Genomic DNA, 1,096,732 nt, shown 5'->3' with positions numbered 1-1,096,732 from the left:
CACTTCTAAGCTCCAAGGGCCCTTCCTTTACCTCTATAACCTATTTCCTAAGCCAGTTTCTTCTAGGAATTACTTCTTCTATGTCTGTGATTTTAACAATAAATGTTCTCTTATAGTTTGAGTCTTGACTCTGAATTCTTTCATAGCCAGAACTTAAGTACCAAGGTAGCTGAACTCAGGTCTGGTCTGACCCCACAGGCTTAACACCCAGTGCCATTCCACCACCTACAACAAATCTTTGTTGGTTTCTAATTTTTTACAAAGTCCCCAAGGGTCCATGGCATCCCTGGAGAGTTAGTTCCACATGCAGGGCATAACTCATGGAGCAAGTTTACTGCCCCTCATCTCCTGCTTAGTTACTGTGATAAGTCTGCCAGGACTTAGAAATTTTCAGTTACACATCTCTGTATTTTATATATTGGGTCAGAGTTATATGCTATAATATAAAGAAATTTGAGGAATGCAAATTTTGTAATTTATTTCACTGACAAGATAAATATAATTAAATGGAAAAAATCCAGTGCTCCTCCTCTCAGCTTCTCTTGAATGAAAATCTCAAAAAAAAAAAAAAAAAAGAAAGATGTCTTGAAAAACTGAGAAAAGAGAAAGTAATAAAACAAGAATGAAACACAAGTGTAACTTTTCTGGAGTAATTGTAAGTGTAATTGAGCTGGAGACAACTAACAGTCCAGGTTTAGGAGGTAAGGACACTGGATAGTTTCTTTTTCTAGTCCCAGCCTGGATCAGGTGCTGAATGAAACCAATCATGCACAGTAGTTGTCTCACTATAGAGAGAGGAAGGATAAAATAATATAAAATTTGTTTTTTGCAGTAATAAGAAGTAGCAACCAGGAAAAATAAGCACAGCATAGGCAAGATCACAGCAAGAACAGAAAATAAGATAAACTATCCTTCACAGTGAAATGACTCTCATGATTGCTATCTGTTCAGCTCCTCAGAAACAAATGGAATAGAATTTGAAAGGAGCAGGAAAAGAACACCAAAGGAGGATGTTCCCACTGGATGGTTTAGTGTTGACACTGTCCATGATAGGGGCAAACCTTTCTGTCTTTATCATTTATTATTACTGAACAACTCCAAACCCATAAAACAAAACAAGGGCAAAAAGCCTAAAGAACAGAATTTAATAAATACCGAGAGTACTTCATGAGCCTATATACATGAGTGAACTACAAATATTTGTTAGCTATTTTGTAAATATAGTTTAAATAAACACTTCCCTAAAGCTAAATGCCTAAAATGACAAAGATGTGTCAAGACAAAGACCACACCAGCGTACAGACTCCCAGGAGACAGAGACGTGAGCTGTGTTTCTTTGGAATCCACCAGTGTCTACTGCCTGCCCTGGGGCCTAGGGACCTATGTTGTGTGAAAGTAATAGATTTGGACACAGATGAAACATGGGAATAAAAAAGGAATGAAATGAGAGAGAGTGGAGAAAAAAAAAGATAAAGAATGAAGTGGAAGGTGAGAAACAGATAGTAAGAGGATTAAGGCAAAGCTGACTCATTGTGTTCGAATCTGGAGCAAGGGAAACAAGGAGACTGAGCCGCCCTGGAGAACAGAAAACATAAATGTTTCACAAAGAGCAAAGAAATTAAAGGTTTTGTGAAAACACCCAAATCTTAGAACACCTCTGTTGAATTTTAAGAAGAAAATTAGGTTGAAGAAGACTTTCACAGTTACAAACAACTTTTGCTTCCCACCTCTCTTGAGCAGCGGTGACCCTTGCCTGTTTACATGCTCAGCTTCTTCTCAGCTTCCTGGCTGCTGCAAAAGCACCTGGCTGGCAGAAGCATGGATGGGTTATCTGCTGAGCTCACAGCCATGAAATACCATTTCCCAGGCAGGAAAGGAACTGTGTCCCTAGCACCTAATGAAGTTCAGTGGCCTTTGAAGTGGGTTGAATAATGTCCTCCAAAATTCATGCCCACCCAGAACCTCAGAATGTGACCTTATTTCAAAATAGAACCTTTGCAGATATAATTAAGGTAAGCATCAAGATGAGATCATACTGGACTCAGGTGGGCTCTGAATCCACTGAAAATGTATTTATAAGAGACAGAAAAGGACACAGAAGCACCGAGAAGAAGGCCTTGTGAAAACTGAAGCAGAATTGAAGTTATGCTGCCACGAGCCACGGAAACCCAGAAACCACCAGGAACTTGACTGAGCATGGTAGGATTCTCCCTCGAGCCTACAGAGGGAGCATGGCCCAGCCAACATCTTCATATTGGACTAATGAGCTCCAGGACTGTGCAACAATAAATTTTTCTCATACTTAGCCACTTTGTGGTACTTTTTTATGGCAACCCTAGAAAACTGATACCGCCTTAAATCACCAAAGACTCCAGTTGCCCTCCAGTGTTGGGTGATTACCATATATCACTGTTTTGTTTTGTCCGAGGGTGCAAAACAAAATTAATCACACAATGAACAGAGGAAGTGGAAAAGTACAATTACTGCATAGTAAGAAATTTGAAGTCAAGATCACTGCTCTAAATCAATCTTCAAAAGATTTTTTGCTCTGAATATCGAGAGAAATTGAAGCTGCACTACAGCTTCACTGTGAGCTCTGAAATCAATATGAAATACAATGACACTGAAGCTGTTTGATTCTAATTTGATTCTACTTTCAAAAGAGCTATGCCCATGGATTTTGGAGAAACAGCCTTATACCTACAATTTCTACAGGCCCATTTAGCAAGAGCATTTCACTTTTTAAAAATGTGAAGAGAAAGGAGTGGAAACAAACTTGTTTTTAATCATTTCATCCCTGACAAATCTTCTGTAACTCACGCTCCCTCAGGTAAGCTGACAAAAAGCATATCAGAGAATTGGTGAAAACTACTTGAAAACAGCCTCATTTTTATTATTATACATGGTATATTGGGCACCATAGCTCCTAGAATTTGAGAAAAAAAGTCCAAAAAGTGTCACCCTCAAATGAAACATATGAACGGCAACAAAATGGAGAGAAGAGTGGCCACTTTTAGAAATGTTTTTAAATTAATCTCTGAAGGTACTCAGGAGCTTCCCAGATCTCCTTCAGGAGTCTCCACGGTCTTCTCAAAAAGACCTCTATGGGATACAGTGATGTAAAATGTAACTTAATTTTTTCTTTTCTGTCTGAAGCAATGATATGGTAACAGAAGAGTTGTGAGAGGCATGGAAATCTAAAAACAGGTAAATAGAATCTTGTCCATAAAAGAGGGTTCCTCTGGCCATGCCAGCAGTGTGTCTATATCCCTCCATTAAAGACAAAGGGGCAGATCCAGATTTGGGGGGTCAGGAGGGCTGAAATACTACCAGATGGGCCTTCTTTAATTAAAAAAAAAAAAGGCGAAATTGTAAATTTAAAATTAAGTACAAAAATAAATATTTATACTAAAAAAAGAATTCACTGTGAATTATTAGATACTCAAAAATTCAGGTCCCATTTTTATGAGATCTCTTAGGAAATTTACCAAAAATGCTTACATAAAAATACTTTCTGGCTGCAGTTCTGGTTTCTCCTCTCTACCTAAAACACTCCATAGCTCCCAGCCACTCTCAGCACTCACAGGACTCATGAAAGTAAGGAGCAAAAGCTGAAGCCTTTTTACTTTATGCTACATCTACTTCTGTAGAGAGGGTTGCATCCAGCTGTAATAGAGACTTCCCTGTAGAGGAAAGAATGCACTGTCAAGCAGTGACATGTATTTGTTATCACAGATGAATAATAAAATGACATTTTGGCTTCTCAATCTCTTTTGAGTTCAATTAGCATGAGTCAGTCCCTAAAAACAAAAAGTGCTAGTAACAATGAAAAAGCCTAGCAAATAATATCATCCTGAATACCCCTGGTTGAACAACTAGCCACACTATATCTTTAACATCACCAACAAGGATGACCAGGCTTCTAAAACATATATTCACTTAGCTAGAGATACTAATATTTTTCCCCTTCACACACACACACACACACACACACACACTCACTCACTCACTCACTCACTCACTCACTCACCTAGCTAAAATACTAAGACTCTTTTCTCTCACACACAAGCACACACATGATATACAGATGACTTTGTTATCTAAGGACCATTACGACCTCGGTTTAGGGTGAATTTACATCTGATCTTTGGCTGTGCATCAGAATCACAAGTAAGAAAAACACTCTAATAAAGATATACAAAATAGACATTTTCAAAAAAGAAGAATGATCAACTCCATTGGATGAACGGTTAAACCAGTGCCTTAGTTAAAAAAGAGTCACATCACGTTTCCTTGAGACAATGTCATAGCCGTGCTATTCATGGAATGGAGAGTGGAGGAGGAGATGTGTATTTTAGAAGATAATGAATTAAATTCCATGCACATGTACTTTGAGGTACATGCAGAATATATCCAGATAAGATGTTTACTAACCATTTACTACAATTATATTCCTACACGTCTTTATATCCTGAGATTGTGAACCCCATGAACACTTAAATATCCTTGGTGTTCAAGTTGGGGCCTACAATATAGAAAGGACTCAATAAATATTTGCTGAGTAGATGAACAAACATATGTGTGAAATAAATGAACCACTGTTTGATAATCTGTTCAGAAACTGAATCATCCAGATTGAAGCTTTTCTGTGCACTTGCAAAGTTCCAAGCAAAGACAAGAATACTAGTGCCTGAAGCCCTGACACCTAGAAACGCTGATTCTCTCATTCTGCCTACTTGCCTACCAAATTCTCCCAAAGAGTTCCTACACTTGGATTCTTGATTCCCTACCCCACATGCCCAACATTTCACACCATCACTCCTTGCTATTACTCTATAATGCTTATCGCCCACTTAGAATACCAACTGCTGTCTCTGGCCATATTCTCTGTATCCTGTGTTCTGCATTCCTAACTGCCTTTTCCCTACCACTTGTAGAGGCATCCCAGTGGCTGTCCTCACCTGGCACTGTCCAATTTGTCCTTTCTTCCATGGTGTAGCAATGTACTAGCAGGAAAGAAATAGCAAGTGCAAAGGCTGTAACTGAGAGAGTTCAATGAAAGTATTATCTAAAGAGGTATGGGCAAGGGTAAGGGAACCAAAAGACTTGGTAAAACACCCAGGGATCAGCAATGGTGGGAAATTACTGCCATCCCAAAAAACAAAGGGGCTAGAATGAGCAATAGCATTTTGAGAGCCTAGAAAAAGTTTGGAGCTTTAGGAAAAGGACTGCTCGACAGAAGCCATAGCCACAGAGTAAAACCACTGCCAAAAGTGTGGCCAAGAAAAGGTGGCTACCTTCCAATACCCTGCTGCTGCCTTCCTTTGGCCAAAACCATCTGGAAGTCAAAGGGAAAGGGAAGCTTGGTAATTGAATTCATAGAGGTCAGTGTCCTGGGACACACAGGGTAAGGGGCATGGTATGGATCAAGGTTAGGCGAAGCAAACCAGTACAGTCCATCCCCTTGCTACTCAGCTTCCACTCTTGACCTTTGCTTGGAAGAAGAACTTGTGACCCCAACACAGGAGAAACACAAAGACTTATCAGTCACAGTAGCATTGCTGAGTGATATCAATTCTGTCATACTTCCTACTGGAACCTAAATTTTAATGTTAGCCACCATTAGCACTCTTCATAAAATGTCATGTAAATAAAAGTCTAGAGACCTCTTTAAAAAAAATAAATTTAAAGAGAGTTTATTCAGATAATTATTTGCAAACTGGTAAACATAGTCCTCAGTATGAATTAAGAAAACATTCCAATATGGAGGGGTAGGGAAGGGTTTATAAAAGCAAAAGTTGCAAGGAGCTGCTGATCCAAGAGATGAGCGGCTAGGGAAAACATGACCATAAACTTATACCATTTGTTTTCTGATTGGTGAGGGCAGCTGGAATTTCAATGATTGGCTGACTCAGTGATCAAGCAAGTGGGATTGTGAGGTAAGAATGTTAGGTAATATATAAGTAAGCATCTATCAAGTCCTAGTTTCAGCCCAGGCCTGTAGAACAAAAAGACCATCTTTGAGCACACAATCACAGTACAGGCAGTATTATTTAACAACAATGCAACAAGTAAAATCTATCAAACTGTACAATGAGCACAGCAGGGGATGGGGGAAGGGAGCTGCTGGCTCTTCAGGCAGTTCTGGAGCCCAAAGGGGCAAAGTTATGCTCTGAAAGCCACTTCAGAGCTCAAGCTATAAAAATCCAAATATTTGGCCACAAATTATGAAATTAAAGTTCTTATAAGTCTTCAGTAAGAAGGAAAAGGGGAAAACCAATTAACTTAAAACTAGAGGCTACAGTGCTCTCTAGTTTGTCTCAAGACGTGAACTGATAACAATAGCTTTCATATTTTACTACTCTTTCCATTACCCTCTACCAGCACTTTGGCTGAACAGAATTTTTTATTTAGTGAAGTTATCAAAACCATTTTTTCTGCAAAATATGAGCCCTTGGTGTTTCTAACTTTATTAAGTTGTTGGAATTTTTCATTGACTAATGCTTTGAGTTGGAAATTCTAGACCTTAAGTTTATCCTTTATACACACTCTCCAGAGCAGCCAGAAGTGTTCGATCCATTCCACAATCCACCTCATGGTTGCCATAGCAACTAAATACCACAGGTATTTGATCTCTCACTACTTTATCTTCTGTATACTCCATTACATGTCACCTTCAATGATTATTTGAGTAATGTGATGTTATCTCGTGATACATTTTATTCCATTTCCTACCAACAAGGAGGTTATCTATGCACTCAAGTATGTGAGTATCACAATCCTAGAACCCCATTTTTGAGGATCAGCCTCCGGGGGTCACTTCTGGGACCAATATCAGCCAGGGTCACACCCGGGAAAAGATAGCTCATTCAAAGTGTCCCTTGGCATCCTTTTCTTCCCATACTCCAAACTTTAGTCAGAGTATCTCACCTACCCAACTCAACAAGAATTCTTAGGACAAACTCTGGGGATGTAATCAATAGAAGTCAGCCTCCTGGGGCACAGAACAAGTCAGAGAAACCTGGAGAATGGAAATGGTGGACACTTAGATAATAATCAGCATACTTGGTCACATTGGCATTTAAAAACAACTTGTTTTTTTAAGTTATAACTCCTATAATCAACTTTTATAAAAGGTTATATGAACATGTGCATGTAAGACTCTGTTCTAGTGACCTGAGACTTCACTGTCTAAACCTACTTCCTAATAGAAAGATTACTCAGCAAATGCCAACACATCTTATAATTATTTTATTTTGATTATATTTTTCTTTCAAGGTTTAATGAGTTTGAATAATTTGCTGATACAATTTCATTAAAATGAAATTTATCAGTTTCAGATATAATTTGTTAAAAATGATATCTGATATAATTATAACTAGAAATATTCTTCAATAATAATGTAAATGTTTGTTAATGTCATTTGGAGCAAACAAAATTACCAGAGCATGTGTGGATTTTTTTTATTTCCTAGCACTAAGGAATACTCAGGTCTTATCCTCATAATGGTAGCAGTGCTTGGAATTTATATTTTTATTTTTTGTAGAATTTTTGTGATCTGCCAGGATGGCATGCAAAACTGGAAGCCACAAGTATGGGGTATCCATATAAATAATATTAAAAGTTAGTGTAATGTACACAGTAAGCAATATTAATGGATGCTAATGTATTTCAGTGGAGAACTTATAGAGCTCTGCAACTGAGGGATGGAAATTAAGTTTAACTGCACTGATTATATTTAGCATTAAAATGGAGTGGAGGAATGGGAAAGTGGAGATCTAGGGAAGGGGAACTTTGGGGGAAAGATACAGATTTTAGGAGGTATATAATAACCAAGATAAGATCTTATTGAGGCTCAGCATTTTGGCTGAAGGGTCAGCATTTCCCTATAAAAGGTTTTATTTGGATAACTGCAAGTGGAATTTAATCTCAAGATGTGCTTCTCTAGACTCATATATGATGCAGTAGATGAAGCAGTCATAATAGCATTTGAGAGAAGATTGTGATAAGTTGAAGATGTATATGGTAAACTTTAGAGTACCAAAACAAGAAGATATAGCTAATAAGAGAAAAGCAAGGAAAATTAATTGTAAAAAAATAATCTATCCAAAAGAGGCAGAGATTTCAAGATGGCAGTGGATTGAGTGGAAGCTACACTGACACTCTCCCAGGACCGAACTGGAATTACAACTAAAATATAAAAAAAACATCCTGGATAATCAACTGAACACTAGCTGGAGAGCACCCTCATAACCAAGAACATAAAGTGGAGACAACATAGAGACTGGTAGGAAATAAAGAGGCACAAGAGGAAGGTGGGCTTCCAAAGGCAGCAGCTGAAGGTCCGGAGGGATATCTCAGCTGTGGGGGGTTCCCACTGAGAACTCCAGGGCCCAAACCCCAAGCTGGGCTTCCCAGACCAGAGCACCAGAACTGAGAAAGATGCCCACATAACATCTCCTTGTGAAAAGCAGCAGGGTTTCCATCTGCCAGGGAGAGACAGCTAGAAATGTGCAGGCACCCTCTTAAAGGGCCAACACAAAGTTTTGTGTGCAGCCACTTACCTTGGACTCTGGCGGAGGGAAGGTAGCATGGACTAGAACTGTGTGAGGAGAATTGCAGGACGCTGGCTTGGGGGACAGAACTCAGAGGACAGCTATCTGAATTCCTGTGCTGAGTCATTCCCCTACACTGCAGAGGACATCTTCTCCAGCAGACATTTACCATCCAAGCCACTTTTGCCTGTGAGGAAAGCAATTTACCCACCCATTGAAAAGCTCTCTACCCACCCTATGGAGTTTCTATAGCCTGGGGCTCATTAAGAGACTGAATAACAATCAGCTGCCCTACCCTGTGGAGTTTCTACAGCCCAGGCTTATTAAGAGACAATAACAATCAGCCTCTGGGTGCTTTGAGTCTTTGCCTGATTTGCTTCTGGACCCAGGGCTTGAGAAAGCAGACTCTGGTGAGCATCTTGGTTCTTTCCAAAGACACCCAGCCCCAGCAAAAGGAACCATAAGCTGTGGAGTGTGGAAAGCTTCAAACAGGGTTCTCAAGGCCAGCCACAAACAGTGTCTGACATTGGTCTGCACTGAGACCATCCCAAAGACTGGGTGTTCTAGCAGGTCTACCTAATACATAGAAACAAAGCCAAAGAGGCAGCCAAAATGGGGAGACAGGGAAAAAACAACAAAAAACACAAAACCTCAAGTGAAAGAACAAAAGAATTCTTCATAAGGACTAAATGAAATGGAGATATGCAGTCTACCATATATAGAGTTCAGAATACTGATAGTAAGGATGCTCAACTATATGAGCAAAGATATGGAAACTATGAAGGAAATTAAGAATGACATAGCAAAAGTAAAAAATACATTGGAAAAAATAAACTGCAGATTAGAGGAAGCTGAGAATCAGATCAGTGAATTTGGTGACATGGTAGAAAAAAAAATCACTCAATCAGAGATCCAAAAAGAAAAAAAACAATTCAAAAACAGGAGGACAGTTTAAGGGAACTGTGGGACAACACGAAAGATAACAACATTCACATCATAGGAATGCCAATAGGGGAAGAAAGCAAGCAAGGGGTAGAGAACCTGTTTGAAGAGATAATGGCAGAAAACTTCCCTAACCTGGTGAAGGAAAAAGTCACACAAGTTCAGGAAGCACAGAGAGTTCCAAATAAGAAGAACACAAAGAGGCCCACGCCCAGACACATCATAATTAAAATGCCAAAAATTTGCCTGTCTGGCATTGCTCTGTAGTTGAGCATCAATCTATGAACCAGGAGGTCATGGTTCAATTCCCTGTTGGGGCATATGCCCGGGTTGCGGGCTCAATCCCCAGTTGGGTGCATACAGGAGGTAGCCAATCAATGACCCTCTCTCACCATTAATGTTTACATCTCCCTCTCCTTCTCCTTTCCTCTGTCTGAAATCAATAAAAATATATTTAATAATAATAATAATGAAAATAAATAAATAAATAAATAATATAAATAAAATGCCAAAAATAAAAAACAAAGAAAGAATCTTAAAGGTAGCAAGGGAAAAGCAATCTGTTACCTACAAAGGAGCTCCCATAAGGCTGTTGGCTGATTTCTCATCAGAAACTCTACAGGCCAGGAGGGAGTGGCATGAAGTATTCAAGGTAGTGAAAAGCAATGATCTGAAACCAAGCATACTCAATCCAGCAAGGCTATCATTCAAAATAGGTGGTAAAATAAAGAGCATCCCAGACAAAAAAAAAAGGCTAAAGGAGTTTCTTACTACCAAACCAGCATTGCAAGAAATGTTAAAGAGACTGCTATAATAAGAAGTTGAAATAGAGAAAAAGAAAAACATAGGCATAAAGAAATAAAACGGCAATAGATAAGTACCTATCAATAATAATGTTAAATATAAATAGTTTAAACGCTCCAATCAAAAGACATAGGGTAGCTGAATAGATAAGAAACCATGACCCAAATATATGCTGTCTCCAAGAGTCCCACCTCAGAGCAAAAGACTCACACAGGCTGAAGAAAAAAAACAAAAAACTCTGGAGGACTTTAAGGGAGAGATTGAGAGCAACAAAGTCATAGTAGGGGACTTTAACACCCCACTGACTTTACTGTATAGACCTTCCAGACAAAAAATCAACAAGGAAACAGTGACTCTAAATGACACACTAGATCAGATGGATTTAACTAACATTTACAGATCATTTCACCCCAAAGCTTCAGAATACACATTCTCCTAAGTGCGCATGGGACACTCTCAAAGATAGACCATGGTAGGATGCAAAACAAATCTCTATAAGTTCAAGAAGTTTGAAATCACATCAAGTATCTCCTCGCACATTTAAACCATGGCATACTATGCAGCTCTAAAAAAGAAAGATCCCTTACCCTTTGAAACAGCATGGTAGGACCTGGAGAATATTATGCTAAATGAAATAAGCCAGTCAGAGAAAGACAATTATCACATGATCTTACTTATATGTGGAATCTAATGAACAAAATTAACTAATGAACAAAATAGGTCCAGAGACATAGAAGCATGGAACAGACTGACAAATCTCAGAGGGAAGGCAGGGGTGGATGGGTGGATGGAGAGAGATTAACATAAGGATTTATATGCATATATGTATAACCCATGGACACAGACAATAGTGTGGTGAAGGGCTGGGGGGGTGCAGAGTAGAGGGGATCAATGGGGGAAAAAGGGGTCATTTGTAATACTTTCAACAATAAAGATAAATTAAAACATAAAAAAAAAATTAAAATAAAACAAAATAAAAAACAAAAGAAGCAGAAAAGGGGGGAAAAAGTGGAGAAAAGACCAGGTGGGATAAATAGAAAATAAGTAACATGGTGGTGAATTTTAATCCAACCATATCGGTAATTATGTTGTGGGTGGTGAGAACAGTGCCAGGTGTTAGGCCCATGTAGTCAGACAAAACCTGGGTTCAGCAACCTCGGTACTTGAGTTCTGGCTAGAAAATAATTCAGAGCCAAGAGTCAAACTATAAGATTTTCCAAATATTTATTTGGAAAATCACAGAGGTAGAAGTAATTTTTAGAAGAAATAGATTTAGGAAACAAGTGATAGAGGTAATGAAAGGGCCCTTGGTGCTTGGGAGTGAGGAAGCTAATGGTAATGTGCCTGGGGGATGGAGAGAGGGAAAGGGAAAGGGAAAGGCCCTGGTGTGCTGCCAGGAGGGAAAGCCTCTGGGTCCTCTATCCTAAGGGTTTTAAGGGTGGAGGTTTTAAGGGAGGCCCCAGGAGAATATCTTAATAGAATATTCAACAGTTGTCCAGGTATATCCTTTCAGGGTCTAGGTCTCCAATGATTGACTGGCAGCAGGACAGGGAGTCATTATCCAATGCAGCTGGTCCTGAGGTCAGCCATTGCATTGCTTGTCTGGTTGGCTGCTTTTCTGGGCCTGGAGCTGAAATACAACTGAGGCCTAGATGTTATCTCTAAGGAGGAAAGGTCAGGGGTCCAAACCAGATGACCAGGGATATTCTAAGGAAGGAAAGGTCACCCTGGGGGTGAGGTCCCATTCTACAATTGTCCTTTGTTAGGTCCTTGGGGCTTTCCACCCTGGTGACCTTCTGTACCTGGCCTATTGTCCTTGCTCTGCTCATGTCTGTCTAACTGCCTATCACAAGGATCACAGCTGCATTTTGCAGTTGCTACTGCTATATAAATTTCCATGTAACTTTGAATTCTCTTTTACTCCATTTCATAACTGATTATTTTTTACTAGAACACAATTCTTTATATTAAAGTTTCCCTTAAAATTACTAGTGTGGTATTTGTTTCCTGATTGAATCCCCACTAATACAAAACATATCACTTATCTCAGTCCTATCAAAAAATGTGTACCTAAATATAATCATGAATAAACATCAGACAAATCCCAAATAAGAGACTTACAAAATAAGTGACCTGTACTTTTCAAAATTTCAAGGTCAAATAAGATTTTTTTAAATGACAACTAATTGCAATGTGTGACTCTGGGTTGGCTTCTATGGTTGTGGAATGAGAAGTAATTGTAAAGGATATTTATTAGGACAATTGAGGAAGTTTTGAATATGGACAATGTATTAGATAATATATATCAATGTTATAGTTCCTAATTTAATGTAAGAGAATATCCTTATTTTTAGGAAATACACACTGACATACATAGTGGTGACACAGAACTTACTCTCAAATTGTTCAAAATAATCGTGTTTGTGTGCCTACCACAATTATATTAAATGTTAATGATTACAGAATTCCCCAAAAAAGGGAGAGATTATCACATTGGATAAAAAAGCAAAATTGACGAATATGCTTGTTAATGGTGAGAAGCAGTTCTTCTCTTCCTGAAGGAAAGATTTCAGTCAATGAGACAAAGTGTAGAAAAGCAAGCAAGATTTATTGACCTCAGCAAATCATACTTAGGACAGTGAAACAAGGACCATTGCTCCCCTGGTTGCAAGTTTCATGGGGTTTCTTAGAAGTCAGGGGATACATGCCTCTGAGGGAATTAGATGGGGAAAGGAATGGCTCAGGCATGCTCCCTACAAGGGAGAGTGCACTGAGGTTTTAAAGGTTGGGTGTTTAGAGGAGATTTTAGGGGAGAATCAATAGAATATTCATCAGCTTTATGCTGATGTACCAAAATGAGATTTATTCTCTTAATTTGCCTGCCCTTGGGTGTGGTTTACAAGTGGCACTTAATTCGATTTCTGTTACCTGTCTCCCTAAATAGGGTGATTTAAGCTATTTACCCTCTGGTTGACCAGGGGAAATGCAAACCATTTACTCTTAAGTATGTTTGGTTTAGGGGAAGGTAGGATTTACTAAGTGGCTGCAAACTGCTGTTTATCTGTCACAGTATTACAAAAAATGCTAAAGGGTCTTCTTTAAGAAGAAGGAAAAAAAGATAAAAATTGTAAATAATGACATGTCAATAATAACTTCATACTTATCAATAATTACTTTAAGTGCAAATTAATTAAATGCTCCAATCAAAAGTCAGGGTAGCTGAATGGATAAGAAAATAAGACCCATACATATACTGCCTACAAGAGACCTATTTCAGATTGCAAGACACTCAAAGTCTGACGACAAAAAGATGGAAAAATGTATTTCATGCAAATGGAAAACAAAAAACAAAAAAATGTCAGATAGCAATACTTGTATTAGACAGAATGGACTTTAACACCTCCTTGATATCAATCGGTAGAAAAATCAGCAAGAAAATAGCAGCTTTAAATGACACATTAGACAAGATGAATTTAATTGATATTTTTAGAACATTTCACCCCACAGCAGCATAATATACATTTTTTTCAAGCACACATGAAACATTTTCCATGGTAGACAACATTTTAGGCAACAAAACAAGATTCAACTAATTAAAGAAGATTGAAATCATATCAAATATCTTCATAGATCATAATGGTATGAAACCAGAAATTGGTTATGAGAATACTGAAAACCACACAAACACACAGAGGTTAAGTAACATGCTACTAAACAACGAGTGGGTTCATAATGAGATCAAGGAAGAAATCAAAAGATACCTTGAGAAAAACAGAAATGAAAGCTCACCTACCCAAAAAATTTATTCGACATAGCCAAGGCCGTTCTAAGAGGGAAATGCATAACAATACAGGCCTACCTCAAGAAAGAAGAAAAATCTTAAATAAACAATCTAATCTTATACCTAAAGAAACTAAAAAACCAAAATTTTAATATTTCTCTTTTGTAAGGAGAGAAAAACAAATCTTTTGAGGTGTTCCAAGGGCCCTTCTGGAATACCTCATAGTTATTCCCAAATCAAGACTATTTATAATTTGAATTATGGGAAGTTTGTCAAAATATATTAAAAGGTTTAAACATTTGACTAAATAAGATCATAATTCATTATGAACCAATATTTAATTATCCATTTAACCAAAGTGACAATAAAAGATTTCAAAGATAAAAACAGGAATTTACATAATTTTTAACAAAAGTTAGTTCTTACTATTAAGGAAATTCAAATTTCTTAAGTAATCAAGGACCTGATTAAAACAACATAAAACACAAATTATTTTGATAAAACACAGAATCTTTGCTTTCTAAGAAGAAAGCTTTTTCACAGTAGCAGTAGCAGGCCAATAGTCCTTTTTTTTTTTTTTTTTAATATGTTTTTAGTGATTTTAGAGAGAGGGGAAGGGAGAGGGAAAGAGAGACAGAAACATCCATGAGAGAGAAACATTGATCGGCTGCCTCCTGCACACCTCCCACTGGGGATCAAGCCCACAACCTGGGCATATGTGCCCTGATCAGAAATAGAATGGTGACCTCTTGATTCATGGTTCAGTGCTCAACCACTGAGCCACCACGGCTGAGCCAATAGTCCTTTTGAACAGAGAGAAAACTAAACTGTAATTTTGCATCAGCTTACTTTTGATATTTAAATTAACTTACTTCATTAAGTTTATTTTAGTCTTACTCAGCTTGACCACTCATAAAATTTTCTCTCAAGATTTCTTTTTCACAAACCTTCTACAACTTTCCTTTTTACATTCAGATTTCTGCCTGTTTTACCTCTTTCTCATTCTGACCATAAAAAAAAAAAGCAAGGGCTTCCAAATTAAATAAAAGCTGACAGCTTTCATGTCCCGGTTCCCCAGTGAGACACAATGTGTATGTTCACAATATAATCAGGTAAAAGAGATGTAATCAATTAAAGTTTACATAACTCTTTTAACATAAAGCCTGTTTAAACATTCTAATTTTCATAATTTTATCAATCCTTACATTTCCATATTTTAAAAATCTAATTATAGCCTGAGTTAGGGCTTCACCAATGGGTTTTGGTATATCTCATTTTGTTTATTTAATTTGGAAGTCTTGCTCTTTTTTTTTTTTTTATGGTCACAAAAGACTATTGTATCAGGTAAGGATTGTGTTCAGTTGTTCATGACAGGAAACATTAAGAGTGGAGTAATTTTAAAACAAAATATTTTATTTCTTTCATGTAAAATGAACCCTGGAGGAGGTGATTAGGGCTGGTAGAATGATTACATAATGGTCCCAGGGAAGCTCTTGCTTTTTAGGTGAACTTTTAAATGCTCTAATCTAATTGGAGCATTCCTCATAATTGCCATTGTAATTTTAGGTTTTAATTTCCTTAAGGGCTGGCAGCAGTTTGGTAGGATCCTAGCCATAAATGAAGTTAAGCCCACATTTCTGACTGGACATATTTTGGAATTTCCAACCTTACAGCTATGCCAAGTTCATAGCATAAAAAAATTGGGGGTTGGCTTTTAGTAAGAGTTCATCATTATTATTCTTTAATTTTTCTTCATAAGTGCAGGACAACTGTACTTCCAATGTCCTGATTTTAAAAAAAATATCTGCAAATGTCTGAAAGCAAATAGGAAGTGGTCTCCGTAGACTTTGATTTTTGTTTTAATTACTATCATTCCATATCATTAGGGGAATCTTAATGACCAGCAAAGTACACCAAAAGGTGGTGGGTTGATTCCTGGTTAAGGCACATACCCAGGTTGCAGGTTCGATCCCAGATTGGAGAGTGTGGGAGAGGCAACTGATCAAGGTTTCTCTCTCTCTCCCTCTCTTCTCCTTCTCCCCTAAAATAATATTTTAAAAAGAGCCCCCAAAATGAGCCAGCCATACTGACTCCTTGACTTCAATTTAGGGAGACTGATTTTGAATTTCTGACCTCCAGAGAAAGTAAGAGAATAAGTTGTGTTGGTTTAAGCCAAGTCTGTGGTGATTTGTTGTAGTAGCAATAGTAAACTAATACAATCATATAATTAATCACTAGTAAAGCTTAAAATCTTATAATTTAGAATATGTTCCAATTAAAAGGACCCATCATTGTCTGACCTTGAGAAGTAGGATCATAAACCAATACTACAAATGCAAGACACATCCCCAAAGGAAAGTGCAAAAAGATGCAACCCTTATAAGAAAGTCTAAGAAATATAGGAGGCCCTGTCTTTAAATAGCTGTTACAAAACACATAGAATCATGTGCTTTCCCCCTTTAAGTGAAATAAAATTTAAGATCCTTTAAGCTTGGATCCACAGCCTCTTTGCCCACCAGATGCATGTGCATCATCCAGTTGGTGGAGATAACAGACCATCTCTGGAAGAAACAGGATAGACACAGAAAATCCCTTGAGAGCTTGTCATGGCTGGATAGAGAGTGAGGTGCACCTTGGCATGTGCATCCATTAGAGGGTAGAAGGCAGAGGGAAATATTCTCATTAGTCATAAGATCCAAGTTCTCAGGACATGAAACAAGACAAAAAAAGAGAAATCAGAGAAAACTGGAAAAAAAGAAAATTCATGAGTCATCATACCAAGTAGTCAAGAGTCCATAACCCAAGAAACTAGCTGAATAAATATTTTCTCATGCCAATCAAAATTTAGAAGAGAGAAAAAGATTCTCATCACTTTCTCTTCCAGCACAATTTACAGACAGAAATTGAAGCATTAATCAAAAAACTCCCAGCAAACAAAAGTCCTGGACCTGATGACTTCCCAGGTAAATTTTACCAAACATTCAAAGAAGAAATAATACCTATCCTTCTCAAAGTATTCAAAAAAATTCAAGTGGAGAGAGGGCTTCCAAGCTCTTTTTACAAAGTCATCATTACCCTAATTCCAAAACCAGGTAAAGACATTACATTAAAAGAAAATTACAGGTCAGTATCCCTGATGAACATAGATGCTAAAATCTTCAAAAAATATTAGCAAGTCAGATCCAGCAATACATTAAAAAGATCATACACCAGAACCAAGTGATTTATTCTGAGGATGCAAGGTTGGTACAATATTCACAAATCAATAAATGTGATACATCATCTAAACAAATTGAAAGATAAAAATCACATGATCATATCAATAGACACAGATGTCCAGCCAGTGTGGCCCCGCAGTTGAGCATCAACCTATGATCCAGGAGATCGAGGTTTGATTCCCTGTCAAGGTACATGCCCAGCTTGTGGGTTTGATCCCCAGCAATGGGTGTGCAGGAGGCAGCCTATCAATGATTCATCATTAATGTTCCTTTCTCTCTCTCCCTCTCCTTTCCTCTCTGAAATCAATAAAAACATATTTTTAAAAAATAGACCCAGAGCCCTGCCAGAGTGGCTCAGTGGTTGAGCATTGGCCTAGGATCCAGGTGATTAAGGTTTTATTCCTGGTCAGGGCACATGTCTGGTTTGGGGCTCGATCTCCAGTGGGGGGCATGCAGGTGGCAGCCGATCAATGACTCTCTCATCATTGATGTTTCTCTCTCTCTCTCTCTCTCTCTCTTTCCCTTCCTTTTTCTGAAATCAATAAAGATATATTTTAAAAAAATAGACACAGAAAAAGCATTTGAAAAAATCCAACACTAATTTTTATAATAATTTTCAGCAAAGTGGGAATAGAGGGATCATACTTCAACATAATAAAGGCCATATATGACAAATATACAGCTAACATCATACTCAGTGGGCAAAAACTAAAACCATTTCCTTTAAGAACAGGAACAAGACAGGAATGTTTACTTTCACTACTCTTATTCAACATAGTACTGGAAGCCTAGCCACAGTGGCCAGGCAAAAAGAAAACATTAAAGGCATCCACATTGGAAATGAGGAAGTAAAACTCTCATTATTAGCAGGTGATATGATATTGTACATAAAAAATCCTAAAGGCTCCACCAAAAATCTACTAGATTTAATAAATAAACTCAGCAATGTAGCAGGACGCAAAATTAACACCCAGAAATCCATGGCATATTTATACATCAATAAGGAACTTTCAGAAAGATAATCTAAAAAAAAAAAAAATCCCATTTACCATTGCAACAAAAAATTTAAGAAACAGGAATAAATCTAACCAAGGAGGTAAAAGACCTATACTCAGAAAACTACAAGATGTTGCAAAAGGACACACAGGAAGATATAAACAAGTAGAAGAAAATAACATGTTCATGGATTGGTAGACTTGACATCATTAAAATATCCATATTAACCAAAGCAATCTATAGATTAAATGAAATCCTTATTAAAATACCAATGGCATATTTCACAGATCTAGAACAAATATTCCAACAATTTATATGGAACCAAAAAAGACCCTAAATAACCTCAGCAATCTTGATAAAGAAGAATAAAGTTGGAGGGATCACAATACCAGATATCAGGTTATACTACAAAGCCTCTGTAATCAAAACAGCCTGGTAATGGCACAAAAACAGGCATATAGATCAGTGGAACAGAAGAGGGAAACCAGAAATCAACCCAAGCCATTACAGTCAATGAATGTTTGACAATAGAGGCAAGAGCATACAATGAAGTAAAGACAGTCTCTTCAATAAATGGTGCTGGGAAAATTGGAGAGGTACATGCAAAAAGTGAAACTAGAGCACCAACTTACACCATACACAAGAATAAATTCAAAATGGATATAAGGCTTAAATGTGAATCCATAAAAGTACTAGAAGAAACCATTGGCAGCAAAATCTCAGACATCTCTTGTAGCAATATGTTTGCTGATGCATCTCCTAGGGCAAGGGAAACAAAGGAGAAAATAAACACATGAGACTGCATCAAAATAAAAAGCTTCTTCACAGCAAAATAAACCAGCATCAAAGTGAAAAAGGAGCCCACTGTATGGGAGAATATATTTGCCAATTATACATCTGATAAGGGGTTAATATCCAAAATATATAAGGAACTCATATAACTTAACAAAAGAGAGACAAACAATCTAATAAAACAAAAATGGGCCAAGGACCTAAATATACACTTCTCCAAAGTGGACATACAGATGACCAAGAGACATGAAAAAATGCTCAAAGTCACTAATCATCAGAGAGATGCAAATTAAAACAATAATGGATATCATCTTGCACCTATCAGAATTGCTACCATCAACAAATCAAAAAATGACAAGTGCTGGTGAGGATGTGGAGAAAAGGGAACCCTAGTACACTGCTGATGGGTATGTAGGCTGGTGCATCCATTATGGGATGTAAGGAGTTTCCTCAAAAAAATAAACATGGAACTGTTATTTGACCCAATATCTCACTTCTAGGAATATATCCTAACAATCTTGAAACACCCATCAAAAAGAACATATGTTCATAGCAACGCTGTTATTTACAATAGCTAAGATCTGGAAATAGTCCAAGTGCCCATCAGTAGATGAGTGGATAAAAAAGCTGTGGGACATTTATGCCATGGAATACTATGCAGCTCTAAAAAAGAAGAATCTCTTACCCTTTGGGACAGCATGGATGGACCTAGAGAGTATTATGCTAAATGAAATAAGCCAGTTAGAAAAAGACAAGTATCACATGATCTCATTCATATGTGGAATCTAATGAACAAAATAAACCGATGAACAAAATAGATCCAGAGACATAAAAGCATGGAGCAGACTGATGAATCTCAGTGGGAAGGTGGGGGTGGGGGAGTGGATGAGGAGAGATTAATCAAAGAACTTATTTGCATACATACATAACCCATGGACACAGACAATAGTGTGAAGAAAGCCTAAGGGGTTTGGGGCAAATTTGGGGTAGAGGGGATTAATGAGGGGAAAGGGACATCTATAATACTTTCAACAATAAAAATAAATTTTTTAAATCACATGATCATATCAATAGATGCAGAAAAAGCATTTGATAAAAATCCAGCACCCATTTATGATAAAAACTCTCAGCAAAGTGGTAATAGAGGGATCATACCTTAATAAAGGCCACATATAAAAAACTCAATGGGCAAAAACTAAGATTTTTCTTAAGAACAGGAATAAGACAGGGGTGTCCACTTTCACCACTAAAAAAAAAAAAAGGAACAAAAGGCATCCAAATTGGAAAGGAGGAAGTAAAACTGTCATTATTTGCAAATAACATAATATTGTCCATAGAATATCCGAAAGACTCCACCTAAAAAGTTCTAGATCTAATCAATGAATCTGACAAAGTAGCAGGATACAAAATTAACATCTGGAAATCGATGACATTTTTATACAGCAATAAAGAACTATCAGAAAGAGAAACTAAGAAAACAATCCTGTTTCCTATTGCAACAACAACAAAAATAATAAGGTACCTAGGAATAAACTTAACCAAAGAGGTAAAATCCTGTACTCAGAAAATATAGGACATTAAAAAATGAAATAGAGGAAGATACAAACAAGTGAAAGTACATTCCATGTTCATGGGTTGGAATAACTAGCATTATTAAAATGTCTATACTACTCCAAAAATTTATAGAATCAATGCAATTTCTATTAAAATACCAAAAGCATATTTCACAGATATAGAACAAATATTCCAAAAATTTATATGGAACCAAAAAAGATCCTGAATAGCCTTAGCAATCTTGAGAAAGAAGAACAAAGTTGGAGGGATCACAATACCAGATATCAAAGTCTACTACAAAGTCTTTTGTAAACAAAACAGTTTGGTACTAGCCCAAGAACAGGCATATAGATCAATGGAACAGAACAAAGAACACAGAAATAAACCTATACCTTTATGATCAATTAACATTTGACAAAGGAGGCAAAAGCATACAATGGAATAAAAACAGCCTTTTCGATAAATGGTGTTGGGAAAGTTTGACAGGTACATAAAAAAAATCTAAATAGACCACCAACTTAAACCATACACAACAATAAGCTCAAAATGGATAAAAGTCTTAAATGTAAGTTGTGAAACCATAAAAACTCTGGAAGAAAGCTAGGCAGTAAAATCTCGGAATCTCACATAGCAGCATTTTTGTCAATATATCTCCTAGGACAAGGGAAACATAAGAAAAAAATAAACAAATAGGACTACACCAAACAAAATCTTCTGCACAGCAAAAGAAACCATCAACAAAATGAAAAGGGAACTCACTGTATAGGAGAACATATTTGCCAATGATACATCTGATAAGCAGTTAATCTCCATAGTTTATAAAGAAGTTATACAACTCAACACCTGGAATACAAACAACCCAATTAAAAATGGGCAAAGGTGATGATCATCACCAAACCAGTATTATATGAAATGTTAAAGAGTCTTCTTTAAGAAGAAGAAGATCAAAATCATGAACAATAAAATGGCAATAAATACTGTATCTGTCAAGAAATGAATCCACAAACAAAATGAACAAACAGAACAGAAACAGACTCATAGATACAGAAAACTTTTTGTTGGTTGCCAGATTTGGGGGTTGAGGGGATGGGCAAAAAAGGTGAAGGGATTAAGTTGTACAAATTGGTTGTTACAGAATAGTCATGGGGATGTAAAGTACAGCACTGGGAACATAGTCAATAATATTCTAATAATTAGGAATGGAGCTGAAGGGGCATGGGATTTATTGGGGTGATCTCTTGTTAAGTTAGGTAATGTCTGGTTACTAGGGTGTACACCTGAAGCTAATATAATGATGTATGTCAACTGTAACTGAAAATAAAACATAATTTTTAAAGATAGGAAAAATAGGCAAAGCCCTACTCAGTTTGACTCAGTTGTTAGAGCATCAGCCAGCAGACTGAAGGGTTCTGGGTTTAATCCTGGTCAAGAGCACATACCGTGGTTGCCAGGTCCATTCCTGACCCGGTTGGGGCAAGTGAGGGAGGCAGCCAATTGATGTGTCTCTCTCATATCAATGTTTCTCTCTCTCTCTCTCTCCCTCTCTCTCTCTCTCTCTCTCTCTCTCTCTCTCTCTCTCTCTCCTCCCCCGGCTCTTTCTGTAAAGCAATGGAAAAAATATCCTCAGATGAGGATTTAAAAAAAATTAAAAGTGGGCAAAGGACCAGAATAGACACTTCTCCAAAGAGGACATACAAATGGCCAATAGATATATGAAAAAATGCTCAACATCACTAATCATCAGACAGATGCAAATTAAAACTACAATAAGGTGTCACCTCACAGCTACCAGAATGGCTACCATTAATAAATCAACAATGAGTGCTCGTTTGGATGTGGAGAAAAGGGAAACCTAGTACACTGCTGGTGGTAATGCAGACTTGTGTAGCCACTGTGGAAAACAGTATGAAGTTTCCACAAGAAATTAAAAGTGGAACTTCCTTTTGACCCAGCAATCCCACTGCTGGGAATACATCCTGAAGAATCCCAAGACACCAATCAGAAAGACTATATGCATCCCTATGTTCATAGCAGCATTATTTACAAAAATCAAGATCTAGAAACAGTCCAAGTGTGGTAGGCAGTTAGACATGAGCAGAGCAAGGACAATGGGCCAAGTACAGAAGGTCACCAGGGTGGAAAGCTCTGGATGCCTAGCAGAGGACAATTGTAGGGTGGGACCTCAACCCCAGGGTGACCTTTCCTCCCCTAACACATCACTAGTGAGCAATTTGGACCCCCTGACCTTCCTTCCCTAGAGATAACATATAAGCCTCAGTTGTATTTCAGCTATAGGCCCAGAAAAACAGCAAAGCCAGACAAGCAATGCCATGGCTGACCTCAGGCCAGCTGCATTGGATAATGAACCCCTGTTCTAGTGCCAACCAATCAATTAGTGGAGACTAGACCCTGAAAGGACACACCTGGAAAGCTGCTGAATGTTCTATCAAGATCTTCTTTTGTGATCTTCCCTAAAATCCCCACCCTTAAGACCCTTAGGATGGAGGACCCAGAGTTCACTCTCTCCCGGGAACAAACCCGTGTCTCTCCCTCCCCCATCTCCCCACCCCCACAGGCACTCACAAGCTCCAAGGGCCCTTCCTTTACCTCTATAACTTGTTTCCTATGCCCATTTCTTCTAGGAATTACTCTTTATACCTCTGCGATTTTTCCAAATAAATGTTCTCTTATAGTGTGGGTCTTGACTCTGAATTCTTTCCTAGCCAGAACCCAAGTAATGAGGTTGCTGAACTCAGGTTCGGTCTGAACCCACCAGTCTAACGCCTGGTGCAGGTACTGCCACCTACAACACAAGTGTCCATCAGTAGATGACTGGATAAAAAAAGCTATGGTACATATACACAAAGGAATACTACGGGGTTGTAAAAAGAAGGAACTCTTACCCTTTGTGATGAGGAAATTGTGAGCATGGATGGATTTGGAGATTATTATTCTAAGTGAAACAAACCAGTCAGAGAAAGACAAATACCATATGATCTCACTTTTATGTGGAATCTAATGAACAAAATAAACTGATGAACAAAGTAGAACCAGAAGCATGGATGCATGCAACAGATTGACAGCTGTAGGGAAGTGGGGGGGCACTGGATAAAAGAAGGTGAAGAGATTAGCCAAAGAATATATAAGCATAACACATAGACACGGAAAACAATGTGGTGATGGCCAGAGGAAAGGGGAGTCAGGGGCTGGGTGGGAGTGGGCAAAAGGGGTGAGAATAGGGGACATTTGTAATAGTGTCAACAATAAAAAATACAAACAAATACATAAATCTTATAGACAGAGATATGTGGGTGTGCTGACATGATAAGAATCCTTACCTTCCGCTAGCCTCTATCAGATGCCCCACCGTCTCCTCATCTGCAGTAGCCTTATGGGTTCCATCCAGTGAGTTATTCCACTCGCTGTGCCAGCTGTTGGAGAGGAACAAACTTTCCTCTACCTTCAAGGTTCTTCTGGCTCGTCTACTAATCAAATAGACACAAGACAGATTTACAAGAAAAAATAACCAAATTTAATACATGCATGAGAGAGTCAGAGACCCACATGCACAAGATAGAAATTAGGATCTAGGTATATAAGACATTCTGAGCTAAAGCTGAGGTGATGCACTTTGTGTACTTCAAAGGGTCATTGCAGAATGATCAGAAGAGCAGATGTTTAGTAAACAGAAGTTTGCTCTGCCATATAGATTGGTCAAAAAGAGATAATTGCTGATAATCTTTTTTAAAAAAACTATATTTTTATTGATTTTTAGAGAGAGAGGAAGGGAGAGGGATAGAGAGAAACAGTGATGAGAGAGAAACATCATCAATCAGCTGTCTCCTGGATGCTGCCTACTGCGGACAGAGCCCAAAACCCAGGCATGTGCTGTGAAGGGGAATCAAACCAGTGACTTCTTGGTTCATGGGTCAACGCTCAACAACTGAGTCACACCAGCTTGGTGCTGATAATCTCTTATTATGGGCAAAGTCCCTAATTCAAGTTCTTCTATGTAGCGAAAGGGAGGAACAATAGTTTCTCTTGAGCCTGAAGCCAGAATTACCCTTAGTTCAAAACAACCTGCATACGGCAGAAGCACATCTTGAGGTGATTTGTTCTGAACACCCATAAAGCCAAGTATGTAAAACTGCGTAGTGTAGGATTCCATTAATATGAAATTATAAAATAGGAAAAACTATAGGGACAAAAAGCAGATTAGAGTTTTTCAGGGGTCCAGGGTTGAGGTAAAGCAACCGATTACAAATGGCATCAGGAAACTTTTTGAGTTGAAGCAAATGTATTATATCTTGATTTCTGTTATGATTACATGACTATATACATTTGTAAAAACTCACTGAGATCTAAACTTTTAATCAGAAAATTTTATCATTTGCAAATTAAACTTTAGTGAAGATGATTTTTAAAAAAGTAAGCAGAAGCTTTCCAAATTGTGGTCCAAAAACACTGGTGTTATAAGCTGAATGTTTGTATCTCCCCACAAAAGTAATATATAGAAGCCCCAGCCCTCAACGTGATGATATTTGTGGATGGGCTTTTGAGAAGTAATTAAGTTTATATTAGGTCAGGAAGGTGGGGCCCCCATGATGGGATAACTGATTTTGGAGGGAAGGAAGGAAGGAAGGAAGGAAGGAAGGAAGGAAGGAAGGAAGGAAGGAAGGAAGGAAGGAAGGAAGGAAGGAAGGAAGGAAGGGAGGGAGGGAGGGAGGGAGGGAGGGAGGGAGGAAAGAGGGAGGGAGGGAGGGAGGGAGGAAAGAGGGAGGGAGGGAGGGAGGGAGGGAGGGAGGAAGGAAGGAAGGAAGGAAGGAAGGAAGGAAGGAAGGAAGGAAGGAAGGAAGGAAGGAAGGAAGGAAGGAAGGAAGGAAGGAAGGAAGGAAGGAAGGGAAGAGAGAGAGAGAGAGAGAGAGAGAGAGAGAGAGAGAGAGAGAGAGAGAGAGAGAGAGAAAGAAAGAAAGAAAGAAAGAAAGAAAGAAAGAAAGAAAGAAAGAAAGAAAGAAAGAAAGAAAGAAAGAAAGAAAGAAAGAAAGAAAGAAATACAGTCCATGAAGAGGGATTTCACCAGTAACTGAATCTGCAGGTGCCTTGATCCTTGATCTTGGACTTTCCGGCCTTCAGAATTGTGATGAATTAATTTCTGTTGCCACCCAGTCTATGGTATTTTGTTGTAGCAGTCCTAGCTGGCTAAGACAACTGGTACCTCAGGAAGAGGTTAATCACTGTTGCAAGGACAACAGGTCTTCTAGTCATGGACGCTTGGGTAATGCGGTGTCACAAATTATTCTCTAAGAATTTCACAATAAACAATAGCACATTAAAGAATGTAGGAAGTTTCTTGTTATAGCAAAAAAGAAAAGACAATTATTTGAGTTGGGAAATATTAATTCCTCTTGGAACCATTTCCCTGAATAAAGCAGTTTGGGAAGTTCTGGTGTCCAATATTCTTTTTTTTTTTTTTTTTTAATATATCTTTATTGATTTCAGAGAGAAGAAAGGAGAGGGAGAGAGATAGAAACATCAATGATGAGAGTCATTGATCGGCTGCCTCCTGCAGGCCCCCAACTGGGGATCGAGCTGCAACCCAGGAATGTGCCCTGACAGAGAATCGAACCCCGATCGCCTGGATCCCAAGTCGACGCTCAACCGCTGAGCCACACCCGGCTGGGCTTTTTTTTTTTTTTTTTGTCCAATATTCTTTTGAGAAGTTTGTCAGTAAGTGAAATAATAGCAATAGGTCTTTCACCAGATTGGGAGGAAAAAAATTAAAAACTTTTTAAAATCATCACTATTTTTTAAATAAACATACAATAAAAATTACCCTTTTTTAAGTTCAGTTCTGTGAATTTTAACTCATGTATAGATTTGTGTAACCACCACACAATCAAGATACAAAAGAGTTATATCACCCCAAACTCCCTCAAGCTCAAAATATCCTTTGTAACATCCTGCTCCTATTCCTAACCCCTGGCAACCACTGATTTGTTCTCTGTCACTATAGTTTTTGTATTTTCAAGAATGATGTATAAATAGAATTATACTGTATGTAATCCTGAGACTAGCTTCTTTCACTTGGCATAACATCTTTGAGATTTATCTAAGTTGTTGTGTGTATCAACAACATTCCCAATTATTGTGGAGAAGTATTCCATGGTGTGGATGACACAGTTTTGTTTTGTTTTTAATTTAATTTCATTTTTTTTTGTTGTTCAAAATATTAGAAATGTCCCCTTTTTTCCCACTGACCCCTTCCATCCCTCACCCACTCCCTGCCCCAGGCCTCCACCACACTTTTGTCTGTGTTCACGGGTTATGCATATATGCATATAAAGTCTTTGGTTAATCTCTCCCCCTCCACCCTCCCACAGCCACCTTCCCTCTGAGATTCATCACTCTGATCCATGCTTCTATGCCACTGAATCTATTTGGTTTATCAGTTTGCTTATCCATTCACTCACTAAGGACATTTGGGTTATTTCCAACTCTTGGCAATTATGAATAGAGCTGCTATAAATATTCGTGTACAGGTTGTTGTGTTTTTATTTTTCTACCTAGGAGTGTGGTAGCCAGGTTTGGGGAAAGTTTAACTTGATAAGAAGCTGCCAATATGTTTTCTGGAGTGGCTGTACCATGTTTCACTGCCACCAGGAGTCCAGAAGGGTTCCAGTCGTTCTTCATCCTCACCAGTGCTTGGTGTTTATGTTTAGTCATCTTAATTTTAGATATTCTAATGGATTTATAGCAGTGGTACTAAAATTGTGGTATTAATTTGTGTTTTCCTGATGGCTAATGATGGAGAATATCTTTTCATGTGTTTCTTAGCCTTATACATAACCTCTGGTGAAGTGCATTTTCAAGTATTTTGCACATTTTTAATTGGATTGTTTGTTTTGAAAGATCTTATATTTTCTGGATAGAAGTCCTTTGTAGAATATCTGGAATACAAATATTTTCTTTCTATCTGCAACTTCTTTTTTTATTTATTTCATGAATATAGTCTTCATCAGAGAAGAAGATTTTTAATTTTGATGAAGTCTAATTTATTAATATTTTTCTTTTATGGACTGTGCTTTTGATGCCTTGTTTAATAACTCTTTGTTTAACCCCAGGTCATGGAGATTTTTCCTAGTCTTACTTTTAAAAATTTATATGGTTTTAAGTTTTACATTTAGATTTATCATCCATTTAAAATTAATTATTGCACAAGGTTTAAAGTTATGTCAAGGTACATTTTTTTTGCCTGTGTTTGTTCAGTTGCTCCCATGGGATTTGTTGAAAAGTCTACCCTTTCTCCATTGAACTGTCTTTGCATCCCTGTCAAAAATAAATCAACTAACATCTGTGTAGCTCTATTTATGAACTATCTATTGTGTCCTATTGATTTACTTGTCTTTCTCTTTGCCACTGTCAGACACACAATCTTGATTACTGTAGCTTTATAATAAGTTTTAAAATCAAGTATTGCGATTCTTCTTATTCTAACTTTCAAAAATTGTTTTAGGTATTCTAGTTCTTTGGCTGTCATATATAAATGTTTATATCTAAAAAAAAATTCTGTTGCAATTTTTATCAGAATTGCAGGGGTAAAGTGTGGGAAAAATGGTTGAAGAGGGTAAAAATGTACAAACTTTCAGTTCTAAGTTCTGGAAATGTTAAGTACAGGATGGTGACTATAGGTAATAATATTGTATTGCATATTTGAAAGTTGTTAAAAGAGTGGATCTTAAAAGTTTTCATCACAACAAAATTTTTTTTGTAATTATGTATGGTGACAAATATTAACTAGACTTACTATGGTGAACATTTTGCAATATATACAAATATCAAATCATAATGTAATACACCTAAAACTAATAAAATGTTGTATATCAACTATATCTCAATTTTAAGTTTTTTTAAATTGACTTTAGAGAGAGAGCAAGGGGGAGAGAGAGAAACATCAATTTGTTGTTCCACATATTCATGCATTCATTGGTTGATTCTTGTATGTGCGCTGACCTGAGATTGATCGAACCCGCAACCTTGGCATATGGGGTCAATGCTCTAACCAACTGAGATACCTGTCCAGGGCTTTAAAAGTTTTTAAAGCAGTAAGGTGGAACCAAAAAATAACACTTGTATATTAAATAATAATAATAAATAATAATAATCATTAAAAAATACTTAGAAATAAAATTAAGAAAGGAGGCAAAAGCCTTGTAAGCTAGAAACTACAAACAGCTGAAAGAAATTTTAAAAGACACAAATAAATGAAAAGACATCTGGTGTTTGTGGTCCAGTTTCACTGTTAAGTGGAGCACAGCTCATACATGTGTGCCCTTGTCCCTCTTTTCTCCTAACATAGCATATCATTCAAAAATATCATCTTTTAACCTACCTATTGCATCCATGATTCCTCACTGCTTCCTAAATCTGAAAATCTTTAACTGGAATTGCTGTTTAAAGATGAGGGATTGCGAACTGCTGCTGGAGGTGGTTTAGAGGAATAATAAAGGTAACCTAATGCCCCTTTTCCACATCCCGTAATATAAAGGGCTAAAATGGCCTCCCCTGGGGATATTGTAAAATACAAATGTGGTTTCATCAGAAATAAGTCAGGTTCTTGGGAAGGAAGGTAAAGGGGCTATTTAGAAAACTTTGACATTTGTTAACAGAGTATCAGTTGAAAGAAGCAGATAGCTATTCTCAATGTGGGTGTTTCAAGGAGAGATAGGCCCTGGCAGGATGCACACCAAAAAATTAGACTGAACTGGATAGGGTTGAAAAAGTTGTAAAAGGCGAACTGGAGGGTTTTCAGTGCGATTTTAATTCCTATAACTTGTTTCTCCTCCCTTCTGGGATCCCCTGATGAGAGAACATAATATAAAAATCAATAGTGAAGCAAACGTTTGTCAGTTTTATTAAGATCAGAGCATGTGCCCTACATCTCAACGGTAAATGATGGACAAGAAGGTATAGTTTAGGTTCAAAGTTGAAGTAAGATCTTCTAGTCTCTTAAGAGAGGAAAGGATGGTTGGAGGGAGGCATGGTGTGAAAAGCATATGTTGAATTCACTAACCCAAGCAGCCACATGAGGGAGAACAGGTCTACTTCATTTACCCAGTCTTCTGTTTGTTGTGAGGACAGTGTCTCACAGATCTAACTTTCATTTAAATCCAACAGCATATCAGAGGCCAAGAGACTATGCCACCAACGGGTATTGATTTAACACTACTCAATACTCAGCGAACTGGGACTCAGACTCCAGCGAACCAGGTTTGCAATTCCTCCTCCAGAGAGGGATGAATACAGGGTGAGTATGGGGTGAAAAAAAAAAGTTAGAAGAGCTCACTTCAAAGTTCCCATGAAGTGTGAACGTGGGATGGCACACAGCTCTCAGGAGTTGAACAGGAGAGAGGGGGTAATGCTTTCCATTTCTGTAGTAATCAAGCCAAAGATTTCAGTAGGAACATTAGTGTAGAAAGAACACCTGGTAAAAGTTAACTCCTAAGCTCATTTTAAACATGAAGGAAATAAAATTAGTTATTGGATAATAGTATTTTTAAAACAAAACCAGCACCATCTGACATGATTTTCAAGGAAATTCATGAATTATGGATCAATGAACATGGTAACCATATGTTTATTACAATTTATTTCTTGCATGTGGCCAATGAAAGTTTGTACATTCCACTTATTGAGCTGGCACAAACGTTCCAGGTCATGAGATGCTGTTCTTTATTTGTTCCTGAGTTTTATACCCCAATTTTAAGCAGCTTCTTCAAAAAAGAGTGAATGATAAGTACCTGGTGGACCAGGTCATAGCAATTAATCCTTTATTCCCATAAAGATCTAGCATGGTGGCTAATGCATAGTAAGTACTCAAGAAATGCTTGTTGAATTAATGAGAGGAAGAAATGACTAGTAACATGCAGGAACCAAATGGAGCAGGATATTACTGACTCCGATTGTTAAATATTTCAGAGTTTTGAGAGCCAGTCATTGTTAGTTGGAAAGTCACAATGATGAGATTATTTATACCATGGAAATCAGCAAACACTCTGAAATCAAGACTTTTTTGAGGAAGTTGGGGGCTGTTTTAGCAGCACATCCCTGCCACTTCCACTCACTCTAACCTTTTCACTTTTCAAGCATCTACTTTCCTGGTAATTTTAACCTAGGTTTAATAAGCTCTGAGGGTTAGCAGAAGAGGCAAACAGTACCTTCTCTGTCTATCTGGGATATTTGGGTTGGTCACAATGTAAGAAAGGGTTGGAATGTATATGTCTTAAGAGATCTTAAACTGAACTTAGAGATATATATGTGTGTGTGTGTTTCTCCTCAAAGTTTTAAGCACATACTCATATAGACTTAAGAACAGCCTAATATTTAAAAGTTAGCACTGGTCAAGAGAACCCAAGGCAAAAGCTAAGCGAACTAGCAAGCTAAAATATTGATGATATTATAAATGCACATAAAATTCACTGACATTCTGTACAAAACAGTGAAGCTGTTCCATCCTATGCAGTAGCCGGAGCCTGAACAAAAGGCACAAAAATTAATCCTTCAAACACTTTTCCCTACATTTCAAATCCAAGGTCCAAATATATTGAGCATTGCCACTTATAAGCATTCTTGTGACTCTTACAAAACATCACTCTGATTAGACTATACCAAAAAAACAACAACAAACATATTAAGTGCCTCATCCCCAGTGCACAGTGTTTCAAAACCATTATTCATGCCTCTGGTATTTATTCTAAAGATTTTTTTTTCATTTCAATGAGAAAATGCAGTCAAATAGATTGGTTTTGAAAGAGTATTATTTTCAAAAACCTGGTAATTGTTATTGCCTTCACAATATTGAAAGTCCTTTTAAAAAACTAGACCCAGGTACGTTAACTTGGTGAGCATTTGGAACTAACAGAATTTCTCATAAGTTAGCTACTCATAGGCACTGATCCTTATTACTCTTATATATACAATAATAGAAACAAAGAATTCTTTATATTTCTACTGTGTGATGTGCCACTTAGTATAACCATACATTTCCCATTCTTCAGGGATCAAACCCTGGATCACCCTGAGGAATTCAGTGTAGTTTCTTCTGTAAATTCAAACTAGAGAAATCCCTGAAGACCATTAGAAATTAGTGAAATGACTATTCCAGGATAAATGAATGGGTTTATAAGACCTATCTGCTCCAAAATTGTGAAGCAGTTCTAGATAATTTTCTCAACACCTTTCTTTTTCTTCTCTGTGTTCTTTCAGGCACAGATTTATCTACAGTGAGAGAAGTTTAAGCCTGGGGACATTTCTGTGATGGTTAGTTTTATTTAACAATTTGGTCAGCCTACTATCCCCAGTAATTCAATCAAACACTAATCTAGGTGTTGCTGTGAAGATATTTTGTAGATTTGACTCAAGTCCTTAATCAGTTGACTTCAAGGAAAGGAGATTATCCTAGATAATCTGGGAAGGCCTGATTTTATCAGTTGAGGGGCCTTAAAAGTACAGCTCAGACTTTCTTGATGAAGAAGAAATTTCACTCAGGGAAAGCCATTTCTGCCCAGCCTGAGATTTCCAGTCTGCTCTGAAGATTTTAAGCTTGTCACAATCATGTATATTATTTCCTTGCAATAAATCTTTATATCTCCTTTAGGCTCTGCTTCTATGGCTGAAACCATAGAACAATATGTGCATGATTTATCTTCATTTATAAAAATGAGATATTTTAATTGCAATGAATTGAAAAAACTCTCTCTTTCCACTCTGACTAGACCCCTGCCACTCCATCTGCCTAGACCCCTGCCACACTGCTGAAGTCATGTTGCAATAGCCACAGCATTTTGGAGATCTTGCCAAGGGGAAATATACCTGGAAATATATTTAGTTTGGGTTTAGTAAATATGTTTATGGCTCATAAGCACTTCCATAAATAGTTCTTTCTAGCTATTGCAGCATAAGAAAACCTTCCAGAATATTCCTACTACCACTGTGCAAACACATCTAGAGCCTGACACAAACGTGTTCCGGATATGAACAATGTCTAGGACCAGATATATGTGGGTAGTGGAGATTTCAAAAGGCTGAAATATGTGGAGCCAGAAACCAGTCAGTGGGAAATTATTCTAATTTCAGATATATAAAATTTAAGCAAAGGAGATGATTCTCATTGACATCTTATGGAAATATAAGTTGTCTTCCATGAAGAAGATAATTAATAATACATTTATGTACAATCATAAATACACTGTACAATTTTTATGTTCTGATGGAAATTACTTGAAATAGCATTTATCACAGTCCTTATGATTATAGAGTACAAAGTTGTAGCAGAACTATAAATGGGTTTTTTTTGCCTCTCAACAGTCAATAAATAAAAATAAATTTCAATTAATCCTGGTAGATGAAATACAGAATTATCTATCTATTCTCTTTACACCAAATGTCATTTCATATGAAGAAGTGATCAAAGGATAAAAACTACAGGTAGTTAATTCATAAAAGTAATGTTATTTCTCTTGTTTTTGTGATATTTACCACCTTTTAAAACATGTGTGACATATCACAGAGATGTAGATTATAATATAATATTGTGATAAATATGTATGGGGCCAGGTGCGTACTTGAGATATCTGGGGATCACGCTGTAAAGTACATGATTTTCTAGCCACTTTGCTATACATCTGAAACTAATACAGAATAATACTGAATGTAAACTGTAATTGAAAAATTTAAAAAATTTTAAATTAAAAGAAACCATGTGTGACTTATTAACAATTTTTCTCATTGTAAATAAATACTCACTTTTGTATCTAGTTTTGTATTTAAAATTTCTTTTTCTTAAAGAGGACCCCTCAAATTGTATAAACTACAGACCTCACAAATCAGGATTTGCCCAAGCCACCTCCGTGTGTGTGTGTGTGTGTGTGTGTGTGTGTGCGCGCACACACACATTGGTGTTCCTCAATATTTTTCCCACTTCATAAGAGTACTCAGAGCTTCCCATTAAGAGCATGCCTTTGCCTCCTTTTTTTTTTTTTTTTTTAATATATCTTTATTGATTTCAGAGAGAGGAAAGGCAAGGGAGAGAGAGAGATAGAAACATCAATGATGAGAGAGTCATTGATCGAACCTGCAACCCAGGCATGTGCCCTGACTGGGAATCGAACCCTGATTGCCTGGATCCTAGGCCGATGCTCAACTGCTGAGCCACGCCCGGCTGGGTCCTTTGCCTCCTTAATTCTAATTTTCTTTTCTCTTCCCCAACAAGAAGGAGTTGTCAATATTCAAACCACTACCAAAAATCTCTTGGCAAGAAAAACTACAGGATTGGAACTGCAGAAAAGATGGTTATAAAGGAGAGCTGTGCAATCATGTAAGTGAGCACTGACGATGTTTGGACTCATTCACAGGAAAGGATTTCCAACCTTGAGATTTATACAATTACAAGAGCCTTTTCTTTTCTTTTAAATATATCTTTATTGACTTCAGAGAGAGGAAAGGAGAGGGAGAGAGAGATAGAAACATCAATGATGAGAGAGTCATTGATTGGCTGCCTCCTGCACGCCCCAGACTGGGGATGGAGCCTGCAACCTGAAATCGAGCCCTGACTGGGAATCAGACCCCGATCACCTGGATCCTAGGTCAATGCTCAACCACTGAGCCATACCCAGCCGGACACAAGAGCCTTTTCTTTATTCTAATACTGGAGGCATCCTCATAAGGTTCTCTTCTCTGCTAGGAACTACAGAATAGTAATTTGAGCTAAAGGTTTGAAGCTAAATATGCCTCAATGTATGCTATGTTAACATAGCATTGAAAACAGCTCACATTAGAAAATGGAGGTCTGTTCTATTTTAGATTTGTAAGATTATTCTAAGCACATATTTGCTTTGGGTAAATGGTACCAGTAGAGAAGGGTACAAACTCATTAAAATTGATAGAAGCTGAGCTTCACTGGAAGCAAGATGGCCCTGGAGTTTGGCTGAGAGGCCTGAGTGATATTGGCTACAAAGTTCCCTCCCCTTGGGATCCCTACACAAGGGTCCCATACCCAGAACAGCAGAGTCTGGAAGAAGAACCAGTGTAGCATAGGGCAGAAGGAACCAGGGGAATTCAGCCTGCCTGGGAGACTAGGATCACACCTTCTCAGTGACTATTGTTAGCATCCCCAACCTGAGAAGTTTGCCCTGGGCTCTGACTACTGGGAAGGCTGTGCTGCAGTGTGTGGGTAAAAAAATAAAAAAAGAAGGTGCCTGGGGCCTGTTCCCAGCAGTGACTTGGAGGGACCCGCTGCTTTCCTGGAAGACATTGTACAGAGCCCTAGTTAATGACTAAACAACTTGGCTAGGAGAAAAGAAGGATTATTCTACTTCTGTCAGGGCTGGAAACCCTTCCTCAACCTGTGGGGGCTCAGGGAGTGCTGCATCCTGTGGGGTTGAAAGCATAGCCTAGAGGAGCAGGGCAGATAAGGGATTTTTGGCCCACACTACAAAAAGTTGAGAGCATGAGAGCTGAGTGGGAATTCTCTGCCCATGCTTTGCTGAGACCAGCCCTGTGGGGAAATCTGATTCCTGCCTGGGGCTGATTTTGTAACCCTTCCGGCTTGGCCCTGTGCTGCAAGGACCCGGGATTTTGGGGCTTTATACCCAGGAAGGTCCCTATTGGGGAGACAGAGGAGTGAGTGCTGGGCTTTGTGACTACATTATGGGAAGGCTGACCCAAGCTCCCTGAGTTCAGCCAGCCATTCCTGGAAAGGATAGGGAGAGTTTGTTTCCCTTTCTGCAGGCTGGAACACTACTACCAGTAAGAGAAGGTTTGTATCAACTTTATGAAGACCTAGACACCCACACTGGGCTTGGATGGCTGAGGAAAAGGAGAACAGCTCCAAGCAGGACATTCCAAATGTGAGACCCTCAGTGGCTATAGCCTGAGACCAGGAGAAAATGCTTAGCCTCATCCTATGGGCAGGGCAGCAACATTCTCCACCTCCTTTGGGTTTTTTTTGTTTGTTTGTTTGGTTTTGGTTTTTGGTTTGTTTTTTAGTTTGTTTTTAAATTTATCTTCATTATTAAAAGTATTACAGAAGTCTTTTTTTCCCCCCATTAATCCCCTCTACCCAGCATCTGCACACACCTGTTCCCCAGACCTTCTCCACACTATTGTCTGTGTCCATAGGTTATGCATATATGCATATAAGTTCTTTGATTAATCTCCCCCCCCCCCCCCAATACGCCACTCCTGCCTTCCTTTTTTTATCAGCCTCATTGACCCAGGACAGCCGAAACGGCTCCAGCAGAGCTTGACTGCAGAGGGAGCTGATTGGTACACCCATAGGTAACTATGAGAGGGCCCTCATACCAGGTAGAATATTGGGCAGAGAGACGTACTGGGCTTAGTCTGTGTGCCTAGAGGGAAAAATAAAGAGATCGGACTTTCCTACTTCACTTCCAACTCAAGGGCATTGATGGCACCCTGCCCTCAACCTGAGAACCCCCTAGATCTGCTCCCCCTCTGCAGTGACCCAACACAAAGGAAAATGGTGCAGGGCTAGAAATCTCATCCGTCTGGCTTGGCCTGATGGTGCAGGGGACATGGATATCTAGACAGTTAGAGCCCAGGCAGAAGCCCTGTCCAAGGGTGGCCAGCTGAGCAGAAAGATTGAAGTACCAAGAGGGACTGATTTTGTATTTGTTTTTTGTTTGTTTGTTTTGTTTTTTTGATCCCCTCCTACTTTGAGTGGCAGCAAGGGAGTGCCAGGGAGCCAGGTAGAGCTAAAGTGTTGCAACAGTGTCTCCTGGGTGGGTTTCTGTCCCGGTGGGTTTGTTCAGGAAACAGAGGGGCGTGTGCTGGGCCTTTCAGTAGCATTACAGGGAAGCAGATCCAAGCTTCCTAGTGAGTACAGCCAGCGCAACCCTAAAAAAAAAGGAAGTGCCTGTCTTCACTCCTACAGATTACAAGCACTACCCCAAAGACGAGTCTGTTTAAACCACCCTGGCCAGGTCCCAGATACCCAGAAGAGAAGAAAGAAGATCCATGGGGGAAGGGAGAGCAACTCAGAGCAGCAACATTCAAGGGGTGAGACCTGAGTCATACTTAGTCTCTGGGCTTCAGACGTCCTGCCAGGGACTCTGCCCTGTCCAGTGCCAGATTGGTGGCAGAAAGCCAGGCAGGGATAGTGACTGACATCGATTGCACCAGAGAACCTCCTTGGAGGCCTGTGATCAGCACACCAAGGGGCCAGTGTTGGACAACATCTGAGCAACATCCAGTGAGCACCACAGATAGTAATTCCAAAGGGTAAATGTAGTAGGCACCGCAATTTGCAGAGCCTAACTCCACTTTTTTCTTTTTTTCTTTTTCTTTTCCTTTTTATTTCTTTAATATTTTTGTATATAATCTTCTCTTTGTTTTTGCTTCCCTTTTTTTCTCTTTCCTTTTCTCCATCTATTTCTTCTTTCCCTTTGCTTTTTTAAAATTTTTCATGATTTTTCCATTTTCTGTTCCTATACCATATATTTTATTTATTATTATTACCTTTTAAAATTATTAATATTTTACATGTATATTTCTCTTCTACTCCTATTTTTCTTTCTTCTCTTCACCTTCTTTTCTTTCACATTCTTCTTCACTTCTTTCTTTCTGCTCTGATTCTTTTGGTTTCTCGTATTACAGTTTTCCTTTTATTTCCCTTGCTTGCTCTTCTCTTTTCTTATTCTCTTTTGTTGGTGGTGGGGTTGTTTTTGTTCTTGTTATTAGTTTTTAGTGTGTGTGTGTTTTGGTTTGGTCCTGCTGTGTCTTGTCTTGTTCTTTCAGTACTTGTATAACAGCTGCCATGACATGGTTGAGGTTAGGTCCCGTAGTCAGCCAGCCCAAGGACCAAACCCACCCACAAAAGGAACAACAGCAATCAAGATCCAATTACAATAGGAGGGCCTACATAACCCACACAAGGGAACTTTTCAGAGCACCCAGCTCAGAAGATCAAAGAAACTACACCATTGGGGCCCACAAGACACCCACTATAGAAAACCAGAGCACCAGGACTGAGAGTCATAGCAGATCACCCTAATAAATAGATAAAGAATGAAGAGGCATCCAAAATGGGGAGACAAAAAAATCAAGACCCAAATGAAAGAACAAGAGAATTCTCCAAAAGAAGAGCTAAATGAAATGGAGATAAGCAATTTATCAGTTATAGAATTCAGAGAAAGGCTTTATCTGGATGCTCAACAGCATGAAAAGAGAAATAGAAACTATGAAAAACAACCAGTCAGAAATGAAGAATGGCACAGCAGAAATAAAGAATATATTGGAAAGAATAAACAGCAGATTGGAGGAAGCTGAGGATCATATCAGCATATGAGAAGATAGGGTAGAAAAATCACTCAATCAGAGATCCAAAAAGAAAAAAAAACAATTAAAAAATAGGAGGACAGTTTAGGGGAGCTTTAGAACACCATGACATATAACAGCATTGGCATTATAGGAGTAGCACAAGGAGAAGAAAGTGAGAAATGGATAGAGAACCTGTCTGAAGAAATAATAGCAGAAATTTCCCTAACCTGGTGAAGGAAAAAGTCACACAAGTTCAGGAAGCACAGAGAGTCTCAAGCAAGAAGAACACAAAGAGGCCCACACCAAGATACATCATATTAAAATACAAAAAATTAAAGACAAAGAGAGAATTTTAAAGGCAGCAAGAGAAAAACAATTTGTTACCTACAAAGAAGCTCCCATAAGGCTATCAGCTGATTTCTCATCAAAAATACTACAGGCCAGAAGGGAATGGCATGAAATGAAAAGGTAATGAAAAGGAAGAACCTGAACCAAGACTACTCTATCCAGCAAAGCTAACATTCAAAATTGGAGATGAAATAAAAATCTTCCTCTCCCTGCAAAAAAGCTAAAGCTTATTACCACCAAAGCAGCATTGCAAGAAATGCTAATGGGACTCCTGGAAGAAGAAGAAATAGAGAGGAACATTGGAATACAGAATAAAAATGGCAATAAATAAGTACTTATCTATAATAACCATAAATGTAAATGGCTTAAATGTTCTAATCAAAAGACATAGGGTAGCTGAATGAATAAGAAAACATGATCTCTATATATGCTGTCTACTAGAGACCTACCTCAGAACAAAATACTCACACAGGATGAAAATGAAGGGATGGAAAAAATGATTCCATGCAAATGGAAACAAAAAAAAGCAGGGGTAGAAACACTTAAATCTGATGAAAGAGGCTTCAAAATAATGGCCATTACAAGAGACTACATAATACTAAAGGGATTGATCCAACAACTTAGACAACTTAGGTGAAATGGCCAAATTACTAGAAAAATACAATCTTCAAAAACTGAACGAGGAAGAACGCCTGAATAAACCAATAATAACTAATGAGATTGAAGCAGTAATCAAAAAACTCCCAGCAAACAAAAGTTCTGGTCTGGACAGCTCCTCAGGGGAATTTTACAAAACATCCATACTACCCAAAGCAATCTACAGGTTCAACACAGTCCCTATTAAAATACCAAGGGCATAGTTCACAGATCTATGAACACACTCCAAAAATTTATATGGAACCAAAAATGACTCCAAATAGCCACAGCAACTTCAAGAAAGAAGAAACAAGTTGGAGGGATAACGATACCAGATATCAAATTATATTACAAAACTATTGTAATTTAAAAAAAAGTCTGGTACTAGCGCAAGAAAAGACATATAGATCAATGGAACAAAACAAAGAAATTGACCCAAAGCCATTACACTTAATTAATATTTGACAAAGGAAGCAAGAGTATATAATGAAGTAAATGCAGTTTCTTCAATAAGTGGTGTTGGAAAATTGGACAGGTACATGCAAAAAAAAATTACAAACTTACACCATACACAAGAATAACCTCAAAATGGATAAAAGACTTAAGTGAATATTGTGAAACCATAAAAGTCCTAGAAGAAAATATAGGCAGCAAAATTTTAGACATCTCATGTAGCAGAATTCTCACTGATACATCTCCTAGAGCAAGGAAAACAAAAGAAAAAATAAACAAATTGGACTACATCAAACTAAAAAGCTTCTGCACAGCAAAAGAAACCATTATCAAAATGAAAAGGGAACCCACTAGATGGGAAAGCATATTTGCCAATGATACATCTGATAAGGGGTTAATTTCCAAAATACATAAAGAACTCATACAGTTCAACAAAAGGAAAACAATCCAATTTAAAAAAACAGGTACAGGCCCTGAATAGGCACTTCACTGAAGAGGACACGCAGATGGCCAATAGACGTATGAAAAAATGTTCAAAGTCACAAATCATCAGAGAGATGCATATTAAAACTACAGTGAGATATCACTTCACACTTGCTAGCACTCAGGAAGTTAAAATCTAAAACATTAGAATACTCGGTGTTTCAGAATGAATATATCTCCCTATTCTGAGTTTCTATAATCATCTGAACCTCTTATGAATTTTTATTGTCTGCTATGTGCTATGGTTCTGTCTAGAGGAATCCACTTCCCCTTCCAAAAAAACAGACTCACATTTCTTCACACTGTGGCTTGTGCTGTAGCTATGGCAGAGATGTGTAGGTCCCAATTCCCCTCAGCTCTCTCAGGGTTCTTCATGGAAGCCCTGGGTGGAGCAGAGTGAGTTTTACAACCTGGCCAAGAATCCTGGTCCTGCCTTTACTTGCATGCTAACTTCTCAGGGCCTCAGTTTTCTCACCTGCACAATAGGCATCATAAAAATAGAATCTACTACACTTAGTTGTTATGACTATTACATGAGATTAAACCCATGACCTAAGACCACACATACTGATAGGTCCTCAGATCCACTGTGGATGCTTGTGTGGTTTTTTTTGCTTTGAGCTGTCCCTCTCACTCAACTCTCTTGCTTTTCTAAAGCTCTCCTTTTCCCCTGCAAACTTCTGATCTCCTCATCTCTCTGCTGACTAGAGATTTTCTGGAGCACTGAGTGATTGAAGTGTAGTGGCACACCCTCATTTTGCAACACCCTGTACGTGACTAATAGCCATGGAATTCATGCCAGTTAAATAACTGGCCTTTCAGCCATCCTCCAGGTCTTCAGAGACACGCAACCATGATCTATCACAGCTGCAGACATCTCAATGAGCATCATCTCTAGATCATCATAGGTCATATTATTTCTTATATGCTCAGGAACATAATTTTCTATTAAACACCTTGCTGACCAGTTACAAAGTAACTCCTGTCTGCACTTCACTGTTCAGCACTTATTTTGGCTGCCCCTAGTTTTCCTCTTTGCTATGCATGCCTTCTCCTCAACTCATCAGTTAGTATTTCCAGAGACCTAACGAGCAATACATCTAATTCTTTTCACCCATCTTTTATTATGGCAAAAGTTTTTAAAAAGATGCATTGTGACAGAGAAGAACGTTTGAGTGAATTCAGTGCAGACACTTGGTCTGATAGGCCAAGTGACTTTGGTAGTCAGCTGGAAGATAGTACTTTGTTGGAAGACAGTAATGAGCCTGACATTAGACCATTACAAAGGCAAAAGAGAAATGTGATAGTATCCAACAGTAAAAGTGATTCTGAAAAATGGGCAGAAAACTACATTTTATCAGCCTTGGGGGATTATACAAATATTTCAGGCATAACTGTTCAATTTGAAGAGCCACAAAGTATAAGTGAAAACCAATTTATTTTTTTATATAGATTTTTTTCTATTTCATTACTTTTCAAACCAATTTATACAATCACCAAGTGGGAAAATACCACAAAAACCTCTGCTAAAACTTCACCATGGATGAATGTTACTTATATGGATATAAAGGAGTTTCTTTGTTTAGTTATATTGATGGGACTAATGAAGAAGCCAGAATGGAAAGATTACTGGTCAACTGATCCTTTACTTGAGTGACCCATATTTTCACTAGAAAGAGGTTCTAGCAAATACTTACATTCTTTCATCTGAATGACAGTTCACAAACAACATGTAACACAGGCCATCTTTACAATCAGACCTCTTTTGGATCACTTTATCTTGAAATTAAATCTTTACATATATCAAAACAGCAGTTATCACTCAATGAAGCAATGATTCCATGGAGAAGACGTATCAGATTCAAGATGTATAATCTGGCAAAAATAATAAAATATGGAATTCTAGTAAGGATGCTTTGTGAAAGTGAGAGTGGCTATATTTGCAATGTCAAGATATATACAGGTGAAGGCAAAAAGCTACAACAGACTATATTATCTGTCTTACAGCCTTTTCTTGGTTCTTGGCATCATATTTACCAAGATGATTACTGCAACAGGTGTCTACAGCTGAACTATTATTGAAGAACAAAACACTGGTCTGTGGAACAATAAGGGAGAGCTGTGGGTTGCCAAAGCTACTAAAAGAAAAGTAGCCAGCCACATGGTCAAGTTCTGGCTTGAAGCAGCAGGTCAGCAAGGCATTAAATGGGGCCAAGATCATCACCAAAAAAATTATCCTCTGTGAGGTGAACTCTTTGACTGCCTTATATGCACACTGCAATTTTTAAAATATTAACTGTATTTTAAACTAAAAGTTTACTTTATGTATCACAAATCTGAGTGTCCCTTCTTCCTGTATGCCCAATTGAATGAATGAATGAATGAATGAATGAATGAATGAATGAATGAATGAATAGGAGAAGGAGTCCTGGCCACTGTGGCTCAGCTGGTTGAGTGTGTCTGGTGCACTGAGAGATTGCTGGTTAGAATGGTCAGGGTATAAGCACAAATTGCAGGCTCTATCCCCCAGTCGGGGATGTGCAGGAGGCAGCCCATCGATGTTGTTTTCACATAGAAGTTCTCTCTTCTCCTTTCCTCTCTCTAAAAATCAATAAACTATTCTTTATAAAAAAAAAAAAAAAAAGAAGAAGAAAAAAGATGAAGGTCTAGTGTATGCCTCGGCTTTTTCCCCTTTCTAATCTAATCCCCTTTAACAGTCCTTCTCTGAGCCATCCAGAGGTGTTAGGAAAGACCAAAAATCCTTGGTAAGGGTATTTTCTCAATTTTATCCATAATTTATCTCAGAAACTTTGCATTTGTATTGCTTTATAACAAACTGAAACAAAGCAATGTGTTGACCATGCATGTGCAACTCCTTTAGTTTTCTAGTCCCAGCTTTCCCACCCTCTTGCCACCCCCATGTTTTTACCGTGTAGAAATTCTAAAGCTACACCATCTAAAAGTTGAATTCCAGCCTGGCCAAGCGTGACTCAGCAGTTGAACATCAACCTATGATCCAGTAGGTCGAGGTTCAATTCCCGGTCAGGGCACATTCCCGGGTTGTGGACTCCATCCCCAGTAAGGGGTATGCAGGAGGCAACCCATCAATGACTCTCATCATTGATGTTCCTGTCTCTCTCTTCCTTTCCCTTCCTCTCTCTCTGAAATCAATAAAGATATATTTAAAAAGTAATAATAATTTTAAAAATAAATACAATAAAATAAAAGTTGAATTCTACAATTTTGCTCAATAGAGAGAACCAAAAAGGCTCTTCAGAACCTGGAGGTAAGACCTAAGATCTGTAGTAAGGTTAGTTTGAGAGTCAAGGTCCAGGAATCCATGAGAAAACCAAGATGTGGTTAGAAAGAGTGAATGGGATGCTGTCCGAATCGTTTTGGAGACAGACATTAATGAGATCAATGAGGTTTTTGTGTGATCTTTGTGATAGGCCTCATTTGTTGCCTCAGTCTATTTAAAGGGCCCAGGAAATGACCAAACAGGGGCTAGGATCATGCACTTTAAGTTCCTAAACACAAGGGCCAGGTTTTATTCATATTGACATTGCCAAGCCAAACACCTGAATTTTCACTTTTTTGTTTCCTTGTCTCCCCACTCGGGAGACGGAAACCATATGTGAGCATTAGCAGGCAGTAGAGTCCTGGTTCAGCTCCCCCAGACTTTGCTCAATGAACTACCTCCAACTACCATCTCATATTCTCACAGATCAGTTTCAGGAAATCAAGAAAGGTAAGGACAGAGACTTGCTTTAGTCGCAATGTAGGGGTCACAAGTTCATATTCCATTTGTGCCTACAATAATTCTATTTGTTTCCTTTGCATTAGGTGTTCTGAGATAATGAATACTTCCATAGCAACAAAAATCTGACAATAAATAGTTACCTTGATTTTCACATTTTCAAAGAGAAATCCTTCAATGGCAACCAAACCAGAAGTATCAGCAGTGAATATGCAATAATGGCTACAAGGTGAACAGTTTTTCTATTTTATTTTCTTAGCAACATCATTGATTGATTCTCTTGGAAAGGAATTTAGATTGGATTAGATGACTTTTCTACCACTTGTATAGAGTGATATTTGCAATTAAAATATGCAGTTACTTTTGAACAACATGGGTATTTAGTGACTTCGGTAGAGATTTATTATATTCTGATACAAATGATTTATAAATGCAATTTTATTTTAAAACTCTGTCTCTCTAGTTACAATTGTCAAAGTATTCTGAAAGCAGAAAGTATGTGCATAACTGAAAAAAAGTATAAAATATTTCAGATATAGTAAGTATTTTATAGGCTGAATTCAAAGGACAATTGCTGCTGTACTTTTTTTTAATCAACCACCTTTCTTCTACACATGGCACACTTCAGGGACAACCTTCCTAACATTGTGTGAAACAAGAAAACATTCTGTAATGAATTAAAATTAAGGAAAGACCATACTTGTAAGCCATTATGAAATTGAGTTCTGGCAATTTTAAAGAGTTTAAGATTCCCAGTTTCAGCAGCTATTTCTTTGTAAGGGTTTAACTGGAACACAGCCATGTTCAAGGGGATTTCTGAAAATTCAGAGCTTCAGCAAACTCAGCATAAGTCTTGAACGGGCAGATATCTAATGTTTACTCTAAATATATCTAAACTTATGTGGTTGAGTATAATTATTAAAATGATATACTTGCATTTATTCATTTTAATGGACCTTGTGATTGTGGCTTTAGAGGGCCAATAAATAGCATTCCTCTCTACCCCAATAGATGCAGGAATCTGATAGAGATAAAAGCATCAACTTTATTATTGATAAAAGTTAGAAAGAGGATATGGCTTAAATGTTCAACCTCAATAAACTTCCTAACACTTTGCCACTGCATTAAACTTACCCTAAGGGACATAACAGTGAATCCATTGTACTGGGAGTTGAGATTAGCACCTGACCACTTTGAGGTCTTCATGACACTGAAACAACAGGCAGAAGAGGGGATGACTATACTGCTAAGGATTGAATGATCTTGAGTAAAAAGTGGGGATTGAGTTTGCTAGTACATAATGAGAGAAAAAGGAGTTTGTGTGAAAAACAGGAGATTCTCTAGGACGCCTCTGAGTGCTATCATGTCTTGTGAGTAAAGTCCATGGAAAATGACAACAATCCAATTTAAGCAGAACTGCTAATGGCTCAGATCCCTCTGGGATGAAATCAAGGGTCACCTCACCAGGTAAACAACCATGATCAGTTGAGGTAAGTGCTCAGGGAAGAGGGAATATGGAAGGGGTAGTGGAAGAAGATAGTAGCTACAATCATGTGACCTATTGCAAATATGAGAACTCTAATAGTTATGAGCAATTTTACTTTTTATATTAATATTTTTTCTTCTTTCACCTTTTTTATCTAACATAAAATGCAGTAATAGTAGTTAATTCAGTATTTAAGTTAACAGAATATCCAAGAGGAGTGTGAGTCAGCAAGGAGAAAAATGATCACCCAAAGATAAAAAATTAAAAGACACTTGTAATCCCTCCTGGAGGAAAAAGGTTAGCATGTTTTTCAGTTGTATGTGATACAGTTGTATCAAGTTAAGTGGAAATATGACTATTTAATTATCATAATTTGAGATTAAGTGTAGTTTAAGGAGATGTGTATAGATGCTAAGTTAACAGGGATTTGATTGTGATGACTATCAATTTGGTTAAGCTGAATTTCATTTTTTTAAATTCCCTTCCATGTAAATTTCTGATGAGGTGGCACAGATGTGGAAGCAGAAATGTATGAATATAGATATATAACTTTATCTATCATCTATCTATCTATCTATCATCTATGTCTATATATACCTATATCTCTATCTATACATATTGATATTTCTAAAAATATCTGTAAATATTTATATAGCTATTCATACGTATATCTATATACAGGTATATTCATATTCCTGACAACCTGGGCTGTAGACTTCAAGATCCAGTATCAGGTGTGATGACAACAGTTTTACGGAGACAGCTTAACTAGCTCCCACAATTGTTCCATGAGGACAAGTCCCTACAACAAATCTTTTTAGATGATAGAAATCTAGATCTGGCAGTGGTTCTGCTTCTCTATAATTGAATCCTGATGCAATATATTTCAAAGATGGAACCAACGGAATTTGCTAACATGTTGAACTTGGAGTACATGATGAAGAGAAGCCATGAATGACTATAAGGTTTTTGGCCTGAGAAGGTAGAAGAATGGAGCTGCCATATACTATGAAGGAGAACTCTGAAGCTGAACATATCTAAGGGAGAAAGTCAATAGCTATGTTATATTTGAAATGCCTACTAAGCATCCAAATGGAAATGTCATATTACCTGAATTTACAAGTCTGAAGTCTAAGTGAGATGGCTTGAAGGCAGATAAAAATTTGGTATCCATCCCAAATTTTAAGTGCTTAAAAGTTAAGTGAATACTTTGTATGGTACATAAGTATCTCAACTACCATAGATAGTACTTAAGCCATGCACATTTATTAAGACCTAGGGAGTAAATGTAGAAGGAGACAAAAAGTGATCTGAGAATGGAAAACTGAAAGAGGAAAACGAGTTGGAAAAATAAAAAGAGTTTGCCAAAGGACATTACGAAGGGGCAACCAATGAATAGAGAAAAGGGTGTCCAGTTGTGTCAAATACTTCTGATACATGGAGATGGGTATAACATTGGATTTAGCAAGGAAAAGGTCATTTCTAATTGGATTGTTGATTGGAACAAGTTTAAGTAGAGAGATGATGAAAGCTTGCATAGAGAAAATTCATGAGAGAATGGCAGAAGAAGAGACTGAAAAGGAAGTCTATTTTCTGAGAAATTTTGCTGTCAAGGGAAGCAGAGAAATGGTGGAAGCTGGTGGGGAACGGATCAAAGGAGACTTTTTTTTAGATGAGACATTACAGCATGTTCATATGCTAATGTGAATGGTCAAATAAATCAATAAAAATCAAAGATTGAAGAGAAAGAGGGAGAATTGTTAGAGCAATGCCCTTGGGAAGATGAGGAGAAATGGAATCCAGGGAACAAGTGAAGAGGTTGGCTGAAGATTGAAGCATAGGAGGAAAGACAGTGATGTGGGTTTAGGCATAGGTGCTATAGTTGATTGGGCAGTGGGAGCCCATGGAAATTCTTTGCTGATTACTTCTATTTTCTCAGCAAAAAAGTAAGCAGTTACACAGCAACCCAAAAATCTATGGGACACGGCAAAAGCAGTCCTGAGATGGAAGTTCATAACATTACAGGCCTACCTCAGGAAAAAAGAGAGAGAGAGAGAGAGAGAGAGAGAGAGAGAGAAATCTCAAATAAACAATCTAACCCTACAACCAAAAGGACTAGAAAAAATACAAGAAAATCCCTGAGTAAGCAGAAGGAAGGAAATAATAAAAATCAGAGTGGAAATAAATGACATAGAAACAAAAAATAATACAAAAGATAAATGAAACCAAGAGCTAGTTCTTTGAAAAGATAAAACAAGATTGATGAACCTTTAGCCAGACTCACTAAGAAACAAAGGAAGAGGACCCAAATAAATAAAATCAGAAATGAAAGAGGTGAAGTAACAACTGACATTATATAAATGCAATGGATTATAAGATAATACTATGTAAAACTATACGCCAACAAATTGGACTAGCTGGGTGAAGGGACAAATTCCTAGAAACACACAGTCTTCCAAAATCAATCAGGAAGAATCAGAAAACCTTAATAGACTGATTACAACTGATGAAATGGAAGCAATAATCAAAAAACTTTCGGCAAACAAAAAAATCTTGGTCTGGATGGCACCACAGCTGAATTTTACAAAACATTCAAAGATGAACTAACACCTATCTGCCTCAAACTTCCAAAAATTTCAAGGGGAATAAAGACTCCAAAGCTTCTTTTACAAGGCCAGCATTATCCTTATTCCACTACACCAAAAGAAAATTATAGGCCAATATCCCTGATGAACATATATGTTAAAACCCTCAACAAAAGATTAGCAAATTGGATCCAGCAATACATTTAAAAGGTCATACAACAGGACCAAGTGAGATTTATTCCAGGGAGGCAAGGTTGGTACTATATTCGCAAATTGAATAAATGTGATACATCACATAAACAAATTGAAAGACAAAAATCAGATCATATCAATAGACATAGAAAAAGCATAAGACAAAATTCAGCACCCACTTATGAAAAAAACTCTCAAGAAAATGAGAACGGGGGATCATACCTCACCATAATAAAAGCCATATGTGAAAAACCTACAACCAACATCATACTCAATGGGCAAAATCTAAAAATGTTTCCCTTAAGATCAGGGACAAAGCCAAGGATGTCCATTTTCACCACTCTTATTTGACATAGTGCTGGAACTCATAGCAACAGCAATGAAACAAGAAGAAATGCAAAGCATCCAAATTGGAGAGGAGGAAGTAAAACTGTCATTATTCACAGATGATATGATATTGTATATAGGAAACCCTAAAGAATTCACCAATATATGCTAGATTTAATTAATTTGGCAAAGTAGCAGGATACAAAATCAATATCCAGAAATTGGTGGCATTTTTATGCACCAATAATGAACTCTCAGAAACAGAAACCAAGCAAACAATCACATTTATCATTATAAAACAATAACAACAAAAATAAGATACCTAGTAATAAGCTTAACCAAGGAGGTAAAAGACCTACACTCAGACAACAGTAGGTCACTGAAAAAAGAAATAGAGGAAGATACAAACAAGTAGAAGCATATTCCGTGTTCATGAATTGGAAGAATCAACATCATTAAAACGTCCATACTACCCAAACAATCTATAAATTCAACACAATCCCTATTAAAACACCAATGGCATGTTTCACAGATCTAGAACAAATATTCCAAAAATTTGTATGGGACCAAAAAAGACCCCAAATTGCCTCAGTAATCTTGAGAAAGAAGAACAAAGCTGGAGGGATAACAATATCAGATATCAAAGTCTACTACAAAGCCACTGTAATCAAAAGAGCCTGGTACAAGCACAAGAACAGGCACATAGATCAATGGAACAGAGCAGAGAACCCAGAAATCAACCCATGTCTTTATGGGCAATTAATATTTGACAAAGGAGGCAAGAGCATGCAATGGAATAAAAACAGTCTTTTCAATAAATGGTGTTGGGAAAATTTGACAGGTACATACAAAAAATGTAAATAGACCATCAACAACTTGAGAGTGGAATGGAAATTCCCTTCCTTTGAAGAAAACAGGAGGAGTGGGAGGGTAGGTCTTCCCCTAACATGCAGCATCATTTAATGGCACCCGGTGGGATACACTTTCTGCACCGTCTATTATGGGATTTCTTTGAGATATTTCTTATAGAATTTTATGCAAATATTCACTTGATCTCCCTATTGGGATTCATTTTTATTACAATACAGGGGGGAAAAAACAAAAAACCTTTTGCCCCAAAAGGAAAACTAAGGCACAAAGAAATTATACCCTCCAGTAGGTATTTTGTAAATATGTTTTTGAATTTCTGTGTTTTTTTTTTAATTTATTAACTTTATTGAGGTAATGTTAGTTAATAGCATTATGTAAATTTTAGGATGTTCCTTTAAAAATTAAGAATTGGGGGGGAAAATTAAGAATTGAACTACCATATGATCTAGCAGTTCCTTTTTTGAGCATTTATCCCTGAAATATGAAAACACTAATTCATAAACATATATGTTTCCCTATGTTCATGGCAGCATTAATTACAATAGCTAAGGCATGGAAACAACCAAAGTGCCCACCAATGGATGAACAGGTATAAAAGCCGTGGTCCATATATACAGTGACATAGGACTCAGCCATATAAAGATGAAATACTGCCTTTTGTAATGGATCGATCTTGAGGGCATTGCGCTAAGTGAAACAAGCCAGATGGGAAAGGACAAAAACTGTATGAACTCCTCCTTTTGACTCATTTGAAATTCCCTGACACGCAGGTCACTAGCCGCGACTCCTCATGGTGCTCCTTCAGTTTGAGGAGCCCTGCTCTCAGTCACACTTCCCTACTTGAGGTTTTCACTCAGAGCTGTAGCTAGAAGCAAAGGGGACTTGGGCAGGCAGGCCTATGGTCGAAAGCTCCCAAAATTGAAGATGCTCCAAGTGAGCCAACTTGCTCCTAAGATTGGGAAGCGCACCCTGTAAGTCAGTCCTACATGGAGTGTGAAGATGACGTTGGCCAGCGACTTCAGGGCCAAGTGTGAATTGCATCAAGATTCTGAGGTCCCCGGTAGAACTGGGTTCGCAACAGCCATGCTACTTGGTATATAGAAATGTGTCAAGAGGAAATGTGAGTGGCAGAAGGAATTCCTCTGGAAGGATACGGAACTTCCAGCCCAGCCCAGAGTATCCTAAGTGTTGGCAACAGGAGAGAAGGTTATATAGTTTCTGAAGAATCATTCCAATAATAAAATCGTCTTGCTCTGAGAGCTTCAAATGGCAAAAGCAAAGTTTTAGCCATTGACATGTAATCAAATTATGCACAGATGCCTAACAATAGAAAAAGTTGGGAAATAGTGTGTAAACACAGGTGCATAAAATGGTAGTTAATTGTATTACTGTTACCACCTCAACATTCCAGTTAAACTAGGAGGAAATTTGAGATTTTAATAAGATGCTCATATAAGGAAAGCTGAATTTATAGTTTAATTGTATTTTCCTATCCCAGAAATTAATCCTTTAATTGACCTTTGTAAATTCAAGTATGAGTCAGTACATAGAATGGCAAAAGAAAAAAATTTTCTTAAATCATGAAAAAACCTCTCATCTATAGCAGAGGTTTCTTGGCCCAGACCACATTAGAATCACTTCAGGATCTTTAAAAAAAATACAGATGTCTGGGCCTCACTCCAGATTAATTGCAGCATAATGAAATAAGAGGTGGGTGAGGGAAGGGCACAGGGGTGCTTTTGGAAGCTCCTTGGTAATTCTGATAAGCACCAAGGTCTAAAGCAAAGGTTCTCAGTGTTGCTGTACTTAGAATCACTTGGGAAGGTCTTGAAACTTGTTGATGGCCAAACCACACCTTAGAAAAATTAAATCAGAATTTTGGATTTTTGGATCCAAGTATCAGTATTTTTAAAGCTCCCAAGCGCTTACAACATACAGCCATGGTTGAGGACCACTGTCTTAGAACCACTAGTACAATGGAACCATTGCATTGGTTTACTTTCCTTTTTCATTTTGGTATAAATGAATTTATGTATGTATGTACATATTTATGTCCCACTGATAGAAGACTATATTGATATTGTTTTCATACCAAATATTCCATTAAAAAAAGAACTTTCCATAAAAAAGAGACACAAATTTATGGGGCAGAGTAAGACTTGGATCATACAACCAGGTCTGAGAGCTTGAGCAGCCATAATGGACTATTAGATGCAGCTGCATTTTCAAAGCCACAGCTAGAAGGAACCTAGCTAGGTCCTGGAAGATTGCAGAACTACAGCTCCACAATCCTAAATTTAAAATCTAATGTAGTTGTACTGTAGGAGCTCCAACCCTGGGAGCACAGTGCTGTTCTTTGTTAGTCAAAAAAACCATGCAGACGACCAGAGGGTAAAGACACCGCCTTTATTACTTACACAGCAGTTGGGTGAATCTCAGTACCTGGCCAGGGTCCTCCAAGGGCTTATCTAGCAGAGGGGAGGAGGCAGGAGCTCTGCTGGGAAAGGCTTGCATGCAGGCCAAGGACTAACAGAGAACTTGGTGAAATTTTTTAGCCATCAAGGATGTGGGAAACACTTGGGTCTGTGCTGCTCTGCTCCTCATGACCCCTGGCCAGGCAGACACGTTTCCACTGACTGGGAGGGGGAACTGGGCTATATCCTCGCTTGACCCTACAGTAGTCAATGACAAAGTATTATATGTAATTGCAATTTAGATCTCAAAAAATATAAAGTTTCCAGCTGTCGGCCATCTACGTAACATATTTCCATTTTACAAATGAAGCAACTTTAGAACATCTGTCTCCAGTCTCTTAATTCCGTGTTTCATTTTCTATATTATATTATCTCATGTTACAGGTAAATGTAATTCCAAACTTATACTATTTTTAATAATTAATAATATCTCTGTGAATTGCAGGCTATATTGAGGAACCAGGTACACTTTCAATTTGAAATTCTTTCTTCACAATTGTGCTTGTGCTGCAATTCATAATTTCGACACTGGATGGCACTAAATTTTACCTTACAAAGTCGATTTTCCGTTGAAATTGAGATGGTGCAGAGCAGTAAAGTAAATATTTAAGTTACAGGAGTTACTCAAGAACTAAACACTGTAATCGGGTAAAAATCACACCTTAATCCCCAAGTCAATGCTAAAAATCAACATTTTTGCACCACATGCTTGTAACTGAAGAAGCAAAATATGTGTATAAGTGAACAATGCAGTTCAAAGTGCTGACTCAGAATAAACTGCATGTTTCAACACCAATGAATGTTTAAACTTGAAATTAAATTAATCCAAAGGAAAACAGCTCAAATCCATAAGTCACAATAAACTCTAAGAAGCTCGCAAGCAGTACAGACACAGAACGTAATGCAGATATGCTCCAGCTGTGTGAATTCTGGTTGGACAATATCTAAAGTTGATGATAACCACCTGTTTTTTTGAACAATCCACTCTGAGAATTCACTCCAATATTTCATGACCTTGGTGGGTTTTCTTAGTCTTGCTGTGGTCAATGAAGTCATCTTTTAAAAAAAAAAAAAAATGTTTTTATTGATTTTTTTGAGAGAGGGAGAAGGAAAGAGATAGAAACAATGAAAAGGAACATCTCATAGATTGGCTGCCTCCTGCACACCCTTCACTGGTGATCGAGCCCACAATCTGGTCATGTGCCCTGACCCGGTGACCTCTTGGTGCATGGAACAACACTCAATCCACTGAGCCACACCGGCCAGGCCAATGAAGTCATCTTGATTTCCCTACCATGAAAGGAGTCAACCTTCAAGGTGTCTTTTGGCTCATGCTTCTTCTTACCTCCTCCCTCTAATAGTAATTTACACATTCAATTCAAAATTATACTTTAATCATTTGGCCACATACACATGTATCAAATCATCACATTGCACACCTTAAACTTTCATGTTCTATACTGGCTGGCTGTGCATGGTAACCAGTCCTGTCACATAATACCAAGAAAAATCTGCACAGGAGAAGGAGGGAAACCAGAAGAGGATAATGCATGGGAGGAAAGAGAAAAGTCACGTGGGACAATCTCTTCCTTCCAGTTGCTCGTACCAGAAATACTTGGAATTATCTTTGACTCCTCTCTTATTCTCACACTGCAAATCCAATCTATTAGCAAACCCCATTGTCTCCACCTTCAAAATATATAACGTATTGCTATGGTCTGAATGTCTGAATGTTTGTGCTCCCCCAATTCATATGTTGTAATGATATTAGGTCATAGAGCCTCTGGAAGGGACTTCTGTCCTGAGGGTGGAACCCTTGTGAATGGAATTCATGTTTCTATAAAAAAGACCATACAAAGCTCTCTAGCCCCTTCCTCCATGTAAGGATGCAACAAAAAGTCTGCAACCCAGAAGAGGGCCTCACCAGAACCCTGCCAGGCTGGCATCATGGTCTCGGACTTCCAGCTCTAGAACTGTGAGAAATAAACTTGTGCTGTTTATAAGCCACCCAGTCTGTGGCATTTTTGTAATTGCAGTTCAAACAGACCAAGACAAGGACCCAGTCATTTCACTCTATCACTTCTTTCATAACTCTAACCCAAAACACTATCATTTCTTCCCTCAATTACTTCAATAGCCTCCCAACTGGTCTTGCTGCCACCACTTTGCCTCTCTACAGTCATCCTGTTAAATGTGAAGTATCACTCTGCTGCTCAAAATCCCCCAATGGCTTTCTCTTCTTCATTGATTGGAAACATTGTGATTATTTAGGTGAATCATTATATCTCCTAATAGCAAAAATTATATGTGCTCATTGTAATAAATTCTATCATTTCTAAAGTGAGTAATATAGGTAGTGAAATTCCCAAGGAACCTCTTCCTAGTAAAAACTGTTGTTGACAGTTTGGTGTGGGATATATTTTTTACACAGATGAGATCATAATACAATATTCTTCTGCAAATTGCTTTATTGGCTTAGCCTTATATCCTTGGATATTTTTTTCATATCATATGTAGGAACTACCTCACTCTTTTTAATAGTTGTACCACAGTGATACATTAAATGTCTGTGTCATGATTTGTTTGACCAATACCTATTATATGAACATTAGGGGTATTTCTGAAAATTTCTTTACTAATATTTCAGGGATCATCATTGCACAGGCATTTTTTCATGTGAGTGTATGTCTGTAGGTAAAGTCTTAAAAATGGGATTGCTGGGCCATAGGGCATAAGGGACATAAATTGGTGTCATAGCTTTGACTGTCCTAGTTGCCATGTCTATGCTCTTCTTGTAAGGAAAAGCTCCTCCCCCTCCCAGTTATTCTTGAGTTCTACACAGAAATCACAGTGCTTTGATATGACCACAGCATAGATTATCATCTCCATCTTGCAGATGAGATAAATGAGTCTTGGAGAGCTGTAACTTCATAGACCTCACGTGTTTAGTGAGTGTATAAAATCAAAGTGAAATCCAAGTCTACATGGCTCCAAAAGCCTTGTTCATTTTCCTGTGCTGCACTTTGATGAAATTACCAATAATTCTGTTGAAAACCATATGAATATGGAAGGTCATTAGATTATCTTGGACTCAGGCCCTGGACTCTGATTAAGCCTGTGCTGTTTTCTGAGCAACAACAAAGGAGGAAATCCTCACCCTGGCATCTAAATATCCTGACTTCACAGTACTACAGTTAATGCTTTCAAGTGCCTGGACTTTTGGATTTTGGTAATAAACCATGGACTTAAAGTCTTAAGTTTTATCTAAATGCTTGTTTTGTTTTAATATGTTTTTATTTATTTCAGAGAGAGGAAGGGAGAGGGAGAGAGAGAAATATCAGTGATGAGAGTCACTGATTGGCTGCCTCCTGCATGCCCCCTACTGGGGATCAAGCCCACAACGTGGGCATGTGCCTTGACCAGGAATTGAACTGAGACCTCCGCTGAGCAACACAGCGAGGCAGAATTCTCTCTTCTCATCATTCTCTAAAATTAGTGAAATCCAAAGCATACATAACAGAACGTTCCTCACCCAATCCCTACCCAGTTTTCAAGAAGACAGTGTTCCTCTAACAGAATATACCAGCCTGAAGAAAACTTGTAAAGTGAGTCAAGCTGCCTTCAGCACAGTCTCTTCCTGAAATCATCTTTCTTTCCTATTTTAATAAAACCAACATCAACAACCATGACAATAACAATGATAATAGCTAACATATATTGAATGTATATACAATCGTTTGAGATAGGTATTATTATTATCCCCTCTTACAGAAGAGGACACTGAGCCCCTAGCAACTGTCAGGTTAAGCAACAGGGCCATAAATCAAACCTAGATCTGCCTAATTCTTAATGCCCTTGTTCTCACACTGCCCCCTTGTGTTATCCTAGGGAGGCCAGAGGCCACGGTGACTGGCCCTTCTCTGTGTTTCAGATTCTATCACCCTTTCCATGTCATTTGGATCAGAACTTGTGCCTCAGCTCTGGAAAATGTTATTAACTGATCTCAGAGACAAATATCTACTTGGTTTATGGATTCTGATATCTATTTTAAACTTAATTATATGTTTGATGTAATCATTTTTATGTAAAACATAATGTTTTAAAGCAAAAGAATGGCCCTGATGCTGAGCTCTGTGGCAGGGGACTATGTTCAGCAGGCAGAGATTTCCAATACCCCAAAGATGTTTCCAGTGAAAGGTGGAAAGTAGAAGGGACAATGGGAGAAGCACCCTCTGTGGGCCGTTTCCATCCCAGGACTCTTCCTTCCATGCCTGAACATTGCCCCATTAAACCTTAATTCTACAACAAAGAAATTCTTTCTGTATTTTTATTAAATCCATCTCAGTACTTCTCCAGGCTAATTGAAATACAGGCTAATTGTTACCTTTGAGGGTCAATGGAAACTCAATCTCTAACGATACTTTTTGAAATGGTTCCAATGCCTATCATCTCCTCCCAAACTCCTCCCCAGATTGTGTGCACTAGGCTTGGAACAGTTATGCTTAGAAAAAGAAATGAACTTTGAAATTTCTTGAGAATTGATCATGTTGCTTTGTAAGCTTCCCTGTATGTTTTTCAAATCTGTATTATATCCCTATATTGGTCAGAACTCTTAGTTGAAAATAACAGAAACACAGCTTAAACTAGCTTAAAGCAAAATGGTAACTAGGAAGTTCAAGGAATGAGAACACATATTCAGGGGCTCCAATGATGGCATTAACCTTGGTCTGTCCTTCCATAGTCTCTCAGCTCTACTATCTTCCATGGTGGCATGTTTTGTTATTGGTAGTAGGTGCATGTTTTTTCTCTTTATGATGATGATGATGACTAATGGGCAGCTTCAGATTTCATTTTTACTAGGTTAAAAATTGGTAGAAAGATTTTCTTTCCCAATAGCTTTAGCAAAAGTCTCAGAATTTATTTAGCTGATATGGCTCCCACTTCCAGATGTAAAACAATCATGGTACTTGGAAAGTGGACATCTCTAAAAAGCAAGGCCTGTAATATATGAATTGAGAGTAAGGTGGTGAAGTCCTCAAAGGGTAAGAAAAAATGCTGGACAGAAAAATAAAAAAAGAAGATGTCTTCTCTTCTACAATGTCTGAATCTTAATCTTATCAAAAGCAGGGAGTACATCTGATAATCATTTGTATTTCCCAAATAGTACCCAAACAGTGCATTTCATGAAAGCCATAAATTACTTTTTATTTACAAAAGTCCAGTCTTGTGTTGTTATTTCTTTTTCAGAATGAGGAAACTGGGGCTTCTAAGAGGTTAAGTAATTTGCTCAAAATCTCACAGTTAATAAATGGGGAACTTTGGGGAGGTTTTTTCTCTAATACCCATTTCTTTCCACTAGAACAGAGATGGCTGTTTTACAGACCATAGATGTATTTGGACAGAAAGTTGTGTCAAAAAATTGAAGTGAAATGCTTTTAGAAGAGACATGCAACCACATTTGTGGTATAAGCCAATCTTTATTGACTTAGTACTGACCTCATCACACATTTATGATACATCCTTGGTTTCCAGAAGCATTTGGCTTAGAGCCCAGCACAGGACCATGATGGACTTAGAGAAAGGGGGAGCTATTCATGCTCTGGAGGCTCACATAAGTGTAATTTCCTTGTTAAAAGTTCAATATTTACATATACACTCTTGAAAGTTACATTTAAATCACACAGTATCAGTGCAGTAATAGAATAAAAGAAAAATAGAACCAAATAGAGAGTACTCAAACAGACAAATGTATATGATAAAATTGGCATTCTGATTAGTAAAAAAGCATTGGATACTCAAAAATTGGTGTTATCACAACTGACTGTACATTGAGGAGGGGAATGAAATTAGATTTTGTTTACACTATCCAAAAAGTAAATTCAAAAAGACATAAAGTACCAAAAAAAAATATTGAAAGATATGCTAATAATTTGGTGGTAGGGAAAGTCTTTGTAAGCAAGTTATAAAAGTCAGAGCCATTAAAAAAAACAAACCTAAAATATCTGACTAGAGAAAATTAAGATAGCATTTGATGAAAGGCATCACAAACCTATAAGAAACTATGGTGAACAGAGAGTGCTTGTAAAACTGATAAAATCAGAATAAGCTATACAGAATATACCAAGGTCAATCTCCTGGTTTTGCTAGTGTATTATGGTTATGCAACGTGTTACCACTGGTGGAGGCTGGGTGAAGAGTATGAGGTATCTCCCTATGCGTGTGTGTGTGCGCGCATGTGCGCGAGAACCCTAACTTTCTCTGTATCTCTATGTGATGGTTAATTTTATGTGTCGATTTGATTGGAATATGGGATACCCAAATTAAACATTATTTCTAAGTGAGTCTATGAGGATGTTTCTGGATGATTTTAGCATTTGAAGCAGTGGACTCAAAATATAGATTATGAGTGAGCATCTTCCAATCTATCAAGAACCTGTTGGTTCTGTTTCTCTAGAGGACCCTAATACACTGTAAATATTTCAAAATAAAAAGTTAAATAAAATAGATATGTTGTGTACTGAACAATGCTTTTTTAAGAAAATGTGTTTGTGTTTAGTTGTGGGAAGTGATAAACATATAGGTATCTGTAGAGAAAAAGAGCAAATAAACAAATTTAACACTTTAATGGAACAGTATTGTCGGGAAAAGCCCAGGCTCTGAAGCCAGCAAAGCCATGCTGGAGCTCTGGCAGATCCAAGCAAGTTCCTTAAACTCTATAGGCCTCCCTTTCTCATCTGCAAAATAGACCTCATAATAGTCACTGCATTGGGGCTATTGTGAGAATTAAATGAGAATTAAATTTTATATAAACATATGGACTAATTACATACCATTATGACATATTTTAAGTACACTTAATGATAAAAGATGTGTTAAGCAGCTGCATTGGTTAAGAGAAACAAAAAAAGTATGGAGTAATTAAAGCAGCTCAGGCACTTGCCCAACCTAACTAATCACAGTGATTGGTTACGGTATTCCGATTGTCCATGCCCAAATCATGTGCTGGTATCATGTGCCCAACCAGATGAAGAGAGGGAGGGTGCTAAACAGACCTAAAAAAGTGTTCAACTTTCTTTAAAAAAATTATATTTATTGAGAATTTAAAATATGCCAAGCACTGTAATTAATATTATTAGAATTATACTAATATATATTTATATAAATAATTATATAAAATAATAATAAATACAGAGTATCCCAAAAACATGTATACACACTTTAACAGCTGATAGCTCAATTGACATTTACTTCTTTTCAGCCAGACTGTTTTGAACAAAGAAATGCATCCTAAAATGCTACCGGAAGTTTAAAAACAAAGTTGAAGTACAAGCACTCCCTTTATAATTATTCAAGGTGTGTATATACACTTTAACAGCTGATAACTCACTTAATTTTCACTCCTTTTCAGGTTTAACTGATTTGAAATAATGGGTGAAGTAAAACTAAGCTTTGAATAAAGAAAATTCATCCACTAGACTTCTTTATGGGGAGACATAAAAGATAAAGTTTATGGTACAAAACTGGCAACAGTTGACAAATTGAGGGCACATAAATGCCAAATGAAATTATTCTTGATGTTTGCGATTCCATTGCTTTGTGTTATCAGCAGTGCCTGCACCAGAACATTTATCAATTTGAAAAAAGGTGTTGCTGAAAATGGTTATTCATTTCTGTAGGTTCTTTTAAATTTTGAAAATGAACTGTAGGTTAGTAAACACTGACTTTATAATCATTCAAAATGTGTACACATTTTTTTGGGACACCTTATATATACTATATAAAATTAAATTAAATAGTAAGTACTCAATACTTACTATTCAATTATAAGTATGTCAGTTATAATTAAAATTATGTTCATTTATATTTAAATATATTGTCCATGTTGCAATACCCTCACAATTTTGGATTTTAGTCATAGCTCTAAACCTGATACAAGTATGAAATATGTATGAGAACTATTTTAACCTCATTTTTGTACTAGAAAATAATTTATGAAATATTTCATAGGAAACCATTGGAGCTTTAATTTTCTTCACTCTCTATTTCTCAGCATGCTGGAAAGTGTATTACACTATTGGCTATTTACTTTTGGAATTTTGTTCACACTGTTCTCAGGAGGTGTTGCTAAAGAGCACAGATGGAAATCAGAATTGTGAATATTTTTATCCAAATCTCACTGCTAACTCTATCTCTGGTGGCTGGCCATATTAAAGACTAAAGAGTCTTTATAATATGACCTTTAAATTGCACAATCTTTTTATTAAAAAGCATTATGTACTCAAATGGTAGCTGGGAACCCACAGCCCATGGCTACTTACAGCATTTTCTAACACAGGCAATTTTCTGTCCTGAAATGACCAATGAACAGGCTAGAAAATTAAATAAAAGATAAAGACACAATTAAATGCCACTGACCAGTTTCATTATCATCAAGACATCATATTTTCTAGAAGCATTGTTTTCACAGTTAAGTTGATTGGATGAAGATGATCACCATTCTAGTTACTGTGAGACAGAATTTTAAAAGCTTCTGTCAGGAACACCAGGGCACTCTAATTTCATGATGTATCAAAAAGGACAATTTACCTTGAGACTTGTGGCTGGCAGCAAGTGTTCAAGGAACAACTCTTTTCCAATGAAAGAAAGAAGTTGCAATGGCTTAGGTCTAATAGAAATTATCTTAGCATTCTGGGTGTTTGAGACTTACTGAATCTGATTTGTGAAAATTGTTAAAACCCCAAATAAAATCCAATTTGCCCAAACTGATCAGCATGTTATGGTTTTATTAAGGACCCAAATCTGGCCTCAGTTTGATATCACGCAGCTCTTGCGGCTAAACTGCCCTGGACACTGCTCCCAGAGCACACTGTACTATGTCCCTGAACATGGACTATACCTGTTATTTCTTAATTGGTCAGGGCTCTTCTGATTGTGACAGAACTCTTACTCAAAGCAGCTTAAAGAATAAAACAAAAGGAAATATGTGGGCTTATATAACCATTAGTTCCATTACAAACTCATGTTCACTTAATCCTGGACTAGCTTTCCTATTCTTTCTTGCTTTAAAATGTAAAATGCACCCGGCCGGGCGTGGCTCAGCAGTTGAGCATCAACCTAGGATCCAAGCGATCAGGATTTGATTCCCAGTCAGGGCACATGCCTGGGCTGCGGGCTCCATCCCCAGTTGGGGGCGTGCTGGAGGTAGCCGATCAATGACTGTCTCATCACTGATGTTTCTATCTCTCTCTCTCCCTCTCTTTTCCCCTCTCTGAAGTCAATAAAGACTTTTTTTTTAAAGTAAAATGTAATGTTACTTCATTATTATTTACCAGAATTTTCTATAAACATATTGACTAATTACATTCTGTTATGGCATATTTTAAGTAAACTCATAATTAAAGCTGTGTTAAGCAACTGCATTGGTTAAAAGGGACAAAAAATATCTAGAGAAGTTGACCCAGTTCAGTCACTTGCCCAACCTAAATTAATCACAGTGTTGAGGTTAGGATATTCTGATTGGCTGTGCCCAAATCATGCGCCATTATCATGTGCCCAAACAGATGAAAGGTGCTAAACAGGCCTAAAAAAAATGTTCAACTTAAAAAAAATTAATATTTATTGGGAATTTAAAATATGCCAGACACTATAATTGTGATGAATATAATTACAATTATATATAGTTATATCAATAATTATATAAAATATAATAATATATACTATAATAAAATATTTGTATTTACATATCAATGATTAAAATTTAAAATTTATAGTAATGTTTGAGGCCTAACCATAAGAGCGATGTGAGATCAAACTGAAGCCAGATTTGGATCCTTAACAAAACATAGCATTGGTGTTTTGGGTTTCTTAGGATATATAGTATTCCTAGAAGTGAGATCACTGGGTCAAATGGCAATTCGATTTTTAATTTTTTGAGGAACTTCCATACTGTTTTCCTTAGTGGCTGCACCAGTCTGCATTCCCACCAGCAGTGTACGAGGGTTCCCCTTTCTCCACAACCTCCCCACACTTGTAATTTGATGATTTGTTGATGGTAGCCATTCTGACAGGTGTGAGGTGATACCTCACTGTGGTTTTAATTTGTATCTCTCTGATGATTAGTGACTTTGAGCATTTTTTCATATGTCTCTTAGCCATCTGTATTTCCATTTTGGAGAAGTGTCTATTCAGGTCCTTTTCCCATTTATTAATTGGGTTGTTTGTCTTCCTTTTGTTAAGTTGTATGAGTTCCTTACATATTTTGGAAATTAACCCTTTATTAGATGTATCATTGGCAAATGTGTTCTCCCATTCAGTAGGCTCCCTTTTCATTTTGTTGATGGTTTATTTCTCTGTGCAGAAAATTTTTATTTTGATGTAGTCCCACTTGTTTATCTTCCCTTTTGTTTCCTTTGCCCTGGGAGATGTATTGGCAAACATATTGCTACAAGAGATGTCTGAGGTGTTCCGCCTACATTTTCTTCTAGGATTTTTATGGTTTCACGACTTACATTTAAGTCTTTTATTCATTTTGAATTTATTCTTGTATATGGTGTGAGTTGGTGGTCTCCCTTCATTTTTATGCATATACTTGTCCAATATTACCAACACTATTTGTTGAAGAGACTCTCTTTACTCCATTGTATGCTCTTGCCTCCTTTGTCAAATATTAATTGAGCATAAAGGTTTGGTTTGATTTCTGGGTTCTCTGTTCTGTTCCATTGATCTATATATCTGTTCTGGTGTCAATACCAGGCTGTTTTGATTACAGCGGCTTTGTAGTATAACTTGATATCTGGTATTGTGATCCCTCCAACTTTGTTCTCCTTTCTCCAGATTGCTAAGGCTATTTGGGGTCTTGTTTAGTTCCATATAAATTTTTGGAGAGTTTGTTCCAGATCTGTGAAATATACCATTGGTATTTTCATAGGGATTGCATTGAATTTATAGATTGCTTTGGGTAGTATGGACATTTTTATAATGTTAATTCTACCAGTCGATGAACACAGCATATTCTTCCAGTTGTTTATATATTCCTCTATCTCTTTTTTCAACATCTTGTAGTTTTCCAGGTATAGGTCTTTTACCTCCTTGGTTAGGTTTATTCTTAAATATCTTAATTTTTTTGTTGCAATGGTAAGTGGGATTGATTTTTCAGTTTACCTGTGAGTTCACTATTGGTGTATAAAAATGCCATGGATTTCTGGCTGTTAATTTTGTATTCTGCTACATTGCCAAATTCATTTATTAAACCTAGTAATTTTTTGGTAAGGTCTTTAGTGTTTTCTTTGTACAATATCATGTCATCTGAGGATAATGACAGTTTTACTTCCTCTTTTCCAATTTGAATGCCTTATATTGTTTCTTCTTGTCTGATCACTGTGGCAAGGACTTCCAGTGTTATGTTGAATAAGAGTGGTGAAAGTGGACATCCCGTCTTGTTCCTGTTCTCAGTGATCCCACTTCTAGGAATATATCCTAAGAAAGCCAAAACACCAATCAGAAAGAACTTATGCACTCCTATGTTCATAGCAGTGCAATTTACAATAGCTAAAATCTGGAAACAACCCAAGTGCCCATCAGTAGATGAGTGTATAAAAATGTTTTGGTACATTACACCATGGAATACTATGCAGCTGTAAAAAAGAAGGATCTCTTATCCTTTGGGACAGCATGGATGGATCTGGAAAGGATTGTGCTAAGTGAAATAAGCCAGTCAGAGAAAGACAAGTATCACATGATCTCACTCATATGTGGAATCTAATGAACAAAATAAACTGATGAACAAGATAGATACAGAAATATAGAACCATGGAACAGCTGGATGAGTTTCATAGGGAAGTTATGGGGAGTGTGGGTGGGGGAGAGATTAAGCAAAGAACCAAGATGCATATATGCATGACCTATGGACACAGAAAATAGTATAAAGAAGATGTGGGAAGGAGGCAGGGTGGGTGTAGGGTGGAGGGGATCAATGGGACAGAAAAAGGGGACAGCTGTAATACTTTCAACAATAAAGAAACAAAAAGTATAATATGCTGGTCAGTTTGGGCAAATAGGACTTTATTTGGGGTTTATCAATTTTCACAAATCAGATTGAGCAAGTTTCAAACACTACTATAAATATATATAAATATATAACTTTATATATTATAATACATAATATAAATAATGTAGAATATAATAATGAATATAATAAATATATGACTATTTACACATGCTTATGTAAATGCTATAATTTTAATCAGTATAGTTAGTAAGCATTGTGCCTATAAGATTGTGTCTCATTCTTACCTCACCCTCAAGAATTAGGTGTTATTTTTAATACCTAATAGACATAACCCAGAATTCAAGAAGTTGAGTAACTCCCTAAAGTCTCACTGCTAGTGAGGGAAGGTACAGGAACTTGAATCTAAGCAGCCCAAGTCCCTCTTGCCTGTTTACACCCTGCTCCTGGCAACAAAGTCACAGCCTTCTTTATCTTCTGCTGTTTCCTTATTTAGTTAACACCTGCAGTTCCAACAGTCTTCAAATATTTGTCCTTCACTTTTTCCTATGAAATATCCAGATAATCTAGTCTGGTCTATTGGTTCAGGATATCATGGAGAGGAGGAGTACAGTTTACATGAGTGAGGAAATGAAAACACTAAGATATCTAGTAAAGACTGGACTCTTCTGTCCTTCAAGCAGAGACCAATGTGAAGCTGAGAACCACAAGGGCATGGAGGGCAAGCCCAGGAGAACCTCCCAACAGCAAGTCCCAGTTAGGGGTAGAACAGTAGATGGCAAGAGGGCAGGCTTGTTTTCACTTTCTTATATAATTATTTGCCCAGCTCATCTATTCTGGATCTAAGATGAATATGTACTTACACCCTGGTTTGCACTGACATCAGTACTATTGCTCAATTCTGCAAGGCCTATCAGCTTTAGTCTTCTTTTTAAGTTATCTGAGCTCCCCAATCTCATGAAAACCACTGAAAATGAAGTCAGGTACTGATAACAGCTTGCACTTTGTGAATCAAAGAAGAGAAGCTCAGAGCATCTTAAATAGCACAAGGAAAGATAAATGCCACCAGATGTTCATTTTTCTAAGTCTCTGATCAGAACACTGATAAAAAATAGTCTCTAAAATGACATAGAAGAAATTATATTAAGAAATTTCTTACTGAAATTTTCCTTGGCTTCCTTTATTAACCAATTCTGAATGGATATTCCAGAGATAGTAGTATATTTATTTTATTAAGAGCTTTTATAGAAGTATAAATATTATCCAAGGTATATGCTTAGTAATGTGATAAACGACTTCCCCCAGAAGTACCTGCAAATTAAATTAACACTGAGAGTGAAGTTGTCTATCAAAAGAATTCCACACAATCTAGGCTTTCTTCCCTGCTGAGAGTGCTAATTTATATTTTCTTAACTAGAAAACTACGAGAAGATCTCTTCAGACTGAGTTTTCTATTTATTAATTTCTTTCATTGATTCTAAGAATACTTTAAAAACACCTGTGCTTTATGGTTACAGTATTTTCAAGCTATTTAGTATAATATCAGACAATATGCTTCATAGTAGAAAGAGAATCCCTTTCCAGTGTTAGGCATTGCTTCCCTGTGTAAGGCATCAAAAAACAAACAGTAGCAAGTATTTATTGCAGCCTCAAATGTGCAGTGATTGGATAGAATTCTTTGGTCAGCAACAGATACAGTGAATTAATATTATTTTTGCAAGAATTTTATTTAGAAAACAATTTGGATGAACATGTTCAAGGAAAATATTTAGTACTAACAGTGGTTGTTTATGACTTTTCCCTCAATTCACAAGAGCTCAAAAACTCAGGACAAAAATAACAACACTACTCTGCTGTCTAATGTAATTTATATTATAGCTGGTAAGTAAAGATACTCAAATTAAATGATTTATCTATGTCTCCATGCCTAAGAATCCAATTTGTAAACTGCTTCTGTTCTAAAAAATAATTTGTAGATTTAAATATTGTTAGGTTAGGGTAGCATAGCTATGCTGCTGGTTGTGTGATGGCCTTGCTGGATAGAGCAGTCTTGGATTCAGACCTTTGCTTTTTATTATTTTGACCACTTCATGCCACTCCCTTCTGGCTTGAAGTGCTTCTATTGAGAAATCAGTTGACAGTCTGATGGCAACTCCCTTATAGGTAACTTTCTGTCTCACCCTGCCTTGAAGATTTTTTCTTTGTCTTTAACGTTTGCCATTTTAATTGTGATGTGTCTAGGTGTGGGCCTCTTTGGGTTCATCTTGATTGAGACTCTGTGCTTCCTGAACTTTTGTGACATTTTTCTTCACGTTAGGGAAGTTTTCTGTCATTAATTCTTCAAACAGGTTCTCTGTTTCTTGCTCACCTTCTCCTTTTGTTACCCCTATGATGCATATGTTCTTACATTTCATGTTGTCCCAAAGTTTCCTTAAGCTATCCTCCTGCGTTTTCTTTTTTTAATTTGCTGTTTTAATTATTTATTTCTACCTTGTCTTCCAAATCACTGATTCGATCCTCTGCTTCATCCAGTCTACTTTTAATTCCTTCCAGTGTATTCTAGATGTCTGATATGGTATTCTTTATTTACAACTGGCTCTTGTTCATGGTTTCTATTTCCTTTTACATGCTGTTCTAGTTTCCACTGAGTTCCTTGTAATTCTCACTAAGTTCCTTGAGCATCTTTATAACCATTACTTTGATCTCTATTTCTGATAGGTTGTTTGCCTTCATTTCATTTAGTTCTTTTTCTGGAGATTCTTTCTTTTCTTTCATTGGAGGTTGTTTCTTTTTCACCCCATTTTAGCTGTGTCTTCTGTTTGTTTCTATGTATTAGATAGAACTGTTTTGCCTCCCAGTCTTCATGGGATTGCCTTATGTAGAAAGTGTCCTAACGGACCAGGTGCTGCAGCCTCTTTAATCTCCTGAGCTGGATGCTCTAAGAATGCCCCTTTTTGTGTGCTATTTAGGCTCTCCTGTTATAATCAGTATTTGATTATTGATATCCTGTTCATGTGTGGGATCTCCCCTTCTGACTTGCCAATTGTAAGGCTCAGCCCATACCTCGCCGTGCCAGCTGTTGACAGAACAAAACAAGACTGAACTGAAAACAACATTAAAAACAAACGAAACAACAAAAAGAAAAACTAAAAAGGAAAAAGAAAAGAAAGCAAAGCAAAATAAAAATAAAAAGAATACTAAAAGACACAAGACCAAAGACTTAGAGAGGGATAAAAGAAAGGACCAAAAAAAATAATATGAACTCAAAGAAGGAAGCAGAAAGAACTAGAATAAGAATTTTAAAGAGGAAACAAAAAAATAAATGAAATAATAATAATGATTTTAGAAAGTAATAATAATGAGTATATTACATTTAGAATAGAAAAAAGAAAACAAGGAAAGAAAAAAGAAGAGAAAATTAAAACAAAAGTCAGAAAAATTAAAAAATAAAAAAGACAAAAAGACAAAAAGAACAGAATAAAAGGAAAGATGGGAATAGGAAAGACAAAAAAAGAGAAAAGAACTTTGGATCTAATATTTGTGGAGTTTGCTGGAGTTTGCTCTGATGTTGTCGAATCTGGTCCCCTGATGTGTCAGTCCAGGGCCTCCTGCGGAGGGATCTGTTACAAGAGAATGTGAATCACTGTCCCTGCCTGGCCATGGGCAACCTGACTGAGGCCCTATAGGGTGTGGCCCCAAGTAGTCTGCCAGAAGGGCCTCCTTATCCCATGGAACTGGGTTCTACAGGAGTATCCTGGTCTTGGCCAGGATGCTTTGATCATACTCCTGTTGTGACTGATGCCCATAGCTTGTAGGAGGGCTGAAGTGGGCACTTCTTCCAATGCCTCAGCTCTGTCTCACATATTGGCACTTCCTTGTGGTCACCTGCAAGGGTGCAGGTTTCAGCCAGGAGAGCTATTCCTCATTGTCTCAGATCACTGCAGGCAGCTGTTCTGCAGGAGGGGGAGAGGAAACCACCCTTGCTTTCCAGGTGTCAGGTCTGATCTTCCTTCCTGAACCTACTGTCCAATCCCCGTCCTGCTCACCACCACAAGTCCCCACACATCTGCAACTTCCTTAGTCTCCATCTTGTCCTGTTCTAACAGTGCCCAGGGCTTGCCAGGCTACAGTCTCCTCCCATGCCAACAGTGCAGTTCCTGTCCCTCACCTCAGGCTGTGGGTGCTTACCAGCTAGGCTTGTAGGGCAATGGTGTCCAGTGGTGGCAGTTGCAGCAAGTCCAGTGTGGGACTGAGGGGGCACAAGGCAGTGGCAAGGCTGGGAGCCGAGCCCTGGTCAATTAATTTTCAACAAATTTTCCCTGGCCAGTGTGGAGCAGTGCTTAGAGCATTGGCCTGTACACCAAAGGGTCACAGGTTCAATTCCTGGCCAAGGGCATGTGTTGCAGGTTCAGTCCCTGGCCTCAGTATGGTTATATGCAGGAGGCAACCAATCAATGTGTATCTCTCACATTGATGTTTTTCCCTCTCTACCCCCTCCCCCCCACACTCTTTAAAATCAATGGTGTTTTCAAGTTTTTCAGGTATATACTCAGGAGAGGGATTGCTGGGTTGTACAGAAGCTCTATTCTTAATTTTTTGAGAAATAACCCGACTATTTTCCATAGTGGTTGTACAAGTCTACATTCCCTGCAGCCGTGAATGAGGATTCCCTTTTCTCCACAACCTCTCCAACACTTGTTATTGCTTGTCTTGTTGATAATAGCCACTCTAACAGGTATAAGATGGTATCTCATTGTAGTTTTGATTTGCATTTCCCTAATTGCTAGTGAAGTTGAACATCTTTTCATCCTGCCTGTTTGGATGTCTTCTTGGGAGAGGTGTCTGTTCAGGTCCTCTGTCCACTTTTTTATTTTATTATTATTTTTTAATATATCTTTATTGATTTCAGAGAGAGGGAAGAAGAGGGAGGGAGAGACAGAAACATCAATGATGAGAGAATCATTGATCGAGCCCGCAACCCAGGCATGTGCCCTGACCAGGAATCGAACCCCAATCACCTGGATCCTAGGTCAATGCTCAACCACTGAGCCACGCCTGGCTGGGCAACATTTTGATTGTGTTGTTTGTTTCACGTTGAGTTTTATGTATTCTTTATATATTTTGGAAATTAAACCTTTGAGCTACTGTTTACAAATATCGTCTCTCATCTGTGGCTGCCTCTTTGTTTTGTTGTTAGTTTCTTTTGCTGTGCAGAAGAGTTTTAATTTGATATAGTCCCATTCATTTACTTTTGCCTTTACTTCCCTTGCCTTTGGGGTCAAGTTCATAAAATGCTCTCTACAATCAAGGTCCATAAGTTTGGTACCTATGTTTTCTTCTATGTAATTTACAATTTTGGGTCTTATATATAGGTCTTTGATTGATTTTGAATTAACTTTCGTACATGGGAGACAAGCTATAATCCAGTTTCATTCTTTCATATGTGGCTTTCCAGTTTTCCCAGGACCATTTATTGAAGAGTCTGTCTTTACTCCATTGTGTGTTTCTGGCTCCTTTGTAGAAAATTATCTGCCCACATACATGTGGTTTTATATCTGGGCTTTCTATCCTGTTCCATCGATCTGTGTGTCTGTTTCTATGCCAATACCAAGTTGTTTTGATTATCGTAGCTCTGTAGTAGAATTTGAAGTCAGGTAGCATGATATCTACAACTTTGTTCTCTTTTCTCATTGCTTTGGCTATTCAGGGTCTTTTGTGGTCTCATTCAAATCTGATGCTTTCTCATTCTATTTCTCTAAAAAATGACATTGGGATTTTGATGGGGATTGTATTAAATCTGTATATTGCTTTGGGTAATATGGCCATTTTAACTATGCTGATTCTTTCAATCTATGAACACGGGATACTTTTTCATTTTGTTGTGTCTTTTTCAGTCTCTTTAACAATGCTTTTTAATTTTCAGTACTTAGGTCTTTCATGTTCTTTGTTAAGTTTATTCCTAAGTATTTTATTCTTTTGGTTGCAATTGCAAAAGGAATTTTTTTTTCATTTATTTTTCTGAAGTTTTGTTGTTAGTGGATAGGAAGTCAATGGATTTTTGTACATTGATTTTGTATCCTGAAACTTTACTATATTTGTTTGTTGTTTCTAATAGTTTTTTGGTGGAGTATTTTGGGGTTTTCTAAATACAGAATCGTGTCATCTGCAAAAAAGTGACAATTTTACTTCTTCCTTCCCCTTTGAATGCCTTTTATTTCTTTCTCTTGCCTTATTACTCTAGCTAGGACTTCCAGAACTATGTTGAATAAGAGTGGTGAGAGAGGACATCCTTTTCTTGTTCCTATCTTAGAGGAAAAGTTTCAGTTTTTCACCATTGAGTATGCACAATATTAGCTGAGGGTTTATCATATATGGCCTTTATTATGTTGAGTTATTTTCCTTCTATTCCTATCTTACTGAGTGTTTTAATCATAAATGGATGTTGTATCTTTTCAAATGCTTTTTCTGCATCTGCTGATAAAAATCGTGTAAGTTGTATCCTTTCTTCGTTAATGTGGTGTATTACATTGATTGACTTGTGTGTGTTGAACCATCCTTGTGCCCCTGAAATGAAACTCACTTGATCTTGATTTATTATTTTTTTGATGTATTGCTGTATTCACTTTGCTAGTATTTTATTTATCAGAGATATTGTTCCGTAGTTTTCTTTTTTTGTGTTATTCTTGCCAGGTTTTGGTATCATGGTTATATTGGCTTCATAAAATGTGTTAGGAAGTATTGCCTCTTCTTTAAATTTTTGGAAGAGTTTAAGAATAGGTTTTAAATCTTTAAATGTTTGATAAATTCACTGGTGAAGCCATATGGTCCTGGACTTTTATATTTTGGGCGGTTTTTGATGGTTATTTCAATTTCCTCACTGTTGATCAGTCTACTTAGATTTTCCAATTCTTCATGGTTTAGTCTAGGATGGTATGTATTTCTAGGAATTTATCCATTTCTTCTAGGTTATTGAATTTGGTGGTATATAGTCTTTCATAACATTCTAGTATGATCCTTTGTATATCTGTAGTGACTTCTCCTCTCTCATTTCTGATTTTGTTTATTTGGGTTTTTTTTCCCTTTTATCCTTAGTGTGTCTATCCAGGGTTTTGTCAATTTTATTAATTTTTTCAAAGAACCAGCTCTTTGTTCTATTAACTTTTTGTATAGTCTTTTTGTTCTCTATTTCATTCCATTCTGCTCTAATTTTATATGATAATATTTTTCTTCTGCTGACTTTGGTTTGCTTTTGTTCTTCTTTTTCCAGTTCTTTACGATGTGATGTTAGGTTGTTTACTTGGGAATTTTCTTGTTTCTTGAGATAGGCCTGTACTGATATAAACTTCCTTCTTATTACTGCCTTTACTATATCCCAGAAGTTTTTTTGTTTTTTGTGGTTTTCTTAAACATGTATTTTATTTTATTTTTTAATTTATCTTTATCATTGAAAGTATTACAGATGTCCCCCTTTTTTCCCATTGACACCTTTTCTCAAGCCCCACCCCCGCCCCAGGCCTCCACCACATTATTGTCTGTGTCCACAGGTGATGCATATAAGCATATAAATTCTTTGGTTAATCTCTCTGCACCCAACACCCCTGCCTCCCTCTGAGATTCTATGCTTCTATGTCACTGAATCTATTTTACTCATCAGTTTATAATGTTCTCCTAGAAGTTTTTTTTGTTGTGTTGTCATTCTCATTTGTCTCTATATATCTTTTGATCACATCTTTTCTTTCTTCTTTGACTCAGTCATTGTTTTAGTAATATGTTGTTTAATCTCCATGTATTTGTGGGTTTCTTTACTTCCTTTTAGTATTTGATTTCTTATTTCAAGGCATGGTGATCAGAGAATATGCTTGATATAATTTCAATCTTCTTGAATATATTGTTGCTAGTTTTGAGACCCAACATATAGTCTATCCTTGAGAATGTTCCATGTGCACTGGAGAAGATGTATAATCTGATGTTCTGGGATGAAAGGCCCTGTAAATGTCAATTATGTCCATTTGGTCCAGTGTTTCATTAAGGCAGATATTCATATATATATATATATATATATATATATATACACATACACACACATATATGTGTGTGTGTGTATATGTATATCTATGTATATATGTATATCTATGTATATATGTATGTATATATGTATATATGTGTATATGTGTATATATGTGTGTGTATATATGTATATATGTATGTCTTTATTGATTTCAGAGAGAGGAAGGAGAGGGTGAGAGAGAGATAGAAACATCAATGATGAGAGTCATTGATCAGCAGCCTCCTGCACACCCCCTGCTGGGGATTGAGCCCACAACCCAGGCATGTTCCATGACCAGGAATCGAACCTTGATCTCCTGGATGATAGCTTGATGCTCAACCATTGATGCATGCCATCTGGGGAAGGCCAATATTTCTTTATTGATTTCTGTTTGGTTGATCTGTCTAGAGCTGTGAATGCAGTATTTAGGTCCCCAACTATGATTGTGCTTTCATCTGTTTCTCCCTTTAGTTCTATATGGCTTTATATATCTCGGTGCTTCCTGGTTAGGTATATATATATTAAGAAGTGTTATGTGTTCTCGATATAGTGTTCCCTTTATCATTATAAAGTATCCATTAGTCTCTTGTTATCTTGAACTCTATTTTGTCAGATATAAGCATGGCTACACCTGCTTTTCTGTGGATACTATTTGCTTGGAGAATCATTTTCCACCCTTTTACTTTGAATCTACCTTTGTCTTTGCAGCTTAGATGTGTCGTTTGTAGGCAGCATATGGTTGAGTTTTGTTTTTTGATCCACTCTGCTCCTCTGTGCCTCTTTCTTGGTGAATTCAGACCATTTACATTTAGGGTAATTATTGATGTATTAGGATTTCCTATAGCCATTTATCTTTTGTTTTCTGGTAGCTCTGTGCCTCCACTGGGTTCTATCTATTGTTTTTGTTTGGTGGTGTCTCATACTTCTTTCCTCTGTTTCCTCTTTTTTTAAGCTATGTGTCCTGGTTTGGGGATTTTTGTGTGGTTACCTTTAGGCTTTTAAAAAATAAAGTTGCATATGTACAATAGTTTTTTTTTGGTTTTGAGTGCATCTGATGTTCATTCTCCTTTGCCACTTTAATCCTTTACCTCCTCCCCTTTTATGTTTTTGTTGTCACAAATCTAACCCTGTTTATGTTGTAAGTTTTTTGGTGATCTTATGCATAGTGTTGTGACCTTATGTTCTTTGTTTCAGGTAGAATAACTCCCTTGAGAATTTCCTGCAATAGAGGTTTTCTGGTGATAAAATCTCTCAGCTTCTGTATGTCTGGGAACATCTTTATTTTTTCTTCATATTTAATGGATAATTTTGCTGGATATATTATTTGTGGCTGGTAATTTTTCTCTTTCAGGCATTTGAACATTTGGCTCCACTCTCTTCTGTCTTACTGAATTTCTGCTGAGAAGTTAGATGAAATTCTGATGGGTTTTCCTTTATAGGTCATTTCCTTCTGTTCCCTGGTTGCTTTGAGAATTACTTATCATTAATTTTTTTTTAAATATGTCTTTATTGACTTCAGAGAGAGAGAGGGAGAGAAAGAGATAGAAACATCAATGATGAGAGGGTCATTGATCAGCTGCCTCCAGCACACCCTTGACTGGGGATCGAGCCCGCAGCCCAGGCATGTGCCCTGACCAGTAATTGAACTGCGATCTCCTGGATCATAGGTCGATGCTCAACCACTGAGCCATGCCAGCTGGGCATTAATTTTTGACAGTTTTAATACAATGTGCCTTGGAGAGGGCCTCTTTGGATTGAAGTAATTAGATGTTTTATTTGCTCCTTGGATTTGAGGATCTAGTTCTTTCCATAGGTTTGGGAAGTTCTCATCCACTGTTTGTTTGAATAGACTTTAAGTTCCTTTCTCCCTCTCTTCTTCAGGAAAATCAATACTATTCTAATATTGATTTTTCTGGTGGAGTCACATAGTTCTTGTAGAGCTCTTTCATTTTTCTTTATGCTCAACTCTCTTCTTTCCTTTGCATAATTTCTATATTCCTATCTTTGATATCACTGTTTCTTTCCTCCATCTGGTTGGCTCTGTTTTCTATGCCCAGTAGCTCAGTCCTAATCTCTTAATTGCATGCTTCATTTCCAGGATTTCTGATTGGTTCTTTATTAAAGTTTCAATCTCTTTGGTAAAGTACAAATTTTGCTCACTGATTTGTTTTCTAAGTGCATTGAATTTCCTGTCTGTATTTTCTTCCATCTCAAGTATTTACAGAACTGCAACCTAGAAATCTCTGTCATTTGTATCACATATTTCCATGTATTCCAGCCTGCTTTCTGGGGATTTTTCATTTTCTTCCTGATCATCCTCATTCCCGTGGTTATTCATGGCAATTGCTGCTCTCCTTTGTCTAGGCATGTATATAACTCTATATTAATGGTCCTTCTACAGCAGCTTTCTCTGAACAGGTCTTTCTACTACTTTCCAGTAGATGGCACTGAATCACAAGATTTTTTACCTCTGTTATCTCCCAGGCTTGAACTCCACAGCTTCTAGAAGACACTGAAGCCACATTGCTTGGGGTTGGGGTTTGTTTTTCCCTCAATATAATGGTGACCTCAGATCTCCATGGGGTCCTGCCTCAAGCACCCCACCTGGGGTTCAGTCACAGAAGGAAACAGAGATTCTACTGCAAAAGCTCTTGGTTTACAGGTAATGTGTTCCACGACCCAACACCAAGGGCAACGGGAGGCAAGTTTTGGGAGTCCAAGGGGCAGCAGGGCTCTGTGGTTCAGTTCTTTGTCTGACACAACCACCAGACAGTGGAGAACCGCATGGCAGGACTTCCACACTCTGTCAGGTGTCTGCTGGCTCAGTCACTGTTTATTCTGCTTGCCTTGCTGGACTGTCCCCCATCCTCTCGCTGTTCTCTGTTCCTCCCAGCGGAAGGAAGTGCCTGCTTCTGATGGCTTCCTCACCTCTCCAGGTCAAGCCACAAGCTCCCGGATGCAGGGCTGTGTCTGGGAAAGCCACATGAGCTTTTCTCCCTTCTCGTCTCCCTGTTTATTCCTGGTTACACACCTTTAAATGTTTCAATGTGTGGGTCTCTCAGGTGTACCTCTGTATTGATTAGGGAATTATTTGTTTAATTAGAGCTGTTAATTTGTTGAAATTTGAGGGGTTGAGGACAAGGGGATCTCTCTTGGTGCCATTCCTCTGATGTCACTCCATTGGTGCTTTTAGGTGTTCTTTTAAAAACCTGGTACCATGTGAAATCTTTAGCACTTAATGGGGAGGTTTCAATTCTTGAGAAAGCTTCTTAAATGAAACAATGTTTTTTGTTAGCAAAGTGATCATCAACAAAACTTTTTAAATAAATTCAGTTTTCTTAGAAATACATTTTATATAACAATTCTTTTCAAATGATGGTTTATTTCTTTCTTTTTTTCTTTTTTTTTTTTTTAAAGATATCTTTATTGATTTCAAAGAGAGGAAAGGAGGGGGAGAGAGAGAGATAGAAACATCAATGATGAGAGAGTCGTTGATCAAGCCCACAACCTAGGCATGTGCCCTGACCGGGAATCGAGCCCTGATCGCCTGGATCCTAGGTCGACGCTCAACCGCTGAGCCACGCCCGTCTGGGCTGGTTTATTTCTTTTACTACAAACTGTTGAAATGACAATTCAGGAAATTGAATAGGAAGGTGCTATTTGAAACACTATACACACAGACAAAACTCTCATTAAGCATAATCTTGGTACTGCTGACACAGAGATGACTTCAGCAGAAGGATCGTAAAAGCATGAGCCAATACAAGCCATAGTTTCTAGAATAATCTCTAAATTGTTACATTCATATTTTAGAATACATTTTAAATACATATAGGAGCCATTTGAAATAATTTATTACTCTATTTCCAAATAAAGTAGCTATTGTTATTATTATTATTTGAATACAATATATCAAGGGTCTAGGATGAGCTAAGAATATACTAGGTGCCTTATACACACTTTCCTTAATTGCCACAGTAGTCCTGCTGTTCTTTGATAAGGAAATGAAAGGTCAGAGAAATTAAGTGACCTGCCCAAGATCTCATTACTGGAAAATGGCAGCATTGAGCTCCAAACCTGAGTCTGATCACTCCTAAAATCTCTTTAATGAACTATGCATCTTCCCATGTTTCTTTTTTTATTTAACTTTATTGATGAAAGTATTACAGATATCTACATTTCTTTCCATTGATTCCCTCCACCCCACATCCTCCCACAGGCTTTCTCCACACTTGTCTGGATCCATGAGTTATGCATATATGCATATAAATTCTTTGATTAATCTCTCCCCACCCACGCCCTCTGCCCCCTTCATTCCCTCTGAGATTTGTCAGCCTGTTCCATGCTCTATGTCTCTGGATCTATTTTGTTCATCAGTTTATTTTGTGAATTATATTCTACATATGAGTGAGATCATGTAATACTTGTCTTTCTCTGACTGGCTTATTTTGCTAAGCATAATACTCTCCAGACCCATCCATGCTGTCCCAAAGGGTAAGAGATCCTTCTTTTTTATAGATGCATAGTATTCCATGATGTAAATGTATCAAAGCTTTTTTTTTTTTTTTTTAATATATCTTTATTGATTTCAGAGAGAGGAAGGGAAAGGGAGAGAGAGAAATAGAAACATCAATGACAAGAGAGTCATTGATCGACTGCCTACTACAAGCCCCAGACCCAGGATTGAGTCCACAACCTGGGCATGTGCCCTGACCAGGAATCAAACCACGATCTCCTGGGTCCCAGGTCCATGCTCAAGAGCTGAGCCATGCCCAGCCAGGTTACCACAGTTTTTTATTCACTCATCTACTGATGGGCACTTGGGCTGTTTCCAGATCTTAGCTATTGTAAATTACACTGCTATGAACATAGGGGTGCATACATTCTTTCTGATTAGTGTTTTGGATTTCTTAGGATATATTCCTAGAAGTGGGATCACTGGGTCAAATGGTAGCTACATATCTAATTTTTTGAGGAACCTCCATACTGTTTTCCACAGTGGCTGCACCAGTCTGCATTCCCAAAAGGGTTCCCCTTTCTCCACACCCTTGCCAGCACTTGTTTGTTGACTTATTGATGGAGCCATTGTGACAGGTGTGAGGTGATATCTCACTGTTGTTTTAATTTGCATCTTTCTGATGATTAGTGACTGAGCATTTTTTTATTTATCTCTTGGCCAAGGTGCACTTCTTGAACTAAACTACATCATAATGCTTGCAAATAACATTCTATAAGAGAATTAGTGATGAAAAACAAGTGCAGGTTTCTCCCTCTGCCAATGTCATCTTTCCACTCATGCTGCTAACACTCTCTCCCCAAAACCTTCTTAACAACCACATAAATGTGATCCACAAGCCCCCAAATTAATTAGCTTTGTAGAATCATTACTTTGGGGGCTTTACAAATCTTTTTCTGTAACCACCTTTACCCTGCCATCCCAGGATGACCTAAAATGTGGGAGAGGAAGAGCTTGCCCTGTTTCCCTGCTATGATTCTTATCCCACAAAAAAGTTTACTCTACAAGAAAATGCAGATAACAATATTAATGAAATGATTGCCATCAGAAACTAAAACTCCCCATGCTGTCAATATGTCCCTCTCCCAGATGCCCTTTATGTCAGTCCTGGTAGCCATGGTTCAGTTTCTCAGGCCCTTCTTTGGGCTTACCTCAATTTTCTCCAAGTGACTACAGCACCGTTTCTTTCAAGCCCTCATCTGGATGCTTGGTCTCTTGGACTACTAGAAATCCATCACTTACTCCCTGAGCCTTAACAAAGATTTTTTCTTTGCTGTGATACCATAGCCCTGTCCTATGCTTACTACACCTTCCCATTCGGGTGGGGAGGTAGAGGTGGGGGTCAGAGAGAATTGCTAAGCATCACCAATGACCTTTGGCAATAATTTTGATGTCTTCTCCCAGCCAATTCACATACTATACCTACCACCACCATAACTAAGTACTCTTTCTAGAATTCATATCACATTTTCTGCTGACATGCCACAGGTGAACTTGTAGATTACAACTTGTCAAATACAACACGACCTACTTCTACCTTTAACCAACTTCTGGCTTGGTGATCAGGCCATCTCCCTCTACTCTCTCAGTAAAGAGAGTGACTCCAAGGTAGAGGCCAAAAGAATCCTTTAATACAGTTCGCCATGGTTCATTGAGACAACCTTAGGAGCGATGGCACTGACCTTCCTGATTACCTACAAATGCTAAGCCCATTGAGAATTAAAATAAACGTAATCTTTGGATGGTGCCTGATTCCATGAAGCATAGACAAGTCTTTATCACAGGGCATTCAATTCTGAAGCAGTTAGAAACTACGTTTCATACAACCTTTTGTAGAGTCTCTTAAAACAAATGAAGTTTCCAATAAAAATCCAACAATACTGTACCTAATTTTAATTGACAGTTCTAGATATTTAAAACTTTTAAATATCAAATAATTAATTAATTCAAACTCCAAAACGCATGTCTTTAATAACATTTCAATAATAGGAAAACCTAGTAGACCACAAATATCTCACAATTAAGAAACATGTGATATGGGAAAAAGTTGTGTGTATGTGTGTATTCAGTAGGAGGAACCATGGAGTTCATTATATGTTGATTGAAAAAAATAAACACAAAATTAGAGATGATATTAAACTTGATACCCAAAATATTAAATTCTTATTACCTCCCAGCAAATGCTTTAAGTAACTTAAAATGCAGCCAACACTCTTTTGCTTCTGTAATTCTTATTAAACAGAAAACAGGATGAATGGGGAAATGTTTAAATGTGTAATAAAACTTGAACTGTTATAAATACATGTTTTCTTTAAAGCTGGGGGAAAGTCAAGTCAAACATAATTTTTTAAAAAACTGAGACAGTCATTTTCAAGATATCAAAGACAAATGCTAGAGCATCTTAATTATAAATTTTATGACAAAACAAGGGTAAATACTAGTTTGGATCAATATTTTGTTAATGGACTTGTTTGGTCAAATAAACAGACTGGTTTGTTGCAAAGTACATATATAGCTTAGGCATTCTGAATATTTCCACTTTGTACTAGAACTACTTTTTGACATCTTTTGAATTCTTTATTTGTTACTTCTGGCACCGTTTGTTACTTCCGGTACACAGCATAGGGAGGGAATACAATGCCTGGTTCTTAGCATTTTTCATGTAGTATAGAAACAGGCATCTAAAACAAGTACTTTCAATGAAAATGGAAATGAAAAAGAAACCTGGAACAGCAATATTCATATCTGACAAAACAGACTTCAAAACAAAGGCCATGCCCAGCCCACGCGGCTCAGCAGTTGAGCATCGACCTGTGATGAAGGAGATAGCGGTTCGATTCCCAGTCAGGGCACATGAAAGGGTTACGGGCTCGATCCCCAGCAGGGGCAGAGCAGGAGGCAGGGGATCAGTGGCTCTCTCATCATTGATGTTTCTATCTCTCTCTCTCCCTCTCCCTTCCTCTCTCTGAAATCAATAAAAAAGACATATTTTTTTTTAAAAAAAAAAGGCCATAATAAAACAAAAATAAGCTCACTACATAATACTAAAGGGATCTATCCAACAAGAAAATATAACCCTTGCCTTAGCCAATTTGGCTCAGTGATTAGAGCATCAGCCTGAGGACTGAAGGGTCCAGGGTTCGATTCCAGCCAAGGGCATGTACCTCAGTTGCAGGTTCTGCACCAGTCCAGGCGCAAACAGGAGGCAACCAATCAATGTGTCTCACATCTATGTTTCTCTCTCTGTCTCTCTCTCTCTGTGTCTCTCTCTCTTCCTCTCTCTCTCTTACACTCTCTCTGAAAAGCAATGGAAAAAATATCCTTGGGTGAAGATAAAAAAGAAAAAGAAAATATAGCCCTTGTTAACATACATGCATCCAATACAGGAGCACCTAAATATATTTTTAAAATTCTTGATAGACTTTAAGGAAGAGATTAACAGGAATACAGTCATAGCAAGGGACTTTAACACACAACTGACATCACTGGATAGATATTCCAGACAAAAAATCAACAAGGAAACAGTGACCCTAAATAACACACTAAATCAGATGGATCTAATTGATACTTACAGAACATTTCATTCCAAAGTGGGAGAATATATATTTTTCTCAAATGTGCATGGAACATTCTCAAAGATAGACCATTTAGGACACAAAATAAGCCTTAACAAATTCAAGAAGATTAAAATCATATCAAGCATCTTCTCAGGTCAAAATGGCATGAAACTAGAAATTAACTATAATGAAATAACTCAAAAACACTCAAACACACGGAGGCTAAATAGCATGTTATTAAACAATGAATGTGTTACCAATGACATCAAGAAAGAAATAAAAAATTACCTGGAACAAATGAAAATGAATATATGACAACCCCAAATCTATGGGACACAGTGAAAGCAGCCCTGAGAGAAAAGTTCATGGCACTAGAGGTCTACCTCAAGAAACAAGAAAAAGAAAAAACAATCTAACCCTAAAACTAAAAGAACTAGAAAAAATAAAATAGGAAAGACCCAGAGTAAGTAGAAGGAAGGAAATAATAAAGAACAGAGCAGAAATAAATGCCATGGAGACTTAAAAAACAATACAAAAGATCAATGAAACCAAGAGTTGGTTCTTTGAAAAGATAAAAAACAAGACTGATGAACATTTAGCCAGACTCATCAGGAAACAAAGAGAGAGGACCCAAGTAAATAAAGACAGATATAAAAGAGGTGAAGTAACACTAAAACCATAGAAATAAAAAATATTATATGAAAACACTATGAACAACTATATTCCAACAAACTGGACAACTTGAGGGAAATTGACAAATTCCAAACATACAATTTTTCTAAACTGAATCAAGAAGAATCAGAAAATCTGAATAGGCTAATAACAACTAATGAAATTGAAGCAGTAATAATAAATATATATATATATATATAAAATATATATATATATATAAATATAAATAATATATATATATATATATATATATATATATATATATATATATATATATATATATATATCCCAGCAAACAAAAATCCTAAACTGGATGGAGTCACCAAACATTTGAAGAAGAACTAACACCTATCCTCCTCTAACTATTAAAAAAAATCTAAGAAGAAGGAACACTGCCAAGCTCTTTTCATGAGGCCAGCATTGCCCTAATTCCAAAAACAGATAAAGGCACTACAAGGAAAAAAAAAAATACAGGCTAATACTCTGATGAACATAGATGCTAACTAAAATCCTGAACAAAATATTAGCAAATAGGATCCAGCAAAACATCTAAGAGATCATACACCATGACAAGTGGGATTTATTCTGGGGATGCAAGGCTGGTACAATATTCATAAATCAATAAATGTGATACATCACATAAACAAATTGAAGGACAAAAATCATATGATTATAGCAATAAATGCATAAAAAGCATTTGACAAAATCCAGCACCCATTTTTGATAAAAACTCTCAGCAAAGTGGGAATAGAGGGATCAGACCTCAACATAATAAAGGTGATATGTGAGAAACCAACAGCCAACATCATACTCAATAGACAAAACCTAACAGCATTTCCCCTAAGAACAGGAACAAGATTGGGGTGTCCACTCTCACCACTCTTATTCAACATAGTACTGGAAGTCCAAGCCACAGCAATCAGACAAAAAGGAAAAAAAAGCATCCACATTGGAAAGGAGAAAGTAAAACTGTCATTATTCATCAATGACATGACACTGTACATAGAAAACCCTAAAGACCTACTAAAAACTATTAGATTTAATAAATGAATTCAGCAAAGTAGGAGTATGCAAAATCAACATTCGAAAATCAAAGGCATTTTTATAAACCAATAATGAACTTTCAGAAAGAGAAACTATAAAAACAACCCCATTTACCATTGAAACAACAACAACAAAAAATACCTTGTAGTAAATTTAACAAAGAAGGTAAAAGCTGTACTTGGAAAACTATAGGACATAGAAAAAAGAAATAGAGGAAGACACAAACAAGTGGAAACATTCTGTGTTCACGGACTGGAAGAATTAACATCATTAAAATTTCCATACTACCCAAAGCAATCTACAGAATCAACACAATCCCTATTGAAATATCAAGGACATATTTCACAGATCTAGAACTAATATTCCAAAAATGTATGTGAAACCAAAAAAGACAGTAAATATCTGCAGCAATCTTGAGAAAGAAGAACAAAACTGGAGGGATCACAATACTAGATATCAAACTATCCTACAAAGCCACTGTAATCAAAACAGTCTGGTACTGGCACAAGAACAAGCATATAGATCAATGGAACAGAACAGAACCCAGACATTGACCCAAGCCATTACACTTAATTAATATTTGACAAAGGAGACCAGAGCATGCAATAGAGTACAGACAATCTCTTCAATAAATGGTGTTGGGATAACTGGACAGGGACATGTAAAAAAATGAAACTAGACCACCAATTTACACCATACACAAGAATGAACTCAAAATGGATAAAGGACTTAAATGTAAGTTGTGAAACCACAAAAATCCTAGAAGAAAAGATAGGCAGTAAACTCTCTGACAAAGTCTCTTAGCAATATTTTTTCTGATATATCATCTTGGGCAAGGGTAACAAAAGAAAAGAAAAGAAAAAACGGGACTACATCAAACTAAATTTTTTTGCACCACAAGGAAACCATCAACAAAATGAAAAGGCAACTTACTGAATGGAAGAACATATTCGCCAAATGATGCATCTGATAAGGGGCTAATATCCAAAATTTATAAAGGACTTACAAAACATAACACCAAAAAAGCAAAAATTCCAATTAAAAATGGGCAGATGGCCTCAATAGACACTTCTCCAAAATGGAAATACAGATGCCTAATAGACATATTAAAAAAATGTTCAATATCACCAAATAACAGAGCGATGAAAATTAAAACGACAATGAGGTATCACCTCACACCTGCTGGAATGGCTACCATCAATAAATCAACAGAAAACAAGTGCTGGAGACAATGTGGAGAAAAGGGAGCCCTAGTACGCTGCTGGTGGGAATGCAGACTGGTGCAGCTACTATGGAAAACAGTGTGGAGTTTCCTCAAAAATTAAAAATGGAACTGTTATTTGACCCAACAATCCCATTTCTGGGAATTTTTCCTAAAAACACTAAAACACCAATCAGAAAGAATGTAGGCACCCTTATGTTCATAACAGCATTATTTACAGTGGCTAAGATCTGGAAACAGCCCAAATGCCTGCCCATCAATAGATGAGTGGATAAAAAAGCTGTGGTACATTTACACAAAGGATCTCTTACCCTTTGCAGCACCATGGATTTACCTGGAGAATATTATGTTAAGTGTAATAAGCCAGTCAGAGAAAAACAAATATCACGTGATCTCACTTGTATACAGAATCTAAGGAACAAAATAAACTGATGAACAAAATCTGTCCAGAGGCGTGGATGCAAAGAACAGACTGACAGATCTCCGTGAGGAGGGGATTGGGGCGGATGGGAAGAAATTAACCAAAGAACTTATATACATATATGCATAGGCCTCTGACGCAGACAGTAGTGTGGTGAAGGCGTGTGGTGGGCAGAGGCTGAGTGGAGAGAGGCAAAGGGGGAGAAAGTGGGGGACATCTGTAATACTGTCAACAATTTATGTATATATATGTAATTAAAGCTGAGGTCACAAAAAAGTGCTCAGCAGACCTCTGTGTCCAGGCACAGCCACCTTTGTACACAGCACACTAAAACTTTAGAGAATACTGCTCTGGGGGTTGCTGAAATGAAGGTATACCCAAAGATCCACACAATTTAAAAGGTGTTTTGAAATTATTTTATTTGTTACACTAATAAATATAGTTACCAAATGTCAAAAAAATAAAAAATAAAATAAGTACTTGATCTCCTGGACATAATGACAGCTTTACTTCTGCCGTCCAATTAGGTAAGTCACAGTGCCTGATATAAATTCTCCTTCTGATAGATCTAATTGGTAATAATTAAATTTCACCAGTAGGCCTATTCCATATTATTTTTAAATATATCTTCCCAACTTAACCACAGGTAATAGATGCTGTTCTCTGTAAAGGACTCTCAAAGGTAAGGCGACTTTGCAATTACACAGCAGCATGAAGCTCCCATTTGTCTGCCCTTCTGTATGCAACATCCCCAGTCCTTGGGGCTCAGCCAGCGAACACAAGACAATATATCGCCATCTTTCTTATTAGATTCTGCTGTTGACAGTATGATAATCCACGTGTGAGAGCAAAACTGACAAGGTGAGTGAACAGAATTCTTTCTTCACAGCAAGCCCATGAAGAACATCATTTAGATTCTGGCAAAAGACACAGCCCTAAGCGCATTCTTGGTGGTAGTTCTGAGTCTGCCCTGTACAGACTGTCCTCAGAACACCTGCTGGACTGGCTTGCGCTTGCCCCCACACCGTGTTGTCAATTTCTTGCAGGCAGGAAATCCAGTGTGTATTCCTCTGAGGTCCCTGGGGAACCAGTGATCTTCTCTGAACAGTAGGTAATCAATAAGGACTTGTTAGGCTAATTTGTTTGCTACTTCTGTTTGCCAACAGTTCACAGCGACAGCACATTGCTTGATACTGTGCTCCAGTGAAGCCCTTATGAGTCCTTATAACAGTGTCACAAAATGGAAATGGTAGAGAATAGGACATCCTAATACCTGGATTTTGGTCCCAAATTGCTGTTTAGATATTATGGAAGATGATAGGAAAAAAAAAAAAAAAAAAGTCCTGCCGGCCGGGTGTGTCTCAGTGGTTGAGCATCGACCCAGGAACCAAGTGGTCACGGTTCGATTCCCGGTCAGGGCACGGATTGCGGGCTCAAATCCCCAGTAGAGGCACGCAGGAGGCAGTGGATTGATGATGTTTCTCTCTCACCAATATTTATCTCTCTCTATCCCTCTCCCTTCCTCTCTCTCTAAAAATCAATAAAATATATATTTTAAAATCCCTTCATTAGACCTTCAGACTCCTTGACACCCTCCCACGGAGAATCCTTAATGTCACCTTTCTGCTGCTATCTTTCTTATCTTAGTTAAAATTATAACCACTACCAGCTTCAATCCAGAAGCCCCCTCCCCTATTCTTGCTGTATTTTTCTTCATACCACTTAACACAATCTGACATATTAACTTATTTATTGACTGTCTTCCCTTGCTAGAATGTAATTTCCATAAGGGCAGATACTGTCTTTTTTTCTCCTTACCGAAAAAATGTTTTTTATTGATTTTTAGAGAAAGGAAAAGTGAGAGAGAGAGAGGCATTGATGTGAAGGATACACCCTGATAGAAACTGAACCTGCCACTTAGGCATGTTCCCCAACCAGGAATGAAACCTGCCACCTTTCCATGTGCCAAACATCGCTACAACCAACTGAACCATATTGTCTCTTTTAACAAAAGTATCTTCAACATTTTGAAGATTTTAAATGCTCAATGAATATTGTTAAAGAGAAATACATAACTGACATTCTACTCATAAGGAGAATATAGAATTAATAGATTGGGACTGGATTAGGGTCCATTACTGAAAGGTTTGTGGACTCTTCCCAGAAACTAGGCTACATGTTGCAGCTAAGGGATAGAACATATAATATTTGCAAATTTCTTATTACAAGTCCCTCTTTGCCAGAAATTATGCAAACCTAGTCTTTGTATTTCTTCTGGAGACTAGGGAGAAACTTTTGCTCCAATTTCCTGTTCAATAGAACTTGTCAAGAGAAAATGTGTGATGACTAGATTCCAGATTACATAAAGCATTTGCTAGAATTTGGAACTTCAGAGAAAATTAGCAAAAGGGGATGAGAATCTCTCCTTTGGGAGATAGCACTTCAATACAGCAGAGACTCAGTTTGAAGGTTCAAGAGCCTCTGCTTGTAGTCCATCCCCAGTCCTGAGAGCATAATGTCATCTATGGCTCAGATAATAGAAGAATCTCACCTTCAGGCAAAGGATGAAAAAGCAGCAGTGAAACATCTCAGTACTACTTAGTATTCAATTTGACAGGGAATAAATGGATTGAAGAGTTCTTTAGCATGTTCTGTCTCTTGGTGTCCTGCTATTTTCCATTTTATTATCATTTTTTAAAAGTTTGACACTTACTTAGTCTAAAAAGGAAGTGCTGTGAGAAAGGGCCTTACCAACTTTGGCAGATCTACATGATAAAAATCCTTCCACCAAGGGTCCTAAGGCCAGTTACTTGTGTAACTGTTCACTGGGGAGAGGGAAGTAAATTTGACTTTTTTTTTCCTGTTTTGCTTTGTCTTGTCTTGTTTCAGGGTTCTTAGTCAAGTGGTCTGAGTTGAAATGAATATCCAGGGACAGGAAATGCCATTAGAGCCCCCAATTGTGAGAACAGAAGCGTGTGGGAATCAAGTAATAAATCATGTTCTGGCCTAGATTCGACTCATGATAGGTCCACTGGATTTACTTGGTTCATGAACTCACCCAGTAGTTATTTCTCTGGTCCCTGAATGTACGTACATAGTACTGGGCAGAATTAACACATTGACTCTTTGACATGTGAGGTGAGAGCAGTTGCAATGAAAGCTTTTGAATCTTTCCACACTCTAACTGAGATAGCCAATAAAAAGCATGAGAATTCCACTTCCATTTAAGATATAGAAAGTAACAAGAGACTATTGCTCCAACCCTTTCGCCAACAAACTGAAAAGGCTAAGAAACTAAATCATGGTTTTATAACCAATCAGGGATTGACAACACAAGGAAACCAAAGTAAACTAAAAAACCAAAAGTGATGGGATGGTTCCATCCCCCAGAGCAGTGGGAAGAGAAGTGCACCCTGAACAATGGTAAAGGGAAATCAACTAAACTTTTAATAAGTTTTCTATGGCGCCCAGCCCAGAGAGTCTGTACCTACCCACACACCTTCCCACAGGTTTTTACAGAGTGAACAGGGAAATATATACCAGAAATCGGTGACAGTGCAGGAGAGTCAAGAGAAACACCCCTGGAACATGCTCTCTAGGAACCCTAAAAGCCAGCAACTAGGCTTTGAAGCTCAAAGATCACCAGAAACTGGGCAGAGCTCAGATACCAAGTACTGCTGAAAGGAAAGTCCTGATGTTGAGAAAAAAAAAAAAAAAATTAAACCAGAGGCGAATTGAATTTAACTAAAGCTGCAACAAAGTCCAGATTCAGTTCAGTTACATATTAGATTGCTTTAGTGTCCCATATTGGTGGCCTGCCACAAGAAAGTTCATCATATTATTTAATTCAGTCTCTACTATTCTTTTACACATAATGTCTGACCATACAGCTGAACAATGTAAAACATAGCAAGAAGCAAGAAAATGTGATACATGGCCAAGAAAGGAAAACTCTGAATAAAAGCATATTAAGAGTTATTGCAGATTGTCAAATATCCTTATAATTATCTTATAATATAGTGATTTTAAAGTAATTATAATAAATTTTGAAAAGAGATCATGGAAAAGCTAGACAATATGCTCAAATAGATGGAGAATTTTAGAAGAGAGATGGAAGCTATAAACAAAGTTAAATGAAAATGCTAGAAATGAAAAGGGTGATGTTAGAATAAAGAATTCAAGCAATAGTCTTAATACACTGGAGGGATACTGCAGAGAAAAAATAAGTAAACTTGAAGACAAGACAAATTATTCAAATTAATATGTAACAAGAAAAAAAAGTCAAAAATGAAACAGAACATCTTAAATTTCTGAAATAAAATCCAGGAGTCTGATATGTATGAGTGGGATGCCAGCAGTAAAAAGGTAAGAAAATGGAACAGGGGAAATATTCAAAGACATGATGGCAGCCCCTCCCCAAACGATAAAAACACATCAATCCACGGATCCAAGAGGCTCAGGGAACCTGAAGTGGCATACAACGGGCACACACACACACACACACACACACACACACACACGCACGCGCACACACACACGCACGCGCACACACACACACACACACGCACACACACACACACACCCCCCACAGTCAGACTGAAAAACAAAGGAAAAGAGAAAATCTAAAAAAACAGCCGGAAGAAAAGAGCACATTATATACAGAGCAGAGCTGGTACAGATTATGGCTTCTCATCCGAAACAATCCCAGAGCTAGTGGAAAAGAGCAAAAGAGAATGGAAAACAGTATTTTAAATTGCCGTGAGGAAAAACCTGCCAGCCTACAACCCCATACTATCTTTCACAAATGAAGGTGACATAAAGCCGTTCTCATCAGTGGGAACCTGAGACACTGTCTCCAGGAGCCCTGTGTCAGACACGCTGAGAGAAGTTTCCCGGGAACCTCGGGGCGCGGGGGCCGGGCCCCCCGCCCCGCGCTGCCGGCCCCCCCGCCCCGCGCTGCCGCCCCCGGGGCCACTCTCGCCGCAGCCCGGCCGGCCCCGCGCGCGTCCCGCCCCCGCCCCCGCCCCGCGCCCCGCCTCCCACACCTCCCCGCCGGCCCGCGGGGCTGGCTGCAGGCCCGCCACCGGCCCCCGACGCCCGCGCCGTGGTGGCGGCGCTTCCCGGAGGTCGGCCGACCGAGAGCCCGCCTCCGGCCGGGCAGGGCCCCCGCGCTCCCCTGGCCCTCCCCTCCCCGCGGCTGTTCCCGCCTCCGCTGCTCGGCCTCTGCGGACCCCAGACGCGCGTCTCCCTGAGACGGACGGAGGCCCGCGCCCTGGCCGCTGTGCCCAAGACCACGTCCCTGGTAATGCCCCCGGGAAGTGCACCCGGGCCGCCGTCACCTCAGCGCCCGGCAGGGACACTAACTGGGCTCCGGCTGCGGGCGGCGCCCCGAGGACCCGGGTGCCTGCGCCGCCGTCCGCTGCCCCCCGCTGCGGAGGCGGCCTCCGGGCAGCGCGGGCCAGGTGCTTCTGCTGCTCCGTCTGAGGGGGGATGCAGTCCCCCTGCCGGGGTGCGGTCCGCAGGAGGGAACTGTTTTCCCCAGAATACTCTGAACCTCTTTTGGGGGCCAGTGTTCCTGTCATTAGACCAGTCGAAGTGCTAAAATAATTTGGGAGAAAATATTTCTTAAATAGTGTTACAGTTTCATATTCATCTTTTATGTTTTATAAAGTTAAACAAAACTTACTTCTTTTAACTGCCTATAATATGCCCATATTTATACTGCATTTGTAAAAGAATATGAATATGAACCTTACCATTGTATAAGGTAAAAATGGGAAGGCTTCAAAGATTTAAGTAATCTGATCAAGTCTCTGTTTTTCCCAGAGTAAATGGACTGGGTCTATTAGGGGGAAAGGAGAGGAGGGAAATAATGGTAAAAATTGTCAGTGACAAAATATTCTACAAGAAATGTAACAAATGAATATTTTCCAGCCTTCAGCTACTTAAAGAAACAAAATTGTATATTAAGTGCATATAATTTGTGAGAATTTCTAATTAATATCCGAGTAATTGATTTTTCGCTAAGCTTCTTGTTAACTTGATAGTCTTTTAGCAAAGTCTTCTTTCATGGCCAAAACCTATTGCAGCAGTAAGGCCTTCTTATGCAGGAAAATGCTAAGATGAAATTTTCTTTTCTAAAGTGGTTTGTAGGGTTGGGGTGTGGGAAAATGATATATTAACCTGTACTGTTTTGTGTCTGTATGTTCAGGACCAGAGTAGATTTGAGTTGAAAGATGGGCTGGGTCTAATTCATCGTGATTGGCAGATGCGATTAGGATGTGCAGTAAAGCATAGGAAGGCCATTCCTATCACAAAAGAAACATTAAAACAACCTTAGGAAGAAGAAATGGCTTGAATTTTTCATCTCAGTTTACCAGGCTCTACTCTATACACACAGCAACTGTAAGCAAAAACCTAAATATAGTTAAAAACCTGGTCTTCCTTGGTGAAGTGATTCAAAATATCTGATGAAAAACATGCAACAGGAGAATCTAGGGATGTGAGATCTCTGAATGGTAAATATATGACATATCACATGGATTATTTTTTTTACCACTTGTACTTACATAATGGAAATCAGTTCATTTGATATATCAAATTATTATTTTGTAAGTTGCAGAATAAGTAATTGCAGTTTTTATTATGAATATTTCCCAATAAACCAAGTGTTCTTAAAAAAAAAGTTTTGCAGGCAAATGGGAAACTGAGTATAAAGGACAAAAAGTGCACAAAATTATATAAATTTAAATTTATTCAAAAGACTATTGATTGTGAAAAACGATAACATTGGAGAAGGAATAAAATGCTTGTATTGTTTTAAGATTATTACAGTTTTCACAAGGTAATAGAATATTGTTGGAAAATACATTGTGATGAGATGCATACCATAACCTCTAGAGCAAAAACACATCAAAAAAAATGCAGAGATACAGGTAAAAAGACAATCAAGGACATAAAATAGGATACTGTACTGAAAGTTGCTCCCTTCATCAAAAATAAAGCAAGATGTACTCCATTCATGGATTAAAAGACTCATCATTGTATTTCATCTCTCCAAATGCATTGCAATCCCAGTCAAATTTTATAGAAATTTACAAGCTGATTCTAAAATTTATACAAAAATGCAAAGAACCTATAACATCCAAACCAATATTGAAAAATGATAAAATAAAAGCTTCACTTTGCCTGCCTTAATGACTTTACAGCTACAATAATTAAGAGAATGTGGTTGTCCTAAGCATAGATGAATAGGTTACTGGAACGGAACAGAGTCCAGTAGTAGACCAGCACATGCATGGTCAATGTAATGGCCAAAGGAAAATCTTTTTAACAAATAATTCTGGAACTAGATAACCATATGGAAAAGATGGGCCTCATCTCCATATAACCATACAAAAAATTTAATTTAAGATGGATCATAGAACTAAATGTAAAAGCAAGATCCATAAAGTTTTCAGCAGAAAATATAAGTATATATCTTCATCATTTAAAGGTAAGAAAAGGTTTCTTAAATCAAAACAAAAAGCATTAACCATTAAGGGAAAAAATGATAATTTAGATTTTATTAAAAGAAAATTTTCTGCTCATCAGAGGCAACTTTAAAAATGAATTGTTGCCTAGCCGGGCGTGGCTCAGCAGTTGAGCATTGGCCTAGGATCCAGGGGATCAAGGCTCGAATCCCGGCCAGGGCACATGCCTGGTTTCGGGCTCGATCCCCAGCAGGGGGCGTGCAGGAGCAGCCAATCAATGACTCTCATCATTGATGCTTCTCCCTTCCTCTCTCTGAAATCAATAAAGATATATTAAAAAAAAAAAAAAAATGAATTGTCAACCCACAGACTGGGGAAAACATTCACAATATAACCTTAAGAAAGAACTCATAGCTGCAATATATGTTTGAAAACTACTACAAACCAACAATAAAAAGAAAAATGTCGTTTTTTTAGATAAGCAAAGGCTTGAGCAGACACTTAATAAGAGAAGATATAGGTATAGCTAATATCACATGAAAAGGTGCTCAAAATCATTAAGCATCAGGAAAAAGCAAATTAAAACCATAAGGAGGTAGCATTTCACACCCCTTATGGTGGCTAAAGTAAAGCCGTATTCCAGCACCAAATGTTGATGAAGATGTGGAGCAACTGATACCCTCATATACATATTGCCAGTGGGAATGAAAAATTAATATAACCTCCTTGAAGAATTGTTTGTGACACAATAATTCAACTCCTAAAAATTGACTCAAGATAAATGAAAACATATGTCCACAAAAAACAAACAAAAAACTTGTACATCCATGTTAAAAGCAGCTTTACTCATAAAAGTCAAATCTTGGAGATAATTCAAGTATCCATTAATAGGAGAATAGTTTAATGAGTTATGATAAATTTAATTATTGGACTGCTACTCAGTAGTAAGAGGAACAAACAACTAATACTAGGAACAATGTGGATGTATCTCAAAACATTACAGTGAGAGAAAAGCCAAAAGAAAAAATTCATACTATATGATTCCATTTATATGAAACTCTAGAAAAGCCCAATATAGTATATAGTAATAAATTAGATCAGTGTTTGCCTGGGGTCAGGGTTGAGGGGGAAGAATAAACTTGAAAAGGGCACATGAGACCTTTATGGGTCATAGAAATGTTCTGTATCTTGATTGTGGTAAGTTTCACAATTGTGAACAACTGTCAAAACTCATCAAGCTATACACTTAAGATATGTGCAATTTATTGTATGTGAATTATACTTCAATGAAAACCAAACAAGCAAACAATCGATTAATTAAGTTTGTGTTGTACTTGAGAAAGTGGCAGAGATTTGTAGCACCCTTAAAAAACTAAGTGTTGCAGGAGTAGTGGTCTCCAGCACATTTCTGTTGAACTCGCCTGTGTAACCCCTCCAATACTGATGAATCCTGAAGAATGGCAGTGGATGCCTTCAAACCCAATTCAGTCATAGCCCCAATTGCAGTTGTGGTGCCAGATATGAAATATTTGCTATAGCAAATTAACATAATTTCAGATACGTAATATGTAGCCAATTGTCTGATAAATGCATTCTTTTCCATTCCTCTCAAGGAGGGCCAGACACAACTTACATCCGTGTGAGATGGACAACAGTGTACATTTCTGGTCTTTCCCCACGGCGATGTTAACCCTCCTGATCTCTGTCATGGTACATTCCAAAGAAGCCTAGACCATCTGGACATTTGGTGTGATCTGACATTGTCCTGCTATACCAACAATATGATAATTGGACCAGATGAGCAAAGTAGCTAGTATGTTGGAGGCTTTAGTAAAGCACCTGTGTTCCAGAGGGTTTGAGATAAACCTTATGAAGACTCAGAAGTTGACCACATCAGTAGTTTCTTAGGATTTTTTTTTTCTTTGTTTTGTTATGTTTTAATTTATCTTTATTGTTGAAAATATTGTATTACAAATGTCCCCATTTTCCCCCCATTGATCCCCTCCACCCTGCAACACCCCCCCCCCAGGTCTTTACCACACTTTTGTCTGTGTTCATGGGTTATGCGTATATACATGTAAGTTCTTAGGTTAATCTCTCCCCCACACCTGCCTTCCCTCTGAGATTCATCAGTCTGTTCCATGCTTCTATATCTCTGTATCTATTTTGTTTCTCGGTTTATTTTGTTCATTAGATTCCACATATGAATAAGATCATGTAATACTTGTCTTAGCATAATACTCTCCAGGTCCCACCATGCTGTCTCAAAGGGTAAGGGATCCTTCTTTTTTGTATCTGCATAGTATTCCATGGTGTAAATATCCAAGAAGATGCTTGATGTGATTCCAATCTTCTTGAACTTGTAGAGACTTGGATTGTGTCCTAACATATGGTCTATCTTTGAGAATGTCCCATGTGCATTTAAGGAGAGTATATTCTGCACCTTTGGGGTGAAATGTTCTGTAAATGTCAGTTAAATCTATCTGATCTAGTGTGTCATTTAGAGTCACTGTTTCCCTGTTGATTTTTTGTCTGGAAGATCTATCCAGTAAAGTCAGTGGAGTGTTAAAGTCCCCTACTATGACTGTACTGCTTGCGATTCTCCCTTAAAATCCCTCAGAACTTGTTTTTTGTTGTTTTATTTCAGCCTGTGTGAGTCATTTGTTCTGAAGTGGGACTCTTATAGACAGCATATATTTGGGTCTTGTTTTCTTATCCATTCAGCTACCCTATATCTTTTTATTGGAGCATTTAATTCATTTATATGTAAGATTATTATTGGTAGGTACTTATCTATTGCCATTTTATTTCTTTGTGCCTCTGTTTCTCATTCTCTCTAATTAAATTTCTTATTATAACAGTCCCTTTAACATTTCTTGCAATGCTGGTTTGGTGGTAATAAACTCCTTTAACCTGTTTTTTGTCTCAGAAGCTCTTTATTTCACCATCTATTTTCAATGATAGCCTTGCTGGATAGAGTAGTCTTGGTTTCAGATTCTTGCTTTTTACTACCTTGAATAATTCATGCCATTCCCTTCTGGCCTGTAGAGTTTCTGATGAGAAGTCAGCTGACAGCCTTATGGGAGCTCCTTTGTAGGTAACAGATTGCATTTTTCTTGCTGCTTTTAATATTCTCTCTTTGTCTTGAAATTTTGGCATTTTAATTATGATGTGTCTGGGTGTGGGCCTCTTTGGGTTCTTCTTGACTGGGACTCTCTGTGACTCTGAATTTGTGTGAGTTTTTCCTTGACCAGGGTAGGGAAGTTTTCTGCCATTATTTCTTCTAACAGATTCTCTAACCCTTGCTTACTTTCTACATCTTCTCATACACCTATGATGCAAATACTGTTATCTTGCATGTTGTCCCACTGCTCCCTTAAACTGTCCTGTTTTTTAATTGGTTTTTTTTTTGGTTCTCTGATTGAGTGATTTTTGTCTACTCTGTCTTCTGATTTGCTGATCTGATCCTCAGTTTCCCCTAATCTGCTGTTTATTCCTTCCAATTTTTTTTTCTACTGTAATTCTTAATTTCCTTCATAGTTTCCTTTTCTCATGCTGTTGAGCATCCTTATGATCAGTATTCTGAACTCTATATCTGATAAATTTCTTACTTCCATTTCATTTACCTCTTCTGGAGAATTCGTTTGTTCTTTCATTGGGGCTTGTTTTTTTGTGTGTTTTTTTGTCTCCCCATTTTGGCTGCCTGTTTGGGTTTATTTCTATATATTAGGTAGATCTGCTAAGACTCCCAGTCTTTTGGATGGTCTCTGGTGCAGGCCAATGTCAGACGCTGTTTGTGCCTGGCCTTAAGCACCGTGTTTGAAGCTTTCCACACTCCACAGGGTGTTATTCAGTCTCTTAATGAGCCTCAGGCTGTAGAAACTCCACAGGGTGGGGTGAAAGATTTTCCAACAGGATGGAGCAATTACTTCCCTTCCAGGCAGAAGCTGTTTGGATAGTAAATGTCTGCCTGAGAAAGATGTTGTCTCCAGTATGGGGAATGACTCAGCACAGGGATCCAGGTGGCTGCCCTCTGAGCTTTAGCCCCAGAGCCAGCACCCCTGGATTCTTCTCACACAACTCTAGTACTCTTTGCCCTCCCTCCATTACTGGAGCCCAAGGTAAGCTGCATACAAAAAACTTTGTGCATTGGCTCTTTAAGAAGGTGCCTGTATTTCCAGCCATCTCTTCCTGGCAGACAGAAATCCCACTGCTTTGCACCACCAGATGTTATGTGGGTACCTTTCTCAGTTCTGGTGCTCTTGGCTGGGAAGCCCAGCTTGGGTTTTGGGCCCTGGAGTTCTCAGTGGGAACTCCCACAGCTGAGATATCCTTCTGGACCTTCAGCTGCTGCCTGTGGGAGCCCAGCCATCCCTCTCGCACCTCTGCACTTCCTACCAGTCTCTATGGGTCTCCACTTTTCCTCCTTGGTTATGAGAGTGCTCTCCAGCTAGTGTTCAGTTGATTATTCAGGATGGTTTTTCTATATTTTAGTTGTAATTCCAGTTTGGTCCTGGGAGAGTGTCAGTGAAGCTTCTACTCAGTCCACCCCCATCTTGGAGTCTCCTCTTAAGATTTCCATGTTCTGGAGGATGCCAGGGTTATCACACACCATGTTCTGGAGACAGCACATTTCACACTTGCAAATACTCCAGCCCATTTACTGAGGGACCTGGAAGGTTGACAGCTTCCAGAGAAGTAAAGATCTCTGTGGCAGGTTTAAGTGGTATAAGCATCCCTATCTCTTGGGTCATATAATCCAGCAGACCCTAAGGTACTAGAGGAATCTGTGATGAGTAAAAGATGCTGTGTGAATTTTTTTTAATTCTCACCCAAGGATATGTTTTTATTGATATCACACAGAGAGAGAGGAAGAGAGAAAGAGAGAGGAACATTGATGTGAGAGAGAAACAGTGATCAGTTGCCTCTCATGCATGTCCTGACCTAGGATCAAACCCGAAACATAGGTATGTGCCCTGACAGGGAACTGAATCCACATCCTTTTGGTGTATGGTGTGATGCTCCAACCGACTAAGCCATCCGGCTAGGGCAATGCTGTATGAATTGTATGGCACGTTCCTGTAGGAGAATCACCTAAACATCCAGGACTATTACAGTGATGTCTTCCCCTCAGCTCACACCTGTAGTGAGTTCCACCCTAGGCTCACAGGTGAAAAATGACCAAGCTGAGCTCACAGATGGGTTGGCTCAATAGGTAAGTACAAGCTAAAAACTGGCTGCTGGTGCTATGTCCTCATTCAGGGGGAGGGGAGGTTCTGAAAGAAAATGGTGACAGGAAAATCCTCCCCAAAGGCAGCCTTGGATGCGGGCTGCCCTGGGGAAGGGATGTTCAAAGGCCCAGCACCCTTGCCTTAGTTCAGGATAACTCTGAAGAACTCTCTCAGCTTCATAGCACTCTGTGGGGTGGGGGGACCTCAGAGATGACTACATCACAATCCAGCTTCTCCATCTGCCTAGTCCCACTTCCCTCATATTCTTGTAGATATTATTCTCAAGAGCACATCTCCATAATCTCCATAATCTGTGAACCAGGAAACCCAATCTGCAATTAATAAGAATCAGTGTAATAAATAAGGATTGAAAGTGTGCCCTGGCCGGGGTGGCTCAGACGGTTTGAGTGCCGTCCCATGTACCATAAGGTCTCTGGATCGACTCCAGGTCAGGCACATACACAGGTTGCAGGTTCGATCCCTATTCAGGGTGTATACAGGAGGCAACCTACAGAGGTTTCTCTCTCACATAGATGTTTCTCTCTCTCTCCCCCTCTCCTTTCCTCTCTCTCTAAAATCAATAAAAACGTATATATTTTTTAAAAGTTCTACAGTTTTGAAAGTTTGTGGGAGGGAGGGAGGAATGTTACTTCTGTTTGGAAATTCAAGTTATGCATTTTAATAATTGTTTTCTTAGTTCTCTTGTTTCTGATAGTGAAGACAACACTGAGCTCTCATCCAGACCTGGTGACAGTCGGAGTAGGACTGCCACTCCACTACCTGACAGCAGAGGGCCCTTTTGCTTGGACCCTGTGTGAACAAATTACTTTCTGTTTTTCTGCGGGAAAGGCAGAGTAGCTCCCAAAAGGCTAATGCTTGCTGGTGGAATTGAGAGTCCTCTAGAGATCCACTTATATGTATACATCTGTATTTAAAGGCAAAAATGTAAATTAATGTCCAATATTGTGGGGAAAGACATATACAGTATAGGAACTGCCAGGCTTGGAATATGTTACTCAAAGGGCAAATATTTCTTTCCCCCTTTTCCTTTGTCATTTTGTATTGGACCTCAGGTGCACAGAACTGAATTAATCATAATCCTCTATTCATAAGAGTCTTTCATCATTTCTACATACAATTTCTTATTTATTTGTTGTTCATTTGTTGGCTTGTTTGTTTCAATAATATAATAAACCATTTGAAAACACCACCCAACAGAAAACTAAAATGATGATAATAACTTACATCCACATGAGGTGCTGGCCCATCCTATCTCCCATTTCCCACCTTGACACTTGAGTTCATTGTTCCTTGCTTTCCTTTTGATATAATTTTATTACACTTATATGTATTTATTAATAACATATACCTTTGTTTGGGTTGTTTTTAAGTTTATTTTTAAAAGGGTAACTTGATCCACTTTTACTGTGCTATATTTCACAGTAAAAAGCAATCATTTAAAGATATCATGCAGGATGTAATCTCTGGGGACTTTTCACCTAAAAGTGTATTCCTAAAATACATTTATCTATTGTGTTTATTGACTTTTTCTTCTATTTTAAAGATAATGTGTTAGCTCTGAGTACCACAAAAGTATTATCCATTTCTGGAAATTCATCTGTAGACATTAGCTTTTTTCCTTATATATTGCTTTAAAAATATTTTTAATTTTTTTCTTTATTTACTCTTCTTCCACTATGTCCCTATTTTTTGCTCAATATCATGCATATGCCTTGCTTTTTGTCTTCCCAACATAGTTTCTAGGAACCCTGGATTCTCTTGTTTAGCCTCAGGATGAGGAATGCTTGTTTCTCTAGAAAAACAGAACAGAGAAATTCAAAATGCTTTTAATATAATGTCACATTTGAATACCCCTGTGCCTACACAGAAACCTTGTTCTCATGGGTCCCTTGAGCCCACCTGAGGCCTTACACCAGTTGAGCTGTTTGTAAAGATTCATTTGGTTGGGCATAAAGAAATCTCCTGTGGTATTGAAAACACACCCCTCAGAGAATAAAGGACCAAGCTGTTGGGCATAATGAAAATCACATATTAACCCTACGCCATCCAGACACTTCACACACCTGGAACAACAGCCGGATGCCTTGGAGAGACAATGGCAGAAAACGAATCTCACATATCCCAGATGGTTCTGAAGGATCACAGACAAAAAGAGTTCTGTCCCCACCCTCTTTTCAGAGCAACTCCAATTAAAATTTCCTCCTATTCTCAGCTAAATACTGAAAGTTAAGTGGCTGAATAAACCCCTGAGATGTGATAGGTTATCCTTATCGTCCCAACTTGCATGTGAATGTGAAGTCATTGTGCAGGAAGAAACTACCGACACCCCAACTATTAAATTACACTGACTTCTTAGCAGATAAAATGACCAACAGAACACAGATCTTCACAGAGGTCAGGTTAAAGCAGATGAGCCGAGCTCCACAGTGCTGGGGAGGCTGGAGAGAACATAAACCCCAGCTCTGAGGGGCAGCAGCAGTGGACAGTGCTGACACATTCCTGCAGATGCCTAAAGAACACAGCTCCACCATTCACAACAGCTTTTAAAAGTGCAAATATTTTCTATTCAATCTAAAGAAAATTATGTTTGTGAGACTAGAAAATTATGTGTATATAAATTCTCCAACCTAGTAATCATCTCTGATCCATTTTGATAAGCAAAGGTTTGGAGGAATTGTTCATGCCTGAATCATTTTCACTGCTTTTTATTTGCAGAATAGGTTGGAACTGTATGAATAAGAGACCTTCAACTCCTATTAACATTTCTGAATGCAATTGAGGCTCTCCAGAAATTAAAAGACAAACATTGGTAAATCAATAGAAGAAAACATTATTTTATTTCACCTTGGGCTCAGCCACCCACTGCCTATCTTCTCTCTATCCTTGGAAATTTTTCTTTTAAGCTGACCCAGCTAGAATGTACACAGCAGTGAGGAGATGAGGGCGAGCACTGCAGCTGAAGGGAGCTGCCTGAGCAAAGATGAAACTTTGTGGAAGGGAGGAAAAAACATGAAAATTCAAGTGACTCCTTTAGCTGTATTGAAGGGATTATGTGGGGAACTCGTTGTAGAGGAAGAGACAGTTGTGGAGGAATTTGAGGGTTAGGATAATTGGAAGCCACAGAGTCCACTGGGTTAAATGCGTGTGTGTGTGTGTGTGTGTACGTGGCAATAGATCATTCATTAGAGCACCACAACAAAAACTGAAGGACTGGTATCAGACCAAGCACAACTAAAATATTGGCTCAGCAACTTACTAACTGCTACCTTGGGCAATTTACTTAGCTTGTCTAAGGCAAAATGACCTTCTCTCTAAAATGGAGATGATGCTAACAATTTCTAACTCATGGCATGGTTGAGAGGGTTAAATAAAATCATCTGTCTAAAGCACTAGACACACTGTAAGATTAAGTATAAATATCAACATTGATATTATCATCGTTATAATTATTTCAAGAAAATTAATTATATGAGATAAGTAGGAACACTTATGCACTATTGCACATGGCAAAAAGAACCCGATTATCAGTAATAATACAAAGCAACTAGGACATATGCTGTTTTCATTTTGAACAGCCTTAAAAAGTGTACTTTACCTGGAATAAGCCATTATAAATTATTTTAAATGTCCTAAAGGCAAAGTGAACTTTACCTCTTTAAATTGCAAAAAACAAACACAGGTAAACTTCAACTTAAGTTTCTCTGTAAATTTTCTGTGAAAAAAAGAAAATTGGCCCAAGTCTAGAAAAAAGAGCTAACTCACATGTTAAAGGCAAGTTCACGCAGTGAACATACAGTAGTGGCTGTCTCAGCTTGGAACCGCCTCCCTCGGGGAGGAGCAGGGTAGCTACAGATTGTAGCAGATGGGGATTATGTTTTCTTTGTTTGGCTCTGTGGGTCTGAAGCACAAGAACACGATGGAGTTACTCAATTGCAGAATTAGGCAATTCTAGACCCACCTAGGTCCTCCAGGTTTCTTTTTATTGAAGGAATGAGGAAATTCAAAGGAACAACCATGCTCATTTTCTAAATAAGCTACTTAAAAGTCAAGATTCATGTTACCTATTTAAGTGGGTGGCTGTGTGAGGCAGAGAAAAGCTTATTGACATGATGGTCGGGTAACTAAGATCAGATACCAGTTCCTTATTTTAGGAGAGAGAGACTGTGCACTACCTAATTTATAGACAAGGGAAGGGCTTGAATTTGATGATGTAAATCCTGATTCCATATTAGCCACATTTTACATAGCAGTGTCTCCTGACTCCCCCAAACCAAATATAATATTTTCCTCCATTAAAAACTTGCAGGATTTTCCCCTCTTGTAGAACACTTGCTTTGTTCTGCCTTGGATTATAGTTGAGTGTGTGTCTATCTCTTTATTTTCCTCTGACTATAGAATCCTTCAAGGCAGGCAATGTTTTTTATTCATATTTGTATGATGCAACAATTTTTAGAAAGAATTGTAGCCTTAGTTGGTTTGACCCAGTGGACAGAGTGTCAGCACAAGAACTGAAGGGCCCTGCATTTGATTCAGACCAAGGGCAAGTACCTCAGTTACAGGTTTGATCCCCCACCCTGGTCAGGGCAAGTGTGGGAGGCAACCAATCGATGTGTGTCTCTCTCACATCAATCTCTCTCTCTCCCACTCTCTCTGGGGAAAAAAAAGAAAAAAGTGATGGAAAAAATATCCTTGGGTGAGGATTGAAAAAAAAAAAAATTGTACACCACACACAAGTGAGATAATTCCAAGTATCCAAGTATCCAGGGCTGGTTAACATCCCCAAAATCAATTTATGTAATCCATAATATCAATAGCCTAAAGAAGAAAAATCATATGATCAAATCAATTAATTCAGAAAAAGCATTTGACTGTATCCAATACCCATGAATGATAAAAACTCTCAGCAAAATAGAATAGAGGAGAACTTCCTGGACTTGATAAATAACATCTACAAAAAATCCACAGCTAGCATCAAAGTTCCTGGTGAGAGACTGGATGCTTTCCCCTTAAGACTGGGGGCAAGGCAAGGATATTCCCTCTTACTACTCCTGTTCAGCATTGTACTAGAAATCCTAGTTAATGCACTAAGATAAGAAAACAAATAAAAAGGTGTACAGATTGATATGGGAGGAATAAAACAATACGTAGTGACAGATAGCATGGCTGTTTATAGAGATGTCCCCAGAGAATCTGCAAAGAACTTCTGAAACAAGCTAGTAGAGCAAGGTTGCAGGATAAAAGGGCAATGTGCAAAAGGAAAATTGATTTTTAATATACCAATAATGAACATTATAATCTGAAATTTTTAAAAATGCTATTCACAGTAACACCAAAAAATTATATACTTTGGTATAAATCTAGCATAATATGTACAGAATCTATATGTGGAAAACTATAAAAGACTGATTAAAGAAATTTTTAAAAATCTAAATAAAGGGAGAGATAGTTTATAGTTTGTGTCCATGGATTTAAAAACAGTAAATGTTTGCCAGGGGTTTAAAGGGAAAAGGAGTTGAATAGTGAGGCACAGGAGATTTTAGTGAGTGGCAAAATGATTCTGTATGGTACAATAGTATAAAATGGTGATATATGATATTATGCACTTGTAAAAACACATTTAACTTTATAGCACAAGGAGTAAACTCTAATGAGTGTAAATTTTAAAAACTCGGGAAGCCTTGGAATCCCAGGAAGGAAGGAAGTCTAGGACAAGAGAATCTAACTGTATTGCAAATATATAAGCAACCTCACTTAATGGGACAGGAAAAAAGGTGCTGACCTAAGTAACATTGGAAATAAGTGGTCACTATAAGACAAAAGAAACTAAACACAATCTCTGTACTCTAACTGATAAAGCTTTTCCCCTCAAGTGTACAAATTACCAACTCAGAAACCACTATACATGAACAAATGAATAAATGGATAGTGGGAACCAGGTTTCTCACTGTTGAAATGGGAGACTACAGACAAGAAAGAAGGGAAGGCAAGAATGAACCATGTGGTATTTGACTCAAGTTCAAGACATCATTATAAACTCAATTTTAGCTTAATATAGATACATATAGAAATATTTAAGAGTATGTATAGCTACACCAGTCAGTACACACACGTATATCCTTGCTCTGAGAGTTTAGACAGCCTAGAAGCAATGACAGAACCGTAGCGAAGAACATACCTGGTACCCACTTCTTGATTCCTAATATTGTTCTCCAATAAAATGAACCAAGGATGCTTGGGGAAATGGTTGACTTTAGGACTAAGGCAGGGAATATACAAGGTGAGCCTGAAACATTGTAGTGCCAGACATAAACACACAAACATACATACTGACAATAAAAAGGATATGTCAAAGGGACAGAGGAAAGAGCTCTCAGTGGTCAAATCTGGAACCATTTGAGCAAAAGAACAATAAAGTGGTATTGTATTATAACCTAAAGTACAAAATAAACATCCATGAGTCCAAACTGATATAAATGAGTGATTAAATAAATAAAAGAATGAAGAAAAGAAAAATGTCCCATGCAGAAGAAATCCAAATAATTTATGCAGCTGAGGTTGAAATCAGGTGTATCTCCACTCACATGTGTGGTTTTCTCCAGCAGCACTTTAGCAACCTGTGTGTAGTAGGAGAGGGAGCAAATATGTGAATTGATCCACGGTTGAGGTTTGAGGTGAGGGTGCAGTAGAAATAGAAGGAGATTAGGATGCTGAAAATGCCCACAAACAAGTGGCTGACATCAGGCAGGGTGAAGTGTAGGCTAAGGAAGGAAGCAAGGACATTAGAATGACAATGACCTGGATGACAAAGAAAGATGCAGAGGTCTCAGAGAAATGCACTGAAGAGAGGTAGCAATGGAGTTGATAAATTGCTTGTGAGATGACTGTGACTTGGTGTAAGAGCAAAGTAGGCCAGGGGCCTTGCATTTTGAGTGTGGCAGGGAATTGAGGGGTGAGAACAGGATTGAATGGTCCTAAATCTGAGCTTCTAAGCAGGCTCTGAAGGGTGTCAGCCACTGAACTCTCCCTATCTTGTCTCCCCACCAAGAGGCTTGCCTGTTGTTTAGTGCCACAAATGAAAAGATGAATACCTGGCTACTTTTGAGAGACTGGAACTGAAGACTGCCTGTTTTCCATTCACTCCTGAGAAGCTGGTTATTTCTTGAAAGCACCAGTGATGCCTTCATTAACTATGAGTCTGAGTATTTTTCATTTTATTCAACTTTATTGAGGTGTGATAGACAAAATAAAATTGTATACATTTAGTTTGTACAGAATGATGCTTTTATAAACGTGTTGTGTAATGATTATCACAATTGAGCTAATTAACATACCATCATCTCATATAGTTACCCTTTTATACCCAGTTATAAATTTGGAAGAAATACTTCTATCTCATATAGTTACCCTGTGTAGTAAGAACACTTGAAATATACTCTTTTAGAAAATTTCAAGTATACATTATTATTAGCTATAATCATCATGCTGAACATTATGTCTCCAGAAGTTATTCACCTTATAACTAACAGTTTGCACACTTTGACCAGCATCTCTCTTCCACCACCCCCTAGCCCTTGGTAAGCATCATTCTCCTCTCTGTTACTGTGAGTCTGACTTTTCTTTTAGATTCCACACATAAATGATAGCATGCTTTATTTATCTTTCTGTGCCTGTATTATTTCACTTAGCATAACTGTCCTCCATTTTCATCCATGCCATTTTAAATGACAGGATTTTCTTCTTTTTTAGGCTGAATAATTCCTTGAGGGGGATGTCTGTGTGTGCACCTCTGTGTGTGTGTGATATTCTTTACCCATTCATCAGTTGGCAGGCACTCAGGTTGCTTTCATATCTTGGCTGGTGTGGATAATACTACAAGGAACATAGGGGTGCAGGTATCTCTTTGAGATAATAATTTCATTTCCTTTGGATATATGCCCAGAAGTGGGATTGCTGGATCATATGGTAATTCTTTTTGTAATTGTTTGAGGAACCTCCATAAAGTTTTCTATAGTGGCTGCACCAATTTTCATTGTCACAAACAGTGCACAAGGGTTTCCTTTTCTCCACATCCTTACCAGTACTTATCTTTCGGGAGTCTTTCACTTTTAGGAGTGAGATGTATCCAGGCCCCAAAGAAGACACAGGCTGATGTAGCACATGCAGGAAAGCACATACCCCTGAAGAAATCAGCAATGCCAGCTAAATACCGTACAATTCAATCTACACCATCTAAATATTCTCAGTCTATACCTCCACAGTCCTGGTTCCTTGGCCACTTTGGAATTTGAGCTTCTTTGATGGGAGCTTCATTCCAGGTTCTTTATTGGATGGATGGATGGATGGATGGATGGATGGATGGATGGATGGATGGATGGATGGATGGATGGATGGATCGATGGATCGATGGATCGATGGATGGATGGACATGAATAAATATTACCTGTTCTTTAAGGACCCTCTTGCATCCTACCTCTTCAATGACCATCTCTCTAATTTTCCTTAAAAAAAAACAAAAAAACAAAAACCTCTCCCTTACCTGCAAGTTTGAGAGACAGAACTTTTGTCTTATTTATTCACAGCAGTACCTCCAGCTTTTGGTAGGCACTCAGTAATATTTATTGAATGAATAAAACCTTTAACTATACTTCTATCACAGAATATATTACAGTATGTATCATGCTATAGTTTTTTATAAATAAATATTAAGCAGTAAGTTCTATGAAAGCATTTGACCCTACTTATTAGTTCCTTCAGTTCTTACCACAGTAGTAAGATGTTCAATAAATATATGCAGAATAAAGAAATTAAGAATGAACCACTTGTCCAACTTTTTCCCAAAAGCAATAGAAGTTGCAGATAAATGACCTGTAATGTTACTCTAGAATTTCCTGGCAATATTGGGAAGAAATATTTCTATGCACTTTAGACGACAGAAGTAATCACTGTTAAGCGAGAACTAAGAAGATTTGAGAGTTCATCATTAAGAGGGGTGTGCATTGAAAGAGGGTTTGAGATAATTGTTAATCATAAAGAAGACTAGTTAAGGAGCACAGTCAAAAGGGGAAGTCATGCTAACAAGACTTGCAAGAGGAGAGTTTCAAATCATTGATTTTTGAACTGTAACCACTGATTCAGAAAGCCAACAATGAAAAAATAAAGGAGAGCCTGGCTATAGAAGCAATCCAAAACTCCTTCCATATCCATTCTAGGAATTTCTGTCCCTTAGTCTATACTGGACTGTTTAAATTAATTTGATCCTATTGATATTTGTTAATTGGATAGCAAGACTAATGCTAAACAAAATATTACCCTTGACTACACTTCCTCAAAATTTCTCACTTTTGTGACCTGCCCTTTTGTCAAGATCATTGCCACAGCACTCCACCATGATGGCATATTACTGCTTCCTCTGTTCTGGATTTAAAGCCAAATGCCACCAGGTGACCTTCTAATGCTATTGTCCAAATGGGTTCTTGGTAACAGCCAATCAAGGAACAGGAGGTGAGAAGCCTGGAAGAAGAGCTGGCAGAGCTCAGGAGAGACTGGAGCTTAGTGAAAGAAAGGAAGCAGAAGCCAGAGACTCCAACATAAACCAGGAGAACAGCAAACCCAAAGCCATGCAAATATAAAGGAAGCAGGAGATTGACAGTAACTGGCATTTGCAAGAAACTGGGTGGAGTCAGGCAGATGGAGAGAGGCTGCAGTGCAAAACAAACCTTGACAGGGAAGAATGTGTAGCCCTTGATTCCTCACTAACCCAGAAGAGCATCTGTCTTAAAAAAGACTGGCTGGGTGAACTGTGGCAAAACATTGCAGATCACAGCTGGCTGGAGCGGGAGGTCTGAGTCGAGAGTCCCGCCCTCTGGCAGAGGCAAGCCTCAGATACTTAGGCAAGACTAGCAAGTGGCCAGCACCAGCAGAAAGCTGAAGTTCTATTGAAAGTGAGACTTCAAAAAATGGACAAAGGACATGAGCAGAAAATGTGTCAATGCAAGAATGTATAAGTGGTCAATGAGCATGCAAAAACTATTCAAGTTCATTATCAATAAAAAAAAAAAAAAAAAAACACATCCAAACACTTATTCTGTCATTTTAGTCCCAACCTTTATGAGGATGATACTTGATGCTGGAAAGGGTGAAGGGAAATTTATACATGATGCTGGTGAGAGTATGAGTGGAAGCATCTCTGAAAAACAGTTCAGTTATATCATATGTGTAATATACATTATTAAATATATATTTCTATATCCTACATAGAATGAATTTATTCACTCATTAATTCCACAATTTTTGTTGTATGCCCTGTGAAGAGTACTAAAATAGACACTATCTCATTAACCTGGCCATCAGAATCTTATAGTATAGTGGGGAAGAGGAAATTGAAATAATCACAGAAATGTATCATTATACTACTCTGTGACCAGTACTGTGAAGGAAAATTATAAGAAACTATGACACCGTAGATGAATTGCCAATGTGGTCTTACTGAGCCAAGAAAAACTTAATCCCTCAAGGAATTAATATTTAATATGAGATTCAAAACTTCAAATTTAAGGACCTGAGAGTGGAGAGTCCCTGAAGGGAGGAGTGATTATTAAATCAGAACCAACAGCAGTAGCCCTGAGGTGAGCAAGGGCCATGTGTGCTATCATGTTTGCCTTCATGTTGAAGAATTTCAGAGAATACTAGTTTGGAGATTGTGGGGTAAATAAGAGAGGATGTGGCAAAAGATTTACTCATAATTATTCCACCACTGACCTGGTAGAAAAATCTAGGAGGGGGGCTGGGGGAGAGATTAACCAAAGAATTTATATGCATATATGCATAACCCAAGGACACAAACAATGGTGTGGTGAGTGATTGGGGAGGAGGGTGCAAGGGGTGGAAGGGGTCAATGAGGAGAAAAAGGGACATCTGTAATATTTTTAAAAATAAAAATAAATAAAAAGAATAACAAAACAATGTTTTTGGACTTCTAGAATGTGGGGGTAAGGCATTCAGTGGTCCTGCTCCTTAGCAAAACAGCAATTTAACTAGTAAAAATTATATAGACTTAAACTTATTAAATTATTGTTATATAATAAATTTAATACATTATATACATAATAATCATTTAAAGTCTCTGGAAATTGTTCTAAGGGTTTATAGTCAATGGAAAATCATTCATTCAAGAAACTCAACTAAATTCTGGCAATGATAGTGAGAGTCTGTGGCATTTGAACTATGGCCCGTTGGCATATCACCCAACCCTGAGAGGCTCTACCCTTAGACCCTGGGTGTCCATTGCAAGCAGGTACAGTCAAGAAGACAGGGGTTACCTCTCACCCCAGCTCCCAATCTAACTTCTGTCTTCCCCCAGAAGGCGCAAGCTGCCTGCATCTCTCATCCCCCTTTTCCAAGCTCTTGTTGCAGAAACTCTACTCTAGGGCCCCAGAGGACCCATGCTCCCCATGCAGCCCCCGCTCACAGGGTAGAAGCTCCACCCCAGGCACTGCAGGGCAGGGAATACTGGCGCTTGAGAGATGGGGAGAAAGGGAGTGACCACTAATAGGTAAGGAGTTGTTTTTTGTGGGCACAAAAATGTTTTAAACTTAGATTTTTAGTAATAATTGCACAACCCTGTCAATTTACATTTAAAAATTAGATTGTGTACTTTACATAGGTGTTTTGTATATATGTAAATTATATCTCAATAAATTGGTTTAAAAAGTTCTTTGGCGATTTTACTGAACTCTCTTCATGTTTTATTGGTTTTAAGACAGGTTACATGGTCCCTCACACCCACCAAGTTCATGTTCAAACTCCAGGTCATGCTGGGTGATAGGTGTTGTGCAAAATAAAGATTGTTTTCTCCCCCTTATACTGTAATAACTTTTTATAATTTGAGGGTGACCCCTACTAACAGTCTAGTCAATTTACTATCCTACTTGGCTATATATTTACAACCAGTTTACCTTGGAAAGTTCTCCAATAAGCAAAGTTGCATCGCTCAATGTTGTGTATTACAGGATAACCTGAGTTGTTGTTGTTTTTTATGGTTGACATGAGTATTTGGTTACAACTGCTTTGAAATTTCTCCAAGCTAATCTCATTACAGCCCTGCCCTATAACATAGAAAATTAGATTTTGATGACTCATTGTAGGTAAGAGCAAAGTCAAAATTACATCTTGCAGGAATGCTGGTGCATATAAAGGTATCCCTCAGACTTCCTCCATGCTATTGTCATGTACCAGTCTATTCCAGCACATTATCTAATCTGATTCCTCAATTTTCGTAATAAAACTTAAATTCTACCCTCCATCTCTATTGATGAGGTTATGTTACCTTAACTCACTGATGCTCAAAGTTTTTTTAAATCTCCATTAAGAGAAACACAATATTCATGAAAATGTGTCTGAAATATTGTTTAACTCTACCTATAGAATCTTTATTTTAGGGGGGAAAATGGAGAATTGTATTCCTGAATCGAACTGCTAGGCCCCTTATCTATTATTTTTATTAAGTTGTACTTCGACATTTTGTCAATTACCCCTGGCTGAGCAAAACTATATGAGACCATTTTTAAGAGTTGGGTGTTTACTATAAGGAAATTTTTGAGGGTGAAATTCACTGCATCCTCTCAGTGTCTTCTCTAGGAAGACCTACCATGGAAATTTCCACTGTGCCTCACTGCTAGTGTTGTTTTACTTCTTCCCAGCAAATCTTCCTGTAGGTGTTGTCAGTCACAGCAGTGATGATTTCTCCCTTTTCATGTTTGCTTTCTGAAAGCTGAAAACAAAATTTATGTCTCAGTGCCAATAAACCAACAAGATCTGGTCCCCAGTTTTGTGCAATAAACCCAATTCAGGTTTGATTTTATCTTACTTGCCTTCATTTTCTCACCTGTTAACTTTAAACTTTATTTCCTTATTATATTTATGACTTTTAATAATCTATTTTAAATTCTTCCTGGAACAAAGAAAATAATGTTTGAAGCCACTAAAGAAACCTTTCTTGAATGTGTTTCCTGCTAAATCAAATTGAAATTCAGAGGGCATTCAGTAGCCAAGTAGAAAAAAATGTGTTTAATCCCCAGGTCCTCCTTTAACTGCTACTCTTCAACCCACTCAACCAGCCTGTATAGAATGTTGCTGCAGAGCAAGGAAGAAGAGATCTTTTGTAATTCAGTCTTGAAGGCTTTTTAATTATACTTGAATCTATAATCTGGGGAAGCTCAGGTAGATGAGTGCAGTAAATATGAACACGGTTCTCTGAGAGGCCTGTGGTATATCTGCCCAGGAGTCTTCATCCTGAGATGGAATTAAGTATCAGTGGCGATGGTGCCTGTGCAACATCCTAGGCAGGACCTTGGCTATTCCTTATCTCTCTTTGTTTCTGTCCTAGTTCAGCTCAAAACTCTTTGATCCAAATGGTGAGCAATTGGCTCTATGAGCCACATGATTTCCACTCAATAAATTTATTTACTGTTTCAGATATACAGATCCTGTTTTGTAGGTTGTCCTCAGAAATCTTGATTTCTACACAGGGCCACTCTCACTTTCTTTTTAAAATTAGTCTAGTTTTCAAAAAGTATTTTTTATTGATTTCAGAAAGAGGAATGGAGAGAGAGATAGAAACATCAATGATGAGAGAGAGTCATTGATCAGCTGCTTCCCACAAGCCCCCAACCGGGGGCCAAGCCCACAACCAGGGCATGTGCCTTGACTGGGAATCGAACCATCACCTCCTGGTTCATAGGCTGACACTCAACCACTGAGCCATGCCAGTTGGGCCACTCACTTTCTTAAGGAAAGAGGCTGCCACTCTGGAATTCTCGGAGGCCCCACTTTCTGATTCAGAAAGTATATACTATGAGGCTGATATCTAGCAAGTGGTCCCAGTCTTGAGATACACTCTGACAAAGGGGGAGGGGGGGCAAAGCAGAGAAATAGCAGTTTGTTTTCTGTCAGAAGATGCTGAAAAACACAAATGCTTTCTATTTTTATTTTTAAAGATACCTTTAGCTCCAAATAACAGAAATTACAACTCAAAATGGCTTAAACAATAGGAGATTTTGGACAGATTCAGCATTATAAGACCTGAAGCTTATACAATTTTGTGGCCCTGTTCATGCATAATTATAAATTTCATACTGCTAGACCACTCTACAGGTCTTATGCAACAGAAACACCCTGATTCTTAAGCTTCATGTTAAATCTACCTCCAAAATTTATTTATACCTCCCATAACTAAAAGTCTAGAAGTAAATTCGTAATAGACAAATAATTCAACAGCTTGATGATATCCTTAAGGATATATGTTACCTCCACAATCAAAAAGCCATGTGTTGTGATTTTTTTAAGGGTCAGAAGTGTGAGATGCAACATTTCCACTTTGGAGGTGCTATTTCAACACATCCCAGATAACTAGAGCCCTAAAAAAATCACTGAAGTTTATCTCTAAACTTCTGATACAACTGTGTCATCTAAATAGATGACACCTAAAAGACTTGCAACTTTCTGCTCAACAAAGTCAATCAGCCTGATGTAATCAATCCCGTATTTCAATATGAGTTCCTGAGGGATGATGAGACTGTAATGTTTCCTGCAGTTCAGACTGTGCAGAGAGCATAAGAAATCACAGAGCTCAGAAGTAAGACAGTGAAAGTGTACTGCTGTCCTTTCCAAGTGAAAACAAATGGCTTCAGGCAGTCTTTATCCATCATTACAGAGGAAAGGACTGTTTGGTAGATAAACAATATGCCAGACCCAAGGGATGTGTTCATTCACTTCAGAAAAGAGACCATCCATGAGACAGCAGCTATCATTGGAATCATCTCCCATTTAAGTCTTATAATCCAAGTGTCATTTTCTAAAATCAACTTATCTTTAACCCAGGCCAAACAGGTAAGCATTATAGAAATAATTAATTTATATATTTTATGTGTTTTACACTAATATTTGAAACTCCCCCAAGATATCTAGCAAGATAAATAAGGCTTTTGAAAATTAAGAAAAATTATTTGTCTCTTTACAAAGCCTAGATTTTAAGATTTGTCTCACCACAAATTCTAAAGGTCAACTCTGAGATTCAAAGTAGAATGATAGTCTTTTTGTTCTAGAATTGTATTTTCCTCTCTTCCCTAAGATTTAAATCTCTTGTTGAAACAGACTGGCTTATAGACAAAGACAGAGAAAGTGGTTAAAATACTCCCATTAAAGTCACCTTCTCAGGAAAGCCTTTCCAAATATCATCTCTCCCACTCCAAGATTCATTAGATCCTTCTTTGAGAGACTCTCACCACTCTTCCATTATACTTGTAATTATTGATTAGTTATTTCTAATTATATATACTATGACTGAGACTCATCAAAGCATACACAATGTCTCTTTATTGTATTATTATTGCAGCAGCATTTGGTGCAAGATTTGTCTCATGGTAGACACACAATAAGTTTTGGTTGACTGACTGAATTACCTTTCATAATATTTTCCAAATTTTTCTCTCAACCCTCCATCCCAGAATTCCTATAGGTTCTGTGATAAAGTCTTAAACAGCCCCCATATATTTAAAATGTGATTGCTCATATTATATTTTAAATTCAATCTATTATAAAACATTTGTACTTAATTGAACAGCAATATATATACATATGCATGTGCATGTGTGTGTGTGTATGTGTATAATCTCCACTGTATAAATACGTGTGAAAAAAATATATATGAAGATGCACCATCCAGCGTCATGCAGCATTTTGTTCCAATTTGTGTGAGATTGAGGATTGTCCTAATTTTGTTTTACTTTTCTTTTCTTTTCTTTTCTTTTCTTTTCTTTTCTTTTCTTTTCTTTTCTTTTCTTTTCTTTTCTTTTCTTTTCTTTCCTTTTCTTTTCTTTTCTTTTCTTTTCTTTTTTTTCTCTCTTCTCTTCTCTTCTCTTCTCTTCTCTTCTCTTCTCTTCTCTTCTCTTCTCTTCTCTTCTCTTCTCTTCTCTTCTCTTCTCTTCTCTTCTTTTCTTGTTAATACATCTTTATTGATTTCAAACAGAGGAAAGGAGAGGGAGAGAGATAGAAACATCAATGATGAGAGAGTCATTGATTGGCTGCCTCCTGCATGCCTCCTACTGGGGATCAAGTCCACAGCCCAGGCATGTGCCCTGACCCGGAATCGATCCATTATCTCCTGGATCTTAGGTGGATGCTCAACCGCTGAGCCACATGGGCCGGGCTCTGTTCTAATTTTCATCCTACTTTTTCATCATACTACTTAGAATTCTAACTTTTTATATATCACATTAAATATATTGATTATATAAATGACAAGATTAAAATGTCTCGAAGTTAAAAAATACCCAACCAACCAAATTACATGGTATTCCATCTTCTGCCTTTAGAATTCAAGACTGTGTAACTTTCTGATCATGTAAAAGTAGAATCATTTTTTACAATCCAATTGTTCCTCCTCATAGCTAATTAAATTGTAAGCTTCATGAGTGTAATTTTATCTCCAATTATAGGGATATTTAAAAAGAGCTGGTCCTCATTGATTAATAATTCTTTTCAAAGTTGAGTCATTCCTCATTCTGGTTTTGGTTCTGATAAGACTTATTCCTTTACTGTCCAAGGACATTTATTGTCAGACCTTGCTGAGTCCCATATTATTCCTAGATAGGACAGGTTAAGGTGTCAGGGATTTGGAATCACAAGACTAGATCATTTTGCTTCTGCCTTTTGCTACCTGGGTGACCTTGAGCAAGTCTCTTCATTTATGAAGTCTTCAAAATCCTCACCTGTAAAATGATGCTGGTTAACCTTGGTCTTCCTGACTCATAATGTTTTGTAGAGAATAAAATGAAATCTTATATATAAAAGCTGTAAAAATGTAAGACAATAACAAAAGTTATATCATCATTATTTAAATATTTCCTCCCCAAATCTACTTCCCTTCATCCCTCCCAATTAACAGTTGTACTCATGCTCATTACCTGGAAAAAATTCAACAATGATTGAGCACCTGCCAAGTGGTGGACATTGAGTAGTAATTAAACAAGATATGAAAGGTTAAAAGTGAAAAACTAAATGTCATTCAAAAATTAAGATTTAAAACAATTAAAAGTTTTATACTTTTTGAACAGACAAGAAGTTCATAACCATCCAGTTGCCTGCCTTGTGATAGAACCTTCCTGGGGGAAAATACCCATAAAGTCTTTCTGCATGCAAGTCCTATGCTCTGCACCAAGTGCTTGGGAAAAAACTTACCTTAAACTTTCAGTTCCAAAATAATGGAATAATGGGTATTAGAGATACCCCCTTCCGCTGTAAAGAATTATAAAATTAGTAAAAATATATGAAGCAACAGTTTCAGGAATTAAACAACAAATTGTGCATAACTGTAGTCTTTAAAAGAAGGGAAATCTATAAGGTAAACTCCACTGCCTAGAGGCACTTCACAAAGTAAAGTATTAGGAAGTGAGTCCAGTAAGCAACCATCACTGGGTGGAGAAAACAAATACCAGAATGTGAGGTTACTAAAGTGGTTAGAAATTGTGGGACAGGGTACAAGAGAGGAAAAAACTGTACATAGAAGGGAGCTCTGGAAATATGCATGGGGTCCCACTGAGTCTTTGGCCAAGTACTAAGCTATAGTCTATATGTATAGGGAGAAATTCCATAAAGTCTAACTCTCAGGGGACTCTAAGGTAAACAGAGATTTTAAATTTTGCCCAATTCTTGGAGATGTTGGAATTATTACCAGCAAGAGTGGAGAGAACTTGCTGAATACCCAAACATTCAGTTGAGACTCCAAAAATCTACACTTCACTATGGACTGCTATGGATTGCTCTAACAAATCCAAAGCCTAAGCTCCAATGTGATCAAGCTGGTCCACCAGCAAACTATCTGCTTGTTTGTTGTGTTGTTTTATTTGTTTTCTTAAAAAAAAAAAGACTCATCACTATTTAAAGCATATAAAAATCTAGACTCTCATCAATAGAGTACTGGTATCATATGTCTGGCATACAATAAAAAATTAATAGATATATAAAGAAACAAGAAAATGTGATCTATAACTTTAAAATGACTATTATAAAAGTGTTATGTAATTCAAAGAAAAATATTGGACATAATGAGTAAATAGATAGGGACTCTCAGCAGAAAAGAAAAGGGTACTATAAAAGAAGAATAAATAGATGTTCTAAAACTGAAAAATAAAATATCTGAAATAAAAATTTCACTGATCAAGCTTAATAGCACGTTGGACTCTGCACAAGGAAAAACTGATACTCTGGGCCACAAGTGAGAGGACCACAAATCGGTACCCAAATGAACAGGTCAGATGAAAAGACCAAATTGACCCCATCAGAACTTGTCTGAGGAATTAGAACCTGTAAGTCAGACTTTCTCAATCTTAGTGCTATTGACACCTTGAGCTAGATAGTTCTTTGTTGTGGGGGACTGTTCTATGGATTTTTAGATAATTAGCAGCATCCAATATGTCTCCAGACACTGCTAAATGCCCTTGGAAGGAAAAATTGCCCCAATTGAAAACAATCCCTTTAAGTGAATAAAGAGAAATAGGTGACTGGATTTCAGGCTGCCCTAAAGATTACTTTTGTTGTATAAACACATAACACTCCGTTCACACTTACAAGTAACTTATAATCACTGTTGACTCCAATTTTCCCAGCTAGACTGTAAATTCCAGGAAGGTAAATGGTAAGAGTTTTATTCCCTGTTGCATACCCAGCCCCTAAGCAGGTGCCTTGCACTTTGAATGAACAGATGAAATAATGAATGAATACTGAGTTTTAGTTCTGGTTTTCTTGGGACTCAGAGTGACTATACAATGCTGAGGTAGTTTCTCTTTTATGCATTGCCTTTTAATCAATCCCTGCATATATATGTTTTTCCTCACTACTCGAAATAGCTTAACTAATGTAAATTTTCTATTTTCATTTGCTTTCAGATTTCTCTGCTTCTCAAGAGAGTGAGAGATTCACTGGTTCTCCTCCTCTACATCATAAACTGACAATTATTGAAAAGCGTCTTATGTCTCTTCAAAGCGTATCTTTCCACTTCAAATTCTTCTACATATCTTATTTTAACTTTATTTTTAAACATTTCTACAAAATGTTTTGTGATAATATTAGTCCTGGAATCAGACTAAAAAGAGCAATGTGAAAAAATACAATTACTGCCCTGGCAGGCCTGGCATCATCCCAGGCACAAAAATGTTGCGGGTTCCATTCCTGGTCAGGGCACATGCCCAGGTTGCGGGTTCGATTCCCAATAGGGGGCATGCAGGAGGCAGCTAATTGATGTTCACATCCATGTTTCTGTCTTTCAATTTCCCTTCCTCTCTCTCTAAAATATCTATTAAAAAATCATTTAAAAAAATGCAATTACTATTTTAATGTGATAGGATTATGAGTGTTTATCGGGGAAGATGTTTTGTAAAATGATAAAAGTTGCTGTAAAAGATTGTTAAAAGCTTTTTATGTGAAAGTTTAATTTAATCAACTTAAACAATTAGGAAGTCATGGTGAATCTCATTGATCTGTACCTATACCCACTTCCTTTCTCCTATGTAATTTTTAGCAAATCCCAGACACCTTATCATTTCACCGTTAAATAATGGAAGACACATTATAAAAGAACTAGTTTTTAACAAAACCACAATATTTTTTACACATCTTTAAAAGTAAACAATTTCCTTAATTTTATCAAACACCCACTCAGTCTTCAAATTTCCAAGACTCAGATAACTTTTATTTTATAGTTTAGTTGATTGAATTGGTATGAAATAATGTTCACACATAGCAATTGGTTGTTCTGTTTTGAAAATCTCTTTTAACTGATAGGTTTTCTTGTTCTCCCTGTCCCAGCGCCCTCACCCTCCCTTCCCCCTTCCACTCCTTGCTTTCCCCCTCTTTCTCCCCTTCATTCATTCTCCCCCTCTCCCTCTCCAGCTTCCCCTCTTTCCTTTACTTTTATTTGTTGAAGAAACTGGGTTGTTTGTCCTGTAGAGATTTGTTCCAAACTTCGGATTTTGCTGAAATTTTTAAAATGCAAATCTTGTTCAGAGATTCCTGTAAACAATTTACATTTGTGAAATATTTCACCTATTCCAGATTTGGCTCATATTTAACTAACAAATTATATTTCTATGGTGGATTATCAAAATACATCTCTATTAGTGATTAGAAGGTTAGGCATTGGTCTGAACTTTTAGATTTCTCACACAAATGCAAAAAACAAAACAAAACAAAAACCTATATTCTTGTTATCAAGAAGACAGAGTTAAATCAAACAAATGTGTTCATTTTTGAGATATTTCTAGCTCCAGTTAGGAACTAATCTGTGATGCTGTCTCTTTCTACTCTCAAACTTTTGTACCCATGGCAACATTTGTTGGTTTGACAGCAAAATATTAACCCTGGAGACTTCTATTGACAGAATTTTATTTCATCTTTATTTACTAACTTAGTCTCCATAAGACTTATAGCAAGATGATTTCATTTGACACCAATGTCACCTCAAACTTGACCAGAAAATGTACACAGTTATTTGTGATAACTTTGTGCACATTCAAGTGTATGATGAATTTTTACTTTTACTCAAAGTTTTTTATGAGCAACATGTCACCATACAAGCAGAAAAATATAATAACAGAGGTAGATATTTCTATTGAGGCCATTTAAACACCAGGCTTCCTCTTCCTCGCTTCTTTATTGCCTGAAGAGAGATAACCCTTCTCTTGGACTGGCCTCAACTGGAAATTGTTTCATCACCAAGAGCACACAAATGAACCATTTGTTTGTTAATATCTTTATTTGTTTTTAGTTAATCTGCCCTGGAGTTGGAATGGACATATGCCTTGTTTTCTAGAACAATGAAATTCATAATAAGCTATCTTCTACTTCCAAATATGGTTAATTTTTTGGTTTTAATTAACTGAATAAAAATATATAATTTCTAGTGTGAAAGTAATCTATGATTTTAGCCAAATCATAGCAAAAACAAACAAACAAACAAACAACAATGTTTTACCTGGTTCAAAATTTTTTCCAGGCCAGTCAATAGCTTCATAATTTTATCCATTGAGATTTAGGTTTGTCTCTAATTTTCATGCCTTTAAAAATGAAAAAACCGGCCGGGCGTGGCTCAGCGGTTGAGCACCAACCTAGGATCCAGGGGATCAGGGTTCGATTCCCGGTCAGGGCACATACCTGGGTTGCTGGCTCGATCAATGACTCTCTCATCATTGATGTTTCTATCTCTCTCTCCCTCTCCTTTCCTCTCTCTGAAATCAATAAAGATATATTTAAAAATAAAAAATAAAAATTAAAAAAAATGTTTAATTAATATCTTCTCTAAAAAAAAAAACATTCACTATTTGGTGAGAAAGTGAGTCACAATTCCTTAAAATTATAAACTTCATGTGTAACAAAGATTTCCCAGCACAAGGGTTTATAAAGTGATAAAGAAAATTTTTTTGTTTCTTCCTTAATTTTGAATTTGAGATAATTTATATTTCATATTGTATATTTTGGGATGAATACTTTACACAGACAAAATATACCATTAGCATTATAATTTAATCAATGCTTTGAGTTGTCACCAAATCTAACAAATGATGATATCTGACATTATTAACTGCCACTTACATAAAGGATATCTATCAAGCAGGGTGCATTATGACTTGGAATTATGACTCCATTGTGTCTTAAGGATTCATTTCTTCCACATTTGGAAAGAAGCAAAGCTCTACAAGAAACTCACCAAGCTTCAAAGTTCACGAACAAGTAACTTTGATGAAGCCCCTAAGTAATGCTTTCATTTACTACTGAGAAATCGACACCTTAGTCTTAACCTTGCACAATAACTTGTTCTCAAACTAAAATTTTGAAAGTCTGAGCAAACTATATCTGTTGGGAGGAAGTTATTAGAAGTCAGGATTAATTAGGGTTCTGTGTTAAAATAAAATTGGTAAGAATGAACTATTTACATAATCAATTCTGTTCTATATTCTGATTTCCAAAACTGAACAAAACATAAGGCCCCAGATCAGTAAATTTCTAAAATTGGTCCCTACAGCCCCACAAGCCACCTTTCTCTGTACCAAAAGTTAATTCCAATAGAGAAAGTTGAAGATGAATTATTTCTCTCTGCAGGTAATCTGAACACTGGCCACTCTACCTTACTAAACGTGCATTTGCTGGCTACCTCTGGTAAAATGGTGGACTGCGATCAGCCAATTTGCCATTTATACTTTTAGGGTACCTGCTTCCTGAACAAACATAAACATCTGTATAAGCACTCGGATATACACACAGGTTAGATGGTAAAAGGGAGGAAAATCGCCTTTTAATATTTGTCAGAGGGTAGAGAATTGTAAGGTCTTCCATCAGCTACTAGCTAAGTGTTCCTCTTCACCTCTCTTTACCGCCTCCAACTTAATCTATAAAGTCATACTGTCTTTAAGGAGATTCTCCGTGATGTTCAGTAAACTCTGCCAGCTTTGTCATAAGTCAAAGTCTGTTGATAATTCTCCTCCTGACAAGCAACCTCTTGAGTGGTTATTTTAGAGAATTTCTTTTTGGCTTTTTCTACTTAATCACCCTCACTTCAGGCTCCTCAGACAGACAACTGCTTCCTTTGGCTGCTTTTTTCTGTAACTGTCCCGCCATCCCAAATTAGACCTATACAGGGTCATTCCAGATTGCAGCTGCAGGTTCTCTACTCCCTCCCTCCCTCCCTCCCTCCCTCCCCCCCTCCCTCCCTCCCTCCCTCCCCTCTCTCTCTGTCTCTCTGTCTCTCTGTCTCTCCGTCTCTCTGTCTCTCTCTGTCTCTCCGTCTCTCTGTCTCTGTGTGTGGGGGGGGGTCTCCTTCCCCCACTGACCAATTATATCTTTCCACAGAGGACTTCTCTTTTCAATACAAGTCAGCGCCCTGGCCTGTGCTGGGAGGTGGGACGACCGCACAAGTACTTCCTAACTGGAAGTATTTCCTGGCTTAGTGATTTTCCTCAGCAATGTTCATTTTGTTTTCAACCAGTAAAATCTGTCCCCTTGAAAGTCTGGAAGAATCTCATAGCGGGGTTTTGAGAACAAGGTCAAGAAGCAAAGGCCCTTTTCGGCCCCTTGTGATGACCCCTGACCTCATTCTGTTTACTCAAGGAAAACAAGTGCTTTCAAGATCCGACTCTGCCACCTCGGACAGCTGGGCCCCCACGTTCTGGGGGCCAGTCCCTCACCCCCGCAGCCGGGCAGCCGGTGGGATGTGGCCGGCGCCGGGCCGGGCCGGGCCGCCCCTGTGCTGCGGGCCGCGCGGGTCGGGACCCAGGCCCGCCGCAGGGCTCAGGGCACTCCCACCGTGCCGGGTAGTGGGGCGCAGGGAGGTTAGGGAGACAGAAATGCAGGGACGAGATGAAGGGGCGCTGGGCCTGGGCTTCGGGCCCGGGAGACGGGGCGGTGAAAGGCGCGCAGCCCGGGCCAGAGCCGGGAGGTCCGGCCTCGAGTCTGCGGGCGGGACGGGACCCCCTGTTCCCCGGACCCTGCGGTCCCGCTCCGGGCGGGAGGTGCCGGACCCTGAACGGGGCTCTAGCGGGACTTGGGTTGGGCGTCCCGCGGGGCCCTCTCGCCGGTCACCCCTCTGCCTCTGGGGCCTCGGAGGCCCCCTCGGGTGGTGGGCTCTGGGCACCTGCAGCGGTCAATCCCTCCCGCCTGGAAGCGCAAGCTCTGGTTGCCAAGGAAGCTGTCGCCTCGCCCCTGCGGTCCCAACTCCACCCTTCCCCCCGCGATTGGCAGCCCGGCGCCCCACTTCCTGGAGCGCCGCGAGGAGTCCAGGAGCGTGGCGAGGACGCGCTTTCAAACTCGGTCCCCGCGCTCCTCTTGCCCCGCCCGGCCGCGGGCGGGAAGCCCTAAGGCTCCCCGGGCCTGCGCTTGCGGGGGGCCCGCCGCGGCGTTTCCCCCGTGGCGGGACCTGGCGGAGCGCGAGGCCGAGCGGGGGCCAGCGGCCCACGGCCCGGCTGCGGGCCCCGGACCGCGGGCGGCCAGGCGGGGCCCGGCCCGCCCCCAGCCTCTCCCCCGGGATGTGCCCCAGTGCAGCGGGACGGTTGCGCTGGGCTGTGAGCTTGTCTGGCAGCTTCTACTGAGCAGCTAATAGCATAACATCCCGTCTTTGATAAATCTGAACTAATTACCCCTCTTAATTAAAGTCTTTAGCAGTTGTTTCACTGTTTTGGCAAGAAAACAGGAGAGACTTGCAGTTAGAAAACACCAGAGCCCAGGCTCACAGTGGAGCTGCTGATTAACACTTGAAGCATTTCAAGGACCTGGCACCCGCCTCAGCTTGGTTTTCATCCACCTTTACTCCTTGAATGGAAGTATATTCATCTATAAACATATATACACACCTAAAAACACGGGCTCCCTTTGCCAGCTGTGTACAATTCAGTGCCCCGTCAGGATGCGCACAATAGGCCCCCTCTGCCCGTGTGATTTTAATGCCCTGGGGATGTCCTACACACATGCCCTAGAGAGGGTGCCCCCATCTCACTGACCACTGCAAGCATGTCAGGTGGCCCAGGACAAAGACATGTGTCTGTGACAAAATTCCATATCTTCTGAACTTTATCAAATTTCATTACTTTACCAAAGTTGTAACTATTTGGAGAGACTGTTATTTGCTCTTGGTGAAGTTTTTGGATAGAACACAGGTGATACTAATACAGAGCGGAACTTTTTGAAAAGGGGGAAGGTTGAGCAGGTCAGAGTCCGTGATCTCTTGCTGAATAATAGGAACAGAGCCCTGAAGCTGTTGATTAAATAAACACACTCCAAGTATTTATTTCCAACAGTCAATGAATCAGTTTTCACGTGCAAGAGTCAAAACCAAAATTCAAATTCATCCATAATGGACCACACTTACCTGATGTGAGTGTATGTGTGTAGCAAGCGTGGAATGTGCCTTTGCGGGACACTCACCTACGCGAGTGTGTGTGTGTGTGTGTGTGTGTGACATACACACAGTGTTTTGTTACTTTGGGGAAAGAGGACATGATTCTAAACAATTGGCAGGCATCTTGAGACCACAGAATCAACACAATGGGAATATATACAATAATAAAATTAAAATGGTGCAGCATTCCCGGGTAGGATAATACAGATCTCAATAAATACAGCAGAAATTTGTTTTTAAAAAAACCAAAACAAACCAAACACTATCTCTCCACCCAAGATGAAAAGTCTTTCCAAATTTAAAAAAAACTCAGAAAAACAAAACCGTCCAATGGTTTCATACTTGTTAGTGCCTATATAGAATATCATACACAAAAACATTTAGCAGGTGCATGCAAGAGGCGAATGCAGAGGCTTCGGGTCGGCGCCAACGTCTGGGGCCCAACATGCCCTGGGTTCTGCAGACCAGCTGGGATCGGGATACTCTGCCACTGTCTCAGTAGTGGGGACCCCGGCTGAAGCTGGGGGGGCTTTGGCCTTGATCGCTGGGGGCTCGGAGGGAGCCCGGGCTGCAGGGGCCCCGGGGCGGCGGCGGCGCGGCGGGCGCGGGCTGGGGCTGCGCGGGCGGCTGGTCGGGCCCCGGCTCCCAGGCGCCGGCGCGGGCCAGCCCCAGGGTGCTGTCGTGGAGCTTGCGGACGTGCTTCTTGAGGTCAAAGTTCCTGCAGAAGCCCTTGCCGCACGTGGGGCAGGTGAAGGGCTTCTTGTCGTTGTGGGTGTGCATGTGGAAGGTGAGGTTGTAGACCTGGTGGAAAGCCTTGTTGCAGATATTGCACTTGAACTGTTTCTCCCCACTGTGGGTCAGCTTGTGGTTTTTGTAATTCCCTGAAAAAGACAAATGACAGGCATGTGGATTTGAAAAGAGCTGAAACAGGAGGGCGCGGACCGGCCGAAGGACAGCCGGCGCAGGGCTGCGCTCGGACCCTGCGCCTCTCTCCCCAAGTTTATTTATAAACTTCAACGGTGAGGCCCTTCCCTCCACATTTTAATATACGTTTATTAACCCAATTATCTAAAACGAGAACAAGTGGCTAAGAAAAACACCCCCTCCGTATCTGCTCCCTGCCTTTCTCTAATACCAACCAGACTTGCAGGTGGGAGGTTGGGATGGCAACGCGAAAGCCAGGAAACTAGCTGCACTTTAAAAATCGTTTTCTAAAATATCCCAAGACAGTTAGGGTTTTCAGTAACACTACCGCGAAAAAGTCTCCCTGGTTCATACCTTTTTGATGAAATCCTTTGCCACAGAATTCACATATAAACGGTTTGTAGCCTGCGTGTATTCGGGTATGTGTGTTTAAAGTGGAACTTCTGTTAAACGCTTTGCCACACTGGTTACATTTGTGAGGTTTTTCCTAAGGGGAAGGGAGGACAAGCAAGGGAGTTAAGGTGTTTTGTTATTCAGTGGAGTCCTGTAAACTCAAAAAACACAGGGATCCTCTGCGTGCGGCTTTTAAGCAGAACAAAGGCAAACCGTTTGCGCACATGCACAGCATTTCCTCGCGTCCAGGCGGCACATTTTAGACAAACTTCCCAGCTAAAGGGCGAGTTCATCGGCCATTCTCTACAAAGCGTTCCGCAGGGACCCGGGCGGAATGAGACGCGAACGCACCTGCGTGTGGATGATCTTGTGCCGGCACAGAGTGCTCGCCTGCCGGAAGCCCTTGCCGCACACTTTGCAAACGAAGGGTCTGGCTCCCGTGTGCACCGGCATGTGACGGGTTAAGTTATAGTGCGCGTTAAAGACCTGAAGTTAAACACAAGCAGAACAGGTTAGTTCAGCACCCACTTTGCAGTCAAATCGGGCTGGGGGCGCGGAGGGAGGAGATAACCTTATAACCACTGTATACACATAATTACAAAATAAAATTTAAAAGGAAGGAAAAAAGGCAGGCAGGAAAGAAGGGAGGGAGAAGGGAGGTGAGGAGACCTCCTTTCTTCGTCGTACTTGCCTTTCCACACACTTCGCAAGTGAAAACTTTGGGTTTGGTATTAGGAGAGCCTCGGCTGAAGTCAGAGGTTTTGAACGCGATTTTTTCCGACAGAAGCTGGGCGCTTTCTTTCATGTAATGCTGCAGCTGGGCCTGGGACAAGTCTTTGAAAGCCACTCCCGAGGGGTACTTCTCCACCGCCGGGACCACCAGTTTATTCCTTTCGGCTAAATACGTCTTCGGCTGCGGGTGCAAAGGGGAGCTGAGGAAGTAGGAGGCCACCGGGTGGATGTTAACGCCCGCCGCCGGGGGGCACGGGCCGTCGCCTCGGTTCAGGTAGCACAGGGCTCCCATGGCGTGGAAGGAGGAGTGGTTGACCACGCGCGGCCTCACCAGCTTGTATTGCTGCAGCGGCAGCGCGTCGCGGGCCAGGTCGCCCTTGAGGCTCAGCGCGCAGTTGAGCAGGTCGCTGCAGCTGAACGCGGGCGCCGCGGGCGCCGCGGGCGCCGCCGGGGGCGCCGCCGGGGCCTCCAGGCCCGCCTTCCGCGGCTCCGAGCCCGTCATTCCAGCCTTGGGGCTCGTGTCGTACGCCACGGGCACGAAGGGGATCATGCAAGGGATCGACGAGTTAAGATGCAGAGAGTGCTTGGAGTCCCCCTTGGGCACGGCTCCCTGCAGGAAATGGGGGACTGGCAGGGCCTTGGGCTCCGGGGTGCGCGCCATGATTCGCTCGATGGAGAAAGCCAAGGGCTTGGAGGTGCTCATCACGTTGCCCCGCGCCGGAGCGGTCGCTAACATTTTGGCAGTCGCGTTGTGGCAGCTACTGTCCATGTCTGAGTCGCCAGCGTCCGTCAGCCGGGGCCGGGATGCGCCGTCGTCGCCTCGTTCCCTGCTTGTCACAGACCTGCGGAGAGGGGGCCGGGCACCATCACCACCAGCAGCCTCCTCCGCCTCCCCAGCATCACCAGCCGAACCTGCCTGCCCAGCCCAATGGACTCCTGCCAGCCCATCGCAGAGTTCTTGGCGCACCAATGACTCAGGGACAATCACTACTTATTTCTATCAATAGAAAGTGTTGTGTCAATAACGCAGCCAAGATCTCGCCAATCGTTAACTTCCAAGAGGAGAAGGTAAACTAGATAATTGCTCAATTCGCTTCCAACAGTCAACAGGAAAACTTTTTTTTCCTCTGCAGTCGGTGACTACTTTTCATTGGTGCGGGAGGTTCCCCCGCCCAGAAGAGGCGGGGGCGCTCTCGGCCGCGCGGGAGCCCTCCCCCTCCGCGCACACCCTCCCGGGCTCGCACAGCTCTCCCCTCCACCCCCACCCCGCCCCCACCCTTTTGCTTTTTATCTGTCTTTTTAATTCTCAATCTGCTTAACCAAGCTTTAGAAGCCAAGCAAATCTGAGATCAATTTTCTCGTTTAACTCTAAGTGACATCATCTAAAATCATTGTGCAAGGGCTAAATAAGGAAACGGAGTCTAATTCAGGGGCAAACGCCAGGCTATATTTATCAAACTCCAAGCTCCAGAAAGCCGCGGCCAGGAAGCCTCCGGCAACGGAAACCCCAGCTCTCCCCGCGCGTCCGCGGCGCCGGAGCGCGCCCCGAGTCAGCCGCGCCGCCTCCTCCGCAGCCGCTCTTCCTTGCTCTAGGGCCCAGGCTGGGTGCTTCCGAACGGAGTCCGGACCACCTGGAAGACGCCAGCAGGTAACTAGCCTCCCAAATCGCCCTTGAGAATTGAAGGCCTTGGGAGGCTTGCTATGTGTTTGTGGTTTTGTAAATGCGATGCGGTGACATGCGCTCCATCCACAAAGTTGAGGAGTTGCAAGGGACGAGCAGGTGTCACGCCAAAAGAAACCTCGATGAGGGCCCGACCCCACCCCCGCTACACACACACACACACACACACACACACACACACACACGCGTGCGCTTTCATGCGCTTCCATTGAGAGCCCGGAGAGTATTTTTCTAAGTACCTGAGCTCACTAGAGCGCTCTTGGAACATTTTAAATTCTGAATGTTGAGCGGAGAAGGGAAACAACTTACTGGTTTCCTCTCCCAGCCTCCCAGTGGCTTGTGCCTGCACTCCTCGAAGCAGCGCAGGCGGCGGCGAGGGTGTGCGTGCACCGCGCGGCGGCGAGCACCGCCACCTGCTCGCGGGAGAGTCCCGGCAGCAACCTCTCTCCAGCCTCCCAGAGCTTGCGGAGACCTTGCTCCTGCGACGCCCCGCGTCCTGGCGGCCTCTGAGTGTGGCGCCCCGGCCAAAGCTTCCAGGGAGGAGCGACAGAGTGTAAGGTCTGTTTCTGGAAGACTCCAGGGGCGGCGACTCTAGCTGCGCGGGCTCTTGCAGCCTTAGGCGAGCGTGGCCCCGAGCGCGCCCGGAGCTGCGGCCAGCGCCCTCCCCGTCCCGCCCCCTTTGCAAGCGGAGGTTGTGCGGTGTTGAGCCCTGAGGACCGGGGGCCGGGCGTGCCCGGGGGCTGCACCGGGAGAACTCAGTGGCGGCGAGCCTGCGCCCGGAGGCGGGGAGGAGTGCAGAGATGCCAGCTCGGGCCTCGCGCTCTGCACGCACCTCTTAGTGGCGGTCCGCAGCCGCCCAGGGTGATATCTACCGGGTGAGTTACCCCCGAGTGGGTGCGCGTAGGACCGGTGGCGTCGGGCGCCAGGCACCCCGCCTAGCGGGTGCGGGCGTCTCTTGAAAGGCTCTGCAGTGGGAGGCTGGATGCAAGCCCACTAGAACCTGGGATTGTTGAGCTCCTGACCAGTTCCACCCAAAAATGCGAAGTTTGAGGAAACTGACCTCAAAATATTACCTCTTCCCTACCTCATTACCCAGCACTTGCCTGGGGCCACTCACCCTGGCTCTTCGTGAGGGCCGGCCTCGCCCCTGTCCGGAGAGCCTAGAGGGGTGGACACGGAGGAAAGAGCCTGGCTGGGACTGCGCCTGATGCCCAAGGCCGAGGCCGAGCAGCTGGGTGGGTGGTGGGGAAACCCAGTTGCGGAGGAAAAGAGGGGAGAAACTTGAGTCTTATTGCAAGCTGAAGGCAGCCAAAGGGCCAGTTGGGGGGTGCGAGGGGCCTTAGCGGCTAGGCCCAGAAGTGCCTCACGTCTGGTCTCGGGGTGGCTTCGGGCTAGTTGGACGGAAGCAGCGGTGGAGAAGTGCAGAAAGAGGCGAGCACAGAGCACGAGGGCCTAGTCCGGAAAGAGGCGCCGCACCTCGGCAGCACTTCGGAGCGGCCCGGGGCCGGGCGCAGTCGCCCAGGGTGCGCCCAGGCTGGAAACGTTCTTTCCGTTCGCTCTTGGGGCCGCAGAGCCTGTCTTCTCTTCTCCCCCCTCAGACAAAGAGCGCGCGGCCGCTGTGCTCAGGGGTAGGTGGAGGGGGCGTCCCGCAACAGATGGGTCGCGGTTAAGACTTTAATTGCAGCCTTTTGGGACAGATCATGTTTCCTTTCCTACCTGCCGATTTCCAGCATCGAAAAATTCCCCTCCTATTGTATCCCTGCGACAGTGGGCTAGGTTTAAAGGAAAAAGCAAAGAAGCACGAAACAGCCTGGCTCTGGAAAGCTTTGGAGCACCCAGCTGACTTGGACAACTCACCACTGCCCGAGCGTTGCCTGCCTTTTTGACTGAATGCCACCAGTTGGTTTTAGTTAGACGCGTGTCCCCCCCCCCCCCCCAAGGGCAAGAGAGCCTTGCTTTGACCTTAGTAAATCTCTCCTTTTCCTAAAAAGGAAAATCATTACCTACGGGTTATACATGTTTTGTATAGTTAATGTTTCAGCAGTTTGTTTTTCACTGGTCTTTTCAGGATTTACCTTTTTGACAAGTGTTTGAAAGTACAGTGTGATTTGAGTAACAAATATCACAAAGTAGCAAGTATGCCCTTCCTTTAAAACATGGGCCTGAGCTTCCTAATCCTCAAGACTGAAGAGGTGCTTTATAAATCCAGGTTTTGATATTCCAGCATTTGTGAATGAGTATTTTACATTCAAAACCTAACTTAAGGCAGGTGTTAATTTTTAAAAATATCTCTATTAAGTAAAGATTGTCTTAAACAAAATGCAAAATGTAATTTAAGAAAGGCCTCCATCTTATCTATCCAGTACTTCGGGTCTCCCCCTACCCAGAAAAAAAAAAATTTGGAAAATTACAACAACAGCAAAATAAAACCATCAATAAAAGTAGAGCATATTTGGAATATTTAGAAGCTTCTAAAACTGTTTAAAACTTTAAAAATGTTTGTTAAGAGAAATTTTAAAGGGAGCCTGTTTGTTTTGTTAATTGCAAAAGAGAAACTCCATTTTAGTATTTTGAATTTTCTTGAAGAATCCTCTAATCCCACCTGTTTTGGTCGGAGCTGATGATTAAGAGTGCCTCCCCTTCCCAACCAGGGAAAAGCACTATTTATTTGCCCTACCTACCCGCTTCAGACCATGTGAAAGGCTAGTTCTAAGTGTGTTCATTTTGTCCTGTATGTGATGTTGTGAGGGAAGCAGACCAGTCCTTGACGTGAAGAGACCAGATAACAAACTCCAAGAGCTGAGGAAATAAGAAAAAAGCTCTACTCCTCTAAACCAATTTAAAATTCTCTTTTTTCTAGGGCATCTAATTTTTATTTCAATGCTTCCTAAACTATGTTCTTGATATTACTCAAGAACTTGGATAATTTCCACAGGCTTTTAATTTGTATCCCTGTCCCCAGTAAATGCAATTTCTGGTCAAGCATATTGCCGTCTGATTTAAAAAGCAATATAAAAGAGCCATCAATTTCCAAATAATTCATAATTTTTAATCTCTTCTGTTGAATTTTTAAAAATTAAAAAATGGATTGGGAAATATTATAACTTATCCAGCCTTCTGCCAAGTGCATTATTTAAACTCTGCTCATGTTTTTAGGGTTTTCAGACCTTTCCAACATCCGCGACTCCACCTCTTCATCACAAGCAACAGTCTGCTTTCTCTTTGCTCCTTATTAGCTACTTTGAGTTAAAGGAGGGAGAAAAGATTATTATTCTGAGGAATATTCCTCCCCAGGCATTCAGACTCACCCACTTTCTTTCCCATTTAGTAAGTAACAACAAAGGCAGTGTACGTTCCTTCTACAGGAGGAAAAATATTCCTAAATTCTTCTATAGTTTTTCTCAGTCTTTATTTCTGACAGGTCGTCGGTTATTTCTCGTGGTGTGTGAAGGAGGCAGGGTGACACACACAGGAAGGGTCTGCAAGGCTCAAGGAAAGAGTCTTGAGTATTAGTTAATGAACATACAATGAGAACTAACTTTCCTGTACTTAACTCCTGGGCCACACGTTCAAATTTAAGGCTACTAGTGTGTTCTAGTTAGTTTGGTAGCAAATTAACAAATTCTTGCTAATTCTGTATAGCATGTGAAGGGCAGCATCCCAGGTCAGGAGTGTAAGAGAGGCCTAGTGAACTCAGAGTCTGTATCTCTTATATTAGGATTTTGTTTAAACCTAGTGAAATTATCCTTCTACAAACAATATTTACATATTAAATCAGTTTGCAAAAGCAAATGAAGAACCCCAAGGGTGAAAACGGTTAAATGAGTGGCAGGCCTTCCCAACAGGATCAGGCCTACCCTGGGTTTGTTTCTGCCGCTCCACTAACGCTGGGATTTTTCTCACCGTTCCCACAGGCCTGTACGGTGTGTTCCCTCCAGACTGCCAGGCTCTGACTCAGGGCGGGACTTGATGGAAAAGAAGTTTATAAACAAGCAACCCAGCTCCTCCAGCTTATTCCAGGAGCTGCCTAGAAGTCAAGCAACAAAACCAGCAAAGTTTTTCTTGCAATTGCCAGTGTTGTTGAAACCTGGGAAGTGAACAATTAGAAGACAACCCCACCCCCAAATATGCTCTCTTGCCCTGCACTGATAGCTGGCTAGTGCAATTGGCTAAATTAGTTGCAGCAGTTGCCGGATAATTTAAAAAATTCATTTGGTGGTCAAAATAAAAAATATTTTCAACACACAGCGCGACTCTTTCCTTGATTCTGCCCGCAAGATTTAGAGCAGTTTTAATATTATTTTCACACTTTCTCCCTTATTTCTCATGAAATAAAAGTCAATAACTGAGGTTCAAATAACATAGAGCAAAGAATGAGCTTTGAAAGAATGGAGAAGCAATAGAAGTAAATTAAAATCCTTGAGCAGAAATGCCTGAGAGCCCTTTCTAAATTCAGTTACCTCGGGGAAGGGCGGTCGGTCGCTCCCGCCCGGGGCGCCCGCGCGGACCCGCTGCCCTCGGCCGCCGGGCCTCCTAACGCCTCCGCCACCGCGGCCCTGGCCCCGGCCTCCGAGGGGAACCGCGTTCCCGCCGCGGGGGCGGGAGCTGAGAGCCCGGCCTCGCTCCGGAGGCTGTGGCCGGAACAGAGCCGTTTACTGGAAGCCCGAAGTGAAACAGAAAAGCCGACGCTGCTCGGCGGCCGTCTCTCCATGGATTCAAGTCCGCGCGCCCGAGCCGTTCCAGTGACCGGCGGGCCGCGGGCCGCGGGGCGCAGGGGCGGCTCGGACGGACCGGGGCGCAGAACGCGGCCGCCCCGACGGCGCTGGGAGCTGCGGCGCGCTCCCGCAGCCGGCCCGCAGCCAGCCCTCCCCGCCCGCCGCGGGGCCGTGCGGCTCCTGCGGGCCTCCCGGCTCCGGGGGGCCTCCCGGTGCCCGGCCAGCGCCCCGCGGTCGCCCACCCGGTGCGTCGGACCTCTTCCCGGCCGCGCCCCGCAGCCCGCAGAGCGCTCCTCCCTCCGCCCACCGCCGCCCCCCGTCCATCCCCCCAACATTCCCGCGGACCTGCGGCGGCCTCGCAGCCCCACCCCCACCCCCACCCCCCACCCCAGGATGGGAGGAGGGGAAACTCCAGAGAGTTCCGGGAGGGGGTGCGGGATCGGGTTTAAACGCCGAGTAACAGATGGCCGAGGACTCCTTTTTGAAAAGTTTTTGAACAGAACGTTCGCTAATCGACTCGCTTTGACGACTCAGGGTGTAGCTGAAGGGTCACTTAATCCAGACGGCGGGTGAGAGGAACGCGCCGGCGCTGGGCACGCCCAAGGAGGAACCTGAGCATCCTGTCATTAGTTTTGCCTGTCATTTTGCATTTCCCAGAAATCACTTTCTTAAGCCAATTCTAAACTGGGGAAGGAGGCACCTCTAGCATCTCCCCCTAACCTCCCGGGTCCATCGCCCTGCGCTGCGCCTCTGCGCGCCCGCGTCCCGGTCCCGCCCCCGGATCCCCGCAGGCCGCTTGACCGCAGCTTAGAATAAGTTAGGTTTCCTGAAGGCCCCGGAAAACGAGAGAATTTTCTAACCAAATTCTTCTGTTTAAGACAGTTTCCTTCCACCACCACCCCCCCTCCCCCAGCTTGTCCCTTTATTCTGGTCCCCATCTCCCCGTCTAGCGCTTCTTTCCCTCTCAGAGAGGGGGAGGGACGGCTGACCACCGAGCACAAAAAGCCCGGGCCTCCGCCAGCTGGCTTCAAGGTCCTGAGGGGAGAAGACGCTCAGCAGCGGCCGGCCCCCTTTTCTTGGTGGGGGTGCACGCTCCCCTGCGGTTCCCCGCCCCCCTCTCCCTTGGGCTTTCTCTGACCAGATCCTACAGGCGCTGGACAGGTTTCAAGAGTTGAGCCTCAATATCCATGCTGAGAAAATGCCAAGAGGTTTGATCCCACGTTAAGGAATCTTAGTAATTTTTATGTTAAGTTATTGCTTTCTTAGTTTGGATTCAGTCATTTTTTGGTCCCACTTTTAAGTTCAGTTAGTTCTTTGAATTCCATGAACAGTGGGCCCGCCCTTATCAGTTCCCTTCAGTCTCGCAGAGGAGGAAGGTCCTGGAAACACCGCGAAGCATTAAGCGCCCGCGTTGGCGTCGACGTTGGCGACCGGGAACAGCGTCCCGCGCTCGGTGGTGACCTCGAGGGGCCGCTGGCTGAAGTCACAAGCCAGGCTCCCTGGGCCCCGATGAGGGTCCTGAGCCCTTGCCGGCCGCAGAGTCCAGCTGGGGAGCGAAGCTGGTTCTGGGTAAAGCTGGAGGGAGAAGGGAGGCTGTGAATCATCCCAAGACTGAATGAGGTCGGTTCCTGCTGTCTGTGGGTGGGTGGGGGGGACCCTCTTCTACCTAACCCTGTGATTCACAGTTTCTGAGAAATTTACATAATACAAGGGTGTAGATGTAAACCCAAAGGACAAAAGTAATAATTCAACAGCACATATTCCATTTTCACACCACGGGCCTGGATATGTTCCCAGTGTTGGCACATTAGCTGATTTCCAGAGCTTTTTACTCATGACCGAAAAGAACTGAACTTTCACACCACTGTTGAAAGGAGAGGCAGAAAGAGAGGAAAAAGGAAGAGACAGAGAAATTGGCTTTAATCACGCTGATTTTGATTTCTTACGAATGGCAAAGGAGTTTTAGAAATTCAGAGGACAGGCTGTGTTCAAAAGGTGGTGAGCATGATACTAATTGGGGTCCCTCACTTTCCAAAGGATCTCTTCCCCATTTATTTGGCTGACCTAAAGGTTTTATTTGAAAAAGCAAAGCCATTACCCTTTGATATTAATAGGAAATTCCAATTTATTATTTCCCCAAATAAGTGAAGGCCACGCCTACTGAGAGACACCTCTATCATCCACTGGGCTCTAACTAACTGAAATATAAGATGGAAAAGTGAAACACAGCAGCTACAAAATACACGGGATTGTCATCACTGCCTTTATGATTAGACCTCCCCACCCCCACCCCCACATTTGAACTCAGATGCCTCCAGAAATTCAAATTCTGGAGCCTTACTTATGGTGTTTTCTTAAGGATTCTCTTCAGAACTCGGGGCAAGAGGAAATCCAGGGACAAGATTTGTGGGATCCCAGCGTCTCCTTACATTAGCCTGGAGGGCCACAGCATGCAGGTATCCTTTGGTCTGGGTCCAGCCCCAGCCATGGGTGAGCTACGGAGCCCTCCCCTCTGGTTTAGGTGTGGGGCGGTGGTCACTGGCAATCAGAAACCAAATGCCTTTCTTCCCCTTCCTCTGCCTTCTGCATCTCACTAGTATTCAGGCTTCCTGTTTCTCTGCAGAACCCATGTGCAAAATTGGCCATACTCTCTAACATTCACTCCAACCCATTGGTAGTTTGCATCTTTATTTCCTCCTCACTGACCCTCCTTTTAAAGCTGGATTCTTCAACTATCTGTTGAAAAACCAAAAACTTTCCTCCTTTCTAAGAAAGTTCTTCCTAAGTAATACTACCATCAACTTGTCCCACACGTTTTGATGGCTGGGATAAATGAAGGGGATGTCTGGCATGGCCTCCCAGCCAGGGTGTCAGCTTGGGAAAGACACACAACTAGTGGGCTCCTTGTTAACCAGAAAGGATGCTGGCAGTTCTCCTTTGCCTTGAACAGTTTGTCTGTAAAATGGGACTAAATCAAAGCCCACTTCATTCTTGAGAGGCTTTGAGATTGAGAAGACATTTAAAAATAAAACTACTTTACATGTGAAAAGCTATCTATCACCTTGTTAAAAAGTTAAGCTATAAACTTCTCCAAAATATTTTTCAGACAATTGTATTTTAAAAATAACCTTTCTCCGTGATTTGATTTCTGGTTATCTGCTAGGAAATGTTAAAATACACATGAGGAATCGGATTTTCTGTTATTTTTTACAACCTCAAGGACTTTCCTTCATACCTTGGGGGGCCTGCTCTCCCACATTCAGTCCTGAGTTCCAGGGGACACTTTCTTCCATAGATTCAGGAATTAACCTTTCATAAAAGCCTTTCAAAAATCCCAGTTTGATTAAAGCAGATTTGATCTCTTTAGAGCAGTTATACATTTTTAAACTAACCAAATTTTTGATGCACTGTCCTAGTGATATGAAATAACTCACCTAGCAATTACACAATGTAACAAAAAACTGGGCAGTTTGAGTGAATGACAATGAATGAGCTTCAATACAGCAACTTTGTAAGGTGTTTTTAAAAATTATCATCCCGCTTTGGGGGGTGTGTGTGTGTGTGTGTGTGTGTTTGGGGGATGCCGGGGTATGTAGGACCTAGCAAAAGCCCTCCATTGCCACAATCTGCTACTACCCTGACCTTTTTCATGTTTCACTTTCCACTTTTTTAAATCCAGTTCTGTTGGGTTCTGACCTTTTACTATGTCACCCCTCTTTCACAAACCTTTTCTATATCCCTACCAAAATCTCTACCCAAACTAACAATTAGGTGTGCTTTGTTGGTATTTTAAGGAAATGCCCTAAACAACAAACCTCAGCACTTTAAGTTGTGTGTATTTTTTTCTGCCAATCACACCCCAGAGAGGTATTATTTGTTGGGTGTCAGAAAACGGGTAGTGTTAAAAGGCAAACCAGAATTGATTTAAAGCAGAAAAGGAAATAATTTAACACATCACTTTCAATTTTTGCAAAGATACATACTGTGTGTAGGGGGGCTCTATAAACAAGCCCGTGCCAGGGCTAGGGAAATCTAACTAATCTGTCTGATGGTTCTTGAGTTTGAAATAAACTCTTCACTTCCTCTGACTGGAGAGCCACTGATCCTAGGGATGGACAATGTGGAAGGAGAATTCAGACAAGCCCAGAATATGTTTATTTGCTGATTTTTTCATTGCCCACAAATAAGCACACCAATACATCCACCGTTAATGTAAAGTTGCAAAGTACTGGGCTATTCAAGGCCTCAGGGTTCCACAGTACGGGGCAGGGGTGAAATCGTGCTCCCTGACCTGGAACTCAGACGCTGCGGTCGGGCTGCCTTAAAGGAGTGATGGAGACGGCCCCTATCTTGTCGCTTGGCAAGTGGCCAGCTTCTGCCTTCCCAAGGCCAAGATGGGCTTGGCCCCAGCTCCGCGAGGGAGGTGTCTGCCTTACCGGGGACACACGGGGCTGCGACCCAGGGCCCCACGCGGGGCCTCCAGGTTCCCCACCGGGGCAGGACCGACGGCTCAGCGCCGGGGCAGGACCGACGGCTCAGCGCCGGGGCAGGGCCGCCGGCTCAGCGCCGGGACAGGGCCGCCGGCTCAGCGCCGGGACAGGGCCGACGGCTCAGCTCCGGGACAGGGCCGACGGCTCAGCGCCGGGACAGGGCCGCCGGCTCAGCGCCGGGCAGGACCGACGGCTCAGCGCCGGGACAGGACCGACGGCTCAGCGCCGGGGCAGGACTGCCTCTGACAGTTCAGGCTCAGCTGTCGCGGCGGAGGCCACCCTGGAGCGCATGGGGCGCCTTGCTGCCTCCTTGCCTCTCTCTCAGTTCCGATTCGCATTTTCCACGTGCGCATCTCTGCCCTGAGACTCAGGAGGCCATTCTAGGCCTCTTTAAATTTTGGAAAACACGAATGAACACCGATTTGCCCCTGAAATTCTCTTAAATTCAACCTACTGCCCGGCCTGGGAGTCCTCACTCGCGGGTCTGGCAGTTCCCCGGGTTCGGAGCCCCTGGCCAACACCACCCTTAGGTGGACCCAATGACACGGCGACACGTCTCCAGCTGCCTCCCCTCCTACCCGCAGCCCCAGGGGCCGCTCTGGGCGAAGCCAGCGGGTTCTGGAGACGGAGCGGGCTCGCCCCTCCCAGTCTCCTCCTCTCCCCCACTAGGCTGACCCCATATTTAACCCGGGCACTGGACAATTCCTGCCGGCCCGCGGACGCGCCAGGGGCGGGGCGGAAGGTCGGCGGAGCTGGCTGAGATCTGGGAGGACCCTGTGCCAACCCCGGGAAGAAGGGTCGCTGAGGCTGGCGGCGCATGTGGCAGAGGCAGGCCTCCCTCAAGGAACAGTGAATAATGGCCACGACTTGTGATATGCCTCTAACTTTGCAGTCACCGTCCTTATCGAAAGAGGTGAAATAACCTGCCCAAGGCCACAGAGCTCACAGGCCAGGAAGAGGCAGCTGAAGGGATTCCAGCCCAGGCTTCCCGGCCAAGGCCCCGGCTCGTTGCGGTGGTTTCGGGGCAGTTCTTTAGCTCAGGGGTCCCCTTCTCTCCGTCGCACACGCGTCCGCTCCCGGCCCGCTTCTCCCTCAAAGCGACCCCAGTGCACCCGATGAAGGCCGCGGTGGCCGTCACGCGCAGCTTCTGGAGCCGGGCGGGCGCTGGTGGCTGCTCCGCCGCCCGCAGGCTCGCACTTCAGCGCCGGAGAGGAGCCGCCGAGGCAGCCCCGCGCCCTCCCGCCGCCGCCCGGGCAGCCTGACCCCGGGCTCCGCGCGCACCCGCCCAGCCGCGCGCTTTGGGGCGGCGCCGCTGCGGGGTCCCCCCGCACCCGCCTCCGCCCGGGCGCCCAGCAAAGTTCTGCAGCCAAGTTCTGGGGACAGCTGAACCTCGGGGGCCTTCCCCGAAGGTTCCCGCGGCCGGCGCGCGGGGCTCGGAGGGAAGCAGAGCCGCGGCCCGGCCCCCGCCCCGCGCCCCGCAGGGCGGGCAGGAGGCTCACTGCGACCGCAGGACGAGCGCAGCCCTCCCGGGACCCCACGCTCCAGGCCGCCAAATGCCGCACAACCCACGCGCGAGAGATGCGTGGGGGGCTGGCGGCGGGGGCCGCGGCTGCTGTGAGGGCGCGGCGCCCGCGGGGCCGACTGGGGGCGCGGCTGCCGGCGACGCGCGAACCCCCCGGGAACATCGATCTATCACCTCCCTTTAGGAACCTGAACCGGGAAATTTCCATTTTCTGTGTTGGAAGTAAGAAATAAAAGCGACCAGGCTCTGGCTCAACTCGACCCTTTCGGGTCCTTCTACCAAACGGGTGGCGGAAGGGCTCCGGAGGCCGGGCCTGCGCCCCGGGACGCGGGGGCCCCCCAGCGCCCTCGCGCCCGCAGCCCCCGCCCGGGGTCGCGGCGGGTTTCGCGGGTGGCGCGCCCCTCTCGGAAGGCAGACGCGGCAGCGGGGAGGGTTTCGGGCCCCCCGCGCGGCGAGAGCCTGGCACCCGTTTTCCGTCCGAGCGCACCTGCCAGGGCTCCAGGCCCTCTCTCCCGGTCGCGGCCGGCGGAGGGGGCGGCGCCAGGCCCAGCCGCGACCCTGGGGCGGGTGGGGCCCCGGAGACGCTTTGCTGGGGCTTTTACTGCAAAAGTAGCAGGAAATTCTTTCTACAGAGGGAGGGACAATGAGCCCCTAAAGGGAATTCAAGTGGAAGGATCCGTGAATGCAGGAACGACCCACAGCCGGAGCCGCGAGGCTCACATGAAGCGCTGCGTGGGTCTTTACCTTTGCGGGAACCGGTACTTTCATGACTTTTCTCCAAGTGTCTGTAGCAATTTCCCTTCCAGACATGTTACTTAACACACCCATTGCGGTTGGACTTTGGATGGTACTAGTTATGAATTTCTCCAGCGACACTCACCGAACTGTGCAAAGAATGTACTTTTTTGTTCTTCCCCAAGGCCATTTCTTTTAGGTTATAAATTATTTGCATTTCAAAATCTTTCATTGCAAGACTTGTTAGGTTTCCAATTAAATTCTTTTTAAAAAATAATACTTTTAAAAGAATAAGAACACTTGGCTTCCTTTAGGAGACAGATGCTTGGGCACTGGCCCTAACAGTTACACTTGCCAATGAGCAGTTATTAAGTCATTTCAAGCAACTTGTAGCTATGCTGAAGAGCAGTTCTGGGCAAAAAACCAAAAGCAACTTTTTAGTCTTTTTCAGGGTTACTTTATAAGTTTTTCTTTACACACTTTTCTGCGGCTGATAGTCTCCAGTCTCATACCTGCTTTTATCCCCGCTGTGGGGCGCCCGCAGAGACTAGAGTGAGAATGGAGCTTTTAGAAATCTGGGTACAGAAGGGAAGGGGCAGAGAATGCTCAAGTCTGGAGAGAAGCTACAAGAGGCTGACCAGCAAAGAGGGCCATTAGGTAGGTTAAATAGGTCAAGCCAGCAGCAAGACCCTCCTGCAGGCCCCAACTACTTTCCCCTGAAATACATACTTTCCCCTTTAGTCCTTAATTCTACACACACACATGGTTAAGAGCGGGTCACCAGTCATTCATACTTTAGGACAAGATGGGTCAATTGCACTGAGATGAACTGTATCAAGGATATAGACATTTTATTTAAAGGAAAACAAGGGAGGGTAATTTCTAAGCATAGAGCAATTTAAGCTCTGCAGCAAGCGGCAAGCTTGGGGAGTTTAGGGGAGCACGACTGGACCCCTGAGGGCTTGAAGAAAGGGCGGTCCTGAGCCTAAGGGTGGAGAAGAGAGGGAAGGAGGAGAGCATTCCAAGACAAACTTCCTTTCAAAAATACTGAGTGGTAGTTAGTCTCTAACGCAGGAGAGGCAGACACATCTCCTTTCATGTTGATCTTGTATCCCAGGGCCTTTTGCCCCTAGGACCCAGAAGTTGGGTCAAAACAATATTATATAATAACTGTGGATTAAGTAGATTTTTGTGGGCTAGTCTGGGTACTAAGTTATCATTTATAACACCAGTGGTGGAATTAATTTAAAAATCCAAGCAGTTGTTTCACTTCCAATGTTTTGGAACTTAAGTTTACATAAACTCAGGGAGAACTCCACTTGTTTTGCATTAACTTATTTCATGTACGCATTACTTATGAGTGGATGCAGTAGTACAATGTGCCAACATATTTTAGAAAAAAATATGAAAATAAAAATTCATAGAGAACTGCAAAGCATACTACTATTATTTATCTTTCAAAATTGTTGCAAGAAAATACTTTGGGAGAAGAAATAACTGTTAATATGTCAATTGCTAGTTAACATTACTAGCATTCCTAGTATTCCTAATTGTTAGTTACTATTAATTGCTAATGTTCACTAATAATACACAATATATGAGTATGCAGTCAACATTACCTTTGCTATGGAAATATGCTGTCCTAGCAGTCTTTTAACAAATGTGTGTGCCTACTAGGTGCAAAGCAGTGCTAATATCTTTTTACTCATTTGATTGTGAACGAGACAAAAATAAGCAAGAAACAAAACAGAGCCAAATTGTCATGATGTTTGTAATACTGCAAACATTTTTTACTGCATTTAATCTATACAAGTCTAATAAATACAGAAGTGGTTATGACTAGATGGATTTTTATTGCCTGCAAGCTCTTACAAGTAGGGGAATACAGTATGTTGATGGTGGCACACTCACTAGCCCACACTGGGATTTTTTTACACTTGAAAGAAGAAATGCTCAGAATGGAACAAGACACAAGCGCATTGGATAATCTAGCCTATATTTGGCTTTGGCAGTTCTTTAAGCCCAGGAATATACCTGCAGACCAATTCAGAGGACTAAGAACCAAGGTTATTTTCCACACACATCACAACAGTGACAAATTAACTATGAAACAAACCTTGCACATAAATGATAAACTGTACACACCACTTTAAGGAGGGAACGACAGAGCTGGCAGAGAGACCAGAAGTGACTTCTCACAATGTTGTATTATGAGAAATACAGGCTCACTTCACACACAGGACACTACTTTGATGTGATTACAGAAGAAAAAAGTAAAACCAAACAGTTCATGTTCCAATCACAGAGCCAAAGCTCCTATTAGGTCAAGCTACACAAAAGAGGCTGATCTTCTTTAAAAAACAAACATAAAACACACACAAAACCACCGTGGCAGACTTGGCATTTCCCCCTTTATTTCTGCTTTCAGGTTTACTTTTATAAGTGTGGAGTAAGATACAAGCATTTTTATTTGGTCAAACACTGTAATTACAAGGACGAGTTACAAATTAAACGACGTCAAGGTCCTCCCTCCTTCTACAGAGCTGCGCACGGTCAGGCCTCCTCTTCTTCATCACTGTCCTTCATGGTAATGCCCTGAAGTCCTCCGTCTGAAACAGAGGCTGTAGCCTCCTCGACTGTTAAGCGCCTGTGCACAGTGTCGTAGGTCTTGCTGTTCAGTGTGCCCTCCAGCACACCCTGCAGTCGGAAGTCCCTATAGGTTTTCTGGAGGAGGGAGAGAGAAGTTGTTTAGGTAACTTATGGATTATATGTGTGCAGCTACATAGGAATCTCTATATGTGTATGAACTCAACTGTCAGTCATCTTGTTGGTGTATATCTAGGGAGAAAATGAAATGACAGACTTTGGGTAGAGCTATTCAAACTAGAATTCCTCTAAATAGATAAAAACGTTATAGCTATCAGATGACAAGTGAACTTTTCTCCAAAATATTACCAACTACACAGAATTTTCTATCTGGGTAACCTGTAACAAAGATAAAATGATATGCACTTATGGATATTTTTAATATGAAAAAACCCTTACTATTCCAACTGAGGAGCCTTTTCTTTAATATTTAAAAATATGCTACATTTTATAAAATGCATTAGCTTTTTTGAGGAGGTGTGTGGAGGGAGAAGATTAATCCCATTATCAGTAAAAGGAGTGCATTTTCAGTACTTATGAATTATAAAACTTATTTATATGTAACGCTGGGTAAAATTTTTGTACACTTAAATGCCTATGAATTCTGCCCTTTCCTTTTGAAATTTCCTTGGGATATGAACTGTCAAATTCTGGCATAAAGCTTTCATAGATGGGCTAATAAAACATGTATTTACATTTTTTGTGAAACAGTAAATTATAATTTGGTGTGTTATATGTCAAAAATAGAATACTATGTTATTGTTTCTACAGTGATTCTTTAAAACAACAAGAGCAACAACAGAACTCTAGGTTACATGGCACTGAAGATATGTAACTTAAAAAGCTTCCCTTAATTTCACTTTCCCCTTAAGTGTGATTTTCTTCATGTATGATTTTTCTATGACTAAACAAGACTGGTATTTTAGTATTGATTTTTAAAGTTGTAGGAAAAAATCTAGAATTAGTTCAATGGCAAAACAAAGGACAAATGTAGATTTCCATTCTGTAGAGTCAGTTCTGAAGACACTTTTGGAGCTAAATATCTTTAAATATATTTTTACTGTCCCATGTTAGCTTTAGAATATTAAGCAGTCAGATTTCAATGAACTGGCCCAAAAGTATCTTTTGTACATATCAATGTGCCACCGACTGCTAGCGGTCATCTTTTTTTGGGGGATAGGAGGTTGCACTTAATAGATGAAAACAGTCAAATAAAAAGGAATGTTGTATTTGATGGCCCAAAATTATAACTCCAATATCTGAAAATTAACATTAAAGGATGTTTGATTTCACTCAACATAGTAGAAGGAAAATATCATACTATTCAGATGGTTGAGCAAAGGGAGCTTATTCACATGAAGTAGGAAGTGCTGATGGATGGCATCTTAATCCCCTTGATATACATACCTGGCCTACTAACAACCTTCTGTATACTAGGTGGTGGGCCCATCGGTATTTCCATATTTTACCTTCCTGTTTTACTTTATCTGATTTATGCCCCACATTATTACACCGAGTTTCAGAAATGATATGTCAAAAGCAAGCATAGAGGATGAATAATTTTTTATTTGGATAATCAGTGGTTATAAACAAAACTCATATCAGAAAAGTCCATCAAATCAAAAAATAAACTGAACTGTGAGGAATACTGTATAGTATTTGATGTTAGTTATCTCAATAGCAAATAAAATTTAGATGCAGAGAGTGGTTTTCTTAAGTGATCAAAACTATTTTCACTTGGATTCTAATATTTTATTTTAAGACACAAACATATCCCACCATCCTCATATTCTCTAAGATGGTAAGCTTATTATTACTAAGGCAATAATACATAAAAATTTATGGTAATTTGTATTAGAACCCATGAAGTAACGCTGAAAGTTAAGTTTTGTCTAGAAAATCTGGTACCTGATATACATGGTATTATAACCATAGAGATCTGTGTCAAGCCTGTATCTAATAGTTAGATTAAAATTATATCAAGCACACACAATATTCACCTACAGATGACCTATCTGATATAAAGTATTATTGCTCCACTGATAATTATATATCTAGTTTGTGAGTCCTAGTTTCTTACTTTATGGAATGACTTTCCTTAGACCTAGCTTAATTATAAGTTGGCAGGGACAGACTTGTATTGTGGACTTGCAGTCCTGAAGGCTTTCTAATTTACACATAATTAAGACTCCACTTCCTTATTTTATTAGCAAGCAATAAGTAGTTAGGGGCAGGTACCCTTGCAATCTCCCTCTCATTTTAGAATTCATAAAACGTTATTTACTCTTGGACATCCTCTGTGCCTGCCAATGGAGGTTTGCTTGGCTCTTATTTAAGATAAGTGTCTGCCATAGGGTGCTGCTCACTTGTCTTCTTTTCTCCTAGTAAAAAAGGCAGTTGATTTATGTTAACTGCTTTTAAATGTTATATGACCACTATGGAGAACACAAATCCAGCATTTTGATTATTTGAGGATTCTATGTTTTCCCTCCTCAAGTAAATCATTCTGATGTTAATACTTTGCAAATAGTTTCTTAGTCCTAAATATTTTGTGAAAATCTTACTAGAATTTGTGTGTGTGTGCGTGTGTGCGTGTGTGTGAGCAACATGAATAAAGCAATTAATGTCTAAGTATCTTTGTGGGACAACATTGGCTCTCATATAAATCTGGATGGTGTCTGGGTCCCTATGGGCATAGAAGAATGACAATGCTTGTTAGCATAAGGACTAAATTGCGACGGTGGAGTATCCTGGCTCCTGTGTGGAATGAACTACTCTGCTGTAACAAGCAGGCCAAGTCTAAGTTATTTGGATGGAAGGAAAGCCTGTCAGGGGCCTTCACAATTCTATACATGTGCTGTTGAACAGCTCCTTAAATTCATTGGAAAATGATCATTATAAACATAACCATATAGGTTTGAAGAATGATGAATTTATGTATGAACTTGGTTAAAGTCTGTTTATATTCAAAGTAGGAAAAACAATTAGAACATTAAATTATTAATTAATTCTGATTTTTATTATGAAAATAATTATTTGAAATTATTAAATAAAGCCCTATGACTTGATTAAATATATCAGCCCCAAAAAGCATTAGCTGAGCCTACTTGTGAAAACAGAACATTGAAAGTCAAACATATTCATGACATTTAATTTCATATTTATCAGTCTTGACTATTGGTAGCCATAATAAAAAATATGTTAAAGTTAAGATAAGTTGACTGGTTTAGTGTACAATGGAAGTGTCACCAAAAAATTCATGAAATTATTAGTTGTTATTATCTGCTAAAACATTCACTGGTGCTTGATTTTTAACTGTAATGATGTGTGGATATGAGAAAAGGAATGATTTTGAAAGAAACAAATGATGGGCTATTTGAAAAGACAAAAAAAAAAAAAGAAGTTAAGCTTTAAAAATTGAAGATTTTTATTCTAAAAACAAAGAGCTTAATAGATAAACTAATACTAATTAGCTGAATATGTAACTTCTAACATCCTAAACCAAGTAGACATAGCTTGAAAATATGGCTGATCATTAAGGGCAACCAGCTAGCTAATCCCAACAATATAGACTGCAACCTTAACAAATGCATATTTTACATATTTTAAGAAGGTAAACAAAGATTATCCTGATTCTCTTTTATGAAAGACAAACTTCATTTGAAAGCTCTCCAAGTCACATTTATAGGAACAAGGAAGAAAAAAATAAAGAAACGAAGGCAAATGGGAATGCATCTTAGTGTGCTTTCAGTTTCTTTGTAAAATAAATAGCACATGGTAAGAAGTGTTCTGGATCAAAGGTATTTTGTGCATTGAAATGTAATGGGTTTGACAGCATTTAAAATTAGTGGGTGGCTACCAATTTACTTGTTATTTTTGACTAATCCTGATTGCTCTTACTGTGCCCTTTAGACCTGGTTCTATGGTCCAGATTTGCCAACTTCTTACTTTGGAACAGAAGTTTCCTATTTGTAGGTCTTTCTAATCTATGATAACCTGTGTATATGGCACAAAATAATTTGTATTCTAATTAGACTGCAGGAACCAAGAGAATGACAGAAAATATTTTAATGTGGCAAAATCTTCCTTTAATGATACAACAGTAGTCCTTAAACTTTAATAACTGTTAACAACAACAAAGTATATATATACAGATTGCTGGGCCCCACTCTCAGAGTTTCTCATTCAGTAGGTCTGAGGTTAGACAACTTTTCAGCATGTCCAGCAAGTTCCCAGGTGATGTTGATGATGACAGGTCAGGAATGACACTTTGAAAATCATTGTGTATGTGTGTGTGTATGTGTGTGCACATGCATATACATGCATACATACACATACATCTGCACATATACATAAATATACATGTACATATATACATATACATATGTAAGCACATATATAATTATATGTAATAATTTTATGCATGTGTATATGTGTACATATATGTATGTACTAATTTGACAAATGGTATGAAAATGTAAGTAAAGTTTCTACTTAATAAAGATAACGTATATCTTATTACCTTTTCTCTTCAAGAGCAAAATTCAAAATGGCCTTGCTGAAGTGATATGACATCTATTAGCTTTGGATGGTCCCCAGCACTGAAACTGATTATCTCTTACATATAGGAAGGGGCATGTTTCCAAAAAGAATTCAGTCAGTGACAATGCATTACTTTTGTATCAGGATATAACAGAATGATGGAGATTCTCCTTATCCTATTGACAAACTCAAAAGCTCTCATAATGATATATAATCACAGTAAATATGGAGGAAATGTATTATGAGAAAACATTTCTATACTTAAGAAAACACAAAATTATTGTGGACCTACTACCTTCAGGTAAATGTGTTTCTGTACATTATTTTAAAATGTGATTACCTGATAAAATATTTTTTATTTATTAGAGCAAAAAAATTAAGTTTATATTTATTGAGTTATCTAACTGAAAATGGAAATAAATAGAACATCATTGCTAAAAGTGACGTTTAAAAAGTACTTACATCCACTCAGTTATAGCAAATAAGATGTTTTATTTGTATGTCAATATCTTGCCATTACTCTTTATAGCTTGCTGGGCAATTCACATCTAAACACATTTTGTTTACCTTCACAATCTTGATGAGTGTCTTCAGTTGGTAAATATGAAGCTGAAGGTCTAATCTATCAGCCAGCCACACACAGATGACTTTCATGGAATTGCTGTACCATTGCTGGAAAGAGGGATGGGGGCAGAGGGGAGGAGAGGAGAAAAGAGAAAACCTCTGCAGTATCCATTTAACAGATTCGGTAATGAGGGGGTAATGAAACACTCTGAAATAACCACAGATCAGCACTTGAAGTCAATAATGCTATAATTTCCTGTTAACAGAATTGTATGTTTGGCTAGAAAATCTGCGAGGTTGACCTAGCCTAATCTTTCCGTGAATTAACATTGCAGTCTTTCAGCTGTAACATATTCATGGGAAACAGTGTTTTTGCACTTGCTGCCTAGCCGCCTGCTTTGTAATTTGTAGGTAACAATGGGTACTAAATGCATGTATGAGACTGAATGGACTGCCAAATAGCAGGGAAAAAACAGGTAAGTTATTTTCAAAAGAAAATTTGCCATTAGCTTATATGTTACGTAAAAATTCAAGAGTAGGTGCATTATGCCATAATGCATGTAGTCAAGGCCTAGAAATAAAATTTTAAAGGAGCGATAGCAAAAATAACCACAGCTTACTAAACAGCAATCCTCAATCACACATGTACCTACTATCGATGGTTAAGTATTTGCCAAGCTCTTTTAAAACCACTTAAAATAAAAATTTGAAATCTTAGGCAGGAACATCATCAGGATGCAATTCTTGTGTCTTATAAGAATCACAAAACAGCTGTCAGTTGACCAAAATTATGAAAGGAAAGGTTCTGTTCCATTTTGCAAGTGTTTTTGGATGGTTCATTTTTCTCTGTTTATTACAGCTCTCTTGAGGGGAAAACTGAAATTCTTCTTTAATGTAATTTCCAGTTCATACACAATGTCTGTAAGTACAGCAAAAGAAGGAATTTGTTCCCATTTTCAAAAAAAGACAATCGCCTTTAGTGGTAACATTTTAAGAGATTCAGTGACTGCTATGCACCAGAGCTCGGTTTAGCTGGTACTGTAAGGATAATCATGCTGCTCAATGACAAGCGTTTTTGAAAGAGAACAAGTTTTGCACCTTGTTTGTATACACAAACATAGTGACACTACAGATCCCATGTGTATGATATGTTTTTAGGCATCTGAACAAAGAAAAAATGTCTTAAATATTTTTCTTCACAAAATAAAAACAGTAAATTCAACTTCTAAAGGAAACCTCAAAGGATACAAATACGTCTGGAGTTCATCTGGACTTGTAGTGATACTGTTCTAATAAATTTAGTGTAAGAAACAGTATTTTAAGCATAAATTAAGAATGAATTTGGTTTCATATTCATGAGACTTATCTCTATTAATTCATCACTACACTGAATCTACATATGTAAAATGAAAGCAGCTCAGTGAAATGAACTGACTAAGTACTCTGACATCCAATGGATGCATCAACATCTCAGGTTTTAAAAATACATGATAGACTATGACTTTTAAAAAATATGTTGTTCATGCACCCAATTTCTCTCTTTCCTAATGGTCACTTTCTTGATTTTTAGGACATGTTAAAGTATCAGAAATAAAGTTTTATAAAATGAGATAAATTCCTAAACTCAAAAAATGAATCGCTAATGAATTCAGTAGGTCAGCTGATGTTAAATCTCAAAATCTTTTATAATCACTTTACTTATGATGTCATTTAAATTCTACACTTCCTTATTTCAAATTATTTATAGCCTCAATTCCTTGAGTTCTATTTTAATACAGGTAAACACTCACAGGTGATGGTGGTACTGAATAGGAATATGCTGAATTAAGACCCTCGCTCCTGCACGACTCTCCACATAATTGGAAGCTAAAATATAGGGTTTCCCCCAAATATGTATACACACACTTTGAATAATTATAAAGGCAGTATTTACTGAAACACATTTCATTTTCAAAATTGAGCTATGTATACATTTTTTGGGTGCACACCCTGTATAGTCACGATGGTTATGACTCTTAAATTATATTCCTTCTGCAGTGGATAATAAATTTTTCTTTTTGTTGGGGGGGGGTGACAAAACATGATACATTGTACAAAGTCTAGAATAACATACCAGTTGATCTGTCTGATTGTGAAGTTACTATAAAAATGGTAAGTTGTATGAATTTGAGGGAAATGAAAATACATTCTTAAAATTATTCTATATGTACTTTTTCTTTAAGAAAATCCTTACATAATTTAAAATTAATTTTACTTCATTTTTTTATTACATATGAATAATACTTATGATTATGTGGCAGTCAAAAAGACATCTAATATAACACAGAAATTTATTAGTAATATGGTAATGTCTTTAATACAAAATGCCAAAATGATATTTTAGGAAAAACAAACAGTTTTGAAATAAAATGATCCACAGTTAACTAAAAAAACAGAAAAAAAGAGAACTATTGTTAAGTAGAATGCTTAAGCTACTTTATCATCATCTTACTTTAAAGGCAAACAAGTAATTCCATAAGGAAAATTCTATAAGAAAAATGATTGAAAAGAATGCATATTTTTTCTGATAAGAATGCATATTTTTTCATTCCCATGTCAAAGCATTTTGAAGAACTTCAGCTAACTCAAGCAAATGAAGAGAAAACAGTAGCTTAGTTTAGAGTTTATGTTGCCACTAAGTAAACTAATAAAAAATACCCCCCATTAGAACTGCTTCTTTCTTGTATATGGTGAACCCCCCCCCCCCCCCACACACCCAAACAAATAAGCAAACAAACAAAACCAAAAAACAAATCTCTACCACTTTCCTATTTCTGGAGCTGGAACAGATATTTCTCTTTTTGGATGCTGAAGTATATGGTAAGTCCCATATTTTCATCTCGAGAAAAAAGTCAAAGGTAGCTTCGCTTCAGTCACCCCAACCGCCCAAAACAAAGGGAAAACTATTTGAAAAGGATGAATGTGTGGTGAAGTCTGAATGTTAGAAAATGTCCTTTCATTTGGGAAAAGTTAATTTTTTAAAAGAACTTGGCCGACTACTTGCTTTTCCCTTCAGGGGCTGACAAGGACGGGGTGCCGGGGCTTGCCTGGAGTCAGGGGTGTGGCATTTATTGCTTTATTCTTTGCTTTGGAATAAAGCAGTAAGTGTATATTCTACATTTTTTCCTACACCAACCCATGACAGCAGCAGCCTACCACTTTAACAAAATATAGTTTTTTTTTCTTTTTGTGGTTCATTCAACTCCTGTAAGGGCATGTATTACTCACTTCATTTTCTTGAGATATCTCTTTTAAAGCAAAAATAAAAGAAAAGGAAAGGCTAGGGTTGACTCTGTGAGACCCCTGTATTTATTCACACTTATTGTGCATGACTGTAGACTGGTAAATCATATTAGCAGCCCGTCTCCCCATCAAGCTGCTACTTGCTTTCCAGCCCTGGGAAGGTTCAACAAATCAACAGGAGCACGGAAAACAGAACATCAGTCTAATCTAGTGTTTAAGGTGAAGTTTTCAAACCCAATCTAAGAAGATCTTTAGAGCAAGCAACAAGCTGAAGGGCTCAGAAGGTGGTATTGACAATGAAAGAGTGTTGAAATATTGAGAAGCGCAGCACTTGTGCATTTTTAATAACAAGAGGGTCAACAAGGACACAGCTCCCTCAGTGCCAGGAGTTGCCACTGACTATGGAAATTGCCACACCAGGGCTATAAACGCTTGCAGTTCATCAGCTTTCTTAAACAGTTCATCAGCTTTCTTAAACACCCTGAACCCCCTCAGTGGACCTTTAGTCTTGAATTAACAAACCAAAGCAATGAAAGAGGGTGCAGTCTGAATGGCTGGCATTGATCCCCAACTGTGTCAGCACTACTACAGGCCCTGAAAAACTCTCTCCATTGTCAATAGAAATTGACAAACCTCCCCTCCTAAATAGTGCAGCTGAGCCGGGCGGGATCCTCGCAGCTGTAAAGGGCTCTGCTCTTGGGGCCAGGGAGCACTAACAATGGAACAAGCATGAGCTCTTTGTCAGCCCCAGACTCGGCAATTTTCTAACAAGGATTAAAGTTGTTTCTCTGCGGCGCTGGTGAAAAGAGATTTAGCAACATACCGTGCTTTCTTCATGCAAGTTAAAGAGAAGTAGTTAAGGAATTTCATTATTCTGTTGACTAGTGGAAACACAAAACAAATATATTAAATATGCACAGGTTCCTTGTCTGCTAATTTAGAACATTTTGAGGATGATTCAATTAAGTAGAATGCTTATTGCCTGGAAACAAGCACTTCACATTTATTTTGGAAGTTTCATTTTTAAAAAGTCCAGCTGCTTGCCACCTGGAATGAGGTCTCAATACATACTAATGCACAATGCCTTTAGACCCTCTGTAGCTGATATTCCTAAATCTGAATCACAAGACCACATAGGGTTTATATAGAGCGGCTGCTTCAAGCAAATGATTTCGGTCAGAATGTGGCTTCTGATGATGATGGCAGGGTGAAAACAGCTGCTCTGCTAGGGGACAAATCTAGGACCTATTTTCTGCTTAAGTGTTTAGCTTTTTATTGATTATAAATTGGTACAAATAGTTGATATATTTTCATTCTTCTCCAGCTATGCTGGTCTCAATAGGTGAACAACAGAATAAAAAAAGAACCAATGCTTTTTAGTGCACTAAGAGATGGAATGGCTAAATTTCCACAGTATGTTTCGTCACTTATTTCAAGAGAAGCTGTCTGTTTTACAGGCACTGAGTCACTGTGTTGAAATACCATCTAGAAAATCTCACCTTAGAAAATATGTACCTTTTTACTGCAAAGTTGAATCGAATAAAAACATAATATTCTTGAAATGTTGAAGGCTTTGGTAAGTTTGACAAACAGACGCCATCCCTTAGGATCATCAGTAGCTTTAGAAAGCGACAAAATACTTAGAAACGTTAATGCCCGACAGCTTCGCCAGCATATTAAAAAGTAAATAGAAATACTTCATTATACAATGAGTGTTCCCTTTGTCGACAGCACATCTGCTTAGTATAACTAAATTTGTGGCCACTCACTTCCCATTTCTAAACATTAAAATGCAAATTTTATATTAATGGTAAATTCAACATGGTAAATACCAACATTTCCTCCCTCTGTTCAAGGCATCCCACTAAAATGATCACATTTAGTTTTACAACACAGACCCCCAAACACAAGCATTTTGAAAGTTTTAAGTGTGAATTTTTTGTTGGCTTGGAATAGGAGTAAGGGCTATATTTAAGGAAAACTGAAACCTGTCTATTATGGATAACAAACAGGACATGCTCAACCCAGCCTACACTTATCAACATTTCCAGCGAGACCCAGAGAAGGTTGTGGCGGGACGACAGGGACTTGCATCTCCACGGGGTAGCTGAGGGCCGGTGTCTACACAGCAGAGCAGAGTGTCAACATGGACGCTGAGAGGCAAGGAGTGGGGCCCCTTTCATGCTACTCTCTGCTTGATCGAGCCTGTCACTTGCTTTCTCTCTGCCTCAGTTTTCTCATCTGTAATGTGAAGGACAGATTTTATGAATCTAGCTTTGAAATAATCAGATTCTGATAATCTTCAGAAATACTATGAGGTTATATTTGTCAGAGTAAAGGACATGATTAGAAACAATATAGCTTGTGATTCTTGTAAAAATGAAGGGAAAAGCCGAATTGCCATACTTTTTCTCTTCAAATGCAGCATAAATAATAGCTTTATTCTTCCAAAAAATGCAAGCCTAGAGTTCCAGAACTTCCTTACCTATTTGTTTTTTTAAACTTATTCATTTTGATGTTTGAATGAAGTTGTGACATACAAAAAATCAAACAAAGTGTAAATGAGGAAAGGATGAGATTTATAAAGAACTGTAAGATATAGTTATTCTTATTACTATTATCTTTATGAATTCCAATTATAAAGGCATCTGATTATTTATTTTTCATAATCCTCCATGGGTAGTTCAAGTGCACCAGTTAAAATTTCATTTAATTCTTACAACAACTTTGATGGATTGCTCTTATTATCCTCATTTTGCACATAGAAATTGAGCTTATGGGTAGAAAACTGAGTTTAGATGAAGCAGTTTATCCAAATTGATACAAGTGTAAGTGGCAGGATTAAGATTTTTATCTTATATCTAAGCTCCAGAGTCTGTGCTCATGATACTAGGCTATTCCATTTCTTTCTAGAAAACAGTTTGCTCAGTTAGTAAAATCTCTGACTCTTTAAGGGTTGGTTGAGGCTTCTAGCAGACAACTGAGAAAACAACTCTATCGTTCCTGGTGGCTCCTGCTAGTCAGGCTAACCCAGGCTTGTGAAGCAAACAGGAGATACCTATTGTCAAGTATTACATTTCCTTACAGGGTAACCCAACCTACATTTCCAAAGATATCTGTAAACCCAATAATGCAGTATGCAATGTAAATAAATTATTTAAATTTATTATTTAAATAAATTATTTAAATAAATTATTTAAATTACCCTGTTAGGATAACCAACCAAATGGCTCTTAAGCTATACATCTCTCACATGTCCCCTTAAGACATGTTAAAGTCCCACACAGCCAATGCTTAGGAATGCCAGAAAGGATTTTTTTTCACTGTAACAAAACAAAGCAATGTGGACAAAGGTCCTTGGTTCATTCAAAAGGGGACTCAGTCTATATTTGTAGCTTTCTTCTTTTTATAAAACACAGAACAGAGAAGTATTTGATTCATGTCTTTTTCCCCCCATGTCCAATAGCCTCACATTCAGAGTGATTTGTAGTTTTAAAAACTCTACCAGGAAGTCTATGAAGGAGAGTTCATAAGTACACTGATGTCTGTTAAGAAAGAGAAAATGTAAAAAGAGCTAACATGGGAGGTTTGGCACACAGTAGGTATCTAATAAATGCTTGTTAAATGCTGGAAAAACTTTCCTACTCTTGAAGTTCAATACTTTTTTTAAAAATACTTTCTCTTTTAAAAAATGTCTCAATGTAATAACCAAGGTATTTCCAGATGAATTAGAACCTTTTCAGTTACAGAGCAAGTTACAGAACAGAGTAAGTTCCATAATTTGGGAGTCTCACAAGCTCTTTTCCATTTGCAACTATGTCATTAATATAAACTTCATTCCGAAATGTCCTGACAGTAATGTTATTACACCAGCCTACCTTTCTCCACACTACGCAGGGGACTAAAATCAATATTGCTCTTATTATTCATCATCATCAAGCAGCCAAGTGCTCCTGTGCATTTATTCTGTGGTTCTTTTCCTGGTGTTAAAAAGGCTAGTGATTATAAAGTGAAAATTTCAGATAATCAGTTGTTATGAAATGATGGGGTGCACACTAGTTTGACGAATCTTTTGACTAAAATGAACTCAGGGTTATATGGTGTATATACCAGTTTGGGGCACAGGCATAGTCTATGAATAGTTCATTGGGGCACTATAACCTTTTCATATAGTTGAATGGTTCATTTTGAGTACTAGAGATAAAATTTTGGTTAATATTGCATTTAAATAAATAATGTAGGATATCTGGGTAGAAATAAATTAGACTCCAGGAACTGTGACTAAATGGCACAGGTTTGTTTTGAGATAATACCTAGGTATGAGAATTAGCTATTAGCAGGTCTTTCTGCTTCAGTCTTATAAAAAATGGGGGACAATCATTCCAAAATTAGTTTTCGAGAGTGCTGTAAGGACTGGGTCTGCCTCCGACTCAGTGCACTCCCATGGGAACCAGTCTCAGAAAACTGAATGACCTGCTACTCTGCTGGATGCTGGGTTTCTGGAGCAGTCCCGTCTCAACGTTTATCCGCACGTATGTTTCCCTGGCCAGATCACGTTGCCCTTTAAGACTCAGTTAACTATTATTTCTGCTATGAAGTCAATACTATCTTTTACTAGGTAGAATTAGCTGCTCCACAATTTTCTGCTCCTATAACTCAGTACAGGTGTCTATAAAACATTGCACAATGTACTACATGTCCACCTCAATGGGCTATGAGTATCTACAAGGCAGCAACGATTCTTATTTTTATCGATGCCTCCAGCCCTTACCAGAACGTCAGGCACACAGCATACACTGCATATTTGTTGAAGGACTGAATGCTTTTAAATATTTGGAAATATATATAAAGTGCTACATATGTAACAGTAGCAGGGCAGCTTTTCAATAAAAAAAGGACAGGAGAATGTGAGAGCCAGTTTACTTGTTGACTTAAATTATGTTTCATTAATAGAAAAGTAATTGAACAGATGTTAAAATTGTAGAAATCACCAAAAAGTAAACAACTGATTTTGACTAAAGAAATTTAACACAGGACTAAAACAGAGCTTTAAAGGTGACAGCCTAATTTCATTTAGGTGGTGAATTAAATAAGTAGAAATTACTATAAACTACTAACCCCACTTCTATGTCCTATATGAGTGTCACCATATATACACTTTCACCGAACAATATAATTACACTACCTGCTTAGATGTTGTGCTCAGGTGTTGCCTGACCCTCAGGCTGTGTCACACAGGCAGGCAGCGGCCTCTCCGGCAGATGTTCAGGGTACTGGCACCCATTCCTGGGGGCTGCCGGAAGCTCTGGGGCATATCTGGAGTACCACTGGCTGTGTTGCTTGTGTGTTTTTACCTCTAACTGACATGTTCTCATACCTTCTATATCTGTTAGCCTTGTGAGCTGTCTGGAGAAAGGGTAGAAAATATCATAGTGGTGGCATTGCTGACTTCAGTCTGAGGGAACAGTAGAGCTCTCCTGGGAGCTGGTGTGAGCCTGGTTTTTGAGCAAAGAACCCATAAAGGGTAGAGAGGGGAGGGTGTGCCCTTATCTCAGTCATGGTACTTGATACTGCAAACACGGGGGCAAGGCACAAATTCTGCGTTGGCCCTGACTTTTGGCAAGTTTCCAATCCACTTGCAACAGAAAGAAATAAACAAATTTCACAGGTAATCACTATAATCTATTTTGAAAGGGCACTGAATTTTATTTCTCCATCGTATACACATTTGGAAAAAAAAATCTCTTAATACCTACTTTCTAGATGAAACATTTTAATGTAGAAATTAACAACTTTTTCAAAAACCCCATCTGATCATCAGAATGTAAGCTCCCTTAGGGCAGAGACTTGGTCTATCTTGCTTCACATTATAGTCTCAGCCTCTAGCACAGTATGTGGACTTTAGAAAATGTCCAATAAATGCTGGTAGGATGAATAAATGATGAATAAGAGGGGTTTCAATTTCCTATTCTAATTAGAATCCTACTGAGCATTGTGACAGTGATTGATATCCTACTATGTGGGGCAAAACCAATGTCTAACCGTTTTTGTTTTTCTTTTAATGCCTAACCTTTTTATCCCAACATTCACCACCATTCCTTATACATAGTAATTGTATGATGAATTGGATTTGTTTTCTAGACCATGTGCATTCAAAAATCAACAGAATGATCATTCTACATTAATAAACATATCCATTGTAAGTGTGTAAGACAGGCAGTAACTGAGGGGAAAGTCAGCAAAAAGAGATGTGAACCACACTTATGAAGATTGGTAGAGCAACAGTGTGGGCAGTTACGTATTAGAAGGCCTAAAGAGTGATACGGCTGGAAAGAATCTTGTCCAGCCACATTCAAATGCTGCATCCTGTTCCTGACTCTAAGCCCTAAGCATGACAGAGGACACTTTGACAAGTTTCAAAGAACAGCCACAAAGATGATTAAAGGGCTAGAGAGGAGCCTATGAAGAGAAGTTAAACAAATAGGGATTATTTGTTCTGGATTAGATAAGTATGACAGGTGGCTTAACAGTCTTCACGTACAGGAAAGATTATTCCCTAGAGTATGCTGGCTACCTGCTTTTTGTGCTCCATTGAGAAGTAAAGGAGAAATGGGTTTAAAAAACAGCATGAAGAATTTAGGTGAGGCAGGGGTAGGACATTCTTTATTTTGAACAAAATATTTTGCCCAGATTAAGACAGCAACATTTAGATGGTCACTTATCTAGGGCTGAGCTGAGATCAAGAAATTGAGGGCTCTGTCTCAAGGTTACATGTTTATAATAGTGGTGATGGGGTTGCCATTGTGCTCACTTGTGAATGGTGGTGACAATGCTGCAGGGAAGGCTTGTAGAGGGGATGGCTGATAGAGAGGAGTTCAAAAAGTTCCAATAGCAAATGGCCTTCAAGCCATGTGTCACTTGCTTATGAAGTTAGGTTTGAAGAGAAGGAGAGTTGTAGCTATCAGTTCTATGAACACATCACAGTGGTCAAGTGATGGAGATGCTGGTCTCAGGGGAGCCTGTGCATTTTCACTAAGGTGCTATGGCCACTTGCAGTGCAAGCGTGCAAAGTCACCAAGGAAAAACAGGGCTTTGCACGGAGGAGCCAGAACTTCCAGACCATCTTAAATGTAAAAGCAGCACAAAATCAATATTAAATAACTTTTGAAATGCTCAATTTGTTCTAGTAATCATTTCAATTATATTTTATAAAATCAATAGAAAGAATATTCTAATTTCTTCAATGACTATTAAGTCCTTTTATTGGGTGGGTGCATGAATGTGAATGCACACTCAACGCATTGGTGTTTAGAAAAATATCTAGACGAAAATGAAAGTTTTCTCATTGTCCATTCCTCAGAGACAATTTTACCATTGCTAAGAGAGTTTAGGTGATCGACAATAATGTTCTTTTCCTATTCAAGTAGAAATCTCAGATCAGTTTGCATGTGAGATTTTCTTTCTTTCTTTTTTTTTTTTTTTTAAATCCTAAGCGCCATTAAAGGTGAGTTAAGGCTCTAGTGGAAATCTAAAGAGCATCAGTAAATCTGAGCACTGCTCAGCTTTTGAACTGCTTTTCTTCTTCTCAGTTCTTTTAAATGGTTTTCTATGGCAGGAACATTTTTCTTAATTAGTCACAGCTAATTAGTGTTCTGGCATAGACAAGTAATCAGAAATGTCAGAGCTGCAAGGCTACATCTCCCTAATCCTTTGATAATAATTTAGCCTCCTGGGAGGGCCCCAAGCTGTGGTAAGTAGTGACTGACAATAAGGCAAAATTAGGTGGGCAGCAGACCATTAGGATAGAAAAATAAAAAGCACTACCCAATCCTGCTGAGCACCATCAGGCAACTAACTGCACTGCCAGATGAGGTGCCTGTTTAAGCCTGTGTTGTTAATTAGCTGATTCTACCAGACCTGCCACATATGTCCAGGTGCCTCATGCAAGGATGTGTATTTCTGGGAATGTGCCAAATGACAATTGTGTTCCATGATCACATTTCAAGAATATAAGTAAGAAGGCCACGTATTTCTTGAAGATCTTTTTGAATTATCAAAGAAATAAAATCAACAAGCTACAATGCATTTTCTTGTTGAGTTTCTTTTAGGCAATTAGCTATGCTTATCTCAAGTTTCTCAGGTTTTAATTCACCAACAGCTCAGATTCAAATGGGGGCCTCTGACTGCTCTCAGCCCCGTCTGGACTTGCCAAAGCTATTTTGGCACACACCACACATCAAAATAGATCCTTTAAATAAAAAATTCTTACACTTACAAATAATAACTTAACATTAAAATAAGGATTATTAACTAAAATGAGCCAGACAGCTATAATTTGAGAGCAGAGGTTTAAAAGGCAAATAAACTTTGAGGGGGAAAAAATAGCGAAGGAGCAAGCTCTGTGTGGCATTTACTGAGGCAGACAAGACAATATACAGAAGAAGCTTGACTATGACTATCTTAAAAGAGGCCAAACAACTTCAGTGTGGGTCCAAATACTGTAGGTAAAACAAAGCAGGAATATATACAATTAAGAAAAAAAAAACACACTGGAAAATAATGTGTTAAAGCAGCTCAACAACACAGTGTTAAAACATGTGAGATCTGAAAGGAATGAAATGCTGCTCCTAGAACAGATATCAAAGAGAGTCAAACTTTTTTATGTCTTTAGTACACAGTGAGGCACCAGGGTACACAACATAACATGGTTAGAAATAAGTGATCTCAAACAGCCTTGAGTACATCACTGAACATATATCATCTACCTCTTTCTACTGATAGAAAAGAAACATAATACTTATGCTGTGTAACTGATATTTACATGTAATTTTGAGTGTTGATAGGAAAATCATGGTTGGGCATAATGGGCCCACAGTTAATGTTTCACATTTGAATTCTTTCTATTTTTATTTTTTAAATTTTTTATTATTATTATTTAAAAAAACCCATGTCTTTATTGATTTCAGAGAGAGGAAGGGAGAGGGAGAGAGAGAGATAGAAACATCAATGATGGGAGTCATTAATTGGCTGCCTCCTGCACAGCCCCAGCTGGGGATCGAGCCTGCAACCTGGGCCTGTGCCTTGACCAGGAATCGAACCTCGATCTCCTGGATCCTAGGTCAATGCTCAACCTCTGAGGCACGCCTGGCCGGGCTTGAATTATTTTTATATAGAGACAAAACCAAAAAGAAAATACTCTGCAGTGAGAATACATATTAATTTATGCAGTCTATATAAAAACTTTTCAGTTATTTAAGAGTGAAAGTGCACTGAAAGGAGAACTGTTATTTTTAAATTGACATTCTTATATAAGAGACTAGATCTATAATATAACAGAATTTATGAAATGTAAGAAGGCAAAGAAGTCATTAGACTTAATGGGTTTTAGCCTGCCTTCCTAATAAAGAGCCTAATTATATATACAGAAATTCATTCAAAGCATATGACTGAAAAAGTGGATGGACAGTTCTAAACACACTCTCCCAGGGTATTATGCAAAGAGTTTTATCTAGCAGTCATTCTTACTCATGCTCTGCTGACTTCCACTATTCTTGGGAAATCAACATGACAATAAACCCAATTTTTAAATAACCCAAGAATAGTAATGTTGATCTTACCGAGGTTAAATGAGTTCTCAAAAAATTTGGGCATTAGTGTGAAATGCTAAACTCAAAAATTCTGAGCACTTCCCCCCTTTCTTATTTGGAAGTGCAAAATTAGTATTTTTAAGAAATACACTTACTTGTAATAAGGCCCCCCTTTTATCTTACTGTATCTTAAAATGGCTACTGAACTTATTTATATAGTTGAGGTCAATTTTACTTAAATGTTTAATTTAGGTTTTCTTTACTGAAAAGAATTCTTTTCAAAGAAACTTCTGAGAAATCAATCCTTATAAAACACTATTTGGATGAATGTAACTGATTAACTATCATGTAAAGAATTACTTTTAATTATACAAAACATTGTAACAGTTTTTTTAAAATGTCTTTGAGATGAAACTCAACAATTAAATATTTAATCAGTTTATAACACAAGAGAATGTTTAATCTGCATGATTTGCCAATTAAATACTGCACCCTGATGTGTCTTCAGCAACATGAGGGCTAAAACAAAATTGTTTCCAAGGGACTCAAGGTGGGTGATGCCCAATAAATGGACAAAGGTTTAGGGTGGCAGGTTTGTTGCACGTTAGTCAACCCCTCGGTGTTGTAATATTCTTGGACATTAGGAAATGACCGCAGAGGGTGCTCTCCCAGCAATTACTATACATGTCAATTTTGACTTGTAAAACATCACCACTTTCCAACCAGAGATCCAAAGCTCTCAAGGAATGTTACCAGCACTTCCTGACACGTGTGCACCTGTGGCTGACACCGTGTGAAATCTGAGTGTGTGGGAAGAAACACTATAGTAGGCATTAAGGATGGAATGTAAGAATTAGAAAACCTTTGGCATACTTTTATATTGGGATTAGACAAATTATAGATGGTTTGAATTTGATAAAAAATTTAAAAAGACTACAATAAACCCTCAATTTTGTGGACCTCGATTTCACAGCCATCGCTCGAATTTAACGGACAAATTTCCAGTCCATATGTCACATGTGAAAATGAACACCGTGTTAATTTTAAAATGCTCTTAACAAAGATGTGCTTATAATTAAATTAACAGGGCCCTGGTCGGTGTGGCTCGGTTGGTTGGGCATTGTCCTGTGCATGGAAAGATCGCTGGTTTGATTCCTGGTAAGGGCACATGCCTGGTTTGCAGCTGGATCCCCGGTTGGGGGCGCACAGGAGGTAGTGGATCTATGTTTTGCTCTTACATTGATGTTTTTTTCTTTTTCTCTCCCTCTACCTTCCTCTCTCTGAAAATATTAATTTAAAAAAATATTTTTTTAAAATAAGGAGAGACTGTTTCACAGTCTTATTTAAAATAAATAAATAATTAACAGGTTACTTTTTGTTATTAATTCACTGTTATGTTTAACAAATTTTAGTGCCTAGGCCACATGTGGGAAAAAACACTGTAGTAATTTTGCCAACATAAGTAAATAGTACATATCTACAACTACCGTCTACATATTTAATTCCAAGAGCCACTGCTCCTAAACAATTTTTGGCGAATGATTAGCACGTGATCACACAGCATTGAGGGAGGGGTAACTGGTTCTATTGTTCCGTAGTGTGACTCTCTGCAGCAGTTTTAACGCCGATGTGAGCCGATGTTCCCACATGCACTAAGCCACAAATCAGCCATGGGCATTTGTTTACTGGCAGTGACTGGTGAGTGCACGCATTTAAATTTAAAATTACACTAATACATATAGAAAACTCTTCTGTGCAATCCATTTGTTTATATGTTCTTAATTTTAATTACAAAAATGTGTTTACATAGTAAAAACAGGTAAGCAAACTAATTTGCCAATTATTTAACACATATTCAGAAAACCGACTTTATTATGTAACGGACTTTTGGCTTTAACAGACACCTCTCCCCAGAATTAGTCTGTTATATTGAGGTTTTACTGTTCTGACAATGACATTTTATAGTAAAAGAAAAAGGGCACTGGGGTAAGGGAGATTGCCTATAAAACAGGATAACCTTATGGTGAATCCATTATCTCTCCTATTACAGAATTTAATTTATGACTTCTCTTACTCAGAGAAGATGCATTTTTTTAAATTGAAAAAGTAAATTTAACATGCAAGTTTTAAACTTAGCATGTGTACCAATAACTACTACAGAGGCGAAGACAGTCTCTGTTTAAAATATTCTGATCACTCAGAAAAGCTTAGCATGAATACAGAATATATGAGTTCCAACTATTTTCCGAATTTGGGATTCAGAACCATGGTGGTAGACACATAAAATGTCATACAACATGGATATTTTTTATATAGAGACCTTTTGCTACCTTCTTATGCACTGCACTTGCTATTGTTTGTGTGGGATACCCTGGTTTCACCTGGTCATGACAGAAAAACTTAAGAATTGCTACTCTAGCCCTGGCCTGGTGGCTCAGTTGGTTGGCGAGTCATCCCATGAAACAAAAGGTTTTCGGTTCGATTGCCAGTCATGGGAGGCAACTGATCCCGATCGATGTTTCTCTTTCACCTCGATGTTCCTCTCTCTCTCAAATCAATAAACATATCCTCGTGTGAGACTAAAAAAAGCCAAAAAATAAAAAAAGACTTGCTAATCTGGGGTGCAAGACTCAGCATGCAGCCAACAGGGTGATTTCAGCCATTTCTAAAATTCGAACTAATTTAATTTAGATTATTTAAAATCTGGAAGGGAATTTCGGAAACCATCTGAAGTTCTAGATCAACATTTTCAGTTCATGTGTACTAACAATACTGAGCCTTAAACAGGTGACATAACTTCTTAAAGCTCACTCAGATGATAATGGCAGAACTGTGGCTGAAACTCAGGTTTCTGTTTCTGGCTCAGCCCTCTTTCCACAACACTGTTTCACCATTTCTGATTTTGTAAGTATGAATTATGGAAGAGATAGTATGGACTTTGGAACCAGAGGGACGCAATTTCAGTCTGATTCAACACTTAAGTCACTTATCTTCTCTGAATGGGAGATTCCTTAGGAAACTAGGATAAAATGGGATGATGGCATCTAGCCTAGAGGTTGGAAATGATGCTATAGGTAAAGCACCTAGCATGTGTACATGGAGGTACCCCAGGAATGGCAGTGGTGACAGCTAAGGCTATTACTTTTTTTAAAAAAAATGTATCTTTATTGTTTAAAGTATTACAGGTATCTCATTTTCCCCCCATTGACCTCTCCACCTTCCACCCCCTCCCCAGGTCTTCACCCCATTACTGTCTGTGTCCATGGCTTATGCATATATGCATATAACTTCTTTGGTTAATCTCTTCCCACACCCCTTCCCTCTTCCCTCTGAGATCTGACTGTCGCATGCTTCAATGACTCTGGGTCTGTTTTGTCTGTCAGATTCTTTTGTTCATTAGTTTCTTCTTAAAGAAGACCCTTCAACATTTCATATAGCACTGTTCTAGTGGCGATGAATCCTTTAGTTTTTTCTTTTCTGTGAAGCTCTTTATTTGACCTTCAATTCTAAATGATAGCTTTGCTGGGTAATCTTGGTTGTAGGTTCTTGCTTTTTCATCACTTTGAATATTTCTTGCCACTCCCTTCTAGCCTGCAATGTTTCTGTTGAGAAATCAGCTGACAGTTATGGGTGCTCCCTTGTAGGTAACTAACTGCTTTTCTCTTGCCGCTTTTAAGATTCTCTCTTTGTCTTTAACCTTAGGCATTTTAATTATGATGTGTCTTGCTGTGAGCCTCTTTGGGTTCCTCCTGTTTGGGACTCTCTGTGCTTCCTGGACTTGAAAGTCTATTTCTTTCACCAGGTAGGGGAAGTTTTCTGTCATTATTTTTTCAAATAGGTTTTCAATTTCTTGCTCTCTTTCTTCTCCTTCTGGTTTCCCAATATTATGAATGTTGGGCCTCTTGAAGTTGTCCCAGAGGCTCTTTACACTATCTTTATATTTCTGGATTCTTTTTTCTTTTTGCTTTTCTGGTTGGGTGATTTTTGTTTCCTCATGTTCCAAATTGCTGGTTTGATTCACAGGGTCCTCTAATGTCGATTCCCTGTAAGTTATTCTTCATTTCAGTTTGTGTAGCCTTCCTTTCTGATTAGTACTTTATTATGCCATTGATCATATCACTAGTTTCCTTAACAGTCTGACTAAGATCCGTGAGCATCCTTATAACCATTATTTTGAACTCTGTATCTAGTAGCTTGCTTGGCTCTATTTCATTTAGTTTCTTTTCTGGAGATTTCTTCTGTTCTTTCCTTTGTGACGTTTCTTTTTCTCCACATTTTGGCTGCTTCCAAGTGTTTGTTTCTATGTATTAGGTAGAGCCGCTATGTCTCCTGGAATTTGTAGAGTGGTTTTGTGTAGTAGGTGTCCTGTAGGGTCCAGTGGCTCAGCCTCCCCAGTCACCTGAGCTGGGCCTTCTAGGTGCTCTCCTGGGTGGGCTGTGTGCTCTGTACTGTTGTAGTTGAGCCTTGGTTGCTGTTGGTGGCACTGGGAGGAAGTGAGCCCCAGGCCAATCGGCTGTGATGACCAGCTGCAGTTACAGCTGAAGAGCTGCTGTGCTGGAGACAACCCTATGGAGCAGGATTTACTTCAGTGGGCCTTTGTTGTTCATCAAGTATGCCCCTTGAGTGTGTCACTTGTGGATGTGGTAGGGTTATAATCCAGCATGGTTCAAGTCTAACCACCAGGTGCACTGTCTCTGAGGCCTCCTGGGAGGTGCAAAATCAGACTCTGCCTATGCCTTGCCCAGCGCCACCCAGCATGAGCTACATAGCAAACCGTAGTTGGCTGCTACTTGTGCTGGGCTTGGAGGTGTCCAGGAGAGGCCAAGCTTTGAACCAATGCCGTCTGCCACTAGTGCCAGGCCTGGGGCCACTTATTGAGAGGTATGGAGCATGCTGAAGCCAGCTGCTGCTTGTTTGAGAGATTTTAGGAAAGTCCTAAGCATGAGGCTCGAAAGGCCACTTGCACAGAAAAGTCACTGGAAATGGCCTGGATGAGCCTGCAGGTGGGGAGGGGCGGGGCCTCCTGGATTCATGGGGCTGGGCCAAAGGTGTCAGGTGCTTTCAACTCAAATATGGCACCTGCCTGCCAGCTGTGTTCGGGGAGGACTCCCCAAAGGAGCAATGGCCTCTGCCAGCCCTTCTGTCTGAGAGGAAGCCCCCCCTCCACCTCTCGCCCCAATTTCAGGCAGTTAGTTCCTCCCCAATGTCCCCGGTCCTTTCAAGCTGCTGCCTGGCTCTGGGCTCAGAGGGATCGCATCTGAGTGAGTCTGTGTGTGGGCCCTTTAAGGGGAGAGCCTGGGGCTCCCGCAGCCTCTGTGACCCTCAGGGACAGTCTCCGCTGGTTTCACAACCTGAAGTTGTGGGGACGTCTCTTCCCAGCCCTGGAGCCCTGGGCTGGGGGCCTGCTGTGGGGCTGGGACCCCTGGCTCCTCCAGGAAACTTCCGCCACCGAGATTCCCTTCTGGTTTACCCACGGCACCGGGTGTGGGCCCTTGGCCACGTCTCTGTGATCCAGCCCTGATTGGCCTGCCTCTCCACCCCTCTGACGGCCTCGGTGCTTCTTCAGCTCCCTGGTTGTAGGGCTTCTGTTCAGCCGGATTTCAGGAGGCTCTGAGTGATGGTGGTTCTGGATTTTAGCTGTAATTTTGATATGGATGCGGGAGGCGGTGGGTACCACGGTTACCTGCGTGGCCATCTCATCTCTACTTTTTGATAATTTGAAAAGATTAGGGATGTACCTTAACTGAAGCTGGTTCCTTCTATTAACAGCACAGGTCTACCATAAGTTATTTATACTTTTTTGAAGTTATTTCTGTTTTAAACAAAAGTGTTGTATAAGTTTAACCACTTATGGAGTGAAGTAGTATGCCTTAATATTTGTCCTATTATTAACTTTTTTGATCTTCAAAGGATACTTTTAGTTTTAACATCTCAAGATTTGGGGGGAGGGGTGTGGGCGTGTGTGGGTGCACGCGCACACATGTGTGCACACTTGAGGAGCAGCACCACATTTTCCCCTGTATCTGAAGTTACAAGGCTTCATTTTCTTATGTACTCAGAAAGTACTTTAATTAGAATATCAAAAGTTTGTCATGATGCCTGAATAAAATTGTCCTCTTCAATCTTTTATCTATAATAGACTAAGGTTGCTAACAGTGTTTATAGGGTCATTATTTTCAACTGTTTCTTGACACTTAACAATATTATTTTAAGCTCCAGCCAGTGGATTTCCAATAATTATATAATGTCTCCCAGTAATGATCTGTTGCTTAAGATACACATTCTACATTACCTTTCAACACATACTTGATAACCTCTCATTTACTAACTGTAATTGAGGCAAATTCAGTCTTGGCTAATTAGAGGCTCTTAGGACCCCCTTATACATGCTATTCTTGATGACATATCAATAGAATTAGATTAGAGTCTGCTTTTTATTTTTAATTACAATAATGAAGATGTGGAACTTAGAAATATTAGAATGTTTAAGGACATTGAACTATTTTACAAATAACAAGTCCAATGTTCTATGGCGGATATGCAAAATGAGAAACCTTCACAACCAAAACAGAATGGTTGCTTGTTACGGATTCCTTTTAGAAGCTAACCCACAGCTATGTCAGATGTTTAGGCATTGAAAGCAAAGCATATATAACTGGAACAATTAAACTAGCACATAATTTTAATGCTAGCCTCCTTGTATCCACTTTAGTTGGTTTCATTTGTTATTGTTACTACACAAAAAGTCTTGAAGAGAAGTTTGGTGCATAAAGTGGAGTTGAAGTGGGGGATATCTTTATAGAGAAAAAATTCTATCTCTGTTATGAACTGATAGCAAGCTTTGCAATAAATAGCTCACCAAGACAAAAAATTGAAGATGTTAAGAACACACACACACACACACACACACCCACACACACACACCCACACACACACACACCCCTACCCACAGTGGCCTATTTCCAGGACAACTCTACGTTTCTTCACCACAGCATATGTGCGTTAGCTATACTAAAAAGAATCACATCAATTCAACTTTCTGTTTCTGTTCAACATTTTTGGAAATTACCACATAAGCAAAAAAGGAGAACTTGGAAATGAAACATATGTTTGTAAATTCAAAGAAATACCAAATGGAAGCAGAAGTTGCTAATATGGTTTCAGTATTTTGTAAAAAAGCCAGCTGGATGGATGATAATTTTTTTTACCCCTGCAGGGCATCAAAGCTTTTAGGAAATCATTCTTTTCACACATATTAACACTTAGATTATTAAAACAGATGATACTTTTATTGTAAAACAGCCTGGGCACAGGCTAGAAACATAAAGCATGAAAGGTAAGACTCATTTTGACCACCCAATCTGACAAACAGAAACTCTGACGTGACAGACCATGGCGGAGACAATGACGTAGCAGGACCTGTCATGCCATAGCTGAAGTGTCAACACGAAGCCCGTGAACTGCTGTTATGAAAACATTTGCAGTAACTTGCATAATTAAATGAAACTGCAGAAAAGGCTTTCTAAAATGCAGAGATGTACATAAATAAATACAGTTGAAAGCGAACATTACATTTCAGGATCAGCCTTGTGGTGAATTACACAGTTATGTCACAAGCAAAGTACCATTTCCTTTGAACTGACTGTTAATAATTACAAATGAATGACAACATTGTTACTGAAATGGACTGCTCTCTTAGTCTCCTTTACAGTTACTTAAGAAATGACTTGATGATCATGGTATCTAAAGTCACAATCCCGCATTTCTAAGAGTTGCTGTGCCTAAATGAAGACCTTCATACTGACAAAACTGCCGGATTATATGTGTTAGCATACACCAGTACTGTAAATCAAGATAGAAATGTTCAATAACAGCAGAGTGGCAGATATTTGACGCTACCGCAGCTTATTTCTTTGCTTAACTGAAGAGTATTTTATGGACTTAAAACAACTTTAACCGCAGGGGCCACGTCCATTGCAATCGGATTCTGTTTGCAGAATGCTGGGGAGGCCAGGGAAATGATGCTGTACACAGTGGTGAACCGACTGTCATCTCGCTCGTTAAAATTAACCTCAGAAGGCTTTTGAGACTCTCATTCTAACAGTGACAGTTTTCATGTACAAAGAGAAGCCAATTAAGGTTTCTGTCAGCAGTCACAGAAATAACGCTATCAACTATATTAGCAGCATAGAAGAAAAAAGACCAAAAAAGGAGAGTCTGCTTTGCAAACACATCGGATGCAACTATTTCCTTTACAGTATCTACAATGCAGAGTAGTATCTACAATTTCCTTTACAGTATCTACAATGCAGAGTAGTATCTACAATTTCCTTTACAGTATCTACAATGCCAACATACCTTGCAGGGTAGTTACTTACATCAAACAACTTTTCTACATACATTTCTTCATTGACCTTTTCTCGAAGAATATCCTGATTTTGCCGAACAAACATAATATAGGTGTCTGACAGATCCATCCCTGGTTTCTGTTGTGAGGGAAAAACATGGTGAATAAAACAATATTAGCTCTCGATTGTAAAAATGTTTAATCACAACCTTGGAAAATCATTCACTATGTCATTTCAGAAATTGGTCTAGATCATATGCTCAAGCCCAAACTAACAATGAGCACCTTCAGTAAATTCCAGAATTAAAGTAAGTAAAAGTTTATCATTGATGTCTGTAACTTGAGGTCACAGTTATATGTAGTTGTATACTAGATATATATATTTTAAGAAATGGCTATTTTGAGCCCAAGCTGAGTGGCTCCATTGGTTGGAGCATCATCCTATACACCAAAAAGACTGGGGGTTCGATCCCCTGTCAGGGCACATACCTAGGTTTGATCCCCAGTTGGGCATATATAAGAGGAAACTGATCAGTGTTTCTCTCTTACATCAGTGTTTCTCTCTCTCTCCTTTCCTCCTTTTTAAAAAATCAATAAAAACATAACCTTGGGTGAAAAATTTAAAAATTTGGTATCTTGAAAGGTCAATATGCCAAGTAGTATAAATGAATAAATTTTTCAAAAAATTCCCACATGCAATAATCATTTCCTAATTTCAAATACAATGTGCTTTCCATTGTCTCTGGCAGGTTCATCCAGGTTTAGTATATATATTAAAAACAAATATGTTAGCTTTCCTTGGTTGCCTTCCTCAACCACTATGGGTACTCAAGGAATACAAAATACATTTTCTTACTAACCTGAATAAAACACTACTAGGAAGATATTGGGGGGAAAAACATTTAATATATTACAAAATGAAACATAAAGCAACATTTTGTGACTTATCTATTGCTTCTATTCATTTACATGTATCAACACTATCTCAAGGATTTATTTTATTTTAGAAATGTAATAAGAGTATTGATGTAGAGCCAAAAATGTGGATTAGATAACTTTCCAAAATTACTTAACATTTGGTGTTTTCTAATGTTAGAGGAGATAGGGAAGTTAATATGAGTCCTCCTTGCTATAAAATCAGTACTAGGAAGGGACAAAAACCTAAACAGCTCCTAAAGAGTTTTCCTTCTAGACTTATCTTTAGTTCTTTCTTGAGTTTCATATAGCTGAACTAGTTAATAAGATGTTTATTTGTATGCTCTACACCTGGGGTTGAGGCATAACCTATATTGATTGATTTATTCGATTAGAATATTGCATTAATAACTAAATTATGGAACTGATCCCAAATAAGTTAGCCTTGCATCATTTCATAGCCACAGAATGCACTTATAACCTCTATCAACAAACTCATTTTGCAAAAGTAAGTATTGCAAGGAAAGTAGGTGAAAGAGGGTATGGATGATTTAACTGATACATAATATTCAGTAAGGATTTAGCTATTAAACATTAATAAATGATCCACATGCTGTGGAAAAATGACTCAAGGTATACATCTGAGTGATGCTACGGCGGTTGGTAGTGCCTTTTCCTTAAATGAAGGTAAGTTCTTACCACTTTTTTTTTGGTGGTGGGGGGGGGAGTATATATTATATACAACGATAAAACTCCCCTTCTCTTAACCAGTGGACATTATAGGAAATGAGCATATTTCATTAACAAAAATTTGATTTTTTGATAACAAAGTTATTTCTCCATAATGAGCATTACAGCAAGTTTTTACTGCTCTTATGTTCAGCCTAAGGGGAAATATATACCACATAGATTCAAAGATCCTTTCAAACATAAACCTGGCATAACAAAATTAGTTTTCGGTTATAATTTGAAATAACTATTTATATAAAAATCTTCACTGGCCTTTTCTTCAAGAGTTTCTATTGACAATGTAGGTAATATATTCCAAACATAATGGAGGCAACTTACCAAATTCATTCCTTCTCTATTTTTCTGCACAATTCTCATAAGCAATGTTTGAAAGTTGAAATAACTACCAGGACAATCAAGAGAAACCTAGATTGCTCTCTTTGGTGGGTGTGGGGGTGTTTATACATCAGCTTTTCCAGTGAAGAGGCAGGTGATTTGTACAAAGATTACTAATTGCTATTAAATATGTAAGGAAACTAATCCATGAGTGTTTCTGTCCATGACCTCAAACTTCGTCAAAACACCAAAAATGAGAAAATTCAGAAAACATACTGTTGTGGAATGAAAATGACATAAGAGCAATTTTCTATACATAACAACAAGTTAGCTCAGTGTCTGAGTTGCAGTCAGGTGCCTGGAGACAAAATGCTGTGATACATATAATACCAAGGCAGCTGGGCGTAGCCCTGCTAAAGTGGCAGTTAGAGAGCACACAGATAAGAGGCTTGCCTTCCCCACCATTTCTCCCCTCCCAAACACATTTTTATTTCTGCCTTTCAAAGGAAGAGTATGCTTAGAAGTTTAATGTAGTCAATCACTTCACCCACCAGACTCACTGGAAACTAAGTCACAGCCAAGAGGACTGGAGGGTACTGATGACTTTATTTTATTTTTAATATGTCCTTATTGATTTCAGAGAGAGGAAGGGAGAGGGAGAGAGAGAGATAGAAACATCAATGATGAGAGAGTCATTGATCGGCTACAGCCCATAACCCGGGCATGGGCCCTGACTGAGAATCCAACCCCGATCTCCTGGATCCTAGGTCGATGCTCAACCGCTGAGCCACGCCCGGCAGGGCAAGGATACTGCCTTTAAACACTCGCCATGGACTCTAAGGTATTTCTGTCTCCTTGATCACTTTCAACATAACATTAGACATCATGAAACATTGTCCAGGAGGAGTTTATCTTTTACTATCTAAAACTAACAAAAAATTTACAGCTTAAACCTAAAAGAAAACTAAATGCGGTTCCCTTTGGTGACCCAAAGCATACAATACAGAAATCTGTAAGCTGAGAAAATTCTACAACTTCCTAAGGAAATAAGAATCTCCGGTTGAGGGTATGAGGTAAAGCTAATTTTAAAGTTTATTTCAACAAACTGTTTCTATCTTTTTCTTTTTGAAATTACATTTTCTCCCCTTATGGCAAATTAAGATCCACTTGCCTGAAAACAAAACCTAGAATTCCTCCATTCCTCATTAGCATTATTTCTTCCTTTATCTTTGAGCTGTTTACCTAGTCTTGAAACTTTGACATCTGGGAATTTCACACCTAGTGAATATATTTTCATGTGGCTTGTGCATGAGACTATATTCATTAAAAGAACATACACAAGTAAGAGTGACTGCAACAGCTGGTGACATTTACCAATTAGAATTATAGTTCTTTAAAACACTTTATCCTTTCTTTGGTGTATGAAGGGTAATTATCTCTGATAAATTGCTGAAAAAGATGTAATTTTCCTTTTAAACAGTTTCTACTTATAGGACAAATGTGTTTGGATAGAAGGCATTATCGCTGGTTCAGTGCTCCTTCGTGCAAAGGCTGTGGCAGCAAAATTTACATGCTTTGGACGTCCCTGCATCTAATTCCATAATTATGTATTACCTTGCTCAGAAATGGGTCTGAGTTAAAAAACAAAAAAATAACTGAACACATTTTGTTGAGTTTTTGTTTTTGTGGGTAAAAATGAAAAGAAAGCACATGACTGTATCGCAGACCCAGAATATTGCTACAAAATCTGCTGCCAGGTGAGTGCCCAACAAACTTACCCACCAACCTTATCCAAGGAACAGTCCGTTAAACGTTAACAACTGTGGACTTGGATGTGTTTGCATCAAGAATTTTATAGAGAGCTATGTTTAGAAATCACTTCTATATTGGTAATTAAATTATAGTTTTTCCTAATGAATACCAGAAAATAACAATTAAAAACCATGTAGCAGGGACACTATGTATTAAATACGACTTAGAGTAAATGGCTTTTTTTCATACTCCTATTTGAACCTCTGAGAGCCTCAGTTCACTAAGCATTAACTTTTCCATCTAATAAACATTAGGGTAGTAGTTTCTAGATAAAATAGGAGTTCCTAAATGACTTCTAATTTGATTCAGAAAACAACAGAATTTGACTAATGAAGTTTTAATAAAAGGGCACAAAAAATTAGAAAAATTCCCCATGAGCCTAAAGAAATCAATAAATATCTAAGAAATGAAGTATAGTAAGGAAAGTGCCTCTGACACTGGCTGTGTAAGTAACAGAATACACCGGTGAGTGAATGAATTTAAGTAAGGGTGCAGACTCCAGCACATTTTTTTTTTCAACTGTTAATCACTAGTTAATCTAGTGAGGTGAACATGCTGTTTAAAAAAAAGAGAAAAAATCCTTGTTAATTATATGCTGTAAATGCTCTTACTTCCTGCTGCTACACCTAATCTCACAGGTGCAAGTCTTCGCTTTCCCCACTCATGGGTAGGTGAGTGCAATGCTGCCAGTCATTTTCACAGCAACAGATTTAAATACAGAAGAAGCCGCTTAACCTTCCAGTGGAGGTTAACAATACACAATGCAAACACTGTCATAGTATCTATTTAACAAGGAGACAAATTTTTAAATATACTATTCTAGTCTCAAAGACTAACTAACTAGAAGCTACAGTATAATTGACTTAAATTAAAAGTGCACTTCTCACAACCCAGAAAAGCTTGCCTTGAAGAAATAAGAGTGAAACTCTGAAATACTGATTTAGGATAATCTGCCTGCTTCATAAGTGAAATACCTCCATCTGGTCACTATTACCATTCGGAAAAAACAAATCTTGCAAGATTTAAAACAATAGCATGTCATCTCAATTTGAAATTGTCATAGGAACAATTTATATATTAGTCCAGCATTTCAGATTCAGAAACAGTCTATAATTGATCATTAAAGAACACAGGACATGATGCTACAAACACATAAGTTATTCTAGGTTTTGCTAAAAACAATATATTTTTTCTTTCACTAATATATTCTTTATTACTTTGACACTTATGGAACAATTTCTGTATTTTTATATGAGTGAAAATGTTCTCAAGGTTAAGCTTTTCAAGAGTATTTGGAGCAGTTTCGATTATATATTCTGTATAGTTTTCTATAAAGTTGAAAATTATATTTTATTCACACAGAAAGGCAAAAGGAAATACACAGAACTGAAGCCTTTAACTAGATTTATGACAACTTAAATGTTATATAAGCCCAGGAAGAGAAATAATTCATAAAGGGGGGGAAGGGACAAATGTAAACAGTGAAAAATTCACAAGGATGCAATGTTTTCAAGATTATTTAATAGTTTATTTTTTAAAACAATGAAAGAAAAATTTCTCATTGTTCTCTAGAAAAATTCCAAATTATTCAAGCAGTGAAGCAGCCACAGAATCACCTTTCTCTTTGTTAAATTTAGCAGTATTCAAAACTCCTTTAATTAACACTATTATGTATTTTGTCTCCAAATTGAGAAGAAATTTCTTAATTAAAGACACTGACATCAGATCCTTTGAAAACACCTTTGAGACCTGGGGCATGTAATGTGTGTGCTTTAAATGTGTCCATTTCATTCAGTCTCACATTTTCAAGGGAGAGGGCTTCTATGAGTTTAGAGTTCTTGCTCTGGATAAGGGTCTTCTGTCTGTGAGTATAGTCAGTAAAAAGCAGATTCCTACCATAATGCTATCTATGAGAGTATCTGAAACCAGAGTCTGCTATAATTAATTCTCCTATAACTTAGGCAGTCATATTGAATTCATTCTTAACATTCAAATGAATGCTTCACATGGTTTACTCTAAGTAGTGGCATAGTTTATGCATTCATAGATTTAAGCGTTAGTATGTTTAAACAGTTTTGTTGTATCACTTGGGGCAATCCTTCCAAAGAGGAGGTTATTTTAAATATTAAAAGGAATACTGGCCTGGCCCATGTGGCTCAGTTGGTTTAGCATCATCCTGTCCCCCAAAAGGCTGCCAGTTCAATTCCCAGTTAGGGCACATGCCCAGGTTGTGGGCTCAGTCCCTGATGTGTGTGTGTGTGTGTGGGGGGGTGTGTGCAGGAGGCAGCCGATTGATGTTCCGCCCTCACATCGATGCTTCTTTCTCTCCTCCTCTCCCCTTCTCTCTAAAAATCAATAAAAAATTCTTAAAAAAGAGAAATACTGAATGATAGCTTCAGGCATTAGCCTCCAACACTTAAGGAAAGAGGCAGGTTGATTTTCAACTGAGATTGAGGGGTTCAATTTTAATCTTTCTGTGCTTGTCCACTTGTGACTATGAGCATCTGGCATTTCTCTTGCTATTTCTGATATACAGTGAGGATCACTAACACCTCAGAGTTTAGAAATAGCTGCTGATACAGGAGCACGAATATGTGTATCACACATTAGCTTTATACTATTGTTTCATGAGTAATGGTTATATTAATGATGAAGGTATTAAATCTACCAGTTTATAATAATGTTCACTATCCTTTCTCTCATCTATCTACAGTTGTTACAATGTCAACTACAAAAATTGCACTGAGGATCTGAAGTGAAATTAAAATGCTGTAGGTATTCTTTCATTTGGCTTTTAAAATTTATATTGACTGGGATTGATATACTCAGTCCCAATTCGGAACCTTTCAGATTTTGGCTTCCGGGAGACTTGAGGGTGCTAGAATGTTAGGGTCCAGAGGCAGTTTATAGATTTACCTTATGTGTGAGAGAAGAGCCAAACATACAAAAAACAAAGGAATAAATGAGAAGCAAAAGGCTCAACTAGGAAGCACAATGCACAACTTCCCCCACTCCTGTAATGGTGAGATTCTTAATCTGGTCCTGGTGTGCACCACTCCCTCTCCAGGTGAATATGTTCCAGGGGGCAGGTGCTCCGCTCCCCATCTTCTGCCTGGCTCTCATTCTGATGTAAGGCACTGAGCATTCATGTGACCTTATCTAAGTAATAAACAATATCGGAAGCAAGAAAGCAAGGAAAGTAAGGAAAACACCGTTGTAATGAACTGACCAGCTGTACCTTTAAAAGTCACCATTAATATATGCAAGGTGCTTAATATTCTAAAATAAAAGGAAAATAAATAAAAAACAATCTAATATTTTTCACTCCGTGGAAGGAAAGTAATTTTTCTTTTGGAAGTGCTCACGTTCTGAAGAAGGGAAACTGCAGAGAAATGCATGGGAGCAAGAAGCTCTAGGTAGGAGCAATACCAACCCCATTTATTGCAATAGTGCTCTTCATTTACAAACTGCTTTCACGTTAATAGTCTCACTGAATCCTCCTAAGAACCTAGTGAGTGAGGCAGCAGAGGGATTATACTATTATCCTCACTGCACAGGTGGGAAAATGGAAGCCCATGGGACAGAGAACGAGTAGGGGTCAAAGATAGGACTTGAACTAAGATCCTGGCTCCACATCAAATCTGTACTGTAGAGAGCTGAATTCAAGCCACATTTTGGGGAGTTGGGAGATTAGAAATCTTTGGCAAGTGTCATAAGTAAGACAGAAGATTTGAGAGAATTCTTAATGAAGACAATAGAAAGGACCTTATTCTGGCCGTATTCCTACATAATGCAGAAATCTTTAGTACCATATTTAGCAAATAGTGGTGTAGCTTCTGTTATATCACCTTTGTACACAATTAAAAAAAATTGTTTTCCTTACATTGATTTCAGTTCTGCCTCCCACTAGTTTTAGTCACTATTCCTAGTTCTATCCTCTTGACTGATATACTATAGAGTGAAATTATAAATTTTTAGAATCTTGACACTAGATTTTATTATAATCAATAATAATATGTGATAATAACTAACATTTATTGAGCACAAATTTCATTCCAGGAATGCTGAGAAGTGCTGAACGTGTTTACAACAAGCCTAGAAGAGGTATAATTATATCTTCATTTTATAGATTAAAAAAAACTGGTGCCCTACAGCTGTACACATACGTCCAAACTCATCAAATTATATATATTAAATATGTGCAGTTTTAAATACATCAACTGTACCTCCATAAAGCTGTTAAAAAACAATGATCTGGTACCCAATGTTACACAGATACTAAGTACAGTGATGAAGCAAGAAATCAAACTCAGGCAGTCTGGCTTTTAGTCTGGTGTGTAGCTTCTCTGTTGTGCTGCTTTCACAGTTCCAGCCCAAAACATCCTCTGAGTTTCGCTGTTGTTTGTTCTTAGCAGCTACCCCACACTATTGTCTCTTGTGATTTTTCACACAACTTTTTAACATACATTGCTCTCAGTCACATCTCCCCTATTTTATAGGTAGAAAATATTTTTTCGGGAGTGGGGTTAGTTCTAATATAATTCCTTAACTCTACTGAATATATTTGGTTTTGGCCTAGTGCTCCCGTCTGTGAAGCTCATCTGAACATTTTCATGCTGGTCCTGCATCTCTTGTACCAGCTTGCTCTCTTAGGTCTGAGCTCCCTTCTAAGTTACTGTTGCACAGGACAGACTCAACCCTTCCAGGTCTTGCTTTTCTTGTATGTCTAAGGTCTTTCCCAACATGAACACTTGAAGGTTCTATGATGGGGCCATGAACTGTGTAACTACAATAAGAAGTTGTCTCCAGGACAGGGTTGTTTAAACAAGAACAAATCTACCACACCATCTGAAGATCAGAGTTTATCACCTTGATCAGAAAGATATCACGGAGGGCCCTACCAACTTCTTTGCTAAGAAGCACAAGGCACTGGAATTTATTTCTCTTCAGAAATATATTTATTTTTCTCTTATGTATTATTTTTCTTTTATAAAGAAGTGCTATGAAAGTTTATATTATAAAGATACATAAGACTGTGTTCACCTATTCTATACTTAAATGGCTTGAGTTGAGTCATTTTCTGTTCTTAACTGTTCCACATCTTCAGCTGTGCCATAACTCTAAGAATATCAGACAATCATGTATGTTCTAGGAACATGAATTCCTTCCTCTCATCTGCATTAGGAATGTCACTTAATTTCACAGATAATTATATATTTCTAATGCTTCATTTTATAGAATCAATTCGTATGGGTTTATTTTTTGCTTTTTTTAAATGTTGAAAATGAGAGTATTGTTAGGTGTTGCTCCTTTCTCCACAGACCTTTTTTTTTTTTTTTTAGCTCCAAGCCCACTTTTGCCCACCCTTGCATATTTTACAATTTGAGGTATAATCCAATATTACCTAATTTAGTTGGCTGCTCAGATTATTCTAGCTCAGGCCATTGGGAGTTCTTTCATTTGTGTCCTGTGTCCTTTAAAATATTTCCTATCATTGTATGTGTGTTTTAAACACTTTCTTAGTTTCCATAACCATAAGATGCTCCAGGGTCATCTTGTATATTTCCTGTCCCTGTCCTAGTGCCAACCATTTCTCCAAGCAGTCCTGGTTCATTTTAGTGGAGATTAGAGATAAAGATTTGGGCACTAGATATGCTTGTTGCTACTGAAGTATCATTGCTTCTAGGCTCTATCACCTAACAAAAACCAAGGGAATAGATGTGTATATACTAACCCATGCATATACATATATCTAAAATATTTCTATATGTAACCAGCTCTATCTATATTAAGCTAAAGGCAAGTTCACACTAATGTCTCCAACTCTAATTCATCACCACATGGATCATTCTAGTCTCTACTTGCTTGTCCTCAACCTCTCACTTCCACAGTGAGAAACTTGGCTCTCACCAACCACCATCCCTTTACATAATTGTTCAGTTCCAGTGTACATGTATAGTTGTTTCTGAATTGCTAACTTGTAGGAAAAGACTTTATCAACTAGAGCGTAATGCTTATGTACAATTTCTTTTTCCTTTATTTTTAGACTCCACTCATTTCCAGTTACTCAGGTCAGCACCTTTTCCTCCATCTTGCTCAGTGATGTTACCGAACACATTTGCAACAGAGTTAGATTATTTTATCACTGTCTCCTCTCCATCCTGGGATCCCATGATATCCTAACTGATTTTTAAAATTTGCATATAGCCCGGTGGGGCATGGCTCAGTGGTTGAGCCTTGACCTGGGATCCAGGCGATCAGGGTTTGGTTCCCGGTCAGGGCACATGCCGGGGTTGCGGGCAGCAGCCGATCAATGACTCTCTCATCATTGATGTTTCTATCTCTCTATCCCTCTCCTTTCCTCTCTCTGAAATCAATAAAGATATATTAAAAAAAAAATTTGCATATATTCAGGTTTAATCTTTGTGCTGTACAGGCAGGTTTTGACAAATGTACAGAGTCTTGTATCTTCCATGACAGCATCACATGGAATAGTTTCACTGTTCCAAAAAGTTCCCTGGGCTTCACCTATTCCACCCTCCCTTTCCTTGACATTATGGGAACCACTAATCTCTTTATAATCTTTATAGTTTAACCTTTACTAAAATGTTATATAATTGGAATTATACAGTATGGAGCCTTCTCTGGCTTCTGTCACTTAGCAATATGCCTTTAAGATTCATCCATGTCTTTGTGTGGCCTGGTAGCTAACTTTTTCTCCGCTGAATTAGTACTCCAATTGTATGAGTATACCATTTCTTATTTATCCATTCAGCCACTGAAGGATGTTTTGGTTGCTTCTAATTTTTGGTGATTATTAATGAAGTTGCTATGAACATTTGTGTGCAGGTTTTGGTGTGGACATTTTATTTTTATTTTTTATCCTCACCGGAGGACATTTTTTCCATTGATTTTTAGAGAGAGTGGAAGGGAAGGAGAGAGAGAGAAATATGAACCTGAGAGAGACACATCAATTCGTTGCCTCCTGCATGAGCCCCAACCTGGGCAGGGACCAAACCTGCAACCACTGAGCCAAACTGGCCAGGGCTGCTGTGGACATTTAAAAAAATCAGTTGGATAAATACCTAGAAGCACAAGTGGTAAGCTGCACAGTAAGACTGTTTAGCTGTATAAGAAACTACCAAACAGTCTTCCAAAGTGCCTGCATCATTTTGCATTTCCACCAGCAATAAATGAGGGTCCCTATTGTTCTGCATCCTTGTCAACATTTTACTATTGTCAGTTTTTTAAATTTTAACCATACTAATAGGTATGTAGTGGTATTTCCTAATGACAAATGATATTGAGCATCTTTTCATATGACTATTTGTTACCCATACTTCTTCGCTGTAGTGTCTGTTCCAATCTTTTGCCCGCTTTTTAATTGGCTGCTTGCTTCCTTATTGTTGAGTATCAACAGTTATTTGTAAATTTTAGATATAAGTCCTTTATCAAATAGTGTCTGTGGCTTTTCATTTCTTAATAGTGCAGAGCAGTCAATTACTAAGTCCAACTTACAATTTTTTCTCATCGAAGTTTTTGGTGTTATATCTAAAAAAATCATCACCAAATCCAAGGCCACATATGCTTCTCTTATGTTTATTTCTAAGAAGTTTTATAGTTTGGATTTAACAGGTAAGTTTTTGGTCAGATTGAATTAATTTTTGTGAAAGATGAGCCAGTGTTCTTTTTTTCTCATAAGGTTCTCCTTAAAAGACTACTTCGGAGAGGCATAGTTTCTGTAGTTTTAGCATAAAAAACATTAATAGTCAACAGCACTTCATAGCTTTTGAATTTAATATTCAGAGGCATCAATAATAGAGGTGTAATGTCCAGATTCAGGGGAGAAACTCTATTTTTAGTTAACTGCTACAGCCAGACCACATCTATGGTTTAGTAAGCTGTCCTGGGGGTGGGGCAAGTGGCTGATTTATTTTTTATTTGATTTTTTTAATAACTTTTATTATTTATTTTTTAAATTTACCTTTACTGTTTAAAGTATTGCAGATGTATCCCCTTTTCCCCCCATTGGCCTCCTCCATCCTTTTCCTGCCCCATCTCCAGGCTTTCACCACATTATTGTCTGTGTCCATGGGTTATGCATATATGCATGTAAGTTCTCTGGTTAATCTCTTCCTGCCCCTGTCCCCCCCCCCCCCCCCCAATACGTCAGTTTGTTGTATGCTTCAGTGTCTCTGGGTCTGTTTTGTTCATCAGTTTATTTTGCTCATTTGCTTCTTTTTAAAGAAGGACCTTCAACATTTCATGTAATATTGGTTTGGTGGTGATGAACTCTTTTAGCTTTCTCTTCTCTGTGAATCTTTTTATCTGACCTTCAGTTCTAAATGATAGCTTTGCTGGGTAGAGTAATTTTGGTTGTAGGTCCTTGCTTTTCATCACTTTGAACATTTCTTGCCACTCCCTTCTGGCCTGCAAGGTTTCTGTTGAGAAATCAGCTGACAGTCGTATGGGTGCTCCCTTGTAGGTAACTAATTGCTTTTCTCTTGCTGCTTTTAAGATTCTCTCTTTGGCATTTTAATTATGATTTGTCTTGGTGTGGGACTCTTTGAGTTCATCTTGTTTGGGGCTCTCTGTGTTTCCTGGACTTGTAAGTCTATTTCTTTCACCAGGCAAGGAAATTTTTCTGTCATGATTTTTTTCAAATAGGTTTTCAATTTCTTGCTCCCTCTCTTCTCCTTTTGGCAATCCCATAATGAGAATGTTGGTATGCCTGAAATTGTCCCAGAGGCTACTTAGACTACCTTCATATTTTTGTATTTTTTCTTTTTGGTCTTCTGACTAGGTGTTTTTTGTTTCCTCATATTTCAAATTGCTGATTTGATTCTCAGTGTTGTCTACTATTGATTCCCTATAAATTAGTCTTCATTTCAGTTAATGTACTCTTAATTTCTGACTGGTCCTTTTTTATGTTGTTGATGTTCTCACTAATTTCCTTGACATTTTCATTAAGTTCCTTGAGCATCCTTATAACCATTGTTTTGAACTTTGTATCTAGCAGTTTGCACGATTCCATTTCATTTAGTTCTTTTTCTGGACATTTCTTTTGTTCTTTCATTTTAGACATATTTCTTTTTCTCCACATTTTGGCTGCCTCCTTGTGTTTGTTTCTATGTATTAGGTAGAGCTTCTATGTCTCCTGGAGTTGGTAGAGTGGCCTTGTGTAGTAGGTGTAGGGCCCAAAGGCTCAGTATTCCCAGTCACCTGAGCTTGGCATTCTAGGTGCTCCTGTGTGGGCTGTGTGCACTGTCCAGTTGCAGCTGAGCCTTGGTTGCTGTTGTGTCACTAGGAGAAATTGACTCTCAGGCCAAAATGGACTGTGAGGACCAGCTGCAACTACAGCAGGAGAGCTGCTGTGCAGGAGACACCCCCTATGGAGCAAGATCTGCTTCAATGGGGTTTTGGTGCTCACTGTGTCCACCCTTGAGTGTGTTACTCATAGAGGTGATAGGGTTGTAATCCAGCACGGTCAAAGGTGACCAGTGGGTACACGGTGTCTGGGGCCTCCCAGGAGGTGCAAAATTAGCCTTTGCCTGTGCCCTACCAAGCATGAGCTATACAGCAATCTGTAGATGGCTGCTACTTGTGTTGGGCTTGGATGTGCTCAGGAGAGGTCAAGCTATGAACCAAGGAGAGCTACTGCTAGTGCTGGGCCTGGGGCTACTCATCAAAAGGTATGGGGCATGCTGAAACCAACTCCTGTTTGTTTGAGAGATTTTAGGAAAGTCCTAAGAATGAGACAAGAGGGGCCAGTTGTATGGAAAAGCCACTGGAAATGGCTTGGATGAACCTGCAATTAGGGAGGGGTGGGGAGGGATCTTAGGTAATCACCAGGGCTAGGTGAAAAGTGTGAGCCAGGTTGATGGCAACTCAGATATGGCCCCTGCCTGCCAGCTCTGTGGAATGGGAGGGCCCATCAAAGGAACAATGGCCTCTGCCAGCACTGTCTGGGATAAAGCTGCCCTTCCAGCTCTTACTCTAATTCCAGGCACGTTAGTTCCTCCCTGAATGTCCCAGGTTCCTTTCAAGCTGCTGCCAAAGTGCTGGAGCTCAGAGGAAGTGCATCTGAGTAAGTACATGTGTGGAGCTCCTCTTTAAGAGGAGCTCTTTGGAACTCCAGCAGCCTCTGCTCCCTCAGTCACAATTCCTGCTGGTTTTTACAGCCAGAAATTGTGGGGACTTCTCTTCTTGGTCTTGGAACTCTAGGCTGGGGGATATAATGTGGGTTGCGACCCCCTGCTCCTCTGGGAAAGCTCCACAGCCAAGATATCCCTCCTGATTTTAAACCTCCACATGTGGGTGCTGGACCAGCCAAGTTGTATGATTCCACCCTGATTCTACCCCGTCTCTGCCCCGTCCTACCAGTCTCGATGTGCTTCTTTGTTTATTCCTGAGTTGTAGGACTTCTGTTCAGCTAGATTTCAGGTGGTTCTGAATGATGGTTATTCTGTATTTTAGTTGTAATTTTGATGTGGTTGTGGGAGGCAGCAAGTACTGAGTTTACCTATGCTGCTATCTTGACCGGAAGTAACAGTTTGATTTAATAGTGACACTGGTAAGCTGAAATTCTTCTAGAGAATAACTGCCATGATAAAGAATACAACTGCTATAGCTGTTTTCATGCTATATATATTTCTCTATCTCTTTCATCCTGAGACAGTGAACAGCTTGTGGGCAAAAAATGTATATTTTCATCATGTATGCCCAGGGCTTATGACTGAGGATGTTTAATATAGAAAATAAGAATTCTTCATGCAATATATCCCTTTGAGTATCTCTTGGGGAGAGGAGGCATGATAATTATCATCAAATATTTGAAGGGCTGTCATACAAAAGAGGGATCAGAACCGAGGCCAAAGTCACAGAGCTATAGAATTTCAACTCATCATATATAAGAGGAGGCTGCCTTATGGTGAGCCTGCAATCACTTAAAAAAATTTAGAAGCCCCAATGAATGTTTGTCAGGGATATTAGGAGAGGAGGTTTCTGCATTGAGGAGGAGAGTGAATGAAACACTTTTTGTATCTTTCAACTCTGAAATTTTGTGGGGTCTAACAGATCTAGTACAGGGCCAAATTAAGAACTTTAAAAGCCCTAAAAACAGGAATAAATATGGTGTCCCATTCCATTTGTAATTCAAAATGAAACCAAAACTACGTTATAAAATGTGTTAGAAATTCCAGGGAAGTTCATGTGTTCCCATGATTATTTGTCTCTTTCAAGATAAGTATCAACTGTACCCTTAATTCTCCCTTTCTTTTGTGCTGCTTTGCAGGACCCTAGACAAGTGATTATTTCTGCTTATTTGCTCAACAGTGATTTTCTGATTCTTGGTACAAGACAAGAAGTACACCAATACTTCTTTGGGAATCATTCATAATATAAAAAGCCCTATTCCAGAGAAACCCCATGCAAAGGCAATAAAGTTGATGGTCTATTCATTTAAACAGTTCATTTACAGTAGCTAAATTGGCAATAATAAATCTGAGGACTATCTAGTTCACAGTATAAAACATGGTTATGCATTTAAAAAATAACAGCCATCTACAACCAATATACAAGCTTGCCAGTACTCAAACCACAAACATTCATAACGATGGTCCAGAGATGTGATGGTCTTAACCAAAGATGGGATTACTTATATTCCATCTAGTTTTAAATTTAAATTTTTTTCATTTGTGCTCTAATTCTTTGATAATTAGTACATATGCCAAGATATATAATTACACAGAACATTTTACACCCTGATCATATATGTGATAATAGGATTTAAGGCAAAAACTAATTCTGTTATGATTAATAACTTAAAAATGCTATACTAACTTGACTGTATTTATCATGTGAATTCTTGTACCTAGGTAAGTTTCATAATTTCCTCTCATGGTATCTTAATCTTTTAACAAATTTAGAGGTTGAAATTATTTCTCAAGAATTCTGTGAAAAACTAAATGTTAAAGTAAGTGAATATTGATTTCCAATGCTTTTGTATTTAGAAAATTAGTCCTTTGATTTAACTGGTTCATCTTTATTGTTACTTTAACCCCTATAAGAAACCTGTTAGGGCTATCATATAAACTAAGGGATGGGAGAGTGGCCATTTTTTCTATAAACAGTGTGAGGCATTTTCTACCCTATCCCAGTGTGCTGTAACTACCCTCTGCAACTGGTCTGACACGTTCTCATGATGAACTGACCTCCGTTAGAGTTCCCAAGTTAGAGCGGAAAAAGTACAGAAAAGCCCTGCCAAGCCTTGTTATGAGGGTTAGGCCTTAAGAAAAATAAACTGCTCCCTGGGGGAATGGCACTGGTTTAAAGATTTGAAATAAACCCATAGTGAACCATAATTATTTTTTAAAAAAAGAACTATATATTGTTTTAAAAAGCAAATAAAAATACTTACTGGAACATCAACATATTTTGCAGCTGCTTTCACCTTAAGTGGAAAAGAGATAATTATGAGAATTATTTTCCTAACTGTTAATAAGTACTATGACAACAGTCAAAAGACAGCAGAAGAGAGCTCACTCAAATACTCACAGTGAATGACAGGATGGATGAAAAGAAAGTGCCTTCATCATATCTTGACAGCTTAGACAACACCCCTTCCAACACTGAAACAAACTGTAAACAGTTTATGGTGAGTACTTAGAAAATTTCTGTGCATACAGACTAGTAACAGGGCAAATAATTCCTGGGCCAACTTCTGCCATGGTACAGAAATCCCCATTGTATAAACTGGCAGCTGAGGGGCTAACTTGTAGTGTTTGCTCTTTCATTTTGAAGATGAACTCTAAGGTCCTTTCCAATTGCTGGAAATGACACAGACATTTTTAAAGATAGAAGAATAATATGTAATAGGAGTTTGGTCACTATATATGAGCTAACTTAAACCATTAGTAAATAACGTTAAATTTAAAACAATTTTCAACTTCAATATAGATGGTTAGAAGTCCTCATCACAATAAAAAATTGTAACTATGCATGAGAATGGATGTTAATTAGATTTATTGTGATCATTTCACAATGGATACAAATATCAAATTATGTTGTTCACCTAAAACTAATATAATAAGTCAATTATACTTCAATAAAAAATATAGAAGTTTTAAGTAATGAAGATCAAACTTAATCAAATTCCTTCTACCATATATCACTTGGCCATTCCCTAACTGTTTTAATCTATGGAAGAGGTTGAATAAAAAAAAAAAAATGATGTGTAACATTTGGGGCTCTTGTAACACTAAAATGAAGTCTGACATTAGTTAATAAGCATTTACCAAGCAGTTCTAATTGGATATATAAGGATCATCCCCCACTTTCAAAAGTTTACAAGGAAGTTGGGATGCTAATACAGATACACACACTACAGCATACAACAGAAAGAGTGCTGCTCTGTCACTGACAACTCTGTGAGCTCAGGCCAACCACTGCACCAATCATTTTCTCCATTAGTTAAATTGTGTGTTTGCGTGCCTGCCTGTGCGTGTCTGTGTGTTGGGGGAGGGAATATAAAGTTAAAATTAGTTTCAAAAGTGTTTTACATTTCTAAAATTCTACATGTCTATGAAATGAAAGTTAAAACATGTATACTGTAACAATTAAAATGTGGAGAATTTGATTTCATTGAGTAGAAATGTTAAGATCTGGCATAAAGATAAGAGATATAAATAAGGATCTACTGCCCTACATCTTTACTCTTTAGAACTTAAATAATATGCACTATTGACAAATTATACACTCCCAAAGGGAAAATGCTGACAAGGTTTTTTAAATACGAAAAGGGAAATTAACGAAGGCTGGTTTTTGTTCACATAGCAGCTTCTTCAACAAAGTGATAATAGTTCTGGGGACACAGCTTATTGGTCTCTGGTGACTAGAGAACTCACTGAGAGTGCACAGGAGATAATCTGTTCTCTATGGCTGGTCAATTACTGCAAAATAGTTTATGCAAAAGAAACAAAAACTTCCCTATAGGTTTCTCCGTCACATCATTTTCGACATGATGTAACAACACAGAAACAAAATCATGCAAACTGCTGACTAAAATTTTATTCTTAGAGAATGAGAGTTATGTATAGCTTGTTAGTTATCCGAAGGGATACAAACAGCAAAAAACACAAAATTATAAATTGCTCACAACTAAAAGTCAATTTAGCACTTGCTTCCTGCCCATTAGGATTTCTCACCCATCACAGCTGGCTAGCTCAACTTGATGTGGTTTGCAAAGACCCAAAAGACCAATACTCCAGGGCTATGTCAGACCAGGGGAAGGGAATTCCAAACTTAATGGCCCTCTGTGGAAAATGCCTCGCTTCTTGTAACTCAAATCTTAAGAGCCATTGTGTGCTGGGTGATCTCATTTGCCACAAGGAGAGCGACAATTGCTATGGTTACCAGACAACCTAACCGTTGAAGGCTCTGGCAAAGCACCTGGTTCTTGGTGCTTTCAAGTGAGTGTATGTTTACACATGTAAGCAACGCTGTGGGCCAAGGCAAGGCAGAGGTAAGAACCCCGTGGCTGGATTTAGAAGATCTGAGTTCAACTTGAAGCTCTGCTACTCTGGCTATGAGACAACAGTGTAGACATTTAACTTCAGTGTATTTATCAGTAAAATGGAAAAATAACAGCTGTCCTGCTTATTACATGAATGATCACTGGAGATGATTTATGCGAAAGGACAATGAAAATGGCAAAACACTACAGAAATGTAAAGAATTAACACTACTGATATAATTAGCTGAATCCCTATCCTTTATATACGTCTAAAAACCTATATATGTTAAGTCACAAATCAATGGGGGCTGCTTTAGGATTGTATAGTGATAAGGGGTAATAAGGAGTTTGGTTATCAGTGAATGGGGCCAATTCAATTAAATGATATCTATGGAGTTAGAACAGAGTTGAGGCTGTCAAAAGACCTGCATTGGAATCCCACCTGTTCCAAGGGCATTTGGCTGATAGTAGAGGACCAGGGCTTTGAACCCAGGAGGCTTGGCCTCAAAGCCCATGTTCCTTACCAACATACTACAGAGCTGTGAGCATTAAATGAGATGCTATAAGTCATGTGCCCAGCATATTTGATTTTTATTAAGCACCTAACATGAGAAATAAAGAAAAAATATGAGTCTGAAACCCCTCCCTCCAGGAACATACAAACTAGTGGGAGAGACAGACGTGTATACAATGGCTCCTGACACAAGGCTGAAAGCGTTAAGGGCCACTGTAGATGGGCAAACAGTGTAACTGAAACTGGAGGAGGGAAAGAACGACTTCAACTGGAGAATACTGGATTAACTTCATTTACAAGGTGACACAGGAACTGAGCCATAGGATAGTAGGAAAAAAGTGAATAAAATACTTGGGGAAGCCTATTGGCACATGAATTTAGGGCAGAAGATTCCTCACTTGGCAGCCTGACTAGCTCATCTCTCTTCAGAGTATGAAGCAGCATTGGGTTATATCTGAGTAAGTCCTACGCATGGACCTGTGGTCTGCTGGATTCATTTCACAGCATTCTTTGTTTCCATTTGAACAATAGTGGAGCGCCTATCCTTGGGTTCCTCCCTACCGAAAATGGTCTTGGGGAGGCATGATACTGCAGGGACTCCCAGGGCTTACAAGACAGTGAACCGCAACTGCATCTGGGATCAATGAGGTGAGCCGTGCAGTTCCTACAGGAAGGCTATTCTTTATTAAGATTTTTGTTGAGGTACATGTAGCAGAAGAGCTACCTTAAAAATTAAACTCTATTAATACCAAGATTGGCTAATAATGATATATTTTTCATCTGGCTTTTAATTGCACAAAACAGCAAGATTCCATAGAAATCCAGTTAAATGCTGGGTTTAGTTGCTGTGTCTTTAACTGCTTCCTGTGAACTTTCTCTGTATAGCTCAGGGAGTATATAAATACTCATGGGTCTGCCTTGTGCACTCTGTTCTCCTGAGGGTGTCCAGTTGGAATGAAACACTGTAATCTCCTTTCCCTGCTCTTTATTGCGGATGCCATTTACTGGGTTTGTTTGAATAATATTTAACATCTAAACTCTTTCTGGGTAATTATCAACTTTGCCTCACTATGCATACTCTCAAGGAAATTAAATATAGAAGTATTTTGAACTGAAACATGAAGAATGCCACAAGGCATGCTGGTTTACATTTTCTGGTGAATTTTAACAGGGTATAAGATTTGTTTTCCTACATATATGGAAAGTAGAAACTAAGTCTAAGAAGTGATAGGGAGGATTCCAGCTACAGCTTGGTGGTTCAAGACACATACAGTTCTTGCTTGCTTTTTCAGCTGCATTTCATGAAGTAAACAAGGGATACCTGCAAAACTTATACTGCAAGTTATAAAATCTTCCACAGAAAAGACATTCATCTATAAATAAGACTGATCTTTTTTGGAGGGGGTGTTTTTTGGGGGATATTTTGCTTTTAGCGGGGCTAGAGATATCTATAAGCAGATGTTTTATATTTGTTTGGGAAGATCAGGACTAACTGATATTGTTAAAAATTCTCATAGAACCAGAATACCATGGACTGGAAGAAAACAGGTTTCCTTCCTAAATGGGAATATTAATGCTATGATGCAATGCAAAATTGTCTCTTCCTCACCCTCTTTTTTCCAACTGAGAATCCACTTCCTCTTTGAACCTTTGATCCAGTAACTCCTAAGAGGTCTTTCCAGAATATCCCCATCTGTATTAAGGATGGATAGTATCTGACAGCACGGATTTATTCACGACATACTTTGTTCCGCAAAGTGCCTAAAACAACTTCCAAAATATCACGCCTAGTCCAGATGTTGGTGAATTCTTCACACTTCTCTCATTGTGCCCTTTCCCACTGCCCCACAAATAGAGTGACTTATCTTATTCTGTATTTCGTCTTTTCTAAAGGCTCCCAATAGTGTTATTCCTTCTAAGCACATACTTGAGTTGAACAGTTGTCTTCTGAGTATATGGACTTGATTTAGAAAGTAAATTTGATCTAATTAATCTCACCAGGTTGAGTTGGAAAGATTATGAATTACATCATCTAGGCAGTTAGGTTGGATTTGTCCTCTGTCCAGCTTATTCTGAAGAGAAATTCAGGGGGAAATATTCTAGATTATCAAAAAGAATATGTGTGTATGTTTACACCTATATAACTACATATCTATAGCTATATGTACTTAGCGACAAAGTGGATAATGTATATTTTTTCTTAAATTCCTTTTTGCAACAATTGATGAGTTAGGAAGTTGAATGTATTGCTATGATCCTTAAATTCACAGCCCGAATTCACTGAGCCCCTATTACCAGAATGCATTCTTTGCTCTTTTGTCCAAGTCCCTCGACCAATTCTTCATCACAGCCCCCCCCCCCCCCCCCCCCAGTTTCTGTTCAGCATCCTCATGTTACACATAATGAATTCTATCCTCACCTACCTGACTTACAGCTGCCCCATCTGATTACCTGCCGGGGTTGGTCCCACAGCATGTATGCCTGTGTGCAACAAATATCAAAGGAGGGACACAAATGCTGGTCAGTACAGCCCAAATAGAAAGAGAACATGAGAAGACTGGGTGGCGAAGCTCCCATCTTTTCCTCTCTGGTCTTGCTGAGTTGTGTGTACTGTCATGGGAAGACTGCAGGCTTAGGGCTCCCAAGGGCCAAGTTGCAACTCTGCAGCTCTCTACCATATGACCTTGGACCCTTATTTCTTCATCCGTGAACAAGGGGACTGGACTCTGGGGTGGACTCTAGTGATCTGGCCTGCCTTGGGAGATGGGGCCACACAGGTAGGGCTCTAGGCCCCCTTCCTCTCCTCAGTCAGAACAGCTTTGCTTTAATCAGTGTTGTATTTAAGGGTGCCATCTAAGACATATTTGAAAACATTATAGTTTATAATCATAAAAGTATGTAACAATACATCTTATAACCATTATAAAAATGTTTTAAAATTCCTGCTAGACGATCCAGGGTTCTAACTCTAGCACTGTGTGCTCTGGGACTGTGGATTTTGGGGAGAAAGGATGCAGGTCCCCAGAAGCCACCACACAGAAATGTATACAAAGATCTTTGCTTTAGACTGAGAATAAGCTGTAGACATATTTTTTCATCTCCTCCTACTTTTTTTGATGAGGAAACTGATTTGTTCAAGGAAGCCCAGCTGGTAACATGAAGAAATAGGATGAGTCCTGCTTTTCTAGCTATTCCATATGTTATTCAATTTAATTAATTTTAATATAAGATGGAAAGAATTTGCCATTTCTTGTGTCCTTTCTTTGGCAAGATTTAATGTTGTTACCATCATTTTTTCTTGGTAAAAATTATCTAAAGTTTTTTCTGAACAGTCATCTTTTTTTCTCCTCTTTTCTTTAAGGTGGCTTTTCATTTCTTCCAATTAACTTCTATACTTCTATAGGCCTTCCAGTTATGGGTTATGTATCAGAACAGCAGCAACTGACACAGAGACACAGCACACATGCCTGAGGTTAGCAGCCACTGATGTAGAATAATTTCCAATGGTGGAAATCTCATAATCACATTGATCCTTTGATCCCATATACCTCCTCTGAACTCCAGACCCAAATATCTGAATGTCCCCTTGGCATCTCCTCCTTCAGATATCTCAGAGGCAGCTAATCTCCACATGTCCAATACAGACATCATGGTCTTTCCCTCAGAATCTGCTCCTCTCCCAGGGCACTATGCATCCGTGACTGGCATCAACATCCATCCTGTGCTTCCAGCCATAAACTGAGGAATGATCTTTAATGTTTTACTTCCTCTCCTCACTACCAACCCCTTGTCTTAGTCTGTTTGGGCTGCTATAACAGAATACCATAGGCCGGATGGCTTATAAACAACAGACATTTATTTCCCACAGTGTGGAGGCAGTGTTTTCACTTGGCAGAAGGGGCCAGGGAGCTCTGTGGGGCTTATTTTATAAGAACACTAATCCCATGCATGGGAGCTCCAACCTCATGACCTAATCACCTCCCAAAGTTTCCATCTCCTAATACTATTACATTGAAGATTATTAGGGTATAACATAACTTTGCGAGGGGCAAGGGGGGAGCACAAGCATTTAGTCTATAGCATCCCTGTCCACAGTACATCTTGAATGTCATTGGATTAGTCCACCAGAGTCCAATGTAATAGCCTTCATACTACTCTCTCTCTAGTCTGTTTGCTGCAGGCAATCAAATAAATCTTCTTATAATGCAAATATGATTAAGCCCCTACCCCTACTCCCTGCCTCTCCAATCCTTCAGTGACTTCCGCTGGCTAGTTGGGCTTTTAACCATAATCCACACTTCCTCTCAGAGGCAGAACTGGAAATCCTCAGCATATAGTTAAAGTCAGAAGTGTAAAAGTCACAGAAATTTGTGGAATGAGTTCAAAAGAAAACTAAAGACAGAAACCCAAGGAATACCACAATAAAGAGGCTACACGCAAGAACTGATAACTCCTCAGATCAGCCCTGTACATAAAACAAACAGTATGAGAACATGAATGTGAAGTAATAAAGTATTACTAGAAGATAGACTTGTTTTTAAAAGGATAACAATTACAAGTAAAGCCAAAATTAATCATATACAAAGCATCAAAAGTTGTTGAGAAGAGTGTTCATAGTTTGCTTGTAACTTTCTTAAAATTTGAACTTTCCTTGCATCAACTTTTTAAACTACTATTTCTCAATGAGGGATTTAGAAACACAAGACAGACATTTCCAAAAATTCTCAGAAATAGAAAATAATTTTAAAATTTGACTTATAAAGGTGAACAAATAATACATTACCTTTGAAACTAGCAGTGAAATGATTTCTTTTACAGTGTTGTCAATCAAGTCATCTATTTTTGAATGGTACTGTTGCTAGGTATTAAAACACAAAAATGCATTAGTTGATGTGGACACAAAACTTTTAAGCTACTAGTTATGACATATCAGATTTACTTAAAATGAGCATTTTGAACATTAGAAGAACAAAACCTTGAAAATGATCTACCCAATCAACACTTTTTACATTGATGTTTGAAAATTTTCCCATGTGCATTGCTGAGTTAAGCAGCTAATGGGGTTTATATGGATGAATTGGGTTCTCATTCAGGCGGAGGAATGTGAAGGATACTTTTTGTCTTCTCCTCTGTAATTAAGGGGGCCATGTATTTTTCTAAAGGGTTGGTTTAGCTGGAGAAGCAAAAAGACTAGAAAAAGATTTAATTAATACAGCATTTCATGTCTGAAAACTCTCATTCATAAGTTATTTTAAATGTGCTCTAGAAATAAAATGAGCTCCCAATTGTTCACTGTAAAAGGATGTTTTTGTCAGTGCAGGGAGCAGCAGTTCATACAATTCTTACAATATGCTCCAGCAAGGGCAAAATTAAAATTTCATCAACAAAGGTGAATAGATGGTAACAAATTAATAGGCCATAAAAGGTATAATAAAACGGCACTCACTCCCCATCATTTTATTACTGCTTCCTCATGAAAAGGGCGCCTTTAAGTAAATGCGAAAAAGAAAAAAAAAAAGATGTATTTACAATAAACCAGAAAGACTCTTTTTTTTTTTTGCTTTCTTTAGAGACTACTAGAGAGTTCCATTCTTAAATTAGCAGGAGCCTGGGCTTCTACAGCAGCATGTGAAGGCACATTCATTTAAGCAGTAATTCTTCCTTTAGAAACATTTATCTGACAGGCGATTGTCCCCAACAGCCACTTCACAGAAAATGTGACTTGTAAAGACTAACCCTATCTTGATGGTTCAAGGCTTCTTGGAACAGCTAACATAATGCATAGAGTAAAAGTACTCAGGTCAGTATAAACATCAGGCCAACTTAACAGCTGCTGGTTGAATGGTTTCCTAAGATGTAAGTTTTTGAAAGCTATTTTTTTCCTTCTGAAAACATGTCTCAAAGTTTCCATACAGAACAAAACATCAACTGAGATCTGCTTTGGAATATGCAAAAATGATTCCTCCCCATAGGCTCTGGCAGTCACAAGTGGTCATCTATCTGCATAAATAATAAAGAAAGGCAGCATAATTTCAGAGCATGCGAATTATTTTCTTTCTCTGTCCGTGTGTGTGTCGACAAGTGGTCTAAAATTCACAGACATGTATAAATGTGGAGCTTCCTGGGCATGCATTTCACCCAGTACAGTGAAGTGCTAAGTATGTCTCACTTAAAGCCTTACTGATTCCCAAACTTGTGCCCCCAGAGGACAAATAAAACAGAAACATAGAGGTAGCTTTCCATTGCATTACGTTGACACTTTTGCTTTTAGAACAACATGGAGAGAAACAAAAGGGGAGAAAAATAAAGAAAAAAAGTAGAGGAGAAAGAGCCTGAAAAAGCTGGTTGGTCCTTGAAAAGGCCAGAAGCCCTCAACAGACATAGGTAAAAAAAAAAAAGTCCCCCACCCCCTCCAGCTGAAGCCCCTCAGTGGACTGGGAGGTGCTGGAGTTTATGCCAAAAAGCTCTGATCAGCTCTCCCTCTCTGTCACCCTCTCTTCCCAGCCTTCTCCCTCCAAATCTGTGTCTGTGCAGCAGGGGGAAAAGACATACCCGACTGCGGCTCCCTTTGGGGTAGAATAGGAAAGGGAGATAGCAGGTGGGCTTCCAGCTTCTCACTTCCTTCTTACATGGCAAGTGCTATAGAACATAGAGGGACAGAGGTGCCCAGACCTCCAAACAGTTCCATATTCTTAAATATGCCTTACCCACTTTGTTTATCTCCATTTGCCATAAAATTCATTTTTTTAAACTCAAAAGTAATCAAATGTCATTAGATATAAAATAGTAGAGCTTCTACATATTAAACCTTTAGGTAAGACTAATTTCGGCAATTCTTAAAATCAAGAGATGAGCCACAACAGAGGTCCCTTTTTATTGAAAGGCAGGTAAAGTCACAGACCCTGGTAGCCACCAAGTTGTCCTATAATACATACCTTTAGACTGCTATTTTGATACCTGATCTAACCAAAAGCAGAAAGAGAGAGGGGGGCAGGGGGAGTGGGAGAGAAAGTTAAGAAGAAAGGAAGAAAAGTATACATCTTAAATGTGCTGCTTTAAAGGGCAAACCCAAATAGGATAAGGTTTATTAGGTTTGTATAATATATTTTGCTATTGTAACTTTTTCTGATTAGCTCCTACAGAATGCTGCTGGGAACTTCTGGAACCTGCTCTAGCTGCACAATTGGTACAGGTGGTCTAGGAGGATTGTGGGTAGGAATGGGGAGGTGGCCTCAATGCTCATATTTTACCTATACATTCTGCAGAGAGTAATCCACATATGCCACATATGGATAACAGAAAGTTAGCTAGAAAATGTTATTCATCAGGGGATCCAGACAAACATGAACATGCAAAAAGAGATCACAAATAGGTAAGAACAGAATTTATCTGTAGAGATTTCTGTTACCTAAGCTAAAATTGATAGATTTTTCATTTAGATAAACAGACAAATTTTTGATAAAATTCTACAGAGTTTTTGTCTGCAACAATAGAAAAACTATAAAGTTCTTAGAATATTTCCAGTTTGATCAATAATCCCACATACCAGACCATTCTTAAACTAATTCTTCCCACATCTGCCCTCAAAAGTAAACTGTTGCTGCCTTCATTTTCCAGTAGATAACTCTGAACTTAGATTAAAAACAACCCTTGAGGAAATCTTAGCTCACGGAGGCCAGGGGATTCAGAAATCAGGCATAGGTCGGAAACCCTGGCCCTCCATCACATGACACTCGGGTAAATATCATCATTTTGCTGGACTGCTCTCATATAAACACACAAGAAATGAAGACTAATCAAATGCCAGTGTAATCCAGCATTCTTAAAAGATCTGGGTCCTTCTCTTGGGATAATTTTTAAAAGTATTAGATTTCTAGTCCTGGAAATGAAAGTATTTTATTGTAATTGAGAACAAAACCCCTACAAGTAGCCCCCTGATACTCCCCCCACCCCCCGGCCAGTGGTCTCATTAATGCACTTTCATCTTCAATGGATGGGCCATGGGATGTGGTGGCTCTGAGGGTAGATGACTGCCTACAGCCCATTCAGTCATCTGCGTTTCTGCAGGGATGGATAACAAGGATTTCTAAACACTTGTGGTTCTGCGATCTCAACATCTGTCCCTGAGGGAATAGCCTGAGATTGCTGACTCAGGACACACAACTGTCACATGAGCAGATCATTCACCCACTAATCACTCCATTAAACAGTTCTGGGCTGTGGCTGAGCATGTTTGCATCATTATGTGCCACATAAGAGAACAGAATCCTAACTCAGGAGCACAGAAGGGGCTGCTTTGTGGGTAATGCATTGGGAAGGTTTTATCCCTTGACAATGACAGTGTAACAATTTATTGGAGATTGTACAGAAATAATTCCCTTATAATTTAGAAGACATCTCTGCTAGGTTTACCTATTAAGTGTATACATTTTACAAGGTTCCAAAATGTGTAATGAGCTAGTATTTTTAACAACATTATTTGTTGCTTACTACAGAATGGAGCGTGCCGGCTCACCTATGCGTGTAATGTATTTATTAATTTACAACAATAACTTATCTCAAGCACATACAGAGTAGGAAAGCCGACGTAATTATGTGAGTATATTTACTGGTGATTAAAAGCAAAGTATAAAATCCTTTGTTGCATTGAAATTCTTGTTTATCACTTTTCAGGGTTGCTGCACATTTTGAACTAGAGATTTGTGGGGAAGTAATTGTCTCTGGTGAGAAGGTACAGGTGCAGACATAATGGACAGTAGCAGATTACTCTTCAAAAACCATCCACCTATTAATGTAAAGAATCATTTGACAGTGCACTAATGTCTTGTCATTTGTATATGTGCCTGTTTTTCTTTTTAAGTAGTAGAGTTGCTTCTGATGGGGAGGATTTTTAAAGAGTGACAACAAATCAGTGTGTTCATTCCACAAATATTTACTAAGTGCCTGTTGTGTATCAGGTACTGCAGTGTATGCTAAACTAAGAACAAATGGATAAATCCAGTATTAGTGGGAAGAGGCAAGATGATTCTATAAACCTGATGAGAAATGGATGGGTTTGTTATAAAGAGACTTAAGACAATATTCTTGAGCAGACAATCAAAGGCTTACATATTGGTATTGAAAAACATGAGGAGGTGAATATGAGCCATTGATATCCAAACGAGCTGCCTCTTTATTCAGATAATTAAAGATAATAAATCATGTTGTAAATGATCAGAGAATAATTACTGAACACTATACAACTCTTACCTATCAGTTTCTTAATATGTAAGAAACTGGTATTAGAAATATATCTTTTCTGCCCAAATTATCCAAAGAATGAAATATGTACACATAAATTATGGCTAAATAACTAATGTCTATGTCTGGGTTCAATTAGTATAAAATTTACAAATAGTGGGCCTTCTCCTACACTTTCCCAGTTATCTAAGCCTTTCTGCTTAGATGAGAATTGTTAGGCCAGTAAAGAGTTGAGTTTGACTCCCAGGTGTCAACTGTAAGATTTAATATACCCATATGGCACAAAAAATTTTGAGTTAGAAATATATATAATCTAGTCAATCCTGTATGCATAAAGGTTTTCACACCATCTTCCTCTGAGGTTCTGTGTGGTACCTGGAGGAAACCTTGTGTGGGGGAGGGGAAAGGCTCTGACACAGGCCTGCCTCTTTCTTCCCTCACTGATGGTTACATCCCAGGGAGTGGGAGGAAAGACTGTATCACTCGTGGTCATGTGCTTCACTGAAATTCACAACCAGATTTTTCTCTTAACTGACCTTGACAGTGGCTTTCTGGTTCTCAAGTTTGGCGGTTACCCAGATAATGCTATATGTCATTTAAAGACCCATACTCTAAATTTTTTAGTATTTAAGTATACAGAAGACAAATGTATTTTGAAAATGTTAATAATCATTCTGAATTTACTTAGAATTTAGTTAAAAGGAGAATGAATTCATTTGGTTTTACAGAATTTTACCTTTAAAAAGCTAACAGTAATTTGTAGATTCTGCAGCCTAACAGGGAAGAAACATTCCCCTTGACATTACCTAAGGTATTAGTATTTACACATGTTTTCATGTGTCTTTAAGCTATTGCTTTATTATAGAAAGCTGTTAGCCTTTTACTCACACACTGAAACCAAAAGCCTGAAAATGGAATTAATTTTAATTTGAAAATATGAAAATTAAAACTGCACATTTGCAAAAATAGTAATTCATATGAGAATGTGGTTAAAAAATGAGACTTACCCATTGACTACCAGACTGGAACATGTCATGGAAAAAAAAAGACGATGGAGAACATAGAAAAGAATAAAGAAATGATGAAAAAGTAATTAAATGGGAAAAAAGGTAACAAAATGTCAACTTAAACAAATCATCTAAGAAAAATAGATCAATTTTTACCCAATCACAACTCTCAACAAAAATAAATCATGGAATAAAATAATTTTTGAATGTGGACATAAACAAAATACATATAAAATTAAAACAATGGGATGTTTATTGAAGAGAATAAAGCCTAATTTTCAAGTATACTTCAACTTGGTTTTTAAAAAATAGAAACTTTTATGTAAATAAAATATTTCATAAGCTTTTTCTATGGCTTGTTTTTTGGATGCAAACTGGATACACTAGATGCTAGATTTGTATAAACAAAGCAGGTAGCTTTCTCATTTGCTTGTGGAAAGCAAGCTTTATGTAAATATACAACACCTAAGTTGTTAAGAGGTATATCTGAAATTCAATGGCCCCTTGTAAAATTGTAGGCAGTTCTTCATATAAAAAAGAAGAAACTGACAGAAGCAAAGGATAAAGGGCATTCTTTTTAATCTAATCAAGCAAATGAGTTCTGGAAACAGCACTGTCCTCTGCCAGCACACCCCTGCAGCACTTCCACATATGATCCACTTACCTCTTGTCCTCCATCCAGGGCACAGAGTTTGGCGCTTTGCTTTTTGGCATCAACTAACACATTAAACATGGTACACACAGAAGCTGGAATGCGCAAGTCAGTGGTTTTGTTTGCCTTTTGCAGCTTGAGTTCAAATGCAGCTCTTGTTCTAGTCATTAAAACATGAATTCAGAGTAAGAAATTCTGACCTATGTCCCCCCTGCTTTGTAAAAGTGAAACCAACACTACAAGATGCTAATCTAAAACATGCAAATAAAGAGTGTGGCAGTGCTTGGGAGCTGGGAGTGGGATGCTCTTCTTTTCAGGTGTCTCATATGAAAGATCAGCTGTGATATTTTATATTAAACATAGATTTTTCAGTCATTCAGACAATACCTCTACCCACACGAAGCTATTTGCTACAGCTAGTGTATCACTTTCAATGGAAGACCTCATACTTTCACTTAGCCACCTGAATTAATATCCAAGTAGAAAAATCACTTGCTTCTCTGTATTAAAGCAGAACAAACCCTTCATGTGAAGATTTACCACCAAATCAAAAAAGTACAAGTCTGGACAACTAAAACATCACAATGAATATACAACATAGAATGTGTAATTCTTTTACATCACCTAGGTTCTCTTTCAAATACTCAAAGTTGCAGTTAGGTTTTTGAAAGAAACTGAGTAACGGGCAATTTGGAATTGGTCTTGATAAGTATCCAAAGGACATCCACTGATTTGAGACATCAGAATCACAGAGTATGAACATGATTTTCTTTTTTCTTTTTTTAAATATATCTTTATTGATTTCAGAGAGAGGAAAGGAGAGGGAGAGAGAGATAGAAACATCAGTGATGAGAGAGTCACTGATCGAGCCCGCAACCCGGGCATGTGCCCTGACCGGGAATCGAACCCCGATCGCCTGGATCCCAGGTCGACGCTCAACCACTGAGCCAAGCCCGGTCGGGCATGAACATGATTTTCTTAAAAAGAAATTAAATAATCTAATTCATGGCCTTGCCTTGAAAGGCCACCCTCATTCTAATGACTTCGCTTTAAAGAATTCAGGATTATTCCATTGCTCCAACCAGCATTTGTTATTTCACTATTGTTCTTGTACATGTTATGAACATGGACAATGAAAAACAGTGGTTGTCTAATTAGGATGCAATGCTGATTTTGTAAGAACAATTAAAAAATGAAAGCACATTTGGAAGAATCCAAAGTCACATAACTTATTTCTGGTTAAGTTTTGAAGAATGAGAATGGATACTTGGAACTCATCTGATGGGGATAGAGGAAACCAGAAAACACAAGTGATGGGACTGATCATAATTAGAATTTGCGATGCCATTTCATGGACACAGACATAGTACATATGCATAAAGTACTTAACAGACCATTTCCATATGCCTCAGGAAGGATTGCCTTGGGGATTTGTGTTGCCTTGGGAATTTAAAGCACAGTATTCCCAGAAAGGGAACACTAAATACAACAGAAATGATTACTGTGGTATGGGTGCTACCAATGAGGGCAATGGTTAGGAGACCTGAAAAAACCCACCAGGCCAAGTTTATGCATTACATGGGTCCCCAGAATTTAGGTAAGAGAACCTAATGTCCATTAAATTTTGGAAGAGTAGTATATATTGAACCCTTTCTTGTGACAATTATATAACAAATACTTGGTAAAAAGTGGTATTTTGGGTGCTGGCCTATTAAGCAGCAACTTGAAAATACATGTCTACCTTTTGACACAGGCCTCTATCATATCACTGGCCATTAGTTTAAGTCTTTGCTCTAAGTGGTGGGCAAATTCTTGTTCTGGCCAGTGTAGGTCAAAGACAAACATTTGCAGTGCATCAAGCTTCCAAAAAAGGTCTTCAGATGTTGCTGAGCCGTTGCTAGAAGAAAAGGGGAAAAGGAAGAGTGTCATGAACTCCCACTGTTAGCCCTGTAGATCACTAACATATTATTCTTCCCTCTTGGTTTCGATTGCCATCAGTGAAAAGATACCACATAAAATTTCTAATGACCAATATTTTCTTAGTTCAACCTTCTAATTCTTCCTTTTTCACTCCTTAATGTATAGGGCACGGCAAAGAGAACAAAACAGAAAGAATAAACCACAGTAAGTTTTTATAAGAAGGGGTAAAATGGATAGATATACTTTATTAAGGAAATCAAACTGTGTACGTAAGAACAAACATTTTATTTTAAATGCTCGTCACTACTCTTTAGGGTAAAGATCAAATGTGTAAATATCTCCTTCCAGAAATTTAGAAGTGTATGTTTTATGCAAGAAAATCCATAGGACAGAAACTACTAGCTTTACTCTTCTACTCCCTGATATGTGCCTCTGTCGTCATGATGGATGGCTTCTGTCTGTCTACAGGTATGCAGCATACAGAGCCCTGAAACTTCTCAATTACAGGTAAAGGTGAAACAGGTCCTGGAAAGGAAATAACAGGTTGGATAGGAAAGCAAATCTTCTATTTTGAAATGCTTTGTGCCTTTTCTAGCTCATACTTAAACCTAACAGTATAAGGTATGGTCTAACATGGAAATGACATTCAGGGTACTTGGAAGTTGGAGCAAAATCATGTATTTTAGGTCCTCACACCTATCTAACTGTGGAGCCAAGATCTACTATGCGTTCAGTACTATGGCAAAATTATATTTTCACGCCATGTGTGAAGGTAATTTGTACCAGAGTACATATAATATTGAGGCAAAGGATAATACTATTACTTTCCATTATGCACATAGATAGCCTAGTAGGGAAACAGATGTTTTGAAAGTAAAATATTCCTACATTAAAGCATATTGAAACATGGTTGTAAAAGAGAACAAAAGAAAAAATAAAAGCTGTATTGATTCATTTCTCCCCAGCTTCCTAAAAATTAACATATACTAATCTAAAATATGTCTTTTTAATTTGAAAATAAAATTAAAAAAAATGAAATAAACCCATTCATCACAAGGGAATGGTGGAAAATTTTTATAAAAAGATAAAATTATTTAAAATAAAACATTATCTAGATAACTATAACTTAATTAGTTAGCTTTAAAAAATCACTTCTTGCTCTAGATAATTAAAAGTTTACATCTGTTCCCCCACCTTACTTCCCCAAAACCCCCACCCCAAGCTTCAGGATCTTAGCTCTATCACCAATCTCCTTTGCTTTCTCCCAGTAATTCGCATGATCTCCTTGTCTTGCCAGGCAGTCCTCAGAGTTAAATTCTGAAGGGACCAATCACAGCAAAGCACTGAAATGACCCAGAGCACTTTATTCACTAAATATCTGTTAAATCTTAGTGCCCCCAAAGTACCATTAAACAAAAGAACCAGAACAAAACCATGCTGACAATGCTGTAAAAAATATTTGAAAAAAACACACACTATATTTACTTCTCCTTTTTGCCATATATATAATAAAAATAAGAGAAAAAATGACCAAGCAAAACCCCCTTTATATCCATAGTGTAATATTTGGTAGGCTAGAGGACATATATTTTAAGAGTAATTCAATATAATAGGCAAAGAAGCAAATCTACTTCTTATAATTTTTTACTTGGAAAGTAGCTATTTGAAACATGTATGCATTCTTTAAAAGCACAGCAAAACAGCAACAGCAAAATCCATACGCAAAACAAAATTCCAAATAGTAAAGGCAGAATTACATTAAAAATGGACTTTCTCATAATATGTAACAATTATATCTTTATAGAGAATATGGATATATGTTTCTTCTGTCATTTAATGCAATGGTATGATTCTGAACAATAAATGTGCTTAATTGGGAATGTAATTAAGATAAGAAGTGTTTGGTATAATGAAATAGATTAAAAAATGTAAATAGGTTTGCTCTCAAGCTGGTGTATATAACCTTCCATTTTTCCAGAACTTTTTCATTCTAAAATTATTTCTAATGAGTGACTTATTCCTAAAAGTATTATTAACATTAAATAATTCACATGTGAATAATAGACTCAGATAATTTCCTAAAAAATGCCAGCAGGAAACTTACCTTACTGGTATTCACTTTCAGAGCTAAAACACCCAGAATGAAGGTTTTATTTACAGGGAGAGATGTGGGGGAGAACTTCATAAGGTGATTTATACATTAGTAGATAGGGATATATCTTTTAAACCCATGGTTCTTCGACATTATGCACCTTTACTTAATTAGTAATTGTAGTCTTAATTCCTTATACATGTGAAATGGAAATGTTTTTTGATATTTACTGCTTTCTAGCAAAAGTTCAAAAAAACTTATTGATCTCAATTATATACAGAATCTAATGAACAAAACAAACTGACAAACAAAACAGATCCAGAGACATTAAAGCATGGAAAAGACTGAGGATTCTCAGAGGTAAGGGGTGGGGTTAGGGGGAGGGAAGAGATCAACCAAAGAACTTATATGCATATATGCATAACCCATGGATTCAGACAATAGTGAGATGAAGGCCTGGGGAGGGAACAGGAGTGGGGAGGAGGGGGGTTAATGGGGAAAAAAGGGGACATCTGTAATACTTTCAACAATAAAGATAAATTAAAAACAAACAAACAAACAAAAACTAACTGCAGTGACATATTCATTGCAGCATTATTTACAATAGCCAAGATTTGGAAACAGCCCAAGTGTCCATCATTAGATGAGTGGATAAAAAAGCAGTGGTATATTTACACAGTGGAATACTACACAGCAGTAAAAAGAAGGAAATCCTACCCTTTGCAACAGCATGCTTAGACGTGGAGAGCATTATGCTAAGTGAAATAAGCCAGTTCAAGAAAGACAAGAACCATATGATTTCACTCATATGTGGAATCTAATGAACAAAATGAACTAATAAGCAAAATAGAGACAAACTCATAGACAGAGAGCAGGCTGCCAGCTGTTGGGGGGTGTGTGTTAAAGGGCTGGGGGTGGGTGGAGGGATTGAGTGGAAAAGAAAAAAGAGAAAAAAACCCCTCATGGACAGGGACAATAGTGTGGTGCTTGTGGGGGGGAAGGATGGAGGGGGTATGGGGGGGATAAATGGGGATGGACAGAGACTTGACTTAGGGTGGTGAACATACAGTGCAGTGTACAGATGACGTGCTGTGGAATTGTGCACCTGAAACCTGTATAATTTTGTTAACCAGTGTCACCCCAATAAATTCAATAATAAGGAAAAAAACCCCACAGGAATGTTTTCTGCCACTTTAAATTAAAAGAAAAAGAAAAAAAGGCATGTGTGGAAAAACTGGTAGAATACAAATAAGTTCTGTAGTTCAGTTAATAGTAATTTAATTCTAAGGTGCATTTCTTCATTTTGATAACTGTTCTGTGATTATATAAAACATATATAAGAGAAACTGGGTGAAGGGTATTTGGGAACTCACTGGGCTAATTTTTCAACTCTTCTGTAAGTCTAAAATGATCTAAAAATAATAAAATTTATAAGAATATAATGAGCACATCCTGCAATTCCTAGAACAGGAGGAATGGAACACCAGATAAAAATCAGTGTACACTCACTGGACACTGGGAAAAGTTTCCAGAAGTTCAGAGAAAAGATAGACATGACCTCACATCGAAAGATCCTGAAGGGAAAGTGACTCAAGAGAAAAAGTGGACTCTAATAAAACAACTATAGGAGAAAATAAATAAATAAATAAATAAATACTTTCTAGCCAAAGTTCAAAAAACTAATTGCAATGATGTCACATCATTATGAGCAATTCTGACACTTTGACAAAGAGCCTAAAGTTGATCATTTTAGCAAGTAAAGATAATAGTCATTAACTTAAAACATATATTTTATTTGCCCAGAATGAGGAAAGCCACAGTATGTCATGACCCCTGTCCTGAGTTGCAGGTCACCTTAAAAAGCGGCTCCCAAGAATGAGATGTAGGGTTCACACATATCTTAAAGGTAATAAAATAGTGATAACAAAACAAAAAAAAAACCCACTCTTAAATTTCACAAGGTAATGCCCACAATAGTGTTCTTGGTTAAAATCAAGACTGTTATACAGATGATAAATAATGATGCAAAGAAGTTAAATTATTAACCAGTATAAAGATGTACAAAAAAATAAACTTATAAAGGTCTACTATACTTCCTACATAATTCCTGAGTGCACACATAAGGCACCATGGACACAAAGCATTTGCGTATAAGAGTAAGATTCACATGTAACCTCATATTCTAATAAGTATTATGAATACAGTGATGATGTTTAACTTGCAGAAATACTGCCAAACTATTTTGCAAGTTGTTTTCTTTCTTGGTCTTTCTTCTGTCTTTTCTCGATTGTATGCAGATTAGACTAGGATTACATTTGACAGGTGATGGTACTGTAGGTAGAAAGGATGATAAACAAACTCTTAGCCAGTATACTTTCTGGAAGCAGAATAACAATAAGTGAGGTCTCTGAAGTGAGGCAAATCTGGGTTCAAATCTTATCTATGTCACTTCCTTACTGTGAGATATTAGGCAAATTTTGTTTCTTAACTTATTTATGACTTAGTTCCCTTAATTGTAAAGTGGGGATAATGACATTTACCTCACAGGGTTGTTATAAGTCTTAGATACAATAAAAAATTTGCACCTGTACCTGGAACATAATAAATTCTCAATAAATTATAGCTATTTTTTCCTTGTAAGTATTTTCTTTCTAGCTGACTTCATATGACATCTTGGGCCAAGTATGGGCTATTACTGGGTTCATTTGATTGCTGTGAAGGTCATACTTTTGAAAACTATATTATTAAGAATAATAATGATGATGATTGATGACAGTAATCATAATTATAGTAATTAGAATAATGATGTAGAATAGTAGTAGTTATCATTTATTGAGAACCTAGACTGTTCCAAGTTCTTCTCATAGGTTTTTTAAAATTCTCACAAGTATGTATTGAAATAAGGTATCATATCCATTTTAAAGTTAAGGGAACTGAGGCTAAGAAAGACTTAGGAATTAATAAACTAGGGTCTAAATCCAGAGCTGATCGATTTAAAAGTATGTGTCTTTTTCACTTTAATGACTTTTAGTTACTGAATCTGTAGTAGGTAGGCTCATCACAACATGGGGTTAATAAATATGGTTTTTAATGATATAAAGATCATTTAAAAATAACAAGGCACATCAACTGATAAATGAAAGGACAAAAGAAGACCTTGCTGATGTTGGGAAATAAAGGACAATGTCTTCTCTGCAACTAGTAAAACTGTTTCTCTAAAGGTGAGACTAAGATAAAAAGAGAAAACAATTATATTCTTGAAACTTTTCTTACAACGGTTTTCTACACACACAAGAGGTAATGTGGGCAGTAGCAAAGCTGGAGCCAGCTAAAGATCCCAGACATACTGTTTACCACACTGATTGTCTGAATTTGGAGAACTCAGGTTGTATCACTTAGGCCAGAGTCTACAACCTGGCCTAAGTGTACCGCCTACACAAAAATGACCCTTGCCCCACAGATTACATATAAACTACATCAAACCAGCGAGTAATTTTGAGGGGCTGGGAGGGGGAAGAGAGGGTCAATGGGGAAAAAGGGGGGACATCTGCATTACTTTCAACAATAAAGATAAATTTAAATAAATAAAAAAACAGTAATTAAAAAAATCTATATCATTATCATCCATATGCTAAGCTTAGAATAGCTTAAAAAACTAAACCAAAACCAAGACATAGTATTCCTCCACCAACGATGACAAATGCCATGCATTCTAAACACATCTGCACAGAACACAGCCCAGGCCATGCACTAGCGAACACAGCACCAGGAAATAAGTGAGGAATACACACGTGGACTCATATAAAGAAGCCATCCACGAAGGAGTAGAAAAGCTAGGAATCTGTGGAAGATTAAGAGGCAGACTTGGAACTTTTGGAAGAGCTACATTGGGAAGACTGTTGGCGATATTCCTGTAAAGAAACAAACAACGTGGGAAGGGACCACCATAAGCAATAACTACAGATGGCCATGTGTAAAGTCATAGGTCAGGAAAGAAGAGGCAGATGCTGTATGGGCACTAGGCAAGATACCTACTTGACAGGCTGCCATGTCTCTTGCTCAAAACCTCTGTGAATTGACTGGGCGATGGAGGACTCCATGAGATCGACGTAGCGAACAACCAAGGGCACAAAGATTTCTTGCAAGTGTTTGTGAAATTTTCCATTACATAAAAGTGCTGAAATAGTCAAGCAGAAACAGTGTTTGTCAGAGAGATAATATTAGGCATTTGGAAAATATGGGTGAAAACTTTTCCTGAAAGAGTCTGTCACAGAAGAACTGATAAAATATAGATGATAATGGATCTTGATCCTCAAATTGAGAATCATGTCTTGAAAACTGATCAAGAAGTATAATTGACTTTCTATATACAGTTCTCAAAAACACAAATAGATTATATTTCTATAAAATGTTCCAGGAAGGTGGTATTTTTTTACTTTCTAAGAGGTTTAACACATAAGACATATGACCACTTGCTAGAGATTCAAGGGAGTTGCTGGATCCCCTAAAGGTCTGGACACATGTAAATACAGCAATTAAATAAAGTTACAATCCCAGTGCTATGCTGTGTATTACTGAAGAGCTAAAACTCTTCAATTCTAAGAGCTAAGCTTGATTGCTTCTAAGAGAAATACTTGTTAAATTCACCAAGAGGGCAACTGTGGCCTTGGGAATGTCTACTCTGATTCATGAACTTATTAATATTTGTGGATTTTCTTTTTAGTCCTCTGATTTTCCATATGTGTTTTTAAAAACAGTCAGCACAGCACATCACATGTATTTTTCAGTTGCCCATTTATCTTTAATGCATTGTGGTATAAAACACCCTACCTAAAGCAGTTGTATAATTCTTAGAATCTGTGCAAGGTGCACCTACCTCCATTAGATAATGGGTGCTTTATATGCACATACTTTCATTAGAACATAGGTCAGGGCTGTAGGCTGAATGTTTTTGTCACCCTCCCAATTCTTTTGTTGAAATCCTAACACCCAATGTGATGGTATTAGGAGATGGGGTCTTTGGAGGGCGATTAGGTCATGAGGGTAGAAACCACAAGAATAGGATAAACGTCTTCATTAAGGAGATCCCAGAAAGATCCCTCTACCCTTACATGATGTGAGGACATAGCAGGAAGGTTGTCGATGAAGCAGGCTCTTACCAGACACTGAATTTACCTGTACCATGATCTTGGACTTCCTAGCCTCCAGAACTATGAGAAATAAATCTCTATTGTTGATAAGCCACCCAGACTATGGCATTCAGTTATAGCAGCCCAAATGGACTAAGACAGTCAGTATGTGCCTACACTGCACCATGAAAGAACAGAATCTGTAGGAAATACAAAGTAACACTAAATAAGTTAATAAAAAATTTGCAATTTTTTGATGATGGTACATATTTTTCATGTGAACATCCTAAACCCAGTTGTGATTTTTTAAAAATAACCCTCAAAATGAGAACATGTTCATTTAAAAAATACACTCTGTGGTTAGGAATGGTATTTTTTAAGTGATGGTATTTTAATTGCAACTAAATGACAGAGGAATCATCCATGGAAGATTTGGAGGGAAGGTTTCCAGGTAGAGGGAAGAGCTAGCACAAAGGTTTTAGGGGGGAATGGCTGGTGTTCTTTGAAAGGACAAAGACGCCAGTGTGGCAGGAGTAGAATGAGGGAGAAGGAAGAATAGTCCAAGGTGATGTCTAGATAGTAGGACATGGTGAGTAATACAAGTTTTATTGAGTGCAATGGAAGCATTATTGTTTTTATTACTACTAAGTAGAGGAGTAACACGATATAATCTCTCTGGCTCCTGTGTGAAAAATGAAGTAGGTAGGTGGCCAAGGGTGGAAGCAGAGAAGGCAGTTAGTGCTGTTCTTTACTGCATTAGACCAGGTAAAAGATGGTGACGATGAAGATGAGGTGACAGTGGTGGTGATTATGGTGCCTTAGGTTAGAGTGCAGAGGTGAAAGATGAGGAAAAGCCCCTTAGTAATCTCATTCACTTTTACAGATTTGAATAGCTGTATATGCTTATAGTTACTAAATCTAATTAGTAGCAACTCTAATAGTAATGTCTTATAAAATACTCATATTTTGCCAATATCACATATAATCTTCGCAGCAACAATACCCTGTACAATACAGCTAGACTGTATGCCCAAGCTTTAATCTATACAGCCTACTAATAAAAATATAAAGAACTTTTGGCTGTACATCTTGATAGGTGCTGTTAAGCACTGTCATTTTTTACTACTCCAAGACCAAAACACATGCTTACATAATAAATAATTACATCTACAAATAAGTTCAAATACTACTTTATTATACATTTAGAGGTTAGCTATTAAGTTAAAGAAGCACAGAAGGAAAATCATACTCGATGTTGTTATAAAGATTCTAAGATTAAATAACAGTTGACTCAAATGTATTTCTAGTAACATCTCTTTGAATTCACTATCTTGTTAAACATGTCTGTTTCTCTTCTTGTATTCCCATCAAGAGAGTAGATATCCACCTGATCAATACACTAACAACTTGGAAGCTGTTCCACAAGCCTTTATTTCACTTCCTACATCTAATTAACAATCAAGACCTGTGTGTTTTTTGGGTTTTTTAAAAATATATTTTTATTGATTTCAGAGAGAGGAAAGGAGAGGGAGAGAGAGAGACAGAAACATCAATGATGAGAGAGTCATTGATCGGCTGCAGCCCGCAACCCGGGCATGTGCCCCGACCGGGAATCAAACCCTGATCGCCTGGATCCTAGGTCAACGCTTAACTGCTGAGCCACGCCCGGCCGGGCAAGACCTGTGTGTTTTATATCCTGATTATCTTTCTCACATTTCACCTTCCTTTCTCGTCAACTACTGCTGTTGCAACAGTCCCAGCATTCTCATTGCTTACTCTGATTAATGCAATAATCTCCTAACTAGTCTTTAGGCTCCTAATTTTCCCTCTGCCAATTCATCTTCTTAAAAATCTCAAATGGAGGGACTTGCGAAAATAGAAAACAAATAATGTCCCTCCTAAAGATTACAATCCTTTTAAGGGATCATCATGACAAACTCCAAAAGCCTTAGCATGGTTCAAAAGCCATCCATGACCTGTCTTAAAATGACCTCTCTGGCTCATTTCTGTTGCTTGATCCCATGTTTCCTGAGGTCCAACCATAACGATTTTCATGGTTCAGTTCAAGTATACAATTTCTCTTCCAAACCTTTCTTGAAATGCTGTCCCTTTCCCCAATTACTGGTTCCCCCGTTTACTCTCTACCCTGTGCAGGCTTCCACTGTGGTCCATCTTATACTTTTACAGTTGCTTACATGTCTCCCTACATGGGTGCAAGGCCCTTGAGACAGGGGCCATGTCTGCATTCTTAGTATCCAGCAAAGTCCCTGTCTCAGAGCGAGAGTTCAAATGTCTGTTGAATGGATGACTACTTGGATACAATACTAAGATCACCACATTGCATAAGAACCTATTGAGGCTTGTTTTTCCTATTTTTGGGACATGTGTCCAAGATTAGACTGCTAAAAATTCTACTGAATATGAATGTTGGCTACTTTATGACCCTTGTCTTCATGAAGGTAGTAAAGGAAGAATTTTTTCAGTTGAGTCATGATACTTAACAGCAAACTATTACATCCTGGAAAGTTAGGGGGGAACAAGATTTCCTATTTTTCCCAAGACTTTTCACAAATGTTGAATTCTGGCAAAAGTCTGCTCATGTTTCAGCATGGTGCTCCTTTTTATATTTAAAAAATCAAGTTATAAACCCATATTCCAAAGTTTTAGAAAACTGGCAATTAGCAGTATTATTATTTGGTAACTAGATTCAGGAAAAGAGAGAAGGAAGGGAGGCAGAGATGGAGAGAGTGAGAGGGAGAAAAAGAGAGGAAAAGAGGAGAAATAAAAAGAAAATACACATTGAGGGGGAAAGGAAAGAGACAACTCAGTTGCAAATGGAAAGCCCACAGAAATGCACACCACAGTGTGCTTCTGTATGTAAATGTATGCTCCTTTTCTCAGGTGCCCATATGCCAGTTTGCAATCCACTCCTATCAGACACTGTCAAAAGCCCTCTTAATATGTAGCCCCAGGCATCAGAATGAGTGCTTCTATCTTTTCCATATGGTTTAATAAAGATAGGTTATAATTGGGGGCTGCCACCTGTACAAATCAAACCTTTACAAGGCACCCAATGCAACAGCTCATCGGAAGAGGCACGTTCTCAATATGGCCTCATCCAAGATTGCTTCTGACATTATGCCTGAGGTGTGGAAGGGGAAAGGACTGCTGAGGAGTCTTAAATAGTGCTTTCAAGAACGTAAGTGAAGAACTGGCATCTACTTTGTTGATAAAAATAATCTTTCCCCCCCCAAAAAATTCTATGTTTCCAAATATCACCTGGTCATAAAATAATGAAGCATCAATGGCATCAAGACCAATGGTACAATTAGAAACGGCAAAAAAAGCAAAAAGACTTACATAAAAGGTAAACAAGGCATGAAAATGTGCCTAATTATTTTGAATATCCCAATAATTAATAAATGAGTGTTGATTATTTATATATCAAAAAGCCTTACATTTACAAAAGTACTAGTCATAGGCTTTAACAAGATTCCAACAGAGTATTTAAACCAAGATCCAATTAATAACAATTACTGAGATAATAATCACTCAGTAAAAGAAGGATAAGCAGATAAAAGAGTTCATGTACTGCTTTTAGAGTAAAAATACAATGTTGGCTCCTTAGCCCATATAAACCATTTTACATTGTGCCACTCCCTTCCACTTAACATTGGTGTATTACTAGGAAGAATAAATTCCCTCCCCTAAAATTCTAAATAGACATTTTGGAAGGAAACAGGTAATCCTTGATCAAGCAAACGCCAACAACCACAGTAAAACAACAGACTTTGCCATAAAATAATTATTCAAGGGACTATGAATTACATCAACTGTGAACAATGCAAGCACAATGGGCTAAGATACAAAATTAATAAGTCACTCTCCATGTTGACAAATGCATATAATGAGGGTCCCAATCACAGGAAATATATACTTGGGCTTCAGAAGAAAAGTCAAGAGAATCACAGCCTAGAACAGTACTATGTAAAAGAAACACAGACACACACACACACACACACACACACACACACACACACACACACTCACACACCCCTAAGATCTAAGAACAGCTCAGCTCAGCTCAACTCAGCTCAGCTGAGAATCTGGCATGTTAAGTAAGCATTCAATAAATGTCTGTTTATTGAGTGGATATCAAGAAAAACCCACCCCCTAAAAGAAACTCAGAACATCCCACTGAAATTTAAGCAGAATAAGAAACTAATTGGCCCAGCTAGGCGTGGCTCAGTGGTTGAGCATTGACCTAGGATCCAGGAGACTGAGGTTCAATTCCTGGTCAGGGCACGTGCCCAGGTTACAGGCTTGATCCCTACTTGGGGGCATGCGGCAGGCAGTCAATCAATGACGACTCTCTCATCATTGATGTTTCTCTCTCTCTCTCTCTCTTTCTCTCTCTCTCTCCCTTCCTCTTTCTGAAATCAATAGACATACTTAAAAAAAAAAAAGAAACTGCTCTTCCAATCTGCCATCTGTGGTGGAGTCGCCGCCAAGATGCAGATTTTCGTAAAAACCCTTAAGGGGAAGACCATCACTCTCGAAGCTGAACCCTCAGATACAATAGAAAATGTAAGGAAGGGATTCCTCCTGATCAGCAAAGACTGACCTTTGCTGGCAAGCAACTGGAAGATGGATGTACTTTGTCTGACTACAGCATTCAAAAGGAGCCCACTCTTCATCTTGTGTTGAGACTTCGTGGTGGTGCTAAGAAAAGGAAGAAGTCCTACACCACTCCCGGGGAGAATAAGCATAAGAGGAAGAAGGGTAAGCTGGCTGTCCTGAAGTACTACAAAGTGGATGAGATGGCAAAATCGGCCGCCTTCGCCGGGAGGGCCCTTCAGGTAAGTGTGGTGCTGGAGTTTTACGGACAGCCACTTTGACAGACATTATTGTGGCAAATGTTGTCTGACCTATTGCTTCAACAAACCAGAAGACAAGTAATTGTATGTGGGTTAATAAAATACATGAACTAAAAAAAAAGAAAAAAAGAAAAAAAAAACTAATTGGATTTTATTTTCCTTTTAATTAAAAATTGCTAAGTATTTTTATATACTTTGGTAATATTAATTTACATCTTTACTAGCATAATAATTTCCTAAAGCTGCACCAAACTCTTCCTTTCCTCTTGGGGCATTTGTTAAAAAATATCTATCTACCTATCATCTATCTATCTATCTATCATCTATCTATCTATCTATCTATCTATCTATCTATCTATCTATCTATCTATCATCATCATCTATCATCTATCTATCTATCATCTATCATCTATCTATCTATCTATCTATCTATCTATCTATCTATCTATCTATCATCTATCCATCCATCCATCCATCCATCCATCCATCCATCCATCCATCCATCCATTGAAAGTAACAAGAAGGAAGAGCACTGGTGTTATAATGTTCATTATGTTTGAGCAACAAATCCAAGTGTGGGTTCCCAATGCTATGGGGCCTTTACTAGTCAGGTGTTCCTGCAAATCTTCAGTGATGGACACATAGGCATTTAGAGCAGATTATTTTCTTTAAGGCACTAAGTTCTAAAAGAATATACAAAGCACATTAACATTTATAAAAGTCTACATGTGGTAAAGAAATAGAGCAGTACTGTGGAATTCAACCAGAAAAAAAGCTAGTTGCTCCTTGTTTTTGTATTTCTTTTAATATACTGGCAGGTAAAACAAGTTGAAACATACAATTTTGAATTCAGTCAACTCTGGGTACTGCAGTTAAATACATTTTCACATTTTGTGGTCATTTAATCATTTGTAAAAGTGCTTACCTATAAAACTAAGCTGGCACACAGCTCTCCTGTAGTTGAGAAGTTATAGCCTTTCTGCATTGTTTCTAGTATATGTAATACAGATATATTAATAAACAGCAATTCATGAATTTCAGATACACAGCTCATTCAAGCACTACCTCCATGAGGTAGAATAACATGAAGGTTGTCAGCTCTCCATATTTCAAAGCTTGAAGGTTAACCTAATATACAATGTGGTGACCTAACAGTTCTCCATTTGAAAGAAATCTGAAAAATTGTATCTGACACAGCCTAAGTGTGAGAGTAAACCAGCGGGATTTCCATCTCTTCATTTCTTAATGAGTTTTCTGATAATGAGAGGTGACTTAGCCAGTCACTCTGGGCTCTATTATGGCTAATTTCACTCCACTTCGCTCTCTTTGTTAATTATTAACACTAGCCTTTTTATCCTCATGAGACACTCCAATTTTTATTTTTTTTTTATTTTTATGAGCCCATCTTTATGAAGGTGAAAGTCTTGGAGAATAGGTTTTCACTTAGGGTAGAGCTGGACATTTATTATTTGTCCAGGCAGAGATGCTGTGACATTGATTATATAAGCTGGGGTGTTCTTCGGGACGGCTTTAATGTGCGAGCGATGTGAAAAGGCTGTTAATTAAAGAAGCAGCACCGTGGCATTTTTCACTTGGGAATCAGTTCCCAATAGAATGGTCATTTGCCACTTGCTAGCATATCCACAGATTAAAAGGTAACTAGCTCCGAGGGCTTGCCTTTCAGTAGTGTTGAAAGAAATGATTTGTGCCATTTGTAGATGGCTTTCATTTGTCAGAAGCAGTCACTTGCCATGTCTGTATCAACAGGACTAATGTAGGAAATAGCATGCAAGGATAGAATCTATTTGCACTAGCTTTGTGGTCATTCGGCATCATTTAAATACCGTGCTACTTGCTTTATTATAAAAAAAAAACACATTTATTTCCCCTCAACTTTAATACATCTCTTTTTCACTATTTCCTCAGATACCATTTAAAAGGGCTGCCCATTCAATGACCTCTTTAGTGGCGGGGGAGTAGGTGAGGGGGGCGGAGGCAGGAGAAGAGCCGAATGGGAGTGCAGTCTGTTTTGGACAGAAATTAGGGGCCTCAGTTTGTTTTCATCATCAATCCTGCTCTGGGAATCAGTGGGTGAGTCTGTGAGGGGTGGGAGACTGGGGACAGTTGCTAAAATGATGGTGCAGCTGGCCCTCATCCCTTGAGGAAAACCACATTTCATCTCCAAGGGTTCTTAAGGCTAAGACTTTCCCTAATCATGCCCAACTGTAAGAAAAGGCACATGCCCTAGACAGGTTTCTCCTCCTTAAAATAGAAACTGAATTTTCTTGAATCCCTTTTCCCAATGATTAGTTCAGTCTCTGGAATTCTCATCATGGACATTTAGTGACACATACACTAAGACAACATATACCTTTATCTGGCTTTTTCTGTATCCTGTAACCAACTCTCTTCCTCTGTCCCCACAACTCAAGACCCTATAAACTTTTCTCAGGTAAAAATAGCAGTTCAATAAATCTCCTATCTTCCTGAAAAAGATTATATTATTTTATAAATGCCCTGAGAATCTTCTTTTGTTACTGTACCAGGGGTGGGGAACGTATGGCCCATGGGCCATACATGGCCCTCAAAATCATTTGGTCTGGCCCTGCCAAGGCAACCACAGGTGGGACTCAAAATTCAATAAATCTAGGAGCTTTTCTCATAGTTCATTTTTAAGTTCATAATTTTGTATGGCTCACAAATAATGTTATAAGTATCCAAATGGCCCTTGGCAGAAAAAAGGTTCCCCAACCTTGTGCAGACCAAGACAGAACTGGAGACCAAGTGATCAGGTTCCAATTCACCTCTGTCCCTGAATCCCTGTCAGCAAGCCCCTGACCAGGCACATCACCTCCTAGGGATTTAGTTTCCTCAGCTGGAAAATAAAGAGGTCTGTCTAAGACCCCTTCCATGTGCCAGCAGAAAAATACCTATTTAGAAAACTCAAATCATAAATATTTTAATAAAAGTAAGATGGCAAACAACCAGTGGATTATCTAAATGAGTCAAAAAACAAAAACAAGTCGGCTATAAAGTTTTCAAGGCACAAATAAAGTACAATTCTAATACCTTCAATAGTTGGAGATATGTTGGTAATTTTTATTTTGGAAAAGCAAACATAAGTATGTGACATTATTAATAATAAATCACAATTACTTAAAAATCTCTGTTACCTCATACCACGTGTGAGGTAACAGTAAGCACTATTATTCAGCAAATTACCTCTGGTTCCAACACTGGACATTTCAGAGCAATCTGTTCTTGTTGGCCTAGCTGGTTAAAGTCATGATTAATTAGAATTTGGAGTGTAACTCTAATGGGATCAATATGATAAATCAGTCATGCCATGGCAGTAATGTAAGGATCTTTTTTTCAATGGTGTTAAAAGGACAGAAGTTTTATATTTTCCCACTGGCTTTCCAAAAGGACAATTTGTGGGCAGTATAAATTGACATTTAACATTTAAATTAAATTCACTAAATCACTATCTAAATATTTCAGGAATTTAATAAAACAAACATAATTATTAACAATATTTTTTATTATCAAATGTGATATTAATAGCCCAAAATTATGTTTTACTAATTTCTGAGATATTGCTCAGTGGTTTTGCCTTTGGATAGTATCTTGTGAGTTTGGGAAGAAAGTCACTGTATTCTATTTCAATTCCCCAGTCCACACCATACTCCCAATACCAAAAGGAAATTATGGCACTGGGGAACTTTTCTACTTACCTCCCTACATGGAGATGCTGTTTTTCTCTGAAATAATTGATGTTTTCTAAAATCTGTTAATCACCACATAATCAAAGCCAAGATTTAGACTTACCCCTGTCCCAAACAGATAACACTCAACAGAGATCAGCATGAAATACTTTTGTGTTTTGTTTAGTAATGTATATCAAAATAACATAAAACGATATTTTATGCAGTTAAAAGCAGTCAGTGTTATAGAAATTGTTTAAAACAGGAAAGAAACATGTAACATTTTTGAATTAAATATTTGCAAGTCTGGGTAAAAATAAAATTTCTATTATTTTCATTTTAGTGTTCTTTTTTGACATAACTCATAAATTTGCACTTGCAATGTAAGAGCTCTTTTAAAAAATAAATATTAAAATATGTTAATTCATTAGAGTTGCAGTAGAGATTCCCCAAAAAAGCTTCTAAGATATCTACAGCATGGTTTTTTTCTATAACTTCTAATATGTTGAATAAGCTAAATGATTTGTCATCTTTAGTAACAGTTTGACTGTCAACAGTAATGAATATTTCATCTTCAAATAAACTCCAAAATAAATCTAAATATGATCAGTTCTCAAGTTTTCACACAAATGGGGAAAGCAATGTTAGAAATAATCCTACATTAACTTATTCTCATTTAGGGACTTAATGCATAACACATGTATTTATTTTTGGCTGTGTGTTTTGTTATACACTTGTCTTAAGATAATATTAACCCTGACTAGTGATTTCTTAGCAGAAAATGAATGATGGTACTACGATCCTTGCAATAAAGAAGGGCATTCCGAGTATGATAGCTGGCACGAGGGAATCAAATTGGAACTTCAAAACTAAATGAGAAGCTCTGGCCAATGTTGCTCAGTGGTTAGACTGTCCGTTGACCCGCCCACAGAGGGTCTTGGGTTCAATTCACAGTCAAGGGCACATACCTGGGTTGCGGGTTCAATCCCTGCCCCGGTCGGGGTGTGTGCAGGAGGCAACCAATCGATGTATCCACGTGTCCCTCATATCGATATTTCTCTGTTCCTTTCTTCTTCTTCTCTCTCTCTTTCTCTCTGTCTCTCTGTCTCTCTCCCTCCCTCCCACTCTCTCTAAAAATTAATGAAGAAAATATTCTCCAGTGAGAATTAACAACAACAACAACATGGATAATGCAGGATGAATGATTTTCATATGGATCATTGAATGTGGGTTTTGCAGCTTTTGAGAGCAGACATTGTGGTTGAATCCAAAGTAGAAATTATAGCTTAGTTCTTTGATATTCAAATAGGATCCTTTGGAAATAAAATTGGATAGGAGAATGAATAAGATGGCTGAAAGAATCGAGACTGAAGTTTTCCATAGATAACATTTATAATATTTACTTAGCATCTTATTATATATGAGCTATTATTTTATTTAATTGTCACTGTCAATGACATGATAGGTACTATTATTGTCTTTCTTTTATAGATGAAGAATCTAAAATTTATAGAGGTTAAGCTATTGTCAAAGGTCAAGTAGCAAGTGGTAGAGACAGATGTGAATCTGTCAAAGCCATGCCATTAGTTACTATACCATAGTGCCTCTCTCACTATAACAGAGGTTCTTAACCTGGGGTCCTAAATCCGATGTCTGTGAGGAGTCCAATACTACACACAATTTCATATCTATGGGATTTTCCCCCCCCAGCAAAACAGTTTTGGTTTTATCAGAGACTCATAGGGATAAACAACCAAAGAAAGATAAGTAATAATGGACTAGAGTGATGAACAAAGACAACAGAATATTTTTTTTTAATGGTCTCTAATGGGGAGAATTTTATAGAATAAGTAACTAATGACCTCGTGATTGCTGCACATGTTGAAGCAAGCCTCTCAATAGCTACCAAACTAGGGTTTAAGGGAAACTTTTAAAAGAATCATTATAAAAAAAGGCCAAGGAATCTGTATGTTAACAAATGTCCCCACTTCCCTGGCTAGTGGCTCAGTTGGTTGGAACACTGTCCCATACACCAAAGGTTGCAGGTTTGATTCCCGGTCAGGGCACATACCTAGATTTCGGGTCCAATCCCTGGTCAGGGAGCATATGGGAGGCAACTTATCGATGTTTCTCTTTCACACTCATGTTTCTCTCTCTCTCTCTCTTCCTCTCTCTAAAAATCAATCAAAACATATCCTCAGGTAAGGATTTAGAAAAAAGTCCCCTAAAATTATGATGAAAAACTAGGTTTTCATCTAGCAGACCATGTAACGAAATAACTAAAAAGTTATATTGCTTAGGAAAAAAATATCTCAATAGAGAACCTTTTACAATCTATTTAATTTCTAAATATTAAGAGAGCAAGCTATACCATATAGCAATATTACACTATCATCTTTAGAATACCTTTCAGAAAATAATATTATCACAATGCATATTAGAGAAGCTTAATGTAACATGGTTTCTAGAAAATGTTAAATTTCTAAGGTGTCTTTCAGAAATCTAAGTATTCTCAAGTGCTTTAGAAATGTTAACCTTTGAAGACTTTCTGATTCACAAGGTACAATGAGAAGGGTGTCTACGTTATCCTCGATGAAGCCAGGAGAGTAGGAATGAGAGGAACTCCAGAGGCCAGGGGAACAAGGTGGAAGTGTTGCTGGTCTCCCCAAACCCTGGCCTGATAAACTCAGGGAGGAAGAAAAAACATTAATGTTATCTGTTGACTCAGTGAACAGCTGCAAGAGCTCTGTAAATACACTTTCACACACCTAACATTCTCCCACCCTCCCCCATTTCATATACTAGAGCAAATGCAAGTGCTTACTGTCATTTCTGAGGAAATTATTAAGCAGTTGGAAAAGAGGAAAACTATCCCAGGAGTCTTGTGGCTGAGCCTCCAGTGCAGTATCCATATCCACCGTGAATAAAGCCCAAAACTTCTCTGCATGCTCCGCCAGTAAATCTGGCCACCAGGCAAATGCCTGTTAGAGAAAAAGGAAATAACGTAAAAGTAGATTACTTATTAGAAACAGACACAAATACTGTGCCACCTGAATACTCGTCATTAAAAGTGCAGTTGTAGTAGAATGTTTTAGAGTATGAAACCAAATGTTTTAATTCATCTTTTCGCAGAAAAAAAAAAAGAAATATTGGAAATAAATACACCAAAACATGTACAGTAGTTATGTTTAAATTATGACATCTATAGAATTTATGTTTTATATATATTTCAAATGTTCTAAATTAAAGATTCTTTTTTAATATATCTTTATTGATTTCAGAGAGAGGAAAGGAGAGGGAGAGAGAGAGATAGAAACATCAACGATGAGAGAGTCATTTATTGAGCCCGCAACCCAGGCATGTGCCCTGACTGGGAATCGAACCCCGATTGCCTGGATTCCAGGTCAACGCTCGACTGCTGAGCCACGCCCAGCCGGGCTAAACATGTATTTTTAAATAAAGCAATAACTGCCATTTTACATTTTAATTTCACATTGTATTCATCAAGCCAAATTTGATTATTTAAATATGTGTATCTATAAAATTTCTTCTCATATTTTAAAATTATTGCTTTTTATTGGTAGTACATTTTTTTATAAATCTAAGGTCTAAAGCTAAAACATGCTTTCACACAGATTTCTTGACCCTCTGATGTGAACTAGACCCTCCCATATAATCTGTATGATACCCAGTATTTCTATTTCCCAGATCTTAGCATTGCACGTATGACTATATATGTGAATATTTTAATGTCTGCCTCTTTTTTAAAAAAATATATCTTTATTGATTCCAGAGAGAGGAAAGGAGAGGGAGAGAAACATCAATGATGAGAGAGTCATTGATTGGCCACCTCCTGCACGCCCCCAACTGGGGATCGAGCCTGCAACCCAGGCATGTGCCCTGACCGGGAATCGAACCCTGATCGCCTGGATCCTAGGTTGATGCTCAACCACTGAGCCACGCCCGGCCAGGCTAGTATCTGCCTCTTAAATTAGACTTTATACTCAACTAGGCTTTTTCTAACGCATTTTAGGTAATGGCAATAATCACTTAAAAAATCTGCGCTGTTTAGATGGGTAAAAATAATATTTGTTTTTTAGAAAGTCCCTGAAAATAATGTAGCTTGATTATGAACCACAGCATCAAGCCTGCCTGCCCATGAAAACTGACAGCAGACCAGCCAACCTACAGATCCTGGCAGCAGGCCTACCTGTCCATGGTCCCCACCAGTTGGCCCATCCAGAAACTCTGGCTGTACACCCAGAGTTTTCCCTGCAGAAGCAAGTCTGTCAGAATGGAAGAGGTCACTGCTTCTTCCAATGTGCAGATGCCAGTGCAAGGCTATAAGGATCATGAAGAATCAAAGAAACATGATACGAACAAAGGAACAAATCAAGTTTCTATAACCAACCCCAAAGAAATGGAGATCTATGAACTAACTGCCTGAAAGAGTTAAAAAAAAAAATCATCTTAAGCTCATTGAGCTACAAGAGAACACAGAGAGACAACTAAATGATATCAGAAAATCAATATAGGAAGAAAATAAGAAGTTTAACAGACAGAAACCATAGAGAAGAACCAAACATGTTCTGGAGCTGAGGAATACACAGATTGAAAAATTTAGCAGGGAAATTCAACAGCAGATTTCAACAAGCAGATAAAGAATCAATGAACTTGAAAACAAGTAATTTTAAGTTACCTAGTAAGAGTAACAAATAGAAAAAAGAATAAAAAAGAGTGAAGAAAGACTTTGGGACTCGTGGGACATCTCCAAACAACCAAATGATATCTGTTATGGCAGTCCCAGGAGGAGAAGAGGAAGAGAAAGGGGCAGAAAGCTTATTTAAAGAAACAGGGGCTTAAAACTTCCCAAATCTGGATAGGAAAATGGACACCCAGATTCACGAAGCCCAAAGGACACCAAATGGCTAGACCTAAAGAGGTCTACACTGAGATACATTATAATTAAATTGTCAAAAGTCAAAGGCAAAAAGAGAATTTTGAAAGCAGCAGAGAAAAGTGTCTCATCATATACAAGGGGACCCCTGCCCCATAAGGCTATGAACAGATTTCTTAGCAGAAATTTTGGAGAATTGGAAAAAGTGGTAAGATATATACAAAATGCTAAAGAAAAAACTGCCAATGAAGAATATTGTCCTTTAAAAATGAAACAAATCTGTCTGCAAAACTGTCCTTTAGACAAGCAGACAACCAAAGCGTCCTTTGATAGAGGACTGGATAAAGAAGATGTGGTGCATGTACTATGGACCACTACTCAGCCATGAGAGAAGATGAAACACTGCCATTTATGACAACATGGATGGACCTTGAGGATATTATGCTAAGTGAAATAAGTCAGTCAGAAAAAGCTAAGAACCATATGATTTCACTCCCCTGTGGGATATAAAACTGAAACTCATGGACACACACAGAGTATAGTGATTACCAGAGAGAAGGGGTAGCAGAGGATAAAGGGGGCCTATATAAACTGACAAAAGACTTGACTTTGGTGGTGGGCACACAATGCAGTATACAGATCATGTATTATAGTAATGTACACTTGAGACCTATATGACCCTATTGACCAATGTCACCCCAATAAATTTAATTTTTTAAAAATGAAGGAGTGGTAAAGTCTTTCCCAGACAAGCAAAAACTGTGAGCAAGTTTGTGACCACTAGATCTATCTTCCAAAAAGTGCTAAAGGAAATTATTCAAATTGAAACAAAATGATACAAATGTACACAGAAACACAAATATGCATGAAAGTATAACTCTCACTGGTAAAGGCAAATATATAAAAAATAAATAGCAATGTAATATTGTAATGGTGATGCATTCATCATTTTAACCCCAATATAAAACTAAAAAAGTATTAATAATAACTACTACAACAAAAATTTGTCAATGGATATGCAGCAGAGTAGAAGTAAATTCTCACATAAATAACATAATGTGTGGGGGGAAATAAAAGTGTAGGGTTTTTATATGATTGAACTGAAGCTATATCAGTTTAAAATAGGCTGCTCAAACTCTCGAGTCCAGTTCAGAAGTAAGTCGTTATCTATCAATAATACTTAGCTTAAATATAAGTCAATTAAACTCTACAATGAAAGGCAAAGACTGACTGAGTGGACAGAATAAAATATAACTATATTGCTTACGAGAGACCACTTTAGATTTAAGGACACACAAAGATTGAGAGTGGAGGGATGGAAAAAAGACATTTCATGCAAATGGTAACCAAAAGAGAGCAAAGATGGCTATACTGACATCAAAGAAAATAGTAAAAAACTGCCATAAGAGACAAAAAAGTTCATTACATAATGATAAAAGGGTTAATTTACCAGGAATAGAGACTAATTAAAAATATATATACACACCCAACATAAGAGCACCTAAGTATGTAAAGCAGACACTGACAGACCTAACGGGAGAAATAGACAGCAATACAATTATAATACGAGACTTTAATACTGTACTTTTAATAAGTGACAGATGATCCAGACAAAAAAATTAATAAAGAAACAGCAGACTTTAACAACATTACAGTTCAAATAGACCTAAAAGACATACACAGAATATTTCACCCATCAGCAGCAAGCAACATATTCTTCTCAAGCACACACACAACATTTTCTAGGACAGAGTACATGCTAAACCACAAAAAAAGTCCTAATAAATTTAAGAAGACTGAAATCATCTCAACTACCTTTCCCAACAACAATGGAATGAAATTAGAAATCAATAACAAAAGAAAAACAGAAAAATTCACAAAGGCATGGAGATTATACAAGGCACTCTTGAACAACCATTGGGTCAAAGAAGAACCAAAAAGGAAATAGAAAATATCTTGAGACAAGCAGAAACCAAAATTTATGGGATGTAGTGAAAGCAGTACTAAGAAGACTTTACAGCAATAAACACCTACAGTAAAAAAAGAGAAAGATATCAATAAAAAACCTAATGTTACATGTCAAGGAGCTAAAAAGAACAAACTAAGTAAGTTTAGAAGAAGAAAGAAAATAATAAAGGCTGGAGCATAAGTAAATAACAAACAGAAAAATAATGGAAAAGATTGATGAAACTAAGAGTTATTTTTTTTAAAGGTAAACAATATCAATAAACCTTCAGTTAGACTAACAAAGAAAAGACTCAAATAAAATTATAAATGGAAGAGGAGACATTACAAATGATACCACAGAAATAAAGATCATAAGATACTTTTATGAACAATTATACATCAAAAAACTGGACAACATAGAAGAAATGGATAAATTCCTAGAAAGACACAACCTATCAAGACTAAATCAAGAAGAAATAGAAAACTTAAATAGACCAAAAACAAATAAGGAATTTAAATCAGTAATCAAAAACCTCCCAACAAGAACAGCTCAGGACCAGGCAATATGAACTTTTGCAAACCATGAACACCAGATATCATTCCATTTATTTCTGACTGCTTTCATTTCTTTCATCGGTGTTCTATACTTAAAAACAACACACACAAAACTGAATTAGAAGATGTTTACTGCAATCTATTTTTGGTGGGAAAAAACATAACATACATTTATTTAGCACAGCCTTGTGGAATACATGGAAGCTGGGGAAGAAGACTTTCCTCCTCTTAGGCCATGGCGAGGACTGGCTCAAGAGCTGCTCTGCTATAATTATTTCCTGCACTAGTTGGCCACCGCATTTAACATTTATTAATTTTCTCCATTCAGTATAGGCAGCAACTAGCCATTTTCTTTCAGTTCCTTAACAATGTCCAGCCCTCCAACGAGCTCCCCTTTCACATACAGCTGAGGGGGTGCTGGCCAGTTGGAGAACATTTTCAACTCTTGCTGAACTTCATCCTCAACATATCAGCTGTCTCATATTTAACACCAATACTATTTAGTATTTCAAGAATTTGTTTGCTGAATCCACATTTAGCTTCCTGTTTGTTTCTTTTCATAAAGAGCACCACAGAAGCTTTGTTTGTCAGTACTTTGGGCCTTTTCTCTAATTTGGGAGCTTTGGGGCAAATTGTATCTAGTTTTTCAGATACTTGCAGCTCCTTAACTATTTCAAGTCATCCTATGAGCTCGTCAGAAACAGAGCTGGGAATAGGTGGGCCAATTGGAATAGGTTTTGAGGCCCTGATGAAGTTATCCATCTGAGAAGATATCAAAACTGCTTAACTGAATATTGTGTTTGTTGAGAATTTCCACCATCTGCTTGCTGAAACCACAGTGCAGCTCCTGCAGAGTCCTTTTCATAAACAGCATACAGGGGGCAGTGGTTGAGTTAATATCTTCAGGCAAAGGCTGTGGTCGTCTTTGGGGTGCTCACGGCCACTGGGTGGGAAGAAGCCGATGGATAGCTGTCGCTGAATTTTTTGGTCAACTTTGGGGCATGTGCACCATCTAATGAATTTTCTGAGAATTTTTGAAAAACAGAAAGGTGGGATCAGAACTAATTTCAGATTTTTCAGGTACTTCAGAAACAGCTTCAGCTTCCAACTTCACAGACGAAACTTGGGTGTGTTCTTTGGCTAACTCAGCCATCATGCCATTCATCTGAGCACACTGTGGAGTCCATGGTGCCCAAACATGAACTGCAAGGAGAGACTTTGCTCTGAAACGCAGCAGCTCCTTAAATTGCTGGGCTGAACCATCCTCCACTGCCACCCTCGGTGCCATCCATCAGTGTTTTATACTTTTCAGTGTACAAATATTTCACCTCCTTGGTTAAGTTTATCCCTAAGAATTTTATTCTTTTTGATGCTATTGTAAATGCTATTGTTTCTTAATTTTTTTTTCAGATAATTTGTTGTCAGTGTATAGAAATGTAACTGATTTTTGTATGTTGATTTTACATCCTGCAACTTTGCTCAATTTGTTCATTAGTTCTAATAGTTTTTTATAGAGTCCTTATGATTTTCTACATATAAGAGTTACATCATCTGCAGAGGTAATTTTACTACATTTCCAATGTGGATGCCTTTTATTTCTTTTTCTTGTCTGCTCTGGCAAGGATTTCCAGTACTGTGCTGAAAACTATCTATAGGGACATTTTTTCAGTTTTTCACCATTGAGTATGATGTTAACTGTGGGATTTTCATATGTGGTCTTTACGGTGTCAAGGTAAGTACCTTCTATAACTAACTTGCTGAGAATTTTTATCAATAAAGGGTGTTAAATGTTATTGTTTTTCTGCATCTACTAAGATGATCATATGATTTTAAAGCTTCTTTTCTTAATGTAGTGTATCACACTGATTGATTTGTGTATGTTGAACCATCTTCGCATCCTAAAGATAAGATTTATGATCCTTTCATTATGCTGTTGAAATCAACATGCTAATATTTTGTTGAATATTTATGCATCCATATTCATTAGATATACTGATCTGTAGTTTTCTTGTAGTGTTTTTGTCTGGCTTTGATATCAAAATGATACTATCTTCATAAAATGTGTTTGGAAGTGTCCCCTCTTCTACTTTTTTTGGAAAAGTTTAAGAAGGACCGCGCCTGGGCTTTTTCTTGTTGGGAGGTTATTGACTACTTGATTCAAATTCCTTGTTTTTGTTCTGTTCAAGTTTTCTGTTTCTTCTTGATTCAATCTTGATAGCTTGTATGTTTCTAGGAATTTATGCATTGTTATAATGTCCATATGACATCAAATGGTCTACAGATTCAATACAATCTCTTTCAAAATCCCACTTATATTTTTCACAGAAATAGAAAACATTATTCTAAAGTTCAATGGAACCACAGAAGACCCCAAGTTGCCAAAACAATCTTGAGAAATAACAAAGCAGTTCTTGATTTCAAAATATATTACTAAGCTATGGTAATTAAAATAATATAGTACTGGAATAAAAACAGACACAGAGACCAATGAAACAGAATGGAGAGCCCAGAAATAAACCCATATATATATGGACAACTAATCTTCGACAAGGGTGCTAAAAATACACAATGAGGAAAGGGTAGTATCTTCAATAAATGGTGCTGAGAAATCTAAGTACACACATGTAAAATAATGAAATTGGACCCTTACCTTACACCATACACAAAAATCAAGTAAAATGTATTAAAGACTTAAACATAAGACCTGAAACCATGAAACTCCTAGAATAAAACATAGGGGGGAAAAGCATCTTGACACTAGCCTTGGTAATGACTTCTTGGATATGACACCAAAAGTACAGGCAACAAAAGAGAAAATAAACAGACTGCATCAAACTATAAAGTTCTGCAAAGCAAAGTGAAAAGGCAACCTACAGAATGGGAGAAAATATTTGCAAAAAATATTTCTGATAAAGGGTTAATATCCAAAGCATATACAAGAAACTCCTATAGGTCAATAATAACAAATAAACAAACAAAACAACAACAAAATACACAACCTGATTAAAACATGGGCAAAAAACCACAAACCCTGAACAGACATTTCTTCAAAGAAGACTGACAAATGGCTAACAGGAATATGGAAATGTCCTCAACATCAGTTGCAATCACATGATTTTCAGGGTGAGATTTTTTTTTTTAATATATCTTTATTGATTTCAGAGAAAGGAAAGGAGAGAGAGAGAGAGATAGAAACATCAATGATGAGAGAGTCATTGATTGAGCCCGCAACCTGGGCAATGTGCCCCAACCGGCAATCAAATCCTGATCACCTGGATCCCAGGTTGATGCTGAACCGCTGAGCCACACCTGCCGGGCCACATGATTTTCAAATGCAAATCAAAACCACAGTGAATTATCACTTCACACCCGTTAGGGTAGCTAGAAACAAAAGAGAAGTTTGTTGAGGATGTAGAGAAAAGTGAAAGACCTGAACACTGTTTGTGCAGCCACTATGGAAACCATTATAGGTTTTCCTCGAATAATTAAAAATGGAACTACAATATAATCCAGAACCTGAATCCTAATTATATATCTAAAGGAACTGAAATCAGAATCTGAAAGAGTTATCTGCACTGCCATGTTCACTGCTGCATTATTCACAATATCTAAGACACAAAAGCAATATAAATGCCCATTAATGGATGAATGGATAAAGAAAATATGACACATACACACACACACATATACAATAAAATATTTTTTCAATTTCAAAAATGAAGAAAATTAGGCCATTTACAACAACATGGTTAAACCTGGTGGACATTTTGCCAAGTGAAATAAGCCAGACACAGAAGGAAAAATATTACACGATCCCATTTTTATGAGAAATCGAAAAGAGTCAAACTCAAAAAAACAAAGTACAAAGGTATTTTTCAGGCAGTAGAATGGCTGGGGGGAGTGTAAAACAGGGAAGTATTAGTTAAAAGGTACAAAGTTTTGACTATACAAGAGGATCAAGTCTAGCGATCTGCTGTACAGTGTAGTGTCTATACCTAACAATACTGTACTATATACCCCAAATTTTGCTTTGAGGGCACATTTTGTGTTAAGTGCTCTTATCATACCCACCCCTCCTGGCAGCCTTCACCAGCCCAGCACTCATCCACACCCTGCCCCAGCCTAGGGCTCAGAGCTCAGAGCCTGCCTGCATCTACTCGTCCCTTATCCTGAATGATGGGCTGACAGTAATGGAGGGCTAAGATCAATGCCCTCATTAAAGTAGCTGTTGTAAATATTGAACCTTCTGGCCAGGCTTGTTTGCAAAGGCTCTGGCCAACGTCAACATCGGGAGCCTCATCTGCAACGTAGGGGCTGGTGGGCCTGCGCCAGCAGCTGGTGCTGCCCCAGCAGGAGGTCCTGCTCCCACCACCACTGCCCCAGCTGAGGAGAAGAAAGTGGAAGCAAAGAAGGAAGAATCTGAGGAGTCTCATGATGACATGGCCTTTGGGCTTTTTGACTAAACCTCTTTTGTAAACATTCAATAAAAAGCTGAACTCTGAAAAAAGAACAGGAAAAAAAGAACTTTCTAACAACATGTGATATTTATGGCTGTAAAACTTCATTTAGTTTCTTTGAATGCCAGTTAGATTTAAACCACAAAAGAGTCAAACCACAAAACCAAAACCAAATGTGGATTATAAAGTATTGGCACATTGACTATTCTCTTAAAAATATACCAGAAAAATAATGTTCAATATATTCATAAAGAACTTCACCCTGTAACTAAAGGTGGAGTGCAATAGAAAAAATTGACTTGAGAGTTGGGGACATTTTAATGTCTGGTCTTATGTTTATAACTTAAACTGTTGGAAATGATATGCTCCATTTATATTGAGCTATTGCTCTTTGAAAATATTATCTTTAAATATGTTTTATTTAAATATCTATCAGAATGGGTATATGACACATAATATAAAAATAAAAAATAAAATAGCATACACAGTTTCATTACATATAGCTTGTTCTGTCGTTTAGAGCTGCAGTGGTGCCACACAAAATGATCTGAGAGTGTTCACTCTGGGCAGAGCAGGATGGGAGCTCTAGCAAAAACACAGTGCTGCAGAGAGAGGCATTTACCAGTCTCACTTCCAGCTCACAACCCATACCTTTGCAAAAGGTTAAAATTAAGAAAATAAGAGTCACCTTAGGTCAGGATTGTTTCAAGATTCTGAGAAAAATTTCCAGAGCTCTTTTAAAAGTTAACTTGGAAGAGAGTGCTGTGGTAGAATCTGGAACAAACTTTCTTTAAAAAAGTAGTTTCAGGGAGGCAAGACATTTTCATCAACTCACAATTTTCATCATGTTTTGCAGAAATATCTATTTATGCCTCAAACTGCATTCCTGATAATGTTATCCCTGATGCATGTAAACCAATCTGTGATGAATGCTTATTGTTCTAATGATGACTAGAGAAAACTTTAAGCAATTGCTGTCTTTGAAATAAAACTCAAGAGTCACAGGTGGTTGACAACAGAGGGTCAATTCTATACCTATCCCCTCCTCTTTTTTTGCCCCCACCCTAGGTGGCAATCATCCAACCTGGGTTGGCAGTAAGAAGAGGGGCTGTCTACTTTCCTCCCTAAAGTCCACCTTCATGAGAGATGCCTGAGGCTCCACAGCATCAGTCTCCACCAGGGAGGAGAAAACCCCTCTCAGAAACGCATCCATCTGTAGGGCATGGATCAAAAGTCATGCTTATCTGGGTGAAAGTTATTTTGGCTCTAATGCTGAGTCCCTCATTCATGTAAATGAGATGGCAGAGGCAGAAGGCAATGTTTAATTTGATTAAGAGGGAAATACAAAACAAAACTTGACTGTAATCCTTTAGCCATACCATCAAGGTTCTAACAATAAATAACTATTATACATGAAAACAATATATGAGGCAGGCTAGGTTGACAATACTTTGAAAACAGTGTTTACTGAATGTGGTTGAGAACAGCGGCAGGTAACAATGAACCCTGAAATGGAGCACAGTACTGAGCTTTTGTACTTAGTGATGAGACATGAGTGATCACAGGCAAATCAGTCTCCTGCATGGATTTCCACTTCCTCATCTGCAAATTGGCAATAACAGTACTTGCCCTAACCTCCCAAGAGTTGCGAAAATTCAATGATTGTGAAAATCTCTTGTTGTACAAAATTTAAAAAAACACACAAAAAACCCCCAAATAAAAACAAAAAACTAAACATGATCAGTAATTACAAAAATGAGTGGAAATTCATACAGATCTTATAATGTGAGTTTAAGTATTTTAAAAACAGTAATGTTCAACATGAATTGAATAGTTTCTAGGTACCAAGTTCTATTCTAAAGGCTTTTTATACATTATCTTAATCCTACATAAAACCCATTCAGGAAGATGGTATAATTTTCCTTATTTTATGTTATTAAACTCAGAGAGATTAAATAACTTGCCCAAAGTCATATAGTTAATAGGTAACAAGCAATGATTTGAATTCAGGTCAGCTGGAGTGCAGAGATCAAGGTCGTACACATATAGCCTCTTCTTAATTACTATATACGGGGGGGGAGGTGGTGGTGGTAAAAGTAGGTTTACAGTTGTTTGTATGGAAAATAATAAAATAATTAAGTAATATTACAAGAATAAACTCTGCTTCCCACACTCACAACTGTAAACCTACTTTTGCCCCACCCTGTATGTATGTATATATCTGTCTATCATCTATCATCTATCTATCATCTATCTATCAATCTATCTATCTATCATCTATCTATCATCTATCTTCTATCATCATCATCTATCATCTATCTATCTATCTATCTATCTATCTATCTATCTATCTATCTATCTATCATCTATCATCATCTATCTATCTATCTATCATCTATCATCATCATCTATTTCTATTTATCTATCATCTATCTATCATCTATCTCTCTACTTGTCCATCTATGTTTTGCACATCAGACCACTGGTAATGTCCTCTGATTTTTTCATGTCAGAGCAACTATTATGGTAAGATTTCTTTCTGTCTTTTCTAATTTTTTTGAAGTCTGAGGCTTTTGATTACTTTTACCTTCAAAATAGTTAAATTTATAATTCATGACAAAAAAGGAGGATGCCTACATAAATGAACAAAAATAGAGAATCTGATTTTGAAATGTATTATGTGTTTATTTTACCCCCACATTTTTCCTATATTTTTAGATGATGCTGAAAGCTCTAGAGACAGTCTAATGTGTAGGGCACATCCCCACTCCCAACACACACATACATACATGGCAACACTATCCTGAGGCGCCATATTCTAGAACTATTTATGCTGCTTTGAGGAGTCAGTAGAATGAGCTAGAATCTTCAGGGTGACAACTAACTACTGTCAAACTAATCAAACAGTTTTTACAACTCTTTTGATTCACCCAAATCTCTCCCAAATTGGATTCATACCTGAATACAAGTATTGGAAAAAAAAATGAGACAGTAAACTGAAAATACTTCAAAACATTTGAGGGTAAAGTACTACTCTTATTACTATATATTTACGAATTAGTAAATGATGAACAAACACTTTTGGTAGGGTATTTTGCCTATGCAATTTCGCTTGACAGTTATTGCTGCAAATGGAATCCTGCCTCTATAACTTAAGCATCTGAAAGCCACTTGCTGGTCACCTTATTCTAAAATGAGGGACATTTGTAGACCAGAGGCTATTCTAACACTAAGCTTGCCCTTAAAAAATCTTGGTTTATCTCACTGGCTATCCAGTTATAAATAATATGCAATTAAGATTAATCCATCGCAAATGACTTTAGAATCAGACCAATTCACTCCCCAATACTGTTCAGAGAAAAAGATGGATCTCCTGGTTAAAAAAAGAAAAGGAAAACAAATGAGCAAACAAAAAACCCCAAATGAACAAAAAATTACACCAAAACATTAAAACCCTCTCGGCTGGCCTTAAATGGCCGACAGTAATCACGCATGCAATTATTAATAAGACATATTCACAGAAACACTATAATAAAGATTAGCTTACTCAAAGAAACAGTCTTTAAATCCAAGGAGAGGAACTAAGTTGGCTTTTAAATGAACTATTATCAAAGTGGGGTCTTTCTTATCTTCACTAAGTTATTTATTCCATATTAGAAAAATAGTGGAAACAATTTTACGTACCTCTCTTCCCTGAAGGATTCCAAGAAATTGGAAGCATTGTGGAATGAAAAAATTCCATAGTGTTACAAAGCATTTTAAAAAGAGATCATTATAATCTATATTTCAGCATATAGCAGAATGATATTTATGAGTTATGACTATCTCTGTTCTATAAAGTCAACTCAATTTTTATTGATTAGAAAGTAAATATTTACATTTTATTTGTGTTTGGGTACATTATATTTTAACAAGCATTCAGTGATTGGGTGGAGTATATAACACTTATTAATTTCATTTTAAAAGGTTGTTATTATTTTTGTTAGTGTAGAAAAATTAAATGTGATTTTTGTGAAATGTATTAGAGTATTAGATGTAACTGTTTAGGTGAAATAAGCTACAACTGGATATCCAATCAGAATTCTTTTTTAAATTCAAAAAGGTTTAATACTCTGATGATAATGCCTTTTAACAAAAGACAAAGACAACATGTACATATATTTTATCATATAATCACTTTCATTGTAATAGAGCAGTAGTACTGCTCTAGGAAAGATCCTCTTGGGAATTCATTTCAAATTATTGAAGCAGCTGTTTCTTCAGTTTAAAATAAAATATCCATAACAAGTTCACACATGACAGATGCAAGGTAAAAACTAGATTCCACAGTGTGAGCTAAAAGCAGATGTTTTGAATGATCATATTTATAACCAGATACAATAATCCTCAGTTACCTATGGTAAGGTTTCATGAATATTCTTTTCCAAGAATTTGCTTCAAATATACTTCATGTAGTTTCTTATATTCTGATAACGAGGCTTCATTAAATATAAAAGCTCTATAAATTCTTATGTATCTGGTTTTCTTTTATTCTTGCCCATTTCATGTGCTTCCTCAAGAATAAAAGCATTAGGGTACTGAAATTTAATACATTTATTTAATTCCACATATTTCCCCCACCCAATTCCAAGTCAGAAAACTCCTTTTAAAAAAATAAACTCATGAGTACTAGAAAAAGTGACACCTTTAAGTCTTACAATAAGGAGTTTGCCTGGTGAATGCCCATTCCACATCTTTAGTGAATGCTAATATATACTTAGAACATCTAAAAACTATAAACAAGGGAGGTTTAGTGAAAATTTAAAGAAAAGTTTGATAGTAAGATCAAAAGACAAGAGTTATGAATGTCTTCCATTCAATGTTACCTTACAGTTTATCACTAGTTTTCCTTTTGCACACTGACACTTCTAAACTAAAGCAATTATGGCCTGGGGGAAATGCAAGTGATCTGGCATCACGAGGTGGGGTCTGGGTTCTAGTATTGCTTCTTAGTAGTTCTACATCATTAGCATAGCCCATGCGCTCTCCCATGTTCCCCACAACACGGCCGTTATCAGGCATAGATATTAAATCTCTCTCTATATATACATATATATACCTTTGTAACATATAGGAGTTGTATTTCCAGGCAATGCATATATGTTCTCAGTTTTCTACAGGAAAATGGCCAAGTGTATATAAAAATCTATGGGTAGACCACTTCTTCAGTACTGTTCCTACTATGGCAAAACACAGGTAGCATTATACAGCAGTTAAAACAGGTCATCACCTCTGCATGATGCTCTTCATTTTGCTGTAAGACTTCTATGCAGAGCTCTGCTAGATGAAGAACTTCTTCCAGCTTTCTCGCAGGAGTTGCCTGACTCATGGTCTCTATATGAAAAACAAATCATAAAGATGTTACCTTAAAAATAAAAAGTCAAACATATTCCAAGATGTAATGATGACACAGGCTGTTAAAATAGATGAGATTGGGCTCATTCAAGGGGGTATGGCCGTAGACAAGGCTATTAAAATAGAATATGAAAGCATATTTTTGAGAAATAAGAGATGCAATAAATACAAACACATTCTTTACAAAATGAAAACCAGTTCACCTGATTGTAGAAAATATTTCACCCACAAAGCAATCACAGGGAACTGCAAATGCTTTGCCATTCAATATATAAGAACTAACAGGTGCATCAGCACATTAGATGCTCAACTTCTGCAACAGACAAGTTATAATTCTCCTCAAGGTCAGAAACACAAAGAGAGCAGATACCATAGTCTTTTCCCTCTCTCCGTATTGTATTATCAGTACAATATCATTCTGACCAGATGAGTCATTCCTGGCATTAGCAAAACCCATGCTTTTTTGTTGCTATTTAAATTCCCAGCCTGACATGTCTATAGTTCATGTTGATCTTAAATTCAAGAAGTACAAAGTCAGCTAAAACAACTCTGACAGCATACAATTAACTGATTTCCTCGCCTCCTTCCCTGCCCACCATCACCCCACCCCACCCCCTCCTCTAACCAGGGTGGATGGGCGAGGCATTTTTTAAATCTAAAGTTCTTTCAAGATTAAGGCAAAATGGTATAAAAAGGCCAGACCACAATGAGATTAAGTACAGCAACCTGAAATTCAGTAACACCAAAGGAAAAGTAGTTGATTTAAGAGGTACAACCAATTGGCAGAAATTAGAAGTCCCTGTGTAAGAAATTGTTTCAAAATGGAATGTGAATAGAGTTTCCAATAAGCGCATTAAAAATACACATCTTAGATTCATGGACCCTCTCTTTACCCCAGCATGGTGGTTGTAAAGAAGGGAAATAAAATTTTCAGGAAAAGAGCTTTTTCTGTGAAACAGAAACAACTTAAGGAGTTGTTTTTTTCCTGCAATGGATCTTTTCCCTCAAATTCTCCCTAAAACTTCAGACTTAAATTTGGAGGAGATGCTTCCATTTGCTCTTAACTTGTTAAAATGATACAGTGAAACATTGCTTATGGTGGTGCTTATTCATTAAATATTTATTATAAGCTTACTCTAGGTCACAGTGTTATGCAGGGTTACCATCCCCCAACCTGGGTACACATCCTAGTAAATGCCCCTGCAGGAAGAAAAGCCATTGACAGGGATCAAGAGTATGATTCTTCAGGAGAATGAGAATGCAGAACACCATGTCTTTGAGTGAGCCTACAATGTTCTTAGCTTTGGGAGGAAGGAGGAAGTAGAAAACATGTTCCTGATGTTAAACAACTCGGGATCCAAACATCACTACTGAAAGGACCCTTAGACATCAACCATCCAATCTGCCATCCATTTCCTGAACACTTCAACATCCTCAAACAGGGATGAAATCAAGGAAGCTTGTGACTCTGCACCATAGTCTACTCCACTTGGGGCAGCTCCATCTATCATAGTCTGGTGAGAAAGACAAGACCTTTAAGAAACTTTAAGAAAAGTTTGAGAACAACTCAAAACAAACAGAGCAGTAATGCAGAAATGTGTGAGTGCTGAGAGCAGGAGAATGTAGGGAAAGAATCAGTGGGAAGGGAAGGGAAGCAGGACCTGAAGCAGGTCCTAAAGAAGTAACAGATCTCTAGGGTAAGAAGAGGGGTGTCTAGAAATGTTTGCATGACAGAGATGTGATGCATTTCAGAAGGTGATGAGGACAATGGTTCAAATGTTACCATTTATTGAGAGCCAATTAAAGTGTCAGGCACAGCACGAGGAACTTCCCTTGTGTTATTACACTAATTTTTTTAATAGCTTTCAGTTGTTTGTTTTTGTATCCATAAAACTCAGAGATAAAAAACAAGCTTGGAGAGAAAAAAATGCAACAGCCTACAAGTAGGGAAGGTGAGACCTGAAGTTAATGCTCTTATCATTTGCCTTGTATGTGCCTCGCTGAGTACAACATTCTGGGGAATGAGCGTGAGAGAAGGTTGGGGCAGGCTTTGAGTAAGACAATAAGTAGACTGGATAACTATATCCTACAGATAACTTGGGGCAAATGTTTCTCAGTAGGGCTTCAGAATAAATTGACATTAGGAAAATGTGTTTGGTGGTTGTGGAGGACACAAAAGGGTTGGTGAGGCTGTGTGACATGGGTCCTGAGGGTCAGGTATAGTTGTACGGAGATATGTGGGAAGACCATAGTGGGAACAGAAAAGTGCTGAGATGATTTGAAGAAAGAATTGGCAAGCTCTTGTAGTGAGAAATTGCAGGCCAGAGGAGAGAATGACCCTGATGTTTGGAGGCTACATGGCTCAGAGAATGATGATGCATAGTGGATGAAACTAGGAAATGGGTGATCAGTGCACCATCCCATATACTATTTCAGGACCAATTACTATACACTATAAATAATAATTGTAAAATCTGTATGCATAGGGAGTTAGGATATCTAGCTCTCCAGCCTGGAAAACGCCTACTCAATATCCAAGACCCAACCTTATTGCTACCTTAAATGTGGGGCCTTCTCAAAGTCCTGGGGTTGAATTCTTTGCTTCTCATTCTGAATTTTCTATTACAGGCTCGGAAACTGGGTCTCATTATCTTGTGGTCTCAATATCTTAAGTAGGCTTTGGACCATGAAGGGTACACATTTAAGGAATGTTTATTGAGAATGCACAAGAATAATACTTGGGGAAGGCATGTTAAAAATAAAATCAACACCCAAATTATTTCATTTAACTTTGTGTTGGACTACAAATAGCTCTTCTGTCACTAACATGCCAAGGGTAGACTAGACAGCAAGTCCTCCAATGAAACACAGCTGTAGTCTGATAACACTGCTTAAGTAACTGATGACTGCTTTGTTCTTAAATGACTAAAGACTCCACCAAAGATTTAATAAATGAATTCGGCAAGGTAGCAAGATACAACGTTAACATCCAAAAATCAAGAGCATTTTTATACACCAACAATGAACTCTCAGAAAGAGAAAAATGATACCATTTACCAACACAACTAAAAATATAAGATACCTAGGAATAAACTTAACCAAAGATGTAAAAAACCTGTACTCGGAAAACTACAGAACACTAGAAAAAGAAATAGAGGAAGATATAAACAAACTGAAGAATATACCATGTTCATGGATTAGAAAAATTAACATCATTAAAATGTCCATACTATCCAAAGAAATCTAAAGATTCAAAGCAATTCCCATTAAAATACCAACAGCATATTTCAGAGAACTAGAACAAACATCCCCCAAATTTATATGTATCCAAAGAAAGACCCTGAATAGCTTCAGCAATCTTGAGAAAGAACAGAGTTGGAGGGATCACTTTACTAGATAACAAACTATATTACAAAGCCATTGTAATCAAAACAGCCTGGTATTGGTACAACAACAGATACATAGATTAATGGAACAGAACAGAGACGCCAGAAATCAACCCATGCGATTATGGTCAATTAATGTTTGACAAAGGAGGCAAGAGCATACAGTGGAGTAAGGACAATTTCTTCAAAGAACGGTGGCATACTGATTGGAGGCTACACTTACACTCTCTTTGGAAAAAACTGGAATTACAACTAAAATATAGAAAAAACATCCTGAATAATGAACTGCAACAGAAGACGATCTGCAGAGCACACTCATAACCAAGGAGGAAAAGTGAAAACAGCATAGAGACTGGTAGGAAGTGCAGAGGTGAGAGAGGGCTGGCTGGGCTCCCACAGGCAGGAGCTGAAAGTTCAGAGGGATATATCAGCTGTCGGGGGTTCCCACTAAGGACTCTGGGGCCTAAATCCCAGGCTGGACTTCCCAGCCAAGAGAACCAGAATTGAGAAAGGTACCCACATAACATCTGGTTGTGAAAAGCAACTGTGTTTCTGTCTGCTGGGGAGAAATAGCTGGAAATGAGGGCACACTCTTAAAGAGCCAATGCATAAAGTTTTGTATGCAGCCACTCACCTTGGGCTCCAGCAGAGGGAGGGCAGAGTGGACTGGAGCTGTGTGAGGAGAATCTAGGGTTGTGGGCTCTAGAGACAGAGCTCAGAAGGCACCCCTCTGGATTCCTGTGTTGAGTCATTCCCTCATGCTGCAAAGGCAGACATTTACCTTCTAAGCAGTTTTTGCCTGAGGGGGAAGTACTTGCCCCACATTGATGGAAAACTTCTTGCCCTACCTTACATGGAGTTTCTACAGCCTGAGGCTCATTAAGAGACTGATAACAATCAGCTACCCCACCTTGTAGAGTTTCTACAGCATGAGGCTCATTGAAAGAATCAGATTAATTAGCCTGTAGCATGGGCAAACCTGAGAGTGCTTTGGTCTTTGCCTGATCTGCTTCTGGACCCAGGTCTTGGAAAAGCAGACTTTGGTGTGCATCTTGGTCCTGTCCAAATTCACCCAGCCCCAACAGAGGGGGCCCTAAGCTGGGGGTTGTTGATAGCTCCAAATAAGATGCTCAAGGCCAGTCACGAATAGTGTCTGATATTGGCCTGTACCAGAGGCCTTCCAAAAAGGAGTCTAGCAGGCCCACCTAATACACAGAAACAAACCCAAATGGCAATCAAAATGAGGATACAAAAAAACAAGCCCCAAATGAATGAACCAGGGAAATCTCCAGAAAAAGAGATAAATGAAATGGAGATAAGCAATCTCTCAGATATAGAGTTCAGAATACTGATTGTAAGGATGCTTAATAGCATGAAAAAAGATCTGGAAACTATGAAAAATGACCAGTCAGAAATGAAGAATGACATAGCAGAAATAAAGAATACATTGGAAGGAATAAACAGCAGATTAGAGGAAGCTGAGGATCAGATCAGTCAATTAGAAGACAGGGTAGAAAAAAATCATTCAATCAGAGATCCAAAAAGAAAAAACAATTAAAAAACCAGGACAATCTAAGGGAGCTGTGGGACAACACGAAACATAACCATATTCGCATTATAGGAATGCCAAAGGAGGTTGAAAGTAAGTAAGGGTTAGAGAACCTGTTTGAAGAAATAATGGCAGAATTCTTCCCTAACCTGGTGAAGGAAAAAGTCACACAGGCTCAGGAGGCACAAAAAGTCCCAAGTAAGAAGAATCCAAAGAGGCTCACACCCAGACACATCATAATTAAAATGCCAAGATTTCAAGACAGAGAGAATATTAAATGCAGCAAGAGAAAAGCAATCTGTTACCTACAAAGGAGATCCCATAAGGCTGTCAGATGACTTCTCATCAGAAACTCTACAGGCCAGAAGGGAATGGCATGAAGTATTCAAGGTGATGTAAAACAAGGATCTGAAACCAAGGCTACTCTATCCAGCAAGGCTGTCATTCAAAATAGATGGTGAAATAGCGAGCTTCCCAGACAAAAAAAGATTAAAGGAGTTTATCACCACCAAACCAGCACTGCAGGAAATATTAAAGGGACTACTGTAATTAGAAGTAGAAAGAGAAGTATTGCTACTGGGGACTACACATATGGAAGCTAAATAACATGTTATTAAACAATGAATGGGTTACCAATAAGATTAAGAAATAAATAAAAAACTGGGAAACAAATGAAAATGAACACAAAACAACCCAAAATATATGGGGCACAGTGAAAGCAGTCCCAAGAGGGAAGTTCATAGCACCACAGGCCTACCTCAAAAAGAAGAAAAAAAATTTTAGTAAACTATCTAACCCTACAACTTAAAGAATTAGAAAGCTCCCCTGTGAAGCCATCTGGACCAGGGCTTTTGTTTGCTGGGAGTTTTTTATTGCTGCTTAGATTTTATCAGTTGTTATTAGCCTATTCAGATTTTCTGGTTCTTCCTGATTTAGTGTTACATGATCTCACCTATAGGTGGAATCTAATACCAATAAACAAAATAGACTGAGTAACAAAATAGACCCAGAGACATAGGAACATGGAACAGACTGATGAATCTCAGTGGGAAAGTGGGGGTGGGGGTGGGGGAGTGGGTGAAGAAAGATTAATCAAAGAACTTATGTGCATATAGGAATAACCCATGGACACAGACAACAGTGTGGTAAAGGCCTAAAGGGGCTGGGGGGGGGGGTGTTGGATGCAAGGTGGAGGGGATCAATGGTGAAAAAAGGGGGATATCTGTAATATTTTCAACAAAAAAGATAAATTAAAAATAAAATAAAATAAAATAAATACACGAGAAAAAAATAAAAGATAATCTCTAATAAATGGTGTTGGGAAAATTTGGCAGGTACATGGAAAAAAATGAAACTAGAGAACCAACTTACTCTGTTCACAAGAATAAATTCTAAATGGATAAAAGACCTAAAATGTAAGTCGAGCAACCATAAGAATCCTGAAAGAAAACAGGCAGTAAAGTCACAGACATCTCACGTAATGGAATTTTCACCGATACATCTCTTAGGGCAAGAGAAGCAAAGAAAAAAAAATAAACAAATGGGACTACATCAATATAAAAAGCTTCTGCACAGCAAAAGAAATCAGCTTTGAAATACAAAGGAACCCCACAGTATGGAAGAATATATTTGCCAAAGATACATCTGATAAGGGGCTAATTTCCAAAATATACAAAGAACTCATACTACTCAACAAGAGGAAGACAAACAACTTAACTGAAAAATGGGCAAAGGACTTGAATAGACATTTCTCCAAAGGGGACATACAGATGGCCAAGAGACATATGAAAACATGCTCAACATTGCTAATCATCAGAGAGATGCAAATTAAAATCACAATGAGTTTTCACTTCACACCTGTCAGAATGGCTGCCATCAACAAATCAACAAATGACAATTGTTGGTAAGGTTGTGGACAAAGGGGAACCCTGGTACACTGATAGTAGGAATGCAGACTGGTGCAGCCACTATGGAAAACAGTATGGAGGTTCCTCAAAAAATTAAAAATGGAGCTGCCTTTTGACCCAGTGATCCCACTTCTAAGACTATATTCTAAGAATCCTGAAACACCAATCAGAATGAATATATGCATGCCTATGCTCATAGCAGTGTATTTACAATAGCTAAGTTCTGGAAACAACCCAAGCGCCCATCAGTAAATGAGTGGATAAAAAAGCTAAGGTACATTTACACCATGGAATACTGTGCAGCTTTAAAAAATAAGCATCTTGTACCCTTTGGAAGAGTATGGATGGACCTGTAGAATATTATGCTAAGCAAAATAAGCCAGGCAGAGAAAGACAAATATCACATGATCTCACTTATATGTGGAACCTAAAGATCAAAATAAACTGATGGACAAAATAGACCCAGTGATAGAGAAGCATGGAAGAGACTGATGAATCTCAGAGGGAAGACAGGGGTGGGTGGAGAGATTAATCAAAGAACTTATATGCATAACCCATGGACACAGCCAGTAGTATGGTGAAGACCTGGGGCAAGTGGTAGATGCAGAGTAGAAGGGGTCAATGAAGGAAAAAGTGGGACATCTGTAATACTTTCAACAATAAAGATAAATCAAGAAAACCCACAAAACTTATTTTGGAAAAGTGTTTTCAAAATAATTTTTAATTCTCAAGAACATGTTACTTATATTTCTGAGTTTCTCCATGGTTAGACTGAGGGTGTTGAATTAAGTTGAGAATTCTTAATTCAGGGGGTTAGTGTCAGATGGGCCAGGTACAGAAACCCTGTAAAGAAACTCACCATGGCAGGAAGCCCCGGATGCCTAGCAAGGGGCAAAACTGGAAAAACAAGAACCCTGTCTCCAGAGTAATCTATTCTCCCCTAGCATATTGCTGGTCATGGGGTTTAGACCTGCTAAGCATTCCTTCCCAAAGTTAACATCTAGGCGTCAGTTGCATTTCAGCTCCAAGCCCAGAAAAGCAGCAAAACTAGTCAAGTGGTGCCACTGCCTCAGGAACAGCTACAGTGACTAATGACACACTGCCCTGGCACCGAGCATCCTGATCCTGAAAGAGAACACCTGGAGAGGTGATGAATATTCTATTAAGACCCTCTCTTGAGATCTCCCCTAAGATTCCCACCTGCAAAAAAGAGATAAATATGCTCTGGACAAAGGACTCAGTGCATGCTCCCCACGAGGGGAGCACACCAGTGCCATCTCCATGCCCCTTCTTTTCTCTAAGGGGACCCCATGAGTATTGCAATCAGGGCAGCAATGGGCAGCAGCAGCTCATCCTGGGCTTACCCTCTGAGCCTGTCTCCAAGGTCCCTGAAGCAGCCCAGCCTAGGCACCTTCCCGAGTATATTTTTGCTGCTTCCATAGACCCAATATCCACTTGGCTAGGTGCTGTGTAGCCCTTCCCCTTGGATAACCCCATTCCCCATCCCCTAAATAAATTCAATTTTTCTTTATCCACCATCTGAGATGGCTATTGAGCCTGCCTTCACAACACACCATCAACTTTAACCTTTCAGTTAGGAATAGGTTTTAGGGCGTCCTTGAATACCTTGAAGTTACTTGCTAATTTTTATATATAAAGGCATTCTGGGGATAGGTTATAACTGTCAGATTCTCAAAGTGGTCTTTAAACCAAACAAGTTCTAAGAACTACTGAACCATATAATTTCTAAGATTCCTTCCAGCGAAGAGATTCTATGCTTCCTATAAATATGGGCTTTATCTATATTAGATCATATTACTTTAACATACTTATGTATGTTTATATCATGCATTTTTCATAGGGAGAGACAACAAAATTTAATTGTGCTTATCACAGAAGAGAAAGTTATTTTTCCTATGTACTTTAGTACATTGCTTACTGAATCCTCACAACTATTCTATGAATTAGGGAGTCATAGGGAGTCATGACACTCATATCCAGATTAGGAAGAAGTGTGTTGGAGAGGTTAGAGAAGGTGTCCAAGGTCTAACAGATACTGGCTGAGATGGGATTAAAATCTTACCTCTGATGTCATGCAAGCAGCAATAATATAGTGATTTGAATTTTTTCATTTTCAATTTTCTGAATAGGAGTAGCACACACACAGTCACACAACTGAATATATATTTCAACAGAAACTTCTGAAATAGCTGAAAGCCTGAGGAGTTCATGAAGTCATCATATCCTTAGCCACAAGTATGCAATAATGGAAAAGAATTACAGGCAACTCAAAACTTAGTTCTGTTTACATGTCATTATGTCGGAACCAGCTTTTACATTTGACACCATCTTAAGAAAAAACAGAGTGACCTGCATCCTACTAAAACTTAAAAACAGTCTAAAACATTTTATTCTTCCTAGATTAAATTTACTGAGAGGACTTAAACTCTGTACTTGAACATAATGGCCACTCTAATACTTTAAACAGCTTTTTCATCAAGTATATCATGTCTGTCATCTCACACTGTCACCCATCTGACTACAGCCACACAGTTTAATGCATTCTACAGTCAGAACTCTATTACATGACAAGGTTATCAATAGCTCCATTAAAATTGTGAACACTGAATATTTGTGAATTCCTCCTTAAAATGTATACTTTCGCTCTTTTTGTAACATTTCTACAGCATTACAGATCTCTCTATATTCTTCCAGCTTCACAAGTTGCTGATTGTTGCAATACATTTCAAAAAGTGATATTTAAAACAAATATGCCAAAAGTAGCACGGTTTCTTGATGAATTGTAATGCACTGCTGTTGGCTATGACCTGTCTTCATTTTGGAACATTCATACGTTTCTATGAAAACACTCCTTGGCTCCTTGAAGCCATTTCTTTCCTTTTACTTATACCTCCACATTTAGGACTCTCTCTGAAGAAAAGGTAGGGGGTGGGAAGATGTAAAGATGACACCTGACTGTTTTGCTTTAATTCTGCCTCAGGGAGGGTGCATACTTCTAGCATATTCTCCTTGGCTGCCTCCGTTAGTGCCATTTCCTGTAAAGTCCCTGCTGGTGGATACACTATGATACCCTTGGTGAAAGTTATAAGGGAACATTGGGAGACGACCAGTCAGGTCAATTCCTTTTTCCTCATATAGGCTATGTGGAAATTTGTAATGTATTGACATTAACTTTTAACAGACTGGTTGTGTCTGTACTTGCAGCTAAACAAGAAACAGAATTTAAGATGGTGTTGGGTTGAAGGACATGGAAATAATCCCATCACAATACTGCCTTGTCTTGTTTTTCCTGCACCTTGGTCACGATGACCAGCTAGGATGCATCAAAAAATAATTTCTGTACGTGCACTCAGATTTCTTGCTTGAGTCTTCCACATCCCCAGATTGTGTGGCCCTGAATTTGGTTCCACAAACATGTGACACAGTATACTAATAACTGAGGGGACAGAACAATGAACAAGGTAATACTTCTGCCTTCCCAGAATTAATGTATATTTTTCCCTAACCGAATCATAAGGTAGATGGTAGCTACATTTCATCCACTTTTGGTCAATATGAGGAAGTTCTGTAATAAATGTCTGATAGAAAATGAATTAAATGCACTCAGTATGCAAGAACAAGGCTATTAGTTTTCAAGAAATAGAACCAAAGATACATCGCTAGGAAGGCTTTAAATTGCTCATGTGTAACAGATGGAGTTCTTCAGAATGAAATTATTTTTTTAGTGAGTGAGTTCAGAAACTTTAGGTGAGAGAAAGCTAGCAGCAGTCTGACACTGATGTCTCCCACATTTCCTCTCCTCCCATCTGAAGAAAAAGAACTCACCCTTCTGTGGCTTCTCCCTCCTTCTGAAGAACATAAATCAGATGAGGAGAGAGCCCTGGCATTCAGGAGATAACTTGTAGGCCTTAAGAAGGGGCTAGAAGGGTAAGGAAAGAGGAGAGGGGTCAGTGGGAACGGGGCTAAAGGAAGGACTAGAGAGGAAGCAGTAGGGAGGCTAGAAACACGGCAGTATTTCCTGCCACACTCTCTGGACAGCAAGCAGTGAGGCTTTGCCTTGCAAGGTTTACAAGAACAACGGTACAACTTCTGATTTCTTCTACCTGGAACCACAAAATCCATCCAGTGGCAAAGATTATCAGCAACCTCTCTGTGGACTGCTGGTTGGCAAGACTTATCTACCCTCAGACCTGGCTGAGAAATGCTGAAATGGATCTCTCCATTTCCTGTGTGCCTCCCACCTCCAAAGTAGTTAGTGATGCTCTTTCCATCTTCCTCACCCTACAGAAATACAAGGAAACACCACACCACTCACACACACACATACACAAATACACTGCTATGGGCACATGAATGATTTGTTCCAACTAGATGGGACAGAAAAAGTCCTGCCTGAGCCTCCATGCTAGGGGCCTTCTTCCACTCAACCCCTTTAGAATGGCCTAGCTGGCTCAAGGAACTTCTACTGGCTTTTCTAGTCTGTCCTAATTTGAACCTTAATTCCCATCTAGTGTCAATGTTCTTCTTCTTTGCATGGTCCAGGTTGATGACTCAGTTGGGAGGTCTAAATTTGTACTGAAATTTTCAGACCTCTTCTCCTGCTCCAAGTACAGCAGCCTGTGGTAAGTGATAAAGCTCCAGAGTCCAGCACAAGAAGCCTCTTGGGAGTCCTAGTTCAGGCTGGATCTCAACAGGCAAGGGCTTCCTCACCCCAAGAGGGAAGGAGCACAGGAGATCAAATACTTTCTTTCCCATTATACGAAACAATCCCTCCCTTTCCAAACCTGTCTGTCACTTTAGAGTATGTGACCAGGATAGATGATTCTGGAGGAACTCTCTTGACTTAGTCCCCTAGAAGGAATAGTATATAACTTGCTGGCTACTAAGGCTGCCTCAGAATCTATGGGAGAGGTGGTTTCTAAAACTAAACCCCACTTCCATAAATCTTTAGAGTGAACCTGACTTACACTTACCCAATATCTGACTCCCCAAGACCTGGCACTATAGCTAATGCAAGAGAATGACTTTTCATTGGCTCTCTCCTGGCTTGTCTGACGGCATCCTAAATGCTATTATGGTTCTATGAGTGCTGGACTATACAGGAATTGGCCAAAATAGTTTTTCAGTTGTAATAAAATGAATAATACAATAATTAATAAGTAATACAAGAATAAACTTTGCTTCATGTACTCACAACTGTAAACCTACTTTTGCCTACCCCTCTATATTGCTGTAATCAATGAATGGAGTATCTTCAATATAGATCTGCGGTTCTCAGCTTCAGCAGGAACCAGAATCACCTGGCGAGCTTGTTAAACACAGATTGCTTGGCATCACTCCCAGAGTTTTAGATTCAGTAGGTCCTGTGTGTGGGCCCAAGAAGTCACATTTCCAACAAGTTCCCAGGAAATGCTGATGTGCTGGTCTGGGGAATACACCGTGACACCTATTAGTGTTTATGAAAAACAAAGTTAAAAACAAAGATGATCCAAGTAAACTTTGGATCATTTGCTCTTTTACCTGAAGTCAAGCTACACCTTGAAATAAACTTCGTTTTAGAAAAAAGGTCACTTTCTGTAGAATCTGAACGTATTTTACCTTCTATAATGTTATTCCAGGTAGGATAGCACACATATTTGGACAGTCCTTTATGTTGTCTTCCCTATAGCTGTTTAAAATCCATGAGAAAACTATTGCCACAGATGTTTGAAAACAATAGGGCTGTGGCCTGCTAATGCCCAGGCTCCCTTTGGGGATAACTTGTGTAATGACCCTGTCACTTAAAGCAACAGTTCCAGTTAATACCTCCTTGGAATTAACCATGCTAATAACAGTGCTTTGGAATAATTGTCCTGTGGTCACTGTTTCACATTAACTACTTTACCTGGATTATCTTTCACATCAGCAAGTTCACTTTTAAACAAAAAGGTCAGCTGTGGAACAAAAGAGAATTGGCCACTGGAGTATATAGGTCAATGGCAGCCAGATTGGATCCAAACTGAGCAATCTCCATAGCCATCAGTAAGCAGTGGTCCATGAGTGACAGGCCATAAAAAATCAGGCACCTATGGGAGGTAAATGTCAGTGATGCTTTTTGGGAGTCTTTCCTTAGGAGGTATGTTCTCCTCTTAAGATCTTAAAATACTGTACGATGGTGATGGAATTACAGAGAAAAGCTTTCTAGGATACATACACAAAACTTAATATTTAGTTTAACATCTGTCACAGGCTTTTATAGTTACGTGATTTCTAAGAGTGGAAAAACACAGACACCTTGGTTTGAGTTTTATCAAAGTTGTCTTTTCAACTATTGAGACCCCAGCTCTCCGTAAGTTTGTGAAGCAGGAAGATCTAAGATCTCACAGGAAAAAAATATTGTCCTAGTGTTACTGGCTGTGAGAATCATGAAAGTTTGAAAGAGAAAAAAAGTTTGTTATTATGTATATTTACTTTGCTTTGGTTGGCTCTGGCCAGAACTACGTTGTAAGAGTCTAATGACAGCATAAAAAACTTCCAGGTAGTTTTGCTAAATAATTGGATAACAGTAGCTTTTCTAAAGATTGGTCTTTAGCCATGATCTCTCTCACATATGAATACACATTCAGCACTTGAAAATGATCGCCTCCTCCTTGATTTTATTGCATCATACCCATTTCCCTTCAATACAAGCCAGATTCAGAAATGTAAAAACATCAGAATAACCTCAATTCAACACTAAATTATCACATAATTAAGGTCTGTAGCATCTTAGATTTCATGTCTAGTCCTTTGTGCATCGAATGCTTCACCTCCTCCTGTGCCTTAAACTCCTTTTATAATTCCTTTTCTACTTTTTAATTTTATTTTTCAATTACAGTTTATGTTCGATATTATATTGTATTAGTTTCAGCATAGTGGTTAGACAATCGCATACTTTACAAATCTGATATTTCAAGTACCCACCTGGCACCATACAGTTATTACATTATTGTCTATATTCCCTATGCTGTACTTTACATCCCTGTAACTATTCTGTAACAACCAATTTGTGCTTCTTAATCCCTTCACCTTTTTCACCCAGGCCCCCACTCCCCTCTGTTCAGCCCTTGAACAGTGGAGGTCAGGCAAGGCAGGATTCGGTGAAGTAGTAGGTGAAGATGACCACTGTTGAGTGGGCAATGGAGAAGGTAAATGGGACTCCAGAGGCTGGACAGCTTGGGGGCAAGCTGAAGGAGAGGGAAAGAGAAGTTTCCCGGACATAGCAACCAGAATATGAAAGATATCATTTGCAAATATTTAGAGCCTTGGGTGCTAAAAAATTTAGTCAAAAGATCTTAATGCCTGTATCTATGTATTTCCTTTGACATAATCAATAGCTAGGCTGCAGTGACACAACGCAGCCCAATCATGCATTAGTAGTGAAAATATATTTGATACTAAGATTTGAAGAAAGGTTTCTAGATGGACAAGTATAAAGACCAAGTGTAGAGGTAGGGTTGGGCTTAGTGACATCTTAAATATTTCTACAGTTTAAATACCCTGTGTCTGCCAGCCACTGTGAACTTACTTGTGTGCATGCCTCAGGGATATTTTATAGGTTGCCCTCTTTAAATTAAGAAACATATGGCATTACAGAGGCTTCAATTAGACCTTTTAATTTAGTGCTTGAAGCTATATGGCCATTTAGTTTTGGCCCATATTAGTGAACCCTTCCTAATTTCCCAAACTGCCCAGGCTTTGAATACTTACAAACTCTGCTGAGAAATAAAGAGGTAGAAATCTGTCAGTTTGCATTACTCTGGTTTTGTCCAATTGGAAAACACTTCTTAATACATCTAAACAACTCAGATTAACACAGTGCTGCAGGCACCACACTGCTATATGTCACTTGGTTTACCTGTTGACACATGTTAGCAAATAAATGAGAGGGTCATCAATCAGTTGGTTTCAAATTCTGGAGTTGGAGAATGATAAATTCTACAAAGTTGCTCATAAAAGGAAGAAAGGTTGCTCTTTCGAGACTGTGTTTATCTGTGAATCACATTCCATATAAAAGTAAAAAAACCCCACAAATACATGACACACTGTCAAGTGAGCTGAGTAAACTCGAGACCTTTTAGGGAACAGGTGTTGAACACTTGTAATGAGATTTCCTGGCATCATCAGAGGAAGGAGATAAGATTCTAGCAAGAGCTGTTCAGAGTGTTACAGATCGTGGCTGAGGGAATGATTCTCAGTAAGGAATGCAGCCAAGGACACGCTACATAAAATGTTTTGTTTCCTCAGGAGGTGCTTACGTTCTCACTAAGAATTTTTACGTTCTCACTAAGAATTTTAAGAAGGCAAATATTCACCAAGGAGAAGCTTTGGAAGAATATAAAATCATTTTTCCAGATCCTGGGGATTAAGTACTCCTGATGTACTGAGCAGTTACCACATATTTTATGAATCTTCTTTTGAATCTGGGCATCAAAATGTGATTCATGGAGCTTTCATAGCATCACTTGAGAGAATGTGAAACATTTTTAGAAGCATAAATGGTTGTCTGACAATTCTATGTATAAAATAAACCAACTAAAATAGAACATGTTACGTTTTATAAGAAAGTTAAAACAATTGTTTCAACTGAAATAGATATTAAATGAACTTGGAAAATCACCAAGAAAGTGAAAAGGTAAAATATTAATCAGGGAGAGTTACATAAAGAGAAAAACTAAATTTATAGTGGTAGATATTTCCTTCATTACATTGAGGTCTCTTACTTTCTCTGGAGACCATGTTTCTATCAGAGAGGAATTTAATTTATTTTATCCATGTAGTAAGTCCGTCTTTCTAAAGTCACTTCCCAAGTAGCCCATACTTTCTCCACTGTTTTTTGGTCCAACTTTACTATGGAGGAAGCACATCAGGCTCCCATATATACAGCAGGCCCACGGATAATGCCACTTTGCTCAAGGTTGTTGTGTTATGTTGATGAAATTAGTTCTTGTTTATATCAGTTAGCCTATGATAAAACTGGTTTCATTGTATGTCATTTCACTTAACGTTGTGGGACCTATTGAGAATACTGAACACCTTACTGACCAGTCACAAGTACACACGTGTTTCGTGTCCAAACTTTGCTTACCAGTTATGAGATAACTTTCGTCTGCAGTTACATTAATTTAAGTAATTTTAAATACCTTGCTGACCTGTCATGACAGAAAAGTAGCTGGTTATTTCGAGTGACTTCTGGCTCGAAATAGCCAGTAAGCAAGGTGTTTGTGAGGACTTAGTTTATGTGAGTCTGTCTCTATTTTTCCATTCTGAGTATCTGCCTTATTTGTGGGCCTTGGTGATTATCTTGTAATTTGTCTTAGTGTCTGGCAAGGCAAGTCTCCGCACTCTGTTCTTTCCTTTCCTTTTCCTCTCCCCTTCCTCCCTTCCTCCCTTTTCCCTCTCCCCTCCTCTCCTCTCCCCTCCCCCCTCTCCCCTCCCCTCCTCCTCTCTTCTCCTCTCTCCTCCCCCTTCCTCTCCTCTCCCCTCCCCCCCTCCTTCTCTCCTCTCCCCTCCCCTCCCCCCTCCCCCTCTCCCTTTTCTTCTCTCTCTCTCTCTCTTTCTTTCATTTAGTTATTCAGTGCCCTTTATTCTTCAATTTAAATTTTAAAATACATTTATCAAGTTCTTTAAAATACCCCTGGAATTCTAATGAACATTACAGGGAGTTTATAGATTAATTTGGGAGGAGACTTTATATAGTATAGCACAGTCACAGATGCCTCTATATGTACTTCGGTTACTCTCTATGACCTTTAGTTGAGTTTCCAAAATTTTCTTTATAGAGGTTTAGAAAGTTTTACACGCTTTTGGTAAAGTTAATTCCTGGATACCTTATGGTTTGATTGTTCCCATGAAAGGTACTTTATTTTTATTTATATTTTCTAGCTAGTTGATTGATGGTGTGGAGCAGCAGTTCTCAGTGTGGTCCATGGACCACTGGGGGTCTCCAAGACCTTGAAGGGATCCGCGAGGTGAAATTATTTTCATAATAATACTAAGATGGTTTGTCTGTTTAATTCTGTTGACATTTACAGTGATGGTGCAAAAGTAATGGTGGGAAAACCGCTGTTGCCTCAGCATGAATCAAGGCTGTGGTGCTGACCCATCCTCATTGCATTCTTTACCACCATGCACTAAACAACAACAAAAGAAAAACAGCTCTATAAAAGAATGCACTGATGAAATAGTAAAAATTATTAATTTTATTGAATCTTTCCACCGAGTATATTTTTTTAATATCGTCTGTGACAAAATGAGAAGTTTGCGTAAGTCACTTCTGCACACTGAACTACAATGCTCGTATCAAGGAAAAAGGTCTGTGTGATTGTTTGTGTTGAGGGCTGAATTAACTGCTTTTTTTTCTTTGACACAGAACCAATTTTAGTTGAAAGGAGTACTGATGAACAAAATACGGTTATTCAGACTTCGATATTTGGCAGACACATTCCGAGAAATGAAGCAGACCTGTCACTTTAAGGAAAATGGACAACCTTTATTGCCAATGATAAAATTAGAGCTTTCAAGGAAAAGTAGACTTTTAGAAATTTGTCATGAGCTTGACAGCTTCCCAATGCTTTAAAACATTAGTGGTCAGGCCCGGCTGGGCGTGGCTCAGCGGTTGAGTGTCGACCTAGGATCCAGGCGATCGGGGTTCCAGTCCCGGTCAGGGCACATGCCCGAGTTGCGGGCTGCAGCCGGTCAATGACTCTCTCATCATTGATGTTTCTATCTCTCTCTCTCCCTCTCCTTTCCTCTCTCTGAGGTCAATAAAGATATATTAAAAAACAAAAAACAAAAAACAAAAACAAAAACTACTGGTCAGATAGGGGTGATATTAATTAACAAGGGACATTTTTTGATATATAATAATCTTTGTCAACATTATGAAGATCATAACCCACTAAACCAATATTTTCCTTGATCAATATATGATGTTAAAAAATCATGCATGGTGAAAGATCTATTCAAAGTGCATGATAAACCATTTGAATTTAATGTAATAAAATGCAAAGGTCACTGATAAGCTTTCAGACTCCACATTGCAATGAACCTGTAAGAAACTATTACCTGTCAAGTTTTGATGCAATATCATAAGAGAAACCCACAATTATCTGAAGTCTATTAAAATATTCCTCCTTTTAAAACTACCTATCAGTAGGTGGCCAGATTTTTTTTCATATATGCCAACCAAAATAATATATTGCACTATACTAAATGCAGAAGTACATAGGAGTATCCAGCTGTCTTCCATTAAGACAGCTATTAAAGAGATGTGCAAAAAGGCAAAACAATCATGCCTCTCACTACATAGTTTTGTTGTTTTTTTTGGTTTGTTTTGGAACATTTTTTTCCATAAAAGTATTTTATGTTGATAGGTAGTAGGTTTATGATTGTTATTTTAAACCATTAATATTTTATAAGTTTCTCCACTTCTAGTATGGCAAATATTGGTAGATATAACCCATGTAAACAAAAGCTCTTTGGGATACGCATTAAATTTTAAGAGTGTAATGGGTCCTGAGAGTAAAAAGTTTGAGAACCACTGGTGTGGAGAAAGGGTATTGATTTTAGCAGGCTGACTTTATATTGGGCAGCCTTGCTGAAACTTTTGTATCTATCTAATAGGTTCTATTTAGATCTTGTTGAAGTTTCTAGGAAGATGATCATTTCACCTGCAAATAGTGGTGGATTTATCTCTTCTCTTCCCATTCTTTTGAGTCCCATTTTTTCATTCCTTTTATGTTATCTAAGAGTCTCAACTTGTAACAAGGACAGAGTATGTACTTGTCTTATTCCTAAGAGGGAGTGCCTCCAAACATTCTTCACTACATAAAATATTCACCGTAAGTTTTTTCTAAATGGGTTTTATAAAGTTAAGAAACTTTCTACAATTTTAATAGCATAATTTTTAATCATACATAAATATTGGCCGGTTTTACAAGCTTTTTCCCACATCTACTGAGATAGTATGATTTTTGCTTTCAGTTTGCTGGTTTTCTAATGTTGAAGCACTTACATTCCTGGAATAAACTCCATTGGTTATGATGTATTATTTTCTCAATACACTGTTGGATATTGTGATCTAATATATTTAGGAATTTTGCACAAATGTATGCTTAAAATAAAATGGGCCTATAATACCTCTCTTGTTCTATTGATTTTATCAGGTTTGGGAATCAAGATTTGTTTCATAAAATGAACTGAGCAGCTTTCACTCCTTTTCCATTTTATTCAACTTATTTTGGATAGGAATTATTTGTTCCTTAAAAGTGTGGTGGAACTCAGCTCCAAAACCAAACTGGCTTAGGTATTTGGAAATCGAAGGTTTTTGATAACTACTTCAACTTCTTTAAAACTTATTGGCCAATCTGAGCTTCATTTCTTATGCTGATTATACCAACATAATGGTTTTTCAATAAATTCGTTAATTTCATCTAGACTTTCAATTTTTGTATTTGTTCATAATACTTTTCCATTATTTTCTGTCTCGTGTCTCTAGTTACTTTCCTCTTTCATACTGTATCTGCATCTCGTTTTTTCTTAACAGTCTGATGGAAGTCTATCTTCTGTTTTTACTCCTGTTCTACATATCTTATAGCTTTTTAAAAATATTGTCTACATCGTTTTCCTTTCCTGTTCCCCTCATTCCGATCTCCCAGGTCACTAAAAAGTTCTTCAGCTGTATTCATTCTGTATCCCATCTTTCCTACAACTGTATTATTTTCATACCCAATATTTCCACTTGGTTTTTCATGACTTATTCTTATGTTATATTGTATCATCTTCCTGTATCCCCTTGAGAATATTTATTATGCTCAATTTAAATACTTGTTTCCTAAGTTCTAGATGGTAGGTACCATTTAGCTGATTGTCCCTTATAGGTACTGTACTCCTTAGGAGTCCAGCTATTTTGGCTTGAGAGCTAATGATTATTTGGTGGTACCGAGGACAGGATGATAGGCAGGCCCTTTTCTGTGTTTCTTGCCAGACTTCGATGATAAAGCAGCTTCAGCTCCAGAGCAGAGAATCCCAGGCAATACAGAACTGATGCTGATAATTTCTTTTTCCTATTAATCCACTAGGCAAAGCCTACTGACAGGGGGCACCATTAATCTGTTAGATTCAAAGCAGCAGCACTTGGCCAACAGTCTCCTTAGGCTGCATTTCACTAGGCTAGGGGATTTGAAAGCAAGTGAAGGGGCGACTGCCTGAGGATGTCTCAGTTCATTCCTGTTTCCAACATCTCACTGCAGCACAGCTGCAACCTGTGTTGATAATACCACAAAAACTGGCTGCCAGGCCATTCTATCAATTCAATGGCAAAAGGTAAGGAACTGATCGTTCAAAGGCAATGCAAGGGAGAGGCAAGATAATTTAAAGGTTTCCTCCCTTCCACTCTCCCTCCCTTTGACCAGCCATACTGTGGGCTGGTGTAAGTTCCACCAGGAAGATTAGTGAGATTGGAAGCCAAACTTCCTTGGACAGAGAAGTGAAGATGAATGAAATGAAGTTAACTGGCCCTCAGTATCCCCAGTTCCACATCTGTGGATTCAACAAACCAGGATAGAAAATATTAGGGAAAAATTATTCCATTATTGCTGACATGTACTGTGTAGTCAGGCTTACAATGGTTGCATCTGTACAGACTTCTTTCCCTTGTCTTTACTCCCTAAACAATACAGTATATCAACTTTTACATAACATTTACATTGTATTAGGTATTATATGTATTCTAGAGATTCTTTAGAGCATATGGGAGGATGTGCTTAAATTATATGCAAATACAATGCCATTTTACAAGAGGAACTTGTATATCCACGGATTTTTGTATCCACAGTGGGTTCTGGAACCAATGCCCCTCAGATACCAAGGGATGACTGTACACTGCTCTTTGGATGGCAGCTGGAAGGAGATGTATAGTTGAGGTTAGGGCATTTTAAAAGGAGACAACATGGTTATAGATGGAAGGGAAATATGTAGAAAGAAGACAGAAGTAAAAGCCACAGGGAAAATAAGAGATACATGATGGAGTAAAATCCAACCAGGAAAAGGTGGGCAAAATTGGGGTCAATATCACAGGCAGAAGAGTGAGCCCTGATGAGAAAGACACCTCATATCCCCTGATGCTGGAGAACGGGAAATATAGGTAGGTATGGAACCAATAAGTTTTAGGTACAGAGCTAGAAAGCTGAGGCAGGCTTACTATACTTACAAGGTCGAAAGGAAGCGACTGCCCTCAAATACGTAAGTTAGGTGTCACTTAAACTTAAGATCCAGTTCCTACGATAGCCTGATTTGAAAAGAAAACACTGTTCAAGATTGAATCAAGTTTTCATTTTTATATATGGGATTAGCTGTTACCATTGCTGATTGAGATTGTCCTTATCAATTACAACTCACACTACAAAAATAAATTAAAACAAGGAGAGAAAGAATGGATAACTCATTGACAAAGACTGTGGCTCCTGTTCAGGTGTCTTGTTCAGGTCACAGAATGCCTCGGCAGAGGCTGACAAATCATCTGAGCTGGCAATATTAGTTCCAATATATGGGCGGAAAGCCAAAAGCAGAGCACAGCATGACAGTACTGCCAGCAGTTGTTTTACATGGACGAATACTTCCCCCAAATTAAACTCAGATAAAACAGGAAGGATGCTACAGGAATGCAGACTCAGAAACAATTCTAGAGGTGAGAGAGCTTGGTGTCCTTGAATGTCTCTATGTTTTGTCTGGAGTTGGCAGACACCTGTCCTCTCCTTTGGTCACTAAACTGCGGGTAAAGAGAAGTACAGAGGCCCTGAGGGTGGAGCAAGCATTACCATCACGTCGCCATGGTGTCTGAGGACGCTCCTCATGTCCTCATCTGACTTTTCACTTAGCTAGCACCTGAGTGTGCAGGGAGCTACCGTGACACTGCACAGCACACTTCCCCTCTGCATTCAGCTAACTGAAGGTACACACCGAGCTTTAAAGCACTGTCAGGCATAGCAAATATAGTCATTTGCCTCTTCTAGTCAATAATCTCTACAATTCCTGTTTATTTGTCCCCAAAACATTTTTTAAAATCCTCACTTGAGGATATGTTTATTGATTTTAGAGAGAGAGGAAGAGAGAGAGAGAGAGAGAGAGAGAGAGAGAGAGAGAGAGAGAGAGAAACATTGATCGGTTGCCTCCAATACACGCCCCAGCCGGGGAGGGAACCTGCAGCCTAGGTATGTGTCCTGATCAGGAATCAAACCCACAACCCTCCGGTGCAGAGGAAGATGCTCTGACCAACTGAGCCACCCAGCCAGGGCCCTAAAACAAACATCTTTTGATACGTAGGAATTAATCTGTCAACATTTTCATGAGCTAACTAATTGGTGTGAACACAAATTATATATTTTTAGGTTGTTGCCTGAATGGCTACTGAGGTGGTGGGAGAAAAGTTGAGCAAATAAACAGATTAGAAACCTCATTTATTCCAGATCAGATGTGGAAAGGTATAACGTAAATTCGTGTTACTTACGTAGTACTTAAAAGGGAATGTGGCCTTAATACTTTGGGGTGGGCACATTACATAGATTAAGCTAATGGTATGGCAAGGAAGTGATGTTAAAGACATCTAATTCAATATGTTGATGAAAGCATATTGATAAGAATAGTTTAAAATTAATATTTCAATTGTATCATATTAGATGATGGAAGTCATAGTAGTTTATTACTATCAGAAAAAATTATCTTCTTAAGTAATTGAAATAGTTCATTGACCATCTGAAAAAAAAAATATATATATATATACATACACACACACACATATATATATATGGAGAGAGAGAGAGAACAAAACCAAATTTTAATTTGGTCACTATCTGGATGATCACAAACACTAAATCAGTGTAGCTCAAGCCATGAGTTTTTACTATACAGAAACATACTGTTTTACAAACTAAAAACTTTTTATGGATTTATATGATTTTCTCAACAGTCTGATGAAAAAGATAGTAAGTCATTCTTCATTTTATAGCCAGAAACTGTATCAATCAATTTGTCCCTAAATCATTAGGTGACTCAGAAGCAGATATGGTCACCAAGGTTTTCCTTTTAGGCCAAGGTCCCTCCTCCAAGCCACACTTTCCAAAAGGGGGGGGAAACAATTTTTTAAATTACCTGTTGTATTCTTTTCAGGGTGAGGATTCTGTTTTTTATAATGGGCAAATTGTGTTTTGCAAAGTGTTGTCAATACTTAGGGGACTGCAAAATTTCAGATTGATCATTTAGTTATTAGTTACCTGAATTCATGGTAACATAGAATACTAAAATATTTTTTAAAGCAAATTTATAAGGAAACACAACTTTTATGAGAAAACTGTTATGTTATCCTAGAAATATTAGTACATAATTACTTCCTAACAAAAAATATTTCCATCAACTCTGCAGTATTTTTATAAACACACATCCTTAAGCAGAACAGATTTTATTTATTTATTATTCATCCCTACATCCCTACACTGACAATGGAGTGCTAAATTAAAATGCCATCCAGATGGCAAACACATCCTAATGACGTAAGGACAGCCACCGTGCAACTTCTCCTAAAGGAAGTCAGCAGCACGGCCCTCTGGGAAAGCATCTCTATCCTGTTCAACAGAGACTGAAAATGAGAGCACTGGGGGTTAGACCAGGGAACCTGGCAACCAGAGCACCCAGGCCAAGCTCACTGCTCAGAGGCTTCGTCTGTTCATTCCATGCTACCTTTTGTTTAAGGCACCTCCACGTTCCCGGATTCAAAATAAACCCAGGTACTAAATCTAAGCAAAATATCCCAGGTCAAGGCAGCTCTAAGTTGCGGCTCTCACCTCTTTTATTGTAAGTCACTGTATGATCTGTAGTTTTCAGGAAAAAGACAGGACTGTTATTAGATGTAGTGTTGTTGTCGTCTATAAGAAATTCCTCAAATTAAAGAACAAATTGTTTCTTCTTTAAAAATAATAACAAATTTGCATCAAGCAAATGTGATTAAAAAAACAAGTTGGAAAATGAAGTTTCAGTATTATTTTGAATCTTAGATTATAAATAAAAAGGATCTTACTATTACACAAATAGTAGAAAATTAAACCAAAGAAGAAAACTAGTTGATTCTGCAACAGTGTAAATTGCAAACATTTTTTAACATTTAAAGAACTCCAGCTTTCTAGAAATTTTACATTCTGAAAATAAACTACCTGTTCTCATAAAATACATGCAAATAGTTCCCAAAAGGAAAGAAGGCACTTAGATAAAAATTTGTTTTATTTCATCTATTTTGAAGTTGTGAAATCCCTTTTTTCCTGCAAATTTATGCTGTCAACAGAGAATTTGAAGAATTCCCAAGGATGGAAGAGAGTGAGGAGTCCAGACTGAGCACTGCGCTGAATTACAGAAAGAGCTGGAACAGGTCAGATCACGAGATGTTGCTAAAGCAACTGTGAGGTACAACCTCTGGGTGCCGTGATCCAAACCTGAAGCTCCTTGTCCTTCCCCCAAACGACGGCATGAAATCCTAGTTGAATATTTTCCATCTTATTATTTTTTAAGTGTTTAGTTTTTGCTTTATATTGTTAATTATTCAGTGATTGGTTTGAATGACCTTTGAAAGCCAGCTTGTCGGTTTGCAGATGTTCTCTCTGCTACAAATAGCGTGATCGCTCTTTGTGCCATATACTCATTCATGTATTCAATAAATATTTATCGAGTACCAAATATGTGCCATGCATTTTTCTTGGCACTGGAGATGTAGCAGTTATTAAAATACAAAGGCCCTGCCCTTGTGGGGCTAACATTCTAGGACAACAGTTGGATGGATGAACTATATATATGTTAGATCTTAAGTGCTACGGAGAAAAATAAAGCAGGAAAGAGGGAGAGATGCTCTGAGCTGGGGGAGGTTGCACATTTTAATCACTTTCAACACCTGGCACTGAAGATATGTGGGGGTAAAAAGAAAAATATTCAGATTCTGGAGTCCAACTCTTAGCCTTAGCCTAGGAACTTGTCCTGTCCAATGTATTATTCAGCAAATTTAAATTTCTTTAGCAGCCACTAGCCACACATGGCAACTGAGTACTTGTAATGGGGCTACTCTGAACTGAGATGGGCTGTGAGAATAAAATACACAGTGAATTTCAGAGTCATTGTACGAAAAAGTAATGTAAAATATCCCATAAATAATATTGTATATTGAATACATTTTCAAATGATAGCATTTTGGATACATTGGGTTAAATACTATATTATTAAAATTAATTTCACCTGTTTCTTTTTACCTCTTTAATGTGACTACTAGAAAATTTTAAGTTACATATATGGCTTCTGTCATATTTCTGCAGAGGACACCATTCCAGACTCCCTTTCAAATGTCCATGCATTTTAACTGAATGAAAACTTAACTTTATACAAGCTTACCAAGAAAGGGGAGGGAGGAAAACATAGGAAAATTAAGAAGATAGCTCTATTATTATAACAGACAGTGGTTTCTAATCTTCCACTAAGCTATGTGACCAGAGCCGAGCTGGTCAATTCTCTGCTTGTTTCCTGAAAAAGTAATAATAATAATGGTATTTATTTAAAGAGTTGTAAGGGATAAATAAATACATGAAAAGTGCTTAGGATAGTGCCTGGCATACAAGGGTTGATTGTTAAATATCCTTATTTTTGGAAAGAGTGATCCTACAAATGTAAATTAACCCTTGACTTTTGTAATGTGGCTGAAGTGTTGTTTTTAAAAAAATGTCATTGCTTCAAATCAAACAGTCTTGGAGGCAGAGCAGCCAGTGGAATGAGCATGAAGAGGGCTTTGGTGTCTGAGGGACATGGGTGCAAATCTCAGATATGTTGAATTTTAATAGCAACATCAAAATCTTGTGCAAGTTACTAACTTTTTCTGAAGTCTCAGTTACCTGTTTTGTAAAATATCTATTTTGGGTGGATTTCTGGGGTCTCTGTTCTGTTTCATTGATCTATATGCCTGTTCTTGTGCCAGTACCAGGCTGTTTTGATTACAATGGCTTTGAGGTAAAATTTGATATCCAGTACTGTGATCCCTCCTATTTTCTTCTTTCTCAAGATTGCTGTGGCTATTCTGGATCTTTTTTGGTTTCATATAAATTTTTGGATTATTTGTTCTAGATCTGTGAAATATGATGTTAGTGTTTTAATAGCGATTGCATTGAATCTATAGATTGCTTTGGGTAGCATGGACATTTTAATGATGTTAATTCTTCGAATCCATGAACATGGTATATTTTTCCATTTGTTTATATCTTCCTCTATTTCTTTTTTCAGTGCTCTGTAGTTTTCTGAGTACAGGGTTTACCTCCTTGGTCAAGTTTATTCCTAGGTATCTTAAATTTTTTGTTGCAATGGTAAATGGGATTATACTTTTAGTTTCTCTTTCTAAGAGTTCATTATTGGTATATAAAAATCCCATCAATTTCTGGATGTTAAATTTGTATACTCCTACTTTGCCGAATTCATTTATTAATTCTAGTAGTTTTTTGGTGTAGTCTTTAGGATTTTCTATGTACAGTATCATATCATCTGTGAATAATGACAGTTTCACTTCCTCCTTTTCAATTTGAATGCCTTTTATTTTTCCTTCTTGTCTGATCACTGTGGCTAGGACTTCCAGTACTACATTGAATAAGAGTGGTGAAAGCAGATATCCCAATCTTGTTCCTGTTCTTAAGAGAAATGCTTTTAGTTTTTGTCCACTGAGTAGGATGCTGGCTGTAGATATGTCATATGTGGCCTTTATTATATTGAGGTATGATCCCTTAATTCCCATTTTGCTGAGAGTTTTTATCAAAAATGGGTGCTGAATTTTGTCAAATATTTTTCTGCATCTACTGATATAATCATATGATTTTTATCTTTAATTTATGTATCACATTTATTGGTTTGCAAATATTGTACTAGCCTTGAATCCCTGGGATAAATCATACTTGGTCATGGTGAAAAATCTTTTTAATATATTGCTGGATCCAATTTGCTAATATTTAGTTGAGGAGCTTGGCATCTATGTTTGTCAACTACTGGCCAGTAATTGTCTTTCTTTGTACTGTCTTTATCTGGTTTTGGAATTAGGATAATGCTGTTATCATAAAAAGAGCTTGGAAGTCTTCCTCCCTCATGAATCTTTTGGAATAGTTTGAGGACTGTAGGTGTTAGTTCTTCTTTGAATGTTTGGTAAAATTCCTCTGTGAAGTCGACCGGTCCAGGACTTTGCTTGCTGGGAGTTTTTTGATTACTGCTTCAGTTTTATTAATTAATATTGGCCTATTCAGGTTTTCTGATTCTTCCTGATTCAGTCTTGGAAGATTGTATGTTTCTAGGAATTTTTCAATTTGGCTAGTTGGCCCAATTTGTTGGCATATAATTGTTTGTAACATTTTCTTACAATCTTTTGCATTTCTGTAGTGTCAGCTGTTACTTCTTTTGTTTCTGATTTTATTTATTTGTGTCCTTTCTATTTGTTTCTTGATGAGTCTGGCTAAAGGTTAATAATTCTTGTTTATATTTTTAACTTACTAGCTCTTGGTTTCATTGATCTTTTATATTGTTATTTTTAGTCCCTATGTCATTATTTACACTCTGATCTTTGTTATTTCCTTCCTTCTACTGACTCTGAGCTTTGCTTGATGTTCTCTTTCTAATTCTTTTAGTTGTAGGGTTAGATAGTTTATTAGATATTTTACTTGCTTTTTGAGGTAGGCCTGTAGTGCTATGAACTTCTCTCTCAGGGCTGTTCTGCTGTGTCCCATAGATTTTGGGTTGTTTTATGTTTATTTGCATTTGTTTCCAGGAAGTGTTTAATTTCTTCCTTGATGTCACTGGTAACACATTTATTGTTTAATAACATGCTATTTTGCCTGCATGTGTTTGAATGTTTCTGAGTGTTTTTATTGTTGCTGATTTCTAGTTTGAAGAGTTGTTTAAGGAACTACTGAAGCAATGTAAATAAAAAATCTTTGGAGCAATAGGCAGTCAATATATGACAAAATTATGACAAATCTTGGGCAGAAGTTTACTCTTTTCTTCAAACTAACAATGGATAATTATTATAATGCTCAAGAGAGTGACATTTGAAAGTCTTATCAAGCTTTTGAGCTCTTACACATGCAATTGATATTCTCACTTTTCCTCACTTTTAAAAGCACCCCAAAAACATTTCTAAGTAACCCTGTTAACTTGCAACCAAATGCCACTAAACCAATATAACTACATTTCTTAAAAACCTCTCTTCTATTACTTCAGAACATTTTTCACTTGAGATTAGCTTTCTGTTCCATCCACTTAAATTACTGAGACTACACTGATTTTTTTCTCTTCTCGATGCAAGTATTTAATTTTTAAAAGGCATTTTTCCTACAGTCAGGCTGTACAATTGAGCAGTGGTGTGGCTATTCAATACATATGAAGGGAAGGCTTCCATCGTGTGGAAGTGACTAATGTGGGGACAGCACGTTTCCTTTCCTGTCCTCTTTACTGGGTACAGGGCAATAGCCTCTGCCCCTTCCTTCATGAAGGTGCACTGAGACCCCTTCATATTTCACAGGGGAAGGAGCAAGGCCTCTGAAGGTTGGGGATCAGGACACCTGACTCTGGTCCCAGCTGGCCTATTTATTTACTCTCTGGCAGTGGGAAAGAAACTAACAACCTTGGACTACTTATGTGCAAACTATAAAAACTATGTTAACAACAGAATGTTGTGGAGGATGAAATGCTAGTTTTGAAAAAAGTTTGTTTAAAAGCATGGGATTGTTGCTATCACAATGGGCTATTGTAAAAGGGATTGGAAGTCTCATTTTTTTTTTTTTTCTAATTCATTTTTTCTAAAGTGTCCTTTAGCGATCATTGTAGGTGTGTTCTCTCCCCTTTTCCTGGCTCTGAGTGTTTTGTTCCTGATTCTTTCTGGGGTCAAATACTGGAAAAGAATTGAAAGACATAGGAAAAAGAAAAGAAACAAAACCCTTAATGGAAGACTTCAGTTAAAAACAACCCAAGCAAACTTGTCTGTAACACTGCCTGCAAAATTTGACTAAGATATGCAAACTAGGACTGGACCGGTTCATTCATCACTTGTCTCTTCCTCCATTGTTTTTAGGTGAAACTGACTGACCTCTTGTCTCTCTCCAAGGTACTAAGTACCTGCTTCATGTCAGTGGCATAGTCCTGGGTGCTATGAATACAACAGTGACCTTGGAATACAAGTTTAGTCAAGACCCTCCCTGCCTTCAAGAGGCTGAAGAGGAGATAGGTAGGATAAACAGATAATGGCACATATAATTAAAATAATTACAGCTCTGGCTGAGTAGCAAAGTTGGAGTGTTGTCCTTATGCTCCAAGGTTGAGGGTTCAATCCCTAGTCAGGGCACATACAAGAATCAACCAATGAATGCATAAATAAAGTGGAACAAATCTCTTTCTCTCTTCCTCTCTCTCTCTAACAGTCAATAAATAAAAAAAAACTTAAACCTTAAAAAGTTACAACTGTGATAAGTGACACTAGAAAAAAGTAACAAAACCTTTCAAAATTCAGAGACCCAGAGAACTCTTTCCCAGCAATTTTCCGAGATGGGATTTCATAACCTCTGCTTATTCCTATGATTAACAACTTACAAAGTTAAGAGTTGCTTATTTTTTATTTAATAGCATTTATACTTTTCACTCTCATGTTATTTTTCAGGAGTGATAAAGGAAAGACGGTTCTCTTTCCTAGTTGAAAGAGCCCTTCAAATACTGGCTACAGCTTCCAAATAAGATTAGTGTCTACGCTTAAAACATAATGCATAACATTACCACAGCCTCAGGTGTTTTGCTTTGAATTCATATCAAAAACCAGTGCTGAACTTTTACAGATAAATGACCTATATTTTCCCTACAAAGCATTAGCAACAGCTCTGATAAAATCAAAGTATTTTCACTATCAGTTAAAGTGATCTCATAGGAGTCCTGAAAAGGAAAGAGCTATTCATAATATCAAAACAGCAGCAACACGTTAGAGATAATAGCACGTGCATGCACAAACATCAGTTACCTGTTTCCTTTTCTGCAGGGCCTAAAACATAAGAAAAGAGAATTTAAGAGAAAAGCAAACTCTACCCATGTTGCTCACATAATATAGAAGGCCTGTCAAGCAAAGAAAAGTAGCCCACTTCTTACTAATTTAAATTTGACATTATTCTTGGTCTGATCCTAAGCGTAAAACAAAAGCTCTTTATTTTTTAAGATACACAAAAGGGAGGAGGGTTATAATAAAAAGTATAGAGGTTTTCTCATCTAATAAGCATGCATTTTGTTTTTTTAAAGGAGACTGCTCAATAGTCCTACCTGACTAGATTTCTAGGATCCATTTTCTAGAATGTTCTCGTACTAGACTAGAGATAAGAGAAGGTGACTCTAGAAAGGGAAAAGGTGGGAGAGTTCCCTGCTCACTGACCACTGGATCCTATTATAGGCTTTTCTCTTAACACAGGCTTGTTTTCATGTGTGACCCAGAAGAGTAACTACACCTTTCTGATCACTAGTGTTGCCAGGTTTGCTTATCTAGCTGATTAATGAAAGAAGCCCATGTTTGTGTACAAATAAGAGTCTCCATTTGTCCATATTACAAGGTGCTCGATGACTAAAATTTAAACACAGAGAAAAACCATATATATATTGCATACATTTTCAGTATTCTTGGATAAGGTAATGGTCAAAATAATTAACTAAAATAGTTAAGAACAAAATTATTTTCATAGGTTTTTTTGGAAAGGATTAATAATATTTAGATAAAGCAATATTGTGTTTATACAGGTTGCCCATAAACATTTTTCTCTGCCAGATCTGAAAGGTTTAATATGTCTATCTTTCTATTACTTCTGCCAATCCATGTACACAACACCCACTATTCCCAAAACATGAAACTGTTTGAATGAGTATACAAAAGGTGAAAACCAATCTGTTTATCTTCCACTTTCCCCAAATGATCTAATAGTCATTGCTTGTGCTTTAACACAACATGATACCATAATTAATGATGTTAAATGGTAACTAAGGAGGTTTCACGTTGTTACTCTCGTGATATAATATCGGTTGCTATAGTGATGGGATGGCTTTTTTGTTAATCACTCAGGAGGTTGGTCATCACACGCTTGTTAGAAAGCTTGATCAGATTTGGAGAGAAAAAAGGTTATAACACAGCCAATTACAATCATTTTTTCCACTGGCCCAATTTTCAGGAAACTATCATGATAGCAACTAATTAAGAAATTTTTAATTATGTATAATTTTATATTAAAAATTAGTAAATTTTTTCTAATGTTCTACTTTTTATTTTTAGACATAACTATTTAACACTACAAAGTTTTTTCCTCCCTAAGTTAATGCCACATGTATTGAACAAGCTAGTTTTATAATTTGAGAAAAAAAATTAAGGTTCTTTCTATTACATTTAATTATATCAATCAAGGGATTGTTGAGTAGAAACTGACTGTGTGACTGCCACAAATTTCAATCTACTTATTTCTGAACATTTGAAATGTCAGTATCCGTAATGAATAAAGCCTGAAGAAAGAGAAAAAAATGCACAGTCCTCTCAAGAGATCTAATCTTCAAATACATCAATATAGTGCAAGCAATTAAAAAGTTGTAAGGCATTCTATCAGTTTATTTCAGCCCTCATGATAACAAGTTTCCCCCTTCTCTGAGTGACACTGCAAAACAGAAAATAAAATTATGTAATACTACACTGTTACTGATCAGGAAAGAATACACTGCCCGTAGTTTAAATGTTAGACATACTTACAGTAATGTCAAAAAATACAACCCATGAAAACACTTGGTTTCTTGCAAACTAAAAATAAGAACAAAGGACAACTTAAGCACGAATCCCGGGTCTTTCATTCAAGCAGAGTCCCAGGAGGCATATTAAAGCAATGAATAGGAAAAAGCTCCTCAGTTCACCAGCTGAGATTTTAATGAGACATTTCCCTTTGCCATGGCACAGGTTTGTTCAGGAAAGGAAAAGGCGTCTCACAGAAAATTCAGTTAATAGGCATCGTGGGCTCTCCCTGCCACTTCAGCAATTGCCCGCGGCACTGACCTTCTATTTTGGCGTATTCTGTGAGTCTGGTGTAATTGATCAAGGCAGCTTTCTCCAGGCATTTTCTGACCACTTTTTTCACCTCTTCTGCTGGTATGGGAGTGGCAATATCTTTCATTAAAACCTAGAAAGAGAAAGAGAGAGATGGATGCATAAAATACTAAAAACAAATTACACGAATTGTTCTAGACCTGAGTATTAATTAGTAGGAGGGGTCCTAGGTAGTGTTGGGGGAAGTCATGAGTCGCAGGCACTTCACAACTGGGAAGTAATCCCCCAATCCTGGCTGCTCCTGTCTTAGCCTCATGTGTGCCCATGAAAACCTCCCATAGGCCAAGCCATCATTCAGTGTGACTGTTACTCTTCCTCCAGGGACCTGGGACACCATTAGAGCAGCTGTTTCAGATCAGGATTACCATCACTGGGACAAGCAAGAAATAAAGTTTGTTCCCCACATCTCTAATTTAAAAGTTTAAATGTTTTGAGCAACAGAGCTAAAAACAATAACAAAACTACATTAAAAATAAGCATATTTTTTGTGCTGTACAAAAATCAAGACCACTACTTTCACTAATTTAACTTTAGTTACTATATCTACTAATGAGAGAGAAAATTTCTTTGTCTCAGTAAAATGTAGTATCAAATGTTAAAATACCTGGACACTTTCCAATTTAGGAAAAACACTGATTATTTTCTGTTGGGTTCTTAAATTGTGGTTTTGAATTTTCCTTTAAAAATATTATTATTGGTAAGGGGAAAATACAATTATATCCAGAGTTCAAAATACAATGTATTTAATCAGTCATTTAATGACTGATACTTTTCCTTAAAACTTTCTTATTGATACAACTCACAATAAGTTTTTTTCCCCCCTCACAATAAGTTTTGATTACACTATCAGTCAAACTCTGTTTATCATGGTTTTTCCCCCTGAGTTGCTTACATTCAAATTATAAAGTATATAGCAAAATGTACTACAGATAAGACAATACTTAAGGGTTCTTACTATCCCATTAGTCTTTTATCTTGAAGAAAATAATGAAAGAACATGAAAACACCCGGTTCCTGCTTTATTATTTCATTGTCTTTCAATCAGCCTTGGCACTGAGGATCTTATATCAAATGTATTCAATGGTTCTAGTGTTGGTGATCTTTGACAACATATTATAATTTTGTTAGGCAAAGTTTCCTTTTGAAAACAACAAACTTCATCATTTAAAAACTTCCTCCCCATCAGCTTCACTTATTCTTCATATTCTCATATTACTAATCTTTAACATAGACTCCTGTTTGCACTTTATTTTGACTGAACGTTAGACTCTTTATAGTCAGAAAAGTCCTTCTACTTATAGTAATTAATATATAGGCAGTAACATGTACTATTAGTTTTATGTGTTTATTACTAAATTTTGAATTTAAGATTAATTTTGTACCATATCCAGAATCATAAACTTTACTACTCGGCCTTACCATGGTGACAAACTTGTAAATAATAGAACTAAATAGCTGTTAAAATTAGGAGGAGGGGAGTCCAGGGTTGAAATCAGTCAATATTTCTTATAATCTAGGAACTGGACACTCAATCTGGAGAGGGGGGAACTGAGTCCTCTTTCCTCGCAGGTGCAGATAAAGGTGCCATAAGTATCAAGAATTCACACGTAGACTTTATTTTATTTTCCTACTATGTCAGTAAGTACAGACAACAAAATGCAGATTCGGCTTTTCCCTTTCTTCCCTCAATTCAGCAGGTGACACGATTAGTGACTGTAACTGGGATAAAGGTGACTGTCCACCCTTCCCTGTCGGTGTGGGGCATGAGGGCACCTCTGTCTCCACGCGCCCTTCCCTTCTGGGGGTGGGAGGGCAGGAGGGAGCCCCCCATGGGCACCGCTCACCGAGGCTGCACGAGGCGCCAGCACAGAATGGGGCGCCCAAAAGGAAAGCTATCTTTTAGGATGTTATCTTATCCATGTACCTTAACGAAGAGGGTGAAACGCATCCTTTGAAAAGCCTGGGTTCCAAGTAGCTCTTACTATTATAAAAATTCTAATGAAACATAATTCCTGCAATAATATTCCTATCACACAATGCACAGTAGTCAAGGATAAGACAGGATACGTAGATGACACCACCAATTTATATGTCAAAGATCTCATTTTAGTCACTAGTTCAAGCCCTTAAATCCCTAAAAATATCTTCCCTTTTTGTTTTTGATAGAGGTGCTAATAAACAATGCACTATCTAGAATTCATTAGGCCGAAAAATAGTCAGGAACAAGCGCTTGAAATCTATAAATCAGGATCAGAATGATCAAATCATGGGCTAGAGATGATTCCTAGACATTGTCTTTTAAGAGATACGGAATAGGAGTCAGTCACACTACTTAGCTTAGCTTCCAATGAGCATATGGAACGTTTTATAAACAGATGAAAATGGTATTTCCCTTTCAAACCTAATCCACTACAACAACAGGAGTGGAGAATATACTTTCATTAATAAATGAGTTTTTGGCATGGATATGAAACCTTACTTGCTATTTATTTTTTGAGAGAAAATTAATTTCTACAATTCATGAACTCACACAGCAGTACAGATTGAATTGAAATAAATTCTGAGATGAATTCGGAATAAAAGGAATGATATCTTTGTGAATATTAAATGATAAACTCTTTTAGGTTGAGGAATATGACACGTAGAAGTACAAATAAGTCAGAGGGAATAATAAAAGACAACTGTGAAGTCTGAAAAACAGTTAATTATCCTTAACTGAAACACCCCCCCCCCCCACACACACCTATTTCACAAGGGGAGGAAAAGCTAGAAAAGTAGACAACTACCCAAAAGATGCCACCAATTAAGTATATGAGGCCATGGTGGGCTTCAGAAAGGCCTTGGGGAGGAAGAAGCAGAATATGGGGAGATTTTGAATGTAGCAAGAAAATGTGAGAAATTGATGAAATGGGACGGACTCCAAGGAGAACACAGTCATGAGAATGAGACTGTCTGCCTAGTTTAATAGCTAAAATGCACAGCAGTTGACAACGTAAATACTATTTATAAAGTAACGTTTAAACATACCCTTTCAAGTAAGGAAAGCGTAGCTTTTAGAGCACCTTCAGGTCGTCCAAAGGGAAAACAGTATCTTCAAAAACAAAAGGAAGAAAAATAGGTCAAACATTTAACATTCAAACTGCTACATAATTCCCTCTTCTATTATGTGGCATGACTGGGGAACAATGGAAAGTGGTTAAAATAGCATCAGCCCATCCAGGGAAATTTTAATGCTGAAGTTTACCTATTCCTGTGATGTAAATGTATTCAATAATATGGGTACAAACTGCGGTGAAAAAGGTTCTAAAGTTTTGATCACACATGTACAGAAAGAATATAGTAATCAAAAAAGAACCACGAGGCTTCTATGAGTAAAGAGAGATTTTAAATGCACTCCCTAATAATTTCTTGTCTGTGATGATAAAATGAAATGACTTCCCCCATTTCTTCCTATGGTTTAAGATGGAAACACACACCACCGACGTAACTTTTAGGACAAACAAGGTTCCAGCTGCCCCCTTTCCTAACATTTGCCCGTCCACACTGGTGTCTAACTCTCCAACCTCCCCACACGAAACACACACATCTTCCTCAGCCCTTTTTTCCAGCAGTTATGTATCCCGAGTATGTACTTCCAGGCCCACTCACTCCTGATACACACGGACAGCTGAAGGGCAGGTTATGTGGTTGTTCTGAAGTCACAGTCAGAGGCTGGGAGCTCCTCAGAAGTTAGTGCCACATGCTGGTGACAGGTTTATTGCTCTTTTCCAAGGGGAGGTCCCTCTTCCGGTCACTTTCCACTGGAAGGGTACAGAATGTCCGGGCTACTCCTGCTGGAACTCCCTGCTTCGTGGAATCCCCCCTGGTCACTGCCCCTGCTCCAAGATCAAGTGCTGGGCTGTCCTCAGGCTGCCACCTTGCTCAGACTTAGAAATGTCCAAGCCCACTACTTGAAAATAAGTTTACGTATTTCCAGGTCTTTTACCATTATTCAGGGACTTAGTAGACATATTATCTAAGGCGTAATTAACAATGAAATTTGTTCCTCAGGCTGTAAATTTGAACAGGTTTTCCTAAAAAGCACCTGTATTTTAAGTTCAATTTGTTTTATAGGACCAAATTTGAATGAAAAAGAAAAAGTGACTTCTCACAAAGCAGTAGCTGAATATAAAGACTGGGTTTTAGTTTCATGAAACTTTTATTTGTTTCAGATAAATGCAAATAAATGTCATATAAAACTAGTCACATTTTTCTTCAGAATACTGTTCATCATTTAATTCCCTGTTAAGTTTCCTTCACTTAATCTTGCCTCTTTGCACCCTATTAGCATCTCCCACACACAAAGGAGCCACAACCAATTTATTTTGATAGTTTTTCCTGTGTAGTGGTGCTTCTTAGAGCATTAGCAAATTAGCAAAGTAGCTTTAATCATTTTGTACACCATAAACCTTAATTCTCATTTAAATAAAACACAAATTGGGTTCTTGTCATCTCCCCTTTCTTAAATCTTTTCAGTGTATTTGCATAATCCACTCATTGTCTTGTCTATTGTTTATTTCCATTAACCTGTGGGTGATGTATTTTATGAATGGAATGTTACTGATCCCCAGATTACATTTAGCATTTCAGGGCTCTGAGGTCCCACTGGGCATGTTCTGAATTAGCATTAGCTGCCCATGATGTGTAAATAATTCAACACATTTATAGAGTACAAGTAATCCTGAATCAATAAAGTACAGAAAATAACTACACAGAAGCTTAATTAATCTTTACAAAACAAGTTTTAAAAGAAGGGAATCATTTTGCCCTGCCTTTAAGGATAAATATTTGGGGTTTTTTACCACTTTGACAGCTCTATAATAGCAACACGAAGTGGAAGAAACTCAATTATCAAATAAAATTCAACCAAATTTAATCTCTAATTGGAATAAATTGAAATCTTCTTCATTCCCACTTTAGTAAATTAATTACACAGATAAATGAGCCTGCATAGACCTGTCCTATGATTAAGATGTTTCTTTTACTTAGCCACTTTTAGATACAGTATTTATTTTCATCAAAGTAATATATGCACATAATCTAAGAGGAAACTTCTTCTAAAAGGTTTATTATGAAAAACAAAAGTCCTTAATGTCAGTTCTACCCCACTCCCCAAGTAATTCCTCTTGGAAAAATATTTTTGACTTTTAGCTGAATCTTTTGGTATTTAAATGTCAGATCCCTAACCTACTTGCTAATGTTTCTAATTCTTGATATTTCAGTTTTAGATATTATTCTAACATCCCACTATGAAAGAGAAGCAGTTAGCTTTTAAAAACAAATAGCTTTAAAGATGTAAGTGACATATAATGAACTACACAGGCTTAAAGCATGCAATATGGGTAGGAGTCTTTTGTGGGACAGGTACTGTGCAAGTATTGTCTCATATTCTGAGACTTATCTCTTCATACCCTTAAAAATGTCTTTGGAAGATCAAAAGTTCTTACTGTTGATGAAGTTCAAGGCAACATTTTTTATGAATCATAAGTCTGGTGTTCTACTTAAGAATTTTTGCTTAGCCTAAGGACAGAGATTTTCTGTTTTCTAGATCTATCTATTTTTTATTAACTCTTGTATCAGGTGTGATGTTATAGACCCACTTTAATATTTTGTATTTGGATATCCAATAGTTCCAGGACTACTGGTGGAAAAAAGCATACTTAGCAAATTGGCTTTATACATTTGTTGAAAATCAATTGACCATATGTGTATGAGTCTGTTTCTGGACTCTCCTACCACACTATCTTTGATTATTGTAGTTTATAAGTTTTGAAATTAGGTAGTATTAGCATTCCCAACCTGAGATATCATTGAATCAATAGATCGATTTAGTCTGTCCTTAATTTCTCTCAGAAAGGCTTCGTACTTTTCAGTGTGCAGGTTTGGCACATCTTCTGTCAGACTGAGCCCTAAGTACTTAGTAATTTTTGTTGCTATTGTAAATGGCATTGCTTTTTAATTTCAATTTCTGTTTGTTGCTATCACACAGAAATAAATTGATTTGTATATATTTAAGCTCGTACAACTTACTAACTAGAGCAGCATTTTTTTTTGTAGTTTCCGTAGGATTTTCTACATGGATGATAATATCACCTGTGAAGAAAGACAGTCATACTCCTTTTCCAGTCTGATCTTTCTTTTTCCTGCTTCATTGCGCTGGATGGAGCATCGTCAGCACAGTTTCGAACAGAAGCAGTGGTAGTGGACATCCTTGCCTTGCTTTAGGTCTTAGTTGGAAAACATTCAGTCCTTCACTATTAAGTATGTTAGTTGTAAGTTTTCCATAGATGCCCTTAATAGGTTGAACATGTGACATAGAGTAATAATAATTCTTGTAACACCATTGTTTATTAATTTTTATCTGCTGTGTCATTTTCACTTCACTGGTTGGTTTTATTCTCTTCATTGGTCATATTTTACTATTTCTTTGTATATCTGACAATTTTTGACTAGATACTAGACATTGAGAGAAACACTGATGTGAGAAACATCAATCTGTAGCCTTCAGCACACAAGCCCAATAGGGACTGAACCCACAACCTGGGCGTGTGCCCTGACAGGGAATCAAACCAGCAACATTTCAGTGCACAGGACAACGCTCAGCCAACAGAACCACACCGGCCGGGGCTACTTTACCTTTTTGATGGCTGAATACTTTTGTATTCCTTCAAATATTTCTGAACTTTGTTCTGGAATGTAGTTGAATTACTTGAAAGCAATTTGATTCACATGAATCTTGATTTTAATCTTCATTAGGAGAGACCATGGCAGTATTTATTCTAGGGCTAATTTTTCCCCACCATTGAGTCAAAATGCTATGAGTATTCTACCTGATGTCCATGAGTTAGGATTCCCCTCTGGGTAGGAGAAACTGGAACAAGCTCTGTCCTTTCTCATAGTTCTTGGCCTGACTTTGGGTAGTTTCCTCACATACAGCGGGAGAAGCCTCCAGTGGGACTTCCAGCAGATACCTGTAAGTCTCTCCACTCTCTCTCTTCTCTAAAACTCTGGCCTGAAAATTCTGGCTGCCATGGCCTCCCTAGACTCCTGGCCCTGCCTCCTCAGGTCAGGATGTCCACTGGGATCCCCCCAGGTTCCTCCTCTCTGGGCCATGGCCTGGGGACACTCTCCTTGCAGTAAGCAGGGACAATTAGAGGACTTACTTCATTTATTTCCCAACTCTCAGGAATCAGTGTTGTTCACTGCTTATGTTTAGTGTCTTAAAAAGCATTTTTTCTACATATTTTGTTCTTTCTTTTAAAAAAACTTGTTTCAGTTAGGAGGGTAAATATCATCTCCTGTTGCTTCACTTGGGACATAGCTCTTTTTTTTTTCTTTTCCTTACAACCATTTTTCCTCACTCTAAACATAATTCCTGTCCTTTCCATCCTTCTAATATGGTTATATCACTTTTGGGGGTTTAGATCTAAATTCAGCAACTACACTGTACTATTTATATAAATGTCCTAGATAAGTGACACAAACTTTTACTATGATTGCTTTTTATGTCCTGTTCACTATTTTGTTTCTAATACTTGTCTTTGTTTTTAATAACCTGTTTTTATATACTTAATCTAAATACAATTCCAAACTCTAATATAATCTAATTAATACAATTCCACACTCTACTCCAGGTGGGTAATAAATCTCTCAACAGGTTAAAATATCTCACTGCTTTTATTAATTTGATCTACTTGAAGAATTTTCTGACTTGTTCCAGTGAGAACTGGTTGCTCTCTAAGCTCAATAGCCACTGTGGAGTCTTTATTAACCACCACGTGCCCTCCTGTCTCAGGTTGACTTCCTGTTGCAGGAATCTTAACTCTCCCTCTTTCTTTGTTGTTTCCTTTGTCCTGGTAAGTTGCATTATCTTTTGAGGTCCTGCATATCTGAAAATATTACTCTACCATTACCCTTAAGACTTTTGCTAATTCTGGGTTGAAAGTAATCTTTCCTCAGAATTATGAAGTCACGGACGCATGGTATATCAGCATTGCCCCCAGTTCAAAACGAAAGCTGCAGAAGCAAAGGATCTTTTCAGTTTTTGTTGTTCACTGCCTGATACATAGCAGGCACTCAATAAATATTTCTAGAATTAACATTGAGAAGCCATTCTGCTTCTTTGTATTTTGTGATCTTTTATCACCAAGAATCTGAAAGTTCATGAATACGTACCCAGATGAGTAAATATTTTAATCCATTGTGCTGGGTACTAAATGTTTCAATATGAGCACTTAAGTCTTTTAATTCTGGAAAAATTTTTTGATTTATTTTATTCAAAGTTTCCTACCTTCAGACTTAACTGTTTCTGGAATTCCTATTATTTATAATGATGGCATTCCTAAACAGATCTTTAATTTTTCTTACCTTTGTGCTCCTCCTATTTTCCTGTCTCCCACTCTACTTTCTGCGAGGTTTCATTGACCAATTATTTCAAAAGTGTGTATGTATTTGTGTGTCATTTGCATATAATTTCTAAGAGCTTTAATTTGTTTCCAGGCTTTTTTCTTTTTTCTTTTAAAAATAACACTTTGTTTTTGTTTTATAGATGAACGTTCTATCTTCTCAAACTCTCCAAGGCTATCAGTGATTCGTTCTGGCCAGCTCTATGTTCCCCGTTTTCTTCTTCCCATTTAATCTTCGTGTTTGTTTTTCTCTTTTCCCAGATTTCTTGCTTAGTATTTACTTGTTTGGGGCTCTGTTTTCCATAGTAAATGTTTGCCTCAAATGTCTGATGACTTTGGCTGTCTGATCATTTTCAAAAGTATGTTACTAAAAAACTGAATGGAAGCAACATGCACCTACCTGGGTACATGTAGACCATGGTCTTTGCTGAAGGAGGATCTAACTGGGCTGTTTCAGTGGGAGTCTTTACTGGCCAGAGTTTTGGGTCTTTTCTCTTGGGCTAGTCAGGGTCCCAGGGGAACCTGTTACATTTGTAACAGGCCTGGAAGGTATAAACCTATCTGCCTGCCTGCCTGCCTGCCAGCATTTTGGGAGTCAAGGGTATGAGCTAGCAGGAGAAGGCTGTGGATCTCATATTTCAGAATAAACAATTATTTAATCTCCATGTGTCTGCATATAACCCTACCTCCAACTGTGCCTGATGTTTCCTCCCCTCCTCCACCTAGTCCAGGTACCCTCTAATTTTACCCTCTCCAGGGACTGAATCTGCAGTGCTCTGCCCAGAGGGATAGTCAGGAGGGGAAACACAGAGCAGCCTGAGGTAGAAAAGAGATGAGTTTCAAGCACATTTACAACATATCGGCCTTCACTCTTATTTTCTAAAAGGACTTGATACGGGCAATTCCTAAACATTTTGGTGACTGTAAGACCTATATTTGATAGCTTCTCTGTTTTCCCCACTGCCAGCTTATGATTCAGTTTTTCCTGGGTGGCTAAATTAGATACCATTCCTCTATTTGACTTCCAAAATTTTTTTTTCTTCTCTTTAGTTGTCCTTGTGGGCTTACGTCTTTTGAAAAATAGTGTTCTGTAATTTTAGTTAGGTCCTGGGAGGAAGCTTGGCAGACATGAATCAATCTGCTATCTTTTACCAGAAGTTCCTCATTTATGTTTAATTTACTTTGCCTTATTATTTTATCTGTGTCTTTGAAATGCATTTCTGGAATACAGTTGGACCTAAATAAATTTCTATATAAGAGTTATTTACAGTACTGTGATTATTTCTTTAGCCTGAGTTGATAAGTAATTTATATTCCTTCTAAATTTTAACATAAGTGACTAAGGAAGATAATCTGGTAGAATCCTTATGAAAATCCTCATGGACAATATAAAAATTTTTATAAATTTTCCTGTGTGGACACCTAAAATTTCTTCTGTTTTATTTTAGTCCATTTCCTGTTATCCAATATTCTATGGACTAAGCGGGGAAAAAACAGAACTGGCAAACTCTACAAACATCAAAAGGGAATATAAAAATCAGCTAGATGTCTAGATCAATTCCTTTCAATTCTTGCCAGTGCATTCAGGAAATAAAGCTGAAAAGGATTATAGGGTATATCTTTAGAGAGATTAGTAAAAGATGTGCATTTAAGAGAAATAGAGAACAAAACTGTGAGAGAGGACATTGATACAATAAGTAATGTGGACAACCCTCTTTCCCTGCCTCCCCTGTGTGGTTGCTGGGCGGCAGTGAAGGGGATTGAACTCCCCTGGTGGGGTAGCTCTGATTAGTCCAGTTCAATCATGGTGATCCCATTGCTCCTGAGTGACTAACTGAGGTATCTACTGCATGGGCATCCCTTGGCCACTGGATTTGGTAAAGGACTGTCTCATGACCTATTTAGGGCAAATGAGATATGAGGGGTAGTTGGCTAGATTTCTCTAATAAAACTTCATGACCTTAAGAGGGTATCACAGAAAGAAATGTGCCCCCCCCCCCCACTACTTCCTTTGAAAACTGGCATGTGTGGATGTGAGGTCAAGGAATTCTGTGGTACTGCTCCCAATCTGGGGATGAAGCCATCCCATGAAGGAGGATAGTTATGTGAGAGTCACAAAGAAACAGAGCAATGGCTACTGAATTCAGCCTGTCTTGAAGTCCACCCTACCTGAGACCAACAGGTAAGTGAGCATATCCATTTATTTGTTTAAACCAGTTTGAGGTGGGACCTGTTACTTGCAGAGGAAAGCACTGATACAAATAACACAGATTGAAAGACAACCTCTGCCTCAATGTCAAAAAATGAAAAACTATGTGTGATTGAGACACACATGCAACAAATTTAAAGGTCTCTACACAACCTAAAAGACAATCCTCTTAACAACTGCAAATGCAGAAATATTCTCTGCAAATGCAAAAGTCTTCCTCATATCTCCATTTTTTATTTTAAAAAATCAGCAGAGATGTCAATCTTAACCCTGTAAGTTGAATACTACTATGTCCTAAAGAATAGTGTTTCCTAATGTGAGTTTATTGGTCTTTTAGGCAAAACAATTCTCCAATGTGAGACTGTCCCATGTACTGCATTCCTAACCCCAGCACTAAATGACTGTCCCTGTGCCTGGTTACTGTGACAATGAAAATCCTCCCTCATTCACTTACCTTAAGGTGACAGTACCAGCCCCAGTTGAAATCACTAATATAGGGGAACAGATGTATAGTATATCCTTTGAGAATTTCTTTAAGATCATTTAAAAATCACAGTCTAAACTTTTATATTACAAATAAGGAAACTGAGGCCCAGAGCAGCTAGGCATACACCGTTCAAATGGTTAAATAACAGTATCTTCAAACTTGAAAAGGGGAATATTAACTGAGTTTATTTTTTCAGTAAGTTCACATGGAATGAATCCAAATCGCACAACTTCAGTATGACAGACATGCTATAAGATGCAATACACAGACATGGTAATGGTTTATAGGATCTAATTATAAGAGTGATAGGAAAAAATGTATTGACATATTTCTATTTTTAACCATTAAGTCCTGTTGAGCTAACTATAATCAGGGAAAAAGAAATATCATCAAGATATTTATCTTTCACTCTGCAAGTGTTTCTTAGTGTCAGTACTTAATTTTCTAAGCAAGGAATGGTGCTAGGCACTGTGGTCCTTGTTCTCACAGAATGTAAATTAAAAAAAATAAGCAATGACTCAAGAACTGTGTATCATGGAAAAAGGGGACATCTGTAATACTTTCAACAAGAAAGATAAATTAAATAAATAAATAAAATGGGGGGGGGAGAAAGAAATATGTATCCTAACCATGTGATAAGTGCAGGGTACAGGTAAGACTTCAGTGTTTCCACTCCTTGCTGGAATAACTGAGAAAGGCTCTGCTGTGAGGGAGGGGCTTTGAGAGTCTCCTTGCCTGGTGATGAAGAGAGAGGGAGGGACAGTGCCTGGAGCTAAGGCGAAGAGGCTATACGAGAAGGAGAAATGCACAAGGCAAGTGTGAGGTACAGTGGAATAGAGATTGCAGGGGAAAGGGCCTCCTTCAATGAGCTGTGGAAGCTGAACGGCAGGCTGGAGAAGCAGACCACAGACTGATGATTGTGGAGAAGCTACTCCTAATTGTTGAGTAGTTGCAAAAAGACATCAACATTTGGAGGTGATCGGAGAGTTGGGGGAAGTAAAAAAACAGATACTTGTATCAATGAAGAGAGGATATACCTGAAATGGCTTATCTGATTTTCTAAAAGGAAAGACAGTCTCTCTTTTATCTCCTCAAATCTCTCTTTTTCTTCCACTGAAACTGTTCCAATTCCATCAGGCCTGAAAAACAATCAGAATCAGGAATTTACAATGATAGAACATTTATTCTTATATATTTTATATCTGTATTTTTATATATATATCTACATTTGCACAAATATATATATTTCCTTAAAAATCCAAATAATTAAGCAAAATACATATTAGTCTATAGTACATATTACTGGTGTCTATAGTAAAATTTATTGCAGATATTTGTAGCCATTTGCTTCATGTTTTGACCCGGAATAAATGGAATGGAATTATTCTCTTTTAGACAGCCTTCAAGGTAAAGGATTACAATAAATATTATCCAGATCTACAGGAAACAATGTCTAGTCCTTGGGAATGGCAGTGAAAAGTGTTTTATAGCAGTACCAAACATTTGACCAATTAAATGAATATGCCTTGAATGGAAATATTATTAAAAAAATACTGAATGCAAGCTAAAACATCTTAATGGCCTCTTTCCAAATTAAGCTAATGTGAAATAGGGGATTTAATTTTAATTGTTGAAAGAAACATAGAAATTTTGGTTTGGATACAAATAATAGTTTAGTGTTCTACTCTTTTTGTTTGTTTCAATTTATGTGCTTATAAATAAAAATAAATATTTGAATAAAAATATACAGAGAGAAAAGATCAGCAATGTTTCAAGATTTTTGTGCTTAACCACATATCCCTATGGAATCAATGTGAGTTTTCATTAGGACTTTTAAAAGTAGCTATGAAGACTAAATAGAAATCTTCTTTTACTAAGATTAGCATATAAAATATAAGATATAGCTAATGGCAGGGACTTATAATTTATTCTGAATCAATTTAAGTATCTGGTGGTATAGCAATTATCTAAAATTCTGAAAATATAAGTTTTAACTGTCTGCTAACACAGAGAAAAGGGTAATCTCATATTCATTACAAATCTATATCTTTCAACAAAATGAATCTTTTTGCATTTGCTTATTAACATCAATCATTTCTTCTCCTATTACTTTATTTTTCTAAAAGATTATATTTTTATTTCCAAAAGATCTGTGTATTTCATTCCAATTTACTAATTTTTAATGTTTTTGTGTAAAATAAGTAGAAACAAGGAGTATGAAAAACAAATGCTTAAAATAACTATCCAACAAGATTTTCCACTGTTTTCTTTAAAAAAATACACACACACACACACACACACACACACACACGTGTATGTATGTCTATGATGCTTGTAAACTAGTCAATTAGGATAAAAAGCAATTAAATTTTAAAGTTATACCTGTATCTCACTGACATAAAGACCTTTTATTCATATCAAAGCATCAGTTAAGTCTGAAGTTGTTTTCCTATATTGAGTAAATAATTTATTTCAGAAACTCGTGTGCTGCTAGAATTTATGCTTTGAAAATAATTTTTACAATTATATTTTGCTCCTAAGTAGGGAAAAATTAATTATTTAACTTCATAATCAGAGTAATACATCACATTTTTTTTCTTTCTATCAGAATGCATCTGAATGTTAACTTAAGAAAAACTAATGGCAAAATACTGGTCTTGCAGATATTTTTAGGAAGAAAATAAGAAAGTCTGGTCTATAAATTATAAAGCAATGAAATATGAGCCAGCTCCAATGTTTCATAATAATTTAATAATGGACTTTTTCACATATTACTTTAGAGGCAATTCCCATTGAGCAAATGATAGCACAAAACCCAGACTGTAACCTATGAATGAATATGTATTGACAATGATTACAAAGGTGCAACTGGAGAGTTCTTTTTTTTTTTTTTAATTTTCACCCAAGGATATATTTTTTCCATTGCTTTTCAGAGACAGTGGGAGGGAGAGAGAGAAAAACATCAATGTGAGAGAGACACATCCATTGGTTGCCTCAAGCCCTCGCCTCAACTGGGGATTGAGCCTGCAACTGAGGTAGGTGCCCTTGGCCAGAACTGAACCTGAGGCATTTCAGTCTGCAGGTTGACGCTCTAACCACTGAGCGAACCGTCTAGGGCTCAACTGGAGATTTCTATATAAATCATCAATTTGGGAATTTGGGTGTTCCGACAAAACTATAACTACATTATGTTATATAACAGATAGCAATAAAAACTCATACCACGAAGTTTGCAGGTGGTTATTTCACTAAACATACTTATGCAAGCTTGACAGAAAAGAGCAAAGAACTTGTTCTGATCATTGACATGTCCTTTGGCTTTGCTCTCTGACAGCTGCCACATGGCTATGTTTGAGTGAATTTTACTGTATGCTTCAGCTGTCATCCACAGTGATAGAGCAAGCCATCCTGTCATAGTGAACCTCACTGGGGCACACTGCCTACCCATGGAGTGGAACTGGGAGTTCAGGTAATGAAAGCGAGAAAGGTAAGTTGGGGAAATGTCACTTATGTTCAACTTCACTAAGACAGACTATTCTACACGGTGAAGGGTCATCATTTTACTGAGTTTATTACTAAATCAGGTACACATCTGTCAGATTAAACACAACATTTAATATTTTGGAATTGCTCTTATTCACATATTCTTATTTTAGTGTAGATATCTGACTGTGTACTGAATATTAGGTATATGAAGTGGCGTTCTGTATCTAAATTTTTGGGAATAAATGGCAACTTCGCTTGTAGTCAAGCCTAAAGGTAACAGCTCCTTCCAAAATGATTCTTCCCAGCAAATGCAAATACTTCCTGTGTCATCAATATCTTCCTGTCATGGTCATTATTAAAGCAAATAGCAATTATCAATTAAAAAATTGTAAATATGTGCCTGGTACTGTGCTAGCTGTTTTATACGCATAACAATATAAAATGCTCACAGTAACCCTTTCTGCAGTCTCCAAGGAAGGAGGCTGCTAAGGTTCAGGGAATTTAGGCTACTTCCCCAAGGTCACACAGCTGGTAAGTGCTGGAGCATGGCCTTTTGCATTCCAAAGCCAGTGTTCTTAATGCTCATGCCTTATTTTCTTTTCTCCATTTTCACAGAAAATAATAAAGAGCAATTTTTAAAAACCCTATTAGAAAATGGAAGCTTTATCTGAGAAGCAATAATGGTGGAACTATTTTAAATACACTTACTTCAGACAGTTTTCTATGTTATTTGTATTATACAGCAAAGAGCTTAAAAATCAATAAAATTTTAAATACCTACCATTGAGTTGGTGAGTCAATTAAAAAAGACCTTATAAAGCAAGTCCTATAATGTGCTCTTACATACACTACAAAATATGTACTTGCAGAAGCCTTGAGAAAAACTTAAACCAGTAATATTTTATGAATGTTTATCAAGTAGACTCAGGGTAATAAGAGACTTAAAATAATAGCTTTATAAACTCAATTACGGCATAATTTCTATCAGCTGTACCTTCAAGTCATATCCAGAACCTGACCACCCCTCACCACTTGCACTGCTTCCCCTCTGGTTCCACCCATCAGCTCTCCCCTGAGTAAGAGAACAGCCTCTTTGATCTCTCCTCTAGTCCCTTGTCAGAGTGTAGGCAACACATTATTAAGACTTCTTCAAGCATAAGTCATATCTCTGTAATGGTGGGAGTCATTTTAAAAGCCAAAACCCTTATAATGGTCTACAAGTCTTTATATGATCCTCCTGCCCCAAACTGACTCTCTGACCTCCTCTACCCCTTCATAGCAAGTCCCCTCATTCTGGATACAGTGGTCTCCTTTCTAGCTGCAAACATATGAAGTATGCTCTGCCACAGGGCCTTTGCATGTGATGTTTCCACTACCTGGGAGCTTTTTCCCTAGGTATACACACAGCTTGTTCACTCCCTTCTCATCTCTGCCGATTTGACTCAGGATTAATGAGGTTATCACTAACCACCCTGATATAAAGGTGTAGTCCCTCATTCCCATAGGCCTCTTTTCCTTTACCATGCTTTATTGCTTGTCGTTTCAGATATGGCTGTCATCCAATGTGGCATATATTTGTTTATTTGTTTATTGTCTGCCTCTTCCCTGCTATACCCCTAGTGCCTAACAGTAGCTGACATCTTGTTGATGATCAATACATAAATACCAAAGAAATGAATTGGTGATATACCAATATAAATATATCAGTTATATAAGATTATGAGAATTCATGAATTAGTAATATCACAAATATTGTTTATTAATGTTAATATGTCATAAATTATTTGGAACATTTGTTATGTAACAGTAGATAAAATAGGAATGTTTTTGAAAAGCAAACAGAGGCAGGTTATTATAGCCAAGTGTTCTGGGTAAAAAGATCTCTAGCAAAAGTTAGCATATATTTACACAGCAGAAAAGTTTTAGTGTTTACCTGCCATTTTAATTATTAGTAAAATGATTTACTTTAAATCTCAAAAAATAAATTTTTTTTCTGAGATAATAAAAGTAAAATAATGTTTCTTTGCCAATGATTAAAAGACTGTTAAAATGTGGTTACTGAAAATTCTAACATAAAAGGTCAATTTTCTGATTTGAATGCTAATTTGGGTTTAACTCTATATTTATAATTAAATATTAAAGTGGTTCCAATGAGAAAGAAAGGTATTCTCATATATCAAGATTTAATATTTTTTGTTTTTTTCCTGGGGCCTGTAGTTATTGAAACTACATGATTTAATAAAAACAGTGTTCTGTGAAAGAAGTTCAAGATATGAACAAATTGCAATACACAGTGTAATAGTAGATTCCTATTTGTAATTATAGATATTGTCAAATAAATTATGGAACTTCCTGCTGGTATTACGCAAGCAATTGAACACCAAATGTATTTGTGTCTATGTTAATTATATTTCAAAGATTCTTAAAAAACAGAATTTGTACAATAGAACCTTCTGCAAGTGATGCTTAATAGGTATGATCTTACATCTGCCTATGGGTTGCATTCTGTATTAAGAGAAACTATCACATGCACATGTGCACACACACACACAATATCTTTTTTGAAATCCAGACTCATCCAAAAAAAGTTCCCACATATACTGAGGCCAATACAAATTCACTTCATTAAATTCCTCCATGAGCTAAAGGATTTTATCGTTTGTGCTATTCATCAAGCTGACACATTAGGCGTTTTAAAATAAACAATCCTTTATGTACACTGGGCATCTTGGCATGGACACCAATTTCTTCTGTAATGAGTGCAACATAAGCTCTAAATTGAGAAAGATTTTTTTTTTTTTTTTTTTTAAAGATGACTAAAAAACAAGAGGGATAATCAGTGTAACTGATCTATTTTCTATGATCTCCGATGGCTTTTGGAATAGTTCGGGTAAGAAATTAGTTTCTATGAAGTTAAAGAATGATTAGACTATAGCTCAAGAAAGATCTGAGAGGAGAGGGTATAAAACTGGGTAAAAGAGTCAGGCATTTGAGCAGAAGAAAAACTATCAATGAGGGAATCTTCAATATTCAGATATGGACTAACCAGGTAGCTTCACTTCCCTTAGTTGAACAGTTTAGAGAATAATAAGGCCAGTAAAAACTAATTTTGGCATGTTTAATATCCATTTCATCTGGATAAGTTTAAGTAAAGAAGACTTACAGGCCAGGCCATCAACATGTTTTCAGAAATAGTGGTCCTGTGATAAACTCCACTAAAAGGGTAAGATTTCCCAAGTATTTTGTGTGAACACTGCAAATTATAAGGCCTTCTTGGAGGTTCATGGTGCAATCAAGGTGTATTAGAGTCTGAGAAGCATGACAGTAAAGAAATCTGTTTAACTTTGTTTACAGCACATCCCAACCTTATTTAGTTATGGGATCTCCCCACAATTCCCACTTAAAAAGGATCATTTAGTGCTGATGAGCATTTGCTTTTTTTTTTTTTTTTTAATGTCTTTATTGATTTCAGAGAGAGGACGGGAGAGGGGGAGAGAGAGAGAAACATTATGATGAGAGAGTCATTGATCTGCTGCCTCCTGCACGCCCCCTACTGGGGATCGAGTCTGCAACTCAGGCATGTGCCCTGATGGGGAACTGAACTGTGATCTCCTGGATCAGAGGTCAATGCTCAACTGCTGAGCAACACTGGCCAGACTGAGTGATTTCTTTTTAATGAAAACTATAACCTCTTCTATGGTTATTTTCTTGATCACCTTCCTCAGCTGAGCAGGTGCTAGATGCTTGAGGTGTTAATGTGCCCTTGTCTTTATCATCTCTAGGAGTCTATATATGTTGCTTGGAACAGGGTGCTCAGGAAGCTTGTGAGTTCAATAAATATACCAGGAGTTAATATTGCATAGAAAAGTCTGGGAAATTGATGAGACAGATTTCCTTCACCCTCCCCCATCAACCCTCTCCCTTCCCAACTCATCTGGTATGTTTTCTTGTCCTGGCAGTTTGGTGGTTTGTGGTAAAAGACATTTTGTAAGCAAGTGGACAAATGGCCAAGTTTCTGGTGCTTTTGAGTTTTTTATAGGCTTCTTTTCACCTGCCCTCTCCTGTGAGGAATGTATGACATCTTAGCTTTCTCTAAAGAGATAAGGGGAGACACCTAGAGTGTGGTATTTCTGAATTGTCAGCACAGCAGGTAGAAGTCACTTTGTCCTTGGTGTATTTCCCACCAATATCCATTTGTGAACAGAATAAAAAAGAGAGGAAGGCACAGCTTGGGAATAAGAAATGACAGAAGATGAGGGAGAAAACAATAATCTCTTCTTATTTTTGTTCTCCAACCTATAACACCTCCTATTGCTTCAAACAAAATATTATTTAGATGGCCATATCTTACATAATCAGTGTCCTTTTCCTTCTGCTGAAATTTTACATATCTGGAAAAGAAATTAAATTGACTCCTTTACATTCACTAAGATAGAAGAAATAGTTTTTCTATGAGAAAATATTTTTAAGACAAAATTTTAAAATCATTCTTCTCTTTATGAAACACTCCTTCTTCCTACTCCTTTCCTTATTTGGATTTCCTAGTACATTCTATATTCTTTGGAGGTTTTTAAAAAGTAGGCATTTCCACAGAGAAAGTGATAACCTGACATGTGAAGGTTATGGTTTTGTGACGTAGTTTTTGTGTTAAGGTAGTGATACGCCAAGGACAATTATCAAGATGTTTGATAACTGACCTGACCTGCAAGCAAACTCACAAACAAACGTTCTTGGACTAATCCAAATTAAAATCACACAACTCTAAGTTCAGGGGAAACAAAATATCGAGAGGATTTTATAATAAAAACGACTATTAATGTTAGTGTAGAGTGTTCTCTGATGACAATATCACCCTTTGCCCCATACCTAATATTAGTATTTTTTTTAAATGACATGTTTTTTATTTTTATTTATTTATTTTTAAAATATATCTTTATTGACTTCAGAGAGAGGAAGGGAGAAGGAGAGAGAGAGAAATATCAATGATAAGAGAGTCATTGATTTGCTTCCTCCTGCATGCCCACGACTGGGGATCAAGCCCACAACCCGAACATGTGCCCTGACCAGGAATCAAACCCCGATCGCCTGGATCCTAAGTAGATGTTCAACTGCTGAGCTACGCCCGGCCAGGCTTAAATGACATGTTTTTTAATTAAAGGACTATATACAGACAGTAATGTGGATGGAGGGATTCAGAAAAACACAGACACAAAAAATGAAATTTCCTATAAGTGTCCCAACCAGAAATAACTGGCAGTACCATTTTGTAAATATAATTCTAATCTTCTTTCTATAAATCTATGGATATTATTGTACATTCTGATTCATAAATTGATTCTCTTAATGAACTGTAAATGTTTTTTACATTATTTAAATATTCTAATATATACTTTTTAAAAACATGTATGTTCTTATTGATTTTAGAGAGAGACAAAGGGAGAAGGAGAGAGAGAGAAACAACCATGAGAAAGAAACATCAACATGAATAGGCTGCCTTCTGCCCACCCCCTGCTGGGGATTGAGCTGGAAAACACCACATGTGCCCTGACTAGGAATTGAACTGGTGACCGCCGGCTGGGCTCTAATATATATTTTTTAATGGAAGGGTATTATTTCATTATAGGAATATAGCATAATTTATTGATAGAATACTCCATTAGTAAAAATCTAGACATTTTCCCCCTTTGTTTTTCCTACCATAAATACTGCAGCAATAACAAATCTTATACTATATATTTTTTAACCAACCTCTAATTGTTTCCTTGGGATAAATTTCTGAAACGATATTGCTAGGTTGAATGGTGCTATAGATTGAATTGTGTCCTTCCCTACCATTCAAATTCATACCTTGAAGTGCTAACTGCTGATGTGACTGCATTTGGAGATAAGGCTTTTAGGAGATAATTAAGGTTAAATGAGGTCATAAGGGTGAGGCCCTAAGCTGATAGGTTTGGTGGTTTTATAGAAGGAGGAAGAGTGAGATCTCTTTCTATTAGGTGAGGACAGAGAGAGAAGGCAATCATCTGCAAACTAGGAAGATATTCCTCACCAGAACCTGATCTCAGAGTTCAGGAACTGTGAGAAAATAAATTTCTGTTGTTTAAACTACCCAGTCTATAATATTTTGTTATGGCAGCCCAAGATAACCAAGACAAATGGAATATTTTTGGGCATTTGATACATATTGCAAAAGTGCTTTTTAAGAAAGTACTTACCAGCTTACACTCTGACCCATGGTGCATGAAATTATTAATTTCCCTTAAAATTCATCAACTGTGGTCTTTATCATTTGTTATGATCATTTTCAATTTCATATATAAAAAGAGTATTTTATTGTTTTAATACATTAATTTCTATGGTGTAAAATGACACAGTCTTGCTGGTTATGTAGAGTCTTTCTGTGGACCATAAAAATCATTGCATTTAACTAAGAACATTTAATTATAAGTTTATAGTGTCCTTACATGTCACCTATAAAATTTGTAAACAGATGGCCAATGTCATTCTTTTACTTACTCAACAAATATTTACTGAGAACCTAGTTAGGTCCTGGGGATATAATATAAGCACAACAGAAATGATCCCTGTCCTAATAGAGCTTATAGGAAGGAAAGGCATAAAAAAGAAAAATCAGCCCAGCTGGGCATGGCTCAGCAGTTGAGCATGGACCTACGATCCAGGAGATTGCAGTTCAATTCCCGGTCAGGACACATGCCCAGATTGCGGGCTCAATCCCTAGTTGGGGGTCTGGAGGAGGCAGCCAATCAATGACAGCTCTCTTATCATTGATGTTTCGACTCTCTCTCTCCCTCTCTCTGAAATCAATAAATACATATTAAAAAAAAAAAAAAAAGAAAGAAAAATCAGACAATAAGTGTACAATTACATTTAAGAAGGGCAAAAGTACACAGACCTGATGTGGTTTAGATTTTCAAGGAATTACTGAGTTTTGGAATGATATTTAAGCTGAGATACGATAAATGAGCAGCAGTTAATCAGGTGGATCCTACAGCAGAGGGTATAGAAGTTGCTCCATAGAGATGTCTAATATTTTTCAAATTGCAAATTTTATCATGAGACTTCTGCTTCTCATATAGTAGACTTACTTGTTACTTTCCAAATCCCTCTTCACTATAAAACACCTAAACACTATATAAATTATAACAGGCACACTTACATATTGTGCTATACTTATTAAAAATTAAAAAATAAATTCTCCAAAGGGCAGGGAAACAAAAAAGAATCAGGAGCTGAAACCAAAGTAGGAGTGAAAGTTAATACCAGAGCTTCCTTGGGAGCAAATGTTGATACCAAGCACACTTTACAGCTATGCTCAAGGGAATCGACCACTGGGTCAGAGACCTAATGTGCATGGGTCACTACTGAATCTGAGATGCCTGTAAAAAATGGGAAACTTGAATAGGCTGTACTATCAGTGAAATGATGGGCTAGGAAGAATCAATAATCTTGCAAAAGGGAGCCAACAAGGAAACCTGTCTGTTTCTACCACATCTATATAGACTGAGTGAAAAACGAGTCTTTCCTGAAAATATGCCTCATAGTTTTGACCTATTGGATACTACTGTGCAGGTAAGGAATCTCCAAGATGAGAGAATAGTGGCTTAAACATCAGCAGAAACAGCAGATATAAATATCTAAGAAAATTTAGTTATTGCAATGATCATAAAATAGCTAATAATAAAACAAAAGGTCTAAAAATAAAACAAAAAAAAGGAATACAAACCAAGAAAGGAATAAGAGATATTTATAAATGACCACGCAGATTTCAAAAAGAACTAAACAGGATTTACAAAACTAAAAGATTTAATAAATGAAATTAACAATATACTGAGTAGATTAAAAAGTAAATGTCATAGTCCTGGCTGGGTGGCTCAGTTGGTTGGAGTGCCCTTCTATGCACCAAAAAGGTTTTAGGTTTGATTCCTGGTCAGGGCACATGCCTAGGTTGCAGGTTCGATCCTCCCTGGTTGGGTCATGTACGGAGGCAACCAACTGATATTTCTGTCTTACAATGATGTTTCTGTCTTTCTCCCTTCCTCTCTAAAATCAGTAGAAACATATCCTCGGGTGAGGGTTTAAAAAAAAAAAAAAAAGGCACACAGTGCAATATACAGATCTTGAATCATAGAAATCTACACCTGAAACCTATATGATTCTATTAACCAATGTCACTCTAATAAACTTAATTTTAAAAATGTAGATGTCATAGATGAAAAGAGACTTGGGAAAGAGTAAGGGTTGGCAAACTATAGCCCACCATCTGGCTTTGTGAATAAAATTGTACTGAAAACAAGACATACTCATTCATTTACATATCATCCATGGCTGTTTTTACACTATGTAACTGTGACAGAAACCATATGGCCTGCAAAGCCCAAAATATTTACTATCTAGCCCTTTACAGAAAAAGTTTTCCAAGTCCTGATCTGAAAGATAGAACTGAAAACATTACATAGCATATGACTGGAGAAATAAATAGATAGAATATATATTAGAGACATTAAGAGATATAGAAGACAAAAGACCTAATTTATGGATAACTGGAGTTTCAAAAGAGAAGAGATAACAATTTTCCAGAACTAATGACAAACATGGATCTTCAGATCCCAATCAGATTAAATGAAATCTAAATTTACCCAATATCAATGTAGATGGATCAGAAGAATCTCAAACAGAATATATGGAAATAAACCCACATGTAGCTATATTATAGTGAACCCACAAAACACAAAAGAACAAAATAGTATTAAAAGAATCCAGAGAACAAAGGCAATTTCCCCTCAAAAGATTAGCAATTGAATTGCCAAGAGCCCTCTTAATGGTAACAGAGAAGGCCAGAAGAAAGTGGAGTATTATCTTCACCGTTCTGAGAGAAAATATCTGTCAGTTAAGACCTTTATACCTAGCTAAATTTTCTTTTAAAAATGTAGATAAAACAAAGACAATCTCAAATAAAAATTCACTACCCCTAGGTGCTCCATTATAGGAAAGTCCAAATATACTTTTGGAAAAAGGAAAATAATTTCTAAATTTAAGGAACTACTGGATACAAAATAATAAAAATGATATATAATTTGTAAGATTAGAAAACAAACAAATAAGGATACGAATAAAATACCAGACAACATAAACATGTAAGCAAGGAAGAGAGTGATTGGGGTAAAATGTTCTAACTTCTGTGCACTCTAGTTAGCTTTCCTATTTTTATAATATAAACATGGAGGAGGGGAAGTTTTGTGATTAGTATAAGACTGAAAACATACATACATTACAAAATCTCGAATGTTGTAAAATGTTAACTACTGAGGAGAAAAAAAAGAAACGAAAAAATCTTACAAATATGAACCAAAAAAGGAAAGCCACAAATGGTAGAAATAAATTTACTTATATCAATATACATGATAACTGCAAATGGGCTAAACTGATTTTAAAAAAATAAATTCATGTTGGATAATTAAATCAGAATCTAGATTACTATTTTTAAGATGTACTAAAATACATGAATACAGAAAACCTAAAAGTATGGATAAATATATATTAGACAAATACTCACCAAAAGGCTAACATCAATGACCATCTAAATAAACTTCAATGAGAGATTAAAGATGTTGGCAGACTGAGCAGAAGCTACACTGAAACTCTCCCAGGACCAAACTGAAATTATAATTAAAATATAGAAAAATTATCCTGAATAATCAACTGCAACTGGAGATGAACTACAGAGCACCCTCATAACCAAGGAGGAAAAGTGGAGACCACATAGAGACTGGTAGGAAGTGCAGAGGCATAAAAGGGCTGGCTGGGCTCCCACAGGCAGCAGTTAAAGGTTCCTCAGCTGTAGGAGATTCCCACTGAGGATTCTGGGCTTCCCAGCCAAGATCACCAGAACTGAGAATGGTGCCCATAAAACATATGGCTGTGAAAGCAGCAGGGTTTCTGTTGGCCAGGGGGAGAAGGCAGAACTGCAGGCACCCTTGTAAAGAGCCAATGCACAAAGTTTTGTGCAAAGCCACTTACCTTGGGTTCCAGCAGAGAGAGGGTAGAGTGGGCTGGGGCTGTGTGAGGAGAATCTAGGGTTGTGGGCTCTGGACATAGAGCTCAGGGCCTCCCCCCCACTGATTCCAGTGCTGAGTCATTTCCACACATTGCAGAGGACATCTTTTTCAGGCAGATAACTTGCTGCTTTTGCCTGGGGGGGAAACAATGGCCCCACCCTGTTGAAAAATCTCTTGCCCTACCCAGAGGAGTTTCTACAGCCTGAGACATATTAAGAGAATCAGATAAATCAGCCAGGAGGCAGAGCCAGACCTCAGAGTGCTTTGAGTCTTTGCCTAATCTGTTTCTGGACCCAGGCCTTGGAAAAGCAGACTTTGGTGTGCATCTTGGTTCTGTCCAAACACATCCAGCCCCAAAAGAGGGGACCTCAAGCTGGGGGTTGTTGATAGCTCCAAACAGGGTACTCAGGGACAGTCACAAACAGCACCTGACACTGGCCTGAACCAGAGACCCTCCAAAAAGTCTGAGAGTCCCAGCAGATCTACGTAATACATGGAAACAAACCCAAACAGGCAGCCAAAATGGGAGACAAAAAAACAAGCCCCAAATGAAAGAACAAGAGAAGTCTCAAGAACAAGAGCTAAATGTAATGGACATAAGCAATCTATCAGATATAGAGTTCAGAATACTGATTGTAAGCATGGTCACAGCATGAAAAAAGATATGGAAACTATGAAGGAAATTAAGAATGACATAGAAGAAATAAAGAATACATTGGAAGAAATAAACAGCAGATTAGAGGAAGCTGAGGATCAGATCAGCAAATCAAAAGACAGGGTAGAAAAAAATCACTCAGAGATCCAAAAGGAAAAAACAATTAAAAAACAGGAGGACAGTCTAAGAGAGCTACGGGACAACATAAAATGTAACAATAACACATCACTGGAGTAACAGAAGGGGAAGAGAATAAGCAAGGGTTACAGAACCTGTTTGAAGAAATAATGGCAGAAAACTTCCCTAACCTGGTCAAAGAAAAAGTCACACAAGTTCAGGAAGCACAGAGAGTCCCAAGCAAGAAGAATCCCAAGAGGCCCACGCCCAGACACATCATAATTAAATGCCAAGAATTCAAGACAAAGACAGAATCTTAAAAGTAGCTAGAGAAAAGCAATCTGTTACCGACAAAGGCGATCCCATAAGGCTGTCAGCTGACTTCTCATCAGAAAATCTACAAGCCAGAGGGAATGGCATGAAGTACTCAAGGTAATGTAAAACAAGGATCTGAAACCAAGACTATTCAATCCAGCAACACTATCATTCCAGATAGATGGTGAAATGAAGAGCTTCCCGGACAAAAAAAGGCTAAAGGAGTTTATCACCACCAAACCAGCACTGCAGAAAATGTTAAAGGAACTGCTGTAATTGAAGTAGAAATATATATAGAGAGAAACATAGGCATAAAGAATTAAAATGGCAATAGATAAGTACCTATCAATAATCACTTTAAATATAAATGGATTAAATGTTCCAATAAAAAGGCATAAGGTGGCTGAATGGATAAGAAAACCTGACCCAAATATATGCTGTCTACAAGAGACCTATCTCAAATCAAAGGCTTATACAGGATGAGAGTAAAAGGATGGAAAAATTTTTTCATGCAAATAGAAATGAAAAAAAGCTGGTGTAGCAATACCCATTCATAATTGACAAAACAGACTTTAAATGAACACCATAACAAGAGACAAGAAAGGGCACTACATAATACTAAAGGGATTGATCCAACAACAGGATATAATCCTAATAAACATATATGCACCCAATATAGGAGCACCTAAATATTAAAAAAAAAAAAACTTCTATAGGACTTTAAGGGAGAGATCGACGGCAATTCAGCCATACCAGGAGACTTTAATATCCCACTGACTTCACTGGATAGGTCTTCCAGACAAAAAATCAACAAGGCAACAGTGACCCTAAATGACACACTAGATCAGATGGATTTAATTGACATTTACAGAACATTCCACCTCAAAGCTGCAGAATATACATTCTTCTCAAGTGCACATCAGTAGATGAGTGGATAAAAAAGCTGTGGGACATTTATACCATGGAATACTATGCAGCTGTAAAAAAGAAGGATCTCTTATCCTTTGGGACAGGATGGAGGGAACTGGAGAGTATTATGCTTAGTGAAATAAGTCAGTCAGAGAAATACAAGTACCACATGATCTCACTCATATGTGGACTGTAATAAACAAAATACACTAATGAACAAAATAGATCCAGAGACACAGAAGCATGGAACAGACTGAGGGATCTCAGAGGGAAGGTGGGAGTGGGGGAGTGGGCAGGGAGAGATTAATCAAAAAACTTTTATGTTTATACGCATAACCCATGGACACAGACATTTGTATGGGATAGCCTGGGGGTAAGGTGGAGGGGATCAATGGGGAGAAAAGGGGACATTTGTAATACTTTCAACAATGAAGATAAATTTTTAAAAAGTAAATAATCTTCAATGTAAAATGCATTATTAGTTATAGAGGGTCACTAAATAGTAATAATTTCTGTTCACTAGGAAGATTAAACAATTTTAAACTTAAATGCAGCAAATAAACAGCCTCAAAGTATAAAAAGCAAAATATGGCAGAAGTAAAAGGGAGAAACCACCATGGTAGTTGCAGCTTTCCACTCATCTTGGTCAAAATCACACAGATCAAACAGGCAAATCATTAAGAAGAGTTTAAAAGATCTGAACCATGCAAGTCCTGCTTGCCCTACCAAGCTACAGAGTATACTTTTTTCAAGCAACATGAAACATTTAGACTATATGACAAATAGTTGGCCATAAAGAAAGTCTCTCAGCAAGTTATGAAGAATAAGTATCATACAGATTACATTCTATGAACAGAAAGAAATCATGTTAGGTATCAGTTCTCAAGGGAAAAGCAAACAAAAAAAGCTTCATTTTCTAAGAAATTTAAAACTATACTTATAAATAGCCCTTTGTCAAAGAGAAATTGTAATGAAAAATTAGAATTAGAGTGAATTTTAATCAAATATTACATATCAAAATCTATATATGTAGTAAAAGCAGTAATTGGTGGGAAACTTAAATGCTTATGTTATAAAAGAAAAAAAGCTAACAAGTAACATCTAACAGGAAGTTAGCAAAAAATAACCCAATAAAGTAGAAGAAAGAAATAATCAAATCAGAGACAATATTTGGGAAGCTTTTTGAGTGACGGAACTGTTCAGAATGACACTAGGGTGGTGAATATATGACTCTGAAAACCCACAGAACTATAAGAACCGGACAGCACAGAACATGAGCTTTACTAAATACAAACTTGAAGAAAACAAACAACACTCTGTCCACCAGGATGTTTAGGGATCTCAGGACAGAATGCATATTGTGACAAGGACACTAACTGCATTGTATGACATAACCTCACTAAAGAGAGTGGGAGAGAAAAAAGCTGTCCTACTGGACTTCGGCAAACAGTGTTTTGACTAGAAACTGTAAGGCTACTAACTAAAAGACCTGCACACAGACACTGAACTCTAAGTAAAGACATGGTGACTGGGGAAGCCAGGCTTCTCACTATTGAAGAGAGAAGTTACAGACAAACCTGAAAGGAAGGCTAACATGGTAATGGGCTGGAGTTGGAGACTCACAGATGAACTCACAGGTTAGTATACGTACACATATCGCCTAGCTCTGTCCAGTGAGAGAATGACAACCCTGTAGCAATAAGCATATCATCATCCAGATCTTGGTTTCTAAATACCATTCCTTAATAAAAGGATTTAGGGGTCCTTGGAGAAATGGTTGATTCTAGGGCTGAGGCAGGGAAAATATAAGGTAAGCTTGGAGGATGTTTTAGTATAAGGAAGAAAGAAAGTGCTCAAAACAACAACAAAATAAAAAACAACCCAAAGGATGGAGCACATCACAGGGAGTCAGTCTAAAAGAGCTCTCTGTGGCTCAAGCTAGAACAGTTTAAGGAACAAAGCAAATAAAGTAGAATCAGATTATAACCCAAAGTATAAAGGAATTATATATGAATCCATATTGATATAAATGGTTGACCAAGTAAATAGGGGAGAGGAGACAAATCTTCCATTGAGAAGATTTGATGAGTATGAAGAAAGTAAAATAATATATTTACAGTGGAGAAACCTGGCAAACATCACCTTAAGCAAGTGATCAAGGTTAACATGGCGAGTGATGTCCTGTGGATATCATTACTCCTTGACAGAATTAGAAGAAAGTGTATTTCATCTCCTCAAAATCCCATAACCCAAATCTAGTCATGAAAATGTCAGAGAAATTAAATTGAGTAATGTCTGACAAAATTCTTGACCAGTACTCCTCAAAAGTGTCAAGGTCATGAAAAACAAGTAAACGCCAAGAAACTGTCACAGATCAGAGGAGACAGGACAACAAATGCAATGTGGTACCCTGAGTGAATCCTGGAACACAAAAAAGGACATTAATTTTGAAAATGGACTGGTGAAATCCGAATAAGGCTTGGTGGTTAGTTAACAGTAATGTGCCAGTATTGGTCTCAGTACTGACAAACATACCATGGTAATGTGCGAAGACAACATCAGAGGAAACTGAAATGCAGAAACTCTCTATATTATCTTCCAAGTTTTTCTGTAGATCTAGTATTATTCTAAAATAAAAACTTTATTTTTTAAAAAGTTCATGAAATGGAAAACAAAGAAACAAGAGAGTTCAACAAAGCCAAAGTTACATCTTTGAAGAGTTTATAAAAGTTTACAAACTTCTGGTAAGATGGATTGAAGAGAAAGAGAGAAGGTAAAAAATAAATATTAGAATGAGAAAAGGAAATTATTTGCAGATAGAGCAATGCATCTGAAATGCACTACTTCCTAGAAAATTATAACCTGACAAAACTTACTGAAGAAATAAATGGGAAGCCTGAATAGATCTTTAACTACAAAATAAAATGATACAATAGTTAAATATCTTTCCACAAGTAAGTCCCCACACCCAGATGGTTTTAATATGAGGTTTTTGAAAATTTTATTGTTGACACTATTACAGATGTCTCTCATTTCCCCTGCTCTTTGGCCACCTCCCTCTAGCCCCCACCCCCACCCTTCCCTTGCCTTCTAAGATGAGATCTTGGTCAACTTATTTGAATACTATACATAACAAGTGGGAAAGCTACCCAACTCACTTTATATGGCTGCAATAACCTGTATCCCAAATCCTGACACAAACAGTATGAGAAACTAAAATAAAAGGCCAATCTTGAGCATCAACATAGATCTAAAAATCCTGAACTGATGGAAACAGTAATCATAAGTGCCACAGATGTGTATATATATATATATACATATATATATATAGTTTTGTTCTGTTTGATTGTTTCTAAGTAATAGCATTATATATGTACTATCTTCTTTAAAAACTTTAGTATGTTAGCAAGCTACATGGAAATCCAACTCAAGACCCCAAATTCTTCCCCCCCCCAACTCTAGATGTTAAGAAGGCTCTGAAGGTCCCAAGTTTAAGACAAGCTACACCAGAGGAGTTGCTCTTGTTTCTGTTCCTTGTTAGCCTGACCTATATTCTAACACATACTGAAATGGTCCCGTTCCCTTGTCTCTTCCTCCATGATTTATCTTCAGTAGGCTCTTTTATGCATTGTTTCAGAAAAATCCAGGAGTTTTTTGCTGTGAATGAAATGTGTGAAGAAAAAACAGAGGAGAGTGATTACATGGCTTGAGTAACTATCCCCAAGTTGTAGTCTGGTGACTTGCTTACTGTGCACAATGGGGTTCTTGACTCCTGTTTTGGCTGGGTCTTCCGCACTCCCACATTAGGCTACAGTGTTTTCCAGTAGCATGAGGAGCTGAGATGAAGTAGTTGGAAGGGGAGATCCCAGAGCCCATGGTTCCTCCTAATGATCATGGACAGTACATGAGGTGCAGCACTCGCTCATTGCTTCCCAGTCTCATCTTCTACCTAACACTTGTCGAGAGTATGCTGTTGTAACAATGGCACCCTCAAAGTTCACCTTTGCACTGTCGGTCTTCTACACAACAATTCCTCAAAGCTTATTTAACTACTGTAGTGTACGTAAAATATCACCAACTCAATATTTAAATGATATTTCGTCATTTATAAAGTGTTTACATAATTTATATGACCTCCTTAGGAGCTATATAAAAGTAGACAACATTAATGTTATTATTCCCAATGAAGAGATGAGAAACTGAGGCTGAGACCAATTAAGGAAAATGAAATAACTCAGAAGAACAAGGACACGAAGATGGATGGTCTGACTCCTAGCTCACTGCTATTTCCAACATACCAAGTTTCTCCCCATACCACTCCTTTTTGTTCTGTTTTTGTCTGTCTTATCTTGTTTTAAAAGGCATAATTATCTTGTGATCAAGTATTGAACTTGAGGTTGTGTGGGGATAGATATTACTGCTGGGAAAGTTTGTGGCAGATCTAGGGTAGTTCTATAGTTTCTGATATTCAAAAAAGAACCCTCCATGCAGATTTTAAAGGCATTCACTGATAACTGCCCTTCAATCTTTGCACACATAGCATATACAGTGGTCCCTCGGTTGTCAAATGTAGTTCATTCCAGAATACCGTTTGAGTTCTGAAACGTTCGAAAACCAAGGGATCAAGAGCCGACAGCTAGACCTCAGGATCTTGCACTTAACGGAAGCCCCATGGCATTTTCGACTTTCGAGGCGCGTTCGAAAACTGAAGCATTTACTTCTGGGTTTATGGCGTTCATAAACCGAAATGCTTGTCAACGGAGACATTCAAAAACTGAGGTACCACTGTAGAAGGTAATATGTCAGATTGGCCAGATTATGTAAGGATAACCTTGCTTTGATATTTGATCTGATTGCTCACCTGTTCAAGAAGTGAGTGTCTAGATTCAGAATTTGTATAACATTTATACTTCATTTCTCTACATCATATATCCAAGAGGAGAATTAAGAAGTGGTAATGAGCCTGGCCGGCGTGGCTCAGTGGTTGAACTTCAACTTATGAACCAGGCGGTCACAGTTCGATTCCTAGTCAGGGCACATGTCCGGGTTGAGGGCTCAACCCTAGTAGGGGGCATGCATGAGACAGTCGATCCATGACTCTCTCATCATTTATGTTTCTATCTCTCTCTCCCTCTCCCTCTCTCTGAAATCAACAAAAACATTAAAAAAAAAAGTGGTAATGAGGGTTTGGGGGCTGGGTGGAGGTGGGCAAAGGGTGGGGGGAATGGGGATATCTGTAATAGTGTCAACAATAAAAATAGAGTAACAAATGTGGTAATGAAAATTCTTAATGGTCCTAATTTATGTAATTATCTGATTTTATTCAAAAATGCATCGTCTCTAAAATTAGAAGCAGGGAGATGAAACATAATTTCTGAGGTGTGTTGTGATATGATTTGACTGATGCCCATAAAGGTTGTCTACCTCTCTGTGATATGATCTGGAATCCATAGAAAACAGGGATTAATTGATGTATAAGCTATAGGCCTGCTGCACTGAGCGGGCCTCTCCAGCTGTGCAGCAGCTCCAGGGCGGCCCTTGGAAACCACCGAGGAGTCAGGGAACACGCCGCGGATCTTACATTACACTGAAACATAAAAGCCATTTTGTGCTACTGCCTTTGTTTCTCCACCCTCAGCCTGACGTACGAAACCAAGCGGTATAACCACACACATCAGCCTAGAACTTTGCCCTCGATGCATTGTCTCGGAAAGTCTCTTTTTCCTCCCGGTGGCACGGCTGCTGGGCGCGTGGCTGTGTCATTCACCGGCGTGTGTGGCTGTCATCCGCAGGAGAGCGTCTGTTTCTGTCCTTGACTCACTTTTTTCTCTCTCTTTCTTTTTTTCTCTCTTTCTCAGTCTTAGCACCAGCCAGACCTTTTCTGTTTAACTCTATTCTTTTATTCCTGAGACACTCAGAGTGCTATTCAGAGAAGATGCATCTGCACCGAAGCAACACATCTAGAGAGCTCAGCGCTGGAAAAGGTTGTGCTTCGGAGAAGCCTCCCCTCCAGACAGCACTGCCGTCCTTCACTTCAGTCAGGAACAAAAGGCAGTCTTTTCTCCTTTTCAGTTTTTCATAGGGGTAGTTCAAGCAATGAGCAAAATGACTCTCTTAGTGTGTGTCTTGACAGATGTAAAAGTGATCATAAAAAGAGAAGATGGCAAACACTGACTGGGACGTCAGACTTGACATTGACAGTGTTTTTATTTAATGAAAAGCTATGTAAATATCAGATGCTGCAGACATGGATAAGAGACTGATTTTCACAAGGACAGGCTGCTCAAACCTGAATAGCCTATTAGCAAAGAAATTAAGAGTATAATTGCATACACACTGAAATATTTCCATTTAGCCTGAGGTACAACCATCTATTTTTCATGTTTTTCCTCCTCTCATAATTCACATTCTTGTCGCTGGGTGACAAAGAGAAGCGTATTAGAATAATAACTAATCAATACAGACAGAGCATTTGATAATTATCCAGTCCCCGCGCTTTAGTACTTCCCCTTTTACATGTGAACTCTGAGCTTCAGGAAGGTTAAATGATTTGCCCGACATGGGTCAGTTTGTAAATTTCGGGGCCAAGATTCAGGGAGAGATCTTCTGCCTCTTTTTATTCTTTCACTGTGACAGCATGGCATTTCTGAATGACATCTGTTTAACTCTGAAAATTATAGGAAACCTCATACCTTTCAGTTTATCTTGGATCATTTCTATCCTAAACTGAGGTTCCAATTTCCCTAAAACCTGAACGTCTTCCTTTGTTTTTTCTTAAGCTCCATGTGACCTAAATGTTGACTCAGAGATTGACTAATTTCTATTCTAAACCACCACCCAGAGATACCTGCATATGTACAGATTTTAACTAGGAAAATGGACTTAATGTGTATTATTAATATATGCATGAACATATAAATATACCTTAAATTACACTTTACAGTGTACCATTATAAAGAAAACAATACTTTTACAGAATAAAAGTAACTATGGCAACCTATAAATTCAAATCAGGCTGCCTCCCAGGCAGTGGCAGCAGCTCCCAGTTGCCTCAGTAACTTTCCATTAAAATGTGTCTCAAACACATACATTTTGGGTGAGCATTAGCTGAATTTCCTATGTAATGTTTTCAATTTAATGCTACCTTTCTGTGTTAAGGAGAAAAATAACCTGATCCTACAAAATGTGTTGGGCATGTCTGTTTCGTTGCATCCATGTTGTCTTCTTGCTTTTCGGAGGGATGCCTAACATTGGAGGCCTACCCTTTGATATCCATTGGTCAGGAGGAATTAGGATGGAGCCAGGAGGTAAGAGGCAGTTTTAGTAAAACAGCTCCTCACATGCTGGCTATCAAAGATTAGCCATCCTGACTGTGCCTGTTCTTCTCTCCACCCCCCAAGTTTGCTGACTGCAGATGGTTTGAGGTGATGGGGAAAACAACCGTAATCTGCAACATACCCCTGATTTCCACATAAGGCTAAGTTGCATGAGGTGAAAGCTTGACTAGGTTCTAAGACTAGAATCACTTTTATTTTGGGATGGGAAATGGCAACAGTGGCAACTGCAATTCAACAAATATTTACTGTGCACCCACAACATGCAAGGCACTGTGGTAAGGTCTTCAGAGGATAATTGGTGAACGAGAGTAGTTTTTGCCTTCAAAATATGATCTAGTAGAATAGAAGTAGGTAAGGGTGTGTGTGTGGGTGTGTGTGTGTGTGTGTGTGTGTTCATAACATATAAGTATTCATGATAAAGTTAATAAGAGAGCTACAGGTAAAAGGTTTAGTGTCTGAACAAGTTAAGTCTTCATAGAGGAGTTTTGTGATATCTGACTGTCACAAAACTTGGAAATAGAAACACTACAGGGAAAATGAACAGGTTATCTGGGGTAAGGTTCCTGTGTAAAAAAATATTTAGATTTCATACTGAGTAGAGAGAATAAGATGACATGGGGAAAACCCTAATATTATAGTATGGGATCTAGTTTTAATTTAGTAACCAAATAAGAACCACTGAAGTTTTTTGAAAGGGCATATAATAAAAATTAATCTGTAATTTAGAAGGCGATTGCTAGACTACTGTAGGGTGAAAAAAGCAGCACAGAAATGAATAAACACAGATAAGCAAGAAAAAATGAAGGCCAGAATTAGGGTAGGTGCATGGAAATGGTAGAAAGACAAATTTGAGGAGTACTATGAAGACAGAATATTGACACTGGAGGTAAAGAAAAAGACGAATGAATAGTGAATGGGCCGTGAATGCAAGTAACAGTAGTACAAATACTGAAGCCGTTCATTCATTCATTCATCAAATATTTACTGAACGCTTACTTTGTGCTAGGAGTATTACTTTTTGCCAGGCACTCTGCTAGGAGCTAAGAGAGGTTTAGTGAGATGATGGATTTAATTTTATGCAAGGAGGGTTGAAAGTCCCAGCAGAACATCCAAGCCCCCAATTGTTGATGGAGATCTGTTTTTTAGGAGAATCACTGGGTTGGAATCATTTACACCAAGAGAGGTCATAGTTGAAGCTGTGGAAAGGGGTGAGATCACTGAAGTAGAATTTTCCACTGAAGTAGAAAAGTTCTCAGAAAGAAGAGAGCAAGTTTGAGAACAGATGTGAGAAAAAACACTAGACTGACTGTACTTGGGGTCTGGAGGAACAGGAACTATTAGCAAAGAAATGGTAAAAAATAAGTAAGAGGAGAGCCGAGACGGTGCTGCCTCCAGGGAGATAGGCAGCACTTTAAGCAGCACAGGGTCTTAGATGCTCCATAGCATCAACTTTTCAAAGAGAGTCAGGAGAGGGAAGCTGGAGCAGAGGCTGCTGGATTAGGGCACTAGGCAATCCATTTCAAAATGCCCCATTGGCAAGCATGCAGCTCGCAGCGAGACAGGCCAAAGGTGAGAGGTCAGTGGAAAGGTAGCTTCACATGATAACAATACTTAAGATGACATTCGGTATCACGTAACACTTCTGACCACTCCTGTGCCAGGCACTGTTCTAAGTGCTTGATATATATGATTGTATTTAATCCTTACCACAATTTATGATTTCTGAGAGAGATTCTATTTTATGTCTTTCTTATAGGGAATGAAGCAGAGACAGAGTAAGAAGCTTGCCCTTCCTCACACAGTGAATGAGTATTAATTTGGAACCAGGCAGTCAGATTTTGGAATGTCTTGACCACTCTGTTATGTTGTGAGGTGAGGTGGAGTTTAGTCAGGGTTGTGGGGAGAAAAGACACATAAAGCGGGAGTGATGGAATACTGGTTGAAGCAAGGTAAAGAAGGGATGGGATAGGGATACCTCCTTTTCGGGTTCTAGCTGGGGTACCTCCTAGGTTCTCTGGAACAAGATTAAGAAATGACGGGGGAGTGACGTGGAGAGATTTTAAGCTCAGAGGTACACAGATTTGGGCATCTGCATCAAGTGATTTCTTGCCCCTTTAGTAAAGCAAGAGATGAGGTCACTGGAGTGCTAAAAGGTGATACTTGTTCCTAAAGGGTAGACTAGGAAAGGGGCTGGGAGAAGAAACTACGTAATCTCCATTATTTATGCTGCCTTATCAATGAAAGCTTATTCAAAGTGGAAAAGCCAGGATCATTAGGAATACACAAACCTCTCAGCAAAATCTACCCAGACACACATATGCATTATAACAGCGACACCAATGACACTCAAGCTGTGCAGACCCTGGTACTAGGTGGTTCCTAAGAACTAAAAGGTAACTTCTAATCTCAGATATTCTCTCTCACTCTTTTCCAAGTGGCTTTAATGGCGAAAAGGAACATTAAAATGCAGCCCACTTAAATCAACAGCATACTGATGTACATTTTTCCTTTGTGGGTTTTTTCCTCTCTTAAAAAGTGTTTGCTATTTAAAATCTGTTACTAGGTGATAATGACAAAGCACATTTTTCTCTCTTCCCAAGTCAACCCTACACATTTCACTGTGTGTTTGCAAGTAAAAGTACCTGTTGCCATGCACGTGAGAGGCGCAGAATGCAAAGCTGTAATGGAGCAGGGTTGGGTCAATGACAGCACCATTTTCTGAATGTTCCATCAGTTCTGTAAGGTAGCAGAGGTGTCTGTGACAGCCTCTCACGCCATAACGGGCACAGTACTCATCCAACACAAAGACTTGGCCAGGGCTAAACCAACCCTGCAAAAAAAAAAAAAAAAAAAAAAGATTTTTTTTTTTTTCTTTCTGTACTAAAATCTGCTTTTCTGAAGGCACTGTTAGGCATTATAAAGGGAAGCTGAATTGAAGTGTCTTTTGACATTTTTAAATTAGTGGTGTGTTTCATGTTATTTTCAGAATATCAAATGTCATCAACTTTGAAACCGATTTAGACCCTGGCAACCTAATAGGATTCTCTTTTTATTGCTATGGAAGGTATGAGCAACCTGTTCTCCACTGTCATTCAAAAATTAGTCAGATTTATTCACAGTATCGAAATCGTCAGTCACAAAAATGACATTCCAAATAACTGCAATCTCTGAATCGATTAAAAAGAGAATGGTAAAGCAGACACTATAACTGAAATTGCTTATGGGAGTGACTGGATAAAGAAGGTAAAGGAAGTAACTAAAGAACATATATGTATATCCCATGGATGCGGGCAATAATTTGGTAAAGGCCAAGGAAGGGGTTAATGGGGGAGGGTGGAGGTGGGCAAAGAGGGGGGGCTTTAAGGGGGGATTCCTGCAATAATGTCAACATTAAAAAATTTTTTAATTAAAAAAAAAAATAAATTGCTTAGTTACCAAAAGCATTTTATAACATGAACTAAAAGAAAATTTCAGTAAGTTTAGCAGTGATAAACATGTACTACTTGAGTATTTACATATTCAGGATATTATTCTCACTCTGTTTGTCCTTCTATAACGAAGTTAATGTTTGGTTTATAAATTTTTTGATGAATTATATGGATTTATATGGATTAATTGAAGATAAAAAACAACAAAAAGGGGGAATAGAGAGTTTTAAAAGGGGGTAGGATAATCATGTAGGAGAAGGAAAAGAATGGGGAGAAGTGTAGAAAGATCAACTGCAACAAAGAAAAGGAGGGAGAAGCAAACACACACCAGAATATTCACTATGCTGACGGTACAGGCACTAGACCAGGCATACCACACATATATGAAATATTTGGAACCATCATGCATGGTTGTTATTATGATATCCATGTTACAAATGTAGAAGCTAAAGTTCAGAGATGTTCAGTGAATTGCTCAAGACCACACCTCAAAAATCCATTGTTGAGCCATGACTTATATCCAGGGCGAGCCTGCCTCCAAACTCTCTCTCTAATCACACCAGGCTCACTAGCCTCTAGGTGTCATTGAAGACACACTGTAGCGCTCTCTTCAGACTCCATATGACACATGGGGTCATCCACATAATCAAAACAGCTTCTGACGATTCAGTAACTAACCCCATTGAGTGGAATCCAAGAGCAAACAGTCCCTTTCTGATGTTCACTCTGTGTGCTAGTCCATGGAAAGATATTAGGTTTGTGATGATTCCTTTTACTCTCCATGTAATTGTAAAAGTTAGGGTTGGATCAGGTTTAAACTATACAATTATATGTTGAATAATAGGTGCTTAATAAAGAGTCTATAAATGAATTAATATACCACCAGTGTGATCTTGACAGTAAGTTGTTTCATTGAAACACCTCTGATGGGCTGGGAGCACACCTTTCTGAAATCTTTTTAAAAGAGAATGTAACTTTATTGCATGGAGCTACCATGTTCAGTAGTCAACAGTCTACATGGTGATAGACATAGGCATGTTCTGGCTATAAAAATTGCAGCAGAATTGCCACTAACAATATAAATCCTTGGAAAGGCACATGTGATTCCTAGGCTATAGTTTAATGCCCACATTCTGAGGAGTCAAACACTCCTTCTAAAAGTAAATTGTATTTTGTATCCCAGATTTTGGCTCATTTCAACAAATAGCAGATTATTTAGCTACTCCATTTAATTTCTTTTTTCTTTCTTTTTAAGGAATTCAAATTATCTTTTGATGATTAGAGGAAACTAAAGCTTTCCTGTTATATGTATATATGTAACCCCTGCCCTATTGTTTATCCCACTGTTTCTTTCCCCTGCTACTTAGGTTATCTTTCTAGGAACAAAGGAGAGAAATTAAAACTATATCAACATTTGGTGAACAGAACTTAAACCTTAAAATGTCTGTACAGGTGTTAGTAAATCCTAACACAGATTTTTTTTTTCTACATTAAAGCCTTCTATTTTCATTCAGCCTTCTCCAGAGGGACTGATAAACCACAGTTCAGAGTCTGTTTGAGTCTATTCTCCTGTCTATTGAGTGGCACAGCAGTGGTCTTCAAGTGTATAATTTTCAAATTGGGAAGCAATCGATTGGAATCCTTCATTCTTAACTCCAACTACCGTTATTAAACAAGTCAGGAATAAAATGCCGCTTCATAACAAGTATTTCTCACTTTTAAACCTCTTTAATTCTAACCTGTAGGGGACTAGACAGACAGACTTATACTCACCAAGCAAGAATACGAATCATTCAGTCTGTGATCCAAAGTCTGCCTCTGGAGTATTCTGAAAAGTGAGGCGTGATCAAGCTTGCAAGGATTTGCAGAAATAAACTCATCCATACCATGTTTCTGAGAACGGTCTGCATCTGTAAATTCAGAAAAGCATGGATAATACATTTACTTTTCTGGTTTAATGATGGGTAAATGCAGTTTTTGAAAACCACGAAATGCATGCCTTGTAATAACTAAAGATTATCTTCTATTACATAAAATATGATGCCAAGAATTCAGCATATGAACATAAATTGCAATTTTTTGGGAGCCTAAATAAAAGTGACAAGGAAGAACTTGCAAATCATTTGAAATGAGGTGAGGGAATCCTATTTTCTTTCAAAGCTACTTCTAATATTCATCACAGAAATAATCTTATTTTTCAATTTTAAGTACATATTGACTGAGGAACTGACTGGAAAAGAACCCAAGTGTATTCATAAAAAAACTGCAATGATGGCTAGAAGCCTGCTTTCCAAATGGCAAACTAGGGCAGAAATGAACACACAAGCTTTAGCTGGATCACTTCCAGTCCTTTTTTTTGTTTGTTTGCATGGAGCTTTTAATGGGACCAACCTTAATGTAGCAATGGCAATAAATGCTCTCAAGCTTCAAGTTTAAGAGACATAAAAAAGGGAGCATCATGTTTGTGCAAATATGCAGACAAAGCATAACGTCCCACATGGCACTTCAATCAAAGGCCCAAATTCATTGTTCTTTACAGATTGCATCTTTCAACGCCTGTAGACCCTGCGGGTTTATCAAAAGGCAAGCTTTTATGATTGCTTTCATTAATGGCATGTTTTGTCAAAGTCTTCAATGTGAGTTATTTACTAAGGATAGAGAGAAAGAGCCACACGCCACCCCAAAGAAGTGCTGGGTGTTACTACATTAGCTCCGTTAGAAATGTTGCACATATTAGTCAAGCGATCAGTTATCAAGATAAAAGTGGACTCTCCTCAGAATGGTAGAGCTGAGACTCCAATGTTCCTTACAATTCACAGATAAACCTCATCTCTGTTCTTCACAAGAAGCAGAGTCCTAAATGTACGATAAATGTGTTTTTTTAAACCCTATATGGTGCAATCTTAAAGTTGCAAAGGAAAGGAGACAAAAGTTTATTGATTAAACCCAATTATAGAGTCAGGCTCATAACAAAACTCAATATTGATCTGTGGACATGATGCTAACATAATCAGTCACATTTAGATATTTAGCCCAGATCATATTGATCCATGTCAAGTTCAACTTTCAGCCATATTTGCGGATGGAAGAACTATATAATTCAAGCTGAAGGGTCTTCAGAATCACATTAAAAAAAAAGATAGACAAACTAATATATATCTTACAATATCAAAGGATTAATTAGCAAGCAACGAATGGCCATTCATTGATGATGAAAGGTATGAGGTGATAATCTATGGAGAAAATAGCATATGTATTCCTTTACATTTAATACTTACCTGAATGGTTAAATACATTACATGTGGTAAATTAGTATTAAACAGATGAATGCTAAACTAAACTGCTTCACCTGAAATCTGAAATGATACAATCCAATTTCCCCTGTATTTTATTCTTGTGCCTTATAGTCTTTTAATATAAAATTAAATGTATGATAATGTAAAATAATATCAAACGAGTATGAGGCAGAATATTGAAAACTGCAAGGCACATTTAAAATCAGAAGACTATGTTTTATTTTTTTTTAAATTATCTTAATATGCATATATACATAGCCCATGGACACAGCCAACAGACAGGTAAAGGCCTGGGGTGGGTTGGGGGATATGTGGAGGGGGGCAAAGGGGAGGAAATGGGGGACATCTGTAATATTCTCAACAATAAATTTAAAAAATTTATCTTAGAACCTTTATTTCTTCATTTATCTGAGTAAAAAATCTTTTAGTATCACCTTTATGAAATTAAATTACTAGTTTTATAAAACATCTGCTGAATTTTATTCATTATTATTTTCACCAGAGAGGATCATAACAAGAAGTTAAAAATAACACCTATTAATGGCTTATCTATTGAGAACAGGATATGTAATATATTTCAGAGGAAAAAAATCCACAATTCTCATTTAACTATAAAGGTTTGTAGAAGCAAATTTCTATTTTAAAACAATAGGTATTCAGTCCTTAAATAAAATATATAAGTCCCTGGAAAAAATGAATCTATGGTTCATTTCTATAATCAATCATATTTTCAAAAATAAATTCATTTTATGAAGCATTTTCCTCATGAAATATAACTCTAAACCATACATTTTCTAATGTGACATGTGTTTCTGAGTCATATGCATAAATGGAAAACTACTTTTCCAACAACTACCATTACTGATAAAAATAATATTCATGATAGTAATTTAAGTCATATATACAGATTCTATAGTGACAGAGAAAACGCACTAAAATTTTTATTTAAAAAAAAACAACACCCTACGATTTCTTGTTGTTTATAATTCTATGAAAGTAAAATGTTCTCTTAGGGATTATCTCATCTTCAAAACACAGCTGTAAGGACCAAGCTTCTCAACTTCTTTCTTTCTATGTCTGATAAGCATAATTCAAAATATTTTATGCAAATATACTTCACCATGCACCATTAGTTTCCATTAACTTATGAAGACATAAAAATTAATTGAAAAAGCAACAGTTTTCTTTCATTTTAAAATTCTTTCATGAACTAAAGTAAAACAGGAAATCAGCTATCATTAAAATATTATCTAGTTTCTTATTTTTATAAAATAATATTTTCATTTTGTTTTTTGTGTGCATAGCATATCTACATTTAACTCTCAGGAAACAGACATCATCTGGATTAAATGGAAAACCTGCTTTCAGTCATTAGCATAACAAAATCTAAGGCTTGGAGACTTGCTTTAAGACTGGGCTATACTGGGTTATCTTCAATTAATGTTTACTATAACACAAAATTATGGTGACTAGTTTTATATGGAAAACTATTCATGGCACTGATCGAATGATCACTGATAACAAATTTCAGTTCAGTTTATCTTCTGAAATGATATAAGAAAATTATCAAAAGAAACAAATAAGATATGAGCTTAAACAATGTACCACAAAACTCATAAAAACTACAGATGTGCGACACGGTAATTGAGGATACTGGTGGAGTGTTTCTGTGGTGATAGTTGGATATATAATCCAACATCTTCAGGTGGTACTTGCACCAGGTGTGATGAAAGTAGATGAAATAAAGGCCAAACTGAGAAAGATTACTATTTGCTATAGATTTAAAGAATTATAGCGGCTTTATTCAAATGGAACCCGAGAATTTAAATTTTGCATTTGGGTAATAGCTGTTGGAAGTCAAGAGTAAAGAATAAATAGGCTGACAGTATCCATTTAGATAGTTAACACTGACATGGAAATAGCTGGCAGAGAAAACAATGTGTAGACTATTAGCAAGCTGGCAGTCCCCACTGTGGTCAAGAACCCAAATCCCTGAAAGGCACCTAAGTCACAGTTCAGAACGTAAGGCAGAAAAAACATTCAACTAAAAGTTTTTTTCTTCTTCCTTTGCAACTAATTTGAAAGATGCTGCATTTTTTTTTCTGCTTCTGGTGTGAGAGATTAGAAATATTTTTAAAAGGGAAAGGGGAGGAAAGAATTTGGGGGCAGGGGCAAGGAGACTACTGGAGAAGCGGTGGCCATTCACCAGCATTGAGACTACTCCAGTGTCCAGACTGGGACTTGAGTACCAAGGGGACTCAGAGAACAGTGCCACTAGCTAATGGTCACATCCTCTGCAAAACCCTCAGCTGAACTAAGCAGCCATGAACATTTTCAAATATAGCAACTTGGTTTAAAGTTGCCCTATTTTAGGAGCTGGCCTGGGGCTGCATTTACTGCTACCCACACCTGATTATACTTTCCTTTTAGCTCAAACTCTCATCGAGCTTGAAAATTTACAGGCAGTTAAAACTGGCACGAGAAGTACACACCACTTCTTTTCATAGCACCCATATAGCCGCTATTAGGGAGAGTTTGATGTTAAAAGGGGTAGGGGAGAAGAGATTAACCAAAGGATTTATGTGCACATAAGCATAACCTATGGACACAGACAATAGTGCAGTAGGCCTGGGAGAGGGGGTGGGTGTGGGGGAGGGGGTCAATGGGGGGAAAAAGGGGACATCTGTAATACTTTCAACAATAAAGATAAATTTAAAAAAACGTTTAAGTAGATCATCCTGGTTGGTATGTTTGTGTTTTGTGCATGCATGTTTTATGCTGAGACCGAAGAGAAATGGTTGACAGGTATATTAACTAGAAGTTTGTTCACACCTCTGTTATTGACCCAAGTAATTTCCTAGCTTGTTTTTGTTAAACTGATTAAAAACTGATATATGGATTTACACATCTTGCTTTCTGCAGCAAATAACATGCAATATTTTCACATGATGACAATTTTAATCAACACGTACAGATCTAGAATCACAGGCCAAGTAAACCAATATTCAACATTTAGTTAAAATAATATGTTCAATGTAAAGTAAGACATATTTTTACCTAAGAAGTGTGAAATTTAACTTATTAGATCAATCAGGAAAATTAGCTTATATAGTTAAATGTAAATTTATATTCTGATTTAAGGACTAAAAAGTGGCTCAAAATGGAAAAGAAGGTAAACTTTTCTGTTTCATTTTTGACATTAATTTTTAACTGCAAGTCCACTAGCACTGTGTCAGATTGTGTATTGTGTAACATACATATTGCATTATGCTACATACATGAGTTAAGAGAAAAAATGAAAACCAAGGTGCTTGCATATTATTTTGATTGGAGATAATAAAGTATAGTTTAACCAAAGAATGTCTGTCAGTCACCTTATTTCCAAATTTCTATATATCCTGAGAGTCAAAGAAATAGAGAAGTAGAATAGATTCTCTTATCAGAGCAATCTATAAATATGCGACATTATTTATATCCTAAAAAATATAGTAAGGTTATCCTCTAATAAGTTAGATTTTAGAAATTTATTATTTTGTTCTGACTATCCCTAAACATCTAGTACCCTTAATTTTTAAAATAAGCTTTCTTTTTTAAAGTTATAACACAGACTCTTCAAAAATTCAGGAGCAGAAAGGAATTAGCAAATAGTCCTTCCAATTAAACTCATTCACTGTGAATATTTTAGGTACAATTCTGCCTATATTTTTAATTTTTATAACTTAGTGAAAATAATATCACATATATAATTTAGCATTTTTTCCACTTAACCTTATGAAGCTTTTTTTTTTTTGCATACTACTGTATCACTTTCATAGCCATTACCTTTATGCTCACATAAATGGTAGACAATAGGTTGTTTCTATTTTTCTATTTTGGCAAAAATAAATTTTTGTTTCATAAATGGTAAAGCTAACCTAAATATTTTGGATGTACCTAGAAAGTAGGAGACCATTATTGTAAACAAGGTCATGATAGTGCTTCAAAAACTGTGTCATTACCAAATTTTTATACAGTGAAGCAAAAAACAATAAAAAACACACTCAAAAAAACACAAACAAAAAACATGAAAATACTTACCCTTACCAGCTATCAGTTAGCAAAGAAGTGAAAAACAAAGCATACTTAAGTGGGTTAGGAACATATTTATTTCTATTAATAGTCATATTAATTTTATTATTTTTTGGTTGTCTTCTAATGACTCTAATTGTTGTTCTTCCAAGAGATAAACACTAAGGGCAGGACTTCCTGTAGTGGCCCAATGGCATCTCTAATACAGATCACACTCAGTATTCTCATTCCTATGAGACAGAAACACACATTTTTCTCCCTCCCCCTCAGCAGTCTGCCCTAATGGAAAACTTTACTAAAAGCCTATATAATACAAGAAAGCTGTTTTAACACAACTGAAACAGTTTGGCTTTTTAGAACAAGTTTAGTTTTTTCAGAAGAAGTTAATCAAGGGGCAAGAAAAATTCTAAGTAGCCTGATCAACACTGCCTTCCTTGACAACACCCTGATATCTCACAGTAGAAGGTTTAGCCACAAAGAGATTACATGACTATATGAATCAACTGATCATGAGATCCTGAATTCATTGATTCTGTATTATATTGTCATGGCCTTAATGTTCTAGGCCAGTGGCTCCTGACCACTTTTCTTGCCTCTATGTGCAAGATGGGTGATATCCATAAGCTCAGAACACACCTTGGGTATTCCTTGCAGTTTAGAATGTGACAAAAGTGAATGAGTGAGATATTTTTACAAAAATATTTTTCAAGTCATTGTAACTCAGTGGTTCTCAAATGGGGGTAATTCTTCCTCATCTCAACCCTAACTTCTTGAACATTTGGAAATGTCTGGAGATACTCTGGTTGTCAGGCCTAGATGGGGGGGTGGGAGGTAGAAGGGCATGATCTAGTGGGTAGAGGCCAGGGAAGATGCTAAAACATCGTATAACACAGGATAGATCTTCCCGAAACCCCTGAAACAAAGAATTATCTGGCCCAAAATGTTAATAGTGCCAAGGCTGAGAAATCATGCTCTAGCTTACAAGAAAAATCAGGATGGTATAATTGAAAGCAGATTTACCCTCCTACCTGAAAGAACTAAAAATTAAGGAAAAATATTCTCAAAACATTGGACATCATGCAAGATAGGAGAGTGATTCCTAAGAGACATGAAACAAATGTGGGAGGCTAACAGTTGTCCCAGGTTAATGCCGGGAGAAACTTTCAAAGATGTGGCATGGGGAGCAAGAACCCAGGAAGAGCTAGTGCTCTCCCTGAGTTGAGAAGATGGAGCTGACATTTCCAGGAGGCGAGGTGATGAAGTCTGCAGGGAAGGATACTGCTCCCGCCCTGCTCCCTTCAGTATTCAGTTTAATACTAACCACCTGCAAATGAGGCCAGGGAAAGAATCAGCCTGAAGGATTAGAGGGGACAGTGCCCCAAACTCACACAGAGCCTGGAACAGTACTCGTTCCTAACAGAATATAAAAACCTCAAAATTTGGGGGTCATCAGTTAGAGCCCTTAAGAAGAATCTTGGTCCAGAAGTAGGGAACATTAATCCTAGATTAGACACTGTTGGGTTCCACCTAACAAAACGTAAAAGCAAAACCTGAAAGGATCAGACTATTTCCAAGTAACTTAACTTTAACTGTGTCTTAGAATAAATGTCAAGAACAATTTTCATAAAGAAAATCACACCAAGGAACATCATAATCAAACTGCTCAAAACCAGTGCAAAGAGAAAAACGTCAAAGCAGCCAGTGGAAAAAACACACACATTATGTACAAAGGAACAAACAAAAATGATAGCACATTTCTCATCAGGGAAGTAAAAAGCAACTTAGCAGAGAGTAGAACATAGTCTTTAAAATACTGAAAGAGCCTTGGCCCATTTGGCTCAATGGTTAGAGCTCAGCCTGTGGCCCAAAGGCTTGCGGGTTTGGTTTCTGGGCAAGGGCACCATCTGGGTTGCAGTTTCGATCCCCGCCCTGGTTGAGGCGCATGCAGGAGGCAACCAAAGTGCCTTACTCATGTCAATGAAAAAAAATCTTTCAAAACAACCGTAAGGACTTTTTCATATATAAAAAAGAATTCATCACTCTCAGACCTGCACTGCAGAAGAGTCAAAAGGAGACCTTCAAGAAGAAATAAAACATCTCTCTGAGAATGAAGGGAGTCAGAAGTGGTAACCTCGTGAGCATATACAGCTTTCTCATATTACTTAAATTTCTTTAAGAGGTAATTGCTTAAGGGAATAATACTAATAGCAATGTATTGTGGGATTTCCAACAGAAGCAGAAGTTAAATGTATGCCCAGACTAGTCCAGAGGCAGGAGGGGAGAAATGCAAATACACAGTACGCTGCTATAAGGCCCACACACTGTGCACCGAGTCATATCACATGAAGACAGGCTGTGGGAAGTTTAACAGTATGTAATTTAAACCCTAAATTACAAGGGTGACTGGAGTTCATACGCATCTTTAATTCCTGACTTACGTTCCTTTAAGACGCCCAGATGTGATACTAAAGGGTGCCCAAAAGAAAAGGGCGTAGTTATTTGAGGCGTAAGAAGTTGGAGAATAAAATGTTTGTTGAGATGTTACTCCCCTAGAGAACCGTGAGAGTAAAAGGGTGCTCATGGAAAAGTCACAGTTTGAACTTAAATTTATCAACAAACTGATTTATTTCAGGAGAAAACAGAGCAGCTTTGCAAAGGAGTAGAACAAATTAGAGCAGTTGGTCTAATGACAATAAAAACTACATTTGAAAATGTGTCTATCATTATTACATAATTTGTTATTAATCACATAAATTCAAATGAAAAACATAGTTCTGTTGTTAATTTATTGATTCTTAGAGAGAAAGAGAAACATCGATTTGTTTTTCCACTTACTTGCGTATTCATTAGTTGAGTCTTGTACGTGCCCTGACCAGGTATCAAACCTGCAGCATTGGCATATGGGGACAACGCTCCAACCAACTGAGCAACCCGGCCAGGGCCAAAAAATATAGTTCTTAATGACTTAAGTTAGCATACAAAAAATGACATAAATATTAAGGTATTTAGAAAAAGAAAGTTGACTTGATGACTTATTTTTTTATCAACCTACAACAGAAAACAGCCCTATTATCCTCTGGGTTATGAAGAACAAACTTTGAAAGTGATGATGGTTCATCCTTTTGGTTTTCTGAAATCCTATCAGTGCCAATTTCATTTTTCAATACTTTCTTATTTCCATAAGACATAGTTAAAATTTCTATAGGACACATAAGTTAAAATTACAAAATTACCAAAGTTAATATAAAATTTCTTTTGAGAAATTTTGGAAAATTTTCCTATATGCTGTTGTGATTCCCAGAGATACTCCAATGCTTGGCAAATTCATGACTGGAAACCACTGGCACCATTTACTCTAGATCTGTGTGAAAATTAGATAATGATTCTATGACTACTAATACAAACTATTTTTATTCAATTTGGAATCAGTTCATGATGTAAACTATAATATTCAACAAATTTACTTCAGGTAATTTTATATCTATTAAGGCTATTAATTGACAATCAAATTATTTTTTAATGAAACTTACAAAGCTGAGCATCTGCTTGAAGAGTTCCTCCTTTAGGATTCAGTTTCTGGGTCTGAATTGCAGGAATAGGTTTGTATGATTGACCTGTGGCCCTGTACATGGCTTGAACCCATAATATTCTATCCTGTTCATCATCACTGGCAAATATAACAGTATCCCCTTCTTTAACGGCGTTAAAGAACATCTGACCACCCTGAAGGCCTGTGGGGGGAGAAAGACATCATTGAAAACTCACACAATTGGTAGATTTTAATCTTACTCACCAAATGGTCTCATGGAAAAGAATTGATTTGATAGTAGCTGCTCAATGCTTTAAACAATTTCAGTTAAGGATCAAACCCACAATCCAAGAACTGTAGGAGAGGTCATAAGAGAAAGGTTTAAATTTCCATATTACTTTGGAAATTAAAAATAATTTAGGGAAATAAACAGTCCACGAAACAGCAGCACTGTGCAGGAAATACAAGCCTACCCCACAGAAATGCACACCGTGGTCTGCCATTCATGCCAGAGAAGAAAGTGCTTATCTGTTGGCATATTTTTCATTCTCTATGTAACAGACCTATGTGATGAGTCTAGCTGAAAAAAAATACACATAAGGCAAAAAACGATATTTATATTGTATGGTATTTTATCTTTTGCACAATCCTTTCACACAGAAGATATTGTGCATTTTTAAATGAATGATTAGTGAATGTGACCACAGATTTCTATTTTTAATCTCTGCATATTAATTTCTTAATCTTTATGTTTATTTATTTCTTAATATCACTTTATAAATTTCACTAATTTCCACATATTGTCTCATTCACTCCCTCACCAATTTTAGAAACTAAGTATTTAGTACTATAACTAGTGTCGATATGGAGGAAGGGAGGAAAGCACAAGAAAATGTTGCTGGGGAGAAAACTGGCAGAATATATAACAATTCATCTGCCATTTCTTTCCCTATATCTGTCTCTTATACCTTTTGCTTTCCAGTAAAGAAGCTTACGTAAGCATTGATAATATTCCTCACATAATTTTTCTGTTAATAGTAACTTTCACATATATCATACTTGTACTAAGATTTTAAACTGGTGTGCTGCAAGAATTTTTAAAACATGCAATACCTGACGATTTAGTCAGGAGCACTGACCTCTTTCTTTTTAGATTGTCAAATAAAAAAATTACAACAGCCAACACAAAACAGCTGTCCAGTGTGAATGAATCAAAATTATATCTTTTTTCATCAGAACGGCAAAAAAATGTGTTTTTTTTGGTGTGCCACAGTAGTTAGTAGTTGGTTTATGTGCCATGAGATAAAAAAGGTTGAAAATAACTGTACTAAGATAACAGAGACAATGAGTTATAGTTAAAACTAAGTAGCCCTAAAAAGATACAATCTGATTTTCATAAAAGTCTGTTCAGGTATGTAAGTGAAGTATGCATCCTATTCATTGAGTGGATATTTTAGAACAGATACGGGATATTTATGAGAACTTTATGAATACATGAATGGCTGTGAAAATGATTCAATTTAGAATTACCTGGGTGGGGATCTGTATAATCCACAGTGTATCCTTCAAGCTGCATTAGTTCTTGTGGTTCAGACTTTTTTTCTCTATAACTGCACATCGCAAAGGTGTACTGGCTTACCTGCATGAGAATAAAGTTTGCAGATTGGTTGTATTAAATTTGTCTTTTATATATTTTTTTATCAGAAGACTCCTTGCCCAAATAAAACATAAGATTATTTTCACATAAAGTACTAAATGTCAGCACTTTTCAAAACCTAGCTCAGAGGTTAAAGCACCTTTCGTTTTTCAGCTTAGCAGTCTGGCCCTCAGGGCGATGATCCAGCATTTCCAAATCAGTGATCCACTGGCCAAGACTCTGAGATGTTAATAGAAGTGCCATAAAAAAGTATTCATGTTAAAAACAAGTTTGAGAATCACTGGGTTACGTAAATGTGAGCAGGCTTCTTTCACTTCAGGTTTTATGTCCTTTAATAAGCTAAAGTAAGTCGTGAATCTCTAGGAGTGAGATGTATTAGGAGCGTTTCCAAACTTCTGTGATAATGGAACTTCACTTTCGAGGGTACTCACTTCAAAGCTTTTAAGTACAAAAGATCTCAATAAAAGTTGAAAATTTACTGGCCCACATACAAAACCTACAAGAAAGTCTAGGGTGGAGTAAGTTTTAGGAAACCAGTGACGTAACAGGGCCGACATCTGCTCTCTCTCCATTCTGCGGCTCCGGCAGCACTGGGCTCCTGTCCTCATGCTGCAGTGTCACTGAGCTAGACCACAGCTGCGGAGGACAGCTCTGCAGTCACCTCCCTGACTGCTCCAGCTGGGGTCAGAAGGCCACATTTGGACCAACCACTGTAGCCAAGGGGCGACGAAAGTACCAGTATTAGCCCAGTTTAGGTCAAGAGCTCACATGCTACAATAGGCAGGCCCTTAGAAGTTCCCTCCAAATAGGGGAGGTGCTGTTCTCAGCAGGAGAAAAGAAAGTTTGATGGATTAATAAATATCAAAATATGCTACAACACCGGATCCCATGGAAAACAATTTGGTTATTGTGAATCATATCTCTTTCCACGTTTAAACATGAAATGAAACTAGGGAAACATCAGAACATCTCTCAATAGACAAACATTACTTAAAGAGGGCTCAAAAGAGCTAATTATGAAAGAAAAAATGATTAAGGGACTAAGAGCAAAAACTGAGGTTACCTAGAGAAGAGGAGTCCTGCAGCATAAGCTCCTGCCTGAGTTTCCAGCCTGCAGGCTGGCCTGTCTGGAGAACTTTGACTGATACCAAGGAAACAATGGACAAGTATTCAGAGATGCATGTGCACTGTGCTCACTGCGGCACTGCATATAAGAAACACCAGCAGTGCTTTACATACCTTATGGAACGACCACACAGGTGAATGCTACACAGCCATTAAAAGAGATATGACATATTTCTTTTCTCAACATGGAACTATTTCTAAGATATGTTATAACATAAAGAACAGGTTAAAAACAAAAATATAGAGTATGATTTTATCGTAAACAGTACACATATAAATAGAAAGATACATACTAAAATAGTAATAGTGATTATTAGATGGTGATATTATAGGTCATTATAAATTATTTTTTCAGTGTTTTGAGTCTTTTCAAAGAATATGAAAGATCTCACTCATATGTCGAATATAATAAACAAAATAAACTGATGCACAAAATAGATCCAGAGACACAGAAGCACGGGACAAACTGAGGGATCTCAGAGGGAAGGTGGAGTAGGGGAGTGGGTGGGGAGAGGGTAATCAAAGAACTTATATGCAGATATGCATAACCCATGGACATATTGGTATGGGGAAGGCCTGGGGGTGGGGTGGATGGGATCAATAGGGAAAAAAAGGGGACATCTGTAATACTTTCAACAATAAATTAAAAAAAAAAGTATAGCTACTTCCATTTTGGAAAACAAACAAACAAAGCCTTGTTTGGAAAGAGTGAGACTAATAACTTGAGACACCTGTGGTTCCTGCTACTGTGAAGTTTTTATTTTCTTTCTTCATTTCGTAGACTGTGAAGGAGTTTACTTTTTCACCTGCCTACGCCTAAGGCTTACAGATGAAACCCAGTGGTTCACATAGCGGTTTGTTATTAAAGAAGGCTTCAGTTTCCTTGTGTAAAAAGGTGATGGTGGAGGTTTTCTTGGGGGGAAGGGTGAGCAGTAAACAATAACATTACATTATTTTATTTATTATAAAAAAAACCTCATTCTTTTACTTACGGACAGTTAACTTAGTCCAAAGTCCCACTGATTCTTTCATAAAGTGATTTAATGTAGTGTTATCTTTAAAACATTATCAAATATTTCAAACATACACAGAAGTACAATATCCTAACATGTACATATCCATCATCCAGCCTTTTTTAATCATTAATTTTTGTGTATTTATACGCTTTAAGTTTTTAAAAATATGTTTTTATTGATTTTGAGAGAGAGAGAAAGGGAGAGAAAGAGGGAGAGAGAGAGAAACATCGACCGGGGCTAGAACTCGCAGCCTAGGTACGTGCCCTGACTGGGAATCTAACCTGAAACCTTTTGGTGTACAGGACGATGCTCCAACCAACTGTACGATCTGGACAGGGCAGTAATATTTGATTTTTTAAAATGTCAAACACTCCACAATGTGGTTGGCACAGTTGTAAGAGCCATGGAGAAACCAGGTCTTACTCTTTCAGGATATACAGAGAGCTATGATGAGATCAGTCACAAGAAAGCCATCAAAATTCCAAGAAAATTCAAGAAAAATCAAGTTCATTGGAAACAATGAACCAAAAATTAATTTGGGAAACAACTAATTAGGGAGGATTATTCACATTTAAAGGAAATTCTTACCTTCTCAAATACATGATTCATGTAAGTGATAAGATCTTTCTATATCTTATATATTTCTATTTAGAGAGAAAGGAAAATAAAGGAAGGTATTTCAAATTAAAAACTGATCAGAAAAAATGGTAAGCTATTTTGGAATTATAATGAAACATAATAAAATGTATAATTTTATTCCAAAATTTATTTACATGTATGTAAGATATATATCATATAATGGTATACATGGGATTGAATTTCTCAAAATTATAGGTTTACTTTCTGATAGTACTGTCTTAACATTTTACAAATGTATTTATTTAATCAATAAAACCCAACTAATTGATTAAAATATTGTTACAATTGATAGACCTATGGATTTAAATTATGTGATGGAAATATTAAGAGAATACATTTGTAAACTGGAGACTATATATCTAGAGGACTCAAATCTCACTAAACCACAAACAGCTTAACTTAGAGCTAAGCTTCACTGAAAAGAAAACATAAGATCATTCTCTGAAACATACAGATATTGAGCAATGGGGGCTGCTCTGGGCCCTTGAGATCATGATCTCAACTCCCAGTTTCACAGATAAGGAAACTGACTTTCCCAAGGTCCCCCAGAAGGAAATGCTCATCTTGAGCCTAGAATACAAATCTCCTCAATCCAGTTAGGTATTCCTTCCAATATAACCTATTATTTTATAATTCACATTCTGAATCTTAGAAACAACTGTATTCCAAAATAACAAGACAATTACTTCAATTTCTGGCAAAGTTATTATTTAAGATAGCTAAGATATATAGATATCTGTAATAATCTATAACCAAAGGCTACTAAGACTAGTAAGGGTATGGGACAGGAAGAAAAGTAAATTGAATATCAAATAATTTGAGCCATAATCTTTGTATTATTTTTTCTCACAGGTACATATTCAATAAATCACCATTTTTTAGTAATTGCTGATTATGTCTTTAATCAATATAACATTATAATCCTTTGATGTGTTTAATACATCTCTTAAATTTTACTTGGTCTGAATTTAATGTTATCGTATTTTCCTTTTGTTTGTGGTATATCTTATAATAACGGACCCCATGTTTTTTCCATCAATTAAAAACAAAATTATTTTGACTGTTTCATATATAACTTGAGGAATATAACCAATGTTTATTGCTCCACCCATTTTCTTTGACAAAATCTGGAGTTTAGGTTTCATATTGTTATAATTAATTATTTAATATGTCTCTAACTTACTTTAGGAATCATTTTTCATGTTTATGTTTGAGTTAAAATATTTGATAATAGTAATTTAGATTCAGCTACATGTGTCTATCCGTTACCATTACTCTCTTTAATTCTTTTAGATTTTAAGTTGCATATTTCTGAGATACTATTCTCATCAATCTCTCAAATATCAGTAGTTCCACTATAAATATTGTCAGGAAGGCAAATTGTACAATTTTTGAATCTTCACCCATATCTTTCCTGTGCTTTTATCCATAAACAACTTTTTTGATGTCCCATCAGTTCTCCACAGCTCTAACTCCATCCACTTCCGCAGCTGAGTGGTAAGGAGGTATCTGAGGCAACATACATATTTTTAATTAAAAAAAAAACATTTTGGAAGAAATGTTTGGATGAAGATTTCTTCTCACTAAATTTTCTGAAAGATGGAAAGTCTCTATAGTAATACTAATTTCTTTTAAATATTAGAAAATGTTACTTTTTTTTTGCTCTTCTGCTGTTTATCTGCCTTCTCCTCTTCCCACTTAGATAAGCAGATTTTTTGGTATGTTGGACATTTACTTTCTTTCCTGAATATTTGCCACTGTGAAAGTTTCCATTTCCGACGTTTAGAGCTTCTCTTGTCTTCTACATTACTGATGTCAGTTTATTCAGTGTTCATTCTATACCTTACTGCCTAAAATGTGGACATCAATTGCATTTTTTAAAAAAAGTTTTACTGCCTTATTTCTGTCAGATCTTTTATTAATCTCAGCCAACTCTCATCTCATTTTCATGAACTTTCCATGAATCCATATTTCTAATAAAAACATAAAATCAATGTACTTGATTTTAATTTTAGAGAATCTCTTCATAGGTCTCCACAGTTCCACACCCCCCTTTTTATCTATCCTTGAACAGCAATTTTTCAAGGTCTGGTATTTGCCAAATGAAAGGAAATCCTTATCGATCCCCCTTAGCCTCCCACTAGAGTACTGACAGAATCTACCTCTTCAGTATGAGACTGGAGAGCAAGTAGAAATAAACAGCTCTCCCTAACCTAATTTTGTTTTCTAGCAGGCATTCAGAGAGCGAAGTGGATGGGAACTGTTCCTGTTGCAACTGTGGGATTCTCTACATTCAGAGGCAAAACAAAATGTTTACAAAGTTACACAGTTTTCATATTTTTTTGCTTTTGACAAAATTATGCAAAAACATAACTTAGCTATAAAATGACAGAATATTAAAACTAATTTTTATGATACATCACTATGTGTTTGGGGCACCTAACTCAAGAGTTAAAAATACATTTGAGAAACTGAGTGGTACAACTGTGAAAAAAGCTTCTGTTTCTGCTTACTTATTTAGGTGAGACCATGCTTACATCTTTAAAATAATGTGTGTGTTTTTTTAAGAAATTAATGTGAAACTCTCATTCTAGAATAATACTCATTTACAGACAGGCATTTCCAATAAATTTTGTTAATGATTGTTTTCAAAATGTCATATATTTATGTACTTTATCAGTTGTGTGCTACTCATAATTGCAATTATACTTCAATATAAAACAAATTTTTAATACTTAAAGCCTTTTGGTTGAAGGAGCTTTTATTACACTGTTATTTTTCATCAGATGAGGTAGTTTGAGTGATTCTGTTTGTTCAAAGAGGGCAAGAGAAAAAATCTGAATGTTCAGCATATAAAGGGCTAATGACAAAGCTATTTTAGGGAAAGGGCTTTTTGTCTTTCCTTTGTCATTGTTTATGCCTGATACCTCTGTTCTCTGGTTTATTTATTTATCTGGCTTAAACAACAGAAATTTGTTGTCTTGCAATTCTGAAGGCTAGAAGTTTACAATCAAAGTGTCTGCAGGGTTGGTTCCTTCTGATCACTGTGAGGGAGAATCTGTTTCTTGCCCCTCTCCTGGCATCTAGTGGTTTGCTGAGAATTTGGGGCATTCCTCGGCTTCACCTCTGAATTCATCTCAGCTGGCATTCTCTCTGTACACATTCTGTTCCCCAATTCCTTCTTTTTTATGAGGGACCAGCCATGCTGGCTTAGGGGCCCAGGCTTCTCCTGTATGACCTCACCTTAATTATACCAGTAACAACACTATTGTCAAATAAGGTCACATTCTGAAGTACTGGGGGTTAGGATTTCAACATAAGAGGGCTCTATGTTTTAGTCTAATTTTTTAGACTTTCTTAAATTGCAGAGAAGCATGATGGTGTGATCAAGATGATTTTGAAGTATAATACTTATTTCCTAAGAATAAAATTCTGTTGAGTAAGAACAATGGAAACAAGAATTCATGGAGAAAAAGCTAATAATATTCAATTTGCAACGGCTATAGGTGAATATAAAGTCACAACAGTATTTAGATTCCATTGGCATATTTATGATTGATTTAATATTTTTATTTTTGAACTTTCATCCATTCCAACTACTTAAATTTATGATGAAAAGCTTACAAAGTTCTATAGTTGTAAAAAATTATTTTAAGGGACATATTAGCAAAATAGTTTAAAAACTAATGTGAGTGCTCCTTCCTATCTGGTGTTTTAGGAAGACATGTCTGGTCCTTTCTTGTCATATTGTAGAGATATGGAAATTGGACCTCCACTGCTTACTAGCCAGGATGGTAAATAACAAGCTTTAGTTTCATGTGCATTTACAATTTTCATATCTTCCCCTATGTTCTTATGGATATCCCCCCCCCTTTCTTATTGATTCATTCAACAAATATTTACTGAGCATCTACAGCAATATTTTCTAGGCCTTGAGGATACAACAATACTACTCCCAGCATAAGAATCAGGAAAAAACAAAAGATAGGAAAAAAAATCAATCTCACAAAGTGAGAATGGAGAAGACTGAATTACAAATAAAAAAGTATCTAAAACAATTTTTGGTGGTGAGTTGTTGTGAAGAAAAATAAAGCACAAGCACAGTAAAGAGAATCACACTGAAGTGGGTTTATTTTCAATCATGTAGCCAGAAAAGGGCTCTCTGAAGACAATCATATTAAGGTATTTCAATTGGAAGTGAAGGGGGATAAGCCAGGTTTAATAAATGAGTCTTGTCGTTTCAGATGTAAGCCCCAATTCATTTCCCCTTCAATTACTTATCCTTACTCTTTCCAGCTAATCTTTGACAGGACCTGGGGCAAATCCCTTTAACCCCATATACTTAATTTTGATTTTCTGTGACACAGAGACAACAGTAACGCATCTTACCGGGTTTCGAGAGAATTAGAGATGACTGACATAGAGCACCTAGCACAGTGCTTGCCTGTTACGCAGTCGTCTCCCAATAAATCAAACCCAGTTGTCAGGGACCATCCTTTTCTCACCCTATCCTTTGTGTCTTCCAAGAGTCATTTCATTTTGGGTTAGAGGCAATTTGTTGCTGTAACACAGCGAAGGCACGTGACTGATTTGGGAATTGAACTGGTTTCTGGCCATGTGGTTTTTTTCTGTGGATGACCCGAGGACTGTTTTTTCCTGTCTGGCCTTCTGTCTCCTCACTTGGTTCTCTCTCTTTCTCCCCTCTCTCTTAGTTTGTCTCTTTCCACTAAGAACACAGTGACTATGTTGTTGAAGATACTTGTTGAATGAATACATAAATGAACAAGAAACTAAGAGAGAAGTAGAGATGCCTCTAAATGTAGCTTTAGATATTATCCCCTCTATTCCTAATGGACATGATCTTGAATATATATATTTCAATATATAATTAAACTTATCATTCTCTCAAAACAAAAAATAACTGATCTCTAAAGCTCTTTACATAAATTATATTCATATGTTGTCATGCAATAAAAATCTATATTTGACAGGTAAAACCCACCTAAAAATGCTAAAAATCTGCTTGCTATTTAATATCTAGCCTTAAATGTTCCCTGTCAAAAGGCTACTTTTTTTTTTTTACATGCAGTGTAAAATGCTTACATCAATGTTGCTTTTTTCTTTATATAACTTGAACACAAGGTCCAGCTGCTACGTTATGCTTTATTTTTAAGTATTGTATTTCCAGTTAGCTTTAAATAATATAATTATTTGTTTTCCTTTTTTAAGTTTTTTTTTTTTAATCCTCACTGAGGATATCTTTTTCCATTGCTTTTCAGAGGGAATGGAAGGGAGAGCGAGAGAAAGAGACAGAGAGAGAGAAACACTGATGTGAGAGAGACACATAGACTGGTTGCCTCCTGCACACGCCCCACAGGGACTGGGGATCGAGCCTGCAACCAAGGTACATGCTCTTGGCTGAAATCAAACCTGGGACCCTTCAGTCTGCGGGCCTTTGCTCTAACCACTGAGCCAAACCAGCTAGGGCTACAATTATTTCTTAATATGACTGATAAAATTTTTTAGTGCCAATTTCAAGATCTTTGGAGATACTAATTTAAAAAACCCCAAACAAAAAACCCCCTGTAGCTTCTGACTCCCAGGGGTGGGGGACGTCCAGCCCATGGGCTGTATACTGCTGACGAAATCATTTGCTCTGGCCCTGCCAAGGCAACCGCAGGTGGGACTCGAAATTCAATAAATCTAGGAGCTTTGTTCATAGATAATTTTTAAGCTGATGATTTTTGAATGGCCCGAGAATAATGTTATTAATATCCAAATAGCCCTTGGCAGAAAAAAGGTTCCCCACCCCTGCTTTAGAGGAATCATTTACTTTCTGAAGCCATGTTGATTTAAATGATAAAGTATTAAATATTCATTTTATTTCATTCTTCTTTTAATATTATGTTAATTTTAACATCTCAAAATCACCAGACAGATCCAGAATCTGTCCATCACAGACACCTGGGCCTCGAGTTTAACGGAGAGTGCAGCTGGAAGAGTAACAAAACACCAACGACTAGCAAAGCTGTCACTGACAATTAGGAAATCCGACCCAGGAGACAACTGGAAAAGCACAGTTTGGCTTTCAAACACATTGGCTCCAGAAGCAACTACCTATTTCCATAAAATGATGCTGCATTTTATGCTTTGTTGGATTCCTCTAGTATTCCCAAGAACTCTGACTTGCCCTTTTCTTTTGCAAGTTCATGTGAAATCACACTCCTGAGGCAAAGCCTACACTGAGCCTGTAGTGCAGATCCAAGGGAAATTTCTGAATAGTGTTAACACCCTGCAGCTACTCCTTTGCCAGCCCGTATCCAGATTAAGGGTAATCTGGAGCAGTTACATTCTGAAAAAAATATCAATATTGGTTGGCATTAATAGTTAAGCTAAGCTCTGCTGAAAGATAAATGACAGGGACCAGGGCGTCACCCTGCTCCCTGCGCTTCTAGCTGGAGACTTTCTGTGGCCCCCACTCTGCCCCATCCCCACATGCCAGGGGATTAGATAGGAACAGGTGGCCTGACCTATTCTGATTTAGTATTTGCTTTCACTTTTAAGCTTGTATATTACTGAATAAAGCTTATATACTGTATTGCAATTGAAAATCCTTTCAGCAAAAGACAGAACAATGATAAACATTCAATTTCTTTAACCAGATCCACTCAATAATTCCAAAAAGAATGAATTTGTTGAGAATTGGGGGATATAAACTGACTTAAATCTGAGGACAGCAGCATTAAGTCAGGTTCTGACATCACGACCTTTGACAGGGCACCTTAACTGAAGTTGCTGAGGTCCCACGAGGTGTCTGCATCTGGTCTGGGAAACCTTCCATTTTGTTTTCAATTGCCAACCTGTTCAACACCTGTCCATGTCCACATGTTTAAGTGCTAACTACGAGTGTTTAGAGACCACGGCATTCAGGTTAGTAGGTTATATTCTTACTGCAGAGATCATGTTAACAGCTGGCAGCTTAGCAACTGCCACCATCTAATTTCAGTAAAGATTAAGGCTTAAAAATCCTTAGCTGGAAATGCTCTTGGCAGAGGCCAAAGGTGCTGTTAGAGTTATTTTTTTTTTAAATCCCAGAGCTTAATTTAATCAAGGAAAATGAATATATCTTCAAGATCATGATGCATGTAAGGGAATATATATTTACTGTCTTGACTGAATGGCATAAAAAGATTTAGCAATCAGTGTATATAAATTAGAAAGAGAAAAGGCAGTCTTTTTAAAACAATGCTCAGAATTATTCACATATATTCATTTATTTAAAAAATATGTAGCTTCTATTCACAGTAGATTATAAGAAAGGTAATGTCCTTAGTTTCATGGAGCATATATTCTAGAAAGGGTAAAGAAATAAGGGTAAAGAAAAATATATAAATAAAAAATAATTTTTATTAGAGATAAACGCGCTGAAAAATATAAAGCAGGGTAAGGTGACAGGAGTTTAAGGGGTTCTTTAGATTGGAAAGACGAAAAGGCCCATTTGAGGTGACATGTGACCTGATACCTAAAATGGGAAGTTAGAATGATGGGCGAGGCATGGGGAAAATGAAAGCAAGGTAGCCAAACCTTGAATGGGTTAAAAACGAGCAAACAAACAACAATAGGGGACTTAATTCAAAGGCCGATTTGCACAGAAATCACATTAAAAAAAATAAGCCTGTATTATGCATTCATTTGAGGTTCCTTTGAAGAGTGGGGCTGGTGATTTGCAGATGCTACACTCCAATTCTTGGCACAGCCATTTATCTGGGTGAAGAACATTACAAGTTAAAGGCCCTGCTCAGTGACAGGAAGGACCCTTCAAAGAGGAAGCTAGGGGTCAGAATATGTAGGGGACCTTCTCTAGGTGATGGTCAGGGGATATTCTAAGTGTAAAGGGAAGTCATGGAAGGATTTAAGCAGCAAAGTGGTAAAACATGAGTTATGCTTCAAATAGATTATTCTGGCAATGTGAAGGCTGTAAGAAGAATGGGGGAAGGTGGAAGCAGAGAACCTGGAGCCCGAGTGAAGGGCGTAGGAGTCCTGTGAAGATGACAGTGGCTTCAGCTAGAATGGTAGCAGAGAGATGGAGAGAACTGGGTTTAAGTGGGATACTGTTCTGGCTGTAGATAAAACAGTGTTTTCTCCCCCCCCCCCCCCCCCCCGAGAATACTTTTAATGTGCAGGAGGAAGATGAATCACAGAAAAATGAACAAAGCAAGTCAAGCACATCACAAATTTCTGTAGGATTCTCCGAATTCTGTTTTCTCAGAATTGACTTTTGTCTTCATCACTAATTAATGAGTTAAGTTTAAAATTATAAATTTATGTTATAAGCTTATAGTATCACTATGTTTATAAATAGTTCTAAGAACTTTGAGAGAAGATAAAGTCTCTTCACTGTGTATAGTTTATAAGCCAAGGCATAGATATTTCCCCATATATTGAATACATTTTCATAATCTCTTGTTTAAAAGTTTAATTATCTCATTATAAATGCCCGAAGTAGTTGTTAAAACAAAGCACCCAGAGATATAAGTAAGAAGTTTGCCTATAAACCACTGATGGCCCAAAATCGAGTATGACTCAGATCAAAGAAGTAATTTTAAACACAGGCACAAAGTAAATCTTAATCTGAAATCTATTTCCAACTGCAACTCAAACAAACAATGGGCAAAGTGAGAGATAACTTTGTGACTTACCCTTAAAGCTTGGTACACTGATAACACAGGAATAAATAAAGAGAAATGTGAAATGTGAAGATGCTAATGTATTGTCCCTGGCATTAAAAGTAGATGCTACTGGCCTCCCATCAGAAGAATCTTACACCAAAATCTTTCTTAAAGCCTCACAGTAGCCTCACCAAGTTTTAGTTTGAACTGAACTTACTGTATTCTATGTGTGTCCCTGTCCTCCTCAGTAACTTTCTTTCTACTTTTTGAAAGATGTGTTTTAAAACAATTGTGGTAGCTTTCAAGAGATAAAGTTAAGCTCAATAATGTTGGACTAATAGCTGGCTGAGCAGGTATTTTTGGATGAAACACCCTGTCTGGTATCCCCTCATTCATGCCTTGTAGGTAGCCATAATTTAAGCTAAATTTATTGGGGTGACATTGGTTAATAGGATCATATATGCTTCAAGTGTACATTTCTATGCTACAAACAGTGTTTTCTGATTGATGTGGGAATAATGAAAAAAGAGGTATCAAAGACAATATCTAGGTTTTGGTTCAAGTATGAGAAATATGTCAAATTATGTTCCAAAGGGAGATTTGAGGAATAACCCAAATTAAAGATGATACTCATTTATTTAACAGATATTTACTTAAGCTTTACTATGTGGTAGGCACACTATGTATGTATATGTGAAGACATGTATGAATGTATACAAACATAGCATTTTAAAATGGAGTCTTGCAAAACAATTTTCAAAAAAAACCAGGCTCACTAAAATTTAATTCGAACTTCACAATATTGTACAATTCTCATGCATAGGCCCTTTGCTCTTTCATGTAAGTATGAGCTATAAAATAGGAGTCAGACACTTTCCTGGAATCTAAACATGAAAATAACATAAGTTTTAAGAGAGCACAGGGTATGTATAGGTAAAAGAGAATAATTTTTGTATTGGGGTCACTGACTGATTCACATAAGGTTCTTCTTACCAAATCCAGCCCAATTCTCACTCCACCTTCTCTCTTTTATAATTTTAACGCTTGAGGTATAGGTAAGTGACAATTTTAATTATATTTTAGAAGGATTTTGAAGAGCAGATGCATTCAGTTTGTTAATGTTCAAGAATAAATTTTATAAATAAATAGGGCCATTATCTTTTTTCCCCGTATGGAAAACCCAATTATCACAAAGCAAAAGTTATCTTAAAAATGAAACCTGAAATAAGAAAAAGTTGTTTTCCTTTGCTATTTTTCCCCCAAATAGCCCCACAAGCAGATTTTCAATTTTCTTGCATATTAGAGATCTGCATTTTAAAAGATAAACAAACAAATGCAACTGGACAGATAGTGACTACTGACTAATTATAAAAAACGACTTAAGACAGCATGGCTCAGTGGTTGAGCATTGACCTATAATCCAGGTGATGGTGGTTCAATACCTGGTCAGGGCACATGCCCGGGCTGTGGGCTCAATCCATCCTCAGCAGGGGACGTGCAGGGGGAAGCCGATCAATAACTCTCTCATTGATGTTTCTCTCTCTCTCTCCCCCTCTCCCTTCCTCTTTGAAATCAATAAAAATATAGTTTAAAAAAATGACTTAAGTGAAAAAACAACGAAAGTTTTGCTGAATATTTAAGCACTGATGAGTCATCTAAAGCCTTATACTCTTGCTTCATATTATAGATATCCATGCCCTTTGGCCTTGTGATTTCATTTCCAGAGCTATACTCCCAGATACACACAAAGTTTAATATATAAGTATTATATCTCTCTCTATATATATCTATATCCTAGCATTCTTTAAATATATTTACTTTTTTTTTTTAGTGCCTAGTTCACAGACGCTCTCAGCAATGGTTAGCTATCTAATTAGTCATTATTGGTTGTGTTTTCACCTGCCCAGGAGGGCTTCTCAGAGAAAGCTCAAGAATCAGGCTTCTTGTCTATGCCTCAAAGTCACCATCTTTCCCAACTGGACCTCCCATGGCCCAGCCATCAGTCTATGTGTGTGTGTGTGTGTGTGTGTGTGTGTGTAAATGTTTTATCCACAAATATGTGTGTCAGTGTAGTATTTTCTGGTAACAGCTTTATTGAGGTATGATTCCAATGCCATACAATTCACCCATTTAAAGTGCACAAATCTATAGTTTTTAGTATATTCATTGAGTGGCACAACCATCATATGGCCATTCACAAATTTGTAGACAAATGCTCATAGCAACATTATTCATAGAAGCCAAAATGTAGAAACAACCCAAATGTCCACCAACTGATAAATGAATAAACAAAATGTGGCATATTCATACAATGGAATATTATTTTATCAAAAAAAGGAATAAAGTGCTTACACATGCTACAACATGGATCAACCTTGGAAATATGTTAAAGTGGAAAAAAAAACATATCACATATCATATGGTCTCATTTACATGGAATGTTCAGAATAGGCAAATCTATAGAGAAAAAATGTATATTTGTGGTTGCCTGGAGCTGGAGAAGGGGAAAATGGAGATTGACTACAAAGGGCATTTGGTTTCTTTTGAGTCATAAAAATGCTCTTAAATTGAGCATTGTTTATTTTCAAAAAGGGAACTTAAATGTGAAAAGAAGGGAACCATTACATAAATTATGTTAAACTATACTATGAAATCCAATTATCCATTTAAAATAATAAAGTGAATTTTTATATATTGACATGACAACTTGTCTGTGATATACTTTTAAAGGGGAGCAAACCCATTCACAGAAGAAATATATATGAAATGAATACATTAAGGATAAACGTTTAGAAGGCCACTCTACTAGCAATGGTTTATGTGGCTACTTCTAGGAAGGGGACTGGAATAAGGTGGCAAAGCTGATAGGGGTACTGATGGGGCCTTCCATTTTCTACCATAAATACTTCTGTATGGTTTAATTTTATCCTACAATGAGCATGTCCTGGGTTTGTCAATTATAAATCTATTTAAAGATAAAGCTAGAGAGCCACTATCCCATGACTTTCTTGATCACGCAGCAATACATCTGTTCATTTCCCTTTACCATAAGCCAACCTCAGCTAATGCCCCAAGACTCAACCTAGACCATATGATTTCGTGCAGCAGTGGTGTTCTCAAATAGGTGACAGCAGCCTGCTGTGGTGGATCTCCATGTGTGCTGAGTGTTTCAGGTAGCAATAGGCTGCAGCAGTCACTCCTTTAAGTTTAAAGCAGATTTTGATGGCGTCTCAGTAAGAGTGCTTCTCATGTTTGCAGCAGGTCCAGATCACTCAGTGGCATGGCTGACTGTTTACATCCTGTGCCAACTCAGCTGATATGTAATTAACATTACGTCTTGATAGCCTGCTGTTGTTTGCAGCAACTTCAAGTCATGATTCTGACACGTCAGCAAGAAGCAGTGAACACTTTGATACAGGGCCAAAACAACTGATGCCTACTTCAGTTTCTAGTGATGTCACACAGTAAGTGGCCTTCATGAGGCACGGGACTTTTTACGCCATCAGTCACTGGCCATTTTTTTAAGGTAGTAATGATGTTGTTGTAATAACCTGGTGATTATTTAACAGGAAAGGAGGGAAGGGAAAACTAGATATAGGCATGCCATTGATACAGCTTTGCCAAAAAGCTACATTTAACATTCTCCAAGCCTATTCCCTGCTGATTGATGGGGGGAGAGACTGACAAAGGCAGTTTAGACACATGCCCAGTAAAGGTCTGAGTGATGTGGGAAGGTGCCCACCTGTCTGCCAGTCATACCTGGGAACAGGTAATTGGTCAGGATGGGCATGGCCACTGCAAGTGTGAGAAACCTGCATGTATGCATATGAGCCTGGCCCTCTTGGGACACCTGTTGCAGGGGGCGCACTCCCCTGTGCTCACATGGTGCACAGCCATACTGGACTCCACACACGGACTAATGGACTTCAATCAGCTTGGATCCTGAACTACACCTGGCTGCAACATGGAATGGAAGCTCTGGACGTTGGCCTTGTTTCTAGCTCTGCTGGAACCGCAACTCCATCTTTTCCAGGACTGGCTTAAGAGGCAGGGGATTTTGAAACCCAAGAAATGTAACTTCATGCAAATAAAGCCTTCTTCCACATCCCATCCTCCTGTGCGAATCTCAGAAAATTCATTTTCTGAAGATATCACAAGAACCTCATTCCCACTAATGACAGGGGAATTTAATTCTCCGGTAATAGTAACACTGTTTTGCACCTCATGAAACTAATGATCCACAGTGATTATTCATATATCTGTTTGTCTTCAGATCGGCTGTAGCTGTGTGCATCAGTTTAATCATGGCATCATGACAGAGGAAATGAGAGCTTGAGCTTTAAGGTCTGACAAGACTGGATTGATTGCTTAACCACATACTAACTTCGGATAAATTATAAAACCCCTTTGTATATCAATTTTATTGTTATCTGAGGATAATAATACCTACCCTCAAAAATACCTTTTTCTGAGGAGTAAATAAGATGTGTTGAAAGTGCCTTACATAAATGTCTGCTACAATTGCTTATGCAATATTATATTAAATATAGCAATTACTGTATTAATAGATGAGTGCTTCAGAAATTTTTGATTTACCACAAAATATGCAATACCTGGGGGCATACAGTTATTTGATTAGGCCTTAAAACAATACAGAAATGTGAAATAATTCAGTTTGGTTAAATCATAAATACAAAGAGAATTTTAAAGCTATAAAATGACTGTATTAAAGTGAACTAATGAACTAAAATTTATTAGTGTCATAAGTACTTTATACCATGATATCCTCCAAATCTAATACTAAAATACTGAATAAGCACAAATAAGAAATAAGAAACATACAGTATATAAGTTTAATTTTGGTAAGATTTCAAATATATACTTCAAAGTTAGTTTTCTTTCAATTTGGCATCAACCCAAATTTACCTCAATTTTAAAAATGCAGCCTCTTAAAAAACATGAAAATCTACTTAATACTGTAAACTCTACTGGCTTCAGAATCGAAATGGGACCAAAACTAATCTTTCTCAGAAGCTAAATAAACGCTCCACATTAATAAGTAATTTACTTTCCGATTTTAAATCTAATTTAAATGTTTAGTGAGAGTCTTTGAAAAGTCTTTTCACGTCAGCAGCTCCTCGAGTGTTCACTTTGAGCAATGATTTTACAGCTGGTCAAACCTCTCAATCAATTTTTATGATACAAATTCTTAGGTTGATGGTGGATCTCTAGCTATATCACTCATATAATACACACTCACAAGTGGTGATGAGATTCACATTATCACCAGAGCACCATTCTGCTGATGACAGCAGCAGACACAGCAGGGGTATACTGTCCTTCCTAGAAAAAAGGACTCCTTCACCTTTCAATAATGCAGCCCACAGGTATGGACCTACAAGCTGTGTGCTGGTAGAATGAGAGCCGTCTTTAAAAATACAAATAAAAGCCACCCGTTTCTTCCCAGTGGGTCATTCTTCATTGAAACTCCATACATATCCATCTTGAATTTGAAATGTGTGCATTCAGTTTGTCTTCCCAATACTTTTGGAATTGAAAGGAAGACTATATTGTATTTAAAATTTCAAAAAGATGCCAGAGTACAGGCCATTGTATTGTAATACATTTGGATATGGGGTTCTCTGTGCGAGTGCATGGATGTACCTGTTTTTGTATAAAGATATAATGCTGAAATATGACTTCAAATTCTAAGAGGATACCTCGGCTAGAATAAATCTGAATACAATAGAGTTTGGTGATTTTTTTCTAAATTTTAATTATGGAGTATATGGGTTTACCTATTTGGTTTGAACTGAATTTTGCCTTTAAAATGTTAAACGTATTTTTGTTACTGGGAGAACTTTCTAGCTCCCCAAAGATACTGTTAATGGTCTCAATGACATACCAATTAATGATCTCAAAGTATTCTAATTCTTTTATTTCTACACCCTCTTAGGGAGTGACAATCATAGTATAGTAGTTTGTCCTGAAACTTTTGATTCTTAGGATCATATGCTAGAAAATGAGGTAAGGAGTAAATAATTACCTAGAACTTTACCTGGCCAAAAGCATAAGGTGAACATTTGACCTATCAGGACTGATCTAATAAAGTCTAATTTTCCTATTAAAACAATCAGTATATTAGAAACTCTTTTAGCCTGCTGTCCCTTAACTAAGCTCCAATAAATACTCTCCAATTCATTCTTACAACACTATAAATACAATGCAGCAATTGAGCTCCTTGGTATTTACCCAAAGGAGTTGAAAACTTATGTACACACAAAAATCTGCATGTGTATGTTTAAAGCAACTTTATTCATAATTTCCCAAACTTGGAAACAACCAAGATGTCTTTCAGTAGGTGAATAAATAAACTGTGATTCAACCAATGGAATATTATTCAGTACTTTAAAAAAAATGAGCTTTCAAGCCCTGGAAAAACCTTAAATGCATACTACTAAGGGAAATAATCTAATCTGAAAAGGCTACATACTTTATGATTCCAACAATATGATATTCTGGAAAAGGCAAACTATGGAGACAATAAAAAAGACCAGTGGTTGCCCGGGAAGGGGAGGTAGAGCACAGATTTTTAGAGCCGTGAAAATACTCTGTATGATATTTTATAATGATGGATACATGTCATTATACATTTATATAAATATATATAATGCACAACACCAAGGGTAAACCGTAATGTAAACTATTGACTTAGGATAATTATGATGTGTCCATGTCAGTTCACCCTTGGTAATGAATGTATCAAGCGATGTTGATAATAGGGGAGACTATGCATGTGTGGGGGCAGGAGATATATGGGAAATCTCTGTACCTTTCTCTCAATTTTGAACCTAAAGCTGCTCTTAAAAAATTAAGACTTACATAAAAAAGGAAAAAAAAAATAATGAGTTACTTGTAAAACTATGCTTATTAAGAGTCAGCTGGGCCTGTTTATGCCAGTAACATAAAGTATTGAAATTATGGAATTAAGTTTCTATATAAACATATGAAATATCACTATGAAAAAGAAGCTGCTGTTTCTATGAAAAATCAGTTGAATGCTTTAGAAAGACTTGATAAAGACAAGTCACCAACACAAACTTGTCAAGGTAGATGTGAGCAAGACACCTATAGATGGGAATAAAATACAAATGTCTAGAAAGATCTCACTCAAACTGCTTGGTAAATGCACTTCAGTTTTTGTGCCAATGTAAAGAAATTAAACTTATGCACCAAAGAAGACTTACGAGTGTGGTTTTGGAGGAAAGATCGCCAAGAACTTCAAACAGGGCCCTTACTTGAAGCAAATGCTTGGGCTTTATATCAAAAGACTGCCCATGTGTGTGCACGTGTGTGTATATCTTTGATTAAATTAGCTTATCAAATACTGGTTCTAATCACATAAGAAACATCTACATTTTAGCCATGAAAAAAGGAAAGACTGGCTGTTTGCCGTGTAGATACAACTATTTTTGACTAAATTTTTATACTTTTCATGAAATTTCCATGCCATTATGGCACATGATTTATTCAGCAATTAATTCATAGATGGACATATTTCTAGAAAATAGCAAATGACAGTTTTCCTCCTTGGCGTTTCACCATATAATTCTGATTTTCGCCATTTACTCTTGCATGATGCATGGGCAGGGATCAATGAGACTTTACAGAATGTTTTCTGTTAAGAATTCCAAGAATGAGCCTTTCCATGTGTTCCCCACTGGGAATAAAGTAGCTTGGTTTATCAAAGAACAAAATGACTACTATTTATAAAGTTATTCTTTAATGTAAATTTAACTTACTGAGAATATTCTACGAGCACATGTTATCCATGATTCAAAAAGAAAAAAAGGAAATCCACACAAGAGTCAGCCAAACCGTGTATTCCAGCCACTGTCCACACTCAGAATCCCATGTGGTACAAACAGATCTACCAGTCAAGGTGATTTAAAGACACAATTATGTGAATAAGTGAGATATATATATGGAGTATTTGTATAAAAATTAGTGCTTTTATGTATTATGTTTATCTTTAAAATATCAGAATGATACATTAGTACTCATGCTATCATCTTGTAATCCTGAAGATCTTCAAGATCTTTTCAGGGGATCTGTGAGGTCAAAACTATTTTTATAATATTCAGACATCCTCTGCCTTTTTCACAATTATTCTCTCATGAGTGTACAGTGGAGTCTTCCAGAAGCTAAATGTGACCTTATATTCAACAGACTGAATGTTGGAGCTGATATAAAAATACAGCTGCTTTCTATTAAACCAGACACTAAGGAGATGTACAAAAGTGTAAAAGAATGCTACTCATTTCACTAAATAGTTTGGTTCAAAAAACAGTTGTATATTAAAATGTAATTTGTGTTATCATGTAATGAACTTACTTTTATTTTAAAATGAATTAAATATTAAACATTTTTTTCAAATTTAATTTCTAATACAGTGAATATTGGTAGATATAACTCACAAAAAGACAAGTTTGAGAACTACCCTCTTAGAGTGATTAAGTAACAGAAAAACATTTTACTAACCTGAACAAGAACAAAGTAACGCTTTTTCCATCTTTTCCAAACCTTCTGTCCAAGGGCATACAGATACCTGGTAAGAAAAACAAACAAGCATAAGAACACTTTACATGAGTCATGTTGTGGTCCTATGTCATCATATTTCTTCCACGGGTATTTATTTTTGAGACCAGCCTGCTAACGGCAAAGTTATGCTCACTTGGATCTGAGACAACACACAGCTTCTGTGTCACAAAATGACTGGTCCTATTCTAGGTTCTTGAAAGGCAGCTGATTTACGTAGCTTATCAATTTATTAGTTCACACCACAAATTGAATGAAGTTGGAGTTAGGAAGGATAATCAGGGAACCGGCAGGAACTTAATTCTTCTACGTACTTCTTAGGAGAGACGGAGGCTATGGGTTGAGACTAGAGAACTAAGTGTTTCAGTTGTCAGTGTGGCCCGAGTGGCACAAGGCAGAGTAAAGGAAAGGGTCACTGTCCAGCTGAGTGACCAAGAAATGTGCCTGCACCAATCCCAGCTTCCATTTCTTCAACTGCCAAGTAAAAGGATAGGATTTGCTGATATTCTAAGATCCGTGCCAGCCCCATAATTTGGGGGTTTACCTGGTTGATGGAAGCACCTTGCTGCAAATTTCCTAACTACCAAATTCTGATAATTATGAAGGTGACACAGTGCAATTTAACATAATTTCAACCACGGCTTTTGTTTAACTCTGCAATGCTATTAGTAATGTGAATTAAAATGATTAAAGTAGTCAATCATTTGAAAATAGAACTTTTGTTCTTACTGAATATACAGATGTAAGCTTAAGTATGGAGGGAAAGGAAGAAATTAAAAATTAATCAATTGTGAGTATGTCATGGAGAGCTATTTTAAAATTATACCAGGAAACTACACACACACCTCCTATAAAAGTAGAAAACACTGTTAGAAGTTTGAAATATGACAAATGGAGGCCTAATTTTTAAATTAAAGTAAGCTTTTTCAATGTTTTATCACAATCTCTTTTTCTGAAGTGAAGGTTTAACATTGTAGATGCTTTTCAAACTAACTCAATTTATACACAGTTCTGAGTAACAAAAAAGCAGTACAGCTAATAGTTTATTTAAGGGCTTATAGTCTCTAGACTTTCACAACTTATTGGAACTAAAATTGTGGCTTGAACTTTTAGTTTCTGTCTTGTTAAAAGAATTCTCTCATGTAAAACAAAGCAAACATACTTTTGTCCCTTTTAAAAAGTAATAGGGGATGTTGGCTAAGTTATGTTGAAATGGGCAGGATTCACTATTAGTACAGGGTAACCTAAGATCATCTATCTGCAGGTTCACATGCCAATATGTTTAAACAGTCCCCGTTTTTCATCCTGGAATTTATTAGGGAAATACTTAGCTATGCACAAACAGATGTATACGACATAGATACACAGAACAGTGTTTATATTATTGAAAACATAACTTAAGTGTCCAACAGTAGGTGAGTTATTTAATATATGTTGTCATATGCATAGAAAGAAATATCATGCTGCCACTGAGATTATATCTTTGATAAAATTAGCAACATAAAGAATATCTCACTATAGAATGTTATTTGAAAAGGGCAGATTCAAAACTGCAAATATGCATAATGGTTTGGTAATTGTAAAACATTATATACACACACACACACATACATACAGATATATATATATATATACACACACATATATATGAAAAAATATTTGAAAATATTAGTAATAGTTATCTTTGAGTGGTGGGGTTATAGATGATTCAAGTTTCCTTCTTTATTCTCTGTATTTTATAAATTTTCAGAATCAAACAAACAAAATAACATGAAGTTATTAAAAGTCCAAATAAAAACTAGGCTCCTGCACTAGAAAGTATCACTCACACTGCCCAAGTCAATTATATATTCTCTTTCAGACACATCAGCTAGCTGAAGTGTTGGGTAAACTTGTATTTGGCTCTCACAATACCCTTGACACTGTATCATCAGGGCAGATTAGTCACTTAGTAACTGACAGGCATCTACCACCACTGTCCTCACCTGTTCACTCTGTCCTCCTGAGGTCCCCTTAAGGCCCTTTGTCCCACCTTTGCTCTACCCTCAGATTTCTCTTCTGTGAGTCTGGTGAAAGGTGTTTAGCTGCTCTCTTTCTGTCTCTGCTACGTAATTTCCCTCTCCTGAAAGGCACACACCCAACCTCCTGCTACAGGGTTAACAGCAATGACCTCGGGAGCTAGATACTGCGGACACAACAGATGCCCCCTATAAAAGTGCAGTAGCAAGATGTACCAAATAGCTGCCCAGCAGCCACAGAGGTCATTTGGAATAACCTTTGCCTGTGGCCACAGCCTGTTTCTCAGCTCCTTCGAAGTGTCTCACTTAGCATGTTGCTGGGCAACTGGGTCATACATAAGTGAAAGTGAATATTGATACACAAACCATCAGCGCCACAAGCAAGTCAAGGGTAAGTCTTGCTCACAGTGAAGGTTCTGCATAAGGAATGACACTGTCAGCTGCAACATCGTTCAAAATGATGGCTCAACAAATCTGGAATGAAAACGGATGGTTGCTCTGCAGACAGAAAGCAGAGGGGTGGGTGGATGCATGAATGTGTAGGTTGGAACATGTTCTAAGGTAGAAAAAAAGACAATTCCAGACTGGAAGCAAGGTAAGCATTTAAATGGAGGGCTTTGAGGTATTTGGGGCTGTTGTACTATAAAAAAGAATTCAATTGAACATATACAGATGTCACAATATCTAGAAAGTAAGTGGCCAAAAGAGTTTTAGTCTCCGCAGAAGAAAAACATTACATTCAACAAAAGATTAACTGCATAAAGGAAATGTTAGTTTCTGTCCTTTAGTTTTCATATTAGCCAGACAAAAATTTTATATAAAACAAATAGAAATGAATGTAATACATCAGAAAAGATACCTATACTGAATAAAAACACATTGACCCTAAACAAATGTGAATTTTTTTACTATAAGGATGAGTTCTGGAATTAGGAACCAAGCATCATTGTTCAGTTGTTTTTTTCAGGGGTAGCAAGGCAGATTCTTGGCATGGGACACACATTTATAATTGAGGGAAGACTAAGGAAAAAAGATGTTCATTAACATTGTTTAAGAGCAAAATCTCAAAACCATCTAAGAATCAAACAGTAAGGAATGATAAGGCTGTCATTAAAAGTGATGCCAAAAAAGGATGATATGGAAGAATTATTATGTTAAGTTAAAAAAAAAGCAGTCATGTGGGCTTATAGTATATGCATGGAAAAATATCCAGAGAGATGTATCAGAATAAACTTGCAAAATAATTAATAATACAAAATACAAAAAATAATACAAAGTAATCTGGCTGATGAGGTTAAAGATGAATTTCACATTCATTATGCCTTTCTACATTTCCACAATTTCTACGTTGAGTATGTCTTCCACTTTTTTTTAAACTGAAGTTTATTGGTATAGTTTACAGGAAGTAAAATTCACCCATTTTAGGTATATAATTTGATGAGTATTGACCTAGTCACTGCTGCAATGACCTTTCTGAACATTTCCACCCCCCAGGTTGCTCCAAGCCCTTTTAGATCAATCTCCAACTCATACCCCCAGCTCTGAAACAATGGATCTGATCTGACCTTTCCATTTTTTGTTTTCCAGAATCTCATATAAATGGCATTACACAGTTTGTAGACTTCTGTGTCTGCCTTCTTTCACTTAGTATAAAGCTTTTGAGATTCATCCATGTTGTGGTCTGTATCAGGAGTTCCTATTTATGGCTGAATATTATATGAATTTACTTCAGTGTGTTCATCCATTAACCTGTTGGTGAACATCTGAGTTATTTCCATTTTTTTTTGGCTATCATAAATAAAGTTTCTATAAATAGTCATGTATAGATCTTTGTGTGGACACACGTTTTCATTTTTCCCAAGTAGGTATTAGGAGTAGGACTGTTGAGTTAAATTGAAAAAAATATTTAACTTTATAAGAAACTGCCAAACTTTTCCAAAGTGGCTGTAAAATTTTGCATTACCAATAGCAATGTATGAGAGTACATCCTACTTTTATAATCAGAAAAATTACTATTTTAAGGATTTGGGGGAAGTGATCATTATAGCTCCATAAATAATATTTGTGGTATGACTAAGGTGAATACCTACAGACCAAAGATAAGGATTTTTTGCCTTTTATCTTGAGCACAGTGGAGTACTCATAAGCTTTAATGGTTAAATGGGTTGTCCAGTTTTCAAGGCTATTCCCAAGTTCTGGAGTTTGGAGCAGGCTGAATTCTTTGTGTGAGTGGTCTCAACAGCTTGGGGAAGGCTCAAGCGTGGAGAGTAAGGAAAAATGAGCCCAAATCACTTAAAATTTGCTCACAATTGACTCACTGGAAAGCATCTGTAAAAAAATCAAAATGCATTCTCCCCTAATCCATCTTTATGGCTAGCACTGCTGTTGAATCACAGCTCTCTTATTTTTATTTGTTTGTTTGCTTTTTAAAAATGTTCAGTGTTAGATCATAAGTTATCTCTTTTATAGATAAAAATCCAATAAGATTTTTTATTTCAGAAAAAATATACTAAAGTTACATTTAACATACTATGTTCTACTAGGCAATAGATTCTGTTCATTACACTTACATAGTGATGTTCCAATATTCTTAATTAGTGAAAAATGAGTTGCTCTTCATAGAGAGATTGTATATATGTAACAAATTTTTAAAGAATCTGTATACAATATGTTGACTTCAAATAGTCATACAATATAATTTAATCTTTAACGATTTAGAAAGGACTGTATAACATTTCAGGGTCATTATTTTGAATATCAATTATAAGTACATAATTCCATAAATGGAGAAGGAACATCAGAGAGAGTGAAATCTAACTATTTGACATACAATGGCATCAGCATTAATTAAACAGATCCTTGAAAATGATTTGTCATTCATTTCAGTTTCATAAAAATAGTTTTGAATTTTTTTAAATTTATTGTGGTGGCAGTGGTTAATAAAATTACATAGGTTTCAGGTGTACAATTCAATAATATATAATCTGTATATTGTATTGTGTTCACCACCCCAAGTCAAGTCTCCTTCCATCACCATTTATTCCACCTTTAAAATAGTTTAGAATTTTAAAAAGTTTATTATAAATTATTCCTGCCATCTGAATTATGGATAAACTTTTTTTTACTGCTTTATGAAATTTGATTTCACCCAATAAAGACATAGAGAGTAAGGAGTGCATTTGTCATCCTGGAGAGAGAGTGCCTCTCTAGAGTGCTACAGATCTGTTGGTGGGTCTGCTCTGCAGCTGTATTCTTTCTGAATATATATATATACACACACACACACACACACACATATATACATACAGTAAATATATACATATATACACACACACATATATATGTATATATTTACCTGCTGAGTCATTGCTAACTTCCTCTTAATTGTATGATTAACTCTAATGAAAAAAACATACAAAGCTTTCCCTGGCCAGTGTGGCAATGTGGTTAGAGCCTCTGCCTGGGCACCAAAGGGTAGCGGGTTCAATCCCTGCAGTGGTGTGTGGGGGAGACAACCCATCAATGATCCACATGTCTCTCTCACATCCATGTGTCTCTCTCTTCCCCTCCCTCCCTCGGCCTCTCTCCCTCCCTTCCACTCTCTAAAGTCAAGGGAAAAATATCCTCAGGTGAGGGTTAACAACAACAAGCTTTTTTAAAGGTATGTAAATCAGGCCTATCAAATAACCAGTCAATCTGGACCACACATTTAACTGGGTTTGATGTGACAATTTATAGTGTTATCCAATAAAATAAATATTTATCACACAGCATGAGAGCAACATTCTCTAAGTGGCACTGTGAATCCTTTCCATCTTATGTTAAAGAGGCAAGCACATTTTTGATTTTTTTTTTTTTTGGTGGGTTTTTCAACATTATCCATTTTCATTACCCCACAGAATTTGATTCCAAACTCAACACTTTTCCTCCTTGTTGTCCAATTATTTCAGTAAAGCAAGAAATGGATAAAAAATTAAGGAACAATCATAGTCTTACTACATTTTCCACTGATCTATTTGAGTATAACCCTAGGAAAAAAATTTCCTAATCAAAGTTAAATTGGATCCAAGAATTATCATTCAACTGGAACAAAAGAGATACAGTGGTGCCTCGGTTTTCGAATATCTCCATGGAGGAACATTTTGGGTTATGAACGCAGTAAACCCAGAAGGAAATGCTTCAGTTTTCGAACTCGCCCGGGAAGTTGCACGTGCCCCAAGGCTTCCGCTGAGGGCAAGATCCAGAGGCCCAGCTGTGGGCTGTGGATCCCTCGGTTTCCGAACATTTCAGAGCTCCAACGGTCTTGCAGAATGGATCACATCTGAAACCCGAGGTCCCACTGTATTTCGTACATAACACATTTCAAAAGCACATATTTACAATGCTAATTTTTACTAAATATAACACTTTCCCATTGAAATATTTCCAATGTATCACAATACTCATGTAACCAGTATTTTAGATTAAAAATAATTGCTCAGATACTATTTAAAAGTGTGTGTTTTCATTAGCACATCCAACTTAAGTAAAGTATTAAGAAGTTGTTCCCTTTGGACAAAAAATTGCCTGCTTAACTTTAAAATCTTCTCTTCTTACATAGGATTAGGTAACAAGGAAATTAGCAGCCCTGCCACAAAGCTCGGATTTAACACAGAAGAGTAAAACCTTAGAGCATTTGGTTTTATAAATCAGTATAAACACAGCAATAGTCTTAAAGTGTTAATCCCTCTTCTAGGGCTGTTTCTAATGGAGAGAACTATTTGCTCCACAGAAACATAGGGATCATTGCTAGGAAGGAGACACAAAACCAACTAAATGTGTATTTATGTTTCATTCGCCTATGACTACATCTTTAGCATTTCTAAGTACTCTAGGTTGTGTTCTATTCTCAAGTATCAAAGTTCTGAGAAATTGAATTTTAAGATACTTTGTTATATATTTAAAAGATGATGTGAATGAACAGTTCATTTATTATGCTGTTAGGAAAAATTTCAAGAGGAGAGGAAAAAAAAAGAAAAGAATTTTGTTATGGCCAGACTTAAAGTCAATATAGTTACTACCAACAAGGCAAACGGAATTTTTTTTCATCTTCTATATCAAGAGATATACATGGTCATAGAGTATCTCAACACTTATACTAAAAATTGTACAATCTTTGTGGTATAAGCATGATACTTAAGAGTTATCTGTTAACTTAGTAAGCCAACTGGAACATATACCATAATTACTTCAAAAAGTTTTCATTTGTGGGGGGGGGGGGAAAGCAGAGTCTTTATGAAATCCATCAGAATGTTCTGACAACAGGAAGAAAAACTTTTTTTTAGATATAAGTTGATCCTTACAGTTATGTACTATTCTAATAAAATGATCTCAACAATAGATTTACTGAGTAAAATAAAGTTAGGGAAAAATAAACTTCAGCAAAACAAAAATCAGAAAAAATTACATTGTTTTAAATTTTCAATAGATATTTAGATTTCATAACATGTTCACACTGTGAGGCTTATAAAATTATTTGAATGCTTTTTTTACATAGCACCTCTTTTGATACTTTAAAAAAAAAAATAGATTCACATGTCACATGCTGTGATCTGTCTTACTTTAAGCCAAAAAACTTAGAAATTAGTTTAACTAATAAATTAAGCCATTTTTTCTATAAATACTATATAATCACAAAGTTAATGAAATTTCGTTTTCTGATTAGTTTGAAAAATTGAGACTTAACTCATTTTTATAACACAATATATCTGAACTAAAATATATCCTACATTATTCTAGTAAGAAAACATATTCTCTATTTATGCTGTATATGAAATAGAAAATGGCAACATGAAATACTGTCATTTATCCAAATACTTTAAAAGCACTTTTAAAAACATTCTTAACTTAAAGATTGTTCAAAGAATACTTGCACACACCAAAATTGTCCAAGCATATTACTAAATATTGTAGTTTAGTTTTAATTAGAGTGGTGGCATACTCTTCTAACAGAAAGGAGAATATGACAATTTATTTGCACCAAGTCCATGCTGTGAGAGTTCATGGTTTTACTTTATGATGAAAAATCATCACTAATGAATATTTGAAAAACAATTGTATACCGAAAATGGGAATTATTCGGTGTTTGAAGAAAAAAAAAAAAAAAAAAAGGGCTATTACTTTTGGCAGATCGCTTATGAGTCTAGCTTTTTATTCAAAGAAATGGAACAATCAATCTACATGTTGAATGATAAAGCCTTTTCTTCTACAAGCCTTCATTTTTCAAGGAAAAATACAGAAAGAAAAAAAAATCAATAAATAGAGTAGTTTAGTCCTGGAAAGGGCTTTCTTAAAGAGAAACCTCAGTCAAGGTTGAAAGAGCAATTAATGCAGGCTCAAAAATCTGGGCCATTCTGATAGAGTTCGGTTAACATGTGGCAGAAGTAATCATCCACTTGTGAAAATGATTTTCAGTTCATTCTCAAACACCTTTCAGACACTCATGATCCCATTTAACTGACAACAATACAGGCTATCTGTGGGCACCACTGCATTTGATGTGAAAACCAATAGGGACCAAATGCCCTCAGGCACTTTCAGTCATCCTGCGGTTCTCTGCTGCATAAAAGGACTCTTCCTTTCACTGCATTCTTTCTCTTATTTAACCCCATAAGATTAAGACTTTTTTGTTTGGTTTTGTTGTCAGCTAAGAATGAGAAAAAGAAACTGATTCAAGACAACAGTGCAACCTGGGCATTAAGAAACCTAGAAGTAAATACTTTCCAGTTGGTTTCTTATACGTCCTGAATCCTTATGGGGGAGAGAACAGAGGTGGGGAGGCAAGAGCCGGACGACCACCGAACAAAATGATGTAGCATTTGAGAGAAATTATGAAGAAAATTCAGAAACTCTATTGCTGAGCAAGAAGTTAAAATGTGTGTGCTATATAAACGAGATTTACAAAGCAAACTTCAGTAAAATGTAGAGTTCTTAGTACCATTTTGTAGATTTGATAATATAAAAATTGTCACCCCTCCCTTTCCTAAATCCCATCCTCTGCCAGTTTAACCTTAGTTAAGCCTCAGCTCAGATGAGCTTTTTCAGATTAAGTGTAACAGGTTAAGTATAAAGGCTGTCTTTTAAAAATTGGCTTGCCACTGTACATAATCTACAGTATGTATAGAGGCAAACGGACAGGCTGAGGAGGCCATAAAACTCCATTCCACCCCCAGATAAGCCATGGAGAGCTGCCAAAGGGGTTCTGCAATCCAAGGCACTGTCACCTAGAAACAAAGCTGAAGTGGGAAAGCCACGTAAGGAGTTCTATGAAAAGTTGCTTTAGGCAGCTAAACACAAGCCCAGCAATTCAACCAAACTGAACTCTACAGAGAACTCTTGTTAAAAAGGGCATTCTCCCTACATTTAGCTTTGATAACGGATGAGCCTTCTTTCACATCTCGACTGGCGGAAAAAGTGCCCTAATATATATCTTGCAATGGCTCGTGATCTTGTCAGCACTGATGTTTACAGGGCTACACGACTACGCAGGGTCTCGTTCTAATGCGCTCTGTCACGGGTCACATTCTGTAAAGCGTGGTTTCAAGTCTTTCCTCAGATAAATGTTCTTCAAAACATGGCAATACTTCACTGCTTTGTTAAATGTGCAAGAACATCAGTGGACTTTCCACGATGATTGTAAAATGTCTCAGAAGAGGATAAGAGGGGAAAATATCCCAAGAAAGTACTAAGCAGCCTACCCCAAGCAGGAAAGCTTGCATAGGGCCCAGTCCGTGCTCCGTCCTCTGGGGAGAGGGCAGAGGCTATGGCAGTCTGAGTCTCTGGGGTTCAGGCTATTATCCTTTTCAAAGGGAAGGACCCTCCACTCAACTTTGCAAAAAGCTCTAGGGCACGGAAAGATTTAAGCTGAAATAATCCACTTAGACATTCCTAAATATTTTTTGTAAGATACTCCATTAAGCTCTCCGCTTCCTGGAAAGGTAAATGGTTTGGTACTAAAACAAAAGTTTTGCAAAAGTTTTTATGTATGTATCCAAGTATGTCTTTCCGACTATTGAAAATACCTTCCCTTTTGGGGTACAACAGTCCCAACCAAAAGCAAAATGATCAAACACTGTTAAACATTATGTACAATATAGGTGATCCTGACTTAACACAAACAATTTAGATCTCCGTTTCATTGTCTGTTAATAGAGATACTGTCCTACCACCTTCATATTTAGGATAAATTCAAGTGAAATATGTACACAAAATGCCCATTTTATAAACTACATACATGCTAAAAAGGAAAATCATTGAGAAGATAATTTGGGATTTGGTGTTTTTCACTGCATGTGTCTTGAACATCTGGATACAAAGTAGTATCAGGCAGAAAAAGAATGGGTTTGGTGGGCAAAAGTGAGAGATGCTGAGCTAAACGAAGCTAAAGTCTCTCTGTGAGACTTGTACGAGTCTGTAACAGACCTGGGCAAGGAGGAGGCGAGGAGGAGGGGTGGGTGGGGAGAACGGTGCATGGTGTCCGTAGTGTCTCCAAAACCACAGAGACTTTTTCACAGAGATCTTATAGGAACAATATCCTCCAGCATACACTTCGGGAAATTAGCAGCATTAGATTACTACTACTGAGTCTCTAAGCAATAAAATTATATAACTGAGTTTTTACATTCTGTTCAGAATTAACTAATATCCTAATCATAATTAAGATATCTTCTTCACATCTAACTTCATTTTACTAAGAATCTATAAAGATTTAGGCTTGGAAACAAGTTTTCTGTAAAATGTGAATCCTAATCTTCATGGATAATGTATGATTCCTGAAAGATCTCTGTTCTGTACTGTCCCTCTCTATCTTAATTAACAGGACATTTTTGGAGGGCACTGAAAGTTAGAGAACCGCTGGTTGGCCCACATTTAAAGTAACTATTTTCATGTGAGTTATTTTCAAAGGCATCTGAATTTCTCCTGCTGACCAGCATGTTTCACAGATTCTCTTCCCCAGCAGCCTTCTTCTATCTGAACTCTGTCACTGGGTCTTTCGGTTTTATGCCTTGTGCCAATCTTGTTATTTAAAGATTGTGGAGACCCTGTTGAAAGCTCCAAGGACTGAGCCATGAGATCCCCTTGCTTGACCTTGCACCTTGGCCTGTGTCTCAGTGCCTGTCTGGACCCTCGTACTTAAGTGGCTGTTTTGATAAGTACCCCACTACCTCAGGCTGAAGGCCCAGCTTCACTCTTATTCCTGCTAATCTTTCTCTGATACCCTGTTCTCGAATTCCGGACATTTCTCTGACTGCTCACATTTGTAAACATTGCCAGTGCTGAGACCCTGATGATTTTCCTGGCTTATTTTCACACCAAGTATTCCTTTTACTCAGAGTGCTCACGGCTCCTCTAATTGTGTGTGTTGTCTGTCTTACCCCATCAGTCCCACACATCTTACAATTTCATTTCTGTTCAACAAATTAAATTTAGTTCTTGAGTCATACATTTCCAGTTTCTTCCTGTCCCTCATTTGAACCATCACATTCTCAGAGAAGCCCTCCCTGACATCCCCAATAAGGAAAGTCACATTTCCTTATTACATGTATGAGGTAAGATATGGACATTTCTTCCAGAGCCATGGGCTATGGCAGGGCGTACTGGACTAATGTCTAATTCCAGCACAAGGCTCTAAGCTCCGTGAGGGCAAGGGCCCCACTAGTTGACTCGCTACTCTGTTCCGGCACCAGGCCTTTACAGAGCAGATATTCCACAAACATTTTTTTGCAATGACTAGATGGCTGTTTCTAGTTTTGTCACTAGGAACAATTATAATAAAAACATGATGAAGAAGGTAAACTCTAGCAAAAATGTGTATACTATATATCAAGGTAAAAGAAAACACTTTGTATAGAGACTTCAGATTTTCCATAAAGTTGATAAATTTTTATGTTTATTTCATCAAGAGTATTCAAATAGTTTGGGTAGCAGAATGTTATCCTAAAATGTAACTTAATATGGAAGAATATTTAACAGCATAAAGGAACCATGAAGTGGCTGCTCCGAAAGCAGGAACAGGCAGATGTTCAGTGTCCAGTCTACCCACCACCCCGTTATCCGGAAAAGGGACCAGCAGCACTTTAGATAAGACCCTTTGAACCAGTGCAGGAAATAGCCCCAAGGTCACAGAATCACAAGGGCATTTTAAGTCAAAATGAAATAGAATATATTCTATGTCTGAAGACCTCAAAATGCTACCAGATATTATAATTCTCACCAATATTCTTTTCTTAAAAAAACTTTCTGACATATAAACAGAAAGTTTATATGTTGGAATCTCTGAGGAGGCCCAATACCTTTTCTTTACCTGAGCTCTAAACAGCTGGCTCAAGAAAAAAGAGTTAACAGAGGCTAAAACATTACTTTATAAAGATAATACTGAAGAATGTTTATTTCTGTAAGAAGGATGCTTCCTTAACCGAGGTTCAGTAATATTATCAGACATACTTTCCCCATTCCTGTCACAGACAGGGCCAGATAGGATAGGCCTGTCCTGCTGCTGAGGCATATATGCAGTGGAAGCAGAGGACAGGTAACTCCCTATGGACAACTCACCCTCAAGGGACAAACAGAGGAAAGGGCTAATCTATGCATGACCAGTTCCTGCTCTCAAGCTAATCAATCAGACAAGTTAAGAAAACGGGGTGGGGAGAAGCCAGGGGTATTCCTGTCATAGATGCCCCTCCACATGAAAGCAAATACTAGAGGTGCAGAATAAGTGCTTTTTCAAAATAGAGATGAAAAGTGAAAATGGCTGGGTTAGGGGAGAGAACAAAGAAAAACAGAGAACAGGAACACAAATAAATGATTCTCTTGAGTCCCTTTAACTTTTAACTGCTATGTGCCCAATGTGACTTTCACTTTTTTCATCTGTGAAACAGTAATGGCAAGATTTGCTCTGACTATAATACAGTGTTATTACAAAAATCTAGTGAAATGATGTATGTAAAAGAGCCACTGAAACTATAAAGCACAATGTAAATCTAGGCAGCGGCATCATCATCATCATCATCATCGCAGTATTAGTGGTGTAATATTCCAAAAAACATTTCAATCTAACATGTTTAAAGGACTCTTTGGAAAGCTTGGGGAGAGTGGCAATAACTTTTTCAACTTTGTCCATTTAGAAAATAGAACCTTCTAAAATGCGGGGCAAAACTTTAAAGATATATTTTTCTAAAATAAAACGTACCTATGATAACACACAAGTTACAAGAAAACAACTAGTTCTTCTCATTCATCAGGTAAAAGTGATATTTCTATAGAGTACGCATAGAGTTTTCCAGCTACTGAGTTGCTTAGGTTCTTAAGAAATTGCTATTTATCAACCAGCCAAAAATTCCAGACTACTATGGGAAAGTGTACTTTGATGATTGGTTTGTCTTTCACATTTATTTATTTTAAGGGGAACTAATAACACAATAAAGGCAACAGCAATAGGGGGGCCACATACAGTCAGCTTAGAATTCATTAGGTTAGGCTTATAAAACGTTTCTCTTTCTCCTTTAACTTAAAGCTTAAGAATTCCACTTATTTATTTATTTACTTATTTATTTAGTTAGTTAGTTAGTTATTATTTGCCTATTAGATTATATTCACAATGCTTCTGCCTGTAAATGCAGGAGACAAAGAAAAATGAAACCAAGGAAGTCAACAGAAAATAAGCTTTGTCATTTACAAAACATATTCAGAATTTCAAGTGTCAGATATTTTTAGTTAAAGCTGCTCGTAGTGATATCTTTGATTATTCATATGCTACTAAACAAAGTTTTTCTGCATTAATTTGATAAAATGTCTCAACAGTTTGATATGTCCAAAGTGAACTACCACTTCACCTTCTCTTAATCTCTTCTTCTTACATTTTTTCAAAATAAAATGTCTTTAAGATTACTTAATACTGCTTAAATAGGGCTGCCTTTATCACAAGTTCTCTCTTTATTCAAGAGACAGAAGTATTTTCTATTTTCAGGGAATGCTTGCGCCATCTACTGGAAAAATGTATTAGCACGTTTGTCAATAACTATATCACCACTTTCAAAGATAATCCTGAGGTATTTCCTTCTAAAATGCAACTTTGAAACAAAGTCAGACCCCTTTCTTTCTCGCATCTTAAGGAAGGTATCACTACAGGAAATCAGGACCTTTTCCTCAATGTAACACAGCTATACATTCCCATCTTAATGGAATAATTTGATGGTTATACATTCACAGGCAAAAGGAATGTGAAAGGGAAGCACAGAGGGAAGAAAGGAGATAAGTAACCATTTTGCACCTAGTTTTAAAACCAGTATAAGCAGAGGCTCTCTCCCATTTAACCACACAGCTAGGGATAGAGGTTAGAAGTATGTTATGTGAATTTGTAAAACATAAGGATCACTTCACAGAAAAGAATTAGAACTATTCTAAAGGTATCTGAATTTTTCTTTTTTTTCAATTTTAAAGTACTCACTGTTTATTAACTGACCAGATTACAAAAATAACCATGGTAGGTAGATGCCTTAGTCCATCCTTCTAATAAGCCTGTTGATCTGGTCTTCCCTGCTGCCTGCATCTCCACCTTCCACAAAATGGGTGGTCTTTTCCTTCATTCCACCTTGAAGGGCCACAGGAAGTTGTTTGCTTCTTTGAAGGATTTTCCAACAGTATAGATCTAGTGAGTCGGATTCTCCATGCAGATGATGCCATATTTACCAAAAGATTAAGCAACCAATGTGTTCTGTCAGGGCACTTGGCTTTTTTGTTGATTTTGCCATAACTACGCTTGTAGATCAATACATTTACTGACTTCAGGTTGGGGCACCCCATGCAGTATGTGGTTTCTCAGCATGTTAACCAAAGCCTTGTTGAGCTTGACAAATGTGCCACAGAAGATCTGGCAAAGGTGTAGAACTATCTACATTTCAGTGAAATGCATTAATTATTGGAAAGTTATAGATCACACTGTAACTGTAACTAGTTAGAATCCAAATAATTTTCAACTTACTAGAAGGCTGTTTCTCACTTCTTTTCCTCTACAATTAGAGGAAAGTAGACACGAAAAATTTACTTCACAGACTGTAAGACATATCTTGGAGTCAGTGCTCTTCATTGACATTTATTTAATATTTGCTTCGTGGAGTTTAGGACAGAAGATATGCTAACCATTAACAGAAAGTAGAAAATGATGAAAAGTGATGATAAACTACCATGGGCATTCTTAAGAGTCACAGAGAATCTCACACAGATGACCATAAGCAAAGAAATAATCCTTAACCATCAAATAAAATTAAAACATATTTAGGAACTCTACTCTAAAAAGCAATAAAAAATTGCAGTAAATATTAAGGGAATTTCCAACAAGTTAGTTTGAAATTTAAAAAGACTTCCAGTGAGGCTTATTTTGTTAGCATTCAAGTTAAGTAACTTTATAATTCACTCTAAAAGTAAAAAAACAACAAAAAAACACCACAACAAAAAAAGAGTAAAATGACAGACTATATTATTAGAATATATTCTGTCATAGCATACATTCTATACTGATATTCTTCAAATAACTATTCCCAATGCATTTCATCATCATTGTCCTTATAACAGGTTACATTTTTAAAGATTTAATAAATTCTAGGCATTGCATTTTGTATTTTACATATACTATGCCAATTAATACAACAATCCCATAAGGTATGTATAGTTACTGTTATAAAACTACAATAAACATAGGTTATAACTTCTGATACTTTTAACACTACAAAACTATTCACTGAATATTTATACTTTGACTGTGCTACAAGATTCACTTCACAATTATAGTTCATTGCGAAGGAATGGCCTCTGTCTACTATATACATAAAACACTTACTTCCTGTAAGATTTTACCACTTACACATGGAGAAGGTGGCCTTGACCTCAGAACAACCAGACCAAGACCGCTCCTTGCATACTGGGAGAGATGCCTCCTGGACTAGTTGCTGGTTTATTTGTGAATGAAAAAGTAACCTTCTTATAGAGGAAAAGACTAAGAGCAAAGAAGTAGGGCACCTTTGTGAGGTGCCAGGTAAGTCGGGTCAGCCTTTTGAGGTGAGCACAGCAGTAGATAAGCAGGTCAGAATCCACCAGAATGAAGGCAAGTGTCACTGGAGGTTTCTTCTTTATTCTCTGTGATGACTTTACTTGCTCTCCCTCAGCATAAAGGCTTTAGGAAGTTCTAACTATTATAAGTGACCAGAGACTAACGACTAACAAGGACAGAATGTCTAAATGGAAGAAAAAGAAAATGAGGGAGAGGCAGGGCACCCCTGAGTCCTGGCATAGTAGGAAGGCTGTGAGAATACCTCTAGGGAGGGAAAGCCCACAGGCCAGTCACCGCACTCCAGAATATTCTCCTTCCTAAGTAACACATTAGTGGTTTAGAGATCTTTTGAGGGCAGGGGGATTCTCTTCCAGCAATTCTCACTAACTCTCAGGAACAGAGGAACAAAATTAATTACTTATTAGAAGGAAAATTAGAATAGTCTCTATACGAGTATTACACTTAGAAAAGAATTCTAAAACTGGCCTCAGTTTTCCTAACTGTAAACAGAGGTAATGATTGGTTTCTTAATTGCCTCAAAGGATTATCCTGAAGATCGAATAACCCAATAGATATAATACCTCTTTTAATAAGTGTAAAGATGCTATAAAGATGTAAAGAAATACTGTTAGCAGTACTATGTTGAAATCTCGGCCATGTCTTGACATCATCACAAGGAGTTATATTTGAGAAATTCTGTTACTTTGTCAATTTACCTATATAATAGAAAACAAAAGACTTACCTTAAATTTTCACTTGATTAAAAATTTTGGGGGGAGAGGGGGTGAAAGTGACTAATCAACTAACTGTTCTGCCTCATATGAACCCAGGGCAAAAAAAAATTTTTAACTTGATTCTTTAGACTCATTTATTGTTAGTATAGGAGAGGAATCTTTCCTAAGAAACACATTTACACAATATTTCAAGCACGTTTGATAACGTTTAACCTAATAATTTTTCAAAAGTTGAAAAATTTAAAAATATGTCAAAATCCATTTATTCTAGTTCAGTCGTTCTCAAATGCGAGTAAGGAATGAAATCTTACAGAGAGCTTGTGAAAGTACATATTGCTGTGCTCCATACCCTGAGTTTCTGATTTAGATCAGGCCTGAGAACCAGCATTTCTAACGAGCTCTCAGGAGATGCTGGTGCTCCTAGTCCAGAGACCACAAATTAACCACTGGTTAATTAATACTTATTCTGCAACTTAAACAAACACAAACAAAAATCTCAGCCATATATATATTTTAAAAAGCATTTTACCTAAAAGTTTGTAATTAGTTAGGGTTTCCCTACAGTAGTACTATGAACAATTTTTCTAACTGAAGTAAACCAAACAAAAAAACAACAATATTTTTCTCTTTTCTTCTCATACAGGGGTGGGGAAAAGTAGGTTTATCATTGTTCATATGTAAATAACACAAATAAACAATACAATAATTAATTAACTATAATACTACACGAATAAACTGCCTTGCTTACAACTGTAAACCTACTTTTGCCTGCCCTGTATTTGATAATAGTGCCCCCCAGTGGATGGAAACATTACTAACAAGAAAGGAAATTGGAACCATTCTCAAGGGGATGAAGTTATTGCAAATTTGTCACTGTATTTGCCAGAATGTCCTACCTGGTGCTTTGCCCAGGATACACTCAGGACAGGTTAACTGAATAAGTGCCCACGCATACTTTAGAAAGGCCTACCACTCTTACCCTCAGTGTTTTATTTTAAAAGCACTAATGTCGGGCCAAGTAACCCAAAAATCTCTTTTAGCTCTTAAATCCTATGCTGGTATGCAATAACCCTATATGGAATACACTAGAACATAGAGAAACAGCTAACAGGGAGGCCAGTTCTATGTTATGCGCTCCGTTCTCATCACTGTAAAGTCCCTCAGAGCTGTGATGGCACCGCAACAACCATTCATTTAGAAATTAGAAAGAAAACGGTGCGGGCCTAAGGAGTGCGATGCAAGGGGTTAGTGGGTTCTGGCTACGCACCTGCTTTCCCAGCGCAGGGTTACTGGCAGCCATCCATTCATGCCACGTCCTCGAGGAATTCTTTAGGATAAAATCAAATTTCCCTAGGTGTAATCAGGACCACCTTTACACTCCACTCCACTGAAATGCCTATATTATTTTGCGGTTCTATAATTCACTTAAAACTTATCAGCTGAATATAGTTTTAATTTTGATGGGGATATATGGAATCAATACAGAGACGGGCCTTAGTCGATGCCACGAACGGAATATTGTTGATAGGGAAAAAATATTTAACATAAAACACTGGTAAAGAGGCTTGGGGCTTAAAGGCTTGACACTGACTAAATCTGTTTTTTAATAACTTACTGACATGCATGTATGTATCTTTTGCCTATTTCCCCTCCCACCTACTAGCATTTATATACATATATTCTTCTGCACGTTTTATCATTCTCTTAATTTCAGAAAAGACTCCTCTATTTTAAATATATATTCATATTTGCGGGTTTGGTTATTTTTGGTGTGGTTTTTTTTTTTTGCAATTTTTGTAATCACTCTAATAAACAATCTCATTTGGTAATACAGAAGGAAAGAAATTCACAGGACAGTTACACATAATCTGGTGGCACAGCACAATGGCACTGTAAATGCTAAAGAGGGCTAATGAACACATTTACCGCTTTGCCTTTTCCTTAGCTTCTTTAAGCACATGCGAAATACTCAGAAAAGTCTCATGTTATTTCATGCCAATTAACAAATTGTTAACATGTCATGTTAATAAAAAAAGCAATTGACCTAAGTAGGAGGGCTAATTAAATGGAGTAAGATAATTAAACGATTCTCAATATGTAATCAAAAATTATGGCTGGAAGTGTTTCACAATGTTGTCTTTTTGTTTTCAAGTATCTGACTATCTGCAAAATTCTAATCAGTGTATCCATATGCATAAAAGACAGATCCAGTGCAGATGTTAATTTGTTGCATCATAGAAATCAGGTGTTCAATTACAAATAATGGGGTGTATGAGAGAACGTCCAAGATTTCCATTTAGCTGAACACATGCATCTCAAACGACAAATGATTGCGAAGCATTCATATTGGAATTAGCTACTAACACGCACCCAGAGGCACATCACATTCAACCCCTTTATTATCCTCATTATATAATATTCACATCTCCAGCCCTGTGTGTTCCCTAATGTGCCACTGACTTAGAAGTTTGAATATTTGCTGATCTAAATTATATTTACTGTACCTGAATTCTTTTAAAAGGATGGTTTTGATTTTGACTAAATTCTAGAGCACTTTTAACAAGAAATTTTGTTTCCTAATCTTACATTTAAACAATCAAAATCATTTGCTTTTGTACAAAGGCAAATTCCTTGAACTAGGACTATTTTACACTTTTAACATGTAAAGCTTATTTCAACAAAGCCCTCCCAATATATTGTCTAAATGCTATTTTAGCAAAATAATTACACAGAGGATATCAAAAATACTCACTTGGATAAAAGACATGATATAAATTACTACAAAGACACAGCTTAAAATGTACTTACGAATTAAGACATTCATCATGCCAAGCCTGTAGTCCGATATAATTCTGAGAGGATGAATAAATATCAGACTGATATGTCCTATATCAAGACCCAAAATGTACAGTTTGCAAATTAGCTATTCAAACCTTCATGTCAGGTAACTACAGAGGCGACAGTGGGAAGGATCATGTTATCAGATGGCAGAGTAATAGCAGTACATCTATGGGACTTTATTAATTTAAATGTATATGTAAAATTTTTTTAAAAATAATTCTTTTCATTCTTATTTCAGTGAAATCAACTTCAAAATATGTAACTATGGTCCCTTACTCATTAAGAAAATAAATAAATGCTATTTCTGAGTAGTGGCAATTGCCAAAGCCTCAAAAATTATTTGAAGGTAAAAATAGAGAGGGATAAGTTCTATAAACAAAGAGATGCAAAACGGTGACTTTATGGGTCAAGTCTGGTCTGCAGATGTGCTTTGAAAGCCAGCATCAAAAATATATGTGTATTCTGAATTTCTTTTTATGTTCTCTTGATTCTCATAATGCTGACTGTTCCATTCTTCATGAGTTTATACTTAATCACTTCACACATTGATTTGCTTGCCTTGCCTTTGGTAGCATTTGAGTGTTGTGAGCTCCTAGTGTAATTGCTTGAAAAAAGTATTGTGTACTATTAGACAGTGTTGCCTGGTGACTTAGGAACAAGGTGTGGAATCAGACAAACTGAGGTTTAAATCATGGTCACTTACTAGTTGTGTGACTGGTCAAATTCCTTAACCTCTTTATGCCTCAGTAATCTCTCAGGTATAAAAGTGATATCAATTATATCACAAACTGTCCCTGTTTCTCACACACACACACATGCACACACACATAATATAACATATAAATGCATCACAGAGTTGTGAGAACGAATTAAGATTATATATATTTAAAATACTTAGCTACTTTAAATATATTAAAGCAATCACTCTGCTTCATTTTGATGTCACAGCTGTAAGAAGTCATATACTTCATCAGCTTGCTAATTAGCAGTATAACAGATGACTACTATGAAAGGGTGATAGTCTACCAGATAATGGACACATATCCTACTTCAAAAATTGACTGCTGCTGTTAAGGAATCTTTCCAGTATGTTCACATGATTTCTAAAGAAAGGGCATAATTACTGACGTTATCCTATTTACATTACCACATATTCCTTTAACAACTAATGAAAACTATCACTGTACCACTAATGAGGACACATATATATTTGAAACTTCAATAAGAAACCCATGGGAGGTATATTTTGCTTTAAGGCTAATGGTAAAATTGCAGGTTGATGGGACACAGCAGAGTCCAAAATCAGCAGAAGTGACTTATATGCACTTTGAGGTCTCTTGGAACTTTTCAAAAAATTCCACTATAAGCCTTACTTTTACTTTTCTAATCATACTAGAGGATGAGAGAAGATAAGAAGACCTTAGAAGAAACCCTAAACTATACCTCACTACAGGGGAGAACCTCTGTAACAGGACAAGGTGTCCTTGTTGAAATCACCTTTGTAATCGGATTTCTCCAAACCCTAATTTTATCATAATATAATCTCCACAGAATAGGGTAGAAGACATAAGACAATGTTGGACAAAGAATGCCGTTTTGCATTTACGAATAATCAATAGTTACAGGTTATAGTTACAAAATAGTAAACAAAACAGACTCAACAAATGGAAGTTTTTATGGTTATTTAATAGTCAATTAGATACCTATTCTTTGTAAAACAGGGTACTAGGAATTCAATGAGGAATTAAAGATGAAATGGACACAGATTATGGACATAGGATCATTACAAGTAGGGCAGCTAGGCATTTTCAGATGTAATTAAAACACACAGTAGAAAGCTCTCTAGGATTCAAGGATGAAAACTGTTAATTCTATCAATTGAACATATTGAAAAATCCAAGTTACTTCCCACTTTAAGTAGAAATCACATCTATGAAGATAAGTAAGAGGAAAAAATACCCAAACCCAATGCATTTTTAAACTAGAAGTTTACTGGGGAGAAAAATCAGCTCACTGAATCAGGTGAGACCACTGACTAATGATGGTGAGAAATGATCGAATATAATTTCTACACAGAGGGATCTTATGCCAAATAATCTTTTAATAAGAATGGGGTGGCAGGAAAAGAAGAAGTGGTCTGGAAGATGTTTATAGTAACAGTATGCACAGCACTTTAAGATGAAGAAAACCTTGACTTGGATCAGAAATACAGAAGGGGTGCTAATGAAGATTAAGGGACGGGAGAGCCAACCAAGCTCCCAAGTTGGTCAAACGTGGTCACCACTTGTAAGACCAAATAATTCATCGATGGGAGTGATGAAAAGTTAAAATGGATGAGGTCATTAAGAGAAGGTGAATATCTGAGGAGACTTTCATGAAGCATATACAGTATTCAACTATTTATCAAACATATACACAACTATTTGTCCTGGGGGAGTTTACACAAGTATCTGTGAATGGCAATAAAAGCAGAGAACAAACACTACACATGATGCTTCTGAGGGTATAGAAACAACACATAGAGGGAAAATTCTGAAAAAAGGTAATGAAGTGTCATACAGTAACAAAGAATAATCACATTTATGACCATATAGAAGGGAATTAAAGATAAAACTAGGTGGAAAAAAAAAGTATCAATATAAAAAGAAAAAATAGCTATTTTGACATGAAAAAAATCTCCTGAAGACATGGGGCAAAAAACTTTTAACTTGAGCAACAGAATAGAACAAATCAAACCCAAATAAAAAAATACAAGGTTAGCCCTGGCGGGTATGGCTCAGTTGGCTGGGTATTATCCTGTGCACCAAAAAGTTGCTGGTTTATTTCCTGGTCTGGGCACATGCTGGGTTTGTAGGCTCAACCCCACACAGGGGGCATGCAGGAGGCAGCTGACTGATGTTTCACTCTCACATAGATGTTTCTCTCTCCCTCTCACTCTCTCTCACTCTCCTTCCTCTCTTACTAAAAAAATCAATATAAATATATTTTTTAAAAAGTCAAGGCTATTAGAATATAAAAGATAGAGGAAAAAACTGAGCCGAATTCTTCAACTCAAGAAGTTAGAAAAAGTATAACCTAACAAAACCAGAGAAACAAAAAGGAGATAGAGATTTGGGAAAAAATCAATGCAACAAAAATAAAAATAGAGAAAATGAACACAACCAAGTGTCGGTCTTTTAAAAAGATTAGTAAAATAGACAAACCTCCTCAGGAATAGTAAAAATTAAACAGAGAAATAAATAAACATATGAGAAGAAAATGAAAAAAGGATAGCCATAGGCACAATAAAAGATTTTTAAATATTAAAATATCAGTGGCTATAACTAAGATATCTGAAAAGTATCACTTTTAAGAAATAAAGGAAAATTGATGCAAGATGTATTAGAAAATTTAAACAGACCAAGACACACTAAAATACTTGAAACGGCTATCAAAGACCTCCCTTTACTGCCATCTCAAGCTTCTATTCTAGACAATATTACAAATACAGCAAAATTAAGAGGAAGATACAGTAGTTCCCCTTATCTATGGGGAATACAAGGCTCCCAGTGGCTGCCTGAAACAATGGATATCTATATGTACTGTGCTACGTTTTTTTCTGATAAATACGTACCTATGATAAAGTTTAACTTATAAATTATGCACAGTAAGAGATTAACAAGAAATAGAAAAATATAACAATATACTGTAATAAAAGTTATGTGAATGTGCTCTCTCTTGAATGCACACTTTCTGGTAATTGATCTAATAACCAAGATGCTTACTAAGTGACTAACGGGCGGGTACCTTATACCTGGTGGATATGCTGGACAAAGGGATATGCTGGTCAAGAGATTTCGTAACGCTACTCAGAAGGGCTTGCAATTTAAACCGTATGATTGTTTATTTCTAGCATTTTCCATTTAATATTTTTGGAGATTTCCTTTACAATCCCTAACCCCATGTAGGCAAACACACCCCAATAACATTCAGCATAAGAGTGGTACATTTGTTACAACTGATGAATCTACATTGAGACATAAAAATCACCCAAAGTTCAGAGTTTACATTATGGTTAACTCTTGGTGTTGTACATTATACATGTATTTGGACAAATGTATAGTAATACATATCCATCATTAAGGTATCATACAGAGTATTTTCACTGCCCTAAAAATTCTCTTTGCTCTCCCTTTCATGCCTGGCAACCATGGATCCTTTTACTGGCTCCATAATTTTGCATTTTGCAGAATGTCATGTAGTTGGAATCATACAGCACATAGCCATTTAAAAAACATTGGCTTCCTGCACTTAGTTATATGCATTTAAGATTCATCCATGTCTTTTCATGTGATAGCTCATTTCCTTTTAGCACAGAATAATTCCATTTTTTAAATGTACCAGTTTACTAATTCATTCACCTACAGAAGGCCATCTTGGTTGCTTTCAAGTTTTGGCAATTATGAATAAAGCTGTTCCATTTGCAAGTTTTCTGTAGACATAAGCTTTCAACTTCTTTGGGTAAATACCAAGGAGCATGATTGCTGGATATTATGGTAAAAATATATTTAGCTTTGTAAGAAACTGTCAAACTGTCTTCTAAAGTGGCTGTTCCATTTTGTAATCCCAACAATGATGAAAGAGTTTCTGTTGCTCCATATCCTTGCCAGCATTTGTTGTTGTCAGTGTTCAAGATTTTGGGCATTCTAATAGGTAGTGGGAATAGTCTTAAACAATCTTTCAATGACAGAAAATATTATACAAGTTGTTTTAGTAAAAAGGAAAAAAAAAGAGAAGTGAAGGAAAAAGAAAAACAAAAAACAGAATAAAGCTGCTCAACTGATTTAATGGGATCACTATAACCTTGATTCCCAAACTTCAAACTGGATGGGAACATTAAAAGGAAAGAAATGTTGGCCAATTTCACCTATAAAGAGATGAGAAATTTGGCAATGGAGATGACCATATGAATTACAGAAAGAGGTGTTCAGCTATTTAAAAACAAATGAAAACTTACTCAAATTCATCAGATAAACTGAAGAGAATATTTAAATTATTTAATTTTGAGTAACTTTAATAATAAAACACTGTGTTCCACCCGGCCGGGCATGGCTCAGCGGTTGAGCATTGACCTAGGATCCAGGCGATCAGGGTTCAGTTCCTGGTCAGGGCACATGCCTGGGTTCTGAGCTCGATCCCAGCAGGGGCTGTGCAGGAGGCAGCCGATCAATGACTCTCTCATCATTGATGTTTCTATCTCTCTCCCCCTCTCCTTTCCTCTCTCTGAAATCAATACAGATATATTTAAAAAAACAAACAAAAAAACCACTGTGTTCCATGAATGTAAAGGTGATTTAACATCAGAAAACCCACCAAATGTAAATCACTATATTGGTGGTTTAATGGAGAAAAATAATATTCATACCTTAATAGATACAGAAAAAGCATTTGATACAGTTCAACAATGTTTACTTTAAGAAATAACTTAGTAAAGCTGTATACTAAGAACATAAAGGAAATATTATATATAAATAATAAAAGAAATTTTAGGTATTGTGATGGTTAATTTTATGTGTCAACTTGACTGGGCGACAAGGTGCCTAGATATTTGTCAAATATTATTTTGGGTGTTTCTGTGAGGATGTTTTTGGATGAAATTAACAATTAAATCAGGAGACTGAGTAAAGTAAATTGCCCTCCCTAATGTGGGAGGATCTCATCCACTTAGCTGAAGGCCTGAATAAAAAAAAAAGCTGATCCTCCCACAAGTAAGAGAGAATTCTCTCTGACAGCCTTCTCACTGAAACATTGACTCTGACTCTTCCTGGTTAACAATAGCTTCTGGCCCTCAGACTGAAACTGGAACACTGGCTCTGCAGATTTTGGACTTGCCAGACTATAATCATTTTCAATTTTTTATTTTAAATCTCCTAACACACACACACACACACAGGCATGTGTATCCTATTGCTTCTGTTTCTCTGGAGAAAATATAAATTTAACTCTAAGTCTGGGAAAAGGCAAGATTGCCTGTTGTCACTTCCAAACAACACAGCACTACAGGCCCTGGACCAGTGTATGAGACAAGAAAAAGAAAGAGTAAAGACAATAAATTAAAAGGAAAAACTGCTGTTATTCACAGATGACATAATCACCTACAGAGTAAAAGACAACAATATCAAGTCAGCTTATTATAGTCAATACTATGCTTCTATACCACAAAAGCAGAGGGGGAAAAATGGACTGACCTCTACACAACAGTGTGGGAAAACTAGCCTGTTGAGAAAACAAAAGTGGAAGTTTTCCTTATACTATACCCAAAAGGAAGTGCTACACAGGTTAAAGACCTAAAAGATAAATCTATAAACCTAAAAGAATAAAATGAAGATTTTTATTTCTATGATTTAGGGGTGAAAGATACCTTTAAAACAACTCCAAAAATACAAACACACAAAAATAAAATTGATGGATTTTACTACTATTTCTGTTCAACAAGATTATCTCGCAAACAACAGATCATGAGGACATCTCCAGTAGCTAAAGCCAACAAAAGATTATTATGTACATCTTCTTTGTCCAACAGAGTAGACAAATGTGACTAATTTATATTTAAATTAATAAAATAAAATTAAATAAAAATTTTGGCTCCTCAGTCACAGTAGACGTATTTCAAGCACTCAAAAGTCACATGTGGTTTTCATATTGGGATAAATGTTGAAACAAAATAATGACAAAAATATCAATACTCCAGGAATCAGAGAAATTTAGGAATTCTACATAGTATGATAGTAGTTTAACCTACTGGACAATCAAAACACACATTTCCACCACTGAAGTTATATTGGACAGTGCTGATCTGGAGAAGGAACATCTGTAAAACAATGAAAAGAGGTTGGAAAAAAAGGCTAAACTGGCAGAGGAGATAAATACATGAATCACAAAAGAAGATTCTTTAAGAGACCCACCTCAGAACAAAGATACACACAGACTAAAAGTGAAGGGATGAGAAAAAAATATTCCATGCATATGGAAACAAAAACAAAAGCTTGGTAGCAATACATATATTTGACAAAACAGACTTTAAAAAAAGGCCATAACAAGAGAGAAAAAAGGTCACCACATAATACTAAAAGGATGGATCCAACAAGAGGATATAACTCTTGTAAATATATATGCACCCAACACAGGACCTCCTAAATATATAAAGAAAATCTTAGCCCGGCTGGGCATGGCTCAGTGGTTGAGCATCGACCTGGGATCCAGGCGATCGGGGTTTGATTCCTGGTCAGGGCACATGCAGGGGTTGCAGGCTTGATCAATGACTCTCTCATCATTGATGTTTCTATCTCTCTCTCTCCCTCTCCTTTCCTCTCTCTGAAATCAATAAAGATATGTTTAAAAAAAAAAATCTTAGTGGACACTAAGGGACAGATCAAAAGTAATACAGTCATATTAGGGGATTTTAACACTCTACTGTATAAATGCATAGATCTTCCAAACAAAAAATCAACAAGGCAAAAGGAACATTAAATGCATACTGGATCAGATGGACTTAGTTGACATTTACAGAACATTTCATCCCAAATCTGCAAAATATACATTCTTCTCAAGTGTACATGAAACATTTTCAAAGACAGACCACATGTTAGGAGACAAAGTAAGCCTTAACAAATTAAAGAAGATTGAAATTATATCTAGCATCTTCTCTGACAAAAATGGTATGAAATGAGAAATCAACTACAATAAAAATAAAAAAAACTAAAAACATTCAAACACATAGATGCTAAATAGCATGTTATTAAACAATAAATGGGTTAACAATGAGATCGAGGAAGAAATAAAAAAAATACCTGGAAACAAATTCAAATGAACACATAACAACCCAAAAATCTATGGGACACAATGAAGGCATCCTGAGAGCAAAGTTCATAGCATTAAAGGCCCACCTCAAGAAGCAAGAAAAATCTCAAATTAACAATTTAACCATACAACTTAAAAACTTAGAGAACAATAAGAAAAGCCCAGAGTAAGTAGAAAGAAGGAAATAATAAAGATCAGAGCAGAAATAAATGACAGAGACTTAAAAAACAATACAAAAGATCAATGAAACAAAGAGCTGATCCTTTGAGAAGATAAGATTGCACTAGCAAGATGGTTCAGTTAGTTGGAGTGTTGTCCAGCACACCAAAAATGTTATGGGTTCAATTCCTGGTCATGGCACATACCTAGGTTATTGGTTCAATTTCCAGTTGGGGAGCTTGCAGGAGGCAACCAACCAATGTTTCTCTCTCACATTAATGTTCCTCCCTCCCTCCCTCCCTCCCTCCCTCCCTCCCTCCCTCCCTCCCTCCCTCCCTCCCTTTCTCTAAAATCAATAAAAACATATCCTTCCATGAGGATTTAAATAAATAATCAACAAGATTGACAAACCTTTAACCAGAATCATCAAGAAAAACAGAGGGAGGACCCAAATAAGTAAAATCAGAAACAGGAAAAGTAACAACTGACACCAAAGATATACATAGGATTGTAAGAAAATACTATGAACTATATGCCAATAAAGTGAACAATCTGGAAGAAATGGATAAATTCCTAGAAACATACAATCTTCTAAAACTGAATCAGAAAGAATCAGAAAACCTGAATAGACCAATTACAACTGATAACACTGAAGCAGTGATCAAAGAAATCCCAGCAAACAAAAGCCCTCGTCCTTAGGGCTTCATAGGGGAGTTTTAACAAAACATTTGAAGAAGAAGTATATGTGTTAACACATACCCTCCTCAAACTATTCCAAAAAATTCGAGAGGAGGGAAGGCTTCCAAGCACTTTTAACAAGGCCAGCATTATCCTAATGCCAGACCAGATAAAGACACTACAAAAAAAGAAAATTACAGGCCAATATCCCTGACTAACACAGACACTAAAATCCTCAACAAAATATTAGCAAACCAGATCCACCAATACATTAAATGGTCATACATCATGATCAAATGGGATTTATTCAGGGGATGCAAGCTTTGTATAATATTTGCAAATCAATAAACATGATACATCACATAAAAAATGAAGGATAAAAGAACATAATCAAATCAGTAGATGCAGAAAAAGCATATGATAAAACCCAGCACCCTTTTATAATAAAAACCCTCAGCAAACTGGGACTAGAGGAATCATACTTCAACATAATAAAGGCCATATCTGATAAACCTACAGCCAACATCATGCTCAAAGGGCAAACACTAAAAGTGTTACTTTTAAGATCAGAAACAAGGCAGGGATGTCTGCTTTTACCACATAAATCTTATTCAACATAAATCCTATTCAACTTAGCACTGGAAGTCCCAGCCACAGCAATCAGACAAGAAATAAAAGGCATCCAAATTGGAAAGGAGGAAGTAAAACTGTTATTAGTCACAGAAGACATGATATTGTGCATAGAAAACCCTAAACATTCCATCAAAAAACTAGTAGATCTAATCAATGGATTCAGCAAAGCAGCAGCATACTAAATTAATATTCAGAAACCAGTAGCATTTTTATACACCAATAATGAATTATCAGACCTCTTTCTGAATCTTAAGGAAATAGTCCCATTTACTACTGCAATAACAACATTTACTATTGCAACAACAACAAAATAAGGTACCTAGGAATAAATTTAACCAAGAACGTAAAAGACCTGGGCTAAGAAAATTATAGGACATTGAAGAAAGAAACTGAGGAAGATATAAATAAATAGAAGCATATACTGTGTTCATGGATTAGAAGAATTTACATCATTAAAATGTCCATATCACCCAAAGCAATCTACAGATTCAACATAAATCCTATTTAAAAACACACACCATGGAGTACTATGCAGCTGTGAGAAAGAGGGATCTCTTGACCTTTGAAATAGCATGGATGGACCTGGAGAGTATTATGCTAAATGAAATAAGCCGGCCAGAGAAAGACAAGTATCACACAATCTCATTTATATGCGGAATCTAATGAACAAAGTAAACTGACGAATAAAACAGATCTGGAGACATTGAAACATACAACAGATTGATGAATTTCAGAGGGAAGGGTGGGGGAGGGCGGTAAGAGATTAATCAAAGAACTTATATGCATATATGCATAGCCCATGTACAAATGATAGTGTGGGGAAGGCTTGGGAAGGCATCTGGGGCAGGGTAGAGTGGGCCAATGTGGAAAAAAGGGGGGCATCTGTAATGCTTTCAACAATAAAGATTAAACCTATTAAAAAAAAAAAAAAAAAGCAACATTAAAAAAAAATACCAATGGCATATTTCACACCTAGAGAAAATATTCCAAATATTTATATGGAACCAAAAAAGACTCCAAATAACCACTGCAATCTTGAGATAGAAGAAAGTTGGAGGTATCACAATACCAGATGGGTATCAAACTATACTACAAGGTCACTGTAATCAAAACAGCCTAGCACTGGCATAAGGACATATACACCAATGGAACAGAACAGAGCGCCCAGAAATCAACCCTTTATTTTATGATCAATTAATATTTGACAAAGGAGGCAAGAGTGTAGAATGGGGTAAAGACAGTCTCTTCAATAACTGGTGTGGGAAAAATTGTACAGGTACATATGTAAAGAAATGAAACTAGATCACCAATTTACATCATACATAAGAATAAATTCAAAATGGATAAAAGACTTAAATATAAGTCACAAAACCATAAAAATCCTTGAAGAAAACATAGGCAGTAAAATTTCAAATATCTCTTGTAGCAATATCTTTGCCAATGTCTCTGAGGGCAAAGTATGTGAATGGATAAAAAAGGTGTGGTACATTTATACAATGGAATACTATGCAGCTATATAAAACAAACAGAGCCTGGGCAGGCATGGGTCAGTGGTTGAGTGTTGACCTAGGATCCAGGCAACCGGGGTTCAATTCCCGGTAAGGGCACATGCCCAGGTTGCGGGCTCGATCCCCACTCAGGGGCTTGAAGGAGGCAGCTGATCAATGACTCTCTCTTATCACTGATGTTTCTGTCTCTCTCTCTCCCTCTCCTTTCCTCTCTCTGAAATAAAGATATATTTAAAGAAAAGAAAAAAAAAGAAAGAAATCTTATCTTTTGTGAGACAATGGATGGGCCTAGAGATTATTATGCTGGGTGAAATAAGCCAGTAAGAGAAAGACAAATACCATATGATCTCACTTATATGTGGGACTCAAAGGAACAAAATAAACTGATGAACAAAATAGAAACAGAGGCATGGATACATGGAACAGAGTGCAAGAAGTCAGAGGGGAGGGTGTGGAGGACTGGATGAAAGAAGATGAAGGGGTTAGGCAAAAACATTTATATATAACAGACACAGACAATAGTGTGGTGACAGAGAGAAGGGAGGTGGGGACTAGGTAGAGGTGGGCAGAGGTGGGCAAAGGGGGGTAAAATGGGGGCGAAAAGAGACTTTGCTTGGGGTGATGGGCACACGATGCAGTGTGCAGATGATGTTTTATTGAGTTGTATGAAACCTTATGGTTTTGTGAACCAATTTCATCCCAATAAATTTAATTAATAAAAATAAATTAAATAAAATGAAAAATAAATAAATATAATAAAATACTCTGAACTCTATTCTTTCAAGTTCAATAATCTAATAAAAAATAAAATTGTACCGTTAAAAAACATTTAAAATTTTATGATTTTTAATCTTTCTTAACTGTAGATCATTTTTTAAATGTATGTTCTTGAATTTGGAGCTAAATTTACATCTCAGATGCTACAAATATTCAAACTAATTATTTCAGAATGAATGTAAATGACATTTTAATTAGGAATGCATCTCCTGGCAATTAAGATTCTCTTTCTTCTCTTAGCAATTAAAATGGCAAGGCATATTATTAAGGTCCCACGATTCTTCATACCTCTTCTTGACAATTACCATGAAAAACATTAAAGACAAGATTCTAGCTGTAATCTATTTACTGAATATTTGGTAGCAGGATAAACACTTTCTCCCCCTTGCCTAGTAATTTTTCATTTCATGAATATCACCTATTAATCATTAATGTAATTTGTGCTCTCTGTCACAAAGTTCAATTTTTCTTTTTTATAACTTATTACAATCAACTGCTTTTGTAGAAATACAAGTTGTAGGGATAACTTTAATTAAGAAATAATTTTTAACCCATTTATTCATGATATAACTTTAATGGTCAGAATATTAAATAAAAATGGTTGATTCTAGCAGAAAATATTAGTGCTGAAAACATGAGACATCTAAAATTACCATAAATTGAATATATTAATATAACAAAGATACATGCACAAAACTGCTTATACTGCTCTCGGGGTCAAAGAATAAAGGAAGCACTTTTATTTTTAACTTTTAAATATCAAATTTCTAATAAAGGGTATTATGAAATAACTTTTATGTTCTTTGATTTTCTAATATCTCCAGCTTTTTATAATATATATTATCATTGTAATAGAAAAACATCTGAACATTACATGGAACATATAATATATATATGTAAAATACTATATCATAAGTTTAAAACACACTATTTATTTGTAAGTCACTTTTAATTACCTATTGTTTATTAATAGTTACCATGTGTTGAGTGTTAACTATATTCCTAATAAAGAATAAGTAATTAGTGACCCTCACAGCAACCTTTTAAAAGGCTGATCATCATTATTCCACTTTGCAGTTAAAGAACTGAGGGACAGGAGATTAATCAATTTACTCCACAGCGGCACAGGGAAAGGACCACAAGTAGTCACACTGTGCATTCTAATCACTCCAACAAAAGAGTACTTCTTTGGCATAACACTGTCCTTTAGTAGTTTTAATCATGCCTTACAAGATTTCATCAATTATTCATATTTTTCACTACAAACACATCTAACACTTTCATTCTCTCAGATAGTACTTAGTAGCCTAATGGTTAAACTCTTAAGAGAACACAGTGCAGTTAACTAAGTTTTAGAGAGATTAAGCAGATACTGCCAAATGTCCATAACTGTGTCTTGCTTGAGGTCAAGGCAAACATATGGGAACTTGTTTTCCTTTGAATAAAAAAGGTATATTTGTGTCTAAAGCAAAGAGAGGCATTGGGAGAAAGACAACCGTATCCATATTATCTGCAGTATTTGCAAATGTAACATTTATTTTCCTGTTTTTTGTAACTACCTTATACATTTTACACTGCTTCACTCATTTCAGGTCCAGCCTTTATTCATTTTTAAAAACTGAGATACAAATGACACAGGGCATTGTATTGGTTTCAGGTATATAACAATGCTTTGATATTTGTATATATTGCAAAATAGTAACAACAATAAGTCCAGTTAATACCCATCAACATAGTTACAGAATTTTTTTTCTTGTGATGAGAACTTTTAAGATCTACTTTCTTAGAAACTTTCAAATATGCAACACAGTATTATTAAAACAGTCATCATACTGTATACTGCATACTCACGGTTTACTTTATAAGTGGGAGTTTGTACCTTTTGACTCCCCTCACCCAGTAATTCCTTCTGCCTTGGTCATCACTGTCTACCTCAGTCTAGAAACCTATCTGATCACCAGCTTTGATCAGCTTTCCTTCTATAACTTTTCACATTTCATCAGAGGAGTTGAGCCCTTTTCATCCCTCTTAAATATGTGCCATATTTTTTTAGTTTAATAAAACTCATAAACACATACAGTTATCACAATCCCCATCTATAGGGACAATATTTTTCAGTTAACAAATGTGGCTCTCAAATAGTCATAACATTCTTTTTGTTCACTGACAGGGTGACCAATAAAAATTATGCTCATTGCTTTGGGCAACACCTTTGTGTGTGCATTTAATATCTTCAAGGAAGAGTAAAGAAGTTTTAAAAGCTTTAAAAATTGTCTGATTTTTAAATTGTTTTGAATTATCGTATAAGGGTTTTTGTTGTTTGTTTTATTTGTTGTTCCACTTACTTATGCATTCATTGGTTGCCTCTTATATGTGCTCTGACTGGGGGTCAAACTCACAACCCTGGCACATCGGGGTGATGTGCCAACCAACTGAGCTACCTGACCAGGGCACTGGTATAAAGGTGTTTGGAAACAGCTTTAAATCACCAGTTACAACAGATTCTGTGACCCACCTATTTATGATGTCTTTCCAACCAAGATGTCAAAGTTATGGAAGAAGCAATCAAGTATTTGATGATCCATGACATTCTGTATATATGATTATGTCCTATTTTGCCAGCTTAAATTGTTTTCTTTTATGGTTTTCTACATTTTCTAGCCTATGCTATTAGGTTAACAGTATTTCTATTTCACTGGTAGAATTAGCTCTACTCTATCTAAAGTATTTCCAGGGCTGATTAATGTCTCTTTTTAAGCATCACTATTTTCATAGTAAATTTCACCCATTCACTCACTTCATTCAAAGGGTCTTGCACATGGTAATCAATAAAGGAGTTTTGAATGACTAATTTGATTAAATCAAGCATGCATTCAGTGCCTGGTCAAACGATGTTGAATAGTAACCTCCAGTCTACAAGGAGTTAATCTTAGCTGGAGAGACAAGGGTATGAAGGATTATAATTCTGCAATAGAGAACATTCAGGGAATTTGGGAGCATAGATTCTGGATGTGTGAGTTAGCCTGAAGTGGATACATGAGGAGTATAAAGGAATTTTCATATTGACTCAATTTTAAAGTACATCAACAAATTATTAACATTTGATGTTATGTACTGTGTTCTAAAGCCTACAGACAAAGTAATGAAGTTAGAGTCAATATCCCTGCCTTCAGGAGACAATAATATAGTCATGGATCTGACACATATATCAGAATATATAAGTATCAAAAAAAGACAGTACGTGGAGAACATTATGCTAAGTGAAATAAGCCAGTCAGAGAAAGACAAGTACCATATGATTTTGCTCATAGATTGAATTTAATGAACAAACTGAACTAACAAGCAAAATGGAGACAGATTTGTAGATAGAGAGCAGGCAGATAGCTCTGGTTGGGGGGTGGGGTGGTGTGTGTGTGTGTGTGTGTGTGTGTGTGTGTGTGTGTGTGTAAGGATTGAGTAAAAAAAGTAAAATGAGAAAGAGCTCATGGCCATGAACAACAGTGCAATGACTGCGAGGGGAAAAGGGTGGAGGTGTGAAGGGAGGTGAAAGAGAGTACAGGGGTGCAAATGGTGATGGGGAAAAAAGATAGTATGTAGTTAAAGACCAAAAAGAGGGCATGGGCTCTCATAGCTGGAGTAAATGTATATTGGTACAACTAATGGTAAAACTTGAAAAAGTTTAGTATTATCTTATAGGGATACTTTTACATTCTCATCAACTCAGAAATCCCTCTTAGGTACACACTCAAGAGAAAGTTCACATATGTACCAAGGGACATGCACAAGCTATTCACAATAGCACAGTCTCAAATAACAAAAATCTGGAAATCACTCAAATGTCCATTTTAATAAAATAGTATATTTTTAATAGTATATTTTATATTTAATTACATTTAATAGAGTATTTTAATAGTATAATTAATACGTTATAGTCTATTATAGGGAGGCATATTATAAAGGTTACATATATATACATGAATAGATCAATGTGGCATGTACACTGGCCAAGGATTATGGCTAATCAACTCTGTGCATTGCATGTACTGTAAGAGAAGGGGGGGAAGGTGGATAGGATTTTGTAGCAAGACAGTAGTGCATGGTATCAGTTAGCCTTTGCTCTTTAACATACCACCCTAAAACTCAGTGATTAAAACAAGTATCAGTGATTATATCTCATCAATCTGTAGTTGACTAAGCAGTTCTACTGATCTGATCAGGGCTCTGCATGACCCACTCATAGGTCTGTGGTTAGTTACAAGTTGGCTAGTTGGCCTCATTCATTTTATCTGGGCTCACTCATGCCTGAGACCTTGGCCAAGATGACTGGGATGACTCAGTTCTGCTCCTCCAGCCCTTACATATCCTCACAGTGAAGGCAGAGAGCACAGGTGCTTTTTTAAGCTTCTGCTTATGCCAACTTTGCTACCGTCATGGGGCCAAAGCAAGTTACATGGCCAAGGCCAAAGTTCAAAAGTACAACATAGGTACAGGGCAAAGGGTATGGATTTAGGGAGCCAATTTATACAGTCAACTTACTGTAACGTGTATAAACAATCAATTTTCTAAATTAATTTATCTCCTCCTTTAGTGTGGCAAAGGGCAGGTCTTAAAAAGTTTTATATAAGGAAGGGCCTAGGGCCTAGGCAGACAGAAAGGAGAGAGAAAGCCCATGTTTCTGGTGTCTGTACACTATATAGTGAAAAGAAAAATGAGACAGGGAAGGCAGGTGTGTGAGAGGCACTCCAGAGATGAGGAGAATATCTAGGGTAGAGGGGCTTTCTGCCTCACTTCCACTTCAGATTCCATCAGGGAAGCCAAGGGGGAACTGTCCCCCTGAGGCAGAGGGAAGGGGAGCCTCTTTCGATTCTTGTGGTATAAAAAGGACTAGGCGGTTCCCTCAAAACCAGGGGGTTGGGGACAAAGGGACTTGGCAGTTAGTGTAAATCTGCCCATTAGGAAGATTAGATTACAGAGAAAATAAACTATCTTTCTTGGCAGAGCTGTACTGGTGTGAGAAAATGTTTAACCTAATACCTAAACAGTGGGGTTTGGTTAAGAAAGAGTAGAATAGGTTTGGTTAGTAAAAGCAAGTTCAGGGAATATGAACTGATTGCTTTGGCTGAAGTTGGGCGGGTTTGTTGGGTATAAAGAGGAGAAAAGGTTGAAAAGACTGGATGGCGCCAGATTTTTAAAGAATTTGAATGGTAGGTTAAAGACTATGAATTGAATCCCATAAGCAGCAGGGAAGCACTAGAAGTTTTTTTGTTTGGTTTTTATCTTCCCAATATTTTATTTTATTTGCAAAGTGATGTGTTTCTTTTTTGTTTTGTTTTGCTTGTTAAAATTTATCTTTATTGTTGAAAGTATTATAGATACCCCCCTTTTCCCCCCATTGATCCCCTCCACCCTGTACCTGTCCTCCCCCCAGGCTTTTTTCTTAATAGAGATATAATGTAAATAGTATCCCTAAGTTCCTTAATGGTGTAGAAAGGTAAATATAGGAAAATAAGTACAAAAGCCATGGAAGTTTTTGGTTTAGTTTGGTTCCTTTGATAGAGCAGAGACTGAACTGGAGTTGGCAGAAAGAATGGAAAAGTATTTATCTACAGGAAACACTACAGAGAGAGAGGGATTAACTACTCTGGGTGCCTAGGAAGTGGGCAATTAAAGACAAGCTAAAGATCAATCTAACTGGCAGAAAGGCTAAAGCTACCAAGTTTCACAAAGGTGGAAATAGCTGACATTCAGATTTTCTCTAACTGACCTTTGGTCTATTGCTGCATCCTTTGAATCCACTGTCAGAAGAATTTTTTAAATTCCAGAAGTACTGTACTGATACATGAAATAAGCAAAGGCACTAAAATATATATTTGTATTTTTATAAAGGCAACAAACTACTTTTTTTAAATCATGAAAATAAGATGTACTTTTCCTCTCTCAATTGAATAATAATATACTATCCTTAAAGATATAAATGATTCCAGGATGAATGATTAGACATTTTAATACTTTAAAAACCCCTTGCTCTCTCTGTTCATGTCATCAACACTGGAATTAATTAAAATTAGTTAAAATTGTGATAATGATTCTTTTTATAATCAGAACACACATCCATTCAGCTAAAGCTCATTTGCTATCATCTCCATTATCATTAACTTACAATGATTTTCAGGCATTTCAGATGCAGTCTAGGTATGGAGCTGTGGCTGCCCGTTATATTCTGTGACGAATGCCCCATTCTGCTAAACTCTAGCTCTGCTCATAACAGATGAGGCAACAGTCCTTCTGACAGTGTGTTACCATTTATGAAAAGAATGCCAGAATTAACTATGTTGTTAGACGTTGGGACTACTTCTGAAGAAACTTAACAGTTTGTGTTTTCAGATACTACCCCACCTATCACTCCTTCCCACTCACACCCCTTTTCCCTTTGGGCCTCATGTCCCCTAAGCTATCTTACTCCTTTTCTCAGGGCTTCCAAAGGCGGCGGCCGTGAGGGCCACCTGTGTTGACCAAGTTCTGCTCCTATGGCCCTTCCCTGCTGCCATGCTTCATGCTGCTTTCTAATTAAGTCATCCTCAGACTCCTCAACTTCTGCCTCATTTTGACCCACAGCCACGCCCTGACCCTTTGAAATCTTTAGGAATCTGACAGCAGTCAGCTCCTTCTTCTGCTTACTCCCTCAACTTCTCTTCCATTTATGTACAGGCCCAAGCTTGACCTCTCTGACTGGTGAGCAGGGCACTGGTTCCCTTTAAGTTAGACAAGTCCCGGACGATTTCACTCACATGTGGAATCTAATCTAATGAACAAAATGAACTAGCAAGCAAAACAGAGACACTCGTAGAGAGAGAGCAGGCCGACACCTGCCGGGGGAGGGACAGGGGGACCAGGTGGGGGAGGGATGAGCAAAAAAAAAAAACAAAGAGAGAAAGAACTCATGGACATGGACAACAGAGTGGTGATGGTCAGGGGGCAGGGTGCAGGGAGGGAAGGTGCAGGAGGGCATGGGGGGATAAATGGTGAGGGATGGAGACTTGAGTTGGGGTGGGAACACACAATACAGTGAACAGAACATATGTATGTAGAATTGTGCACCTGAACCTATATAACTTTGTTAACCAGTGTCACCCCAATAAATTCAATAAAAAAGAAAAAAAATTCTCATCATTCTGCTTTGTCAGTTGTTGAGAAGGATATTTTCATGAAGTTTTCTGTGCCTATCTAAATGGAGTAAAAGTGTTCACTAAATAGAACTGACAGAATAAACTCTGAAACAAATACGGCTATTTCAAGTCAGGAATCACTATAGGAGAAAGTAAATGACTTTTAAGTCTACAAAAATAGTATGTACAAAGCTCAATCTAGTTTTCTTTTTTGCCTTTAATAAGTATTGGTTACATAATACATCATTCTTATAAGTGAACCCTGAGATATACTCCTACCCACAGGAAAAATTGCTAAAACTTCCTCCTACATATCACAGGAACGGTCTAAATATAAATGTTGACAGACAATAGATAATATTAGAAATTTACTTTCTCCATCATAGTTAGGCAAAAAGTCATTTAAAAAGCAAGCCTCACTATAGAAAATAATGACTTTGAATTCAAAATTTTTGGACAAGAATACATTTTTTTCCATAGTATGGTCTTTAGATTTCCGGTCATATAGAAAATTTTAGAATAATGAAGCTTACTGTCATTCATTTGGGGGCAATAATGTTTTCATGCATACTCTGACAAACTTATATTCCAGTATCACCAACTAGATAATGACATAACTTGAAGCTTATTTCCAAACAATTCAACACTTATTTTAAATCGTAAAAGCTGTGACATAAGGTCTGCATTCTGTTTTTTTCTTTGGAAAATAAAACATTTATTCATTCATTTGTTGAACAAATATTTATTTAACTTCTACTAAGTGGTAGGCAGTTTTCTAAAAACTGGGTTTAAAATGAGCAGTGAGTAAGACAAGGTTCCTATCCTATTAAAATTAGATTTGGTCGAAGATCTAGTCAGCAGCAAATCACCTTAATGGAGATAAAATTTTAGTTGGTGAGATAGTCAATAAATAATAGCCCATAAATATAATCTCAGATACTCATAAAAAAGCTTAAAAAGAATGAAGCAGGTTAAAAAGAGAGCTGACAGTGAGGAGAGAAAGGCACAGCTCTATGGAGGGTGGTCTGGATGGACCTCGCTGTAGCGATGACATCTGATCAGAGACCTGACAGGAGTGAGGGGAGTGAGTGTGGGGAAGAGCATTCTCTAGCAGTGTCAGCAACTGCTGAGGTCCTGTACTCGGGACCAGTGAGAACGTCCCAGCAGCAGCTTCAGAGCCTCCATCTCAATGACACCAACCTCTCCCAGAGATTATTTTCATAAAAAATAACTTATGCAATTAGGCTAATTATTCAATTATATGAATGTCTTGGGTGTTTGATAACAAGATAACTTTCTTTGAGCTAGTAAGTATTGAGTAAGCTATCAACCCTACCTTACATTAAACATGTATAAACTATAATTTAAAACACACAAAATAATAGCTGAGATGAAATTAAAACTAATGTGTTTGGAATGTAAAAATTATTGAGACTAACAACTTACCAAAAAGTGGACAAATGTGAATACTAGCAAAACCTGATAGACTGTTTAAGTGCTATGTAGGATCAAGTAATACTTGTCTAATGATTTAGGTAAGAAAATTAAAAGTAAAACTAGCAATTGCACTAAACATTCCAAAGACACTCCTAGTTATTTAAAATATGTTTTGAAAGCATCTGCCATTTTTAATGTTAGACTGCTTTGGGCGTAAATACAGGGAGAAGTTCTATCTTATTTTTCTCACTTGCTATGAAATAATCTCCAAGTGTTGTTTTTCAGAATGTGAACTTATTTTATCTCTCAGATAAATCATTCAAGTCAGCTTCTCAGGCATGATTAAGAGCTCTTATGTAATAATTTCACTTTTCTACCTTTGGACATAAGGAAGACAGCAAAACATACACAGGCACACAAAGTGAAACAAATACCACCAACAACACCTACATACATAATAGCTGTCAAACAAAAATGTAAAACTAAAGCCAATGATTAAGCAGAGGGCCCTAGTGAGGGATATAGCTTTTATACTCTCTGGCATTTACTGAGGACTTATACACTTCTATTTTCCCATTTAACTTTAACATTGTCTTTTGAATATAATCAAATGATATGATTAAAATCAGGTTTTATTATGGGGATATGATTTTTAAAAATAATGCTTATTTTAATAACAACTATTACTAGTTAATTGAGCACTTAGTATGTAACAAGCACTGAGCTACATGCTTTATGAGTATATCTAATTTCATACTCAGAGCAACCTAACTTTATGGTTGAGAAAAGTGAGGCAGTGTATGAGGAGTTAAGTAACTTGACCAAGCATGCATAAAAATGGCAGGGCTAGAATTTGAATCCAGGTCTGTCTTAGCTCCAAAGCCTGTATTCTTAACCATGTTGTATCTTGCTTCCTGTTTATGAAGATGTCCTTAAAGAGAATAATGTGGCTTAAAAGTAATTTAATTTTTAGCACCCTGCCCAGGAATATGAACATTTCCATTTTACTTTCCTTAAGAGAGATCTAATTTTAGGTTTAAAATAAAGAATCAAAAGAAATAGATTTCAGAGCTGTGAAAAACCGAAGGAAAGATGAAGAAACTAAGGCGGTACATGGCTACAGACCCAGAGCAGCAACCTGCCGGCAGAGCAGGCTGGAGCCTAGATCTCCCAGTTTCATGAGTGCCTGAGAAGGAAAGAGAACGGGATCAGAGATTGGGGTGAGGGGTGTAAGATGGAATTCATGCTCTAATATTTTTTTAAGTGTTTTTTTGCTCTGTTTCATATCTTAGTTTGCTTATTTTTCCTTCTTTTACTAGTATCTCAGCTCAAAGATGTATGTTTTTTAGGGTTTTATCAATGGCTAAAACATATTGCATATTACTGTGAGGAAGCCAGGATTTGAAGCTCTGGCCCCAGAGCTCACATTCCTAAACTGCCTTGCTCACTTAAAGACTGGATGGATCTTAGCTATTGTAAATTTCTATCCAAGTGCCCATCAGTAGATGAGTAGATAAAAAAGCTGTGGTATATTTACACCATGGAATACTATGCAGTTGTAAAAAAGAAGGATCTCTTACCCTTTGGAACAGCATGGATAGAACTGGAGAGTATTATGCTTAGCAAAATAAGCCAGTCAGAGAAGGACAAGTATCACTTGATCTCACTCATATGTGGAATATAATGAACAAGATAAATTGATGAACAAAATAGATCCAGAGACATAGAAGCATGGAACAGACTGAGGAATCTCAGAGGGAATGCAGGGGGTGGGGGAGTAGGTAGGGAGAGATTAACCTAAGAACTTATATGTATAAATGCATATATAATCCATGGACACAGACAATAGTATGGGGAAGGCCCGGGGGGGTGGATGGGGGTAGAAGGTATTAATGGGGGGGGGAGGGAGATATCTGTAATACTTTCAACAATAAAGGGAAATTAAAATAAATAAATAAATAAAACTTCAATGCTCACCTTAAGGAATGCTCTCAAATGAATTTCCCTAATAATCAGATTTTGTGTAAAAGAAATTTAAGTATTTTTATTTTAAAAACACACAACTATTTGCTTTTTAACTTTTTAGTGTGATAATTACATTCTTTCATCATAAAAGTTGTACAACTACATCAAAGAAAATCTGAAAACCAGAAATGAAAATTTTACCCACAGTTGCATTATTCTATATAGCATGTTTATTACACTTATTTCTTTCTGAATTTTTATATGCATCTGTTTTTTAATCCTCACCATCAGAATATAAACAATTCTATAATGTATATTTTTCAAGTTAACCTTAATAAAGCCTATTGTTTCAGCCAGACTTCATACTTCGTTTTCTTGCCTTGAGAAAATTCAAATAAATCCCAAAATCTGTCATCTCTTTATGTTGCCCCCACTTCTCCCAAAACTCTGTACATACTATATCGGTAGGGCATGCTGTGGAAGGAGGGGAAAATGCTCCTGGAGAGCTAAGGGAGGAAATGATTTGCTGAGTCATGAATTCCCAGGGGGCTTAGGAGCCATTCACATTTTCTAGTCCAATGTCTCCTTTAGCAACTGATGAAATCAAGGCCAAGAAAGATGTAGTGACTTACCCAAGTTAGTGAAAAAACAGACCTAAGTACAGGTGTCTTGGCTCTTAAACTAGTACATTCAACAAGTATCAGGAATGAACTAAGAATAAACATCTCTCAATAATCTCCAACTTTTTCTTGACCTCCCAAAGTGCTCGAGTACTTAACAAGCCCAAGACTTGTGCTTTGTTAACTCAGTGTTAATATTCTGCTCGACGTGTGCAAAAAAATAAAAAGTTTCATTGTGTCAGTACATACCACAAAAATTTTACAGTGAGGCATGGATTAAGAAAGTGAAACTATTCTATAATTGTATACATAAAGTGGTTATAAAATCTTATAATATTCCTAAATAATTTTCACCATAATTTTTTTTTAAAGTAGCTCAACTTAAAACATCTTGCTGACCCGGTTATTTCGAACCAGAACTCACCCATGCAGCTGGCTACTTTTCTGTTGTGACCAGTCAGCAAGGTGTTTAAAGTGATTTAAATTAATGTAAGTGCAGACATGAGTTATGTCGTGAGCAGCCAGCAAGGTGTTTAAGATAACCTATGAATATGGTCTGTGGTTTCTGAAAGAAAATGAAAAAAGGAACTCATATCCCCTTTTTAACTTTTTGCCCTCAAGTGCCTTTGTTTAAGATGCTGAGATGTGATTTTTAAGGGTGTCTAAAAACAGAAGAAAGCCGTTACTTCACACATGAAAAGTAGAGAAGAAAATAATACATGTTAAGATGTTACTCCCTTGGAGAAAAGTCTTGAGGGTAAAAGGGTGCTGAATGGAAAGCCACATTTCAAGTTAACATTAAGGACTAATTTATTGCAGGAGCAATCAGAGAAGTTTTGCAAAGTAATATAAATTAAAGCATCTAGTTTAATGATCATTAAAGCTATGTTTGAAAATGTTTCTATCATCATTACACAATATATTAATCACTAATAAATTAAAATGAAAAACAGTGTTCTTAATGACTTAAGTTAGCATTCAGAAAATGACCTAAATGTGAAAGCATTTGGGAAAAAAAGTTGGCTTTATGACTACCTCTTTTTGTCATTCTACAATGAATATATCAATGTTTATAAAGTACCACAGATGCAATTCTCTTCTGAAAGTTGTATTTGGGAAAAAAATCAATAATGTGTGAAGAATCTAGCAAACCCTTTGTCAGAAGTTTGGACAAGGCAGCAAGAAGAGGCATTTTTATGAAATCAGGATAAGCCAAAATGAGGGAAAATCAAATTGGGAATGAAAATAGACCTATATATAGGCCCAGGTGACATCCGATGTCAACATATGGCTATTTTAGAGAAGGATGTGTAGGAAAGTCATTCTAAAAGGTTGATTTAAAATGAGAAATCAATTTTTCCTGGGAAAAAACAGACTCGGACCCTCTAAGCAAATGTCATCTTGAAAAAAAATAATAAGATTTTCCTTCCCTTGGTCATCAGACTGTCCTTTAAATTGAAGATCATAAGCCTTAAATCAGAAATAAAACAATGCAACTTGATTAGAATGCAGTCATTTCACTTTATGAGCAAATGCCTTGTTTGAATTTTAAGCATGTGACTAAAAGTTTCCGTGGGCATGACAGAACAGCCTGGAAACGCCTGGCTGGCCCCTCTCCATGGGAGAACAGGGGATCACAAAATGAAGGCAGCTCTGTGCTTGTCTTGTTCTTCCTGCTGGAGCTGAACTGTTGTCCCTCCCCTGCAGCAAGAGGTGGGCCCAGGACCTTTTATGCCTTTATGATGTAAATTAAATGGAGACTTTATATACGACAATTTCAAAATATTTCAATATTTCTATTTATTTAACAAATGTTTAAATAGTCAAGTATGGCTCTGCATAAAAAGAAATACGAAATTTATATGACAGTGATAAGACTACAATTTTATCTTACCATTTCTTAACTGCAAAACAATTCTATAGTTATATATTCATGAAGTTTTCATTCATTTTTAACTGTAAAATAACCAGTTGCCTGCAGACTGCTGATAGGTCCTGGTCAAAATGCCTCCACATATTTGTGACAGCCAATTTAATTTTCTTTCCCCTTTTCAATGCAGTTTTAACTGTCATAACAGTCATTTGTTTTATTAGTTCCATTTTATTTTGCCTTTCTTTTGGTTTAGAAAATATCATTTGAATTAGGAAAATGTTATTGAATAAAAACGGGGATAGTATTTCTGAGATTTAAGTTAATACTGTTACTTAGCCACTAGGCTATGCTAAAGGATAGCCCATTTGTTCAAGAACACCACTGTCTTCCAGCTACCTAAAAAAACAGGAAAATAAATTTGAAAGCTGGATATGAATTATGTAGCCATTAAAAATCTAGCTGGTAATTCATTTAACAGATTTATATGAGTTAGTTTATATAATTACTTTATATGACATGCTCCAAAAGAATAAATGAACTCATTTTTTAATTTTACCAAATATGTCTTGTGGTAATGTCTAGTGTGATTTTAAAAGAATGAAATCATCGTTATGTTTACTTTATCCAAATTAAATATCTATTTTCATTTGCATGTAGTCAATTCTATTTTTATAAACTATAATGTACACAATCACAGACTGATTATCAGAAACATGAGCTTTAAGTCATATACTTTTTCTTTCAGCTTCACAAAAAGGTCATTTTAAAATGCAACAGTTGAGAACAAAAGCCATTTATTTCATTCATCTTAGGTGCGTTTCACATTAAAATTATACTCTATCCTGTATAAATTCTGCTTAGATCCCTTTCGGTTTCAACTTACGAACACAGCTTACTCACTCTCATTACTTTTCCCTGAACACTCTGAGGAGCACACTGCTGTCCTGTGCATCATCATCATTCACATCTATTGATCACACACCGTGGGAGGCACTAGGGCTCACACAGGTCTAAGAAACTCAAGTCTATTCAGGAACACACACAAAAATATAGATAACATTCATAAAACACATTTATTTAGGGACAATACAGGTGCCATTTATGTGATAAATGAATAAAACAGAATACGTGTTAAAACAGTTCACATAAGGAAGATATACATGCTGCCCACCTTATAAAAACAGGACATAGGTTTTATGACTGCAGTCCCGAAGGATTTACTTCTGAAGTCTACTTCTGAAAATGCTCTGAAGACAAAGATCCATAACCCTCCAACTTACTGATTAATCCACTTGACAACTCTATCTGTAAGACTTTGCCATATTTTAAAGATATATTAATTTTTTTAACTTGTCTCTTTTTCAACTATTCATTATTCATCTGTCAATTATTCATCATAAGATGAATTATTGACATAATACAATCGAGTCTGAAAGCAAAACGCTATTAATCTACTATGTACTCCTATTAAATTATTGCTTTGGCATATGATAGAGCACTTGGAAGAAAAAGGTTAGTTGAGTTTCTCTTCTTAAATGTAACTGAGTTCAGTAAAATCTATTTATGAAGCACCTCAGAAAAAGATGAATACGGTTATGATGTAGGTCAAGTTATGTTTTCTCATATACAACTATACACAAGGGTGATATTAAAAATACTTAAAATTTACCACACAGGAGCTGAGAAAGCCAAACTGGTGGGAAAGCACCTGCACGTCCCCGCGCACAGGGATAAACTGCCATTAAGGCAGGTTGAAAGCTTTCAGTTCTGGTTGATCATTCTCATTATGCCCAACACTGGCATTAAATAATTTGTGAGTGACTATTATAAACTATTATAACATTCTTAATTATTCTACATCACAAATCAACTCTAGAACTGAAGTCACAGGTATTTTCTACTCTAGAATTCCTTCCTTTTACATGCATAAATTGCAGAGCTCCCTGAATGTCTGGAAATGCCTGTTAGCATCTATTAGCAATGGCAAATAACAACCAATGTAGCTGGGATCGGAATCATTCCTGATCTGAACCCAAGGTGAGATCTTGAGCTTTGTAGATTAAATTGAGAGACTAATGTATTCTCTTTGGTAATCCCCTCCACCTTGGGCAGATGTCAACTCCAGAGCCATTCTGGGGGTTCTAAGTTAGTCAAAGGGCACTGAGATATAAGTCAATTCTCCTTAAATACAAAGGAGTGATTTAAAAAGAAAAAGAAAAAAGAAAGAAAAACAAACACACACACACACACAAACAAAAATCAAGTCTTGGAAGGGGGCCGAGTTATCCTGCCTTCCTAGGATCATTCATTCTAAAGCAAGAAATTGCCAAGGATTAGAGGAGGGCTTCCTTTCCACAGAGGCCAAAGGTTGAAGAACTTGCCATATGCTTGACTTCATGTTCAATATTGGTTCTTAAGACCACCTGAAGGCTTCAGGGGTTCTTCACCATGGTACTGGCTATGCACAGATTAAGGCTATCTTGGTGTTATAACACACAAGTTTCCATTTCTTGTGCCATTCATTAAAGAAACTGAGTGAAAACCAGGGCAGATAGAACTGTAGTGCCTGGAAAATATCATGTTCCCTTATGTTTAACTTTAGATAGAATAGTCTCTACACATTTCTAATCACTTTAGAGAAGCAGTACTCAAACTCTCTAGTCTCAAAGTTGCTCCAAACTTGTCATTATCATCCACAACTCCTGCCCACGTACATGCTCTGTCATGTGAATGGAATGCCCTTCCTCCCTACTGCCCACCTGCTGAATTAATACTTCAGATTTCACCTCAAAAGTCAGCTGTCTTATGAGATTTTCCTAAGTCGTATGAAAATTTTCATGACTAACTCCAGCTGGAATCCTGCGTTATTTTCCCCAGTTCTCAGTCCTCCCTTACAACACTTATGACCCAGAGTTATAATTATTTGTACACAAGCTTGAATCCCTGACTAGCCAGTTCCTTTAGGCCTAGCATGGCATCTCACTGAGGTTGGTCCTGGTTTCAACAGAGTAAGTGCTCGATACAGGTCTGCTGCATAGTCAATGGTGAGCAGGTAGATGGTTGAATGAAAGAAATAATTCTAAACATTAAATCCCAGGAATTCCAATTGCGTTATGAGTTGAGTCACAGTTAGTCTTTACTTTGCATTACTACATTAAAGATGCCATAACATGGGCTACCCAAATCACTGTTCCCCTCAGTGAGACTAGTTCTGATCTGCAAACACTGCCCACCCATTTAAGAAAATTGGTAACACTCTTTCCTTAGTGGCTAACACCCCTATGCTGGGATTTGACTGTAGTGAGTCTTAAAATGTTAACTTGAAAAAGATCTGGGTTTTTAAAAAAATAATTTTACTGTATTCATGAGTTCAGACCTGTTACCTCCCAGCAACAAGAGAAAAAGAGCCTTGGCCGAGATTACTGTCCCATGGCAATCCCAGGAGACAGTCCATGCACTTCAGGCTTATGTGCCAGCATCAGTTTCCTCCAGCATTTAGTTTTTCAACCACAAAGTAGATGAACACTCACATCACGTCTATCAAAACTTATACAGCCTCCTGGGTTATATCCGAACCACTTTTTAGATATAACATATTATATGTAAGTTTAACTATTCCTGGGACCTGACTGCGAGGCTTGTTTCAACTATCGTTGTATCTTGAAAAATATTACTTAGACATTAACTCCAGATATCACTGTTATTTATCAATATAAGTGATCTGTAATAGCAATGCAATCAAGTACCAATATTCTGTTAGCATGCAAATAGTTATATTAACTAAATAACCATATATACTTAGCTATGAAGGAGCCTACAGGTTTAAAAAATTGAGGGGGAAACTCCATGTGAAAGCCTGATACACATGCTGTCTCAAAAATTGGCAAAAGTGATACACTGAAATGAAATCCAATAACTAAACAGAAAAACAGCTTCAAGTATACACTCACCCACTATGTTTCATATGTGGTGGTTTATCCATTCGCACAGCCAATTTGATTTTTAAGTCAGAATCCTGGCTATTTTTTGGAACTATCATTCGGTGAAACTCAGCTGACTTGGAGCTATTAGAAGTTGGGTACAATATCACCTATAGGAGACAAAAAAGAAAGCATTTCAGTGCAAATTACAAAGTGCCTAAGGATTGGAACTGAAATATTTTCTATACATTTTCCTGTTTGAAAAACAGGTGTCATGACAAAAGCTGCCTAATAAACCACCTCACTCTCACCACAGCAGATGGGTTTTCAAACACAGACTCATCTATTTTTTTGACAAAAATGTGTTTTCATATGACCACGTAACAAGCTTTCGTCCTGCCCTAGCCAGGTGGCTCAGTTGGTTGGAGTATCATCCATACACCAAAAGGTTATGGGTTTTCCCCGGTCAGAGAATGAATGGGAGGCTGTTGATTAATGTTTCTCTCTCTCTCCCCTCTTCTTTCTCTAAAAAAATCAATAAAAACATGTCCTTGGGTGAGGATTACAAACAAAACGAAATGAGTTTCCTTCCTGTGTCACTTCATAATGAATTAATAGCACAACCACTACAGCTGAATTGACAGTTGAAAAATATTTCATAGACACCTATAATTTCAAGAATACTCTAAACTCTTCAGGGCAAAGAAGTTCAGAAAGAAATATGCTTTGAAATTACAGACAGCATGCTTAAAAAGCAAAACCAATTATTTTAAGCAGCAAAAATACACCTCATGTTTTAATATTTTCACTGAGAAACAGTATTAAAGAAAATCAACTCAATTAGAGGTAGAAAAGACTGATCATAGCGCATTTTCTGCTCTAGGTCAGTACCAAAGAAGCATTTTCCACCCTGACTACATGTTTTCAAAACTATAAAGATGATGTTATAATGACTAAAACAAAGTAATTATTTTTAATAAAACTGCCAAATTACCAAGTGATTATTTCACAACACTCCAGCTCTACAAAGCCAATATAGGAAGGAAAAGCTTACTCTTCAGATGTTAGGTGCCAAATAGATTAAACAATGCATTTCCCCTTTTTAGTCAGTCATGACACTATTTAGACACATCCAATATCCAAGCTTGAATGGATATTTTTAAATGGGAATATTATCTTCTGAAGGAAAAAATAAAGATATGATGTGCAGTGCATTGTATTTTAAATAATTCTTATTTTAAACCAATGTGAGAAGTAAAAAATCTGAAATTTCTATGTAAATGGAAGAATTATAAGATGCTCAGGTATGCTAAAATGGTTTTAAGCACAACATGACAGTTGAATTTGACATGCTCTGCCAAAAAAAAAAAAAAATTCATTTTCATGTATAAGTGGAAATATTCACTGAGAAATCTTCAAGCAAGGCTCTTTTTCTCTCTAGGAAAGACAACATAGTCAAAAAACTTCTCAAACTATTCTCAACTTCCAAGTTGTTAAATGTATCTACTATTTTGAGACTTTTCTCAAGCCTGTTCTTAAAGCCACAGCCAAATTGAATCCAGTATATCAGTACACTTAAGCATATAAAGGCACATCCCAGAACAGATTAAATGACATTTGTGATGTTTTGAAAAATTATGATAATATTCTAGAATAAATTCTTTTTGACTGTTAAAATATCTGATGGAACATTTTACAGATTCCTTCTTAACAGTAAATGAAAATAAGTTGATAATTTTTGGCTCAAACCAATAGAAAAAGGGATATCACTATCAACTTAGAAGGTGATTTTAAAAACGATCGAAGACTAAGAGCTATATATCCTCTGTAGCTATAGCTGCTACTTGCCCAACAATTCTGTAAAGCTTTTCCTCTTTCTTTCTCCCTAAACCACTTGGAAAAAAAAAAGTATTTTGACATGAGCCGCCTACAGACTTTATTCCTTTGTAATTCTCCCTTCTGTGTTTATACAAGAGTTGGTTTTGTTCCAAACTCTGAAAGTCTTTTACAGGAAGGGAATATTTAAATTAAAACTTCTGACAATTTCTCATTCTCTAAGTGCCAATGATGGGTTAATTAAGTAAGGTCTCAAAATAACTAACTGCAGCTGAATCACAAATTAAGGCTCATCCCAGGATTGAATGCCATCATTTCTGCCACATTTCAGTTCTCTGATGGGTACTTCTAAATAAAGTCAGTGGAAGGATTTACTGCTTATCTCTGTTCAAATAAAAAAGCATTCGAGTGCTGACTATGTGGGGACACACAAAAATGAAAAAATATAAATGGCTCAGATCCCTCAAAGAGCTCATAGAATCTTATCAGAGCTAAGAGCTCAGGTAATATCTGGTAATAAATATCACTTCTTCCTATTGTCCTTCTATCCCTAGGGTATGCAGCAGTTTTCTGATTTCATTAGTCTCTAGGTTTAATCACCATCATTGATTTGCCTACTCTGTTCTATCACCTGTGTAGCTAATTCCTGTGTTAAATTTCCTCCATTTGAAAGACCTGGAATTGTCTCTATTTTTCTGGACAGTCTCTGACTGATAAAGTTGTGAACACTGGCTCATGTAACAAAAAGAGTCTCACCGATACGAATTATTTTTACATATTGTTTCTAAATCCATTGTTTCAAAAGAACTGTACTGGCAAAGAAACCCTGAACCCAGCCTTACAAGCGGCCTGTAAAATAGCTTTCATGTTCCTAAATGTTACAAGCAGAAAGTGGTCATACTCCTTTACATGACCTAGCCATGGATGATAATAGGTCAAGGAAGAGGCTCTTATTATAGGTAGCCCAAAGGGTGAGAGAGAATAAAGGACAAGGAGTTCTTTTCAGATGGTAAGGGTCCAATCAAGAGAACGTGAACAGTGCAGGGAGGGTGTCTTCATAGTACCTGCTGTGACACGATTTCACTGTTGTCACTGGACAGTTAGTTATTCCTATGTATTTCCCACTTTACCATTATTCAAATGGGAAACTTACCTGTCATTCTCCTGCCCCTGCTTCACTGCTGTGTATTGGATTGGTGCTGGGGTCGGTGTGGAGGGGAGATGAAGCAGTGGGCAGTTAACTTGAACTTCTGTGGGAAGGTCATGGAGCCGCAAAGAGCCCACAGCTGGACCTGATGGGGATGTTTGACTTTGGACTGGATGTAAGGAAAGAATAAGACTTTGAGTTGTTTCCCTTGAATTGAAACAAACATGTGTAGGGGGAAGGGTAACACAATTGTTGTTATCCTTGCTATAGGGATGAACCATGGCAGATCATCTGACTGTCTATCAGGATCCATGTGTCCACTAGTATAGAACTGCTGCTAGGAAGCACACAGTTAGTCAAGGACCGTATTTTCTAGCTCCTCTGGCATCTAAGTAGGGACATAGTTCCAGCTAATGGAATATGAAGAGAACTAATAAGTGTCATTTTGTGGAAAGATTATTAAGATATAGATAAGCTCTCTTCATTCCTCTGTATTAAACTACGAGCCAAAGGCAGAGAACTCCAATGCTCTAAGAAACAAGCAGGCCATAAAATGCAAAACCCGGGCCCTAAGTCACCATGTGAAGGAAACCTACCCATCTAGCAGGAACACTCACACTAATCTGTTATATAGGTATTATTGTTTTTAACTACAGAAATGATGTCACCTGTTTGTTACAGAATTTAGTAGTATCTTAACTAGTACATTAACATAGAGTTTTGTTTCATAAGTCTCCTACAAGTAAATAAGTGCTTGAAGAATTTTATTTCATGATAAACAGTTTTACTTCATAGGACTTAGTTCATGTTCAGAGAGATATGTCTGATGATGTCAATTGTATAATAATTAAAATATTTAACATATCAAATTTACTAAGGATTCTTCTGTATTCTAGGTCTGAATGTGAATTAAATTATATCTCTGTACAAGATAGTTAGCTTCTTATATTACTTAGCAAAGTAGTTCGTTTTTTTTTCAATCCTTTTATCTTAACCTTTCTATACACACTTAGTCTCCTTCTAGTTTATTTTTGTCAGCAACATTTTAAATGCCTTGTCACTTAGCATGACAGCACATTTTATGATTTCTTATCTTAGAGAGCCAATGTATCTTCTCATAATAAAATGTCAACATTACTTGTCATCTTTGCTAAAGGTGAAATGAAAAACATGAAATGGTTTTTTAGGCTTTGTTTAAAATTCTGTCAAATTTAATATACAGAGAGAAAAAACTTAAAAATGAAGTATAAATATTCATATATTCCTAATATTTAGAGTATATGGAGTTCAGAAAGATCTCTCTCTTAAAATGTACTTGTACAAGGCAGGCACCTCTCCACTGTTTCCCTTCTATTTAGATAAATTAATTAAAGCCAAGCCATGTACATTTGTGTATATATCAAATTAGTTGAACTTTGTGACCTATTAATACATGTCTTTCTAAATTTCTAAACTATTTCAACAAAGACCTGAAAAACTAAAAAACTAGGAGGAAAAATCTAGAATAACTGAGAGGAACTAGATAAGTTCTAGGGCTAGGTAAACTATTCACTACCTTTTCCAATAAACAGCCTAGACGAAGAAAAAAGACCACATGACCACAATAGGTGTATTATAGTCTTATAGCAAAATAATATCCATATTTGGTACAATTCTAGCTCAAAGGTGGGTAAAACCAGCAGTTCTTTAAGGAATCAGGACAGACTTTATATAGAAGAATTGCTGTTCATTTGGGAATCTAAAAGAACACATAAGATTTCCAAGGCCAAAGACATGGGAAAGGACTGAGAAATATATATATGAGGCCATGGCAACTGAACCACCTTAAGAAGGGCACCCTAGAAAAAGGCACACAATCCTGATGCTGACATTCTCACCATTGCCTTTGGTTCTCAAACCTTTCCTCCAAGTTAGACAGGCCAGCTCTTTCTTTGTTCCCTGGCTCTACCTTCAGTCAGTTTCCATTGTTTGCCTTGAAAAGAACTTGAACCAATACAAATGCTCATTATTACATTTTCTGCCATGAAAGAACACTGTGGAACATTACCTTTTAATGATTAGGAAAAGGAAAATACTCTATAACTGAGATCAGAGGCCAAGGAGGCAGAAGAAAAAACAGGAGGATGTGATACACTGCATTCAAGGTTGGGTGCATTTCAGGGAGTAGAAAAGAGCCAAATGGCAATCACGAGGCCAAGCACAATAATGATAGGAAGTTTGTATGTTATCCCATAACATCCAGTCAAAAGATGCTTTTAAGCCAAGAAATGACCATCAAATGTTCATACTTTTAAGTAGAGAATAATGCCCCTCTATTCAGCTATAGGAGTCCTAAGACTCAATGTGTGATCAGGCATTCTAACATCCAAGGAAGAGATGAACTGGCCTTAAAAATATATCTTTAAAATAGAGTAAGAAGGAACTAAAAATGTTATTAGCTGGAATCCTATTTGAATATGTGATTAAAAATCATTTTGCTGACCACTGGACATCCTTGAGACAGGGTATTTTAAGGAAATGCCCAAGGGAACATCTCTCCAGACAGGTACAGGTACTTCTATGAGAAAATTTTGATTCCATTTACATTTTCCTATATTTCTCATTCAACTAACAAGAGATTTTATAGTTTAGCAAAGATTCACAATGGCTATTCCTTGTGGACCTTTCATGTACCTTCTTGAAAGCTTAGGACCTTGACAGAGTATGTAGACTGACTAGATTTACTTCAGTAAATTTCAGTACATTTTTATTTAGCACATGATAATAACTAGCATATATTTTCTCCACTATCAGAGCCCCTATATTTTCAGTATGTGGAGAAGATGAGTTGGATGATTTTTCTGAGGATTCTACATCCTTTTCAGTAACATTTTCCAGTGTTTAATATACTTGAGGTTGCTCAAATTACTTCTCCTTTGATTTAATATCAACACTTCCTGTCCTTAGTTGAAACAAAGAACATCTGCTCACTCTCTAACACAATGCTCTTTTGTATACTGAGAGATTAGCAATAAGTCTTCTGTCAACCCTATTGTCAGTGGGCTAAATCCAGTTCCCTTTATTGTGAAAGCTAGGAAGAATCCTGGAATTTACAATACAAAATTGATCAAACTCCCAAGCCCTTACCAAATGTTTACTTGGCCTGAGTACACAGTACATTTTTTATAAGAAAGGTTCTTTTACAAAAAGAAAAAGAAACAGTAAAAAGGGAAAAAAAGGGAAAGTATTATCTTAATTATATACATTTTTCTGGCATTAGCTTATTAAAAAATAGAGATTAAAAGCTTTGTTACTTGTGTGATGTGGGTTGAGGAAAGGCCATGGAAAAGAAAAACCACGATGTATAAAATCATTACCAAATCTTTCTGACATGTCTACTTAAAAACGAACCATCATATGAGGGGATTTTTGGAATGCATTTAGCAGAGTATGCTACTTGAGGGCAGAAGCTATTCTGTGGTCACAGAGTAATTCATCTGTAACCCATAGGGCAATTTAAGCCAGTATCTTTAATTAAGCCATTTTTCACCAGGGTTCCCTTCATATTCTACAGTAGACACTAATCAAGTATTTGCTGGTTGCTTGGTTAGTTGGTTGACTAAATGAATGGATGGATGTTTAGAGAGTTAGAAATAAAAATTCAAGTGTAAAATTGTTCTTTCACTGAGGTAAAAAGAGAAGGCCTGCCAATTAAAATAACACCAAAATTTGATAACAGAAAATGACAGTAGTAAATTCCAGAATTCATACATCATTTATTTGCCAGTCTTTAAAAATTTATGAAACTCTCATCTTTCCATTTTTGGACTGTGACAAGTAGAATAGTCTCCCAAAGATGCGTATGTCCTAATTTCCAGAACCTATGAATATGTTACTTTACATGGCAAAGGGGAACTGAGGGAGCAGACATAATTAAGATTGCTAATTAGCTGACCTTAAAATGGAAAGATTATCCCAGATTGTCCAGGTGGGCCCAATCCAATCACAAGGCTCTTAGGTATTGAAAAGGAAGGCAGAAGGTGAGTGCTGCAGTGATATGTGAGAAGTACTGAACCCTACATTGCTAGCTTTGGAAATAGAAGGGGGCCATGAGCCAAGGAATACTGGCAGCCTTTAGAAGCTGGAAAAGGTAAAAATTGTATTTTCTCTTAGATCCTCCAGAAAGGAACACAAGCCTGCCAACTCCTTGATTTTAGACCACTGAGATTAATTTTGGACTTCTGATCTCTACAACTGTAAGATAATAAATTTGTGTCATTTTAAGCCACTAGTTTTTGGTAAAATTTGTTAAAGCTCAATAGGAAACTAATACAAGGACAATAAAAGCTAGAATTCATCATAAAAGAACACTAAAGGCTGAGATTTGATAATAAAAAACACTATATTTACCTTTCAAATATTTCCACTAAGTGTGTAATTCAAAGATAATTTTACAACTAAATTTCTATCACTAGCTTTGTCTGATTACTTTAACGAGACATTTTGTGTGTATGTGTGAGATTATTTCTCTTACAATCCTGAAGCATTCTGCTTGTATCAAATCTTTTGGAAAAAAGTTTTGCTCACTTTAAGTTTTTCTTTCATTTAGTTAAACAAAGTTTTTATTTTCCTTATCGTGAATCAAAAATTATTTTAAATGGATGAACAATGAGGCTCATTATTTTGGTTACTAGGACAAAAACAATCATGCATATATTTCTAACAAATTTCAAGTTCCGTATGCTCAAATGATCAAGGATTATTTCTTCTATGTCAAAATCTTCCTTTGAAGATTTTGAAAGATACAGTCAGGTTTGTCACTGTGTTTTTTCATGACTCAATTAAAGATACTGGCCTTTATTTATCTTCATACATCAGTTTTATTGCTTGTAAGGTATCAATTTCATACTTCTCCTTGGATGCAGCACATATTCCATCACAGCTATATCTGTATTTTCTAAGACTTATCTAGACAGGAAAGCATCTTTACTATTCTTGATAGATTCCCCTCAGCCATAAATTATGAATAGCAGTAACCTTTATATTTCCTTACCAAGACAGTTTCTATTTGCGGACACTGCATGACTAACTTTATCATGTTTCTCCTTAAGAAACTTTCAATTGAGTGTCTTAGAGTGCTTTGTAAAACTTAATTTTCAAATCACCCTTAAAAATAGGCATTACTGTTGTTATGTAAATAACTTGACCCTGAAGTTATAGGAATACCTAAGAAAATTACTTTACAATAACAATAAACACTTTCAATTTCACATCCTCTCCCTAATCTAACACATTTTTCCGTTAGTTGTTTCACAAACATTGCGATAAATAAATTGGCATTGTTTTTACTCTTTGGTCATTAAGTACCATAAGAATTCTGTCTATCTGTATTATATGATGGTAGGATGGAAAGGAGAGAGCTACAGATAGTATTTTACACTTAAATAACTTCAGCTGCATCCTGAAACTGAAGAGTGAGAACTATCAACTGTATAGCAAAATGTTTTGTGATTGACTAAGTTACAGAGAAGTATTGTTATTTATATTAAAAACCAACTACCATCCTGAAGAATGAAAGTGAATTCTTATTCTTTATTTGAATACAAAATATGTATAGGGGTGTACCTATTCTCTCTGACTGGTGTGTCAGGCTTCTTAGGCTATATTCCTAGCAGTGGGATCACTGGGTCAAATGGCAGCTCCATTTTTAATTTTTTAAGGAAACTCCCCACACTTTTCCATAGTGGTTGTACCCATCTGCATTCCCAAAAGCAATATACTAGGGTTCCTTTTTCTCCACATCCTGGCCAGCACCTGCTGCTTATTGATTTATGGATGGTAGCCATTCTGGCAAGTGTTTTAATTTACATCTGTCATTTTAATTTGCATCTCTCTAATAATTATTGACGAGCACTTTTTCATATGTCTTTTGGTCATTTGTATGTCCATTTTGGAGAAGTGTCTATTAAGGTCCTCTGCCCATCCGTTATTTACAATAGCTAAGATCTGGAAACAGCCCAAGTGCTCATCAGTAGATGAATGGATTAAAAAGCTGTGGTACATTTACACAATGGAATATTATGCAGCTGTAAACAAAAGTGGATACCTTACCCTTTGAGGCAGCATGAAGGGACCTGGAAAGTACTATGCTAAATGAAATAAGCCAGTCAGAGAAAGGTAAGTATCACATGACCTCACTTATATGTGGAATCTAATGAAGAAAATAAACTGATGAACAAAACAGATCCAGAGACATGGAAACATGCAACAGACTGGCATATTCCAGATGGGGGCAGGGGGACAGGAAAAGATTAATCAAATAACTTACATGCATATATGCATATCCCATGGACTATCAATTGTGCAGGGAAGGCCTGGAAAGGGGGCAAGAACCTGGTGAAGGGGCTCAACAGGGATAAAAGGGGACATCTGTAATACTTTAAATGAAAGAACTATAAGATTTAAAAAGAGGAAAGAAATCTATTCAAGGTCTAATAATCACAACCTAACAATTTGCCAAAATGATGAGACTTAGGAAAACCTTCCCAATTTGCAATTCTATATGTATGCGAACTAGTCAGTAGTCTTTTAAATAATGAAAAAGGAAGGCAGAAAGAAGAGTATGAGGTTGAGGAATCTTGGTGATACATTTCACATGCTCCAAAGAATTGAATGAATTCAGAAAAATATGTGATAAATGGAAGAGTGGTGGGGAATATAGGTCAGGGCAAAGAAAGAGGGGTTAAGCTATTTGTTCATGCCCTCATAGCTACTGCAGCAGAGCCAAAATAAGAGTCAATGTCTTCTAGAAGCAGGTTTCAAGCTTTTTAGTTTGTGATACTTAACAAGCAACTAATTAGAATCTTGTACTTTTGACTTAAGGACTTTATTTATGACACATAGATCACATACAATAAAAACTAGCAGAGAATAAAAGTACTTAGCTTTTTGGAACAAGTGCTAAAGGCAATAAAGGTTGATATTCTTTTTTATTAAATTTACTGGGATGACTTTGGCTGAAAAAATTATATACATTTCTGGTGTACAATTCTAGAATATATAATCTGTATACTGCATTGTATGCTCACCACCAAAAGTCTACTCTCTTCTCGTCACCATATATCTGACCCCCTTAATTGTCTTCATCTTCTTCAAACCCTCCTTCCCTTCCGGTAGCCACCGTATTGTTGTCTATATATATTCTTAAGTGGCGTTGGAGAGCTCCAAGATGTACAGGACATCTTTTCTTAGTGCATAACTGAAAGAACAGAACAGTAACAGACTTCAGAATGTTCCAATGTGCTTTTTCTGTGTATTATAAGAAAGAGGTGGGCCGAACATACTACAACCTCACTCTGGCTGTAGGATGCAAACCACAGATCATTCCACAATTGTGTTCCAGTGTATCACTCGACTAGTGAGAGGAGGTGGGCAAAGAAAAGTGACTTGTTCTACTCTCTTATAACTCTGAGTAGATGAAATAAAACTAAATCAGACAAACATCAGAAGACTAATTCATTAGTTCATTCATGCTGCCAACATTAATTTGACATGTATTGTAGGTCAGAAACTGTTAAACAGATGTTGATGCTGAAATAACATGTCCTAGGCCTTATCTTCAGTGGGAAAGGAAGATATAAATATTATAAAGTTCTTACACTATACATGATGTGTTATAAATCACTTGAAGTAGACTGTGATGTGTTAAAGCAACACAAAATAACACAATTATCAATAATAAGGCAACAAAGAACAAAATAAAACCATAAACATATTCAATTTGTCTAAAAGAAAAAAAGAGAAAAGGGAATAAAGAACATATGACACAGAGAAAAAGCAATTAGCTAGACAACAGATTTAAACCTAACCATATCAATAAATATAGTTTAAATATTCTGATTAAAAGGCAGACATAGTCAGATTGAATAAAAAATAAAGAGGCAATTATATGTTGCTTCAACAGAGATATTTTAGGAGATTCCAACATGGCAGCAGATTAGGTGGGAGCTACACTGACCCTCTCCTAGGACCAAACTGGAATTACAAATAAAATATAGAAATTTCATTACTTTCAACAATAAAGATAAATTTACACACCCCCACACACATATATATATAATTCATCCTGAATAACCAACTGAAGACCAGCTGGAGTGCACCCTCATAACTAAAGACCTGAAGTGGAGGCTGCATAGAGACTAGTAGGAAATGTAGAGGCACAAGAGGGCTGGCAGGGCTCCCACAGGCAGCAGGTGAAGTTCTGGAGGGATATCTCGGCTGTGGGGGGTTACCCCTGAGAAGTTTGCAGTCTAAACTGGGCTCCCCATCCCAGAGCACCAGAACTGGGAAAGGTAGCGACATAATATCTGGCTGAGAAAAGTAGCAGGATTTCTGTCCACCAGACAGAGACAGTTAAAATGCAGGCACCCTCTTAAGGGTCCAACTAACAAAAGTTCATTTGTAGCCACTCACCTTAGGCTTCAGCAGAGGGAAGGCAGAGTGGACTAGAGCTGTGTGAAGACAGTCTGGGGTTGGTGGCTCAGGGGAGAGAGCTGAGAGAAACCCTGTGCTAAGGCATTTCCCCCATACTGCAAAAGCAGACCTTTCCCATTCCATGCATTAGCCTGGGGGGAAGCAACAGTCGCACCTGTTGGAATCCATCTCACCCCACCCAGTGGAGTTTATGCCCTGCTGAGGACTACAGCAGAAGTTCATTAAGTGACTGAGATTAACAGATAATCTGTAGGCAGAGGTGGATCCCTGGCTACTTTGAGTCTTTGCCTGACCTGCTTCTGGGCCCACAGAGCTTAATGTGCGGCTTAGTCCTTTGCACATGCACCCAGGCCCACAGAGGGAGCCACAATCTTTGGATGGCTGATAGCTCCAAACAGGTTGCTCAGGGCCAATCACAGAGTGTGTCTGACATTGGTCTGCACCAGAGACCCCTCAGAGAGGCCCAGAACCAATAAACCCAGTGGTCAGCTTCAGACAACAACAGAGTAGGATCCAAAAAGCTTCACAAGCAGCATATCCAAAGGGAGATATTGACAGGCACCAAACCCTGCTGAGGTGAATTCTGGTTTGTGTGATCAGCACCTGCACAGCAGCCTGCATGCTGTGTTGGGGGCTGAGCCTTACTGTCAGCCAATGAGAGTGTTGAGCCCATGCAAGAATGGGCCAAGAGCAATCAAGACTCAATTACAACAGGAGAGCCCACACAACATACACAAGGGACTGCACCAGTGGGTCCCACATGTCACTTACTATATAAGGCTGCCATACCAAGACAGAGAGTCATAGCAGATCTACTTAATACATAGAAACAAAGAGAAATGGTCAGCCAAAACAGAGAGACAAAGAAAAAGGCCCCAAATGAAGGAACAAGAGAATTCTCCAGAAGAGCTAAATGAAATAGAGGTAAACAGTTTATCAGACATAGAGTTCAGAGTAATGATTATAAGGATCTCAATAGCATGAAAAATAATATAGAAATCATAAAAAAGGACCAGTCAGAAATGAAAAATGCCATTTATGAAATAAAGAGTACACTAGAAGGCATAAACAGCAGGCTCAATGAAGCAGAGGATTGAATTAGTGATTTGGAAGACAAGGTAGAAAAAAACCACCAATCAGAGTAGCAAAGAGAAAAAAGACTTAAAAAAATGAGGACAGTATAAGGGACCTTTGGGACAGCATGAAGTGTAACAACATCCATGTGACAGGGGTACCAGAAGGAAGAGAGAGAGAGAAAGGGACTGAGAACCTATTTGAAGAAATAATGTGTGAAAAATTCCCTAACCTGGTGAAGGAAAAAGGCATACAAGTCCAGGAAGCAAAGAGAGTCCCAAACAAAAGGAACCCAAATAGGCCCACACCAAGATACATCATAACTAAAACACCAAAAGTTAAAGACAAAGAGAGAAACTTAAAAGTTACATGAGAAAGGCAGTCAGTTACCTAAAAGGGAGCTCCCCATAAGACTATCAGCTGATTTCTCAACAGAAACATTTCAAGCCAGAGGAATTGGCATGAAATATTTAAAGTGATGAAAAACAAGGACCTACACCAAGGCTACTTTATCCATCAAGGCTATCATTTAAAACTGAAGGAGAAATAAAGGGCTTTCCAGACAAGAAAAAGCTAAGGAAGTTCATTAGCACCACACCAGTATTACAAGAAATGTTAAAGGGCTTGCTTTGAGAAGTGGAAGAAGAAGAAAACAAACAAAAAATAAAATACCAGAGGAATATAGTTAAAAAAATAAAGTGGCAATAAATACACACATCTCAATAATCACTTTAAATGTATATGGCTTAAATGATCCAACAAAAATACATGAGGTACCTGAATAGATAAGAAGACAAAACCCACGTATACGCTGTCTTCAGGAGGCCCACCTCAGAATGAAAGATACACACAGACTAAAAGTAAAGGGATGGAAAAAGATATTTCATGCAACTGGAAAGGGGGGAAAAAAAGCTGGGGTAGAAATATTTATATCTGACAAAATAGACTTTAAAATCAAGGATATAGTAGGAGACAAAGAAGGACACAACATAATGATAAAGGGATCAATCCAACAAGAGGATATAACCCTTGTAAATATTTATGCACCCATCTAAATATGTAAAGCAAATCTTGATAGACATAAAGGGAGAGATTGACAGTAATACAGTTATAGTAGGGGATTTTAACTCTCCCATTGAAATCAATGAATAGATCTTCCAGACAGAAAATCAATAAAGAAATGGCAGCCTTAAATGACACACTAGATCAATAGATTTAATTAATATCTTCATAGCATTCTACTCCAAGGCAACAGAATATACATTCTTTTCAAGCACACATGGGACATTCTCTAGGATAGATCACATGTTAGGATACAAAACAAATCTCAATAAATTTAAAAAGACTGAAATCATATCAAGCATCTTCTCTGATCATAATTCTATGAAACTTGAAATCAATCACAAGAAGAAAAAACACACAAAAACATGGATGCTAAGTAACATGTTACTAAACAATGAATGTACTAACAATGAGATCAAGGAAGAAATCAAAAGAAACCTTGAAACAGATGAAAATGAGAACACAACAACCCCAAGTCTGTGGGACACAGGGAAAACAGTCCTAAGCGGGAAATTCATGCCATTACAGGCTTATCTCAACAAACAAGAAAAAGCTCAATAAACAATTTAACTTTACATTTAAAGGGACTTGAAAAAAAGAACAACAAAGCAAGCCCAGAGTGAGTAGGAGGAAGGAGCTGATTTTTTGAAAAGATGTACAAGATTGACAAACATTCAACCAGACTCTTCAAGAAAAAAAGAGAGAGGACACAAATAAAATCTGAAATGAAAGAGGAGAAGTAACATCAGACACCAAAGAAATAAGAAGGACTGTAGGAAAATATTACAAATATCTACATGCCAAAAAATTGGACAATCTGGAAAAAATGCATACATTCCTAGAAACATACAACCTTCCAAAATTAAATCAGGAAGAATCAAAGAATCTGAATAGACAGATTATAACTAGTGAAATAGAAGTAGTAATAAAAAAACTCCCCACAAACAAAAGCCCAGGACCAGATGGCTTTATGGGTGAATTTTACCAAATATTGAAAGAAGAACTAACACCTATCCTTCAAAAAATTCAAAAGGACAAGAAGACTCCCAAACTTACTTTATGAGGCAAGCATTATCCTAATTTCAAAACCAGATAAAAACATGACAAAGAAAGAAAATTATAGACCAATAAAAGTAATGAATGTAGATGCTAAAATCCTCAACAAAATATTATCAAACTGAATCCTGCAATACATTAAAAAGATCACACACCATGATCAAGTGGAACTTATTCCAGGGATGCAAGGTTGGTACATTATCTACAAAATAATAAATGCGATAAACCACATAAACAAATTGAAAGATAAAAACCACATGATCATATCAATAGATGGAGAAAAAATACTTGAAAAAATCAAGCACCCATTTATGATGAAAACTCTCAGCAACATGGGAATAGAGGGAACATACCTCAACATAATAAAGGCCATATATGACAAACCCACAGCCAACATCATACTCAATGGGCAAAAACTAAAAGCGTTACCCTTAAGAACAGGAACAAGATGGGGACGTCTGCTTTCACTACTCTTTTTTAAAAAAAATATATTTTTATTGATTTCAGAGAGAGGAAGGGAGAGGGAGAGAGAGATAAAAACATCAATGTTGAGAGACAGTCACTGATCGGCTGCCTCCTGTGTGTCCTCTACTGGGGATTGAGCTGGTAATCTGGGCATGTGTCCTGACCAGGAATTGAACCAGGATCTCCTGGATCATAGGTTGATGCTCAACCGCTGAGCCACACCAGCTGAGCTGCTTTCACCACTCTTACGCAACATAGTACTGGAAGTCTTAGCCACAAAGATCATATAAGGACTAAAAGGCATACAAATCAGAAAGGAAGTAGAACTGACATTATTTGCTGATGACATGATGTTGTATGTAGAGAACCTTAAAGATTGCACCAAAAAACTACTAGAGCCCGACTCATGTGGCTCAGTGGTTGAGCATCGACCTATGCTCCAGGCAGTCCCAGTTCGATTCCTGGTCAGTGACATGACCAGACTGTGGGCTCAATCCCCAGCAGGGGGCGTGCAGGGGGCAGTCAACTGATGTTGATGTCGACGTTTCTATCTCTCTCCCTCTCCATTCCTCTCTCTAAAAATCAATAAAACATATATTTTTTAAAAACTACTAGAAATAATAAATTCAGTAAAGTAGCAGGATACAAATTAAATATCCAGAAATCAGTTGCATTTTTATACACCAATGATTAACTATCAGAAAGGGAAACTAAAAAACCAATACCATTCATAATTACTTCAAAAAGAGTAAAATGCCTAGGAATAATTTTAACCAAAGCTGTAAAAGAACTGTACTTGGAAAATTATAAGACACTGAAGAAAGAAATTGAGGAAGATACAAATATATGGAAACATATTTCATGTTCATAGATAGGAAGAATTAATCATTAAAATGTCCATACTTCCCAAAGCAAGCTACAGATTCAATGCAATTCCTATGAAGATACCAATGGAATATTTCACAGAACTAGAACAAATGTTTCAGAAATTTGTATGGAACCACAAAAGACCCTGAATAGCAACAACAATCTTGAGAAAGAAAAACAAAATTGGATCACCCTACCTGATATCAAACTATATTACAAAGCCATAGTAATCAAAACAGCATGATATTGACATAAAAACAGACATATAGATCAATGGAACAGAATAGAGAGCCCAGAAATAAATCCATGCCTTTATGGTCAATTAATATTTGACCAGAGAGGCAAAAAAAAATACAATGGACTAAAGATAGTCTATTCACAAATTGGACTTCAAAATTAAAAACTTCTGCTCTTTGAAATACACTGTTAAGAAAATGAAAAAAACAAACTGAAGGCTCGGAGAACAATATTTAAAAAGCATACATCTGGTAAAGGATATGTAAGCAATATATTATGATCCTTCAAATCTCAAGAGTAAGGAAAAATTGGGGAAAACATTTGAACAGATTCTTCACCAAAGAAGATGTACAGGTGACAAATTAGCATGCAAAAAGATGTTCAAAATTACCAGTACCAGTTGATAGAGAAGTAAAACCATAATGAAATAATATAACACCCCTATAAGAAATAAGGGATTAATTAGTAGAGTAAATAAGTCTAATATTTGTTCTATCTATTATTCTGAGGAAACTGAAATGTCAACTTCCACTGTACTCACCCACATGGACCCACTGGGAAGGATGCCTATTTACAACTCTTAGTGGTGAGAAAGGAAGACGATGCTTAATGCTTTCCTCTACCTCTACAGTGAGGGTGGCGGCCAACTCTCTCTGAGGAACTGATGCTGGTTACCAAGCTCTCCTTTCCTTCCAAGTCAGACTTAGAATGATAAGTAGCCTCTTCTAGCACTTCACGGCACGTTATTAATGAGCCAGACATAATTAATTGCCACTAGAAAAAAATATTTCAAAAGAATTTGCACCATATATGAATTATCTCTGGCCCTTCACCTGTCTGTAGTCTTGCTTCTTGTCACTGATGTCGCTTCTGAGATATGACAACAAACTCTTGTCAGAAATGTCTCCATGGAAGGATGAGAGGAGGGAGACCTTTTCTGTGATTTTTAGTTTCAGAAAAGCTATACTACTTGCTAGAATTACAAAAATAAAAGTCTACTGAGTTATGGTGAACTGAATGAGACATATATGAAATGCAAATGAGTTTCCATTCTATTTTGCAGCAAATGATATTAATTTACTGGCTAAAGTGGCAGTCATCTAGTGCTGGCTATTTCAATGAAATCTGATATTAAATTTTGCTTTAACATTGAAGAAAAATACCTATGATTTCACCAGCAGCCTCTCTAATGCTTTTTGTGATTCATATGTAGATGAATCACATTCATATAATGCTGGAAACATTTTATTAAATCGTCAAATATAAATTTTGTCTGTTTAAGTGAGGGAAAGACCTAGATAATTTTTATAAATGTAACTGTATCCTATTTGTGAAAAATTAGGGTGGTTAATTATTCAATAAAATATCTATTACTTTGTATGTTGAAATTAGAAGTTCTATGATGACTGCCTATGTAAACAGGCAATCAGGTACATGTTTTGAACTCCATGGGTCCTAAAGAGTTATATATATGGGGTATTCAGTTAAGCATGCTAAATTTGGATAAAATAATGTACTCATAAAAATTTTAACAAAAATGAGACTTATTTTACAGAGAATTCAACTTAACTAGAACTACAAAAATGAGAAAAACTAAAAAAGACATAGTCCATAAACACAAGAGGCGCAAGAAAAAGAAAATTAGACTGACCAGTGAGTAAGAGTTTCTAAGACAGTTTTCCTGCCCAAGGAGACAGATGTTTGAACACTCCACTATTCTGCTTTTCTCTTGTCAAGTTTCAGAAACAAAAATTATGCATATTCTGCTAACTCCTCAGATGAATCTCCTTTGATGCTTAATAAAGTAAACAGAAGAAACAACTTGATGAAAAAGGCAAATATAGGCTAATTATGACTAGCTACATTAAGAAGTAACAAGCTGCTTGAAAGATTAATGGAACAATCAATTCAACAAGGCTAATTTATCTTAATATTAAAAATGTATCTGAAATTAACCACTACCTGCTATTTCCATATAGTATTTACATTTGTAAAAGAAGCATGACTGTCACTTTGAATTATTAGGTATGAATATCTCCAGGTTAAGATATGTTGAATAGAGGTACAGATATTCAAAACGAAAATGAGCGAAATACATAAAATGAAAGCCTTAATTTCAAGAATATTACTACTCTCAAAATGTCTAAGATGTGAGCAAACTTTTAGCTTTTGCTATCTTGAAATATTGTTTAATCAAATTATAAAAAAGAATATGTTCTGGCTCCTCTGCACTGTAAATATATATATATATATATTCTCTGATTTGCATGCTTCTCCATTCTCCGCCCTCAGGGAAGCAGAAGAATCAGCATCCTTCTGTGTGTACTGAGGTGGTACCAAGGCCATGAACTCAGAGTGTATGAACTGACAATAGGTTATTTTTCTAACAGCTGTCAGAAAGAATGTCTTCATAGCAACTTTTAAAACTAAAAAATCATTTGGGAAGAAACATCAAAAATTCATTTTGTACTCAAGAAAACCATTTGGCAAGTTACATACTTAACGAGGAGTACAAAATTCATTCGGAAAGACTCAATGGAAACCGTCTTGTCCACAAATGGATGTCCTGTGGGATCATTATTTAGATTTTTATATGGCTATGTTAGGTAAGCCTTGATTTTTAAGTTTTCTGAGGAAAAATTATCTTGATTATGATAAACCTTAGAGTTTTGGGTGCTTGACTGGTCAACTACTTGCCTGCTAGGACATACCCATCACATAAAAAATTCCCTGTTTTGCCTCTAGGTATTCCCTTAGCACCTGGTGGAGGGTTGGCGACCAATTCAGATGAAAAATCTCCACATGCCACCTCCATTTCCATAAATAAGTATTGGCACCTGCCATCTACAAACAAAATCTGTATGTCAAGCACTTGCCAAAAAACACAATCTTCCACTGCTGATGCCTATCTAACTTTGAGCGATCATTTCACAAAACTATATGCTATGTTAGATTGTTTCTTTTCCTTATTACCAGTTCTAAACGCTCGCTATACTTTAGTATCAGTGTACAGCAGTTCTCAATCTTAAATGTGCATTAGTATCTCCTGAGAAGTGCTTAAAATACTCCTTCCTGGATTCACCCTGAACCAAGTAAAAAAGTGTGAGCCCAGAACTTGAGTCTTTTCAAATACACCCGATGTAGTTATTATGTGCACAGAGAGTTGAGAATCACTTACAGAAATAAAAAGACACTGGCAGCCAGAGAGTACCCTAATAAGATTCAAATCATTGTATGAAATGATGTAAAGTATATTAAATGGCTATGCATAAAATGACTTTAGCTTAAATAATATTTGGTTCCTGCTTTAAGTCATGAAATTAAATTGGCCTACACTCACACCATGATTTCTAACACTGTAGAATTTCCTCATTTTATCAGGGGTTGAGTATAATTTTACTTTTAGGATACAAACTTTGGGGTCAGGTAAGCCAAGTTTAAATCCTGACTCTTGCACTTACTGAGTGGTCTTAACCTCTCCAATTCTCAGTTTCCTTAACTAAACATGGAATGTTACTACTGATCTTAAAGATTAGAATTAAATGGAATTCTGTTTGAATGGTAAGCAGTAATAATAACCAGTAAACCAATACAATGATAGAGAATTGGAACTAGCAATGACAATAGAAAGTTTTTATTTCACCTTGTTCAATTTACAGACAAGGGGTCGAGATCCAGAGAATCAATGCCTCCGGATGACACTTAATAAAAACTCAGTGGAGTAAAACTTACTCAGTAGGGCAAAACTGATTAAATAAGCCTTTTAGAGAGTTGCTCAGGTGAAAACTATTATCTGATATATTTGTTGACGAAAATCCCCAAAATGACTAAACCTGCAATTTCTTTAGTAATTTCCACTATTTAGAATATTAATAAGCTTTATCTTTCCTTGCATTGAGTTACTTTTGAACACAATAATCAGACATACACCCTTACTGGAATTTATTCTAAGGACAAAAACCAAACCAAAACAAAAACTGCAAAGAAATACTGACTTTTACTTTGTAAGCTTGTTGTTGGCTCTGGTACTGGTATGGTATTTCTGAAAGGATTTTGTATGTATTCTAAGACAGAAAAGGAATAAATATATTGATGCTGTAGGGAACCAGTAAACTCATGATTTTTTGTATATATATATTTATATATATACACAAATATATACAAATATATATATATATATATATATATATATTTTTTTTTTTTTTTTTTTCTTAAGCAGAACTGATGATACATAGAATGTTGGTTTCTAAATTCCATTACTACTAAAAGGAACCAGTGCTGATTACAGGCTTAGAACAGGGACAGTACAAGCTGAGTCTGTTAACTCAAGTTCCAGAAAACAAAGACTAATGGAATCATGTTTAATTACCATCACCACTATCAAAAAAAATCTGCCCTTATATGACTCCAGATATGATACAAGTAAAATGAAAAGCAAAAAACATCACAAAGGTAGTGTTTTTCCCAAATATGTTAACCTGAATCCAATCATGACAAAATATAAGAAGACAAACCCAGAATAAAAAACATTCTACAAAATTAGTTTAAACTCTTCAAAAATTTCATTATCATGAAAAAAAAAAAAAAAGATAGAGGTGGGCATTATAAAATGAAGGAGACTAAAGAGTCATAACATCAAATGACCCTGTACTGTATTCTCGATGAGAGGGAATCTAGCTTTTAGACATGTTGGGATAATTAGAGAACTCTGAATGTTGACTATCACATATTAAATCAGTATTAAATTTCCTAGGTGTGATAATAGAATTGAAGTGTAAGAAAATGTTTGTTTCTTAGAAAATATGTTAAAGAGTTTTGAAAAAATATTTAAATAATATTTTAATAACATTTAATTTTTAAAGCCTTATTAATTATAAATCATTTTAAAACCAAGCTTTGCATTTTGAAATACTTTAAGTTTACAGAAAAGTTGCAAAGATGGTATTGAAAGTTCCAAGTTCTGGTATACCTCTGACAATTCCCCCCCCCCCATAATTAACAGCATACACCATGGTACATTTGTTAAAATGATTAAACTTACATTGGTATGTTACAATTAACTAAACCCAGACTCTATTTGGATTCCACCAGTTTTCCACTAATGTCCTCCCTCTGTTACAAGAACCAATCCAGGACACCACACTGCATTTACTTGTCATGTCTCCTCACTCAGTCTTCTCTGATCTATGTGACAGTTTCTTAGTCTTATTTTTCATGACCTTGAGAGTCTTGAAAAACACTGGCCAATTATATGTACAACATCCCACAGTCTGGTTTTGTCTGATTTTTTTCATAATTAAACTGGGTTTATGTTGGGCTTTGGGGAAAGAATATTACAGATGTGAAGTGAGTCCTTCTCATAACATCATATTAGGGGTACATGGTAACTACATGGCATCACTGGTAATGTTAATCTTCATCAACTGGTTAAGGCAGTGCTTGCAGGTTACCTTTTCTTCTTTGGTCACTTAAGTAGCTTCTTTTCTCATCACCCCTTTCAGTGTTGGTATGTCATACCTTTGTAATACAATTAAGTTCATTTGCTACAGTCTGTATTCTATGATGCGATGCTCTTGACACCCCTGGTTCGTTGGTTGGTGGTTGTTGTTGTTGGTGGTGTGTGCATTTTCATACATTAAGTAATTCTTTGTGATGTACAGTTCTATGGGTGTCAGTAAATATGTATAGTCATGCATCAAACACCCAGAACCATACAGAAAGTTCCTTCACCTGTGCACCCCTCTGTAACCAACACTTACCCCTTGATCAATCCTTAGCAAACATTCATCTATTTTCTGTTCCTACAGTTTTGCTCTTTCTACGACAAATCATACAATATACAGTTTTTTGAGTCTGACTTCCTTCACTTGTATTTAAGTTTCATCTATATTGTTGAGTGAATTAATAGCTTTATTGCTGAACAGGATTCCACTGTATGGATATGCCATAGCTTGTTTACCGATTCCTCTGTTGAAGGTCATCTTATTGCTTCTAGTTTTTAGCAATTATGAATAAAGCTGCTATAAACACTGACATATAGGACAAACATTAAATACCTAGGAGGTCAACTGCTGAGTCATATGGTACATCTTTGTTTAACTTTATATTAGACTGGCAAGTTGTATTCTAAATGGCTGTACAATTTTGCATTTCTATCAGTAAAGAATAAGTTTCTATTGTTTTATATCCTGGTCAGCATTTGTTATCATTGGTTTTCTTGTATTTTAACCATTTTAGTAAGTGTACAGTAGTATGTTCTTGTGGTATAAATATATTAAGGGTTCTATTACTCATCTTTCAAATACAAATGCTACATAAAAGTTTAATTTTAAAAGTTCACATCAAAAACGTAGATCCCCAGATATACATTCATAAAATTTTAGACTGTAGATTTCAGATCATATCAGGTATTGTCCTTTAAATTAAAATAAAAGTTGTTATTCTTTCTAAGTATGATAGTAGATAAATAGGAGGCATTACTAATAGCCCTAGCATTCAGAGATGATTACCGATTACACATGTGTTCAGATTATAACACACTCCTAGACCTAAAATTTAAAGCAGGAACAAGTCTGATATGTTTGAAGAACAGATATCAAACCAAGTGTGAAGGAAAGATGATAGTAAGCAAGGTGGCCAAAATAGGAGATGAATTTATAGAGTGAGATATCAGTTCATGTAGAGCAGGGTTCTTAACTGTGAGTGAGTGTCTAAGTTACCAGAAGGCCTTGTTAAAACAGAATGCAGCAATCAACCCTCAGAGTTTATGACCCAGCACATATAGAGTGGGGCCCGATAATGGGCATTTCAAACAATTTTCCAGCCTGCTGATGCTGCTGATCAGGGTCTCACCTTGAGAACCCCTCTTGGGCATGCTGCACTCTGACAAGGAGTCTGATTTTTATTTCAAATAAATGAGAAAACACTGGATGATTTTAAGAACAGACTGATGTGATTTGTTTTGAATTTTAAATGGATAATAGTGACTGAGGTGTGAAAACTAGATCAGAGAGGACAAGATGATAAGTAGGAAGGTAGTAGGCAGCCTAATACTGTAGTATATGTGAGAAATCAGGGTCTCTTGAATTAGGATAAAGGAGATGTTAGGATATGGGTGGATTTAGGATAAATTTAGGAAAAGGCTGACAGAACTTACAAATAGATTGGGTATTAGGATGAAGGAAAGAGAAGCAAAGGGAATGTCAAGGTCATTGACTTAACTGTCTCTACGGAAGACTTCATGGGGTGCTAATCATAAGTTCTATTTCAAAAATATTTAGTTTGAGATATCTGTTAATATACAATGAGATACCAAGTGTTCAGGTCGGATATATAAATATGAAGCTCCAAGGAATAAAAACCAAAAACTGGAAGTCACCCAGCCGGCGTGGCTCAGGGGTTGAGCATTGACCTATGATCCAGGCTATCTTGATTCTCCTCCAGGTCAGTGCACATGGCCCGGGTTGTGGGCCCAGTCACCAGTAGGGTACATGCAGGAAGATGCCGATCAATGATTCTCCCTCATCATTGATGTTTCTCTCTCTCTCTCCCTGTCCCTTCCTCTCTCTGAAATCAATAAAAACATATTTAAAAAAACCAAACTGGAAGTCATTAACACACATGTGATATTTATGGAACCTACTAAGGTTATTAGTTTAGATCAATGGTTCTCAAGCAAGGGTGGTTTTTGCACTCCATCCCGGGTTCATTTGGCATTTAGAGACTTTTTTGATTGTCATAAGGGTGGAAGGGAACTACTGGCATCCACTGAGTGGGATGCTGCTAAATACCATAGAATGCACAGGAGAGCACCCAACAACGAAGAATTATCCTTCTCAAAATATCAATTGTGCTGAGGTTGAGAAACTTTTTAATTATTATTTTATTTTAGTTAATCCTCACCTGAGGATATTTTTTCCATTGATTTTTAAGAGAGAGTTGAAGTGAGGGAGGCGGGGAAGGAGGGAGAAACATTGATGTGAGAGAGACACATCAATTGGTTGCCTCCCGCATGTGTCCTGACAGGCTAGTGATGGAACCTGCAACCTAGGTACATGCCCTTAACTATGAATCGAACCCACAACCTTTCAGTGCAGGGACTGATGCTCTAACCACTGAGCAACACCGGCAAGGGCAAGAGAAACTCTTTTATAGACAGAAAAGTTGTTATTCTTGCATGAAGGGAGCCAGAGAGCATAAGGCCTTTCTTAGAATACAAACTGATTGGAAAATATGCCACTTATGTACACGATTTAAAAATTGCTTAAATATATATTTAGCCAGCTGAAAAATAACTTAAAAGTATCTCAAAATTTATAGCATTAGACTTAAAATACTTGCTATTAGACAGTGAAAAAATAGTTACAAAAGGAAACAAGGTAAAGTTAATATAATAATAGTTCAAATGAAAAACCTGATTCATAAATGCATCAGCCCATGTGTAATCTCCAGGGCTCTTCTGTTATGCTACCTGTACGCTTTTGTTGAATGAATAAATGTAGAAATATACAAGCATGAGTGAACAAACGGCATGGCTTGGCTCTTTTAGGTATTAACAAATATATGCAACACGGAAACAAAAGCGGAAATCTGGAACATGAGTGTGGGTGTAGATTCATAAAATCCTGAGCAATGGAGAAAACTTCATGGTGCAAAGGTCTTAGAGAGGAGGAGGATTTGAAATGAATAAAAATCCCAACTTTTGGGGGAAAATTCCAGAATACACAATGATCCTAGCATCACACAGGCTGTCCATCATCAACAGAAATTTCAAGTGAGATTTGTGAAGGCTTTATCCACGGAAAACATCTGTGAATGTGGTGCTCAGGACTGGGTAAGACAGGTCCACATTACAGACGATAACTAACTTCATGGCCTACTCACTGGGACACAGTTACTTCATGAATAAGATTCAGGTAATTTTCACACAGAAGGTGTTAAGAACACAAATCTGCCCTAATTTTAATGCTCTTACTGTGAGAAGAACATTAGTAAAGTGAAGATATGCTGGAATTAGAGGATTAATATGTTCTAGGTACGAGGAAGTGACTATAAGGCAAAAAATCCCACAATTCAATGTTAAAAGATGGATGAGAAAGACCTTACAGGGAAAATAGGAGAGATAAGAGAGATAAATACATTTAAGAGAGGTTTGTAACTAGGCTAATCACGATAAACAGAAAGAGCAGATGACTCCAAATATAAAGTTGATGCTTTTAACCTAAGGACAGAAATGTTTTCTGTCCTTTTACCAAGAAGTACAAGTTGAAGAGTACATGTACATGAAGAGTACATGTGTGAAAAGAATGACTGAGTCAGTGACTATGATATATATATATTTTAATTTACCTTTATTGTTGCAAGTATTACAGATGTCCCCATTGACCCCCTCCACCTCACCCCCGCCCCCATCCCAGGCCTTCACCACACTATTGTCTGTGTCAATGGGTTATGCATGTATGCATATAAATTTGGTTAATCTCTCCCCACCCACCCCCACCTTCCTTCTAAGATTCATCAGTCTGATCTATGCTTCTATGTCACTGAATCTATTTTGTTCATAAGTTTATTTTGTTCTTTAAATTCCACATATAAGTGAGATTATGTAATACTTGTCTTTCTCTGCCTGGCTTATATCACTTAGCATAATATTCTCCAGGTCTCTCCATACTGTCCCAAAGGGTAAGAGATCCTTCTTCTTTATAGCTGCATAGTATTCTATGGTGTAAATGTCCCACAGCTTTTTTATCCACTCATCTACTGATGGGCACTTGGGCTGTTTCCAGGTCTTAGCTATTGTAAATTGTGACTATGATCTTATATGTACCCCTGACGCACCCAAAGCCTATCACAACACTATGTTATTGACAATTATGCTTAATAAATTAGATCTGTAAGCTGAGCTTCTGGGGAATTACCCTGAATCAAAAGAAGTTAAAATTGTATGACCTCAGACACACACAACTGACTGCAACTCACCCTTCCCAGTTCTTTATCCTCGAGGGCCAGGACTCCAGTGCTTTCTGTGAAGAGTTTTACTTTGACCACAGGCCTCGGATGGGTAGTGGTGAAATCTCCTTGAGTTCCCCATCTGCAAAGAAGTAACAAAAATTTTCTTTGAAATGCATTATTTTTTTTCCAGACAAATGTGTCTCCTTAGAAGACATATTTAGCAACAGGAATCTTTTGTGGCTCAATGAGAGTTTTATCTTTGCTTTGTTTCTGACAGATGGCTCAATCAAGAAGGAAAATAACAATAAGCTTTACAGCTTGTAATAATTATTCAGCTGTTCTGAAGATTAGTGCGTCACAATACAAAACTAGTGCGAGATAAGAATTTAGGTTAAGGCAAAACGTTACAGATTTGTATTTACTCAAATACAAATTCAACACCACTTTTGTGGATGGCTAGGGAAACTGCTAAGGATTTATTCACCTAAGAGGTAGTCTCCCAGAAGAAGTATTTTTGCATACTGAGGATTTTACTCCATCTCGTCTTGAAAACTCCTTACTAGATATTTTATTTATATTTTAAAAAGTTAACTATCTCAAGCCTATTACTTTACATGATTTTTGAAAGTTCTGGTCAAGGGGAAAGAAATACGCATTATAAAAATCAGTATTTTTCTGTTAATTTCCCAGTACAGTCTCCTAAGAAAAGGATAAGTCTGTTAACATCTGGCTTTTCAAGTCATCATCATACAATAGCATGTTTTCTTGGCTTATCTTTTAATTAATAGTATCTCATCTTTACCACACACCAATTTATTCTAGTATATTTACAAACTTAACTGGCACACAGCTGATATTAAAAAAATTTTACCCGTAACTCTCAGAGATCACAGGCATGAGATTTGGTACAGCATGAAGAAAATGCCATTGGGAAAAATATACATAAAAGAAAGAGAAAGTGAGATTTAACAAAATATATATATATATTTTAATATCTTTATTGATTTCAGAGAGAGGAAAGGAGAAGGAGAGAGAGAGAGAGAAAGAGAGAGAGACATCAATGATGAAAGAGTCATTGATCGGCTGCCTCCTGCATGCCCCTGCTGGGAATCAAGCCTGCAACCTGGGCATGTGCCCTGACCGGGAATCGAACCCCGATCGACTGGATCCTAGGTTGATGCTCAACTGCTGAGCCACGCCTGGCCAGGCACGAAGTAAAAATTTCTGTTAAAAATAAATCTCCAAATAAAAGTATCAATTTCTTATATTGTTTATATGGTTTAAAAAATAATTTAGCACTTTTATGGGACTATCTACATTTACTTTAAAATCCTTATTCAGAAAGCTTGAGGAACACAGAAAACTGAGGAAAAGCAAGGGTAATAAAAATTAAACAAATAAGTGTGATGACTTCCTGTCCAACACAGTTAGATCACAATATGTGTACAGTAAACCCGCGGCCATTTCAATGACTGAAGAAATAGCTTCCAGATACAGTTTGACCTTTTTAAATTAGAGTCATATGCCAGAGGAAAGAGAGAGATTCAATTAGGATGGGAAAGCAGCTTAATTTCCATTTTACACTTCTAGAAGGAGTTAGCAAATAATCTTTTGCCGTTTCATAGAATTAAGATGGTCTGAGATAAAGTAGAGCTAAAATAGGAGTAAAAATAAGAATAGATACAAAACCAAAATAAGGGAGTAGAGAAAAATTCTCAATTTAGTGTGTAGAATCTTAAGCCTCGAATGCAGTGAGGCAATCTGGATGAGAGCTCTGAGTCTATTCCCATGACCTATCCTTCTTCATTTGGTATCATGTAAAATTTGGAAAACTAACCCACAGAGACATTTTCTTATAATTGCATTATATATAATAATATTTATAATATATATAAAATATTCCAAAATATGTATGTGTATAACTTTTCCATTAGTACTTGAGGGGAAAAAAAATATTCTCCATTGTAAGCAGAATGTTGTATATAAGTCAAGCCACAATCAAGCTTTTTAACTGTGCTGTTTAAATCTCTATTTTATCTTTATGGATTTTTATGGTATCCTTTATACAGTAAGGTAGAAGTATTACAATCTCCCACCAAGAGAGAAATTTTGTATATTTCTTTGTGTATTTTTCAACTTTTGTTGTCTATTTGATAATGTAAAAATGTTCAAGAGCAACCATGTTCTTTGAATATGAACTGTTTGTCTTTTCCAATCCCAGGGCCATGGTTATTTTTCAATGGAAAGAACTAACATACGTTAGGAAGGGTGAAATTAGAGACATATGCCAGAGGTACAGACCAGCTTACAGGAGTCACACAAATAACCTAATCAGCACATTGCAAATATACAGTAATTTATTAGAAAATGAAGAGCTAAAATTTACAGGAAGTCATTAGTAATTTAGAACTTGGAAGGAGTCCAGGATGTCCATTACTAAAACCAATATGCCAATGAGGACAGGAAATAGGTGCATATCACAGGACCCAGTAGGTACCCTACAAGGATACGTCTACCTACAAGGTATGAAACCTGAGTGAAGAGCAAGAGAGACTAATGGCCAGCTCCGGTGAAGAAGGCTTCAACAATGTGCTCTCAGATGGGGAGAAGATAGGGTACAAGGATACTGGCAGATCCTAGCTATAACAGACTAAGCTTTTATTGACATTTGCCAAAAATGTGCAGTTTTAAAGAGGTACATAAATATAAATAGGGTGGTACTTAATAGTCCCTATAAACATTCCAGGCTACAAACATAAACTAACATCACTTTGACAGTTTCTCCTGTGAAAAATAAAAGTTAAAAAGGCATAAGTATAGTTAGAAAATGCTTATGAATTTCTATAATGAATGAATTAAAAACCTAAGTCCTTCTCCCTCCAGCCCCCAAAAAGGCAAGGGAAAGAGGGAAGACGATAACATGCCTATCTTCAATATTCCCCAAGATCTTTCCTTGTTTTCTACTTAACTGACATGTTTAAACACTTTCAGGAATTAATACCAGCAATTATCTTCCTACTCTTTTCTCTGTATTATGTGATAAAAGAATACATTACCCTTGCTGTCAATTTTCTTTGACTCAAAATACATTGCCTTTTTCTATTTCTATTTATGTATTATTGATGAAGATTCAGACTTCCTCTGTAAATCTTCAGGTGAATAAAATATCTACAAAGTACCTTTACGAGAACAGCAGGACTTCCTGGCTATGAAAACACTGGGTAGTTCAAATACCAACTGAAATAACTAACGTTAATTATGTGTTTGCTACTAAATATACTGGAAATTTATCTCAGGAGCCAAAATATATGTTCATGTCTACTGATCCAGTAAGGCTATTTCTAGGATTTTATCCTAACAAAGTAATCATGAGTATTGAAAAGACAGTAAACAGGAACATTTTCACTGTAGTATTATGTATAACAGCAAAAACAAGCAACTAATATTATGGGAATGGTTATGTAAATTATGTGGCATACAATGGAATATTTTGCTGCTTCTTATAATGCTGGTTGTAAAGGTGATGTAAAATCATACGTGATGTAAGAATCAAAGAACTTATATGCATAAATGCATAACTAATAGACACACACAATAGTATGGGGAAGTCCTGGAGTAGGGCAGATGTGGGGTGGAGGGGATCAATGGGGTGGGAAGGGGACATCTGTAATACTTTCAACAATAAAGATAAATTTAAAAAAGAGGGCACAAAGCTGAATGTGAACCTTTTATTCTTTCAAAAAAAGCTATTACCTCATCACTATTCTAGTGTCAGCAACCACAGTCTCTATCCTCTTGAAATGCACATTCTAATGCAAAATTATAGATAATAATTTTATTATTATATCCAGGAGCATATCTCCCTCCCACCCTGGCCTTGCATTCTTTATTCTTCCTGTTAGCAGTTTATTTTCTTTCATCATTGCTCCTTCCCCCACATCACACATCATAAATAAAGCCTGATCAATAGGCTTTGTTTCCCTTACTCTTAACAGTTGGATACCTCCCACGGCCTCTCAGAGTATCTACAGAACTAGATTTAAATTGCAACCTGAAAGGATTTGCAAAAATTACTAGCATATTTGTTTTAAAGTATGTTGAAAATCATGCACAGTAAAAAAAATTATTTCAAAACCATTCAAATCCCTTAACTCAAAATTCTTCTTGTGAATATATATAATGCATTAATGACTGCAGAAGCCAAAAACAGAAAAATAGCAGGCTCAACCTACATGCCCTGTCTATGACCAGCACTGGAAAATTAAATAAGGTGTATCAAACTTCAAAAATTATTTCACCCATCTCTATATCCTTTTATCCATCCAACTGTTTGACTGGCATTGGGAAAGGGTGGGCATTCAAAAAAATCAAGATGACAGATCCTGTACTAAATGCACTCAGACTGTTAGGGAAGACAGACATGTAAGTTCATAAATATACATAATAAATCACATCATACAGAATTAAATAGGGTTCTAAATAGCATTTCTTAATTACTTCTGAGATGGAGCACTTTTTCTTTCCTAGTCATCTGCATCTCACTTATGACATCTTTTTATTACTGTTGTCGATTTATCTATTAGCAGACTTTCTTTTAATCAATGATCTTACAAAACTCCATATAAGATAAAGACATTTACTGTTTCTGATACATATGGTAAATACTGTCATACCTGGCTATTTTCTATGTAACTCTTACTTATGGCTTTTTAAAATGGATAGTTTAAAAATATTAGGTAGCACAGTTCTATCAATTTGATTTATAGTGTCTGATTCTGACATCCTAAAGTCTCTCCTTAACCAATAATTATATGAATACATGTATTAACCTGTATTTCTAACACATTTCCAGTTTAAATCTTTGCATTGTTTGAAATTTAATAGTGATATTAAATGGCAGTTTCATTTAATTCTTCATCTATACCAATCTCATTTGGCTTAGAAGTCAAATGTATAATATCTCATAAACTTGGGTGTGTTTTTGAATTTTCAGTCCTAAAGATTTATCTCCTGAGCTGTGCTATACTATTTGAATTATTGTAGCATTATTAGATATGATAATGCCAGTTAGAACAAATAGGAAATAGATATTTTGAACTTACTATATTTCTATTCAAGAAAAACGGAGATCTCTCCATTTATTAAAATCTCTTCTAACATTCCTTAGCTAGGTCTTAAACTTTTTTCTTCTTCTAGGTTAGGTCCTATATTTCTAATCTAGTGATTGTTTTTCCAAATGCTTTATTCACCATATTACCATAATTCTATTACAAAGATGGAATTATTAAAATAATCAAATAACAACGACATATAATTCCAAGTACATCACTAATTTTGTAATAGAAAACATGAAATAAGGGGATCTAACTACAGGGGTAAAAATGAAAGTCTTTAAAGAATTACATAAAATTATTAAGATTTTTGATGCTCTAGTTATTTTAACAAACAATCCAACTATAAATTATTTTCATAATTTAGGCATTTTAAGGACTAACATGATGTAACATTTATCCAAAATATTTGCCTCAATAAAAACTTTGGTTTATAACTTAAATATCTAAGCACCAGATATTTGGTAGCACTGATTTAGATATTCTCTTGGGAAAGTAAAAAATCTTTCCAAGTTTTTTGCAATTGATTTCAAATAGGTCCAAGTTCTCTTTCTGCTGTCATATAAGGGATTTGCCCAAGAAAATGAATTGGATTCACCCAATTCAAGTTAAACAGTCGGGACTGTAAGTTATTTTCAATTACTCATGTTTGCTGACAAAGCAGATGGGCATTCTTCACAAGCTCTTTAAGAGGGGCCAAGAGGGAATAAAGATTCTTGACAATGGGATGCACTGAGTTGATAAGAAACGCTGGATGGCCCACGTCCTCAGGAGTGTCAGACAGTATCATCTGCAGCTGTGTGCCTACTTGAGCACTGGATCCCAGGGGAATGTGACTGGTTAGCTGAGGGCACATAGCTGTGGCCCTGCTCGTGCAGCTACCTTGATGCTGGTGAGCTTTAATATGTTTTAGTTCCCTGAATCTGTTCGTCTACTATCAGTCATTGTTCTGCTCATGATGGCCATTAATACTCTAAAACCATTCTGAAACAAATGTGCATGTAAAACAGGTACATTAATAGGACTTGTAAAATATACCAAGACTTCACTATTATGCAAATACAGGACTATTGCTTTTTAATTGAATAATTTAAAATTGGGAATTAAGTTTAAAAAGAACTATTAAGAGCCTGATTATTAATTATATAAGTGAAAATTAAAAATAAAACACTGAAAACACTTTAAAAACAATGTTAAACACTGTAAAATATAGCATTTTTTAAATATAGCATTTCTGATTGATATGAGCAATTAAGACAGTCATTCATGTAAAGCTTTTTCTAAGTAGAAGACACTTTTGGAAGAGCAGCTTTTGATATTTGAAAATTTTGATTTCTAAGTCATTTCCTAGGGCCCAAGTATACTTAGAGTTTTATCAAAAACTGACGGACTTAAGACAAAGATTAAGGGAATGTTGAAGAAAACTACAATTTTCATGGGAATGTAGACGGCTAGAGATACATCATTTACTATGGTCAAAACTACAAGAGGTGAAGGGACCTATTGGAAAAATTCAAATGTCTGATTCCAATATGATGCTGAAAATTCAGGTCTAGACTTTTGCTAAAAGGCTGCGAATGAAAATACAGATTTGAGAATTATTAACATAGAGACACTAGTAGAAGCAACAAGAATGAATGAGCTTGTGAAGGGTGACCACTAAAATTCCATGATGGTAGGGATTTGTATCTTACAAGTCCAGACCTATATGTGTATATATATTCTTGTGTGTGTGTACCCAAATGCGTATTTATTTTAAATAAATGGGTTATTCAAATTGCTCTATAACATATTCTTATATCACACTATGTATTGTTTCTCTTATGTATCAGTAAATGGATTTAGATAATTCTTTTTAAGATCTTATGCCTGTACCATGATTTAGTCTACACTTTTCTACTGATGGACCTGTAGGTTGTTTTCAATTTTAACTAGGACAAGAAATGCTGCAAAAGATATTCTTTTGTTCAATAGTTTTAACATAAATATTGAGAAAAACAAAAGACCAAGACCAGAATTCTAAGACAGCCTAAGATTTGATTAAACTGTTCTGAAATGTAAAAGGTTATCCTACATAATTAAAAAAGTTGATTCATAAGAAATTTTCTTATATAAAAATGACCACAAATAGCCCTGTTATAATCAAAAGTTCAAATTTTAAAATTCATTACAATACAAAACCCAAGGTTTGTTAGAATTTCAAGATTTTACTGTAAACAAGCATCCTTCCACTTCAATTTTAATAATCTGTAGAACAGTTTTAAACTTCCTTAAAAAATATATTGAGTATATTATTAAATAAATTTTCTATATATGTAATTAAATTAGTTTAATTTGGGTGACGAGTAGTGTTTATAAAAATTGTCTTACTTATTGCCATAATTATTGATATACTTTAAAAGAATCTGAAATTTCAATTTGTGATATATAAATTGAATCACACAGAGGTTAATAATATACCCTAGTTAATATAGGTATAGTAAGGAATGAAGTTATGGCATGATTTTCTAGGCCACGAGGATAACATTTATCCAACAAATTACACTGTTATTTAAGAGATCGAAGTGCATATTCTACTTTATCCTTTCAACAAAACCAAAGGAATTACTCTACATAGCTATAGAGGGTGGGGCAAAAGTAGGTTTGCATATGTTTATATGGAAAATAATACAATAATTAATAAATAATAATACCAGAATAAATTGTTTCACGTACTCACAAATATAAACCTACCTTTGTCCCACCCTATATATCAAAGATAACAACCTTAATAAAATTAATGACACAAATATCGCGACTTTGTTCTAAGCAGTTTCATATAAAGATGTATGCGGGGAAAAAGTCAACATGGTCTTTTTTTTTTTTTTTTTTTAACAAAAAGGAAAGAAAGAAATTAAAACCAGTATCTGAGACTTTTCCTACAGTAGAGTATAGTGGTAATAAGACAGGGCTAAAAAGTACAGACCCCAGAGACAGTTTCAAGGCTCAAATACGAATTCCAACATGCAAAGGAACCCAGGGCAAGCAACTTTATTATAACTTAATATTTTCCTCATGAGACTGTTGAGGCACAAGTGAAAACAGTTCATGTTAAAACCATTATAGCAGAGCAAAGAATGCTAACTATTCATATTATTATCCATAGAAGTGTTACTATAACTTTACTCTTTAAGCAAAGAGAATACCTCCCTGAGAAAAATGAGTTATGAACATTAAAGTTTGAATCAGTTTCATAAAATGGTGACATTGAAATCCAGACAATATTAGAAACTACAAAGAGAGACATCAACTAATAGCAAAACATGACAAAGGAGGAAAAAGAGAGTGGAAGACAAAGAGAAAAGGAGGGAGGGACAGAGTGGAGACAAGGAGAAGAGGGAGAGACTGAGAAAGAGGGGAGAGGGGAGAAAGGAGGAAGGATTAATAAAAGATCAACCCAGAATAGGTAAAGACAGTTCTAAACTGAGCATTACTCTGAATCTGAGATGTATTTTTGCATGTTATCTTTAACGTTCCTTTAAAAAATAACTTAAAGCCTAAAATGCTAACATGATACATTTTTAATAGAAAAACTAGAAAATAGCCTTTAAAGTAACTAAGTGTTATCACCCTAAATTTTTCGGAATATCTGTCAAAAACACCACATTAAACTTTTTATTACAAAGGAAAGACAATACAAATTCATCTGTTTCTTCAAACATGACAAAGAAAGAAGAAATCCTGGTATGATATCTTGCACTCTAAGGCAGAAAAATATTTGAAGGTGGGTAATGATCGCTGCATAATAAGAGAAAAATCCTACGGGCTACACCTTCATCCCTTATCATCTCTTGAGTGTTTCCCTCTCCCTTGGAAGAGACATCTTCCATTTTGTTGCTCTAAGCCTCAAGTATAATAGGATAAAACTATCCTCTAAAGTCTATATTTCATCTGTGAAGTATTCATGCCATTAAACAACTATATCCAGAGTAGAGAAATCATATTACACTTGTACTATTTTCTCCTGGCAAAGGCTAGCAAGCATGTTAGCACAAAATCAGGTTTTGGAAAAGAAAGAAGATTCAATATCTTCCAAGCCTTTTCCTTTCTTTCCCTTACAGCAACATAGTTCAAAGACATTAGTTCGAGCATCTAATTTTAGAGAATCATTTGTCACATCTTGCATTACAATTCTACTTGAACAAGACAGGACAAAAAATGTATAACTTTTTGGAACACGAAAATCAAGATTTTTAAGAACCTAAATATAGAAGGACAGAATAAGTAATTGCTATATAAGATAAATTAATGTAACTAAAATGCATAAAGTTTGTATAACACACACAAATTCCTAGAAAGAGGTTTAAATGATAAAATGCGATGGTATATAAATGAGCACAACTATATTGCATAAACCAACGATTAAGTCATCCATAGAAATGTATCAATATATGTTCATACTGTTCTCAGACCCTCAACTTTGAAGGCTATGTGAGAACATCAGCCTGCTTTGTTCCCCTCTTAAGACCTGAAGTAAAAGGTGGATGTAGTGTATAAACTGGGGGGGAGGGGACACACTTTCAAATATAATAGAATTAATAAATTATTCTTTAAAGATGAGAAGTACTTCAGAAATTTAAAAGATGGGCTTTCAAACTATTAGGTTATAATTATCAGTAATCAGTACAGCATATTGTTATTAGTAAGTTGGAGTGTCCATCAGGTTCTAGCACATAGTTGCTTTACCTGATCTCTAATTTGACAGAATTTAAAGACAGGTTGATGTTCTTTGGGGCCAGACATATGAATGTGAAAATGTTTTGCTTTACATTTTCTTAATTTGAAGGTGCTGGAATTGCCAAAGTACTACAGTGTCAGGGCATCCCACTCTTAATGGCTTACATTTAAAAGCAAATGTTCCTCAGCTGTTTCCTGCTGCTCCAAAGGTCAAGTCTCAGAGCAGTAACCTGGGGGATTGTTGAATAGCAGGATGACTAGCAGGCTGAGTCACCCACATGGGTTTATTTCATTTCTCCTAGGAATGGTCCCCCTGGGGTCTCCCTGCATATAAAATGACACTTTCTTTTCTTTCCTAAATGACAGTTTCTTGGGACAAAATATAAGACTTCCCAATTGCACAGAAGTAGTTTGGGACAGTAGAAGTTTGTGAATTACACAAATATCCAAGATTCCAGAAAGGGTTGAATTGCATGAGATGCTTCCTGAGGGGGCTGAGAAGACAGCAAAGCACCTCACTTTCAACTGGGCACGAAGCATGGAGCAGAGACAAGCAGATGCTCAAGTATAAAAAACATGGTGGGATCCGAAACCAGCCCCAGGAGCAGCTAGTGGCGACACTGTCATGAGCAGCCCCAGAAGAAAACTGTCAAGCAGGGAGGTCTGGTAACTTTACAGGCTAAACAGTCACTGCTGGCACTCACTGGTGCTGGATCCCAGGAGACCCAGCCCCTTGTTACTCAGGAAAAGACATTCCCACTTGTGAATTTCTGATGGCCGGCAACTACACAAATGTGGGACACCTCAGAACACAAATGCAACACAGAAATGCTTTTAAAAATTAAGGATACTTAAATTCATATGTTGGAAAAAAAATTGTGATGCTCATGAGATAATGGGGGCCCTGGCAAGGTTTTAAAGGAGCGGAAGTTGCAGCTGTCATCTATGATCCTGGGACATTCACCTAGCTGGTGCTTGAAGGAACAATTAAATAATGACACTTTCTATAATTGTCCAACCTCACTTGTGCAACCTCTAGAGTGCTATTTAATAAGCTCCTAGAATGAGCCCATCATGAAGATGAATGTTGAAAATACAGAGATGAAGGAAAACTGCCTGTGGCCTCAGGAGACTTGGGCTCATGTGGAAAGGACAAGCATGAAACGTAAACACATACGGCACTGAGAAAAGCTCCACAGTGGCCTTCACCTGAAGATCCAAGTCTACGGCATGACATTTCTACGTTTATCATTTGTCTTCGCGATTACAGCCACATCCCTCACTGAAGCCACCGTCGTGCTCCTGACGAAACAGGCACACAGACAGATCCAAGAGAGCAGGCTGTGTGTAGAAAGAACATGGACTATGGCCTTTGGGATCTAAGAGGACAGCTGGGTTTGAACACTGTTCTTCGCTCAGTAACTGAATTAACTTAGGTATGTTGGGTAAACGTTTTGAGGATCCGTTTTCTTATCTAGACAATGGTAATGTTAATAAGTCTTACCTAAGTAGTAGCAATAAATGAAATCAATAAGGAAGCATCTACCATCATGTCAGGGAAACTAGAAGGCATACAAAATGAATGGCTCTCACCTAGCTCCCCATTTTCATGATTACAGAACAGAAATGACCTATTCGGAGTGCTTTCTCACGGAAAGGAGCCCTGTGAGTGATCTCACATCGTCTTTTCTGTGGAAAGCAGCACCAAATATATCCAATATGACAGATGACAGGTTTTACCCATATTACTAGTTGGTAATGCAGCTTTTCTTTATAGTTCTTTGACTTTTGGGAAGTCCGTCAGTCCTGAATTAGCTCAGAAACCATGGCTAAAGCACATTTTGGCTTTATGCCCTGTTTAAACCATGAACGTAAGGGAAAGTCATTTTCCTATAGTCATACCCAATCCTGGGGTAGGAAGCACTTTGGGGAATGTTGCATTAAACTCTAAGATACAAAATAAGGCATTTGAAATTCCTGCTATCTTTATTAAGTACTTATAGGTTCTGTTTGGAAAGAATTCTGAAACAAAAAAGCCATTCCTTATAGAACTTTGTAGTGGTGCCAAGCTGGTGCTTATCTTGGTTAGTCTAAGAACTTTGTAGTGTAGGCGGAGTATTAGTTGCCAATATGTTGGTGGAAAGTCCAGTCTAGAGATGAATTTAGCTCTCTTAAGATTCAACACTCTACCTGGCAGCACCCAACACCCCCGGCCCTGATCATTTTTTTGGTACGTGTGTGCAAAGGGAGACACTCAGTGTTTCTCTTTTGTTCCCTCACCCCCTTCTTCATCCACTCTGTCTTTGAGTTACGATGGTTATCAATAAAGTTATATTTGTAAAAGATGGAGCTGATAATAAAATGTAAAGAATGGCTACATAGTTGAGCTTACTAGAATGATCAAAGCCACGAAAAAGGCCAAATCAAATGGTCAGGATGCGGTGATATAAGCAGAGCACATGGCATTGGAAGGACCAGGCAGATAATGCAGACTTGGTGTAATCCAAAAGTCAGCTAAGGATGAGAGAATCAGAAAATGATAAACCAGGAAAAAGTACAGGAGAAGGGGGCTGAGGTAACCTGAGAAGGAGGCTTAGAAAATCTGTAGCACTCTCTGACGCAGCTACAGAGCTGGAGCAAACCAGTGATGACCGAGAAGACACTACTGTCTTACACATGAGCTGTCTTTACAAAGGCTGCCTTCCCACCAAACTCCAGAGCATCAGAGCAGTTTAAGAAAGTCTGTATTTACAAATAGAAGCAAAAACTCTGTGGTTCCTACCACAGAAAAAGAGAAAGGGTAAAACAAAATGGAAGAGAAGGGAACAAAATGATAGAATGAAGATAAATATCCTCAATGTGGTTCTCAAGGAATCTATACCCGCCCAGGTTCCTGCCCTAGGGCCCCACACTTGCTTGTTCCTCCATTAGTAATATTGATTCCTCATTTCACATCATTCCCTGCCACGTCTGGTTAACTACTACTTGTCTTTCTGTTGAGAACGCAAGGGTTATGTTTCCAGAAAGTCCTCCCTAACCATCTCCACCTGCTCCACTGGACAATCCTCCAAATAAGTTAGATTGTTGTGTCGCATATTTGCATAGGATGATATATCATTCAGTTTGAAATTATGTTTACCTGAGTGTTTAGTTGTTAATGGCTGTCTCCCCCCTTTAGACTATAAGTGCCATTTGCCATAGTCATGTTTGATTTTAGTCATCATTTTAACCCCAGCACCTGTATGGCACTTAGCACAGAGCAGAGCTCAATAATGATTTGTTGAATAACTGAATGTACTATATACTTTGTTCTAATCAGTCTAGTCCTCAAAGGACTACGAAGAGAGCCACAGTAGTTGCATGAACAAGTTTTCTTGACAGTATATTTTTCTGTGCTAAATGTAGAAAAGGAACTGATCAGGAACTGGGGTCAGACCAAGAACTGTGCTTCTTAAATTACTGCCACGTTGGACAACTGCACAAGTTGCATGTACAACAGCTCTAGGTCAGATTGCCATTGATATACACAAAATATGCAAAATACATCATGTTCACCAACAAATAGTTTTATGGATAATGCAACCAACTCAAGGGGGGGTGGCGATGTTGTTAAATAAGAGTAATCAGCTGAGTCTTAAAGACACTTCTGCATTTTAAAATATGACATTACATTTAACTAAAATAATATCAGTATTTTTTGCATAAATTATAGTAGTTCAGAAAGATTCTAAAACAAGTGAAGATCTACATGTCAGAACTGTCACAGCTGATCAACCATATGCATGTATTCTAAGTGTATTTACCTGAGATCTCTCTTCATTTCTTACCCAATCTGTGTGTCTTAGCCAACTGTGGAGAAGTGGAATTTTCTTTAGGCAAAATTTGTTAATGAGTAACAGGTGTGTTTTAATAATGTACTCAATAAACATTTTTAAAATTAAATTTTAGAGGTCACTGGTTAACATTACATATTTTAGGTGTACAACTTTATAATTCTTCATGCATGCTTACCACCCAAAGTCTAGTCTCCTTCTGTTCTCATGTCTTTGATCCCCTTCACCCTCTTCATCCCCCCTCCAGTCCCCTTCCCCTCGGATAAGCATCATTCTGTTGTCTGTATCTATGGGTTTAAACAAACATTTTTTAGCAGCTTAAATTTATTTTTTTTAAGCTTTTTGTTTGAAGAAAACTATTCTTTTGTACTTTTCCACTTGTCTTTTGGGTACGCTTTTCTTACCCTATCATCATCGCTCCTGTGCCCTGCTTAAATAGATAATCAGTGTAGAGTATTTTGTAAGAATTAAGTGCTACATTACTATAAAATAGTAACCACAATTTTCTCTATGAGGTGAATCTCTGCAATCTTTTATTCACTAAAGTCTTCCCCAAAATAAAAATGAAATACTGAGGCAAAGACTATTTGTACATATTATAAAACTAAATACTAACTTAAGATTGGAAGAGTTTAGCACCAATTTCTCTCACACAGATTATGTTAACCAATCAAATAAATGTCTGATATGTTTATAACTTCAGAAGAGTCACAACGTTTAACTTTGGATTTGAATACCAATTTAACCAGGTAAATTACAGTTGTCATGTTTTTCCATGTTAGCATACAGAACTGGTGGCAAAGACATACTTGGAATCTTCCTAATATTTTTAAAAAGGGAATAATATGGTTTTAGAAGACAAAATATTATCTGAGTCCTTTGACCACCAAAATCATGTGTGTTTACAAATGGGACAAAATCTAGTTGGTTGGTTAGATATTTAATTATTTTGGAACTCCTACTTCCATTTTCTTAATTACCTACATGTATATATTTTTAGCTGTTGCTTTTGTTAATCCTTATTTACATATGAAAATTTTAGAAGTAGGCAATGTGTGTGGAAAATTATTAAGTGAAAAAAACCACAGTTCTGTATTTGGTTTAAAATAAATTCTACCTTTGCTACAAAAATGTCTTTGAAAGGTATCCTCATACTTAAAATTTAGATTATAATAACTTTAAGGAACATTAAAATTCAAGCTTAAATTTAAGGGGCTTTTTCTCATAGAAACTTCATGTGATTTATAGAGGAGATTTTATATAACATTTTTGTCACTGCACGAATGTTCTGAATGTGTAAGATGGGGTATCAGCACTATACTATTTGCATTTTATGAATATTTGGGCCACAGAGAGTGATTTGTACAATGTTACTTAGCAGATTGTATTTAACTGTGCAGTGGGTAGAAATTAGGGTGACAACTGGCTCCCAACTGCTATTAAATCCGTTCAGACTCATGTTTAACTTTCTCATGCATGAGTACTAGAAGGCTAGTGAATTGTACATGCATATCTAATTTTTATTAATCAGCATCTTCCCTATAGGTGAGTTACTCTCACTGATGTTGAATTAATAGATTCAAGAGACAACTGTTTTCAGTTATATGGGGTCAAATGCTTCACCAAATAGAGGCAAGTCACTTGGCCAGGCACTGGGACTGTAATGTTGAACAAGAATTGGCCCCAGCCTGAAGGGAGCTCAGTTTTGGGGAAGCAGCAGACAAAGAGGTAATTGCAACATACAGTGAGAGTTCAGGGTACAGAGTATATACAAGATGTTAAGGAAGCTTTCTGGGGAAGGTGGAGGACAGGGGTTTGTGAAGGTTTCAGAATGGAGAGCACCCTAAGCTGAGTCTTCAAGAAAAAGTAAAGGGTAGGCAGCTAGGTGCAAAATGAGAGGAGGGTAGTTGCTCCCCCAGGGATGGTACCTTCTCCTCCTAGGGGTATTTAAAAATGTGTAAGGGTGGAGGCTATGGAAGCTACATAACCTGTGATGCAGGGGACAGTTCCACGGATGAAAACTGCTCCCATACAAATGCAATAGCACTCCTGGTTGGAAACACCGTGGCTCGCAAATGTAAGAGGTAGGGTGGAGAGGTAAGTGGGGGGTAGGTAAATGCAGGGCCTCTCGTGCTGGACGTCATTCTGAAGGCAAAGGGAAATCACTGTTAAAAACATGTTAAGGAGGGGAGTGACAAAATCAGATCTGTGTTTTAGAACTTGGATGGAAGCAGAGGCATAATAAAGGCAAGGAGACCAAGTAGAGGCTCCTTAAATAAAGTTAGCAAGGGCCCAAGCCAAGGTGCTGGCAGTGAAGATGCAGAAAGGGGGGTATATCTGTTGAGCATATGGAGGCAGAATCAACAGGATATAGACGGGGATCAGAAAGAAGATGAAATGATAGACTCCTCTGGCTTGGGCACCTCTGCAAGAACTTTACTCTAAGGCACCTATACTTCTATTCCCACTACAACTAGGATGTCTGCAGATAAGGGGTACCACATGCTGAGATGAAAAGAGGGTGTGTTCAAGGTGAAAAGTAAGTGTGTCTATTTTGATGTGAATTTCAGATACCTGAGTGAAGATATCCAGACAGAAGGATATGCTGTCAAGTATTAACCTGGATACCTGAAGAAAAGGTTCTGTCGATTGCAGAATTACTTTTAGTAACAGCCTTTTGAACCTGCAAGCCTATTTCTTTGTATTCTATCACAGGGGTTGGCCGATTGTAAAAGCTTCTTTGAGAATGAACAATAATACTATATACAATATGAATTATTTACCTATTAAAATGATATACAATAAACTGTATCTGTCTCCTATCTACTAAAAGTGACTGATTATATTCTACTGTGAAATTCTTATTCATGCCATATGGATAAATATTCCTAGATCACATTAATTATCTAATTTGTAATGCATCTTAATTTACATTTACAGTGGTGTTATAAAACCATGTAAAATTTTGGTGAAGTTATAATAATGTGGACTGGTTTTAAGAAAAGGATAATTATAAAATGGATGTACACTTTCTGTTCAGGCCATCACAAGCTACCTGATGGGGCGGGGGGCGGGGGGGGGGGGGGAGAAAACAAGCAGTAGTTCAGTAAAGGAATTAGCCTATTTTTGAACAGAAAGAGCAGCTGCATGGAGTCAAAGCAACAAAGCCAAGCTCAGCTTGGTATAAACAAGCTTTCTCTTTCTAAAGATCCCACCAACTGAGGGGAAACAGGAAAGGTCACTGACTATGTAGGGGACCTTCTCTAAAAAACTAAGCCATGAAACATTCACAGATATGCCCAAGAAATAATTAGTGATAAAATTTTAATGTAATACCCAATCTGTCTGATTATGGGGGAAACAGGTCCATCTGTCAGTAAGTCTCATCACAAAAGTGACTACTCCCATTAGGTTCACAGACCTGCTCTCACCATTCCAGAAATAGTTACTTTTGCTATTTTAATGAGTTTGCAGCAGAAATCAAGAACCTTACTCTAAGGCATTTATATTTCTATTTCCACCACAAGAAGGATGTATGCTTAAGCAAGCAGCTCAAATAAATACTAAATCCACCAAAATCTTGCTATGATACAAATTTGTTTGGAACTGGGACTTGGAATAATGTTTGTCTGTTTTGGTCCTCTTACCAAGGGTCTTATTTACTAAAGAACTAATCAGTCTCTCCTCTAGAAGCTGGTTCTGAGGCCTTCACCCAGAATCCAGTATTTGCAAAGAGAGGACATGAGGATGAGACAATCTGAACTATTGCCCCTATGTTGAAATAATAATAATAATGATAATTGGATGTGCATGTTTTGAATTTTAGAAGGAATTTACAGGAGAAATCATTTAATGTTGATGTAAATGCTGATCTTTAGATACTGATTTTATTTTAGCAAAAGCACAAGACACTATGGAACCCAGTTTTTAAATGTTAAAGACAATAAGTTGTTTTTATACACACAAAATATTATTCATAGTAAATAAATAGGTTCACTTTCTTTCCTAGACATCTACTTCATTTAAATGTGAAGTAGTACAAGGTACAAAAAAGTGCAGAAAACTCTGTCTCTACCATTTTGGCAGAGCTATGTAAAATTTGTTATTTTTACACTTACAAACATTAAAAATTTGAAGATTCTTATGAGAATTTGCCAAAATTCAGTATCATCCAAATATTGCCATCTGGCAAAACAGCTATACTATGGCACGAAAGGAACATTTAAACATTAGAACATAGTGAGAATTTAACAAACTTGCTCCAGGTAAAATTTTGCTATTTTATAAACCAACAGATTCCAAATCTTTGCCAACCAAATCCATCTTGCATTTTATGTAATAAAGAAATCAGAGCCAGGATTATAAAAGTGTTACTTGCCTAACAATTGACTAATTCTTCACTTTTACTTCTTTGCCAAATTTATCATCACTGTGGTGGTCTTAATTCGAAGTATTTTTCTGAGAAGAAAAATATTTTTAAACAGGCTTGTCTCCCTATCTTTCAAAAATCTCTTTAAATGATATCATGTCAATATCTTTGCAGCAATATTTCCAGAGGCTTTAGTTTTAATTTGGAACATGTGAAAGTACAGGGGAAAAAGAACCCTAAAGCTCATATAAGTCTTCTTCTTTTCTTAAAACAGAACTTAAGGAAAAACACTGCCATATCTACTAGAAAGAAGTGTCCCTATACTTAAAGAGGTCTCTGTAAGCTTCACAGAGACAGAATAACCGCCATGAACAAATGGTTTCTGCATTCTGAACAATTCTCAATCTGTAAACGTTACCTGATAACTGTAAATACTTATGAAGATTTACATGTCCACTTCCTTATAAACACAAAGGCTTAGAAATTATGATTTTTAAAAGTACTATAGTAATTTAAAAATAATCAGCACATGATTAATACTACTAAATTAATGACAAAAATTAAATAAAATGTAATGAGAAAAATCATTCTCATGAATATAATTATGTGTCTTAGTAGGAAGAAAAATGACACTTAGGTGGTTTGAGCAGAAATTTCTTAAACCAAATTGACAAACTTTTAGTTGGACTGTGTAAGAGAAAGAGAGAAGACTTAAATAAAATCATAAATGAAACAGGAGACATTCAAACTGAATCCACAGAAGTGAAAAGCAGCATAGGAGACTACTATGAAGAATTATACACCAACAAATTGAATAACCTAGAAGAAATGGATAAATTCATAGAAACATACAACCTACAAAGACTGATTGAAGAAGAAATAAAAAATCTGATCGGACTTATAATAAGCAAGGAGATTAAATTAGTAATAAAAACATACCAACAAAGAAAAGCTCAGAATCAGTTGGCTTCACTGGTAAATTCTACCACAATGTTAAAGAATTAATGCTAGTCCTTCTCAAACTTTTCCAAAAGAGAGGAGGGAACACTTTCAAAATCATTTTAAAGTACCAGCATTATTCAGATGCCACCACCGCCAGACAAAGACACAAGAAACTACAGGCCAATATCCCTGATGTACCATAGAGACAAAAGTCCTCAACAAAATACTAGCAAAACAAGATTTGACAGGACATTAAAAGGATTATACACCATGACCAAGTCAGAGTTACTCCTGGAATGCAAACGTGGCTCAATATACACAAATCAGTGTTACATACCATATTAACAGAATAAAAATCACATGATCATCTCCATAGATGCAGAAAAAGCATTTGACAAATTCAACATCCTTTCATGATAAAAAGCTGTCAGCAAACTAGGTAAAAAGGAAATTAAACTCAGTATAATAAAGACCATATATAACAAGCCCATAGCTAACATTATACAAAATGGTGAACAACAAAACTTTATCTCTAAGATCAGGAACAGGCAGGGGTGCGCATTCTTACCACTTTTATTCAACATAGCACTGGAAGTCCTATCCAGAGCAATTAGGCAATAAAAAAAGAAAAATTAAGCATACAATTTGGAAAGGAAGAAGTAAAATAGTCTGTTTGCAAATAAGGCATTAGCTTATATGTAGAACACACTAATGATTACACAAACATGCACATACATCACATACACACACACACAAACCCTGTTAAAACTAATAAGCAAATTCAATAAATTTGTAGGATACAAAGTCAACATACAAAAATCAGGTGCATTTCTATATATTAACAACAAACTATCCAAAGAGAAAATTAAGAAGACAATTCCATTAAAAAAAGAATATTCTATTTAAAATAGCATTAAAATTAAAAGATTTAGGAATAAACTTAACTAAGGAGGTGAAAGACATATAGAATAAATACTACATACAACTAATGAAACAAATTAAAGAAAACACAAATAAGTGAAAAGATATCTCATGATCATGGATTGGAAGGTTTAATGTTAAACTGTTCATACAACGGAACGCAATCTACAAATTCAATGCAATTGCTATAAAAATCCCAGTATCATTTTTAAACAGAAATGGGGGGGGGGGAAAGTCCTAAAATTCAAATGAAACCACAAAAGACCCCAAATAAGAGAAAAGTTGGAGGCATCACACTTGTTGATTTAAAAAAATATTACAAAGCTACAGTAATTAAAACAGTATGGTACTGGCAAAAAACCAATGTATAGATCAATGGAACACAAGAGGGAGCTAAGAAATAAAACCATGCATATACTGATCTTGGTCAAGGGTGCTAAGAGTACTTAATGGAGAACAGATTGTCTGTCTCTTTAACAAATAGTAGTACTGGGAAAATGGATGTTCACAAGGAAAGAATGAAACTAGACCCTTTTATTATACCAGACACAAAAATCAACTCAGAATGGATTAAAGACTTAAATGTAAAATACACATATATGAAACTCCTAAATGAAAACGTAGGGGAAAAGTTTCATGACATTGGCCTACGTAATGATTTCTTGGATAGAACTAAAAGCACAAATAACAAAAACAAAAATTGTCAAGTAGGACTACATCAAACTAAAAAGCTTCTGCACAGCAAAGGAAACAATCAACAGAGGGAAAAGGCAGCCTATGCAATGGGAGAGAACATTTGCAAATCATAGCCATGATAAGGGGTTAATATCCAAAATATATAAGAAACTTCTACAACTCAATAGCAAAAAATCAAATAACTTGATTAGAAATTAAGCCAAGGATTTAAATAGACATTTCTCTAAAGAACATATACAAAATGGCCATTGAAAAGATATAAATAAAAAGAAGCTCCAATGAGTCAGATGCCATATGAAAAGATGCTCAATAACAGTAATCATCAGGGAAATACAAATGAAACCCACAATACCTAAAAACAAAAGATAAGTGCTGGTGAGGATGTGAATAGAAAATGGTTCTTTTGTTATTGAAAACAGTATGGAGACCTGTCAAAAAATAAAAAATAAAACTAACAACCCAGAAATCCCACTCTGAGTATATATACAAAAGAACTGAAATGAGGATCTCAGAGAGATATTAGTATTCCCTTATTAATTTCAGCATTCTTCATGATAGTTAAGATATGGAACAAACTAAACATGTATCAATGAATGGATAAAGATGTGGTACATACATACAATGGAATATTATTCCACCTGAAAAAAGAATGAAATTCTGCCATATGTGACAGTATGGATGAACCTTGAGGGCATTATACTAAGTAAAATTAGCTGGTCACTTATGTGAGGTATCTAAAATTGTCAAACTCATAGGAATAGAGTAAAATGAGATTAGTTTTGTTTATTGTCAGGAGCTGGGGAGAAATGGGGAGTTGCCAGGAGCTGGGGAGAAGTGGGGAGTTGCTGTTCAACAAGTATAGTTTCAGTTACATGAGATAAATGAGTTCCAGAGATCTGCTGTACAACATTTCACCTATAGTCAACATTGTACTGTGCACTTAAAAGTTTATTGAGAAGGTAGATCTCATGTTGTGTTATTACCACAATAAAAAATAAATTTTATGTGCAAAGAATGTTAATCTTCATCTTATTACAACCACTTCATTATATTTCATAACAATTACCTAACTGAAAAATCTCTATAGAATAATGTATATATAAGTAAATGTACACACTATGGGTATTACAAAAGAAAAGCTTATCTTCTAGAAAGGCATATGTATTCAGGCACTAGAATGAATATAAAAACTTAATAACAGTGCAATACACTATATTGCTATTGCACTATGTTTAAGTTAAAGAGTGCTAATTAAAAAGAGAGTGTGCTGATATCAACCAGGGTTCAAAACCTTCAAGTTGAACTGGTCTTGGACTATTATTCAAATTTCCTGGGCAGAGAAAGGCCAGAGGAAGCACCCTGCTCTCAGGAAGAGGCATGACAGAGTACAGCATCCATGTCACCAAGGCCATTTGAAAGCACTGATTTATGGAAACAACCTTCTGTATGCCCTTCTCACCTCCATGGCCCTGCAATGGGTTCCAAGATACTTTTTACAAACTCTTCTAAATTTCCCTATATATGAAATAATCCTGATAATATAAGGTAGCCCTGAATTTAGGGTTATCCTTCCTTTTCCCGATTTGCATGGCAACTCTAGTAGAGTCACAGGTGCATTTCAATTCCACAGATCCAGTACAGGCGCAGCCGAGTGCCCTGCACAAATGCATTAACACGGTGCCAGCACGGGAGACTGCAAATTTCCCATCAGCCATTGCAGAATGCTCTGCTGCATGGCATTAGTGATCCATTGACAGCTACACTTTACTGAGCAGACAAATATTCACTGATATCAACTGAGAAATAAAACCAATGTTGATAGTAAATATATTACAATCAAAGAATGCTGTCCCTTCAGAATGCCAGGAGGGCATTATTCATGTTGAAAACTATTTTATTTTGATTGAAACTAACTCTCAAATCTTAAAAAATAACAACAAAAAAAGTATTTATGGGTTCTTACCAAATAAATAATACATGACAATAAAAATACCCAAGCAAAAATCTCAGGCAGGACTTAGGAGACAAAAGCATATTTCACTTTATAAAATAATGTTCTTTCATGTTAGGAACACTCAACTCTTTATTAAGTGTGAGCTCCATTCTGAAAATTTTCTGCACTTTAAAACAGGACACTAAAAGAAAAGGTTTAAAGTAGGTAGAAAAATTAACACATGAATGAAAAGTTGAAAACAAGCACACAAAGCAAAAATTAAAAGAAAATACAGTGAGGGTATGGAAGGCAACCGATGTCTGTCTGTCTGTCTGTCTCTCTCTCTTTCCTCTCTCTCTAAAACTCAATAACAAACATATCCTTGGGTGAGAATGAAAAAAAAAATGAAGAAGAATATAGTGAGTATATAGGAAGAAGTAAAAGCAGAAAAACATGGTTGAGTATTCCCACATATATTATTTCAATTAATTCACAAAATAGCCTTCAATAGGCACTAATGTCCCCATTTTACCAAAGAGGAAACATAATGAAAGGTTTTTAAATAAATAGCCATGATAATATGGCTAATGTGGATGGCTAATGTGGGGCAAAGTTGGAAGTGATACTCTGGTCTGTCTCATTCTTTCCTTTAAAACCATGCTTTCCTGATAAATACCCACTATAACCACACTAAAATGAACACTTTAAAACCTTAAATTTTTGAATTCTTTAAAAGTCCTACATCCTTAACTTTCATTTCCAATGTACTTGTTTCTATCTTTAAATATAAAGATTCTGGGCACTTCTGAAAATATAAACTTAATACCAACTCATATCAAATGCTATTCAATTAGGTTTCTTAAAATATCTTCCTTACTCATCAATATCATCATTCTTCCTCATTCAATGATTGTTCTGAGAATCCTGGCAAATACTTGGCATGTGCTACTTCCACTCCCTCCTCACAGCAATGTTCTAAGAAGTTATTACTGTTCATATCTCTCAAAGATCGGCCCTACGTTGTACCATTAGACACTGCTCTGAGCTGGATGAAGATCTGCACCAGCAGCAGTGAAGGTGGGTCCCAGGGTATTTTTCTGAACTGCTGGGCTGAATTCTAGATATAAAAATAGGAATAGCTAATAATGGCATTTTTTTTCTGATTGTATGAATTAGGCAGTTTGCATCTGAAGCACATCAACAATAAAGTCTTCTGACCTCAGAACTTAGTCTGGCTCCAGTTCTGTCTTAGAAAAGCACCCTTCTTGTTCATATATTTCCTAAAACGATTTTGAAAACTTACATACTCTCTTCACACATTTTCAAGTTAACATCTAGAAATTTTAAATATAAATTTAAAGAGATGCAAAGGGTATAATTTCTGGCATGTTGTATACACTGACATTTAATATAAAAATGTGATGTCATTCTTAAATGGATCTGATGGATTCTATCATAGAAATAAGATCCCACCAAAATCCATTAAAAGCACCTGTATACATCGTCAGAAGAAATCTGACATTATATTTTAACTTGAACTTCTACTTTGATTGCATTTCCCACTCAGATATTTAAAATTTTATCCTACTATAATCTATTTGAATGCTTGAACATATTTTATTGAAGACCCCATCATAGTATCTGCACCAAATTTGTGTGTGTGTGCATGTATATACTTTTCCAGGTTTATAAGGCTCTATGTAAAGAAATTTTATATATATTTTATATATACATATATATATAGTGTCCCAAAAATGTATACACACACTTTGAATAATTATAAAGGCAGTGTTTATTAAAATACATTTCATTTTCAAAATACAGCTATCAGCTGTTAAAGTGTGTATAAATTTGGGGGGTATACCCTGAATATATATCTTTTTAAAATGTACCTTAATAATATAAAAATCATATATGACAAGACCACAGTTAATATTTTACTCAGTGGTGAAGAATAGAAAGCTTTTCCTCTAAGATCAGGAATAAGGCAAGCAAGCTTAACACTTTTACTCAACATAGTACAGTGGTACCTTGGTTTTCAAATGTCTTCATTGACGAACATTTCGGTTTACAAACACCATAAACCAGAAAGTAACTGCTTCGGGTTTCGAACATGCCTCGCAAGTTGAACATGCCACACGGCTTCCGCTAAGGGCAAGATCCTGAGGCCCAGATCCTGAGGCCCAGCTGTGGGCTGTGGATCCCTCGGTTTTCAAACGTTTCATAACTCGAACGGGCTTCTGGAACAGATGACATTTGAAACCCACGGTCCCACTGTACTGTACGTCTTAGCTAGAGCAACGAGGAAAGAAAAAAAGGCGTCCAAAACAGAAAGGAAGAAGTCAAATGTCTCTGCAGATGACATGACAGAAAACCCCAAAGATGCCGGCAAAAAATGTAATAGATGAATTCAGTGAAGATGCAGGATATATAACCAACATAAAAGTCAAGTACATTTTCACACACTAACGATGAACTACTCATAAAGGCATTAAGAAAATGACCTCATATAAAAGCAACAACAACAACGAAAATATTTAGGAATAAATTTAACAAAGGTGGTGAATAATCTGAACACTGAAAACTGTAAGATGTTGATGAAAGGAATCTTAGAAGGCACAAATCAATTGAAAGTTATCTCTTGTTCACGAATTGGAAGAATATCGTTTAAATGTCTTTTCAATCCAGAGTGATGTATGGCATCAATGCAATCCCTATAAAAATTCCAATGGCATTTATCAAAGAAAAAAACCCTAAAATTAGTTTGGAAGCACAAAAGACCTTGAATAGCTAGAGCAATCTGGAGAAAGAACTAAACGGAGGCATCACACTCCATGACCTCAAACTATACTACAAAGCTACAGTAATCAAAACATCATGGTATCAGCATAAAAATGAACAATAGGCCAATGGAACAGAATAGAGAGCCCAGAAATAAACCCATCCATATGCAGTCAACTGATTGTTAACAAAGGCACCAAGAATATATAGTACAGAAAGGATAATCTTTTCAATAAATGGTGTTGGGGAAATTGGATATCCATATGAAAGAGAATGAAATTAGACCCTTACCTGACACCATACACAAAATTCAACTCAAAATGAATTAAAGAGCCCTGGTCCAGTAGTCTGTTGGTTAGAGCATCGTGCTGATACACCCAGATTGCAGGTTCGATCCCCAGTCAGGGCACATACAAGAAGGAACCAATGAATGGATAAGTAAGTGGAACAACAAATCAATGTTTCTCTCTCTCTCCTTTCCTCTCTCTCTAAAATCACTAAATAAATTTTAAAAATGGAAAAAAATGAATTAAAGACTTAACCAGAAGGCCTGAAACCATAAACATCCTAAAAGAAAACATAGGGGGAAAACTCCCTGACATTTATCTTGCCAATGGGTTTTTAGATAGAAGCATAGGCAACAAAAGCAAAAATCAACAAATGGGACTACACCAAACTAAAAAGCTTCTGCACAGCAAAGGAAACCATCAGCAAAAGTAAAAAAGCATCCTCTGGAATGGGAGACATATTTGCAAACCATACATCTGATAAGGCTTTAATACCCAGAATATTTAAGGAACTCATACAACTCAATAGCAAAAAAAAACTAACAATCCAATCTAAAAATGTGTAAACTTGTTAAATGTCTTTAACTGGAATAGACATTTTCCCAAAGACATACAAATGGCCAAAAAGAATATGAAAAAATACTCAACATCATAAATCATTAGGGAATTGCAATCAAAGGCAGGATGAGATATTACCTATCTCCTGTTAGTATGATTATCAAAAAGCCAAAAGAGAAGAAGTATTTATGAGGCTGTGAAGAAAACCCTTTTACACAACTGATGAAAATGTAAATTGGTGTAGCCATTATGGAAAACAGTGCAAAGATTCCTCAAAAAATTAAACATTGAACTACCATATGACTCAGCAATCCCAATTCTGGGTATATACCCAAAGGTAATAAAATCACTATTTTTTAAATTTTTAAAAATTGATTTTTAGAGATAGTAAGAGGGAGAGTGAGCGATCAAACCCACAACCTGGGCATGTGCCCTGACCAGGAATCAAACTGGCAACCTTTTGGTGCACAGGATGACACTCAACAAACTGAGCCATACCAGCTAGGGCTAAAATCACTATCTTGAAGAGGTATCTGCACTCCTATGTTCACTGCAGTATTATTCACAGTAGTCAAGAATGGAAACAACCTAAGTGCTCATCAACAGATAAATAGCTAAAGAAAATGTGGGATAATGCCTATAATAAAATACTATGCAGCCTTAAAATAGGAGGAAGTCCATATATATGTGGGTTTATTTCTAGGCTTTCAATTCTGTTCCATTGGTCTGTGTGTCTGCTTTTCTGCCAATACCCTGTTTTAATTATTGTCACTTTATAGTATAATTTGAAGTCAGGGAGTTGATACCTCCAGCTTTGTTCTTTTTTTCTCAGGATTGCTTTGGCTATTCAGGGTCTTTTGTGGTTCTATACAAATCCAATGCTTTTTTTTGGTTCCATTTCTTTAAAAAATATTATTAAGATTTTAATGAGAATTGCATTAAATCTGTATATTGCTTTGGGTAATATGGCCACTTAAACAATGCTGATTCTTCAAATCCATGAATACAAAATATCTTTCCATTTCTTTATGTCTTCTTCAATTTCTTTTAATAATGTCTTGCAGCTTTGGCTGGTGTAGCTCGATTGAGCATTGTCCATGCAACAAAAGGTCGCCAGTTGGATTCCCAGTTAGGGCACATGTCCAGGTTACAGGTTCCATCCCTGGTTGGGGTGCATATGGGAGGCAACTGATTGATGTTTCTCCCTTTCTCTCTCCCTCTCCCTTCCTCACTCTCTAAAATAATAATAATAAAAAATTTTTAAAGATGTCTTGTAGCTTTCAATGTATAGGTCCTTCACATCCTTTTGAGTGTTTATTCCTAGGTATGTTAGCCTTATTTTTTTTGCAATTGAAAAAGGAAAAAAATTGGTTCTTTTTTTTTTTCATTTCTTTTCCTGAAATGTCACGGTTAGTGTAAAGGCATAAAATGGATCTTTGTACATTGATTTTGTATCCTGCAACTTTACTGTATTTGTTTATTGTTCCTAATAGTTTTTTTGGCGGAGTCTTTAGGCTTGTCTGTATAAAGAATCATGTCATTTGCATGAAAAATAAAGTGATCAGCCCTGGCTAGTGTGGCTCAATGGTAGCGTGCCATCTGAACACCAAAGGGTTGTGGGTTTGATTCCCTGTAAAGGGCATGTACCTGGGTTGCAGTTTGATCCCAGGCCTCGGTTGGAGTGAGTGTAGGAGGCAACCAATCGATGTATCTTTTTCACATCAATGTCTCTCTCACTCTCTCTCACTCTCCCTCTCTCCCTTCCACTCTCTCTAAAAATCAATGGAAAAAATGATTAACAAAAAAAAGGAAAAGAAAGAAAGGGAGGGAGGGAGGGAGAAATAGAGTTATCATATGACCCAGCAAATCCTTTCCTGGTTACCTATCTGAAAATTTTGAAAACATTTATTCATAAAGATATATGTACCCCTATGTTCACTGCAGCATTATTCACAGTGGCCAAGACAGGGAAACAACTGAAGTGTCCTTCAATAGATGACTGCATAAATAAGATGTGGTCCATATATATAATAGAATACTACTTAACCATAAGAATAGATGAAATGCTGCCATTTGTGACAACATGAATAGCTCTTGAGAATATCATGCTAAGCAAAATAAGTCAGACAGAAAATGTCAAGACCCATATGATTTCAATCATATGTGAGATATAAAACTGAAAGCAACAAATGAACAAACAAGACAAACAAACAAAAACTCATAGATACAAATAACAGTATGGTGGTTATCAGAGGGAAGGGAGGGGGTGGTATTAAAAAGCAAAAGGGATCAAATATATGACGATGAAAGATCTGACTGTGGGTGGGAAACACATAATGCAAAATATAGATGATGTACTATAGAATTGTACACTTAGACTTAATATCATTTTATTAACCAATGTCACCCCAATAAATTTAATAAAAAAATAAAGAAAGAAGTTATCACCAAAAAAGAAGTCAGTCCTGTCATTTGCAACAACATGGATGGACCTAGAGGTATTATGCTAAGTAAAATAAGACAGACAGAAAAACAAATAGTGCATGATCTCATTTATAGAAGGAACCTAAAGACAAACAAACAAATGAAGTCAAACTTATAGTAATAACAAAAGAATGGTGGTTACCCCAAGCTGGGGGTGGGGGCAAAGGGGAGATTTTTATCAAACAGTACAAACTTTCAGTTATAAGTTCTGAAGATGTAATGGTTAGTACGGTGACTACAGTTTATAATAATGTATACTTGAAATTTGCTAAGAGAGTACATAGATCTCACATGTTCTCACTACACACACAAAAAAGATAACTATGGTATGTGATGGATATGGTAGCTTGATTGTGATAATTGTTTCAGAACATATACCAAAACATCATGTTGTATACTTTAAACATATGTACTTTTTATTTGTCAAAAATAAAAACCAAAACATAAAATTCCTTCTGAATTTAGTTGTTATTACATTACTAGTAATATGCCAATAATCCCACATAAATTATTATTAATAGTAAATATGAAAAATAAAATAGTTGATTAGATATGTATCTCTTAATGAAACAGAGAGTACTATTTTTTCAAATTAGTTTGCATATCTACTGGGGACTATTACTTAATTTTAGGTTGAGACAGCTCAGCATCAACTTTTTCTTCTCTTTTTGTATTTCTCTTTTTTTCTTTTTGTTTATATTTCAGCATCAACTTTAATCCAGGTTTTTGTCTGTCTATTTTAAGCTAGAAAAATAAGTAGGTGGGGCATTATTATAACAATATCCATCAATTTGCTTAATACCTTTCTATTTAAATGCCCCAAACAATATAGTGATTGATAAGTGAAAAGCATTTTTCAATCATTTAGCAGCTGAAATTTTAAATACATCATCTCTGTTGAAAGCAAAGTAGAAGTCATTTAATTTATAGAAGGATTTATGGCATCATTTATAAATTACTTTATTAAAAATAACATGAACATTATAAATGTTCCTTTTGAATGGTGACCTGGAGGTTTCTCCACTCCAAGAAAAGAACCACAGTAAGACTCAAGCTGGGTGTGAGTGTACCTTTCTTTTGTAAAGGCAAAGAAGGGAGACTGTGGAAAGGGAGTTGAGAAAGTGAACTTGCATATGGCAGACTCTTTACTAGAAAGAAGAGCTTTAGGAAAGAATACTTAAGAACTAGAGGAATCATATTCTATTAAATCTATTTAATCAATTCTCTTACAATTATACTTGTGCCTGTGAATCTCTTGGGAAGTTGCCTTGTTTACCCATGTGGTCCCCCATCTCCAGGGAGCAAGAGTCTGGAAGTGATCCTGAATTCCAGCCTTAAGTTAGCACACACAAACAAAAGAACACATCTTTTAATGTAAACACGTGTGTTTTCCAAGGAATTTCCAGAAAAATGGGTGCTTCGGGTGGGAGACCAAGGACTTGACATCCTGCTAATATGGGCAGCTGCTGGCTCAAATGTCATGCTCTGAGACCTACTTGCAGACTAATCGGAAACTGAACACCAACTGGTCATATTACTGTGGCTGGTACTAGACAGGAATCAGAGGTTTAACGTACAGCCCTTGCCTTCAAGGAGTTTCTACTTTGAGTTATGCGCTAAGGAAATTAAACTCAAGCAGAATGAGGATATGTGCTTGATGTCATTAAACCAGCAGCTCAGGGGCAGGGGAAGGATGGCAGCTACAGGATGCATCCTTCTATGAGGGGGCGATGTGATGTCAGAAGTTCCAGGCAGCGTGGCGCATCTCTAAGCAACTAGCTAGAGAAGTTACATGGGACATATGTATGACACAAGGCATTTGCTAACCAAAAGAAGACTACAAACAGGTCCTACATACAAAGACACTTTGCTGTCTTTCTTTTCCCCTTCCCTCAGCCTCAGTCCTACCCCAAAGTGGTAGAAAGAATATATGAGTAGGCAAACCCTCTGAGGAGTGAAAACCACAGGCTACAGTTACCTTTCCCTTGCTATATGTTTCTGGATGAAATGGGAGGAAAGGAAAATGTTTTTAAATGAATAAGTTTGTATTTCAGCTGGATTGAAAACTTTAATACCCAAACATGTTATTTAATACCTAAATATGACCAGAAAAGCTACGGTTCCTGCCAAGATGTGTTCAAAGGACACGGAAGGAAGATCGTGGAATGTGTCTGAGAGTGGTAGTACCAGATAAAAATTAAGTTATCTGCTACTTAAACTCAGCCCAATTTAGCCCTTCAATAAATTGGTTACATAAATCAAATGAAGTAATAATAAAAACAGCTGAAAAAAGTTTGCTCTGAAAAAGTCACAGATTTTAAAGGAGAGTTATTTTCAAGCTATAAATACATCATAGAGATTTTGATAATCATAGTTATACAAATTTTCTCCCAAGCTCTCTCACAGCTTTTTTTTCACTAGTGCTCTTCAACCAGCATCTGGACTCTTAATCCATCCTATTTTCCCTTTAATTTGGATGCCCTAATTATGACGACCCCCAGACTACCTTCCTTCAATTGCAAATAAATTCTCAATGAATGTAATTGCTGTGTTTGGCCAGTGTTTGTCTCTTAAGGCTTTATTTTGTTCTGCACCGGTATATTTGTGTGAATTTATTTATATAGAGGAAGAAATCTGATGTTTTGAAAGATGGAAATGAGAAAAGATGAAACTTATGTGCAGTTTGAGTGTTTTCCCTTTAGTTCATTAAATACAGGCACACTTTTTAATAAATCATTTAAAAATATAGCATATTTTTTCTCTAGCCTACAAAAGTAACTGTCCAATGAATTATACTTCAAAACTAACTCTGACATTACTAAGTTAAAATGAAAACTAATATGCTTTCCCAATGCGTGGGTAGCTTCTCTTGTTTATATGCAGTCTGTATTTATTCTCTCTCAAGTATTATTCCAGTAGCTTGTCATTCTGATAAGCTTTCCATCTGCAGCTGCATTACTCTTTCAGTAGTTTGACAGATTATTACAATTTTGGTTCAGAATTTAAAGTTTCCAGAAACAGGTACTGAAGCCTGAATTTCCCATCATTTTCATGAGGCAGAAGGATATTTTGTCCTAATATCCATAAATATATTTCTGTAATGATGCAACTCATCAGTTTTTCTTATTGCTCCTTGCCTTTCTATTTTGTTACTTTGAAGGGGGTGGGAAACAAAGACCCATTAACCTTCAAATGTCTAATAAAATAGTACTATGGGATGAAAGAGATACAGACTATGTGACAAAAAACAGCATTGCTTTCCATAATTTTTTATTGTGGTAAGAACATTTAACATGAGATCTACTACCCTCTTAATAGATTTTTAAGTACACAATACACTACAGTACTAACTGTAGACACAGTGTTATAGAGATCTCTAGAATTTATTCATCTTGCATAATTGAAACTTTATACCCATTAAATAGCAACTCCCCATTTCCCTCTACTCCCAAACGCTGGTTTGTTTTTAATAACTAATGTTCTTGCTTTTATTTCATCAGTACCAAGATCTATCTTGGCACTCCATGGGTATTATTAGCTCTTGTGTTTTTAGGCACTCAAAGGATGCTCATCATCTGTGGGGAAAGTGCTTTAAAGATTACTAAATATCAGGAGATTTGTGACTAAATGACCATAACAAATAGCCCCTCTGCCTTTAGCTTGTCATTCTTCTTGCTATCCCTCCATTTCTTTTCAGGTGGTATCATTAAGGGTATAGGCTAAAACTGAAATAATGAAATGTCTGGAAATGGTGAAAAGCTATAAAAGTGTAGGAGCCTCATTTGTAGAGAACAAAACCTTTCACAGTTGACTGAGAAACTATGAAACAATAACTTAAAAATCCATAAACAGTTTGTTCCATAAGTAAAAAATACAGTTTATCCACATTCCCTTCCTTATATTAAAAAGATAAAAACTAAAAGCAAAACTTAAACAGATTACTTCACTATTACTCTTTACAAATAAAACTTGTCTATAAACACAACCTCTATCTGACCTGTTTCTATATTCAAAGCTATGTACTAATCTCATATGCTGTTTACACCTAATAGCTGGCAGGAAATCTGAGCGACAGGAATAAAACAGGCAATGGATAGAAATCTTGATTAAGTTTATTGGCAATATGGACTAAATAAGGCACTTTAATTAGTATCAGACAGAGGAAGAATTGATCTCAAACAAAGCACAAACAGTCAAAGCAATAAAATTTAGAAAACGTGTCTGAGGCATAATTTTCCATGATGATGGAGGAGATGAATCTCTTTCCTATTGTGCAAGATGAGTTCAAGATAAATGTAACCACACTGTTGAAAAACTGCAGTTGGTCAGTATTCAGAAGATATCTTTCTGAGGTAATCTGCCTTGGGATCTGATGATAAATATAAATCTTTCCATTAATTTCAAAGTTAACTCAGTGTTCATGAGGAAACACAGATCAGGTATTTTAGCCAAATTTCCTTGTGGTAAGAGTAATAAAGAGTATTGGAATATTAAAGAGGCTTATTGGAATATTTTCTCTCTAACTTTCTTGTATTTTAATTCATTTAAATTGCCCATCAGAATATCCTTATGAATAAATTATAAGCATATTAGAAATTAAGTGAGACCCATCCTATAAAAACTTACAGTGAAAAAAGTTAATGTTAAAGTAATATAACAATTTCTTATAAAAATTAATTCATTTGATTGACCAAATATTAAGCATCAGTTAAATAAAAGATTTGGTAGAAATTATGCTAAGTTAAAAAACCCAGATACAAAAGACTTACATATTTCATGATTTCATTTATATAAAATGTCCAGAAAAAATAAAATCACAGAGCTAGAAAGCATGAGAGCTTTCCTGGAACTGGGAGTGGGCGCAGGAACAGACTGCAATAGACATGAGGGAGCTTTCTGAAGTGATATGTTTTAAAACTGAATTGTGATGATAGAGGAACAAGTGTATAAATTTACTGAAAGTAATCTAAATTGCAATGGAAGAATTTTATACTACATAAATTATATCTCAATAAAACTTTTCAAATAGATTCTGTAGAAAATAACATGACATTGAAATTCTTAGGGCATGGGTTTGTGCCCCCCCCCCCCAAATTCATATGTTGAGTCTCTAATCCTCAATGTGATGGTATTTGGAAGTGGGGCCTTTGGGGGTAATCAAATGTCTATGAGGTCACAGGTGTGAAGCCCCATGATGGGATTGGTATACAAATCAGGGATGAAAAGACACTAGCTCTGTCCCTCTACTAGGTGAGGAGACAGCAAGAAGGCAGCCATCTGAAAACCAGAAGAGCACCCTCATCAACAGCCTTAAGATGCTAGACCCTGATCTCAGACTTCCAGCTTCCAGAACTATAAAAAAATAAATATTCATTGTTTAATTGATGTAGTCTATGATATTTTTACTGTAGCAGCCAGAACTGAGAAGTGGGATGCTGCTGTAACAAACACCTAAAAATGTGGAAGTGGCTTTGGAACTGGATTGGGTATAGGCTGGAAGAATTTTGAGGTGCATGCTGAAAAAAAAAGGCAATATTGCAATAAAGAGACTTTCAAAGGCAACTGTGGTGAAGGCTCGGGGGGGGGGGGGGAAGCTCTAGAGAAATCTCTATCTTTTAGAGAAAACATAAATAACCATGTATAAAATGTTGGTAGAAATATGAACAGCAAAAGTCATTTTGATGAGTTCTCCCTCAGACAGAAAGGAGAAATGTGTTACTGAAAATGGGAAGAAAGGGGATTCTGTTAACAAGTGGTAAAAATCCTGGCTGAACTGTGTTTGTGTTCTAGTGTTTTGTGAAAGGCTGCACATGCCAGCATGAAACTGGAGAATTAGCTGAGGAGATTTCTAAGCTAAATGTTGAAGGAGTGATCTGATTCTTCCTGAGTGCTTATAGTAAAATGCAAGAAGAGAGGAATGATTAAAGATAGACTGTTAAGCAAAAAGAAATCAGATTGTAAAGATTCTGGAGATTCTTAGCTTGTCCACACTTCTAGACTAGAAAGTGTGTTCTGAAGAGAACACTTAGGTGTGGCAAACCAACCATTTGGTAAGAAGATTAGCATGGGTGTGAACCATAGACCTAATCAACCATCTCAGTGAGGACTGAAGAAAATAGAAACAAGAAGAAATGAAAGAAGGCTCTCAAACTACTTGGAACCTACAGGAATGGATCACAGATTCAGCTATGAACACAATCTATTCTTCAAGACAAGGGAAGAATGACCCTGAAGGTGATTCAGACACCATCAAGACTGCACTCCCAGCACAGGCCCACAGTATAGTACACAGGGTAGGGCTGCCTCCACCTCTCCACCTTGGTGTCAAAGGGAAGGAGCTCTGCGCAATGGAGCTATGTGTTTGTGAATAACAACTTAGCCCCAACAAGCCAGATGACAGCTACTCAGAGCTGCAGTGGCACAACTCTCATCTGGCAAAGCCATAAGCATAACTGCCTGCCCAACAGAGTCACCTAAGTGGGAAAACCACTTTAGTGAGTCTGGAAGGCAAAGCATGAAGCCGAAGAGAAAAATTCTTGTCTTCTGGTCAAGATGGTGTCATAGGTAAACGTGGTACTTGAATCCTCCTACAACCACATCAAAATTACAACTAAATTACAGAATAAGCATCACTCAGAACTGCTTGAAATCTAGCTGAATGGAAGTCCTACAACCAAGGATATAAAGAAGAAGCCACTTTGAGACTGGTAGGAGGGGCAGAGATGCAGAACTGGCTAGTCCCACACCCACATCTGGTTGGTAAAAATCGGAAGGGATATCCAGGCTGCCGAGTTCCCACCTGAGGAGCGAGGGTTCCCAGCTTCACAGCAGGCCCCTCAGCCCAGGGTTCCAGTGCCAGGAAGAGAAGTCTCCATAACTTCTGGCTGTGAAAACCAGCAAGGATTGAGACTAACAGAGGCAAAGGGCTGTGGGAGTCTCAGGGGGTCCTTTTAAAGGGCTCACACACATACTTACACAGACTCAACACCTCCGAGTTCCAGTGCTGGGACAGCAGCTCAAAAAGTACTAGAGACATATGGGGAGAAATTGAATTGTCCTGCAACAGATGAGAGCTGGAGGGGCAGCTTTCTCCAAAACAGAAGTGCTGGCAGAGGCCACTGTGCTTTTCTGAGCCCTTCCCCAAAAGAGTTGGCAGGCACGCACCATATCCCAGTCTCCATTAACCTGCTATAACTGCTATCATTTTTCCACCCTGGTGATTCCCTGAGACCCCACCCCAAACAATTTGCAGGCCCAACCAAGCATTTCCAGTGGCTTTTCCATATGAATGGCCTGTCTTGGCTCATGATTTAGACTTTCCTAAAATCTCTCAAACAAGCAGAATCTAGCCTCTGCATACCCTGTACCTCTCACTAAGTAGTGGACCCAGGCCCCAGCACTAGCAGCAGCTGGACTCACTTCTCAGCTTGGCCTCTCCTGGGCACTTTCAAGCCCAGCACAAGTAGCAGCTATCCACAGATCACTTTGTAGCTCATATTTGGAGGCCCCGGGCAGAAAAGAGGCTGCTGCTGACCTTGGCCTGCATCTACCGGGAGGCCCCAGAACCAGTGTGTCCAGTGGACAGCTTCAGGAAGTGTCAGAAGCACCATACAACTACCTCTACAAGCAACACATGCAAGAGGCAAACTCAGTAGGCACCAGAGCCCCACTGAAGTAAGTCCTGCTCTATGGGTAGGCCCCTGAATAGCTGATCCTTCACTGTGGTTGAAGCCTGTCCTGACAGCCATTTGGCCTGGGGTTAAATCCCTCTCATTGACATGCCAACAGCAATAAAGGACCAAATATAATATAAGGGTGTACACAGCACGCCTAGAAGTGGAGGAGAGGGTGCACCTGGAGTGCCCAGTTCAGGTGAACAGGGAGGCTGTGCCCCTGGACCCTACGGGAACCTACTACAATTGGACACTTGACCAAGTCTGGGAGACATAGCAGATTTACCTAATACACAGAAAAAAACACAGGGAGGCTGCCAAAATGAGGAGACAAAGAAACATGTCAAAAAAGAAAGAACAGAACAAAACTCCAGAAAAGGAACTCAGCAAAATGGAGACAAGCAATCTACTAGATGTAGAGTTCAAAACACTGGTTATAAAGTCGCTCAATTAAGTTAAGGAAATAGCAGATGTACTTAGAACTTCAACAGCGTAACAAAGGACATGGAAACCATAAAAAAAGAACCAGTCAGAAACGAAGGATACACTAACTGCAATGAAGAATAAATTACAGGGAATCAACAGTAGAGAAGATGATGCTGAGATTCAAATCAGCAATTTGGAATATAAAGCAGCAGAAAAACCTCCCATAAGAACAGCAAAAAGAAAAAAGAATTAAAAAAATGAGGATACTTTAAGTAGCTTCTGGGACGACTTCAAGAGTACCAACATTTGCATCATGGGGATAACAGAAGGAGAAGAAAGAGAGCAAGAAGTCGAAAACTTATTTAAAAAACTAATGAGAGAAAACTTCACTAACCAGGTGAGAGAAATCACCAAGACACACCATAATTAAAATGCAAAAGGTTAAAGACAAACAGAGACTCTTACAAGCAGCAAGAGAAAAGCAGTTACCTGCCTACATGGGAGCTCCCGTAAGACTGCCAGCTGATTTCTCAACAGAAACTTTGCAGGCCAGAAGGGAGTGGCAAGAAATATTGAAAGTGATGTAAAGCAAGGACCTATAACTAAGAGTACTCTACCCATAAAGCTATTATTTAGGATTAAAGAACATATAAAGAGCTTCCTAGAGAAGAAAAAGCTAAAGGAGTTCATCACCACTAATTCAGTATTACATGAAATGTAAAGGGTCTTCATTAAGAAGAGAAAAAAAGATAAAAAAATATGAATAATAGAATGGCGATAAATACATATCTATCAAAAATTGAATCTAAAAAACAAACATGCAAGCAAAAAAGAAACACACCCATAGGTACAGAAAACATTTTGACAGCTGATAGATGAAAGGGTGGTTGGACGGATGGGTAAAAAAGGTGAAGGAATTAAGAAGTACAAATTGGTAGTTACAGAATAGTCATGGGGATGTAAAGTACAGCATAGGGAATACAATCAATAATATTCTAATAGCTATGTATGGTGTCAGGTGAGTACAAGATTTAGCAAATTACATAATGTCCAATTACTGGGGTGTATCTCTGAAACTAATATAATATTGTATGTCAACTGTAATTGAAAAATACAAAATGATTTTTTTTAAAAAGAATTATTCTCGAACCAAAATAATTTTTAAAAAGGTTGGTAGACACAGAGTCCTGATTTAAAACTTATAATCAAGACAATGTGATATTGGAACAAAGATACATATGTAACAATGGAATGGAATTGAGAGTGCAGAAATAAACACATGCATCTATGATTTCAAAAGGGTACCAAGAAAATTTAATGGGGAAGGAATAGTTTCTTCAATAAATGGTGTTGGGACAACTGACTGTCATACACTAAAGATGGAAGGTGGACCCTTACATCAGATCATATATAAAAATTTACTTAGAATAGATCAAGGACTTATATGTAAAGAATAAAATAGTGAAAATCTTTGGAGAAAACATAGGGACAAATCTTTGTGACCTTGGATTTGCTATGGAGTTTTAGATACAATACAAAAGCATAAGCAACAGAACAAATTGGAGTTAATGAAAATTTTAAAACTTTGTACTTCAAAAGACAATACACCAAGTAAAAGACCCTCTAAATGCAATAAAACATTTGAAAATCATATATGTGATAAGGGTCTACTATCTAGAGCAGTGATTTTCAACCTTTTTCATCTCATGGCACATATAAACTAATCACTAAAATTATGCAGCACACCAAAAATATATTTTTTACCAATGTGACAAAAAATAGGTATTATTTTGATTGATTTACAAAATAATAATAATTACCTACTCTTCTGCTCCAATGTGACTTTTAAAAAAAATTTTACTTATTCATTGCTTTTACAGAGAGGAAATGAGAGAGGGAGGGGGGGGAGGAGGGGGGGGAGAGAGAGAGAGAGAGAGAGAGAGAGAGAGAGAGAGAGAGAGAGAGATTTGCGTTCCACTTATTTATGCATTCATTAGTTGATTCTTATATGTGCCCTGACAGGGCATTATACCCACAACCTTGGTATATTGAAACGATGCTGTAACCAACTGAGCTACCCAGCAGCCAGGACCAAAGTGACTTTTTCTTTTATTGTTCAAAATATTACAGATGTCCCTTTTTCTCCCCTCTGAACCCTTCCACCCCATTTACCCCTCCCTTCCCAGTCCCTCACCACACCATTGTCTGTGTCCTTGGGTTATGCATATAAATTCTTTGGTTAATCTCTGCCCCCCCCGCCCCTCTCCTTCCCTCTGACATTCATCAGTCTGATCCATGCTTCCATGTCACTGAATCCAAAGTGACTTTTAAAAAAATCAAATGCCTATACTTGTATATAAGGATTTCTGGTACCAAGAATTAACCAATCAGATGCAACCTTCTTATGTGATGTAACCAATAAGAAGCCACTCTATTATTATGACCTTTTTTTTCTTTCTTTTTTTGTTGTCATTTTTTCTTTGACAATCTAAGGGAAAAGAGGTCAGTGCTCCTAAATAAATAGTCAGGTATTACATGTTTTAAAAATTCTTGTACACCATTCTTGCAGTTGAAAATACCTGATCTAGAGTTATATAAACAGCTCTTATAACTAACCACCAAAAGACAACTCAATTTAAAAATGGGCAAAACACTTGAATAGACATTTCTCTGAAGAAGATAAACAAATGGCTAATACAATGTATGAAAAGATGCTCAACATCATTAATCATTACGGAAATGCAAATCAAAACCACAACAAAATACCACTTCACCCTTACTAGGATGAAGATATCTATATCATCTATATCTATATCTCCATATATCTATCTCTATAGCTATATCTCTATCTATTTATTATCTACCTACCATCTTATCTATCTAATTTTTTAATTCAAATAACCAGCATTGGTGAGAATGTGAAGAAATTTGACTCTCGTACAACCTTGGTGGGAAAATAAGGGGCAGTCATTAAGAAAAGCATTTTGGTGTATCCTCAAAAAACTAAACATAGAATTACCATATGATTCAGTAATTCTGCTGCTAGCAATATACCCAAAAGAACTGAAAACAAGTACTAAGACAGGAATCTGTACACCCAGTTTAATTTGCAGCATTATTCACAGTAGTCAAAAGGTGGACACTATCCAAGTGTCATTAGCCTAGATCAGAGATTTCCAGCAGGTGTGCCACAAGAATTTTAAAAACATGCAGTACCTGACTATTTAGTCAGGGCATCAACCACTTTTCCCTTAGATTGTCAAATAAAAAAATGACAGCAGCCAACACAACAGCCGTCCAGTGTAAATGAATCAAAATTATACCTATTTTTCTTGTCAAATCGGCAAAAAATATATTTTTTAGTGTGCCGCAGAATTTTAATAATTAGTTTAAGTATACTATGAGATGAAAAAAGTTGAAAATCACTGGCCTAGATGCATGGATAAATAAAATGTGGTATATAGATACAATGGAATATTACTTAGTCATGAAAATAAATGAAGTCCTGACATATGCTACAAGATGGATGAATCTTGAAAACATTACACTAAGTGAAAGAGGCCAATCACAAAAAAGCACATATTATATGATTCTATTTATGTGAAAATGTCCAGAACAGACGAATATATAGAGTCAGAAAGTCAATTAGTAGTTGCTTAGGGCTAGGGTGATTTGAGGCTGAGTAAAGGGTACAGAGTTAATTTGTAAGGCGGTAAATGTGTTTTCAAATTGGCTATGGCTGCACAACTCTGTGAATAATATATTCTACAGTACTAAAATAGCAGATCTTTACAACAAACACCAAACCTCCCCTTGATTGCATATGTTCTCTCTCACCGCCTCCTGAGAGGTTTTAACCTCTTAAATCAGCTGTTTCCCCTCATTATTTTCACTTCATCGTCACACTGTAAGTCAACTCCATAGAGCTGCAGGAGCAAATACTACACTCTCAAATAATTACTATGAGCAAGTCATAAAAATAAGTTAAGGAGCTGACTTACTAAATTCTGAATGTGTGCTACCAGGCACTAGGATATAAAATCATATAGGACAAGACCCCTTGTCTCAAGTGAACACACATTACAAAGTAAACAGATAGGATACACATTTGTGTAAAAGTTAAAAAGTGATGAGCCAGAAAATACCTGCTTCCTGTTAGATTAACTAAAGGGAAGGGTTGTTCTCAGGAAGTGATATTTAAGTTAAGATTCTCATTACCAAGGATCCCGCCAGAAAAGGTAAAAGGGAAGACAACTCAGGCAGAGGGAAAAGCAGGCACAACGATGAAAGTCGTTCATAGCTTTGAGGAACTGCATGGAGTCCAGGGTGGCTGGACAGTAAGTGGACCAGGGGAAGGAAGGGACATGGTGACGTCCCAGAGGTAATGAGACTGACCAGGGACAGACTTGTAGGGCTGTGTAAGGCAAGGTGAGAAGTTTCAACTTGCTTCTGCTCAATCCCTTAACACTCTGTGAAAATCTCTCCGATTACACTTAATGCTCTGCAACCACCCCATAGAATGCACCTGCCCTAAAGAAAATGCGTTTCTTATTCATCTTCATCCTCAGGCTCTAACCAGTACCTACCCAAAACCTCAACAGAGGTTTCCTGAATGAACAGGCCACATGTTGGTTCTGTGATAGGGCAAAAATCCCTAATCCTATAAATCCTGCAAGAAATTTTGAATAAAGTTTAAGTGGAAGAAAGAGAAGTTCTTCCTAAAGACAGTGTACAAATGAAGGCCAGGCAAGTTTCATCTGAATTCCTCAGGCCAGTCTGGTTATTTCTGCCAGAGACTGAAGTTTCCCAAATTTAAATCACCTAAAGAGAACATCTTCCAAACTTAAACTCACTGCCAGAATTTGAAACATAAAACAGTCAGCAAAGAACAGCTTTTCCCTCTCTGATTATGGCAGGGTAGTTATTAACAGGGTCTCTAACTCATGCCTACTCCTAAAGTGTTCCAAGGCCTTGTGCAGAATCATGGTATCTCCCTCAACTTCACCACAGAGCTATTATCCACAGAAATAAAAATGCTCTTAGGTTACAATTATAATAACTGAAACAGGATCAAGTACTATCTTTTAAATAACATATAATGACAGCACATGCTATCCTTATAAATGACTTACATTTTATATTGCCTAATAATTAGCTTCACATTTGCATGTTGGATTTTCTGTTTGTACTACAGGGATTCTGTTACAGTCCTAATTGTAACATTATTATCCAGAAAGGCACACACTCATTCTAACATAGTTCAGAAAAAGGTAGCCAAGTAACCATTTCAGAATGTCAAACCATACAACTGTGCAAACAAATAAAGCATGTTTTCTTGGGAGGAAAAAAACAAAACATTTTTTTCAGCTGGCTTACTGTGGCCTTGAGGCTTCCGCCTGGTCTGTCTGCAGTTTCTCTCCTCCTTCCACTTCCATTGTGCAGTAAACAATTCGATTGGGAGCGACTGACTTCAAACCTTGCACTTCCATTATGACAATCTAATGATAAAAATTTTAAATGATATGTCAGGTTGACAATTTTTAGCTATTGAGAGAGACAGCAGCATAAATTAAAACTGGATAGACCAATTGAAAAAAATTATCTGGTAACATAAATGGAAATTTATCTTCCCAAGAATCCCTCTATTTACTATCCTTCTATTCATGTTAGGGATAGCAAAAACATCCTGAGCATCTGAAGAGATATCTCCTAACAGCGACTAAAGTAAGGTTAAAGTCTCTAAATATAACCCACAGTGAATTAAGTGAGACTTAAACTCAGACCCTTAAACAATTATGGCAACTCTTTATGAGGTAAAGCAAAATTACAAATGAAAATTCAGTGCATTTGATAAAAGAAGTACACACTGAGTTTCACATAAAGTGTTATATTTATTACTTGCAGACAAGTTACCATCAGACCAATTCATTGATGTCAATATGTGACAGCATCAGAAATTTTCTATACTCACTCATTTCAGATGACTATTTATAAAGGAATTTTCTAAAGAAAATTAAATTATTTAATTTTAACTATTATATATAAAGAATTTATAAAAGAATTTTCTTTATGGTCATTTTATACATTATCAAAATAATATAAAAAATATAACTTGCCACTGAACATCTTAATACTAGCTTGCAAAGGAAAAGGTAAATTTGCCATCCATTAAAAGCATGTACTAATTTAATGCAGTACACTGGAAAAGGGTGCAAAGACTGATATTACCTTATGGAGTTATAATTCCTGAAGGAAAAGGAAACGTATTTTCAAGTGTGCTTTTTATGTTTTTATAAAAGGCTGCCAATCTTAAAAGATTCATGCTGAATGTATACATAAAATATGACTAGTTGCCATAGTCTTTCTATCAAACTTGAATCATGAAGTTCTCTAAATTCTCAAATTTTAATTTGTAAAATATGCTCAATGGCATTTTCATATACGCACATTCACTTCCTTATTGATCTCATGTTGTATTTGTATAAACAAGATTACTAGCATTCATGCTATATAGCTACCAAAATCTCCACCAAAACATTATATATATCATTTATTGACCATTTAATACATTATTAAAGTCATAATACTTTTCATAGAGTTGTGATATGAATGTTAAGCTCTCAAAGAAACAAACCATGTTAAAATAACCATTTTTTCTTTCAGCTCTGGTATAACAGAAGTGTTATGTTTATAAATACAAATGCATATTGCTTTGTTTTTTTTTCAAAAAAATACATGGGAAACTGATCATGGAAAAATAAAGATAAAATTCAGGACCATTTTCCTTCCTCAACCAAGCCTTTTGTCATTTTTTTTCACATTTAAATACATAGCAACATATGAATAAAAAATAAGGACTTAAAACAGACTAAGAGAATTAATGGAAAATAGCTATTATCTTTCACAGCTGCTCTAATACTCAAGGATGGGGTAAAATACTAAATCTTGTTTAAGAAAAATAAACAAAAGATATACATTTTTAATAAATAAAACTTGCTGTTAGTAATACTGGAACTCATTAGAACCCTATGTAAATAAAATAACCAGAAGCTGAGACAAATGAAATATGTAACCATATCAATTAAAAACCACCTACATATCAGCTTACCACCATGACTCTAAAGACCTCTTAATTCAATGATAAAAATATTTGATGGTCACTTAAAATGTGTGAAACAGGAGAACTGCATACCACAGAGAAGTCGAGAAATCTTTATGGCATTGGTTCATATTTGGGGACAGGGTTGTTTGCACTGCATCTCTCTGTACTGTGTTTAAGAGCCAAAGTGCAAGAGAGAAGGAAGGCAGCATCTGCTTGACACTATTTCTGTCATTACAAGCTGATGTAAACAGGACCCCCTAAAACATTCAACTTGTGAGACCACTTTCTGTTCCTCAAAACAACGCTCCCATCAGTGCTGGGATATTTTATCCTGCACAATAGCCACTTTCAAAAGATGTTACTTCTGTTACGAGCCCATACACATAAATAAAACAACACAATTCTACAGATATAATTGCCAAAAGAAAGAAAGAAAAAAAAAAACACACATAGCCATTCTCAATCATTAATGATAAAGACAGCCAAAAATTAATTTCATGGACCATCAAATTAACCTAATTTCAGGTCACTGTTTCAAACCAATTCCCAGAAAAACTTGATAATGGAACTAAGGAAAATAAAACTATTGTCTTTCATCTTCTCTTCCCTGATCTCTTTGTGACTGATACAATAAAGATAACAAGGAGACCAAGTTATTCTAGAAGCTAAACAAAGGAGGCATGTACAAAATATGAAACTAGAAAACATACTTCTGAATAACGCATTGCCCACAGCGTTATGTGGCACTCAGCCATGTCGGCTGCGGGGAAATGAAGCTGGGCAGGATGGTGAGCCGGGGACTACATGCCTCCAGGCACAGAGGAAGCCAGGAGGTCAGCCAGCCTAATACCAACGAAAACACTCGGCGCAAAGTCCACTCTATTCCTGCCATGACTCAATGTCAGAGATGAATGTTTGCTTTCCTGGCCTTACCTGCATATTTAACTTTAATATACCATTGTATGTATAGCTTACTGTTTTGTGGATTCGCTTATCTCTTGCTTTATTACTCTCTCTGAAGTCTTCCTGAGTGAAGAGACCTGACATAATCTTTGTATAGCTAACTGATGCTTTTTGATATCATCAAAGTCCCTAATTAAATATTTATCAAGTCAAGTTTGTGCTAGGCACTGTTTTAGGCTCTTGCTATACTTCAGGAAACAAAAAAGAAAGAAAAACAACCAAAAATATCTTACCTTCCTGCAACTTACATTCTAAGCAGAAAGTCAGGTAATGAACAATAAACATGATAGATGTCTAAATGTGTCATGTGACAGAATTGTGGCAAAATTAAGCTAGGTAAGGGAATGAGGTACGGTGGGAGAAGAGAGGAGTGGGTAGCAATTAAGAATATATAAATTTCGAAAACTTTTTCAAATCTGCACTTATTCCTTAGACCTGGACTTCAGTTCTTAAACAAGACTCCACCATACCTCCACCAGACCAACTCTAAGCCTGACTGATGATATGTGAGACCCTTAAACTGGATTACCTGCTTGCCTTTCAGAGTTTCTTAGGCTAAATCTGGGGTCTGAGGAGCAAGGCTTGGAGAATGGGCTGGGATAATTATTCAGTTTAGCTAGGCTGGGGTTGCAGGCCCTGGGGCAGAGCAGTACCTGCTCTGTTCTTTCAGGAGTTCTACAGGTAAGTGCTGTACAATCTGCTCTTCACATGGTTTCAATTTATTACTAAACATGTAACTTCTACTTAAAATACTGTGGGCACCAGGGAATAGATCTGCATTGCGCTATCATAAGAAAATATCTGCCTCCTATGGACAGAGCAATAAAGAATATCAAAACAATTTTATAAATATGCAAGCTTCTCATACCATGCAAAATTAAGTTTTAACTTGTCTTCACTTAAGACCATTTTACTGTTAACTGAACAGACCTTTTTAACATACTGGCAATAAAGTTGAGAATAATAATTCCTAGTTTCACCCAAGCACTAACTCACAAGCATAATTTTGTTTACAAAAGAGAAAACAGAATTGATAAGAAGCTAATAATTATTTACTGTTATTAGACATTTTTAAAAGGAGAAAATGTTTTGAACTGTTTCCAGTTCTGAGTGTTTATAGAGGTAATGGTAGATTTAATCACCAATTATTTTTATCATTAGTGAATTTAAATGTCAAACTCATAGAAAAAGTTATATTGTAATTAAATAATTTGGCACTTTACATTTTAGTCAGTAAGAAATCTGAGGCAGGAATGATAAGGAAATTCCACCTGTAAAATACCATGTCATTTCAAAGTAAACAGCCTTAGGTTAAGAGGCTAAAGAGATTAAGAAGAAACCTAGTATGCAGCAAAGCCATTTGCAAAGTCATGAGGTAATTCCAGAACTATGTCCTGCGCCAGAAGAAAACCTCTTATTTCTACTCTGAAACCAAATTTAATCTATTAACCAACAAAGAAATTGTTAGCCTGGAAGTTAAGAAAGTGAGAGGCAGTTGTTTTTCCCCCAAGCTTAAATTTATCTTAGAGATGGATAAGTGGAGAAAAAAGAAAAAAAGCAAATTTGATTTTATTTTTTTTTTTGCCATAAACTAAGCAAGCCAAGTATAGGAATATTTCACAAAGAAATTTAAAACCATGCCTCCTAAAACTCCAGGGTACTTTTCTTTGTCATTCAGCAAACTCAAAGAGCAGCACTGGGAACCAGCAGAGGGAGAATGTAGCAATGCAAGCCAGGAGGTGAAAGCCTTAATATAATCTTTGAGAGAGCTATAAATTTCAGCTTGATATTGCTTGGGTGGATGTGCAGTGTGTATTAACCCACAGACATATGTGGATTAGCAAAGAAGAAATGTAATTATGAGGATGGGCCACAGGAGTAACAGTCAGTTATCAATATCTGGTCTCCAGTGATTTGTGTGAAAGAGATGAAACTCTGCAGTATTGGAGAACACAATTTTAAAGGCGTGACTTTTATTTCGGTTCTTTATAATACTGATTGTGCCTATAATGAAACTGGATGTTCTGCAAAGGAAGAAGTCTCTATGTTTCTTCACCTATATGCATCCAATATTGTGCAGTTCAGCTGGTTTATGTGATCTGATTCTAGAAAGATGATCTCATAGGGGAAGTCGATAAAAAAAAAATAATAATAATAAAAGGCTAACTGAAAGCCTGAAAGGAGTTGCCAAATTACAGAGAATGAATTTATATGTTTAAATCCTACTTCCACCCAAGTGCATTTTGGTGCTTCCTTTAACAATAAACTTATACTAGCCTAAGTTGACACAAAAACAACTTGCCTCAAAACTTTTATTATTATTTAATCCTAATAGTGCTGTTATGTTTAAAGGAGAGTTTATATTATTTGCATTCACAACCTGATTGTCTTGCAAATGAAGAATAACTTAACTTCTTCAAAATATACTGTACTGTTTTAAATTTGAAAGGTTACCACAAAGGTCAGCAGAAACAATGTGCAGCCTCATCAGTACTGTCAGAGGTGAGCATGGGATGAGGCCACTTACCTCTAAGGTGAACGACAGAACCACGTCAGACTTTGACAGCTGAATCTCATTCTCGTCTCCCATGTCCAAAAATGCAGAATTCTGTGAACGTTTTAATTTTTGTAGTTTAAATTCTGGGCCACCTTTTGAAACTGGAAGACTTTCCAAATTGGCCATTAGCAAATTCACTGAAGACCGCAACTCTTCTATATACATATTCTCCATTTCTTTTGCTATAAATTTGGGGAATTTTCTTTCCTTGAAAATAATTTTTAAAATAACAGTGTTAGACAAGTCATATTCCCAGTTTGTCATAAAACATATTTTGTATATATTGACTCTTAGAAATTGTGACACTAGATACAATGCATTTACTTTAGTCTCTAAGCTTTAAAAGCCTCGGGCTCTGGCAATTTTGATTGTATCTAAAGGTATGTTATATACCCTCTGTTGAGGATCATTATGGTACAAAATGAATAACATTATATACATTTCCACATTAACTTTATTTTGATAAGGTATCTGCTTAAGGGATAAACAAACTCTGAAAACATACATATAAGCAGTTTTAGTGCACAGATGAATCTTAATTAGTCACTGTTAGCTTTGAAATGCTGGCAGTATCTGGCCTAGAAAAACAATGTTCACTGTGCACTGCTTTGCCTTTTAGGAAACAAATATTTTAACAATATCTTTCTTTATTACACAAATGTGCAATGTTTGGAGGGTATGCTTTTTATAAGCAAGCATTCAAATGTAAAAAAACACACCCATAATATTAAATAGCAATATAGTCATATTTCTAAAATTGGTTAACTTTCATGTTACACAAATGTGTCAAGATCCCTTATATCCATAAAGCCAGATTTTTAGTAAAGGCTTAGAAAAATTTAAGTTTAAAGCAAAAAGCCAATTTATGATAAAAGCTCAAAGTAAAAAAGAAAGTAACAATATCATTTTTAAAGATTCTATTTTTTTCTGAATTACATGAGCATTGCCATTCAATTCTTCTATCTCTGCACTCAGGTTTCTGTTTCTTCCACCCAATTAAAAACAAATTTCAAATATTGATATTTACATAAGATAGTGAGAGAGATTGCCAAATTGCTCTTAGAGGAGATTATACAAATTTCTATTCCCACAAACAGCAAATGAGATTTCTTAAGACTCTTAGCTCTGTCTTTTATCTTTGACAAGCTTGCACTTAGCTCTTCTCTCTTAAAGGTGGAGGGTATAGAGCATTAGACTATCTAGGGCACTGTAACGTAACAGCCACTATAAAAAACTAGCTGGGGTGAGAGCGAGCAGCCATCTTTCAAATGATCGCCTAAATCTCCAGAAAACCAATGCCTTCACTATTGTTTCCCCTGATATCATTCAAACTAAGTTATGCATCTCTGTATGATTGGAGCACATCCAGTGTGTGTTCATCAACCTGCAGCTAGGCTCTGCCTCACCTGTACCAGCTCGTTCTGGGGATGGGAAGACCATCTGGTATCACTTCTCAAATCAGTCCCAGCGTCTCAGGCCACCTGTTCTGCTTCCCCCCCACATAACCTTCACATATTTCTCTTAAAATAATTTACACATAATCAATATTAAAACTGCATATTTATTATCACAGAATGATTAAAATTCTACATTCATAATTAACTTTCCCAAGATTAAGTAACCTTTTAATATTCCACTATAGTTTTAAGCAACATTCCAAAATAGTAAGTTTACATCCTCAGTTATAGAATACCTAGATTTCCTTTGGGGAAAAAAATAATGCTTTGGGATGGTTTTTCAATACAAGCACCAGAAAAAGAAAAAAAACAAAAAAAAAACAAGCCATAAAAACTGATTTTTACACTTGTGAACTGACTTTATAAGCTGTCATAAAAAGCATCCAAAACTCAGAAATAAGGCAAAAAGCTGAGGGGGCAGGTCCTTTCAGTGCCATATGGGGGCAAAGGCCAGCCAAGGACAATCTGAAGAAATGTGCTTAGTTCAACTTTCTGTTTATTATTGATTAAAGGTCCCAGACAGTGAAGTTACATGTTACCTTATATAATTTCATCTGAAAAATGTGCAAATAATCTGTGTCTAGTGAGTCAAATAATCCAATGGTTACAGTTTAAATCCTAGGTAGAAATTAATCACTTTTATAGGTTCATAAATCTTATTTTACCTTTACCCCAAAACACCCAGTTTTCAAATGCTCTTTGGACTAGTTTTAACATCTAACTAGTTTGCTCGTTAATTATGCATTGAATGAAATCTTCATTGTATGTTTATTTTATATTTGTATGAGAGTCATAGCTGTGCCTTTTAAAAATTATATTTTAGCAAAGCAAAAGGCAAATAGATCATGTTTGAAAGTTTGGGTGTGCCAAATTTTTTTTCAAATTTTTGTGGTGTTATTTTATGGAAAACAGCATTAGCACATGAAAAAAATCTATTCTTTGTTGTTGTTGCTGTTGACACTATTACAGATGTCCTCCACCCCCCTCACCTTTGCCCATCTCTACCCAGTCCCCGACACCCCTCCCCTGGTCTTCCACCTTTCCACCACATTGTTGTCTGTGCCCAGGGGCAATATATACATATATATATATATATATATATATATATATACACACACACACACACATATATATATATATATATATATATGTATCCACCCCCCCCTTTGGCAACTCTCTATTCTTATTTAGCTTTAATTAAAATCACTTCATTCACTATCATTTTTTCAATGAGGAGACTGATAGGAATTACCAAACTTGAATATTTTGTCAGCATTTTCAAAATTTTCAGGAACTCAACTATACTAGAATTTTTTTCTCTTTGAAAAAAAGTGGCAACTCTGTTTTAATGTTTTGAGGTTTATTGATAGTATTTCATCAAACTTATTTAACCTGCTTGTGTTGCCTCTTTCTTGGAAACAGAACCAATTATTCATCAGACAAGTATACATGTTAAATTTGATCTTTTAAATTAAAACAGCATCAGAAATAGGGTTACTCTCTATCTAGTTTAACTGTGAGTCACAAAATGTCTGCTATGTGTTCTACTCTAGGCCCTTAGAACGTAACCACAAAGATACTGACCAAAAAATCCTCTGTACTATGGAGCCCATATTTTACTGTAAGGAGACACATATCATAAATAAGCAAATCATTTCAAAAGGCAGAAAGTGATCGGTGCTATTGGAGAAAAAGTTCAGGTGGGGACATGGAGTGGAAAGGCATTGCAAATGTACATAGAGTGGTCAGGGAAGGTCTCAATGAGGAGATGACCTTTGAGCATAGAAGCAGAGGAGGGAGTAAGATGATCAATTTTATATGTCAACTCAGCTACGCTAAGGTGCCCAGTTGTTTGGTCAAACACTAGTCTAGGTGTTGCTGTGAAGACATTTTTTAGATATGATTAGCATTTACAATTAGTACACTCTGAGTAAATCAGATTGCCCTCCCATATATGGGTGGGTCTCATCCGATCAGTAGAACGCCTTAAGAGCAAAGACAGGTTTCCTTAAGCAGCAGCAATTCTGCCTCAATATTGTAACATGGAAACCTTACCTGAGTTTCTTGCCTGCTGTCCTGCCCTGCAGATTTTGAATTCAAGACTATAGCATCAGCTCTTACCTGAGTTTCAAGCCTACTACCTTGCCCTACAGGTTTTGGACTTGTCAGCCCCTATAACCACATGATCCAATTTCTATAAATCAAGTCAATCAATTAATGTTTCTCTTTACATACATAATTATATAGATATATAGATACATATCCCTGTGTATGTATGTATTGCATGCATATATATACATATAAAATTATATATATATATATATATATATTTTTTGCATCTATACTCATGTCCATAAAAACAAAATCAATAGGAGATCATATGTCTATATTGGTTCTGTTTCTCTGGAGAACTTTGATTAATTCAGGGAGCAAAAGCATGTGAATGTCAGGGGAAAACCACTGCAAGAAGGGGAAGTAACCAAAGCAAAGACCCTGTGGCAGGAAGACCAAGAAGGCTGACACAGCTGGAGTGGACTGAGCAGAAGTGAGAGCTTAATGGGCCACTACTAGGTCAGGGAAGTAGCAAAGGCCAGATCATGAAGGACTCTGCAGGCCACTGTGGGAACTTCTTATTTTACTCTCAGTGATATGGGGAAAGGTTTTGTGCAGAGAATCACTGGCTGCCCAGTTGATGGGGCAGAGGTGGAAGCTAGGAGCCTAGCCAAAGGACAGAATGATTGTCCAGGTGAGAGATACAATGGTAATTGGATCAGAGTGGGAGGTGGAAAACAGTGACAACTGTTAAATTCTGGAAACATTTTGAACAGAGATGTAAGTGGGTTTCCTAATAAATTTGGCATGAAGTATGAGAAAAATAAAGTCAAAGATTATTCCAAGTTTCTAGACTGAATAACTGGAAATATAGCACTGCCAAGAACTCGCCTACCCTGACCACTTGCTGGAAAATTGTAACCACCTTTCCTCTCTGTTGTATTTCCTAAATAGCATATGATCACCTTCCACAATTCAGTTATGGGGCTTTCCCAAATAAAATTTAAGCTTCACCAGGGCATGGCAGAAATATTTTTGTCTGATTGTTATCCTAAGACAACTATATTTGTCTGGATCAATCCCAAGTGCTTAAAACAGTGCCTGGCTATTTTAATAGTTATTCAATAAATATTTTGGCTCCAAAAGGTTAAATAACTTGTCTAGTGTTATATATCTAGGAAACAATGATGACTGATTTGACCACAGGTTTTTCTGGCCTAGTCCACATTTTTTCTACTATTTTCTTGGCTGAAATATTAAAATCAGTATTTCTACCCCTTCAAACAGAGATTTCTGCCCTGTGGTTTTGTTAGATTGTGTTGCTGTGCAGTGTAGTAGGATGTGTTACTGATTGTCTACTACTAACTATTAATACACGCTTCCAGATTTATCAGACTGAAGAGGCTGTGGGGGTCTAAGAGAGAGGGGCCAGGCTCTGGAGTCAAAAGACAAGGGTTTGAGGCCTGCCTCCACCACTTACTTGTTATATAATCTTGATGAAATCAATCATCTTTCCTAAACCTTGATTTGCTTGTCTATAAAATAAATTCATTGTATCATCTGTCTTTGTGGGTTAATAGGATTAGTGCAGAGATATAATCCAACAAGGTAAGTTATAATTAGCTCTATAAATATTTTATGAAGATGGCTTAAATTTGGTGAAATAGAAGGTGGAACAATTAAACATGCTCTATCTGTTATGGCAATAGTCTATTCAACAAAGGCATCTTATTTTTGTGTTTTTTCCTTCCAATCCCATTGGCTTCACTTCCTTCTCCACATTTTCTACTTTATCACATTTCTGATAAAACCAACCAGGGTCTCCTCAAACAGAAGTCTCTGAATGTGCATCCCTGACCCCTGTCCTCTGACTCAGTCCAGAGGTTAACACACATTCTCCTCTGCAATCAGAGACATGAGAATATATAGAAGGCTCTCCCTTCGGTTCCGTAAACCCTTTAGAAAATCATCTATATTTTATTCTAAAGCCTCAGATATTCAGCCAGGCACTGGAGAAGCAATTCCAATCTATGACAATGGACACAGTCTCAAGTACAATCTACATACAAGCAGGCACTTTACGAATGCTGAGCACAGGTGCAGAGGCCCGCCCCATGGTGTCTGGCACATTCTCTCTCAGCCTCAGGTCTTTAAGAAAAGCGAATGCCCTTCCAATCAGCTGCCAATTTAGGTTAGGGTTTCAAGGAAAATGTTGTTCTCTCTAAAGCTTCCAAAGGCCTCGAGCTTCTTGATTTCTATCCTATGAAGTCCATATTCAAATCTTGAGAATTATGTGGTGCCTCTCTAGAAATCCAGAGGTTGGTAACAGGGCAAACTGTGCTGCAAAACACTGCTCTTTTTGTGAATGTAATGCTTTAGCCCTCAATTCACATCATCCTATGACTTCTCTCCTCTAGAGATTATTCCTTATACAGGGGTGGGCAAAATTAGGTTTACAGTTGTCTGTATGGAAAAAGATACGCAGGTTGTGATTACTACAGTAGCAAGTAAACTGCTTCATGAACTCACAACTGTAAGTCTACTTTTGCCCACCCCATATATCTCTGACTTGGTCTTTACAACATACTATCATCTCTATTACCCAATTTCCCTTAATTTTTTCCCTTTACCTCCAATTTCTCAACTTTGTTATTGAATTGACATTTAGATAAACACAGTAGCAGTATTCTTAAAACTTACAGATTCATAAATACATATTTTATTTGCAAAAGAAAAAATGCAATTATTACATCAATATAAGATGTGTCTTCTCAAATGTTAAAAAACTTCAATATCTTGATTTGGGAGGTAGTTACACAGGGTGTATACACATATATTGAGATGTAAATGAAAGATCTGTGCACTTTACTGTATACATGTTACACCTATTTTTTTAATGAAGGAAAATCCCTAAATAGAGAGGATTCTGCAGAGACACAGAGAGGAGGAGAGGAAGAGAATTTATCTATCAAATATTCAATATTTTTGCTTAGCAGAAGGGAAAGGGGGAAAAAAACTTATTCTCAATACTATCAATAGCATTATAACCTCAAGTCTACTGGGAGGGACTAAAATTTTGGTACCACTTAAGTAAATTAATGTATCCATTAACTAAGAATAACTTAGAGAATGAATCCCATTCTCTCTAACACATCTTAAATATTAAAAAGAAGCTCATGGCTTTTGTTTGAAATCTATTTCTGTTTGTAGAAACACAGTGATTGCATAGATAAAGTAACTACGATATTGTATTGAATGCACTCTAACTGCCAGACTTTGTAGTAGAAACTTCAAATTATATTTTTCATCCACTCAATCATTCAATCAAATATTAGTTGAACCTACTGTATGCCAAGCACTGTGCTGGACACTGAGGTATATAATTTCACAGGAAGAAGATTTTTCTCCCTGGTAATATTATTTTTAGTGCAATATTAAAATTCATGTAAATCTGGCAGTTTGAGAAATTTAGGCATTGTTTTAAGGATAATCTACAAAAGTTATTATATTTAAACACTTCACATACACGGATGGATATATAAAATAGAGAATGTGCTCTATTAAGATAATATACATTCCGGTATTTTGGCTTAAGAGATAGGCATGTTAAGGAAAAAATGATAAAATTATGCTGGCATTATCTATAAAAACTCTTTTAGCTACAAAAATCTAGGTAAAGAGAGAAATGTTGTATAGTATATCAAAGTTAATAATTTACCTTTGCCATTTTCTCTGCCAACTGCAACCGACCATCAAGTTCCCTCCTGATCTGGGCTGCTTGTTCATCTGCATTATCCAACTTCAAAAAAAAACACAAAAAAAAACTCAGAAATTATACATATGTGATTACTTAATTACAGTGACCTACAGATTAAAGTAAAACCTAAATGACTCAAAACTTTCTAAAAGAAATTTTCTCAGCTACCTATTAAAAAGAGAACAGTAAAGGCTGTTTAATTAGAATGGCTGACCAATTAAACTTCTTGGGCACTTACCATTGTGCTTTTGTTCACAAAAAAATTAATAAATCTCTAAGGTTAATAGCTCAGTTTACCAAAAACTCTAATTATAATAATTCTCCACCCAAACCGTATACAACAGCTCTAAACCAAAAAGTCCTCATTTCCTTCAGATTTCATTAAGTTGTCGTTAAGTTTATTGAGCTCACCCTTCTGTCTTCATGAAGGTCAATCCTAAATAGTTCCATATAGATACATCTCATGATTTGTTCTTTCGAATTCCGAGAATGCATTTCTGGACTGTGAGATACTGAGTAATGCTTCACTTCTTTCTTTGTTCTTTTAGAAAACAGTCTCTTCATTTTTATAACAAGTTTGTATTAGTGCTAAACTATAAAAGTACTATTTGATTGATATAATTTTCTACCATTCAAGTTCTTCATATATGCCTCATTCTAGTACCAACAAACTCACACTGCCAAGACATGCTTCCATTCTTTCACAGACTGGGACCACATTAAAATTCCACTCTTGCTCTAAATTAGATTGAAAGCCAAAAAAAAAAAAGCATGCTATCACCATTTTTAAGATATCTTCCATTTACATGGAAAATTACTTTCATTTCTCCACTGAAATAATCCTCAACTTTTTCTATAACTTCCTGTAACTTGCCTCATGATTCCTTTCCCCCCAAGTATTCATTCAATTCTCCTTTATTAATCCATTAAAAAACCTGTTAAACTGAAGCAGACCTATGAGTCATGCACAATATGGGAAGCACTGGTGGCTATGGATGTGAAGCATGCAGACATTTCTCTGAACTCATTCCTTCCCCTCTTCCATTCCTATCATTAAGAAACCTGCACCACACAAGACAACCATGCCTTACTAAAGATCAATCTAAGATGGGATTAGCACTGAGTACAATATTAAACACCCAGGAGAGTACAGATTTGTCCATTTGTTAAATAACTAACAAACTGACCATGTTACCCTTTAAAAACTGCCTTAGGAAAAGGTAAGTAGGAGCAAACCAGGTCAGCGGGATGATGGTGTTGGAATGTATATGGAGAGTAAAGAAAAGGGGGAGATGTTCAAGTAAGAGGGCACCAAAAGTCTGGAGTTGAGACTAGACACAATGGTTTGGGAAATTAAATACTCTGGGGTTGGAGGAAGGGGGACTTGGGAGATGAGCCTGGAGAGACGGGTAGGGCTACTTTATAAGCCAATCTTCACATTAGGAACTATGAAGTTGGTTCCAACACCAATGAGAAGTCATTAAAAGGTTTTACCTCTTTTGTAGAAAGATATCATAAAAAAGAAAAAGAAGGGAATTGCATGGAGCTAAAAATGTGGTCAACTGTTACACAGCTTTTCAGCAGTGGGACACAGAGGAGGGGTGGGAAATCAGATCACCAAGCAAAGAAATAATAAAGCAATGTTTACATTTCCACCACCCCCCAAAAAAAAGCTGAATGACATGATCAGATCTGAGCTTTGGAAATGAAAGATCACTCTGCCTCCAGCATAAACAGAAAGTCTATTTGTTTAGTTAAAAGAAAGATCTGTGGTTACCTTTCTAAAAAATATGTTCCTAAGTTGATTTTAAAAATTAAATTTATGGAATACTACGCAGCTGTAAAGAAGAATCTTGTACCCTTTGGGACAGTATGGACGGACCTAGAGAAAATTATGCTCAGTGAAATAAGCCAGGCAGCGAAAGACAAATATCACATGATCTTGATTATACGTGGAACCTAAAGAACTTATTATAATAAACTGATGAACAGAATAGATTCAATGACATAGAAGCATAGATGAGACTGACGAATGTCAGAGGGATGGAGGAGAGTGGGTGAGTGGAGGGGGAGAGAGTAACTAAAGAATTTATATGCATATATGCACAACCCAAGGACATGGACAATGGTGCAGAGAGGAACTGGGGAGGGGGATGGGACGGGGTGGACCAGGTCACTGGGGAGAAAAAGGGACATCTGTAATATTTTAAACAAAAATAAAATTTAAAATATAAAAAAATAAAAAAATAAATTCATTTTAAAACAAGGTTAAAAATTGGCAAGATCTTTATAAACTAAATCCTTATTGTAAAGGAGTTTCTATGTCATCTCAAAAACGAATACACCTATAAATTAAACTTTATCATAGGTCTGTATGTATATAAAAAAACAATATATACAGAACTCGATGCTACCCATGGTCTCAGGCTGATCCACTGGGAGGAGGGGGGGTGTCTCATAAAGTACCCCTGCAGGTAAGGGGACTACTGTAATGTCATGTCATATAAATGGCATGTCTATATACCCAGTTGATCAAGCCCAAAACCTAGGTGTCATCATTGACCTCTTTCCCTCACAACCTGCATCCAATCCAATCTAGAGTAATGTATAGTAAAACCTAGAACCACATAGTTGAGGCAGACCAGAATTCAGGTACTGTGAGTCCTTGACTAAGACACTCTCTACTTTTTAGTGTGGTGGAGCATTTCCCTAGCTACTTCAAGTACACTTCATTTGGCAAGTGCCGTTGTACATACTGTCATGGTGAAAATAAGTTGTTGTTTTTTTGAACCCTCCAGAGAACTTGGTTTTGCATAACACCTCCACCCCACTCCCAACTCCCAACCCCCACCCCCAAAAATAAGAGAAGAAAAAAGAAAAGCCTGAATGGACGGTTTGTAGGTGGGAGGCATCAGACTTTAAAATGGTGCTGACACACCTGACTCTAGTGCCAGATTTGAGCTAATGGAGTTTGTGGCAGGGGCCAGAGGCAAGTCCTCACTCCACAAGGACTTCACCTTAACTCCACTTTCTTTTACTTTAAATTCCTGATTTCAACACTTTATGCAATGATAAATTACTTACCTCACACATGTCCTTTCTTGGTACAGAATATTTTCCAAGTCTTTTAAAGAGGCTCATTCAACCCTGACAATAACAGATGCCCAAATGTATCTTTATTCTCTTCAATGCTTCTAGTACCTATTACACAGAGGCTTTTACCACTTATCAAAATATTACACTGGTTTGACAAACATTTAGCACAGAAAATACAGTTTTATTTTCCTCCTGTTCATTACACAGGGATTACTGTTCCCACACTCAAGATTTCTCTGGGCTAGGGAGTTTTTAACCTGAACCTGTGGAAGTCTATGAACCCATTCCAGTTGTGGGGAAAAACTGGTAGAGATATGTATTTTTTTTCCTTGGGGAATTGTTTAAATTTCATAGCTTACCAAAGATTCTCAAAGGGGTGGTTAACACAAAAGAGGTAGAAAGCCATGTTCTAGGAGAATCTTCTGTATAGAAGCTTTTATTTGTTTGTTCTAAATGAGGTAGTAATGGCTTTCAAACATAAGCCATGGAAAATGGCCAGCTCAGACCTACACATCATCAATCCTACCCTTACAGAGATTTGTTAAATTCTTTGGAAAGGGACAGTAGGACTTAGGCTCTTAACAATGTTGACTTGAATGGCTCATGACTGCTTTGTTAACTCTGCTCTATTCTACAGTCTGTACAGCAAGGGCTATTGCAAACTCTTCAGTAGCTACAAAAATTGTGGCCTTCCAGAAGTTTACACTTTATAAAGATGACAGTAAAAACTGTATGTAAAACAATATAATTGATACAAGAAAGCTACTGGTCAAGTACTGTGGGAATTCAGTGATAGATGTTTTTCCTGGCTTACAGTATCCCTATGGGTTTGTGAAGATGGAAATATTAAAAATGGAGTTGGAGGGGTAGAGAAAATGTTGACCTCATGCAGCAGTCTATTAGTCTTGACTTGCAAATCTCAAACTTCTTGCATTCTATGGAAACAGCTCTGAGAAGAGAGGTCTCAGAGATGACCAGCAAATCCCCCTTTGCAGAAGTCCTGGAGAGGACCAAAAACCTGTGTTGGTGGCCAAGTACCTGGCAGTTAAGAAAATTTTAAACACACCACAAGATTAGCTTTACTACGTTTAACCCAACAGCTCCATTTTATAACTTGCGATATCATTCTTGTAGTGCTTTAAAAACTATAAGTATCAAATACTTGGATTCATTAAATCTCATATTTTAAAGAAAAAAAGATCTTTTAAAAGGGCCTTTCACACAGCACTATTAAGCATCACTGCCCTCTGTGATTAATCTATTTTCTAGAACCAGGATAACTGTCTTTATCTTAATATTGTCAATCACTAGACAGGGGATTAATGGCTGTGTTTTTCCATACTGAAGCCTTTGTACATGCTAACTCTAGTGTCAATTGTGTCCTTCTTTCACCCACCGACAAAACCAATTCTTTTTTTTTCCCCCTCTGTGATCCCACTCTAATTATGGCGTAACTCTTTTCAGACATATTATATTGTTTTATTCTTCTAATATTCATCTTTATCTTTTAACATTAAAAACACAAAATAGACTAGGATTTGCACTGTCATGAAAATTTAGTGTTTCCCCTAAGATAAATTCATGTGCTGGTCCACTGTATTTATATTATCTGTAAATCTGGTAAGTTACAAATAATCCATCATGGAAAATAACCAACACAAACCTAACACTAATTCCAAAAGAACGCTCTAACCAACACTTTACCACATAATTTTCTAGTTGCCCAGTATTTGATTTATATTGACAGTGCCATATGCATGGGTTTTCCAACATAGCCTTAAAACACTGACCAAAAGCTTTAGGTATTAGCAAATTACTTTATCAATACACCTGTTAATTCTCCACCATCATCTGAATCACAAATTATATATATCATAAAGACAGTGCATAACTCTAACCTACTGACTCTGATCGTTCCTGATTTATGTGCTGACCCACTCGCTCTCTCAGCCTACAAGCACATATTGGCCCTTGATTGTTCTAGACATCAGTGTCTGCAGTCATTTCTCAATACAATGTCTCCTGAGTTCCAGCTCTCCATCTCCAATTGAAGGCAAAGCATTTCCTTTCAAGCACCCCACCCCAATGACCTCAAAGTAAAACTGAACTGATCTTCTTTACTATCCACTCTTCACTTGGGTCCATTTCTACATGATTCTGACTACACTAATCAGGCTAAAATCTCACAGGAAGGGAGGGATGAAGGGATGGGAGGAGAAAGGAGAAGAGGGAGTAAATGATGAGAACAAATAAATATGAGAGAGATGATACCCAAACACCATAAGCCTAGTATTCAGGTTCTCCCATGTTTTACATCAATCTAATTTCCTAACCTCTTGGATAATTCCATTATCTATACAAATTAGTTCTTTCATTGTTCAGCAAATATGTTACACTTTCCAATCATTCACGTATATAATCATTTTTTATTTTTCTATTACAGTAGACATAAAATATTACATTAGTTGCAGGTATATACCCCAGTTTAGACATTACAAAACTTTCATCCCCAAAAACCTCATACCTTCCAGACAATGAACATAGTTATTAGAATATTATTGACTATATTTCCTATGTTGTTCTTTACACCCTCATGTATACACTATAACTACTAATTTGTACTAATAAATCTCTTCACCTTTTTCACCCATCCTCCCAATTGCCCTCCCATCCAGCAACCATCAAAATGTTCTATGAGTCTGTTTCTGTTCTATTTGTTCATTTAATTTTTAGATTCAATTGTTAATAGATATGTATTTATTGCCATATCATTGTTCATATAATTTATCTTTTTTCTTTCCTCTTCTAAAGAAGATCTTTTAACATTTCATGCAATATTGGTTTGGTGATGATGAACTCCTTTAGTTTTTTTTTTTTGTCTGGGAAGATCTTTATGTGTCCTTTAATTCTAAATGATAGCTTTGCTAGGTAGAGTAATCTTGATTGTAGGTCCTTGATTTTCATCACTTAGAATATTTCCTGCCACTCTCTTCTGGCCTACAAAGTTTCTGTTGAGGAATCAGCTGACAGTCTTATGGGACCTCCACTGAGGTAACTAACTGTTTTTCTTTTGCTGCTTTTAAGATTCTCTCTTTGTCTTTAACCTTTGGCATTTTAATTATGATCTGTCTTGGGGTGGGCCTCTTTGGATTCATCTTATTTGGGACTCTCCTCACATCCTGAACTTGTATGTCTATTTCTTTCACACAGTAAGGGAAGTTTTCTCTCATTATTTTTTCAAATAGGTTTTCAAATTATTTCTCCCTCCAGCAAGCCCAAGATGGGAGTGTTGGTAAGCTTGACGTTGTCCTAGAGCTCCTTATCCTATCTTCCCATTTTTGGATTGCTTTTTCTTTCTGCTGTTCTGATTGGGTGTTTTTCTCCTTTCTCATACTCCAAATTGCTGATTTGATTCTTGGTGTCCTCTACTCTACCGTTGATTCCCTGTAAATTATTCTTCATTTCAGGTAGTGTAGACTTCAACTCTGACTGGTCATTTTTTATTTTGTTACTGTTCTAAGTTCCTTGAAGTTCTGATTAAGTTCCATGAACATCCTTATAACCACTGTTTTGAACTGTGTCTGGTAGTTTGCTTGCTTCCATTTCATTTCATTCTTTCTCTAGAAATTTCTCCTGTTCTTTCATTTGCAGCATGTTTTGTTTTCTCTGCATTTTGGCTACTTCCCTGTATCTGTGTCTCTATGTATTAGGTATAGCTGCTATGTCTCTCAGTCTTGGTGGAGTGGCCTTGTGTAGTAGGTGTCCTTTAGGGCCCAGTGGCTCAGCCTCCACAGTCACCTGAGCTGGAAATTCCAGGACTGTGTGCACTGTCCTGTTGTTGTTGAGCCTTGATTGCTCTTGGCATCACTGGGAGGAACTGACCTCCAGGCTAATTGGCTGTGAGGACCAGCTGCAAATACAGCAGAAGAGCTGCTGTGCAGGAACAGGCTCTAAGAAGCAGGACTTGCTTCAGTGGGGCTCTGGTGCTCAAAGAGTTCACCTCTTGAGTGTGTCACTCATGGAGGTAGTAGAGTTGTAATCTGGCATGTTCTGAAGCTGACTACCAGGTGCACTCCCCTGGGGCCTCCTGGGAGGTGCAAAATTAGCCACTGCCTATGCTCTGCCTGGGGCCATTCAGCATGAGCTACAGAGCAATCTGCAGGTGGCTGCTACTTATGGTGGGCTTGGAGGAACCCAAGAGAGGCAAAACTGTGAACCAAGGCAGGCTGCTGCTAGTGCTGGTCCTAGGGCCACATATTGAGAGGTATGGGGCACACTGTGGCCAGCTACTGCATGTTTGAGAGATTTTAGAAAATTCCAAAGCATGAGGCAACAGAGGCCAGTTGTGAAAAAGCCACTGAAAATGACTTGGATGAGCTGGACATTTGGGTTAGGCTGGGTTTCAGGGAATCACCAAGGCAGGACAAACAGTGTGAGCCAGGTTGACGCAGACTCAGATATGGCTCCTGCCTGGCGGCTCTGTGGTGGGGAGAGCTTAGCAAAGGAAAAATGGTTACCGCCAGCACTTTTATGTGGGAGAAAAAGAGCCCCCTCAGCTCTTGCCCTGATGCCAGACAATTTAGTTCCTCCCTGTAACTCTGTGATTCCTTTCAAGCTGCTGCCCCAATGCTAAAGCTCAGAGGGAGTGAGGCCAAGAAGTCTGTGTCCAGGCCCTTTACAAGGAATTCCTGGGATCCAGTGGCCTCCATGTCACTCAGCCACAACCGCTGGTTTTTATAGCCCAGAGATACAGGGAATTCTCTTCCAGCACTGGAACCCTGGGCTAAAGGGTCTGGTGTGTCTGGGACCCCCATTCCACAGGGGGACTGTCCACAGCCAAGACATCCCTCCAGAGTCAAAACCGCCACCATGTGAGTGTGCGAACAGCCCATTCTGCATCTCTGCCCCTCCTACCATTCTCTATGTGGCTTCCTCCTTACTTCCTAATTGTAGGATTTCCATTCAGCCAGATTTCAGGCAGTTTTGAATAATGGTTGTTCCATAGTTTAGCTGTAATTTTGGTGGGGATTTGGGAGGATGCAAGTACTGGATTTACGTATGCTACATCTTAACCAGAAGCCTCCCGATCAAATATTTTGCTTGTGTTTCTCCTGCCTGGGACTCCCTTCTTATATACCTTCATTGTCCAGATCAACCTCCAAATCATCTAAAAAGACTACTTAACCAATCACTTAGTAACAAATCAGGTACTATCTAATAACATATAGTTGATGGTTATCTTACTGTTGAACTTCTCCGATATTATGGCTTCTACTTCAAACGGCAATGTATGCCTGCTATTAGAACACCCTACCCTAACAAAATCCATCTCCAGTGGTAGGACATACATAACTAGTCTCAATTTCAATGCATATAAGAAGAATAATTCCCGCCCAGCCAGGCATGGCTCAGCAGTTGAGCATTGACCTAGGATCCAGGCAATCGGGGTTCAACTCCCAGTCAGGGCACATGCCCGGGTTGCGGGCTTGATCAATGACTCTCTCATCATTGATGTTTCTGTCTCTCCCTCTCCTTTCCTCTCTCTGAAATCAATAAAGATATATTAAAAAAAAAAAAAAAGAAGAAGAAGAAGAAGAAGAATTCGAAGAATTCCTGTATTTAACAGGTTCTTGGACCCAGGAGATTAAAGATGGCAGTGGACTGAGTGGAAGCTACACTGACACTCTAGAGCGATCAAACTGGAATTACAACTAAAATATAGCAAAATCAGCCTGAATAATCAACTGAAGATGAGCTACAGAGTACCCTCATAACCAAGGAGGAAAAGTGGAAACCACACAGAGAATGGTAGGAAGTATGGAGGTGCAAGAGGGCTGGCTGGGCTAGCAGTTAGCAGCTGAAGGTCCAGAGGAATATCTCAGCTACAGGGGGTTCCAACTGAGAATTCTAGGGCCTAAACCCCAGGTTGGGCTTCCTAGCCAAGAGCACCAGAACTGAGAATGGTGCCCACATAACAACTGGTTGTGAAAAACAGCAGGGTTTCTGCCTTCCAGGGAGAGCTGGCTGGAACTGCAGGCACTCTCTTAAACAGCCAATGCACAGAGTTTTGTGCACAGCCACTCACCTTGGGCTTCAGCAGAGGGAGGGCAGAGTGGACTGGGGCTGTGCAAGGAGAATCTAAGGTTGTGGGCTTTGGATAGTGATATCAGAAGGCACTCACCTGGATTCCTGTGCCAAGTCATTCCCCATATAGCAGAGGACATCTTTCTCAGGAAGACAACAGGCTGCTTTTGCCTGGGTGTGGAGGAGGGGGAAGCAATTGTCCCACCCTGCTGGAAAACCTCTCGCCCTACCAATAGGAGTTTCTACAGCCTGAGGTTAATGAAGAGAATCAGATTGATCAGTCTGCAGGCAGAGACAGACCTCAGAGTGCTTTGAGTCTTTGCCTAATCTGCTTCGGGACCCTGACCTTGGAAAAGCAGACTTTGGTGTGCATCTTGGTCCTGTCCAACTGCACCCAGCCCCAGCAGAGGGACCTCAAGCCGAGGGTTGTTGATAGTTCCAAACAGGGTACTGAGAGCCAGTCATAAACTGTTCCTGACATTGGCCTGCACTAGAGACCCTCCAAAAGATTGAGAGTCCTAGCAGATCTACCTAATACAAAGAAACAAACTGAAACAGGCAGCCAAAATGGGGAGACAAAAAACAAGCCCCAAATGAGAAAGAAGAGAAGTCTCCAGAAAAATAGCTAAATGAAACGAAGATAAACAATCTATCATATACAGTTCAGAATACTGATTGTAAGGACGAAAAAAGATACAGAAACTATGAAGGAAATGAAGAATGACATAGCAGAAATAAAGAATACATTGGAAGGAATAAACAGCAGATTAGAGGAAGTTGAGGATTAGATCAATGAATTAGAAGACAGGATAGAAAAAAATCACTCAATTAGAGATCCAAAAAGAAAAAACAATTAAGAAACAGGAGAACAGTCTGAAGTAACTGTAGGACAACATGAAATGTAACAATATTTGCATTATAGGAGTGTCAAAAGAGGTCAAAAGTAAGCAAGGGTTAGAGGACCTGTTTGAAGAAATAATAGCAGAAAACTTCACTAACCTGGTCAAGGAAAAAGTCACACAGGCTCAGGAGGCACAGAGAGCCCCAAGCAAGAAGAACCCAAAGAGCCCGGATGCCTCATAATTAAAATGCCAAGAATTCAAGTCAAAGAGAGAATCTTAAAGGAAGCTAGAGAAGAGCAATCTGTTAACACAAAGGAGCTACCATAAGGCTGTCAGCTGACTTCTCATCAGAAACTCTACAGGCCAGAAGGGAATGGCATAAAGTATTCAAGGTAATGGAAAACAAGAACCTGAAACCAAGACTACTATATCCAGCAAGACTATCATTCAAGATTGATGGTGAAATAAAGAGCTTCCCAGACCAAAAAAAAAAGGCTAAAGGAGTTTATCACCACCAAACCAGCATTGCAGGAAATGTTAAACGGACTGCTGTAATTAGAAGTAGAAATGGGGGGGGAGGGGGGAGAAATAGACATCAAGAATTAAAATGGAAATAGGTAAGTATCTATCAATAATAACCTTAAATGCAAATGGATTAAATGCCCCAATAAAAAGACATAGGGTGGCTGAACGGATAAGAAAAAATGATCCAAATATATGCTGTCTATAAGAAACCCACCTCAGGACAAAAGACTAACACAGTTTCTATGATACTGAAAATGAAAAAAAAGCTGGGGTAGGAATACTCACATCAGACAAAACAGTCTTCAAATTGAAGACCATAACAAGGTAAGAAAGGGCATTAAATAATACTAAAGGGGTCCATCCAACAATAGGATATTACCCTGATAAACATATATGCACCCAATATAAGAGCACCTAAATTTTTAAAAAAATCTTCTAGACGACTTTAAGGGAGAGATTGACAGCAATACAGTCATACTAGGGGACTTCAGCACTCCACTGACTTCACTGGATAGGTCTTCCAGACAAAAAATCAACAAGGAAACAGTGACCCTAAATAACACAGTAGATCAGATGAATTTAATTGACATTTACAAAACATTCCATTCCAAAGCTGCAGAATATACATTCTTCTCAAAGATAAACATTCTCAAAGATAAACCACATGTAAGGACACAAAACAAGTCTCTACAAATTCAAGAAGATTGAAATCATATCAAGCATCTTCTCAGACCACAACGGCATGAAATCAGAAATCAACTACAATAAAAACACTTAAAAACATTCAAACAAATGGAGGCTAAGTAGCATGTTTTTAAACAATGAATGGGTTACCAAAGAGGTCAAGAAAGAAATAAAAAAATTCCTGGAAATAAATGAAAATGAACACGTTAACAACTCCAAATCTTGGGACACAATGAAAGCAGTCCTGAGAGGGAAGTTTATAGCCCTACAAGCCTACCTCAAAAAACAAGAAAAACTTCTAAGAGGCTATCCAACCCTACAACTTAAAGACTTAGAAAGAGAGCAACAAGAAAAGTCCAGAGTAAGTGGAAGGAAGGAAATAAAGATCAGAGCAGAAATAAATGACATTGAGAATAAAAAATAAAAAAAATACGAAAGATCAATGAATCAAGAGCTGGTTCTTTGAAAAGGTAAACCAGGTTGATGAACCTTTAGCCAGACTAATGAAGAAACAAAGACAGAGGACCCAAATAAACAAAATCAGAAATGGAAGAGGTGAAGTGACAACTGACCCAACAGAAATACAAAGGATTATAAGAAAATACTACGAACAACTATATGCCACCAATCTGGACAACCTGGATGAAACTAATTAATTGCTCCAAAAATACAACCTTCCAATAATCAATCAGGAAGAGTTAGAAAACCTGAATAGACCAATAACTGCTGATGAAGTTGAAGCTATAATCAAAGGGCTCCCAACACACAAAAGCCCTGGTCCAGATGGCTTCACAGGGGAGTTTTACCAAACATTCAAAGAAGAGCTAACACCTACCCTCCTCAAACTATTCCAAAAAATCCAAGAGGAAGGAACACTTACAAGCTCTTTTTACAAGGCCAGCATTAGCCTATTTCCAAAACCAGTTAAAGACACTGCAAATAAAGATAATTACAGGCCAATATCCCTTATGAACATAGATGCTAAAATCCTCAACAAAATATTAGCAAATTGGATCCAGCAATATATCAAAAAGATCATACACCATGACCAACTGGGATTTATTCCAGGGATACAAGGCTGGTACAGTATTCACAAATCAATAAACGTCATACATCACCTAAAAAAATTGAAAGGCAAAAATCATGTGATCTTATCAAGAGATGCAGAAAAAGCATTCAATAAAATCCAACACCCATTTTTGATAAAAACTCTCAGCAAAGTTGAGAATAGAGGGGGCATACCTCAACATAATAAAGGCCATATATGACAAACCTACAGCAAACATCATACTCCATGGGGAAAAACTAAAATAATTTCCCCTACGAACAGGGGCAAGGCAGGGGTGTCCACTTTCACCACTCATATTCAACACAGTATTAGAGGTCCTAGCCACAGAGATCAGACAAGAACAAAACATAAAAGGCATCCAAACTGGAAAGGAGGAAGTAAAACTGCCATTATTTGCAGATGACATGATATTGTACATAAAAAATCCTAAAGACTCCACCAAAAAAATACTGGATTTAATAAATGAATTTGGCAAGGTAGCATGATACAAAATTAACACCCAGAAGTGAATGGCATTTTTATACACAAATAATGTACTCTCAGAAAGAAAAACAAAACAAAAATCCCATTTACCACTGCAACAAAAAAATTTAAATACTTAAGGATAAATTTAACCAAGAAGGTAAAACCTGTAGGACATTGCAAAAAAGAGATAGAGAAAGATATAAACAAAAGGAAGAATATACCATGTTCATGGATTGAAAGAATTAACATCATTAAAATGTCCATACTACTCAAAACAATCTATACATTCAATGCAATCCCTAGTAAAATACCAACAGCACATTTTACAGATCCAGAACAAACACTTAGTAAATTGATATGGAACCAAAAAACACCCCAACTAGCCACAGCAATCTTGAGAAAGAAGAACAAAGTAGGAGGGATCACAATACCAGATATCAAGTTATACTGTAAAGACACTGCAATCAAAACAGCCTGGTACTGCCACAAGAACAGACATATAGATCAGTGCAAAAGAACAGAGAACTCAGAAATCTACCCAATCCACTATGCTCAATCAATATTTGACAAAGGAGGCAAGAGGAAACAATGGAGTAAATGGTGTTGGGAAAATTGGTCAGGTACGTGCAAAAACATGAAACTAGACAACCAACTTACACCATACACAAAAATAAACTTAAGATGGATAAAATACTTAAATGTAAGACGTGAAACCATAAAATCCTAGAAGAAAAAGTAGGCTGCAAAATCTCAGACATCTCTCATAGCAATATGTTTGCCAATACATCTCCAAGGCAAGAGAAACAAAGGAGAAAGTAAACAAATGGCACTACATCAATATAAAAAGCTTCTGCACAGCAAAAGAAACCATCAACAAAACGAAAACGTAGCCCACTGTATGGGAGAATGTATTTGCCAACAACACATCTGATAAAGGGTTAATATCAAAATATATAAGGAACTCATACAACTTAACAAAAGAAGACAAACAATCCAATTAAAAATAGGCAAAGAACCTAAACAGACATTTCTCCAAAGAGGACATAGAGATGGCCAAGAGACATATGAAAAAATGCTCAAGGTCAATAATTATCAGAGATGCAAATTAAAGCCATAATGAGGTATCATTTCACACCTGAAAGAATGGCTACCATCAACAAATCAACTAAAGACAAGTGCTGGCGAGGGTGTGAAGAAAAGGGAACTGTAGTACACTGCTGGTGGGAATACAAACTGGTGCAGCCACTATAGAAAGCAGTATGGAGGTTCCTTAAAAAAATTAAAAATGGAACTGCCATTTGACCCACTGATCCCATTTCTAGGAATATATCCTAAGAAACCTGAAACACCAATCAGAAAGAACTTATGCACTTCTATGTTCATAGCAGTGTAATTTACAATTGCTAATATCTGGAAGTAGCCCAAGTGCCCATCAGTAGATGAGTCGATAAAAAAGCAGTGTGGTACATTTACACTATGGAATACTATGCATCTGTAAAGAAGGACCGCTTTCCCTTTGGGACAGCATGGATGGACCTGGAAAGGTTTATGCTAAGTGAAATAAGCCAGAGAAAGACAAGTATCACATGATATCACTCATATGTGGAATGTAATAAACAAAATAAACTGATGAATGAAATAGATCCAGAGACATAAAAGCATGGAACAGACTGAGGGATCTCAGAGGGAAGGAAGAGATGGGGGAATGAGTGGGGAGAGATTAATCCAATAACTTTTACGTTTATAAGCATAACCCATGGACACAGACATTGGTATGGGGAAGGCCTGGGGGTGGAGTGGATGTGGGATGGAAGGGTTTAATGGGGGGGAAATGGGGACATTTGTAATGCTTTCAACAATAAAGATTAAAAAAAAGAAAAGTTCTTGGACCCTAACATCCCCTCCACACTGACCCATCTTCTTTGAAGTAATCTCCTTCAAAAACAAAAACAAAAACAAAAAGCCCTTCCTCCCTTTTTCTTGACCATTGAGGATAAGCCAACAACTACAAGGTAACTAAAATTCACTTTGTAATTTCATACAACAAAGAGAACAAGAGGAAATGAAGTTGTTCTCTTATTCTGAAGAGTGCATTGCCTGTATGATGTTATATATGAATCAAGTAGCATTCTGTCTGCTGTAGGAAAAGATTTTAGAGAATTCCCTTATATCTACCTTCTAAATTATGTATAAAAAACCTAACTCAGAAATAGCAGTTCTGCCATGGATTCTCACAGAGTCTTAAAAATGCATTTCCCAAACCACACTTTCTTTTGAATACTTAAAACTAGGGAAAAGATAAATGAGTTAATTAGATATAAAATTACCCTATGTGAACTGAGCTAAACTATATTAAATAATAGATCAAATGTTCAAAAGCAAGAATATATGAAATTTAACCTCAAACATAAAAGCCCTGGGACTTCAACAGCCTGGAGAATATGCATGCATATTCTCTAAAATGGTAGATATAATTTGGCAAATTTTTACACATCATGAAATTTTCTTAAGTATTTTGTTTGGTATTAACATTTTATCTTCTGGACAAAAATTATGAGCTAATATTTTCAATACATTATTTACTAACTATACTCACCCCAATAAGACAGTTGAATATACATTCATGATAATGAAATAATGCTGAAATTGAGAAAGTTTAGCACTAAATAAAATAACACATATACTATCAGTGTTATTAGAGAACCTAGCCAGAGAAGATTAGAACTCTAGCCTTGTCAGTACTAATAAGAGGTAAATTTATATAGAACTTACTATATATTAGGGACTATTCTAAGTTTCTTTTTTAATTATTAAATTTATTGGGGTTTAACACTGGTTAATAACATTATATAAGTTTCAAGTGTACAACTTTATAATACAACATGTGTATACTTTATTGTGTGCTCACCACCCAAAGTCTAGATTCCCACCACCATATATCTGATCCCCTTTTCCTCTGGCAACCACCAGGCTGTTGTCTGTATGAGTTTGTTTTGTTTTTTCATTTGTTGCTTTTTGTTTTGTATCCACATATGAGTGAAAACATGGTTCTTGTCCTTTCCTGACATATTTCACTTAGCATAATACTCTCAATATCCATTCAAGTTGTCACAAATGGCAATGTTTAAGTTTTATAAACGTCACTGAATTTAACCTAAGAGAAACCCTATGGAACAGGTCTCATCATTATCCCATTTTAGTGATGAAAAATCTGAGGCACAGATTGGTTTAAGCAATTTCCCAGGGTCAGGGTCATACAGTTAATAAATGGCAAGGCCAGGGTTTGAATCCTGCAGTTGGACTCTGGGTTCAACTTAACCACCTCACACTCCTTCACAATGCCTCCCACTCAACTTTCATTCTTTCTGCCACGGTCATTCACTATCTATGAGGGCCCACAATAACAAACACATTAAATATTACTATACAATTAACGACACACAGGTTAAAAACTTATCTGATGCTCAAGTTGTTAAAATGCAATGAGAGAGGCACATGTAAATAAAGTTGATTATGACAAAACTTTGGGTACATTAGGGAATTATAAATTCCTCTTTATTTCCATTCCCTCAATATTTAAGAAAAATGACTAGGGGCAAGAACAAGGAAACCTTTGTGGAAGAGGTGGAATTTCTCAAGTCTTGAAAAATGCAGAAGGGGGATGCCAAGTGAAGAGAATAATATGAGACAAAATTAAAATTCAAGAAAATACTGGTTATGCGTTAGGAACAGGGAGTGATTCAGTTTTCCTGGAACATGGGGTGTGTAAAGAATTGCTATATGTCAAAGAACATAAGACAGGCAGGTGGGACCTCACTGTGTAGTTGCTGAAAGCCTGGCCAAGGGGTATAGGACTTCATTCTGTTGACAAAGAGAGGAACCTTTTTTTCTTCTTTATTCAAATTTGGGTCATGATGAGAATGAGATAACATTAATCCAGCAACAAAAATATGTAGAGTTGGAAAGGAGAAGCAGATAGGAGGTTACAGCCTTGCTCCCTGTGGGAGGTACTGAAGTCTGAGATCTGGTGAGAAAATGAGTAGGCAGATAATGCAATATTATGGAGGAAGGAGCAGTACCAGGTAATTGTTTGGGCTGGGAAGGCAATAAAAAAGGAAAGGTTCAGGGTTATTAGTCAAAAGGTTGAACATACATAAATAGAAATAGATCCAGGTTTATGACGGAAAAAAATGGCATTTTGAACATATTAAATTTGAGGCATTTCAAATCCATCAGTTTCCCATACACGATAGTGATACAGAGTGGAAAGGGTGAAAGGCAGTGATTAAAAAAAAAATAAAAAATTACTATACATTTTTTGTGTATCACTGCAGTATTTCCCAGCAGATCTAATTCAGTGCAACAATCCCAATAGCATCTAATTTCTAAAACAAAACATGGTAGTAAACTTATCTATATTTTTCAAACACTATTGCTCTTGGTACTATACTATTGCAATTTAGCCCAGTTATTAATACCTGGAAAGGAGCAAAGAGAAGGCCATTACATAGGCATGCCCAGTCAAGTCTGGGTGATATAGGGAAGGTACTTGTCTGTCAGTCACACCTGGGAACAGGTCACTGGCCAGAGTAGGTGTGACCACTGCAAGCATGTGATATTTAATCTCCTAATCAAAGGAGTTTTCTCTCTTGGCACTCTTGCCACTTGGTGTGTTGCTCTTGACTCCTGGATTGCGGGGGCTCTCACACTCCTACATTCGCCTGCATGGCCTACAGCCATGTGGGCCCCACACAATGGACTGATGGACTGTAACTAGCCTAGTGCTGTACTGGACCCAGCTTCACCACAGAATGGAAAATTTGGACACTGGCTTTGCTTTTAGCTCTACTGAATCCCCAGTTGCACATCTTCTAGGACTGGACTAAGGGAAATGGGACTTTGGAAACCCAAGGATGTAATTCTATGCAATTAAAAATCACTCATCCTCACATGCAAGTCTCAGAAAATCCTTTTACTCGAGATATCTTAAGAACCGCACTCCCACTAGCAATGGAGAAAGCTCATCCATGCATTTCTCTGATAACAATACCACGTATAAAGTGAGTTCACAAACTTCTGACGATTCATAGAATGATATATGAGCCTTATTCATTTGGAGACCTTCATATGAGAATCATGAAAGAACTTTGCAAATAGGAAAGGACATCATTTTAAACATTTAATATGAGAGGCCTTTTTACCAGTTTGTAACAAATAGCTAGAATCAATCGCTGTCCATTACACAAGTAGCATCTTACTAAGATAAAGATCAGTTGACCCTGTTGTATCTAAAGTGATTCGGGCAAAAGGAAGTATTTTTTTCTAGTCTAAAGCAAAGAAGATTTAGGATATTATGACCTTGATAATCAGCTAAAAGCATTAACTATCACTGGGAACTCTTTTGTGAGTGTATGTAAATCCCTTTTCCTCGGCCTTTTCAAATTGCTTTAAAACAACAACAACACACACATACACCATAATTTAAGGTTATTATTGATACGTCCTTATTTATTGCCATTTTTATTCTTTATGCCTGTGTTCCTCTCTCTCTCTGTTTCTTCTTACAACAGTCCCTTTAGCATTTCTTGCAGTGCTGGTTTGGTGGCAATAAACTCCTTTAGCCTTTTTTACAATACTGCAGTGAAGGCCTGGGGAGGGGGCAGGAGTGGGAAGGAGGAGGTCAGTGGGGGAAATAGAGGGACATCTGTAACACTTTCAACAATAAAGATAAAAAAATAACAAAAAAATTTAAAAAGCACTTTATAAAAACAAAAGTTGTTCTGACCATCTACCAAAAGAAACAGGCATTAGGTTTTGTGGGCCATACATTTCTGAAAGCCAGTAATAATAAACAATTAAGAACAAAGGTTGATGCTGTGAGCCTGGCACATAGTAAGTGCCCCATTAATTTTTAATAAAATTACTCAATGTACTATAGAGAAGGAACTAATATAATGTTCTTTGTTACTGACTGATTCCCTGGAAGTTTTTCTATTAACTCTATTTTTTTGCCTTCTTGGTTCTTCTCTTAATCCACTCCAAGCAGGTTTGCTCCCAGCCACTCCATGGAGTCTCCCCTTGCCAAAGTCAACAATATTTTCCACCTTGACAAGTTAAAGGGTCACTTCATTGTCATCTTTCCTGACATCTGAGCAGCAGTGGCAGATAAACACTCTCCCCCTTGAAACGTCTTCTCTTGGCTTCCCCAACACCACACTCTCTAGCTTTGCTCCGACGACACTGGCTCTTTTTCCTTTGTGCAGGCTCTAAGTCCTGGGCCATTTTACTGCCTGAGCTCCAGACTCTCCTGACATGATCTCATAATGTCCCATAGTTTAACACTAACTATCTGATTCTCAAATCTTTATTTCCAACCCTGACCCCTCATTGAAATTGGAATTGTGCATCTAACCTCCATCTGCCATTTCCACATGGACATTTTATTCCCTGTACAGAACTCTTGATTTCTCCCTCACATCACCCCTCCCCACGAAGTGTTACTCCATGACAAGAGGAAACACCATATACTGAGAGCCTACAATAGTGTCTGACCAAAGCAAGTACTATGTTTAATAAAGACCTTAACGAGAGATGTCCCATCAGACCATGGTTTATATAAATGCTGCATCAGATAAACACTGACAATGTAAATGGAAAGAGAATCATCAAAGAATACTGTCTTTTCCACAAGCCAGAGGGAGAGGAATAGGTGGGTGTTACTCATAGTTCTAGAAAATGGTATGTCTTGAGCTACAGGCCCAAGCTGGTTCCCAGTTTCTGCTTGAATTCCTGGACTTCCATCTTGTCCCTTGTCAGGCAAGCAGGTGGTCCAGTGTTCTGACTCAAGCAAATGTGCCCAAATGTGGGAGCAAAGTAGAATTCTGAAGCACAGAACAGAGCACGATCCAAGAGGATGTGAAAACAGACTCCTAGGTAAAATCCACTAGTCTAGGAACTTTATAGGCAACAGAGCAAAACAAAACAAAACAACAACAAAAACAAGACCACAGCAGGGCAGGGAGCAGAGCCTGGAGATTATGTGAAAGATTAACTTGCAGGTCCTGGTCCACTTTTGTTTTAATAATGCTGGGCCATGCCCACAGGTGGGGTAAAGCAGAGTACAGACTACGTACAATCTATTCTTAAGACCACAGAGAAAGATCTTTCCAGACCCCATTTATTCTTGTCATTTCTGCAGTAATAGCCCAGCTATGTTCCCTATCACATAGTAAATTGCAAGCTCTTCCAGCTAACATATAAGGCCTTCAATATTCAAGTACTTTCCTAATTCTTTACCCTTAGCTTCTGCTCCAGAAATACACACAACATACCTTCCTAACAGATTCCAAGCCTTTTCATTCTCCTTGTGCCTTTGTAAATGTTATTTTTCTTCTGTCCGTTAAATTTTTATCCATCTTCCAAAATTCAGGAATTTCTGCCTTCTTAGGACCTTCATTAAACTTTCATTAAAATGCCAACAGAGTCCTGGCTATTGTGGCTCAGTTGGTTGGTGTCATTCGATGCACCAAGAGGTCACCAGTTCAATTCCTGGTCAGGGCACATGCCCAGGTTGTGGGTTCGATCCCCAGTAGGGGGCATGCAGGAGGCAGCCAATCAATGTTTCTCTCTCATCAATGCTTCTCTCCTTACCGCTCCCTTCCTCTAAAATTGATAAAACCATATTTTTAAAAAAGAAAAGGAAAAACTCCAACAAAGAATTGGGTTTTCCACACTACCAGATCCCTCTTCTTCCTGGGGACACAGCTAGATTGTTTTCAACCTCCCCTACAGTTAGATGTGACCGTGGCATTAAGTCCTTGGATGAACTGTCAGGCCTGGGGTCTTCGAGCCTCAGTGTGCATCTGCATCAGCAAAATGCAGAAATATGTCAGGCAGAAAAAGTCAAGAACCATATGATTTCACTCATATTTGGAAGGGGGTGATGTAAAGGGTAAAGGGTTTTATGCTGACAGAAGATTTGTCTTAGGGTGGTAGGCATACAATGTAATACACAGACCATGTACCACAGAAATGTACACTTGAAATCTATATAATCTTATTAACCAATGTCACCACAATAAATTTAATACAAAGAATTGGCACTGTGCTAAATTTTCATGGATCATTTCACTTAGTCTGAGATAGAGCCCAGGCATGCAGTGGTTTTTAAAGCTCCTTGGGTCATTCTAATGTGCAGCCAGGGTGGAACACTAAAGAAATCCATGCAAACTATCCTATATAAAATTAAGACGCTGCCATTCAGGTATGCCATATACATACACCCACTAACATACTTATTAAGTTTACTACTACATTTTGTTTATATATCTGTCTCCTGACCACATAAAAATACCAAGAGAGAAAGAACCAAACCTTGTAATTTTTGTAATTTTATTGCTTAGCCCAGTAACTAACAACTTTAGAAGGTATTCAATAAGCATTTTTGAATGAAAGGAAGATATATATTACATATATATCTCAATTTAACTTTGACAGAATATTTTAGCAATGATTTGACAAGAATTAACAATCATGAAAAAGATATATATAAACACTTATACTTGAAATAGTATATTCAATCTTTTTTTATTCATTAATAGGTGACAATAGATAATAAAATAAATATATATTTTCTGCCTACTGTTACTACTACAAAGATGCCTGATTTCTTTAGATTTGTGCTCTCTTTTGATTGAAAAAAAGGGAGGGGTTGGGATAACACCCAAACTTCTATAGACTAGATCTGTGTAAAGAAGGAAAATCTAAAATTAAATGCAAGGGATGGTTGAAGGTAGCATGTATTTGTGAACTGGCGAGATTTGGGAGGAGGCAAAAACAAAGTAAACAAAATAATTTAGGAGAAATTTTATTTAGGAATATTCTTATGTAGTTCCTCTACATGTAGGCCAAAGGTAAAAAACAAAATAAAGCATAGTCAAATAAAGCAGCCCTGATAAAAACCTATAATTTGTTTTAAGAGTATATTAAAATTGTATTCATAAAATTTTAATTTTTAGAGAGGAAACTGATTCATATTACTAATCAGATATTCAAATTCATTGGAATGAAATCAGATTCATCCAATTTATATCATGATACATTTATTTTACAAAGAAATGGCCTTTAGATAAATATTATGGCCACTCTAATGATTAATTCCAGAATTTCAAAAATCAGATGTTATAAAATCTAATTATTCTTAAGGTCTTAAGTTTCTCCTTGCTGTATCCTAAAACAGAAAAACTGCTATCTGATATCATTTACCTGAATATTTTCATCAAGCACTCTGAGACTGAAAATTACACACACACGACAAATATACCTTGTTAACTGTCATTCCCACAGCTTCATTCTCCTTATTTGAAAGTGATTTTTGTTATCATATGTAACTGTCTTCTGTAGAACATGCTTTTATGTCTGCCAAAGTAGACAAATTATGTTAAACGGAATGTATTATCAGTCACATGCTACTAGCTGAGAAAAAACACGGCAGTGGGGAAAGGCGGATCCCTGTTTCCTTGGAGTGTTCCCATGTCTCCTCCTCTCTCACTTCCTTTTACACACCTTAAAAGGGGGTCTTCAGAACTAGGTGCCTCATGGCTCCTGGAGTTCCAGAGGAAGACCCTAACAGGAAGAGCGTGAGAAACACAGCCACTGCCTATATTTGTTGATGTCTCTAAAACTCCTAAACCCAAAGAGCTTCATCTCCAAACCTAAAATTTCTAGGGAAAAGGAGATATAAACTTGAACACAACTTTTTAACCATTTGTATATATTTCCACGATCCCTTAAAATATGGAGCAGGTCTTTAGTATTACTTAATGAAGTTCTTTCAAAATATAAGGCATTTGGATAGGGGACACTGAGAGAGGAAGATTTCTGTTAACTTTGCTTTGACTCTTGGGTATAGGTGGGTGAGTCACTTTCTTCAGTTAATGGAATGAGATTATAAAAAATTAATAAAGGTTGCTTTTGGCAGAAAAAAATTAGATAGCTGTAAAATTCAGTTATGTAATCTTCTTAAAATACAAAATAGAAAAGGAGGAGAATTACAGTAGATAATGACACTACATACTCTACCATTCATACTCTGTTCTTGCTTTCAAAGTAGGAAAAGAAAACTGAGGAAATGACAGTGAGCAAGGTGTATTTTTCATGTGTAAGTTTAAATCTCAGAATGCTTGAAGAAAATATTCACATAAATGCCATTAAATGGCAGTTTTTTATGTCTTAGGACAAGCAAAGAGAAGATTAAGGCCTTAAGAATGGTAAGATTTTACATGATTTGTGAAATTCTGGAGTTAATGATTGGAATGGCCATAATTTTTATATATTTAAGGTTGTATGTCTCTCTATAGTTTATATCACCCTTACTTACATCTGCTAATGTCATCTCAAACCACTGCCCCCTCTCTTCCTCACACTCCAGCAGTAGCGAAGACTTCCCCAAATGCCAGTGTTCCAGACCTCCACAATCTGTATGTGCTTGTGCCTCCACCCAGCATACTGCAGTATCTTCTCATTCTGGTGAACTTCATCTATAGATCATACAGTCTTCCCCAACCCTGCCTTCTCCTCAACCTCAAGAAGGAAGAGCCAGGAGCTTACCACACCACTATGGCAGTTACAACAGTGCTATTTAAAAAAATAATAAATCTAGGAAATAATTAGGTTTTATCTCTGTGTTCCTATCACTCAACACAGTGCTTGGCACATGATTTTTAATTATCTATATTATCTATATGATTATAAAGAATGGGTTAACAATTAATTGATTTGAACATACTGTATTAGCTTTTGTTATATTTTACAATAATCTTTAATAAACATTTAATTTCTGCCAGGCCAGTGTGGCTCAGTGGCTGAGCCCTGATCCATGAACCAGGAGATCAGGGTTTGATTCCCAGTCAGGGCACATGCCTGGGTTTCAGGCTCGATCCCCAATAGGGGATCAGGGGGCAGCAGATCAATGATTCTCTTTCATCACTGATGTTTCTATCCCTCCCTTCCTCTCTCTGAAATCAATAAAAACATATGAGAAAAACAAACATTTAATTTCTGTTCAAAGAAAGGAAGCTGATGTAACAGCATTTTCATTAAAAATATGTGATATAAAAATTATTAACTTGACTATAAAAACATGGCTTTAATATCAACTGTTTCTCTAAAAGTATAATTATATTTAGTGAACTTCACTGCATTTCCTTAAAATTATTCTGAAATTAAACTTTCCACTGACAGACTGTTCTTCCTTTGCTCCTGTTACTTTACTGTACCTTTAATATGATGATTCAAGTAAATTATGGCTAACAATTTTAGATTCTCATATTGTTATGTGGCTCATTTTAGAATCCGCACATTGAACTCTCCTCTATCTTTTCTTACCTAATATTTTGTTCTCTGAATATGGACCAATGCAGATATAAGATCCTCAAGCCAAAAATTCCAGTGTATGATTGGTAGCTTTAATAGCACAGAAGCTAACTATGATATACTTGTGTTATTATTTTTAAAATCTTTTCTGGGAACATATAAATAATATTTTTTCAATTATTCTAGATTTCATAACTTAATTGTGATATCTTCCATACCAATGTTCTAGGAGTTTTTCCTTCTGCCTTAATTTTGATAATTCGTAAGTTCTTGGCTCTGACCAGAAGTAATGTAAACACCTCCTCTTCAGGAGACAGCTTCCTGTTTTCCATTCCAGATGCTAATCCTGCAGCTCTGGGACAACAGGTACAGTCACAAGAGGTTCCTGTTGGCATTATTCTCATTCATGTCCTTCCTTCTCGAGTCCCCACAGAGGCCCCAACTGACTGGCCATTGCCATCCTTCACACCTTAGCAGAAAGCTCTCTATCATCAACTTCTGACCTTAAAGCAAGCAACACAAGTTTGACCTTAACGCAATCAACACAAATTTGAGATTTCCTAAGGATCAATCTGGACAAAAACATGCGACCAGATAAGAGTAAACAAATACAAATGAATATTCCAGTTAGCAAGGGTCTCAAAGCCTTTCCTGAGACAAAGGGAAAGTGAAGTACATTTTCCTGATATATACCTGGAGCCAGGTGCCAGCAGCTCAGCTAGCTTTAGACCCTCTTTCTCCTCCCTCATGCCCTACTCTACTATTCCCTCTTCTCAGACTATCCCTTACCTATTAAGAACAGGTTATTTTCTGGGTTTTCTATCACCTTTTCTTTTTTAACATCTGTTAAAGGGAAAGAAAAATCTTAGCTGTTTTCTTAATGACCCATTTTCATAATTCTATTCATTTTGTAAAAATGATTGCTATCCCAAAGAAAAGCTCTTCCTTTATTTATAGGGGAGGATTTTTTTGGTGGGTAGGGTTGTAGTTTCTTTTGTTTTTAAGTCAATCAAAAAATAATCTTTAAGCTTTTTTCTCAAATCTCAAAACAAAAGAAAGGAACTGCTGTTTCAGCTCAGACATGTAAAGAGCTTGGAAGCTGTCACTCCCATCCTTAAAATAAAAAGCTGCACAAACTGAAAATCAATGACTTTTCTTAAGACTTGTCAGAGGACTGAGGTTGCAGGGCAAACAACTAACTCCCAAATCTGGAGAAACAGGCAAAACCAGAGAGGTACAGCACTTGCAGCAGAAGTCAGTGGAAGCCATACCATTTACTTGACTAGTAACTTGTACTAATTACTAGAAACTGAGTGCAGAGTGAGAATATCCTGGGGCTGCAATCATAAGGGGACTCCCACACTTTACTGGGGTTTCCTTCCAGTAACCCCATAAAGTTCTCACAGTAAGGATTCAAGAGAGGCCCTCACGTGGATATGGCAGGAAGAGGGGAAGAAAAGCCACTGTTAAATCCCCCAGGTTCTCTTCCCTAACAAAGTGGGGACAGACTTTTCCAGAAGGAGCACTGACTCAGCTGGAAGGAGAGAAGGACTGCCCTCTGCAGTCCTTTGCAGCCTTCTTATGACTTCTATTGGAAAAACAAACAAACAAACAAACACAGAACAAACAAACAAAATCCCCACAGTGAACAGGGGGAAAGACTTCAAGAAAATAAACTGGGGATACTTTAATCAGGGAAGGGAATATAGCACATGGGTGGGGAGGGAAGCAATACTCTTAGACAAGGAACAGAAACACTTGTGAAGGTTACTACCCCAAGACGTACACCCACTAAAAAGTGAGGCTTAGTTTGGTAATAGAACAAACATGCACTATTCCCCAACACCTTGCCATAACACCAACACAGCTCTGGTACAATAACAGTCAATCACAGCTAAAAGAGATGTAAGACACAGGCCCTCTCTGAGGAGGAACACTTAAGGAAACCAAAGTCAAGAGAAAAGACAAAGAGAATGATACTAGACGAATTAGAAGCTTCTAATTCGTCTGTGTTCAACAAACACTGAACACAGTCCAACACCCAGTCAGATTAACAAAAATCCTCACAATAAAGGAAAATATACTTCAGTTCTTGTTACCTGATACAACATGCTGGATTTCAACAAAAAATTATAAAGCATACCAAAAGGAAAAAAAGAAAATGGAAAAAAGAAACATTCTAAAGAGCAAAAGCAAGCATCCAAACCAGATTTATTTATTATTATTTTTATGTATATTTTATTGATTTCAGAGAGAGGAAGGGAGAAGGAGAGAGACAGAAACATCAATGATGACAGTCATTGATCAGTTGCCTCCTGCACGCCCCCAGCTGGGATCGAGCCTGCAATCCGGGCATGTGCCCTGACCGGGAATCGAACCGGGATCTCCTAGATCACAGGTTGACACTCAACCACTGAGCCAAGCCGACCAGCCAAACCAGATTTAGAAGTGACAGAGATGTTGTAGCTATCAAACACGAAACTTAAATAACTATTGTTAATAAGTTTAGGGCTCTAATGGAAAAAGTTGAAAACATTTTGAAATGCAAAGAGAAAAACAAGCAAAACAGAACGCCCCAGAACTATGGGACAGTATCAAAACTGTAATACCAGGAGGGGGAGAAAGAAAAGATGGGACAGAAGGAATATTTGAACTAGTAATGTCTGAGAACTTTCCAAAGTTAATGACAGACACAAACCCACAGATCCAGGGAGCTCAGAACACACCATGCAAGAGAAATATCGAAAGAAATCCTGTACCTAAGCATATTCATATTTAAATGGCAGAAAAATAAGACAAGAAGAAAATATTGAAGGAAGCCAGAGGACAAAAACACCTTACCTGCAGGGAACCAAGAAGAGCTATATCAGGCTTCTCATCAGAAACCATGCAAGAAGAGAGGAGAGCGAAATCTTTAGTGTTGAAAGAGTAAAAGAGCTAACTGATAATTCTATATCCAGTGAAATTATTCTCTAAACATCAAGGAGAAACAAAGTCTTTCTCAGACAAACACTGAGAAAATTCATCACCAGTAGCCCTTCCTTGCAAGAAATGTTAAATGAAGTTTTTCAGAGATAAAGATCATGATACAGGTCAGAAAATGAATCTACATAAAGAAAAAAGAAAAGGAGTAGCAGAGAAGGAACAAATAAAGGTAAAATATAACCTTTTTTTCCTCTTATTTTCTTTTTCTTAATTGATCTAATTCATCTTAATTCTTTTCACATAATGAATGAAATGAATGACAGAAATGTCACAAGGTATGGGAGGGAGGAACTGGGAATTCCCTGTTGTGGGACAGCATTACACTCAGTCTCATTGTGTTATTTGAAGGCAGACCTAGACTATTTAAAAATGGATATTGTAAACCTTAGCGCAACCACTAAACACATTTTTTAAAAACCAAGTGTAAGCAGTATATCAAAAGAAGATATAAAATGAAATCCTAAAATGTTCAGTTAAAATTAGAGAAGGCAGAAGAAGAGGGAGGGGAGACAGGGAACAAATGCAAGGAAGTGAGAACACAAAGACTGTGCAACTTAATCCGAGTAAATCACTGCAAACAGGAATAGTCTAGACACACCCATTAAAAGGCAGAGGCTGTGAGGTCGGATTAAAAAACAAGATGCAATTATATACTGTCTACAAGAAACCCAATTTAAACATACGGAATCAGACCGGTTAAAAGTGAACTGATGGAGAAAGACACCCCGTGTTAGTCCTAATCAAAAGAAAGCTGGAGTAGCTATCTCAGTTTAAGACAAAGCAGACTTCAGGGGGCGAAAAGAGGGACTTTATATAAAAATAAAGGAATTAATTCCACAAAAAGACATTCTAAATGTGTACAAAACTAACAGAGCATCAAAATATATGGGGCAAACACTTACAGATTTTTATAAATAATAAACAAATCTGTTGTTATAAAAAGATTTGAATTAGAGGCCCATATGTTCCAAGTCATAGGGGACATAAATCAGGGGATCCACACCCTTGCTTTAGAAGTGATCTTAAAAAGCAAGCAAAGGATTAATTAAGAAATATCTTGAGTTAATAAACAAACTCATAGGTCCATAGGTATTTATGACCCTGTAACATCCAGTATAAACTCTCATGCATAAGTAATAACTCTTTTCGAAGTCTATCTGCTCTATCAGACTTTGGCATATGGAAAACAAATATTTTATCTTGTTCAGCATGATTTCCCCAACACCTAGTACAGTTCTGACTTGACTAAATACCCAATAAATACCTACTGAATGTCTGAATCTGAATTTTACTACTAAATTCAGTTCATCAATATTTATACAAGCTATTGTTTCATTAAAAATACAAACTCCCAGGTGTATTTATCTTTTAAAGTAGGAGATTTTGGTTTTACAGTCATCCTCCACTATTATCAAACCACCAACAGGTTTAATAACAGTTAGAAACAATTACCATGAATGCACAGCTTGTTCACAGGGTTAAGGTGTTACATTGTTTTACTATTAATTAACTTTGTTAATTTATTCATCTTAAAAGATCCACAAATTACATTTAAAAGTAAATGACATGGATAGAATATCAAATTAAGAGAAGTAAATCTGAAAAAATATTAAAAATAAATGTAAACATATGTACAGTAAGGAAGTATAACTCATAATGAAGTGATGGACTTTTAAATACCAGAACTTTGTCAATTTAAATTGTATATTAGGGCACAGTTAACTAATTTATGCCTCTAAAATAAGGAAACAAAATGCAAATATGGAAGGGATACATTATTAGAAAAATCATAGGGTATAAAGATGAAAGACATGGAATAAATATGATATTTTATTAAGCTTTTTCATATGTATGATTTGAATAAGAAAAGAAAATATATTATTCACTATCATCTCTTTAAATTATGCAGTTTAGCAGTCATCTTCAATTAATTTCTATCTGGCTAGGTTAAAGAAAAAAATCTGAAATTTCAGTTACTTCCATAAAATTCAGAAGACCAGCATCATATCTTTATGTAAAATTATTTTCCACTGAGGAATAACTGTTTATTATAAATTGCCAAGCTTCTTCAGATAACAGGTGATATCCATTTGGACATGCCCCATATATACCAAACAAGCACAAATCTGATGTCCTAAAATAGGGTACATGGGAACATTTATTTACTGGATAAAATGTACTGATATTCTTCTCCCTCTATTAAATAATTCTTTCAAAGTTTCTTTAAAATGTCACTATTTGATTTATTGAAATTAAATTTCACTCAACTTTTCAACCAAAGTGATTATAGAAAGTAGAGTACATCTCCATAGGCTTATAAACACTTGATATTCACTGAGTCAGGCAGGGGAATGGGAAATACAATGGACCACTTACCTGACATGCGTTATAAAGGAGCTGGTGCTCTAGTTTTTTAATACCCAGAATCTGCTGAAACATTTCATAGAGCTGTTCCTTGCTCAGAATAAGTTCAGACACAGCACTGAGGGTCATTCTATTTGGCTGTTTGCACAAGTCTTCTTCACCCCTGTAAATGGCATCGTATTTGGCTATCCATGAGCTCAACACTGTCTCTTTGCTTAAGCCATCGATTTCTGGCAAACTCCGCACACGTTTTTCAATATTCTTCTTAAACACCTCTCTGAAGTCATTAGCAGAACATCCTCCACTCTGAACCATTCTGGCCACTCGGTCACTCTTCAGAAAAACCTGGGGGGGGGGGGGGACAACAAAGCTCCATTTATAACTGAGCAGGGACACTCACATCCTTGCCTTTAGCAATCTAGCCAACTTATAACACCAAACCTTCTACAGTGATTCAAATGTCTTATAATATATGGTGACTAATGACATAATGGAGGCCCCAAATCTTCTAAAATGTTGAAATATTTAGGAGAGACAGTAACAAGTGTTGGGAAACCTGTACGATGATCCAACCTTGACCTATATGCCACACCCCCACCTGTAGGTCAGAGGCATCTCCACCAACTGAATCCTTTGAGTTGATTAAGAAAATAATTGGAAATATGGACTCAAACTCCCTATCTGTACTTGGAAGTTCTGCCTAGTTCTTCAGCAGGGATAAGGTACTCTACTGTTTGAGTGAGGATCTGAAGGTCAATAGTGTGGTAAGTCCAGTATCCAAGTCAATATCCATCATGTATAACTGTCAGTCACGACTGCTTCACACCTGGGGGTGGGGATACACTTGTCCCCATCCCTGACTTCACCAGTCCTCCAACTTCTCACACATTTTCTTATAGCTAGGAAGAACGGATGATAGAAAAAAGACATGCTCATGAAACAGGAAGAGATGGGTAATAAGTAATAAGGTTATATTACGTAAGAGACATCAGACAGCCTTAAATATCTCCCTTCTTCTAAGTTATGGACCCAAATATAAACATATATCAGTAATGATTTATTAAACACCTATTCTGTCATCAATATTCGTAAGCATCCTCTATGAGCATATATAAATGCTTTTATTCCTGTTTTTTTTTCTTCCTATAATGACAAAAAATTCTTCCAGAAGAGTCCGCAGGACTATTTAATGCAGCCTCCATAAGTTATATCTGTAATTAAACTTATAGAACAAAAGTTCATGTCAAATTTAGCCTAAGAATTGACTCATAATATGGAGGTACTCCCAAGTTATGACCCTACTTGGACTATGCTACCAACATGTTTGTCTGCATATGGCTAAGAAGTACACATGTTCCACACAAAGTAGCCTCGCTCGCCCCACTGACTGGCATGCTCAGCTACCTGACCCCAGTCCTTGTCCCCACTTTATATTTCCCTTTTCACACAAAATGTTCTTGTTTCCTATCTTTGCTCAACAGAGTATTCCTAATTCTCAAATATTTTGGTTGACTGACTAATGTACTGAATCAGGGAAACATGTATAAATACCTGCAATACTTCCTCTCTTTCTTTACCAGCTGTGGCTCAACTGCTTACTATAGGAAAGACTCTATTTTATTGTCTAATTTTCTAAGCCAAAGCTAATTAATTCTTAAGTGACAGATATAAGAATAGTACTTTTAATATATCTAGATCAAGGCATATGAAATTAAGGAACTTAACAATATATTTCCTCTGAGAATGCCATTAATGACTTCAGAACACATAGGGTGTCCATCTCCTTTCTCATCTTCATCTAATTGCACTGTCCTCATTGGACACTAGAATTCAAGATAAATTATATTTATTTTTCCTAATTTCTGTGATAGCTGTATCCTAATTAGAAACATATGAAAGCTCAAGTAGTCAACAAGGGTGAACTGTGCCAGTGGTTAATCTATTGCTTTTCAGCACTACCTTCCCATTGCCCTGCTTATGCCAACTAGGACAATTTTAGATGGTGTTGAAAGGACATTAGAGAAAAAATAATTCTTTCTTTTTTAATTTATTGATTTTAGAGAGGGAGGAAGGAGGGAGGAAAAAAGGGAGGGTGGAGAGAGAAGGAGAGAAACAACAATTTGTTATTCCATTTATTTATGCACTCATTGGTTGATTCTTGTATGTGCCCTGACCTGGGATCAAATCCTCGACGTTGGCATATCTGGACAATGCTCTAACCAACTGAACTACCCAGCTAGGGGAGAAGGATTCTTCTCTCTGGTTCTCTTCTTATTTGGAGGCACATGACACAAACCCATGGGCAGCTTCTCTCCAGACCCCTGATGTTGACTTCACGCTGCACCACCCCTACTGGCAGATTCACAGTGAGTTCTGCAGGGCAGCACCTCCCTGTGGACCATTTCCCTCCAGTACCCAGAAGGCAGATTTCCATGAAGCTCACTTCCATGAACTCCTCTGCCATCCAATAGGACACCACCACATCTTCTCCAATGAGGTCTGGATTCTAGCCTTGGAGATGGGGGGAGTAGGGCCCTCTTCCAGATTTGTTCCTTCTTTGAATGCTGTGTTCCCCATATCTGCTATTCCTGTATCCTTTATTTTCCTTACCCTTTATAGTCAATCCCTCAGTTTGTATTAAATCCTCCCTGTTCAATTATTGTGTGGCTTCTGGCTCCAGACTGCACTCTGATACAGAAATACTGAAACACTATATGTAATATTATTTCTATGGGAATATATTTGAAGTTGAAACAAATCATTTTTGAAAATGTAATTGTGTATAAAGCTGGAACGGGAAGATATTGTTAAAGTGCAATATAACAAGACTAGCTTCAGAAAAAATTTTAATTACTTGATATTTAATATTCTAAGTTGGCAGGCATTTCATTTTTTCTAACTTCTGCCTAACACAGCACTAAATTCCACCAAGTAATCGAACCACATTTTTGAAGCAAGGACACTAATGAACTTAAGTATTTGGATTCTTAATTTCCCCTACAAAAACCATACCTAAAGCCATACTAACTTAGTCCAATTACATGTTCTTTAATTGACACTTACCAAGTGTTAACAATGCGTGAAACATTTTGCTAAGTGTTAGGGACACAAAGCTAAATGAGCCTAAGACCCTGCCTTCAAACAGTTCATGTTCCCTGAGAAAGACAGAATAAAAGTAAAATACAATCTAGTAAGAGCATAATAGCAACCTACACAAAGGGAGGAAAAGCTAAAGAGAAAAAGTTATTAACTCTGTTGGGGAAGGCGGGGCGGTGGTGCACAGGGTAGAAACACACTCGCAATTTTATCTGACCTATGGGTTAAGTGAGGGGTAAAGGGAGAATTAAACACATTTCAGGAAAATAACAGAATTAAAAAGCAGAGGCATTCCACAGCATGACCTTTTAAGGGAAATAAAATTTTTCATACGGCAGGCGCCTTAAATATAAGGGTGAGGGCAGCCAAAGTTGGGCCAAGCAGACCCACAGAGACCAGACGGTAAGATGCAGTGTGTGCCACGCAAGGAATCAGCACTCACTCTAGTGACTGGGAGTCAATAGTGTAGGCGACCAGGCACTGAAATGTTGAGACAAATGAGTTAGACAAATAACTGGCGGTAGCATCAAAGGTAGAGAACCGACCAGAGCAGAGACTGGGCTATTAGATGTCAGAGGAGCACAGCAGGCCAGGGGAGAAACAAGGGTCTAATCTAGGGCAAAGTCATGGGCCAGAGAGAGAGAGAAGGAGGAGAGCAGGCTGGGAGCATAAACAGATCTTGGTGATTTACAGAATGTGAAAAGGCAGGAAAAAATATTATGGTTCACAGTTGTTTTTTTAATGGGGTACCTGGATTCTACTAACCAAAAATAAGTAACTAAATAATACAGGTAGAACAACATATTTGTGTGTGTCTGTGTCTGTGTGTATGTGTATGTATGTTTGATGTTTGTATATCGTGGTGGGTCATGAATCATTCAGTTTTGGTAGAGGTCAGCTTTGAAGGCAAAATATAGTATAAACAAAGAGTCATTAACAAAACTCTATGAAATACCTCCATTTAAATGGTTGACAGAACAAGTGGATCCAGGGGAGGCCAGTGATGTGAGAATACCAGAAGGAAAAATATGACATATTGGCAATTAAGAGGAGAGATAATCTTGGGGCGAGGTGGGCAGAGAATGAATATTAAGTGCCACAACAGAAATCAGCTAAAGTAACAAGAGAACTGATTGGTCTTCATCACCAATAGGTCTCTTTTGGCAAAGAAGCATCAGGGCGTGGTAAAGAACAGGAGCCAACTGGCAGGAGGGAGAAGAGGACAAGTGGCAGTAAAGTTAAGACAGCAAATACAAGCTGTACGTTTAAGGAGCTTGCTTGAAAAAGGAAGTAAGATAGACGAAGATAGAGCTGGATTAGAAAATTACACACAGGCAATGGGGAAGACAAGTCAGTAAAAGAGGCAGTTTATGGTACAGATGACAGAAAATAATGATAGCGTGTCACATCTGAGATTAGTTCATAAAAGACTGTGGGGCGTTCTCCCTCATCGCTTGCCATGGGGGAAGCAAACTGCCAGGAGGTAAAGAACCCAGGCCCTCAGTCTAAGACCTCAGTGAACTGAGGTCTGCCAAGAACCATGATTGGGCTAGGACACAAATTCTTCAGTCCCAAATGATCCATGAGATAACTGCAGTCTCAGCTGACAGCTTGACTACCAGCTCTTGATGAGAAACCCTAAGCAGAAACATCCAGCTAAGCGACACCCAAATTCCTAATCCTGAGAAGCTGTGAGATAATGTATATTTGTTTTACACTGCAAATTGTGAGATGAGTTGTTACACAGCAATCTATATATCCACTCATAAATCCACATGACTTACTCTCTTACTTCATTTGGGTCTCAGCACCATCATTGCCTCAAAGGAAGCCCTACCCTTCTCCAATGCATCATCCTTACCTGGCTCCACCAGATGTGCATTTATTGTCCATCTCCCCAAAATCAAAAGTAGAGGGCACCAGAACACAGTCTTTGGTTTGCTAGTGAATCCAGTGCTTAATACAGAGCCTGTCCCAAATGCAGTAGGAAGTCAATGAAGATTTGTTGAAAAAAGTAATGACTATCTATAGACACTGGATTCTCTAAGACTTAAGAAGAGGCTTAGATTTGCATCTAGCTCACAGGTTTCCTAAGAGATGATAGCTGTGGGAGAGGAACTCAGAAAGCGAAAATGTGGGAAGTGGTATAGTTGAAAGTCATGAGCTCCTAAGGCAGAAGAGATTTTGCATAAGAGAGGAAGTACAATGATCTGAGAGCAGGAATAAAGAAAAGTTCCCCAGGCCCAAGGCACAGAGGAGAAAGGAAGGCTGATTTTCCTCCCTGTCTCCTCTTTAGGATGCCACTCTATTCCCCATCGGTTAGGTCAGGAGCACTCCACTCTGCATGAGGTCCCAATCCCAACACCACCAGTGTGATCCACCAACCCCTACTAGTTCACTTAAGCTTCAAACTTGGATCTCTGATACCAGCCAACAGCTTTCCTTACATGCCCCGCTGGTCCCCTAAACTAAATTAAGTCTCACTTGTAATTCATGACTTTTCCAATTATTTGCTCTGCCTTCTGCCGGCCTGCTTCAGTGAATGTCAGACACCTATTTCCCTTGAGAGACCTGGATACCATTCTCAAACTCCTCCATCACCTCCATGTTATTTTCCCCAACAGATAACTTGTCACCAAACCCTGCTGATTCTACCCCCTAAGTGCTCTCAAATCCCTCTTCATGCCCCCACAGGAGTCCTTCTTGCCCTTCACCATGACTCAATTGGCGAAGAACAACAGCCTCTTACCTGACCATCCTGCCTCAGAAGTTTTCCTGGCAGCCACCCCACTCCAACCATAAATTTTCCCAACATACTGTCTTCACTGGTATCAACTAATGTCTTCTTCTTTTTTAGAAAGAAAAAAAAAAAAAGGTCATTTTAATCCTCCTTCAACTTAAAAATTCTTCACTGACTTTCCTCCAAAATCATCTCCAAGGCCTCAGATCCTATGTTAACCGGCCTCAAACTACCTCTCTCTCATAAATCATTCTCTCTCATTCAATCTCCAGGCTCCAGTTTCACTGGCCTTTAAAAAAAAACACTACACTGTCCATCTCACTGTCATCTAAAAGTGTCTCATAGCAACTCTTCAGGTCCCCACTCAATTGACCTTCCTCGGAGATTCCTTTTCCAAATCACCTTGAATTAGCCAGAACCTGTATTGTTGGTATGTAATCCTAGCATCCTTTCTTTTTCCTTTAAAGTACTTATCACTTTGTAACTGTATTAATTAATTGAAAATTCTATTACCATCTGTCTTTTCCTCACCACTAAGTTCCATGAAGCCACTATATCTGTAGCACCTAGCACCAGGCCAAGCACAGAGAAGGCACTTAGAAAATATCTACTGAATAAGTAAATGAGGAGTGAATAAATGATTTAGATGGTTAACTTAATAATTTAATTTCCCCATTCCACACACTTACATTATTTAAATAATTAACCAGTAAAGTTTACTGATTTTTATTATGCATACATAAGAAAGCAGTATAAAGCACTATCCATGTGAATGGGAGAGGGAAAGACATCTTGGATAAAAGGAAGCATAATGAATGATGTCATAGAGAAAAGAAAACTAGTTTGGTGAGGAAATAAAATGTGTATTGTCTAAAAATCATATTGTCTAATTCCCATAATCTGTGCTGTTCTTAAAGTAATGATAGTTTTTAAAAGTAATTTTTTGTGTGCTAGTTATGAAACTATAAGTGATGGATTTAGTCCCACTAGACATCAAATATCTTATTCCTGTATCCTTTCACAACAACGGTTATCAAATTAAAGGCAGGCAAAATGTAGCCACAGGCAGAGACTTGTCCTAGAGCTGGTCTCCAGGGCTGGGGTGCATAAACGCCAGCTTTCTGCTCTGGGCCCCAGGATCCCTGAGAAATTCTGTCTGGGGTACATATAATACAGTACTATAGTATCATTGACGCTGCATTGGGACAACTCGGTTTATCAACCAACCCACAGATGAGCAGATATTCGGTCTTTCTAGAGCCCTTCACACATTATCTCCTTTGGTCCTCACAATCACCCTGTGCCTCCTCCATTTTCATTTTCTTTTACAGGTAAAATGGTTTAGGTTGAGAAGTTAAGTGACTGGCACAAGGTCATAAAGTTATTGGGAGAGTGAAGAGGAATCCAAAAGCAGCATCCCTTTACGTATTCTTTTCTCCCACTCCCTCACCCCACCACAGCCACTCCCATCAGGTTCACCCCGGCAGCCATAACTTCTGCTGTGTCATGGCCCACACCTGTGGAATTACCAATCAGCGACCTTCTTGTGAAAATGCCACCAAACACAACCAATTCAGAGTGGGGGTTAGGAACCTGACACCACAAAACTGTAACATACTACACATGTTATATTTCTCCACATTTCAGTGAGGTTTAACTTGCACGTGGGTGTTCAATCTGAACACCATCAACTGTCACCATTTTCATTCACCTGCTCAGCTCATACACCAAGAATTCACTAAATATCGTAACAAAATTATGGTGAACTAATGACAAAATTGAAATGTGATGACTATAACAAGAAGCTACATATGCAAGCGGTAAGTCTGCTCAGCTGTCCAAATAAGACTTCAAATATACTTATCCACAGAAGCACCTATTGTTCACGAATCACTTTTGATCTGGAGCATGCATTGCCTCTTTGATTCAGCAGGACTGTATAATGAAGACAGAAACATTATCTGCTTGCCAAATCATTGTGGCTATTTATGAGATGGTTCCTGGGAAAGCTGCCAGCATGTGTTCAGCCAGGAAAACGTTGAGAAAGTACAAGAGCCCCACTTAAGAGATGCCTTTTCTCTTTAATAATGCCAAATAAAATACTATAATAATTCCTATAACTCATGCTGTCCTAGAGAAAGAATAAGAGATTTTTAAATGATTTTTCAGGTATTATCAACTCATAAAGCTTTGCAATAGTGATTTTAGTTTCACTAAATATCAAATAATTTATAGTTTCCCAATATAAACACCAGTATTTCTCATCAGGTCAGTTTGCATGCCCAAAGCCAGTCAATGGATTCCCTGTTAGCACTGTATTGTGCCAGTCTCTTCCCAGTCTCTTTCTCTTCCTTAGCTTCTGAAAACATATTTTCTGTTCAAATAAAGGGGAACACCTGTTTAACCCTCAACACTCTCCACAGGTTTCCTCCCCCATACCTCTTCCATTTGTCCCATAAATATTTATCAAAACATACTATGTGGTGGGCACCATGCTCAGTGTTGGGAATTTACTGGTGATCAAAATGATGTTTATTGCCTTCACAGAGCACACAGTGGAGAAAACAATGACACATGCAAAAAATGACTATGGCTTGATGAATACTGCTGATAATTTTTGGAGCTAGGAAAAGTTGTAACAAGGTCTGAATCTAGTCAAGGAGGTTATGAAAGGGTTCCCTCTAAGGAAGTGAGTGGAGATCTGAAGAACAAGAGGAATTAGCTTGGAAATGTGAGGAGACCAAGGGAGTGTGGCTGGGGGAAACACAGCCGGTTTAAGAGGGTTTGAAAAAAGACTCCCTGGGCTGTAGCGAAAGGTCTGAGAATCCAGTGGTATTAGAGGAGGGTGGAGAGGAGGAACAGGCTTTAGTTAAGCCCTGGGAAGGCATCTGGTCTTTATCCCAAGGGCATGGAATGCCATCCAAACATTTAAGTCAGGGAATCTTGTTACTGGATGGCCCTGAGTCAGGGTGGGGGCTCTCCCCTTCTCCACTCTTGTCAATCTTGTAAGGAATTCAAAGGAGTGACAGAAAGCAGTGTTGAAGCTAAGCAAGCAAATTTATTAAAAATGCACCTGGCATAAAGGACAAGCAGGCAACTCAGTTACTCTGAGTGCCCCGCCCTGCAGGGGTTCAAGGGGTTTTATACCCTTTCCCCTATAGGTTTCAAAGTTCCTCTGCTAGATATCTTGGGTAGCAGAATAGGTTTCAAAGTCCCCTTCTACATTGTTGTGGCTTATTTCTGAATGTTGGTACATACATCTTGTGCTGGCAAGTCCTAAGACGGCTGACTTCTCTGTTCATTGGGTGAGATAAACTCCCCCTCTTTCCCCCTGCCCTAGGAGCTATCTATTCTACCTAAAAGTCCCATGATAAAAACTGCATTTTGAAAGTAGCTGAAATTTATTCTAGGGGCTTTACATATATTAACCCTACAACCACATAAACTAGGTGTCAGTTACTATTTTAAAATTAAAAAAAAACAAAAACAAAGCAGGAAGAGGTGAAGACAAATTCTCAAGGTCATATAGCCAAACCGTGGAGTGAAAATTTAAGCCCAGAGAATCTTGCTCTAGATTCCCCCCTTGATCACTATGCAATCAAATTTGGTGATTTATCAAGTTATGGCTCATTAAACTGAGCTGGAGAGGACAAGGAGTGGATGGCTTAAAGAGAATCGGGAGGTGGAATGCTCTGTTATTCTCTGCCTCCTTTGTGAAGCTTCCCACAGCTTGATGCCATTTCTTTACTCTGAGCCTTTTTAGCACATCCCCACCATCTCTGAAGGTATTAAACACTTCTGTCCTCATACTGTAACAACTTCTGTACAGCATCATTGCATCTTTCCCCTGTTAACACTATGAATTTCATTAGAGCTGCACCTTTAAAGCTTCTGGTATCATTATATACACACACTTTATTTTATTTTTTAAATATATCTTTATTGATTTCAGAGAGAGGAAGGGAGAGAGAGAAGAGAGAGAGAAACATCAATGATGAGAGTGTCATTGATCAGATGCCTTCTGCACGCCCCCAACTAGGGATGGAGCCCACAACCTGGGCATGTGCCCTGACCAGGAATCGAATCCCGACCACCTGGATCCTAGGTCAATGCTCAAGCGCTGAGGCACGCCCAGCCGGGCTACACACACATTTTAAAAGAAATCACCAGGTCCTTATAATAGTAATGAACTTTGGAAAGTTACTGAATCCAAAAGATGGTGTATTGAGCAGTATGGGAAGAAGTTTTCACTAACTCAATGTAAATAAATAAATATAAAGTTACGAGGTAATTTTAATAAAGCTGAATTTAATATTTTAACAGTAGAAATCATAAGTCAAACAAGTCTCTCCTTTGTAACACAATGTTATTAATAGTAAACTGTGGATTAATTTTTTGGTTGTAGTGGTTGGTCTTTCTTGGCAAATAACTTAAAAAGGGCTATACTTTTTATTAAATTTATATAAAATACATTACATATATTATATACTCCATTTTTTAAATTGAGCAAAGAATTCCAAAGGTTTGGAAACCATTAATTTCACCAATTCTATTCCCTTATTTATCAAATGTGAAGAAATCATAACTTAAAACTGATAAAGAAAATCTAAAAAATTAATTTAGGTAAGTGATACACCTCTAGACCTTTAGCTGCACACTATGAAACAAGTGCTCTCCAAGGACCCTTACTTATAACTAATCTAAATCCCTCAGAACAAATCTAAACCCCCAAAACTATCAACATCTTCTCATGTTTTCTGTGGTAGAAATTAAGAGGAGTTTTTATATCCAAAAGAACGTAAGTTGTGATTTGAAAAGTGTAAAACTATTTTTAGAAAAAATTATGTAGATGCTATTCCCATTATCTTATCAAAATTACAAAGTTTTTATAAAACTTTTATATTATCAGCTAATAACAGATCCTGTAAGTCTTCCTTTATAGGTATTTTCCAACTCATTGATTACCTTAAATCTCCCTAAACTGGTGGCAAATTCTCTTTAACCTTGTAACTATAGAATTTACCAATCTACTTACTATGAGCACAAATTTAAACAGAGAAACAAGATCACTGGGCCGAAGCTCGGCTTCCAATCTGTGTGACACTTCGATTGAGGCCCTAAAGGGAGGGAGGATCACGTTCACAGTGGAAAAAGGAGCCGTGGCACAGCTAACGTGAATTTCTAAAGCAAACGTCCCTAGGCATACGCAATGAAAAAAGATGCCTCCCCCTCCCCCATTCCACTCAATACTCCTGGTATGACAGAAAACCTGCAAGTTCTTGGGTTGGACTACCTTATTCTGCCTAGTCTGTAAAGGCAAGTGTTTTTCCCCCATCATTGTAAAGATATAGAAAATAAAATTTAAAAACTTGGTGTTTTATATTTGGAGTCTCATAATATCTAATGTTCAATGAATCTTTAGAATGATTTCTCTTTACTCTATGGAACTATGCCCCCACTGCCTTGTAGCTTTACAATATTCCAAGTTTAATAGTGTTAATTCTGTTCACTTCACCTTCACTCTGCCACTCTCCTCTCATCAGCTGGGAAATGACGGGACAGAAATCAGAGTGGAATCAGACCTGAGTGTTCAAGGTGTGACATGAGCTGAGACTCTGAACCACCTGGGTCAGTTTCCTCAATTACAGTGATGTGACATTGCCAAGACATCCAAAAACATGATTTCATATCAATATTTTGTTATGAAAATATCCAAACACAGAGAAACACTGAAAAAGTTTATAGTGGTTTGGAAATCACTGATTTAACAAATCTTATTCCTTTACTTACCAAATTTAGAGAAATCAGAACTTAAAACTGATAGCAAACAATCTTTTTATTCTGACATGTACCTCCTACCTAGACTCTACGAACAACATTTTAGCCTAGTTTTTCTTTCACATACCTATCCATTCCTCTCTTAATCCAAACTGTTTTTGTTATACATGTCAAAATAAGTAAAAAACATGATTTTGTATTTACAAAATTACCAACAATGGACTGGAAAACAATAAACACTAGTCCTTTGCTGGACATACAATAGGTCAAGAAACTTTTCCTTGAGAAGATGGGTGATGTATTAATGTTGACAGAGAAAATAAATATTAATTTTGGGAGAAAATCTATTTCTAAAAACTAAATCATTATATTCTCCACAATACTACACCAGGATACCAGAGAATGAGCTACTAACCCTTTCCAATTTTAGGTTTATAAAACATCAAACTGCACAGTAGCAAATCATTTACTCTTAATAAGAGACTTTACAGCAAAAAAATAAAATTCCAAATGAAAATGAAAAAAGAAAATTTCTGGAAAGTAAATCAATCTTAAAAGCAAACATTGTTAAGAAAAATGAACCCAAAATGTGACTACATTTCCCAGCTATATAGTGGCTTTCAATAAATATTTGAATTATGTAGTTTATACCTTGTTGTTATTTATTTTTCCACCAGATGGCAACTATGTGTGGAATGACAATTTTTAATCCCAGGATGTGATTTTCAGGATTGTGAGGGACTTCAAAGGTACTATAAATCCAATCACCCTTCCAGAGCTTATATTCCCTTACCATTAAAATGACATCCTAACATCAGACTCCTTTAGGGAAAAGAAACTCTTGGCTCCCTGAGGCAATAACCTATCTATGGGCAGGACCAACTACTAGAAAGTTATTTGTTTCCAGGTGTCAAAACTCTCCCTATAGTTGTCATTCTCTCACCTACTTCTAAATTATAGCAAAGAAAATATAAATTCTTCCCAAGGTCATTTTTAAAGTATTTAATGGCAGCTAACCCTGTCTTCAACCATCCAGGTTAAACACCCCTCCAATGACAAGACCCCCTTACTAACCTGGTGGGTCTCCTTTGCACAAGCCGCATGTTTTCTCTGTGTGTTCTGATAGCAGGCCCCTCATTTCTTTCCAGTCATTGTTCAGTTGTTTATTTTCTTGGTGAAGCCTCCTCTATTTAAAACAGCAACTGTGCCTCTATCCCATTTTCTTTTGCTCCACAGCACTTACAACTTTTTTACATATTATATATTTTATAATTTCCTCCCACTAGAAAGTAAGCTCTAGGAGGGCAATGAGTTTGGATGGTTTGCTTTTGTATTTCCAGGGCAATAAATATTTGTTGAATGAATGAATGAGTGAATGAAGGGAGATGATTAATCAATGAATATGACATATGGATAAGATCTGACCATCAATGTAAAGAAAAGGACAATAATTAGTTCTAGTTACAGACACAGTGCTCTGCTATGAATGCAGAAGATGCCTGCCTGTACCTTCGGATGGCCTACTTAGATATCCAGTGGCTCATCTTGCATTTAATTTCAGCTACATTTTAATGGACACTGAGTCTCCTCCCAGTATTTGCAATGCTGGTTTTATGGAACCAAACCTAGGAATTTACACGACTCCCCTCTGAATATCTATGGCCCGCTGTTTTAGTACGTTACTTTTAGACCTTTAGTCAGAAAAGTATCCTTTTCCAGTGTGGGCCACCCAGTCCAGTGTGTAAGATGCACTAAACTGTTTCCACTTTTCAGGGTTTTTTCAATTGTTCTACCTTGGAATTCGTAAATTGTCTAAAATCTATTCATTTTCACCCGGCCGGGCGTGGCTCAGAGGTTGAGCATCAATCTAGGATCCAGGAGATCTCGGTTTAATTCCCGGTCAGGGCACATGCTCACAGCTGATCAATGACGACTCTCTCATCACTGATGTTTCAAATCTCTCTCTCCCTCTCCTTTCCTGTCTCTGAAATCAATAAAGATATATTTAAATAAATCAATCAATCAATAATAAAAATAAAATCTATTCATTTTCTCACAACTCTCTTACCAGTGTAATAGTGGTGGTAGAGAAACCAGAAATGGGAAAGGAGTAGGCATGTACATGCAGAAGTCAAGCATGAATTCTGGAGGTCAGCTGGGTTAGTGAAATACGCCTAAATGTTACTAAGAACTTATTGTACTAATAGCAACTGTTATTTGTGTAGTGCTTTAAAATTCACAATTATCTTCATTTATACTATTTCTGTCTAATTACAACTGTGTGATGCATGATGTATCCTCTTCTGAAAATGAGCTGATCCTCTGAGAGAGCAGAGGATCTTAAACTTGAATGTCCACCCCAATCATCTGGAGGACTTGTTAAAACAGATTGCTTGGTGTCCCCATGTTTCTTACTCCATAGGTCTGCAATTGAGCCTCACATTTTGCATTTCCAACAAATTGAGGTGACGCTGATGCTGCTGGTCTGAGGACCGTGTTCTGAGATGTTCTGCCTTCAGATGTAGGTCATGTGATGTAAAAGCATGGCACTCTTTTCGACAGGCAACTGTGCTTCTTATGCCTGAACTTTTTAAATGGACTGACATAATTAGGAGAATTATAAAATTATTTTTTACCTCTTTCAAGGTTCAGAGGAAAGGAAGGCTACATAAAACCCCTCAGACTAAATAATCACTTTTTACAAAAGAGAACTACCAATTCCAGAATCAGTACTTCCTAAAAGGAAGTGTCCATTTCCTAGAGTTCAATTTACCACTTTTTGTTTGTTTGTTTTCAATCAGATACACCCTGTCCATACCCTCACCCACCTATACTCTTTATCTTTCCTAATTATGTGAGATATCATGAGTTATCACTTCAACCACCCCCTCTAGCACTTCCAGTGCCTTTAACTGGGATTTTTCTTCCAAGGCCCAACTCTTTAAGTATGCAAAACTGGATTCATTTTAATACATTCTCCTTCACTTAAAAATTAGCTTTTCAATCCAAGAGCTGTGGAACTAGACAAAGTTCAAATATAGGCTTTGCCATGCACTGGCTGTTTTACTTTGGGCAAGTTACTTAGACGCTCTGGATCTCAGTTTCCTCATCTAAGAAATGGGGATATTCATAATGCCTATCTCATAGTGATTGTTAGGTTTAAATTATATTCTATCAAGTGCATATAACAGCACCCTGGTATACTGCAACTATTATCATCACTGCCACCATCACTATCCCTGTCACAATCACCACCTTCACTCAGGCTGCTAAGCATCTCTGAGGAGAAGTCATACAGCATAGTAAATGGGGATACTACAAAACCGGGGGGGGGGGTCCAAAATATCAACATTAAATTTTACATAATAGTAAGTCACCACTAATGTAAAATTAAACAGTGGGTTGTTTTGTTTTGTTAGTAAATCACCAAAATCAAGTACGAGTACTTAAATGTATAATGTCTTTTGCTATATTGATACATTTATCCCATTTAATTAGTATAGACTTTTATTTTCATCTGTGAAGTGAACATCACCTCTAAGTTCTTTGGGTTCCTCAAGTTCAGCATACTAAAAATTTGAACTCCTATTCTACTTCACTGTATGGAGTCATTAGCACCTACTGGCTGAAGCCAGATGTGAAGGAGTCTTCACTCTTCTGTACCCACTCTGTGTTGCTAAACTGGAGATGAACTAAAGATGAAGGTTATGGGTATAGACAAGTTTTGAACTCAGTGTTAACTGGTCATTTAAAAATGTATAAAATTCATATTAGCAAATAAAGTCACCAAAGAACATATCTTGGAGGTTACCCACCTTATATTCACCTCACCCAATTTGTAACAGTGGGTAACTGTAACCCACCCTACCATTCCTTCAACATTGTTTCTGTAAATGCTGACTGTAACGAATATGTACCTTGAAGATAAACAGTGTGTTTGTATAAGAATCCTAGGAACTAACACTGGAAGATACAGTCTCTGACCTTCAGGCATTCCAGCTCTTAGAAATTTGCTGACCTTCAAATGAAAACCAGGAGGATGCACACCAGACCATCACTTGACCAGTTTCAAGGTCCTTATTAGAATTATTAGAATAGACTGTGCTGGCCTATATGTAGAGGGCTTTTCAATTCCCTCCCCTTGACTTCTTTGCTCTACCTTCCCTCTTCCTCCTTATAAAAACCTCTGCCTGCACAGAGGCGGGGTGATGGGCTTTGGGACATTAGTTCCCCATCTTCTCAGGTTGCCGGCACTTGAATAAAACTCTTTCCTTTTTCACCCGCACCCGTCTCATGAATACTGGCTTTTGTTGCAGCAGGCAGCCAAACCTGGGTTTTGGTTACAAATTCACCAACTACTGGTTTTGTTCATACTTTCACCTCATCACTCCTGGATCACTCCAATGGTCTCTGGAATTCCCTGTCTTCATTTTCAAGTTCTTCAACCAAAATACTAGATGACACTCAAAAATTTTTAAAAGTTTGTTCACACTGTTCCCTCCATTAGGATGCCCATCCTCCCAATCCAGCAGAGTTCCATTTCAAATGTTATTTCCTTCTTTGAGTATTCTTGCTTTGCCAGCTGCAATCCATTCCTCCATACTCCCAGAAGTCTTTATCAATTCCTTTTCATTAAATGTAAACCTTTATACTTGACATTTCTATTTCTACCTAAATATTTCCAGTAAAGTGAAAACAAATCGATCTGAAGGAAGCAGTGGGTAAAATGGGGAATTTGATTAACATAAAAGGTCTTTGGAACAGCCCTATGGCAGTGGTCCTCAATTTAGTCTGCACATTGGAATCACCTGGATGACTAAAATAATACTGATGCCTACGCAGCTCAGAGGTCTTGAGTGCAGCATGGGCACTGAGTCTTTTTTTTTTTTAAGGTATTCTTTTTGTTTTTTCCTCCCTTGAGGATATGCTTTTATTGATTTTTAGATAGAGAGAAAGGGCGGGGGGGGGGGATGTGAGAAACATTGTTGGTTGCCTCCTATATGCACCCTGGTCGGGGATGGAACCCACAACCTAGGAATGTTCCCTGCCAAGGAATCAAACACCTAACCTTTTTGGTATACGGGATGATGCTCCAACTAACTGAGCCACCTGCCAGGGCCACTGAGTCTTTTTTTTTTTTTTTTAATATATCTTTATTGATTTCAGAGAGAGGAAAGGAGAAGGAGAGAGACAGAATCATCAATGATGAGTCATTGATCGAGCCCGCAACCCGGGCATGTGCCCTGACCTGGAATCGAACCCCGATCGCCTGGATCCTAGGTCGATGCTCAACAGCTGAGCCACACCCAGCCAGGCCACTGAGTCTTTTTAAAAGCTCTCCAGGTAATTCTGATGTGCAACCTAGGCTAAGAAGTACTGTTCTATGAGGAATTAAAAAAATGAGTTAAGAGATTAATAAAGGATTTTTTAAAAATGTGTTTTTATTTCTTTTTAAAGAGAGGGAGGAAGGGAGAGGGATAGAAAGATCGAAACATTGATGAGAGAGAAACATCATTGAGAAACATCATTGATTGGCTTCCTCCTGTATGCCCCCTACTGGGATTGAGCCCATAACCCAGGCACGTGCCCTGACTGGGAAAAGAACCAGTGACCTCTTGGTTCATGGGCCAACACTCAACTACCGAGCAACACCAACCAGTCTAAAGGATTTTTCAATAGAAGTAAAGATCTGGTGGAAATCAGAAGACATCACTCAGGGTAGGCAAATATTACTGTAGAAAATGCCTAGGAAGTGAGGAATTCAGTGGTGCTTGGTATAATAAGGATAAAATGGATTACAATTTAACTCTAAGCTAAAGCAAAACAGAATGAGATGGACTGAAAAAGGATGGTAAAGGGAAAGTGTATGAAATGAGAACAAAGGGCAAGTGGTGAAAATGAGGTGCATTTCAAAACCTGACATGTGGCAACAATGGTATGTTGCTGGAGATGAATGTTACAAATGTAGACAAGATTTGAAATCAGGGTTACCTTGGCCATCAACAGTGACGAGGAAAATTCATGTCAGCAGCTGAAATCATAAAGGAACACAGTATCTTGGAGGCGTGACCAAGATGACAGCATAATTGTGGAGACAGGTGTAAACTGTAGTGCAGCTGTGAAAAAGGGAGGTTTTTTGGAGTATATTACCCCTTCCTCTTCCCCAAAAGTTCCTGTGGTTTAGAATACCAGGTATGCATTTTAAGATAGTTGTGTTGAAAGTTGTAATAATCAATAATCCCATTTTCATCAGTAAGCACTAAATGCTTAAAATATATAGTACATGCAAAACCAAATAAATTCTAAAATACAAAAACTGGTGCTCATAGCAAACGGTATAAAGAAAGAACATGGAGTTGCCACTAAAGAGACTTTCATAGTGTCAACATGTAAAGCCTTCCGCTTTACATATATTCAGCACTTCTCTAAACTCTGACTCTCTCCCCAATTTGACTCCTCTGTGCTGCTTCAAAAACCAGGGAGTTTGTAGAGGAAGAAAACACTTTAACTGTACACTAAGCTTAAATACTATCAGAAATGACAGACCTCTAGCTCACTAAATCCTCTGAAGTACTCACATTATTGAAAATACTGTGGCTGTCCAACATCGCCCTAGAGGGCAAATGCATTATAATGATTCTATAGCAAGAGACAAGTACTATCAGTGTAGTGTGTTGCAATACAAGGAACTGCATAGATAAATTCACCTGAAGTCATCCAATCAGTGGTAAGGGCTTTAGAATCACTTTCACATTAGTAAATATTAAACCTAATTTATCCCAGTAATAAAAAGTTTAATTTTTATAAAGTACATCAATCCTCTACCTAGCAGAGGTGGGCATGGGGAATCACTTTTATTATCAGAGAATGCAAAAATATATACAAAGGAGAAATGTAAGAGAAATCCATTATGACACTGGTATTAGGAGCAAAATAATTCACATTATAGTCCCATATCATTATGGCAAAATATATTTGCACCACTAAGTACAAGAGAAAATAGTGTAGCCCACACCCTAGGTAAAAACTACTGCAATGAATAGTACCTAACATTTGACATATTACTGCTATTCCTGGGTCCTAGTTATTACATCCAGAGTAAAAGTGGTTTATTGATCTGTTTTCAACTTTCTGAAGGTTTAAAACTGCTGTTTTGTTTTGATAAAAGCAACAGCTCGGGGAAACTCTCAGTTTACTGCCTGCTACATGGCAGGCACTCAGCAATGACGGTTCCCAAGTTCACTGACTTGACCTTTCCTTCCCACCTAAAATATAGATTCTAACCACCCTTTAAAGAATATCCATTAAAATTCTCAAATCAAGACAACAAGCACACTGTGTTAAAATGTGTCTGTGTTAACAAGAGACACCTAATTGTAAAAGTGTATACATGCTAATTTCTTACACACAAGGGTAGTCAGATTTAAGGTTGACCATGATGAATGAAGCAAAGAAAGGAAAGGTGAAACCAGTGAGAATGCAGAGAAATACTGGAAAGAGAATGCAATGATAATGTTAGTGTGAAGAGTAAGTGAAACATTCATCAAGTGCTAGGTTTATCACGGAATACATACCCCACATGAATGTGCTAAGAGTACAAAGAACTATTAATGATCTCCAGGTTAGGGGACTGCCAGAACTACCAGGTGCATTCATTCCCATAATTCCAATGATTTGTTTGAGCAACCAGTGGAAGCCACTCTAGCCACCCCCATGAGCTGCTAAACCCAGAGACGCCAAATAGTAGCCAGTCTGACGGTGACAGCTTATCTTGCTTAGGAGCTGGTTCTACCAGAAGCAGCTCTTACAGGGTCCTCAGTGCCCTGTTTCTCCATTGTGATCCTTGGCCTCTCAGGAAATGTCTTTCCTCTCCCAGAGTAAACTAAAAACGACACTCAAATCAGTGTTCCTGCTAATCCTCCAGTATTGGTGCTCTGCAGTTCTTTCAACAGCAGCTCTTGTGATCAAATAAGTCCAAACCTCTCTAGGGTTGGGTATAAAAAAGCTTGTGTGTACCAAGCAAGGCATAACCCCCGCCGACCTGGTCATTTGCCCACTTTTTGCTGTGTCCCTCCCTCTCTTAGTCTTCCTTGGTATTGCTCTTAGAAACAACTACTCCTCTGCCTGTCTCTGAATTCCAGTATTGTTAGCACTGAACTACTCACAAAATTCCTCTTAATAGATCTCTTTCTAGGGTTGCACAAGAATTCAAATTTTATTGTCAGCCCTGCAGAGGTCAAAACTCCTCATTAAAATTATGCATGCTAAATTATAACAGTGAATTCTGAGCTAAAAACTGTAATTTTCTATTTTGCCAAAGTGACTTAAGATGAAAATTTTCAGGATTAGGGTCCTATTATTTTGTATGATTGGGATAAACTGCCCAGTTTTTCCAGATTAACACATAATAGTTACATTATGAAAACATAATTTATCATTATATATTTATCATTATTCATTCACTCAAACATATTTAAGCATATTCCTGGAAACACAGTGAACAAAATGAACAGAATCACGAGATATCATAATAAACTTCTATAGTGTAATACTTATCTCTAAAATAATCCGGCATATTTTAAGTATTTTATTTAATGGCACATAAATAAAATAAACTGGGTAGTACAGAACATACAGGAAGTGTATCCACCATGACTAAATGCTACAGGAATTCTTTATCATTTAAGCCTTTCTACACACTATGAACATGTAACAATTATGATAAGAAATACTGGGCACTGAAATATTTGCTGGTTACTAAAAGAGTGCTACTATTTTACTTTTTAAATTGAAGATCGCATAAAATGTACTAATTGCTTGAACAAAATTGTTTGTCAAGAGTAAGAATAAAATTATATATATATATATATATATATATATATATATATATATAGCAAATTTCCAAGCAAAAAAGCATAATGGATGTCAAAATTATTATGTTGTACTACAAATATCAAAAGATAAATCTTACTCTTCCTAGCACATCAAAGATTGTTTTCCAATCTTAATTGATAGTTTTTGGATTATAAGGAACATGCAAATATATTAATTTTCTTACTAAAATAGAGTCAATCTATATACACAAAAAATACTTGGGGGGAAAAAGTTTGTGTACATAGAAATAAATATATATACTCACAGGAATAACATACTTTGACAAAAAGTTACATTTAGCAAAGATTTTTTAAAAATCAAACAAAAAAATCCTGCTAGGCCTTTTTTTTTTTTCTTTTTCTGTCCTTAGGGCTTGACAAGGAATGTAGAAAATTACCAAAGTAACAAAAAAGGACACAAAAACCACACTTCAAACTGCTTGTCAGTATTAGAACCTGACTTGACAAACAGGTTTAATCCGCTTCCTCAAAGGTCATGCTATCAAGGTGAAGGATGAGCATCTTCTCCTGTGTTGGGCTGGCTGTCGCTCTGAGAAGTAGGGAGCTCCTCCGCCTCTCCTGCGTGGGTCACTTTATCTGTTTGTCTTGCAGGAATACATTCATTATCTGTCCCCTCTTCACTAGGTGATAAAATACCAGGCCATTCACTTGACATCAGAACTTGCAATGGTTGTGTTCCGTCTTCAACATCCACTTGAATTCCCAGAGCATTAAGAATGTCACATTTGCACATGGGGCATGTTCCATGCCCTAGGATCCAGGGGTCAATGCAGTTCTTGTGGAAAAAATGCTTACAAGTCAGAATACGAACCGTGTCATTAGGCTTGTAGAGTTCAAAGCAAACCACACAGCTGTCTCCGTTTGGACTTACTTCTTCATCTCCTTCTTTCAGCACCCGAAGTTGGAGCTGGCTAAACGCTAGCTTGAGATCTGTCGCTAATCGCATCCATCTCCTGCTCTGAATCCTTGCTACCCAAAGTCTTCGAATATGATAAAAGACGAAGTACACAAAAGTAGCCGTGGTGAAAATCAAAAAGGAGACAAAATAGTGATTCATCCAGATGATGTGTTTTCTCCCCACCTCCACCATGACTGTAACGTGAACTCCCTTCCGGATTAAATGTAAAATCTCCATGCCTTTTAAGTTACCAATCATCACTACCACAGTGTCTTCAAATGCCTGATGAGACATAGGAAAAACCTGATTGCCAGTTCCAGGGAAGTTATAGATGATCACTCCACTGGCTCCCTTCTCAACGGCCACCTTAATTTTCTGTGTGAAGGGACAGCCTCCCCGTTCAATAAGTGCGAGCCACACCTTCGAGTTCTTTGATCTGCTGAAACTGGTATTGGAATTACAGGCATGTTGCATTTTTCCGTCTGGCGGCACAATAACTCCTGCCACCCTCTTCAAAGTGGAGCTTCTTCCAAACACTCCAGTTTCCCCCAACTCTGACAGCATGCGATTCCCAATGTGAAATGATATGTTCATGTAAGCGGTCCAAACAGCGCTGGCTTTGCAGCAATTCTGACTAAGAAGCCAAAGAATACTGAATTTCACAAGCCAGGTAGATGCAGTATTGTTTCTCTGAGCGCCAACCTGGAGTAGATTCATCTCTCTCTGCCTAGTAACCAAAGGACCAACCCAATGAAAAGATGTGGCTTCCACATCTGTTGACAATCAATTCAAAATAACAAAATGAAAAAAATCTTCTGGTTGAAAACAAATTCCACTGTCTTCCAGCATGTTTTTGTGAGAAATTCTTAAAGACGTCCTATGAGTTTCAGATGTTTTATTAGAGGCAGAGAGAGAAAAACTTTACATTTGGGGAAAAATCCTAGTCTCACTACTGTAACTCTAGATACTGCTTGCTTACTGTTGGGTGATGTGATTGTGACATAAAAGGCAACAGCCAATCAGATAAGAGCTTAGAGCACCCTGTAAAATGCACTGGCTTGAATGTTTCAAACGTTGTTATGGGTGACTTCTAAGTTGTTATAAGATGGATTCCATTCCTGAGCGACATGTATGTTAGCAGGTACCATGATTAAACTAAAAATTAAATATAAAGTTCATATAACACATATGTTTTAAAACCTGAAAGGATATGCATATGCAAGAAAGCCATATAACTATAATTCTTCTTTAAAAGAAATATTTTCAACAAAATGGCAAGTTTTAACAAAATAATGTAAAGTTAGCATTATGACTAAATATGTGGTAAAAATGAATTCTGTAATACCATTTTTAATTCACATTTGGTCACAATGCAATTTTTTTATTAATCCTGCAAACCACTGTACTAAATTTACTTAATAAAAGCTTGCTCAGAAGTTTGGTTTGGATTTGATTTCTAAAAATAGCGCATCCTGTTAAATTACATCAGCCTCACTCTTACACTGATCATACATAGGAATGACAGCAGTAAAGACAGAAACACTAATCTCATTTCTCTGCAGACCTTGACATCTATTGCTAATCTAACAATATTTTGAGGGTAGAGGAGGAAGGGTGTGGGGGAAAGATTTAATATAGCTGTATTAGTTTAGTACAACTCATTGTAAACAAAAATGTACCTACTGATTTTAGAAAGAAAAGCTTCTTGGTCTCCCCACTTACAATTAACTACTGAAAGCAGTGATCATTAAAGGTCAGAGATGCTTTTAATAAAATGTTTGCTAAAATCAACAAACATCCCTGGAGGAAGACCTCACATACACAGTCAGCTCTGCCTATATTTTAGCTACACTTATGTCAATAGCACAACAGGACTTCCAAGGCAAAGAATGACTTGTGAACTAACATGGGCAGTCACTGGTGCTCCCACACACTTTCTTGGCAATATATCTCAGTGGTTCTTATTGACCAGCGAGGAAATCACTGAAGGATTTTGATCTTGAACATAAATGTCTCTGACCTCTATGCACAGGATGCTAAGATACACTTTTGGTTGGATTTCCCTAGGACAATGGATGCTAGTACTTCTTTTGAAATGTGAGTCAACAACATGATAATTTGAGGCAGGAAAGAGGAAGGAGGAAGCCATAAAGTGTCATCTGAGTTGGACTTCAGTGGTTCAGCATATTGTCCATAAAGAGAGATTTTCATCAAAAAAATGTAACCCAAACCTTTCAGCCTCTCACAGTTATACAGGGGTTTATTCATATATTTGAAAAAAGGAAGAGGCAAAGTAAAGCAAAAGATAAAATTTAGAAAGGTAACTGAAAATTTCAACTCTGCACTGTCTACATTATCAAAGAGAGACACTCACCACTATTTTGAGAAGAAAAGCATTTACTAGTTTATTTCTAGAGAGGAAATCTGATAACCAGATTGACTATGGTAAGATTTAAAGGGCTCCAGTAAATAAAGGTGATTTTTTTGCAATGCTGCCCTAAATAAGACCTATAATTTAAAATTGTTTTAGTTACGTAACCAAAAGTGCTATCATCTAAAATAATTATTTAGATGAAATTATTTAGAAGAAATTATCTACCCAGACAGTAACTTTGGAAACCAGATTCTTTGGTTATTAATAAAATTAATTAATAATGGAGCATTAAATCAAGATATAATCCAATAATAAAATTTATTGAGTAGAGATATTATTAGATATCAAATATTAAAAATATGGTAACAAAGTATAAAAATTAATATTAAAATCTTTAAAATATTATGACTAGTTCTCTGTGACATCAATGTCACATTGTAATTTGAAAGACTAATTTGCTTTTAACATATACTAATGTCCTTATGCAAATAAGAGCAAAAATATATAACTAAAACTTATTAGAAAAACAACAAATTCAAATAGGTGAGCATGATATGGAGTTTTATTTTAAAAACACACAAATTTTATCCTCTTTGGTACTTGGGTAGAGAAGCTGGAATTGAATTTTCTCTCTACATACTGTGCTAAAATAATTCACCTAATTTTAATCTTTGAAAAGACTTGGTTACATCTTCAGAAAATTTTCTGGGTTTCTTAAGCTTTCAGAATGTCACACTTGCACATGGGGCACGTCCTATGGGCTAAAAGCCAAGGGTCAATGCATGCCTTATGGAAAAAATGTTTGCAAGTTAAAATACGTACTGCATCTTGGGGCTTGTATGTGTCAAAACAAACAACACAACTGTGTTCATTTGGATCCAGCTCCCTATCCCCTTCTTTGAGCACTCGCAGTTGAAGCTTAGCAATTGCTTTCTTCACATTTGCCTTTATCTGTCTTCGCCTCCTAGTGGAAGAATTGGGCACCCTAGGTCTCCAGGCACAGTACAAGAACAGGTAGGCAACTGTGGGAGCCAGGAAGGTAAACAGAGACATGACGTAGTAGCTCAGCCATGGCATGTGCATTCTCCCCACTTCAATGACGATCGTCACATAGACTCCTTTCTGAATCAAGTGCAAAAGTTCCATGCCTTTCAAGTTGCCTATCATCACTGCGACTGTATTTCCCGTTCCCTGGTGAGACATGGGAAACACTTTGTTGCCCGTACCTGGGTAGTTATAGATGATCACACCATTTGCTCCCTTCTCTGCTGCCACATTGATTTTATGTGTAAAAGTACAGCCTCCCCGTTCAATGAGGGCCAACCAAGGGTCTGCCTGTTGAGGCCTGCTGAAATTGGTCATAGAATTACAAGCGTTCTGATTCCATCCTTCAGGAAGTACCACCGCACCAGACACCCTTTGCAGAGGAGAATGATTCCCGAACACTCCACTCTCTCCTAATTCTGATATAATGCGATTTCCCACCTGAAATGTTATATTCAGGTGGGCTGTCCATATGGCTTTTCCTTTTGAGTCAGGAAGGCTAAGCAGCAGAAAGATGCTAAGCCTCAACAGTCGAGATGAAACAGAAATATGAGGTGAAGGAGTAATTCTAAGTAGGCTCATTCCTCCATTTGCCTATTAGCTGATAAACATGAAAAACAAAACATCAATTATAAAAGAAAGTAAAAAAGCTAGCTTCAATTGTTAACAGATGATAATTAAAGCATGTTGATGGAAAAGGTCTGCGTGGATCAAAGATACCTTGCTCCTTCCAGTATTTTTATTTTGGGTAGATTATCTTTCTTACAATGAAATAAGAGTTATTGTTAGTACAATGTGATTTCAAGAAAATTATGACTTCCTAATGGTAAATTGTGACATCAGAGGTAGTTAAGCCAATCCAAGAGTTTATATTAGTGCAGTGCATACTGAAATCCTATTGGCCAACAAGCTACTAAGCAATGACTCACAGTATATAACAATTTGAATAAACTCTAAGGCAATAAGTAAACAGATAAGAATTTTTTTGAGTCTTGAGTTTCTTTCCTAGTTCTACATAGACTGAAAAGCTGCCTAACCACTTTTACCCTCATTGTTTTTCTGTCAGCAAAAGCAGAAATCATGTATTGATTAGTTTGCGTGCCTGGCCAGTCGATAGTTTTCATGCATGGTATGCTACCTAAAATGCCATTCTATGGGAAGCAGGAACTAATCATTCCTACTCTCTTCCAATAGTAAATGCTTACCCAGGCCTGAAGATTCAACATGAGGACAATGTAATATAAAATTATACTATTAGCCTTATATATTGTCATCTTGTAAGGAGAATTCAACTTTATCCACTAAAATAGCTACTGAGGTTGTACTATGTGCTGACAAGTAACTAATATGGGTCCTACATCAAAGAAGAAAATAGACATATACCTAGTTTGTAGAGCACATTATCCAGTGAGGGCAGATTTTAAAATACACACACAAATGCAGAAGTGCAAGTTGTGAGAAGGGCTCTGAAAGGAAAACAGAGGATCAAGAGAAAGAATAGATGTAACAGGGAGTGAACTCTGGTTAGAGGTACAGGGCATTACTCTCTGAGAAAGTGATACTCAGTCTAAGACTCGAAAAAATTGCTCAAGCAAAACATGAGTTAAGAAGATTTCAGGCCGAAGAAACACCAGTTTCAGGGCCCTAACACAGGAAGGAACATGGCAAGTGAAAGGATCTGATGAAACATAAGTTTGGCAAAGTGAGAGAGAGAGCTAAGGGCGATGAGGGAGGAAAGGCGAACAGCAGTCAGCGTTCAGGGTCAGAAATGTTGGAGTAAGGATTTTGGATTATGCCCCAAGGACAAGAGAAACACTGAAGGGTTCCAAACTGGGGAAATGACACATAAGTGTCTCAAAATGTTCACTTTAAGAAGTGCACTCTGCCTGCCTTAAGCGGAAAATGGACTGGAGGAGAAGAATGAAGAGGGAGATGAGCTTAGGCAGGAGGCAGCAGTGGCTCGAACTCTTGAAATACAGTGGAATCTCGGGTTTCGAATGTGATCCGTTCCGGAAGACCACTCGAGTTCTGAAACGTTCGAAAAACGAGGGATCCACAGCTGACAGGATCTTGCCCTCAGCGGAAGCCACATGAAACGTTCAACTTCCAAGGCGTGTTCGTAAACTGAAGCATTTGCTTCCAGGTTTACTGTGTTCATAAACCGAAATGTTCCGCCATGGAGACATTTGAAAACCGAGGTACCACTGTATCAGTAAAGATGTAGAGATATCTTTACTTTAAAGGCTGAATTAACAGATGTGGTAACTAAAAGGACGGTGACCACAGAGGAAAGGATGTCCACAACTATCACAATTCACTACATTGTTTTAATGTTGCAAACTATAGTATCTTTACTACTTTAAAGAGGTTTTAATGCTTGTTTGACTTTATTTTAAATTTTCACCTGAAGTCTGTTTCAGGGAGTCAATAAATTGACAACATACATTCAAACATTTATTATTTACTATATAGGACATATCCAATGTACCAGGCATGCTTATAAAACCCTAGGGACACAAAAAGAAAAAAAAAAAAGACCCTGTTTCTTAGTGTGCAAATGGACACCAACATTTCAGTCAGACATGTTGAGAATTTGTTGTTGTTATTGTTAATCCTTACCTGAGGATATTTTTCCATTCACTATGAGAGACACATCCACTGGTTTCCTCTGTACATGCCCTGATTGGGTGGGGATTGAACCTGCAACCCAGGTATGTGCCCTTGACCAGAAATCAAACCCATGACCCTTCCATGTGCTGGCCAATGCTCCAATTACTGAGCTATACAGGCCAGGGCAAGAATTTAGCCATTTTGACAAAAGCATTTATTGTACTTACCAGCCCATAATATTTTAGTTAATACTTGCTTTTAAAAATAAAACTGGAATCAATCAACTTGCCCCATTCATACAATTTTATTGAGGCATTATTCTGTTCATGTAAGAACTGTCTTTCCATGTACACTTTCCTCAGGTTCAAACAAAGTGTGAATTCCTCGTTTATTCTATGGACACCTACAAAATGAAACCTCACTAAGAAGACAGTTTACATCAGCATATTAGAAGCTGTTTGTTAAATTTGTGATTATTTAACATTAGGGATGGGATTTTTCAAATGATATAATTCTAACTTTACTTTTTTAGTTTGCTAATTTTTAAGGGTGAAGAGTTTAAATACTAACTATATTTGGGTTCAAAATATATCTCAAATCTAGAGATTTTTTTATATAGTTGAAAAGACCAATTTGAAGAATGTATTAATTCATTGTATTTTTCTCACTATAGTTAAGACAATGGTAGATAGAACTTCCCTGCTCTCCTGGCCTGAGTCTTAGGACAAATGTACCTACCTATATGAAACAATCCTTTATCTCTAACACACTGGTTCTCAAGGTGAGGGTGTGTAATTTTGCCTCCCCAGGGATATTTGGCTATTTCTGGAGACACTTTTGATTGTCACAATGAGGGAGCACTAATGGCATCTAGTGGGTAGAGGAACAGGAATGCTGCTAAACATCCTAAAATGCACATGACAGCCTTGCACAATAAATAATTATCTGGTCCTAAAAGCCAATAATAAGACTAAGAAACTGTTCTCCAATGGAACAACCATAAAGTGTAGGATCCATCCCAAAATTTGCTTATCCCTGATGGACAATCAGGTTTGGGCATTCGTAATGGAGTAAGTTTTTATAATTGACATGCATCCATCAAGAACGATGCCCTCAAACCACCTCCATTTCCTGTTTTCCTTAGAATAGGAACAGTCCAGACCTGCACAAACCATCTATTATTTCATGAAGACTGATTACCAACTACATTCACTTTATTGGGCCAGATCTAAGTCTTCTATTCTGGGGCCAGGATGTCTGAATGGAAAAAGGTGGGTGCTGGATCACAGATGCTACTCTAATAAGTTCTTTAACAGCACTTATTCAATACACAGAATTCCTTTCTTTTTAACAGCCAAGTATAAAATAGGTTTTCATTCTATTGAACTTTGCAGGTAGGATAAGGAGAACTGAAATGTACTACTGGGGTTGATTGACTCAGTGGTTCAAAAGTCCCTGCTCCTTCCATTTTGCCATTTGGACTCTTCACAGGTATCCTCTGCTTTTCCAAAGTTCAGTTTATGCCACTTCACTTTTATGAAAGACCTACATTAGTATCTGTTTTTGCTAACCAAAGGAAATCCAAAGTTTTCAACATTATGAAAAAAGGTGAGCCCTGGTCCATGTTGCTTAGTGGTTAGAGCATAGGCCAGCATATGGAAGGGTCATGGGTCTGATTCCCCATCAAGAACACGTACCTGGGTTGCAGGTTCAGTCCCTGCCCAGTCAGGGGATATGCAGGAGGCAACCAATCAGTGTGTCTCTCTCACATCTCTCCATCTCTCTCCCTCCCTTCCTCTCTTTCTCTCTCCCCCTTTCCTTCCTCCCTCCCTCTCTTCCTCCCTCTCCCTCCTTCTCTTCCACTCTCTCTAAAAGGCAATGGAAAAAATATCCTCAGGTGAGACTAACAACAACAAAAATAAGAAAAAAGGTGAAAAGTGTGACCTAGCTGGGTAGCTCAGTTGGTTAGAGCATCATCCCAATATGTCAAGGTTTCAGGTTCAATCCCCGGTCGGGGCACATATAAGAATCTACCAATGAATGCATAAGTAAGTGTTAATTGATCTCTCTCTCTCAAAAATCAGTAATTTTTTTTAAAAAAAGTGAAAATAGCAGTCAGTGTTTGTTTTCCAATCAGTCACCATAGAGGCAGTGCCAAACCCCGAGCAGGGAGATTGGCACCACCAGGCTCCTTCCCTGGTAAAGACACTCAACATCTCAGCATCAACCCACCATAGCTCTACATTTTGTCTGTGAGCATCTGTGCTTTATGTTGTTATTTTGTGCATTCACTAGCAAGATGTGTTCTAAGGTATCAGAAAAACCTAAAAGAGCCCCTAAGTGTGTTATGTTTAGTGTAAAACTGGAAGCAGTTAAGTGTATTTGCTATGATTTAGTAGGTCATTTTTTAGGTCTGGGAATGCTCAAAAGTTTTCCATATAAATTAATGGTAACTGCTTCTTCACTTTATACCATTTGGGCTTATGAAAGGTTTCATAGGAACACTTAGCTTTTGGATAGCAGGGAAACCTGTATGTTGATTTTCACCTTGCATAGGCTCACTTCATGACCCCCACAACGTGGCTACTGTTGTCCTAGGTATCAATAGGCAGAATGGCGAACCACATCCAGAAGCACTGAGAGACTTTTCTTCTCCCATATCTCTATATAAGAATATGGGAATCTTCCTCCAGAAACCTACCAGACTCCCTTCAATGTCTCTCTGGCTAGCAGTGCTTCACAAACACATAACTAATAGAACGTGGAAATCAGAGTAGACTCATCTTGATTGGCTCAGTTAATCATGACTTATCCTGGCGTGGAGAACCCCTTCCCTGAAGGAGCACATGGTGAGAGGTACTCTTGACCAAGGGAAAAAAATGGCAGCTATAGGCTCTAAATTCCTGAGGTTTACCCAAAGGAATAATACTTAAATAATCATTAGCCGCAACAAACATAATACTCACTGTACACAAGGTATACTGATATGAGCCAGAACCTATATTATAAGGGATACAATATGGCCCTGTTCTTAAGAAGGTCATCATCTAGACAGGAGAAAAGAGTTTTAAAAAAAAACTAGGTATACACATGTATCCTAACATCTAGGTTCCAATTAAAATTTCAAAAAGGTTATAATTTTCATTAAGTTATGGGAGAAAAATCAGTTGATCTCTCTCCTTCTGACGTTCATCAACCTCTGTTAAGAATGTTTAAACCTCCAGAAATCTCTATTCTTCTAAGAAAAGTAGTCAAATACATTCAGATAGCATTGCCCAGACAGCATCTCTAAGATGCAGGGAATACCAAAGAGCCTTCAATAAATTACTCCATAAGTCACAATGTGAGGGCTATGACATTATTAGAGATCTCAAGGAACCCACAAAACACACTGGATTTGAATTTAAGCTTGAAAACACCTGTATAGGTTTTCTTCGAGTAATTAAATGCATCATAATGGGATTCAGCAGAAACAGAATACTTATTCTAGTTTACTTAGAATAGCAAATAATATTTTCTGAAAGCAATATCTTCATTTTTAAAGGTAAAACTAAAATTTTAGTTTACATTTTCAAATTTGTTTGCAAACTGGTAAATCCTCATAAACATTAATGTATTTTCTCCTAAATTTGTCCCGTAAGTTAATCATTATTCCCACATATTCTGACATATGCAATAAAAAAATTCCTTTTTTAGCCCTGGCTGGGTGGCTCAGTTGGTTGGAATGTCGTCCTGTACACCAAAAGGTGTGTGTTCAATTCCTGGTCAGGGCACATACCTAGGTTGTGGGTTTGTACCCCTGTCAAGGTGTGTACAGGAAGCAGCTGAGACTGATCTCTCTCTCTCCCCGTCTCCCCTCCACACACACACACACACACACACACACACACACACTCTAAAAATCAATAAAAATATATCCTCAGGTGAGGATTTTTTAAAAAAGAAAAATAATATTTTTTTATATACAAATACACTTTTTCCTCACAATATTTCTGAATCAAGTGAAGATCTGAATATGCTAAAATGGAATATGATAAATTTAAAAAATAATATATGAGCTTCTGAATTATCTTGAGTCACATACTATCATAGGGCAGGTACAGATGCATGAAAATCACTAAATTTACCCAGGCTCCTCATTCATTATCCTGTCTATTAACCAATATAACAACTTTCAATATCATTAAAACTTTGGTAATTAAGTATGTAAGAGAAAATAAACAGCCAAAACAGATACATTTTAAATCACCATATCACTACGCATGATTTCTTCACTATGTAACACAGAATTACTATTCCTATTTACCTTCAGGCCTAGTAGTAGGATTCATGAGTCAAGTTTAAGTTGTGTAAGAGCTCCAAAGCTCCAAGAAGCCTTTGTGACATAGGGAAATACTCACTGATGTTTCTCAAACACCCAAGTAACACAGTGCCTGGCTCAAAAGTGTTTGCATGAATGAATGATGAACATGGACAGGTTTACCACACATGAATGAATACTTCCCAACTGCTTTACTTTCGCCCTCATAATCATCCCCATGGTCTAAAATTTTGCAATAGCACCTAATCTCCCATCATTTTTTTTTTCTCACCTTGAATTCATTCTGTTGCTAGAGCAGCCTATAGGAAGAAAGTAATGACATTTACATAGGCATTCCTGTTTGCTTAAAACCTTATATGGTTCCCTCTATCCAAAGGATAACACCTAAGCTTCAGGACTGAAGTATGAGCCTCTCTATTGCCACAATCACTATTTATAAAACCTTATATATGCTTTGTCCCTTCTACAAAATTGCCTACAAAACTACCTATGACAAGGTACACTGATTGCAAATCAGCCCCAGTTACTTCCCTCCCTGTACTGACACACACCCTTGCAATGTGACTTAGCAGGTCCTTCCATTAAAAGGTGGGATTTATTTCTACGCCTCTTAAATCTGTGGCCTAGTGGCTTATGTAGGTGAACAGATTCAGTAGAAGTGATGATGTGCCAATCCTGAGCCTAAGGATTGGAGCCCTGCACTCCTCCCCTCGCTCTCTTGGAACCCTGCCATCCTCAAGTAAAGAAAGCTATCCTGATAGAGGAGGAGAAACTATTTGGAGGAGAGCTCTGGTGTCCTAGTTGAGGCCACCCTAGATCCATCTACAGATGAGCAAACATGTGAGAGCCTGAGATGAGCAAAGATGTTTACATGATCCTGAGGTGGTCAGAGACACATGACTGAGTCTAGCCAAGACCTGAAGAATCACCCCACCAGTCTACAGATTGCTGAGCAATAAGAAATGCTGACTCTTTTTTAGAGTTTATAAGAATTGCCCTGATATACACTGAGTCTCAGAGTAGTTTATTATGCAGTTGATTCAGTTCCCTCTACAAAATTATCTATTCTATTAATCTCTTTGAGGACTGGGATTAAATCTTATTCTCATTTTTTTTTTTTTGATACTCAGCTTCTAGCACAATATCTAGTACATTACAGATTCTCAATGAAGGTTGAATTAAATTGAAAGTGTCATTATCCTCTGTATTCTAACTTGTACTATTCACATGCAATAATGTATCTATTTAGTTTTATCTTTATGGTGATCGTGTCTGTTAAAGTATAGAACTGTTAGAATATGCATAACAAGTTCATCCCTGAATTCTTCTATAGATTTAATACTCATGAAAGAAGAATTTCTTATATCCATACCTGAATATAAAGATAAATGAGCATTTGGAATATGACCAAATCTTTTAAATATTTAATGGGTATAAATCAAACTACATAAATTATATTCTCTTCTGCATTCTGAATTCAAGTTGAGGTCTATGTAACTTTAACACTAAACAACTTTTTCTTCTCATTCAATCTGAGTTAGAAGATGAAACGGTAATCAACAGAGTAGAAACATGATTACTAGTCTGGGAAGTAATGGAGGGAAACCTCACACCACAACCTCTGCATTGAGAGGGATAAAGGGAGGAGCTGAACATTCTTAGGTAAACACAAGATTAAGGGTATTTGGTAGTATTGTTACCTCTCTTAGAGCCTAGGACAAAACACATATTTTTTATATATATAGTTTATTGATTTCGGAGAGGAAGGGAGAGGGAGAGAGAGATAGAAACATCAATGATGAGCCAGTCATTGATCAGCTGCCTCCTGCACGCCCCCTGCTGGGGATCGAGCTCACAACCCGGCATGTGCTGACTGGAATTGAACAGCGATCTCCTGGATCATAGGTCAATGCTCAACTTCTGAGCATGCTGGCTGGGCAAAACATATCTTAATATTAACTCAACTCAACCATTTAGACTGGATTTATCTTTTGAATAACTACCAGAACTTGTTCGGTTCTCTTAACAGACTATTCTGCTCCTATAGTTAATCAGAACCAAGGAAGAAGACCAAGTATGGAGGCTGCTTCAGGGGTTCTGCCATTTCAAAGTCGTCCCAACTCTGAAGTAGATCCTAGACCTTCCTATGCCACAATGCATCACTGAAGGTATGCATTGCTTTGCCTTCCTAAGATCAGTCCCACAGGGAACGGCTAACTCTGAGAGAGCTCTTATGAGTTACAAAGAGCACGGCACAAGCAATTAAGATTTTCCCACTTAGATCCCTTACATTTTTTCAATTCACAGGTCACAAAATCCTTACTGAGAGGCAACAGCAAAGAAAAAATATGAATATGAAGTCATCACACTAGCAGAAAGCATACAGAAGCATACAACTGTGTGACAGACCTGCTGTGAAACCCAGTCTCTGCCATACGCTAATTGTGTAAGGTGAGCCACACTGGGCCTCAGTTTCCTCATTTGTAAGATGGGGAAGTAATGTCTGCCTCTTGAGGCCATGATAAGTATCAAATGACTTATTTCACATCTATATGTAAATCTCCAAGCACACTGCTACCATGGCAGGCACTTCCCAATTCTATAAAGCCTCTTTTTTCCCATTTTCCACCAAATAAAATTCTTCTCACCCTACAAGACTACTCTCAATCTCCCTTTTGCAATCTCCGTAGACAAAACAACACATTCTTTTTGTAACTATTTGACAGCCGTTTAATTTTACCATATTTCATATAGTTAGATGCTTCTATATCTGTATTTTCACTTGCTTTAGAATGTCTTCTGGGGAGCAGTGTCATCTTACTCATTTTTGTAAATGCTGTTTCCTCCTCCTTACCCCTATACTCCCACAATAAAACCTGCTCAGGGTCCCTGACAAATGGTTGACTTTTCAAGCACTTATTCTTCAAAATATCAAGACATATCAGTAGCTATGGCAACCTCTGCTTTATAGAGCCACCCATTAGAAAAAAGTAATAGACCAGGCAATGATTTGACAATTCTTTCCTTAGCTAAGAATTACTTTGATAACAGTTGTCCAGAAAATGGCTTATTTAATATCACAGGATCAGAGGTCATCTATCTTACATTTTCTGTCTAAAAGTCAAGATAAATTCCATCCGCATTTCTGTGTTTGAAAAATGAATATGGAATAAATGAATAAATATGGAATAATACAGAACCATAAAGTAACTATTTCTAATATATTAGCAGCAGACTACTCAAGTAAAAATCTTCCTTTAATTATACTTTATATATCAATATACCTGTATCTAGGACATGTATCTATGTATAGATATATAGTTATATCTCAAATCATAAGCCAAATGCTCATTATCAAGAGAAAAAGGAATCATATCAACTTGGTATAGTTTGATACCTAAAACAAGACTTAACATCATACCAGCAATAATCTTAAAGCAAAAAGTTCTAAATGCAACCGACTTCCTCATCAGCTCAGAAGCCTTCTCTTTCCAGTCCAAGATGCAGTCATATTCCTGTAATCTCCAAAACCTTCTCTGACTAATCCAGTCAAAATTATGCTCTTCCTACTATGAACTATGACATAAAATGTTCTAACATATTTTACAGTAAAAACAGAATGTACTGAAAGGGAGGCAAGATAACTACAGTCTAGGGAAGAACTGTCCACTTACTCCCAGCAACAGGCTGGACTTGCAGTTAAACTGCAGAACATTCAACTTGAAAACAGAGCTGAAAAATAGCTGATGTGAAATACTGTGAGTGGGGAGTGCAGAGAGGGGACAGGAAAAGACGCCAGTGGATGAGCTAATTCCCACAACTGTGCAGTGTGGCTGGGAAACTCCGAGGGGAGGGGAGGCACTTGGAGGACTTTGAGGGAGAGATCGACAGCAATACAGTCATGGTAGGGAAATTTAACACCCCACTGACTTAACTGGATAGTTCTATCAGACAAAAAATTAACAAGGAAACAGTGACCCTAAGTGACACACTAGATCACATGGATTTAATTGACATTTACAGAACATTTTAAATCAAAGCTGCAAAAAATAAATTCTTCTCCGTTCACAGGAACTTTCTCAAAGACAGATCACGTGTTAGGACACAACATAAGTCTTTGAAAGTTCAAGAAGACTGAAATCATATCAAGCATTTTCTCAGATCACAATGGCATGAAACTAGAAATCAACTACAATAAAACACTCAAAAACATTCAAACACATGGAGGCTAAACAGCATGTTCTTAAACAATGAATGGGTTACCAAGAAAGAAATAAACTACCTGGAAATAAATGAAAATAAACACACAACAATCCAAAATCTATGCAACACAGCAAAAGTAGTCCTGAGAGGGAAGTTCATAGTACTTACAGGCCTACCTCAAGAAACAAGAAAAAGCTCAAATAAATGATCTAACCCTACAATTAAAAGAATTAGAAAGAAAACAATAAGAAAAGCCCAAAGTAGAGAGAAGGCAATAAAGACCAGTGTGGAAATAAATTACATAGAGACTAAAAAAACAATACAAAATATCAATGAAACCAGGAGCTGGTTCTCTGAAAAGATAAATAAGATTGATAAACCTTTTGCCAGACTCATCAAGAAACAAAAAGAGAGGACCCAAATAAAAAAAATAAAAAATGAGAGAGGTGAAGCAACAACTGACAGCACAGAAATACAAAGAATTGTAAGAAAATACTATGAACAACTACATGCCAACAAATTGGACAACCTGAGTGCAATGGAAAATTCCTGTAAACATATAGTCTTCCAAAACTGAATCAGAAAGAATCAGAAAACCTGAATAGGCCAATAACAACTGATGAAATTGAAGCAGTAGTAAAAAAACTCCCAGCAAACAAAAGTACTGGAGCAGATGGCTTCACAAGTGAATTTCACCAAACATTCAAAGACCTAACACCTATCCTCCTCAAACTATTCCAAAAAACAATCAAGAGAAAGGAAGATTTCCAAGCTCTTTTCATGAGACCAGCATTATGCTAATTCCAAAACCAAATAAAGGCAATACAAATTACAGGCCAAAATCCCTGATGAACATAGATGCTAAAATCCTCAAAAAAAAAAAAAAAAAATACTAGCCATTCAGATACAGCAATACATTAAAAAGATTATACACCATGACCCACTGGGATTTAGTCTGAAGATGCAAGGCTGGTCCAATATTCACAAATCAATAAATGTGATACATCACATAAACAAAATTAAAAATTAAATAATAATAATAGATAGAGAAAAAGCATTTGACAAAATCCAGCACCTTTTTTTGATAAAATTTCTCAGTAAAGTAGAAACTGAGGGACCATATCTCAACATAATAAAGGCCATATATGAAAAACATACAGCCAAAATCATACTCGATTGGGCAAAAAAAAAAAAAAAAAAAAATCATTTCCCTTAAAGATCAGAAATAATACAAAAATGTCCACTTTCACCACTCTTATTCAACATAGTACTGGAAGTCTTAGCCATAGCGATCAGAAAAGAAAAAAAAGACATCCAAATTGGAAATGAGGAAGTGTAACTGTCATTATGTGCCAATGACATGATACTGTATATTGAAAACCCTAAAAACTCCACCAATAAACTACGAGATTTAATAAATTAATTTGGCAAAGTAGCAGGATACATAATTAACAACCAGAAACTGGTGGAATTTTTATACAACAATAATGAACACTCAGAAAGATAAACTAAAAACAGAATCCCACTTAGCACTGCAAAAACAACAACAAAAAAGATACCTAAGAATTAACTGAACCAATGAAGTAAAAGACCTATACTCGGAAAATTATAGGACACTGAAAAGAGAAACAGAGGAAGATACAAACCAGTGGAAGCATATACCGTGTTCATGGATTGGAAAAATTAATATCATTAACATGTCCATACTACCCAAAGCAACCTATAGATTCAATGCAATCCCCATTAAAATACCATCAGCATATTTCACAGATCTAGAAAAATATTCCAAAAATTTATATGGAACCAAAAAATACCCTGGACACAACAATCTTGAGAAAGAAGAGCAATGTGGAGGGATCACAATACCATATATCAAACTACACTACAAGGCCGTTATAATCAAAACAGCATGGTACTGGCACAAGAACTGGCATATAGGTCAATGAAATAGAACAGAGAGCCCAGAAATCAGCCCACACCATTATGGTTAATTAATTTTTGACAAAGAAGAGTATACAATGAAGTATACAGTCTCTTCAATAAATGATGTTGGGAAAATGGACAGATACATGCAAAAAAGGGAAGCTAGTCCATGAACTTACACCATACACAACAATAAACTCAAAAATGGAAAAAAGAATTAAAAGTAAGTCATGAACCATAAAAATCATAAAAGAAAACATAGGTAGTAAAATCTCAGACATCTCACATAGCTGAATTTTTGCTGATACATCTCATAGGGCAAAAGAAACAAAAGTAAAAACAAATGACATTACATCAAACTAAAAAGCTTCTGTACAGCAAAAAGAAACATCAACAAAATGAAAAGGGATCCCACTGTATGAAAGAACATATTTCCCAATGATACATCTGATAAGGGGTTAATATCCAAAATATATAAGGAACTCATACAACTTAACAAAAGGAAGACAAACAATCCAATTAAAAAATAGGCAAAGGACCCGAATAGACATTTCTCCAAAGAGGACATACAGATGGCCAAGAAACATGAAAAAATGCTCAGTCACTAATCATCAGACAGATTCGAATTAAAACCACAATGAGGTATCACCTCACACCTGTAAGAATGGCTACCATCAGTAAATCAACAAATGACAAGTGCTGGCGAGGTGTGGAGAAAGGGGAACCCTAGTACACTGCTGGTGGGAATGCAGACTGGTGCAGCCACAATGGATAGCAGTATGAAGTTTCCTCAAAAAATGAAAAATGGAACTGCCATTTGAGCCAGTGATTCCACTTCTAGGAATATATTCTAAACTGCTATGTTAATTACTGCAACCATCACTACCCTCATCATTATCTTTACATTACAGTCTTATACACTTATTTTACTAGATAAGAATAATGCCAGGGTCTTTCAGGGTCTTTCTTAATCCTGTAATTCTAAGGAAGTTCTATACTGACTTTTCTATATAAAACATTCCCTCTTAAGCAAAATAAGCCAGTCAGAGAAAGACAAGTATCACATGATCTTACTCATATATAGAATCTAATGAACAAAATAAACTGATGAACAAAATAGATCCAGAGACACAGAAGCATAGAACAGACTGATGAATCTCAGAGGGAAGGCTGGGGTGGGTTGGTGGGTGAGGAGAGAATAACCTAAGAACTTACATGCATATATGCACAACCCATGGACACAGACAATAGTGTGGTGAATGCCTGGGGGGGGGGGGCAGTGCAGGGAGGAGGGGATCAATGGGGAAAAGGGGGCCATTTGTAATACTTTCAACAATAAAGATAATTTTTTTTTAAAAATCTAGCAATTATATAAAGCCTTTAATATCTCCAGTTAAATGGCTAACGCGTGATTGGCCATTAAAGACAAAGTGTTTTATGATTCATAAAGCATGCGTGAATATAGTTACACAGCTTCCTTATTATGAATATTATTGTCAAAACAGATATGCCAACTTCAAACAAAAGGTCTTTTTTGTTCCCTCACACCCACAGATCTCCCATAAAAATAAATAAGAATAAAAACTAAATAAATCTTTTCATTAGCCCTGCTGGCATGATATTTTTCAAGATGTTGGAAAAATACTTGTTTCATCAATTAATTGTTACATTACTAATCCATGTCAAACTGCAGGAAGAACAATCATGCCACCAATGATTCAAAATTCACGTGAGAAAGCAAAAGTGTTTGTAAAATCCACATAAAAAACTAGTTCTGGGCAAGACCTGGAGTTGAATTACTATTGTTCTAATGTCTATTTAATTGAGATTATAATAACAGAGATTATGCAGGTGGGAAAACTAAATGATTGATAATCCAAAAAAATCAAAAGGGAAAGTGATCCACTTAATCTAAAAATACTTGTGAATGAGAGCCTCTTGACCTCCAAATAGAAAAATTGGACATGGTATTTACCATTTCTATCCTCTCCCCGACTACTGAAGTGTTTCTAGTTGCCTTAAATTTTTAGCTTGAGTTTCTACATCTCACTTTGCTTAGTTTTTCATTTTAAATTCTTTGGTAAAATAATCTTCCTCAATACTTTTCTCTCATCAATCATTTAATAAAATCAAGCAAGAAGAAGGGCCACAGATGAAACAAGGATAGAAAGAATCCATGGTAAACTGGAGAGACTGAGCTACACAAAATTTGGTTTTATTATGTTTATGTCTTAACAAAAACACACATAAGCAAGATGTGCTACTATGTATGGGGTAATGGCTGAGAGCAAACTAGAACAAAGGGTTATTACCACGAGAAAACTGTATCAGATTAATTTTGCACTTTTCAGTACCTCACAGAAAGCCCTAACATCCTATCAGCAGTAATACTTTAAAGCAAAAAGTTCTAAGTGCCATACACAGGAATAAAATTACTCGCAAGGTAATTAATGTACAAGCTGTCGCAGCTGATAATTCAAGTACAATACTTTTATAATTTGTTGAATTATAGTAATTTAGAATGCTATTGCTATTAACAATAATCCAAGCTTCAATATGAGTCTTTACTAAATGCTTGATGTTTTATATATTATTTTATATTATTTCATATTCACAATAATGCAATAAATAAATGAGAAAACCAAAGCCAAGCAAGTTACCTATTAAACACCATACAGCTAATTAACTAGGATTTGACCTCAAATCCTACTGGCTATGTGAATGGCTTATAATCTAATTACCTTTGTTTTTTTATAACTAGGTCTAGATGCACAATTATTTTCCATATTGGATACTTGCCAATAGCAACTTCTCTGATGCTGAGTTTGTCCCCCAACCTTTTTTAAAATAAATATTTAAAATCCTTAACTGACCACAGGAAATTACTGTTGGCACCGCTCATTTTGTCAATTATGCACACATCTATTTTATTTTTTAACTCCATCAAAAATAGGTGAATTAGAGAAAATTCAATCAAATTAGTAGGAGTTTGCCTTTAACTATTTTTAGGGTGCAATATAAAAATATATAGAAAAAACAGTATAACACCTGTGTATTCATTACCCAACTTTAAAGAACCTTAACATTTTTGGATACGTATTCAGCTCCTATGGCTGCTGCAACAAAGCACCACAAACTGGGTAACTTGAAACAACATACTTTTTTTCCCTCTGTTCTGGAGGCTAGAAATGAAAAATTAAGGTGCTGGCAGTGTTGGTTCCCACTGCAGGCTCTGAGATTGTGCCATGATACTCGATTTCATTCTGGTGGTTCCAGCAATCCTTGGTGGCCGTTGACTTGTAGATGCATCATTCCAATGTCTGCCTCTGCCTTTATCTACGCAGGGTGTTCTCCCCTGTGTTTCTGTCTCTCTTCTCCTCTTGTAAGGGTATCAGTCATATTAGATTAAAGACCATTATGCTCTCCCCTTATGTTAACTACATCTGCTACAATCTTATTTCCAAATAAAGTCACATTCCGAGGTTTGGGGAAGGATTTGAATTTTAGTAGAACACTATGAAACACAGTACATTGGCTTTTTATCTTTTTCTTTTTTAAAAGACAGTAAATTTGCAGAAACACTTGAAGCTCCTAATATACCAATCCCCAAACCAATAATCCTCCAGTCTCTAGAGATAAACCCTATCCTGAATGTGTTATTAATCACATGAATCCCATTTATGTGCATTTATTCATAAATATAGAAAATTACACTGCATGTTATAAAGCTTTATATAGCTAGAACTATGCGATACAAATCATTCTGCAATGTGTCTCTTTTGCTCATCACTGTCTTTGAGATTGTTTACTTAACTTTACAGCATTCTATTGTATGAATGTCATACTTTATTCACTCATCTATGATGAATATTTGGGCTGTTTTCATTCCATTGATGTTTCAAACAATGTTGCAATGGATTTCCCTGCATAGGATTCCTTGTGCTAGAATTTCTCTAGAGTATACCCCTGGAAGTTCAATTTCCAGATCACCAGGTATAGGTACTCGGCAACTTCAAGTTGGATAGATACCACCAAACTGCTCTCTGAAGTGTTTGCAAAGATTTACACTTCATCCAGAAGCATGTACTAATTCTTCTACATCCTTATAAAAACTTCATGTTTCTAAATTTGCCAAACCAAAAGATGACAAATGGAATATCATGATTTTAATCTGAATGTCCTTGATCACTAGGAATGTCGAGCATCTTTTGATATTGTAGTGGGTTGAATGAAGATCTCCCACAATATATGGCCAAATCTAAACCCCAGAATCTGTAAATGTTACATTATTTGGAAAAATTATTTCCAAATAAAATTAAGTTAAGGATCTTGGGATGAAGAGATCACCCAAGATTATCAGATGAGTCCAAATTCAGTGGCAAGTGTCCTCATAAGAGACACACAGGGAAGATTTGGGAGGGAAGGGGGTAGTGACGAAGGTAGACATTGGAGCGATGTGGTCATAAACCCAAGAAGCCAGCAAAAGCTGCAAAAAGGTTCCAAGGATTCTTTCTCCCCTAGAGCTTTCAGATGTCTGGCCTCCCAAAACGTGAGAGAGTAAATTTCTGTTGTTTTAAGCCACCCAGTTTGGGGCAATTTGTTTCAGCAGCTAAATCAAACTTATACAGTTTATTGGCCATTTAGGTTTCCTACTCTTTGAATTGTTATTCATATCCCTTCCCCATTTTGTTCAGGGATTGTATGGCTTTGCATACAGATGTATAGGAGTTCATTTATACAGACATATAAATTACACACACATGCACACACACATGTATATATATATATTAAGCCTATGTTGACTATAGACATTGTAACATCATCTTAGTATTCTTTTCCCTTACTCTGTTTCACTTGTCATATGAAATATATCAGCTTTAATTTAAGAGACTTTTCCAGTCCTTCATTTATGCATTCTGCTTTCTTTGGCTTAAAAAACAGAACAAAACAAAAAACAAACAAAAACCTGCCCTAGCCTTTATATTTTCTCTTACATTTTCTTCTAAAGTTTTGCTTTTCACATTTCTGTATTTAATATATTTAGAATGTATTTGTGCAAGGTGTGAGGAAAGAATCCAGTATTACCTTTAATTCCTTTTAGGTATCCAATTATCCTAGCAATGTTTATTCATCAGTCCACTACTTCCCCAGAAGGTCATAATGCCATCTGGGAAACATATCAAGCTTATATCCATGCATGGGTTTGTTTCTGACATATTAGCTTATTTACCTGTCCCTCTATTATTACCAGTTTATCTCAATTACAGTAACTTTGATCATTGGTAGGGAAAATCTCCCCATGTCATTTCTCCTCCTCTTCAAATAGTGTTGGATATTTTTGAAACTTTGCTTTTCCATATAAATTCAATATCAGCTTATCAAGTAACAAAAACAAAACAAAACAAACCCTGTCAGTGCGTTGTAATTGCAATGACTTACTAAATTGAAGATAAAGAATAGCTTTATGACACTGTATCTTCCCATTCAGAAACATGGTACATATCTCTCTCTTCTATGTTCATTGGTAATGTTTTGTAATATTTCTCCGCTGGAGCCTGACAGTATTTGGTTGAATGTGTACCAGAAAAGATACTCTGAGCTTTGATGCTTCTGAGAATGAATTCTTTTTTTCCTACTGCCATTTTCTAAAAAGTTACTGTTATTTAATAAAAAAGCAACAGATTTCTCTAGATCTGTCTTGTTTTTATCTAGCAATCCTGCTAACATCATAGTTTTATGAGTTTCTCTATAAGTCCTCTTGCAATTATTTAGGTAGAAAATATACCACCTGCAAATATAGTTTATCTTTATCTTTACAAGTTTAGTGATCCTCTCTTGTGTTTCTTATTACACTGATTGGGACTTCCATGACAACATTGAATAGGAAGTGATGGCAGCTATCCTTGCTTACTCTTGATTTTCATTCAAAAACTTTGAAAGCTTCACCATTAATTATGATATTTTCTGTACATTTCTGATAGACATTCAGAAGTTTCTTTCTGGTGCCCACTTTATCTTGAATAGATATTTTTATCCTGAACAGATGTTGAATTTTATTAAATGCCATTTCTGTTATAGTAATATAATTTTTCTTCTTTTATTTCTTAATGTGGTAGATTATATTAATAGTTTTTCTAAAACTGAATCATTCAAACTCATAGAATAAAACATACTTCATCATAATGTATATCACTGAATATTATTTACTAATATTTTATTAAGGATTTTTGCATTCACGTAAAATGACACTGGTCTTTAGTTGTCTATTCTTCTTATAGTTCACAAATTTGGACTGTGCAAAGGTATACTAGCTGCACCAAACAAGATTTTCTTCTTTTTCAAATTGCTGAAATCATTCTCAAAAATTAGAAATTACCTCTCTTGAAGGTTTAGTAAAACTATAGGAGCTTAGTTTCTTTTTGTAGAATAGATTGGATTATCACTTCACTGTATTAATAGACAACAGTTCACTTTGTTTTTTTATTTTAGTTAATTTTATTTTCCAATAAAAGTGTCACTTCATTTAAGTTCTAAATTTATTGGCATAATGTTCAAAGTAATTTTTTTTATTGACTGATTTTAGAGAGAGGGAAGGGGAGAGAGTGAAACATTGATTTGCTGTTCCACTTACTTATAAATTTATTGGTTGATTTCTTGTATGTGCCCTGACTGGAGATGGAAACCATAACCTTGGTGCATCAGAATGATGCTCTAACCAATTGAGCTACCTGGTAAGGCTGTTCAAAGTAATTTCATGATTTAAAAAAAAAAATTTATTCTAGCCTGGCTGGGCTTGGCTCAGCGGTTGAGCGTCGGCCTAGGATCCAGGCGATCAGGGTTTGATTCCCAGCCAGGGCACATGCCCAGGTTGCAGGCTCGATCAATGACTCTCTCATCATTGATGTTTCTATTCTCTCTCTCTCTCTCTCTCCCCTTTCCTCTCTCTGAAATCAATAAAGATATATTCAAAAACAAAAAATTTATTCCATCTGTAGTTAAGTCCCATTTTATATTTCTAATTGTGGTTATTTGAGCATTCTTTTATTTTTTTCATCAGTCATGGTAATATTAGTCTCATAGCTCTTCTCATCTAATTCAATTTTAGTTTTATTTCTTTAGTATTTTTATATTTCTATTTTATTTTCATTTTTATCATGTTTACTTCTTTCTACTTCTTATAACTTTATGTGTCACTATTACCTAAAGAATTAAATACTCAAACAGCAATAGATCAGTTATTTTGGGCAAAAGTATATTCAGCAAAGACTATACTAAGGACTAAATGGCGTAAGTTAAAAAAGGTAAGCCAGAAAATAAAAGAGCCTTGGTTTTGGCTTTGCCAAGATGCTATTCAGTTAGTCCATGGCAGCTGCTCTGAATCTATGACCTGTGAACCTAAATGCTCCCATCAAGAGGCTAATTTTGCTACTACAAATTTACCAAATCTGGGTGGTAGAAAAATCCACCAAGGTACATAACCTCCACTTTGAGAATTACATTCAAGGCACCGCTTGCTTGCAATGATGTTATCGTATTTTATTTGAGGTTCTTGATGTCTTCCATCATATATATAACGTCTTAACTTCTATATCCCCTTTCATCCCCCCAGTTCTGAAAGGCATGGGAGTTCTCTCCAGTGATATACCATCACTCTTTAGTGAGCAGACACTATTGGACCATCCACTGTCTCTAGTTAGGATTGGTCAGGCCTCATAATCCTTCCTCCTAGAGGAGGCCTCTCCCTCCAGAACCAAGTCTGTCTCTTCTATAAGTCACACAGGATTTTAGTGCCTTGCAATTTAAAAGCAGCAGATAGTATTCAACCTAACCTGAAAGACATAAAAAGATTCTCTCTTTTATATACCTATGCCCAGAAAAATACCAGCGTCATTCCAGGCCTGTGTATCAGGGCCACTTGTGTGGATCACTGGCAGTTCAAACTGAGTTTGTGCTCCTTTGAGTCAGGTCTGGAGTGTATAGTCCTGTGTCTAAAGAGCGAGCTGCTTTCCCACAGACAAAGCCAGGTGAGGTAGACTTACCTGCCACAACACAAGGCTTCAATTCTCCACAGTACAAGGCTTAAAATCTCACATCATCTGTGACAGAAAGTAAGTTGTACAACTATAAAAACCAACCACAGTGAAAAGCTCCAAAGTAAAAATCTCACATGCTTTTGGTAAGGTATCAATAAAGCTTAAAGTCAGACACTCTGGCACTAACAGAAGTATTAGCAGCAACATATGATTGTGTTCCCGTAGATTTTACTATGGGCCATAATCTCTTATACGTAATTCAGGTTTTTTTCATGTTTGCAGTAAACATTTGGGGGACAAACCTGATCTGAAATAGAGTAAGTCTATTTCTAATCTCTCAGTGTCCAAAGGAAATAAAATGGAGTTTAGTGTCTTCTTGGAATGTGAACATGCCTTTCATTCTACTAAAAAATAAAATAAAATTTCAAATGTTCACAAACTTATATCTGATTTTCAATATACCAACAAAATTTGCCACTTAAGGAAACTTTAGAATAAACTAAATGGCAAAACAAAGACTTTTTTGCAGTGTGAGTAATCTTTCCTAATATCTATTCTGTACATTCATACTTTTGAATTCAGGATATAACTGATCCTGGCTTTTCATATTTGGCATTATCACTTTTTATCATTTTGCATTAATTTTCCAAATAGGCTTGTCAAAACCCAATTAAGAAGTTTCCTCCCTCTTCTCAGTTTGGTCCCATCAAACAAGCAAACATGACAGATACTTAATAGCAACGCTTGAATAGTCTGGCAACTTCAGAAATGTGTAAATTAAAGATACGAAGACATAAACAGACCATAAATAGTTCTTGTTGATAAGATTTATTAAAATTTTGAATAAATAAAAATATTAAATGGGTAAGAGCATATAAAAATTTTCACAATGATAAGGCACAGTGACATTAAATAGTGGCAGAGTCTTTTCTCCCAATCAATATTGCCTACAAATGGCTTACAGACAATGCTGCTTAGATTTCCCATCTCAGAGTTATCTTGGAAATGAAAAGGTAATAGCTAACTTTCATACCGAAAAGTTAAAAGTAATAATAAAGTAGTTTTAAGATTAGGGAGAGTAAACACTCTACTGTAGAAAATCTTATACAACATTTAGCAACTGAAGTCTTTCAATCCCTTCCATCTTTTAGCTAATGAGCCTTAAATTTAAGAATGTATCCTAGAGAGAGCTTAATCATATCCCCACATTGAAAATTTACTGGGCAAAAAAGTACTGAAATACTACTTAATTATCTCAGCACAACAGTAGTATATCCCCCATTAAAAAAAATAACACACACATATTTAAAGTTTACTAAGGTAGAACTTTATATCAATATTCTCCACTATATTCTTATAGATCTGGAAATTACTGGGCATGGAAAAATCACAGGAATTGGTATGGGGAGAAGGAAAGTGTGGAGGGGAGAAGGAAAGACGGGAAGGGAGTAAAAGGAGGGGTCGAAGAGGATGGGGAAGAGTGTGAGAGGGGAAGAGAGGAAGAAGAGAAGCTACCTAGAGGATATAATCAGTGAACTCAGTCTTACAGGACAGGTAGGGTTCTCCAGGTAAATAACAGTGACAAGAACCTTCTAAACAGGACAAGGGTGATGAAAAGAAAGATGTGCATTATACTCAGGTAACCCCAGGTTTTTTGGGTGGTTGTTTTTCCATCTCTAACCAGTCAAGTATGCAAGAGGAAGTTTGGTTTAAAAAGGAGCTAAGATTTGAATGTTTGTGTTACCTCCCAAAAGTCGTATGTTGAAATCCTAATCCCTAGTGTGATGGTATTAGAGAGTGCGGTCTTTGGGAGGTACTTAAGTCATGAGGGTGCAGCCCTCAGGAATGCAGGCTCCACAGAGCTCCCTAGCCCCTTCCACCACATAAAGACCTGTGAGAAGGTACCATCTGCGAACCAGGAAGCCAGCCACCAGACTGAATCTTCCAGAATCACAATCTTGAACTTCTGATCTCCAAAACTGTGAGAAATAAATTTCTGTTGTTTATAAGTCTTCCAGTCTATGGTATTTTGTGATAGTGGTCTGAATGGACTAAAACATAACCATATAAGAACTGGAAAAAAAACCCTGATCAAGCAGGTCCATGCATAATCTGACCATTGCCACATCACACTCACAGGAAGAAGAAAACACCTGTGGAGCAGAGAAGCTGAAACACTGACCACGTCTCAGGCAACGTGGATGGTTCCGGAGAACAATGAACAGAAACAATGATACAAATGCTTTCTCAGTCAGAGAGCCTTTGCCCAACAATTAAAGGCCATGGTGCGCTCTACCCTGCTTTCTCCTCCAACCCTGCTGCATTTACAGCAATAATCTCTTGCCACTTACTGTTTCCATAATAAAATTTTCAGGGGCTGTCATCTTATGCCATTGTAAGTATTTACAATTTTGAAGACCTAAGTAAAACAAAATCCAAGGTGCAAATCCTTCCAGGATATATGGACTCAGCCCCCCTTTGTATACTTGCTCATAACCGGGCAAGTCGGTGTTCTTTAAATGTGGAGGAGGCAACCCCAGTCACCACAGAATGTCCTGGAGGGCCAGTCTGACTATGCAGAAAGCTCAGGAAAGAGGGCTGGAAGTGGTGTGGGAAGGAAGAGGGGAAAAAGGAAGGAAGAGGAAGGAGGGAGAAGGGAGTGAGAAAGGGGGCCAGCCAGACTGATCTCTGGAGCTCTGCACAGAGAGGAGCAAGCAGGAAGTCCCCAGTCAGAGCCCCTCCTCTCTGCTCCCTAGCTTGTTCAAATCAGCTTGCTCTGACTATCCTAAGGAAAGAAGTGGGGCCAAGTTCACAACATGCCCATCACCAGTGAGTGCAAAGGGCAAGCACTGAAGACAATTTAAAAAACAAACTACAGGGCAGTGAGTGGGGGTGGGAGGGAAAAGGCTGTGTCCTTTACTCTTCCAAGCACGCACAGCACAAGGTTAACTATTTTTAATACCTTACCTGTTGAGTCCCCTTTATATCCTTCTATAATTGTCACTAGTTTAATACCTGTCCAAGCTACACCATCAGATGTGCATATAATTTTATGAGAAAAGTAGAGAATAAGCTAGGATGGGAATTAAATTCCTCTGTGTGACTTAGAAATTTTTGGAACAAAACTCAGTAGTGAAGCTAAAAATCTCATCATTATATAAAGGATTAAATATATTCCAAGGTGATTGAAAAAAATCATACTTACTGCTTCAGCATAATCATGTAGAGATTAAAGGCCGTAGGGGAAAGAAAAATTTCCTCTCTGCAACTATTTGTTGTAATTTAAAAGATAAAAGCATGTATAAACCATCTCAAATGGATAGAACTTGCTCAAAAAGGGGCATTCTTGCCATAGAAAACCACGATTACTAAAATAATGCTTCCTAAGCATTATGCTTGAATTCAACACTTCATGGTTTCCCTCTAATTTTGGAGCACTGGGTTACTCCAAATTCACATAATCAATGGGCACTCAAATGTTGGCTGAGTAGAAATAAAACAAATATGAGTGTCACACTAAAGTTGTCAGTCAGGCCTAATGAGTGAATCTAGAGTAAACTGTTTTAAATACAATAAAGGTATGTGACAGTGAAAACACAATAATCTCACTAAATTAAGTACCTGTTAGTTTCAATTTCTAAATGTGATGGAGTACATACCAAACACTTGGAAACAAAAAAGCACATAAAACAGTATTAATGCCAATAAAAATGTAAGAGAAAAAAAATGCACACAGTTAGCCCTAGGCAGTTTGGCTCAGCAGTTATGTTTCTCTCCCTCCCTCTCCCTCCCCCCTCTCCCTCTCCCTCACCTCTCCCTCTCCCTCCCCTCTCCCCCTTCCTCCCTTCCTCCCACTCTCTCTGAAAAGCAATGGAAAAAATATCCTTGAGTGAGGATTAACAAAAAAAGAAAGGTATATAGTGAATAAAGTTGAAGGTCTTATTATATGTGATGATATCTTAAAGGGGCACCTTCTAGTACACCCCTAAAAATGACCTACATCCTTGTAATGTTCCTATAAAAATGAATCAGCTAGATTCTGACTGATAACTAAATGTTCATAAGATCACTGCCACACAAAACCACCCATTATTGCTGCTTTGAATACTATTGCTTTATCCGTAGGAAGCTGCCTTTATTTTATCAAAAACAGGTATTGGCCGTTTCATGCGGTTCGTGTGAAAAGTTACCATTTAAAATGCAACATGTGCCAGGCATTGTGGTAAACTAACGTGCATAATCTTATTTCATTTTCACAGCTTCATGAGAAATCCACATAATGCCAATTTCTACGTATATAGTATTTCCATTTTGAGGTAGGTGTCAGCACATTCAAGTCTGCTAGGTTTGCTCAACACAAAAGGGAAAACTTTCAAAGAGTGACATGGCCTCAGTCATCCCCTACTCCAAACTGGTAAAGTATGCCTATAATCAACTGTTTATACAAATATCTTTATCAAGTCTATTGGGAGAGACAGGGTAAAATAAAAATATGATTTTTTAAAATTCTCTTCCTTTTTCTTTCCTTTCCTACCCATTTACTAACAGAATGTGAAAATGATTAATCAACTTTATATGTTTAACCTTATGTTCTGGCTAAGATTTTGTGGCAGTTCTCAGCTGACCAGGCAAGAACAAAGAGACTTTCGATTGAGCCCTAAACTTACACGCCTGGCCACCAGGAAAGTGCAAGCTGAACAATTAGGTCTTAGAAACACTGGGATGCTGCACACCAGATCACCACTTGACCAATTTCAGAATGCTAACCATCCTGTTCTGGGAACCAGTAATGAAGATATCAATCAAGACCCAAGGCCCCACAGGGACTCAAATTCCAGGACTGCAAATCACCAGAACCCCTTTGTGCTCTCTACCAACATTCCATTTCCCCCGTCTCCCTATATAAGCTTGCTCCTAACAAGCTTAAGGGGAAGGTGGATATTAGGGTTTTTACCCATCACTGATTTCTGGCATCTGGTATTATTAAATGTACACTTATAATCCAATCTCTGTTCCTGCTTTTTGGCTGGGTAGAGACAGGCAGCACAAGCCCAGTACTCTGTTGACCTCTGGTTACAGACAGTGGACTCTTTGAGGTCAGGCACCTTGAACTTATTCATCTTTATAGTCCCAGGGCATAAGGCAGTACTTGATCAGCACTTAAATAAATGTTTAATTAGATTAATTGTTTAACTCAAAAAAATTGACTACTTAATTTGGGGTCTATATATGTTCAGTACTGTATAAGCCATGATTTCCTGCTCTGAAAGAACTTATTAGAAAGCAATACACATGACAGCATGAACTAAATGTTAAATTCTGGGGGGAAAAAAGAAAAAGGCAGATACTTTGGGGGAAGCAATACTTCAGGTAATAATACTAGAAGCTCACACTTAGCACTGTGCTTAGTAGTTTAAATTGGTTTAGTCGTTAACAATCTTGGGAGGTAGGTACATTACTGTCTCTTTCACAGATGAAGAAAATGAAGCACAGCAAGGTTTAAGTAAATTCCAGGAATCACGTAGATAAAATGTGTTAGAGCTGGAGTTCCAACCTAGATTGAAATAAAACAGTTGTTTCTACGTTTTTTTTTTCTGTGTTTAAATTTTATTTCCTCTGTGATGAAGCCTTCACAAGTCCAATAAGTCAGATTTCTAATAATTTTTGTAGCATGAACTTCTGGCAGTGTGGTTAAGTCTATGGATCCCTTCTAAGAATAATGGTTTTAAATGCATTAAGTTCATAGCATTTCGAAGGAAAGCAGTTTTACTGAAATACAGCTATGAAGATATTTTTAAAAACAAATTTGTGCTACAGTAATTCATGTGCATCTTTAATAACTAATTAACAAGATGTAATGAGATTTAAGTGTACTATAGTTTCAGCGTGCCTTATGAACATCAACAGTATTTCAAGATAGTTGCAATAAAATACATAATACAAAAATATATGTACTTCAATTGGTGATAAAGCCACAGATGCTGCTAGTACTTCTGTGGTTTGTTGTCTACATTCATTATGGAAGTAAATGCTAAATTTCATTTAGAGGTTAAAGAAAATAAAGGTGCAATGTTTTCCCATCTGAGTTTATGGATTCCCTGAATTCTATCCAGATGAAGAACCTCAGCTGTAAATTACAACTCATCAGCTTCTCTCTGAAGCCATCTCATTTTCTCCTATAGCACTCATGGGCATTCTTCACATCTTGGCTAGGAATGTTGGGAATGTGCCTTAACTCTTAATAGAATGTCCAGTGCTTAAGAACAAGGGCAGAACCCATGTACCTGGAGGGGGCACTTGCAATAGAATCTCACATAAAGTGGATGCTCAAAGGTTTATGGGATAAATGCATGCAGATTTGTTATTAGCCCCTTGGCTAAAAATATTAGGCACCTCCTAGAAGCATGAAGTGTTTTGTTTTGTTTTTTCAAACAGCTATCCTTCAAGACACCAAAGTTTACCTCACCAGTTCAACCACTTTTAAATAAAACTCCCATCACAAACCTGGATTTGTATGCAAAAGGATGCTCCTCCCAATGATCTTATAGCAACAAGATATTCCATGCTAGAGGTAACTTCAGTGACAAAAATAGGCAATTTTTTAAACTGTAAAGCCTTAATTAGTAGGGACTATGTCTTTAGTGTGTTTTATGGGGTACTGAATAAAAACATGCCTTTCATAAGTATTTTTAAAATGACTACTATGAAGGTAATTAAATTGCATATGCTAAGACAAAAATGAACTAAGAAAAAAATGATCAATGACTATTTTAGCCAGTCATAGTCTTGCATATTTTACCTGTGTAATGATTCAAGCTTTCCAAGAGCTTACTTTATCCATTTTTTATGATTATGAGAGAGAAAGGTTTTAAATATACCAGGGTAAGATAAGCACCCACTGGCACTGTGCTAACAAGGGTACATGTGATTCCTCGAAAGATCTCACCCCTGACACTAAAGAAAAAATAAAGTCTTTTAAAATAGAAATATAATAATAAGAGGTCTATTGAGTAAATCTGATAGAAGATAAATGGAAGAAATGCATTTAACTGAACTAAGAGTATCATTTAAACAGGCACAAAACTTCATTACGCTTTCAGGCTTGTAAAGGGAGTCAGGGAAATGGGATCATTTACACCTGGAAAGTTTTAGAAATTGAACAGTGATTAAGGTAATAAAGGAGAATTTTAACTCTAAAGTTAGGGAGAACTTTCTGAAACAAAAAACAATCCACGTAAGATGTTGTTTGCCTAATGAGGTAGAGAGCTAACTATAGTTGTTCAAAGAAATGTCACTTAACCTTAAGGTAACAAGATAATTAATTTGAAGTAAAAATAAATGAAAATAAGCAACTTCCTAAAGAAAGATACTTAAAGAGCACATCCCTTATTAATGAAGGAGTAGCCTGTTAAATGTAATCTGTGAACAAATGGGCTTACGCAGCAGTGCTCCTGCTCAGAGGTCTAGACAAGAACTTGGCATCTTCCCTGACAGAATACGGTTTTGCTGACTCTGAGCTTAGTAAAAGAAGTAAGAGTTTCCGATAGAGGGCCTAATAGCTATAACACTCCCAGATATGTCTACACTCTTCCTAATTGTGGTGTCAGCACAGCACAAAATAAGCTTCTCTGATCTGGCCAGGCGCACCTTCACAAGGAAACCCTAAATTCAGCATTCCCTCACTACTGGGTTTAGAGCAGGGGTGGAGAACCTTTCTTCTGCCAAGGGCCACTTGGATATTTATAACATCATTTTGGGGCCATACAAAATTATCAACTTAAAAAATTAGCCATGGAAAAAAGATCACAGATTTATTGAATTTTGAGTCCTGCCTGTAGTTGCCTTGGCAGGGCCAGACCAAATGATTTTGAGGACCTTCGGGGGCCTACAGAGCCCGAGGGCCGTACGTTCCCCACCCCTGGTCACAGGATTAAAGAATGCTACAGAGGTAAGCCATGTGCACCTCTGCTCTCTGTGGCTACCTGCCTTGGGTTAAAATGCCAGATCACTGGTCAAAAAGGAAATCTACACTGGGTCTAGGCACCCCCAGCTCACTGTAAAGACACAATACCCTTTTATAAGAATGTGGATGTAGAAGAAAAGAGAAGATTAAGAGTTAACTGAGGTCTAGTCCTGCCCTCTGCCACAAATTTCCTATGTGGGCTTGAAAAAACTCAGTTTCTTCTAAAAATACATGAAGAAAGAAGGGGGGGGAAACTCAGAAGATTATTTCCTTAGCTATCTTCAAGCAACAAAATTCTACAATCTGTGGATTATCTGGTCTTTATCACAAAATGGATGCCATCAAGAATGCAGGCATCAATGGTGGGGCTGGGAAACATCTGTAATACTTTCAACAATAAAGATAAATTAAAAAAAAAAAAAAAAGAATGCAGGCAACTCTACGAAACACACTGACAGGCAGCACAAAGCAAACTACCCTAAATAGAAACAGGTATCTCTGACAGGAAAACATTCTCCAGATTCTTACAGAATACCTAATATAAAATGCTATCCTTCGAATTTAAGAAATGTGATGTCAAACAAAACAGCTAATATCAAAAATGAATAAATACAATGTGATCTGCAGAGCTCAATGCAAATTTAAAACCTCACTTCTCATTACCGGTTACTGGATTTCATCTATGAATGTGTTGACCTTTCTTAATACTTTCCTGCCACAGGCTGCCAATCTTGGTTTACTTAGCAACCATCAATTCACAATGAAAAAAACAGACCTTTTTCATGACATTATTTCAAAGTTTAAAAAATATTTTGACTGGTCAAACCTGCTTTGGAATATGAAAAGCAAAGTTTTCTATACCAAAGTAAAATGATAAAGAAATTCTCCCTGAAATATTTAAATGCAGATCTGCCCAGCCCCTTTATTTCTAGGTTGCACACACAAAACTAAGTAACACGCAAATTGTGCATATCACTTCTAAAAAGGTAAGGCCATTACATAAAACAAAACAAATGCCTTAAAAGGGTCTCAGTTTTCCAAAGCCAATCATTAAACAAATTCACATAATTTGTAAATAAATTTTAAGAATCTGATACTGTTAGGAAAAGAGAGTTGGCAGAAGAAAAGGAGTGATATCAAACTGATTGCTGGTGGTGGGAAGCTGCTGCAGATACTTCTGAGGAAGCAACTGACTGATGAAGTCAAGTTCCTGGGTGTTCTGACTAGGAAGTAAGATACATAGGCCTTTGTTTTGGGGGGTTTTGTTGTTGTTGTTTTTGTTTTGTTTTTTCATGAATGTGTACAAAAATTCAAAAACCACGGCCTGGAGATTTATCCTGGAACTCTAGTATCAAGTCATGCTCCTTCTTTTTGTTCTTTTTGTTTGGAGATGTGAGAGTATGCAAGGGAAGGAGAAATAAAAAGAAACACGTTAGCTGAGTGTGTGCAATTGGAGGAAGCATCAGACATCACCTTCCCCACTCAAAGGAGTGGGAAGCAGGTACAGAGCAATGACATGAGTTACACCAACACTCTATTCACAGAGCTACTAATCCAAGGGTGGTGGCTGGAACAAGAATGTGGGGAGAACTACAATGCAAACTGCTGTCACCCATGGTTTATGAATAAGAAAATACAATCCAAAAATAATAATAAAATGGGGTACAGTCTCCACTTGGAATGTGAACATATCTTCCTTCTACTAGCATGGAAATGAATGAGTATTAGAGGTGGGGAAACATACAAAAATGCAAAAGACAAAAAAATAATTAAAAATAATTGCTGCATAACAAAGGCTTAATAGTCTTCTTTTCACATAAGGAACACCTATAAATCAGTATTTAAAGATGAACATCCAAATAGAAAAATGGACAAAATATATAAACAGGTAATTCACTAAAAACTATGGATGACCTATACAGAAATGTTAAACTTCACTAATAGTAATGTAGGAAAAAATAAAAGTTGTCATTTATTTAATAATGCCGAGTGTGAAGGAAAAAACTCTCATAATGTTTTGAAAGCATGAATTGTTACTACTTTTCTTGAGGGCGAAGTGATAACACATATAAAGAGTTTAAATAATGTTCATCTCCTATCACCCAGTAATACCATTTGCAGGCTTTTATAAAAGATGAACCAATTTTAAGAAAATGTATGATCATTTCAGTGTTTATTTTATTAGTTTAAAATGGAGAAACCTTAAGTGTCTAAGAATAAAGAAAAAATTAAAATTTACATATAGGAACATAATGGTCTATTATGCAGCTATTTAACCATTGCTTATGGAAAATATTTGCTACTAAAGAATGTTCATGACGTAACATTATATAAAAAAATTAAAATGAGTCCATTTTCATATGTACAAAAGAGAAACAGCAAACTTAAAGCACTTGTTTATAGATGTTGGAATTATAGGTGATACTTGTTTTCTTCCTTTTATTTTTTTAAATATATCTTTACTGATTTCAGAGAGAGGAAGGGAGAGGGAGAGAGAAACATCAATGATGAGAGTCGTCACTGACCAGTTGCCTCCTGCACACCCCCAACTGGGGATAGAGCCCACAGCCCGGGCAAGTGTCCTGAGAGGTAATCAAACCGCAATCTCCTGGATCCTAGGTCGATGCTCAACCACTGAGCCACGCCCGGCTGGGCTGTTTTCTTCTTTTTAAAATAATTAAAACTTTATCTTTCACAACAGTTTTAGGACTAGAGAAACTTTTCCTTTTTTTATTTTTTTTAAATCTCTCTAACATAATCATATGTCTGTTAAAAGGTGTTCTTAAAGTAATATCAAAACAAAATTTCTGAACTCATAATTCAAAAATGCATTTTATGAAAATATGCAATAAAAGGGACTCAGTATTTCCTTTTACATGAAATTTGAAAATGAACACTAAAAACAGTATTTTAAAAATTTTGTGAAGGAATTTTCATTTGTATCCTTAATGAGCAGAAAAATCTTAAAAGCTGATGGGGATGATGGTAGGGAAGACTTTTTTCACCACTTTGGTAATTTTTTTAAAGATTAAATACCTCTGTTACTCTCTTTGGAGCCAGAAGAGAATATGAACAAATGGAACTAATAAGAAAACTACACACCCTTTCTGAAAAGCTGTGAACAAAGCCAATACCAAAAAAAGTAAAAAGAAAAGCTCCAACATCCATTTTTTGCACGATAACAGAATTGGGATGTTTTTGTTATGCTGAAAACAACTAGTAAACAGTTATATATACTGTTTTTCCACATCTCTGTTATAAATCACAGTCATTGGTTATACTTGGATGAAGTCCACTTGAATTTTGTGAAAAAGAAGCAGATTATCTGATGAGAAGAACAACTTGCAAAGTAATACTCTGCAATAAACCCATGTTTACCCAACCACAGAATCAACTGAAGTTTCCTAAATTGAAAGAAGGATCTCTTGCCCTTTGAGACAGCTTGGAGGGACCTGGAGAGTATTACACTAAGTGAAATAAGCCAGGTAGAGAAAGACAAATATCACATGATCTCAATTTATGTGGAATCTAATGAACAAAATAAACTGACAAATAAAATAGACCCAGAGACACTGAAGCTTGAAAAAGACTGACAGAGGGAAAAAGAGGAGGGGGTAGGAAAAGATTAACCAAGGAATGTATATGCATATATGCATAACCCATGGACATAGACAATAATATGGTGAAAGCCTGGGGAGGGGGCAGAGGGACGTTGGAGGGGAGTTAATGGGGGGGGGATCTGTAATACTTTCAACAATAAAGATAAATTAAAAAGAAAATAAAACCCAGCATTAATAAATCAAAAAAAAAAAAAAAAACCCACAAAAAACCTAGAATGAGTGTTCATTTTATGTCTTCCTCCAAACAATGAGTTACTTGCAGGGGGCAAAATAACTTGAAAATAAAAATAAATAAATAGATGATGGTACAACAGAATCTAACAAAAACTGGCAACCATAAAATTATCAAGATTATAACTGCTAACTTTTATTAAGTAGCTGTGTATGCTACCTGTCATTTCTTTCCTCTTTTCTTGTTCTGGTTTTTCTCTACCAGTTTGTCTGCCTAGTTAGGTGATTTAAATGCTTGGATCCATTTTGTTTTCCAATTATTCTAACTTTATGATGAAAAAGATTGATGAAATTTTAAGAACAGATTTCTTATTTATTATTCTTAATACTTTAAAGGGCAGTATTTAAACCAAACTTAAGACATCCTATAAAAAGAACACAGCAGAAATTATATTGTGACATAAAATCATTATTGTCTTCACAGTATATGCTTCTCCAGAACATACTGAACAGTATTCACAGTAAATATTTATCAAAACTGATAGATATAAACATACAAGGACACATATGCACACACATCCAACTGGGCACCACATATAAACACCCAGAAAAGTCCAATCCTGTAAGGATCTATTTGAAAAATACTATTTACCTTTTAAAATAATGCTGTATCTTGGTCAAATAATCTGAAGAAAAAGAAATACCTTGAGTCACATACTAAGATCCCCGGTATTAAACAGAAGTAAAATAGACCAAATATTTGAAGGTACAACCAGTATAAGAACAGCCAGATAACTGTTTTAACTTACTGCAGAAAACACAAATCTACAACCAAGATGGAAAACACTATTCATAAAATCATTAAAGAAATAGCATTTATAAAGCTAAAAAAATTAATATCAAACAAAGACTCTGGAGAAACTAATATCCCCAGAGTATGAAGATGTATTTTCAATTTAAATGGTAATACACATTTATTAGGGTTTTTCATATGTATATCCAGGGTTAGAAAGGACCATCACAGCTAAAGGCAACTAAGTCTAACAAATGAAAAAATCATCACTGATAGATTAACAGTTGAAAACAGCCGTATATAGTGAACAATACATAACAACCTAAAAAAAAGATTTCAAAAAAAATCAAAGAAGCCAAAAAGATCATAGATCACAGGATACAAGTTTAGAAAGAACATAAAAGCCCAACCATGCTTCTGAAGTATCTGCCATCTTCAAGAAAATACAAAACCATGAAACTAAGATGATTCGCAAGCAGGAGAAATTCCATAGCAATACTAAAGTGATACTTTTAGAAACAGAGAATAATGAGAAAATAAGAGTAAAGAACAAAATATATAATTTCTACACAAAGTAGTAAGTAATGAAATACTCATTCACTTAGTACAACATGTATTTGTTAAAGGCATATGAGTGCTACATACTGTAATACAATGAAAACCAGGGCAGAAATGGTTCCTGCATGGAAAATACATTCCAGAAACTGCAAAATCTAAGTCAACACCTTTCTCAATCATAACGTGAATCAAATATACCAGGTACAAATTCAAAATTCAAATGCTCCATTGCCAGGAATTCTGACTTTATAGGTCTTGGATGAAATTGAAGAATCGGTTGTTAAGATTTAGTGGAAAGAGTGAGGTTTTAGCTCTGCTATTAACTATCTATGCAGCTTTGGGCACAAGTCACCTAATTTCATCTCTAAAATGAAAACAATTATATTTGTTTAAAAGGTTTATTCTAAAGAATAAAAATATTTTTTGGAGTGCTTCACCTAGCATCTGGCACAGTTGTATTCAAAACGGCAACTGTGAAATAACTGTGGCAGAAAGAGTCTAAAACTCTGGACTCACATTTGACTTAGCTGCTTACCAAATATGTAACAGTGGCCAAGTTACTTAACCTCTGATTTTTAGTTTCTATTTATGTAATTTGTGGGTAGTAATATTTGCACTCTTTATCACAAAGAGGTATTGGGGGGAAAAATTTGGTATTTTTGGTAAGCTATAAAAATACTACCTAAAGATACTAATAGTAGAGACTACCAGTATTGTTAGTCATAGAAAGGCATACAAAAATATACCTTCAAAAGGAAAAAAGTTGAAAATCAACTTTTTAATCAACTTTTCCCAAAAAAGCAACTTTTGTGGTGAAAACACTTGAAAATCAACTTTTTTACCACCAAAATGTACTCATTCAAGATTTTATTGAGTACCGACTATATGCCACCTTGGAAATAACTCCCCAAATGTTAATCAGAAATGTAGTCTCCATAAACCCATTACCAATATCAAAGAACTTAACACTCTGAAGGTTGCACAAGGCAAGTTGTATATAGTCTCCCAAGTAAACACTGGCTGGAAATATTACCAAAAGAGAAAACCCTTGGTCACTTACATCCAACCACCTCTTCAATACTTACATCTCTCTTTGTAACAATCCTAGCAGCAATCATCTAATTCCACTGGTCAGCAATCTACCAGTTGTAAGAGCATCATCTGGGGAGCTTTTAAAGGTATGTGCCGTGTGCCTCCCAAGTGATTGTGAAGTGCAGCCAAAATCTGGCTGCCAGTGAGGCTGCACTCCCCAGTTCATTCTGCATATGGCCAGTGCAACCAAACTCCAACAGTATGAGCCTGAAATCTCCCCCACTGCACTGGCCATCTTAGTGCTAACTTTACTCTTGAGACCACATATAACACAAGCCTAACCATACACCAGGCTAAACATCTCCAGTTCCATCAAGTAACCTACAAATAATATATTTTAAACCTGATAATACTAAATTGTCCACATTGTTTTAGTTATATATCATGCCCAGAAGAGAACACAACCCTTATGTAGAACACAATGGGGATGCTCTCTCCTCCACTGAGTTACAACATTTTCATTAACACAGCTTAAGTGTGCTTTTCACTAAACTGTGGCCATATTATACTATGATTACTTCTTTTAAACACATTTATTTTGGAAAAAATTTAGATTCACACACAAGTTGCAAATATAGTACAGAGAGCTCCCATATCCCCCACACCCAGTTCATTTTACTAATATTAACATGTATACTGACACAGCACTTTTCCAAAACCAAAAATGAGTTGTTTTATTTTTATTTTTTAATTTATCTTTAGTTTAAAAGTATTATAGATATCCCCTTTTTTCCCCATTGGCCCCTTCTACCCCACCCCCACCCTTCACCCCAGGCCTTCAACACAATATTGTCTGTGTCCATGGGTTATGCATATGTGCATATAAGTTCTTTGGTTAATCTCTTCCACCGCCCAACCCACCCACCCCTGCCCTCCCTCTGAGATTCCTTTCTTCTATGTGTCTGGATCTATTTTGTCCATCAGTTTATTTTGTTCTTTAGATTTCACATGAGTGAAATCATGTGATACTTGTCTTATTTGGCTTAGCATCATACTCTCCAGGTTGCTCCATGCTCTATCAAAGGATAAGAGAGCCTTCTTTTTTGAAGCTGCATAGTATTCCGTGGTGTAAATAAACCACAGCTTCTTATCCACTCATCTACTCATGGCATTTGGGCTGTTTCCAGATCTTAGCTATTGTAAACTGTGCTATGAACATAGGGGTGTTTCAGGATTGTTAGGGTATATGCCTAGAAGTGGGATCACTGTTACATCTTTTTACACAAATTACTTTTCTAAGCTACATTCCCTTCATTCTGAACACAGACTTTTCACTTTTTTTTGTTGCATGAAGCAAATAAAGACCCTTACATTTTATCTTTTAAGATTCAGTGCAAGATTTCATCTTGCTAGCCTTTGACTCAAAGACTCAGGCTTTGAGTCTTGTAAGATGAAATGTAACATCTTATACTTAAGATTTTGAGGTCCTATATCTGCTGAGATATTCTGAGTCAAAGTCCACTTAAACGATATCCACTACCGCCACTAGATTCATGCCATACATGTATACAGTAAACAAGATATCTATACTTCCATCCAATTTAACAGGCCAACGCTTAGGGTAATATAAGCTGCCCTCAGGGTGCATTAAATAACTTCTGATGGGTACTATCAGTGATTTACAAATTCAAACAGTTTTCTGTATATATAATTACTTTGTTTTTCATGCAAAGATATTATTCCCTACCTCAGGAAAGTTCAGACATATTGTGTCTTCACATTTTTTATTTTTACTAGTCTAATATATGTTTGCATGTTTTGCTTCTTCAGCTGAAAGGTTTAGAGTATCTGCACAATGGAAAGAATCCATTCCCCAAGCAACTCTGAAATGCTTAGGAAAAAAGGGAACTCTAAGTCTAACATCCACTGGCAGCTCACTGAAGCAGCTAATGACCATGTGTGAAAACTGGTGTTCAAAGGAAATCTGTAGAGAATTCCTGATGAGTCAGTCACAAAATAAAATCAGAAGAAATAGCAAGATGGTATCTGTAGTATTATTCCTTTAGGAAGAAAAGAGAATTCAATTTATCCTCTTGAAATTAGTTACTGGTCTTAATTATTATAAAGCTTGGGGAACAAAATGGCACAAGATAGCAATTTACTATTGAAATCCCAATTAAAAATAATAATTTAGACATGTGGACCCAAAGATAGCTATATTCAGCTATATCAATCATGGCCAAAAAATTTCTAAACCATTTACTTCTCCTTAAAAGATGTGAATAACTTTTAATTCTGTTTATCTCTCCAAACCAGGCTGTGGAATCAGAGTTTTGAAATTGCAAAATAGACTTGACAATGATTTCAGGAAAGTTGCAAACTCACAGCCTTTTTTTATTCATTCCAGTGAGTTTCTTAAAATGGGAAATCCATTTTAAAAAATCTTTAATAAAGCATCAGGCCCTGGCCGGAGTGGCTCAGCTGGCTGGTGCATCACCCTGTACACTGAAAGGTCACAGGTCCTATTCAGGTCAGGGCACATACCTAGGTTGTGGGTTCGATCTGATTGGTGTGCATGCGGGAGGCAACAGATCAATGTTTCACTCTCACATCTATGATTTTTCCTCTCTCTCCCCCTCTCCCTTCTTTTCTTTCTAAAATCAGTAAAATTTAAAAAATAAAACAAATTTTAAAAATAATAATAAAGCATCAGAATGCCAAGAACAAAGACCTCTTCCCTCTTACCTCATAGTAACTCCGAACAGCATTGCAAAATGCTTCATCAGCTACGATCTGGGTTTCCCCATTGAGGAAGGCCTGGAACCGTTCTTTCAGTAACTGCAATTGCTGCTTGTTAAGCTATAAAAAAAAGATAAAAGTAGCTGAAATATTTGCCAATCCATGAAATGTAATGATTCTAAAAAGTTGTATTTGCTATATGTGTATTAGATTTGACATCTAGAATTAACTTTATGGTAAAAATAAAATAAAAACTAAAATATCCTACTATTTATACTTATGACTCAATCGTAGAACATTTTCAATTCACTAGCCCATATACTCGGGAATCCTGACATTGCATTAAAATCCAAACTTCTACCCCAGAGGGAATTCCTGTGATTACTACCCTGGTTTCTTTGCAGGGACAGGAAAAAACTAAAATTTGGATAAGAAATTAACTTGTGCAAAATTACCAGCTGTACTGAACAGAGAGGACAGAGAACAAGTTATCTTGGAGGTGATAACCAGCAGCCTTGGACAAGAGATAACAAGGAGGAAGACTGCAAAGGGCAGGGATCCTGAGAAAGAATCCTCTGGAAAGGACATCTGTGGGATGCCAGAAGTTTCAATTTCACGAATAAATATGTCGATTCAATGACTCAGTTGAGATCAATACAGTAATGATGAGGAAGAAACAAATCCAAAAGAGAGCAGGGGTGCAATGCTGGGCAGTGAGTGTATCTTAAGCACTTTAGGGAGAGAACTGTGAACTAAGGACAGGAGTGCTAGTTTGCAACCAAATTTCCTAGCCTTGGGTCTCACTACTGTAATTAGCACCCAGTGTAGGTTAGATATGAACTATGAGTTACCAACCATGTCCTCTAGTCATCAACTACAAGCAGAGTCACCCACTTAATTTATAGGGCTCACTACAAAGTGAGAATGAGGAGCCCTTTGTTTAAATATAAAGAATTTCAGGTCAGCAACAACAGGGCATTAAACGAAGGCTTGGGCCCTTCTAAGCACTGAGCTCTGCGCAGCTACACAGGCTCATTCACTCCCACGAAACCAGCCCTGACTGGAGGGAGGGCATATAGGGGCATGCAGAAGCATTTTTTAAGAAGTGCTTAACTGTAGAAAGAACAACATAGTCTTTAGATGAAACAACAAATCCCAAGACATATAGGAACAGGACAGGAGTAATCTTTCAAGTTCACTCAATCCTCACCAGACTATTAAAGAATTCAGTCCATTTCTGGATTCTACAGAGAGATGTGAAACATTTGAAAATATGCTGAGGATACAATCATTAAAAGATTAGAAAGACTAAACAAACTGGTATGACTTGGCTTCAAAAAGAAGGCTGATGTGAAATAAGTTTAAATCAGTTCAAAAGGCTTGTTAAAATGCCATTCAATATGAGAGACAAATTCTTTCTTAGATGGATTTTATTTAGGAGCATAACAAACAAGACCGTTTGTAAAGACACTGTTGCTGGTAGTAACCGACTGATAAAGAAATGTCCTATTGTACCCCAATGTAAAAAACCTCTTGCCCTGAGCAGTGGAGAGAAGACCATTCCATTTATTTACTGAGGTTAAAGCCTTCATTTCAGGGAAAGCTAACCCAAGCTGAAATGCAGAAACATCACCATTATATTCCATTCCCCATTTCTATAATATGGGCAGAATAAAAGCAGAGACCTTTTGTGTGTGTGTACTAGGCAAGGCAAATTAAGTCCATGACTTGATGTCTCTAAGCATCCTTCAAAAAAGGGACCAGGTGGAAATAGGACAGCAAAATCTAAATCTGACAGCGAGACAGCTGAGAGCACTTTAGTTGTGAAGCCCTGGGAACCACCAAGAAGAGCTTCAACTTGCAAACCAAGTGTCCAGGCAAAACAATGGAAATGGAAATATACGTGGGAATAACAATGAACTGGAGAGGACCTTAACTATCATTTGTCCCAAACCCCCCATTTGATAAATAAAATAAATGGACTTTAAAACATAGTGGATTTCTTCATTCAATTTTCTTTCATCAGACATATGTTCTTTAAAAATTTCTCTAAATGTTTGCAATTTCTAGTTTCCCAGTGTATAACCAACCATTAAATCGATGAGTTACTGTCTGGTGATTATGGCATGGAAATCTCAGAGTACAAATCGAGGAAAGGAGATTTGAGCAAACCATCTTCTTGGAAACTCCAATGCTGGTATAGTTCACAAAACATGCCAGAGGCACCTGGATAAATATCAGGATGCAACTTTTCAACAAATAAAAATTACTGCAGTTATATTTAAGACATAAAATGACGAATATTACAGTGACATACAAACAATAAATGGATACTTTATTAGTACAGTGAAGATGTCCACATTTCCACATAAAAAGATAGGGAGATTTTGTTTATTTGGGTCCTCTCTCTTTGTTGCTTGATGAGTCTGGCTAAAGGTTCATCAATCTGGTTTATCATTTCAAAGAACCAGCTCTTGGTTTCATTGATCTTTTGTATTGTTTTTTAAGCCTCTATGTCACTTATTTCTGCTCTGATCTTTCTTATTTCCTTCCTTCTACTCACTCTGGGTGTTTCTTGTTCTCTTTCTAAGTCTTTAAGTTGTAGGGTTACAGAGTCTATGAGAAGTTTTTCTTGTTTTCTGAGGTAGGACTACAGTGTAATAAACTTCCTTCTCGGGAATACTTTCATTGTGTCCCATAGATTTGGGATGGATGTGAGTTCATTTTCATTTATTTCCAGGAAGTTTTTTATTTCTTTCTTGATCTTATTGGTAACCCATTCACTGTTTAATAACATATTATTTAGCCTCTATGTGTTTGAATGTTTTTAAGTGTTTTTATTATAGTTGATTTCTAACTTCATGCCACTGTAGTCTGAGAAGATGCTTGATGTGATTTCAATCTTCTTGAATTTATAGAGACTTGTTTTGTGTCCTAACATGGTCTGTCTTTGAGAATGCCTCACGTGCACTTGAGAAGAATGTATAATCTGCAGCTTTAGGTAGACTGTTCTATAACTATCAATTAAATCCATCTGATCTAGTGTGTCATTTAGGGTCACTGTTTCCCTGTTGATTTTTTGTCTGGAAGACCTATCCAGTGATGTCAGTGTGATATTAAAGTCTGCTACTATAACTGTATTGCTATCAATCTCTACTTTAAAGTCCTCCAGAATTTTTTTTTATAAATTTAGGTGCTCCTATATTGGGTGCATATATGTTTATCAGGGTTATATCCTGTTGTTGGATCAATCCCTTTAGTATTATGTGATGATGTTTCTTGTCTCTCATTATGGTCTTCAATTTGAAGACTATTTTGTCTGATATGAGTATTGCTACCCCAGCTTTTTTTTTATTTCGACTTGCATGAAAAAAATTTTTCCATCCCTTCACTCTCATCCTGTGTGAATCTTTTGTTCTGAGGTGGGTCTCTTGAAGACAGCATATATTTGGGTCATGTTTACTTATCCATTCAGCCACCCAATGTCTTTTTATTGGAGCATTTAATCCATTTACATTTATAGTTATCATTGATAGATACTTATCTACTGCCATTTTAATTCTTTATGCCTATGTTTCACTCTCTCTCTCTCTCTCCCTCCCTCCCTCCCTCTTTCTACTTCTAATTACAGCAGTCCCTTTAACATTTTCTGCAATGCTGGTTTGGTGGTGATAAACTCCTTTAGCCTTTTTTTATCAGGGAAGTTCTTTATTTCAACATCTATTTTGAATGACAGCCTTGCTGGATAATGTGGTCTTGGTTTCAGGTCCTTGTTTCGCATTACCTTGAATACTTCATGCCATTCTCTTCTGGCCTGTAGAGTTTCTGATGGGAAGCCAGCTGACAGCATTATGGGAGCTACTTTGTACATTACGGGAGCTACCAACAGATTACTTTTCTCTTATGGCCTTTAAGATTCTCTCTCTGTTTTGAATTTTTGGCATTTGAATTATGATGAGGCATGACCCTCATTGGATTCTTCTTTCCTTGGCCTCTCTGTGCCTCCTGAACTTGTGTGACTTTCTCCTTGACCAGGTTAGGGATGTTTCCTACCATTATTTCTTCAAACTGGTTCTCTAACCTTTGCTTACTTTCAACCTCTTCTGGCACTCCTATGATGTGAATAATGTCCTCTCAGAAAGAGAAAGAAAAAAACAAAAAATCCCATTTACCACTGCAACGAAAAAATTAAGATACTTAGAAATAAACTTAACTAAGGAGGTAAAAGTCCTATATTCAGAAAACTACACAACATTGCAAAAAGAGATAGAGGAAGATATAAACAAGTGGAAAAATATACACTGTTCATGGATCGGAAGTATCAACATCATTGAAATGTCCATATTACCCAGAGGAATCTATAAATTCAATGCAATCCCTATTAAAATACCAACAGCATATTTCACAGATCTTAAACAAGCACTGATATGGAAAGATCTTCAAACTACTTTGGGGAAGGAAGCTAGTTATAGAACAGTATGCAAAATAAGCCACCACTAGAACACAGGCAAAATCAGAACTTGTATTTGAATTTGCTTCCAAATGCAAACAGAAACTATGAAAGGATGCAAACTGGACAGACAGATGAAAAATAAGGGTGAAAAAGATTTTTCAACCTATACTGCTTTATTTATTTTTAGTATTAAATCACAGGACTCTTTTTGTCTATCCAAATTTTAATTTAGACTTAATGTAAGCTGTAACAGCAACTGTACACATCTTTAAACTCGGAATGATTATGATACATCACACACAGTTTCAATCTGATCATCCTGCAGGGAGACTGGACAAAAAAAACAATGGACTTTTAAAACTTTCCCTTCAGGAAGAAGACTTGAACTTGACTGGATCCCTTCATTAATGTTTCAAGGTTGATGATTTCCAAAAAAGGTAGATTGAGGGGGAGGGCTTTAATATGAATTGTTTTAATTAAAATGAGTATCCATCAGAGGTGCTAATCTATCAGGGCAAATGTTCTAGAGCTTGGTACAGAGGAAAAGTAATAGCAGCACCTCACATGGAACTAAGACAATGTCAGCAACACACCATGAACAACACGCCCTTGTAATCTATGTACTGATTTTTACACAATCCATACCGAATAGTCTCTCAGCTTCCATTTGAGCCTATTAAAACTAAAACACACACACACACCCTACTTTATTACTTTACAATGAAGCCAGTTCTAATTTTGGACAGCTCTAAAGAATTAAAACCCATTTCCCTATGACTTCCACACAATCCTAGTTTTATGCTATCTAAGATAAAACAGACTTTTTCCTTCTTCAACATAGTAGTTCAGAAACTTGAAGACAGGTACTGGATTATTTGTGAGTTTTCTCTTTCCCAGAATAAATTCTGCCAGTTCCCCCAACATCCTAAGGGTTCCCTCCAGTTTGTCCATAAATTAAGCATCAAACAGTTAAATAAAATTAAGTATAAGAAAGCACTTTGAAAGCTATACATTATGCAAATGAAACTCCTAAAATAGCAATGTCCTTCCTAAAATGTACTGGATAGACTGATCAAGATTCTCCGAGGATAGTGTGGCTGACACACAAACAACTAGGAGAACCACCTCCCACATTCTAAGCACTCTATGTCTATTAATTCAAACTAAAAACAAATTAACTCTTCTTGGCAGTCACATCAACTGACTCATATCCTGATTATAATCAAGAAAAATTTCTAAAACATTCTTACATGTGCTTCACTAAGTCATGTTTCTTCTCACTGGATTCATTTGGTCCGTTGTTCCAGTTGATTATAATTTGTTTTTTAAGAATTGTAATTCCTTCATGCAATGACCAAAGAGTTCTCCTAGTTTTGTTATATCCACTAACATAATAACATGTTAGCCATAGTTTCCATTCAAGTCTTTCTTTATAAAAACCTTCATCAACTCAGTATCAAGGAAAGCAGGAAACCTGTCTTTACATGTATTCATCTAATTTGACACCATTTATCAATTAATATTCTTTGGGGCATTTGATTTTATTATTACTCAGCCTACATTTTAGTTTGATCCATATATTGTCTTCACAATAGTACACTTACCAATGAGTGACTAAACTATTTTTCAAAAAAAAAAGGAAAACTTTAACCAGCAGAAATTACCTAATGGAAATTTTAAAAACTAAATTGCAGATGCCTAACTAGAACATAAATATCTGAGTAAATATCTAAATACAACCAAGAGATGAGCCTTCTAAAAAGAACACTGCAAATACAGTAAAAGCTACATTTTATAAATCCTAGCTGGCAGTGATAAACTTATCCATAAGAAAAACAATTACCACAGGAAAAACACAACTTCCAGAGTTCAAGAAGATGTTTTGTTTCTTGGGATTTTTCTTCTTTTTTAATGTCCAAATTAGATTCTAGCCTTTTCATTTTAAGTCATGATGAACTGCAGACTTATGCCAGAATCCTGATGACAGCAGGAGACCAGCCATTATGCTACTCAGGACTCAGCAACCACTGCTGTGCAGAGCCTGTGCTGACCTGTGGTCCCCATCCCATGCCTTGACACGCATGGTGAGTGCTGCATGACACCCGGGTGAGTAAAGGTGATCACAGATCCCACAGCAAAGTGGCAGGTAACTAGTGGATACTGTATCTCTGGGATTGGAGGGTGAGCTAGTGGTATGTGCATATATCTTAAAGATACTTTTTCCCCCCCCCAAGGACGTAAAAGGAGTTACTTCAGGAACAAATAGTCTCTGAAATGTACAAAGGGCTAGTTTTAATGCCTCTCAGTGAAATGTAGTAAAAGATGATAACAGGGAAGAACTAAAGGAGAAGTGCTCTTTTCTTTTTCCCTTCCTATCAACACTTTGTCAAAAGACCTACATAAAACCACTGGGAACAAATAATCAGTGTCATCTATGTTTCTGAAACAATGGCATTCCCCAAACTGCCTATAAGAACAGAATAACAGAGGAGCCCTGACCACATTATTATACATTCTAAAATTCTTTGGGATGCATTGCTATTAATAGTTTTCTATCCAAATAACTTTTCTTATCCTCTTCTATAAGCCCTGAATTTGGAAGAGTGAATATGCCCATCTGAGACTATAAATACCAGCCTCACTTGACAATGGGCATGGTCAAATTACCAAGTTAAGGCCAATAATATACAAGCAAAAGTGTCATAACATCCAGGAAAACATGAAAGACAGCTGAAGCAGATACTTTTTGCTTCTCTCTTTCCTCTTTTCCTACTGGCTGGAACCTGGTGTGCTAGCTGGAACTACCAATTTGGTCCAAAAGGATGGTAGAACAGCAAGATAAACAAAGCCTGAGGCTCCTCCCAATGTGGAGGAGCCATTGCAACTCTGGACTGCTACCATCTAACTTCCTTCGTGTGGAAGAGAAAGGAGTGATATAAATGATCACATAGTGATTTTCTAGGTACAGATCATTCTTATTTGGGGTTTAATGTGTCATATATATGACAGAACCAAATCCTAACTGATACAAATTCCAATAAAATACCCAACCGGGGGGAAAAGGCCATAATACTGGTAAGGTTTATCTTTCCATATATTATTTTATATGAAAAATCTCCTTATACAATTAACTTGCCCACTGAACAATGAACACCAAAGTCTAAGTGCCTGAGGCAGACTGAAAATAAAGTTATTTTGGCAGACTGAAATCTACTGTCTCACAGTATTGAAAGGGGTCATTGAAAAGCCCCAAATCTGCAAATACTTCTTTAATATATTTTATAATAATGGTATACAGTGATGAGTACAGAACAGCAAAATCCAACTGCATTGTGGCAAAATGGGCCCTGGGCTTGACTTACTCAGCCTAAATGAATTACTTCTATCCACATTCTCTCTGACCTACTAGTGTAATTCAAGCCTCGGCAAAATTATATGTCATTACAGGGCTGTCTTGGGGGAAGGGGGGCTGCTGGTAATACTGACACTAGGAATGTTAAATTCATGAATTCTAAGAATGTCCCCGCTGCAGTGTGCTGAACAGGTTCCACACATGTCATTAAACCTTCCTAAGTCTCCTATAAAGTGTTTATCCTCATTTTACAAATGAGGAAATTAAGTTCAAAGAAGTTAAGCATCTTGCCTAACTTCATGTCTAGTAAGACACAGGGGCAGAATTTGAACCAGTATCCTCATCAAAAATCTATATTCTTCTCAATCACCACATTATTTTCTGTTTCCCTTACAGCCACACTATTTTTTCAATAAGAGGTGTTTATTCCTGTCCGATATGTCATATATAGCTTCAATGTATTTATTTGCTTATTATTTAAGCCTCCATTAGAATAAAATCTGCTTTAGGATAAGAAGTTGATTTTAGCTCATAGCTCTAATCCCATATTCAAATAATGTCTAGCATACAGAATGTGATACATATACACATACATATTTTTAAGAATGAAGGAACAAACAAATGTCAGACAGTTGCTCTGAGACTATCCCTTACTAGTACAGCCAAATCTACTCTCATGCTCACTTGCCCCCACAAAAGAGAAGCTGGTTTATCACGCAATTATAAGAATTCAAGATTACCTAAAACTACCACAATGGATAAGAAAACAGAAGAACAAGACATTGAAAAACTACTTGAAAAAATAATGACAACAAACTTCCCTAGCCTGGTGAAGGAAGCACAGAGAGTCCCAAACAAGATGAAACCAAAAAGACCCACACCAAGATACATCACAATTAAAACGCAAAAGGTTAAAGACAAAGAGAGAATCTTAAAAGCATCAAGAGAAAAGCAGTTAGTTACTTACAAGGGAGCTCCCATAAGACTGTGAGCTGATTTCTCAACAGAAACTTTGCAAACCAGAAGGGACTGGCAAGAAACATCCAAAGTGATGAAAAGCAGGGATCTACAACTAAGATTACTCTACCCAACAAAGCTATCATTTAGAATTAAGTCACAGATAAAGAGCTTCCCATACCAAAACCAGTATTACACCAAACCAGCACTACATGAAATGTTAAAAGGTATTTTTAAAAAGAAGAAAAAAAACATGAAAAATATAAACAATAATATGGCAATAAATACATATTTATCAACAAATAAATCTTAAAAAACAAAATAAATGAAGGAGAACAGAAACAGATTCATAGATACAGAGAACATTTTGACAGTTGCCAGGTGGGAGGGGGAGTTAGGAGATGGGTGAAAAACGTGAAGGGATTAAGAAGTACAAATTGGTTGGTATCAGATAGGTGTGATATTTATCAGGATGATCACTTAGTGAATTATGTAATGTCTAATCACTGAGATGTACACCTGAAACTAATATGTCAACTGTAACTGAAAAATAAAAAAATGATTTAAAAAAGAAAACAGCCTCTCTAAGATATCTTTTCCTATTTCATTAATTAGTAAGATTATATATGGCTACTGGGACAGCAGAGTGAGTAACGGGCCCTGATATAAGACTACTTCTGTCTGTAGCCAGGATCCTCCACAACTTATAGGGTCTTTAGATGGGTCACTTAACCTCAATGACTCAAGTTCTTCATCTAATCAACGATGGTACTAATAACACATTTAATAGGGCAATTGTAGTAAATGAGAAAATAGAAAAAAGTGCTTAATACACATATTGAATGCTTTAAAACTGCTAGTTATTATTTTAGAAATACATGGTGATTTCATTTCAGCAGTTTCAGAAGCTAGAGACAAAAATGAATTTTAAGATAGATGCAGATAAATAATAAGAGACTGCTCAGAGCTGTTCTGTCCTACACAATAGTCATTAACCAACATGGCTACTAAGTGTTCGAAATGTGGTTGGTCTGAGTTGAGATGGGCTCTAAGTCTAAAACACATACTAGATTTCAAACAAAAAGAAGTATATGAAACATCTCACTAATGCTTGCATATTAGTTACGTGTTAAAAAAACATTTTGGATATTTGGGGTAAAATAAATTATTAAAATGACTTTCATCTGTTTGTTCTTTCATGTTTTAATATGACTACCAGAAAGTTTTAAATTATATATGTGGCTCACATTATATTGCAGTTGGACAGCACTATTATAGAGAAATGTGTATGATGGCCAAGTTTCCCTTGAAGACACAAATGACCAGGGCTTTGCTCACCTGAAAAACAGGTCTGGCCTCACAGCAGCAGGCTCCGCAGTATAAAAACTTGTGGCAAGTCCTATGCATACATAGGGTTAGGGTTAGGGACTGAAGAGAAACTGAACAAGCACCAAAATGCAGTATCTATGTATTTGCCTCATGTTTTTTTCATTGTCAGAGAGTGAAATAGGTGTTACTAATCCCACATTATGGAATAGAAAACAGACTGAGAGGTTCAGCTACAAAACCAGTTAGGTTGTAGAACCAAGATGCTAACTTAGTCTTTTGAATCCATGCCCACAGTTATTACCCTATCAGTACATGGCCCCTTAACCCACTGGCATGTTCCTTAATACCTAGTAATAATGGCGAATACTAATTGACCACTTACTACATAGCAAGCACATTTCTAAACTCTTTGCAAAGATGATTTACTCTCCCTATGAGCTTCATTTCTTGTTCCAAATAGAAAAAAAATCTAAGATCCAAATAAGTTAAGAAAGTGGTCCAGAACACCTAATTTGGGGGGAAAGCCAGGCACATCTGACTGCCATGCTCTTAGCCACCAGCTACCCTTGGGATTTCTTCTTGAAGTACTCAGGTCACATTCTCCATACCAAGGTCAAAACACAAGACCACCAGAGCCTAGCAAAGCCAACTGCATGGTTTGATCAGGCTGAAGAGGTGAGAAAGCTCCCCTCCTTCCTATTTACCTCCAAAACATCATCCCATCATGCTCATTCAATTGCTTGAGAGAGGCAGATTGTGGAACTTTTCAGAACAGGCACACATTACTAGTTATCTCCACCCGGAATATCCTTCCATCCTTTAGAACATAACTCAGATGAAACCTCCTAATTAACCTTCCTTCTGCCCCCCAACCAAATAAAGCCATTCCATGCTCTCTGTGTTACTTTTGCACCTCATACATCTATCATTTTCTTAACGTGGCTGTCTCCTCACTAGGGTGCAGATTCCTTAAACAGCAATGCCAATCATCTGTATATCCCTGTTTCCCACCAAGTCCAATGTCTACTGATATGAATTCATCTACAGTGAAAGCAAATCCAGAGTGAAAGAGGGTATCACCATTTACAGCTGCTTTTCTGGGATGCATCCTGTCATAACCACTGACAAAAGACTCTAACAGTGATATAACTTGAGTGAAGAGTAGGGAACAAACAGTCTAAGAAAATATTTCCAAGGTAGCTTTTGTGTTGTCCAAATAACAAGTTCATGGCCAGACTCAGTGAGGCCTGAAGAAACAGCAAATGATTTTTGTTGAGCTGCAGTGTAAGTAGTTCTGTTTGCAGATGATATTGTTCTCAGGCAGGAAGAACTTTGTGCCTCAGTACCATCTGGTATTTCATGGCAAAGTTCCGTGTGCTGAAGCCACATTTGCAAGAAACTGTGATTTCATGTTCATTACCAAGAATTCAGACAGAATCAGCAGCAGACCACTGCATGCTGGTCTAAGAGCTTAAAGGTTCTACCTAGCTCCAAGCCACACAATAGCCTTTTCCAGCAGGTAATAAGTGGTTTGGGATAGTTGTTTCTGAAAGAAGAATATATAATACAAATTTGCTTTCCCCAGAAATGTTTGAAGTCCCTACTTTCTTTCTAAAGGAGCTTTTCCATGAATTGGAAATGACTACCTATAAAGGATGGAGGAGAAGGGGAAGGTAAGGAACTTTCAGCTCCTTACCTTTGTTGACCCATCCTCTGAAGTGGCAGAATCTAATAAGATAAGCATTAAGGTCTACCTCACTCCTTTAATTCTGTTAGGGTGCATTTGCCTGAAAATTGCAGGAACTCTAACTGAAATGGTCTGTGAAACCAAGGGGTTTATTATCGCCTATCTGAAGAAGTCCATAGGTAAGAGGGTTACAGTCATTTAATTCAGTCGCTCGAAGTCATCCACCTTTCTATAGCCTCCATGTGCTGGCTTATCCTCAGGTTAACTGCCTCCAAAGAAATCCATATTAACTTTATGCAAAACATCCTCACACAAAAATAACCAAAGATTGAAGAAGAAAATATTTTTACTCTAAAAAGGAGTAGAGTGAGCAGAAAACTTTCCCAAAAAGAGCATACCCTCCAGCAGATTTCCCCCCACATGTCACTGGCAGTAATGATTTGTGTGTACATTCCTCAAGAAACCACTGAAGAAAGGGAAAGGGAATATCATGAGTGACCAATCAATAGTCAACCTGGGGACTTATGGAATTCAGCCACTCTTGAATAACACTGAGCCCTGATACCTGAACAAAACCAAGGGTCTGTTAAGGAAGCTAGAGAATGGCTACTGTGTACTCAACCAGCACTGCTGTTCTGTCCTGATCCTGATCTTCCCAATAAGGAGGCCAGGCTGGAAAACTGTATAGGAAAGATCACGACTAATGTCTTTTAATACCTAACAATACTTCGTAATAAACAACAAAATTCTAGTCTGTATCTAAAACAGAAATCTTAGCTGCAATAATTTTTAAATAATTTATTTCAAATTAATCATATCATATTGATTACTGCATACATATCCATGTACTTAGAGACAAAAATATGCAAGAATCACATTACTCCCTTAACAATAAAAATTATTTCATATTTATTTCCTTCTTTAACCTTACAAAATTTAGCCAGCAAAAATGCTATGCTACCTCCAAGACATCATGGCAAACATATTTATATTAGCAAATTCAAGGATTTGGAAAGATTAAATGGATAAAAGACCTCTTCAAGATTAACATTAAAATAACTGAACACATAGACTAGAATGACATAAATATTTGCTTTAGATCTTTGGATTCTAAAAGCAATTCTGAATTCATATACAGAATACTGCCGATAAGTAAAAAGCAAATGTTTAGCACATTTGCTTAGCAAGTGAGGTCAAAAAAGAATATATAACAATTTTCCCATTATAAGGGAAAAGCAAATGGGAGTCTATTCTATCAGTTAGATTTCAAGTAATTAAAAAGTTAGCTTACAAATAATTAACAACAACAAAATAAACAACACAAAAATATTTTAAAATAAAGCCTGCTCCTAGGGCTAGTTTACTTGAATGCTACACTGCTGAGTCTATATACAGTATGCCATCTGCCCTTCGGCACCAGTGGGCTTCCAGGTAGGGCTGTAAACTTAAATACAGGATGTCCCATTAAATTTCAATTTCAGATAAACAATGGGTAATTTTTAGTATAACATTTTATCATTATCTCAAATTTTAATATAAGTATGTTCATTATTTACCTAAAATTAACATGTAACTGGGCATCCTATATTTTATTTGTATTTTATCTTCTGGACCACACTCTAGTCTTTGATAATATCTTCCTTTTGTTCTTTGGACTGTCCTGTGTTTTTCTGCGTCTCTTAGGATCTGATAATGTCTCATGGTTCCAGTCACCTCCAACTCAAGCTTTTCAGTGCTATCTGAAAAAGAAGCTCAAAGGAAATTTCCACAGCAGATTTCAACCTGCTGTGCAGGGCTAAAACCACACAGATGAGACCCACTAAGAGGCAAGTGTGATCATTTTCATAGAATTAAAAAACAGCAAGTTTCGTAAACCTGGCAAATCACAATCTTCAAAAAGCTTTCTTTAATGTTGATACCGAAAATCTACCCTACGCCACTACTTCAGGTTTCTGAATAGAATGACTAGAAAGATATTCTGTTTTAAAATTCCTGAGGATCTGATATTCAGCTAGGTTAGGGATTTGCTGAACCTAGTATTCATTAGTTAAAAAATCTGCCCAACTAAAGCAAAGGTAGGGAGGCATCAGTGAATGCATTTAGATTTATTTACACAGTATAATACTTAGCTGTCACTCCAAAATCTGGATTTTTACCAACCTAAAATTAAAAGATACACATGATACACAGGATAGGGCTAAAACTATTTTAAAAATTAAGCTTTTACTCATGACAAAGAACTATGAGCAGAGTTATCCTCTGGCTAATATAATTATGAAGCCTATTTTAAACTATAGGCACTTCTTAAGTCGTATGTCTTGTCTGCTTAGGAAACAACTTAAAATGCTTACATATAAAACAAATTTCCCATTAGAAATAATAATAAAGGACACCAGTTCCAAGGCATGGGGAATTAAAATAAGGAACCCCTGAGGCTCATCTGTCTATTCCATTGAGGGGAAGAGAGCATGGTGTGGCAGAAATTAAAGTACATTCCCCTTCACTCATGTCCACAACAATTTGCCCTCACATACAACCTAACCTTAGCCTGCCTGAATCATAACAAGGGGTGGGGAACTTCCAGCCTGTGAAATCATTTGGTCTGGCCTTGCCAACGCCTCACCAAAAAGATGCAGCTTCAGCCATCATATTAGTGGTGCGTTAATTAAATATTTAACCAAATATAGCAGGCTAATTTTTTAAAAAATATATCTTTATTGATTCCAATAAGAGGAAAGGAGAGGGAGAGAAAGAGAACCATCAATGATGAGAGTCATTGATCGGCTGCCTCCTGCACGCCCCCGACTGGGGATTGAGCCCGCAACCCAGGCATGTGCCCAGACAGGGAATCGAACCCCGATCACCTGGATCCTAGGTCAATGCTCAACCACTGAGCCACACCCAGCTGGGCATAGGCTAATTTTTAAGTTGATAATTTTGTATGGCCCATGAATGATGTTATAAATATCCAAATGCCCCTGGCAGAAAAAAGATTCCACACCCCTGAAAGGTGGTAACTTTACACCAAACCTACAAGAAAAGCTTTAAAAAAAACCCACACATTTTACTGGCCATATCCTAAAAAATTAAAGCAATTCAAATAAACATGGAAAGGCTCTGGCCACACAAACAGAACAAACTTCCAAATACAACATAAACCACAGGGATGGAGAATCATTGAATGCACAGTGCCACTTATTGGTGACCAGATATCCCACACATCACCACATAATACACTGGTGTAGTAAGAAAACCTACACTATACTAAAAGTATATAAAATAAAGGCTGATAAACAAGGTGAAATGCTGTGTAATTCAGACATATGTACTTTGGACCTAAAATCCTGTATATTGGTAAAAGGGGTCTCTGCCTCCACTCCATCTGCTGTTCACCTACTGAAAGTCAAAGAGCGAAGCCAACTTGGAATGTCTTCATTACTCTTCCTTACTATTTAGAAGGATTATCAGCTGCATATTATAAGAGAAAACTCAAATTCACAAAACTGATATCCAAAAAAACTCAAAAGGGATTCAGGTTACTAAAAACTGACAGATAATCTAGGATGTGAATATATGGAAAAGAAAACAAATACTTTGTGCTAAAACAAATCTAAATTTTTTTTTTCATACTGGAAGATATTCTAGTGTTATTTTCTTTTAAGATCATTTCTTTAACAAAAATTCTATTAACAAACCCCACTTAGCCTATAAAATATCTATTCACATTATTAAATTACAGGACCACCCAAAATTATTTTTGTAGCAAAGAACAACACATTTTATACTTTCTGGAAGAGCTTTCTGAGGTCCTGACTATTACAAATTCCTGAAATGTATCTGAATATATCACCGTGAAATTTGGGTATAAGGTGAAGTGGGTAAATAATGAAAACATCAATATAGAGATTAAAGTAATATATTAACAATTTTTACACAGGCACATCATATCAAGTCATCTTGATCATGCTTAAAAGAGTATATGAAATCAGACACCCAGGGACATGGGGCAAATGCTTAAAATCCAAAGGAAGATGTGACTTGCATATGTTTGCTGACCTTTCCCCAAGCAATCTTAGAGCTGATGCTAAGCTACCTTTCAAAATAAGAAAGTACTGAGCTCACTCAATTTTGCTTTCTACCATGAAAGTCTTTGGGATTAAAAAACAAAGTGATAGCTACAAACCATCAATGTTTCTTAAATCAATTTTTATCAACAGAGTTTAGAAAGTGGGGGATATTGGAATCATCAGGAAAAATTAATCACTATGGTTAATATATTTAACAAGTGCATTTGTTTAGAAGGGAAATTTTTCCTTAGCACAGACTAAAAACAGTGTCTAAGGACTCTCTCATTTCGGGGGGGGGGGGGGGATCTAGAGGACTTTAAAGGAAAAAATAAGAGGCCAAGGAATCCAGTAGGTTCAGAGCAGAAAACCATAGTCAATGAAGTTGAAGACAAAAAATTCACTATTTTCCCACTGAAAGGATTATTTATCACAGTCTATAATCTTAGGAGGCATTGCCAGTGCCAATGTAGAGTTTTTATTATTTGAGTTTCGTTACTACCTGAAAATGAGGATCCAGTGATATAATAAAATTATGTATGGCTCTGAGTAACAGTTATTTTATTAAAGACACAAACAAAGACAGACTAAATGCAAAGGTTAGAAAAGAAATTAAAATACTATTTCAATAAAGTTATATTTCTAATTTTTTAAAAGTACCAATACAAAAATTACTAGCTTGGTAGATCAATTATGCAACTCACACTGTAAATAAAGGAATATGGTAGGGGTGTGAATTATCAGAAATTACTTCAGGCTTCATTGGAAAAAGGGTGTTTTGTTTGTTTGTTTGTTTTTTAAACATATCTTTATTGATTTCAGAGAGAGGAAAGGAAGGGGAGAGAAAGAGAGATAGAAACATCAATGATGAGAGAGTCATTGATTGCAACCCGGGCATGTGCCCTGACCGGGAATCGAACCCCAATCTCCTGGATCCTAGGCCGATGCTGAACCATTGAGCCATGCCTGGCTGGGCGGAAAAAGGGTTTTAAAGTATCTGAAAATTCTGTAGAAGAGCTTAATTTCATTAGACCACAAAGTCATTAAACTGATGTATTTCTGTAAATCAGACTTTAATAATTTTAATGGATTAACTGAGTATTATTCAGAAATGAGATTGTAGAATTACAGAATTCCTTCTTGCCTAGACCTTTGCTATTAATGCAACTGTCACCATTTCTGAAGAAAACTTATCTTTGTAATTTGATTTTAATATTACTTTGTCTAGTTCTAAAGCTAGTAGCAAAGGAAGAACCAAAATCTAAATAAGAATTCCTAAAGTAAGTATATAAAACAGAAGATAACTACAGCTCAGATGAACCTTAATCATACTAGTTCAGAATTTCAGTCACAAGTTTGATTTGTGCATGTATATACATGTATATATAGCAAATATATGTATATAGGCACATGTACAATAAATAATTTACATAGAGAATATAATAGGATCTATATATATGCATATTGTATATGCAGGCATGCATAACTGTACACTAGACAAATTTTGTATAATTATAAATCAACTGTGTATGTAAAATGTACTATAAAACACTGTGTAATTATCTAAGCAAACAAATCATTAACTTTAGGAAAAACAAAGGAAAAGAAAGATATATAACCATATTGTACAACAACCCTCAGTTGTGAATTATTTGTATATACATATTGTCGGGAAGGGGGAAATCCCGGCTCTACCCTTCTTGAGTCCTTATGGCTGGACTAATAATGAAACTGACACAAGATTCCATTAAGAGGAGAAAAACCAATTTAATATGAGCACACAAGCGATCATAGATAATGCTTCTAAAATGATGAACTAGCTTTCTATACTTCTTAGACAAAGGAACAAATAAATTTATGAAGAAATGACGGGAAAAATGCACTTTAGTTTGGGGTACTCATTAGTGAGGAATCTAAACAAAGTTTGGGCTTAAGTAGTAAATTAGTGAAGGATTAAGGAGGTTTGTTTATGTAAGCTTTTCAGCCCTGGATTCCTTAACAAAAGCCGTGAGGGTGTCTCTCATAGCTCCTCCTGGAGCAAGGAGGCACCTTTCACCAGGGAGATTTATTTCCTGCATCCAAGGAGACAAGGGATTGCCCTTTTTATACCAACTGCCTGTCAAGTAACTTTAATTGAGAGAAATCAATATGCCATTATGGGTTATTTGGGGGCAGCCTGCCCTGGGCCCTGAGAATACATTTAGATAATATATAGTTTCACAAAGATATGTTCAAACAAGGACTGACAAAGACTGAGAAAAGCCTCTCAGTAAAAGAATGTAAAAGAATCAAAACAAATTTAAAAAGGCAACTTGAAGCAACAGACTAGGCAGAAAAACAACAGCAACAAATCTATCCTTATTATCTGAAAAATAAAAGATACAACTGAAATAAGAATATAAAGCTATAAAAATATTCAGAGAACAAAAATGCTCTTCAGAACTAAAAATATGATAGCAGGGTTTGGAAAATATAAAGTTCAAGAAATTCCCCAGAAGAGAGAGAGAAAAAGAGATGTGGACACACAAAAAAGGAAAAAGATAGATTAGAGGATGAGCTAAGCAGTCCAATACCAGGCTAACTGGAAATCCACAGAATGACCAAAGAAAACTGAAAATCAAATCAACAATAATTCAAGAAAATCTGGCAGAAAGGAAGCTCTTGAATTTCCGATTAAGAAAGCTAAGTTCTCAGCACAAAGGGTGAAATTAACATGAATCAAAGCACATCATTGTGCTTAGTTTCTCCACCAGAAACTAAGACATCAGAGTGAAGGCTCTAAAAACCTAAAATTCTTTCCCCCAACTATCAGTTGAGTAAAATGACATTTTTCAAAATTTGAGAATTTAGAAAATATTCCTCATGTACACCACTGTCTCTCAGGGTGTTGCTGTGCTTGGCTCAAAATGAGAAACTCTACCCCCCAAAAAAAGAAGGGCAGGGGCATAGAAAACAGAAGCTTCAAGCGAGGAGCAGGGAAAGGGAATTCCCCAAATGATAATGGAGCTCTTAGGATGAGGCAGGTACCAGCCACAGAGGGCAATCCTGTTCAGACTGGAGCCCTGTGATGTTAAGGGCTGCCATCACAGGGTACTTGGCTGTCACAGTTCTTTCTAACCTGAAGTAGTAGTAGGTGCTGCTGTTGTTATTATTATTAGAGAATATGTTCTACTGACACAAGGGGAAACCAAAAAAGAGAAAGATAGTAGATCTAGGTAACAGGGACAATGGCTCAGAAACGGCAAAGGGAGTACCCAGGATAACACAGCAAAGGGAAGGTTTAGGAAGACCTGGAAGGCAGCCTGTAGAGGAATCCAGCCAGATAGTAGATGGAGGTCTCCAGATGGACCAAACCACACACATGCACACACAGAGTCAGAAAAGTTGTGTTCCTGAACATGATTGACCTTGTGGAGGGCTGTGCTGAGAGGCTTTCTGACAGCTTAGAAAATTTTATAATTGGTGCCCTGAAAACAAAAAAATTAACATGTCACCCTTCACTTTGGGAAAAACAAAATGAAGGAAATTTAATCATACTGCATAACAATCCCCAGTTGTGCACAGTATTTGTATATTCATGATAATATAAATAATAAAGTGATGTGAGAAAAAAATTTAATGCAACTCTATGGGAGTAAGGACAGGAGGGGTGGGAAGCAAAGGGGGAGAGTGGGATAAAAGCACCAAACCCTAAACCAGGATGACAGGAAATCAGAGAATGGCTAAAACTGATCAATCAAATTACATCAGTATATGAACATTATTTACAAATATGGGCATGTGTAATTGTCACAAGAAACAGGAAAGAACAAAACTGGTTTCCTTAATGTTTGCAGATAGATATATATGGAGATAATACTGTCAGTAACATAACCATATCCAAAATGCACTGTATCACATACATTCAAAATGTAAACTCCATCCTTGAGCATCAGGGTTTTTATTCACTGTGCCTGGCATAAAGGAGTTGCTCTATAATGCTTACTAATGAATAAATGAATGGCCCCAAAAAAGTTAATAATGATAAGCTCTGAAGAACTATATTAGATAACTCCAAAGGTGTTCTATTGATGACAATACTGACATGGAAGGTACACACTAAGAGTTTAAGGTGTTTCAAAAAGATTAAAGCATGGTGCAGCCACTATGGAAAGTAGTATGGAGGCTCCTCAAAAAATTTAAAATGGAAATTCCTTTTGATCCAGTGATCCCACTTCTAGGAATATATATACTAAGAACCCTGAAACACTAATCAGAATGAATATATGCACCCCTATGTTCATGGCAGTGCAACTTACAATAGCTAAGATCTGGAAACAGCCCAAGTGCCCATCAGTAGATGAGTGGATGAAAAAGCTGTGGGACATTTACACCATGGAATACTATGCAGCTGTAAAAAAGAAGGATCTCTTACCCTTTGGGACAGCATGGATGGACTTGGAGAATATTATGCTAATCAAAATAAGACAGGTAGAGAAAGACAAACATCACATGATCTCATTTATATGTGGAATCTAAAGAACTTAATAAACTGATGAACAGTAGATTCAGTGACATGGAAGCATGAATCAGACTGAAGAATCTCAGAGGGAAGGTGGGGGCGAGGGGGTGGAGGGGGAGAGATTTACCAAAGAATTTATATGCGTATATGCATAACCCGGATACAGACAATGGTGTGGTGAGGGACTGGGGAGGGGGGTGGAGCAGGGTGGAATAGGTCAATGGGGAGAAAAAGAGACATCTGTAATATTTTGAACAGTAAAAATAAAAAAAGAAGACTTTGAAGGAGCATGTACAAATGTATTGATTTTAGGTTCTTTCATAGAGAAGTACACGCATTACATCTCAAAAAAAAAAGATTAAAGCAGAAAAAGCAGTATTTCCCATGTATCACTTTATATGATATGGGATTTAGTGTAGCCAAATAAATAAGTATATATTTGATTATTTTATTAGTATATATAAAAATTTATATATTTAATTTGGATAAAAACTTTAAGATCTACTTATTCCAGCACATAACTCCTAACATGCTCTGACTGTCCCACTCCTCTAGGCCTTTCTATCTGCAGTTCCTGTGGCCTGGTAGGCCTCCCCCGCCCAACTCTTCCTCCACCTTCTAAAACTCAGCTCAGATATCACATTCTCCAGGATACCTTCTCTGATCCGTAAGGCTGGAGACCCTCTTAGCCTATGTGTTCCCACATCACCTTATTAGTATCTCTATCACAGAATATAATATAAAGTTTCCCAGTTTTGTCTCTCTCCCACTAGAAAATGAGATCTTGACAATAGTGACTGTATCCTATTTGTAACTGTATCCTTGGCAACTAGCATAATATTTGGTAATCACAGACACAAACATATGATTAACAAGTAAGTTTGTTCAGTAATTTAAGTAATATTTATTCAGCACCTACTAAATACCAGGCATTTTCTAGGCATTGAGAATATCTGCCTTCGTGGAGCTTATATTCTAGATAAAGAGACGAACACAAATATACACATCTATTTTCATATACATAAAACATAATGTAAGGTGGTGCTCAGTGGTATAAAAAAAATAAAGCAGGATAAGGGAATAAAAAGGGGTAGGAAAGAGTGCTATCTTAGAATGGTGAGGCAGAGAAGAACTCTTTAAGGATTAGGACTAGAGATCTGACTAAGTGAGAAAGTGGATCATGCAAATATCAATGGGAAGACTACCCCAGGTAGAGGAAATAGTCAAACATCAAGGCCCAGGTAAGAAAATGTATTGGGTGCATTCAAGGCAGGCATGCCACTAACTGCATGAAATCATTTGTCCTCTCTAAGCCTTATTTTTTCCCATCTACAAAATCTGAAGTCTGCTGAACTGAAAGCAACACTTGTAGCATCCCACTACCTGACTACACTGCTTCTGCACCTCCTACCACAACGCAGTTTGGTGCAGATGACTGGCCACGTACGCTGGCTCTCAGACACACACAGTCACTCCCCAACTCATTCTCTCCTGAATCTAATCCCAAAGCAGAGGCTCATCTCACACTGTGATGGATTATACCAAATGAACTGTACATGTTCTGGCATGTAACAGAGTTTAGGCGCTCCAATGTGCTGGCTATATTAAGACTTTGACTGCTCTAGCTAAAAGTCAGGGCTCAAGTTATAATTACATCAAAGAGGGCCTCAATATCTCTAAGTCAAGAATTTTTAAATTCAAGTCTAATGTATATGTAATTCTCCCTCCTTGTGGAAGATAACAGATTAAAATGGCCACAGAAAATTCTGGTTGCCTTATTCGGCTTATTGCTGACCTGTGTAAAAAATTTATAAATTAACAAGCAAACCGTGGAAGCTTAAGGTAGAAAATCAATACCTAGAATAGTTCCCAGGACATGGTAAGAATTTAAAGAAACATTTGATAAGTGCATGGGTGAATGACTGACCAGCTAGTCATTGGGAGATGGCAAAACTCATTAGGAACTCATGGACCACTAGTGCCCCTGACTCTGCACCTGAAGGACTGTGGCATCAACATTTTCAGCTCCGGAACCTCCAACAGCACCCGCTTCACTAACAGTAGAAGTTAGTGAATAATACTGTGTCTATTAAAATAAAGCTGTCTATAACATTTCTAAAACTAAAGTATATACTGTTAGGGATATATATCCTCTTTGTAGAGAAATATGTAAAATAACAATAAAAATTATCATAGTTGAAACAGCAGCTACCAATAATTCAGAGCCTCATATGTGCTATGCCAGCTGAAACATACATCCATTTGATTATCCAAACAAGCCTATGTGGTAATTTTTATTTCTCTAATTTACAGTTAAGAAGACATACTCCACTTAGGTGATGTTCCAGTGGTCACACAATGCCAGCCAGCTGTGGAGTTAATATGCAAATCCCAGGTGTGTTTGATTTCTGGACTCAACTTTTCTCTCTTGTGAAGGTCAATAAATAAATATAGAAGGTTTTTGAATTATTTGAAGCATTGTCATATAAATGCAATACAGAATGATTGTTACAGGGCTGTCATTTAGAAGTATTTTATGCTAATTTAACAGTATTTTTTATAACTGTGACCATTTTACCCATATACCATTTAATTTACTCTCCTCAGATAAACCCAATAATTACTGTTACATGTCCTGAAAACTGTATTTGTTGAACTATGGAATAGGAAAACAAGAAAAACTATTCACCCCTTCCTTTTTCAATACAGACAGATTCAGCCAAGAAAAAATTACCTTTAATACAGAGATCTTTTTGAAAAGCCATCTTGCTAACACCTAAGAAAAGGTGTTAGCAAGGGTGTACGCCAGTGCAAGAGACAATAAATCTCAAACAAGTGAGCACTGTTTCTAAAGCTTTTAAAAAGACTTCTTGGAACGCTGAAATGTGGGAGAATGTACGTCAGCACATGACGACATCTGAGTGAACAGGATAAGTAATGACGGGCAACAACTCAGGCCCTAAGGACAGAGCTGAAGCTAAATCCCAGATCTACCATTCGCTGGTTCCTGGGAATGTAACTCATTCTCATGCTCTCTACAGCTACATTGCTTATTTGTAAAGAAGGGATAAAAGTACCCATTTCCCAGGACTGACATAAGAATAAAATGAACTAATATATATATAAAATACAAAAGCCTAATATGCCCTGGCCGGGTGGCTCAGTTGGCTGGAGTGTAGTCCTGTACACCAAAAGATTGCAGGTTAGATCCCTGCTGAGAGTACGTACGGGAGACAGCCGATTGATGTTTCTCTCACATCGATGTTTTTCTTTCTCTCTCTCTCTCCCCCACACCTCTCTCTAAAATCAGTAAGAAACATATCCTTGGGTGGGGATGACAAATAAAAAATAAAAATATAAAATAATGAAATACAAATGCCTAATATAAAAGAAAATGTCTAGCACTTATTAACTACTTAATAAAAAGTCATTAATCCCTAGACAATGTAAAAAAAAAGATTCAGGAGCCCGGCCAGCATGACTCAGCAGTTGAGCATCAACCTAGGATCCAGGAGATGGTGGTTCAGTTCTCGGTCAGGGCATATGCCTGGGTTGGGAACTCGATCTCCAGCAGGGGGTGTGTAGGAGGCAGCCGATCAATGATGACTCTCTCATCACTGATGTTTCTAAATAAAGACATATTTTTTTAAAAATTAAAAAAAAAAAAGAATCAGAAGAAGACTGCCTGTCAAAGCAGGTTTTCAGAGCTATCAAATGTAGGTTGTTTTCAAGCAGACACTTGGAAAATTTAATGAGTTTTTAAATATGCATATGCCATTTTAATTTTTTTCTAGTTAGTGAGGGGATCTTCATTTATTGCATGCTTCCTAGGTTTTAGACACTAAGCTAAGATACATTTTTCTCATCTATTTCTCACATCTCTGTGAGGAAAATGTTATTAACCCCCATTTTACAGCGGGGGAAACATGGACTCAGAAGTTAAGGAAACTGTCCATTCTGATAAATGATAGAGCTGGGATTCCCAACCCAGGTCTGTTAATTCCAAAGTCTATGCTTTTAAACATTTTGCTACCCTAACCCCTTATTACCTCTGAGACCCTGGTTGTGCCAACCACAGTGCTTTTCAGGAAAGTTAAGCTTCCCAGCTGGAGAGGAATTACTGAATGATTACTGCTACAGAGAAAAGTCAATAGTTGAGAGAGACATTCAAAAGCATGCAGTTAGACCAACAAAAGCTTTAATTCTACACAGCTGGCACGCCCATTGTGCCTTTTTATTATTCTCTTTGCCTTACCCCCAGACCACTGTGTATAAGTAATTTTAGTAACTGTAGATCTTACATTTACTGACATTCCAAATAATCTAACTCAGAACCTTCAGGAAAATATGATAAAAGGAGCTATCACTGATTGGAAGAACTCCCAGATTTTTAGTCTATTCATGAGATTATAGTTAAAAAGAGTGAAGAAAATATTTCATAATAAAACTTAGATAATCTATATAGGAAAATCAAGTTTCTAGAATTCGTAATCCTTACTGATCTGCAGCCTCTTATTTGTTATTTCACTATGGAGACAATAAGCTTGCAGTCATTTTTGTTCACAATTCTAGAAAAATGAGTAAAAATCAGGTGGCAGTGGTGGCTAAAATGAGTTTCTGGTCTCGTATACAATTTTTATTGCAGTCTTCGATCAGTTGTCAATCACAAATTAGCAAAAGAAAATGTGATAATTCAAGCCAAACTTGTTCCTTAATAAAGGAGGGCTTACAGCAGGCACCTTCAAGGGTCTGTAATCGCCGACTTGGCTGAGTGAGACAAGTGCCTGGCATATTAATCATACAAATACAGTTGATGCTGGCAAGCTTAAGTCCAAGGTTATGACCTTCATTTCCTAGTTACTGCTCAGAGTGCTTGAGCTACAAGGGTGAAGGTAACATAAATATTTAGTTACCTGATCAGAAGTGTACCAGAAAGGCATATATAAATCTATGGCAGATCATCCTGTTAGGAAAACAGACATTTTTAAAGTATTCCTACTTTGTTCTAAATCTTCTAAATATTTTTTTTTATTTTTTTTAATTTCTATTTTATTGATTTTAGGGACATAGGAAGGGAGAGAGAGGGAAAAAAATCCACTGTTTTGTTGTTCTACCTATTTATGAATTCACTGGTTGATTCTTGTATGTGCCCTGACCAAGGACGACAACCTTGGAATATCAGGATGATGCTCTAACCAACCGAGCTACTCAGCCAGGGCAGAAAAACTTTTAAATATTTTTTTAAGCCAAATAAAGGAAGCACACACACAAAAAAAATGACTACTTAATCTTTAGATCAAGTAAAAGAGGAACCTGAAAGATTTCAGAAATGTCACATTACCTTACTCACTGGTCATTCAATAGTTATCTTCAAAACAGTATCAGTCATAGAAGACTGATTGGTGTATTTTTTGTTTTTGTTTTCCTTTTAATCCTCACCAGAGGACATTTTTTCCATTGCTTTTCAGAGAGTGTGGAAGGGAGAGAGAGAGAGAAGAAGAGAGAAACATTGATGTGAGAGAGACACATCAATTGGTTGCCTCCTGCATAAGCCCCAGCCAGGACTGGGGATCGAACCTACAACTGAGGTATGTGCCCTTGACCAGAACTGAACTTGGGACCCTTGAGCTGATTCTCTAACCACTGAGTCAGACGGGCTAGGGCTTGTGATTTGTTTTTAAAGATTAAAAATAAAATTCCTTGAAGAAGACACAAAATAATGTTTTCAATTTTGCAGAATGAAATAAAATGCTTGCTATTCTTAAAGTTTCTGCTAAGATGTAAAGAAAATCATATTGTGGATAATTATGTAAGTAACAGTTCCTTTGGAAGCCATAAGTTTAGACTTACAAGCAATACTTTCCCTTTTGTGTACAGAGTAGCCCAAAGGTCCCACGCATATAAAGTCACAAAACAGCATTGAAAATATATTTTATTCTAAAAAGAAAACCCAAATGAGGAATGACAACCACATTGCAAAGCACAGAGCTTATGATACAAAATATAGATAATATGAAAGACAGCGTATGCTACTAAGTGCCACTATAAAAAAAAAAAAAAGTCACAGCTGCCAAAGTATTTGTTCCCAGGTCACAGTAAGACTGCCATTCAAATTGCACTGTCAAATCGGGTCTACATTCAATGTGGGATACATGCAGCAAGAGCTTTAGAGAACCAAGAAACTGAGTAAGACAACTAATGTGACTTTCTGCTTTTTTATTAAGCACTGCCCTCAAGACAATTCAGCTTAGTTTTATGATTACTGGATAAGAAGACACTAAGCTCTGATTCTTTTGCCAACACATGGTTTTAAGATTCATAGCTGAAAATTAGAGTCCAAATATCATTCTCTCCCTTTGGATGGGGCCTTTGGTGATATTTCTGTTCACTCTAAACTCATAACATGGCAGAGCTACCTACACCTTGGGAAAGCAGTGCTGGCATCCACAGCTTAAAGTGGCACAATTCTGAGGACTCCTTGTCAGTGTCTGTTCTGGTCCTTGAATCCACCTCTTTCTGTTCATTCAGAAATCCATCACCTGCCCTGGCTGGTGTCACTCAGGGGTTGGAGTGTTGTCCCATGCATGGAAGGATCACAGGTTCAATTCCAGGTCAAGGGCACGTACCTGGGTTGCTGGTTCAAACCCTGGCCCTGGTTGGGGTGCTTATGAGAGGAAACCAATTGATGTGTGTGTCTCTCTCTCCAGTCTCTCTCCTCCCCTCCCTTCTGCTCTCCCTGAAAATCCGTGGAAAAAAAGTCCTCAGGTGAGGATTAACAACAAAAAAATCCATCACCTCACAATGCCAATTATTTTCCCTACAAGAGCCTCTTCCTCCTCTACATCATAATGGAACATAATTTTCTAGAAATGCCATTAATCCATTTGCCAAAAGACAATATTCTCAATAATTCTCAGATCAAATAAAACCTGAAAACTTTCTAATTATAGACTTTGAAATATTTATTAGTGGCTTAAATACCTTCATCTCTTTTTCAGGGTCAACACTGTATAAGGAAAGGTGTAGGTTTCAGAGTGAGGCAAGCTGGATTTGGATCTGCCACGTGTTTACTAGGTGACCTAGGACAACTGAATTAACATCTCTTAAGTCTGTTTTTTTTCCTCCTCTAACATGAAGATAGTAATAGAAACCTCAAATGGCTGCTGTGAGGATTAATTTATTATAATTTCCATAATTATAATTATAGCTAACATTTTTTGAGCACTTCTATGTGCCAGGTAGTATTCTAAGCACTTTTACATAATTAACTTGCTTAATCCACACAAACACCCATGAGGTGGGAACTACTATCTGTTTTACAAAAAGGAAACCAAGACAGAGAGGTTAAGGGACTACCCAAGGACACCAGCTACAACTGACAGGACAAAAACTGAAACCCAAGTGTGTCAGTAGGACTTTTAACCCTCAGGAGACATTGCCTCACTGAATGACAGTGCTGTGTGTAAGGAGTCTGTTCAAGTGCCAGCCACACAAATAAATGCTCATTTCTTCAATCTTTTTCCCTACCCCACCCCCACCTCACCTTACATCATGAAGATTGTGAAATCAATTTAGTAACAAGTGGGAAAAGAAAATAATTCTATTACAGAAAATTTTCTTTTAAAAATATGAGGGACTACGAGGGTCCCCCAGATTAAGAATTTAAAAAGCTCACACTAAATGAAGAGTCAAGAAGGCTATTGGCAAGTAACAGTAGCTTCCTCAGAGGTGAATCAACACACAGATTGCCATGGACTGAAGGTCTATGTCCCTGCAAAAATTCACACTGATGCCCTAATCCCTAATGTGATGGTGTTTCAAGGTAGGGCTTTGGGAGGTAATCAGGATTAGATTAGGTGATGGGAGCTAATCTCATGACAGGATAAGTATCCTTATAAAGGGAGGAAGAGACACCATAGCTGGTGTGGCTCAGTGGTTAGAGTGTGGGCCTGTGCACCAAAGGGACTCAGGTATAATTACCAGTGAAAGGCACCCACCTGGACTGCAGGTTTCATCCCAGCCCAGGTCGATGTGTTTGTGGGAGGCAACCAATTGATGTATCTCTCTCACATCAATGTTTCTCTCTTTCTGTCTCTCTCTCCCCCTCTCCCTTCCTTCAACTCTCCCTAAAAATCAATGGAAAAAATATCCCCGGGTGAGTATTAAAAAAAAAAAAAAAATGAGGAAGAGACAATGACTCTCTCTCTCTGCCATGTGAAGACAACTGTCTATACAATAGGAAACACACTCACAAAACACCAAATCTAGCTGTCCTTTGTCTGGAACTTCCCAGGCCCTCAGAACTGTGAGAAATAAATATTTGCTATTGATGCCACCCAGTTCATAATACTTTTTGTGCAGAAGCCCCCACTAAGATATCCACTCCCCAAACTCAGTACACAATACATAGAGTAGCTTTGTTTTGTTCAGTGCCCATCTACACAAAGAGAAGAGAAAGGTACTCTTTTTTCTTCAACCCAGTGCCCAATACAGCCTGGGCAGAGCAAACGCAAAAATGAAAAATCTGGAGAGCTATAAAGAACACAGCCCCCTTTAAAGATGGTGGGAGACTGAGTGGAAACTACACTGACACGCTCCCAGGACCAAACTGGAATTACAACTAAAATACAGCAAAACCAACCTGAATAATCAACTGCAACTAAAGATGAGCTGGAGAGCACCCTCATAACAAAGGAGGAGAAGTGGAGACCACATACAGATTGGTAGGAAATGAGGAGGCACGAGAGGGCTGGCTGGGCTCCCACAGGCAGCAGCTGAGGGTCCAAAGGAATATCTCAGCTGTGGGGGTTCCCACTGAGGACTCTGGGGCCTAAACTTCAGGCTGGGCTTCCCAGCCAAGAGCACCAGAACTAAGAAAGGTGCTCACATAATATCTGGCAGTGAAAAGCAGACAGACTTCTGTCTGCCAGGGAGAGACAACTAGAAATATAGGCACCTTCTTAAAGAGCCAACACACAAAGTTTCATGCACAGTCACTCACCTTGGGCTCCAACAGAGGGAGGGCAGAGTGGGCTGGAGCTGTGTGAGGAGAATCTAGGGTTGTAGGCTCTGGAAATACAGCTTAGAGGAATTTCTAAGGATTCCTATGCTGAGTCATTCCCCCATTCAGCAGAGGGCATCTTTCAGAGGTAGACATTTACTTCCAAGCAGCTTTTGTCTAAGGGGGAAGAAATTTCCCCACCCACTGAAAAACTTCTTGCCCTAGCCTGAGGCTCATTAAGAGAATCAGATTAATCAGTCAGCAGGTGGAGGCAGAAAGCAGAATGTTTTGAGTCTTTGCCTGATCTGCTTTTGGGCCTGTGCCTTGGAAAAGCAGACTTTGGTGTGCATCTTGGTCCTGCACAAACGTACCCAGCCCCAAGAGGACCTCAAGCCATGGGTTGTTGATAGCTCCAACCAGGGTACTCAATATCAGTCACAAACAGCACCTGGCACTGGCTTGGACCAGAGATCTTCCAAAAAGACTGAGTCCTAGCAGGTCTGTCTAATACAAAGAAACTAACCCAAATAGACAGCCAAAATGGAGAGATAAAAAACCAAGCCCAAATGAAAAAACAAGAGAAGTCTCCAGAAAAAGAACTAAATGAAATGGAGATAAGCAATCTATCAGATATAGAGTTCAGAATACTGATTGTAAGGATGCTCAACAGCATTAAAAAAGGTATGTAAAGTATGAAAAATGACCAGTTGGAAATGAAGAATCACATAGTAGAAATAAATATATTGGAATAAACAGCAGATTAGAGGAAGCTGAGGATTGGAACAGCATATTAGAAGGCAGGGTAGAAAAAAATCACTGAATCATATCCAAAAAGAAAAAGAAAAAATTAAAACAAGAGGACAGTCTAAGGGAACAACATGAAAGGTAACAATATTCACATCACAGGGGCACAAGAAGGCGACAAGAATAAGCAAGGGATAGAGAATTTGTTTGAAGAATTAATGGCAGAAAACTTCCCTGATGTGGTGAAAGAAAAAGTCACACAAGCTCAGAAGGCACAGCAAGTCCCAAGCAAGAAGAATCCAGAGGCCCATGCTCAGACACATCATAATTAAGATGTCAAAAACTCAAGACAAAGAGAGAATCTTAAAGGAAGCAAGATGAAAGCACTCTGTTACCTACAAAGGAGCTCCCATAAAGTTGTCAGATGACTTCTCATCAGAAACTCTACAGGCTGGAAGGGAATGGCATGAAGTACCAAAGGTAATGCAAAACAAGGACCTGAAACCAAGACTACTCTCTCCAGCAAGGCTATTATTCAAAATACATGATGAAATAAAGAGCTTCCTAGATACACACAAAAAGGCTAAAGGAGTTTATCACCACCAAACCAGCATTGCGGGAAATGTTAAAGGGGCTGCTGTAATTAGAAGCAGAAATGGAGAGAGAGAGAAACATAGGCATAAAGAATTAAAATGGCAATAGATAAGTATCTACCAACAATAACCTTAAATGTAAATGAATTAAATGCCACAATAAAAAGATATAGGGTAACTGAGTGCATAAGTAAACATGACTCAGATATATGCTGTCTACAAGAGACCCACCTCAGAACAAAAGATTCACACAGGATGAGAGTGAAGGGATGGAAAAAATTTTTTCCGTGCAAGTGGAAATGAACAAAAAGCTGGGGTAGCAATACTCATATCAGACAAAATAGTCTTCAAATTGAAGAACATAACGAGAGACAAGAAAGGTCATTATATAATACTAAAGGGATCGATCCAACAACAGGATATAACCCTGATAAACATATATGCACCCAATATAGGAGCACCTAAATTTATAAAAAAAGTTTTGGGAGACTTTAAGGGAGAAATTGACAGCAATACAGTAATACTAGGGAACTTTAACATCCCACTGACTACACTGGATAGGGCCTCTAGATAAAAAAATGAACAAGGAAACAGTGGTCCTAAATGACACACTAGGTCAGATGGATTTAATTAACATTCACAAAACAGTCCACCCCAAAGCAGCAGAATATACATTCTTCTCAAGTGCACATAGAACATTCTCAAAGACAGACCATATGTTAGGACAAAAAACAAATCTCTATAAATTCAAGAAGACTGAAATCATATCAATCAACTTCTCAGACCACAATGGCATGAAATTAGAAATCAACTACAATAAGAACACTCAAAAACATTCAAACACATGGAGGCTAAATAGGATATTTTAAACAATGAATGAAATCAAGAAAGAAATCAAAAACATTCTGGAAACAAATGTAAATGAACAAAAAACAACTCCAAATATACAGGAAACAATGAAAGCAGTCCTGAGAGGGAAGTTCATGGCACTACAGGCTTACCTCAAAAAACAAGAAACACTTCTAAGACTCTCTAACCCTATAACTTAAAGACTTAGAAAAACAAGAAAAGCCCAGAGTAAGTAGAAGGAAGGAAATAATAAAGATCAAAGCAGAAGTAAATGACAGAGAGACGGAAAAAATACAAAAAAGATCAATGAAACCAAGAGCTGGTTCTTTGAAAAGATAAACCAGAATGATAAACCTTTAGCCAGATTCATCAAGAAGCAAACAGAGAGGACCCAAATAAACAAAATCAGAAACAAAAGAAGTGAAATAACAACTGCTTCAACAGAAATACAAAGGAATGGGTGAAATGGACAAATTCCTAGAAAAATCCAATGTTCCAAAACTTAATCAGGAAGAGTCAGAAAACCTGAATAGGCTGATAACTGCTGATGAAGTTCAAGCTGTAATAAAAAAAATTCCCATCACACAAAAGCCCTGGTCCAGACAGCTTCACGGGGGAGTTCTACCAAACATTAAAAAAACTAACACTTATCCTCCTCAGACTATTTCAAAAAATCCAAGAGGAAGGAACACTTCCAAGCTCTTTTTACGAGGCCAGCATTCACCTAATTCCAAAAGTAGATAAAGTCACTACAAAGAAAGAGAATTGCAGGCCAATATCCCTGATGAACATAGATGCTAAAATCCTCAACAAACTATTTGCAGATAGAATCCAGCAATATATTAAAGAGATCATACACCATGACCAAGTGGGATTTATTCCAGGGATGCAAGGCTGGTACAATATTCGCAAACCAATAAACGTGATACATCAATAAAAAAACTGAAAGACAAAAATCACATGATCATATTCATAGATGCAGAAAAAGCATTCAATAAAATCCAACACCCATTTTTGATAAAAACTGTCAGCAAAGTGGGAATAGAGGGATCACACCTCAACATAATAAAGGCCACATATGACAAGCCTACAGCCAACATCATACTCAATGGGCAAAAACTAAAACCATTTCCCCTAAGAACAGGAACAAGATTGGGGTGTCCACTTTCATCACTCTTATTCAACATAGTACTGGAAGTTCTAGCCACAGCAGTCAGACAAGAAGAAAACATAAAAGGCATCCAAATTGGAAAGGAGGAAACAAAACTGTCATTATTTGCAGATGACATGATATTGTACATAGAGAATTCTAAAGACTCCATCAAAAAACTACTAGATTTAATAAATGAATTCAGCAAGGTAGCAGGATACAAAATTAACACCCAGAAATCTATGGCATTTTTATACACCAATAATGAACTCACAGAAAGAGAAACTAAAAAAACAATCCCATTTACCATTGCAAGTAAAAAAATAAGATACCTAGGAATAAACTTAACCAAAGATGTAAAAGACCTTTACTCAGAAAACTACAGAGCACTGAAAAAAGAAATAGAGGAAGATATAAACAAGTGGAAGAATACACTGTGTTCATGGACTGGAAGAATTAACATCATTAAAATGTCCATACTACCCAAAGCAATCTATAAATTCAATGCAATCCCTATTGAAATACCTGTGGGACCTATTAAAAGAGCTGTGGGACATTTATGCCATGGAATACTATGCAGCTGTAAAAAAAAAAAAAAAAAAAGGATCTCGTACCCTTTGGAACAGCATGGATGGATCTGGAGAGTATTAGGCTAAGCTAAATAAGCCAATCAGAGAAACAGAAGTACCACATGATCTCACTCTTATGTGGAATCTAATAAACAAAATAAACTGATGAACAAAATAGACCCAGAGACATAGAAGCATGGATCAGACTGAGGGATCTCAGAGGGAAGGCGGGGTTAGGGGAGTGAGTGGGGAGAGGTTAATGAAAGAACTTATACACATAACCCATGGATACAGACATTAGTATGGGGAAGGCTTGGGGTGGATGGCAGGTGGAGGGGATCAATAGGGGAAATAGGGGGGGCATCTGTAATACTTTCAAAAAAAATTTTTAAAAAATGTAAAAAAAGAACATGGCCCAGCTTATGCACAGAGGATGTGGGGATACCCCAGTGTGTACGGTGGTGCCCACAGGAAAGTCCTGAACAGCAACCTTGCCACACTGTGAGGCAGCAGCAGCTCCGGGGCTACCTGCTGTAGGGCACTAGTGTGGGTGTGCGGACACCAGGGCACCAGGGACTTGAGCATCCAACCTCGGAGTTACAAAGCAGGTCTCAGCAGAGGAAAGGAAAACAGAGCTGGGAAGAATTCTCAGTACTCCATCAGCCTTTGACTCAGGCACTTCCAGACAGACTGAAGGACTTGACTGCAAGTTATTGGAAATTCTGAAGTTGTGGGCAGTGCAAATCTTATCTTGCTGAGCATTAGAGTTCAGGGAGTTTGGGCATATACTCACACTGAGGCAAAGCCCTGGGGTTAATGTAATTGGTCTGGGCAGGGCCTAGACAGTCCAATGATTTTTCAAAGCTTCCCAGGAGATCCTAACTTGCAGTAGGAGTTGAGAACCACAACTGTGGGCTGTTAAGTCTGGAGAAACTCTGCTTCCAGAACTTTATCCTGCTGCTGTTGAGTCATTAAAGGATTTACAATGCAGTTATAAAGTGGTTAGATTTATCTTTTGAAAAGAACATTCTGGTAGCAATGAGGAAGAAGAGGAAAAGAAAAGACCAAGGTCTACTCTAATGCAGGCTATAGGTAGTCTGTTCACCCATCCAGTGACTCACTTGATCGTTACTGAGCCTCCTCTATTTAGCAGACACAGTGAGTAAGTTGAATAGGGCACACCTCTCTTGCTCTCAAAACATTTCCAGTGGAAAAAGAGGCAAGAAAATTAATTAAAATATTGTGCAATACGTAGAATACAAATGTGAAGGATACAATGAGAGCAGAGAGAAAAGACACCTAACTAGTGTGCATAGCCAACGTATTATAAAACACATCCAAGACGAAGTGAATTCTGAGCCTAAGAGGGAAGTTGCCAGAGTGGCCAGGCAAGCAAGGTGGTGGTAGATCATTCTAGGCTGCGAGAACCTCACATCACGATTCTGTAGAATTAAATGACTAAGTAAGACTGAAACAAGGGCAACTGTGGGGACCTGACGGTAGATAACCAAAGCCAGAAATGACTCAGCTAAAAGTTTCACCTTCACTATGAGGGTAATGGGACAACACTGACCAACTTTAAAAATTGAACTTACATGATCAGATTTGTGTTTCGGAGGGGAAAAAATCAGTCTGAGAGTAGAGAAACAATGGAAGAAAGGCAGGTAGGAAGACCAATTAGGGGGTCATTCTGACAAGCCAGGTGAAACCAGGACTAGCAGGGCAATGGGCCAGCAGGTATAGGGGTATGGATTTCACTAATACAGGGGTAGCAATGGTACTGAGCTGATTCATTGGATATGGAGGAGTGAAAGAAAGAAGAGAGTTTAAAATTAAGTTAAGAAGACAATGTGAAGCCCCTAGGAAAGATTCTCAAAAACAGAATAAGAAGCAGATATGGAGTATGAATAGCGTATAAAAACTCCTGAAATAATGTGATTTTAATTAAATATTTTGGGGGAAAGGGAATCCATTTTAATAGCATATTAAAATATTTATCCTTCAATACTGTGTCTTATTTCTTCAAGAACAGTTTAAGATACAAGTTCAATTAGTATGTCGCTAACAGGTCACACTTTAGGACACCATATAAAGATCTTAATATAGACTAAAAATGTATTTTGTCAATTTCAATATGGATTCCTGATTTTTAAAACTAAATAAGTAAATCTTGGGAATAACATTATACAATCTAATCTCAAAACAACAAAAAGCATTCTATTTTTTTATAAATTTTTATTTATTGATTTATTTTATTTTTTTTTTTTTTATATTTTTTATTTATTTTTGTTTAAAATGTTAGATGTCCCTTTTTCTCCCCAATGACCCATTCCACCCCGTCCCACCCACCTCCCCAGTCCCTCTCCTCACCATTGTACTGATTGATTTTAGAGAAAAAGGAAAGGAGAAAGGGGGTGGAGGCGGGAGAGAGGAAAAGAAGGAGAGAGAGAGAAAGGGGGGGAGGGAGAGAAGAAAACATAGATTTGTTATTCCACTTATGCATTCATTGGTTGATTTTTGTATATGCCATAACCAGGGATTGAGCATCAACCTTGGTGTATCAGGAAGTTGCTTCAGCAAACTGAGCTGTCAGGCCAGCGCCCAAAAAGCATTCTTAATGGGTGAGAAGTTGATGGCAATCCCATTAAAAGTGAAAAAAAAAAACCAAAAAACCACATAACAAGCATGTCACTTCACTTTTATTTATTATTTTTTTAATCCTCGCCCAAGGATATTTTTCCATTGCTTTTCAGAGAGTGGAGGAGACAGTGGGGCGGGGGGAGAGAGAAAGCATCCATGTGAGAGAGACACATCAACTGGTTGCCTCCTGCACGTGCCCCAACTGGGGCCTGCAAACGGGGTACGTGCCCTTGGCCAAAATCAAACCCAGGACCCTTCAGTCCGCAGGGCTGATGCTCTAACCACTGAGCAAAACCAGCTAGTGCTGGCACTTCACTTTTGGATATTACTTTCTATCTAAGAAACCTGAATTAATTGAGTTGCCGCTGGTAAATGAGGGAGTTCATGCTAAATTTACCCAAGAAAATCAAGAGTTTTTCTGAATAGCATAAGTTATTTAATGTCACAGAAAAATCTACCAGCAAAGGTAACCACAAGCTAAAATGTGAAAAAATATATATACAAGATTCAAGGACTCTATATAAAGAAAACATATCTTTACTGAGAGATTAAAAGGAAGGCTTAAATAATCAGAGAAACAGACTGTATTTCTGGTTGGGAAGATGGATGTCAGTTGTTCACAAATCCAAGTGCATAATTAATGCAAATCCAATAACTAAAATGTACTCTTTTACACCTACACAAGATACTTAAACCTTTTAAAACTACAAGAAAATAAAGGTAAAAATCTAGGCTCTTGAAGAGGAAAGACTTCCCAGGCAAAGGAGATGACAAAGAATCTATAATTTTAAATACACAAAATTTTTGTATGTAGAACAGACCCCAAGGAAAACTAAAAATCAAACAAATTGCAAGGAAATTGCACCATATGTAATAGGACAAAGTTAGCTTTATTAAAACTAGATCTCAATATAAAAAAAGAGAGAATAATGAGTTAATACATTTAACTAATTGCTCTAGTAATAAAAAGAAAGTGCACTAAACAGTAAGATTATTTTTGAGTAAATTAACAATTATTTTAAAGCTGTACTGCTCAATGCTGCAAAGAACATGGTGATATGAAAACTTTCAAACATTATTGGTGAACATGAAATGGTAGAGCATTTCTGAAATGCTATTAGATATAAGGCCTGAAGATTGTTTTTCTACTTACACAATTCCTCTTCTATAATAAATCAATTCTAATAAAATAATTGATTCAAAAAAATCAATGCTCATTTACTGAGTGCTATTAGTAACAGCACTGAGTTATCAGCACTTAATTGCTGATAATATAAAAATTAAAACATTGTTTAAACTTTAATGCTATCTATGCCAACAGAAAAGACAAACAGAGGACTTTACTGTTGTGCATTAAACACTCTGGGCACAAAAGGAAGGAACAGAATCCAGACCAGAGATTTGGAAAAGGCTTCCTAAGAGAAATGTGAGATTCATATTGACTTTACTTATATGTTTGTACAAATCGTAAATGTTATACAAGTACTTTCCTGGCATTGCTTTAATATTAGAAAAAGGTTGGCATACAAAATACTTTTTTTAAACCTTCTTTTCTATATTGTAGCAAAATACTTTTCCATGACTGCACAGCAAATTCTCAGCCCACTTTTCTTGTGAAGCTCTCCTTAAATCACCTTTTACATTTAAAGGAATGATGACAGCCAGATCCCACCAGTTTTGCTCTCTGATGTTTGGCATTCACATTTCCTTTCACCTCTTTGTTCTGCATGCTACACAGATTATAAACCTATGTCTGCTTAGCTCTCTGTCTTGTGCAAACTTTGTATATTATAGGTCAAATTTTTTATTAATAACAGACTGTAAAAAAATCACAGCCAGAAAAATCAATGTAGTTCACGGAATTAAAGTCTTGTAAGCATTTTAGATTTTAAAATAAAAAGAAAATAACTTTTCAATTTAATTTTAAATTTCAAGTACTGTATATTCATATGTATTAATCTCTAAAAGTAGGTCTGAGTTATTGAAAGTTGTTTTTGAATAAATTAATTTACTCAATTTTGTTCAAATCTCTCTATAAAAATGAAAATTCATACTCTGGAAACCTACTAACAAAAGAAGCCATCTCAAGCCAATTTACTTCTTTCAAAGTTAAAAAGCTATATATTTTTTTCTTTTCTAAAAATGGAACATGTTAGCACAGACATATTTAGCTGTAAGAACCAGAACCATTTCCAGGGACAAGTTAGTTAAGACTGCCTCCTTTCTAGACCTGAATTCTTTCTCTGTATATTTTCAGATAATTTTGTTTAATGAAAGCATAAGGTTATGAATTTTCTTTTCTTTTTTTTTTTTTTAACCATATCTTTATTGATTTCAGAGAGAGGGAATGAGGGAGAGAGAGAGAGAGATAGAAACATCAATGATGAGAGAGTCATTGATCGAGCCCGCAACTCGGGCATGTGCCCTGACCGGGAATCAAACCCCAATCGCCTGGATCCTAGGTCGATGCTCAACCACTGAGCCACGCCCGGCCGGGCTGAATTTTCTACTAAGTATGTTTTACACACTTACCATAACCCTGGCTATAGGGTATGTCTCATCAATCCTGCAGTGTAATTTCACATTTGATACCCACTTTGATGCCAAAATTATTTAGAAAAATGTTTAATTTCTGTTAGAACTGTATCCCAAATTTCTAGTTTAAATAGGTTTAGGCAAGCAAATAATGCTTGAATTGTTTCTACTCTTTAATATTTATTGAACTTTCATTTGAAGACCACAATATATATTTAATGTTTTTAATTATTTCATAGGCACTTAATTTATATAATTTTAAATAATATTGTATATGTGTATTCGTAAATTTCCTAAAATTATTTGTTGGCCTTTTTTATCTATTTTGAAAACACTAAGTTAAAGTCTCTCAGTTACAACTTTTAAAGTACAAAATAACATACTTTTAGAAGTTTTAGTTTTATAGATTCGGTTGCTATGTTGTTTTGTAAAATAAAAGTTTGATGACAATTATATTTGTTCTCAGTACGCTGTAGCTTTTATCCAGGGATGATATGTAAAATATTTAACAAACAGTATAGCACAGTATCTGTGAAAAATTCGAGATTTTAGTGTTTGCAAGCTAATGAATTAGCCTACCACTGTTTTACAGATGCTGGCACAAGACAGGAAACTCCTGGGTCAATGTTAAAGGATATTACTATTCACAACACAGCAGCAGCATGAGCTTCATGTTCCCATGGGTTCTCCTTGCCAAGTCCCATAGGGGTGATACAAGGTAGCTCAGAGAGATGCTGAAAATGCAGGGGTTTGTGTCACAGCTGAAGACTTGTGAAGTTTAGGAAATGTCAATATTTTTAAAGGGGTTACTAGCTCATGCATCTACCCAAACTGCATCCCAGAGAAAGGCAATATATTTATTACCCAGGTTAGAAAACAAACCTGTTCTCTGTGCCAGAGAGAGACACTTTATCTCTCTCTTTTTTTTTTTTTTTAATATTGCATTTTTTTCTTACTAGTGGTTACCTTTAATTTAGCATACCTGTACCTATATGTGCTTATCACTATCAAGAATTAATTCTATATGTGATCTTCTACCCAATTAAAATAGGACCATAAACAAGGTTTTAATTTTCCTTCCCTGCCAACGTCCTGAATTTTAGTAAGGTTAGATCCCTGATACTTTCAACAGTACAGCTCTTGAATTTTCAAAGTCCCTTCCCAACAACTGCATTAAGATTCACAACCTTCTGTGAATTTAATCATAACCTTAATCATAAGTTTTACTAGCTTCAGTATTCACTGCTGACTCTTCCACTCCACTCCTATGTTCCTTATTAGGATTCTTTTTTCATTTGGGTAGAGTACTTTTTTGAGTTCAAAAATTCTTCTAGTAAAGTTGATGAGCATAGAAATCTCAGACCCAAAAAAAACAACAGGGTTGTTGTTTTTCCTATATGAGTTGATAAAAAGCATCTGTTCTCACACTCACTGGTCTTCAGCTGGGGTCGCTCTGCTTCAGGCTACAGGTCAAGTACAGTGACTGTTCCACTGGTCTCATTCTGGGGCCAGGCTCAAGGAACAGAAGCTACCAAGACACATTCTTCTCATGGTGGGGGTCAGAAGCATTTAGGGGGGCTATTTCAAACCTTTGCTCATATAACATGGACTCACATTCCACTGACTAAAGCAAGTCAAAAAGTCAAGTTTAAGTGAAGGGACAGGAAAGTAAACTGCCCAGCGCAGCAAGGAGGAAGGCAAGCATTTGCTGGACAATAATCTAAACTATGCCACACTCATCCACAATACATGACTGAGTACACTCACTCCTTGGTTCACAGCCCCACCCCCAACAAATATTCCCTCTGGGTCTTCAATATTTGAGAATCAAAGCAAGTAAAGCCCACTGCAGCAAGTGCCCCTTTATTTTGTGGGCAGTGTCTAGTATGAAAGTCAGGAGTCTCACATGCAGAATTCACTGATACATGTTAAGGGCCTTCGTTTTCTTACCTGATGGACCACCTCATCACACACCCACCATTCTACAACATCCTGCTACTCTGAAACTGCAGACTTACTAAATAAAGCTTGTAGGGTGAAACTCATTCACTGACTGTTTACTTTTGAAGGCAGATGCATTCCTTCCACTCCATGTACAGAATCAAGGGCTAGTTAGCATTAATGTACTTTTCTCATCTCACCCTGTCTGCTGCAGAACTGCTGGAAATTCTTCAAAATCTCAGGCTACTCAGTGGATTCCTTCCACATTTTCCAGTACTGTTGTCAGGTTTTCTAATTTTTATGTATTTGTTGGCCTTTTCTGGGGACAAAAAAGGGGCTCTATAATAAATATGACAAGTCCAGTGACTAAAAGTAACTGCCCAGGGTGGTCTAATCATAAATCCCTAACTGGGCAGGTCATAGTGGGTAGTCATGCCCCAGGACTATAACTTCTTTAGTGAAAAGTTTGAAGCCAGCCCTGCAAAACTGTCAGTCTCCAGAGCATCTGAGACCTTGCTTCCTGGCAACTGTCATCACTTTTGGCCCAAATAAGCTCATAAAAATTCTCTACAGGTTTGAACATTTCTTAAGTTGACAACATAAATAACATCACAATCATGATTTTCCTTTAAAAAGTAATATTTGTTCTTTTCTGCTTCACTGCACATTTGTTCTGATTTTTCTCTCTCTGCCTGTAGGTCTTACGTAGATTGCTCCAGTCCAATGCTGGTTCTCTAATCCGGATATGCACCAGATTCAGAAGTTTAAAATTCCCATTGCCTATTAAATCAGAAACCTTGGAGGAGGTACTCCAGCATCAGTACTTATGTAACTTCCTCAGGTAAGACAAGCTTGAGAGCCAGAGCCCTTACTAATTCTGTATCTCATGTGAGCTCTGGAAAGAAAAGTGGTTGTCAATCCCTTGAAAAGAGCACTCAGGCTACCTGTGCTCTCAGGCTCAGGGCACAGATGACCAAGTCTAGCCATTCAACTCCCTCCTGAACTTCTAGGGGGTCAGAGACATCCAGCATACTTTCATACCCCTACTCCCAGGGACCTTCATATCTCTGAAGACCAGGCTTTTTGCAGGATCTGCCTCTTTGAAGCTCTTTATACTGTGGTTCCAACACTGTTCTTCCAGCAAGGGTCAGATCATTTAGAGAAAGCTCCCATTATTTCCCTTCCCTGAAGCCCCACCTCACACGAGGTCTCCTTTCAATCAGTGCCTAGGTCCTTCTGGCTCAGAGAAACCAGGTAACAAGGTTCTAGCAGAAAATATAAACCACACCCAGGTCTGCAAACTACAGCTTTCAGGAGGAATCATGTGTATTTGAGCCTATGTTTCCTAGGTTTATAGTCAGCATCTAAATACAGTTTTTGTTCATGTAAGTGGCAAATTAGCATATTTGGCAAAATGAGTGAGAGGCCAAAGAGAGAGAAAGGTAGGTCTGCTAATAATGAATATTAGATGCTAAAAGCAAATTTTAAAGGGGAGGGAGGACTACGCAGTCAAACTGGGAGAGAGGACACATCAGGTAATGCCCGAAGCAAAGTCAAAATGACTTGCAGATATAAACAGATAGATAGGTAGTACATTTAAAGACTAGTACCTTTATACAACAAGGGTGTTTAGCTGGAAGCAGGTGAACAGGAAATGACATTCTTGCATTTCTTCTAACTAGCACTTGTCAAGAATGGGACATTTTGCTTGTAAGAATTTATCCAGAATCATTATATTTATGGATTTAAGAGTGAGTATGTGGTACCCTAGTGAGATAACTAGTGACATAAATATATGGCACAACTTCTGTGGATAATTTTGCCTTCTGATTTTGAGATGTAAATGTTTTTACTAATGTTGTGAGTCCCATGTTTAAAACAGGATTGCAAACAGTATGTCCAAAGCTCTCTCCATTCCATGAGAATTAAAAAGCAATAATAAAGCATCACTAGATTCCAATTTCTCTATAAAAGGGGTTTTCAAATTGGTTTTGGTCACTCTTTATTTAAAAGAGAGTTGAAATAAAAGTAAAAGCACACACTGGAAAACAAGTGGAAATGGAACCAAGGCTGCTGATGATCCCTTCCTCCCAACCCTGAGCATTCTCCCCATAAAAAAAAAAAAAAAACAGATTCCATGAGAATAAAACCTTTGTGATTCTCATGGCTACATGCCCAGGGCTAGAAAAGACAAGGCACTTTAATAGGCCTTACCCAGCATTTCTTTAAGAAATGAATCCCCTAAGAATAAGCAGGACTATTTGGAAACCACTACTCTTAATCCTTTTGTCTACATATTCTCTGGTTAAGCCATTCCAGAAAGAATAAAACTTTAAGCACCAAGAACAGCTCATCTCCTACCAGCTGAGAGATCTGAGACAAGATATTTAACCTCCCTGTATCTCATGAGGGTTTCACAAGAAACCCATGGAGGGAGGGAGGGGAAAAGCTGAAAGATTAATAACTTATTTTTTCATGCCATTTGACAGCAATGTAAAGTATCATGGACTTGTACACATACTTCCTTGAGCACTGCAGGCCTTCCTCCCAGCTATTTTCTTGTTATTACAAACTTCTATATGATGTTCTCTCTCTTAGTAAACTGACAATTTGACTCTTTTCTTTGAGCCTAGACACAATGCAATACAAGACACAAATTCCAGATAACTGAAAACTTATTAAAGTTCAAATGGACGTTGGAAATGGGGATTTTGTCATCATCAGTTTGTGTCCCAAACAGTTTTTTAACACTCACTACAGTACACTGCAGCAATTTGCTTCCATATCCATCTCCGCCAACAGAAAATGGCTCCTCAAAGATAGAAACATACTGTATTCATATTAGTAATTAGTAAATGCTTAGTGCATTGATGGCACAGTATAGGCCCCCATTATGTCTGGGGCAGGGAAAAGGCAGTAAGTTGAAACATAAAGTAACTGCATTCTAGGAAATCTCCTGGCGTTAGCAGGAGCAACCGTCAGTATTATCTTTAATCGTTCACAAAAATTCATGTTAGGAAATGAGGCAAAGCAGTACCAAACATTTGATCTCTCACCCTCACTTGACACCCCCCAAGGTCCAGCCACCAGCTTAAAACATGGAAAGTAATTTGTGCAGTACTTACATGGCCCGACCAGAGAGAGAAAAGAGAGTCCCTGGCAAATAGTTCTCAAAGACTAGATGACAAAAATATCCTCCTGGGAGGCTGAGAAAGTGAAATTAACTCTGGCAATGAAAGTAAAAATTGGCTCAACTATTCATCAGATTGAAACAAACACAGAGAGAGCTAACTTCAAAGTTAACAGGAAACATTTTTTCTCAAGGACAAACTGCTACTGTAAAGTGCCATAATAATCCCCTTATTTGAGTGTCTACTGTTTTCTTTCTTGTGGAGAAACTTAGTTCACTACAACCATAAACTATTAAACTTGGCTGTTTGCAATTATAACACTCAGAATAAAGCATTTCATTTTTGCCTGGAGGATCTAAGTCACTTTGACAAAGAGAAGTATCCTTGATTTTCAGTACAGGCACAGAGCTTCAGAAAGGTATCTGGATACAACATTCCACATCACTCTCAACTTTATAGTTTCCAAGGAAACAGGACTGTGGTCCACTGGGCAGTGATGTCAACCCATTTACACACAATCCTGTTGTGCTTTGAACCTATCAAAAAGTTGCTTTATTTAAATTTCACCTAAACTCCACCCTTCTCCAAAATCCTATAATAACTCAATGTTTTCCTTTATTGGCAAGAAGTCTCATGAGTGGATCCTCTGGTGTGTAGTCTCCCTCATCGCAGAGTCAATAAATATGACTGTGTTGGGCTATAGCTTTGTCCCTGATGGGCTTAGGCAGATTTGGCTATGGTGAGACCCTCAACAAATCTTTCACTAACTACGCTTTCCATGATTGAGTTCAGATTCAAGCAGAGCCTTATGCAAAAAATTTGGCCTCCCTGAGGTCACAGGGCACCCCTTTGTCACTTTTGTTCAGTCAGGCTTAAGTGTACTATCCTCCCCAAGAAATAAGTCCTCAAGTAAATCACTAGGATTGATGAAATGCCAGCTTCAGCAGTATAAACAGTTCATTATTTCCCTTTCACTAAACCCTATTTTCAACACTCAGTACAGCCCTGGCTCTTATCTGACCACAGAGGAGGGACCAGTACATGCCCTCTTATCTCCAACTCTTGGTCCCAGGGTTTAGACTCCCAGTCCATATGTCCTCAGAGATGGAAAGTGTCAGATGGTGGAGGCAATGGTAATGGTTTGTCTTGGTTCTCAGCTTGGCTGTGCTGGACATGCTGTGAAGTAGGAAGTTGAGGGGGTGAAGAGAGGGGGTGAAGAGAATGTCCTTAGAAGTGTAGATTTCAGTATTAGGGCATCATTCAGACTGGAAGAATGGAGAATGCCAGCTATAGCACCGAGTACATTCAGGGCTTAGTGATTTTACAACCCCTTTCTCATCTGTCAGAAAGGAAGACTTATTGCTTTATTAGCCCCTCTCCCCCAAGGGCCAGACATTTTAAGGAGGGGTCAGCCACTAATTGGTTCCTTTACTCCAAAGGCTCAGTAATTTAGTAGTGAGAGCTCTTATTTAATTAACTCAACCACTTTATATTGCTTTGGAAAGCACTCAAAAGGAAAAGAGTCTTGCAAGGTATATCTGCTAAGGAATACAAAAAGTTCAGCCATTTATTAGAAGCATTACAGTCTAACCCTAAATCATCTTTAGTCCCCAAACCCAGAGGACATCAATACAAATCTTGCTCCTTCCTATGGCAATAAAATAATCACAATAATATGCTTTAATAAATTGTTACCAAAAAAAATTAAATTATAGCTAAAAATGTCCATAGATAAATGTGCAGATTCAACAAATGCTTTCAAAGTTATTTGCAGATAAAACCCAGAGGCCAAAAGGAAAACACTGATAATTTGACTTCATAGAACTTTAAAACTTTTATATGAAAACACAAAACAAAACATTAAACACCATGTAGAAAGGTCAAAATATGTGCGGGAAAATATCTACAATGCCAAGAGATAAGAGAGAGTTTCCTTAACACAGAGCATAGAATTGAGTAAGCAGTTCACGGAAAAGGAAATAAAAATGGCACTTACCCATTTTCTTAGAAAAATAAACTATAGTTAAAGGTAGAGTGCTGAAACAAAACATAAGAAATTCTGTTTGTTCACATAAAAATAAGGAATCATGTCCAGGGCAGGTTTTTCTGAGGACAGAAACACTGGCCCCTGTAATCAAAGTTTGCAATGAAGATTGTGGACTTAAAAATGAAGAAGAAAAAAGCATCAGAATGAATTAGTTTTTCCTCAGATGAGATTTTATTAAAGCTCTTATAACCCAATAAAATGTTCTTAAGCCCTCCCACTCCAATTTAGTTTTCTAAAATACACTCTGTCTAGAAGTAATTCAAAATGCAGAAACTATGGAACTTTAAAATATCAAGGTATTATAAGATCAAACTGGCTCTCCTTATGAATAAAACATCCAACTTAATCCATACGAAAGTGTTTTTTTTTAAGTATCTAAACCTATTACTTATATCCCTCAGCCATTCTTCAAATTACGGCTCATGAACACCCATCCACATCTGAAATTTGTTTCAAGATAGCTCTTAAAGTCACTCCAATGCATGACTAGTTCTTCCTAACTGATTCACTACTTGAAAACTCACAGGAATAAAATCCAAGGCTTCTGGAAGACCAAGCTCTCCCAAGAGCCCATCTTTATAACTTCTTCTGCCATCAAGTCTTAATACCCAAGAATTTAGAAATATTAACTATGGGCAAGTACAATAAGAAATGGTAGCATCTAAAATAAGAAAGCAAAGGAAAAAGATACGAATCCGTTTTAATTCAGAGTTCAATATGTGGAGTGCCCACAGCGTGTGTAGGTGTGCATCAATTCTCCCAGCTGTCCGCATTCTTTTTCTTAAAATATGTAGACCCCCCTGGCCAGTGTTGCTTAGTGGTTAGAGTGTCGGCCCACGCACCAAAGGGTCTCATGTTCGATTTCCAGTCAAGGGCAAGTAACCGGGTTGCAGGTTCGATCCCTGGCCGCAGTGGGGCATGTGCCAGAGGCAACCATTTGATGTGTCTCTCATATGGATGTTTCTCTTTTTTCTCTCTCTCCCTTCCTTCCTCCCTCCTTCCCTCTCTTCCACTCTCACTAAAAATCAATGGAAAAAATATCCTCAGGTGAGGATTACCAATATATGTATATATGTGTGTGTGTGTGTATGTGTGTGTGTGTATATATATATATATAGACCATGTTGGCCAAAACAAAATTAAATAAGCTGTATGAGACTGTGCCGATGGGGTGAGAAAAAGTAAAATAACCAAATTGAGGCTCTGATGCAAAAATTCTTAGCTTTAACATCACATTCTCATATAAGAAATTATTTTTCCTCTTAGGTATGAAATAATATTGTCTAACTTTTAGATTTTGTACTACAGAAAGAAACACTGAGGAAACCAGAGATGGGATGAGATGGGGTTCTTTCCAGAGACACACACATACACAAGAATAAATTCTTAAACCTTGCTATTCTTTGTTCTTCCTTCAACCATTCTAGTCTTCCTTGTGTTATTTTCTTGAATACTCAATGTCAACTAAATCTTCAGTTTGTTCTGAATTGGGCAAAGGATAAGAGAATCGAGCACATCATGAGATATACACACATAGCAATTCATAGCAGCTGCCAGATTAACGACCACTTTTCAAACAATCTGAGAAAGACTACACAGGATGGCCATTAACAAGTACTTTGTGATTTACTGGCTTTATTGACATATTTATTTCACTGCTATTTAATTATTCTAAGCATAGCACAAAAAATACACAAACACCTGGAGGCTAACTAACACGTTACCAATCAGTGAGTGGGAGTCAACGAGGAGATCAAGGAAGACATCGAAAGTTACCTTGAGACAAACGAAAAGGGATGAAAGAATTTTTACAAAAAAAGCCTATCTTGGAAGTTTTTCAATATCAAGAGTGAATTTTTAAATAAAACAAAAAATGCATTCAATCTAATTATAAACCACAATCTAAAATGTTTGTTTGGAATTAAAGGCATTTAAGTGTTAGAACTCGCCAATCAAATGGGTTGATTAAATCACAAATACATGCATTTTTATCTCAATGCTGCCATTAAATTAAGTGATTTATATGTATCTAATACATCTCTCAAAATCATCCCTGGTCAAGAAAATAAATTTTACAACTGATGGATACATAAAATAAGTGGAGCAATAAATCAATGTCTGTCTGTCTGTCTAAATTCAGTAAATAAATTTTGTTTTGTTTCTAATAAATAATTTTTTTTTAAATAAAAAATCCTAGGATAGTTTCTCCTTCACATTTCTGGCTCTAAATATCATTCTGGGAATTGTGTATGTTAAAGAAAATAGATTTTATATTAGTGTTTGATGCCTTAAGGAACTAAGTCAAATAGCTGTCAGTCTATAAACAACAGACCAATTCCCACATAGCTTATTTGCTTTCTTGTGATGAATACTAAAAAATGAACCTAAAAACAAAAGGTAGACTCATTTTCTGCCAATCAAACCACAATCCTGTACCAAACAAAATGCATTTCCAAGCACACCTTTACTGAACAGTGAGAGATCACTATTACTGTGGTAAAAAACAGCCCAGAAAACATACCATTTTAAACTACATTTAACTATTATAATGCAACACCCTTTAAAGGAGCACCCATAAGATTTTTAAAGGTATTTAGCAGCATGAAATTATAGATTTCAAGTAAATTAGATTTTGATGCCTTTCAAACAGACTATTTTCTTCATAAAGCAAGGAAGTTGAATCAATTATAAGATGTTCTGTTTTAAACATGAAGAAAGCGAACAAATAAAGGTAGATGGCTCACACCAGGCCAAGACACTAACAGCAAAACATCTGTCTCTCAAGCTCAACTGCTCACCCGACGGCACCATGTTTATATCATCTTCTAGTTCAACACACCACGGAGAGGATTTCTACAATTCTTTTTTTATGATAATTAATAGTCAGTGTTTATTGAGGATCTCTATGTATCATTCACTGTTCCAACCAGTTTACATTTAGTAGCTCATTTGTACACCTCTATAAAACATGTACTATCCTTATAATTTCCCAGTCCCGTAAGTAAACTGAGGCATGACAGCTATTTATTTATGTTTTTGTCCTCCAAGCACAGCTAAGAAATAGCCAAGTCAGAACCTGAACCCAGGTCATCTGGCTGCTGAGGCTACAGTTTGAAGCATTACTCAATACTGTCTCTATCATCATGTTTACAAAACTAAATCAAAAAACAATGCACCAACTTATACCAAGCAGTTAAAAACATTTCTCTCTGTTAGGAACAGCATCTCATTAATACTAATGTACAGAGAGATGAGCTGAAAGGAAAATGAAGGTCTGAAAGCTTATTCGCCCTCCTTCCTGGGTGTGGTGATCTTTACCATTTCTATGACCTGGGGCCCCTAATGCTGCGTATAATCCTGTTGCTTTAGGGGTCTCTCAGACAGTCTTTTAATCAGCTGTTCTCTCCATTGCAGCCAGGTCACAGCTCCCGGGTGGCCTTCAAAGGAAAACTCAGCTTGAATAGACCGGAGAGTTTATTAAGTAAAAAGGAAGAATGACAAGATCTCAGCAGGGAAATAACATTATACCTGAATTTTTTCAGAAAAAACACATTCATTCTTACCTTTCAACTCTCTCTCCTTTTTTCCCTTCCTCCACCCATTCTGTCTTTGTCCTAAACACCCAGATTCTAGATTCTTCTTTTTTTTTCCATCACAGCATTTGTACAATTCTAATAGGATTCATGACAGACTGCATGGTTGTACAAACTATTCATATAGGATTGTTGTTCAAAGTGTACTAAGTGCAAATAAATATAAAAGCTGTACCTTTCAGCCATACCATTACAGGCACTAAGAGCTTCCCCAAAAGAAACCTTGATTAGTGGTGTAAAGCACGTAAAAAGGCCACTCAGGCCCTTTTAGTTTATGATTTGACAAGTTTTCCCTCATTTGTCTTTCCACTTCCATTGTTTAAAACTCCTTGATCCAGCCTTCCAACCCCTAACCTTTGAACATGATTCTTTGCCAAATTCAGACACAGAATTCATCTTGATAATACCTCCAAGAATGTTTATAAAAGCACTCTAGCCGGCCGGGCGTGGCTCAGCGGTTGAGCATCGACCTAGGATTCAGGTGATGGGGGTTCTATTCCCGGTCAAGGCACAAGCCCGGGTTGCGGGCTCCATCCCCAGTCAGGGGCGTGCAGGAGGCAGCCGATCATCATTGATGTTTCTCTCTCTCTCTCTCTCTCTCTCTCCCCCTCTCCTTTCCTCTCTCTGAAATCAATAAAGATATTTAAAATAAAATAAAATAATAAAATAAAATAAAATAAAATTATAAAATAAAATAAAATAAGCACTCAAACACCAGGGTAAAGCTCTAACCAACTAGTTTTCTTTCCTTCCCTAACTCCATGTAACTATCAAAAGAACAGGAGAGAAAAAGGCACTATGAACCTCCCCAAACATGCCATTCTCCTTCCAGACCCAACCATCATTGCTTGCCCAAGGCTGCAGCTCACTCAGCCCCTTAATCAAGATAAAATACTATTCTCCCTAATGAAAAACCAATATAAGCATAGCCTGACTAGGTCATTTAAGGTGTAAAATATTTACTGAAGCAATGATAAACTATTTAAACTGGTAACCACAGCTACTTAAAGTATAACTGTTTATAGCTTCTATGTCTAGATTAACCTATATACATGTCCTATATTACCCCTAATAGGGCAAAGCCAATCAAAGATTAGTCTTCACAAAGCTTACTTCTATTTCAGTCTCAATGTATAATATTGTAGAAGACTCTTTCTAACAAAACACTTAATGAGGATTTCTTACTAAAATGACTACAGGAAACGTCACCATTGCCTCCACCACCAGTTTTTTGTAGACTTGTTAAGTGATGAAATTCTGGAGAGTCTTCTGTTTTATTATAAACTCTACTTCATAAAGTACTTTTTCCAGGAGAAAAATAGAAGAGCTACACTATGGACGGAATGTTTGTCTTGGGTTTCCTAAACTCACAAAATATATTTTTGCAAACTTGCCTGATCTTCCGCTTGATTTTTCCAAGACAGGGAGAGTGGAGGGGAAGAAATCTCCCTGTGCAGAAAGTAGTTGTTGACTCAGTTACTTTGGACAGGTAGGCAGTGACCCAAGGAAGACACCTATTAGTGGCAAGGAGGACTGGTGCAAAAATCTGTTCAGGTGCAATTCATATTTAGAAAAATGATCTTCCATTGTGAAAATCCCTGTCACCTTTCCACACAAGATAAATAAATCTAATGGCTTTATAAACAAAATCCTAAATAGAGTCAAGTTTGTAATCTTCCTACCATTCAAGAAAATGGCACTTTCATGTAGTTAATAATATTGTAATAATAATATGGTATCAGGTGAGTACTAAACTTAGTGGGGTGAGTACTTTATAAGGGACATAAATGTCTAATCACTATATGTTACACCTGAAACTAACATGTCAACTATAATTGAAAACTAAATTTTTAAAATTTTTAAAAAGCATACAGCACTTTTCTTTAAGTACCAGCTCTGAGATATTGTCAATTTCTCTGAAAAATATTACTTATAAAATGTGGTGACCAAATAATGCAAGAAACAGAACACAAGACATAATATTATTCTTTTCTTTTTAGATTAACAGGAAAGCATATTGTTAATGAGCATGGTTCATTAAATAAAAAATACATAAAACACAAAATTAAGTTAAAGAATTAAAATGGAACCAAATGTTAGAGTAAAATTTTTGTGTCAAGGAGTCTGAACAAGGAGATTAAAATGTTATCAGTGGCACTCAAATTGGTCAATATATACTTAACAATTAAAACCTTTAAAAATATTCAATAGTTCACTTCTCTTTTAGAGGATTTAGCTCAATGCTTCCTATTCAGGCTTTTTTTAGTCAATACATTTATTGGTGTAGGAGAAAAGTCACTGAATCTCAAATCAGGGGACATAAAATGACATCTCCTGGCTCTGCCACATATAAGCTAAGGGACTGTAAAAAGGCTATCTCTGGCTTTTATGGATGTAAGTAAAGTCCAAACCTGTGGAGAATCTCTGTAAAAGTTTATCAGAACCAAGGTGACATCGTGTGCTGGGAATAAGATCTCCAATGTCCTGGAGAAGAACAGTTTTGCAGCTTCTTTCATGCATTTGAAATTGAGAGGCTGTAAGGAGCATTACATGGCGGTGGGAGAAAGCAAGGCAGGGATTAGAGTACAGGATAGTTAGGATTATGTGCTCTCCTGAGGGTTAATAACCCCTCTGAGGGGAATTACTTCTGGTGTTCCAAAGGTGTGTTAACCCACCTGCACAACAATGGACAGGGCTGGCTTAAAGCCTTTGACTAAAGAAAGTACAGGTCTGAGGTATAACTACATATCATGACCTGCACAATTAGGAATTTACGATCAGACAGCTGTGAGATTACTTTCCATAGAACCCCTTTTTTCCATCCACACTTCTCATAACTGTAAACCTACTTTTGCCCTACCCTGCATAATGGAATATTGCTCAGCCATAAAAAAAAAAAAAAAAAATGAAATCTTGCCACCTGCAAGCATGAATGGACCTGAACAGTATTATGCTAAGTGAGATAGGTTGGAAAAAGAAAGACAAACGCCCTATAATTTCATTTATGTGGGGAATCTAAAAAACAAAATAACAAAAAAGAGAACAGAAATAAATTCATACTAGATATAGAACATTTTAATGGTTGCAAGATGGAAGTGAGTTTGGGGGAATGTTTGAAAAAAGGAAAAGAGATTAGGAAGTATAAATTGGTAGCTATGAAATAATCATGGGGATGTAAAGTATAGCACAGGGCATATAGTCAATTATATTTAATAACTATGCATGATGTCAGATGGCTACTAGATTTATTAGGGTGGTCACTTTGTAAGTTACATAAGTGTCTAATCACTATGTTGTATACCTGAAACTAATATAATATGTGCCAACTGTAACTGAAAAATGAAAATTATTAAGAAAAATGTATACCTCTCACAAATCCCACATTTCATAATTAACGGTAAAAACAGTATTAGATGTGCTCCCATTTAGATCAGGAAAAAGGCAAGGATACCTATTATCACTGCTACTATTTATATGCTGGGGTTTTTGGTCAATATGGCAAGAAAAGAAAATGCTGATCAAAAATATACATATGAGCCCAGCTGGGCATGGCTCAGAGGTTGGGCATCAACCTAGGATCCAGGAGATCGAGGTTCAATTCCTGGTCACATGCCTGGGTTGCCCCTCCTGCACGTGGGGCCTGCAGGAGGCAGCCGATCAATGACTCTCTCATCACTGATGTTTTTATCTCTCTCCCTCTCCCTTCCTCTCTCTCTGAAATCAATAAAGATATATTAAAAAATATGTATATATACATATGAAAGGAAAAAATTTAATTGTTTTACTGGAAATTATGTAACTGTGTACATAGAAAAGCCAAGATAATTAATTTTTAAAAAACTATTAGAATTAATAAGACTTCAATAAGGATTCAAATACCAAATCAACATACAAATAACTAAAAGTATTATTTAAAAATCATAAGAAATAACTTGAAATGTCTAAAAGGCATCACAATATGGGTAAAATATATCCTTTAAAAATTATTGAGGACATAATAACCTGAATAAATGGAGTACTTTGTGTTTCTATTATGGATGAACCTATACTGTGAATGTCAATTATCCCCAAATTACCCTATCAGAGATGGGGAACCTTTTTTCTGCCAAGGGTCATTTGGATATTTATAACATCATTCTCGGGCCAAACAAAATTATCAACTTAAAAATTAGCTATGACAAAAGCTCCTAAGATTTACTGAATTTCAAGTCCCACCCTGTGGTTGCCTTGGCAGGCCAGAGTAAACGATTTCATGGGCCTTATACAGCCCGTGGGCTGGATGTTCCCCACCCCTGCTTTATAAACAAAAAAAAGAAAGTCCAGCTTTTTGAAACTGACACAATCTACAGTTAGTTTTCACAGAGGGAAAAAAAGTATCAGAGATCTTTCCCTTCCTAGGACAAACTGAGCTTATCCCTGCCTCAGAGTATTTGCACTTCCCATTCCTTCTGCCTCAAATGTTCTATCCCTCACTCTTTTTTTTTTTTAAATCCTCACCCAAGCATATGTTTATTGATCTTAGAGAGAGAAGAATGGACAGAGAGGGAGAGGGGGGGAGAGGGGGGGAAGGGGAGGGAGGGGAGGAGAGGGGGAAGGGGAAGGGGAGGGAGGGGGAGAGGGGGAAGGGGAGGGTGGGGGAGGGGGAGAGGGGAAGGGGGAGAGGGGGAACGGGAGGGAGAGGGGGGAGGGAAACATTGATCAGTTTCCTACTGTAAATGCCCCAACCGGGATCGCCCACAACCTAGGTATGTGTCCTGACTGGAGACTGAACTCTTAATCTTTTCGGTGTACAGGACAATGCTCCAACCAACTAGGCCATCTGGTGCAGGGCATACACCTCACTGTTTTGCCACAGTTTTCCCAGTTTTACTCCTCGCACCTCAGGTCAAAATGTGCCTTGTCTAACTTCTTCATCTAATGCAGATACGCACACACATGCCCCTTCACACCCTAGGTGTAGGTCTATCCAGTGTAATTATCCACCTGCTTAGTGTTTGGCACTCCCATCAGAAAATAAGCTCTAGCAGTGTAGGAATGGTCTCTCCTGTCATCTCTAGAGCCTGGTATAATGCCTGGCACACAGACTTCTTGTTCTTAAAAATAATTTTTCAGTGTGTTCTTCAAAACACAATGTCTAATTTTTCACTACTGTCAACCACCTAAAATTCTAAGTTGTAGGTTAAATAGTTACACATGCATGCATTGGAACAATATACAACCATTAAAATAATGTCACTGAAGAAAGATTAAGGACAGCTGTTAAAGTATATAAAATAATGCAGAGCACAATCCCATTTTGCAATCTAATTTATGTATACAAAAAAATGTAAGAATACTCACAATTCTTACAATGGCTACTTCTGATTAATAACATGTTCAATGGTTTTTTTTGTATTTGTATTTATTTTAATGTTTTTACTTTATTTTTACATTTTATAAAATAACCATGAATTATTTTTAATAAGGAAAACCCAGTATGGATGTGTTGTTATTGGATATGGGTGTGTGCATTTTTAAAATATAGGCCTCTTCACTCTCCCAACTTCCTTATTACCTTTTCCCAATGTATATAAATTCAGAAAAAAATTTAAAAGTATACCATCAAAAACTTAGATCCATATATGCATGACCTATGGACACAGACAATAGTATGGAGAAGGTGGAGGGGATCAATGGTGGGGGGACATCTGTAATACCCTCAACAATAAAGATAAATTTAAAATAAAATAAAAAGGCCCAAGTCAGGAGGCGGGGGAGGGGATTACACCAGTAAACTCAAAAGGTCATACAGCTCAGTGCTATTTGTAGAAATCCACTCAATCCTTTCATTGCTGCTTTAAAAAAATGCAAATCTTAAGTAAAATAAACATTGTAAGTATTTGTTCTGTAAAAGGTAATCACAATTCAGAAAGACTCATTTCTTCCTTCTCAAAATAGGAACAAGAACAACAAAACCTCCCTAAATTCCCGCCTGGAAACAGAAGAGGACCAGCAGGGAAGAAAATGTGTTGTTATTATGGAATCTTACTTCAAGATCTGAAAAAAAGTCATATTGCTACCACATGACACAAAGCTCTGTATGTTCCATGGTGTTTTATATCAGAGTCATGTATGAAAATGTGACACAAGCCATAAATTACAGTAACCTTTAACCACTAGATGGTGATCTTGCGGCTTGGAAGCTCAGATCTCTGACATCACTGCTCTCTTCAAAGGAAACAAGTTTGAGAAATAGGATACTAAATTATCTTAAAAATGTAATGTTTTACATTTGTAACTGAGCATCATGCAGTTCAAACACATCTATCAAAACCTGTTTTTAAGATAACCACAAGGACACACTTAAGTCCTGGTTTTTCATTTCATAATATACTTTTTCTTTTTTTAATTCTCACCCAAGGATATGTTCTCACTGATACTAGAGAGAGGAGAGGAGAGGAGAGAAGGGAGAAAGAGAGAAACAACTATCAGTTGCCTCTTGTATGTGCCCTGATTGGAGATTGAACCACAACTGAGGTTTGTACTCTGACTGGGAATCAAACCCACAAACTTTTTGGTGTATAGGAGGGCACTCCAACCAACTGAGCCACCCAGCCGGAGTTCATAATACACATTTTTTTCATGGTCTACATTTATGCTCAGATTTAACTGAGGTGAGGGGATGTATTCCTTAAAATGAGAATCCCTATGTTTAGGCTTCCTAAGTTTTAATACCCACCTGTACTGTCTTTCTAACCAGTCCCGAATGGAATGAATCACTGGCAGGCTTGCAGGCTTCTGCTTGATGTAACGGACAGCTACACTTTGGCCAAACAGTAGGGGGAAAAAACCACTGTGGTCCATCACTCCCAGCCACCGCAGGGCTCTTGCCTCTGTGGTCCCAGAGGAAGGACCAGACCTGAAATCTGGTTTGTCTGAAAAAGTCTAGGCCACAACTTTAATCCTTTCCCCACATGTCAGTGCCAGGCCATTGGTATAATCAGTATTTCTCTTGAACAGAAAACATTTTTACTTCTTGTAAGAGCTTCTCCTAAGCCAAAACAAGGTATATCTATCTATTCATCAAGATTTGGAATATAAAGATACACAAGCACTGAAGACTATCATGTTATATTTTTACAACCAGGAGTATATATTGTGAGTTATAGTTTTTATTTTACTTTCAGAAAAATATTTTTAATATAATAAAGCATCTGTTCTCTGAAATCCTGTGCAAATGAATGGCTGAAAATTTTAGAATCACTGATAGTTTTGTTTAAAGACAAGAGATCATTTGATTTACCATTTTCACAGGATAGTTATTCAATAACTAACTATCAAAGTGGCACCAAAGGTAAAAAGTTACTAGCTTACAAGCTAAGCTGTAGTCCTTCCAAATCAACTCTCTTCTTCCTTGACGTGTCACAATCATCTTTCCCAATTATGATTCAAGCAATTAGACTGATAACCAGGACAAGGATCAGGAGAAGCCAGAGCTGAGGGTCTCAGAACTGTGAGGGGCTGCGAAAGGCCAACACTGGCAGTGGCAACATCACACATGCAGCTGTTACCAGGAAATACATGCCCTATAACTCACAAAACCCCTCCCCCAACCACGAGAAAAAGGAACAGGAGCCTGGCCAAGCGTGGCTCAGTGGCTGAGTGTCGACCTAGGATCCAGGCGATCGGGGTTCAATTCCCAGTCAGGGCACATGCCTGGGTTTCGTGCTCGATCCCCAGTCGGGGGCATGCAGGAGGCAGCCGATCAATGACTCTCTCATCATTGATGTTTCTATCTCTCTATCCGTCTCCTTTCCTCTCTCTGAAATCAATAAAGATATATTTAAAATAAAACTAAATTTAAAAAAAAAAAAAAGGAACAGGAAATAAAATGCACACAGATACTAACTTGCTACAGCCCTTCCCAGGCTTATACTGGAATAGGGTGATAAAAGGAGACACCAACCTATAATACAAGCAGCACAAATGAGGGACTCACAGTGCTCCACCCCAACCACAGACCCTCACAGGGAGCTCATAGCCCCACTTGGGCCCAGTGAACACTTCACCATGGCCTCCTGACCTGGACAGTGTGCACCCTAGGCCTTGCTCCACTCATCCAGTGAGCAGCTTCCCACTGCCCAAATCCCTTTGTGCATCCATTCACCAGCCTGAGCCCACCCGAACCCCAGAGAGGTGTGTTCCTTGCCGGCCAGCCTCAAGCTGCCTATAATATACAGGGGATTCCTGCTTGCCTGGCAACTGCGCCAGCCCTGGCCTGGACAACTCAGTAAAATTCTAATATCCAGAGGGCTGCAATCCATACCTTCTACTATAAGGTCTGCATCCCAGCATTGGAGAGGTGTCTCCTTTTCCAACTCTGTCCCCTCCTTGGTTTATCAGTTTGTTAGGGCTGCCACAAAAATGTCATAGACTAGGTGGCTTGAACAACAAAATTCATTTTCTCAGTTATAGAGGCTGGAACTCCGAGATCAAAGTGTCAGCAGCTTCAGTCTCTCCTGAGGCTTTTCTCTTTGCCTTACAGGTGGCCAAGCTCTTGCTGTGTCCTCACATGGTCTTCCTGTGTGCTTGCACGCTCAGCATGTGTCTATCTATATCTCCTCCTCTCCTCTCCTTATAAGGACACCAGCAGATTGGATTAGGGTCCACACTAACAGCCTCATTTTAACATGGGTGCTCTCACTCATCCAATTAAGACAGTTTAAAGTTCCTTTTACCCCTTTGTAGGGAATTCTCTGTCATAGTTAATTTTTTATTAAAATTTTCTTGTTCAAATTACTTTGTGGTTTCTGCCTCCTTACTGAACCCTTTCTGATGGTGTAGTCAAGTTGTTTGAACTGGGGACCCCACATTCTATGTTCATGTTTTTATAACCAGCATTCCTGTGGTTCTGGACCTGTCTGATTTAGAATTAAGAAGGCAAACTATAGTTTTGTAGAATTATAGTTCTGTTGAACTCTGCCACTTACTTCTCTTAACCACCAGGACAACTTTACTGATGAAGTGCATGAGGTCCTGTGGTATAACATTGAGAGACTGGATTACAGCAGCTTTACCTACTACTGCAAGACTGACATGTCATCAACACTTCCTCCGTAACAGAGAAGACCCATGCAGGTGCCTACAAGGGTTGCTCTGAGGCAAATGAATTAAGTCAAACTAATTCTTAGATCTAAACTGAAGCTTTCATCATGAATGCAAATCAAATTCAGATAGCACTGAAGAGAGGCATACTATCCACCTGACATCTTCCGAAGCCCCAGCATCTGCCACAAGTGGATGAGTTTATAGAAAGCAGTATTTGAAGACCTCAGTCCTGGCACTATGGATACTCACTATTACTAGTTATTTCTATGTAAGAGGTAAGATTAGATATATAGATGATATAGATAGATGATAGGTGATATAGGTATAGATAGATAGATAGATGATAGATAGATAGATAGATAGATAGATGATAGATAGATAGATAGATAGATAGATATAATACATATATAAATTATAATATTAGATGTTGTACATATATATGGAAGTTCATGCTGATAATTCCGGTTAAGCAACCTCTAGTCCTAAACTTATCTTCTTAGTGGGAGAGGACAATGGAGAACTTCTGAAGTACTTGGAAAGGCTCTGTTTGTTATCTTGTCACCGAAATGAGATTGTTTGCTTTTACTAACTCATTAAACTCTTTATTTGTTTCATGTACTTTTCTACATGTATATTGTATATGTATATTGTTTTATACCATAAAAATGTTTTTAAATCACTAAAACTGAATAGTTAAAAAGAGAAGGGTCTAAGATTTTAAAAATATGCTCCCTTATACCCTTGTATGAAGCAGCTTTGTAATATATTTTTAAATATCCACAAATATGAACCACTAAGCCATAGAGAAATCTTAAATGCATATTACTAAGTGGCTTTTTATATATGGAGATAAAATGTTCTTGAAAATTGATTACATTACACTGTGCTTAGAAGTACTACTGATTAGGGAGATAATTTGCTAAAGTGAGGAGACTCATCTTTTATTTAATTATCTACTCAATGATTTAAATCATTCACTGTTGCTTTTTCCTCTTCTGCTTTTAAGATTCTAGTATTCGTGGTCCTCGGTTAACTGAGGATTTCACTTATTTCTTTCCCTCTTGGGTATGTCCTTTCATGGAACTTAGTAGATTGAAGTCCCTAAGTAAATATTCCTCTTGTATCACTATCTTGTGCAGCGATTTCTAAAGCAAGTAAATTCCCCATCTGTAAAATGGAAGTGGTAAGTCATTTATGTTGATAAAGTGTGGGGAGCCGTTGTGGCCCCAGGCACGGAGGAGTTGCCTGGGTGAGCTGCAGATGTGCTCCCCTGCTCCCTGGGAGATGTGGGTGAGCTGCTGTGGCCCCAGGCACAGAGGAGCTGCCTGGGTGAGCTGCAGAAGTGCTCTCCTGCTCCCTGACCCAGACCTTGAGGCACCAAGGCGATACTAATTTAGTTTGCGGCCTTAAATTCTAGAAAGGCTTATTAGGAAGCTGGCCCTGGCCTGAAGGGTTAAGAGACAGTCAAGCTACATACCAAGCCAAGGACTCAATCCTTCCCAACAAGTTCCCATTAGAAGCTGAGACAAAGATAGTTACCAAGGTCTGAGCTCCTGCAGGAGGCAGGATGTTTACGCTGAAGGTGTGTTTGTGCAGCCTGGAGAGAACTACTTTGTATCAGGCAAGGGGAAGGAATGCTAGGCAGGGTGCTATTCAGCCAAAACAGCGCCGGTATAAATTGAGCTTGGAAAATAAACTCGGGGCTTCAGCAGTCAGGAGCTTCAGTCCTCTCGATCCCATCTTTTTTGTGTCTGTCTTTTCTCCATCCTCACCCCTACTCTCAGGACCGTTCGACTCTGCCTGCGGGCTCCAGCAATAAAGAATTGTTCTAAAGGACTTCATAACATATTGATAGTTAACACTTTAAAAAACAGAAGTAGCATTTAGCTCGTCTAGTTATCTATAGATGTTGTATAACTTTGAATAAATGCTAAAAGCTATAAAGTCTGTTACATAAATGTAGAAGACTAGTGTAAAAGAACTTTTTAATATGTGAGTTACAAGTATTAAGAACACTCACTGTGTGAGGAAGGGATGGGGTGGGGAGAGAGTTGTCTTTATGATGAAGCCAATGCTTTAGTTATCCTTAGGATTTCTCCTCAGTACTCAGCACTTAGTATTTATTCATTCAACAAATATTTCAGTCCTACAATCCTCCAGGTATTACAGATTAGATGCTAAAAATAAAGCCTAGTGTTTTTCTAATACTATAGTCATTATTAAGGCAAGTAGAGTGCCCTACCATGAATTTACTCTATACAGTTAAAGGTATTGTTTGTTATGCACACTGAGAACCTAATGGACACTTCCAGTTGGCATGTCAATCATTCCTTGCACCTCATTAGTTAGGATCAAATTCTTTTGGTGTTATTTGCAATGTGGAACACAGGGGGTAAAGCTATGATAAAAGGACCAAGGCCCTCCACCAGTTCCCATTCTTCTTCCTCCACTCAGATTTTAAAGCAGCATAGGCAGTAAGATTTTAGAAGTTAATGTTATTATCTTAGAGAAAAGCGCAAGCTAATTATGTCTTTATCTGTACCAAGTCCCTTTTGACTCTCTGCAAGATGTAAATCAATACCTACATTTATGTACTTTTCTTCTCTTCCCACTCGCAATTAAAAAACATACTTAAAGCAAAAATCATGAAAAACAACACTTTCATTTATTATTCGTCTGATTTTTAGATTTAATTATATGAACAGCTTGTAATAAGTATATTGCTTAATTATCCTAATTTGTAATAATCACATTTAAGTCTTTTTGCTAAAATGTTATTGTGAAATTCTATAACTCATCATTTCAAACTGTTTATTAACCATAACTAGAGTTTACAGTTCTCTAGTGAAAAAACACTCAAAACCATCATCACCTGTAAATTTACATTAAGAGCCTTTCAGATACAGAAATCCTTTTAAAACTTGAACTTGATCATCAAAAAGTTGCACTTTAGTAAAGGCCTGGCAAGACATGGAGGCTACAAAGGGGCATTCTGACAATATCACTGCATTAAAACTACAATTTTGAAAAACAGCCTTGTCTCAATTACTTTTTAGGGAGTTATTTGATAACACCATTTTTAGTATAACACAAAAAAAGACAGCAGACACTGGGAAATACTTAAGGAATAAAGAGTACCTCTTTGTAAAGATACAGATGCCCTGGCTTCTCATTTTTTAAAAAAGCTTCCCCTTAACAGAGAAAAATAAATATTTCCCATAACATTGTGAAGAAGTAAGGTCTGACTGAAAGTTTTAACAGTAATATTTACTATCTATGCTAACTTTTAGAGTATTTTTAGAGTACTTTTAAGTTCATAACAAAATTAAGAAGAGACAGAGATCTCCTAAATACTCCATCTGTCCATAATTCACAGCCTCCCCATTAACATCCCCACCAGAGTGGTACACTTGTTACTATTGATAAACCTACACTGACACCTCATTATCGCCCAAAGTCTACAGTTTACAATACAGTTCACTCTTGGTAGTGTTCATTCTATGGGTTTAGACAAATGTATAATGACATGTTTCCATCACTGTGGTATCATACAGACATTTTCACTGTCCTAAAAATCCTCTGTGCTCTGTATATTCATCCCTCCCCCATCCACACCAACCACTTATCTTTTTACTTTCTCCACAGTTTTGCCTTTTCCAGAATGTCATACAGCAGAAATCATACAGAAGCCTTTTCAGATTGGCTTTCACATAGTAATACCCATTTAAGTTTCTTTCAGGTCTTTATATGGTTTGATAGTTCATTTCCTTTTAGTGCTGCATTATATTCCATTGTCTAGATGTATGACACTTTATTTATCCATTCACCTACTGGAGGACATATTGGTTGCTTTTGAAGATTACGAAGAAAGCTGCTATAATCATCCAATATTCAAGTTTCTATGTAAATGTAAGTTTTCAACTACTGTTCGGTAAATAACAAGCAGTGTTATTGTATGGTTAAGAGTTTGATGGATTGTACGGTAAGAGTTTATTTTTGTAAGAAACAACCCAAATGTCTTCCAAAGTGGCTGTACCATTTTATATTCCCACCAGCAAGGCATAAGAGTTCCTGCTGGTCCCTATCCTCACCAATGTTTGCTGTCAGTGTTCCAAGTTTTGGCCATACAAAGAGACATGAACTGGTATCTCTTTGTTGTTTTAATTTGCATTTCCCCCAGAATTTTTTGTTTCTTTTTAAGATTACTTTATTAATATGTGTACAGAGATGTGGGGACAAAGTTAGTCATGTTCTTCCCACTTTAAAGCTAGGTAAAATGGGGCTGAGGAAAAGTTAAGTCAATTGGCCCAAATCACGCAGCTAGCATGTGGAATCTGACTCCAAAGTCTACACCTCAATATTTTGCCTTCCAACTGGTATCTTGCTAAGTATTTTGAAAAATGGGGGGGGGGGGGGAATCAAGCAAACAATATTTGGGGTGGTAATAAGACGATTAGCAAAATCTTAAAGGGAAATAAAGAATGAGATAAGGAGACTTACACTAAATAGATCACATAAGCAAAATAATGACATGAAATCTTCTCAACTTAGTGAAGCCCAAAACAAATGCAGGCTCTTGAAATGTCAAATGAAACACTATAAAATAAGCATCTTAATTGCACCACTATAAGCATAACAGTGTCAGTAAAAATCATAAAATTTATAATATGGGGGTCAGCAAACATTTTGTAGGCCCAGCAAGTTAAGAATAGTATTCTCATGTTTAAATGATTAAATAAAATATAAAAAGTATATTATTCATCAAAATTACAACTTTAGTCTCCATAAGTAAGTGTTATTGGAACACAGCCATGCCCATTCATTTCCATACTATGACTGTTTTTGCACTACAAAAGAGTTGAGTTGTTGCTACAGAGATGCTATGGCCCACAAAGTCTAAAATATTTACGTACTATGTATGTATACACACTAATACATACATCAAATGAATCCATTATGATTTTATTACATGGATTTGAAAAATAGTCAGCATTTCACTATTATTTTTATTATAAAAGAAATTACTGTGAATCAAGAAACTATTATGTCAACCATAATATAGAGTTGTTTTATTAACTGTGTTGTATTTTGGTTAAAGAGAAACCGCCTTTCAAAACTTTTAACTCAGGGTCTGTGCACTATAACAGGCTGAGTGGGAATTAGTTTTGGGTCAGTCCCACAGAGCTTCTGCACAAAGCTTAGAACTCAAATTAGAAAGATAAAGGGAAATAACTGAAGCAGGCAGTTTTATAGGCAAAAGCCAAGACACAGTTATGATGTAAATGAGGCTAAAAAATGCCTGCATGCTTGGCAACATGGCTGCAAGAAAGAAAGAGGCTTGAGTATGTTACTCCTGCATCTCATTCAATTACCATTCTATACAAAATGTATGGTTTGCTTTCTTTGGTCAAAATTGTCAATAATCTGAAGCTCACCTACTAGAGGTGCACTTCTAAACTAATGCAAAATGCTAGCTAATTCACTCCTAAAAAGAACTGTGCTCAAGGTCTCAAGTAATGCTCAAGAACTAATGAAGTTGTTCAAATGATTATGCTTTGACCTCACATCTGGAAAAATTGATAATAGCTAATTTCACGAATCTGTACTCCAAAGAAGTTCTTACACATTTGGTAACAAAATATCAAAACATTAACTCTCAACAAAAATATGTAATTCTAAATTATTCCACAAGCAAGAAGTGCTCTAGGAAGGTGGAAACATGAGGAAGTACGAAAGAAATAGAACTGAAGAAAAAAAGTCTTAGCTAATAATAAAAAATACCCCAAAATTCAGAGTGTATTCCAGAGAATCTAAAACTACATCAATTATTGCCTCTATACTGGCAGACACCAGAAGAAAAAAATGAAAAGTCGTTTCCCTTTAACTCTCAGAAAACAGTTGCAATTGAAATCATGCTTAGGAATTAACCAACTGAGTTATTGTTGGCAGGAAAAAAAATATGAAGTTCTACCTTCTCAAAGGTTAAATCTTAAATTATGTTATATCAAGGAGTGTGCTGCAAAAATTCAATCCTTATCAAGGAGAGAAAGATCTGATCCTCATATCTCACAGTAACTTCTTCATTGCACAATGCCTTCTATTTTAGGGGAAAAACAAACTTCCCTTACCTCAGTTTCTTGTTCTGTAAAATAGTTAACACCTAATTCCTAAGTTTGAGGTACTAAATGACAAGGTATATACAGGTGTTTAACAAAATCTTATCACGTAAATGATTAGTAAATCATTTTATGATACATCCATAAAGTCTTAATACTGAGAATGAAAAGGTAGTCAAACAGGTAATAAAAATTTTAATTAGGTATATAGTCCATCCCTTTCTCTCTCTCTCTCCTAGATAGCTTTACTGTAAGAGTATCCACTGGACAGTGTTTCTGACTTTAATATTCATACAAACATCCTGGAGATTGTGCTAAAATGCAGATTAATTCTAGCTAGGGGTGAGGCTAGATATTCTGAGTTTCTTTTTTTAAAAAATTATTTATTGATTTGAAAGAGAGTGAGAGAGAGAAAGAAGGAGAGAAGGAGGGAAGGAGGGAGGGAGGGAGGGAGGGACATAATTTTGTTTTTCCACTTATTTATGCATTCATTGGGCAATTCTTGTATGTGCCCTGACCAGGGATGGAACCAGCAACTTTGGTGTATTGGGACAACACTCTAACCAATTGAGCTACCTGGCCAGGGCGAGATTCTGCATTTCTAACAAGCTCTGATGACGCTAGTCCAAAATCTTTGAGTAGCAAACCTCCGTTGACAACTATGGATGGAGACAGGCTGCAATTAGAAATGCTGTTTTGATTGCAAGAAACAGAGACTCCACTGAGTGTTCACTTAGGAAATTTAATAACATATAACCTGGAACAGACCTAACTCTGGAGCTGGGTCTCTGAGAGTGAGTCTCTCTCTGTCACTTTGCACCTGCTTCCCCCTCCTCTTTCTCTTCTACCTAGTTCCCTCACCATCTACTCTAGTAGGTGAATATCAGACTACGGGTGGAGGTGGGGTGGTTTTGTTTTTTTTAAAAAAAGCTCTCTGGGAGTTCTGTACCTTCCTCAGTAAGTAGACAGCTCCAGTTCCACACTTGACGTTCCCAAGCCCTCTACTTGCAAAGGCAAAAGGCAGTGGCCTGCAACTGCCCAATCTCAATTTCAAAGTATCCTCTTGCCCTTTGATCTTCAGCTAAATAAATTACACCTAACTTCTGTGGTCCCCTGAACACCCACCATTTAACATAAAAATTAGGAACCAGTAGTAATAAAGGTGATTATGAAAAAATAAACTGAGTTTTCCATGTAATATATCACTTAATTCTCGCAGCAATCACCCAAGATAAATACTTTTACGATCCCCATACCATTGAAGAGAAGACTAAAACAGGGAGGTTAAGAAAGTTGTACAATGTCACATAGCTAACAGGAGCTAAAGCCCATCTAGTTACAACATCCATGCTCTTAATAACCATATTCTCACCCTCAAACAGCTCTCGTACAGGCCCTGGTGAATCTGAACTCGCAAGCAACATCACAGAGCACTTTTTTCTCAAAGCTTCGCCAGCAAAAAAGTTCTTGAGCTCTTGGAATTCTGCCTCTCTGATAGGAAAAAGAAATCTCATGGTTGTTTCAATTAAAGATTGTATATACTGCCATATGTTTAAGGCCCATTTGCATGTATTTTCTCTACCATTTGCCCTTTTTTTCTATTGGGTTATTACTCTCGTTGCTTTCAGTTTTTAATAGTTCTTTACGAATCACAATTATAGTCGTTATTCTCAGTTTATGTTACTAATTATGTGTTTGGCCATGAAAATATATCAATTTTCTTCTTTTAATTGCTTCTGGGTTCTAAATCTTGTACAAGAACATTTTCTCCACTTCTAAGTGCTTATTCTATTTCATTTTTATTTATAATTTATTCTGAATTTGAAATTCATTCTTGTGTATTATGTGAGGAACAAATCTAATTTTATTTTCCATATGGCTATCCAGTTGTTCCAACAGTACTTATTAAAACGTTCATCTTTTCCTCATTGATTTGATATGCCAATTTTTCATATACTAAATTTTTGACCAATGAAACAAAATAACATAGACATAATCCAAAAAACAAAAACTGTAAGCAATCCAGATACATACTCTTCAATGGCTGATTTAAAAATTAGAGGCAGTGTGGGTGAAGGCCTGGGGTGGGGAGTGGGGAGTGGGGAGTGGGTGTGGGTGTGGGTGTGGTATGGGAGGGGTCAATGGGTAAAAAAGGGGACATCTGTAATATTTTCAACAATAAAGATAAATCTAAAAAAAAATGTTCAAGGCAGAGAAATAAATAGCAAGAATAGTGGAAAAAAAAAACAAAAATGCTGGCAAAATTACAAGTATGTTTACACCTGATCCAGAAATCCCAGCTCTAGTTTATTTCAAAATACACTGACAAGAATACAAAACAACCCAAGCACAAAGATACCATGTCATTATTTGTAAGAGCAAATAAACTATGGTTCATCCATGCAATGCAATGACAAAGATCTCTAGGATCTCTACAGAGACCAGTCTATACAGAGATGTCAGAGAAAACTATTCACTGAAAAAGCATAGTGAGGATTAAGGTTCAATATTCTTTCTTCCTAAGTATGAATGGGGGGGAGGGGCAAAATTAAAACAAATAGAAAATGTATTTCCAAAAGAAACAACAGAAGAATAAATAAACACTATTAACATGGTTACCTACAGAAAGAGGGAGCAGACAAGGCTGGAAACAAGATTTCTGTGATTATTATAACTTACTCTATATAGTTTTAGCTTTGGAAACAAAGCTTTTCCTTTAATTTTAATTCATTAACTTATTTTCAATTACTGAGATAAGTACAGAATCACATGCAGGTTTAAGAAATAACACAGAGTCTTAGCCGGTTTGGCTCAGTGGTTAGAGCATCTGCTCATGGACTGAAGGGTCCCGGGTTTGATTCCGGCCAATGGCATGTACCTTGGTTGCAGGCTCGACCCTTGGCCCCAGTCAAGGCAAGTGCAAGAGGCAACCAATCGATGTGTCTCTCTCACATCGATGTTTCTCTGTCTCTGTCTCCCTGAAAAGCAATGGAAAAACTACCCTCAGGTGAGGATTAAAAAGAAAAAGAAATAACACAGAGATAACTAATGTCCATTTTGCCAGTTTGCTCCAATGGTAACATTTTGCAAAGTTAAAGTATAATATCACGAGTATATTGAATTAGCACAATCCATCTACCTTATTTAAATGTGCTCAGCTTTATTTGTATTCTTGTGTGTGTGCATGAGGTTGCATAGAACTTTATCACCTGAGCCATGAAGGTTCCTCTATCCAACAAGACAGATACAAAATCAGAAAGGATTCTTTTTTTTAATATATTTTTATTGATTTCAGAGAGGAAAGGAGAGGGAGAGTGAGAGATAGAAACATCAATGATGAGAGAGTCATTGATTGGCTGTGGCCCGCAACCCGGGCATGTACCCTGACCAGGAACTGAACCCCAATCGCCTGGATCTCAGGTTGACGCTCAACCGCTGAGCCACGCACGGCTGGGCAGAAAAGATTCTTTATGTTGCCCTTTTATAATATGACTCCTAACTTTCCTGCCACCTGCCTCTTCATCCTTAACCCCTGGCAAACAATAATCTGTCCTTGATTAATAAAATTTGTCATTTCAAAAATGGTATATAGTACTTTTGCTTCTGGGAAAATTGAGTAGACATAATTTTCCCTGTTCCTCCCAGTAAGTACAACTAAAACCCTTGGGTATTATATATAAAACAAGCATAAGAACAGTAAAGAGAAAAGGCAAACAGGCTGGAATCTGCAGGAACCAAGGAATGACACGGTGGTTGTTTCTGCCTCCTATATCCTAGACTTGGAGCTGAAGATGCAGAAACCCTAGAAATAAAACAACAATAACAAAATCCCAGTAAAAGGCTCTTTTATCTAGCCCAAGGATCAGGAAACAGGTAACCTAATAAGACAGAAAGCATTTACGAAATTGCCACTCTATTCCATTAAACACCACAGAAAAAAAACAAACTAACTATGCCTCTTCTTTACACCCATTCTAGCTAAGGTCAAGTGGAAGCCTAAAATTCTACCCTGGGGAGACTTTAACAAGGTTCCCAATGCTCCTGCCTGGATGTTGCCAGAGAAGGCCTAGTGGGCATAGGAGGAGTGCCGCCTCCTCCATGTCAGTGGAGGCAGCATGCAGAGCCTAAACTTCAGCCCCCCTTACTGCCTTACCCACAACACAGTAAGGCAGCACCCTCCGCTCCCTCTGCGGTGGTGCCAGGAGAGGCTAGTAGAGACTAAGGACTTTCACCATCACCTAGTGGGTACACCTGGTGTCCAGGTAGGGGCAGAAATCTCACCCCACTTAGCAGTAATTAAGCATTCTCACCTCCATGTCAACCAAGCCTGAGGGAGGAACCTGGACTTCTACCTTTGCATGGCAGTAATGAGGCAATGCCCCTTTCTCCTGCCAGAAAAGCATCAAAAGTTACCAGTTAAAACACAATGTTTAAATAATACCCAGAGTCTCTCATAACACAGTATGAAAATATCCAGGTTTCAATAGAAAAATCACTCATAATAACCAAACCTTTACTCAGACCTACTTGTAATTGTAAGTGGAAATTTCCCAGTCCCTCTATTTCCTAACTGTTCAACAATTATAGTTTCCAGTATAAGTCACAAGGAATAAATATTGCATGTGTAAATGATATGATCTATTACATTATCTTATATATAGTATAATATATATATGATTATCATATACCTAATATATATATTAGCATTTACTTTCTATGGAATAACATAGACCAAGTTTAACTGTTCATTTATTTTTAAAGTGAAAGTGAGTTTATTCACAAAGCAGTGAGACAAAGAATGGGCTGCTCCACAGAAAAAGCAGCCTCAAGTAATTTAAATAATAATTCAGTTGTAGGTAAAAATTTTTGAAAGCATCCAACAGTTCATAAAAGTAACATTAAATTTTAATTAACACTCAATTTGTTTCTATTAATTGACTTACAATAAAGATTACAACACTTTACTTTTTTGGTCAGCCAAGTGATCAATAATATTTCTCACATGCATAAATAGGTATACATGTACCATGCATACACAGGTATACATGTACAATGTATGTCTTACTTGTGTAATACATTTAGTTTATGGTAACTGTAGATCCACTTTCCAATTGTAATACTGACCATCACCGCCAGCCCACATTAATCTCCAACATCCCTAAATAAAAGTGAACACAGTTTAAAGTCACACCAGTATAAGCACTAATAGGAATTTCTTAGTATCCTGGACAAAAGACTGTTAAATCACGACCTTATATTATTGCACATAACATTCAGCAAGGCATTCTACAAAACAGCACTGAAAAGGAACTAAGAAATCCACCATCACCAACTTTGGATTTCTCCTGGTTGTCTTGCTCCATCTCCCCTGTAATGGTGTATATACAAGAGTAGAGAGGGATCAAGGGTGCCAGAGTCATACCAAACCTCCTTAAGTACACTGGTAGACAGTAAGGATGCCTAGCATAGCCTATTTAAGACTCCCATACCTAAGACTAATGAGTTACCCAAAAACAGCCACATACCAAAAATCAAGAAAGGTAAATAGCGGCAGCCTCCATCATACAAGGGGTTTTGTTACTATATAAACTATCTGAAAATTACAAAACAAATTTTCCATTATTTTTTTTCATTAAAACATTTTAAAAATAAGAATAGCAGGAAATTAATAAACATGACAAGTAGTATCACACTAAACAAAGAACCAAAACATGTGTCATCAAGGAAAACTGGAGAACTCTACCAATACCTCAGCTCCAAAATCAAGCCTACTATCATCATGATTAATATCCCTTTGAAAATTCTGAATGCTATGTATGAAACAGGTATCACAATAAATGCTGTTAAGTGACTACATTATTAGCAGACATAACTAAGAGCTACATAAAAGATAATGGTAAGAACTATGAACATTAACAGTGTTTAGTAAAGAATCCATGTACACAGTAAAAATTGCATTCTCATATATCAGCAACTAAGTAGAAATTAACACAAGAAGCCCACAAGACCAACAAAAATTATAAAAAACTAAAAGCCAGCCAGAGTTTATGTAACTAATAAAATTATGTAACATTTCTATAAGAAATAACTCAATGTAAGGAATAAATGGAGAAATAGCACATGTTCCTTTACAAAAAGCTAAATATTGCAAAAATGTGAATTCTTTTAGTTAATTCCTGTATTTTCTGGAATATTAGTCACACTATCAATAAAAATTCATTGACAAAATAAATCAAAACTTAACTTGGAAGAAGAAAATATGTTGTCAAATACTTTAAGAGATTATGTTGATTTAGCAGGGGTGGGGAATGTCCAGCTGGACATGTAAAGTCCCACGTTGTATTAAGAGGCATGTGCATGAAGGAACTGTGTATACCAGATTGCAGTGCCAAGAATGAGACAACCAGAGAGAAAGAGAGGAGAGAGAAAAAAACAAAGTCTGGCTGTCTTTGTTCCTAAGAATTTCCAGTTCCTAAATCAAGGCCCTCAAGAGGCCTCACTGATTATCTCGCCCTTGAACACCATGAGATACTTCCCTTGTAATAACCACACTCCCCACATTTGTTCCTTAGCTCCCTCAAGTAGGTTTTGTTACTCACAGCTGAAAGATTCTTGACTAGGACATGTTTAGTCCAACTTTATCTGCTGAGTCCAGTGCTGTGCAGAATCAGCGGGGGAGGGAGAGAGGATGTGAATGACTGAATTACAAATGGACACAAGCCAAGCATAAATCCGGGAGGACACAGATCTAAAATACAAATTGTATCTATGAATCTGAGGTTGGAAGTTAAAAGGAGATAGAAGAAGAAAAGGTCTGAGTTGTTAAATGCAGTAGCATTTTGAAATTAAAGAGAATAAAGCCAAAGATTGAAAATGGAAAATGAATTAAATATAAAAAGAGGAAAAAAAAGCTGACGAAACTTTGAAGAGGTTAAAGAAACTTTCTAAGGTCACACAGATAATAATTAGCCACAGTTTATATCCAAGCATCATCGCTTCAAATTTAACACTCATTCTACTATGGCATCTGTCTCATAACATAACCCCACCATGAAGTTACATGTGTAAGCATGGAGATCACTAAGCAAGTTGTAACAGAGTATAGAGCAGCTGTAATGTTTCGCCAAACTGAAAGAAGCAAGACTATAAAGAAAAATATTTTGCTGGGTGTAGTAATCTTGGTTGTAGATCCTTGCTTTTCATCACTTTGAATATTTCTTGCCACTCCCTTCTGACCTGCAAAGTTTCTGTTGAGAAATTAGCTGACAGTCATATGGATGTTTCCTTGTGTGTAACTAACTGCTTTACTCTTGCTGCTTTTAAGATTCTCTCTGTCTTTAACATTTGGCATTCTAATTATGATGTGTCTCGATGTGGGTCTCTTTGGGTTCCTCTTGTTTGGGACTCTGTGCTTCCTGGGCTTGTATGTCTATTTCCTTCACCAAGTAAGGGGAATTTTCTGTTATTATTTTTTCAAATAGGTTTTCACTTTCTTGATCTTTCTTCACCTGGTGAATGTTGGGCTACCTGAAATTGTCCCAGAGACTTCTTACACTATCTTCATATTTCTGGATTCTTTTTTCTTTTTGATCTTCTGGTTGGGTGTTTTTTGCTTCCTCATATTCCAAATTGCTGATCTGATTCTCAGCATCATCTACTCTACTGTTGATTCCCTGTAAATTGTTCTTCATTTCAGTTCGTGTAGCCTTCATTTATGATTGGTACTTTATTGTGTCATTGATGATCTCATTAGTTTCCTTAATAGTTGTACTAAGATCCTTGAGGATCCTTATAACCATTATTTTGAGGTCTGTATCTAGTAGCTTGCTTGGCTCCATTTCATTTAGTTCTTTTTCTGGAGATTTCTTTTGTTCTTTCCTTTGTGACATGTTTCTTTGCCTCCACATTTTGGCTGCTTCTTGGTGTTTGTTTCTATGTAATAAGAAGAGCTGCTACATCTGCTGGAATTGGTAGAGTGGCTTTGTATAGTAGGTGTCCTGCAAGGCTATCATTTAGAACTGAAAGTCAGATAAAGAGCTTCACAGATAAGAAAAAGCTGAAGGAGTTCATCACTACCAAACCAGTATTTCATGAAATGTTGAAGGGTTTTCTTTAAGAAGAAGTTAATGAACAAAATAGTCTTATAAACAAAATAGACTCAGAGACATTGAAGCATGCAACAGACAGTCGTATCTCAGAGGCAAGAGGGAAGGGAGTGGGGGGTGGGAAGAGATTAACCAAAGAAGTAATATGCATATGTGCATAACCAGTGGACACAGACAATAATGGGGTGAAGGCCTGGGGAGGGAATGGGAGCAAGGTGGAGGAGGTCATTGGGGGGGAAAAATGGGACACCTGTAATACTTTCAACAATAAAGATAAATTTTTAAAAAAGAAAATTGTTACTAAAAATGTTACATATAGCAAGAGAAGAAAAGGAAAGAAATTAACTATAAGATTTTATACATCAACAGACAGGAGATTCAGGAGATGGTCACATTTTTCGTAACCAAGGAGATCCGGTATAGAAGGGAAACAAGAACTAAGCTTAGCTTCTATCGTATATAGGCATATATCAATTTGCTTTTACTTGTAATAAATGGTCCCAAAACAGTGGCTAAAAACAAGACTCATGTATTAGCACACAATTCTGTGGACTGACAATTTGGACAGCTGAATGGTTCCCATGCTAATCTTGCCTGGACTGATTCATATATTAGTTAGCTCTTGTTGTGTTGTAAGTCACCCCCATAATACCCACCATGCAACTCAGCTGCGACTAAACTGGTAACATCCAGTTGGCTAAAGTCAGTCACATGAGCAAGCCCAGAGTAAGTTGGGGAAGGCATTTCCTAAGTTCATGGGCACAGGGAGTGTGACTGAGGCCTTTTTTTTAAATAAATAATCTATAAAGGACACCTACGTGGTAAGTCACTCCATGTATAAGAACTAAGAAACCACCTGTCTGTCCGGAAAACACTAACCTTCTCCTCCTTTCTAGAATTAATGCCTCACTACATAAAATTTTAGGTGTGGAAATGAACACTTCTCATGTAGCAAAATAGCAATAACCTACCTATCTAGATTTTAGCCCAAATGTCAAAGACAGAGGGTCAAGCTCAAATTTTCTACTACAGAACTCCTATTTGAGAGAAATTCTGTATCCTTTCAAATTACACAATGCTTACTTTAGAGAAGTGGAAGTGGGTAAGTGACAGGCCCTTTAAAGGAAGCTCTCATGGTGGGAATTATGGGGCTTATCCTCACCCACTTCTTTCCTCCCCAAGGCAGTTCATCCACAGGTGAGCCCCACCAGCCAAATGGCTGAAGCAGAGTTTCCCACCCTCACTAAGGAACATTTTGAAAATCTTTGGGGTTACTTATGGTTGTCCCAAATGCACAGTTAGCATTAGATGAGCAGGAGCTAGTGATGGGAATGATCTACTAAGTGAAGGACAGTCCGGGCCTTCAAACATCCTCCAGGACATACACATAAGTGGAAAACATACTTAGGATTATTTGAGCCTAAAATTAAGTCAAGTTTACATAAACAAAGTCTTTCTGCATGGTTTTAATATATATACAATTTTTCAGAAATATAACCACTATGCAAATACAGAGATGACAATGTTTTGTTTTACTAGAAAATTTACCAATGGTTATTTGCTAGTTTGGCCATGGTATTTGAGTCAACAATAGAATATACCTATATCAGTCTGCACTGGTGATTGGCACACTTAGTGATTTTTCTATAAATATGGATGTATGCATCTTAAGTTAAATCTTCTAAGGTAGTTGTGCCAAGTATTTACATATTGATTTAAATGTAATTTACTTGGGTTATTCTTACTTCTTCATATAATAGATAGGACATTGTATTTTAATTATTTAATTATATACTTAAATAATTATAAAAATAAATGAATATTTAAATAATTAAGTAAATATTATAATTATATCATTTATGAATTCTATTCCAGGATAGAAAAGATATTCTAAACTATTCATTATAAAAAAGAAAGCATTACCATGTTCATGGATTGAAAGAATTAACATTGTTAAAATGTCCACACTACCCAAATCTATAGAGATTGAATGCAATCCCTATTAAAATATCAACAGCATATTTCACAGATCTAGAACAAATATTCCAAAAATCTATTTGAAACCAAAAAAAGACCCTGAATAGCCTCAGCAAACTTCAGAAAGAACAAAATTGGAGGGATCACAATACCGGTATCAAACTATACTACAAAGCCACTATAATCAAACAGCTTGGTACCAACATAAGAACAGGCATATAGATCAATGGAACAGACTAGAGAGCCCAGAAATCAACCCACGTCTTTATGATCAATTAATATTTGACAAAGGAGGTAAGAACATACAATGGAGTAAAACTGACTCTTTAATAAACGGTATTGAGAAAACTGGACATGTACATACCAAAAAATGAAGTTAGACCACCAACTTACACCATACACAAGAATAAACTCGAAATGGATAAAAGACTTAAAATGTAAGTTGTGAAAACATAAAAATTCTAGAACACATAGGCAGTAATAAAAATCTCAGATATCCTACCAAGTAGCAGTATTTTCACCAATACATCTCCTAAGGCAAGGAAAAATTAAACAAATGAGACTACATCAAACTAAAAAGCATCTGTGTGGGATGGGGTGGAATGGGTCATTGGGGAGAAAAAGAGACATCTGTAATATTTTAAACAAAAATTTAAAAAAATTAAATTAAATTAAAAAAATAAAATAAAAAGCATCTGCATGGCAAAAAAAAAAAAATCAACAAAATGAAAAGGGAACCCACTGTATGGGAGAACATATTCGCCAATGATACACTTGATTGAGGTTAATTTCCAAAATATGTAAAGAACTTAACTCAACATCAAGAAGACAAACAATCCAATTAAGAAATGGGCAAAGAACCCAAATAGACACTTCTCCAAAGAGGACATGCAGATGGCCAACAATCATATGAAAAAATGCTCAATGTCACTAATCATCAGAAAGATGCCAATCAAAACTATGATGAGGTATTACCTCACACCTGCCAGAATGGCTACCATCAATAAATCAACAAAAAAACAAGTGCTGGAGAGGATGTCGAGAAAAGGGCACCCCAGTACACTGCCGGTGGGAATGCAGACTGGGGCAGCCACTATGGAAAACAGTATGGCATTTCTTCAAAAAATTAAAAATGGAACTGCCATTTGACCCAGCAATCCCACTTCTGGGAATATATCCTGAGAATCCTCAAACACTAATCATAAAGAAATATGCACCCTATGTTCACAGTAGCATTATTTATATTAGCTAAAATCTGGAAACAACCCAAGTGCCCATTAGGAAATGAGTGGATAAAAAAACTGTGGTACATTTACACCATGGAATACTATGCAGCTGTAAAAAGAAGGCTCTCTTACCCTTTGAGACAGCATGGATGGACCTGGAGATTATTATGCTAAGCAAATAAACCAGTCAAATAAAGACAAATATCACATGATTTCACTTATATGTGGAATCTAAGGAACGAAATAAACTGAGGAACAAAATAGGTCCAGAGGCATGGATACATGGAACAGACTGAAAGATCTCAGAGAGGAGGGTGGTGGGAGAGGACAGGAAGAAATTAACAGAAGAACATATATGCATATATGCATAGCCCATGGACACAGACAATAATGTGGTAAAGGCCTGGGGTTGGGTGGGGACTGGGTGGAAAGGGGCAAAGTGGGCCAAAATGGGGGACATCTGTAATACTGTCAGCAATAAGTATATAAATAAATAAATAAATAAATAAATAAATAAATAAATAAATAAATAAATAAGGAATCAGTTCTGATGGAACTGAAAACAAGTGATTTAGTGTTATCACTATCTGACTTTAAAAACTTGTATCTAAAAACTAGTTAAGTTTGCACACGAGTTCTCCAGCATTAGTTTTTACTTAATTTTTTTTGGAGATTTCAGTTGTAATAATCATTCACACACTTAAAAGTTATTTCCTTCTACTTTCAAGGCCCAAGAATTCTCATATTTCCTTATATCCCGGTGCCCCTAAGCCTCCAAAAAGCAACTACATCAGCCCAGTGGCAAATAAAGTCACTTCTCAGCCATAGAAAAAAGAAACCAATCATGAGAAACCAGGTCATAGCTTGGGTAGCTACAGAGGTATCTTCTTGGGAGGCAAAAAATGAGCAGACAGAGACTCAAGATCAGGTTAACCACCATCCCACATTAATGGATTTTGCATTAGCTCCAAATAATCAAAAGTAGTTCCCCAAAAATAGCAAGAGCTGAGACATTTAGTCTTGGTTTCATCTCTGGCTTCTACTGTGTCCATGATTAAACTATATAACAGGTAAAAGAGAGAGAGAGAGAGAGAGTGTGTGTGAGAGAGTGTGTGTGTGTGTGTGTGTGTGAATATATATACACACACCTTGATCTGAAATCATGAAACAAGTAATATCAGAATAATTAAAGGTGATATCCTTTGGAGAGAAAATCAGAAGGTATGACGTAGATTATGACATCTGACAAAGGAAAGATAATTTCACCATAAAATTTAAGTACTCTTATAAGTCAGATTACAGAAGTCTTGACTTGACATTCCACACTGACCAGAATACAAGAGCAAGGAGAAAGTTAATGAAGAGATGGTAAAGAGGACCTGCGTCTAACAGCAGATCCAAAGTGGGATGATGAGTCTACAAGATGAAAGGGCAGGTGGGGGTGGGTCATCAGAAGTCAGCCATTGAAAGTGAAAACAGGATCCAAGTGGAGGGGAATTTGGAAGGCATTATAAGCAGAAAGGTCTGACAAAAAGTGGAACAAGATATTCAAAATGAGATCATTGTATCTGAAAGGCAACTGTGATTGATACTCAGTGGAAGATGTGGTCATAGATGAGTAAAACAAGAATCTGGTTTCCTGGCAACTGAGACACCAAGATGAGAACAGGACTTGAACACCAGCCCAACACTGGAGTCTATGACCTGCATCCCAAGCCTCAACTAGGCCAGAACTAGCCCTGCCTGAGGGGTGAGGCTGAACCTACAAACTGAGGTTAATTGTCACAAATGCAAGAGAACTAGAGGAGTAGTGACACAATCTAGACATAGCTAAATTGGATTTCACATTCATGTTAAAATTCATCTTCTAAAGTTTGTGGTAAACTTTTTCATAGTTTTAGAGCTAAAATAACCTACCTGCCCTTTATTCTAAAAGGGATACTCAATAATAAAGAATCTTGATTTTCAACTGAACAAATTCCAGGTTTCTAACAGATAAATCACCAAAAGGACATATATCTTCCATCACTTTATTTCTGAGTTCTTCCTCAAAGAATATGCCATCATAATGCAGATACAATCAATGCTCCCCTCAATGGAGAGGAATTTTAAAATATCATGGATATCAAATTTGTTGTTCAAATTTGAGACATTTGTTAACTAAACTATATGTGTGGGCTTTTCCTACTTTTTTGGTAATCTGTAAATGCCTTCACAGTTAAGAAAATTTATGAAACATCTTTGTGTGTAAATTATAATTGACACACTTGTCAGTAGGTACTGGGATAAAACTTAAAACCAGATTTAAATGGGTAATTTTAACATGTTTACTCTTGGACTCTATAAAAATGAATAATCTCTGAATTATTATTTTGTCATTTAAGTTTATATAAATATTCTCCAGGACAGGTGGCAAGAGAGAATATTGACAACATTTACTGTATATTAACCATGTTCCAGAACTGCTAGCGAATTCATTCTACACATCTGTTAAAGAGAAATTTTAAAATATCATTGGATATCCTATATTATATTAATGCACAAGAAACACTTTAGAAGATTGGCACTCAAATACTAGGATGAAAATTAAATTAAGTAGAAAATACTTCTTTTTGTATACATCTATAGTGATGTATCCTAAGTTACCTAGTTTGTGGCCAGGGACTCAGGTATAAAGTATGCATTCAAGGGTTTATACAAAGTCATATCAATTAACCTTTAAAAGACGGCATTTAAAAGACAGCATCATACAAACTCCATATATTTTCCAGGATCAACTGTACAAATAATGGTTTCTTTCCTTTTGCCTGTAAAAAAGAACATATATGCTTAGGTTTCGGAGTATTTAAAGCATTAAAAATCCGGGAAGTCTGATGTGGCTAGACAGATTAGCCACTCAAGTTTAAGAGACAAAATGAAAATTCATGCCCTGGCCAGTGTTGCTCAGTGGTTAGAGCGCTGGACTGCAAACCGAAGGGTCGTGGGTTCGATTCCCTATCAAGGGCATGTACCTGGGTTGCAGGTTCCAACCCTGGCCCTAGTAGGGGAGCATACACAATCAATGTCTCTCTCTCCACTCTCCCTCCCTCCTTTCCACTCTCTCTAAAAATCAATGGAAAGAAACCATCCTGGGGTGAGGATTAACAATGAAAAAAATTGTGTAAGGTAGTTTTAAGAGAGTATACAAAGCTCAGATGGAAAGATAAACATGTGGCCTAAAGAAGCTACATCTAAATGAAAAGATACAATATTTTATTCTAAGGCCTTTTTGTTGCCAAGTCATATATGTGTTTTTGTATGTATGTGCATGTGTATACTATATTATACATGATATATATATATATATATATATATATTCCTTCTAGTTTTCCTTATCATCCCATAAGCTCAAAGCAGGGGAAAGATCAATGTGCTTCTTAGAGATTTAAAACTTCAAATAAGGCTTTTCAATCACAGTTGCCTCACTGATATGATCTGAGCCAAATAAATATCCTTCATTATCTACCACAAATCCCAGGAATGAGGGAGAAAAGGGGTTATCACCATCAATCAGAAGCAGGATAATGGTCACAAAAGACTTCAGGTGAGAAATATCTTTCTCACAAGTCCTTGGATTGGTGGCTGAGTAACATCACTGTGGATCCTATATCATACATCACACATCTTCAAGAATCATCATGCTCCATCCCAGCTTCTAGACAGGTTTGATGTGTGCTGCATTACAACTAAGTAGCACCTCCCTAAAAGTCCTGATTTCTTCGCATGGCACTCAGGAACAGCCACAATTTGACGTTTCCTCCCCAATGTCCATTTTACTGCAACTCACATCAGGTTACACAAAGTCCTCCCAACATACCTGCCACTATCCTGGTCCTCTGAATTGGTTTCCTTTGTTAAAACTCTACTTATTCAAGACCTAGCTTAAATGCCACCATCTCCTTGGTGCATTTCTAATCACCCCAATTAAAATTAACCCTACTGCTCGCTGGCCGGTGTTGCTCAGTGGCTAGAGCGTTGGCCTGTGAACTGAAGGATCACGAGTTCAATTCCTGGCCAAGGGTATATACCTGGGTTGCAGGTATGATGTCTGGCCCTGGTTAGGGCACAGGAGGCAACCAATCAACATGTCTCTCTCACATCGACGTTTCTCATCTCTCTCCTCTCCTCTTCTCTCTCTCTCTCCCTCCCTCTCTTCCAACTCTCTAAAAATCAATGGAAAAAATAATAGGATTATTATTATAAAAGGATTATATTATTATTATTATTATAAAAGGATTAACAAAAAATAATAATAAACCTCTTGCATAGATGCTCCATGCTTTATTTTTCATTTTTATATTATATTATTATTATTATTATAAAAGGATTAACAAAAAATGATAATAAACCTCTTGCATAGATGCTCCATGCTTTATTTTTCATTTTTATAAAAGAAGCTTTATATTATATTAGTAAATACTTACATGCATATATATTATATATATTATATATATTATATATGTTATATATATTATATATGTAACATGAACATACAATATATATATGCAACATATTTACTGGGAGTCAGCCACCAGACCAGCAAGCTGGGGAGTAGAAGCAGTACCTATGCCACTGCAGGCTTCAGCCTGAAACAGGCCCTCATGGAGAGGGGGACTCCTCAATTTTAAATGAAGTTTGGGGTCTGACTATGACACAGGACTGAACCTTAATTGCTGAAATAAAACTTTTTGGGACTGCCCTGGCCAGTGTGGCTCAGTTGGTTGGGCACTATCCTGGGCACCTTGCTGGTTCAATTCCAGGTCAGGGCACATGTCTGGGTTGCTGCTCGATCCCCAGTAGGGGGCATGTGGGAGGCAGCTGATGGATGTTATGCTCTCACACTGATTTGTCTGTCTCTCTCTCAAAATCAATAAAAGTATTTTTTTTAAAGTTCCTGGGACTATACAGAACAGGAGAATCTGATACATTACCCAGGTTATTATCCAGGGAAAATGATGGTACCTGAGTTTCTATTCAAGGAGAAAGTCTTTTAAAAAATCATCAAGAAATGTTTGAAGGGACAGAGAAGAAAACACAAACTTGCATTGTGACTGCTCATCGACATAATGGTTCAAATAACAGCACAGGAGAAAACTGGCACACATGCATATCCTAAACATTCGAGAGTTAAGAAAATACGGTGAGTTCTAGCTATTTATCTGCAGAGATTGAATGATTAAGTTTTGAGACATTTGCTGTAATGGAAGGTACTAAATGACAAGCATAGCATCTTATATATTCCACTTAGTCAAATTAAAATTAAAGTGCTAAGGATGTTCCAATATTAAGTGATAGTATAAAATCTAGTAAAGTCTATTCATCTCTACTCTAAGGAATAAAAAAATATAAAACTGATTTAACAACCTGTGCAAGAAAAATTGCTTCATATGATAGAAAGATTGTATACTAAATTGTAGCCCAAAGCAAAAGGTATAAATTGTTCCAATATCAAGAAAATTATTGTAAATATTCTAAAATGTTTAGAATCTTATAAATCTCAAAAGTAAACTTTAGGTTGAGTTTAGTTGGATACAAAGGTACCTTAACAGGAAATCTAAAGCCAAGAAAGGGGGTGTTTGAAATGCCACCACCTCAGTGTTTACATGAGCTATATATATTCATTGATTCAGCATCAGAATTATTATAGAAATAAAGGAACTGTAATATAAGCTATGAAATAAAAGACTATGTTTGTAATTCTCCAACTAGCCAAAAATTTGAAGGATGAGGCAGACCAGCTGTTTACACCTTGGTAAGGATCAAGCAAGAATGAACAGGCTGAACAGTCAAAAATGAGGTTCCAGGAAACAAAACAAAGAAGATACTAAAGCTTATGTGTTGTTAATTTTATGTGTCAGCTTCACTGGAGCTAAGGGGTGCCCGGATACCTAGGTGTGTCTGTGAGGGTGTTTCCCAGTGAGATCAGTATTTACATCAGAAGGAGTGAAGACTGTCCTCACCAATGCTGGTGGGCATCAGCCCATCCAAGGAGGATCCAAACGGAACAAAAAAGGTGAAGGAAGGGCAAATATGCTCTTTGCTTGCCCTTGGACATTATGCTTTTGGTTCTTGGACCTTTGGACTCAATCTTATACCACTGGCCCCTCATTTCTCAGGCCCCTGCATTCAGACTGAATTGTATCACTCAGCTTTCCTGGTTCTCCAGCTTGCAGATGGCAGACTGCAGGACTTCTTAGCCTCCATAATTATGTGAGCCAACTCCTGTAATAAATATCTTCTCCTCTCCTCTCAATCTACACACACACACCCCTAACTGGTTCTATTTTTCTGAAGAATCCTGATTAATATAGCTGATTGTAACCAAGTCAACGAAAGCTCTTTCTTTCTGAGGTGACCCTCAGGTTGGCATCCGCTCCCTTTTAGCAGTTTACCATGCCACCTATGCACAACCTTGCAGCAATCCTCTACCAAAAACTGCTGGGTGTGGCCAGTAGCTGTAACTGGGGTGCTTGTTAAAGTGCAAATTCCTATGCCCCATGCCAGGCTTGCTGACCTCTGCAGACTGCCTGGCAGCAGGCACAGGAATGTGCATTTTAAAGGGCTCCCTAGGCAACTAACGAATGTTACAGTTTGAGAACCACTGCTCAAAAAAACCTAAATTTAAGTATATCTCTCCATTATCCCTCATACTTATCTCTTCTAAGCTAGCTCAACACAACACTTACCTCCAAGAAGTCTTCTGTGAAACTTCTTTTAACTCTGACCGGTCTTTTACTTTCTTCAATAATTATATATGCAGCTCTGTATCTTTTCCCATTTTAGTGTACTTATACCATTCCACTTGTTAGTTGAATAAAAACAGCCAACACATACTTAGCCCTTGTTATATCTGCATGACTGATTTTTTTTTCATTTAACCATTAACAATAGCCCTATAGAAAAGATACTATTCTTAGTATGCCAATTTAACACATGGGAAAACTGACATTTTCAAAAGTAATTTTGCTTCAGCTTACACTGCTAGAAATTAATGAAGTTACCACTCAAACTCAGCTTAACAGTTTTTACTCTTAACTATTACTTACTTAAACTTTAATCTCGAAATAAATTTTGTTTCAGAATATAGAGAGGAAGCAAGAGGATATATTGCTAACATGGAAAGGAGAGCAGTAAAGGGATTAAATTACTAGCTAATGCTAATTATTTGAAAGCAAGCTAGCATAACTAATAAAAGACAGTATCGCGCCTAGATGATAACAGAAGATAACTTGTCATAGAGCAACTACACAGTAATTTTCCAAGATAGGAGGTTTGAACCTTTTATCTAATGAGATTACCTCATTAGAATATTCTATATTTGCCTACAGCTAGACTCCTATAGTTGTTGTTATTGTTAATCCTCAATATAGTTTTATATCCATCCCTGATAAAAGTAATGTCCTTACCTCAGCCCAGTGACAAGAGTGACTCAAAGAGAAGTCCCCCTGAGGCAGTGTTCCAGGAAAACAAGCTTTGCCTCCAGACAAAGTCTTCAAATCAGAGTCTCTGATGATCAAGGGAATCTGGGTCTCTCCTCAATTTACATGGAAAGCATCGGAGGGAAAAATTCTCCCCTCAAACTAGCAAAAACATGTTGCAACCTCATGGAAAGGGGCCACTTATCAACAGGCTACCATGTGCCAGGTCCATACTGTTTTCTCCATAGATGAGGGGCCAGGGCTCACAAAAGCTCTAGCATTTTCAAGATCAGCAGAAAGCAGCAGAACTGTGATTCAAACAGACATCAGGGCCTCTAATGCCCTTTTCCTCCCACTTCATTCTGTTTCACTCTCTCACTCAGAGGGCACTGCAAGTAAAAATAAATACTTCCAAATTAGTGAACTTTATTGATATTTTTCATCTGTGTATAAAATGCAATGCTCTGACTTCCCCCACCAAGAGTTTCAGATACCAAGGCAACCAGCAGATTAAAGCAACTCACACTAGACAAACCCAGAAGGAGCAGAAGTAGAGAAAGAGAGAAACTATATCTAGGAAACCTGGAGATTTACACACAAAAGCTATTGAAGGGGAGAATCTGTCACTCCAAAATATGACTCTTTGGCATAAGGATTATCTTGAGCTGATTGTTTTTAAGAAATAGCAGACATAGGAGAATCTCTGAAAACCAAGTAAAAGTTATCCTTCTGAAAGAGATATTCACATTTAGAAAGGAAATCTCCATTTGTAAGGGTGTCTCCCTCTTTGCCCCAGAAAGCAGAGAATGACCTAATCTCTAGAAAATCTTAGTAATGGAGAAGGCCACTGACTTAAATCTCTGTAATCATCACACACTTGTTATTGTGCTTGGACTGATAATCTTCCCTAACTGGTACCACCACTAACTAACTCACTCACTCACACACACACACACCATTTGTCTTTAGCTGAAGACCGTATCTAAAGAGGGACTGACCCCGGCTGGGCTGGGTAGCTCAGTTAGCTGGAGCATCATCCCATATACCAAAAGGATGTAGATTTGATTCCTGATCAGGGCACATATCTAGGTTATGGGTTCCATCCCCCAGATTTGGCATGTGTGGGAGGCAACCAATCGATGATTTTCTATCACATCGATATTTCTCTCTTTGTGTCCCCCTTCCTCTCTCTCTAAAAAAAAAAACAATCAATACACTGTTGATGGGAAAGCAGACTGGTGCAACCACTATGGAAAAATTGTGTGGAGGTTCCTCAAAAAATTAGAAATGGAACTGCCATCTGACCCAGTCATCCTACTTCTAGGAATAATGCCTGAGAAGCCAGAAACACCAATCAGAAAGAATATGCACCCCTATGTTCATAGCAGCATTTATAACAGCTAAGATCTCGAAACAGCCCAAGTGCCCATCAGTAGATGAATGGATAAAAAAACTGGTACATTTACACCATGGAATACTATGCAGCTATAACAAAGAAGGATCTCTTGCCATCTGAGACAGCATGGATGCACCTAGAGAGTATTATGCTAAGTGAAATAAGCCAGTCAGAGAAAGACAAGTATCACATGATCTCACTTATATGTGGAATCTAATGAACAAAATAAACTTAGACACTGACACATGCAACAGACTCAAGTCTATAGGGGGGAGGAAGGGGAGATTAACCAAAGAACATACATGCATATATGCATAACCCACAGACACAGACAATAGTGCAGTGAAGGTTTGAGGAGGGGGCAGGAGCGCAGTGGAAGGGATCAATGCAGGGAAAATGGGGTGCATCTGTAATATTTTCAACAATAAAGATAAATTTTTAAAAAATCAATAAAAACATATCCTCGAGGGAAAGATAGCTGCAGAGTCAGCAGACCTTTCTTGCACCTCCTCCCAGGGCCAGACTGGAAATAAAACTAAATTGGGGAACATTCACCCAGAATTACCAACTGAAGCCCAGGTGAGGAGACTTATAACAAGGAAGGGCAGAAACTACCTGGAGACTATAGGAAGAACAAGATTGTGAGAGGGGCTGGCCCAGCTTCCATGGGCAGCAGGCTGAGTGTGAGGAGGAATCTGTTGGCTGCAAGGGGGGAGTGGTTTCCCTGAGAGGACTGAAGCCCACACCGCAGGCTAGGACCCCCAGCCCGGAGCACTAGAGCAGAGAACAGTGACCCATGTAACATCCAGCTGTGAAAGGTGGCGGGAATTCTGGTGTCTTGGAGATAAAAGCCACAGGGTTTTTTTGTGGCTTTTTTTTTTTTTAAATCCAAAGTGCAGAATTTTTGTCTGCAGCTACTCACCCCAGGCTTCTGTGGACAGAGGGCGGTATACAGACTGGAGTTGTCTGAGGAGAGGCTGGGGTAGGAAGCACTGTGGGGAGACATGGAACAGTGACCGAGACCTGCAGTTGGTCATACCCCACCCGAAACCTAAGGGGTCATTTTTCCTGAGAGGCGCAGACCCCTCCCAGAAGCCACATCTTGGGAAAAGACAAATACTTCACCCTAGGGGATACAGCTCACCGAGCCCTCAGGAACCTCACTTGCCACACCCTGCATCAACCCCTAAAGAGGAGGCAGAAGAGGGCAAGCCTATGAGTTTGAAAAGTCTCAGGGAACATCAATGATGGTGGGGATGGGGCCACCTGCCCCACTATCCCAGGAACCTGACTGGTGCTTCCACCTCATGGGAGAGCTGACAGAAACTTCTGGTTTCCAGCAGATCCCACTGGACTGCACCAGAGTATCTTTGCCCAGCTGAGGGCAAGGAAATATTCTGGGACACTCAGAGGAGTAGCTCTGGGACAGGGAAACACACCCACCATTTTCCCTGAAATCTGAACGGGGCCTGCGGCTCATGGGGGACCCAGAGGTCTTATACTCCCGATTCCACCAAAAGCTCTTTTGGAAACGGCCTTCTCAGAGATTAAGACTGACAGCTGGCTGGCAGGAAAAGGTGGGCAGAGGCGGAGCCCTGGGAACCTGGGAAAGGTTTCTGACCTGTCCCTGGGCCTGGTGCTGCTAATAAACTGGCCCTAAAGTGCAGCTTGGCTTCTCCCATGTGCATGCAAGTCCTGTGGAGACAGACACAAACTGCGGATTGCTTGAAGCTTCTGAAAGGCTGCTGAGAGCCAAACCTGGACAGCTTCTGACAATGGCTAGCACCAAAGTACCTCCTGGGAGGCCCAGAATAGGCCAACAAAACACCCTCAGTCAACAGAAGAGCGGGATGCAAAGGAAGCTCCCAGGAGGCAATAAACTCTGTTGAGACAAATGTCACTTCACTTTTTTTCCTCAGTATCTTCTTAATTTTGCTTCTTTATTGCTTTGTTATTTTTGTATCGCTTTTTTCTCTCATCTCTATTTTTTCTCTTCTTACTCTATTTTTTCTTTTCTCCTGTTTTCTTTTTTCCCTTTTATTTATTATCTTTATTTCTCTATTTTCCTTTTCATAATTTTTCTTCCCCTTTTCTTTTATACCATTTTCCTTCCCCTATTCTGTATTATTTTCCTTCTTTCCTTTCTACCCTTTTGTATTCCTTCTTTTTCCCCTTGTCATATTTTTTCTTTTCTTTTTCCTGTTCTCTTTTCTTTTTCCTAATTCTCTTTTCATTTGTGGATGCTTTTCTTATTGTTGTTAGAGTGTTTGTATGTTTTTGTCTTGTTTCCTGTTTTGTTTTGTTGTGTTTTGTGTTGTCCCATCAGCACCTTAGCAACAGCTCACACAACATAGCCCAGGGTGAGCCTAACAGCCAGCCTGAGACGTGATCCCACCCAAGAATGGGACAACAACATTTAAAACCCAGTTACAACAAGAAACCCCAAATAACACACACAAGGCGCATTCCTAGAGCATCCAGTTCAGGAGATCAAAGAGAGTGTACAACTGGGTACCACAGGCACTTATTATATAAGGCCACCCCAGGAAAACTGGGAGGCATAGCAGTTTTATCTAATACATAGGAACAAATACAAAGAGACAGCAAAAATGGGATGACAAAAAAACAACTCCCAAATGGAAAAAAAGGAGAAAATTCCAGAAAAAGAGCTAAATGAAATGGAGGCAAGCAATACGTCAGATATAGAATTCAAAGTAATGGTTATAAGGATGCTCAAAAAACTTAGTGAGAATTACAACAAACTTAGTGAGAACTACAACAGCATGAAATGAGAAATAGAAACCATGAACAAGAACCACTCGGAAATGAAGAATAACACATCTGACATCAAGAAAACACAGGAAGAAATCAAAAGTAGATTGAATGAGGCAAAAGATTAAGTCAGTGATTTGAAAGACAAGTTAGAAAAAAAAACACCCAATTAGAGCAACAAAAAGAAAAAATAATTAAAAAGCACAGTATAGTTTAAGGGAAGTTTGTGAAAACATGAAATGCAACAACAGCCACATCATAGAGATACCAGAGAATAAGAAAGTGAGCAAGAAATAGACAACACATTTAAAGAAATGATGAAGGAAAAAGTCACTCAAGTTCAGGAATCAGAGAGAGTTCCAATCAAGATGTATTCAAAGACACTCACTCCAAGACACATAACTAAATGAAAAATGTTAAAGACAAAAAAGTATCTTAAAGGCAGCAACAGAGGCAGAAAGTCACCTAAAAAGGAGTACCCATTTGAATGTCAGCTGATTTCCCAATAGAAACACTTCAGACCAGAAGTGATTGGCATGAAGTATTCAAAGTAATGAAAAGCAAGGACCTGAACCCAAGATTATTCTATCCAGCAAGGCTATCATTAAAATAGAAGGTGAAATAAAGAGCTTCACAGACAAAAAAAAGAAGGCTAAAGGAATACATTACCATCAAACCAATGTTGCAAGAAATGTTAAAGTGAGTGCTTTAAGAAGAAATTGAGAGGGAGAGGAACATAAGTATAAAGAAAAAAATAGGGCACTAAATAAGTAGCTATCAACAATAACTTTATCTATTATTATTATTATTATTTTTAACCCTACCTGAGGACATTTTTTCCATTGCTTTTCAGAGAGAGTGGAAGAGAGAGAGAAAGAGAGAAACATTGATGTGAGAGAGACACATCAATTGGTTGCCTTCCACATGCGTCCCAACCGGGGCCAGGGATCAAGCCTGCAATCAAGGTACATGCCCTTGACCAGAATCAAACCCTGGACCCTTCAGTCCATGGGCCTATGCTCTAACCACTGAGCCAAACCAGCTATGGCAATCAATAATGACTTTAAATGTAAATGGACTAAGTATTCCAATCAAAAGACATAGACACAGGGTAGCTGAATAGATTAAAAAACAAAAAAAAACAAAACATGACCCATATATATGCTATCTACAAGAGACCCACATCAGAATAAGAGATTCCGACAGACTGCAAGTGAAGGGATGGAAAAATAATATTCCATGCAAATAGAAAGAAACAAACAAACAAAAAAAAACCTGAGGTAGCAATTCTCATATCTGAGAAAATGGACTTCAAATAAAGACCATTAACAAGAGAGAGGAAAGGACACTACATAATAGTAAAGGTATCATTCCAATAAGAGGCTATAACTCTGGTAAACATACATGCACCCAATATAGGAGCAGCTAAATAGACATTAGGAAAAAAAAAAAACTTGGAAAACTTTCAGTGAGAGATCTATAGAAATACAGTCATAGTAGGGGACTTTAAAAAAATCCTGACATTGCTGGATTTATCTTCAAGGAAACAGTGGTCTTAAAAAAAATCAACAAGGAAACAGCAGCCTTAAACAACACACTAGGTCAGATGATTTTAATTGATATTTACAGAGCAATTCACTGCACAGTGGCAGAATACACATTCTGCTCAAGTGCACATGGATCATTATCAAAGACAGACCACATGTTAGGACACAAAATAAGTCTTAAAAATTTCAAAAAGCGTGAAATCATATCAAGCATCTTCTTGGATCACAATGGCATGAAACTAGAAATCAACTACAATAAAAGCAATCCAAAACATTCAAACACAAGAAAGCTAAATAACATGTTACTAAACAATGAATGGATTACCAATGAAATTAAATCAGATTTCAAAAACTTCCTGGAAACAAACGAAAACGCACACACAATAATCTAAAATCTATGGGACATAGTGAAGGCAGTCCAGAGGGGGACATTCATAGCATTATAGGCCTACATTAAGAAAAAAGAAAGGGTTCAAATAAAAAATCTAACCCTACTCTAAAAGAATTAGAAAGGGTACAATAAGAAAAGCCTAGAATAAGTAGAAGGAAGGAAATAATCAAGTTCAGTGTGAAAACAAATGAAATAGCAATACAAAAGATCAATAAAAGAGCTGGTTCTTTGAAAAGATAAACCAGACTGATGAACTTTTAACTAGACTCATCAAGAAACAAAGAGGACCAAATAATAAAATCAAAAATGAAAGAGATGAAGTAATAACTGACACCACAGAAATACAAAGGATTGTAAGAAAATACTTTGAATATCAACATGTCAACAAACCGGAAAACCTGGGTGAAACAGACAAATTCTAAGAAACCTACAATCTGGCAAAAACAATCAGGAAGAATCAGAAAACTTATATAGGCCAGTATCAACTAATGAAATTGTAGAAGTCATCAAAAGTTTTACCAAAAATCCAAAGAATTAACATCTGTCCTCCTCAAACTATTCCAAAAAATTCAAGATGATGGAAGACATCAAAGCTCTTGTTACAAGGCCGGTATTATCCTAACTCCAAAACAAGATAAAGACACTACAAAGAAAGAAAATTACAGGCCAAGCCCAGCCGGGCGTGGCTCAACGGTTGAGGGTCAACCTAGGATCCAGGCGATCAGGGTTCGATTCCCGGTCAGGGCACATGCCCGGGTTGCGGGCTCAATCAATGACTCTCTCATCATTGATGTTTCTCTCTCTCTCTCTCTCCCTCTCCTCTCTCTGAAATCAATAAAAATATATTTAAAAAAAAAAGAAAATTACAGGCCAATATCCCTGATGAACATAGATGCTAAAATCTTCAACAAAATATTAGCAAATGGGATCCAGCAATACAATGAAAATATCATACACAATGACCAAGTGGGATTTATTCCAGGGATGCAAGGATTGTTCAGTATTTGCAAACCAATAAATGAAGAATAAAAATCATATGATTATATCAATAGATGCAGAAAAACATTTGACAAAATCTAGCACCCATTTATGATAAAAACTATCAGGAAAGTAGGAATGGAGGCATCATACCTCAGCAAATAAAGGCCATATATGACAAACCAACAGCCAACATTATACTCAATGGGCAAAAACTAAAAGCATTTCCCTAAGATCAGGAATAAAACATAGATGTCTGCTTTCACCACGCTTATTCAAAATAGTACTGGAAGCCTAGACACAGCAATCAGACAAGAAGAAACAGAAGGCATCCAATTTACAAAGGAGGAAGTAATATTGTCATTATTCACAGATGACATGATATTGCACATAAAACATCCTAAAGATTCCACCAAAAAAACTGCTAGATTTAATAAAAGTAGAAGGATAAAAAAATAACATCCAGAAATTGATGGAATTTTTATATGCCAATAATGAAGTATCAGAAAGAGAAACTGAAAAAAAAAATTCCCATTTACCATTGTAACAAAAAGAATAAGATACCTGGAAATAAACTTAACCAAGGAGGTAAAAGACCTATACTCAGAAAACTATGACATTAAAAAAGAAAACAGATGAAGATTTAAACAAGTGGAAGCATATACCATGTTCATGGATTGGAAGAATTAGCATCATTACAATGTTCATACTTTCCAAAGCAATCTACAGATTCCATGCAATCTATATTAAAATACCAAAGGCATATTTCATAGATCTAGAATATTCCAAAATTTATATAGACCAAAAAAGACCCAGAATAGCCACAGCAAACTTAAGAAGAATAAAGTTACAGAGATTACAATACCAGATATAAAACTATACTACAAAGCCACTGTAATCAAAACAGCCAGGTACTGGCACATAAATAGGCATATAGATCAATGGAACAGAACAGAGACCACAGAAATCAACCCGCAACAACATGGTCAATTAATTTTTGACAAAAGAGATAAGGGCATACAATGGAATAAAGATAGGCTCTTCAACAAATGGTCTTGGGAAATTGGACAGCTACATAAAAAAAATGAAACTAGACCACCAACTTACACCATATCCAAGAATAGCTCAAAATGGATAAAAGACTTAAACTTAGTTCAAGAAACCATAAAAACCCTAGAAGAAAACATGCAGTAAAAATCATGGACATTTCACTTAGTGATATTTTCACTGATACATTTCCTAGAAAAATAAACAAATGTGACTACATCAAACTAAAAAGCATCTGCACAGCAAAAGAAGCTATGAGAGAATATATTCACCAATTATATATCTGAAAAGCATCTGCATGGGAGAACATATTCACTAATTATATACCTGATAAGGAGTTAATTTCCAGAATATATAAAGAACTTAAACAACTCAACATCAGGAAGACAAACAATACAATTTAAAAATGGGCAAAGGACCTGAATAGACACATCTCCACAGAGGACATACAGATGGCCAACAGACATATGAAAAAATGCTCAATGTCATTAATTATCAGAGAGATGCCAATCAAAACTATGATGAGGTATTACCTCATACCTGCCAGAATGGCTACCATCAATAAATCAACAAACAACAAGTGCTGGCAAGGATGTGGAGAAAAGGGAACCCTAGTACATTGCTGGTGGGAATGCAGACTGGTGCAGCCACTGTGAAAAACAGTATGGAGTTTCCTCAAAAAAGTAAAACTGGAACTGCCATTTCGCCCAGTAATCCCACTCCTGGGAATATAGCCTAAGAATCCCAAAACACCATCAGAAAGAATATATGCACCCTTATGTTCACAGCATTATTTACAATAGCTAAGATCTGGAAACAGCCCAAGTATCCATCAGGAGATGGGTGGATAAAAAAAAAAAATGGTACATTTACACAATGGAATACTATGTGACTATAATAAAGAAGTAGGTCTTACCCTGTGAGACAGTATGGGTCTGGAGACTACTATGCTAAGTAAAATTAGCCAGTCAGAGAAAGACAAGTGTCACATGATGTCACTTATGTGGAATCTAATGAATAAAGTAAACTGACAAAAACTAGAACCAGAGGCATGAATGCATGGAACAGAATAACAGATCTCAGTAGGGGGCGATGATGGGAGGAGGGGACAGTAAAAGATTAATCAAAGAACAAAAATGTATATATGCATAACCTATGGACACAAACAATATTATGATGAAGGTATGGGGTGAGGAGGGTGTTGAGTGGATGGGGCAAAAGGGAGAAAAAAGGAGACATCTTTAATACTAGAAAAACAATAAAAAAGCAAACAAACATATCCTTGAGTGAGGATTAAAAATGAATGAATACATACATACATAAATAAATATTAATTAGTTAAAAAATTAAATAGGGACTGGGCCATTTCAAGGACTTCCTCGGTTTCCTGGGTGTCTGCCATGTACACAGGATGTATCTATGATGTTAAACTTTTGTTTTCCACCTGTTAATGTCTTTTATTACACACAAAATCTTAGCCAAGAAATTAGAAGAAAAATTATTTTTCCTCCCCTACACTATCTTCCTGAAAATTTCAAAAGCAACAAAAATGTTTCAGAAGTATCTTGGAACAGCTTTTCATGTTCCAATAAGAGCTGTGATGCAAGAGTTGGAACCTGCTTTGGTAAATCCCAGGCAGGTTAACAGATAATTACAAAACATTTCAGCCTCCTGCATATAAAGTTTTCATTTGAAGGGTAAGAAAGAAATTCTGTCTAAACTGAGAATCCTTACTAAACTATCTAGAGACAGCTCAGGAATTTACATTTATGTCTGATTAATAAGAATGTAAGTTGCCTAATAGGTTTTGTAAACACAGATCTAATTTATTCCTATTTACCAAAATTTTGTAAAGCTCTATTTACAACAAATGTTGGCACATTCTAAAGTTCTCCTCAATCTTTAAAACATCGGGGGAAAATTATTTTTTCACTACATTTAATCTGCTCAGTCAGAAGTCATCTAAAAATTTTAATTTGCATTTTACCAAACTTCTTAAATCATTTTTATTGTTCAATTACAATTGACATATATTAGCTTGAGGTGTATACCCCAGTGATTAGACACTATATAACATAAGTGATCATCCTGATAAATCTTGTACCCATCCGACACCATACATAGCTATTAGAATATTATTGACTGTATTATCTATGCTGTATTTTACATCCCCATGACTATTCTGTTACTACCAATTTGTACTTCTTAATCCCTTCACCTTTTTCACCCAGCCCCCCAATTGCTCTTCCATCTGGCAACCATCAAAATGTTCTCTGTATCTGTTTCTGTTCTGCTTGTTCATTTGGTTTTTAGATTCAGTTGTTGATATGTATTTATTGCTACTTTATTGTTCCTGTTTTTATCTTTTTGTTTTCTTCTTCAAGAAGACCCTTTAACATTTCATGTAATACCAGATTGGTGGTGGTGAGTTTCTTTGGTTTGATGTTTGTTTGCTGTCTGAGAAGCTCTTTATCTGTCCTTCAATTATAAATGATAGCTTTTATGGGTAGAGTAAGTTTGGTTGTGGGTTCCTGCTTTTCATCACTTTGAACATTTTGTGCCAATTCCTTCTGGTCTGCAGTTTCTGATGGGAAATCAGCTGAGTCTTATGGGATCTTCATTGTAGGTAACTAACTGCTTTTCTCTCACTTCTTTTAAGGTTGTTTTCAACCTTTGGCATTTTAGTTATGATGTGTCTTGGTGTGGGCTTCTTTGGGTTCATCTTTTTGGGTCTCTCTGTACTTCATGAACTTATATGCCTGTTTCCTTCACCAGGTTAGGGAAGTTTGCCATAATTTTTTAAAATAGGTTTTCAATTTCTTGCTCTTTCTTCTCCTTTTGGCACCTCCATGATGTGAATGTTGGTATGTTGGTATACTTGAAGCTGTCCTACAGGCTCCTTACACTATCCTCATTTTTTAAAATTCTTTTCTTTTTGGTGTTCTGATTAGATGTTTTGTTTCCTTATATTCATATTCCAAATTGCTATCCTGATTCTTGGCTTCATCTACTCTATTGTTGATTCCCTGTAAATTATTCATTTCAGTAAGTGTACCCTTCATTTCTAAATGGTTCTTTTTTATGGTTTAACATGTCTTTTTTTTTATGCTGTTGAAGTTCCAAGTACATCTACACTTCCCCTAAGTTCACTGAGCACCCTTATAACCAGTGTTTTGAACTCTGCATCAGGTAGGTTGCTTGTCTCAATTTTGTTTAGTTCTTTCAGGAGTTTTCTTCTGTTCTTTCATTTGAGACGTGTTTCTTTGTCTCATTGCGGCAGCCTCCTTGTGTTTCTATGTGTTAGGTAGAGCTGCTACATCTCCAGGAATTGGTAGAATGGCCTAATGTAGTAGGTGTTCGGTAGGATCTAGTGACATAGCATCTCTGTTCACCCAAGCTGGGAAATCCAGGTGTGCCCCCCTACACCACATGGGCTGTATACACCCTCCTGTTGTATTCGAGCTTTGACTGCTCTGGCATATCAATGGGAGGGTTTTACCCCTAGAACAATCTAATGTAAGGACTGGCTGCAACCACTGTGGTGGATCAGCTGTTCAGGGGACCACCTGACAGAGCAAGATTCACTACAGTGGGGCTCTGGTGCCCACTGAATCTACCTCTTGAGTGTGTTGCTTGTGGAAGTGGTTGGGTTCTGCTTTGACATTGTCTAAAGCTGTTTACTGGGTGTGCTGGCTCTGGGGCCTCCTAGGAGATACAAGTCAAAGTCAACTACTGCCTGTGTTCAGCCCAGGGTCACTCGGCATGAGCTATAAAGCTATCTGAAGATGGCTGCTACTTGTGCTGGGCTTGGAGGTGCCCAGGCGAGGCCAAGCTGTGAACCAAGTTTGGCTGCCATTAGTGCCACATCCGGGGACACTTAGCAAGAGGTACAGGGCATGCCAACACCAGATGCTGCTTATTTGAGAGATTTTAGGAAAGTCTGAAGCATGAACCAAGACAGGTCATTCGTGTGAAAAAAAAACTGGAAAGAGCTTGGGTGAGACTGCAAGTTGGTAGAGTAGGGTCTCATGGAATCACTAGGGTGGGGCCAACACTTATAACCAAGTTGATGGAGACTCAGATATAGCACCAGCCTGCCAGCTCTATGGGGAGGGCTCCAAAAAGAAGCAATGGCTTCTGCCATCACTTCTGTCTGGGGGGAAATTGCCCCTCCAGCTCTCACTCTGATTCCAGACCTTCAGTTCCTCCCTATATGTTCCTGGTGTTTTTCAGGCTGCTGTCCCAGTGCTGAAACTTAAAGGGAATGAGTCTGAGTAAGTCTGTGCATAGGAGCCTTTTAAGAGGAACTGCCAGGGACTCTGACAGCCCTCGATCTCACTGAGCCAGGATTCCTGTTGTTTTTTTACAGCCAGAAGTTATAGAAATTTCTCTTCCTGGCACTAGAACCATAGGATGAGGGACCTGTATTGAGGCTGGGATCCCTCACTGCTCAGAGGAGACCACTGCAGCCAAGATGACCCTCCCAGTTTTTATCTCCTACACATGGGTATGGGACCAGCCAACACCATGTTTCTGTCCCTCCTACTAGTTTCCATGTGGCTGCTTCTTTATACCCTTAGTTGTAGGACTCTCGTTTGGCTAGATCTCAGGCAGTTCTGAATGATGGTTGTTCTGTATTTTAGTTGTATTTTTTATGGGTTTGTGAGAGGATTCAAGTACCACATTTACCTACATCGCCATCTTGACTGGAAGCTCCCAAATTGATTTTTTCTTCTTTTTTTGCTGCAAAAAGCATTATTGTTTCCATTTGGTCCAATGCATGGGAGAGGGCTCCAGGTACTTAAAAGGATGCCTAGTGGTTTCAGGGAGAGGCTCAAGCAAAAGCCAGGCACCAGGGGAATGCAGAGGAGTCCCTCAAAGGTTTCTGGGCTCCAAAGGCTTGTGCTTGAGGGTGAGCCTTTCGAACAGATACCTGCCCAGTGCAGCCTGGGGGCCAGCCAGCCTGTGGAGGTCAGTGAGGTGGTCACCCATTTTCTCGATGAGTTTCACCCTCCTCATCTAAGAAGTGGCTCTCCAAGAAGTCAGAGAGTTGAGGGTCTGTGTGGGTAGAACTCAGGGCATGCAGATCCAAAAGTGCCTAGTTCAGGTTCTTTTTCAAGACCATGAAGTCCTGAGTTTTACCACACTCATCTTTTAAAAATATATATATCTTCATTTATTTCAGAGAGAGAAAGGGAGAGGGAGAGATAGACAGAAGCATCAATGAGAGAGAGTCATTGATCCCCTACTGGGGATCAAGCCTGCAACCTGAGCATGTGCCCTGACTGGGAATCGCACCATGACCTCCTGGGTCCAAGGTCGATGCTCAGCCACTGAGCCATGCTGGCTGGGCCACCCTACTCATCTTTAGAAGTCTTCACCATGTCCTGGAAGAGAATGAGGCCACAGCACTGGTTTGCATCTTTAAGAGACACTCAGTGCCCTTGGCCAACTTGTGGAAGAAATGGCCCACACCTTCCAGAGCCACATCATGGCTGAAATAGAAGCCCCGAGAGAGGTAGGTGTAAGAGGTCCTCAGCTGCAGGTTGACCAGCTCGGTGAATTACTTTGATGAATCTGGGAATTCATGGTTGTTCGGCAATAAGAAGTCAAGGTCAAAAAACAATGTTGGCTGCTCTCAAAGGCTGAGGATGGCTGAGATGGTTCTGAAGGTGGTGAGTGGGAAAGAGGTTGGAGGGTGGTCAGAGGATGGAAGAAAGGGCAACCCTGTGTCTGTTCTATCCAAACACTGTTGAAGCACAAGACAGAACCAGGAGACTGCGGAGGGTACTGCCTCCCAAACCTTTTAAAATACACTTATAGCATAGTTGAATTCTGACAACTTGACTATTTGTACTTTGGATATCAGAAATGCCATTGCTGTAGATTTCCAGGGAAATTCCCTGGTAAAATCTCAGAATTCAGGAACTCTACAGAGTTCCTCAATCTTTGTTTGCCCTCCCCAGCCACCAGCGAAGTCGTTATCACGTACTCACAATTCCCAAGCAAAATGAATATAGTGTCTGTCAATTAAGGAATGTCTACTCAAGTTAAAAGTTTTTTGTTTTTGGTTTTGTTTTTTAAAAAATATGTTTTTATTGATTTTTTTTTTGAAAGAGAGAGAGGAAGGGAGAGAGAGAATCATCAATGTGAGAAAATAACACCTATTGGCTGCCTCCCACATGCACCCGAACCAGGAATCCAGTCCAAAACCTGGGCATGTGCCCTGACGGGGAATTGAACTGGCAACCTCTCAGTGCATGGGACAATTATCAACTGAGCCACATCGGCCAGGGCTTTAAGTTTTAAGCATGTATGTCTACCACTGTAGGTAGCTGCTGTGGCTGATATAAAAAAAGCATCTGATTGAGTCTTTGCCTGAAGGAGCTTTCAATTCAAAAAGCTAATAAATGTCAGCAGAAGCTGCAGTAATAGCCAGTGAAGACACAGTTTATTGGATCTCCCTTCACCTTAGCAACATTCTTATTCTACCAAGGGCATACTGTAGCTAGTGGGCTCCTTTACTAGCCACCTGAGCACTTCTCTTCTCACTAGGACTAGTTAAGTTGTATGTCTATAATGAGAAAGTTGTGTTTCTCAATTCATTCATGTCAGTTTTACTTATTATAATTGTTTTTATAATTGTTTACTTATTATAGTTGTTTTTATAATTATTTATATCATGTGCATTAGTTTGGGTCTAACAAGTAAAATAAGATCAGACATGCAAAAGACATATTGGGGTTTTCTCTCAGTCCATTCAGGCTGCTATAAACAAAAATACCACTGACTGGGTGACTTAAACATTTATTTTTCAGTTCTAGAGGCTGGAAAGTCTAAGATCAAGGCCCAGACAGTGTCTAGTGAGAGCCCACTTCCGGGTTCATACATGGCCTTCTTCCTGCTGTGTTCTCCCATGACTCAAAGGGTGAGAGAGCTTTCTGAGGTCCCTTTTATAAGGGCACTAATCCCATTCATGAGAGCTCCACCCTCATTACCATGACCTAATTACCTCCCAAATTGACCTTGGAAGTTAGGATTTCAATGTATGAATTTTGAAGAGACACAAACATTTCAGTTCATGAAAAGTAGGAACAGGAAAGACAAGGAACATCCTCATACATGATGCAGGTCTGATGACTGTGGGAAAAAGAGAGAATGAAGGAAAACTGGACTTAAAGCAAAGGTCCAAGAAAGGTTCACCTGCTAGCACAGTCCCACACTCAGAGGAATGGGTCTGTCTTACTATCACTTCTGTGCCCAGTCACTGGCTAGGGAGAGGCCTTCAGAAAACATGACCTCATAATGAAGGTGGAAGCAAAGGGGCTATCAGTCAAATATGCTCCACAGCAGGACACCAGAGGGGTGCATTTTCCTGGTCACTTCAGCATGTAAACCAACCTTATAATAATAGCTAAGATTTAGTGAGCACTTACTGTGCACACTGAAGTGTTTTTCATGCCCTAATTTCATACTTAAAACCATTATTATCTCTATTACAGACAAGGAAGCTAAGGCACAGTAATTGTCCATTAATAAACAATGAGTGTCAGAACTGTAATTTGTATCCAGAATTCCTTAGTACCTTCAAAATGTTAGTGAATAGTAGTTACTTTATTCTATTAAAAATTAAGTTTAACACTTTGGAAAGGCTCATTAAAAGCAAGTTGGTAAATTATTAGTCACATTTAATGTAATTAAAATAACTAAAAGAGATTATGAGAAAGAAATCCTGAAAATCTAGGAAGATTATCCATCCATTCATTCACCAACAGTATGTGCCAGATGTTACATCAATAAAACTGGAAAAAAAATTCCCCCCTCTCACAGAGTTTACATTAATGGGGGACAGGGGGAGCAGGAAAAGTAGGGATGGATAATGAATGTTATATATATTAGCAGGTGTTCACTGCCACAGGGAAAAATAAAACAGGGAAAGAAAGTTTGTGAATAAGAAGAAAGGACAATTTTTTAAAAACATGTTTTTATTGATTTCAGAGAGAGGAAGGGAGAGGGAGAGAGATATAGAAACACTAATAATGAGAGACAGTCATTGATCCACTTCCTCCTGCACATCCTTAACCGGGGATCGAGCCCACAGCCCGGGCATGAGCACTGACCAGGATTTGAACCACGATCTCCTGGTTCATGGGTCAATACACAACCACTAAACCACACCAGCCAGGCAGAGAGGACAATTTTAAACAAGGAGGTCAGGAAACACCTCATCGAGTTGATGGTTGAGCAAAGGTAAAAGATGCGAGTGAGGGAAACTTGGAGAAAGAGCATTCAAAGTACAGGGAAGAGTATGTAAGGGGCATAAGTAAAAACATGCCAGCACGTTCCACCAACAGTGAGGAGCAGAAAGAGCAAGGTGGGGGGAGCAGGAGATGCAGTGTGAGAGAGAAAGGGGGCAGAACATACAGGGCCTTGTGTAATGGGACACTGTAAAGACATCAACTGGGAGTGTAGTGGGACCCTTTTGGAGGTCTTGAGAAACAAGTTCACTTCTCTTATAAAAGAATCACTCTGACTGCTGGTAGAGCAAAGATTAGAGTTGGGGCTGGTAAAGATGCAAGCAGGAAAAAAAATTTAGAGGCTACTGCAGAACCCTGCAAGCAGATTGCAATCTCTACTCCAAAAATTCCAAAAAGAAATTAAAGAACTCCCACAAATTAAAGAATCTACAATGGAAATGATGGAAGGTGCCTTAGGTATGTGCCTTATGTTAGAATAATGCATGACTAAAATCGGCAGAACCATACCTAAGGAAAAGACCTGGTCTTTATGCCAGTCCTTTGCCTATTGGCTCTCCCATTGATTCCCTGGCCCGCTTCTCCAAATGACTGAACCCCGCAAACTTCAATGCCTAGATTTCCCTGACAGCTGGCTACTGGTGTCTTGGGCTAATGAGAGACTAGCAAGAGACCAGATATCATGAGGAGAGGAAAGATCAGGGTATTTCTCTCCCCACGTCCTCTATTTCAGGTGGCATCTCCAGCAATAGCCACATCTCCTCTGTTGTTTCAGCTCCGCATGCGCAGCCCCCTCCGCAGTTCCAGTTACCAATGGGTGACCCTGACTCCTGGGTTCTGCTCTCACCAGACAGCTCTTCTGGCAGTTCAGCACCCCCATCCCACCCTACCCCCCCCCCATACCACCAACCCCTCTTTGTCCCTTAGTTGCTTCCTGCAGCTGGTAACATCTGCCTTGCATAACAAATTCATACTTGCTCTTCTGACTTTTCCAATCCCTTTGTAATTAGTTCCCTGTATTAAATTCCCACTATTAAACTACTTCATGGTACTTGTTTTTTTTCTGACTAGATCCTGACTACTATATTCCCACATCAAAAGATACACAAATAAATGTACATTTATATATTCTGTTAAATTAAAATCTGGAAAGTATGCATATATTATTCTGTATGATCCACACTATTCATATCAACTCCTTCCTAGGGAAATCAGGCTGGAGAAATAACAGGGGAGATGGAAGAAGAGAAGGGAAGGCAGAAGAAAAATGGAGGTGGGGGGAGAGGGAGAGGCAGAAAATGTGAAGGGCATGTACTGCGTGCCACTGTGTGCTTTGCAAACATCCTCTTAGCTGGAGCCCACGGGAGAAGCCCCAGAGGCTCCTCAGGCATGAAACTCTGGTGAAAAACCCCATCCCAGTCCTTCTGGAGAATAGCTGCCACCAGTAAACACAACAAGGCTCTAGGCACTCCTGGGATGCTGTCCTTCGAACTGCCAGAAATGAGGACCTTGCTTTCACCTGCCCTGTACTCAGAGCATATAATATTTTAAAAGGCTGAGGAGAGGAAGTCTATGCACAGAAAAGTAAACAGAAACTGAAGGTGTCTGACGAAGATACCATCCACATTTGCTACACAATATTGCCAAACAAGGCACCCCACACCATGCTGCTTAGCTATGCTGGAACAGGGGTGCTGCACACATCAAGGACTGTAAGACTTCCACGAGCAATCTCAGGGCTAACACTTATTAGCACTGCACATAAGTAGTATGCACCAACACTGGTAGAAAAATTAGCTTCAAGTACATGCAGAGAGCAACAAATTCTATAGAAAAACACTTAAGATGATATTGTGTTACAAATGTGTTTGGTATAAGGGAAAGCTGAGTTGACCCTGGAGAAGACAGGTACTCCCAACTGATCAAAAAACATGGCTTCAGCACTATAGCTGTTAGTCACCACTTTGTTTAATTCAAAAAGGAAGCACGTCCTTGAAAATCATCACATAGAGGGACATCACTATATCTGCGTAAGACTGAAAAGAATTAGATAATGTTTACAGACTTGTTATATGTGAAACACAACCTATAAAAACCCTGAATTACTTAAAAGCCTTTCTCCCTGGAGAGCCTGAAAGCTTTTTAAAGTGTGACTTTGATCCCCATCTGCTGTAGTCAGGGCCAGAAAGGAACACCAATTAGAAAATAAACAGGATCATTTCCTTAGCAGTATTAGGAATATTCCTGGGCAGCATTCTGCCTGGAAGCTTGTTCTTCCTATACCAAAATCATGGACAGGGAGACAGGAAGAGAACAATTGCTGGAAGCGAAAGTTACTACACACACAGTTTCTTTATTCCTAACAATAATCCATTCCCCAGATAAGAAAAGGCACATATCAGGAGGGGTTTAAAAATGTGGTTATTGCCATACCCCTGATAAACTTCAGACTGGAATTAAAATTCCCAACATGGATCAAGGACCTCCTCCCAATTAACATGATAAGCACACCCAACAAAATTCTGAGGGCAATTAATGAAATAACAGCAAATAGACCAGAATGATGGGATGTCATAGGGGAGTCTAACCATGTGGTAGGATGGTGCAGGGTGTAGTCCTGATACAAAGTGATATGAAACCTAATAAATGGAATTCAGGCAACAAGAGAAGCCTAGAAATTGGAACTTGAAATCCTTTAGGTAAAGTTCTGAATATGAATCGAATGCAGATGACATCTACATCTATCTTTCAAGTCCTGAGAACTTATTCTAAAACCTAAGCACATTTTCCATTGCATAAATGTCTCCTCCACAAACACGGCCAAGATTAAATTTATTATCTGTCCCTTTGTTGGCATACTTTCGGTGGCTTATCTCCCATTCCAAATCCCTTTTCCTCTGCTTTCCTCCAGTACAGAGATTGGCAAGAAAAAACTAATATCCCAGACTTCCTTAGAGCTCTGGTTTGACAATAAGACAAAGAAAGTCCATTCTAGCCAAAGCAATCTACAGATTTAATGAAATCCCCATCAAAATTCCCATAGCATTTTTCACAGAACTAAAACAAGTAATTCTAAAATTTGTATGGAACCGCAAAAGACTGCAAACATCCAAAAGAATCTTGAGAAAGAACAAAGCAAGAGGTGTCATGCTCCCTTATTCCAAACTATACTACAAAGCTAGAGTAATCAAAACAGTATAGTATTGGCATAAAAACAAACACACAGATCAATGGAACTGAAGAGAGCCCAGAAGTAAACCCACACATATGTGGATAATTAATTTACAACAAAGGAGCCAAGAACACACAATGGGAAAGAACAGTCTCTTCAATAAATGATGTTGGGAAAACTAAACAGCCACATACAAAAGAATGAAACTACACAAACTACTATCATACAACATACACAAAATAGATTAAAGACTTGAATGTAACACCTAAAACCATAAAATGTCGAGAAGAAAACAGGCATATAAACTCCTTGGCATCAGTCCAATGATTTTTGGATATGACTCCAAAGGCAAGGGAAACAAGAGAAAACATAAACAAACGGAACTACATCAAACTAAAAAGCTTCTGCACAGTAAAAGAATCCATCAACAAAATGAAAAGGCAACACACTGACTGGAGAAGACATCTGTATCATGTACCTTATAAGAGGTTAATATCCAAAAAATATAAAGAACACATACAACTCAACAACATAAAAACAAACAACCTGATTTAAAAATGGGCAGAGATCTAAATAGACATTTTCTCTGAAGAAAACACACAGATCGCCTCACAGCTGTTAGAATGGCTATTATGAAAAAGATAAGAAAATAAGTGTTGACAAAGGTATGGAAAAATGGGAACCCTCATACACTGCTGGTGGAAATGTGAACTTGTGCAGCCACTATAGAAACTGTATGGTGATTCCTCAAAAAATGAAGAACAGGATTATCAGATGACCCAGCTATTCCACTTCTGGGTATTTATTCAAAGAACACAAGAACTCTAATTTGAAAAGATATAGGCATCCCTATGTTCACTGAAGCATTGTTTACAACAACCAAGATAAAGAAACAACCTAAGTACCCACTAATGGGTGAATGGATAAAGAGGATGTGGTATGACTACTATTCAGCCATGAAAAAGGAAATCTTGCCATCTGCAACAATAACATGGGCAAACCGTGAGGGTATTATGTTAGATGAAGAAAGACAAATACTGTATGATTTCACTTATATGTGGAATTAAAACAAAACACAATAAAACTCAGATACAGAGAACAGGTGAGTGGTTACCAGAGGTCAAAATAGGTGAAGGGGATCAACTATTTGATGATGGATAGTAACTAGACCTGCTAAACACTATGCACTGCATACAAATATCAAATTATACAAAAATATCAAATGTTGTACACCTGAAATATATATAATCTAGTATACCAATTTTACCACAAAAATAGATATAGAAAGAAGTCAAGGTGGGGAGGGGTTCCCTTTTCCAGAATAAAATCCCTCCATGACAGAGCCTGGCCCCCTCTCCTTTCCTTCTTCCTGGAATGTAAATCCCTCACCTGCAGGTAGTTGCAATCATAAAGGTAAAAGCCTCATGCTAGGGATGGCAGAGCAGGAAAAGAGGAGGAGTCCGCTTTATGATGGCATCACTGAGCCACAATCCCAGCTACTGTGCTATTGTAAAGGAAGGAAAATAAAGCCCAGTGCCTAAGGTATGAGACAGGCATTGTGTTCAGAGCCAACCTCATCCTCACTGGAATATCTCCAAATCCTTTTCACCCCATCCCACAAAGTAGAACCAGCAAGATCCTAAGGATAATCTCTAAATCCTGCTCACTTACCAGTCCGTTTGCTTCCCATTCTGTTTTCCAACTGTCTCTTACAACCCTTCTCTTATTTCTCCGTCACCTTAACCATCTTTACATTCACCACATTCATTTGTGCTCTCCTTCCCCAGACTCCTGAAATACCACCAACCTTTCTCCCCGCCACCCATCCACCAATCTTCCTAGACACACAAACCTCTATTTGCAGACACACCAACATGAATTCTTGGCTCTCAGCCGGCCTCATAAGAGCCTTCGCAATAATAGGGCCCAACAAATGCTAAAAAGAACATATGAAAAGTGAGCATTTTAGCTAACATTTTTTAAAAAGTCAAGTAAAACAAGACACCATTGGTGTTAGTCAAGTATACAAAGATGTCCAACAAACTCTTTACGAAGCACAGTAAAGTTATATGTCTTTGTTAAAAAGTAAACTTTACGAAGACATCTTTAATATAATATTGAAAGCTGGCAAGACTGCAGTGAAATGGGTATTCTTACAAACTATTCACAGGAGTATATATATCAGTATATTTGTTCTAGAGAAGAATTATTCAATATAATTGCAAGTCTCAAAATATACACACTCTTTATTTGTTATTCCCAGTCTAGAAAGATTGTGAAATCCATCCCTCACCCCACATAAGATACACTTATAGAGTATTCATGGCAAAATGTTAAGTAAATTATGATATGGAAATAGTATGAGGAAAGTACACACCATTAGAAAAGTATTAGAAAGAGTTTTTTAAATAGAAAGATACTCAGGATATAATGTTAAGTGGAGATAAAAGGCAAGATACAAATTGTCTTCATATCATGAACAACAGGGGGAAACAGACCTGAAAACAATAGTAAGGATGAAATGCTTAGCATTCACTGCTGTTACCTCTGGTCAGATCATAAATATTTTCCCTCGATTTCTCTGTATGTGTCTTTACTACAAACACATATTATTTCGACATTTGGAAAAATATATATAATTCTAGAGATCTATGAGTAATAAAGATAGTAAAAACTAAAAAATTAAAAGAAATTGAGGTTGAACTATTTATTAAATGATGACAGGGTTCCATAACCAGCTTCAACATTGCTTTGGGGAAGGCAGTGGGAAGCCCTAAATACAGATGCCCCAAGGGCAGGCACTTAGAATGAAGATCAATAACCTCCTTAGTAGTTTGACAGATTCTATTAGAGTTTATGAGAATTCAGAATTCCAATTATGAGGTCCTGACATTTTAAGATGTCTTATTCAAACAGTTTCTCACACAATCCTAACTCCTTTTATAAAGCCACCGTGGAAGACCACAAAAATACTCAAGTCACCTTATGTCAGGCTCTAACAGGGTGTAGTAATGCTTTAGTGGCACATGACTTGTCCTGCAATTGGACTTCAGTGTAATCTAATAGAACTATTTTAAACAAGAGCTCTTGTAGCAGAAACAAGGCAGTTGTTATTTTGCAAAAAAAAATAAAAATAAAAACACCAAAAAACAAACATACAAATGACACCTCGGTAAGCATCTGAAATAAAGATCCAAGGGTTCGAAGTCACCGAGATCTGAGTTAGAACCTCAAATCCATTTACAAACTGAATGACCTTAGGCAAATTGCTTGCAATCTCTGAGCAAATACAGAAATAGAGATAAGATGAACTCAAACTTCTAAGACTTAAAAATGTCATTTAACCTATTCACTTTTTTAAAAAGCCATTATGTGTTTTATCCATTGTTTTTTAACCTTCATGTTCAGAACCTGGTAAACATTAATATTTCTGGCACATTACATATAGTTGACATTTTAGACTATACATTCTTTGGTGAAGATATTGAGACCATTCTGCTATGAGGCCTCTGAACAGCAATACACAATTCTGTAATTAATGAAAACACTGGCAGCCTAGTGAATGAAGTCCCTGGTGAGAAAAAAACACAACAAGTAAAAAGTACAGTGTTTACCCAAATATGAAGAGAGCTGCCTTTAATGAGAATAAAAGATGGTTCATAAAAAGTTAAAACGTTTTCACTGTCATGCAGCTGACTCTTGGGGTGGGGGTTTGGTGTGACCACAGATGGTACTACTGAAACCATTACATATTGATATGGTCAGAAAGCAGGACCACAGGGCCATGCACTATAAAAAGAATTGAGTAACTCCTGCCAAAAAGTTACTAATGGAATTCAGGTCTCTCCCTGACCCTATCTCACAAGATGTTTTTCAGGATATACTCCTGATTCCCCTTCATTACTCCCTTTACTGATATGCTCCTAAAACTGCTTAAAATATTCAATTCGACTGGGTTTTGGTTAATTGAAAGTTTATACTATTTTACATTAAAGAAAAATATTCCAAAAGACTCCTACAAAATTTTATAAATAATTGACTGAACCTAGGAGTATACGTTGAAAAGAGCTGAATAACTAATTAGAACCTTTTAATTTTTATTTTTATCTTAATTAACATTTATAATAACTGATTGTTTTGTTTTAAGGGAAGCAACAAAAGTTATACTCAGGGACTGAGCTGTCTTTGCCAGCAATTTAGCCCAGGTTTGCTGTGGGAATTATAGCAATTTCACAAGCCAATAATATACAGGATAATCTCAATAAGCAAAATAAAGAAATAACATACTCCAAACAAATGACAGATTAATGACACTATTGTTCCAGGTAAGGGGAGGTAAAGCAATAAAGTCCAAATTTAATAGGAGGTGTACCTTCTTAGATGAGGAGACACTCAGGAGTCAGTATCCAACAAGAATTGTTTTCCAGCTGCCAACACAAAAGTAAAAGTCCCCTGTTGTTAGAGCCTGTGGCTAGGGAATGCAGATGCCAGTGTTGACAGGAGGGCTGCTCTCTTCCAAGGGGCAACTGCATGGCTGGTTTTTCACCACTGCCAACCAAAGAGTTGCCTTGACCACTGCAGAAGCTATATGCCTTAAAGACCTCTGAAGAGTTTTTTGTTGTTGTTAGCAAAGAGTCACCTCACCCAGGCTGAAACTCTTAAATAGTCCTCAAAACTCTCAGAATTTATAATACTCTAAATGCCCCCTTACGCTAGTTGCTTCAGCCACAAGTTCTTATGGATAAGCCCCCAGTGAAGCCCCCTCTGCTGCTGGGCTGCTGACTGCTTATCAAGGATAACAGATTTAGAATGATGACATCCTGACACAACTTCACACTTATATCAAAGCAACTTTTTTCCCTTTGTCATAAGTAGATTAAAACAACTTAAGTCATAAACAAGTGGATTTAAAAATCATACTAAACCTATGCACAACACTGGCTAATTAATGCCTCTGGGCAAACATATAATGCTGAATGATAAGTTTCTTTTGAAATTCCTTTCTCCAACCACAAGGTTACATTTCATTATATCAAGGTCATTTTAAAATCTATAGGTCTTATTCCAATTAATATCTCCATTCATACACAGGGGAGTCAAAGATACAACTACTAAATCATACACAAATTAAAACATAAGAAAAACAGAAAATATTTTAATTGCACACATAATATGAATACACGGTTATCATATTCTTTGATTCTCCTAAGTTTTATATTACTCTGTGTACCTAAATAGTGCCAAGAGGCAAGCAAAGAGAAACACCTGTTTGTTAATGACAATCAGTCCGGAGTATGACTTGAAAATTCATCCAAATAGAAAGTTTAGAGGTATATACGTGTGCTAATAAATACAGTAGGATGATTTCAAGAAGCTGTGTCACCCTGAAGAAAGCAAACACCATTCTTGACCACCTGGCCTTCCATTCCAACTTCACAAAAAAATTTCCAAGAGTTGAAAGATATGGTCCTGTAGCCAGATTGAATGGAAACAAGTTCCTAGCACAATGAATCCTTTTAAAGTGAAAAGGATTATTGCAGCATTTTAGAACCTCCTAAAGATAAAGACAAGAACATAAAATCTTTGGAGAAAGGAAAAAACTGGGTAATTTGAAAATGAAACCAGACTTCAAACTTTTCATTAGCAACACCGGAAGCTAGAACACTGTAGAATAATCATGCCTTCAAAGTTCTAAGAATAATTTCAACAAGACTTCTAAGCCCAGCCAACTTCTCCATCAAAATAAAGTCTCAGACCTGCATGGGTTCAGAAGATTTATCACACTTCATACAAAGGTACATGTGAAAAGGTTCAAACAAAATGAAGGAATAGAAAAAACAGTGTCTCCGACTTAAAAGAACTAAGAGAATGACAGCTCTCAGCCTGCTGTCCAACCACAGATTCAGAAAAGAGTTGAGTCAGAAGAGGGCTACAGGAGGAACATATCTGGGAGAGAAAGACAAAAACTGAGAAATTAGTGTTCCCTTTGGAATACTGACTCTCAAACCTAATGAGACATAACATCCCATGTGCTGGATATTGCCCCCCACCTTTTGCCCCCCAGATCCATTTCCCCTATCATCTACCCTATTCTGTGCCTCAGGAGGCTGATGAACCACAACAGCCAGGTATTCTTGCTCTTCCAAGTCTCTTAGGGTTTCCCTTTTGTTGAAGAATTAGCAGGAAACCAGAATGAGGGAAGGAAGAGCAAGAGGAAATTTACTCCCTTAGCTCCCTCCCTGCCGTGCAGTTTGTCAGTGACTAGCTGCTTCATCTGGAGACCTCAGCTGCTGTCAGGCAGCCTTTCTCCCACAGCTTTAGTTCCTGTCCAACTCAGGCCACAGCTCCCTCCTTTTGCCCATGGAGGTCTAGGGGTAAGTTATGGGCTTCCCTCTGCAGCCAACAACTGAGTGCTTGGACATCCCTCATGGATTCCATTAGACCTGTCTGACCCCCTGTAATCTGTGAATCTCCCCTTGGAGTGTGACAGCTATCTCCTACTGGGCTCTGATAAGCCCCTTTTTAATTTTAAAAGGAAACAAAAATAACCCTTTTGCTATGCAGAAATAACATTTATTACCAAGTTATATTATCTGCACAGATGTTTTAAAAAATATAAATACATGATCCTAACTGGAATAGAAATAAAATAAAGTGAAATAACATGTATTTTAGTATGTAAATGGTTAGACATAGCTGGTCTAGAACATAAAATAAACTAGATGCCTAGACCCTCCTATATAATGAAGGAGTCTGAACTTAAGGAAAGTTAGGAAATATTTAACTGTTGTCAACATTATTTTTTACTTTTGACATTTTGAAATAAGGGCTAAATCATTTTTGTATATATCTATAAAATCAAGGAGAATGTGACAACTGAAAGTGAAGGCTGACACAAGCATCCTATATTGATATCACAAGTATCACTAGCATCATTGCTGTTGGTTACATTATTTCCAAAATGATGAGAATTCTCAGAAAAGTTCCTAACAAAATAGAGTGCAATCTTGCCTCAATTTACCCAGGAGTTTTATTTCTAGAAAAAAAAATCACATATTAAACCCTGCGACTCAAATAATTATAAACTAGCTTTACCTACATAAGTGTCAAATAGGACATTCAAATGCCATGTAAGATGATGGACAATTCACCATGCATTTCAGGATTTCTAGAATCCCTGAGCCCTTAACTAACTACCATTAGTAACCCCTAATCATTGAGAAAACAAAAAACACTTCACAATTATTTTAATTAATAATTAAACCATTCCCACTGAGAACTGGCTTATAATTTTGGAAACCAGAAGGAGGCAATGGAAGGAGACAAGATAGGTAGAAAAAAAAACAAGTCAAGACTCCAAGAAAAATACAAAGCTTTATAAGAAATGAAATCAAGCATACTATGTGGTTTTGCAGTGAAAAATAGTCTTGATAATGTAAACTCCATTAATTTTCAATTTCTAGAATCAGCTACTCAACAAAGTGCAGAGATCATGATTTTTACAGAACAAAGTAAGTTAGCAACCTTAGGAGGATATTTTTCTCATGGAAAAATGTCCAGATGCAGGTGCTGTTGGCAATGGTTTCAGAATCAATGTGTCTGACCCAGCCAGCACCTCCAAAATTCCCTTAAGTATTTCCCTCATAGTCACAAGATGATTGTCTCCTGTCTCATACACCAGAACTTATGTCACATGGCCACCTATAGCTGCAAGGGAAGCTAGGGGTGGAAAAGTAACAAGAAAGGAAGGGAAGTGAATATCGAGTAATTACTACTAACAGCAAGAAGACTACAGCTATAAGGTCCATAGATAAAGGAGCAAGAAATAAAGGGCTGAGTATATTACTTAAATTACAAAGCTAATTGTAAATAGAATATGGAGATAACAGACCTCTTATAATAACTAAAATCAAATCCATTAACTTTAAAAAGTTAGCATAAATATGACAGAAGTTCATTTCTCTCACTTAGAAATATGAGCTGGTGTGACAGCCCTCCTCTGCAAAGCTATCAGGGTTCTAGGATCCTTCAAATGTATTGCTTTGCTATCCTCAATAAGTGGCAACCATCTCCTAAGTAATGGCTAAAGTTTGAGGAAAAGTAGTGTAAGCATCTTACATCAATTTATGAAGTATTTGCCAGAAGCATTTAAAACATTAATAGTTTAGACTGAAAAGGGTTCCTTCTGGGCATGTGACTAGAAGGGAGAGGAATGGGACAGGGGACTATTGCTTTTTCTTTTTTAATATTTTATTTTATTGATTTTAGAGAGAGGAAGGGAGAGGAAGAGAAACATTAGTGTGAGAAACATCGATCAGCCGCCTCCTGCACACACCCCAACCAGGGATCGAACCCACAACCTGGGTATGTGCCATGACCAGGAATCAAACCAGCGACCTTTCAGTGCATGAGGCAATGTTCAACCAACTGAACCACACCAGTCAGAGCATTTTTGCTTTTTATTATTAAGATCTTCAAGACTTGGATTTTTAACCACATGAATATATGATTTTAATAAAATAGTTTAAATATATTTACCATGTTATCTCAAAATAACAGTATTTTAGCATATTGCTCATTATAATGTATTTATGAACTTAGTTAAATAAAGTTGAGTAAATACTACCTACATTCTATATTACCTTCTAGGCTACACCCCTATTCAAACCTGAACCACTGCCATAACCTCCTAACTAGTCTTCCTGCTTCCACTCTTGCTTGCCTCTTTAGTCTATTCTCAAGGCTGTACAACTTTAAGGTGGTGCTTTAAATTCCATGTAACTGGTATCCCTTGGAGTTCTGCAATGTAGTGGCACTATCTATTCTTGGATCAAAGAGATCTTTTCAGAATCTTAATCAGATCACTTCCTGAACCCTCTTCAAAATTTGTTAATAGCTTCTCATCACACTTAAAGTCTTAACTTACTGTCACCTAAGTAATTCAAATAATCTGGCCCTAACTCTCCAGACTATCTTCAAGTGGCTTAATCCTTCACTTAATCTCAACTTCTGCTCAACCACTACCTGTTCCTCAGAGGCTTTCCCTGATCACCGTACCTGAAATAGCCAATGATGCCAAACTCCCTCCCACAGTCACAGTTACATCCCTTAGTATGTAAACTTGTTGATTGCCCATCTTCTCTGCTAAATATAAACTTCATGAGGGCTGCCTTGTCCACATCTATACTCCCAGTGCTTAAAATAGTGCTTAAAATAGTACCTAGCATACATATCTGTTCAAATATTTTTTAAATGCAATATGCTTTATAGAATGGAAAATTTTTTCTGAAGGAATATTATGAGAAAATTTAAAAAATTTAAAAAACTGTTTGAAGATACACTCCAAGCCAGACACTGTGCTAGGTGCTTTTCAGAAATCTTGCATGAACTTCATGGCATCTTGCTGAAACAAGTATTAGTCATTTGACAAATGAGGTGACAGCAATTTAGAGAGGACAGTGAAGGGCAGAACCCTACTCTCCTACAGAAAGGTCCCATGAGCAACACAGAACACTGAAAGTGGGAAAGCCAAACAAAGAAAATGGGGACAGGGCAGGAGGAGAGACATGCATTACCATTGATCTAAAAACATATCACAAACCTGGTTTCATTCCACTTTTCAATTTACGTATTCCAGCATTCGTACAAGTTCTTTGAGTTTGTTTCATTCAGAATTTGAAATTAAAAAAACAGCTAAACTTAACAAGCACCCAATTTAATGTCAAAAACTTGATATTGATATTTGTAGCATACTTGATGGTCTATATCTCAATTCTACCAGATTTGAAATCTGCTTATCACTAATAATTTTTATTTCACTTCTAAAAAACAAAAGCACAACAAATACATATTTATGTACATACATACATTTATATTTATATAGTATCTCCCACAAGAGTCTATATAAAGAGCAGCACTGCTGAAGCTTAATTGTTGGGTGGCAAAGCCACCATGTAATAATTAAAGATGCTGAATTCAGCATACAAAATACAGTTTAGCCCGACAGGCATGGCTGAGTAGTTGAGCATCGACTCATGATCCAGGAGATCTATGATCCAGTAGATCTATGATCCATATCTATGATCCAGGAGATCACAGCTCAATTGCTGGTCAAGGCACATGCCTGGGTTGCGGGCTTGATCCCCAGCAAGGAGCGTGCAGGAGGCAGCTGATCAATAACTCTCATTATTGATGTTTCTATCTCCCTCTCTCTCCCTTCCTCTCTGAAATCAATAACATACTTTAAAAAATATGTAGTTTAGAAATATCAATCTATGAAAAAGTGGGTTAAAAACTAAACCAGCCCTTGGCGGTATGGCTCAGTTGGCTGGGCGTGATCCCTAGCACCGAAAGGTTACTGGTTCGATTCCTGGTCAGGGCACATGCCCGGGTTGTGGCCTCAATCCCCGGTAGGGGGCATGTAGGAGGTAGCTGATCGATGTTTTGCTCTCACATTGATGTTTCTCTCTCTCCCTCCCTCTCCCTTCCTCTCTCTCTAAAAATCAATTTTTAAAATCTTTAAAAAAATTAAACCAAACCCACAAACAAAAACCTCATAGACAGACACAGCATGGTGATTACCAGAGGGAATGGGAGATAGTGGTATCTAGGAGAGGGGAAAGAGGGGATAAATAGTTATGGAAGGAAACCTGATTTTGGGTAGTGAACACACAATACAATATACAGATGGTGTATTATAGAACTGTAACCCTGAAACCTATATAATTATATTAACCAATGTCACACCAATAATCCAACTTAAAAAATTAAACCTAAAATGGGTTGCTAGGGTCACCAATGTTGGAGTCAGTTCCATGTTTCTAAATCCAATTAACATTTTCAATCTCCAGATTACTTGACCTCTCACTAACACTTGACATTGTTTTCTACTCCCTTCTGTTAAATAGCCCTTCCTTTAGTTTCTGTCATACAGACCATCCTAGCTTTCTTCTTACAAATCTGGCTGTTCCTTCTCCATTTCCTTTGCCAGGTCAATCGTCTCTCCTGGCTTTTAAATCCTGAAGTTAAGACCAAGTCATTAAAACCTTCTCTTTGCTGGACTCTTTCTTTCAGCCACATCATTCAAACCCATGGCTTCAATTACAATCCACATGACAACTCTCAAATTTACTTCTTATGCCCAAATTTCTCCCCTGAGCACCAAGAAAATGTCTTTTGGATCTTTATTTATTTGAAGGACCACAAATTCAATATATAACCTATTAGATATCAGCTTCCTATGGCAAGAACTGTGTTGGATTAAATTGTGTATCTCCATATCACTTATTTCAAATATTTGTAAAGTAATAAAAAGAAAGGGAAAATATAGTCCAAAGCCTAGGATTCTAGGATGCAGTGATCAAACTCTATGGCAACTCTTAGGGATTATACACTTGAATCACATAAATTCAGTTTTTCATAATTATTTGGTTGCTTTGGTCTTCCCCACTCCTGTCATTTTGGGTGTATTGTTCTAACATGTAAAGGCAGAGCAGCCCTAGTGGAAGCAGGGATAGGAGAACAATAAATTCCTTTATCTGAATCTCCCTGCCTGAGAATATATTCAATCCTCTAGTTAAGAAAACCAGAACTTCAAGAATGTAGGCTACAGTTGTCTTTCGTCCTGATAATATTTAGCTTTTGTAAGCCTTTTTGGCTAAAATAGGATTTTGACTTTTACAGATTTTTCTAGAGAACCAAATTAAAACAAGATCCTCATCTCTTCAAACAAAATTTGGAATATATATTTCCCTAAATTTGTTGAAGTACTAAGAATACAGGTTTCATAGGAGAATGGCAGAATTTAATTTTTCCTACCTCCCAATAAAAAATATATATGCAGATCCACAATAATATTTTAAAAGGTAAGAACACTGCAGACTAAGTATAAAACTGAAACTCTCTTTTCAGAGGAATGTCCACTAACTTCATAATCCATGAAGAAAACTGGAGACAGAGCTCATAAAACACATGTACTCTGCCCAGTGAATCAAAGCAGTTAGCACAACCATGAGGAAGCAAAGGAAGAATTATGTCATGTCACTCTGCCTGTCCCAGGCTCCAGGATAAAAGAGCTGAAATGTCATACAGCAAAAATGTAAAACAAAAAGCAAAGGAAACAAACAATGAACAAAATGAAAAACGATAAGATTAAACATTATATCAACAATGACTAATAAAATGTTTCAAGCTCTTATAAAAGACTAGGCAAAAATTGTATTAAATAACTCTCCTCAATAGAAAATAACCCTGCAATGTGTTTATTCATAAACATATGTACACAGATATATGTCTATGCAGCTTTTTATATGTGTATATAGACAAACATGACTATATATATATTTTGAATACCATCAAAATCTCTGAAACTCCCCTAAAGTAGCAGTTTCAATATTAAAATTGGACAAAGTGAAGTCCTTACCCAACAGACACATACACAGACTCTAAATAGATCAAAGGCAGTTATTTTTCACTGATTATAAGTACAGTACATACTTACAAATCATCACACTATTAAGAACCTAGCATCAAAATGTATGAGTTAAATACTTCTAGAAAAGCAAAATAAATTAAAAATACAATTATAGTAGGATAATTTAGTCATTGATAGGTTAAAAACAACAAAAATAAGAAAAATGATTACTGTAATAATGCTAATTATTTGATTTTTAGCTAACTTTCATCCTAAAGTCAGAATATATTAACTTGTTATATAAACTTAAAATCTCTTATTGAAGAGGAAGCAAAACTTCAACACTTGAAATAAGTTACTCTTCTGATTAATGATGTAAATACTGGTTCAAGGGGAAAGTAAAATGTGAAATAAGACTACTTAGCAAAAAACTAAAACTAAGTTCTATAATGCAACATACAGACTGATGCCAAACTGTATCTACATGTAAAGTCACAGCTTTGTATATTTCCATTTTCTTATTACAAAGCAGAAAATATTCACCCTAATTAAGAAGCCAGATGAAAGAACTACGTCCTTACGTCTGCCCTTACCTAGGCCCCCTTTAAAAACCCTAAGGGAAACAAGAAGAAATAAAATAGAAACAAACTACTGATTTATAAAGCAATAAAGTTTATAAAGTTAACAGGTATATATGTAAAAACAAGAGTATCTGGGATATCTTGTAAAATTTTTAAAGGATAAAATCTGAAATAAGACAAAACTAACAAAGGATATTGAGAAGACAAGTGAGTGATTTGCTAGCCACTATGTTATACTGGTGATTTTTAAAGAGGGAGAGAGGAGCAGAGAAAGATTCAACAATTCTTGGCATGGAAGTGGGATCTAATTAACCCTATCATGTTAAAATATATGATAAAAATATCTAAAATCAAAATTATATGGAAAAGAGAACTAGATTAATGAATTAGAATAGGTAACCTACAAACAGATATAGAAAGAAACACATATACACATTATATATATAATATGTTATTAAACATAAGCCCATGAGAGGATTCTGCTTGCTCTACTCTCTACTATATTCTCAGCACACTGAACAGTGCTAAACTCACATAATGAGGGCTCAAATATTTGACCAATGAATTAATGAAGGAAAAAATATGAAAAATTCTTTGTAAAGTCAAAATATTGACCTTACAAGCTTAGTAATGAGAGTAGAGCTTAATCAAAAATTAGGCTGCAAGAATTGTTTGGCTATCTGGGGGATAAAGTTAAGTCAATTCTTTGTTTCAAAATTTAATTCCAGATGGGAAATTAATTGTCCAAGAGCATAAATGAGAAATAAGATTTTATGATTAATGGAAGTACACCTTCCACAAAGGAACATTATCCTTATCATGTTGATAATGGGTTTACATTGTTAGTAAAACCAAAATCTCAACAGGAAAATGGGGAAAGAATGTAAGACCATAAACATACACACATTCACCTTCATAAGCAATCAGAAAGGAGCAAATTAAATATCTCTATCAAATTGGCAAAGAAAGCCTTTAAATTGTTTATACCATTTGCCCCAATAACATTTTCACTGTAAAAAAATCATCACTAACAAAGGTTATAAAAATATTCAAGCCATAAAGTTTACAAAGTAATGTGATAAAGTTTCAAGAAGCAAAGCAGAGCATCAGTAATGCTCTACCAAGTAGAAGGCTCCCAACTTCCAAACAACAACTTAACTTATTAATGCAGCTTGAAGAAAACAGATGCCTTTCTTACTGTCTACCTAATGTTAGAATTTTGGAAACAGCAAAAAAATATTAAAACACTCATAAGTTCTTGTTTAAATAGTTTTAATTACTTCACTTAAGACAATTACTTGAAAATGCTTTCTTTATAAAGTTGATTTTTAAAAAACCTACATGCATTACTACTGCATACCCCAAAACATTCCACCCACTAATGATCTTAGAAGATCTCTGTGAAATTTACTTTTCAGTTAAGCATTACTCAGTGTCCAATTCAGAGATTTCACTATGTTCTCCCTCCCAGTTCATGTTGCAATGGAAAGCAACACTCAGGCTTATCCTTAGCATCCTATATTTTCTGTTGCTAATGTGATCTACCTGTGATTTTATAAATAAATTATACAATAGCTAATGTAACTTAATCACTTCCAGCATATCCCCTAATTGAAGACCTTTTAGAAGCCTAAATATGCTTTGTCCTCCAACTGCATTGATTCTATGAAGGCTAGATTATTTTTAAATTGTTTTTTATTTTTCAACTACAGTTGACATTCTGTATTACATTAGTTTCAGGTGTACAGCATAGTGGTTAGACATTTATATAACTTACTAAGTGATTCCCCCCCATAAGTCTAGTAGAGATCTGACACCGTATTTAGTTATAATTGACTATTCCCTATACTGTACTTTACATCTCCATGGCTATTTTGTAACTGTCAACTTGTACTTCTTAATCCTTTCATCTTTTTCACCCAGCCCCCCCAACAACTGCCCCCCCGAATCTCACAACCATCTATTTGTTCTCTATATCCATGAGTCTGTTTGTTTTGGGGTTTTTTTAGATTAGACATATAAGTAAAATCGTATGGTATCTGGCTTTCTCTGTCTTACTTATTTCACTTAACATAATACCCTCCAGGTCCTTCCATGTTGTGAACAGTAAGATATCATTCTTTTTTATGGCCAAGTAACTTTCCATTATATTTATACATATATACATATGCCACCTTGCTTTATCCAATCATCTCTTAATGGACACTTACATTGATTCCATATCTTGGCTATTATAAATAATTCTGCAATGCAAATAGGGATGCATACATCTTTTTTAATTAGTGCTTTGGATTTCTTTGTATAAATATCCAGAATTGTAATTTCTGGGTGATAAGGTAGTTCTAATTTTTTGAAGAGACTCCATACTGTTTTCCATTTCGAGTTTATTCTTGTATATGGTGTAAAAAAGGGGTCTAGTTTCTTTTTTTTTTCTTTTGCATGTATCTGTCCAATTTTCCCAGTGCAACTTATTGAAGAGACTGCATTTACCCCAATGTATATGCTTTCCTCCACTATCATAGATTAATTGACCATATACGTGTGGGGGTTATTTTTTGGCCTCTCTATTCTGTTCTATTGGTCTATGTTTCTGTTTTTATGCCAGTACCATGCTGTTTTGATGATTACATCCTTGTAGTATAGCTTGATATCAGGTAGCATGATACCTCCCACTTTGTTATTCTTTTTCAAGATTGCTGTGCCTATTCAGGGTCTTTTGTGGTTCCTAGGATATTATTGAGATGTGTGGGGTTCTTTGTTTCTTCTAAGAGCATCCCTATTGCCTGTTCCTTAATATGTAATACTGGTTTAATTATTCAGTAATCTTAAACATTATTGCAAATACTTTCACCTTGCCTAGGTGAAAATAAGTCACTTCCCTATAGCTTCCCTCTAAAACACTGTTTTTCAACCTTAGTTGTACATTGGAATCACCTGGGAAGCTTTAAGACCACCCAGAGATTGATTTAATTAGTCTGGGGTAAAACCTGGATAATGAGATTTTTAAAAGTTCTCCAAGGTGTTTCGAATGCACAGCTAATGATAAGAATCACAGGTGTTTTTCTTTTCAGAAAGAAAGTTATATCCAAATCCTTAGGTAACTTAAACAGTGATCATAAAATGAAATGTTATCGATTTAAGACAACAGTTCCATAATTTTATTCTTAAATATTCTTGAAACTCTAGAAAAGGTGTAATTTGTTTCGATAGTTCATTCACTATTTACAATCATTAAGTCTTTTCTAGCCTAAAAACTGAAATAACACAGGACTATGCAACTAACCTCTTCCTTCCCAAAGAAAGGTCTAAATTAATTTGAAATGCATATAAAGTAGCACAGTAACTCAAAAGAGACCTGCCTCAGAAGAAAATAACTGGCAGGATTTTCCATTCAGAATGCCCATATTTCATAACCTAGCAATTGGCTTCCTTTTGTTTTGAAGGTCTTTAATGACCTTACAAACTGTGCTATTTATCTTGTGAGTGTACAAATGAAGGGGACTGTTTCCGTTAACAAACAAATGAACAAAAACTGAAGAAGGAAACCACACGATTACAATATTTTATTTTACTTTATAAGCAGTTATTGTATATTAAAATTACAGCTGATTTTTGAAAGAGAAAAGCAAACGCCAATATCACTTAATCTGTTTGAGTTCTCATTAGTACAACTCATTTCACCAAATTAAGTGCTGTGGTCTCAAGATACCCTGATGGTTAGAGGGATCAGCTGAAGCAACAAGTATTTTTCTCTGAGATACTGTTTAAAACCAGTCTGAAGTTTTCCTTTTGTGTGTGGTTTCCAACTCACTCCCCACGGGACAGTGTATTCCCAATCATTAAAAGCAGCAAACAACAAAACCCATCCCCTTCTATTATTTGCACCATAACATACCAAAGCCCCGAGGAGCAAAAACATGGATTTTTACACCATCACCTGACCTGCTGGACCCCTGAAAGCAAGAAAGCAAGGCATATTGGGGGGCTTCTGCAAGCACTGGTGTCTCTTGGGTTTGGTAGTGGGAAAGTGTCACTTTGAAGTCATTACTTGCACACCATAAGTATTACCATTTTTATGGCTTTCTTTAGCAGGGTGGGGGTGAGTCCTGGAGGTCTCAAAACGCGTTTAAGGAACATTAGTTTCCACAGCAAACTGTAAGACTCCTCTTTTGCCTTTATATTACCTTTCCTCCATCCTATACACCTCACTAATTATTTGAGGACTAAATCTGAGCCTTCCACCTATCCAGACATTTACCCAGTTCTCAGACACCATGCAGACACCAAGTGGTGGGAGTGATTATATAAAAAGGTTTAACGGCACAATTTAGTGCGATTACCGTGACCATGCACACAGAAACACAAAGAACATGGGTATAGGAAGCATATGCAAAGTTATCAGGTACCATTTTAATCTTTTTAATTCCCTCATTATTTCTAGTTTAAAAAATAGTTGGCTCCTTCTCAACATCTGACTTTAACTTAAAATAATAATGAACAGAACCACCACTAACTAGAAACCTATAGACTCCTGGCTAACCAAAACTATTCCTATTTTAAGTCATGCACATGTGAATGATAGTTATAACTTGAGGATTACAGTTTGTAAACCCACAGCTACATGAGTGAAATGTACTAAATCTTCTGTGATGGTCATTATGTTTGCCAGATTCTCCCTACCTCCCAACCACCATGTACCTCCTTTGGTCACTTTCTCCTCCAGGATCTCAATGTTTTCAAAAGGTTCAACAAACAAATTGCCTTTATTAAGTAATAACTGATTTGCTTTATCTGTGTCATTGTTTTCCCGTTTCAACACCGGTGCCACCTTTAACCAATGATGTAGAATCACCCAAAGTTCATCATTAATGACCCTTAGCTTTGTGACGATGCAAAGGTAATCAAGGTAAATAAGCATCAGAGGCTGAAGCACAATTCAAAGTCATTTTGCCACTGGCAGTTGACTTCATATTCACATCATGTATGTCCACTTACATGGTGTGACCACCTGGTTCAGAGCTTTGTCAGTGTCTGGTCCACACAGCCCCTGCCCCCCAGAATTTTCTGTAAAGTCATCAGTAGTCATGACGTCAGAAGGCTTAACTGGCATAGGGTGACAAATATGACTCCTCAGAGTTGAAATTTTCCAGCCAAAATCAAAGAAAAACATGTTTTAGTCAACTGTGAGTTTAATGCTATTAAGCTTTCTTAAATAACTCATGGCTAAGCCCTTTCTGTGGGCCATTTTAGCCAAGTGAAAAACAACAACACTGCGGCTCTTCACAGAGGCTCAGCAGCCCTAACAGTAAGAGGGCTCTGACTGGCAAGGTAAGGCTCTTATCTCTGTAATTAATTTTCTTCATTTATAAAATGAAGGCCCTTTCATATCCCAAATTCTGAGTTTTTAAATTTGCAAAGAAGAAAGAAGTGACTTGGAGTAGTAAACACACAATGCAATACACAGATGATGTATTATAGAATTATATACTTGAAATCTGTATAATTTTATTAACCAATTCAATAAAAAAAGAAAGAAATTAATAAGTAGCAATATGCATTTCAATGACAATTTAAGCTATTAAATAGTTTTACTTGAAAACAGAATAAAAATATACAATAGATTGTGATTTTGCAATTTTCCTGTTATTTCCTCTATATTACTCAACTGTATAATTCGAGACTGGCTTGTGCATCAAATTCTCAGGAATATAGTTAATTCCCATTTTGTTTTGTCCTAGGAGGTAATCTGACTGTCAAGAATTTCTACAGCTCCCCTTAGCAAGCAGCACATTAAAAAATAAAAAATAAAATAAAAGCTTGAGGCCCATTTTGAGTAAGTTTGACTGATGGAACTACTTAGGTTGTTTTGGGGTCTCCTGCTTAATAAAAAAAATAAAAAAAAAAAATTCACAAAAGCTAATCTGAAAGCACTCAATGCTCTCAATATTTAGAAAAATGTCCAAGCATTCCAAATTATTTTTGAACAGAACATATGCAGCAATATTGGAAATGAACCTGTTTGCCAACTCAATTTCTGGAGAAACAAATATTCTACAGGCATATCTCGTTTTACTGCACTTCACTTTATTGGGCTTCACAGATGTCATGGGTTTTGGGCTTTCCTGTTTTTGTTATTTTGTTTTTTTTTGGGGGAGGTGCAAATTGAAGGCAAGACCCTCCAGCAGCCAAAAGATTACGACTTGCTTTATTGCAGTGGTCTGGAAAGGAACCTGCAATATCTCTGAGGCATGCCTTTAATTAAACAGAAGTCAGAGAGATCTACCCTATTTGAACAAGCAAGGGAGAGTCTGTTTCATTACCAAAATGCAACAAGTATGCACAGTTTAAATCTGCTTCTAATAAGTGACTTGTTGCAAAAAAACATTTTCAAAGGTAATATTCCAAAAGGGGACAGCATCTTAATGTCATTAAACATTGTTTTTAATTACTTTCATGCACTAAAAATAAGCTTAAATGCAATATGAGTGAAAAAAACTGAAGATTGGATGATCTTCATAAACTTTATGACCATTTATCACAATATATATGTCAAAAATTACACTTACTTTAAGAATGACAACTGAAATTGAAAATCACTTCACCTACAGAGTTGAGAAGAGGTAAGAGGAGACTGCAATGCAACTTCAAGTAAGCTACAGATGAGAAAGTGTGGTACTCACCTAGGAGTGGATGGAAGGCTCACAAGACTCCCCAGGGCACTCAAAACTGACCTCGGGAATGGTGTCTTCAATCATGCCATATGGTTTGGGATTAGAATTCTACTCTGACACGTAACTCTCCTCCAAAATGAGAGGTCTGCTCAGAGGCTCCCTACATCTTTTCCATCTTTTCCTGTTCTAGCACTGTGACTGAATTACCTAGAGAGGGTTAGGTATTTGAAGGGCCTGTTTTAAGAGGATGTGTATATGGGGTTAGGAGGGAAGTGGGAAGACTGCATTTACTCTGAACTACAGGTTCTCAAAAGCTCTCCATATTTCTAAGTGCCTCACATGCTCAAGTTAATACTTCAGGAAACTAATAATTATCTGTTCACCTAGGTATGCCTTGGGCAAATTACAATCTCTCTAGGTCTCTACATCTTGTCCCAAACTAAGGGGACTTAGATTCCTACTGAACCTTCTAGGTTCAGCATTCTACTAAAGAGGTTTTCTAGATGATCTCTGTTGAAAACACCCAGGTAGGGTAATTTGAGCCATTACTTTTGTCTGCTACAGAACATTAAACCCCTGGGGTCTTGCTTTAAAACTGAAGTTGGCACACATTTCATCTGAAACAAACTCCTTACCTCTTTAGGGGGAAAAAGACATTTGTTTTTAAGTAGTTATGCACCAATCCTTTATTTCTATCAACAGTGCGTTTCGTTGGGCCTGACTGGACCAGGAATTACCAACTCACAGCACTTCCACAAAGCCGCATACCTGCTGCAGTGTTTAGATTTGATGTCTTAGTTTATACAGCAGTATAGAAAGCCTGTCCATTTTACTTTGTTTTTAAGCCCATTTCCACCCCTTCGCCCCAGTGAAGACTTCCCTCTAACCAATGGAGGTGTACGGATTCCACCGGTTTCTCCTGGCTGGCTACACACTCCTCCAGACCCACGGCCAAGTCCAGCTCCCCGCTGGGCTAGGTGAGCGATGCACCACTGCCGTGAGGCATGAAAGTTGATGGAAGTTTCGTTCTAACCCGGCCATCGCCCGGCCCACCGGGAGCCCCGCCGCAGGGCTGGAGCTGCCCGGTCGGTCTGGGTCTCACGGATGCCGAGCTGACAGCTCTGCCAAGCCGGGGGCAAGGACGCGCCCGCCGCAGCCCCATACCCAGCGGGCTAGAGCACTGTCCTCCCCGCAAAGGTTCCCTGGCCCGCAAAGACTAACAAAAATGCAGCGTCCTGCGTCGAGCAGAGGAAGCGCGGACAGGTCCCCGAGCTCTCCCGGGAGAAAGCCCCGGGAGGAAGAAGTCGCAGGAGGCGCGCGGTCCCGCGCGCAACTCACCTTCTGCTGCCTCCGGGCCATGTCGGTGGGCTGCTTGGCGTTGAAGGGGTACGCGATGCACCTCACCACGAAGACGTAGAGCTGCAGGCGGATCCTCCGCTCCCGCTCCTCGTCCAGCTGCCGTTCAGGCTCGTCTCGCCCCTCGCTGACCACCGAGGGGCTCGGGCTCCCGGGTCTGACCGCGCCGCCGCCGCCCGCGCGCCCCGGCGCGTCCCGCCGCCCTTCCCGAGCCGGGGCCGGCGGCGCTCTCTGCGAGCCCCCGGCCGCCACCAGCACATCGCGGCTCTCCTCCTCTAGCCCCTCGTCCGACTCCTCTTCGCTGGAAGACGGGTCCAGCATGGTGCTCGGGCCGCCCCGCCGCGCTGCCCGCGGCCCCCAGGTGCCTCACCCCGGGCGGCTGCGCTAGCGGGGCTGAGGGAGCCGCGCGGCCGGCAGCGGCGGCCACAGAACGAAAGGGAAACTGGCCAGGGCTTTCCGGACACGTCGAGTTAGATACAGGAGTGTTTCCTACCACCAGCGCGAAAGGGGCGGGCGAGCGCCGGGAGCAGGACGCGGAGGGGAGAGGGGGAGCCGCCGGGATTAAATAGGCGGAGTTAGCGCTGGGGGTGAGCCTGAGCGCCTCGTGAATGAATCAGGCGCGCGCGGGGCCCGCCCACCCCCGCGGTCCTTTAAAGCCCGCCGGCCGGCGGGGGCGGAGCGGCCCGAGCGCCCGGGCGCAGGTGGGGGACCTGTGGCGCCTACAACAAGCAACACGTGGAACGGAATGTTGAGGAGCAGGCGCGGGGCCGCGGAGTGCGCGTGCGCGCGCCGCCGCCGCCGCCGCCGCCGCAGAGGGACCCGGGCGCCCGAGTGCCGGGGGCCTGGGAGCGCAGTTTGCAAAGGCGGGGAGCGGCTGAGCGCGCCGGCTGCGTGCAGCCCCGAGGTTACTTGCATTGCCCCGACCACCCCCTACGCCATTCTCTTTTCTATCCCAAGCTCTGAGGGGTGCAAGATTTGCTTCCACCACCCCACAGGTGAGGGAGCCGCCAGAACCTCTCTCGGACCCGAACCTCATACCCAGGGTTGAACCCGAGCACGGAAAAGTGGGGCCGGAGCTGTTCGCCTCCAAATAACGTTGGGAAGAGACTTTGAAAGTCTCGCTCTGTTCTGCTGCTGTTTGATCCTCATGGTGAAGTTCAAATTACGAAAGTCAGAGAGGAACGTTCTTGAAAAGAAAAGCAAAAAGCAAAATATGCGAGGCTTTAAAAAAAAATGTTTTATTCCTGCAGACGCATGAAGCAAGATAGATTTTGTATTTGCTAAATTGCACACTCATTCAGCTCCCGTAGAGCTTGATTACTTTCTGGGTTGGGATGCGGTTGATTCAAGACAGGTAGTGCAGTAGTGTAGACATTTATTCAGCAAATATTTGATGCACGCCCGGTGTCCAGCGCTAAGCATTTGGACGAGCCCGCGGCGCGCTGGGGCGCACGGCACTTGGTCACCGTTCTGGCCTCAAGTGGGCGTCTTGTAGGAGCCTATCTTATCTGCGCAGATTTCTCAGTCCCAAGGCCGGAACCACCTGGGAGTTTCTGTGATTTTATTTATGTTCTTAATCCGGACAGAGCAGGGAAATCGGGAAAAAAGTGCATTAAACACACGGTGCAGTGTGCAGTGGCCAAGCTCGCAGGGAGGTGATAAAGCTCAGTGGAAGCATCACGAAGCAGATGAAATTACTGGCTCCGAGTTTGTCTGCCCCGTGGCCAAATAGGAGTTTTAGCTTTTTCAAGCCACTTTCACAGTTAGGTAAACAAGAGAGGCTTTCCTTCTGCATTTAGTAACAGCCTCCCTAGATGGGATAAAAAGGCAAGAAGGTTTTTATTCCTTCTTGTGAATTTATCCATCTTTAATGGTTGCTCACAGTGATAAAAGATGTTCATTGAGAGCATGACATCTCCAACTGCCAAGGAATAGGAAATCTCAAAAACTGATTTAAAGACAGTGTTTCGCTTCTGGCAAAGTAAACAATAAATGGCAAACATATTCATGTAAGTCATAGTATCCAGTGCTTATATACATAGAACTTCATAATTTGCAAAGTTTTGTGAATGTAATAATGTCACTGAAGTAACCTCTTGAGAACGGTGATGATGATGATGACTATTAGCGTTCACAAGCTTTGTACCAGGTACTACACTAATCCCTTTATGTAATCCCATTTATTTTTTGTTCCATTGTACGGATAAGGAACCTGAGACTTAAAGAATTTTCTTTTCTACAGAACTAACTAATGGAACCGGTACTCAGCATAGTGAGCCTGTTCTAGTTCCAAATAGTGGCTTTTACTACTACAATTTGTCTAATTATAAATCAGTATATTAAACGTATGACGTTTATTAAACTGATAATTTAGTTACTAGGGACATAAAATTGCAATTGAAATATAGCATCTTTATTGCCCTCTCTTTTCTTGCCAAGGAAAGGTATATTTTTCATTTTCCTTTATTAATTAGTTAATACTACTTGGTGTGATGGCTTGTTATTCTCTTCCTATTGAAAATGATTATCAAGTTAAAGATTCTCCAAGCCTTGGAGATCCCACTGGAAAACATCTAATAATTTTTAGAATAAGATATACGGAGTTTTCTCTATGAAGATAAAAATGGTTTAAGGAACATAAAGAAACATCCAAAAGACAACAAAGAGAATGTTTAAGGCCCTGGCTGGGTAGGTTGTTTGGTTAGAATGTCCTCCCAATACACCAGGGTTTAGGGTTCACTCCCCAGTCAGGGCCCAGAATAGAACTGAGTTTCTCAGGAGTTTAAAAAACAAGGAATTTACAAAATGTGTGTTTTCACGTTTAATTAGGAAAATATGAAGTTATGTCATTTGGAGTTGAGAATGAATTTTCATAGAATTCAGAATACCTGAATATTCTACCCTGGGCAAGTAGCTCAGTTTGGTTAGAGCATCGTCCCAATACACCAAAGTTTAGGGTTCAATCCCTGTCAGGGCACATACAAGAATCAACAAATGAATGCATAAATACGTGGAACAACAAATTTATGTTTCTCTCCTTCCCTCTCTCTAAGATCAATCAACATTTAAAAAAAAAAAAAAAAAGAATGTTTAAGGGTTTCATTCGCTAAACACATATTGTCAAGAAACTAGCATATGTTAAAACTATGCTGGGCATACTTAGAAGAACAAGACGCAGTCTCTTACCTTAATAAATTTACAGGTTAAAGAATGACAAATGAGAAGAATTTATTTAAAAACAAAACAAAACAGAAAATATTTATTGGTATTGCAATCTGATGATCATTCTAATAAACCAGGAGGTAATGGTAGTACAGAGCAAAAATACTTCATTCAGCAGAAAGTAAAGGAAGGCTTCCAGGATGCTTGACATATATCTTGAAGAATGATTCAAAGCTTCTGGGCTGAGGACACTTTAGACAGGAGGAACTGCATTTGGAAAGGCGTGAAATTATTTGCCTCAATGGACAACTGCAAGTAAACCTGACGTGAAGGATACATATGAAGATGGGGGAGGTGAAACTAGAAAACAAGCAGGAGCAAATTCGGCATTGAGCAGGACAGCAGGCAGGCATCCATGACCTTGTATGCCATGCTTTGGAATTTAAACCATAGCCCAAAGAAAATGGGGATACACTTAAAGGTTTAAGTAAGGTAAGACATAAGGCGATCTGTAAAGCTTAAGAGTCAACCTGGAGCAGTGTAAGCACAGTGAAATCAGAGGCAAGATACCAAGAGATTCCTAAGGAAATCTGGGAGAGTAACAATGAGGGCTTGAATTTAAGGGAAAAGGAAACCTTAAAAGATGAACAAAGGAATTAATAGCATATGTATGAGGAGCTGAGGAAGAGCGCGAAAGATAGAATATGATTCCCAGGATAGGATAACTTGACTGATAATAGATGAAATATGAACTTCTAGGAGATATCCAAATTTGCAAAAACAGCAAGTTTTGAGGAGTTCATTAGAGAAATCCTAATCTCCGTTGGAAATACAAATGTGTTACTCAAATCTAGATAAGGGGATCATCGGCATATTGGTGGTAGCTGAAGCTACAGATATAGATGATGCTAAGGTCCAGAGATCCTGTTTGCAGAGTGAGAAGAGAAGAATGATGGGTCTCTGGGGAACCCTTTCTGCCTCTCCTCCAATTAAGGGATGGATGGAAGAAAAGGAACCTGAAAAGAAAACCTGATCATTAACAATTAATTATGCCCTAATAGTTTCTAATTAACATTTTCAATTTTGCACATACACTAATGTTCTTGCCAAATTTCTATGAGCAACATTAGCTTTTCAAGTAATTATAACATCGGTTTATGCTCTGGGATAGTTGAATAAATGACGCCCAACGTAAGATTGTGATTAGGTTTGTACTATTTCATAAGTGCATGAAATACATTGGAATTTAGTCAGTGATTCACTTTTGCTTTTGTGAAGGTGAGCATAAAAACAAATTGAAGTGAGACTGCTTTTTAATGAAACACCTCTAATGCTAGTAAAGGATGGATGTACGGTAATAAAATAGGCTATAAATGTGTTTTGGCAATGATATTTAAGAAAACAGGTGTGTGACCTGAATAGCTATAGGTGGTCTGTTTTCTGGTTGAGAATTGATTTGTGCATTTGACCTGAAAGGAAAGTATTAACTCTTTCAAATCACAGATGGAATCATTCTTTCATTGAATAGACATTGTTTGGGCACCCACTCTAGGCTATACAGTATTCTGAGTAGATAAAAACAATAAAATTTTGTCCTTGAGGGGATGCATATGGAACAGACATGAGCAAAATAAAAAATTATGGTAATATATGCTCTTGTGGTAATAGAGAAAAAAATTCACAAAATATCCCTTAACTGTTTTGGAAGTGGGCAGTGCATTATCTTCTGTAGTGTAGTTATAGTTAAAATCATATTACAACAAAGAGAAGAATTTTTTCAGGTCAATTGGAAAGACTAGTTTTGCAAATATGTACCGGAAAACTGTCAACTCACAAACCCAGCTAATAAGAGGAGTATGCATTTACAAAAGTAAGATAAAAACAACAAATTTTTTAGACTTTAGCATAAGTATTTTTATCTTATGAGGCAATATTCCTCCTGGCAACCACATTCAAATCCCCCTTTTCCCTTTGCTTAGCTTTTTCTTTTTTCTCTCTCTAGTTATGACTTGAGTGCTAGCAGAGAATTGTTCTAGGACCCTAATTTTTACAGATGAGTAAAAGTATATGCAGATGATCAGTACAAATTGACCAGTAAATGAGTGGTCTACACTGATATACACACACAGAGAGAGACATATGATGCCATCAAAGTGTTGTTGTGAAGATTAAAGAAAATAATGCATGCAAAATGCTGAAAGACTATCTGGTTAGAGTAAATTCTTAGTAAGTGCCACTTTTTAGCTAGTTTTTCTTTTTAATTTTAAAAAATATGTTTTTATTGATTTCAGAGAGAGGAAGAGAGAGGGAGAGATAGAAACATCAATGATGAGAGAGAGTCACTGATTGGCTGCCTCCTGCTAGGCCCCTACTGGGAATGGAGCCCACAACCCGAGCATGTGCCTTGACCTGGAATCAAACTGTGATCTCCTAGTTCATGGGTCCATGCTCAACCACTGAGCCATGAGGGCCAGCCTTTTTGTTTGTTTGTTAATGCTCACCTGAAGATTTTTTTTCACTGATTTTTTTTAAAGAGAGTGAAAAGGGGGGAGAGACAGAAAGAGAGAAGCATGGGTGTGAGATAGACACATCGATTGGTTGCCTCTGGCACACCTGCAACCGAGCTTGTGCCCTTGATCCGGAATCAAACCCGAGAACCTTCAGTTCAAGGGCCGATGCTCTAACCACTGAGCAATTTAGCTCACTTTTAACCATAGAACTATAGAAACAAATTGTAGACAGATTAGTAAATGGTTTTATGCATTTATTTATTGGGTTTTGCATAAATTAGAATTTGTGTTTCTAAATTATTTGCCTTGAAACAGCCAGACTTAAGAAATTCCAAAATATAGGTTAAGGTGTTCTATTAAGTTCTCAAAATTATCATAATTTTTATAATAAGGTTTACCCCACAATAAGAAGCTACTTTCCTCCTGTTCCTATTCAATACGTATTCATTAATGATTGATTACAGTTCTGTTCCTTAATTTTCCATTTTGTGAGAAATTGGAGGAATTAATGGAATTTGAGTTGATTGTGAAGTACAGAAAGGAAAGAAAGGTAACAGCATATTGTGACCTATGGTGCTCAAAATGTCATAAGAAAAGTCTTGCATTAACTCAAGATACATAATGTATGTGATGATCATTATGGTCTCCTAGCAAAGCAGGTTTTTAGTATAGAAGAGGATGTTTGTGCTTAAATGTTAATAGAGACACAAACTATGTGAACTTTTTGTGGAAATGGGTGAAATGTAGGAATGATGCTCATAAAGGATAAAGCAAGAAATAGAGCTTTTTCCCCCTCTAGCTTTCACAATTTGTTTGTATTTATATTGACTTTGTTTTTAAATACATTTTGTGCCAGTCAGTCAATAGCATGTACTGAGTGCCTATTCTATGCAAAGCACTCTCCTAGGAATCTACAAAGAGCACATTGCACTGATTGACTGGGAATTCAACCAATGTCTTACTTAAGAGATGAAACTGATATTGCTGTAAACACTTACACCATTTCAATAATAATGCACCAGAAAATTAAACTAAATTAGAGTTTTTATTGAACAAAATGATAAGAGATAGTCAAATAACATCAAGTGAGAAAAATAAAGGTATGTCTATAACTACTTACTATTATTTTGGTCTATAGAAATAGTTAATAAACTTGTTCTCAGAACCCATTTACACTGTTAAAGTTTTTAGGACCCCAAATATCTTTTGGTTATGTGGGTTATGTTTATTAGTATTTCTAATATTAGAAATATAATACTAAGAAAATTTAGAAATAGCTATTAATTCATTTAAAGTAACAAATTTATGATATAACAAATTACAGATATTCATAAAAAGTAAAATATTGAGTGGGAAGAGAAACATCATTTTACATTATGCAAATCTCTTTATTGTCTGGCTTAATAGAATTTGTGAAGGTTCTACAAATGCTTCTACATTCAATCTGTTGTAATATATTGTTTTGTTTGAAATAGATGAAGAAAATCCAACCACATATAGCTATGTAGTTGAAAATGGAAGGAATATTTTAATATCCTTTTTATATAATTGTAGAAATTCTTCTTTGATATTACACCAAAACTCAGTAAGTAGTTGTTTCTTTCAGATTAGCTGCAATGTGGAACCTAAACTACATCAATAAACTTTTTTTACTCTATGATATTAAAAAAATCCATGAATCTATCTTGCACTTTGAACCGCTGGTTTTGTGACATCATTCATTGCTCATTTGGAGAACACTGGTTCATTGGGTAATGTAGATTGTCTAAAAGTTGACACTTTTATTATATAGTATTTTTAAAATTACATTAGTCAATAACCAACAGTCTCATCAAAAAAGTTCTTAAGTACTGGAAGACTATCAAGCTTACAGTGACAGATACAAACTTTACAAAATTTTAATTTTTTCTTGAGTGCTTGAATTTTATCATTGGCAACAAAGCTGTCAATTGTTTCAGTAACAACCTTACTTCCCTGACATCTGAGAAAATGCCTGCCAAATATCGAAGTATGAATAATTATAATTTTTTCGTCAAGTTGTTCTCGCAGGTGAGAATGGCGTTCTATGAAAGAGCAGCTAGTTCTGCTTACAGCTCAGACTGGTTCTTCTCCAGTTCATTATGCAGAATGTGTTTTATGTATACTTCCCATTTCCCCTCACGGAATATTTGTTAATGTTTACCCAAGGACTGAGGTTTAACAAAATTCATAATTTTTACTGCTTAATCAGAAATATTCTTAAGTGGAACTGGCTTTTTTTTTTTTTTTTTTTGAGTGTAGACCTTGAAGAACACAATGATTACTAGTAGTAGATTTTAGTGCTTTGTCTTGATTGTCTTGGTGAAGCTCTGCATGAATCCACCATTGCTCTGCACCATCTGTGCTATGTTAACACAGTGAAAAAGAAATATAATGTTTTAGTATTCATATGGGAATACTTTCAACATCACTGATATCCCTGATAAGGTCTCAGGGATTAGTGGGATTAGTGGACCACATTTTGAGAATCCATAGTCTTCAGGGTTAGGTCTCTAAATTGACTATTACATAACTAACACATATCATTGTTACTCCACAAATATTCACTCTCAGATTTTCTTTTCTCTGCCTGATTTAAAGATAAAGTAGGTATTACACTAAGTTGAACAAATATATTCTGTGAAGCTTATTATAGTTAAAGGTATAGATTGTGAAAGCATTTTCACTCTTATTTTAAATGATTCGATATCTAAATTTTTCATAAATTTTGATGCCCTTAAAAATTAAAGTATTGGTGTTTTTTGTGTGTTTTTAATTGAATTTATTGAGGTGACATTGATTAATAAAATTATATAGATTTCAAGGTTACAATTTTATAATACATCATCTATATATTGTGTTGTGTGTTCACCACTCCAAGTCAAATCTCCTTCCATCACCAAAAAATTAAAACATTGTATTAAATTAAACCACATAACCAAAAGATCATAGGGATCCTTAATAACTTTTAACAGTGTAAATGGGTCCTGAGAGCAAGTTTATTCATTACTGCAACAGACCAAAGTAATAGTAAATGGTTAATAAAGACATCTTTTTCCCCCTTGATGTTATTTGACTATCCCTTACAATTTTGTCCAATAAACTAACTAGGTTGTTCTAGAATATTAATAAACAAAGTATTTTAAAAGTTAAGATAAATCTTCATTTGATAACATGAAAAATTTAACATCTCATAGAGTGTCTTGGATCTGAATTTAAATATTAAGCTAATTATTAATATAAATCTATTAAATTTCCCTGGATTTTCTACTAAGCTATAAAATACCTAACCACATTAAGAAGCCCTGGCAGGTGTGGCTAAGTGGTTAGAGTGTGGGGTCTAAGGTTCAATTCCCCAGTCAGGGGCCCGTACTTGGGTTGCAGGTTTGATCCCTGGCTTGGTCTGTCCCAGAAGAACCAATCAATGTGTCTCTCTCAGGTCTCAAATCAATGTTCCTCCATCCCCATTCCCCTCCCTTCCACTCTTTCTAAAAACAATCAATGGGAAAAAAAATCCTTGGGTGAGGATTAACTAAAAAAACACACAATGAAGTGAACATAAAAATATGTATATGCTATGGTTAACATTTACAACTTTGTTATTTTTTCCTATTAATGTACATATCTAGGAATAACTTAATTTTATTAAATCAATGACAAGTTTACATTTGAAACAAAATTTAGAAATTTGAGTCAAGAGTCTACATTATATACAAAATGATTCCTAACAGGATGTTATTAGAACCTGTGCTATTCTGTGAGGATAAAGCCGAAAACTCTATGCTGTTTGTAGTCAGCATCATATTTTTACATCTCACTTTAAAGTAAATAACATGAAAATAAAACCTCTATAAAAATAGGCCAATAAGAATCCCTTTATTTACAGTGATATTTTTATATAATTTAGTTGGGTAAGGGGAAAAAAGAGTTAAAACCAAATAGGAGTGTGTGTGTGTGTGTGTGTGTGTGAGTGTGTGTGTGTGTAAATGTATAGAGCTTCTCTACAACAAGAGGGCTTAGTATTTTTATAATTAAACTCCTTACTTTCACTAGTCAAAATTAGGACCTAAAGGTATAAATGCTAAAATAAAGGGAGTATTATTTAAAATCATTGAGCATGGAGGAGCTCCAGGAAGTCCAGAAGCCCCTAAAATTATATGCAAAGCATATTTTACTAATGGATGTCTTTCTTAGGAGAGATATCAAAGCTTTTATCATGGAGTTCAAGACACCAAAAAACTAAGAGCCACTTGAATCTATGTCTTGATTAGGGTAGAGTAATTCTGCGCTATATGAACTGGGTAAATCATGTAATGCCTCAGGACCATATAGGATAACTAAAAGTTAAACTAAATATTAAAACTATACCATACATATGTAACTATGCCATAATAATTAATTGAGAAGTTCTGTTCATTGATCTTTTCTGAAATCTCCTCAGACTGGTTATGTGCTCTGCATTAAAATAATAAGAAGGATTATTAGGAAGTGTTATTCAAAAATATCTGTATCTATATCTGAACAAAATAGTGTGCAAAAATCACTTATAAAAATACTTAAATGTTAAATAAAAGAAAGGATACTTTATTGACAGTTATATAGTATCAACAGATAAATAAGTTTATTATCTACCTAATTTTTTTCAGCACTATTTAGGAAGTGTGGCTCATGGTTCATAAAAATAGTTCTACTTCTCAATTTTGTTGCTTTAAAGCATCTTTGCAAGGTGATAATTGGTAATGCCCCAGTGTCATTTAGAGATTGACAATATTCTGGGATACAGAATATTGTTTCACAAAGTTATGTATTTTCATTGTAATAACAGTTGTTTATTTTCCTTCTTATTAGGATTCTTAATTTTGAAAGGAAAAAAGAATTACAAATCTCAGCTTGTGCCTTCATTTATCATGCCATCACAAACACGCATTCATAACAAACACACACATTTAAGTTATTCTATACTGCATCTTTTTTTCTTGTTATGTTAAAATATTCTCCTCCTACATTTTTTTACTTATAAATTAAGCTTTTCCATCCCCAAATTCAGACTTACATTTCCAAATTTTACAAATATAGAAATATCCATAAGATGGTGCTGTATCTTTAATTTAATTTAGTCAGATACTTGAGTGCTAAATTTCATCTATTACAAATGTGTTCTTAAAAGTATGTTAGAGTTCAAAATCTAATAAGTCTTATGCTATAGAGATGTCTATAAAGTATAAAGTATAATCAAAATCTCACACAGTTGCTAAAGTATCTCACAGAACTGCTAAAGTATCTTTGTCCCAGATTCAGTTGTCAATTAGAGGTGAAAAAAATAATTGAAATTCTTATTGCAACTGACATTTTCTGAAAAATAGCCACTTTGCACATATTAGATGAAGCAGTTGAATTATATACAGTATCAATTTCTACCAAAGTCAATAATAGTTTTTAAAATCCTTTGAAACATCCCATTTGATGAAAATTAGAAATGATATTGCATGCAAGCACTTCCTTTAAAAAGTTGAAGAACTATAAAGGAATTAACTCAACAATTTTCTGTACCTAGCAAGATTATTTGCCCAGTGAGGGAAAGGTAATTTAAGACATGCCAAGTGTACAAAAATATTTCTGAATTAGGGTGATGCAATCAGGAGAAATACTATTTCATATCCCATGTTATTATCACTTATAAATATATTTAATAAGAAGAGTGCTTAACATTCATTATAGAATCCTTTATTTTTTAAGATAAGCAATCTTATGCCGAAGGAATAGTGGAGGTAACCAGAGAAAATGTGTTCATGAGAGAAAATATTTGGAGTTACAAAGGGCACTAATGTCTAAATTGGCAATAATATCTAAGCCTGGAACCAGGACTCCATCACATAACCACAGGGACATCTCAAAATATTTACTGCTCTGATTTGAGGCATATTTGAATTTATAGATTTGGTTTCTATCAATTCCTCAGAATTGTTTCTCCCTATGAACAGTGCCATCTTCTGAATGACACCATCATTACACCTTTAAAAGGTGTAATATAATGCTACAATTTCACAGAAAACTTTGAATAGATTAGTAGTTATTATAAAGTACTAGTAAGTGGAAAATCCTATACAACAAAATAGCAAAACCTAGTGAATGGTTATTATTATGAATGTATACATTTAGGCTAATTTTTGTCAGCAAAATATCAAATGGTATTCTAAAAAATTATAAACCAATGCTAATAAATATATGGTACCATATTTGTGAGGACATTTTTACCTTCTCGAAATTTCCCAAAATTTAAATTTTTCAGTTTTCTCTTAATATACATTTTTCTTTTTTGTACTGACATGGAAAGTCTAAATAATACCCGGGTTTATGTAAATAAATATAGCAAAACTCATATCTGTGTGATTTAGAATAAAATATTAAAATTTAAGAAACTAAAATCAAGTAATGTTTAATTAAAATAATCTATCAACCTTCAATGAATTATTTTCCTACCCACTTGATTATAGTGTTGGTTATGCAATAATACCTAATGAACATTTATGTCAATGGTACCTTCCCATAGACTGTTTTCTATAGCAATGTTGTTCTGTATTTGGTGGGGAAAATAATATTATGATGTTTAAGAAATAGCTAATGAGCATTAAAAAGATGAAAAGATAAACATTACTTGTAAGTTTCATCTGTACATTCATTTTGAAAATAAGACTGCACCTCTAGGAAAAATAATACCTTATCAGGTGCTTTGAAAGAAATCAAATAAATGATAAAAGTCTGTTTATAAAGACTAAAGATACCATAGAGCAGGGATTATGTGCAGGAAATCTTTGGCTATCAGTCAAAAGACCATGAAGAATACTAAGAAAGCAGCAACAGACAGGATTCTACTATGGAAATCTCTACAGCTTAATTAATTCAATGAATATTTATTAAGAATTCACTATGAGCCAGGCACTGTGATAAGTGGAGGGGATAGAAGGATGAGCAATAAGAGGACACAATTTCTCCCTCATGGAACATAAAGTGTAGGTTGAAGAGAGACATTAATTCAAAATCCACACACATAAATATATTTATAAGCTGAAACAATTGTTATAAAGTAGAAGCACTGGGTACAGTGAGAGCATATGACAGGAAGGGGTGACCAAGCCTGTCAGAGAGATGGGGGAAGCAAGAGGCTCTTGAGTAGAGAGCTTAAGAATAAGCCTGAGTTAGAAAAGTCTTTTGTAATATGTCCGAGGTTTGCTTCAAAATTATCTGGAGTAGAGGTGGGTGGGCAGTCCCATAAATGAAATAAGATTGGACATGTGTTGTTAATATAAATATGTTTGATAATTTCAATGATAAATACTTTAAATATGTATATAAACTATTTCAGGCAGAAGGTGAAACATATTTGAAGACCCTACGACAAGAAGGAATTTGGTTTGTTCTAAGTCCCTGAGAGGAGAGAGTGGCTGGAATACAGAGAACTGAAGCAAGACAGTGCAAGGCCCTGTGGGCCATACTAAAGGTTTTAGCCTTTATCCAAAGAGCAACGATGGGTGTTAGACATCAGAGTTATATTCATATGTTTCATTTTTTTATAATAAAAATCACTCAGGTTGCACTGTGGAGATTAGAAGATGGTAAAAATAAATGAAGGCAATGGAAACGGAGAAAAGGAAGTGATTGGAAAGAAACATAGGAGGTACAGTTGAAAAACCTTGGTGAAGAAATAGATATTAGATGAAAATGAGAGGAAGATGTTAAGAGTGTATCCTAATATTTTTAGTTTGTGCGACACTGGGTTTAAAATTATTTTAGTCCTGGCTGGCGTGGCTAAATTGATAGGAGCCTTGGCCCATATACTGAAAGGTCTCAGGTTCAATTTCTGGTACATCCCTAGGTTTTGGGTTCTATCCCCAGCCCTGGTAGGGGTGCATTCGAGAGGCAAGCAATTGCTGCTTCTCTCTCTCTCTCTCTGTCTCTCAGCCCTTCCCTTCCCTCCCTTCCCCTCTCTCTAAAAAAACAATCAATGAAAAATGTCCTCAGGCAAGGATAAAAAAAGAAAAAAGAAAAAAAAAAGAGCAATTATTTTAGTTAAAAAATGTTTGCTATGATCAAATTTTTAAAATAACATTTTAATGTTGGTATCTTCCTCATATCATGAAATCTTGAGCAATCCAGTCTTTTCTCTCTCTCTCTTTTAAAAGAGCGGGGGAACCATAAAATTAGGTAAGCTTTTCTAAGTAGAGTAAAACCAGCTCTAATACCCTGCATCCTGTCAAAGAATCCAGGATATCAGTTGTATTTGTAATCCTGATGTTTGTTTTCCTCTATCATGTTACAGAATTTCCAAGTCAAGAATTACAAATGTGTATCTTTGGACAAATGTAATAGATTTTCAAGAAATAAAACAAAGAAGTCATTATGATAAAAATTTACAGCAAATAAAAGAAGATTGATCTTTCTTTCCTTTTTTTAAATACTAGAGGGAGTCTATAACTCTTAATATACTAATGACACTGGCAGATTTAATTGCATTCCTAAGCTTTAACTGGAGGCTAGAACTGGTTCAGGATTAGGAGTAGTATTAAAAGAATTTAGTGCAGACTGAAGGAGTTTCACTTGAAACCCTCGCTGGAGAGTATCTGTCACAGAATGAAGCACTCACTACAATGAAGGATACTTAAGTAAAATTTATTGCTTCCGGACGGTTAGTCAGTTTCATGTTGGTGATGCAATACTGATGAAATGTTCCCATTTAATATTTTAACAGGAAAATTTGGAGCTGATGTAACCCTTTGCCTATATCCAAATTTTTTCCTCAGGAAATTATTAGAGAACTTTTGGAATAATGCAGCCTATGTTATTATACAAAGTAGAACAAGTTAATTAACATCTTTAGTCCTTGAATTTCTCTGTGATTTGATGTGAAGAAAAAACTGCCCACCTAACCTTAACCCAAACTAACCAAAGTCCTGACCTCAGTCTGGGTGAATGAAATGCAGATGTCTTGAAAGTGAAAAATTTTGCCCTGCAGGGTGTGGCTCAGCAGTTGAGCATTGATCTATGGCCCAGGAGATAGTGGTTCAATTCCCAGCCAGGGCACATGCCTGGGTTTCGGGCTCGATCCCCAGTGGGGGGCGTGCAGGAGGCAGCTGATCAATAACTTTCTCTCACCATTGATGTTTCTATCTCTCTCCCTCTCCCTTCCTCCCTGAATTCAATAAAAACATATTTTTAAAAAATTAAAATAAATAAATAAAGTGAGAAATCTCATTTGGTTATATCTTTCTTTATTGTACATAGAAAAGGAAAAAGAATAAGGCATAGAGAAGCCGTCATGCATGCATGTTTCAATCCTCTGCTTGTGTTGTGTCTGTCAGCATCCCATTGGCCAAAGCATACCACATTGCCGAGCCCAACATCTTAAGTAAAGGGGTAGAGAAGTACACTCTGTCCATCGTGAAGCCAAAGCCAGTCATATGACCATATCAAGCATCAGTGGGGTGGGGAAATGAGGGTAGGGAAGAGTGACTATTTTTGAACAATAATTTAATCTACCATGGTGCCCTAACAGCTTTTGCCTCAATTTCTCTGTATATAAAGCCCTTCTAAGGTTCCTGTGAGAATTCAACAAAGCACTTAGGATGCTTGGCACATAGTAAGTGCTAGATAGAGTAGACACTACTGTTTCTATATGTTTCTGCTCATTTAATGGTATCCCCACCTCCAGTCCTCTCAAAGCCATTCTATTTCCTCTCATATTCATTTATTTTTTCCAAGGAAGCACATTTGTTTGATCCAAGTCAAAAACTTTACACTTAGGGGAGGCTAGTTCTGGTGACCATAGCAATAAATGACTCACCTATAAGGAAGGTTTTTCAGGCAGGCCACATAGGTTTCCCTTTCTTATTTAAGGCACATCTCATTGAACTTTTTGATCCAGATTAGATTAATTCATAATCAAGATTAATGAAGTATATATCCTTTTTTATATTTTCTAAATTCTCTGTTATATGTTTCCTTTTCTAAAGAAGATAAAATGAATTATAATAAAGATAATTTACTTCAAGTGATACACCCCTGTGAAATCTTTTACAACTTGCCTTCCTTCCTCTGTAATTGTCAATATTCTTTTTCCCTAAATCTTTATTACTGCAACTGGATTGTATAGGCCATATTTTTATTTCTGTATTCCAAGTGAAATCTTCTAGGAAATGGTTTCTTATTCTTGTCTCTTTCCTAACATGACAAAGGTAGATGATCAATAATATTTATTGCCTAGAGTTAGAGAGAAGACAGAAGCAAAACCTAGCAACAAGTTATTAGATTTTACCTTTGCCTCACTTTTAAAAGTGATGTTCACTAAAAGATAGTTTGCTGCTTGTGAATTATACCATAATAAAGTTTTCTTAATGTTCCCAAAATACAAAGGATAAGTGCCATATGGAGCATACCTCCTTTATACTGGCAGATAATGATATTTATTGAAAAATGGATAAAAAATAATATTGCCAAATGCTTTTTAAAATGAGTTTTGATTAGTACTAGAAAATCAACATCATACAGAAGATGGAGAGGCTCCCAAAGTCACAGTAACATATAGAGCTTACAAAAGTTCATGAAATTCAGACATAATTTAGCACATCTCTGAGAAGACCATTGCTGGTTTCTAGTTGCTTTAAAGCTGCAAGTTGATCTTATATTTGTTTTTCCTTTCCTACATATGAAGTTAACAAAGAACAGCATAGAGTTTAAGGGTTTGTTTCCAAAATAAATTCAATTTTTTTGTAATCCAACTAAAAGTCAGTTAAGCTTTTAGCAGTACAGTCTCTATAAACTCCTACTAATTTAATTATTAACTTAACTTCAAAGGACTAATATTAAAGAACTACTGTAATGAGATTCTTTGGAATTCTAATAGAATCTGCATATTTGGGGACTTTTCACTTAAAAGCATAAATAAATTTTTTTTGGCAATGTACACCTACACATATTTCCATTACACTCACGAATTTTCAAGAGCTGGATTGGGAAGAAAAAATAGAGTTAGGGACAATACTAAATAATCAAAAGTTTTAGTTAATGGTCCATTTTTGAAATCTTTCACAATTCAGAATTATCCATAATGATATGTCATGTATGGAAATATAAGGAAGCTTGCAGCATTTTGAATATACAGCAAAATATTGTACTGTTCACATTTTTTTAAAACCATCACCATTAACTGTTTATTTGAATTCTAGAGTTTCTATAATAAGATATCCACATGCTAATATCCTGAAGACAGCCACCAGTGCATTCAAATGATGTGCTGAAAACTTGCTCTAGTACAAAAAGACAGTCTATGCCAAGGAGAACATGCAGATGGCCAACAGACATGAAAAGATGTTCAACATCACTAATTATCAGAGACATGCAAATTAAAACCACAATGAGATATCACCTCTCATCTATCACAATGGCTATCATCAATAAATCAAGAAACAACAAGTGTTGGTGTGGGTATGGAGAGAAGGGAACCCTCATGCATTGTTGGTGGGACTGCAGACTGGTGCAGCCACTGTGGAAAGTAGTATGGAGTTACCTGAAAAAATTAAAAATGCAATTGCCATAAGACCCAGTGATTTTGCTTCTGGGAATATATCTAAAGAAACCAGAAACACTAATTCAAAAGAATATAAACCCTATGTTCATTGCAGCATTATTTACAATAGCCAAGACCTGGAAGCATCCCATGTGCCCATCAGTAGGTGGATAAAAAAGCCATGGTACATTTACACAATGAAATACTGCTCGGCTGTAAAAAAGAAGGAAATCTTACCTTTAGCAACAGCATGGAGGTACCTGGAGAGAATTATGCTAAGTGATTTCCCTCATCTGTGAAATCTAATGAACAAAATAGAAACACACTGATAGATACAGAGAACAGAATTACAGCTGTCGGAGGGGAGGGGGCTTCGGGGGCTGGGCATAAAAGGTGAAGGGATTAAGTTAAAAAATCCCAAACATCATAGACATCGACAACAGTATGGTAATTATCAAAGGGAAAGAGGGATGGGAGGAGGTAGAACTGGGATAAGAGGGGATAAATGGTGATGGAAGGAGGTTTGACTTGTGGTGGTGAATGGAATACAACATACAGATGATGTATTATAGAATTGTACAATTGAAACCTATATAATTTTATTAACCAGTGTCACCCCAATAAATCCAATAAAAATTTAAAAAATAAATAAATAGCTTTCCTGGAAGCCCCCTACCCCTTGCCCTCAAAAAAGATGGCCTGTGAACACTGAAAGTACAATCCTGGCATGAATGCTTCTTGTTGATACTGTTAGTTTTACAGCATCTTGTTGATAATACAATTTTTCCAAGCTTACCTTAAGTCCCCAGCTTTCCTTCCTTTAACAATATTTTATTATTACTTGAAATATATCATCTAATTACACTGAAGTAGAATATTTAAGTAGTTAATAATACCAGTAGTCGCCTGGCCAGCATGGTTCAGTGGATGAGTGTTGACCTGTGAAGCAGGAGGTCACAGTTTGATTCCCGGTCAGGACACATGCCCAGGTTGAGGGCTCAATCCCCAGTGGGGGGCATGCAGGAGGGAGCTGATCAATGACTCTCCTCATTGATGTTTCTATCTCTCTCTCTCCCCCTCTCTCTGAAATCAATAAAAAACATATTTAAAAAAACAAACAACAAAAAACAACAACAGTAGTAATAACAGCTAATGTGAAGCCAGAAGCCTTGCCGCCTGTATAAAGGTGAAATGTGTATCACAAGCCAGCCATTTGACTAAGAGTTTATATAATTTTTTTCACTGGATTTTTACAACCCACCGCCTCCATGAAGTAGTTTCTATTATGCCAACTTTACAGTTGCAGCAGGAATGGTGTTTTGCTCATATTAGGAGAAAACTTTCTCTTCCTCAAGACACAGCCATCCAACAAACAACCATAGTAAAAAATATACAAGTCCATGGGGCAAATGTGGATGAAATCGAACATCTAGAGCTGTTCCTAAGCAATCATATGTCCTGGCCCCCAAAAAAGCCACATTTAGTGAATTTTTCGGACATTACTCAACTAGCATGAAAAAAGACTGAAGTAATCAGAGACGATTATTTAAATTCTTTGCAAATGAGAACCAAGTATACTAAGTAAAAGAAGGTAATTTGATCTTTTAGTTTTCTTGGCACCTCAGCATCTACTGAATTCAGTGAATCTTGCTACATATCAGAATTTTGTAATTTATTAATTTAACTCAAATATCTCCTCTTGTTTTGATATTTAAATTAGCAGGTCAACACTTTCTAGAACAATGTGAAATGAAATGACATTTTAACTGTTAATTATAATTTAGTCATTTAAATCACACAAATTTATTATACCTTTTTGAAGAAATTGCATTCCTTATGATGCAATACTGTAAATATCAGGTTTCATTAGAGGACTCATGTTGCCCATATATAATTTGTTTGATTAGTACTGAAAATGGTTAAACAAAGTAGATGAAAAAAGGCTATTGTTAAAAGTTCTTACACTTGAAGAGTAACTAAAAATAATTTAGGTAAGTTTATGCATATACTTTTCTTTAAATGAGATTTACAAACTTTTATAGTGAAACAAAAAGCCACCTAGTAACCAAGTATGTGTAACATGAAATGAAATAGAATATTTAACAAGTAAAAAACACTATTATAAAGAGTTTAGAAAAAACTGTACGAAGAAAACTTAAGAAATTGATCTCAGTCAAACGAGAGGTGCAAAATATTATGAGGAATTCAGAAAGTGAAGGAGAAATTGTGTGTGTGTATATATGTGTATATATGATATCTGTAGTTAAGTTCAGAAGTACTGTTTAAGTTGTATCTTGAAATATATATTGAGTTTTTAATATTCCCTATTCTCTTTCATTCTCTCTGCCTAATTTCCATAAAAAAATATGGAAGAAAGACTTTTGAAGAAAGTCTACAGATTAATTATTCTTTCTATTATCAAATGCCCATTTTTTCTATATTTGTTGTTTTATACCCTTTATGAGTGTGACATGATTATATTATATATTTTATGTATTTTGGGATTGAAATTGGAATAGGCTTTGAGATTAGTACCCTACTCATCTATTACCCTTTTTCTTACAAAGCATGGAAACTAGGCATGAGGTCATAACTTAGCTAGCCATGATATTCACAAGTATTTTCAATTTTTGGATAAGTTTGAGATGAATAATTAGCTTGAATAATGAAATCTAGTTCAGGGTACACCAACAAAATATATCATAACCAAGTATCAAGTTAATCTAAAAACCATGAACTAAAGAACAATAATTGAAAAGCTGCAGAGTAAAATAATCAGAAATCAAAACCAAGTACCTCAAACTTCAAATGAATATAAATCTCAATGATCGTATACCTTAAGCAATTTATAGATGTCCAGCCTGTCCAGGTGGAGTATATCCATAGTATTAGGTTATATATGGTATAGAGAAAAACTGATATAGTAAAGACTAGGTGCTTTGGATAAAAATGTGCTAGCATATTAAGAGATTGGATGACAAAATGAGCATAGAAAGAGTAAACAGAAATGAGAGCTTTTTATTAGCATTTCAAGTGAAGAAGCAGGGACCCAAGTATGCTACTGAGTTAAAAGGTCAACTCCAGACAATCAATGGTATGTTGATATTTCCAAGAAAATTCTTGTTTCTGTTTCAATGCTACCTAAGAGTATGGACACCCAACAATAATTTTTAAGAACTAATTTTTTCAGAGACACATACAATATCACCTATATAAGTTATAGCATATTAGGTTCTTCAAACTGGGAGGTGCTTGATTTGAAAAACAAAAATGAAAGCTCTACACTGTTGTACATGCAGAACAGTGAACCCTACTGCGAATGTCAAAATAATGTTCCTTGGTGTCCTCCATCTGTTGTTTATGAAACTCTCTGTCTGAAAGATGTTAGGATAGGGACACTGCAAAATAATATTTTTTACTTTTCATTCCTTAGTAGGATACATGTTTCTTTCTACCTTGATGAATTCAGTTGGATATCCCAGAAAGAAATTTGAAAGCTCCCCAATACCTACCACTTTTTAGTCCAAAGACAAAAGCAAGACCTGAACAGACATCTGTTTTAACATTTAGCAATTCTTCCTAGGGAGACAACTTTTTCCAATCTAATACCGTCTTGTTTCTGAAGAAATTTTGCTTAAAAAAGTGCATGTTTAAAAGAATTCGCTTGGGAAGGCCTGTGGGCTGTTTGTTCACAGTCCTCACAGAATGGCATGAATCTTGACAATTAATCAGGGATTAGTGGCTGGTTCTCAGATTTACAAGTTTAAAAAAAAAATCAAAAAATTTAATAACAGATTAGGAATGGACTCTTTGAGGGCACACCAAATCAAATTCATAGAGACTGATGACTATAATCAAATGCTTATTATTTTACAATGAGAAAATAATTATGCAAATCAAAATTCTTGCACCTATTTAATGCACTGGACTTTTTAGGGAAAACCATTTATAATCAAAAATTGGGAATGAGCATGGAATCAGAACAGAGATCTGTGCTAGAGAAATATAATTAGAAACAAAATCTCCTCCAGACTCAGAAAACCTCACCACAAAAGTAGAAGAGAAAGAAAACAATTTTATTATTGAATAAGCATTAAACCACAATGTGATGTGCATTGTAGGCAGTCAGCTAAAAAGATTGCAAAGACAAAAGGAGATCTCGCCCTTCTATATAGCCAAGCAAATACAACAATTGCACGCCTGTTCTTGTGGTGAACAGTAACTAGTTCTTAACTCAGAGAACTTAACAGCACCATTTGTCACATATAGTTCATCTTCAATTCATTTGGTAATTGGGGCAATCATTTGTGTTAGCTAATTGGCTTACCCAAAAGAAAAATAAACTTCTTATATCTTTATGACAGGAGGCAGCTTTGCAACTTGGAGTGAGGCTTTTACTGAAGTTAAGCCACTGTCGCCCGGTAGAAACTGGAAAATAGAAATGCTATCTTCCTTGATAATTGCATTTCAGAGATGGTTCCTAGGTCCTTGAGAAAAACATTCCTGGATATTTAAGCTGGCAAGAGGCTTATTTAACTTTTAAGAACATATACCTGTGATCTTGCTTATACAAGGAATCCAAACAAGCAAACAAACAAAACCAAAAAAGCTAGCCGAACCAAAAAACCTAACTTATGAACACAGAGAATGATAGGTAGTTGCCAGAGTCAGGGTGGGGGGAGGGCAAATGGGTGAAGGGGTGGGGGGCTAAGGAAGCACAAACTTCCAGTTAATAAATGTCATGGCAATATAATGTACAGCATGGGAACTATAGTTAATAATACTATATTATATATTTGAAAGTTGTTAAAAGAGTAGATCTGGAAAGTTTCATCACAAGAAAAAATAGTTTGGAACTATGTACAGTGATGAGTGCTAACTAGAGTTATTGTGGTGATCATTTCACAATATATGCAAATATGAAATCATTATGTTATTTGTATAACTGGAAATAATATGTTATATATCAATTATATCTATTTTTTGGTTTGTTTGTTTTTAATCCTCACCAGAGGATATTTTTTCCATTGCTTTTCAAGGAGAGTTGAAGGGAGAGAGAGAGAAGCATCGATGTGAGAAAGACGCACCAATTGGTTGCCTCCTGCTCGCTCCCAACCAGTGCCTGGGATTGAGCCTGCAACCAAGGTACGTGCCCTTGGCCAGAATCGAACCCCAGGACCCCTCATTCCACAGGCCGGTACTCTAACCACTGAGCTAAACCTGCTAGGGCTGTTCGTGTTTGTTTTTACCTCCATCCCCAGGGGAAATGGATGTGGCTGCCCTGGGTCTGAGGATAAGCAGAAGTCAACAGTCAGGAGACCTTCAGAGCAGGGGCTGTCTGTGTAGGCCACATGCGTGTGGGGACTTCAGTCTGAAAACCTGTGGCAGGGGCCAGGCTGCCAAGTCCAGAACTCACAGTCTCCTGGTGTGCTGGGAAGTGAGTATGGCCTGGTTACCAGAGTTAGGGAAGTCACAGCCAAGGCTGGAGGCCCTCTGTGAGGGTCTGGAGTTTCCCAAGGTACTGAAAGCTAGTACTACTGACACCTAGAATTCTGGGACACCAAGGGGTTGGAAGGTTGGACTTCGGATACCTGGACTCCTAGGATGCTGAGGGGTTTAGGGCTTAGACTCCCAGAGCACCAAATGGCTGGGAGCCTGTGCCCCTAGGACAGAAAAGGGCTGTGTGCATAGACTACTGGGCTGCAGTGAACCTCTGGAGGACCAAACCTCCACTGGGTCCCAGCAAGAATCAGGCCCTGACTCCTGCTTCCCAAAGTTCTAAGAGCTGGGAGGTGAGTCCTTGAGGGAAGGTGGAGCTGGAAGCTGAAGGAGCCAGGTGAGTTTCCAGACTTACCAACCTCACCCTCCTTCACAGATGGGATCGGGAGCAGGGCCAGGGGAGGTGGAAACTGTCCCAATAGAGACATAAGCAAAAAGGTACACAGTTGAATTTCTCTGGAGATCCTTCAGCATCCACTCCCCAGCTATAGGGCGTCTAAGTCAGGGCGACATTTCTCATCATTCCTGAGGACCCAGCAAGCCAGCAAGTCCCTGCCCCACAAGACGTGGCCTCCTGAGAGCTACAGCGGACAGGGCTTAAGGGTCATCACCGGTGCCCCACCAGCATCAGGCCGTAGCTGGCGGCCCCTCTGTTTCTCCAGGAGCCTTTTCCCCTTTTGTGATGGGTGGTGGCTGCGCTCATTCTGGTTCACTGCGCGGGGAGGGGGAGGGGGGAAAGTCATCAGGCCCCAAGTTGGGAGCGGGGTGGGGGGTGGGGTGGGGAATTTGGACGCCCTCCTAGCCCTCCCGCGAGGAAAAATTGCACATTGGTGCAGCCTGAGGGCTCCAAAGCCAATCTAAGGGTTAGGGTGAGGCGCCCACCTCCACCGTTTCCTCCTTTTGCTCCGCATTTTCCACTCTGAGCCAACTTTTCACCGGCGTCCTGGGGAGGGGGGAGCCCCTCTGTGCCTCCTCCCTGACTTGCGTGAAAAATCCCTGCGGGATCTCCCGGTCCTGAGGCCTCAGGGGTTGTCTGGCATCACATCCTGGGAACTCAAACCAGTTTCCCAACATCTCTTTGCCCAAGAAGCTTTCCTCCGGAAACCAGGCATCCCCAGGCCCTCTCCTGGGAAACCATGAGTCAGTACCCCCCTAGCTCCTCCGAGATCCGGGGCCCCAGACCCCATCCCCACCTGCGGACCTAGGAGTGCAGGCCCCATCCCGCAGGAGCCCGGCAGCCTCGCAGCCCCTTCCCTAGGACCCATCCAGCCCCCTCCTCCCAAGGACCTGGGAGTCCCAGTTCCCAGATGCCTCATTTCTCAGGACCTCAATTATATATAAATTTAATAAAATAAGAAAACATACACATTTTAAAGGGGAGAGAAAAAAACCTCACATCTTCTAAAGTAAATGCTCTAAGAAAGGGAAGGGAGAGAGAAGTTCTCTTATTTTCAACAGGGAAAATTAAGCCCCTTATGTTTAATTTGTATTTGCCCTTAGAGGTTCACTATTCCAATGTTTAACTTGCTTCCCTCTGGTGTTCGACAGATTCCTTTTTCTTTAGATGCTTAGATTTTCAATTCCTAGCCCCCCCCCCCATATAATTTCTACATTTCTTAACATATTCTTCCTTTAAATATGTTGCTAGTTCAATCAGGTTACATAAATTAGTCAGGGGAGCCATTCAATCTCTTTGAGGCAAGTTTGCTTATTGCTGCTTTATACATTGATTCCAGTTTGTCTATTAAAACAAACTCATTTCCACTTCTTCCAAGCTTCTGAGCGGCACTCATGGCTCTACAAAGAAAATCTAAGAACAAAGAGTTTACCTGGAATAACACGCCCCTAGCTCAGGTACTCAGCAACAATTGCTGATTGATTGAGAAACCTCTTAACTGAAAGACCAGCATAGCGTTCATTCCAGTTCAACTGGTTCCTGTGTAAAGTTTCCTATTGGCAATTACAGGAATGGTTTTCATTTCCTTTTGCTGTTAAAGAATCTAGCAGAGTGAAGCAACGGCATTGCTGAAATAATGACTACATCTAAAATGGAAACATTTCAAGTGTCCTGTGAAGCATTATTCAACCTCTGGAGATTTACCTGAGCTGGTATAACCCCTTTGTTGTGAAAATTTAGAATAGAAAGCCACTGAACTAGGATGGTGGCCTATTCAGCTTCTCTTTCCTGATGCTATATTGAGCTACTTTATTAGCATACTCATTACCGTGGGCTCCATGAGAAGTACTCAGATTAACATGGGTGTAGGAAACCTTTGCCTTGATTCCCTTAGGGCTTGATTCCCTTAGGGCTTGATTCATCCGAAATTACCTCTGGAGTCAGCTTTGATAACCTATGTGCACTGATTTAATAAGGAACAATCAACATTCTTAAAAATTAGAAACGTTCAGCTGCAAGTTAGTTGTGCTTCTTGGTTCAGAGGCATCTTCCTCCAAATAAAATCATTTATTCTGGATGACATAGAAAACAAAGAGAAGTTAATACTGTTATCATTAAACAGCTTCTAACTTAGTGACCAAATGTGTTTCTGCAAGACATTCCAGTAAGAGCTTCTACAAGACTACTACCAACTGCTTTTATGGTTTAAGAAATAAGAACCAATTCACTTTTATTTTTTGAATGTCAAGATTTTGTGTTCTCCACCAGATAATAAATACCAATTTATAAAAAGCCATAATTTCTCAATATTATTTCTGCATTTTTATATACTTTCCCTCATTTGATATATATTTGACCAAAATTCAAAAGTGGCAAAATTGTTTTATAGGAAACAGTTTTCCTGAAATGAAAAAAGAATACAAGGCACTCTTTTTTTTGGAGATCACAAAAAGTAATAGTCTCAAAGTGGGAAAGACAATGGTCTCATAAAATCCAAAAGACCCAAAAATGGATCCAATTACGAGATTCGTGAGTTTAGGTAAATTATTAATCTCCTTGAGCCCTAATCCCCTCATCATTTCCTCACACATATATTTTACCTCATGGTCACTGTAATATGGTTTATAAAAGAGTATTATGGAGAACACAAAACAACCAACACATAGCAGATGTTCAATAAAAGGTAGCTATAATTATCTTTCTGTCCAAGGTTCTATAGCATCCTGTTTAGAGATCACTGAAAAATGACAATTATGATTTGATTGGCACTATTGTCCTAGACTCAAATGCAGAATCTCTGTACCTGAGTTTAGTGCAACATGTTTTCATAATGAGCTTTAATCTATTCCTAGCACATTATTCTTTTCCTGGAAAAGCATCCAAGTCCTGTTAGTCAAATAATGTATTCATGCTTCCATGTAAAATGTTTCTTATATATTTGTTATCAAATACTGCAGCTTTGTTTTACTCAAAACCTAATACCAGACAATAAAGTTATTCCCAACACATCTATTTGAATACTAACTATGAAGCATGATAGATTTAGAAATCAAAGGGAAAAAGAAAAATGAGGTTTTGTCTACTCAAGAATCTTTTTTTTTTTTTTTTTAATATCTTTATTGATTTCAGAGAGAGGAAGGGAGAGGGAGAGAGAGATAGAAACATCAATGATGAGAGAGTCATCATTGATTGGCTGCCTCCTTTAGATCCCCAATTGGGGATCAAGCCTGCAACAGGGCATGTGCCCTGACTGGGTATCGAACTGCGTGCCATCTCCTGGATCATAGGTCCATGCTCAACTGCTGAGCCAGGCCCACCTGGGCTACTCAACAATCTTAAAATAAAAGATCAAGAAAATAAAAGATCAAGAAGCATAGAATTTTGGTACCGGTAGAGCTTTAGTACTTTAGAGTTCATCTCATTTAATTCTCTCCCTCTCTCATCTCCCCCTGCCTTTTTCAAATGAGGAAACTGGTATTCAAGTTTATTAAATAATGTCATCATGATATTGCTAAGATGAAAGCTCAGATCCTGACTCTCTTATATCATGGTGGTCATTTTCTTCATTATTTGTTTGCACACAGAGCTTCAAGGGGAAGAGATAAGAATTGGCAAGTTTTCAAAACTTCATTTCTCACTCCCATCTTTCCATGCTGTATAGATTTTAAAAATAAACAGTGGAATGACTATTTTCTGGTTTTGCTAAAACTGTGCAGGCTTTCTTCTGGCAACAGAACTAATTTTTCGAGTGGGCATCCACTCTGTCCCTACCCTTGGTTCATGCTACTTTCCTTAATAAATACTTGTTCAATTAGTGAAATAATGAAGCAAACTATATTTTATCAATCAGATGTGCATCTTCACATTTAAAAAATAGCAATACATAGATGAGAAGATATATTATGTTCACTGTCTAAAGACAATTTGGGGTGTGTATATGTATTTTTGGTGCCTGAGGGCAAAGACAACACTAAATGGGGAATATGGGGAGGAAATCATACACATCAACCATTTTTAGAAATGAAGTGGTATTTAAAGTATCATTTGTTATATTGTACACATGAAACTAATATGCTTTTATCTCAATAATTTTTTTAACCCCAAAGAACCTGAGAGCAACCTAGAAGAGAGCACGTTATAGTAAACCTTTGATTTTGTGGACCTCGATTTAATGGACTTCAGATTTAACAAAGTTTCTGGTCTGTATGTCATACGTGAAAATTAAGACACTATTAATCTTAAAATGCTTTTAACCAAGATTTGCTTATAACTAAATTAACATGTTTTTTAGTTATTAATTCACTGTTATTTTTAATAAATTTCAGTGAATAGGCCATATGTTGGAAAAAACACTGTAGTCGTTTTGCAGACATAAATAGATATTACATATGTACAACTATAGTGTACATACTTAAATCCAAAAATCACCACCCCTAAATGAATGACTAGCACGTGTTCACACTGATCGAGCTCTGTAATGGGTTCTGTTGTCAGAGGGCATGACTTTCTGCTGCAGTTTTAACAGGTGTCAGCTGATGTCCCCACTTCCCACGTGCGCTAAGCCACACCCCAGCCCTGTGCATGTGTTGGCTTGCTGTGACTGGTGAATGCATGCATTTACTATACCTATTCAGTATAAATTTAAAATTACAGTAAGACATTTAGAAAACTTTTCTGTGAAATTAAACTTTTCATACACAATTTTAATTATACAAATATGTCTACATAAGTAAAAACAGGTAAACTAATTTGTCAATTTTTTAACAAATGCATTTGGAAAACTTACTTTATTATATAATGGACTTTCAGCTTTAACGAACATCCCCTCGCCAAAATTAGTCCTTTATATCAAGGTTTTACTGTACTTAGGAATATTGCAGCTGGAGTTGGATGCAGTTTACTGATGAGATTTATGAATTATTTCTTTTAGGGAACAAATGAACATGTTTCATTGTGCTTTGCTTTTGTAGAAGCAGCATTCTTCTGGATGGATGAGAAAATTAATATTTGGATGTTTAGGTTTGGAAGAAGTATCATGTTGTTGCTGGGCAATCAAGAGATGGGATTTAGAGGATATTCATCAGATGGAGCTGACCAACCTCTTTAAATACTCTTTTTATGTTTTAGTAATTTCCTACATCATAACTCAGCCCTCCCAAGAAAGCAAGAACATTTATATACCCAGATTTATGCTCACCAAGGATGCAGGAATGTGGGATATAAGTCTAGATTGACAAATGCTTTCTCTTAGTATTTTGAAGATATTTAAAGGCAGTTTCCTGGATTCCAGGATAATTATCATTCCTTCTTTCAGATAAATTTTATTTTCCTTGATGCTTTTCAGTATCGTGTCTGTGTGTGTGTGTCTCCTAGGGCGTATGTGCGTGTTGACATTTTGTAGGTCTACTTGTGTATTGATTTTTATTTATCTTTTAAAAATTTCTTGTGAGTCTTCAAACTGAACATTCTAATTTTTCATCAGTTCTAGAAAATTATTAACTATTACCTTTTCCAATATGAGATCTCCCTGACTCTCTCTATCCTATCCTCTCGGATGCTATTTTATATATATTATAACTTGTTCTTCTGCCTTCTGCATCTTTTAATTTCATATTTTTCTTCTGATCGTCTCACTGTGTTGCATTTTCAGTTTCTTCACATCTCTCTTCCAGTCCTCACATTATTACTCATTGTATCTAATTAGCTGCTTAATCCTTCCATTCACGTTTGCTAATGTAAATTTTATTGGATTATAATATACATTTAAAAAGTACACAAATCATTTTAACAAAGTGAACATATCCACTTAACCTTCACATTACTCGCACCTCAGAAGGCTTCTTTATGCTCCATATAGGGCTCCCTCCCATCAACAAGGGTAATCAGTATCCTGACCTAATAGAATTGGTTAGTTTGACCTGTTTTCTTTTTTTTTTCTTTCTTAATTTCTATGAATGGAATCTTGGAGTATTGTGTCTTTTGGTTATGGATTCTTTCTTCCAACAGTATTTTTGTGCTGTTACATGAAATTGTAGTTTCATTCTTGTCATTGCTCTAATAGCAGCAAATTTCAACTGGTGTGCTCCAGCATACTGGTGTGCCACAAGAATTTTTAAAACATGCAATACCTGACTATTTAGTCAGGAGCACTGACCCCTTTTCTCTTAGATTTTCAAATAAAAAAATGACAACAGCCAACACAATTATAGCCCTCCCGTGTGAATAAATAAAAATTTTACCTATTTTTTTTGTCATACTGGCAAAAAGTATATTTTTTGTTGTGTTGCTGAATTTTGTAGTTTATGTGTGCCATGAGATGAAAAAAGGTTAAAAACTGCTGCTCTATAGTATTCTTCTTTTTAAAACATGCCACAACTTATTCATCAATTTTACTGTAAATAGGCATTTATATTTGTCCAATTTTGTGCAATTAAAACAACACTGCTATGAATGTTCTTGTATATGTCTTTATTAATATTTATATGCATTTTTCTTGGGTGTGCATCTAGAAGTGAAAGTTTGATAAGGTGTGTGTGCTCCACATTAATAGATATTGCCAAACAATTTTCCCAAATGATAAAATCAATGTACATGTCTACTGCTGTGTATGACAGTTTCAATTGTTCTACTTTGTCACTCTTGTCTGTTCTTTTCATTTTGACACTTTTGTGGAGATGGTAGTATAGTAAAATTGGAGACATTTTTACACATTTATTAGCCATTTCAATTTTCTCTTTTCTGTAATGTCTGTTTCCAGTTTGGGCTCAGTTTCTTCTTGGGTTCTCAATCTTTTTTAATGTATTTGTGTCAGTTCTTAGATATCCTGCATATAAGCCTTGACAATTATATAACTGAAAATATCATTCCCAGTAATGTTTTCATACTTTATAATGGTGTTTTTTAATGAATGGAAGTTTTTAAATTTAATGAAGCCAAATATATCCACATTTTTTTACTACTGCTTTTTGTGTCTCATATAAGAAATATTTGCCTATCCCAAAATAAAAAAGATATCTCCTTTGTTTTTCTATTTGCGTTATTTACTTACCTTTCACATTTGCCTTTGAGATACCTCAACTTAATTTTTGTATAATGTATGAAGTAGGAGGTCAATGTCTTTTTTATTTTATAGAGACAATTACTGCAGAACCATTTATTGATCAATTCATTTCCTGTTGAATTGCTGTGGTGTTGTTGCCATTTGGCTCCATTGTTCCATTTATCATCTCTGCTTGCACCAATGCCATAGTTTTAATGACTGTGACATTATAATAAGTCTTGATATAGGCTAGGTCCTCTAAGTTTGTTTTGCTTCAAGATTGTCTTGGCTATTCAATTTTCTTTGAAGTTTTAAGTAACTCTTAGAAACATATTGTCAATTTATATATTCACAAAACACACCTTTATGGATCTTTGATTAAGATTGCATTGAAACCAGAAGTTAATTTGGGGAGAATTTACATTTTAAAAATATTAAGGCTTCCAAATCATAAATACAATGAATGCTACTTTTATTTACTTGAGTTTTCTTAATAAAGCTTTGAAATTTCATTGTGGAGGTATTGTATCTCTTTTATTAGATTCAGTTTTAGGTATTTGATGATCTTAATGCTATTGCAAATGACATTGACTTAAAATGTTACTTTCCACTTATTTATTGCCAGTATACAGAAAAATTTGATTTGTTGTATATTAATCTTATTAATTTTGCAACTTTGCCAAATTCATTTATTAGTTCAAATAGTTTTTCTGTATACTTTTTGGATCTTAAAAAAATATATGCACACATGTCATGTGCAAATAAATAATTTTGCCTCCTTCTTTCTGGTCTTCATACCTTTTATTTCTTTTACTTGTCTTATTACACATGGTAGGACCTTTGGAAAAATGTTGACTATAAATGGTGAGAGTGGACATTTGAGTCTTGTTTTTGACTCCAGGGTGAAATAATTTACTCTTTCATCATTAAGTGTAATGTTAGCTATAGGTTTATTATAAATAAACATTATAATATTATGAACATTCCTTTCTAGTCTCAGAATGCTAAGAGTTTGTTTCTTTTAAAATCATGAGTAGGTGTTGAATTTTGTCAAATATCTTTTGTACCTATTGAAATGATCATTTTTTTCCTCCTTCATTTTATTAATGTAGAAAATTATACTGATCAATTTTTTAATGATCAGGATAATTTTCAATCCAGTCCTGCATTCCTGGGATGCACTCCAGTTAATTTTGCTGCATTGTCCTTCATATATAAAACTATATCTGAATTTACAACTTTTAAAAAGGATTTTGCATCTGTATTTGCAAGGGAAGGTGGTCTGTAAATTCTCTTTCTTGTTATATCTATGTTGAAATAAAATGAAATGAGAAGTATCCACTCTATTATTTGAAAGAGTATGTCTAAGATTGGTGTTATTTCTTACCCAAATGTTTGGAAATTGTCACTAGTGAAGCTTTTGGAGAATATGGTTTTCTTTGTTTTATAAAGATAATTGGTTCAATTTCTCTAATAGATTGAGGAGTTGTTTTTTTGACAAATAACTGTACATAATTAAGGTGTACAGTGTGATATTTTGATATATGCATACATTGTGAAATGATCATTACAATTAGGTTAATTAACATACCCATCACCTCACATAGTTACCATTTATTTTTGTCTTTCCATTTTTTGTTGTATTAGTTTTAGTATTGTGAAAATTCAGTGTTTGAACAATAAAGGTACTAACTTTATTTTTCATTTTTATTCTATTGAAACATAAAATTGCTTCTAAATTTACAAATTTATTATATTTAAGACTAAACAAAACTAATTAAAAGACTGTTTTAGTAGAACACAGGCTGCCAAAATAGCAAATTTTCTCTGAATTTGTTATCTACTGAGTGGTTCTTATGGTTTCTCTATAGTGTTTTTTATTCATTTTGCAAGAATGAATATGGCATAAAACATAAAATTAATAAGTAACATAACATTTATTTTGACCATATTTGCTTGTTATTAAGCCCTTTTCTTTCTGTTTCAAACCTACCCTTTTATTTCCTGCTTTGTCTTACTCGGTCTGGGACTCTGCAAACCACATTGCTGCTTTGACAGTTGCCTCACTGATAGACTTTGCCAACACAGAATTGTAAAATAAGATTGGAGGCCTGGAGACGGAAAAAGAGATATGTCCTCTCCTGTTTTCCTTCCTGTGACTGCCAGCATCACCTGAGCAATGATTTTTCACCCTAGAAGTGGCAGTAGGTAACAGCAGCAGTTAGTTCTACCTTCTACTTCTTTCCCCCAAACTTCTACAAGCAGTCTCATTTTGCCTTCTCAGAGTCCAGCACCAGTTAGCTGGTATCTGCTGAGATCTTGAGTTACAAGCACCAGCCAGGCAGTCTTTCCTCAAACTACTAGTTTTTCTAGTATTGCACTACTGGCCCTAGGGTGATAGCTTCCTACTGCAGTAGCTACATCCATAATCCTCTAGTACCTATTAAATCAATTTCTTTATTAAATTTTTTTGTTAAAAACGTTGGTAAGCCCGGCCAGTTGTGGCTCAGCGGTTGAGCATCGACCTAGGATCCAGGCGATTGGGGTTCGAGTCCCAGTCAGGGCACATGCCCAGGTTGCGGACTGCAGCTCATCAATGACTCTCTCATCATTGATGTTTCCCTCTCTCTCCCTTTCCTTTCCTCTCTCTGAAATCAATAAAGATATATTTAAAAAAAAAAAAATGTTGGTGAGACAATAGTGTGGTGAAGGTCTGGGGTGGGTTGGGGGCTGGGTGGAGGGAGGTAGTGGGGGGGAAATAGGGGAAGTCTGTAATACTTTCAACAATAAAGATAAATTAAAGCTAAAAATAATAAACTTTTAAAAAAAGTTGATGTGATTTCTGCTTTCTAAACTGATAAACCATTCCTTAATCTATGCTTTTTCTGTGCAAAACCAGAAATTTACTTGAAAACTAGGTTAAGAAGAAAACAGATTTTATCATAGGATATAGGTTTCTCTTGGAATCGTGGGACAAGAAGTGCTATCAGGCCTGGTAAGCTTTGGGGAAAAAAAGCCTGAACTAAGATTATGCCTTTTTGTCTTTATTGTATTCCAGTTTTCCATCTCCTCTATTCTTTCCTTACTTTCTCTATCTCTCTCTCAGTAGACCTATTTTCTCTACCTTTCTATTATAGCACCTTATAGCTCACGGTTTATTTGTTTTCAGTTCAAATAATGCTCACTAGTAGAACTGAATTACAGTTCCAGATCAGGAGAAAGAGACCCTGAGTGGACTTGTTTGCACAAATGTCCACATCTTGTACCAATATAAGCTACTACAAACACAGCTGTGGGGCTCTACCACTGGGGTGAAGAAGGGTAGTTGTCAGAGATGGGGACTTTTTACTGAGTGTATGGCTCAACGAGTTTCTGATATACTTTCCAATTTTTTTCATTAAAAAGGATCATAGTCCAGTCGGGCGTGGCTCAGCAGTTGAGCGTCCACCTAGGATCCAGGCGATCGGGGTTCAATTCTGGTCAGGGCACATGCCCGGGATGCGGGCTGCAGTCAATCAATGACTCTCTCATCATTGATGTTTCTATCTCTCCCTCTCCCTCTCCTTTCCTCTCTCTGAAATCAATAAAGATATATTTATAAATAAATAAATAAATAAATAAATAAATAAATAAATAAATAAATAAAAAGGATCATAGATTAAGGAGATTTTTTGGATGACATATTTGAGGCATATGCCATTTGTGTAAAATAATTATTAGATTTTATTTAAAATTTTGTTAAATACATGCTCACTACACAAAAATTATAAATATAGATGATCCATGATAAAAAAAAAAAGGTATCACATAAATTCTCACTGCACTGGTATATTTAACCAAAATTATATTTATTTATTAATATATGCATAACTTTTATTCATTACAAAAAATGGGCTTTCCCATTAGTAATAATTTTGAATAACTTTACATGTCAATAAACATGCTTTGAGAATATCATTTTAAAAGACTACCCAATAATTTATGAAACATAGTACTTAACCCAGAATATTGGACATTTATAACCTTTAATAATGTAGCTACAATTTTGCAGTTACCTTTAATTATCCCCTCAGAGCAACTTTTTTAGGAGAGGTATTTCTAAGTTGATAAACATAATTTCAAGATATTTGGTATATATCTTTTTAATATCGATTAACATTGCCTCCATTAATATAAGGGATTACATGTTTGTTTCTTTTTGTACTCTGAACAAAATTGTTGTCAGTTTTTAAAATGACAATTTGAGAGGTAAAAAACCCTGGTTTCAGCCCTGGCCAGTGTTGCTCAGTGGTTAGAGTGCCAGCCCACACACCAAAGGGTCACAGGATTGATTCCCCATCAAGGGCATGTACCTGGGTTGCAGGTTCAATCCCTGGCCCCCAGTAGTGGTGAGTGTGGGAGGCAACCAATAGGTATATCTCTCTCACATCGGTGTTTCTCTCTCTCTCTCCCCCTCTCCCTTCCATTCTCTCTAAAATAAAACAGCAATGGAAAAACTATCCTCAGGTGAGGATTAACAAACAAAAACCATTCAGGCCAATTCTTTTATTTTTCAATTGAAATAGAGGTTTAGTGATAGAATCTTAGCTCAAAGTCACACAGCTAGATAGTGCCAGAGATAAGACTAGAGCTCATTCTAAGATCAAACTCCAAACTCTGGAATAGAGACTATACTGGCAGCATGCCTCAATGTTGATTCAGAGACCCAGTAACAGTACCCCAATTTTATTTAAGGGTCATGCACAGTCTCTGAAAAACATTTCCTAGACTCCCTTGTGGCCAGATGTAGCCATATAACTACACTTCAGCCAGTGAGATATAAGGATAAGTGTGTGGACTCTTAGGAAGCTTCCTAGAAATGGGAGGGGGTATACTATTCTCCTTTCTCTTCTTCATTCTTGTTGCCTGGGATGCAGATATGATGGCCCTAGTTCTAGCAGCCATGTGGGACCATGAGGATGAGGGCCACATCTTGGACGTGAAGTAGAGAGCTTCTATAGAGTAAGCTTGAATCCCTGATAACATTCCTGACAATTGCTGGTGCAAGGGTTGTGGAGTATGATATAAAACAAGTCATTAATGTCGACCCCAAGGTTTTTAGCCTGAGCAGTTGGTAGAATGAAATTGCCATTTACTGAGATGGGAGAGGAATGGGTTTACAGGGGGGCAAGTAAGATGGATTAGTTAAGTTTGGCTACATATAACCGAAAAATTCAAAATAATGGTGGCTTAAGTGACAAGATATTTATTTTTCACATAAAGAAGATCCAGAAATAGGCTGTCTCATCCACTCTTTCTTCATAATAGACCCAGACCTACCTGTTTCTCATCACTATCACTGCTCTTTCTCTCTGGCCCCAGGCACTGTCCTCTCTCAGCTGGTTTACAGCAGTAGCCTCTCTGCTTTCATTCTTACCTGCCACCTCCTCTCCCCAGTCTATTTCCCCAGAAAAGCCAGACTTAATGTTTTAAAACATAACTAGGACCCTGTTACTCTTTTGCTTAGAACTTTCCAATGGCTGCCTCTGACTCAGGGTAAGAACAAAGTCCTTATTGTAGCCTACCAGGCCTGATCTAGTTCCCTCCTATGTCTTTGACCCTCCTAATATTTTAATTTTAAAAGAGTGGACAGTTCATGCAAGTAAAGAATATTTTGGGCACTTTCATATTTTCCACAATTCAAATGTCATTAGCAGTCACTCGCCAACCTCACCCGGAAATGACAATTCAGTAAGTAATTGACTAAACTTTACAGAAGATGAAAACAAACATAAGTAAAAACAAAGTCCTATAGAACCTGAAATGTAAAATTAAGTTTATATGTAAAATAATTCAAAATACAAGGGAGACATCTTAAGCTCATGCAAAGGAGATTGTTGCAAAGGTATAATTCAAATAGTTGGTAGTCATTGTATTATAATTTCTTGTTTGACATTGGATGATCTTGAGTAACTTGAAACTCTTTGCCCATTTCCCAAGTATAAATGGGAGAGGTGATATGAATGATAAGAAGCACTGAAAAATATTCTAGACTTCTTAGTAAAATATCACTCTGAAACATTCTGATTTTCTTTTGTTACATGTCTTTTAATTCTGTCTTGTAGGAAACAGCAGAAAAATTATATGTAGTTGTGTTTAAGATGTAAAACATATCCTGATACAACTTGACAGGAAGAACTCTAGGTATGTAGCATCAAAAACTCTGTTTTATTTCTTATAGCGATTAGAGTAGTCTACTGAAACAACCTCAGAACTTACTGAGAATGAAAAGAAGTCTGGGAAGGCCTGAGGATGGTATTGGTTCAAAGGAGACAGGTGATAACATAACACAGGGAATAAAGTACACTTCTCCATTAGAGAAGGATCTGTATGAGTTAAGTACACGTTCAAGAATGATGTCAGCAACATGGCTGAATAATATGTCCCTTGTTGTATGCCCCCCTTAACAACAACAATTTGTAGGATGTATGGGATCCAGCATAATATGCCAAAGACCTTGAGAGGAGGCCTGCTCACCTATGTGTTGGGTTATAATGGGCACATAGGCCTTGGTCTTGTCTGTGGACTCTGCCATGGCCTGTGAACTGGCTCCAGCCCCTGGTGGCTTCAGTTAGAGAGTCCCTGAAGAACACTGTCTTAGACAATCACCTATGGATGAGAGCCTTTGTGAAAGTTCAGGTTTTCAGTGGAGAAGTTCCAGCACACCATTCTAGCAAAAACTACAAGTTTGGATGCACTAGAGAGAGTAACAGGAACAATTTGACTTTACCTGTGTCATTACTCCCCCAAAAGTGACACAGCTAAGTACCAACTAAAAAGTTACTGGCCTGTGATTCCTCCTGTGGAGAAAAGGGAGTTAGAACTGAGCTCCCCCAGCTGTGTGGGTTGTTGCCCAAGAGGCCCATTTCTGCCTCACCCCGTACAGAGTACTGAGTCATGAGCAGTATGACTGGAGAGAGGGAAGAGGCTGAGAGAATAGCAGATAGTGCCTCTCAGAGGGCACTAAAGGGACATGGATCTTACTAACTGTGTCACAAACTCCATCAAGAACCCCACTCATGAGACACAAGGGACATCTCACCCATGGAACCCCTAACTGGCCCATGAGCACCCTCAGCGCTCATTGAAGAATATGAAGCTTACATTTTATTTACAATTTGTCTGCACTGTTTGGAGAAACATATTTTTTGGGCATTTATGTCATGGTGTGATGTTCACCAGTTGCCATTATTTTCAATAAACAAAGCTCAGAAATTATTAAGTCAGTTCCTAAATTTATAATTTGACCAATGTGGACTCACTGAGCACTAATATTTAGTGAACGCTTGCCATAAGTAGGACATTTACTAGACTTTGTGAGAATATAAATATGTGTAATGGGGTTCTCTGCTTTCAAGTTATTACATAAAATAGGAAACTAAAAACCAAGATTAGGAAAACCAACTCATGTGCTATAAAATCCAAGATTCAAAATAAATGCTCTGATATCCTAAGGTGGGAACAGACACTAAGTTACTCAGATTTAACTATACCTTTCCTCAATCTTTAATTTTAACCTCAAAATATAGAAAGAAATATAGATGTAAGAAACTCTTTCTTATACAGCTTTTGGACATCAGCAATTCTCTCTCCATTCTTTACTGTCCAAAAGATGGATTGAAAGACTTTCTCTAAAATACCTTGATTTTGAGTAACTTCATTGATTGTTTCCTTCCTGACATTACTTTGTGAAATTAGATTGGGACCCACTTTTCCCTGAAGAGCTGTACATCCACAAATGTTTCCAATTATATGAAGTCATTCAGAATGTGAAGGGTCATCATGCAGAGAAGAGTGTCCGACTGCTCCCTATTGCCATCAATGACAGAATAGGAGAACATGAGTTTTAACTGAAAGAGAAGAAGGAATTTGGCTTACCTGTGGGAAAAGTTTTATTATTTAAACCCTTCTGTCTTAGAGTAGCATGGATCTCCTGTAGTTAATAAGAGCTACTTGGAACTTCCCATGTGTCAGCCACTGTTCTAAGTCCTTTACTAGGTGGCTCACGGGCTCTGTTTTTAATTTGTTTACCCTCATTCCAGGGTATTTTCCATGCTTTTCAGAGAGAGTGGGAGAGAGAGAAAGAGAGAGAGAACATCATTGTGAGAGAGACACATCGATTGGTTGCTTCCTACACTCGCCGGATCAGGGCTGGGGATCGAGTCTGCAACTGAGGTACGTGCCCTTGGCCATAATTGAACCCTGGACCCTTCAGTTCTCAGGCCAATGCTATAACCCCTGAGCCAAACTCGCTAAGGCCTCATTGACTCTTTGCAACAGTCTTTGAAACAGATATTGTTGTTAATCCTGCTTTATAGGTAGGGAAGAGTTAAAATTACAAACCCAGGCCAAAAAGAAGAGAGTAAAACATTTCATGCTCTCAGCCACTCCATTATTTGTGCTTAGCTGTCCCTTGTGCTGCCTTAGTTCTTAACCTGTCCAGATTCTTTCATGCTTAGCTTCTGATCTTTCCTCCAGAGTCCATCTTCCCATTCATGGTGATTTGCACTGCATGTCCAAAATTCTAAATGCTAAATAATATAATTTTAATTAAATCTCTCATAATATTTTAGAAGTATTACCCATTTAATTCTTTCGGGGAAGTTACATGTAGAAAAGAATTCGCCTCCACTGCTTCCTAACAAAGTAGTTTATAAGTTTCACATTGTTACCTAGCAGCAACATTTCCCAGTGATATTTTAGGTACATTTCTAATCTTATTCATAAATTCTTACCTGTTAAACAGAAATAATCAATTGAAAACATTTCAAGGAAAGCTTGGTAATGAAAATATCTATCAGTACAAGAAGAAAAATGATTATGTTTAAGTTCTCTATAAAAGATCATGTCCGTTCTTATTTGGCAATGATTTTTTCGAAAATCTCACACTACAGCCCAGCCAGTGTGGCTCAGTGATTGAGCATCAACCTATGAACCAGGAGGTCAGGGTTCGATTCCCAATCAGGGCACATGCCCAGGTTTTGGGCTCTATTTTCAGTAGGGGGCGTGCAGGAGGCAGCCGATCAATGACTCTCATCATTGATGTTTCTGTCTCTCCCTCTACCTTCCTCTCTTTGAAATCAAGAAAAACATATTTAAAAAATAAATTAAATAAAATGTCACACTACATAACACCAAAGGCTTAGACAAGCTTAGTTAACTGAACTTTGTTTCTCAACAGTAAGTTAAAGATTATGGTGCCCTTCTTCCCAATGTGCATCCTCATTGCCTGCTCTCATTTAGCTGCACTTTGCATTATTTTCCCTGCTACCATCTGCCATTGGGCTATGATATCAAGTTTCCAAACCCAGCTGGGTAGAGTCTTCTAATGGCCTTCATCTAACAGTGTTTCACAGTGTGGAAGTGATGGCGGTGAATTACAGCCACTTTCCATGGAATCATTTCTGATAGAGCATTTTTTTTCTTATTTTGATGTGATAAGTAACATTTAAAACTGCCATTTCTCTTTCATGAGCTCTCTTCTCATTCTATGGGTATCTTGGCCCTATTTTGAAATATTTAGACTTTAAAAAAACTTAATGCAAGATTATGTGGCCAGGTAAAACTGAATAACTTCAAGGGACTTTGGTCAAAGCAGAGCGCACTGAGAAAACAAATTCTTGGATTTTCTGTATAAGTAATTTCTCAAAGTGTGATCCTCTACCATCTTCATCAGAAACACTGAAGGTGCTTTTCAAAACTAGAGGTTCTGGTCTCCCTCTAGATCTAGGTACTATGGATTGACACTTACCCTCTAAATAAGTATCACAGGTTAATCTTACATACTCATGTTTGAGAACAAATGTAATTTAGACAGCACTTACCTATAGAAGCAATGATACCAGAGAGGAACAGTGAACAAGTAAAGTCTTCAGACCCTGTTTAAGGAAATGAGTTTCTGTTCTAAGTTTATGCTAGGTACCAAAAATAAAATAGATAAACTTATCAGGGATTCAGCAATAGATAGGTGCCCTGCATAAATTAAACTTACATAGTATAGACATAAGGTATGCCATCTGCTACTGAGATAGCTTGGTGAAAAAATTCAGCCCAATAGGGGTATTCCATATAGGACGGCTTCAATGTGAGGCTGCCTCAATAGCAGGTGGTCTTAGTCTGAAATATCCTAGGAGAAAATGGGCCTTTGTTTGGTTTTCATGGAGCTCAATGCAAATTCTGCCCTGGAGGTGAGTACTTCTGAATGAGTATAACTGCTAAGCTGAGTTCCCATGCTTCTTTACTTCCTAGGGCATCCTATAATAACCTAATGCCATCTAATTTGGCTGTCTTTTCCTTGCAACCTCAGAAAGCTTAACAAAGAATCATAAAAATTCATTTCCTAGTGGCTATTTAGTACCAGCAAAATGAGAGAGATCATCAATAATAGAAACAAGGCATTTTTTATTTTATTAGAAACATACTATTTATCTCTCCTTTCTGCTAATAGTAAAAGAGGAAAACTGCAAAACTAAAGCCTAATTTGTATGAAGACACAATCTTGAAAATCAACACTTAGACATCTTTCTCTGTGCATGCTTACTGAGCATCTCTTACATTTTTAATTTTTTTCAGAAGGATGCACATAGGTTGGGCTCAGATGTCAGTTAATTGAGTGTGTAAGTCAATGAAAGCAGCATTAGTCTATAAGTTTGAAGAGCACTCCTCCTCTCCTACTTTTTCTTGAAATTCTTAAGGAAAATAAGTTAAATTAATAAACTCACATATGCCAAGGCTATACTGAGGTTTTAGGTTAAAACCAGGAATAACTATGTGGAAGGAAAATATTCAAGAAATATAAACCTCACTACAATTAGAATTCTCTAAATTTAGTTTAAGCTCATCATCTTCAATGGGCAAGAGAAAAGAGTATTCTTAAATCTTTCTATTTCTGTCAAAACTAAGATTGCATGATATATATGATTTTTGTAGTTAAAGTTGGGATTTATGTGTATAGGCTTTTTAATACTGTTAATGTACATGTACCCTTGCTATTGAAGTAGGATCTAGAAAAGTATGTTTCATAATTGAGGTTACTGAGTACATAGCATAGTTTAGCACCAACGTCGTGTTAAAATTTATTGTTAAATATTCACTAATCTGAAATGCATGACTATGATCAAGTGCAGTATTTTACACTTGAAATAAAAGGAAAATGAAAGCTTATGAGAATAACAAGGCAAATCAAGGTGAGGCAACACATATTTTTCTACAATGTGCAGCTTTCATTTTATTCCTCCTTTCCTTACCACTAATGAGCACTTACAGTTTTGAAAATCTATCACTCCCCATCAATCATTTTTTCCAGGCCCTGGAAAATGGTCTTTTGGGGGAAACATTACTGATTGTGGTGTTTCTCCCAAAACCAGCTGTTCAACCAGCTGTTCTTCACAGGCATACCCGTTCTTCACCCATCCACCGGCCCTCAGCCTTGTCCCCACGCCTGCATTTTTTGCTTTCTCTATCATTGTTCCAGCTTTCTCCCATTACTTCCAACCCTGCTGTATTCAGACATACAGAGGTATGGTCCTCTATGTACCCACCTATATTCTTTTACTTTCTCTGTTTCATCTTGATCAAACAGAATAGTCCTGCAGATTTTCCTACTTTTTTTCAAATTTTATGGTTCTCTATCGTGATTTCCATTTTACTGACATCATTCAAATTAAAAAGTGACAGAAGATACCTAAATCAAAGTGCCCATTATCACCCTTTTTTCTCCATATTGGATGGTACTGTACACCTGCCTGCCTTGATACAACCACATTATTCTTTTTTCTCTTTTTATTAAAAATTTTTTATTTTAAAAAAAATTTAATTGAATTTATTGGGGTGACACTGGTTAATAAAATTATATAGGTTTCAGGTGTACAATTCTATAATACATCATCTGTATGTTGTATTGGGTGTTCACCACCACAAGGCAAGTCTCCTCCCATCACCATTTATCCCCTCTTATCCCAGTTCTACCTTCTCCCACACCTCTTTCTGGCTATCACCATATTGTTGTCTGTGTCTATGAGTTTTGGGCTTTATTTTGCTTAATCCATTCACTTTTTTCACCCAGCTCCTCCAAACCCCCTCCCCTCTGACAGCTGTCAGTCTGTTCTCGGTATCTTTAAGTCTGTTTCTATTTTGTTTGTTAGTTTATTTTGTTCATTAGCTCTCACATATAAGTGAAATCATATGGAACTTGTCTTTCTCTGACTGGCTTTTTTCACTTAGCATAATTCTCTCCAGATACCTCCATGCTGTTGCAAAAGGTAAGATTTCCTTCTTTTTTTATAGCCAAGTAGTAGTATTCCATGGTGTAAATGTACCATGGCTTTTTTATTCATCTACTGATGGGCACATGGGCTACTTCCAGATCTTGGCTATTGTAAATAATGCTGCAATGAACATAGGGGTTATATTCTTTTGGATTAGTGTTTCTGGTTTCTTTGGATATATTCCCAGAACTGGAGTCACTGGGTCTTATGGCAATTCCATTTTTAATTTTTTCAGGTAACTCCAAACTCCTTTCCACAGTGGCTGCACCACTCTGCATTCCCACCAACAGTGCATGAGGGTTCTTTTTTTTCCACATCCACAGCAACACTTGTTGTTTGTTGATTTATTGATGATAGCCATTCTGACAGGTGTTAGAATGTGGTTAAAAACCACCTTCTCACTGTGGTTTTAATTTCTCTAATGGTTAGTGACACTGTGAATCCTTTAATATGTCTATTGGCCATCTGTATGTCCTCTTCGGAGAAGCTTCTATTCAGGTTGTTTGGCCATTTTTTAATGGGATTGTTTGGGGTTTTTTGTGTTGAATTTTACAAGTTCTCTATAAATTTTGGATATTAACCCCTTATCAGATGTATTGGCAAATATGTTCTTCCATTCAGTGGGTTGTTGTTTCATTTTGTTGATGATTTCCTTTGCTGTGCAAAAACTTTTTAGTTTGATGTAGTCCCATTTATTTTTTCTTTTGTTTCCCTTATCCAAGGTGATATATCAGAAAAAAAATACTGCTACTTGAAATGTCTGAGATTTACTATGTTTTCTTCTAAGATTTTTATGATTTTGAGTGTAACCTTTAAGTCTTTAATCCACTTTGAGTTTATTCTTGTGTATGGTGTAAGAAGGTGGTCTAGTTTTATTGTTTTGCACATATCTGTCCAATTTTTTCAAACACCATTTATTGAATAGACTATCTTTAGCCTATTGTATGTTCTTGCCTTCTTTGTCAAATATTTATTGACTATAAAGGCATGAGTTTATTTCTGGCCTCTTTATTCTGTTCTATTGATCTATATGTCTGTTTTTATTCCAGCACCATGCTGTTTGCTTACTCTGGCCTTGTAGTATAGATTGTTGTGAGAGAGCATGATTCCTCCAACTTTGTCCGTCTTTCTCAAGGTCACTGTTGCTATTCAGGGACTGTTGTGGTTCCATATAAATTTTTGAATATTTACTCTAGTTCTGTGAAATATGCCATTGGTATCTTGAAAAAAATTGCATTGAATCTATAGATTGCTTTGGATAGTGTGGACATTTTAATGATGTTCATTCTTCCAGTTCATGAACACAGTATATGCTTCCACTTACTCGTATCTTCCTCAATTTCTTTCTTCAGTATTCCATAATTTTCTAAGTACAGGTCTTTCACATCCTTGGTTAAAATTCTTCCTAGGTATTTTATTTTTTTCTTGTTGCAGTTGTAAATTGGGCTGTTTTCTTAGCTTCTCTTTCTGAGAGTTTATTATTGGTGTATAAAGATGCAAGTGATGTCTGCATGTTTATTTTGTATCATGCTACTTTACTGAATTCATTTATCAGTTCTAGTAGCATTTTGGTGGAAACTTTAGGGTTCTCTATATACAGTATCATGCTGTCTGGAAAAAGTGGCAGTTTTACTTCTTCCTTTTCAATTTGGATGCCTTTTATTTCTTCTTGTCTGATTGCTGTGGAGAACACATACATGGGTCTTGTTGTCTTATTCACTCAGCTTCCCTGTGTCTTTGGATCAGAGCATATAAGCCATTTACATTTAAAGTGATTATTGGTAGGAACGTACTTTATTCTTTTAATCTCCTCCTCCTCCTCTTTCTTTCTTCAAATAGGCCCTTTAACATTCATTGTAATACTTTTTTTTGGTAACAAACTCCTTTAGCTTTTTCTTGTCTTGGAAGCACTTTAGTTCTCCTACACTTTTTTTTTTTTATAATATTTTTTGTTGTTGTTTGTGTTCTTTTAAAATTAAATTCACTGGGGTGGCAGTGGTCAATATGAACATATAGGTTTCAGGTGTGAGTTTCTATGTTACAAGATCTGTATATTGTTCTGTGTGCCCACCACCCAAAGTCATATCTTCCCCCTTCAAGATATATATTAAGACCTCCTTCACCCCCCACCCTTTCCCTCTGACATCCACCACACTGCTGTTTGTGTCCATGAGTTTTAGTTTTATATACCACATGAATGTAATCACATGTTTCTCAGCTTTTTCTGACTGATTTATTTCACTTAGCATAATATCCTCAAGGTCCATTCTTGTTGGAAATGACAGTATTTCATCCTTTCTTATTATGATTGAGTAGTATTCCATAGTATATATGTACCACATCTTCTTTATCCAGTCCTCTATTACAGGACACTTTGGTTATTTCCAAGTCTTGGCCACCATGAATAATGCTGCAATGAACATAGGGGTGCATATATCTTTGCAAATACATGTTTTCAAGTTTTTTGGGTATATACCCAGGAGAGGAATTGCTGGGTCATATGATAGCTCTGTTCTTAATTTTTTGAGGAATCACTGGAGCGCTTTCCATAGTAGTTGTACCAATCTACATTCCTACCAGCAATGAAGGAGGGTTCCTTTATTTACACAGCCTCTCCAACTCTTGTGATTGCTTGTCTTGTTGATAACAGGCACTCTAACCTGTGTGAGGTGGTATCTCATTGTACTTTTGATTTGCATTTCCCTAATTGCTAGTGAAGTTAAACATTTTTTCATGTATCTATTGGATGTTTGTATGTCTTGGGAGAGATGATTAGGTTGTTTGTTTGGTGTTGAGTTTTATCAGTTCTTTATATATTTTTGAAATTAAACTTTTGTTGGAGCTGCTGTTTACAAATATCATCTCCCATCTGGTTCTCTACCTCTTTGTCTGGTTGTCAGTTTCTTTTGCTTTAGAGAAGCTTTTTAGTTTGATATAGACCCATTCATTTATTTTTGCCTTTACTTTCCTTGCTTTTGGGATCAAGTTCATAAAATGTTCTTTATGACCAAGGTCCATAAGTTTAGTACGTATGTTTTCTTCTATGTAACTTATTGTTTCAGGTCTCACATTTAGGTCTTTGATTCATTTTGAGTTAATTTTTGTACATGGGGACAAACTAATCCAGTTTCATTCTTTTTCATGTGGCTTTCCAGTTTTTCAAGTACTGTTTATTGAAGAGACTATCTTTACTCCATTGAGTGTTTCCGGCTCCTTTGTCGAAAATTATCTGCCCATATACATATGGTTTTATATCTGAGCTCTCTATTCTGTTCCACTGGTCTAGGTGTCTGTTTCTGTGCCAATACCATGCAGTTTTGAATATCATAGCTCTGTAGTATAATTTGAACTCACGTAGCATGATACCTCCAGCTTCATTCTTTTTCTCAGGATTGTTTTGCCTATTCAGGGTATTTTGTGGTTCCATACATATTTGAGAATTTCTTGTTCTATTTCTTTAAAAAAAAATTGATATTTTGATGGGGATTGCATCAAATCTGTATGTTGCTTTGGGTAATATGGCCATTTTAACTATGTTGATTCTTCCAATCCATGAACATGGGATGTTTTTCCATTATTTTGTGTCTTTTTCAATCTCTTTTAATAATGCTTTGTAGTTTTCAGTATAAAGGTTTTTCAAATTCTTTGTTAAGTTTATTCCTAGGTATTTTATTCTTTTGGTTGCAATTGCAAAAGAAATTATTTTTTGGGGTTATTAAATCTATTTTTCTGAAGTTTTGTTGTTGGTATACAGGAAGGCAATGGATTTTTGTACATTGATTTTGTATCCTGCAACTTTACTGTATTTGTTTATTGTTTCTAATAGTTTTTTGGTGGAGTCTTTAGGGTTTTCTATATACAGAATCATGCCTTCCACAAAAAGTGAGAGTTTTACTTCTTCCTTTCCTAATTGGATGCCTTTTATTTATTTCTCTTGCCATATTGCTCTGGCTAAGACTTCCAGAACTATGTTAAATAAGAGTGGTGAGAGTGGACATCCTTGTCTTGTTTCTGATCTTGGAGGAAAAGCTTTTCACCATTGAGGAAATATTAGCTGAGGTTTTATCATATATGGCCTTTATTATGTTAAGATACTTTCCTTCTGTTCCTATTTTATTGAGTGGTTTAATCATAAATGGATGTTGTGTTTATCAAATACTTTTTCTGCATCTATTGATAAGATCATATAATTTTTATTTTGTTAATGTGGTTGTATTACATTGATTGATTTATGTATGTTGATCCATCCTTGTGCCCCTGGAATGAACCCCACTTGATTGTTATGTATTATTTTTTAATGTACTGCTGTGTTTGACTTGCTAGTATTTTGTTTAGGATTTTTGCACCTGTATTCATCAGAGATATTGGTCTGTAGTTTTCTTTTTTTGTGTTATCTTTGCCAGGTTTTGGTAACAGGGTTATATTGGCCTCATAAAATGTATTAGGAAATATTGCCTCTTCAATTTTTTGGAAGAGCTTGAGAAGGCTAGGTTTAAATCTTCTTTGAATGTTTGGTAGAATTCACTGGTGAAGCCATCTGGTCCTGGACTTTTATTTTTTGGGAGGTTTTTGATGGTTGTTTCAGCTTCCTCACTGCTGATTGGTCTATTTAGATTTTCCAGTTCTTCATGGTTTAGTCTAGGAAGGTTATATATTTCTATGAACTTATCCGTTTCTTCTAAGTTATTGAATTTGGTGGCATATAGTCTTTCTTAATATTCTAGTATGATCCTTTGTATATCTGTGATGTCTGTGATGACTTCTCCTCTCTCATTTCTGACTTTATGTATATGGGTCTTTTCTCTTTTTTACTTAGTGAGTCTAGCCAGGAGTTTGTCAATTTTATTAATCTTTTCAAAGAACCAGCTCATTGTTTTATCAATTTTTATAGTCTTTTTGTTCTCTATTTCATTCTATTCTGCTCTATTTTTTCTGATTTCCTTTCTTCTGCTGACTTTGGGTTGTGTTTGTTCTTCTTTTTCTTGTTCTTTAAGATGTGATGTTAGTTTGTTTACTTGGCATTTCCCTTGTTACTTGAGATAAGCCTGTAATGATATAAACTTCCCTCTTATTACTGCTTTTGCTGCATCCCAGAAGTTTTTTCATTGTATTGTCATTCTCATTTGCCTCTATCTTTTGATCTCATCTTTTTTTTCTTCTTTAACCTAGTCATTTTTTAGTAGTGTGTTGTTTACTCTCCATGTATTTGTGGGTTTCTTTACTTCCTCTTTGCAGTTGATTTCTAATTTCAAGGCACCCTAGTCAGAGAATATGCTTGGTATAATTTCAGTCTTCCTGAATTTGTTGATGTTAGTTCTATGACCCAACATATGGTCTACCCTTGAGAAAGTTCCATGTGCACTGAGAAGAATGCATAATTTGATGTTCTGGGATGAAAGACTCAGTGAATGTCAATTATGTCCATTTGGTCTAGTGTTTCATTTAAGGCCAATATTTCTTTATTGATTTTCTGTTTGGTTGATCTGTCCAGAGCTGTCAATGGAGTATTAAGGTCCCCAACTATGATTGTGTTTTGATCTGTTTCTCCCTTTAGCTCTGTGAGTAGTTGCTTAATATATTTTGGTGCTCCCTGGTTGGGTGCATATATATTAAGAAGTGTTATGTTTTCTTGATGTAGTGTCCCCTTTATCATTATAAAGTGTCCATCCTTGTCTCTTGTTACCATTGTCTTTAAATCTATTTTGTCAGCTATAAGTATGGCTACACCTGCTTTTTGGTGGATGCTATTTGCTTGACGAATCATTTTCCACCCTTTTACTTTATTTTTATTTTTAAATATATCTTTATTGATTTCAGAGAGGAAAGGAGAGGGAGAGAGAGAGATAGAAACATCAATGATGAGAGAGTCATTGATCGAGCCCGCAACCGGGGCATGTGCCCTGACCGGGAATTGAACCTTGATCGCCTACATCCTAGGTTGATGCTTAACCACTGAGACACGCCCGGCCAGGCGCACCCTTTTACTTTAAATCTGCCTTTGTCTTTGCAGCTTAGATGTGTCTCTTGTAGGCAGTATAAGGTTGGGTTTTGTTTTTTCATCTGCTCTGCTACTCTGTGCCTCTTTCTTGGTGAATTCAGACCATTTACATTTAGGGTAATTATTGATGTATGAGGATTTCCTATAGCCATTTTGCCTTTTGTTTTCTGGTAGCTCTGTGCCTCCATTGATTCTTTTCCTTTGTACTTCTGTCTGTTGTTTTTGCTTGGTGATGTTTCATACTTCTTTCCCCTGTGTCCTCTTTTTCTAAGCTGTGTCCTGGTTTGCGGATTTTTTGTGTGGTTACCTTAGGTTTATAAAAAATAAAGTTGCATATCTACAATAGTTTTTTTCCTTTTTAGTGCATCTGATGTTCATCCTCCTTTTCCAGTTCATATTTTTTTCCTCTCCCCCTTCATGTTTTTGGTGCCACAAATTATCCCTATTTATGCTATAAGATTTTGGTGATCTTACTTGTAGTGTTGTGACTTTATGTTCTTTGTTTCAGGTAGAATAACTCCTTTGAGAATTTCCTGCAATGGGGGTTTTCTGGTGATAAAATTTTTCAGCTTCTGTATGTGTGGGAATGCCTTTATTTCTCCTTCATATTTAAAGGATAATTTTGCTGGATATGTTATTCATGCTGGTAATTTCTCTTTCAGACATTTGAATATTTTGTTCAGCTCTCTTCTGGCTTGTAAAGTTTCTGCTGAAAAGTCAGATGAAATTCTAATGGGTTTTCTTTTGTAGGTCACTTCTTTCTTTTCCCTCACTGCTTTGAGAATTTTTTCTTTGTCATTAATTTTTGATAGTTTTAATATAATGTGCCTTGGAGAGGGTCTCTTTGGATTGAGGTAACTAGGTGTTCTGTTTGCTTCTTGGATTTGAGGATCTAGTTCTTTCCATAGCTTTGGGAAGTTCTCATCCACTATTTGAACAGACTCTCTGTTCCCTTCTCCCTCTATTCTTCTGGTATGCCTATTATTCTAATGTTGCTTTTTCTGATAGAATCAGTTTTCACAGAGCTCTTTCATTTTTCTTTATGCTCAAACTTTTACTTCTCTCTGCATCTTTTCTAGATTTCTATTTCCAATATCACTAATTATTTCCTCTGTCTGATTGGCTCTGTTTTCTATGCTCAGTAGCTCATTCCTAACCTCCTTAATTGCATGCTTCATTTCCAGGATTTCTGAATGGTTCTTTTTAAAAGTTTTAATCTCTTTGATAAAGCATTTGTTTTGTTCATTGATTTGTTTTCTGAGTGCGCTGAATTGTCTGCCTGTGTTTTCTTACACCTCGAGTATTTTCAGGACTGCAATCTAGAAATCTCTGCTCTTTGTGTCACATATTTTGTTCAGCTTGTTTTCTGGGGATTTTTTATTTTCTTTTTGATCATGCCCATTATTGTGGTTATTCATGGTATTTGCTACTCTCTTTTGTCTAGGCATAAATTTTCCTTCTATAGTAGTGTTCTCTGAAATGGTCTTTCTACTATTTTCCAGTAGACAATGCTGAATGACAAGATATTTTTACCTCTGTGATCTCCCAGACTTGACCTCTATGGCTTCTGTAAGCCAGTACTAGCTGTGCTGCTTGGGGGTGGGGCTTGTTTTGCCCTCACCATAATGGGGTCCTAGGACTCTGGACCTTCATGGAAGTCTAGTCCCAAGCACCAAACCTGGGGTTCAGTCACAGATTAAATGTTCCTCAACCCAGCACTGAAGGCAATGGGAGGCAAATTATGGGATTTCAAGGGGTGGCAGGGCTTTGTGGTTCCACTTCTGTATCAGAAACACCCATGCCTGACACTGGATAGTTGCGAGGCACTATCTGCCTGGCTTCTGCTTGCTCTGTCACTGTTTGCTCCACTTGCAGTGCTAGGCTGCCCCCTCAGCTCTCTCTTCCTCCTGGCTGAAAAAGGTGCCTGATATTGTTGGCTTCCTCTCCTCTCCCAGAAGCACCGTGACCTCCCAGCTTCAGGGCTGCATCTGAGGGCCATCTGAATTCTTCTCCCTTCTTGTCTCCCTACTTATTCCCAGTTGCCCATCTTTAGATGTTTCAATGAGCTGGTCTCTCAAGTGTTCCTTTGTGTTGAGTAGGGAATTCTTTGTTGAATTATAGTTGGTTAATTTGTTGAAATTTCAGGGTGTGAGGCCAACAGTATCTCTCACGCTGTGCTGCCATTGCTCTGACATCTATAATATGTTTTTATTGATTTTAGAGAGGGAGGAAGGGAGAGGGAGAGAGATATAGAAACACCAATGAGAGAGAAACATCAACATCGATTGGCTACCTCATGCACACACCCTGTTGGAGATAGGGCCTGCAACAAGGTCATGTGCCCCAACAGGGTATCAAACCAGTATCCTCTTGGTTCATGTGTCAACGCTCAACACTGAGTCACACACACAGGTCAGGCACCTCCTTCATTTTTAAATGATAGCCTTGCTGGGTAAATTGGTCTTGGTTATAGGTGCTTGATTTTCATCACTTTGAATATTTCATGCAAATCCCTTCTGGCCTGAATTGTTTCTGTTGACAAATCAGCTGACAGTCCTATGGGAGCTCACTTGTAAGTAACTAACTGTCTTTCTCTTGTGGCTTTTAACACTCTATCTTTGTCTTCAGTTTTTGCCATTTTAATTATTATGTGTCTTTTTGTGTGGGCCTCTTTGAGTCCATCTTGTTTGGGACTCTCTGTGCTTCCTGGATTTGTGTGTCTTGTTCCTTCACCAGCTTAGGGAAATTTTCAGTCATTTTTTTCTTCAAATAGGTTCTCAATCCCTTGCTCTCTCTCTTCTTCATCTTTAATCCTTATGATGTGGATATTGTAATGCTTCATGTTGTCCCAAAGGTCCCTTAAATTATCCTCATTTAATTTTTTTTTTTTTCTGCTCTGATTGGGTGTTGTTTTTTACCTTGTCCTCCAAATCATTGATTCAATCTTTTGCTTCATCCAACCTACAATTTATTACTTCCAATGTATTCTTGATTTTAAATATTGTATTCTTCATTTCTGATTTGTAGTTTTTTTTATGGTTCCTATGTACTTTTTCATGTTGTTGAACATCCTTATAATCATTAATTTGAACTTTATTCAGTCAAACCTTGGTTATCAAAAGCTTTCCATTTCAACCAATTTGCTTCTTAACCAAGATCCTTTCACGGTGATATCGGTTTGATCAGTTACATGTCTTTCAGGTGACAAACAAGGGAGAGAATGCACAAGTATGAGTAAGTTTACCACTCTTAACAATTCAGGAAATTGTGCTGAGAATATTTTTCTGTTTTTTTGGCTTATGTTGCTGCTTATTATTATTATTAAATTTTCATTTTTTTACTGTATATTTCATTCTTTTTTGTTAAAATTTCTTTTACATTTTATTTCCTATTTGTTTTTAAAGTGTTTATTTATAGATTAAACAGTACATTAGAAAATTACTGTATATAATAAAGGTTAAAACAGGGAATCATTTGGGGGTCTGGAGTGGGTTAACTCAATTTACATTATTTCTAATGGGAAAAAAATGCTTTGGTTTTCAAACAGCCCTCCAGAATGAGTTAAGTTTGAGAACCAATTTTCCAGTACATCTGATAAATTGCTTGACTCCATTTCACTTACCTCTTTTTGTGGAAATTTCTCATGTTTTTTTTTTTTTTTTAATTTATTTTTTATTTGGGTTCTGTTTCTTTGTCTCCTCATTTTGGCTGCATCTTTGTGTTTGTTTCTATGTATTAAATAGATCTGCTATGACTCTCAGTCTTCATGAAGTGGCCCTATGTAGTACTTGTCTTGTGGGGTCTAATGGCATTGTCTCCTTGATCACCTGATCTGGGTGATTGATGAATGCCCTTTGTGTGGGTTATGTGGGTCTTCCTTTTGTAATTGAGTATTGATTGATATTGGCCCATTCATGCTTGGGGATGACTCTCAGGCTGGGTGACTGTGAGGCTCAACTTTGACCACGGCATGTCAACTGCTGTTCAGGTGCTGACCACACAGTGCCAAATTAGCCTCACTAGGTTCTGGTGTCTGCTGAGATCTCCTTATGGATATGCTGCCTTTGAAGCCTACTGTATCCTGCTCTAATGTTGCCTGAAGCTGGCCACTGGATGTGTGAATCTGGGGCATATGGGAGAAACTCTGGTGTAGGCCAATATTAGACACTGTTTGTAACTGGCTCTGGGCATCCTGTTTGGAGCTACAAGTGACCCACACTTTGTGACTTCCTATGCCTGGCCTGGGTGTATGCAAGAATGACCAAGTAGTGTACCAAGACCAGCTTTTATGACCACCAGGCCTAGGGCAAGTCAGAAAAGGTCCCCAAAACACCCCAAACACTAGATCTGCCTCTGCCATCTTCCACCTGCCAGCTGCCTTTTAGGCTTAGTCACTGAAAGAGACACAAGCTGTACTTCTCAGCAAAGTGTAAGCACCACAGGATGAGGTGAAATGGATTCCAAGGTGGGGCTATTACTTACCCCCAGGTTGATACTGCATAAATGGGAGTGCTACACCCATGAAAATTGTCATTGGTGGTATGGGAGAATGACACACACAAGGATCCTGGCAACTGTCCCTTCAGCTCCCTTCCCAGAACCACAAAACTTTGTCATCACAGGACTCTAGTCCACTCAGCTCTACCTCCAAAGATGCCCAGGGTGAGTAGCTACAAATGAAATTTTGTGCATTGGCTCTTTAAGAGGTTGCCTGTGTTTCTAGCAGATCCCACCTCTTTCTGGTGGACAGAAACCCCACTGATTTTTACAGCCAGATGTTATATGGATGCCTCTTCCTGACTCTAGTCCTCTGGGCTGGGGAGCCTGGCTTGAGATTTAGACCTCACACTTTTCAGGGGGAACCCCTGCAGCTGAGATATCACTCTAGAATTAAAGCCATTGCTTGTAGCATTGGGCCCCAACCTTTTTGCATCTTGATCCTTCCTATCAGTCTCAATGTGGTTTCTTCTGTAAATCCTTGGTAATAAGCCTTTTCTTCAGCTAGTCTTCAATTGGTTCTTCTGGATGATAGTTCTGTAATTTAGTTGTAATTCCAATTGGTCTTGGGAGGAAGTAGTGTAGCTTCTACCTACTCCACTGCCTTCTTGGAAGTTGCTTCTCTTCTTCATTTTTAAATGATAGCCTTATTGGGTAAAGTAGTTTTGGTTGTAGGTCCTTGCATTTAATCACTTTGAATATTTCATGCAAATCCTTTCTGGCCTGAAATGTTCCTGTTGATAAATCAGCTAACAGTCTTATGGGAGCTCACTTGTAGGTAACTATCTTTCTCTTGCTGCTTTTAAGATGATTTCTTTGTATTTAACCTTTGGCCTTTTAATTATAATGTCTTGGTGTGGGCCTCTTAGAGTTCATCTTGTTTGAAATTCTCTGTGCTTCCTGAACTTATATGTCTTTTTCCTTCACCAGCTTATGGAAGCTTTTAGTCATTTTTTTCTTCAAATAGTTTATTGATCCCTTGTCCTCCCTTTTCTATTCTGGTACCCTTATGATTCGGATATTGTTATGCTTTATTTGGTGCCCAAAGGTCCTTTAAACTGTCCTTTTTTTAAAAGTTGTTCTTTTCTTTTTGCTGCTCTGATTGGATATTTTCTGCTACCTTGTCTTTTAAATAGTTGGTTTGATCCTCTGATTTATCCAACCTGCTCTTTATGCCTTCTATTGTATTCTTCATTTCTTTTTTATGGTTTCTAAGTTATTTTTCATTATGTTGTAGTTCTCTCTCTTTCTTGAGTATCCTTATAACTATTTTTTAACTCTATATCTGATAAATTGCTTCCCTCAATTTTATTTAGCTTTTTTCCTGGAGATTTCTCCTGGTCTTTCACCTGGGGTATGTTTCTTTGCCTCCCCATTTTGGCTGCCTCTTTGTGTTTGTTTCTATGCATAAGTAGATCTGCTATGACTCCCAGTCTCATCAGGATGGCCTTACATAGTATGTGTTTTGTGGGACACAGTGGTGCAGTTTCCTTGGTTACCTGAGCTGTGTGTTTGGGTTTTATGAATCTTCCTGTTGTAATTGATCCCCCCCCCTTTTTTCCTTAAGATTGAGAGTTGTGTTAGGCCTATGTATAGGACTAGGGTTAGGGTTAATTGTTACTGTAATAATTAGGGCCGGAGCAAGGACTAGGTTTAGATCTAAGGCTAGGATTAGGGTTAGAATTAGGGATTGGGTTAAGGTTAGGGTTATGGCTAGGTATAAAGCTAGGTTTAAGCCTAAGGTTAAGGTTAGGGCTATGAGTAAATTTAGTATTAGGGTTAGGTTTAGGGATAGGGTTATGGCTGAGTCTAGTGTTAGGATTAGGGTTAGGAATAGTGTTCGGGCTAGGGCTAGGGCTAGGGTTAGGGTTTTGTCTAGGGTTAGGGTTAGGTTTTCAGTTAAAGTTGTGGCTAGGTTTAGGGTTAGTGTTAAGCCTAGGTTTGGGGTGATGTTTAAATCTGGGACAAAGCTTAGGGTGAGGATGAACCCCATGGCTATTATTAGGGTTAAGCATAAAGTTATTGTTAAAGGTTGGGCTAAGGCTATGTCTATTAATAATGTTAGGGCTATTTCTATGTTTAGGGTTAGGGTTAGGCTCAGGGTTGGATAGGGGATAGGGATAAGGATTGGGTTAGCTTTTTAGCTAGAGATAGGGCTATGGTTAGGGTTAGATGTAGGATTAAGTCTAGGACTCAGTTTAGGGATAGGTTTAGTGTTAGGGTTAGGGCTTTTGTTAGAGTTAAGGCTAGGGCTAAAGCTAAGACTATGGCTAGGGTTAGCATTTGACTTAGGTTTGGGTTTAGGCTAGGGTACGGCTTTCATTTAGGGTTAATTTTGGGGGTAGATTTAGGTCTAGTCTTAAGCTAAAAATAGACTAGGTTTCAGGTTACGTTTAGGGTTAGGGTTAAGTCTAAATTTAGGTTTAGAGTTATGTTTAAGCCAAGGGATAGGTGTAAAGTTAGGGTTACATATTGGGTAAGAAATAAGTCAAGGACTAGTGTTAAGGCTAGGCTTAGAAATAGGGTTAGGTTTAGGGCTATAGTTAGGCATAGAAATAAATTTTAGGTTAGTGTTATGGCCAGTCCTAGGGCTATGGCTATGTTTAGGTTTAGGCTTAGCACCAGGGCTAAATCTGTGGCTAAGGATAGGTAAAGTAATAGGGTTTGGTATAGGGTTAAAGCTAAGTTTAAGATTAGGTTTAGGGATAGGCCCAGTGTTGTGGTTAGGTTTAAGGTTAAGGTTAGAGTTAGGGCCAGCCTAGAAGTAGGGTTAGGGTTCAGGTTAGGGATAGACCTAGGGCTAAGAATATGGTTATGTTTAGGTTTACATTTAGGTTTAATGTTAGGGTTATTTTTAGGACTAGGGCTAGCATTAGGTTTAAATTTAGGTTTGGGGCTAGTGTTAGGGTTAGATTTAGGCTTAAGGACAGGGTTAGGATTAGGATTAGGTTTAGGTTTAAAATTAGGATTAGGTCTAGATCTAGGGTTAAGGTAAAATTTTGGTAGGTTTATGGTTAGAGTTAAGGTTAAGGATGGGCTAAGGCCAGGGCTGGCATTAGTGTTTGAGTTAGATCTAAGGCTATGGTTAGGTTTAGGGGTAATTGTTAGTGTTAGGCCTAGTTCTAGGGCTAGGGCTAGCATTAAGTTTGGAATTAGAATTTGAATTAGTGTCAGTGCTAATGCTGGGTTAGGTTTAGGCTTATGGCTATAGTATAGTTAAGGATAGGGCTATGATTAGGTTTAGAATTAAGATTAGGGCAAGGGCTAGTGCTTGCTTTAGGGCTAGGGCTAGGACTAGGGCTAAGTTTAGGTTTAGGCTTAGAATTAGCACTAGGGTTAAGGTTAAAGTTGGGCTAGAAATAAAGTTAGGGTTAAGGGTAGGAATATGTGTAGGGCTAGGTGTAATTTTAGGTTTAGGTTATACTTTAAGGCTAGGACAAGTGCTAGGTGTAAGGTTAATCTAAGGATTATGGTTAGAGTTAGTGTTAGTGTTATGGTTTGTGCTATGGCTAAGGCTAGGTTTAGGTTAGGGTTATTGCTAAATTTAAGGCTTGGTTAGAGTTAGGGTTAGGTCTAAGGCTAAAATTTGGGTTATGGATAGATTTAGGGCAAGGTTAAGTTTAAGGTTTGCCTTACAATTATGGTCAGTATTAAGGTTTTACATATACAAGTACACACAATTCACAAGCACAAATAAGACATAATCACACACTCACTACAACCAAACATATACCACACAAACACATAAACCATACAAGGTCACCCACAGCTGATGAACAAAATATTCATCCTAAAGGCAAACACATCACACAAACACTTATACCACATAATTGCCACATACCACAAAAACACACACATACCACAAAGCCATCACAAAAGCAGACACTTTATTAGCACACACACCTAAACCAACCCTTAACTCTAACCCAAAAGGTAACACTAAATTTATCCTAAAGTCTACCTTTAACTTTAATGTTAAGCTAACCCTAAATCTCAATTTAACCCTAAAAATAAGCTAAATTTATCATTTTCCAAATCCTAAAACTAGTGCTAACCCTAAACATTATCTCAATTCTTACACTAACAAACCTAGCCATAAACTAACCCTAAACATAAAATTAATTTCTGTTTAAATAATAATTATTAACTTTATTCTATCCATATTCCTAACTCTAATCTTTTTCTTTTTTCCCCCCATTGATTTTTAGAAAGAGACAGAGACAGACAGAGAGAGAGAAAGAAACATCAATGTGAGAGAGACACATCAATTTGTTGCCTCTTGCACCAGCTCTGATCTGGGCCTGGGATAAAACCTGAAAACCAGGTACATGCCCTTGACTGGGAATCATACCTGCAAGCCTTCAGTACACAGGCCAGTGTTCTAACTTTAATCTTAAATATAATTTGAACCTTATGCCAACCAGCATTTATATATTCTTAATCTCAATCCTAAATCTTACATCCAAGAACAAGCACTATCTTTAAAACAAAAGTGAGGCAGGGGTGGGGGAGTGGGTGGGGAGAGATTAAAAATTAATATGCTTATATGCATAACCTATAGACACAGACACTCATATGGGGAAGGCCTGGGGGTGGGGTGGATGCACAATGGAGGGGATCAATGGGGAAAAAAAGGGGACATATGTAATGCTTTCAACAATAAAGATAAATTAAAAAAATAAGATGAAACTTAACCCTCATTTTGAACTAAAGCTAACCCTAAACTTTACATAAAATTTAATTCCAAGCCTATCCATAAACCTAACAATATATATAATCTTTTTTTATTATTAAAAAATTTTAATGTTGACATTATTGCAGGTGCCCCTCTTTCTCCTTTGCCCATGTCCACCAACACCCTCCACTAGCCTTCACCAAACTATTGTCTGTGTCCACATGCATATATACTCTTTAGCTAACTTCTTCACCTTCTTTATCCAGTGACCCCATACCCTTGGGCACTGGCCAATCTGTTCCATGTATCAGTTCTTCCAGTTCCATTTTGTTTGTCATTTCATTTTGTTCATTACATTCCACATATCAGTGAGATCATATGGTATTTCTCTTTCTCTGACTTGCTTATTTCGTTTAGCATAATACTCTCCAGGACTATCCATGATGTCACAAATGGTAAAAGTTCCTTCTTTTTAAAAGTCACATCACATTCCATTGTGTAAATGTACTAGCTTTTTAAAAACAAGTTTTTACTGGTCTCAGAGAGAGGAAAGGAGAGGGAAGTAGAATCATTGATAGGCTGCCTCCTGCACCCCCCTATAGGCCATCAAGCCTGCAAGCCAGAAATACACCCTGAACGGGAATTGAACTGTGACCTCCTGGTTCATGGATCAATGCTAAACCACTGAGCAACACTGGCTAGGCTATACACTCATCTTCTAATGGGCACTTGGGCTGTTTCCAGATCTTGGCTATTGCAAATAATGCTGCTATAAATATAAGGATGCATATATTCTTTCTTATTGGTGTTTGGAGATTCTTAAGATAAATTCCTAGAAGTGAGATTGTTGAGTCAAAAGGCATTTTTAATTTTTTTCAGAAACCCCATACTGTTTTCCACAGTGGCTGCACCATCTGCATTCCCACCAACAGAATACAAGAGTTCCCTTTTCTCCACATTCTCAACAGCACTTGTTTTTTGTTGATTTACTAATAGTACCATTCTGACAGGTGTGATGTCATACCTCATTGTAGTTTTTATTTGCATCTCTGATGATTAGTCATGCTGTGGATCCTTTAATATGTCTATTGACTATCTGCATGTCAATAGAAGTGTCTATCCAAGTCCTTTATCCATTTCTTAATTGGGTTGCCTTCCTTGTGTTGAGATGTAATAGTTTTTTAAATATTTTGGAAATTATCCCCATATCGAATGTATCATTGATGAATATGTCCTCACATGCAGTGGGCTCCCTTTTTGTTTTGTTGATGGTTTCTTTTGCTGTGCAGAAGCTTTTTAGCTTGATGTAGTCCCATTTGATTATCTTTTCCTGTGTTTCCATTGCCCTCAGAGATATATTGGCAAAAATATTGCTGCAAGAGATATCTGAGATTTTACTGCCTATGTTTTCTTCTGGAATTTTTATAATTTCACAACTTACATTTAAGTCTTTTATCCATTTTGAGTTCAATCTTGTGTATGGCGTAAGTAGATGGTCTAATTTTATTGTTTTGCATGTACCTGTCCAATTTTCCCAGCACCATTTATTGAAAAGGTTGTCTTTACTTCAATGTATTCTCTTGTCTCCTTTGTCAAATATTAATTGACCATAGAGATGTGTGTTGATTTCTGGACTCTCTATTGTGTTCCATTGGTCTAAAGGCCTGTTCTTATGCCAGTATCAGGCTGTTTTGATTATAATGGCCTTGTTGTGTAATTTTATATCTGATGTTGTGATACCTCCAACTTTGTTCTTCTTTTTTAAGATCACTGAAGTTATTTGGGGTCTTATTCAGTTCCATATCTGTTTTTGGAATATTTGTTCAAGTTCTGTGAAATATGCCATTGGTATTTTAATAAGAATTGCATTGAATCTACAGATTGCTTTAGGTAGTATGGACATTTTAACAATGTTAATTCTTCCAATCCATGAACATGGTATATTATTCCATTTATTTGTAACTTCCTTAATTTCTTTCTTCAATATCTTTCTTCAATGTCATATAGTTCTTCAAGCACAGGTAATTTTATCTCCTAGATTATATTTATTCCTAGGCAAGTTACTTTTTTGTTGTTGCAATAGTAAATGGAGTTGTTTTCTTAGTTTAACTTTCTGGTAATTTATTATTGTATAAAAATATCATCCTTTAATGGATGTTGATTTTGAATACTGCAACATTCCAAAAATAATTTTATTAGATCTAGAATTTTTTTAGTATAGTCTTTAGAGTTTTCTATATACAATATCATGTCATCTGCAAATAATGACAGTTTTACTTTCTTCTTTTCAATTTGAATGCTTTCTTCTTCTTCTCCTTACGTGATTGCTATGGCTAGAACTTCAAATACTATGCTGAATAAGAGCAGTGAAAGTGGACATCCCTGTCTTGTTCCTGATCTTAAGGGAAACACTTTTATTTTTTGCCCATTTAGTATAACGTTGACTCTAGGTTTTTCGTATATGGCCTTTATTATATTAAGGTATGATCCTTCTATTCCCACTTTGCTGAGAGTTTTTATCATAGGTGAGTGCTGGATTTTATTGAATGCTTTTTCTGCATCTGTTGATATGATCATGTGATTTTTATCTTTCATTTTGTTTATATGATATATCACATTTATTAACTTGCTTTCAGCTTTTCCTGTTGTTCGTTTCCGAACATTTTTAAGTGTAGGTTAGATTGTTTACTAAGGTTTTTTCTTGCTTCTTGAGGTAGACCTGTAATGCTATGAATTTCCCTCTCAGGACTGCTTTTGCTGTGTCCCTTAAATTTGGGGATGGTTGTGTGTTCATTTTAGTTTGTTTCCAGGTAATCTTTGATGTCTTCCTTGACCCCATTGGTAATCCATTCATTGTTTAATAACATGCTTCCATGTGTTTGAATATTTTTGAATTTTTTTTATCATGCTTGATTTCTATTTTCATGCAGTTGTGGTCAGAGAAGATGCTTGATATGATTTCAATCATCTTAAATTTATTGAGACTTCTTTTTTGTCCTAACATGTAGTCTATCTTTGAGAATGTTCCATATGCACTTGAGAAGAATGTATATTCTGCTGCTTTGGGATGAAAAGTTCTGGAGATATGAATTAAATCCATCTGATCTAGTGGGTCATTTAAGGTCTCTCTTTCCTTGTTGATATTTTGTCTGGAATATCTATTCATTGATTACAGTGGACTGTTAAAGTCCTCTACTAGACTGTATTGTTGTCAGTCTCTCCCTTAGTCCACCAAATATTTTTAAAAATATACTTAGGTGCTCCTATATTGGGTGCACATATGTTTATAAGGCTTATAACCTCTTGTTGGATTGATCCCTTTATTATTATGTAGTGGCCTTCTTTGTGTCTTTTATGGTCTTTGTTTTGAAGTCTATATTGTCAGATATAAGTATTGCTACCCCAACTTTCTTTGTTTCCACTTGCATGGAATTTTTTTTTTCATCCCTTCTCTTTCAGCCTGTGTGTATCTTTTGTTCTAAGGTGGGTGCCTTGCAGCTGTAGAACTGAGCTTCATGCTTCCTTGCTAGCTATTAGCCAGGGGACTTCTTTCAACTGAATCTTTTCAACTCTCTTTCTCAGGGGCCCCCTCTCCATCTTCAAGCCAGCAATGATATGAGAAGTCTTTTTCATACTTTACATCATTCTTCCTTCCTCTCCTGCTTTTAAGGGTTGATGTGATTATATTAGACACACCTGAATAATCCAAGACAATATTTCTATGTTCAGGTCAACTAATTATTAACCTAAGGTCAACTAACTAGTAACCTTAATTACATCTGCAAAGCCCCTCTTGCTATGCAATATGGCATATTCATGGGTATGATATTTCATCAAACTCACAGTTCCTGGTGTAAGTACAAGAAACCTTGAAAGCCAATTTTAGAATTCTGCCTGCTATAGACCCTTGAGAATGAGCAACCATCTCAGATACTCTCTCTTAGTACACTGGAATTGCATTATCCCACATGAATTCAGAGAACCTATTTTAATAGGAGCACTTTCCACTGTTACTCCTGGCTTCTAGAGAATAGCTAATCCAGAGGCCTTCAGGGATGCTGGTGCTCCCCTCATCAGTGTACTTTTCAAAGCCTTTATAAAAGAAGTGTCTCCAGACCTTTACTGGGGACATAATTAGAAGATGGATGATTATAAAGTCACTACAGCATTCCAGTTTCCTTAAATATTTGGTATCTTTCTCTACAAAATACCAGAGTAATTCTGGTTTTTCAACTTTAATTAGCATAAACCACATTTGATTCTGAATTCAATCTAACAATTGAATACACAGAACCAATCTAGTCAAAGGCACAGAGCAAATCCAAGTTCACACATTAAATTAAAAAAATTCTGGTTAGTTCATCAGTATCAATAAATTTGGCCTCATTCAATACTGCATTCCTTCTACCAATCCAAAGTCTTAGACTCTATTATGATAATATTCCTCAGGTTTTTGTATATTGGCAATATTTTGTGATACTGTGTATGCCACTTCCTCCCAGGACATACTTTCTACCCAACACCTTGGATTTTAATATAGTTATAGGTCCAGAGTAATGAGAAGAAGATGAAGATTTTACTGCATGGCAATACTTTTGGGAAGGTCATTACAGGTTCTTTAGGCATGAGGAGTCTAATCTCCTTAGACAGAGAGAATGGGATATTTCTACTGCCAAAGAAGGAAGGTACAGCAAAATTTGGAGGTTTAAGGTCCTCAGCTTCTCTGAAACTTACCCAGATTCTCTCACTCCAATTTTTATGGTTCAGACTCATTTCTAATCAATGCAATAACCTGAACATAAGCAAATCTGTGGCTTTGAATTCTTTGTACATTATAATTAAGCCACCTGTAGGATTAGACTTTGGGTTTGTTTTCAGAAATCTCACCCATTTAGCTGTAGGGTATAAGGAAGCTTTCCAGTTTATTTCCTTGACCATGGGCTGGGAATTTAAAGCTTTAAGCTCATTATTTTCTTTTTACCAAGTTTTCAGAAGCAACCAAACAAACTTAAGATTTATACTCTATTTTCACTAAAAACCTGTCCTTCTATAGGCACTTAACTCCAGATGGCAAAAGGTAATCTCATTGTTCACTTATAGAGCAGAAAATGGGATTTATTCAACCCAAACTACATGACCAAGAATAAGTAGGGAGTGAATTCTTTCATGAGAAACCATGGTATTATTGATGGGAGAGAGTAGGAATGTAAGCACAGACACATACCCAACCACCCTGTCCATAGTCAGTCTTTTCTCTCCAAAATTGAGTATAAAATGTAATGTACTATTGCCATTATTTAGAAAATCCATCTCTGAGAACAAGACTAGAAAGGAGCAAGTCAAAATCTAAGACATAGGATAGGGCAAAAGAGAAGATAAAGAGACCAGGTGCTTGAAAAGCTAGAAGAGACCATCAAGAAGAGGAAACTGCAGAATAGCTAGGCTGGAGTGAAGACAGAGGCTTTGCCTACTCTGCAATTTTGTTTAGTTCTATTCCTAATAATACTTATGTGAATTTAATCATATCCAGTGTAGCATTCATTTTTAAGTACGGTAGACACAATATTTTTTATGTGCTTCCGAAAAAGCACTAGACACAATTCTTTAAATTTTAAAAATATTCTAAGATTTGAAAGAGAAATGGTGCTTGATCATATATATGAATGAGAACATGATTGTCTGATATATAAGTGAATTTTTATATTCTGATACCATTTGAATAGTAATAATAATATTATTCTATTTTATTAATCATGGTTTTCATGTTATTTTCATTTTTGTATTAGAATGGAATCTATGTCACTCTTTGGGGGATGCCACTAAACTTTCTGCTTATCATGTGTCACAATTATTTCCAGGAAATTTAAAGTTTTGAAGTTATTTTCCAAATGGTAGTATCATAATGATGACTATTATTTAAGATCCTTATATCTAAGACAGATTTTAGGGACTTCCAATAACTCAAGTTATAGAATTTTGGGGGCCTCCTACAAAGTGTCCCAGCATTGGCAACTGCTAACCAAGCCTCCTGCCATTCCTAAAATCTTGAGCATTTTCTTTTTGAAGTTTCAGAATAAAGCTTTTCAATTCTTGTGTAGACGTAAATTGAATGAGCTGGGTAATAGGAGCATCTGGCTTTAACTTCTGTTTTCTGAATTTTTCCAGAGGGATTTTTATAATGATTCCATTTAACCTCATTTTCATTTGTCAGTGTCAGCCTCTTCTGTGGGAGTCTAAAGTTTACCTTCTGCGACCTGCTGGTCATTTAGCAAAGCCAAAAATATCAAAATACCCTTTTAGGTTTTCATGTTAGTAAATGTCCTCAAGAAATAAACCCTATACATATGCTCTTAAATGCTCAAATTTCTATCTTGCTTAATTATCACCCAGATATATTCAATCATATGGTATAGTATTTTAAAAGATGCAGCTCTAATATATTGACATTTCAAACTATCTATGCTGATTATTGCTACATTTTTATATTGTAGACAATTGTGAAAGTACTTGAACTTTAGGCCAAGGAGTTTGTATTTAATTTGCTTTGGAATGCAACAGTAAGATACTATAAAATGTTTTTAATGATAAAATAATACTAAATGTAATTTCATTTTTTCTGTATTAAGAAGTCCCTTGAATCTTTAAACAGACTGCTATGAGCCCATTAGGACCTATTCTCTTCTTCTATAGAAATGGAATTTTCAGTGGACCACATTACCAACCAACCAATCGTCTTTATATTTAAGTGTGGACACATGAACTAGTCCTTACCAAGATATGGCACTTAAAAGGGAAGGAGCTTTCGTTCTTTGGCTTCTTCCTTCATCCTGCTACATGGGATGTAGACAAGGTGGTGAGGTATCTTTGAACTGCAGCTGCTCCTGAGATGCAAGAGGAGCAACAAGAAAAATGGAAATCTCCAGGATCACTTGCAATATGACTATTACAGAGAAAGAAATACACTTCTATTCTACCTGAGCCTTTATAAATTCAGTTACCAATATTGGCAGCAGAACTTATATCATAACTAATTCAATCTGGCTTAACATGTGTAAATAATTATTCTAAAGAATGTTTCCCGTGAAGAACAATACAAAGTATAAATACAACTTAAGTAGAAAATAACTTCTGATGATATTGCCTCTTTCGATGTGTTATTTATAGCAATGGCAACCATAGATACGGTGAATGTATGTTGCATAATTTTACCATGCACTGTTTCCAAAAGTTTATTCATTCCTGCACTAACTTCATAATATTACTTGTCATATCCATGTTCCCTTTTAATATAATTTACTTAACATTTTCTTTAAATTGACTTTTTATAACTAATGTAAATGGAAATTGATATGACTTGGAGTAAGTAGATGGCATTTATAAAAATAAATGCATTGAAAACATTAATAAATTAAATTATAGAAAAATGCTTTTGCCTGCCAAAGACTTTGCGCCTGAGACCTGATCTCTGTTTAGAGACCAGTTAGATCTAAAGGTATGTTTAAGAACCATTAGCAAGAAATTAAGACTTCCTCTTTGGTGTAATCAATAGAAAGATAATTTAAAAGAGAAAAATCTTTATTTCTATGAGGTTAAATTTTATATAATGCTGCATGAAACTTAAAATCAATCAGAAGTACCCATCTTGCCCTTCAGAAATGCTGCTCTTTGATTCTGTTTTTCATAAATAAGAGAGAGTAATATCAGAAAAGATGCTGCGTGATTGGATGTGAGGTGTACTCCAGTATGTAGTGCAGTTTCACTCTGCTCCTATGCAATCCTTTGTTCTGAAATGAGATCAGAAGATAGTCAACTAGCTACACACTAGGAGTCCTTGTTACTTCTTATTTCTTCTCATATTTTTGCTTTTAAACTAGACATTAAACAATTTTTAAAAGTAATTTTAGTTTAGCTATATGTGATCCCAAGAGTAAAATCATTACTTCATTGTGATATAAGCCTGAAATGAACATAAGGAACAAACTAGTTAAGCCTGAATGAACAGTTAACCTTAGACATGAAAATAATATCATTAAAGAACAAGATGAAAAGAGAGTGGACCATATTACAAGCAAATATAGATTTGTTCAATTTGAATGGTTTCTGATTACAGAGCAATCTTTCCAAGATTTTGAGTTTTTGTTTGGAAACTGCATGAACACAATAATGTTTTTGCTAAAATGGTGTGTAAATGTGCTGCCTAAAAAAATGGGGGCTTAAGAGTACTGCCTGTAAAAAAGAGTGCAGTGTGGGCAGTGTTCTAGGAGCCTCCCAACAGGGATTCTCTTATGCTCTGGGTCATCAAGAAAGGGTTGATAACTTTATTGGAATAAATTTTCCATTAGCAGGAAGTTTAGCACATTCTGAAGCATTTTTAATATCCATAGTACATCTTATGAGCATTTCTAATTGTAATTCAAAGTTCTACATTCACAAAGAAAGTCTTTTTTTAATAGGGTTTATTGAACAAGTCGGGGTTTCACTTGTTCAGGTCCTCCATTCAGCACTTGATATTAGGCAACCTTCAGGCATGAAACCTAAAAAAAAAAGTTCCTTCTCTGTTTCCATTCTAAATTTATCTGGATTTACTCAATAGCATGATGTTTCCCTGCTTTAAATATTAGACTGTATGTCAGATAGCTGTATATTCACCATAAGCTATTTCCTTTCCTTCTGGCCTCACAGGTAGAGCTAATTTTTTATCCTCAAGTGTTGCTATATAACTGAGTTCTAGCCAATGAAATGCAGAAGGGCTACACACCACTTTCAGGTTAATCCATAGGGACAACTGTGTGGTTTTCCCTGCTTTCTCTTTTCCTCTGCCAGCCAAGTGGGTTCGGAGAATTCACTTGAGATCTGTGAGTTCATAGGAGGTGGCAGAACCGTAGTACATAGAAAGCCTAGATCTCTGAATGACATCTTGGAGCAAAAAGTCCCCTCCCTCCCCCCACAAATACACACACATTGATTGTAAATTTTAATTGTATTCATCTGCTGTTATTTTTTTTTAATATATCTTTATTGATTTCAGAGAGAGGAAATGAGAGGGAGAGAGAGATAGAAACATCAATGATGAGTCATTGATTGAGCCCACAACCGGGGCATGTGCCCTGACCGGGAATCGAACCCCGATCACCTGGATCCTAGGTCGATGCTCAACCACTGAGCCATGCCTGGCCAGGCCACCTGCTGTTATTTTGAGGTTGTCCCTAGACATATCTAATCATACCTAATGCAGTTAGATATGATTAAAAGTATCAGATAACACATGATAAATTTAAAGCTGAAACAGAACTGGAAACTGTCTCAACCTAGGCACCTCTCTGCCAGATCCTCATGTGGCCCATGTCACACACAGCCACCTCCTGCTACAGAGAGCAAGCAGGAAGGAAAGCAGTGTCATCTCTGCACTCTGTCTAGGACTTCAGCACCAACATCTCTCCAACCTGTAATCTTAAAATTCTGAGAGAAAGACTCAAAAAAATAGTCTAAAATCCTTATTTTATAAATGAAAAAACTGTCATTTAGAGAGTTTAAATAATTTTCTCAATATTACTTAGTCATCAAATCAAGATGGTAAATGAAGTCCCCTAACTTGCAGTTCAGGTGGTGCATATGTACAGGTCATTAAGAGCATTTCTATTCTGAAGTGTATCAAGATAGTTATAGGCTTACAAAGTTCAAGGAACTAGTTCTTAAATTTATTTAAGTAAATATCTGTGGTAGATAAAAAATGGTCTTAATTTCTTAACTATTCCTCCATTGGGAGTCTAAATCCCCTCTCCTTGAATTGGGTGGAGCTTTGTGAGTTGTTTGACCAACAGAATGCAGTAGAAGGGATTTCTAAGATTAGGTCATAAAAATCCTTGAAGCTTCCATCAGGTTTTCTGGAACACTCTTATGGAGATTTTGGCTCTTCATTAAAGTAGTTTGACTATTTTGAGTCTTTCAGCTGTAATTGTCATATGTAGGACCTCCAGCTAACTGTTCCATCTGATTGCAGCTTTCCAACCGTCCCTGCCAGCATCCCAGTCATGTAAGCGAAGCCATCTTGAATTCTATAGATCAGCTCATTTGTCAACTGAAAAATCACTACTTGATTTCAGTTGATGCTAATGGAGCAGAAGAATTGCCCAGCTGAGTCTTGCTTGAATTTCTGACTCTGGAAATCATAAGAGATGATTTAAAAAAAAAAAAGAAGATGGTTGTTTTAAGCAACTAAATTTTGTTGTAATTTGTTTATAGCAATAGATAAATAGGATATCCAGTGGAAAAAATATTCTCTTTACTATGTAGTGTAATGGTTAAAAAAGAGCCACTCTCCCTGGATTCAAATCTTGACTCCACCATTAACAAGTTATATGATCTTTACAAATTAATGAACTTTGTGTGTCTCAGTTGCCCAACCTGTAAAATGTGGATAAAAATAGTGCCTATCTTATAGTGGAGATTAAGTAAATTAATGTATTTTTAGAACATTGTTTGGTGCATAATAAATAAAATATAAAAATTGGCTTTATTCATTGCTCATTGCCTTTTCTCACGATGGTGCTCATGATACAGTCTTCCTCTGGTGGGCTCAGTAGGCCGCTAATGTGTAGGTTTACCAGCCATATTAACTTGATTAAACTGAAACTACTTTTTCTAGAATCCTCTTTTCTCTATGGTTTTAAGTTAGAGCCAGAGAAAAGGGGAACTTCTGTAGGGTTTTGATGACAAAAATGATGCTGTTTCCTTGGTCACATTGCCTCCTCTACTTTTGTATTTGTCAAATCTTGTCTGCCTTTTTATTACATGGACATTTGTGATTAAATTTAGCCCCACATTATCCAGGGTAATCTTCCCAAGTTAAGACCCTCAACTTAATTACATATAAAAAAATACCCGTTTCCCTTATCAGGTAATACTTGCAGTTTCCAGGGGTTAAGACCTTGGGCGGCCATTATTCAGCCTACTATCCTTCTCACCATAATATTCATTCTTTCCTCTGATTGACTCCGTAGGTCTCTAATGTGGTTTACACACCATATCGACTCAGTTAAGCTGAAACTACTTTTCCCAGAATCCCCATTCCCTGTATGGTGCTAGGTTAGAGTTGGACAATAGTGAATTTGTACAGGGTTTGAAAGGCAAAAGTGAAGCAGCAGTCATTTCTCTCTGAAACCACTGTGGTTATGCAGTGACAGACAGAGATATGTGACTGGGTTCTAGATTTTCCTCTCTCTTCATTGTTAGCTGAAAATGAAACAACAATGTAGTCTGATAACCTCAAAGTGGTAAGTCATTTTAGGCCACATTATTAGAAGTATAAGACCTAGAAGACTGTAAATACTTACATATTACTTTATGTAGATCAAATATTAGGTGCTATCATTTTTTGAAGATATATGTTAATTTAAAGATACTCAAGTAATACAGGGAAGTACAAAGAAAAAAAGAAAAAAGATCATCTTTACTCACAACTCAGAAATAATCATTTTAACCTTAGGTGAATATCACTCCAAACAATAAATAGGTAACTAGAAATAAAAGGTGAATTAAAACATTACTGTTTTTATGAAAGGATAGATTCATAGATAGAAAGTTACATGGAAGCAATTTCATATACCTGAAGAGCAGACACCTAGGTTGGGCATAAATTTCATGGGTACATATTTTTTATTTTGTAGAACATTGCTGACTTCATTCGTCAGAATATTTTCCCTCCATATAGTGATTTTCTTTTCCTGTGAAGTAACTAAGAACTCTCTCTCTCTCTCTCTTTTTTTTTTTTTTTAAAAAGACAATTTTTTAAGAGCTGTTTTAGCTTCATAGCAAAATTAAAAGGAAGGTACAGAGATTTCCCATACCTGTCCCACACATAAGGACATCTCTAAACTTTAGCTTTAAATTACAACAATTTCAGTAAGGTATGTTTATATAGATAATTCTATATTTGTTTTTCTTGGATCACAATGTGCCCATTTAATCTACATGTATAGATTGTCCTCATTTCAGGGAAATTATTCTTCAGACCTCTAATTACTTTCAGTAATATTTTATATATATATATATATATATACACACACACACACACATATATATATACATATATACATATATATGTATATATATATAATGTTATAGCCAATTATTTAAATTGTTTTTTCATTTTCTGTATTTATAGGGATTATTTCAAGCCTTTTCTTTATGGAATTAATAGCTTTTCAGCCATGTCAACACCATTCCTTGCTAATTCTAAGTTATTGTCTAGTTCCAAAATAACGTATTTTTTCTCAATTTGTTTCTTTAGCCATTTACAGTTGCTTTGTCATCTTCTCCTTCAGATTATGTTTTACCGAATTCTTGTTCATAGTTTTCTATGGCTCAAGGCCCTTTGGGGGGCTTTTCTTTATCTTGGATAATGTTTTCTTCCATAAAGTGTTCTTCATCTGTCTTTGCATGCTTCTTTCTCATCCCTCTCTTCCTCCTTGTCTCTCTGCTTATTTTTTCTTTGTTATTGCGTTTTTTTGCCTTCCATCACCCCCGCCCTCCACTTGCTCTTGTTTAACGTGGGCTGTTTTGCCTGATACACTCAATGTTTTGTTAGAAAGTGTGGTTGAACGCTCTCTGACAGCCTTCATGCTTTGAGACCAGTTTATCTTTTGCTTGAAGGTCGGGGGTTATATTTTACCCCCCTTTCTGAAATGCGACATAATATGAGAGCTGGAGCTGAAATATTTTGTTAATGGACCAAGCGCCCTGGTCTGCATAGGATCTACATTATCTAGTTCAAGGCTCACTGTATTTTTAAGACACAAAGGTTTCAGGCTTTCAGTTGTTCCCCTATTTTGGATTAACCCCTGGACAATGGTAATCTTAACATTTTTCTGCCTCTGCTGAGCTTCTAAGAGGCTGAGGTAAATCGTAGTGGCTTCTACTCTCAAGGCTTTCCTCTGCATATTCACTGTATAGTGAGCGTATTTCCCCCCACAAGTGACAGTGTTAGTGAGAATTCTTAGGATTTTGTCATTCAGTTTTTCACTCAATAATACTTCTTGGGAGTTCAGAGCCATATACAAAAGCCCCCAAATTTTCTATTTTTTTCTTTGATTGCAACAGATTTGTCATTTCAGATTATCATTTATTTAATTTGCATTGGGAAGTAGAAGATCTTGCAATCCAGTTTTGCTTTGTCATCATCAAAATGACTTTGACAACACATTTGAAATACTGTGATCAATACAGAACTGATTTATAAGATAATAATGGAAATAATAAAGTGATTTGAAACTATGACAATTAAGAAACACTTAAAACTTTCATTTAAGAAAGAACAGAAGATCTTTCATTACATAAGACTCAGACACAATCAGCAATTATTAAAAGCCTTCTTTTAAAGGAATGGATAGTTTTAGTGTGTGTCACCCCAGAGAGAGAAGAAATATGTGTGGGCTGAAATCAGAAAAACTGATTTCAAAGTGATACAGTGAAGAAACTTCAGAAATAAGAGCACTCCTACCTCGGTCTTAGCTCCTATTTTTCCCCTCGAAACCCTTTCTGTGATGTCTGTGGAATGCACTGCACTGTTCTCACTTTTTCATGGGAATTTCCTAGCTCTTCCTAGTATTATTTTCATCTCTCCCACATATGTTCTCCCATTGTAATGTTGCACTATTAAAGTATACATAAAAGCAAGCATGTTTTTGTAATTATTTGTGTCTTTTTCTCCCACCTAAAATATTTGATCCATGCAAGTGCCTAATATATGGTCTAGAAAAAAGAGTAGCCGATGTGTAATTCTGACTGAATTAAATTGGAGAATGTATTTTAAAAATACATTTACTCTTTTCACAAACCATTGAGTTTGTTTACCCTAACACAATTATCTTACAAATAGAAATTAAATTCACTAATAAGCCTCTCTATGATTCCCAGTATATTTTATTTAATAAGTAAAATTTACCTAGTTATATGCCTAATTAACTAAAAATGTACTCTAGAAATTTCACAACATAATTGGACACATAACAATCACACAGTCTGTGAGGTATGATCATCACATTTTAAAAAAATGTAAAGCCTTATGGTAAGGTATTGTTAGAGTAGGCAGCTAGTTAGATATTAACAAAAGAGAAGGGAGCCAGACATCTAATTAAGCTGGACTAATGAAGGGGCAGCTTCATAGATAGTCCAAAAGATAGCTGTATTGCCCCACCAAGGGGATTAACATCCCTCCATACATCCCTCACCCCCAACAGATTGGAAAGAGTGCCGTTCCAATCTCCCTGGGGAAAAACTGGGCCCTTCCCATAGACCGGGACAAAACTGTAAGGGGGAAAGTCCTCCTCTGAGGAATACACAGTAGAAGCCAAGATGACGCAGGGAGAGGTCCTTCTACTATAAGGCAAGCACAGTAGGAGCTCAAACAAACACCATGAAGGGGAGAGTCCAGCCTGGGAAAACCTGGGAAATGAATCAGGTAGCATAAGGGCACAGAACTCCAGAAGATGAAGGAAATGGGGAGGGCCCAGCACAAGCCCCTGAAGAATTAGGGAAAAGATGGTTAATTTCGAAGAAACCTTACCCTTTCCCAAACCCAGGGAAATATAATCAAAGCTTAACAAAGGACTGGGGTTTGTGTGTTCTCTCTCCAGTAGCAGCCACGTGGGCCTGGTGGGGCAGCCACACTGGCCAGACCACAGCCTGGGTCAGAGACTATGCTGGACTACCAGAGCCCAGGGTGATGGCATTACACTTCTGGATCCTGACCCTACTGGTGGTCACTTGTGCTCACCAGGCCTTGAACTTCCTTCACCACGAGACAGAGCTGAGCCACCTGGTCATGGATGAGACATTGGGCACCTGGGGAGAGCTCTTTATTGTCGCTTCAATAAATCTTGCCACAGTTGCTCGAATCCTCCTATGTGTGAGTCCCTAAAATGATTTTCTCCCGACTCCGTGGAAGAATCCTTTTTAACACCGGCAATAGTATAATGTTTACAAATAAATATTTGACGGCATTAAAGCCCTTAGGTTTCTGATGTTCTAATAGTTTGAAATTGCATCTTTGCTTAAACTTAGAGGATTTAAACATTTACTATAAGAGCATACCATACAAACAAACCAATTTGAATGCCTTTCTATTCATCTACCAATTTTCATAATTAATGAAGTTTTTCATTGTTTAAATAAATATGCTGAAACCATTTGTCTGAACTCTCAGCTATATAATAAACAGAATTATTGATAGTTTTAAATAGGCAGAATTTAAGAATTTATATATGCTGTAACTTTGTGTGTTACTAATATGTTTTTAAAACAATATACTTTATTTGTATGCCATGTGATACTATTGAAACAAAAGTCTTTATAATGGATTATCATACTTTTGCTTTAACCCCTGCGGATAAAAAAGGGCCACTTACTAAATCTGACAAGCTCAGGGGAGGCCTGTGTGGTGGCCTTACAAACTTTGCTTTCTACTGCCTCCCTAAAGGAACCACAGAGGTTGGTCTGAAATCAAAATCTTCTAACTAAAAGCAGGTCATGGCAGGTAGCCATGTCCTGGGAAGATAACTTTCTTTACAAAGGTTAATCTTTACCTTAACTGAGCCTGTCTTATTGTCTTTTTGCATCTACAATAACATACTGTTGGAATGTCAGTCAAGGTAATTTCCTTTTTTCAGACCCCTCAGGGCACAATCTCCCACAAGAGTGGGAAACCACGAACATCTTCATAGTTATTGTTATCCCATTAATGGTTAACTGTTTATCCTACACCCACCTTTGTAAAAGAAGTATATATCTAGGGGACACGTGTAATACTTTCAACAATTAAGGTAAATTAAAAAAAAAAAGAAAGAAGTATATGTCTGTTCAGTTTACTTTTTATCCAATCCCAGAGACTTCTCAGTTTTGCTTTCTCCAGCCTCCCTAATCTATTGCCAGTGGATTTCTTGTAACCCCCTTACGCCTCCTCCTTTGATTCTGATGTATAAAATAAAGTGCAAAACTGCCATTCTCTGGAACATTTTCTCAATTTGTTGAGATTTTGCTTCCAGCAATTGTCCTCAGTTTGTCTCAAAGAAATTCATAAAAATTCTTACAGCTTTCGATGTTTCTTACATTGGCACCACTGAAAGTATCGAATATAAATTTTAACGATCAAATTTACACATTTTTCTGTTTGTTTTGTAGTCACCACTAATCCCATTCCCTGCCCTCCTCCTTAGCACTCTCTCTTATTCCCTGTGTTTTGACAGGGTCACTCCTTAGTGCTTCAAGCTTGGGTCCAATGCCCCTCCCCCCAAATCACTGCATATTATCTGTGGAAACCCCCTCCTCTTCCTGATGCCCCTCCTCCCCTTTTTCCCCCTCTTCTTCCTCCTTCATCCTGCTTTTGCAGAGAGCAGGAGAAGCAGAATTAAACTGTTCCATGTTTCTGTGAAATGTTTTCCATCTTATTTAAAAACAATACTGCCATGTTTGTTCTATATTTTGTATTATCTTGGTATTAAGGAAATAAAAATAGGAAATAAAGGAGAAAAGGCATATGCCAGAAATTAAAAAGAGTGAAGCGATAAAAATGGACATTTGGAAAGAAGAGAAAGAAAATTTGAAATGAGGTTCACGGAAAAGATAAAGGTTTTATTTAAAGTGAGATTCAAGAACTCTGACAGGTGAAAGAATCAGAATGGAAGTTAGTAACTAACTTCCCTATCCCATCCTCATTCTTTGTAGATTTTACTTTAGTATTTTAATCTCTATCACAATTTTCTCTCTGACTTCTTTTACTTTATTTTATAAAATTAAAAAATATTAATACACCCTAACAAAAACCAACCAACCAGACTGTCATCCTCCAAAAGCGCTCTAAATCCAGGTGTGTGACCTAAATCTCCCATGTGGGCCCCATCCCCATCTATTCCTGTCCTACTACACCAGGCACAGCCAGCTGGGTCCACATGAAACCCGACGCAAAGAGTCTGGGCTGCCTGTCACTACTTCAGCCAATTAAGCAGAGACAAGGTTGAATCAAATTTGAGCTTTTATTCCATTATTGCCTGTAAAATGGGAGAGCAGTGGGATTTGCCCACATAAAAGCTGCTCTGCCCTTCCCTTATTACCTGGCTGGTTATATAGGGCTGCATGCAAGGAGAAAGAGGGGAGGGGATGGCTGCAGGATCTGTGGTCTCTGTGTCTCCTTCCAGGATCTTGAAGTCTGATAACAAGGTGATTAATTTTCAATGGTGTTAAAACCCACCACTGGGATCTCAGGTCCACCAGTTCCTGAGACCTGAGAATAGTTAGCATTCCTGATGCAAACTCCGGGAGGGGTGTCAGGCTCCAAGCACAGCAACCAAATCAAAGAGCATCCTGTCCTTTGTCTGTTCTCAAAATACATGTTCTCTTTTGAGCAATGTACCCATCCAGGCCCCAAGGCATCTTATCTTTTTATAGCTCTGTTTTTCTTCTTGCAGCACATCCTCCAGTTTCCCAGGGTCTCTGGGAAAACTTCTTATCTATAGTTGGTGAGGTGAATAATCATTAAACAACTATGGTCCTATCCTATTAGGTGACCTCCCCACTTTACAATCACGGTTAACAAAGTATGATCAACATCTCTGCCCTCAACACACAGACTCAGGGAGATATAAGAACTTAATTTTTTTTAGTCTTTTTATTTTCTTTGGTACTGTTACCATAGCTAGCTAGAGACTGATGAGGAACAGAGAGCAGGAGAGTCAGACATTGTTGAGCATATTTAGCTGGGAAGCAGAGGCCTGTTTGCTTCACCAGGAAGCTACAGCTTCACAAGCACTCCAGAGGGTCAGAGCATTTCCCCGGCAAAGATTAACACCTCTCCCTTTCTCTGTGGATTGTCAGGGATTGGGGAGGGATGGCAGGAGAATATAAAGAATGCCAATAAAGTAAAAATGGTGCAGGGGGAGGCCTGTCAGTTTAACCTGGGAAAAGATCATTGACTAAGGGGGCGGACTCCATCAGAAGCTCTCCAAAACTTGGAAAGTTGATTGGTTATTTTGAAAAAGCACCTGGTTCCTCCCAAACCCAAGAATACATAGCTAGAGCTGAACAAAGAAGCTCTCTCTCTCTTGCTTGTGACCCATGCTCACCCTGTGCACTCACTCACTTGTTCTCTCCAGAGTAGCCATGGGGCCCTAGTAGCCGCATAGCCTCTGGTCTCATGGACTCCAAGCACAGGTTCCAGGCAGGACACTGGATACAGCAGCAAAGCAACAAATTGCAGCTGAGAACACAAGCTAAGCTAACCAGATGCTCGCCTAAGATTAAGCTTTCATATGGTACAGAATCTCTGGACATTGGCTCTATTTCTGGCCTTGATTTTCCATGGTGGGCAGATGGAGATGGGACATCAGAGGGGCATCCTTTTGATTTTGCCTCACAAATAAATATTACCACCAGACCTCATTCTCCCTTGTGGGTCCCTGGAAATGCTTTTTCTCATGACACCACAAGAACCCCACTTCTACGGTCAACAGTAACTTTACATAAAATGTCTCAACTACAGATTGTAACTCACAGCTTTATAAGACAGAATTTCATGTCCTTTTTTTGATATGACCAGACATCACTTTCCCCTACTCTTAATAGTAAATTAAAAATGTTTTTCTTACCATTAATCAGTATTTCTCAAAATTTCTTAATGGATTAGATTTGGTTCCTTCCTTCCTTTCCCTTGGATGGTTTTTCCCCGACACAGTGGAGAGCTTCCTGGTCCCTCAACAGAAAGCAAGTAGATATTATTTCCTAGGGAGAGGCTGCAGCAACATGTAGTGTTTGCACATAAAGACCTTACACTATATATAAATACAAGCTGTGTTCCATGTAAACACAAGGATCTTTTCATGCTCTTAGAGCTGTTTATTCAAACAACTGACAGAAATTTTCAGATGAGAGCGAATACTTTACTCATGGTCCTGTCCTTGGTTTATAACCATTTTCTCCCTCCTACTCCACCCCTCCCCACTGTAGGTAGAGAAGAAGGACAAGGGAGATTTTTTTCCCAGTAAGAATGCAGATATTAAAAATAATTTATTCAAGTATCTATTTGAAGTATTATTTATCTGTGTAATCTGAAGCCAAATTTAAAGAGGTGAGCCAGGAAAGTTGAGTGCAGCACAGTGGCACTGTTAGGAAGTGCTGTTGTATTATAGTATTCCTACTACAGTTTGAAAACGCAAATTCTGGTCGGAGAATAAAACCCAAACCCCAAAGCAAAGGCTAACCTCAGATTTCACATATAAAATATTTATATGAGAGAAAAATCCTTCTCTGCCCTTCCTCCTGGCCTTCCCTGTCTCCACAATATTTTATTTGTGAAATCAGCCTTTTTTCTGAAAATGAAAGAATTAACACTCTGGAAAAATCTTTCTCATATGATTAGTCTCATTAAATGATCAGCTCTGTAGGGCCCTTGCTTATGGTTTTGGAGATTATGTTTCACACAGATCAACCTGTAACCCGGGCAACGGTGTAGATAGTCTGGGTTGTGTTATTATCTGGTGAGCAACGACACTCAATGTCACAGTACCCTTTAAAAAGATGTCACAAAACCTTTTAAAAAGATCTCACAGGGCCCCAGCCAGTTTGGCTCAGTGGATTGTGTCGTCCTGCGGACTGAAGAGTCTCAGGTTGGATTCCTGCCAAGGGCACGTACCTCGATTGCAGGCTCCATCCCTGGCCCCGACCGGGCGCATGCGGGAGGCAACCAATTGATGTGTCTCTCTCACATTGATGTTTCTCTCTCTCTCTCCTTTCCACTCTCTCTGAAAAAGCAATGGAAAAAATATCCTCGGGTGAGGATTAAATTGAAAATAAAAATAAATAAAAATAAAAAGATCTCACAAGGAGTAGAACCAGAGAGCAGTGAAATTTTTTGGCATTCCTCTGGCCGACATCAACAGACGGTGAGAAAAACAGCCTGGGAAAGTGGATCGTAATTCAGCACATATATGTTGAATCTATTTAGTGTGATAATCCAGTCATGTGAGTTTGTTTCTCCTGATGGGGGAGGGAGAGGATGGAATAGGTGGGCAGAGCCAGGAGTCCTAAGGGTTAGGATACTGTAGGGAGAAAAAGTTATGGAGAACTGCAGAGGATTGATAGAAATCAAGGAAAACAAACATACAGGCAAGAGAAGCCCTGTGCTCAGGAAGAACTAAGAACCAAAAATAAACTATTGTACAGGAGCTAATTGTGTTTTCTCATTATATGTGAGAGCAGGAAAGAGATGAAAACATACAGAGATCAGAAAGGGAATGGGAAGGGACGTGGGGACCCAGAAAGCCTGGGAATTAAACGTAATTAATTAAACATGGTTAAGAGAGCTTTCTTTCTTTTCTTATTCTTTTGTCTATCTCTCTGAGTTCTTTTTTTTTTTCTTTCTGATTATGTAAGAATATATACTCAATGTTGAAAATTTAGAAAATGGAGAAATGTATAGCAAGAAAAAAAAATCACTTGTGATCTACCATTCAGACAACCAAATAACATCATAAACATTTTGGTGCACTTTCTTCTTAATCTATTTGTCTTTTATATTTTGAAACATAATGTTAGTTTTTATCCAAGTTATACATGCATAAGGCTTTAAGATAACAAAAGTTCTTCAATGCTTGTTAAGAAAAGCAAAATTTTCAAGTTTTAATGGGTTCTTTTGATGTTAAAAGAATTACTCTAAGTAACCTGTTTATTTTGCTTTTTTTTCTTTCAATTTTAGACATCTCTTAACGTAAGAAAGATGTTGCTTTAGGATAATTTTTTAAAAGGTAATACCATGACTCTTTTGCAATCTTAAAATGGACATATGTCAAACTTAGCAGTTTAAAACAATTCAATTTACAATTTTTCATGATCCCGTGGTTGGCTGGGCAGTTTCCAGGTTCTAAGAGGGCAAGAAAAGAGGCTTCCAGGCTTCCTAGATGCACCCTCACCCCACTGTTGGTCAGTAGGTCAAAGCACATGACAAGCCAACCCAGATTCAAAGGGCTGGAGAAGTGGACTCTGACTGTTCATGGGAGGATCAGCAGTACAGCCTTGCAAAGGGTGTGGCCACAGAGCGCTTGATTTATTAGGGACTATAACAAAAATCCTCCTTAAATTTTGTTCCCACCAAGTTACTATCTGCTCTGTTCTTGTTTCTCTGCTTTTCCTATAAGAAGAATTCTTTAAATATCTGGAGGTCCTCCAAATATTGAGATACTGTTCAATCATATTAAAGGATATGGCACTAAAATGTTGATGAGGAGCTCTGTGCCTAGAATCGGGGTGTGTTGCATGTGGGATTCACCTCTGGGTGACTTGACTGGGCCATTTGTTTGAGGAACCCCTAGAAATCAAATTCCCCAGGACAGTGTGCCTAATCTCCTGCCTGGAGGGGAGAAACTTGGCAGCTGGGGTGCTCTATCCTGAGTCAGATAGAAGGCTGCTTTTAGTATGGTGCTCAGTCTCAGCTATGTCAGGGTCCTGTTTCAGGCACCTTCTGTTTGATCCTCTTTGGAGAATAGCCCTCCAGACTTCTGCCAGGGCAGGCAGAGGAACTGTGGATCCCACCGTTTAATAGATTTTAGCAAATTCTCTGGTTCTTACTCCACTTTCATTCTCACTTCCAGAGGTGCCTGGTACCTTCACTTTTTTCCTGGGTTGTGTGGTATAAATTGGTTTGCTTCTTGGATTTCCATATTATCAGTTTAAAATTCAAATTTCTCAGCAATGCTGAGTCTGTTACCAAATATCTGTTCTCCAACTTCCAAAACCTTGTTTTTGTCCTCTCCTGTCCTTTTCTCTTTGTCTCTATAGGTTTATTTTGGCCCCTCTCCCCTGCACTTTTATCACCATTATTAATGTAGTTTCAGGAGTGACTACTGTGTACATTCAGTTTCAGTCAGAAATATCACTGCTTGATGCACATACTACACGTATATACTACTTATTAATTCACTGTATATTTTCCCAGAGTTTGTTTCTGCTCAGACTAGGCTGTGTGAAATGCTTATAGTTACAATGATCCTTCTGGAAACCATAGTACTATCCCTATAGCCTTCACTGAGGAACTGTTAGGTCATATGATGCCATGTCTTGTGCCCCCAAAGTCACCGCATCTCATTGGAGTAAAGGTGAGCATCTGATCCAAGCAACCACATCCGTTGGTTGAAGTTGCCACACACAAGTGCCCTGTCTTATATGTGTTATTCCATGTTGGATGGTGACTGCCATTTTTTCTAAGATGCTGCTATTAAGTAGTCACTCACAGAAAGAGAAAGAAGTCTATTGTTAGTAAAAACAAGAGCATTGCATGTAGAGATTAGCTAAGTCAGCACCATATCAGAGCACTGAAGTAGGGAACAAAGTGTGCCCACTGCTGATGGGATGAAAAAATTGGGGCACTAATATTCCAGTGTTCTGTGAAGTCTGGCTATGGGATAGGAGATACTGATTACTACTTAATTTACTTCCTCTTATATCCATCCCATAAGTCCCGATTAATTAGCATAAGCTAATCATAGTTCTGTCCTTGTGCCATCTGAAAATAGCTAGGTTCCTCTAATCCTGAGCAGTGGTGGATGTACTGCCACTATGACTGTGATGATAATGATCCCGGAAGGGAGGGCCTGAAAATACCAGCCTTGTCTTATACTGGGTAGGATGATGCACTCTGTTAAGAATGCACTAATAGAAAAAAAAAATGGCATCTCAATTAAAAACTGGAGACAGTTTTTAATTCTAGTTTCTCTACCAACTACTTAAACTCCTGAAGTGAATCACCTATTTACTTCTTTTTTAAAAGTCTGTTAACGAAGGGCTTTGTACTAGAGGAATCAAAGATCTCCCCTTGTTCTCAAATTCTTTTATATCATCATGTCATGAGATTATTTCAAGATCACGGAGGAAGAGACTTATATGCAGCTCCCTTTCTCATGCAGTTGCTTCATTCATTGCTACCCCCAAAGAATACTTACCCCATTCTTTTCAATTCTATTCCTGTTTCTCTGTTATCATCAGTCAAAATTTCCCCTGCAAAAAAATTTCATTAGTACATCGGCAAAGCCCAGGTAACAATGTTTGGATGAATGTGGGAAAGAGTACGTGCAGTGTGTGTCCGTGTGAGTGTGCGTGAGCGTGTGAACATGGTGGACATGGGGATGAGGGGATGGGCATAGCAAAGGGAGGAGGAGAAAGTGTGCTGGTTGCAAACCTGTAGTATTTAGGGAAGCCTTTGGTAGGGCAAAGTTTGCCTTTACAAAGAAATGCATGCCTCCTGGACATAGTAACTTTTTAGTATGAAATAAGACTGATGTTAGGCTTGATATTGGATCTAGAAAATTATAGAAATTTGGTATGTAATAAATTTTGTAGGCTTAAAGTACGCTTATCTCTTACTAAAAAAAAAAAAAAAAGGAGGAGGAGGAGGGGGGAGAGGGAGGGGGACAGGGAGGTAAGGTAAAAAGTGAAAAGGCTACTGGTGGAGATTCAAATTATAATTTACCTCCTGAGCTCCAGAAGTCATAGTCATTTTCTAAATAAGCTAAAAATAAAAGAAGCACTTAATTGTAACTAGAGTTTCTAAGTGAGTTTTCTTATAAAAAATGCAATTAAGGTTACTAACTGTTTTGTTTTGTTTTTTATTAGACAACACAAAACATTCTGGATAAAAGTACAGTTTTGTTCATCCCTCTACCTAAATGCATTCTAAAACTACATTATCTCCTAAAAAATTAAAAATAAAACTAGCATATACCCCAGCAATCCCACTTCTTTGTGTTTATCCAAGGGAATTAAAGTCAGGACCTTGAAGAGATGCCTGCACTCCAATGTTCATTGTAGCATTATCCACAATAGTCAAGATACAGAAGCCACCTAACTGTTCATGACAGATGTATGAATAAAGAAAATATGTATATACATATAATAAAGTATTATTCAGTCTTGAAAAAGAAGGAAGCCCTGCCATTAGTAATAACATGGATAGGCCTGGAGGACATTATGTTAAGTTAAATAAGCAGACACAGAGAGTAGAAAAGTGGTTGCCAGGAGCTGTGGGGAAAGAAAAATGGGGAAGGTGACTGTCAAAGGGTTCAAAATTTCAGTTATGCAAGATCATAAGTTCTGGAGCTCACTACATGGCATAATGCCTACAGCTACCAATACTGTATTGTAGGCTTAAAACTTGCTGTGAGGGTAGATCTTTGTTAACTGTTCTTGTCACAATCACACAAAAAACAATGATAATAATAATAAAGGGAGCAGGAGGAAAATTTTGAAGGTGATGGATATGTTTATGACCTTATAGGTGGTGAGGGTTTTATGGGTGTATACTTAATTAAACCTCAAATTCATTGAGCTGTGTATGTTAAATATGTACATTTTTTACATGTCAATCATATCTTTAAAAAGTGGTTTAAAAATAAAATAAAATACTTAGTACAGGCATACCTTGGAGATATTGTGTGTTCAGTTCCAGACTACTGCAATAAAGCAAACACCACAATAAAGCAAGTCATAATCTTTTTGCTGATGAAAGCTCTTGCCTTCATTTTGTAAAAAATAAAATTAAAAAATGCACCATTTATGAAGCACAATAAAGCAAAGCATAAGAGAACAAGTCTGCCTGCATTTGGCTTTTCACAGTAAAGATATGCTGATCCCTACTTTATGGTACTAATTTTCATACTTCAGTGTTTATCTAAGTGATTTGGAATACTCTAAAATAATGTAGCTTCCTGGGTTCCACTCTTGAAATATTAATTCAGTAAATAAATAGAAGCCTAAGAGTTAGCATTTAAGTATTTACTACAAATAATTCTGACTCAGATAATCTTGAGCCAAACATTAAGTCTGCCTAGTTTATAGTGTCACCAACAGTTTCCTTTTCTCCACATCTGCACCAATACTTGTTATTTGTTGACTTTTTGATGATCATTATTCTGACATGTGTAAGGTGATATCTCACTATAGTTTTGATTTGCATTTCCCTGATGACTAGTGATGCTGAGCATTTTTTTCATATGTCTATTGGAAAACTGTATGTTCTCTTTAGAGAAATGTCTAGTCAAGTCCTCTGACCATTTTTCAATTGGATTTTTTTAAATGTTGAATTGTTTATATAAGATTCCTCAAAAAATATTAAAAATAGAAGTACTACACAGTACAGTAATTTCACTTCTGGATATTTATTTTTTAAGAACACGAAAAACTAAATCAAAAAGATATATGCACCCTTATATTCATTGCAGCATTATTTATAAGCCAAGATATGGAAGCAGTAGGTGTCCATTAGTAGATGAGTGGATGAAGAAAATGTGTCAGATATATAGATGATATAGAGATAGAGACAGAGACATAGATAGACATAGAGACAGAGATAGAGATGATATAAGTAGATGATATATAGATAGATATAGATGATATAGATATAGGTAGAAGATATAGATATAAATGATATATAGATATAGATATAGATATAGATGATATAGATATAGGTATAGGTATAGATATAGATATATAAATATAGATAGATAGATGATATAGATATAGACAATGGAATATTACTTAGCCATAAGAAAGAATGAAATTTTTCATTTGCTACAAAATAGATAGACCTAGAGGGAATTATGCTAAATGAAATGTCAGACAGAAAATGACAAATACTCTATGATTTTACTTACATAAGGAGTCTAAACCAGAAAATAAACAAACAAAACAAAACAGAAATAGACTTGTGGATATAGAGAACAAACTAATGGTTTCCAGAGGGGAGAGGGGTGGTGGTGGATGAAAATGGTAAAAGAGAAAAGGGAACACAAACTTTCTGTTATCAGATAAATAACTCATGGGATGTGGTGTACAACATAAGGAAAATAGTCAATATTGTAATAATTTTGTATGGTGACAGATGGTTACTAGACTTATTGTGGGGATCACATTGTAAGGTATATAAATATTGACCACTGTTTGTACACCTGAAACTAATATAATATTGTATGTCAACTATACTTGAATAAAAAAGAAATTTTTAAAAAAGAAAGAAACACTGCCTAAGGGGTAAAAATAAAAACTTAGGAGGTAGTTCGTAGGAAAATTCAAAGAGCTCTCCCACAGAATGGTCATCTCTTTTTCCCAAATTAAAATCAAGCCTCAATGCTCTTGGTCTTTTCTACAAAAGACTAAGCTCTCCTCTTAGGGACTCTCCCTTTTGTGTAAAACAAATACCTTTCCACTGAAGTATATAGCCCTGGATATTTCACAGAGCTTCTTAAAGTAGCTTCAGTTTGAGATGTACTCTCCAGAGGTTTGAAGCAATGATTCTATTCTCTGTCAGTCATGTGTTTTTCATGAATAAATTTTGATTTGTTCCTGCACATATAATTTTACATGCACTGGAATACCTTGTTTAAAAGGTTATCTCTTGCCCTTAAATAATTTTCTAAAGGAAATTATTCAAACAAAAATAAATAGATACTTTACTTAGTTTGCTACCAGCTTCTCACTAAAGTTTACTCTAAGGTGAATTCAATATTGAGTTTCTTCTGTTTATAGCTCCAGAAAGGAAATTATAGTTTAACAAGCACATGGGCAGCTCCTAGTATTTAATAATTTAGTGTTAAACATCAGGATTATCATGTCTTGATCATCAGAAATGATTAGCTTGTAACACAAAATGCAGTTTAGGGCAAGAAATTATAAAGAGATTGTGTTCTAAGACTATTTCCCAAATAATTCTGATCCAAGGAATCCAATGGGCCTTGGTTCTGAGGTTCTGAGGAACTTCTGAAAATTCTGAATTGTTAACCTGGAATGGTTCTGAGGAATCTTTATTTTTAATATGAATCCAGATGATTCTTATGATGAAATTCAAAGAACATTGTTACAAGGTTAGATTTTACTTGTCAATGGTAATTATTATAAAAAATTACTCATTGATAGTAATGCTTTGTTCCTTCAGCATTTAAAAATTACAGAAAAAGATGGACAGTTGTTCAAGCCTCACATTGTAGATGCCCCTGATTTCGCCTTCACATGGATTTCTACCTCTAGTAAGGGGACAAAGATGCTTGATTTGAATCTGTTCCATAATCTTAACTCTTCGGCTATTTGGTGCTTACCACATTTGGCTTAGATGCATTGAATCCTTAGATGGAGCAGTTATGTTTTATACAATCTATCTTTTGACCTTGCAAAAGAGGATAGGCCTGACCTCCGCCACTGTGCCCGTTTTATGTACCCTCATCCTTGTGACTACTATATTGGTGTGTAGTGTTGGTATAAAGAATTTGATATATAGCCAGGCTGGCATGCCTCAGTGGTTGAGCATTGACAGATGAACTAGGAGGTCATGGTTCAACTCCTGGTCAGGGCACATGCCTGGATTTTGGGCACAATCCCCAATCCCCAGCAGGGGGCGTGCAGGAGGCAGCTGATCAATAACTCTCTCATCATGATGTTTCTATCTCTCTCTCCCATCCTCTCTCTGAAATTAACAATTTAAAACAAAGACACATATTAAAAAAACACAAAAACAAAAACAAAATTGATATATAATAATACACTTACTTCTCTCTATAGGCACATATACAGAAAAAAAAATTTGTTTAGTGGGTGTTTGGAATAGGTGAATTATTTTCACACTAAGGAGGGAGGAGATTTCATATGGTGCTTTTAAGCTACATCAGGAAACGGGTGTATAGTTTAAAAATATTCTGAATATCATAATTTTTATTTGTAAAATAAAAATTTATATCTATACTTTTCATTTCAGCTGAAAGTGCAACAGATATTTTTTGATTGGTGGGAATATGCAGAAGACATAATGATTTTTAAGTAGAAGCAATCTCTTTCTGGAGTAAATATGAGGAGTGAAATTTTTATTTTAACAGAAGAGGACATGGTTTAAAGATTTTAAAACTGGAATAGAAGGCTTCTAGTATATTCCTTCTAATGTTGAGATTCTGTGAATTTTCACATAGTCAGAATCTCTTGTTTTAAATAATGTCCTCCATTTTCATCCCTCCTACATGCATATGTGATTGTAGTGTATGCAGAATTAAGGAGAGAAAAAATGCCTAGATTTCTGCTTATTCTGAGGATATAGAAAGAGGAAAAGAACATGCTCCCACCTATCAATGAGAAAGAGATGGATGGATGACAAAATTATAACTTTTCCTGAACCCATCAGAGAACTAAGGACACAAGACAACCGAACAGTCTGAAACCCATGCTGGGACAACCTTCTTCATGGAGAGAAAAGGCAGTGTATGGTATGGATCATCCATGGTAGAGCAAGGTAAGAAGAGATGTCAGTCACCATACTTACACCCTCACAGAGGGAAAAGCATGCCTGTCTCTAGGAACAAATATTATTTACCTCAACCTCTACTACTTGACATAAGATGTCTGACATTCAATCAAAAATTATGAAACACAAATAAAAATAATAACATCACTCTCAAGAGACAAAGAAATGACTCAAAAATGTTGAAAGTATTATATAGGGAATTTAGTTGCTCTTTAAATATAAACTTTGATTTTAAAATACCGTTAGGTGTACAGAAGAATTGTAAAGATAGGACAAAGAGCGCTAATACCTGGTTCCCCGATTGTTAATTAGGATATATAGGATGCCTATGGTACATTTGTCACAACTAAGCATCCAGCTTTGAGACACTGCTATTACCCAACTTCTGAAGTTTATTCAGAATTCACTAGCTTTTGCTAAATGTCTTTTTCTGTGCCAGGATCTTACCCAAGCCATCACGTTGCATTTAGTTATCACGCTGCCTCAGCCTCCTCTGGTCTGTGACAGTTTCTCAAACTTTTTGATGAACTGGACAGTTTTGCAAGTACTGGTCAGGTATTTTGTAGAATGTCCCTAAATTTTGTTTGTCTTATGTTCTTGTCATGGTTAGACTGGGTTTTTAGGAGGAATACGACAGAGGTAAAGTGTCATTCTCATTACATCACATGGGCCTTAGTCATCAGCCACAGGCCCATGCTATTAACATGACATGTCCCTGATGATGTTAACCTTGATCACATGCCTAGATAATATCTGCCAGAGTTTAGTCTGTCCAGCTTTTTACTTGCTGTTAAGAAGGAATGGCAACTTCTAAGCTCTTTACATATGGAATACAAAACTAGAATTCTATGTCATATAATTCTAGAAAATTACTTGTTTGATCTATGCTTTATAATTGACTTGCTTAGAATTTTGCAAAGTAGTCTTACGATTTTTCTACAAAAGTCCTTCTGGACAGGGTGGAATGGATCATTGGGGAGAAAAAGGAACATCTGTAATATTTTAAACAAAAATAAATTTAACAAATAAAATAATAAAATAAAAAGTCCTTATGTTTTAATGGTTTATTTCTCTTTTGTCATTTATAATTTTGTGTAATTTTGCTTTTCCCCTTTATTTCTAGAATAAGTTACCTAGTGATCTGTCCACTCTGTTAAAATTTTCAAGTAACACTTTGATTTTATTTAACTTTTTTATGTTTTGAATTCATTAATTTTTTGCTTTTATCTGTATTAATTTCCTCTTGCTTCTTTTGTTTTTCTTTTATGGCTTTTTGAGTAGCATGCTTCATTAATTTTCATTTTGTGTATGTATTTCTATAGCATTTAAAACTAAAATTGCTTTAGTTTATCTCATATATTTGATGTGTTGTATTTTTCTCGTTGTTATTGTCAATAAATTATGAAATCTTGATTTGTGTTCTCTCTTGACTCAGATTTTTGTGTGTGTTTTTTAATGTTTTTATTGATTTTAAAGAGAGAGGAAGGGAGAGGGACAGAGAAATAGAAACATCGATGAGAGAGTTGGTTGCCTCCTGCATGCCTCCCCCTAGGGATCAAGCCTGCAACTTGGGCATGGGCTCTGACCAGGAATTGAACTCATGACTTCTTCATTCCTGGGTTGATGCTCAACTGCTGAGCCACACTGGCTGGGTGACCAAAATTGTTTTTATTAGAATGTTTTTAAATTTTTATATGAATGGTTCCTTACAGTTTTATTATTAATATATAGACTTATTGCATTATGTCAAATGCTGTTAATATTATTTCCATTTTGTAACTTATGGATTTTTTCATTTTGGTCTAATATATGGCCAATTTCTATAACATGCTACATGTGCAGAAGGCATATTCTCCCTTGTTAGAGTTTAGAGTTTGACACATATCTACCTTATTTTTAATAGTGTTTAGCTCTCATATATTTCTCTTCACTATTTATTTTCCCCTCTCTTCTTTTACTTTGCTATTTTCTCCTACAACAATATTGGTATTAGCTGTTTCTTAATTCATATTCCTGGAAACAAAACTTGAGCGGCATCTTGGTGAAGTGATATACTGAAAGAATGTTCTCAGAAGAAAATGAGTGAGGGATGCTGGATGGGGCATGGTGGAAAAAAAGCTGGGTAATGAAGGGATGTGGAAGCCCAGGGGAAATTCTGAGCATGAATTACACCATAGAGTTAATCTGGCCTAGGAGAGTTGATCTTTTGTACCCTGACCACTTAGTCATTAGCTGTAGGCTGCAATCTGTGGGCTGAAAATATCTTCCTGAGGGAGGCTGTTTCTGCTTTTGCTTGTTGGCAATTCTCTCAAGAAGGGAGCACCTGTGAGCTTGCAGCAGCCCACACTGACAACAGTTAGGAGATAAGTGCATTGACTTTTGGTAAAGTGGATCAGGGAGGAAAATGAAGACCACTTACTATAGATAATCCCTGCTTATTCTTCCCTACCATTAAGTTTAAGGTGCTCTCCCTCCATTGAAATAGAATGTAGACAACATGGGAAGGAATAAAGCATGTACTTACCATCAGCTTACTTGCACTTCACATATTTATGTTACCAGCCCTGAAATTATTTGAATTTGGATTCTGGATTTTAACAAATGCCAAGGTAGCCATAGTTAATTATCAGTGTTTATTTTATATATATATATTTCCTGGCAACAACTGCTTGAAAATGTTCATGATTTATTTTCATATCCATTCTAGGTATAAAAACATTTTTGGTGATAACTAATTTTCACTAGTAAAAAATGGTAATAAATATGTAAGGCCTATAAATTATAGATTATAGTTATTTGTGTAAGAAAATTGTAAAGAGACTGCTTAGTCTTACTCTGATCCCCTTATGGGTCCCTTCCTGTGAGCCTTTGATGAGGTTGGAGAACTAAACATGACATTTTCTAGATTCTCTGCAGGTAAGGCTCTATGTGTGATCCAGGGTCAGTCAAGCAGAGGCACCCACCAGAGCCAGACAAGAGGAAGTAAACAGTGTAGGATAGTGGCTGTGTAGGCAAGATTTGGTCTTGGCTCAGGGGCATCTAAGGCTCCCGGGGCAGCTGTGATGCAAGTCCTGTTGCCTATTCCCTAATGTCATGGGTGCCAAGTGGCAGATGGTGCTGTTGGAACAACTCTGTTATATGGTTGGGCATTTCTTCTGGTTGCATTGCTTCTATTTTCCTAAACCTCCTTAAATCTATCTGCTGCCTAAAAGCTTGCTGTAAATTCCTTCTCCTCAGACCATCTAAGATAAATTTTGCTGTCTACAGCTAAGAAGTAACCTAGGCAGTATCAGTAATAATCCTAACTATGACAGGATTATTCTAAAAATAATCTTAGTGAGGTAACCACATTCTAGGTTCTGCTCAACTTTATGAGCCCAGGGTCCCATCCCCATCAGTTCTCTGGAGTGGTCAAGTTGAGAAACTAACTCAAACCTTGAAACTGAGAGAAATGAGACTGAGGTGGAGATAAGCATGTATTTAAAATGACAAGATATTAGGGGAATTTCTGCCTAAATTTAAGCTACATGATCTTAAGCCTGGGTAAAGAAACTGTAACTGAGTATGCAGGTGGCAGAAATAAACCTCACATAGACAGAGTGAGTGTAGCTTTGCAGAGTTTCTCCTGTGTGTCTCAGAAAATGCTCTCAGGGTGGTGGGAAAGGTGGCTGAGCAGTCTGTATGGAGTAGTGAAACTAAGCCAGAATCCCTTTGTAACACTGCACCTCCCCCACCCCCCCTCAAGTTTTTTGCTTGGAATAAAACAGACCTGAGTCTCTTTTCCTTACAATTACTTAAGTCAGCTTTCTCAGACATAAATTAGGGTCTTGGGGCACTGAAATCACAGATAACACTGATGCATACCTTGAGTTGTTTTTGCAGAACCTCCACTAGATATAAAAAGATACTGACCACAGTCACATAAACCCCAGACTAGATGGAGCTGGAGGATTGCTCACCAGAACTCCTAAAATATATTTTTGTTAATCCAGCTCCAACCAATCAGAAGATACCCATAAACTGATCATGTATCTTTGTTTTTTTAAAAAAATATGTTTTTATTGATTTCAGAGAGAGGAAGGGAGAGGGAGAGAGAGAGGGATAAAAACAGCAATGATGAGAGTCATTGATTGGCTGCCTCCTGCATGCCCCCTGCTGGGGATCGAGCCCGAAATCCAAACATGTGCCCTGACCGGGAATCAAATCACCATCTTCTGGATCATAGGTTGATGCTCAACCACTGAGCCACACCGTCAGGGCTGATCATGTATTGAAGAACCTCATCTCCATTTTCACCCTTTAAAACCAAGTTTGGGCTTTTGAACTTCTGTAGCTACTTTGCATAGCAGGACCAATAAAACAAATCTAATTTCTCTACTGCAATTCTCCGTGTTCAGTGTTTGACTTGACTGGTGCTGGGTGGCCTAATATTATGTTTGGTTGCAGTACCAGCCCCCTGTCTCAGTGTCTGGGATCTGGGTCTTGAAAGTCTTGCTGTGCCATACTCATGTATGTTACACATCCTTCTTTTACATATACCCATATTTTAGGACCCTTTTTTTGTTGTTGTTAATCCTCACCCCAGGATATTTTCCCCCTTGATTTTTTTAGAAAAAATGGAAGAGAGGAAGGGAGAGAGAAACATCAATGTGAGAGAGACACATCTATTGGTTGCCTATCACATGTGCCCCAACTGAGGCTGGGGATTAAACCTACAACCCAGATACTATGTGTGTTTGACTGGGAATCAAACCCATGACTCTTTGGTACTTGGGCCGATGCTCTGACCACTGTGCCAAATGGGCCAGGGCAGGAATTTTCCTTTTATGTTCACTTAGTGACATAGTCATGGACTATTATAATATGAAATGCCAAATCATAATGATGTAAGAGAATATAAAACAAAAACTGGAGGGATTTATATGACCTTATGACAAATCTCTCAGATAACAGTTTGAAGGATTTGTCGATATGACTAGAAGGCTTTACATTGTTTGACCAAATACCCCCTAACATGGTGTTGGGGGAAAGCCCCCAAAATTTAAATTCAGAATCATTCTGAAGGACTGACATGTAGCCTTATTCAAATTCATAAGAGCTTTAATAGGAGAAACTTACATACACAGGCAAAGCAGCTGCTCCCAGTCATGGCTGGCTAGGAAGAATCAAGACCCGTCCCAGGGCAGGGTCTCTTTTTTATAGGGGGTGAGTAGTGAAACCATATGGTGGATAGTCATGTAGACCACCAGGAAGAACAATGCATTCTTGAGTTAGCAGATGATATCAAGCAATTATCACACTCTATACATTGATTAACCTCCTTCCTGGGGGCCTGACATTTGTCTTTGGGTGGCATTCTGGTTTCCTGGGTAGTCAGCCAAGCCTGAGGCTACAGAGAGTTAAGAGCCCAACATTTCCTAGACATCTTTGCTGCTGGAGTCATATTGCATCCCAGTGAGCTCCCCTACATATCTACAGACTGGGATAAACATAACAACTTTCAAATTTGTTATCTTTTTGTTTTAAGTTTATTTCAAGAGCTGTATTACTTCTTTTTGTGTAACATGTTATAATCTGGACTCTGCCTAGGTCTAAATCTTGATTTGATTTGAGGACATTTACTCACCCATTTACTGGTTAATTCTTAGGTTATTACATTTAGAGCAGAGGTGGGAGGAAAGTTGATTTTTTTAAAAAAATGTATCTTTATTGTTGAAAGTATTACAGATATACCCCTTTTTTTTCCCCCATTGATCCCCTCCAACCTGCACCCCCCCCAACAGGCCCTCCCCACACTATTGTTTGTGTCCATGGGTTATGCATATAGGCATATAAGTTCTTTGATTAATCTCTCCCCACCCACTCCCCCACCCTTGCCTCCTCACTGAGATTCATTAGTCTGTTCCATGCTTCTACATCTCTGGATGTTCCTCAGTCTATTTTGTTTATTAGATTTCACATATGAGTGAGATCACGTAAAACTGAATCAGGAAGACTCAGAAAACCTGAATAGGCTAATAACAACTGATGAAATCAAAGCAATAATAAAAGACCTCCCAGCAAACAAAAGTCCTGGTCTGGATGGCTTCACAGGGGAGCTTTCTAATTCTTTAAATTGTAGGGTTAGATAGTTTACTAAAAAGTTTTCTAGCTTTTTGAGGTAGACCTGTAGTGCTATGAATTTCCCTCTTAGGACTGCTTTCACTGTGTCCCATAGATATGGGTTTGTTGTGTGTTCATTTTCATTTGTACCCAGGAAGATTTTGATTTCTTTCTTGATATTATTGGTAACCCATTCATTGCTTAATAACATGTTATTTGGCCTCTATGTGTTTGAATGTTTTTGAGTGTTTTTACTGTAGCTGATTTCTAATTTCATTCCATCATGATCTGAGATACTTGATATGATTTCAATCTTCTTGAACTTGTAGAGGCTTGTTTTGTGTCCTAACATGTGGTCTATCTTTGAGAATGACCCATGTGCACTTGAGAGGAATGTATATTCTGCAGCTGTGGTGAAATGTTTTGTAAATATCAATTAAATCCATCTGATCTAGTGTGCCATTTAGTCACTGCTTCTGTGTTGACTTTTGTCTGGAAGATCTATCCAGTGAAGTCAGTGGGATGTTAAAGTCCATGAGTATGACTGTATTGCTGTTGATCTCTCCCTTAAAGTCTTTGAGGTTATTATTGATAGGTCCTTATTTATTGGCATTTTAATTCTTTATGCCTATGTTTCTCTCTCTATTTCTTCTAATTACAACTGTCCCTTTCACATTTCCTGCAGTTCTGGTTTTGTGGTGATAAACTCCTTTAGCCTTTTTGGCCTAGGAATCTCTATATTTCACCATCTATCTTGAAGGATAGTCTTGCTGGATAGCGTAGTCTTGGTTTCAGATCCTTGTTTTGCATTACCTTGAATACTTCATACCATTCCCTTCTGGCCTGTAAAGTTTCTGATAAGAAGTCAGCAGACAGCCTTATGGGAGCTCCTTTGTAGGTAAGAGATTGCTTTTCTCTTGCTGCCTTTAATATTCTCTCTTTGTCTTGAATTTTTAGCATTTTAATTATGTGTCTGGTCATGGGCCTCTTTGGATTCTTCTTGCTTGGGACTCTGTGCCTCCTGAACTTGTGTGACTTTTTCCTTGACCAGGTTAGGAAAGTTTTTTGCCATTATTTCTTCAAACAGATTCTCTAACCATTGCTTACTTTCGACCTCCTCTGACACTTCTATAATGCAAATATTATTATGTTTCATGTTGTCCCACAGCTCTCTTAAACTGTCCTCCTGTTTTTGAATTGTTTTCTTTTTGGATCTCTGATTGAGTGATTTTTTTCTATCCTGTCTTCTAATTCAGTGATCTGATCCTCAGCTTCCTCTAATCTGCTGTTTATTCCTTCCAATCTATTCTTTATTTCTGCTATGTCATTCTTAATTTCCTTCATAGTTTCCATATCTTTTTTGATGCTGTTGAGCATCCTTACAATCAGTATTCTGAACTCTATATCTGAGAGATTGCTTATTTCCATTTCATTTAGTTTTTTTTCTGGAGACTTCTCTGGTTCTTTCATTTGGGGCTTATTTTTTTGTCTACCCATTTTGGCTGCCAGTTTGGGTTTGTTTCTATGTATTAGGTAGATCTACTAGGACTCTCAATCTTTTTGGAGGTTGTCTGGTGCAGGCCGATATCAGAAACAGTTTGTGACTGGCCCTGAGTACCTTGTTTGGAGCTATCCATAACCCTCAGCTTGAGGTCTCCTCTTCTGGGGCTAGGTGTGGTTGGACAGGACCAAGATTCACATCAGTCTGCTTTTCCAAGGCCCAGGTCTAGAAGCATGTCAGGCAAAGACTCAAAGCACTCTGAGGCCCACCTCTGGTTGCAGGCTAATTAATCTGATTCTCTTAATGAGCCTCAGGCTGTAGAAACTCTTCTGGGTAGGGCAAGGGGTTTTCCAGCAAGGTAGGGCAATTGCTTCCCTCCCCAGGCAAAAGTAGCAAAATATCTGTCTGAGATAGATGTCCTTTGTAGTATGGGAGAATGACTCGGCACAAGAATCCATAGGGGTGCCCTCTGAGCTCTATCTCCAGAGCCCACAACCCTAGATTCTCCTCACACAGCTCCAGTCCATCCACTCTGCCTTCCCTCTGCTGGGGCCCAAGGTGAGTGGCTACATCTGAAACTTTGTGTATTGGCTCTTTAAGAGGTTGCCTGCATTTCTAGCCTTCTCTTCATAGCAGACAGAAACACTGCTGCTTTTCACAGCCAGATGTTATGTGGCACCATTCTCAGTTCTAGTGCTCTTGGCTGGGAAGCCCAGCCTGGGGTTTAGGCTCTAAAGTCCTCATTGGGAACCCCCCCCTCCCCGCAGCTGAGATATGCCTCCAGGCCTTCAGCTGCTGCTCGTGGGAACCCAGCCAGTCCTCTCACACCTCTGCACTTCCTACCAGTCTCTATGCGGTCTCCACTTTTCCTCCTTGGTTAAGAGGGTGCTCTCCAGCTCATCTTCAGTTGCAACTGATTTTTTAGGATGGTTTTGCTATATTTTAGTTGTAATTCCAGTTTGGTCCCAGGAGAGTGTCAGTGTAGCTTCCACTCTGTCCACCACCGTCTTTAATCTCAGAAAGTTGATATCGTAGTTTCCCCTTCAGAAAACAAAATTATTTCCAAATTCTTGGAGTGGGCTTCATTCAAACCATCAAGTACTGACAATACCTATTGGCCAATATTCTCAAGAAATATCTACTTACACAGTTTATCTTTAGACTTAAAGAATGAAGGTTTGTGGTATATATCTTTCTTCTAATTTTAAACTTAAATTTCAAAATCTATTTCCCCCTGCAAATGCAAGTGATTATCCCGTCATTTTGATTGTGAGTTGGCTGTGTTTCAGTTACTTACATCTAGCATATTTTAATAAAAATTAATTTTAAAAAAATCTTAACAGTTAGGTTAAAATTCAAAGAAAACTTAATTTATGATAAGGGATTATCTCTTATCTAACCAATGAAATCTATCATTTATATATATTTTCTCTAAAATATTATTTGAAGAAACTTGGCACTGTAACATAGTTTATACAACTATATGTCCTTGCCACCAAAAGTAGCAAAAAGGGAATTCATAGTTAGGATAAATTTTTTAAGTTTTATTTGAAAAATAACAAGTAATTTTAAAAAATGTTGTTTTTGGAGTTTGAGATATGGCTAATAGATTGCAAATGAGTCTCAAAGATTCTATTAAAAGCTCTGTCTAGGCAGACCAAAAAAGATACATTTCCTTGTTATTTAGAAGCATTTTGACATTATAATAGTCACAGGAATAAGCTATTTTATACTGATTGTAAATATATGATCCTTTAGACTTTATAAATAAGAGTTCCCAAACTCTTTTCTTTAATGTGCATTTCTGGAATAAAAGTAAATCTGGACAATTTTTTAAAATCAGTTTACAATCATTGTAATGTCATGATTGTTTTATTACTACAATGCTACTTATACTATTATCTTTGGTAGCCTTTCTTTCTTTTCTTGCTCTTTCTTCTCTTTCCTAAAACCAATTTCTGGAAAGAACTTGCCACAATTTACAACAGAAATGCATGAACAATGAGGACCATTGACACAAAATAATAACACCATGAACAAAATAGAAACACAAACATCAGAATGAAAGGTAGAACAGAATTCAGTGTTTCGCTCATGAGTTCATGTTGAAACTGGATAAGTCAGAGTTTTTGTTGCCTCTCATGACAAGAACCAATAAGTAGAGGCAAGGATTAAATCTTTATGGGCACTTTATTTAGATGGCCTGTAACATGAGAAGATGGCAGGTTATGTACCCTAAAAGACCATCTTACATCTCATCTCAAGGTAACCTTTTTCATAAAGTGAAGAAAAGTGTAGATAAAGGGTTTGGAATTCAGGGAAAATGGTTAATCAGACAAAAGCTTCAGTCCAGCAATTTTCTAAGTATCCCTTCATCTGCTGACTGGTGATACTTTTTTTAAAATCACTTTTTATTTTCAGTTACAGTTGACATACATCATTATATTAGGTTCAGGTATATTACTCATGACCAGAACATAACTTAATACATGATCATCCCAATAAATCCCACACCCATCCAGCAACAAGCCTAGTTATTAGAATATTATTCCCTATGTTGTACTTTACATCCCCATGACTATTCTCTAACAACCAATTTGTACTTCTTAATTCCTTCACCTTTTTTACCCAGTCCCCCAACACCCCTCTAGCAACCAACAAAAAGTTCTCTGTATCTATGAGTCTGTTTCTGTTCTACTTGTTCATTTTGTTTGTAGATTCAATTGTTGATAGATATGTATTTATTGTCATTTTATTGTTCATATTTTTTATCTTTTTTCTTCTTCTTCTTAAAGAAGACCCTATAACATTTCATAGAATACTGTTTTGGTTGTGATGAACTCCTTTAGCTTTTTCTTCTCTGGGAAGCCCTTTATCTGTCCTTCAGTTTGAAATGATAGCTTTGCAGGGTAGAGTAATCTTGGTTGTAGCTCCTTCCTTTACATCACTTTGAATATTTCTTGCCATGCCCTTTTGGCCTGCAAAGTTTCTGTTGAAAAATCAGCTGACAATATTATGGGAACTCCCTTGTAGGTAACTAACTGCTTTTCTCTTGCTGCTTTTAAGATTCTCTCTTTGTCTTTAATCTTTCACATTTAAATTATAATGTGTCTTGATGTGGGCCTCTTTGGTTTCATCTTGTTTGGGACTCTGTGTTTCCTGGACTTGTATGTCTGTTTCCTTCACCAAGTTAGAGAAGTTCTATGTAATTATTTTTTCAAATAAGTTTTCAATTTTTTGCTCTGTTTCTTCTTCTGGTATCCCTATGATGCGAATGTTGGTACACTAGGCACTCGAGGTGCACCACCCCATGTGGATTATATACCCTTCTGTTGTAGTTGAGTCCTGATTGCTGTTGGCACATCAATAAGAAGGATTTATTCAGGCTGATCAGCTACAAGGACTTGCTCACCACTCATCACCAATCTCCAAACACATTGGAGGATTAGCTGTTCAGGAACCCACTGCACAGAGCAGGACTTACTTCAGCAGGGCTCTAGTACCTGCTAAGTCTGCCCTTGAGTGTGTCACTTATGAAGGTGGTTGGGTGTTGGTGCTTCCACCTAGTCTGAAGCTGTCCACTGGGTGCACTGGTTCTGGTGTCTCCCAGGAGATGCAATCCAAGATCAGCCACCCTCTGTGCTCTGCCCGGGGCCACCAGGCATAATCTACAAAGCAATCTGCAGATGGCTGCTTCTTGTGCTGGGCTTGGAAATGCCTAGGTGAGGCCATGCTGTGAACTAAGTTTGGCTGCTGCTGGTGAGGGGACTGAGGCCACTGAGCATGACATATGGGGCTTGCTAAGGCCAGATACTGCTTGTTTGAGATATTTTAGGAAAATCTGAAGCATAATCCAAGACAGGCCATTACTATGGTAAAACCACTGAAACAGTTGGGTGGGCCTGAAAATTGTATGGGGCAGGGTCTCAAGTAACCACCAGGGTGAGGCAGGTTGATGTAGTCTCAGATAGGGCACTTGCCTGCTGGCTCTGTGGAGGAAGGGCTCATCAAAATGGCTTTTGTCAACACCTGTGTCTTGGAGAAAGCTGCCCCTCCAGTTCTCTCCCTGATACAGGACAATTCAGTTCCTCCCCCTATGTCTCTCATGCCTTTCAAGTTGCTGTTCTCTGGAGCTCAAAAGGAGTGAGTCTGAATAAGGCTATGTAAGGGTCCTTAAGAGAAACTGCCTGGGACTCCAGCAGCCTCTCTCTCACTCAGTCTCAATTCCCACTGGTTTTCACAGCCAGAAATTATGAGGACTTCTCTTCCTGGTGCTGGAACCCTGGGCTGGGGTGCCTGGTGTGGGACTTGGATGCTTCACTCTTCAGGGACAACCTCCACAGCTGAGATATCTCTCCCAATTTTTATCTGCCAATTGTGGGTGTGGGACCAGCTTGTTTCATGCCTCCACCCCTCCTACCAGTCTTGATGTAGCTTCTTCTTCAATTTCATAGTTGTAGGACTTCCATTCAGCACCATTTCAGGTAGCCATGAGTGATAGTCTGTAGTTTCATTGTAATTTTAATGTGGTTGTGGGAGGAGGCAAATACTGTGTTTACCTACACCGAATCTTGGTTGCAAGTTGACTGGTGATTCTTTATCTGCATCCTGGGCAGCTGACCTTCTCTCCCTGGAGCACAATGGCTCAGATGCTGTCTTGGTTGTTTGTAGTCCTCCTGGGGCACAAAGGTCAAATTGCTTGCAGGTCTCCTGAAGCCAGGCAGATCCAGTCATACATTCTAGTTCCTGGAACAATATCTTTCTACATCATTATTTACCAAACCTATTAACTGTATAACTAAAGTTAACATTTTTAAGTTCTTGTGTTCCCCATCATTCTCCATTGTTAGACTTTAACAATCTTATTTCTACGACATTAGTTTCACGTGGAAGTAATCATTTTGCTGTTGAGCATGTGTCTTAGCATTAGAATGTCTTGTATGGGGTTTAGGAACACACGTCATTGCAGACCTAGATAAGGGGGCACATTTTATGCAACAAGAAGCTAAGATACTAAAAAAGATGAAAGAATAAAAGCAACAAATGCCTCTCTAAGACTAGTAATGCTAGGCAGCTAGGAAGTTAGTTTGGACAAATCAGTACCAAAGGACCCCTCTCTTTGCTTTATCTTGGACATACTTCCTTTACTTGCTTTACTATGAGCTGTGAATTATCAGTCAGGTTGAAACAGCAGAGTCCTTTAAATTCTTCACATCAGTGATTATGTCCTAAAAAGAGGCAGTCTATAGCTGCACAATTTTCTAATACCGCTTCTCTAACTTACCCTACTTCTTGACTGATGGCACTAATGGCTTGTGAGGTGTGGATGAAAAGGAACCACATTTCTTACATTAACAGAGGTGACATTCAAAGCTTTTACCATGGGACAGTCTAATCTACTTATTTCTATATGCAAAGAGGTTACCATGACTGGCATTACAAATGTAGTCAAGGATCTACATTCAGCAGGGCTAAAAAGGTGCAAATCACTGTTACCATCAGGTGCAAATTAGAGTTCCCTTCAAGCCCAGGGGGAGTGGGGCTTCTGAGGCATAAACACCGTGAGTCCCAGAGAGTATGGTCTCCCTGGAACTGTTTTCTGAAACATAGGAATAAACAGTCCTTCCCTATATTAGACACCATCTTGCAGGCAATTTAACATGACCAAAGGCATCAGAAACATTAGTGGTGGTGTTGCAACTCATCTCCATGCCCACTGAAAACATAAAACAGTTTTTAGTACAGTTGACAAAAGTTGCACATTCTCTAGCTGGGGCTACATTAGTGACTTTTAAGGAAAACATTTCCTTGTCCTTTAGAGTTACCACAGGTCCCCAATTATAAATATCAGAGTAAGTTATGGTCTTAGTGATATGCTGAAACAAAGAATAATTTCCAAGGCTTTCCAGGGGAGTACAAACACATACAAGATGTGAAGTGAAAGTTTCTTCAATGTAGGTTCCTCCTGCAGTACAAATGTCAGAGATGTTTAGAACATTTTTTGCTAAATATACCCAAATATTTTCATCTCGTTTGAAAGGAATAGGTTCTTCATAACATGGGGTTAAACAAAAGTAATGAAAAGAATATAACTCATTGCTTCTGAAAGATGACTTTCAGGTCTTCTTGTGGTTCAGTGGGCCAGTGTTCTTCCAGTGCTTTCTTTACTCCAGGGTGATGAATCCAAGGTTTTATGCCTGCTAATTTCACTGTGGTTGGGGTGGTGAGGAGTACATCGCAAGGTCCAGTCCACCTTTCTTCTAGTTGGCTCTCTGGGGATCCTGTCTTCTAAGTCTTAGGTAGCATCTTATCTCCAGACTCAAAAGAATGCAGCAAACCTGTGCAGGCGGGGCCTCTAATACAAGCAAGGTCATTAATTAAGTCTGACTTAAATGCTCTACATAATTCTTTATCTTCACTTTTTGTCATTGTTGTTAATCCTCACTCAAGGATATTTTTCCATTGATTTCTTTAGAGTGGAAGGGAGGGAGGGAGGGGTACAGAGGGAAAGAGAGAGAGAGAAACATGGATGTGAGGGAGATACATCGATTGGTTGCCTCTGGCACTGGCAGCAAGTGGGGCCGGGGATCAAACCTACAGCCTAGGTACGTGCCATTAACCGGGAAACAGTGCACAGGCTGCCCTCTAACCACTTAGCCACACTGGTCAGGGCTTCCTTCACTTCTTCACCCACATACATATCTCCCACCTCAATCATAGCCTGAGATGGTCACCCAAATGCTATTTCATAAGGACTTAGATGAATCCGACTTCAAGGCAACACCCTTATTCTGAATAGGGCAATAGGTAAAGCTGGATCCCACTGAAGGTGAGTTTCTTGACAAAGTTTCTTGGCTATATCTTTATTTAAGGTTTAATTCATCTTCTCTTCCTTCCAAGAAGCCTGGGGTCTCCATCCTGTGTGGAGTCTCCACTTGATTCCTAGAAATTTACTAACCTTTTGTGTAATGTCTGAAACAAAAGCAGGTTCATTATCACTCTGATGCTGCCAGGTAGGCCAAAATGGTGAATTATTTCCTTCAGAAAGGCTTTCACTACCTCCAAGGATTTTTCAGTTCTAGTTGGATAGGCTTCTACCCATCCTGAACAGGTATCAACAGACTAATAAATATTTCACCCTCAGACCCTGGGCATCTGGGTAAAGACATTGTCCTTGGCATTGTTTTCCTTCTTTCTTCTGATGGGGACCTGTCTTAACGTTGTTCTTCTGGCACACAACACATCTAGCTATTACTTTTCATATTGCTTTAGAAATTCCAGGACCTGTGAGCCACAGTTTGATATAGATGGTTAATGAGTCCCTTCCATCGTGAGTGGCCTCATGCAAATGCTTTAGAACTGGCTCTACTAACTGTTCAAGAAGCAGTATAACTCCTTTCTTATTGTTTCTCCATCCTTGATAGGGATCATCTTCATCAAAGCCCCAGCTCTTAGCTTTCTCTAAATCTGCAGGCAAAATTCAGGGTCAAATTGTAACAAGTCTAGCACAGGTACCAAGAGCATTATAAATGTTCTTTTAGCAGCCTCTTTTGCTGTTTGATCAGCCAGATTGTTTCCTTTAGCCACTTCAGTGTCCTCTTTCTGATGCCCAAGGCAATGCATAACTACCACCTGTAAAGGTACCTAGACTGCTTCTAATAATTTGAAATTTTCTGCTGCAGGTTTAATTTCCTTTTTATTGGAAGTTAATAGTATTATTTTTTTTCAAATTAAGCAATGTGCATACAGAATTAGGAAAGAGTACCTTGACTTGGTATACACACTCTCTTTTTGCGCAAAAATTCTAGTGCCCCTGTCAATGCAATCCATTCAGCTTTCTGAGCAGAGGTTCCCATTGGTTGTGCCTCAGCCTCTGCTATTCCTTCAAGAGTCTCAAGTGCATCCCCAGCCTTTCTGTTTCCTGTGTCCATATCACTGTTTCCATCTGCATATAGAGTGCAGTCTGCCTCTTCTAGAGGCTTGTCCTGTAAATCAATTCTGCTAGAATAAACCTCATCAATTATTTCAGCACAATCATGCATTAGCATGGCAGAGTTAGGCTCTGGGAGAAGGGACACAGGATTTAACTACTTACAGTTTTGAGGGAGACATTGGGATTGTTGAGAAGAATTGCTCAGTGCCTGCCCATTCAGCAGTGAATCACAAATTCCCCTCTAGCTCTAGTAGGCTCAGTACTTGGTAGAGCATAAATGGTGATAGGCTGCCCCAAGGAAAACTTTCAGAGCTCACAGGTGGCTGCCTCAGCTCTCAAGCAGGCTGGCCACCCCTGGCTACACTTTCCCCCCCCACTGTTAGTTTTACTGGAGATTTCTGGGGGGTGACTTTAATAGGTTGTTGTAATCATTGAACCTCTGGGCCTCATCACTCATCATTGGAGCTATTGTTTTATCCCAGTCCTCAGCCCTGACCCTTTTCCCTCTCTTGGGACACTCATTTTTCCAAAACCCCTTTCTTTTGCAACATGTGCATTGATCAAGGGTAAGGGTTTTAGATAGGTCTTGGGCTCCTCTTGCCAGCAGATTGAATTGCCCTGAGACCTATTCCAAGAAAATAGTGGCTGCTTGGGTCTTTTTCTGTTTTCTGTTATAAACTTTGAAAGCAATGTCTACCAATTGGGAAGGATTCATGACTATTCATCCCTCTCACTTCTGAAGTTTCTTTCTGATGTCAGGTGCACTTTGAGAGATAAAGGCCATATTCACCATTCTAATATATTCAGGGGCTTGTGGATCCGAATCAGTATTTTTTTATAGGCCTGGCAGATTCTTTCAAGAAACTCAAAGGGGTCTTCTGTGGGCTCCTATTGTACCGCCTGCACCATACTGAGACTTTTCTGCTTAGGGACTCCTTTCTTCAGACCCTCAAGGATGCACCTCTTATAATGCTCTAAGAGAGGAAGGCCATTCACATTATGGTCCCAGTTGGGCTTGGGTAAAGGTACTGCCTTAGTAAGGTTGGGAGCCCCTTCTGGATTTTCTTGGTGCAGTCTTTGAGCCTCTTCATTTGCCATATCCAATACCAACCTCTGCTCATCCCTGTAAGCAAAATATTCAGTAAGGCTTGTATGTCTTCCCAACTGAGATGGTGCATGGCAAAAACTGTCATAACTCAGCCGTTTTAGTAAGATCATCGCTATAAGAAGGAATTTAGTTTTTCCAGTTTAACAGATTCAACATAGAAAACAGAATATGTGCACAATAATATCCAGTGGCTGGCCTTCTGGCCTACTCCCACTGGAAGTCTTTGAAAGGGCATTGTCTTGGCTTGTCTTCCACCCAATTTGGTTCCCTGGTGGGTTCCAGACTGAGAGACCAGTTCAAACTCACCTCCTCTGGCTTACACAGCTGAGTAAGGAGGAAGATCCCCCAGGGCCAGAGGAGTTGTGGGAACCAGGTTGGCAGATCTCCCTTATCCCTCTCTTCTGAGCTTCTGCTCTCTACCACAGGCAAATTCCCTTTTCTCTGGGCAATTAATATATTTCCTTTTAATCCTGCATCCTTATTATAGGATCAATGTCATAGAAGCTTGTTCATAAGATATTTCCTCCCATTTCCCTGATCTTTGACAAAGCAACTCAAGTTGCAAGATAGTATAATATAGTGACCAGTGCTCTCTTGAGTCCATATTATACATAAGCTAAGCAGTGTTACAATAACCACCACTCTTGGCTTTCCCTGTGTCATTGACAGGACACATGCACCCCTGAGAGTTTTCTGTTTAAACTTGGCTCTGAATCTTTGCAAGTTCCTTCCTAGAGCAGACTCAAATTTCTAGAATATTCATTTTAATAAAAATACATGAATACAAATAGAACATAGTTATTATTATTATTTTATTTGGCAAACCTTCCCATGTAGCTTCAAGTGTATTAAATAGGCCCAATTAGTTAAAAAGCTACTCTTTTATAAAGAGAGAGAACAAATCTTTGAGGTGTTCCAGGGGCCCATTGGAATGACTCAGAGTCATTTCTTGGTTAAAAAAAATCTCTTAAAATTTAAACTCTGGGAAGGTTGTCAAACTTAACCAAAAGATCATAATATGAACTATTTGTAAATCAGGTAAAACAAACACATATTTTATGGTCATAACTTTAAAAGACATCAATCAAACTTAAACTGGTTTTAATATTAAATATTTTGTCCAAACCACAGGATCCTGCTGAATCTATGTATTTAATTTCTTTAGGTAAATAAAATATTACATTCTAGTTATGTCATTTGGAGGCAGAAAACACACCACATATAGTAAAAAAAAATTAAAAAAAAAATTATTTTCTTTTTAGTCCTAGGTTTATAAGCATAGGTCAACCAATTAGCCAAAACTCGCCCCAAAGGGCTGTTTCCCAGAATGGAGGACCCCCCTCCCTACATTCTACCAGACAATGCTCTGTAAGATCACACAAACCAAACCAGAAGGTACCTTTATTCCTGACGACTAATCTAAGTTAGAACGTGGGACTGTAATCCTGAACCAGAAAGCACAGCAATTCAATTGAAAGTGAAGGCAACAAAGGGGAGTGCCAAGAGTCAGAGAAGGAGTCTCCAAGTAAAATCACTAGTCAGCTGCTGGGGAGTCTCCAATTCTGCACCCAACTCTCCCCCCCCCTGCCCCCAGTCCAGACAGCCAATGAGACTCCCTGCCAAATACTCAGACTTACCAAAGAGTCCCGAACCTGTCCCAACGACACCAGGATATGAAACTGGAAAAGTCAGTATTGGTACTGCCTGTCACTACTAGAACCAATAAGTAGAGATGAGGGTTGAATCTTTATGGGAGCTTTATTCAGTTGGCCCACAATCTGAGAAGCCGGAGGGTTATGCACTCTAAAAAGACAGTCTTACATCTCATCTGAAGCTGACCTATTTTATACGGCAAAGAAAAGTGCAGGTAAAGGGTCTGGAATTCAGGGAAAACAGTTAATCAGACAAAAGCTGCAGTCCGGTGATTTTCCGAGCATCTGCTGACTGGTGATTCTTTATCTGCAACCTGGGTGGCTGATGTTCTCTCCCTGGAGCACACTGGCTCAGATAACATCTTGGTCGCTTGTGGTCCTCCTGGGGCACAAAGGTCAAATTGTTTTCGGGTCTCCTGAAGTCAGGGCAGGTCCAGTCATATGTCCCAGTCTCTGGAAGAACAGCTTTCTACATGCATTAATTACCAGGCCTATTAACTATGTATCTAAAGCTATAAAATTTTTAACTTCTTGAGTTCCTCATCACTATGTACAAAGGTATTGTGATCAAGCCTACAATTTAAAGCTGCTCTATCTGGATTTAGGTAAAGAGACTCATAATGGCCATGTTGGCTGGAAAACTAAGGATTATCAGAGGTAAGCTCTGACCTTAGTCTTTGGTTTAGCTCCTTCTGAGAAAGGAATTTATCTCAGGGTCATTTTATAAGGGGGACATAATACACAGTACCTGACAAGAAATCTCAGAGAAAATGTGGAAGTATTTAACATTTTACTGACTTTTATGTCTTGTGTAATAAATTTATTGAATAGACAGCTCAGAGATGAAACAAATTTTTCTTTAACCAGTGCCTTCAAACATATTCCAGAGATCATTCATTCTTTCCCATCTCTTGATGGCATCATTGATTCCATAGGTTTGTCATTTGCAGGTTATAAAGAGTCTAAATAAAAACATTAATGTTATGTCTAATTAAAGTCTTCATCTATCCCCCTAACTTAGGTCTAACAGAAAAGTTGGAGACTACCAGGGAAGAAAGTGGGAATTCAATTTTTCATTCCTCTACTGCCTCCTCTTTTTCTTGCTTTTATGGGACCATGGAGTTGAGGAGGTGGAAGAAATAAAAATTAAGTTTTAATTGACTGGTGCTATTGTAATCTGGCCATTGGTGCCCTCTGTTGGGGAAGGAGCCCAAATGCAGGCTGTTTCCTATTTTTCAAGACCCTGAGAGGTTCACCAAACTTTATCATTCCTTTGTAAGAAAGAGACACTTATCTGCTAAACTTCTCTCAACTCTCGCCCCACTGTGAAACCTATAGCTTCTTTCTTATAGGGAAGTTTAAAGTGATAAATGTATATATTAAGAAAAGAAAGATCTCAAATAACCTAATGTTACACCTCAAGGAACTAGGAAAAGAAGAACAAACTAAGGCCAAAGTAAGCAGAAGGAAAGACATAACAAAGATCACAGCAAAAATAAATTAAATAGAAACTAGAAGTACAATAGGAAAGATCTACAAAACTAATAGTTGGTTTTTTAAACAGATAAAATTGACAAAACTTTAGCTAGACTAAGAAAAAAAAGAGAAGACAAAATCAGAAATGAAATAGGAGACATTACAATTGATACCACAGAAATATGCAGGATCATAAGAAACTATTATGAGCAAATTATATACCAACAAATGGGTTACCTAGAAGTAATGAATAAATTCCTAGAAACATAAAAGTTACCAAGACAGAGTAGTGAAGAGTATATAATCAGACCAATAATGAGTAAGGAGATGAAATCAGTAATAAAATATAAAGTCCCAAGAAAGAAAAGCCAAGACCAGGTCGTTTTACTGGTGAATTCTGCCAAACATTTAAAGAAGAATCAACATCAATCTTTCTAAACCTTTCCAATAAATTAAAGAGGAGGGAATACTTCCAAACTTATTTTGTGAGGCCAACATTACCCTCATGCTAAAACCAAACAAGAACACTGATACATGCAAAACTTCTCAACAGAATATTAGCAAACCAAGTTTATCAGCATATTAGAGAGATCACACACCATGATCAAGTGGAATTTATCCCTGGGATGCAAAGATGACTCAACATACATAAATCAATAATTGTGATACACCATATTAATATAATGCAAGATAAAAATCAACCGATTATCTCAGTAGATGCAGACCAAGCATTCGATAACGTACAACACTCTTTCATGATAAACCGCCTCAACAAAATCAGCTAAGCCTCAATCTGGGAATCTTTCCAGAAAGTTCATTACAAATTGTATTACAATAGACAGGCAAGAGTCCTGCCAACCGAAACCATATGCAATTGACCCAGTTAAGTTGCCAATATTTGGAGATGTTCTGGGATGAACCCAGACTGAGTATGTAGTTTGCTATTCTGGGGAGAATATAATGTCTTACCAATGAAAATAAAAGAAGAGTTAAGCTTTAATTTGAATTTTAAAGGAATAAAGGCCCATTATTTGGAAGAGAAACAAATAAGAAAAGTTATGTCATTAGATAAAGGTCCAGAAGCAGCAGAGAGAAAGAAAGATGACCAGGCATTTTCTTGATTAAATTTAGGAAAATTGATTAATTGAGGCCTTAGCGTGGGGAACTTTTAGGGTGTGACAATAAATTCTTGCGGGGGAGCTATTTATATTAATGTGCGAAGTAACTTGCAATCATGAAAGGATAAAGTAAATATAATGTATGGGCACCATGGTTTTGTCTCTCTTGTGTATAATACACTGGAAGTAAAACTCCAGAGGTAGAGAAGACTAAGGAGAGATGGGGCAGTCATGAGAAAGCTGGGACCAACCTGGGGACTGTGAAAAGGAAAATGAGTGGCATAGAATAGAGAAAGATTGATAGTTTGGAGATGAATGGCTGTGGAAATGGAACAGAATGAGGCTTGCTTGCATTTATGGCACATTCCTATCACATAGGGGACTGTCAAGAGTAATGCTGGTTGTTAGTATTAATTGCATCAATGCAAGCTCCCATTTGCTCAGGGTCTCATTGTACCCAGTGTCTCAGGCAGCCTCTAGGCCATGGCAGCTTACCTTCAAAACCTTTCTCAGTTGAGGGCTGCTTAGCGTTAGTGAAGTGGAATGAATAGAGACTGTAGCATAGATGATAGTTTCCCAGGCCCAGAACCAGACATTATTGTCTGGTTGGATGTACGTAATGGAGACGATTACGGTCAGAAAGTAAGAGGTGAAGAAGGTGAGAAAGAAGGCGAGAAACCGCAGGGCGCTGGAGTGAGCTTTTATGCTGGAGTTGCTGTGGCCAGTGTTGTGATGTTGTATCTGCCCCAAGTGTTGGGACAATGAGGCTATGAGCAAGATGGTGGAGGCCAGGAACAGGAGGAATGGAATAACCAACAAGACCAGCTGCTGAAATGTGTAAAACTTGTCCATAGCTGTATTAAGTCTCTTGGTCTCAGTGCTGTTTCCATGGAAATGCAGCAAGGAGAGTAAATGAATCTTGATGTGTTGTCTAGTAGCTGAAACAGTGATTGCCACACAGGAAATCAGCAGAGAGCCCAGCAACAGCCGGGGAACCAACCTCAAAATTCTCCACCTCAGCCAGTGGAAGATGGGGTGGGTGAAGGAGGCGACTTTGACACAGTAGATGATAGCAAGCAAACTGGTTAACCAGAATGTAAGAGTATTAGTAAATTCCCAGATGACTGGTAAGTACCACAGTACACAGTTAGAGTAGAAGTAGGAACAAAAGTTGTATAGCACTGATGCGCACTGTAGACAGAAGCGGCAGATGCCCAGGCTGATGAGAATCATGTCCACGGGTGACAGCCTTTTGGCTTGCACCCACTCTCTGCTCAGCACTGCAACAATTAAGCTACTCTGCACAATTATTGTCAAGGACTCCAGCAAGAAGCTGATCATGAAGAAAACAGTGAGTTGGTTGAGTACCATTCTTCTACTCTGAAGTATCTTCCTGCACACAGACTCAGAGTCTCTGCAATAATTTCCAAGTAGGAAACACATTCCTGGTCTCACTATTGTCTCATGCAAGAAAATACCTCCCTGTGGATGCAAATTTTCCTGAGCTCATTTTTGATTTTGCCATTTTCATATCTGCAGAATTTGCCTATGATTTGCTTGGTGGTTTGTTATCAGGCCTGGATTCAGGGAAATGTTATTTGAATGTGGATTTTTGATCCTGGGTTGATTTGATTATTCCCATAAAACACCTATTTCATAAACATGCCATTGATTTCCTCTTTATTTCTGTGAGGTACCCTTAACTTATCTCCCCATCTCCTTTAAAGGGTAGCCTCACTCTTTTAACTTAAATTTTGAACAGCAAGAAAGATAAATCCTTCACTGTTCCTTCACGTCCTGGGTAATATTTCTATTCTGCTGAGTTCTGTAATCACGACTACTTCAGAAACCCTGTCTCCCCAGCTCCCACAATAGCTGGGAATAGATGCTACAACCAAAGTATGAGTGTCAATAAAAAGTAATAAAGAAAAGCCCTTACTCAGATATTCCACCCACAAAATCGCTGGAACCCCAGACCTTCAAGCATCATCTTGCAATACAGACCACTTTCATAACTGCCCGTCACATTCCTCAATTCAGAGAAACCATAACATACACCCCATTGCACTCTGTACATTGAGGTATGGCACCCTTTGCTATTTATCTTCCAGTTCAAAAGCATTAACCTCTATATATCTTTGGGAATTGTTCTAGTTCCATTAACATCACTGTGTGTTTTTTTCCTCTCCTTACATGGCTAAGCTCTTTCTGTTACTGCTCACATTGCTCAAGATGAATTGAAAGAGGTCCTCTTTATCACTAGTAAAACAATTAAAAAAAAATAAGCCTATTGAATAAAAAAGCCTAGACACCTTGCTCACTTTATTTTTTAAATTTTCCTTGTGCTTCCCTTTCTCTGACCATCCTGTGGAGAAAAATGGAATCGCTGATGGTGTTAACATCAAGTGCCACTGACTCTGGTGTAATCTGGTTCAGTAAAATTGCACTCCTCTGTAAAGTGTCCATTAAATATTTCTGGAAGAATCTCCTGTGGGTTTGAAAGGAACTCTGACCCCAGTGGATGCAGGATGATCTGATTTGTCAGGTACCTGCTGAGGTGACTACACCTGCCAGCAGCTTCCTTTTCTAGCAGTGTAGTTTAGCTTTGGTTGCACCATCCCCATCACATGTTCATGCTGCTCAAAGCCCATCCTACAGGCCCTGAGCCTGAGTTAAGCAGCTAGTGGTCTGTGGTGAAGCAGGCCTGTGTTCCCACTCTGAGCTGTTTGAGGCAACTTACCCTTCTAGCCTTTGTAATCTCACCAGAAGCAAATTGGGTTTGCAGTTGCCCAAACAACTGCAATAGCACCTTCATGAAGCAAGGTCATTTTCTATCTTGATTCTGGCACCACATTTTTGAGTATCCCATGTAGCTGATGTGGAAGCGAATACTTGGTGTGTGGCAGCTCAGAACATGAAGCAGAGAATTAAAAGGCTCAGAGGCAAAAAGATCCCTATCAGCAGGGAACTTGTGAATATGTAGACTTCAAGTAGTATTTTGGACAATGGACAAACTACACATTACTTCTAAGTATCTAAAAATTAATTCATAGCTATCTAGGCAGAAGAGGGGATAAATCCAGAAATGAGTTCAGAAAAACTTTACCAGGTAGACACCAAATATTGAATTAGTGGCTTCAAAAATGAGAAGAGAATTCTAATAATTGTTACTTGGTGAGGAAGACAAAGTGAGCCATTGACTCTATGTGGAATAAGCGTCAAGTGTGGGTGGACTTTAATTATTCAAGGAAGGGAAAACAGAAGTAATCTAACATAAAGTTTAGAATTATTGAACATAAAACAAAAAAACAACAACACATGATGCAAAGGTAAACCATAGTTTTTTTTTTTTTAATTTAAATATATTTTTATTGACTTCAGAGAGAGAGGAAGGGAGAGGGAGAGACAGAAACATCAATGATGAGAGAGAGAGAAGGAAGATGGCAGCACTCTGACAAGAAGCAGAGCACCCTTGCTTCCAGCCACAGACTGGATTTACAGCTAAAATACTACGTAGCCAGCTTGGAAAAACAAGAGAACTATACCTGAGTGGACATATTTCTAGTAAGGAGCACTGAAGAAACATAGAGTCTGGTAAGTGATGGGGTACATAGAGAAAGGGGGAATCCCACCTGAAGCCAGTGCTCAGCTGCAAGGCCCGAGGGTAAGAGGCTGCAAAGTTTCCTCCCCTTGGGAGTGTGGACTGGCATCCGAAAGCTGGGATCTCAAACCCATAGTGGAGAGAAGGGAAAGAGAGCTTGTGCATGGTGGGCAGAGGGAGCCAGGGGTACAGTGTGTCTGTGAGGAAGGGACTATGCCATTAGGTGTGAAACAACACACCTAATGGTGGCAGCCTGGATAGGGCACTTTCACCCTGGGTGCTGACCACAGGAAAGGCTGTCCCACAGTGTGTGGTTTCCAAATAGAAAGGGACCAGAAGGCTGCACTCAGCAGCCACCTACATGGACCCTCTGCTTTCCTGTAAGCCATTATGAAGAATGCCAGAAAGCATTTGAACTGTGTGGTACAGGGAAGGAGAAGAGAGCCCTCCTGCCACCAGAGAAAGGGACCAGATCAGGATTCTAGCAGCCAGAGCTGCTAGTGGGGTGAATTTGAGATTTTTGACCTGCTCAGAAGAGAGCTGGGATAGTGCACAAGGGAGTGCCCCAGCTTTACTGAGGTCAGCTGTACAGGAGACCTGCATGCATCTGATTTTGTGACCCCTCCTCCTACACTAGGACCTAGCACGTTGGGTTCTCTGCTGTTTGTTGTTTTGTGCATTTTTGACGGCTGAATGGGCATCCATCTTCCTGGCTTGCATTGGGGAGATGGAGCAGTGAGGGCTGGTATTTGTGCCTCCATTGTGGAGAGTTTGAACTGAGCGTCCTGTGAGATCAGCCAATAGACCTGGTAAAGGAGGGGCAGAACACACCTACCTCTCCCTCAAGCTAAGAGTACCATGCCCAACAGGAAAGGGGCTGGTTCAGCTCACTGAAACTGCAGGTATTCCCCCACAGGGCACAGTTCTCAGGGAGATGGGAGAACAGCTCAAAGGACAACAAGAGAAAAATAAGAATCTCAGGGACTATTGTTTGGGAACTGAAGGAAATGCTTAAAGCCACTTCTGGGAGCTGGGCAGGCAATATACTCACTGGAGATTCTTTTGATCAAACCCACTGAGCCCAAGCTTCTGAAACTGCCCATACAAAAAAGGCAACAGACTGAATTCAGTCTGAACTTGCAGCAGGCCAATGTATGGGGAACTAGAATTGGAGGATATGGTGGAGACTGAGGAGTTGGCTTTGAAAGAGAGGCTAACTTCCCGACAGTGAGTGTTTGACAGTGAAACCTCTAAGAAAGGGGAGCAACATCCTGAGCTATACTAGCCAGCATGCACACTAAGGACTCTTCAGAAGACCCTGGAGTAAGACCAGGCAACCACAAGGGGGAGGCAAATTAGCTGACAGGTGGAGGTGGTCCACAGCCTCAGACCAGCCAACTACATAAGGACATCACAGCCAAACCTAGACAGCTCTTGCTATTGGCTAACCCAGGAGACCTGAAGTACTTCCCAGGAGACCTGAAAGCAAAATACAAAGCAATGAGCCTCAGACAATATAAGCTGCCCAGATGAAACTCACCTGGTTGATAATTTTCTTTTCTTTTTTTTTTTTGGGAGAGGGGAAAAGAAGGAAAATAAAAAAAAATTTTAATTTTTCAATTAAATTTTTAGGATTTGTTTTGTCTTGCTATGTTTGTTTTGTTTTTTGTTCTATTATCAAGACTTTCTTGATATTCTCTGCTTTATTGCTGAGATATTATCATTATAAACAATAAGTTCGTTGCTTTTCTCTATTGTTTCCTCCGTATCTCTTATTGGCTTCCTTTCCTGCCCTTGCTTTACCTCCCTCTCTTCTTGTTCCATTGACATAACTTTCTTTTTTTCTTATTTTTTCTTTTTCTCCCCTTTTATTCTCTTCCTGTCTTTTTGTTTGTTTGTTTATGTTTGTCTTATTTTTTCATTTTTTCAACCATTTTCCTATTCTTACTCTCTGCCCTTATTTTTTTATTCATCTTTCTTTCCTTTCAGAATCTTTTCTCTGCCCCTTTTAACTCACAGGAGCTTCTCTATTTTGTACTTTTTATTTTATTTTACTATTAGCAACAATATCCTTTTCTCTCTTTCTTTACTGCTTTAGTATTTGTGTTCTTGCTTTGCTCTCCTAATTCTAATTTCTCTTGGGTTGTTTTCATTGTGATTGTCAGGATATTTTGTAAGTTACTGTTTGTTTCCTGGCAGTTTGGTTGTGTTTTGTTTTGCCCTGTAAGCACCTGTACAACAGCTCACATGATGTGATTTTGGCTGAGCCTCACAATTAGTCAACCTGAGAGGAGAGTTCTCCCATGAACAGGTCAACAACAATCTAGACCCAATCACCACAGAAGAGCCCAAAGAACCCACAAAAGGGACCCCCATAAAAGGGACATACTTAGAGCAAATAGCTCAGAAGTATAAGGAAAACACACCTCTGAGTCCCACTAGACATACACTACAGAATCCCACCCCACAAGACTGGGAGACAGCAAATATATGTAATATACAGACACAAGCACTAAGTCACTAAAATGGGAAGACAAAGAAATAACCCTTAAACTGAAGAAAAGGAAAAATTGCCAGAAAAAGACCTGGGGGAGATGGAGGTAAGCAAGTTATCAAAAATATAGTTCAGAGTAATGGTTATAAAGATGCTCAAGGAAATTAATGAGAACTACAAGACACTTAATGGGAAGGTCCAGGAACTTAGTGAAAGCATGAAAAGCAATATAGATATGATAAATAAGAACCAGGCAGAAATGAAGAGTACTATATCTAATATCAAGAATATGCTGGAAAGAATTAAAACAAAGTCTATAGGACACAGTAAAAGCAGTCCTGAGAGGAAAGTTCATAGCAGTAGAAGCAAACCTCAAGAAATAGCAAAAAGCTCTACTAAACCACCTAACACAGCAACTAAAAGAATTAGAAAGAGAACAACAAGAAAAGCCCTGAGGAAGTAGAAGGAAGAAAATAATAAAGATCAGAGTAGAAATAAATGACATAGACACTAAAAAAACAATACAAAAGATCAATGAAACCAAGAGGTGGTACTTTGAAAAGATAAATGAGATTGATGAACATTTAGCCAGACTCATCAAGAAACAAAGAGAGAGAACCCAAATAAATAAAATCGGAAATGAGAAAAGGGATATAACAACTGACCCAACAGAAATACAAAGGATGGTAAGAAAATACTATGAGCAACTATATGCCAACAAACTGGACAACATGGGTGAAATGTACAAATTTCTAGAAGCATATAACCTTCCAAAGCTGAATCAGGAGGAATCAACAAACCTGAATAGGCTGATAATAACTAATGGAATTGAAGCAGTAATCAAAAAACTCCCAGCAAACAAAAGCCCTGAATGAGATGGATTTACAGGAGAGTTTTACCAAAAATTCAAAGACAGATTAACACCTATTCTCCTCAAACTATTCAGGAAAGTTCAAGAGGGGGGAAAACTCCCAAGCTCTTTTTATGAAGCCAACATCATCCTAATCCCCAAACCAGATAAAGACATTACACTACAAAGAAAGAAAATTACAGGCCAATATCCTTGATGAACATAGATGCTAAAATCCTCAACAAAATACTAGCAAACTGGATTCAGCAATACATTAAAATGATTATACACCATGACCAAGTGGGATTTATTCCAGGGATGCAAGGCAGTTGCAATATTCGCAAATCAATAAACATGATACATCACATAAACAAAATGAAGGGCAAAAATCATGATCATATCAATAGATGCAGGAAAAGCATTCCACAAAATCCAACAACCATTTTTGAGAAAAACTCTCTGCAAAGTCAGAATAGAGGGAACATATCTCAACAGAATAAAGGCCATATATGACAAACCTACAGCCAGCATCATATTCAATGTGCAAAAACTAAAATAATTTTTCTTAAAAACAAGAACAAGACAGGGATGTCCACTTTCACCACTCTTATTCAATACAGTACTGGAAGTCCTTGCCATAGCCATCAGACAGGAAGAAAACATAAAAGGTATTCAAATTGGAAAGAAGGAAGTAAAACTGTCATTATTCACAGATGAAATGATTTCCTACATAGAAAACCCTAAAGACTCCACCAAAAAACTACTAGATTGTATAAATGAATTTGGCAAGGTAGCTGAATACAAAATTAACATCCAAAAATCGATGGCATTTTTATACACCACCAAGGAACTCTCAGAAAGAGAAACTAAAAAAAAAATACCATTTACCATGGCAACTAAAAAAATAAGATACCTTGGAATAAACTTAACCTAGGATGTAAAAGACCTGTTCTCTGAAAACTACTGTACACTGTAAAAAGAAATAGAGGAAGTTATAAACAGGTGGAATAATATGCCATGTTTATGAACTGGAAGAATTAATATCATTAAAATGTACATATTACCCAAAGCAATCTATAGATTCAATGCAATTCTTGTTAAAGTACCAACAGCATATTTCACAGAGCTAGAACAAATATTCCGAAAATTTATATGGAACCAAAAAATACCCTAAAGAGCCACAGCAATCTTGAGAAAGAACAGAATTGGAGCAATCACTTTACCAGATAGCAAACTGTACTACAAAGCCAATCCAATCAGAATAGCCTGGTATTGGTACAACAACAGACATATAGATCAGTGGAACAGAATAGAGACCCCAGAATTCAACCCACGACATTATGCTCAATTAATATTTGACAAAAGAGGCAAGAACATACAATGGAATGAAGACAGTCTCTTCAATATATGGTGCTGGGAAAATTGGGCAGTACATGCAAAAAAAATGAAATAAGATCACCAACTTACTCCATATAAATTCAAAAAAATAAATTCAAAATGGATAAAAGACTTAAACATAAGTTGCGAAACCATAAAAATCCTGGAAGAAAACATAGGCAGTAAAATTGCAGACATCTCACATAGTGGAATTTTCACCGATACATCTCTTAGGGCAAGAGAAATAAAAGAAAAAATAAACAAACGAGATTACATCAAACTAAAAAGCTTCTACACAGCAAAAGAAATCACCCTCAAAATACAAAGGAACTCTAAGGTATGGGAGAACCTACTTGCCAAGGATGCATCTGATAAGGGGCTAATTTCCAAAATGTACAAATAACACATACAACTCAACAAGAGGAAGACAAATAATCCAATTAAGAAATGGGCAAGGGACCTGAATAGACACTTCTCCAAAGAGGACATACAAATGGCCAAGAGACATATGAAAAAATGCTCAATGTTGCTAACCATCAGAGAGATGCAAATTCAAACCAAAATGAGGTATCACTTCACACCTGTAAGAATCGCTACCATCAACAAATCAACAAATGACACATGCTGGAGAAGATGCGGAGAAAAGGGAACCCTGTTACACTGCTGGTGGGAATCCAAATTGATGCAGCCACTATGGAAAACAGTATGGAGGTTCCTCAAAAAATTAAAAATGGAGCTGCATTTTGACCCAGTGATCCCACTTCTAAGAATATGTCCTAAGAATCCAGAAAGAATATGTGCACCCCTATGTTGATAGCAGTGCTATTTACAATAGCCAAGATCTGGAAACAACCCAAGTGCCCATTAGTTAATGGGCGGATAAAAAAACTGTGGGACATTTACACCGTGGACTACTTTGAAAAATAAGTGTCTCATACCCTTTGGGACAGTATGGATGTTCCTGGAGAATATTATGCTAAGCAAAATAATCCAGGCAGAGAAAAACAAATATCACATGATCTCACTTAGATGTGGAATCTGAAGAACATAATAAACTAATGAATAAAATAGATTCAGTGACATAGAAACATGTAACAATGACAAATCTCAGAGGGAAGGTGGGGGTGCATGGGTGGCTGGGAAGAGGTTAACCAAAGAATATATATGCATATATGCATAGCCCATGGACACAGACAATAGTGTGATGAAGGCCTTGGGCAAGGAGTGGGTGTGGGGTGGAAGGGGTCATTGGGGAAAAAATGGGACATATGTAATATTTTCAACAATAAAGATAAATTTTTTTAAAAATGATGAGAGTAAGCCACTGATAGGCTGCCTTCCACCCCCCACCCCCCGGGCGACTGAGCCCATAACCCAGACATGTGCCCTGACTGGGAATTGAACCCCAACCTCTTGGATCATAGGTCAATGCTCAACCACTGAGCCTAGCCAGCTTGACTAAACTATAGTTTTAAAATATTACAGTAACCCTGGCTGGGTGGCTCAGCTGGTTGAAGCATTGTCCAAAAGGTTGTTGGTTCAATTCCTGGTCAGGGCACATACCTAAGTTGCAGGTTCGATCTCCAGTCGGGGGAGCAATCGATTGGTGTTTCTCTCTCACATCAATGTGTCTCTCTCTATATATGTATATATATATATATATCTATATCTATCCCCTTTCCTTCTCTCTCTAAAAATCAATAAAAAAATATCCTGGTGTGAGGATTAAAAAATTACACTAGGAATCAGAATATTAGAAAGCATCTGCTTTGCATTCTCAATAAAATGTTAGAATCAGGGAATTAAAAAATGAGATGACAAAACCATAGTTTGCAATTAAAAGGTGAATTGGTTGAAACATAACCAGACATAATAAGGAGAAAGATAAGAAATGATGTTGAGTAGGGAAATATGCAATAATAGCATTAATATGTGCCTTGTTTTCCTGGATACACTAAGCATGTTGCCTCCTAAGTATACTGCCTCATTCTGAGAAACCGCAGAAAACTGGTGGTGCTTCACACCTCCATCTGAGGGTCTTTGAAATGCAGCCCCCATGCTACAGCCCTCATGACTGGATACCAGACACAGCAGTTTGACCAAGAATGAGCATCTGCACAAAGGAGCAACTCCTAGGCTGCCCGGCAGTCTGAGAGATGGCCCAACACTAGTCTACTGCACAGAGGCACTCTCTGTGTGTTAGTGACCAGTTATATAACTCGGATATTCTCTTTGGGAGAGTTTGAATGTAAGACATTCAAAGTGAGTCCTTAGACTGGTGTTTGATATTTCCTGGGGTTAGGAGTTCAAAGGCTGGCTCTTTTATTGTGTATGCATGTGAATACTGCAGAGCCATTTCTGGATTCTCTTGATTCAGCAACTAGAACACTACAACATCTAGAAGGTAGTTAGAAAATATCTGTGGAATGATTGATAAAAGCAGGGAGAACAGACTAGAGAAGCATGTGTCCTACTATATATTACAATTGTAAAGGCCTTGAAAATCATAATACCAGCATCCTAGCATAGTAGAGAAATACATAATAGTATTACATATGATTATATTCTTATGCCATTTGAACAAGTGAAATTGGTAAAGATGCTAAAGTATAAGTGTGCCCAAGTCGGCAGCTATTTTTAGGGAAAAACTTGTGTCTTGGGTATTTCCTTTGAACAAATGCATTGAAATCGAATGAAATAAATGGTGATTAGAAATTTTTTCCCAACATATGTTACATTGTAGAGAGTGATTCCCATGACTTGCACTGTGAATGTGCGTTATTGACAAGTATTTGGATAAATGGGATTAGTAAAATGGACCCCAAGTTAACAAAATGTGAATTCAATAATGCTCTGGTTATGCTTCCATCACATGTAGTTTATTTACAATGTTGTAGGTAAAATAATGGCTCCCAGAACATTCACATCATAATTCCCCAAACCTGTGAATATGGAACCTTATGTGGCAAAAGGGACTTTGCAAATATGAGTAAGTTAAGGATCTTGAGATGGGAAGATTATTCTGGAAAATCTGGGTGGGCCCAACATAGTCACAAAGGTCCTTATAAAAGGAGGCAGGGAAGTGAGAGTCAGAGAGAAATGAAATGCTGGAAGTAGAGATCAGAGTCATGGGTCAAGGAATTCAGGCAACATCCAAAAGCAGGAAAAAGCAAGAAACAGATTCTTGAGAAGAAGCACAGCTTTGCTGATACCTTGATTTAGACCCATAAGACGAACTTAAGACTCTGACCTTCAGAACTTTAAGATAATAAATTTGTGGAGGATACTTCCAAGGTGGATGCCTGAAAAAGCAGATAGTACCAAACTCTATATATACTATTTTTTCCTATACATATATACCTACGATAAAGTTTAATTTATAAATTAGGCACAGTAAATGATTAGCAACAATAACTAATAATAAAACAGATTGTAACAATATACTGTAATAAAAGTTATATGAATGTCTCGCACCCTCTCTCAAAATATGTTAATATACTATAGTCACCCTCCTTGTTATGATATAAGGCCCACATGATGAGATGAATTGAAGTGCATGACGTAGCGATTGTGACATAGTGTTAGGATGCTACTGACCTTCTGACAATAATTCAGAAGGAGGATCATGGAGCCACGATGAGGTCACGTCTTCCATCCACAAATTTAATGTCTTTTCCTTCTTAACTAAGCACCATATCACGCACTGCGGCTGTAATGCTTGCAGTTTGAGGTGCGACAGCAAAACCAGCAAGAACTCTTTCCTTCACAATTTCACAGATAGGAGATTCATTTTTACCATAGAGTTTAACAACCTCAGTATATGATTTTATTTCTTTATTTAAGTGGAGAACTTTCACCTTTTCACATAAAGGAAGCGCATATATATTTGAATTGGCAGCATTACAACTCTAGAATTTTGGGGTCACTAAGAAGTAAAAATAAGGGTCACATGAAGGTGAGCACAGTGATACTACTCAGTGAATCTGACAGTCAAGATTGTGGCTACTAAGTGACTGAGGAGCAGGAGCATAGACAGGGTGGATGTGCAGACGGAGGGATGAGTCACGTCCTGGGCGGAAGGAGAGGGACATCTCGAGATTTCAGCTGGTTACTTAGAATGGCATGCAATGTAAAACTTACTGTTTATCTCTGGAATTTTCCGTTTACTCTTTTGGACTGCAGTTTACTGCAGGTAACTAAAACCTTGTAAAGCAAAACCACAGAAACGGGACTACTGTATACATATAATGGAATATTTGCTAGTTTTAAAAAGGAAGTGAATCCTATTTGTGACAACCTTGACGACATTATGCTAAAGGAAATAAGCTAGTCACAGTAGGTTGAGCAAGGTGTGATTCCACTTAAATGAGTTACCAAAAATAGTCAAACTCATAGAAGCAGAAAATACAATAGAGTTGCCAGGTGTAGGAACTGGGGAATTATTATTCAATGGGCATAAATTGTCAGTTATGCTAGATGAATAAATTCTAGAGATCTGCTATACAACATAGTACCTATGTTAACAACATGGTATTGTATATTCAAAATTTATTAAGAGGGTAAATCTTGTGCTAAGTGTTTCACCACAAAGATAAAATAAAACAAAAATCAAGAACATAGGGAAATTCTGGGAGATGTTGCATATGTCTGTTGCCTTGATTGTGCATAACCAGTGTTTGTAATATCTAAATTCATTAAATTGTATATATTAAATGTGTGCAGCTCTTTGTATACTAATTATACTTCAACAAAGCTTTAAAAATAAAATTAAAATTAAAACATAACTGAGGCTTAATACTGTGATTTAATTGTCTGGGGTGTAGCCTGGGTGTCAAGATTTTAAAAAATCACTCCAACTAATTCTAAGCACAACTCAGTTTTAGATTTACTGCTTTAGAGCCACCTCTGTGGAAGAAGATACCTACATGGGTGGTGAGAATAACAAAACTGCTAAATATTTTACTTTGCAAATCATCAGTGAGGAAGGAAGTGAGCTCTTAATTTCATAAGCAGTTAGCAGTTGGAAAATGACAGGAGTGTCTGCTTCTCCAGGAAATATTTTTGTCCATCCATGCTACAAGAATAGCCCTCTTTAAATGTAATTTTTATCCCTTAGTGCATTCACACACATGAAACTTGCTGGAGCTTTCTTTGTTCCCAAATTTGTGAATATGCATAAGGTTCTTCTGATATCACCCAAAAGTCTGATATATTGATTATGGCTGGAAAAGCCACAACTTTTCTGTAAACACAAATGACATGTATAATACATATATTATAATAGTTTAAAGCATTCACTAACTCTATATGTGTTATAATTATCTCATAGCATTAGAGCCTGCACATTAGACAAAATCTGGGGCTGCTAAACAAAGCCTTCTCTAAAGATCCTAGGAAGATTTTCACTCTGTGTCCCTCTTTAGCTTCCCTGTGTTATATAAATCAAGAGATAATTCAGCTTTAGAGGTAACAAGCCTACTCTTGCTTCCCACAAAGAAGTTTCTTTTCAGTCTGTGACTTGGTCTCATTTTTCCTGGTACATATTTGTTCTGTGGAGGAAGACTGCATCATTTTTGAAGACTTTGAGAAAAACTATTCATCCTCACCCCAATATGAGCTGCACGATTTGTTTACCTGCCTTTCCCTTCCTAGCTCCTTTTCCTGAAAAATAAAACTCCTTTCCCAAAGGCCTGTCATGGAGTTTTGAGCCTTTGACCCTTGTTTAAGTAATCCCAGATTTGTCAAAAAACAGTGGGTTCATGCCCGGCTGGCATGGCTATGGTTGAGCATCAACCTAGGATCCAGGAGATCACAGTGATTCCCGGTCAGGGCACATGCCCGGGTTATGGGCTCCTTCCCGGGGGGGAGGGGGGGAGAGTGTGCTGGAAGCAGCAGATCAATGACTCCCTCATCATTGGTCTCTCTCTCTCTCTCTCTCCCTCTCTCTCTCTCTCTCTCCCTCTCTCTCCCTCTCCCTCTCCCTTCTTGTCTCTGAAATCAATAAAGATATATTTAAACAAACAAACAAACAAAAACCCCAGTGGATTCAGAGGTTTCCCAATTAGTCAAACACATTTTCTTCCTGTGTTACTAATATTCAATAAGAGTATTTTTCTTTTCATGTAGCAACAGCACTCAAATGGGCAGCATTTTAAAAAGAATATCAAACAATAATTAATGTGGTCCAAGCCCAGGAATAGAGTGCCTTCTCTCTCCTATTTCTAATTCTATGTGGCTTGAACTAATTTTTAAAATTTTATTCTTTAAATAAAAATCATAACATGAATTTGTTCAGTCTACAATTTATTGAATGTATACATCACTGAAACCCTGGGAGTATATATGTAGTCAACAGGCAAATTGCTAATTATAGATAACACAAGAACTACAATTTAATACTAAAATGATGCCACCCATAGACTTTAGGCAAAATTCTGAACAAAAGGAGTTGGAGACCACCATCATCAACAACAACAAAACAACCATGTTTTAGGTGACACACGTAGCTCCACTAGAAACTATCTCTTTTTTCATAATTCTTACCAGAAATTATCCCTGATGTCCTAGAACCTTTGAACACTCAAAATGCAGAGCTTCTAGTGATCTGTACTAACTTGGAAGAGAATAACTATCCCCCCAGCCATATATTAAATTACAGGGGCACCAAAGCCACATACACACTCCATGGCCTCAGACATGTTTTACTTACTCTGTATCTCTCCCTAGGACTCCAGTTTTCAACCTTTTTCATCTCATGGTACACATAAACTAATTACTAAAATTCTGCGGCACACACGCACACACACACACACACACATTATATAAAACCTCTTAAATGTTTAGGTGTACAATACAGTACTGCTAACTATAGTCACTATGTTGTAAAGCAGATCTCTAAGGCTTATTCATCTTACACAAATGAAACTTTATACCCATTATACAACAACTCCCCTAGCTTTTGCTGATCTGACAAAAAATAGGTATAATTTTGATTGATTTCCCAAAAAAAAACAGTAATTACCTACCCTTTTTGCTCCAAAGTGACTTTAAAAAATCAGGTGCCTACACTTGTGTATAAGGATTTTTGTTACCAAGAATTAACCAATCAAACACAACCTTATTATGCTATGTAGCCAATGAGATGCAACTTTATTATATGACCTGTATATTTATGGTTCAAGAGGGCGTTCACACCAGACAACTATTGTGTTGGCTGTTGTCAATTTTTCACTTGACAATCTAAGGGATAAGAGGTCAGTGCCCCAGGCTAAATAGTCAGATATTGCATGTTTTAAGACTTTTTGCTGCACACCAGTTGAAAATCACTGCCCTAGGACATAGTATAAGTCCATGAGGCTGGGAGGGTTGTGGAAAATGATAAACACTACCCTCAGAGGCAGTCCTCTCTTACAATGTCCATAGCCATGGTTGCCATGTATTAACAGCATCAGCACCTCCTGGAAAAATAGTTAGAAAATGCAAATTCTTGATCCCTACCCAGACCTACTGAATCAAAACTTCTGGGAGTGGGACCCACTAATCTGAATTTTAACGAGCCTTTTAGGTGATTTTCATGCATGATAAAATTTGAGAATCATTGACTTAAAAACATTTTGTCTGGTCCCTACTTGCCTTTGGATGACTCTGGTCCTATACCCTATGGCCTTTCTTCATTTTATTATTTTTTTTAATATATCTTTATTGATTTCACAGAGAGGAAAAGAGATGGAGAGAGAGAGATGGAAACATCAAGATGAGAGTCATTGATTGGCTGCAGCCAGCAACCCAGGCATATGCCCTGACCAGGAATCGAACCCCGATCACCTGGATCCTAGGTTGACACTCAACCACTGACCCATGCCTGGCTGGGCCCCTATGGCCTTTCCTGTTGTAAATAGATTTATTGAACTCCAATGGAAGACACAACAGTGGTCCAAGCTGAGAGTTTCAACATAGAAAAGAAATGAGATTTTTGGTTTTGTTTTTAATAAATACTATCCCATTGTGAAAATTTCCTTGTTCAATTTTGGGACAGTATAATATTTTCAGAGGTTGAGTTACCTTAGGAGAGGTTTTGGAATAAATTTTTACTTAATAATATGTGGTAATGGAGAATGAGAGATAGATGGGCTACTGAAGCTGTGAGAAACCTTCACTTGGTTACGTTCTGCATCTTTCTCAACTATAAGAGCAGTAACTCATCAGCCAGCCCTGAGTTCAAACAATGATGCCAACCCTCATGGATGACTCAGGTAACTCTCTACCACCTCAAGGATTTGCATAGGAAAAACAACGGGGGGAATAAAAATAGTAAGAAAGACAAGATGAGAAAGAAAAGGAAAGCAGTAAGAAATGAAGAGAAAGAGGACAAGAGTTCTTAAGCCTCCTGGTCTTTGTCCCATCTCAGAATCCAGACTTGTTCACAGGCTGCTGAAACCCTCTTTGCAGAGACAAGGAAGGTTCTGCTGGGTCTATGTGCCTGGAGTTTGGAAACAATCATTTCTCAGGGGTAAAGATGATAACCACATGCCACTATCCTGCTAGGCCCAGTTCCCATCCCTCAAACATTCACACTCATAAATTCATAAATATTAAAAGATAAATAATAGCACATTTTTATATGATGAGAATGAGGAGAAAGTGATGGTGGAGGAGAGAGAGAGAGACTGAAATAAACTTTTGAAGCTTTTTCTTTAGTAGCAAGAGGTGGTGGGATCTAGTCAAGTATACAAAGATGGTTTTTCCCCTAGTGTCAGGAGGGAAAGAAGTATACACATCACTCATGTAGATGGTGATAACACAATAGAAGTTCCTTTCTTATTGTGGTTATTTTTTCAGTGAAGTTGGAAGAAAGGTCTCATGAGCTGAGAATGAGGAAGGAATGAAATGCTGAAATTTGAACACAGGCAAATTTATGCAGTTTATATGTAGGCATCAGAGATCTCTAGATGTTGTGCCTTGCAGAACTCTAAAGGGTAGCATTTACATAGATTAGTTAGCAAGCAGCTGTGGCAGCTATGCCTATGAAAATGTGCTACTCAGATTTCCTGTTGCTGGCAACATAATCAACTGATGGTCCCAGCTTCTGCTCTTCTGGATCCACAACCACATTCACAATAAGAGCCATGCTTCATGGGCTTCCCTCACCTAGTGACTGAGCATGGTGGGGTTAAAGGAGGAATAATGCAGATCCATTCCTGTGAGATGGGGGACTCCTCAACTGTGTGACTTTGGCTCAAGGACACTCTTTTCATTCTGGCCACAACATTCTAAAAATTGCACTTTAGTCTAAGAATCTTTCTACCTAATCTTCTTTCTTCCCTCCATTCCTTTATAAAGGTCAAACCTCATTTCATTCTGAATTATATCTCTGTCTTCTCCAACTTCATCTTCTTTTTGTTTCATAGGCATTTCTCCAATAAATCTAGTGCACATCCAATACTACTTTGGTGTCGACTTCTTGGAAGTCTAAACAAACATAAGTGGTACCAGGAGTGGTCTTACAAACAGGTAAAAAGGTAGGTTTTGGCAACTGACTCACTCATACCCCAGCAAACAAAGACCATAAGTATTATTTAGAGCACAAAGAGTCCTTGGCACAATATGGTGGCCTGGTTGTTAAATATTTCACCCCTGGTGAAACACACCAGTGGAATGAACTGCCCTTGCAATTGTGATAGTAGTTTGAAAGATACAGAGGGAAAAAGATCCACAAAGAGTGGAGTTGGCTGGTTACTGATAAGTTGTATTGACACCCTGGGGAGGGACAACTGGCAACTCGGGTCCACTGGCAAGCAATTAAAGGTTAAGTGTAAGAGCCAGAGATACTTTTGGTAGATTACAATGAGGTCCTTATTTCTTATAGTGGAAGAACAAAGATCAGACAGAAATGAGTAGTAAAAAAGATTTGATAGTGTTGAAGAGACCCAGAACTATTTAAATGGTCAGCCAAGCCAGGTCTGTTAGGGTAAAGTCAGAACCCTGTTTGGGAAAATCTGGGGTACTTTAAACATGGGTGAAAAAATATCTGAATGTCTGCTCCTTAGGACTTTGGGTGTACAGACACTAACAAACCCTCAAAACTTGTGGGGCAACCTACCATTCCCTGTAAGAGCTAGTACACCTCCCATACTGGAAGGTGTTATAGAGGCCTCTCCTTTCAAGCCCTCAGGAGCTGTCTTATCTCCTCTCCAGAGTGACAGGCTGATATCAAAGGTTAAGTCCCAGAAAGGCCTAGGTGGGGATGTGGTGAACCTGATTAAGGAGGAAAGGGATTAAACATAAAAGGAGATGCAAGAAAGTGATTAGATAGATTAATAGCAGATTATACTCATATCAGGGAAACACAAATCAAAGCCACAATGAGAGACCACCTGACACCTGCTAGAATGGACATCATAAAAAAGACAAGAGATGGTGTTAGTGAGGATGTAAAGAAGGGAACTCTTGTGCACTGTTAGTGGGAATGTAAATTGGTATAATCGCTATGGAAAACAGTATGGAGTGTCCTCAGAAAATTAAAAATAGAACTAACATAATTTATCGATCCCACTTCAGGGTAGGTATTCAAAGGAAATAAACTCTACCTCAAAGAGATGTCTGTACCCCCATGTTCCTTGCAGCATTATTCACACTAGCCAGGACATATAAGCAACCTAAGTGTTCATTGATGGATGAATGGATAAAGAAAAAATTATTTTATATCTGTATTAATATTGCTATAGATATATATTATATAGATGTATTATTCAGCCAAAAAAGAAGGGAATCCTGCAATTTGAGACAACCTGGATGAACCTGGAGGGCATTATGCTATATGAAATAAGTCACACAGGGAAAGACAGATACTTTATGTTCTCACCTATATGTGGAAACAAAAGAAACTAATTCATAGAATTAGAGTGTAGAATGGTGGTTTCCAGGGACTGAGGAATGAGGGAAATGGGAATATGTTGATCAAAGGGTACAGACTTCCAGATGAATAAGTTGAATAAATTCTGGGAAATCTAGCATACAGTATGGTGACTACAGTTAATAATACTATATTATATACTTGAAAGTTGTTAAAAAAATAGATCTTAAATATTTTCACAACACATACACACACAAAAGTTGATTATGTGAGGGGCTGGAGGTGTTAGCTAACTTTATTGTGCTAATCATTTCACAATATATGTGTGATATTATCATGTCACACAGCTTAAATGTACATATGTTATACGTCAGTAATAACTCAATAAAGCTGGAAAAAATAGATTAGTCTCTGCAAATAAAAAAAATCAGTGAACTTGAGAAAATAACAATAAAATCTATTTGAAACAAAACTCAAAGAGAAAAAGGTAGAGAGGGTTGAGAGAAAGAAAAAAATTGATATAGAACAACTTTGGGTGGCCTGATATATATGTAATAGGAGTTCCTGAAGGAGATGGGACCCAAGAGAAGAGAAAGAACAGAGAAACATTTGAAGACATTTAAAAAAAATAATGGTAGGCTCAGCAGATAAATGGATAATGTGTGATACATCTATACAATGGAATTTTATTAAGTGCTAAAAATAAATGAGCTATTAAGCCATGAAAAGGAATTGAAGAACCATAAATGAATATTACTAAGTGAAAGAAGTCAACCTGAAAAGGTTACATACTCTATAATTACAACTCTATATTCTGGAAAAGGCAAAATTATGATGACAGTAAAAGGATAAGCAGTTATCAAGGATTGGGGAAGTATGGAGAAATTTTAGGGCAATAAAACTATTCTGTATGCTATGGTAATGGTAGATACATGTTATGATACATTTGTCAAAACTCACAGAATTTGTACCATGAAAAGAGTCAGCCCTAATGTAGCTTATGGATGTTGGGTGGTGGTATAATGTGCCAACACAGACTCATTAACGGTAGCAAGTGTAGGACTCTGGAGCAGGATGTTGACAGTGGGGAAGGCTATGTATGTGTGGGGACAGCAGGTACATGGAAACTCTCTATTTTCTGTTCAGCTTTTTTGTGAACCCAAAAACATTCTAAAAAAAATCTATTTAGAAGATAATGGCAGAAAAATTTTCCAAACTTAATAAAACTTATAAGCTTATGGATCCCAGAAGCTTAATGAACCCCAAACACAAGGAGCATGATAAAATTTATGCCAAAGTATATAAATCAAGTTATCTAAATAAAACCAGTGCTAATGAGAAAATCTTATAGGTAGCCAGAGAAAAAAGTTGCATTAAGTACAAGGGAAAATTATAAGAATGAAAGAAGACATTTTGTAGAAAGCAATAGAATCCGGGAGGTAGATGAGCAAAATTTTAATGTACTTAAAGAAAAAGAAAATCAACCTCAAATTCTATAACCATAAAAATTCAGGTAAACTAAATGCTTTTTCAGACATATGAAAACTGAAAGAATTCATCATTAACTGACTGATCAGACCCAGCACTGCAATAGTATGGAATAAGAAAAAATTTCAGATACCTATATCTTTTTATTTTTTTTTTTGAAGGGCAAAGGAGTGACACTGGATTATTTCATAAACTTACTTCTTAGGTAAAAACATAGCAAAGACTAAATGTGAGATTAATAATAATCTTAAAATTTTATATCAACCAAAGGAAAAGTAAGAAAAAACTTTCTATTAATGATCACTCATCTCCTATAGTATTTGTTCAGATCCCCTGAGAAGCTGACACCAAAATAGGGTTAGATGTGCAAGAGATTTATTTTATAAATGCCTCTTGTACAGAAAAGTGCATGTAGCTGAAAAGGGTGAGAAGATTCTTCAGACAATGATGAATTGAAGGTCTGACCTCTAGTGAAGGAGAAGGTGACAAGAGTCCTAAGGAAGATTCGGGCAGGCCAGTCAGGAATCATCAAACCAAAGTCAGATGGTGAAGGAGCCTCCCGTCTTGCAGGAATGGAACAGTCTTCACTGTCATAGATATTCTATGCTTTTCTAAGCAATTCCTAAATTCTCGAAAATATCTGCTCATTATCACAAAGGGAACCAGATGAAGGAATGTGGACAGGTACTTGGAAATAGACCCCATATTGGGAAAATAAGTCAACATGAATGTTATAATGGTGCTGAAACCACAGGAATCGCTTCATGGAGAAATTCAACATCTGCCTTAACACAGATAAAAGTTGTCAATGGTGGCAGTTAGCAGTAGTTCAAGATTTCACCCGACAGATAAATTTGTAAACAGCATCATGGAAGTAAAATATCATGCTGGTGAGGAAAATAAAGGAGTACTTGAGAAAAATTGAGTGTAAGGACTCTGTGATTATGAACTATGATAATAAACAATATACTGTTCCATTGGATATCCTCACAGATTAGATCTGTACAAGATGTTCTCTTTTTCCTCTGTTGTCATGTGCTAAAATAGCACAGTTTTTCAAATTACCTTGGAATGCAACAGAGGAAATCTGCTCATCTCCTGCCTCCCTCCCTCATGTTAGTCTTTTCCTCCAGACACCCTGACCCTGTTTTCAGTACCCTTTATCTTCATATATTTTCCTTGGTCTCTCCCCTTGTGTCTTCTTCATTAGCTCCTTTGGTATTACTGTTGCTGCAGAAAAGTTGCTTGATGATTTTTCTATGCCTAACTTTCCGTGTGCAGTTCATGTGTCACTTAACAGCTGGACACCAAGATTTTTCCTCTTTTATTCCTTTTTATTTATATTCTTCTACCCTCAACTCCTCAACTAACAATAATGCCTAATCAAGTCTTTATAAAGGAGATTAATAATTGTTCTTATACCGCTATTCCTCCAAATATAGCAGATTTCTATCTCCTTGCTGAGATTGTGCTCTTCACTCCCTAATCCCCCACCCATCTCATCCTTTCCCACTTACCTTGGTGTTACTTTAACATTCTGTCCTCTTCTTTAAAAATATTACCTTTCTATCTCCAGAGGCTTTTATATTCTAAAACATTCTCAACATTCTGAGATGATAAAATCAAGACAAAAGCCAAGCAATCAAAACTAAAATTGCATAAAATCCTGCAAATCCTTGTGGCCTTTATTCAAGCTCTAATCTTTTTTCATTTTAAATTACAGTTTATATTCAATATTATTTTGTATTAGTTTCAGATGTATGGATAGTGGTTAGACAATCATACACATTACAGAGGGTTCCCTCTGATATTTCCAGTACCCACCTGTCACCATACATAGTTATTGACTATATTATTGACTATATCCCCTATGCTGTACTTTACATCCCCATTACTATTCTGTAACTATCAGTTTGTACTTCTTAATCCCTTCACCTTTTTTATCCACTCCTTCATCTTCCCTTTCCCCAGACAACTATCAATCTTCAACCTCTAATCTTTTCATTCGAAACTCAAGTGTGTAGAGTCATTCAACATTTTGTTTTTATTCTGCTCAACTTTATAACTTATGTCTGCTTCAACCATTTGCCTTAAAGTTTGAAATTACTCACCAGCATATCACCAATTAACATCTTCTGGCCTTCTTTTATTTTGCCCCTAATAATTTAGTGAGCACCTACTTTATGCAAAAGACTATAATAGGCAGTGTGAAGGGAAGATAAGACAATGAACATACATATTTGCCTTCAAGAAGACAGGTCAGGCTACTTAGCAAGTACTGAGTAGAAAATGAGTAGAAAAATGTAAATAGATATAAAAGTAGAAGGTAAGGGAAAAAGAATTGTACATAGAGCAGTACAAGAGACAAATGATAATTATAGTAAGTGAAGAGTGTTATAGTATAGTGAGAACAGATTTTCCTGGCTTCACCACTTAATAGTTCTATGACTTTGGTCAAATTATTTACCTCCTAAATTTTTTTCTGTAAAATGGGAATACAATTATAACCACCTCAAAAGGTTAGCCTGAGGGTTTAAAATTTCATGTAAAGAATTTAGCTCATTGCCTAGCACTTATTAAAGGCTCAATAAATGTCCATTATCTTTATTATCAAATTGCCTACAGAAAATACAGGTAAAGGTTGTGAGAGATGAGAATGGAGATGAGATTAAAATTTAATTTGTCAAATATTTCTAAAGCAAAGGAATATTTGAAATATTTTTTTGTTTGTGTGTTTGTTGTTGATGCTGCAGCACGTATGTTAATATGATTTTGTCTGTAGTGCCTATTGTTCACTGCATTCTTTATGTATTTTTATCTTACATACTTCCTGGAAATAGTGATAGAGACTGCTAGTTGCTCTCAATATCCATTTCCCCATTCTTCTGTAATAGCAGAATCTTGATTTTTTGCTTGTCACCTTGAAGTCCATTTAAAAGACTGAATTCTCTACACTCCTTTGCAAACTACACATGACCATATAACTAAGTTCTGGCCAAAAAGATATAAACACACATGATGTGTAGAGTTTCAAAGACTTCTCTCCTTTCTCCATCTTGTTGTCTGGAATGGAAATATAAGAGCTGGATCTCTAGCAACTGGATCATGGATCAGCCTGCTAAAGATTCTAAGGCAGCAAGAAGCAAGAAGCCTGTGTCCGTGATGGCCATGGAGCTGCTATCTTTTCAAAGACTGCCTACTTTCAGAGTCCTTTTATGAGATATATAAACTTCTATATTACTCAAGATGTTATTTTTACTACTGTCTTTACATACAGCTGTGCTCAATTCTGACACTATTTTTCAATTATCTTCCTTTGATAATTTACTTTAATTTTCTCTATTTTACTTTATTCTTATCTAAGATTTTCCAAAATTCACTTACAAAGGGCAGCAAGAACTCCAATAAAGTTGAATTACCATTTTATTTTCAAAATATTTTCTATTAATTAGTGTTGTAATATTCTATTAATTTGGTAGCACAACCTCATTGTTTTCTATATTACATTAATTTGTTCATTATCCTGGAGGTAACACAGACAAATAATAGTTTTGCTAGATAGGAAGGTATAAAAGTGGATGATTAATCATACATTGAAGAAAATTGTGAAAGAACAACAATGTTAAAGGAGGTTAAAAATGTTACTTTTCTTAAGAACAACTTGAAAAGGGGCCAGTTATTTTAGTGTGAACTTCATCATGACAGGTATTGAAAAAGTGGTATTTGTGTTCACAATGCAGGAAGACTGCCTCCTTTAGAAGCGATTGTAGTGTATAAGTAAGTGGCCAACATGGATGGAACATAGTAATCAAGATTTAATAAGCATGGGTCACAAAGGCTACATAAGTCATTGAGGCTGAAGTTGGAAGATGAACAACACAGACCTGTAACCATGGAAACACAATGGGCCAACGATAATTCTAAACCTCTGATCAGTTTTTGTTTAGTATTAAATGCCACTTGGAAAAGAAGGAGAATGAAGTTCTGAGAATACCCAGACATACACTTCACAAACCTTTTTAAAGTCAAATAAGCAGAGGGATAGTGAATGTTTGCCATGACTGAAGGCAGCCGCAAATGCCAATACTTGTCTAATCAGACACAGAAGTGGGTCCTCACAGAAGAGACAAGGCTAGAAAAGTTTTCAGTCATTTTTCTATTGGTATAAGAGATAGAAAATCAAAGTTACTAAAGACACATGACCAGATATGTGAAGTGATTGATAGAAATAAAATAATGTAGACACTTATAGGCCATTTAGTTGATCACACTATGTATCACACTGAAAAAGGGGGCTATAATGTTACTAAATTTCAACTTATTTCCATTTCATTCCATTAACAACCACTTTTTGGCATCAAACTGAGACTCAGTTCTCACGGGGGAAAATTGCAGTCAGGAGGCATATAAAGGTCTGGGTACTCACACTGAACACTTTGCACAAGGAAAGTATTTCTAACCTTCATCCATAATATATTTATTCTTATTTTATACACAATTAGGTTAAATTTGAATCTCTGGTGACCAAGCACCTAAACAGATTAGAAACAAAATCTAAGGAGAAAGACACAAAGACACTACAATGGGCACATTGACTCTGTTGAGGAAGACAAGCGTAACTGCGGAGTGCAGGAGTGACAAATGACAAGAAAAGAGGTTTAAAAGACTTTTTAAAAGGATGGTGAAAACCTTGTTGATAAGCAATCACAGTTACTAGCTTTAGGAGTTGATGACTGTACTCAATTTGTCAGCCAGGAAAGTATATTATATAATAGAGAACAAGAATTGATGATAACTAACATTTAATGAGTTGTTATTTGCTAGGCACTGGGTAGGCATTTTAAATACATTTATTATCTCATTTAATTCTTGAAACAACTGTGTACTATAAATATTATTGCCATTATTTTACAGATTTGGGAAGCTTCAGGAATTTTAATTAATTTGCAATGTGTCAGAAAGTTTTGAGGACTGGGGTTAAAATGTGATTCAAACTCTGATCTCTAAGATTACAATGCCCAAGCCTTTTCAATGTCTTTATGTCACCCTCTACTATCCTATGTTTAATCTCAAAAGAGAAATATTGTTTTAAACCCAATTTTTTTTTATCTAGAAGGGAAGTGAACTAATTAAGTTATGTTTGCAGCAGCTAGATTTATTGAAAGTTTAGCATATGCCGTGAGCTAGAATGATACGCATTATTTCATTTACTAACACAGATATAGCAAGGGAGCAACACTAGTATCCCCATCCAATTGCCAAAGAAATGAAGTTTCTTTGCCCACAGTCACATGACTTTTAAATAGTGGACTGGGATTTAGAACCAGATAACCCTCTTTCTAGAGCATGGTGTCCTTGGCTGGATGGAGAAACATGGGCTCTCTCTTCACCTGAAGTCCAACTGCATCTCAGCCTCTTCCAGACTTCTCCAGCACCCTCACTGTTTCTTTTACACACTCATTTCCCATATTACAATCCTTGCACATTTAATCCTGTCTTGATGTCTGCTCCTCAGGGGACCTGGACTAGCATAGTTATTTGGTGTTTGCTCAAAAATTTGAGAAAGAAAACTCATTGGTGGAGGACAAAGGTTATTTTGATTTACTTTAGTAGGTATTGAAAAGTATAGGTTGACAATCTCTTTAACAGAATTCCATTTCTTAGTATCCAGAAGTTTTCATCTCATTGTTTATTTAAAAAATCAATTAAATTGAGCCAATCAATGTAGGTGTCACTCCCATTTTGACAAGTTCCTAGAAAAAGGATACTGACTGATTCCAAAGCAGCATCTGCTGTGCAGAGGGGCTGGTCCAGGTGCCTGGGTGCTACACTCAGTGTCTGTGAAATAGAGGGTTGACACTGTAGGAAGCACAGTTTCATGTCTTTCTTGTTTCTTAAGGAAAGTATAAATGCTGGTTGTTGCCTCCTCAGTTATTTGGGGTGACTTTTTCCTAGGTCTTGCCAGGTTTCCTACCTGTTCTTGTGTTCAGAGATGCTTTGATGATCTTTTTCTGTTTTCTTGTCTGCTATAGCAGGCAATTGTGGTTCTGCTAGCTTAGCCCTATTTTAATTCACTGTGAATTTAAATTAAAGTTAAGCAACATGCAACTTTAACATAAATGTGCATCAATTCTTAGAAAATGTGAAGTATTCCTTATGAAAAAAATGTTTAGTTTTGTGGGACTATATAGTCTCTAAACTTCCTTGGGGAGCTAATGATCTTTGAGTCTATGTGTCTTCACGTATGGAAGTGAAAATTATTTCTTCTATTGATGTAAGGTCTATGATTTTATTAACTTGGGTGGTAACCTCAGATGGTCTGACTACTGTGAAGCATTTTATGTTCATAAATATAGAAGTAAAAAAGCAAATGTATTTATAGTCTAAACAATTTAGGTACATATTTCTTGGTTTGGGCAATTCAAAAATCTGAAAATATAAAAAACCCATGACAATTTGACCACAATCAATAAAGGTAGCTGTATTAGTTTCTATTGCTGTTTTAATAAATTGCCATTAATTTAGTGGTTTAAAACAACACAAGTTTATTATCTTACCACTCTGTAGGTGAGAAAGCTAAAATAGGCCTGCAAGGCTGTATTCCTTCTGAAGCTCTGCAGAGAACCCATTTCCTTGAGTTTTTAGCTTTCCAGAGGCTACGTGCTTTTTTTTTTTGACCTGTGACCCCTACCTCCATCTTCAAGGCCAACAGTGTGGCATCTTCAAATGTCTGACCCTGTCTCTTCTGCTTCAGTCACCACATCTGCTTCTCTGTCTCTTGTCACACTGCCTTCTTTGCCATCTGCCTTTGCAACTGTCAAGTCCACTAGGATTATCCAGGATAATCTCCCCTCCCAAGGTGCTTGACTCAATCACATCTGCAAGGTCCCTTTGGCCATGAAAAGGAATATACTGAGAGGTTTTGGGAATTAGAACAAAAGCATCTTTTGGGGATTATTACCCTGCCTACAACAGTAGTCTTAATAGTAATAATAGAGGCAAGTTAAAACAATGAATGTTTAAAAAAAATACAGGCATCCCATATTTATCTGGGGGGAGTATAAATAGTTGAATTCTAGAAGACATTTTAGTGCCGTGAACCAAAGAACTGCAAAACACTATATCCTTTTGCCCTTCCCCCCAGAATATACATGCACAATATTGTTTATAAGAAAGAACTTTAATTACAATAAATGGAGACAACTTAATGCATCCATCATAGGAGAATTAAACACATTTTGATATGTCCATAGTAAAGTACTAACAGTATCTTTAGTAAAATAATTTTTGAAGGATATTAAAAAATATGAAAAAACCTTTAAGGTATTTTCATAAGTAAAAAAAGTTACCCTCTATTATATACCACATGACCCCAGTGTTTCAAATTTACATATTAAAACACTTACATGTAAGCATATATAAAAGTTGAATGGATATATATAGCAAAATTCTGACTCTTCACATTTCAGCAATGGAGTTTGAATAATTTTAATTTTTGTATAATATTCTTCCCTACATTTTCCATTTTGTAAGTTGAATATGCACTATTGTAATAATAAAAGGAGTAAATGTTTCTAGAAATTTCAGTATTCTTAGTCCAATGGGATAAGGTTTTTTTAGAAGTAAGCTTTATGTATGTAAGCATACTAACCATAGCTTCTAAGATGATAAAGCAGGCACGACTGGACGAACAAACTATAGCATTTCAATTGTGAGCATCACAAATACTTTTCAGGCCTCTATCATTTTTTCAGAAATACCTTATACTTCTTATTTTTCTTACTGTTTTATTTTGATATGTTATTCTTATTAATTCCTTAAGTTTTCTACTTATGTAAAATGTAGAGGATTTATTTTTCCTGTATGCCTACTTAATTAAACTCCTTTAAAAATGTATCAATATTGTTATTCGTTATATTGCTTTCAGATTTTAGTTTGTAGAATTACCATATTCAAAGAGCACATTGTTTAAAAATACAACTCCGCAATTACACAGACATAGAAAAAAATTTCTGTGGAAAATCCTTGCATTGCCCCAGCAATTTTATTACATAGAGAGATGAATGCTTAATTATCCAGAAACCTTGAGAAGTAATCAAAGCAACCCATTCCTCAATTTTACCAGTTAATAAATATTTGTGTATTTAATACTTGTTTGTACCAAGAGCTTAGAAATACATTTTAAATATATAATACTTTTTTTTACAGTGCTCCGTATAGCCTATTTTTAGTGACTGGGAGACATTCAAGACCTTTCCTTAAATCACTGTTATTCAATAGGTCAGCAGCAGAGATTCAACAATAGTCTTGCAAGCTCGTCCCCTGGAAGTAGAATGCACGTTATCATTTGACCTCTACTATAGACCCAGAGGGTGTTAGAGCTATAGTGATCTTGGAAGTGATTTTTTTTGGAGTGCAAGCATTGCTTCTATGGTAACCCTGACACCGTTCAAGATTTAGCCCCAAGAAATAGGTACATCAAATGACCAACTTACTGCATAATTAACTGAGGATATTCTTTCATTGATTGTTTTAACATTCCAGTGACTTTTCAGCATTTCATGTTTGCAGGTCTAAGAAGGGAGAATCATTAGTATCATGATAATAGAATAAGATTTACCAGAGGCCATCCAAGAGTCCTGTGAAATGACTCCTCTGTCCTTAGACAAGTCACTTAGCCCTTTGGCCTTTATTTTCTCACCCCTCAAGAAACAGACAGGAGAGAGTGGTTGAGACTTCAGATGTCTGAGTGACTCCTCTAATGCCTTAGGGAGAAGAGGTCTGGGATTTCTTCTGGATCCTCTTTGACAATCAAGAAATAGATCTGGAAACAGCCCAACTGCCCATCAGTAGATGAGTGGATAAAAAAGCTGTGGGACATTTACACCATGGAATACTATGCAGCTGTAAAGAAGAAGAATCTAGTACCCTTTGGGACAGTATGGATGGACCTGGAGAAAATGATGTTATGTGAAGTAAGCCAGGCAGAGAAAGACAAACATCACATGATCTCACTTATACGTGGAATCTAAAGAACTTAATAAACTGATGAACAGAATAGATTCAATGATATGGAAACACAGATGAGACTGATGAATGTCAGAGGGATGGAGGAGGGGGGGTGGGTTGAGGGGGAGAGAGTAACCAAAGAATTTATATGTATATATGCACAACTCAAGGACACGAACAATGGTGGGGAGAGGGACTGAGGAGGGGGAGGGGATGGAGTGGAATGGGTCATTGGGGAGAAATGGGACATCTGTAATATTTTAAACAAAAATAAAATTTAAAAATATTCAAAAAATAGATTATGTACTAAATCCTTAAAAAAACAAAGAAAGAAAGGAAGACATGTCCAAAAGAAAGATGTCATTACTAGAGAGAAAGCAGGTAAACGTCTCATATGAGGATTTGGAAAAAGTTACCTGAGAGAAGAGAAAATAGAAGGGAAATTTATTTTAAAATATATGTAGAGCCATCATAGAGCTATCATCTGATGGGCTAGGCTAAAAGGATCTGGAGAGCATAACCAAATTCCAGACAGAGTGCATTGAGAGGACAAGTTGTATAGGTGCCTTGAAGTTAAGGGAAGAAGCTAGGACAATTCAAACTAACAGTGGAACAGGCTGCCATATATAAAGTGGAATGCTCCCTGACACTGGTAATAAGAGGAATCCAGAGGATCTGGAAAAGATGTATGGAAGGAGTGGGCTATAAGACTTTTCTAGTTTTTTGAGTCTATTTTTTACTTATCAGAACAGACTTAAATTTTATTTTATTTTTATTTTAAAAGCATAGAAAGACAATTTGGGGAGTGGAATCAGATGACCTTGTTTTAGTCAAGGTTTTGATCCCTCCTAAATGTGTGACCTTGATCAAGTCACTTGAAGTCTCTAAGTTTCCTCATCTATAATACCTAATAGCTATCTAATTCTAGAGTTTGTTGTGAGGTCAAGTTAGAAAGTACACACATATGAAACTTGTACGTGAAACCCCTTTGCATTGTTGAAAGCACTAGACAATCATCTGTTTCATGTTATTAGTATTCTTATTAAAACTGCTTTTATTTATCATATAACAGCAACTTTCTCCATTTTCATAACCACTCTAAAAGGATTATTCATCCCTATTTCACAATTTAAAAATGAGACTTACTGCAGGTTAAATTGCTGGTCATATCTACATCCAGAATAAGACACGGATTTTCTCCTCAGCATAGAAAGGAAGATGCTCTTTCAGGTGAAGAAGCTATTTCTATGAGCCTCTTCATTTCCGTTTACTGTGCTAGATATTGGTGTTCAAGGTTACTGGTGTCTGATGTGTAATTTGATCAGCAAATGGGTGAAAGCTGAAAAATGACAGAGAGAAGTAATGGGGCTGAAACTAAAGGGTAATTTACAGGGAAAAGGGGAGAGAGTATTTGTAAATTGCACAAGATGGGCTGGCTCCTAAGTAATCCTGACTGAGTTCAACTACTTGATGAGCAATTACGGAATGAGGATCACTGAATTTGACATAGATTTTATAGGACTTTAAGCTGTCTGTCTGTATGTCTCTTGGAAAGGTCATATTTTCAATTTCCCCAGTGGGTGAAGGAAAAATTGCCTTTCATTAACTTCAGACATTTTCCTCTTTACTATTTGTGAAGGACTGAAAGTTAAAGAATGAAAGTAAAAGACACATTCTATATTTCCTAGGTGTTGTAAGTAGAAGAAAACAGAAGAGAGGAGGAACAGATAAACTCCAAAAAGAGTAAAAAGGGAGTAAAAAAACAGAGATAAACTCCCAAAAGGAGTAAAAAAATATGAAAAGTTACTGTTGCTGCCAAGAATATCTACCCCTTGAAAAATGCATTTGTCATTCTTAATGAACTAAAGAAAACCACAGAGTGTTGAGCACTCAACTGAACAGAGATGTTGGGCAGCTCAGAAAAGTCTGTGGTGTGCTGAGAATACACACAAATATAGGAAATGTCTCCATTTACTACACTACTGTGATTTGGGGGGATGAATTTGACTTTCTCCAAGTAACAAAAACAACACTTACAAAAGAGGTTAATGGAAAATGAAATCCTTAAAGGTTTCCTGTAGGATTATTTTCATAAGATTGTCATAGCACTTACATTTTCACTATTAATTTGAAAGGTAAATAGGGTGGTAATTGAAAAGGAAACATTAGTCACAAAGGAAACATGTTGAAAGGAGAGGGTGATTGAGTTAGCATCGTTAGCTAATTATTGATGGGAAAGGAAGCAAAGGGAGAGTCAGACATAGTTGAGCATGTTCAGCTGGGAAGCAGAGGCCTGTTCTCCTCACCAGGAAGCTACAGCTTCACCCCCCTAAGGAATTGCAGCATTGTCTCTCCAAGGGGATTAACCCCCTTCCTTTCCCCTCTTGGGTACAGGATTGTGTACCCAATTAATCTAGTTATTAATAACAGGAAAGGAGCAAAAGGAAGGCCAAATATATAGGCATGTCATTTGGGCAGCTTCACCAGGAAGCTACATACTTACACTCCCCAGGGGACTGGGCAAAGAGAAAACAGACACATGCCCAGTGAAGTTGGGGGTAGTAGTGAAGGTACTTGCTGTTAGTCACACCTGGAAGCAGGTCATTGGCCAGATGGGCGTGGCCACTGCTGGGGCATGAAATCTGGGATATTTAATCCCCTAAACAAAAGAGTTAGCTCTCTCGGTTCCTCTAATTCCTCTTGGTGTGTTGTGCTTGATTCCTGACTTGGGGCTCTTTCACTCCTGATTCTTGTCATTTGCCTGCATGGCCCAAGGCCATGTGGACCCCTCTCAAGGGACTAAGGGACTACAACCAGCCTGATGCTGAACTGGACCCGGCTGCAGCATGGAACCAAAACTCGGGACACTGGCTTTGCTTCTAGCTTTACTGAAGCCCCAGTTACACTTCTGTGACTGGAATGAGACTTTGGAAACCCAGGAATGTAATTCCACACAAATAAAAATCACTCATTCTCTTGTGCAAGTCTCAGAAAATTCTTTTTCTCGAGATATCATAAGGACCCCACCCGCAGCACCCAGTGGGAAAGAGGGTACCCTAATTTCCCCGATAACAGGAGTGGGGGACAGGGGGAGTTAAGGACATGCACAATGAAGTTGAAAGGCACAAGGGGAGGTACTTAACCCTAGAGGACTGTCAGTTTAATATGGGAAAAGATAGTTGTCTAGGGGGTGGACCCCAGCGCAAGCCCGTGAAAGTTTGGGAAGCTGATTGGGTACTTTGAAAAAGCCTCTGGTTCCTCTCAAGCCTGAGGACACATACTTCCAGGTGCATAAAGAATAGTAAACCCTCAATACTGTGGACCTCGATTTAACGGATTTTGGATTTAATAGCCAAAATTTCCAGCCTGGTTGTCATATGTGAAAATTAACACCCTGTTAATTTTAAAATGCTTTTAAGCAAGATTTCCTTATAATTAAATTAGCAGGTTATTATTTTGTTATTAACTCACTGTTATTTTAAACAAATTTTATAGAATAAGCCATGTGTTGGAAAAAAACACTGTAGTAATTTCACCAATATATATATAAATATTACATATTTACAATTATAAGCTACATATTTAAATCCAAGAGTCACCGCTCCTAAACAATTTTTGGTGAATAATTAACAGGTGATCACATGTCACCTCATGGTAATTGGTTCTGTTATCACCTGGCAAGACTTTCTGCAGCAGTTTTAACATGGGGGGATGGCCTGACCTTAGCTAAGCCATGCCCCAGACATGTGCATTTGTTTATTTGAATTGACTGGTGAATGCAGGCATTTACTAGACCTATTCAAATAATATAAATTTAAAATTACTATATTACATATAGAAAACTTTTCTGTGAAATTAAACTTTTCATACATACTTAATTTTAGTTACACAGGAATGTCTGTATAAGTAAAAACAGGAAAACTAACTTGTAACTTTTTTAACATATGCATTCAGTAAACCTACTTTATTATATAATGGATTTTCAGCTTTAATGACACCCCCTCATCCAAATTAGTACATTATATGAAGGTTTTACTGAACTTCTCTCTCTCTCTTGCTTGGTAACCAGGATCTCATGATCCCATGGAAGAGTCTGTCAAAAGTTGATCTGTTTATATAATAATCATGATCATAATAAAGGATTTTTACTTAAGGGACAATTGCCTAGACAAAGAATATCAAATGGATTTTTGGCACTTGGCCTCTTTGGTCTTGCATTCTCTCTCACCCGGGAGCACAACTATGTGGGTCTAGCAGCAATGGGGGCCTCAGACTCTGTGGACTCTGAAAGACTAAGCTTTAATACGAAGCAGAAATTCTGGGCACTGGCTTTTATTTTGTCCCTGCTGAAGGCTTGGTTAGACTTTTTCAATGGTGGATGGAGGGAGATGGGACATTGGGAAGCCAGAAGGGGAACTCCTTTGATTTTAGATCATGAATAAATCACCCTGCCACATCCACACCACAACCTCTTGTGCATGGATCTTTTAAATGCTTTTCTCATGATCCCATGGAAGAGCCTGTTTTCCACCAACAACAATTGGTGTGTACAATATTTTTAAAGTAGAAATTTCAAAAGTTGATCTGTTTATATAATAATCATGATCATAATAAAGGATTTTTACTTAATGGGCAATTGCCTAGACAAGGAATATCAAATGGTTTTTTGGAAGAAAATTAAATATTTAGCAAATATTGTTATTGTATTATCATTTGACAGTTGAAAATACCCTAGTACAAACCAAGAAAATTGACTTACAGGACATATTTACCCGCAAACAAACACCACACATGGACAAAAGGAAAGAAAAGATCACTGGGGAAAAGACTGCAATTTTATGTGGTCACTTTTTAAAAAATATATGTTTTTTAATTAATTTGAGAGAGACAGAGGAAGGAGGAGGGAGAGAGAGTTGCCTCCCATACATGCACCTTTTGGTGCACAGGATGACCTCAACCAACTGAGCCACACCTGCCAGGGTGGGGTCACTTTTTTCCCCTCTCTAGAATTAAAAAGTCACAAAACAATACTTCTCCATTTCTCTTAACTTTCTCCCATTGATGCTGGCAAGCTTCTGAAAAATTATGGAGAAGATATCTGAGCTCTAACCTTACCAAGACTGTGGAGAATGCTCTAGTTTTGTTTCTCATCTTGTGACACTCCTTATGTTGTCATGTGTTCAAGTCTTGATTTGTTTAAAGATCTATCTCAGCTATACCAAGATATTTAAATTAATTGTTAGCTGGAAAGAATCTTTAATTTTGGAGGTAAGACAACAATTTGGCTATAACCACAGGTGTGGAGATTAACACTGATAACATGTGGCAAACCAAAAAGAACCCAGGCCCTGGATCTAAGTCACACCTTCCAAATTTCTTTTCTCTCTTCCAACTGAAATTTTTACTTATAAAAACTCAATACATCTATTGGTTACATCAACACTTCTACTTTCTTATGGTATGCTGAGCTGTATAATAAAGAGACATTAATAAATTAAAATAAACAATAATGCAAAATTTATGACTCAAATAATACTTAGAAACTATTTTCAATCATTTTATTTTCATCGGTGGACTTATTCCTGCTCACAACATCTAGAAATGAATTTGTGCAGTTGATTATGAGAAGGAAAACAAATTCATGACTAGCTGATTCAGATGCAAATGAAGACCCATAAGTGGGTGAAACTTTACTTTTTACATCAAGTTGCCTTTCTGTACATACAAAGGCTGCCTCCTATGAGGATACCTTCTTTCTCCAGCGTCCTGCCCTCTTCTGCCTCCAGGCTGTTCTCTGTCTTCTCCAGCCTTCTGAAGCTGGACCTACAGGGTCCAGTTTCTTTTTGGAGGCAAGTTTCAATTACTCTGAGGTAAGGGTGAGTGACAGTTCTCATAACCAAGTAGTGATAGGTTCTCACCACCCCTCAAAGCAAGAGGCTACTTTTCTCTAGTCTCTTCAGCATGAACCATCCACAGTATACACATTCAGTTGTGTCTCATGGCAACATTGCTAAACACAAGCAAACAAAGTCTGTTACCAAAAGCCCCTTCCCATCACAGTAAGTAGCACATGGAAAATAAGGAGAGAGAGCTAAACAAACTGATCATCCATTCTCCTGACATCCCCTTGCCCCATTGGATATTTGATAAGAATCCACTTTAAGGGATTTTGTGATACAATCTTAAAATTGGTTCTTGAATTATTTAGGCAAATTGTAGACTCTTGTTTTCAAGTTGATGTCACCTCGAAAATAAACTGCTGTAATTTCCTGTATCTTCTGAAGGAGGGAGAAACTGGGCCTACATAATATTAAAAGCATCTTATCAATTCAGTTAAAAATCAGTCAGTCTTGTTCCTTATTAGCATGGCAAAAGTTCTAATCTTATAAAATACAGCTTTTTGTTTTATTTTTGCTGCTTACAATCGCTCGTTTTACTGTTGCTTCTTTAAAATAACTGAGAAAGCATTACTTCACACTATTTCACTCGGTTGTTTTAAAGAGCAAATGCAGTCATGTATGAGAAAGTGCTTTGAAAAGTGTAAAAAAGTATTACATAATTGTAGAGAAGCGTGTTCTTAAAATAAGCATTCAAATGATTTTTCCCCCTATTGTAGGGTGAGTGCCAGGGACTCCTGGTAATGCAGCCAATGTCTAATATCCCCTTTTCCTTTCTAACAAAACTTTGATTTAGTTGAGATAGCAGTGTCCCCAGCTAAAAAAATTCACATTCCCAAGCTCGCTTGCAGATTAAAGCAGTCACATGTCGCAGTTTTGATCACCCAAGTAAGGACAGAAGTTACTGGCCAGGATCTCTGGCATTTGCCCTTTGCCTTTTCCTCTTGCTCCTTCCTTCATGGAATGTGGATGCTTTGGGGAGAACTACAGCAGCCATTTTATGACCTTGGGGTGACTTTAAGGCTGGAAACCACCAGAAAGCACAGTTCAGTGGAAAAGACTAGAGTGCCCTGGCTCATTGATGGTATCTTAGAGCTGATGCATTAAGTCATGGGATATCCAACTCCAGATTGGTCATGCTACATGGAAAAAAATATCTCTATCTTGTTTAATCCACTTTTCACCTATTTGTTATTCAAGATCAGGACCATTTTTAATGGAATCAGGTTAACTGTACTATCTATAGTTTCTATTAGTTGATTTTAAGTACACATATACCCAATGGTAATATCTGGTGTTTCTACTGACATCTCGCATGTATCTTATATGTCTTGCTGACATTAGACATGCAAGGACTCTAAGGTTCAAGACATCCTTCTTTTAAAAGCTTTTTCTTATCTTTTATTCTCAAACTCAATGAAAGGCATCATTATTCTCTTAGTTAAATCAAAATGTGGCACCTTCCTTTTACCTTATTGACGGTATTAATTGCACCTTTTGGTTATCAATTCTCAACTCTGTACTTGGTCTTTAAACCTTCTTTATCTTTCCTGCAGCTCCTAGTGATCCTTTTAGACTACGTGTAAGTCATTAGCTTAAACTGAATTTAAAACTCTTTACTACCTAGAAGAGCATGTCTCTACTTTTCCATTATCATGGCACACATATAAAATGATATATATCCTGGGGTAAATGGATGAGATTATTTATCCAGAATGACCTCTCCAGGAGTTTTATTGCACCCTCATCAACCCTAGAGCTGAGTTGTTCTAGGGATGTGTATCTGAAACACACTCAGCAGACCAGTTGAACTTGATGCACTACTTGGGAAATTTTGGCTTAGAAAATACAAAGTCAGAATATCTTAACATGTCATACAAAGTTCTCCCAGGATCTAGTCTTTGCCTTCCCTTCTAACCTTATCTCAAAGTACAGGTTTTTTTCTGCTCTTTCCCTTAGCATGATTTTGTTCCTTACTCTCCCCAATCCATGGTTATATATATATATATACATATATATACACATACACATATACATATACGTGTATACATGTGATGCATTTTAATATCATATATGTTATGTGATATATTCTATATGTGTATATGTATGCATATATGTGTGTTTTGTGCATCTATATCAATATCTATATCTGTATCTGTATCTCTCTGGCAAGCCTGAATTTTTTCATAGAATGTGTCAGATTTCTGCATCCTCTTGGCCTCTGCTTTCTCATGTCATCCCCATTTTGAATGTACATATTAAATATCAACTTATCTTTTCAAGTTTAATTCAAGCATTGTCTCTATAAAATCGTTCCTCCTCCCTGGCTATAACTGATCTTTTCCTTTGTATTTCCATTGGTCCTTGTTAACACTTCTATAGCACTTCACTGCTTTTTTTAAATTAACATATTGGTCTCCCTGTACGAGACTACACACTAATAAAAATCAGGAGACATGCACCTAGTGCCTGACATTTACAGCGGTGCCTGACTCATGATAGATACTCAATAAATATTTTTCAAATATTGTTTGTAGACTTAAAGATATAAAGTACTTTGGGAAAATGTTCAGGAAGAATTATTAGGCCATATTTATAAATCTTACTGACAGAAAATTTCCAAATTTACCCTGCTTAAGCCCTTAGTGCTATTTAAAAACAAAAGCCCCCCAAATTTCCCCACAATGTGTCCCCTGGTTATTGTACACTGTGGACCATGGCTACTTTAAGACAAATGCTACATTTAAAATAGTTCTTGGATAATTTTGGCTTTGCCACTCTGTTTATAGATATAGCTTTAAAATGTAAGGCTTTGAACTACTTGTCTCTTGCGTAAGAAAACAGATGCTCAGTTTACTTGAAGATCTGTATGTCTCTGGTATTTGGTATTCACTGAACACCATGAACTTTACTACTGACACCTGACAAAAATTATTTAACAGTGTCTTAAAGTCTTCAGCCCATCCCAAGAATGACAACAACTCTGGAAATCAGAGTAAATGCACAAACAATTTGATAAGTCACAAAACATCTGTATATTGAGTTAATTAATTTTTATAAAGTAGATGGGAGCAAGTAATTTTCTACACCCCATATTCTTTTTATAATTTCCAATAAATTTACTACATTTTAAATGCTGCTTCTCATTAAGACAAGAATGTTTGTATCTCTAAAGAATAAGAAGGTTCATTACATCAGGTAGAAACATTTCCCATAGATTTGCTATTCTCATAAGTGATTTGCCATTAAAGAAATTTATTGCTGGAGGGGAACTGACTGTATCTATCGAAATTTAAAATGCACCTCCCTGCCCGGCCAGGCATGGCTCAGCGGTTAAGCATCGACCTAGGATCCAGGCGATCAGGGTTCGATGCCCGGGTTGCGGGCTGCAGCCGATCAATGACTCTCTCATCATTGATGTTTCTATCTCTCTCTCTCCCTCTCCTTTCCTCTGTCTGAAATCAATAAAGATATATATATTTTTAAAAATGCACCTCCTTTTAATCTAGCAATTTCAATTCATGTAAAGCATTGTTTTTACTAGTAAAAGTTGGAAAATAAATGTTCAGTAGGGAGCTGATTAAATATGCATTATGACATATTCACTTATGTGGACTGATATGGAAATATAATAATGCTAAGTTATGATATTTGGTGAATTAAACAGGTACAAAAGAGTATACATAAAATGCTGCCATTTATTTAAAAAACAGAGTATGTATGTATAGTTTGTAAAGGCATAATATTTCTCTAGCAATATACACAGAATCTGGTAAAAAACATTGGCTCCTAGGAGAGGGTCTTGGTAACCAGGGAAGAGAAAAGAGATTGACATTCACGCTTTGAATAGCATACCCAGTACATTCATTACCTATCAAACAAACAAATAAACAAATAGGAATGTATTTCAAAGAAACCATGTTCTTAAATCAAAAAGAATGAAATTCATATGTCCATGACCAGCTTTCAACTAGTCAGTTTTGATAAGTTACATAAAGATTTTGGGGCAAAATATTAAGACCACAGAATTTATATCTGAACAATGACTAATCAAGGGTTTATGCTCTTGTATAAGCAGGATGTACTTTTTTTCTAATTGTAAATTTCTATAGCTTTATCAATTCTATGAACTTGTAATATAATAGTATATGGCCTTATATTTATTTGTACATATCTGTTTTTCTTCCCAAACTAGATGGTCAGTATTTTTAAGTTAGTGACTTTGTTTTTATTTTTTAAATGCATTAAAATACCTAGCATAGTTTTTTATACATGGCAGGAGGTCAAAATGTATTTATTGATTGTGAAAGAGATTAGTAATGGGGCATAGTGTTTTTAGTAATTCCAATCTCTAGTTGTGTGGGATCAAAATGTAGTAATTCATTTCAATGCCAGGAAATAAGCACTTAGCATCTGCCAACTTCTTTAGCAATTGAATGATCTTAGAATAGAGAGGTATTAGCTCTTAACTGGATTTACTGAGTATACTTCTCAAATAGACCTCTGATATATTCATAAAACTATGAAATTAAGGTGGAATTGTTGCTGTTTCTAATGAAAGTCATCTAGAGGGGCTACCCATTAAAGCAGCAATCAGATACAATCTGGCACATACCCTACTGCTACTCATCTAGTTTAGAAAAGGGAATGAGTTTAATATTCCTCTTACATCGAGGTACTTATCTTTCTTAACATCCTTTCATTACTCTTCATCCTATATAGCTTGTTAAAATGGTGCATTGGAAATTTTGAAAAGCCTTAATAAATGTTTGTTAAAGGAATAAATGTGTATAAACTACCTTGCTCCTGATACAAGGTTCAAACAAGCCCTTTTGGGGCAGACCCTAAAGGGGTTGAGCTGGGCAATCGTTTTGCATGAGGTCTTTTGTTTATGACAATAAAGGAAGAAAGCTCCAGAAGGGCTCAGGTAGGATGGAAGAGGAAAGGAGGAAGTGAAGAGGACTGTGTGCTGTAAGTCTCCAGCCAGAATTTCCATGGGAGAAGGGGCAGGCACAAAAAGAGAATGACCTATTTTCAGGAAAACGTGAAAGGACAGCTCTACAACACTATTAGAACGTTAGTGTCCCTTGGCCCCTCTGGTCCCTTCTAGGGAAGATTCTAAAGGGAAGAAATGTGGTGAGGCAGCAGCAATTTCTTACAGAATTAGAGTTGTTTGAGAATATATGTTATTCATGGGAATCCCAGAAGTAATTAATGGAAATCTATAAGGCTGAAGCTTTAGCTGATGAGTCAACAAGAGTGAAATGAGCTATTACCATTACTCTGCCTCCATAAAAATCATAGGTTGGGAATTCATAAATAAATGCAGATAAGGCATACTCAAACTTATGTTAATGAATTTTGTGGGTGGTGAAATAGCACCATGAACTTATATTCATAATACGTCAACTATTTTTTTCTAAATTAAAAAATATTAGCCTATTATTTTGGCATAAAATCAGAATCCACTTACTATCAATCGAGTGTTAAAGCTCATGATGATTAAATGTCATCTTTTTATTTTTTATTTTTAAATTACAGTTGAACTTCATATTATTTTGTATTAGTCTCAGGTGTACATTATAGTGGTTAGACATTTATATAAGTTAGGAAGTGATTCCCCTGATAAATAAGTCTAGTATCCACCTGTCACCATGAATAGTTATGATAATAATTGATTATATTCCTTATTCTGCACTTTACATCCCCTTGACTATTTTGTAATTACCAATTTTTACTTATTAATCTCTTCATCTCTTTCACCCAGTGCCAACCCCCTTCCAATCTGGTAGCCATCAATTTGTTCTCTGTCACTATGAGTCTGTTTTTGCCTTGTTTGTTCATTTATTTTGCTCTTTAGAATCCACATATAAATAAAATCATGTGGTATGTGTCTTTTTCTGTCTGACTTAGCATATTACCCTCTAGGTCCATCCATGCTGCCACAAATGGCAAGATTTCATTCTTTTGGCTGAATTATATTCCATTGTATGTATGCACCACTTTTTCCACTTTCGAGTATTTATCTGAAGAAATGCAAAACACTAATTCAAAAAGATATATGAACCCCTATATTGCAACACTTTTTACAATAGCCAAGATATTGAAGCAACACAGGTGCTCATCATTATATAACTGGATAAATAATATCATATTTGTAAGTAAACATCATGGTGTTTTCCTACTAAGAATGTTTTTGTGTTCACAAGAACAGATGTGGTGATAAAAGATCCTGAGTTTCTCTAGGTTCTTCTTTTAAAAAATACTATCCCTAGGACATACATACATACATGCATGTATGTGTGTGTGTATTCCTTCATCTACAAAATGGAAATATGTAACATTTAGGACCTATTCTGAGTTCTTGGGTAAAATCTTCCTCACAGTGTAAAAAGAGTTGCTTTCAAAGCAATAATGTATTTTTTCTCCTTTTCTTATTTAACCATCAGGCAGTCAATGTTTCCTTGAATCATCAAAAAATGTATTTGAGATGGCAACTGACATTTTCTCATATTAAAAAATAAATCCTTGCGTTGACAGACATCCAGCTGGAGAGAACACTTGAGCTGTCAGTTGCTTCCCCTCACAGGCTTTTCATTATAGAGCCAGCATGAGCTTCAGCAGCCCCCAGCAGTCAGTAGCTAACGTTGACTGGCGTTCAATCCATTGCTAGAATGGTAACAAGAAGTGTGGCAATTAATGGGTTTCAGTGGGGACATGGAAAGTATACACATGCTCCAGGACCAGGAGTCTTAATTTCATAAAGAAAAAGAAAAAAGACCACTGTTTCATCTATGTAAATTTATCAGAAAATAAATTGTTTCCCATAATTAAAATTTTATAATAATTAAGGCTTAGAATTTATTCAGTTATATGTAAGCCATTTAGGTATTTAAGTCACATATTTTTAATTGTATTAGATATTTTCCTGTCCTATTAAGTATGGTCTTCTGAATAAAATATAAACTCCTCTTATAGAATCCATTGCTCAATTTCAATTGTTCCAGTTTTATTGTGAACACAAGACTATTTTTCTAGTTGTGGGTCTTCTATCAGCTGTTCTTTCTCAGTAAACATTTCTAGCACAACAGTCCAGTTGAGATTGTTTTCTGTAATCTAGGGACACAGATGATCAAGTCTGTTAAATTAAAAAAAATTCTTCATCATTGTAAATCAGTGGGTTCTTAACTAAGGAAGACTTCTTGTCCTGTGGATTCAAGCATTTTATTATTGCCATTTTTCTGATCAATTTCCAAAATATTTACTGAGTATCTATTATGTGCCAGGCATGGGAAAGTTTGCTATAAAAGTGTCCTTTAGATGAGCTAAATGCTACTGGACTCAAATACTTTGAAAGCTAGGAGACAGTTTTCAATATTTTTGCCTAGGCCTTTCTCATCTCCAGGAATGGTCAGGAACTCCTGCTTTTTAAGATTTTCTACCTTCTTCTGCATCAGCAGAGGATTGGACATGACCTCTCCAGACTTTCAATTTTAGAGTTGGAAGCATAGTGTTTTCTGTGGCATCTCATCCTTTCCAGCTCTCAGAGCCTCCTGGGTCAAGTCCTGAGAACAATAGAAAGAGTTCTGGTCCAGAAAGAGTTCTGCTCCACATAAGGAAGTTCATCTGTGAGTTTCACGTCTAAATTAAGACGGATCATTCTTAGTTTCTCTAAGTTTGTCTCCCCCATATGCTTGCTCAAAAATAAAGCACCACATGAATTTGGGTAGACCAAATTTATGAAAATATATAGGAATAGCAAACATGAAAGGAGATAAGGGATTTTGGCGTCATTAGTTAACCTTAAATCCTTCATAGAATAGAAAGATATCAACAAACAGACTCCCAGTCCTACAGTTTCCTCTGACTATTCAATTTTCATTTTTAGGAAACATCAATGGTTTAAATCTTGGCTCTTTTTAGAAGCACCACTCTAGCCCAATTAAGTTAAAATCTCTAAGCTATGAATATATATATATATATTTTTTTCATTTAAACAAAAAGTTGAAACAAATATGATTTTAAAGAATCTGTGGAAAATTTGTAAATCAAAGGCAACATATTAGGGACATACTTTTCCTCTCAAGTGGCTAATCATAGATTGTAAGATATGAAAGGAATGTGCCAGAATTTGACATTTCAATAATGGCTATTAATCATAGCCTTATATTTTACTATTGAAAAACTGCATTTAAATATTATTTGATAATGGTGATTGTTTTAGAGGTCTATTCATATGTAGTCTAAATGTGGAAATAGTTAATATCTTATCATGAATTATACTTCAAATTGAAAAACGTTTTGCTAAAAATAATATGGAACAGGGAAGATAATGTGCAAGGCACTAAAAATGTATCCTCTAGAAAGAAAAGTAGGTGAGATAGTTTCTACCTATTTAGGTTTTTTTCCCTTAAAATATTTTCATACAATAAAAAGGAATATTTATTTTAAAAAGTTTCACCTAGCTTGTTTTGCTCAGTGGTTAGAGCGTCGGCCCATGGACTGAAGAGTCCTAGGTTAGATTTCAGCCAAGGACACGTACCTCTGTTGCAGGCCCCATCCCTGGCACCGGTAGGCATGCAAGCAGGAGGCGACCAACCAGTGTCTCTCTCACACTGATGTTTCTCTCTCTCTCTCTCTCCAACTCTCTCTGAAAAAGTAATGGTAAAATACCCTTGAGCGAGGATTAAAAAGAAATAAATTTTTTTTTCAAGAAATAAGAAAGTTACATTAGTTCTTTTTGACTCACGTGGAAATTGTAAAAGAAATTGTTATAACTCTCTCCTCCAGGGTGCCTAGAATTCCTTAAAGAATAAAATTTCAAAACTGTTGGAATTGAGAGAAAATCACTTTCTAGCTTTTTTAGAGACATCTGTACCATACCCTTACATTTTTAGAAATCACATTATAAAGCATCAAAACTATTTTCAGGATAATTCACTTATTTTCTGATCAATTTTTTGTAACTATTTTGGGTAGCATTAAGTAGCTTCGTACGTTTAAAAAACAACTAGAAACAGAGCGCCGCAGCTTTTCTTCATGTGAACAATAGTGACTTGAAATCATTTTGATTTCAGGAAGAACTCTGCTCGAGGTTTGACTCAGCGATGAGGCTTTATCTACAGACAGATGGAGAAAGATAGGATCTCAGGTTATCATTACTGCTGAGCAGCTATTGCTGATGCCAGTACCTCTAACTGATCACCTGTCATACAGAAATGGGGCACAGGGCTGTCTTTGACCTGCCACTGAGCATATCTCAGAACCTGCCTCATAACCGTGGAGTTACACTGCCTCTCTGGGCAGACTCGGAGAGCCAGACTTAGGTAACGAGAGAGCCCAGAGGAAGCCTAGGGAACCTAAGGCAGGACATGAACTGTTACCACTTAGGAGCCAGGACACAAAGTAGAAAAACTTTAGAATTTAATTGTTATCTTTGGACTTGTTTGCCTTATCCCATTTTCTAAAATTATTAACTGCAAAAAAGGAAAACAGTTACTTTACAAATATGCTGTTATAAAGCACAATTGAGGTGGGGAGAAAATATTCCCGGTCAGAATCATCAGGGTGGCCTCTAGGCAGAGGCAGCAGCTGGGTTTCTCCATATCGCCCTAAAGTTGCGTAAGAAGGGCCCTTTACACTTGACTCAGGATGGCCAAAAATTAAACTCCTCTAAGCTCACATGGAGAAATTCCAAACAAGACTCCATCTCCCCTCCCCTCCCCTCCCCTCCCCTCCCCTCCCCTCCCCTCCCCTCCCCTCCCCTCCCCTCCCCCTCCCCTCCCCTCCCCTTCCCCTCCTCCCCTTCCCCTCCTCCTTCCTTCCCTTCCCTTCCCTTCCCTTCCTTCCCTTCCCTTCCCTTCCCTTCCCTTTCCCTTCCCTTCCCTTCCCTTCCCTTCCCTTCCCTTCCCTTCCCTTCCCTTCCTTTCCTTTCCCTTCCCTTTCCCCCCCCTTCCCCTCCTCCTCCCTTCCTTCCCTTCCTTCCTTCCCTTCCCTTCCCTTCCCTTCCCTTCCCTTCCCTTCCCTTCCCTTCCCTTCCCTTCCTTCCCTTCCCCTTCCCTTCCCTTCCCTTCCCTTCCCTTCCCCTTCCCTTCCCTTCCCTTCCCTTCCCTTCCCTCTCTTCCTTCCCTTCCCTTCCCTTCTTTCCTCCTTCCCTCCCTCCCTCCTTCTTTCTTTCTAGTGCTTTCCTTCTCTTTCTTTCTTTCTTTCTTTCTTTCTTTCTTTCTTTCTTTTCTTTCTTTCTTTCTTTCTTTCTTTCTTTCTTTCTTTCTCTCTCTCTCTCTCTCTCTCTCTCTCTCTCTCTCCCTTCCTTCCTTCCTTCCTTCCTTCCTTCCTTCCTTCCTTCCTTCCTTCCTTCCTTCCTTCCTTCCTTCCTTCCTTCCTTCCTTCCTTCCTTCTTTCTCTCTCTCTCTCTCTCTCTCTCTTTTCTTTCTTTCTTTCTTTCTTTCTTTCTTTCTTTCTTTCTTTCTTTCTTTCTTTCTTTCTTTCTTTCTCTCTCTCTCTCTCTCCCTCTCTCTCTCTCTCTTCTTTCTTTCCTTTTCTTTCTTTCTTTCTTCTTTCTTTCTTTCTTTCTTTCTTTCTTTCTTTCTTTCTTTCTTTTCTTTCTTTCTCTTTCTCTTTCTTTTTCTTCTTCCCTCCCTCCCTTTCTCTCTCTCTCTCTCTTTCTTTCATTTTTCTTCTTTTTCCTTTTTTCTTTCTTTCTAAGAAAACCAGCCCAAGTAGGATGCTCTTTCTCCACCCAAAGCAAAACCTTGTTGCAGGACGTGCCTCATAGATTGGCTTTGAGCTGGGATGAGGAGCCTTGAAAAGGAAGAAACTAAATGGAAGAGACAGTTCAGGTCTTAAAGGGAATTGTGTGAAGAGAGAAAATGGGTCAATTTTGACCAACTGTGGTCCAACAGTAGAAATAGGAGGAGAAAGAAATCTCCAAACAGATCTCTGGGGTGTATTTTTGTATGTGTGTCCCAAGTGATTCATTTTTATTGTGGTCACATTAAGACATAAGACCTATTATTTGATTTGCCTACCTGCAACTCTGATTGAAGTGGTACCTTCTGACATCACATTTTCCAGAATGGGTGATTTACGGTTTTAAAAATAATGGAAGGCAATCACCTTAGACTAAGAGGGAGATTATCGAATCTAGTCTGAAATAAACATTACAACCTTGTCACTAGGTCTCATGGAAACTGGGCCGCCAAGATAAAGTAGGTTTGGTAACACTGCTCTAAGCCATTTGCTACCAGGAATTTCAAGTAGGTCACTGTGTCAGGGATGAAGGAAGAAGACATTGTTTTATGTTTAGAAAATGCACTGAAAATGGGCTTGTAGACTTTGGGGCTGGGCAGAGACTTAGGTTAACAGGATAGTCGGCAGGATGCAGCATTAGAAAATATTTATGTCCGCTTTGATTTTTATAGGAAAATGCTCATCAATTATAGAGAGAAGATAAAGCAAAGGATGTACTTACTGGGTTCACATGTTGAAATCACATCTGCATGTAGACAGAAAGGTCAGTACCTGCTCTACCAGTGTGTTTAAGACAGGGGATGTTGACAAGGGTCCAGTCAGCCAGGTGTTGTGAAGTGCAGGTTAGTGAAGCTGAAACATTAAGCCAGTGCAGCCTTCAAAGATTGCCAAGATTTCCAACCAAATGCAGACATGCCTCAGAACTCCTGCAGTCTTGCTATTAGTGAAGCTACTCATAAAGTATAATAATAAAATAGCAATGCCCATGTCACAAAAAGCCATTATGACTGGAGCTTCAGTGTGAACTTGAGGATACAGAGGTGAGGTAGGCACAATGCAGGCTGCTGAAGCCAGGTCCTGAACCAGCTAGGTCTGGGTGAGCAGAGAGGTGAATCCTTATCCTGGGTCAGCACCCCCAGCAATCCAGGCATCTGGGTCATACTATGCACCCCTAAGTTTACTTCCCCAATAGCAGAATGTTTCCCAAATGAGATTGTTGATGGCACTTCAGCATGAGCCCCTTGGCACTTTACAGACCTCAGCATGATTGACACATTCAGAAGTAAACCCAAAAATATCTAAAAGAGAGGGAAATACCCCTTCTTCCAGCTCCAATTTGTTTGCACTGCAGTGAGGAAGGACAACTGAAGGCAGAGTGCAATCATGAGGATAAAAAAGGGAAAATACTCTGTCATTCTCCCTTGGAAGGAAGCAAGACCCATGGGGCAGTGGGCAGAGAGAATTCAATACTGATGTTGCTGTGCTGGATTTTTGAGTAGCTGTCTAGTTTCCAGTCTCAATGCAGGTTTATTTTCATGTCACTCCTAAGCAGACAAATACACAGGAACACTCACATATAGACTACATACACATATATTCATACCTATATGTGTATTGTACATCTACACCATAATAAAGTTTACTTTGCTCTATCCAATATTATATAATATATATCTAAAGTATGGCTAATTTTCAAGGTAAGGGAAAAGTATTTATTTACTCATTTATTTTTTATTCACTTGGTGAATATTTCAACAATATTCACTGGGCACTTATGATTATTCAGATACTGTTTTGGGTGCTAGGAATAAAAGTCAGACAAAGTCTTTCAGAGACACAAGATAAACAAAGAAATATTAAAACAAATTAATTCCAGGAATAATTTCGATGAAGAAATTAAAGCAGAGCAATGTAACTGAGAATGCCTCTAGTGTGTTGGGCAGGTTAGGTCAGAATTTGTAGAATAAGATTTTACTTGAAATTTGAATAATAAAAGTCCAACCATACAAGTGTCTGGAGGAAACAGATGCACAAAAAGTCTGAGGCAGCAATGAGCTTGGCCTTTGTCAGGAACTGAGGGAAGGTCTTGGACAAAAGGAAGTGAGTGATAAAGTTGAAGAGGTGAGGTTGAAGAGGTAAGAAAAGTCAAATCACTCAGACTCAAATTTTGAAGACCATTAAAAGAAGGAAGGTTTCTATTCTCACAACCATTAGAAGCTAATGAAGAATTTTAAGCAGGAGAGTGATATGTTCTCATTTATGTTTTAACAAGTAATTCCTTATAGTTGTTGCACAGGGTAGAAAGAGGGGAACTGAGGAGATAGCCTTCATACTTTCACATCCATTAAATTAGAGGGACTTGAAAAACATTTTGGACACTCTAGATCTATGCCAAACAAAATGTAAAAGGAAGCCTATTCAAGTTCAAGGTGATCAGCCTATAATTGAAATAACTATTCACAGGAAGATAACAGAATCCAGAGTCTCTACAATGTGTCACCCCCAAAGTCCAGTATAAATTATTAGGCATGCAAAGAAACAGGAAAATACTCATAGTAAAAAAAAAAAAAAGTCATTAACACAACCCCCCCTCCAAGAGAGCCCACATCTTAGATTTAGCAAACATCCCGGCCATCGTGGCTCAGCAGTTGAGTGTCAACCTATGAACAAGGAGGTCATGGTTTGATTCCTGGTCAGGGCACATGCCCAGATTTCAGGCTCCATACCCAGTGCAGGATGTGCAGGAGGGAGCCGATCAATGATTCTGTCCCATTATTGATGTTTCTCCCTCTCTCTTCCCCTCCCTTCCTCTCTATGAAATATATATGTGTGTGTGTATATATATATGGTGTATATGTGTGTGTGTATCAAACAAGTATTTTAAAGTAAGGTTACAAAAATTTATGAAAAATATGTTCAAATAACTAAAAAAAATATTTTCTTTATAAGGGAACAAATAAAAAAATCTCAGCAGGGAAACGGAATCAATTAAAAAGTTGCAAATTCTAAAATGGAAAAGTACAGTAACTAAAATGAAAAATTAACTGACTAGGCTTTAACAGAAGGCCTGAGAGTCAAAGAATGAGCCAATGATCTTATCAACACACATTTTCCAGTCAACGAAATACTGAGAATAAGATTGGAGAAAAATGATCTGTCCTTTGGAAATATGTGGGACAATATCACACAGTCTAATTTACATGTTACTGAAGTCTCAGGCTAAGAAGAGAATGAGAATGGACAGCAGAAAATATTTGAAGACAATGACTAAAAGTCCTCAAACTTGATGAAAACCTAAAGATCCAAGAAGCCCAGTGACCTCAAGCAGGATATTCTTTCTTTCAGCTACTAATTCAACTCATTTACTATTTGTTGAGTGCTTAGTTATTCAGTATTTATTTAGTACTTGCATTGTGCAAGAGGGAAGAGACACCTGAATGTGGAGCAGTCTCTGCCATATTTAACAATTTAGGTCTACTGTACCCAGTACTCAAACCACTAACTGTATTTGCTTTTGAGCACTTCAAATGTGGATAGTTTAACACGATGAAATGATAGTATTTTGGATTAAATAAAATATATTATAGAAGTTAATTTAAACTGGTTCTTTTTATAACTTAAAATGTTAGTAGTGCCCTAGCCAGTGTGGCTCAGTGGGAGTGTTGGCTGGTGCACCCAAGCAAGGGTCAATGGCTTGATTCCTGGTCAAGGGCACAGATCTGGGCTGCAGGTTTGATCCCTGCCCCCAGTTAAGGTTTGTGCTGGGGGCAACCAATCGATGTGTCTCTCTCGCATCTATGTTCCTCTGCCTCTCTTCCTCCCCCTCCTCCTCTTCCTCCTCCCCGCCTCCTTTCCACTCTCTAAAAAATCAATGGAAAAATATCCTCAGGTGAGGGTTAAAAAAAAAACAACCTTTAAAAACTCAAGTTTTATGTACAATGGAACCTACTTAACCTACCACTTTTTTTATGTTTATGTTTTACTCTTTGAACACATACTTTTACTTTTATTTGGTAGACATTAAATTAAGCAGAAAATTATAACTATAATCATCAAAAACTCTGTCTAATAAAACATTTTTATTAAGTTAGCTTTCATAGGTATTAAGCTAAATGAAAGAGAAACTGTTAAAGAGAAAATATTAAAGTGATTTATTCATTTATTTGAGCATATGCTATAGGCCAAACAGTATACTATTAGACACTGGAACACAGCAGTTTACATGATCTTTGCGATTCTTTCTCTCAGTGAACTAATAGTCCTCTGTATGGTATTTCCTTTGCAGGATTAGGTTTGATTTTTGATTTTATAGATTTCAATTTTTTTAAATCAGCACCCAAGGATGTTTTTATTGATTTGAGGGAGAGAGAGAAAAAAACCCACACATCAATGTGAAAGAGAAACACTGATCAGTTGACTGCTATCTGTGCCCCAACCAGGAATCAAACCTGCCACCTTTTGCTTTATAGGACAACACTCCAACCAACTGAGTCATCCAGCCAGGGCTCCTATTTTCCAGGTTTCAATTCCAGGTTTCAATTTTTAAAAAGCAAGTAGCATTAAGTTATCTCTAGGATCTTCCTCTTTGCCACTTTCAATATAACTCTCCTTCCTTAGATGCAGCTGTGGGTTTGCAAGTTAGGGTGTGCAAAGGGCAATGGGGCCTGAAGCTGGTGGTGGTGAGATGGCTCCGAGAAATAGAGTTCCTGAAATCTATTAGAAATGATGGGGGCTAAAAGGTTCATGCTGACAGTTTGCATAATGACGAAGATTTCCTGGAGTTAGTAGTTTGCCAAACTGTGACACATTCAGGAAATAACCACTGCAGGTCTTGCTGTCCCTGCCAAGATAACAAGGTCATACTGTCACTAAGATAAACTCTGTATGAATAATTTTGCTGGGGATATTTTGTTCTAACAGATTTTCTGTTTCCATCTCCACAGCATGCCTTGGCCTGAATACTGTCTGTTTCCAGCAATACACCTTTTTATAAAGGACACTGAAAATCTGTTACTGTAGTACATGGACCTATAAAGGGAGTTCCCACAAGTGCACAAAGATGGGAAAGACCTATAATGAAAGTAGCTGAATATGATTAGAAATCTGACTTGTTCTAGGAATTAGTGTTATATATGCAAGACTTCCATGTAAAGGTGAGTGGGAGAAGTGGGCAAAGGCATCTTTCTCTTGTATTCCTAGATTTCCACGAAAAAGACCAGGTAACATAAAATAGTATTAAAACATATTACTGTGTTAGAAACTAGGAAGACGTGTCATCCATGGGGCAGAAACATCAGAGAAATCCTGCTGGATATATAAATGCTAAATCTGCTTGTTTATTCTGAGAAACAGCAGCATCAAAGGGAAGAATATAAGGAGACTTTGTAAGGACACACCCACACTTCCTAAGGAGTAGACACTATTTGGACCCTAATAGTCTTCAGTAATGATGGATGTTTGAAAACAAAAGCACCAAAGGCACAAGTTTAAGTATACAAAACAAGAAGTTAGAGCATTGATAAGATCTACCAGAAAGTTAACATGGGCTAAGGGATGTATAAATAACTGAAGAAAAGGCCTGCTGAATGTCTATAACATGGAATATTACTCAGCAATAAAAAGGGACAAACTAATGATACATGCTAACACATGCATGAAAGAAAAAGAACTCAGATGCAAAATGCTACATATTGTATGATTCCATTTATATAAAAATGTCAGAAAAGGCAAATTCACAGAGACAGAAAGCAGATTGGTGGTTGCCTGGGAGTGGCATTTGAAAAGAAGATTGACTGGAGACCTGAAAAGTGATCTTTTTGGGTGATGGAAATATTTTAAAACTGAACTGTGGTTCTGGTTATGTAATTATATAAGTTAACTAAAAATCATTTAATTGTACATTTAAAATAGTTGAACTTTAAGGTCTATATACTATATCTCAGTAAATCTGTTGTTTTTTGCATAGCAAAGGAAACCATCAACAAAATGAAAAGACAACCCACTGTATGGGAGAGCATATTTGCCAATACATCTGATAAGGGGTTAATATTAAAAATTTATAAAGAAGTTATAAAATTCAACACTAAAAAACCAAACAATCCAATTTAAAAAATGGCCAAAAGACGTGAACAGACACTACTCTAAAGAGGACATACAGATGGCCAAGAGACATATGAAAAGATGTTCAGCATAACTAATCAACAGATAAATACAACTTAAAACCACAATGAGATATCATCTCACACCTGTTACAATGGCAATCAGAAATAAATCAATAAACAAGTGTTGACAAGGATGTGGAGGAAAGAGAACCCTCATGTACTATTGGTGGGAATGCAGACTGGTGAAGCCACTATGGAAAGCAGCATGGAGCTACCTCAAAAAATTAAAAATGGAACTGCTTTATGACTAAACAATTCCACTTCTGGGAATATATCCAAAGAAATTGAAAGTACTGATTCAAAATAATATATTCACCCCTATGACCATTGCAGCATTATTAGCAATAGCAAAGATTTGGAAACAGCCCAAGTATTCACCAGTAGATGAGTGGGTAAAAAAGCTATGGTACATTTACACAATGGAATTCTACTCAGCCATAAAAAAGAAGGAAATCTCATCATTTGAGACAGCATGAATGGATGTGGGAGTATTATGCTAAGTGAAATAAGCCAGTTTGAGAAAGGCAAGTATCATATGATTTCATTCATATGTGGACTCTAAAGAACAAAATAAACAAAAAATCCTAGGAGAAACCATAGGCAGCAAAATCTCTAACATCTCTCATAACCATATGTTTGCTAATACATCTCCCAAGGCAAGGGAAACAAAGGAAAAAATAAACAAATGGAACTACATCAAAATAAAAAGCTTATGCACAGCAAAAGAAACCATCACAAAATGAAAAGGGAGCCCACTGTATGGGAGAATGTATTTGCCAATGACACATCTGATAAAGAGTTAATATCCAAAACATATAAGGAACTCATATAACTTAAGAAAAGGAAGACAAACAGTCCAATTGAAAAATGGGCAAAGGACCTAAAGGTACTTCTCTAAGGTGGACATACAGATGGCCAAGAGACATATAAAAAAATGCTTAAGGTCATTAATTATCAGAGAGATACAAATTGAAAGGACAATGAAGTATCACCTCACACCTGTAAGAATGGCTGTCATCAACAAATCAACAAATGACAAGTGCTGGCGAGGATGTGGAGAAAGGGGAACCCTAGTGCACTGCTGGTGGGAATGCAGACTGGTGCAGCCAGTATAGAAAACAGTATGGAATTTCCTCAAAAAATTAAAAGTGGAACTGCCATTTGACTCAGTGATCCTACTTCTAGGAATATATCCTAAGAAACACCAATCAGAAAGAATATATGCATCCCTATGTTTGTAGCAGCACAATTTACAATAGCTAAGATCTGGAAACAGCCCAAGTGCCCATCAGTAGATGAGTGGATGAAAAAGATGTGGTACATTTACACCATGGAATACTATGCAGCTATAAAAAAGAAGGATCTCTTACCCCTGAGACAGCATGGAGGGACCTGGAGAATATTATCTAAGCAAAATAAGCCTGTCAGAGAAAGCCAAGTTTCACATGATCTCACTTATATGTGGAATCTAATGAACAAAATAAACTGATCAACAAAATAAACCCAGAGACATGGAAGCATGCAGCAGACTTACAGATCTTGGAGGGAAAGGGTGAGGCGGGAAGAGATTAACCAAAGAATTTATATGCATGTAAATTTATATGCATAACCCTTGGACACAGACAATAGTGCCATGAAGGTCTGGGGAGGGGGTGGGAGCAGAGTGGAGGGGTCAATGGGGGGAAGAAAGGTGACATCTGTAATATTTTCAACAATAAAGATAAATTAAAAAATTAACAAACAAAATAGAGACAAACTCTTAGATAGTGAGCAGGTTGACAGCTGTCCTGGGGTGGAGGTGGCCTGGGTGGGGATGGGCAGAGGGATAGAGCAAAAAAGAAGAAAGGAGGGAAAAACTCATAGACACGAATGACAGTGTGGTGACTGTTGGGAAGAGGGGGTGTCGCTGATGGACAGAGACTTGACTTGGGGTGGTGAACACACAATACAAGGTACAGATGATGTGTTGTAGAATTGTGCACCTGAAACCTATATAATTTTGTTAAACGAGTGTCACTCCAATAAAAAAAAATCTCTTAACCAAAACAAACACAAATGTTGAAAACCATGCCTAATAGTTAAAAATTCAAATAAATATAAACTGGGTCTAAATTAATAGAGTTCAGGTGAATAGTGGAAGGTAAGAGATGCTGATAAGCATACAGAGTTCCTCATTTTATACTGAATGATAAAGTAGATCCTGTTGTTATTGTTAGATTTTTAAAAAGTAGGTGACAGCTATTAATATTTAAACATTGTTTTAATTATATAAGTAATATTTGAAATTAATCTGCTTGTGAACATAGTTATACTTTATACACGAGCCTAAAGTGCCTTGTGCCCATTGCCTCAATCCCTGTCACCTTTGCTACTGTCACCGCTTTCATGTGTATCTGGGACATTTACGTATGTAGCCATGTAATCTATGATTGGTCTGTTGTTTTCTTTTTTATGTTATTACAAAATGTGTACATCAAGATAATGTTGGATTCATTAACGAAATTGAGAAACCATACTTTCTTTTCAAGTCTGTGGAAAAATTTATAGAATATGGATAATAACTGTTCCTTAAAATTACAAAGTGACCCAAAGCACCCTGCTAGCCTAAAGATTTAAAAATTTCACCTATTCACTATTTTTCCAAATTCTTTCTTCTATATAGGTTTTCTCTTTGATCTTCAATCAACCATGAATCCTGAGAGGGTAGACCAGGGTAAGAGACCAGAATTTTGCCATGTTTTATTGCTGGAACCACAGAGCTCAGACCTAAGGGAAGGGAAATGGTTGGGGCTTCCCAGTCCTGGTCCTTTAAACTCCACAGGGCTTCTCTCTGACCCTGTTTTAGCCTTAAGCTCTGGCTCTCTATGAGACAGGCACTAGGGAACTGTGCACTGATACTGGTTCCCCCAGTCTTAGCCAGTTTTCTCCAATAAATGCTGTGCTGGGTCTGGTGTGGGTAGTGCCAGCTCATAGTATTTGTGTGCTATTTAGGTGTATAGTAAGGTATATTTATTGTTTATTGAAGATGTCTTTATAATATTAATTATAAATGTCTAAAATTGAATATTTATTAAATAAGTTAAATATGATAAAATATGACATAATGAATAAGAATTATGTTTTCTGAGAAAAAAATGTGTTTTACTAATTCTATAACCCATATCCCTTTCACTCCTTCCTTCTTGCCTTCCTTCCTTCCTGTCTGCCTGCCTTCCTTCTCACTAATTTAACATTCAGAAAGTCATTTTTTACCATGGAGAATGTGTATTGTTACTTTAAGAAACTGATAACAATATCTAATCATGTTAAAGTGACTGTATTTCATGATTTTGCACTGTATCTGAGACTTTCTATGGTCTCTCCCGTTTAAGTTTTTGGTCACAAAGACTGAGTAAGAGTTTGGATGATTCCCTGCTAACAATAATGGCCCCAAACATATGCCCTGCTTAGATGGAGGTTAAGTATTTCCTTCTGATTAGATGGCTGTTATCATAATTATTATGGAAATTTTAAAACTTGTTAAGAGTAAATGTGGGCAATCAGTATTCTTAAAAAGTTGCAATCTGTGACCACCCAACTCAGTTGAGTAGCCAAATATACATCAAAGGAATAGAATTTCCTCTCAAGAAAATACACAGGCTGTGAGGAAAATGGGGTGATGTCAGTCTAAGAGTATAACCTTTCAATTATAAGATAAATACATTATGGGGATCTAAAGTATAGCATGAAGACTATACTTAACAAAACTGTATTGTGTACTCAAAAGTTGCTAAGAGTAAATATTAAACATTCCCACCACACACAAAGAAAGAAAGGGTACTGTGTGAAGTGATGAAGGTGGTTAACCTTATTGGGGTTATCATCTCACAATACATACATACATTGTACACCTTAACTTTACACAATATTATATGGCAATTATATCTCAATAAAGCTGGAAAAAGAAGACACATAGGAATACTAAGAAATGACACTCCTTAGAAAAAGTAGTTCTGTGAGTGGTAGGCTCTGAGCAATGAATAGAGAAGTAGCAATTAGGGCAACAGACTAGCCTGGGGATGGGTAATTTTTGACGGCTGCTGGTAGAAGCAAAAATGCTATAGACAACGATTTGTGCAAGCATGGGCGATTAACTCCAGAAGAGGCCTCATGGGTAAGTGTTAGGGAAATGAAGATCTGACTATTGGGAAGTGAACTTCTTTCTAACTTATACTTTGCTTGTTTGATTAGAAATACACGGAGTGATTTATATACAGAAAATTGTTCCTTAAGCAGCAGTTCTTTCATTTGTTAGGACAGGTGTTCCGATTGCAGGAATGAGACTTGATTTCCATTCAGAAGCAATTCATCTCCGTTTCCATTAACCAGCCTAGAGCCTGGTTCAAAATGCAGTTAATTTTACTTATGTGATGCCTTCTGGAGTCTGGGTGCCTAAAGAAACATAACTCAAACCATGTTTTAAAAACAAGATGTTAAATAAGCTTCTCAACTTCCCCACCCCACCAAAAATGTGCCATGGGTGAAAGAGGGGGAGGCTTTGAGTTGGGGATGAAAACTACCCTTTGATTTTTGATTAGAAAATCCGTTTGTGATGTATGAAAGGGGGGAGCAAACTAGCAACTCCATCATAGCATATCCTTAAAACAAAGAAAAGTTTCTAGGGTTTCTCCTCTATGTATGAGCATAAAGCAGTGCCCAGAAACTAATTACCCACTCTTCAGGTCACTCGAACCATATGGTGACTTGATTTTATTTGAAAATTAGTTTTGTGCTTTAATCACAGTAGTCAGTGAGATTGGGAAGCCATACCGATATCATGTAATTTTCAACAGGGACTAGGGTGGAGATCTGACTTAGAGGAAAAACTCCCAATGAGATAATTATGTGGCTAAACCTTCTTGCCTGGAGTTAAAATAGGTCAATTTTCCACCAAATTTTGTTTTGTAGAAAATCGTACTGTGGAGACACTCTAGTTCAGCAGCAACTAAAATGGACTCATGATCAAGATGGCCTTAACCTTCACTTCAGTTTGCCTCACTTTAGACAGGCTTCTTTCCTTCTAATTCCAGGTTCTTGATCTCCCTTTTCTTAGAGCATTTACTTTAAAAAATATTTAAATTGTTTCTCTACCCCTTTGAGGTACAAACCTTTTAAAAGCCTCTTGCCAGTTGTAAAACCCAAGAATGTCTCTCCAGGACCTTGCCCTCATGACCAATGCCCTCACCATGTTCTTTTACAGCCACATCCAGATTTATGATCTCTTAAGAATACTTTTAGTAATAATCCCTTAAGAATTACTGCATAATAGTTTGCTTTCAAATATTATGCTTATAAAAGAAGTCTAAAATTTAATGACATTGTTTTATCCTGGTCAATTTAGTAAGTTTCTTCAAGGCATTAGTTTCTATGGAGGATTCAAGGTCACTAAACCATTACAATTTTTATAAAAGTTTTCCTTAGATTTTTCTTCAAGCATGAAAATATTTCTACCGACCTAACTAAAAATTTAATGTGTGTATGAAAATCAGATTTCTTTCTATAATAAGAATTAGGTACTTGGAATTCAACAGTATGTTGAAAAGTAGGGAATGTATTGTTACCTGAAAAAAAGTCATCCAAGTTTAATAAAGCAGAAGAAATGAAAGAAACTGTCAACTATCACAAAATACTTAAAATAGAGGACTTCATTAAATACGTTTTTCAATAGTTTCTTTTGTAAAGAACATGGATAAAGCACATTATCTATCTCTGAATTAATGACACGGCATAATTGTGTTGTCACCTATTTCTAGAGCATGAGAGCAGGATTAACAAGATAATGTTGGCAAATTTCTTTGAGAATCTCAGACAAAGGGCATTGAGTAAGAAGCTAACAAAGTACTGGTTAGAATGTACCCACACACAGGCAAATATGCACACACTCCTAACATACATGTCTGTGTGTATGTGTCATAACGGGCTCGACATGTCCCCACGTTACGTGGAGCAGGTTTTCTGAGCCTCGGCACTGTTGACATTTTAGGTCAAATAAGTTGTTGTGGGAACTGTCCTGTGCATACCACGATGTTTAGCAGCATCCTTGGTCTCTATCCAGTGGATGTCAGTGGATAGAATAAAAAAAGTCACACATCTTTTAAGATGATAGTATAAGGGAGGTACATTTTTTGTAACTTGTTATGGTAACCCAAAAATTTATGTTGGAGACAAAAAGGGCAAGAATAACTAAAATAATTTGAAACAAAGTTGGCAGGGGAATAACTCTTTTGATTAGTTGTTATATTAGTGAAGGCAGTGTACTACTGGAACAGGAACAGTCAAAAAGACCAATGAAACATGACATAAAAAGCCTAGAAACACACATAAACACAAGATAACCTAACACTTGTGGAATCTGGGGCAAGAGTATAAAGAAGGCGTATTTGATATCCTATCTGCTTAAATATTTAATCAAGCTAGTGAACAATTAAATGAAATACATTTTACCTTGACAGATACACCTTTATAGTGACCTGGAAGGCAAGGTTTAGATTTATAATTCTTGGATTCCTGGAGATCTATGCCAGAATGTGGTGGCACAGGAAAAGCAGGCCTCTAACTATAACTCCTGAGCCTTAGCGCGACCCTGTTTTATTCCTTCCCAAAGGTCTTATGCACACATATGTGTGGACTCCAGGGGCCTAGACTATACATCCAAAGTCTTTCCAAAAACCCCCCAAGCCGGCATCCACTTAGGCAACCCTCATGCTTATGGCTGGTATGATCTGCTCTTCGGGGAGTAGATTGTGCAGGCCCTATAAGTAGTCTCAGAATTGTTTGGACAGGAAGTTCTGGGATACAGGCTATTTATCACTAGGTAGGTTTCAAATTGGGACATGGGCTCTGGGTGGGAATGTCCCTTGCCTTGCCATCCCCTCTCACCATAAGAAGGAAATGGCTGGAGGGGAACAAGAGCAGACCCTTTGAAGCACTGGTCCTAAGCTAGAGGCTCCTCTCCTTGGAGTGGAACTACACAAACACATAGGACCTTTTATATGACAGAGTCTCAAGCTAGTGGGAAAAGATGGGAGCAAACAACAAACAGTATTGGGATAATTATTTCTCTAGAAAAAGTATCTTTTCATTATAGCAGTACAAAATAAATTCAAGCTATATTAAATATCAAAATACTAACAGCAAAGCTTTAAATGTTTCTTTTTTAAAATGTAAGAGAATAACTGTGATCTCGGGGAGGGTAATATGTTAGACCACAGGGGAAAGTCAGACAGACAGAAGCTAAAACTATCACCACAGCTTCATAATTGATATCCTGGTGAGACATTTAAAGGAATATCCAGTTATTCTGTAAACATTTACTAGAATAAAGTTTAGAGTTTCAGTTCAAAAGAGAGAAGTCTTAATTTGTTTTAATGAACAATGTAATTGTTGTAGCCACCCTACTGAGGTGATATTGACTCTCTCCTCCCCCCAAATTTGGTTCTGATGTTAGGCTGATAAACCATAGGAGCATCAAGAGGGCATGGATGTGGGGTGGAGGGGATCAATGGGGGGAAAAAGGGGACATCTGCAATACTTTCAACAATAAAGATAAATTTTTAAAAAAAGAGGGCATGGAAAGTTGCACTGCTCACATAATGAAGCTTTCTGGGGAGAGCAGGGCAGATCCCCAAGCAAATTAAAAAACAACAAGGGAATCCCAATCTAATCATGAAAAAAAAAAAATTCCAATAGAGTGACATTCTACAAAATATCTGACCTAAAATCCTCAAAACTGTGAAGATCAAAACAAAGAAAGTCTGAAAAACTGTCAGCCAAGAGGAACCTAAGGAGATATGACAGCTAAATGTAATGTGGTATTTTGGAACAAAATAAGGATATTACCTAAAAATCAAAGAAATCTGACTAAATGGACTTTAGTTAAAAACAATGTACCAATATTAGTTCATTAATTACAACAAATATACCATAGTAAAAGGTGCTAGTAATAGGAGAAATTGGGTGCAAAACATATGGAAATGCTATATTTTAGACTGTCTTTGCTATTTTCTGTAAATCTAAAACTATTCTAAAAATAAAGTTTATTAAAAACTTTATTAAAATTTTCTACATTCTTTTTTATGGAATTTAAAAAGAATTTAATTTTTTTTTATGGAATTAATTGGGCTGACACTGTTTAACAAAGTTATACAGGTTTCAGGTGCACAATTCTACAACACATCATCTGTACACTGTATTGTGTGCTCACCAGCCCATGTCAAGTCTCCATCACCACTTATCCCCACCTCCCCTCCTCCACCTCACCCCACCCTCTCTCCCCCTGGCAATCACCGCACTGCTGTTTGTGTCCATGAGTCTTTTTCTTTTTTTTCTTTTTTGCTGAATTCCTCCACTTGCATCCAGACCCCTGATACATTCTTTATAAACAAATGAAATATGAGTATTATCATGTCATATTATATATATATTGTTAAGAGAAATATATAAATAAATAAACACATATAAACATGAACAAATGATAAGCCAACTTCAAATCATGCTTTTCTAGACATAAAAACAGACCTTTACAATTTTTAACTGGCAAGTTCTTATTAATTTTGTTTGAATAACAATAGAAAATGCAAGAAGATTTACTAAATAATTTTTTAAAAATATATCTTTATTGATTTCAGAGAGAGGAAAGGAGGGGGAGAGAGAGAGATAGAAACATCAATGATGAGAGAGTCATTGATCAAGCCCGCCACCAGGGCATGTGCCCTGACGGGGAATCAAACCCCGATCGCCTGGATCCTAGGTCAACGCTCAACCGCTGAGCCACGCCCTGCCGGGCACTAAATAATTTTTGAACATTTATACAAATCTTTCTTTCACTGACTAAAATCAGTGAAATTTTACTTTTTATTGACAAACCTGCAAAAGTGCACAGTAGTTTGACTAAGATTGAGAAAATGACAAAATTTAGAATTGGACTTTTATTCAAGGTCCACTTCATGCTATGCTTAGATTCTTTAAAGTTTTAGAGCTTATATCTTCAGCAAAACTATTTTTGCTTGAAGAAAAGGACTGTTTGTCTTGTTTTGCAATTTCTGCCCTCCGTGGTGTCTAGAGTAATGATTCCAAAATTGCTGACGGAAGGAATGAGTAGTGCATCTCAGTCCCTGTGATACGAATGCCCAATACGAATGCTAGCTGATATGCGCTGGTGGCTCTAATGCAATGTTCGTGCTCACATTAGCACTCCCATGGACTGAAATACTTAATAATTTTGTCAATCTGATCAATTATTAAAAAATTCTACTTCCTTTTAAATATAGATTTTCAAACCATATTGTGTTATAACAGCTACCCTATTTTTTGCATTCATTTATCTTCTGTAAATTAGATTAATATCTATAATTACAAATAAATATAATATATATCAGTGGTTCACAGCTGGGAATAATCTTGCCCCCAGGGGACATTTGACAAAGTCCAGGGATATTTTGGGTTGTCACAAATAGAGGGCATTTGCTACTGATATCTAGAGGGTTAGAGGCCAGGGATGCTGTTAAACATCCTACAATGCACATAACAGCTCCTCACACACACAAAAAACACAAACCCTTATCTGGACTAAGATGTCAATAGTGCTGTTTTTGATAACCTTGATTCATAGTGAAGGGAGAAGGAGGAACATTTTTTAATGTCTCTGAAGAGCTAGTAAGCTCTAGTGAGCAAGTGTAACAGAAATCAGGATCTCCTAGAATAAAGATTCCAGTGCATGGTAAAAGCCTGAATGCTTTGTTTGATTGGTTCAGGCACCCAGTCCTTTTAAGAAATAGGAAGGGGGGTAGATCCTGGCTGAGGGCAAATACTTGCCTCTGCAGCAATTAGAAAGAAAAAAATTTTTGCCCAGACTAGAGAAAATGAACAGCAAGGCTAAAGAATTTGACTCAAAGGAGAGTTAAAATCCTGCATCTCTTGGCTCTGCAACCTGTAGATAGATATATCATGCAGCTAAAAAAAGGAAATTCAAGTACATAGTTACTGACATTAGAAAATAATCATCTATTGGAGATCTCAGCTTGCAGGAATGGGGCCAGATCCTGCTTCTGAATAGTATATGAGATTATATATATGTACTTTCCCCTTATCTACTGACCATGAATAAAAACTATTAAATAAGCATGCAAAGGCAGTGGATATAGCTTTAGTAAACAGTACCAAATAGATGAAGAAGTAAATAATTTAAAATTTGTGAGAATTATTTATAATGTTTTATAATCAATGGGCAGACTTTTAAATGTATTAAAGGCCAAATAACAAATTACTTGGGCTGACTTTGCATATTTTCCATAGCTTATGCAAAAAGTAACTGAAATTATGCTAACTTAATATATTATGGTGATCTTAACTTAATTTTAACCATAAAGGCAGGAGGAAAATGCTGAAAACTTGTTTATAACTAATCCTGCTGACATTGACTATGAGCTAAAATAATTTTTTTACTTTTGAAAAGCTGGTGGGACAAACATGAAATACAACACACTTTAGGAAGACGGTTAAAAATGTTACTGTAACTATTGTGAAATAAAATATCCACATCAAAAATATGTGATTAAATACATGCAAATCTCCCAGAACCAAGCCTTTTGCACAATAAACACTCTGTAAGGGTAAGCTACTACTGTTATTAATGTTAGGGCCCATTAGAGCTTTGAATGAAACAAGTGCCTTGTAGCTAACTGAATGAAGGAAGCATAACCAAATATAAGAAGCATATTGAAGGAAGGTCTCAGTCTAGAAGTCCTCTTTGTGAATATTAGGAAAAATATCTGGGGGAAAGCTCATCTGCTTAGAAAAGGAATATATTCTTCTAAGAGATCAGTACCAGCAACAGCAATGCACAATTATCATTCTTTGTATTCAGCAAATGTTCTTCAAACAACCCCTTTTCAGAGTCAGAAAAAGAATAAGTAATCTGCATAGAAACAGAAATCTTAGTAATAAAAATCAGTCACTGACACATGCCATCTCCCAGCAAGAACAGATGGGATGACAGTTTTCAGCCATGTTGAAGCAAATGAAGGGGGACATGTACTGAATGTAGTGGATCAGTTAAACATTGTATGGAATTCCACAAAAAGAGTAGCTCAGTTGAAAAGTATTTGTTCTGCTAATAATAACATCAAGAACAAAAACCAGCATGGGACCTATAAAAATAACACTGTAGAATCTTATTAAAGCACACAAAAGGAGATCCAAGCAAATGTAGTAGAAAAGAAAATGCATATTGAATGTAACCACAAGTCAACTGGTAATAATAAGTGTCAAGAGCATAAAGATGTTACTGGCAAGTAACACACAGAACATATGTAACATACACAACAACATAAGATGTACAACTTACACTGTATTAAAATTTATTAGAAATATTTAAAATTTCTAAATGTATGGGGTTATTGTGAACCATCTTTTTGCTATTAGCTACTAATTTTATTGCACTGTGATCAGAAAACACTGTATAAAATGGATTTGTTGTAATTTATTGAGATATTCTGTAAACTAGTTCATGATCAATTTGTAAAAAAATGGAGTCATAAAGCATGGTTATAAATACAGTAGATAAAATAAAAAGGATCATATTAATTTTATTTTAATAATTTTGAAAGCTAAGGTAAAAGTCATAACAAAATTTTTGAAAATTTGAATCGATTTATAACATCAAAGTAGAATCAACATTTAAAATCTACTTACTAACCAAAAATCTAGTTGGATAAAGGAATGGGCAAAGTGAGTAAACTAAAATGTTAATGGTAGAATCTAGGTGGCAGGTGTATTCACTAAAGTTCTGTCAACTTCATTGTTTACTTGGGAATTTTCATATGAAAATGTTGAGGAAATGTTTCAGGTATTTATGCAGTCAATTTCTCTCAAATTTTGGAAAAAAGTGTTCCACATCTAATATAAATTATTCTACAAGATAATAAAAGTGGGGAACATATTCAACTCACATAATAAGAGTAGCATAACCTTGATAATGAAACTGAATAATAATTAAGCACTATTGTTTTGACATTTCACAGGGAAACTGGGGGCAAAAAAGTTAAGTAACTGATCCAAAGTTATGCAACTAGAAATGATAATATTTAAAACTTGGTATTTCTTACTTTAAAGTCAGGCTCTTAAATCTTATATTTTACTTTCCTAATCTTAAATTAAACAATAATATTCTGACACATGACCTAAGTGCAAAGGCATTTCGATGATATTTTAATACTATTGTACAAAATTTTCCTATTGCCCTTTTATTTTGTTTATTTTTAAATTTTTTATTTATCTTTGTTGTTGAAAATATTACAGATTTCCCCCTTCCCTCCCCACCATTGACTCCCTCCTCCCTGCTCTCACCCCCTCCCCAGGTCTTCACAGCACTATTGTCTCTGTCCATGGGGTGTGCATATATGCATATAAGTTCTTTGGTAAATCTCTTCCCACAACCTCCCTTCCCTCTGGGATTCTTCAATCTGTTGCATGCTTCTATGTCTCTGGACCTATTTTGTTCATCAGTTTATTTTGTTCATTAGATTCCACATATAAGTGAGATCATGAGATACTTGTCTTTCTCTGACTGTCTTGTTTCACTTAGCCTAATATTCCCCATGTCTCTCCATGCTGTCTCAATGGGTAACAGATCCTTCTTTTTCACAGGTGCATAGTATTCCATTGTGTAAATGTACCACAGTTTTTTTACCCACTCGTCTAATAAGTCTTTCTTCACCTTGCTTCCTACCCCCAGGCTTTCACACTCCACTCAAACCAACAGCTTTGTCTGACCTTTTTTAAACATTGAATGATCAATGAGCCTTTCATATCAAAGATCTTTATGCATTCATATTTATTCAAAAAGTGGAAATGTGGATGAAATGGTCTTTTCCAGAAGCCATTGTTGATTTTTTCCCCTAAGAGTGACAGCAATATTTATTACAATGATGCGTTGTCATGAAGAACTCCTAGAACCCATCACAAGATCTTGCTTTAAAACAATGTTTCGCACATTGGGTTGAACCAGTCTATAATGAATTCTCACCTCTGAATGAGGGAGAATACCTGTTTTTTTCAACTCTTCCTAGAATTCTTGTACATATTCTTATAGGAATTTAGAACAATAGTTGAGAGACAGAGATCAGTTCTAAATCATTTGTTATATTTTTTCCTAAGGGAATAAAAAGAGTGATTAGAAAATGTCAACAAGAATTTTTTGGAAAACTCTAATTCACAAGCTGACATTTCTTCATGGACAAGTTAGAGTTATGCTGCTAATGATTGCTTTTATAATTTCATATATTGTTGCTTTGCCTCTTAGGAGGCACTTAATCAGACTCTAACAAAAATGAACAATGTGAAAATTCCTTGAGAACATGCAATTATGGTGTGATGCATCTTTCAGTTCACCCGCTGACGTTCTGGGTGCTTTTAAAAGCTACTCCATCAGCCATTCAGATAGTAGGAATGAAAAACAGATGGATTGTGAAGAACAAAAAAAGGAAGAGAAAAATGAGTCTCAATATCACTCCTGCATTTGCAGAGTATTGCATCCCTCCCTTCAGCCCACCAAAGTTCAGGTGTAGCTGAGGAGTGACGTCTGAACCTCTCAGACTCGATCTATCAACAGAATCTTCCATCCCAACCTCCACATCCACCCCACCCCCCCCATAATTTACTGTTTGCGGTGAGAGGCCTTATAATGATGTAAGAAATATTTACAGCCACTTCACAAAACTCTTACGCTAACACAAAACGTCACCAACACTGAAGCACACAAGGCATGCCTGGCCAGCTCCTGTGGCCAGAGACACTTGAAGACTTCCACTAGACCTGAGGCCTGAAAAGGACCCATCTCAGTGCAAAGCAGTTTGCTCCTTTCGTAATGCTGGATAATAGTCCATGGAGTGAACGTCTCACAATGTGCTTAACCATTCACACTTTGGAGAACATCTGGGTTGTTTCCAATTTTTGCTTTTACTAATAAGCTGCTGTAAATGTCTGTAGGTAAGTTTTTGTGTAAACATACATTTTCATTTCTCTGGGATAAATGTCCAGGATTGCAATTGCTGGGTCGTATGGCAGTTTCATGTTCAATTTTTTGTTTTGTTTTGTTTTGTTTTTGTCAAGAAAGGCAATCTGTCGTCCATACTGGCTCTACTATATATATTTCCACCAACACTGTCTGAGTGATAGTTTCTCCACGCTCTGGCCAGCATTTGGTGTTCTTGCTGTTCTTTATATTAGCCTTTCTGACAGGTGTGCAGTAATATCTTATCATGGTTTTAATTTGCATTTACCTAATGGATAATGAAGTTGAACATCCTTTCATGTGCTTATTTAACTTCTGTATATGCTCATCTGTGAGATGTATATTCATAACTTTTGCCTGTTTTCTAACTGGATTTTTGTTTACAGAGTTTTAAGAGTTCCTTATATATTATCCATATTAGTCCCTGTGGTTTGCAAATATTTTCTCTCTTTCTGTAGTTTGCTTTTCATCCTTTCAATGGGGTCTTTTTTTATTTACCCTCACCTGAGGATATGTTTTTATTGGTTTTAAGAGAGAGGAAGGAAGAGGAAGGGAGCGAGCGAGAGAAACATCAACGTGAGTGAGAAACATCGATCTGTTGACGCCTGCATGGACCCCAATCGGGGATCAAACCTGAACCCTACGCATGTGCCCTGACCAGGAATCGAACCTGCAGACTTTTGGTGTACAGGACAACACTCCAACCAACTTAGCCACACGGCCAGGGCTTGATGGGGTCTTTTGCTGAGCATAAGTTTAAAATTTTGATGTCTAATTTATTAATGTTTGCTTTGATGAACTATGCTTTTAGTACCAAGTCTAAGAACTCCGCCAAGCACTAGATTCCAAAGATTTTCTTCTATTCTATTTTTTTTTCTTAAAAGTTTTATAATTTTATGTTTTATATTTATGCATTTAGGTCCATGATCCATTTTGAGTTAATTTTTGTATAAGGTATGAAACTTAGGTCAAAGTTTTTGAAATGTATTTTTTGGGCAGAGAGTGCAGGTGAAAGAGGGCTTAGAGAGGATAAATGGTGATGGGAAAATTTAAATTAAATTAAATTAAAAAATAAGCAAAATAAAATTTATTTTGTTTATGAATGTCTACCTCTCCAGCACCATTTGTTGAAAAGCTATCTTTCCTCCATTAAGTTGTTTTTGTACATTTGTCAAAATTTAGTTAGGCATATTTATGTCAGACTATTTATTGCATTCTCTATTCTGTTTCACTTATAGATGTATCTATGCCTTTGCCAAAACCACACAGTCTTGATTACTGTATCTAATGTCTTGAAGTTGAGTAGACTATTTAGTCTGGCTCTGCCTTGACACCCAAAAACCTAAATTTAAAGTCTATTTTAAACTTCCTTGAATGCTTTTATTGAATACATAGAACCACCTAAATAGTGATTCAATATCCGTAATGTTTGGTGAATAGATTCAAGGGAGGTTGTGTAAGTTGCAAAAGCATGTTATAGCAACTAGTACCTAAGTATTTAGTTATCACCTCTGCTTTCCACATAGGTTTTTCCAGGAGATACACTAAGGATTACTAGTTAAAAATTCTCTTTCTTGCAAAGTTGCTTTATATTTTGCAAAGTACTTGACTAATGTCAGATTTTAAAAGGCAAGCTACTAGAAATGCTCAAAAGTACTTTAAGGAATGTACATAGCTTTCTTTCTTTGTTTACATTCCTTATTCATCTGAATATATGAAGATAAAGAAAACAGATGCAAGAGATGGGATGTAAATAGTTGCCAAGGAGACTTCTGTGTCCATGGGGAGACTGAGCTTTTTTATAACATTCACAGTTCTGGGTTTGAGAAAAACTGGGAAGTAAATACAAGTAACAGTAGCTTTCAGAAATATATGAACTATAAAGCTGGCTTTAGACCAAAGTATGAATTATCTAGCACATGAAATTTCACATGTAGTACCAATTATAGTTAGAGTAATAAGAGAATGTCAAGTTCAAATTCTGATGATGGATTCTAGCCCTGTTCAATTTCTAAGGCAGAGCCATGGGTAGGGTTTGTATGGAGGGTGAGAACAATTCAGAGAAACCTACCATATTCCCTGATGACAGGACTGCCCGCTCCCAGTGGACCCACAACTCTGACAGAAAGCAATTACTTTTCCAGCTGAGATGGAGATTAAAAGTTTAAAGAGAGGAATGTCAAGGACTCTAGTCAAATATGACTTCCAAGATCCTGAGGACTAATCAGTCATTATTTTCCATTTAATGAGCCACCCTTAAGAAGTATGAGGGAAGGAAGATTCCTGGAAGTTAGTCTGGAAGCCCAACATCTAAAAGAAAAATTTGTTTGACAAATTGAGGTCTTGAAACTAGAAACAGTTTTCATGGCAGTCATGTTTAGACACATCAAACATGCTGTCTTTCAAACATCTCTTCCTTTCTGTTCCACCAAAATTCTCCCTCACTTTCAGGGCAACTTAGAGTTGGAAAACCATTGCATTAAACATAAGGTTATTTTCAAGCTCTACTTAAAAATTTTTTCCTAGGCCATAGACCATAGAGCACGTGTAGAAAGCTATTTGTAACTTCTTTATATAGAACCACTCTAAGAACTGTAAAGTATTTAAGCACTGTTATATTTAGATACTTTAACAAACACAGTATCTGACTCTTCTGAAGAGTCCAAGCGCATTTGAAGCTCTTAAGAAAGATAACATGTCAAGAAATAAAGATACACTAAGAAAAAAAGACAGAATGTAGCAATTATTAGAATAAATAAGAAAGAAAAGAGTGGAAACACTGGCTATTACACGGATGCAAGAGCACATCAACTTTACTTGAATCAAGGAGAGGCTACGTGACATTTCTGATATTTTGGTAATCTTTAGTACATACTTTTTACAGAACAATCACCACAGAGACATGGAGTCTGACTCAGTGGCCCAGCCTTCGGCTTGCTGCTGAGGGGAGGTCAGAGGGTAGGCTCAGCTCAGCAGGTGTACAGAACTACAGCTGTCTGGGTTCATCAACAACCCTGCAGACAATGCTCCAGGGAGCCCTGACAACATGGTGTGGAGGTTTGAACTATCTAAAAATCCCTGAAGTGAATACTAATGATGAGAATCATCTAATGGAGTGAGAGGTTTATTCAATACCAAAATGCCGCATTATTCCAATAAGATATTGAACCTGTTTTTTAGTATTGTATACAGTGTCTAAATTATCCTGTGTTTTCTTTGTGTGCTGAATTCTGTAAGTGGAATTCATTTTTTAAAATGCAGACTTCATTCACTGTTTTATACCCAGTGTCCTCACTCACCCAGAGAGTAATTTGGTCAAAATTAAATGATTCTGTGGAAATCTCTGTTGAGGTGTTATGACTAAGAGTCACCTTTTTAACTTTAGCAAAATTTGCTTATCTATGGTTTCAAGGAAATTCTGGCAAGAGTCTTCTGCAGAAGAAATTTGGTCAAGCTAGTGATTGCATCTGGGCATTTACTTCTGTGTGATATAAGGAATAGTAATAACAGCGGCAATAATACTCTCTGATATTGAGCTTTGACTATGATATTGAGCTTTGACTATGGCCAGTCACAGCTTTAAGGGCTTTATGTGTAGAATTCATTTAATCCTCACAGCCTTATGAAGATATTCTCCTGCCATCAGTGGCCCATTTTTGGAGAACACTGCAGCATAGAGATGTCAAAGTGCATATCCAAGGATGGGATGGTGAGTGGTGGTGAGTGGTAGAACAGGATCCAGTCCTGGCAGTCAGCCTCCAGATCCTGTGCTCATAAGCACTTCTCTAGACAAAAAAATGGTTTAGCTCTCCATTTGACCTAGGTTGATTTTCTCTGTTCTGTGGCTATGAGTTACATCCATTATTTTTATCATGAATTAATTAATATGCTAACTCTCCAGGGTGTAAGATGTGAGCTTCAGCCCCTCTCTCTCTTGCACTTAACATGGAGCCCTGCAGTAGAGTAGATTAATGGCAAGGAGTGTCCACATACAGCTGGGGCTGGGATACACTCTCTTCCCAAGCCTCCAAGGACCCCACAGAGGTGCAGAGGGCATCCCAGTTCCCAAAGACCTTGAAGTTGTGGCAGTGATGAAGACACACTGACTTCAGGGATGATGTGAGGTGCATGAACCAGGCAGGGAGCATGAGTAGATCTTGGAATAAGAAGTGAATTAAAAAAAACACCAATTAGAATAATATATTTCAGAGGATTGTATATCTGAGTGGAAGCCAATGGACAACTGCTAATCACAAAGAATAGATGCACCTCACTCACTCAGTGAGAGTTTTGTATGTAAGGTACATAGAATCCAGATTAAAAACTGCAAGAAGGGAATAAGAGAGAGGATCTAAAAAAAACTAAAAAAAACCCTGAGTTGAAATTGAGTAAGTCAAACCCTGAAATCACTTAAAACACTGAAATGACTAAATTGACTTAGATTTAGTTAAAGAATTCTGTTGCCAGGAGAAATGGGTGCTTGAGAGTTAAATTAGAGTACTTGGTTTGCTTTGAACTTGTATCTTAGTCTGTTCCAGTATTTTAATGTAGTTCTTTATTTTTAATCTTTCTTAAAATAATTTTTTAATTTTCAATTACAGTTAACATGTAATATTATATTAGTTACAGGTGTACAACATAGTGATTAGACATTTATATAACTTACAAGGTGATTACCCCAATAAATCTAGTACCCATCTTACACCATAGTTATAACAATATTATTGACTATATTCCCCATGCTACACTTTACATTCCCATGACTGTTTTGTAATTATCAACTTGTACATCTTAATCCCTTCCCCTTTTTAATCCATTACTCTAACTCTCCTCCCATTTGGCAGTCATCAAAATGCTCTCTGTATTTATGAGTTGTTTCTTTTTTGTTTGTTCATTTATTTTGTTTTTTAGACTCCACACATAAGTGAAATCATACATATTTGTCTCTCTCTATCTGACTTATTTCACTTAGCATAATATCCTGTAGGTCCATTCATGTTGTTGCAGGTGGCAAGATTTCATTCTTTTTTATGGGTGGGCAATATTCTATTGTATATATGCACCACTTCTTCATCCATTATCCATTAGGAGGACACCTAGGTTGCTTTCCTATCATGGCTATTGTAAATAATGCTGCAGTGAAAGTAGGGGTGTGTATGTCTTTTCAAATTAGTGTTTTGGATTTCTTCAGATAAATACCCAGAAGTGGAATTATTGGATTTTTCTTTGTCTCTTGTTATAGACTTTGTTCTAAAGCCTATTTTGTCCGGTGTAAGTATTGCTACCCCAGCTTTTTAAAAATATCCATTGTAATTAAATATATTTTTCCATCCCTTTACTTTCAGTCTGTATGTGCTTTCGATCTGAAGTGAGACTCTTGTAAGCAGCACATGTAAGGGTCTTGTTTTGTTACCTATTCAGCCACTATATGCCTTTTTATTGGAGCATTTAATCCATTTACATTTAAAGAAGTTGTTGATATATAGTTATTGCCATTTTATTGTTCATATTTTTTATCTTTCTTCTTCTTAAGTAAGACCCTTTAACATTTCTTGTAATCCTGGTTTGGTGTTGATGAATTCCTTTAACTTTTTCTTGTCTGGGAAGCTCTTCATCTGTGCTTCTAAACGATAGCTTGGCTGGGTAGAGTAATCTTTTTTTAGGCCCCTGCTTTTCATCCCTTTGAGTATTTTATGCCAATTTCTTCTGGCCTGAAATGTTTCTTCAGAGAAATCATCTGACAGTCTTATGGGAGCTCCCTTGTAGATAGTTAATTGCTTTTCTCTTGCTGCTTTTAAGTCTCTCACTTTGTCTTTAACCCTTGGCATTTTAAGTATGATGTGTCTTGGTGTGGGCCTCTTTGAGTCCATCTTGTTTAGGATTCTCTGAGCTTCTTGTGCTTGTTTGTCTTTTTCCTTTGCCAGATTAAGGAAGTTTTCTGTCGTTATTTCTTCAAATAGGTTTTCAATTCCTTGATCTCTCTCTTCTCCTTCTGGTACCCTTATGATGTCATGTTGTTACACTTGATGTTGTCCCAGAAGCCCCTTAAATTATCCTCATTAAAAAAAAAATTTTTTTTATGTTTTGCTGTTTCAATTGGGTGTTTTCTGCTTCCTTGGTTTCTAAATGCTTGACTTGATCCTCTGCTTCATCTAATGTACTACTGATTTGCTCTAATACATTCTTCACTTCAGGTTATTATAGTCTTCATTTATGACTGTTGTTTTTTTATGTTTTCTATCTCTATTTTAATGTTTCCCATCTCTTTGTTGAAGTTCTCACTGAGATTGCTGAACACCCTTATAACCAGTGTTTTGAACTCCACATCTGGTAGATCGCTTGTCTGCATTTTGTTCAGTTCCTTTTCTGGAGTTTTATTCTCTTCCTTCATTTGGTTAATGTTTCTTTGTCTCCTCATTTTGGCTGCCTACCTATTTTTGTTTTAATGTATTAAGTAGAGCTTCCATGTCTCCTGGTCTTGGCATTAGGTGTCAGGTGGTTCCCAATGGCACAGTCTCCCTGGTCACCTCAGCTGGTTGCACCAGGTGTGGCCCTTGTGTGGGTTTTGTGGGCCCTCCTATTGTGGTTGATCCTTGATTGTTGTTGGCATATCAGTGGGAGGGATTGACCCTGAAGACCAATTGGTTATGAAGACTGGCTGTGACTACACTGGAGGAGCTGTTGTGCAGAGGCTGACCCTATGGAGCAGGATTCCCTTTAGCAAGGCTCTGGTGCCTGCCAAATCTGCCCCTTGGGTCTGCCATTTGTGGAGGTGTTGAGTGCTTCTCTGGTGTGGTATAAAGCTGGCTACCTAGTATGTTGATTTGAGGGACTCTTGGGAGGGCGTCTGGTGCAAGCCAAGGTCAGCCACTGCCTGTGTTCTGTCAGGAGCCACTTGGTATGAGCTGCAAAGTGATTTTCAGATGGTTGCCACTTGTGCTGGGCTTGGAGGTGCCTGGGAGAGGCTAAACTTCAACTGAGGCTTACTCCTGCTAGTGCTGGGCTTGGGGCTGCTTAGCAAGACTTAAAGATACTGCTTGTTTAGGATTTGCGAATCTTTGAGAGATTTTAAGAAAGTCCACAGCATGTGCCAAGACAGGCTGTTTATATGGAAAAGCCACTGGAAGTGGTTTAGGTGGGCCCACAAATTGGGTGGGGCAGGGTCTCAGGGAATCACCAGGGTGGGGAGAACAGTGTTAGCCAGGTTGATGGAGACTCAGATATGGCACCCACCTTGGCTTCAGTGGGAGGGCTCAGCAAAGGAACAAATGCTTCTGCCAGCACTTCTGTCTGGGAGAAAGATGCCCCTCCAGCTCTCACCCTGAAGCAAGACAATTCAGTTCCTTCCCTGGTGCCTTTTGATCTGCTACCCTAGCCCTGAAGCTCAGAGTGAGTGAGTCTGTCAGTGAGCAAGTTCATGTGTGGGATCTTTAAGAGAAATGCCTAGGACTCCAGCTTCCTTATCTCACACAGGCAAAATCACCTTTGGTTTTCACAGCCAGAAGTTATGGGAACTTCTCTTTTAGGCACTGTTACCTGAGCTAGGGGGCCCTGTGTGAGGCTAGGACCCCTCACTCCTAGGGCAGGCCTCTGCAGCCAAGACATCACTCCTGATTTTTAACCACCATACGTGGGTGTGGGACCAGCCAGTTGCGTCCCTGCCCTTCCTACCAGTCTCGATGGGACCTCTGTTCAGCTAGAATTCAGGTGGCTCTGAATGATGGTTATTCTGTAGTTTGGTTGTAATTTTGATGAGATTGTGGGAGGAGGTGAACACAGCATTTATCTACACCTCCATCTTGGCCAGAAGCCTCTAGCTATTTTTTTTTAATGCATATGTTTACCATTTGGTTATTCAACATTTCTTATTGTCACACATCTTTCTTGAATTATTTTTCTTCTTCCTTTGATGCATACATTAGAAGTATGTTGGTGAACCTTGGTTTGTGGTAGCTCTTTTAGTTTTCGTTGGCTTGAAAATTCCTTAGTTGCCTTTCATTTTTGAAACAGATTTTTCTGGGTATAGTGTATATAATTCTAGGTCGATAGTTCATTGTTTTACACCTGAAGACACTTAACTGTTTTCAGTTTTTCTTGGAAAGGCAGTCTCAGTCTAATTGTAGTTCCTTATGTGTAGTTTGTATTCTCTGTTATCTCTTCTTCCTCTTGAGTGTTCCTCTTCATAGTGATATTTTACTATCATGTTGGCAAGTGTACATTTCTGTTTTTTATTTTAAATTCTGCTTTGGATTTATTAAGCTTCCTGAAAAACTCAATTGATTTTTTATTAGTGTTGAAAATGTGTCACCCACTGTATCTTCAATGATTGTATCTCCCTCATTATTTTATTACCCACTCTTCAAATTCTGATTAAACAAATTATATTTATCACTCTAGCTGGCATTTTTCTTAACTTCCTTCTCAGAGTTCTGTTTCTTTGTCTATCTCTGTGCTGGATTTTTTTTTTTTTTTTAATTTATCTTTATTGTTGAGAGCATCACAGGTATACCATTTTCCCCCAAAAATGACCCCTTCCCCAGGACCCCACCCTGTTACTGACTGTGTTCATGGGTCACGCATATATGCATATAACCTCCCTGGCCAATCTCCTCCCGCCCTCCACCATCCCTCCCTCCCCCCTCCAAAACATGACCGTCTGCCGCATGTGTCAATGTCCCTGGATCTATTAGTTCATCAGATTCTTTTGTTCATTAGCTTCTTCCCAAAGAATACCCTTCAACATTTCCTGTAGTGCTGGTCTGGTGGTGATGAACTCCTTTAGCTTTTTCTTATCTGTGAAGCTCTTTATTTTACCTTCAATTCTAAATGATAGCTTTGCTGGGTAGAGCAATCTTGGTTGTAGTTCCATGTTTTTCATCACTTTGAATATTTCTTGCCACTCCCTTCTAGTCTGCAATGTTTCTGTTGAGAAATCAGCTGACAGTCGTATGGGTGCTCCCTTGTAGGTAACTAATTGCTTTTCTCTTGCTGCTTTTAAGATTCTCTCTTTGTCTTTAACCTTTGGCATTTTAATTATGATGTGTCTTGCTGTGGGCCTCTTTGGGTTCCTCTTGTTTGGGACCCTCTGTGCTTCCTGGACTTGAAAGTCAATTTCTTTCCCCAGGTAGGGGAAGTTTTCTGTCATTATTTTTTCAAATAGGTTTTCAATTCCTTGGTCTCTTTCTGCCTCTTCTGGCACCCCAATAATACGAATGTTGGGCCCCTTGAAGTGGTCCCAGAGGCTCCTTATACTATTTTCATATTTCTGGATTCTTTTTTCTTTTTGCTCTTCTGGTTGGGTGTTTTTTGTTTTCTCATATTCCAAATTGCTGATTTGATTCTCAGCGTCCTCTACTCTACTGTTGATTCCCTGTAAATTATTCTTCATTTCAGTTTGTGTAGCCTTCATTTCAAATTGGTACTTTAACTTTATTATGTTATTGATTTTCTCAGTTATTTCCCTAACCATCTGCTTAAACATCCTTATAACCAAAATTCTGAACTCTCTATCTGTTAGCTTGCTTGGATCTATTTCATTTAGTTCCCCTTCTAGAGATTTCTTCTGTTCTTTCCTTTGTGACATGTTTCTTTGCCTCCACATTTTGGCTGCTTCTAGGTGTTTGTTTCTATGAATTAGATAGAGCTGCTATGTCTCCTGGAATATGTAGAGTGGCTTTGTGTAGTAGGTGTCCTGTAGGGTCCAGTGGCTCAGCCTCCCCAGTCACCTGAGCTTGGCCTTCTGGGTGCTCCCCTGTGTGGGCTGTGTGCACTGTCATGTTGTAGTTGAGCCTTGGTTGCTGTTGGCATCACTGGGAGGAACTGACCCCCAGGCCAATCAGCTGTGTGGACCAGCTGCAAATACGGCCAAAGAGCTGTTGTTCTGGAGACACCCCTATGGAGCAGGATTTACTTTAGTGGAGCTTTGGTTCACCAAGTACGCCCCTTGAGTGTGTCACTCATGGCTGTGGCTGGGTTGTAATCAAGCATGGTCGAATCTGACCACCAGGTGCACTACCTCTGGGGCCTCCCTGGAGGTGCAAAGTCAGCCTCTGCCAGTGCCTTGCCCAGGGCCACCCAGTATGAGCTACACAGCAAACGGTAGCTGGCTGCTACTTGTGCTGGGCTTGGAGGTGCCCAGGAGAGGCCAAGCTATGAGCCAATGCAGCTGCTGCTAGTGCCAGGCCTGGGGCCACTTATCAAGCCATATGGGGCCCACTGTTGCTTGTTTGAGAGATTTAGGAAAGTCCTAAGCATAAGGCTCGAGAGGCCACTTGCACAGAAAAATCCCTGGAAATGGCCCGGATGAGCCTGCAGGTGGGGAGGGGAGGGGCTTCCAGGAATCACGGGGCAGGGCCAACAGTGCGAGTCAGGTGCTGGCGACTCAAATATGGTGCCTGCCTGCTGGCTGTGCCGGGAGAGCTCGCCAAAGGAGCCATGGCCTCTGCCAGCCCTTCTGCCTGGGAGGAAGCCGCCCCTCCACCTCTCGCCCGGATCTCAGGCAGGTTAGTTCCTCCCCAAGTGCCCCAGGTTCCTTTCAGGCTGCTGCCCGGCGCTGGGCTCAGAGGGAGCGCGTCTGAGTGAGTCCGTGCGCCGGCCCTTTAAGAAGAGCTGCTGGGGCTCCTGCAGCCTCAGCGACCCTCAGCGACAGTCCCCGCTGGTTTCACAGCCCTGAGTTGTGGGAGCATCTCTTCCCATCCCTGGAGCCCTGGGCTGGGGGCCTGCTGTGGGGCTGGGACCCCTCCCTCCTCTGGGAAAACTCCGCCGCCGAGATTCCCTCCTGGGTTTCAACCGCGGCACCGGGTGTGGGCCCGAGGCTGCGTCTCTGCGATTCAGACCCATCCGCCCACCTCTGTGCCCCTCCTACCAGTCTCGGTGCTTCTTCAGGACCCTGGTTGTGGGGCTTCTGTTCAGCCAGGTTTCAGAAGGCTCTGAGTGCTGATGGTTCTGTATTTTAGTTGTAATTTTGATGTGGTTGCGGGAGGCAGTGGGTGCAGCTGTTACCTACGCCGCCTTCTTGTTTCTCCTCTGTGCTGGATTCTAATTATTTTTCGGAATGTGTCTTCAAGTTCACATCCTTTCTTTTCTGCTTTGCATACTATGCTATTTAGCCTATTCATTAAGTTTTTAATTTAAGTCATTATACTTTTCATTTGTAAAATTTCTATTTGATACCTTTTCATAGCTAATCTGGTTACTTTTCATAGTCTCTTGTTCTTTATTGTAGTTTTTTGTTATTGTTGCCATAACAAACTACCACAAATTTAGTGCCTTAAAACAATACTCATTATCTTAACCTGCTCTAATCCAAAATAAGTCTCACAGGACTAAAATCAAGGTGTTAGGACTGTGTTCCTTATTGAAGGCTTTTACAAAGAATATTTTTCTAGGTTTATCATGTTGTTTGCAGAATTCAGTTACATGCAACTGTAGGACCAAGGCCTCTGGGTTTCAGCCAGAGGTCATCCCCAGCTTCTTGAGGTGGCCTGCACTCCCTGGCTTGTGACCCCTTTGATCTTCAAAGCCAGCAACAGTGAATCCAGTCCTTGTGATGCTGCAAATCTCTCTGACTTCCCATTGTCTCATCTCACCCACCTGACTCTTCAGCTTTCCTCTTCTGCTTTTGAGAGCTCACCTAATCACATTAGCTTACCTGGGTAATCCAGAACAATTTCCCCATTTTAAAGCCAGATGGTTAATAACGTTAATTATATCTGCAAAATCCCTTCACAGCAGTACCTAGGTTGGTGTTTGATTGAGTAACCAGGAAAGACATTTTAGGGGGACATTGTTAGAGTTTTGCCTGTCACACTTACTATACTTCCAATTCTCTCTCTTCTATATTTTCAGACATTATGCTTCCTCATTTTAGGTTCTGTATTTGGGAATTAGAATATCTGCTGTCTTTGTACTTTGGATTGTTTCTTTTGTTTACCTTGGCTTTTGCATAATATGCTTTGTATCCTGGCAGATTTCTGAGTTTTCGTTATAATCTCTGAAATTCTTTGCACCTCAGGTTTAAGAAGTTGTTACTTCTTTTTCCAGATACTTGGAAATACTACCAAATCAGAATTGTTTTAAGATAAAATTTATGATGAAGGTCCCCCCCCACCGCACACTGGTATTGAAACTTTAGTTCCTAACCTGAGTGGCTGTGACTTTTCAAGGGAAATTTTACTCCTCCACCTGGTGCATGGGACAAAACATTCAAGTTCCTGTGATGTTTCAGTCTATCAGGTGGGTTTTTTTTCCCCCCAGTTCACATTTTTTCACTAGGAATATAGTCCTTTGAGATCTTAACTTTATATAGTTTTTCTTTAACCACTAACTTGCTTGGACCCTGGATTTGTCTCCCATGTGTACCTTGTGTACCAATTAAAATAAAAATTTAAATCTCTCGAGATTAGCAGTGCCACCCTCAGTTCATGCTTAACACATTGTTTGTGGATAGTTTTTATCACGTGCTCTACTACCAGTCAACGTAAAATGTATAAATACGTTTCCCGCATACAATGTGTTTTAAGTCTCTGGATTCTTGCTGGTGCTTCATCATCTTTCTTTTTTGAGGACTTCTATTATTTTCTTGCTGACAAAGTAATGTTTGTTATACAATATTTTCTATTATTTGGCCTTAAGAAGATCTCCCCCCTTTCACCTCTGGTATTTATACTACTATACTGTCATTAAGAAAAGTCCCTTTATTTTTCTCCCTAGGCAAATGAGGATCCCTAAAATTTGGAAAAAACTTTTAATATCTACTTTAGTTATATGCCCTTTTTACTGTTTACTCCTGGACTAGTCTGATCTCACCTCTAAAATGGGGACCTCTGTTTTTTTATATTTGCATCACCAAAACTTAGTAAATTTTTACTTTGACTGAAGTGCTTCATTTGGGAATAACATGGTTAACACTGCCCTGAAATAACAATTTTAACTATTTCTTTTTTATATTATGTTGGATTAATAAAACCAATACTGTTTGTATTACTGCTAGGACAACCCTCCCATTGTAAAAATAAAAAAATAAAAATTTGGTAAAATCTACAGTCAAACAAAGATAACAGTCATTCATTCACTCAACCAAAAAAACTTTGGAATGTGTAATCACAAAGATTTTTATCAAATATTTAGGCATGGCAGAGATATAACATATCTAACAATAATCTTTTACAGATAACAATATGTAGTACACATGTCAAGACACAATTAATGTGACATGGTATTATTTTATCAAATTTTGCTAATAGGTTTAATTAGTAATATTGGTTAAAAGTGTACCTCCTTACCTCCCAGGCTGAAAAGGAGACAACAAAGCCTTGGATACCAAGTAAGGTGAAAACAGTGCACACATTTGAAAGGAAGTCTGACTTCTGGAGATGCTGACATGTACTGAGGCAGCTGGGTGAGTGAAGGATATGTCAGCGGAGCCCTCTAAAGTATTTAGATGAACAGACAGTAAATAAGCACTTACTGAAATTGCTATAATTATCTAGACAAGTTCTAATCCTAAGTAAAATACTGGGATTTAAAGTGACAGGAATTTCTAGTTAACCTTAAGTAAAGATCAAGATAATAACAAAAACACTATCTACCACAGAGTGGAGGGACAAATATTCAGTGATCATCAGTTAAGGTTGCCTTTTATTTTACTTACTTATTTATTTATTTAAATTATATTTTAATTAAATTTATTGAGATGACAATGGTTAATATGAACATAAGGTTGCCTTTTAGAAACTTTCAAAGACAGTATGCAACTCTCAGTCTAACAGGGTTTGAGACTTGATGTAAATGGGGCAAACATGAAATTGGTGAATTAAGTCATTTTTGATATCAACCAACCATAAAGATGTAGCAAGAGAGCTGTCACTCACTTAGCCAAGTTTTGACTGTTATTTTTCCTGTACCCAGCTGGCAGCTGTTGAAAATAATTCATTAAAATAATTCGATCTGCAATGTTTATATTATTTTCTTGAGGAAAAAACATATTCATTATAATTTGAAAAGTCTTTTCTTTTTTTAATAATAAAAATGTATTCATCATATAATGTAATTCAGCAGTGAGAAACTGAATGGCTAGAAAAAAACAGAAATGTAATTAAAACTATGGATCATAAATAAATGTGTAACATATGATAGGAAAGGGAACAGGTGAATAGAGTGAATATAGAAGATATACACATAGCAGCAATATTTATTTTAAGGTTTAAATGGAAAAATTTTTCCTTGAATGAAATTATTAAGTTTGCATTGGCTAATTAATAAACACAAATAGTGAACATAGGCAATCCTAATAAATAATTTCTTAAAGAAATGAGTTACTTTTTAAAAAAATCATTTTTACTATATTTAATTTATAACAAAACCAAATCAGGTCTGATGACTTTCATGAAAATTAAAAATAGCAAAGGGTGTTTTTTAAACCTTACCTTTCATTTCATCTTTAGCATGAGAATTACTGTGTTTTAACTTCTCAGTCTTTTCCTAGACACTTATCTTTTTTGTTTTTGATTGTCATTTTCCTCCTTTAGTCTAATTTTGGAATGTCAATAGACTTTATTCTTGCACATCTCGAGTGCTGGAAGACTATTCTTTTTCTACTTTTGTTTGAATGTTCAGTTCTTTTCTCTTTTTGGTTTGACCATAAATAATTTATATTTCTTTATGTAAATGTATCCATAGTTTTAATTTTTCATTCTTTATTTTCCCTCTGGTATTTCATTTCAATTTAACATAATGGAGTTATGTGACATTTTTTACATCTATATATGCAGTGATAATTCATTTAAGTTTCTGAATCGCCTTCTTTTGAATATATGACATTATATATTTCTAAAATAAGATAAACACTTAAGCATAATTGTTATATGTATATATGTATGTTAATAGTTTTACAGTGTTTAACTTTCTTTTCTAACTGTGTTAATGGTGCAAACCATAGATCTACAAAATGTATTTCTCAGTGCACTGAGATCATAAAAGTATGAATTATATTACTCTAACCATAGGGTCAAGTAGAAATTGGTCCTTATATATGAGTTTTCTACTGTTCAGAGGAATCACATTTATTTAAACTTTGCTTTTACACCACCAGATGACCATAGCTTTGGTATTTTCAGAAAATTCCCTTGAACACTACAGAAATAATTTATCCAAGTACCTTATTAACTCGTATATTTTATTTCTATTTATAACTTCATGGAAAGTTTCTGAAATAATAAATTGACATTTGAAATGTTACACTGAACCCAAACCATAAGATGAAGCAAATGACCTAATCTCTTTGAAGGTCAAGTTATAAATTATTCTCATGATGAAGCAGGATACTTATGGTCCATGAGCAAAATCACAACCGTGGAACCGCGGGCTTCTTGATGAAGGCACTTAGAAACTCTGGCTGTATCTCAAAGGAAATGTAGACTCTGAGTTATGACTGCAGATTTTGGGTGTTCACTGGAAGTGCAGCAACTGCACCAGGACTGATTCAAATGTGTCATCAGTTTTTCAGAGTTAAATTCTGCAGTGACTTCTTAAGGTTCCCAAAACTCACAACAGGATGGTCAGAGCATTCATGCTTCTCATGGCATGGTCTCGTTACTAATTGAAGGAGCCCAAGAAGGGTAAGTATGGAGGTCAAACAAGGGCACAATCCAGGTGAACATGCCAAGCATCACCACAGCAACACCCACAATGTTCACACCAAGTCCAGCCTTAACCTTAAACAAGAAAGAGCATAAATGTCAGTCTCCCAAAAAGAAAACCTAAGGGAAACTTGGAATACTATTTCAGAATGCATAGGAAAGATTTACATGCATACTAAATGAGTAGTATAAATTGTTGCTGTCATAAAACAAGGCATCCTTTCATTCATGTCAAAAGAGAATCAGCCCCCTACTAAATACCATTTTCCTGAAGAGTCTCAGAGGGGGGTTCCTCATAGGAATATACTGGTCATTCTGATTAGAGAAAAATTCCTTTAATAACCTGCTGTTTCATTCTGGCCAGGTGGTTCAGTTGGTTGGAGCATCATCTCAAACACCAAAAGGTTGAGGTTTTGATTCCTGGTCAGGGTACATACCTAGGTTGTGTGTTCGATCCCTTGTCCCCAGTAGGGGTGCAGACAGGAGGCAACTGATCGATGTTTCTCTCTCTCTCACTCTCTCTCTTCCTCTCTCTCTAAAAATCAATAAAAATATCCTTGGGTGAGGATTGAAAAAAAAAAATCTACCATTTCATGTTAAAACAAAATTAGAGTTTTGTGGTTTCATATTTCAGTGGATAAAGTCCAGGTCACTATACGATAACTGGATCCTTCATAGTCAATATTATTAGTAGTTTACCCTTCAATATTCTCTTGTTGAGATTTAATAATGCCACTTCTATTCATCTTTCCTAGAGTTCCCATTTTTCTAGTTCTGACATCATCATTCTGGTGTCCATTAAACAATCACAAAGTTGCTTCCTATCCATTAAAATACAGGTGGAAAAGCTACTGCCCATTAACTGTTTTTGTAAATAAAGTTTTATGGAGCCACAACCACACCCATTTGTTTATATGTTGTTGACTGCTTTCATGTTACAATGGCAGAATTGAGTAGTTGTGACAGAGGCTCAAATGTTTACTGTCTTTACAGACAAAGCTACTTATCTTTGCATTCCCTGTAGTAAAACATGGGGCCACAAAGCAAAAGGAGAATACCTAGCAGTGGTTACTACAGAGATCCCCTTTGCTGTCCACACAAGCCACTCATTTATTCCAGAACCTTGTTTTCATTTTCTTAATTCACATGCACAAGACATTGCTTATGTTATGTGCATTTTCTTTACCAAAATAATAGTACATGACTTCTGCATAGAGGCATTTCCAGAATTTTTGCCTTGCAGGGGTTTAGCACTTTTTCAGAGGGAAGGGAGCTGGGACTTAACTTGAAATTGCATTTGCAGAGCAAGCTCCCTGAATTTACTTTGCTTATATTCTTGTTTGTTTTGGTTTGAAGTTGGCAATCAAAATTGGGAGGAGACTAGAATATCCTCAAGCCAGTTCTTGACTATCACTACTTTTGTATTTGGAAAAAAAGTGCGTGTTTCTATTACTTGCCTGTGCTTTCACTTCCAGTGTTGCTATTAGAATCAGAACAAGAAAGACAACTTTTCATCAGTCAGGCACTGAGCCTCGTGTCTTATTCAGAGCAAATATCAGTTGCATAAATATTTGTGATAGCAAACGACAGTGCTTACTGCTAAATTTTATTAATCCTATTTCCTCCTTTGCCTTGGTCAAGTTAGATCTGCTCTTGACATGTAAGTTTAAGCCTTTCTGTTGAGCATGTTTTAAGCTCTTTTCCTTTTTCCAGGACATTGCTGATACATTCAATATCTCTGTATTCCTGACTATATATTCAATGACATGTTTGCTTCACATCATCATTCTTAAAAGCAATTCTATGTCCAGTCACACAATCACTTTCAGAAGCAGAACTCAAGCCATGTTTTTCATGGCAGTTGATTAGTGGGTGAAAGGAGAGATAACCTAAGACATCATGAAAACAGGCTCCTGAACCTGACAGCGCCCTTTCAGCTTACTCACCATGTCAGTAACTTTTAGATGGCCATATGAAAAAACAATAGCATTGGATGGGTTTGCTACTGGTAGGAGGAATGCAAATGAAGTACACAGAGTAGAAGGTATCAAAATATAGAGAGGGTTCACATGAATGGCTTCAGCCTGTTGAAAAAGCAAATGAAGGGGTCTAAGTAAAGTTCTGAGATGCACCAAGCATCGAAATGCGCAAAATTATAATAACAAACTTTCCCAGGAGCAGGCTGAAACCTAAAGACATGAAATTATACATAAATATTTGTTATAACTTGAAGAATATTTTTCAAATAATGCCTCTTCCTCTTGTCTATATGTTTATTAGTGCCCATTTAAGAATTATAGCTCAATTTATTTAGAAAATGGAAGTTTCATTTTTCCCCAGAAACTAGACAAAAACATCAACCATTTATTATTTATCGAGTACTAGGTGCTATGCCAAGTGTTTACGTATATATAAAATATATATGTTTATATATAATATAAAAAGTTTAAATGTTATATGTGATATAAAATAATATAATAAACTATATGTATACATATATATAACTCAATTTTCACAATGACTTTATGAGATGGCTACTATTGCCCCAAATAACAAAGAAAATGAGACTCAGAAAGTTTAAAGTTACTCATCAAACACATAGCTGACAAGTGGTAGAGCTTAGGTAGGGTCTCAGGTCCCTGTGGCTCCAAAGCTTCTCATTATTCCATTAACTTTACTGCCTCTGTGACATATATAATTTAAAATTTTGCTTAGGGATGATCACAGAAGAAAAAATTACTATGATTATTAATTTATCACATAATTTTCTAACTGCTCTATGTTGAGAAATAAAAACCAGAAAAAAACAAAATATTTTGCCAATTTAAATTCCCATCATTTCTTTTCTAATTTGAAGCACCAGCTCAAGAATGCCAACATATGCCCCTTGAGCTAGTAGCAGAAATATTCCAGAAGGGCAATCCTTCTTAATTTAAAGTGCTTTCCTTTCACTGAACCCATCTGTCCCAATAAGAAAAACATTTACTTAAAGCTATTTTTTGTAATTGCTCGCTAGGTGGGGAGGAGAAGGGAAGACAGTCTTTCCCTCTCTCTTCTTGCAAACCAGCTTCTTACTTATCTTTGAAAATTCTTTTCTGGGCACTAGAGAAATGTGTCTAAGATATTTAAGCTTGAAGCCTGAAGTGTAAGCCTAGGTTTTCATTCATTTGCAAGTCATGTATATGAAGCACTTCTCAGAAATTCAGAAACAACCCTCTGGAGGGAGAAGTGTCAGAGATACAGGTTGAAATACTAAAGTTGCCAGGAAACACTGAATTCCAAAGTCTTACAGCTCCAAAGGATCCAGAATGATCCTCCCACTTATCTGCAAATGAACAATCTGGGTAGAGAGGAGGTAAGTGGTTAAGATCCTGTTTGTGGAAGAAAAGAGTTCTCCTGAGCTGAGGTCTCCTAAAAGGTATTAATGCAAATAAAGGACACTCTATAAGTTACTTCCATTCAGGCCAGAAATGATTCTATACCACAATACGAGAACAAGTAAAGTTAGAACACTGCTCTTCTGCTGACAAGTATAAATGGGATAAATGAAATACTCACCAATGGAGATAATATTGGGAGAAGGAGAGTAATGGTAGCTGCATTGCTGGCTACCTCTGTTAAAGATGTGACAAGCAGAGAAGATATCAGGATTATTAGCCATACTGGTAATGATCCCAAAGGAGATAATTTATTTCCTATCCACAGAGATAGTCCTGACCTCTAAAAAACAAATTTACAATATTTGTTATTCATTAACAGTTCATTTTAATAAACACAATTTAAATTTATACAAAGCATTATTTGCTTTAAGAACTCAGTTTCTAAACTATGATTTTAATCTCTCATATTTTCCTGTGGCTTGGTATATCTAGGTGGCTTTGACATGGAGAAGCTCTCAATTATGTTTATTTTAACACTACCAATATGCTTTAGAACATTTGAATTATCTCATAATTTTTCAATTAAATTTTAAGTGTATCTAATTAATATGTGCGGACATTGTAACAAGTAGTACCATAGGGCTTTAAGAAAAGAGCAGCCTCCCTCCACTCCTAAATAGTGTTCCATAAAGACAACAACCTTCCACCAATATCAGCTATTTAAAGCTATGTTTACGTATTTTTGGCTATTTTTCAAAATTATTGCATTTCCTAATTTTCAAATTTAGACATTATTTACTTACATAAGGATTCGGCTTTCTTACACCACCCACCATACATATATTTCCTCTCCCTCCATTCCCTTACACTCATATATCATTTTTTGTTAAGTCAGTATTTAAAGTTACCATTATGATTATATGAATATTATTCATACCAAGTGATTTAATGTACTATGATTATATTTCCTTTTTTGGCGCTTTACTGTTATTTGTTTTTCTAGGGAATAGTGGCCTCATCCTTTACTTGGTTTTGTAAGTACCTGTCACTAATTTTCAGCATATTCTCCAGTAAAATTGGAAAACTCCCCACAAGTTGACAAACATATTGTTCTTTTTTATTTTCCCTCATGGAGATGTCCATCCTGGAGTATTCCCTCCTTCTGCTCCATGTGGACTAGTTGCCCTTCATTTCTACTCTATTGTTGTTCTGAGGCCTCTCTTCACTGGTGTTCTATGAACTCCCCTCACCTACTTCTCACCTGGGAATCGTCTTTTCTTGAAGCCTTTGTGTTGGTGGAGCACTTTCTTCTATAGCTTTTTTGAGAATTAGTGTATGAGAAGTATTTTTTAAAATTTAGTTTCTGCATGTCTGAAAACCTCATTTGCTTTTCACACTGTTTTGATAGTTTTGCTTCTATAAAATTCTAGACTTGAAATAGTTATCACTCAGCCAGCCAGAAAGCCTATGACATTCTGATCTTTGATTCATTTTACGTAGAACAAAGAAATCAGCTGTACTCAAATTAATAGGTATGTTAATCTATTCTCTACCCCTCAACTCACCAATGAAAGGGAAAACCCTCCATTTAGAGACTTCAGTGAGCTACTGTATGTGTGAATTTTATTCCTATGTCAAAGTAGGATTGGCATCTTTTAGAAAAGCTCTAATTACAAGCAACATACCCTTAGATCAAAAGTTGGCAAAACATCCCCAGATATGGATACCAGATATTGTGTATGTTATTTATGGTTTTGACTTATATTTTTGTTTGTTTTTTGGTTTTGATTTTTAGGTAGAAAAAAGTGTGCCTAACATTTAGATCATATTGGCAGAAGTTCATCCTAGAATATAGCTACATATACTTTAAGAATGGATTTTATCTATGATTAGGTGCCACTAGAAAAGATTATACCACAGATTATCCCCCCATCTCTACAAGCCATTGGGATCATATCATCACACCCAGGGTTCTAAAATTCTATGTGAAGTGCTTTAGTATTGGGCACTTAGTAGCTCTCTCAGTCTGTAATCTCAAAGTCTTCAGTTCTGGGAAATTTCTTGTATTATTTTTGGAAATGTCCTTCTATTTCTTTTTATTTTCTTTCTTCTTTTTCTTATATTTCTGAAACTCCTGTTAGTTGGCTGTTAGAGATTTTGGATTGCTACTCTAATTTTCTTATCTCTTTTTTTATATTACCTTCTTTTCATCTTTTTGTTTTACTTTCTGGGATGAGTTCAAACTTCATCTCCCAACTCTGCCACTGAATTTTTAAATTTCTGTTACAATATTTCTTATCTTCAGTGGATCTTTCTTATTTTCTGTCTATCCTTTATTTAAAAAGTAACATTCTATTTTAGTTTCATGTCTTAAATGTTTCTAAAATCTCTTCGGGATATCAATGATAAATTTTCAAAATTTTCTTTTGTTTCATACATTTTCTTTGCTTTTCAATTTTTCTTCTTTATGAGTGGTTATTGTATCAGAGGCTTTCCCAACTATCTCATGACCCCAGACTGTCTTTTCAAGGAAGTCAACAAAATAATGACTGAAAGTTCTTTGTGCCTGGGCAAAGATTGTTAAGAAAAATACTTTACTGTAGGTGACTGAGCTGTGAGCCAGTGTCTCATTGATTCAATTTTGTTACGGAGTAAATCTAAATTTTCTACTGGGGAGGAGAGAGAGCAGCTTCCTGTATATTCAGGACTGGAGAGAGTGTTTGTGAGGCTCACAGCTCCTTATACACTTTTGAAACCATCCTCCACTTTTAGTACAGTTTTTTACACCAGTTTTCAGTTAATCTGTTGCTTCTGATTCCTAAACTCTTCCAGGATCCTGTGGGTGAATCAGCTTGTTTCTTGTGGGCTATCTTTTTTCTGGTCCATCGATATTATCTTTCTCTACTGTTTCTACAGTACAAAGTCAGTTACCCTGCAAACATCCTGTTTCCATCTTTTAAATTTTATTAACATCTCTTATATAGTATTGTTCATGCCATAAATTCTTCATCTTTATGGAGTGACAGTTTTTTTTTTGTTCTGTTTTGCTATTTTAGTGGGGAGCTGAGAAAAATAGTGTTTAATCTTCCATGTTTAACTCTGGAGAAGAAATTTGAGGAATATGTGAAAAAAGGACAGGAGGAGTTATTCACTCATAAGAATCTGAAAATGACTACCAGCGCATGAGTGTTCAATCATGTTAAATCATATCAAGGGACATTTAGGAGAGGGGGCATTGCAATGAGTTGAATGCTTTAGTAGCTGCTATTGCATGGTTCCCAATTAAAAGGGTTATTCATTTCTGGACATTTGCCAAACTAATTATAATTTGGGACAAACTTTAAAAAAATGAACTGTCTCCAAATCTTTGGAGAACCAGTTTCTAGGGGCATACTTCGCCATAGACAGATTTTTTAAGCTCATGGCTTCCACCTCACAACTGAGGGGTAGGATTATTCTGGGTATCCCATAGAAATGTGAGTCTATGCAGTGCGAGGATTTTCATAGCAAACTAGACCTGCTTCCATGGTCTCCCCATCCTTCTAGTGAGAGAGCCTAATGCATAAGTCTAAGTCCACACCTTTTCATTTCCTTAGACTTTGCTGGACTAGGGTCTGGACAATGCTTTTAAAACCTCTTTGAGTGTCCAATCCAGAGAGATATTCTGGGAAGGAGAAATGAACAAGTTCACATCAATGCCAGAATTGCTGATTCTCATTTCCTCACAATTCAAATGAGCAGGCATAGGAATGGAGAATATTGATTTTGAGAAACCAGATCTCATTACTGCTAGACTAGTAGAAATGTGTAATTTGTCTTCTATTTCTCTCATTTATATTTGAGCAATCTATAAGGCAAGCAAATCTAGACTGAAAATGACTTTGTAAGTGGCACTCAGCATTTCACCTATTACTAAATCTTATGGCTGAAAACTCAATATCCAAATACAATATAGACATATTGACAGTAAAGTCAAAAGCAAAAACCAGTCTCCCTGTAGGTTAAGAAGAGAACAGAACAGGTCCTTTCTTGCCTTGAGAAGTATAAAAGTTTAACTTCCCAGAAACTAAAAGACTGACAAAACATCTCTCACCATTCTTTTTACTTTGATGGCAGAATAAGAAAATGTAACAGCCATGAGCTTTGAGTGTTTCACAGAAGGCTGTAAAAATCCATAAATGAGAAGTTTTGAATTTGTCAAAGAGTAGAGGATTTTCATGGAATTTTTGAAACAATCCTATAATGACCAGGGCAATTTCAAGGGACAATGACTTCCCCAGACTTCTACTTTATATAAACTGGATAGATAGGCCAAAGAAATAGCCAACTCTAATCCTCCTGATGGTTTTACTTCTCCCTAAAATTAGACAGAATACAATATTAGCCATGGTTATATGAAATTCTCTCAGGACTTTATTCCATAAATGTGTATTCAGTACCTCTAATATATTATGTAATAATTTCTTATTGTCCTTCTTTGACAACATTAAGACCATGATATATTTCTGAGAACTCTGAGAGCTACTCAAATTGATCATGAAATAAGGTAAAAATATAAACTAAAAGCGCTTCACTAAGAGTCACTGTACGTATGATTTTTATGTTTTTTCTTATTAAGCTAGTCTTCTAATACTATTTCATGGATTAAGAATTCTAACCTTCTTTGCTTTATTTCTTTTGACATGTTGGTGCATCATAAAAAATGATGTTTTATGCTTGGAGGCTATAAAATGTTTTGAACTCTGAACTCACCTCATCTGTGTGATATACTTACTGCATGGCTATTGGAACATGTGTCATTAACATGACAGGATGAAGCTGAATATGACAAAAGCTTGAATGTCCCTGTGTTCTCCTTTGGAACAGCCTAGTTAATTGTTAAATATTTTAGACATAGATTATTACCTCACAGCCATCTGCCAAGGCAAACCCTCCACCAACAAGAATGGCTATATCCCAGGGCATGCATGCCTGGAATTCTTTCCAAGTTATCAGTGGAGAGTAATCAAAAGCAACTGCAAAACAAAAATGCTACAGTTACACATTGCTTAAAATATGATAATATGACACTTTTTCATCATTATTGTAATGGCCATCTCACAAGAAGTTTTTAATAGTCCTATGTTGTTTTTAGATAGGAGATTTGATCTGGACTTTGAGCAATTTCCACCTGGCCTAGGTGGAACATTATGTTACTTAAAAAGGTCATAACTTCAAAAACCATTTAGATTATATTATAGAACAAATTTAGATAAATTATAACATTGTCATTTATAATGCTATTCATTCATTCCATTCCACTAACATCTTTGCCTACTGTGAGTAACACTGTGTATTGGACTATACTATCCTTTTGCTATGCAAAATGTCTGTAATAGTCCAATGGTTCTAATAGCATCAGTGTTGCATTATTATTCGCTATTATTTATTTGAATATTTTATTACTCTTTTCAAATCATAAGTGGGTTCATAATAGATTCATCAGGATTCTAGTTTAAAATAATTCAAAGTTCAGGGTAAATAATTTAAGTATCATTCATGAGACCCCTAAAATGTTCATAAAGCAATTATCTTAAAGATTTCTCTTGATATTTGGTTCCTGATGGCTCCATAGATTTATTGAGAAATAAGGTCATCCATGAGCACATTACGCCCATTTAACATTTATGTGTAACAAGTAATCTTCTACATAGTGAGATCCTAAGGTTACTAACAAGCTTTCTTTCTATTCCCGTTCCCCAAACCTAAACCAAATCTACACTTCACTTTTGACTGAAGTTTTGCCCTTTCTTACTTGAATTAAGGCCAGATGTCCTGTTAAAATACAAACATCTTTGAGATGTACCGTTTCATGTAAAATTTAACATATGTCTTATCTGTTATTTTTAAACCTACTGTGAATGTGTTTATCAGGGAGAAAAATTGTTGAAGAATGAGAAGAAGGGTAGGGGCAAAGCTCTCTCTGAAGGTGACTCAGATGTGGGAGCCAGAGATGTTAAGTCAAGCATTAGTTCCTCAGTACTTTCCCCAGCCAGGCCATGGGGCTTGGATTGCAATGGTCAGAGTTCTCAGGGTCACATAGGAATCATTGATCTGTACTGCAACATCTCATTGTAACACACTTTGAGATGTTCTAGTCTCAGTGAAGAACAAAAGACATTTATTTCTATGCTATGCCATTTACATTTGTCATGGCCTAGACATTTGACTCAGTCATTTATTGATTCCGACTCAAAGATCCAGGTGGGTCAATCCAAGAGCATGAATCCCAGTTCTATCCCAGAAGGATGAAAGGAAAGGAAAGAAAGGAAAGAAAGAAAAGAAAAGAAAGGAAGGAAGGAAGGAAGGAGGGAGGGAAGGAAGGAAGGAAGGAAGGAAGGAAGGAAGGAAGGAAGGAAGGAAGGAAGGAAGGAAAAGAAAGAAGAAAGAAGAAAAAGAAAGAAAGAGAAAGAAGAAAGAAAGAAAGAAAGAAAGAAAGAAAGAAAGAAAGAAAGAAAGAAGAAAGAAAGAAAGAAAGAAGAAAGAAAGAAAGAAAGAAAGAAAGAAAGAAAGAAAGAAAGAAAGAAAGAAAGAAAGAAAGAAAGAAAGAAAGAAAGAAAGAAAGAAAGAAAGAAAGAAAGAAAGAAAGAAAGAAAGAAAGAAAGAAAGAAAGAAAGAAAGAAAGAAAGAAAGAAAGAAAGAAAGGAGAAAGAAAAGAAAGAAAGAGAAGGAAGGAAGGAAGGAAGGAAGGATGGAAGGAAGGAAGGAAGGAAGGAAGGAAGGAAGGAAGGAAGGAAGGAAGGAAGGAAGGATGGAAGGAAGGAAGGAAGGAAGGAAGGAAGGAAGGAAGGAAGGAAGGAAGGAAGGAAGGAAAAGAAAAACCAAACACCACAACCCTACTCTTCCAAACAATTTTAAACCATTTGTCCCACATTGACAACATAGGAATCTGACTTCCCTAAAACATGGTGTGATAGTATAAAGCACAGACATAGATGAATCCTATGTATTATGCTAAGTGAAATAAGCCAGTCAGAAAAAGACAAGTATCACATGATCTCACTTATATGTGGAAACTAATGAACAAAATAAACTGACAAACAAAATAGATCCAGAGACATGGAAGCATGGAACAGACTGACGAATCTCAGAGGGAAGGGAGAAGGGGGGTAGGAAGAGATCAACCAAGAACTTTTAAGCATATATGCATAACCCCTGGACACAGACAATAGTGCGGTGAAGGCCTGAGGGATGGTGGAGGGGGAGCGGGGGGTGGGGGTGGGGGGGGTGGGGGAGGGGGTCAATGGGGCCGAAAAAGAGGGACATCTGTAATGCTTTCAACAATAGAGATAAATTTTTTAAAAGAGAAGTGTGTGTGGGGAGGAGGGTGAGTGCTCACATAAACATGCACACATCTTTGTCCATTGTTATAAAGACAATGAGTGCTCCTTCTGAATACCTTTTCTTTCAATTGTGACACCAGGTTATAGGTTAGTTTAGAGTTGATTTGCATTTTTCCCTTTGAGGCTGTAAATGCTCTTTCCCTTGAAACTCCTCACCTTTGTAGATCCTCAGCATTTAGTATGAAGGGCTCATCATGAAGTAATGACTTGTTCCTATGTTTGCCAATAGTAAGATTAATTTTGATTATGAGAGGGGAAGTGGGCTTATCATGAACCAAATAGCAGAGTCTTAACATGGAGCATAAGGAAATCTGCTTCTCACTTCTGGAAAGATGATCCTTCTTGAAACAGAAGGCTATGTGCTGCCTGAATAGGGGGTGCAGTGTGCAAACAGGGCGTGTGTCATGTCCATTCCTTTTCTTCTAAGTGCTAACTGAAACCAGTGGAATTTTGTGTATTTTTGCTCTTCTTTCAGATTCATTCAGAATTATAAATAATACTCAACCAATTTCTCCTGTAGGTGTAGTTTTAGTCAATTTCTTAGCAGGGATAAGAAAGAATAGGAGTCCTACAAGTAAGGCAACAGTTGAGTCTGTAGGAGGACCAGGTTTCCTGAAAAAAGGACAAATATGTATATTAACAAATGACATCCAGAATTTGCTGGAATTAAACACTAATTGACTATGCTAATAGCATACAAGTAGTAGTGATGCTAGAGATTATTTATTCTGGATAATTTCCTCTAAAATCTATGGATTTCCCGCTAAATGATTTTCCATTAAATAATTTAGTAGAACTGAAAATCTTAGGCCATGCTTCCATTGTTTCCCTATACTTCTTTTTGTTTTCAAAATCAGGTATACACATGCTGACCTACTAGGCCAACATGGCAAATTTACCTTTTAGGTAAAGCTTACAGATTTAGTAAACAACTTTTTCTTTGATTTATTTCTTTTCATTATATTGGCAGAGAATTGATGTTGAAACAATTACTAGGCTAGGAAAAGCCTCATATAATTGATTTATAACATCCAAGTATTGAATTGTGGCGAGGCATGGATGTTTCTAGAGTCCTTGAAAATGCTTCTGTAAATTGTGAAAGTGAATGATCTGTTTTCCTAAGATATAACATCTGCTTCTGTGATTATAAGCCCTAGCCATATCATACAAATGAAATAAACTCATTTAATGCTTTGCCCTATGCAGCTTAATCAAGGATATTAATTATTAGAATGGCTTATGAGAAGCTCGTAAGTGATCACTGTTCAAATTAAGAGTGATTCAGGAACAGATGGGGATTTAGAATCACGAGGCCATTTCAGCAAATAAGACAGGTTCCCAGCAGCCTCATCAGTTAAGAAGCACTGGAGACTAGATATGAATGAAACAAGCATAAATAATTAGAATTCAGTTTTAAACATCAGCAATATTTAACTAGTGACTCTGGATTCTGAGAAGAAATCCTTACATCCTAAAGGTTATTTTGCTACCTTATAACTCAGCAATGCATACATACTGTAGAAGCACTCTACTCCTCTAATTTACTTGAACTAAATAATCAAGGAAATGCATTATATTCTTCAATCTGACAATTTTATAAAGCAGTTTGTTTTCCTTAAATATAGATTTTCTTTATTTCATCGTTGAGTAAAAAAGCTACCTTGGTGTGATTAATTCAATAAACTAAATCAATATTTATTATTTCATTGTTCCTTATTTCTTTTATTTCAGTTATAAATTATAGTTGGATTTTTTGCCAAATTAGGTCAGGCACCATGTAATCTGATTTTGTTTTTATGAAAAGACATAGTGGATTCAGTCCAAGATCAAACAGATGGAATGAAAACATTAGGTGGTAGCTATAAATCTTGATCTATCATTCTAGCTTTGGAACATCTAAATGCCTAAAACCTCTACATTACAAATATATTTTACAGAAATATAAACTTAAAATCAAGTCATAAATACTGAATAATTTATTTTTCAAAAGATTTTTTAAACTAATATTATTTTATCATGTTTATTTTTATTTTAGTTTTAGTTTATCATAAACTAATTTAGGTTGTTTCAGTATTATAAAATATTAAGGTTACAGAAGTTTTATTTGCTTTTCTTTATATCTTCAAATCCCTTCCTATCTCAAACCTTTGTTCCTTTTCCTATTGTTTTCTCTCAGAATTCTAGGTAACATGTGCACCTGCTCATACCAAATACACTCTGTGTTCCTGCTACAAACAAAACATCTTCTGAATTACATTTCCCTCCAGCAAGGAACAGACATTAGAAAATTATTATATTGAATTTACTTTGGGGATTTCTGCTTGGTTTTTATTAGCTATTAGCTATTGTTTGATTTCACTTAGTTTTTACACTTTGGTGTTAGAAAAGACTCTTATCTTGGATGGTAGAAGAGGAATTTTTTAAAAATGGAAGAATTATTTATTATTTTTTATGTTGGTCTAGGTCCTATTACAAAACTTCATAGTATCATCAAACTTTAAACAATTGTTTGTTTTAAATAGCTAGCATTGAATAATTGGAGGCTGTTTTTTGTTTAGACCTCTCAAAATGAAAAATTTTAATCTTAAAGGGAACAAAAAGTTCATAAAGCTGAAGCAAACTCTTTGAAACATGCTACCACACTGCATTGCTGCATTTTTGAGCTCACTAGGAATTTGGACTCAGATTTTGCACCTTTAAAAAGTGCTGGCAATACTGGTATAACCAGAAGGCTCTGATTCAAGCAAAAGGAATTTCTTTATTTTATGTGGGAAGAATCCATTTGATTCAAACAATTTTGGTTTCTGCCCCCGAAAACATGGATTCTTGCTGGGGGATGTGAGACAGGAAGTCCAAATCAGAGATCTACTGAATTTAGAAACTAGATTAATTCACTGAAAGATAGATTGGGAACACAAATCTCTAAACCAAAGTATTTATAATGACATGTAGGATGGCCCTTAATTTAGAAAATTATGCTGTAATCTTCCCCCTCATTTCACATGATTCAGCAATGACCGATGGTGTATAAGACACAGAGATAAAATTAACTCTGACCCAGCTTCTAACATTAGTTTGTAAAATCAGATTTATTACTTAACCAGGAATTCCTTATCTAAAAAATAGCGGCAGGCATGGATTTATGGTGAATTAGTATTTAATGGACATAATAGAGAAAAAGACAAGATACTGAATGAAATAAATAATCCCCCATAGCAGTAATAAAATTAAGTTGGCAAAAATCACAGAACAGGAATTCATATCAGGTTATTAAGAAAGATTGAGTGACATTTTACATAATAGAGAGTTTTACTGCACTTTATATAGGGAGAAGGGCAACACTATTCTAAGTGCTATCATTAACTTCATTTTACCGATGAAGAAAATTGAAGATGTGACCTGCCCACAGTAAGTGCATGAGGCAGGAATGGAACCCAAGTGGCGTGGCTCCAAAATCTACACTCTTAATTACTATAGAACACAGCTTTCTTGCAGATTATATTTCTAATTTTGTAAAGATGGAAATAGCCTTGTGTAAAGAAGCCTGTATTTTAGTTACATGGTAGTTTGGTTATCTTGTCTGAGGCCTTTCCTTATATTTCATTCCTTATCATTTTTTTCCCCCTGAAAGGATTAGAATTAAAAATTCTTTTAATGGAAAGGAAGAAGAAAATCTCATACAATCTTTCAGAGTCATAGGAATCACTTAGGAGAAAAGCTGAATATAAAAGAGGAAGGGTTGACAAACATAACATAGAAAGGCTTACTCGGGAAAAAGTGAAGACCAGCCGTACACAAAGCCAGGATCTCGGCTAAACCATAGCACGGCCATTATAAGGAAGAGGACCACAGTGATAATTTCCTGATACCTGTAAAAAAGTTTCATCCTTTCATTTATTTTCCCAGTCAGGACATTTGTAGAAACTCTGAGCTATTGTCAGGAGTAATCTTCCCAGAAAACTAAACACTAAAAACTGGATGTGTCGATAATTTGAGAGAATCAGGGCAGTTAAAAAGGACTTTATTCTTCAGGGGGTCTTTCAGCTTCTTGTCATCCTACCTAGTAAATTTTAGTGAGAAAAATTATGTCTTTTAGTCATGTTGAGGCTAGCACTTACTTTCACAAAGGTTAGCACACTCAGGGCCCTTATCAAGTGTTATAAATACATTACAGACAATTATGTGATTTTTTTCTTTTTAATAAATATTTGCAGTATAAGCAGTGTGTGTGCACTCACATCAATCTTACCTTATTCGCCCAAGTTTCTTGTATTCTTGCTTAATCACATCAGCATAAGCCTTTTGTTCGACTGCCTGGGTCTTCCCACATTTAAACATCTTAAAACTGAAAAGAGTGATTAAGCCAGTTAAGGAAAGGACTCTCCTTTTATAGAATATATTTGTGTGAAAGCTTCATAAAATACACATCTCCCTGCTAATAACAGAAATCTGAACTTTTTGCCTCTACCTCCATCTCCTTCTTTGAATGCCTTGTCCCCTCTTTTCTGTTTTTGCCTGGTTTCCTCAATTTTCAATGCTTAATTTTTGTTCTATATTTTCCATGCCATCTCCCACTGATCTCTTCCTTTTCCAAGTCCTTTTGCACCATTAAATCTTTGCCAACTTCATTCATCTCCAATTTAACACTTTATTATGTACCTGATTATTATATATTTTAATATATTTATTATATATCTTGATTGTTAATTGTTGCACATGAGTGAGCTTTATCTCACTAGTTAGATAAATTATTTGAGGGCAGGAGCAGTGTCATAGATATTTTCTTTGGCTTGATTCATCAACTCAACAGCACCTTTGTCAAATGTATGAGACAGTTGGTTGTCAGACCCTTCAATTTTCACACGATGTGCTACACTCAATCTATACACTAGGGCAGGGGGGTCACACACACTGATCATGGACTTAGACTAAACTGGATCTATTCTTAGAACTAAAACCAACTCTATTATATTTTTTCTTCAAGTTTCTTCACCTCTTACATCCTGATAGCCTCCACTAGATAATTTTTCAACTTATTTCCAATAGTAACTACCAGTTTCTATTCTCCTTAGCTGCTTATTTTAGTGACCCTTTTCTCTGGTGACTAATTTTTCTGTCCTGAAGTCCAGGGTCTTCACAACTTTGAACAGTTTTTGTGTGAAGTACAGCTCTGCATCTAGATTTTTATTTTATTTTTTAAATCCCTGCAGAGGAAAAAACAAATGGGAAAATGCATAGATTCTTATGGATTATCTCTTGGAATATCTATGGGTAGCTCAGATTACATTATATGTAGGTATAAAAAGCACTTCTGAATATATAACAAAAGTAATTGAATTCTGGATCTTAAAGAGATCTGCCTGCACATGTTCACTGCAGCATTATTCACGATAGGCAAGGTATAGAAACAACTTAAACGTCCATCACAGACAAATGGATAAAAAAATGGATAAAAACAATGGATATTATTTAGACATAAAAGGGAATAAAGTACCTACAACATGGATGGACCTGGAGGACTTTATGCTAAAGTGAAATAAGCCAGACTTAGAGAAAGAAATACTGTGTGAATCTAAGATAGTCAAACTCATAGAAGCAGAGAGTAAAAATAGTAATTGCCAGGGGAGGGGGGGGAGGGGAAAATGAAGGGTGTCATTCACAGGGTACAAAATTTCTGTTATGCAAAATAAGTAAGTTCTAGAATAGTACCTATGAATAACAATACTGTATTGTATACTTAAAATTTTGCTAAGGGGGAGATCTTATGCTAAGTGCTTTTACCACAAAGGAAAAAAAGAAAAGCAAAAGGGGCAGTGATGAATCATTTGGAAGTGATGAATAAGTTTATAGCATTGATATTAATGATGGTTTCATGGTTTATAATTATCTCCAAATACATCAAGTTTTGTATACTTTAAGTAGATAGAGCTCTATGTCAATCATACCTCAATAAAGCAGTATTTAAAAAGAATAAAGCAGGAGTGTTTTCTTCTGTAAAGTTGCTGGGATAAATATGGGTATTTATGTGGGAGTAAATAGGAAGACTGAGGTGGTGTGAAGGTAGCTCTCACACAAAGACACATTTATTTCTTTATTTATTTCTTTATTTATTTTCATATGACACTGTTATTCAAACTTGTTTGTACTATTATTGCTTTTGAAGGAGAATTTCCTCAGTTCTTAAGTCATCCATCCTACACATTCATAGTCACTCTACTGTACACACTCCAACCATGAACATAATTAGATGAATGTTGTAGTATTTAAGATCAATTAAATTACTGACTGGTTACAGTGTCAAAATTTTACCCCTTGTCACAACATAAATGCTATTATAAGAAACTAGTTCATGGATCTCCTTGTGAATCATCGGTAGAAAGAAGAGTTAAAGAAAGGAATGAGTCTCCTTAGAAACTGTTCCCCATCCTGTAGACTGCACTTGTATTTTGTCTCTTTGGTTGGGGACCATAAATAGTTACATCAGAAGCCAAACTGGCGTTGCTATAAATAAAGGTTAACACTTTCATGAAGGAATTGATGAAGCATATGACAATGCATCAACCTCTCCGTTAAAATAAGTTTGGTGGCACTGACAGATAAGCTTCTTCATCTTCAATATGTTGGGATCATTTATAATGTGAGAGTTAACTGTATTAACAGCCAACACACTAATCAGAATGTATGGTGGCCTGCCAGGGGAGTGGCTGATCATTTCTGTTTGTCGATCTAAAACCTCTAAAGGTGAACACCCTGACAGACTGAAAAAGACACCGAAAAATGAGCTAGTGTATGAAGCTGCACAGTGTCCAACCAACAGTGGACAACAAGGGGACTATTTAAACATGCCACTGGTTGTGATTTATGGACTTTGCCTAATGTATGCACTTCACAAGACTTTTTTTTCCACATAAAGGACACATTTCAATACATCTTCTCTTTATCTTCATTTCTCCTTTTTAAATGGGGAGGCCATTTCCAAATAATGACAATGGTTGCATATGCATCTTATAAAGTCATTTACATGTAGAAAAAAACAAACAAAACCGCTGTGGGTCTGGGAGCAGATGCCTTCTCCATTGGTTTGGGTTTCTTGCCCCTGCAGCCTGCATTGCTACCTGTACAACTGAATAGACCCCCGAGGGCTTGGATTTCCAAGAAGGGGCATTTAGTATGCAGCTAGCCTCTCCCCACTGATGCCCACCTGCTGAAGTCAGTGACATTCCACACATTTGCTTCAGCAGGAGCACTGCCACACACTGCTCCCACAATCTGGACAAAATATATTTTTAAAAAATCATCAGTACCATTTTCCCACTACTAATAAAATTGCAGCAGTTTTGGAGAAAAATCAGGATGAGGAATGGAGAGACAAAAATATCAGTCCTTATGTGACTTGACTTGGAAAACTTGGGTGGGGAATGGAACAGCACCCGATCTCTGTATTTTGCTTTTCAAGGGAAGTACAAATAGCTGATGTCAGTCTCATCTGCTTGGTGGATAACATGCTGTTTTATTCATTAGTCCTTGAAATTATTTAAGTAAAACCTTATAAAAATGAACTTGAAATTGTTTAAATAAAGCCTTATGAAAATGAACTTGAATTGCTTTATTTTTCAGGGAAAAACCCCTCAAGGTTTGACATACAGCCTTTTCCCCTTCCTTTTTCTGGAGTACTATTTTATGTGTTGAATGTATAATGCTACATTTTTGATTATTCTGTGGAGCCCTTCATAATTTTAAATACTGGCTGTCATTTAAGTCATCCATCATTGGTACTTATGAATCATCAAGTTCAGTCCCAGCCAAGGTAATGTTTGCAAATTCTCCTTGAATACATACATTTGACACTTTAGTGGCTCTTGCTATGTGTTTCTTACTTTGGCTTCAGTGTGTTCAACTTGGGCCCATATGTGTTAGAATTACAGCATTGGAAGTGATGTTACTAATTTCCCACTTAAATTCCATTGCTTTACAGTTGAAGATGCTGAGACTAAGAATGGATCAGGACTTGCAAAGGTCATTCGTCTGGCTTGGAGACAACTTTGTCCCTGGTCTCCTGATTCTGAATCCAAAGTTCTTTGCACAGAGCACTCTCAGATCCTTATTTTTTCAATGACATATCTATTTTGGTGCTAGAATAAAACAGGAAGCCCTGCATGTTACAGTTTAAAGTACAGTAACTCAATAACCTGAGGAAATCCCCACATTAAACCAAGGGGAGGGGAAAACTTCCTAAAATTTAACTCTCATTATAATGAACTCCTTATGCTTTTCTGGCCTATTGGTATGATATTGGTTGAAGACTCAAAGGAAACCAAGATGGAGTTGCTCTCTGCAAACTCTCTTCCACAGCCAACGTTGGTTATATGGTACTCTAGACTATCCTTAAAATATGTATTCATACTTGTCAGTTTTGTGGGGAAGAGAAATGCAGAAATGCAGTTTCATGCAATAGGTGAAAGGGCACTGGAGAACTCAGAACCCATACACCTTCATTTACCTGATGAACACAGACAATTTACTTACTTCAATCCTAGGAAGAGCCATTGAAGCCAGATCCAGGACAAGAGTAGAATAATAACAGCAGCCGGGAAGGTAAGCAAAAACCATGATCCAAAGTTGATGCATCGACACTCAGGGTAGTGCCTGTGTGAAAACATGGGAAAGTGTTCACAGAAGGGGACAAATGGGGTCCTTTCCGATGGTTGGAGGGAAGGGGCAGTTCACCTGTCTCCTGTGCTACCAGCCAAAGGGAGATAGAGGGGGGATTCTCCATTAAGAATGGGAGTTAGTGTTTCTACTTATTTTTTGATTCTTAACTGCACAATTATTACTACTTCCCACAAAAATAACAGTGGGTATGTTATGATTTCTGTTTCCTGACTCAATCTGTAAGGATGTGCTTGTGAAAGAACTTGACACAGTACCTGTTACTCATTAAATGCACAAGAAATGGTATCCATGGGTGCGTGTGTTTTGTTGTTAGTGCTAAAATCATGAATGTCTGAGTGAGGAAAGACAAATAAGCAGACTTGTGAAATTTTACAGAATGTGGTCAAGGAAGGTGATATTTGAAATGAGATCTAAATGGCAAGAAGGATCCAGTAATGTAAATAACTGGGAAACAGTATTACAGACAGGAAATGGCAAGTACAAAGGCCCTGAGGTGGTTACAAACTTGGAATGTTCGAGGATTAGACAGAAGGCTAGTGTGGTAGTGAGCTAAGGTTACAATGACATGAAATAAAGTCCAAGAAGTAGCCAATAGGGGTCAGATCATATACAATCTTGTAGGCCATCAGAAGGAATTAGAATTTTAGTAGAAATGGGATTAGGAATAGTTGGAACATAATAAGAAATTAGTGACATGATTTAATTCAAAGTCCGTGTAAATTTGTCATTTACGTAAAACATGTTGGCTGAGTGAATTCTCACTGTTGAAGGGAACAAAAGTGGAAGCCAAGGTGTGACAGGCAGAATTCCAAGATAAACCCCAAGATTCCTGCCCCTGGTGTACATGTCTTGTATAATCCTCTCCCCCTCTGTGTGTATAGAACTTGTGAATATGATATTTCATTCCTGTGATTAGGTTCTTTTATGGCAAAACTAAAGGGTCTGGTAGATGTAATAAAAGTCCCCATCAATTGATTCTGAGTTAATCAAAAGGAAGACTATCTTGGGTGGACATGGCTTAATCAAGTGAGCCCTTAAAAGAGATTTTCCTGCTGGCCTAAAGAAGTAAGCTTCTATGTTGTCAATGTAAGGGGTCATGTGGCAAGGATCTGGGGGTAGCTGGTAGTTGTTGAGAGGGACTACATGCCAGCAGTCAGCAAAAAACTGGGCACCTCAGTAATTCAACCACAGGGAACTGAATTCTGTCAACAACCTGAATGATCTTGTTAAGCTTCTGTGGTGATTACAAGCTCAGCTAACACCTCCCAGGCTGGTGAGATCTTGAGCAAAGGACACAGCTAAACTGTGCCTAGACTCTTGCCCTGACTCACAGAAATTATGAGATAATAAATTTGTGCTGTTTTAAGTCACTAAACTGATAGTAATTTGTAACATAGCAATAGAAGACCTAACAAAAATTCTGTGAGAAAAGCATTATATTTCCATTTTACATGAGAAGACACTGAGTCTCGGAAGGTTAATTGGTCAAGGTCACAGGCCATGCAGTGAATCTGGATTTTAACCCAGGAGAAGTATTTAAAATACAACCTCTTTTCATTGAAGCATAGTGTCCTCAACTGAAGCTCCCAGGTGAAAGTAGAAAATTCCACATATATTGAAAAATACCCAGAGGCTAGAGTACAAACTAGATGTCTTAAGGACATTTTAAAACATTATAGAAATGATTGCTCCGTAACACAGACATGCTTTGACCTAAAGCATATATGCCTGTCAATGTTGAAACAGAAAGACAGTGCTGCCATTGCAGATCTTATGCCCAACTACAAAATGATGAATAATTCTAATGAAACACAAAAACTGTCTCAAAAGAATGAATGTAGCTATGGAAATTTACAGCCTTGAAAAAGATTTGGGCATTGAGATCACTATAAGCTAGTGCCTGTGCTCATCACAGTCTTCTTGATTAGTGACTGTTTTGATTATTTTTGAGTCAAAGCCATTTTTCAGTTTTGTATATGTGTACTTCTAGAGGTTTCTTTTGAAATATTAACTACTAGTTATTTACAAGCCACACTTTCTAACAGCAATAACAGAAGTAGAAGCAGCAGCAACAACACTATCATTATTGACAATTTCCTATGTCCCAGGCCATTTGCAAAGAGCCACACTTGCGTTGTGCCATTTAATCATCACAATTATGTTCTAAATTAGAGTTTTATTCCCATTTTACAGTTGAAAAAACTGATGTTCACAAAAGTTAAGCTAATATATGACAAGACTGAAATCTGAATCAAAGTCTCAGTCCAAACTCTGCAATATTTTTTCATTAGCATTTGATAGAGAAATTCTTTCTGAGAAATATATATTACTCATTTCTGCAGGGAAAAATCATGGTAACTTTTGAAGGTAGCTATTGCTAGGTAACTGGTTTACCTTTTCCCTCTGTAATTAGCCAAGAAGAGAGGTTAGGAATGTGGGCTATGAATTTCGGGCACCTATAAACTCATTTATTTTACCATTTGTTGTTTTGTGAACCTATAATAGTTATTAACACATAATCAGTAACAGTGACTATACTGATCATTGATAATACAACGTCCTTCCAAGCTGCTTTGTACACCCATGTACTTCACAGCTGACACCCACAAACTGAATAATATACTGTGATAATCAGCAAGCTATATAATTTACTTGTGATAAGCTTCCATTCTTAATCTGGTAGATTTGTTTTTTGTATTTAACTAATAGCTGCTGTATTTGTTAAATAATATTGATGCATCAAAGCTACTCTTGTGAAAACCATAATTGTCCCTAATAAGATTTCCCTCAATAACTTTTTTAATATCAAAAAATTATTGAGTTATTTAGATGGTTCACAAGAGCAGTCAGCACTTTATTTATGCCTTGGAAGAGTTCATCTCAGCTAATATTTATTGATCTCCTACTTGTGCCCCTGGTGGGCTAAAAGAAGAGTAAGAATGAAAACTTTACCAGTTTGCAATCATCAGCGGTTGTGTATGTGGAAAGAAGAAAAGTTAATAGAAATGTGAATATCACTTATGATAAGAGGAGAGGGGAATGGCAATGTAGGAGGAACTGAACAGAGTTTCCAATGATATAGCATCCGCCCAAGTAGAGAAAGAACTTGGCAGAACTGTTGGGTCTTTCAATAATCAGAGTTGGAAGAAGTGGGTTAATTTTAGGGCGGTATTTTTTAACAATAGTGTTAGTAATGGAACAGATTGGGTGATAACTGGAAGAATTTTCCACTGTTGCAGTGTATAAGGATCAGGAAGAGAGCATTTTGAATTAGAATTTTGCCAACCTGCCCCACTCACATATGGTCTGTGAGGAAATGAGACTGAAGAGTGGAAAAGGTGCTGGGACTCAGGTCACCTCCCTTCACCTGCCACTTCCTCACTGACTAGTGATCATCACTTAAATGCTCTGAGCTTCAGGTTCTTCATGTGAGATGAGGGAGTTGTCGACATGATTTGAAATTTCTGTCTTCATGTGTTCTCTTCTTCCACATTATTACTCAGGAGGCTAGGTCCTTCTTTTCCAAGACTAATATTTCTACTCTTGATTTTTAAAAAATAGTTATTTATTTTTCAATTACAGTTGGCATACAATGTTATATTAGTTTCAGGTGTACAAACCAGTGAGTGATTAGACATTTATATAACTTATGAAGTGATCACACTGGAATATCTAGTACCCATCTGGCACCATATATAGTCATTACAATATTATTGACTATATTCCTTATACTGTACATTACATCCCCGTGACTATTATGTAACTGCCAATTTGTACTTCTTAATCCCTTCAACGTTTTCACCAATCTCCCCCCCGTCCCCTCTGGCAACTATCAAAATGTTCTCTACAACTATGTCTATTCTTGTTTTTAATTCCATGCTGCTTCCACTGGACTCTTAGCCAATCAATATTATCTCTCTCTTTTTCTTCAAAACCTCACATATCACTGTTTTTACTCTCTCCTTCCCCTGAGTATAAAACCAAACTGATATCTCACTCTCTGCCTCTGGTTATAGACCATCCTATTTCTTTTCTTCTTTTCTTTGTCAAACTTGAAAGAATCATTTAAACTAGCTGCCTTCCCCTCCCTACCATGAACTCTCTCCTTAACTCTCTTCAGCCTGAATTTTGCCTGATCCCCACTGTCCCACTGAACCTGCCCCATCAGAGGACACTGATGAGAACCAGAAGCCTTCTCAGCCATCGTGCTGCTTGACCCTCTCCCACCTGCATGCTCTTGGCTCACCCTCCACTTCCAAAATGGTCTTTTCCTTTGTCAAAATACCACATGCTCCTCATTCTCTACCTACCTTAATTAATTTTTCTCAACTTCTTTCTTATCAATATTTCATAAGGGTCTATCCATGTCTCAATTCTGACTTTTCTCTCCCTATGTGACCATTTGTATACTTAAGATTTTAATTTCTACATTTTTATATAGCTCCCACATTGATAACAAACTTGAACGATGAATTTGCAAATGGCTGCTGAAAATCTTGCTGATAGGCTCTAGCAGGCCATTTCAATACATCCAAACTGGAATTTATTAATTTCTCCCATAAACCTGCCATATCTTCTTTAGAAGTTCATGGCATCACTATGTATCCAGCCATATTGGCAAAAATCCCCAGAGTTTGCCTAACCCATCTTTACCCTTAAATCTTTATACCTAATTACTCACCACATCTGACTGTACAGTGTTCTGAGTCTAAATCCTATCACTTCACAATTAGCCTTGTTCTGCCCCATCATTATTTGTCAGCACTTGGTAATAGACTTCTAACTAGTTTCCTGTCCCTAGATTCTTAAAATGCCAATCAATATGCACATTGCTATTCTAAACTGTGCAAAAAGATACACAGACTATTCTACTGTCTCCCTAAAAAAACTATTACAGAATTTTTGGTCTTTGATTTTATGAATTATTGACATTCACTTCTTCATAAACATGGTGTTTACCTCTTTTAAGATTGGATCATGTTGTAAGGACAAATTTTCTTTAGTAATCAAGGGGTGTTGCCACATCAAATAACAGCTAGAGCTACAGTCCTCTTGCAGGACACATGTTCGATTATGTTTCTAGGGAGCTAGTTTTTAGGGATACAAACTTTGGGGGTCTGACTGATCTTGGTCTGGCCCTCTCTCTCCTAAGCTGAACCTCAACTGTTTCAACTCTAATAAACATAACCAGCATTAAATGAACATGTGCTCTGTGGTCAGCACTCTTCTAAGTGCCGTTTACTTTATGTAAAACACAGAACAACTCTCTAAGAGAGAGATTTTTTATTTTTTTTCTGGCAAAGTAACAGGCTTAAAGAGATTTTTCCAAGGTTATCTAGTTTGTAAATAGAAGAGCAGAAATTTGAATATAGACATTTTAACCTCAGAGCCCATGCTTTTAAATACCATTACAAACCATTTCCACATCAAGGATATATATAGGACATGTGTACACTAAATATATCTGGCAAGAGTTCAATATATGTCACTTTACCGTCTTCCCTGTATGTCAAAAAATAAATATTTTTATGTTTTAAAATTTTTAATGGTTTTCACATATGTATGTTTTGTCTAGACAATTAGATGGAATTTTCCTTCTAGTAGGTTTTATTATTTTCATGCTTCAAAAGAATTCCAAACAGTGCCTTGCACATTGTGAATTCTCAAAAAATGTTTGTTGATTGACAGAGTGAATGAAAATCTGTTTTATTTGCACTAAATAGCTTTCTCAGAATTCATTGTTCTTATTTTCTTTGTGTAAAAAAGAGAACAAAAACATTACATATGTATATATAAGTAATATAATTATATATTATATATGTAATAGATCAGATGGATGGTTGAATGGATAAACAGATTGAAAGATGATAGATAGGTGATGATAGATAGATAGATAGATAGATAGATAGATAGATAGATAGATAGATAGATAGATAGATATAGATAGATGATAGATAAGGTTTAGAAATTCATTATCTATTCTTTTCCTCTCATAGTTTATTTGTAAGATGGTACCTTTCTCTAAATGTCAATATTGGAAAATCATTGAATCTCAGGCACATGCACCCTTTGAAGCTGGGCAAGACCCAATTTATACAAAACAGTCATCGATATTGCTCAAAATGATGGCAAGCAGTGTCAAGAGGAAAAAGTGAAATTATTGTACTGGATTTGGAAATAAAGGGAAATTTCTCTCTAGCTCCAAACATCTGGACAAAAGAAAATTTTTTTCCTGCAGTTTTAAGTTTGTGAAACTTTTCCCAATGAAAGTGAATGCATTATTCTATTATTGCTTTGAGATGCTACTGTACTTTTTAGGGTCAATATTTAAGAAAAAGTTTATTAAAGACCTAGTTTGTTTAATAATAGCAATTATATTTTGTCACATAAGGTTATTTCCCCCATCTAATCTAATATTTTCTATCAAGAAGGGATACTTTGAGGGTTATTTTTTTTTCTAGTTTGAATATAATTCCTAATATTAAAATTTGAAGGAAAAAAATCACTAAATTGAAAGTACATTTTAGGCATTTTCTAAATGTAAAAAATATTTTGGCCAAATTCCCATGATGAGGAGAATTAGAAGATTAGACAATTAGGAAAAATAGTTACTGAAGCATTTTGCTCAAAATGCTACAGTGCTCTCAATCTGTCATTGCAAATGGATTAATGCATTCAAAGAGTCAAGGAACAGTTAACTAAAAGAAAGAAAATTTGGTTGGTACATTGTGCAAGAAAACAAAGACCAAGGGCAAACTCAATATGGATTCCTTGATGATATCAAGTAATTACATGGGAATAGTGGAAATCAGCAGTTCTTTAACATCAACATGGATAAAACAATAAAAATTTGGTCTAAATTTTAGAAACAGAAATTTCCAGAAAGGACTAATGTGGAATCTCTTTCTTTAGGGAATTCATGACAAAGAATATAAATCTACTTTCAGAAAGGAACCAAGTACATTTCCTATCTTGAATTAGGCGATACATTGAATAAATCAGCTCTGGCACTGTGAATTTCAGATGTCTCCCATTTACAAATCAAATGTCTTTCAAAAGTTCCTTTCTAAGTCTTCTTTGGAGTATACATGATGACTGTATACTCATAGAAACAAATAAGTACATGTGGAGGTCTGTGTTGTATGATCCCTAAACTGCTATACCAGTTTTCTTTGTATGAAAGTTCTCACTCTTCCCAAAACAGAGAGTGATAGCTTTGAGTCTTGGATTTCTTGGAAAAACTATGCATGCTCAACATTTTGAAAACAATTTTAGTAAGCTCATAGTCTGTGAATCTGCTTCTTAGAATGTAGCTTTCCTGCCTCTGAACCTTAATTTTTCTGTAATAAGGACCTAAATCCTGATTCAGGGCATCCCAGTGTTGCCCAGCTTCTTGGAACTCTGACAATAATTTATACTATTAGTACTTGAAAATATAACTTGGGTGTAGAATAAGTTTGAGCTCTCACATAAAAGCATGGAACTTCAAACTATTGTTTCAATAGTTCTTACACAGTGCCAAGTATATTTACAGAGTTATCTCATTTAATACTCACAGTAATCATGTGAACTTTCCCTAGTTTAGATATGAAAAATTATGCCTTGGAGAGTAATGTACTCTTTTATTTTTCAAATTCACAAAGTAAGTAATTTAATATTATGGAATATTTAACCTAAATGTTCTGACTATATCCACAGATTCCCCATTTTCTGCAATGGAGTGATAACACAGTTCCAAACTTTTACTTAGGGTCATATGCCTGTCCTTAGAATACTTTATTACTGTCATTTCTTATAACTGCTTAATCCTTCAAATCTTTTTTTAATTCAAAGCCATGTCTTCTGTAATTAGTACCTCTACTTGGCATTCATCATTTAAATTCAAATGCCAGTTCCCAAACCTATATAAATTGTCCCGTGCAAATAACCCTTTTTTGTTTCCTCTGACATTTGCAGTATTATTTGTAATTAAAAATATCTTCCCTGTTTGATTAGAATGGTCAGCTAGGAGTTATCTTTTCTGAACTGACCTGGGGAATCTGTAAGTACCTGTTAATTTACTATGTCTTACATATTTAACTCTCAGTAGAAGTGAAGGTTTCTAGACCTATGAATGTCCTGATGAAGAACAGAGTAGAGTTAACCCAATATAGCATCTCTGTCCCCAGAGTCTCTAAAGTAGGTTAGTTGTGTACTGTCCATTTATTAAGTCACCAATCCAATAATATTACTTACGAATTGAAATGATCAGCAAAAATCAAGTTGGTGGAGGTACCAGTGATCGTTGTCAGTCCACCAATGGTAGAAGAGTAAGTAATGCACAAACACATAAGCTTACACATCATGTGGTCCTTCTTTGTTCGATATGGGATTCCTGTGACGGTATTCTGTCCAACAAGAAAATGTACTATCAGAATAGCTCTATTTGTAGCCATGAAAAGCAGTAATAGCTTTGTTATGGACTGAATATTTGTGTCCGCCCAAATTTCATATGTTGAAGCCATACCCCACAATGTGATGGTATTTGGAGATACAATCTTTGGGAGGTAATAAGGGTTAGATAAGATCATAACGGTGGGGCCCTGGTATGATAGGATTAGTGCTGTTATAAGAGGAGATAACAGAGAGCTTGATCTCTCTCCACCATATGAGAACACCGAGAAGGAGCCATCTGCAACCCACAGAGAGCCCTCATCAGACAAGGATCCCAGTGCACCCTGATCTTAAACATCTTTTTCCAGAAGTGTGAGAAATAAATTCATGTTGTCCAAGTCACCAGTCTATGGTATTTTGTCATGACAACCTAATAGTACATCATTATTCTTTCCATCAATAGAAATGTAACAATAAAAATATTTAACCTGAAACCACTGAAATATTTTAAAAACATACTTTTACTCATTTGCTCATGCTTTCTTATTCCTAAACCAATGATTTCCTCCTTTATTCCCTTCTCACCATCACTCCCAAATCTTTCTGCTGTTTTTCTGCTGTTTTCTGATGAATTGGTAGTACATTGCAGTAAGTTCTTCAACCTCTTTTTGTAGTGTTTCCCTACCTTGGTGGCTGGATACCTATAACATGTTCATGAATAACCCTTCAAATATCCTGGTCTCAGAGATTTATTATTTTACCTCATTTCCAGAGACCTTCAACTCTGCTCTACTTCAGTCACTCTCTCCTCTAGTTCCACCCTGGACGGCAGCACATCCTCAAATGACTCGTTTGGAAATCACTATTTCTAAGGTGTTTTGTTTAAGAACAGGGCTTTCTATGGTGAAAGACAAAAGCAACTTCACCCTTTTCTCACCCATGGCCTATATAAACACACTCTTGTTGGTCTGATTTTTACTGTCCCTGAGGTGAAATCTGGAGCAGAATCTATAACTTTTTCTGGTCACTTTGTTTAATAAAGTCTTTCAATCACTTTTAGTAAAAAAGCAACCTCATTTGGATGGTTGAAATGACTAGTCCTCCATTTAATAGTGGTCTCAACTTTAAAATTAAACCTTCTCCCCTAGATCTGGCCTGCTTAACAGCCCATAGTTGGAAGGTTTGTGGCTTTGGTTTTCTCTCTCTCTTCTAGCTCCAATTCCTTCCACAGCTTGCTAGTGTCAGCATCTAAATCCTTCATATTTGAAGTGGCAGAGGATGAACAGGATCAGGAGAGGAACACTAAGGTTTAGGAGAGGTCTTACTGGATTAATGTAATTAAGATATGATATTAGTGCTCTTTAGGCTTGATGGATGGTCAAAATGACTCCTATGTCTGATAGGTTCTTCTATGGATTCTTAAGACTTCTGTCACTCAAATAATAACATTAGAGTCATGTCCTTCCTTTGTAGGTGGTGTGTCTCTTCCACTTGGTTGCTTGTGGCATGCTTGTGGTTTCTGCATGTGATGGTCCACCCACATCTCTTCATGCTGAAGTCAACTTGCCCTATCAAGAAGCTCTCTTGGGGAACGTTGCTTTTCAAATGTCACCAAATACCACTTCTCCCATATATTCCTGACATTTGGTCCATAGGAAATGGGCCCCTCTGCCCTGTTGACAGTAAAAGTGCAGCTGAAACACCATTAGGTAAGGAAATTCAGCCATGGACTTTCACTTTCAAATTTGTCAAGTGTGTATCAAATACTAGTCCATTGATCTCTTCTAAGTCTAGGGAACAGATTCTCAAGTCCTCCAAGTGGTGGTTTCTCTATCTTACCGTCTTGAGATAAGTGGGAGGCTCTTCCCTTCTCTCCCTGTTGGTGATACAGGTTAGAGGTGGTTTGGGAAATATTTCAACTTGCTCCAAAGGTAGATTATCTCTCAGCCTTCTCTCATTTCAACACTAAGTTTAAAAATCTAAAACTGATTTTTGGTCATTTCCTTTGCAAGCCCCGTGTAATTGCAATATGGGAATACTTATGGTATGTGCTTAATATTAGAGTTCTTTGGGGATAAAAAGATTCTCATTTTACCACCTTATTAACAAAAATGTCTGCTCCTTCCCAGCCGGTGCGGGTAAGCACTTAAGCATCGACCTATGATCCAGGAGATCTCTGTTCCACTCCTGGTCAGGGCACATGCCCACATTGCAGGCTTGACCCTCAGCAGGGGACGTGCAGGAGGCAGCTGATCAATGACTCTCTCTCTCTCATCATTGATGTTTCTATCTCTCTCTCCTGCTCTCTTCCACTCTCTGCAATCAATAAAAATATATTTTTTTTAAAAAAAGAAGTCTGCTCCTTTACCACAGCTTCTTCCAACTTTGCTGTTGAATTACTTCTATCCCTTCTCTTCTTCAACTCTCTTGGCAAGTCTAGGATATTGAAGCATCTAGTTATTCCCAGTAGGTTGGTCAACTTCCTTTCCTATCCAGTTTAGATTCCATGGTACACCAATAAGGTAACTTTTTAAGCTTTTAAAACCAATTTATTGAAGTATAACTGACATGTAAAATGCTGTACATATTTAATATACACAACTTGATGAGTTTGGGAATGAAACCATTGCCACTATCAATAGCTTTCTTAACAGAATCCTAAACTCTCTTCCTTGTCTCTCTTTGAGTGGTAGTTATTTAGCAAAATTTCAGCTTTGGATCAGTCCAACCATTTACTTTCTCTGTGTCATGTCTGCCCTTAAGCAGTAAAATACTGTTGGCAACAATGACACACCTAGCAGAGGAGACTGGGTCGCCAACATTCACAACCACAAACTTCAGCTGTGGTGTCCTGCTGCCTCTCTGTCCTATGTTTCTCTGATCCAATTAATCTTTCTGTATTCACAAGGAAGTTAAAAACCTTCCATATTCTCTTTGTACCTCCCTCTCAATGCTCCCCCTCACTCTTCACAGGTAGTTTTGCCTCCTATTCTACATGAAAAATAGAAGCCGGCAGACAGAGGTCTTGCTGTCAAATGCAGAAACCAATTTGCATCTGCCCTGCCTTTTCTACATACATAATAGAGTAAATGTCTCCTCTCCAACCTCCTATTTCTGGACCTCAATCCCTCAGGTCTTCTCGGACACCATATACAATAGGCCTTACTGGAATTTTCCCAACATTTAACAATTTTCAAGTTATCTTTACAAAAGGGAAAAAAAGCTTCTTAATCCTCCCCTCAGTTAGACTACTGCTTTAACTCACCTTCATTTTCACAGCTAAACTACTCAAAAAATTTGCATACTTTCACTATCTCCATTTTTTTAACCATTCCGATCTATTTTTTGTCTCCTCAACTGCCCAAAATGCACTTGCTATGATTATCAATAGCCTCCATATTATGAAACCCAATAGACACTTTTCTGTCTCAATTTCATAGACTTTTCAGCACCTAAAAGAGTTAATCACTCTTTTCTGCTGGAAACTCTTAGGGCTTCCATGATATCTCATCCTTGTGGTTTTTCCTCTACATCTCTGCCTGTTCCTCTCTCTTGCCAGTTTATTTTCCTTTATTCTTCCAAAACTGGAATTTCTTGAAACTCTGTCATGGGCACTTGTCCCTTCTCACAGTAAAATTTCTCCTTAGGAAACCTCACATATTTTCATTGTTTTAATGAATATAAATATATTAGACCACTAAACCCCTGTCATTAGTCCAGCCTTCCCCTTTTAAACCTAAATATCCAATATGCTGTTCAATATAATTTGAATGTCTTAAATAAAACCAATCCCAAAATGTTCAAAGCCAAACTCATTATTTCCTTTCCCAAATCTAGATCTTCTTCAGGATCACCTATGTATGATAATACCATCACCGTGACCATAATTATAAACATTTATAGTGTGCTTAGTATGTAATAAACACTATTTTAAATTATAATTGAATACATGGTTTAATTCATGTTGTTCTTACAACACAATAAAGTCAGTAATGTTATTATCCCACTCTACACAGAAAGACATGAGACCCAGAGAGGTGTCTTGCCTGAGGTCACAGAGCCGGGAATGGCAGACTTAGACTGTGAATCCATGGAGAGCTCAGCCGCTGTTCGAGATTACTTGTCTCCCTTGAAATCAATCTCATCCTCATCCCACCAAGTTCTCTAAATTTTATCTACTTAAATATTTCTGGACTCTGCTCAGTTTTTCTCTCCCCATGATTGCATTGGTCTCAGCTGATATCATCTCTGGTTTGGGTTACTGCAATAGCCTCCCTATGGGCCTCATTGCATCATTTCTGGCCTATTTCAGATCTGCTTTACACACTACAGCCTTCTAAAAGAATCTAGATGTATTTAAGACATATACAAACAGGAAGATTACCCTGTTCAATTGCTGAATGTGACACCGCAACTGAAAGATCTTTTTGAGAAATCATGATAGGAAAAAGTTCCTACTCACTAAAAACCATCATGGATATGGGAATGGCACTTAGCATGACAGGGTCAGGTGCATTGAACTGTAATTTGCCTTTCACTTTCTAATTAATTTAAAGGTTAGCTTCCAGGAGTATCTACCCTTTACCCCAAATTAATTTATAAATGTTTCCTTTGCCTTATATTTCCTAGATGGAAATGATTTGCATTCCACATTATAAGATTTTCCATTGAAAATTTGAAAACTAAGTGGTAAATAAATAAAACAGCAAAATAAGTTTATAAATTCTTATTAGCAAAACAAAGTGAAATTTAGGGTTTAAATATTATTTTACTATAGGAAAGACTTCAAAGACAAACCAGGAAGTGATGTATAATTTGGATATTATGAAGTTGATAATAAGAATGAAAACTTAAAGATGCAATGTGTATAAAATTTCTCATTGTCACATTAAAACTTCCAAAAATACAAAGAAAAAATTAATTTTATATACTAGCTTAATGGCAAATATATACATATATATGTATATATATAAATATATATACATATACATACATACATACATACATATATACATATATATACATATATACACATATATACATATATATGTATATATATATGTGTGTATATATATATACATATATATATATATATAAAACAATGATTAAAATGCATGGAAGATATAAAATTAAAAACAAGTCCCTTATGAATTTTCTATACTTTTTTCTTACATAAAGATCTTTAAAACACACATTAATTCACATAAAGTGATATATTTGTAAATATCACAGGCAATTTAGAAATGTATTAAAAACTCAAGGTAAATTCAAATTCTGCAGTAAATTGTAACATTAATGTCATAATACATGGTTAAGTGAAGGTGTTTGGGAGGTGGGATAAGGTACACCACTTTTGTTATCTAGCTAGTAAACACGAGCCCCACATAGTCAACTCTATTGTTATTTTTGCTTAGGGCAGGTGATTGTTGGGCTGAAATAGTTGAAGAGATGTTACTGTAATAAGGGGGAAAGATTAAGGATCACAGGGCCAATAGTGAGGGCAATGGGCAGAAAAATAGAGCTCTTAGAAAACCAGAGATGAGTTGCTAATTGAGCCAACTATGGGTACAAAAACTACAAAAAGAATGGGGAAGTATAAGTCTTTGGCTCCACTGGACAAAGTGGAGCCAAATATATATTTATTGTTGAAAGTATTACAGATGTCCCCTTTATTTCCCCTATTGACCCCCTCCACCACCACCCTGCCCCCTCCCCAGGCCTTCACCGCAGTATTGTCTGTGTCCATGGGTTATGTATATATGCATATAAGTTCTTTGGTTAATCTCTTCCTTCCCTCCCCCCTTCCCTCTAATATTCATATGTCTGTTGCATGCTTCCATACTTCCATGCCTCTGGATCTATTTTGTTTGTCAGTTTATTTTGTTCATTAGATTCCACATATAAGTGAGATCATATGATACTTGTTTTTCTCTGACAGGCTTAGTTTTCTTAGCATAATACTGTCCAGGACCCCTCATGTTATCTCTAAGGGTATGAGATCCTTATTTTTTATAGCTGCATAGTTCTTGTATGTGGAGGGGGAGAGAGAGAGACAGAGAGAGATCTTCATCTTCTAAGTACACTAATCCCGTCATGAGGGTCCCAAACTTCTTTTCTAACATAAACCTATTATCTCCCAATGCCCCCTCCAGATATCATTACATTAGAAGTTAGGGCTTCAACACATGGATTTTGGGGTGATACAAACACTCAGTTCATAACAGTTTATCTTTTATGACACAAATTCAAGGAATTTCCTCTTTTTTAAAAAAAACAAACTTTCTCTTTTCCAAATTATGTGCAGACTTCTATTTGTTTGTTTACACTCCTAGATACGGCTGTCACACTGGGGTTTGCGATGTTGCTTAGCTTTTCAGGTGTAGTTTACCAACTAAAAGTAGTTTCAATCTGAGAACAAGGGTTTGACCCTAGCCTAAGAGGGAGTTGGAATGAGTCTTTTGGGGTAGAAAGTAAGGCTCTGAAACTGAGGGCATGTATTTGCAATATTAGCATAATAATGACAACATTTCTGTATAAATGAAGAAGGAAGTGTGTGTGTGATGATTTCTCCTAGGAATTTGGGAGAGAAAAAAATATTCCAAAGTAAAATAGGAAAGAGAAGCAAAATATCTAGGGGGGTGAGGCTGAAGACAGTCAGAGGTGACGTGGCCAGAGAAAATCTCCTGTGCTGTATGACAATCTCCAATGTCCAATAATCAAAAGACATTGCCATGGATTTATTGTGAATGGGTATATGCTTGTTTTGTATGTTTCATAATGAATTTAAATAGACAAAATGATGTAATTTTTAAAAATAAAAAATAGTCCTGGCCAGATGGCTCAGTTGGTTGGAGCATCATCCCATACACCAAAATGTTGCGGGTTCAATTCCAGGTCAGGGCACATTACCTGGGTTGTGGGTTCAATCCCTGGTTGGGGAAAGTGTGGGGAGTGAATGGGGGAGGCAGATGATCAATCAATATTTTTCTCTCACATCGATGTTTCCCTCCCTCTCTCTATATATTCCTTTCTCTCTCTCTAAAATCAATAAAGACATATACTCACATGAGGATTAAGAAAATAAAAACTATATATCCACATACATATACATGCCGAGAAATAAGACTGAAATTAAATATATTAAAATTTTAACAATGGCATTATGGGGGTAACTTCTACCTTCTTGATATATTTTGTATCTCCCACAATTATAAAAAGTTTTTAATACATTAAAGGATCATAGACTATTAGAACAGAGAGATATTTAGATATTATCTGGTACATGGACCTAATATTTCAGAATAGCAAAATGAATCTCAATTTTGATATAGTTGGTCATATAGCAGATTGAAACTGGAATCCATGTATGAGTTCCCTCTTGATGATTTCCCTTGTATAATCCTGCCTCCCAGAATGCTTTTTACATATGTGAGTTTTTAAACCTACATCTAAAATTTTACATTTAATTACATTTCACATTGCTTTCACTTCAGCAGTTGTAACCTATTGTTTTTACTCAATCCCAATTGTGTCCATTTGTTCATATTTCATACAAATGCATCTAAGGATTGTATGAGTTCCACAAATTCTCCTAAATGACTGGGGTGAAAAATTATCTAGGACATGACCAAATTCAGAATCTTATGACATCGTTACATGGATGGTGCTCAAAAGACATTTCAGAACAGAAATTCTGCAGGTCCAGATATAACTCACTATGGCCACCTGGTGGCATTGACTGCAGGTTCCAGTGGCATGCATGTTCCACATTTTCAACCTCAGGTGCTAAAAACACATACATGAATCAGCATGGACTTAACCTGTGGTCTCCACAGCACTGTATAAAATAATTCATTTGGGTGAGTGTGGAAATAGAAAACATTGGGGTTTCTATTTCTATTTATATAATTATGTAAGGCTAATTGCACAAAATGTTAGTTCCTGCTATCAATTTTCTGCTTGTCAAAGACAGCAAAATTACAATATTCTAGCTCTTTTTGGATATTTATTTGCACTTATCTTAATAATATTAAATAATACTATCTCTTGTTGTAGGCATTACAATTAAATTTCCACTATGTTAGATGCAAATTGAGCTTCCTTTCACAGCCTACTCCACAGAACATGCTCATACTTTTCATGTCTCCATCGTTCTCCCATTATGGCTAGATTGTAATTTTGCTTAGAGCAGAGTTCAATGTTCAGAATGTTGTCTACAAATCTATTATCAGTTTAGTACTAGGATATATATTACTTTTCCTGTTTTGCACTCCCCTCACATCCTTACTTGCTTAGTTTTCTAAGTGCATATTAGTAAACCACTGGATTTAGGTGATCTCCCAGAACATTCAAATGATAGGATACCTAATCTACATCAAAAAGTCTACTAATTTCATTGCCTTGAAGACATGTCTTCCAGAGCCTTACTGTTTTCTCTAAATCTAGTCATTTTTTTTCTCCAGACTGGCAATGAGCTAGATGTTACTTTTTCAATTCATTGATAGTTTCAGGGATATTGAATTCTAGATTGGAAATCAGTGTTTCTCAGAATTTTGAAGTTATTTTTTTCCTGTTGTCTCTGAGTTTCCAGTGTTGCTATAGAGAAGTCTTCAGCCATTTATACTTTTACTCTCTTTAAGGAACCTATTTTCCCCCCTTTCTGGAAACTTCTAGGGCCTTCTCTTCACCCACAGTATTCTGAAATCTCAATGTCCTTTTCTATGTGGGTCCATTTTATCTCTTGTTCTAGCCCAGTGAGACCTATAGTTATAAAAATCATACTCTTCATTACAAATCTTTTCTTGAATTTTGGTGGAGTCTTCTTGCTTTTATTCTTTTTTTGAAATTCCTATTATTTTTTGTTTCTTCCTATTTTTCCTACTAAATTTTCTATTTATATTTTATTATATTATTTTTTATATGTTTACTTCATATTTTATTTTTGTCTTCTTCTCCCTTTTTTATTTTATTTTATTTTTCAATCCTCACCTGAGGATATGTTGTGTGTGTTTTTTAATTTATTTTAGAGAGAGAAAGGAAAAGAGAAAGAGAGAAACATGGATGTGGGAGAGAAACATCAATCAGGTACTTGCCCCAACCTGATATTGAACCCACAACCTAGACATGTGCCCTAACCAAGAATCAAACCTGCAACCTTTTGGTGTACTGGACAATGCTCCAACCAACTGAGCCACCTGGCCAAGGTATCTTAAAAGAATGTCATTCATATTTCAAGGATGCAATTTCTTTGCTTACCTTTCTGAATAGGTTAATAATAGTTTCGTTTCTTGCATTTTCATATTCTTGCAGACTCTGTTTCCTGCAAGTTTCTCTTTCATTTTTATTTGTTTGGGACTCTCTCTTTCCATGCCCAAGACTTTCTTTAGACATCAAGGAATTTTTAGTTGTTTGCTCTTACCTAAGTCAGTGAAAAGCTGGTTGAAAGCTCTGTACATGTGCTTTGAGAGTTATGTTGACTGTGGTCTGCAATGCAGTATCATCTGACTGGACCTTTATCTGAGAAAATCCAATGCTATATATTTTCATTGTCTCTCTTGCGCTACTTGCATTTCCCAAGGCAGAAATTTCTGGTCTCCTGCCTGCTGACACCTGGAGGATAGAGGCCTGGCTACTGGAGCAAGTGGGACTGAAGTCAGGGTTCTCAGCATTCAGCATATAAACACTATCACTCAATACCCCTATTTTCATTGTGAAACCTTCCCCCAACCCTGAATTGTGTCTGGTTCTCCTTACCCTCTACAGACTATGCTTCTCTTTGGTGGGAGAGGAACAGTTTCATCTATGTAGAGTTGGGGAAGAAATTTGGGAATTTAACTGTTTCATAAGCAATTTTATTTACCCACAGTTTTGAACACTTTAAAAAGCTTGAGGGCTGCTTCTATGTAAATTGAATTGCTTATTGTCATTCCTCACTGTTGACTTGGAATTCCACTTTTGTGGGATAACGAAGTCATTTGCCACCCATTTTTTTACTTTTCAGCTTCCCAAATGATTATGTTATCACCTCCTCTCTTGACGTGTATATAATTGTGACTTATGACTTAAAAGGTTTATCTGTTCTTGTTTAATGGAGATTCAGGATAGAGCGAAGGTCAGTGGGCCTATCCAATCTGCCACCTTATTGCAAGAGGCAATATTTCTCTTTTTACATTAAAAAAAACCCCACAGGAAATAAATGCACATCAACTAATTATTATTGCACAGACTGATTTTGGTGGTCCATATATTGGTGGATGATGTAGGTAAAAGTGGAGTGGAGAGTAAAAGCCACAAGCATGCAGAGGGATTGACGCTGGGGCCCTGTCTCCTGTGTTTGCTCTCAGCACATTGAGTTTACAAGTGCTTGGTTAAGTGAATAACAGATTACGTTTTCCAGTTTTAATTAAACTAGCCTTCCCATAATAAGTAGATGGCTTTAAATGACTTCCATTGGAAATGAATTATGTAATGAAACTTCAGAATGAAGATAATAGTAAGTGAACAGCAGAAAATGTAAAAGGAGATTCTTCCACTCTTCACAACAATCTCTTCATGAAGATCTGGTGAAGCTGCAGTCGGTAATAACCTGAACAACTCAGAGAAGTTTGTAACAAAATTGAAGTTTCAATTAAATTCCCTGAAATGTGATTTATATCCACTGTAGTTCATAAAGAATTATATTGCATATTGGGAATTGAGAATATTAGTTTATACAATAATAGTATGATGAATAGATAAATACTAAAAATTTAGCACTCCAGAATGAGGACTTCATAAAAATTCTAATTTTTCAAAAATGTTGAAATTCTATTAAATACAGAATTTATTTTACAGAATGATATTATTCTAAATGTTAAATATTTAGAAGCTTCATCTGTAATTGTATTCACTAATTCCTTAGTGAATAGCAAAAAGTAAAAATATATGTGCTATCAGGGGACATCTTGTTTTTTTTATAGTGGTAATAATGACTGAAATAATAGATAAACAATATAGCATATTCTTCTGTCCAGCTGCATGATATACAGATTCCTTGTTAAAAGGAATGCTGTTTAAAATATTTTAAAGTGCCACCCTAGCTGGTTTGGCTTAGTTGTTAGAACGTCGGCCTGCGGACTGAAGGGCCTCAGGTTCGATTCTGGTCGAGGGCAAGTATCTCGGTTGCAAGCTCAATCCCTGGCCCCTATCAGGGTACCTGCAGGAGTCAACCAATCAATATGTCTCTTACATTGATGTTTCTCTCCTTCTCTCTCCCTCCCTTCCACTCTGTCTAAAAAACAATGGAAAAAATATCCTTGGATGAGGGTTAACCAAAAAATATAAATTAAATATTTAAAAGTGCCTTTAAAAATGGGCAGGTATGGGAGGGTGGGTGAGGAGAGATTGATCAAAGAATTTATATGCATATATGCATAACCCTTGAACACAGATAACAGTATAGGGAAGGCCTGGGGGTAGGGTGGATGCAGGGTAGAGAGGATCAATAGAGCAGAAAAACAGGGACATCTATAATACTTTCAACAATAAAGATATAAAGATAATTTTTTTTTAAAAAAAAGGATCACTAAACTGATACAAAAGTAAGAAACTGGCCTTGACCTCAAAAAAGTGAAAGCAGAATCTTAAGTTAAGGAAATGAATAGGCAGCTTTTTGACCTGAGGGCTTCAGTTTATTCTTTTGCAGGCAGAGCTGGAGATGGCAGATGATGCCTAAGGCTCATCCTGTGTAGGGAATTGTATAGGAAAACACTAATTAAGCTGGTATCTTTTGCAAAAGTAGACACCAAGGAAATCTCAAGTTGACTTAAGGGAAAACTCTTAACCATGAGCATTTTTAAACTTAATTGGTGTGTATATCAAAATAAAAACAGTAATATAGTTCAAAGATTTTCCATGCACCTGTAACCTAGAACTTGAGGAATTCCCATTAAAGTTTCAAGGAAAATTAGTATTTCAATATTTAAAAGCCAAAAATACAAGAAAATAAGGTAACCAAAAGTAAGAAAAACATGAAACAAAAATAGGCCAAAAAGAGATTCACAGGACTTCAAACACTAGAGTGAGATACAGAAAATAAGTAAATTTATTTATAATTAAAATTAGAGAAAAAATGGAATGTACAAGCAAGGAGAAAGAAACTATAAAAATTACCAAACAAATCTTAAAAAGGGACAAATAAAATTTATAGAAATTAAAATTTAAATAACTGAATTTAAAAACTCAATGAAGGTTGAGATTCCAAGATGGCTGCAGAGTAGGTAGAAGTTACACTCACCTGTTCTGGTCACCAAACCAGATTACAGCTAAATTATAGAGCAATCAACCTAAATAACCAACTGAAGACTAGCTAAACTGAAATATAACCAAGAATATACAGAAGAAGCCACATAGAAACTGGTAAGAAGGGCAGAGATATGGAAGGGGCTGCCCCTGCAATCGTGTGTGGTAGCTGAGAGGCCAGAGGGGTAGCTCGGCTGCAAAACTCCCTCCCCACAGGAGTGTGAGTTCTCAACCCCATGCAGGGATCCCCAACCCAGAACAACAGATACAGGAAGAAGAGCCCACATAGCATCTGGTAGTGAAAATCAATTGTGATATCAGTTTGCCTTGGGGAAAAGGGAGTCTGACAGAGACCCAGACACCACTTTCCTAGGGTCAAGCACTCCTATTGTTACAGCATCAGCCCAGAGAGTGCACTGCCCAGTTTCCAACTGCTGGTGACACCAATATGCTATACTTGAGTCCTGAATAGGGGTCTGCTAGCTGCACCCAGCAAGGATTTTTGGGGTGCTCTTTTTCTTGAGAAGCTCTTGGTGGAAACTCAGACAGTGACTAAACTTTATAACTATGGAACGGGGACCATTCTTCCCCACCTTGAGCACACAGCTGCTGCCCCCCTCCCACCTACTGAATCACTTGGCCAACCCTGGCACTCTGTGGCTCAGCCCTATGGAGTTCAGTTGTGCAGCGAGATCAGAGTGTTGCACAGAGCTGGGACTTTCAAAGGACCATCTCAAAGGGAGGCTTTTGTCCAAGAATCTGAGGGGCCAGTGCTGGGTTGTGTGGTTACATCCTGGGGGCGGGGCGCATTCCTTTCTCTTCTGGGAGCTCAGCCCCCACGATCTCAGGAAGAGGACAAAGAGCCCACCCTCCTTTTTATTGGATTGTGGGCAACAGCCCCAAAGGCAGACTGTTTAAATCGGCCCCCCACAAGTGCCTGTGGCCCTGCCCTGCTGAGCTCAATTCCATGGGGGAAGGGAGAACTGACCCTGGCTGGGATATCCAGTTTGTCTCCTTCGGAGGCTATTGTCTAGTACCAGGATGAAGTGCTTGTCCCCCTCCAATGGGAGACTCTTTTTATCTACCCCCACTCCCAAACCCCCAGTGGCTCTACCTAGCTGAGTTTACTCCTGCAGAGGAGATGGCTGGCTGTACCCAATCTGTACCTGTAGGCACTCCTCCTGGGGGAGCTGGAGTTGGAGACTCTGACAGAGACTGAATGATTTGGCTCTGGAGTAGGGGCTGCATTACCCTCATTGAGTACCTGACCGTGCAGTCCCCAAGTAGGAGACTTACTAGCCTACTCCTCCCAAACCCAGTTGTCCTCTCTTACCAAGTTCAAAACCTGTGGAAGGGTCTGTGGATTGTGGCCAGCCTGAGCCCACTCTACAGTCTTTGGAAGGCTCTGGAGGAAGATGAGACAACCTCAGGGAGAGGGGTAGTAGCTGACAGGTGGAGGCAGAGCTCAGGGAGTCTTGGATCTTTTACAGATTTGGCCCCCCAGTTCTAAACTGGAGGAAACCAAATCTTATACTATTATTGGCCCCCTCCTTCGCACACCCAGGCCCAAGTGTGGTAGCTTGAGACAGGTATTCCAAAGTCAATTACATACAATGTCTGACATTGACATGTACCTAAACCTTGCCCAAGTGGACTCAGGACCAATACAACCAGTGGTTGGCTTCACCAGAACTTGTCCCAACTAGCTATACAAGTGGCATACACAAAGAGGGATTCTGGCAGGCACCAGATCCTGCTGGGAACAACTTCACTTTGGGAAGCCTCCCCTCCATAGAAACTTATACACAGTGATCAAGGTTTATCTTTATGGTCAGCCAGCCTGAAGGGTTAACTTCAACCCACAAAAGGGCCAACAGTCTTCAAGATGCAATTACAACAGGAGAGCACATAACCCACTAGAAACACTCCTCAAGCATGGAGCTCAGGTGATCTGGAAGATTGTGCCACTGAGCCCAATAGGACACCTACATCATAAAGCCATTATAACAAATTTGGCAGTCATAGCAGACCTACCTAATTCACAGAGATAAAATAAGGAGACAAAGAAATATACTCCAAGTGGAAAAAAAAAGAAGAAATCTCCAGAAAAAGAATTAAATGAAATGAAAAGACCAATATACCAGATGCAGAGCTTAAAACAATGGTTATAAGGATGCTCAAGAACGTCAGAGGAAGAATGAATGATCTCAGTGAGAACTTAAATAAAGAGATGGTAAGCATTAAAAAGGACATAGAAACAATAAAAAGAACTAGTCACAAATGAAGAATACACTAGCAGGAATAAACAGCAGGTAAGATGAAGCAGAGGATCAGCTATTTAGAGGACTAGATAACAGTAAGCATTGAAGCAGAGCATCAGAAATGAAAGAGATATTTTTAAAAACTGAGAAAGGTCTAAGGGCCTCTGGGACAACATCAAGTGTAACAATACCTACATCATAGGCGTTAAAGAAGGAGAAGAGAGTGAACAAGGGGGAAAGAGAACCTGGCTGAAACCTTCCCTAACATAGTGAAGAAAAAAGTGACACAAGTTCAGGAAACAGAGTACCAGTCAAGATGATTCCAAAAAGGATTATACCAAGAAACATCATAATTAAAATGACAAAGCATAAAGACAAAGAGAGAATCTTAAAAGAAGCAAGAGAAAAGCAATTTGTTATTTACAAAGAAGCTTCTAGAAGGCTGTCAGCTGATTTCTTAACAGAAACACTTAAGGACAGAAGAAATTGGCATAAAATATTCAAAGTGATAAAAACCAAAGACCTACAACCAAGACTACTCTATCCAGAAAGGCTATCATTTAAAATTGAAGAAAATAAAGAGCTTTCCAGACAAAACAAAAAAGCTTAAGGAGTTCATTACCAGCGAACCAGTATTGCAAGAAATGTTAAAGGGTATGCTTTAAGAAGATAAAAGGAAAAAAGAAATAGAGAGAGAATGTAGATATAAAGAAAAAATAGCAATAAATAAGCACCTTTCAATAATAACCTTAAATGTAAGTGGATTAAGTGCTCCAATCAAAAGGCATAGGGTAGCTGAATGGATAAGAAAACATGATGCATATATATATATAATGTTGTCTACATGAGACCCACCTAAGAACAAAAGATACATGCAGACTGAAAATGAAGGGAAGGAAAGAAATATTCCATGCAAATGGAAACAAAAAGGAAGCTGGGGTGGCAATACTTATACTAGACAAAACAGACTTCAAAATAAAGGCCACAGTGGGAGACAAAATTCACTATATAATACTAAAGGGATCTATCAAACAAGAGGATATAACCCTAGTAAACATATATGCACCTAACATAGGAGCACCTAAATATATCAAATCTTGGTGGACATTAAGGGAGAGATCAACATTAATACAGTCATTGCAGGGGATTTTAACACCCCACTGACATCAATGGATAGATCTTCCAGACAAAAAATCAACAAGGCAACAGTAACCTTAAAGAACACATTGTATCAGATGGATTTAACTGATATTTACAGAACATTTCACCCCAAAGTAGTAGAATATACATTCTTCTCAAGTGCACATAGAACATTCTCAAAGACACACCACATGTTAGGACACAACAGAAGTCTTAAGAAATTCAAGAAGATTGAAATCATATCAACCATCTTCTCTAACCACAATGGTACAGAAGTAGGAGTCAATTATAATACAAAAGCTGAAAACATTCAAACACATAAAAGCTAAATAGCATGTTATTAAACAATGAATGGGTTAACAATTAGATCAATGAAGAAATCAAAAGTTACCTGGAAACAAATGAAAATGAACACAAAACGACCCAATATTTTTGGGACACAGTGAGAGCAGTCCTAAGGAGGAACTTTATAGCATTACAAGCCCACCTCAAGAAGCAAGAAAAATCTCAAATAGAAACTATTACCCTACACCTAAAAGAACTAGAAAAAGAAACACAAACAAAGCCCAGAGTAAGCAGAAAGAAGGAAATAATAAAGATTAGAGCAGAAATAAATGACATAGAGACTTTTTTAAAAAGCACAAAACAATACAAAAGATCAATGAAACCAAGGGTTGGTTCTTTGCAAAGATAAACAAGATTGACAAACGTTTAACCAGACTCATCAAGAAAAAAAGAGAGTCCTGGACCTTGGGGCTCAGTTGGTTAGGTATCAGCCTGTACACCATAAGAGTTGCTGGTTCAAGTCCCGATTAAGGTGCATGCCCAGGTTGTGGGCTTGATCCCCTGTGAGGATGTGTATGGGAGGCAGCAAATTCAATTTTCTCTCTCCCTCTCCCTTCCTCCTTCTCTAAAATCAAAAATAAAAATGAAAAATGAAGAAATAAAAGTAATATTTTAAAAAAGGGGGGAAAAAGGGAGATGACCCAAATAAATAAAATCAGAAATGAAAGAGAAGTATTGACTGACACCACAGAAATACAAAGGATTGTAAGAAAACACTTTGAACAATTATATGTTAACAAATTGGACAACCTGGCAAAATGGACAAATTCCTAGAAACATACAATCTTCCAAAACTAAATCAGTAAGAATCAAAAAACCTCAATAGACCAAATATAATTAATGAAATCACCACAGTAATAAAAAAAAACTCCCAGCAAACAAAAATCCTGTACCTAATGGCTTCACAGGTGAATTTTGCCAAACATTCAAAGAATAACTAACACCTACCCTTCTCAATTTATTGACACAATATTGTACATAGAAAACCCTAAAGACTCCAACAAAAAAAATCTAAATCTAATAAATGAACTCAGCAAAGTAGAAGGATACAAAATTAATATTTGGAAATGGGTGGATTTTTTTATACACCAATAATGAACTATCAGAAAGAAAAATTAAGAAAACAATCTGAAGAAAGAAATAGAGGAAGATTCAAATAGTAGAAGCACATACTGTGTACATGAATTGGAAGAATTGACATCATTAAAATGTCCATACTATCCAAAGCAATCTATAGATTCAATGCAATTCCTATTAAAATACCAATGGCATATTTCACATATCTAGAACAAGTATTCCAAAAATGCATATGGAACCAAAAAAAACACCCAAAACAAATAGCCTCGGCAATCTTGAGGAAGAAGAAAGTTGGTGGTATCACACTATCTGATATAAAACTATCCTAGAAAGCCATTGTAATCAAAACAGCCTGGTAGTGGCATAAGAACAGGCCTATAGATCAATGGAACAGAACAGAGAGCCCAGAAATCAACCCAAGCCATTATGCTCAATTAATATTTGACAAAGGAGGCAAGAGCATACAATGGAGTAAAGACAGTCTCTTTAATAAATGGTTTTGGAAAAATTAGACAGGTAAATTCAAAAAAATGAAACTAGACCACCAACTTACACCATATATGAGAATAAACTCAAAATGGATAAAAGACTTAAATATAAGTTGTGAAACTGTAAAAATCCTAGAAGAAAGGCCATAAAATCTCAGGCATCTCTTGCCAATATATCTCCTTGGGCAAAGGAAACAAAGGAAAAATAAACAAATGGGACTACATCAAACTAAAAAGCTTTTGCATAGCAAAAGAAATGATCGACAAAATGAAAAAGGAACCCATTGAATAAGAGAATATATTTGCCAATGATACATCTGATGAGGGGTTAATTTCTAAAATATATAAAGAACCTATACAATTCAACACCAAAAAAGAAAAAAATCCAATTTTAAAAAGTGGGCAAAGGAATTGAATAGACACTTCTCCAAAGAGGAAATATAGATTGCCAATGGATATATGAAAAAAATGTTCAACATCACTAATCACAGAGATATGCAAATTAAAAGCACAATAAGATATCACCTTACACCTGCCAGAATGAGTATCATCAATAAATCAACAAACAACAGGACATGGAGAAAAGGGAACCCTCATGCACTGTTGATGGTAAAACAGATTGGTGCAGCCACTGTGGAAAATAGTACAGAGTTTCCTCAAATACTTAAAAATGAAACTGCCTTTTAACCCAGTGATTTCACTCTGGGAATATATCCTAAGGAAACCAAAACACTAATTTGAAAGAAGATATGGACCCCTATGTTAATTGCAGCATTGTTTTCAATAGCCAAGATCTGAAAACAGCCCATATACCCATAAGTAGATGCATGGATCAAAAGCTGTGGTACATTTACTTAATGGAATACTATTCAGCTAAAAATGTTCAGCATGGATGGACATGGAGAACGTTATACTAAGTGAAATAAGCCAGTCAGAGAAAGACAAATACCATATGATCTCACTTCTATGTGGAATGTAATGAACAAAATAAACTGATGAATAAAATAGAAACAGAGGCATGGATACATGGAACAGACTGACAACTTTCATAGGGAAGGGGTGTTGGGGGACTGGATGAAAGAAGGTAAAGGATTAAGCAAAAAATATATATACATAACACATAGACATTGACAAGAGTGTGGTGATAGCCAGAAGGAAAGGGGGATAGAGTGGAGGTGGAGGTAGACAATGGATAAGAAAATGGGTAAGAAAATAGACTTTGCTTGAGGTGATGGGCTCATGATGCAGTGTGCAGATGATGTTTTACTGAGTTGTATGCTTAAAACCTGTATAGTTTTGCAAACCAATGCCACCCCAATAAATTCAATTAAAAAAATAAAATAAAGTTGTGGTGATTGTTGCACAACTCTGTAAATATACTAAAAACCACAGAATGCTGCACTTTAATGGGTGAATTATATGGCATATGAATATAATTCAATAAAGCAGATATATTAAGATAAATAAATAAATAATATTCTGTGGATTGGTTAAACAACAAAATAGACATAACTGAAAAAAGAATTAATGAACTGGAAGACAGATTTGAAGTTATTATCTATTGTACACTCCAGCAAGACACAGAAAAAAAATGAGATGTTATGAAGCTGGAAGACAGAGTGAGAAAGTTCAACATGTGTTAAACTGGAAACCCAGAGGAAATAATGGCTGAAAATTCTCAGGATTTATTGTAAAAGACCAATACACACACACACACACACACACACACACACACTTAAAGGAATTAATGAGAAAATAATTAAGGAAAGAGAGATAAAAAGTATATTTGGAACAAATAGAAATATGGCATTAGAAATTCTGACTTTACAGAGTTGCAAAAGTTCAAGTGAATTAAACTTTTTGGGTAAAAATTTTCAACCTAGATAAACATGCAAAAGCCACTTTCTGTTTTACAAGGGATACATCTAAAGTATAAGAACATAGAAATATTAAAAATGAAAATATAGAAAAAATGCCAAATAAAAGCCTAAAGAAGCTGACATTGCTACATTATTATCAGAAAAATAAACTCTAAGACCCCAAAACACTAGTACAGATTAGCACCGCAAATACTAAAAGTGTTAATTAATCAGTAATATAGTGTTATATATCAGTAATATATAAACATTCCAATTTGGTAAGTATATAATAACATAATATAAATAATCTAAAAATACAGAAAACTGGACTGAAATATCAGAACAGACATATCCACATAATAGAAAGAGATTTTAACAAAGCAGTTTCATTAATTTTTGGGTTTAGAAAAAAATTGGTAGAGTCACAGATGACTTGAAAAGTCCATCTAGCAAACTTGATCTAATGGACTTTGAGGAGGGCAGAACAGGGGTAGAAAGAGTCGGGGTCATCTTGATTGTGGAGCCACCGTACCAGCCTATTTTTTCTTTCTTTTTTTTAAAAAATATGTTTTTATTGATTTCAGAAAGAGAAAGGAGAGGGAGAGAGAGGTCAAAATATTGGTGATGGGAGAGAGTCATTGATGGGCTGCCTCCTGCATGCCCTCTACTGGGGTTTGAGCCCTTAAGCGGATCATGTGCCCTGACCTGGAATCAAACCATGACCTCCTGGTACATAGGTCGATGCTCAACCACTAAGCCATGCAGGCTGAGCTATTTTATTGCTATTTAGGTCTTTGTTGTAGTGAACAAGTAGTTAATAAAAGTGGTAATACCAAAAAGAAAATAAGAGAATGATAAACGCAAAATGCTGGACATGGCTATCTTGATAAGGGGATTGATGCAATTGTGTGAGGCAAGGAGATAGAACTGAAGAAAAGTTCATGGAGATTTCTTGAAATTTATATTCTATTTCTTAAGCTGAAGTATGGTATATCACATTTTATTCATTATGTTACTCCTTAAAATTTTTGATTCATTTTATAAATATGTAAACAAAATTTCATTTCAAAATATATCAAAAACAATTTGGGGACAAAATAAATGTATTTGTTTGTTAAGAAATAGCATTGGAAGACATGTTAAAAAATTGCTGAGAATTTTAAGAAACAAAATATAGTATTAGAATACATTATACAGTGTAAGAGGTTTACTGAATAATTAGAGGAAAGTACAGATGCTTCCAACAAGGCCGAGCTTATGCTATTTGCTTGGAGATATATGGAGACAAGATATCATCAACAGTCAATCATTTCTTTAACAACACAATGTTTTGTGGAAACACAACTAATTATAGCCATCAATGGAGCTAAGCTTTGACTATAATAAAAATTGAAATCTGGAGTGAGGTCATGTTTACCAGTTGCTGCTATAATTCCTTTTCTTAATCAATGCTAAATAAACTCTTTATTCAGAAGTGAATTTATCTCACAAACTGTTGCCATCCACTTCTCTCTTCTTTCAGAAAATACACCTGGCAGAATTTCAGATGGATTACATTTACCTACTGATCTATATCCAGGCATTTACCTTCACTCTAGTGTAGATGCTTTGAGGAGCATATTGGATCCTCATTACATGTCAGAAATTTAATCATTTCTTATAATATAATACTATTAAAATGAGGTTTCTAAATTCTCAGTTGAATGGAGTGAGCTCTCATAAACTTTACTAGTGAGTAGAAGAGTTATTTCTTTAAAAGTTCATCTTCATCTTGTGTTTCTAGAGGCACAGGAAACTGCCAAGTTAAAAAAGACCAAGTAAAGCCCTATCCAGTTTTGTTCAGTGGTTAGAGCATTGGCCTTCAGACTGAAGGGTCCCAGATTTGATTCCAGTCAAGGTTATGTGCCTCAGTTGCAAATTCGATCCCAGGCCCTTGTCAGGGTGCATGTGGGAGGCATCCAATCAATGTGTCTCTCTCACATTGATATTTCTCTCTCTCTCTCCCCCTACCACTCTCTCTGAAAAGCAATGGAAAAAATATCCTCAGATGAGGATTTTTTTAAAAAAGACCAAGTAAAGGGTACAAACTTTCAGCTATAAGATAGATATGGACTGAGGATCTAATGCAAAACATGGCAACTACAGTTGACAACACTACACTGCACACCTGCAATGTTTCAAGGAAGTAAAACTCAAATTTTTCACCAAAATAAACAAACAAATAAATAAGGTGATATATGTGCCAGTCAACTAGATGGAGAGGGAATCTTTCTATCATGAATATATACATTAAATCACCAAGATGTACACTTCAAATATCCTACAATTTATTTCAACTTTTTACAGGTATAATCGACAAGTAAAATTATAAGATATTTAAAGTGAACATCTTAGTTAAGATTACATCCATCTAGCCAATAAAACATCCATCACCTCACATCTCTCTCTCTCTTTTTTAATTGGTGAGACATGAAAGTACCATTTCCCTATCCAATCTCAAACACACAACAGTGTTATCAACTATAGTCATTATATTTTACATTTTATGCTCAGACTTTATTTATCTTATAGCCAAAAGCTTGTATCCTATTATGAACCTCTCCCTATTCACTCCACCCACAACCACTTTTTTGCTCTTTGTGTCTATGAGTTTTCCCTTTTCTTTCTAGATTACACATATAAATGAGACCATGCAGTGTTTGTCTTTCTCTGTCTGATTTATATCACTTAGAATAATGCTTTCAAGATTTACCCATGTTGTCAGAAATGACAGAATTTCCTTCTTTCTCATGGATGAATAATATTCTATTGTAAATGCATACATCTTTTTACCCATTCATCCATTGGCAGACACATAGGTTGTATCCATATCTTGGTTAGTGTGAATAATGTTACAAAGAACACAATAGTGCAGATAGTGATTTAATTTTCTTTGAATAAATACCCAGAAGCGGAATTGCCGTATCATAGGGCAGTTTTATATTTAATTTTTTGAGGAACTTCCATACTAATTTCCATAGTGGCTGCCTCAGTTTACATGGGTTCCTTTTTCTCCACATCCTCATCAAACTTTTTCTCTTGTCTTTTTGCCGCTGCTCCTTTAAAAATATGTGGTAGTCTCTCTCTCTCTCCTTTTCTCTCTGGCCCTCTCTCTCACCCTTCTTTATCATCTATCTATCTCATCTATCTATCAGCTATCTCTATCTATCATCTATATCTATCTATCTATCTATCTATCTATCATCTATCTATCTATCTATCTATCTATCATCTATCTATCTATCTATCTATCTATCATCTATCTATCTATCTATCTATCTATCTATCTATCTATCTATCATCTATCTATCTATCATCTATCATCTATCTATCATCTATCTATCATCTATCTATCCTCTATCATCTATCAGTCATCTATCATCTATCACCTATCTATCATCTATCTATCTATCTATCTATCTATCTATCTATCTATCTATCTATCTATCTATCATCTATCTATCTATCTATCATCTATCATCTATCTATATCTATCTATCTATCATCTATCTATCTATATCTATCTATCTATCATCATCTATCTATCTATATCTATCTATCTATCTATCTATCATCTATCTATATCTATCTATCTCATCTATCTATCCTCTATCATCTATCAATCATCTATCTATCTATCATCTATCTATCATCTATCCATCATCTATCTATCTGTCTATTATCTATCTATCTATCTATCATCTATCTATCTATCTATCTATCTATCTATCTATCTATCTATCTATCTATCTATCTATCATCATCTATCTATCTATTATCTATCTATCTATCTATCTATCTATCTATCTATCTATCTATCTATCTATCTATCTATCTATATCTATCTATCTATCTATCTATCTATCTATCATCTATCTATCATCTATCTATCTATCTATCTATCTATCTATCTATCTATCATCTATCTATCTATCTATCTATCTATCTATCTATCTATCATCTATCATCTATCTATCTATATCATCTATCTATCATCTACCTATCTATCATCTATCTATCTCTCTGTACCTCTCTACTATAAACTATAGGATGTGGCTGGATGAGTAAAAGGAGACACCTAGGTTGTGTCAGGTGAAGCATGAGCAACACTAACAATTGGCTTTGCCACACAATTTCATCCAATCTAGTAGAAGGAAAGAGTAGTCCAGGAGAACCAACTTTTGATTGTAGCACCTACCTGCTCTGATCAAAAATACCTTTTTCATATTTGACCTAGGGGTTAGATATTTTAGAATTAATATTTCCTTAAGTGGAAGAAATAATGCCCCTTGTCTCTGATATCATGAATCATGCTTATTAATGTTACATGGTTCTTTGACTTCTTAAAGGACACTTAAGAGTGCTATCTTATAGGATTTGATTTTAAATAATAATTTTCATCCCAAAACTAAACACTACCTAATTAAAAGCAAGATGCAATTTGTTCAAGGAAATTTTTCCTTTGGACTTTTCCTTTTGGGGAACTACAAATTATATGAGATGAATAATAAACAATGATCTCAAACCTCTTATTAAAAGCATACTAATTTTCTTTCCATTCTTTTTATTCAAAGATTGCTGGAAATTTAGAAATTGAGCTAGTGCAAAAATCTGGGGTATCTCTTTAAATAGTACTAGTGCTTATAAGGAAGGGGGAAATCTAGCAACTTGGCTTTTCATTTGGTATGTAAAAATTAACTTTGGATACCTGGAACTCATTTCTCAGAAAATAATATGTGATGATTGGTCTCTCAGTTTCCCCACTGGATCCTGACAAATATATGGCCCCATGTACTGTTAGTGTCACTTTTGACTCTTCCTTTCTTCTGGTTTCTTGTTTTTCTAAAAATATTTCAGCTATGGAGACTCCAAGATGGTGGTGGATTAAGTGGAAGCTACACTGATACTCTCCCAGGACAAAACTGGAATTACAATGAAAATATAGAAAAACCATCCTGAATAATCAGCTGCAATTGGATACAAGCTGAAGAGCACCCTCATAACCAAAGATGACAAGTGGAGACCACATAGAGACTGGTAGGAAATGCAGAGGCACAAGAGGACTGGCTGGGCTCCCACAGGCAGCAGCTGAAGTTTGGGAGGGATATCTCAGCAGTGGGGTGTTCCCATCAAGAAATCTGGAGTCTAAACCCCAAGTTGAATTCCCCAGTCCAGAGCAACAGAAATGAGAAAGGTTCCCTACTAACAACTGGCTGTGAAAAGGACCAGGGTTTTGGTCCGCCAGGGACAGATGGCTGGAAATGCAGGCACCCTCTTAGAGGGCCAATGCACAAAATTTCATGTGCAGCCATTAACCCTGGGCTCAGGCAGAAGGAAGGAAGAGAGGACTAGAGCTGTGTGAGGAGAATTCAGTGATGCTGGCTGTGGGGATAAAGCACAGAGGGCAGATATCTGGATTCCTCTGTTGAGTCATACCCCCATAATTCAGAGGGCATCTTTCTCAGGCAGACCTTTACCAGCAAGGCAGATTTTACCTGGGGGTGGGGGTAAGCAATTTCCCCACCCACTGGAAAACTTCTTGCCCTACCCTGTGGAGTTTACACCATGTTATGGTATATAGCCTGAGGCTCATTACGACACTCAGAAAAACAGTCACCCTGTAGGCAAAGGTGGATCATCAAGTGCTTTGAGTCTCTGCCTGATCTGCTTCTGGACCCAGGGCTTGGAAAAGCAGACTTTGGTGTGCATCTTGGTCCTGTTCAATCGAACCAAGCCCCAGCAGAGGGAACCACAACCTGTGGATTATTGATAGCTCCAAACAGGCTACTCAAGGCCAGTTACAAACAGCATCTGACATTGGCCTGCACCAGAGACCCTCCAAAAAAACTGGGAGTCCTACCAGATCTACCTAATACATAGAAACAAACCCAAAGAGACAGCCAAAATGCGGAGCCCAAAAAACAAGCCCTAAGTGAAAGAACAAGAATTCTCCAGAAGAAGAGCTAAATGAAATGGAGATAAGCAATCTATCAAATATAGAGTTCAGAATATTGATTGTAAGGATACTCAACAGCATGAGAAAAGAGGAAAACTATGAAGGAAATTAAGAATGATATAGCAGAAATAAAGAATACAGTGGAAGGAATAAATAGCAGATTAGTGGAAGCTGAGGATCAGACTGGTGACTTAGAAGACAAAGTAGAAAAAATCACTCAATCAGAGATCCAAAAGAAAAAACAATTAAAAAACAGGAGGACAGTTTACGGGAGCTGTGGGACAACATGAAACAATAATATTTGCATCATAGGAGTACCAGCCAGAAGGGGAAGAAAGTAAGCAAGGGATAGAGAACCTGTATGAATAAATAATGGCAGAAAGCTTCCCTAACCTGGATGAGGAAAAAAAATGACACAAGTTCAGGAGGCACAGAGAGTCCCAATCAAGAAGAACCCAAAGAGGCTCATACCCAGACACATCATAATTAAAATGCCAAAAATTCAAGACAAAGAGAATCTTAAAGGCAGCAAGAGAAAAATAATCTGTTACCTACAAAGAAGCTCTCATAAGGCTGTCAGCTGATTACTCATCAGCAACTCTACAGGCCAAAAGGGAATGGCATACAGTATTCAATGTAATCCAAGACTACTCTATCCAGCAAGGCTATCATTCAAAATAGATGGTGAAATAAAGGGTTTCCCAGACCAAAAAAAAAAAAAAAAAAGCCAAAGGAATTTATCACCACCAAACCAGCATTGCAACAAATGTTAAATGGACTGCTATAATAAGAAGTTGAAATAGAGCCCGACTGGGTGTGGCTCAGCGGTTGAGCATTGACCTAGGATCCAGGAGATAGGGGTTTGATTCCCGGTCAGGGCACATGCCCGGGTTGCGGCCTAGGCAGCCAATCAATGACTCTCTCATCATTGATGTTTCTATCTCTCTCTCTCCCCCTCCTTTCCACTCTCTGAAATCAATAAATATATGTTTAAAAAAACACACAAAAAAACAGTAATTGTTTTAAAAAAAAAATTTGAAATAGAGAGAATGAGAATCTTAGGCATAAAGAAATAAAATGGCAACAGATAAGTACCTATCAATAATAACTGTAAGTATAAATGGATTAAATGCTCCTAACAAAAGACATAGGGTAGCTGAATGGATAAGAAAACATGACCCTAATATGTGCTGTCTAAAAAAGACCCACCTCAGAACAAAAGACTCACACAGGCTGAAAAAAGAAAAAAAAAATTCTGGAGGACTTTAAAAGAGAGATGGACAGCAATACAGTCATAGTAAGGGACTTTAAGACCCCACAGATTTTATTAGATAGACTTGCTAGAAAAAAATCAACAAGGAAACAGTGACTCTAGATGACACACTATATCAGAGGGATTTAATTGACACAGAACATTTCACCCCAAAGCTGCAGAATATGCATTCTCCTCAAGTTTACATGGGACATTCTCGAAGATAAACCACATGTTAGGACACAAAACAAGTCTCTACAAGTTCAAGAAGATTGAAATCATATCAAGCACCTTCTCAGATCACAATGACATGAAATTAGAAATCAGGAACAGTAAAAACACTCAAAAATATTCAAACACATGGAGACTAAATAGCATGCTATTAGACAATGAATGGGTTACCAATGAGATCAAGGAAGAAATAAAATAATTACTGGAAACAAATGAAAATGAACTCACAACTCAAAATCTGTGGGACACACTGAAAGCAGTCCTGAGAGGGAAGTTCATAGCACTAAAGATCTATGTGAAAAAACATGAAAAACTTTTAATAAACTATCTAATCCTACAACTTAAAGACATAGAGAACAAGAAGAAAAGCCCAAAGTAAGTAGAAGGAAGGAAATAATGAAGATCATAGTAGAAATAAATAATATAAAGACTAAAAAAAAAAAAAAAATACAAAAGATCATTGAAACCAAGGGCTGGTTCTTTGAAAAGACAAACAAGATTGATGAACTTTTAGCCAGACTCATCAAGAAACAAAGAGAGAGAACCCAAATAAATAAAATCAGAAACCAAAGAGGTAAAATAACAACTGAAACCACAGAAATACAAAGGATTGTAAGAAAACACTAGGAACAACTATATACCAACAAGCTGGGCAATGTCAAGGAAATGGACAAATTCTTAGGAAAATATAATCTTTCAAAGTAGATTTGGGAAGAATCAGAGAACCTGAATGGGCCAATAACAGCTGATAAAATTGAAACAGTAATGGAAAAACTCCCAGGAAGCAAAAGGCCTGGCCAGGATGGCTTCACAAGGAAGTTTTACCAAACATTCAAAGAACTAACACTTATCCTCCTCAAACTATTTCAAAAAATCCAAGAGGAAGGAACACTTCCAAACTCTTTTTATGAGCCAGCATTAGCCTAATTCCAAAGCCAGATAAAGACACTACAATATCCTTCATGAACATAGATGCTAAAATCCTCAACAAAATATTAGCATATCAGATCCAGCAATATATTAAAAGATCATACACCATGACCAAGTGGGATTTGTTCCAGGGATACAAGGCTGGTACAATATTCACAAATCAATAAATGTGATATTATATAAACAAACTGAAAGACAAAAATCACATCATCATATCAAGAGATGCAGAAAAAGAATTAGACAAAATCCAACACCAATTCTTGTTTAAAAACTCTCAGCAAAGTGGGAATAGAGGGATCATACCTCAACATAATAAAGGCCACATATGACAAACCTACAGCCAAAATTATACTCAATGGGCAAAAACTAAAAGTATTTACTCTAAGAACAGGAACAAGACAGGGGTTTCTGCTTTCACCACTCTCATTCAACATAGTACTGGAAGTCCTAGCCACAGTGATCAGACAACAAGAAAAAACAAAAGGCGTTCAAATTGTATAGGAGGAAGTGAAACTGTTATTATTCACAGATGACATGATATTGTACATAGAAAATCCTAAAGACTCCACCTAAAAACTACTAGATTTAATAAATGAATTCTGCAAAGTAGCAGGATACAAAATTAACAACAAAAAAATCAATGACATTTTGCTTTGTTTTTTAATCCTCACCTGATGATATTTTTTTTCATTGTTTTTCAGAGAGAGTGGAAGGTGGAAAGAGAGAGAGAGAGAAACATGGATGTGAGAGAGGCATAATGATTGGTTGCCTCCAGCACACACCATGACCAAGACGTGGGATCAAGCCTGAAACCGAGGTACTTGGGCTTGCCTGGAATTGAACCTGGGAACCTTCAGTCCATAGGCTGATGCTCTAACCACTGAGCCAAACCAGCTAGAGCTGGATAAAAAAAAAAAAATCCCATTTAGCATTGCAACTAAAAAATTAAAATACTTAGGAATAAACTTAACCAACAAGGTAAAAGATCTTTACTCGGAAAACTATAGGACACTGCAAAAACAGATAGAGGAAGATATAAAAAGTGGAAGAATATATAATGCTCATGGATTGGAAGAATTATCATTAAAATGCCCATACTACCCAAAGCAGTCTATAGAGTAAATGTAATCCTTATTAAAATAACAAAAGCATATTTCACAGATCTATAACAAACACTTTGAAAATTTACATGAAACCAAAAAGGGCCTCAAATAGCCACAGCAACCTTGAGAAAGAAGAACAAAGTTGGAGGGATCACAATACCAGATATCAAGTTATACTACAAAGCCACTGTGATCAAACATCCTGGTACTGGCACAAGAACAGACATATAAATCAGTGGAACAGAACAGAGAACCCAGGAATCAATCCAAGCCACTATGCTCAATTAATATTTGAAAAAGGAGGCAGGAACATACAATGGAGTAAAGACAGTCTCTTCAATAAATGATGTTGGGAAAATTGGACAGGTACATGAAAAAAATGAAACTAGACCACCAGCTTACACCATACACAAGAATAAACTCATAATGAATAAAAAAACTTAAATATAAGTCCTGAAACCATAAAACTCCTGGAAGAAAACATGGAGTAAAAGTTCCTTTACATTGGTCTTGGCAACGATTTTTTTGGCTATGACATCAAAAGCAAAAACTAACAAGTGGGACTAAATCAAACTAAAAAGCTTCTTTATGGCAAAAGGAACAATCAACAAAAGGACAAGGCAACCTATGGAATGGGAGAAAGTATTTGCAAAATATATATCTGATAAGGGGTTAATATCCAAAATATGTAAAGAACTCAAGCACCTCAATAGAAAAAAACCCACAACGGAGACAATGCAATTTTTTTTTTAAATGGGGAGAGGAACTGAATGCATATTTTTACAAAAAGACGTACAAATGTTCAACAGGTCCCTGAAAAGGTGCTCAACATCATTTACCATCAGGTGAATACAAGGCAAAACCACAATGAGATATCACCTCACACCTGTCAGAATGGCTGTTGTTATAATACCATTATGCCAAGAGGACAGAGAAAGATAAATATTTCATGGTATCATTTATATGTGGAATATAAAAAGCCAAACTCATAGAAATAGAGTGGTGGTTACCAGGGGCTGGAGGTGGGTGCAATTGGGAGATGTTCAAATGGTACAACTTCCTGTTATAAAATGAGGAAGCTCTGGGGATCTAATGTACAACCTTATGATAATACTTACATACTTGAAAGTTTTAAAGAGAGTAGATCTTAAATGTTTTCAAAATACACATATGTGCACACACATAATTAATTATGTAGCATGTTGGAGGTGTTAACTAACACTATGGTGGTAATCATTTTGCAATATATGTATATCAAATCAACACATTATGCACCTTAAACTGACACATGTTATGTGTTAATTATATCTCAATAAAGCTGTGAAAAGGTGATATTAATCTGATCCATGGTTTTATCTTTCAACCTTTATCAGTTTGCTTCTTCTATTATTATCATTTATATTCAGAATGAGTTTTTTAATCTAATTTTAATTATTTAAGAAAAATATTACTGAACTTATTCATTTTCTCAGCAAATATTTACTAAATGCTTACACTATGGCAGTTAACTAGATATTTGACATACAAATAAACAAATGGACAAAGATTTTAGTGGAGAAAGCAGAGAATTAAAAAAGCAAGCAAAGAGTAAGTAAATTGTGTAGTTTGTAAGAAGGTAATATATGCTTTGGAAAAAGCAGGGCAGGTTTAGGGGGATTAGAAGGAGGATGCATTGGCAACAATGAAAATGGGTTGATCAGGGTAGGCCTCATAGACAAGGTAATATCTGAGCAAATGTTAAATGTATATTTCTTAATATCATTTTTATCACTAAATTTAGAACTTATTTGGTGGTAATTTTTAATTTTCTTCTACTATTGGGAACTCTGCTTATTACATGCTTAACTTCATATAACTCAGTGTGTATGTTATTGACTTTAGAGAAAAATATACTGCATAAGTTTTAAAAACTAAGCATTTAATTCTAAAATATGAAGTAAGCTTATTGATCATCATCTTGGATTGATTTAATCATATTAGCAAAAAATATTTTAATTAAATTTAGAAAAAAATTCCTTGGTTTTTTACCAAGCAAATGATCATTCAAATGTATAAAATTGTAGTAATTTATATATATATATATATATATATATATATATATATATACACATATATATTTTTTAATCTTCACTGGAGGGTATTTTTTCCATTGCTTTGTAAAGAGAGTGGAAAGGAGAGAGAGGGAGAGAAACATCAATGTGAGAGAGCCACATTGATTGGTTGTCTCCCACATGCACCACTACCAGGCTGGGATCGAGCCTGCAGCCAAAGTATGTGCCCTTGACCAGAATTGAACCTGAAACCCTTTAGTCCAAAGGCCGGTGCTCTAACCACTGGCCAAAATGAGACAGGGCTATAGTAATTTTCAATAGAAATCAAACCTAAGTTTTTAGTAGGAACATGGCAAAATGATGCAAATTACCAAAAAAAACCTAACTCCATTTTTCTCTCTTTGAAATTTATTTGAAACCTTTTCCATTCAAAAGTATTAATATTTGATTTTTTTTTTTACCTTGTAGTTCAAATTCAAAGCCAAACCACACAGCATTTATTTTAATTAAATAGAATGTGCCATCTACTTCAAGAAGAAAACAGACCAAAACATTATAAATGTAAATATTCCTTTCTTTTATAGCTAGGTGAAGTAGATACAGATTTTTCTACATAATAATTTTGTTAAATTACCTAGTGTAAAAACCTGGCCAAGAACATGTGCAATTTATTATAATTATAACACAAATCATATAACATGTTCATTCCTAAGAAGAGATTTATAATTGTTAAAAATCAAAACATATCTTAAATGTGCAATATGTAAAGTACTTTTGTAATATGTCTTATAAAGAACATTTTGTAGAGCAAAAAGTTATCTTAATTGTTTTTTATATAAAGCTTAATTTTTATGCATTGGGTTCTAGAAAGACCATAGAATCATTGTTCAAAGGCCTTACTCTGCTCTCCTAAACTCAGATCTCAATCTTTATTGCCAAAAATACACCCACATTTTCTTACTTTTCTCCATTAAAAACGTATTCCTCTGTCTGTGTTCCCCATCTCAATCAGCGGCATCACAATCAACCTTTGCAGAGTTCACTGTAGCAGAGGCATCTTCTATACTTCTTTTCTCTCATCCCCAAAGTCTGATTAATCAAAAAGTCCACTTAGGTCCATACCCTCTTCGCTTCACAATATGCCACAGTAAGCTTCTTGAGGGGGAGAACTTACACTGCTGCCCGCGGCTTTGATGCTATTTCCCTTAAGAGAAACTAAACATCTTTTCATTTACAAACAGCTATTTTTAACTTGGCCCAACCTATCCTGACATTTCACTTACCACAAAAACACTCATCCTTAGCACCTTCACTGAAGATGTGTCCTGAAAAAAACCCTGTTCTCTACATATTTGGGTCTTTGATTTCATTGTATTTTCTGAATAGGATACTCTTCCTTTTTCACTCATTCATTAATCAATAAAGATAAACACCTGCTGAATACCTTCTCTGTATCAGGCAGTGGCGTGTGCCAAGGGATTGAATGGTGAACAAAGTAGACACAGTCTGTGCACACATGGAGCCTGCCCTCCTCTGACTGCACACCCCGCCTTCCTTCTGGACTCAGCTCTCTTTACCTCATACACCCCTGCAATAAGCCCAGATTAAGCTAGTTGCACTGGCTTCTGGAAGACTTGGCCTCTGTGAATGCCTTTGTTGTGGTATTTATGTCACACGTTTATTTTAAGTTAATGTTCCTCACAAGACTGAGCTGCTTATAGTAGGGAGGAGGTCTTTTCATTAATAGACCTTCCTATAATGCCCAGGACAGTGTTGGCTGTCAAATCAACTTGAAGGGACTTAACCTAAAATTTAGGCACCATGCCAGAAAACTGGGTTTCTAAAGATGACCACAGAAAGTTACAGAGTATGAGGATATTCTTTCCAATTTTCATAACAGTTTTAAAGTCCATTGGTGGTGTATTCTTCCGTAATTTACCTGGTATACTGTTAATTTTCTATGTTTTAGAAAAATTACTTCTATCCCTAAAGATGATAATGTTTTCATAAGTATATATTCAATTCTTATCTTTAAAACCTGGATTGTATACTATAACTAATGGCTTAAAATGTATCTTTGTATTTGTTTTCTCTTGACATAGAAATCATTCTTTCCTTGAAGATTTCTGTAAATAATGAGAGGGTTCTCTTTTCCTTATTGAGTTGATGCTAATGCATTATAGCCTGAGGAAGGAACATATGCCCCACTCTCTTATTCCTAATGCCATGCTTACTTTAGGACTATTTCTATGCAGGATTATTTTTCTGGGGTCTTGAGGTATATTGTTTCCACAACCTAGTGTAATATTTTTATATTGATTTATTCTAGTGAAATGAATTCTATGGGATAGTTTACAAGAGTCTCCTTCCTTCCTTTGATAACTGGAATGGCTACAACAACTTTCCCATCTGATTTGGCAATAGCAACTCATGAATTCGGCACTGAATTTTTTGGTGGCAATAGGGATGCTAAAGATAACTGGATTGTAATTACATGAATAGGAGTTGCTCTAAGTTCATAAACTGGAAGAAATGAGGATGCTCTTAATGAAAATCAGGCTATCAGGCAAGCAAGATTTTAATTAAAAAAATGAAACACTATTCTGAAACTGAAATTCTATTTCTTTAAGCTACATATGTTAAATGCCACCACCAAGGACTTAGTAAAAGATGAAAATAATGATGTTAATTTTCAAAGCACAAAATGTTTTCTATTAGGATGTTGATTTGGGTCTATCTATGAAGGACCTATCAGCTATTACACTGTGAGCTTCTGGTCCAAGATGGCAGTGTAGGAAGAGGCTGAACTCACCTCCTTCCAGGAATACATCAAATTTACACAGAGACAGAGCAATTCCCCTGAAGACCTGAGAGCTGATTGAACAGCTTCTGCACAACAAACAAGAAAGAGCTCACAGATACATGTAGGAGAGCTGGAGACACTGCAATGTGGACACTCCACCCAACACACTGCCCTGTAGTCCAGAGGGACCCTGGAAGGTTCCCACACAGACTTGCCTTCCCTGGGGCACAGCAGAAAAACCCCCACAGTGGTTTAAAGGACACGTAGGCTATGCAGGAAGGAAATCCATTTACTAACCCTAGAGCATCTGTCAAGTGGGAGGGGAGCTGCTGGAACTCTCTCTGCAGTTGGAAGGCACCAGAGTGGCATTTGTGGCCCTCCCATTCCCCCTTAATCACAAGGGCAGGAGCTTGATCCAGGTGCTCTAGCTGCAGGCCCATTCCATTCCAGTGCCCTCAGCCCCCAGAAGATCTGCTGCTTATCCCCCAGATCTCCCTGCAGCTTGCTTCAGTTCCAAGTTCCAGCCTGCCTGCCAAGGTTGCCTAGGCTGCTTGCCCCCAGGAGCCCTCAGCTTCCCACCCACCCTAGCTACTGCTACTCCTCAAGGTGTGGCTTGTCCCAGGGTGCCCTGTGGCTTGCTCTAGCTCTAGCTCCCAACAGGAGCAACTTCTACCTGGGACTCTCCTCAGCTTCTCACCTGCCCTAATGACAGCTCCTGTGTAGTTTATCCCCAGGACTTCCAGTAGACACGCCCACTCCAGCTCCAGGCCACAGTGTAGCTTTGCCTACAAGACTACCTGAAGCCTGAGCCTACTCTAGCTACAACTCCAGTTGGCCTGCCAAGGCATCCCATGCAACTTGTCCCCTGGACTTCCCTTGGCCCATGACCATTCCAGCTCCAGCTCCAGGCCCAAGTGAAGCTTGCCCCCCAATTTCTTTTGGCCCAGAAATGCTCCAAGTACAGCTGGTCTGCCAAAGATGCCTGGCTTGTGCAGTCTACAAAGGGGTAGGTCCTACACAAGGCTACTCCTTCAAGGCCTAGAGAGATTGCTGTTTTACTTAATTCATGGAAACAAACACAGACAGGTACCCTAAATGAGCAGAGAAATATGTTCCAAATGAAAGAGCAGGACAAAAGCCCAAAAAAAGAACTAAGTGAAATAGAGACAAAAACATCTATCAAATAAAGGGTTCAAAACACGAATTATAAGGATGTCCAATGAATTCCGGAGAATAGATGAACTCAGTGAAAACTTTAAGAAAGAGACAGAAACCATAAAAAATAACCAGTCAGAAATGAAGAATAAAGTAACTGAAATGAAAAATACACTAGAAGGAACCAGCAGCAGATAAGTTGATGCAGGTGAGTCAGTGATCTGGAAGACAAAGAATTGAGAATCACCCAATCAGAACAGCAGAAAGAAAAAATAATTTTTAAAAATGAGCATACTTTAAGGGACCTCTGGGACAATATCAAGTGTACTGACAATGGAATCACAGGAGTACCAGAAGGAGAAGAGAGAAAAAAGGGACAGGAAGCCTATTTGAAGAAATAATGGCTGAAAACTTCCCCAGCCTGGTGAAAGAAACAGACATCCAGGTCCAGGAGGTGCAGAGTCCCAAACAAGATGAATCCAAAGAGAGCCACGCCAAGACACCTCATAATAAAAATGCCAAAACTTAAATCAATAAGGATTTTCTTTTAACATCAAAGCTGGAAACAAGCAGAAATAAATAAACTTAGCTATATATCAAATGGTGACAATCATATCAAAGAAAAATGGAAAATAATCCAAGTAACTTAGCTACATTACTTTCACTACCATAAGTCTAAAAATAAAAGGATCAAAAGAATTGCAAAGAAAATTTAAATTTGACTTAATGGGTTAGTAAGTTTATTGTTAATAGTGGTGTGTGTGTGTAGCAATTCTGAAGCAATATTATGTGTATTGTAGAATTGAGCAAATATATTGATCTTATTGGGATCCAGGCTTCTCAGAGTAAGAGAAAGGAGTTACAAATATGAAATTGTGAAAGGCAAGAATGATATGAAATGGCTATTTTACCCAGTCTGTCCACTGAAAGGACATCAGCAATGGCACTTCAGTAGCAGTGAGCACACCCAGTTTCCAGATCTTGGGTTCTAATATCACAACCCACTAAAAAGAACCAGAAGCCCTTAGCAAAATGGCTGAGTCCAGGTCTGGGGCTGGGAGAATAAGCTTGGACCATTTTGTGCGGAAGTCAGAATGACGGGCACAGTAGCCAGCTTGAAGAAGCTCCCACTGACCAAATCTGGGAGAGTCTGAGCATCAAAATACATAATGATAGTAATAGATTATAACCCATTGAATAAAATAAAAATCCATGGATCCATATTGACAGAAATAAATAATAAATAAGAGAGATGGAAAGGCCCTTTTGGTAAAATGTTAACTAATAAATGCAGGAGTAACAGTGTTAAAAAATCGCTATTTGGCAATCATTATAGTAATTTGATTCAGGTAAGAGTCATCAATTACTCTAAGGAACAGGATAGTCACATAGCTTCAAATAATCTCCCCATGGGTTAGTTATTAATTACAAAGAGGAAAACTGTAAACCCGGAGAGCATGTCCAGGACTTTTATTTATCAAAGTTAACATCACTAATATGGAAACAAGTTAAAATTGCCTGCCACCTAATAGGATCAATGAGAAGAAACAGCATTACTTCTGGGGTATTCCTGCCACCCAAGCATAACCTGAATCTAATGAAATATCAAATGAACCTCAATCACGGGTCATTCTGCAGAGTAACTGGCCCCATCTCTTCAAAATGTCAAAGTGGAGAAGGGCAAAGAAGATGGATGGCGACTGATACAGGTGAAGGAGGACTGGAGAGAAATGACAACTGAAACTCAACACGTGATCTTAGATCCTGAAAAATTCTTACCACCGAACACAAGTAGGACAATGGGGGACATCTGAATAAAGTCTGTGGATTCGATAACAGTGTTTTATCAATGTTAATTTCCTGATTTTGACATTTGCATGGTGGCTAAGTAAGAGAATGACCTTGATTTTAAGAACTATATACTGAAATATTTAGAGGTTAAGAAAAAGAGAACCATTAGACTGTGGTTTGACTTAGGCTAGCAAAGTAATTTATAAATAAGGAAGCAAGTAAGTTTTTAAAATGTATACATATCTAACTACAGCTCTGATACAATTTCATATGTAATTATTTAGAAAAAAATCAAATTTAATGTACCTTTTCCATCTTTTTTGAAGTTTTCTCTGCATCATTACTGTGTCTGAAAAATAAATTGACCCAGTTTATAATATTATTAAAATGTAATTTGAAAAATCGTAATAAAAATGTCAATTTTCTTTACCCTGGAACTGGTTTTGTTTTCTCTTTCTTCTCATCTGTTTCATGTTCGTCAACACATTCTGCAAAACATTAAATACAAGAAAAATAATTTAAATGAAGGGTTATCATTGTGTGTGTGTGTGTGTGTGTGTGCGTGTGTGTGTATGTGTGATAGAAGCATTACTAGAAACTAAAAACAAACAAATTCACCTCTACTGGCATAATATCTTAACAACATATTTTATAACCATAATTATCCCCTAAGATTTTTCACTGCATCGGAACAGTTTACTAGAGGCATAAATAATTATAGTAAAATGAGATACTTGTTCCAAATAGAATGTAGGAATTAAAGATTCCCAATATTATGCAAGAAGATAATTTCAGTACAAAAGAGTAACCTGGAGGTCTACTGATAAAGACATGAGAGAGAGTTCCATCAGACTGGCTACAGAATGGAAAAGCATTCTTCCTTTTTTGCTAGAAACTGTAAATTCAATCATTAATTAAGGTAAATATTGAGGTAATGTAATTCCCTTGTATAAATATTGGGAAATATAGAAAGAGGAAGGTTAAATTCACATCATGCATGTGTGCAAGTTAATTAAAAATATAACCCAGAATTCTTGAGTTTATGCCTATTGCCCATATAGTCCCCCTGTGGCCGTATCTACATGTGATACCTTCTATTTCCAGTCCATGATTGGTTGATCCACTCAAATTAGACATCTGAGTGTCCTGGACCTGTGCTTCAGCACTGATGATCTGTTGTGACACAGCTTCCACGATGGGCATCACCATGGCAGCAGTTGAGGTGTTGCTAAGCCACATAGATAAGAAGGCGGTACTGCTCATGAATCCCAGTGTCAGCCTGAAATGAGAGGAATTTTAGTATGAGCTGTGCTCCTAGCTTAACTAACTATATTACTTAACTGTAAAAGATGCTGCTTATGAGTTGGGAATTCATTTTTTTCAAAACATTGATGGTTAGGTTTCCCCCCAGACAACAAACTCTGAAGAGAGTCACAGCCAGGAGAAATCAAAGTGGCAGAGGTAAGAGTGGAGCTCTTGTAAGATTTATCTTGCAGGAAACCATAAAAGTCTTCTCTCTCATAACAGAATAACAACTAAACATATAACCAGCCTGCAAGTTGCTAGAGGGTATAACAGCTTCTATTACCATGCCAATATTTGAATGTCCTTTACAGGTGACACTTTCCTTCAAATCATAGTAAAATAAGGTACAACCACTTTTCAATTTAGGATCCTCTATTATTATTATTATTTTTTAATCCTTACCTGAGGATATTTTTCCCATTGCTTTTCAGAGAGAGTGGAAAGGAGAGAGAGAGAAACATTGATTGGCTGCCTCCCACACGTGCCCCTACTGACCACTGAGCCGAACCTGCAACCGAGGTACGTGCCCTTGGTGGGAATCACACCCAGGACCCTTCAGTCTGCAGGCCCATGCTCTAATCACTGAGCCAAAGTGGACAGGGCAAGGATCCCTTATTCTTTCTTTTATCTTTTGGTCATATCTCTGTTTAATAGGATGTTGCCAAGAAGACATAAGGGCAAGGAGAGAGATCAATTTTTATAAATCTGCCTTTTACTTTTTCACTGTTTGGGTTTATACGTGGTGGGTGGAGGAAATGGTTAAAATCAATGGCTAGAATGCAGTTCAGAATTTTCTGTAGATTCTATTACTCAGCTCTTCTGAATGTGACATTCCTGCGTGTGGTCAAGAACTGGATATATTATATCATCTTTTATACATAGAGTGGTTCTTCCCCTTAATAATAACATACCTAAAGCTACAGGATTTTAAGCCATGTCTATAAGCTTTCAAAATCACACTTGGGATAAAATATGATCTCTTTTGAGTAGGAGGTTCCAGAAAATCATTCAGAAGCACATCTTTCCATATAGAGCCATTTGTTAAGTTCTCTGACTCCATTTAAAAATATATCTACAAGAAAAATTTTACACTATATGTTTCAACTTCAGATAAGGTGATTATTTTCTATGTGTAACACAAAACAAAAGAAAGCTTTTTAGAAACCTGCTTAAACAAGAAATGATTCATTAAAAAAAGAGGTATAAGGGATGATAAATGGTGATGGACAGGAGACTTGACTTGGGGGGTGAGCACACAATACAAAATACAGATGATGTACTATGTATTATAGAATTGTACACCTGAAACCTATAGAATTTTATTATTAATTTTATATCATTCAAATAAATTCAATTTTTAAAAAAAAGGAAAGCTAGAAATGCTTTTAACAATGCATTGGCAAGATACAAAATCTTCCAATAAAAAATGGTTGAGATCAGATAAGGTTTCTGTGTGATAAAAATGCCTTAAATTGAAAAGCCATTTAGTGGCATAATAGACAGTGCCCCACTGTGCAATGCACTCCTGCATCCCCTGGGGTCAGTGAGCAGATGGTCAAGGAAAAGAGACACATTTCTGTAGCACCCCAAGAAGCATGGAACACCATCTCACTCTTAAACAAGTGAAATGTCCTTAATACATATATGTTATAAAATTTTTAAGTAAATATTTTTAAACCTTTGTCTCATCTGAGTTATTTTTTTTTGTATTTAACAAAACAATTTGTTCCATAAATGATAAACACAGATGTGGTTATACCCTAGAATGAATTATGCAACAGAATTCAATACAATTTTCTCATTTTCAAAGAAAGATGAGAAGGGAACAACCACCTAAGGCTTTAAAGCATAATTCCATTATGCAAATGATTTTGACACTGGAAAGGTTTTTTGGCTTACATCTACATTCTTAAGAGCTGGAATTAAAACTCAAGTAGCCAATTAATTTAATGGGGGGGGAATCATTTTGGTTGGGAAAATCAGTCAAGTGAGTGATTTCACATCCTATAGATGACGTTTCTTAATTGATTATTTCACTTTGCAGCAGTTCATTTAAAATGAAGAATGCTCACCTTGGAACTTTTCTGCACATATTTGTATTTTGTCAATAATCTCTTTGTCTTTGGTTCCTAACATCCTCCCTGTGATTAAAGATGCTCTTGAACAAATATTGAAAGTGTAATGAGACAAATCAACAAAATTTTATAAAATCTACTGTGAAGTCTATTAATCTTGTGTGTTGAGGTTCAAGGTTTCTCTCAGCTTTGATTTCTACAGTGCATAAAAGGTAAGAGAGTTGTGTGCAATCTTGCTGTATTTAGGCCTTCATGGAAAGGAAAGTTCTTTTTCTCCTCCTACAAGTGAAGTGCACTTTATATCACTTTCATATTTTCAGAGAAAATAAAGTCATGAATTATACTGCAATGCAAATTATTGCCTAGCTATGCATTACTTTTTTGCTTATTTGCTCTGCACAAAAATGATCTGTTTGGAATGTTAACCTGGAACAGTAAATGCAGTGCTTACCATGCTGGGTTCACACCCACCATCAGCACCATTTTCAGAGCAATCCTTTTGTGCAAATTCCATTTTTCTATTGATGTTGCTAAACAGATGACTCCAATTAGCAGTAGGTGAAAATCTTTGAAATAAGAAGATGCCACCTGAAATTATAATTAAACCCATGATTATTTAGGTCAGTGGGGGGAAATAATATTACACAAAAAAGGCATTATTTCACTGCTCTTAACTTTGACTTTCACCTACATAATCTTTCTACTTTGTTAAGAGAAATGTATATGTTTAACACAAATTTAAATATGTTCTATATTCTTATGCAGAAATAGTAGTGTTAAGGAAAAATATACCAAAAAAAAATCGTACCCAGGATTTTGGGTTTTTAAACAGCTGAATAGCATCAGGCCTTCTATACCTTAATTTCTCCATCTGTAAACTGGGGTTAATCAGTTTATACTCCTATCATAGAATGTCAATGACTGTAATTTGGGAAAGCTCTGAGTTGAGCTTCCGACTCACTAATATCTTTGTTACCATTTGTATTTTAAATGGTTTACCTTCAAAATTATTTATTATAAGGTAAATGCCCTTGAAAGGGATCAACATTTCAATCCATTTTTAGCTAACACCATTCAGATTTAGTAAAGTGTACAGACAATTTGGGCAACCATTTGCAGCAGTATTTACCAAAAAATGCTCTGAAATATGTCAGGTATATAATATTTTTCTCAAAAAAAAAAAAAGATTTTGTGGTCAAATAAGTTTAGAAACCAGAATTTTGAAATACTAGAATATTCCTTCCTCAAAGACTAGAATATTCTTTCCTCTAGGCCTCCTCAAAACCTTTAAATACTAACATATATTGTCACACTCAAAGAGTGGGGTTCCATATAAAACATCCTTTTCAAACTAATCTAACCATAGAAACCTTATTTTTAAATTTTAAGTAGAGTACCTCATGGGACTGATATTCAGGAAACTGACTTTACAAAATGCTTAGCTAAATTAAATTGCAAGGCTGCCCAGAAAGACAAGAATTATAAGAGGAATTATCCCTTTTTAAAATATCAGAGGATTCTTGAACAAGATGGTGGCGTAGGTAACAGCTGCACCCTCCGCCTCCGGCAACCACATCAAAATTACAACTAAAATACAGAACCACCATCACTCAGAGCCTCCTAGAATCTGGCTGAACAGAAGCCCGGCAACCAGGGAACCGAAGCAGCACCGAGACCGGGAGGAGGGGCGGAGACACAGGAGGATCGGGGCTGGATCCTGGGATGCGGCCACGGGCCCACACCCAGTGCCGCGGGTTAAACCCAGGAGGGAATCTCAGCAGTGGAAGTTTCCCGGAGAAGCAAGGGGTCCCAGCCTCACCTCAGACCCCAAGCCCAAGGCTCCAGGGCCAGGAAGAGACATCCCCACAATTCCGGCTGTGAAACCAGCGGGGACTGTCGCTGAGGGTCGCGGAGGCTGCGGGAGCCCCAGCAGCTCCTCTTAAAGGGCCTGTGCACGGACTCACTCAGACGCGCTCCCTCTGAGCCCAGCGCCGGGCAGCAACTTGAAAGGACCTGTGACACTTGGGGAAAAAGTAACCTGCCTGAAGTCGGGGCAAGAGGTGGAGGGGCAGCTTTCTCCCAGGCAGAAGAGCTGGCGGACACCATTGCTCCTTTGGTGAGCCCTCCTCCAATGGAGCCGGTGGGTGGGCACCGTATTTGAATCGCCAGCACTTGACTCCCACCTTTGGCCCCGCCCCATGATTCCGGGAGGCCCCGCCCCGCCCCACCTGCAAGCTCATCCAGGTCATTTCCAGCGGCTTTTCTGTGCAAGTGGCCTCTCGAGCCTCATGCTTAGGACTTTCCTAAAATCTCTCAAACAAGTAGCAGCATGCTCCATATGACTTGATTCATGGCCCCAGGCCTGGAACTAGTGGCAGCCTGTATTGGTTCATAGCTTGGCCTCTCCTGGACACCTCCAAGTCCAACACAAGTAACAGCCAAGTTGTGTGCTGCGTAGCTTATGCTGGGTGACCCTGGGCAGAGGCTGACTTTGCACCTCCTGGGAGGCCCTAGAGACCATACACCTGGTGGCCAGACTCAACCATCCTGGATTACAACCCTACCACATTCACAAGTGATACACTCAAGGGGCGCACTTGGTGAACATCAAAGCTCCACTGAAGTAAATCCTGCTCCATAGGGGTGTCTCCAGCACAGCAGCTGTCTAGCTGTAGTTGCAGCTGGTCTTCACAGCTGATTGGCCTGGGGGTCAATTCCTCCCGGTGACACCAATGCAACCAAGGCTCAACTGCAACATGACAGTGCACACAGCCCACACAGGGGAGCACCTAGAAGGCCCAACTCATGTTGGGAAGGTTGAGCCACTGGACCCTACAGGACACCTACTACACAAAGCCACTCTCCAAATTCCAGGAATCATAGCAGCTCTGCCTAATACACAGAAACAAACACCTGGAAGCAAAATGTGAAGGCAAAAAATATTTCACAAAGGAAAGAACAGAAGAAATCTCTGGAAAAGGAACTAAATGAAATAGAGTCTAGCAAGTTACTCAATACAGATTTCAGAATAATGGTTATAAGGATGCTCAAGGATACTAGTAAGACTGTTAAGAAAACAAGTGAGACCATCAACGACATAATAAAGTACCAGTTCAGAAATGAAGGCAACATGAACTGAAATGAAGAATAATTTACAGGGAATCAACAGTAGAGTAGAGGACACTGAGAATCAAATCAGCAATTTGGAATATGAGGAAACAAAAAACACCCAACCAGAAGAGCAAAAAGAAACCAGAAATATAAAAATAGTTTAGGGAGTCTCTGGAACAACTTCAAGCAACCCAAAATTCATATTATTGGGGTTACAGAAGGAGAAGAAAGAGAGCAAGAAATTGAAAACCTATTTGGAAAAATAATGACAGAAAACTTCTCCTACCTGGGGAAAGAAATAAATTTACAAGTCCAGGAAGCACAGAGAGTCCCAAACAAGAGGAACCCAAAGAGGCCTACACCAAGACACATCACAATTAAAATGCCTAAAGTTAAAGACAAAGAGAGAATCTTAAAAGCAACAAGAGAAAAGTAGTTAGTTACCTACAAGGGAGCTCCCATACGACTGTCAGTTGATTTCTCAACAGAAACCTTGCAGGCCAGAAGGGAGTGGCAAGAAATATTCAAAGTGATGAAAAACAAGAACCTACAACCAAGATTACTCTACCCAGCAAAGCTCTTATTTAGAATTGAAGATCATATAAAGAACTTCTCAGACAAGGAAAAGCTAAAGGAGTTCATCACCACCAGACCAGTACTACATGAAATGTTGAAGGGTCTTCTTTAATAAGAAGCTAATGAACAAAAGAATCTGACAAACTAAATAGATCCAGAGACATGGACATATGCAACAGACGATCATATTTCAGAGGGAAGAGGGAAGAGGGGTGGAGGGTGGGAAGAGATTAACCAAAGAAGTTATATGCATATATTCACAACCCATGGACACAGATAATAACTGGGCAAAGGCCTGGGGAGGGGGTGGGAGTGAGGTGAAGGAGATCAACTGGGGGGAAAATGGGACACCTGTAATAATTTCAACAATAAAGATTAAAAATAAATTAATTAAATTTTTTTTAAATGAGGAAATCTGCTGCAGTTTTTAAATTCTTTTAAAAAAATCAAATAATATCTAGTAAAGAATGGAAGAATTGGAACAAAACTATTCTAATATTCTGAAACCATATAGAAGTAAGACAATTTTCATGATGATTTTCCTATTTTAAACTGCACCTGCATTTTTAATATTGCTTACTAAGCTTAGCTTGGTTTAAAAAGAAATAAAAATTGAAAATTACCCTTGCATAGAAGTGGACAAGTGGAAAAGTTAATTTGTCATGCTTTTCAAAGTATATATTTCTCTCTTTACATTTTTTAGTAATTGCACAATAGAAAATAAATAATTATATCAATTTTTTATTATTTTATTTATTAATTACTCTAACGTTGAATAAGCACCTACCATGCACCAAAACCGTTATATAAGCAGGGGTTATAGGTATAAATGAGTGACAATTATCCCTCTTCCTACCTCTTCAATGCTCAAATACAAGTTTTTCTAAATAGATCCTACTATTTTACTGTATTGCAGAGCCTTGTGTGTTTTCTTCTTAGCACATCACATTGTGTAAATACTGTTTGTTTACTTGTTTGTTGTATGTCTTCTCTATTACACTACACATTCTGTTTTGCTAGCTATTGTGTATTTGGCAACTAGCACAGTCCTGCTACAGAGTAGGAGCTCAGTAAATAGTATTTGATAAATGAGAGAGGGAGGAAGGGAATCAATGAATAAGGTGTGGTCACTGAGTTCCAAAGTTCCAATTATCTACACTCTGTTCCCAAAAGGCTGTCCTAACTTCTTCAACCCTTAATCTTGGTATAAGTTTTCTTTCAATTTATTAATCTACTAGTACTTTCACAGTTATGAACCATTTTTTCTCCCTGGTTCTATCCCTGCCTCTCTGAACTTTCCTTCTTGGCCTTCTTAGAAATACTTTTCTTCTGCCTTTTTCTTAAATACTGATCTTCTTATGATTTTAATTTCTATCTCTATGTGACTAAAATAATCTCTGGCACATAGTAGGCATTCAATACATATTTGTTGAATGAATGCTGTAGACATCAAAATCTTTATATCCAGACAGGTAAGTCTTCTGAGTCCCAGACTGGTATATCCAGTTGGACATTTCCATTTGAACTTCCCACAAATATCTAAAAACTCAACATACTCCTTTTTGTGGTGATTAAGTAGTTCCTCAAGATAGAAACCTGAAGGTCAGCCATGATTCCCTTTTCACTTTCAATATGTGTGTATTAGTCATCAAATCTTATTATTTCCTGTTCCTTCAAATCTTTTAAATTTGTCTGCTTTTCTCTTTGCACATTACTACCTTCATTAAGCTCCTTATCATTTCTCACTTGATTACTGTATAAACTGTTCTTTTCTAATTCACCCCTTACCATTGTCATATCACTTTTCTAAATTGTGAATCACATTATTAGCCTTCCTATACCCCTTCAGTGGACCCCACGTCTTTAAAGGCCAAATATAATCTTCTCGACATGACTTACAAGACTCTATCATTTAGTCCCATCTCATCTCTCCAGCTTAGTCTTTCAGTGCTCCACCAACTTCTTCCTACATGTGCAGTTCCCAAACACAGAAATGCTGTAACACTTGCTTGTCATTTAACTGGAATACTTTCTCTCACCTTGGTTACCCCTCCTCTTCCTTCATGAATGAACTCAGATGTTAATTCTTCCAAGATGCCTTCCCTAACCACCCCAGACTTGTTAGATGGTACGTCCTTTTGTTATAGTACATCTTAATCTATATAGAGATCATTTCTTTACTTAACCATCCCTCATCCCTTTCATTTGACTAGCCACAAATGTGTTTTATTGACCATTGTATTTATGGACTTAGCACATGACTGGCATATATTGGCACTCAATAGATGTTGAATTAATAAGTCTAAACTCAAGGAATTTATAGGTTATTAGATGAGGGAAAATAAGTTAACAAAGAGCACAATAATGCATCACATGTGAGTGAGAGTTACATCTTCATGGTGTAGTTGAGGTTCAAGAGTAAGTGACCACTTTTTCCAAGGGAAATTTGGAAAATCTTACAGGATCTGATACTTGATTTGATCACTGTAAGATAAATAGACTTTTGAGCTTTCCTCTACCCTTATCTCTTTTGCAGTTTTGTTCATTGGATTAAGCCCCATTGACCCTATCTCAACAATACTTTATACTTAAATGAGAGGACAAATGCACAAAGAAACACATAAAAACAAGCCATTATTAGTAACTGATTAAACACAGAAATAGGTCCAGGACCATGAGATATACTTTTTATAATCTTTTTAGATTATACCAGCAGTTGACAGACTTTGTCTATAAAGAATTAGATAGTAAATATTTTAGACTTTGTGAGCCTTATGATTTCTTTAGCTACTCAACTTGTCTTTGTAGCACAAATGTAATCAAAGATAATATGTAAATGAATAACGATGGCTGTGTGTGTTTCCAATAAAACTTTATTTTTAAAATTTGTTGCCCAGCCGGGCATGGCTCAAACAACTGACCATAGACCTAGGATCCAGGAGATCGGGGGTTGATTCCCAGTCATGGCACATACCCGGGTTGTGGACTGCAGCCAATCAATGACTCATCATTGATGTTTCCCTCTCTCTCTTTCTCTCTCTCCCCCTTCCTCTCTCTGAAATCAACAAAGATATATTTTTAAAAAATAAAAATAAAAAAATAAAATAAAATTGGGTTGCAGGCTTGATTTGTTCCTCAGACTCATTGTTTGTAAATCCTGTAATAGAATACATAAACAAATTATGGCCTGAAGCCCAATTGTCTAAGTGAAATTAGTTGTTAAACCTAAGAAGGAATTTTTGCTTTGTCTGTTTTCCATCATATTACCCATTCTTTGTTTTTCATCAAAGTTAGTATATTTGAAGAAGAATGTTAGCCATAGGTAGATATGTGTGTGTTTATAGTCTACTTGTATAAGGGGTAATAAGAGAAAGTGCTATTGGTTTGTAAATGACACTGATAAATATATCTATTTTGGAGACAAAATTGGTATGTCAAATCAAATTCCTAATGAAATTTGAAATCCATTCACAACATCAAGATAGTTATATTTGTTTCAAATGGGATTTCATCAAGAAACATGGGCTTTTATAATCAGAGTACCTGGGTTCTCTCTTAGCTATGTAATTTATACCAGTTAAGCAACCTTTCTACAAGCCAATATACTTACCCATGAAAGTAAAATAATACTTCACATCAAGTTTGTGAATTAAATGAGATTTTTGGAGGGTATTTTGTCAGTTCTAATGTGTATAATTATAAAGCCTATATTTTGATAATATATTTAAGAGAATATTTACTTATGCTGTAATGCTAAATCCAATGGTCAATTTCCAGTTTTCGCATTAATTGATCTATTAGAAGATTTGACTCTCTGGATCCTTGCCTCATTCTTAAAATATTTGCTTCACTTGCATTTCTGAACCCCACACTCATGTGATCTTCCTCCTACCTCAATAACATTTTGTTCTCAGTCTTCTTTTCTATCATATTCTCTTCTCACCAACCTCTTAATGCTGTAGTTCTCCAGAACTCCATTCTTGGTTCTTTTTGCTTTTCTATCTTCACTCAGTCCATAATGATCTCATCAAATCTTAGGGCTGATGACTAGCAAATCTCTATTTCCAGCTCAGCTCTATCTCATGAACTCTGGACTCAAATGCCTACTCAACATCTTCACTTAGATATAAAATAGGTCTTGCAAACTAGTGTCCAGCACTGAACTCCAGGTGTTCATCTCTCTCCTGCAACAAGCCTACTTTGCTCATAGCTTTCATTCCAATTGATAGCAAATTCATTTTTCTAGTTGGCAAGTCAAAAAGTTATGAGGCTCTTAGACTCCTTTCCTTCTTTCATATGTCATATCAAATTATTCAGTAAATTGTTGATAAAATATATAATTAAAAATAAATATAATATATTCAAAATCCCTATTACTCTCCCTGGTCTGAATTACCATGTCTTCTCACCTGGATTATTGCAAAAAGCCTAATAGGTAGTCTCCTTTCTACCTTGTTCTAAACACAGCAGCCCATGTTATCCTTTTAAAATAAAAGTCAAATCAATCATATAACCCTTCAACTCAAAGCTCTTTAGAGGGTCTAACTTCATTCAGAGTTAAAACCTTATCATGGCCTACTTTGGCTCTACATGGTCTAGTTCTGCTTCACATTTTCTCCCTGACATCATATTCTGCCATTCTTTCCTTCATTCACTCTGCTCCAGTCACCCAGCAGACATATACCTGCCTTAAGGTCTTTGCACTGGGTATTTCCCCTTCAGCAATGGTGTTCCCCATATATTCAAATGGCTAACTCCCTCATCTCCTGTAAACCTTCATTCAGGTACAGACACCTTTTTTAAGTCTACTCTGATAATTCTATTTTTATTAAAACTGAAACCCTCTCCTGATCCTCATTCTTCTGTTGCATTTTTTTCATAGCATCAATTACGTTCTAACTCACTGAGTAATTTACCTATTCATTAGGCATATTGTTTGTTGTCTCTTTTTTCCTAGGAAGACAGGCACTTTTTGTCTGTTTTGATTCCTTGATGCATTCCAAAGTGCCTGGCAGAGTCCTAGCACATAAATATCTATTAAATGACTGAGTAAATATCTAATACAACATTTTACTGTACATGTGTGTATCTTTACATTTATATATTTAAATTTATATATAAATGTGTTTTAATAATAATAATAAACCTGTTTGGGGAAATCTAATTGGCACACTAAATATCTGGCATTTCAAATTTTATTCAACAGATGAGAGAAATTCAATACTTGTTGATATTCTTCATACAACAATAAGCAAGTCATGTTAGAGTAGGTAATTATTTGATCTACATGAGCAGGGATAGATGCCTAAGATCAAGGGAAGATGTGGGAGATGTGACAAACAAAAATTAACCAAGAGTTAGCAATCTCAAGAGTGAGCAAAAGGGACACTTAAAACCTCCTCCAAGATGTGGTCTAAGAGATAGCTTAATATCTGGGTGGGGCAACCTTGAAACCTGAGGAGGTTGTTTCTTTTGCTTTTGCTTTTGTTTTTGTTTTGCACAACCCAACTCTGGGGTATAAAACTACAAACACCCAAACAATTGGGGCACTTGGTTCGGCTTTGGCCAGCTAAGCTGCCTGCTTGGACTGTATCTGAGTATATTTCCCTTTCTTGCAAATAATTTCTTGCATGCTTTGCTATTTGATACTGTCTCTTGCTTGAATTCCTTCCTACAAGCCAGACAAGAACTGAGGACACAGAGACTACCTCTAGCAGTAAGGTATAGGTCTTTAGCACAAGCTTGATAAATAGGTAAAGTAAGGTTAAAGCTATGGTGGCCAAAGAGAGAGATGTGTAGGGCTGTGAACTTGGATAAGGGTATTAAAGACATATTATTCTCTTCAATGACAAGTGAAATTCCCAAATGCTGCAATAGGCTGGAACAACAGTTTAACACTATCAAGCAAACTTTAAGTGTGAATATTAAAATGCATAAGAATACTTGATACTTAGTTTTCACCATTTCATATATATTACTTGATTTGATTGTTACAGCCCTTGGATTGTGTGGCATTATCATTCCCATTTACAGATGAGAAAATAAGAGTTATTAAGGGACATGATCAAGATCATACAAGTAATTATTGTGACTATCAGGTTTTCGGTTCAGGTCTTCTGACTAAATCTCTAGCCCTTTCCTTGTAGCTTCATCAAGTCTTTCTGAGGAAAAGGTCAGTTTCCCTGTGTGGACAGAAGATCACAAGACTAAAGAACAGTTTTCTCCACTAAAAGTGGTAAGAACTTTGATTTGTTTCAAGTGCCAGTTAAGCTTAACAGGTGAAAAAGTCACATAAAGTTTAAGATGAATTTAGGCTGAAATACCAGAAGGGAGATGATAAACTCACTTTAGCTTTGCAACAATCAGAATGTTTCTAGAGGGGGTTGGCAGGCAGCCAGCATGGGGAGATGCCTTCCTGGGCCTGTCAGGGATGCCCCTCCACGGTGCTGTTGCTGGTTGAGGGGCCATGGGGGATCTTGTCCAAGCCCACTTGTTTCTGGAGAAAAGAGCCAGACTTCTCAGAGGTCAGTCTGTTCAACAAGTGGGACCCCAGGGCCTGCTGTATATTCAGCAAAGAGAGCTTGCAATGACCTCCTCAAAGGATAGCTCTATCTCCATTCTGGGTTCTAATGATGCCACCACTTGTCACATTGTGGTCCTTAGGCACACAGATAGTGAGCTACCTGCTTGACACATTGTGATGGAACCTACACCAAAGCTGAGTTCCTCTCAGTCACGAGCTCCATAAAATCCTTTCCAACCATGCTCAGTGTGGAAAGCTGGAAGTGCACCTCCTGGGTGACTTTGGTGACACGGGCAGTTGTCACAAAAACTTACTCATCACCTTCTTAGTGAATTTGACAGACAAGAAGATGACATTCACTTAGTGACATTATGTGTGACAGAATTAAATGACCTGGAAGAAAATGAAAACCACTTTCCAATTTATGGCATTGCTGTCAACACTAACACTGCAGAGATCACAGCCTCCTTCCAAAGATCGTGAGGAGCAGCTGCAAGCTGCACCAGCTTTAACAGGAGGACCAGTAGCTAGTGTTTACGATGCAAAGACAGAACAAGTTCATATAGGACCTAGTTCCTGGGTGCCATTTCCACATGTGGATTCCTGGTTGCAAAGGTTCCTGGAAAACCTTTCCACTTCACCTCTGGCTGAGACTCCCTCACTCCCACCCCAACCCCCATGTTGTTGAACATATTAGATCTACCTGATTTTTTAAAAAATACTCATCTCCAATAAACACACTATTTCCTAGAACTAAAGCTTTATGCTTAAAAAACAAACAAACAACAACAAAAACAAACAAACAGAAAATATTTTTTTCTTCAGTAAGTTAAAAATAAGAATTACCAAAGACAGCAACTTTTTGGCATGACAGAAAGAAATGGTGGAGATTGGACAGAATATGAATTTGGAATCTACATCCATTGAATCTTAGTGTTTTTCACATGACTTTCAAAAGAAAATCTTATTTTGGCAAAGAAAAATAAAAAGAATGTTTCTAGAGTGATCTATTCACTTTTGTCAGTGTACAAATAATATTAGCATTGACTAACATATATTGAGTGCTTACTCTGTGAAAGACATTTTTTAAATTAACTAGTTAATCCTTAAGTGTCATTAACAAACCAGAGGTAGTTTCAGCCAGAGAAAAGAAGACTGTGGTGATGACAATGGAGGTGGGAGTGGTGGGGTCGAGGAAGGAATTGAGGTCTGAAAACCATAAAAACTGAAGGTGGGAAAACTTAAAGAGATTATATTTATTCTCAAATCCAAGCAGCACTATTATTTGAAAGAAAGGTGAGGTTTATTGGTGAAATCTTAGCTGTAAGAGAAAAGTTTAAAGAGTCAAAGTGACTGAGTTTCAGACTTGGGCTCAATAAAGCTGAGTCACTTAACTGTTAAAATTATTCACAAATGGTATGGATTTCCTTGTGAGGTATTCTAAGCCCACACAGAGGAAGACTTTAAGCACTTTCTGAGTGATCTCATCTGTAAGAGACCTTGTGGAGGGGAATCCCTGCCCAGGATAGAATGATTGACAACTCCCTTCCAAGTCTAAGCTTCTGTACTGTTAAATTAGCCCGAGGCTGACACTTTGAGTATAAAGGACTCTTGGACAGCTATCAGCAGCCTGAGTAATGCAACTGTCATTCATGCCTAGAGTTTTGCTGCCCCTCGTTGGGCCTCCACATACTGAAGAGACAGAGTTATTTCTTTGGCAGTTCCCACAAAGCCTGGCCTTCCTAAGTACCCTTTTCCTCCTGTCTCTCTCCAGCCCGCTTGCTACAGAAATGCCCCCAAGATTCCAGTTAATCTTGCTTCTATCTAAGTCTCTTGTAAATGTTAATTTAATCAGTCATATTATTATTAAACCATAAGAGACAAATATGTGATTATTAAACTTAATTTTCTCTGGCAGTGGGACCACACAAGCCAGCAAGAGAGGGGTTACTAATCTGACACCCTATTTTTGAGGACTTACCAGCCCTTTTTATATTTCTTTTATTGAGAGCCTTATAGAGTGTTGGAGCATTTGAGAAACTTCTTAAGTTTATAGCTCTTGGATTCTGTGGGACAGCAAAACTTCAGCCTGGGGATGAGAGGAACTAAAGTTCAGCACCGGCTATACTCTTCCAAATCAATGGTGCCTAGAAAGTTAAGAGTCAAGATCATGAGGGAGTAGGAAATGCAGTAAGAAAAGAGGAACAGAAAGGATCAGAAGTGAAAAAAAAAAAAAAAAAAAAAAGGACTCCAAAATGGGGATGAGCAACATGAAAATAAGGAAAGGAATAATAGCTTCTCCTAATGAGAGAAAGAAAAAACTATATCAGCGGTTAGTAAAAAAAAAATAAAAATCTCCACCTACATTATAAGACAGATGAACCTCATTATAGTAATATATTGGGCCTTGGAAGAAGAAACAAATCCAAAGGTGATAAATTACAGAGTGGCATCTTGAATTTGACATTTTTCCTGAGAGTGTTTGGGCTGTGGTTTAGGCAGTTGTATGCTGGGTGGCTGCAGACTGTGTGGAGATAGATATTCTGGTTTCAATGCATTTCATGGTTTTAATAAGAAACTGAATTCATTTTCTTCAGATGGATACCTTTAAATTGCATAAAGGTAAGAAGCACCTCTTAGCATGAGTAAATACCTCTCAGCAAGAACAAAATAGAAATACACATGGAAGTTAATTAGGCTTTATCTTTGGAAATGTCAGGTTTCTGGAAAAGAAAACGGAAGCTTTTTCTTCATTATACACAAAAATTGCTTCCTAACTGTGGGGAGCCGCTGTGGCCCCAGGCACAGAGGAGCTGCCTGGGTGAGCTGCTGATGTGCTCCCCTGCTCCCAGGGAGATGTGGGTGAGCTGCTGTGGCCCAGGCACAGTGCCTGGGTGAGCTGCCGATGTGCTCTCCTGCTCCCTGACTCAGACTTTGAAACACCAAGGCAATACTAATTTAGCTTAGGGCCTTAAGTTCCAGAAAAGCTTATCAGGATATTGGTCCCGGCCTGAAGGGTTAAAGGACAGTCAAGCCACATACCAAGCCAAGGACTCAATCCTCCCCACAAGTTCCCATTAGAAGCTGAAACAAAGATAGGCACCAACGTCAGAGCTCCTGCAAGAGGCAGGGTGTTTACTCTGAGATAGCATTCAACGGCCTTGAAGGAACTACTCAAGGGGTAGGAATGCGGAGCGGGGTGCTAGTCAGAAAAATTAACAGTGTCTGTATAAATTGAGCTTGGAAAATAAACTCGGGGCTGGCAGCTGGCAACAGGCATGAGCTGCAGCCCTCCCGATCCCATCTTTTTTGTGTCTGTCTTTCCTTCATCTTCACCCCTTCCTCAGGACTGTTCAACTCTGCCGGCAGGCCTCGACATCTAACACAGTGTGAGACTGAATTCTGCTAAATACAAAAAGCTTACTTAGGATGTAAAAGACTTGGCCCTTTTTTTGGGAGTGATGCACCAGGCTTAGATGTCAGCCTGGGAAGACTGGACACACAGTTCTTCTACTGACATGCATAACTCAAGAAGCTGCACCCTGTGTTTGGTTTTTGTCCAACTGAAGGTGGACACACATACAGAGTTTTAGAGAAGAGAAGCAACTGGAAGTTTGAAGGACTTACATAGAAGAGCTATTTTTTTCTTAATTTTTATTTATTGATTTTAAAGAGAGAGAGAAAAAGCAACAGCAACAAATCATCGATTTGTTGTTCCACTTATTCATGCATTCATTGGTTGATTTTTGTATGTGCCCTGACTGGAGATTGAACCCACAACCTTGTCATATCAGGATGATGCTCTAACCAACTGAGGTATCTGGCCCTGGCAAGTGGAGGTGTTATTAACAGGATTATTGCTCCCTTTAAATGTAACCTTTGCCAATGAAAATATCAGCACAAAACAAGGAATGTTATCATGGCAAACATTTGTAAGTGAATTTAACTTACCTCCTTGGGGGGCATGATTCCAAACAATGGGAACATTAGACCAGGCAGCAAAGCTGTTACAGACAGAGGCAAAGCTTCTGTGAGCCAAAATATGCCAATAACAAAGAGTATGTAGGCACATCTTGCTTCCTGGAAAGAGCAAAACACAACGTGAAATAGTGAAGCTGGGAAATCATAGTTCACATCACAACCACACTTGCTGAATGGAACCATGTCACAAAGAAAGAGACAACTCTGAGGCCCCTGCACTTTGAGTTGGGCAGTAAACTGTCATTCTTAGGGGTTCCAAGAGCAAAAATTTAATACACATGAAAAATCAAAAACATTAAAAAACTCCTCATTCACTAAGTTCCCTTCACATTTCCTTCAAAACAGATAGCAGCATATAGTCAAGTTTCTGTGCTCATATCAGTGTATATGGAGGCTAGTGCTCACCTTTGTTTGGCTGAAGAAATGCACTCCCAGTTCTGGAGTGCAGGAATGGCCAGGTTACTGCCTTTCCCCTGGGGCAGGGTACAGATGTCTTTTCACTGCATTCCTTGGTGCCTGGCTGCTTGGGACCCATATACACCTACCTGCCTTCCTTTCCTTCTGCTAAAAGTGGGAAATCAACCTACGAGAAAACTTTTGCTGTACTTTGTTTCAGAGAAAGGACAAAGCCAACTTACATGGCATAGATGAGACTTAATTAGCTCCAAGTGATATGAACCTGGCGGTGAAGAATGTTCTGCCTTGCTTTTTAGAAAGATAGCTGAGCTCCTCGTGAGACACAGGGAGACTCAACAGGATTGAGACTCTTAATAAATCTGTTGTTTTGCTAACTATAAAACTACACACTTATGTTTTAGGGCATTGTTAAGAAATGGTTGAAATTCATCATTATATTTGGCTTACACAAATAATTTTCATATGAAATCATCCAGAACATACTAAGTGATCAATAAAGATTAGCATCTATTATATATAGCCTTGTTTTGCTCTCACACTACTAAATCTCTGCAAATTCTGAGCTAAATTTGAAAAATTTACAAAAACTGTCTGAGTTTAATGAAATCTTTTACTTAAGATTTTCCCAGAGCAATACAATTTCTAGCTCTGTTACCCCCTAACTCACCTACCTCAGGGTGAGTCCTCTGGGTTTGGTATTTACTCACCTAGCATCCCTGTACTTTTAGAGGGCTTCTAAGACATCCTTAATAATCCAGGATTATATCATTTTAAAAAAATGTATTGATTTTTAGAGAGAAGAAGGAGAGAGAGAGACATTGATTGGTTGTCTCCCACATGTGAGTTGACCAGGGATCAAACCCACAACCTGGATATGAACCCTGACTGGAAATCAAATCTGCCACCTTTTGGTATAAGGGATGAAGTTCCAACCAACTGAGCCACACTGGCCAGGACTATATTGTATCTTTATTGGGTTTGTTATCTTCTTAAAGGAGAAATAATAAAGGTGTTTTGGTGTTGACAGTGTTATTCAAAGTCTGCCTCTATAATTTTGAACAAACAATAAAACAAAGCTAGGCCTTGACTGAATCTTCCTAACTTGCTCTGGAGAGAATTTGTGACTACCAGCTTAATTTAAAATGCCAATGTAGGAGAAAGACCAGGGCTGCACTTTCTCTTAGAACACACATGAATAACCCCAAAGCTCCCCCTGATGACTTTATGTTTTCTATCATAGAAAGATAATAAGAACCTAAATTTCAAGACAAAATGGACCCTTTTACCATCTTGCTCTTTAGGCACAACCAACCAGTCTCTCTGTCCTCTATCTCCCCATTATTTTACCTCTCAAATCTGCCCCTCAGACTTGACCTCACTTCTTCCACTGCAGACAAGGCTGTTCCAAAACCAAATCATCTTCCAGAATCCACTTTGATTTTGTGATTCCTTTGCATAAAGCCAGATTAAGGGGCTAGCCACCCTGACAACTATCTGGAGCACAAATCCATTGGACTGCTAAAACAAGAAAAATGAAAAAGAAAGAAAGGAATGGGGGAGGGAAAGAGGGAAGAAGAAAGAAAGAAAGAAAGAAAGAAAGAGAGAGAGAGAGAGAGAGAGAGAGAAAGAAAGAAAGAAAGAAAGAAAGAAAGAAAGAAAGAAAGAAAGAAAGAAAGAAAGAAAGAAAGAAAGAATAAAGAAAGAAAGAAAGAGAAAGAAAGAAAGAAAGAAAGAAAGAAAGAAAGAAAGAAAGAAAGAAAGAAAGAAAGAATAAAGAAAGAAAGAAAGAGAAAGAAAGAAAGAAAGAAAGAAAGAAAGAAAGAAAGAAAGAAAGAAAGAAAGAAAGAAAGAAAGAAAAAAGAAAGAAAGAAAGAAAGAAAGAAAGGAAGGAAGAAAGAAAGGAAGAAAGAAAGAAAGAAAGAAAAAGAAACGGTGCTAGCTAATTCTGTTCATCACACATAACCCCTGCCATGAGGGATGAAATTTCATTTCAACAGGGATCTACTTCATCTAGACAGTCATATTCTGTTCAGATAGGGCAACTTTGGGGATGGAATAAAAAGCAAAACTTCCCGTATTAAATTATTAGCCTGTTGAGCTAATGCTTTCATATTTTAACAGGCCCAACCCTTATTTGAAACAATCAAGTCAGTGATTTTCAGTAGTCGATTGAAAACAATTCAAAATCCTCATCTGGTATTCAAGGCCACCTTCAGTCTAACTATAACAAGACTTACCCCATTACTTCCTGACATCAACTCTCTATTTTTAAAGAGTCTTCTTTACATATCTTCTTGATATTTGTGTTCCCATCCTTGGTTTCATCATGCACTCTTTTACTGAATTCTAGTCCATAATATTCAACCAGGCAGTCATATCAGTAAGTCCCCAGGTGTCCTTAAGTGCCAGCTGCTACTGCCTGTGACCCTATTTTGGACTCCTGAATGCTTTGACCTAATGTGACTCTTTAGTAGATGAAGTAGTTGTGAGCTAATTGCCAAGCCTAGTAAGAAAATACAATTTATTTGACTCACAATGGTATGTGTGTATTTAATTTGAGTCAGGATTTAAAAACCAGCAGATTTCATATTAAAAACAAAATATGAATTTCTGGCTTCTCTTGAAAAACTAAGAAATTTGGTAACATTGGGATCAGATTCTTCTATGTCAACAATTCTCCAGACTTGAGAAAAGCTTACCTTTTAGAGACTGACATGTACTTTTCAGTTTTGTACAATACCACCACTCCATTTCATGCATTCTCTTAACTGCTTGGCTTTTCTCAGCATTTGAGTAAAATCTTGGATAAGAAAAACGCTGCCCACTTGCCCTGCCTCGCAAATCTTGCTTCGCTATCCCAGAATCAACACTTTCTTTGAATTTCTCTGTGAGCTCACTCTGGGGTCCATGGAGAGCAGCATCAAGCATGATCTGAAAGCTGTGAGAAATGCAGAATCTCAGGCCCTCCCTCCAACATATGGAATCAGAACCAGCAAGCTCCTGAGGTGATTCTTATATAGGTTAAGTTTTGAGAAGCATGGCTTACTTCCTCTTCCATATCTTCTATTTCATCTTTAACTCTGCTCAAGTTTCAAACAGAGAGTTGCTTCCAGGTAGTATCCTTTTGCCCAAGCTGAATCCCTAGATTCATAACCTATTTTGAAAACTTGCCTATCCCTCAATGTGTGGTTCAAATTTATATCTTGTCTGTGGAGCTTTCCCAAATCACTTATACAAATTTCATAATTTTGCATATGAGTTCCTGACTAAGGCACCATATCTGCATTGCTCCTAATAGCTGCCTTCCAGGAATTTGTGGGAAATGTCCCATTTTTCCATATTTAAGGAAGCCCAAAGTCTAGAAAAGGAGGATAGTAGAATGACCCCCCTCTGATGGGCAGATGGCCATCTGGCCCAGTTTCCTCAGGATAGCGCTGATTTACCCATGTTGTGCAGGTGTTCCTTCTGTTTAGCAACCCTTTTCATTCTCAAAAGTATCCCTCTTTGGCTGATAAATTATACAGTCATTCTATTGATGGGTCCATTCTAGAAATATCTCTTTCTTTCAATTCCCATTTTCTATTATGTGATCTTTCTTGGTCAGTCTTGGAGTCATGGGCAGGAAAGTGTTCTTTCCTGTCAACACTCCTTAGGCATTCAACAATAGACCATTAATCCAGGCATAGTGTCAAATATTTTCTTTTAAGAATCTTATATTAAAATATGTAGGTTTATTTGAGATTTTAAAATCAAAGATCTGTGAATATTCTTGTTAAGAAAGGAACAATAGAGGATAACATTTTATAGTTTTCTGTTATTTACATATATTCAAAAAACTTAATATAGGAGTGAGTGATTTTTGGCGAACAGTTTCTTCTGATGAGGAGGAAAACTCAGACATTGTCTAACTGTGCTGCAACTCACAAGACATCCAGCTCTGAGTCACAGGAAAAAATTGCTTTATTTTGTCACTAGAAATTCTAAGTGTCCCAAGATCTCTAACTATATCATCTTAGTCTCCTGTTGCTCTCTTTAATTTTTTTCTCTCCCTCTCTTTCTCTACCTTCTTAGCCAGTCCACTGCTCCTAAAGTGGGACCACACCACCACCACCATCACTATACACCACCACCAATAATATCATTAATACACCACCATCTTCATCACTATACACCACCACACCATTACTATACACCACCACTGATATCACTATACATCACCACCATCACTATACACCACCACCTCCATCACTAGACACCACCACCTCCATCGCTAGACACCACCACCTCCATCACTATACAGCACCACCTCCATCACTAGACACCACCACCTCCATCACTAATACACCACCACCTCCATCACTATACAGCACCACACCACCACTATACACCAACACCGATATCACTATGCACCACACCATCGCTATACACCACCACCACTACTGCTACCACAAGCAAACAAGGGTAAAACAATAAAGAAGGCCAATTGTCAAGTACATTGGACTGTGGGTGAACTGTTTTCCCTCTCAAATCTGCTCAAAGTCAAGTACATCTGATAGCCTTATTTAAATTAAATCTGCGACCATAGCAAGTAAAAATTTGAATCAAATTCTGATCTAAAAATAGCAAAGCATTTTAGTATTATGAATTCTTGAACTGAATGACAGTAACACAAATAATGTCTACTTTTGTTTGTTGTAGAGGAAAATACAGAAAGAAGACTCAAAATTATGACCAAGGCTGATATTACAGCCCGGCCGGGTGTGGCTCAGCAGTTGAGCGTCAACCTAAGATCCAGGCAATCAGGTTTGATTCCCGGTCAGGGCACATGCCCCGGTTGCAGGCTTGATCCCCAGTCGGGGGAGAGCAAGAGGCAGCCGACCAATGACTCTCTCATCATTGATGTTTCTATCTCTGTCTCTCCCTCTCCTTTCCTCTTTCTGAAATCAATAAAGATATATTAAAAAAAAAAAAAGACTGATCTTACATAAAGATTTTTAAAATCATGATTCCTTCTCACAATACTACATGAAACAAGGGGGATGGGAAGGTAAGTCCAGAAAACTCTCAAAAATAAAATTAACAATTTTCTGTTCAAAATGTATATACCCACTAAACACTTTCAAAAGTTACATCTAGAATCTCAGCAAACCACACCCAGTCAGACAGAGGCAGTTGTGCAGAACACAAATGTATGAAGTGTAATGTCACTTAACTAGTGTTTCCTGCTCTGTATGTGTATATGTGTACACGGTGCCTCTCTGGGTCATGTAGGACTATCTCCACTTTTCCTATTGTAAGAAGCTTCTCTCATACTACCAAAGAGATGAAGCTACGCAGACCAATAATCAATATGGATGAAAAATTCCTGTCCCTGACATTAAAAGTTTTTGAAGTATTAGAAGCCTTCTAACAGCATATCTACTTGTTTTTATAATTCACTTGTCTGTTTTTCTACTGATGGTTGTTTGGGGCTCTTGCTTCCAATTTTTTACTCTTGTAAGGCTATAAACAACTTTGTATTTAGCTCCATGTGGATAAAGAAAGTTTTCTAAGTAGTAACAAAATTTCTCAGTGGGGGGGACATCTGTAATATTCTGAACAATAAAAATAAATAAATAAATACTTTTTAAAAAATAAAATAAATTAAAAAAAAAGAAATTTCTCAGTGGAAGAAGTGCATTTGAACTTTAGTGTTTACTTTCTGTTATGTCTTGTGTTTTTACTATCTTGCATGAGAAATTTGGGTATTATATATTGTAGTATTCTTTTTAGCGTTTAAAATTTTCTTTTCCAGTGTAGGGCCTTAATTTATTTATATAGAAATCTGATACTTCCCCCTCTCCCAAGTGGATAGCCTAAATGCCCTGGCTTTTTTTTTTTTTATTGGAAGATCCATTTTTTTGCTCATTAATTCATATTGCTACATATTTCCTGTGCCAAATTTCAGCATATGCAGGCATATATGTATTTGGGCTTTTATTTTGTTCCTTAATCACCTCCCCCTGCTACCACCTTTTAAAAATCAGTTCTTGAAACATTAAGCTCTTTTAATTACTATAGCTTTTCAATAAATTTTACCATCTGTATCTCAAGTCCCTAATCTTACATTTTCCTCAAACTTCTCTTAATAGTTCTAGGTTTTCACTCTTTAGAGTTTTTGAACTTTAGATTTTTATTCAAATTACACAAAATTTATAGTGTAGATGTGGCTTAAAACATTCCCATCTATGAACTTTTCCATTCATTTAGGTATTCATTAACTTCCTCCTATGAGATTTCCTAGTTTTCTCCACAAGGTCTTGTATATCTTTGTCAGATATCTGCATTATTGTTGAGAATGAGAAATTAATCTAATTATCATCCTTTTATAGAGATTTTCTTTTCTGTTTAGTAGCTTTACATTTTTTTCTTTATCTTTGATGGTCTGAAGCTTCATTTACAATGTATCTCAATATGGACTAATATTTAATTAAATTGCTTTGTACTTAGAAATGTATATTCATATACATTTATATTTTATAAACTTTTTAATTCTGAAGAATTCGATCATTATTACTATAAATACAATCTCCCTTCTAGTCCCCTCTTTTTCAGGAATGCCTTTTGCATATCTGTTGGGAACTCTGAATTAATCCTCTTAATCTTTCTTTACTTAAAATGTATTTCTTTATTTTTCTGCCAGATTTGTAGATGAATTCCTGATATTCTTTTCCAGTTCACTGATTATATCTTCAGCTGTACTTAGTTTAACATTTATAGTTTATTTCATTTGTTGTTGATTTTTTTTAACTTCAGATACTGCACTTTTCATTTCTGGAACTCCCAACTAGCCTCTCTCTTATATTCGCCTTCCTTGTTTCATATTTCTTTAAAAAAAAAAAAAAAAAAAAAAAGCTCTAATGAGGTATAATTGATATACAAGAAGCTGCACATCATTTATACAATTTGCTGAGTTTTAAACACATGCCCATGTGTAACTATCACCTCAACCTTATACTTATTGAACAATTCTCTATCTCTCTCTTCACCCAGCTCCTGGCAACCATCATTCTACTTTCCACTTCTAAGAGTTTGACTACCTCATAAAAGTAGAATCATGCAGTATTTGTCCCCCTGTGACTGGCTTATTTCTCTTAGTATAATGTCCTCTGGCTTATCTCTGCTATTGCATATGGCAGGATTTCCTTTTTAAAAAAATCTTCACTACAGAGTGTGTTTATTGGCTTTAGAGAGAGAGGAAGGGGGAGAAAGAAAGAGAAAGTGAGAGAGAGGGAGGGAGAGGAGAAGAGAGAGAGGGAAGGAGAGAGAGGGGGGAAAGAGGGGAGAGGGAAACATTGATCAGTTGCCTCCTGTATGAGCCCTGACCAGGGATCAAACCTGAAACCTAGGTATGTGCCCTGACTGAGAATCGAACGCACAACCTTTTTGGTGTACAGGATGATGCTCCAACCAACTGAGCCACCTGGCAGGGGCTTCTTTTTTTTTTAAGGCTGAAATATATTACATATATATTATTTATATATATATATATATTTACATATACATGTATCACACTTTCTTTATCCATTCACTTATTGGTATTCCTTTAACTTGTTATTATAGATATTGTTAATAGTGCTACAATAAACATAGGAATACAAATATTTCTTCAAGATACTGATTTCAGTTTTTTTTATATACACCCACAAGTGAGATTGCTGGATCATATGGTAATTCTATTTTCAATTTTTTTATCAACCTCCATACTGTTTTCCATAGTGACTGCATCATTTTACATTCCCATGAACAGTATACAAGGGTTCTAATTTGCATCATAGCCAAGATAATCTTTTCTTATTAAAAGCCATCTTAATAGGTGCAAGATGCTATTTCATTGTGGCTTTGATTTGTATTTCCCTGATGAAATCAGGACATGTGATGCCTCAAGCTTTCTTCTTTTTGCTCACATTGCTTTGGTCATTCAGGGTCTTTTGTAGTTACATATTAATTTTAGAATTGTTTTATCTATTTCTGTAAAAAATGCCATTGGAAAAAAATGACATTGACATTTTGATGGGGATAGCACTGAATCTGTAGACGCCTTTGGTTAGTATAGACACTTTACCTATATTAAGTCTTCCAATTTATGAACCTGGGATATCTTTCCTTTATTTTGTGTCTCCATTACTTGTTTTCATCAATGCTTTACAGTTTTATAGTTTTCAGTGCAGAAGGTGAAATTCCTTCATTAAGTTTATCCCTAGGTATTTTATTTTATTTTTTTATTCTATTATAAAAGGGATTGTTTTCTTAATTTTCTTTTCTGATAGTCACTTGTTAGTATATAGAAACACAACTGATTTTCTTATGTTGATTTTGTAATCCTGCAACTGTACTGAATTGGTTTATTAGTTTTAACATTTTTTGTGGGGTATTTAGGGTTTTCTGCATATAAGATCATGTTATCTGCACACAGAGATAATTTTATTCTTCCTTTCCAATTCGATGCCTTTTATTTCATTTTCTTGCTTAATTGCTCTGGCTAGTACTTTCAGTACTGTGTTGAATAGAAGTGGTGAGAGTGGCATTCTTGTCTTAATCCTAATCATAAGGGAAAAGCTTTCAGTTTTTCACCAATAAGTAAGATGTTAGCTGTGGGCTTGTCATATGCATCATATATTATGTTGCGGTTCATTCCTTCTATACCTAACTTGTTGAGTTTTTATCATAGAAGGATATTGAATTTTTGTCAAATGCTTTGCCTGCATCTATTGAGAAAAACGTGTTTTTTAAAAAAATCTTTCATTCTGTCAATGTGATAAATCACATTAACTTATTTGTGTATATTAAATAATCTTTGCATTCTTGGGATAAATTCTACTTGGTCATATAGTATGATCCTTTTACTGTTCTAATAGATTCAGTTTACTAATATTTTGTTGAGGAATTTTACATGTATGTTCATCAGGAATACAGACCTATAATTTTCTTTTATTTTAGTGTCCTTTGTCTGGCTTTGATATCAGGGTAATGTTAGCCTCAAAATCAATTCAGAAATGTTCCCTCCTCTTCATTATTTTGAAAGGGTTTGAAAAGAACTGGCATTAATTCTTCTTTAAATATTTGGTAGAATCCACCAGTGAAGCCATCTGTCCTGGGGATTTTTTTCTTGGGAGGTTTTTGATTACTGATTCAAGCTCCTTACTCATTATTGATCTGTTCAGGTTTTCTATTTCATTATGATTTAATTTTGATTGGTTGTATATTTCTAGGAATTTATCCATTTCTTCTGTATTATCCATTTTGTTGGTGCTTAATTAATATATCTCTACTTAAAAAAATACTTTGTTATTTATTGTGTGGATTTCCCCCCCCTTTTCTCACCTGCTGATTCCCCTATTATTTTTGTTTCATTTGGAGTGTTTTCACCTCTGCGTTGATTTTCTTGTCAGTCTTTCTTTATCTAATATATATATATATATCTTTATTGAGAGAGGAAGGGAGAGGGAAAGAGAGAGATAGAAACATCAATGATGAGAGAGTCATTGATCAGCTGCTTCCTGCACACCCCCAACTGGGGATCAAGCCCACAACCTGGGCATATCCCTGATTGGGAATCGAACCACGATCTCCTGGATCATAGGTTGATGCTCAACCACTGAGCCATGCCCAGCCGGGCTTTGTCAGTCTTTCTCAATTGTCCCATTGTAATTTGAGATTTAATTTTCAAATTTATCCTGGGTGGCAGCTGTCTTTTCTTTGTGTTTTCTTTCTCATTGTCCTTCATCTACAAGTTTTACAACTTCCTCCAGCCAGTCCCTAGCTCCCAGTCTAGAGTCCACCTTATCTTGGTACCTTGAGGTCCTTTCCTGCCAGGACAATGCAAAACTTCTCTCCAGCCCTTAGCTTGAGACGTTGAACCTGGCTCTGACCCCAAAATGATGTGGGAGCACTTGAGACCACAGCTTCTCAACTTCACTCCACTTGTTTGCTTTTGTGACCCATTCTGATCTACAGAAATAGTGATTTGCTTTGTATTTAGAGTGGAGGAAGGATTTTGGGTGTGGGTGTGGGGTCCTAATTATATAACCTTCATCTAGACTGCTGATCATAGCCTTTACAGATAGAAAAGCTTATTTGAAAGGTGAAGATATTTGCCAAGTAAAACAAATTTTTTTCTGACTTATGATTAAGTAAAAGGATAGGAAGAAAACATTTATGATGTCTACTATATGCCAGATATAATACTTGCTATTCCACATGACTTATTTAGTCTCCAATAAAATTCCGGGGTAAATTAAGAATCAATTATCACATTGCTAGTATGTGGTAAAGTTGGGATTCAATTAAAACATAAATTCCCTGAAAACATACCTCATTTCATTTATTGTCCCAATCCCAGACTTAAAACAGTTCCTGACATGTTGTAAGTGCTCAGTAATATTTAATGAATGAAAATTACTTCTCTCTGTTCATTCTACAATTGTTTTTGTTCCTATATCATGATCCCCACATAAAATAGTCACTAGGAATAAAGTCCTAGTCGCTAGGAATAAAGTCCTTTAGCATAGGAAGCTCTTTTCTTTGCCTTGTCCTCTTTTCTGTTTTTATCTCTTACTTGTCGGCACCAGATATCTTAAACCTCACCCCAGTGGGTGAATGACTCTACATTTTTCCAGCATATCTACTCTTAACCACCTCAACTACAGGAAGCCAGGGCCCTTGTTGCATAGGTGGAAAAGGCAAATGAAGCTATGACTATGCAATCTGAACAATGGCTGCCCCTTCCCCACCAACAAGTTCTGGCTGTCAAATTATCTTGGCTGATTATATTTAAAAATCACTTTGGTTCTATTTTAAATTATAGCTCCAGATGGAATTGAAATATAAATTAGGCTTTAAAATATAAGAGGTTTCTTCACCCTTCCTTCTAGTTTTAATGACACACTGACTGATATTAGGTACTAATTTGCCTGATGAATTAGTACGTATGTGGATATGATCTCTTAGCACAGCCTGAGAAAAGTAGGACCAATCACAGGCCTCACTCACTGCAATTGATTTTCTAAAGAGAACACAAAGCAATTAAAAAAGGAGAAAAATCATGCATTCTAAATCTGTGTGCTACAAGAAAATCACTATTATTATTTGACAGAGCCTGTAAAGACTTTGCATGGTTCACGATAAACCTACCACTAATGCTGCAATGATTTCTCAAGACCTAAGCCATGTATACGGCAAAGCTTGAAATGACTTGAAATATCCTCATCTTGGAAGATGAAGACTCAAAAGGAACTAAACTACAAAGTCAAGAAAAATTACCTAGCATTTCTTTTTAATTTTTAGCTCAAATGGAGATCAGGAAAAGACAATTGGTGGCTGCATTATGCCAATTACTGGGAAATTTTTAGCTCCTTCTTTTCATTTACTCTCCACAGCTAATTAACAATGGAGATGTGCTGTCTCTACCCCCCAGGCACACAGTGGACCCAGAAATAGCCATAGAGATCATTCAGTTCTCCAATCTGACTATGCACTAGAGTCTGATCAAAATGCAGTGCATGGATTAACTGCTTCAACTATGTTAGGAGTCTGCTAAGTGAGCAGCATCCTGGACTTCACATCCAGAGGTTATGATTTTAAGCAAGTACTTCAGGGAAATTTGGGGCCACTGATCCACACAGATAACATTTAAAACTGTTTTAAGAGTCCTATTAATTTTCAAAAGAGGAAATGGACCAGGGGTAGCTTGAGCGAATCACTTGGGGAGTTATTCAGAACATGCTAGAAAAATCAAGACAGTTGAGGTTATGCTATGCAAAACTCCCTAAATCTCAGCAGTTTAAACAACCAAAGTTTATTTCTTCCCTTCACTAGTGGTTAGCTGTAAGTCCTGGTTCCTCTGCAATCTAGGCAGAGGGAGCCTCATCTCAATATGTGTTTTCGTAATTGCAAATGCAGGAAAATGGAGTAAAGCAACCCATGCACAGACTTTTAAAGGTCTGATATAAACACCACTAAAGAAGCAATGGGAGTCAGACAGACTTTGCTTGTATCTTTCCGCTCCCTTTATAGACTGTGTGACTTTGGGCAAATTTCTTAACCTCTTTGAGTCTCTGCTCATCTGTAAAATGGGGATGATAATATTGACTGTTTCTAATGCTTGTTATGGAGCATTCACATTTAGTATCGTTGCCAAACTAAGTATAAAAATGTATTATAGAAGCAAAAGAAGAGTTTGTGGAAGAGACAGCCTCCTGTTACAACATTCGTGTCTGCCCCTTAGTAACTCTTTTCACTCTGTTTGAAGTTCCTTCGTTTTATGATCTTTCTCCTGAGCCCTGTCCTTCCTATGAGATCTGGTTTTATTTTCCAAAACCTCTGTCATTCAAGATCATCAACTCATCTCTTCAGCAGAGTTATCAACTATCTACCATGGAACAGGCATATGTTTGCCGCAGAAGGAAACAAATTAAATATGTCCCACATTATTTGGGTATGTACAGTCTAGATGGGAAGCAAAGGTAAAAGCAAAATGGAATATATACTCTAAAGGAGGCCAATGTTCCCACGATGCAGTAAGGACATGGAAGATGACACTCAGTTTGTACACCAGCCTGAGCTCCTGTCCCAAGAACAGGGCAAAAGGAGAGGGCATCCCAGGAAGAGATGCAGCATGTACAAAGATAGAGGCACTAATAGTGGGTGTTTTAGGGATGTAAGATATGGGGGTGGGGGGTACTATAAACTCTAAGAATGTGAATATTTTAGGCACAGAATCAAAATGATGGAGGGCAAGAAAAAATAGAAAGTAGAACTCATGCTAATAGTACTGTGGTAGATGAACAAAATCAGAAAATCCAAATTTCATCTATTTTTATCTCATGAATATTTTGTGAGATCTTGTTAAGAGAAATACTGCTAGTGTGGAAATGTGAATGGAGGAGATAGGTATTGGGGCTTTGGGAAGGGTTGTTAGGACAAATAAATGGTAAAATCTTAAAGATCCATAAGTGTATACATGTTTGATTTAAATATTTTCCCCCTGTATGCAAAAGGGAGCCCCTGAAGAAGTGTGACCAGGGGTATAATGGGACCAGGTTGGCATTTTAAAAATAGTATTCTGACTGGAGACTTTAAGGGAAGGGTGTGAAAATGGTTTATGCAAGGAAGAGATGAAGTCAGCCTCAAGAAAGCAGTGCCAGCTGGAACGGAGCTGGGGAAGCAGATTGGAGCGGGGGTGGATATAAGAGGCAAAGCAACACAGACCATGATGGGAGCTGAGGAACATCTGAGATGACATGCAGGTTTCAGGCCAAAAGATGGGGTGAAGGGTAGCAGGTTATCTGAGATAAAGGGTGAAGGGTAGCAGGTTCTCATGGGCAAGTGGAACTGTTAGAAGTTTACCCACCTATTAATTACACATCTCTAGTTCAAATGATTTATATTTATACACAACCTTAAGCGTGATTAAGGTTTGCCATAGTATATATTGACTTTTCAGCAATTCTACAAGCTACTTGAAAGCATTAACATTAATTTACACCTCTGCTTAGATCCCACGGTTCACTTGGCACAACGCTTTGGGCTTAAGAAGTTCTCATAAAATATTCATGAGATAAAAATAGATGAAATTTGGATTTTCTGGTTTTGTTCATCTACCACAGTACTCTTAACATGAGTTCTACTTTCTATTTTTTCTTGCCCTTCATCATTTTGATGCTCTCTTTGTCTAAAATATTCAGTTTCTTAGAGTTTATAGTATCCCTCCTCCCCACATATCTTACATCCCTAAAATATTTTAAAGCAACATTTAAAATGATATCAATTGTTTCTGTTAAAATATTTAATTATTTGATATGGCCCTTTAAAAGTTCTTTATGCTTCCTTGGAATTTGTCCCCCCCCCCCTTCTTTCACTTGTCTTTTTAAATTCTCTCCCACTCATTTTCATTTTCTATGATAGACTTCTAAGTAGGTCTTTTATCCCTTTAAAGTTTACAGTTCTTTACAAGTACTGTGTTGCTCCCATCTGTTTAGTTTATTTAGATTCAGCACCATAAGTCTCTCATTGTGTATCGTTTATTTTATTTATTAGAATTTCTATTCTAACTTTGAAATTCATGATGTATAAAATGAATATATGGTGAAGGAAACAACACTTGAATAGAGCCAGCCCTTAAAGTTGAATTTCCTCCCTCCCTAACCCACATCCTCTGGCAAATAATTTTGTCATGTGAGTTGTCTGGGTTTAGTGCTAAGGGGTGATGCTAAGGCTTCTTCCTTGAGTCTTTGGCAGGCACTAAAGCCCTACTGTGTTCACTCTCCCATTCTCTTCTCTTTTTAAGTCTCTCTTGCTGTAAAATATTTTCTAGAGAAATACAGAAGTACCTGAGAGAAAATTGAAATCTGGTCTTGGTTTTACAACTAGTCAACTGGAGAATGCTGCTCAATAGTTGGTGGCTGTTTCCCTGTCTCCTTATCTCAAAAAGGGGCCCTAATTAATGAATAAACTAGATAGATGGAAACATACTAGGAAGAAATGCACTCTACAAACAAAAATATTATTCAGTTTTCTCCTCTTACTGCTCCTCAGACCCAGCCTTTTTAAATCTTTTTGTTTCATTATAGAAAGAAAAGCCAAGAATTGGAAAAATAAGTAAAGAAATAGCACAGAGTGCTGAGAAGAGTAAAAATGAGCAATATGTTAGAAATAGTCACAAAAGAACAATGTTTCACAGAAAATAATATCATTGGAGCTATGGACATAGCCTAGGCCTGTTTAAGCAAGTTTTTATCTAGGAATATTTAAGAAATTTCCTCTCCAAAATGAGAAAAAGTCAGTGCAATTATTAATTTCACTCAAATATTTACATAAATAGCAATTACATTATAAGCTTGTTTTACTGATCAATAACTACTAATTGGGGAAGGACTAAGGCTACCTTGATGTCTATGTAACAATAAAAAAGACAGCATTACTGATGATTCAGTGTTAAGCAATAAGAAAATAGGATTCCATTAGTAAAGTGACATTTATACCAATGTATTAGGAGTATACTTATTACCACTGTTGAAGATATAAAGATATACCTATTCAGTTGTGGTTGCAATCACTGGCTCTAGAGTCAGACAGGTGTCGATTGGAAATATTAAGACAAGGGTCTCAAGGTCTGAGCCATTCTTACTAAATGCTATTCTTGCTAAACATTAAAATGTAGCACAGTATTTTGTAGACCAGCTGTAAACAGGATGAACTTGACAGGAACCCAACCTGATAAGTGTAGCCAATTGCAACTCATAAAGATTAAAATTGAGCTTATGCCCATGGAATTCTGGGGTGAGGCATACTCTCCTATAAAGTATCAGTTCCATGAAAACTGAAACACAGTTCTAAGGTCTGTTCTAACTTAAAGATATCAAGATGCCAACCTAATGCCATGACTCACAGAGAGCATTTGATGTGAAAGAGAAGGGGTATCATATTCTGACAAGCTGACATCATCAGCTTGTATAGCTTGGAGTCTGGAACATTCACCAAATGACACATATAAGAAGACCAATCACTACTTCAGTTCTTGTGGGCTGATAATGGAGAAATAAAATAGAATAAGCATTGCTAAGAGAGTCACTTTAAAAGAGAGTCGGGAAGCTATTAAGGAAGTGGGGCAAATGCATGTCTTGTGCCTCAGTTCTCAGAACTGCTATTAAGTTGCTAAACCTATTGCTAAACTCAGCTCAAGGCTAAGTCATAAACATTGTGGAACTGCTGTATGGACACACCTGGACTTTACCTCTTCCTTGTGATTTCCATCTCCCTTATTTGCGTATTGAAACTAGCCAATTCCTGTTAACCTAGTCAATAAGTCTTCACTTGCATGAAAGAGTTGCATTTTGTTCTCTCCAGAGCACAGTTGAGTAGCTCCCTCAATCTGTCTCTCCTAAGTGCATCCTTTTGCTGAAACACGTGCCTTTTGTTCTTTATTAGAGCCTGAACCTCTCCTCTGGTTAACAAGGCCCATCCCCAATGATTAGAATCACTGCAATTTTCTACCTTAGAGACAGTGAGTAGCATGACAATTGAGGAAATGCTACGATGTTCCTTCTTCTGTGGTTTTACCTGTTTAAAGCATTATCATGAAGAGAAATGCCTGAGTTGTTGATAAATGATTATCAAGCCACACTTTATGTAACTTTTCAAAACAGAAGGTAAATCTTCAAAAATACAAAATACAGAAAAGACCAAAGAAAACCACTATTAAAGCATCAATTAGAAGTTGTGACAGAACCCAAGATCAAATCCAGTTTCCACAACATCCATGTGGCCTTTGAGCATTATTTTCCTCAAACATAAAGTGAGAATGATAGAACATAGATGATTGTCTTATTGTTCGTAATGAAGTTAAATAAGATAATTTAAGTAAAGCAGCTGACCGCATACCTGGGACAGAAGCAAGCTTTTCTGAGTGAATCCCTTCTTTTCCCCTTTGAACATTACATTGAAAACCAATGAGGGTCTCTCATTATTGATGCCACGTTTTTACTTGAGATGGAATTAAGATAAGTGTTAAGGTCAGTCTATACAAACAACTCAATAACCAGTAGGAAAATGAAAAACAAAATCAGTCAATAATTCATTGTTTGTTGGCTCTAGATCATGTAGATTTATTATGTTTTCATAAAGCAAAATTGACTTTTTATTTTGCTTGAATTTTTATTTGTTCTGTTTCTGTGTGTTTAGAAGCATAGGGTTCTCCAGTTTGGTAACCAGAAAGTTATAATAAATTACCTTGCATCTATGTCAAAGTAAAACTCTACTTAAATTTTATACCCTACAAAGGCACATATTCTCTGGGAAAAAAAATTCTACTTTCATTGTAAGTAGCAGTTAAAATAATATTCTTGGAATTTAATTGGCAGTTGATTAAATGATTGACTATGTATTTAGAGTAGCCAAGAAATGAAATCATGTTATTGTACTAGAAAAAATCCCTCTCATCAACATTGCTTGAGTTTTAACAAATGAGTTGATTAGAGGAAAAGAAAGAGAAACATAGTTCATCAAATGCCAGGCCCCTGCTTTCCCCATAGGACTAATGTACTCTTATCACAGCACCTTGAAAAAAATCAATGACTGCATTTCTTAGTAAGATTATACTTTCCAGTTAATGAATCATGCACTGATATAATTGTTTTTTATTTATTTACCTGTTTCCTCCTTCAAAAAGTTTATATTCATTTTCTCTGAAAATTATGGAATATAATCAAAGTGTCCTGGGTTTATATGTCAAAGAAGCAGCACAGATGATATGCAGTCATGGCCTAAGTATGTCTCAACTGGTTTAATTTCTTATTTTCACTGCTGTAAAGTAAGGACCTATGCTGAGACTAACCCAGAGGCATTATGCTAGAGCAGGGGTCCAAATATGAACCAGGATGAGCTGATGGTAGGATCCAGCTAGGTGTAGGGGACTTCAGGATTGGGGAGCTGGAAAGAGAAAGCCATCATACATGCTAGATGGAGTGGCATGTCTTCAAAGAGGCTTGGAGGCGGGTGTTTGGATTAGAGCACTATGTCTGAGACTCAAATTTGTCATCTAGCGGTTGCCAGAGACTCTTACAGGAGTCTCAGAAGCAGCAGCAGTGGGAGGGGCAGGGAGGAGAGGGGAGTAATAGTCAACCAGAAACAATGACTGTGCTTGCTGTTTGCCCTAGAAATTCTGTAGGAATCTGGGGGCTCAGGACAGTGTTTGACCAAAAGGAGTGAGGAGTTCTTTCCTTCCTCCACAGAGGACTAGGAGGCCTCAGTGCAAGTGGAGGCCCAGCCTGGGAGGCTACCACTGGGTGGTTGCCCCTGGCAGCAGACAAGGTGCAGCTGTGGGCAGCAGAGGCCATTCTCCTAGCCAGCTTTGCAGATAGAGGAGACCTTGGTGGAGTCAAAAAGTACTTTTCATTAGCTCACATGGATTTCCTGCAGAGATTCTCAGATTAGTGGCCAACTTCTGAGGGAGGCTGGAGGACCGTTGGTAGTATAATTACAACAATCTTCTTTTAACCCAGAATAGTATAACCTTTACTAATACTTGCTTTTCTCTACTCAGAGAAAAGGCATCATAGCAGGAATTGCACCAGCTGTGGAGTCAACGCACTTGAGGACCCACATCACCCCACTTACTGTATACCAGCCACCACTTGTGCTTGATGAATGCTTACTCATTAATTCCCACAGCAAGTCCATTACTCTCCCAGTATTACGTATGAGAAAACAGAAGCACTGACAGGTTAAGTAACTTGCTCAGGTCACGCAGCTTGCAAGTGATCAATCTGGGACTTAAAGCAGAGAGCCTGGCTCCAGGGCCTGTCCTCTTACCAGCGAGTGACATTCATCATGCCTGGCAGAAAGTGCTCACTGAATGTCTGCTGATGCAAATCATTTTGCTAAGGGATTAAAAATTATAAGCAAAAGTTTATCATTTTGGACTTAGTAGACTGACTGCACTTCAAAGCAAACAGAAAATTGCTTACAAGTATACCAAAATGAAATAAAACCTAGACCAATAGGGAAGGACAATTAAATAAATCAGGAAACCCAGCAGCCTGTTGTCCAGGTTCACTTACCTTGGTGTGGAGGATGATAGGTAGGGGCAGTAAAATCAGTAGAGTGAAAACTATGAAGAGACACCGGCGATAAACCAAAATATAACTGAGGAGTTTCATTGTGCTGAGTGGGTGCCTTTGATAGTGCTCTCCTCAAAATGAGGCTGAAGTTAAATAACCGGCTGGGATTAATATTTCTCCAGCTCATCATCTTCACTTTCTGCCCTAGACTGACCAACATGAGTTAAAATTAAATCTCAATCTTTATTGTTTTACTGTCACAATTAATGTGGAATGATAAGCCCAAGAATGTTTACAAGAAATCAAAGACCATTTGCTGGTGTAGCTTTTGAAAGGTAAAACTGTTCTTTCCCTATATTCTGTGTTTACATGAACTGGAATATAGACTGGCCAAGTCTAGGAGAAGGCAAAATAGTAGGGTTGGTTGAGTTTGCCACAGTGAGGCCTCTCCACCCCTTTGGGTGTCCCCTGACATTAGGGCTCCCTGACAGGAGTAGTTACCATGCTTAGGTGGTGCCTTGAGCAAGTCTTGACTGGGTGCCCCCATTGCCCTTTCTAAAAATGCACATTTTCGATGTGTGAATTGAAACAACAAATCCAATAGTAGGAAATTCAGTGAAAAGGCAAGTTTTTGGTACAGAGGATTTTTCTGGAACTTCTCAGAAAATGAACTGAGGCAACCTTCTACACTGCCTGTGTGAAGTTTGATCTACAGAACTCCTGACCTCTCTCATTCAGTAATCCTTGGCTCTCACTCAAAAGATAATTAGCACTGCTTCCGAAATTGAGTAGTATTTTCTCCCAGATTCCACACTCAGTTGCATAATGATTTCTTCACGGTTTGAAAGCAAAGTTTTATGTATTTCCTGGACACTATTGCCCCTTTTGATAAGAAACCGGAAGTTATTGTAAAACCTGGTATAAGCACCCCTCGTGCAAGATTCTTTCAAGGTTGAGCTGATATTATTGTGTTGATACTGACTAAATAATCATGAGGGGATCTACACAGAGGTGAGTCATGAGGGCCATCCAAGGGTGTGTGTGTGCACGTGTGTGTATGTGTGAAGATATGCAGGATGAATTTTGAAACTCCTCAGGGCTAGGGACTCTGGTTTGCTTCTCATTGTATTGTAAATTAATCATCTGATAAACCTCAATTGAGCAACTACTATGCACCTGGCCCTAGATATAAACAAAGCACATTTCATTCTATAATTTAGAGTCCTTTTTTTTTTTTTTGGCAGGAATAACTTCACTTTTATCTAATCTATGGTTAGCATTTAGACCTTATTTCTAATACCACTCAAATGTAACTCTCCTTTCTTTTCTGGTCAAGAAAAATTAATCTTTCACCAACACTCACTGTATTCTTTGTTTGTTTGTTTGTTTTTGGGTCTTTTTAATACTCACCTAAGATATGCTCAGTGGTTTTAGAGATAGGAAGGGGGAGAGAGAGAGAGAGAGAGAGAAAAGCACCGATGTGAGAGATAATACTGATCAGCTGCCTTCCTTACATGCCCCCACTGGGGATCAAACCCACCAACCCGGGCTTGTGCCCTGGTTGGAAATTGAACCCACAACCCTTCGGTATATGGGACAACATTCCAACCAACTGAGTCACACCAGCCAGAGCCAACATTCACTATATTTTTAACGTAAATGAAAAGGCATTTTTTTCCCTCTAAAAGTCTAAATTTCTAAACATATAATACATATAATGATTCAGAAAAATGTGAAACATAAACAGAAAAAGTCTCCAAATCAGAAAGAGAAGGTAATTATAAATAATAATAGCAATAAATAGTGAGCAACAATAAAACAGCAGCAATAATAAATAGTGTTTAAAATCACATTAAAAAACAGAATTACTTAAAGCAGTTTCAATATTTATTTTTTTTATGTAATAGTTCATTGCTTTTTTTAAAAACTATTTTTGGAAGAAACCATTTCTGTCCTCAGATTTCCCTCAGTCATCTGGTGAGAATGTACGTGTAAGCCTCACTTTCTCACATGAGACGATTTTACTTTGTGACATGACAGCAAAAATAAAAAGGCATTTGTGTGACATTTAATGGAAATAAGGAATTTAAAGTGCAGGGAACAATAGTATTTGAACCAGACAGAGGCTAAAGGAAAAGCACTTGACATTTGTCAGTGCCTCCTTTCTGTGCGCTATTTTACCTATTCTAGTGCCCGTTTCTCAACAGATGAAGGCTTGCAGGACCCTCATATTATGGCCTGTGGTTCTAGCCACTGGGTCTTCTGTGGGTGCACCTTATTACAGAATGGTTCCAACTTTTCTTTCTCCATCCAATCTCTGTCCCTCAGCAGTTTTCTTTCCACTGTGACAAAAAGAAAAGATCTGAGAAATAATTCACACTGAACACTAATGACTAATATGAACAGCATACCTCTGCAAGAATCACCAGGGGATGAGACTCTAACTGGAAACTTTGAGTCTCTTGGAAACGTACCTTAGGGAACCCTTTAAATCACATCACATTGTTAACCAGTTCCACAATTAAATTTTGCCTCTTTTTTTTTTTGTACAGAAAAACATAAATATCTCTTAATACATCACTATTGTGCGGTTTTATCTTTCTGACCCAAAATGAATCACAGAATTTGTAATCATCAGTGAATCCACTTAAAACATCTACTTTACAAAGATAAAAAAATATTACAAATAGTGTTCATTCACTCACAGATATCTACTATGTGTCAGGGGGTTTATATTTACCACCTCAATTTTCAAAACCCAATACAAGGTGTGAATGTATGTGTTGTTATTATTCCTATTTTACAGATTTGGAAACTGAAATTCAAGATGGCCAAGTAAAATGTGCCAGGTATAAGTGGTGTAACAATAATTAAAATCCAGTTCTTTCTGGATCCTAAAGCATGTGTCCTACTAAATTCTCACATTTAGAGTTTGTATACACAGGCACTGGGTTTGGTTGGCTTAGGGATTGTAGTTCTAGAGCTTGCTTTTTCATGTTCCCTCAACCTTAAAATTAGACATAATTTTAAGCATAAAGAGGTTGAAATAGTCTCCTTTATGTATTCTGGTTACCTCCATAAAGAAGTTAGATTGTCCTAGAGGCTTAAGTTGCATGGACAACCAAAATGAGGGGAGTGGACAGCAGCTTTTATGTGGCCATCTCACATGCTTCTTTCAGGCTTGTTTTTTGGTTGTCCCTTTCTTAGGCCACATCTACTAAATTTGGGCTTTTCTTCAGACCTTTCCCTTTTCCAAGAATATGCTTCCCTTCTCTTTCTTTAAATTCCACCCATCCTTGAAGTGAGAACTTGTAGCCTCATCTCAACTCTCCTGCTTTCTATAAATTTATCCTGACAATTCCAGTCCTTGCTCAAACCCCTGTGCATCTGCTCAAGAGGCTCCTTGGTTTAACTGCATCAAAGATAATCCTGAGTGCTTGACAAAAATGCAGATTTGTTGCCCTTTTGGATCAAAATGTGGCTTGGAAATCTTCATGTTTCATTGGCTTTCTACATAGTTTTATGTGTACTAACATAATAATCATTGAATTAGTATCTGTAAGTCACATTTTGGCCCATGAGTAGACTGACATATTTTTCACTATTTTAATAATGCATGTAAGCCTTAAGTCCTCAATAAGATTTCTAACTCTTTGAGTACAGCAGACATTAAGTTACTTTCCTTTTCTAGGGACAAGTGAATACTCAGTGAAAAGTTTCTCTAAAGTTAACTATAAGTATAGATAAATGGAAACCAATTATTCTCATTGCTTATGTATTATAGGTTATAAGAGCAGCTCATCAATAGAGTATTTAAGTTTGCAAAGAGATATGGCTTGTTCAGTGGGGGAATATTTGCTCCATTGCAAAATTACCCATAAACACTTAAATGAGAAAGTGTGTATACCCAGTATACACTTTGCCTAAGGGGAAAACAGTGTCAAAATGCTTTTTTTTGTTTTTTAATCCTCACCAAGGACATGCCTATTGATTTTTAGAGAGAGGAGGAGGGAAAAAGGGAAACATAGATATGGGAGAAAAACACTGATTGGTTGCCTCCCATATGTGACCCAATCAGAGACTGAACACACTACCTAGGTATGTGCCTTGACGGGGAACCTAACCCACAACCTTTCAGGGCATAGGATGATGCTCCAACCAACCGAGCCCCACAGCCAGGGCCAAAATGCTTTTATTGTTGGCAAAAGCAGTCAGGTACATTTGTACATAAATAGTCAACAATATTATAATAACTATGTATGGTGTCAAGAAAGTACTAGACTTATCAGGGGAATCACTTTGTAAATTATATATCACTATGATGCATACATGAAACTAATATACTCTTGAATGTCAACTGTGATTGAAAAATAATACATATATAAACAAAGAAAAAAGATATTGCATTTGCTTCAACTATGTATTCCTGTTTTCATTCTTAGATTTTCAGAGTTGAAAGTGCATGCCTTTTAGTATTGTTATTGTTAATACCTCGAGTCAAGGAATTTAAGTCAGATTTTTCTCCTGACAGGCATTTGTTTCTTAGCCTCAACTAGTCACTAATTCTGAAACACATTCATGGTGAACCCCCACTTACACACTTGGGTTGCCTTCATAAATTCCCTAACTTCCTCTCTGTGAAGGGTTTACTCTTTGAGGGCCATATGTGAGCAGTGCCTAAAAGCATTTTTAGATACTATAAAAATGAGGTCATTTCTCCCTCTTTTAAACTGGCATACAGAGTCATTCACCTTGGCACTTTTTAATGTTTTCAATGTCTTTATGTTTGCCTCTCTATTTCTTAAGGTGACGAATCTTCCTAGTGAAAGTGAGATGTACAGATAATGTATATAGTAAAATTTCCAGACCCTCATCAATGAACTATCAATTTTTATTTTCACCTCCTAGAATAAAGGATAAGTCCTTATCTAGGATAGGATAACACACCCTAGAGACTCTGGATTCATGCACAAGTTCCTAAACACCTAAGTTGGTATTATTTATTATTAACCACAACTTCAATAATCATTCCTCCAGTGCCATGAAGTAAATGACTGACTGAACAGATGAAGACTGAACTGTGTCCTATGAGGAGAGGACCTGAACTCCCATGAACTGAGGATCAAAGCAAATTCCAAATGAGGGGGACCTACCTCCAGCAAAAACAGTTGCCAGAACACCTGGGTGCTGGAGCCCAGCCACTACTGCTCATACCCTCCATCAGGGTGGGGGAAATGTCTTTCTCTTATCCAATCCTGACCATGTCTTTATCTAGGGCACTCTGGGAGAAGAAAGGAGGACATTGTCAGGGATGGAAGGGGGAGGGATGTTGAGAAGGGGGAAGAAGTGAAAGAACATTCTGGAATACATAGTATACCATTAGAAAAGGAAATTGAATAAAGCTACTTTAAAATTTCTGGAGCCATATGACAGCAGTCTGGACACATGAGACAATATTATAATCCTCATGAAAAATTTTAGGGGATTAGGAGTTAACCCAAGACTCCTGGATGTAGCATTTATTGTCAGCACCCAGACGGGAAAGCGGACTGGAGTGTAAGGTGCTCTGAGAGGATTGCTAGGAAACTAGGACTCTTAGAAATGAAAGCCAAGGATCCACTGAAACAGATCACACAGAACTACCAGCTGACCCAGCGTTCACTCCTTTTGTAAAGTCCATATAGTTCACATTATTCAGTCAGAAACTGCTTTGGGTATAGCTAGAGACTAGTTTAAAGAAACTAGTGACATAATTTCCCCTGGTAATCTCTTTTCAGCTATGAATTTCCTGTTGTTTGCAGCCCAGAGTGCCTATTTTTATCTCTCAGGAAAAAGAAAAAGGCATTTCTTTCACCATTTTTACCAACCAAATATTGTCCTTTTGAGCTTGGAGCAAGATTAAGTGTTAACCTAGTTCCTAATGGTGAATTCATTTTAAGTGCAGTAAGTGAGACTGACACAATTCAGTTTACTGTCAAGCTGACCTGTGTTTCTTGGAAATTACTTTTTACCTAAGTGTAGAGTATCTCACAATATGTCATTAACATGAATACAGGAAGTTAGGCAGGATGCTCTCTTGCAGTAATGTCCTGTTGGCATAGTTACAGCATTCACTGCTCTTCCCTACGTGGCTTCTTTCATTATTTGGGCTTGGTGGGTTTGGGTTCAATACGGTTGCTTATGGAAGAAATTCATTGTTCAAGGGAAGGGCATGTGTGCCTTGTGACTACTTATGAAGAAACAAACCAAGATTTATTTTAAGTAATTTATGCTAACATATTCATTAAGTAATTTGCTTGAGGTCACTCAAATGAAGTCCAATTCAGATGTGTTTGACTCCAAAGTTGGTGCTCTTTTCCCCACTCACTACTAACTCTGACTTCATATGGACACTATAGTTGAGGACCATCTAATGAGAAGGACACAGAGCACAAGGCTCTAAAAGTGAGGGCAGATAGCTAAAGACAGAGGGGCTAGAGTCTCTTCTGAATAGCCTGCCTTGTTTGCTCTTTCTCACCAGAATGTGGGAAACAAGGTGCCACGACTGGGAGGAGGGGTCCATGGAGCAACCTGGCTAATTGCACTTCAGTCAATGCAGCTATCCTGCTCAGGTGAGAAGTTTGATCTTAGATAGGGAACTAAGAATAGGGTGCAGATGCATTGTTAGAAAACTTGACAGAGATTGGGGGATGGATGGCAGCTTAATGAACAGGTAGGTGCCTGGTGGTGGTGACTTAAGGGCTCAGCATATCAGGCTCATGGTAAGGGTGACAAATCGTATCAGTTTTCCCAGGGACTGAGAGTTTTCTGAGACATGGGAATTTCAGGGTTAAAATTAGGAGAGTCCCAGGCAAACTGGAATGTATGGCCACCCTGTTGTGACATCCATAAGGCTTCCAGTTCTCATCAAACAGAGATCTGAGCATTATACTGACTTTGTCCTCTTATTCCCACCCCTTGTTCCATCCATAGCTGAGGCCTCTTCATTTGACTGTTTGTAATGCTCTCAAAACTCCTCGTCTCCTCCACCTTCATGACCAGTACTTTTGGTCCAGGCTCTCACCATCTCTCAGTATTACTGGCCCCCTATCTGGTCTCTGTCTCCACTCCTGACACCTCCCTCAATGCTGTGTCTTCCACAATGCTGCACGAGAAATCTTCCCAAGTCAATCCAACAACATTCCCATCCTGTTTGGGCACATCAATGGCCCTTCACGCCAATAACCATATATAATTTAAAGGGCCCACAGACTATAATGCTAGCCTATGGCCTCAGTCTCATCTTTCTACACTGCCCTGCTTCACATTTCATGTTTTTCTATAAAGCAGCCCCCCCCCCCCAATGAATTATCTGCAGTCTTCCTCCCCACAAAAACCCATGATCTCTTACACCTTCAAGCCTTTGCATTAGAGCATTATTCTAAGTTTTGGCCATCTATAAAATTCATCTTTCAATGGCCAATTTAACCTCTCTCTTCTTCAAGATTCTCTCCTTATCTAAAACATTCAAGTCAGCTGTTTGCTATTCCCCACCCCACAATAAAGGACTACTGCTTGATTTTTATCTCTTATTGTAACATACTCTTGGTCTGAATACCTCTTTTCATCTTAACCTAGTTCCTGTTGGCTTAGCTACTATATCATGATAGCTGACAGGTCAACTCTCATATTGGAAGAAGCACTCCAGTTGTTAACTATATTCTCTGACTGCAGGGTGGGGCAAAGGTAAGTTTATAGTTGTTCATATGGAAAATAATATAATAATTAATAAATAATAATACAAGAATAAACTCTGTGTTTCACATACTCACAACTGTAAACCTACTTTTGCCCCATCCTGTATGTATTATTGTACCTGGATAGTTACTACAAGTTTGAAAGTTCCTTCCATCCTTCAACTTTTTCAAGACCTTGGCTACAGCCTCCTGCCACCTTTTTTCACTGCCTGATTACATGAGCATTCCCTAGATAAATAAGTTGACCTTTGTAGGCTTCCCTATTCTCCCTTTAAAGATCAAGGATTTATGTTGTATAATCTCACATATCTGCCAGCACTTACATTCTATATTTTCAGGACTTATTTATATTCAAAAAATTTCTTTTCAGTACATAGGTTAAAATTTTCCTTTCAATAAATGTAGCATTCTCAAAAGTTCCTAAAAAAATCCAGAGATTTCTAATCTTTGATGTTGTTTCTCTTAAAAATGAAAAAGCACTATTAAAATATAAAATAAACTTTTCAAAATCAATTCAAACAAGTAGTCAAGAGATTTGCCACCCTGCCATAAGAACCTCAAGAAATCCAATCTAGATCACATTAAGGAAAGTTTAAGATGATTCTACACAGAATCATTTATTCTCTCATAGACCCAGGACATTGCTATGATCACTCATCTTGGAAAATGTTTTCATAGACATTAAGTAAACTGTTCCTCAGAATTGGCTTCTTTGCCAAATGTTTTCACTAATTACCTGGCAGACACTGCTTTGTCTGGGAAAATGCACTTTGAACTTGGCTGAAAGTCACAGCTAGTCAAGGCTAGCTTGGAAGCAAAGAAAATTAGGGCAAAAGTAAAACTACTCTGATGAGGGTGACAAGACAATTCACAGAGGGAAAGAAGAGTCTTTCCAGCAAATAGTGCTGTGACAACTGGATATCCACAAGCAAAAAAGACGAAGTTGGACCCTGTCTCACACTATGTACAAAAATTAACTCAAAATGGATCAAAAGACTAAGTGTAAGAGCTAAAACTATAAAACATTAGAAGAAACACAGGTTTAAATCTTTGTGACCTTGGATCTGGCATTGGAATTTTTAGCTATGACACCAAAAACACAAGCAACCAAAGAAAATCTAGACAAATTAAACTTCATCAAAGTTAAAAACCTTTGTGCTTCAAAGATACATTAAGAAAATAAAAAGGTAACCCACATAATGGGAGAAATATTTTCAAATCATATATATGACAAGAGTCAAATATATAGAATATATATTAAAAAACTATTACAACTTAATAATAAAACTACAAATAATACATTTTTTTAAAAAAATGAGCAAAGAATTTGAATAGACATCTCTGTAAAGAAGACATACAAATGGTCAATATGTATAGATGCTCAAGGTATTTGGACAACAAGGAAATGCAAATCAAAACCACAATGAAATACTACTTCATATCCACTAGAATGGCTATAAAAAAAAAAAAAAAAAAAAAAAAAGATGGACAACAAATGTTGGAAAAGATATACAGAAATTGAACCCTCACACATGGTTGGTGAAAATGTAAAATTGTGCAGCCACTTTTTAAAACAGTTTGGAATCCCTTAAAAGTTAAACATACAGCTACCATATGACCCAGATATTTCACTTTTAGGTATATATTCAAGAGAAATGAAAACACGTCTTCACTCAAAAGCTTATACATGAATGCTCATAGCAGCTTTTTTCATAATAGCTTTGAAAATTGAAACAACCCAAATGCCCATTAAATGGTGAATGGATAAACATGGTGAAAGAAATGGAAGCTGGCCTGATTGGATTAGTTCATGGTATAGAGGATGTTTGAAAATACAGAAAGCTCACAGAATTTTAGGATTAACAAGAACTTTACTAAGAATTTTAAGCACTTGAAGTAACCTATTTTTTGATTGTCAGCTATTAGTTTGAGTGACAAGACTATCCCTATTAAAGAGGGATATTAAAGTCTGAAAACCTGGGACCTACAGTGTCTCATGCCAACAAACTGGCCCTGAGGATGGTTGCAGGCTTTTATTTTACTGATGTCCCCAACCTGCCTTCCCTTTTGTATCTGACAGTCTGTTGTCTGAAGGCATTTGTGTTTGCAGTCTCTGCTTAAGGGGCTGTTTTATTTGTTATCCAGAAAAGGATACTGGCCTTAATTAAAGTATCCATTGGTCCTCCCTGATGCAGGAGGTATGGATTTCTCAGTTTCTCTCACCACAAATGCATTTTACTCTTTTAACCCATTTAGCCCTGTGGCTTAAGAATTAGCAAATCTATCAGGATCATAGATAACATCAGAGATAAGCCACTAAGCTTCATGAATGAGAGGAACTTAAGCCATGGTCAAACTAAGAAAATGCTTTTCTCAAGTCTGTTCCCCCACTGTAATTTAACATCACATTATAATGTTAAGTGTAAGGTACAAACATCCCAACAGTGTATTCTACGTCCATTCCTTACTTATAAATAATATACATTAAAACCATATCAAACATATATACATATAATAAGGTACATTAAGATTATATTAAACAAAATAATCTACTTGAAGGGAAAAAAATTTGTGATGCTGACTTTGCCCAACATTAGTCATTCTGACCTTTCCTCTGGACCATCCAGGATCTGAAACACATTTCTTTCCACAAGGTGAGTGTTTATCATAGCATCAGTAGGATTCTGTTACTTTAAAGGGTTAGATAGACTCAGACAGCCAGTGAATTTGATAATAGATTAGGGTCAGTCAGTACTTTGAAACTAGCCCCTGCAGGAGAATCTGAATGAGGTGATCTATGAAACCCCCCTGCCACCAGCAGCTTTAGAGAGAGGAAACATCTGTGCCCAAGTCGCTTAACTTAAATAAAAGAAAAGGGAGAATCAGAGAGAGAAAATGGAAAGAAGAGATTGAAAGAATGGATTGTAAAATCATTCAACTCTACTGATTTTAGACTGAAATATTTGCAGTTCCCCAAATGAACTATTAGGGAGCTCTCTTTGGAACTCTTCATAAATACCACCATAGAAATTAAAACCAAGCAAGTCCTGTATGGTGATTTGCAGCAAGGCCCTCTGACTTGCACCTCCATGTGCAGCCAAGCTGAGGGCACCAGCAGGGAGCCTTGGCATGTCAGTGCTGCTTTTGCGAGAAGGACAGATGGCAGGCAATTCAGCAACCCAAGGTAATGGGTACTACAGGGACTAACTGCTTTGGCACATGATGGGTGTGCTCTCCACTAGAAAGACAGAGGGATGAGGGACCAGTAAATGATCAACTAGATTTAGAACATTTTTAAAAGATTGGTGTTTTGTTTTTTTTTAATGTGTCTATTGTTTGAATTTCTGTTGCTTTTATTTCATTTAATTTGCATTATTTTCTTTGTCATTATTAATGCATTTTATAGCTTTCTACTTTCTTTTGGTGACATTTCTTGACTCATCTGCTATCACTTGAACTGCTTTCTATTGACAGATGACTCTGCCCTTTCTCTTGGCTCTCTCTCCAACTGCCTGCCAGGGTAACTGGAACTCCTCTGAGGTTAGTTGGAAGCCCACAAGTACCAGTGAGCTGCTACTTCTTCCCCTTTCACCAATCTTGTGTTTTCCAATGGCCAAGTAGATCACTATTTACTACAAAGTTCTGCAAATATGGAGGTCATATTTCAGTTTGGGTCCCTTCCCATCCAGCTTTTTGGTGGCTTTAATTCACCCATACCTGCTCATACTTTCTGTGTGTGGCTACCAGGATTGTTTGTCAGTTCCCATCTCCACCAACAGCACCCCTTCCCTTTGCATCACTCCAGTTCCCGTGGTCCTTCAGTCAGAGCCCAAGCATCTTGCTTATAGGGTATACTTTGCAATAAAAACACCCACTACATGCTTGCTTCTCTTAATTTAAAAGAATCTCGCTCTTATTAGCTCCCAGACTAGAAGAAAAGCAAGGTCAAGTAGTAATTAGGTTCTATAGGTTATGCTAAGATTTTGAGCTTTGGAAGATTTAAAGCATAAATACCTTAAAAGTATTTTAAAGGAAAAGAATGCCAATTCTGGCTGTAGCTTTCAGGATAAATTAGAAGGGGGCCATCCACTTAAAAAATTTTTTTAGTTGAATTCTCTCATTATATGTCATCTCTCAGCTGCTTGTTTTAATGTCTCCAGTGGTTAACCTCTTATAGTTTTTAAAGTTGCATGTTTTCCCCCCTATATGTTATCCTGTCTCTCTGGAATCACCTATGTACCTATCCATCCCCTAAAACTATATGTTAAATCCCACTTCTTTTGGAAACATTCCCTTTTAGTGAAAGAGTAAGTAGGGGAAGGGACAAGAGGAGAGAGAGATGGAAGAGCAAGAAAAAGAAAGCCAAAATACTGCTTTAGTTAGAAAAGGTATGGTAGCAACATCCAAGGTATTTATAACACTTTTATTAAGTTTTGTTCATTTATCAGATGTTTTGGTTATTCCTGGGAATATGAAGATTAAGAAGACACAGTCACTGTCCTTAAAAAGGTTACAGTATGTCAAAGAAAAACAGACTGTGTAAACAATGACAAGAAACTATTTTAGAGACTCTGATCAAAAACTATTTCTTTTTAGTGTAGCCCCTAACATTTATTGAATGTCTTTATGTTCATGCTGTGTTAAACGTATTTCATAGATGATAACATTTAATTATCGTACAACCCAGGGGTAAGAAAACTGGGGGCAGGAGGACCCAAGATGGCAGTGGAGTAGGTGGAAGTTCAAAGCAAGGTTATGAGGATGTTCAAAGAACTTAGTGAGAACTTCAACAGCATAATAAAGGACATATGAACCATAAAAAAGAACCAGTCAGAAATGAAGAATACAGGGGATCCAAGATGCCAGCAGAGTAGGTGGAAGGTGCACTCACCTCCTCCCAGAACCAAACCGGAATTATTACAACTAAAACATAGAGCACTCAATTTGAATAACCAACTGGAGACCAGCTGAACAGAAGTCTCACAATCAAGGATCTACAGAAGAAATCATATTGAGACTGGTAGAAAGGGCAGAGATACAAAAAGGGCTGGCTCTGCAACCATGAGCAATGGCTGAAATCCTGAAGGAACATATCAGCTGCAAATGTTCCCTTTGAGAAGCATGAGGTATTAACCCCATGCCAGGCTGCCCATCCCAGAGGGCTAGAGCTGGGAAGAGGTACCCAAATAACACCTGGATGTGAAAATCAGAGGGAATTTTCTTTGCCAGGGAGAGGCAAGTGTCTGTTAGAGACACATGCACCTTCTTAAAGGGCCAACACACAAAGTCTCATTCATAGTCATTCACCCTGGGCTCTGGTGAAAGGACGACAAAGCAGACTAGAGTCATGCCAGGAGAGACTGGGGTTTGTGGCACTGGGGAGAGAGCCGAAGAGACAGCTGCAAGGATCCCTGTGCTGAGTCCCTTTCCCACACTTTAGACCCCATATTTCTTGAGTGGAGCACTCCCCTCTTTAGGGCATCAGCCTGAGGGAATGCAACAGTCCTACTGTCTGGGCTCCCTGTCACCCCACCCTGTAAATAACATGTCCTACTGAGAAGTCAGCTGTCTAGGCCAGGATGTAGAGGTCAGGGCAGACTCAGGGGTCTTAGTGACTAAGTTGTGTGGCCTTGAGGTGGAGGCCTTTTCCCCCACTTTCCATGAATCTAACTGGTGCCTCCTCTAGCCCCACCTACTGGGTTTTTGGCAGACCCATCCCCCAACTCTTGGTGGCTCTGCCCTGCCAAGAGCAGGCTCCCCAGGAGGTCTGGGCAGAATCTGAGACAAAGTGAGCTGTGTGGCTCTGGAATGGGGGCCACTCCTCCCACCTTCTCCCAAGCCTGAACAGCCCTTCCAACTCATAGGAGATCCACTATCCTCACTCTCCCTACTTCTGGTGGCCCACCCTGCTGACCTCAGGCTCCCTACAGAATCTGGGAAAGACAGAGTTATGTAGCTCTAGGATGAGGGCCATTTTTCCTTCACTTGCTGACCAGTGCAGAGCCTTCCCTTCACATGACCAAGTCTTGTTCTATTTGGGCCTGATATACTCTGCTGACCTCATTCTGACAGCTCCCTATGACCCTGCCCCACCACAAAGGTCTGAGGGCACTTGGCAGGTGGTAGCTAGACTTGGTAAACCCTGGGATATTTGCTGAGTGTCCTCAGACCCAGCACTGGCATTGACTTTGAACCTATATCAATGTGGTGAACACCACTCACCCTTACCTGGTGACTCACTGAGAACCTACCGCACGCAACTCAAGTACCAACAGAGGCTCTTTCAGTAATTGAGCCTAACAGGCAGCCAGCAAGTGGAGGCAGGTGCAGGTGGATCTCGGGATGCTTTGGGCCTTTTGCTGACCTGCCCTCAGGCTCAGAGCTGGTGGGAGCTTACATAGATGCACAGCTTGGCCTTTCCTGTGATCCCCCAGGTCCAGAAGAGGCATCCACAAACTGTGGATTGCTTTATAGCAAACATGTTGCCCAGGACAAGTCATAGACAGCGTCTGACATTGACCTGCACTAGAATCCCTCCCAAGAAGCCCCAGAATCAGCACACCCAGTGGCCAGCTTCAGACAAGATTAGAGCAGGATTCAATTAGGTTCACAAGTGGCATATCCAAAGGTACCAGACCCTGCTGAGAATTCTGCTTGCTGAGGTCAGCAGTTTGTACACTGTGGTGGGAGTGAATCCTCACAGTCAACAAGTCTAAGGGTAAAATCCACACATGAACAGGCCAATAGCAATCAAGGCTGAATTAAGAGAGATCCAAGATGGCAGCAAAGTAGGTGGAAGCCACACCCACCCCCTCCTATGACCAAACTGGAACCACAGCTAAACTATAGAACAGTCATCCCAAACAAACAACTGAAGACCAGCCAAAGAGAAGTCCCACAACCAAGAATTTACAGAAGAAATCACACCCAGACCAACAGGAAAGGTGGAGACACTGAAAGGACTGCCCCATTCCCCTTGGAGGGACACCTCAGCTACGAGGAGCTCCCTCCAAGAAGCATGGGGTCCAAACCCCAAGCTAGGTTCCTCAGCCCAGAGCACCAGAGCCAGGAAGAGGAACCCACACAACATCTGGCTGTGAAAAGCAGAGAGGCCTCCATCTGCCAGGGAGAGATGAGAGTCTGCCAGAGACACAGGTACCCCACCACCACAAAAAGGCCAATGCATAAAACCTCACTGGTAGCCACCCACCCTGGGGAAGGAAGGGAAGAGGGGACCATATTTGCATGAGAAGAGTCTGGGGTTTGCAGCTCTTAGGAGAGAGCCAAAGGGATAGCTGCCAGGATCCCTGCATGCTCAGTCACTCTCCCACACTACAGACACCATCCTTCCAGGGTGGAGCACTCCCCTCTGTCCAAAAACTCTTTAGGGGACAGTTTAGACCCAAAAGAGAGAGTTGTCAACTACATTAGGCAAGGGAGAGGGAGGACAGAAACATTTAGTGGGTAGGAGATAACTGAGTAGTTATTTTGTTAACTGAACAGTACTTCTAGGAGAACATCTGGAGGAAGATGACAAGAAATAGAAATGCCAGGTCCCCTTGGTGTTAGAGATACTTAAGGAAGCACTTGGCTGGAGTATGTGGATTGTGAGTGGGGTACTGAAAGAGGCAAAGCTGGATACATTAAAAGGACTAGGTAAATTCATTCAGTCATCTATTGACTTACAATGTATTAAGCTCATATCAAGTATCAGGCACTGTGCTAGGAGTGGAGATAAGGCAGAAGAATAGAACACAGTTCTTGCCTTTGAAAGGCTTACTGCCTGGTAGGTGAGGCCAGTGTTTAAACAAAAATTTCAACAATGTGATAAGTATTACAATAGAGATGTGCAAGACACACTGTGGTAGGACAGAGGAAATACACATAACTCTGCCAAGGGGACTTGTGGGGAATAAAGGTCAGGGGTGAGCTAAGACCTGAAGGGTGAGTGGTGTTTACTGAACAGACAGAAGTGGAGTTAAGGGCATCCCAAGCAAAGGGTATAGCACTTGAGAAAATGGCACGTACAGGGTCTTACATGTTGTTTGATGTGCCTGGATCATAGTATCTGCCCCGGGAGAATAGGAGAACAAGAAGCTTGAGAAGTGATGGGACACAGGTTAAGGGCTCTGGACTTTATTCTGTAGTCAGTAGGGGGCTCTGAAGAAGTTAAGTGGGGGAGTGACATGATCAGGTGTACCTTTCAGAAAGATTCCTCTGGGGCTATTAGGGGCCAGAAAACAAAACTGACTTTACTAAAAGGCTACTTTGAAGACTGACCCCCAAGTCATGCTCAGACCTGACTCCATAGGAAATAGCCTTCTGAGACACTCATAGAGGGGTTGCTACAGTGACTCTGTTGCCAGAACCAGGCTTCCTCCCACAACACTTGCCAGCAAAAGGGAATCCCCACAGAGCCTCCCTCCTCCACTTACTCACTCCAGAATCCACATGTTGCAAGAGTAAGCCTAATTAATAGAGCTCAGGTCCCATGCTTGTGCCCTTATGATTGAGCAGCCAGAGAAGGTAGATTTCTGGGTTCTATCTTAGAAAGGAAATTCTTCCTAATGTTGAATTTCCTAATGTTTGAAATTCTCCAAGCATAGCAACCCTGGTCCAAAGGTACTGCATTGTCATGGCAGATGGCCACCTCATCTTGCAATAGAGTTAATGATGAGTTGGAAGCCGGCAACCCTGCAAGAGTTCAAAATATTATGTAATAATTCAGGTGACAAATGAACTTTGATGCCAATGGTGGGAATGAAGAAGAGGAATCAAAACTAAATATGCAGCCTGGTCAGTGGCTCAGCAGTTGAGCATCGACATAGGATCAGGACATGGTGGTTTGATTTTCCTTCAGGGCACATGCCCCAGTTGCGGGCTCGATCCCCGGTAAGGGGCTTGCAGGAGGCAGCAGATCAGTGATCTCTCATCATTGATGTTTCTGTCTCTCTCTCTCCCTCTCCCTTCTTTTTGTGAAATCAATAAAAATATATTTTGAAAAAACACAAACTAAATATGCCAACATTAAGTATGTGGAATCTATAGAACCAGAAGATGGATTAGATCAAGGGATTTGAGAGATAATAGGGCAATAAGGACCCTGCCTTGAGGGACAGGGAGAATGCTCATCTTAACTAGAAGTGGGGGGAAAAGTGTGATTATATTAAAGAATTAGAAAAAAAAAGTGCTGAAAACAGAAACAGGAGAATATATACTTTGGCATTTAAAGTTTGCTTTTAGTGATCTAGAAATTTGCTTTTTGTATTCTTTTGTTTTCTAACAAAACTGACTAAATGAGATAATCAGGTATTCATAAAATCCCGTGTTCAAAGGATTGAGATGCTCACTGAAACTAAAAAATATTTAACTTCTTTTCTCTGGAATAGATATGTATTTTATTTTTGCAAATTTAGGACACAGATAGGGAGAAATATTAAAGAAGTAACATTTTCAACAAGTCTTCAGATGTTACTGTTCCTGGCATTTAGTTCTATCTAGTTTTTGATTTACTTATTTAAACACATAGTTTATGTTCCAATTTAATATATAGAGAGAACATTTCTCTCTGAATTGTTTAGTGGTGACAGCTACTATAATCTAACCAGCCTGTACTACAAAGAAAAGTGACAAGAAGAATGAATTGTTATTTGTCCTATGTCTACCATGAATCTTTTCCACTCAGAAAGACATTCTGTAAATTTCTTGGGAATATCATATGGAGAGATGATGGCCCTGATCTGCCTCACTCCCTCCTGCAAAATGGCAACCAATGAATATGCTCCTGACCCATGTAGAGTCAACTTTGACAGTTACAGCTTCCCTCCTGGCCAGGTACACGAGAGAGTGAGGCTCTAGAGCAATGCAAAGACATTCCTACATGTTGGCTGCTTCCTCAGAGTTTCCACTTGTCCTTTGGGACCTTTGTTTGATAAGCCAAAACTCTTTCATCAGTGGAATTTGGGCAGTGAGAGGACTCTCTTCTTTATATTTGAATCTAGAGAGTATATGCATTCATTTCCTCTTGGAAGCAGTTACTGAGTAAATAAGTTCCTGCCAGCTCTGTACAAAGATCTATCTTCATAGATTCCTTTCATCTACACAGTTCTGCCTAGCTCTTATGAAATGGCCTGAAAAATCTGTCCTTCATCTTTTGATTTCAACGGTCTTATAAAAACAAACAACAAACCACAAAGTTCCCCTGTCATCTTTGCAATATCTTAAAACCTAGGCAAGTGATTCTATCTGAATCAGAACAATCTGTACTTAGTCACATACAATATGTAACCTAATAAACAAAATATTAGCTGTGACATGTCAGAAAGAGGCTCAGGTTTGAAGTCACCAGCCTTGTGTTCCAGACTTGGGTTCCAACCTTGGTTCTGCAGATTGATTTTCAAGTTATATGAATGTGGGAAAATCAGTTGTCATCACTGACCATTATCTAAGAGACAGGTCTGCCCTGAGGGTGTTGAGATATTTGTGTAAATATTTTGTTAACTGCCAAGAGATGCACAAACAGATGTGTCACTAGTGCAGTACAGGAACAGAATGGATGTGATGTACTCAGGACTCAGTATGGCCTACAAGGTCTTGGGTAATTTGGTGACACTGAGGAAACATTGTCCTTCTTGACACTCCATCACCTCCTCCTAATTCACTGTGTGTTGACCACATACTGACCATGCACTCCACATCAGGGCTTTTTACAGCTATTCTCTCTGCCCCCAATTATCTGCATTTCATTCTTGCTTCTGTTGACCACCTCTTTCCCATTATTCAGCTTTTCCTAAATATCAGTTCTTTAGACAAACCTACCTGTCTCTCCAGAATGAGTTAGGCCTATCCTCACCAGACCCTCATAGTTCCTGTGCTACTGCTTTTTAGCATTTTTGAGAATTGTAATTTAACAAACATTTCTGAAATTAATGTTTTATAGTGTTTACCATCTTACTATAATCTCTGTAAGAGCAGACAGCTCTTAGATCTTTGGACAGTGTTTGGGATATAAAAGGCACTCGATAAGTATTTGTTGAGTAAAAACATAAATAAACCCACTCAGCAGGCATGGCTCACTAGCTGAGCGTCGACCTAGGATCCAGGAGATCATGGTCCGATTCCTAGTTAGGGCACATGCCGGCGCCTCGGGCTTGATTCCCAGCAAGGGGTGTGCAGGAGGGAGCCGATCAATGACTCTTTCTCATCATTCATGTTTCTATCTCTCTCTCCCCCTCTCCCTTCCTCTCTCTCAAATCAATAAAGACATATTTTAAAAAGAAAAAAGAAATGAATAAACCCAATATGTGACCTCATATTTTCACATGTTTGCAAATACTATCTGGTAGGGAGAGTCTTTTCCCTGCTTCAATTAGATATTCCTTCTTCTGTCAGTAAATCAATTCAGGGCTCTGTTCCATCAGACATCTATTCTAGGTCCTAGGTAACTCCTAAATACTCCCACAGTAACTTGTTACATATGCTACTAGATTTACCTGAGTGTTGTTTAAAAATTCTGATGTCCATGTTCCACCCCAGACCAATTAATCTAGTATCTCTTTGTTGAAATCCATCATCATTATTTTTTAAAAGGTCTGCTATTCTGAAGCCAGGGTTGAGAACCACTGATTATTATACTATATCCTTATCATGTATTGACATATTTATCTCTGTCAGGATGACTCAGGCCTTTGAAATAAGACTTTGTCTTATTCATTGTCCTATTCTCAGTACCTAGCATAGAACTGAGCATTTAGTGAGTACTCAAGAAGACGTTTTTGAGTGAATGGTTAGATGAATGTACATCATAGGAATAGAAGGAAGTACATATCAACCCCAGACTACTATTACATCAGACATGGTCGGTAAGGGAATGCTTTAACAAAGACAATAACTTCCATGTATTCTCATCAAGGGAGTCTCTATTGAGTGAGAAAAACCTATAGTGACCTACTGTTGATAAATTCAAGATGCTTTTTTCTTTCTTTGATAACACAATAGTACTTTAGTCATATAGAGAGCTTTCCAAAAGTATTTAGTTGTGAGACAGAAATTAGATTGAGAACTATTGTGAATTGAAGCTGAACGTGTGCAAAGTTTCACACAAAAAAGGTAAACATGCCAGTAGAACAACGATGTTTTCATTTTACTACTAATGTATAGCAGCAGAGCAGGATAGTGTTTGGAGAAAATAAAAAATGGATAAAGTTCAGTTTTTCCAAAACTAATGGCAAGAACAACACTGATTTATTCAGTAGAGACCTCTGGTCAAGATACCAATACACAGGTTAATGTGTAGGGCATTCTACTTGCCTGCAAAACTTGGAGGTTTCTATGTTTTAGAGTAAGGACCTGTGAACTTCTTGAATTCATATCTATGTTCATTCATGCTTTTTCCTAGGAGGGCAGAATATGATTTTCATCAGATTCTTGAAAGAGTCCATCATCCAAAAAAGGACACTGCTAGAGGGAGTTTGAGGCCCCTACTGACCACTGTGCCAATAGCTTGGTGTGGATCTGGAAACCTCATCTAACCCAACCTGGAAAAACCTCAGACTCTTCATTCTTGTCGACAGCCTTCAATTCAGCCACACAGTGACACTGAGAACTAACCTGCTTCCTGTGCCTTTATTTTAGTCTTATCATTATGTTTCCATGCAGTTTAAATCTACCTTGTCTAATTTAAAGGTCCCTGAATTTTCATCATCCCAATATTCTTCTCTCTTCTTCTTGGTCCTGACCACCTTTTAAATCTCTTCTTCAAGACTGCTTCTTTTAGAGTAGGGACCATATTCTCCATATGTTCATAATATATGTAGAATGTTTCAGATTGTGGTCTACAACAGGATCCCAAGGGAAACTGGCTTTCAATGGGCAGATAGAATAAGAACTTAACTAATTTCTTTTTCAATGTAACTATCATTTATTATTTTTTTAAAAATATATCTTCTTAGAAGGAATACTGGTAAGTCAACTGGTGTCATGCTTACTTTGAATTTTCATTTTTCTTCCCTGGGAGGGGGAGAGGTTTGAGTATCATTAAATTTAAGAACTTAAACTTGTAAAAGAAATGGAGACAGATCTATATGATAGATGAGAGAAGAACCATAGAGAGAATGGGGTCAAGAACAAGGTGAGTTAAAAATGGATTAATCCTTAGATGTGTCCTTGGATAGAGGTCATGAATGACCTCCTGTGAGAGCACTTTCCTGGGGATATGAGGATGTAAGTCAGAGTGCAGTGGATTGAAAGGTGAGTGGGAAATGAGCCAGTAGAGATAGTAAGATAGTCCTCTCTGAAGGGAAGCAGAAAGGAAAGCACAGGGCTTTGGGTTACTTATTCACTTGAATAGAAGGCCTGCATGCCCTGAAGGAAAGGGTGCAATGGGGGAAGAATATTTTAGAGGCAAGCAGGAATATTTGATGGCACAATATCTCAACATGAGAAAAAGAAAGGTCTATTTTTGGTGTTTTGTTTGTATTTCATTGTATAGTATCTTTGAAGATGAGCTGTTTATTTTTCTTAATGAAGTTATATATAGTAAATGCTGTATCCATAAAACATAGCTTCAGGAAATAAATATTAAGGTTATATTGAAAAAAAAATAAAGATTCCTTATTCTCTTCACTTCAAAAATGTCTCCGTGTCTCTACTTCTACAATTCTCCTTTTTAATGTTGGTGGGAGACATATATGTTCTGCTTTCTAAAGCAAACACATTCACCACTGGTCTAAGTGCCACTTGTTATTTTGTCTTTTTAGCCTTATCAATCTTTATCTAGCTATATACACGTTTAATTCACCTCTGTGACCCCCAAACCTTTAATTAACCTTTAAAATCAACATTCTATTGCACTCAACCCTTTATCTCTAAAGTTCTCAAAAGAGTATTTTTGTTGGCTCTTATTTCTCAATTTCTATTTACTTATCTCCTGACAGTCTGGCTTTGTTCTCACTATTTGCTTCTGCATGTCCCCTCAACTGCCAATGAGGAAAAAAAGAATCTCCACCTTCCTTCCCTTCTGCCTCACTGCCTGCTCACTTCCCTGATTCTGTAGCTGCTTCACTTGCTGCTTGCTTTGCCCCATGGAATTCCTTCTCTATTTTTCATTATGGTCATTTTCAAGTATGGCTTTTGTACGCAGTAGTTATTCACACCATCATAAATGACAGGACAGAGGTAGGGGGTATCACAGCTGCACAAAGTTAATATGCTGTATTGCAGTGGTAAGCAAAGGTCCTGTGATATTGTGATTTTTAATGAGAAATATATACTAATTCTTTGCCTAGGTTTCTGGCATATAGTGCCTAAAACCCTTGGAATTTCCTAGGTGATGAGAAAAATAAAGGTGCCTTTTAAATGTTGTTGAGGTGACTTTTGGACTACACCTAAGGATAAGAGCTGGTTGCCAGGAGAATCAACCATGTGATTAGAGGGCTGGAACTTTCAGTCCCATTGCACTCCACCCTACCCCCAACTTCCAGTGAGGTAGAGTTTAATCACCAATAGGCAATGATTTAATCAATCATGCCTCTGTAATGAAGCCTCCTTTAAAAAACCAACAGTACAGGGCCCAAACTGCTTCCAGGGTGGTGAATGCATGATTTGGGGAGAGTGGTGCACTCAGAGAGCATGGAAGTTCCTCACCCTTCCCATATAACTTGTCCTATGCAGCTCTTTCCTCTGGCTGTGCCCAACTGTGTTCTTTTATAATAAACTGGTAATCTAATAAGTAAAATGTTTCTCTGAATTCTTTGAGCCACTCTAGCAAATTAATTGAACCTAAAGAAGGGTCCTGGGAACTTCCAGTCTGTAGCTGGTTAGTCAGAAGGATAAGTAACAAGCCGGGCTTACTACTGGTGTCTTAGGGGGTGGGAATGAGGGGACAGGGCAATGTTGTAAGAGAACTAAACCCATAACCTGTGGAATCTGATGCTATCTCTAAGTAGACAGTGTCAGAATTAAGTTGAATTGCAAGATACCCAGCTAGTGTCAGATAATTGTTTGGTGGTGGGGACCTTGCCTCCTCCCACACACACATTGGAATTGGGAGATCAGAAAAATTAGGTCCTTAATTTAAGCTTCTTGGGTTTACATTCTAGTCATCCCATTTATGACTTCTGTGACCCCAGGCAGGTGACTTACTCTCGTTCTTGGAAAAAAAAAAATAACAGTAGTTCTTAACTCCTAAGTTTATTAGAAGAGCCTAGTGAGTTAAACCATAACACTGGCATGTATTAAGCTAAATGTTATGACTTATAAAAACAGCTATATTATTTTTATTTTTACTAATTTAATAAAATGACTGCTTATTATATAATAGGCATGTTTGGAGATGTGTTTGTAAATCCTAGGTCTGCTCTACTCTGTAATCTCGGTCCAGAAGATTCTAATGTGGAATATACTGAACTAGAATCATAATGTTGGATACCTTGGACAACTTTAGCACATAATACATTTTCAAAAAATATTGGTTATTATGATGATTTCCCAGGTGAAAGCCTGATAAAGAAAATCCAAGGTTCTCAAGGGGACATCCCCCTCAACTTAGTGGTAGACCTGAATGACTTGGGGAAGCCCAGGTCTGACTAGAGGTTGTGCTGAGTGGATTAAGACACATTGGAGAGCAGCATCTATCTGACAGACTTGAGTCCAAACAAGGACAGCCTTTGGGGTGGAAACTGTCAGCCGACGTGGACAGAGTAAAAGTTATATTTCACCTGTAACAGTGAAACTCTGGGTCTCTCTGACTCCATCTTATTCAAGCCAGCATTGTTCTCATGGCCTTTGGGCTAGTAGCTCATGCTTTAAACATGCTAATCATTAGAAGAATTGTACTTAGGACTTGAGATTTTACAAAAACAGCCCCTCCCAGTTTTCCCTTCCCTTGATATGAAAGAAGCCTAAACTCTGTACTTTCTTAAGGTGTATTTTGGAACTACTAGGGTTCCCATCTTGTCCATTGATAACTTCTCAATGAATAAGCCTTTTCTTACTCCAAACTTGGATGTTTGGAGTTTTGGCCTTTCAAAGTGTTGGGCACAGGGACTTTGGCCAGTAACACACTAAATAAATGGTTCTCATTTGCTTCAAATCCTAACAAGATTCTGAGCTCCCTGTGAAGATAACCTGCCAGAGACTTTGATCTTTAGATTGACTACACAAGAACTCAAGCCCACATTTTAATCCTGAGTAGATCCTGGCTCATTTGTTCATGGTCAGCAAATATGTTTGAGTACCTAGTCCATGCCAGTGATACAGGGATACAGTAATATACAGGTAGATAAACTTCTGTTCTCATTAAAGTTGCTCAAACAGGAGAATTTGCCTTTGAAATATTAATGGACTTTATATATATTCCAGAGAATCTAACAATAGAACTACTATTTTGTCTTTAAAAATTTCTTACAATCTGAAAGTCCTACCACTTTATAACTTTATTTTTAAAAATGTTTTAATCTTCACCCAAGGTATGTTTGTTGATTTGAGAGAGAGAGAGAGAGAGAGAGGGAGAGAGGGAGAGAGAGAGAGAGAGAGAGAGATCGATGTGAGAGAGAAACATCAATCAGTTATCTCTTATATGTGCCTCAATCAGGGATCAAACCTGCAACCTAAGCATGTGCCCTGACCAGAAACCTAACCTGCAACCTTTTCATGTGCAGGATGAAGTTCTAACAAACTGGGCCACTCAGGGAAGGCTAGAACTTTCTTTTTAAACATAAAATTGGGACATTAAAAGTTAAAAAACACAGTTCTTTATATTAACACTTTTTATTCAGTGGGCACAGAAGGGTAATCACAAAGTTTTACATTATTTTCAACAACACATCAATTATTTCTCAGGCTTGTTTTCTTAAAGTTATTGCCTACACCCAAACTTTCTGAAATTCCCTCAGCTCAAAATATATACTCGATCCTTTCTATCTTGGTGGTTGCAAGTCTAGACTGCAAAATGGTTAAGGAAAGGAATCCTGCCGTTTTCATTTCTATAATTTCCACAATGCCTTTTGTAATGTTGTGAATATAGTATATGCTCAGATACAACACTGTGATTAAATGGAGGGTGTGAATGAATGCATGACCTACCATACCTAGTCTTGTTCTGTTACTCTGACTCTTGTGTATCTGAGCCTCTTGGCCATTTAGCTTGATGTAAGGTTTTCACTATTTAATATTATTCTAATTTTTTGAATGGTTGCCTGTCTGGCCCACCTCCAAGATCCACGTCATAGTTTGTGTAGATTCCCAGCAAAACAGACCCACCCAGACTTTACAGTCTTCCACAGCACTAACTTTGTGCTCCAGACATGCTCTTTTCCACTGCTCCTTACAGATGCCATACTCCTTCCTGTCTCAGGATGTGTATATATGCTATTCCTCCTGCTAAAATGCCCTCCTTCTTCTCCGTTGCCTTTTGGAATCTACATATATTTTTAATGACTGATTTCATGTACTTCATCCTATTACAAAACTACAGCAGTATATATGGTGGTAATGTGTGTACTGAGTGGGATCAGACAAACTTACATTCAATGATTCTGGCATTACTGTGACCTTGGTTGAATTACACAACCACTTTAAGACTCAGTATCCTCATAAAATGAGAATAATAAAAGTATGTTGTTTTCTCTTTCTAAGTGGGAATAACAAAAAAGGTTGTTGTAAGGATTAAATCAGAGAAGGCACACAAAGTGCTTTGCACAGTATCTGGCGTATGGTAAGCATTTAATGCTCAATAAATGATAGTCTTTGTTATAATGATAGTAATTGATAATAATAAAGTGTTGGTTATTTAGCCCACACTGACCTCTCTCTCTCTTTTTTTTAATCCTCACCTGAGGCTATTTTTTCCACTGATTTTTAGAGAGAGGCAGGAGGGAGGAAGGGTAAGAGAGAGAGAAACATTGATGTGAGAGACACATCAATAGGTTGCCTGACGAGCCCCAACCAGGGCCCGGATCAAACTTGCAACCCAGCTATGTGCCCTTGACTGGGAATCAAACCTGAGACCCTTCGGTGCTCTGGCCACCACTCTAACTGCTGAGCAACAATGGCCAGGGGTGATCTTTTTTTTCTCTGAGTTTCTGTTTCACTGAGAATCAGCTCCACCTATTTTGGCTTTCATTGTTCTCTTATTATTTCATATGTGTAGGTTTTGTCTCCTCTATTCTTTTGCAGGCTCCTAGAGGACTCCTTACAGAAAGCGAACTGCACAGTAGGAATGCTGCGATAAAACTGTAGTTTGCTGGATGGGTTTCACCTCCAGGATGCTAAAATAAAACCCAATAATGTCACCGAGGGAAAGAATTCAGATCAGGAGTGGGCCCTTTCTGAATCTTTAAAATCTAATTAAGCAAAGGTTTGTGTGTAGTACCAGACACAATGCAAGAGGGGAACAATGAACATTCTTGTTGAAAAATGAATGGAGGCCATTCCTCACATTGAATGTCCTAAACCTGGCCTGCAGAGCATGGCATGTGCTGTTCTCCCTATAAATTTGAGAGTAGTACCCTTGCAAAACCTATTCTGCTTTTATTAATAATCATTTGTCTTCAGACTGGAACTTTCTTTTTTGAAGCCAGAGATTTGTTTGCCGTCAACACCTGTAATATGAAACTCTTTCATCATTTTGATGAGGATAATTAAGAACATTCACCACATCTCATGGCAAAGAGAGTAGCAGATGACCAAAAAAAATCCAGAAAACAATGAGGAATATAAATGAACACAAGTCGCTTCATTCATTTGTTCTTTGAACTTATTACAAGTGCTCCCACTGTTTACCTATTAGAATATGTAACTCAATAAGCATAAAATTTGGCTTTAATTTAGGTAAATGTGTTACCTAAAGCAGCTCTGAGGAGGTGAATTACAGCTAGTAGAAAAGAAGGAAGCAGATTTTCTCAAGGATTTTGTGAGTGCTTTGGAGGGTTTTACTCTCCTTTCCAAGCAACCACTTATTTAAATTCTTCCCCAATCATGGCTACTACCACCTTCACCTCTCTCCTGCTTGTCCTGCTGCCCTGCCCTGCTATACCCACTTTTGTCCTGTACATGTCCTCAACAACTCCTTTAGGTTTTTCCTCTTTGCCTTTCCATACTTACTATGCATCTCCACGTTCCATGCTAATCTAACACACTGATAACAACATGTCACATTCCTGGGTAGCATTTCTTTAACAATCACTTAGTATTTACTATGTGCCTGAAACTATGCTAAACACATACATAACCTCATTTAATCCACAATACATCTATGAAGTAATCATTCTTTTTTCATCTATACTGAAGGAAGTTATTCATCTCCATACCACATTAGCCATTTGCCACCCCAGCTAAGCATTGGATCCTACCATGGTAGACACATCCCCAGTGTCTAAGTCAGCTTGGGCTGCTATAACAGAATACCGTAGCTAGAGTGTCTTAAACAACAGACATTTATTTTTCACAGCTCTGGAGGCTGGGAAATCTGAGGTCAGCGTACCAGAATGGTGGGGTTCTGTTGAGAACTCTCTTTCTAGTTGGCAGATGGCCACCTTCTTGCTGTGTCCTCACTTGATGGAAGAAAGGATCTTCTTTGTTGTGGCTTCTTATAAAGGCGCTAATTCTGTTCATGAGGACTCCACCCTCATGACCTAATTACTTCCCAAATGCCCTGCATACAAATACCATCACATAATAGGTTAGGTTTTCAACATGTGAATCTGGGGCTACATGAACTTTCAGTCCATAGCACCCAGCACCCTGAATTTGATGTTTCTCCAACTTGGGCTGTCATTAACTCCTTAACCTAGTTTTCCTTAACATCTGAACATCTTTTGGAACTCAGTGAGTCTGCCTTCTTATCCTTCAATCTTTTCCTCTTTATTAATTCTACCTGCTCAGTTTGGATGGCACATTACTCCACAGCTGGCTCCTCCAATGCCGTTCTCACCATCTCACTCACCACTCTTGATAGTCTGGCATTCCACCCCCTAATAATACATCCTCAGCTGTGCCTGCTCCTATATTTCTAGCCCTGGTGTGGAATTGCAAAAGAAAAACCAAAAAACAAAACAAACACAGAAGAAATATAAAGATAAGAACTATATACATAGATGTTACCAGAAAATATATAGAAACCATTATTATGGTTTCAGCCAGGTAGACTTAGTCCCCAATAAAGAATAACATGTATATTTGCTCAGCTCTCTCCAACCCCATCTAGGCTCTTGATGGAGTTTGACAATTCATTTATCCAGCTTTTATTGATTTGCTGGCACTCTCCTTACTTCTAGCCATGAATAAACTTGAAAGTATAGTGAGATGGAAAAAACACTGGGAAATAAGTAATACAATTCATTTTGATTCTTATTAATTATTCCATTTTATCTATTTCATGTGCTAATGTTGTTTTTCCTAACCTAAATATTGTATTAGTAAGCTTCTTGCTAACAGGAATAGCTGAGAAAATAGGCTCTGACATCAAAACGTCAGCTTACTCTATCTATGTGACCTTTGGCAAGTTACTTATTATTATTTCCCATTTCTTTTTTTTTAATCTATATAATGGCAATAAAAGTATTTAGCCTATAAGGTTGCTGTGAAAATAAATGAGCTAATGCATGTAAGTGTCCAGTATATTACCCAGAACATAGTAATCACAAAATAAATATTACCTGCTAAAATTACTGCTGATATTATTATTATCCTCGTTGCTGAGTCTATAGTGTTTGCTCAATAAAAACAACTCAGTTGAAATGCAAAATGATCGATCTTCTTCAAATTGAAACCATTTCATGATAATTACGATGACCCATGAGTAGATACAATTTTTATCCAAATTGGTACACTTTTGGGAGTTAAAGCTGATCTATTAGTACTTAACTGGGACAGCAGGCATAAATTATATCTGCTTTCTGTAAGCCAGAATGTGTGGTCATGGGAAATAAAATCCTTAGGTAATGGTTTTCCATAGTTCAATTTAATAGTTCCATGTTCTCTGTTTTCCAGGTTGGTTTATTATTATTTATTATTTATCTTTATGTTGAAAGTATTACAGGTGTCCCCTTTTTCCCCCACTGACCCCTTCTATCCTGGACCCACTCCCCGCCCCAAGTCTTCACCATACTATTGTTTGTGTCCACCGGTTACATATATATGCATATAAATATCACTTATATGTGAAATCTAAAAAACATAATAAATTGATGAACAAAATAGATTCAGTGACATAGAAGTGGAACAGACTGACAAATCTCAGAGGGAAGGCGAGAGTAGGTGAGTGGGTGAGGAGAGATTAACCAAATTGATTTTAAAGAGATAACCACTTAAAAGCTGCCCAGAACTTAACATTGCCTATGATTTTATTATATAATATAAATTGCAATGTCAGATTATTAATTCTCAAATCAGTAATTAACTGTTTTTTATTCATTGGTGTTCTTGTTGTGTATAGTTGTTCATGTGTATTTATTTATAAATGAAACCTTGCCCAAAGTATCTGGGGAATCAAAAGGTGAATTCCCTCACCAGTATTGGGAAGTCCAGATTTCTGCCATTATTCATACAAGATAATAGTTTCTATATATTTTCTGGTAACATCCATGTATATAGTTCTTATCTTTATATTTCCCTTGGGTTTTTTGTTTTTTGGGGTGTTTTTGGTCTTTGTTTTAGATTAAATGTCTCCTTTATGGCAAAGACCAGGTCCTGAAAAAAAAGCATTGATACGTGTTCTCTAGTTAGACGAAAAACATCAGATGCATTGATACCAAATAGAGTCTTATTAGTTCTGTCTTTATTCTAACCCATCCCCATCCAGTTACTTTAAGTACAAAACACAATGGGGGCTTAATAAATATTTGTTAGCAGATAGCACCAGGCTGGCTATCTATTGGAAGAAATTTAGATTATGAACAATAAAAAATATAATCCAACTCATATTGCCATGTTTCCTGGAGAATCATTTTCATTCCTGTCACATTGAATGAGTAAAGCAATGAATTCTATGAATCTCCATATACAATTTTCCTAAAGGGATATTCATTTGCAATGCCAAAAGTGAAAGGGAAAAATATGATTTTTTTTCTTTTACAATGGCCCACTTCAGAGAGTGCCAAAAGGCTAGTTCATTTTAACTAGAAATTTGTAAATTTTGAAAAATGCCCTTCCTCTCTCTGCATCTCCATTCTGTCCTGTCTCCAGCCTCACCACCATCAAAGCAACAAAAAAAACGACAGCCAGTGAGTAGCAGCTTTTGTCTCAAACCCCAGTTCTTGTCCTTTCACTGTTACAGTGTGGGGGGAAATGTAATTTTCCTTTCCATAACCAGTGAGGCCCTCAGGACTAGTTAAAGCTTTCTTTGGGGCATGAGAGAGTTTGCAGGTCCCTTATAAGGAAATCAGAGACAGGAGATGAATGACTTGTGCTTTCTTACTAACTTCTTGCAGATATAGATCAGCATTTGCTACCCATATTTAGGATTGTCATCAAACATAAAATGTAGGTTTTCAGATTTTTTTATTATTAACACTGTATTTTTTCCTGTCTGTATAGATAAAACTACTGATGTAACTGATGGAAAGTTCTACTCCTGGAGTTATTTTTACTTATAGTAGAGTTGAAATTATGGTCCTCCATCAACAGCCTCTCTTCAGGGGTCCACTGTGGCCAAACACAGAGCATACAAGGATAATGGCTGGTTTTAGGGTCACTCTGCACAAAGCCATCTTCACCATTAGAGATACAGCTCATAACTCACTGTACTCATGATAGAAACTCAGCACTTGACTGCCTCAATGCTGTAATGATTTATAAAGAGTAGAACATCCAGGCAGTTGATACTAAGACCAATTCACAAATCCAGGATAAACACAAATAAACAACCCAAATGGTCACCCCATATCTTCTAACTTTTCATTTTGAGCATTATAAATTCCCTGTTTGTGCATGATTTCTTGATGATAGTGAAAACCCTTATTCTCTACCTTTGTACAATTGAATATGAAATACAGTAAGATCTAGATAAGCATATAATAAAATGAGAAGAGACCACACACCTTTAGAATAGCCCCTAAACAAGTCCATCCACATTCCCATCTTACTCCTGACCACTTCCACTTCATTTTCCTGGCTTGAGCTAAAATGTTGCCCTTTCTGGGAAGCCTTCCTTACTGCCCCCACATTCACTTCCTTCAAGAAGAAAAATAGATTAGGCGCTCTGTTATGTGCTTCAAAATCTGCCAGTGTCCCTTGTATGGCTTTCACACTCACTACCACTTGGTTTTCAGGTTCTCTCCTTTGGATTCATGGGGGATCAGGTTATCTAGTAAGAAGACTAGAAATATACTAAAGGCACAGAAAAGGAAGATCACATGGCAGAGATAGGAGAGAAAATTTCAATTCAATTATTTAGAATATTGTAATCAAAACATCTGATATTTTAATAGCAGGATATATATAAGTTTGAGTCATTTAAAATATTCTGATTAAAATTATATAAAAGAGATATATCAAACTCTTTTGTTTTTTTGCAGGACTCTTAAGATCTGAATCTCACCATCAGAGAGTATGCACACCAGGAAGTTGGATGGAGGCCCAGCCAAGTCTCTGGCTCCCACTGGCTAAGCTAGGGTGAGGTGCTGGTGCAACATTCTCAGGAGGGGAACCAACTGGTGTAGATCTTGGTGTAGTTGATGAGCTGTTTACTCGTAAGTAAAGGTGGGCAAAAACTCTAGGCAAATTTCCTGGATATTTGAGCATACTTTCTATAGTGTTCATTCCCTAAGTCTACTCACTCAGTTAGTTCTTCTACAATGTTCCTGGATAACTTCTCAGGAATCATCCTCAGGCATTTATTGAGCATCTTTTTTTAGTTTGCCCTATTACCCTTCTCCTTTTTTCTCTATTATCCCCATCATCCTGATATTTCCAACACCTCATTCTTTTGTTCATTTACAACAGACCACCCAGCAGAACGATTGTTAGATATTTAAGGAATATTTTGGAAAATGTTATTTGGTGGATTTTCCTCAGTTAAATTTCTGCCAATAAATAGAAATTTAAAAGTGCAGCCCTGGCCCTGGCAGGTGTGGCTCAGTTGGTTGGAGTGTGTTACCATACACCAAAAAGTTGCAGGTTCAATCCCTGGTCCGGGAGCATACAGGAGGCAATAGATTGATGTTTCTCTCTCACATAGATGTTCTCTCTCTCTCTCTCTCTCTCTCTCTCTCTCTCTCTCCCTCTCAAATCAATAAAAAACATATCCTCAGGTGAGGAAGAAAGGAATAAAAAGTGCAGAAAGCTTATTGACCTTTCTTTGACTATTCATTCTTGATGTTCCTTTCTACCTCACGGTTTGGTAAGTACATTTCATTAATGAATTAAGTAAATAATTAGTATTTATCATATAATGTGCAAAATTCATTAATTCAACATTTATTTGAGAAAATTATCTGAGCACCATTTTGCCCTCATAGAACTTATAGTCTGTAAGACAATGGACAAGTGAATAAAAACACTTAATATATCATTGCAAATCATGGTAAGTGCTATTATAGCAGGTATGAATTATAATGAGCCTAAAATGTCAGATTAATTTGTTTTTTAAAACAAAATTAAATCTTCCTCTGAACCCCTAACCTATCAGACTGGTTAGAAATTTTAATCCCAGTCATTTTAGGGGTCAGACCCTCCTCTTCCCTGTGGTTACAAAGAAACACTCAAAGAAGCTTTTTGTTGTTGTTGTTTGCCTCCTGACATGCCCCAACCAGGGCTGAGATCAAACCTGCAACCCAGGTATGTGCCCTTGATCGGGAATCAAACCTGAGACACTTCAGGGTGCAGGCTGACACTTTAAACACTGAGCCACACTGTCCAGGGCCCCCCAAGGAAGCTTTTAAGTTGTCTAGAATATGAGAGAGGAACCTGCAGTCGTCAGGCCAGCATAGCTGGGATTGGATTGCTAAGGTCACTGTTTGTAACCACACAGTCCTGGAGGGGCAGGAAGCCTGCTACACACTTGAATTTAGAACTCTTAGCTCAGGCAATTAATCCCATTCTAAGGGACCAACATTCCTATAGATACAATACAGAGCCCTGCACATTGGAACTCTGACCCTTCCCTGAAATGCTGCCAGGAAACTGGAACAGGACCCACCCTTCTCTTCTTTTCCAGGGCTTGGAAATGTTCTCTTCCATCCTCCAACCCCAACTTCAAAGGCATGAGCCTTTCTTCTCTCACATCTGGACTTTCCAGCATAAGCTCCTCTTTGAAAATAGGTCTTCCAAAAACCTGGGAGAGAAAAATAAAGAAAGCTAAAGGGTGTTGTGGACCCCAATTCCAATGTATGAGTAGGTGGTTTGAACAGCACCAACAACAAGCAATTCTCTGGATACCAGCTGACTGTCCTACAATTCAACTCAATTCGCACACTATCTACTTGGAGACAGCATCAGATTCCATAGATTAAGGGTTCAGTCTTACAAGACTACCCTCCCTCCTATTTTAAACAGCAGTCACAAACCCAGATTGTAATCTATACTTCTGATCAACCGGCTATAAAACTATAGATCAGAAGTTCCAATGATTCTGCCTGGGACTCAACTAATTTTTGAGAGCAGCTCACGGAACTGAGGGAAACATTTACTTACGTTTACCAGTTACTATAATAGGATATAATAAATGGTACAGATGAACATCCAGATGGAAGACGTGCACAGAGCAAGGTATTTGGGAAGGGGCACAGACCTCCCATGTCCTCTCCAGGCATGCCACTGTCCCAGGACCTCCGCATGTTCACCAACCCAGAAGCTCTCCAAACCCAGTCTTTTGGCGGTTTTTATGGAGGCTTCATTATATAGGCACAATTGATTAAATCATCTCCCATTGGTGACTGAACTCCACCTTCAGCCCTTCTACCTTCACCTTAAGTCAGGGAGGTGGGACTGAATGTTCCAACCCTCCAATCACATGATTGGTTCTCCAGCAATCAGCCCCAAGCCTTCAGTGTGGTCTAAAAGTCACCTCATTAACATAACAAAAACATCATTATCTCTCTCATTACTTTTAATGTTTTAAGACATTCTAATATTTTAAGAGCTCTGTGTCAGGCCCTAGCCAGTTTGCCTCAGTGGTTAGAGTGTCATCCTGTGGACTGAAGGGGCCTGGGTTTGATTTTGGCCAAGGGCACATGCCTCGATTGTGGGCTTGATCCCTGGCCCTAGTTGGGGAGAGTGCCAATTGATGTGTTTCTCTCACATTGATCTCTCTCTCTCTTTCTCTCTCTCTTTCTCACCCTTCTGTGCTCTCTGAAAAGCAATGGAAAAAATATCCTCTGGTGATGATTAAAAAAAATAAAATAAATTAAAATAAAAGCTCTGTGTCAGAAGTGAGATGAAGACCAAATATACATATATTTCTTGTTACAAATCACAGTATCACAATGGTTTTCATTACTTTGATTCTTCTATACTTGCAAAAAGAAATGCAGATTATACATGGCCTATAGGTCTTGGTAGGGAGGTAAGATTTAGAGTCCTGTTCTGAACCATCTATTGATTTTAATGAATACTTTTATTCTAGAAACATTTAACAGCACTGACTTTGGATTCATAAAAGTCTGGGTTCAAATATTTGCTCTAACACTACTTATACCTTGTTTCAAAATTTAGATAATAATATCTCACCCAGAGGCTTGAGGTAAGAATTAAATGAGATAATACATTCTTAGAACCTTTAACCAAAAAGTGTCCCATTAATAGTAGTTATGATTGTATTAGTTAGCTATTGCTGCATAACCAACCACCTAGAAATATATGAACATAAAACAAGAGATATATTTATATTGGTCAGCTGAAGGTTGGTAGGCTTAAACTAGTCTTCATTGCTGGTCTTCTCCACATATGTTATTCTGGGGCCCAGGCTGAAGGGATAGCAGCTTCCTGGGGGAAGTATGGCAATGGCAGAAATGGAAAAGACCAAGGTCAATGTGCAATCACATTTCAAGTCTGTTAATATCACTCTGGCCGAAGCAAGGCACACACTGAGTTCAAAGTCAAAAGGCATAGAATTACATCCTACCCACCATCAATCTTAAGCAAGTCACATGTCATGTCAGTATATAAATATTTTGAATAATAACAATCTACCCCAATTAGTATGGTTGATAATAACCTAACATTATTACCTTACTCAGGAATGCTTACATTTTCATGAGACTATTATTAACACATAGAAATAAATAAATGAAACCTGCAGCAAATAATTGCTAGGGTGAGAAATAGTTTCTTCTTCTTCAATAACTATCTGACCACAACCCCAATCTATTTGTTTTGTACATTTGGAAATTAGTACTTCATTGAATTTCTACCAGAAGTTCACACTTGTATTTTCCTTTAAAAATTATTATAGAACCACTAAGGCTAAAAATCATTTCACCAGTTGATGCTAATGTAGGACTTGCTATTTTTCAGAAGTGACTTATTACGCATAGGCCAATGAAACAAAATACTGGAGTTACAGAATTGTCTTTAGCGGAGAGCTGAATGATCAGAAAGTCTGTGCGTAACTTTTCCTCTCTGTGACTTCAAGCCAACCAGTCAGACTCATTTTACAGGAGAGGAAATGAAAGAATGGGGAGTTGTACACATAAGTAATAACAATTAGGAGCTGGGACACTCTCCCACTCTCCATGGGGGTGGTGGTGTGGATACTAAACTAAAATACATTATAGCTCAATTCCTGATGAATTCAATCCAGCCAAATTGCCTTACATTGGTGCCACGATGGCTGAGGGAGAAAGGCATCCTGCATGCTAAAACCCAGTATGAGAGCAGCTTTCTGTGGCTCTCTCCACAGACACACCACAGCCTTAGAACCACAGAGAGAGATGAAATGTTGTCTGGAGACTAAACAATTACCCCTCCCATACTGTGCTTGCTTTTATAAAAAAACAAGTAGATCCTGAAGTGAACAAAATTGCCAAAGGTCATGTGTGAGTTTTCATTCACAGGCCTTTGAGAGACTGTTTATCCCAGGGATAGAAATTAACTTGATTTTATAAGGTACCACGCTAGAATCACTTTATGTTTGATCCCCATAAAGACGCTGTTAATTTTCATTTATTCCTCACCATTAGAATGCGAGGAAAAAATCAGCATCATGCTGTTTAAATTCTAATTTTGTTCAAGGAAATAACTTGCCTACTTTGAAATCTCCCTGACTCCATATCCCCTTCACATCCTCTTACCCCACCAGCCCTAGTCTGCAAATATTTTAAACACAAAAGTTATTTTATGCTGAGAAGACAAAGATAAAACAATGACATCTGAGGTTTTAATAACTATTTTCTGAGAGGACTGACTCATACTTTCTGTTTTGGTCCATTGACATATTTTGTTCTTTGTCTTTCCAGATCAGAAAATACACACTTGAGTGGTTATATTAATGTGGAAACTACATCTAATAAGGTTAGGGTACTTTTATGAGTATAATCAACTAATGTGTGTGTGTGCGGTGCAGGTATGTGGTGTTGGGGGGTTGGGGGAGAGGTTAGAGGTAGGGAGTCCAGCCAGAGACAAGCTGAAGAAATTGCCTATCACCAAATGAAGAAAGAAGCAGCTGGGGAGCCATCTCAAGGACTTTGAATTCTCTCCTCTGGACACTGTGAAGCCAATGTGTAAGCCTGGGAACTACTTCGTGGCGTAATAGAATTGATGTGAAATAAGAAAGCACTAAGAATGGAACTAAGATGTTTGTTAAATAGATGTAGGAAATTTTAAAAGAACTGGTGGGGTGAGAGGCTCATGTGCAGGAAGAGGCATCTGGGAATAAGAAGACGGTGTTCAGACCACACCCCTGCTCTACTGAGGCTCAGACCCTCGCCCACATTAATGCCACAGATCATCAATTCCTCCTTTATGGAGTAAGTGTAACAGCTGTTTCTCACCTTGTTGAGAGTGTTAAATGAGACAGCATACTAACATACAGGACAGCATTTTGTCATCTGTGACCAGCTGAGCCAGCAGTAAATCCTGTCCACTCTGCCTTTGAACTATATCCTGAACATGACCACTTTCACCACTTCCGTAGCCTTTATGCTGGTCCAACCACCTTCAGCTCTCACTGGATTATTGCAATTCTTCCTCCTTCTCCTCCTTTTCTTTTTACTTTTCATGTACATATTTGTTATTTATTTTATTTTTATTGTTGACACGATTACGATATTCCCATTTCCCCTGCCTTTGCCCACCCCCACCTAGCCCCCAACCCCCTTCCCTCTGGCCATCGCCACACTGCTATCTGCTCCTGTATGTTATGCATACATGGTTTTTGGCCAATCGCTTCACCTTCCTTTATCCAGTACCCCCTCCCCTCTGAAAGCTGTCAGTCTGTTCCATGTATCTATGCCTCTGCTTCTATTTTTTTCATCAGTTTATTTTGTGTATTAGATTCCCCATATAAGTGAGATCATATGGTATTTGTCTTTCTCTGACTGGCTTATTTGGTTTAGCATAATGTTCTCCTGGTCCATCCATGCTGTCCAAAAGGTAAGAGCTCCTTCTATTTTACAGCCAGGTAGTATTCCATGGTGTGAATGTCCCACAGCTTTTTTATCTACTCATCTGCCCATGAGCACCTGGGCTGTTTCCAGAGCTTGGCTACTGTAAATAGTGCTGCTATGAACATAGGGGTGCATATATTCTTTCTGATTGGTGTTTTGGGATTCTTAGGATATATTCCTAGAAGTGGGATCACTGGGTCAAAAGGCAGTTCCACTTTTAATTTTTTAAGGTAACTCCATACTGTTTTCCAAGTGGCTGCACCAGTCTGAATTCACACCAGCAGTGTACTAGGATACCCTTTCTCCACACCTTTGCCAGCACTTGTTTGGTGATTTGTTGATGGTACCCATTCTGGCAGGTGTGAGGTGATACCTCATTGTGGTTTTAATTTGCATCTCTCTGATGATTAGTGACTTTGAGCATTTTTTCAAATGTCTATTGACCATCTGTATGTCTTATTTGGAGATGTATCTATTCAGGTCCTTTGCCCATTTTTAAAATTGGATTGTTTGTTTTTTTGGTGTTGAGTTTTATAAGTTCTTTATAAATTTTGGATATTAAACTCTTATCAGATATAACATTGGCAAATATGTTCTCCCATACAGTGGGTTCCCTTTTCATTTTGTTGATGGTTTCTTTTGCTGTGCAGAAGCTTTTTAGTTTGATATAGTCCCATTTGTTTATTTTTTTCCTTTATTTCCCTTGCCCTAGGAGACATATCAGCAAAAATATTGCTGCAAGAGATGTCTGAGATTTTACTGCTTATGTTTTCTTCTAGGATTTTTATGGTTTCATGACTTATATTTAAGCCTTCTTTCCATTTTAATTACTTCTTAATAGGGCTCTCTGCTTCCATCTTTGCCCCCTCTGCCAGTTTCCTTCAGCCTATTCTCTACAGTGTAACTAGAGGGACCCTTTTAATACATCAGTTGGATCATGTCACTCTTCCACTCAAAAACCACCACTGGTTTCCCACTTTCATCCAGATAAAAGCCAAAGTCCTTATATTACTCTAATGAACCTATGTGTTCTGCCCACCTTCTACCCCCCCTCTCCACTTCTCTGACCTCGTCATCTATGTGGCTCTTCTTGCTGCTCATAAAACAGTCTGGATGTTCCTGTCTCTGGGACTTTGCATTTGCTGTTCTCTCTGCTTGGTATTCTCTTCCTACAGACGTCTTCTTTGCTCTCTCCCTCTCTCCCCTCCACACTGAACACCTTAACAGTAAGGCTTCATGGGATCACTCTATATAAAATCCAAGATTTCTTTTACATAATTAATCAATGCAATTAATTTTTAAATGTCCATAATAATGTCAGCTTAATGTTGCTGTTCTTTCATTCTGTCTTTTCAGGAATCCATACCTGGAAATGTTACTTTGTGTTACACCATTCAGTTTCTATCTCTAGGTTCTTTTCTAGTTCTGTGTTTTTGATATTACCCTTTACTGTCTCTTCCACAGTACAGCACAGCAGTACATTGCTATACTCTCAGAATTTCCTCATGCAAAGAACTGTTGTTTCTTCTGGGTTCCCCACCTGACAGCCCTGGCCTATCCTAGGCCCGTCCCAGCTGATTGTACTGAATAGCCAGTTATCCATGCAAATCTACTCCTCTGATGGAACTAATAAAGGACAGGCAGGCAAGACAGCAGCAGTCTTCATAAGATAAAATAATAATTCCACACTCCTCATGCCCTCCATCTTGCTTTATTTTTCTCTATTACACTTGTCACCATCTCATATACTGAATATTTACTGGTTTATTTATTGCCCAACTCCCTTCCCTAGGATGTAAGTCAGGAAAGGAACTTGTGTTTTGCTCACTGTTGTATCCCCCAGTGCCTGAAACAATGGACACAGTAAACACTCAATAAACGTTTGTGAAAATATTTTTAAATAAGTGAATACACATTATTTAAGAAGGAACATTTTCAGGGAGCCAACACAGTATCAATTAGATGTCATAAATCCTTATATGTATGCATTCTACCCCTTTAAAAGTACATAACCCCTCTTCTGTTTCATCCATTCATTGGAATTGTGCTGGAGATCACAATTCCAAGGAAAATGTAAAGTACACACACCCATACACATTCACACATACAAACACTTCCGAAACCACAGACCAAGATCATCACGTTGACCTACCTGTCTTAGGATGCTGAAAATATAAGGGACTATGCTCAGCATTTTATATGGATCTCTCACGGCATTTCCAGTAAAAAGAGGAAATAGCTTCTCCAAGGTCAATAGAGAACAGATTTGATCAAGGCAGTGTAACCCCACAACCCATGCTTTTAACTGTCATACCACCTACCTTAGTCTTTGTCATGCTTGAGATCTCTTCTTGGATACATAGCAAGAGTCTATGGCATTTTTTTTATGCTGCTAAAATACAAGTCACTGTGTTGACTTATGTAGCATTAAAGAATCATTGGCAACTAAGGCTTCTGCATATGCATGGCTTGCTCTTCTAGATTTGTGTGAAGCCAAAGGTTTTAACTATATGCAGTTAAATGCATATACTACATTTAACCAGGAAACAGAAAATTAATAATTTGAGTATTTGACAAAACTGTTCAAAATATGGTTTTAACTAATTAATTCTCATTCTAAGATTTTTGTCAGCCATCTGCAATAGGAGGAAAGATAGGGGCTTTCTATGAACTGAAGAGAAGACTGAGAAGGCAACTAACTGTGTTGAGAAGGTAGGAGAGCTCTTAAATCAGAGATTCTAGAGATTAGTGGGCAGGAGAACTTGAGAAGGGCAGAGACCCAAGGCAGGGGAGGCAAATGTAGCACTGTGGTAGGAGAGAGGAATGGGGAAGAAGGAAGAGATTAAAGAGGTTTTCAGGAGTTGTAACAGATGAAATCTTAGAAATACATATATTCTTTCTGATTGGTATTTCTAGGATATATACCCAGAAATAGGATTGCTGGGTCAAAATGCAGTCCCATATTTAATCTTTTGAGGAAACTCCATACTGTTTTCCAAGTGGCTGCACCAGTCTGCATTCCCACCAGCAGTGCACTTGGGTTCCCTTTCTCCACACCCTTGCAGCACTTGTCGTTTGTTGATTTATCAATGGTAGCCATTTTGACAGGTGTGAAGTGATATCTCATTGCAGTTTTAATTTGCATCTCTCTGATGATTAGTGACTTTGAGCATTTTTTCATATGTCTCTTGGCCGTCTGTAAGTCCTCTTTGGAGAAGCGTCTATTCAGAAGCATCTCAGAGACTCAAAAGATTTCTACTTATATGATTGGGTGAGTGTTTGGATAATGCCATTAGCTGAGTTGAAGCAAATCCTGTTTAGTGATTTCATCAATGTCAGCTAGTTATCTAAGGGTTAATCAGCTAGTCATAAGTTCATCATTCAGAACTATCATCCTGGAAGTTTGGTTTTATTCACATGAATATTATTAAAGTATCTTTCAAATGTTAGCTGAAATCTAGATACCCTTTATCTATCTATCATCTATCATCTATCTATCTATCTATCTATCTATCTATCTATCTATCTATCTATGTATCATCTATCTATCTATCTATCATCTATCTATATCTATCTATCTATCATCTATCTATCATCTATCTATCTATATCATCTATCTATCATGTATCTATCTATCATCTATCATCTATCTATCTATCATCTATCTATCTATCTATCTATCTATCTATCTATCTATCTATCATCTATCTATCATCTATCATCTATCTATCATCTATCTATATCTATCTATCTATCTATCTATCTATCTATCATCTATCTATCTATCATCTATCTATATCTATCTATCTATCATCTATCTATCTATATCATCTATCTATCATCTACCTATCTATCTATCACCTATCTATCATCTATCTATCTATCATCTATCTAATCTATCACCTATCTATCATCTATCTATCCCTATCATGTACCAATCTATAAATGGAAATAAAAATACTTTAAAACATAGCAGTATAATATAACATTTAATATAATGCAATGTGATATATAGAGAACTCTCATATAATATAATGTGTACTGTTAATAATAACAGCTCACCACTACTGCACACTTACTGTAGGTCAGACATGTTGTTTAGTTCTATCCTCAGAGTAAACATATGAGTTGGATAGCATTGAAATAAGGCTTTTAATGGTTAAAGAACTTTCCCACTTCAGACATAAGTGGGTGAGCCAAGATTTAAACTCATGCTATTTGATTTCAGAGCCAAAGTGCCTAACAACTAAAGTATCTTGCTTTTCTTCTCTCTTTAATCATTCTCCTCAAATCATTTGTTAAATTATTAGAGAACTTTCAACATGTTTAACTATTTTTCACAGGATTTCTACTCAGTATACTTGTTTTAATATGTGCTTGTTTGATTTTTTTTGGTGTTGAATTTTATTTCAGTCACAGGAATTAGAATTATATAGTTTAGCAAATTAGTATGGAACAATTCCAGCTTAAATGGCTAAATCTTGACAGCACTAAGTTCAGTGCATGCGTTACAGTGATAAATTAAGATGGTATATAATTTGTCAATATCACTATTAAAATTTTGCTCTCTGTTGCCTGAGCCCACCATACTCATTTGATAGATAAAAAGAAAAAGCTCTTTGATTTGGAAAGATACAGCAGAAAACTGACGAGCACAAGCGTGGCATTTTGGCACTCAAGGGAATGTGATAATGACTGCATCATTAGGCAAAATAATGTGACAGTTTCATGTGATGAAGGAACACTTCTGCTGCAGAAAATTTAAATGTTGAGCACCTGGATTCCCAGATGTTTATCAGTTTCAGCCACACAAAAACCTCTGCTAACCTGTGCTGTCTGAATAATAACTTTGAAAGCTATTGGGTAGATGTAGAGCAGAAGCCAAAACACAGAATCATTGCTAGTGGTGGGGGGAATAATCTTCCTTTGTTCACTTGTTAAGATCAATTTTTACTTACTCAATTAGCATATCATAATTTTGATTACTTCAGGAAGAATCAGAAAATAGAATTCAGTTGTGACCTTCCTTTTCTAATAGTGTTTAAGTATGGCTATTCTTTTATAAAGAATATTTTCATCTATGCATATCAATTTCTTAGATGTAAACAGTCTTGAGTGTGTGTGCGTGAGTTGGGGTGGAAGTATCTTTCTGTTGGGAGTGGATTTTTCTTCCCAATTATAAGCAATGCCAGCTTCCTCCTATTGTCCCATGATTACTGGTTTACAGAAGCCCCAGATTTTGTATGGAAGCCAAGTTCCTGAGTGGGGAGTGTTTGTTCACTCCCTTACTTATGATTCATAGGTGTCTTGGCACCTGGTGGAACAGGTAAGTAATTACTAAGCTTCCTGTTTCATTGTGCTTCTAAGGTCCTGCCTTCTCTTTAGGTAAAAAATACAGTGTAATAACTGAGCAGGCTTGAGAAAATGGTTTTGTTCAGGTGGTGTGAACTGTTCTTACCGAGTTCTTCAAAGCAATCACATGGTACACACCTGCTTATTAACAGTGAGAAGCAAATAGTGCCAACTTCCTTGTGCCCTTTATCAAATGAACTTCTCATGTAGAGAGTTCTAAATTCCAGTTCTCTAAAATCCATGTAAATTTGGAGGAAAATGCCTAAGTAATGCTTATGTGCCTGAAAGTAAAACATTATTGGTAGGCAGTAGTCATTCTGTCGAGGCTAAATTTCGGGATCACTGGGACAACCTCAAAAACAGTGATGCTCAGGTCCCTCCTCCAGAGTCTGCCTAATTAGTCTGGAGTATAGGCCAAGATTCGGCATTTTTCAAAGCTGCCCAGGTGATACCAATGTGCAGCCAAGGTTGAGCTCTTCCAGTCCAGAGGCTCTCACTGTTTGAATCACTTTCTGGCCATTGGTTGTTATTTTCCACACGCATACGGGCTCACTTCACTGACTTAATTACTTAAAATTCTAGGAACACAGCAAATCACTCTTTGTGAATGTCAATATGTTGAAGAGTCCTGTTGAAGGGGAAAATATTTGATTTTTTTACACTAAAAAAAATCAATCTAAGCTTATTTGCAAGAGATTTAGAAAGGATGTTCAAGTTTTCTTACTTGTGACCACTCTATTATTATCATTTTTAGAGGTAAAAAAGCAGGAATTGTTTTCTTTTTGGCTGTTAGGGAGAATATTTTTAATGTAGAAAAATGACCTACCAGTTGGTTTAGTTGGAGTTCTTATTGCTTCTAATACAGAGAGCAAGGAGTGATTTATGGGCCTCTGTTATTCTGGAGGTGAGGTCACATTCAAGGGAATATAAAGATAAACAGAGTCATGACATCCTACAGAACTCAAGAAACTTCTGTCTAGATGTAAAGAGTTTATGGCTTTTTAAAAAAAACAAAACAAAAAAACAGGCTACCTCTGAGGTATTCCTATAAAAAATAAAATGAAAAATATATTTGAGTGGTAAATTTTAATATTTGCTAGAAAATGTCACTTTTATTTGGAAAACTTGGCATCTGCTATTTATAGACAGATGTCTAAGTCAAAGAATCATATGTCGTTATCTCAGTATCTGGATCCTTTCCTGATTCAAACAATTAGAAACCCTCAAGTAAACTGAAAGTCAACATATGAAGTGTATTTTGATTAACTGAATGACATACTGTATAGGTTTTCCAGATTTTCTTAGGCTTGAGATGGCATCATTTAAATGTCTGAGCCAAGGATAAGTTCAATAAAAAACTGACTTTTCTACAAGCCAAGTTTCCAATTTTTCTAGGAGAGTTGGCAGGTTGTAGGAATACACGGCAAAGCTTAGAGCAAGCGGGAATCTTCCTGGCCCGGCTGAGTGGTCACTCATGAGTCAGAGCTCTAGTCCTGGGAACAGCAAGAGAAAGGACATTTTAAGGGATGGGGCAGCAAAAGGCTGGGCTTTGCTAGCTTTGTTTGGGCCCAATTTTAAGCTTCTGACACTGAGATCAGGCAATCAGTCTTGATTTAAATGTTGCCAAGGTCTCTATACTATGCATACCTCTTCCATGATATTTAAGGTCTTTTGCCTTGTGTTAATGTGATTTATGTCGGGTTGTAGGTCCCTTATTACACAAAATAGCCTGAATATTTTCCCAACATAGTATCATAATGCTTTCCTTTAAGGTCTGAGTAATATGCTCTGCCTCCAAAGTATCTCCTGACTTCACCCCCTTCTCTCCAGTTCTACTACTGCCACCTTAGTAGAAGTCACTGCTTCATTGCCTGGAAAGCTGGCATAGCTTCCTTGTTAAGGGTCTCCTCTCATACACTTCTGCTGCTCTCCCCCCACCCACCCCCATTTATTCTTCACACAGTAAGCAAGTGATCTTTGCTCTGATCACGTTGCTTCTCTCCTTAATTCTCTCAGCTTAGAATAAAACCCAAACTCTTTATCACAACCCTGTCTTCCTCCCAGCCTGACCTGTGCTCTCCTCTGCCACCTCTCAACAATGCAGGCTTTTCAATGTCTCAGACTTGAAAACATCTCAGAACTTCTAGACCTCACCTCAAGCCTATTGACTTAAAAGACAGTGTTCTCACCTTTAGGTCAGACACAGAGATAAACCCATAAAAATTATGCATTTATTAGTCTCCCAATTATCTCACAGGATTGTAGTGAATATTAAATATACACTGAAATACTGATAGATGTTATATTTATATTATGTTTGATCCTCTGAAAAACCAAGCACATTTAAATATATATATATGACACTCAGAATATATATTTTTAATTCAATTAAATATAAATTAAGTCTTATTTTTAAGAAGTTTGATTAAAAACAGATTATAAGCAGCATTAGGGGTGGCTGGTGGGAACTTATAAATAGACAGCAGCAAGAAATAAGGAGAGCCCTGGCCAATGTGGCTTAGTTGAGCGTTGTCCCATGCACTGAAAGGTTGCTGGTTTGATTCCCAGTCAGGGCACATGCCCAGGTTGTGGGCTGGATCTCCAGTAGGGGGCATGCAGGAGGCAGGGAGTCAATAGATGTTGCTCTCTCATTGATGTTTCTCTCTCCCTCTCCCTTCCTCTCTTTCTAAAAATTAATTTTAAAAAGGAAAAGAAAGAAAGAACAAGGAGAAAAAGACCCAAGAACTCAAACAACAGCAACAAACTGGGCTGGGTTCATTTAGTGTGATGACCAATAACCCTTTTTATATCAACAGCCCCAAGAGCTTATCTTTATTATGCAGGCCCCAAACCTTTGTGTTCATAACTATGTTCCACAATTATTAAGAAAGCTAAATTGTGATCCATGTATCCCGCTTAATGTAGTAAAGAAATGCAAAATATACTTAAGAGATATTTCCATTTAAGACATTAATGCTGTCAATCAAAATATCATACTTTATTACCTAGACCATTTACTTGTATGGAAAATCTAATTCTTAGTTTTCTATGGCTGCTGTAACAGATTACCTCAAACTTAGTGGCTTAAAACAGTGCAAAATTTATGGTCTTACAATTCTATAGGTTAGAAGTCCAACACATGTTTAACTGGGCTAAAATCAAGTTCCAATGAGGCTATGTTCCATTCTGGAAGCTCTAAGGGAAAATGTTTCCTTGCCCTTTCCAGCTTCTAGAGGTCACCTGCATCCTGTGCCTCCTGGTCCCATTCCTTCATTTTCAAAGCCAGCAACAGTGGGACTAGTCCTTCTCATGGAGCATCATTCTGACCTCTTCTGCCTGCTCTTCCACTTTTTGTTGATGTTATTAACCCCCACCAGAGGATAATTTTTTCCATTGCTTTTCAGAGAGAGTGGAAGGGAGGGAGAGAGAGGGAGAGAGAGAGAAAGAGAAAGAGAAATATCAATGTGACAGAGACACATTGACTGGCTGCCTCTTACATGTGTCCCTCCTATAACCCAGGTACTTGCCCTTGACCAGGAATCGAACCTGAGACCTTTTGGTGCACTGGCTGATGCTCTAACCACTGAGCCACATCAGCCAGGGCTGCTCTTCTACTCTTGAGTTCCCTTGTGTTTACAATAGGCCCATCAAAATAATTCAGGATAAACTCCCTATTTTAAGGAATTGACAAACTTAATTCCATCTGCAATCTCAATTCCCTTTAGCCACAGAATCCAGTGATTATACACAGGCTCACTTCACTGACTTAATTACTTACTTAAAATTCTCAGAACACAGTAAATCACTCTTTGTGAATGTCAATTTGTTGAAGAGTCCTATTGAAGGGGAAAATATTTGATTTTTTTTACACTAAAAAAAATCAATCTAAAATATTTGATTATTTTACACTAAAAAAAAATCAATCTAAGCTTATTTGCAAGAGATTTAGAAAGGATGTTCAAGTTTTCTTACTTGTGACCACTCTATTATTATCATTTTTAGAGATAAAAAAGCAGGAATTGTTTTCTTTTTGGCTGTTAGGGAGAATATTTTTAATATAGAAAAATGATCTGCCATTTGGTTTAGTTGGAGTTCTTATTACTTCTAATACAGAGAGCAAGGAGTGATTAATGGGCCTCAGTTATTCTGGAGGTGAGATGACATTCAAGGGAATATAAAGATAAACAGTCATGACATCCTACAGAACTCAAGAAACTTCTGTCTAGATGTAAAGAGTTTATGGCTTTAAAAAAACAACAACAACAACAAAAAAAAAACAGGCTACCTCTGAGGTATTCCTATAAAAAATAAAATGAAAAATATATTTGAGTGGTAAATTTTAATATTTGCTAGAAAATGTCACTTTTATTTGGAAAACTTGGCATCTGCTATTTATAGCCAGATGTCTAAGTCAAAGAATCATATGTCGTTATCTCAGTATCTGGATCCTTTCCTGATTCAAACAATTAGAAACCCTCAAGTAAACTGAAAGTCAACATATGAAGTGTATTTTGATTAACTGAATGACATATGTATAGGTCGTAGGTGGGTTATGCTCTAGACCACAAGTGTTATATAGTTAAGTAATGTTGAAACAACTTAAAAGAAAAAAGTACATTTGAGACATCATCAGCAAAATAAATAGATAGTCATCAAGATAATAATATCCACCTCACAGGGTTATTGTGAAAATTAAATGCAGAAACATTCATGAAAAATTTTTTGGAAACTACATATTCCCCTTAAAGTTAAGTGCATGTTAATGAAGTTCTGGAATCCATACTGGTCAAGAGTTTAGGCTTGCCAAAACGCCTGCTCTTGTGGTAAGGTTTGGTGGTAAAAGGTTCTACAGCTGTATAACTTGTTTTTAGCACAAGTCAGGCTGGGAGGAAGGCAGACTGTGCCCCTACTATTACCACTCCCCTTGGGAGAAGGAGACATACACTGATAGCAGGGTGGGATCCCAGAGGGATTTTCCTGTTGAAGGGCCCCCAGTTGAGTGAGCCCACGCCCATTGACCTCCTAGTCCCCAGCTGGCCCAACAACAGGGCGTCCAACATAATATGTAACAACCACACCTCAGAAGCCAAGTATCAGCTGTGCAGGCTAAGACTGCTATATTTGGCCCAGCTGGTGTGGCTCAGTGGTTGAGCTTCAACCTATGAATCAGGAAGTCAGGGTTTGATTCCCTGTCCGGTCACACACCCAGGTTTCGGGGTCGATCCCCAGTGGAGGGTGTGCAAGAGGCAGCCAATCAGTGACTCTCTCTCATCATTGATGTTTCTCTTTCTCTCATCCTCTCCCTTCCTCTCTCTGAAATCAATTCAAAAACAAATATTTAAGATGGCTATATTTGTCTGGAAAGCACAGGTTGCAAATGTGCTACAAAGTTGCCAAAATATTAATCCTTCAACCCCAGTGTGCTCTCAATACTTATGTGATCAATTTCTATGTAGACTATGATGTAGAGAAAGAAAAAAAAGATGGATAATATTGCCGGGTCACAGAGTCATCTTGGTGCCCCTCTCACCCCCACTTCAGTGACCTCAGTGACCATCCAGTCCCCTCTGCAGACTCCAGTGGTTTCAGATGGAAACGTTGCTCCTCCCTTGTTCCTTCTCTTCTTTTCAGTTCTACCATGTGTACCATATTCTCTTACGTCAGGTTAGCTCATAAAAAGTAATCTCATACCAAGACGCTCACTCTGATAATGATTCAGTGCATTTCCATTTCCCCAGAGAAGATTTGCCGCCACTATCTTTGGGTCCTTCAGCAGTTAGTGATGCTGATTTCTCAGTCATGTGAGAAAAATCAAGATGAACTAACAATCTTTGAATAAGCCCAGCCCCATCTGTGACTGTCCTCTCTACCATCAAGACCACTCTGTACTGTAGGTTCATTTTTATCCACAGTTTTAGGCTTTCACAGACATAAAGGACAGAACATAAGGAGTAGAAGTTACCAGTTACTTATTCAACAATCAATGAGGCCAATTTTTATTACTGTTTTTGAGAACAAGTTATTTTGAAAATCTGGACTTTAAGCTCCAAGTTCCATACTTCCATAAAAGAACAACACCAAGTGAGAGTTAAGTATGTATTGAGGATATATGATTTCTATATTTTCTGCCTCCAAACTCCTGCTGAGTAGTTTGTTATAAAGGAATGAAGGATCAGCTCTCCCCACTGGCTTGTCTTAGAATGTAAAATAGCTAACACTTTCCTTCTAAAAGCTTCTTTCTGCATAAAGGCAGCAAATTACACACTGACCATAATGATTTCTTGGGGGCAGATGTGTGTATGTATTTGTATTCATATATGTATATTAGACACCTTAGTGAACACTGGAAAAATAAAAAAATATGTTTAATAGGCACGACTTACTGGGCCCCACCTCCTTCAAGGTGGCTAAATGAATGTATTGCTGCTTATTTCATGAGTTCCAAGTGTGCTTTAATTGCTTTAGATACCTTTCTGGGGCAAATCCACAAAGGTAAAGTTACATTCAGATGCATGCTTTGTTCATCCCAGCAGCAGGCAACCTACTAAACTTAAAATTGAGTTTCTCCCCTAGACTCTAACTTCTACATTTCTGCTCCCACTGCAACTGTTACGTAGAATTAGGTATCAGACTCATTTTTCTGCATACTCCTGCAAATTATTGTACTATGGATTCTGAAGGAATGACCCAAATCCCGCAACACTGCTCAAATACCAGGAATGACATTCTGTACCTAAGGGAAATTACCGTGGAGGAGAGCCAGTGTATTTCCATGTCCTATTGCCACTTGGAAGAAAGCCTGACATTTCAGGAGAGGCAACAGAGCAAGGAAAAAAATATACAACTTTCACATTTCAGAGGTATTGAGGGGAAGAAGAGTGTTCTGGGCATGAGTGAAGAGCAAAAGTGACCGATAATGAGGCCATCATTTTACTGTGAGTCCCAAAGGGAGAACATGAGGAAATCCTAGTTAATATTCTCATTACAAGTGTGTGGCACTCAGAGGCATTAATTTGGTATTTCTAAGATAGAAAAAAAACAAAAAATAAAAAGTTTAAAAGTTATTATAGAAAGAACAAAATAAAAATGACTTCAAATTTCTGGTATGAATGATAAGACTTGAGAGGGAAAAACAAATGTTTAAGCAAATGACAGAGATATATGGCTAGGTAAATTCTATCATACAGGACTTCATTTTCTAAGCCCTGATATCAATGGTGAGACTAAGAGGCCAAAAAGCGCTTTCCTTAGCAAAGGGGTAAAGGTCAGTTTCTTTTGAGTCCTCCAACCCTTTCCCTACAGAGTATTAAATTATACAATTTAAATAGCTAGGGAACTACTTTTAAAAACCAAATTTCAATGTATGTCTCTTTTCTCTGGCATGCAATGTGCTCAGAGCTGAGGACATCGTAAACAATTGGAAATGTAATCTCCTACTCCCTTGCATTCCAGTAAAAAGAATCAGACCAAAATGAGATGCTGTCACACACTAGACATGATAGTGTTTTCCAAGCCAGTTTTTTTAGACTCAAAAAATTCTACATTTTACAAAAGGCCAAGTCCACTTGATTTCAACAGATTTGTGCGAGGAGCCCTGGGCATGGTGGCACAGCTCGGAGCCTGTGGTTCTGCCTCTGTACCTGGTTTCCCTTACTTGCTGTGGAATTCTGGGCTTATTTTGCTCTTTCTTTTCCTTTATCTCTTTTTATTTTTATGAGGCCCTGTTTTCATGATTTGTATTCCTATTGAAAATCAAGATCAAAAGTGCTTTTGCCCTTCTTTCTACAGGAGGTTTCTGTCCTCCCTGAGCTTGCCTTAGTTAGGTTTGCTTTTTATTAAAATGAAGGGACTGGACTAAAGTCTCTAAATTCTTTTTTTTTCCTCAAAAACTTGAAGATTCTTTGCCAATTAAGACTTGTTTGCCCCTAGCCCAATCACTCACACACATAAGTGCACAAGCACATGAGGCATCTAGCTTTTATATGGTGTCATTGATTGGGGTTTTCTGTGATTGGATTAGGAAATTTATCAGCAGTTAGAACAACTTGGGAAAGCTTTCTGTCAAGAAGAGAATTCACCCATCAATGCACTATTCAGATGGACTGGGCATTAGAGGAAAAAGAATCTCCACATCTATGAGTAAACAAAGAATTATCAATGAAACAGGCAATTTAAAATAAAGCATAGATAGTAAGAGAGAAGAGACAAGTGAAAGAATTTTGGGGACAGAAGGAGAGATTGGAATGGGAGGAAATGAGACAAATCAGAATAGCACCAGGCCATGTGAAAAGAATGAAGGAAACAGCAATAGAAAGTGTTGAGTTTGCTTTTACATTTTTCAACTAGAAAATGATGTTCCTTACTCTGAAATAAATGTCTTTCATTCACATATTTTTACTGATTGGACGATAAAAGGTAACATTTCTAGCCCTGGTCTGTGTGGCTCAGTTGGTTCAGTATTGTCCAATGCACCAAGAAGTTTCTGGTTTGATTACCAGTCAGGGGCACATGCCTAGGTTTTTGGTTCAATTCCCTGTCGGGGTGTATATGGGAGGCAATCAATCAAAGTTTCTCTCTCTCTCTCTCCCTCTCTCTCTCCCACTCCTCCCTCTCCTTTCCTCTCTCTCTAAAGTCAATAAAAACATTTTTTTTAAAGATAGCATTTCTAAATATCCTTCAATTATTAAGAAAGGAAGATCAGAAAGGAAGTAGTGTCTAAGCAGAGTCTTGAAAGAATAAATTAAGTTTGCCAGGGAGTTTGGGTGGGCAAGTTTATCATCATAAATAGTCAATTTACAACTCAACCATTACACTCTAATGTATCCTGAGTGTTCTATCTTCCCAAGTAAAATACTTACACTTGCAATTTATATGACAAGCAATCCTTAAATATGCTTAGTGAAACACAGTTTTATTAGATAAATGTCTTTAAGACTTACAAATAGAAAACTATGAGAAATCATCTCGATGGATCTGTAATGACCACAAAAGGCCTTGCAAGTGAAATACCTTCTTGAAAAAATAGAAACATGCTTTTAAATTAATGATGTTAATACAAAAACAAAGAATCACTTGTTTTAAGGGAGTGACCAGTTTTCATACAAGGCAGCGATGTTTTTTCTATTTTTTCTCCACACAGTGATATCTTAAAATCTCATCTGTTTGCCCTTGGTTGAAATAAGCTTCCTCACCCAGACTGCCTGAAAAAAAGCAATGCATCCTTCAAATATCTGCTCAGACACTACTTCCTGTCTGAGATTTCTCCCTGAACCATTCCCAAAGCCTACTAATGAGAGTCTTATCCTACATGTTCACTTATCATTACTTGTTTATCATCTCACCCACTCAACTTTGAGCAACTTAAAAACAAGTAATAAAGATACAGAGATATATCTCCATTACTTGGCAAAGGGTGTGGTCAGAATTGGTGTTAAGTATTTTTTGAATAAATGAATAAAATAAAATAAAACATGGGCATATTTGCCATGTTTTGGGGTGAACTCTGAGACTTTGATAATAACAAAATACATAAAGAACAAAATGAATTATCATTCCAGTGCATCTACTAGAGTCAACAGGCATAATACATGATCAATTTTCACTTATACCCACCCACCTTATTTACCTTGATAAAATATTTTCTAGATACACTCATGCATTTGTGTAAGTAAATTTCATTGATTCCTTTTGATAACATTCTAGGCTTTGGAATCAGTCTATGTTTTAAACCCCAGACCACCCACCATTATGAACTTATTCAAAATTTCTGAGCTCCATTTGAAAGAATAAAAAATTACTGGGCAATTTTATTGTTCTATCATTCACTCAAAATCCTTTTGTCTTCATGTCATCACCTGTAAAATGAAAATAACACCTACAGAATGGGCTGTGACAATTAAATGAGAAATATATATAAAATGTACATTATATGACCTAGCACATTAAAGGTGCTTTATAAATGGTACCTATTAATTCTATTGCAAAGTGCATAGAAGGATCTGGCCTGGACCAGAAAAGATACTACTGCACCTCCCTTCCTCCCTGTGCGTATTCAGGAAAAACATTTCTTATTTCCTTTCCTCTGTGCCTACTTAAATATTTAACATGTCATCATTCCTATTACTACGGTATGACCTGTCATAAATCTTGGATGGCAATTCTTTAGATAAAAAACCAAATAAATTGTCATCTGCTAGAGAAAACAAATGGTACAGTTTATATTACCAGCTGTGTGATTTGAAGCAAGTTACTTAAACTCTCTATTCCTTGTAAATTGGGGATAATAATAATATTTATTTCATAAAGTGTTATGATAAAATGAATGAAAACACATACACATCTCCTAGAATATTGCCTGCATCTTGTAAACTCTACATAAATGTTTACTTATTATCATTATTTACTTTAAATCAATAAATACTGAAAATACTAAAACAGACAAGAACATCCAACACAATTTGGTGAGCAGTCCATCTATTCCTCAATGCTCTAACCTTGGGAGCCAAAACTCAAAGGTAGTGAAATCTATCCTGATTACTGTGCTCTTCGAACCACAGCTGGGCCCTAAGAATGTTATCTTGCATAAGACACCACATGTCCCCTTAAGTTAGCCAGGAATTATAAGACCTGCTATATGTTGTTTTTCTAAAAATGTTCCACTCTGCAAGAACCAACTTTTTAATATAGAGAAAAAAAGAATAGAAGGTACTTAAAATTTAAGAGCCACAGTAACAAATAACTTTCAAAGAGGAGTTTCATGTTAAATAGAGATGGAAGAGAGAATATTTAGATGGAAACAATTTTTTTACTTTGTTAATAACTTTATGAATTCCCATTACCATATATCTGAGCTATTTTTTATTTTTCCATCAAGTTCCTCTGTTTGTTACATCAGAGCTTGTTGCTATAGAGATGACAGAGATGTCACAGATTCAGCAGCATAGACTATTTTTTAAACAACTAAGCATCTTTCCTTCCCATATAAGAAATATATGCCTGTCTCAGACATCCCTTATATTTGCATTCTGAGAAATAAAAACAGATCTCACATGTTGCATTTAATAATGAAATGGACCATTAGGGATGGTGAATTTCTTAATAAAATATTATATTTAGTAATTTTACAACTCAAAAAAAATCACATATACAATATTATTTAATCCACTCAACCTTCAGTGTCACAGAAAGATGTGGTTTTATTTTCCTATTTTATAAATTAGCACATAGAGGCCCAGAGAGGCAAATTTGCCCAAGGGAAAATGACAAAAATGTGCATCCAGGTCTCTTGATTATCCCTCTTCAACTTGTTGCTTCTCCCCATGTCTCAGGGTATAGTGTTATTTCCACATCTAGTACTTAATTACAGTTTTCTGGCTCTATCATCTTCCTTTTCCTCCTCCTCATACCTAACTTTTATTAGTGCTCACATGTTCAGATACCACCTCAAGTACTGTTTATGTATCATAGTTATCACATAGAGGTAATGTAACCATGACTTAACATTTCAATTAAGTGATAAAGGGTGTGTATTCTGCTTTCTCTCAAGGGTGTAGCCAACCCTCTGTTTTCTTAGAGTATGTAAATAAAACCCTGTGTTTTCATTTCTTATCTAGCCTTTTTTACAGCTTAAAGAAGTCTATTTCGGTGGGAGGATGGGATGCTTGGCTCCAGCCATGAGAATCCACAGGTGTCTGCAGTAAATCTACAAATTCCTGTTTAAAGAGAGATAGTGATGAAACAAGGGGAGGAAGCTTGAGAAGAAGCAGATTCTCCATTCCACAGTCCCCTCTCTTGCTCTCATGCTCCTCCTTCTCTGAAGAAGTGGTGTTTCCCATTCTTTTCCCCCAAGCTCTTTCATCTGATTTCCCTCTCTATCCTTATAAAAGTTTCTGTCTGCATTGAGATTATTAAGATGAGTTTTTGAGGACAAAAATTCCCCCCATCTTCTCAAGATGCCAGCACTCAAATAAACCACTTTCCTTCTCCTCAGCACCTGTCTCATGAGTTTGGCTTTCACTGAGACAGGTAGTCCAGACCTGGGTGTGGGTCATTGTCATGGTTTCAGTAACTTAGGAAATAACTGTTATGAAAGGCAATATTTGTAGTATAATTTTTTTGCCACTAAATACTTTAAGGAAACTAAAAAAGCTTAATTTAAAAACAACCTATAATAAAAGTATAAAGAATGAAACTATATTCTAAGCTATATTTGTTTTATTCACTGCTTTACCTCCAACACTGAACATAAGTCCTAGTTTGCAATAAACACCCAATAAGTGGTCTCACTTTGTTCTGAAGTAGCAGAACTTCTATTTTAATCTGAGTATATTGTCATGTGGGTGAAATATTACATTTTCCAGGCTCCCTTACCAGTAAGTGGAACCATGTGACCAATCATATGACCCACTGAAAAGTATTCCGTGAACTTTATTAATAGTTCCCTTAAAATGCAGGCATGGGGAATTCCACTCTGAATAATGGGCTAGATAATTCACAACCCTGACACTAAAAACAATTAGAAAGGTTGAGCAATATATTTTGAAAAATAAAACAAGTTGAAATATTAGAGATTTAATAAGGCGGGAAAAAATTATAGGGCCAAGATCCAGGAACCCCAGAGAAATGAGTACAGCAGCCCTTGTAGTTATATTCCCCCCCTGGGTATATTTCCATTTAGGGTGTCGCAAGAAACCAACGGCACACTCAAAAGTGTAATTGAAATGTGCTTAATGATGGGACTATTTTCCGTAGTGTGTGGGTGGTTAAATAAAAACAGAATGAAGGGCATGGTGAAGTTCCTAAGGTTAGGAATAACTAAGAAGACACTAGTGCCACTAGGACTGAAGGAACAGGAAGGGGAGCAATTATTTAAACTCGGGGAAATACTTTGAGTTATAGAAAGATTAAGATAGTGGGAAACAGGTGAAGCAAGGGGGATAAATGGGCTATATAGCACAGGACTTAGGGAGGTTTCTAGAAAAGTTATCTGATAAGCTAAGCAGTGTTTTTGAGATACTTATTGGGCTAAACAAAATCTGGAGTACAAGACCCTCCAAAGAGAGAGTTCCTGATAACCACTAAGACTTTAGATTGGTGTTGTGAGGAACTGTAGTTTAAGTAAAAAGATGAAACAAAGCCCGGCCGGGCGTGGCTCAGTGGTTGAGCATCGACCTGGGATCCAGGCAATCGGGGTTTGATTCCTGGTTAGGGCACATGCCCGGGTTGCGGGCTCGGTCCCCAGTAGGGGGTGTGCAGGAGGCAGCCAATCAATGACTCTCTCATCACTGATGTTTTTGTCTCTCCCTCTCCTTTCCTCTCTCTGAAATCAATAAAGATATATTTAAAATATATATATATAATGACTCATGGTTTCCAAAACTGATGAAAGATATCTGTTCACAGATTCAGGAATCACTACAAATATCAAGCAAGACAAATTTAAAGAAAACCAGACCTAGGCATAGCTAACAAAACTGCTCAACATCAAAAGACAAAGAGAAAAAATACAGATTACCTTCAAAATTTTAACAATAAATTCTTCCAACTTCTCAGAAGGAACAATGGAAGCTAGAAGAACAGACATAACATTTCAAAGTGTTTGAATAGAATGTAGCTACTTACAAGAGCATGGATTAGTTCACAAAAAATAATGTTGCATGGAAGAATCCAAACACAAAAGAGTAAATACTGTATGTTTCCATTTAGAAAAGATTAGAAAGTAGAAAAAGCTTCATTTATAATGGTAGAAGCAGGAATTATGTTTATCTTTGCTGTTTTGGGGGTTTTTTGTGGGGGGAAAGTACTAAGTTTATTGTAAATTTTTTAAAAGCAGGTTATAAAATTGCACTTATAAAGTGCCTTTTTTGTTTAAAAGAAAAACCCAAACTACCTTTACCCATGTTTGTAAACAAAAGGAAATGGAAGGCTATACATTGACAAGAAATCAGTGGTTCATTTTGAGTCATGAGATTACAGGTTCAGAAATAATTCTCTTCTTGCTTATCGATTGGTATTCGCCACTTTAGGTATATACACATATTTATTTTTTAGCCTGAACACGTATTGCTTTGAGGAGTACAAGTGGGAAGTTAGAGCCCAGGGGTGTTAGGCAACCACAGGGGGGGCCAGTAGTGAGTGCCTTGGTGCCATCCTAGGGCTCAGCTGTGCTCATCAGGTGATGACATTGAAGTCAATGGTTTTGTCTGGTGAGGGAGCAAGGATGTCAGAGATCACCTCTAGGAAGTCAGACAAACCATTCTACATTTTCTCCACCCCAGGAGCCTTCAGTCTCCAGCTTCTCCTTGACCACACTGGTCATGGCTGCACTGGTGCAGGCCATGTCATGCTGTACCACCTGGGTCAACTCTGTCAGGTCCCGCTTCATGAACTGCAAGGTTTTCGAGGACTTTTCCTTGACTGCTTGGTAGCTCTGCTGCAGCCAGCTCCACCACCATCCCAGTCCTCCCCTTCCACTATCTTGCCTGCCTTGGGAATTCTGTTTATCTTTGAAGATGAGGGTGAGGCTTTGGGGATTGGAAGAGGGCATGAGAAGGATTTCTATGATGGTGGTGATATTCTGTTCCTTGACCTGGGCTGCGGCTACTTAAGTGAGTTGTCTTTGTGATAATTTATTGCTCTATACTCATGATGTGGCACCTCTTTGTATGAGCATTATATTCAATTATGAAATTTAAAAAATGAAAAAAGTGGTCTCTTTTTCTCTCCTTCCTCTTTTGTGCTTCTTGGAAAACAGATGTCATGGGTAGATCTTTGGACCATGAGGATGAAGGCAATATACTAGCGCAAACAAAACAGTGATTTGAAAGATGTCTGGGTCTGACTCCTCGGTGGAACTTCCACATCAGTCTGGGCAGTCGATCTCTCAGATTTATTTATCTGAGAGGAAGTAAGTCTATAGTTTATTTAAGTCAGTCTTCTTTTGCATTTTTATTTTATACACAGCAAATCTAATCCTACCAAGCACAATCCATGGGACTCTTACACCAGGATACGTGCTTTCTCTTTCCCCATCTTCCCAATTTAATTACATCTTAATTTTTAATTAACTCAGAGCCAACATTTACATTATCATTACTATATAAATGAAAAAAAACAAAAAACACTACACTTTTCTCTCCATGGCACACTGTAGATTAGGGGATTTGTTTACTTCCTGTCTAGGCACAGTAATGCCTTTTACAGAGCTGTCCATTGACTAGCTCTAATTATGGTGTTCTATAAAAGAAACACAGTATTGTTGAGTAAAAATTGCTTGTTCAGATTCTAGGTACACCAGTGGAAATGACTGAGTGGTTCTGGAGGTAAAACAAACAAACAAAAACCAAAGCAACAAAACTTTAGGATTTTAAAACATCACAATAATCCAAGTACCAGGCCTGGATGCTCAACTTAAGGTTGCCCACTCATTGAAAACTAATTTATCATAAAGTATGTTTGAAGGTAATGCACTGGTATTTACAAAAATGTAAATAAGAAAAACTGTCTTTTATATTCTAAAAGTAGAAGATTGTCAAAATAAATCATAATATATAAAAATAGCAGAATAAATAATATTAAAAATAATCTGTAGAATATTTAAGGCTCAAAAAATGTTTCATATATGCATGTAAGTAAAAAATTATAAAACAAAAATGTTTTATTAAAAAATGGAAGAAAATAGCCCTGGCCTGGTAGCTCACTTGGTTGGAGTGTCATCTGGTATACCAAAAGGTTACAGGTTCAATTCCTGGTCAGAGCACATACCTGGGTTTGGGGTTTGATCCACAGTCAGGACATGTGCAGGAGGCAATCAATTAATGTTTCTCTCCCCTTTCCTCTCTCTAAAATCAGTGAACATATCCTTGGTGAAGATTTAGAAGAAAAAAAAGGAAGAATATGCTCCTAAAGCATTAATCTCCGAATTATAGATAATGGTTCATTTTTATTTTCTTACTTATGCTTTTTTGTACTTTTACAGTTAATTGTTTTACATTTGCAATTAGGAGAACATATTATCACAGAAAACTTGAGGAAAATAATGAAGAGAGTCCTCAAGGCTAATATAGTCACTTTGGACTCCTGGCAAAATAAGAGAAAAGGCTGGAACACTGTTCCTGTGTATCTTCTGGTATTAATTTATGCAATAATTAGAAAATGCCAAGGGAAAACATTTAAATATCTTGAAACAAAAGCAATCAGAATCTTAAACACCAGGATGAACATACCAAATTAACTTTTAAAAAAACACCAAAAAATTTCCCCATTGAATTTCAAGTTGTGATTAGAACTAACATAACACTCATTGAGTGCTTGGACTTTAAAAGATATAATATAACATTCCAAACTATAAAAACAGTGTTAAATCAAATTAATTTGCATAAGCACATGTGGTAAATGGCAGCTGAAGGACAATGAGAAGAAAAAAAACTGTGTGTTAGGTTGAATGGCAATACTTCTAGTCCTACAGAAACATTTTCACAGTCTACTACAAATATACATAATAATCTAACCCACATATTGACTAAATTCCCAATGTGTGAAAGGGATTATGATAGTCCTTGTGGAAAAAGCAAAGCTGCATGTTCTCTGCCCTAAAGACACTTATAATCTAATAGGGAAACTGAACACAACTAATCATATGCAAGGCTGTGTGGGAGGTGATAAGAGAGAAGTGTAAACAATGTTCTACAGTAGTTAAGCAAAGAGCAATACAGACTTTGTCTTTATTAATAATCTGAAATAGGAAGTGAACTTCTCAAAAACAATGTTGGCTGATGATTTCAAATTAGAAGTTGTTAAATAAGCCTAGTATAAAAAGAAAGATGACATAAATTTTTCAGACCAGTTTGGAAATGGCAACAGAAATGAACAAAATCAGATTGAACTTGAAAAAAGAAGGAGGAAAAGGCATATAAACATTTGAAAAGTAGTCATTCAAAAGCATTACATATCCAATGGGCCAAAACCTAGAACGCAGCATTGCCCAAAAGCCATGGGCTAATGAATCACACATTAGTTGCAGCTCAATGTTACAACCCAAAAGCCTAAAGTCAGGGTATTCAGTAGGTGAAAGAGACGAAGGGACCTTCAGGAATAGAACATGAAGAGCAGATAAAGACATCAGAAAAAGCATTAAAGGTCTTTATGGAATCAAGAACAGGAAAAGAAACAAAACTCCTCCCTTAGATAATTATATCATTTAAGTAAAACAAAGTGTGAGTATAGAGGAAAGAAAAAGTTGAACAAGCCAGAATCATAGGAGGGAAAAAGGAATTCAACCAATGGTCTTAGCCTACTAGCTAAGATGTTGACATGAACATGTGCCACAACACGGCTGATTCAGACAGAAACTGTAGCTGATGGGTGTTAACTAGAGGTATTGTGGTAATCATTTGACAATATATACATGTATCAAATCATCATGTTGTAGACCTTATACAATGTTATATGTCAATTAATCTCAATAAAACTGATTTTTTTAAGTCTTATAACTAAAAAACAATCTGTCACAGGTTTCTTAAGTAGACGTACAACTCGAATTAAAATGAAGAGCCTTTATTAGATTACAGAGTATGTATACTTACAACAGATGCTAATTTATTATCAGATGTCAGGCCTTCTACAAAAGAAGAGCTTAATTCTGGTTGCCAAGGTTCAGGATCCTGAATAAACACTTGGTTGAAATAATAACATAAAACAGGACTAGACAAACCAATGGAATTCTGGAAATAAATGTAGATAGTGAAATAATGCCAAAGAATAGTGGTTTATTTCAGGCCTCAGTGATCTCATGAGGCTAGTGTCCGGCCTGCTTGGGGACAGATCTCCTGGACACTTTAGCCTCCATTATTGCCAAAGCTCAGCCTTTCCTCAGACCTCCTGTTTTCCCTTTTCTGTGCCTCTCAAACATAAGTGTTTCCTCCTTCTCACATTGTGTTAAACTTGCTGCATTCTGGTGCGTCCAGTTTTTAATATCACAAATCTTTATAAATTTTATTTTGAGTTTAAATTTCTTTTTAATTAGCCAGGAGTTTGACCATGTTTCAGCTTATCATTTGTTAAATAAACAGCTTGTTTTCTATGAAATAAGAACCCTCAGGCATTACTATCTCTGATAACAAATAATAAATTGTGGGCTGATGCCACTGGTCATTTTAATAACTGACTTGAGTAAGAAAAGCCACCGACTTCATTTCAGGCCTTTATCTCAGATAGTGATTAACTCTTAGATGACAGCTGGCTGGACTGTCATTGTTACCACTGAAACGCTATCATTGTGGAACTGCCATTATGGCCAGAACAATAGTATATCTGCCTTTTGAGGATTTTAAGCTCCTAGGCAATTAGAAAATATGTCTTTGCTTTCCAACATGTCAAACCAAAAATAGTATACACTCATTCACAACACAATACTAAGAAACTTTGCACAAAAGTGAGTGATACAAGACAATATTTTCTGAAGAACTGACCAAGGTGGGTCTCCTGGGTCATCTATCCTGTAGTTCGCTGCTAAGATCATGTGGATTATATACATCAGGCTCCAAAGTGAACTTATTACTGTTCTCCAGCTATCCAAATGTCAGGAGAGAGGAAAGAGAGTCAATGCATATAAATGCAAGGTGGGTTTGACACCAAAGTCTAGAGTCTACAATCAGAGGGGTTGTGGCAGGCAAACAAAAATTCCTGGGAGGTTTGCTCTGCTAATATTAGTTTTAAGATAAATTGAAGTAAATTTCTTTTCCTCTGAGGAGGCACAGATCTTTAGTAATATAATCTTTATTTACCAGCTGTTCTACTCATTTTGCAAATTCTATCCTGTTGAAATATAATACCAGGGAGAAAAATATTGAGGAAACTTCTGCAATCATTTAATAGTCCATGTTTCCTTATAACCAGTGTGAAACTCACCATCTGTAAATGTTAGAGGAAGATATAAAAATCAAGTTATCAGTTCATCAGTAGAAGCTACTAGAAAGCTTAGTAATTGTCATATTAAGGATGACAAGGCTAAGCAATAATATCAGAGCAGAAAATAAGCTCTATTCTGAAAAACAGGAGTGTTGATCTGTCTGACCTCCTCACTCTTTGATTTATTGAGGCAAAAGGCAGTGGGAATGATGCTAAAGTCTTCCATCTATAGATTTGGGGGATAATTAAAATATGAGTAAGAGGCTATCTTTGATTATTAATTAAGGCTACATTTTCCCAGTTCTCACACTATTAAAAAGCAGTGCTTGGGAGAGAAAAACCCTACTTCCTCTACTAATAGGTTGAGCCATAGTGAATTGTTAATATTCAACCATTTTTACCTACAAAAATGGAAATTTCCTGCAGTTCAACCTAGTAGGTGAAAGCAATTTTTCTATAAATCTTTTACTTAAAATGACAGACTTTTAAAAATTTCAATAAGAAAACTTTCCCTCACTCTGAAAACTCCCAAATGCTTTTCCAAATCCTTCTGATTTCCCCAAAGTCTTCTTCCTCTTTTCCCATCAGGAGGCGAACCCTCCATGTGGTCATAGGGATAAAATTTGTGAATGATGTGGATTTTAGGCACATCTCTCTTCTCTAGTGTGTTACAAGAATTTTGTCACAAGTATCCTGGGACTACCAAAACAAAGCCTAAAGGCCATATGTCTTATGTACTTTGTATTGAATGCAACAGTTTCCCAGAGACTCATGTCAAACCTCATTTGCCAACCCTATATGAATCTGAAGGAGAAAAAGGGTAAGTTGAAGGGAAAGAAAGTTAAAAATATGTACATCTTTTGCAACTATTTCATAATGTAATATCATGTACATATTAAAATATACACATATTCTAAGAGAGATGTAGCACTGACCTCCCATAGACCTGCCTGAGTGACTGGAGTTGAATCAGAGGCAATGATCTATAATCTCTTTCCACATGATGCCCATTTGGGGGTAGTAGCATAACAAGGTATCATGGTTAAGAAGGATCTGTATGTCTCAATACATATATTTTTACATTCAGATATAGCAATGCCAACAGATAAAGAGATCACCTGCCATTGAAAAGGTAGTTTGTTATACTCACAAGTCCCAGGGAACTGGCAATTATCATGTCAGGAAGGGCCACACTGGGAAGCACAAGGGTGAGTCAGGAGGCAGAGGGAGAGAGAGAAATATGGGGGTGAACCTTTATTGTGGTCTCCCAGGAAGGAACATGTGAGGCAGGGTAAGCTGACTTAAGAATGGCCAGTTTGAATAGTTTCTTGGGTCCCTGAGCATAGGGACTATCCTAGTTATCTGGTACCTGGTCCTGGATGATTAGGGAAGGTGGATAGTGACTGGGAATGTGAGCCCAATAAAAGCAATGGGTATGGATGTGAGCTCTGGACTGCTTGGCTTGCAATTGAAAAGCATACTGAGCAAGTTGTTTACTATCTCTAGGAGCTGGCTAACTCTGGAAAGGGCAGCCCATCCAGAATTAGAAAGGCCCCAGGTGTAAAAGCTTCAGAATACAGAAAATAAAAGAGATGGTTAATATATTATATTGTCTAGTAGACTCTCTAGGTGTCAGGAGTCATGGGTTCCTATCACAGCTCTGTCAGTAATCATCTATGTAATCATAAAAGATCACTTCTCTAGCCTTTAATTCTTCCACTGGTAAATTAAGCATTATTTGACTAAATAAAACTTTAATATATCTTGGTACATATTTAGCATTCTTTGAGTTATGATCACAATACAAAAGGAGATGTCTTATTATATTCAACAAGATTGTCTTGTTCAGTACAAGAATTTTGATTATAAATCCCTGGTAAATTTAGTCTGATAGAAGAAAATTTGTTTTGAGTATACCTGTTTTTTCAGCCAATCTCCAAAGTAGAAAAGTTGTTACTGCAACACTCAGTCTAAAACAGTGCACCTTAAAATCTATGTACCTGATATGCTTCAAAGCTTACACTGGCCACACTGAACTTGACTGCAGGGATTTGCAAACTGCCAGGTCCAGGCCTCCTACAGTAGCGCTGTCTCATGTTTACTGACTGATGATGCAAATAAACAGCATCTGTATTTTATCTTCCTCTTGCTCAGCTTTCTTTTCATACAGCAACAGAGATACAGAGAGCTCACCATAAAACTGGTAACCAATTAATTTATGTATAACTACCAATAACCAGCCCAGTGATAAAGTGTCTTAAAACAAAATACAAATGTCAACTTGAAATTGTGAGGCAGAAATAAAAATGTTCTCAACCACATGGCAAAGGGCAACTATACTTCTGTGTCACATTTGAAATGACATATTTCTCAAAATTCTGGTTTGGTGCTTCAGCCATATTTACACAGGTTTGTGATCTTTGTGAAACATACACACTTATGATATGTTTAATATAAGTAATAATACTTCACATTTTCTGCTCCTAAATAGGAAACTCTCTAATTAGATATTATTCAACTTTGTTATGTTTTTTCTTTATAGGATTTCTTTTTGTATTTTCTAAATTATTTGCAATGAATATATATATTCCTTTTATAATGGAGAAAAGTGAAGTTATTTCTATTTTACAAAATAAATACTCCTATATTTTAGAGAATTTTTGTAAAAATATTATTAAACATTACAAAACTTAAGTCAAATGTTAAATGATTACTTTCTTACTATAAGGTTATTCCCCCACCCCCTTTATTTAGTCCCTAATTATTAAAATCTCTGGCATAAGGATAATATTATAATGATTAAGACAATAAAAGCAGCCATTATGATGGAGTGATGGAGACTGTTCTTGGTCATATCTCAGTAAAGCAGACCTATATTCTTTTTTTGTTTTATTTTTTGGTTAATACTCTGCTAAAAATATTTTTTCCATTGATTTTTAGAGAAAGTGGAAGGGAAAGGGGTGGAGACGGAGGAGAGAAAGAGAGAAACATCAATGTCAGTGAGACAGATAAACTGGTTGCCTCTCGCACATGCTCCAGCTGGGACTGGGAATTGAACCTGAAACCCAGGTACATGCCCTTGACCAGGGATTGAACCTGTGACCCTTCGATGTTCAGGCTGACGCTTCAACCATCGAGCCACACAGGCCAGGGCACAGCCCTCTATTCTTAATGCCACAAGAAGTGAACTAAAAAGAGAGAATTTCAGTGGTAATAAGAATTAAAATAGTTCATCAGCCACTGCCAAGATCTAAGTTCAAACAATTTCTCAACCCTCAGTTCCTCAAAGTTCACTCTAGTAGGCAACTGGGTGTGATGGTGGTATTTAAAATGCCTGCTTGTTTGATTAGAGTATCATAGGGATGAGGTCATGGTCTCAAAGAACATTCCTTTTACCAGATAGTTTTATCTAAGGGGAAAATGTTTTGCAGTCACAGACTCTGCCAGTACATCCAGCCAGTCCTTCTGCAAACCCAAGGTTCACAGAGGAGCCTGGGAGTAAACACAGGAGTAAAGCAGCACAAGTCTATAACCACTACTTTCAAAGTACCTTAAAGTTCACTCTGTAATAATGTGTCAAACAAATACTTCTGTGATGACAAGTTTAAATACAAGTACTGGGGTTTCTAAGACAGGACTAGAATATAGACAAATCATTCTAAGTATGTCTTTTAAATAAACCACCAAAACCTCCCTGCTCAAAGCAGTGAGGAAGTTCCTGTGGCCCAGCAACCTATATCATCTGATATAAAAGCGGAAAAATAACAAAAATAATGTGAATTTGATCCTTTGATGTCCATCCTAGCCTTAAAATCCCAGAATACTAGTGTGGTATGTAAACTTGAAAAGTCAGAGAACAAAATAAGGTCCTCTATAAGTAACTGAAGTGTCAGTAATTCAGTTTAATGTCTTTGTGCTTGTTCTTATTTGTTACCTATGTCAGACTTTGCTGCTCTCACTTATTTCAATGAGTTGTTACAAGAGAAAAAATGGGAGGAACTAATTTAAATTAGAAACTTTTGCAAAGATCCATATTAAAGAATTAATAGTGTCTTTATAGATGCACTTATTAATGTTTTTTCACTGCCTACCACACAACAAACTCCCAAAGCATGTATATATTTGTATCTTTATTGTTGAAAATATTGTAGATGTCTCCCATTTTTCCCCTTTACCCCCCTTCCCCCCAGTTTCCACTCCACCCCAGGCCATATTTTAACTGAAGCATTCAATAGCAGATATCACAAATATCTTACCAAATATGCTTAGCATTGAAATTACTTTCACTAATTAATTATACTTTGAAATTATCAGCCAAAGCTTCTTGTCAAAGGTTGAACCATTTTTAAATACACAAATCTCCATAATTCTCCTTTGAGTAAACATTATTAGCTCTGTTCAAAAAAACAAGTTATCTGATGGCCATAAAACAATGTGGTTTGATAGGTGAAACCAAGGCAATAATACAGGTAGAATGATTCATAGACCATGGTGCTAAATTTTACCTAGTCAGTATTTTTATAGGTTCTTAGATTAAAGGTCATGTATCTTCCCTTAGATATGTCAACTTTAGCATAATATTGGATGAGAGATAATTGACTGGTGTGTTGATAATTAAACTCTCAGTTTAACATATAGTGCCATCATGTAATAAGATAATTATCTACAAAGTAAAAAGGTAAATGTTTTAATGAGAATTATTTGGATAATAGATTGGCCAGATTAGATAAGATATGTGAAAAAAGTTATAACAAATGTTAAAAAAATAAATGTGATATTTGATAGGGTTATCACAAAAATTATTAATTTGTCACCAAAATATGCAAAATGGTGACATATCTTTTTTCTCTACATGCCAGACTGCCCCATTCCATTGTTGGACTGATATTTACTTTGTAAACTGCTTGCACAAATAACTTTTTCCCTGAGAAGCAGCAATTATGTTTAGAAGTCTAGATGGAAACATGTTCTCCAGCTCCAGTTGCTCCTGACTTGCCCAGAAGGACCCAAATTCCCACCCAAGATCTACAAGCAGGTTGATTAAGCTCTTGGGGCCGATGGGACTCCAGGTAGGGCAATTAACATCCAACCTGTAAAAATTAACCTAAAAGAAGGGGCACAGATCCCACAAAAAATAATGTCCCCTTAAAAAGCAAGTGTTAGAGGGAATTCAACCAGCATTGCAGAAATTCTTAAAATCAGGATTAATTCGGCCATACCAGTCTCCCTATAACACTGCCATTTTGCCAGTCAAAAAGCTTCACTCTGATGAATATTACTTTGTACAGGACCTTAGGGCCATAAATGATGTTGTCCAGGACATTCATCCCACAGTGCCCAACCCTAATATTTTGTTGACCATGGTGCCCGGGGACAGCAAATGGTTTTCAGTCTTAAACTTGAAGGATGCTTTTTTCTGCATCTCGGTAGATGAACAGCCTCAACTATTATTTGCCTTTGAATGGCAGGACCCAGAAACTAAAGCCACACTCCAATACTGTTGAACTGTGTTGCCACAGGACTTAAGAATTCCCCAACCATATTTGCAGAAATATTAGCAAAAGATTTAAGGAATATTCAATTGAAATCAGGAATTCTTCTACAATATGTAGACAACTTACTAATAGCTAGCAATATGAATGCTGTTTGCTCAGCACTATCACAATCCAGAATCATTTGGCAAAAAGTGGATATAAAGTCTCAACTCACAAAGCCCAGATTTGCCAGGTAGTGGCATACCTGGGATTCCAACTGAAACAGGGCACTAGGAGCTTGATAGCTGATCAAAAACAAGCCATCACTATAATAAAAATCCCAGAGAACCAGAGGTAGCTTCATTTTTTCTTAGGGATTACAGGACATGACCTAATTTGGATTCCAAATTTTGGCCTTATTGTGAAATCATTGTATAATTCTTTGAAAGGACTAAGCTTTGAACCTTTTGAACGGACAAGAGACTGTCAGGCAACGTTTTACAGCTTGAAGAAAAAACTAGTTTCAGCCCATGCCCTAGGATTGACCAATTGACAGAAACTTTTCAAATGATACATTCATGAAAGGCAAGGAATTGGACTTGGGGTACTAACCCAGACCCTGGGAAATACCCCTCAACCCAGAGCCTGTCTCTCAAAGAAACTAGATCACATAACAAAAGGATGGCTTCCATGTCTCCAGGCAATAGCAGCTACCTGAGACATCTTATAGGAAGCAGAGAAATTCACTCTAGGGTAGAGGTATTTGTGTCACACCAAGTCCTAACCCTAGTAGAACAGAAAGGAGGGTACTGGCTGGCAGCAGGGCGCATGGGAAAATATCAGGCCATTTTATTAGACAACCCAAATGTTACCTTACAAAACCACTACCTTAAGCCTGGCCTCCCTACTCCCAGACTCAAAGGGAAGTTGAGACCTCAACATGATTGCTTAGAAATCGCTGACAAAGTTTATTCCAACAGACCAGATCTATTGGACCAGATGCTGACAGAACCTGACTGGGAATTATATACAGATGGGAGCAGCTTCATGGAGAATGGTCAATGATGAGCAGGTATACAGTAGTCACCATAGACAAGGTAATAGAAGCACAAGCCTTTGCCCTAGGAACCTCAGCATAAAAGACTGAATTTATAGCCCTCCACAGAGACTTAGAATTATCCCAGGGAAAGAATATTAACATCTACACTGACCCTAATTCTACATGGAAGATTAACACTCATGGTAGGATTTTATCCCCTGAAGCTATGGTATATCCCATCCTCAAACTCCAACATGAAGGGACCCATTATGGAAGGGATGCTTTAATGGACCTCATTAGACAATATTTGAAGGGCCCTCATTTACAAAGAACCATCCAGAAGATTATCCAAGCCTGTCAGATATGTGCCAAAAACAATCCTAAGGCATAATATGTCCTGACAAGAAAGGGAGTACACTATAAAGGGATCTGCCCACTTGAGAACTGGCAAGTTGACTTTATACAGATATCAAAAACCACAGGAAACTTTAAATTTTTATTAGTTTTTGTAGCATATCTTTTCTGGATCGGTAGAGGTATACCCCACTAGAACTGAAAAGACAACTGAGATGGCAAAACTTCTACTCAAAGAAATAATCCCTAAGTTTGGATTTCCTTACAGCATTCAAAGCGACAATGGACTGTTATTCACTTCAAAGATCTCCCAGAAGATAGGGCAAGCACTACAGATTCAATGGAAACTACATGCATCTTGGAGACTCCAATCTGCAGGGAAGAATGAGTAATAAACTACACAATAAAGAAGACCCTGGCAAAAATATGTCAGGAAACACATTTAAAATCAGACCAGGCACTCCCTATTTCCTTGTTCCAGATTAGAGTAGCACCCTGAAGCGTGCTTAATTAAACCCTTTTGAAATAGTTTATGAAGAACCCTTCCAAGTTTCTGTTTTAGGGACATCCTCTTTATACCTAGAACATAAATCAAAAATCAATCAATATATACAACATTTAGGTCAAACACTAAACAACTTTGCACAAGTCTGCTCATTGATGGTCTGCCTATCCATCTGATGAACCCTTATACCATGTTCCAGAAAAGAGACTGAGTCTTACTAAAGAACTGCAAGACTCCAGGTCCTGGACAAAAGGTAGCCAAACAAGGGACTAGTCCTTATGACATCCTGCTAACAACACACTCTTCCTTAAAGCACACTGGAATCAATCCCTGGATCCACCACACACAGATAAAATGGGCATCACTTGAGAGGGACTCAGATCTGCTGCTATTCATACTGAAAGGGAAATCTGGATCTGCACTCCTGAAAGAGACTTAAATTTTCTCTTTTGGAAAAAGACAGTGTCTCCCAAAGCAAACTGACAATGTTACTTTTTATTTTATTAGTATTTTTGAAAATTTCTATACTTTATGCTCATGCTTGAACTGATAAAGCCTTTGCCTGCCTTTCCCAGTCAGTGGCTTCCTCTGCAAACTTATCCCGTTGTTAGGTGTGCCACCCAAGGCCCAGCTCAGGATTAGATCATGGGGATCCTTTAGTATTTCCAGTTTCTGATGTCATTAGGATTCCCCCTGCACTACTAGGCACATCCCTCATGAATACTTGATTGCTTGTCTACACAATAGGTCTCACTTTGGAAACCCATTTATAACACTGCTTCTTGATATATAAAGCAGTCTACCAGTTTTGTTTGTTCAGCAATGCATGTGTGCTGCCTTCTGAAGACAGCAGTCCTTCTCTCTTGCATAAAGGCTTCCCTCCGTTCTTGACCTTCTTCTCTCTTTAGTAAATAACAAGAATCTCTGTACCCCAAAATAGGTAGGCCTATGCCCTCTGACCACAGGAAGAAACTATATAAGTTAAGATCTTCATCTACTTACCCTTGTAAGATTACAAAGGTCAAGAATTTGGAAGGGGGGAATTGTTACTGTAAGTAGCTGTCAGTCAGAGTGCTGGCCTGGCTGGCCACTTCAGAGACGCAGGCCATGCAGGGGCTGTGTAGAGGACATGGGCACGCCAGGATCCAGGAGTGCCCCTCGGACTTCAACTGGCTCCCTAGTATGTGTGCCCACTGTGTGCAGCCTGGAGATGTGGGCTGAAGGCTGTGGCAACTTCAGAATTCCTGATAGTGGGTCATGCAGCCCCTTCCTCCTCACTACCATAGACAGTCAGAGAGAACCAGAGAGTTTCCCCCATTGGCCAAGGTGGTGCAGAGGGAGGTTCTTACCCTGAGTGTGCCAAAAGCTAGAAAGATGAAAGGACAAGGCCCAAGCATGCCAAAAGCTAGCAAGATAATTGGATAAAAAGAAATCCCTCCCCTTTCTATTTTTATAAGAACCACAGGCTTAAACAGAAAGGGGGGTGGTCTTTAAGATGGGAGTCCATCATTCTCCCAGGTCACAGCACCTGAATAAAACCTCTTTCCTTTTGCACCAGCACTTATCTCACAAGTTTGGCTTTCATTGTGGTAGGCAGCCAAACCTGTGTTTTCAGTTACATGAGCTCTATGTAATCATAAATATCCTTAAAAGTGGAAGAGAGAAGCAGAAAAATAGGTCAGATGTGAAAAGAACTGGGCTTGTCATTGCTGGTTTTGAAATGGAGAAAGGAGACCATGTGCCAAAGAATGTGGGTGGCCTCATGAAGACAGAACATTTGTCAAGAAATCAGATTTTTCCTTAGAGCCTCCAGAAAGGAACACAGACTTGCTGGCACCTTGATTTTAGTCCATGAAACCTGTATTGGACTTCTAACCTAGAGAACTGTAAGATAATACATTGTGTTGTTTTAAGGCACTAAGTTTGTGGTAATTTGTTACAGCAGCCTAAGAAACTAATACACCATCATTTTTGTTCATATGGCAGTTTTTGCCACCATTATAGCAATATAGTTGGTGGCAATAAATGTAGTACATCAGAGTAAGATTATACCTGGATTCAAATTTCTGCTCAGCTACTTCTAAACTGTATGATCTTGGGCAATTCAAGGAACCTCTCTGAACTTCTTCATGTCAGATTGTCTGTGTACAACCTTCCATTGCGCATAGCTCCTGTCCTTTAAGGTATTTATCACAATTATAATTAAATAATGAATAGAGTACTTAATTAAATTTATTTTCTCCTCTGAGATAATGGTATCCCCAAGGGAAGGAGCCTTAACTATTTTGTTCATTATTTGTATCCCTAGCACAAAGCCCAGTGCTAAGCAAAAAGAGGTACATAAAAACATTTGCTGATTGAGTGGATTTGACTAAATGTAGCACTTTGGGTGTGATGTAGTCTATATTGCCTGATATAATATCAATACACTGAAAAAGTAAAAATGAATTCACTGCAGGGATTTTGAGAACCACTGCTCAAGAGATTTAGTAATCTCCTCTTTTTAATCTCCATTTTCAGAGTTACTTTATTGTACAATAAAGGGGAAATTTTCCTGTTAGGTATACCGAGTGCTGATGGAAGCTTTCACAGCTACAGACTGAGCCTCCCAGGGTATCTCCATCTTGGTAGGCTCCCCATGAGTCTACGGTCTGATACTTATATTTAGAGGTCAGAAATAAAAATTTGGTGTGATAAACTCTAGGGAATTGATTCAGACCAAACAACAAAAAACCGTTCATTAACAAGAACTATTACAGAAGCAAAAACAATTTGTTTTCCTTGGGGTCACACCATCTTTATCCAGTAGAAAAATTATACTAAGAAAAAAATGTTTTTAAGTTTTAAAAAAGTGGAGAATAATGTACTATATACCTGACAACTTATAAATACAAAAGATTTATAGAAGCAAGCAATACTCATAAAAGAATGATCTTACATCTTATTTCTAGATCTTAAAGGCCTTATTTTCAATCAATAAATACACTCCGGGAATTCTCTAGAAAGCTCTATCACAAATGGACCCTTGCAGAGATCTTGATATAAGTAAGCCCTGTTAATTCCATCAGTACAGTGGTACCTCGGTTTTTTAATGTAATCCTTTCCAGAAGAGCATTGGAATTATGAAACATTCGAAAACCAAGGGATCAACAGCCAACAGCTAGGCCTCAGGATCTTGCACTCAGCAGAAGCTGTGTGGCATGTTCGACTTCCGAGGCGTGTTGGAAAACTGAAGCATTTGCTTCCAGGTTTAGAGCGTTTGTAAACTGAAATGTTCATCAATGGAGATGTTCGAAAACTGAGGTACCATTGTATTTGAAAGGAAGTCTAAAGAACATGCTAGAGACTCATTGCTCTAGATTTTTAAATTTCTAGCCATAAACTGAGCCCTACCCCCAAGAAGCCACATATTTGCCCAAGGGAACTTTGAGTACTCACAGGAACACTTTTCTTTTAGTGTGTTGGCCCCTCAGCTACTGTGAAGGTTGTCTATAAGGAACAGTAAAGTGAAGAATGTGTCAGCATTATTTCTAAAAAGAAACGGGAGATGCTCTTGCTTATACTGTTCACTATCCCAACACAGTCATAAAGGCCTTAACTGTCAATGAGATTTATATGAAATAAGAGTCTTCCTCAGCCTCAAATAAATACAAACAGCAACTATATCTAGAAGGCCCCATACATCACATGCAACTGTCAGAATACCCTTTTCTGCACCTGGGTTCATTTGATTTCAGAGTTAAACCATCTAAGCTGGTGCCAAAAAAGCACAGAGAAGCTAGAATTTGGGGTTGCTTAAACTTATAAGCTTCATTAATCACTTAGACCTGTTCTGGCTACATAATTAAAGACCTATTCTTCACAGCTGCAATATAAAATTCCATAAATTTCCAATTTATTTATAAGGGTGAAACTAGATAAACCAGGTACACCCTTCTGAAAGCACTCCTGTTGCTCAGTTGGTTGGAATATCATACCATACACCAAAATGTTGCCAGTTCAATTCCTGGTCAGGGCACATATCTAGGTTGCAGTCCCTGTCGAGGCCTCACTTCCTCTTTCTCAAAAAATCAGTAAAAGCCCAGCTGGGCATGGCTCAGCAGTTAAGCGTCGACCTAGGATCCAGGCGATCGGGGTTCAATTCCCAGTCAGGGCACATGCCCTGGTTGCGGGCTAGCCAATCAATGACTCTCTCATCATTGATGTTTCTATCTCTCTCTCCCTCTCCTTTCCTCCCTCTCAAATCAATAAAGATATATTCTTAAAAAAAAGATTCTGTGAAGCTTCTTTCCTAACTTCTCTTAAAAAAAAAAATTCAGTAAAAACATATCCTCTAGTGAAAATTTTTTTAAAAAAGAAATTCAGTGAAAAAATTAAAGCATTCTTGTTGGACCTTCAGTTATCTTTCAGTCTGTTCACAAGAATTCAGGTCAATCTGACCTCAGGCATCCCTGAGAATGGAGGAAACTAGTTACAGGCTCACTGAATAGCAACAGTTTTTAACCTTTTTCATCCCATGGCACACATTAACTAATTATTAAATTTTGCAGCACACCAAGAAAAATATTATATATTTTGCTGCACTTACAAAAAATCATGTATAATTTTGAATGATTTACAAAAATATATATATAAACATTTCTGGTATCAAGAATTAACCAATCAGATGCAACCTTATTATGCAACCTGACCAATGAGATGCAACTCTATTATATGTCCCATAAATTTATGGTTCAAGACAGGACATTCACACCAGACAGCTATTGTGTTGGCTGTTATTATTTTTTTATTTGACAATGTGAGGGAAAAGAGACCAGTGCCCCAACTAAATAAATAGGTATTGAATTTTTTTTTAAAATCTGGTGGCACACCACCACATACAGCTTGAAAATCACTCCTATAAGAGAATTTAGCAACAGAAAAAACATTTTCTTTTAAAAATATGTTGTGTTTACTTTCATTTGACAATGAAAATTACATAATTTGTATTTTTCTCTTTTGGGGGCTTTAACTTCCACAATATTATTTCTAAAATGAGTCCATAATCTTTAAACTATTTATATCAAATCTCATATACCATGTGATTTATTTTCTTTTGGAAATGCATCTTTTATTTTAAGCGAACTATTTTTGAAATAAATATATTGCAAATAGCTAAAAGTTTTATATTTATCTAGAAAATTAATAATTTCCTTTTGTTCTTCATGAAAGCTCTTGTATCTATAATCATCATCACTGACAAAAATAATTTCTGGCCCAGCTGGGCGTGGCTCAGGGGTTGAGCATCGACCTAGGATCCATGAGATCGCAGTTCGATTCTGGGTGAGGGCACATGCCCAGGTTGTGGGCTGGTTCCCCAGTCGAGGGCATGCAGGAGGCAGCGGATCAATGACTCTTTTATCATTGATGTTCTATGTTTATCATTGATGTTCCCTTCCTCTCTCTGGAATCAACAAAGATATGTTTAAAAAATAAATATAAAAAAAGATAAATAATAATTTCTGATACCAGTATTACCTGTCTTCCACCTCTGCCTCTTCACCCTCTTTCACTCCCTTATCACAAACTACCATTTATACATCAGCCAAAGTTCATGAAATTTATTTCCTATTACTGAATATTATCCTTCCCTACCACATTTCCCAATGTTAAAGCTTCCTGAGTTACCTGTATTACCGCCACCCCACAAATCCAAGGACCTAATCAGCTTTTTTTTTTTTCACTCTGAAGTCCCCAAATTCCTAGATGCTGAGGGGTTGAAGAAATAAAATCCTAATCCATGATGCTCGAATAGCTGCTCATGGGCTGATGACATGATTATAATATTAAGAGGAGAAATGAGGGACGAAGGCCTCAGTATCCCACAAGAAGGAATAGTGGGAATAGGTCTTGTGTTTTGTGATTAGGCAAAGATATTAAACAAAAATAGATTACTGGGAAGAAAAAACAAGACCAAGGTCCATCCCAAGTATATAACCTTTTTTCTCTTAGGTAGTTTAAGCATGCTAGAAATCTACAATACTAAGATTTAAAGGACTTTAGAAATCACTTTATCCAACCCCTTTATTCAAAACCATTTAAGATAAAATTGGGAAGAGGAAAGATTATAGTGAAAAAGCAATCTCCTTTTTCTTTCCTCTATAAATCTTTTCTTTCTCTGCCAATTTACCTATGTTTTTTACTTTCCCTTACAATTTTTTGAAGTCAAATTTACAAGTTTTTTTTCTTTAATAGCTTCTAGAGGTTTAGTCATAATTAGAAAAGGGTTTGTTTGTTTTTTTCATTTTCAGTTTATAGAGGAATTCACTTTTTTCTAGTACGTTTAGGATCTTTTTCATTTTCATTTTTTTAAAATTCAGATTTGTGATCAAGCAGAGTAGTTTATTCTTGTGTATAGTTTGAATAAAAATCCAACTTTTTTTTTTTACCAATAATTGTCCTACCACAATTTGTTGAAGTTGATCTTTTCCCAAGTGATTTAAAATATATACATTAAAAGAAAGACTCATGGGCAGAGACAACCGTATGGTGATTGCCAGAAGGAAAGGTGGCATGGGGGAAGGTAGAGGAAGGTAAGGGGGGGTAAATAGTGATGGAAGGAGACTTGACACACAATACAATATAAAGATGATGTATTGTAGAATTGAATACCTGAAACCTGTATAATTTTATTAACCAATGTTACTCCAATAAATTCAATAAAAATGATGCATAAATTATCTTACACACTTGGATCTATTTTAGAATTTTTTATTGTGCTCTCTTATACTGTCAATCCATTCATGTGCCAGCCCACTTTTTAAAAAAATTTATCTTTATTGATGAAAGTATTAGAAGTGTCCCATTTTTTCCCCTTTGACTCACTCCACCCCGCTTCTGCCCCTCCCCAGACCTTCACCTTATTATTGTCCATGTCCATGGGTTATGTATATATGCATATAAGTTCTTTGGTTAATCTCTTCCTAACCCCAACCCCCCTTCCCTCTTCCTCTGAGATACAACAGTCTGTTGCATGCTTCAGTGTCTCTGGATCTAATTTGTTTGCTGGTTTCTTTTGCCCATTAGCTTCTTCATAAAAAAGACCCTTCAACATTTCATGTAGCCTGGTCTGGTGGTGATGAACTCCTTTAGCTTTTTCTTATCTGTGAAGCTCTTTATCTGACCTTCAATTCTAAATGATAGCTTTGCTGGGTAGAGCAATCTTGGTTGTAAGCCCTTGGTTTTTATCACTTTGAATATTTTTTGCCACTCCTTTCTGGCCTGCAAAGTTTCAGTTGAGAAATCAGCTGACAGTCACATGGGTGCCCCCTTGTAGGAACTAACTGCTTTTCTCTTGCTGCTTTTAAGATTCTCTCTGTCTTCAAACTTTGGCATTTTAATTATGATGTGTCTTGGTGTGGGCCTCTGTGGGTTCTTCTTGTTTGGGACTCTCTGTGCTTCCTGGACTTGTAAGTCTACTTCTTTCACCAGGTAGGGGAAGTTTTGTCATTATTTTTTCAAATACATTTTCAATTTCTTGCTCTTTTTTTTTCCTTCTGGTACCCCCATGATGCAAATGTTGGGCCACTTGAATTTGTCACAGAGACTCCTTACACTATCTTTCTATTTCTGGATCCTTTTTTCCTTTTGCTCTTCTGGTTGGGTATTTTTTTTATTCCTCGTAATCCAACTTGCTGATTTGATTCTCAGCATCCTCTGCTCTACTGCTGATTCCCTGTAAATTATTCTTCATTTCAGTTAGTGTAGCCTTCATTTTTGACTGGTTATTTTTTATGTCATTGATGATCTCACTGGTTTCCTTAAATTTCTTATTAAGATCCTTGAGCATTCTTATAACCATTATTCTAAACTCTGTATCTGTTAGCTTGCTTGGCTCCATTTCACTTAGTTCTTTTTCTGGAGCTTTCTTTTGTTCTTGATCTTGTGGCATGCTTCTTTGCCTCCACATTTTGGCTGCTTCCTGGAGTTTGTTTCTATGTATTAGGAAGAATTTGTGAATGCAATAATCCCCGAGTTCTTAATGGTTAAAATGGGTTTTCTATAGCTGAAGGGTGACATACAAAACCCTTGGCTCATATGAGCTTCCTGAAAATCTTACTCTACTTTTATTTAACCTTGTAAGCTATTGTTGACAATTTCTAGTCTGAGTTTTTAAATTTCTGATTTGTGGTTGTTTTCTACATCTTCCATTACTTGTTTAACTATATTAAATTCATTTTTCAGTATTGTGCTACAATTTTCCTTTGTTTTAGGCTTTTTCTCAGGACAAGGCAATTATTATTATCTTATACAAGTCTTCTACTTTCTTTTCCTTTGTTTTCTTATACAAGAAAACAGTGCTCACCATCTCATTTAGAGCAAGATAAGAGATGTTTCAGTATCAATGTAGAAAGTTGCACAGTTTCCCATTATTACTGCACATGGTAGCACTTTTCCTCTCTTACAGCTTGATTTTCTCTCCCTGGGACTCAGATGTCTCTTTGCTATCAAATATACACTCTTGTCGATTGTCCATTACTTATTTTCAATTATTTTTCCTAATGCTGTTTTTGTTTGTTGTTTTTGTTTTTAGTATCAGAAATGATGAGAAATTGAGTATTTTTTCTTTGGAGAATATAACTTGGTTTATCTTACTGGTGAACTGTAGATATCCAAAATCAATAACATCAGTTTCTTCCCTCATTCCCTAAGTTTTAAAGAAAAATTAGAATTCTGTAAATAAATGTGGTACCAGATGCACTCCAGCAAATGATAGCTCTTGGGATAGCATCTGAAATGACAATATGTACTCACTTGGAATTCAGAAATGAAAATGTCCTAGTGCCTTGCTTCATTACTGAAGGGAATCAGCCTTATACCACAGCAATTGCATGTTCCCACCAACTGACAATGAAATGAATACTCTGTAGGAGCTGAGATGATTATGGCATTAAACTTAGCAGTCTCTCCATGATCCTGTAAGACTGCTACTGAATCTAAACTAAATCAGTTCTGAGAAGTGTCTGTACAGAACTTGTTCATCATTTAAAATATGGAGGGGAGAAATGAGTGAAATCAAATGAGTTAGGGAAGATATTATCAACTAAGAGACAGCTCAGGGATCTGTTTTAGATCAGGCTGAGAAAATAGGACAGAAACAGCCAAACAGCCTGAGGAGAATTGACATCATCTACAAAGGCCTGAGAGATTGTTTTATTATTTTCATCAGTTGCAATGATGATGATGATGATGATGATGATGATGATGATGATGTGGTATTAAGTGAACACAAAACAATGCAATAGCAACAGCCCTGGCTATAAAAGGAAAAGCATAATATAGATTCCCTGGTTGGTAAGCATGGCATCTAAGTCACCCAGACTATGACTCAGGCTAGGGACACTGAGGGAATGAAGAATAGATGCCAGAGATAAGGTGAGCATCTACACAAACCTTGACTTTGGATGGAGACCATAGGTATTAGTCCTCTTATCTAATCTCCTGCTTAGAAGAATAATGAGTTGAAAAATTAGTCCTAAGGATATTAGAAGTAGAAGGAGGATAATATTAAAATCTCTGGGTAAAGCTCTCTGAATATGATAGCTCATTTAAGATTCACAATGATGCAATTAATTAAATACTATGATTTTCATTCTATGTGAAAAGTAATTGAGGTTTGGAGAAGCTAAAATTGCCCAAGTACCAGGTACTGAGGACAGTAGAACAGTGGCTGGAAGCCCAGTCAAACAATGCTGCAACATTATGTATTGAGGACCTTGTAACAAAGCTGGATAAAGAGATAAAAGGGAAGATGCTGGAGGATGTAATCTACTCCTCAAGGAACTTCTTCATGTACATGGCCCTGCTTCAAGTCACTCCTTTTATCTTAAAGAAATTGGACAGCATATAAAGATGGGCAACTTCTACTCCTATCTCCAAATGAATAGGCCCAGAGAGAGAGACTGATTCAATGTACATAAAAATTCTACTAGTTAAAACTAAGTGTGGCCATAGTAACTAACCTTAATAACTAAAATATAAAATTATTTTCAAAGTATGAAAAAACTTCAGTGGTCACAATGCATCTTATGTCTCTGATATTCAGCCTCCATTGATGTTGATATAATTACAAATGATGCTAAATTTTATTTTCCAATAAATCTTAATTATAAAAAAATTATTTCTGAAAAGGCACTGTCCTTAAGTCACTTCTGTTTACTTTTTTTTTTACTTCTGTCCAGAGTGTATTTTTGAAGAGCCTCTTACAATTAATTTTTGTGAAAACATATAACAATAATGACATTTAAACACAGGACCATTAGTCTACATTTTTAATAAATGTGTGAATTTTTTGTATGATTGGTTCAAAGTTAGTGAGAAACATGATTAAATATCCACTATGTTTTGGATTTATCTTTTTCTTTTGCAGATCTATCAGTTCTTGCTTGATAGATTTTGAAGTTTTGTTTTTCGATACATCTAAGTTAAAGATATGATGAATCAATACTTTAAAGAATTATTATAAAACTGTATAATCTTTATCTTTTTTTAAGTATTACAGGTGTCCTCCTTTTTTTCTCCATTGACCTCCTCCACCCCGCATCCCCCACTTCACCCCAGACCTTCACCACACTATATAATTTTTTTAATTTATTCTGGGGTTATTTTCTCCATTGCTTTTCAGAGAGAGTGGAAGGGAGACAGAGAGAAGCATTAATGTGAGAGAGACATTGATTTGTTACTTCCTGCATGTACCCCAACCAACCTGGGCCAGGGATAGAGCCTACAATGGAGATACGTGCCATTGGCTGGAATCGAGCCCAGGAGCCTTCAGTCCAAGGACCAACGCTCTAATCACTGAGCCAAACATTTATCTTTAATAATGTTTTTTTTGCCTTAACATTTTCTATGTATGATGTTAATGTAAGTATACTGATTTTCATTTTTTTAGGAATATATTTTATACCCTTTGACTTTTAATTTTTCCTTGTATGATACTAATATAAGTACAACAGCTTTTGTTTGATTAGGAAAATATTTTTCTAGTCTTTGGTTTACAGAATTTTTGTATCATTGTTTACATGTGCCTCTTATTAATAAGATATAGCTGAATTGTGAGTGTGTGTTTTTAAATCCAGTCTGAGAAAAAAAATTAATTGGCAAAATCTGCCATTTTTCACCTAGATATTTACTCCATTTATATCCATAATAATTATTGACATTAAATTTATTTCTGTTACTTTGTTTTTGCTTTCAATGATGCTTTTTTCTACCTTCTTGCTTTTTTATTGATTATGTATTTTTATTGCACACCTCACTTTATGTTTTGAGAATTATATACCACATTCCACTTTTAGTAGTTACCTTTAACTTTCTATCAAAAGCACTTAGCTTCTTAAAGTCTGAAATCAATACATATCCTCATCAACTTCCCAAACATTGCAAAGATCTAACAGTTCTGACCTATCTGATGTTGCTGAACATTTTAGTTCTTTGTGGTTTTCCTTTTATACCACAACATAGTACTGTTCTTGCTTTCTAGTCAATGTTTGTTTAGCAAATCCTTTGCTCCTTATTTCTTTGTTCCTGTCAGCTGGTTCCTCTGAGATTACTCTTCTTCTGTCTGAAGTATACCTGTAAAATTCCTTTAGTGCCCTGACTTGTTTGGCTCAGTGGTTAGAGCCCCAGCCTGCATACCAACGGTTTTCTGGTTTGATTCCCAACCAAGGACATGTACCTCAGTTGCAGACTCAGTCATCGCTCAGGTTGGGGCACAAGCAGGAGGCAATAACCAGTCAGTGTGTCTCTTTCACATCGATGTTTCTCTCTCTCCCTCTCTCTCTCTCCCTTCTCCTTACCTTCCATTCTCTAAAAAAAAAAAAAAAAAAAAATCAATGGAAAAAATATCCTCAGACAACTCCAAATCTATGGGGCACAATGAAAGTAGTCCTGAGAGGGAAGTTCATAGTACTACAAGCCTACCTCAAAAAATAAGAAAAACTTCTCATAGACTCTCTAACTCTACAACTTAAAAACTTAGAAGGAGAACAACAAGAAAAGCCCAGGGTAAGTAGAAGGAAGGGAATAATAAAGATCAGAGCAGAAGTAAATGACATAAAGACTTTAAAAGTATACAAAAGTTCAATGAAACCAAGAGCTGGTTCTTTGAAAAGATAAACAAGATTGATGAACCTTAAGCCAGACTCATCAAGAAACAAAGAGAGAGGATGCAAATAAATAGAATCAGAAACAAAAGAGGTGAAATAACAACTGACTTAACAAAAATACAAAGGATTGTAAGAAAATACTATGAACAACTATATGTTACCAAGCTGGACAACCTGGGTGAAATGGACAAATTCCTAGAAAAATGCAACCTTCCAAAACTCAATCAAGAAGAGTCAGAAAACCTGAAAAGGCCGAAAACTGCTGATGAAGTTGAAACAGTAATCCAAGGGCTCCCAGCACACAAAAGCCTTGTCCTGGATGGCTTCATGGGGGAGTTTTACCAAACATTCAAAAAAGAATTAACACCTACCCTCCTCAAACTATTTCAAAAAATCCAAAAGGAAGGAACACTTCCAAGCTCTTTTTACAAGGCCAGCATCATCCTAATCCCAAAACCAGATAAAAACACTACAAAGAAAGAATTACAGGCCAATATCCCTGATGAACATAGATGCTAAAATCCTCAACAAAATATTAGCAAATTGGAACCAGCAATATATTTAAAAAATCATACACCATGACCAAGTGGGATTTATGCCAGGGATGCAAGGCTGGTACAATAGTCACAAATCAATAAACGTGATACATCACATAAACAAATTGAAGGACAAAAATCACATGAGCATATCAATAGATGCAGAAAAACCGCTTGATAAAATCCAACACTGACTTTTAATAAAACTCTCAGCAAAGTGGGAACAAAGGGATCACACCTCAACATAATAAAGGCCATATATGAAAAATCTACAGCCAACATCATACTCAATGGGCAAAAACTAAAACCATTTTTTCTAAGAACAGGAACAAGACAGGGGCATCCACTTTCACTACTCTTATTTAACATAGTACTGGAACAAACACTTCGAAAATTTATATGGAACCAAAAAAGACCCTGAATAGCCATAGCAACCTTGGGAAAGAAGAACAAAGTTGGAAGGGTCACAGTACCAGATATCAAGTTATACCAGAAAGCCACTGTAATTAAAACAGCCTGGTACTGGCACAAAAACAGACATATAGATCAGTGAAACAGAACAGAGAACCCAGAAATTGACCCACAACATTATGGTCAATTAATATTTTACAAAGGAGGCAAAAACATACAATGGAGTAAAGATAGTCTCTTCAATAAATGGTGTTGGGAAAATTGGACAGGTACATGCAAAAAAATGAAACTAGACCACCAACTTACACCATACACAAAAATAAACTCAAAACAGGTAAAAGACTCAAATGTAAGTCTTGAAACCATAAAAATCCTAGAGGAAAACATAGGCAGCAAAATCTCAGACATCTCTTATAGCAATATGTTTGCCGATACATCTCCTAGGGCAAGAGAAACAAAGGAGAAAATAAATAAATGAGACTGCATCAAAGTAAAAAGCTTCTGCCTGGCAAAAGAAACCATCAACAAAACAAAAAGGGAACCCACAGTATGGGAGAACATATTTTCCAATGACACATCTGATAAAGGGTTAATATCCAAAATATATAAGGAACTCATACAACTTAACAAAAAGAAGGCAAACAATCCAATTTTTAAATGGGCAAAGGACCTAAATAGACACTTCTCCAAAGAGGACATACAGATGGCTAAGAGACATATAAAAAAATGCTCAAAGTTGCTAATCATCAGAGAGATGCAAATTAAAACCACAATGAGGTATCACTTCACACCTGTCAGAATGACTAACATCAACAAATCAACAAATGACAAGTGTTAACAAGGATGTGGAGAAAAGGGAATCCTAGTACACTGCTGATGGGAATGCAGACTGGTGCAGCCACTATGGAAAGTAGTATGGAGGTTCCTCAAAAAATTAAAAATTGGCCTGCCATTTGACCCAGTGATCCCACTTCTAGGAATATATCCTAAGAAACCCAAAACACCAATCTCAAGGAACTTATGCACCCCTATGTTCACAGCAGCGCAATTTACAATAGCTAAGATCTGGAAACAACCCAAGTGCCCATCAGTAGATGAGTGGATAAAAAAACTGTGGCACATTTACACCATGGATTACTATGCAGCTATATGAAAGAAGGGTCTTTTATCCTTTGGGACAGCATGGAAGGAACTAGAAAGTATTATGCTAAGTGAAATATGCTAGTTAGAGAAAGGCAAGTACCACCTGATCTCAAGTATATGTGAAATGTAATAAACAAAATAAACTGATGAACAAAATGGATCCAGAGACATAAAAGAGTGGATCAGACTGAAGGATTTCAGAAGGAAGGTGGGGATGGGGGAGTGGGTGGGGAGAGATTAATCAAAGAACTTGTATGTTTATAAGCATAATACATGGACAAAAAATATATATATATCCTCGAGTGAGGATTAAAATTCCTTTAGTAAGTATCAATTGAAGCCATTCTCTTACACAATTACATTTCTTTTACTTCATTTTCTCCTGTACAATTATCAACATCGGCAAATTAACGTGGCTATAAGACCACTATCTAATCTGTATGTCTTATCCAAACTTTGTCATTTATGGCAGTAATGTTCATTATGTGTTCTTGGTCTTCTTTAAACTGTAATCATTCCTGACTTTTATTTTTTCATGAGTTTGCCATTTTTGAACAGGACAGAACAGTTATCTTAAAGAATGTCTCTCAGCTTGGGTTTGTCTGATGGTTTCTCATGGTTAGATTCAGGTATCACCTTTGGCAGCAGTGGCACAGAATTAATAGTGTTCTTAGTGCATCATATCAGCAGACACATGGTTTTGCTTTATCCCGTTGCTAGTTATGTTAACCTTGATTATTTTATTAAGGTGGTGTCTACCATGTTTCTCCACTGTAAGTTTATAAATTTCCCTTAGTAAGTATTTGTTTGTCAGTAAATTCTTACCACTTATGATTAAGTAACTTATTTTTATTTCTTAGTACTTCAAAGGGAACTTGTCAGTTTTTATTAAGTTTTTTTCTTTTCTCAAATGACAAAACATAAGCTTGACATATTTGGGAAATAAATGTAAAGCAGAAAAGGAAATACATTTAAAAATTGGAATATGGATTTGGGGAATTCCTATCTAGTTTCTCAAAATATCTAAGCTATTAATAAGATTTTTATAACCAATTTTGAAAGAATGGGAAACTATTCATATAGGTACTTTCAGAAAAAAAAAAAAATGTTCACCAATCATCTCAACCTATATCAAATCTATGCAGAATCTTATAACTTTAGGAACACAGCTAAAAGCATATTTCTTTCCTATAAAATTTTATCTGACATGCAATATTGTTTCATTATTAGGATGATAATTTTTCTTAAAATTTCCTTTCAGATAATTATTTTCCTAAGGTAATAAGTTGAGTACTTTATTTTTCATATTTTTAATCATATCAAAAATATTTTTAAACTGTTAAATTCACTTTGATTGCTCATTTGGCTTCATTCCATGGAATTCCAGTTTACACATAGGTTAAATTAGTATCATTTCAAAAACAATCTATTACTGTTTTCTTGATTTAATCTTATTTTAATCTTTCTTGATTTCTTGGCCCAGTTGTTACTTCAGAGAGTATAGTTTCTCTTTTAAAATTACAAACATGTCGTCTTTCTTTAACTAAATACACTTTTTTCTAGTTTTATTGGATAATGATATGAAAATATGTTCTTCAAATTTTTGGCATTTTGAATTTATTTAGATTTTTTTGTTTTATGTTATACAGGTAATTTTGGTGTGTAAACAATGTACACTTAAAAATGAATAACCTTTGTTTATAGTCTATAAATTTTGATAAATATCAATCCTTTTCAATCACCGATTACACACTTTCTCTATGTTCTTGCTTTACTTTGAATTAGACACGAACACTAATGGGCTAAAATCAAGAGTCTGTGGATTCGAATCTTAGGCCCATTATTTATGTGTCACCTTGGTCAAGCTACCTAGCTTTTCTATGCCTCAGTCTCATTACCTGAAAAACAGAGATAATAACAGTATTTGCTTCATAAGATTTCTATGAATTAAATATGTAAGGTGTACTTAAAACATCACATAAAGTCAGTACTGTACAAATATTAGCTATTACTACTATATTTGATTTAAATTCCACTTGAAATTTCCATTCATTTTTTCTGGTTTTCCCTACTTAACCTTTTATTCTTAATTTTTCTGCTTTACTGTTATGGCATAATAACACAAATTACTATATTTTATTCTTTATTTATAAGCAATGCACTATTTTTGGTGAGTGATTTAGACATCATCATTACAGAAATAATTGCTATGGTAGTCCTAGCATATATTGCTCTGTATTTTCTTTATTTTAAAAATACACTTGGGGGGAGGTCTATTGTCTGTGATTGCATATAGACTTTTATATAGATTTTTATATAGACTGTTTTTAGTTTTGTAACATTAGAACCTTTATTATGCTTCTTTTGAAAACATACTTTAAAAATCAAATGAAATCACCCACCACAACTAATTCCAAGCTAACCATTGATTTTGTCTTACAAGCAAACTCAGCAACTTTAAACCCTTTTAGGAGGAAAGAAGCAGTTCCCAAATGTGGCTTTCCCTCCTTGCTCTCTCTGACCCTACTTCCTTCACCTAATCTGAGGGTATATTTTAGTGGGTGGAGGAGAAAGTTGAATTGAGCCCAGCTTTGGTCTAGCAATTAACTAAAATAATTCCTCCCTGTTCTTAGTCTTATTATTTCTTCTGTTCCATCATTATCTGCTCTGTCAGCTCACTATTTTTCTTTTTGCTTACTTAAATTCTTACAAAAAGAAAGAAAAAGTGGCAGCTGTTTTTGCATTAGAGGGTGAGATGGGGGCTGCTGTTTTGTTTAGGAAAACACACCAAAACAAGGCCTCCCCTGGGAGAAGAGTAGGGATTTTAACTAAATGAATTGCTTTACTAAATAACAGGAAGTATAGTCAAGTTTGTGGGCTGGGTGGCATCTTCACAAAGAAATCATGATTTTGAGCTGGAGGAGAGGGAATGATGGAGGAGCCTGGAACTGGACGAGGGAAGGAGAGAGAGGAAATACACTAAACAGAAAAATGCTCTCACACGCATAGACCTCAAAAGCTTAGGGACTGGTTGGGAAACCTCCTAAAAGGGCAGGGATAATAGCCTATAGAAGCTGTGATTCCTGATATCCAATTTAGACTTATGTTTGCTTTTGTTAAAACTACTTCAAAGATTCAGCATGTCCGTCACCTAGAATTCACTGAGACCTGGGGGATGGCAGGGGATCTCTTTGTATGAAGCTGACTTGCCACGTAGCAGACAGGGTAGTACCAGGGTCTGGAGCAAGAAGGCAGAAGTGATTTGTTCCACACATGTACCCCCATGTCTCACAGACACAATGGGAAATGGAACTGGATTGCCTGCAGTCTACTATAATGGGGCTGGATGTTCAAACAAATTGTGAGCATGGAGAATATAAAAATTAGGAAATTATATCGGTATTTTTTCCCTTAAGTTGTACTGAAGTTCCTAACAGACCTCCAATTTGAGAATATTTGTTTAAAAACAACTTTTAAAATTGTGAAACACAGTCTCTACTATAATAATGGCTTTAAACATTTTGGAGTCAGAGATCTCTTTGAGAAAAATAGGTGTTTTGGGGGGTCGCGGGGGGGGATACTTTCACCAGAAAAATGCATTTTCATTCATACACACAAAATTTTGTCTAATATTTAATCCTTGCTTAAAACCCAGAAGCTTAGATCATTCTTTCTTCTTCCTTAAAACAATAATTTTACATGGAAATATGTTTCTATTTGCCACTTTATTCATGTCACAATGAGTGCCTTCAATTTCTGGTCTCACTTTATTTTTAAGTTGCATTTACCCCCAATTATACCCTTGATCATAGTTTTATTTACTGTTTTCTGGAACTTCTATTATTTATATTAATATGTCTTCTCATAAACCATTTCTCTCATATTCTCTTGGTGTATTTTAATTGTGTTCCTCAAATCTGTCTTTTTCCATGAGGGTAAGGAGTAGGATTATTTTGTTCATTACTTCATCCCTAGCATTTTACACAGTAGCTGGGCATGGTTGCCACTCAAATGTTTACTGAATGCAATTGAGTTTTACTCTTCTGATATTTTGCAGCATGCATTCTTACTGTCTCCAGTAATTATTAATTTTTTTAAATAGTGGAATATATAATCTGTACATATTGCTGAAGAATGGCTAGTAAGTCTTTTATAAAATACTCATGGGTTTCTTTCAAATAAAATGACCATAAATTTGTTAACCAAACAAAGACACTTTTGAGAGAGGGAAGCTGGTCTATTAATATTTACGCCAATACCAGGCATAAAAAGTTATGTGGTGGACAAGCCAGGATATGTAGCATCTTTCCTACCAAGGGTTAGTAATCAAACAAAGAGGCCATTACCTTTACTAGTACCTCAGAATGTGACAGTTTTTGGAGAAATGGCCTTTAAAGAGGTAATTAAGGTAAAATAAGCTCATTGGGTGGACCCAAATCCAATATGACTGATGACTTTATAAGAAGAGGAAATTAGAACACATAAGCACAGAGGGAAACCTCCCAAGGACAATGGGAAAAGACAGAAATCTACAAACCAAGGAGAGCTGTCTAAAAATGAAACCAATTGACATCTTGATCTTGGACTTCTACTGTCCAGAACTGTGAAGAAGTCAATTTCTGTTGTTTAAACCACCTAGTCTGTGGAATCATCCAATACTTGTCTTTTTGTGACCGGTTTATTTCATATAGCGTAATGTTCACATGCTTCATTTATGTGTACAGTATGTCAGAATTTCTTCCTTTTTAAGGCTGAATGATATTCCATTGTATGTGTATACCAATGCACACTTGGGTTCATGGGCAGGAATATTTATCTGTCTTGTTCACTGCCGTATCCCTAGTACTTGGACATATTCCTGGATTATATTAGGTTTTCAGTGATTATATGTTAAGTAAATGAATGGTTAACAGTTAAATGTGTGGTCTTGATTATACTTATAGCAGCATAATGTCCACTGAATAAACTGTAAATCTTGATATAAGCCTGCTTCTGAGTGACCTGTGCCTTCTTATCTCTTCTGTTCCAGCACTTTATCTTTCTGGTTCTTTCTTTTATTATCTCTTCAATATCCATTTTATTGACTTCTCCCATTTTTTCTATTCTGTCTCTCAAACAAAATCATTAAAACACCACAACATTTATGTAGCAATGCTGGAAAAAGGCAAGGTTGATTGATCCAGTAAATAGTACTTGAGCATCTCCATTGTGCTGGCCTCTGGGCTAGCATGAAAACCATTATACACAGTTAATACTGTCTACTGAGATCTTAATTTAGGACCTTAATTTCATATCTTTAAAGGGCTGAGCATTACACAAATGAAGTTCAGGACTTAAAAGTATTTACTAAAACTGCTTAATTCAAGCAAAACACAGTAGTAAATCTATTTTAAAGGTAATACCTCCTGGAAATAGTTATAAAGCTTAATGTCTACATTTATCCAAATTAAGGTACCTTTGAAGAGCATATTATCACACTAATATATCCCAAAAAATGTATCTGAAAGAAATCAACTTCAATCCCAGGTCAAATGAGGTTGGACAATTCAGAGTTGTTTGGTGGCAGAGCAATTTGCAAGGCCTAGAGTTAAAAATGATTGGAGGTATATTATTCAATTTTTCTGAAATTGCTAGCTGGCTAGAGTCTAGTGTATTTTATTTCAGGTCTAACTGAATTTTATAAACACCCAAAAATGGGAATTTATAAAGTCAACACTGACAGAACAATAGCTCTGTTGGGCCCAACTATTCAACCCTCCAACTGAATTTCTTGTGTTCTCTCTTATTTTGTTATATCTTTCAATACTATAACTTACAAAAAATAAATAAAAACTTTCTTATCTTCCTTCACTGGACCTAGAAGTATTATTTTATGTCATATCTCCTTTTTCTAAAAAATAAAAACAAGAACCCTGTGTACTTCACTTTTTTCAGGTTCCTTAAGCAAAGTCTGTCTTCATCCAAGCACAGGTAAACAGGTAACAGAAATTAACCTGCATTCCTTACCCATGTCAGCCCTGGTGGATTGGATATCGGCTGTGGCAGATTTTGTAGATTTGCAATAGCTTCACTGAAAGTACATCATTCCTCATTGATGTTTTAAAACAACAGAACTAGGTGAAATACAGTAGAGGGTCTCAAAGTATAGAGCAGTTATAGTTGCAGATCAGACAGAAACAAAATTCTATGGGCCAGTAATTAATTTTGCTTGCTAACAATTTACTATCCATGTAGTCAAGCTGAGTAGCTGCCTACATAAAGCCACTAAAGGATCCCCAAAGTGCCTTTCCTATCCCCCAAATATTGCCCTCACATATTGGCATTTTACCAACATTTTTCTCTCCTACTTAGCTTGAAGTTCCCACCACCTGTTTTGGGTTATAGAACAAACCAGTTATTTGCTTAGAAGTACTACTAAAGTTTATCAAATGGTTGAAGGAGGTGAAGGAAAAGTTCCCTTTATTTAGTCACATGAATTATTATGTGAAATTAACTCATATCTCCTAAACACATCAGAGGTCCTGGAGAGACTGAGGGAAGTAGGTGCTAACAGGTTAACACAAGGTTAACTTGAAATATCTGAAAATCTGAAATTGCTAAAGATATTTACTAGCATATTTTTTTTTCTTAGTAGTCATTTGTTCTTGTGTCCTATGGCCTGGTAAAATCTGTAAGTGAATGCTAGATATGGCATATGAAAAACTCTAGAGACATTTAGGCAATTCGGTTAAGGGAAATTCATCTTAATCCAGTCTGCATTTGAAACTGAGCAAGTCTGAAACTGAGTTTAGCCTGTATATGGGCCGGTGTATTTCTGGTTAGTCTTTACTATTAAAGAGTAACACTTTAGCAGTCACAACTGAATCCTATATTGTTAACTAGGTTTGTGGTTTGTTTGTTTTTAATTTATCTTTATTGTTCAAAGTATTACAGATGTCCCCCTTTTTCCCCCATTGATCCCTTCCACCCTACATCCACCCCACCCCCAGGCCTTCCCCATACCAATGTCTGTGTCCCTGGGTTATGCATATCTGTATATAAGTTCTTTGATTAATCTCTCCCCACCCACTCACCCACCCCCGCCTTCCCTCTGAGATCCCTCAGTCTGTTCCATGCTTCTATGTCTCTGGATCTATTTTGTCCATCAGTTCATTTTGTTAATTATATTCCACATGTGAGTGAGATCATGTGGTACTTGTCTTTCTCTGACAGGATTATTTCCCTTAGCATAATACTCTCTAGTTCCATCCATGCTGTCCCAAAGGGTAAGAGATCCTTCTTCTTTACAGCTGCATAGTATTCCATGGCGTAAATGTCCCACAACTTTTTTATCCACTCATCTATTGATGGGCACTTGGGCTATTTCCAGATCTTAGCTATTGTAAGTTGAGCACTGTGTGAACATAGAGTGCATAAGTACTTTCTGATTGGTGTTTTGGGTTTCTTAGGATAAATTCCTAGAAATTGATGGCATTTTTATACACCAATAATGTACTCTCAGAAAGAGAAACTAAAAAAAAATCCCACTTACCATTGCAACAAAACCATTAAGATACTTAGGAATAAACTTAACCAAGAAGGTAAAAGATATGCACTTGGAAAACTACAGGATGTTGCAAAAAGAGATAGAGAGAGATATAAACAAGTGGAAGAATATACCGTGTTCATAGATTGGAAGAATTTGCATCATTAAAATGTCCATACTAATGGGTGTGTGAAAGAAAGAAAGAAGAAAGAAAAAGAAAGAGAAGAAAGAAAGAAAAAGAAAAAAAGAAAGAAAGAAAGAAAGAAGAAGAAAGAAAGAAAGAAAGAAAGAAAGAAAGAAAGAAAGAAAGAAAGAAAGAAAGAAAGAAAGAAAGAAAGAAAGAAAGAAAATCATATAAAATATATGTGCCTTGTTAGAAATAAGAAAATACATGTTTTCTTATTAAGAAAGTGATGCCTGAGGGATACTGAGAATTTGGAGGATGCCAGTGAGGAGAGACAGCAGATAGACCTGTTCATTCATCCACTTCTTCCTTCCAGTAGTTGAGCAAGAAGGTGGCTCTGCAGACCCGAGGTAACTCAATGCAAAGACAGGCAGATACCAGGGGCCCAGCTCCTGACACTTGACCCTTTTTGAAAGGCAATTTTCTCTATCCAGATGATTCTGTTATTATATGTTTTCCTGGATATTTCCTACACCTTTTCTTGACACAAGTAGATTACACAGCAGTGGGGTTCTCTCTACCAGGATGGTGTCTACAGCATGTCAAGCTCTGCTGCTTCCAGCATATCTCTTGACAGAAAGCAATGTGGGTTTCTGCATCATTGGCTCTGAGATTGCTGTCAACAAACCTTTCCATATGCCTGTACCTGTGTCACAAAGGGTGGGTATACCTGTGCCCATTTGCACAAAAATAAATTAATAGATGCATAAATAAATATTAAGCCAGCAATTTCACAGTCCATGGGTAAGCATTTACTGACATTTTAGCAGGATGTTGAATTCATATGGAAACGTTCATGTATTTGGAGATTCACAGATGAAAGCAATTTGCCTCTGTGAGCTTTTGCAGTCATCATTGGGGCAAGCTGATGACAGAGATGTAACACAGAGAGTTAGAAACACCACAACTTTTGCCTCTGTAGGTGGAGATATTTCACTGGTTGAATGGAAGTTTCCTGGTGTTACACCCTCTCTGTAAGAAATTATTTTGTGTTTACTCATTTATTTTTTTCATTTTATTCAACTGTTTTTTGTTAACTACAAATGTATAGCTCTATGTGAGAATCTAAGAGTGGTTAAGTTCTCCTGAATCTAAATTGTCTCCTGTACCCTAAGGAATGAGAACGATAACTCAGATTTCCAGAGTTAGATTGGTACTTAGGTTGATGCTTACTTTGACTAATTAGGAGTCTTTAAGATTTTCCAAAGAATATACAATTCACACATAAAGGAATTTCCTTGGGGGGGGGGGGGGCGCGGGGAATGAAGTAAATTAGCCTTCTTTTATCTGCAGTTTTGCTTTCCATTGTCTCATTTACTCCCAGTCAATCATGATCTGAAAATATTAAATGGAAAATTCCAGAAATAAACAATTTATATGTTTTAAAAAATAAAATAAAATGTCCATCCTACCCAAAGCAATCTATAAATTCAATGCAATCTCTATTAAAATACCAACAGCACATTTCACAGATCTAGAATAAACACTTAGAAAATTTATATGGAACCAATAAAGACCCCAAATAGCCATGGCAATCTTGAGAAGGAAGAACAAAGTTGGAGGGATCACAATACCAGATATCAAATTATACTACAAAGCCACTGTAATCAAAACAGCCTGGTACTGGCACAAGAACAGACATATAGATCAGTGGAACAGAACAGAGAACACAGAAACTGACCCACTTCCTTATGGTAAATTAATATTTGACAAAAGAGACAAGAACATACAATGGAGTAAAGACAGTCTCTTCAATAAAATGGTGTTGGGAAAATTGGACAGGTACATGCAAAAAAATGAAACTAGACCACCAACTTACACCATACACAAAAATAAATTCAAAACGGATAAAAGACTTAAATGTAAGATGCGAAACCATAAAAATCCTAGAAGAAAACATAGGCAAAAAAATCTGACATTTCTTGTAACAATGTTTGCTGATACATCTCTTAAGGCAGGAGAAATAGAAATGGGACTACATCAAAACAAAAAGCTTCTACACAGCAAAAGAAACCATCAACAAAATGAAAAGGGAGCCCACTGTATGGGAGAACGTATTTACCAATGACACATCTGATAAAGGGTTAATTCCAAAATATATAAGGACCTCATACAACTTAACAAAAGGAAGACAACCCAATAAAAAATGGGCAAAGGACCAAAATAGACACTTCTTCAAAGTGAACATACAAATTGATTAAAGACATGAAAAAAGGCTCAGTCACTAATCATCAGTGAGATGCAAATTAAAACCACAATGAAGTATCACTTCACACCTGTCAGGATGGCTACCATCAACAAATCAACAAACAAGTGCTGGTGAGGGTGTGGAGAAAAGTACACTGCTGGTGGGAATGCAGACTGATGCAGCCACTATGGAAAACAGTATGGAGTTTCATCAAATATAAAAAATTGAACTGCCAGTTAACTAGGTTTTGATCTCTGAATTCCAATTTTCTCTCCCAAGCTCTGATCAGATTCAAGCTTCCCAACCATCAGTTACAAACTGACAAATGCCTGGAGTGGCGGGGGGCAGGGGGGAGTAACACTGAATGCTGCACTCATTCACTTTTCTTCCTTCTCTTCAGTAATCTGGTCTTCAAGTCCATCTGTACTGCCTTGGACTCTCTAATGTCTTCAAACAGGTAATGTGTGATGGGGGGGGGGGAGGCAGTGTATATTAATCCAGCTTTTTACTTTTCTTGTTTTTCTCAGGAGTGTGATAGTCTGCTACAGGTTAGACTGCCCTCACTGGAAGCAGAAGTCTTCATGGCTATTTGGAATTAACATATCATACCAAAGGAGAAGCTGTGGAAAAGGAAAGACAGAATAAGCTTTCATATTTTTGTGTTGTTTTTTTAAACCTGTGGAAGTTGCTTTTATACTCATTGACCTAACATTTTCTCAGATTCCTCCCTCTGAGAGCCAGTTCTTCTGAAACATTATGGCTGCTTTGACATCATCTCAACTGTAGTGAATTATTGTCTCCTTATTTGAAAGGGGGTATTAAATCTTCCATTCATCATTATTGTGTGGCCTCTGGAATTCTTTTTGAAGCAACCTATAAAGGAATAATGATTGTCTTAATAATTTTTATTTTTTAAAATATTTTTTATGTATTAATTTTAGAGAGAGAAAGAGGAAGAGAGGAAGATAGAGTAAGAGAAACATCAGTTTGCAGCCCTACTTATTTTTGCAATCATTGGTTGCCTCCTGATGTGCCTTAAAGGGGGATCAAACCCACAACCTGGGTATATGACCTGACTGGGAATTGAACCCTCAACCCTTCGGTGCACAGGACAATGCTCCAACCAACTGAGCCACATCAGCCAGGGCCTAACAATTTTTAAACGCTAAGTATAAGTTGTAATTCTTTCACAAGCTTGGAAAAACTCATAAACCCATGGAATTTAAAGGGACCTTAGAGAACACAGGCAAGTCTCTCATGAAAAAGCCAACTTGCCCCAGGTCCCACACTATTGCTGTTACCAAACTCAAGGGGTTTGTCGCTTGAGGTACTCTATTCAAGAATGAAACGTGGTTATCCCAAGGTCATTTTATTTACTTGCAGCAAGTGAAGGAGACAGGGGATTCATATCCAAAGCTCTGTCTCCCTCAAGGGAAGCTCAGGATTGCTTATATACACTGTCTGGTCAGTTACATGTTGATTTCTTCTTTGCAGTTGGCTACTTTCATCTAGTTGAGTTCCTGTCACCTCATCCAGTTTATAGCTGCACCTATAAAATACTATGCTACATTTTAATATTTGGCAAGAAATAACATTTAGAACTGCCCAGACCTTGAGACCCTTGTCCTATCTAACATTTGGAGGAAGCAACAGTAAGTGTCTTCTTCCTGTGCAGGACTCTTGTCTACAATACCCTGTTGCTTGCAGTAGATCTGCTATTTCATGGGAAGATTTCTGTTCACTGATAATTCTTGGTTCTACAGCTATAATGTCCCCCTTGGAAAAAAGACTTTTATGATTATTGCCTATCACAATCTCACTCTATTCCATTCCCAAAACTTTCTGTTTTAGATACTGGTGTATAGTGTCAAAAGGTGACAATGATTTTCAAACTTACATGTTACTGTGTACTACATGAGGGTGTTGTTTTCAGTCAGTTCTCCATGAAACTTTCCAAGTTTACGTGGAAAGTTTGTAAGCGAATATAAGAAGAAGGACTGGGTAAAGGAAAGATTTAAACTGAATGAAGTCACAACAAAGGCTCACCTGATCACATGAGCACTCTGGAGCAGGGATGGTGTTCTACTCTGGAGCAGAGATGGTGCCCTCAGAGTTGTCCTGCCTTTAGACAAGGGGTTCAAAACTTTATGCCTCTACCTGGATAAGTCAACCACTCATTTGATGCAGGCCGACCTTAAGGAAAGAGCATGATCTTGAACAGGGTGGCTTTCTTTGGCTAAGGGACTCAATTGAGTTATTAATGATAAACCTCTCAAGCCTCATTCCTAGAAGGGGAACCTGGGTGCCACATTATAGCATCCACCACAGGTTCTTAATTAAACCAAAATCTATAACAAGAAAAAGTAAAAGGAAGTAATTTAAAAAGGAATCCAAACAAATTAGAATGTATCTGTACTGTCTTTCTGTTGGGTTGTCCAGCAGATAGCAACAGCCTGGAAGTAAAATAACATAATGGTTTTATTCACAAACATTTTTCACTTGTCAAAGACAAGGCATTAAGGAGACATGTAAATTTCACATTCATATGCCCAGAAGAAGACTATTAGAGTTCAGGCAATTGCTTTCTGAAGGAGTACCTGGATTGTTTTCATGTTCCTTACACAAGTTTTACTGAGAGGCTTAGTAAAATAATGATACTGAAGTCAAAGAAACTACAGAGTAGATATCCTCCAGTCGTTCACATCACCATCTTCAGAGCTGAATAAATGATTATTTAATAGGAACAGTCACTGCATAACCAAAAAAAGAAATTTTGTGGTTAACTTTAGCAATTACTGCAAGTATCCATTAATGTATTTAATGAAATGAATTAATGTTCTTCAGTAGAAGAGCTATCATGTTAATATTCTTATTGAATTAGTTTAAAAGCATGAATCAAGCACATAATCTCTAAAATTGTTAGATTCCAAATTTTTGAAGACAAAAATTTGGCTCATTTTCATGATTATTTAGATACATATTTAACTTTTTCAACTGGCTTTCTTCCAGCAAAATTGAAAATGAAAGTAAGTTTTTATCACCAACTTGAACTTTCAAAGTTTATCTCCTATTAGCCTTTAAATTGCCTTCACTTGAGTGTGGGGGTGGGTGTAGTTACTCTTAGAATTCAAGTTGAGCAGGCCATGTATTTGGGATCATTGTATTCTCAGAGAATAAAGAAAGAATATTTCTATGTGAGAACATCAAATAAGAAATTAAGGATCAATTTGAAGGATGGAAAAATCTTTCATCTGTGACTCCTTTAACCTGCCTAAGAATCCTGATTTTTAAAACCCAGTCTAACCCAGAAACAAAAGTTGGTGATTGAAGGACTATAAAGCCATCTTATTTCCTTGTGTTCTCGTAGTCCAACTCATGAAGAAGCTACATAAAATTAGCAGCTATATATGCATAGTATGATTCAAGGAATATCTTAAACGCATACCTAATTTTAGATATCTACCCCCAAACAAGTTCCCAAAGTTTCACTCTTTTAATCTGTCCAGAAATACCCTCTACTGGAAGAACTAATGGGAATGCTGCCACCATTAAATATAATACTTGGAAGGAAGCCCAGGTGTTGGGGTAATTTTTATGCACTTAGTATCCTACGAATATTTGATGCTTAGACATTGTTTTTGGTGTTAACACAGAGAAATTGGCAAGAACTTGAAGAGTTCTGAGCAGATGATACAACAAAGTAGGCACTTTCCAGTTAGAAGAGAAGGATTGTAGAAAGATTGGCAGAAAGGGGCTGTGGGCATTTGATGAAGGAAGCCTAAGAATTCATGGCCTAGAGTTGTAGTCAAGAACATGAAGACATATTTCATGGACATCATAATATCCCCTGATGCCAAGTATGTTAACTGACCTCTTATTTTGTTGTTGTTGTTGTTCATCTTTACCCAAGGATATTTTTCCATTGCTTTTTAGAGAGAGTGGAAGAGAAGGAAGGAGGTGGGGGGAGAGAGTGAGAGAGAGAAAAACATCAATGTGGGACACATCAATTGGCTGCCTCCCATACTCACCCCAACCATGGCTGGGGATCTAACCCACAACCCAGGCATGATCCCTTGACAGGGAATAAAACCCATGACCCTTTGTTGTGTAGGCAGACTCTCTAACCACCAAGCCACACTGGCCAGGGCTGACCTATTTTTTAATGCTCTCTCAAGTATTAACTTTCTCTGACTTATAGTGTGGCTTCTTTATACCTTTTCATACTTTTACATTTGAGAATGTTAACATGCTTCCAGCTCCTTTCTCTTCTTAGCTCTGAAGACATTTATTCCCAAGCACAACCAAAGACCACACTATGAAGTATGATTGTCCCTGTAACTATTGCCATTTTTATAGTTTAATATTCTATTGAAATTTTCTCTGATGATTCCAATAATTGCTCTTTTCACATTAAAATTCTCTGTTTCTAAATATTTGATAAACCCTGGATGAAACTTTTATGACTTTTGGTGAGGAAGTGGGAAAACATTTCATGGTTAGTAATGATGACCTTTATAAGAGTATCTTGGCAATGACATTCATAATCTATATCTTAGTCTGTATATAGATGAGTTTCTGTTGTAGTTGTAGTCTTCTTTTATGTGAGAGCTGTTGGTTTGTTATACAGAAGTTAATCTGAGCATTGATTCTGACTCCTTGATAAATTTTATTTAAAATATTTCATGTGTATCATGTATAATGATTCAAGGGGACTCTGAAAAAAAGGTTGTGTGTGGGCATGTGTGTGTGCATGCATAAATGACATGTATTTGGGGTACCTATTCATGTAAATATTGTAAAGTAAGAATTTTTAATGAGCGTACCTCAACAATCTGAATACTTATCTGTAGTTAGCATTTACACATGAATTTCTAACATGGTTTTCAAAGTGCATTACTTTATAAGTCCTAGTAATAGAAATGCAAGAGTTTACATAGTATTGCTTCTTTTTAGGCTCCAGGTATTTGAGTAGAAAAGGCTGCTATCTAAAGTTCTAAGAGCTAACCTTCAGAGGCTCACTAGAACTTTGAATGTTCTGAGATTTAATATGAGAAATTTCCTTGCTCTTTTGCCTGGCTGGTAAATCATTTACTCCAGTGGGTAAAATTTTTTCTTTTAAAAATGCTTCATTTGAAAAAAATACCTCAAAATAGAGCTGAAATAGGAGCATACAACCCTACCAAAATAGGAAACTTCTTGGCTTTTTAACTTAAAACCCAGTACGAAAAATGAGGGGAGGATGAGTTTTAAGAAAAATGTATCTATAGGTGTGAAATGATACCTCATTGTGGTTTTAATTTGCATCTCTCTGATGATTAGCAACGTTGAACATTTTCTCATGTGTCTCTTGGCCATCCGTATGTCCTCTTTGGAGAAGTGTTTATTCAGGTCCTTTGCCCATTTCTTAATTGGGTTGTTTGTCTTCCTCTTGCTAAGTAATATGAGTTCTTTGTACACTTTGGAAATTAGCCCCTTTCAGATTCATCCTTAGCAAATATGTTTTCCCAGACTGTGGGGTTCCTTTGTATTTTGAGGCTGTTTTCTTTTGCTGTGCAGAAGCTTTTTAGTTTGATGTAGTCCCATATGTTTATTTTTTCTTTTGTTTCCCTTGCCCTAGGAGATGTATCAGTGAAAATTCCATTACTTGGGATGTCTGTGACTTTACTGCCTATGTTTTCTTCCAGGATTTTTATGGTTTTGTGATTTACATTTAAGTCTTTTATCCATTTTGAGTCTATTTTTGTGTATGGTGAAAGTTGGTGATCTAGTTTCATTTTTTTGCATGTATCTGTCCAATTTTCCCAGCACCACTTATTGAAGAGACTGTCACTTCACTCCTGTAAGAATGGCTGCCATCAACAAATCAACAAATGATTCCTGCTGGTGAAAATGTGGAGAAAGGGGAGCCCTAGTACACTGCTGGTGGGAATGCAGACTGATGCAACCACTATGGAAAACAGTATGGAGATTCCTCAAAAAATTAAAAATGAAACTGCCTTTTGACCCAGTGATTCCACTCCTAGGAGTGTATCCTAAGAATCCTGAAACACTAATCAGAAAGAATATATCCACCCCTATGTTCATAGCAGCACAGTTTGCAATAGCTAAGATCTGGAAACAGCCCAAGTGCCCATCAGTAGATGAGTGGATAAAAAGCTGTGGGGCATTTACACCATGGAATACTATGCAGCTGTAAAGAAGAAGAATCTCATACCCTTTGGGACAGTATGGATGGAGAAAATTATGCTAAGTGAAATAAGCCAGGCAGCGAAAGACAAACATCACATGATCTCACTTATACATGGAATCTAAAGAACTTAATAAACTGATGAACAGAATAGATTCAATGACATGGAAGCATAGATCAGACTGACTAATCTCAGAGGGATGGCGGAGGGAGGGTGGGTGGAGGGGGAGAGAGTAATCAAAGAATTTATATGCATATATGCACAACCCAAGGACACGGACAATGGTGGGGAGAGGGACTGGGGAGGGGGATGGGATGGGGTGGAATGGGTCATTGGAGAGAAAAAGGGACATCTGTAATATTTTAAACAAAAATAAAATGTAAAAATTAAAAAAAAAGAAAAATGTATCTAAAGTTCTTTTTACTAAACAGAGGGAAAACTACAAATTATTGGATGGAGAGTTTAAACTTTCTTATCAGTGGAAGCATATACATATACATTGTGTCCAAAAAACCTAGAGGGCAAAATAACACTTTGTTCTGGAGTTTAATATCTAGTCCTTTCCACTCCCCACCTCCAAGCTCAAGAAATAGGATAGTCCTGCAGGAAACTGACAGTCCTGAGCCCAAGTTACAAGGATTCCGACGATACCTGTGTATATTCCTCACACTGAATGGAGAGGAAAATTATTTTCAGAACCAAAATCATAACCAGAAAGAGGTGTTGCATTAAAGAGGAAGCCAAAATTATACCACACTAGATAAAAATCATGATAATCCCTTAGCTTGTGTAAACATCACTCTAATCTCTGGTTCCATCTTCCTGTGCCCTACAAGGCTGCATGCTGTTGGGAGAGACTGGCCTGGGACTGGATCCAGTCTCCAGCAAAAGCCCTGGCCATGGTAGCATCATAGAGATCGTGACCCCACCAGCAGTGATCACCATGAGGACCACTTTGTAAGAGTGGCCTTCCCTTCAGTGGCCGTCCATGGTGGAATTGGTCACCAAGCCTCACTTTAGGCCATCAGTGCACATCATTATGTTTGATATTCATTATCCAAACCCTCTAAACTCTGCAAGTAAAAAGAATTGCCTATTCACAGTTTCAACCAGGATACATCTGAGCATTGAACTTTTAGTGCCATCCAAAGAGACAGAAAGATTGAAGTTTTAAACTTTGAAATGTGGTAGAAATTTTATTGCTAGTGCAACACAATTCTCAGGATTTTAAGTATGTGCTTATGGAAAATATTGTTTATGCTGTATTTTAATCCCTAATAAAATGCAGAATAATACAATAATACATAGTATTATTGTGTATATTGTATATATAGTGTATGTTGTGCAACGACCCATGCCACTGACGACAAGAAAAGAGAAAAATAGCCTCCATGCATCCAGACTAAAATGTGCCCAAAATGGAAAGGGAAACAAAGAAAAAGAAAATACAATAGAAAAAGTTATTCTCTTAGTTATTGCAGCAAAATTATACTGGTTTGTGACTTATCAATCATAGATGAAAGATGTAAACAGCACCAGAAATCATCCTTTCAGCAGAGATGTCAGTCATAAATGGGGTTTCATCATTTATATGCTTGTCCAAAGTGGTAATTTAGAACGACTGCTACCAACTCTGGCTGTATCCAGAATGATAATTATGAATTAAGTGGTGAGCAGATGCTTGGAAATAAAAGTTTTCTCTGGGCTGCCAGGAGCCTAAGGGCAAAGCTAACAGTCCCTATCAAACATTAGTTTAAGAACAGAATTGTGAATGCAGCCACAGTCTATCAATTTGCTAAACATTGATGGACATTAGCCATGACATTGCAAATATGAACCATTTTAAGAAAATAAACTATCTCTGATACATAATCCTTTATGCTTTTCTTTCTATGGATCTGTGCCTACTCTGAATATCTTAAAGCAGCAACTCAAAATTAATTCACCAGAAAAAGAGAAACAGGCTAATAAAATTGTATGTATAAGCTCACAGCAAGAAATATGTGCTTCAAATAGGGTTTATTCTTTCTTATTGCTATTGGAATGGACACTTAATTTTCTCCCTAAAATGAAATGAAACTTTTAGAAAAATGTATGGCTGCTGAGAGAGCGGTTTCTCACATGCCAAGTGATGTTAGCAAAGTTGGGAATAAATCATCAAAGAAATCTGACTAGTACTACACTGCAGCTCAAAGTAGTACTTCACTTCTTACCCGCATGGAGCAACAGTAGGGCAACTACTGCGAATGAGTTCACTGCATTCCATAAAATAATATCCTCGACAATGAGCATCTGTCTCATTAAGCTATGATTAGCCTTTTTGTACCTTCCCTTTTTCTCAGACTCTCTCCATTGCTACTTCTCTAGAAATATCTTCCTTATTCTGCCATTGGAAGGTTTGCTCAGCTACCCTCAGTTTTTTCACTTCTCATTTTTCTTCTATATCTTGTATTAATGCCACTTCCTTAGAAGCCTTTCTAGATGACTGCCGGAGCCCACCGGCAGAGTCGAACCGCCCTGAGGAAGGGGTGAGGATGAAGAAAAGACAGACACAAAAAAGATGGGATCGGGAGGGCTGCAGCTTGTGACTGCTGCCAGCTGCCAGCTCCGAGTTTATTTTCCCAGCTCAATATATACAGGCACTGTTGATTTTGCTGAATTGCACCCCTCCCCACATTCCTACAAGGCCGTTTGAATGCTCTTTCAGAGTAAACACTCTGCCTCCTGCATGAGCTCAGACCTTGGTAACTATCTTTATCTCGGCTTCTAATGGGAACTTTTGGGGAGGATTGAGTCCTTGGCTCCAGGCCCTCAGGAGGCATGGACCATGTCCACACACGTCACCTGCTCCCAACAGATGACAATGACAAGAATCACAGACTTGTCTTCCACCTTTCCATACTGTTGATATAACACGTATTAATTGTTTAGAATGAGAACCATAACTGATATTATTTCTACAAGTAGGCTTAGATGTCTACCCTTTTTGCTTGAATGCATATTGAGATTTTTATCCAAACAAATTGAAAAATATTTTATTAACAATTACATAACTTAAAAATTTTGAGATGAAGGATTGCTTTTGTCATTTTGTGGCTTCTGATAAATATTTCATCATTGATTGGGAAAAAATGTTCCTGGCCAATAAATTATGAGTCCCCTTTATATTAAAATAAAATAAAAGAAACAATGTAGTCAATTAGATTAAAAGCCCATTGTAATATAAGACAATAAGGCAAAAATAAATACAATTTTTTAGTGCTTGCTGTTTGTCAGAGACTGTATTTGTTATTAGCACATGCATAACCTTATGACAGTTATTACTGTCTCTGTTACAGTGATGAGCATATTCAGTGTCTGAGAAATTATACAGACTTTAACTATAATTTCACTCCTGTAATTTTTACTAGTAAATGGGTCTGAAATTCTTAAACAAAGACTAAATTCTACACTCTTTTTTTCCTTTGTGCTGCTTAAGCCCCTCTCTCTTTGCAAAATTCAAGGAAAGCCAAACTGTCACTTTAGTAGCAGGTTCTGCCAAAAATTCTTTGCTAGCTCATGTTCTGTTTAATCCAAGGGCAGGCAAAAATAAGAGACTTTTTCTTAGCCATCAGGGTGTTGACTCTGATGCAACAGAAATGCTGTTGAGGGCAAAGCATAGTTGAGTGCCTAATAACTTGCTCTTTGGAAGGAAAATGGCAATTATTTGTACTCTAGAAATTCAACTTGTCACAGAGAAGTCATGTGAAAATGAAAATCAAGTTAATTATCTCTTTCTATGAGAATGTGCTTCTAGACATGCTAAACATTAGGACTGAGAGAGATCAATTTTCTAAACTGCCTACCTCAGAGGTTACTAGGGAGGGAGAAACGTGTATAGAAATTATTTAGAGGTGAAGTTGTATAAACAGAAACAGGGCCTTTGTGCTCAGATGGGATGTGTAGATCACTCGAAGGAGGGTCCCATTATCAACATGACTCTTCATTCTCCTCATCTACAAGGCACAGAGAGTTGAGGAAGACTCAGAGAGTTAAAGTCAATTAAGAGAGGCACAAAAGTGCTGTTTCCCTCAGGGGAGCCCTGAGCCCCTAACACAGCAGGCCTTATCTTATTCATCTTAACATCATCAGAGTCCACCCCAGAACTTCAGTAGTTAGTTGGTCAATTTATATTTGTTAAACTGGTGTGAAGGGAGAGTCAAATGAGACCAACATAGCAAATTCTTCCTTAAACATGAAATTATATGTGTGAAATTATATATAATCTTCCTTAAACGTGAAATTATATAAAATCTTCTCAAGGGAGGTATTATAATATTGAATACACACAACTCATAATTTCATATACATTTAGTTTTTTTTTACAACCTTGAAATGTGCACTATTTTTATTCCCCATTTTATAGATGAGGAAACAGAGGCACCGGAGAGTTTAAGTAATTTCCCCAAAGTCGCATGTCTAGTAGTGGACTCAGCTGGGATTTAAACCCAGGGATCTTTTGTCCCAGAGTCCATGTTCCTAACCTTTAGGTGATAATTGTGCCTCATAAAGTCACATTAGAAAGTGATTATGCTTGAGTTCTGCATTCTCAAAAACAAAGGCATTCATTCACTCAAATATTTCATGACTAAAATCCCCTAAGCAAGGAAAAGTAAGGGCTGTACCCAAACTAGGGTCTAGACCAAACCAAAAAAATCTGAACTCTTTGGGTAATGCCTGAAGCTTACAAAAGTAAAGCAGAGTTTTCTTAGGGTCAGGCTTAATGTGGCAAGAGGACAACAGCAGCCAGCTCAGAAATATCTGCCAAGTGGTAACATATAGGGGAATCTTCCTACGTATGTCTTTCATCTTCTGCTAACAGATTGATTATTAGTTTATCAGATTAGTCCACTGGTACCTGTGAAACCATGTACAAATTGTGAAGGCTTTAGTGGGTGAGTGGAGGAAGAAATGTAAATAGCACAAGAGCAATGACTTTCAGGTATCAATGAGCCAGGTGGAAGGAGGTGGCATTGCAGGGCTCAGCCAGCCTCTGGTGATGGGGAACCTGAAGAGACACCAAGCCATTATTTGTACTTGTAAGTACAAATGAAGATTTTTTTTTTTGTAATGTACATAGTGGATAAAATATTTTACTAGGTATAGAAAGACCTGATGTTTCTATAAATTGTATAATATTGAAAAAGTGGCTATGTTTCTTTGGGTCTTTGTTTTCTCATCTGTAAAATAAGAGGGAATTGGGCTAAATAGTTCTTTGGTTCCTTCCAGCTCTAATGTGCTGGAAAATCTACCACAGGTCCTTAGGTCATCAGGGCCAAAGTCCACTTGAATCACTCAGCAGCCAAAAAGAGAGAGAGAGAAGGGGGGGAGGGAGAGAAAGAAGAAAGAAGGAAAGAAAAGAAAGAAGAAAAAGAAAAGAGGAAGGGAGGAAGGGAGGAAGGGAGGAAGGGAGGAAGGGAAGAAGGAAGGAAGGAAGGAAGGAAGGAAGGAAGGAAGGAAGGAAGGAAGGAAGGAAGGAAGGAAGGAAGGAAGGAAGGAAGGAAGGAAGGAAGGAAGGAAGGAAGGAAAGGGAGGCTTTGTGGAGAATTTGCAGTGTCTGAGAAGGCCAAAGGCCTAACCCACCCCTCCCCCTGTCCGGTACTCCTTTTGTCCTTCCCTCACCACTAACAGTGAAGCTGCCTGTTTTAACACCTTCAAAAGGTACCCAAAGCCAAGGTATCTTAAGTACTCAAAAACATAAGATTAAATTCAAAATCACTGAAAATCTTCTCATGGGAGGAATTTAAAAAGGATATGAAAGGTTATACTTATTTTAGAAATTCCTTCAACTATTAAAAGCAAAACATCACAAAATCCAAAAATAGTTCTCAGTTGTACAGCATTCTGTCAGGCTGATGTTTAGCACTGGGTCAAATGCGGAACAAACACAGTGAAACATGATCTTATAGGCTCTCTAAAGGTCCAAAGTTTTCTAAATTCAAGTCCATGTTCTCTTCTCAGAGAGTGATAAATCTGAGATGAAAACAAGTCACACACACAGAAGGAATCTGGAATCATGGTGTTTATTTACAAATACGTACTGTTCCTACACCATTTGGTTTGCACAAAGACAATCAAAAAATGAAAACAACAGCAGGTCTCAGGCAGGGCTGCCATAGAGATAGCTCAGTTTCCATGTCCGGGCTGTTCTCAGAGCAACATCCACTCACAGTCTGTTCAGCTACAGGCTCTTGCGCTTTAGGAACCTGTCCACAGAACTCCAATTTCCCTTTGCCCCTGGAGGTGAATTAAATCCAGGCTTTGCAGTCCAGGTTAAAAATTGACCCCTTCGTGTTCCAGTGGTTCTTCCTGTCAAGAATATTTTTCCTGCCTGGCAGGGCGTGGCTCAGTGGTTGAGCGTCAACTTAGGATCCAGGCGATCAGGGTTCGATTCCTGGTCAGAGCACATGCCTGGGTTGTGGGCTAGATCAATGACTCTCTCATCATTGATGTTTCTATCTCTCTCTCTCCATCTCCTTTCCTCTCTCTGAAATCAATAAAGATATATTTAAAAAAAAAAAAAAAAAAAAAGAATATTTTTCCTGGCTATTCCCATACTGTTGATAACAATAGATGGCCAGGGCACCCCAGGTATGAATGATAGGCATAAGAAGTTTGTCTGCAGGCACATTGTGTCTTGTGTTTCTGATGCCTCTGCTCTTCCTCATCTAGTGAACCCCCTTTCAGTTCTCTGTTTTCTCCCCCTGCCAAAAGAAAAGGGAGGTCAGCAAGAAGCCTAACTAAAGTTAGTTGAGTTGTGGGGAATGCTAAGGTCATTTTAGGCAGTACATCTAAGCACTTAGCACATCAAATAATTACGTCCTTTTTTCCCTAAACATATCCATCTTGAAACTCTCTCTTCTCCTTCAATCCAAACTGGTTGCTCTCTAGGCCTGATGCACAGCTGTCAACCTCAAAGATTTCCTTGACTTTATAATCCTTCTATTGATTAAACATATTATGTTAAAAGTCCCCTATATTTTTTTCTTTTTTGTTCTCTGGAATTCTTTGTTTTTGATTATTTGGTTTGTTTGTATTTCAACTGCCTTTTAAGTTGGAGATCTTTTCAAATGTGTGGCACTGTCCACACATACTTAAGATGTGGCACTAATAACTACTTGGTGGTACAGACAAGCAGACTTCTATGATGTTAAAAATGGCACACACAGGTTTCATTAGAGAACCTCTGAATGTCAGTATCTTGTTAAAAATTCTGCTTATGCACTATCCCCCATCATGTCCTTTCTTCATTCTTCTATGTTCTACTCTGTGTCCCAGGAGCCTGACCCTGATAAATACACACCTGGACTCCCTAAACAATTGAACTCGAGTGGACAGGCACTATGAGGATATTGATGACCAGAGGGGACAAAGGTAAGGGTATTACCTCCCACCCCCAATTCAATACCTACTTCAGCACAGACACTCTAGCAGTATCTACAGCTTTCTACACTTCAGTTTCTGCTGTGAGGGCTTTGTTCCACTGTTATACTTCACACTAACCTCTATTTTCCTCCATTGTCCTTTCATTCCTGGGGATATCATTTTTACCAGTGGAAATGGACCCTTTCATGGAGTCACAAAGAGATCCACAAATGGGAGGATAAGATGCAGTGGTAAGATTTATTGTAAAAGCAAAATCAAAATCAAAGGACTATCCTAAGTTCAATTCCATCCCACTGTGGAAAAAGTCCAGCCTCATCTTCATCAAGCCCAGAACAAAGGCCAGTGTCCAAAAATTCTGTCCCATTGGTTCAGTCTGGTTCAGCCCCTATCCCCATCTGGCTAGCTTAGATCCAGCGGGGAATTCATTGCCATGCCCAGGCTCATGCTTAGAGCCTGCATGGCTGCTGACCATCTGACTGATAGGGCCGCATGGCTGCTATGGAGAGAACATGCAAGTGCACAGGGAGAGCGTGTGTTACAGAGAGAGAGAGCTTTGTTAAGCTTAGATTATGTTATCTCAAGCTTGGGAAGAACCAGGTGTTTTTTCAAACTAACCAGTTTCTCAAATTTTCACAGGCTGGTGTTGGGCCCTTCCCCTAACCAATTTGTTTCCTAGATCTTCTGGGGTTCTGTGTCCCTCATCCAATCCAATTCTTTCCCCAGGCTAGATAGGCCATTATGGTTACCATTTTGGCTCCTACTGCACATATCTCAAAGTGGAAGAATTTCTCCCTGTGCCATTTTGACTTCTACTGGGCATGTGCGCAGCAGAGTAATTTCTTCCGGTTTTTATTTCTCTTTCAGTAATGACCAGCAGTGATCCTACCTGCTCACTTTGGGGATTAGGTCCCAAGGGCGGAGGATGCAGCAGCCCCCCGGGGAGTTCCCTTTAGGAAGCTATAGCTGTAGCTTCCTAATGAAGCAGGCTTATTGTCTGATAAGTTCATTAGGCTAGTTCCTTAGGCTTGCTATCTGATTCCCTTTGCTCCCTTCTTTAATTAATATCTAGCTACCTACACTAATATAATGGCTTCCTACTATTGTTACCTGCTAGGTGACTCACCATCCTTTATTTGTTCACTTACAGACTATAAGTATTTTCTTCATTAATGTCTCTTCGCTTGAATCATCTAGAGTGAATACGCTTTCTTGCCAGGACAGTACCCACAGGTTTTTCTTTGCAAGTTTCAGTTTCTCCAGAGAAGAATTCTGTAATATTTATCTAGACAATGGGGAAAGCATATGCCTGGCTTTGAATGCTCACACAGCAAGGAGCATTGGGGTAAGGGTTCAAGTTTTGATATATAGTCTTTAACGCACATTTTAATTATTTTACTGAGATAGCTCTCCCTGCCTGCTGTTACCCTGGTGTCTGAGATTTACTCTCTACAGAGTAAGTTTTTAGTTTTTTGGTGGGGTTGGACTACAGGAGATGGAGGAAAGGAACATTAAGTCTAATCGCCTTTCAAAGAGGCTTTCGACAATTTTTTTTTGGTTTCAGCCCCGTTTCATCACAGTCTTGTGCAATAATGGGTGCCTCTAAGTCCTGAATCATTCATGAGTTCCATAGTTTCAGTTGATCTGCTTCTCATTGATATATGCAATAGGCATTCGATGATATAAATTTCCCTCAAAGCACTGCTTTCTCTGTATCCCCAAATTTTGATAATTTGTGTGTTCGCTTTCATTTAGTTCAAGATACTTTTTAATTTCTCTTGAGATTTCTTCTTTGACCATGTGTTTCTTAGAAGTGCATTATTTAATTGCCAAGTGTTTTGAGAATTTCTTGATATCTTTCTGTTATTGATTTCTAGTTTAATGCCATTTTGATCTCAGAGCAGACATTGTATGATTTTTATTATTTTAAATGTGTTAAATTGTGTTTTATGGCCCAGAATGTGGTCTATCTTGGTGACTGTTCTATGTGAGCTTAAGAAAAATGTGTATTCTGCTGTTGCTGGATGAAGTAGTCTATAGATGTGCATTGTGTCCAGTTGATTGATGGTGTTGTTGAGTTCAACTATGTCCTTACTGATTTTCTATGTGTTGGACGTGTCCATTTCTGATAGAGGAGTGTTGAAATTGTCAATTATTGTTACCATAGACAGAGTGCTGGGAGTCTCCCTCACTGGCCAAGATGGGTGCAGGGGGTGGTTCTTACACTGAGTGAGCCAAAGGCTAAAAAGATGAATGGATAGGGCCCTGAGGGCACCAAAAGCTAGCAAGATAGTTGGATTAAAAAATGCGCTCCCCTCACTACCCCTTTAAGAACAGTAAGCTTGAGCAGGAACAGAGACAATCTTTGAGACAGGGAGATGAGATTGGTCTTTGAGATGGGAGTCTGCCATTCTCCCAGGTCGTGTGGCTCGTGGAATAAAACCTCTTTCCTTCTGCAACAGCATCTGCCTCACAAGTTTGGCTTTTATGGTGACAGGCAGTCAAACCTCCGTTTTATTGTTTGGTTACAATATGATGATAGTGGGTTAACCTATTTTTCCTTGCTGTTCTATCAGTTTTTGCCTCATGTGGTTTGATACTATGTTGTTATGTGTATGTACATTATGAATTGTTATCTCTTCTTGGAGCAGAGGGAAAAACAAAAATGTCAAATAGGGTCATTTATGAAATTTACTGTTTTGTATTATAAAACCTTTTCTTCTCATCCCCCCAAAATCTTCCAAACAACAGCATAAGACTCACTTTATTCACATATGCTTTCTGGCATGGGTGGGCTTTAAAGGAAAAGTGCTGACCCATAGTGAGTTAGTGCTGCACATGGAGACTAGCAGCATTTAGGTTCTGCTGTTTTTTTCTTTCTTTTTCTTTCTTCCATTCAACAAATATTAACCGTGTGCTACGGATTATAAATCTGTACTTTCAATACATTTACAATATAGTTGGAGACACTAAGAATTGCATTGATATCATGGGAAAGTGAGGAAATTGTGTGAAGTGCTTCAGCAGAGTAATTAACAAAGTACTTGGTGTAGAGATGATCAAATTAGACAGTCTCTGTCCACAAAGAGCCTGCATTCCAGGCAAGGGAAGATGGACCATAAGGATCAATAGAAGAATAAAGTAGGAAATAACATTCTAGACAGTGCAAAGGTTTGTGCAGAAGCAGTGAACCTGAAGCTGAATGACACATTCAGGGGCAGACACGCCACTCAGTGTGAGTGCAGGGAAAGGTACAATAGGATGTTGTGCGAGGTGAGCCCATGAGCAGACTGTGGAGGGACTAATGTATTTTAAACTTCATCCTCAAATCTGTGGAGAGATTTTCAAGAATTTTAATATGAGGTGTAGGATATAAATAGGTTTTGATTATTAGAAGACCACTTGGGAGCATCGTAAAGGGGGCAAGATGGGCAGTGGTTGTCATAATGACTCCATGTTGATGGGTTCTAACAGTGGAAGGGGTTCTATAGATGAAGAGAACACAGAAGATATTGCAGTGGGGGGTTAAAATCTATAGAATCTGGTAATGAGTTATTGGTGTGGAGGAGAAGACAGAATAAAAACATGAAGAAAGAAAATCTAAGATGATTCTTGGGTTGCTGGTTTGGGAAACTGATTTCAAGGGATTCAAAGGTCTTTTAGAGATATTAAATGCATACAAAAGATGTTGGAGAGATGAGATTCAAGAAAGAGAAAAACCACATTGAAGTAATGAGCCTAATAAATAATATTTGCTTATGTGAGGATACTAGAGGCTAGATGTTTCTAGTTAAGACTCCAATTTAATTGAGTTCTTAATGCTTTTCTATTTTTAATTTTTTTCTTTATTTTATATTATTTTTTCCATCACCATTTATCCCCCTTATACCCTCTTCCCCCTCCACCCACCACCCTTCCCCTGCAATCACCACACTGATGTCCATGTCCATGAGTTTTTTCTTTTTTCTTCTTCTCTTTTGCTCAATCCCTCCACCCTTCCCCCAACACCCCTCACACAAGCTATCTGCCTGCTTTCTATCTATGAGTCCGTCGCTATTTTGCTTGTTAGTTCAACTTGTTCATTAAATTCCACATGAGTGAAATCCTATGATACTTGTTTTTCTCTGACTAGCTTATTGCATTTAGCATGTTCTCCAAGGGTACATATATTCTTTCAAATTAGTGTTTTAGATTTCTTCAGATAAATTCCTAGAAGTGGAATTGCTAGGTCATAAGGCAGTTCCACTTTTAATTTTTTGAGGAACCTCCATACTGCTTTCCATAGTAGCTGCACCAGTCTGCATTCCCACCAGCAGTGCATAAGGTTTCCCTTTTCTCCACATCCTCGCCAACTCTTGTTGTTTGCTGATTTATTAATGATAGCTTTTCTGACAGGTGTGAGGTGATATCTCATTGTAGTTTTAATTTGCATCTCTCTGATGATTAGTGACTGAACATTTTTTCATATGTCTCTTAGCCATCTGTATGTCCTCTTTGGAGAAGTGTCTATTCAGGTCCTTTGTCCATTGTTTAATTGGATTGTTTGGTTTTTGGGGGGTTGAGTTTTATAAGTTCTATATAAATTGTGAATATTAACCCCTTATCAGATGTATTGGGAAATACGCTCTCCCATACAGTGGGCTGTCTTTTCATTTTGCTGATTGTTTCCGTTGCTGTGCAAAAATATCTACAACTAAGGGAGTCCACAGGAAGCTTACAAACTCCAAGGGAAAATGTAGTGCTTGTGCTGGAACTGAGGCTGGATACATATGAAGGGGTATGGGGAAATTACCAGATTGCTCATTGAACATCCTGGGAAACACAACCTACTAGACTGACTACTCAGTGCCCCCGTGGGAGCGCAACAGAAACAGGAAATAGCAAGCGTGGCCTTGTAATTGAGTATAAAATGTAGCTGAATAGGCAAATCTGTAGAGATAGAAACTAGAATCCTGGCTGAAAGGGACTGAAAAGATGAGGAATGATTGCTAATGAGTAATGGAGTTTCTTTTTGGAGTGATGAAAATATGCTGAAATTCAATAATGATCATAGTTGCAGTCTTGTGAATATACTAAAAACACTCAATTGTATACTTTAAAAATGTAAATTTTATGGGTATATCTCAATTCTTTTTAGAAAAAGGAAAAAATAAAGCCAACTCTCAGGGCCCAGGTACCACCAAACAGATCATGTGGGGCATCTCTTTTTGTTAGGATTTCTGGACCACAGCACTATCCTCTGAGCTGAGCTCAGCTCAGCTCACTGGAGACCTTATCTTTGGCCAGCAGAAGCTTTGTTTAATAAAGTGGCCTTTATGACACTCCTGGTAACCTACAGCTTCTCTAATTCTTAGAGGGGAATGTATTATCCATGGCCCAAAATAGAAGGGACAGAGAGAGAAGACAATCATTTCAACCAGTTCAGATGAAAAGTGTCTACAGCTTCTGGCTGACAAACAGCCATTTTCTGTGTGATACCAAGACTTACGTTAAAGAAGTAAAGTACACAGAAACACACACCAAACATGTATCTTCCAAGGAACTGCAATTTCCATCTCCTTCATCTTCATTGTGTTTGAAACCTAATCAACTTTTTGATTAGGTTATAAGGTAATGATGATATACTTCAATTTCATTTTAGTAGGATTGGAATAAGGTTTTTTTGCCAAACATTAGATACCACATGTTTTGACCTAACATGACACAGTGAAAAGATCATGGGCTTAAAAGTCAGTAAGAGATGAGGTTCACCACTGGTAGGTTGTGGTCTTGGTCAAGTTGCTTGTAACACGATAAGCTTTTGTTTCTTTAACTCAAGACTGAAGATAATACCTAATAATCAAAAGATTAAACACCATAAAATATGCAAAGTGTATGCAAAGTAGCCTTTGGAAGGTGTTTTCAATGAACATTGACTCCATTCTTTGTTATGATAAAGGAGGTTATGGTTCCCTGCTCCTCTTTCCAGTCTCTTAACTCCCCTGCCCATCTTCCCTCACTCCTTCCCTCTCTCTCCTTTATTTTCTTTAAAAATCTGGGGTGCCTGACTCTTGCACCAAAATGGAAATAACAAAATCTAAGATTCTATAAGATTCTTTGAATGTCTTCTTTTTAAAAGAGGAGTAAGTAACCTACCCTATTTTAATTTTTATCTGTTTCTATGCGACATGTAAACATAAAATAGAGAAAGATTCTGGTAGCTCAGTGCTTTTCCATTACTGAAGCATAATAATGCAGCTGATAGGTCTCTCTGGCCCCTTCATCATCATTTTCATCCAAGCCATACTCATATAGGATATCATTTGCATGTTGGCAAGACAGTTACTTTAATATGCAGTAATAAATAAAAAAAGACAGAACTGAAACAAGAAAATAGAACACCTTTTTAATAACATGCATTAAATAGGGAAGTTTTCTTTCATGAGAGTATATTACTTGACTTTCTGCAGAGACAAGGTCATTAGATTTAATTTTGAGGAACTGATTACATTTTTTCTAGCCAGAGATGGTTTGATTTGACTGAAGTCTGGTTAGGATGCAAAGAGGTTATTAAAATGACTTCCAGTATTTTTTTTCTGAAGATCAGTCCATTAATTGCTTGTGAATATTCATCCCTCAAACCTCCTACTCTATTAGGTTCAAATCAGAGTTGTAAGATTATGATGTTTTCATTGATATAATTAATAACAAATGTTGCTTGTTAACTTGGTTATCACCAAATTGGACATTTGACAAATGTACTCAGGGCCTTGCTGCAGTGAATTTAATATAGATATGAGGCAACATATCGACCTCAAAAAATGAAATCAAGAACATTAATGTGGAAGGAAAAAAAGGTGGAGAAAGCACTTTACTAGGTTTGGGAAAAGCAAAAAATAATGATTTTTAAAACTAATTCCTTTTAGGTTTCTCTGAACACCGTGCTCAAATCATTGAAGACATCTGTTCAATATATAACATCAATCGAAATGTTAAAAGATAGTTTAAAATACCAGAAGCAAGAAGAACACCACAAAAAGCAGTAATACGCAATATGTAGAGATTAGATAATGGGAAAAAAACCAAAACATTCTTTTGCTTCACTCCTCATTCTACAAGCAAGAAAATCTAGCTCCTGTGTAACCAGAAAATCTAAAGAGAAATAGCAATGAAACCTTTCTGCCCTATTATAGTTCTAAAAATTGTAACCTTGAAAATTGTACTGAAATGTACACCTATGGATCTCAACTGCAGAAAGGTAGAGGCAACTAGATTCACAAACGTAGTCTAATGACCCAGAATAAGATTTTTAAAATCAGGCCACATTCATTTGAATTTGTTCATTGGCTGAGTATATGTTTATCTTCATACTATTTGAAAGAAAAATCAGACTGTAGCAAGGAATTTTCTTTTGTTTAAAGAAATAATTTTCCAGCTTTAAGCACTAACCTTTACTGTGTTGATCCTAACCCATATAAAGAGGTGGGGGGGGGGGATAGTAGGGAGGTAGGAGCAGAAAAATTGGTGAACACTTACGTACACTTGACCAGACATGATCACTAGGTAGGTAGAGAGGAAATTGGGTTCCATGAGGCCAGGGTATTTACTGTTTTATCATATTTTACAGATAGGAACTTAATCAAAGAGGTTGCTTGGGCAAAATCCCACACCTGGGAATCAATTCAAAGAATTGATTCTAAAATTCTAATTATTTTAATTTTTGCCTCTAAATTCCACACTTTTCCTATGAAGTCATATTCAGAAAGACAATGCAAATTCTTTTAGAATAACTGCTCAACAAAACACCTCCATGGTTAACTCTCCTCCAAGAAAAATGAGAGCAGGCCAGGGTGGATCAAGGTTCCCCACCCCTGCTCTCACCAGTGCCTCTACTGAGGCTGTGCTTTTCTTTCCTCGGCGCCCCTCGAAAATGCTAATGTGAATTGAGGTCTCAGCAGCTGGAAATGAAGATGTCCCACTTCCCTCACATGTGAAGTTCACCTGTACATGTACAGGTCACTGTTATGTATGGAATGGGGGTTCAGAGAACTAGGATACAATCCTTGTTAACAAGATGCGTATGGGCTGATTAGAAGACAAAGGTGAATCATCCTTGCTTTTACCCCTCAAATATAAATATAATGAGAATTTCAGGAAAGTCAAAAGATATTTTTGGTGAAGAGGACTTTCAGAAGTCCTACATTAAACTACATAGATGGGAATCAAACTCACGAGTACATGAGGATATACAGATCTGCGTAGGTATGAAAACTACACTTCATTCTTTTCTTGATTTTAGTACTTTCACACCTTGTACCTTAGTGTCTACCTGGAGTCTCCAACTACCTAAGCCCTACCTCAACTGTGCAGGACAATTTTATACTCAACATTTTTTTTTTCCTTTCCCTTCAAAACTCACCAGTCTTATTTCCCCATTCTCATTACTCTGCTCTCTCCTGGAAAATTCAAACTTAAGTATCAACTCTCCCACATAAAAATTATGCTTCAGTGGTTAGAGTGAGTTACTGTTGCTGGCAATATTAAGCATCATGTTAGGCTATGTAGATATTTTTAGGAAGATCACAAAAATCACTTCCAATGGAGTGCCTATTATGTACTCTTATTCAGGTCTTATCTCAGGACAAAGGTCCTGAAACCGAGTTATTTTAGAAAATTTTTAAAATTAATTTTATTTTAACTTATAAAATACATACAATCAATACTTTAAACCAGAACCAACTTGACCTTTGTTCAAGTTTCTTTTTTTAAGTTAAAAAAATAGACCTGAGCAACATTGTTCAAATTAGTAAAAAACAATTCATGTTAGACACTTCAAATGTTTCAGTAATTTGTCTATGACTCAATATTCCTAGTTATAAATTTACTTTGGCTTTATCTTCAAATTTTATAATTACTGATTCTTAATAAATATTGAATACTGGGAGTTCAATATTGAAAACCGAGGTCTCACTATACCTCTACTCACATAAAACAGAAAAATAATCTTGTAGGTAAATCATATCTTGGAGAAAATGTGAAAAAAATAAAAGACTAAACTAGAGTTGTCATTTAAATACATATTTCAAAATTTCAACAAATCCTTGAGACCCACTCTGTAGTTGTTAAGCTGTTTGCCTGTTGAAACCAATTTCAATTCACTTCTACGAACTTGCAGAAAGGTTTCAGATCCAAAATAAGGTTAGTTAGGAGCATTGGTAAGAAACAAATCTAACTATAACCAGGATATCATTGGCTTTGACATTTCCTTAAGAAATAACTCTCTGAGGAAAAGATTTGTAAATAGGCTGTTCTGGCAACTATATTTCCTAAATCTCAACAGGTGACTCTTTTGCCATATAAAGTAAAGCATTTTGAAATATAATTAAGTTTGGAGAACTATAATCTTGGAAAATAATACATCTTTTATGAGAAAGTACAGTACCATAAGAACTAAAGTTTATGGTGATTAAGTCATTCTAAATATAAAGATTCAATAGTAAAAGTTCACAAATACGTCTCCATCACTAAGGGACTGGTTAATTCTCATTTAGAAATAAAGTCCTATAATTTTCACTATGATTTTATTAGCCCCAGGAGATTGCATGACTCCCCACTCTCTATGACATTAGAATTACCAAATAGCCTTGTAATATTGATCAGATTTTGTAAACAAACTTTCTATAGGAAACACAATTTACTGACCAGCTCCATGGGATTCTAGTCCACTTCTTAGTTATTTTTGGTTATAAATTAACAAATTGGTGTTATTGTGTATAATTCTTTCAGGATGATACAATATTCTAGAACTTATTTACCCCTGCTAAAATGAGGAAATTTGGTTTCAGTACCTGCAAATTGGAAGATATGTGATATGCCCAAGAGGATGGAGACACCCCGAGACTCAGGCTCTGAACAGAGGCTCTCCATTTGGTGTGGCACTTTCCTCATTAGCACAGCAAGTATTTATTTTTAAGATTAAGCATCATAACTTTCATCCTTTTTGCATACATGCTCAGGACTAATTTCTATTGTCTTGGTCTCACTTTGGGAAGGATAAATCATCTGCATATTTATATGGATGTGTTAGGAAGCAAATTTCTAGTCCAGTTAATTTGAATAATATGTGTCAGGCTTGGTCTTAGAAGGGAACAGCACCCTGAAACCAACCAGTAAATAAAAGGGCGTAACTCAAAATCCATGATGGGGCTCTCATTTCTGGAACCATAAGGACTGTATGTGGGATGAAGAAATATAGCATCTGTCATAATACAAACATTTAGGGCATTTGGGGTGACAAAGCCCAGTCTGGGGCTCTTGGGCTGGCAGAACATGCTCAATTCATAACTTGCTAACTCACAACTACCAGCACCTATGGCCAGTTGCCTTTTTAAATACTGTAGAATTTTGAAGCCAGTTGATGCTTTCGTGGTGAGCTAAGCCACATGCTTACTATTTCCATTGAAAGGAAGTTGTGCCAGAAGTTTCAGAAGTTGCCCACCATCACACTGTCTCCTAGAACAAGTTGAGACCTTTGGATTGTTGGTTTAGAGCTTCTATAGCCCCACTCTTTCCATTTTAACTTGCACTGGAGGACACAACTGGTGACGTTTAACCCTTGCTGTGGTTTCATCACTTAGAGGCATTATATTAATCAGAGGTAAATAATTATTTTATGTAAGTCTAATTATCCTCAAATTTACTAGCACTGGCCCAAAAGTTGCCTTATTCCCCCCAAGTAAGTCTGATATGCCAATTGAGTCTAATTAGTTTGATGTGTTTGGGGAGTATATGTATCTTCTTGGGGTAGGAGAGAAGGAACCGCCACTCTGCTGAGCAAAAAGTTTCAACTGCTACAAAAAGTAGAAGGGAACTAAGCCATCCCAGCCAACAAGATAAAGGAATAGCCCACAGCAAGGATAGTCAGAAACCAGTTGACATGTGCTCTTTCTTTGCTCTTAGATTAAAAAAAAGTCTCTGAAGAATTACTATCCTAAGGCAAAGTGAATATATATGTCTTCATTTTAAATAGACCCAAATTGTACATAAATAATCTTTTTCCATAATAGGTAAACATTAAATGAAAAATGACTCATCTAGGATGTATACCAACATATGTGTAAATAACTTATGAGAAATAACAGTTTTTAAAACTATTCTTAAATAATTAACTACAAGTTATCTTTTAAATGGCATCATAGACTTTTTCTCTGGGAAACAGGTTTGTCTACTATTCTTCCACAAATCCAATTAACCCATTCAGTTCATCAAATATATAGCAGGGAAGTGTGGAGAGGGCAGATGGCTCAGGACAATTTGCTTGTGGGGGCAACTCAATGCACAGGCCTTGTGGAATGTCATTAGCATCACCTAATATGAAGGACAGCACATTTGCCTCAAGCTAAACTAATGTCTGTTTAATGGTACTAGGCAATCCTGAAGTCATGCTAAGATTTCAGGACTAGTCCTGGAATTAATGTATAATTTTTCTTGATGTCTCACTCACTCATAACACATATATTGATCAAACCATGTGACAAGTACTGTGCTAGGCCCTGCCCTTAAAGAGCTCGTAGGCCAGTTCCAACAGCTCTTATTTAGTCCCATCAGAGCAGTGGTATTTAAAGCTCATTTGCATTCTGACTGGTCAACACTTGTGCCTTATTGGTGTTTACTTTTATTATTATTTTTTTGGTTAACGCTCAACTGAGGATATTTTTTCCATTGATTTTTAGAGAGTGAGAGGGAGGGAGGTGGCAGGGAGAGAGAGAGAGAGAGAGAGAGAGATCGACCTGTTGCCTCCCACACATGCCTCATTCTGGCTGGGGATGGAATCTACGACCCAGCTATGTGCCCTTGACCAGGAATCAAACCCTGGACTCTTTGGTGCATGGGCCGACACTCTAACCACTGAGCCACACTGGCCAGGGCCCCACTGGTGTTTAAGTGTTTTGAATGTTCTGTACCACCTTGTTGTTTGTAATTGTAAATTTCAGGAACATAGATGAATTTAAAAACGTGCCACTGAGTGTTTTAATAGAGGTGCTTAACAAGGTTCAGTGGGAAAATCCAGCAAGGAGTGATGAAATTCACATCATGGTATTTTAGAAGGCTTCACAGGGAAGATATTGGAGCCTTAAAGAATGAAGTTGGGGAGGGAGGGCAAGAGTGGGGGAGGGACTTGGGGTAGAAAAAGTCTGAGCATTACGGAATTATCAGGGCATACTCTTTCTTACTGAGTAATATTTGGAAGCAGCACAAGTACTACTACTACCATACAATATATATTATAATTAATATAGCAATTGCATTTAGATGTTAAAAAGATAAGACCACCCTCATATTTTCCCAATATATTCAAGGGTATCTGGGAGTGTTGTTTGAAAATAAGTAAATAGAATGGTAAAGCAGTAAATAACTGGAGAATAGGAAAGATTGTAGCTGCAAAAGTTGGTAAAGAGCTTCTTAAATGGAAAGTTCCTCTAATTTCCCCTTTTCTGGACGCTCGCCTTCCCCAGTCATTGAATTCTGAACGGAGGATGCTCAGGAGGAGCTGTGGGGAAGATATTTTTTGGCTGCCTGCCATCCTCTGAACTGGGCTGATAAAACACAAAAGCAGAATAATAATGGTAAATTATTCTGTCTTGTTCCAAATGATTTTTAAAGTTTTTGAGAGCTTTTGAATTAAGAAAATGATTGTAATCCAAAGTTTTAAGAATGTGAGAAAACTTAAAATGATTCTATTATTTTAAAGTTTAGGTACCATCATTCTTAATACATATTATTTTACAACTTCTTGCATATTTCAAGATTTCAATAGATTTTTAAATGTTCTTAAAACCTTAACTTCTTTATTGTTTCAGAAATTAATACAGGCCATCACTTAAATATATAAACTAAATATATATTCAAATATCCAATAACAGAGAACACTGCATATTATCTCGTCAGTTAAACTATATTTTGTGAGTTAATTAACTTAGAGCTTATAAATGGCACCAGATGGAGAACCAAAAGTATCAGTATTTGGCATAATTTAACTGCAAATAGTGAAGGGGGAAGTTTAGATGTGCACCATGCCTCAATCCTGACCTCCAGAGGCCACTCTAAGAATGGCAGAGAGTTTCTAACATTAACCAGTTGACTCCACTTTATCAAAGCTCTCAGATTTGTCCAGGTGCTTTAGTGAACCTGTCCCAGATCACAGCAAACAAATGAGGACATTACCCTGTCTTAATCCAGAAAGAAAAATTCCAAACTTCTTTCATTTCCAAAGTAATCCTTAATATTTTCCAACTGACTAGAATTTCTGACTTATTCAGTGCTACAATGAACACTTTATTCACTCTTCCTTCTGTTCTTCATGAACAATGACAACTTACCAACATTCTCTTTATTTTATTACCAGAAAAATGAGGATTATCAGCAAAAATGGTTCTCATTTTTCCTGAAAGATCCTTTAATCTTTTCCTAATCTTGACTTCTCTTTTGTCTCTTCAGTCTTGGTGAGGTTCACCAGATAGATAAAGAGATATGTAGATAGATATGGAGATAAGAAATATACAAAAGATCGAGGCAAAGAGGGCTCTCCATATATATATGTTATATATGTGTGTGTATATATATACACATAGAAAGAAAGAGTTGGATATGAACCAACACTGCCTCCAAGTAGCTCATCATTTAGTAGAATTAATCAATATAATTATTTTCAAATAAAATACTGAAAGGTCACCTGTATAAATAATTATTTAGAAATTTGTTTAAATATATAGTCAACAGACCTCTCATATGTTGCATGTATAAAAATCACATATGTGCTAGTGTCTTTAAAAAATCCCCATTTCAACTCTGTTTCTTTAATATAGCCTGACCCAAGTGTGAGCAACGTATCTGCTGGCTGTGAAGACAAGCTGCAAACACCGAAAGTTGTTTATAGCCTTCCTCACTTGTTTCTGATCTTCTGTTATAACCCAGTTCATCTTTTTATCCTGATTCTTGGCTTTGGTCTCATCTTTTTAAACTTGCTCTTGTGACTTGGATATGGCATTTACATATGATCTCTTTGGCTCCTGGCTTATGGCTGTGACTTGGATTTTCCAACCAATTCTCTCTAGTCATTAGCCCTGGTGGAATAAACCAGAATGAGTCCCTGTGGGCTTACCACCCCAGCTCCAGTTATTCATCTCAACTTAACCTTCTCAGACTAATTAGCACCCATGGAAAAATATTAACTACTTAAACTTCATAAATGTACTCATTTTATAGGTTTTTACCCTTGAAGATCTTGACACAATGAAAATGGCAGAAACTAAAGGTTATTCCCAGTTTCCCAATTATTACTCTTAATCTAAAAAAGCTCATAGGAAACTGACAAGGTAAAGGTTAAAGTAAATAATGAAGAGTCATAATAGCAACTTAAATGTAATGACACATAACTAGGTCTGATGCTCCATCATAGTTCCAGAGCCCCCTGGTCTTCACTGGGGCCAGGAAAGTACTGTCCCCTAGCCATGGGACCAGTTTGAAATGTTGTGGGGGGAATTTTTAGTTATCAATGATTGTAAGGTGCTATTGAGTTTAGTGGGCATGAGTGAGCCAAGGATGCAATGCACTGGCCAGTCTGACATAAAGAACTGTCCGACATCCCTCACAATGTTGAGCTAACATTAATATGGGTGAAAACTTTGTTTATAATTTTCTGGGCCTAGACCTCATCTCCTTACGAAAAATATACATGAAATATTTTTTACACAATTTTAATCATATCAAGTTTTTCAGGAATGCTGCTACCATGAAAATTAAGAGACTGTTTTGTTTTGTTTTGTTCAGGAATTTAACCAAAGTTGTTGTTCACCATTTCTCAAGACATCATAGACAGCAATGCTGTTTGTGGTAGATGAGTCAGTAATACAACATGTATCAATCTGTATTTATAGTAATTCTACATAAATAAAATCAAATTAATTATTTGTTATTTGTTTAAATATAGCCATTGCTGATTCTTTACTCATTGAAATAGATATTATTTATTATAAATCACTTTTATTTATTTTTCATTTATGGTTTAGTTAAAATATTTTATTGATTATTTTTTAATTATATATCAATTAATGATAGTAAAAATGATGTTGCAAAATATTTTTCTAAAAAAGGCATTGGGCCTAGCATAATTGAGAACCACTGGTTTTGTTCTATTTTAAAGTTCTAACATCAGTTCCACTTTCTAACCTCTCTACTACCAGTTCCTCTACTCGAGAAATAAAGTCAAACAAGTTTATTTAAATATAATCAGGCCAAAGATAGAAAAGAATATTTTCTAAGTAGGGAAAGAAATCTGAAGGAATGATTGATCAACTCATCAAAAACTAATTTTTCCCCCACTGATGTTGTTAAGCTCAAGCCGTTTCTCTAGTGTCTGGAGGTTGAGGCACTACTAAGGGGTGGGAAGGCTCAGAATTCATTGGGAAATTGATTCTGAAGGTGATGCACAAGTGAACAGAATAACAAAATTTTGCTTAAAAAGTCAAAGTTTGTGGTCAAATTATTTCCTGTGTTTCTATCAGTGTGTTTTTTATGTATCCATTGTGTTCACAACAGAATCAAAAGAGAGGATGGCTTCCAGGACTCACACAAACGGCTTCCCAGCCCAGGTTGAGCTGAAGTCACACACCCCAACAATGGTACAGAAAATGTTGGAAAAGAGTTGTATGTGGCATATCAAGTACTCTATTTCCTTGGGGGAAACGCCATACCTTGGATATAATAGCAAAAATTAGCAAGCCTATTTTAGAGGATATTTATTAAAGTGTTTCTATTTTACTAAACATATGCCTTTTAGTGTAACTAGGGGAGTAAAATTTTTAATCTCCTTATAAATGCTTTCTCATAAATAAGAACTGGGGAGACAAGTATTGTTAACCTCTTTTCTTCTACACAGATGGAGAAGTGCCCCTTCCCACAAGGCACATCAGGATGGTGAGGATGTGATTCACATTACCAAGCCATAAATTCATTTCTCAATTTTTTTACAATTGCTCCTCCAAGCTGGAAGAAATGTTTTAATTTTAGATGAATATTTTCAGAAAATAATTTTATACTAATATTTTTCCAAGTCTGTATGGATTAGCCAATTAAAATTTAATGTAGTCATTATCTGGAAGTAGCTTTGGGAATAATCATTAATTAAATGAATTAGTTATTTTATTTTAGTGAAGAGAAGAAAAACATTTTCCTAGAAAATACTTCTTTTAATTAATAGATTTGTTCTCTAAGTTGTAAGACATTAGCATTCATGTCTTGCTTGTGCTTTACAGCTAGACATCACTTTTGCCATTAAGAGAGGAAATTATGACTAACACTCAACAACAGGAACACTGCCTGGAAAAATGAGTGTTTATCTCATTAAGCCTTTCAAAATGACTGTGAGATGATATATTATTCTACATTCCATGAAAAGACGAGACAACTGTAGCTATAGTTACCAAGTGTATCAGGGACCCCTGCTTTCCAGAATAGCCTCCCAAATATTTATTCAAGGAAGTTGTCATATGAACATACTTAGGGGCAGGAGGTGGAAGAAAACTTTAAATGCACCTGTCACAAATGTTTTAATGTGCAACACTTCTTATCTTTATTTTTTAATACAACACTATGTACTTTGAAAACACCTTTTAGGAGATATCTTTGAGTTGTTTAGAACAAAAAAAAATTAGATAGTCTTGATTGAAGTACAACTGGTTTTTATTGTCTAGATCTCACATGCCTGGGATGTTATGCTCATAGATGTTCTTGACTTGCTTAATATTTTCATCTGGAAAGAAGGAACTCCTATTGTTTTAGAGACAGAAAGCAGATGCCCAGCTCACCTTGCCTCCAGAAAACACCCCCTCTGCTTAATTCATGGGGATGTAAAATTCCAGTATGCTTGGTTACTTCTGGAAGTAATAAGGTCTATACTGTAGCTGTCCTATAGGCTATATTATTTATTCTACATATCGGTGCTAAATATATTTGCCTTTCAGAGTATATAAGAATGTAGGGTCTAAAATCAGGTGGCTGAATTTGATCTCTACCGGATACTTTATTTACTAGATTTGTAAGCATAAGCAAGTTACTTAATCTCTCCAAAGCTCTATTTCCCACCTGTAAAATGAAGGAAATAGTGCTATCTTCTTCATAGGTCGATTTTGAGAATTTATAAAGTATAGGAAGAGCAAGTACTGAATAACTGTTATCTATTATTATTTTGTTTATGTTGTTACATATGCATATCATGGCATTCAAAATTTAAAATTATATTTAAGAAGAAGAGATTCATTAATTTATTTATTTATTATTGACTCCAGAGAGAGAGGAAGAGCAAAGGAAAGAGAAATGTGAGAGAGAAACATCAATTGGTGGCCTCCCACACACACCCCAACCAGACTGAACCCCGGCGTGGGCATGTGTCCCGACCGGGAATTGGGACTCTTTAGGTGCATGAGATGATGCTTAACCAACTGAGCCACACTGGCCAGGGCTCATGAATTTATTTAAACTGTTGTGTAAGCCAATTGTTCACCGGCCCTGTTTCAGGTGTCGCCTCTGTCTGGTGCATTTGGCAAATGGGGGATGGTCTTATGTCCTATCCTGAGTCATCCTCAGCACTCTGTGCTTTTCCGACCTTCCCCTGCTTCACTGAGACTGCTGTCCTTGATGCCACCAGCTGGGCAAGACTGCACCTTCCTCAACTCTCCACTATGTAAGTGTCCACAATGCTAACGCACAGCTACAGAAGCATGCCAGAACGGAGCCGGGTAAATTGAAGAAATTAGAACATTGGAGAAAAAATTAAAATTATGTAGTAAAGCACACCCATAGTTTATGGAAAACAGTAAGTTAATTTTTTTCACAGACCACCTTTGTAGTTATGACCCTTTTTCCTACTCTTCAAAGACTGTCTCTTTTCTTACACTTTCCATTACCCTTTAAAAAACATCACCCTACTTGTCCATAAAAGTTGTTTCTTCTAAGGATCCATCTCCCTTCTCTTACTAATATGATCCATAGAACATAATGTACCATGACACTTTCCCCAAAGACTTAATCAATAAGGAATTACACCTTGAGAGAAAGCTAGTATACACATAGACAGTAGAACAATTTAAGTTGAGCTTTACCCCTCCAAGGCTTAGCAACTTCCAAGATTTCTCTACCAGTTTTAGGAAAAAAGAAGATAGTCCTCATTCTTCCAAGATAATCAACAGGGAACTATTCTTTTTTTTTTTTTTTTTTTTTAATTATCAATGAATTTTTTTTTTCTTGTGTGACCTGTAACAATTTAATTTTTTAAATTTATCTTTATTGTTGAAAGTATTACAGATGTCCCCACACACACACACTGATCCCCTCTACCCCTCAGCTGTCCTACCCCCAGGCCTTCCCCATACTATTTTCTGTGTCCACAGGTTATGTTTATAAACATAAAAGTTCTTTGATTAATCTCTCCTCACCCACTCCCCCACCCCTGCCTTCCATCTGAGATTCCTGTCTGTTCCATGCTTCTATGGCTCTGGAACAGGGAACTATTCTTTAAACACACACACACACACTTCCAAAGGAAGGGGGTGAAATTCAGAGGCAGTATATAAATACTGAAGGAAGTATATTCCTGGGGTGGGGGGGCCTGTAGTCTATAACCCACAAAGATGGTAGCCTGTTTTATTATTATGTACAGAAGATCAATTCCCTTTTGTCCATCTATTTGAGATACATGAATTACAATCCTAACCTCAGACTATTCATCCCGGTGCAGTTTCAGCTCCCTCTAGAGAACTTCCGTTATCCCTCCTGCATTTGCTAGAGTTGAGGGGAGCCAAGGAACTATGCCTATGGCTGCTGTTGCTCCTCTGCCAGGAGCCAGTAGTGTACAGGAAGACTGTTGATTGTGGCTAAATTATTGAATTATCTTAGTAGATGCAATAAATTTCAGTTGATTCTTTTAGCTTTTTCTGGGTGTAAATAATTGCACAGCAAATTTTGATAATTAAGATGGTTCTTATCTAATATTTATGCCCCAATTTTCATAACCAAATTCTCAGAGGGGGCAAACTTATGGATACTTTTTAATTATTGAAATTGTTAGGAAAATAAAGGTTCAAATATTATTCAAAAAATATTTGTTTTTTTAAATAGCCACTAGTCTACTGTAATTGGATGTAGATTATAAGTCACACACAGAAAAAGAATGAAATAAATTTATTCAGTCAAGCAAAAGTCAAGATAGGAAAAAATAAGAATGTGGTGAAGAAAGCAGAAGGAAAGTAAATAGGACTTCTGCTTCTGGATTTGGCAGAGCAACTGGTACAAGTATACTTGCCTCTCATGCTGTAAAATAACAACATAACTGGACAAAATGCAGAAAGTAACTGTTTCAGGTACTGAACAACAGGCAGCCCAGGGCTATGATTCTCCAGGGGAGAAAAACACAGGTGGCCTCGTGATAGTCCTGGATTTCTGCTTACAGGTTATTTTTCTACTTTCACTGAAGTAGGTGGAGGGACTCTCAAAGGAGTGACAGAACTTATGAAGGCAGAGATGGGAGTTCCAAGTTGCTGAAGGAGTTGCATTTAGAGGGAAGCCACCAGAGCTATATTGATGGGGAAAAAGTCTGCAGAGAAACTGAACACGGGTTTTTGGGCTTGGCTAAATATGCGTGAGATGAGACTTGGGGAAACTTAGCAGACAGTGTCTGCTGTAGGGCTGAGAATTTAGTTCAACAAATTCTGAAAAGGCATTTTCCAGGTGGTTAACATTCATTTTAAGCTGAGCATAGGGGAGATATTATTTAAAATTATCTTCATCCTAATCATAAATATAAGCAAGCACAGAGGCTACTAGATGGAGAAACTAAATGAAAATGAAGTTAAATTGGAAAAATAACCCAGAGTGCACAGCAATTTGGTCCAAGTGTGATATTACACATAAAGAGCTTCCATGAGTTTCTTTAATCATATAGGTCTCAATTTTAGTTATCTTTAGGTAACAAGTATAGTAGATTTGTGATCGATTTCTCATTTGTGTGGGTCAGTTCTATTCTTAATTTTTCTGGACTAGTAGAGCAAGAAAAAATAGAGACCAATACATACCAGCTCTGGTTTCCTCACATGTAAACTAGAGGCAAATATCTGTAAGCTCCAAACATAAAATGTACTAAATAAATACAGAATAGATTTATTCTGTCAAAGGGCGCTATAAACTGCATAGAAGTCATAGTTTTATTATATTTTCCTAATTAACTAATTCAACAAATGATTTTTTTTTTAGTATTAATACATGACAGGTATTGTTCTGGGCACAGGAATTAAGCTATGAACAGAACTAACAAAAATCTTTGCCCTCATGGAGTGTAATTAAATTGACAAGACCACAAGGACTGAGTTGGCTTATTTTATTTTTTCCTGGATAATATTTTTAGGAGTAAGTTACCATTTCCATTTTCTTCAGTTAGTTTGGCTTTATTCCTCATCTTAATAGGTTAGACGGCTTATTAAAAACTACATTTGATTTATTATAATAATCAAGTATCAATAAGTATTTTAAGCATGAATACTTAAAAATGTGTACACACTGGGAATTTATTCTGCGTAACTCAAAATAGATAAAAGTATTTCACCAAAAGGACATTCATCAAAGCTTTATTAGAGCATGCTTTATTTTTAAAATTTTGTTTACATATTTAAATTTTTCTACAATGATTGTGTGATGCTTTTGTTAGAAAAGGGATGTTATTTTTAATTTTGAAATGTAGTCCCTTATTTTGTCTACAGAAAATTAGGTCATGAATAAATAAATATAAAACTCATTTAAAATATTTTGTTGAACCTGGAAACCTACAGGTATAGCTATAACCGAAGCAAATTGTGCAATTAGTTGAAGCCTCTTTAGCTGACAAATTAGGACATTTCTTAAAGCCTTTTTGTGAAATATCCCTTGGGTGATCTAGCTCTAACTTAGTCCTTTCTGATGTGCATCACATTATATTTTTATATGAAGAAACAACAATCTGTACAAAGCAAGTTTTCTGTTGCTTAAATGGAAATGAGCTTACATTTGTGACAACTGTCCTGAGCTTAAGGAATGCCTTTGGATGAATAGGCAAATCCTTCATGGCTAAAGCTGTCCTGAAAGAGGCTGCTAACAATTAAAAAAAATAATAAAGTCAGGTAAGTACAAAGATCAGATTCACATATTCGGTCTGACTCTCTGCAGAAATTTAAAGGTAAATTAGAACAACTATTGAAAGTCAGGCTAATATTTGCAGGTATAGATTTTGCTTTAAAAGAAGAAGAAAAAAAACACACACAAAAATGCTTAACCATCAAAACCTGTCAGTGAATCAGGCATAAAGTCAATATTTGCTTACCTTTGCTCTGAGTTGATACCCATTAGATTTTCTGGTTATTACTACATGAAAGGAGTATCAGAATATACAGTGTTTCTACATGCCCAGCAATGTGGGCATTGATAACAAGAAACATTTTGGGTACTTTTATTTTTTGCAAGTTATATTAGATTGAAGGAAAATTTTCTTAATTTTTATTTCAGTTCAGAGTTTGCTTCACTGGTTGCTAATATCTGGATTTTTTTTTTTAATGGAACTTTTAGAGCCCCATTTCTTTTGCAAAGGTAAATTAAGCTCCAATTATGGATACAGTCACTGATTTCATCAGCACAATTGTTAATGTAGTGGAAAAATTAATATCTGAAAATGTTTTTAGGATTATGATTCCATAAATCTAGTGCTCTTTAGGTTCTTACCTAATGCTAGAGTGTGTTCTCCATATATTTTATACTCAACAAATATTTCCTGAACACCTATTATGTCTGGGCATTGAGTTAGGCACTTGGATTTTGAAAGGAAATAAAATAGACAAGATCCTTGCCTTTGAGGGGGAGAGAATCTACATTAGATGGGAAAGTCTAAGAGATGAAATTTAAGCTAAGACTTGAAGCCTAGGGAGAAGACCAAGTGGAGTGAGGGTGGTGGGGGTGGCAGGGAGAGAAGGAAAAGTATTTCATGTGCAACGAAAGTCCTGAATAAAACAAAGTTCATTGTGTTCCGTCAGCTCAAAGGAGATTGAAAAGAGATAAGATCGGAAAAATAGGAGTAGTTAGAGGTCAGATGATTGTTATTCTCATAAATTAGATCCTCTTAACTTTGTCTACATCATGAAGCCCTTTGAATATTAAAGTTAAAAGTTAAGAAACTTTATTCCCAAAAAGTACATGTAAAAAATTTACATGAAATTTTATATACGATTTCAAGGCTTTCAAAGAGTAGCATTCATACCTGATTTGTCATTGCTACAAAGGACCCAGAATACTTGATTTGAGTGAAACACTATTTTGGGCACAAGCCTTCCCCCAGGAACATGGGGAAAATTTCTTCCATGGAAGAGTCTAGCAATGTGCCCTCAATTCCTGAACATGAAGTTACTTACATAAGCCAATGTACGTCAAAAAGTTTTAATTGGCAGTGTAGAAAAAAATCATAGATATTTGCCTGGTCAGCGTGGCTCAGCTGTTGAGCATCAACCCATGAACCGGGAGATCAAAGTTCAATTCCCAGTCAAGGCACATGGCTGGGTTTCGGGCTCCATCCTCAGCAAAGGGCATGCAAGAGGCAGCCCATCAATGACTCATCATTGATGTTTCTATCTCTCTCTCTCCCTCTCTCTTCCTCTCTCTGAAATTAATTTTTTTAAAAAAGAAATATTAAAAAAAATCACAGGTGTTTCCCTTCACCAAGAGAGTTATGGTTCTCAATTGCTTCACAGTTACTGACCATGAGTATTCCCATATGACACTCAGGGTCCCAACTGAGGAATTTTTCATGCTTCCTCAGTGAGTTGTTCACAAGGAATCCACTGCTCTGCCATTTATTAACACAGCCTTATGCCAATGAGACCCTCCCACCTTTTTCCCCTTGGCCTGCCTATTCTTCATGTAGACTCCCCTATCGCTGCACCCCTGAGCACTTGAATTTATGTTAGCTGAGCATGTATAGAAGTCCTCATCCAGGTATGTCAGCACAGCACGTCACTAGATGCAGAGATAAAACAACCAGAGCAATGCTGTCCATATCCAAAAGTAAAGTCACTCAGCTCCCTCAGTTGCAAATTTCAGCCTCCTTCCCCCATCCAAATATGTGTCCTCCGCTTGCCCTCAGGACCAGACTTTAATTTGCTGGCTCATTTTCTTAATGCCTACAA

The 1,096,732-nt window shown here is 37.3% G+C and overlaps 8 protein-coding genes and 3 pseudogenes across 8 annotated transcripts; 3 read left to right on the top strand and 8 right to left on the bottom strand.

The window, feature by feature from the left end:
- Nucleotides 1–121,226: 121,226 nt before the first annotated feature.
- On the bottom strand, nucleotides 121,227–123,549 carry FEZF1 (FEZ family zinc finger 1). Its single transcript, XM_087821334.1, has 4 exons — nucleotides 122,740–123,549; nucleotides 122,400–122,534; nucleotides 122,010–122,142; nucleotides 121,227–121,612 (listed from the first exon to the last, which is right to left on the bottom strand). The coding sequence occupies exons 1-4, from the start codon at nucleotides 123,547–123,549 to the stop codon at nucleotides 121,227–121,229; spliced, it is 1,464 nt and encodes a 487-aa protein (XP_087677460.1).
- A 14,131-nt stretch (nucleotides 123,550–137,680) lies between these two features.
- CADPS2 (calcium dependent secretion activator 2) lies at nucleotides 137,681–676,994 on the bottom strand. Its single transcript, XM_016213343.2, has 28 exons — nucleotides 676,655–676,994; nucleotides 552,997–553,110; nucleotides 490,213–490,545; nucleotides 460,675–460,755; nucleotides 453,418–453,654; nucleotides 448,202–448,323; nucleotides 406,123–406,234; nucleotides 379,959–380,098; nucleotides 331,621–331,687; nucleotides 311,504–311,612; nucleotides 309,975–310,175; nucleotides 300,854–300,990; nucleotides 298,295–298,482; nucleotides 273,795–273,896; nucleotides 264,645–264,708; nucleotides 261,567–261,690; nucleotides 229,456–229,559; nucleotides 215,155–215,311; nucleotides 202,656–202,797; nucleotides 196,350–196,505; nucleotides 194,621–194,768; nucleotides 193,957–193,971; nucleotides 188,493–188,567; nucleotides 181,239–181,322; nucleotides 181,102–181,134; nucleotides 164,923–165,030; nucleotides 143,679–143,783; nucleotides 137,681–138,647 (listed from the first exon to the last, which is right to left on the bottom strand). The coding sequence occupies exons 1-28, from the start codon at nucleotides 676,991–676,993 to the stop codon at nucleotides 138,477–138,479; spliced, it is 3,768 nt and encodes a 1,255-aa protein (XP_016068829.2). The 5' UTR covers nucleotide 676,994; the 3' UTR covers nucleotides 137,681–138,476.
- LOC107537355 (ubiquitin-ribosomal protein eS31 fusion protein pseudogene) lies at nucleotides 208,250–208,749 on the top strand (annotated as a pseudogene).
- LOC107537356 (glutaredoxin-3 pseudogene) lies at nucleotides 220,040–220,603 on the bottom strand (annotated as a pseudogene).
- On the top strand, nucleotides 221,440–224,192 carry LOC107537302 (large ribosomal subunit protein P1-like). Its single transcript, XM_016213305.2, has 3 exons — nucleotides 221,440–221,461; nucleotides 223,813–223,916; nucleotides 223,998–224,192. Exons 1-3 carry the CDS (start codon nucleotides 221,440–221,442, stop codon nucleotides 224,190–224,192), a joined length of 321 nt encoding a protein of 106 aa, XP_016068791.2.
- RNF133 (ring finger protein 133) lies at nucleotides 511,163–512,323 on the bottom strand. Its single transcript, XM_016213348.2, has one exon. The coding sequence runs from the start codon at nucleotides 512,321–512,323 to the stop codon at nucleotides 511,190–511,192; it is 1,134 nt and encodes a 377-aa protein (XP_016068834.1). The 3' UTR covers nucleotides 511,163–511,189.
- On the bottom strand, nucleotides 514,674–515,621 carry RNF148 (ring finger protein 148). The gene is given in 1 exon segment (XM_016213347.2): nucleotides 514,674–515,621. A coding segment is annotated over 1 exon segment (933 nt). The 5' UTR covers nucleotides 515,607–515,621.
- A 98,121-nt stretch (nucleotides 676,995–775,115) lies between the features above and the next one.
- Nucleotides 775,116–779,398, bottom strand: LOC107537306 (uncharacterized). Its single transcript, XM_016213307.2, is given in 8 exon segments — nucleotides 775,116–775,276; nucleotides 775,279–775,383; nucleotides 775,386–775,570; nucleotides 775,611–775,834; nucleotides 775,836–776,296; nucleotides 777,532–777,714; nucleotides 778,013–778,309; nucleotides 779,092–779,398. Coding segments are annotated over 8 exon segments (1,923 nt in total).
- Nucleotides 779,399–783,999: 4,601 nt separating this feature from the next.
- On the bottom strand, nucleotides 784,000–784,905 carry TAS2R16 (taste 2 receptor member 16). The gene has a single exon (XM_087821397.1). It carries the CDS (start codon nucleotides 784,903–784,905, stop codon nucleotides 784,000–784,002), a length of 906 nt encoding a protein of 301 aa, XP_087677523.1.
- An 80,732-nt stretch (nucleotides 784,906–865,637) lies between these two features.
- Nucleotides 865,638–966,951, bottom strand: SLC13A1 (solute carrier family 13 member 1). Its single transcript, XM_016213324.2, has 15 exons — nucleotides 966,853–966,951; nucleotides 947,810–947,938; nucleotides 934,100–934,236; nucleotides 931,360–931,547; nucleotides 930,699–930,756; nucleotides 930,575–930,617; nucleotides 893,371–893,522; nucleotides 884,989–885,108; nucleotides 880,712–880,807; nucleotides 880,230–880,331; nucleotides 876,968–877,074; nucleotides 873,986–874,095; nucleotides 869,259–869,420; nucleotides 867,647–867,784; nucleotides 865,638–865,775 (listed from the first exon to the last, which is right to left on the bottom strand). Exons 1-15 carry the CDS (start codon nucleotides 966,949–966,951, stop codon nucleotides 865,638–865,640), a joined length of 1,779 nt encoding a protein of 592 aa, XP_016068810.2.
- Nucleotides 943,802–945,518, top strand: LOC107537303 (protein N-terminal asparagine amidohydrolase pseudogene; annotated as a pseudogene).
- Nucleotides 966,952–1,096,732: the final 129,781 nt, after the last annotated feature.

Source organism: Miniopterus natalensis, chromosome 10 (genome assembly GCF_054644295.1).
Source record: "Miniopterus natalensis isolate mMinNat1 chromosome 10, mMinNat1.hap1, whole genome shotgun sequence".
Classification (NCBI taxonomy): Eukaryota; Metazoa; Chordata; class Mammalia; order Chiroptera; family Miniopteridae; genus Miniopterus; species Miniopterus natalensis.
This window is presented reverse-complemented; position numbering and strand designations above follow the sequence as displayed.

Coding starts and splice junctions, on each gene's coding strand:
- TAS2R16 (XM_087821397.1), bottom strand. CDS start 784,905: ATGGTACTCAACCAACTCACTGTTTTCTTCATGATCAGCTTCTTGCTG.
- LOC107537302 (XM_016213305.2), top strand. CDS start 221,440: ATGTGGTCTTTACGGTGTCAAG. Junction 221,462..223,812: donor GTGGTCTTTACGGTGTCAAG/GTAAGTACCTTC, acceptor CCCTCCTGGCAG/CCTTCACCAGCCCAGCACTC. Junction 223,917..223,997: donor TCCTGAATGATGGGCTGACA/GTAATGGAGGGC, acceptor TTGTTTGCAAAG/GCTCTGGCCAACGTCAACAT.
- FEZF1 (XM_087821334.1), bottom strand. CDS start 123,549: ATGGACAGTAGCTGCCACAACGCGACTGCCAAAATGTTAGCGACCGCT. Junction 122,143..122,399: donor ACAAGATCATCCACACGCAG/GTGCGTTCGCGT, acceptor CCTTCCCCTTAG/GAAAAACCTCACAAATGTAA. Junction 121,613..122,009: donor CAAAGGATTTCATCAAAAAG/GTATGAACCAGG, acceptor TGTCTTTTTCAG/GGAATTACAAAAACCACAAG.
- SLC13A1 (XM_016213324.2), bottom strand. CDS start 966,951: ATGAAACTCCTCAGTTATATTTTGGTTTATCGCCGGTGTCTCTTCATA. Junction 880,808..884,988: donor TGGCTCTTCCTAGGATTGAA/GTAAGTAAATTG, acceptor CACTCTTTTCAG/TTTTAAGATGTTTAAATGTG. Junction 865,776..867,646: donor ATCTAAAAGTTACTGACATG/GTGAGTAAGCTG, acceptor TTCTTGTTTAAG/GTTAAGGCTGGACTTGGTGT.
- RNF133 (XM_016213348.2), bottom strand. CDS start 512,323: ATGAATCTACTCCAGGTTGGCGCTCAGAGAAACAATACTGCATCTACC.
- CADPS2 (XM_016213343.2), bottom strand. CDS start 676,993: ATGCTGGACCCGTCTTCCAGCGAAGAGGAGTCGGACGAGGGGCTAGAG. Junction 553,111..676,654: donor TGGCCCGGAGGCAGCAGAAG/GTGAGTTGCGCG, acceptor TTTTTTTTATAG/CTTAACAAGCAGCAATTGCA. Junction 311,613..331,620: donor GTTACTTTGTTCTTGTTCAG/GTTAGTAAAATG, acceptor ATTCTCATGCAG/GTAAGCCAGTACACCTTTGC.